The following is a 1,153,433-nucleotide window of genomic DNA, read 5'->3' as shown; positions in this document are numbered from 1 at the left end:
TTAATTTTGTAAATTTCATTAGGTACTTAAGTCAGTAATTCTCAGATGATTTGTGTTGGATTATGTATTGCCAAACACAGAACTGAAAATTTTCATTTTCATAGCATGAAGATGCTACATTCGATTCTGTAGTTTGAGGATGGTACATATGCATTTTTTTATTGAATGCTTTCCTTTTCATACACAAATTTGACCCTTGATAGATACAACCTTAGCTTATATTTTTTTCTCCTTCTATATAGCCAGTATTAGCTGTAAAGAATTTCAGGCACAGTTTGTTTTTTATCATCCTTGTTTATTTTGACTTTTTCATCACATTCAGGATGTTTACAGTACATTCCTAACTTTGGGGCCATTATTAAGCTATGAAGTGACATTAACCTTCCCACAGAGAATTGTCGACACAGGAAGGCTGACAGCCTGATCCTCTAATATGAAATCACAGGTTTGAAAGGTGAGGAAATTGACCTTGAAATCTTCCTTTTGCCGCCTTCTGGACTCTGAGCAGTCAGAGTCATTCTGATCAAAGGGCAAGCTGGGCCACTTGCTCTTTGCCTTTCACTGTGCTCTTTGTGGCAGACCGAACCTCCATTAGCAGACTATTCAAAAATGCCAGAAGCACAGCTGCAAGAAAGATGTCTTTGTGTTAGCACATGAGCACAGTAGTTTCCATGCTTGTTTGAATGCCATGGTGAGTGCTTTTATAGGACAGCTCACAGCTTCAGAACAAATGTGTGTCAGAGTCGGGATTTGAACTCAAAGTTACTGACACCCAGACTTGCACTCCGACCAGCAGGTCCTGCTGCTCCTAAGATGTTTGCTCTTGTAGAACTGGGCTGAGCAGCAAAGGAAAAGAAAGCATAGCCTATGAAATAACATGATTGGTTCACCACATGCAAATATGTGGATCAGGAGCTTGATGCTTCTGGTTATGATAAATGAATGATAAATGATAAATGAATAAAGAATCATCTGTGGCCGTTTTAATAACTACACTGATGAAAAAATGGAAGTGTGGAAAGAATGTAGTAGAATCCTTACTCAGGTGGATTTTCTCCAGACTGTCAAATGACGGGACAAGAAATATATTTCAGACGCCACAGTTGGGAACTTTAGGTTGTGGAGTGGGAATCCTACAAGGAAAGAAACCGAAACCATTTCCCCAGGGAGAGTTCTTGTGGGTTATCCTGTAGAAACTCCTGTGTTCCATTCATTCCCATTCATCCAGCATGAATGGATGCTTGCAGATGGGAAGAGGCTTTCATTGTATCTAGGTCTGATTAATCTCTATATCCACTGCAAGTGTATCCAGGGATAGCATTAGTTAAAAATGGGTCCCGATTCAGCCAATCCAAGTATCATGTGGGCTCCACCCTTCAGTGCATAATCTTCTCCCATTATACCATGTTGAATACAATTTAGACGGTTGTTGCTAATCCTACTCTCAGATAAACATGAAGTTAATAACAAAGAAAAAACTTCACCAGAGCATTTAAAAAAAAAACAGTTATTTTGTGTGTGTGTTTTAAAGCTTTCTGTAATTAACCTTACAAATGAACAGTTCTAAGTCTCCACCATGCCTGGTTAAAGGCGATAGTTTTGGGGGTTTTTTTGTTTTTGTTTTTGTTTTTTTTACAGGATCACCTTCCTAGGATTTTGGGGACTTCTTGCGGGATGCTTGTACATTATACAATTTCTTTTTTGGTTAATGCTCCACTCCAGTGATGAGCCAAATCTATTCTTTGTGCAATTTCTGGATGAGAGATTTCCCTTAGGCTAATATGTTTCCACATGTAGACACATAGATATTTTCTATCAGATTTTTTCACTGATAGTTGCAACTAGGTTAAATTACAAACAGTTAATGAAATATTAAGGGAAACCTAGGAAAAGTATTATTTATACCTTATATATAATATGTATTTGCACGTGTATGAATATATGTTGTTAGTTGTATACATACATACTTAATTTCTCCTTCATTAATTTAATTCTAGCTCTTTTATGACATGATTTCAGCCAGGTACTGACTCTGAGGGAATTTCTATTGGTAATGTGAGTAATATTTTGAAGGGAAGAAGAGGAAGCAGATGATTACAGAATCAAAACTGCTACACTGTTTAAGAGAGCCCTGCCATAAACTAGCAACTCCTTAAGCTACATAGTCACTTTACTTTTTGTAAGAGTACAGTTTCCTCAGTGGCAGCTGAATACACTGTTTGGATAGAGATGTGTGATTCTAACATGATTTGGCCTACGCTGGTAAGATGCCACTTAGAATCATGGAAAATGTAGCTGGAAACCATGGACAGCTTGCAGTGCAAACGTCCTTTATACAGGTGAGAGAAGGCTAGATGCATTCTCTTGGAGTACTGAGCTAGTTAGTAGCCCAGAGAGGACTAGAAGCCAGAGAACCCTTAAGCCAGGGTTATTTATACCTTGCTTACCTTCTCTAAAATATGTGGGCAAATTAGGGAACTGCTGATATATTATAAAATGGGACCCCAAGGTAAATATTGGTAAGTTGCATATAAAACCCAGGGACATCCATAAAGAAAATAATAAAGTAATATTCTTCCACTTCTCTTTCATCCCCCACCCTCCCCTCCTTTCCTAGCTCTTTCCAATCCCTGGGTGAGCTCATGCTCACTTTTAGACCCTGGTTCTATAGATACTCTGACTCTTAGACTCAGGCTTAATCACCATTTTGGCTATGTCCCAAGATTCATAACTTTTCTGTCTTGATTCACAAATACTGTATTTGTTTTTTGTAAAGTTACTCTGGAATTCTCTGCTCTTAAGATAGTGTAGAAATGTTCCAGGAATTAAAGACAAATAACCCCTTTAATGAATTATCTCCTAGGGAACATATATTTTATATATAATGCATCTATATACATACACATCTCTATCTATTTATCTAGCTCTCTATCTAATCTCAAACTTTAATGTGCATGTAGATCACCCAGAGACCTTATTGAAATACAGATCTGAGTGGCCTGAGAGTCTACATTTCTAAGTTGTCTGTCAGTTGGTGCTGATGGTCCTGGTCCATTGGCCACACTCTGAGCAACAAGGCAATTGCTATAATAGTTAAAATATTTCCATGCTAACCAAAACCAAAACCAAAACATTTTAACCTAAAAAGTGACTCAACATAGGAATTTCAAGCAGGTATATTTTTGACAGTCCTTTTATCACAACATAAAGTCAAGTGGTATTTGCCTCTGTATCAGGTCCCCATTCACATAAGCCACTCTGAGCTCATAATATGAGAGTCCAGAAGATAAAAAAAAAAGATTCTTTACTGATCACAAATTTCAACGATGAGCATATGACTTTCTCTTCCTCTTGGATTCCTCCCCTCATTTTCTCCCTCCTTCAGAAATAGACGTTAAGAACTCTTGTACAAGATGCTTGTTTTGTTTAATCTGCCTTTGAAAGAAAAAAAATGATATATTTATTGAATGATCTTGTTTCTTAGTTGATAGGAGCAGTGGGTTCTGATTTTAATTTGGGAAGAGTTTAGTTTTCTTTCTCCACTCTCCAGCTCCCATGGCAATCTGTTTCTCTAGCACATATATATATATTTTTAATTCTTTTGTTTAAATTGAAGTATAGTTTATTTGCAACGTTGTGTTAGTTTCAGGTGTATAAGCACAGCTCTAGCACATATCTTTTACTCTGTTTTTTCCACAGTGTAATTGCCTTTTCAAAACCATAGTTTGAATTTTTCTTCTTCCCTGAATATTATGGCATGTTCCTAGCAGTATGACTTAATTTTGCCCCAGCCTCTACTATAGTGCTTTGTGTATTAATATGTACAATAAAGCCTCAATGAATAAATACACACTTAATAAATGTTCATGGTATTTAATTGCTGGTTTTCAGTGACATAAGGACAGTACTTGTGGATTTTTGGTTTTCTCCTTCTAGACACCGGTGATACAATTGTTCTCTCTTTTTTTATGTATTTGTATACTTTTCAGTTAGGGCAGCAACACTAGTTTTCAAGTAATGTCTCTAATCCTACCAGTCTTACCTGTGAAGTTGCACATATGCTCTCTTTGGCATGTCTGATGTCGAATAATCTTCTACACACACTCTTCTCCGTGTATCACTGTGTTCTGATGCAACTAGGAAAGGAAAGCAGGTGTTTCTGATCAATCATTCTTTCTAAATTTGAGGCTCTCGTGTTTGAATGACCTTGTGGAGAGAATGTATATAATAAAATTACCAGGCCGGAATGCAGGTCTTTTGTGTGCTTGTAATCTAAGTGGCAGTCAGCACTCATTCTTTATGAATAATCATTCATTCACTCAGTACTTATTGAGCACAACCATGTACTGGGCATAGTGAGCAATAGATGCCTTGTCTTCCTAGAGCCAAATTCTGTTTTCATGTTTATGCACATGTGACTTTTATAGAGTTAACAAATAAACAAATTTAGAATATAGATTCTGTGATTGATAAGAAGAGTGAAACTATATGAAGCAGGTTAAAAGGATAAAGAAGAATGGGAACAGCATAGGCCTTAATCTGGGTTTTTATGAAAGGTTTGAATGAGAAGACATTTGAGCGGAGACACGAGGTGAGGTGAAGGGTGAATTGTGGATGCTGGGAAAAGGGTTTCAGGCAGGGTGAACAGCAGATGGAAAGGCTCTGAGCTGAGAGCAAGCCTGGCGTGCTGGACGGAGGTAAGGCTTGCGTGGCTGATGGAGTGAGTGCAGGGAGTGAGGAGATGTGAGTGGACAGAGGGGCTGGCCCGCTGTGGTGGGGGTGGCAGCTGTGCAGTAAACAAAGACTGCTGCTCTGATGCCCAACACTTTCAATGTCTTTTTTTTTTTTTTTAGCTCTTAGGAAGAAGATGCAAAAGCTTGAATGAAAACTTACTCCTCCAGCCTCATCAGGCATGCCTACTCTCCCATATTCTCCCTGTTCCAGCCCCCTCCATGACCTCCACCTCCCAACTTCTTTGGGTCTTTCTCTCTCTCTCTGTTCTTCTTATCACAGGGCCTTTGTCTGTACCAGTCCCACTACCTAGACGACTCTCCACCTACGCCTGCCCTCAAGCCTTCACCCCTTCACAGCTCAGCCTCACTGTCAATTCCTTGGAGAAGATTCCCCTGGCCTTCCTAGAATCCCTGTCATGTGCGCTCAGAGTATCACCTACCCATTCTTCATGACACTTATCAGCATTTCAACTTTACATTTGTTGGGCTATTTGTCTTCTTCTGCTACCAAATTATAAGCTCCGTGAGGCCAGAAACCAGGCTGCTTTTCTCCCTGATGTTGTCTCTGACACCTTGTGCCATATCTGTTCCAAAGTAGTTTCTCAGTGAGTACTTGAATACGCGATTTTTAAAAAATTCTCCCACTTCCTCCCCCTTTCTTTCACCTTTTTTCTCTCTTCTTTTTTTAGTCCCTATTCCTCCTTTCCCTCTTTGTTCTCTTTCTAAAGAAAGAGAACCTCATTTCTTTCTTCTTCCCTCTTAACTTGTGAAGACTCTTTCTCTGCTGAGTTCAGAATTCTGTATGCAAATGAATATTTTCTAAAGACTAAACGACAGTGGTTGAAAAGAATAGGTAGCATTTAATAGCATGCTACCATTCTCCCAGAAATCAAAGATGCTCCTTCATAAGAGAACATGGCTATTGTATCTTCCTTAAAGTGAAGACCTACATCAAACACTGCAGCAAGGGTGTTTTTCCATTTCATTTCTTTTGTTCTGCTTGTGGCTTTGCTGAATCCATCTATCATTAACATTTATAATTTAGCACTGTCTTCTGGCGCAGTGTGATGCTATCTGTATTGCTGACAGATTTGTCTCAGTCTTGGTCTTGGGTCTTTGAGCTGTCTGGTTTTCCGAATTTTGCTTATCCAAGCATTTCATTTGTCACACTACCTGCCATTGTCACCAGGTTTGTCTTTATCTGCAGTCATTAGTTTCCCATGCTCTGTCTTAATCCCATTACAGGGCTTGTTCTTGCTATTTTTATTTGTCACGGTATCTATTTTAGTAACAGATGTAGTTGTCAGAACATCTCCTTTACTCCCATTACTGGTGTCACTTGTGTGCTGGTTGTTAGAGTTTGTCTCACGTGCTATTCTGGGTCTTTCTGTGTACACGTGTTAGTTAGCTTCACTGTTTTAATTGTACCAGATCTTTGCTTCTCCCAGTGATGTACAACGGTGGTTCATTTATTTCTTCTTGCCAATTCTGAATATTGTTGAGCTGCTTTGTCTCTAAGGCAAGCATTTTCGGAAGGCAAGATCAATGGAGCAACAGATGAGAATGCAGATTTATGAATGTTTGCTTGGAACAGGCATTCAGTCAGAAAGCTGAGCCACAGTGTGTGCCTTTGATTATGTTAGGGTAGCGTGTTCATTGACTGAGTTTAATTTTCACTATATGCTCTTCACATCTGTTTTAAGATCATATTCTATGAGATGTGCCTTGTTTTTTTTAACAGTTTGAAGGTAGTGTATTTCTGTGGTAAGCAAAATTTTGAAGGAAAATACACTTTATCTTTCTTACTGTTGTATGATGAGTTAACAAAGAAAAACAAAACAGATTTATTCTAAATGAATTAATTGTTTGGGGAAAAAAGCTTACTATGCAAGGTTTAACCAAAACAAAACAAAACAAAACAAAAAAAAGAGAAGAGAAGAAACATGGAGAAGTTCAGATAAAATGAAAAAAATAGAATTTGTCTTGAGGATGGATACAAATAATATAGCTTCCCTGAAGTAGCCACCTCACATTTACAGTTGATTCTCAAATAATTTAAGGTAACTAAGTATATGTGGGGGAACTTCAGCATACTAAAAGATGGGAGGAAAACTCACTGCTCAGGAGTTGTGGGCACTCTTAGTGGAGTTAGCTACAGCGGTTTCTTTTTTCCTTTCTTTCACCAATCCATATCAGTGAAAGAAAAGAGAATGGATAAACAGATCAAACTCTAGAAATCCTACAAGTATATAAAATATTTTATGCCCAAATAGCTGACTTGGAACCACACCATGCTGAAATCCCTTTTTCCTCTGCCCCGTGATTTTATGATTGCTTTTCGATTGTTATGTGAACTGTTTTGTTAGCTTGACTCTTCTTTAAACTGAGAAAATTAGAATATGAGTCACTTGGAGGAAAAATTCAATTTCATTGTTGAGTCTTAGGAATCAACGAATTCAAGAGATGGTGGATACTTGAGGGTTATGAAACACAGCAGTGTGGTCCCCACTTGTCAGCATCTGCCTCCTATTTCTGATTTTTACAAGATTTAAACTGGCAGGGAAGCTCTCTCACCATTAAATTGTAGGAAAATGGGTTTTTGTAGGGGAGAGGAAGATGTTCATGGGAGTCTGGGTTTTCTATGGCATTTGTGAATTTGATAGGCCTGTGTAATGCTCTTCAAGTGAGAAGGATGACAGCCTCCACGTTTTTCCTGTGAAGGAGGAGAACATCCATTAACATTTATTTATTTATTATTTATGCAGGAGAATGTTTCATGTACACATATGAATATCCTTGCAAAAATCTTCTGGCCTGTGCTTTATGGCATTTCCCCCACTTTGTACCTCTGTGGTGCTCAGTGTACAGCTCTCATAAGCATGTTCATCACATGTGATTATATAACCTTCCACCACCCTGCTTGAGAACATCTTGGTTGTAGAACTTACCTATCCACTGTTTATTCATAAGTCAATGCTTTGTGGGTAATTTGTTTTCAATATGTTATTGCTAATGAAGGGTCACCATTTTATAATTTTTGCCAGATGATTAAGTATTATGGATACATGCTGTCAAGCATCCTCCTATTTGAAGACTTCATAGTCTTAGAACAGGGCAGTGAAAGAGAAATCTATACTAAAATATTTGAGAGCAGGCCTCTAATCTTTGTTTGCATGTATAAAATACTTGAAAAGGTAACTGAAAACAAAAGAAAGTCTTTGAAGTGCCAAACATTTGGTCCAGAGTGTGCAGAACATCATGCTTCAAATATGACTTCTAATTTACTCCTTTTAACAACTCAGTGAGGTAGAGCTTTGTAGTAGATACTTCTTAGTGAGCTGCCGGTTCAAAGTAATCTCCCCTTTTCTAGGAAAAGTATACGAACTCTCAGTGATCATATTTCTACCCTTAATCCTAAACTTCTGGCCATAGTTTGTTGATCCATGATTTGGATATGATCCAGGCAGGGATAGTCAGATTTTATCTTCTAGGAACTGGAAATGTGAGACAGAGAGAGACTGGGAATTGTTGGAACTGAGTCATATTAATGGCAATCGACAGAGAAGTTTCCCTCTTTCGTTCACTCAGCAAATGTATATTGAATGCCTTACATGTTCCAGACACCAAGCAGAGACTGGGGATTAAATGACAGTAAAATCAGACATAATGTCTGTTCTTAAGATATTTTTAGGTTATTGAGCAAGAGAAGACTGTAATTAAATACACACAAAATTAATTAATACTATAAACTGATAAAAGTAAAGAAATTGAGTATAGTTCTCTAATAGCAAATAACAGTAGAACCTGAAGTGGACAAAGATTGTGATGGCTTCTACAAAGAAGTAAAATGTGCTTTTCTATTTGACCATTTCATTTACCAAGAATGTTAAATAGGTGAAAATGGTGAATGTGGTTGAGAATGACACATTTCAGGAAGAGGCAGCAGCATGTCAGAGGCTCTAGGATCCAAGAAGGGAGCATGGCAGAGTATACCAGTGCTCCTGGACACTGAGAGCTGGAAAAGAGTGGAAGGTAGGCGTGGAGGTCCTTGACTGCCTCGTTGAAGACTTTTGGCTTTATTATAAGAACCGTGGCATTCAACTGAAAGTTTTCCATCAGGCATCTAGTATGATCAGATTTACTCTAGGGAATAGTTTATATTAGTTTGCTATGGTAAGAGCAGTAGGGTGGGAAGCAAAATGGATGAGTTTGAGAAATATTTAGGAAATAAACTCAACAGAATTTGGTGATAAAATCTATCTAGTGGGTAAGAGAGAGGTGTCATGTATGATTTCTACATATTTGGCTTGCAGAATTAGAGAAGGCAAAATCCACTTATTAAAGAAGTTTAAATAACATTTAAAACATTGAACAGGATTTCCATATTGAACAATGTAGGATTTTTGTGTGCCCATTTGAGATGGTTATGATGGTCATGGATTTCTGTTTCTCATACATATAAAGGATTAGCTATGTCAATTTTGATGTTTAGTGTTTGATAGTAAACAGCTTGACTAGAAAAAGATAGTGGCTGAGATTTCTTTCTTTTCTAGGTAATCTCCAGAAGAAATTCATGAATTGTGTTCATCTAAAGTGAACTGGAATGCCACCTGGTGACTGTTGACACAAATAGCAGGCACATGTTCCCAGAGGGCAAACTTACAATAGCTAACATTTACTGAAGGATTATTATGTGCCTGGAACCTGTGCTAAGCATTTATATATGGCATCACATTTATTAACACACTATAGCATATTGAAATTTAAACAGCAATGTAAGATAATAATATTAGGTGTAAAAAGTATATAATTGAATGGCACATGAATGATTTAAATAAAAAAGTATTAAGATTTTAATAGGATGCTAAACTACATCCTTCCTTTCCTCCAAAGATACATGCACACTCTCATTACCTATTAATCCAGGAGAAAGTTTGGAATCAGTTCTACTATAGGATTTGGTGTCTTCCCTCCTAAAGAGAAAAAAGGATTTATTTATAGCTCTTGAATTACTCTTTTCAGTGTAAACCAGGCTTAGAAAAAAGTCAAATGTTCTTTTGCACAATTCATCCATTCATTTACCCAACAATCATGGTTATATATTGAGAAACTATTATGATGAAGTGCTATTTTATTGAAGATACAACAGTGGAAAAAATATGCAAGAACTCCTATCCTTATGGAGCTTTCCATGAGGGAAGACAGAAAATGACTAGTAGAATATATAATATGGCAGGTTAAGAAATGAGGAAAAAAATATAAGCAAAGAAAGAGAATTAAGTAGTGATAGTGAAGTTGCAAGGGTGTTGCTATTTTAAATAGATGTCAGATCTCCTGCAGCAGAAACTTCAGAGGGATAAAGAAATAGATCATATGGACATTTTGAGGTAGAGTGTCCTAATAGAAGGCACAGAAATTGCAAAGGCCCAGAGGTAGAAACATGCCTAGTTTATTTAAGTCAAATCAAGGAGGCCATTGTGGCTGGAGTAACATAACTCATAGAATGAGTTAGGAAGTGTTCCTTCTGCTTTTATTTTCTGTAAGAGATTGTGGAGAGTTGGCATCATTTCTTCCTTAAATGTTTGATAAAATTCACAAGAAAAACCATCTGAACTTGTTCCTTTCTTTATGGAAGATTGTTAATTACTGGTTCAAATTTTAAAATTGATACAGACTTGTTCAGATTATCTGTTTCTATTTGTATAAGTTTTAGTAGATTGCATCTTTCAAGAAATTGGTTCATTTTAATCTATGTTATCAAATTTTGGGCTATAATGTTGTTTATACTGTTTCTTTATTATACTTTAAGTATCCATATGATTAGTAGTGATGATCCCTCTTTCATTTCTAATATTGATATTTGTGTTTTCTTTCTTTTTTTCTTGGTTAGCCTGGCTAGGGGTTTAGCAAATTTATATTGGTATTTTCAAATAACAATATTTTGGTTCTGTTGATTTTCTCTATTATTTTCCTATTTTTAGTTTCATTGATTTATGCTTTTTTAATTATTTCTTTTCTTATGCTAGTTTTAGGCTTTAATTACTTTTTCCTGTATGTTGCTGAGATGTTTTAGATTACTGATTTTAGATCATTCTTTATTCTTAATATATGCCTTTAATGTGATAAAATTCCCTTTAAGCAATACTTTCAGTATATTCTACAAATTTCCATAAGTTATATTTTTATTTTCACTTAGTTCAATTTAAAAAAAGCATTTCTCTGACCATGTGTTTTTAGAAGTATACTATTTAATCTCCAAATATTTTGGATTTTGTAGCTGTCTTTCTTATTCTAGTTAAATTCCATGGTGGTCTGTGAACATAATTTTTATGATTTCTATTCTTTTCAATTTGTTTTATGGCTTCAAATGTGGTCTATATTGGTGAATGTTCAATGTGAGAAGAATGTATATCCTGCTGTTGTTGGATAGACTACTCTATAAATGTAAATTAGACTAAATTGTTTGATAGTGCTGTTTAGGTCAACTATTTCCTTATTGGTTTTCTGCCTGCTTGATCTACGAATTACTTGAAAGAGAGGTGAAGTCACAAACAGTAATAGTGGATTTGTTTATTTTTCATTGCTGTTCTATCAGCTTTTGCTTCACATATTTTGTTGTTATACTGTTAGATGCATATACATTAAGGATTGTTAGGTTTTCTTAGATAATTGGCCCCTTTAACCTATATAATGCCACTCTTTATCCCTGATAATTTTTCTTGCTTTGAAATATGCTTTGTCTATAATTATAGTTAACCCAGCTTTCTTTTGTTTCATGTTAGTATGCTACACCTTTCTCTATCTCATTACTTTCAACCTCTGAGTTTTTTTTTTTTAATTTAAAGTAGTTTTCTTTTACACAACAAATATTTGGGTCTTGTCTTTTATTTCTAAGCATTCTGAGAATCTCTGTCTTTTTATTGGCATGTTTAGATCATTCACATTTAAAATGAATATTAGTTTGGTTAGATAATATACCTTATATTTGAAACTGTTTTCTGTTTATGGCATTTGTGTTTTTTTGTTTGTTTCTTTTATTTTCCCTCTTTTTGTATGCCTTCTCTCATTTAAATTAGTATTTTACATTATTCCATTTATATCTTCTCTTTGCATATTAATTATACTTCTTTAAAAAAGATTTTTAGTGGTTGCCCTAGAATTTGTGATATACATTTTATCTAATCTAACTCCATATTCAAATAACACTAACTTGCTTCATGTGTAGTGCCAGTAACTTATAAGAAAATATTTCCAATTCGCTCCTCTCACCCCTTATGATGTTGCTTCATTTATTTTCAGTTTTCCACTTTTACTTCTTATACAGGTTACAGTCATGACTTCCAAGCTTTTTACATGTTGAAGTTAAAAACTGGAAGTGGATCATCTTTTTAAAAAAAATCAGCTGCTGAAATAGCTGTCCATGATTTTACTGAGGTATGAATCAGAACCATTTCCTTGCTTTCAATGCCCTTTTGTTAAGGCAAATAGCATACTGGAAAACACATGCCCTGGAAATTCAAATGGGAAAATATCAATCTTTTAAATCTATCTGTCTGTCTGTCTATCTATATATCTATCTATCTGCCTACCTACCTACTTATCTATACAGTTGGGCCATGTACAACACAATACAGTTCAAAAGACATAAAAATAAGATTTGTATATTTATCAAATATGATTAATAGTTCTAATTTTCCAGTACTTTCAACTTCAATTGTATTGTTCTATTTCTAAGCACTGTAGGTATATTAAAAGCCAATAATTTAAAATCCTAGCAGATATAAATAATTTAAAAGTTATGGACAAAAAAAATAACCAGAATAGAGTTGCACTTAGAATTGTTGATCAACCACGTAATATGAGTAAATATTATTTCATGTTTTAAAAAATATATAAGCCAATTCTCTATTTATAATATTCTGATAATTTCAGTGTCTTTCTTTCCTTCATTGCATTTATTTTTCATGTTTCCTATTACTCAGAAACAGAGGTATTTACACAACTAATGATATGCTTAAAGTTTTGTTTGCTGCCTGCACAGTGTGCATGAATAGTTGATAAATACCTTGAGTGAAGCTTGACTGATGTCCTGCTGAAACACACACACGGAATGGGGCACCTTGGCTGAGACTGGCCTCTGTGATTTCTGAAATCTTAAGAAGTTAGGGCTCTAAAAGCCAACTTTTCAAAGCTGCAGACAGTTTTGGTCTTTCAGAACTGAAGCCTTCAATTCATCCTGAGTGGAAAGGACCACCACTAACACCTGCATTTCAGACCAAGAGGTTAAGTGTGCTGTTTGTGAGTCTGCTCCCTCAGGGTTCCTGGATTCCTTTTTTTTTTTTTTTTTTTTTTGTGGAGGTGAAAAAAAAAGTTTGTTGGCTTTCTATGTATTTAGACTGCACTGTCATATGCAAACCATGACTCATCCAAGCAGGGTTTGGATGTTTTTCATTTGTCCCAATTTAGTGAAAGACAGTGAGTACAGTCACTTATGCTGGATTAAAAACTAAGAGAGGAGCTGAGGTGTTAATATCCTACACATTGTGTTAGTAAAGAATGGCTAACCCGAAACAGAGTGATGATGGACTGATGGTTTGGATATTACTGTCCACAGACTTAGGCCATAACTCAGTGTGTAGGTAGAGGGTGATAGACAGTTTATAGTATATTTATCTTTAATCAGACACTTGTGAGAAGTCAGACAACTCAAGTCCTGGTCTCCCTAAACTTGGGACTCAATTCACAACTAATAAAAGAGTTTGGAGATTGCCAGCCAGGATCCCTGTCTTCAGCTGCCTTCTTGGTGTACACTAATGGCAGTCAGTTAGCTGCCCTGACGAGAAAGGGCAGCTCTAAAGGGTGTGGGGGTCGAGGAGTGGGTAAGAAATTCTTCCTTTCTTTGAGCATTTTGAAAGGCTGAGAGTGAATGTGTTCAGAGCACTGTTAGTGGTGGGAGATTAGGTGGTTGTTTTGTGAGAAACACACAGGAGCTTGGCAGGATGTCTCCTATAAGGGAATCAGAGGACTGTGAAATGCTACATGTAATAGTCCTCAATTATTCTTGAGCTGATTTTAAAAATTTAAACTTTCAATGATTTTTCTTTAAAAATTTTGTCTTAGTTTCAGTTGTTCTATAGAGAATTAAGGAAAAGTCTTGTCCTATATCTGATGGAAGAATGGAAGGAACTAATTTTTAACCATTTAGACTTGTGATTCTCAACTGGGGATAATTTTGCCATCCAGGGGATGTTTGGCAGTGAAGAGAGACATTTTTGGCTGTCACAACTTGGGGTGTGGGGAGGAGGATTACTGGTATCTACTGGGTGGTGGCTAAGGTTGTTGTTAAACATCCTACAATACAGAGGGCAGCCTTTCATAACAAAGGATTATTTGGTCTAAAGTGGCAATAATGCTGAGACTGAGAAACCCTGAATTTTAGATATTTTGGGGGGATTCCTATGTGGGTAAGGGAAAGCTTGAAGTCAGTTGTGTTGTATATGTTTTAAGGACTGTATTTTACATTCAGTCTGCATGTTGCAATTACATAGTAGAGTACCTGCACATGCATGCCTGTGTGTGCACACACACATGTACCATGAAATGAGCTCTCTTGCAATTATGTTCTCAATCGTCAGCATGGCAGAGACCTTTGTAAATTAAGTCATATCTTATAGTCCCTCAGCACTACACAGAGACATCAGCAAAACTCAGGTTAAGCTTGGGTCGCAAAGAAAAGGATTATTTTCCCTTACGATCTCATCTGAAGTTAATACTTTGCTTTGAAATTTTCTTTTTAAAAATTATTGATCAAGTTTTGGCTATATATTTGCCTTATGCCTGGATACTTTGTGTTACTATTACGCATATTGATTTTTAGTGATTGACTGCAGAATACAATGAAACCATCTCTGGACCTTCTATAAACTGGTGATAGATATTCCTGGAACAGTTCCAGAACTGGAGATAAAACATTCCTTGGAATAGGACCTTCTAGTGAAACTCATTCTTTCATGCTGATTGTCAGCACAAGTGAAGTTTTACTTCTCATAGGTGGTGACTGAGTGATCAGTTTTGTACTACTAATTCTTTGATCAATTCGGCCTATTGATAAATCAGTTCACCTTATGGTCTAATTTTAAGGATATTAGAATAGAAATGCAACCTGATGGTGTGCCTTAATTTCAATGGCTGTAGTAATGCTAATATTAGAAAGGCACTGTATAATTGTTTAGAAATCAAAAAGAAAGAAAATGAATTCTAGAACTAAAAAAAGTCTTTTGTTTTCTTTAAAAACCTCTCTGGCCTGACATAGCCTTTTCAGAAAGAGTAGCCCAAAGTGCTGTGACTGTTAAGGTAGTTTGGGAGGCCATATTGTGCCTCTCCTGGTGGTAAAGAAGCTGCTGTCATGTGACAGGTCTCCCATGGATAACCATTACCTCCTGTCAGTAAGAAATGTGAAGATTAAAAACAGTGTCACAAACACCGACACCATCCTGTATTTTTTATTTAAGAGCTGCTGAAAGATTTCCTGCTGGCTGATCAAATATGTGAACAGCTGGCTCCTGACCATAATCTGTCACTTGCAGCACATTTCAGACTGCCCACTTAAGGGCAGCATAACATCCCTGGGACCTTCAAGCTAGTCATAGGGCCAGGAGAACTTATAAAGAAGCACAAAGCTAACCAAACACATAGGTAGCCCAAAGACCAGTAAATGGTTTGTGAATGTCAAGTATGACAGGTGAAGGCAGAGGTGACCAGGTACTCAAACTTCTTTTCTAGCATGGATTATAAATCCTGGAATTGGAGTTTGGTCTTTGGGAATTTAAATTCTCTTGGTTGATTAAAAGAATTAAATGATAGCTTGTTATCACATGAATAGTACAAACAGTGGTCTGGAATTTTTGAAAAGATATGCTTGCTTATTTATCTGTCTAAGGAGCCATCATCTCTTTAAGAGATTTATAAATAAAAAGGGAAATGGCTGTTTCACTCTTTTCTTATGACCCCAGGTTAATCCTACTCTCATCTATCAATCAGCAATTAGAGTGCCAGTTTGGCTGATATCTCTGTAATAGAAAGTCCCATTTGAATTGATTGATCAGCTGGATAACTTAGATAAAATGCAGTCTGCTATTATTCATCTTTCTGTTTAATAATGAGCTGTCTTGGATTTCTACTCTTTTAATATATGTTGCATTCTAATAAAAAGCAATCAGCTACAGAATTTGCTCAGTTCTGTTCTTGATTCCTTGATAACATCTAAGCTTCCCTGCTTATTATTGTGCTGTTAAAATGATCTTTTGAACTTAGTACAGATCTAACCCATTTTTAAATAAACTTCCAAAATGTTGTGATTCCATTTTTAGCCAAAATAGGAGTAACCTTCTTTGGTTGCTTTCTCAAGGTTGTCCTACAAAATTGCCAGCTTCCTCCTCCCCAAATGATATTGGAAAGGTAAATAAGAGCTTATTTATGAAAGGCCTTGTTTTGCCAAGATAGAATGTTTGGATCCTATCCTACCTGACAGTGAGCCAGGTGAAGTTTTTAAGAAGGGACTGATAAGGTGCATTTCTGGAGGAGTGAAAAATCATTATGATAAAACTGGAAAGCAGCTGTTTGAAGTAGCCAGCTAAGCCTCCCTCAGTGATTGAAAATACACTGTGTCTGAAATCCCACCCTCAAATTTGTCAGTAAAATATATCAGCACTTTAACCATGTGATACTCTTTCTTCCATCAATTTATTATATTTGGATATAGAAGAGGAAAAATACTTGGGAAAAAAATTTTATTGAAGACCTATATTAATTAGACAAATAGTACTTTTCTGTCTTCCACTTTTTCCACACCCGTTGAAGTCAATCTCTTTGATGGGAGAAAGCATCTACTTTTCAGAAGGACCTGAAGGGGTACGGAAGGGATGAACGAGAAATAAGTTTGACATGATTAACTCAAAGAAAGAAGCAAAGACCCTTAAAGAGCCATATTACATGTATGGTTTAGGATTAAAACTTATCATACAATTAAAATACCTGAATGTTTGAAAATATTAATACTGTCTCTCCAACAAGATTATGTGATTCTTAAAGGCAAGGCTCTTATCACGTACTTTTTTTATCCTCCATAGAGCAAAAAGCATCATGCATGATACACTGAAGATTTTACATAATTACTTGGTGATTGGCAAATTCTTTATTCGCAAAAATTTTGAGCCCTAACTCTGAACTAGGTACTGTAGGAGGCTGAAAAAGGCTTAAGATATAGTGGCTGTTTCTTAGGTGTTACACTTGAGTCAAACCAAATAGAATTGAGAGGTACATATGCACTTTAAGGTCACCTAACAGAATTGTAAAGTCTCTCTCACTTTAGGGAATATGAGGGATAGTCACAATAGCCAAAAATTTTAAGAGAGATTGTTGTGAATGTAGTGAAACTGTGTTTGTGTCTTATGCAGTGCTTTCTTAAATTTCATTAAAAATACATCGATGTGCTCACTTAATATCTGAGGAAACATTTGCAATAACATGCACAAAATTGAAATCAGTGTAAGCATTGGATTCCCTTAAAAATAAAAGAGAACTTATTTTCATGTTGATGGGTCACCAGTACACCGCCTCGTGTATCGAGTCAACTCAATACACAGAAGTATCTTAAAAGAACAGTTGGGAAGAAACTTCTTGGGGGTTGGATGTACTTTTCCTATAGCAGAAGGTTCCCTGTTTACCATCTATTAAGTAAAAGCAAGGACTCTTTGGACAATTGTTCTCTTTGCTGTTGAAGCAGAGCTAGGATGGACTTTGTTGAGTAAATCTTGGGATTTCAGAACCTTTTTCAAGCCATGCTGGGATTTTTGCTCCCTTTTCTGACTGTATTGGGATGTGTAATGATAACTTTTAAATGAATCGTTATAATACACAGACATGTCCTACAAATTTAATAATGGCCACCATGAACAGCAGTATGCAATAAGGTTTCCTCAGCAGGGACATATTCTTTCTGGAAGGGAAATTTAATTATCTAGCTTGACTACTGTGTAATTCAAACGCTAGCTATTGCAGCTCTTTTATACTGCACAATGGTGTTAGGTGGCAGACAGAAGAGTGATGGTTACCTCCCCATAGGCAAACTCAGAGAACTGAACTGCCCAGTGCTTTGCTTTTACTCAATTTTTGAATTAATATCCAGCTCTTTAGGCATTCCTCCTTCATGAACCATGTATGATAGAAGAAAACGGTGGGGATTTTAATTATGTGATGATCATATGCCATCTTCTTTTTCTTGTATTTCATCCTCTGCCTTTTGGTAGAGGCAGGTGGTCAGAAAGGCAAATTACCATGGAGTCAAACAACTTAGCATAGAGAGAAAGACAGGCTCACTACAAAACCTCCCTACCCCTTAAGCTATTAAAAAAGTACTTTGAGTTTCTGAAAACAAAACTATATAAATCCAAGGTTGTTGTTATTACTCTGCTAGAACTCAGAAGTATATAATAAGCCTGCTGAAAGAATGATAATTCCATGGGAGGAGATGATGGGGTAGAAAGGGGAAGGTTGGTGGAAAAAAATACTACTGAGATCATAGGGAGTGCCCTATGGATTTGTCTTTGACAAGTCCTACTTTACCTGACTTTCCTCATTGCTGAGAGTGAGAACAGATTGGAGAATTTAGGATGAGCTTGCCCAGTCCATTAGAAATTAGCTTGACTTCCCGGAATCCTTAGTTACTATAGCAAGATATGTGCACAAAGCTGTGATTTTCTACATATGTAGTGTTGAATATAGTAGAAAAAGTAATAAACCCAGTGCTATAGGGTTTGGATTCTGGAACTACTACTTGGATTCTGCCCTTTCCTAGCAGTATGACTTGTTTCGATATATGTAAAAAGGGGAGCTAAAAGGGTAGGTCTTACCTCGCTCTCTAGCTCCTTATAGGGATGTTGTGTTGATTATATGAGATACTAAACTTGAAAATAATTTATAATTTATAAAGATCTAAGAAACATGTGATATTATTACTGTTGTTAACTAAGGAGAGAATGGTGCCTAGTGTAAAATTAAAGCCTCTTGACCTTCTATTCCTTTAGAGTGAATATATATTCTGTGATTTTCTGCTGAGAGGAGGAGATAGTGCTAATATATTTACTCTGGCATTTTCTTGTGCACAAATGTCACCCCTCTCTATCCAAAAAATATGCTTGTTGGCATTTCTTGTAAATTGCTTCTTTCTCTAGCTGCTGAAGTGAGACCAAAGGACATGTATATGCAAGTCCAGACCATTTTTGATATTATAAGTGATATACAATCATTGCACTTTTCTGTGTAAAGTAGAGGACATGGCAAAGAGTTGTTTAACATAGTTGGCTCTAGGTTGTGAGAAGCTGTTCCCTGAGCGTTTTGATTGAGATGCTCTTCACAGTCAATCTACAAAGCTAAACAGATCATACCCTTCCCTGCCTAGAACCCTTCATTGAAAGTCTTCACCTTCAGAGAATCAAATCTAGTACAGTTTGCACTACACACAGCTTACAGTTGGATTCCTTATCTACCAGGCTCATCATCAGCTTCTTAACACCTTAGGCTTCATGAACTTTTTTGGTAGTTATCCAAGAAAATATTGACATTTCATTTATGCCTTTGCACATGCTATTTCCTTAGCCAAATGTTCTCCTGCTGCTTTGCCCTCATGGAAAACATCTGCTTATTCTTTAAGAGCAAGTTGAGTCACCTACTCCATGAAGTGTTCTCTGCCTCTCCCATGCAGAGAGGTCCTCTGCCTCCTCTTTGCCATGGTGTACTTTGTACATGCTTCTGTTGTGGCACCAACATGTTGATCTGGTCAAAGAAGAATTTCCTAAGTCTGAAGATGAAACTAAGAGTAGGTCCTTCCTCTGAATGAAGAGTCAAAGAACAGAGACTCACACTATAAGAGCAAAACAGAAAGCAATAACCCCTAACCTCTCATCTCCCTACACTCAGAAGGGAGGAGGGCTCAGCTGTCCACCACTCTGGGCAGGTACATGCTGCCAATGTTAAATAGAACGTTGTTCAGGCAGGGCAGGGACAGCTTTTCATTAGCACATTCCTGCAGATTCAACAGGAGCAGCGAGGACAGAAATGTGTTATGCTGTGTTAGTCTGCTCCAGGAGAGGGCCAGGGGCTCTTTCCTTTCTGAAGCTGAGTATCATTATTGCTTTTATTGCAAGCAGAGGGGGATTTCAGAGATTTCAGGACAACATGCATGTAGGTAATCCAGGGGTCCTCTTGCATCATATCCATCAAAATATTCTCTTGTGAATCAGACATAGCATTTGTGCCTAAATTCACATTATTTAATTCTAATTAAGTAAAATTAATTTTAATAATGTAGAACCTCAAATAGACCTCAATTATAATGGATTAGAAGACTTATCTTGTAACCAAAGGAAAAAGTCATTTGAAGTAACATTTTCTGGTAGATCCTGGATCTTGCAGGGGAACTTTTCCTCTTGCGGATGAACTGTAGATACATTTAACTCCAGTGGGACTGTGTGTATTTTTCAGTTCCTGAACTGCATGCTCACAATGCTACCCCTGATTATAATGCCAATATTCTGGCAAAGGATGTTTCATTTCATTCAAGAATTGGGTTTCTTTTACACAACATTGTAAATCAACTATACTTCAATTAAAAAAAAAAAGGAGTTGGGTTTCTTTCAAATCGCAGAGGACTATGGCATACTTCTGGGAAATCATTTCAATACATCTAAAGCCTCGCACTGCACTGTTGGGAAGAAGGCCAGGTGTGATCGGGGTTAAGTATTCCGCAGTTCAGTGAAGTCACCTCAAAACTGAAACACTCTGGGAGAACGCACACTCTTTTGTCTGACCTCTCAGCTTTTGTACTTTATCTTGGCAACAAAGAGTTTTACGGAGAATGAATATATAGTTACACGCATCCTGAGTTTCTGTGGTAAAAGTGAAGAACTAAGTATTCCATTGTTTAAAATAATGATGGATTTCTACATTAAGTAATGACAAGCCCCAAATGGTTTTATTTTCATGTGAATTATTCAGGTTAACTTTCTGAATTTCACCTTCTTGAGAAGGTACAATGAAGAAAGCCCTCCCATAATTTAACCTTGAGAGCTGAGAGCAAGTTGAGAAATCTCCCTCCTGCAACCAGTTAACTCTCTGGTTTAAAGCAATATAGCTATCTGCTACTGCTTCACAAGTGGTATACGGATGTGCACGTGGACTTCTCTAAGTCACCTAAGACACTGATTAAATGACCCTTGGCTCAGTAGTACACACTTAAGGCCACCCATAGTGACAAGAGAGGAGATCATTTCTATAATCTTATTTTTGGAAGGTCAGAAAAAATGATTCATCAGTCCCCAAGTGGAAATTAAGTTGGTTCAATTCTGTTTTGTGGCTTCTCCTATTTGTGTGTTTTCACTGGTACTTCTTACGACTATCTTGGGGCCCTCTTTGAACTGTAAACATACTTTTGGAGTAAACCCATCCATTTGCGTGATTTTCATTACCACGCAATGAAGATGACCCCCAAATACCATCGGCAGCCCAGATGTCTCGTTAAGGTCAGACTCTTAATATCTGTTTTCTTGACTTCTCCACTTGGATATCTTTCAGGAACTCAAATCTCACTGTGTCCAGAAGTGAACACACCATCTTTCCCTGATCCTCTTCAGGGAGCTCTTTCTGCTGGGTTTTCTGTCAGTGAATGGGGCCAGCAGTCAGCTACTGGTCTAGCAAGTCATGACAGAGAGTCATCCTTCTTCTGCGTGCTCTACACCATTTATCAACTCTTGTCCAGCCCACCTCTTACTTCTCTTGAACCAGTCATTACTTTTTTTCCCCATTCATTTGCCTTACTTTGTTCAGGTCACTACTGTAAAGAGATGCTCAATGAATAAATGAATCCAAACATATTTCCACTGGCAGAGGCTTCAAGCTAATTGGTACTTTGTAGGTATTGGGTTTTCTTTTTTGTGTTTTTTTCTCAAGTCCTGATAGATATTGTTTCCAGGACCTAATTTATATGCCTTTCTATTGGTGTTAGTCCATGATTTAGGGGTTTACTGGGAAAATAAATTGCCCTTCTAATTGAATTCTGCACTTTTTTGCAGGGCCTTTAAGAAAGTCAGTCATGTGGTCAATGCTATGATCTCTAAATCTGGCTTATTTCTTTAACACAGTTCTGTTTTCATTTTTGGCAAATACAGACACAGGTTCATGTTTCTTTTATTTTTTAAAATTTATACTCTTTATTCTGTAACACATGAGTATGACAAATAATGGGTTTTTAGTTTAATATAGCAGTAAACCATCCCTATCCTAAGATTTTAGCTTGCTAATCTCTTTTCTATTAATAAGTACTACCTAGTCTTTAAAAGGAAATTTTTTTCTAAATCAACTGTCAAACCCCCAGGTGGTAGAAAAGAGTTCATTTATCTAGCCTAGTTGTACACCTACTACTTATGTAGGCACAGAATAGAATTGTTGCATATTGTGGCTGCGTTTAGCATCAGGTCAAGATTGCTGTCAAGAGCAAGACAACTTTTCTGCCTTCCACTGAACTAAATGGGGAATGGAGAGTGAAGAGTCTCTTGCCTTTTGGTTTCCAATCTACGAAAGAGACCTTTTCCTTCAAGGCAAAGGAAAATGATTGGTGTTAATGGAAACACATCCAGGACAGGTTAAGTTCAGGATAAGCCCTAAAGCAAGACCTTTATCACCTCACATATCTAGCATCTTAAAGAGATGGCATCATTTGGAAAGAACATAAAGTCCTAAATTGCCCTTGATAATGTGCTAATCTACCTGCTTATTCTACACTTATATATGTCTAACTTTAAAAACTGCAGATTCTCATGAACTGACAAATGGAGTATACAAGTCTATTTTCTCTAATTTTACATTCTGAATAGCAAATGTATTAAAATATGTCACTAAATAATAACTTTCTTGGAAAGTAAAGAAAAATTTAGAATATTTCCTAGAAATTTATAATTCTAGGTGTCTACTAACTGTATTTTCCCTCTACCTTTCTTCTTGAAGTGTTTTTATGGTATAATTTCAAACTTTTGGGGGCTATATTCATCATGTTTTTGATTACCCTATTTTGATAAATACCCCTTTTCCATCTCTAATGTCTTTAGTGATTCCTCATTTTTTCTCTCCTGTTAGTTGAATACTTTATTTGCAATCTGTCAGCATATTCACAATCTTTAATTTCCTTTTCTACTTTTCATAATTAATTTCAGCTACTTCTTTAGGCAGATATCTGTCTTTTTAACCATTAATACAGTTTTAGCACATAAATACATACATACATACATACATACATACATACATGATATATTTATGTGTAGAAACATCATCTTTGTTTATGTTGTTATAGGATAATATAATAAACCATTAATATTTATAACTGTTTGTTATTTGTATATTTACTTATATTTATAGAGGGAGCACGCATATAAAAGGGAAATGTAGTATGAAGATTTTTCCAAATTTATTTCATCAAAAGCCTGTCTTACCCTGTTTAGTAGCAGAGCATCTAACAGAAATAGTGTTCTGTGGAATATGTTTTGGAAAATGTCATTTATTTATCCATTCTATCAAATATTTTTGTGTCAGTTACTAGGAATACAACAGAAGTTGAGACAGTAGGAAAAAATCCTTACCCTCATGGAAATTACATCTTGGTGGAGGAGACAGTCAATAAGCACAATAATAAAGAAAATTATAAAGCATATTAAGAGGTAATAGGCGCTGTGGTGTGAGATAAACCAGGGAGGAGACTTTGAGTACCAGGAACAGGGCTAGAGTTTGAAATAGGTGGTCTTGGAAAGATTCGTGGAAAGAATGATGTTTGAACAGAGATTTGAATAAGGTGATAGAGAAAACCATGCAGATGTTTTGGTGCTGGGAAGTGCTTCCAGCCAAAGAAAGAGCAAGTGCAGGTGCCCTGAGGTTGGAGGGTTTCTAAGACTGGTTAAGAGGCCAGGCTGCTTAGAATGTATTAGAGAAAGGGTGAATTGCAGAGCTGAAAAATGAAGAAATAATGGAGTCAAATTAAGTAGATGACCATAAGTTTTGGGGTTTTTTTCTGTGCCATTACAGGTTTTGGGACATGGGAGTAACATGTTATCTGAAGTATTTAAGATGTATAACCCTGGCTGCTGAGTAGAGAATAGACAGTAGGGGACATGAATGGAAGCAAGGAGATTTCTTAAAACTCTTTTAAAGTAATGCAGGCAAGAGTTGCTGGTGACTGAGATCAGAGGAATAACTAATGATGAACTAGTGAAAAAAGGTTAGATTCTGTGTATATCTTGATAATAGAGAGAACAGCAATTGCCAATGGATTGGATATAAGACTGGGAGAGGAGAAGAGAGAAAAGAAAAGGAGAGAAAGGAAGATAAGAGAGGAGAGCTATGCCTTAGCTGCCCTTAACGGAGGTAAGGAGGACTATGACTAAAACAGGTTCAGATGGGCATGAGCAGAAAAAAAAATGAGTTTTGGGTATGTTGTGTCTGAGATGTGTATTTCATATCCATGCTGAGAAGTTGACAAGGTAGTTGGATATGCCAATCTTGAGTTGAGGGGTAAGGTTTAGGCTAGAGATAAAATTTTTGCATTCAGAATGATTAGAGTATTTTTATACTCTGTCAATGCAGAATAAACCCTGCTCTAGTGAGATGCCTTTGGCAGCTTTATTCACTTACCTGCTGCCTTCCACACCACACTAGAGAACTGAGAATTGCATGATATTGAATGGTTGTTGAACTGATGAAGATACTTACAATAGATATCATGGAACACAGTCATGTGCATATAGTTTCTAAATGGAATGTGCCTGGCAGAGGCAATATAGCAGAGTGGACAGAGTGACCTTGATTCAAATCCCAGATCCTCACTTCCTAGCATCATGAACTTCAATTTCCCCATCCAAAATCGTAGATTGTATTACCCTCCTTAAAGGATTATTGTATTAAATGTTACATGTGCATCTAAGCATACTTTTCAGTACAAAACAAGCATTCCATAAATATAAGCAATTATACAAATTTTGATCAGCTTCAAAATAATAAAAAAGTAATAATATTAATGCTAGGAACACTACTTAATAGCATATACTGGGAATAGTGATGGGTAATGGTGTAAAAATATATCCAGTTGATTCCATTTGGTAATTGGTTATAGGTGAGAATGTGTTGACAGAGGTGGAATACTGGTTGATGGCAAATTTCTAAATTATTGTCAGTACAGTAATTTTTCTTTCTCTTTTGTTTATAGTTTTACCTGTTTATTTAAACTAATTATTTTAAATAAGTAATGCATACACATGAAATAAATATAAGTATAGAAAGATGCGGTGAAAATTAATTCAGTCACAATCCCCTAACCTTCCTTCCCACTACTCAGTTATCTGTCCTCAAGGCAGCCATTATTGCCAGTACAATCTGTAATCATCTATCACTGAACATGTTTTGAGTATATCTGATGAACTCCTGGAAATGTAATTGCTGTATCTAAGAGTATATGTATATTAAAAAATTATTGATAAATTTTGTCAAATTATTCTCCCTTGATGCAGCACCAACTCACAATTCTACCAACAGTGTATGAAACTGCCTCTTTCTCTACACCTCATCAACAAGAATACAATTTTCTAACCTGATCTTTCTATACTAATTGTTAGATTAGGCTAAAATTTCACTTAATTTTATTGCTATTTATTACTGTTTTATTACTATTTTTACAGCAGAACACCTTTAGGACTCTTTCAAGTAAATGGCAACATATCAGGGAAATTTGAAGTGACAAAATTGCTCTCTTGAAATGAAGGCTGATTATTTGCAGCTATAAAAAGGTCATTGCAACAGTTGCTGGTAATCAACAAAGAAATAAATTTATGTGGTTGTTGCTCTCAGACATACGTTTTTTCCTCCTATTGTTTTCTGGGCATATTTGCAAATGCCAAATTATTCTTAGTCTTTATCATTTCACTGAAAACACTTTAAGATACCATATGTCATACATATATGTGTGTTGTGAGAGGAAGGATACATTTCTGGATTAACAATAATGATGCACATTAGTTGATGATTCATGTTGGTTTCAATAAATATTTGGTAGATTTAGATATGACAGATATGTTTCCTCATAAATCAAATATCTAAAACATTTTGAACTTAAAAAAAAATTGAAGATCATGTGAAAAGAGATAGGGGTCAGATTTTTTAAAATGACATTCAGTGTAAATGCTGCACAAAAGTTATTTCATTGCTTTGTGGCATTCATGGATTCTCAGTGTTAGGTCAGAAGGATTTGTTTCTGTTAGGCTGGGATTTCCAGAATCCCTTAAAATTTACTTCTGTGATATGGCTTTACTGATTTGATTTGGGAGCAAAATTTCAGAGAGAATGTCATTTCTTTGAAAATTTAAACATTTCCCTATGTTTCAGTTACTATTAATGGGAGTGGGGCAGGTGGTCTGCAGAGGAACACATTCTCTACCTCAGACAGATATTTCTTTAAAAACTGTTAGAAATATCCACAGCACTGCAAGGCCTTATACTTACTAGGTGGTCAGTAATATTTGTTGAATAAATGAAATAATTAAGGGAAAAAATGAAGATGCTTGGAATGCTTTGAGTAAGCTGTTGAACTGCTCTGGCCTTCAGCTTCCTCATGTATAAAATGGAGATAATAGTGGTATTTGCCTTACAAGAATTGTTGTGAGGAATACATTGTATAATGCAGGGAAAACAAGTTGTACTTGCCAAACACATAGGAAAAGCTCTGTAAGTATTAACTGTTATGATGATGATTATAGTGAAGGAAATATTTTTATAACTTTCATTAGTACTTTCATTCATAACATAAAGGGGAAATGACATTTTATTAAGTCAGGGCTTTGTAGCAAGATTTTTTTCAAAGAGGACCAGAAAATTTTCATTTGCTTTGCCAGATTTCTTCAGTGTCTAGTTAATATTTCTGCCAGACTGTCACCTTGAATATTAAATCATTTAGTCACCATTTACCACTTTATCTAGACCCATATCCATTAATGGTGGAAGAAGCTACATTGTTGGGTGGATCTCACTCAAAACTGACTTGAAGGCTATGACTATATTACTCATGTCAGTGCACTCTTAAATTTCCCAAATATGTTTTTTTCATGGACTTAGACCATTTTAACTTAGCTCACCCTTCTAGAAAGCTGGGAATATATAAAATAAAATCTGAGTATACTAAGCCAGGTAACTGTATGATTGTAAACTTATTAATAATTAAAAATGGCATATGGCAAACATAAAAGAAGTCTTTTCATAGGGAAGTTCAAATTCTCTATGCTTCCAGAATCTAATCTGTTGCTACTTTTCAACCCAACTTTGTATTTTAAAGGGCAGGACTATTTTGCAGGTCAACTCTTGAATCTCAGTTGGCTTGATTATCTCTTTCAAGACTTTATATCTTGAGGGGAGGGTATAGCTCAGTGGTAAGGCACTTGCTTAGCGTGTACAAGATCCTGGGTTCAATCCCCAGTGCTTCCACTAAAAATAAATTAATAAGCAAACCTAATACCGCTCCCCCCAATTTTAAAAATTAAAAAAAAAAGACAGAGGAAAAAGAAAAAAAGACTTTATATCTCATATAGACTGTGATGGTGGTTCCAAAACCAAAATGATAGCCCCAAAATGAGAGTCTGACAAACTTCTCTAGTTGGCCAAGAAGTTAGAAAAATAAAAATAATGTGGTGTGTTCTCTATAAAGTTAAATTTACTCAGTTTTTGTAAAAAATTTGAAATGTCTTATCTCATTTTTGATGTTTAAATATTCATTATTAAAAGAAATAGTGGTGATAGTAGATAACAGTAATCATTGTTTATCAGCCAAAAAACTTGATTACTCTATGTGTGTCCCCTAACATTGTTTTTCCTTAGCTAGCTGGAGAGTAAGTTCTAATCTCTCCAGTGTTATGCTTCCCATTCAACTAATGACCATCCCTCTCTATGGTATATTTTGTTAGAACCATCCTACATTTATATTCCTATATTGTTTTTTGAATTCCGTTAAATACACTGCTCCTTCAATGAGTATGTATTGAGCACTCCCTCTCTTTCTGTATATGTATCTATGTGTTTATCCATACACTCACCACACACACACACACACACACACATTGTATATAAATAGCATATCACTGGTATAATGTATAATGACCGGGTATTTGATAACTACTGCCCGGCACTACATCTAACTTGACATGTTTTCTTAATTTAAACTCTTTCTTTCAACTCACACCTTTTTTACTTCTTTTCTATTTCCTGCTACCTTGTTCAAATATAACAAAGAAATTGTTTTACAAATATATAGTTGAAGGGTACTTAGAAAGCTAAGAAATAAATGTCACCGTCAGAGTTTCAAGAGTATGATTTATATTCACCTAGAAATGAAACAAAACAAAAGAATAAAAAGTACTGAAATTAGAAATATATCTTAACTGAACCCTGTAAAAGCACTATAGAGTTTGAATTATTTTTCTTGAGAAGAATGGGGCTTACACATCATTGAGCTCCAGATTTGGGGGAAAGGTTCTAGCCCACTGCTTTTCAGCACTTGAATCGGCTTAAAGGGAATTGTCTGCCGTGCTTGATGGTTTGGCATATTCTGGAAGCTGCTGGATGTTCGGGGCTCAATGGAGTAGAACACCAGAGGCTAAAACTGATTCATGATCCACTTAGTGAAGAAGGAAAAAGTTTTCACCTGGGGGAATTATCTTTTCCTCTAACACTTTGTCCTGTTTGTGGCTCGGGATATTTTCACAACATTCCCAAGTAGAGATATTTTCCCCATGCTTTCAGTGTGGAGATTGATGCCTTTGGGTGAAAAGCTAGTGCTGCACATACACTGTTAAGTTGTGGCTTATCTTCACAAGCTATTTTGTTGTTGTTATTGTTTAGTATTCTTATTTAAAATATTCTGAAGTAAGACTTATAAGTCTAGAAAAAAATCTGTCATTTTTCCAAGTTATAAACTATAAATGAATTCAGGAAGCCTACAAAAATGCCTTTAGCTTTTTGTAGAAATGAAGAGTTCACAAAATGCTTTCACATACACAATTTCGTTTGATAGATGGTGGTCCCATGAAAGAGACCCAAGAGATGACCTGTCTGTCCTGGCTCAGCTCTAAAGTGTCCCAAGATGTGCTCTCTGATTCCAAGTTTTAGATCTTCCTATGAGAACTCACTGCCTCTAATGTTCTGTACTATTTTTCTTGTCTAAAATATTTTTCTGCTCGTTTATGTTTTACCTACCCATTCTGACTTGATGATCTAGTTGAAACAACTTGTAAGTCAGATCTCATTTATTTGCTGTATATGTTGAAGCTTTCTCATATATTCATTTCCTTAGATATTCATTATCTCTCACCTTTTTAATTCCTCTTCTGTGTTTAGAGAAAAATCATGGTTTATGTAAGTCACTGAGAGATAATTATCTGCCTATAATTGATCGTTAACTGCTCAGAATTTTCTAGGGAGTATGTGGATTATGGCTGGTCATCACATTAGAATCTGTCTCATGGGGTTCCATCATACTGCTCGAAAAACTGTGAGAAATGGTGGGAAACTACTAAGAATTTCAACCTAAAGTGACCCAAGTGGCTTACTCTGGATCCTGTGTGATATTTTTCATTTTTAATACGAAGACTGGAATTTCTGATTTAAATTTTATTTGGTTTATTTCCTGCAATAAACATGAGCTTTCTTTTGTCTATTCTTTACTTCCATGCTTTCTCCTGTGTTATTATTAGAGAATTAGAATAATTAGAATGCAAAGAACCACCTCCCCCAGAAAAAAATCTTTTTGAGGAATGCCAGCAATTTCATTCTTCCGTCCTTGTTCACTAGTTCGCATGATCATGAAATATCTGTTGTTTTCTGGTTAACATTTCTAGTTAACATATTTATACTTTGTGCATCTTCTCCCCTCCTCCACCCCTATTCCAGCTCTCCATCTGGGATGTCCCCAGGGCAGGCCCTAGGGATGTGACCCCTGGAGCAGGGGTGGGGGGTTGGGAGAGGAGACAATGCCCTAATTTCTCTGATCTCCTGCTTTTGCTTCCCTTTGTCCCAAACCGAGCAAAGCCAGAGGACAGGAGAGCCCGAGTAGTGCAGTCAATTAGGAGTCAGTGACACTGTAGCAAGGAGCAGAGAAGACAGGGCAGAAAGTAGATCTGGAGAGCAAATGTGAAATAACAAGTATAGTGGATGTATTTTTTCTTCTCTTAGGCTCCTTGCTAGGTCCAAGGCTTGAGTTTTTTTGGGACACCTAAGTCACCCAATGGGATATAGTCCGGTCACTCTGTAGGGATGGAGCGCTTCCAGACCTGAACCAAGAGGAATGATGACTCCCCTAAGTCTCCTGTCTTGGTAGGTACCGTGTGTCACCCTCTACTCCGTGAGTCCACTCAAAGTAAAGTACCACCTTTCAGCTGTTGTCAGTCAATTTGTAAAACTCCAGGGCCGAACCAGGGCTCAGTTCTAATGTGCTCTGACTTCCACTTGGCAGTTACCCTCTCCCTTTAATGTTTTTACTAGAAATTTTGGAGGGAGACAAGGGGTACCTAACTATTTTTTTTGTCTTCAGTAGGAAGATTGGACAGGGATCAACAAACTATGGCCCTTGGGACAAATTCAGCCCAATGCTTATTTTTGTAAATAAAATTTTATTGGAGAAAACCACACATCTATTTCTTATCACGTTGTCTATGGCTATATTCATGCTGGAATGGCAGGTCTGAGTAATTGTGATAGAGACAGTAGGACCCACAAAACCTCAATACTTATATTTAGCTACTTACAGAAAAACTTGGTTGAATGCCTACCGTTTTCAGAAACCAACCATCCTTCTCACAAGAAGAATATTTAAAACATATAATTCACAGTGTGAAGCATCTTCATATATACCATCTAATTAAATTTTAGTGGCAAACTCAAGTTGCATTTCTTTTCCTTATTATTACTGATCTTTCTAATGATGGTGATATTAATGAGATGTTCAGTGCTCAAATTGGAGTTAATTGGAAGGAAAATAAGTGGAAAGAAGTGGTCTAGATTATTGGAAAAAGCTAATCAAACTGCCACTGATAGAGATAAATGGAAAGCTGTAACTTTAAAGTGATTAAAATCTGATTAAGAGATTTAATTAAATGTGTACACACATAAATATAGGCCTATAATCATTTAAATAAATCACATTGATAATTTCTAGCACCTACTATGTGGCTGATATTGTACTAAAATTTTTATGTGCACTATCCCAATCAAGTTCCAATCTCTGCTGTTAATCGTAATTCTTCTCATTTTACAGGTAGGTAGACTGAGTCCCAGAAAGTTTAAGCAAAGCTGATTTTGATCTCAAGTGTGTAGGTAACACTCATGGGATTTGGATCCACTTTATAGTAAAAGCATTGGAAGGACCAGCCAGGGCCATTTCATAGACTTCACTTAGGCAACAGTGAAGCCCCATAGGCTTTGTTCATGTTAAACACAGTAACATTCCCATCTCTGACTTTTTTATACGTTTCTTTTAGTTGTATCCTGGAAAAAAAATCAAATGACCAAGGCAGAAATATTTCCTTCTAAAAAACAGTAGGACAAATCTGATTGATTTGGGCAGAGGAATACTGACAATTCAACAGTAGCCAGCTGAAATTGCCTTTCCAACTGAAGTGGTTAAGCCTGGCCTGGAGCACGGCAGTCAGTTTGCACCTACTGCCCGAATCCATCCCAGTGCTTCAGAGGCAATGCGAGTCTTTGAGGTATCTTAGGACTCTGTTATGTATTTATGATGTTCATGAATATCAAAGAAGTGGAGGATAGGTTTGGAAGCTTTAAGTAAACTACAGATAGGCTCTGGGAACTTCTAATTGCATTTTTTAAAGTTGTATTTTAGGTGTACTCTTTAGAAAACATATTTTTCCTCCCTAAGAGACTATTCCTTATGCTGAATTGAACAACGGGAAAGTTTTTGTCTCTTAAAATCCAATTGATTTTTAGGTTTCTGTAACTTCCTAATGTCCTCAGTTGCTTTCCAAGCAAGATATTTGTACTTAGAGGACTGTGTTCTGCTTTAACTTTGCCAAAGATTTGCCCTGAGTCTGAGGCCAATAAGGAACCAACTGATCCCTCAAAAGGACAACTTCATCCTGACTGATAAGTAATAGAAAATGAGGTTATTGCTGCAAGAGACTTACAGCTTTAACTTTAGCAGCTGTGAATACTGCAATAGATTTAAAATGTTTTCCTTTTTAAGGTAATTAAGTAAAAAATTACATAATTAAATTCCAAATAACGTTATACCAGTAGGCATGTTCATATATTGTAATTAGTCTGAGGTGAAAAATGAGCCAAATGGTTACTGAGCCACTGGAATACTTCCAGTGCTACAATGTTTCATCCTTTCCTTCCCTATTTTCTGCTCCACCCTCCTAATTTTTAAATTTGCAATATATTAGTCTCGAAGAGAGAGAAGTGTAGGGAAGGATCATATAGAAAGGCAGGAAGGTTAGTACTTTTTCACAAGGCAAACTGTTGAATCATATACTATTACTGGAGAATCAATTCACTTGGAGATTCACATATGTGATTGAAATGTAATGTAGCATGAGAGATTGCCGAAAGTTGATCGCTGTGTTTTTATAATGTGTCTTTTAGCAAACATATAGTAAATGCACTGTCTCTGATCGGTGCACAAAGTCTTATCTCCACAACTTGAAAACTTGAAAAATATTTTTGTGAGTTACCTTTACATGTCTTCTGTAAGACAAAAATAAAATAAAGAGATGGCCTTTGCATTTCCCTAATAGCTTTTATTAAATGATGGTTACCTTGTTACCTGTAATTTGCATCATCCATTGTCCTACCTGTGAACATTGGCTTTGAATGGCTCTCTCAAAGAATGCTACTTCACCTCACAGACTGTGACTGCAAATGCAAGTCTTACCCATAATCTGCAGGAAAGAGTCAACAATAATTCATTTTCTAGTCATGTTAAATTTACCATTCATAATTTTATAGGATAAATGTAAAGCAACACATCTTATAACTGTGTCTTCTCTTGAACTCTTTTGACCATAATCACTACAATCCTAGAATGTGATATCTTTCAGTGTTGGTTATAACCCCTGCCTTCTACACCCTCTCACCACTGGGGGTGATAGACTAGGAGTTTGTCAGCAGAGCAAACAGGATGGTCTTACTCACATAGGAATGTCCTTGCCTTGTTCAGCACAGCTTAAGGCCAATTGAGGGAAGCCTTATGTTGTTCCACCTGTTGGTAGCAGGAAAAGACACAGATTAAGAGGACCCAGAGCATCTGACGTTACAGAGCATCAGTCTGGATGGCCTATGGAGTATGTAGGCATGACCAGCCCTGGAGGACTGGCTGATATGTGATATGCATTCTGTGGAGAGGGTAGGAGATTGTATTGTGTGCCATGGTGGGATGTGTGTTGCAAGTCCCACCATTGCCAAGTGCAGTAGACCAGAGGTGGCACTGAGGTAAGCACTGTTGCATGGGCCTACAGAGGTGGCTCAAATTCAGGGGTTAGTGGACTTAATATCTTAATTTAGTTGGTAGCCCAGAGCTTGTATCTATCATGTGTCACCCAAAATCAGTATATTAGCACCTTTCTGGTCACTCAATCTCATATGATATAATAAAGCAACAAAAACAAACATTTGACCGTCAAGGAGTCCTGGATCTCCATAAGGCATCTGGGCAATCCCTTGAGTGGTTTAGAGGGTTGGAAATCACCCAGAGGGAGGAAATAGGGACCAGGACGCATATGAGTCCCATTCTGGGCTCTGACATATCACCTGGATGGCATTGCTAGCTCCAGCTGATCCTATCCACTGGAAGGAGACAGAAAATTTCAAAACTGGCACTCTAAAGCATGAGTTTCCTCGAGGCATTGCTAGGTAGGGCACTGCTTGTTTAAGGACAGTACTGCTGGGTTGTTTCCCATTTCAGCCATTACAAATATACCTACTCTGAACATTCTTGGTGCACATGTGAGTTGATTTCTGCTGGCTCTATACCTAGGGTGGAATTACTTGATTATAATTACTCAAGTATAATTGGACATAACATGCATGTTCACTTTAGTAGATGCTGACAGTTTTCCAGAGGGTTTATATCAAGTCATACTCCCAGTAGCATGATAAAATCAGAACTACACATTCTTGAAAACATTAGGTGAGGTCATTATTATCATTATTTTTTTTAAATTAGCTATTCTGGTAGATTCAGTGGTACTTCATAGTAGTTTTCATTCAGATTTTCCTGATGAATAATAATGTAGAATACCTTTTCATACACTTATTGTCCATTTTGATATCTTTGTTGATGAAGTACCTCATCATCTTTTTTCAATTTTTCCATTGAATCTACTAAATAGAAAAAGTCTTTTTTCTTACCACTATGTAGAAGTCTTTTTCTTATTAATTTGTAGGAATTCTCAATGTATATCCTTAATGTTAGTCATTTATTAGTATCTGTATTGCACATGTCTTTATCCTATGGGAGGTTTGCATTTTCATTTTCTTAATAGTGTCTTTGAGTGACAGAAAATTTTACTTTTAATGCAATTTAATTTATCAACATTTTTTTTATTGTTAGTACTTTTATCTCCTTGAGAAATCTTTGTTTAAACCAAGGGTATGAAAATACTCTCTTTTGTTTTCTTCTAGATGCTTTATTATTTTTATTATTCTCATTATTCCAGTTGTTCTAGCATTAGTTATTGAAATGAACATTCTTTACCCCCACAGCATTACACTGGCATATTTGTGGAAAAACCAGTAACTGTAAGTGTGAGCATGATTCTGGGATCTCTTTTCTGTTACAATGGCTCTTTTTTTTTTTAACCTTGCATCAGTACCACAATATTTTAATTACTATAGCTACACAAGAAATCTTAATATCTAGGAGTGTATTCCCTTTAAATGTATCTTTTTTCTTAAACATTTCTTCACTGCTTTTGGTCTTTCTGATATCATTCATATCTTTGTGCATTATCAGAATTCCATCTAGGATAATTTTTCTTGGACCTGAAAAACTTCCTTTAGTTTTTTATTTCAGTGTGTGTATCCTGGAAATAAATAATCTCCAATTTATGTGTTTAAAATGTCTTTATTTTGCCTTCATTTGTAAAGCACATACTTGCTGTGTATTGAATTTTAGTTTAATAGGTTTCTTTTTTTAAAGTTTCAAATTGTTTTCCAGAAATGTTTTAGTTTTTATTTTTTTGTTGTTTGCTCTCACTGTTTCTGATGAAAAGTTAGCTGTATTAGTCCTTTGGAGATAATTTAACCCTTTGTTCCATTTTATTTCCTTTTTTGGCTGCAATTTTCTGAAAAAATCATTTTAGAACAGCCTTAGAGTAACAGAAAAATTACAAAGTTAATTTAGACAGTTTCTATATTCTCTGTACCCAGTTTCCCATATTATTAATATCTTATATTAGTATGGTATGTTGGATACACTTCCTGAACTAATATTGATACATTATTAACAAAAGTTCATACTTTATTTAGATTTCCTAACTAAACCCATCTGTTAAATTTTTTATAGATCTCAGTTGTTGTTCATTTCAGTTCTAGAACTTCTATTTGATTCCTTTAGATTATTCTCATTCTCTGGTGAAATTTTCCTTTTTACCTTTGTTTTCTTGACATTTTAATAATAGTCATTTTAAGTCTTTGTCAGATGTCTCCAGTGTCTGTTTTACCAATGGCTCTGTTTCTGTTTTCTGGGTTTGTTTGTTTTTTTTTTTTTTCCTGTCTTTAATCCTGGCATGTCTTCTGATTGAGTGCTGGACATTGTGTATGAGCACTTAGAGGATATTATCTGTCTTCAGAAAGGATTCAGTTTTCTTCTCACAGACAAATAAAGGACCAGTCATTGTACTAGAATCAAGCATTGGTTTTACCCTTTCTTAGGGAAGTTTTTCCTTCTTTTCCTATGGGGTAGCCCTTTAGCATCTCATGTGAATTTCTGGGTTTTTATCATATATATAAATTTTAAAATGAATAAATATATTTAAAAATTTTTTAGATTGACTTCTAAATAAAGTATTGATACCATGAATATTGCCTTTTAAGCCTAAGATCATGTTCAGTTTCTTAGGCTAATTTATTTCTTAAGCTAATGAGTTGGATTCACTTGGATAACATCACTTAAGCAGATTCTCGATGATATATATATGCTGCTCATTCATTCAGCAAATATCTATTGAATGCTAACTCCGTGCCAGGTTCTGTGCTAAGTGCTGGGCATATAATGGTGAGCAAAACACACATGGCTCTGTTCCTGTGGAGACCACAGTTCTGTGGGGAAGAACGGATATTAATAAAATGACCTAAAAATACAAACTACAAACTGTGAAAATTGCTGAAAAGTAAATGTGCAGCCTCTGTGGGAACACAGAGGTATCAGATATTGTCTGGGAGTTGCCAAACAAAGCCTCGTTATGTTGAAATTTTACCTAAGGTAACATGTAATTTCTATCATTACCCTGAATAATCAGCAAGGTGAGTGATTTTCAGTTACAAGTAAGAGTCAAAGCTTTTTTTTTTTCTGAATGTAGCACAAAATTTCTAATCATCACAAGATTATCATGTTAATAAAATTCCAGCATTTAGGAGGTATCTCACAAGCCTATATACTGAATGAATAGTATATTCTTTATTTTAAGGATTACTCTTTTTAATGGCATAGGTAGGTGGCATAGGAATAGAGGAAAGGAGAGTTCTTTGTTACATAGTACTAAGTAAAGTTAGATATTCAGTGCATTATTTTAAAATTTCATTTATGCTCCAAGTTGGTGCTAATAGATGGAAAGAAAGATGTACTAATATTTTTCAGGGCAAATCACATGTACTCTTGGTCCCTGAGCATAAACTTCCACATATATGCAAAAAAGATGAAAGTTGACTACCTCAGAAGAGAATATCTGCCAAACACTATTGTCACTTGAAATGCTACTAATTTTGTTCTTGCAAATTTGCCAGGGGAACACTGTGAATAAAGGACTGGAGATCTGAATGTGTACAGTACTCTCAGGGCATGACAAGCTCAACCAGGGAGGAGAGAGAGGCAGAATGGAGTGGAAAAAATAGATTGCACCCAGATTATGGGTTGAGGGGTGTCTTGCTAAGTATTGGTAGGTACTGGGGGAGCCACTGAAATGGGGGTGTGTATGTATGTGTGTGTCAGGGAAAATATCTGTTATTTGGTAAAATTGCTCTGAGAAACCTGAGAAAATAGATTGTTAGAGAGGAAAGTTCTGGACTGGGAGACTGAGTGGCTCACGTTGCAAGTCTGATAAAGGGTGATGCTCAAGAGTTTCAAAAATATCACCTCTGATTAAAAATAATCTTTGTGGGTTTTGGGGGGGATTTTTTTTGTTTTTTGTTTTTGTTTTTACTTTTGGAAAAAGTGCAGTAACTGGGGAATTTTAATGAATCAGATAAGACTGACAGATGCTGATTAAAAAAAAAAAACCCTGGTTTTGGAGAATTGATCTGTATTGAATAATTTGGGGTTCTTTATGTGATTGTCATATTACTTTAAGCCTACAATGTCTGACCTTTTGCTTTTTGACTCCCTTCAACCATGCTGCCCCACAGTTTAAGAATACATTAAAGTAAATATACAAGAAAACTCTCATCTTTATCATTTGCTACTGAGCCCTGGACAGTTCTGATGTAAATCATTCTAGAAATCTTCCTAATTACAATGGAAACCCATTTTGTCAGTTTGTCTGACAGAGCTAGAGTAATGCACATTTGAATGTTTGTTTGAATATAGCTTTTAGGCTATTGACAGAAGTTTGAGACCGAGGCCAAGCTCAGCAGCATGGGCCCAGAGAAAGACCAAAGCCAGGCATGAATATTTACTGACAGGCGCTTAAGCAAAACAAATACTCTGTTGTTTGTCTTTTCACTGTCCTGGATATTTGCTTCTTATTAATCTTTTAGGATGTATTCTTCCTTTGCTGAATCCATTATTAAACAGAGAACAGACATTGGGTTAGTATTGTTTGTTCTTGGTCAGGTTGATGGAGTAAAAAATGTGTTAGATGTAATTAGAAGAAGTTGTATTAGTTTTCTAAGTATGTGCATTAACAAGTAGAAAACAATTTCTAGTAAGTCACCCTGTATTTTTGTGGATTTTTTTAGGTGAGAAAAATGCGTATCTTAACATTGGATTGTAAAGAATGATCTCACAAATTCTCTACAGTCTTTTCCCTGTTCCCCTGGAATTTTAATAGACTTATAAAAGCAATTAAACTGATAGGTTTCTGTGATGTAAAAAGTACACTGTAATTTGTGTTTCATAGGCCAGCTAGGGATTGCTGTCCAGAATTATTTTGCCATATTTATCTGCAGTTTTAATTATTGCCTTATAATAATTAAAAGTAATATCATATTGCTTTCTTAATATTATGGATGTATGTACCTACAATTCTCTTTCTTTTAACAAACTTGCAATTTAGAGTTAAAGTGACTGAGGCTCAGAGAGTTTAAGTAACTTGCCTGATATCAACTAACTATAAATAAAGACACATATTCAAATTTAAATCTGTCTCCAAAGATCTTATGTTTTCTAATACACCCTGCTGCTTTTTTAATAGAGAAAAATGTCACACCAAATTATTTTTCTTCTTTTGCTCAGGGGAGAAGGATAAGGCAGGGAGGAGTTGTGTCTTGGCAACATGAAGCACTAAGACTTCATTGTAATAAAAAATGGCAGCCCATCTTCTGGTGACCGGCTCATTAGTGTCTCAAAATAAAGAATTCAGGTCTGGTTCTCGCAATGGCAAATTCTTAGCAACTAACAAAAAGAGACAAAATACAAACACTTTGAAGTAGGCTTCTACTGTTGCTTCTCTTTGGGGATTTATACTTTTGTCTTTTTGCTTTCCCAAAGTGTGAGTTTCAGGAAAACCAAGTCTCCTCTTTAGTTTGACCTGAATGGGATGTGTGAAGCCTTGTAACTTACTGCCTGATGGATGATGTCATGGTGAGTGGCATGTACAAGGACGTAGTCAGTGATCCCAAACTTTCCAAAGCTTGATTTGTTTTTTAAGCATGTGTATGTCTAGCCAAAAGGGAAGATACATTCAGTGGCAAGGAAGCAAATTTTGGCATTTAAAAAGTCCATATTGTTAAATTGCTCAGTTGGAACTGCATCAGGGATTAAAAAAACACAGCTGCTTGGACCAAATCTCCATCATCTGAGACCTGTTTTTGTATGGTCTCACTGAATGAAGATTTTTTTTTACATTTTTTTTACATTTTGTTGTAAACAAACCAACAAATACAGCCCCCCCACCAAAAGCAAAGAAAAATATGTGACAGACCTTATGTGGCCCTCAAAGCCCTCTAATGTTTATAGTCTGCCCATTTGCAGGAAAAGTTTGCCTATTATTGAACTAAAGAGTGGAGGTTAAGATATCTAAACATATACCAGTCTATTCCATGCGACTTGCCTTAGAGAAACAATAGATTTGGATTTGAATCCTATTTGCTGCTTGTGTGAACTTGGGCAGAATACACAATGTTCTTGAGGCACTCTTACTCATTCTTGAAATAGGTATAGTATTACCTCTGTTATAGTGTAGTCGGGAGGATTCTATATGTAAAGAAAGTTTTAAGTGCCAAAAGCAGATTGCAAAGTAGAATGTGGAGTATAATCTCATCTTTGTAAAAATACATTTGTTTTTATGATAGTAATCACATAAAAAATGCCTGGGAACACAGCCACTGAATTGTTAACAGTGGCAAATCGTGGAGAGTGAGAATAAAATGAAGAATAAAATAAAGATGTTTACTCTTTATTTTATATAGTTCTGTATTAAAATTTCATAGGTCACTACTTGGTTAATTGTAGACCAAAAATAACTATAACGTTTTTGGCATACAGTAGGGATAGGCTAAGTGTTGCTCCTTCCTTGTTCCTTAAAGAAGGGAGAAAGATCTTCCTGAAGCTGAATCTAATTTGTAAATTGGAACAGCATTGTGGAAAGCCTTAAGTTTAAACCCAGGAGAGCAGAGCTCAGATTTTTTTTAGGAGAATAAACATGCAGTCTTTTAAACTGTATTTTATAGTTTAACAGTTTTTAACATCTTGACTTCTAAAAGAGAAATCAGATTCAATACTTCATTCAGGTTTTAGCCTCTAACTAATATGGCAAGATGGGTGTCCTCACAAAAGGGTGCCATTTTCTCCATATCTCACCTGGGAGCAGGTGTGTGGAATTCCATCACTGTGTCCTTCTGGACTCTTTTTTGTCCCTGAAGTCAAATTCGTGCTCAGCCTAACCTCAGTGGACCCAACACTTCTGTTACTGTAGGCTATAACCGTGACTGAAATTATTTCTGTAATTAATAAGAAATTAAAGAAATAATTAGCCACCTTCTCCTTCCATTACAGATCAACTGGGGCTCCACCAGGTCTGTACAGTTTTAGGAGTCCCCTTGGATGGTAGGCAGTACTGTTCATCCTGCTTTGGCTGTGGTTGGTTTCATCCAGATAATATAATGTAACTTGAAAGAGCCCAATTTAACTTGATGTTGAGAAAACTTGTCCGTTAGCATTATTCCTAAATCTCATGACTTCCTAATATATCAAAATATCCTTCTTAAATATCTCAAAATAACCGAAACATCCTCTAGGCCCCACAAGCCGTGGGCTCCTAGGTAAGGTCACTGGGGCAGCTTCTCACCAAGACAGATGGCTTCTTTCATCATCTGTCACCGTAGTGCTCTTCTATTCTTTGCACAGACCCTACATATCATTTCCCAGAGCTCCCACTCTCTGGGACCAGTTTGCCTGCCTCAGATGCCTCTCACCCCTGAGATTCTGACTCGCCCTCACACTCTGTCTTCCTGAAGTGTGGGACATCCATCTTCATGACTGCTTTCCCTGGCACGCTTTCTACTGTCCTGAGGACCAACATTACTCATCTGTCCTCTTAACCTTTTTGGAAAAGCCTTTCCCTTTTTGGAAATGCTTCTTTTACAGGATGTAATACAGTTGATTTAATTTTATTATTCGGCTCTTTTGAATAGGATTATCTCAGTGGAGTGACTCCTGTCAAATGTTCATAAATAGTCTGGAGTTGGGGAGGGGAGACAGGGTGGTATATGTTCAAGTACAATTTTACTTTGCTTCTACCCAAAACCCTGCTGAGGTGAGTGAATCTTATTTCTCACCTCTCAGGGGTTATTCCTTAAAGTGCTGTGTCCCTGAATCTGACTGAGCACCATTGCTGTCCATTCTTAGCCAGACCTTCAGCTGTGACTCCATTTGGTCTACAGTTGTGAGCAGGGCTTGGGTCTTTTCCATAGGAACTGTTTCTCAGGAAAACATTGGGAGATAGCTAGTCATCTGATAAAGTTTCTCACTGTATTCTGTGATTCTTTTAAAAAAAATCCATATTTAAAAAAAATTTTAGAATAGTTTTTTTTTACTGAAAGATTTACTAAAAATTGCAAAAGGTAGTACAGAGTTCTCATATACACCTCACCCAGTTTTCTCTCTTGTTAACATCTTGCATTGCTGTCGTGTACTTGTCACAACTAAGGAACCTGTGTGGGTGTATCACTGTTAAAACTAAACTCAATACTTGGATTTCGCTAGCTGAATCTTAAGGAGGTATTTTTGCCAAGAGCACAGTAGATACATGGGAGACTGTTGCCTATTATATATTGGACTCTCTGTTCTTTTCAAGACAACCTGTGACAATTAGTTGCTTGGTTGAGAATTAATTCTAGGTGTGTCCGGATGAAATGATTGGAAAGTGGTGCCATTAGGAACAAACATTGTTTTTTTACATATCAGCTCCTTTAATTTTTGGAACTCCTTAGTAAGAGGACAGATTAGGGTAGCCTGTGTCTTCTTTTACTGAAATCTTTGCTGAGAAACAGTAGGCTAAAGTAGTTGCTCTTGTGACTATCTGTGCCATGGGGCTCTATGGGAATGAGGCTGAATTCAGGCAAAACTAAAATAACTGGGCACTGGGGGTTGAGGTGAGGCTTTCAAATAGGAAAGAAATGAAAATAATTTTGGGTGAAGTGGAATGAAAGAAAATAACAAAGATCAATTTTAAAACATGTAAAACTGTTAAAGTACCCAAAGAAATTTGAGTTGGTGATCATAAAGTCTTGTATATATACTGTACCTTCTTAAAATATAAACCCCAGCTCAGTAAATATTCTTAAGATGCTATGTGTATGTGTGTGTGTGTGTGTGTGTGTGTCTATGTTTATGTGTTTGAGCTGGCAGGATGACAGTCATGAAACAAATTAATATCGGGTGACTACCTATGGATCAGACACTGTGTTAATTATTAAGGACGTTGAATAAAGAAGACCATGTTTTTATACCCAAGAAGCCTGGGTGGTGATGATCTTACATATGTGTAACCTAGTCAGTTTTTCTTACCTGTTTCTCTTCCTCCAATTTATACTCTATTTTACCTGGAATGGCAGGAGATGTCCAGCTGTGGGTAGGATGACCATCGTCATAAATTTGTCATCATTTGCTAAGAAAGAGATACAAACACAAAGTATCACCTTCATTAACAAATACTAAGTTCTTGCTTTCTATAGTACACTAAAAACAACATGAGACAACCTTACCCCTTTTATAGCTTATTACTCGGGGTATTATCCTAAAAAGAAAAACAATGATACAAGGTAGTCTCAGTTAGTTCTAAAGAATGTTGCAGATCTAAATTCTTTAGGAGATTAGAAAAAGAGGCAATCACTCCTAGCTGGAACTGGCAGGAGAGGAGGCTTCATGGAGGAAGCTTCAGATTATGCCCAGAAATAAAATCCTGCATGCGTACAGGGTTTTCAAGGGTTGAACTATAAACCAGCAGGTTTATTAAATGCCTTCCCCTCCTTTCTTTGGTGTTGCTCCTTTTTCTCTTACTTCCTGCCTTCTGTGTGCCAGAGTGACTGCCTTATGGGCGAACCACTGTTCATTTCTCATCAGCTGAATTAGGAGAAATGGTTAAGATGGATTGAGATGGGCAGCAGCAGCAATCATGCCACCCTGGGAAAAATTAAATGCAGCAGAGCTAGTGTGGAAATTATCCTGATTGTTTCACTTCTGAGCTCCAGTTCAGGCCTTGAAATCCCCCTCTGCCCATGACTGCCTAACTGGTTACCTGGATATTGTGCCACAATAGAGACTTTTGGCCTGGAGTCCTAGTTCATGGTGGGAAGAAACACTCATTCTGTACTTGCCTTGATGTCTTCAAATGTTGTTTTACCCATAGTATATAATTGGAGAATTTCTGTCATAATTCTGTCATAATAGTCCAACTTCGGTTTTCAGTTTTCTAATAGTCTTTGTCACATGCATTTTTATTTTAAAAATGTAATGGCACATGATTCATTATGCTACAGTCATATATGTGTGTGCATATATTACATATATATATACACTTTTCTATACACACACGCACACACACACACACACATACATAAATATATATACTTTTCCTCCCCCTAAAGGGGTGAGTTCTTTAAAGGAAGTGAAAATAAAACTTTCATAGGGTATAGGGCAGAGCAAACGCTCATCACAGACTTACCTGACAAGTCTCTTTCAAGAGCCTGTCTGCAGATTGAAGATCCACTCTTTGCTCAATTTGCATCCTTGGCCCAATAAATGTTTTATGACCTCCCTCTATGAGCACTCACAGCCAGAAGGAGGTAATGCAAAATTGATCTGTATATTAAAACTGCTGAGCCAAGCGGACTTGCTCCTGGAATTATACTGATTATGTGTATGTGTGATTCAACAGGCCCTATTGAAACCCCATTGTATTTGAAATGACACCCATCAGCTGCGTTTTTTATACATACAGTTTCTTCTTCCCCTCCCCTCTTAACCCTGTGGACCAATTCCTACATTCACATTTTTAACTCCCCTTTGGGCTCATGAGTAGCAATAAATGTTTTCAAGAAAGACGGTGCTTTGCCATTATACTCGACGGTTTATTATTTCTATAATGCAAAGAAAGACATGGACGTTGGAAATTCCAAGAGTTTTAGGAACTCTGTGCCAGAAGCAGAGAGGAAGGCCAAAATCCACGTATTTCATATTATAAATCACAATATTACAGGGAGAAAAAGTGAGAAAGAGATAAGATGGTACAAGATGAGAGTGCAGGGGCCTGATCATGTATGACAATAGGCAATTAGAATGATTGGAAGATATTGACATGTTTTAAGCAGATAAGCCACATCATCTGATTTATTTTTTTAAAGGTAACTCTGGTTGCTGGGTGGGTGAGAATATGGGTACAATAGTAGAAATAAGAAAAATAATTTGACTATTATTGTAGTTCAGGTAAGAGAAGATGGTGATTGGGTGAGACCCTTCAGATAGGGAGGCTCACCAAAGTGTGGGTCCTTCTCTGCCGGCAGGGAAGAATTCACAGCTGAGACAGAAGGACAGAGCGAAAACTGCTTTTATTTCTCAAAAGAGGAAAAGGAAGGAAAGTGCTTGAGCAGGGAGAAGGAAAGGAAGCCCTCGAGCAGGGAGCCGTCAGCCACAATGGCTGGTAGAGACAGCTCTGGCCAGGTCAAGCCACGTGGACTTTTATAGGAGGCTTCTGCAAACATGTCCGCCTTCCAAGTGTGATGGAGCTAGTCATTTCTTGTTGGAGCTTTTCAGTCCTTGTTTGAGCTTTTCGGATTGTTGTCATGGCAATCGTCAGCTGTCATGGTGCTGGTGGCTGTGTCATTTAGCGTTCTAATACATTACAATGAGCATATAATGAGGCTCAAGGTCCACTGGAAGTCAAATCCTCCACCATCTTGGATTCCATGGATTCTAACCAGTTTTTGTTTCTTCTCTGTAGCTGCCTCCTGAGACTTAGATAAGAGTAATTGGTTTCTATTTGAGGAAGGGGCAAGGGTATGATCCTGGGGCAACAGCCTTGGTAACAAAAAGAAAGTTGCTTTTAATTAGAATGCCTGCAACCTAGTGGACCCAGCATCCCTGCCCACCCCACCCCTACCCCCTAAATCTCCAAAGTTTCTGTTCAGTCATGAAAATTTAAAGGGAATGAAGGAATAATCTCAGTTAATCTTTGAGATAGGTGGTCAGGGTCGCTGACATCCCCCAATGCTTGCAGCCTGGTCCTAATAAATTCCTTGAGCCTGCTCTTCTATAATTCAGGGAGGCCTGGGAGACTTTAGCTTTTCTATAAACAAGAGGCAGGAGTTGGTGGAGGGCAGCCCACCAAGTCCTGCTCCCTTTCAGATGGTTTTATTAAGGAGGTAGAAGTGGAGAGAGAAGAGGGGCGGGGAGAGAGAGAGAGAGAGAAGGAAGGAAGACATTTTCTCTTAATCTTTTGGTTCTTCTGACTGGTCTAAGGATTAAATTGACATGAGACGGATTAACAGGAGAAAACCAAACAAAAGTTTAATAACCTGTACACATGGGATAGACCCAGGAAAACTGAATGACTTGATAAAATGAAATCCTCATCTTAAATACCAGCTACAGCTAAAGACAAAGGAAAATGTTGGGAGTAGTGGTTTGGGACTTCAAAGGGGAGGAAGGCAAATTCATATGGAGATGAGAAAGCAAATGTGTGGTAAAGGAGTGTTAGCTGGGACAGACAGAGACAATGGATCACAGAGTGGATTCTGATCTCTAAGAGTTTCTCCCACCACACCGAGCCCATATTCTTAGCAGGTGTCTCTGGTGATAGCTCTATTTGAGGAACAGGCCCTTCATCTAAATTTTTTTAGGCAGTTAGGGGAGAGGTCATAGTTTCTTCCCAAGACTTGTGGGCCTTCATTGTTTTCAGCTCAAAATAATCTGCATACCAGAGACATTTAGGGTGGCAAATTTTGGGCCCCTACAATACCTACTTTGATAGAGTTGATGTGACTTGTTGACTGATTGGATAAAGGGGCAAAGAGGATTCAGAAATGATGCCTAGGTTTAGTTATTTAGCAGTATTTACTGACATAGGGTAAAGATAACATTATATATGTATGTATCTATGTATGTATGTATTGGTGGTGACTGGGTGGTACAGTACAGAGTATGAATTCTGTTTGTTTATAAGCTGTGCTTACACTTACTATGGAAGATGTCAAGCAGTTAGATTTACAATGTGAAATTCAGGGTTGAGAGATGGGTGGGAGATTTAAATTTGAGACTTATGAAAATATATGTGGCATTTAAAACAATGTTTCTGGATGAGTTATTGAGGAATGTAGGTGAAGATGTTATAGAATCAATCTTTTGGATACTCTGATATTTAGAAGTTGTCTAAAGAGGAGAAGGTAAAGATTGAGAGAGAGAATCAACAAAGTTGGGGAAAAATGAGGTAATGTGTGATGTTCTGGAATTTAAGATAAAAAAACTGTTTCAAAAAGTCAAGAGTGTGTGACTGTGTAACATACTGCTGAGAAGTACAGCAGGAAGAGGCTGAAAAAGTATTGTAAAATTTGGTACGTGGAGAGCATTGACAAGATATTGACAAGTGCTGTTTCATTGGAGTATAGAGAGTAAAAATCCAACTGAACTGAGTTGGAGATAAAATAGGAGTTAAGGAAGTGGATATAGACCACTATTTTGAGACATTTGGCTATCAAAGGAAGTAAAGAAAGGAGCTACTTTGAAAGGGCATGAAAGGTTTTTTTGTTTGTTTTCCAAATGGCAGATATAAAGCCTGTATATTTGCAATGTTGATAATCCCCAGAGAAAAATAAATTTATGGTTCTAGAAAGAGAGGGAATCATTGTCAGAGTGAAAACTTTGAGAGAGCAAGAAATGGTGTCTATAAAACACAAGTGCTTTGCCTGGCATTTGATAGATTGGGACTTGTCTTCCATTGTAGGAGAGCAGAGGGTGTAGGTTCATTTTGTGGGAAACTGAAGACAATTCCGTCTGATTACTTCCATTATCTCAGTGGAGTACAAGGTAAGATTATTTAAGAGTGAACAGGGAGGAAGAGGGGTTTTGGAGGGGTTAAGAAGAGAAGATTTGGGATATTGACTGAGAGAGAATGACAGCTTATAAGGAAATGTACTGGCTTTGCCAGGCAGGCTGGAGTACCCTCTAAGTAGAAAATGAATTTAAAGTGAGAGCTGTTAGCAAGGAGGGGTGCCTTTGCCTCTGTTGATTCAAGGCCTCCTGAAAACGCTTCCCACTGCAAAATCTCTACTGGTGACTGCTGCTGCTGCTGCTGCCCCTGCTCTGAGAGACACTGTGGGAGGTACTATTCCCTTGGCTTTTCCATTCCAAGCATAAAATGGGCACACACACAGTACAATCAGGCTGCAACTTTTAACAAAGTTTTACTGAAGTCTTGGATCTGGTAGAAGAAAGCAATAATAGTATAAATTTAGAAGTATTCTTTGATATAGCTACTCTTGGAGTTCCACAAGAGCATTTTCAAGGAAAGCCTGATGTGTGTTTTGATGTAAATCAACTGGCTGTCCTGCAGGTAGGAAGGGGCAGTTTACATTCTCTAAAGAGAGTGCCCTTGAGGTACTCCTTATCTAAGAACCAAGCACCCCAAGCCCAGAGAGATGAAGATACTCCATTCGGATCCCAGCCTAAGATTTATCTTCCAACTCCTCGTTTCCTGTCCCCAGAATCTTCCTCCTCCCAAGGTTGAATGACAGTAGTAATACCAACTCACTTTTGAAGAAAGTCTGTCTTAACCAAAACAGATGTAGTCTTGCTCAGAATGAGATTTTGAATTTGAATTTGAATTATTCTCTCTACATGATAGACATCATCTATAGAAAATCAATAGTCTAGTCCAGTTACAGAATTTTTAAGTCAACTTAGCAGTAGGTTGCGGGGAAAACCATATATATATGTCCTTTCCATAGTCCTCTCCATCTCAGCTCTTCATATCCTGTTTCAGCGGCTCATGAACACACACATTTCCAATGAGCAATAGTATTTTCTTAATCCACACACAGTCTGGGAATGTAGTTTGCAGAAACAGTTTTTATGCAAGGCGATTTACATTGCCAAATAGAATTCATGGCAGTGAATATTTTACTTGTTTCCCTAAAGAAAATATGTGTGTCCTGGCTTTACATTTGCAGAATTATGGCTCATTCAAGAGGTTCTGCCACCTCCATACCTACTAAAAGCAAATGGTTTCCATTCCTTTCCACAAAGGAGAATTGAGATCTCTTTCTACAATGATGGATAACCACAGTGACTTTTAAATAGCGGTTTTCATAAGCCTCAAAAAAAGTTTAAGGTTGAGTTACAGTCTAAGAACTTTGCTAAAGGAATTTTAATGACCACATATTTAATGTGTCTGGAACATACCTGCAATATAATAGAGGTCCCAACTTGTTGATTTTAAATTATATCCCAAGGAGATCTAGACTTTTAAAATAAGCTAATCATATAGTGATATGACATCTAGATCATAGGTAGATACCTATGAAACATAGATTCTTCTACTTGTAATAATCATTATTATTTTCAAAATATAAAAATAAATTATCATAATGTATATTACCATCAGTACAAATGCCTAAATTTGCATTACATACTGCACTTCTGCCACTCTGTTGGCTCCTCTTCAGAAGTTTATTACCCCAATTTATTTATTTATTTTTTAACATTTTTTATTGATTTATAATCATTTTACAATGTAGTGTCAAATTCCAGTGTTCAGCAGAATTTTTCAGTCATACATGGACATATACACACTCATTGTCACATTTGTTTCTCTGTGAGCTACCGTAACGTTTTGTGTATATTTCCCTGTGCTATACAGTATAATCTTGTTTATCTATTCTACAATTTTGAAATCCCAGTCTATCCCTTCCCACCCTCCACCCCCCTGGCAACCACAAGTCTGTATTCTCTGTCTGTGAGTCTTATTTCTGTCCTGTATTTATGCTTTGTTTTTGTTTGTTTGTTTGTTTGTTTTTTAGATTCCACATATGAGCGATCTCATATGGTATTTTGCTTTCTCTTTCTGGCTTACTTCGCTTAGAATGACATTCTCCAGGAGCATCCATGTTGCTGCAAATGGCGTTATGTTGTCAGTTTTTATGGCTGAGTAGTATTCCATTGTATAAATATACCACAGCTTCTTTATCCAGTCACCTGTTGATGGGCATTTAGGCTGTTTCCATGTTTTGGCTATTGTAAATAGTGCTGCTATGAACATTGGGGTGCAGGTGTCATCCTGAAGTAGGGTTCCTTTTGATACAAGCCCAGGAGTGGGATTCCTGGGTCATACGGTAAGTCTATTCCTAGTCTTTTGAGGAATCTCCACACTGTTTTCCATAGTGGCTGCACCAAACTGTATTCCCACCAGCAGTGTAGGAGGGTTCCCCTTTCTCCACAGCCTCTCCAGCATTTGTCATTTTTGGATTTTTGAATGACGGCCATTCTGACTGGTGTGAGGTGATACCTCATTGTAATTTGGATTTGCATTTGTCTGATAATTAGTGATACTGAGCATTTTTTATGTGCCTTTTGATCATTTGTATGTCTTCCTTGGAAAACTGCTTGTTTAGGTCTTCTGCCCATTTTTGGATTGGGTTGTTTATTTTTTTCTTATTGAGTCGTATGAGCTGCTTATATATTCTGTAGATCAAGCCTTTGTCGGTTTCATTTGCAAAAATTTTCTCCCATTCCGTAGGTTGTCTTCTTGTTTTACTTCTGGTTTCCTTTGCTGTGCAGAAGCTTGTAAGTTTCATTAGGTCCCATTTGTTTATTCTTGCTTTTATTTCTACTAGGAGAAAATTTTTGAAATGTATGTCAGATAATGTTTTGCCTATGTTTTCCTCTAGGAGGTTTATTGTATCTTGTCTTATGTTTAAGTCTTTGATCCATTTTGAGTTGATTTTTGTGTATGGTGTAAGGGAGTGTTCTAGCTTCATTGTTTTACATGCTGCTGTCCAGTTTTCCCAACACCATTTGCTGAAGAGACTGTCTTTATTCCATTGTATATTCTTGCCTCCTTTGTTGAAGATTAGTTGACCCATTTGGTATAAGATAGATTCATCTTAAAACTTTCCTAATGTATTTATTTATTGAATTGGCTTAATTTGGCTTCTAACATGTATTCAAAATAATTGTGATAGTAAATTTTTAATATGCTACTTTATTAAAAATATATTGTTTGCCACATGATAATCCAGTTTAATTAAATGTTTACACTGGTGGGGTGATTACAGAAGAGCCAGGGAAGGAGAGGATGAGAGATAAAGAGAGGGAAAGAGATTTATAATAAATAGCAGAAAATAAAACATTAGGGTATGGTCATGTGGGTTGGTGACTATAATCATATAAAAAAAAGGGAAGATGTCTCAATGGTTGGAAACAGGAAGTAATTGCAAATAATGCAGCAAAACTCAAGGCTACTGCATAAAGAACATTGACTATGAAGCAAAAACTGTTGGGCTGTTGTAAGAACCATCAATCATTTTGATATTCATGTATTCTTCATTTATTTATTCATTCACTCATTTAATCATTTATCCATCAATCCTTTCATCATAGTTGAATAGTAATTACAATTAGTTCTATCACCATAAAAAAGATCAGGCCTATAAAACTATAAAACTTTGAGAAGATACTGGAAGAAAATTTTGATGACCTGGGTATGGTGACCCCTTTTTAGGTACAGCACCAAACACACAATTTCTGATATAAATATTCAATAACCTATATTTCATTAAAGTTAAAAACTTTGGCTCTGAAAAAGACAATACCAAGAGAATTAGAAGACAAGCCACAGACTGGGAGAAAATATTTGCAAAAAAACATCTAATAAAGGACTATTATCCAAAATACACAAGGAAATTTTAAAATTCAACAGTAAGAAAGCAAACAACCCAAATAAAAATAGGCCAAAGACCTTAATAGACATCTCACCAAAGAAGACATGCAGATGGCAAATAAGTTTATGAAAAGATGCCCAGTATCATGACTTTAGAGAAATGCAAATTAAAATGAGATACCACTATACACCCAGTGGAATGGCCAAAATCCAGAACTCTGACAACATCAAATGGTGGTGAGTATATGGAGCAACAGGAACTGTCATTCATTGTTGGTGGTAATTCAAAATGGTACAGAAACTTTTGAAGACAGTTTAGTAGTTTCTTACAAAACTAAACATACTTTTGCCATATTATATGTATATTGTATTCCTTGGTAGTTATCCAAAGGAGTTGAAAATCTATGTTTATACAAAAATTTACACACAGGTGTTTATGGCAGTGCAAATCTTGGAAGCAACCAAGATGTCCATCAGTACATCAATGAATAAACTATGATACATACAAACAATAGAATATTGTTTAGTGCTGAAAATAAATGAGCTATCCAGCTATGAAAAGATATGGAGAAACTTAAACATTTTATTAAGAAGATTTATACTTAAACATTATATAAAGAAGACAGTCTGAAAAAGCAACATATTGTATCATCCCAACTATATGACATTTTGGAAAAGGTAAAACTAAGGAGGCAATAAAAAGATCAGTGGTTGCCAGGGGCCTGGGGGCAGGGCACGGGGAGGAACTGGTGAATAGGTGGAACACGGAGGATTTTTATGGCAGTTAAAATACTCTGTGTGATATTATGATGATGAATGCACATCATTATATTTTGTCCAAACTCATAGATGTAAATAAGAGTGAACCATAAGGTAAATGGACTTTGGGTGAGTATGATGTGTCAATATAGGTTCATCCTTGTTAAAAAAAATTTATCATTCTATTGAGTGATATTGATAATGGGGTAGGCTATGCTTTTTAGGGGCAGGATTAATGAGCAATCTCTGTATCTTCCTTTCAGTGTTGTTGTAAACGTAAAACTGCTCTAAAAAATAAAGTTAAAAAAAGATCAGACCCTTGACACAGTGTTTTACTTGATATATTGTTAATATGGCTACTGTGAAATGGAGATGTGCTGACTCCAAGTGAAAAGCCCACATTGAATTTTGAAGTCCTAAAATAACATATTAAATATCTCATTAATAACTTTATGTTGATTATATATTGAAATGGTATTTTTAGATGTTTTTGGGCTACATAAAATAGATTAGTAAAATCAATTTCACTGATTTCTTTTGCTTTTTGGGGGGCTGTGTTCTTTTGCTTTCTTTTAATGTAGCTACTAGAAATGTAAAATTATAAATGCAGATTAAATTAAGTTTCCATTAGGCAATACTGCTCTAGACTGTTCTACCCTCAGATAATGATAATTGTTAGAAACAATATAGGAAATGTTAATAATATAGAAAATACACATATATAGACATTTAAGAGAGGTTATATGACTTTTAAAGTACAATCCATACTTCTCAAATTAGATGAATTTATAGATTTCATTCTGATTCTGAATTAGAATCTTATTTCTTACAGATTTTTTCATACTGATTGTGTTGACACTTTGGCTTATCTTTCCTAGTAAATAATCGGGTTTATAGACTTTTTCTTTGATATTTAGTACATCTCTCCTTCCTTTCATTTTATTATTTACCTCTCTGACCAGTTTCAAGGGGTTGAGGATGACCCTATCTATGATATGCCACAAGGTGAATTCTGAAGATCTCCTGAGAGACCACTGTGCTAGAGCTGGATGTCTAGTTCTCATTGCTGAGTTGTGTATAGCTTTCCATTCATAGCCATGCCCTGGGCATTGCAATTCTGTCTCTCACCACCCACCTCCTCTCCCTCCCTCCCTTCAACTTCTGGGTTGTCTGTGCATGTGTACTTTGGATTTTGTAGATTTTTCAGAATGTGTGATGTTTAAGAGTGAAAACTAATCTAACCTAAAAGCTTTAATGAGGAACAAATTGTCAGACAAATACTTTAGAGGATTTTGTTGACTACCAGTCAGGAACCCAGTTGTGTTTGAAATGAAGTAGCATCTAGCACTATTGGCATGAATGAAGCTGACACTCGGATATGGGAAATTCACTGAGTATAAATTTAAATATTAAAGAATAATGAGGTTATAAGTGTCTGAAAAATTGCTTTTGCCCATGTCCAGTAGGAATTTCATAAGCATGGAATTACGCAACTGTTTCTGTGTGTCTGAAACATTATGAAAGTTTAACAGTTGTATAATTGGGTGGAAATATTTTGATGGTTTGTTTACTTTCTTATAGATTGAATCTTAAAACAAAATGTTTTCATATATTCATACAAAAAATACAATATGAAAATATTACTGCTAACCCAATAAATGTAAGATATTAATCAATCTATAAATGTGGAAGGGTCTGTTAGATGTCCAGCAATATTAAGATTCTTACTTTCTGCTTATGTGTTTTAGACAAAAATAGAGTCACAATTTATAATTATTTATATTTAGACTATGTTTTATATGTGAAGCTACATATAGTGTATATATACAGTGAGTATAATAGTCCATAAAATAAATGGCAACATGTTATGTCCCTACTGTCATTTATTTATTTCTATAGCTATATATTGTGAAAATAGAAGTTAATTTTGAGGTTTAATGAATGAAATATTTACATGCAATTTTACCTCATAGGCTTCCAATTTACTTATGTTCCTTTTTAAATAAACAAATCTTTGTGAGGTATTCTTTTATTGTTGTTCTTAGTATAATCACTCATTATACCTAAGCTTGGGAATGGATACCTTTGTATTTTACCTATTTTTGTTCAGATAAAATGTGGAAATATGAGCTGAATGTCTGCTATGTGCAGGTGCTTCTTTCCATTTGCCTAATGTAGCCACTGATTTTGGTGGTTGCATTGTGGTTATATGTAAAAATGATCTTGTTTTAAAGTATTTGAGTGTGATAGGACATCAAGTCAACAACTCTCAAGTGGTTCAGGAAGAAAATCATTTTTTGTACTAATAATTTTGCTGTAAGTTTAAATATATTTTTTTCAATAGAAGAAGAAAAGACTGTTGGTAGCTATTGAGCTTGGGAAAAGCACGTCAGCATTCTGAGCTCAGTTTCTCCTTGTGTCAAATGGAGAAACTTGTATCTTCAAAAGTTATTGTAAGGATTAAGGTTGCAAGTCAGTTATAGACTTATGGTTTCCTTTTTTATTCAGTAATCTATAATTTGTTTCTCTCATCATTTACTTTGATGTTCAAATTGTCCCATATTTGCTAGGGGGCACCCTTTCTAAATGAAAGTTAATTTTCTTAACATCCTTGCAACGATACAATACCATCTTATGATTTTAAAAACTTTAAATTCTATCAGTATTATCATATCAAAGAAACATGTACATTAGGTAAGGGCATTTTCAGACACCTCAGGATCAAGATCCAGACTGCAGTTTGCAATAACAAAAAACTATTATAAAATCCCTGAAGAACCACCTCGTTATGGAGGATGCAACACCTGTAGGAGGTGTCTGTGATAGCAAGCACTGGAGCAATAACCTAAAGTGTTGTTTGCTCTATTCATAGGTGGTAGGCAGGGTAACCCCCTGATTTAAAAAAAAAAAAGTTTTTCTTACTTGTTCCAAAAAATATTAACCCCATGAGGAAGGAAGAGTGTGGTTATGAAAATAGAATTCTAATGTTTTTGCTCAGATTCTCAGGAAGCTGAAGAAATGAAATTAACAGAAGGAAATGTGGGGGTAGATGGGTTGTACTTTTCTTCTTTTTTCTACCTTTAGGCAAAATTAGATTCAAGCTATTCCAGACACATGATGTCATTTCTTAAAGACGTCCAGAAATAGGAGATTCCATAACCTTCTCAATAACCCGTTTCAAAATCTACTGATACAGCCTGAAATTCTGTCTCTAAAGTAAGTACCATGTGCTGCTTTAAGATTAAACCCTCTATTGTTCTGTATTCAATGAAAATAAAAATTCTGGTCATCATTCTCTTTAAAGTATCTGTAAGAGTATAGTTTTCAAATTTATAGTCGCCATGTTTATCCACTATGTCCAAGAGGGAGGTAACTAACATTAGCTGAATTTCTACTCTCTGCCAGAGAGGAAATTGTAGTAACATTTATTGAGTACTTACTGTATGGCAAGGACTGTTGTAGGTACTTGATATATTTGAACTTGTTCAGTTTCCAGAACTACCTTCAGTCTTCAGTCTCCTAATAAAAGTCACAGAGGTTGGATTACTCCCCCAAGTTTGCACAATTAGTGTGATAGTTAATTTTATTTGTCAACTTGTCTAGGTCATGGGGTTCCCAGATATTTGGTTCAATATTAATTCTAGGAGTGTCTGTGAGGGTGTTGTTGGACGAGATTGACGTTTGAGTCAGTGGACTGAGTACTATGAGCTAAATGTGTACCCACCCCCCAAATTCATATGTTAAATCTCAATGTTCAATGTGATGTTATTTGGGGGTGGGGCTTTTGGGAAGTGATTTGGTTAATCACTAGGTAATTAGGTGATTCCAATAATGGAATTATTGCCCTTATAAAAGAGATCCCAGAGAGCTCCTCTGCCCCTTCCACCATGGGAGGACACAGCAAAAAATGGCCAGCTAGTAACTAGGAAGTGGGCTCTCACCAGACACTAAAATCTTCCAGTACCTAGATCTTGGACTTCCCAGCCTCTAGAACTGTAAGTAATAAATTTCTGTTGTTTATAAGCTACTCAGTCCATAATATTTTCATTAAAGTAGCCTAGATGGATGAAGAGACTGAGTAAAGCAGATTGCCCTCTCCGATGTGGGTGGGCCTTATCCAGTCTGTTGAAGGCTTGAATCGAATAAAAAGCTGTGTAAGAAATAATTCTCTCCCCACCTGACTGTCTTTGAGCTGGGACATCAATCTTCTCCTGCCTTCAGACTTGGGCTTGGTCTGGAAGTTACAACATTTTCTCTCCTGGGTCTGAAGTTCTCAGCCTCCATAATTGTGTGAGCCAATTCCTTATAATAAATCTCTACCATCTATCTGTGTATCTATGTATCTATCTATCATCATCATCATCTCTCTCTCTCTCTCTAATCTATCATCTGTCTACCTATCTCCTATTGATTTTGTTTTTCTGGAGAACTCCGACTAACACAAGAGGCAGAGCTTGGACTCCAGGCAGTCTTATTTCAGCATCTATGCTCTTAACTAATACACTAAGCTGTCTCTGATTCAATAAATTTTTACAGCTTGGCAAAGTTGATGGCATTTTTTTCCTCTCCATTTTACAGATGAGGAACCCAAGAATTTAGCTAAGCCATTTACCTGGGATCAAACAGCTAAGCTAGTAAATGGCAGGTATAAAATCAAAATTCAAATAAACATGGCTCTAAAACCAGTGGTATTTTACCTTCTAATTTATTGTACTCCTTCCATGCAGTTTTTTTGGGAGGAGTGGGGTTGGGGAGAATGTTATTTACAATAAGAGGCCTGCTCAGAAATGACCAGAACTGTATTTGTCTGGAGAATAACTGCACTTACCAGATATATACTATTTGAGGGCCCCAGATTAGATCCATACAAGGCTGTGAAGGTAAGAAGACTTTCAATTCCCTTCCTAAAAAAAGATGGAATTTGCCATTTAGGGAGGACTTTTGTAAGCTCATACTATTCCTAGATGCAGTACTGTTTCATTTCATCCTCAGCGCAAACCTTAGAGGTAGTTCATTTTCTTAGGCTGGGTTTCTCATAAGCAGAGGTGTAAGAATTTGTAATGTAATAATTCAAGTGCAAATCTTTTATTAAGGTAATATTCCCAGGAGAAACCAATAAGCGTGTGGGGAAAGCAGGCCAGGGCAGGGAAAGAAGTGAAGCAAGGCTGCAAATTTGGGCAAGGACTGTCCGAAAGTGACTGCAGCCTGATCCCACAGGGAACCTCTGGAGTGTAAGGCATGCCTCAGGGTTTATCCCAGCCTGAGGCACAGGAGCTGCACTTCCTCCACCACCTGTTCTCCACCCTTGGTGAGGGCTGCCCCAGGGTTTGGAGAAGGGGGAATATAAACTTCCAGGCACTTTATGAAGCTCTGTGCTTGGAGATAGGGGCTTCCAGAAGCCTGAGGGCAGCCTGAGAAAGAAGAGTCACATGTGCGAGCAGGTTGGAGACAAAACCAACATCAAAGCTGAAGAGGAGTGCAGAGAAACAGTAAAGGGATCCTGGGGGATCTGGGTGGCACCCGTGATGTTATAAAGGGCAGAGTTTGGAGAGAAACCCCTCTGATGCCAACACCCGGCTGCATTTTCCACTACCCCATTATGCCTCTTCTTGTTTCCCTTACACTAGTCTGCCTCTGATTATTCCTGGCTCCGTAGCAGATACAGACCTCAGGGCTGAGTTACCCTGCAGCTTGGGAACCAACCACACCTAAGGGAGTGAGAGAATTGATAGACTCAGTTCCATTTCCCAGAAGGCTACTAAACCTTCGAAGAGTAGGACCCCAGAACAAGAAACTTAGAAAAGGGATTTCATATGTTATAACTGGTGAAACTTTTAAACATTTTTGTAACTTTATAAAAAAAATTGGCAGTTACAAAAATAAAACTGAGCTTCTTACAAGCTGGCCAGATCTCTGTCCTTCAGAGCAGTGGTGCCTTCTGTGTGTACTTTGAGGGTCCTCTCTTTCTGGATTTCATTGTGTAGAAATTCCTACCTGGGTTACTTGTACTCTTTGGTGCGAGCAGGTTCTGGACGAAGATAAGTCACCAACTGCCATAGGGACAACATACCGTGTGGATTTCTGACATATGAATGCACAGAACACAACAGATGGGATCTCTGAATTTTGGGTTTTCTTGCTAAAATTCTTTATTTTTCTCTGGCAAATCAGATTTATGTTTCCCTAAACTTGAATTACGTACAGCTTTGTGGTCTTGTGTAGGCTGCAACTTGACAAACAGAGACAATAGCACTAAGTAAAGGTGTGAAGAACAATTTTACATTTTTATAGCATTTTTCACAACCATTGAATCCTGAGGCACTTCACAGGAAGTAGCAGCAACAACTTCTCCTATGAATCCTATTAGGGTGTGAATTGTGAAACCCAACTCTGACCTTCTATAGTTCAGTTGATGGTTGTGAGACTCTAAAGATGGGAATCTCTGGCTTTTTTTTTTTTTTTACATTTCTTTGAATTTTTCTTTGGTGTTTTTATACATCTTTCCTTTAAACAAACATTTATTCAACATCCAGTAATGTACTAAGCAACAGAGATAAAACAGCAAAAAGAGATAATTTTGAATTCCACTTTTGCCACTTACTAGTTTTGTATCTGGGTTTCATTATCTGTAAAATGGAAATTTTATATCTCCTGTGGGGAGTGGAATGAAGTGCTGCATATAAAGCTCTTGGAATATTATCTGGCAGTTAGTCAGTCAGTAATTTGGCATTGGGAACTGATTGTGTGTGTGTGTGTGTGTGTGTGGCAGTGCTCTGAGGAGTGTGAACATAATACAATCCTCCTGTCCTCAAAGAGCTTACTTCTAGTAGTTGGAGATAGAAAATGCAGACACATACAAAAATTATTTTAAGTACTGATAAGTTCAGTGAAGAAAATGCAATGATTATCAGTTGGAAGTGGGGCAGTTTTACTTAAGGTGGTCAGGAAGGGCATCTCTGAGGAGGTGACCTTTAGAGTTGGAACCTCAATGATGCGGAGGCAGCTGTGCAAAGATCTGAGATGGTCATTCCAAGCCAACAACACAAGTGTTCTGAGATAAGAATGAGTTTACATATTTAAGATGCAGACAGAAGGCATGTGGCTGGAACATAATGACTGAGGATGAGTGCAGGAAGAGAAGTAAGCAGGAGCCAGATCACCTATTGCCCCTGTGCTCCAGGGAAAGGAGTTTGAATTTTATTGTGTTTCTGTGGGGAAACAGAATAATTTTAAGCAAGTTGGGTGGAAGAGTTGGTGTTGATTGGATTTGTAATGGATTGCATTGACTTATTCTGACTTCTGAATGTAGGGAAGACCATAACAGGAGTAAGAACGGAGTAAGGGAGAATAACCGAGCATCTTGATAGTGGTCCAGATGAGAGAAGATGTTGCTTAAAGAATGGAGTTAGGGAATAATTCAGATCTGGGATAACTTTTTGGAGCAGAACTCAAATTGGTGGTGGGGGGAAAGTATCAAAATAAATCAAGGGTGGTGGGTTTTGGCTTGAGCAGTGAATGTGGGAGAGTGTCTTTTTCTCTGAGGAGGAAGATTTAGATCAGGCTGATAGTAATGCTTAGATAATGTGACATTTAAGATACCTGTCACATATCTAAAAATAAAGCAGTCAAATGAGCAGTTGGCTATGTAAGTCTTGAGTTTAGAGAGATCTCAGGGTTCAATACATACATTTTTTAGATCATCTGTGATTAGGCGACTTTTAAAATCATAAGATTACTTGAAATTGTCTGGAAAATGATAGCTATAATGATGTGTTTGGCACCTACCAAATACCAAGTATTGTTCGACATGATGTATGTTCATTTATTCATTTATTTAATACTCAAAACAACTCTCCAAGGTAAGGAATGTTACTATGTTAAATTTATTGATGGAGAGCAGAGGCACAGAGAAGTTAATAAGTTGCCCTGTTATATACCTCATCAATAAATTGGCATCTGAGCCTAGGCAATCTGGCCGCAGTTTCCAGGCACTAGAGTATAGGGAAAAAAAGAGGGAATAGGATTCAGTTTCAATGTAATTTAACATGTTTAGGTCAAATCTGGGGAGCTAGATGGAGTCTGCAAGAAAACTGAGAAGTCGTCAATGAGGAGAGCGAGTCTAATTGAGGGTGGGCTGTGAATGCCTAGATAAGTAAGTAAATAAATAAGCAAGAGGTTAATGCATTAAGTGTTGCACGAGAACTTACTTTGACATTTTATTATATGTTAAAACTGGAACAATGCAAAGAAGATGAGCCCTTATCACTGAGGAAAGATGATATACCGGTTTGTGATATAAAACTTATATGGGTTAAAGATTCAAATCTGAAATTCAAACTTAAAATCCTTTAGAAGAAAATACAAGAGAATATATTATGATCTTGGAGTAGAAAAGAAGAATTTCTTAAATAAAAATAGCCAATACTTTATTAGGGACTTAAAATATTAAGTGTGGTTACAATAAGTTAAATATATTAGCACATTAATTCCTCACAACAATCCTATAAGATTATTACTCCTTTACAGATGAGGTAACCGAAGCATATAAGGCAAAGTTCCCCAGGTGGTACAGCTGATGAGATGTGGAGTCAGGACCCAACCCCAGCAGCCCAACTCTGGAAACCATGCTCTTAACCAGCATGCCTGCCTTAGTCTAAGCTTCAGCGCAAATGCACATTCCATCAAGCAAAATATTTGTTGACTTGAGTACATTTAATTAAACTTTTTTCATCCAAAATTATTGTAAAAGAAAAAGATGAACCACAAACTGGAAGTTTATATCCATAACACATGAAACCAATGAGTGATTAGTAGCTGGATATAGAGAGAGCTCTTAAAAGGATCAATAAGAAAAACAAAAAGAATTGCACCAAAAAAAAGGGCCAAGAATCTGAACAGGCATATTTCACAGAGAGAAAAACATAAGTCATCTATAAACTTACTGAAAGTTACTTAATCTCCTTAATAATTATGGAAATGCCAATTACAATCATAATAAGTGACCATTTGAATCTGAGTAGATTGGCAAACATTAAAAATCTGACAATAATAAGCTTTGGGGAGAATATGGAGTAGTTTACACTGTTCATAGGTTGCAAACTGGCACAATTACTTAGGAAAACGATTTGATGTTATCTGGGAAAACTGAAGATGTGCACAGTCTAGGCTTCAGTAATATCACTAATGAGTATTTGATCTAGGAAAACTCTGATGCATGTTTACCAGAAGACGTACCTGAAATGTTTTCAGCAGTTTAAAAACTTAAAAAAAACAAAAAACAAAAATCTGAAAGTAGCCCAAATATTCATTGATATGGGAAAGATGAAATATGATATATTTATACAATGGAAGGTTTCTCGTTGTCACTGCTGTTGTTGCTGTTGTGGTTGCGTTGTTGTTGCTTTGTTTTGCTTTGTTGTTTAAGATGAGAGGTATAAGAAAATGCTAGTATGCTGGTGTAAATAATTGGAAAGAAAGTGCTGAATTTTTGATACAGAGTAGGGAGGACATAAGAGTAGAAATAAAGCCCCTGAGAAGGCAAAGAGAAATGAGATCAAAAGCTCATGTAAGCATGTTGTTCTTATGAGCAGACAGATGGGAAATAGGTGGGTGCGTAACTCTGCAAGTTGTGCATGAGGTGGTGGAAGGGTGAGCTAGTTCCTCATTTGCATTTACCTTTTTCTATGACATTTGAAGTGAAGTCATTGGTTGGGGATAGTGTGAGGAGACAGAGTGTTGGAAAACTGAGGAAGGAGGGGAAAGCATTAAAGAAAAAAATCCCCAGAGGGTTGGAAAATGGGTAAAACAATTGTGAAGATAGTAACACCCCATATAAAAGAGAAACACAGTGCTCAGGAAGATGAACTAAATTAAAGTTTTACCGCTAGGCAGTAACAAAGCTAGACTTCCCACACAGGCCTTTCTGTCTCAGTTCGGTGGTTTTCTCCTGTGCCTCAGTTTCAGAGAGGCAAAGCTTGGCTTCTGTCTATGGGTCCTACTGTTCTCCAGAACGTCTGCGTGAATTGGTATTGTTTCCGAGGTCGGCCTGCTCCTGTCAGGCCCTATCAAGGAGGTCTGATACCTACTAGTTTTGAACCTGTAGCAGTCTGTATTATTATTTGGCTCATTTTAGGAATAAAAATACAGGTAATGAATGAGTGCTTGTTACCGAGTCCAAGCTCGTACCACTCGCTTCACAACAGGCCAGTGAGTCAAGAGACAAAGATTTGGGGTGAGGAAAACTGACTTTATTCAGAAAGCCAGCAAATGGAGAAGATGGCAGACTAAAGTCCTAAAGAACCATTTGAATTCTGGGTAGAATTCAAGCTTCTTTTATGCCAAGGAAGGGGAAAGCAGAAAAGGGTTAAGGTTAGAAAGTGACGGATGACTATAGAAGTCTGGGAGCCAGCCACGGTCTGGGGAAGGTTGTGAAAATTTTGTCAAAACTTCGGTTCTTGCTCTGTTGACTTTGGTTGACATGAGTCTGGTCACAGTGTTCCTGCAGAAGTTGATAAGACAAATGTTAATTTTTCTTGGTCATGTTTCTTTACCACCGCAGGGGAAGTAGAGTTTCTTCAAAAGGCGGCTATCACGTATACCCCAAGCTAGGGGCAAAATTCCTCTAGTGAGTAACATGTCTATGGATAAGGCTAAGTGGAGGCTTATGACTCAGATGTTAGAGCAGCAGAAGAAACAGATACAATACAGAGTCAGAGACGCCAAGCTTCTCCTGCAAATAAAAGGCAAGCAGGGGACATGGTGCGGAGGGTCTTAGTTTCTGAAGAACAACTCATAGATACCCACCAAACTGTTATGTACATCCCTTGCAGAGGACCTAGAACTCTGTCTTAGCTGAGCTATAGTCATTACTTGTTTTGGTTAACTGTTTTCCCCTTGTTTCTGCATCCCTTCACTTTCTCTCTTTTTTTTTTTAACAAATAAGAAATAGGGGACACAGAGGGGCTTTTGTGCCCTAGAGGGCCCTGCAGGGTCCTGTTCGGTTCCATGCCTGTTCAAGAATTTTTATGTTTCTTCACTTATTCATTCGAAACATTGAGCACCTACCATGTGCTCTAAGATAACTATGTGCTGTAATATATTCATGAGCACCTGCATGTACTTTCTATATTTATTCATTTATTCATTGAAAACGTTGAGCATCCCACCATATGTATTAAATTCTGGTGTGGGTGGTGAAAAACAGGTAAATATATCAGATGGTGATAATTTATATGGTGATAAATTAAGCAGAGTAAGAGGGTCGAGGGAGAGTTTGGCATTTTTTATTGGACTGCTGAATGGACAGGCTTCAGAGGAGAATGGGAGGAGAAAGAGATGGTAGATATCCACAGATCTTTTGCTATTAGAGTGAAATGGAAAGGTAGTTGCAGAGGAGGTGGAGATTCAGGGAGAGGTTTTGTTTTGTTTTGTTTTGTTTTGTTTTTTTGCCTTCATATGAAGGATTGTGATGGTTACTTTTATGTGTCATCTTGACTGTTCCGTGGGGTCCAGATACTTGATTAAACATTATTCTCAGTGTGTCTTTAAAGGTGTTATTGGATGAGATTAACCTTTGAATCTGTAGACTGAGTAAAGCAGACTGTCCTCCCCAGTGTGGGTGGGCCTCATCCAATCCATTGCAGGCCTGGATAGAACAAAAAGCTGAGTAAGGGAGAAGTCATTCTTTTTCTGCCTGATTGTCTTTGAGCTGGGACAATCAGTCTGCTTTTGCCTTTTGACTTGCTCTTGGATAGGAACTTACTCCATTGGCTCTCCTGGGTCTCACGCTTTTTATGAATGCAGGCCTTTGAACTTCTCAGCCTCCATAATCATGTGAACCAATTCCTTGTAATGAATCTCTTTATATTTTTATAGATATATAAACTGATGATTCTGGAAAGGTAACATGTTCTTAACTAACAGAGAAGGAGTGGTGTCTAATATACAAATGGAGAGGCTGTATATAGACAATTCATATAAAACAGAAAGTAAGGAAGAGTAGGTGCAGGCACAGGTATATCTGTGTTTCTGGATGTGGCAGGGAGCACTTGAGGAAGTTGCTTTTGATTGCCTTGATTCTCTCAGTGAAGTAAAAGGGAAGTTCCATAACTGAGAGTGAGAAGGGGCTGCAGGTGTTAAAAGTTTGATAACAAGGTACAGATATGTAGTTGAAAAGCGAACGATTTTAAGGGAATAAATGTATTAGTAAATAATGCCGTGGATGAAATAAATTTCTGTGTAAGTCTGAAGTCTTAATATTTTGGCTTTGTTCTAACCTCCTCAACAATGTAATAGTCTATCAAAATTTTATAGTTACTGAGAAAGTTGTACTTCACCCTTTGTGTAGAGTGGATAATAAGCAATAAGTATTGAAAGTTAATGGAGAAAGTGAAAAATAATCAAAGGCCTTGAGTAGTCCACAAAGAGATCACTCTCTCTGGGACGCTTTCCTTTCTGGTAGACTGACTTTGTACTCTGAAATTGGGCTATAGGAATTGATATATGTTCAGCTTTTTTTTTTTAAAGAAGCTCAAGCATTTTGCCTTGTGCTTTCCATGTTTCTCTAAAGTGGGAAAGTGGTTTAACATTTATCTACGTGCAAACATTACTCTTATAATCCTAGAGTACTGGAGACCTTGGCTTATCCATCTCATAACTTTCATTTGCCCATGGGTGGCTTTACCTTGTGTATACTCAAAATTTCTAAGTAGCCCTGCTCCTTCCAGATGGGTAACAACCTATTTTTATTGATCTCCAACCCTGACCCATGTTCCTGTCTCCCGGACAAAAGGCTGTGCCAGCGTACAATAAAATACTCGTGTTGAAGCACACAATTCTGAGTTCTGACATTTTAAAACACTAAAACTTTAACTTCCATGGTGCTGAGGTATGGAGAGAGTAGGGTGCTGAGTCATAACTAGGTAGAAACAAGTAGGAGTGGATAAATCGAGGTGGAGAAATCAAGCCTCCTACGAGAATTGCCAGAAATAGATTGGGGAGCTTTTTTTTCCCCTCCCTTCCGCTTCTGCCTTTCAGCTTTGACTGTAAGATTAAGATTTGAAATTTGAGCATGAAGAGCTATTATGGTTTTATTGTGAGTTTTGCTCATTCAGGTGAATCTTCTAATCCAAAATAAACTTTCTGACTTTTATTAATTTCTAGCAGCATCATTCTTAAAGCCAAGCATGCTGTCTTATTGTTGAAATACATTAGCTTAATTTGAAAAGTACTTTGCCATAAGTAGATTTTGTTCCAGTGATGTATTCATTGATTTTTTTAAACTTTTTTTTCCCCCAGGGCTGTGTGTGTGTGTCTATGTGTGTAATTAGCAATTGTAGTGTTATTTTCAGTTTGGTGGAGGCTTCTCTTTATACGAACTGTATTTTGTATGTCATTGTGTATGTTTTTACAGTACATTTATATAAAAAAGAAATTTTATATATATATATATAAAAATGCCACCCAGGAAATCAGTAGCAATAACACCTCAGACTTATTTGTTGTTGACATTGGTGATGGTGTTTAATTTTATTTTGCATATATATTATTTATGAAAACTTTATAAATCCTGCTAAAACACATTTCAGCAGAATTGGAAATAGTATCAGAAGAAAAATTGCCTGGTGTGTATCAACAGGCTTTGTGGCCTGTTTTATAAATGTGCCTTTTGTTGTTTACTTTATAAATCATGTATATAGAAAGAAGAAAAAGAGTGATTTATTAAATGTTTATGAGAAACTTTAGTACACCCTGTTTTTAAAGACAAGGAACAGACAATTAGCTCAGGGATTTGTCATTGACGTTATTGATCACAATGGGAGACTAAATGAAGGGAAAATGTGAATTTCTTCTCAAGTCAACTGTCTGTATAGACATGAAATAACCCTAACTTTGAATTCCATTTCCTTCTCAAAAGTTTATTATCACCCAACTTGCAGTACTGAGACCTTTAGCTTTTGACGGAGAGAGGTAAGGATCACATTTATCCTCTTTTATTAGTTTCTTTGTGGAAGGAAGACGTGTTTTTGTCTCTTTTCTTGCCTAAGAAAAGGCGGTCATAGTGTTACAGATCTTGTTTGCTGTGAAAGAAGAGTAACTATATCAGCTTGATTGAAGGTGTCAGAAATGTTTTGGGAAACAGCAGAAGCAGGGCTCTGAGGTGGGAAAGGTTTGACATATAGCAAGGGCAGAGCCTGCTTTGTTTGTGTTTTGATTTAATACACCCATTGGGTTTTTAAGCATATTATGCCAGAAGAGTCAATGGCTGTTTGCAAAGCAGGAGTGTGTTTTGTGGTCATTTGTCCTTGTTTTACCTCTGGGTTTAAATAAATAAATAAATAAATAAATAAATAAACGTAATTTTCAGGTTTTTGTGAAGGATCTGGTAGACTTTCTTCCGATTGAAAGTCTTGGGCATTTTATATGCTTCTCAGTTGGATAAAAAGGAGGGGAAGGGGTGTTCTAGGTAACAGATTGTTTTAATAAAAGGTGTCCCTTACCCACAGAGAGACTCTGTTGCATCCCCGGCTGCCACTGGAAATGTTTGCATTTTAATGGAAATAAATAGCTAAAAATCAGGACTGGCACTAAAGAAAGTGAATCACACCCAAAATTATCCTTATATTCTTAATTTTTTCATTTGTTTACTTTTATGCATTTTGATGAGGCACTTCACTCCCCGGTGCCTTAGTTTTCATATTCACGTAGTGGGGTCCATAATGTGCTTTTATAACCCTGTGGAGAGGATCAATGAGGTCCGTGTACATGAAGGGGCTTAATAAATACTATGTGATTTGAGCTTTCTGGATGAAAGGTGCTACGTGAGTACAAAGTAGAGCAGCCTCCCACAGGTAATGCCTTTGCCTGGATAACTCTGATTATAGGCTTTCTTTATCTCTTCAAAGCAGAGATTTTTCTCCTTGATTCCTTCCTGTATCTTCATTGCAGAAGCTAAAATGCCTATTTACTCAGTACCATTTCCTTTTGAGCATGCATGCACCAATCAAGGAACACACTTGCAAAAAGATTTGTTTACTTAGCGCACACATGGTCAATCACTTAAATGCAAATAGGAAAAAGGAATAGTATGAAAGAAATGTTCACATCACATCAAACCCCCAGATGGCTCTCAGAACCTCTGCCATCTCAGGTGGAACCGAATTTTAGAATATTAATTTTCAAGTAAGGAGATTGTGTCCCAGGAACATTGAATAAAGTCTTTGGTAGAGTTACTTTAATTTGACTTCATTATGTTCCCATTTCCTGTGCAGCTCTAGATAAAAGTGATAAGAAGGAATAATTTTATACCACACTTTGAAGTGTTTACAAAACATTTTCACAAACATTGTTTCATTTGTTCCTCATAAGAACCTTGTGAGGCAGGAAGGACCTGTGAGCTCAGAAAGGTTATATAAGTCATCAAAAAAATACCCCTCTGTTAAGTGGTAATATGTAATTCAGAATAAACATCTTCAGTACTTTTCCTCATTTCTAGAGGTAGCAAGTGAGTTTCATCACACATTTCATAATCTGATTAATAAGTAGTGGCTGTCTTCAGTGCTGTGCTAAGGATTTTTAGGCTATATCCAGGATTGAGGGTAAGAGTGCAGTAATTGATTAATGATATCTGCTCTGCTTGTGGGCAGAGATGTGGATCATGAGTAATGGATACCTGCCAAACCAAAAATGCACCGTAATGTGGGTGTTATGGACTAAAAATCTGTATGTGCTTCTCCTCCTCCAACCAAATTGATTTGTTGAAATCTAGTCCTTAATGTAATGGTACTTACAGGTGGGGCATTTGGGAGATAATCAGTTCATGAGGGTAGAGTCCTCATAAGTGGGATTAGTGCTTTTAGAAGAAGAGACCAGGGAACTAACCAGCTGCTCTTTCCATCACGTGAGGACAGGGCAAGAAGATGACCCTCTGTAAAAGGGGAGAGGTCACTCACTAAAACTCCATCATATTGGTGCCTTGATCTTGGATTTCCAGCCTGCAGAACTGTGAGAAATACATTTCTATTGCTTATAAGTCTATGGTGCTTTGTTATAGCAGCCTGAATTGACTGAGACAGTGAGTTTGTTAACAAAGTGTTTTTTGAATAATGAGTTTGTCTCTATGGTACTCAAGTAAAATAGTTGTCTTATTTGTACCAGGTGTGTGGACTGAGCCTGTTAGTTAGCCAGGGTATGCAAGCACACCTTGTTGATCTGGAATAATTTAATTGAACTACCATTTCTGATTTTGAGATGCGGCAGGTGATTATGACATAGGTATATATTTTCTTGATCTTTATCTCAGTCTTATTTGTTTGTTTATTTACTTAGTATCATGAAAGTTCCTACTCATCCTTTAGAAATCCATGCCATGCTTGGGTTAGGTGAAATCCATTTAGAAAAGCTGATACTTGAGAATGAGAATGTAAAGACAGTGACCAACAAACTTTCTAAACAGTCATTGGTAAAATGAAGAAGAAAGTGAGGGAGATCATTTGAAATAGAAGTAATATAGTAGAGAATCTTCTTGGTCTCCTGATATTACATCAGGTAGATGACAGTCTGTTCTTGCTATTGGTAAGGATAATATTGATTGCTGGAGTAAGTTATTTTGGGACGGTTAACATTAATATGGAGGTAAATAATTTAGTCCTATCAACCACAGGAAATATCCTGTCTTAAAATACACAGAAGACCTGTCTTTTGTCTTTTAAGAAAATGATTTAAGACTCATATGGTTAAAATTATTTTTGAAGCTATCCCTGTGTGCATAACCGTAGTGTTATTTTCCTTTCAGTTTGCAGACAATTGGCCCACTTTAGTGATGAGTCATTCAGTACCACTTTCAATCTTGGCGTTGAAAAATACATAGATAACTTTAGTGTGAAAAAAGATATTTCCATACTCTTCCCTCAAAATTAGATTTAGAACTATATGACCTGTTATTTTCTTTCTTTCACCAAAAGGTTTTCACAATATTTTTTACAGAAATAGCTCTAATATATTTTTATAGTTGGGCAGGACCATTTTAAAATATGAGTGGGAATTCATCATTGTATGATCAGCTTCAAAATTCTTATCTTCTGCCAGATATCTCCTCTGAGTTCCAGAGCATACAATGCTAATACGAAAGAAGATTTGGAGTGGAGTAAGCGAAAATGTGGACGTCATGTGTGACAGTTCTCTCTGACCCTCCTATAACAACCCATCACTATGTTCCATGATTTTGCTCCCTAAATATCTCTAAAATCTCACTGTTTGACTCTGGCCCCACAGTTAGTAACCTTAGGCTGAAGTTTAAGCTAAGCTACCAATCTCTCCCTGGACTTTTAATGGCGTCATAACTGATTTTCCTTAATTTACTCTTTCCCCTCTCCTATTTATTATTCAGAATGAGCTTTTTCAATGAAGCTAGTATAGAGTCTTCTCCACAGCACTAGAGTGTGGGAACTTCTATTTCTATAAACAAATTGAATCTGTTCTGGGATTCAGCTACCTTGGGCCTTTGGAAATTCAGTCTGAGGCAGTATAGTGTATTTAGTTCAGGGAGGCCAGAGTCAGACTATCTGAGTTCAAATACTGAGTTTAAAAGACATGTGATGTTCAGCAAATTACTTATATCTCAAAGCATCATGCTCTTTCATTATGCATAAAGCAGGGATAACAATAGTCTTTAATTTACAGGTAGTTATAAGTATTAAATGAGGTAATCCTAGTCAAGCTTTTAGCACAGTGCTGGCCATCAGGTAGTGAAGATCTCACAGCTGCCATCAGCAGCCCTCACTGCGTGCCCCAACCTTCATACCCTCAGTGTTTGGCCACACCCATAGGAGTTCGCACTGTGGTTCTCCTGGCATGATTCATGTTGTCCACCTTCTACAGGCATTTTGCAGTGAAAAATTGAGACCTGGGACTGCTACAATGCAAGTCCCTCACCTCATCCCCTTTCTTAGTCTAACACCACATCATGGACCTGATGGTGGAGTGGGGGAGTAGGGGAAGGGCAGGGAGGTGGAAATAAAATGACTACTCAGCCCTTTGTACAAATAATTCTGGCCCTTCTGTCCTTATGTCAAGGTGGGAAAGGAGAAGCTAGGTTTTATTTTTTTTTTCCTTTATAACCTCTCTTGTTATCCCAAACTCAACTCTTATTCTGTCACCTATCTTGATGGATCGATTAAGGCCGAGTTCCATCTAGGCACAGAGGAGGTGCGTGTACTGTTCCCATGCTCTTCCTCTCTTTCTTTGCCTGGTGAATTTCTACTGGTCCTTCATATCTCTGATCAAACTTACTCAGAGAAGCCTTTTCTGAGTCGCGAGGTGAGGACAAATCCACCTGTTACATATTTTGTGTATCTGTGTGTTCCTCCACCCAGTACCTATCACAGTTTGAAATGATTTTTAATGTAGATGTAGTAGTTGTTTCCCACCAGACTGAAAGCTTTAGGATGGTAGGGACCATATCTGTAAGGACAGAAATTTGTGGAATTAACAGAGTGCTTGGCATTTAGTAGCAATAAATGTTTGTCGGCTGACTAAATAGGTAATTTTTCATAAACACTGAGAATCATATGGTCTGTAGTACCTTACTACCTTTTAACATTTGTTATTACTTTTACAATTTTTAATATGCAAAAGACTGCAAATATGCAGTAATCTATTCTTAATTATGTTACAGCTGAAGAACAATTTTCAAGTTTGGATTTTTCTAATGTCATCATTGACCAAGCTTGGGAATCAGTCATTACTGCTTTCTGGTGTCTGCATTGTTTATTGCAAACTACTGGTATTTAGAATTAATCTTTTGATAAAACATGAGGTTACATATCAGTTTATAAGTGCATGCATGTGCTCACACACGCAAAGATAGATAAGAACTTCCTTTCTTTCTTTAGGATGATTTAACCTGCATTATCTAAATCTTCCTTCTCTTCCTTCCTTCTTTCTCTATCCTCCCTCCATTCCATCCTCTTCCTTCTCCCCACTTCATCTCTCTGTCTGTGTGTCTGTCTGTCTGTCACTCTCTCTCTCTCACACACACATACACGTACACACACACTTCCTAATCTGAATTTATAACTGTAAAAAATAATGAATGCCTTCTTCCATGGATGACCTGGTTAGCTTCAAGTTAAGATACACGCAGTAGTGAAATATTCTCTTCAAACTTACAACTCTCCATTGTGATTTAAAATTTGCATTATCATTTTAAAGGATTAATTTTATTTGGCAGACCTTCCAGGGTTTTGCTCTTAAAATCACTTTGGGAATTAACAAATGCATTTGGTTTCCAAATCTAATCGGCTCTGCACCTCCAGCTCCAAAGTGTTCTGAACTTACTTCCCCGACTCTCTCTTTGCCACCTCAGTTAAATCAGAGGAAGATTAAGTCCTTAGTAGACTAAAAAAGGCTGTTCAGAGGTCTCTCCTTTTCTTTTTTCGTGGGGAGAATTTTATTTGATAAATGTGGCATAAATATCTCTGGTCAATTAAGAATTAATAAAATGCCAAGAAGAATAAAATTAATCTTCAGAATACTGGCAAATCTATTGCATTTCTGCTAATAAGGATTCAGTGTGCTTGAGAATCTTTTTGGAGACTGAATACATCTGTTCATTGTGTAAACCTGATTTTTCCAGCCTATTCTGCTCCTTGACATCTTAGAGCTAAGTCTGGGTAATATGTTGGTCTTATCTTTCATAGATGCTGAGAAGAAAATCACAGTAACTATAGATGAAGTGATGTTGGAGATAATTACCATCCTCTTTAGCCTCTCAAATGTCCAGAAGATTCCTTAGCCATCTTACAGGTTGCCAAATTTTAATGTTAGGACCATAATGTACAGGTGTCAATTTTATTGTCTTAAGCGTAGAAGTACCTGAGAGACTAATGGAATGGCAAAAAAAAAAAAAAAGAGGAAAAAAGAAATTACCATTATACTAGTGCTCTAACACACCTGGTATTGTTTTGATATGGACTCTTCTAAATCATTTTTATATGCATTTTTAAATAGTTGCAGTCATAACTTTGTGTACTGATTTTTTCCTTGACACTGTTTCAGAAGTACTCCCACATCAGAATTTTGAATTTTCAAAGTATCAGTATTATATTATCTACCTAATACCTATGGAATAACTTGCCTGAACATATTCTGTTGTTGGGCATTTGGACAGCTTGCAACTCTTCAACATTTTAAATAACACTGTAATGAATAATTTTGTGCATAGATACTTTGATTTATTTTATTAAAAGAGGTTTGCCGAGTGGTATTATAACTGCTTGACTTTTGAAGTGTTGAGATTAATAACATTATTCTTCTTCTTGAATTGCCATCGTCTCGAAAGGAGAACTGTGTGTTTAGATGATAATTCTATAAGAGCTTTATTCAGTTGGATAGTTCCAAATGCCCTTTTGATGGTCTTTCTTATTTTCCCTTTTTTGGAACAAGGTGAATCAACTTCATCTGTAGAAATAGCAACAGCAGCAGCAGCAACTCCATACTGAGTACTTATGCCAAGGTGGAAGCCTTTCATTTATATTATGCTAATTGATACTTACAACAATCCCATGAAGTAGATATTATTATTGCACTTACTTTTCAGATGAAGAAAGGGGAGGTTCAGGATGGCTGGGTAAGGTCACAGTAGGTAAATAGTAGAACTGGGCTTCACTTTCTTGGCATTTTTTTCTCCTTTTTTAAAAATTTATTTATTTTTTGTCATCCACTGATGGCAGATTTGTCAGCTTGGATGCTATGTTTGTGGGAGTGAAATTTTCTTTGCTTCTACTCTTATTTGGTGTTTGGCTTCATCTGAAAAGAGATAATGATTTTCCCCTTGGATTCATACATGCATCTTCCTCATTTCCAGTGCTCGTGTGAAGGAAGAAAGCACACCCAGGGCACTGTACAATATAGGTGAGCTGCTTGGCTACTTCTGGAACGTTTCCTGCCATCTAATAACCCTTAGTATACTGCTGAGAACAGACCCTACTTTGTGGCTCCAAGCAGCTAACTTTTAAAAAAACATTGGGATGAGAATGAGGTCAAGTAAGCTGAAGCAGAAAAATTATGCCTTTTAATGAAATCATAATTGCCTAAAACTACGGTTGCCCTTACCTTCTAGTTTCCAAGTGGTCAGCTGGTGTTCTGTTATCCAAACATCAATTACTCAGCCTGAAGTGATTTAGATTTAAAGCAGAAGTCTTACACTTCTGTAATTATGGCTATTTGATCAATGATCTTGACATTTTTACATTTTCAGTATTGTGGGGGAGAAAATCCAGTTTTAAGATTTGCCCTTTAAGAAATTAGAAAGTTAAAAATTAATCTGATTGAATGTTACATGTCTGCAAAAAAGAAAATTCCAGATGTCATTCCAGCCTCTAAAAGACAGGTGTTCCCTTTCTAAGACCTGACAGACACAATGACTACCAGCCTTAATATTTTGATAACACCTTGGGATGAAAAGTTTTAAATTTTGTCAAATATTTCCAAATAACCTCACATAGCTAATGGGGTTGAAAAACAAGGCAACCCCTGATGAATGGGTACTGCCAATTAAAAAGATTTCCCCAAAGTGCTCTATGCTTCATGAAACTTTCATTGGCAAATTATATACTAGGTGGTGAATCCTAATTTTCTAACACTGTATTTGAATTACAATTTTTACATATGGAATTGTATGTAGTTTATAAAGAGTCTATTTGATAAATGGCATTCAGGCTCAGATCTGGAACAAAACCATCTTCTAATTAAATGTTAATTTGGGACTCATTTTAGGACTTCTGTGATTTCATCCTCTTTTTCATTATTTTGGTTCCCTTCCCTCACTCCAAAGACATGACAGTCATTCCTCTACATTGAGAGGTGAAACATGGAATGTTAGATAAAGGACAGACTTTGGAAATATAAGGATACAATATTGAATTTTATCTTTGATTTTTACTAAGAACGTGATTGTGGGCAATTTAATAACTCTTTCGCAGTAAAATTTTTCTCACAATATTACTATAATAGCAATAGGTAATGCTGAAATTAGCAATAGCTAGAAAATCTCTGCTAGTTCCTTTAAGGCAAGTAAGTTATAAACATTATCTACTTTAATTTTCACAATATCAACACAAGATAGCTATTATTATCTACATATTACATATGAGAAAAATCAAGTCTTTAGAGAGACTATGTAATTCTTCTAATTTCATACAGTAAGTGCGAAGAATCAATATTCAAACTCAGACCACTATTTCCCTTTGTGAGAAATGATATTAAATTCTCTTGCAAGGTTGTTGTAAGAATTTAATGAGATAATGTAGTGTATTTCCAGGCACTAAGTAAATGCTCTGTAAACTTTAGAATCATATTTGGCCTTCTTTATTCTCTGCTTCTAGTCGTTTCCTAATTCCTGCTTTCTAAATCTTTTAGCCTTCTTTTCTTCTTCTTTTCCTTCATGTTACTATCCTAATTCATGACACTCTTCTTGCTTCTTTGCATTGTTTTCCCTGGCCCTGCTTTTTAGCATTTCATTTCCTTTCCCTCAACAGCATATCCAAAGAAATATCCTAAGGTAGAGTTTTGGCCATATGACAACCTCTACACCCTCTTCTTGTAAGTCTTTTCAGAAGCCTAGACCAACTCCTCAGGACTTAAAAGCAAAGTTTTAATTTCTTGGCATGATTTTTAGGGCCCTCCCCAAAGTGACCATGTACTGCTTCTCCAAGCTTTGTTATGTCTTCAAGGCAGCAAACTTAACCCGTCTGGCTTTCCATAAGCAGGTTGTGTGTATATGTGTCTATTTTTTGCCTCTAATATTGCACATACTGTGATTTCCATCTGATGTGTCTTCCCTTTCTCCCCCTCCCTGCTCCCACTGCTGCCTGCCATTTCTACCCACAAGTCTTCTAAGGCCAGTTGAAAAACTGTCTCTTGCACGATGCCTTTCCCACCCTTAACCAGAATCTTCCTTCTGTCTTTCATTCCTAGGACCTCAAAACTTTATTACATTCCTTATAATGTTTTCCTTGCACTAAAACTAGTTGTAATCTACATTTTACTCCAGTGTTAACTTTGTCCTGTTTGAAAAGAGACATCATGCCTGGCTCATCTTTTTATGTCCTGAGCAGCATCACAAATAATAACTTAGACATCTAGTAGAAAGTTGATAAATTAAATTTAAGTAAACAGAAGTGCAAAAGGGAGATATTCTGGAGGGGGTCAAAGAGCAAAAGCATTGGAAGTAGGCAGAACCAATTTAAATAATATGTCTGTTAATTAAGAGTTTAATTAGGCCTCAGCTTTCCTATCTGTGAAGTGGGCTAAAAGTGTCTATCTCAGATGATTGTTGGGAAAATTGAGGTAGCATATACAAGTAGCAGATACTAATGGCTAACTTCAGTATGTGTTATGTTTCTGGCCTTGTTCTTGGTGCCTTATGTATATATTGATTCATTTACTCCTTGTAATAAATCCTATGAAGTGCTATTATAATCTTGTTTTTAGAATGAGCAAACTGAGGCACAGAGGTATTAAGTATCTTGTCTAAGGTTACCCACCTAGTAGGTGGAGGAGCTGGAATTTGAGTCCATGCAATCAGGCTATAGACAGTGTGTGTTTAAGCACTGTACCTTGGTTTATTTTCCCTCTCTTTAAGTTGAAAAGGGGATTATTCACTGATTCAGCAAATGTTTGTGCTAGATGTCAGTGTGCCAGACAGGATGCAGTCTCTGCCCTTAAGGCTCTCTCAGCATCACAGGGGAGGTGGGGGGCAGGTAAGCACTGTGATGAGTCCTGTGGTAGCAGTAGTCACAAGCACACTGTGGGCAAACACACATATTTCCTATTCACTCAGACTTTTCTTTTATAACAGTGTTTTTATTTTTCAAGGGGAATTTCTTTCTTCTGTTTTTGATGTTGTAATAATTAAGTGATTTAGAGAAGTCCTGATATGAGGTTTAGAGACCCTTCCTAAACAGCCTTTGATTCCCAAAGCCTCATATTTATATCCTTTTCTCTTTACTGAGCTCTTTGACTTTTAAAAATCAGATGGCTGCTTCATGGACTATGGTTTGTAGATCAAATGAAACCTTAGGAAAGATTCTTTTGATCCTCTCCCATTCAGACCCTAGTGAGGAAGTTTCTCTATGCCTAGAACAAAATGTGGGTGAGCAAAACTTATTCCTTTGTCTTGTGTTCTAAGTTGAATATTCACAAGCAAGGTGAGAGAAATAACAGTATGAGACTATGTGCCACGGAATTTAATAATGTCTTTAATGATTCATAGTAAGATTTTTTCCAGCACTGTCCCCACCAGCTATCCCCAAAATGACAATATGTGAATACACACAGAAAGATATTCCGATTGCACTTATCCAGTCTAATTTAAAGTAAAACTACATATAATGTATAATTTTTTTGGCAACGAGCCAGGTACCAAGTACCTGTTTTGCAGGAGAGTTCATTTTATTTCAGGATGTGATATGTACAAAAATAAACCCTGAAGGAGGCGGTGAGAGATGGGAAAGAGACTAGCTAAAGAAAAAAGTTCTCATTTAGTATAGGTACATCCCTCAATGCTTGTCACATGTGCTTTTATGTCACCAGTTTGCATATTTATCATGGCTCTAGGCATGTTGACTTGCAATTTTCACACTCAGTCTTTTACATTTTTTCTGTCTAAAGGTGTTCTTGTCAGAGTGAGGGGAATTCTGCTTGTTGTTTAATCAGTTTCTGAGAGATGGCAACAGATGGAGCACTTGGTGATATCCTAGGAGTAGAAGTTAGACTACTCAGAATTACTGAGAAGTCAGAATTCCTCCAAAAGCTGCCCCAGTAGGGAAGGAAATCCTTCCCAAGTAGGTGGGACCTATGTTTAAATATGTGATCGTGATATCTAAGACATCAAAAAGCATATCAAGGTATCAAAAAAGAAAAAAAGTTCTTTTTTCCCCTCTTAGTATGATGGGTTTTTGTTCCTCTTTTCCCTAACTCCAAGTTCAAGTGTAGGTAAGATTAGATGAGGTGAGACGAAGGGCAGAACAGTGGTATACAAACTAAGATGAATATTAATTATTTTAGGTGCTTCTGAAAAAAAAAATTCCATGGCCCCACCCTAAATAAACTGATTCTGTTGAATAATATGTAGTTTTGAATAACTTACCAGGTGATTTTAATAATCAGCCATTTAAAAAAAGATAGTATAATCATGTATTTGGTATTTTTAACGTTTCACATGACTCTACTGTGCAGTCAGGAAGGAGAACTGCTGTTGTAGCAATTGGTAAGTTAGATGGAGTGGTGAACTATAGTCTAGTGTAGGTATTGGAATAAACTAAATAGAGGTTCCTACGGACCAGAGAAAGAAGGTAACAGATTTCCAATCAGTGATGTAGGAAGCCCTTTCCATCTTTAAAATTCTAAGGCCCTAGGCACTGAGACCAATAACCCTGCAAAACTTTCTTACTCACCTGTCTCCCCTCTATGATGTACACGTGCGTTGTGGCATAACTACCCTTGTGGTTGTCAGAGACGAGGAATGTGCCAGGCACTGTGCCAATGGAAGAGAAAGCTAAGGGATGCCCATATGTGTCTAAAAATGAGGGAGAGAGGTGATGAGAGAGAGAGGATGGAAATCCCTTTTACTGAGTAACTACTGTGTGACAAGTATTTCTGTGCCTTATATGGCACTGCTGTTAGTACAAATCATAGTAATAGCTAACATTTTTACAGTTGTTGTTACATGTCAGGCACTGTTCTTAAGTGTTTTATATATATGGACCCATTGAGTCCTTAAAAATTTTTTTTTACAAGGTTGAGGCCATTATGTTCCTCATTTACAGATGAAGCAACTATGGCCCACATAGGTTCTGCAACTTGCTCCAACATTACAGAATTAGATAGTGGCTAAGTTTAGATTCAGCCTAGAAATGTACTTTTCCTGATTCCCTGCTGTCAACAGCTTTTCCTCATAAACAGACTGAAGTAAAGGTTCTAGAATTTGTGTACAGATGGATGATAGAAAGACTGAACTGCTTTCTGAGGAAAACATGGAGTTCTGGGCATCGGTGATCACATGACTCACTAGGGTGCCTCTCAACTTAGTTCCTTCCTTAAGACAAAGCAAAGGTGTGGGCAGAGACAATATTCGTTGTGCACAGAACTACAAGAATCTTATTTAACTGTGATGTCAGGGCTTTAAATTTGTTAGTGGCTTGATTTATTTTTCTGTAGCCCTCATCCTTAGTCTATATACAAATCTCCTCCTAGACATTTGGCTTTCTTTTTGAATTTCCCACTTCCATGTACTATTTTTCTATCACCTCAGGCAAAAAATACAAAAAAGTCAAACGGACAAAATAAACAAGCATTGTGTATGATGTCCAGTCAGAACAGTGTAACAGGAGAGATCTATCTTTATTTATTCTTTTCTGGCATGTAATATATTCACTATTAGTATCTCTAATTTGCTCGTCCGTCTTATATCATTTTGAGCTTCTATGATCATCACACCTGTTTTATGTACATTACACAAGCATCAGCTGGCCAGATAACCTATGCTTTTATTTTGTTAACCATTTTTTAAAGAATTGAAATATAATTCACTTACAATGTTGTGATAGCTGTAAGTGTACATCAAAGAGATTCAGTAATACATGTATTTACATCTTCTTTTTCAGATTCTTTTCCATTATGGGTTACTATAAGATATCGAATATAGTTCCCTGTGCTATACAATAGGTCCTTGTTGTTTATATATTTTATATATAGTAGTGTGTGTATGTTAATCCTTAACTCCTAATTTATCCCTCACTTTCCTCTGCCGCCACTTTTCCCTTTGGTAACTGTAAGTTTGTTTTCTATGTCTCAGTCTATTTCTATTTTGTAAATAAGTTCATTTCTATGATTTTTTTTAGATTCCATGTGTAAGTGATGCATGAAATTTGTCTTTCTCTGTCTGACTTTTCACTTAATATGATAATCTCTAGATCCATCTATGTTGCTGCAAATAGCATTATTTCATTCTTTTTATGGCTGAGTAATATATATACATTATATATATATACACATTTATTACATATATTACATATATGTAACACCTTCCTTATCCATTCATTTGTTGACGGACATTTAGGTTTCTTCTTTCTTGGCTATTGTAAATAGTGTGCTATGAACATTGGGGTGCATGTATCTTTTTAAGTTAGAGTTTTCTCCAGATTTATGCCTAGGAGTGGGATTGCAGGATCATATGGTAACTCAGCTTTTAGTTTTTTAAGGAACCTCTATACTCTTCTCCGTAGTGGCTGCACCAATTTACCTTCCCACAAGCAGTGTAGGAGGGTTCCTTTTTCTTCACACTATCTCTAGCATTTATTATTTGTAGACTTTTTAATGATGGCCATTCTGACTGCTGTGAGGTGATACCTCTTGGAATTCTGATTTGCATTTCTCTAATGAGTGATATTGAGCATCTTTTCATGTTTTTATTGGCCATCCATATGTCTTCTTTGGATAAATGTCTATTTAGGTATTATGCTCATATTTTGCTGGGTTGTTCGTTTTTTGATATTAAGCTGTATGAGCTGTTTGTATATTTTGGAAATTAATCCCTTGTTGGTTGCATTGTTTGCAAATATTTTTTCCCAGTCTGTAGGTTGTCTTTTTGTTTTGTTTGTGGTTTCCTTTGCTGTGCAAAAGCACTTAAGTTTAATTAGGTCCCATTTGTTTATTTTTATTTTTATTTCCATTACTCTAGGAGACAGACCCAAAAAACATTGCTGCGATTTATATCAAAAGAGTGTTCTGTGTATGTTTTCCTCTAGGAGTTTTATAGTACCCAGTTTTATATTGGTATCTTTAATCCATTTTAAGTTTAGTTTTGTATGTGGTATGAGAAATGTTCTAATTTCATTCTTTCACATGTAGCTGTCCAGTTTTTGCAGCATCACTTATTAAAGAGACTGTCTTTTCTCCATTGTATATTCTTACCTCCTTTGTTATGAATTAATTGACTCTGAGTGCTTGGGTTTATTTCTGGGCTTTCTATACTGTTCCATTGATCTATTATCTGTTTTTATTATGTGTTTGCCTTTGTGCCAGTACCATACTATTTTGATTACTGTAGCATTGTAGTGTAGTCTGAAGTTAAGGAGCATAATTCCTATATTCTTTCTCAAGATTATTTTGGCAATTTGGAGTCTTTTGTATTTCCATATAAATTTAAACATTTTATCTTCTAGTTCTCTGAAAAATGCCATTGGTAATTTGATAGGGATTGTGTTGAATCTGTAGATTATCTTGGGTAATATGTTCATTTTAATGCTGATTCTCCCAAGAACACAGTATATCTTTCCATCTGTTTGTGTTGTCTTCAGTTTCTTTTATTATCATCTTACAGTTTTTGGAGTATAGGTCTGTTGCCTCCTTAGATAGGTTTATTTCTAGGTATTTTATTCTTTTTGATGCAATGGTAAATGTGATTGTTCCCTTAATTTTTCTTTCTGATACTTCATTGTTAATGTATAGAAATGAACCAGATTTCTTTCTGTGTATTAATTTTGTGTCCTGCAACTTTACCTAATTCACTGATGAGCTCTAGTAGTTTCCTGGTAGTGTTTTTAGGATTTTCTATGCATGGTAAAATGTCTTCTGCAGACAGTGATGGTTTAACTTCATTTTTTCCAATTTGGATTCCTTTTATTTCTTTTTCATCTCTGATTGCTGTAACTAGGACTTCCAAAACTGTGTTGAATAAAAGTGGTGAGAGTGGCTATCCCTTGTGATGTTGCAAACAAGGAAGCAAACCAACAGACAAAAATCCTGCCACCACCACCACCAACTAGCCAATGTGCACATTTTGGTGCAAATTCTATCCGTCACCCCCATCCCTTAAATTTCTCTTAGTCACTTTTGCCCTGATTTTTTATTTTCCTCTGAATTTTAACATATCTCCTGTGTATCTCATTTCCTTCAACTTTCTTTTTTCTTTCTATCCTTGCACTTTTGTCAAAATAACATGAGCAAAGTCAGTTCTGTATTTCAAGATTTTATTGAGGGTTTGGGGACATCAGAAGTTGGTTGTGTTGCCTCCCAGCACTGAACACAAAACACATTTGCTTTTTAGATGTCCCCGTTTTTAAAGTTCCCAGGCATTACTACATAGGTATTTCTCAATGATTATCTTTATCTCAGGGTCTTCAACCTTTTGCTTGATGGGCAGGCAGTGTCCTTTCTTCTTATATTATGCCACAGCTACCCAAATTCTCAATTTTTTTTCTGCTATTTTCCATGTCATATTTGTGGATTCTTGAAAAAACGAGGCTGTGAGTTTATGACATGACAACCTGTCTTTCATTTATAACCAAACAGATTTGATCTACTATCATTCATGCTTTGGGATGGTTCCATTTACAGAAGATAAGCTTACATAAGTTCCAACTGAGGAGAGAGTGACAGCACAAAGTGTACTGGAAAATGTTTACATCTTCTAGGTTATAAGAAATTATGTAGGCTTCCTATTTTGAATTATTTCCTTGAGGAAACAGAGGATTTAAGTCTCTCAGTGGCCCGTATGAGAAATGAAAAGCTATAATTGAAAGATACTCTCTACAGTTATCCTGGTTATAAAACAAAGTCTTGAATCACCTTACCACCAGGGAAAGTTATGTTCATGGATCTTGACAATGGAGTGACCTCTCTTTGCCCATCTTAATTTAGAAGGCAGGGGTTGTCACTATTTGGACTTTTGTAATGAAAAGGATGGAATCATATTAGCATATTACTGGGACAGCTATTATAGGTAATATCTGATTATTCTTTAATACTTTTTGAGTAGAAAATTAAAAAGATTTTAATGAAAAGTGTTTTTGACTGGTATCTGTGTATTGGAGTTCTAAATCTCTTACTCAGTGCCTTGCAAGAGGAATCAACTAATTATATAGGGCATTGACAAGGAGAAATCATCTCTATTTGGCTAAGAACCCCTAAAACTTCCCCCAAGCCTCAAATTCCAAGTCAAGCTTAGTTTTATCTGCAAAGTAGTTCAGATCTCCGTCATTTCTTCCTTATCTCTCAGTTCTTTGCCTGGGTTCATCTTTTCACATCAAAATTACTCATTGAGGTTATTGTGAAATTAAAATAACTTCTCATCATTTGATTCATTTTGTGGCTCTCTATAAATAACATTTTTACCTCTCCATGCTACAGGATCATGCTACAGTGTATTGCATGCTTATGTTGGAAATGGCAGTCTCCTGTGGCCCACTTTTTGTTATGTTAGTTGTAAACCTCTTCTTCCTTCTCCTCTTCCTTCTTTTGATTATTCACTTTCTAGCAGATTCCTACCCTATTTAAGTATTCTCATCTGTAAAATCAGAAGTCCTCATTAAGAAATATTTGCTGAACCAACCAAAAAAAAGTAAGCATAGAAAATGTAGCTTCAACATTTGGGCTTCCAAAATGCAGTTGAGAAAGAGAGCAGGGTTGCCTGCTGCCTGCTGACTGTTTCTTGGCCAACATCCTTACTTTTGTGAAATGCACTAAGTGAGTTGATATCATATCACTGTTGGGACAGCATGAAAAATGAGAAGTTTTAAATAATGAAACATTGATATTGTAAATTTTGTTGAGATGCATGAGGCTTATGGTTTTGAAAAATACTTTATTTTAATCTTAGTGGATGAAAAGCATACTGTCTATAACCATTCTTGAGAACATTTCTCTTGGCATTTGGTTAATGGGAATTATTCCTTCAAAATGAAAGGAGAAATTTCATTATTTTTATTTATTTATTTTACCATAAAAATAACAAACAGAATGCTATGGCACATCTATTGTCACCTTTTTTCCTCCTGGCTCTCTGATGTCCTAAAAAGTATTAGTCTTGTTTATATTTATCAGAATCATAACTATAATACATTTTCCTCCACACTGCTTTGTTGATTACACACAGTACTACTTGCTGCTGGACTGTTGGCATTGGTTTGGTTTAAAAAAATCCATTTAGGGGTTAATATCTCCCCCACCCCCCTGACACATTTTCTTTTCACCTGCTCATTCTAAGTGGAAAAAAAAAATACTAAGCAGAAATGTGTAAGTAGAAAATAGTCGGGGAAGATTCCATAAGGTCAATACACTAATGTTAATCCTAAATCTGTCCTAAAGAAATGCTAAATATTTTACTGAATCTCCAAGATAAAATGACTGTAGAGGAAGAAAGAAGTTTAAAATGACAAGTGGATTTTTAAAAGACCCCAGACCCTGGGGAAAGGAAAGTAAATTGTAGTTAGTGAGAAGAAATAATAGCTCTATCAAGTAGGGATGAATAACTTTAGCAAGCATTCATTACACATATAGGATGTATATACATAAACAAAATCAGTGCATTCTACTTGCCACTTCTCTGCTCTGGGAAGTAGAGGTTTTCCAAAGTATCACTTAATGAATTACAGTTTCCATCCTTTAAATATTTGCTAAATAGTATAAACAAAATAATGATCATAATGGTAGTTTTAATATTGAGAATTAGTACGGGAATCCATTCAACAAATCTTTCATCCAAATTGATGCTAGTTAAAGGTCCACATTTAACAAAGAATATTTTAAGGGTTAATAAAAATCTCTTCAAAGGAATCTCTTGTCTTGTTCCAAATAAAAGCAGGTTTAAAATTCTCTTTGTGTTCAAAAGTCAGTTATTGCCAATTTCATGGACTCCTCAAACATGGGGTTTTCATTTAGCAGATCCAACCTTTACCTGCCAGAAGCCCATAAAATGGCTCCTTTCCATCTGGTAAATGTTCCACAATGAAATTAGAACTGTTTGGAAAATAATGGCAATCTATGGACATATGTATACTGTAACTGAAAGGTGAAAATTTGTCAGTGATATCTGGTATAAATTACTTATTTAAGGACCAGTGTTAACTCTTTTAGACCAGTAAAGCTTAAGTTTCTGTAGTATAGCTGATGTAATTTCCTACCTCCAAGTAGAGGTAGTTCAAACCCTTCTAGAGAAATAAGAGCCCACATGGTGCCAAACAGTGGTTCTTAAATATTTTGGATGAGTGTCTTGACCCTTGGAAAATTACATGTAAACTATAGATACTCAACCCAGAAAAAAAGATGCTATGTGAAAAATCAGAAGTAATTTGAGCAGTTAAAAAAAAAAAACCTATTCCAAATAGTTTTTGAAAGAGGCATTCTATAGAGTCCCTTAATGGATTTAGCATTTCTCAAAAGGAAACTCTTTCTTAAGTCCAATGTATAAATTTAAATAATCTCCTATGGGTTTATTTACCCAACTCTATTTATATTACTGACTCTTCACCTAGGTATAATTGAGAGAAGCTGACATGGCCTCTGCATAAGCATGTATATAAGAACCTGAAGAGACGATATAAATTGTTAGCTTACGAAATGTGAAATGTGTGGGTATGCTGGCTCCTCGCCTGCTCCCGCCTTCTGAGAACAACCACCACAACAGAACTCTTACCCTCTGAATCATGACAACTTTTGTTATTTTATCAAATGTTCTTAATAGAAGTAAAATGATCTCCAAGGGCAGAAAGAACTTTCTGAGGCTCACAGACAAGGAAAAATTCTGATAGGGGAGAAGGGACAGCTTGGCAAAATTAAGTTGTACAAAAATGATTAGTTACTCTTCCTAAAATAGGAAACAGACTTCCAGAAGATGCTCCTGGAGATTTCAGTCTGATTTACATTTAGTTTCTCAATTCATTCCTAAGCTCAATGAGTCATTTCTTAAATGATTCTGTAGTAATGTTATTGTCTAACCATGTGGAGGGCACTGTCAACCAAATGTTTTATTTTCCTCTTGGAGGCACTGGTTTTACGTGGTGACGGCAGAGAGAAGTCCTTTCAGACGCAGGGAAACCACATGATTATCTGCATTGGCGGCTGCTCAGGAGATCATACTCAGCAGTAGACCGCCAACATCATTTCTCTTGATTCACAGCATAGGAAATTCCAGCTCACTTTGAAGCCTGTTCAAAATATTCTTGTCCATCTATTTTACCTGCAAGCCAGCTCATTTTTTAGACCTGCCTTTGGTTAGCTTTGATTGACAGAAAGGCTTTGGAAGCCAATGAAATCTTATTTTAGAAAGGATTGAAATCTTATCTCTCTGAGTTCTTCAATCTCTGTTTGGAGACCAAAGGCTCTATGTCAAAAGACTTGTAGATACCTGTACTTGGAACTGGGGCTTCTGTGGCAGATTTACAACCCTTGGGTTATTTGAGGTTTCCACGTTAAGACCTGATGGAGCAAGGGACGTGGAGAGGAGGCTATAATATGGACAATGCACCTATACATTTTTCCTGGAAATAAGAATAGCCTCTTGATCTGTCATAGTTAATACAAAAATAGAGTAATACAAATGAAGACTTAAATTGATGAGGCACATGTGTAAATTGATAAAAGAAGTTTGATGCATCATAACATTGAAATTTATCTAAATTCAATATTGTTAAACATTCTTAAAGATCAGATGAATTATACATGAAGTATATGGATTATTTGTCCCTGGCAAACAATGGTGACATTTCTGTCTGTCACTTAGTATGACAAGGTTAGCATGTTTTATTCAAAACTTTTAAACAGTAAAATGATTTGTATGCATTTCTCTTTCTTTGGACTGTCAGGGAAAGCAGAAAGCAACACAGTTATTCTATGACATTGAGTCAGCATGTGCATAAAAAAATGACAGAACAGGATTGCCTCCGACATCTATAAAGCTCATACTTTCGCTTTCTAATCATCTGGTAGAAAAACAATAAAACCATAAAGACAGAAGTATTTCCCTTTCAGCCTCAAAAGAAACATGCCATTGTGTATTGAAATATAAATATAGTATTTGTGATATAATAAATATAGAATATTCATGAATGGGAATAAATCCCTGGAAATAGGATGCTTTGGGTTTTAGGGAAATTTAATGACACATTTATTTTTTTCAGTAAATAAGAGTCAGACTGTGTTGTTATTTTCAACATGAAAAGGCTCTGCAGTGATGGGATGGGACAGTAATTTATGAGATCTTTGGTTTTTGTGCTCTCTGTGTGTATAGGATGGGAATATAGAAAGAAATGAATAGCAGAAGAGAAAGTGCTGTTCAACACCTGGGTAGAGACAGAGGACTTTAGTGACTTGTCTCTGGTTGTTGTCACAGCTGTCTGACACTGGAGGGTATCAAAGTTAGGTCCTGATAGAGCCGTAGAGAAGAGGCACCTCCTGAGGCAGCCCTAGGATTGCCCCCACCCCCTGGCCCCAGCCCTGCGTCTCAGACACCAGAGGAGCATGCACTTCACTGCTGCTGTGCTCTTCCTCCTCTTCCTCTCATGAGGCCCTAAAGCAGAAATGAATTTTGGGGAGATTATGCTAGGTTGGAATAAGGTGGGACCTAAGGTTCTGGTGTAGGATAAATATCCAAGGACAAAGAATACCTGAGATGTTTTATGTAGTCCTTTCCATTCACAGGTGGCTTAGGGACTTTGATGGTGCAGCAGCCATTCCACAAAGAACAGTCACTGACACTTCCTGAGAAGATATTAGGAACCAGTGGCTCTGTTAGGAATAAAATGGTGACTAAGACAAGCTCTTATCTTTGAAGTGTTTATAATAAAGCGGGAAAGACACATTAGCTCATAGGCACAGTGGTGATACAGGTGCTGTTGTGGCTAATTGCACAGGGTAATTGGACAGGCAAGTAGGTGGTTACAAACAGGAGGAGGAGCCAGCACACTGTACCTCACTGTTTCCTGTTCCTGCACTTGATGCCTTGGGATGTTAACCACAGAGAAGGATATTTTCTTTCATTGCATTCAGCAATGTTTACTACACCAAAATTTCATGCATCATGCACGCATTTTGTGTGTCCTCCATACCTGCCCATGGCCAAGAGAAAAGTTGGCTCTTTATAATATGTATTAAGCTTTTTTGATTCTTATAACAGCTGATGACTATAATTTATTATAAGCTGTCTAAGACAAAAGATTGAAGTATGTATTTTTGGGAGGAATTACTTAATAGGGACTGCTTAATGAAGGAAAGAAGAAATTTTACTGTGTACTCCATTTTTCTGAGTATACACTTACCTCATGTTGAACCTGAAACTCAATAGTGTTAATACACACCACATTAGCTACAGCATAGATACTTATTGGTTGCATAGATAATTAACACTAATTTCTCTTTAATTATGCACAAAAATTATACCCAAGCTATTTTAATCCTTTATCTCAGTCCACCTGCCCCCTGCCAACCTCCAGAACATTTAGCATCAATCTACATTGTTAGAAATAATAAAAGGACTGTCTTTTCAGAAAGATTACCCTGACTCAGTAAGCAAATTTATAGAGATTGTTTGGAAGCAAATTATTATTACCCATTGCTGAGAAGAGACTTCCAGTTGCCACCAAACTTTTGGGATGCTATGCAGCCTTGCTGGACTGTCATTTTAAGAAATGTTGTCTCCCTAGAGGAAAATGTTTTCAGAAATACTGTGACCTTTCCATTTTTTAGCATGAAAGTGAGGTGATCTAAGAGGAGCCATCTCCCAAGTAAATGTGGTGAGCCTTTAGTTTGAAATATTCATCATGTTTCTGTTGTGAATAGCCAAACCACTGCTAAAATTCAGTTTGCCAGTCTATTCAGCTTATTCATTTCATGCAAATCCCAATGTGCATGAAATGAACAAAAGAGTTCCTTTCTATTCGTATGCATTGTTAGTTTTCTGTTCCATTTTTATTCCCAAACTTGTTTTTCTCTCTTTCAGTGTTAATACTTTATTCATTCTTTCAACAAATATCTGTAGCATCCCTAGGCATGACGAGACACCAAAATGAACGGCACTGTCCCCGCATGGTAGTTGGCATGACCCGCAGGTTTCATTTTTTTATGCCTTTTTAGTTACACCTTTAGAGGATGCATGGAGATTTCTTAAGGCCACATCTGTGATGAAGGGAAAGAATGATTTCCTCAATTACGTGTATCTGCTATGAGCCTGGTTTGGGGGCTCATTGCCTTACTGATGCAGGGAGTGGGAAGAGTTTGCACTTGGGAGTTAGACTGATATGGATTCTGACCCTTGCTCTGCTCCTTGCAAGCTCTAACGTGGGATGTACTTCTTCTGAGTGAGTTTCCATACACATAGAAGGAGAATACCTGTTGTTAAATGAGTTACCAGAGTGTCAGCACCTAATAGGACTCCCTCAGTAAGTGATCGTTCTCAGTACCTTTCCTAGGATCTATAATCTAGTGCATATGTAAACGAGTGAAAACTTTCATAATAATGGAAGAGAGGCTAAAATATGTCCTATTAATGCAGGCACAGCAAAGTGCTCTGGGATTTCATGGAACCTTTGGTAAATGGGAGAGTGTCTGATTCCTCTTCTCTTTCCAGTTTTTATCTTAGATGTAACGTGTTCCTATCATGGGAATTTTTAACTTAATATAAATACAACTACAAATACACAATAGGAGAGAGAGAGAAAGGGAATGAATAGAGTTTTAAAAGTTTAAATAGCGTGGCTGATTACACATGCCTTTCCATTCAAGGAGTTCTTCTATTGTGACTCATCTTGGGAGCATCTCCCCACACTGAGTTTCCTCCTATTGTTTAAAACACACATGTTTTTTATACTACATGGTCCCAAATTCAAGCTCACCCAAATAGACATTGATTCATTCCACTGCTGGAGGAAAAAACTGACTTTGTGAGATTTATTGAGAGATGGAATGTTTCTCTTCATTTTTGACTACGCATGATTATTGTTATCAGCAGTATAACATTTAACCTCACTATTACTTCTTTGCTTTTATTCTTTGTAATTCCTTCCATCTTTTACTTACCTTGGATGTGCAGATTTCCTCTCTTCTTTTGCCACATAATCTCTTACAGTAAATTGATCTGTTCCTTGCCTGGGTTACTTAATGGCTATTTTATTATTTAATTTTTTGAAAAAGGCCATAGGGCTGTGTCTTAAACTCAAATCACTGAGTGTAATGTCTCCAGTGGGTCATGGAGCTTAAGGTATTGTTTTCTTAGGAGTACGTGATAAAGTTCTTGTGTTCCTAGGGTGGTATGTGACAGTTTTGCAGGTTACAGTGAGCTCAGCAGTATTTTTATAAAGTTATAATAATATTATAGTCACAAGGCACTCTTTGCTGCCTGACTCTTGGCTGTTTTTATACTACCAGCACAAAGGGTTTTTCCGACTGTTAGTACAGGGATCCAAAGCACTGATCCACAATAAAATGCAAAGACCACAAAGCAGGTAAGATCCTTTTATCAGTTATTTACATCTCTGTGTGAAGCCAGAGTGATAAGGGATAGAGGAAAAGGACTAAGGGCTCTAAGCGGGTTAGGAAGACACAGGTCTCTCTACAAAGGCCTGGGATGGGATGTAAGGCCAGCTTTCCTGCCTCACACCTTTGCAACATGCTTTTATTACTACTGCCAGACATTGTTACTCCACCTCTGCCCCTTTTTTATGTCTGCCCTTCTCCTTTTTTTTTTTTTTACTGTGTCATAGTGATTTTAGTTTTTAGTTACCTTTCTTTCAGGGGATTTGTTTGAGCTCTTTATGCACATAAACATTAATACTGAATATTCTTTATTAATAATGCCAAAGATTGTCTAAGCTGCATTAAGTATGAGGATGAAAACCTTATATACATCTCTAATTTTCACAATAATTCTGTAAGAAAAATAGTTTGTTTCATGTTAAAATGGAAAAAAAATGACATATATAGAGAAAGCAACTTACCATATACTTTAGTAAATGATAGAGGCAGATGAGAATCTGTATGTCCTTATTGCCTGTGCCCTCTCCACTATCATATGCTGAGTAAGAAGGACAGAGAGGGAAGGTATCAGTCTTTCTATGTATACATACATTTTTTTTAAACCATAGCTGACTTCCAGAGATTTTCGCAATGCTTGAAAAGCCAGTGTTGTCAGGACTTTGAATCTAAACATGCCCCCCACCATCCACCAAAGTGAGCTGAAATTCTAGAAGTTGAAATTTATACAATTGATGCATTTTTCTCTGGTATCATTTCTGCAAATGAAATAGAACATTATACAATTTTGTTTTTCACATAAAGAATTTCCAGAGCTGGCAACTGCTTTACTTCTTATTGCTGGTCTTCAAAGGCAGTAATACTGTTTAACATTATTGCTCCTTCCTATAGGAGCAACACCCCTTTCATATTGTGTCCATTGAAGCAGTTTCTCATTTCTGAAATTTTAATGCCTATAAGATGGGAAAAAAGAGGCAAGGAAAGACCCTGGGGTGATTTAAGATGATGATTCTGGATTGAAGCATCTTGCTGCTTAGAGGGACACCATATTTCATAGTGTATTTGCAGAAATGCTTCATGGCACAAACTCCTATTTCATGTCCTTGAAGGCCAATGGAGTAACAGAGTTTCTGTTTCAGTGCCTATCTGATCAATAATCCTATGACTTTTTGGAGTTGCCATCTGTCTTGTGATACATTTTTACTGTGTTGATGTGCAGTGACTAATACCTACATGTATATATATTTGTCTCTTGCAACTGTAAATTATTTTTAAAATATTTCTACAAGTGCTTAAATTTATTTATATAAAATATATTTTCCTTGATTTCATTGGAGACATACATAAATCAATTTCACTTGAAAATATATTTGGAATTCAGTGCAACTTCCCTTGGGCTTGGCATTTAATTCAACATGCAGTAATAGGGCATTAGCTATGTGGCAAGCTATATGCTAGGCACTGGTTACAAAGATGAGTAAGACATGGACCCTGGCTTCCCAGAGTTCACAGGCTTCAGTTGAAAGCATGGATTTTGTCACCCATCTGCTTTCGTTTGAATCTTCTCCTTACCACTTGTTAGATGTTAGACAAATTATTTCACTTTCTGTGTCTCAGTGATCTCACCTGTAAAATGGGAGTAGTGATAAATGTTACCTTAAGACTTATGTGAGTATTAAATGAGCTAATACCTGTTAAGTCACGTCTCAAAAAATTCTGGGTATTTTTGTCAATTATTATTGACATTACTATTATTATTACTTGAATTACAAAGAGCTAAATATTATACTACTCTACAATAAGTATAAAATAGAGATAGTTTAAGAGGAGGGAGTACAGAACTCCATCATGAGCTGCCAAGGAAGCTTCTGTTGGAGAAATGAGACTTACATGTATATATTTTTTCTCTCTTGCAACTTGAGGCTTGAACATGGTCTTAAGCATGGTAGCAGAAAAAGCCTTTGAAAAGGCAGGAAGGCTTGAGAAAGTATGCCCCACTCAGCAAACTGTTGGTGGGAGTAGTGAAAGGTAAAGGGTAAGGTCACAAAGAGCCTTTAGTGATACATTAAGTATGTAAGACTTGATCTTGTTGGCATTCGAAACCATGAAAGGATTTTCAAAGGGAAAGCTAATGTGATCAGATTTATATTTTAGAAATATAACCTTAACCATTGTAGGGGGTTGATTAGAATGCTAGCTGGAGGAAGATAAGACTTGAAGATCATTTGTCTGGAAAGGGGAAATAGAGGGGTTCACAGTGAGGCTCAAGGTGATGTTTTGGGCAACTGGGTGGATGACAGTGCTGTCAGTAGAGCTAAGGAGCATATATGGAGGACAAAACAGAGGCAATATGGTGGGTGGGGATGGAACTCTGGGCAATCACCACTTTTTCATAGGCTGGTAGAGAAAGAAAAACCAGAAAAGAAGACATAAGAAATACACAAGAAGCAGGAAAGAAACCAGATATTGCAGATTCTGAGACAAATGTCAATAAAGAGATTTGTTAACAAAATTAGGACTTTATTGGTGATCTTAATGAATATCTTCCAAAAATAAGAACGAAATGAAGGGAAGGAAGTGAAGACAAGCACAGATGATTGTCACATAGTCCAGCCAGGAAGGGACACAGAAATAAAGAGAATTTTTTTCCTCCTTAGAGAGATATACTTGAGAATTTTTGTATGCTAAGGGGGAAAAGTCACCAGAAGGAGAAGAGGGAGATAAAATAAACAGAAGAAATAATTAAAGAATTCCTTTGTGATGAAAATGAATTTGAACCAGAATATAAAAGGATTAATTTTCAACAAGAGAAAGGAGTCCTATTCATATGTATGGAAGGCAAGAATGGAGTGTGTGGGGATAGGTTGTTTGTGCCTGGAATAGGGATTTGTGGGGATTTCTATCTGATGGTTTCTATTTGTAAAATAGAAAGTGAGGTCATCTTCACAAATGGTCAGAGTTTGCTGTTTTCTTTCCTTCTTGATTATTTTCTTTTGTCTTACTCCTTCCGGAAACTGGGTAGCAAAATACATAATAGGAATTTTAAGAAATCTCCAGGTCCTGTGGGTTTCTTGGTATTTCCTAGACTTAATGTGTGTGGCTCTTTTCTAATAAAGCTTTATCAACTGAAATGTTAACAATAAGATAGTTTCCACTGCCTTGATCCTATGCCCCTTCTAACTTTTTTTTTTAATTGAGGGAGTTGCGTAGATGTCTGTAAGAGTTAACCGTCATGTCATTACTTTAGTCAAATCACCTGTATGCTCTTTGAACATATTAGCAGAAGAAAAAAATGACCTCTGATATTTGGGACTAGCAATATCTCCAATGTAGATGCTTTATTTAGAGTCCAGGGATGTCAAGTCCGGTGCCTGTCACTAAGCACTCTTCATACCTACTGGATGTTTGCTTAAGGGCCATCCAAGGACCATCTCTACCTATGTAAAAAAGTTGTATCATAACAGACCACTGAGGATTAAAAATGTTAAGTACATTTCCCAGTCTTAGGTGGGGCTGTGTTTCAAAGCAGATTTTTATTACTCTCAAGTTCAACTTTTAAACCCTATGGTATTAACCTAACTCCCCTGTCCAGTCCCAAGCTTTATGCTGTTTGACTCTAGTTCTGTCTTTTGCAGTAAAACAAAATAATTCTACCTTTTCTTCCACAGAATATCACTACAAATCATTTAATATTACTCTAGTTATCTTTCCATCATCTTTAACTCCCTAAATTTTTCTTCACAGGTAATTGTTTGCAAGCCCTTCCAATATCTAAGTAGTCTTTGTAAATAAGCTTTAGTTCTCACTTTGTGAGGGAAACGCTCATATAGTGGGAATATTATTAGACTTGAACACAGAGGTTCAGTTCTATTTTAGCAAATTCTAAAATTTGAAACTTAAACAGACACTTATCTTCTGAGTCTCCATTTTATTAATTTGTAAAAGAGAATGGCACCTTAGTCAGCAGCAAGATTTCTTCTTTTTAAACAGTTCTTTTTGAGTATATTTTACATACATACCATAAAGTTTGTGGTGTTTAATTGTTCAATTGTTTAAAGTGCACAATTGAATCATTTTTAGTATATCTAGAGTACTGTGCAAGGATGATCATAATCTAATTTAGAACACTTTCATTACCCCAAAGAAACAGCATAGCCATTAGCAGTCACTACTCACCACCCCCATCTTTTCTCTTCTCACCTCCAACCCTAGTTAAACACTAACATGCTATACTTTAATACAGATTTGCCTATGGTGTAAATTTCATATAAGTGGAATCATATAACTTGTGGTTTCTTGTGACTAGTTTCTTTTACTTAGCCTAATGTTTTCAAGGTTCAACTATGTTGTAACATCAGTACTTCATTCCTTCTTATAGCCAAATAATATTCCATTGTATGGATACACTAGATTTTGTTTATACATTCATCAGTTAATGGACATTTGAATCATTTCCACTTTTTAACTGTTATGAATAATTCTGCTGTGAACATTTGCGTACAAGTTTTTATGTGGACATATGTTTTCATTTCTCTTGAGGAGAATCCTATGAGTGGAATTGTTTCATATGGAAATTTTGCATTGATGTGGTAACTCGGTTTAATATTTAGAGAAACTGCCAAACTGTTTTACAAAGTGTCTGTGCTATTTTAAATTCCCACTTCATTATGATGGAGACTAAAATACTGAATTAATAGAGGAATAAGTAAATGCTAAAGTACTACTCATGGCTACTTTTATTATCCTGTTTTGTTTAACTCCTCCCGGAACACAAGCAATAAAGAAGCATTTAGCATGCATTTAAAAAATTTCCAGGTCATCCTGTGGGTTTCTTTAGGTATTTCCTACACTTAATGTTTGAGGCTTACGAGCTCACATTTTGCTAGTAAGGCTCTAGTGAGGCCAAGAACAGATGTGAGTCTGGCAATATTAGAGTTAACTCTCTAGTTAGTTATTTTTTTTTTAACTACAGATTCCATTTTATTTGAAGGTTTTAGAAGATGAGTGGCAGAGCTTACAAGAATTACCCGAATCATTAAAACCCACAAAGTTGGAGAGTTTTTTTTTTAAAAAAAGAATAGATACCAAAGTAGCTTTTAGGAAGATGACACCTTATTAGTATCTTAAATTGTTAAAGAGAGCAAAAGATGGCTTAAGATCTTAAAGAGAAAAGTATTTATAAACATGCTAAATAATACCTTAGAACAAAAATGAGGAAAAATAGTGTCTTATAGGTGAAATCCTATTTGGACATCATTTCTTTGGGACTTTTCAAAAAAAACCTCTTGATGATTTTATTCTAAAATTTGGCAGGTCATTTGAGTTTCTCTGTGAATATATGATTTTAAAAGTTTTGGATGGTTCATTCCGCCCCGCCTCCCTTTCCCCAGGCCAAATAAGTCCCAGCTGCAAGGGCATTTCTGTTGTCTTTGTAATCTTGTAATAAATATTAAAAGAAATGGTATCAGATGTTCACGTTCAGTCATGGCACAGCGTGGTCTCCGGAAAGCGGCCAGCAGAGCATCCCGGCGCCAGGACAGTCTCGCGATGTGTTGTGAGATCGCGCAGGGTTCTGGCCGGTCGCCATTCGCCTGCTGGACGAGGCGGCGGGGCTGCGCTGAGGGAGGCCACGTGAAATCAGTCTCGGAAGTTGCCTGGGGCTAGGATGTTGCCCTTCAGGCCTCTGCGCTTTTGCATATTGCCACCAAGACGTGGCTGCGGCGGCTGGTGAGGTGGAAGGTGTTTGTGGGCAGGGTCAGCCACAGTTATCCAGCCGCGCGGCGGGGAGGCCTGGCTGCCTGCGTTTACCTCAGGTCGGCAGTGAAGTCCAAGGCTCGTTTACGGGTCTTCATGACAAATATGAGGGTGCTGGCACTTGGGAGTCCTCCAATACGTGGCCCACTTCCTGTTCAGGACACTGTAGAGGCCACCAGCCTCTTGTTGTGCCCGCTCGCTCACCACAGGCAGAAGAGCCCCACGGGCCGGGCCTGGCGGTCGGTGCGCACCTGAGACGGCATCGGGTGTGGGGACGCTCTGAATGGTGTCTGCGTGAGCGTTACATTGCGGACGTCGAAGCGAATGCTCTGTGTGTTCTCCTCGCGCTGTGCCCTCTTTCATGGCCCACGGGAAGCCAGCCACCTCCCTGGCTTTGATCTCATTGAGATACTGTGTGCCTTTGGTGACCTGGTAAGGATGACGGGCCAGTGCTAGCAGGCCCAAAGCGTCACATCTTGAGGGCCTCTACCATATCCTACTAGTACTTCTTGGCCAGGTAGCAGCCCACTGCTTGAGCTCCTGGTGGGCAGACATTTTGCCCTTGTCCATGTCTTCCTCCAGGCCATCAGGGAAGGACTAAGCTTTCAGGTACAGCTGAATGTGCTTGACAAGGGACTTGGACTGGCAGAGCACGTTTGATTCTTCCCTAATGGTCTCAGACTACCAGACAACCGGGTTGGATTTCTTGATGGAATATGGGCATGGTCCACGCTCTTCCAGGTCTCAAGGTGCCATGGGGTCTGATTTGGCTAGCTGCTTCAGCCCCTCCACCAACTTGGCTGGGCAAGCAAGCCAGGATCTTGGCCTCCTCAGCAATCCAGAGACCCAACCCCACTCACTCATGGTGAATTTCATCACCTGCATTTATGGAGGTGCCCCAAGGTGGTGATGGTGCGTGGCTTCACCAGGAACTGTTGGACACCCAGTAGGCCAGTGATGATGTTCCTGCAAGTAATGTCCAGCATGACCTTCACATAGTGACCCATCAAAGGGATTGTTCTCTGGGTCGGCTTCAGGTACAGGGTCTCTTTCTTCCTGGGTATGTGGGTTGAGGGTTTGTATTGTGGTGATCATTTTGCAATATATAAAAATATCAGATGATTATGTTGTATTCCTGAACTCGTGTCTTAACTTGGACAGCCATCTCTCAGGGTCATACCAATGATTTCACAGATGTGTTGGTCAGACAGCAGTTGTGGTCAGTCTCACCCCAAAAATGACTGGGAAAATAGGTTGTTGTGGTTGTCCTGGTGATGGAGGGTGATTAGTGCTGCTTTACAGTTAGTACTAATGACAATGCCAAAATTGAGAGCTTCTAAGGAGCTCATGGGAACATGGCTCAGAGCAGGGCACAGCCTTAAGCAATGTCTCACTTCACATAAGCCTGCATTCTTTGGTGACAAGAATCACATCATAGCCATTTTTATTTCTGCAGTGCCTGTTACTTTATATATGGCCATTGTATTAAATAATCAAAAGAGGAAATTCTACATCTACTAGAAACTTACATTCCAACTGTATTTCAGTGTTTATGTATTTATTTATTTCATAAATTAATGAACTGAGACTGAAATCACTTACACATACAGTGTCTAGTACAGATAGGCACTCATTAATTTTTGGACTAATAAAACCAAAGAACCAATCAAGAGTACACAGTCATTTCAATAACAAAAATAGTTCCACTTTAATACTTTATCTAGTAGAAAATTATTCTCAGTGACAAATTTTATTAATTATCCAAGATGGAAATGTTTATTTAGAATCATTTGATTGGATAGAATTTGAGTTTTTCTTAGGTTATAGGATAAGGAGTTTTTGAGATTAGATATGAAAAAGTGATTTTCTGTGAGGAGTTATTTGAGATGCTGCTCTAAATGAGTTAAGTTGAGAGAAACAGTAAACATTCTGGATGACAGAAAGGAATAAAAGGAAAAAATTCAGTAAAATGATCAAGACTAAACCTGAACATTTTTGTGGCTAAACTGCAATCTAACACCTGAGTTTGAAGACTCAACTACCTCAGCAAATACTGGATAAAACCTGGCACAGTAAGAATTCATATGAAAAAAGCAGACCCCATAGTTGACTAAAAGGAATTTACAGTATGACATGGTTGTTATCATGGGAATATAGTGGCCTGAACCAATGAGGTGATTGTTCTGTTGTTTTAGTTCTATTGAGATTTATTTAGTTAGTTCTATTTTGCTTTAGTGCCATTGGTGCACTAATTTAGCAATACTCAAATCACCTCCTTGTCAGAGATGTGTGTCTTAGTCTCATAAGTTCTCTTTTTCAAGATCCTGAAGCATCAGTACCAGCCAAGACCTTAGTGTTACCCTTTACCTTTTCGGTTTTCTAATACCTGGATAACCATTCTTTTAATTAAATTATATTAAGAACAACGTATGTAGTTTTTATCTTCTGACTAGACCCTGATGATTACAACCAGAGATGAGTAGATAATGGATAATAGGTAATAAATAGAACTTTTCAAATATTTGAAGACTTGCATGTAAACGAAAATATATTAGCTATACCTCACAGTACTGGTTTCTTTATGTTTCCTTCTTGGAGATTGTCTGACCCTCTACTCTACCACCATAAATAGTCATGTTCTGGAGCACATGACCTGATTCCATGGCCACAGCTGATTGGACCTGGGTGAGCACTTTACTTATGGACAGCACATTCTAGGCTGGTCAATTGCCTATGACAGGTTTTGGCATAAAGTGCTCTGCTCAAAGATAGATGAACTGAGCTAAATGGATTCTTTCTTTTATGATTTTGAATTAGAAGTCTCAGTTCAAAGCTGGACCTAAAGATGCATGTGATACAGTTGAATTTTGTAATAGCAGAGCATAAGTAGCTCATGAATTCCTGCCATGGAGTTTGTCTGAGACATTTGACCTATAAATCACTCTCTTCTACCCTCAGCAAAAACATTTCTGTAATTAAGACTGGGTTTACTTTGTGAGGTGTATATGTCCCTATCATCTGAATGTTCAAGCAGAGAACAGATAATTTTCAAGTTTGTTTTAGAGGGGGTTTCTTCAAGGAAAGCTTTTCATGTTAGGATGTAAGATGTGTTTTTTCTAGGTTCTGTTCTAGGCCTATTGAATAAGAATATCCCCCAAATGAAGACAAGCCATACACATTAAAAACACCAGCAATAACAACAAGAACAACTCCCTCTTCCATGTTATGCTGAAATAGCTGGTCTGTAGATCAGTTAGATATGGGAAGAAAAGAGCTGTATGGTTGCTCCGGCTAGCTACTGCTGAATTACAAACTATCACAACACTTACTGGCTCACCATCTTTATTATATCTCATGACTTTGTGGGTCAGAAATGCAAGCGGTCTCTACTGGCAATTTTTCTGCACCATCTAGATTGATTAGGGCTAGCTGGTGATACTTAACAGAGACTAGTTTCATTGGGAGTATACAAGATGGCTTCATTCATGCCTGGCATCTTGTTGCAGACAAATGAACCCCTTTTTCTCTCCATATAGTTTCAGGACTTCTCTCTCTAGTCTTTTCAACAAAACAGTTGAACATATGTGGTAGTTAATCATCACGTGGTGACCTAGGGCTCTCATACACAAGGCAGAAACTGGCAGTCCTTTTGGTTGGTAGACCTAGATTTGGCATCTGCCACTTCTGCTGTTCTCCATTGGTTAAAGTAGTCACAAGCCAGCACAGATTCTAGGGGAGGGAAAATAACTCTTATCTCTCAATAAGAGAAGAATTAGAAGATCTGTGGCTATATTTAATCCATCACAAAGATCTCTTAATTTATTATAAATTAACTTTTTAGAGCCTGAGGAAATGGCATATGAGAAGGACAATTCCACTATCTAAAAATTGCATGACAAGACAGGCCATGCAGGCACGGCTAGGCAGAGATGTTTGGCTTGTCCTCTGTTAGAGAAAGAAGCATATAATGATGAACAGCACACAAAAAAGAAGGAGATGCATCAGAGATAATTTCATCCTAAGCCAAGTTTTGTTTAAGACTGTTCCTAATTGGAGTAGTCTACAGGAATAGAATGGCAAAGAATTTGGGTCTGTTGTTTACTTTTGGATTGGGAGTAGGTAATATGTGCTGAATTCTCACCAAAAGTATTCCAGTAAATGCTATCAATCACCAGTAATAATGATAATAACCATTATATTAAAGAATTCAATTTATCTTTCAAGCTAATATGAATATATGCGTTATTTCCGTTGAAACAATCTTTGTCTTAACTGAGAAGGAAAGAGAGGAGACATGTTTAATTAGAATTCCTTTAGAATTTTAAATGTATCATAAAACATAATAAATAGGATCACTGTTATTTTTCTTGGAAAGCTGAACTGATTTCAGTTCTCTCATTGTGACTTAAGTTTTCTGAATTGCCTTTCTTAAAGTTATAGCAACTTACTCTTTTTGAAATATGAAGTATGCTGTAATAAAGTTGTTCTCCTCCTTTATTGTTGTGAAATGTTTTCACAAATTGCATTTGTGAGCTGTGAATATGCTGTTGGTGTTATTTACACTTAAGAGCAGATTAAACACGTTTTTGTTTATATTAATTATGAAACTGAGGCATTTGGGATTACTATTTGGTTTTGTTTTTCTTTCTTTTTATTTATTTAACTTTTCCTCTTGGTAGGGGTTGGTTATTACTTTGCTCCAGGCTGCTGGTTGACTCATAAATGAAATTGACACAGACTATTCAGTATTGAGTATGTTGATTTAAATTAACAGTGCAGAAGAGAGTTTCAATGAAAATGCAATGTCATTTAATAAATTAACAATGGGATCAACTCAGGCTGAAGGCTGGTTTAACAAAGTTACCTAAAGCTTTCCTTTGTTGACGTGAAGACTAGGGCACTAAATCCATTCTGTAGATACTCTTCCAAGACCATAAATACTAAAATTGCAAGAGTTAAAGGTTATGTCTTAGAATCCACACCCCACCCACCCCCAATCAACCTGCTGAGTTGTAGAACTCTCCAAACATAACACTGTTCCTGACTTGACAGATTGGAAAAGTAATTCTGTTATGGGAAAGTCATCTATTTCCTCTATGGAGGATGCATCATTTTAAATCCTCTGGCCATACTTTCTGTTCCAACCACTACTGAGGCAATCAGTTTGAAAGCTTTCAGCGTCTTCATGCAGGTGAACCTAATAGCATGTTTGCCACAACATCTCAGAGCTTCTGACCTGAACTGAGTGTCTCTAACTTCCTGGTCCAGATCTTCTCTGATATCACATCATGGGAGACTTATAGGAACTCCTTTGTACTATTACATGCACATCTTCTAAGTACGAGGGACGGAAGTAGAAAGATAAATGCTTCCCTTTTGTTCCCATTGAACAGGTAGTTCTTAGACACAATTCTTAAGGTTCTCAGATGAACACTGAAGGATAGAGTTGTTTTCCGTAGTAGTGGACAACTATATCTTTGTATTGGCTCTCTTTATTTTCTTCCCTGTTTCATTCCACTGTCCCTCACTTCTGTTACATGTGATCATATTCCCAAATAAATTGCTCACACATAAACCTTTGCCTTAGATCTGCTTTTTTTAGGGGAAACCAGAGCTAAGACAGGACCTATAACACTCATTTCTTCCACTTAAGTTATTAATAATGTGTTGGAATTTAATTAGGGCATGTTTCCTCAAAATTGAAACCAAGAATGTCCCAATATATGAGACTTTGTGTTCAGCACATTGTACCATCCATCTTTATCTTGTTTCAGTCTTTTCTCTGCTGGTACATCTGTGACCTTTGTTCCATTGGCACACAGACAGGAACCTTTGGGTAGTGTCAGCTTATGAAGTTAAATGTTGGAAAAAGATGTTTTGAATTTCAGTTATCTGAAAGTTTTCAAGAAAAATTTAGTTAAATTTCCTCCCCAAAACAACAGAATGGCATTGGGTCTTGTAAAAAAGCATACTGCATTTTCTCCTCTGTGTAATCCAGAATACTATATAGATGGGAAATAGACTTTAATTGAGCCAGAGTTTAAGCTGGAGATGGCCCAGTTGCCAACTTTACAGAGCACCCCAAATTCCTACTCAGACTCAGTCTTGGGTTTGTTGAGATTAGATCTGTGTTTTGTAATTTCAGTTTTTCTCAAATGTTATATATGAGGTATCATTCTACGAGTAAAAATAATTCTGAGTATATAACTGGAAGAAATATATTTATTTCACTGAAATAGAGCTTTTTAGGCTCTTAAGCTAAACTATTTAAAAATTATATAGTCTCATAAGACTGTAAAGTGATCACCCTAGTGGTATCTGGGTAGTATAATATTTTATTTTACTTACTCATTTTTGCAATATCAGACTTATGTTGGTTAATATATTTCAGAGAACTTGAAAGATAGGTTAAGGTAATTATATGTTTTCCAATTATTATTAAAAAGATATAAAAAGATTTCAAAGTTGAGGGCTAAAAAAATCAACATTTCAGTTAACTAGAACATCTCAGTTTTTTGGTTGGACAGATTTCTGTCTGTTTTGGAAACTTAAAACATTATAGAATCCAGAAGAAAATAACATAATTGGTAGTTTATGTTTGGAAATAAATATTAAAATGATTGGGAATATTAGGGGGTTTTTTTGAATTGGGCACTGAGGTATGTATTTGACTGACTCTTCAAAATAGCCTTATGAGATAAGTGTAATTATTAGTCCCTTTGTAAACATGAAAGAAAACTGAACCTTTAAAGCGGTTAATCGGTTTGATTAATTTTATCCGGCTATTAAGTTGCAGAACTGAAATGCCCATTTCTTTTCCAGTTCCAATCTGGTGCTCTGAATGATTGCTTCCCTAGGGAAGACCCAAACCTGATGGCCACTCTCAGAAAAATCTGATTGGTTTCCTGACCAAATTGACTGTTGCTGTCTGTGAAATCAGACTCACTTGAAACAAAAGTTCTGGATTCTAAGAGAAAATTTAGAGAGTGAAAAGGAGTCACAGGGTCTAGGGTTCAAAAGAGGAAGATGTTTAGAAGAAAAGTATACCAAAAATGAAAGAAAGAAAAGTAGAAACAAGATAATTATCTGACCACTAATGTAAATGGTAGCAGAGTGATCAATGGCATTGGTGATCAGAAAATGATGATCAAATCTGTGGGACAGAGGAAGAGTTGTACAGAGCAGTGTCAAATGGACCCATTGTTATCTTACCAACAATTAGAGTGCAAATTAGTAATGGACTTTAAATTCCATACATTGTCCTCTATTTAAGAAAGCAGAGAGTAACAGAGTATGTATTAGGCATATTCCAATGTCTGTTATTATTAAAATAGAAAACTTTGTTATGTGGAGAGTTGTCTTTCAGATACCTGAAAATTTATATCACAAAGAAAAGCACTTTCTTCAGTGATTCTTTCTTCGGGTGCTATGATTATTTACTGTCCTTGGCATAGAAAAGATCAGGAAAAGTTTGATATGTATCATACTTCAAGACATTGTGTATTTCTCATTTACTAACTTTTAGTTCTTAAATGATTATGAACTCCTAGAGGTAATTTGACTTTTCATTAAAATGTTTTTTTGATAGGAAACTATATTTCAGACACAGTAAATGCTGCCTGACTACTGAAAATTTTATTTATCTGTTTTCTGTTCAGTAAATGGATCAAGATATTTCAGATGGTTATTTATTTCAAGGCACAGAATCATAATTGGTCTAGGCAAGAGACTCTATACAATTTTATCATTATGTCCTTTTACATTTCATCACTAAGACTTCATTCTATATATCTTATCCTTCATTTATCTAATATGTGTTCTTTTAGTTTTCTATTCCATATATATGTATGTGTATATGTAAAATATGGATCAAATTGTTCCTTGGGTATATGTTTAATCTTCATAATGGTGATATATTTTAAAATTTCATTCCCTCGAAAAGATATTCCTAAAGTATTACTATTTGTAGATCTTGTTCATTCCTTTTGATTGCTTCATTACTTCCTATTTTATGCATATAGCTCATATTATTTATTAATATTCTCCCATTATTTCCTTCCTTTTGTGCATCTGTGTATTTCTCTGGTGCATAACTCAGAGCCTGAATTGCTGTGTAATAGGTTATATGCATGCCCTATATTAAGTACTAATAGATTATGTAACTGCAAGATGTTTGTGCACATGTGTACTCCCACTAACAAGATTTCACAAATACCAGCTTAAGATGCTATTTGATATGCTATTTCTACTTATTTAGGGATATAAAATTATACCACGTTGTTATCTTTAATTTACATTTCTCTTATTAGTGAGATTGAATATTGCTTTGTATAATTGTTATTAGCCACCGGCCTGTAATTCTGTTCCCTTGACTGCCTCCTTAGCATCTCCCTGAATTGTAAGTATTGGTATCTCAGAAGGCTCAGTGTGTGGACATATTCTCTTCTCAATCTATAGTCATGCTTTTGATTTTTAAAACCATCAGTCTGGATGAGAGCACCATTTTTGTCCTGATGACTTGCAAATTTATATCTTCAGGCAGGACTTCTTTATATCCAGCTACCTCCTTAAGGTGTCCTCTTGGATATTCAATAAATATCTTAAAATTTACATGTTCAGAAGTGAACTTTTGATCCCTTTTCCTCCAGAAAAGCCCTACTCCTAACTAGTCTTTCCCCGTTTCACTAAATACACTAAACAGTCTTGAAGTTTTCTTTGAATTGTAGCATTCTCTCATATCTTACCACCCATCCATCAGTCTCCTTGGCCTTATTGTCAGTATGTACCAGTATGTATTGTCAGTATGAATCCAGATGCCTTCTTTGTAGTTCAGCCATTATTCCTCTGGTCCAAGCCACCAACATCTCTAGCTTGGATTATTGCAGTAGCCTCCTAACACACCCATCTGCTTGGACAGACACTGTTTTTTCATCTGGTTTAAAAGCCTCTTATGTCTTTTCATCTCATTCATAGTTAAAATCCATATTCTTATAATGACAAAAAAGTCCTGTATAATTGTTCTAATCTCACTTATGCATCTGTACTTGCCAACTGCATTCCAGCCACACTGGGCTCTCTGATGTTATTTTATATACAAGTTACCTTTCCATCTCAGGGTCTTTGTAATTACTGTTTCCTGCCTGGAATCCTTCTCTCTTGAATACCTTCATGCTTATTTTATTTCTCTATCTTTGGGTCCTGCTCAAATGCCACCTTGCTTTTTAATACCTAATATCCTAACTTACTTTCCTTAACAGTACTCATTACCACATGCTGTCTTACATGCTTCCTTTTATAGTGTGTGCTTTTCCTTAATTTGTATCCTTTTAGAAAATAAATAAATGAAGGCAAGGAAAATTTTGATTTGTCTCTTGCTTTGTTTAGAATAGTGCTTGGCATTGAATAAATATTAGTAGAATAAAGAAGTGATTTTGCTTTTATCTAACATATTTTGGCTTATATTAAAATTTCCAGTTTTCTTTTGGTTCATATTATTTTGATTCAAAAGGTGTATGTATTTCTTTTAAAACTTGCTTTTCCTCCAACAATTGTATGTCCCTGCCCTTTTAAAAATGTATCACTTCTGGACAGCATTATGTATGTATGTGTGTGTGTATGTGTGTGTGTGTGTTTTAAGAGTAGTTTTTAGATTCACAGCAAAGTTGGGAGGCAGGTGCAGAGATTTCCCATATACTCCTTGCTCCTACTCATGCATACCCTCCCCCATGATCAACATCACTCAACAGAAGGGTACATTTTTTACCCAGAATGAATCTACATTGACACATCAATCAAGTCCACAGTTTACCTTAGAATTCACTTCTGGTGTACGTTCCATGGGTTTGGACAAATTTAGAATGACATGTATCTACCATCATAGTATCATACAAAGTATTTTCACTGCTCTAAAAATGCTGTGTTCTGTCTATTCCTCTCTTTCTCCAGTCTAACCCCTGGAAATATAACTGACCTGTTTTATTCTCTGTAGTATAGTTTTCCCTTTTCCAGAATATAATGTATTTGGAATTATACAGTATGTGTAGCCATTTCAGATTGACTTATTTCACTTAGTAATACTCATTTAAGGTTTCTCCATATATTTTCAGGTTTGATTTACATACATACAGTTAAAAAATTCAGACTGAGACTCCTCATCTTATATTAAATGTGGTTAACCTATTTTTATTTACTGTAATTTCAGTTATGCTAGGATTTGTTTCTGTAACTTTTTGTTGACTTTTATTTACCGTGCTTCCAGTTTTTTTTCTGCCATTACCTGTAACACATATTTATCCCAGTCAGAAAGTAACATATTATGTTTGAGACCCATAATTAAGTTTTTAACTATCAATATCTATTATCCCACCCAAAGGAATTCCCTTGCCCATGTTGATATTTTAAGGAATATTAAAATTGTACTGTCATCCCTACTTAGTTACAATGTAAATTATTTATTCTTATTTGCAATATAACATTTATTTTCTATCCATTTTGCCAGACTATATCTTTTAAAAAATCTTTTAGAGAGGATACATGTATGAAAATTTCTGATAATTTTTATGCTGAAAACTTATTTTACCAATAAATGTATATATAAGCTCAAATAAATATTAAAATAATGCTTCAGTTTTATTTTCCTTCAACATTTGCATATTATGGTGCTGTTGAAGAGACATATTACAATGATTTTTTTAAATTCCTTTGTACATTATTTGTTTTTGACATCTTTTTGTGGCTATTTGTCTAAGTGTGAGTTTTGTTTTTTGATTATCTATCCCAATACACGATGAGCTCTGAGTCAGACTAGGTTAAAAGCTATAAAAAAAAATCCAAAATCTGGGCTTTTAAAATCAGTAAAGGTATGTTTTTCACTCTCACCACAGTCCACAATTAGCTATTTGGCAGGTAGTTGTTCAACTTGGTCATTTGTACCCTGGCTCCTTTGATGTAGAATTAGTCATTTAGCTCCACCTAGATATAAGGGGAAGGGAAGGGAAATGCATTCTTCTTCTGTGCCCAGGAGGTCAGTGAAACAATTTGCTGCAAACAGAGATTTTGTCTCTTCCATAGAATGCTATCAAATTGAAGATTAATATAAAGCCTTTTTTCAGTTTTGGAAAGATTCTTGGTTATAATTTTATCACTATTTTATCCTCTGCCTACTCTCTTTGTTTTCTCTTTTGGTTTTCTAGCTCAATGCATTTTGGCACTTCTATTTCTGTTCTCTAACATTCTTGTCTTTTTTTTTTCCCCTCATTTTTTTTCTCCTATTTCTATATCTTTTTCTCATGCCTTTTGGGAGAGTTCTCTGACTCAGTCTAGTTAAGTAATGTAATTTTGAATGTGTTCATTTGGATACTTCACTGGATTATTTATTTCAAAAATCTTATTTTTCATGTCCAGTATTTCTATCTTAGAAATATCTGATTGTCTTCCTGCATGTTGCAAGTGTGTTCCTTTTTCTGTTTAAGTGTATTTTACTCTTTAAAAAACTTGTTTTAAATATCTGTATTATCCTTTCCGTTTAGTTCAGTTCCCTTCATTAGAAGTTTTTCTCTTTGTTGTCTTCTAAAATAGTTATCATGTTCCTTAAATGTCTCTTAATTATTCTCTGTAGGGCAATTTTTACTTCCTGAAAAGAAAGGAAACAACAGATGGCTTGGCCTGCCATCTGTTGGGTGGGTTAAATTGACAATACTAGTGAGTCTGGGGCTTATGCTCACCACTCCCTTTTTTTCTCTATCATTGAGTGCTTTCTAATCTCTCTACCCAGTCATTGTGCTTGTCCTCAGATAGCAAGCTTCTTTTGTAACTTCTCAGCCGTAGGAAGTGTGAGGAGGACTCTCAGACTCTCAGGGAGACATCAGCTGCTCCAGTCCTTGTTTTGTTTCTCTGTGTCAGCAGGACATCCTTGATGTTATCCTACAGCCTCCAGTTGGACATCTAGCCTTCCGGCCCTTTGTGATTAACAGGGTGGGCAGTGAGTGGGGAGTAAGGAATTCAAGGTGATAGGTGTTTGCTGTTTTTAGAAGTAGTAAAGATGTCTTTGAAATTGTAAAGCAGTATGAAATAGTAAAGAAAAACCCTTGGGATTGAAGGAATGAGGACTCTATGTCCATTTGCACATTTTTTCTTTCATCAAACATTCTTCATGCACCTATTTTTATTTAATGAATATTTATCAGGGGCCCATGATGGGCTGAGAACTATTACAGTGAACTAGAAATTTAGTAGTAAACAAAATAGAAAAAAAACTGCTCTTACAGTTTGGTAATGGAGGAGACAAACCTATGTATAATCCATTAGGAGAAGATAAATACTGTAAATGAAAATAATACAGTTATGTGTTAGAGATTGTCAGAGGCTAGGAAGGCAAGATTTGAGCAGTGACCTGAATGAAGGGAGAATATGAGTGGGTTCACTTAGGGTCTCTACCACTTATAAGCTGTGTGACTGTGGACAAAGTTGGTTGTGAAGATCAAGTGGGACAGTGAAAAGGCCCATTACATGGCTTTGAGTAGGGACTACTACTAATGCACATTATTAATAAACCTCAATTAATGATTAAAATACTGCTTTAACATATCTGACTTTACTGTTATTAAAAATTGCCTTTAATTTGTTGAAAATTTGTGTGGGATTGGCAGCAAACTCACATAGCAAATTTTACTGTTTTTTTTACATCTGAGGGTCATTAGTCATGGTCTACACCATATACAGTGAAGTTAAAAGATTCCATTGGCAGGAAGCAGTGGATTTTAGGGACCATTCAAGGAAGAGTATGAATTAGTAAAATCTATAGTGAGGGGATAGCTAACAAACATTTGCTAATTTCTTTCTGGTTCCTTAGAAGGAAATAAGAACATCCTTCCCTCTCCATCTCTCTCTTTCTCTCTCTCTCTTTCTCTCTCTCTCTCTCTCTCTTTCTCTCTCTCTGTCTCACACAGACACACACACACATGTTAAACCAGCAGATTTAGAATAATTTGGTCATGTACACGTTATAACTAAACTCTCCCATCCAGGACTTTCATCTGCATAAATATATGAGCAAAGCTGAATGACACCCTTTCCGTCTTCCAGCACCTCCCTGGCCCTCATCCACATGGAAATTGAACATCTCGTTGCTTTATAGTCACATTTGATCCAACATGATATTAATTATCCAACTTAAACTCCTACCTTGAATATCAGAACTGGTCTGAATAAACTGACTGCTTTATAGGACAGTCAGCTTATAAGAGTTGAATATTTTCCATCACAGAAGAAGCTAAAAAGGTTTGGACCATTTCGTCTAAAGGCACTTTCCAGAGAAGTGTCCAAAATGTTTTGAATGGCTGCAACACTGCAATAAATGTATAACTGTTCAATTTTGCTACTTTAAAGGAAACAGAACTCATTTAGATAAGTGATTTCCAATTTTGAGAATCTCATTGTTTTCATAAAGATTATTTTATTTAGATTATTATGTATAAAATATGAAAAACACACATTTTCCCCTGAAGTTTGGTGGAGGGAATGGTAATGGTGAGAAGTCCATATGCCATCTATTTAGTTTTCTCCTAATTTGCTGAAGCAACCCCAAAGGGTCCATGGAACACTGTTTGGAAACCACTAATTTAGATGTCTGAATTCTCCAGCTTCTGATTGCAAGTGAAGAAGAAAAGATGGGTGTGGTCTCCACTGACTTTTTCTCCATAATATGGGTTTACCATGTCCAGATTAACTTGCTATCCCCTACTACATAATTTGATTATATTAGAGAAGGATAAGAATGTTCAGCCATTATAATGAAGTGTGCCAGTAACATGTGCACATTCCTTAGCCATTCAGTAATCTCATATCAAGGAATGGGTAGGAATTAAGAAACAACCATCCCATGTCTGCACTAGATGCTAACCTAGGCATAAAAATTTTGTTATGTTTAAATATTTTACCTATGCATAATTGGTTGTGTATATTGTGTTATTTCTATCTTTATTCATTCATTCAATTGATACTTTTTAAAACCTACTTAAACACAATAACCAGAGTGAGAACTTGAAGATGAAAAAAGAAAAAAATCCAAGGTCTCTAGGTTTTTGGCACTCACAGAAACTATACAACTTATTGTACACTTAAATATTTACAAAAGAATAGTACCTTTTGGCAGTGAAAGTCATTCTTTGTTTTCGAGTTTGCTAGGATTACCAGAAAAATACTGTAATACTGTATCATTGGTTTAATGATCCTCATTGCTTTAATGATGTATTATTTTTAAATGTATGGTAGTTTCTACTTAGGAATTTTCAGGGACTGATTGTTGGTAAGAAAATACGTTGTCCTCCCAAAACAAATATTCTATACTATTTATTAGTGTCTTGCATCTGTCTCTTAATACTTGCTAGTGATCTTTAATACAAAAAGAAAATTAGGTTGAATTCAGAGAAGCCTATGTGAGAGATGTTTTATGGATACTTCTCAACGAAATGCTGGACTTTTTCTTCACTAGTTATACTAAGTGAAATCAACCTACCCAGTTATATACTTGAAAACTTCTGATGAGTGAGAGAAGCTATTTGTGGAAAGCAGTTATGTCCTGTGCATTGCCAGTAGCACCAGTACCAAGGTAAATAATTGGTATTTGGTACTTCATTCACTGGCTAATGGATTGAACCCTGAAACTGTTGGCCATGAAGATCCTACTAAGAGGATATCCTAAGAAGCATAGTTTGAGAAGCATTAAGTTGTACAACTTTTTTTGTTACTTTAAAAACCAGATATTATGGAAATGCATATTTACTGAACTTTTACCAAAGATTATGATTTTTCCTCTAATTCAAACGCTGTCAGCTCCAGCAAATGACAGTTCAGAGCTGCTTTCTTAGCTCTACTTGCACTTAGGTTTTCTACTTGCACGTAGGTTTTCAAAGGGCACACAATTGCCCTTAGACTTGGATCTAAATTCTGTTAAGGATGTTGTGATTTGTTAGCTAGGATGATTCAAATGAAACCTTTTAAAGAGATGATTCAGTAGTGTTTAAATAAATTCTGTTATATAAACTGGAAAAAAATTTCTTGGCAAGAATATGCTTTCTATGAGCTTCTTTATGACATTGGTTGACAATATTGCTATCTGTGACCCATTCTGATATCTATTCTGGTGCTGTTGGTGCTTTAAGTGGTGACTGTAAATGCAGTAATGTTGCATCAGCTCAGCCCTGCTGATTCTTGATTTGGAATGATTTCCAAAGAGAATTGGCTGAAGTTTACTTATTCTTGTCACCCAAAGAAATAGCTTAGTAAGAAAAATAAGTCTTAAGATTTCTGGAGTGATTTTGGTCAAGAAAGAAAATATATTATATAGGCAATCTAAACATTTGTTAGACTGAAAAGCATTATTATCAGATCATATCTGTACCTTTCTAATTATTGGCTGTGCTATCTTAATTTATTCTTCTGTAAAACATTGATAATAATAGTATCTACTTCTTGGTATTTCAACTCCTTCATCCATTAAGTCGTGGTACTAAAGGAGCCTAAGTCATGGAATTGTGAATGATGATGTGTTAATACACATAAAATGCTTAAGCAGTACCTGGCAGATACAATTCTTTCAGTGTTTTAGCTGTTTTTGAAAATTATTGTTAGTGGTGTGCTCACTATTATTTGTTAGTAATACTGCATAAAATGATTTCTGGGCCTTGTTAAACCATTTTTTAATGGTGGATGAGAAATTTAGTCTAAGTCTCTATTAATTATGATAATTTGGATCAAATTTATGCATTTAACAGTAACATAAATAAATATTCTAAAATAGACATTTAGGTAATGTAGACTTTCCTGGACTAATGAAGTTTCTTCTCATTGTTCTAGTTCTTATGTTACGAATCTAAACTGCACTCACAACTTGTGCCAAGCATTATTATTGTATGTGGAAACACCAATTGTTGCTGGGAAGCGCTTCAAAATGAAATTTGCCACAACTCTGTTTTGTTCCTGATTATTTTTTTAATTTTCTAACTTCTTTTTCCTCAGTCAGTGTCCTTACCCTTAACTTTAGTAATAACTATCATAGATACTGTAAGATGAACTCTTACGCTTGTTTTAGACAAATACTGTTTTAACTGTGCAGCATATATTCCTTTTGCTTCTGGTATCAGCACCTGATTTTTTTTTTCCTTTCCCTTTGGGTTTAACATCTTTATTGTGACATACAGTTGTGATGCCAATTGTCAAAAGATGTGCCCCATACATTTTTTAAAACAAACTTCAAGAAATGGAATTAGAAACTTGAACAGAAGCACAAAGACTAAAACAAATTGGTGGAAGTCTTTCATGACCCGGCAAGCATCTGAAGAGATACTGTCTCTAGGTTCTATTACCCAGTCCCTGGCAATAGTTTTGTTTCTTCCTTTTAGTTACCTGGTCTTTTCTCTCTTCTGTTTCTGGATTTCTGTCAGCTATGCTATGTTCTTTCAATAAACTCTGTTTGTTTGTTAAATTAGCCAGGGTTGAGTTTTGTTGCTTGTAGTTAAGATCCCTAAATGGTATAGTGTCCTAAAACAGACTGTGAGTTGGTGAGAAAGCTATGGTCCCAGGAATTTGCCTTGTAAAACTCACTGAGCTGGTCACAGCTGAATTTCTTCTGAAAATGGAAATGTTTGGCCTTCTTGGTTTTGAAATTTCATTCTAGCTCTAATATCACAAAACATTTCTGGAATAAAATAGAATATTAAAGATGAAAGCCCTCTGAGCAAGCTGCAAGTATTTACATGCAGGAGGCACCCTACAAGGTCCATATCAATGATTAAAATACTCTCTTGTGCTATCTTGTTAGATCAAGACAGCACAGAGGAAATATATTTGAGGAAATGGCTTGAAACACAGTGAAAGCATGGCCACATTAGATTAAATGGAGAAGATGGATGACTTTTCCCTTTTGAGGGGGAAAAAAACATCAGGAAATATCATTGGCAGAGCGAATAAAACTTCACTGCTTCTGAGGTTTTTTTCTTTAGCCTCCAACCTAAGCTATAAAAAGTAGTGAGGACAGTTCAGAGCTCGTGCAGAATAGGAAACCACCCCGATTGCACATAATTTTGGCTCCCAAATCTTGTAATTCCATCAAATTGGGGTTTTTTTCAAATTTTTTACCATACTAACTTATTTTATTTCACTTTTATTTTTTAAACTTTTATTGAGGTAAGATCAACATATAAAAAGCTTTATGTATTTAACATATAAACTTGATGAATTTTGGGGTAAGTATAAACCTGTGAAACTATCATTATCATCAAGGCTGTAAACATAGCCATCACCTCCCAAAGTTTCCTCCTGTCTTAATACTATGTGTGTGTGTTTGTTAAGAACATTTAATATAAAATCTACTCTCTTAGCAAATTTTAAATATACAGGACAGTATTGTTAGCTATAGAGACAATGCCGTACTGTAGAATTTCCAGAACTTCTTTATTTTATATAACTGAAACTTTGTATCCTTTAACTCTCACCTTTCCATTTCCCTTCTCCCTAGCCCCTAGCAACTAACATTCTGATTTCTTCTTTTATGAGTTTGACTATTTTAAATTCCAAATATAAGTGAGATCATGCAGTACTGTCCTTTTGTGTCTGGCTTATTTCACTTAGCATGATGATCTCTAGGTCTATGTATGTAGCCGCAAATGGCAGGATTTTCTTCTTCTTAAAGGTTGAGTAATGTTCCATTGTAGGTATATATCACATTTTCTGTATCATTCACCCAGTGATGGTCATTGAGGTTGTTTACATATCTTGGCTATGAATAATGCTGAATAATGTGAATAATGCTGCAATGAATCAGGGAGTGCAGGTATCTCTTAGAGGTACTGATTTCCATTCCTCTGGATAACTATTCAGAAGTGGGATTGCTAGTTAATAATGTAGTTCTACTTTTAATTTTTTGAGGAACCTCCATATAGTTTTCTGTAATGGCTATACCAATTCATATTTTTACTAACAGGTACTGGTGTAGCAGGGTTCCCTTTATTCCTCCTTCTCACCAAGATTTGTTACAATTTTTTTATCTTTTTAAATGATGCACATCTTAATATAAGAGAGGATATCTCATTGTGGTTTTGATTTGCACTTGTCTGATGATTAGTGAGTACATTTTCATGGCACTTGTTGGAAAAATGTCTATTCAAGTCCCTTTGCCCATGTTTTAATCAGGTTATTTATTTTGTTTTGTTGCTAGTGAGTTGTATGAGTTCCTTATGTATTTGGGACATTAACCCCTTATCAGCTATATGGTTTGCTATATTAATATATCAACGAATATATAAATAAATTTTCTACCATTGTGTACGTTGCCTTTCCATTTTGTTCATGGATTTCTTTGCCATGCAGAAGCTTTTTAGTTTGATGTAATCCCACTTGTTTGTTTTTGCTTTTGTTGCCTAGGCTTTTGGTGTCATATCCAAAAATTGTTGTCCAGACCACTGTTAAGGAGCTTTCCCCCTATCCATCCTTCTAGAGCCTGAATTTAAGCATTTATTTTGAGTTGATTTTGTTCATGGTGTAAGATAAGGGTCCAATTTTATTCTTTTACATGTCAATATCTAGTTTTCCCAACATCATTTATTAAGTAAGTTATTCTTATCTGTAGGAGGTTGCCAGAATAAGTGTTTTTGTGTGATAACAAGTGTTAGAACCTCTTATTCCAACTTCCTGATGTCATTCCTCAAGTTGTTGATAAAAGTCTATTGTCATTCTTGGGTTATTGATATCTGTAATGAGAGAAGAAATTGTTCCTTTTTTAGGGACTGAGTTGTTACTTACAGTTTTTAAATGAGACTCATTTAGGGATTACCAGTCTTTCACCATTGTTTCAGAAATAAATTGTTCCAGGGATGGAGATAGGGTGGGAAGGCATAAACATGTACTATATGTCCTTTTCCTAAGATACACTTAAATGCATTTTAAAGGATGTTAAAAGGAACGTTTTAAAAGAATCTTAAGATTGGAGGTGGTATTTATTTATTTATACATATATTTTGTACCAGTAATGTTATTGACGTACATCTAAAAATCAATGAATTATTAGGAAATGTTCAGCAAAAACTACACAGAAATATATACATAGAGAGATTAAGGTATAGTTACAAAGCTAGAAAATATATGTAATGCACCAAAACTACTGAGTTAACAATGCTTTTAGAAATGGGAAATCAGAACTTTTATGAGGTAGAACAAAACTTCCCCAAAATATTCAGAGCTGGTGAAAGTTCTACATCAATGAATCCTATTGAGTTCATTTGAGGCAGTGTTTTAGAAATAAAGTCATAGTTTGTGGAACTCATGTTATCTTGAATGATATCGAGGGCTCAGTAGATGTTCAGTCATCTAAGTTGATGATGCTGATTCAGCCACATTGGTACTTAGTCACGTTACCTATAGTTGAAATTGACACATTACCTATAGTTAGAAATGATGATACCATCATCCTTCATTTTCACTTTGCTGAGATATGCTAAATTGTATCTAAATAGTATTCATCTTATGCTGTAACTAATCTAAAACAGATACATCTTATACCTTGTTTATGTTTTGCAACCACAATAGAAAGAGGAGCTCATTTCAAGTCAGTCTTTTCTACAGGTAAGTCCCATAGCAAAAGGATTGAGTGCAAAATTTTAGCAAGGAATCAACATTTTAAATAAGTGTATTCATACTTATTTTAAATATTATTTATTGTCTATACATTTGAGAAGATATTTTCCAACATTTTGGAGAATATAGTTTTGGAATACTTTGGAAAAATACCAGTTTATCAAATTACCATATTCTGCACTGCTCTGCCCTATTTAATCCTGTCCCATCCAACCTGATTCTCCTTAACTCTGAGTTGAGTTAGGGAAGAGAAGGTAATTACAAATCTGCACCCCTTGAAGCTACCAGCCTAGATACTTCCACAACTGCTTCACTAAGAAGCATAGAAAATTATGGGCATGTGTGCAAAAATAATTGTTCTACTTCTAGAAGAATGCTTAAAGGTTCACATAAGTGGCTTAATTTTAAGGGAGGCTGAGCAGAAGGGCTGGTGCTTTTCTGTATAAAAGAAGAGAAGGGCTCTTTTCCTCCTCTCAATAAACCCTTGGGAGTCTTCCTGATGCCCTTTATTAATGCTCATCTTGAGTCATCAGGTCAGAGAATTAGAACAGTGACTAAATTTTTCATATCCTCATATCATTCATCATTGATCTACCATTTCCTAAAACTGGGTGATATTAGAATTATGGAAAAAATCAAAGTAAAGTACATAAGAAAATTCCAATCAGTTTCCTGTGCCCGACATCTTATTTAACACAAAGATGGACATCTAAAAAAAAGAGTTCATATCCTTGAGAAACAAAGTAGCTACATGAACATAAAACTAATCAACTCAACGTTGTCCAAGAAATGATCTAGGGCCAGTAATAAAAAATCCAGCATAACTTTATGAACTCAAAATGTGGTCACAGAACCATAAAAAATTGCCATCATTATGAAGATACCAAGATCTTCCAGATCAGAAATAGTCCAGAAGGCTTTAAGTAGCACTCAGTCTAACCTTTTCAATAAGGCAAGAAAGGAAATAAATTTTAGAAATGTTTGGTAGTCAAAATTGTAACAAAAAAGATATTCTGATTAATCATCAGTTAACCAGAATGCCTTAGTCCATGAGCATTTTAGTTTTTAGATTACAATTTGAGAATTTATTTAAATGTTAGTGTAAAGTGCAATTCCGAAGTAGGAAAAGTAGAAATTTTAGTTAGACAGCTTCTTAAAATCTCAGCTCGGTTTTCAAGTTATTGAGTTCGTCCTGGGCATCATATCTCAGTTTCCATTTTCCTATCTATGAAACAAGGGATGTAGACTAGTAGTCACTTCCAGGTGTAAAATTATATGATTTTAGAGTACCTTTAACATCCTGTTGGTTTTTGCATTACAAAACCTCTCTGCTTTATAGAGAGCATCTTTTTTAAGAACAGATGTGAGGGAGTCCTCCATATTTAGTGTAGAGAGCAGTGCTAATGTACCAAAAATATAGAGTAGTTCTTTTCATCATTAATTTAAAGTAGCAAGACCTAGATAAGATTTTTCATTTTCTACACTCCAAACACATTAAGCTTTTACTTTATGTTACCCAAAATTTAATACTTTGTAAATTAAATGTTATTAAAATCTCTGGAAATATTCATGGTCCATTTAGCCAACAAAAGATACCATTTTTTTTTATGTACAAGAATAGCTTTTCTCCAACTCTCTTGCCTATGCAATTAAACCTTCTTATTTTAATATGTTATTTGCAAATGTAATCAATCACAAACCCTAAAATGGGACAAAATACTATACACGGGGAAATTGCAATAGTATTAATATATAAACTCAACATGAGATAAAATACTACCTTTATTCAGGCTTATATAAAAGGCAATGAAGTCAGTTTAGAAAATTTGAGTGGGAGAAATGAGATTGAGGAAGGAAAATGCTGAGTATGAGCAGTCTATCCAAAAGAAGAGACTGATACTACTGGTTACCACCACTTCCCATCTCCCTCTGTCCTTTGCTTATGGAGCTTGAATTTAGAATGCACGTAGGGCATGGGCATGTGACCTACCCTTGAATAATGAAACTTGAGGAAAAGTCTCTTGGAGGGCTTTTGAGACACATTTATGTCCCAAAAAGGGAGAGGGAGAAGTAGAAGAGAGAGAGAGAGAAAAAAAAAATTCCTTAAGATGTATTTTATCTACGTGAGATTTCTGAAATTGTGGCAGCCGAATTTCAATGTGAGGAGGCGAGGCAAAGGACTAAGGCAGTACTCCAGTGGGATGGCAGAGAAGGGGAAAAAGCAAGCCTGGATCCCTAAGCCACTGAACCCATTCCTGAAATACCTGCCTTTGGATTTGTGTTGAGGGACATAGTTTAACTTATTGTTCAAATTATTCTAGTTGACTGTTGGTGCTTGTGGCAGAAAGGGTTGTATCTCTTCCATCTCTAGCTACTTGCTCATCTTTGGCATTGTTTTATTTTTGTCCTAGGGAACCCTCCAACATGCTTGCTGTTGCTTACATAAGATTTTTTTGGGTTGGAGGACCTGGGTAGTTGGTATGGGCTGGAGGGGGTGAGGTGTGCTTTTTAGTTCCAAGTTTGTTTTTGTTATAGTCTGGGGCAGTAGCTCTGTCCACTCAGAATATCCCTAAACTCAAATTACATAATTGAGTATGTTGTAAAAGAAACAGAACTAAGCGAGTATAATGATTGCAGTCATAGTGACAGAAGTTTTATCTTTACTGTTTTGTAACAGAGAAAAGGAGAGGGAGTGGGATGACACTCACCGTGGTGGTTAGTAACTAGTGCCTTAAAAAAAGTGACTAAAATGATTTACTGAGGACCTACCATTAATTCATAACATATTATCATGAATGAGTCATTTAAATTTTTGCTTTCACATTGCACTATTTTGTCCTTGTCGGTGCTGATTTTGTTTGTTGTCACATTAGTCACTTGTTCAGTTATTTTTGGCTCTCTTGTATTTTCTATTAATCCTTAATAGAGTCTAGTGAGCCAAATACTTTTGCTGGATAATATATGCATGAATGCATCTAAGGGTTGGACAGAGGATTTTTATTTCTGCTAATTAGTGTGAAACTATCCTTCAGGTTTTCTCAGAAGATCAGTTAATATTTATTTTTGCATTTCAATTTATTCTTTCCCCAGAACCCATCATCCCCACTTTATGCAGACCATATAATGGAAAATTAGGTAATTCTAGCTTTTGCCTCAGGTACTTCATTCATTCATTTATTTATTCAGTCACTCAAAAAAGTATCTTAAGCATCTAATTTGTGCCAATCATAATGTTTAGTACAGTGATGGAGAAACTAAATTCATTTCATACTCTCACAGAGCCTATAGTATAGGGTTATAAATTCTCCAGTGCCACCCTCATGAAGTTGGCTTTGTGTCCTTGTAATGATCCTGTTCTCTACTTCTGTCACACTATGTTGTAGTTTCCATATTTGTCTTTATCTCTAACTGGAAAGTATTATCCGAAAGAGCAAGAACTAGACCTGCATTGTTAATATTTTATCCCCAAGACAATACCTGGCATGTAGTTAACACCCATTGTTTGTTTAATGAAGGGATGAAAATGAAATCATATATTAAATCAAATACAGAGTGATTAATATAATCATGCTAACATTGAGATGTATCCTTTGCTATTTTTGTAATAATAATTCATTCAGTATAGAGAGATGCTCAAATATTTATTGACTTACTGAATTTTTTTTAAAAGTCTAGAACTCATGAAACACATTACTGATATTCTCCCCTTCATCAATTAACTAGTTTTTCTATATCCCTCTCCCCCTCGATTGTTTATGTTTAATAAGTCTATGATTTTCCAAGTTAAATTCGTGAAGGTATAGAATAATCTTTTATGTCTAGTTTTTTTCCCGTTGAATTTCTACAGTCAGTGTGTTCACCTGAGGGAGATTTCTTAGTGTATAGAAATAATGTTAAACTATACTGCCATTTGCCCCTTTAATTCTAGATGAAGTATGGCTCTGAGATCTTTCACAGAAGAGAAGACAAAGATTAGAGACATAGAAAATGGACTAGAAGCAGTAGGAAGAGAGTTGAGTGAGGGAATTTAGATGATAATGCACAAAGATATCCTTTCTTTCCCTGTAATTCCTGACCTTGTCTATCCCATAAACCAGTCCCTCTTTCAGTAGTGACTCTTAGCTCTTGCCAAAATTTAGATGTTTCCCATGGCCTGGGCTGGCGGTTTGCAAAGTAGTTCACAGAGTGACTATAGTAAGAGTCAGGTATCTGTAATTTTTTAAAGTTCCCTAAACAGCTCTGATTTGCATGCACATTTAGGAACCATTGATCATACATTCTTCTCTGCATACTGCAGGGAAGTTTTTGGACACTGACAGAGATATTCCTGAGAATTTGCAGTGCAGATCACTTAGCCTACACAATTTATGAATTATTCTAAGTTTATGCCTCTATCTCTTTATAGGGGAGAGAATTGTATCTTTGTCAATCCATGTAGAAAATCCAACTAAATAAAACACTATATGGGAAGTCCTTTAGATTTATGTTTTTATTTGTATAGCGGTATGTATATCTACCTATCTCATTTTTGTATTACACAGTAACTGCATTGATATCAGGGGTGATATCTTGTTCCTTTTTTATCCTCATATTTAGCAGAATACATGGTACAGATTAAGTTCCAACTAAAATTATTCTTGAATGAATGGATTGATAATTTTCCTCCTTATGGTCTTATCCTGCTTTATACAAGGACTTTAACGTGTTATGCTATTTGGACCTTCAGGAGGAACCCTGGCAAATGTACGAAGGGTTTTTCTGAACTTCTACAATGTTCCCTTTAATGAAATTATTTAAGAGTATGGTCATACCCCCCATTTTAAAATCTCAAGGGCAGAAATACATCTTTGTACCCTAGGAGAGACTATTGAATTGATTCATAATTATTAAAAAATAAGGCAAAAGTGTTTTTAATGTGAGTCCATACAATCCAGTTGTAATTGTTTGTGTCCTGTAGATCTGCCTTTAGAACAGTTCCTTGTACCCATTATATGTCCTTCCCTCATATTCATGGTTATACAGCATTAGTCCTTGGATGGATCACTGAATGCTATAATCATAAATTGGCAATGCATTTTGCACTCAGTTCTTCATTATGCTTTGGTATTGGAAAGAGAGTTTCTTCTAAGTCTGAATGAATTATAGCCAGTGGCTCTCTTTTTGCCAAGTCCCACCAACACTCAATTACCCAAGAACTGATTCTATAGTTTTCAGTTTATACAGGCCATTACCTCTTCCCTTCTTACTTCTTGATGTCTACCTTTGCACCATTTCACTGCTCATTAGAGTGTCTGGAGGGAAAAAAAAAGTACGTTGAGAAGGCAACGAAGGTGAAACTTAGGTTGGTCATTTTGTACTTGTTAGTAGCCCTGATAAAAAGTTTCATCGGAAATGTGATCAGTGAAAACTAGTGGGGTACTGTCTGGACTATGCTCTCTGTATGTGGCTTTTGCTACTTGTTGTTTCTTCTGTCATTTATCTTGGATCACTTAGAGATTGTTCACAGAAAAAGTTGTTCACAGAAACAAAATCTGTCTCCTATTTTTCTCATAAAAATAATTTTAAAACATGTAGATGTGCTTTCTTTAATATCAGGAACAACTGAGTTCATGCTACTTGATAAATGACAGAATACAGTGTTTTTGGTAGGGCTACCTGGTTTGGGGGTGTTGGGGGAGGCATGGAGAGCTAAATAGAGTTGCCATTCTTGGAATTTTTATCTATATATCTTGTCTTTTGCTTCAAAGAATTTTATCCCATCTTGTGGAAGTCCCTATTATAACTTAGTCTTCATCTCCTTTTGCAGTTAATGTGGATAAAATATGTTGTGAATTTGGATTTTGTATACATATAAAGAGTATGCTTAAGTAATATTAAAAAAATCCATGTACCTTTGGTCAGTGTAGGGAGGAACTTCCTATATCTCTTTCTCATATTCTGATTTAAATAACTGGCCAGGTGGTAAATTCCTACTTGCTGTGAAAATGGGAATTGAGCGCTGATGAAAGGTGTAATTTGTGATTCATGGGATAATTTAAGAAGAAATAGTGCAGAAAGCAGTGCCTATATTTTTTCTACCTGAGTCATATGGGAAACAAAAACATGGGGCAATTTTTTTTCTTTGCGTTTAGATCCTGAATCACAAAATTGGATGCTATGTTCTGAAATTTTTCTTTGAATTGCCTTTGTCCTGTTTAAGTTCATTTTTTCATAATTATATATTATGATATAAACTCTTACTGAAGAGGAGAAATGATCAGAGAGTGTTCTAGAAGGCCATCCAACTCATTTCTCTAGGAGGGCCGCTGGGATTTTATAAGGCCCACACTTCTCTTTAAAAGTTCATACATTTTTTGTTGTCCCAGATACATGAGATTGAAAACAAAGTTCTCAAATTATTTTTCAACAATGTTTTGATAATGTACTGCTTAAATAAAAAGTGATTTTGCTCTTCCTGTCTTTTCCTTTCAAAAATACCAAATCAGGTCCTCAAAAGCAGTTTCTTTTTTCTTTTTTCTGTATTATAATTTGCTATTTGCAGTGCTCATACCGTTTAAAAATGTGTATTGCATTGCTATTCCTCTTAAAAAAGAAGTATGCTGATGTTTCAATTATCTTGGGATAACCTGGGCTTGGTCAAACAAGTTATATGATAATGGACATAAGGACTAGAAGTTATACAGATTGGTAGGTCATAAAACCAAGTGCCAAGCTATTTAAGCCAGGAAAAAAAACTGTTCACTTTCTTTTCATAAGTACCAGTTCCTTAGGGGCTCCTTGGTGATCTCTTTTAACTCTCTTCCTGTTCTTTGAGTGGGTCAGTGATTTTGCACCCTCCATATCATTCAGTTCCACTCCCATTTTTCTTACCTGCTTCCATCCAACAAACTTTCCTTCACTACATAATTCATGTGGGATTCCCCCACTTAATACCTTCAGAGCAATTCAAGCTCTGTTTGATAGATTCTCTTGACTGCTTCAACTCCCACTTCTTCAGAGATCCATTTTCTTCTTAAATGATTAGGATAACATTCCCAAAAGTGCTCGACATAGTATTTGTTCTTTGATGCACTTTGGTAACACAAAGATTCAAAGCTCAGTAAGTTGGTCAAGTGCTACACATACTTTATATGTTTGACATTTATAACAAATGTTAGCATGTTATAAGATCTGAGATATCCTACAACAAACCCATTAACTTAACTTTGTAAACCTTTGCTTAATGTTTTTATAACCATTTAAATTTTTTTTCCCAAGGCATCTCATGATGTCTTTTGTAGAGTCTGGAATCTGCTAGTTTTGAGTCCTGCAAAGAAATTTTCTCAATCATCAAACTGAAGACTTCACATACATATTTTAAAAGATAATGTTTTCACCCTTCTATTAACATAAAAACACATCCTTACAACTTGGTTATATTTTTTACTAAATAGTTGAAAACATAGCCTCCACACTTTTCTCCCACTGTTCCTGTTTGGAGAGGTAGAAGAGCTAGAGCACACATAGACTGCTGCTTCTCGTTGAAGAGTGTGGTAATTCTTTGTGAGGAATAAAAAACCGCTGAAGAATGTCATTTATCGACAAGCGAATGATTCAATCATTTAAACAAAATGCTACACAAATTATTTTGTGATAAGAATGGACTAGGATAAGAGTGAAGGAATATAATGAAGGTGACCAACATCAAGGCTATTTTAATAATCTGGGAGAAGGTTTTAGGTTGTATGGACTAGGTGATAATGTGATAAAGTGAATTAAGTGAACAGATACTAGAGAGGAGTAAGAGGTAGAAGGAACAGGGTGAGGCAAATAAAGGGGAGATTGAATAAGAGTAAGAGAGATAAAGGTAGGAGTGCTGCTATATTTGTGGTTTGAAAGGTGATTATTAGAATTAGAGAAGGACCAGAACTGGAGAAGGTATGAGATACAGAAAACCATGGATTAAGTTTTGGCCAGATTAAATCAGAATTGCCTTTGAGAATTTAGCGGTGGATCTGTCAAATAGGCAATTGGGTATACTTAACAGAAGAGTGGTCTATGGCAGAGAAAACAATGAAAACAAATTTAATTCATGAGACTAATAGATGGCAAATGAAATTAGGGCCTAATGTGAGGTTATTTAATCTTTAGAAATAAACAAATCTGTTACTTTTTTCATTTTGTACCTTCGTTTTCATTTTATGCACCATAAAATTATTGAGCTACACTAGCAAACATACTTTTTTGGTCTTAGTGACTAATCTGCTTCTATGAAGATTTGTATTCAGCTAAGTAGTAATTATCTCCTAAAATATACCAAAAAATTTCTAACTTGATGATTTTAATGTTTGATTTTAATACTTATTATCAGAGCATTCAGCAGAGATGATTGCTATTTCCTAGAAATAAGTTTTTGTAAACCCAGACACCTTTGCTCTGTTCTAAATGTAGTTCTTCTACTTGTATACCAGCTATAGTGCCCTCTCATCTACTCAAGGGCATAGCTACAGATCTGTTCTTCTCTGTTGTCTACATCATCAGTTTTTTTTTCCCTCTCTACTGGGTCAGCGTAGTGTGGTTTTGCACTGGATCAATTTGGCTAAGCTGTAAGTAAGTTTCCCAGAAACCTCTTCTTTGTACAACTTCAGGTTAGAGTTGGCCAGAAGAGAAATTTGCATGAGATTTGGAAGGTTGAAGTGTAGCAGCAGAGATTATTCTCTTAAGGTCATTGGGAACAGATGTGGTATAAGACAGCTGTGTAGGTTCCAGTAGGTTCTAGATTTTCTTTGATACTCTTTGTGATGTGAAACAGGTGCAGAGGTTCTTGCAGATTCCAGCTTTCTTCCATCTCTTCTTGGTTCATATTCCTGGCTGTCATCCCTACTGACCAGTAGTAAAATTAGGCCCAACATTTCATGTAAAAGCTGCAAATTTCATGTTCTTCTCCTTTAGTTTCATAATGGTCCTACTCTGATCCTGGTCATGACTGGCTTTCCAGATTTCCTTTCAAGCATCAATTATCCAGCTACCTCCTGCTTCATGAAGTCTGGTTAGTAATTTAGTTTTAGGTTTTATCTGACCTCCCAACTCTGCCTTTTGTAGTTACTTCTTCAACTTCTCCCACAAATATATAAACATGTATCAGGTTTCTCCATAGAAACAGAACCAATATAATAGGGTATATATTATACACATAATACAATATACACATGATTACATATTAAAATATTATATATCCTAGAGGTTTTATTATATGTAAACATAGTATAATACATATATGTAAATAAAATATAGATTATAAAATAAATAAAACATGTATCATGTTGGTTGTGTTTCTCTGACACACATAAACACACGTGTATATATATATACATATATTATATATACAGATTATAGGAATTGGCTCACATTATTATGGAAGCTGAGAAGTCCCACGATCTGCCTTCTGCAAGCTGGGGAACCAGGAAAGTCAGTGGTGTAGTGCAGCCTGATTTCAAAGGCCCAACAACAAGGAGCACTGATGTCTGAGAGCAGAAGATGGATGCCCTAGGTCAAGCATAGAGAGCAAATTCACTCTTCCTCTTTTTGTTCTATTCAGGCTCTCAGCAGGTTGGATGATGCTTAATCTGTTCTAGAAATACTCTCATAGACACACCCAGAAACGTTCTCTCAGCTATCTGGGTATCCCTGAACCCAGTCAAATTGACAAATAAAATTAACTGCTACAAAGTTCCTATTCTTATTTTAAAAATCACTTATTCTATAGTAATCTTAATTATTTTGCTTTCCTGATTGAATAATGACTGATGCAGCATATGATTATTTTGCTCTAATATTATGGTGGGAAAAAACCCCACTTTATCAGATACCACCACATTTCATTGTTTTTCTTTGGGTTAAAATTCCCTGAAAGACTTGTCCATACTTACTTTCTCCAAATCATCTATTCTTTCTTAATACATTCTAATCAACCTTTTATCTCTATGGGGATAACTCCACAGAAATAACTGAGGCAAAGTGAAAAATGATAACCAGATTTTTAATTCAAATGCTCAATTTTAGTCCTAGTATTACTTGAACTATCAGTAGCATTTGATAAAGTTGGTAACTCCTCCTACTTGGCACCCTTATCTGCTAGGATATCACAATTTTTTTTTTGTTTTTCTCTTATCTTACTGGTTGCTACCCTCAGTCTCCTTTGCTGAGTTCTTCTCTTCTCTATACGTTCTTCATATTTGAGTATCTCAAGGCTTAATCCTTGGTCCTCTTCTCTTCTCTGTGGACAGTCGTTCCGTTAGTGATCTAATCTTGTCTCATTGCTACCTCCTTATTGATATGCCCAAAATTTGCATATCCAACCCACAATATCTCAAAATCCATATTATTATATCTACCTGCATATTCAACATATCCCCTGGGATATCTAATAATTCTTTCAAAATCAACATATCCTGAACCCCTGTTTGTAACTTATTTGTAACCTTTCCCAAGTTCAGCTTTATCTGCAGCCTTCCCTATTTTATGTGATGGCAGCACCATCCTTCTTGTCATTCTAACCACAAACTCATAGTCATCCTAATTAATCTCTGTCTCTTACATTCTAAATCACCAGCATATCATCTTGACTCAACCTTCAAAATATATGTAGAATCTAAACACAATCTCCATAGTTATTCTCTCGCTATGCCATTATCCATTCTCCTAAGATTACTGATACTCTTACTTTCTTCAATTATTTCCACCTGTCTAGTTTTTTTTAAATAAAACATACTCTGACAAATATATCTAATAGTGTAACCTACCCCTGCCTCCACCCGGAAAATCTAAACCCACCTGGCAAAACTACTCTACTTTTTTCTTTTTATGTAGCATTTATCACTACTAATACAAAATATAGTTTACCTAGTTATTATACTTGTTTAATTTCTGCGTATCCCAACTAAACATTAAGTTCCATCTGGGCAGTCTTCATCTGTTTTCATCATTGGTGTATGATGCCAAGTGCCCAGGTTGATGTCTGGTTCCTACTAGACACTCAACAAAAGTGTGTCGTGGATTTTTGTTAAAGCCACTCTCAGTTACAGCAGCCTATGGATACTAGCCTAAATATTATTTTTCTGGTGTGTAAGAGATATAATGCAGTCTTTTCTTTTCCCCAGGATCTTTTGCTTTATGAGTCATAAAGTTGTCTTCTACGTAATTTAGGAATACTTTGTTACTGCTTGTTTGTCACTATTATTTATCCTCACCCCAGAAAAATATAGGAGAGTTGGAAATTCCCTTTGAATATGAGACAGAGCAATTTAGAGTGTACAAAGTGTTGACTTACAGTTTTTCAATATCACTCACCTTTCATGCTAATGGGCCATTGCAGATAACCATCATAGTTTTTTCTTTAGTGTTTATTCCTTGCATTTTAAGCTAAAGTACTTTACCATTCCACTCTTCATTGTCAAATTGTATCTCTCTGGCATTGTAAATACTTTGATGTATAATACACTCTATTGCCATTCCCTTGGTTGACATTCCAGTAATGTAATGAACCGTCTAAGTTCTGGTTATGCCCAGTAGGTTATGACCTCCTCTCACTGTAAGCACTTTTAATTTTCTCAGTCGTATGCCATATACCATACATTTGTTCTTTGCCACTTCAGTCAATGCATAACATTTATCTCTTAATGCAGAGAAAATTTTGATCTGTGCTGTTTTAGACCCAGAAAATACATGGCTGTGTATTTGAGTTAAATATCTGTGACCTGTTTTACTTAAAGCAAAACCAGCTAGGCCATCTTAATATTTCTAGACTTTTATATGGTAAAAGAAGGGCAGTGTAAAACAGTGAATTTTAGTCATTCAAACTGAAATGACAAGTTGGGAATATTTAGAATTTTCCTAAATATGATTTACATGGCAAATACTTCCTAAATGATAATAATTATAAAAATGGGAGTAGAAACTATTACAACATACTAAACTTGGAGGGGAAGTATAAAAATACTCTAATAGTACTAGACAAAGACCATCACTAAGTTTAATTGGGCTGTTCTTATAGTTTCATATTCTTAATAGACCACTTTTTTCCAGTCTTAACAATGGCTGGGTATTTCTCACATTGTATAATTCAGCTATGTCAGGTTGCTTTTGGTTCCTTCAGTATACAGGGCAGTTTCATGCCAGACATTGTTCTTACTACCTGAAATATCTTCTCTGACTCTGACCACAGTTGTCCCCACTGTGTTTGTTTAAGCACTTATTTCTCTCTCTCTCTTTTTTAAATTCTCCGTTTAAACTCACTCTCTTTCCTAAATCTTACCTGAAGAAGTGACCACTGTTTCTTTTGAAAATTTTGAAATTTCTTTTGAAAATTTAGCATAATGAATTAACCATACCAGCCATACAAAGGCATGCAGCTTATTTATATACAGGTTCTTTCCTCCCACTAGACTCTGTCTTAAAGAAAATTACACTATCTTAGTTGCCCTAATATGTCCAGAACATAGCATACTGAAAATATGCGGTAGTTATATAATTATTTTTCATGTAACTGGAATAATGGTTAAATGGAGAAACTATGAAATAATAAGGTAAGGAATCAGTTGAACAATCTGGGTTGCCTAGAGCAGACTAGATGTGACTGATAAAATTATCTCTGGCTTTCACTAAATTATACAAGTAAGCAAAAATGGTAGCAGCAATTTCTAACTACTATATATAAAATAGATAAAAAATAAATTTCTTCTATATAGCACAGGGAACTATATTTAATATCTTATAACCTATAATGAAAAAGAATATGAAAACAAATATATGTATGTATATGTATGAATGAAGCATTATGCTTATACCAGAAATTGATATACTGTAACTGCCTATACTTTAATTAAAAAAAAAACCTGATGATGTAATTAAAAAGAAGATAGGGGAACCATGTTCTTTTATCACTATATTCCATGGTCTGAAAATCCCAAGATGTGGAGGAGCCATAACCTGATAAACTAGGCAAACTTTTAATTCAATGGAAACTAACTTTGGTTAGAACCAAGATTTCTGGTCCATTAACATTATCATCGTGGCTCATCTCTTTCTGTATCTATTCAGAGACTGACCTTCCTAAACACAAACTATAGAGAAGGGGATAGGTGAAAGCCTTTTGGGTACTTGGGTGCTCAGTCACATGTGGAAAAGCTTCAGAAACAGGGATGGGACAGAATAGGGCTGGGATTATGTATGCCAGGAAAGGTCTGCATGCTTTATGCTGCTGAGAGATGGAGCAACTGCAGTTTACTCTTTAGTTTAGTCAGAGAAACTGCCATTTTGAGCAATAAAAGATGCAGTTTTAGTCCAGTGGACCCATAGTTGATGAATGTTTGTTAGGGTTCACAGTTGCACTAGATGTTATACAGAGCAACCTGATGTTCAGATGAGAAATGAGATGGGGAAGCTGTTGGAATGTTTCCCACATGGAGAGTAAAGTGGATACATGATACTTCACCTACATTATGGTCATCTGACCTTAGACTGATAGTGAGTTTGCCCATTCAAAAAGATGAGGACAGAGTCTAGAAAGGAAAAAGAAAAAACATAAAGTAACAAAAGGGAAAGAGAACATTTTCCTGAAGATTTAGAGAAAAAAGCAGATATCTGAAAATGACTTTTTATGAGAAGCAGATGGAGAGTTAAGGAGACATCTGCGTGGTGACATCTAAAATATGGAGTAGACAGGAATCATGCATGAGAAGCAACTTGAGCATCAGTATATAAATCTTTACTCTCTTTTCCGAATCACCATCAAATGAACAAAAGAATATAAAAACAGAAGGAAAATTTAGTATTTTTGATGGAAAATATGGGAGGATGCCATCCATATGCCAGAAACATCAAAGATGGGATGTTAAATGAAGGCAATGGGGAATTCCTTACAAACGTTTTCCAGAGAAAGTAATATGGGATTACAAGAAATAACAGAGGTGGTCAAGAAAGAAACATTAATATTTCTTTAGTCTGTTATATTAAGACTACAGTTGAAGATATATTTGGAATGAAATACGTTAGAAATTCTTTATGAATATAGATCAGTTCAATTCAGAACAGGGTCGTTTAGGAAAATCAAGAGTAAGCATGTCTGTTAGAAACAGAATGATTACAGGGTATTTTCATATATGGTAGGAGTATGGGTGGAAGATAGCAGTACCAGAAAGATGGATGATCACAGCATGTGGAATATGGAAAACAGACCACAGAAAAATAAAAATTAGCTCCTCTCACAGGAGATCGACCAGTGATAATATGGCTATTATGATTCTAAATTAGACAAGCAGTTAGATCACGAAAGAGATACATAAGCTTTCATGAAATGAGTTTTCAGCTTGGTATATGTAAAGAATTTTAAATAGTTTCCAAGAAAACTGTAAGATGATAAAAGCAAAAATAGTTTGTAACTGTTGGTCTGGGATGTGTCTTCTTTTCAATTATGTGTAAGCAAAATAAACACTAAAAAGATTCTTCCATATAAAAGAAGATAGATGTTAACACCTAAGATAAAGAAAGACAGAAATTTGGGGAAAAAATTAGTGGAGTGAAATATTTAAAAAAATTCATGTAAAGCTCTTATAAAAATCAAAGGAATATGGTCTATGTGAAAGAACTCAGACCCAGATTCCAAAAAAACAAAAAATAAAACACACACACACACACACACACACACACACACACATTTTATATAAAATCTCCGTGCTGGTAGAGTTAAAGAAATAATAGGAAAAACAGAATGAACTACTGAAATGGAAACAATAAAGATCAGAAATTCAGACAAGTTCCATGTGGAAAAACCTTAAGAAACTTTCATAGAACGCTAAGTGAAAGGAAGAAGGGGATGAAATAAGTAAAGGAGAGACTGGGAAAGGACATTCAATAAAGATCCAAAATATGATAAATATTGTGAAGAATAGGCCAAAATAAAATCACCAGAAATAAGATAGAAAAATGTATTAAAAGAAAACTTTACAGAAATTAAAACAAACAACATAAAAAGCTCTGGCCTTGTGTTTGAATGTAGTCATCATATGGCAAACAGTATCAATTTTTTAAAAAGGTGCTTAAACTTTGACCTATTTTGCTGAAGAGCATAGATTTTCTGTGTTTAAAAAAATCTGATATTCATCCAGACAGGAAAAAGAATCAACCAAGGAAGGAGAATTAGAGTTGCATTTTTGGTCTAATAACTATTTTATACTGTAAGGAGTAGCAAGTAATATGTAAATAATTAAAGGAATAGGACTATCAAAAGCAATAAAATACATAATTAAAGTGTTACTTATATGTTAAAACATTTAAGGACATTTATAAACCATACAAGCCACTTTCTTTAAATGTTTGTAGGTACATTGTTACCTACCAAAAAACTAAATGAAGATAAAGAATAATGAATCAGGTTGAATTGTTGTAATTATGGTTATCTAACCTGTTGCCCATGCTACAAATGACTATAATGAAAGAGGAAGATATTATGAAAATAAAATAATACTAATAATAAGTGGTTTAAAAATTCAGGTTATATTATGTCTTTCTTTGAGAGTTGAAATATGAGCCCTTCATAGTTTGGTTATATTCTGATAAAGTGGGTGCTTTATTGTTGATGGTGACAATTGGACATGTACACAGTCAAGTATTTTAAAATACTGTTGGTAGATATTTTTAGAATTAAAGATAATACCTGTGCATTTTATATTAGTAGAGTAAAATGTGGGCCCCCTCCAAAATCCTGTGTAGCAGGTACTGTTGAGGTCCCATACTCCTCTGACCTACTGCCAGGTTCACCATGTATGTAGTAAGTAGTCCCGACACATGCTGACAGCTTTCCACCACAAACACCTTGCGTCTCACCTTCCTCCACCTTTGCCAGATGGTTTTCTCTGGAACTACAGGGACTTTCTCAGCCTGCTCATAAGGCAGCCCACAAGTACCAGGAATTTAACAACCTTGAGGACAACCCTTATCCAGTGAGGATCGGGGTTGATAAAGTGCCAGCTTCCCTGTCCTTCAGAGGAACAATATTGAGATCCATTCTATATGTTCCTTAGAGGGTTTTCAGTGGGATTGAGTCTCAGTTGCTCACACAGATACTGTGTGAACTCTTGTAACTTTTACTGCCTTAAAAAAGAAAAAACAAAAACAGTCCCTACTCTCACTTTCTCACTTGTGCTTCCTGTGACAACCAAATAAACTTGACTCAGGGTTTCTTCAGGGAATCTAAGACATAGAAAATAAAATATAGAAATCAAAAAAGCACTTTAAAAAGGAAAATAAAATATGATGAAAAATACATGTACTTATCTTGACAAACAATTTGAATATGTTAAATTCTCCAACTGTAAAGACTTTCAGACTGGATCAAATTGCATACTGTCTGGGAGATAGAGAACTAAAACCAATTGACCAAGATAGCTTAAAAATAAAAGAATGGAAAAATTATTGGTCAGAATAGAGATATGGTAATATCAACAAGGAATTCAAAGCAAAACATAAAATTGATTATCTTATGTAAGGGTTATAATTTAAATATGAAAGTTTTATATTAGACACTAACTTATAACTTTCAATAACTTATTACTATCATAAGAAGAACAACTATTAAACAACAGTAATTAGTATAAGAGCAGGGCAAAACATTAAAAGCAGGAAAACAACAGAATTATAATCTAAGAGTGAGTTCTTGAAGAATAAATTGAACTCTTCCTAATCATTTCAATAATATAGATAAAACATACATATGTAATATTAGGGAAGAGAAAAGAAATATTACTACACATACAGTGGTGATTTTAAAAACATGTAATAAGCTATATGATCAGCACACAATTTGAAAATCTTGCTGTAATATATATAATGGGTCTGGAAAGAAAGCAGCCTGATTGGATGTGGGAGGAATTTTATAAGAAAATGAGTATAATCCTAACGTACCTTGTGGGTCACCAATCAATTTTATTCACATAGTTATGTAGATACCAAATCCTGATTTTAAAATAAAACATATGAAAAAGCACCATATAACTATACTGGGAAGGTGGGGAATGGGAAGTGTCTATGTTAGAGAAGGTATAAGAGGGTTGGAACTTAATATCCTAAAGTATGAATTAATACACAATATTTAAAGACATAGTCTCAAAAAGGGAATGGCTTCTTTCTTCTCTTCTTTCGTCCCTCCTACCCATCCTCCTTTTTTCTCTCTTTCCTCTCTGCTTCTGTTTCTCCTTCTCTCTCTGCCCCTAGGAAGCAACAAATGAAAGACCTTGTTCCTGAGATTGAGTGATTCAGAGCTAGAGTATAAAAGGCAAAGCAGTAGCGATGGATAAAGGGTAGTTTATGGAATGTGGTCTATTGGACAATAGTAGTGATGATCTAGTTAATTCAAGGAGAAGGAACAGCAACTTCAGAAATGCCTGAAGCAAGAATAAGTTTTTCCAAATTTAAAGAATAGCAATAAGGCTAGAGGTGCTATAAGGACCCTGTTGTAGGAGAATTATGTGGGAGAGGTAGATTCAGACTTTATCACATAGGGCTTTGTAGAAGAATATGGTAATGTTTGGCTTCTGTATGTTTGGAAAAAAGAGTGTAGGAGACAACAGAAGCTGGAAAGCACAGTGGCCCAAGAAGGAGATACTGAAGGCTTGTTCAGGGTTGGCAGCTATAGAGGTGTTCGAAATGTAGTTCTACTGGCATAACATCAGTATTTTTTCAGCCAACTGAGAGGAATCCAGTGTTTAGAGCCCTTTTAGGTATTCTAAGAATGGCTTTTTAACTATGGAAATGTCGTAAGCTACATGCCTGAAGCTTCTGGAAGAATGGTCCTGGAGCTCTGATGTTGGAGGGAGGACTGGAGAATGAACCCTGAGGAGTGCTAAGTCAGAGACTACAGTCTGATCATCCTCATATCCAGCCCCTTTCAAAGAAAAGCATATTGAACTAGGGACAGCATCATCAACAACAAATTAGTGTATTAGAATTACCTGAAACAGCTTCTGAACATTTCAGTACATGGGTCAATATCGTGGATAATCACCAATTAGAAACATTGCTTTTAGAATGCCAATTCCTTCAAGGCATGTCTCCCATCCGTGCTATGCATTATGATGGGATATTTTGCAGAAGTGCTATGTAAGCAGCTTGTACCACCAGTGAATAGGGAACTTCTTAACAAACATGTACTGCTTTAAGTGCATACTAATGCCACTTTTCTCATTTTGTCAATGCAATACAGTATATTTAATGCATTCAGAATAGGCTGTCAAAACTGAAACAGTTATCCTGTAGTGTCCCAGAAGCCTAATTACAAGCCAGCTAATTCTCTTTATCTATGTTCTGATAGCTTCTCTATTAGAATAAAGAAACTGTGTAATAGAATGACTTTTGACTGTATGTTTCAATGTTAATAAGATGTGCTTTAACTGCTTCTACAAGCTTGTCTCTTTTCTAACACTCTAGTTGAAATGAGACAGGGCAAACCAGTTTTGCTACATCTTGTATAGCATTTCAGTACTACCTACCAACCAAAGGTAGAGAGTAATTATTATTGTTTTTCCTCTTTCTATTATTTTTAACAACAAATAATTGAAGAGCATCTATTGTCCTCTAAGCAGTGAATGAAGTAACACAAGCTCTCTTCTCCTGTGATCTTATTCAGATGGGGAGATAGTGACTACAAAAAGTGTTAAATAAAATATATATTCCATCAGATGGTGATAAGTATTATGGAGGAAAATAAAGCAGGAAGAATAATTAGCTGGCTTACAATTCAGTGGAATACATGACAGGGATGGAAAATATGCTTTGAAGACTTGCTGACGACTTGATGATATCCAAGGTTCAATCATTAATGATTTAATACTTATATTTTCTTTACCTGAGTCTTGGAGTAAGTTTCCCTTCCAAGGGCTTAGTGAAAAGCATGCTAACAAAAGATGAGAAATCTAGATTTTAGTTTTACTTTTGTTGCACTTCACTTTTCTGCTTTTCCCTCTTTCTGGACCACGTTATTTGCTCCCCTGGCTTTTAATAGTATCTGAGAGGTAATGATTCCCAATGTACTTTTCTAGACCTGATTTGTAGTTTAGGCTCCAAAGTATGTTGTACTTTCCTCCCTGAATGTCCCACAGCCATTGTAAAATGATCATATCCGAATATTGAACTCACTAGCCTACCATTTCTCCACAAACATGATCATTTTCCTGAATTCCCAATCTTATTTAAAGGCATCATAGCTAAACTTACATAATCCCAAAGTGTGATCATCCTTTGTGTACTTTTCCCTTGTCTTTCATATCTACATTGTGTTCCCAAGGGTAACTCTCAACTTACGGCTTCATTTTGCTTTCAGAGCAGCTGTTTTAAATCAGCCCAGCTAACTGATTAATAAACAAGTAATTTTGAGGGTCTAGAATGCGTCAGCACCATGTTAAGTTTTAGGAACATGAATGGAATGAAGGTAATTTTTGCTGAACCTAAAACACTACCAGACTTGTTTGGTTGAACCCGAAAGGGATGAACTGTGCTGATTTGTATGGTGGCTTTTGTTACAGGGGCCTCAGGGAGAGCACCTAGAAAGGGTGAGAACCTAAGGAAGAGACATGATGGAGTTTGATCTCTGCACTTATGAGCAATTTGTATAGTTTTTGAGCCTGTATGAAAAGAATGCTTAGATGTATAACCTCTAGAGGGTAGGTTGTCATGGAGAGCCCTGTAAGACATAGGCTATGGGGTAAGAGTAGAATAATAGCGTTGATTAAACCCTCTGGTAATAAAGTGTGACACCAGTGGAGGAGGGGCATTCCCTGCTTCATGGCTGTGTACAGTACTGCTGTGGCATCCCAAAGCTGGTAACCCTCTCTACGGACCATAAGCAAGAAAAAAGAGGATTGCACTTAGGGTGCTTTGAGCACAGAACAGTGACAAGTAGAGCCTAAGAGCTAGAACAGGAGTCTGTTTCTTACCATATTGGTCAGAATTTGGAGCCCCATATTCTAATGCAGACAACATCATTGGCACTTACTCAAACTTTAGTTTTAAAGAATTTAGGATTGTCAGTGGGAAAAGGAAACATTCTCTTTGAAATCAGACAGTTCTAGGTCCATATCCCATATCTTCCCGTTACTGCTGTGTAATCTGAGGAAGCCACACATCTTTTATGAGTATTAGTTACTTAATATTTTATTAGAATTATTGTAGAGATACATTAGACAGATGTTTAAAGTAGACCTGAAAGTTTCCAGATTATTGTATATTCTCAACAGCTGGTATTAATAATAATCATAAAAGCAAAAACAGTGAGGTGCTTCTTTGACCCCCAGCCCTGTAGGGGGAATGAGGGATACCATTTTTGACATTATTCATGGAAACTATTTGAAGAAGTTATTTGAAAGAAAATATATTTATTTGTCATATTACCCTTTTCAGTGAAATTTAAGATAACAAGAAGGGAAAGGCAGAAGGAGAAAAATGTTAACCATCCATTACACTGCCACTGCTTTTTAATAGTTGGTGCATGAATATCAAGTCCAGTTGGCTCTTGAGCCTGCAAGGTAAATTCCATGTTCTGTCTACAGTATGCCAGTTACTAACCGTCCTGTTTGTATTCTCTGTGAAGTTGGCAGATATTTCCCCAGAGCACATTGTTTACTGCTAGTAAAAGTGAATCCACTGTGTCACCTACTTTTAATCCAAAGAAAAAGAGGCATATGTTTTTGTTTATTTTTCAGTGAAGTAAAAGTCAATGGTAAGAAGATTCAGAGTATCATGTTTACATATAAATTTGCACATTGAATTATTTTTCTAGAGAAAGTAGAATGTAAGTTGTGACAACAAATAGTTCTTTGGTTTTAATCTCTGCTGAAGTGGAAGAATAATCAAAGGACAAAAGTAAAGTTTAAAAAAAAAGTGTGAATTCTGGAAAAAGGTTCCTGAGATTTTGCATTTTGTTTGTTAACACATAGTCATAGTGATTGTATGGAGTTTTCGTGGTTGGAGGACTTGGGTACACAGAACTAAAGGCTTCATAGTTTCTGTTGGCAGATGATGATCTGGCAGTGGGTGAGCTTGAAAATGAGAAGCACATCCATAGTGTTTATCATGTTTAATGCCTCAGAAAATTTTGTTGGGACGCCGTACTCAAACTTCTTTGTAGCTGCTTCCTTTGTAAATAAAGCAGAGGTTTTAGTTCCCAGGAACAATAATTTAATAGCATAATTGAGAATATGTAATAATTATGGTTAATATTTATTAAGTTATTAATATGTACCAGATCTGTGTGAAGTGCTTTATATGCATTATCTCATGTAATTTTTAAGCTGATACTGTTATTGAGGTACTGTTATTATCCACACTATAGATAAGGAATCTGAGATTTACATGTATATAAATAAGTTGATCAGGATGAATCAATGAGAACAGAGAATTGAGCATGTTTACAGATACTTAACCCTTGCCTTGAGAACAAGTTAACGTAACAAGTTCAGAATATAGATGCTGGAACCTTACCTATCTGGCATTGAATCTTCTATCTTGCATGTTACTTGGACAAGTTTTTTACCTCTCTGTATTTCATTTTCTTTCTTTTAAATGAGGATGATTTTAATAGCTACCATTGCATAAATTAGTTGTAATGATTAGATGAATTAATTACATATAAAAGGTTTAGTACTTGGCACACAGTAAATTCTTCTTTAAAAAGTTTACTTTTATATCTAGACAATTATCATGAAATTAAAAAGAAACATCGTAAGAAAGAATTTTAAGGAGCTAATGACTGGGCAAATCAGATTAGATATTGAAAGTGGAGCCCTCTTCACAAATTAAATCCATAGACAAAGTTTAGAATGAAGTTGGTCTTAAGGGAACTTCTCTCAACCATCTGGTTAAAACTCAGAGTCCATTGCTTCCAGAAAGATACACGCTGGCGCATCTGAATTGACATCTGTGTGCACACTGAAGTCCTGGAGGATAATTAACAGAGGAAATTCCAACAGCACTACTGACATAAGCCTGAGGAACTAAGCTATAAAATTCTCTGTATAAACAAGTGGCCTGTATAACCACAGAACTATAAATTTTGGTCTTGCCTCAGGGGCACCTGAAATAGCCAGATGCTCAAATAACAATAAACTTATTTCTGAAGTACATGGCAAACAAGATTTTAAAAATCACACCTCTCCTCTATCACTTTCACTCACCATTAGGCCAATGAATTCATGCTACATTGTTTTATGACAGTTTTGGATGACATATCATAACCAAAGCAAGCAGTGTATTTTTCTGGTTTACCACAGACTTTTTAAAAATAAACTTTTAAAATTAAAGTATCGTGCACATAAAATACATGAAGCATCAGCTTAGAGCTCAATAAATTTTCACAAGTAAATGTGTAACCAAAACCCAGATGAAGAAATAGAATATTCGTAACTTCAAGAGGCCCCTCATGGCTTTCCTAGTCACTAATCTCCAAAGATAACCACTTCTGATTCCTAACATTGGCATTGATTTTGTCTATTTTTGAAATGGAATCAGACAACTTGTACTCTTTTTAGTCTTCTTTCACTCAACATTGTGAGATTCATCCATAGTATTGGAGCACCTTGTTTTACTGTGCTTTGCTTTATTGCACTCCACAGATAATACTTTTTTTTTCCTTTTTTTTTTTTTACAAATGAAGGTTTGTGGCAACCCTGCATAGAACAAGGCTACTGGTGCCATTTTTTCCAACAGTGTTTGCTTATTTTGTGTCTCTGTGTCATATTTTGGTGATTCTAACAGTATTTCAAACTTTGTTATTATTATATTTGTTGTAGTGATCTGTGATCAGTGATCTTTGATGTTACTGCTAATGATTTGCAGAAGGCTCAGATGATGGTTAGCATTTTTAACAATAAAGTATTTTTTAATTAAGGTATATATTTGTTTTTTAGGCATAATGCTGTTACATATTTTGTAGGCTACAGTATAGTGTAAATGTAACTTATGTATTCACTGGGAAATCTTTATGTGAGTCACTTTATCATAATATTTACTTATAGTGGTGGTCTGGAGCCAAGCCTGCAATGTCTTTGAGGTATGCCTGTAATTTATTCTCATTGATGCTTAGAATACCATTATGTAAATACACCACAATTTATTTATCCATTCTATTGTTGATGGACATAGGGATTGTTTCTAGTTTGGAATATTGTGAATATTGTTCTGAGAATTTTTGTACATATATTTGGTGAACATCCTGAGTCAATTCTGTGGGTTATATACCCGAGAGTAGAACTGTCAGGTTAGAACTGTTTTCAGTTCACTGAGTAGTGTTTCAGAATCAGGTTAATATTTTTCTTATTAAATTAAAAAAGTTATTGAGAGGAAATGTGTACAATTCAAAAAGTGTGATAAATGTATATATTTGTATAGCCACTACTCCAATCAAGATATAACACTTTCTATCACCTCAGAAAGTTTCCTTGTGCCCTCTTCCAGTTATTTACATAGACAACCATTGTTCTGATTCCTATCACCATAGGTTAGTTTTGACTATTCTTGATTCTTCGTGTAAATGGAATGATGTTGTTGTGTCTGGCTTCTTTTGTTCAATATACTGTTTTTGAGATTGATCTGTGTTGTTGCTTGTATCAGTAAAACATTCATTTTTTTTTCATTGTAATACTTCAATTTCCTTTCCCATTTCACCATTGATGGAAATAGTTTGAGTTGTTTCAAGTTTGGTGCTATTGTGAATAAAGTTGCCATGAAAATTCTTATACAAGTCTTCTTGAGAGTGTATCTTTTGATTTCTCTTGGATAAATATTTAGGGAAGAAGTTTCTTGGTCATAGAGTAGGTATATGCTTAACTTTAAAAGAAACTACTAAACAGTTCTCCAAAGTAGTTGAACCATTTTCAAACCTCATTAGCAATAATGGAAAGTTTTAGTTGCTTGTATGTTTTTGCCAATATTTGGTTATAATCAAAAAGGCAAACAAGACCATTCTTGCAGTTATAAAATAGTATCATATTGAGGTTTTAATTAGGTTTTCCTCTGGTGAAAATTACGTTGAATGCCTTTTAATGAGTTTATTGCCCAATCTTTTGGTAACATATGTGTTCAGATTTTAGTCCAAGTTTGTTTTTTTTTTTTAAAATTGGATTGTGCATTTTGATTTGTATGAATTTATTTATGTTGGATTCAGATCTTCTGTCAGGTATACTTGTTATAAGTATTTTTTTTCCAATCTATGGTTTGCCTTTACGTTTTATTAATGGTATCTTTTCATTACCAGAAATTTTTAATTTTGAGTGATTCTAATTTGACAGTTTAGTTTTTCATGTTTTTTGAGGTTTTTTGGGGGGGGTATCTTCTTAAGAAATCCTTGCTTATCAGACAGTTACAACAATCATCTTCTGTATTTTCTTTTAGAAAACTTATAGTTTGACCTTTTGTGTTTAGATCCATCTTAAATGAATATTTACATGTGGTCTGAGATAGGATTCAAGGTTCATTTTTCTATATGTATTTTTTAAGTTATTTTAGTACCATTAAAAAGACTTCCCCTCTTCAATAGCCTGAGAGCATTTGTTGAAAACTAGTGGAATATTTTTGCAAGGCTTTTCCCATGAACTCTCCATTTCATTGATCTATATATCCATTTTTATGTCACTAACATGTTATCTTGATTACTGTTACTTTACAGAAAGTCTTATAATCAGGCGGTGAACCTTCCAACACTGTTTTTGAACAAGTTTATTTGGACTAGTTTAGATTCCTGTTTTTCCATATGCAATTTAGAATTAACTTGACCATTTGTCAAAAAAGCCTGTTGATTTGGATTGTAATTGTAATGTACCTATAGATAAATTTAGGGAATACTGACATATTTATAATATGGAATCTTCTACTCTAATCATGATTTATCTCTTTATTTAGGTCTTTAAATGCTTTCATTAATGTACCATTTTCACTGTTGAAGTGTTTCATTTGTGATTTTTAAGCTTATTTTAAATATTTTCTGTTTTGAAGTATTTATATATTTAACTATTATAAATGAGGTTTAAAAAGTCAGCATTTTTCAGTTGTTTGCTACTGTTATATAGAAATACGTTAGCTTTTGTGTACTGACCTAGTATCCTGTGACCCTTATAATTGCATTTAATTCTAGTAATTGTTTGTATATTTTTTAGGATTCTCTGTGTAAACTATTGTATATTATATGTACAATAGTAGTTTATTCTTCCTTTTCAAGCTTTGTGCCTTTATTTTATTTTCCCTGCAGAAGGCACTAAGTAAAAACTCCAGTGTAATATTGAATAAAGATGGTAAGAGTGTATGTTTTTGTTTTGTTCCCAGTCTTAGGTGGAAAGTATCTAGCCTTTTACTATTTTTCATAGATACCCTTTTGCAGATTGTAGAAATTTTCTTTTATTTCTGGTTTGCTGAGAGTTTTATTGTGAATAAGAGCTTAATTTTGTCAAATGGTTTTTTATGCACTGAATTGATCATAAGATTTTCCTACTTCTGCTGCTATGGGTAATTATTCTGATTGAGGCTTTTGAATGTTAAACCAACCTTGCATTCTTGGGATAAAGGCCATTTGGCAATGTTGTGTTATACTTTGCTGAATTTAGTTTACTGTTTGTTAAGTGTTATTGAGTCTACATGCATAATTGGCCTGTAATTTTCTTTTCTTGTAATATATTTGTCAGGTTTTTGTGTCAGGCTTTTTTTTTGTTTCATAAAATTAGTTTGGGAGTATTTTCTTCTCTTTAATTTCTGGATTTGTACAGAATTTATTATTTCTTAAGTGTTTGATTTCATTAGTGAACTATGTGTGTCTGGTATTTTCTTTGTGAAAGATTTTTGATGATGAATCTAATTTCTTTAATGATCTATGTTTTGAGGTATTGCATAAATTTATTGATAATATTGCCTTATTATCTTTTTAAATATCTGTAGGTTTTGTAGTGATATCTACTGTAACCTTCCTCATGTGGTCATTTGTGTTTCTCCTTTTCTTGAGCTGCTTCCCTATGAGTTATTTGATCTTGCTAATCTTTCCAAAGAACCAATGTTCGGCTTTCTTAATTTTATATACATTTTTGTCAGTTTTATGCTCTTTATGGTTATATTCTTTCTGTTTACTTTGCATTAACTATTTTATCTTTTGTGATTTCCATTTGCACATTGAATTTTACTCCTCCAGGATAAGGAATGCAAAGAGGATATAGTGGAGAAAGAGAGGGGCTTTGTTGCCTTTCTTATGAGTCTAATGGGATTTTTTGAAAAGGCTGTAGTGGTATATATGCTAATTTAGTCATCTACTCAATACAATGTTTAATACAAAGCCGTTGATTGTCAAAACAGTAGTATCCCTACTTATTGGAGAGTGTAGTGAAATGTCCCAAGAGGACAATATTATGCTGCTTCTAAGTAAGGGAAGGATTTGTCTGTGAGTGCCGAGAATGAATAAAAATAATAGCAATACCACTAAAAATACTACTCCCAAAACAAACTAATATCCAAATGAGTGCTTTCTGTTTTCTGAGAGCTTTACATTTTATTAGGTATTATGTTTGGCTTCTTTCAGTATTTGGGAGATTCATCCACATTTTTTATAGTCATTTGCATTATAAGATTATACCTCATTGTATGAAAATAGCAGGATTTATTTATCTATTCAACTGCTGATAGCCATTTGGTTAGTTTCTAACTTGGGACTATTTCAAATATTATTACAATGAATATATTCTTATGTTTATCTTTTGGTGTACATGTATATATGTTTCTGTTGGGTATAGACCTAGGAATAGAATTGCTAGGTCATAAGATGTTCATAATTATGTTCAGGTTTAGTAAATACTGTTAAATAGTAGTCCAAAATTATTAATCAAGGATAAATTTCTTTTAAAAGGAAATTAATACTTTTATAAAAGGAAAACTAGTATCACTGACCATAATTAGAAAATTAACCATAAGATAAAAGCATAATTTAAATGAAAACTTGGTTTACATTTGTACTACTAGCATAATTTTTACTGTCACAACATGTTTGGGTACTATACTTTGGATAATGCAGGGCTATGCCACTTATTAATAACTAATTATATGCTGTCAAGTCTTGTTATATTGCCTTGGGAGCTATTTATATTTTTGAAATAAGATGTAATTTTTGTCTGCCTTATATCTTTTCTTGCAAATGGCATAAATGTTATATTATAATTTTGTTTATCATTTGTATAATTAAAATATGATTTAGTAAAAAGTATTAACTGTTGTATTTCAGAAAATACTTATTGTAAGCAATTTTAAGCTGGCTGTTTGCTACAATTTTTTTTAACTTTAAGCCAGTGACAGTGTTATATAGTAAACACATGTATGTTTGTGTGTTTTTGTGCATTTTGTGCTTATTGCTTATTAAGAATTGATAAGTTGGAGCACACCTGAAACTTGTGTAATGTTACATACCAATTTTACCTCAATTAAAAAAAAAAAGCTTGTATGGTAGAGTGAAGAAAACTTATGGAATCAATAGACTGGGTTTGAATACTCTTTTTAACCCCCTCATTGTGTTAATTTTAGTTAAATAGTTTAATCATATTGAGTCTCAGTTTTCTTTTTTGTTAAAAATAAAGATTATAATCATTGTAGCATAAAGTTACATGAGAATTAAATAAGATAATGAATGCTAAGCTCTTGGCACATAGTGGGTCTTCAATAACTGATAATTTTCATTTGTAGACTTTTTTCTCCTTGACCTTGATTGAAAAATAAGTAAATTGATGGATCTTTTTTCAGAAGCTAAAATTACCTCTGTAAATTATTTGCTTAAGCATATATTATTACATATTTCAATATGCATAGTTCTATATTTAAAAATTTTTAAACATTTTTATTGATTTATAATCATTTTACAATGTTGTGTCAAATTCCAGTATAAAGCACAATTTTTCAGTTATACATGAACATATATATATTCATTGTCACATTTTTTTCTCTGTGAGCTACCACAAGATATTGTATATATTTCCCTGTGCTATACAGTATAATCTTGTTTACCTATTCTACAATTTTGAAATCCCAGTCTATACTTTCCCACCCTCCGCCCCCTTGGCAACCACAAGTTTGTATTCTATGTCTACGAGTCTATCACAAGTTTGTATTCTATGTCTACGAGTCTATTTCTGTTTTGCATTTATGCTTTGTTTTTTTGTTTTTGTTTTTGTTTTTGTTTTATATTCCACATAGGAGCGATCTCATATGGTATTCTTCTTTCTCTTTCTGGCTTACTTCACTTAGAATGACATTCTCCAGGAGCATCCATGTTGCTGCAAATGGCATTATGTTGTTGGTTTTTATGGCTGAGTAGTATTCCATTGTATAAATATACCACATCTTCTTTATCCAGTCACCTGTTGATGGACATTTAGGCTGTTTCCATGTTTTGGCTATTGTAAATAGTGCTGCTATGAACATTGGGGTGCAGGTGTCATCCTGAAGTAGATTTCCTTCTGGATATAAGCCCAGGAGTGGGATTTCTGGGTCATTTGGTAAGTCTATTCCTAGTCTTTTGAGGAATCTCCACACTGTTTTCCATAGTGGCTGCACCAAACTGCATTGCCACCAGCAGTGTAGGAGGGTTCCCCTTTCTCCACAGCCTCTCCAGCATTTGTCATTTGTGGATTTTTGAATGATGGCCATTCTGACTTGTGTGAGGTGATACCTCATTGTAGTTTTGATTTGCATTTCTTTGATAATTAGTGATATTGAGCATTTTTTCATATGCCTTTTGATCATTTGTGTGTCTTCCTTGGAGAATTGCTTGTTTAGGTCTTTTGCCCATTTTTGGATTGGGTTTGTTTGTTTCTTATTAAGTCGTATGAGCTGCTTATATATTTTGGAGATCAAGCCTTTGTCAGTTTCATTTGCAAAAATTTTCTCCCATTCCGTAGGTTGTTGTTTTGTCTTATTTATGGTTTCCTTTGCTGTGCAGAAGCTTGTAAGTTTTATTAGGTCCCATTTATTTATTCTTGCTTTGATTTCTATTGCTTGAGTAGACTGTTCTGTGAGAACATTTTTGAGATGTGTGTCAGATAATGTTTTGTCTATATTTTCCTCTAGGAGGTTTATTGTATCTTGTCTTATGTTTAAGTCTTTGATCCATTTTGAGTTGATTTTTGTATATGGTGTAAGGGAGTATTCTAGCTTCATTGCTTTACATGCTACTGTCCAGACTTCCCAACACTATTTGCTGAAGAGACTGTCTTTATTCCATTGTATATTCTTGCCTCCTTTGTCGAAGATCAGTTGACCAAAAGTTTGTGGGTTCATTTCTGGGCTCTCTATTCTGTTTTTGTACCAATACCATGCTGTCTTGATGACTGTAGCTCTATAGTATTGTCTGAAGTCTGGGAGAGTTATTCCTCCAGCCTCTTTCTTTCTCTTCAGTAATGCTTTGGCAATTCTAGGTCTTTGATGGTTCCATATAAATTTTATTATGATTTGTTCTAGCTCTGTGAAATATGTCCTGGGTAGTTTGATAGGGATTGCATTAAATCTGTAGATTACCTTGTGCAGTGTGACCATTTTAACAATATTGATTCTTCCAATCCAAGAGCGTGGGATATCTTTCCATTTTTAAAGTCTTCTTTAATTTCCTTCATCAATGGTTTATAGTTTTCTGTGTATAATTCTTTCACCTCCTTGGTTAGATTTAGTCCTAGGTATTTTATTACTTTGGGTGCTATTTTAAAGGGGATTATTTCTTTTCTTTCTTTTTCTGTTGATTCATCATTAGTGTAAAGACATGCAGCTGATTTTTGAACATTAATCTTGTAACCTGCCACCTTGCTGAATTCTTCTATCAGCTCTAGTAGTTTTTGTGTGGATCTTTTAGGGTTTTCTGTATATAGTAACATGTCATCGGCATACAGTGACACTTTTACCTCTTCTTTTCCATTTGAATCCCTTTTATCTCTCTCTCTTGCCTGATTGCTGTGGCTAGGACTCCAAGACTATGTTGAATAAGAGTGGTGATAGTGGGCATCTTTGTCTTGTCCCAGATTTTAGTGGGAAGCTTTTGAGTTTTTCACCATTGAGTACTATGCTGCCTGTAGGTTTGTCATATATAGCTTTTATGATGTTGAGATATGTTCCCTCTTTACCCACTTTGGCGAGAGTTTTTATCATAAATGGGTGTTGAATTTTATCAAATGCTTTTTCTGCATCTTTTGAGATGATCATGTGGGTTTTGTCCTTTCTCTTGTTGATGTGATGTATTACATTGATTGATTTGCCTATGTTGAACCACTCTTGTGCCCCTGGGATGAACCCCACTTGGTCATGATGTATAATCTTTTTTATGTGTTGTTGGATTCTATTTGCTAATATTTTGGTGAGGATTTTGGCATCTATGTTCATCAGTGATATTGGCCTATAATTCTCTTTTTAAGTAGTGTCCTAGCCTGGTTTTGGTATCAGGGTGATGGTGGCTTCATAGAATGAGTTTGGGAGTATTCCTTCCTTTTCAATCTTCTGGAAGAGTTTGAGAAGGACTGGTATGAGTTCTTCTTTGTATGTTTGGTTGAATTCCCTGGTGAAGCCGTCTGGTCCTGGACTTTTATTTGTAGGGAGGTTTTTTATTGCTATTTTGATTTCATTTCTAGTGATCGGTTTGTTCAAGTGGTCAGTTTCTTCTTGATTCAGTCTTGGTGGACTGTATGTTTCCAGTTTGGCTCCATATAGTTTTTCATAATATTCTCGTATGATATTCTGTATTTCTATGTTATTTGTTGTAATTTCTCCATTTTCCTTTCTTATTTTGCTAATTTGCGCTCTCTCTTTTTTCTTCTTTATGAGTTTGGCCAGAGGTTTGTTGATTTTATTTACTTTTTCAAAAAACCAGCTCTTGGTTTGATTGATTTCTTCTATGTTTTTTTTAGTCTCTATTTTATTTATTTCCTCCCTGATCTTTATAATTTCCTTCCTTCTGCTGCCTTTTGGGTTTTTTTGTTGTTGTTGTTCTTCTTCTTTTCTAGTTCTTTCAGCTAGTGGATTAAATTGTTCATTTGAGATTGTTCTTGTTTTTTGAGGAAGGCCTCTATCGCTATAAACTTCCCTCTTAGCACTGCCTTTGCTGTGTTCCATAAATTTTGTGTGGTTGTGCTTTCATTTTCATTGTCTCAAGGTATTTTTTTAATTTCAGCTTTGATTTCCTCATTGACCCATTGGTTTTTTAATAACATATTGTTTAATCTCCATGCTTCCCTTTTTTTCTCCTTTGTTTGTTGTTGATTTCTAGTTTCATGGCATTGTGGTCAGTAAAGATGCTTGAGATAATTTCTATCTTCTTAAAATTGTTGAGGTTTCTTTTGTGCCCAAGTACATAGAAAATGTTCCATGTGCACTTGAAAAGAATGTATATCCTATTTTTGGGGAGTATAATGCTCTGAAAATATCCACCAGATATCCACGAGCGTCCTACTACTTTGCCATCTTGGCCTCCTCACATGCCAAATATGTTTTAATTTTCACAGTTTATACCACTTTTAAGAGTGTCTTTCTTAATCATCCTTTGGAGTAATTTGAATAGAGAGAAAATCTGACTTAATGAGCCATGCAACAGCTTGATAATGACCAACTTTGTATAATGGTCAGTATAACATGGGCTTTGAAATCAGTGTATGTGGAGTTAAATCTAGGTTTCACCACTTACTTGCTATTATGACAGGTTATGTAACCTCTTCAGACTTCAACTTTCAAATCTATAAAATAGAGATTATAATACTACCTCAGAGTCTAGACACAATCTGAACAATCACTCATTAAATTATGAGTTTTTAATGAAACTCTCTTTATACATTCTTAGAGGACTGGGAATTGAGTATGTTTTTTATATTCTGCTTTACTAGAAAGTTCATGTTTTCGTTTCATGTATTTCTGTGTAAATGAAACAAACAGAAAAAGGACACTGTTCATATACCTGATTACATGTTGTTTGTTCATATACCTGTCTCACCTAGGATGTTGTGAGTCCTGTGTTCAGTGAACTTGCCCTTGATCTGAAGATTTCATTTCAGGAATAGATAGCACATTGATCTAATGTTTTTAATTGCTAAGAACAGCACAAGTTGACTATCTGATCTTTCTTTGATCTTTTAAAATGTCAATTTGAACTTTCACATTTAATAAATGCAAAAAATAAAAAAGAAACTAATGTAATCATTTTGAATGCAACCTAAGAAACTTGTTTATATTATTTGTTTCAGAGACCTATGATTTTGAGAAAATTAGGGACACTGGCTTTAGTTCACCATGAAATTCAAGTTAAGTAAGCATTTTAGGTGTACAAAAGCTGGATTAAATTCTAATAGCAGTTATTTAGAAAGTGATTTGGTCGATTACATAGCGTTGAGTGTATGACTTCAGAAGCAGTGGGAAAGGTATATATATACAAGGAAAGGAGAACAGATAGTGCGAATACATTTGGATCTGAGGCCATCTGGTTGCTGACACTTCCATTGCCCTTCTATGGTGGCTCAATGAACATTTGTTGTGGTAGTGTTTTAAGTCAGGGACTGTCAGATTCCAGTCTCACTCTTGAAAACTGTTATCTGATTTATTTTGAGTGACAAACATCCAAGCTGACTTCCTTATGTGCAGAGGGCAACAAACTACCCAGGTTACTTGTGAACTGTGCATAACACTTGGTAACCACCGTTTGAGTATCTGCCAGCATGTAATGCTTATCTCTGCGGAGGACAGTAGGCAGTTCCAGACTTGGAAGCAATGGATAAAACAGCAGTTGTGTATGCTCCCAGGAGAAATAATCACTATTGAATGAACTGGCTAGGAACAAGCCTTGCTATTTTCTCTAGGGCTTCTAAGTGATTATATTATCATTTAATAAATAAATAATTCCAAATATAAATCTTTCTAAAGTGTCCAGTAAGACCACCGCATCAGTTTGGTTTCAGTATTTGGGAGAACCCTGTTCTATGTGAGAACTTTCAGTATTAAAAGACGTAGTTTTGGCTTTTCTTTCCACTTTTATTCAGAGAAAATTGCTTTATCTGATTGGTGAAGTGAGGGTACAACAGCCATTGTTCCAAGTTTTGCTTTTGAGCATGAGGCAGCTAGCTGGGTAAGTGTGCTGCAGACCAAATATTACTGTAGGGTATAGTCCAAGGGACTAGATAAGGGACAGAGAGCCTACAGGTTTAGGTTACCAGGAATAAAGCTGCTACTTTGATTGCCAATATCCTAATTCCTGTATCTTTTCCTGAATTGGGTCTGAACTTGGAGGGAGAGAATTCAGTGGTTTATGGGTTCCCTTATGTCTCAGCCTAAATGTCATGAAGATATTACCATTGGCCATATTAAGAGATTATCAGAGAACTCTATGCTACCTATGAAAGCCAAGCTGCTACCAGGGATGGAGTCAGTCATTTGCACATGGCAGGAATTGGGAAGTGCAGAGTGATTAACACTGCTGGCTGTGCTTGATGCAGTATCAGTGGGGAGAGCTCAATAAATCTCTCCTTCTCACAGGAGAGTGGGAGCTATTGATCGCCAGTGGCTCCATTAGCTCTGTATGACTTCTCTGAAATTAAAATCTTTAGGGCTTGATCCTCTCTTTAGATAGTTATATGGACACAGGGCCTAATCTAACCTTGTACAAAGTGGTGGGATTTTTTTTTTCCTTCTTTCCCCTCACTCACCCACCACCTAGGTATTTGAGTGAGCTGGCTCCATCCTTCAGAATCTTAATAGCCCCCTGTTTAAAGTAGTGTCTTTCACCTTTATGAAATTAGGGAGTAGGGAAAGCATTGACAGTATGATTTAACAGATCATTTTTGTCTGCTGGCCAATCTCCATCTGTGTACGTCTACTCTTTTCCTAGGGAAAAAGAGCCTTTCACAAAACAACCTCCAAGGCTCACCAAAGATGCAGTTGAAATGTTGAAATCAGGTAAATCAGCTGTTATTAAGTATGATAAACTGAAGCAAAAAGATACAGCATTATTTGTGTTCCATGTTAGAGGTTTTATGACCCTTGATGTACACATTGTGGCCTTGTTATATTAATGGCAGGTCCTAAAATGTTTATTTTGCTCTTCTTTTAATTCTTGAATCTATCGGTAGATACAAACTAAAATTGTTTCATTGATATTATCAAAGGGATAATAGTGCACAATTGCTATTGAAAATTCAAGAGCCTCTCGTTCAATTAAAAAAAGGCAACGTCTTTTTTCTAATGTAGCATTGTATTCCCGTTACCTGAAACCCAGAGATAGATATTGAAACAGCCATTTCTCAAGGGAAATAATACTTCTCCATCTAATGGGACCACTTTAAAACTTATATATGGTGTCTGAGATTTGGATTAAGGCTTTCTGCTAAAAGTACACCAGCATTATGGGGGTTGTTTGATGGAAAAATCACAAAGCCATGTGTTTGTGGAAACCATTTAGAAAGATAATACAATATATCACAGCAACTGTTGGTTGAATTTTAAAAATATAAACCACAAATGCATTTTGTGAAATATATTGACCTATACACTGTCTAGGCATATTAAAGAACTGTTTCCTTTTTCAGAGATTATTAAGGGGATTGGAGGATATCTGCCATGAGATTAAAGTTTCTGCTAGCCCAGCAATAAACTAAGGGTCATAAAATTTGTCTGTATATTGCCTTAGTCAAATCAGATAGCCTAGATGACTTCTGAATTTCCTTTAACCTCACAATCCCAAAGAATCACTTTTCAAACAGAGTGAACAGCTAGAAATTGGTATTTGCTAAAATGTGTCAGGTCTCTTGAAACCCACCATATATGGTGACCTTAATTCTGAGCTTGAATCTATTAGTCAGTGACATTATTTAAGGACTATTGAAAAGGAAGCACTAAATTAAGTCCTCAGAATAACTTGAATAGAAATTGGAAAGTTTTATTTATTTACATCTTCATAATGTGCCTTCTAAAAAAGGATTTAATATGAATTAGAAGTGTAATTCCCACCTTTTCTGTTGTATAGTCTTACGGGAGAGTTAAATAAAAGCAGAAGGACTCCTCTCCTTACCCCTCCCTGCAGGGAAGAGATAACAAGTGCACACATACAGGTATATTCATGGTAAATTCTCATACACAGGGGACATCTTCATAATGTGCCTTCTAAAAAAGGATTTAATATGAATTAGAAGTGTAATTCCCACCTTTTCTGTTGTATAGTCTTATGGGAGAGTTAAATAAAAGCAGAAGGACTCCTCTCCTTACCCCTCCCTGCAGGGAAGAGATAACAAGTGCACACATACAGGTATATTCATGGTAAATTCTCATACACAGGGGTGTTTGGGTTCTGAAGCAATTTGATATAGTTGGTATTATACAGTTACAACTTAGTGAGATGGTGGCTGAAAGGAGAATACTGTGCCTCGCAGGGTGGACATGAATGATAAGTTTTGCAGGGAATGGAGAAAAACTTTGCTTTCAGAAACAGGTCTGATCTAAACCTGCAAGTGAATCTTTGTGCAGATTTGAAAGCATCACTGTTGTACTCAGGCTGAGATAAAAAGAGACAAATTGAAAAAGTGGGAAGGATAAACCAAGATTTAATGATTTAATTCTCCCTTTGAGACAAGGCATTAAAAAAGTGAAGTAGAGCCCCTCCTCATTTGTTCAAGAAGTGAGTGCTCTGTTTACAATTTAATAGATGGAGTGCCTGTTGTTTTATGGTCCAGTCCTCAGCTCTGTTTCTTGTTCAGCACTGAATGGTTGTTTCATGATGGGTAAGTCACTTAACCTTTGTGTGCTGTATTCTTTTCATCTGCAAATAGAGATGATAATGCTCACTGGGGATGTGTTGCTAAGATTAGGCAATATATGATTGTGAAGAGCAATATGTATGCTAAATAACAATGATAATGCTGTCTATCAGAGCGAATATTTGGATAAGAGAGCCTAGGCAGTTTTGCGAATAGCATCTCCTGCAGAGAGAGGCTTTAGCAAATGATTACCTGGTCTGTGGGACTCATGTTTTGTAATATAGTAAGATTATCCCTCCCAACATCCCCCAACCCAGACATACGGCTATTAAACTGTTTGGAAATTAAATACTGGATCATTTCTCCAAGAGGAGAAAATGAATGTCCTGTGAGGGTCCTTTCTGTAAGGTCTTCTAGTTCTATAAATTAGATTTTTTTCTTTTCAGGAATTCTAAATTTAGACATTGGGCCCTTTATAAGTGTTCAGTAGGGATATCCAAGCCTATTCAGCCAGCCTGTATCTGAAGGTTATCAATTTATTGAACCTATAATCTCAAGATCTCTTTTCTTTTCTATTTCCAGAAAATGTACTTCCTTAGCAACTTTTTTTTTCTTCTATCTCTGTTTCTATCACCTAAACCCACCTCACTTGCTCAGATTCTTAACAGGGTTAAAAATTGTATAGACAAAAGGAAGAACCTCTTATCACCACCTGTGACAGAGAGACAAGAATTTTGTTAAGGGCCAAAAAACTGTTACCACCTCTCACTTTCTTGAGATGTTCCTAATGGCATGTTGCTATTTCTGAAGCGAATATAGTGGCATAAGGTCACAGCAAGAAAAATGCACCTTCCCCCTAAAGCATGGATCTTACTAGAAAATAAGGGGGGAAAAAAAGGTTTTCAGTTGGGTTTTTAAGAAAACCACACCTTACAAAAAGATGAGGGTGAGAACCAGAGGTATGACCATTTAATTTCAAACTTGAATTTTCATTTCTTCTGTAAATGAGGTGCTATAATAATTGTATCTTGTACTTTCTTAGTATTTAATTGATTTCAGTATCTACGCCCATGAATTTTCTGTTTGAGCATTACCACACAACCAAACGAAGTAATTAGGACGAGTATTTTTCTTCCCATTTTGTAGGTGAGTAAACAGGGACCTCAGAAAGAGTTGCATATTTAAGACTTCGAGTTCTTTTGCAGTTCAAAATCCACTTTTTGAATTATATAACTATTTCAAGAAATTTGTGAATCATCATAAAGAAAAATGGAATCTCAGAGCCTTCTTAACTTCAGTCTTAAAAAGAATAAATTCTAGAATAAAATTTAGAACTTATTCTGACTAGTTTAGACAGAATGATATATCAGGGGTACCAGAAAAATTTTTCTGTTACTCCTTAAATAATCCTATCATACGTTCATGGAGGAATTTTCCCTTCCTTCATTTTGTGTTAGAGAAAAGGCTTAAAAACGGTGACTTCAGGGGAGATGACACAATGGCTGAGATTTTTGCTAAGGCCTGATTTCAGATCTTTTCCTGTAAGCATGTTTAATTAAAGAGGGAAACAGGTTACGTTGGCAGAGGTTTTACCCTTGAAAGGAAGGCTAAGAGTGAAGAATTGTGGCTCAGGTGATAAGGAAAACGTACTTCACTAAGATTGTAGTTTAGTTCAGGGGTATCATATGGACACCTTGTCTATATTGATTGGAGCCCATGCTGTGTCAATGGAATGCCCTTCCTCGGATATACTAGTCGCTGCATATGCTAGAACATTTGGCAACCCTTGGGGGCCCCTACACTGTTACACAGTCAGTAACAGCACAGGCAGCACAGATGGGCAAAACTTGAAAGCAAGGAAAGCAAACATTTCCCTCTTATCTGGAATCCTCATGCAAGGTTTTCATGTGACTGTTGAAAATTGCTTACCTATTATTTGCTGAACTTGTCTTGTGTATTCCTTAAGGCTAAGCTGAGGTGGCATTGGTATTCAGCAACTGTTTATACTGTGTCAGGCTGCTTCTGCCGGTATACTAATTTTTAATTGTGGTATGCAGTCTGTGACTACCATCTGCTTAAGCAGTCACATTTCTTTCAGACTTACTGAAATTAAAGTATTGATAGGAATAATTTCACAAGGTGAGGAAGTTAATAGATGAATTGGAATTGGCGTGCTTTATGGATTTAAGTTGCATTCCAGTTTTGTCCATAAATATTTGCACAATGTTTTATGCTATTGAGTATGGGCAATTTTTAAATTAATGCTTTTATCTCTTAGGAGGAAGAGCCTTTCATCATCCTGGAAGAGAGTGCAGGATGTGGCTTTGGAGGGTTAGCAAAATTTTTATAGTTCTGTATGTGTTTTCTAGGTTTTTGTGAGGGAGAACATATGTAAATTCAGAAAAGTTACTTGTGAGAAGAATGTTATTCATTTGGTCAACGAATATTTACTGTGACCCTACCAAGATTTCCTACTCTTGGAACTCTTCAGAATATTTTGTTATAAGTACATGTTAAAATTACATCATTGCCATCTTGCTATAGGGATAAAGGCCTCTAGTGGACCAAGTCGAAGATTTGTTCTTAGTAGAAACATTTTCTAAGAAAATAGAATAAAGTCACAGTAATATTTAAGCTAAATACAAAAGATGATTGTATTTGGTCAAAGATGATTAGATTTTTGGCTGGCAGTCAGCTGATAATTAACTGATTAGGGAGGATAATTTTTCTCCCAGAGCAAGTCTTTATAAGACTTGTTTAATGGAATTACATTCCATTTAGTTCATCATAAAATTGCTTCTCTCTTAAAAGAGGTTTGGAACAATTTTTCTTTTATATGTGTGACAGATACCATGTATATGCTAGGGCTACACAGATGAGTGACTCAAAGTCTGAGTTCCCTGAAGAACTTACAGTCTGGTCTAAATTAACAGAAAAGCAAATATAGGAGAGCAATCAAGAACAACCCGTGATGGTTTCAAAAGTGATTCCAGAGGAAAGAGTGGGAAATGGTATAAAGGGATCTGGGTAACGGGTCAGCTACATGAGAGAACTCTTCTTGGAACTGAATTTTGACAAAGAATTTTGCTAAGTTTTTATCAGAAGTATGGGAGGAAATTTTGAGGAATTGGAGGAAGTAGAGAGATGACCTTAAATTGTAAAGAGGGTAAAAGCCAACAAGTAAGTTTTTGCACTGCAGGACTTTTGGAACTCTGGATTCTATCAGCATTTCCACATGGAAGTACAGCGTGTTGTTAAGACTGGGAAATGAGGAGACTGTATTATTTCAACAGATGGGGCTAGAAGGATTATTGGAGACTGGTCTTCTTTGCCATACTAAGGAATTTATACATTATTGTGTAAGGAGTATATAAGTGGAAAACTGGTGATATATATAATTTTAGAACAAATCATTCTGGAAGCAGTTAATTTTTTCATCCCTTAAGTATATTGTCTCATTTTCCTAAGCAGTATCTTATGCATGGGACACACAGTGGTTAAGAAAATAAGCATGGCTCCTGCCCTCATGGGGCTTACAGTCTAGTAGTGAAAAAGATGCTAGATAATAAGTAACTGATTTATATACACACAAAGATAGTATGAAAGCTGTATTGCCCTCTGTAACTAGACAATATTCAAAAAAAAACCTTAAGAATGAATATTCAGAGTGAATTAGGTAAAAATTTAGGGGAAGGATGTTCCAAGGCAGAACAGTTAGTATCTATGAGTGACAGCCAGGATCAGGAAAGAACTAGTTGTGTTTGAGAAATAAAAGAGGCCAGCATCTTTGTAGGAGTGAATGACTGTGGGGCTCAACTAACCCAAGAAGCTTAAATTGAAATTATTTAGCAGCCGATCAGTGCATAATTCACCTGTAAAATATTTATATTTTCAGCAAAGTGAGAAATTTGATATTTATCTAGATCAGAGTGGACAATATATGGCTTTCAGGTCAAATCTGGCACATTGCCTGTTTTGGTAAATTATGTTTTTTAGAAGACGGCCATGCTTATTCATTTACTGTTTTCTGTGATTGCCTTTGTAATGCATCAGCAGAGTTAAGTCATGAAAGAAACTCTATGGCCCCAAAGCCTGAAATACTTACTGTCTAGCTCTTTACAAAATAGTTGAACTCTGATCTAGATCCTTATAGTTTAATATAAAGTAAACTCACACACCTAGACACATGTACACATGCATATGCATACATATAAACACAAAAATCTTCCTTCAGTGATAATTTCCATGAATATAGACATGAATATCTAAATCTGGATTGGTGTGCGTGAATCCTCCATTATTATTATTAAAATCCTCTTTGTTGAAATACTTCTGTAGGCTATGTGAGCACCCAGTAAAGGAAAGCTTGTGATTCTTCCAGGATTATGGCCAAGGAAAACAGAGAAGTCTAGACCATAAGAGAAGAATTCAGGGTTGCTGATTAAATATGCCTTAGGATGTGTGTGATTCTAAAAGAATTTTTACAAAGAAATCCTCTTCATATTTAACTTTAGCAACAAAAATATATTCTGCTTTTGTTTAAATTAGAAGAGTATGTGGTATATTACTATGTGTAATGAACAAAATTTTAGAATTGAAAATGTAAAATTACATGTATTAGAGCATACTTCATCATTAATAATGCAATATAGCTAAAGGTACAGTAACATTTCAAGCAATGTGTATTTTAAATGCTTTATAAAATATTATCCCTTAAATTTAAGTGGAAATGCGTAATGCCAATATATTTAAGAAGTTATATAAAACGTATCAATTTTTAGATGCTGCATCATGATTTGCAATTCCAAAATAGGATGGAATGGAAAAGACATGGGCAACTCAAAACAAATATTATAGTCTTTAAATATTATTTTAGAATAATATACTTATAAATTATATGTGATATATATACAGTATAATATTTAATAATAAGCATCTGTATATCTACTACCCAGCTTAAGATATAAATCAATATGAAAGACTTTGATATTCCTGTGAACGTCCTAATTTTATTTTCCCTCTTCCCTAGTGAAAACAGTCGCTTCCTTAATTTTATAATAATGGTTTAGTTCTTCTTTGTAAATTAATCATGCATGAATGTATCCTTAAGTAATAATGTTTTTTAATTTTTCTGTGTTTAAAATTTGACATAAATAGTGTCATAATACTTGTATTTTCCAGCAACTTGCTTCTTTCACTCAACATAACATGTTTGAGATTTATCCATATTGATTCCTATAGCTGCGGTGCATTGATTTTCCCTGCCTGTATAGTATTCCACTGTATGAATATACCATGCTTTATGTGGTAGAACAATTAGGTTATTTCTAGATTTTGCTATTATGACCAATGTTGCTTTGAATTTTTTTGCACATATTTCAAATACACACGTATAAAGTTTTCTCTAAGAATATATCTAGGCATAAAATTGGCTTATTCCCAGTGTTACTAGACAATGCAGAACTGTGATTGAATCAGTTGGCACTTTCATCAACAATGTTTGAGAGTTCCTCTTGTTCTACAATCTCTCCAAAAGAGTGTATAAGACTTTTTTTTGACTTCCAAAGTGAAATAATGGTGAGTTACATTTTATTTCCTTTGGAATATCCTTGGTTCCTAAATAGGTTGAATATTTTTCAACATGCTTGTAGGGCCTTTGTATTTCCTCTCCTGTAAAATACTTTGTGCCCGCTTTTCTGTTGGATTGTTACTATCTTATTGAATTGAAGGAGTTCTTTATACAATTAGGATAATAGACTTATGTTCACTATATAAGTTGCAAACTTTTCTGCTTCTGTGGCTTGTCTTTAATGGAGTCTTTTAAAGAATAGAAGTTCTTAATGAGAATGTTTTTTGAATATTTTAAATCTTTTCTTTTATGGTTAATGATTTTTATGTTTTCTTTAAGGCATACATCTCTACCCTTCAGTAAATGATTGCCTCTTACATTGTGTCTTTAATATTTTAAAGTTCTGCCTAGTAAATTTAAGTCGTGTATTTATTGGAAATTGATTTTATATATGGTATGAATAGGGATCAAATTTCACTTTTGTCCTATATGAATTACAAATAACTCCAGCACAATTGTTTGCATACTCCATTCCATATATGACTGGGTCTGTTTCTGTGCTGTCATTTCTGTTTTATTTGTATAATTACCTATTACTGTGCTAGTATCACAGTCTTTAATAATCTTGTTTATTTTTAAGTTTTGATATCTGGAAGAACAAATTGTCCTACCTGTTTCTTTGGTAGAATCCTGAAGTTGTTTAGTTTTTGCTTATCTTTAGAAATTGTTAATTAGACCTTATTATTGGAAAACAGTGTCATTGGATACAAAATTTTCTCCCAGTATTTGATGCTATTATTTCACTGTCATTCCATTTTTTGCTGTTGAGAAGCCAGCATCAGTCAAATTGTCATTCCTTTGTAGTAGGCAGTCTCCTTTTTCTCCTCTTCTGGCCATTTATTTATTTATAGTGTAACTATGACATGTATAGATTTTATTTTTATAATGTGGTTTGATTGAAATTTACTGATCTTCTTGAATCAGAGGATTGGTACCTTTCAGTAATTTTGGACACTTCTCAGCTATTGCATATTCAAATATTCTTTTTTTTTTCAGACTCCACTGAGTTGTATATTGGAACACCTCATTCTGTTTTTCATGTGCTCTGACCCTTCAGATTTTCTGTCTTTTTGTCCCTATGCCTTACTTTATCCCTTCTGGGCAACTTCTTCAGATCTAACTTTCAGGTCACTAACTCTCTTTTCAGTCAAGTCTAATCTCCATTTTAACTCATAGATTGAGATTTTATTTTTAAGTTGTTACATTTTCACTGCTATTTATTTGTTTTTTCCCCAGTCTGCCTGGTCAATTTTTAAAGCCATTTATTCCTCTATAATAACTTATTTTAAGAAACACTTACTTTATATTCTATATTTGATATTTTTCTTATTTATTATCTTTGTGGATTTGATTTTACACTCAACTTCTGCTAATTTTCACTTGTAGAGGGTTTGTTTAGTGATATAAAAAACAAAAAGTTAAGTTGCATTGTTTGGAAATACATCTATTCTAGCTTTTGAGGCCTGTGTTTTCCTTGTGCAAGGAAGTATGTTTACTTCTTATGGGCATCTGGGTGCAGTATCAATGTAAGAGTACTTCAAACTAAATTTTCACCTTAGAGCTTTTTACTTAAAATAGGAAATATGATTTCTTATTCAAACACCTGTGCTCCTGTGGTTAGGAATTCTCCTGGAATACTACTTCAGTTTTTACCAAAGCTGAGAGAGGACTTTTTCTCTCTAGTTTGCTTGATTTATGTATGTATGTGTTTCTACTCTTTTACACACTATCAGTAAAGACTCAGACTTTCTCTCGTATGCCTGTGGCCAGTTAAAGTCAAGTTGCAGAGCATAAGAAATTTCTATACACCATTATGGCAAATACTGTCTGTAGTGATTGCTTATTCATATAGAGTCAAACTTTTTAAAATTTTTGTGTCTTAGATTTTTTCTTTCTTTATCCTCAATGTATCCATACTTTAAAAAAATGTTTTCCATGTTTAACTGGAATTATTTGCTATGTACTGGGAGAGATGGTTCCTTTGTGTAACTGGTCTACTGTATTGCCAGAAATGTTACTGGATTTTATTCTTCACCATACCCTGTAATTGTATTTATCTAAGGGAAAAGTTTATTTTCGACTATTCAGAGACATTTTGTGCACATATTTCTGAAATTCCTTTGTCATGTAGAATGTAAATAGTTATTTATTACCTGTCATTAAGAAATGTTCTGAGGATTGACATATTATTCACTTGCCTTAATTTTTTGATAAGGTAAACTTAATTAAAACTAGAATTATTTGTAAATCTTTTCAAATGAAAGAAAATAGATATTCTGAACCTCCATAGATATAGTTTACCTTGGTAAGATGGGTTAATATGCATTGGAAGCAAGTATTTTATTTACAAACTGTTTTCCTTCATGCCATATATTATTTAGTTAGACATACTAGCAGACAAACTGAAGTTATCCTAATATATATTAAAGACCTTCTTGCAGGAATATGTTTATAAACAATTAAAACTCTATCACATTTGTAGACTGTTAAGTAATTTAGATAATGGATTAAGATAGAAGATTTTATAATTTAACATTGATTTAATTATTATCTTTCTTAAATATAGCAATAGTTTTTTTGAAAATGATAAAACTGTTTAGTATGAAAAAATTTCATTATACATTAATGTAATTTTTTGTAAACAAAAAAGTAATCACTTTTTGTAAGGCTGATTATCTCACAGATAAAATGAAAGTTAGACTGCATATATCCAATAGATTTGAGTGTTTCACAAATATGAGTGGATACACATTACTTTTCTGAGCCTTGCCAAAAAATTCAGATAAGATTTCAGCTTGTAATTTTGAAATATGGTAGGATAAATACTGAGATAAAATTGCTGGTACCTACATTTTTATGTCTTGTCTTTTGTGTTTTTCATGTTATTGGAGATATATGGAAAGTAATTAGTTTAAACTGTCCATTGTGATGTTTGCTTATTTGAACTATCTACTAGCATTCTGTTCTGTTTAGGTATTATGAAAAAGACTGAGCAATAAACCAGATGCTTTCTATTTCATCTGTTCACATGTACCTAGGAGACAAGTCTTCTGAGTGATATTGACAGCCAGGATGTAAGCTTGGAGGGAATTCCTTGATAATGCTTTCAGGACCAAATGCTACTAAAAAGAAAAAGATGCTTTAGAAAACAGATGTTATTGGTACAGCAGGAAAGAAAAATAAGGCAAACATATTTTGAACATGTCTGTGCCTACATTTGTAACTAGGAGTCAATAGGCAATTTTTTGAAATTGGAAATGAGTCTTTGACCTTTCAGAGACCTATGTTGCATGACACCAGATACGCCTAACAGGGAAATAGAACTATAGAACCTAAGTAGGCACATTACCAAATTGGAACACGCTGATTGCTTATGAAAATTTCGAAACCAGCCATATTGTTGGAGTTGAATGGAGACTCATTGCTTGTCAATGATGGTTCCCATTACTATTAGTTGGGGGGAAACTGGCCCAAATAAACTCTGCCTTTGAGTGACCCTGCCAGGACCCACTTCTGTGACCACTGGATAGTACGTGAGCAGTTCTTCACAGAGGGGACACACACAAAAACCCCCAGCATCCTCTTTTTCTCTGACAGACCAAGTGGGTAAAAGAGAAAAAGAACTATAGAAGGAAAAGCAAGGAGTACCAGTCAGCAGCCGCAGTAAATATCACCTGTATTTTAAAAATAATTCTTCTAAATCAGATATAACTTAACTTTTTTTTTTTTTTGCAGTTTTTTGGTGTAGTTGTGGCATAGACTGGATGTGGCATTTGCTCAGATTCCTCACAATGAAAAGCTTGGATGTAAATCTTGTGGGCAAAATTCAAATGGCCCATCAAATTCTGCAGCTGTTGGAGAGTCAGCATTTCTTGCCCTGATGCCTCCACTCTATCATTTGTTTCTGGATCCAGAAATTCAAATCTCTCATATTAAATGCACAGGCAGGCTTTAAGCTAGAGTTTCATTACACTATCTGATTATTTTCCAGAGGCAGGTCATTCTTGTAGCAAGTTCTGAGTTCATGGCACAGAATAAAGGATCTGTGCCAGATTTTTAGGCACAAAGAATAGTAGGGGAATTGGTTTCTGTTCCTTTCTTTAGCTGCAAAGTGGTTGGGTTCAAGATACTCCAGGTTGTTTTAGATCTGAGTAAAATGTAAGGAACAATGTTGGGAAAATGAGCCTAGTTTAAGCATACCCCTTGAAGGTTTCTTGCCTACCTAGTAAGCCATGTCTAAGAACCAGAATCTTAACTACAATACAATTTTACATTTTATACATCTGTAATAACCTCCTCATAGAACTCTCACCATTTTGACGTTTTTGAACAGTATGTACTTTATTTAAACGTTTGTAAATATACAAATCTGTAAATATCACTGTGGAATGTAACTCCTAAAACATTACAGTAAAATAGAATCAAAAGCTCTTGCATAAATGACAGCAGTATGTTAGATTCATAATTGTATCTAGAAGAAATGACAAATTTCTAGGAATCTTGGACCTTCACACCTACCTGTTAACACACAGTAATATGTAACTTAGTTGCAAAATACAAGTTTAAATATTTTAGCATCAACCAAATGGCATGAAGAACTTACAAAGATATTTGCTTATGTGAGAGGAAAACCGGAAGACCTCTTGCTTACAGTGTCCTTGCAAATTAATCAGGGACCCATGATCACAATTCTCCCCAATAGACTTGCAGTGACTTAATGTTTGAGAATCTTGGGACAGTGGACCTAAGATATTTCCTTTCTAAACCTCTGTCTCTTGGGTGTATCTTTATACTTGCATATGTGCATACTAAATGGATTAAAATTCATATGTAAATATAACAGTGTAATCAGTATTATTTTACTAGTATGTCTTAGGAATTGGTAAAACTCTTAATCTAGAAGTAATAAACAGAAATATTTTTGACTAGTGTTAGTTTAATACTTTTATCTTAATTTTCTGCTTTTAGCAGTCTTGTTTTGAGGTTTGTTTATTGATTCCCTTCTGTGTATCAGACTTTTCTATGTTTTTTGGTAATCTGTGTTGAAACAGTTTTTTAAATCAGAGCCAGGAGAACTCTAAAGTAATCTTCTTGTACTATTTCAGATTTAAGAGATTTTGTCTACTTTATATTTAGAGCTTCAGTTATTTCTTTTCAGATTGTTTAGAGCCTAGATCCATGCAATGCTGGAAATCAAATAGTTATATGATTCTAAAGAAGCGAATACTTCTTTGACAGTATTCGGTAGAATATTTGGCTAGTTTCTGGGAGTAGGCTTTTTCTGCCTCTGCTGTTACGATCAGTGAAGTTTTATCAATACCTTGAGACTGGCAAGGATACTTCAGTCTCAACTTTTGATTTCAACTTTGAATGTTGAAAGTTATTATTTTTAATTACCAAACATATCAAAACAAAAACATGAACACGAGGAACCTTGGCTCACTCCTGAAAAGCATTCCATAACATCTATTCCTGCCTGCTGTGGCCTGGAACTGGATTGTGTAATTTAACCATCTCATGACACCTTCTGGGAAGAATATGCTGTACTTAAAAGGAAAAATTGTGTATTAGATTTTAGATTAGATAATAGGAATGATTCCCTTAAAACTATTTTTATTTTTGAAATACATGTGAAAGTTACTAGGGTGTTTGCAAAGCTATTCACTCAGTTCCTTTATCTTGATCATTCCTTTACCTGTCCTGTCAACATCCATGGATATTTCTAAACTGTGATTAAGAATAGTGTTGTTATATATTACTCCTTCTTCTTCACTGTACCTTACTATACATTTTAATTTGTGTAGGGAAAACCTCTCCCTACAAATTCTCCCATTTCTCCCCAGTCTCTTCTTCGTTATATCATTTTATGCAGGACTGTTTTTTTTTTCTCATACGTATCACATCAGAGCTTCTGAGTTTTGAATATGAGGTCATATAGGGTTTTATTTTGGTAATAATTCCTCCTGAGTTTTTTAATGATGTTTTGATTCTATAAATATTGTCACCTCTAACTATATTCCAAAGTATTGAGAGTCTCATTGTAAAAGGTGGTAGATAACAAATACTATCCATGTGAACAGTTTTGCATTTTCTAAATAAATTGCCTCAATTTATTTCCATCATTTTTTCAAGTGCCTCAGGCATCAATGAAAATAGGCTCATTAATTGCTAAGTAAGTAATTTTTCCACAAGTATAGTCTTGCTCCAAACACTCATTTGTGCATTTACCGTGCGTGACCAGAGTCACCAAACACAAGCCTAGTTATTAAGTGAAATACAGGTTTCCTTGAAAAATGGGCATCAGGGTCAAATTAAAATCCCACACAAATCATTGCATCACTTATGATCATTGCTGGAAAAGTAAAATGCCAGCTTATTAACTTGGATGGGAAAGCGTAGAGTCATCCACATTGTTAGAGAAAGAGTGTAGTGTGAATATAAAAGCTTCTCTCTTATTTCTTGACCCTGGTTGAATGTTTTTCCTCCAAACAACCTTCCTTCATCCCCTTGGTAAAATATGATCTCTCTGATTTGTCATAACATCTTAACTGTGATTTTTTTTCTGTGTATTATATTCCTTGTCTTAGATTTATTTAGGCACATGACTTACTGCCCCACTAAAATGCGAGTTTTTTTGATTGCATGGACTTCATTTGATTCATGCTTACAGTACTTACTTGGCTTAGTATCTTGGACAGAGTAGATGCTTGTTAAATGCTTGTTGAAAGCGTGAAAAATGTAATAATTATATAAAAGTACTCATTACAGAGAGATGGGTAGGAGTAAAACTGAAGAAAAAGGAACTTATTCATGTTGGTTTATTTCTTCCCCATTCTACTTTTATGCAAAGCACAAGTCTCTCCATTGATTATTTGGATCCTTATTCACTGAACAGGAGTGATGCATCAGACACAGAAGGATGTGTTCTGCCAGTTTTTAGCTGCTTAGAATTCATGTGTGCAGAATTATGAAACAGACCCAAATATGTTGGCTTATCTTAGGCAAAACACAATTTCCAAGTTTTTAGGAAAATAAAGAAATTTGGAAAAGTATGAGAGATTTGTAAAAGACTCAGCAGTCTAGTGGTTCTTGAATGTTGTTATTTTGATTGCTGTTGTTACCACCATACTTCTCATTGGCATTTATAGAGAATTTTATATTTGCCTTGTGTTTCAAAGTAAAATGTGTGGTAAAATGGGTGTATTTTGTGGCTTGGAGCTTTGTATTATGAACAAATGAATGCAATTAAGTTAACAATTGATTGTTTCTTGTATGAAAGATTCTTTAAAGTCTCCATGTTAGGTAGGGTGAGAGACATGAAAAAGTTATGATATAATAGAGAAAAAGGGTATATTTATAGACAATGTTTTGAGGGAAGTGAAAAATTATGTATCTCAATGATAAAGATATTTGTCTACCCAAAGACAAGGAAAGGGCCAGGGAACTTGAGGTCCCTTTAGATCCTATTTGGCTCTGATTTTGTAAATCATGAGCAGAGGAAGACAAAAGGACTTTGAATTCCAGTTTTTTTAAAATCATAGATTATAGGGTGGAAAAAGGGAACATTATGGTTTCTTGATGGTTTCAGTCAGTGTCACAATGTTTCTAGGTAACATATCAAATTTGGTATAATTTCTGTGTTCCTGGTACTGTGCCAAGCTTAACTATTTTAATTAATAATAACTCTTTTATGTTATGTATTATTTGTTTTTTTCTGATGAGGAAACTGAGGTTTAGAAAGGTGAAAAAATATGTTGACCAGCAAAAAGATAGGAAGCATCAGGGACTGGTCAAACAACATTGGACTCTCAAATATGTATTTCTAAGCAGTAGGGTTTATTTCTTTCTCATAGTGATTGCCTCTATAAATTAATATACCAAATTGCTAATCCTAAATTTATATTTTTATTTATACTCGTTAAAAATAATATTGCATACAATTTAAACTCTGTTAAAAAAGACTAATAATGTGAAGTGAGAGTACAGAACAACAGGAACGTTCATGAATTCCTGGTGGGAATATAAACTGATAGACAAATTTTGAAAGACTGTTTGGCTTTATCTACCAAAGTTGAAATAACTTTGTGTTATTTCAGAGTGAAAATATTTTTTTACCACACTAAAAACAATTTAGTTTTGTTAATTCAGAGTGAAATAACATATGGCAATACAAATGAATGATTAACATGCAACACCACATTGTTATTTCACGATGTTAAGCCAAAGGTGACAGGCATAGCAAGTAAATACATATTATATGACTATATGTATATAAAATATTAAAAATAAGCAAAATATTATATGAGTGAGTAGTCAAAATAGTGGTTGCTTTGGAGGTGGCTCTGGAGTGTTACTGGTGTACTGTTTCTTGACCAATGTGGTAGTTACCTGAATGTAATCCTGTTACGATTCTTCATTCAGCTGTGACCTATGAATTGTACACTTTTCTAGGTGTATTTTTACAGCAATAAAAATTTTAACATAATAACCATCATTTATGGGAAAGGAGATATTCTGGTTAACTAAATTTTAAAGAGGAGGATAATAACAATAACTACCACAAGAAAAAAATTCTGTATAGCTTTTGTAATTGGCTTGGAATCTTTTCTAAGACAAGTTATTTTACATGCCTTTAAGTAAAAAATACACAAATAATGCAGCATTATTTGAATATTTGAAATTTTCATTTGATAAAGACTGTATAAGTAACAGATAGAGAAGATATGGAGCATTGAGCCAAACATGTATCTCTAATATTCATTTGATTCCTTACCATTGTTTTCTTTCAGAGTAGGAGGGAATATCAAATCACTCGGTAATTTAGATTTTTTTTTGAGATTTTGTGCAAGTTTCAAGCAGGAAATTAGAATATCATTGAAGATTCTAATGTGCTCCATAGTGCTTCATAATCTGTGCCAAGACTATACATTTTGGGGACTGCTCACCAAATCCCTGAATGCAGTCTCTCATCTTTGACACTTGCTGTAGTTGCTTGAACAATAAACATTATAAATTATTTTGGAAATAAATAGTTGGTTATTGAAGACAGAAACATACCCTCACTATAAATGTCCTTGGCCTCCTTAAGAGCAGAGGGTGCCCTCATTGAACATATGTTGTCTGACTGACTTAAAGCTGGCTTCAGTTACATTGGTGCTTGAGTCCAAGCACCAGTGAGCTCACAGTGCAGTCTGTTCTCATGATGCAGGTGAGTTTTTACCCTGAAAACTCTGTTATCTTAACTTAGTTATCCTTTGGGAGTGTAATTTAAGAACACAGGCTCTAGAATCAAACCAATCAAACCAACTCTCATCTTTACCCCTGCCTATATGTGCTGACCTTGGAAAATTAAACTTTCTAAGTGGGGGAATAATACACTAATTGATGTGCAGATTATGTGCAGGTATGTATATTATGATGTGAAATAATGCATGTATAACTACTAGAGCAGTATCTGCCACAAAGTAAGCTTTCAGTGAACACTAGATGTCATTTGTTAATAGCTATTATTATTTCTTGAATACATGATGCTTTCATGTGTAACAAAGTACGACATTAACTCAGATGACCCAAGCTCACAAATCAAGGGAAATAAAGCAAATCCAACAAAGTGCTTCAACTAATATATTGCTAATTACTCATGTAAATAAAACCAATACGATTTTGTATAATAGCGAACTTCACTTACCTACAAAGTATAACTTTTGTAAAAGCTACCTACAATGAATGTTTGCCTCAGCATATATCTCTAGATAACTCAGATCTAATATAAGTAGAACCAATTTGAAAATCAGTGATTTCTAATTAGTTCTTTATGCCATGAATGTGTGTGTTTTTAAAGTGCTTTTAGTTGAAAAAAAAAAGAAAAGATCATCTATGTCCTTGAAAGATTACAACTAAAGATTGAAGGAGATATTTTACCATTCTTCATTTTTTGTTTAAGCTTTGCTGAGATCAATGAATTCCAAATCATTATGTATCAGTAGGTGCAGAGGAAATGCTTTAATGTTTGGAAATTTCATCAACTTCATACCTTTGGCGTAAAAAAAGAATCACTAAGATGAGTGTTCTCAAGACCAACATGCTATAATTACACATCAGACATCTAAATGTGTGTAAATGTTAAAAAGATGTGCAGTTTCAGCAACACATTCTGATTCTCAGAGAATTCGTTTTGACCCATAACTGCTAGTTTCTCAGAATATATTCCACCATCATCAGCAAGAGCATGACAGTGGAAGTACTGCCTTATATATAACAAGGTGCTCTCAGTTACAATAGGTGGTGAATACAATACAATATATGCTTCCTACTGCTTTATTGGATATGCACTTTCTATCCCAAATAGTTCAGCAAACGTTTGCCTCCTGCGTACAAACTGCAAGAATGCCAGCTCTCTCAGGAGACAACTGAAATCCACAGCTACAAAATTTCCCTTTTTCTTAAGGGGAAAAGTTTAAAAATAACCAACTTTTCTCAGCCATGTTAAGCATACCTTTTCCCTGGGAATCACTTCATTTTTATATTTTCTGCCTCTCTGTTAAAATTGAAAACATTGAATGCTTCATTGCCTAAGAAACTGAGTAAACTTGCTTTCTGAAATGTACCTTTTAATGTCTTTTATGATTTTGTTTTTCTTCCCTTATTTGCACTCTCAGCTGTGGATGAATTTCCATGCAATGCATCATTTCTTTGAGAGTTTACACACCAGAAGAAATACAAATGGAAAATGGTATCTATTAGGAGGGAACAGGTTTCTCAAGTCCCCAGCAGATGCTGTTGGTGAACAGCCCTCTGCTCAGCACAACAGATCAGCTTAAACCTCCATAGGGTTGCCCTGAAGAAAGGAACATATTTCTGGTTGTTATAAAAATGAAAGCATTCTTAACTTGGCTTTACCCTCTTATTGTTTCAGAATACATGTAGACCAGCGGGTTTGTAAATTTAAGTCACACGTCACTCTACCTTGTCTAAAATGATTTCTGTTATTATAACCCACTGACTTCCACATGATTGGTTGCCTGTGATCAACTTCTTTTTTTGTGCTTCCTCCCACACTGTACCACACATCATATCACATAGCATCTGCATACACACATTGCTTTTGTTTTTGTTTTTTATAAACTTACTCTAATTGACTAAAAGCTGCGGTTTTCCATTCCCATTTCTCTTCATTAGGATAGCATCAATGAATCTTTCTCTGTTGGAGGCAGTCAGTTGGTTTGTGTGTAAGTCTTTCCCTGTCTTTGTTTGGGAGCAGCATAGTATCTGAACATCTATTAGAACAGACCTGTGATGTGAAGGATGAGTGCTGGTCTGGTGGTGTCTTGTACTGGTACTAAACAGAGCATGACTCACATAAGCAGTATCAGAAGGGATGTGTCCTGAGAAGGGATAGTAGGTCTCAATGTCTTTTTTGTAATCCAGACTCTCTTCACATTGGCGGGGGAGATGTGTGATAAAGTGGTTATGCTGAGTGGCAGCATAGTGTTCTATATTTCTGACAACTTCCCTGCTTTTTATGGCTTGTCCCATCCCTGTCACTTGTATGTGTAACTTGAAGACTTGCATGCTTATGTGTAAGCAAAAGTCTGTGTACCTCTCAGTGCTGTAAACTCCTCTGCAGACCAAGAACAGGGGTCTTGCACCTCAAGTGGCTTTGGGGATGAAAGTTAAAGCATACTTAAGAGGAGTGAAGAAGTTTCAAAATCACCTGTTTGCACCTTGAAATAGAAATGTTTGCTCACAATGAAGAAATTGAAAGGAAACAGTGGAGGTCTTTTAAATCTTCCATCCTAATCATTTACTGTGAAATCTAACTTCATTTCTGGAGCAAAATTTATGGCATTTTAGGACTTTAGTGTATTTCAGGTATCAGTAAATTGCTGCTAGTGTCTCTCAGCCTCACTAATAGCCAGGAGAACCAGTAATAAAACATAACAAAGGATTTTAGTAAAAGAAACTAACATTGCCTTCTATTATTTAGACACTTTTTAGGCATTCTTTTAACATTCATTTGATTGGAATAACCCATATTTTTCTACAATTCATTTTTAGCCATTTTATTGTGAAATAGAGCAAAATTAATTAAACAAATGTATAGCTTGTTTGTCATAAAGCTGTCACCCTTTACATCAGTAATGTTGTCATAGAACATTGACAAGATGGCAGAAGGCCCCTCAGCTCTTCCCAATCATTAGCTTATGTCTCTTCCTCACTAATGTTAATGGCTTTCTTATTTTTGTTTATGATTTCATTACCTAGATATGCATTGCTAAACACTAGAGTTGAGTTTTACCTATTTTTGAGCTTAATTTAAATGGAATTATATAGTACGTATTTTTATGTCTAGCTTTTTTTGCTATATGTTATCTTTGTGAGATTGTCCATGATGTCACAAATAGCTATTTTCATTGATGTATGATTTTCATTTGCATGACTATACACATTTAAAAAGCCATTTATACTGTTGATTAACATTTAGAATGTTTCTTGTTTTGGACTCTTACAAACAATGCAGCAATTAACATTCTTGTTTGTGTCCTGTGGTATATAGTTGCACAAATTTCTGATGGGTATATAATTGATAGGTAATAGAATCTGCCTATCTTCAACGTTATTGGATGAGACTAAACATTTTTCCAAAGTGGTTGTACCAATTTTCACTCTCATCAGCACTCGACAGCCAAATTTTCATGGATTTGTTTCTCTAATCTAATTTTCTTTCTCTTTATATGTCTCTTCCCAAATAACACACTTTTTGAACTACTATAGCTTTGAAATAAGTTGCAACCTCTGATACAGTAAGTCCATCAAATTTCTTAAAGATTATCTTGACTATTCTTGGCATTGGAATTTCCAAATGGATTTTAGAATCCACGTGCCAATACATAAACATCCACACACAGCCTATTGAGATTTTGATTGGGATAGAATCTATAAATTAGCAGGAGAATTTATATCTTTATAGTATTAAATCTTCCAGCAATAAACATAGCTCATCATCCTGTTTATTATGTCTTATTTCTCAATAATTTTCATAATTCTCTGCATAGAGGTATGTGTAGCTTTTTATAGATTAATTCCTAGTTGTTTGAGTTTTTTGCTGTTATAAATCAATTTATAAATAAATTTTTTGCTGACATTTTTATTTTTTATTTCTTAGTACTTGATGTTGATGTGTAGAAATGCAAGCAGTTTTATATATTGACATTATATCAGGCACCTTTTATAAATATGTTAATTTATTCTAATAATTTAGGTGTAGAATTTGCATGTTTTTCTTTAAACACAAGTCATACAAACAGTGAGAGTTTTATTTTTCCCTTTCCAATTCAAATAATACATTTGATTTATTTTTCTGTGTGACTCTTTCAACATTTCAGTATTAAATGCAACATTTTTGTAGGTGTCTTTTTACACCCTTTATCAAATTAAGATGAATTATTTCCATTCTCAGTTTGCTAAGCGTTTTTTTCATTTAATTTTTTTTAAATGTGCTGAAATACAACATAAAATTTACTATTATAACTGTTAAGTATACAGTTAAGTACATTCACATTGTTTTAGAGCCATCACTACTGTCCATTTCCAGAGCTCTTTTCATCTTTTAATACTAATACTCTGTACTAAACAGTAACTCCCCATGCCCCCATTTCCCTAAACCTGTGGCAGCCATCCTTCTTCTTTCTGTCTCTATGAATTTAATTACTTTAGGCACCTAAGAGAAGTTGAATCATACAGTATTTGTTCATTTCACTTAGCATAATGTCCTCAAGGTTCATCCATGTTGTCATAATTTCCTTCTGAATGAGCACGAATCATAATTTCCTTCATTTTTAAGGCTGAATAATATTTCATTGTAGGTATATACCACATTTTTCTTATTCATTTGTCACTGGACACTTGGGTTGCTTCCAACTTTTGGCTTTTGTGAATAATTCTGCTGTGAATGTGGATGTACAAATATCTGTGTACATGCTTTCAATTCTCTTGCATATCTCTCCAGAAGTGGGATTGCTGAGAGGATTTTGTGTCTGCTCTGTGGTGTTATTTGAAGACCCTAAAGCAGAGCAGTCAGGTAAGCCAGGGACATATAGAACTAGCATCACAGTGGATTTAGGTACAAGCTTTTATTCCCAAAGTTGGTCAAAGGGTACAAACTTTCAGGTGAATAAGTTCTAATGGACAGCATGGTGGCTATTGTGAATAATACATTCTTGTATACTTGAAATTTTCTAGTAGAGTAGATATTAAGTGTTCTCATCACACACACACAAAGTGGTAACCATGTGAGGTAGTAGATGTATTAATTAGCTTGATTGTGGTCATCATTTCACAGTATATACATATATTAAATCATCAAGTTGAACTCCTTAATTACATACAATTTTATTTGTCAATTATACTTCAAGAAATCTGAAAAAAAATACCCAAAGCTGTCTCATTTTATCCCTTGATGTAGTAGATCTAGTTGTTCCCTGGGTTCACTCCAGATCCTTTGTCTCCAGCTCGTGTCCAAATATCACTGATAGAAATATCCATCTTTGGAGATTGGGTACTAGTGGTAGATGGGGAAAAGGAAGGTTGGACTAATTGTATGTGCATATCTTATTTGGCATTGGAAAATGATAAACAGAGCCAGATATCCTAACTCAGATAATGTCTATATTTCTTTTACTCAATTGCAACAGTTGAATGTTGTAAGGTTATTCCCCTTTCCAGTGAAAAACTGTACTGCTTAGATGAAGGGAAGTAAGCAGTGCCTGGGCCAGGGAGGAGATGAATGGCATCCTTTGGCCAAGGGACAGTCAGGCAGAGCTTATCAACTACATTTTAAAAAATGAATCTAACCATTCATTCATCAAACAGACCCTATATAAATGTCACTGAGCATCAACATTCAATTAACATGGTGACTTATTCATCAGTTAGGACTATATAGTGTAAGGACTCCTGTGGCTCCCAAATCATTATTGTAAATACCTTCCTTCATCTGTCTTTAGGTGAGGATGCCTCACTTGCTGTGTGTCAGGCACCTTTCATTCACTCTTTACTTGAGGCATTTATCATATATTCCCTGGGTAACATGCAGGTACGGTCTCATGTTGGGTCAGTGAACATCAGTATTCCAATCAGCAGTCAACCCCTGGGAACCTAGAATAGACCACCCACCCCCCTACCAAAAAAAGAATAAATAGGGTTGTTCCATCCTTCTTAATGTGTAGAGTATATTGTTTACAAATAAACATTTGTTAGAGGGGAAAAAGTAGTTATACTTTTCTGATGTGTCTGCATTCAACCCCTCCTCGGGGTGTGCTTTTAATTCTGCAGCCAGGGTATTAGCAATATTAAGCTGAAAATGTCACAGAATGTCAAATCTGAAAATGTCACTGGGAAAGGGGAAAAAAAGATGGTGACCCTGTACCATCCACAGATGAAATAAATATGCCTCCCTGGTACTGAACAGTGTTTTTTTTTTTTAGTGGGTATAATTTTATACATTTTGCATCCTATTAATTTTCATGGCATCGATGGAGAAATATTAGAACAGCAAGAGTGCTGAAGACAAATTAACTCATCAATTACATGTATGGGACAGTGGAGACTGAGTTTATTTCACCATTTCGAATTGCAATAAAACTGTAATTACTAACTCGTGGAATCTTCATGGAAATCTGCATTCATTACCACTTAATTTGAAGTCAGTGACTGCTGTATACTTAACTTTTCTCTAATATTTGCCACAAAGTAGAAATAGTAGAAAGCAGTTTAGAATTAAAGCAGCTGTCTTACTTAGTCCCCACAGAAACGTTTTTGTAATCATCCAAACTAAATTTTGCCCATGAAACCAGTGAGATTAGTTTGTATTTCAATAGTGCAGAAAATGGAAAATGAAAGTGTTGTTTGTTCAAGGACACAATTCTCCTTTATATGTCTCTCTCTTCTTTCCATTTCTAACTCTCTGCCACTCTTCTCTCTTCCATCTTTCCTTTACAGTCTCGAGTACAGCACATAGAGAGTCATTTCTTTCAGGAAGAATGGCGGAGGTGAAAGATGATGCCAGGAGATTTAGGTTCACGTTCTGTCTATGCTATTTTCTAACTTTGTGGTTTTGAGCAAGTTATTTCACTTCCTTGAAACTCACTCTCCTTATTTGTAAAATGGGGATTATAATGCCAGCCTTCTAAGGTTTATGTGAGCATTAAGTGAACTAATATATGCAAATACCCCTAGTGTAGCACCCAGCATTTTAATGTTGGTTTCTCTTTTTTTAATCTTTAAAGAAAACCAGAAATCATGGGCATTACATACTGTCATGATTTACGAAGCAAATTGAATTTCCTTGACAGTTTTGTATCTAGAAGGATCAAAACTGCATTTATTATACATAGGCCATTTGTTTTTGTTTTGTTTTGTATATGGTTGAAAAGCGAAGCGAAGTTCTATATAAATCAGAGCTGATTTTTTAACCATACATTTTTTGTTATTTGCCACTATGAATTAAGTCTGCAAGGTATCATTTAAATGGTATTTTTATTTCTTCAGTCAGTAACTGACATCTGGGAAATGATAGATCACAGATGTAAGGGGTCACTTAGGGGCAGAAATCACCTACATTTTATTTTGGGATCAGTGATGTTTTTCAAAAGTCTGTTTCTGTCAGCTACAGGTTTTGATGTACGTGCATTAAGAAGCAAAGGAAACAAGTGTCAGTTGTGTATGCACTATCTGATTGAGGAACAGAGGCAATAAAACTCGCTGTCTGATCTGAGCAAAAAAAAGAAAAAAAGACAACAAAGAAGAGCTAGGGTAGGGACTAGTTACAAACATAAAATGCAAACAGAATAAATCTTTTAAACAATTTTAAAATAGGGGGGAGGCTTAGCTAGTATTTCTGAAATTCCATACACGAGTAGCGTTAGGTATATTTCTTAATCTCAACTCTACCTCTCACGATAACTTTACGTTGTAGAGGTATCTAAAGCTTATCAGCACTCAGTAAAACAGTTAACTTAGCACAGGTAAGAATAAAACTAAATTCTATATATTTACTACCATTCATTTGGCTGCTTCTGGGCATCTTTCCATACCCCTAAAAGGTGCAGATGTTGAATCACGTCAGACTGGGAAAATGAACTGATCACTTTTTAAGCTTATCTGGTCAATTACATGTGTGCTCCATGGGCTTGAATTGATGAAGGTATACGCAGCACAACATTTGTATTCCTTACCAGATCCTGTCAAGCAAATGCCATGCCTCTAATTTCTAACTGCTTTACTGACCGAGGCCAATATATAGCAGTATAGCATGGAAAAGAAAAATTAAGGCATGTGGGGAGTCGATGATCTTAAAGGCACCTTCCAGATAATAATTGCTATCTGCAAAACTCATAAGGTTTAAATGAGTTAATACACGTAGAGCTATTCCAAAGCCCTTGCCACATAATAAGCTCTTAATTAACATTAGCTATTATCGTTATTACTCTTTTTACTGTTTGTTTAGTAATACTAGGATACAGTTGCCAACTACAGAGTGATGCTATATCTGCATGAAAAAACAAAGGAAAGGTGAATACAGCTATTTATAATATCCAAATGAAAATCTCAAGCAAGAAAGCACATGCTCAAACCTTACTTAGTATTGATTAGTCAATGCTTACTAGTTGATATGTACAACACAGTATGATGCTAAGAAAAAGGAAGTAGTGAAAAAAACAGGCTATGTCATTTATAAATTGTTGTCTGTTAGAGCTCTCTTGATTAAATGCCCATTTTCAATTCAAACTCAAAATAGAAAATACAACAAAGATCATCTTTATTCTCATTCTTTTTAATTCCAAAAACTCATTGCATGTTGTAAGTCTTTTGGTCCTAGAGATTGGAAGGGAGTCATAGAGATCTATTTAGCAATGTTTATAGCTTATATCTGAGTTGGTCTAAGTTGTTCCTGCCATTGTCTATCATACCATCTCTGGCCCTTGATCAACTTTCCTTCTTTAAATATTCTGAATTATATTGATAAAATTCAGTAGCAAAATATAGCTAATGGTAAAGTTTTGTTAAAAAAAAAAACATGAAAAGTCAGTACATTGTGAGCAAATGACAGTGAATTTGCTTGTTAGTGAAAAGTACCATGCTATCTAGCCCCTGCTTGGGTTGACCTTGGGATATTGTGTTAGAATATTTACTCCTGGGTCAGTATGTAGGAAAACCTTGACAACACTTATTTTTCAGTATTTTAAATGTATATAAGAACTTTAGGATCTCAGATTATCAGTTATATTCATTTTCTCTTTTCTTGACTTTGGCTACTTTGTTGGCTTGTGCATTCCTGAACCATTTCTACCTCTCTTCTTTCTCTGTCTTCTCCTTCTAAATGTAGGCCTTTCCCAACGGTCTTTTTTTAAGTTTCCTTTGCTTCCCCGTTCCAAACTCTTTTGTAGATCTGGCTTAGTAGGTATTTTCTATTTTATATGGATAATTTTCAGCTCTTTTTAACATAGTTCCCTTGACTTAGCATCAGACTGCCTCCAAGGAATCTTTCCTTACATATAGTATCAGCAGATTTTACTTGACATATAAAACATGAGTTTTTTCCTCTAGTGTTAGCATTTTCTTCTGGTAATCCAGTTCTTGGCAATGGTACTCCTGTGCTCCAAGGTGCTAAAAAAGGAACTTTGACTCTCTGCATCTGATGATTTGACTTAACCCTACATCCAGTCAGATTCTTGAACCTATTGAGATTTCTTCTTTATTCTCACCTTTATGTTTTCACTTTCATCACTCTAATTCAGGCCGCAATACTTACAGCCCAAGTGGCTACAGCGACCTTCAAGCTGGCACCCTGTTTCTAGCATCTCTTCATTTTAACTGCTGCAACGTTAGACTGAGACGCTGGTCATACTCCTTTAAAAGCTGCTTTCCATGGCTTCTTTAATAGATTACTCATATAGTTTTTCACTTATGGCCTTTATTTATTTTATCTATATATACCATATGCGCTAAAGTTGGCAGATTACCTAGAGCCAAATATGTGTTGCCACCTGTTTCTGTTAATAACATTTTATTGGAATGTAGCCAATTTTATTCATTTATGTATTGTCTCTGGCTGCTTTCATGCTAAAATAGCAGATTTGAGTAGTTATGACAGAGACTCTGTGGCCCAGAATGCCACAGATTTTTATTATCTGGCCTTCTACAGGTAATGCATGCTGACTCCTTCTCTAGACCAGTGCTTTTGAAAGTTTAATAATTTAGTATGTCTTAGGTTAGGCCTATGGTTCTCAGTTTCTAACAAGCTACCATGATGCAAATGCTCTTAGACTATGGATCATACTTTGAGAAGCAAAGCTCTAGGGCAAATTCACCTCATTAAATAATCACAGATAGAGAAAGCATCCACGATTTCATGACCAAATCAGGCTATAACTCCACCTAGGAGCTTCATGGTACTTATTAATACACTGATAACTTGAAGAATCTCTGACATAAAAACAAACAGAAAAATAAAGCAAAATTTAAAAAAAAAAACCACAAAGCATGAACAGTTGGTCACCCTATGAGTTCCATCCCTTCTAACATTGCCAAAATTTGTCTTTCATTTTAATGTTCTTCCATTAGCGAGGGTGACAACAGTTCAATCTTCTTCATGTTTTCAGGTGTTCTTCCTCTTTTTTTTTAGCATTTTTTTTATTGATTTATAATAATTTTACTATGTTGTGTCAAGTTCCAGCGTAGAGCACAATTTTTCAATTATACATGAACATATATATATTCATTGTTACATTTTTTTCTCTGTGAGCTACCATATGATCTTGTATATATTTCCTTGTGCTATACAGTATAATCTTGTTTATGTATTCTACAATTTTGAAATCCCGTCTATCCCTTCCCACCCTCCACCCCCTTGGCAACCACAAGTTTGTATTCTATGTCTGTGAGTCTGTTTCTATTTTATATTTATGTTTTGTTTTTGTTTGTTTGTTTGTTTGTTTTTTTAGATTCTACATATGAGCGATCTCATATGTATTTTTCTTTCTCCTTCTGGCTTACTTCACTTAGAATGACATTCTCCAGGAGCATCCATGTTGCTGCAAATGGCATTATGTTGTTGGTTTAGGTGTTCTTCCTCTTGTACACCACAACTGGCCCTATTAAATGATCAATAAGTCTATTAAATTGAATTTCATAAACTGTAAAAAACAGACTCAAAACAGATATGGTATGTAATAGTTGATAGTAAAGTATATATACCTCAAAATATTTTAAAATAGTTTACTTAAGGGAGTAGTCATAGGCATGAGTTGATAAATTTATCTTAAAAAATTCTGTCTGTAATTCTGATGTTTATCTGATATCATGCTTCTCTCTTAGTTGTATTTTGAGTCTATTGACAGCTTCAAAACATTGTGAAGAGAGACAGATTTGGACACAGAAAGTGATTTATTTTCAGGATATATATTTTATTAACTAATTAGTTAATTAACGTGAACTGTTATTTCTCACTTGAATTCGGAGATCTTTCATGGCTCCTCATAGTCCTTATGTTACTCCAGCTCCCCTCTGAGGCTATGCTTAAGCTATCCTGAACAAATTCTACTTCCCTTTATATGCCTTGCTCTTTCTCACTTCTAGTTCTTTGCACGTGCTGTTTTCTCTGCTTTTTTTCTGCTTCAGTTGTCTTGTCTGCTTCACTCTTCAACCTTTTGCTTCCAGTTTGGATATTTTTATACAAGGGAAGTCTCCTCTGATCCTCAAAACTGGGTTTAGAACTCTTCCTCTGTACATTCCAAACGCTGTATGATCACCTGTATGATGGGTCTTTTCACATTGTATTGAAGAATCTTCATTGTGTCTCCATTTACTTCACAAGACTAGGAGTAAACTATGGACAACAGCTGTCTTGTTCACCATTGTATCTTAAGCAAAGCACGTGTTCTATAGCATTTGTTAAATGGATTCTGATTGTTTACATTTGAAGTGAATTGGGCTGGGAGGCTTTATTCTTGCCAAGGTTTTCTTCTCTGGATTCAGATGTATTGTAGAAACCTCGAGTCTGCTACTGTTTTCCTGTGCTGGAATCTATATTTGGGGCTCTTTAATTCAACTGGTAAAGTTCTGAGTTAGAAGTGACCTGTGAGGCATATCTCTCAGGGCCTCTCACTAGAATCCAAAGATCCAGAGAGTGTGTTGTAATTTCCAGGATCTTTGTGACTGTAGGAAAACATTGGAATTCACGTTATAGGCCAGGGATGGCCCTTGTTTTCTGGACTAGTATTTATCTGGGCATTTAAAAAGTGCAAGTAACAGTTATGAACCCACATTTGGATAAGCAACTGAGGTCACAGAGAGTATGTACAATGCAGAGAGAATAGTGGCAGCCTAATATCTATCCAAAGCTTCAGTAATGATGTCTTTTATCAGTGGCATTCCATAATAATTTAAGGATAATGCCATGTAAAAAGATACATCTCTCTATCTGCTGACACTGTGTACAGTAGAAACCTACAACCACACATCTGTATCTGCCAGAGGCGTGCTGATATTTATATCCTACCAATTCTACTCGTTTTTATTGGATTACTAATCATATTGTTAGATAGTATTCTCATATATCTCACACAGTGGATGGCTACCCTTATACGCACATTATCACTGAATATATAGCATGTTGTCTTTAGTAAAAAGCATTTACCTAATGTAGAGTTACTAGGCAACTAAACCATCCTACCCTTTTAGTGTGTTCTACTAATTCTATGGAAGAGACTAGGCACTCAGCCATTTTCCTTTTATTGCAGAGGTTTGGATCTCACATATCATTCTGGTGGATATAACCATTTGTCTTTGCAATAAAATCCCTACAAATATTTTACGGTTTGAATTCGATAGTGTTAAGAGCTTCCAGTTTTGAAAGTCCTGTCCTGCTCTTTCTTAAACACAATAATCAATAGGCCCTGTGTCACTGAGTCATCTTTTTTCTTAATTTGTAAAATTGCATTGATAACTGTTGCCAAAGTCTTCCTTTAAGACCTAAATTCTGTCATAAATCCATTTGTGCCAAATAATAGTCACATTCCTTGAGTGCCATCTTTCTTTAGTTAGTCTACAATTGTATTACAACTTACTTACACCACACATTTAAAAAATTGTTTTATCTAAAATTTCAAAGCTACAATTCTTATATATTTTTAAAATTCTTACTTATCTATGTTCATTTTTTCACAGAACAAATCAGAGAAGAGTTTTATTTACAATTTTTCTTTTGAGATGCAGCCCTATGTTCCTGCAGAATTGATATATTTCTCTTCTTGTCCTCCTCCTCCTCCTTTATTTCCTCTTTGTTTTGGAAACATTTTAATAGGTTTATGCATGATCCATAAGTAAATGCCACTTCATATTCTTTTACCTAACCTTTATATATGCTTCTCTCATTTGCACTTCTTGGTACTTTATTTCAGTGGATTATTTTATTTTGTCATCGTTTTTTCTGTTTCAGTGTTCACATTTGGACTAATTATGGTCAGTAGTGAAGGGGAGAGTTTTTGAGGAATAATACAAATTCAAATAACAGTATATTTATTTGATGATAGATAGTGCTTATCATATTCCAAGCATTGTTCTAAGTGCTTTTCATATATTACCTGTTTTAATCCTCACAACCATCTTATTTTCTTTTCCTCCACTGTATAGATGAAGAGCTGGGCTACAGAGAATTTAAGTAGACTGCCAGAATACAGCCATAGTGAAAAAGAGTCCTTGTACTTAATTGCCTTTTTCTAGTGCAGTCTTAAAACTAAACTAAAATTTATGCTTTTCTATCAGTCCAGACTTACTCTGTATTTGGGATTGTGAAGAATGGAAATAATGTACTTGCAAGTTTAAGTCACAGAAACAAAGCCATGGGAAGTATCAGGGAAGAGTCTTAGTCTCAAAATAAATGTCACTCTTTTCTGGGTTTGGCGTGAACTGATCCCTCCTTCTCACTCTCCTTTGATGTCTGTTCCTCCTCTGCACATCCTCTAAAGAGTGGCGTGTCCTAGACCTCAGTCTTGGTTCTTCTTTCCTCTCCACTCTTGTTCACTAGGTGATTTCATCTCGTCACATGGCTTTAAATACTATCTATGAAATGGTGAACTTACACTGTATACCTTTAGCCAAGAACTTTCTCCTGAAATCAGACTGATGTATCTAACTTCGAATTTGATATCTTCATTAACAAGCACTTAAAATTTAAACTTTTATGGGTCTAAAATGGAGTATTTGAAACTTTTCCTCCCCCAGTGATTTCTCCCCATCTTTTCCATGTCAGTAAACGTTACCATAATGTACTCAATTAATCAAACCAAAATTATAGGAAGTGTCTTTGATTATTACTTTTTCCTAACCGCCTTAATTCAGCTTAAGATAAAATTTTATTGGTTCTATCTCTGATACATAACTTGAATCTGCCTACTTATATTGATGTCCACTCTTCTACTTTGGTTTAAACAACCATCTCATATCTGAGCTAATTTCAAGTAGCTTTTAACTTTTCTTAACGGCTTCTCCTGGTGTGCTGCTGCTGTTTGTTACCATATAGCAGTTAGAGTAATTTTATTCCAAAAGGTTAATCAGATCATAACCACCAACACCACATAACACATATACATAATAGTACTACATAATGGTTTGCCACTTACTTTTAGAATAAAATTCATATTGTTTCATATGACTTCTGTGGCCCCATGTATTCTGATTCTAGTTTACCTGTACAATCACAGCTCATGACCACTTTCCTTCTCCCTCATTATGCTCCAACGTTTATGGTTTTCTTTTGTCCTGCAGGCATTGGCCTGGAATACTCTGCTCTTCTTGTTCTCAGCGTATCTGGTAGGTTCTCCTTATTGAATTCTCAACTCAAAATTATTTTCTTGGGGAGGAATTCTTTGATCCTATATAGTCTTGCTCTTCTGCACCCCATCCATCAGTCTCTTGTCTTACCATCTTAGGTACTTTTGTATATTCTTGTATAATTTGCACATTTTGATTAACATTTGTTTAATCACTTGCTATAATTAGACTCCCATGAAGGCAGAAATGTGTTTTTTCATTGTATCCCCAGTTAACAGCAGAGTGCTTAGAAATATAAGTATTCAATGAATAAATGAAGCCTAATTTAATGTTTGCAATTACGAGGTGAGCAATGAGGTATCATTCTATGAAATGAGGTCGTTCAGGTTTTTTTGGTGGTACATTTTTTGATACTTTTCTAAAAAATTGGCCTTCTCTTGGTGGGACTTCAGAAGTGATACTTAAAGGGCCCTTGACACTGTTTAGCTACTTCAGCAGTGTTTTTATCTCTTAGCAAGAAAATGCTAAATATTCATCACCTAGTCCAGACATCTTTTCTGATTTCAACGTTAATTTCTCTCTTTAGCATTTTAATTTCAGAGAGCCCCCTTTCCTTCACCTTCCGTATTTCTTGCTTTTTTGTTAAAATGAGTTTATTGGCCTCGTTTTCCTCTTTCCTACAAATTAATTGCTATATTACTTACATAAGATAAGAAACTTTATTTACTACTAGCAGTAGTACATAGAAGAACAAGTATTTTTTAGCTAACCTGGAATTAGCACTCTGTTAAATATTCTACACACACAGTTATTTAATTCCCCCTGTATCTAATTTACAGAGAAGAAACATGAGGTTACGTTACTCAGGATGGCAACACTGAAACTCAAGCCCACAGAAACAAAACGGTATCAAATACTACACTCAAACTACTACCTCCTGTTTCCTTTCTGTGCCTTCTCACCAGGAGTTCCCCATACTTTGCTGTACAAATGGACAGAAATGACATCGTGGTGACATATGCAAGAGTGATGCTAAAATAAATTCCTTTTGCATGGCTAAGATTGAATTCTGCTTTGGTTTCACAACCAGCAGTTTGATCCTATTGTTTATTATTTCCTTTATCTACCAGTTATACTTCCATGCTAGTATAAACAAAAGTTGGAACTAAATTTGTTTTTAAAACCATTTTCTTTGTATATTGGCTGAGCCAGCATTTCTGTGTCATAATTTGGGGGTAGTTTGTAAGGTTTAAAGAAGGGTCACAGATAGATATTGCCCTGCTATAAGGCACTGTCCTTCAAAGTTATTCCTCATTCTTCCTTCCTTATAAAGGGCAAATTCGTAGACTCCATCAGAGTCAAACTGAATCAAAATCTCTGGTCCACCTAATTGTGACTGCAAATGTCTACAGGCTTACCCATTTAGATGGCCCCTCTTAACATTAACTGAAAGAATATTTTTAACTTAGACGTTATAAAGATGACAAGAAAGTTTATTAGAAAGAAGGGAACTCACAGCATTGAACAAATAAATTATTTATTTAGTTGGTTAAGTATATGTGCAGCAAACTATAAATAATGTGAATTTAATGTTAGTCACCAAGTTATGGTAACAATTTAGAGAAAACTAGCTTTGGTGTAGCTCCTGTAATCTTTTATGTTTCTGGATCTGCATGATTCCTTGATGTGCTGCTTTATTCCACAGTGGTCCATACAGATTTCTACTGCATTGGTTTTTAATTCATTCATTCACCCAACAAATATTTGATCCAGACATTTGGTTGGCTAGGTGCTCGTCACTTTTTTTGTACCAGAGATAAAGTGCTAATTATACAGAGTCTTCCTCTCGGTTTGCAGTTGCCAAATATTCCATTTTTGAAGCCCAGAGCTTTTTGATCTGACATACACAGCTTCATCTGTTGACCTTGTTTTTCTCTGGCTATTTGTCTTTCACTGTGCTATTGTGTAAACTTGTGTCTGTGTAGGAGCTGCTAAAATCATGGCTCTTTTCAAATGCAGAAGTGCCTACTATGTGCAGTTTGAAAATGTTTGTAAAGGATTTTGCTGCAAAATACCTCCTTGTAAGGTGTCTACCATAGCTGTGCTTTATGGAGTTTTATAGTAATACCTGATTTTTTAGGTACAAGAAATGTTACATTCCAAATTGTATGTTTCCTTAGAAATAACTATTCATTTCATGGAATATCTTACTTTTGTGGGTTTTTTTCTTCTACTATCAAAATTATGGTGAATTCTTTTGAAACTTTACTGTTACTGTTTTAATTCCTACGTGCCTAGCACATAGTAGGCACTCAGAAATAGTAGTTGTGTGATAGAATGAGTGAATCAGTTAACAAAACAGTCCCGGATCTGTGGTGGTAGCTATCTTTTGTAACGTAAGTCCGCTTCCACAAAGCTTTGTTAATTATTGCGTGTGTTGCCAGAGAAATGGACTACATGGACTATATCAAATATTTTATACTTCTGCTTAGAGTTTTCAAAATTGAGCATGCTCTGTAATGTAAAATAAGGGAAAACAGAATTAAAATATACATGTGGAACGCTTCCAATTGCAGACCCTTGGATCATTGTCAAATCTTCTTTTACTTTCTCTTAAAAATTGAATGTCTACCTCTATAACCTTTGGGTTTTAACATAGTTAGAATTGATTGTTCCTGATCTTTATTGATGTCTCCTTTAGTTTTGTTTGTTTTTATTTTTTTTTCTTCCCAGAGTCCCAGTGCCCTGCCACAACTATTTCTGCAAACCGTCACTGCTTCTGACTTCTTCATTTCTATTATTTTCTTTAGGCAGATCATATATGTCCCCTGCTCTTGAGTCTTCCTTGTCCTTGAACCTGGGCTAGAGAGAACACTGTAAATGCTTATGCATTCAGAGTTGTGCTCTTGGCTTTCTTTGAATCTTTCCCCTTGCTTTCTCCCTGCTGGCATTCTGTCTCTATGTGAGTAGGTTACATTCCTGGAGGTCAAAATTCTTGACTTTGGCTTCTCCTTTCAAAAAAGGTAGGAAAATGGTGATCATTTCGATAGGTTTTCCTTTTCTGTCTGTTCCCATCTATAACCACTACTCAAGCTTTCTCTACATTTAAGGTTCTCTTACCTCTGAGATTTATATTTTGGCATCTGAAAGTCGGTAGACATCATCTCTCTTCATCATTTCACGGTTGAATAGAGTTGAGGTCTGGTTACATTTGGTGCATTGAAAGCATGCACTACCTCCTGAAATCCAACTAAGATAACAGAAAGGAATAGGAGGGATGAAAATATACAGGAGGAAAGACAATAGCAGTTGATAAATGACATCAAAATTCAGATGGAAAGCAGATGGATGAGTAATAAATGATTTGACACAGCAGATATGGAACTTTAGGTACCTATAGAGAGGGATACCAGAGGAGAGGTCACTTTGTCCCCACTGGACCTTGGAAAGTCCCACAAATTCTAAAAGGTTAGAGGCACCAGGTTCTGTGAAAGGTGAAATTTGTCGGGGTAGGGGTGGGGACAAAATCAAGCACACTGTTTATTTTTATAAAAGAAGCAGAAACATCAGATACCCTCTCCCACCTCTAATAGCCAGGCATGTACTTCCTTCCCAAAGTGTATTATCCAGAGAAGCTGACTTGAAAAGGGTTTTGAATCAGAGATTCCCAACCACAGCAGAGATAGGATGAGCCTACTTCATAAAAACAAGGAGTTTCAGTGAATGTCTGTATATCTAATGATGAAATTTCCATCTCTTTACTTTGGTTAACTCCTATACTGGAAGCATTGTCATTGCCAGGATCAGACATTTGAGGATCTCCTTGTAATAATCCAGCTTAAAACTCTTAACTTACAGGGAATATCATGAATTCATGAACCCAGGTCATACACAGAGTTCTAGATTAGTTTTTAAACTTCTCACTCTATATGTGAATACTTGAGGACCACTAGAAATTTGGGTAAAAATGTCAAACTGAAGGGAAGGAGACAAAAAAAGAAAAATCTGTGAAAACAGAGTCCTTACAAAGAATGGAAGAATGCATCATAAAACTATGATTAATGTTCTTAGGTAAGAGAAAGTGTTGTACTCATCAAACAGAAACAGTTTTATATAAATCAAAGAAACAATCAGGTAATGAGGAAGAGTTCCTTGAAATTAAAAGTATAACAGTTAAAAATTGAAGTGTTAAAAGAAAAAAAATGATGTAGTTTTGACAGTAGAACAAAACACCCACCTAATAGGAGGTTCAGAAAAAAGGAGAAGGGGCAAAGAATCAGGTGATGGTAAATATCAAAGAAATAAGACAAGACTTTTCTAGAAAGGTGGAGAATACGAATTTTTAGAACGAAAGAGCCCATGAACACTCACTCAGCAAAGTAGTTGAGAAAACACTCACTCCAAGGCAATATAACATGTCCAAATGTCAGAAATAAAGAGAAGGATCTAGATTTCTTAGAAAAATGTCTTACATGTGATGGATCATAATCAGTCTGTCATAGGACTTCTCAGTAGCGATACTGGAAGCTGGAAGATGATTCTTTAAATTTAGGGTAAAGCATTTTACATGTATAGTTCTGTATGCAGCCAAGCTTTCAATCAATCTGAGGATGGAAAAAAGACATTTCTAGACATACATGATTATGGAAATTTATTTTCCATGTATCTTTTGGTATAAAACTGTAGATAAGCCCTACCACAACTGCAGAGTAAGCAGTAACAACAGATTAGATTGAGAAACAGAAGTAATAGTACATGAACATGAGAAAATCTCAGAAAGAGAGGTGTGCAGTTCACATGGAGAGGAATCAGTCCAGAATACTGGAGGGTATTGGGAAGGAGAACTCCTGAGAAACAAAAGGATTGACAGAATTTATGTTGGTGGAATATCATATTGTGGAGAGCTTTTACAGTTCTGTTAAAGGAGTTGGATAGATACCTAGAAAAATTTAGGACTGAATAAACCAGCAATCATTAATCTCACGCACTCTTGATCCCTTCATTCATTCCTACACTGAAAATTGATATCAGCATATATGATGCAGTTCAGTGTCCAACAAAGGATCTCAATTCATGTATTTGGTTCTTTCCTCCTGAAGATTTCAACTCTATTTGATATTTAGCCTAGATCTTTGCACCTACCAAATTGTCACAGTGTTTTTATTGCATAAAGCATTCATTAATTTTGTTAAGTAGTCATTAGTGTAGACTATCACAGAGCAGTAGTGCTGTAACATTTCTTCCCCACACATCCCTCACATTTGAAGAATATGTGCTTATTGAAAATAGGGACTTGGTCTTTAGATTATCTATTTTTAAAAATTCAGGATATCTCATGTTTAATAAATATTGGGTGTTTATAGTTCTGAATTACTTGCCACTTTTGCTAAAGCAGATTAATTAGTCAACAAGACCCTGATAATTCATCCTCTTACCTTCCGTCAGGATTGCACTTAAACATTCTAGACAAATTAAAATCTGCTTTTTACAAAAAAATTATTTTTCCCATGTGACCCATCCTAACACTTAATAGTTCTTCGCTACTAAGAATTTCTTCTTTTATGTCTCAGTTAAATCCTTTGAATTGCTATTTAAGTTTTATTTTTTGATGCTTTGTTATACCAGCTGGGCAATGCTATCTTTCTCTCTGTCCACCACCCCTCAGTCTAGGTTGCTTCAAATTGATGGTGGAAACAAACTTCTGTCTTCGTATAGTATCACATCTTGAAAATAAAATAAGAGACCATAGTTTTAAAGCTAACTTTAGACAACTTACAATTTCAGTCAGTTGTCACCTTCTGATGTGAAAATGCTGCAGTGTAACAGCGCTTTGAGTCTTGTAAATGTGAAGAGAATTTGGTTGTTTACTGATATTGAAAGTCTTATTAATTTAGCCTTCTACCCTTTGGAATAGAAGGCTTTCCTAGAATTTCTTAGTTATTTCATTGCCATAACTATGGGGCTATATTGTTAACCATCCAAACTAAAAGTTTAATGCTACATGAGTTTTTAAATATATGATATTTACTTTGATTTCTTTCCTAAATTATATAATGATAAACAATAGCATATTTAGGATGCTTACAAGATCTTATTTACTGGAAACAAATGGTTAGAGCTTAAACATGGCTTCTTACAGAAAATATGATTAATATAAGACTTAGATATATTATAAAATACTTCTATTACACAAGTATTAAATACTTCTGTATAATGCAAGTAATTTATGAAATGTAGATGATAATGTACATTTACCATTTATATTAAATAATGTTACACTTTTGTTAATGTGTTAGTATCCAGGCATAAGTTCCTTACTCCTTTGAGCTGATACTAGTAGGAGGCTACTGAGAAGAACTCTTCTGAGAGAGATACGTACTCCAAGTGACTCATAGACAAACTAATCCATAAGATGTAAATATTCTGTGTGTTTTATTACTGATGTTCTCTGCTTTCCTGTAACTACCCTTAAAGTCCTTCACAGTGTGTGGGTGGTCAAAGAGTTTCTGAGCTACTCCCTATTGCTTTCAGATTATTGAACCAATTTGGCTCTAGTTAATAACTCTATTAACTGGATAATGGTTACTGTCCTTTTATCAGCTCAGTAACACTACATCCCCATTATAAACAACTGGTCAGTGACATAAATCTCTTTATATAGTAATACACAAAATACTTTGTCTCTTAAGGGCAGTCTCACAGAAGCGGTAACCAGCACTCCATTTTTCATTGGGAAAAGCTGCCTCAGGCCTCTGTAGGGCTGCAACTAGGTAGTATCTTCTAAATCTTTTCTCTGGAGTTGAGCAGATGGCAGCTTTCAGATTGGAAACTTGATTCAGTGCTGCATTTAGTGTGATTAAAACAAATAACGAGCCTGGAGCTGGGTCTCTACAGTCCTACAGAATAGTTGGCAAAATAGAAAATGAAGGTAACCAGTTTATTTGTCTACACAACACCAAAGAAATGGCTTGATGAATTTTCCCCTACTGGAGTGACTGATTTTTTTTCCCCCCATCAAATGAACTGAATTGACCAGCTGTATTGGCGCGCTGTAGACACAGCCTGAAAAGTCTCCTGCTCTAACAGGCTTCAAACTAGTGGGGGTCTGTAGTGACACAGCAGGTGCAGAGAGATCTAAGCCCTTAAATGCAATGTATACACAGAGCTCTGCAGACAGCCCCGTGGAGCTACCACATAAGTTGGTTTTTCATGTGTAAATGAGAAGGTCTTTCATTTTTCAAGCAATTGCATTATATCCCCTCTTTTGAAAGACAAACACAGGAAATCAACCGACACCGAGTTAATTACAGAAGGGTGGCCAGTACCATGGTCAGGATTGCAGGCTTCATTCATGGGGCTTTAAATACACCAGTAGATTTTGCACTTTGATACGCAGAGTTCAAGCCACGTTGGGGATTCATGGCTTTCATGAGATTGCTTCCTGAGAAATCAGTTCTGGGAGTACATTGATTTTGAATGAAATGCTTACCAGGATGGGGGTTGAAAAGGGAAAAAATTTAGGACAAAGAATTATGAAGAGCTAAATGGCTGATTTACAAAGTGAGAAATTACCTGGCAAGGTGATTTAGTAGACGTTCCTGCTGCCCAAAAATTGCTGCTAGAAAGCAAATTTAAAGTATCCTAGGATGAATAGAAATAAGTATGGATTAAAAAATATACTTAAGGACTCCAAGTGATTTTTTTGTAGTCATGGAATGGACAGCTTATTTCAAATTACTACAGTAGATGTTTAACTTCTTAAAATCTTTAATGTTTAGACTGTAGTTTTTGAAGGAGTCATAGTTTGAGATTTTTACATACCTATTTATGATTTCTTCATATTTTATTTAATAATCTAGGTCTTTTAAATAGAATGGGACCTTAAAATATTTAAAAAATGGGCTTTTCATGCTGTATGTTCATGTTTGTACTTGTCCATGTGCACATACATACTCATATCTTTGTGTTCATATATGTAGATATTTATGCACAAACTCAGTTTGTTTACATACTGTTCTCTCTAAATCACAAATTTTATGTATAGTGACTTTAGTGATGACTGTAATGAATGCTAAAACTTCTCATGTATGGAGTGTCCTCTCTGGCAGACATTGAAACTTGAGGTCTTGATAATATAATTATATCCATTTTATTAGTGAGAAAGCTGATTCAGAGAGGTTAGGTAATTTTCCAAGGTTACAGAGCTTGTAAATGACAGAGCCAAGAATTTTAACGTAGGTCATAAGTCTTTGAATACTGCCATGCATCTCCTCTTGTTGAATATATATTTCAAGATAAATGCTTGAAGTATATTTCAATATATTCTACAAAATAAATATTATATATACATATGCTCACAATTTCCATGCTGAACAGTTCTTTAATGAATTCATATTATATGGTAGGTTTCTAATGTAGAGAGTGTTAAAATCTGGTTTTCATGGCTAAAGTAGAGATCAAACATATTCTTGTTTTCTTTAGTAATATTCATCTACTGGAATTTGTCTCTTTTATATGGTTCACATTCATGTTTTATTGTAAGTTTGACCTCAAAAGATTGATATTAGGAACATAATTTTAAGGCCATGTGTTGGTTTCTTTGCTATTGTTACTAGCTACTGGAGAATAGGATTTGGGTCTTTTCCACATAGCATCTCTATATGATATTGCTCTCCTGAGTGGCAGGTGGCATTTTTATTTGTTTCTTTGAAGAATGTAATTGAGGTAAAATCTGCAATGGAAGTGTTTATTATTTACAAGAGCAAAGAGGATATCAAAGATATGCCTGTATCTTAGAGACTCCTTTGAAAAAGTCCATTATTAAGCTTCATGTAATCTAACACTTACATGATTTGGGAGCATATTGTTTATAAAAGTACTAACATAGCTCTCCCAAATGTTCTAGAAGATGTGTCTTGGGAGAGGTCAGATGGGCTCAGATCCCACTACTATATATTTGTTGCAGTAAGACTCTGTTAATAGCCATTGACTTCCTAAGCACAAAGGGGAAAAAAAATTACAGGATATCAGTCATGCCATAGAGGAAAACTTTGGCATGATCCTCTCACCTGTTCAACACGTATCTTCTATTGGGTCTACTCTGCCACTGACAGCCAGGGATTGATGTCTGTGGAACAACTTGTAATACTAATGGAGCTGCATGGTTAAATCCCACTGCACTGACAAAGGACAGGTTCAAGTGTTGAGTGTGAGACTTCTGTGAAAAGCAAGTTGGGATTGATCTTGCTAAAATTATTGTTTCTTCTGTCAGTCCAGAGTTTTTCACAGGACAAATTGGCCTTTTTTTTTCCATTGGTGTTTTTTGTGGAAGGAAAGGGATAAAAAAAATGTAGGTGTTATTTTTGTGGTGATTTACTACCATTACTAATTTAGGAAAATGAATTTTTCAAAATAAAAGAAATATTTTAATAGTTGTCCTAGACATTATCTTTGCATGAATTCATTTACTCAGGTGAAAATGAGAGATTTAATAAACTCTCTAGATGTTTCTAAATATGTGGTATTTCAGTTCTTACAAGAAAGCAAACAAGATGATTCATTTTTTCAATATTTTCTTTGAAATTTTAAGTGAATTCCATTCTCAAGTGATTTGAGTAATGATACTGATGGGGAGCCGTGCACCATAGTTGAGCAATTTTGATTATTTAAAAAGTAAGTATTTTTATTACTCCTGGCTTTATCCTGCTTTATACTACAATGATTCTTCGATAGAACTATCTAGCTTTGGATAAAACATTAAAACAGCTTAAGAATTGTTTCCTTATAGGACAGAGGTTGAAGTAATTTTCTCTTATTTCATGAAATTATTAATTCATGTCCATATGTCTATTGAATGCCTACTATATACCAGGTATTCTTCTAGGGGCTGGAAGTAAGACAGTGAACAAAATAGATAAAGTCACAGTCTTAGGAATTCTGTCTTTTAGTGTGGGAAAACAGAGAAGAAACACAACCAAATTATTACAAAATATGTCTGGTAGTTATAAGTGCCATGAAGGAATACAAAGCAGGGTAGTGGGAATAAATAGTTGTGTGAGGTGGGGCTGCTATTTTTTTATGTGGTGATGAGAACTCTGGTGGCATTAGAGGTAAAAGGCTCCATGCTGAATATTTACCGTTTGCTTATGTGGAGGACTAGGGCCTTGAGGAATATGGAAATAGGTAACCTCTATTCCTTTTTAAAGAATAGAATGACATTTTACACAGTGACATAATGTGATATCTTTCTCTCATCTATCCTATATAGCATGACTTTTGAGAGATGGAGCCTGAACGTGGGAATCTGTCACTAATTCATTGTCCTTTCAGGCAAAGGAAATGATTGTGAAGACTGAGCTTCAGAATAATTCACATGATTAAAGAAAGGCAGGAAAGATTTTGCTACCACCCCACTGAGCTCAGGAACAATATTGCCTCTGGTGTTTTGAGAGATTTTAACCTCTCCTCCTTTGCCCATTCCCTAGGATTCCTCCTCCCACAGGTGGATGTGGCCATCATTCTTTGTAGTCTACAGTGTGGCAAACCCTTCCTTGGAGAAGTCTCCCGTGATCACTCTTGCCATCTCCTAAACACAGTCTAGCTTTGCCCATCTACTTTCTTCACATATGGGAGTGAAAGGGAAGGAAAATTATCTCCCTTCTATGTAGACATTTGAAGAAAGACATTCAAAAATAAACTTCATGCCATTGACACATCTTTAACTTGTGGCCAATTTAATATTCAAATTATTTCATTTTAAAATCATAGGCTTATCAGAATACTGCCAGCAATCAGAGATGGGTTAACACATTTACCACTGCATTCTTCTCACTGTTTACCCAGCCTTAGCAAAAAATTAATTATTACCTTTATACATTTAAAATTTGATGACAACAATATCTAATGTTTATTGAGCACACACAATTGCCAGTCATCATGCTAAGAGGTTTACAAGCATTAGGTCATTTTAAGCTAATGGCAATTCCAGGAGGGAGATATTGATATCACGCTTATTTTAGAGGTGAGATAACTAAGGGTTGGAAATACTAAGTAACTTGTCTAAGGTTGTGAGTCTAGTAAGTGTCAGATCTGGAATGAAGACTGAGGCCATCTAAATCCAAAGTCTGCAGAAAGCCACAGCATTAAAATACCATTTCCAGAGATCAGTAAAGAGAAAATGGAATCCCAAGTCTAAGGCCTGTAGTTAACCACTGCTAGTTCCAGAGTTTAGTGTCTTTAAGTATTAGAAGCCTGGAGTATCTTTTTACAAAGAATTTTAAAAATAATATTAATGAAAAGCTGACTTTTTGTATTAAAGCAGTATAATGTGAAACTCCCATATGTGCATTCTACAGGCAACCCTCAGAGGTAGGTCGGTCGTGGAGCTCCTGCCATGAGTTTGAGATTTGCCCAAAGGGAAGGGGGTGGAGTTAGGATTAAGATTTGATGGGATGTGTGGTTTTCAATCTAGCAGCAAATGCATGTTTCTCTTGGAAGTAGCATCTCAGAGATCAGTTTTGTGGAAAGTGCCAGAATTTGATTTTTCTTTTTTAGTTAACAGCTAGATCCAGAAAGCTGTGAGTGAGCACATATCTAGCCTCTTTGCTGCTTCCTCAGGTCCCTCAGGCTCATCCTCAGTATTATGATTCATTGCAAATCCAACAGATACTGAGGAGCTTCCACTGTCAGGCATTGTTGTACGTGGTAAGAAAACAATAGTGAACAAAACGTGAAATCCATGCCTGCAATAGAGCTCACATTTTAGTAGGAGTAGACAGATAATAACCTAAATAAGTAAAATCAATAACTATAAGAATGAAAATATATCTGGAAGGGAAGAGAGGTGTACTTTTAGATAGGATGTCAGAGTGGTCCTCATTGAGAAGGTAACTTCTGATTAAAGATAATCTTCCTCTTAGGAAGTATTATCCCTGAGGGAATACAATGGAACAGAGTTTTCTCTCTCACTCTGACTCACAATGCCTCACTCCCTAGGTCGTCTGAGTGGCCCACCTACTATTTCAGCAAGATTTGGCATGTCATGGCGTCGATTGTTTTGAGTTCTGTGACAAGTTGTGGAATTATCAGACTAGTATTCTGCAGGTTTTTTGGTTTTTTTGAGTTTTTGTCTTGTTTCCCTACAATTAAAATGTAGGACCTCTCTCTTTATACACCTGTAGGAGAAATATAGAATCTTCTGTATAAATGGTTACAAGTTTTATAGGAATGTAATATTTGAGCAGAAATATGCTAAATGGTGTTGCACCAGTTGCTGTTACTTCATGAATTGGCAGGGAGGGAGCCAGAACCTTCAGACTAGTTAGGAATGTTGAGTTTAGGGACATATACTGTAAGCCGTGTACCTGACATAAAACCCTTAATGTAGGTATTATTACCCCTATTTTATTAATGAAGTGATTGAGGCTGAGTTGACCAGCCCTCCTCCAAATGCAGCATTCTGAAGGATTATCTTGAGTTACTCAATTTCAGACATCGAGCACCTAGTTTTATTTTTCTTGCCTTTCATTATATGTGTGTGAGTGTGTGTTGGTGTATCTATATGTCGTAGTTACATTGTGGATTACACAGACTTTTAGGGGCTTCAATGATAGCACCTCTCTTAATACACTATCGTATATTTCAACTTTTATTTTTTAAGTTCTGATTGAGATGTTTGAATTTGCTATTGAAATAATGTGTTCTGATATCAATTGAATGCTGAACAACCTATAACAGAAAATAACAAGCTTTGTGCAACATAAAACAAAATTCTGTTTCATGCTCTCTATTAATCTTTCTTCTGTAGTAATACAGAGTATGAGTCTATTTTAAAATCACATGCTTGCTAACCAAAATCTCCAAAAAATTGACCATAATCATAGTTGGACAGCTAATGAATGCACTTATCATTGCTTTTTTTCTCATCTCTGACTTAGGATTCACAAAATAATTATTATTGTCCATACATTTAAAATACAGTAGTAAAAATTCTAATAATTACTGATCACATGCTCTGTTATAGTTTTATGCTAAGAGGTTTCTGTACATCATCTCATTTCATGCTCATGACACTCTAATGAGAAAGATACTATTATTATGCCTATTATAAGGATGATAAAAACTGGCTTGATCAGGTAAGAAAACTTGCGTAGAATTACATAACCAGGTGTGAGTTTAAGATTTAGGTAGTCTGAGTCCAAGGCATACACTTAATTACTGCACCTGTACTTCCAGAGATTAGTAGAAAAAAGATGAAATTCAGAATTAAAAATTCATCATTTTAGTGGCTCTGTGGTTTTATATTTTGTTACCTGTGACTTATAAAGTAGGGATATTCTCTGGAGAAAATTGTTCAATATATGTGAAAGTACTTTGAAAATTTTGATGCAATCCAAATCAATAGAATTTATTCTTAATTATAATTTCTTCATTGTTAGTTGTTAATAAGGCAAAACTATGGAGACAGTATAAAATCAGTGATCACCAGAGGTTGAGGGGTGGTTGTGAGTTCAGGAGATAAATGAAATAAACAGACAAGTAGAGAGGATTCGAAAGGCAGTGTGACTACTCTTTATGGTGCTATAATGAAGTACCTGTCATTATACATTTGTCCAAGCCTGAATGCCAAGAATGAACTCTAATGTAAACTGTGGAGTTTGGTTGATAACGATGTCAATGTAGGTTCATCAGTTGTTAACAAATGTACTATTCTGGTGGGGGACGTTGATCATGGGGGAGCTATGCGTGTTTTAGGGCAAGGGGCGTATAGGAAACCTCTGTATCTTCCACCCAGTTTTGCTGTGTCCTCAGACTCTGAAATAGAAAGTCTGTTAAAGCAAAATCTAACCAAACTTGTTTGACACAGTGTGCTCCATTAAAAACTAAGTAAAAAATTACTCAAAATTTCTTTGAAAAATACATAGCTCCTAAAAACAGCATTGCAAATTTCACAGCTTTTATTCAAGGGAGATGTTTATGTTATAGTTTACATCTAACAGAGAGGTACTTGGAACTATACTTGGTCTTCAAAATAGTAAACAGTGGCACAGATATTTATCATTTGGGGCAAATTATTCTCTTCTAATGGCTTATCTATAGCAATATTACTATGGTGTTAAAAACAAGGCAAAGAATTTTTGGTCAAAGTTTGGCAATACAGTGATGACAGACATACCTCTATCCATATTTCAGTGAGGATACCGATTAAACTACATTAGAAGGTAAAAATTCCAAATAGATTATATGAAAACCAAGAGAGTCAACTGAAAAGCTATCAGAATTTATTTAAATTTCCAGCAAAATGGCACATTTAAAAATAAATATACAATGTCAGTTATATTTATATAATACATTAATCAGATGGAAACGACCTTTAGAAAAAATACTGTGTTTAAATAAGCAATAAAATATATATAATGGCTAGAAATAAACTGAATAAGTCAAACCTTTTATAAGATATGAAATCTTGACTGCCTGGATCAATGGAGAGTTAGACCAAATGCCTGATATAACGTATTATAAATATAATGACTATAGACCAGTCTTAGAAGACTTCAATGAAATCACAGTGGATACCCAACTCTTGTTGTTTAAATATTTTATAAACAGCTTTATTATGGTATAGTTAACATAAACAAATGGAACATACTTAAAGCAAACAATTTTATGTTTTCCAGTATGTGTACACCAATAAAACCATCACCACAGTCACGATAGTAAACACATTCATCAAACCCAAAAGTTTCCCCATGCCTTTTGTAAAAATTCTTACCCTTCCTTCTCTGCTATCACCCACTTCCTCAAGCAACTACTAATCTGTATTCTGTTTTCTGAATACTTTTCATTTTCTAGAATTTTATATAAGTGGAATGATACACTATGGACTTGTTTTTGAATATGAGTTTTGTTGCTCATCATAATTATTTTAAGATTCATCTATGTAGTTGCTGGTATCAGTAGTTCATTATTATTGCCAAGTAGTATTGTATTGTACGAATATGCCACAATTTGTTCATCCAGTTACCTGTTAATAGACATTTGGATTGTTTCTAGTCCTTGGCTATGATAAATAAAGCTAGTATAAACATTTGAGTATAAATGAGCAGTTAAGAATTGGTAAATAGGATACACTTCTCCCTTTGTGATAAGTATTGTATTGATGGTGGTGATAAAAATAATAGTGACAACTACCACTAAGTAAGCATATGTTATATGTCAGCTATTGTGTCATATCCTATATGTCACATAGAATTTACATGTGTAACTGTAATAAGATAAAATTAAAGTTTCAGCTCAAAACAACAAAATTGTCAGGTCCTCTACTAAGTGTTTAGACCACCTTAGAGAAATCGTGAAATTAGATATATGAGGATTGTCTCCATGGCTCTGGTCTGTAGATTTCTTCCTATAGTGAGAGGCTGAGAGCAAACCATCTCTCTACCTTGAAAGGTATAGAGCCTCAACTGGACTTCTGGGAGGGTTTTTTTGTTTTGTTTTGTTTTGTTTTTGTTTTTGTTTTTTTTTGAGGAGAGAGGGTTTGATATACATTCCCAGCAGCTGAAGGACCCTGCATGATAATGACTGACTACACCTGGGAGAGAAAGAGAAAGCCAAATCTGGCTGGGCAAAGTGTGGAGATAGGAGGCTGCTGTCCCAGAGTAGCCGAATTTCCACTGAGCTCAACAGAGAATGATGTGAACTGAAGTTTAGTCTTTCCTAGGGGGACCTCCTGGGAGGGTTAGAGCACTCCAGTAGCAAGTGTGGGTTGTGGATGACAACTGGAGAACCAGGGCTGAGCGTGCAGGAGTGTCCGGAGAGGCAAAGCAGTAGACCACTGAGGAGCCCCCTGAAGGCACTGGGATGTTCTGCCATCTGCCAAGTCCAGAGGACAAGCAAGATTTTCCTACTCTGACTTCTTTTGCCCCACTCTTTGACTTTAGTGAACTTTAAATTGCAGCAGTGGATTTGAGGAAGAGATGGAAAAGCAGAGAAAGAGAGCAGGAGTCAGTCAGCTATACCCTCTCCCAGAAGGCAAGCAGGCTACCAACTCTAGGTCTTAGCTTCAGAGAAAGAAAACAAATAAAAAATGATTGAAGTGTTGATAACACAAATTGGACATATTTAATTACTGAAGCAAGACAGGGCCTTTTAAGCTAAGATTTTTTGCCAAATTATCTACTTTCAAAATGTAAAGGGAGAAAGTGGGACTGTAGCTCAGTTGGTAGAGCTCATGCTGAGCGAGCGTGAGGTACTTGGTTTGGTCCCCTGTATCTCCATTAAAAAAAAAAAAAAGAAAGAAAGAAATGAAAAATGAAAATGTAAAGGGAACTGCTTTCCCCACTGGATATGTATTACACAGACAGTAGGAGAAAAAATAAAGTTACAATTTGATTACATCCTATGCTTCATTCCTTTTCAGTGTTTTGATTACATGTGAATTATTAACTTATATAATGTATGGCTTCTAAAATTTTACTTGCTAAGTACGAAAATCTTAAGCACAAATATTCATGTGAGAGGCAAGAAATTTAGCTGTTAGGTAAGAAGTTCAGAAGAAAATAATTCGTGCATCCCAACTTGCTTGAAACCAGCATCACAAACAGCTTAGTGCTGACCTGCCTTAGGAGATAAAAACTAGTTCGTATCTCAAAGAGTAAGATTTTAGAAAGCTCTTCGTGATAAAAATTTAAGATATGAATCCTTTGAGAATTGTTCATTTCATTTCTGAAAATGCCACTAGTTTAGTGTAGGTTCATATCCGTTAACTCCATGTCTTTCTCCGGAGCTCACTGTTTGTTTTTAAGCAGGAGACATGAAAAATGAGGGTTCTGTATTGAGATGTAACTTGGTCACAGTAGAATGATCTCCATCTAGTTATATCACAGAGCTAGCAGAGCCATAAGAAACTAGAGACAGGGCTTTGAAATGACAATTGCAAGTATAATGAAATAGTCATTCTACCCAAAGCTTATGAGTAAAGACTTTTTTCCTGGCAGTTTTATCTTTTCTTTATATTAACCACCAGCCAAACACACACCCTACATGCACACACACAGATGCACACATACACACAACACTCACTCTCACAATTCTGAGCCGTATATATGGTATGTGTGTGGTATACTTAGCAGTTGGGGAAGAATGTATCTTTAAATGGAAGTTAATCTTGGCCAGGTTTACCCTAAACTTTGTAGTAGGATTTTGTATTGTCTTTTCTGAAGATGAAAATGAAAGAGTAATTCTAGCACATCTTTCATCTGAGTTGCAATTCAAATCAAATTCCAGTAAGTTGACTTATTTATATGTAACATGTGTTCAGTAGTTTTTTATCCTACATATATTCTGACCAAGAAAATTCTGAGCAAACATTTTTCATTTCAGCTACCACTATCAAATAATCACTAAACGAATTTTAGGAAATCTTTTGTATAGTTATTATGATAACCATTTAGAAAAAAAAAGTATGTGGATGAGTGTGCATGCATTTTTCCTAACACATTTGGATAGGAAACACTTTAACATATTTTTCTTGAATATTTTTCAGGAAAAATCTTATATTGCTCTTGTTTTCAGTTTTAATTGCTTTCCTTAAGTTTTTAGTGAGCTTTCATTAATTTTATAATAAAAGTAACTACATGATTACTTCCAGAAAATATCTTTTCAGGAAACATCACAACTGGGCAACATATTTGATTGGGATAACTACTACACTTAATTTGCCAAGAGCTAACAAATTTACATTTTTAATTGGAGAACTGTTCAAAATTTAGGGAAGATAATTATGATAAATGAATAAGATACGTTGGATACTCCAAGCTCATCATTTTCTAAATGGGTGAATTGCGGTCCAGAGTAGTAGAATGGTAGTGCCTACAGTTCTTTTGTGTTAAGGTATTGGTCATTTTCCTAAACCAGGGTAATTGTATTATTTATTTTATTATTGAAGCACTGCTTTCAAATCAGTATGAAGAAGTTTGGTTGGTGAATTTTGATAGGCATTTGTTCGTTTGCATAATCCTTTGATAGCAGTGATATGAAATAGGGTGAGTGTGCAACAATTCCAAAGTAAGAGTTACTTCTCTTTTATCCTGAAATGTTTTCTTAAATTTTCTCCATTCTTCAGCACTTAGCACTGTCTTGAGCAAAATTGATTCTCAATTTATACATACTGAGTCAAGTTAATTTGGACCTAGGAAATGTTCTTTTATGAATAATGTAGTTTGGAAGTCAATGTTATGAATGATACAGGTCAAATATAAGGGATCAAACTAAATCAAATTTTTTTAATGCAAATGATACTTAAGAAAATAGCTGGCAGATGCAGTAACTCTTTCAACCCACTGATAAGACTTACCTTTAAGGGTTTAGAGTTATATTAAATCAATTTATTTGGAGTTTGTGGACATAAGGTTATTTTTGTGTAGTATTCACAGACAGTAGATACCCAAGGGAAACAGAAGGGCATGTATACACACACGCATATAAAATAATACTTATATGTTAAATTAGTATTATGTACTTACAGTACTTGTATATGCTTATGTACTTATAAATACTCATATACTTATACTTACTGAATACTTTATGTGCATTATCTCATTCAAGAAATAATGCTATAAGGTAGGGAATATTATCAGTGTGTTAATATTAAGTAAACTGAGGCTCAGTGAGATTAAACAGCCTGCATAATTTCACACAGTAAGTTTCAGGATTTTAACTGATGTCTACGTATTTCTGAAGTTCTGTACTCCTTTTCATCGACTTTCTGCTTAAGAAATCAAGCAACTCAAAAGAATTCTAGTACATTGATAACCTACTGGCAAATATTAACAGTTTCAAGATACATATGAGCTTTATCTGTTTATTCGAAAATCATGATCAGTCTTAGTACATGGTGGAATCTGAGCTTTAAACATCAAGAACCAACTTGTCTGTAGCTTGTTGACAGGAAGAAGGTATCATAAAAAGGCAACCTGCCTGAAAGAATTACCAGAGTATGGTGGCGAACTTTGATAAGCATTTTTATAATTACTAATTGTAGTATTTAAATCAGTAGCTTATGCCCTGTAGGTATGAAGCACGTAAAAATTACTGTACTCTTGAGTATTATTGTGGTGAGCAAATGGCAAAGTCACAATTCTTTGAGATACAATTTTTTCCTGTTTACAAACAATATTCTCTTTTATTTGAATGAGAACAGATGGATGAAGCCTCAGTATAAATACTTATTGCCGATAGTAATGGATGATTTTATGAGACATTCAAATTGAGCTTAAACAAGCGTATGAGTTAGTAGATCTGCTTAGCTTGGTATTTTTATTCTGATAATAAGAATTTCTATAAGAAAGGGGAAGCTGAAAGGGCAACTGAGACCCCTCTGAGTGAATTAGTATTCCTATTGCATTACCCATGTGGATAATATTCTTTACCTCTGATGTGACCCTTACAAATTTAATTAAGTATGATGTCTGGCCAGCATGTAGATTATTTCTGCTGTAGACAAAACTTGAATGATTTCTGGCTATCGACAAAATATTTATGGAAGTGCCTGTTAATTTATGTTACTCACCGAACTTTTCTAACTTTAGGTGTTGGAATTGAGGAACAAATTATCTTTATTGCCTTGCTATTATGTGATTCATGTCCATTAGTGGTAGATCAGAAAGATGTGATAGTAATGTATGGTCAAGTTACTGGAGATACTTTATAAAATGTACTTTTAAACATGCTTGATTTCAAGCTTGATACATAAAAATTAGATGGAGGTTTTATTTTTTAATATAATTTATTCCTCTCTTTGTATATGTACAAAATTGGGAATCATGTTCCCTAAATTAACTTAAAAAAAAAGGACCACGTTCAACCCATGTAATGAACTACATTTTTACTAAGAAGTCACAGTTGAATTTTTTTTCTATTGAAAACCTAGCTCTAGTAAATAGTCTCCTCTGAGCAAATCCTATTCTTCTCAGCAACTTGGTACATAATATTTCACATATATTACATTTAAGTGCATTTCATGATTTTGAAATATTACCACTTTCTGAACCAGGCCTTCCTACTATCACATAAGACTCTAAATGGAGCTTTCATTCTAAGAGCATATTGAGAAGTAGAATGGTGGGGTAGAGACTGCGTGGTACAGTGGGATTGGCATTTCAAAATTAAGCATATTGCTTTATGAAGTTATGGCTCTGTAGAAACTGTATCAGTGTCTCCATTTTCTCATCTGTGAAATGTGATTGACAACACAATCACTGTGATGACTGACAAGTAGTGTATTTGGAGAAGCATTGTAAACTTCTAATTTAAATCATTGATGGAGAATTGACAAAGCCTTCTAATTAGTGGTTGCTGCAAGTAATTTGAGTAAATTAGCTAAATCTCATATCAACTCAATAAATAGATATTAATATTCTTATTTTAAAGATTAGGAAACTAAGGCTAAAGGAATTTATAACTCTTATAAAATCCAATACAATGAAAGTGTGTGAAATAAATGTTAAAGATATAAAAGTCTTTAATACAAGATATATTTATACTCATGAAAGTAGCAAAGAAACTAATGAATAGCTTTTAATAAAATCATCATATAGTATTCTAGATGAAAATAATTTATAGTTAGGTTAGTTTCTCCATTGTTATAACTTTAAGCATGGTCAAGGAATAAGTAAAACAAAAATAATTCATTTGGAAATATTACCATTGGCACTATCTGCTGAAAGATTTATGGTTTCCACTTCTTACAGAGATCTGTGGCAACTTGAGAGCAGTTCTTCCTTAAACATTTCAGATATTTTGTAATATAATTTTTTTTCAGATTCACTGAATTTTTTTAACATAGGAGAAATTAGGACCAAATACTACTATTAATTTGATAGCTCTTTGAAATTAGTTTCTACTTCATTACACTACTGCAGAATTTAAAAAATTTTAGAACGTTTATGTATAGGACATATGCTATATTCAAGGTGCAAACAACCTTTGATAAACATATTGACTCTTGGGCCTTCTAATAGCTATGGCACAAAGTTTAATGAATGTATAAGATGGAGGAAGCCTTTTTGGCCAATTCACGTACACAAATAAGAGGTCTTAAAATTCAAAGACAACGTCACAGAAAGATCTTTGGAAGAAAATTTTCAAGTGTAAAGTGGGAGACAAAACATGAAAAAAATTCTCCATAGAAATCCATTTAAATAGCAAGATATCTGAATTAAGTCTCTCACAAAGACTTATTGGGTGGAAAAGGGAAAATAGGAAAAGGAAAAAAGGAATTATTTCTTATCCTAAGTGCTTTATACTTCACATTCTTATTAAAATTTGGAAGAAATAATCTTAACTGGGCTTAGAGCCATTTAGAAAAACTGAATAATTAATTCGTGATGTTGTTTGCTTTTCTATACCAGGCCAAAATATTTTACTCCATTCACCTACATGGCTTCAGGCCAAGTAAGCAATATGCTAAATGAAAAGTTTGTCATGTGAAAAGATCTTTAAAAATTAAGCAATTTTCTCATCTTAATAATTTTAAAAGACCCAGAGAAGATCTTTTTTTAGGTAGACTGATAAAATTGAATTACCTTTTGGTTTTGGCTTTCCACTCTTAAAATATATGGAAAGATTCATTAGAAATGCACATATGATTTCCACTGATGAAATTGTGGAAGATATTGAGATGCTTTTTAGTTTCTGTGTTACTAATCTTAAGTCTGACGCCTTGGACATGATGTTTCGGATCCTCTGGAGGCAGTTGAAATGAAACTGGCCAAGTGAAAATGACAAGAAGAAATGCTTCCTAATCTTCTCTAGAGTTTAAGACAGCAGGGTGGTGGAGACGAGATGAATGAGGGAAATGAGTATCAGGCATCAGGCAAAGGATTGGTACAAATACATTTGTGTGATTTTCTGATGGAACAAATCAGGTATAAAAGGAGCTTTTGACATCAGTCTTTTATTTTACTTAATTATTTACTTGACAAAGACAGTGTGAAGTAATATTTAATAAAATTTTTAAAAAAATCTTAGGTCTTGTGAAAGGAAAAGGAAAGTTGAGATTGCCAAATTGTCTTGTATTTATTGAAATACTTGTTCTGATATTCACTAGAAATACGCAGTTACTGGTGCTGAATGTTAATTTCAGAGGAGGCGTAAAGTGTAGAATGAGGGCAAGATAAGATAGGAGTGTGTGTGTATTGTGTGTGAGGGAAAGTGATTTAAACTATAGTAGAAGATACAAGAAGGGAACTATATCCAAGTATGTATGTACCTGTTTTCTATACACTGATACTATACTGGAAGCTTAAATAGGTGAAACCTATATTCTGAAGAGAACATTTTAATGTAGATCCATCAGCTTCATCTGATTTGTGGACTAATCAATATGTTACTATTGTGATTTGAAAGAAAAATATGCTTAGTCTTCGAGGATGCTTTAGAAAACAAAACTAAACAAAAATTAATGGAAAGTTCAGATTTATTTTTCCTATCATGCATTGTTTTTTCCATGAGCAGCAGTATCCTAGCAGTTTTTATCTGAAACATTAGCCTGGCCCAGTAGGTGTCAGATTAGATATACATTACTCCATTATCTTGGTATACTACTCTGCATCAAAGGATCTATGGACTTGGAAACTGAAAGAGAAAGAGAATAAATAAAGGATATCTCTTTTCAGTTTTAGAGTAGCTCTTTTAACATTAAGAAAAATCAATAACTGGATTGACTGCGTTCAGTAGGGAGCATTATTGTTTCCCATAATGTATCTAATGCATATCATTACCAGAGTAATCACATTATTATCTGCCTCTGCCTTGCTGCTTGCTTGGCTAGATATGAAGCCAGAGCTATTTGTAAAGTTAGATTTTTTTCCTCTTTTGTGAAATTGCTGCAAATTGTATTCTTCCCATTTTTTTTATTAGTTGTTTGAACTAGCCAGAACCTCTGAATTCAGATTAAGTGGCTTGGTTTGTTGTGGTGGTGGTTATTTTTCCCTTCAGGATCCCTTTTTGTCTCTACTTAATCTCACCTTTAGGAAATAGGACAAATCATGTGTGGGTCATCGTATTCTTTGGCATGGAAGATGGGATAGCATAAACTGTACTTGGAAGTGGGTTTTGATTTTTCTGAGATATATTTTAAAGTCAGCAATTGCTGAGTGATGCTGAAATGTGTTTCAAATAGTGTTACATTCCAGCACTCTAAAGCAAGGGGGCTCAGTCTAAAACAATGAAGTGTATCTAAAGTCTAGAATATTCAATTCTTTTTCTGTCTCTGATTATAAAGAGGGTAAAACATGTTAGTATTAACATTTAGAGGCACATTTAACTTAAGGTTTTCACTCATGAACTTCATGATATTTAACTAGTTAAACAGTGTGAGCCTTTGTTCTCAGTTGTACAACCAGAGTCGTACTAAATTCCTTGCTACAGATTTTTGGTGGAGACTCAAGACAGTGCGTGTAAGATAGCTAGCCAAGAACACCGCAATGGTGCTCTTCCAAGTGACAGTATAATAAAAGTGGTGACTATTCCAAGTGGCAGTATAATAAAAGAGGGTCAGTGGAGCAGAAAAACTACCCAGAAGACAACTGAAGCAAGTACATATGGAATCTTTTTCTCCCAAGAATTCTTTATACTTCAACACTGAAGTTGCTGATGATGTCTAATTAAAAGGATAAACAGTGGGAAAGAAAAATAAATAGCAGTTTAAAAAATATGAGACTCTGAATGTACAGGAAACAATTAGGGCTTCTCAAGTGCTGTGCAGTGTAGTCAAACTACAATCATTTTGCATTAGATAGGAAATAAGTGGGATGTGCAGCTGGACTAATTCGTGGGCCTGGCTGAAAGGCTTCAGAGAATGAGAAGATGGCACTTTGGTAAAATAATTGTTCTCAGGAAATGCTGCTTTTGCTTTCCCCCTGGACCTTCGCTCCTCAGTCTCTTATTTCACTTGCATACTAGAGACATCATTACTGAAAGGGAGATTTCAGAATTTTCTAATCAGAAATATAAATGACAAATATTTTTGTTTTCCTTCCCTTTTTTTTTGTAGGCCTCATCAAGAGTATAGGTAATAATTTATACAAGAGCCCATTTGACAGAAATTTAAATTGTGCCAAGCAATCTGCTTTATGCATGGAAATGTTTATTTGGTTATAACCACTTGTCCATTCAGTTTGTGGAAGCAGATTAAGCCACAAAGCTGCCAATATGTTTCTATACTCAGTTCTCTCTCTACATTATGGAAAGGAAATCAAAGCACTTGGGAATTAAAAACCTCTTTGATTCCAGAATTCAAGTGTATCGTACAGTTTGGAACTGGTAAGGAACACAGAGGGACAAAAGAGGTGAATGTGAAAAGGATGTTCTAATTTTTCTTCTAGTCCTGGTTGAGGCATTTAAAAGAATCACACTTTTAGGATCTCCAGAAGAGACAGGGGAAGTTAAAATATGATGACCAGACATTAGTGGGAGATGTAGGGAATGCTTTTGCTATGACCCTTAATTTTTTTTATTGAAGTAGAGTTGTTTTACAGTATTATATTTGTTTCAGGTGTATACAGTGATTCAAAATTTTTATACTTTATACTCCATTTAAAGTTATTATAAAATATTGCTATGTTCCTTGTACTGTATAATGTATCTTTGTAGCTTATTTATTTTATACATAGTAGTTTTTAATTTTTAATCCCCTACCACTGTTTTGCCCCTCCCCCTTTGCCTCTCCCCATCGTTAACCACTAGTTTGTTCTCTATTTCTGTGAGTTTGTTTCTGTTTTGTTATACTCATTTATTTGTTTTATTTTTTTAGATTCCATATATAAGTGATAACATACATGTTTGTGATTCTCTGACTTCTTTTACTAAACATACTGCCCTCTAGGTCCATCCATGTTGTTGCAAATGGCCAAATTTCATTCTTTTTTATGATTCAGTATCATTCCATTATGTGAATGATACTCAACCATAACTTCTTTACCATTAGGCTGTCAGTGGAAACTTAGATTGCTTCCATATTTTGACTGTTGTAAATAATGCTGCTGTGAACATTGGGATACATGTATCTTTTGAATTAGTGTTGTCATTTTCTTCATATATATATACCCAGAAGTGGAATTACTGGATTATGTGGCATTTGGTAGTTCTACTTTTACTTTTGAGGAACCTCCATGCTGTATTCCATAGTGGCTTCACCAATTTATATTCCCAGCAACAGTGAACAAGGGTTCCCTTTACTCCACATCCTTGCCAAAATTTATTATTTATGGTCTTTTGATGATAGCCATTCTGGCAGGTATGAGGTGATATTTCATTGTGGTTTTGATTTGCATCTCCCTGGTGATTAGCATTGTTGAGCATCATATTTGCCTGTTGGCCATCTGCATTTCTCTATAGAAAAATATCTGTTCAGTTTTTCTGCCTATTTTTAATTGAATTGTTTGGTATTTTTGATGTTGAGTTACGTGAATCCTTTATATGTTTTGGACATTAACCCCTATTGGTCATATCATTTGCAAATATTTCTCCCATTCAGTAGGTTATCTTTTAATTTTGTCAATGGTTTCCTTTGCTATGCAAAACCTTTTAAGTTTAATTAGGTCCCACTTGTTTAATTTTGCTTTTATTTCCTTTGCTTTTGGGAGACATCTCCAAAAAAAAAAAAAGTGCTGTAATTTGTCACATTGTGTCCTGCCTATGTTTTCCTATAGGAGGTTTATGATTTCCAGTCTTACATGTAGGTCTTTAAGCCATTTTGAGTTTATTTTTGTATGTGGTATAAGAAAATGTTCTAATTTCATTCTTTTACGTGTAACTGTCCAGTTTTCCAGGCACCAATCTATTGAAGAGACTGTCTTTTCTCCATTATATAGTCTTGATGCCTTTGTCGTAGATTAATTGACCATAAGCATGTGGGTTTATTTCTGGGCTTCTTGTTCTGTTCCTTTGATCTATGTATCTGTTTTTGTGCCAAACCCATGCTGTTTTGATTACTGTAGCTTTGTAGTGTAGTCAGAAGTTAGGGAGTGTGATTCCTCCAGCTGTGTTCTTCTTTCTCAAGATTGTTTTTGCTATTTAGTGTCTTTGGTGTTTCCATTCAAATTTAAGAATTATTTGTTATAGTTCTGTGAAGAATGCCACAGAAATTTTGTAGAGATTATATTAATCTGCAGGTTATTTTGAGTAATACGATCATTTTAGCAATGTTAAGTCTTTCAGTCTATGAACATGTTATAGTTTTCCATCTGTCTCATCTTCAATTTCTTATATCACTGTCTTATAGTATTCCAAATACATGCCTTTTACTACCTTAGGTAGATTTATTCCTAGATATTTTATTCTTTTGGGGACTGGTTCTTAATTTCTCTTTCTGTTAGTTTGTAGTTCCTTGTTGTGTATAGATTCTATACATAGAAATGCAACACACTTCTGTATATTACAAATTTTATATCCTACAAATTTACTAATTCATTGATGAGCTCTAGTTGTTTTCTGGTGGCATTTTGAGGTTTCTTTATGGATAGTATAATGTCATCAGCCAACAGCAACAGTTTTACTTCTTTCTTTCTTATTTGAATGACTTTTATTTTTTTTTCCTTGTCCGACTGCTGTAACTGAAACTTCCAATACAATGTTCAATAGAAGTTGTGAGAGTGGGCGTCTTTGTCTTGTTCCTGATCTTGGAGGAAATGCTTTCAGCTTTTCTCTGTTGAATATAATGTAAACTGTGGGTTTATCATATATGGAGTTTATAATGTTGGGTATGTTCCATCTTTTTTCAGAGTTTTTATCATAAATGGATGTTGAATTTTGTCAAAAGCTTTTTTCTGTCTGTTGAGATAATCATATGGTTTTTATTCTTCAGTTTGTTAATGTGATATATTACATGACCCTGGTGGACAGGGTCATGCCCTGGGGTGGTTTGGTGCTCAGGGGGTCTTAAGGCATCTTGCCTTCTTGGGGGGGGTGGGCCTCTGTCTCTAACTGGCTAGTTGTTTGGCCTGAGGCATCCTGCTATTGGTACAGACAATATGGTCGTGGGGGCCAGGTCCCAGTACTGCTGAACTAGATGGAGTATTACAAAGTGGTGCTTACCAACACCAGTGTCCATGTGGTCGAACAAGTTCCCCAAATGGCTGCCATTAATGTCTGTGTCCTCAAGGTGATCTCCTATTGGCTCCTGCTTTTCTAGGAGATGCTCAGAAATCAGCAGGTGTATCTGACCTAGTCTTATTTCAAATAACTACTCTGCCCTGGGTCCTGGAGCATGTGAGTTTTGTGTGTGCCCTGAAAGAGTGGAGTTTTTGTTTCCCACAGCCCTCTGGTTCAGTGGAAAATAAGTCCCACTGGCATTCAAAGCCAAATGCTCTGGGAGCTCGTCTTTCCAGTGCAGAACACGTGGGCTGGGGAGCCCAATGTGGGGCATGACTCATTGCTCTTTGGTGAGAACCTCTGCAACTGCAGTTATCTTCTTGTTGGTGGATCACCCGCCCATGGGTATTGGTCTTGACTGTACCTCAACTCCACCCCTACTACCTATCTCGTTATTGTTCCTTCTTTATATCTTTAGTTGTAGCAGATCTTTTATTTGGTCTTTCTTATCAGTAGTTGCTCTGTAAATTTTAATTTTGCTGTACCAGTGGGAGGCAGTGAGCTCAGGGTCTTCCTGCTCTGCCATCTTGGTCTGGTCTCTGTCCTTAACTTTTAACCTGTGTTCTTTAATAGTTTTGTAGCATGGATATACTATATTTACTTGCTTATACTATTATCACATAGTAAATATATAAAATATATATTTAGTTTATATATTTATAAAACTAAAAATGCTACTGTAGAAAAAGGAGGACATTCTGTAATTTCCCAAGGAAATAAGTTTGAGAAATGTGTTAAAATGAAAGTATAGGAGAATTACTTTGTGTGTGTATGTGTGTGTGTGTGTGTGTGTGTTCTTACTTGTTTTTTTTTTTTTAATTTGTTTGTTGTTTCCCCTAGGAATGTGTTTCAACAGATGTTGTAGCAGGTTAATAGTAAATGATCTTTCAACCCAGAACAAAAATGAAACAAGTACCTCTAATCAAATACACTCTTAATAGCCTCTGGTCAATGAGAAAATTCAATTATCTAGTCAAGTTTAAAAATCAATAGTGGCCACTCTACGTTTGACTATAGTGTAAAACAACAAACTTGAACTTATTCTCAAAATCAGAAACTCTTTTAGTCTAACACAAATATGTTAGAATCTGGGAAAAAAATGAATCAAAACCTCAAAGAAAATTAGAATGTTTCATGGTAGGTACATTAAGTTTATTCAGAAAAAATAATGACAAAGTTACCAAATACTAGCAACAGAAGACTGCAACTATTTAGTACTTTGGTCTCAACATTCTTATACGTATGAGTGATACATTTGTTTTGTATTTGCCTGTTGTATCTAAGGCATATCATTCAGTAGAATTTTCTCCAGAATTAGGAACTTGGTTGTTTAAAGGTCTTGTCATCTAAGATTCCCAGAACCAGAGGCCTCAAGAGGCTGTCTTGATGTTCAGTGGTGGAAAACTCCCAGTTTTGCCATCAGACACATAAATGTCCAAAACCTGACTCAGTCACTCTGATCTGAAACAAGTACCCTTTTCTTTCAGAACCTCAATTTTCCTGTTTTTGCAGTGAGGCTATTCATCATGTGTACTTCATATTAGTATTTAATTATCCATATAGGATACTTAAAAGATGATAGGATAATTAAGGTACTGCAGCTAATGTATATGATATCTAGAAAAGAATAACCATTGAATATTCTTATTATAGTATAATATATAATAGCTAATAAAGCTATTGTGACTCCATGTTTTGGTTTGGAGTGGTTAAATCATTTGTTAGACTAATACTGGGGTCACAGATTTAAAATGATTTATATAAAGTCCACATATTTTTATGAAGCATCTACTATATGTATGTTACTCTGCTGGTTTTTATAAAATAGGAAAATGAAGATAATATCACTTTTATTAAGTAGCTTATAATCAAGCAAGTGATACATTGGCTATTCACAAGTAACTAAAATTATGATGGGCAAAATCATGTAGGAAAAAAACTCTCTGATAGTAGGAAGAAAAGGGAGATAACTCTGACTCAGTGGAAGGTTATCAATAAACTATAGTTACTACATTTAAAGTAGTTATTGCTAACTCTAAATACAAAGCACTTTGCAGAGCCAAATAGGTCTTCTTTAAGAATATAGGGGTATCAAAAAATGATTTATTATTCCTATTAGCAACATTCCCATGAAATTATTGTTAAAAATAAATAGAAAGGAAAGTAGGAGAAAAACTATTGTGAAAACTTAATACTGAATGACTTTCTTGTGCTTAAGGAAAGTAGACCTCATTGAGAAGAAATCTATGGTTGATTAAAATATGAGCTATCCCATTAATCACACAATACATTAGATAATAAATTGTGGTTGTTAACTTGATATGCACCATTGAACTTGGAGAAAAATATCACATAGGCAGACAAGTGCACCAATGTATGACAACGTAATAGTTTGTGGATATTTCTTTTGTAAATATGTCTGCAGCTTTTCTAGTGTCTCACTGAACTGTGCTGTAAAATAAGGTTATTCTTTAAGTCACAGAGATTAATGCTGCAGATTTTTCAATACTGGAAAAAAATCATACATTTGAATAGAAGAAAGGGTGAATTAGAAATTAACGTTTTTCACTCAGAGTATGTCATCCTGATATTTCATTCAGTTATCTAAGGGAGCTCTGAAGATGTTAAGTTAAAAAAACATGTTTTGAAAAAAGAAAAACCAGTGACATATTCCACTGACAGGTAATTATGTGAACTAATTTCCAGACTAGTTTAAACCATGATCAAGGATATTTAACTGTCTATGCTGTAAGGATCTAGTGAGCCTACTCTGAAAATTTGCTGATAGCACAAATAAGAAAGAATACAAAAAGTGCTACATTCTCTAGGCCAGGCAATACATTTTTATAGAAAATCATGATAGATTTTGTTTAACTTTGCTTCAGTAAATGTGAAAATTTAACATTTAACTGATTGTTAAACATAATTTTTATTGTAGTATGATTGATTTACATTGTATTAATTTGCAGCGTACAACAAAGTGATTCATTTATATATATATATATATGTGTGTAAGTATATATACACACATACATATTCCTTTTCATATTCTTTTTCATTATAGGCCATTGCACGGTATTGAATATAGTTCCCTGTGCTGTACAGTAGGACCTTGTTGTTTATTTATTTCATAAGTAGTTGTTAGTGTCTATAAATTTTGAGCTTCCAGTTTATCCCTCCCTACCCTCTTTCCCCTCCATAACCCCAAGTTTGTTTTCTATGTCTGTGAGTCTGTTTCTGTTTTGTAAATAAATTCATTTGTCTTTTTTTTTTTTTTAGATGCCACATAAAAGTGTTGTCATACTATATTTTATTTCTCTTTCTGGCTTACTTCATTTACTGTGATGATCTCCACGCCAGTCCATGTTGCTGCAAATGGCATTATTTCATTCTTTTTTATGGCTGAGTTGTATTCCATTGTATATAAACCACAACTTCTTTATCCAGTCATCTGTTGATGGACATTTAGGTTACTTCCATGTCTTAGCTATTATAAATAGTGCTGCTATGAACATAGGGGTGCATGTATCTTTTTAAATTAGAGTTCCCTCTGGATATATGCCCAGGAGTGGGATGACTGGATCTTAGGGTAAGTCTATTTTTAAGTTTTAAAGGAATCTCCATACTGTTTTCCATAATGGCTGCACTAAACTACATTCCCACCAAGAGTGTAGGAGAGTTCCCTTTTCTCCACACCTTGTGTAGCATTTATCATTTGTGGACTTTTTAATTATGGCCAGTCTGACTGGTGTGAGATGATACCTCAGTAGAATTGATTTTTATTTCTCTGATAATTAGTGATATTGAACATTTTTTCATGTGCCTATTGGCCATTTCTATGTCTTCACTGGAGAAATGTTTGTTTAGGTCTTCTGCCCATTTTTGGATTGGATTTTTTTTTCATTATTGGGTTGTATGAGCTGTTTATATATCTGTTTCCAACTTGCTTGACAAAGTGACATATATTCAGCAACTTACACCAAAATTTCTTTGTGAATATTATCTTTGCCTGTTTAGTATGGCAGCCTCAAGCCACATGTGGCTATTGAGTACTTGAAATATGGCTAGTCTGAATTTATATGGACTATAAGTATAAAATACACATCAGATTTCAATGCCTTAAATGAAATTAAGAGATTGGACAGCACCTCATTTAGAAATTTAAGGTTTAGTGAAAGTATATCAATTATACCTATTTTTCACTTTCTTAGTATGAAGACAAGAAAATTTAAAATTTCATATGTGATTTGCATTGGTGACTTACATTAGATATTTGTTGGATAGTGCTGTTCTGTGGGATCCATGGAGTAAACCACTGATAAAGGAAATAAAATTTTGAACAGAGAAATTTGACTTCTTCAGAAGTACATTAAAATGGCTCACATTCTGACCATAAGACTTACTTAAGTTGTGTGTAAATGGTTGTATGCAAACCGTATAATTCAAAATACATTATGTATTAGAAAAAGGCACATGAAGAACAGATTACAATTATATATGTGTGGAAACATAACATTGCAAAATCTAAAACACAAAATAGCCATTTGTTACACATTTCTCATCTGACAAGTAGCTCCTGCCTGTGGTCCCTGCAACTGTATTAATATAGATATTTAATTACAAAGGAAACTCTTTCTTGCCATAGTTTGAAAGTTTGTGAAAAATTTATTTTCTTCCTGAAGAATTTTAAATTAATGTAATCAATACAAATCTACAAGAATCTTTGCCCAATCCATTCTATCCATCTTTGCAAAAACAAAACAAAAGAGTTCTCCCCCTCCAATAAACCATTTGCTCCTTTTCTTTTATTTTTTTAAGGTATATATTTGTAAAAATTGGAATCAATTAAGGGAGGAAAAAGCCCAAAATGCAATCATAATCAAAGGGAACACAATGGGTGACTCAGGGTTTATTGCTTTGGGCTACTACAGTAGTCTGCTTTTGGGTTGATAAGTTAATAAATCAATCTTTATTACATGAAAGAATTTATGTATATTCCAAAGTAAGCCATTTATATTTTCATTTGCATTTTCTAAGATTAGCCCTTCATTTATATATGTACTTATAATTTATTTTTTAATTGAATGGAAATTACTTTAAATTCTATAGTGCTTTATAATTTTCAACAGTTTCACACACATGATCTCATATAATCCCAAAATAACACTTTTTTTAATTCCCTACCTCTGTATTGCCCCTCCTCCATCCCTTTACTCATTGATAACCAGTAGTTTGTTCTCTGTATCTGTGAGTCTACTTCTTTTTGGTTATATTCAGTAGCTTGTTGTATTTTTTAAGATTCCACATATAAATTCTATCACATAGTATTTGTCCTTCTCTGACTTATTTCACTTAGCATAATGCCCTCCAAGTCCATTCATTTTGCTACAAATGGAAAGATTTTGTTCTATTTTATGGCTTAGTAGTATTCCATGGTACATATATACCACATCTTCTTTATCCATTCATCTGTGATGGACACTTAGGTTGCTTCCATATCTTCACTATTGTAAATAATGCTGCTATGAACATTGGGATGAATGCAACTTTTCAAAGTAGTGTTTTTTATTTTTTTGAATATATACCCAGGAGTGGAATTGCTGTGTCCTATGGTAGTTCTGTTTTCAGTTTTTGAAAAACCTCTGTACTGTTTTCCACAGTGGGTTCACCAATTTACATTCCCACCAACAGTGTAGGAGGGTACCCTTTTCTCCACATCCTCACCAATACTTGCTATTTGTGATCTTTTCGGTGATAGCCATTCTGACAGGTGTGAGTGATATCTCATTGTGGTTTTGACTTGTATTTCCCTGGTAATTAACAATGTCAGTTGTCTTTTCATATGCCTGTTGGACATCTGCATGTCCTCTTTGGAAAAATGTCTATTCAGGTCTTCTGCCCGTTTTTTAATCAGGCTGTGTGTTTTTCTGATATTATGTTGTATGAGTTGTTTATATATGTCAGATATTAACCCCTCATTTGTCTTATCATTTGCAAATATCTTCTCCCGTTTAGTAGGTTGTCTTTATGTTTTGTCAGTGATTTTCTTTGCTGTGCAAAAGCTGTAAGTTTAATTAGGCCCTGTTTGTAAATTTTTAAAATACTATGCCTCTTCCAGGAATTATCTTCATATGAATTCACAATGTAGTAGTTATTCCCCGCGGCAGGGAGGAATCATATGCCAGGAGTCACCATCAGATGGGGATATATTCTGAAGTGGTGTGTGTGTGTGTGTGTGTGTGTGTGTGTGTTGGGGGTGCTTGTTATCTGAAAATGTCTCTCATGAAAAGTTTCTGTAAGGGCCACCATTGGGCTTTGGTGTGTGGGCAAGATAAGAGAGTTAATCTTCAAGACCTTGAGAAAAAATGCAACTTTTAAAGTCTTAAGCAGGAACAGTTTGTGGATGGTGTTGTGCTGTGCAATATGGTCGCCTCTGGCTGCATGTGGACTGTTGAGCTCTTGGAATATAGCTAATGTGACTGAGAAATAGAACTTTTAATTTTACTTAACTTCAAGATGAATTTAAAAACTGACAGTGGATTCAGTGATTGGAAAAATTTTAAGCATGCTTGGAACAACTTTGTGTTTACTTTTTCAGCTCTACGCTTTATAATATGTAAATGTAGATCAGATATTCCTAATTTTAAAAAAATCAAATTGAGATGTGCTGAAAGTATAAAATACAAGCCAAATTTTGAAGACTTAGTACCTAAATAAATAAATAAATAATGATTTTATATAGCTATACACTGAAATGCTATTAATTTGGATATTTAAATTGAAATGTATTATTAAAATTAATTTCACTTATTTTTAAACTTTTTCTTAATGTGGCTACTAGAAAATTTAACATTATGCATGTGCTTTACATTGTATTTCTATTAGACAGCACTATCTAAAACAAAGAGGAAAACCCATGGAAATACCCTTGAGATGCTGAGATCATAAATGGGATATGGTGATAAGAGTGAGAAACTAATGACAGGTTAGTAAGAATAGATGACAAATAAAAGAGAAGGTCCTTAGCTGACCTTAGTATTGGCAGATGAGTAGTATGTAATGCCTGACCTGGCTTAAGGCTTAGAATTGAAAACATGACTTTTGTACCTTATTATCAATGATAAATATGTTGTTGCTTTAGTAATAATATTTTAACACTAGTTTTATTTTTTAAAAATATTACTGCATTCCATCTCCTCTTAGCCTCCTATGTGGTACTGAGTACATTACATAGAGTCATTGACAGGGCACAATAAGTCTTTGAAACAAAAGATATCAGAAGTACAGGACAAGAAAAAAGAGTGTTAAATCAAATTTCATTTCCAAGCGTAGAAATTTAATGAAGCAGTAACCCCAGGCTACTTTGTTATATAAAATCTATTTCATAAACCAAGGACTGGATTAAATTAATCCATTGGACAGTATGGAACAAATTGTATTACACTGTGTTTGCTATGGAAGTCCTCGTGCCCTCATGTTTAAGTCAAATAGCCTTTCTCCCTACATAAGTAAAATGCAAACTCACTATTAAAAAATTAGAAGCACCAACAAGCAAAAAGGAGAAAATAATATTCACTGGTAACCTGTACCACCCAGAGATAATGACTATAAATTTCCCTTGCATTTTCTTTCAAGGAAATGCAGTTGGTTTTTAGGCAGGGTTCAGTATGTCTTAATAAGCACTGCATCACAAACTCTGTGTTTAATATTTTTCAACCTTTCCTTTGAACTATCATTGGACTGTTTTCATAGCCCAGACTGAGGTTATCAGTTATAGAAACAACAGCTTAATAAATGATGTCTTGTTGGCTTGAAAGTACTTTTCACATGGGTTTCCCAAGTGCCAAAGATAAAACGAAGAAGTGTTTTATTCACTAGAAAATCTTGTTGAGCATTTTCTGACACTATTAGTAAGATAAAGACAGTGTGGATGAAAGAGAAAACATGAATTCTGAATCTGAAGAGCTGGTGCTTATTAGTACTTTCAGCAGAAATCAGGAAGGACCACGTTTTCAGGCAGACTGATGAAGCCTCATTAGGTAGGGGCTTGAGAGGAATGTCTCACAAAGAGCCCTGTAATGGTCCAAAGTGGATGTCAGCCAAATGTGCCTACCTGCTAATGCTGCCCTTTGATGGAAGGAGTTTGTATTTGTTTCCTGTTTAAGAGGAAGATGTGGAAGCCAGTGCAGTATCATTCACAGTTTTAGTGTTGCTAGATCTGGGAATGCAAAACCGAGAACCTGAAGTTAGGCAAGCTTCTTGAGATGAAGTGGAGTGCAAAGTGTTCTTCATCTATTCCTCAGATATTTACTTACATTCTCTGATTTTACTCTAGCAAAAGTTCTTTTCCTTAGTCTTGGTATTTAAACTTTTTTCAGTTGAATTGAAAACTAAAAACGTGCATCTTAAAATTAGGAAAAAGTAAGTGCTTAAGGTGACGTTACAGAACCTTCTGTTTATTAACTTTAACACCATCAGGTACCTGAATTGTAACATCTCTACTTTACTGACCCTTACCCAACACCTGCCTTATCCTTGTAATCTGGACGACTCAAGGGAATATGCTGCAGTGTCTTGATCTCTGAGATAATTTCTGGATTTAGATCAATGACAGAGGTCTTGAGAACTGTTAGAAGGTTTGAAGTTTCTACACATTTCTACTCTAGTTGTCAGTAAGGTAGGCTGGTGGGGCAAAGTCAGCCAAGCTCCTCTGAGGGGTAAGTGAAGCTGCTGAGAACTTCCCATAGATGCCCTTGAACTAGGTTTCATACTAGTTACCTGTGTGCTTGATTTGGGCACTTGGTACTTACTCTAATTCGGACCTAAACTCCATGGAATTGTTGCCCTGAACAATGTTAAGGTGGTCCTTATTCCATGGCAGTGTTGGACATCAAGCTGCCAGAGATTTAAAGATGATGACTCAGGCCACAGTAGAGAATATGATAGACAAAATATATGTGGTAGTATTAGGAGTATCTAGGATATCCTCAATTCCAAATAACAGCATTCATCAATGCCTTCATTTACATATGTATTTTCCCATCCAACTGATACTCATTTTTTATACCAGGTATTGCAATGATCTCTACGAACAAACAGCAGGCATTACTTCTGACCTTGTGGAATGAGAAATTAATTCATAGTTTTATAAAATCCCTTGATTAAGTGACATTTCAGTTGATACAAAGTTTTATGATACATTGCTAGATGTTGAGAATATGAAGATAAACATGGCATTGTCCATGTCCCTGAGGATTTCCTGTCTAGGAAGGTGACATGCAAACCAATAATAACAGTCCTCTGTGAGGTGCTTTGTAGAAGCAAATGGATTGTAGTGGATCCTGAAGGTTGTGGGCAATTAATTTTGTCTGACCATCTCAGGAAAGGCTTTATGAGATTACTTTAGACATGGGTTTTGGAGGCTGAGGACAACTACCACGTAAGCAAGAAAAGAACATAGCAAGTAATGGCTGGGAGTAAGAAGCCAATTATATTTGGCAAACCCTAAGTAGGGGGAAGGCCTAGGAAGGCATCTGGCCAAAGATGAGATTATATAGAGTAGGATGGTAAAATTCAGGCCATGTAATATGTTGTACTTTACTTTTAGAACTGGAGGAGTCATTGGGGAATTTTAATTAGGAGTTTAAAATCGATTTGTGTTTTTAGACTCAATATTCTGAGTGCAAAAGGAAGGATGGCTTTGGCTCCTGGAGTGGCCGGACTGAAGACTGATTAGAAGGCCCTTGCAGTAGCCCTGAGAGAGGAGGGAAGGACTTCAATTGTGGCAGTAGCCAGGGAGATTTAAGAGATATTTAGGAGTGAAAATCAATGCTAATTGAAGAGGGACTGGCTAGGGTAGATGAAGAAAAAGGATTCCGGAATACATGGAGATTTCTACCTTCTGAGTGATTTATGTTGCCTACGGAGCCCGTTCTAGCTAGTGGAAAGGCTTCAGGTTTGGAGTTTGAATCTTGGCTCCACCACTTTTCAGGTAACCACTTGGAAGCAGTTACTTAAACGTGCCAAGCCTCATCTATACAAAAGTGGCTTAAAATAATTTTGTAGGATTGATGGGAAGATAAGTATGAAAATGCTCAGCAATTTGCCTTGTCTCTAATCTACATTCAACTCATATTTTCTTCATGAGGATTGAAGGACATTCTAGATTAGGATAAATTGTATAGAATCAGAAATGGTTTAAGATAATGAGTTCAGTTTTAGACATGCTGAGTTTAAAGTTGGTATTTTATGTCTAGATGGGTGTGTCTAGTATATGTTCAGAAAGAGAAGTGGAAGATTTCAGGGTATAAATAAAAGCCTAAGAATTTGGAGATATAATTATTAGGTGATAGCTAAAATCACATGAGTGGATGAGATTCCAGGTATAGAATAAGAAAAAAATTAAAGTCAATTCTCTAGTGTTCAGTTTCTAAATAAGTAGGCAGAGGAGAAAGAAGAGCCCCCAGGAGCAACTAAAACATGGTTTAAAAAATAGGAACAAAATCTTGAAAATAACAAAACCTGCCAAGTATAAGAGGGGTACTTTAAGAAGGAAACGATTAGCACTCTGATAAATCTTAGAACTGACAAGTAACTTGAGGAAGAAAGAAGTCTTTGAATGTGACAACTAAGAGATCACTGACAACATTAGAGCAATTTCCACCGTGGTGAGGTAGAGAATGCAGATTGTGGTGAATTAAGGGGAGCACAGGAGTGAATAAATAGTCATGAGATATACAGTGCTTTTTTAAGAATTTTGGCATGGAGGGCTGGGGTGGTAGTTAGAAGTGGATAAAGGATGAAAAAGAGACTTTAATTTACAGCAATGGACACTAAGAGTAAAGACCTCGTACTGAGGAAGAGAAGTGAGATAAATGATGGGAGATAAATAATGAAGGAATGTTCTAGAAGAGACTGCAAGTCAGGAAATGTAAATTATAAAACAAAATATTTGCCTCAGATGGAAGAAAGTATAACCTCCCTTTGAATCAGACTATAAAGAAGTAAAGTTAGAAAGAGTATTAATAATTTGAAATTAAGAAGCTTCCAGTGTTAACCCAGCTGTTATTTTATCCTGTTAACTTTCATTTTTTTATGTTCTAATAATTTATGTTTTGAGTACCTTAATTAGATTGGCTGCCATCTTCAAATGTTATCTCTGGATGTATTATTAAATTTTTGTTCAGTAAAAGCTAAGTGAAACCTCACCTCTGACCTCTTTTTTTCCTGAAGAAAACCTTCGGGAATACTGGTTCTTAATAAAGTAGCCCGAAGAATGACGGGGATCTCAGAAATTTCACCATCCATGCCAGGGTTGCAGACTGTCAGGGAAATAAGTTCCCCTAATGATTTGTATATCCTAGGGAAATACCAGAAATAAACTCATGCAGGGTTGACATTGGGACGTTGGAGTATATACTGGTTCTTAAAATATAATTATTCCAGTAATAAAATGATTTGTATTGTTTAAGCTATAAATGAGGTTTATTTTGAGGATTTGCTTGTTGGAAAGGTGTTTTTATATATCCTTATTTTTTATGTTAACTGTTAGCTCAAGCTTAAATTAAGATTGTAAGCAATTAATTTTTTATCATGTTTACATTTGAAAACAGAAATGCCACAAGACCTTTCCTGGTAGATGAACACATAGTTTAATTAGGTAATTTTCATTTTATTGTTTTATAAAACAAAAACACAAGACAACCAGCCCCTACACTTACTGGTGATTCTGGAAATGCTAAAGATCAGACCTCGATTTGTGTTATAAAGGAAGTGCAGTAAATTTTGCAGGTGAGTGGATCACACATTTGAAACACATAGTCCAAAGCTGATGGGAATTCAACCCAAAGTCAGCATCTCAAATAAAGGTTGTCAAGGGAGTAAGACTATGTAGAAAATATTGGATTATTAGGTATCTTAATATTATAGGTATATTAATAATAGAGGTATCTTAATAACATATAATATTGCTGGCCTGTCCTCTCAGCCCACTTAGAGTTATATTTTAATTTTACCACCATGTGGGCATCTTTAGTATTCTGTCCTTGGTCTTTATTACTTCCCTACCTTTTTACCTAGATGATCTCAGTCATATTTTCTTGTTCACTACTTATTTTGTTCAAGTGCTTTTTGAAACATGTTTCATCAGCTTTGATCTTTTGGTTGTATTCATATTTGTAAATCCAGACACTGAATGGATATCTGTTTTTGATACCCAAACAAAATTGATACTTAGTATTTTCAAAACTGAAATTGGGCTCTTTCCATGGAAATTATTTGTCTGTATTTCTTACTTTAGCCAAGCACTAGGCACTAAAGGTGGGAAGAAATCATAGTTTCACCATCCAGGTAAAAATTAAAGTCAGCATGTTGTATCTAATTTCTGGCTTTTTCTTAAGCATGGTCTCCATTTTCGGTAGTGCTCATACCATTGTTTCTTTAAAGAACATTGGCAATCTGGGTTACTTTTTTCTTCCTGTGTTGATATTGGTAATTTGTACTTTTATTGAAAGTACCCATATCATCCATACCTTAAATATTACTGTCATATAGTTGTTTAAAAGAGTCTCTTAAGTTATAAAAATTCTATCATTTTGTTTCTTTTATTTTTACCTTTTAAATATATCTTTAGAAGATTTTTGTCCCATGTGAATCGAGACTATTTTTTTATTAGCTACTGATGTTATCTCTTTATTTGCTGCTTTCCATTTCATTAATGTATGATGCAATCTGATATTCTATGTTTGTTTATGTTTTGAGTTTACTTTTTGTTCTTTTCCTAGCTACTATACTATTCAATATTATTACATTTTTTAATCTTTAAGATATGTGATGAATAGAAGGTTATAGTCTCAAATGCATATAATTAGCCACTCTTCACAAGGTTTAATAGGTAATGTTTTGTGATTGTTATTTTTATCTATCCAACTTGACTGGGCTAAGGGCTGCCCAGATAGCTGGCAAAACATTATTTCTGGGTGTGTCTGTAAAGGTGTTTTTTTTTGAAGAGGTTAATATTTGAATCAGTAGACTGAGTAAATATATGCCCTCACCGGTGTGTGTGTAGGCATCATTCAATCAATTGAGGGCCCCAGTAGAACAAAAAAGTGGAGGAAAGGCACATTCCTTTCTCTTCTTGATCTGTGACATCAATTTTCTCCTGCCCTCAGACATGGAATCTCCTGATTATTTGGCTTTTGGACCCCAGGCTTCACACAAGGCAGATGCCCCTGGTTCTGAGGCCTTCACTCTGAATTACATCACTGGCTTTCCTGATTCTCCAGCTTGCAGGCTGCATATGATGGCATATCTCAGTCTCCATAATAGTGTGAGCTGATTCCCCTAATAAATATCATCTTACATATCTATCTATCTTATTGGTTCTATTCCTCTGAAGATACCCGGCCAATACAGATTTTGGTATTTTGGCTGAGAGTAATTATAGAGGAACAAACTTTTATAAGATGAGTTTACTAAATTGGTTTAGGATTTTTGGAATTGGTTCTAGAGTCCTAGTATATTTAAAGATACTAATGACTTACTGTAAAGATTACTATGAGAGTTCTTGGGATGAACTGTATAGAGTTTCATAAAACATCTCTCTATTGAATATGCCTAATCAACCACTTACAAGAAGCATGTTAGGTGATTCTGTATACGATGCTTTCAAATATTTTTTGAAAACTAAGGAATGTAACGGTGTTGATTGGTTGCTCCTCTGTTGCTGGACAAAATGCTAAAAGGAAAGAATGAGCTCAGGGATTGAAATTCCCAGCTCAAACCCTGCATATGACCTAGGAGCTTCTAGGTATGCTCTGAGGAAGAGCCTTAACTCCTGTAGCTGCAGGGTTGGAATTGCTGGCAGCTAAACACAGAACTTTATCCTGCTGTTTGCTGAATTACAATACAAATTGAATCCAAGGCTTGTAAAGTGTCTATTGTTAAAGTCAGAGCATTAATTAGAAAAGAATGGGATCTCGTAAGTTGGGGATAAGTGGGCAGCCCTTGATGAAGCTCAGGACATTGAACTTTTACATTTTGTTGAGTCTTTCTTGTCAGTTGAAAATGTCTCTCCACCCTCAGCAAAAATGGCTCACTCACCCATCAGTGAGAGGGGTCCAGAAGACGTACTTTTCACCAGTACTTTGAGGAGTAAGTTTGTGAGGCAAGCCCCAGCTTTGCTGAAGAGTTCTGTGATCACTCTTCATAGGCCAGTGTGAACCATAGCCAGTCAGGTGGAGGACCTAAATGCTTTGTAGTTTCATAATAAAAAATGAAAAATATAAATAAAAATAAACATAAATATAAAATATATGAAATGAAAGTAAAATAAATAAAAATAAAAAATAATAAAGATTCAATGAATTATTTATAATTCGGTTTTTACTTTATAAATGTATAAAATACTTTTTTATCCTTTGTTTTAGGTTTTAATTTTATTCCCTATGATTTAAAATTGTTCTTTGTAATATTGATACTTTGGAATTTGTTTAAATTTTCTTTTGACCTATGTATTACATAATTATGTAAATACATAATGCTAATCCTAAAATCTCAGCAGTTTGGTAAGGTTCCAAATGAAAGCTTTATAAAATACAAAACAGATGCACCAAATAAGAAGCATCTTAATATTCTAATATTGACATATTACTGTTAGACAGGGAAAAAAGAGACTAGAAGATTGTCCTTTTAAGTTTATATTTTTGCCAGACCTGGAAACAGCTACATCATTTCCACTTACGTTCCAGTGGTTAGAATTCAGTTACATAGCCATACCTAACTGCAGGGGTGACTGGGAAATGTAGTCTAGCCACGTATCCAGGAGGAATGGGAATTTAGTTAGACAGTAGCAACTGTCTGCCAAGTCAAGCACATTGTCAATTTTTATACATACTCCATCTGTATTAGAAAGAAGAAAATCTGTATATTAGTTGGGTGCAGGGTTTAATGTAACTAATATTAACAATTTAAGACAATTACTGCGTTCTACAAATTTGTAACTGTATTAACATTTTTTATTTAGTTTTATTAGATTCTGTCAGGTGTATGAAACTTTCCCATCCTGATTGTGGAAATTGTGTCAATTTTTTTCCTTTATATCAATGTTATATTGTTAGGCTCATACAATTTATTGTTGTATATTTCTGGTTTATTTATTATTTTTGTCATTATATAATATAATTCCATATTCTTTTTAATGATCTTTGACTTAAATTATCTTACAATGATGTTAATAATGCAACACCTGCTTTATTTTGGTTTGGTTTTGCTTGATATTTCTTTTTTATTTCACATTCAAGTTGTCATGTTGTTTTCTGTTTATCTAAGTAGCTTATGATTAGATTTTAAATTATTCACTCTGATAATCTGATCTTCTAACTAATGTTATTTGTTTCACTTATTTTTATTTTTATTTTTGTGTTTTCTATTTGCTATGTACCTTGCTTTTTATTAATTCTTTTAAATCAATGGATTTTCTATCTTTGAAATGTGAATTTTTTATTTTCATCCCTTAAGAACAACACTCAAATCTCAAATATTTCATAACAAAGCATTAAGTTACTGTATGTATGTATGACACACACTTAACAACTACTGCTTTTATCTCAGTTTATTCCCATCTATCACTTATTTTTTGTTTTCTCCTTTTTTTAACAGAAATATTTAATTCCTCTATCTTTTTAGACACATAGTTTCATTTATTTTATGGTCACTATTTAATTATATTATTAATATCTCTTTATAAGTTTTTTTATATCCTTTCCTACCTCTATTACATAAACTCTCAGACCATTAAGAGAAATAATGTGATCCTTAATAGCTGAGGCAGTTAAGGGGAAAAAATTTTTCTTCCTTGTGATATTTCCCTGGGATTTCTTTCTTATTTTCCAAGGTATTTTGTTTCCTGGGTCCTGGACAGTCTTTTGCATTTTCTGAGACCAGAAGGACAAATAATCCATATTACTGATGAGGATTCAACTAACTTATTTGAAACAATGTAACCAATTAATGGAGGAATTTGAGATTTGACCTTTTCAAGGCAGCGGTTTTATCTAAAAACACTTGCATAATAGAGTTCTTTAGAGAACTAGAGTTTTTAATTACAAAGAAGCCACCATAATGGGTCTTTAATACAGTTTCAGGTTGCTATGGAATAATAATAATGATATAATAATTTACATTTTATTTAGGAGTTAATGTGTTAACTTTCCATGATAGTTGCTGTTTTAAGACTTGTAGTTATATAGTGATTGAATTCTCATTCTTACTAAAATAATAACTGTTGATTATTTTTCAGCCTTTTCTTAGACGTTCTTGCCAATGCATTAGGATAAGAAAGCAAAATAGGGTAAATTGTAGAAAGGAAAATACAAAACATTTGCTTTGGATAGTAATGCAATTGAATAACTTGAAAATACAAGAGACTTTAGTTTAAAAAATTAAAAGAAACAAATTTGTTATGTGACTGGATATAGAATGAATATCCAAAAATCAGCGTATTTATTTTATGTTATATAGGTTTAAAGACTTATAAGTGGAAATAAATGGGTAGATAAATAGCTAAAACCACACCTTAAGTACTGAAGAAAGAATAGCTTTTGTAAGAACAATGCTTATGTCTGTGGGGAAGATGATAGAGTTAATGTCTTCATTGTGAAAGACTCTCTTCTCTTTTAAATTGATAAGATAAAAACAAATCAAATTAAAATTATCCGAGTATAGGAATAGGCAGTTCATTGTAGAGCCCATTCAAGTGACACTGAGTCATTTGAAATGATGTCCACACACTAGCAGATTAAAGTGGATTAATTATCATATTTATCAGACTGGCAAAATTTAAAACATATGTACAACCTATTGCTGGTGGGGATGTGGCAAACATGAACTATTGATTATTACTGGTATATTTGCAAATTATTACCACCTTTATAACATTTATTAACATTTTAAGTTACATATACTTTCACTTCTGATATTCCAATTCTTTAGCAGTATCTCTTATAAATGGAAGAATCAATAAGTAAATGTTTATAGCAGCATTATTTATAGTGACTGAAAAAAAACTAATGAAGAGAATACCCAAAATAGAGGAGTGTTGGAATAATTATGGTACCACCACACTACAGTTTTGTGTGCAACTGCCAAAAAAGAGTGAATAGACTTTGGCACCAATTAGCTTAAAGTAATTTCCACAAAGTATGTAAGTGCAAAAATCAACCTGCATAAGTGCATAATTTTTAACAGCAAAATATTGCACGTGTAAATGTATTTGTATGTATGTGTTTGTGTCTGTTATAACCATTATCTGTCTGTTACAACCAATAATGAAAGACATATTTAGGTTTTCTAGAACAGAATGATGAGAATGGAGTAGAAGAGGAGTGGGGAGGGGACAATAAGACAATAGGACAAGAAATTTAAAAGGCTACACTAAAACAAACAAAGAAACACAAAAACACACAATCTAGCAAGTATGTTATCTTATTTATATAATTATCTATAATGAAAAATAGAACAATATAAAGATGGTAATTTAATAAAGACCATGAATGAAATTAGTTTGTCTCAAGATTTTTTTAGTGAGGTAAACCTTAAGTCATTGAGAAATGGTAGATGCCAGCAATATTCTTACCTTGGAATTTTTAACATGAAATTCAAACTTAGCAACTGAGAAATATTAATGTTTAGATCCTCCTCAGGTATATTCTTATTCATTCAATATTTCATTAATACAACAGCAACAACAAACAAGCACTCAAAGATCTACAGTAGGTGAAAAATTTGCAAATACCTCTGCCCACTACTGAAGTAGGACTCCTAAAATTATTCCCTTGCTGCTAAACTGTAATGTTTTTCTTTTGAAATAAGTTTCCAGAATAAAAGAAAACAAAATAGAGTGGAAAGTTCATGTATTTTAGAGTTAGCCAGGTCTCAGTTTTATTACAGGTTTTGCCAGCACTATCCATAATCAAGAATATATTATGACAATAAACCCACATTTATTGTCTATTAATCTATCTATCCATTAATCCATCTATCTATCTATTATCCATTAATCTATCAGTCATAACTACATGTCTATAGATGTCAATTCCAAATAGCTGGTTTGGATAGAACAGGTTAGCCATCAGAGGAGTTTGTTATAACCTGGATTAATAGCTATGGGACCTCAAGTTAGGTTTTTTATTGTTTCCTCATCCCTAACATAGAGGTAAATAACAATATTACTCAAAAGTTTATTGTGAGAATTCAACTAGACAGTAGATGTAAATCACTAATTAGGGTACTATACACATAAAAAGTGTTCAATAAGAGCAACTAGTCTCAGACATTGATATCCAACTCAACTACAGAGCATAGATTTGGGGAAAAATTATTGGGATAAATCTCAGCTCAGGAGTAATATTTTGGGCTGTGTGTGTGTGGTATCATGATGAAGATTAAATGATATATATTGTCAAAGAAAGTTGTCCACATTGAACCTAATAATAAGTATGGAACTAGTAACAAAATGAAAAGATGGGAATAAAAGCAACCGTAGAAATTTAAGTTATCCTCATTACAGACATTAATGAGAGTTACCAACCAGGCATTCTTTATTATCATGCAGCATGTAACCTTTTATGTGCATTGCAACATACCAGCATTGCTTTCTGTACACTTCAAGTAAATTCTTTGCTTCCATTACCTTAGGATATCAGTAAGGATCTTTACTAGGGAAAATCTAACTTCAGTTTTAGAACACTATGACTTCATGACTGCAGAAGAGCTTAACTCCTGGTTTTCTACTCTGAACCAACACTTAAGAGAATTATGAACTCCTGGATGTGTCTCTGTATTTATTGTCTGATTCCAATTTTTTCTCCCTCTCATTTATTGTCCCCATTAACTCTTCAAGTTTCTTCTCCAAGTATTTCTTTAATGACCTTCTTATTGCCTTCATTTTCCTCCGATGAGAGATACAAAAATGGAATCTAGAGTAAAGAAATAAGATAATCCCAACTTCACCATTAGTAGTCCAACACTTTAAAAAATTGTAATAATTGTTTTTTTCTTCCCTTTCTGAATTCCTCTACAAAAGTTTTTCTCATACTTCATCACACCTCCTGTGTTGCCTACATTCCAACTTTTGTCCTGTCAAACTTACATCCCTTTCATTCCTGTTATTATCATATCCCAAATCTTAAAATGACTTATTTATTTCTCCTTATTTCTATTGGAAGGAGGGGGAAGACTGGCCAGTCTCTTTACCAAAGGAATGCTTCATCCACTATTTGTTTGGAAGGAGGAAAACTCACAGTAACAAAGCACCTCCCAGTATTACACCTTCTGCTAGCAATATCAGAAATAGTGCAATCTCTCGATTCTCAGCCTTCCTCGGATCCTCTTCTGGAAGAAGAAAGGGGGAAAAAGAAAGTGAGTTTTGGAGAAAACTAGTAACTTGAGAACTTTATCCATAATAGAAGACTATTTTTAACCATAAAAATTGCACTGTTCACCACTTACAGCACTATTCCCTGGTTACATATTACTCTTAAACTGCTAGGCTCTATGAAACTTTTTCCCCTTTTGCTTCTAGCCTAATTTCTCCACTTTTAGTACAGTCTTTTCATTTCTAAGTGCTTCAGTTATCCATACTCAGTAATTTATACTGGTATGAATTTTGTCCATCATCTTAGCTTTTATTTGTACCATTAGTATGACCTGCATAGAAGGTGCTCAACAAATATTTGTTGATTGAATCAGTGAAGCGCTCTGTGATCCCTGGCCTTTAAAAATGCCGCACTACAATCTTTGTTACCTGCACAATACTCTCCTTTGAAGCACCGGGTGGTGATGCGAAGACAAGTCCAACAATCCAGGATAGGACCTTCAGTCACGACTTATAAAGAGAAGAAAAATAGTTGGAAGGGGGCTGTGACATGGTGTTTCCTTATGTCAGACATCAAGTACAGATTAGATCTCAGGCATCTCCATTGGTTACGCTGCTGTGAATTTCTTCTTCCCATAGCCATCAATTTTCTTGGTGGACCAAAACCTCATATAATTTAAGTCAGATCTCTGGGAAGAAGTGAGGAAAATGATGCCTCAGCTTATACTGGTGCTGTGGGTTTTAAACTATACAACAGAAGGCCTCTGAGTACATCTACAGTCTGTGGGGTATCTGAGATTTCATACATTTTGTTGTTAGATATCTTTGACATTCCCCCTTTTAGCCAAAGCTCTAGGAATTGCATTCTCAGTATGACAAGTAGAAGAGAGAGAGTCATACAGAGCAAAGGAGGTGGGAAAATATGAGCTAACACGTCAGTGCATCACATATACTGTACTTACCACAATCTTCAGAACAAGCTAAAAGAGAAACAGAAAGATCTAATGAGCTTAGAATCAACTTAGATTTTGCCATATTTTATGCCAGTAGCATTTATTTGGCTATCCATTAAGTTACAGCCACCCCTCCACCTTTTCTAAATCACTCTAATATGAAACCACATTCCTCCTCTCATCCTTCATTTCCTGTTCCTTTCACATAATTTCAGTGTTGTTAGGTAGACATCTTATATTACCAACTTCAGAGAAATTCTTTAACATTTCTTCCAGCTTGGATTCCAGGGTTCGGCGAACTTCAAGAAGCTTGCCTTGAAGGATAAAGGCACCTAAGAAGGGATGGAAGGGACATCAGAAAATAGGGATAGCCTTTCTCTTCATAATTTAATCCTGAGTATGTTGCTGTTTTTCCCCCAGTGGATTTTTCTCTTACTTGGTTGGGCAAGGGAATCTTATAACACTGAAATGGTACCTCACCTTTCCATGGTTCATTGCCCAGTTTATAAAGTTCATTCTTCAGCCATGTTCTCAAATTGACAACCTTTTGAACAGCTAGACAGAAAGGATAAAGGTACATGTAGGAGAATAATTACATCTCTGGAGGAAATTTTGTGGACCCAGGTGCTCTCTTTCCTCCTTTCCTTCTCCCTTTAATCCTCCAAACTCTCAGGGAGTTCAGCTTCCCTCACCCAGCACTCGAAGCATCTTGTCCCTGTGGGAGACCTTGAAGCTTAAACGGATCATCTCCTTAATCTGACGTTCAAGAAGATGAGCTTGGCCAGGGACTTCTGAGGGTACTAGCTTTACCAGCAAAGACTTAATATCCTCTATGAATTTGGGGTCACATTCCAAGCAGCCTTTGACTCCATGGAAGGCTACCAGACACAGGGGCAAGAGCAGGAGCAACCACAGATCTCCCATTTCCTTGCCCCAACAGCAGGTTGTCCTGGTAACTAGTTCGCCTAATTCCCTTTCCTTCAAAAATCCAGGAATGAGAGCCTTATCCTGGATGGTCTGACTCCACCTTCCCTTCTGTTTTCATCCCACTTCTAGGCAATCTCATTTCCTTAAGGATCTTCAGTTGTTTTCTGACTTTTATCCTTCATTCCAAAGAGAGGGAACTGCCAGCTGGGGAGCAGATACCTGAGTTCTGAGTGTAGAACACAAGAGAGTGAGGGAAGTCTTGAGCTCACACAAGCAGAGTTCCGTGCAGGGAGATAGCTTAGAAAACGTGTTTCTTTGAATCTCTTACTTGTGTTCTTAGTAAATTCCCACGCCCCTTCTGATCATTGAAGTAGCATCTCAACAGCAGATGTTGAAAGAGACCTCATAGGACCTTAGAGATTGCATAACTCAAACTCTAGTTTTATGGAAGAGGTAAGAAAAGCCCAGAATATTGAGTTGCTTGAGGGTCTTAGTCCCTGATGGTAGCAGTATTGAAAATTAACAGTGGATGTCTACATATAATTGATATCACTGATAAAAATGATTTTGATAGAACTGATAATTTCTCAGAAATTTAGGCTACCTTTGTCTGCAGGAATATTTCTGTATTTCTCCAGCTATGCTCTATAACCTATTTATATAACTCTTCTTATAGAGAATCTGGAGGCAGGAGACTAGAAACAACAGTTCAGGAATTATGGTGATGAGTGAGACTCCAGTAATGTTCAGGGTCCTTTAATGGGCACATCTTGAAAATGCTAGTAGTGAAGTGTATAACATATAAGAAAATAACCCAGATATCATGGGCTGTGCTCTCAGGCCACATCCATGGAAGGCAGGCAAATAAACATGTTTTTCCTTCAGTTTAAGTCTCTTTGAATAAGAATTTTCTTTGTTATATGAAGAATTAAGTCTGCTTTGCAGACTTTCCAGAGCACTAGCTATCTTTTTTTTTTTTTTAATATATTGAGTATATGGCTCTGATCACCTGGAAACTGGGAAACCCTGGGATCCTTAAAGGTTAATGGTAGACTTTAGACCTAAGGTATGGGCGAGTCCTGCAGTAGAAGGTTGTGAGGGAAGTTAAAAAAAAACTACCACTAATTATATGTATACCAGGTACCTGATTTTGTGCCAAAAACACTTCAGATAGATATCCCCAGTCCATAGCACAACAATACTTTCAGAGATTATTTCCGTTTTATAGATAATAAACTGAGGCTCAAAATGTGAAACAATTTTCCCTGCAAAATAATTTAGTAGTTATGGAATCAAGATTCAACCTCATGTCTGTTTGACTCCAAACTCTATATTCTTTACTGCCTCTCAACATTTCCTGAGGTAAAACAGAAAACAATGTCTTGGAATTTGATAAATCGGAAGATGGTGAGGGGACAGGGAGCATAATTCAAATTCTTTGATGCTCCAAAATTGGTACCTCTTTGCTCTGATTTTATGTTCCTTTGGCTAAATGATCTCGTCTTTAGGTGACCCCCAGAGGATTTTCTCATGCTGAGATCTGAAAGTACCTGTGGAAAGGGGATTAAAATCAGTGCTGGAAACCCAAGTTGGACACAAGGAGGGCTAAGGAACTTGGTAGGCAGGTTGCCAAGTGTGAAGAAAAGCGGTTTTTTAGGAGAAAATAAATGTTATAGATGAGATACTTTCCAGTTAACAATACATACCTTTACTTTTGGATTAGACAGCTTAAAGGGTATGCTTTGCCATATTACTGAATAGTTCTACCTCATTCCGTGGCACATATTCTTGACCCTGACCTAGTAGCCAATTTGCTATTTTTATCCTTGCCTCACCCTTCTAGTGTAGTTTGCAACCCAAAATTTTTAAGATGAAAGAAAAATAATAATTTGACTTTTGTATAGTCTTGGGAAGACTGGAAATAACAAGCCATTTCCGAAAAAGAAAGGTAGAGCATGTAATTAGAATGTGCATATAAAAGGGGAAACAGTGGAGGGACTGTCACTCTCATGCAGTAAACAGTGAACAGATAATAGTGTGTGCTAATGGTAAAGAAAGAGGTACACACAGAGGTTGGTGGAAAGACAGAACAGCACTAAATCTGGAGGAATTTTTTTCAGAGAGGCTGGATCCAGGAGACCAGAAACGATAAATCTATGGCCATGAGTGAGACCAAGGAATGTTCAGGAGCCTTTAGGGGAAGCATCCTGAAAATACTGATGATGGTGTATGTAATATATTTTAAAAAACCTCACAATTATTGTGGGCTAGTTCTTTGAATTTCATATATGTGAAATGCTTGAGATTTGGTAAAGAAAAGCTGTCTGGAAATTCAGTAATAATATAATGATCACATTACCTAATTAAAATAACGATACTATGTCTGGTAGGCAAGAGGCTAACACCCGTATCTCAGAGTGATTATGTTGGTATTTGGTTTGGACTGGCATCGAGGCGATATGATTTGCAGTCAGTGTTGATCTGTAAAGTAGCTAACTGAACTCTTCATTTGCCTAAAATAGTATTAAGAGATGCAAAATAGCACATGTATTCATAATATTGTACCAAATATGTATTTGCTCATTTGTGGTTGTTTCACAGATAAGGTATTCACGGGCAGCATTGCATATGTTTTTATCCTACAACACTAACAATTAGAGTCTCTCTTTTAAGGGCTAGAATCAGTTGTATTGCAACATTTGGCCTTTCTTACAAATCATACGATGCACTGAGGTTTAAAATCTGAAGAACAAGTTTCATAAAGGAGGAGGCTTTTTATAGTAATTTGCCCACGTTCTATGGTAGAGCCCAGATTCATTCAAAAAATAATAATGAATCTCTGTGGCTCAAACTTCTTACAGCCTCTTTTCTCATGGGTTATTTATCCCAGCTGAGCTGTGCTGCATTGCTTTTTCTATCACTTCACAGAATTCTCTACAAAACTGGCAAATGATCCAGATATTTCATGTAATATGGTGATATTAACCTCTTTCCTGTATTCCTGTTCATTTATGTTCCATTGTCATTAAGCTAGTCTCTCCTTGTTCCACTCATCCTTTAGGAAAAGTCATAAGGTTGGCCCTGGAAGACTTTGAAGAAATCTGTGTCTGATAGGAAATCAAACTAAAAGAAATGTTGATCCAATCAGTAAGGATTGTGGGAAGAATGAGGGGAGAGAAGTTATGGAAGCAGAAGATGTGTGTCACAACCTCCTCTCTCTGGGTGGGTCCAGAAGGGAAGATAGGTAGGTTAAAGGAAATACTGGATGAAGAGGAGCTCTTTCCCTGCATCCTTTAGGAGCTCTGAAAGCTACACCATTACCCACACATGGGCAACGGTACCTAAGGAAAAATATTAGTGTGTAGGATTGGCTAACAGAAGGCACTCCTGAGACAATGCCAGTTCCCCTATGACATGGAAGTGGGGGATATGTTCCCAGGGGTGCTAGGCAAGGATGTGCAAGTGAATGCACAATCTGACTGGGAAACTTGGCAGTGTGGATCATCAAGGTTTTAGGTAAAGGGTCCCTTGCCTGACATCTGCATAGCAAACCACCAGCCAGGAAAGGAAATGGAGTCTGCAGCAAGCCCCAGGGCCTCACTGGGGCCAAATTGTTAGACAAGACCACTAGAATATGAGAAATAGAGGACAGATTCAAAGTGCTCCACATGCAGAGTTTCCCAGCAAACTCTGCAAGAAGAGTCAGAGATGGGGTGATACCAATCTTACCTTAGATGATACCAATATGTTATCAAAAAATAAAACAAATACCCTCAAAGTTAAAAAAATGCTATCATGCGAGAGAATATACATCTGTGACAAAATTCACTGCATACATCTTTGAGGAGGAGACGGCAGGGGTTTTAAATACTAGAGAGAGTTTATTTGAACATACCAGGTAAGAAAGATTGAGTCTGTAGTTGGACCCATAGTTAGTTAAAACAAGTTTGATTTTTCAGTGATTAGGAAGATATTTTAATTAGGCCCAAGAGAGATCTAGCATCCCAGAGTTACTCAGTGTTCATGGTTCCTTATCAGTTTCAGGAGGTTAGAGCCAGCTAGCATGAAACGTAACAGTTATTATAACTCCTAGGCAGGTTCTTCTGTAAATGGAAAACTTCCCACTGTGTTACACACCCATGGGCCCCCTTCAGCCATGGAGGGGGGAGTGGTTCATGAATTAACCATAGGCTCCTCACCTCCCCATTCCTATATCCTGTTTTGGATAGAATCAGGGAAAAGGAAGGAAATATGAAAAAACAATTCTTCCAAAGGAAATTTAGTTACCTAAAGAAAGTGTTCAAATTGAGTGGGATCAAATATATCATATTGTGCTGATTTTACTTTTTTTTCCTCTCTAGTAAAGTGAGAAGGTATCCAGAGAAAGTTCAGGCCAGTTATAGACTATGAAGAGGTGATGTGTCCTTTGTATATCTGAAAGTAGCATAAATAAATGTGTGACCTTGCAGGACAGACACCATAATATTTAGTTCTCAAGACAACTATGAATTACTATTTCCATTTTGTAAAATACGAGCCTGATATACAGAGACACTAAGGGAAGTGGTCGGAGGTCACACATCTAGTAAAGAAGAAATTTGGAGTTGTAACACACATTTGTTTTCCTTCAAAGTCCATGTGTTTCCAAAACGCCAAAATGTCTGAGTAGACTTAATTCAAGGTAACATCATCATTGTCTCAAATTAGCGAGAATAGAGACCCTCAAGGAAAGTTTTTTTTTATGAGAAAAGAAAAATTACTATTTCCCACATTTTTCAAAGTAAATGGAGTCTATAATCCCAACCATCTTTTAATATTTCTTCTCACACCCAATTCTTTTTCTTCCTTTTCAATTACTTGTATAGAGAATTTGAAGACTATTTATGTTCATCTGTAGCTGTTTTGTTTGTTAATTGAAGAACTCAGTTTTCTTTAATATTGTAATAAAAAGCATAGATTTTAATCTAGTTTACCCTTAATAAATACTAGGCAAATGTAGTATTACTCCTTTTCTCCCTTCAGGTGAAATTAAAATACAATAATATAATCAACTAAAAGAACACAATAGCCAACAACAAGAAGTGAAATCATTGAATGCAATAATCTGTATCAAATAGTATTTTATGTTCTTTACATGTATGATCATATAAAATCTTCATGCTAAGAGACTGGTACTATCAGTCTTACTTAGAGATGGGAGAATTGAGACTGAGTAAATTATTTTGCATCAGATTACAGAGCTAGTATAACTTGTATTCTTTTTTTTCACCTTGTTTCACTTAAGTTTATTCTCCTGTTATTGCATGTGTGACATTAAAGAACCTATTTCTCTTTCTACAAAAGAACAGTTACATATAAAGCCATTTATAGCTGAGGTCCTGATTCCACGGGCTAAGGAAGCACAGTTCACATTCCTGTTGGTTCTGTTTACAAACTATAGTCTGAAATTGTCCATGTCTTTCTGTCTCACATTCCACCACCAGAGTGCAAACTACATTGCCTCTTACCGGGAGACTATTGCAATAACCTCTCCTGACTGGCCTCTGAGTCTCCTCTCTCACCCCACACATCCATTCTCTCCACAGCAACCAGAATGGCCTTACAAAAATGTCAATCAGATCATTCCCAGCTTCTTCAATGGCTTTCCATTGCACTGAGAATAACCAAGCTGGCCTGCAAGGCCTTCTATGTTATGATGTCACACACGTCCACATGGCTATGTCCACCTTGGGCCACTCTCCCTCACACCTCCTAGGCTCCAGTTTAGCTGGCCTCCTACAGCTGAGCACTTGCTATTCCATAGGCTTGGAGCTCCGATATCTCACATCTCCATGGCTGGCTCCTTTCATACTTTAAACCCCAGCTAAGTGTCACATCTTCATAATGTTCTCTCTGACTACCTTTTCTCGAAGTACCTTTGTGTTCTTTCATTCCACTTCTGCTATTTTTTTCTTTATTGAAGTATAGTTGTTGTGCAGTACTATATAAGTTACAGGTGCACAATATAGTGATTCACATTTTTAAAAGTTATTCACATTCTAAAGGTTATAGAGTATACACCATTTATAGATATCATGAAATATTGTCTATATTCCCTGTGCTGTACAGTGTATCCTTGTAGCTTATTTTGTACATAATAGTTTGTACTTATTAGTTCTCTACCCCTTATTACCCCTCCCCCCTTCCCTCTACACACTGGTAACCACTCATTTGTCCTCTGTATCTGTGTCTGCTTCTTTTTGGTTATATTCAGTAGTTTGTTGTATTTTTTAGATTCCACATATAAGTGATACCATACAGTATTTGTCCTTCTCTGTCTGACTTACTTCACTTAGTGTAACCACTAATGTTGTTGCTAATAGCAAAATTTCATACATTTTATGGCTGAGTAGTATTCCATTATATGTAGATACCATGTCTTCTTCATTGACCTGTTGATGAACACTTAGGTTGCTTTCATATCTTGGCTATTGTAAATAATGCTGCTATGAGTATTGGGGTGATTGCATCTTTTCAAAGTAGTAGTGACTTTTTGTTGTTGTTGTTTTGATTTTAGATTTTTTTCAGATATATACCCAGGAGCTGAATTGCTAGGTGATATGGTAGTTCTATTTTTAGTTTTTTGAGAAAACTCCTTACTGTTTTATGGAAAACAGTGGCTGCATCAATTTACATTTCTTCCAACAGTGTACGGGGATTCCCTTTTCTCCACATGCTCGCCAACATTTGTTATTTGTGTTCCCTTTGATAATAGCCATTCTGACAGGTGTGAGGTGATATCTGATTTGTGGTATTAAATTGTATTTCCATGATGATGAGCAATATAAAGCATCTTTTCATATTCTAGTTGGCCATCTGCATGTCCTCTTTGGTAAAATGTCTGTTGAGTTCTTCTGCCCATTTTTTAATCAGGTTGCTTGGGTTTTTTTTAGATGTTGAGTAGTATGAGCAGTTTATATGTTTTGGATATTAACTCCTTATAGGTCATACCTTTTGCAAATATTTTTTCCCATTAAGTAGATTTTTTTCTCTCTTTTTTTTTTTTTGGTGGTTTCCTTTGCTGTGCAAAAGCTTTTAAGTTTAATTAAGTCCTGTTTATTTATTTTTGCTTTTATTTCCTTTGCTTTAGAAGACACATCTGAAAAAATATTGCTACAATTTATATCACATAGTGTTCCGCCTATGTTTTCCTCTAGGAGTTTTATAGTATCTGGTTTTACATTTAGCTCTTTAATCCATTTTAAGTTTATTTTTGTATATGGTGTTAGAGAATGTTCTGATTTCATTCTTTTACATATAACTGTCCAGTTTTCCCAGCAACACTTATTGAAGAGACTGTCTTTTCTCCATTGTATATTCTTACCTCCTTTGTTGTAGATTAATTGACCATAAGTGTTTGGGTTTATTTCTAGGGTTTCTATCCTGTTCTATTGTCTATGTGTCTTTTTTGTGCCAGGACCATGCTATTTTGATTGCTGTATTTGTAGTATGTTCTGAAGTCAGAACACCTGCTTCTTCCAGCTATATTCTTCTTTCTTAAGATTGTTTTGGCTACTTGAGGTCTTTTGGGTTGCCATACAAATTTTAGAATTATTTGTTCCAGTTCTATTTAAATGCCATTGGTATTTTGATAGGGATTGCATTGAATCTATAGGTTGCCTTGGGTAGTATGGTCATTTTAACAGTATTCTTCCAATCCAAAAACATGGTCTATCTTTCATCTGTTTGTGTTATCTTCGATTTCTTTCATAAGTATATTATAATTTTCTGAGTACAGGTCTTTTATCTCCTTAGGTACGTTTATTCCTAGATATTTTATTCTTTTTCTAGGTATGGTAAGTGGTAAATGCAATTGTTTCTTTAATTTCTCTTTCTGATAGTTCCTTGTTAGTGTAAAGAAATGCAACAGATTGCTGTATATTACTTTTGTATCCTGCAACTTTATTAGTTCATTGATGAGCTCTAATAGTTTTCTGGTCACTTCATTAGGGTTTTCTATGTATAGTTATCATGTCATCTGCAAATGGTGACAGTTTTACTTCTTCCTTTCCAACTTGGATTCTTTTTATTTCTTTTTTTATCTGAATGCTGTGGCTCGGACCTCAAAAACTGTGTTGAATAAAAGTGGCGAGAGTAGTCATCCTTGTCTTGTTCCTGATCTTAGAGGAAATGTTTCAGCTTATAACTGTTGAGTATCCACTGTTAACTATGGATTTGTCATATACGGTCTTTATTATTTTGAGGAATGTTCCTTCTATACCAACTCTCTGGACAGTTTTTATCATAATTGGATGTTGAATTTTGTCAAAAGCTTTTTCTGCATCTATTGAGATTATCATATGTTTCTGATTCTTCAGTTTCTTAATGTGGTCTACCACATTGATTGGTTTGTGGTTATTAAAAAATCCTTGCATCCCTGGGATAAATCCCACTTGATCATGGTATATTAGCATTTTAATGTATTGTAAAGTTTGGTTTGCTAATATTTTGTTGAGGATGTTTGCATCTATGTTCATAAGTGATATTGGCCTGTAAGTTTCTTTTTTATTGTGATATCTTTGTCTGGTTTTGGTACCAGGGTGATGCTGGCCTCATAGAATGAGTTTGAAAGTGTTCCTTCCTCAACAATTTTTGGGAATAGTTTGAGAATAGGTTTTAACTCTTTAAATGTTTGGTAGAATTCACCTGTGAAGCCATCTGGTCCTGGACTTTTGTTTGTTGGGAGTTTTAAAATTACTGATTCAGTTTAATTACTGGTAATTTATCTGTTCATATTTTCTTTTTCTTCTTGGCTCAGTCTTGGGAAATTGTGCATTTCTGAGAATTTTTCCATTTCTTCTAGGTTGTCCACTTTATTGACATATAGTTGTTCATAGTAGTGTCTTATGATCTTTTTTATCTCTATGGTTTCAGTTGTTTCAGTTGTAACTCCTCCTTTTTCATTTCTGATTTCATTGATTTGGGCCCTTTCCCTTTTTTTCTTGATGAGCCTGGCTAAAGCTGTTATTTAGCTTTTCAGAGAACCAGGTTTTAATTTCATTGATCTATTCTATTTTTTTAGTCTCCTTTTTATTTATTTCTGCTGTGAACATTATGATTTCTTTTCTTCTACTGAGTTTGGATTTTGTTTTTTCTTCTTTCTCTAGTTCTTTTAGGTGTAAGTTTAGATTTTTTTTTTTTTTAGATTTTCTTGTTTCCTGAGGTAAGCTTGTATTGCTAAAAAATTCTCTTAGAACTGCTTTTGCTGCATCACTCAGGCATTGGATTGTCATGTTTTTGTTTTCATTTTTCTGTAGGTATTTTTTGATTTCCTCAGTTATCCATAATTTGTTTAGGAGCATATTGTTTAAAGTTCATGTGTTTATTCTATTTGTTTGTTTATTTATTTATTTTTTTACAGTTTTTCCTTTTAATTAATTTCTAGTCTCATAATGTTGTGGTTAGAAAAGATGCCTGATATGTTTTCAGTTTTCTTACATTTACTGAGCCTTGCTTTGTAGCCTCACATGTGATCTATCCTGAATAATGTTCCATGTATGCTTAAAAAAATATGTATTCTGCTGCTTTCCGTTGAAATGCTCTGTCTATACATACCAATTAATTCCATCTGGTCTAATGTATTATCTAAAGCCAGTGTTTCCTTATTGATTTCTGTCTGGATTATCTGTCTGTTGATGTAAGTGGGATATTAAAAGCCCCCTACTATTATTGTGTTAACATCAATTTCTCCACTTCCATCATTAATATTTGCCTTATATATGTAGGTGCTCCTGTGTTGGGTGCATATATATATATTTATAATTGCTGTATCTTCTTGGATTGATCACTTGATCATTATTTAATGTCCTTCTTTTTCTCTTTATAACAGTCTTTATTTTAAAGTCTACCTTGTCTGATATAAATATTTCTATTCTGCCTTTCTTTTGATTTCCATTTGTATGAAATACCTTTTCCCATCTTACTACTTGCAGTTTGTATGTGTCTCTACATCTGAAGTGAGTCTCTTATGGGCAGAATATGTAAGGGTCTTGTTTTTGTATCCATTCAGCCACTCTGTGTCTTTTGATTCGATTATTTAGTCCATTTACATTTAAGGTAATTATTGATAATACATATTGCCATTTTATTAATTGTTTTGGGGTTGTTTTTGTAGGTCTTTTTATTTTTCTTTCTTCTTCTTTTGTTCTCTTGTCTTGTGATTTGATGACTATCTTCAGTGTTATGCTTGGATTCCTCTTTCTTTTTTTGAGTATATCTATCATAGATTTTTGGTTTGTGGTTACTGTGAGTTTTTTATATAACAATCTTACTATATATGTGATTGTTTTAAGTTGCTGATCTCTTTCATTTCAAATACATTTACAAATCCTGCATTTGTACTCTCCTCTCACAATGAGTTTTTGCTATCGTATTTTACATCTAATTGTTTTGTGTTCTCTTTAACTGCTTATTAGAGATACAGATGATTTTATTACTTTTGTCTTTTAACCTTTCTACTTCTTTGTGCATGGATGATTTCCTACTTTTACTGTACATTTGCCTTTACTGATGAGCTTTTTCATTTTGTAATTTTCTTTTCTCTAGTTGTGGCCTTTTCGTTTTCACCTAGAAAAGTTCCTTTAACATTTGTTGTAATGCTTGTTTGGTGGTGCTGAACTCTTTTACTTTTGCTTATCTATATAGTTTTTGATCTCTCCATTAAATCTGAATGAGAGCCTTGCTGGGTAGAGTATTCTTGGTTGTACATTTTTCCCTTTCATCACTTTAAATATATTGTGCCTCTGCCTTCTGGTCTCTAGAGTTTATTCTGAAAAATCAGCTGATAGCTTTATGGGAGTTCTCTTGTACGTTATTTGTCTTTTCTTTCCTTGCTGCTTTTAATATTCTCTCTTTTTCATTTTTGTCATTTCAGTTACAATGTATGTTGATGTGTTCCCCTTTGGATTAATCCTCTTTGGGACTCTGTGCTTCCTAGACTTGGGAGACTGTATCCTTTCCCAGGTTAAGAAGGTTTTCAGCTATTAAGTGTTCAGATATGTTCTTAGCATCTTTGTCTCTTATCCTTCTGTGCCCTTGATGTCCCAGAGGTCTGTTAAACTGTCTTCATTTCTTTTTATTCTTTTTTTTTTAATTTTAAGTGGCAGTAATTTCCACTACTCTGTCTTTTAGTTTGTTGATTCATTCCTCTTTATCATTTAGTCTACTATTAATTCCTTCTTGTGTATTTTTCATTTCAGTTATTGTATTCTTTGTCTCTGGTTGTTCTGTATAAATTCTAACTCTTAGTTAGAATCTTCTAACTTCTCACCTGTGCATCTATTATTCTTCTGATTTCTTTGATTATCTTTACAGTCATTACCCTGAACTCTTTCTCAAGTAGATTGCCTATCTCCACTTCACTTAGTTCTCTTGAGGTTTTATCTTGTTCCTTCATCTGGAACATGTTCCTCTGCCACCTCATTTTGCCTAAGTTGCTTTATTTTTCTGGTAGGTTAGTTACAGTTCTCAACCTTGGAGAAATGGCCTTCTCAATGAGACATCCTATGTGACCCAGCAGTGCACTCCCTTCTGGTCATCAGAGCTATATGCTCTACGGGCTCCCCTAATGAAGGCTGTGTGGGTCCTCCTGTTGTGGCAGGAGTACTGTGTGGGAAGTTTGGTAGGCTTGGTTGGCCCCTCGTCCAGTTGGTTGCCAGATCTTGCTTTATGCCAGGGCTCCTGGCTTTTGTTTGTCAGGGCCTGGTCATGAGGCAGCTAACTACAGAAACTCAGGGGGCTCTGGGGCTAAATGCTGGCTCACTGGTGGGTGAAGTTAGGGTCCAAAAGACTCTGGGGCTGTTGTCCACCTACTGGTGGGTGAAGCCAGGTCCTGGGGTTAGTGCTGGACTACTGGCAGTCAGAGTCAGGCCCTGGAGTCTGGCTGTAGGGCCCATGGATCCCAGAGTTGGTGTTAGATTGCTGTTGTGTTGGGGAGGGTGGTCCCTGGCACTGTTGGGTTTAGGGTTAGGGGTGTCCTGAAACTTGTGTTGACCTGCTAGTGGGCAGGGCCAGGGCCCAGCTAGTCCCAGGGCAGGGCCTTTGGGACTCGTGAAATTAAGCCCTGCTTGTCTTGAAAGCCACAAACTCTGTGGGCTCATCTTCCTGGTGTAGGACCCCTGGGTTGGGACTCTCAGTGCAGGACTCAGAACTCTCACTCCTATAGGAGAACCTCTGCAATGTATTTATTCTCCAGTTTGTGGGTCACCCACCCAGTAGTATGAGGGTTGATTTTATTGTGAGTCCGCCCCTCCTACCTGTCTCATTGTGGTTCCTTTTTTAAGTCTTTAATTGTAGAAGATCTATTCTGATAGATTCTAGTGTTTTTCATCAGTGGTTGTTCTGCAGATAGTTGTGATTTGGGTATGCTCATGAGAGAAAGTGAGCTCAGGGTCTTTCTACCCTGCAATCTTATCCTTGCCCCTAGAGCTTGCATTCTTAGCTCCATTTGAATGATTCCATATTTATATTCATTTAGCCACTAAGCTCTCTCTCATCCTTTATTAGCCAATATTTTTTTAAGTGCCCTGCTCCTGTGCTTAATGAATTGTCATATTTATGAAAAACTGACACTTAGTGGGTGAGGCATTGTGGCCTAATAACATACATTCAGTTCTAACTCAGGTCCTTATAGGAACAGATTTCTCTTCAAAGTATGGAGTCAAGGGGGAAAACTTAAATTTACCTACATAGTTACTACTCTTTAATAAGTAATTTTATTGTTGATAATTCCTTTGTACTGTCTTTCACTAATAAAAAAAGTTTACGTTTGGACCTTTCTCTATTAGCAGAGTTCTGTTTGTCATCTTGTCTTGAAATGATTGAGTTTTCTCTTAATTTTTTCTAATATGCTAATTAAATATTTTCTGCTTAAATGCATGCTTTTTTTCAATATTACAGCTGTCTTAGGTTTTCAATCAGTTCATCAGAAATTTAGTCAAATTCTGTTATGTATTGCAGGGTCTTCTAAAAAAGGGTCTCAACAAGATTTACTATTTACCTATTTACTACCTAATGACATAAGAAGAAATTGAATGGGTTAAGCTAGAGGCAAGAAGGTTTCAATTCAGTGGAAGAAAGAACTTCGTGGAAGGGTTGACTTTAACTATTGGAATGACCTACTGAAGAAGGTGTGGAATCTCCTTTCCGAGAGATTAGTGGTCACCATTGTCAGTGTTGGCACTGTTGCCTAGGGATTTGGGCTTAATTGAGTGGGTTTCCTTCTAGCTGATACAGCTCCTATCATATATGGAGAATGATAACTTGAAAAATATATTTCACATTAATTTTTCCTTAAACTTATTGAAAGTTTAACAACAGATATATGTTCAATTTCTTTTTCAAAGAATGGGAATTATGGTGTTACAGATAGTAAATGGGAAAAAAGTTTGTCAAGTCCCATAGTCTATAAATTATGATCATTTTTTAGCATAAACATATTCACCAAGGTGGATTCTAGAAACAACCCCAAATTGGTTTTTAACTGGAATTGAGTTTTAAGAGGAATAGTTTAGAAAGAAATATAAAATGTTTTTCAGTTGCAGCTATTTGAGAATTTTACCATTTCATTTTCTTTCCTTGGTGTGGTAAGAAAAGACCTTGACAAAATATGCATTGACCACTTTTCATTTATGCCAGGTTTAGCTTTGTGTCTGAAGGGCATATGCGATAAATTGGTCATACATTATCTCATTTACAGTCTTGAGTTTTATGAGCTCCCATAAAACAATTACCATATATACATTTTACAATAAATGGGCAAACAAAGTGGCTGCAAACAATATGGAAAAGTCAATAATTAATTTCAGATTTCTAAATGTAGCAGAGACACTGGAGCTTTCTCTTCTTTTCAGAAGAGATGGTTTCTTTGTTAGGAATATGCAAGCATGTTAATTCATTACTCTGTGGTTTCTCTTTTTTGCAAAGCTTGTCGAAGTCCTAATTTATGTGCAAGAACGAAAGCTGTTTAAACGGATAATATGCCTCCTTCATGAGAAATACCACCCCTTTATGCTCCATTAAATTCAGACGTTGACTCTATAAGCTACGTACCAATTATTTCTTTCCAGAAACAGCAGCATAGTTTTTTCCACAAAGGACAACAGATTATTGCAGGCTGCTATTAATCTCCACATAGTCCACAAAATACACAGGACTCTAGGGAGAGAACAATTGAGTAGCTTTTTCAACATTTGCAAAAGTACTATGGAGAGAAAATAAAAAGAAGATGCTTGTCTGTTTGCTGCTCCTAAATTATTTCAAATCTCCCCAGATAGATAGAAAGAGCCCTTAAATTAATCAATAATGACCTGCTGATGGTAAAGCAGTGCCTGTGGTTGAACACAGATGGATCTTTATCAGGCAGGTCTTTTTTCCTCCAACATCTTGTATAGCTGACCACTGTACAATCATACTGCATGCTCCATTAGTTGGATGGTGCAGTTAGTGAAATGCCTATTAATATCCTAAAATGGGTTCTTTTATGATAACAGTATTGTTTGGTGCATGATAATAGGCCAATTTTCATAGTTAAAACCAGAAAAATATACTAATACCTCAGCATAACCTGTCATAGGCTAGGATTTAATATAATGTCTGTGTATAATGGCTGTGGATCATTTTGGTGGGTATAATTATGATAAGTTGCAGGACTTTTTACAAAACTAGTGACACTGATGCTGGTCCATATATCAAAATCCAAGGAGAATTTTGATAATAAAAAGCCAGTAACCAGGTTACTTGTGCAGAAATTTTAATTTTTCTTATTCATCTAGTCAAAAATATTTGAGTATCTATTATTCAATTCAACAATTATTTGTTGGTCATTTATTAGTAGTATCTACAGAAATAAAGTGGGGACAGAAATGCCTCTGCCTTTACAGAGCTTGTGATCAAGTATAGTGCTGATATTTTAATCTAAATTTTTTTAATGTGCTTTTGTGGCGTTTTTGGTGTCCTTTCTCCTTCCCTCCTTAATTGCCTTCCTTTCTTCCACCCATCCATTTATCTACCCATCTATTTTTTAAAATTAGCAATTCCATTGTTTCTGAATGGGGATTTTGCTCTGCTCTATCCAAATGGAGAAACATTTGGACAGCATGGTCCATAGATCAAACAGTGAACCCTGGACCAGTGTAAGCCAATTAGTGTATTTCATTCCCTCAGAAATTGTGTCAATGTGTAAACCAATCAAGGTTCATGAGATACTGGCAAATACTAGTGGAAGGTTTTGGGGAAATGACATTTTCCTTCCTGCTTCTTCCTCAGGAATTACCAAAAGAAACTTTGATTTTCCCCAAGACTTAGTGATGTAAAAACATGAACATTGAGCTGCAACTGACAGAGCTGAGTTGGAGCTGGCCCTTAACTGACTCATGGGAACTGATCGTATAACCCACCCTGCATTCAGTGACATCACATTGATAGCTTAAAATGGTCATGGCTGTGTTGGGAGTATTTACACCACAGAAATCACAAATGCACAAATGAAGGCTTTTTCTTTTCTTTTCCTTCAAGCAGAAGGATAAATAGATGCAGGAGGAATGAAAAATAAAAGGGAAAGTATTTTTAGTTTTGTTTAGATAATGGAGAATATGAAACAGAGGGGAAACCACTGGGATGGTTGAACTAATTTTCACCCATATCCAAGTTGAGTTATGAAACAACAAAGTTATACACACACACACACACACACACACACACACACACACACACACACACACACACAATGGAATACTACTCAGCCATAAAAAGAATAAAATAATGCCATTTGCAGCAACATGGATGGAACTGGAGATCATTATACTAAGTGAAGTAAGCCATAAAGAGAAAGAAAAATACCATCTGGTATCACTTATATATGGAATGTAAAAAAAAAAAGACACAAGTGAACTTATTTATAAAACAGAGACGGATTCACAGACATAGAAAGCAAACTTATGGTTCCCAGGGGGAAAGGGAGCAATATGGATAAACTTGGAGTTTGGGATTTATAGATACTAACTACTATATATAAAATAGATAAACAAGAAGATCCTACTGTATGACACAGGGAACTATATTCAATACCTTATAATGGCCTATAATAAAAAAGAATATGAAAAGGAATACACACACACACACATATATATGTATAAATGAATCAATATGCTCTGCACCAGAAATTAATGCAACATAGTAAATTGACTATACTGCAATAAGAAAGAAAATGTTTTATGACAGTGCTTAACATAAGTCTGAAATTTTGTTCTTTGATGTAAATTAGTACTTGGAAAATATGAATTGGGCAGAGGGAAAAACAAACACACGGCAAAACTTAGATAATCTCTAGTGTCTGGTATAAATAAGGAGTTTTTTTCAGGGTGAAATAATCAAATACTTCTGTCTCACAGCATCAGATAGATGACTCAGAGGAATTTGGAAAAACACAATTCGTCCATCAAAATAGCCTTTAAAATACTAGTTGTATGATCTTGGGCAAGTGAGTTAATCCTTAGTGGCCTAAGGTTTTACATCTGGACATGGGGATAAGAAAATATACCTCATAAGGTTATTGTGAGTATTAAATGGGATAATAATGAACTAACAATAGTACCTGATGCTTAGTAAATGTAAACATTAACTTAATGTTGTTGTTAATGTTACTGTTATTACAAATAATACAAAGTATTTTTCCTGGCTTTCTCATTTAGTAGCTGTTAAGATCTTACCAAAGCAATTGGGCCTAAGTCTTAGTGTTTTGTTTTTGTTTGTACTAATTGTTCTGATATACTATCATGCTGATCTTTCAGTATTGAGTTTTCAGTACTAAACTGAGCAATGCATATAAAAGTTCTTCATAAAATATACATTGAGGAGTGATATCTTTATAGTGTCCTCACTACAAAATTCTATAGATCTTCTCAGTCCACATCTTTTGGCTTTTGTAGCATTTGGCAGAGAAAGTCAGCCTTTTGCTTAAATACCAGAATTACCCTTCTCTGTTTTTCTGCTAATCTCCTTTCCTGTCTGTCCAGCTCCTTTTATTTTCTTCTGCAATATATACTTTCATTCCTGATCCCTTAATTGCATGTTCCATGGGGTTCCCCTTGACCCCCTACATTCTAACTCTGCTTAATCATAATACTCTCATGACTTTAACTTATAAATCCTTATCTATGGCGTAGTCCTAGACCCATATATCCTCATCTTGAAGTGAAATTTCCCAAACGGGGTTTGTCAAAGACTAAAGTTTTAGTGATTGTCAAAGTATATTGAATAAGCTTTGTAAAGCTATATACCACCCCATGTTCTACTAGATATTGATATGGAAGTAACTAAGGTGTAGGATCAGACACCATTAAAATGAGATAGTTATCACAATTCATGTCTACAGGCTTTTGGGAGAAATACATAGCCTCAGAGGGAAAACTAAGCAAATCCAGCCTAACTCAGTTGTGGCAGAGATCATCCTGGCATTTTATTTATAGCATCTTCCTCTTCCTTATCTACTTCCTTCTTCATAAAATATTTATTTAGCATTAATTGTGTGTAGAATACTAAGTTTTCTAAAAGAACAAAGAGGTGCGATATGTCCTGGGTAATTTGATAGGGATTTCATTAAATCTGTAGATTGCCTTGGGCAGTATGACCATTTTAACAATATTGATTCTTCCAATCCAGGTGCATGGGATATCTTTCCATTTTTTTAAGTCTTCTTTAATTTCCTTAATCAGTGTTTTATAGTTTTCTGTGTATAAGTCTTTCACCTCCTAGGTTAGATTTATTCCTAGGTATTTTATTACTTTGGGTGCTATTTTAATAAAATGTATATGCAACCACAAAAAACCTAGAATTGCCAAAGCATTACTGAAGAGAAAGAAAGATGCTGGAGGAATAAGTCTCCCAGACTTCAGACAGTACTACAGAGCTACAGTCATCAAGACAGCATGGTATTGGTACAAAAACAGACATATGGACCAATGGAACAGAATAGAGAGCCCAGAAATGAACCCACAAACCTTTAGTCAACTCATCTTCGACAAAGGAGGCAAGAATATACAATGGAATAAAGACAGTCTCTTCAGCAAATGGTGTTGGGAAAACTGGACAGCAGCATGTAAATCAGTGAAGCTAGAACATTCCCTTACACCATACACAAAAATAAACTCAAATTAGATCAACGACTTAAACATAAGACAAGATACAATAAACCTCCTAGAAGAAAACATAGGCAAAACATTATCTGACATACATCTCAAAAATGCTCTCCCAGAGAAGTCTACCCAAAAAATAGAAATCAAAGCAAGAATAAACAAATGGGACCTAATTAAACTTAGAAGCTTCTGCACAGCAAAGGAAACCATAAATAAGACAAAACGACAACCTACGGAATGGGAGAAAATTTTTGCAAATGAATACGATGAAGGCTTGATCTCCAGAATATATAAACAGCTCGTACAACTTAATAAGGAAAAACAAACAAACCAATCCAAAAATGGGCAGAAGATCTAAATAAGCAATTCTCCAAGGAAGACATACAAATTATCAATAGGCATATGAAAAAATGCTCAATATTACTAATTATCAGAGAAATGCAAATCCAAACTACAATAAGATATCACCTCACATCAGTCAGAATGGCCATCATTCAAAACTCCACAAATGACAAATGCTGGAGAGGCTGTGGAGAAATGGGAACCCTCCTACACTGCTGGTGGCAATGAAGTTTGGTGCAGCCACTATGGAAAACAGTGTGGAGAATCCTCAAAAGACTAGGAATAGACTTACCATATGACCCAGGAATCCCGCTCCTTGGCGTATATCCAGAAGGAACACTACTTCAAAATGACACCTGCACCCTAGTGTTCATAGCAGCACTACTGACAATAGCCAAGACATGGAAACAGCCTAAATGTCCATCACAGATGACTGGATGAAGAAGATGTGGTATATTTGTACAATGGAATACTACTCAGCCATAAAAACCAACAACATAACGCCATTTGCAGCAACATGGATGTTCCTGGAGAATGTCATTCTAACTGAAGTAAGCCAGAAAGAGAAAGAAAAATACCATATGAGATTGCTCATATGCTGAATCTGAAAAAAGAAAAAGAATATAAATACAAAACAGAAACAGACTTATAGACATAGAATACAGACTTGTGGTTGCCTGGGGGATGGGGGGAGGGAAGGGACAGACTGGGATTTCAAAATGTACAATAGATAAACAAGATTATACTGTATAGCACAGGGAAATATATACAGGATCTTGTGGTGGCTCACAGCAAAAGAGAATGTGACAATGAATGTATATATGTTCATGTATAACTGAAAAATTGTGCTCTACACTGGAATTTGACACAACATTGTAAAATGACTATAACTCAATAAAAAAAATGTTAAAAAAAGTAGCTTCTCTCTGACTCTTATCTATGCAGAATATAATACAAGAAAACATTTCATAGTAGATCTCTATTTGTCTTCTCATGAATAAACAATTTCATTTGAAAAAAAAAAGAATAAAGAGGTGTACTTGGGAGTGAGCAGAATTATTGTTAGTTTCATGTTGTTTACATATTTTATGGCCTGTTCTTAACTCCTTGCACTCACTTTAACTTTTGGGTTATCATAAATATGTGTTACATTGAGAAATAAGTTTTTTTTTGTAAATATTCAGTCTGATGAATAATCTTGCTTCTGATTTTAAGTCAGATTGAAAGAAGAAAAAAATTAACTCCATCAAGTGAAAACTGGTACACAGTTCTGAATCGAAAAAGTGATTTTCTTCTACTTTGGAAAATAACTCTCCTTAGAAAGGTAATTACTTACCACTTGGAAACTGTTAATTTAATGCAAGACCATAACAAGAAATACATAAAAGTTAGATTGACATGTGAATAACTGAACTGTCTAGTACACTAGATACATATTATATATATGTAAAGTATTGATATGTAGTTTTCAAATATACCCTCACTTCAGGCTGTAAAACTCCTCAGACAGGAAGGACAGTAAAATTGCCTCATAGAAGCCAACTGATTAATTTGAATTTTGAATTCCAGATGAGGGAGGATATCCAGGATTGCTGGAACAAATACAAAATATTACACTCCTGTGCTTTTTTGGTGAGGATGTTGTATATAAGATATTAGTAATTTCTGTTAGCATATTGCAAAGAGAGAGAAAAATAAGATTATTTAAAGAAAAGGAACCATTGGCTCAAAACTCTTTGGAATTGTCAGATAGAAAATAAATGTCTATTGCTTCAGATATAAGTGGGAAACTACCAGTATGGGAAAAACTGAGGGGCTGAGATACAAACCAAGGTCACAGCTAATCATTAGTTGATTAAGATTAGTAAATCTATGTATAATTTCTTGGTTGCTGTAAGATTCGGTTATAACATTAGGTTTTATGTCTCCTTTAATCTTTAGAATTCTGTGAAGAAATTGTTTATACTTTCTATTTTTGCAGATAAAATGTTAGGCTTATGAATGTTAAGATGCTTTCTTATGGCTGTATAATTGGCCCATGGTAGAGGCAAGATTCAAATCCAGGTCTGTCTGATCCCTGGGCCCATGTTCTTTCCACTGTTCTATACTGTCATTGTGTCACCTCTCTTTGCAAGGTGAAGCAACATTATTATACTATCCATATAATGGGATGTGATTTGACACTAACCAGTGATTTATAGACTTCTGTAATTTATAGAAATTAATTTTGTGCTAATCCATTTAAAGTAAATCACTCTTCCCTCTGGTCCCAGTCATGTGTTTGTGGGACAGATGGTATGATCTTAAGTCATGGAATAATGCCACTGACTGATTCATGTGAGGATTATTAAAGTGTTATGACCTAAAGAATCAGCCCATCCTTAACAAATTTTATGAGCATGAAAAAATATAATTTGTATACACATGTTTTTCTTAAATATATTTATGGAAATATGTAGTGTTTTTATCTTTCTAATTAATACAGTGCTGAAATTTTGAATTAGGAGGATCATTTTAAGGACAGGTTGTTATGAATAGGATGTTATTATACTAATAGGCTTCATAGCTTAAAAAGCATAAGTTATTGGTAAAATAGTTAATTTACTCAACTAATATGTTCATTTACTCTCTTATAATACAGCAAATATTAAGCTAGGTGCTGGAATATATCAGTGAAATAGACAAAGCCTCCATCACAGTCTAATTATACAAAGAAATGAATGATTAAAACTGATGTAAAAGCCCTAAAAGACAAGACCCTGGTTTTAGGAGAGCACGGGAACCTGGCTTATAATGGGTGCTGAAGGGAGTTTTCTCATGATAGAAATAAATTTGAGCTGAAGTCTGAAAGGTGAATAGGAGTTTACTGAAGTAAAAATTGAGAGAATGTTCCAGAGAGAGAAGGAAGTGTATACAAAGGCCCTGAAGCAAGAAGAGTATAATTATTTCAAGGGACTGAAAGAAGTTAAGATTGAATCAAGGCAGAAAGTGATGTGAAAGAGATGAAGTCTGGACTTCAAAAGACATATGAGACAAGTTAAAGATTCTGGTTTTGGCCTCAGAGTAGGGAATATGCATTGAAGTGGTTGAAGCAGCAGCTGATCTGATCAGATTTATGTTTGAGAAGATCACTCAAACTTCAGTTTAGAAAACCTTTAAGAGTGCCAGACTGTATGGAGAGAAAGCCGTAAGTTATTAAATAATGGTCAAGGTGAAAGAAAATGTTAGATTGGACCAGGGATGTGGATACAGAGGCCATGAAAGTGGGTGAATGGATTTTGGATTTTGTAACTATTACATGGGCCTTGGTATTTTAACTAGTAAAAACAGGTGTTTTTCTGTCTCGATTGGGCTAATCAAATGTGGAGTACACTAAAGAGTTTTCTAAAGGAACAAGGAAAAAACTGTCTCTACAGAAGGTAATTGAACTGGCAGTCAAATGAGGTGGAGGAAGAATGGAGTTGTTTCTCATTGTATTCTGTGATCGGTTACCAGTAAAGGACCATTCACAGAGATGGATAATACTGAAAGAAGACCAGATTTAGACAGCAGAATTTGGAAGCTGTATAGTATGGTAGTTAAGAAATTGATCTCTGTGCCCCAGAGGCCTGGATTCTACTCTTGGGTCTGAAACTTGTTATCTGTATGGGCATGGGCAATTTATTTATATTCTTTGTGCCTCATTTTCTTCATTTATGTAATGAGGAGGATTATGAGGGTAATACTGTCTAATTTACTGAGAGCATTATGTGGTACAGGGCAAGAGCTTAATAAGTTACTACTGTTTTTATGAGTCATTTTGGATGTGTTGAATTTGCGGTCCTTTTAAACATCTAGACCTTTCTTCCTCACTAGAAAGTAACCTTCTTGAGGGGATTGGATTTTGGTTTTTGATCACTGCATTATCTTAGTGCTAAGAACAGTGGCTGAAACACAGTAGGCACTCTATAAATATATGATAATAGACTGCCTGCTTGTCTGAAAATGTGAAGGTATGAAACAAATGAATTATCAGCTAAAGGATAGGAGCTGCTAGAATAAAGGCCAGAGTCAGTGTCAAGACTGGTTCCACAATCAGGATCTACTAAAAGATAAACTGGTAGAAGGAAGTAGGAAACCAAGGAGAAGACGAGGAATCAGAGGAGTCATATATTCCTGTGTAGGAAATCAAGATAGTCATATAATTCTGGTGAACAGCATCTTGACCTGTATGGCTGTTTAAACATGACAGACATATGTGTGCTTGGTCGCAATGCAGCCTATTTAAAGATACCAGCAGCTACCCAAATTCATAATATAAGGCCAATATTTGAGTTCTGTCTTTTCAGTATGGACACACTGATGACTTTACTTTTTTATAATTGCCAATTCCTAATTAGAATTACAATATGTAGTCCATTTCCTAGTAGAACTGATTTGAGGTTTTTTTCATGTTATCTTAAAAATCCTCAGGTTTTTTCTTTTCACATATTTCTCAATAACAATTATATTTCTCTCCTCTCCTTTCTATTATACTTTTTCAAGAGTTACCTCTTTTCATTTTATTTGGTTTTTTTTGATACTGATTTGTATGAGTTGTTTATATATTTTTGGATGGATATTAACCCCTTATTGGTTGGATTATTTGCAAATATTTTCTCCCATTCAGTAGGTTGTCTTTTTATTTTGTTTATGGTTTCCTTTGCTGTACAAAAGTTTTAAGTTTAATTAGGTACCATCTGTTTATTTTTGTTTCATTTGCCTTAGGAGACAGATCCAAAAAGTATTGCTATGATTTATATCAAGGAGTGTTCTGCCTGTGTTTTCTTCTAGGAATTGTATAGTATCCAGTCTTACCTTTAGGTCTTTAATCCATTAGTTTATTTTTGTATATGGTGTGAGAAAATACTCTAATTTCATTCTTTCACATATAGTTGTCTAGTTTTCCGAGCACCATTTATTGAAGAAACTGTCTTTTACACGTTGTATATTCTTGCTTCCTGTGTTGTTGATTAATTGACCATAAGTGCATGGGTTTATTTCTGGGCACTCCATTTTGTTTCATTTATCTATGTATCTGTTTTGTGGCAATACTACACTGTTTAGATTACTGTAGCTTTGTCCTATATCTGAAGTCTAGGATGGTTATTCTTCTAGTATTGTTCTTTGTTCTAGGAATTACTTTGGCAATTCTGGATCTTTTGTGGTTCCATGTAAATTTTAGTATTATTTATTTAATTTCTGTAAAAAATGTCGTGAGTATTTTGATAAGGATTGCATTAAATCTGTAGATTGGTTTGGGAAGAAAGGGTATTTTAACAGTATTAATTCTTTCAACCCATGAACATGGGATTTCTTTCTGTTACTTTGTGTCATCTTCAATTTCCTTCATCACTGTTTCATAGTTTTCAGAGTATAGATCTTTCATCTTCTTGATTATGTGTATTCCTAGGTATTTTATTCTTTTTGATGCTATATTAAGTGAGATTGATTTCTTGTCTTTTCTTTCTGATAGTTTATTATTAGTGTATAGAAAATAAAAAGATTTCTGCGTATTAAATTTTTATACTGTAACTTTACTGAATTCATTGTTTTAGTTCTAATTGTTTTTTGGTGGAGACTTTAGGGTTTTCAATATATAGTTGTCATCTGTAAACAGTGACAGTTTTACTTATTTTCTTCTGATTTGGATGGTTTTTGTTTCTTTTTCTTTTCTGATTGCTGTAGTTAGGACTTCCAATACTGTGTTAAATAAAAGTTGTAAGAGTGGACAACCTTGTCCTGTTCCTGATTTTAGAGGAAAAGTTTTCAGCATTTCTACCATTGAGTATGATCTTCGCTGTGGGTTTTTCATAAATGGCCTTTATTATGTTGACATACATTACCTCTGTACTAACTTTAATGAGAGTTTTTATCTTGAATGGATGTTGAATCTTATTAACTGCCTTTTCTACATCTTTTGAGTTGATCATGTGATTTTTATCCTTCCTTTTGTTAATGTGGTGTATCACATTGGTTGATTTGAAGATATTGAATTAGCCTTGCAACCCTGGAATAAGTCCCACTTGTTCAAGTTGTATTATCCTTTTTATAAATTGTTGAATTCATTTTGCTAATATTTTGTTGAGGATTTTTGTATCTATATTCTTCAGACATAAAGCTCTTCTTTATATGTTTGGTAGAATTGGCCTATAAAGCCATTCAGTCCTGGACTTGTGTTTGCTTATTACTAATTCAGTTCTACTACAAGTTATCAGTCTGTTCAAACTGTCTATTTTTTCCTGAATTAATCATGGTAGATTATGTATTTCTAGGGTTTTATCCATTCCCTCTAGGTTGTCTAATTTGTTGGTATGTAACTTTTTCTCTTATAATTCTTTGTATTTATGTGATGCCAGTTGCAATTTCTCCTCTTTCATTTCTTATTTTTAAAATTTCGGTTCTCTCTTTTTCTTAATAAGCCTGGCTAAAGGCTTACCAATTTTGTTTATCTATTCAAAAACAGCACTTTTTGTTTCATTGATCTTTTCTATTGTGTTTTTGGTCCCCCCCTCCTTTTCTTCCCTCTCTCATCTTTACTGTTTACTTCCTTTTGCTGACTTTGGGCTTTGCTTTTCTTTTTTCTAATTCCTTTAAGATGGTAGGTTAGGTTGTTTGAGTTTTTTTGTCTGTTTCTTGAGATAGGCATGCATCACTACAAATTACTCTGTTAGAAGTGCTTTTGCTGAGTCCCATAGATTTTGGAAAGTTTTGTTTTTATTTTCGTTTGTATTGAGGTATTTTCTGACCTCTGCTTTGACTTCTTGATTGTCCCTTTGGCTTCCTAGTTCTAAGTCATTTAGTCTCCAGGTGTTTGTGATTTTCCTGTTTTTCTTCCTGTTATTGATTTCTCATTTTATACCATTGTGATCAGAAAAAAATGTTTGCTATAATTTCTGTTCTTTTAAATTTGTTGAGACTTGTTTTGTGGCTGACCACGTGATCTATTTTGGGAAATGTTTCATGTCTCCTTGACAAGAGTATGTGATCTACTCTTTTTAAATAGAATGTCCTGTGGATATCTATTAAGTCCCACTGGTATAATGTATCATTTAAGGCCACTGTTGCCTTACTGATTTTCTGTCTGGATCATCTGCCTATTGATGTAGGTGGAGTGTTAAAGACCCCCACTATTATTGTTTTATTGTCATTTCTCCCTTTAATTCTGTTCATATTTGCTTTATGTATTTAAGTGCTCATATATTAGGTCCATATATGTTAACAAATGTTTTATCCTTTTCTTGTATTGATCCCTTTATCATAATATAATGCCTATCTTTGTCTTTTGTTGTAGACTTTAAAAAAAATCTACTTAGTCTGAAGAGTATTACTACCCCCACTTTCTTGTTGTATATTGTATATTGTATATTGTTGTCTACATTTGCACGAACTATCTTTTTCCATCCACTCATTTTCAGTCTGTGGGTATCTTTATCTCTGAAATGAGTCCCTTGTAGGCAGCCTATAGATGGGTCTTACTTTTTATCTAATCTGACACCTTGTGTCTTTTGTTTGGAGTATTAATTACATTGATATTTAAAGTTATTATTGATAGATATGTACTTATTGCCATTTTGTTATTTGTTTTTTGGTTGTTTTCTTGTATTTCTTCTCTGTCCTTTGCTTCTTTTTTAGTTTCTTCCCTTTTGATTTAGATGATTTTATTTAGTGATATGCTTGTGTTTCTTTCACTCCATTTTTTGTGTATCTGCTGTATATTTTTTATTTGTGCTTACCATGTGCTTCATGTATGTTGTTCTGTTACTGTATGTACTTATTTTAAACTGATAGTCATTTAAGTTTAAACACATTCTAAAAGATCTACATTTTCACTCCCCTCCCTTACTTTTTTTGGTTTTGCTATTATATTTTACATCGTCGTGTTTATCCCTTGATAATTGTAGTTATAGTTAGTTTCATAATTTTTGTCTTTTATCTTCATGCTAGCTTATTTAAGTGGGTAATACACAGACTTTACCATACATTTGCCTTTACCAGTGGTTTTCCTTATTTCCTATAAATTCTTACTTATTGTTGTAGCCTTTTCTTTTCCACTTAGAGAAGACTCTAACACTTCTTTTAGGGTTGGTTTAGTATTGATTAACTTTTGGGTTTTGCTTGTCTGAGAAGTTCTTTATCTCTCCTTCAATTCTGAATGATAACCTTGCTGGATAGAATATCATAGGTTGTAAGTTGTTCCCTTTCAGCACTTTAAATATACCATGCTGTTACTCCCTTATGGCCTACAAAGTTTCTGTGTCTGTAGAAAAATCATCTAATAGTAGTATGGGGGGTTCCTGTATATAACTCTTTGTTTTACACTTGCTGCCTTTATAGTTATCTCTTTATCTTAAAAGTTTGCCATTTTAATTTTGATATGTCTTGTTATGTGTCCTTCTGGGTTCATCTTGTCTGGGACTCTGTTATTCTTATACCTGCATATCTGTTTTCTTCTTCACGTTTGTTAAGTTTCCAGTCATAATTTTATCAAGTGTATTAGTAACCCCTTTTTCTCTCTCTCCTTCTGGAACCCCTATAATGTGAATGTTAGTACCATTGATATTGTCTCAGTACTCCCTTAAAATGCCCTCATTTAATTTTTGTTTTCTTTTTGCTGTTTTTCTTGGGTGATTTCCACCATTCTGTATTCCGTATCACTTAAGAATTACTCCTCTTCACTTAGTCTGCTGTTAACTCCTTCTAGTGTGTTTTTCATTTTAGTTATTGTATTCTTCAGCCCTGGCTGGTTCTTTTTTGTATTTTGTAGTTCCTTGTTACAGTTCTCACTGTGTTCATCTATTCTTTTTCAAAGTTCATCTAACATTCTTATTTCTAACACTTTGAACACGTTATCTGGTAAATTATTTATCTCCATTTCTTCAGTTGCTTTTTCAGTGTTACTTTCTTGTCCTTTCATTTGAAACATATTCATTTGTCTTCTCATTTTAAGTTTTTCTGTCTCTATGAAATTAAATGAAACCATTACCTAGCCTGGCCTTGAAAATATGTATATGTGTAGGAGTCTTCCTATGCAGTCCAAGTGTGCCCTTTGGTGGGAGGGCTGGATCTGAAGAGAGCGTGGGTAATGTCTTCCCCCAGGATGTGTTGACATCTATCACCTTAGTAAGAGATGAGGTTGGAAATGGTGGAGCACTAGAGCCAGAGCTAGGTGTGAGCCAGAGCTGCTTCTATGCTCAGTGACTATTACCACCCTATGGTAATATGTTTTTTGATCTTTAACAGCCATTCCCTTAAACAGTTGTGAATGGAGCATGGGAAGGAATTATGGGAAAGGACTGTGTGATTCTAAGTCCAATGTTTGGGCTATTTATGTGACAGAAAGATAATATACAAACTGTTAACAATTCAGATACCAAAAACACAGTTACTGTGTTCAAGTTTACAGTTTAGTGGGGAGGGATTTATAAATAAATAGAAAATTGTAATAAATAGTGAAAATGGAAACATAATCTAGTAGGTAGTAGTCTTATCTCTGGAATCCACCACAGCTGGATTCTGTGTCAAAATGCTATCACTATGGCTATCTAGCCTTGGGCAACCATTTAACATCTTTGGGAATACCAATAGTAATTGAGACACAAAGACACTGCAAAGATTAGATAAGATGATTAAATCAAGTATTTATCACAGTGCCTGGCAACGATAGGTTAACCTACATTATTGTTGATATTGGTGCTTATTATTATTTAATATAGTCATACTCATGATGCTGGACAAGAGAAAGGACATTGGGTGTGGAATGTCACAGAAGACTTTATGAAAAAGAAACAGTCTATCTTGATGCTTGAAAGATGAATATGAATGAGGAGAGGGATAAAAAATAGGAAAGTGAAGGTCAAAGACTAGTGCAGTGGCTGTAAGTTCATAAAGAATGTTTGAGGTGCTACAAGAAATTCCATGTATTTGGGGAAAAATATTAAAGCATGGATGTGGGCATGTCCAACCATGGGTGGACTTGTGTGGTACTGGTGTACTGGGAAACCACCTATTTCATCTTTTCATGGGTCTTGACTATGTGTTATGTAATTTTGGAATATCTTTCCAATGAATTCATGAATGCTCCTTCCTTAATTTCAGCAATCCAGCAATTGTGTTGCTTATAGTAAAAATAAAAACATCTAAACTATTTAGCTGAAAATAAGTCTTAAATCATTTTGTTTACAGTTGTGCTAATAGAAAGAAAGTTTAGTTCTTATGTGAGGGCCATATTTCTAATTCTCTTTTTTTAAGAAACTAGTAGTAAGAAGTCTCTGTTTCTTAGAAATGTAATAGCCATTGCCTTCTCTGTTACTCTTATTGTTGAGAGGGAGGAGAGGTGAGCCAAAGAAATACCCAATTCTTTTTGGATAGAAGTCCAGGCACCCTTGATGCTCTTTGCATTTTTTCCTGCCTTAGAAATGTAGGTAAGGGGGCCTGATACAACGCCAGTGACCAAGGGGAGTATAAAGCCAGTTATGACTCAGGATTATAGAGAAGCTTTCCTTCTGGCTTATTCTTTCTCTGCAACTAGTTTAGGCAAAATGCCTACCTAGATGGCACTGGTTGAGGTCACCCTAGGGTATATCCAAAGTCCAGCTAGAAATAACATGTTCTTTTGTTGTTCACTTGACTATGTTTATGCTTCCCCATTGACAGAGGTAGGGGTAGCTGCTTGTGGGCCAAACTGTTCCAAGGCTTCTGGGTATCTGCCATCTCCTTCTGTAAAAAATGTATCAGTGAACATCACCATTTGGACATGATCTCTCATCAACTACCTCACATACTTACTGTGAGGACTGAATGAACTATCAAATGTGAAATTTCCTAAGACATTGACTGAGATATGGTTGTGAATGTCCATTCATTCTGACTTATCCTACTGAGTGGGATAAGGGGAAACGATACACAGGATCTGACTTTCTCTTATCACCAGTGAATGTGGGGTTGAGGGGAGAAATGAATCCTTAGATTTACTTTTTTGCACCATCTCCATTGAGTTTATATGAAAAGCTCAAACTCACCATTAAATAATAAAATCTGTGTATTGCCCAGGAAAGTTACAGTATTATCAATATAAGATTGTTTATTCATGATGAAAAGATTTCATTCTAAGTTCTTTTTGTAATTTTTTGAGTCAGTTTTTCTTCAGGAAGAAGTCAATTTCTTTACTGAAAACAAACAAATACCAAGAGCAAAAACATAGCTTGGGGTCAGTGAAGATAATCTTTTTTGGGAGGTACATTTCTTTTTATTCGGGAATTTTCTGTGGAGGTAGTTATATTGGAAGTGAGTAATGGGAAGTACTGCACTTATTCCACATTGTTTGGAAATTTGGAAACTACACTTTTTCTTAGGTTTTGATTCTCTCTTTGTAAAGAAGTGAAGTTATGCTTGAAGTGAATGTTAACAGTCTCACTTGAGTCTAATGAAAATTTTAGGCTACTTTAAAACAAGATCTTACCACTTTTGGCATAAGATCAAATTGGCAACATCATTGATTCTGTTGTAATCTGTGCTCTCCAGAGTTCACTGAAAAGAATAATTCCGTGAGTCTGTGTGCTTTCTTCTTTTCTATGTTGTTAAAAATTTCCTTCAGTGAATCACTTGATAGCTCTTTTCTAACATCAGTGTATGCTCAAAATGTTTTCTCTTTTAATTAAATAAAATTAAAAACTTAGACTTGGATGGGTATGGGTCTCCCAAAGGTCACTTTAAGGCTAAAAAGACCAAAATAACCGAACAAAAGTTTGGCCTAAAACTTCTTTTACACAGTAACTATCACTTGTACTGCAAATTTATGTGTCCATCTCTGGTGACTCCCTGAAAAGTCAAACTGAGAGTGAGCTGTATTCTGTGTATCTGCACCAGACTTACATATATCTTGAAGCCAACAGGAAATAAATTGAGTCCCTAATCAATAACCAAACTTCTTCCTTCTGTAGTTACTGGCCTGTAAGATAGTAGAACTTTAACCCCATCTTTCATATAAGAAATCTGTCTTTTCTTATTTATTGATTCATTGAACTAATATTTATTGTCTGCCTACAATATGTAAGATATGATGTAGGTGCTGGCATTATTAAAGTAAAAAAGTTTGACAGAGATGTTGCTCTCATTATAATGGGGTGACAGCAATAAAAATGAGCAAATAAATGATAGTATGTCCGGTAATGGTAGTTGCTATGAAGAAAACGACCAACATGAAATTACCTCCTTTGGATTTATAAGTAACGGCATTTTGATAGCTTTATTCTACCAGCATTGTTTCATTCTTTTCAAATTCACCTTTTACTGGATCTTTAGAGATATTTTAGTGAGTTTAGAAAAAGCAGGTAGCCAGTCATTGAACTGAAACTCCCTGTTGATCCCCTTTTTGTCAGTGATGCTAGCCTTCCAATGTTGTTGAGTATTCTTGTTCAGTCTCTGTTTTTTTTTTTATCTTCTTCATTTCTCCTCTCTCACTTGCTGCAGAAAGGATTTCTTTTGCTTAGTTCATATGATATATGGATACCAATAGTTTCAGATATTTGTTTGTTATAACATCAATCACTTTGAGAGGGAGGGTTCTTGGCAGTGGCTTGTTGGTGAAAAAAAGTCTTGATTTGTGGCATTTCCTGAATTTCATGTGTAAATACTTCTACCATGGCCAATTGCAAGCTACCAAAATGGCATCACTGAACACAGAGGTGGAGAGATAACAGATCTGAAATGTATAATTCTTAAGTGTACATGTCTACACAAATGTAGCTATACCTTAATCAAGATGTAAAATATTTGCATTTCTTTAGAAAATTTCTTTGTATTCTTTCTAGTCAGTACTCCACTCCCACGCCATGGCAGCCACTGGTCTGATTTACACCACTGTAGGTTAATTTTGCCTGCTACTGAACTTCATCCACAGTTGGAAATTACATATTTTTTTGTATCTGATTTCTTTTGCTAGACATAATATTTTTAAGATTCATATATATTGTTGCATATGTTAGTAGGTCATTTTTTTGTCTGAGGAATATTTAATTTGTTGCATGCTGAGTCTCCATTTTATTGTTGGACATTTGGATTGTTTCTAGATTGTGACAGTTATGAATGAAGCTGATATGAGTATTTCTTTGTATATGTATTTTTGTAGACTTGTTTTTATTTCTCTTGAAGAAATATTGAAAACAGAAAACTGCTGGGTATGGGTTAGGTGCATGACAACACCTGTAATCTATTTTTCTGAAGTTTTGTATAATTTTAATTCCCATCCTGGATATATGCTGTTTGCTCCCAGATTCTAAGCATCTCTAGTACTATTGACAGCCTTTTGAATTTTAGCCTTGGTAGTGTGAAGTATTTCTCTGTGGTTTTATTTTGCATTTCCCTGCAACTAACTTTGCTGAATACCTCTTCTTGTACTTATTGGCCTTTCATATATCTTCTTTTGTGAATATATAGAAATAAACTGTTTGCGTCTTCTCTTATTCATGTTAATTTCTTTTCCTATTGAGTTATTTTTCTTTTTATTACTGAGTTGTAAGATTTTTAAAATATAAATCCAGTTAAAGCCCTTTGTCAGATGTACATATTACAAATACTTTCTCCAAGTCTGTACACCACCTTTTCTATTTTTTAAATGCTCATATTTTGTTAATAAGTTTTTAATGTTAATGGAATCCAATTTATTATTTTTAGGTTTTTTTGTCACCCACTTAGTAAGTATTTGCCTACTTCAAGGTCATCGAAATATTCTCTGCGTTTTCTTCTAAAAACTCTAAATTTAGGTTTATGTTTAATTTTCTGATCTCAGATAAATCTTGGGGTTTGGTGTTTGGTAGAGGTCAAAATATATTTCTTTCCATTTATTTATTCTAGTGTTCCAGAATTTGTTTTTTGTTTGTTAAAAAGCAGTATTTGTTTAAAAGACTTTCCTTTCTGTTATCTTGGAAATGAGGAATATTGTTTGACCACATGTATGTGGTTATATCTCTGAATTTTCTGTTATATGCCATTAATCTGTTTGTCTGTTTTAAAATCAATACAACACTTTTTGGGGTAAATATTGTTTTACACTGAAGTATGATAATGTGAGTTCTCCAACTTTGTTCATTTTCAAGCGTCTTAGCTGTCTTAGTTTCTTTGTGTTCCCATATTTATTTATAGAATCTACTTGTCTATTTCTACAAAACATCTTTTATAAGTTAAATTTGAAATATATTGAGTCTATAAATTGTTTCATGGAGAATTGAAGTTTTAATAATGTCTTCAAATCAGTGAACACAGTGTGTCTCCCCATTTATTTATTTAGTCTTGTAGTTTTTAGATAAAGGTCCTATTAAGTTATCCCTAAACAGTTCAAGCTTTTTTCAAAAAAAATTAAGTAAGTGACATTTAAAATTTTATTATTTAATTGTTTGCTGATAATATCTAATAATGCATTTTTAAAATATCAACTTTTTGTAGTCTACTCTTGATAAATTTACTAACTGGTTTTGATTTTGTTCTGTACATTCCTTAAGATGTTCTATGTAGATAATTGTGTTATTCACAAATAGAGACTATTTTAATTCTTTCAAATTGCTTATCTTTTATTTCTTTATCTTGCTTTATTTACTTGGTTAGGACTTCCAATTCATTATTAATTAGAAGTGGCAAGAGCAGATATTCTTGTCTTGTTGCGATCTTAGTAGGAAGCATTCAAAATCTCACCATTAAGTATAATATCAGCTGTAGACTCCTTTTTCAACGATCATGTTTTTTCTCTTTTATCCTGTTAGAGTGGTGAAATAAATTTTTTGACTGTTACTCCAGACTTACATACCTGGAATAAATTTCATTTCATATGATACTAGATTCCATTTATATATTTCTGGATGTGATTTTTGATACTTTTATGATTTTTATGTCAGTATTCAAGAGTGAGGTTAATCTATAATTGCTTTTATTGATATTTTATTTTTCAGTTTTTGGTATCAGAATTTTGATTAGCTCGTAAAAGGAGTTAAAGAATATGACCTGGCCTCTAATTTTTAACATTTGGTAAAAAGTTACATATTTTAATTTTTTAAATGTGGAGAAGGACTCACCTGTGAATATATTTGGGCTTAGGTTTTTCTTTATGGGAAGGATTTGATTACAAATTAAAAAAAACAGATACAGAACATTAACATTTAAAATTTCTTCTGTGTCAGTTTTGATAAGTTCTGTCTTTCAAAAGTTGTTAATAATATTGCCTTATACTTTTAATTTCTTTAGGCTCAGTAGTAATAATCTTTTACTCCTCAATTTGTAGTATGTGTTTTCTTTTTGTCTTGTTTGATCACTGTTGTGATTTATCTACTTAATTAACTTTTTTTTAAGAAAGATCTTTCAAAGAAACAACCTCACTTTTGTTGATTTATCTTTATGCTTTTTGTATGTTATTGATCACTGATCTGTATCATTTCTTTCTTCCTTATTCAGGTTTGATGTGCTCTCCTTTTCAAACATATTAATGCAAAAAATTAGATCATTCCTTGTGTCTCTGTTAGCTAACATAAAAATTTAAATTATAATAAGATCTTCTCTAAGTCTTGTTTTAACTCTTACAGTTTGAAATATTTAAAATTGGTTTCTCTTTACCCTATTATATATTTAGAAATGTGTTGCTTAATTTCCAAATATTTGAGAACTTTCTTTAAGTCTTTTTTTTTTTATAATTACTTCCATGACATTAGAGGTTCAGAGAGCATATATGTAAGAACTCAGTTTTTAAAATTTATTTAGACCTGTACATAGTCCAGAATATGATCTACTCTGATGAATGCTCATTGTGCACTTGAAGCTAAAGTGTGTTTGTCAGTTATTGAGGTTGTTGTCCTATAAATGTCTGTTAGTTCAAATTAATTGACAGCATTGTTCAAATCATCTATATCCTTACTACACTTTTGTCTAGTTTTTATGTCGATTACTGAGAGAGATTTGCTAAAACCTCTTATGATTAAAGATTTGTCTATTTCTCCATTTAGTTCTGTCACATTTTGCTTCATTTATTTTGAAACCCTGTTTGTGGTGCATACTCATTTGTCATTTTTATGTCTTCCTGCATAATTGACCCTTTTAGCATTATGAAATTGCCTTCTCCATCTCTTGAAAACTCTACTTTGTCTGATATTACTGCAGTCTCTCCAGATTTCTTATACTTCATTTCTGTGTGGCATGTTTTCCATCTCTTTATATTCCAACTCTCTGTGTCTTTACACTTAAAAGTAAATCTTTTGTAATCATCATATGATTAGGTATCACTTTTTAATCTAATCTTATAATCTAGCTTTTCATTGATGAATTTGGACAGTTTAAATTTACAGTAATTATATATTTCTGTTTATGTCAACCGTATGGCTGTTGCTTTCTACTTTTTCTATTATTTGTCTCTTTTTTTCTGCTTTCTTTGAGATTAATGGAATATTTGTCTTTTTGTTCTCCATTTTGATTATTCTGCTTTTTTTAACTTACAATTCTGTGTGTGTGTGCACACATGTGATTACTCTTGGCATTATAGTATGCAGCCTTAATTTATTGCATTCTACTCACAATTTGTATTGTGATACTTTTTGTAAAATTTAAGAAACTTCAATGCTTTAATTCCATTAGCCAGTTATCCTTTTTTTCTTTATTGTCATATTATTATGTGTGTCATAAATTTCAAAATGTTGTTGATTTTTTTGTTTTAAAGTTATCTTTAATTAATTAAGAGAATAAATGTTCCTTTATTTACAGTTTATTTGTCTCTGGATTCACATTTTTATCTGGATTTGATTTTATTTCAGCCTGCAGAATTAACCATTGTTCTTTTTACAATGCAGACCTGCTGGCAATGACTGTCTGACCTTGCACTTATTAATAAACATATAAGCATAGAATGTATAAAAAGAAGCATTTGTATAAGTTTATACATAATGAGTATTTTTTGTTTAAGCCCTTAAACAGATTTACATTAACTGTTCCAAATTTACTCTCTGTGGTCTCTTTTTATTGATTGCTTTCTTTCTTGACTTAGGGTTTTTTCCTCTGCTTTTTGCCAGAACTATTATATAATGGCAATTGCTAATGGCTTGATGTAGCTAGTCTGAATTATGTCATCTTCCTTTAGAAGTTTTTGAGTTTTGTTCTGAAATGAAATTAATATTGTGTGAGCTTTTTTTTTTTTTTTAAATCCTATCAGGCTTGGTTTTACTCTGTATAAGAGCAAGTGTAATTCACTTTTGTCTTTAATGCTAGTGCAGCCCTTATTCTAGGACATGACCCTTACTTCTAGGTTTTAACCTTCTGAGGTCTCAACTGAGTGTACAAGGTGCTCAGAGGGATCACTCTACTCTTACAGAGCTGGGATTTTAATGTCTCCTAGCACTGTGAGACTTAAGGAATCTATTTTCAGTTTCCATCTCTGAAAGACTTACTTTGCTTCTTTTCGTAGAGTTTTCACGTACACATTTGCCACATTTGCGATCCACTTCATCTAAATTTTCAAATTTAAATGAAAATAACTTTATCTTTGTCATCTCAAGTACTTTTGCTGTATAATATCCATATTCCTTTTATTTCTAAAAATTCAGTTACTCAAAGAACATATTCTTTACATATTGTTAGCTACTTTAGGATTGCTCAACTAACCAAATGAAGTTGTAGGTTATAATGAATTAAATTGTCTCATTTAATGATATTTCTTCTAAAATTAGCCTTTATCATTGTCTATCCTGTAACCCTTTCCTCCTCACCAATACATCATTTCTTAAATCTCGAAGAAGGGGGCCCATGTGAAAATTCATCTTTTAGTCCACCAAAATTTTCCTTAAATAATGTGCTTGATTCTTGAGTTTGATTTCTTGGCTATTTCTTTATAAAACAGAGCCTAGAATCTAGCCCTTCATGATATACCTAAGTCTAGGTCATTCCACTGCTAACTCTTACTTCTAAAGCATCAGTGCCTTTTGCTATCCACTTGTTGGAACTCATTTATCAAGAGGCTGAGATGTGAACATCTGCCTATGTTCCAACTGAACAAATCATTCCAAGTAACCTTTCTAACCCAGAGTTCAATGGATGAGGCATACCATGATTTATACTTGAGGGGTTTTGTTTTGTTTTTGCAACAAAAGCCATTCTTTTACTGTACTCTCAACAACTGCCTGTATTGCATTAATCAGACCTTAATTAACAAGAAAGAAAGGTGATAATTTACATTTATTTCAGATTGACACATTGTACTTTATTTAGCAAATGAGACCTGTCAGGCACTGCCAGTGACGCTTAGATTGAAGACAGAGTGTTGAAAATAAGTCTTCCACCTGCCTGTGCCTTTGTAGGAGGGAGCTTTCAATGTGTTTACACAGAGATCATTAGACGTACCTCATGCTAAGCTTTCATGAATCTTTGAATAAGAAATCCTCAGGTCATCAGGTATGAAATATTTTATAATGACACACTGCCATAAGGCATGAGAAACTGATTTATCCTCTAAAGTAAACTCAAAGAGGATAAAGGAGAGAGAAACACACAGGCCTCCAAACCATTTCAGATCTGTCTGAAACAGGAGAGAGTAGGGTTGAAACTACGAGGATGGAGGCACAGGAACAGGCAACTGTATTAAATTTCTTGTGATAACATATAATGGAAAAGAATCTGAAAAACAATATATAATATAAATAAATATATATATAAAATAAATATATAATATAAAATATATAATATGTAAATATAATGTATACAATGTTTATCAACTATATAAATATATCAATCTATCAATATATAATACATAGATATATACAGTATACAATATAAATATGTTTACATATTTATATATAAATATGTATTATATTATAAATATATAAATATATTTACATATACAATATATAAATAAATATAATATGTATATAAATATATATATATATACACACACACACACCTGGATCACTTTCAGGTGTACATATATATATGTGTACACCTGAAACTAGAACATTGTAAATCAACTATACTTCAATTAAAAAGTGATATATACTATATATGTGCATGTATGTAAAAATATTAATTTATATAAATAGCATATTTAGTTTTCAAAATTTCATCCCCCCGTTCAATTACAGTTTTTGAAATTTGTAGACTCTAATTTTCTTTCACTGTTTTTATCTGTTTTTATTAACATAAATTATTAGAAGAACTTGGACTTTTTAATCATTCAGCTTAAATGCTAATTATCCTCCCTGTCCTAATATATTAAAGTTAAGCTTGTTTGATCCCTTTTAGTAAAGTTTCTTAAGTTTTATTTTCTTTAGAGATAAAAAGTTAGTCAAGGCTACCTCATTTTATCATTTTAAAAGATAAAAGAGATAAGATGTACAAAATCCCCAGCAAATCTTAAATGTTTGATTAATGTTTACCATCCTCTCATCACTCTTTACGTTGATATTGTGGAAAGTAATCAACTTACAGGTCAAGAGGCTGAAATTTCTATCAATTAATAACATTAAACAAGTCTCTTAACCATGGTGAAACTCAGTTGCGTCATTTAAAAATGTAGCTTTGTTGAAATAGTAGCTGCCATTCTATGAAAAAGAGAATCTTTTTGGTGGAGAGAGGAATTTCTCGTTTGATATATGCTGTTGTTAAGCTATAAAGCAAAATGTAGATGGAAAAGGCATTATAAGGCATGAGAGGATCTATGATACCAAATCTACATAGTCTTACAATATAATACTGAATTAATGATAAGATTTGAAGAAGAAATGTTTCCTGTTACTTATGATCTGTACAATAGGAATATTGATTTTTATTGACTCTGGTGTACTAAGGAAAGTGTATTTCTTGTGGATTAAAGCTGCAAATTCTGCTTTATAGGTGAGTTTAATAGGAATTAGAATAATTGAATCTCCTTTTCTTGTGGATTTCATTACTTTAGATAACTTGTTCTATGGTTGTTCAGAGGCAGAGCTGGGACTAAAACTAGATTCTTGTCTATTTCCATGATTTTAACTCTTGCCTCTGAGGTGGTAATTTCCAGATCTAAGAATATAATTCAAAATTCTCTTTGAAATTTTAAGTTATCTTTTCCAGTTACTTGCCTACATAGTTACAGAGAATTTTACACCTGTATAATAAGCATAATATATTAAAATATAGTTATTTTTAATAAATGTTAAAATACTAATGTCCCACACACTTATTAGTGATTTATTCTGGTTTCCCAGTCTCCTGATCACAAAGATTCAAAATTTGTTTCATTTCACTCCATTTCCTTAATCTACAGGATCTCCTTCTGGAGTGTTGATTGCAATCCTCTCTTTTACACTCACCACGGAGACCACTGTTGATGATTATAAAATACAGTTGGTCCTGGTCCGTTTCTGAAATCATTTTTTTACATACTTTATCCAAAAAAATTACAGGCCATATTTTGACTCCTCACTGCCTAGAAAATTAACTTTAATTTCCTTAGCCTGGTACATAAGACTCTTCAAAAATAGTTTTAATATTTTCTGTTTATAAAAATTCACAAGATACCTCTCACAGAGAATAGCTGGAAGGTTTGGGCACCATATAAAGTACATATGTTTGAGGTTATCAGGGAGCTAACAATGTATTAACAGAATTCCAGAGCTAAGATTTGGGAGAAGACAGAAGTCTGGGAAGATGAGCCTGGAATTTGTCCTGGTAATACATTCATGGTTTTTTAGAGTCTGAAAAGCGCTTTTGAGAAGCTCATGAATATATGGGCACAAAGTGAATTTGAGGCCTGCAGTTATATCCCCTTTGCTTTGAAGTGAAATTCCAAAAAGCGTCACTATAGAAGTAAGTCTTCCCTTGTCAAAGATTAATTGACTATAGGCGTGTGAGTTTATTTTTGAGCTCTCTATTCTGTTCCAGGTTCATAGGTCTGTTTTTGTGCCAATATCATACTGTTTTGATTACTGTAGCTCTGTAGTGTTGTCTGAAGTCTGGGAGGGTTATGCTTCCAGCTTCATTCATTTTCTTCAGTATTGCTTTGGCAAGTCTGGGTCTTTTGTGATTTCATATAAATTTTAGAATTATTTGTTCTAGTTCTGTGAAAAAAATGTCCTGGGTAATTTCATAGAGATCATATTAAATCTGTAGATTGCTTTGGGTAGTATGGCCATTTTAACAATATTTATTCTTCCAATCCAAGAGTGTGGGATATCTTTCTGTTTCTTTAAATCATCTTTAATTTCCTTAATCACTATTTTATAGTTCTCCGCATATAAGTATTTCACTTCTTCACGTTTATTCCTAGGTTTTTAATTTTTTTGTATGTGATTTTAAAAGGGGTTGTTTCTTTACTTTCCTTTTCTGATATTTCATTGTAAGTATAAAGAAATGCAACTGATTTCTGGATGTTAATCTTGTATCCTGTTACCTTGTCAAATTCTTTATCAGCTCTAGTAGTTTTTGTGTGGCACGTTTAGGATTTTCTGTATATAGTATCATGTCATCCACATATAGTGACAATTTTACCTCCTTTTTTCCAATTTGGATCCCTCTTATTTCTTTTCCTTGTTTGGTTGCTGTGGCCAGGACTTCCAATACTATGTTGAATAGAAGTGGTGAGAGTGGGCATCCTTGTCTTGCTCCAGATTTTAGCAGGAAGGCTTTCAACTTTACACCATTGAGTATTATGTTGGCTGTGGATTTGTCGTAAATAGCTTTTGTTATGTTGAGATATATTCCCTCTCTACCTACTTTGGTAGGAGTTTTTATCATAAATGGATGTTGAATTTTATCAGATTTTTTTTTTGAGATCTGCATCTTTTGAGATCATTGTGTGGTTTTTGTCCTTTTTTTTCTTTGATGTGGTATATCACATTGATTTACCTATTTTTTTGGTATTGAGTTGTGTGAGAGGTTTATATATTTTGGATACTAACCCTTTATCAGTCATATCATTTGCAAGTATATTCTCCCATTCAGTAGGTTATTGTTTCATTTTGTCACTGGTTTCTTTTTTTGTTTAAAAGCTTTTAAGTTTAACTAGGTCTCTCTCTGTCTCTCTTCTTTTCTTGTTTTTACTTCCTTTGCTTTAGGAGACAGATCCAAAAAAGCATTGCTATGGTATATGTCAAAGAGTGTTCTTCCTGAGTTTTATGGTTTCTGGTCTTATATTTATGACTTTAATCCATTTTGAGTTTATTTTTGTATATAGTGTGAGGAAATGTTCTAATTTCATTCTGTTATACGTAACTGTCTAGTTTTCCCTGTACCACTTATACATGCACCCCAATGTTCATAGCAACATTATTTACAATTACCAAGATGTGGAAGCAACCTTAGTGTCCATCAATGAATGAATGGATAAAGATGTGAGAGATGTGATATGCCACATCAATGAAAAAATGGACAAAAACACACGTATCTCACATCTTACGTCTTGGATGGTATTATGCTAAGTGAAATGTCAGAAAGAGAAATACATATATATATATACGTATATATATATGTAATTTATATATGGAATCTAAGAAATACAAAAAACTAGTGAATATAACAAAAAGGAAACAGACTCAAGGATAAGAGAGAACAAACTTGATTATCAATAGGAAGAGGGAAGGGGAAGGGGAAGGGCAGTATAGGGATAGGGGATTAAGAAGTACATACTATTATGTGTAAAATAAGCTACAAGGATATATTGTACAACATAGGGAATATAACCAATATTTTATAATAACTATAAATGAAGAATAACTTCTAAAATTTGTGAATCGCTCTATTGTACACCTGTAACTTACTATAATATAATTTTTATATCACCTATATTTCAATAAAAATAGTATGGACAGGGTTTAACTTTTTTAACAAAGGAGAGAAAACATGAATGGCCTAAATATAAAAAGGAAACATTACTACAGATCTGGAGACTCTAAAAAGATAAAAGGAGGATATTATGAAGTATTTTCTGACTATGTATTGGAAAATGTTGAAGAAATGAACAAATTATTAATAAACTAAAATTGTTAAAATTAACATAAAAGGAAAACAATCTGTGTAATTACTAATGAAATTGAATATATGATTACCTTTCTTTATACACTCAAACCTGTATATAAACATTTCAGTCTCAAATGGGTGACTTTTACTAGTAAACAAAATATTTTATAACTTGTTTTCTGCTATCAGCATACATTTGACAGTAAAGGCTGATGATATTTTAAGTACAGGTCAATCGCAAATTTTGAAACAAGAATTCTAAATGCAATTAGAATTTATTACATTTATAGAATGGAGGAGAAAAATAACATGATCTACTCAGTAGACACAGAGAAAAAGAAAGCTTTCAATGAAATTTAACTTTCATTCATTAAAATAAAACTATTACAAACTAGAAATTAAAGGAAATTTTCTTAATCCAATAAGCAGTATTTCCAAAGACCTTCATCAGATAACATGATAAAGGGGAAATAATGGAAGTTTTTCTTTTTAGATCTGATGAAATGTTCACTGTCTTACTGTCTAGTCAACATTATTTTGGAAGTCTACATAGTTTATTAAAACAAAAAAAAGAAATGTAGGTATTGGTAAGAAAATTATGGAATTGTGATTATTTGCATTTAACATGATTATATACAAAGAAAAACCAAAAAAAATTAAATATAAACAATTAGAATTAACAAATGAGCTTAACAAATGTATTTCCACATAGCAACAATAAGAATTTGGAAATTAAAATAAAATGATAGTTTTTAGTAACATAAATAATGTGAAATGTATTAGAATAAGTTCACTGAAATGTGTAAGAACTTTATATAGACAACTGTAGAAACATTGTTTAGAGAAAGTAAAGAAGTAAATTTAAAAAATGTAGAAATATGTGTGTTCATGGGTTGGAGGATTCAGTATTGGAAAATCTAAATTATTCTCCCAGTCCAAATACTAACTTCTGTTTTAGGGGGTAGAGATTAATTATAAAATTTGTGTAGATATAAAAGTTCCCCAAATAGCAAAGGCATTAGAAAAATAGGTAAGAAGGACTTGCTCTATCAGCTATTAAGGTGCCGCTATTTCTACTGCAATTAAGATACTGATATTGTCACTGATATTGGAAAATAGATAAAAAAAAATGAAAGCCCTGAAAAGAAAAGCCATGTTTTTATGGACATTTGATTACATTGTTGGCACTGCAGAACAACAGGAAAAGGTGGATCTTTTTCATAAATTGTATTAGGACAATAGCATTCCTATATGAAAACAGAGAAGTCTGATACCAAGCATAAGAATCCAGGTAGTTTTTAGATTTAAATCTTTTAGGAGATAATATACAATAATATGCTCATGATCTTTGAATACGGACAGCCAGAATTCTGCACGTGCAAGTCGTTTACCTGCTGTACCAAGTTACTCACTGAATTAACCTGTCTTCCCATATGTCTTGATCATAGCCTGTTGACAGGGCAAACTTATGCGAAGAACACCTGTCCTATATGCCATAGGCTGGCCATGGACTTTTAGAGTCTGCTGGTAAATAGATGAGAATGGTCTATTATATATTTTCTTTTTTTAAATAAGAGCATAAGAGTGTATCGCTCAGCAAGTGGTTTGCTCCTAACTATACTCCATTAATTAACTTGCAGAAAGAAAATTTAATCAAGTTTTATCTGAAAGTTGTTTTCCTGCTCATTTTCCATATGTAGGTGCCTCAGAATTTCTATAGTGCAAATTGGCCTTCAGTAAGGCCTCCTTCAGTAAGGTTTGTATCAACAATTTTTAGTCTTAATCTTAATTATATTTGAGTACTGAAATCTATACCACTACTCAAAGGTAGCAGTTTACCTAATCGATACATGTATCTGGTTATTTAAAAAAATATATGTATATATATATATATATATATATGAAATTTAGTTGGAGATTTTCATTGCTTTTTTGTTTCTGTAAAATGTAAACATTGTTAAGGCCAAACACCTAAAAATGGGTAAACCATTAAATTCAGCATAAATTAACAAAAGGTAAAGAAAATAACTGAATACTGGCCTCAGAATAAATAAGATATTTAATATAAATACCTTAGCTTATGCTTCATACAGATGAAAAATGGAAAATAATAACATGATCCAGAGTTACAAGGAACAAAATCATTAAAAATGGAGCCTTTCATAACTCATAATTGACTGATTCCCATTTCTGCCTCCATATGGAAATCTTCAATAAATTCTATTAATTCTGAATGTATCTTGTATGCAGTAAACACCTTCAGGAAATTAACAATATGATCTCTTCAGTACCCTACCAACTCCTCTCTCACTTAGTTCTTAAATTCCAAAAATTAAGTTACCAAGTTATTATTCTTTTGTAAATGCACACATTATTATTCAGTAAACAAACATTTATTTACCATTCCAGGGTATTAGCACTTCAGTGAGATTTAAATATTCAATATTAATTGATTCAAAAGCTTCTAGCCATTGTCTACCTACTCCTACCTACTTCTAATGTTCCTTTATGACAACTGGTAGATTTTATCACACTTTAACTCCTGTCCCTAAAGTTTCTAATTAGCAAACTATTGCATGGTATTTGAATGCTGCTGATTAGCATCTAAGAGAATATCCCCAATAGTATTCCCACCACTTATTAAATCAATCCAACTTTTGATAGATTAATTTTTTTATTTATTTTACTGAAACCAGCCATTTTTCCCTATTAATGATATAATTGTAATTCATCTCTCTGTAGAAGCCAGTACTTTCCAAAGAGGCTCAAGTCTGCCTCTCAGAGAAAAATGATATAATTGTAATTCATCTCTCTGTAGAAGCCAATACTTTCCAAAGAGGCTCAAGTCTGCTGAAAGCTAACTCACTGCTAGGAATTAAAATTGACAAACATGTAACATTAAGGTTACTGGAGAAGATTTAGATCATTACATTGTAAGACAAAATATCTTTGTTTCCAAAAGACCTCTCTCCACCAAAATATTTTCATTCCTATTATGCAACAGTTAAGCTGTAGAAAAGCAAGTTCATAGAACTCACATTCTCTTGCACTTCTAAACCCACAGAGCTTGTTAAGTCTTGCAGCGTGGTAACATTTTCATCTTTCTCTGCCCTAGGATTATAGAATCAATGGGATTCTCAGGTGATGATCACTTTAGCAGTCTCTGGAGCCCCATTTTCTACATGAGGACACTGAGGTTCATTTAGGGGTTGCTTTGAGATTACCTGTTTAGTTACTTTAAAAGCAGGGATAGTATAAAGGTTCATTCTTCTAGTTTATTAGTGCTATTTATAATTAAGTCTGTGTTTCTCTTAATGTTTTCTTTTATGTGTTTGCTTTTCTCACACATGGGTAAAGTGATTGTCTTTATTGGTAATGTAGCAGACATTCTTGTATCTGCATTATCCATATCCTTTCTCCTACAACTTCTGCTAAGTGGGCAGCCAAGACAGGCTGACCTTAGCTCCAGCTTACTGGACTAGAGATGAGCAACTGACTGAATGAATCAATCATAATCTTTATCCTGTGAATTAGAAAATGTGAGATGGAGTCTTCTAAAACATATCAATTCACCAGGCTCTCTTAGAGATCAATTACAGCAGAAATATTGGAGTGAGGTCCATACTGTTGAACTCCCAAATTATTTCTAATGGTCAGAATTGAGAACCACTAATTCTAATTATAGTGTTTTAATACTTATTTTCATAGGCTGTCTAATTTCTGGGTGTATATATATGAATTTGTATACATATTAATATTATGTAAATGTTTGTATGTGGCTATATTCATATACATTATTCCAAAACCATTGTCTTTGGCCTTTACCCTAATTTCTATAACTCTGTCATATTTCTCACTAACCTGAATGAACACTTGTGGTTTAATATTGTTGTTGCTCCAATCTTCAGTGATCACCTTTCTACCATATTGCTCCATATAATATTTAGTTGTGTCAAGTAAATATTAATTACAAAAAAATCCATTTCTGTGTTGCATAAAATGTGATTAAAACTTAAAAGTGAATTAGTCCTTAAAATAATTCATAATTTATCTTGTATAATACTTTTCCGTAAAAATATATCTATATAAAGTGATAAATACTATTTTGATTAATATGTTAAATTGCCCTTTTCTTTTAATTCATTTTTCTATATTATACTTATTAAAAAATACTACAGAATTTAATTAATGTTTAACATGGAAAATTGTGTTTGGTAATTGATATAAGTTTTTAAATAAGTGGTTACATATTAAATCCTCATTTTCATAGAACACTACTCATTACCAAGAATAATAGTTCTAGTCAAGAAAATATTCATCACTTTGTTGTTGGAGGTTTTCTTCCTAGCTTAGTAAGAAAAAAGTTAATTTTTATTGAATGACTTCTAGTTAGGGATATCAACTTAAAATAGGCAAATTTCTTACCATCTCTAGCTTATGGTTTACATATATATATAGTTACCCAAGTGTACATGTATGAGTGTTATGTGTACATATATAGTGACTCAGGTACCATGTTTACTTAACCAGAGATAATTACCATTCAGAAATACTTGTTAATTCCTTCCTAATTGCATTTACCAGCACCAAGTAAAACATTGTTGTGCATTGTGTTCTTTACATTAAGATGTATATTGTAACCAAATTCTGTGGTGATAAGGAATACATCCCTTGATGAGTCAAAATATTAACTCAAATATCAATAATTCATATTTTATACAAGCATTTTTGCTTGCTCATAGCCTAGCTAAAAATCAATCTGAAATTTTATATTTTTAGAGGAATGTTCATCCAAAGGGGACAATTTTCTACTGTTATAATTTCCTATATATATCCAAATAATGCAGTTTAGTTTGTTATAAAGTACTGTCAGTCTCACATTAATTGACTTAAATAATGAACCTATACTCTTTTAAAATATAGTAAATATGTTTTCTCCAGTGACAAACTGTACTTTTCTCAAGTTTGCATTTATTCGTGAGGCTTCTTATATTTTGATAAAAAAATTTGTTGCAAACCTATTACATCTTTAAAAACATGATTAAAATACTTTGAGAAATCTAGAAATAACTAAAACATTCATAAATAGTCAATATATTTGAATATTTTGAAAAAAAGTCTTCCTCTGGAACTTAGAAATAACTGTTAAGAAATTGGCAGAGACTGTCTCACGTAACCACATAGAAGTAACCAAAGATTGCATTTCATTGGCTTTTCTTATTCAAATAGAATTCTTCAGGCATTTCCATTAAGAGTCATGAATAAATCTTATCTTTATTCAACTCTTTTTCATCTTTATATGAAACATAAGGAAAAAAAGAGCAAATGGAACCATATTTTAAAGCTTTCTTTCTGGTTGTGAAATATAACACATTTACAGAAAAATGCTCCGCTCTAAGTACAGGTTAATGAGTTTTCACTGAGTGAACAGCCAGATAAACTCTAGGCCAAGAAATAAAGCATCTTTAGAGCCTAGAAGCCTCCATTGTGCTTCTCATCCCTCTTCTCGTCCCTATCTATTCCTCCCTAGTGGCAATCTCCACCTGACTTTTGTGACAATAAGTTACTTGCGTTCCCTCCAAGTTTTACAACTGAAGTATATATCTATGAACGTTCTATTTATTATGGTTTTTGTCTGGTTTGAAGTATATAAAGGGAAGCATAATTATGAATTCTCTTCTGGTTTCTTTTACACAACAATATTTTGATATTCATATATGTTGCTTTAAGTCAGTTCATTTTCACTGAATACTATTCTATTGTATGAGTATGCTGCAATATTTTTACTTTAATATCGATGGACATTGGGTTCCTGTTTTGGAACTGTCACAAATAATGCTGCTATAAACATTTTTATAATATCTCTTGACATATGCATGCATATGTTTTTCTTGAGTACTATATTTGGGGAAGTAGCATTGGTAGGTCAGAAACTGTGTGTTTATACAACTTAAGTAGTTGATGCTAAACTGTCTTTTTAAACCAAGTCAGGAAACCTGACTTTCACAATGACTGTACTAATTCACACATTCCATGCTCTCCTTAGTTCCAAAGATGCCCTGCCTAACATGAGTAAGACACACACATTCCCTTCACTCCCAAAAGGAGACATTTGTGGTAACTTCCAGAAATTACATTCAAAATTGATATCATAGGATGACTTTTCACAGAGTCCATGATTTCCAAGTAATGTGGTTATTCTTCCAGTTCTTCCAAAATCCATTCCAGACAGAAGTCCTCACCATCTCGAATGTAATATGTTGCTTAGTTGTAAATACAATTATGTTATATAATTGTGAAATGAGGAAAAATTAAATTCATCTTTTTGCTTTGTTTACCATGTTCTGTAAAATTCTATTCAGTCTTGCAAATTGATCTCCTTGACTGTCACTTCATTGCCAGCCAGTTGTGGCAGAAATTTGAACTATTTTCATCAAAGAATATGGTGCCACAGGAGCTAAAAGAATAGATAGGCATTTAAATAAGAAGTATGTGATCAAAGTAAAATAGGCAATTTTGTACACAGTAAGTACTGGAAAAGGTGTGGAGAAAACGGAACCCTCCTACACTATTAATTAACATGGGAATATAGTTTGGTGTAGCCATTATGGAAAACAGTATGGAGATTCCTTTTTAAAAAAACTGAAAATAGGCTTACCATATGATCCAGCAATCCCACTCCTGGGCATATACTTGGAGAGAACTCTACATTGACAAGATACAAGATAAACCCCAGTGCTCATAGCAGCACTGTTTACAGTAGCCAAGAGATGGAAACAACCTAAATGTCTATTGACAGATGACTATATAAAGAAGTTGTGGTGTGTATATATATATATATATAAATAAAGTAGCATGCTACTTAGCCATAAAGGAAGAATAAAATAGTGCCATTTGCTGCAACATGGAAGGACCCGAAGATCATCATTCTAAGTGAAGTAAGCCAGAAAGAGAAAGAAAAATACCATATGATACCACTTATATGTGGAATCTAAAAAAAAGAGACACAAATGAATTTATTTACAAAACAGAAACAGATTAACGGTCATAGAAAACAAACTTATGGTTAACAGGGGGGTGGGTAGCAGGGGGTAAGAAGGAATAAATTGGGAGTTCAAGATTTGCAGATGCTAACTACTATAAATAAAATACATAAATAATAAATTATACTGTATAGCACAGGGAACTATAGTTCTTAATATCTTACACTAACCTATAATGAAAAAGAATATAAAAACTAATATATGTATGTATATGGATGACTGAAACATTATGCTGTACAGCAGAAACTGACACAACATTGTAAACTGACTATACGTCAGTAAAAAAATAGACAATTTGGGAAGTCTAGTAAGATAAGAATTAAAAAGTCCATTTAATTTGGCAGGTTGAAAGATATTTTTGAATTTATGGAAAATAATTTTAAGAATGCAGAAAATAGAAGCCATATTGTGTAGAGTGAGGAATAAGGAGGGGTGGTGGTGTGCAGGGCCCAGTAAGTAAATATACATAGGATATCAATGATTTAGGAAGTTAACTTTGGCCTTTGTTGACCCACTGACCTATGTGGCTTGAAATGTCATTCAGAATACCACGTTAAAGGAATAAACCAGTGTGACAGCTCTGAATGATTAAAATTAAAGTCAAGTGAGTTCTGGTCATAGGCAGCATTGAAAAGAGCAAGGTTGTTGAGGTTAGGAGATTGGTATAGTCCTAAAATAGAGCTTACTTTGATCCTTCTAAAAATTTTTTTGCTTTTGTTTTATGATCGTGAGTCTTCAATATTAAAAATAATTGGTTTGTCTTAAGTCTTTCTAAATACTCAGAGTTAAAATCATTATCATTATCAAAGTCTCTTAAATATATCATAATTCTATTTATGTTCTAGATAGAACAGCCAGAATCTCTTGCCTTTAAACTAAGGCACAATTACCTTCTCCCTTAGAGAATATAAGAACTAGAAACCTAATCTTGATATCCAGAAGATAGCTTTACCTAAACTGAGGTTTCTTGAGGTAAGAAAGCCAAAACATCACCTGAAATCCTGAGTTTGGTCTGCACAGTGTAGTGAATGTGTTTGTTATGTGAATTTCAAAGTCAGTAAATCAAATATGTGCCCAAAACTGCTTTCAGAATTTTGAATGACTTACCCTTGGAACTTTTAAACACTTCCTTTTCTCCTAACTCCTGTTGTGGTCAGTTCAATTTGACCCTGGAAGCCAAATAAAGTGTTTTGCATACAATTACCTAGATTGTAGAATTTATTTACATATTATTTAAATAATAGGATTACATTTCATTACTTTATTTGCTAATTTTGGTAACTATTGATTTCCTGTTACCATAGATGAAGATTTAGCTCTCAGTCCACACTCACATCTCTGCATTACCATCTCTTGTCCTTTTGACTTAGATATCTCTAAATTTGTTAGTTGATAAACAGAATCTATTCTCATTATGATAACTGTAAATACAGTTCACTTCCAAATGATGTGATACTTTGAAGATCTTTTCTCTCCCATTACCTCACTTCATCCCCCCCACACTATAGTTAATTGCTTCATTTACATTAGTTTTCTATATTTAAATGAGTATTTTCTCCATATTCATCAATATACCTGTCAGTCTACCAGATTTCCTCTTCCTAGATATGTTTTTGCCCAAGTATTTCCAGTATGTATTGGTTGGAGTCTAGGTCTGATGCAGGAATGTTATTTGCCTCTCTCATATATTATATTCTCCCCTTTCTGAAACCTGCCTCTTTTATGTTTGCTGAAGCACATCTTCCAGCATAGTGTTCCTCAATCTTTAGTATGTTTCAGACTCACATGGAGGTGTTGTTAGAAGACAGATTGCTAGGTTCCACCCCCGGAATTTCTGATTCAGTATTTCTGGGGTAGGGAGAGTGAATGTGCTTTTTTTCAGCCAGTTCCCAGGTGATGGTACTGATTGTGGAACTACACTTTGAAAGCTGGTATTCTAGAGTAGAAAGGAGGTCAATTTTTGAGAACTTTCATGTCTTCCTATTTCAGATGGTAAATTAAAGGACACTATTGTCACAGTTCTTTGTACCTCCCTGTACACAAGCCTTTTGTTGTGTGACTTTGTTAGAGGCAGGGTTTCTTTCTTTTCCTCACTAATGCAGGACTTGGTTATGTGCCTTGCTTTGGCCGATGGTGTTTTTGCAGATAAGACTCAGACAAAGAATTTAAACTTGCTTGTAGTGTGAACTTTTCTTGTGTGTTTTCTTGAGAAAAACATGCCTTGGGTGAGAGACATTTGAGTCAACCCCAGCTGAGCCTTGCTTAAAGAAACTTAAGTCTAGACGATCTACAGAAGCATGGATGAAAAATAAGTGTTTGTTTTTTTTAAGACCCTGAATTATGCCATAGCTTGTAATGGGGCATTATTGTGAAAATAATTGAAAAATATAGCAAGTTTGGGTTAAAAATCATTTTTCCTCAGAATGTTCATTTGATTGAGAGCATACATTTTTCCCCCTCTCTGGAACATTTTAGAAACTTTTCTTTAAACTAGAGGCTTTGAAATTTCACAATGATGGACATTCTTAGGAATCTTTTCTCATTTATTGTATTGAGTTCATGAGTGGCCTTTTTATTCTGGAAATAAAAATTCTTTATTATCAGGAATTGCCTTAATCTTTTCTTTTGTATTGTACTTTTATTTTTGAAACATTTTCTTGACTTTATCCTCTAAACTTGCCACTAATTTTTTAATATAGTCAATTTTATCTTTAATTTTTCTAGTACTCTCTTATTTTAATGTTTCTTATAAATATGGTCATTTTTTTATTTTATAGCTTTATTTTCATTTCTTCTGAGGACAATGAGGATCTATCTATGGATTTTCTTTTTCTTGCCTGATTGCTATAGCTAGGACTTCCAAAACTACGTTGAATAGAAGTGGTGAGAGTGGGCACCTATGAATTTTTATTCTTTGTGCTGTGGGTTTATTTATTCAGTTTGTTGTTTTATTTGAGGGGTTCTTCTTTCATTTTGAGCATTTTCCAAATAGAAGCTTTGTTTGGATGAAATGGTTCTTTGTGATGGTGAAGCTTTTGGGTAGAATGGCAAGTTATTGAGCCATCCTTTTTATTGAGGGCACTCAAATTCAGTATTAGTCTGTTTTTATGTTTTGTTTTCCATGTGCCTTTTAGTTTTCTGTCAAATAATTTTTCAGTTTACCTCCTGGGTATGTGTTGGTTGGATTCATGAGGTTAATCAGATATTAGTAAGGGTGAATTAGGGCTGACTGCCAGGATTCTGGTAGGTTAGAGAAAGACTAACAGACTACAGTTCACAATGTAGCTACATAGTTTATCTCTGTTTTCAGAAATCTGCCCTCAACTGGGCCAGTGACCATGAGTCTGGAACCTCTCTAGCTCAATGTCCTCCAAGAAGAGAGGCTGGCCCTTGGCTTCCCTTGCCCCATAGGCATTTATATTATTATTTATTATGCTTTTTAAAAGCCAGTCATCACCTCTCCTTTCTGCCTGGGTCCCAACAAGTGAAAATAACTTATCTGCTATTTTCTACTCTCTTATTTTCTTTCTTTGGGTTTATAGTAATTGACCATCACTTTTGTGAAACTCAGGAAGAGTGATGAGGTAGATTCACGTAGGCATTCAACCATGTTTTTACTGGAAGTATGATTTGTTAACTCTATTGAATAGACTGTATCCTCCAAGAAGAGAGGATGTGTGGCTATCTGAATCACAGTTCCCTACTACAGTCTAGCACAGTGCCAGGCACCTAATTAGTACTCATTAAATATGTGCTGAATAGATCTATGAACGAATGCTTCAAAATGGAATATCCATGCAGTATTTAGATGTCTGTTGAACAGATTCCATAAGTTTCACATCCACAAGATAGAAAATACAGAGGTGTAGTGGGCAGCAGGCCAGCCTCTTCTGTTGACGTGGCAGGGTGGCACAGACAGATGGACAGCTGTTCTCTACCAGTGCAGTTCTATTAGCCTTACTCTTAGTTGACTTACCAGATTTGGTAGGCTGTTTACACTTCATTCTCTCGAAAGAATACTCCTTTTTTTTTAAACATCATTTTTATTGAGTTATAGTCATTTTACAATGTTGTATCAAATTCAGAATACTTCTTTACCTACTTCTAGCGTGTATAGATCACATTCTGGTGCTACTGGTATTTTGAAGTAATTATTTTTCTCTGTCCTGAAGATATGGAAAGTCAAGAGTATTTTTATTTCTGTGATTCTTTTAATGTGTTGTGGTGAATTAAGAAGCCACCATCTATATGCCCTGATAAAGGATAGCCATCTTTTATTTAAAATAATTCTTGAAAGTAAAATGACTATAACTCAATAAAAATTTTTAAAAAAAAATTCTTGAAAAACATAACACAAGTTGTGAAATACCTCATAAAGAAGGCAGAAAGCAGAAAGAACTGTGAATATTCCTTTTGTCCTTCCTGCAAGATTAGAATTTCTCAGCATCTTTAGTCTGGCACTTTTATGAGAATGTTGGTGTGATAAATGTGCACTTATCAGAAAAGATAAGTTAGATTACTTTATTCTCTATTTTTTTAAAGGACTTCTGAATCTTAATTTGATTTAGGACTTTTGACTAATATATATATAGCCCAGCGTGGCTTAAAAAAAATTCCATTTTATGTATAAACATATTAGTATATGTTTAATACATCAAAACATTTATAAGAGCTGACAAATATTCTAAGTATTTCCTTCCAGGGAAGGTTATCAGTTTGGGAGTAAAAGTAAATAAATTTCTATAAATATTATACATGTTACAAATGAAAATATCTCAGGAGTAAAAATTTATTGGCATGTGTAGAATAAATTGGTACAGTGTTATGTAAGTCTGTGCTTTCTTAATGCCTAGGAAATCCCAAAGTTCCCCCTCTCTTACCATCTTTGTACTCCAGTTTGAAATCAAATTCCTTACATAAGGGAAACAGAGTAAGCATACCAAAGCCATAGATTGTCTATTTCACTTCTAAAAATTGTACTTAGGTACACCAATGTAGGTGACATACTCTATAGATAGCCCATTAGCTTTGCTGTATTCATGGGACCAGAATTAGTATTGCTACCATCCTGTGACTATGGCCATTCTTAATGACTCTTGCAATGCTTATGGATAAAACCGATTCTCAATTATCACTCTGGTAATTGAGGCTGCATTTTTAGCATAAGTGAAAACCATGGGAGGCCCAAAACTTCACTGTGGTAGAGAAACCCCAAGCCTCCTCATTCTGTCCTTTCTCTTACAACTTGACCTTCATTTTATTCCAAAACCTTGTTCTGATTTGAACAGATTCCTCTGTGCCTGGAAAAGATCCATGAATATACACTAATTTACCACTATCTTCTTTTCTATTCTTTTTTTTTTTTCTGTTTGAGCCGTTAGCCCCTTTCTTTCTATTTGCTTTCCAGTGTATAAGCTTTGTTCACACTCCTCCCCAAACACCTGCTTTTTCTTATATTATTCCAAATAGAGACTGATCATCAAGCATATAGAACTGACATTCAGAATGGTACGTATCAGGGCTGCATCTGTGTCTAACTTGTGCTCTATATATAGATTAAGTCCTTTAAAGGCAGGAGCTTTGTCTTAATAGAAGATGTATCTCCAGAGCCTAGCACAGTGAATAGCACATAGTAGGGCATTCGGTACACATTTGTTATGTGAATGAGTGTAACTGTTTGTGATTTCATTACATTTTGAACTTCCAAATAACAAAGGCTATTTCTTTAGTCCAGCCCCAGGATCTGACTCATAGTGCATCATGACAGGAAATAATTTACTATGGTGGTTGTTGTTTTTAACAGCAATAACCACAGAGGTGCTTGTAAATGCTTAATTGTCCATGGAGATATATGTAATGGCATATGAAGAGAAGAAAAAGCACAAAATTTAATGGGTTTGACAGAACCTCTGTTGTATACTCAGACATGCTAGACCAGATGAAAAGCAGAATTTAGGCCATTTTGATGTCAAAATTAAGAAAAATAAAAATTTCTATTTTTGTACCACAAAATGATTTCACTTTAAAAATAATAGTTTAAAAGTTTTTAGAACAATGTTTTATACATAGTTAGTTGTCCAACTGCTAACAAAAGATAATAAAGTCCAATTCATACACAAATAGTTTAGCAAATTTTATGCCACTGAATGTATTCTTGCTATAGTTTTTAGAAATCTCTATACATAAATAATAACCATTAGTAAATTAATAATTAGAAGCCTCTTGCTTATTCAAGATAACAGCTTAAGAAAATCTCTTCCTACTGATTGAGGGAAAGAAATGTTTTACATGTCATTACCATGTATTTGGGATATGAAAGAATTTAAACTCTAAGTAACAATAGTGTCCTTAATAAAACAAAGTGGGACATCTGTGTTTTCTTTTTTTAAAAGATTATTGTGTTGACAATATATGTGCTGACATCACTCTAATTGTTTCAATTTGCTAATAATTGTCTTCCACATAAGAGTAGCACAAGTTCAACCTTAAGATGCATATGTTTTGCTAATGTTAAGATTAGCTGATTAATATTGATGGCAGCTAAGGCCAGTGGCTAATGTCTGACATCTGTTTGGGAAGTCAGTGTTCCAATTCAGGAAGCTGGCATTTCTGTCGGGGTTAGAATGAGGGGTTATTGTGTAAGGAATTATGATTAGGGTTTTATGTATAGTTAAGGTTAGGAGTAGGGACATGATCTATTTCATTTCCGTTCATCTCAGTGTATTTCTGGTGTCAAGCTGCTTGCTCTCTTCTGTGTTAACAGAGAGGTCTTCCCCTCCATTCCCTTGTGGCACGTTCACTGTGGCACATTATTTCCGTTGTTCCTTCTATGTTAATGGACTGATTGATCTCTTTTTCTTCTCCTCTGTTAGTCCTTACCTTGTCCTTAACCTATCTTTTCATCTGTGACAGAGGCATTTTTTTTCCAGGTTTTTTTTTTCCTTTTCTTTTTCTTTCTTTTTTTTTTTTTACATTTTGAGAGGAAAAGATTAAAATATACAGCTTTGTCCCAAAGCTGTCTGGAATTTTTATGAATCAAAACCTGTAAACCAAGAAGAAAACAGAAGTTATTAAAGTTTTTGAAATTATTCAGAGATTGTTTCTTTTATTTCTCTTTGTCCAGTGGGCTTCAGTTGGCTTTAAGTTTTAACTAGTGTGTCGAAGAAGTAAAAGGTAGATTTTGCACACAATTTATACACAGGGAACACCGAAAACTTTGTAAGCTACTTACTACAACAACAGGGGAAATAGTGAAGTAGCCACAGAGATTGAGAAAGTGCATCAACTTTATTCTCAAAGAATATTTTGAGACTTTCTTGTGTATTGAACAAAAGCTCAATTAAAATCCCTTTCCTTTATGTATCCACTTTGTTTCAACTGAAAAATCAAGTAGAAAATCACCAAAATCTTGAAAATTCAGGAAAATTTCTCAAAGATGTTTGAGGGTCTTACTTGATGTTTGTAGTAAAGTCCCCGAGTCCACTGTGTCAGCATGATTATGACATCCCATGCAGTAAAGCAGGAAAATGGAACTTCAACACAGTCTTAGAAGATTTGTTTTCAAAAACTATTTTCTTTATCAAGACAGTTTTATATGTTAAGATACTACTTAACACCAAAAAATATTTCTTTAGTAAACAACTCTGGTCTGTGGTAGAAAGCAAAACTAAACCAGAAGACAATTGAAATTAGCTATGACCATTCTATATTAAGTGTAGGTTGGGGCCAGAAAAAATAGTACTTTTTCTTATGGTCTGTCCAAATCACTATTAAGTGTTAGACAAGGATTTTTTTTTCACTTCAGTAAAATATTCCAGTCTGAGCTTAGCTTGAGTAAGGTGCTGCTTAAACTTTTTGTGCATAAGATTCCACATCTTTAATATTATGTCCGGTATTTTCACTGGAAGCATCTTTGGCACGGACATTTTTGCCACAAGATTTTTTGCCATATAACTGATTAGTCTTGGGGCAATTTTGCCATTAAACAGTAATGAAAAATAAAAGAGGGACTTTAAAAAGACATAATGAAACATAGAAAATGAATAACAGAAACTTTGTTGCAGAATACAAAATATTTGAATACATTTAAAATGCTATATATTCAAGTCAGTGCTGTGCAAATAGCTGATTTTATTTTGTGGGTTGTACCTAAGTATTTGTCTTCCATGTCTTTCATTCATAGCATTTTAAAACCTTTATTATTATTATTATTATTATTATTATTATATTTTTGCTTATTGATTCTCTTGTCATTCAGCATTGCACTTGTTCTTTTTCACTAAAATATCTTTCTTCATTAAGAGAGGTATCAGTTTCCAAATACTAGGGTGCATATTTGTAACTGAGGTTTGTATTACATAGTGAAAGTCTCTGTCTTGTTTGTTCTTGGCAAATTGACACTTGTTTGTTGACAGACTTTCCAAAGTTCTGTGGGAAATGTGGATTCAACTCTGCACCTTCAAGGCCCCCGAGGCCTCTTTCCCCTCCAATGTAGTGTGTTTCGAAATAAGAAACCAAATCTTGAGGCAAATCATTGTCATCTGTCAACTCAATAACACCATCTATAACATGGCTACCTGGAGGAAATGCTAACTCATTTCAACCAGTTGAAATCAAAGTGTTGACAAGTTATTTACCTTTCACAGCAAAATTTCCTTATAGTCAATTAGTCATTCAGTAGAAATGTTTGTGGCAAAATGTTTGCAGCAAAGACGTCCACAGCAAAGATGTATGGCAAAAGTACCTAAAACGCTTTAAAATGGGTATAGTAATAGGGATATTGTGATAATTAATGAAGTAATTCATGTAACACATTTAGACATACCTGATAGTAAATGCACAATAAATATTGATTAATATTAGTAGAAGTATTAATATTATTTAACATGACATCTGCTTAGTATTGGGTCATTTCTTAGTATATGCTCCATAAATTAAAGAATGAATGAAGAAAATGTCCACAGAATTTTCATAAGAGTGAGATTCAAGGAAATTACAGAAATTTAGAATTAGAAGTTATTCAATGTACTATTACTAATATAGCAGTTATTTAACTTGTGCAGATGGATTAATATTTTTGTCTTGCAAAATACTTTCCTTAAAATAAGATGACATGTGAATACACTCAGCTTTTTGCTCATTGGTGTGAAGCTCTGAAACTTCACAGGGTTTTATCACATGACAAACATTGGATTTCAGGAATTACAGTAGTCTTACATAGACTATTCTCTGGGTAAAACATTCATTTGATCTCAGTTGACTCGATTTTCTCAAGAACTCATTATTCATTCATTCTGATTTATAAATGTATCCCTGTAAATACCATGGCCAGAACATAATAGAGATTCCAGAAAGATCTGACTTGTGTCCAGTATGCTTATTAGTAATTACTCTTATGTTACTATCACCTCAGTTAACAAGAATTTATCACTTGTTATGTGCTAGACACTGTAGAAAGGCTGTAGATGATTTACTTCTCCTTTTGTCCAGAACACTCATAAGGCAAATTTCATTACTGTCATCTGCTTAGCAACTGGGATCCAGCCTGGTCAAACACCAGCCTAAGGACTTGCTTATAGTCACTGAGAAAGACAGATCTCAAACCTTTCTTTTCTGACAGGAAAAACTGAGCATTCACCTCTTCACTTTGTTGTGCCATTTTCTGCCTTTTTCTAGATACCATGCTAAAAATATCTTTGTTTTCATGAAAGATATGGCTAAAACCTTAAAAATTTACCAACAGTTAAAAAGAACTCCCTAAGATGTAAAATTTGGGTGGTTGATTAGACTCCTGTATACCAAATAGAATTCTAAACCAGACTAGGGCTTTAAATACATTAATTCATTTAACTCTTAATTATGATGAAGGTCTTATTATTGCCATTTAAATTAACATATATCATACCTTTCTGGTCACACATGAATTACTAATACCAGGGTATTGAATTTGCATATGTAAAGGACTGCTCCACCTTTGTGAGTGTGTACTATCTGACATAATTGTCTCCATATATTCAATGGGTCTTTTGAGCAGATGTAGCCAATAATAAAGTGAATACTCCAGTTGAAAAAAAAAAGACTGCATTAGCATTTTTGACATGATATATTATTATCTCATATTAAGCAGTACTGACTAAAACACATCTTTTTCAGATGAACTATTCAGTGGACATTCCAAGATCTGGTACCTTGATGACTAAGAATCTAAAGGCTAGGTTCTTGAGAGAACAATTTATCAGCTCATTGCTCTAATGTGAATCTCCCCCTAAGAAAGATTCATACTCAGTCTATACTAATTCACTTTTGGGACCCTAAAGTTACTTGCTTGGCTCTGCTGTCAACTAAAAGTAGCACCAAATGGCAACAGGATGCAGACATGAAAGCAAGGAAAAAGAGAGGAAGGACTTTGAGTGGTTTGATGTTTTGACTGATAGTTGCAGGATTCATGCCAGTAAAAATCATTATTTAGACAGAATTAATGTAGTTACTGACTCAAGCAGTTTGTTCATGCATGCAATATTTTATTTTGACGTTCTTCTTTTAAAATGATGATAAGGGATGGATGCATTCTTTTTTGAAAGAAAGACAATAACACTATAAAGCCATTTGAGTGTTCATTTCAATTAAATATATCTAAGGTACAGGTTATGAGAATGGGAACTTTTACTTCTATCATATTCATTGGGAGATGGCCATTCTACATCTTGAAATTAATTTAGTAATATTACCATCAAATCACATGCTTTAAATTAAAGAAAATGAAATACATGATGGGGATTACAGCAGCAAATGGATATTTAAGCTGAGGGCAAAGTGAAGCATATCTCAAAGGAACCCACTCATGAGAGAAGATAATCAATATGCTCAAACAGAAAAGTATGCTTAGTGCACAAAAGTGAGCCTTTTTTGAGGATGCTGGTGCAAGAGAATTGCCTCTTTCCATAAAATGAATCAATTTTAACCAAATTTCAAGATAATCTTTCACTGTTTGACTTTTTTGATACATGACGTTAATTTTACTATAATTTTTTAATATAACAGTATATTACAGGCATAGAGCACTTTCCTAACGTAGTATTTGAAACCTTGTGTAAAGAAAATATTTTTCTATTTTTATATGTTCTTGGATTAGCCATAACATGTGAGACTATTTTAAGGAAGGTTTTATTTTCCCTTGCAAAGTTTTAGTAAATAGAATTTAGTTGAATTTGATACAACTCGATGCATGAGACAAAGTGGATCATTTAACTGTGAAGCAAACTGTAGGTAGTTGGGCTATACAACGCTTTTTTTCCCCAGGAAATTGTCAGTTAAGTAGCATTCATTTCTTTCAAAATACTTCCTCACCTTAGCCCTTCAAAGGAATTTCAATGCTGTTGTTAAAAATATTTTGAATTACTGCTCATAAAGGAGTTTTAAAACATTGCCGTGAAGTGCTTTAGAGCTTCACCCTGTAACATCCGGAATATTCATTCCTGTTCAAATAAGAGAACAGAAGACAAGACTGGCTGTAGAAGTTGCCTGCTTCAGAGATTCAAGTCGAGTGGAAATCAGAGAAAAGAACAGGCAGCACAGATGGTTAAAAGTAAGTTAGTGTTTCTGAAATTAGTTTAAATTGTTTTAATAGATATTTGTATTTTAGCAGCATCCTTTAATGATTCATATTTTGAAATTATATCTATGAAAATAGGTGCCAAATTGAGAAAGATATTCATATTTATAAGTATTAATTTTCAGAACTGGATTCTTAAGATTTATATTAATCGCCCCAAATGCCAAAATCTAAAAAAAAAAACTTCCCGGTCAATTTTTCAATTTTTATTATCTTTGTTTTTTGATTTTATAAAAAATATATTTAAACATCTGAATCTTCACCAAGCCATTTAGAGGAAGGCGATATTTCTAGGAGAATGTTCTAATTGTTCATTTTCATTTATGTAGTGTAGTATGTTGCCTGAAAACCCATCAGTGTAGCAGAATCAATGACAGAGAAACAGTCCTGGTAACTGAGAATTCTATTGCATCAAGATCCATTATATATTTTTCTCTCTTTTTCAGCTCAGGGTGGGCAGATTTTAGAGATCTGACCTATCCTTTTTTCTTTGTTTAAGTATTTTTAAATTCTAGTCATTTGCGGTGAGAATTTGCAGGTGTTTTTCACAGAACTTTTTCCCCTCTAGCTGGATGTGGAAAGGACAATGCAATTAATAACAGATGGCACGGGATGACCACGTCCTTGAGAGAACGCCTTATTGGCACCTCCTGCTAATTGTATCACATATAACACAACTAAAAGCATAATAAATCTGAACTGGGGGACATTTTATGCAAGAGCTCTTCTCCTTTTCCAGACGGTAAATTGCTCAGCTCTTGAAATATCTATAACCTTGTGACACCCAACTTGCATTAGCTTAATTGCCTTTTTTTCCCTCTCCTCCCCCTTCTACCCTCTCTTCTCTCTCTCTTTATTTTTCTCTTTCTCGCTCTCGTATTGTTCCCCCCCTAGGTATAAAGGAACAAATGTGCTCTTGTTTTTCTCCCTAGTTTAGCGCTGTGTCTAAAACAGCTATATTTCCTGGCTCATAAAGAATTTGGTCATAGTTTGATTTGCTGGCTTTGATGGGAAATTATTCTTTTAGAAGGCTTTAAAACACTTTTCTTCACAATAATATTGGGAAAGAAAATGCATGTGTAACTGCTTATGGAATTTAATACACTTACAAAAAAGAGTTTTAATTAAATGGAAAAATACGTAAGCATCAGATGGACACACACATGCACACAGAGGCACAGGGCTTTCTTTTTTGTACAATAGTAGCAACTCACAATATCCTATAGCAGTAAAAAGAATTGAATTTTCACTCACTTCATAACTTGGTTTGGTGTTATTAACAATTTGTAAAGTAAAAGTTTCATAGTCTGTCAGAATGTAACCTCCTAGCATTTTTTCTCTTCCTCTGAGAAAATGGTTTAGGAAATAGCCTGAATTTCATATTCATTTCCTACACATCTATTTTCAGTTTTGAAGGTTTGCCTATAGCCAGACAAAACAAACAGCTAACCAGAAAGCAATTTAAATTATATTTGGAGAGGGTTAAGATAACTATATCAAAATCATGGAATGTGTGTTGAAATTGTGTCTGCCTGGCTAGCTGTGTGTGTATGTGTTAGTTTTTTCCTTCGCTATATAGATGTCTATCCTTCTATGGTGATTTATCCTCACCAGTGAGAGTAACCTTAATATTTAGGTCAGTTGGATAAACTAACCTTAAAATAATAAGACAAATAATAGCCCACACAAGACATGATATAAAGTAAGGTAAAGCAACCCTATTCTGAGCTCTTTCTGGCTGGTACTATCCCTGAATCCATTACTGAGTACTTAAACTTTGAAGAAAAAACTTTTAGGCCACTTCTGGACCTGGGACACACTTGGAATTGGATATAAGGGAAAATGAAAGAATCTCATGATTCTGACCATTCTCATTTGGTCTCTAGTGAGACGTAAAGCATTCTGATGAGTTATTTGGTAGGCACATAATCTCCAATAGTAGGTTTGCAACAGAGTAGATAACATCAACATTATGCTCTTGAGGCTGCTGCTGCTGCTGCTTGATTTTTAAGGGAAGTTGACTTAAGTTATGGTCTGCATGTAATGACCCGGGATAAGTTCCCTCACTTTTCTGAGCATCATTGTGTCTTTCTTTACAAAGTGAGAGATCAGGACTAGAATCAGTAATATTCAAATAGTATTCTCTTGAGAGTTAGGGTTTCTGTAGACCCCCTATGGTGGATGGGGACAGGATGGAGGGTGCAGAATGTAGAACACTATTCTCAGGGCCATTTTGATATTGTTGTATTTATTTACATTTCATATAGGATTTCCTTTGAACAGTTCTTTTGAATACATGTCCATATGGTTAAAATTGTTCAAAACAGACTAAATCATTGCTAAGATTTCTTTCAGTGAGAAATCTATGATATATGAATTTGTATGCCTCTTATTTAATATGAGCTAATTCTGATGTTCAGAATAAATGAAACATGGCATTTAGGAACAATTACTCAGCTTTTTCTCCACTTGTTCTGCAGTCGATTTGAATAATAGACAATATGGGAATGAACAAAAGTAAGTTCCTTTGCATTAAAGGTGTGTGTGTGTGTGTGTGTGTGTTTAAAAGGTATGTCACTTTGAGCCTCTATATTTTGAAAAAGTAGAATCATTTCTAAATCAGGCACAATCTCTAAGCCTTATGTGAGTAATGGGCCTAATGTTTTTCTTTGATTTCATGTTTGCCATCTTCATCCCTGTATATTTATAGTTCATAATCTTCAGGTCAGTGCAGATGGATAGTTGCTCAGTGTAAACAAGATAGTTTCATCACCCTTAGAAAAAAGAATAAAATAATAATATTAATTATAGTGACATTCAGTCTTGGTCTCACTTGTGTTCCTGTTTATATCAGACATTCTCTAGTAGCAGATCCTTATTTCTGATTCAGTAGTCAAATAAAGAATTTTCCTATATTCAGTGGAAATAGAGGCTAATGTGATGGAAAGGATACTCATTACCATATATCTCTGAACAATAAGTCATCCCATTCCTGACTTTCTCATTTTTGGTTGCTGTGAGGACTAGACCAATTACACAGTGAAAGCTTTTGAAAAATATAAAGTCTTGAATAACTACAGTAGCCTCCTTATGAGTGGGAAATTGTCTTAGTTTTCTTTGCGGCCTGATCACTTAACATGCTGCATAACCCATAGTTGATGCTCAGCAAATCTTTGATGATACATAAATAAATGATTTAATGCATAATAATGTATAATCCTATATTTGGGCCGATGCATAAGGTGAATGCTACATAGAGATGACTTGCTATTCTCTGAATTATTTATAACAAACATAATAAAAAACAATGAACAAGTGTGCATATGCTGCTTACCTATATACTGTCATATGTGACTGCAAGAACTGAAAAGAAAAAGGCTGGCTCTTAAAAAGATGGCTGACTTTTTCCTGTATGTGAATATCAATCAAATATTGTCATTGATTGGGGATAGGGAAGAGTCAAAGGAAAGAGGAGTCAGAAATCGAATGTGCCTTTTCTTGGTTACAATAACCTTTCTCCTCTGCAACTCAGTACAGGTTTTGACACTCATTTTTGAACCTAAATTTATCTGTTGTCCACACACACCAGGTGATACCTCACTTATATTATTACAAATTATTTACATCACAAATTCTGGGTCATGAAGCAGAGGTGGTGGAATATTTTTACATAAAACTATTGGGATCATGTTTTATTTTAAGCCTCTTACACTGATCATTTTATTTGCAGTGTATGTCCTACATTCGCTTCTGGTTTTAGGTATTAGTGCAGTGGATGGGATCAGTTAAATAGCCAGCACTGTGTCTCTCCTGATTAATGTTATACCTTAAATCGTTAAGTAATTGTTGATATATTTGGATATAATCAGGATGAAGTGTTACACTTTCTATTTATGTATGACTTTGGATAAGTCATTTGATATTGCTTAGATCCTTGTTTTTTTCAAAATGATACTAGGTACTGACTTTTCACTTAGAGTTGGAGATCATCATAATGTTTGGTACTAGGGGATTGATAAGTGTCAATTATTGAAAAGTAGGCAGTGGGAAAATACTGGCTTTGGAATCTGTCTGACTGGATTCAGTTCTTCGCTTTTCCGGTTGCCATATGCTATTGAAACAATTTCTCATACTCTATTGAGATTGCTTATCTATAAGAGAGCATAAAAACTTCACATCAGATTGTGTAAAGGATTAGAGATAATAAGAGCAGAGTGCCTAGGGTATTACTTGCCTATTGTACTTATTCAAGAAACTGCCTCTTTTATTACTGTTAGTGTATTTCTTATTATTAAATAAGTGAAAATACTGGTTTAGATAGTGGTTCTTAACCAAGGGGAGGTTTTTTTTTTTTTTCCACACACACCTCCACCTCATCAGAGACATTTGTCAGTATCTGGAGATGTTTCTGTTTGTGACAAGTTGGATGAGGGTGTTATTGGAATATACCGTGTAGAGTCCAGAGATGCTGCTAAACATCCTACAATACACAGGACAATCCCCCTACAACAAAGTATTTGGCCCAAATTTTCAATAATGCTTAGGTTGAGAAACCCCCTTACTTAAATTATTTTAAGTCAAACCACTCTCTTTGGAAAAATAAAAGTTATAATTTAAGTTAACTACTTCAGAGTCCAAGAATTTAAGCGAGGATGTTTCTGTACCAAATGACCTCAATATCCTTTCCATTGTATTTACCTTGGTCTTAGACTAGAGGAAATGATCTCGCCCTTAATATAACATAGTAGAAATATCTCAAAATTTCCAGTTTTAAGACATATGGTGTCTGGATGATAATTGCTTCCTGATCAAATTGGCCAAGTAGTTAAGAATTGAAGCTCCCATTGACCTGAATTAGTTATTCTGTGGTCTGTGGGTCTCACCACCTTTTGACTTAGCTATTTTCAGGAAATGAGAAGGATTATGGAGAATCAATGCTGCTGTTGATGACTAAAAGCATGATTACTTTAGCTCAGCACAACTTTCTTTACTAACATTAGTTTTGAGTTTATATTATTTTATTTATATCAATTCAATTTGGGATGTAGTCAGGGGCATTTATAAATGATTGATTTAGGTTGGGGACACAGATGAGACAAAGACCTAATGCCATTTAAATTGACAATAGGGTTTCTTTTTTTAAGACTGATAAAAACTAGCTTCATGTTGTCATTGAATATCCATATACTTCAGCAGTGCCCTGAAGATCACAGACTTAAAATTACAGACAGAGATAATAACATGAAAATCAAAGAAAACCAAAGATTCTGTGACATCCATTTATTTACCTTTATCCAAAGTTCACCACTCTCCAAGATAATTCATATATTATTGCAACATGGCCTTTTATCTTCATAAGGAAAAAACTAACATTTTGCAGTTGAAATTTGTCTGCTGCGGTGTGATGACACATGTAGCAACTTGGGGAGATAAGGCCCTTTTCCCCTGTAAGTTTGTGCTCCTTTGTTCCCTTCATCCTTACAAGTGGCCCCAGACAGACATTTCTTGATTTGTGCCTTTTGTATTTTTTCCTAAGTAGGCAGCAGTATTCTTAGAAACAAAGAGTGGCACAAACTTCTTTCAACCTTTATTCCCCACCCCCTTGAACTCTCAATGCGTTTACTTTGTACAATCTCCCTTCTTTCCCAATCTCATTTCATTATCTTCTGGGCCTTTGCTTTGCGTGGAGTACAAATAATAAGCCCCAACAAAAGACAGCATAGTTGTATGAAATAGGTAAACTCTAAAGGAGGCATAAGAGATAAGCAATGTTATATTGACAAGCTGCACTAGAGGGCAAGAGAGAGAAGAATTCTAGCTTCAGCTACAGTTCTATAGAAAATGCAGAAGGTAAGCTTATACATTCACCCTTGGGAGGTTAGTAAATGAAATTTGTTTAACAGTGCCTTTCACATATACAGCACTTACTTGGGAATAAAAGTGACTCCACAAAGTAGGTTAAAAAAAAGTCTTTTCATATCTATCCCAGAAGAGAATTCATTGGTTTGTATGAAGAAACCTTTAAACAAACACACAGACACACAGACACACACACAAACTGGAAAATTTAAAAAAAAATCTCTTTGCTGGATCAAATGCACAAGGAAACGTTATGAAGCTAAGGTTTAATAAGGAGAAAAATCTTGCAGAAATCTATAAGCTAGAAAATTCCTTGACCTTTTTCTTTCTGTAATCTGTTAGTCAGTTGGGTGTCTCTCCCTTCTCCTGATGAGATTTTGAGTTAGGAAATCAAGGTAGTGACTGTGTCTTTGAACAAAGTGCTGTCATGTGCTGGTAACCCATATCTTTTATTATAACAAATATGGATCCAAATGGATAGCTAGGAAACATCCCAGTGGAAATTGTAACACTTGGTTGTTTATCTGTCATCAATCTACTGAACCAGCAAGTTGTAGGAGGTGAACTATCACCTGCTGGATCCTTAATTCATATACTTGTTTGAAACTGCATTTCTACCCCATGTGGCTAGAAATCGACAGAAAGACCTCTTCCTTAAAATAGCATGAACTGAAAACCAATCTCTGCAGTTCTTTGTGTTTCTTTTTAACAAGAGCTGTCTGCAAAGTACTCTTGTGTTTGTGGTCAGATTTAGATACTGAGTTTTGAACAATTTCTAATGGGCTAACTCAATTGGAATATGGAATACATTATAAATTCTAAAATCCAAACATATCAGAGACCCTGAATTGACTTGTAGATGTGAAACCTTTTACAGTTAGAATTGAATTATTTCAATATAAAGTGTATGCAAATAAGAAACATTGAAATTTAGGGGATTTTAAGAGTTTATGAAAGGATTTTAATAAAGGAACATTAATCTTAAGGAGTTATCCTAAGGCATTCATAAGGTGTTATTCCTTAGAAATACATATAATTATTATTTCTTAGGAATTCTTCAGGAGAAGTAAACTTTTATGGTAGCATGTAAAAGCAGAAATAATTAGAATGAGGGATTATTAAACTAATTATAGATTCTAGAATTTTCATTTCTACAATTGGAAATGTAGAGGAGACAAATTTAGCTTTCTAAAATATATTCTTAATATATCAATATTTGGAAAAATCTGACTTAGATAGCTATTTAATATTATTTTGATTTTCTGAGAATTTTGTCTTCCACTTGGTATATATGAGTAAACTACAATCAAAAAACAGCAAAAAAATTTGAGGAGACTTCAAATTATAGTATTTGAACCAACTTGACATAAAAAGAAGAGTGGAAGCATACTGAACACTACTCTAAACATTGCTAATCTAGACCTGATGATTCTATGAAACAGAGATGACTTCTTGGAATTTTGAATGAGTAAAGCTCCACATAATGAGAGAGGGGATAGCAATTGCCTGATGAAGTGGAAAATCCAAGTTGTCTTTCTGCTTGGATTTAATAAGAGCCCTCTTTCTCGTACGTAAATGTCAGCCTACAGTATGTAATAAAAACTTGAGAAAATCCTGAGAGGGACCTGGTGCTTTTAGATGATGCAAGCCCCATTGACATATGACGAAAATTAGTTTGTGGGTTTATTTACTGCTTTTTTTGGCAGCTGAGCTCCCCTATTCTTCAGAAGTAGCAAGAGAAAGAGGCTGGGAACCTACAGCTTCATATCAGGGCTTTGGCAGAGGGAATGCAGAGCACTGGAGTATCTAGAAGTTTTGTGCTTTCCCAAGAATGCACTCACCTGGCTTAACTAGTGTAAAAATTGGCCTATGATGCCTTTTGAAGGCAGGGAGACAGATGATCAAGCTCAATAAATACCGGATAAAGTTGTTTTGGGAAGTTGGTTGATGGAAACATTCAGTAGACTAGATATTTTGTATTATGTTGAGCAACTTTTAGCACTTTGAAATATTGTATTATATGTTTCCAAACAATCAAATCTTACACATACACACTTTTTTTTCATAATTTTTTCTTCACGTTGTTTCAAAACATATTTGATTACCTGTTTCAATCAAATATTTTCTACCTGGCATTTGACAAAGAAAAAGAAACAATTTTAAACACTTCTTAATAATGTGATTTTGAGCCAAAAATCCTACAAATTTATATCTTAAGAGAAGTTGTCTCCTCAACTGATCAAGGCACTGACTTTTTCATAAAGGGAAGTAAGAGTCTTCTTTTTCTTCACCCCATGGGTGAGACAGTCAAATTTACTTCACTAACAGAAGATTTCTCAAGAATTCAAGTACTCAGCATGCATGCGCAGTTGAGTTTTCAGGAGGGAACCACTTCTGATGTTTATAGGTTGTTCAGATTTCTTTTTTTTTTTTAGCTCTTTTTAAAATGCTTTTTATTGATTTATAATCATTTTACAATGTTGTGTCAAATTCCAGTGTAAAGTGCAGTTTTTCAGTTATACATGAACGTATATGTATACATTGTCACATTTTTTTCTCTGTGAGCTACCATAAGATCTTATGTATATTTCCCTGTGCTATACAGTATAATCTTGTTTATCTGTTCTACAACTTTGAAATCCCATCTGTCCCTTCCCACCCTCTGCACCCTTGGCAGCCACAAGTTTGTATTTTATGTCTATGAGTCTGTTTCTGTTTTGTATTTATGCTTTATTTGTTTGTTTTTGTTTTTTTAATTAGATTCCACATATGAGTGATCTCATATGGTATTTTTCTTTCTCTTTCTGGCTTACTGTACTTAGAATGACATTCTCCAGGAACATCCATGTTGCTGCAAATGGTGTTATATTGTCGGTTTTTATGGCTGAGTAGTATTCCATTGTATAAATATACCACTTCTTCTTTATCCAGTCATCCGTTGATGGACATTTAGGCTGTTTCCATGTCTTGGCTATTGTCAATAGTGCTGCTATGAACACTGAGGTGGAGGTGTCATCCTGAAGTAGGGTTCCTTCTGGATATATGCCCAGGAGTGGGATTCCTGGGTCATACGGTAAGTCTATTCCTAGTCTTTTGAGGAATCTCCATACTGTTTTCAACAGTGGCTACACCAAACTGCATTCCCACCAGCAGTATAGGAGGGTTCCCATTTCTCCACAGCCTGTCCAGCATTTGTCATTTGTGGATTTTTGAATGATGGCCATTCTGACTGATGTGAGGTGATACCTCATTGTAGTTTTGATTTGCATTTCTCTGATAATTAGTAATATTGAGCATTTTTTCATGTGCCTATTGATCATTTGTTTTTCTTGTTTGGAGAATTGCTTGTTTAGGTCTTCTGCCCATTTTTGGATTGGGTTGTTTGGTTGTTTCTTATTAAGTCGTATGAGCTGCTTGTATATTCTGGAGATCAAGCCTTCGTCGGTTTCATTTGCAAAACTTTTCTCCCATTCCGTAGGTTGTCATTTTGTCTGATTTATGGTTTCCTTTGCTGTGCATAAGCTTGTAAGTTTCATTAGGTCCCATTTGTTTATTCTTGCTTTTATAAAATGTCCTTCTTTATGGCCTTTATTTTAAAGTCTATTTTGTCTGAAATCAGTACTGCTACACCTGCTTTTTTGGCTTTTCCATTTGCATGGAAAATCCTTTTCCATCCTTTCACTCTCAATCTATATGTGTCCTTCTCCCTAAAGTGGGTCTGTTGTATGCAGCATATTGAAGGTTCTTGCTTTATTATCCAGTCTGCCACTCTATGTCTTTTACTGGAGCATTTAGTCCATTAACATTTACAGTAATTAATATTAGATGTATGTTTATTGCCATTTTGAACTTAGCTTTGCAGTTGATTTGGTATTTCTTCTTTGTTCCTTTCTTTTTCCTTTTGTGGTTTGGTAATTTCCCTTTGTATTATCATGAATTTTATTTAATTTTTGTGACTCCCTTGTAAGTTTTTGGCTTGTTACCCTTTCCTGTAAGTCTATTAGCCCATTACTATACCTCGAACCCATCCTACTGAAAACAAAAAATTTTAAAAAGAAAAAAACCCTGTATTTTCTTGCTTCCCTCTCCCACTCTTAATGATTTAGATGTCTTCTTTTACAATTCCGTGTATATTTTATTTGTAATTTGTGAGTTATCACCTTTCCAGTTATGAGTTTCTCATTTCTGTAGCATCCTGCTGCTTTTCTATTACAGTAGACCTTTCAATATTTCTTTTAGCATGGGTTTAGTGTTGCTAAACTGTTGTAGTTTTTTCTTGTCTGTGAAATTCTTTATGTCTCCATCTATCCTAAAGGATAGCCTTGCTGGATAGAGTATCCTAGGCTGCATCTTTTTTTCATTCAGAATTTTGAATATATCTTGCCACTCCCTTCTGGCCTGTAGTGTTTGTGCAGAGAAATCAGCTGAGGGCCTTATGGGGGTTCCCTTGTAACTCACTCTTTGCTTTTCTCTTGCTGCCTTTAGGATCATTTCTTTATCATTGACTCTGGCCATCTTGATTATGATATGTCTTGGTGTGGGTCTCTTTGGGTTCTTCCTATTTGGGACCATTTGAACTTCCTGTACTTGTATATCTGATTCCTTCTTTAAGTTTGGGAAGTTTTCAGTCATGATTTCTTCCAATACCTTTTCAATCCCCTTTGATCTTTCTTCCCCTTCTGGGATCCATATTATGTGAAGATTGGCACACTTTATATTATCCCATAGGTCCCTTATGTTGCTTTCATTTGTTTTTATTCATTTATCTTGCAGTTGTTCTGATTGGGTGCTTTCTGTTGTCCTGTCTTCTAGATCACTTATTTGTTCCTCTGCATTATCTAGTCTGCTTTGCCCAGCCTTTAGATCACTTCTCATCTCAGCCAATGACTTTACCAATTCTACTTGGCTCTTCTTTATAGCTTCATTTCATTTCTGACATATTTTATATCTCTAAACACTATCTTTTTTAGTTCCTTCAGTACTTTGATCAGTCCTTTTTTGAAATCTTAATCTGGTAGGCTATCGATGTCTATTTCATTGATCGTTCTTTCAGGGGATTTCTCTTGTTCTTTTAATTGGGAATGGTTTCTCTGCTTCTTCATCTTGCTCATATCTCTCTGGCACTGTGGCTTATGGAGTATCAGTTTCCTATTTTGGTCCTTAAAGGAGTTTATTTATTTATCTATCTAATGCCTATGTAGGAATAAAACTTAAAAAAGAAAAAAAAAAGAGAGAGAGAGAGCAATAGAAAGGGAATTTTAAAAGAAGGGAGAAAAAAAGTTTGAAAACAGTGTATAATCAATTATAGAAGAGATATTTGAATCAGACTAGCATTCTAGTTGAGACATCTTTTTAGAAACCCTTAAAAAAAAGGAAAAAAGATCAAAAAATGATATTTGAAACCTATTTATAATCAATAACAGGAGATCAAAACCAAAAGACGTGAAAATGACATCAGGTGGATTTTTTTTTAAATAATAATATAACTACTTTAAAAGAAAAATTTTTAAGGAATTAAAACTAGAAACATATACAATTGTTTAGAAAGAAAAATTTTAAAAAGGAGTTAAAACTAGAAGCATATACTATTGTTTAGAAAGTAGAAATTAAAAAGGTAATAAAAAATAGAACAGATGAGAAAAATATGATAAAGAGAGAATTTTGAAAAAGGGGAGAAAAAAGGTTTGAAAACAGTGTATAATGAATAATTGAAGAGCAAGTTGAAGTAGAATAGCAATCGTGTTGAGACGTCTCTTAAGAACCTTTAAAAAAGGAGAAAAGAGGAAAAAATATATAGTTGAAACCTGTGTATAATCAGTAACAGGAGATCAAAACCCAGAGAAATAAAAATGACATGATGTGGATTTTTAAACATAATAATATTATTTTAAAAGAAAAATTTTAAAGGGATTAAAACTGGGAGGATATATAATTGTTTAAAAAGTAAAAATTAAAAAGGTAATAGAAAATACAACAGGTAAAAACAGATTAAAAAAAAAAAAGAAAAAAGGTGGGAGGGGGTGTTCTCCTGGAGACTGTGTGCTCTTAATGAGAAGTCTTTCTGTCTTCGTCCTGCTTCGTGAACTCAGCTTGCTGTTTCCAGAGGCCCTTCGTTGGCGCTCTTGTCTGTGCTGCTCCCAGTGCCTGTCAGCAAGCAGATCGCGCCCCCTCCCAGCACAGCGTTCCTGCCTGAAAGGCAGGGGGCCACCCGCCGTCTCCCGGCGCAGGTCACTCTGCCCAGGTTGGCCCCAGGAAGACCGCGGAACAGTCCCTCCCCTGCTTCTGCCCAAACTCATCTCCTTGTTTGTCCTGGCGGCGTGAACTTTGCTAGGCACCAGGGCGGAAGTATTCTATCTGACTTGGGCTGCAAACAAGTCACTGTCTGGCCTTTGAGGCTGCCGAGCCCCTAGGCGCGGATTCAGGTTTCGTCCCCGCCCCCACCTGGGTGCCAAGCGCCAGAGGATATGGCCAGCCGCACCCGAGCCCCGCCTCTCCTCGCCGAAAACCTTCCCTGGGTTTTCAGAGATGAGGGTATGCACCCTTCCCCCCAGGGCACATTATGGAGGGCCCAGGTCGTTCTGCCCTATGCACCCACCCATCCACGTTGCGCAGCTCCCTGCAGTCCCCCTGGCTGCCTCAGCGCAGCTGTTCCAGTCCTTTGCCTGGCTTGGGCAGCCTGTCCTGGCCCCCAGCTGCTAGCCTGGGTCTCGGGCTGGTTGTCACAGGGACCCTCTATGCCTGTTTAACTTAGTTAACTTAGTAGGTCAAGGGCTGCTCCGTACAGATCCAAGCCTCAGAGGCTCCCCCTCCATCCCTCTGGCCTCCGTTGGATAAGGGGAGACACAGCGAACAAGCGCCAGTCCTCCTTTGCCGCTCCCTCCCCGCGGGACCAGTCCCGCACTGTTTTGCCTTTTCTTCTTTCTTTTTTTCCTTTCTCGTACCAGATTTTTGACGTCTTTGTCTTTTGAAGAGGGTGATGTTCTGTCAGAGTTCTGCAGGTGCTCTGGTTGGCTTTGGGGGTCCGTTGATGTGAGTCTTGGTGTATCTGTGGGAGGGGGTGAGCTACCAGCGTCCTACTACTTCACCATCTTGGCCTCCTCTCCTAGGTTGTTCAGATTTCTGAGGTAAATGTTTGTCTGTGTATATTGGTTACTGCCCAGGCAATACAAATGCAACTTTCATACGAAAACAGCATTTTTAAATTTGAAAAATTAAGCAATAAAGTTTAAAATTTTTTAATTATTTAAACAGCCATATTATTTACCATATTACACAAGCAAATATTAAAACATAGTGAAGTTTGTTCTTTATCCAAGAAACAGGAATACAAAAGAGGAAAAAGATGAAAGAAAAAAAGAAAACTTTTCACAAACTATACTAACAGCACAAAAAGACTATGCAGCCCTATTAGTAGGACATGTGGCAGCAATGCCTGTAGAGGGCGCTAGTATGTAACTGGACTGTTGGCCAATAGGCTCGCTGGAGAGTACCAGGTACTGTCCTACTCTCATTCAATCTGTAAAGTGATATAGCTCACCTCCCACAGGCCTGGAGACAGAGTTAGATTACACCTACACAAGGAATATCAAACCAGGAGTCAATCATATTTCTAGCCAAAAAAGGTCAAGTATTGAATTTAACCAGCTGGGAAAAAACAAGCCTTCATAAAATCTGTCCTGGGGACAGGGAATCAGATTCTTATTCTTGTATTTCAGTGGCAGCAGCATCCTGGGTGTGGGATGCTGGAATAATAGAAATGAAATACTTTACTTCAAAACTAAGATTTTAAGTACTAAAATGGATTTGGGGAGTATATGAAAAATCAATGAAGTATGAAGAGTATTATTTTCATGTTTTCCCTGAAATATTGAGAGGTATAGTTCATATATATATATTTATCTGTGTGTGTGTGTGTGTGTGTGTAGTAAAAGTGAGTTTCATCTACCAGGCAGTATGCTGAGAACCTTCTGCATCACCTCATTTAATTCTCACATACCCACAAAACATGAAATAAATACGATCGTCTACAATTTGTAATTCAGAAAGCTGAGGCTTAAAAGACTGTTGAATTTGGTTCAGCTCTCAAAGCTAGTAGGTGGTACAGACAGAAATTAGACCAGTTCTCTCTGTGGCCAAAATGCATATTCTTTCTACCAAACCAATATGGACTTCATTGTTTTATGTTTTTAAAGCCAGCTGTTTTCTGTTGCTTTGCCCTTACTTAATTGTTTAATATGTTTGAATGTTTAATTTGTCACTAATGTTTAATAGGTTGAATATTAATTATGTGAAACTAGGTATTTTTTTACTTTGATTAGCAAAAACAACAGACTTTAGTCTAATTCATACTCATTGGTACTGTTGGTTTTAAGAATGAAGAAAAATTTTTTCCTCCTTTATAAAATCAGACAAATATAATGTTTCCTTTGTAATAAATATTATGGCATAAATTTAATAGTTTCAAAGGTAAATTCTCTCTCTTCATGATTAGAGTTGTAGGATTAATGGAATATTCATGACATAAAGAGCCTAATGTTATCCCATAAAGAGCCTAATAATTAAAGAGGAGTGTGTTGATTATTGCTTTTGTGGAAAAATTGAGGATGGCTTTAAAAAATGTCCACCAGTAAGCAAGAGATTAACTTTATTTTGAGTGGTGTGAAATTTAGGAAGGATTATGAGATAACATGTTGTTTGAATGTCTGTTACCCTATGCCCTCTGCTCTTTAATTAATTAATTGGTAAGGTAGAAATATCAGAAGATTCAGAAAAAGAACATTTTTGAGTGTCTGTTATGTGCCAGTGACTCTGCTGGGATGCTTTTTGCCCAATGCCTTGTTTAAGCTCAGGTAAAATTAGTATTACTTCTTAGTTCTAAGGAAAATTTATTTCAGAGGTCCACTGATCTGGGAAATGGCACAACTGGTATTTAAACCTACATCTCTCTGGCCATAGAGGCTTGGCATTTTCCCTCTACTGCAGGGTCTTTGTGGATTTGCAAGTGGATCACAGACTTCATCAACTTTCCTTTATAGTGCTTACAAAATCGTTGTGTCGGTAACATGACAGGGAAACTTAAGAAAAACTGGGAAAATCTTAGTGATTTACATTTTCGGCTGCCTCACTTAATACTTGAAATCCATTTCTAACATTTTATATATAGATTGCATACTTGCAAATTGAATTCAGTTCTCTTTTTTACGTTGACTACCACTTTAGTATCAGTAGGGTGACATTTTACATTTTTGTTGATTTTCAATAGACAGTGGTTTTTGATCATTTAAGTTGTACATTTCCCATTTAGTTTTTCAGATGAGATCTGTAAATATATATTTTTTTCTTAAAAATTTTTTTCTCATCTATTTCACTCATCCTCCAAACCCCCTCCCCATCCCCCTCTCCTCTGACAACCACTCATTTGTTCTCAGTATCTATGACTTGTTTCTGTTTTGTGTTTATGGATTTTTATGTTTATATTTTCAGTATACTTATGTTTAAGGGGATATTTTATAAATTCTTTTTGGATGTCAGTATTCTTTAATTTCCCCCCATAATTTAGGTGGGCTAAATTAAATTATCTGCATCTAAGAAAGGTGACTTTCTTAGAACTTTAAAAAGAAAAACCCTATGCAAGCCTTATGAGGCTTGCTCTCAGCATAAAGATAGAGAAGCCAATTTAGAAATAACATGTTATAATGGAGAGATGAAGGCAGAAATTAAAAGCTCCATGTCAGTGCCATCATGATGTGTAATTAGTATGGTCTAAGGCTGTATTTTTCAAAAATTTCAAAAGTATGTTTCATTGAATATTAATCTTATGAATCTGCCTTCCCCAGATTACACTCACTCACTCACACACACACACACACACACACACACACACACACACACACTCACAGCTTTTTGTTTTAAAATTACCTGAAAATTCATATTACCCTATTAAATGCTATGGTAAGCCTAATAGTAGAGATCCCTCTTTTTTAACCAAGAGTGTATCTAAATTTATTTGACCACAAAACTTGCCTTTCATGTGATACCTAGTAGTAATTATCTAGAATTAGAACTTAAAATTCACATTGGGAAACACTGCTCTAATTACATATCCAAAGTCACAATAGAGAGGAACTTATTGTACCCATTATGAAACGATAATAAGAATAGAGACAGATGAGATTAGAGGAATTTGAAATAATCTAGGTGAGAGATAATTAAGGCCTGTATTAAGGCAACAGACTGGGATAGATTCTTGGTATATTAACAGATACCCAGGATAGGATTAGAATTGATCTGATTTGGTGACTATTACATGAAGAGGAAAGAGCCACACAAACGAGGTCTGACTTGAGTGACTGGTTAAATGGTGATGATATTACTTGACAGAGGAAAGTCCAGAAGAAGAATTGTTAGGGTAAAGGCAAGGAGTTGACCTCTGGACCGTTGTCTGTAAATACCTGGAATTCATCCAGGTTTATTTTTTCCACTGGAAGCTGGAAATAGTTTGGAGTATACCAGAAAAAAAAAAAAAGTCTCAGAAAAGACAAAGATGTTAGAGTCACCATGTTGTACTAAGCTTCTGGGAGATAGATGAGATTGTGAATGACTTCATCCTTAATGGTGGGGATACAGTTGCTTCATTAAGTGCATTAGGTGAAGCAAGATGCTGAAAATGCAAATATATGTTGCTACCATAAATCCTGTTTTTGAAAAATATAGGCGATAAATAGAAAATAAAATTACCTACATATTAAATATTTTAGGTATTGCACATGGCAAGGGATCCATGATGCTGAAACTGCAGTTGTCTGATGGAGAAACAGGCAAAATTTAAGGAGGTTAGTGTCTGAAGATGTTTAAACTTCTCTACAGGCTCATGCCACCAGATACTGCATTAAGCTTATAAATACATTAATCAAGAAAGGAGGTGTTGAATAATGATTCACCCAGACCTTAAATAATCCTGTGATCTATTTGGAAAAGGCTGACAACATTGTAGGAAATAGTAAATGTGTTTCCTGTTAAGCATGTGCTTGATTCATTTACAGTAATTCCCTGTTCCTGCTCAACTGTTCACTCGCATCTGAAACTTGTATGTTTAGAATCAATTCCATAATCACTGACACCTGCTGATAAATGGTGTGTTTGAGAAAAGTTTGTGTGCTTTCAGGTTAAGGGAACCTTGAGTTGATACCACTTCCCATTTCAAGAGTGTAATAGTAAGAGTACTGGCTATTGTATGCTGAATGCCTACTTAGTGTTGTACTTTAGTACAAGCTTTGCCCATATTCTTCAAATCAACTTTGTCAGGTGAGTTTTGTTACTGTCCTTTAAGGACCTAGAAACTCAAATTAATACTCAATTACAAAATATGTAAGAGGAAGATCTCAGTTTTTATAATTTGAGTTGAATGATTCTACAGTCTGTTTGCAGTCTTTCCATTGCCTGGTGCTTCTTATATATGGAAGGTTAAAAAAAGTGATCCATTTCCATATCAGTTATTTCTCTCCCATAGAGTGACATTTATTTGCAAACCTTCATACTGTATTTCCCTAATTTTTATGTAATGGCAATTAATAGAAACTAATATACACAAGAAAGATTTTCAAGTTTTGAGCTTTACTTTGTTCTAGAAAAACCACTCAAGGAATTATGAGCAACGATGTTAAATACTGTGCAAGGTCAGGAATGAATTGATAAAAACAAAAACAAACAAACAGATGTGTAAGGAATGCCAGATAATTGTCCCAATTTGGGAACTGATTTTATCTCTGTGAAGAAACACTGCTTGGCACTGCTTTTTCCAGAAATACCCTATTAGAGCTTTTATTTTTTAAAAAGGAAAGTTGAAAATACATTTACTATTCCACAAAACTGCTCTGCAGGTATCAGTCTGCAGACCATTTATTCAAAATCTATTAAACGAATTAAGTCACCATTGATCAGTTTCTCATACAGTATGATAGACCAGAGGATTCTGACATTAGAGAAATACAGAATTCTTATTTGACCATGAAAGTTCCTGATTCTAGTTGTTTAATATACTATACCTAGTGAAATTCCTTATACCTTCCATATCAGTTATGTATGGGATTAGACTTTTAAACTTCATACTTGAAATTACCGAATATTTTCTTAGAGCCCTTATATTAATAAAAATTTACGTCAAGATTTGTTATTGTCAGTATCTTACAGTCACTAACATTGATTTATTTTTCTTCATATACTTGTTTAAAAATGAATTCTCACAGATAAGTAAGGCAAGTAGATCTGAAAACAAATTTAGCCAAAGGAAAGAAGATATGTGAAAATATTTATATAGAATTGCCTTAACTGGTAACAACATGTATTAAGAAATGTGCTACATAAAAGCAACTTTCCTTATCTCTAGGTGAAATATCTACAGCTATGCTAAATGTTTTTGATAAGTTTTGACATTTTAAAATGAAAGCTATTTTAAGAAAACTACATTCAAGAAAAATGCCTAAACATTTTAAATGCTACCTAATGTGGTGAATATATTTTTTGTTTCTGTTGTAGATAGGGATTTTGTCAAATAACATTTTTGATATACTATGAAAAATTAATACTGAGAATAATAATATGAATTAAATGCTTGCATGTTGGAAGTGGAGGAGGAGAATGACGAAGCAAATAGCATGCAAATATATCCTTCAGCAATACAGAACTGCCATCTATAATATTTCATTTTATCAAATCTATTTCCTTTCACTGTATTTAATCAAGTTAAAGAGTTCAACACTGAAATTCTCCTTTAAGAACAAATCAGAAATGCATATATCTGTAGAGTGAATTGTTTTCAGGAATGTTTTATTGGCTATGATTGTCTTTTAATTCAAAACTCATCTTTAAGGAAATGATAACAAAGTCTAGCACTTTTATAATGCCTTTTACCTCCAAATAACTCATCTAATTAATTCTAATTAATCTTTAAAACACCCCTGTGAGGTGGCAAATTGGCTAGAACTGTTCACCCATACTGATATAATTAATTAGGATCACATACTTATATATTAAAAACACAGTTGTATTTTACTTCTTAAATTTGTAGCTTCAAGTAATGTAAATTGCATCACATTCTTTTGGTGAAAAAACAATGTAAACTAAGAACAGATTTTAAATCATATCTGTTGACACTTTAGGAGAAAATCAAATTGGATTTTAGTTTTCCCATTTGTGCATGGAGAATATTTGAAGCACTGGAATATGATGGGGAGCATCCTGGCCCAGGACCTGAGAGCCCTAGACTATAGCTTTAGTTTTTTCATTAATTACCTGTCTGACCTTGAAACTTATTTTTCTCAGCTCTAAGGTAGTGATAATGTTACTCACCTGGCCTATGTCACAGGGATGTCTGAAGGTTAAATGTGACAATATACTTGAAAATACTTTATTACTTTAAAGCATGTTTCAAATATCAATTATATAACTTTATGAAATTAAAGAGAACATTATAAAATGTATTCCTTGCTACCCTATAGTGCATTCATGATCTATTATTTTTAATATATCATTGAGTTTTGGTTCTCAAATCTCACCATGAATCAGAATCATCTGACAGTCTTTTTAAAATATAGATATGGGGCCTCCACTTCCAGAGCTTGTGATTCCGTAAGTGGGGCCACAGAATTTGTACTTCTAACAAGTTCCTGGCTGATGTGAATGCTGATGTTTTGGGGACCATCCCTTGAGAGCCTGTGATACAGAACTTTGCCTGTGATGTAGAGCTTCGTTACTCAAGGTTTGGTCTACTGACCAACAGTATGATTATGACTGAGAGCCTGTTAGAAATGCAGAATTTCAGGCTCCACTCAGACCAACTAAGTTGGAATCAGAATCCTCACCTTGACATGATACCAGGGTGATTCTTCTCTAATATGACAGTCATAGAAACGCTCATGAAGAGTATTCTTTTTACATTTCAAGTCACATTTATTCCTTTTTTCAAAATGAATTTGTATCTCAATGGATAAAAGCCTAAATCCTAGTCAGGCTTAGAAAATCCTGCATTGTCTGTCTTCCTGTGAAACCTTCTGACTTTCTCTCCTACCACACATTTGCTGTTTCACTGCCCTCCTGCTGCATTTTTCTCCTTGCTCTTCCTTGAACCCCAGCCATGCTCTGAATCCAGGCACTGGTACTTGATTTTCTCCCAACCTTGAATGCTCTTTCCCCAGGAATGACAGGGCTTATTCCCTCACTTCTTTTGGCACTCTACTCAAGTCACCTTATCAATGAAGACCCTTTCACCAAATATCTGATAACTCCTCTCTCACCTGACACTCCATTCATCTCTTAACCTGCTTTAGTTTTCTGTGTAACACTCATCGTGATCCAATATACTGTATATTTATTTACTAATTTTTTTCAAGAACATAAGTTCTTTTACTGTAAGTATTTTGACTGTTGTTCACTTTTGTATGTCCAGTGTCTATAACAGTAGTAGGCACATTTTAAAAGGCATAGAATTTGTTGAATAAATTAAGTTTTCAAAATCTTTTTCCAGGACTGAATTTTGAAAAGCAAAGTATGAGAGCATGCTAGTACGCCAGAGTACTGAAGAGAGAGGGAAAACTAATAATAAAGTTTAGGTTCAAGATTTTACAACAAGGAGAGGATGACTAGAAGACTTTCCCTGCAAATTTTCTTAGGTTTCCATGAATGAGAAGATTGATTTATAATTTATCTGTAGTTCTTAAATATAAGACATATTTTTTTCCAATTTCATACTTCATCATTAGATGATAGAGCAAAGCGATGGAAATTTACTAATGCGTTTACTGTGTGCTTAAGTAAATTCACACCAGCAGGCCCAGCTGTGACTTCTTTTGGCCAAAGAATTTTAAATTAATGGTGATAATGTACAGCAGTGTGTACTGTTGGGAGGAGGCCACCAGTGAGAAGATGTAGGGATAGGTGTTATGATTGTTTTCATTTAATGCCTTTTTTAATGATCTGGAAGGAAGAGTGAGAAGTTCATTAATTAATTTCACTGGTTTACTAAATTGGGAGGTGCCAGTGACACCAGGGAGGAGAAGAAAAAAATGCCTGCGGAGGCCTTAGAGGAGTCAGACAGAATAGAGGGACATGAGTTGGAATCCCATCTGTAAGATAAGAAATTCAGATTTAAATCTTTGGGACCTATTTAAACATTTTCCTATGATGTTAATACATCTTTGATGATGTTAGCATTGATAATGTTGTGGAGGGTAATATCTCATGGCTGAATTCTGACTCTTCTGCATTAAGTGGCTCAACCACTGCCATTATGTGCAGTAACCCATCACAGAGATCCTATGTAGAGCAAAAGACAAATCTTATTTCGAAACTATAATCCGATTTATATTGAAATATGTATAGGGAGGTGGCCCATATGAGGAAGATGAAGGGTTCTGGGAAAGGATTCTTCCTAAGGGAAGGGACTGAGGGCAGTTTAGACAAGAGGTCAGTGTTGGAGGGATAGTTGATTTCTGAGCTTAGATCTTGATTTAGATTGTCTACTGGCCCAACCTCCATGGACTCATTTCTGAATACCAGAGAGAAATCACAGCACAAGAGCCAGTAAAGCTTTTAGGTTGAACCATATACAGTTGGCCACAACTGGTTAGGTATTGGTAATTTCATTTGTTTCAGCTTAAGGGCTGTGTGGTATAAGAATCTTAAAGTTGTAAGATAACAGCTTTCCTGCTTTGGAGGTGTGGGATCTTGCTAGCTTCAGTGCAGACTGGTGTTCCTGAGGACACTGGTGGGCAGTAGATGCAATACTTATTTCTCCTGAGTGCTAGCAGTGTAAAAGTTGGCAGCTAGAGGAAGAGAGAAGGAAAACAAATTTCAAGAAGTACCCTGGAAGACTAATTCATAGATGACATTTAAGTTTTCTCAAAAGTATTTGGGAGTTCCCATAGAGAAGATATTTGGGGTCAGAAATACTGTTTAACAATTCTTATTTTTATGTTTAGATTTTGCCTTAGGCTGTTGTAACATAAAAAATATTGTCATATTTGGTATAGCAGGGACAAAAGCAGGGCAGAAATACAACCTGAAGGACTTCAGGAATTCTGTGTTTTGGTTCAAGACTATAATTGCTTTCTTTTGTCTGCTCTCCTATAGAATGGATCTGTGGCAACAGATTATATTCTCAGACGTTAAGTGCAGCCAATTTGGAGAGTTCGGAATGAAGCTCGAACCATGGTGTTGCTGTTGGTGTTACTTACTGTGTATAAATGTAGGATTCTTTAGGGAAACACATTGTTGCCACTTCTTCAAACTAGAGTGCTCAGAAAACCAGGTATTCTCTATCTGGAGAGCCAGTAAGACTTTCAGACTCAAGTATTCTGCAGCCCTAGGTAGAATGAAGCAAAAGAGAGCTGCACATGCACTTGCACACCAGCCTTCCATGCAGTGTCCCTGTTTTGAACTATGTGTGAAAGGTATTAGTCAACACACTTAATCACTCTGATCCTTAGATGCCTTAGGTACAAAATGATAGAATTGTACCAGATGTTCTTGAATTTTTTTTTCTAATTTACATTCTATTACACCACTATATTGATACCTTCAGTGGGATATTAGGTGTTGTTTACATATTTCATTTCACCAGAGATCGATTTTGTGACTAAAATAATAAAAGCCTCAAAAAATACAAAATAACAGTAATAATAAGTAACTACCAGTTAATGATAATGTATGGTTACTGTGGACCAGACATTGTTCCAAGGTTTTTTTTCATGAATTATCTAATTTAAATCTCAAATGAGATTAGGGTTTGTGTAATACCCATAATAGAGGATAGCATAACAGGGCCAGGAAGCCTAGAGTTAGATGCCTTTTCAAGTTTTTTTCATTCCCCTCACCCCTGCCACCATCCGATTGTACACTGGCTTTTTCTGCTATAGAGAAATACTTTTCTACCTTTATTTTTCAATTGATAGAAGATGCAATGAATAAAATGGAAATAAGACATATCTAAGTACAATACACAAATACAGTGTGATTCTTTTTTTTTTTTTTTAGCAGAAACGTAATTTGGGCAATAAGGTAAGAGGGCTTTCTCATGCAACCAAGAAAGTACCATAATCTCTTTATATTTTTCTATATAACCAAAAAAGAAATAGAGTGTAGATGAACTTTATCAAGATCCTATTGCCACTCTATCTAGAAACATTTCTCAAGAGGCCAGATCCAATGCCATCTCCCTGGCTTTGTGTTCTGTTTAAATTTATGATGAATACTTAAGAGAAACATGTTAGGTTAAAGCATTTTTTTCCAGTCTTTTAAAACACCAAAACATAGTGTAGGGACCAATGATTTTTATCCTCATGTCCTCTGGTATTTCAGAAACTTTATTCAGAGTAATTGGTAGTTCTAGACACCTTATTCTCACAGCTGCCAAATTTCCCTAATCTGGAGTAGGTAGTCAACTGTCCTTAAGAGATGATTTATAGCAGGGCAAAAAGAGCTCCTGGACACCTGAAGAGGGAAATAAATGTGCTGTATTGAGCAGCTGAGGACATTTCTTGACAGATTTTGTTTGAGGTAAAAATTCAAGACGTTTTCTTCCACCAATTTCTTAAAACATATATTGTCAGGGAAAGAAAATCCATATGGTATTGATTTATTTAAATGTTTAAAAAATTAGATATTGGGAAAGGCTCTTATATTAGCAGTTTTCTTAGAGAACAATATATTTCACCAAGAATAAAGAGAAAGAAAGAAAAAGGTCTAAAAATTCATGTTTAGTTCCAAATTTAAAGTCAGAATTGACATGGTTTTTAAAACATGACCAAACAAAAATAAGTCTGTGGTTTCAAAGAATAAAGTAAGCTTTAGAGGGAAGCAGGCAAGCTGTTTCTCTGGAAGACTCCTTATTCCCTTAGTCAAAACAGAGCAGCAAGCAAATAAACAGAGCCCTCAAGTAGTAGCACCAAATGGTAGCTTGGTACATAATTCTACAGAATTTATAGCTTTAGCAATACAGGACTGGGTATCAGTTCATGGTTTCTTTTCCCTTTATACTGCAAAACAAAAGAAGTCTGTTAAAAGAGGTGATGAATTGTGTAGGCTGTAATTGCTATTCTGTCGGTAAATGCTACTGGCTTATAATGCTTCAGAGTGAGCTGGAGGTAGGTAGTACTGTGTAGTCTGCTAATCCATACTTGTTAGTAAACAGATGAGAAGAAGAGAAATCACTGTCTTCCAGAGTCGTTTTTAAAGAACACCTTTACTCTGAATACCTGGACTAAAAGTTTACGTAGTTTTACCCCGTTTTAAGTAGTTTTTATAATGGCTAAGAAAAATATGTTTAAATTAAATCCCATACTGTGATGTAGAGGGTGATGTTAAAGGAGGACTAATACAGAGGAATTTTGTATTTTTTTCTTACTTTCCTCCCTTCCTTCATCTCCTGTGTGTGTCTGTACACACATCTACCTAGTTAGGTATGTTTTATTTTTTATATTTATTTAGGAATTTGTTACATCTTAGATGTGGCCCTGAGAACATAAAAACACTGATTTATCTTCGTTTCCTTGACCCTTTCCCTCAAAACTTCTTTCTATTCAAAACCTGATTATTTATTTCATGCTGCACTATATCTATGTGTGTGTGTGTGTGTGTGTGTATATATATATATATATATATATATATATATATATATATATAAATAATTTAGTTGAACCAACATAGATTAAAGTAGTGGTTGAAATGAATAGAATGACATCAACAAAAGTCTGTTGGTAGAGTAGGAATACATTGCTTTTATTAATGGTGCCCTCATTATATTTTTAAAATAATAATAGACCTTTACTAATTAATTTGAACAAATAATTTACTGAATAGAAATGATTCTCTTCTTTGACTTCTGGCATAAAAATCTTTGAGAATGCATCAAATGCCTGTTATTAAAATATATACTCAAGGAGTCAAATACTATGGAAAGTAGTGTCCCTAGTGTCTCAGCTAATAAATGTTGACTGATTAACAGGGCATAAAAAGAACACCTTTAGAAAATATTTCATATTTACAGATATTAATTTGCATTCACTTTTTTATATTGTTTCTGAACATATACACTGTAGCTGTCAACAGTAGAGTTAAGGCAAGGAATGAAAGTAGGGATATAATTACCATTTATTGAGCATTAGGCATATGTTTGTGCTTTACATACATTAATTTTCATGAACATTCTAGGGGTTAATACCCTGATGCTACATTTGAAGAAGACTTTTACAGATGAAGAAACTTACCTATTATTTTAAAAAATTATTAAATCTTCAATATGACCATAGACCTTCTTTGCTCCAAAAAGTCCTTTCCATTACTTTTTTTGAAAAAGAAAAAGAAAAAAACAGGAGGCCAGAAAGCAGTGAATTATGTGTACAGGCACACACTCTTTCTTTCAATGATTAACCTTTACACTTCAGGAGAAAGTGCAATTGAGTTATTTACAATTTGCCCCTGTGTGAGGACATACGCAAGTGAAACCTAGAAAAAATATATGTAACTTTATACAATTTAATCATCTTCTATCAAGGATCATTTCTTACAGTACTTAAATCGATCTATCAGTTTCCAACTGAAATTTACTTATTAAAAATTATTTAAGAATGAGAAACCTCTGATTTTAATATTTTAGATGACAGGTGCATAAATTACATCTTTTCTTTTAATCTGGTGAGCCCAAATGTAATATATTAGAGAGAGAAAACATAACTAATATATGAAAACATATGTATTGAAGTACATATACAGATATAATCAAGTAAATGAATATGTGATAAAATTTTATTGTTTGGCTTTAATTTTATCTGTCCTGGAACAGGTTTTAGAAGAAAGTGGGTATGGGCAAAAATCAAAAAATTAATAACAGGTTGTAAAGCAAGTACATAAAGTAGCTTTAACACTTACATGTTTCAAATCCAAATTTAGCTCTAAAATTATTCTGAGATTCTTTGGATAAAATGTCAGTTTCTGGCTAAATTTTAAGTTTGGGTTGTTTGTTTTCTTCTTACTGAGTTTTTAAAAGTCTTAGATACTCTGGATATAAGCCTTTTATCCATTTCATTGGACATATAATTTATAAATATTTTCATTCTGTCACTTTTCATCCTTTTAGTAATATCCTTGGAAGAGCAAAAATTAACTTTTCTGAGGTCCAGTGTATCATTTTTTAAGGGAGCATGATTTAGAAGTTGTATTTAAGAAATTTTTGAATAATGCGAGGTCACAAAGATTTTCTCCTGTGTTTTATTCTAGAGTTTTTTAAAGACTTAGAATTTACATTTGGACTATGGTCTATTTTGAGGTATTTTTTTCTGTATTTTGTGAGTTATAGATTGAAGTACTTATTTTACAAGATAGGTATCCAGTTGTTCCAGTGGCATTTGTTGAAGAGATAAACGTTTCAACATTTGCATTTTACACTTTGGCAAAAATCAATTGATCATGTGAATCTATTTCTAGACTCTATTATGTTTCATTGATCTATTTATCTGTCTTGATGCCAGCCACATTATTTGACCTTTGTAGCTTTAAAATAAATCTTGAAATCAGTCAGTTTAAGTCTTCTACCTTAGTTCTGTTTTCAAAGTTGCTTTGGCTGTTCTAGATCTTTTGCATTTCCATATACATTTTATAATAAGTTTGTTATTTCTACTAAAAAGCTCACTTGTGTTTTGACTGAGATTGTATTAAAGCTGTAAATCAGTTTAGGGAGAATTGACATCTATATAGTGTAAGTCTTCCAATCCATAAATGCATGATATTACTACATTTATTTAGATCTTTAAAATTTTTTCTAAGCATTATTTTATAATTTTTTCCTGGTTTGGCAGATTTATTCTTAAGTATTTTATATTTGTACACTATTGTAAGTTGTATTTTAAGAAATACTAAGTCTAATTGTTCATTACTAGTAACAAATATAATTGACTTTGTAACATTAGTTCTAGCAGCTTTTTTGTAGATTCCGGTGGATTTTCCACACAGTCAACCATGTTGCCTGTGAATAAAGACAGTTTTAATTCCTTAATTCTTAATGTTGGGAGAGGGTAGAGGGACATCCTTTTTTTGTTCCTGATCTTAAAGGGAAAGCAATTCAGTTTTCTCCATTAATTATGATATTAGATCTGTATTTTTCATAGCATCCTCTAACATGTTAGTGTAGTTCTCTTCTACTCCTTGTTGTCTGTTTTTTTTCATTAATAATGGATGTTGAATAATGTCACTTTTTTTTTCTTCATTTGTTGACAGGATCATATGAGTTTTCTTGTTTAGTTTAATGTGATGAATTGTATTTGGCTGGTTTCTGTTTGCTAAGTCTTATTTAGAATATTTGCATCTTTGTTCATAGATACTGACCAATAATTTTCTTTACTTGTAATATCTTTGTCTACTTTTGGTATCAGGATAAGTTTGCCTCATAGAATGAGTTGGGAATTATTCTACTCTCTTCATTTTTTCAGAAAGAGTTTGCATAGAATTGATATTATTACTTTAAAATGTTTGCTGGACTTCACTAGTGGAGCCACATAGGCCTGGAATATTCTTTGTGAAGTTTTTAAGTACAAATTCAAAATTTTAAAATAAACTTGGGTTATTCAGTTAATCTATTTCTTCTTCAGTGAACTTTGGTAGTTTTAGTATTTAAATACATTTGTTCATTACATTGGTGGTTTCAAAATTATTGTCATGAATTTGCTATCCTTTTTATAGTTTATCCACATCTTTGTAAGCACTCATTATTATCATCTATTAACCATTTGTTATTATCTTTTTGAATATAGCAGACCTGGGTGTGAAGTGGTTGATATCTCATGGGGTTTTGTTTTGCGTTTCATTTATGGCAAATGATACACTTTTAGGGCCTCTAACACCTTCTCAAAATAAGTTTTATCAGTGTGTCTATCAGCATTCCAACCCTTTCAATGGCAATAAATACGTTATTCTTTCCTAGCTACCTCTATCACTTCTAGGCATCCTAATAATAAAATTGCCATCAATAATAGCCAATGATTTTTAAGCACTTACTGGGGTCTGCACTTCTTATGCATCTTATTCAAGTCTCACATAGTTTCACAGATGAAGAAAATTATGTTAATCAAGCTTCATTCAATGCCAATTTTTTTTCTAAATAACATTTGCCAGTTGAAATGCCTGTCCACCACTGCTTAGAGGCCAAATCCATCCCACTCTCTGCTTTTATGATGGCTGTGTGCTAGGAATATTTGTTACACTTTAAAGTGTTGTTAAAGGAAACAAAGAAGAGTAAGACAGAGCTATATGGCTGGAAAACTTAAAATATTTAATACATGGCCCTTTGTGGAAAATGTTTGCTGAGCTCTGACTTATAATGACCTATTCTAGAATGTGGTTTTACAACTGACTGTAATTATAGACCTATAAGGCCTCTAGTTTATCTGATCTAGTAAAAAAAAAAAGCAGGGGAAAACATAGCAAAGGCTATGTTTTTTAAAAAGATAAATTATGTTGGATAGTTTGTGCTTAATATAAAACCTATGACTTGATGTAGAAAATAGAAGGAAGTTAGAATATGATATGTTGAACATACATGAGGAAAGCGAAAATTATCTACAGTTGTCCAAGACCTAACTAGAATGTGTACCATAGGAAATATTTTGGGGATTGGTGCATGCCTTTACTTCTTTATAGTACTAAGGAGGCTCCATTACTGTAGATTGGATATACTCACCTAGAAGGATAATGAAATGTAACTAGATTGTACATGATGTAGGAAGACAGACTGGCCTAGGGTAAAAATTTATATTAGAAAACAAAGTCATCAGTCTGGGGGAATGGATTATTTGAGTAGGAAATAGTAGAGTTGGATGAACTGTATAAAGGTAACACCCACTCTAATATTGTAGACAAAGTGCCAACTCTCAGTATTGACAGAGCACATTCACACATCAAGCTCCTCACTTAGTTTTCACTTGAGTCATTTTATGTGTCCTCTGTACCATCCAGAGAGCTGAGTTAATTAACATGGGGCTCTTGGTGTAATAGTAAACTTTCTTCTTTAATGATCAGCACTGGACTGTGCTTTGTATTCCCCACCTACCCTGTCTATTTTTTCTACCCTTTGTTAAAGAATCAAGTAACAGATCAAGACCTCAGTGATAAACAAACACATAGGCTTGTCTACATAATATCTCTTAGTTTCTCTCCTCTTATTCAATGACAATTTTTTTTCTAAATAAGGTTGGACAATTGCAACTCACATCAAAAAATATAGATTTTGAATTCTCAGAGCAACGTTATTTACATTTTATTGTAAAACAGTCATTTTCAAGAACTTATGGGTGTAACTGAAATCACCACCCATCTTTAAAGGATTTAGTTGGTGCTCTGTCTTTAGGCTTGAAATTTTATCATTAGTAACTAGAATGTTTTAATGTTTAAAAGAAATTAAATCATTTTTTCTCATCAGAATGAAACATTCTCAAATGTAAACAGTTGAAAACTTCAGACAATCATTGATCAGGCTGAAATATGAGTGCTTGCTTGAGAATCACAATATTCTATATTGCCTGTCATTGATGACTATGCTAACACAATTATAATATTTTATAGTTCAGATTAGTAATGTAACTGGTCCCAAAGGACACATGAAACCTTTTTATCCACATCCTTTAGTGCACTGCTAGGTCATATCGGTTCCTTTCTAGGATATCCTCTAATTTAATTTTCCTTTGAATAATTGTTTACTAGATCAAATCTTTTTTCCCCATAGAAATCCTTTTGACCTTTACAGAAGACTAGAATTATAACTGAACATTATGCCAATGAAAATGGTAAGATTTGTTCTAAGACTTTAGAAATTTGTTTGAAGACAAGAGTGTATTAGTAAATATTCAAAAGTTCTTTTCTTATACAGAAGTATTTTTAGCCAAATGAACAACGTAATGTTCTGGAAGCATTATTTGTAAGATTTTTTTTAAGTAAATAGTTTTTGTTAACCTTCAGTACAATTGTGTCTTCTTAATTTTTCTCCCTGGCTGGCAAATATGTAATAGCTTTTTAAATCTTTTTATTACTGTAGGCATTAACTATAATTCCTGGATTTAGATTTAGATAAAATGTTGTAAAATGAATAGTCAAACTTGTGTTGTATTTTTAAGTGGGAACAAAATTATATAGGTATGTTGAATAATTGAGTCAGGAATGTTGTCACAATCATGCTTTAAATCACCCATTTCATCTTTGCATGTTAAAAATGTAAATACTCTTTGGTCATGTTGAAAGTATAATACTAAAAAAATTTTTCAGACTATCTTGTGTTTTCTCCATTCTATTATTCAAGGCCTTTTATAATTTGTTGCTTCTTTACTTCTCCAAAGTATCTTTTTTCTTTATTTTATATTTTATAAATTTTGTATTCCTTTATAAAGAGTCTATATATTTTATCTGAAAATGATTGCCATAAGATACCTCACTGATATTTATGCATTTTTTTAAATTGAAATGTCTTTCCAACTCTTCATTCATGAAAGTCTCACCTTCCACCTAAAGTCCACATTGTATGCCCTATGAAGTCAACACTAATTATATGGTTTATCTCTTTTCTAAACTATCCTGACACATATATTCTTAAAAACCATTGATACTTTTACTCTTGTATATACTCTCATTGTATTTATCTTGAGGTTCCGACTAGATTAAGAGACTTCAAGGGCAAGAAAAAGGATTTGAATCTATTTAAACCTCTGTTACCTATCACATAGTAGATGTGAATATATGTTATTGCATTTTAAAATTAATCATGTACTTTTAGTTATAATTAATGATTGTATAAGAATTAAACTATAGGCAGTTGAACTTAGAAAAGAACTGAAAAGAAAGCATCCCAAGAGATAACAGAAAGGGAACTGGTGGAAACAATGTGGGCACTAAAGTTAGGTAGGTGCCTCACTTCCCGTCTGTTTTGATTAAAGAGATGTTTGTGCTGCCCCACTTCATCCTCAGCCCACAGCATGTACGTCCTCAGTAGTATCTCTTTATCTAGAGCTTCTACTCTTGCCCAAGTCTTGCATTCTATTTTCAACAAAGTAGATGGGATGATCTTGTCTAAAAATATTCAAATCATTTCACACCTGTCTTAAAAATTTCCACCAGTTTCCCAATTCAACTCAGAATGAAAGCAAAAGTCCTTAGTATGAGTTGTGTATGAGTCAGGCTATTTTATAATTAGTGCCAAACAAGTCAGAATCTTAATGATTTAAACAACCACCATTCTTTTCTGCCACAGCCTCTGCTTTCCTTGTGGGGACTGTGAGTTCTGCCCTTCATGAGCATCCAGAGACAAAGACTGATGGAGCAAGCAGTCCCCTCAAATGTGCTTCTCACTATACTGAGGCAATTATTTACTCCAGTCTATAAGAATTGCACCTCACATTTTGATCACGACTCTCTGTCCAGAACTCTTTTAGTGGTTACATGGAAACATGAGGAACAGGAAATAGAAATCTACCTGAACGAGTACTGGAGAGGGGGCCGAATTACAATCCATAAGACCTTATACAGTCACCCTACTACTATATCCACATTACCTCTGTCATCTTGTCTCCTGTTACTTCCCCCTGCTTGATTTTAATTCTGCCACAGTAGCCTCCTTGCTGCTTCCTGAACACCCCAGATGTGTTCTTACTGTCACCCTGTCCTAAAATGCCTTTCCTCCAAATATCTCCATGGTTAGCTCTCTCACCACTTTCCTCAAGTCTTTATCCAATGTAGTCTCAGTAAGAACTACCTGTATTATTTTATGTAAAACGAATTTTCTCCCTACATGCCACCCTGCTTTTGTTTCCTTCCTTGATTCTTATCATTGTATTACACAATATGTTCTGAGTGTCTTCCTGAAAACTAAGTTTAATGAGGAGCAGGGATTTTAGTTTGCTTTTTGTATGTCAGTATGCAGGATAGTGTCTAACCATAGTAAGTGCTTAATAAATATTTTTGCATAGATTTTAAGTACAATTTGTGAAAAATTAAGCCCTAACTTATTGCAATTATGACTACAATAACATTCAGAATTACAATTTATAATTTTATGTTGATGGCTACTATGTAATGAATTTTATGCAAGCATTTTATTAACCATTTTCTGATGTATTAACCCATTTTGTTTCATGATAACCACAGAAAGTAGATAGAGTCATTCTCATTTTATAAATGCAGGAATAAGCAGTAAGAATTAGTATGCTTATCATCCCGCAGGAATAGAAATTTCCTTTAAAATATCTCAAAATGGTAAAATTTTTATTTAATGTTCATTTTAACTAAAGAATTCTGTCCAAGTACCTATGATGTACTTATAAAAAGAACATGGTTTGTGCTACTGATAAAGTAAGGAAACTCAATTACCAGGGACAGTTTTCAAGTTATAAAACTACTGCAAAGATTGGGACATTATGTTGTACACCAGAAATTAACACATTATAACTGACTATACTTCAATTAAAAGGAAAAAAGTACTGCAAAGAAACTCATGTTCACCTTGCACCATCTTTGCAGTAGTCTTCTATCCTAACTGTATATTAGATCATGAAGGGAGCTTTAAAAACTGCTGATGGCCAGTTCCTAGCCCCAGAAATTCTGATTGAAGCTCCTGTAAGTAATTCTCATATTCAGCCTGTATTGAAAGACACTGAGTTAGAGGACTAACTTAACCACTGGCCTTCTGATTGTAGTGATGCAAGGATTTGTCAACCATATTTGACAGAAAGGAGGAGTGTTCACTGGTGGGTTCAAATTAGGTTAGATACAGTTGCCCATTTGTTGTGTTGATCAAGGAAAACAATGATGCAAGCAGTGGTTTATTAAAATGTTGCACACACTTTCACACATACATCTTTCTCATAAGTCTTCTGTGGATTTTTCTTTTCCTTTATGTTTTCTGATTTTGGTAAAAATAAACTGACAAAGTTGTTGCAGAACAGAGAAGAATTATGTCAGCTACTCTCCAATTTCCTTTCTGTATTGTCAGATTGTTATGGTTGGCAGAAGCCCTATAAGTTTCAAAAGGTTATTGTTTTATCTGGGATTTTTCACATATCTCTTCACATATCCAGTTCTGATCCTGTATGCTAAGGAATTCTAACTCTATGAATTGTTCTAAATATATTTTTGCTATTGAATTAATGGAATTCTGGGCATCTCGGTGCAGATGTTTTTCTCTTGGTGTCATCTCCACAAAGTTGAGTTACTTTAACTTTATTCAGACATTAAAATATTCATGATCCTGGTGGTGAAGAATGGCTCATTTTTTCAGTCCAGCTCATGAATTAATTCAATAGCTAGGCTTAGTAACCTGGAAGGTGTTGGCTTCTATTTCAGATAAATTATTGTGAGGAAAGAACACAAAAGATTTATTACAAATGATATGAATGATACAGCACCTTTATGGCATGCAGCTCGTACTGTTAAAAAACAGCAGTTTCTCTACTTCAGTTAATGCAATGTATATGCTACTCAGTGTTTCTAAGGTTGCAAAATGCTTGCAGAACTGTCTCCAAAGAGATTTACTCTTTGGATCCAGCTCTGGGAATATATGAGGGGGGAGGTGGTAATTCTCATTTCCTATTATTTATGAACTAGCCTTGGCTTATCATTCAAGCTCTCTAACTTTGTCTGTCTCAAACTCCTCACACTTTGTGTCTAAAATGCACACCTAAAAACATTATACATCAGACACACCATGCTTTATCAAAGTGAATCACAACTCTTTTGAAGGGCTTGTTTTATCTGAACTCTGGTATCTTTCTGGGATTACCATTTCTTTCTCCTAATGCTATTTTAAAAACACATACAGCGCAGCCAAATTTAACAGTACCTACTCTTTTGATTCACAGTGATCTGTTAATTTTTTTTTCTTTGTTTAGCCAATGTAACTTCTTTTGAATCAAAGAACTTTCTAAACCTTTTAAGGGCAGAAGGGTGTACAGGAGGTTAGCTAGCATTCTCATTGTGCATAAACAGGGCTTGCTTTCTGGTCCTGTAAATTTCTTCAATCACCTCTCATTAACACAGCAAAATGTGGGTTTTAACATTCCTATGCAGTTCCTTTCTTGTGGAAGAGTCTCATTAGATTTCTTGCTGTGTTCTTTACCATGTGCTTCAGTATGTACTTGACTAATAGGTCTCTTGAAAGATTGACACAGAACTCTCTGCACCTGTATGATGCTTCCAAGCCACCAAAAAAATGAACATGACTAGTGAAGGTTTATTTGAACTCCATAGCTCCATTACATACTCCGGTTACACATTAACATTTTCAAGACCCAGCATGGAAGAAGAGAAGGAGTTACAAAGCATCTCTCTAAGCTATTTAGATGTTCTTACATATAGATTTTCCCAAGTAGCCTGAAAAGTACTGGGTATGGAACTAGAAGACAGTTTAATTACTAGCTCTGTTAAGCATATACATGGACATTGTTGAGAAACTCTGCAAATCTTGAACTTCAATTTTTTTAAAAATTTCTAGTTACCTTTCAAGACAGTATGAATTAACTGGGTTTATGCGAATAGTTGTTGAAAGTCTAAAAGCACTATATAGATTTGTGCTGAGCATTCCTTTTTCCCTTCTAGATTCATAATCTGCCTTTGTCCACCCTGCTTTATGCCTGAGAAGCTGAGCCCCCTGCACTGCTTCAGCAAAGCTCCATTGCCCTCTGACTTCTAGCCGGCCCCTGGGAAGCACCAAAGGTAGGTGAGAAGGAGGCTATTAGCCCTACGTTACTTCATAGTACTTTGCTTTTTTACTTTCCACCTCTTCAAAAATAGCCCCTTCAGCACACTCTCTTCCATCATCTATATTGACTATGTCATCTTTCTTGCTGGAAACTTAACAGACAAATAATTGCACTTACTATTGCTAATTTATTAATGAGATACTCTGTACTCAGGTATAAATCCACATATAGAAATTTATATTCTCCTAAATTTTCTAAATAAATACATATGCATGTACACACACTTTCCTAGATATATGGTTTCCCCCTCTTCCAGAACACATTTCCACTGTGGATTTGAGGGCTAGATTAAAGTTCAAGGCCATTTTGTGAATTTATACTCAATCTTATTTAAAACTGTGATCTTATTTCTGCTAGTCTTGATTTTTAATGTTTAACTACTGTTAGATTAACTTCAGTCTTATCAAACTTATATGTAAGTTTTTGCATCAACAGTACTTTTGATCTACAGTTTCAATAATTATTGTATATTTACTGTATATATATATATATATATATATATATATATATATATATATATATATATATAGCACTTCAGATATAAATCACTTGTAACCATTTGGCTTGTTAACCTAAAACAATAAAACAGATAGTTATACCAGTAAAACAGTATTATACAAGATCAGCAAAGAATTGCATTCGGGATGTGTAACTATGGTGAATGACATGCAAGTACCAGTAAAGCAAGGGGGGAGGAATCTCCTTTATAGAGGAGAAAGGGAATTTGGGAGAAACTGTAATAAACAAAAGGCCCATGGAGGAAACTAGGAGTTTGAAGTATAGTGGCTTCTCATTGGCTGAGTTGTGAAGGTCTTTCATTGGCTGAGCTATTGCCAGGCAAGGAGAAAATCTTTCTCCTGATGGTTGTAGTGAAATGGTGTCACTTCCTGCCAGAGATGCAAAGTGTATCTCTTCCTCTTTGGATCTTTATTGATCTCAAGTGTTATGTTTGTGAGAGTTCCCCTTTCTGGCCTCCTGACTGTTTCAAGTGAGGTTTTCCTTGATTACGTTTCTCAAGCTGGAACAGATATATTCAAAATCCAAAAAGCTCTTTGCATGAGAAACTTCATTGTTGTAAGAAGTTCTTTTTCCACTACAGTGTGAGAAAATCTGAAGGTATTTCAGCTTCTAGGTTATTCCACCTGAGAAAGTCTTAGCTATAAAAGTTTGAAGACATTTGTCCTTCAGGTTCATGCTCTCTCATGGGTGCACCATTCCCTCATCCAACTCAGCTCACCTGTTGCAAGTCCACCTTTGCCAGGTAAACAAGATGCTTGTAGAATTGAATTATTTGAATAACTTTGAGTCTAATTGTTTTTTAATAATGAGATAGTTTGCAAACATCAGTATTGGTAACCAGTGACTGAAGCTGTTTATTATAGAAACAGTGATGTCACCCAGCTGAATGCTACTGCTCCTAAATCTCCGCCTGTGGTCATTCAGGCATAGTGCAAGTGGGAATCACTGTTTTACTGAAATTTATCAGAGTCAGAGCTATGCTGAGTTCTGTGAGTAAGTTAATTCTTCACTTCATCAGTCTCATGTCGATAGAGCTCCTTACTTCCATTAGGAGGTGGGATAAAGACTGGCTTCTCCATTGCAATTTTACATCAATCCAAAGTTGCCCTATTGTCCATTGTTCTCCCCTTGGAAGACATTAAAAAACAGCAACAGCAATCACTCCAGTCATTCTTCTCTCTGACCATGGTAATATGGAAACAAGGTATTATGTGTATATAAAAAATCTCCCTCCCTTTTTCTTCCCGTTTTATTTCATTGCAAATGTTGTCACAGCTGTCTGTGTTCTTATCTACAATGTTATATATACTTATGTTGAGAAAAAACAGTCTTCTGGAGAAGACCCATCTTTACTTGTAAACCGATCATCTTAGTTTTTGTCAAACACTAAAGTGAAGGTTTGAATTTCTGAAGATCTATTTGCTTCTTTTGATGTAGGATATATTGTAATCAGATGGACTGAATTAAATTGCTAACCTGGAAAAATAAAGGAAAGCTGCTTATCTATCTAAGTTCTTGATAGATTTTAACTTTATGGTATTTATAATTAGAGTCAGTAAGATCAATGCTATTTGAAGTTCATTGAATTTCCACCTAAATGATACATATTATTTTCTTTTTGAGCACCTACTCAATATAAACCTTTGATGGCCTGATAGAATTGCATTCACTGTAATATTCTGAAAGGTACTCTAGCATAAAAAAGAGCTTGGATCCTCCCAAAATTGTGTTTGCTTATCAGTTCTAACAACTTACCAGTTACATTAGATTGGACAAATGTTACTGGCTTTAACTTTATATCTAGAAATGAGAGGCTAATTGTATTTATCATAGTAAATTGTGAGTAGTTAGTCAACAAATGTTGACTTAATTTTCCTCCTTATGTCCTCTTCTTTCACTTATTGCCTTATTTCTTTCTCTTCCAAGTTCGGAAAGATAGCTCCTACTGGCAATGCAGGAAAGTGAAAATTTTTTCTTTTCTTTTCTTTTTAACTTAAAAAAAAAGTGGTGAAATACACATATAAAACTTACCATCTTAGTCAATTAAGGGCACCATTCAGTAGTGTTAAGTAATTCACATTGTTGTGCAACCAGTGTACAGGGCTCTTTTCATCGTGCAAAACTGAAATTCTGTACACGTTAAACAACACCCCACCTATCCCGTCTCTCCAGATTTCCTTTACAGTGTTAGTTTTAATGATCACAGCAAATTTAGTAAGAACCAATGGTTTATTCCAAATTGTTGTTTCATTAACATGATTTATAATCACAGTAATGCTACAGTCTCCGTATTTCTGAACATTTCTTACTTTAAGAGGTTTTATTCTTTTAAGTAAAGTTGATTCCTTAAGTAAATAATTTGATGATATTTACTACTATTCATTAAATATAGAGAAGCTAACAAATCAGAAAAGGAAATTATTTATGCTACCGGTGTCCTAAACCTTTAGTTTTAGAAAATACAGTGAATATGTCTATAGGTTGTAGTCACTAAGTAAGATCGGTGAGTCAGGGTCTTTGCTTAGACAAGGTCATGTTTGATAACTGGAGATTCGAGGGACACTGGTCTTTTACTTTTTACCAGCCAGCTCTGTCCTGACTCTAGTCTTGCCTAAAATTATTTTTACTTACATTTCAAGCTATACTTAAACTAGTTCAATACTAATTTCTAAAATTTTAAATATATACCGAAGTTTATTTGGATATCTACTTTGAATAATTATTTCCTAGCTTTCTAAATATGTATATATGAGTTATAGGCTGGGAAAATAAGTAAATAGTTGAGTCAGAAGTGTGGAAATAATTATTTATAAATATTTTTGTGCTTTTTAAAATTTATCAGAAATATTTCTGTTTTCAATAAGAAAGAATATGCTTTGCTATATATATAATTTAGTTTTAAGTACTAAGCATGCTAATAAATATTAAAACACTTAAAATGATTCTTGACACATAGAAATTGGTCAAATTTTAGCCATTATTATCATTATTGCTGATACTGTGATTATGATTTGGGTAATTAAATTGAATGAACAATAAGTATATTAACCAACATTGTAGTATTGGGCAAACCTCAGAGGTACTTTTCACCCCAGGTACCTATCCTATATAATATTTGCCCCAAACCTATCTTACAGAGTGTAATACTGTAAAGAATCTAGGTTCTTTCATTCTGCCATGCAGATACTTTCACATCTAAGACGTTTTCTGTACATAATCCTGAATTTCTGGAACTTCTTTCTGAAAACAGCAACCCATCTATAAACTTTTCAAATCTGAAAGATCTTTTTTACCTTATTATGCCTCCTAAAATAAATTATTATATATACAGCTAAAAAAGTAAACCTCCACTTTGCTTTCTGGAGACATTATTGTCTATATTCATTACTGAAGTAGAAATATTATTTAATTTTCTTAATAAAGTAAGAAGTATTTTGTTCTTTCTTACTACTCTAAAAGTGCATTTGAGTGCAAGAGGAAAGGTGCAGAGTATAGTCAGAAATTCCCCTACTCAGTTTGGTGTGCTATAACAGAATATCATAGACTGAGTGACTTAACACACATTTATTAGTCAAAGTTCTGTTGGCTAGAAAGTTCAAGATCAAGGCTCTGGCAGATCCAGTGTCTGGTGGGACACTTCTAGGTTTGTAGATGGATGTGGGGTTTGCTCTTTCCACCAAATCCTCATGTGGTGGAAAGAGCAAACTCTACTCACTTTCCCTGCTTATAAGGACTTTGATCCCATCATGGACGCTTCACCCCAGGGACCTCATCTAAGCTTGAATACCTCCTAGAGGCCCCACCTCTTAATTCAATCTATAGGAGGTTAGAGTTTCAACATAGGAATTCTAAGAAGACACAAAAATGCAGAACCTCAGAGCTTCACGCATTTCTTAGTGTTGAGAATATTTCTGTTCTAACAAAGAGCCGAGGCTTCTGGAAGTGAAAAGCTGGGAAGGCAGTTTAGCATCAACTTCTCTTTGATCCTTTCCCTACATCAGTGGTTTACAGACATTAAAATGTATCAGAATCACCAGAGAGCCTGATAAAACACAGATTGCTGGGCTGTACCATCAGAGTTTCTGATTCACTAGATCTTAGGTAGGGATTGAGAATTTGCATTTCTAACAAAGTCCCAGGTGAAGCTGGTGAGCTGGTTCAGTGTCCTCACCTTAAGAAATACCATTCTACGGCAAGAGGAAGAAAAAAGATTTGACTATAGAGAGACTTTGTGGTGAGTTAAGTGCCATATAAGAAGGGGAAGAAAAAGAAAAATGAATACCTCAATATGTTATCTTGCCAGACTTTTTTGCAGAAATATAGGAAATGTGTATATAGGAGTTAAAGTCAGACGAAGAATGTTTACAATTCTGGCACTGATGTACACTTGGACAACTAACTTACAGAATCTTTGTTTTCTCATCTCTTTAATTTGATTAATATTAGCTTCCTAGGAGAATGGCTTTCAGTATTCACTAAGATCAGTGAAGCACTTGGCACAGTGAACAGATTTACCCTTCTCACTTTTATAGGTCTTTCTGAAATACTGGGATAGAAAATGGAAACAGCACAGGCTTGGGAGTAAGACAAGCTTGAGTTCAAATTTCTGCTCTATTACAGACTGACAAATTGATCTTAAATAAATTACTTAACTTCCCAGCCTTAGGTTCCTCAACTGTAAAATGATGTTACGGCGATTAACAAAATTCACCACTTTAACCAGTTTTTAAGTGTATAACCAGTGGTAGTAGTTACATTTACAATAGTGTGCAAACATCACCACTTAAAAATCTTAATGTGACAGGAAAGAACTATTCTTTTTATCTGATAGTGTGTTTTTTAAAATTTCTTTTAAAATAAGACCACCAAATATAAGCCATATAGGAAACATTTGATAAGTTTGATGACCTTAAAGTTAAGGATGTCTCCACATACAAAAAAATCAGAAGAATAAAAAAGTAAGATACAATAAAAAAGTTATAGCAACTTACAGTTTCAGTATCCAGAATATGTGAAAGTCTTGTTAAAAACTGTAAGCAAAAGGAAACATTACACCAAATAGTAGCAGAAGTCATTAAAAGGAAGTTCTCAAAAGAAAGAATATAGATATTGAATAAGCTTTTGAGAAAGTTTTCAATTTATTAATAATGAGGAAAATATAACTGAAAACCATATAAGAGAATACCTAATTGGAAAAAATTAGAAGATAGAATGATACCAGGTTTTGTCAAAGATAGAGAATAAAATGGCTGGTAAAAGTCCAGTACAGTGTAGTTAAAAATTGATAAAAATCTCTATTGAAAACTTTTATTATGTAATACATTTGAGCACATATATACACTAGGTCCCTGCATTAGACGGTGTTCTTGTTTGTAGTAACCAACCCAACCAACCACCTTTCAACAATCAGTTGAATAAATTGTGGTGTATCATACAATTGACTGTATACATTAAACGTAAATAGATCTCAAAACCACAAAGTTGAATGAAAGTAACAGGTTAAGAATATGTATATAGTTTGATTCCATTTATGAAAAAATTAAAAAGAGGACAAGTGGAATATGTTGGTTATGTGTGTATTTACAGTTGATAGAGATTGATGCATGATTAAATAAGACATCAAGAGAGTGATCATTTTCTCCTGGTGGGATAAAGGGAAAACATTATCAGGGAGGGAAATTCAGGTGGCTTTAAGATATGGGTAATATTTTATTTCTTAAGTTTTTTGGTAGGTGCATGAGTGGTTTGTTTTATTATTATTCCTTAACTTTTGCCTGAACATTATTATGTCTTTAATACTTTTGTAATATTTTATTTATAAAGTATAAAAGAAAATATAAAATACAAAAGAGAGTTAGCAAATATGTATGTGTGCATCAGCTTTATTACACTAAAGAAATTAATTTTAAATTGCATTTCCAACATCTAATACTCTTTTTTTTTTTTTTGGACTATAATAAGATAGTCAGATAATTACATCTAGGCCTTCTGCCTCACATTCTAACATCCTGCTCATCCTGATGGATTACCTGCAGCTCCTCCCTTCTTGTGGAAACTGGAATAATCAGTTTATTTCCTTTGAATAGCAGTTCATCATTTTCATTGATTTTCTTTCTGCAGGTAAAATATTCTTTGATTTCCTGTGTCACTTCACTTTTCTCTTCAAGCTATCTGTGTCTTCTCAGCCCTCCTAACCTCTGGGCGCTCAAGTTCTTCCTCTGCTTGTCTGACTGAGGGTAGATTTCTTTCTAAAACTGCTGAGGCATTTTTTTCTTCATCACCCCAACTCTGCATGTGTGTATCCTGTGCTATCAATATCTGCCATAATTTGATGTAGTTGAAACTCCTTCTCTTTCTTGTTCCCATCTGTCATGACAAGCAACATACACAAAAGATATATACAATAAGCCGTCTTCTTGCTGGACTGCTGTGGGCAGTGACTGGGACTTTTATAGTATGTACTTACGCTGTTAGTGCCAGGAAGATTTAGGAGAACATTATGCTGAGAACACCAAGCCCTGTATTGCACTTCTATTTCAGAGGGAATTATTGGACAGTAACATGGAAATGTTACTGACAAAAAGACTACCCTATTTCCACCGACTAGGTTAAACAATGCTAATGATGCTTATAACCTACATAATTAGTAGGTATTACAAATTTCCTATGTGCCTGCTTCTGTGCTGTGCTAATTATGTCAATCCATCAATACAGAAGCTTTGATCTGATAATAATCCACAAAAGTTCAAATTCAAGTGGAAGAAAAAAAAGGGAAATTAAACAGAGAAGAGATTAGAATAAGAGAAAGATTATGAAAAGAGAAACATGTTTCCCTTTTGGTATTTCTTATGTTACCTGTAATTATACAACTTAATTGGGAAATAAAAGTATGGATGAAGACAGAGTAGAAACAACATTTTAATTTACTGTTACCTTAAGGATAATGCATTTTATACATGCTTTGATTTTCTTTTCTACTCTATCAAGGCTAGGAAATTATATCACATAAGAAATATAGGGATGAACTTACAAATTGATCACTTAGATCAAGTACCAAAACACTCACCCAAGATTTTTTATCTTTTTCTTTTTAATAAAATAACTTTATTCTTAATTTTCACTTGAAAGTCAGAAAATGCATAAAATATAAACCTGAAATCACAATATAAATGATAACATAATATGTATAAAATATGATTGTTTTCTGTGTTACGTTTGGGTTCAAAATATATCCAAGTATATATAGCCAACTACTTAAAATATTTATGCTATTGAAATAAACATTTAAATATATATACATACACCTTGTAACTGTGTGATTCTTGCTACCTAATAAGCATATGAATATAACAAATGTTTAATTTTTCTATAGAATTCTAATTTGTTGTTATTATGAATAATGCTGAAATGAAAAAAAAAGATACATATTATCTGTACTCTTATTCATATTTTTCTGTAAATAATCCTAAAAGAAGTATTGCTAGAATCAATGTGTATACACCTGGAATAGATGTATTTTTCTAAGTAGGCCCCTAGAATTTTAGTATCAATTTAAACTCTCCTTAACAGTTTCTGAGAGATTGTTTTCACATTCTTAACAATACTAGATAACATTAATCTTTTAACCTTGCCAATCTGATAAATACAGACAATAGCACTTTTGTATTTTAGTGAATTCATTCAAATAATACCCAAGTTTAACATCTGTCTTCAGTAGCGTTCCTTGGGAAACGGACTCTGAGATGTAGATTTGCATGCACAAAGTTTATTGAGTAATGCCTACAGAAGCAACTGTAACAGAGTGAGTATTAGATCTGCACAGAGTTGAACTCTGGAGTTGAACTTTGGAGCAGTTGAAAGATGAGGTTATAAGATGATTCCCTAGGATTAGTAACTAGGATAGCATATTTGTGTTTTCTTGAATTAAGGTATGCACTCTCTCACTCAAAACTTCTATATATTCCCCTTTAACCATACAATATAATTTATATATTTAACCAAGTAAAAGATCATAGGTCCTTTTGGAAAAGTAATGGGGGAGTCCCTAACATATACATCTGCTGAGGTTTTGTAGAGTTGTTCCTTCTGTGAACTGTCTTCTCCTTCAGTCAATAGTTTCTGGCTCAGGTCTAAAAACTGGTCAAGGACTGTGTTTGTATTGGGATTGCTGTCTTACTCTCTTGACTGCCTGTCCTTGATTTCTTCTGATTGTATAGTATGAACTGTTGGCTGCACATCTATCTTGCCCCTAAATTCTCATAATTATCTCCATAGGTCTCTGTAGGCCTATGGATCCATTTAAAATTTGCTGCTCATTTATAATATCTGGGCCCACCTTACTTCTAAGAGCTCAGAAACATCACCTTATGTATATTTTCTGGATTATACCATCCCCATCTGTCATTGAGCCATAATTTTCATCTTCAAGTTTATTTTCTTCATTTATTAATTTTATGAATTTTGCTCAGACAAATCCTTTAACCTCTCAAATTACAAATTTCTCTTCCATAAAGTAAAAATAAGATGAGTTATTGTTCTCATACTCTTGTTTCCAAGATAAAAATGAAGAAATTGAAATGTATGACTGCATTTCATAAAACTGTAGTTCTAAACAAATGTAACATAGTATTTTTATTTCTCATTATAAAATCATGCAATGTTTATGTCATAGTGTTAGTGTCTCAAAATGTCCTATGTTAAGGTTGGAAAATTGTTTCATCTCTTACTATAATTGAATCTTTCCAAGAGTTAACTCTTACAAACTTGTATCCATTAAAAAATAAGACTTTTATTCATAGTTATAGAATATAATCCTAAAAACACTCTAGGTCAACATACGTAGCATGTGAAAAGGACTCAAAGAACAAGATAGGACCCAAAATTTTGGGTGGAAAAGACAATTTGAAAGAGCATTTCTGGAACCCAATAGATAGTGACTTTACTTATGGGGCCATGTTGAGAGCTGAGCATATTCCGTGTCTGCATCTAGGGTGGTGTGTACTTTTGTATTTTGTGACTCAGAGGTCTCATAAAAAAAAGCACTGCTCTCTTCCTTGGTATCAATTTATTGCAGACCTCCACCTATGGGATAGGACCTAATTTGGCAATTATGTTGCTGCTCTTGAACTTTTGATTATTTTTAATTGGTTATTTTATTATCACTTAAGACCAGGTAATTCATATTCTATAAATCATAGTATAAGAGTTTCACTGAAGCAAAGTTAAATTTTCAAAAGCAAAACCTTCAATCTCATCATGATAAGTCTTTAAAAGGGCAGAGAGCTTTATTATAAGAATACATTTTTAGGATTCCTAATAATATTTTTTTTCTTTTGGTAAAACAACATATTTGTTTTGATTTTATATATATTATTAAATATTTCCAACTTAAGCAAAATTTTAGGAAACTAATAATGGATGTATAAATATATACACATATAACACATATCACTGAGATTTTACATACTTTAAATTTTTGCCACATTTGCTGTAGTACTTTATTTTGGGGTTCTCTTATATACTTTTTCTTATTTTAGTAAATATTATGTTAATTGATAATATGCAGTTTATGTAGTTAAAAGTTTTAACATTTTCTAATAGAGGTTTGCCTTCTAACTATAGATAATATTTTGACCATCTTAATGTATTGAGATTTTTAAATAAACCTTTACATTGCCTAGGAGGTTCTTTTCTTATCAGATCTGAAGTTTTTTTTTTTTTATCTCAGTGCTATAACTGTTGCTTGAATTGAGACTTCACTTTTCTTGAGTTAAAATTCTATGTTGTAGCCTTTTAAAAAATGGAATGTATATCTGGAAAACTGACAACAAATCTTTGTCACAGTTTTTTTGAAAATAAGTGGTTTATCCCTTATTATGTTCTTGATCCAAATGTGTGAATGATTTATTTCAGAGTTACTGAGAATCTGGCAGGAAATGTCAAAATAAATGAATGGAAAAGCTGTATTAACCAACCCATTAAGACAATTAAAATGAGAGCATATGGATGAATTTTTCTCTTTTCAGTTTGCATACTTATCAACTTTAGAAAAGCTATTGGGTAAAATTGAATATTAGATCTGGAAGTGTGAACCATCTGACAGCTTGAAATAAAAGCATGAAATTTGGGATCAAGCTATTGAAAATTGGAAACAAATGTGAATTTTTATTAAAATATTAATGTGCAGGAAATTATCATTTCAGGAAGCAAAATACTAAGAGCTGTACTTTAATAATTAGAAGTTATTCTGAGTTTAATAAGCTTATTGCATGGTCAGTTAAATATGCCATACCTGTATGTAGCTAGGTTTACTTTGCCCCCTTTTGTTTTAGATTGCTGACTCACAATAAAGTCAACCACTTCCTATTTAAATATCTTTAAAAGATAACTATTTAAACAAAATAATAGCTACATACTGTGGATTTATTATTTATATATACATTATATAGTGAATGGCAATTAAAGCATACAGGATGGGAACAGGAATTGGAAGTGTACTATTGTCAGTTCCTCATACTATATGTAAAGTGATACATTGCTTAAAGATAGACAGTGTTAAGTAAAAGATGTACACCAACAACAATGAATAACAAAACAAATAGAGCAAGCAGTAAAAAGCAAAGGGTTATAGCTAATTAGCTAACAAAGGGGATATGATGGAATCGAAAAAACAACCAGAAGGAAGACAGAGGCAAAAGGGAACAGAAAACAAATGGGACAAATATAAAACATGTAGGGAGATAATAGAAATAGACCCAAATATATCCATAATCACAGTAACTGTGAAAGTAAATTAAAGTGAAAGTCAGATTTTGTGAGAATGGAGAAAAAGCAAGACAACTACATGGTTCCTATAAGAAATACTCTTTACATGAAGACTCAAATAGATTAAAAGTAAAGTGATAGAAAAGGATACACAATGCCAATATGCATTAAAAAAAATTGGAGCACTATACAAAGTACATTTTGAAACAAAGAATATTACCAAGGATAAAGAAGGCTATTAAATAGTGACAACAAAGTTAATTCATCAATAGGACATAATCATAAACATTTATGAACCTAATAACAGAACTTTGAGTACATGAGTCAAAAACATAAAATTTCAAGGGGAGTAGACAAAAATCAGAATTTCAGTTGGAAGTTTTAATACTCTGCTCTCAATAATTGAGAAAAAATTAGGAAGAAAATCAGTAAGAGTACAGAATATTTGAAGAATGCTAGCAAATAACTTGACCTAATTGACATTTATAGAACACTTCAGCCAAATATAACAGAATACACATTTTCAAGAGTATGTGGAACATTTACTGAAGCAGAATATATTCTGAGCTATAAAGTAAGAATTAATTAATTCAAAAAGATTCAAGTCATATGAATATGTTCTTTGACCACAATGGAATTAAAATAGAAGTCAGTAAGAGAAAGATCACAGAAAAATCTTCCAAATATTTGGAAACAATTGTACACAATATATGGGTTGGTGAATGAAACAGTATGATGCCCTAGATACTAGAAATACAAAACAAATTTATTAAAGAACACCTGGGCAACTCTATCACTGAGGATTCTGCACTTAGGATTACAAAACACCATCTATAATCCTAAATTTTCTGCTACTGCAGATAGTAATACTCAGGCACCAGTAGAATGCTGCTCCACTTTGTTCCATGTCCTCAAAACAAAAGACAACTGCACTAGGATGCCACATTAAGTTTGTAGTTAGCTATAGTTTAGGGTGGAGAAGAATACTTCAATTTGACTCTTCCCTAAGACTGCATTATAAAATATCGTTTTCTAGCATTGCTGTGTATCCATTTTCCTGTGTCTTTCATATTTCTACTCATTCATGGTTCTCAAGCTATAAATGAATTAACACAATATTTTCAATAGTTGTTCTTGAGGACTAAAGAACATTTTGCAACATTAAAAAGTTCATATTACTTATTAGTATATTTCTAGGGAGTGAGGTAATGTATAAGGGTAATGTGCAATTCTCTACTTGCACAGAAAAAGAAAAATGGACTCATGCAATTAATTATAGGATCTGAAAAAAAGACTGAATAAATATTTTTAAAATGCAATAAAATAAAGGCAAGTAAATAATGATACAGAACTTTGGCATGACTTTCTTAAAAGAATAATGTTGTGTGCTCAATATTTCACCAACATGTTCATGGTACTAACAGCAAGGTGTTTCAGATTTATGGGTAAAATAGACATGATTTAGTAAATTGACTAATAAAATAAATAAAAATAATAAGATGATCACTATCATAAGGAACAAATGCAAAATGAATTTATTAGTTTAATAGGTAATAAGGTGTGAAAAGAAATTATACATAAAATAAAAAGTAAGTAATTCCTAGATTACACTGAAGACCAAGTCTTTCAACTGTGGTGTGGCAGGGATAAAAATCACATTGAAAAAATATTCATTACCCTTATAATTGAATAAACAGGAAAAAAAGGATGTCAAAATTAACAAGTGTTTCATTGGTTTACACTTTTTTTTTAAAGTACAGGTGTAGACTACTGTGAACAATAGAAATGTTTTTCAGTTTTAAATATTGATTTAAAGCATTATCAAGGACAAGTCTATGAAAATAGAGGTAACAAGGTTGGTGAAGAAAAAAGTGTATGAGAAATTTTCCCAAAAAGTCATGAGTTTTATGTCTTACATAGAGCATGAATTGATTTTTTTACTAAGAGATGTGAGTTTCAATTCTGATAGCAATTACATCCTTTGTAGAAGTGAAAGATAATATTAGGTAATTTCTAGATCTTCTCAAAGTTGAAATATCTTGATGAAACATAACGAATTTGACTTTATAACTACTCTTGGGCACTCTACAGGAATTCTAAATGAATACTGTCAAAACAATTAGATTTACATTGGACTTAATGAAATACAGTCGAAGAATTAAGGAAAACAACAGCAAATTCTCGAAATAAATAAGCAAATCATGTTCTTTGACAGGAAATCAATTAATTTTTAATTTGTACTATCCATACTTACTTGGTATGAATTGTTGCTCATAGTTTAATGCCATTAATAAAATGTTATAACAGTAAAAAGTTGTTTTTTCATTTTATAAAGGATTAAATGATTACACACATACATTTAGAGATTTTGTTAAAACAAATTTTATATGAAATATAAAATGTGACATTCAATTTATATAAGGAAATTATAACAAGGAAACAAAAATATATAATTAAGGAGAACATGCAAGGAAAAATATGAATAATTCTGTAATTATTGTATTTCTGTCCACTGTATATAGATTGCAGGTACAGTTTAAATTAAGAGGACCTTTTAAACAAATTAAGCAGTATACTGCCATTTTCAGTTTTTTTTAAACAATATTTAAAAAATATTTAAATAGCATTGAAAATTGAAAGAGAAAAATTAAAATTAAATAGTTTGCACATGGCAGATATTTCTTCAAAGGTCAGTAAAAGCCATAATATAATTGATAGTGATTTTATATTGATAATTTTAAAATATTTTGAATATTTTATGGAAATAATTTATCATGTGATTCTTCTTTCTATAAGAAGAATCTTCTACTACATGTAAAATTCTTGATTTATTCTGAAATTGCTTTAAATTTTTCCCTAATATTTCAAGTTGCTTTTGACTCAGCTAGGTAAATTTTCTTTAAGTTGAAATAAACTAAAAAATAAATTAATATTGACAATTACTCATTTTATCTAATTAGGTAAAAATGTGTCAAATTGTGTGAAAATCTTGATTATAATGTTAGTATTAGTTATTTTGCTAAAATGCAAACACTTGTATATAATGCGTATATGACTTTACTATACTTATATTTTATTACATTATATAAACATCACAGGCTTATCAGCAGATCCTCCCAGAGTACAATGGTAAATTTATTCTGAGATATTTAGCCCACCTTCATCAAATAAAACCATACATTTACCCATACTTTTCAGTTTTCTTGTTATGAAGGTTATTTGTCAAAATAAGAGGAAAACATAGTCAACTGTTTATTATCTTGATTTATATATTTTAATAGTCACATATAAAGTATATGAGCCTTCATTTATACTCTTGCCCTGGGTTCTGCAAATGATCGGAACTGACTGTCCTGGTGATGCATGTTGCACTTGCTCCATGCATGAAAAAATAAAAACAACAACTTTTATTGTATTAAGCCTTTGAGATTTGGAGGCTCTTTTTACTGTCAATTCTAATTAAAACAGGGACTAATAATCAGTTGTTCTTTATTTCAGTTAATTTCATTAATATCTTTATGAAGTGAGAATGACTTTGCCTGTCAGGCACATATATAATGCATAATTTCAGAAGTTCCTAGAAGGGCTTGATTCAAATTTAGAATTTTTGGACACCCTTAAATTCCGGCTAGTCCTTGACAGCAGCCATCCCTGTCTGTAGTCCACCTTCCTTTTTTTTTTCTGTGTCATGGTTCTCTCACATGATGAGGGTCACCTTGGACACCACTGGGACCTAGGATTGTCTGTACCAACAGCTCAGTTCTCTCTAGAAATAAAGACCCAGGGAAGGGTTCCGTTCACCCTTGGTGAGGTTTCTGTGCCATCTTGCACAGAATGTGGAATTCAGGAAACCCTCAGCTACAGCCGGAGGAGGTGGGCTTCTAGTGAGCAAATCCAATTGATTCCCTTGAAGAAAACAAAGTACAGCTGGGGAGGTGGGTAGGAAGATCAGAATTAGTTCCTCTAAGCCGTGGGCTCAGGGCCAGGTCTCCTCTTGCCTGGGTCTGAAGATAGTTCTGGTGCCAGACACTGTGCTACAAAAGGAAATGCTGAGCAAAAATACAAATTTCCAGATGCTGAGGGAATTTACTATTTGGAATGTTTGCGTAATTCCTACGTAATCTTTCCTGAACTAACAAGTAACCATTAGTAATGAAATCATCAAAATGAAAACATTTTAATAAAAAAGATGATCATTATATAACTGTAAGTAATAATTTTTTGTCGTCTTTAGGGCATTGATTTATGCCATTAATTTTTATCTTGGAAATTGTTCCTGAATTAAAATTTCAGGAAAGTTGTGCTTAAAAGAATATCAGGTGTGGTATGCTCTAAGCTGCTTGATAGAGCTTGGCATGTAGAATTTCTTATATCAAAGCATGTCTTAAATTAAAGTAGGTTTTGGAGTAGATAGAAATAAGAAACTATCTATTCTTGCATTTAAAATATAAATTTAAGTGGAAAGAATTTTGTTTCCTGTAGAATGAAAGACCTTAGCATCTTCCAGATAAAACCCTTTATCAAAGAGCACTGTCCTTTTCTGATTTGTTATTCCTCTTCCATTCTTTTATACTTATATTTCTACCACCTCATATTCATCTCACCACTTGTTTTTCCATATCCAGCTAATTATTTCATGTCGTAATTCTGCTCACTTGCATTAAGATTTTTCCTTTAGAGTTGTACATTTGCTTGAATATACATTTACTCTTGTATTTGATTTTGAGGAATTAAGTTTTAGGGAAACCTAACTGAGATACCCAGCCCACTCTGTGTGATATTTGCACTTTATTTTAGGCATATCTGTAATAATCTCTTCAGAAAGTAGAATCTGTACTCCCACATGAGCAGAGAGTACTAAATTTTTAATAACTTCCTTAGGATTTTGCTTTTTACTGTGATGCTTTCAAAGATTACAGTGTAATTTAGGAATGAGAAAATGTTAGTGTTTTTACTAATAAGTGTTGAACTTCATTACATTTTTTTGTCACTCTTCTGAACATTGATTTCCACATTTAAACTCAGGTAAGTTTGTAAAACTATATGCAAGGCAAGATATCTAAACCTTGGTTTCTTCATTTATGCAATAAAGGTTAATAATAGTACTTACATTTTAGTTTTTTAGTGAGGATTAAATGAAATTCTAGCTCTGGTCATGAAGTAGAGATCCTGGCTCAGTGCAGATATTCAATATGTTTTAGTTATTGTTATTTGACAGTGACTCTAAGCATAAGCAATGATGTATATTATCTGTTAGATTGGCTATTTGGAGGTTGATCACCAATGTGAAATCCCCTTCCAAACAAATTAGTCTTTACAACAAATTATGCCAATGAAACAGTTGATTGAGAGTGAAATTTAACAAATAGTTCTATTGATAAATTGTTCAGTATTAGGTCTTTTCATGAACGAAAAACAGACTGTATCCATTTTATGTCAGTTAAGTTAGTCCCTACTACCCATATGCAAAGTAGTTTTATAAAGTGAATTAGAATTAAAAAATCTGAGTTTAAAATATTGCAACTTAAATCTTGCTCATTGTTTAAAACTTTTTCTGACTCACCATTTTAATACTTCTTTTTATTTTATACCAGTCTTATTTTTACTATATCATATTCTTCTGGTGTATAATTTCCCATTTGTCCCATTTTTTGGCTGAGTGTGAAATTCTTAGTTTCAATTTTAATTTCTATGAAGTCTTAATTATTTCTTAGATAACAGTTTATTACATCACTTACACAGGCATATTAAAATTTTTAAAAGTCTACTCATGGTATTTATAGAAAGATTTTATGAGGATCTTGGGATTTCATGAAAATTATTTTTTAATTTATTTTGAAAATTAGCAAATACACACAAAAGAGAATAGAATAATCAACTTTATGTACCTAATGCACAGCTATAAAAATCAACTACCATTTTGTTGTTTATTAATGAAATATATTTTAAAATTATGTGTCATATAAATTTTATATATATGTATAGTACTTCTGTGGCTCAGGAGAGACGCTAAAATTTTTCTCATGAGTGTATCATTCTCATTTCTTTTAAGAGCTCTGTAAAAATAAGTTGATTTGTGATGAGCTGACCACTGAAGAAAAATAACACAAACTAATCATTGTCCTATAGCCTTGTCCAACTATGAATTATACAGTGATCTTCTAAAACTATTGAGCATATTTGTAGGAGTCTTGAGTTAGAGTCTAATTTTCAGCCCACTTCCTTTCCTGAGCTTGTAAAGAAAAAAAAAATTTACGTGCAATCAAATGTAAAGGAAAAAGAAATCTCATCAGTGTGTAGAAGTTATACTCGTTTTTTTGTTTGTTTGTTTGTTTTTCCTAAATTTAAAAAAGTCTTCAATGGGGAAAATCCGTTTTACTTTCACTGGATCATTAATGGTATATACCCAATCTAAATACTCATATAAAATACCATAGTTCTCACTCCCTTTTAATTCCTATATCTGATCAGATATCAAAAGTATCTCTCAGATGGGGCTTTTCACATCCAGTCCAATGTGATCTTAAAATAAGCAGATAAGAATCAAATTTGGCATAGTTCTTTCTGGTGTCTTTCTAGTGGTGGTTTTGTTTTAGTTATTGAGATTAAATAGTTGATGTTCACATATGTTAGTTGACTTAGAGATTGTAGCTGACCTTTGCTAATTTTGATCTATCAGAGAAGTAAACAATAGTACAATCTCCACAGGAAACCGTATCTTTTTCCTTCTAACTTTTGCCTGGAACTAAAAGCTTTTAAGTTGGGTCTACATAATCTCTGATAGTAATCTTGCTGTCTAATGATAAAAAACAGATAAATTCATTCAGTTTTCTAAAGGAAAGGGGTTCATGTGAAAAGTCAGATCAGTCATCACCACATACACAACTTGAAGGTAAATGGAACTATAGAAAACTTGGAGAAGTGAAATTGTTTAAAAACATGTATATAAAGTTTTTGTCCTGAGAATAGAAATAAGGTAAGAAGATCAATTCTTACCATTCCTTTACTGGAAGTCTTAGCCAGTGCAATAAGGGAAGAAAAAATATTTTTTTAAAGGCATACTACTAGAAGAGAAGAAATGACAATACCTGTTAGCGGACAACAAAATGTCTGTAGAAAATCCCAAGGAATCTACACCTAAAAAAAAAAAACAAAAAACAAAACCTCAAAACTTTAGTAGTAAATAAGTTTAACAAAGTTATAGGATACAGGTCAAAACTTAATCATATTTCTGTAATGCAATGAATAACTGAGAAATCAGTGAAAAATACAATACTGTTTCTAATAGTTCCACAAAAAATGAAATACTTAAATATAAATTTAATAAAATTTAAGAATCTCATTACTGAAGACTACAAAATATTAATGAAAGATAAAAAAGAAAACCTCAGTCATGTATCACTGAAAAATTGTGCTCTACACTGAAATTTGATATAACATTGTAAAATGACTATAACTCAATAAGAAAAGTTTGAAAAATAAAATAAAATATGATTTACACTCAAACAAAAAGTAATTACTGATAAGAAAAAGAAAAAAGAAAACTCCAGGAAATGGAAAGATGTATTTTACCAGATTGGAAAACTCAACGTAAAAAAGATGTTAATTCTCCCCAATTGATCTATAGATTTAATCCAAAATCAGTAAGAAAAGATAGGTGTTTTTTGCTATAGATAAACTGATTCTGATAGATATATGGAAGGTCAAAGAAATGAGAATAGGTAAAACAGTCTTAAAAAATAATAAAGTTGATGAGTCTGGCTAAATATCAGTTTTGTTTGTTTTCAAGGACAGCTTTTAGTTTCATTGACATTTTCTATCATCATTATTACTGGAAGTTTTAGCCAGTGCAGTAAGGCCAAAATTATTATTATTTTGGTCTCTCTCCCATTTATTTCTTCTCGGATCTTTATGATGTCTTTCCTTCTACTAACTTCGGGTTTTGGTGTTCTTCTTTTTCTAGTTGCTTTAGGTATAAGGTTAGGTAGTTTATTTGAGATTTTTCTTGTTTCCTGAGGTAATCTTGTATTGCTATAAACTTTCCTCTTAGAAGTGTTTTTGCCCTGTCCCATAGGTTTTGGATTGTCGTGTTTTTATTTTCATTTTTGTCTAGGTATTTTTTTTATTTCTTCTTTGATTTCTTTAGTGATCCATTGTTTGTTAAGTAGCATATTGTTTAACCTCCATGACTTTGTGTTCTTTACAATTTTTTCTTTAGTTAATTTCTAATCTCATAGTGCTGTGATCAGAAAAGATGCTTGATATGATTTCAATTTTCTTAAATTTACCAAGGCTTGCTTTGTGGCCCAGCATGTAATTTATCCTAAAGAATGTTCCTTGTGTACTTGAAAAGAATATGTAAAAAAAAGGGAAAGGGCCCAACTCAATAAAATCAGAAATGAAAAAGGAGAAATTACAACTGATACTTCATAAATGCAAAGGACCATGAGAGACTACTATAAGCACCTATATGCCAATAAAATGGACAACGAAGAAGAAATGGACAAATTCTTAGAAAGGTTCGATATCCCAAGACTGAGCCAGGAAGCAATAGAAGATATGAATAGATCGATTACTGGTACTGAAATTGAATCAGCAATTTAAAAACTCCCAACAAACAAAAGTCCAGGATCAGATGGCATCACAGGCAAATTCAACCAAACATTTAGAGAGAATTTAATACCTATTTTTCTGAAGCTATTCCAAAAGTTTCAGAGGAAGGAACACTTCTGAACTCATTCTACGAGGCCGTTATCACCCTGATACCAAAACCAGACAAATATATCACACACACACAAAAAAGAACATTACAGGCCAATATCACATATGAACATAGATGCAGAAATCCTTAACAAAATACTGGCAAACTGAATCCAATAATAAATTAAAAGGATCATACACCATGATCAAGTAGGATTTATCCCAGACATGCAAGGATTTTTCATTATCTGCAAATCAATCACTGCGATACACCACATTAACAAATTGAAAAACAAAAACCATATGATCATCTCAGTAGATGCAGAAAAATCTTTTAATAAAATTCAACATCCATTTATGATAAAAACTCTCCGGAAAGTGGGTCTAGAGGGAACATAGCTGAACATAATAAAGGCCAAATTTGACAAACCCACAGCTAACATCACACTCAATGGTGAAAAACTGAAAGCATTTCCTTAGAGATCAGGAACAAGACAAGGATGCCCATTCTTGCCACCTATATTCAACATAGTTTTGAAAGTTCTAGCCATAGTAGTCAGAGAAGAAAAGTAAATAACAGGAACCCAAATTGTAAAAGAAGAAGTAAAACTGTCACTGTTTGCAAATGGCATGATACCGTACATAGGAAATCCTAAAGGCACCACCAGAAAACTACCAGAGCTCATCAGTGAATTTGGTAAAATTGCAGGATACAAAATTTATATTCAGAAATCTGTTGCATTTTTATACACTAACAACAGAATATCAGAAAGAGAAATTAAGAAAACAATCTCATTTTCCATTGCATTGAAAAGAACAAAATATGTTGGAACAAACCTACCTAAGGAGGCAAAAGACCTGTATTCTGAAAACTGTAAGATGCTAATAAAAGAAATTGAAAATGTCACAAACAGATGGAAAGGTATACTGTGTTCCTGGATTGGAAGACTCAGTATTGTTAAAATGACCATACTACCCAAGGCAATCTACTGATTCATTGCAATCTCTATCAAATTACCAACAGTATTTTTTATGCAACTAGGACAAAAATATTTAAAATGTATACGAAAACACGAAAGACTCCAAATAGCCAAAACAATCTTGAGAAAGATGAACAAAACTAGAGGAATCAGGTTCCTTGACTTTAGACAAAACTACAAAGCTATAGTAATCAAAACAGTTTGGTACTGGCACAAAAACAGACACATAGATCAATGGAACAGGATAGAGAACCCTGAAATAAACCCACCCTCTTATGGTCAGTCAAGCTGTGACAAAGGAGGGAAGAATATATAATGGAGAAAAGACAGTCTTTTCAGTAAGTGGTGATGAGAAACCTGGACAGCTACATGTAAGAGAATGAAATTAGAGCGTTCTCTAACACCATATACAAAAATAAACTCAAAAAGGATTAAAGACCTAAACATGAGACTGGATACTCTAAAACTTCTAGAGGAAAACATGCAGAACACAGTTTGACATAAATTATAGCAGTATAGCAGTATTTTTTTTTGATCCATCTACTAGAGTAATGGAAATAAAAACAAAAATAAACAAATGGGACCTAATTAAACTTAAAAACTTTTGCATAGCAAAGGAAACCATAAAGAGAATAAGAAGACAACCTGCCTATGGAATGGGAGAAACTATTTGCAAATGATGCGATCAGCAGGGATTAATTTACACTTCTGTATATTTATCCTAGAGAAGTGGAAACACCTGATCACACTAAAACTTACACGTGGATGTTGGTAGCAGCTCTGTACAAAATTGCCCAATAGGAACTTACCCAAAATGGAATTCACCTTCAACAGGTGAATGGGTCAACTGTAGTGCATCCACACAATGAAAAGGGACAAACTATTGAGAAGACACATGACGATTTGGATAGATCGCAAGATCTTTCTCCAGAGTGATAAATGCCAATCTCAAAATCTTATATACTTAATGGTTCCAATCTAGAAAATGCAAAAGTATAGCTGTGGTAAACAGATTGGTAGTGCCAGTAGCAGAGATTGGGGAGAGGATGTGACTATAAAGGAATAGCAGGAGGAAGTTTTTTTGGGTAATAGAACAGTTTTGAATCTTGATTTCAATGGTGGCAACATGAGTATCTCCATGTATTAAAATTAATGTAACTGTACAACAAAAAGAACAATTTCACTGTATGATAATTTTTTAAAAAATCATACACACACATAGTTATTTTATGGCTTATATAAGATTTAAAAAGATGTTGAATCCAAGTAGAGGAGACATAGTGATCCCTATAAAGTTTGCCTTTAGTTACAACACAGGATTGATAAATTTCTAAAATGAAGTAGTTACCAAGCAGTTGTTACAATACCATAGAATACCAAATAATTGATTAAAAAGAAAATAATTGCTCAAGAAATTCTCTCAGAACTCAAAAGAGATGATAAAGAGATGACTGCAATAAATAAAAAGATAGAAAGGTGAAGATAGCTATATGTAAACTGACAACAGAGCAGATGGAGGTAGAATAATAAATGAAATAATAAAGAACAATTTCCTAAATTGAGAAAGACTTGTCAAATCAAAATGGCAAGAAAAATATGATGAAAAGAGATGCATGTCTAAAACTTACACCTGTGGCACTTTTGAATTTCAAGAATAATGAAAAAATCTTAGCAGCTATTTGGTGTTGGAGGAGTGGGTAGCCAACCTATAAGAAAAAAATAAATTCATGATACTGTCATTTACTTGTGGTTTTCTTATGTGGCAGTAAAACATATCCCATTATTTTAGTTGTTCCTAATGTTTAATTCTATTATGTAGAAGCATAGCCCATCTTTTTTGTCCCTGTGATTTTTTTCTAAAAGGACCTAACCTAGCCCAAGATTATTCAGAGAACAATCCCTAGGAACAGTGACTAATTCAGGCATGTTAAAGTACTCAAAACAGAATGAACTTGAGACTTTTGTTTTGAATGCGCTAAGTGCTGTGATGATGTGAGCCTCTAAATTTCTGCTGTCATCTTGCCATCATGGAGTTAATCAGATTGACGTTGAAGGAGACACAGATTAAACAAAGTCATGAAGTGGGTAATACTGACAGTATTTAACACAGAATTAAAGCACTTCTGAGGCAAGGATGCTCTTTGGCTCTTAAGTTCCATAAGCAAATAAATTTCTTCTTGTATTTATGACAGTCTAGGCCAGATTTTCTCTTATGAGGAATGAAATGCATCTTGAAGAATCAAACATTTTAATTTTCATATTTTATTTGTATTTTCTTTATGCTTAACAATTAAAAAGAATCAATAACAAAATATTTTTTACCTCTTTTCTTTAATAATTTTAAGTATCCATGACTAGGATAGTATTTGTTTAAACATGAGTCTATATTCTCTAACTAAAATTAATACTATTTCTTTATGTTTGACATTAACATATCACAATCATTTCTACTTCTTTATGTAGCAAATATATGCTCTAAACCTACATCAGACCACTTTTTATTCCTTTATGATATTTTGAAAATGAATTGAGGAACCTTGGCTGAGAATGTTTATGCAAATGTTGGGCTTACATATACATGGATTCAATTTCCAGATGATATATTAACCTTGTATATCATATATGTCATAAGGAAATGAACCACTAAATCTTTTGATGTTCTTCCACCATACAGGAAGTCTAATGTGAATCCTTCAAAAGATTTATATAATGTCTAAAAGTTTTTCTCATTTCAGCTTTTCCCTTACTTTATGATCCTATGGGTAAAAATCTATATGCATACTTAGAAGAATGTACAATAAACCATTCATTAATTTAAAAACTGTATATGAGAAGACAATCTTATTTATAACCAAATAATTGCTTAAGATAAGTTCATAAACCTGTTGCAAGTTAGATCACAGTGGGCAGCCTCAAAGTACTTTGAAAACATCAATATTAATTTTAGTTACATGTATGTTTAAAATAAGTTGAGTAATTCTATGTAGAATATACAGAAATTAAAAAAGCAAATTAAATTATTGGATTGAATGTCTTTAGTTGCTAAAGCACTCTGATCAATGGTGTAATGACCAACGAAGAGTCCCCGTTCAGAAAAATATTACCTTGCTGAAATCAAGATGAAGGACTTAAGTGTCTAAAACTATGAATTTCTTTGAAATCAGGATTAAACTACATGATCTGATTATCTTGATATGTCTGAGATTGAATTTGTGTGTTTGGACTTCTCCCAATGGCTAAATTTTAACAAGAAGCCAATTGGATCTATTACTTGGCATAATAAAGTACATACCTTCTTCAGTGTCCTTACACAATAGACCACAATCACTGAACAGTCAAATGCTATGCAGTAAAAAAAATACCGCATTCACCATAAATGGTTGATATAATGTTGCAAAATCTTGATTGTTTTTAAATAAATGATAAAATCATATATTGTAGAGTTAGAAAAAATTTTAGTATATATTTGCTTTGATCTATCTCTCTCCTTTTGGTTAAATAAAGATTTTGTCTCTCTGTAAGTAACAAACAAAATGAAATTTTAGGGTATGAAATTTCAGTTATTACAGTGACTGGGAATTACTTCATTAATCTATTCTTCAGATTCAACTTTGTAACTGATTCTCGTTACTCATTGTTGATTAAAATTGATATTTGGAATAAATGAAATGGCTATGTAGATTTTACTAAAATTTAACTTAGAATTACTTTAAATACATTATTTTTATAAATATTTAAAACCTTAAATAAAAGGGCATGTTTTTATTACTAGGAAGATAATTCAAAACTAAATTGCAAATGAAAATTTTATTTAGATAGATACAAAAAAGTTACCTTATTTGTGATTAGATATAAAATTTTTTATTGCCAATTTTCCTACCAATTTAACTTATATTTTTGAGAGTAAAATTACATTTTTTTAAAGAAAAGCGTATATATTTTTCTTATAAAAAAGTAACAGTGTTATGGACAATCTGTGAAACAAAAAAATAATAATAAAGAAAAAATTTAAAATTGATTATTCCATTACCTACAGAAAACACCAGTTCAAATTTTAGCTGATATTCTTAGAGTTTTTAAGAAGCAAATTAATTTCTTAATTGATAAAATGCTTGCATGCATAAAAAATAACCATTAGCCAAAACAGTGGGTTCATCAGTTATTTAGAAGCTCAATTCAAAACTATTAGATTCAGTTTAGTCACAGTGAAATGACATTAGTGAAAATTTGGAGAGATGTCTTTTAGAACTTGTTTGTTAGAAGAATAATCATTCTTTCTAAGAGGACATATTTCATGTGTCATGTATGTTTGTATATGTATACATAGTTTAATTGGGGAATATGAGTCCATTAATATTAATTAATTGTTTAATGGTAGTAATGACTAGATTCCATGAAAATTCACGTGGCTGGACCATTTCCTTTGTGATAGAACCTAGATGCATGGCATCTTAGCTAGCCAGCTTTTGTGATTTGCCAGCAGTCTTGGAAGTTAACAAGGTGGATCCAAAGCAAACTATTTGGTTGACTAGTATTGACAAGAGGATGATAACTCACTTTATGCAATTGTGTATATTTGCAAATGTTAAACTATTAACTTCAAAGGGAATTCAACTTGCTCAGAGGAAAGCTTCCAGAATAGCAATTTGTTGTTGACTTTGTGCATGGTTAGGTGTTCTTATTACAGTAGGTATTTTTCATATTGGCTTTACAAAGTCTGATAGGAATTTCATTTGACTATTCAGAGTGAGAATTGAGGGTTATAACTTCTGAAGAGAAAGTGTTGTTTGGAAAAACAAAGTTATTTTTATTTTATTTTGTTTTCTTAAATAATAAGTAACTTTTAAAAAATGCAGTTTACTGCTTCCACTGCAGTAGGTTGTAAAAACTGTATGGAACAGGAAGATTTGGAGAATGGAGGAAGTTCAATGGAGTCTTAATATCTAAACTTAATGAATATTAATGCCAAATAATGCATATGGGACAGTAAAGGAAGCAATGGATACAACATAAGTCTATAGGAAATGAATAGAAGAGAGAAAATAGATAGTAAATTGCAAACATAAGAGACCTGATTACAGGAAGAAAAAAAATCAAATAAGATTATTCAAAGCTGCTTTCCTCAGCAAGGTTCTTATTTAAAGGGTGAGCTCTGTTCTCCATAGTCCATATCACACTAAAATCTTGAGGACTGTTTATTTCTAGGCTGTACATACTGTTAAATACTATTGAAAATCTGTTATATTAAGTTTCGCAGAAAAAATTAGCAGACTCTCTGTAATAGTGTCATCATTCACTTTGTTGTCTCTGGTAACCACCTGAGTTCAGAGTAGAGGTTAAAGAGCTATGAACGATCTCACATATCCTCTTTTCCCAGCCATTTATTTCCCAGCCACTGTATTCACAAAATATTAATTTCAGTGACCTTAATCATCATTTAACTTACAATCATGGTTAAACCTAGCTTTTGTCATTATTGCAAGTTCAGTGTTCATTGTCTTCCCCATCCCCAAAGCACACATATAAAATCTTTGAATGAAAAATTATAGTCAGTCTTGTGTATTACTGTTTTGTAATAGCTAGAATAATGCCTTTTTTATAGGACATGGAAATAATTATTAGGAGATGCCCAAGTTTTTAAAAATTTCCATCCCTTAAAGATTTCCTATTCAATTCCTTCTGATCTTAACTAATATTTCTATTGTAGTTTCTTGTTACTGAACAATCACATTCCATTCTCTTAATTCATAATTCTGGTTCTGAAGTCAGTTGATTCCCTAACCTACCTATCTTTGTGGTTTATTCATCCATCATTTTCACCAGCACTACATTATTTACTTGTTGACTTGCCATTATTCTTCCATTAGTAACCACTAGCATATGTAAACTCACCTGCCAGATTTCCTCCGTTCTCTTCTAAAGCTCTCAGACATGTTTGAAATCACCTTGACAAAATCTTCCCTCCGTTGGATGGCTCAAAAGCCTTTATTTTTTTACTGACAGTGTAAAATTATTCTCCTTTGAAATCAGCCTTACTCTGTAATTACCATGGTATTTCAGTATCTTTTCAAATTCCTTCACTTCTTCCATGTCTAGAAAGTCTTCTAGAATGATTCCAACCAATTCTAAACTCCTTTTCCTTGTAACTTACTTTTGTGTTTGCTTATCTGGAGCCACTTCCTCTTTTATTCTCCTGTGTTAGAGTATAGTTCTCCACAGTTATCCTGAGTGCCTTAGGTATTATTTCTTGAGAACTTGGAAATGAGCAAAGTTAATTATAGGACCTTCTGATTCTTTCAATGACTTTCTGTTGTCCAGTTCATTTTAAAATATTTTGGAGTAGAGGGTAAATTGTGGAAAACTGAGGGCAATGCAAATGATTTCTGACTATAACAAGGAAAATGAATTTTATCCAGTACAGCATAGGAATCTCTGTAAGTCACATTCTCTCTTGAACCAGTCTTAACAGCCTGTTTGTTCTCTTATTAGTTAGTACATTGAGGAAAATCTTTAACATGGTTCATTTTACATTTCTGCAAGAGTCATGATTTTAGTCCACTAGACCTATTAATGAAGTTTGATTCTTATATCCTCTGGCCTTTTAGACTGTTTTGAAACCACTGTGCTTCCTACAAAATAAGATGACTTCTTGCACAGTGATGAACAACTGTATGAAAACTGAAAAAAAAAAAAGAATCACTGGAAAAAATTCAAACTGTAATATGTTTGTTCCTGAAGTATTAAATGCTACCTCTTTATAAAACTTCTTATAAACCACATAGGTAGATGAGATGCATATAAAGTTAAGAAGATTTTAAGTAAGTTTGCAAAATTGTCTACATTTTTAAAACCGTTTTTCTAGTTATGGCTCTCACAATCTGCATAATTGATCAGTTTTCAGAAAACTCTTTGAAAACTTTAATAAATATTTTGATTTAATGAAATGTGATCAGTTTAGTGTTGAACACTCTAATCAGCTCACCTAATGGTTATTTTTAACATGTTATTTTTTTAAATACAAAGATGACATTTTCATTATAACACAAAATGCTAAAATCTTTAATGAGAATAAAAATTTCTCAACCAGATATAAACAAAGTAATTATTTTAAAAATAGTGGTTTTAATACTGCTCCCATAAGATACATATGTTTTTGTATCTGACTTTTTCATTTAAAATCGTGGTGTATGTACTTTCTCTATGCAATTAAACTTTGAAAATATAGTTTTTAATGATAATGTGATACTTCATAAATGTTGAAATTTAATCAGTCTTTCTTTGTTAAGTATTTTGAATATTTCCAGAATTATTCTAATTATAAATTAGTCTGTGATGAACATCTTACTCTAAATATCACTGATAATTTTTCAGAATATTTCCTCGGATTTTGTAGGATTGCCACTTCAAAGAATGTTTGCATTTTTAAGGCTCTTCATATCTATTTTCAGATTATTTCAAAAAAGAATATACTGATTTACAATTGTAGCAGAGATTGTCTGTCTCATAAGCATAAGCCAGATTTCTAAGGATAATTAATGTTTTCTGAATACACATAAACCCACGTGCATGCATATGCATGAACAGTTATTTTGGTGATCAGCAAGTTACTATTAAGAATAAATTTCTGACAAATATTCTTATGTTTCTTTGTTTTACATGTCTTCCCTGACACTGTGCTATTTTTAAAAATCTTTAAGCATGAAAAAATTGGCAACGCTAGGACAGTATAAAACAAAATTTGCAAAATGCATATAACTGACACTAACTGTAAATAATTCTTAGTTATTATCTTCTTAACTCATCTTAGGTAAACATTTCTAAGTTCTGGGTAGAGCCTTGTCTTTCCTGTAAATGTCACTTAATACATAAAAGGTTTTTGGTCTTGGCCAGATTTAAGATGAAATATGCTACATATAATTCTTAAAGTGCTGGCTGTTTCATATCTACATGCCTAAATCATTTTATTATCCGCTTAATAGCAGAACAAATTAGTCATCCTCTCTGATTCTGGTGCACATTATGCTGAGACATGCCCGCCCTAATATGCTTTCTGATAAAGTAAATGCTCACCCTGTCAGAGCACAAATCTTATTTGGGCTCCAGGAAAGTCAAGGGAGAGAGAGCTGAGTCTGCAGTAGGATTGCTTACTCGTGGAGAACTGAGATTTATTAGCCGACTTCATTAAATATATGGAAGACCCCAGCACTCAAGGTTAGAAAATTAGGATGCAAACATGAAACCTCTGTATGAAATGAAACAGGTAGCAAAAACAAGAAAGATAGATCTTTGTACTCTACACAAGTCAGGGAGGTAGGCTTATTTTAAAGTAAATGCCCTAGCTAGCTAAATGAAAAGGTACGCTTTTCAGTTATTTGCTTGGTTCAGTAATCTGTGACTATACGATAAATAACAGCAGTAATTAAATCTCAGAGAGATATAGGGTCGTCGATAAATATGAAATGAAGCCTCAACCCAAATTGCATATTGCTTTATTTACAAATAAATGTAATTTAGGGTATGTATTTTAAAGTAGATTTTAACATCCCTGATTTTTCTATGTAAACCATTTATCTACACAATACTATATAAGTTTCAGCTCAGAATAAAATTATGCATGCTACATTTCAGTATAATATTCGTGAAAAAGACATTTATAGAAATTATGTATTGATATTTTGGAAAGTGAGTTTCAGTCAAGAAATTAAATAGTAATGATGTAAATAGCTAAAATGGTCTGGTTTATGTTTTATTTTTGTTTGTTTGTTTCCCAGGTCTACTATCTTATATTGTTTATAACCATCAATCAACTTTTTACAATTTTAGAGAAAACAGACTATATTCTGTCATCTAAAAACATTACTATTTTCTGCCCCTTTCTGTCTTTTAATATTGTAATTTGGTCATATAAGAATAATTGTGTTGGTAACCTGTAATACTTTTGTCACTTGGAAAAATGACTGAAATGGAGTTTGAGAACAGGACAACTATAATCATTAGAGAGACTATCAGCATTGTAGGTTTTAATAGATGGAGCTCCTAAAACTTAGGAAAGTAAAGTGATGTTTCCAAAGAAAGTACGATATCAGCAAATCCTTGAACTCTGAATCTATTTCCTTTCCATTTTTTCTTTTCCAAATCAAGAAAGCAGGTAGGGAAACTAGGTTTATGTTAATGAAAATTTGGTAGAGAATTAGAGGAGGCCAAAAACATGGGCTAAGTGGTAAGGGCTAAAAAGAAAACAAAAATCTACTAGGAGTAAGCATTAAGAATTTACAGATAGAGCTAAATCCATGTAATACAGCAAGTGATCATAGTTGCATCCTTTACATCTTCCTTGTTTATAGATTGCTTCTAAACCTTGTCCACAGTGTACAAAATACACAGTCTCTGCCCTGTGGCAACCTAGCATTAGTCTGTTAACACATAGGAACAATTAAAGACCATATAAGAAAGCAGGATGAAGAAGCCAGTTGAGAAGAGTCTTTAGACAGAAATTCATTTTTGTGCTGTGTTTATTTTGTTCTCACAATGATTTGGGTGGAAGAGTTTGCTTCCATCTCAATCCAAGTTATGCTACAGGGGCTTCAAGGAGATAATTCATAGAATTTCTCAATTACTTCTAAGTCTGAGAGATACAGTCATTGGTATTTAACTGTTAAAAGGAGCATCTGTCTGGTGGACTGATGACACATCATGGAAACTTTTTCAAGGGGAATCTCCATTTACACCAAATTTGAATCACACAAAAGGGATCTGGCCTGACGTGATCTTCAAATGAATTTTGCTAAAGATGACTGTCTGAAAGGGCAGAGAATCTTCCAAAGTCTGGTGGACCGTTAAAATCTTGGTCCTAAGGAAGAGTCATAGTGGCTATTCAGAGGAGAGGCTGTGTGCTGTATTGAAGGAGCTGTGCTCTGCATTGAGGCAGCTTAAGTGCTGAAGGAGAAAAAGATTCCACTAGAGTAAGTGATGGCAGTTGTCCATTAACATCTGAAGGATCCAGTAATAGGTTCGAACTGTACCAACTCTGGGACACTACACTTCTTAAGCCTTAATACCTTCTTCCCTTGTGTTCAATCTTGGAAGAATCAGTGAAGAGTATGTGTCGGAGCCAGCTGACAATCGATCAGGTCCAGAAACCTGTGCTGCAGGACTGAGAAAAGTAAGACAAGACTAAAAGGTGGGGTTGAGAGGGTCTCACTCTAGCCCTCGAGACGCTAGGTCAAGAGTGGACATCGAGTTTATTTCAGGCAGTTAATTTATACAAATTCAAGTGACTACCTTGTGCATTCTTGCACGTAGGCACAGGTATTGTTTTTCAGGGTACATTAATGGTGTGCACTAAAATCATTATCATTGTTTACTGTTCCATACACCAAGACTGACTGATCCCCAAAAGCTAAGATCATAGACTAAGATTATTGTTCCTTTAGGCTAACATCATGACTCGTGTATCATTAGCTCAAGTGATTGTTCTTTCAGGCAAAGATCACTAACTTGTGGCCGATTGTATCTCTCTTTCCAGAAGCCCTAGTTCTTAATAACTCAATGGCATTAAGATGTTTTTCCGACTCCAAATGCACCTGCTGTTTTTCTAACAAAGGGGTGGCGGGACAGAGATTGTCTTAGCTCAATCAGCCTTAGAGCCTGACGCCCCGCACTCTGGGAGTTTAGGCCCAGTTTCTGTGCTCAGCAGCCCTCAGGTCATGAGTGGCCCCCCGCAAGTATGTAGAGTAAGGTAGTAGAGTGAGAAAGATGGAAAAGTTTGAAGAAAACAATGCTTGCAAAGGGGTTATTTGCTTCATTTGATTCTACCTTCTCAGTCCCATCATTCCTTAGACCTATGATCAGTTTCCCAACCAAGTTTATAGTGAAATTTCTCTTTCCCATTTCCATGGAAGGTGAATCATTTTCCTCTTCTGACCTTTGAATCTAATTATAATCCTTGTTACATTCATCTTTCAAGCAACAAGAAAAGAGGTAACGGTATCAATTGAGGCAATTTCAGGAGTCCTTACAGACAACAGTAATCTTAGATTTAGACTGAATGTGCGGGTTAAAATTAGCAGGGTTTGCTTATGTTTAAGTATGTAGATGAGGGAAAAGAACAAAGAGCACGTGACTTTAGGATATTGTAGGAGGTAGTGTATATTTTTTAAGAATGCAAGCTCTGTTACCACACTAATGGGTTTAGATTCCAACTCTATCACTTCTAGCCATAAGTCCTTGAAACAGTAACAGAACTTCTTAGTGCTTTGCTTTTCTCATATGGAAGTAAGGTATGATTTTAGTATGTAACTCTTAGGGTTTTTGTGAGAATTAATGAGATAATTTTGGATAACACACTTAGCAAAGTCTACAGGGCACAGCAAGTAGTTAATAAATGCTAGGTGCTGTTATCATCAACATCATTGTTATCATTGTCACCACCACTACCATCATTGTTGTTTGAATTCTTCCATCGCTTAAATTATAGGTACTGACTGACCCCAAATGAATTTTCCATATTACATCAACATTTCTAATGTAAGCTGATTGATTACTATGAGGCCATTTTAGTAACATTCAAACTGACCAATGTTTCCCCCTTCTTGCTACCAGTTGTAGAGTAATCTTAGAAGCTTCCAATTCCTTTTCTCAGTCATACAAGATGATCATGTCACAGAAGCTATTATATATCTCCCACTAAATATACACTGTTAATTTGGGATTTACTAGTTGTCAGTCACTATATGACGTACTTTACAAATATCGTATTTAATCCTTAGAATAAGCTCCCCTTCGAAGGTAGATATTATTATCCCTGTTTCACAGATGAAGAACCTGAAGCTCATAGATATTAAATGGTTTATGAAAATTCACACACATTGAAACTACTAGTGATAGGGATTAAACATATTTTCTGACTCCAAAGATCATCCTTTACCTTGAAGTGGTGTATTTTATTGGGACTTGTTTGACACAGTTTATATGGATAGTAATAGATCGCTAGGTATTTAATCCCCTGTGTTGTTATTTTTATGAAGCAGTCATGTGCGTATCAGATATCCTTTGTCCATCCATAGCTATCTCATCTAACTCTCACCTCAACTTTTACTCTTATTCGATTAACTTTCTAGCATCCCTTAACTTCACAAATTTCTGATGCCTACATTGTCTTTCGCCTCTTAGCTATTTTGAACCTTACTAGATAAGAAAACAAGTTGAAAAAGTTCAGTTTTTTGATACATCATCATATATGTGGAAACAAAATGGCTGAGCCAGAATGTTGGTCTTAAAATGTGGTATAAAGGCAGCCATGCCAAAATGCAATGCTTCACCTTAACTACTATGCAGGACCTAGCTTTCCCTGATTGCTTTAGCCATGACCTTAAAATGGCCTTAGTCAGTTGTGTTTTGTGAACTGAACCACCAGAGTTTTCTATGTTAAGGACCAATTGTTCTTGCTACAGAGACTCAGTCTGTGGCCAAATGATATGTTTGACTTTTGACTGCCTGCTCTAAGCTTTGTTTGTTCAGTTAAAAAAAAAAAATCTATGAAGATATCACAGACTCTATTCAGAACTTGTCCTCAAGCCAGAGAAAAAAATATAATAAATTGTTAGAAATATGTCAAGGGAAAAGCATACTTCAAAGAAAAGTAATCTCTGATTAAAGAATCTTGCCGGAGTCCAGCCCCAGCGGGTTCAGGAACCTGAGGGAGGAGTAGCGTCGGCGCAAGGGAAGACACAGACAAGACACACTTCAACAATGAGGTAGCAGCAGGTTCTCCGCCAGTTTCACTCATGTTGTGGTATTTATACTTATGCTTACAAGCACTTGCGGTTTCAAAGTACAGGGGAGGTTAGTACAGTATTAACAATATCAGTCTTTGTTATGCTTCTGCGGTTTACACTTCCGGAACAGTTCAAACAATCAGCGCCTTCACTGTCCTTTTACTTGTTCCATTTGGCCGCTTCGCTGCTCATGAGAATCTTGATTTAATCTTGTTCTCTTTCCATTAACTCAGTTGTACCAGAACGTTCAGACCGACCAATTTCTCTTTATTCTTTTTGGCTCCGAGAATTTTTAAGGTTATATTGACCTAGACAGACCATTCTCAAATATCTGATTAACAGTTTGACATCAGAATTCGTTGAAGCCTGATTTAAACTTTACTTAACCTATTCAGTTAGAGTCCTCCCTTCAAGATACGCAACAATAACTATAGCAGTACCACGGAACATTCGATGGTCCTCCAACCCAAGCCCAATTTCCTCTAGGTATCTTTTTGCCCTTACTCTGGCTCCTGATAAAGGAGACAGCTCTGCACAGATTCCTTGGGACACATTTATATGGAATTGCCCCTTAGTCATATTTGTTCCAGTCTTCCCCTGAATTTCCCCATCTCGTCCCCGTGGGGACTCCCTAGAATCATGATTCTTAATATATCCACACAGCAAAGTGAATATCAAGCAAAATCCTAAGAAGATGCTAAGAGCCTTGCCACCTCTTCTCGACCCACCGCCGTGCAGTGGGCCTCCTGTAGGCCTCGCCGTGCGTACAGCCTCAGGGTCTGGTGGCCTGGCTCCCGGCAGAATCTGGCAAAAATAAAGGATATCCCTCAAATCTCTCTAACGTGTGATATATCTTTTTCATTTTTTTCTACTCAAGTAGAGGGCTATCAGTGTATCAGCCTGTGTCCTGTCCCTGGTTCTCTTTTAGTAGAGTGATCTCATGAAAACAGTTTTGCTTCCATCACATAAATATATTTTACCTTCTGAGGAAATCTGACAAATACTGTTTCAGCTTTAAAAAGAGAGAGAAAGAGAGAGAGAGAGAGAGAGAGAGAGAGAGAGAGAGAATGATTGTTGAGCTTGACTGGGGACTTGAGGACTGGGTTAGTGCTCTCTTATTATTGTTTTAGATAGTCTGAAAGCCGGCCCTAATCTGGAACCAGTCCATTCCTATTACCTATTCTTTGAGATTCCTATCAAATGCAGACTCTCAAACATTCCTTTATTATAAATGAGCATCACTCTAAAATAAAACTGCCCTTACGAAATACAAATGATAGTCCAATTTAGGTTATATCAAAACATTTTGCTTCAGAAAATTAAAATGCATTCTTAAAATGATTGCTAGCTATTCAAGGTGAAATCTTTGGCTACTATACTGATAATAGTACTGCAACTCCCAAATTCTCTGTTCCTACTCCCCTTCCTCTTCTTGCTTTTACACCTGGGAAAAAATATAACATCATAAATACTAGATGCAGTGTCAATAACACAAAGGCAGAGCTCTAGGGAAAGGTTTGTAGACCGTAGCAAAGAAGTGGTTTGCTCATAGGAGGATTTTGTCTGCTGCTGGATTCTACTCTAATGACTTCTGTTGTGAAGCTAAGTTAAGTTTAAGTAAGTTCACACAGAAAAGTCCTTGTTCATCATCCTTAGGCTCTGTGCTTTTTTTAGAAACAGTATTGCAGAAACATTGAAGGTCTCCAAATAGTTTCTAATACTGACCTGTTGCTTAGCTGTTTTTTTAAGTGTATAAGTCCTCTGGGACTTAAATTGTTCGTCAGTAAAAAATGGAGATAATAGTTCATATTTCATAGGGTTGTTATACTACGAAGTGTCTGACACCTAATCTTTGCTTCATAAATATTGCAGTTATTATTGCATTATTCTTGTTACCAACATGATAGCTCAGATATGTGTCTTTGAGTGACTACATTCTTGCTTTCCAGTCATACTTAGACGAAAAGATATATGCTGGAGTAAAAAGGGGTAGATAAAAAGTGCTATAAATGGACTTCATTTTAAAAATAAAGCAGTAAAGGATGTGAACTATCCATTCCGTCTTTACCTTTAACGTAATCGAATTTAAGAAGCTGCTGAAGATGAAAAGCAAAGTCTGGGTGCTCTAGAACAGGTTATGTTGTGATAATTATCGAGGCCCATAAAAGACTAAGAGCAGGCCAGTGGCCTTCCCTTCATCTGTGGGGGAATCAAAATCTATGGCCCACATCAATGTTTTACTCAGTTAAGAACATCAAAATTATCTTTTTTAAAGGTGGAGTTTAAAATTACAATGTCCTGGAATATTAGAGCTGCAAAGGGCCTGGGTGATCACCTCACCAATGTCTGAATTTTATAGATGAAAGAACTGAGCCTAGAGTCATAGTATGATTTGTTCAGGGTCACTCAACTGGTCAGTGGCAGAGATAAAAAAGAATTCTGGTTGTCTCAGAGCCTGTGTAGATATGAAACTTTTATATCTGCAGACCTTACAAACAGAGTTTCAGTGAGAAGCAGCTGGAGGCATGAATGCATTTTATTTTATTCTGCACAAAAATGAATCTGCAGATAGTTTTATTTCAAAAGAGCAATATTCCACCCAAATTAAGTTCAAAAGCTGTCAACAATAAAAACAATTCTATTAGCTATTTAAAGTACAGTTATTACTGTGAAGTACTTGGTAGTCTAAGGATGTTTTTATATCACACCAAAACATCTGGACACTTCAATCAACCGGATGTATTTACATTTTATAAACAGAGCCCAAGTGATACAGCAAATTTAGAATTTTTTTTTAACTTCAGGATTCAATGCCATAAATGTTTGAAACAAGCCTAGGTTTAACATAGAAAGTACTCAGTTAATAATGGATTTGCTTATCGCTACTCTGATTTATTAAGTATTTGTTTTAATTCCCAGAAGCCAAATTTATTTTCATCTGGAATTTCCATACTGCAGAGGATAAGGAAGAATGGGATATATAGATGTACTCTTTATATTTCATCAGTGAAGATAAATTATTTAAGTTTGCCAGAGAAGCCTAACTTGCTATTGTTCTACTAATATTGTGCTTGGTTTTAGGATGTATTTCTAAAGAAATATCCCTCTTCTCAAGAAATATCATCTTTCAAGAAAGGAAGACAGAAATCCCTTCCTTTCTTTTCTCTTCCTGTTCAAGTCTCACACATTCTTTGAAGTGCAAATGTTGCCTCCTCTAGTAGGCAGCATTTCTTAACTTCATCATTCAGTAAATATTTGTTATATTTGAAGTATTTACCAGGCAGTGTGCTAGTTGTTGGTTATAAAAGAGTGAACAAGTTAGATAGTCCTTAGTTTCAGAGATTTTGGGCAATTGACATGGGACACAGAGAGATAATTATACCATGTGTGATGAGAACCATGCCGAAGAGCCTACAGAGTGCTGAGGGACGAGAGAAAGAGGCATCTCACACAGCCATGGGTGTCTTGGATAATAAAGTCATGTCAAAAAAGAAGTGGAGGAAAGAAAGAAGGAAGAGAGAAGGAAAGAGAAATAAAGAGAGGAAAGGAAGAAAGAAAAGAAGGAAAAGAGGACAGATGGAAGCTGAAAAATTTTTTTGATAACTCAAAGGCAAAGTGGAGGTGACAAGTGAAGTTAATTATATTAGGATCAAAATAGTAAGGAAATATACTGGAGAAAAAAGTTAGAAAGTGAGTATAGTAAGTATGGCTGAAAAGTTGCACCTTGTTCCTAAGTGACAAAGAAAAGGAACTGAAAGATTTTAGGCAGCAGAATGGCCATCTCATTTCACAACTGACTGGATATTCACACTAGTTCATTTCCCCAGGATCATAGTCTTTCATTATTAATTGTTTTTTTTCAAATATATATTTCAATTGTCCAAGAATAATTCAAGATACTGTAGGCCAAGAACTGTGCCTTGTATTTCTTATGTTTAGATCCTATGCAATACCTTTAAAATTATAATGTAATGGTATTTATATAATTTGCAGTGTTTAAAAATCATCACATATATATTCTTTACATGTATTTTAATCATCAAAAAAACTGTAAAAATCAACTTTAAAATGTGTGTGGGGTCCGTGGTTATTTTGGAAATTCTTGTAGCACTTACCCAAGCAAAATGTTCAAAGACCACTGTTTTGCCTGACATTTGGTTTAGTTTTACTCAATACATGGAATCAAATTGTAATGCTGAAATAAGTAGAAAAACAAGCAGAAGTTCATATAGAAACAGAAACTCAAGTAGGGATAAATAATGGGCAGAATGAGAGTACCAAGGAGAAATTATTTTCAGAGCAGTGGGCAATGAGAGGCAAGATATGAGTGATTGGAAAGTTGAAAAGCTCTCATATGCCGATCTAGGCTGAATGATCTCATAATATAAAAAGTCCCCTGTACTACTTAGGGTGGACTCTGTGTTACAGCATCCTTGCAGCCCTTACAAGAGGGAAGCATTCATTCCTTCACCTGTTACTATAGGAAATTGGCTATGTGCCAAAGAAGTTGTCTGGCTAAGGTCATACCCTCCCTCTCTGGGGTTGAGCTGCATCTAAGGACTCACTGATACAATGATACAAATTCATGCCATCCCTTCCTTAATTTGAACCATGTCCGAAGGGTCTTTCCAGCTTCAGAACTCCCACTGGGATTAGTTGAAGCCTCTGTTACATCTACATGGCAAATTCTTTCTTTTCCCAATCCTATTTCTTTAACTCCTTCGCACATGTTTTAATCAAGGGCTCTCCCTGATAAAATCTGTACATGCACATCTCAATTTCAAAGTCTGTTTCCTAGGAAACCCAGCCTAAAACGTTTTGTTGGAAAGTTATTAGCATTATTGACATTTGGTCACAGAAGCCACTACATCTATTTCTGACAATCCTAAATTAATATTAAATAAATTGATAAATAAGAGCCTAAAATAAAGAAATTTAAATATGATAATTGTCTGTGATTTCATGTTTGACTGATAACATTACCATCTTCATGGGAACCATTTGATCAGTAAGTGTTACACTATAGTTAAAAAAAGAGAAAGAAAATCTATAGTAAAAAATGATAAAAATAAAATTACTACTAATCTTAAAATGCTGAGACAATTTCAAATGTTTACTGGTAGTGTGATTTGGAGACATTTTTGTGTCTTTAGAAAAAGAGATGCTTGTTGGAATGGGAAATTCAAAGAAAAATTTTTCTCAACAATCTCTTCTTCTTTGCTATCCTTTCGAAAATTCCAGTCTACATGAATTTGCTTAGTATTTTACTAGAGACTAGAGACTTAAAAATTGACATCAAGTACTTTAAAAATGCAATAGAAAAAGTAGAGTAAAATCAATAATAGTGTGAGGAATGACTTGAACAGCTTGTATTTTCACAGTGGTCATCAAAAAGTAATTTTATATCCAATAATTTGTATCGATTGTTTGTGAAACCGTAATGCATTATTCCATAAGCCTGGTTGTGCAGTTATAAATATATGTATCATTTTGTTGGTCTTGGTTTTTTTTTTTCTTCTTACTGAGTTTCATTTTGTCTAAAATGAATCATATTTTGTAGCATTTATATGTGAAGGCAAGATTCAGAACCATGACTATTAATTCAAAATAGCTGCAGCCACACAATGGGCACTCTCCTTTTTGGGTTGTGAAAAAAAAGGGCAAAATATGTGAAATATTACATTATTCAAGAGAAAATACTTTTGGAATCAGCTAATGTGATCATCAGTTACTGTGACTTCTCCAGGGGCCTCTATAGAAATATTTCATTAAAAGCCTGATTGTACCATTGAAGCCACAAACATGCATCCCCTAGGGCATATTCAGCGTAAAACCTCCCAGTATTTCTAGAATTAGGGAAGATGTTACCTCACCAAACTTTGTATTGCCCTAGGTTTCTATATTAGGGACTTATCTATAGATAGGACTCCTTTTCTCTTGTTCTTTTAGTGAGAACACTCTTGAGAATGGAAATGATGCAATGAAAGATTTAGTTGATTTCTTTAGGTGCCACAGCAAAACATACCTGATGTAAAGAAAAGCACTTTTTTTTCTTTTATAATCTTCACATGGGCTCAGATTGGGAGAAATCCTGATTCTATGAGGGTTTTTTGCTGATTTATATTAATTTGGAGGGAGAAGCTGGAAAGGCCTGAATTACTGTGAAGAAAAGGAGAATGAGGAGGGAAGGGGGGCTGGCTGAGAGTACCAGAAGGGAGGGGGCAAGGAGAAATGTGGGGAGAAGGGAGAGTGAAGGAAGGAGAAAGAGAAAGGGGACAGGAGGAGGGAGAAAGGAAGGGGTAGTGGAGGAGGAAGGAGAAACTGCATCAAATGAAGAAGGGAGAAAATAGTATGTGATGATTTTTGATTCATTTACTATGGGATTAGTGAGAAAAAGCCTCTCCTCTATTTATCCTTTGAGTAAGTGCATTTCTCAGTACTGATATAAGATGAAAGTGGGTTCTTTCTGGGGAACCAGAAAAGAAGGTGAGTTCTGATTTACAGAAAGAGGGACAGTTTTGAAAGCATAGAAGTTAACTCTACAACCTCTAAAGTTTAATCGGATGTGGCTTTTAATTATAGCTCTAGCATTTTCTGTTTATTGGACCTTGAGCAACTTACTTAATTTCTTTGAACCTTATTTTCCTCATCTCAAAATAGAGAATATTAATACCTGTTTCAAGATGGTTGTTAGGATTTAATTAAAAAAACTTATTCATTTATTCAATAAATACGTGTTAGGAGTTGTTCTGTGTTCCAGTTACATAGCAGTGCCCAAAACAGAAGTTCTCTGACCTTAAGAAGAAGGTTAGTAAGTAAGTCAACAAATACATAAAGAAGATAATTACAGATTGAAATGATAAAGATATGATGAGCAATAGGTCGAAGGTGATATGGTAATTTTTACTGCTTTAGAGAAAAAGTGTGTTTTAGATTGGTTGGTAATCAAATGAGCATTTTCTGAAGAGATGACTTCAGCTGAAAAGTGACTAGAGGAAACCAGCTGCTGAACAGCCTGGAGAAGAGCCTCTGAGGCAGGGTGAACTCATATGCAAAGGCCTTAGGATGCAAATAAGCTGGATGTAGAGGAATAAAATGGCTACAGTATCTTGAGGGAGGCCAAAGGTGGTCTGAGAGGAAGCTCTTAGTCAGCACACAATAACAGTAGCTATTGAAATGTGCTGCTCATTGAAGTTATGAAACTATTTCTATTACAACTGTTCTGGAGAATTGAACTAATGTTGGCAGGATATTATTGTATCTAATAGTGAATGGTTTAATGAATAAATAGGTAACTAGCAGTCAATCCAGTTTTAATTCACAGACTTACTACTGTCTTGAGCAACACAACCAGTTTGTTGGGTGAAAATTATTAATCGGTTTAGCTTGAGTCCATTGGTCAGATAAGTAAGTTGATAGAGGATAGTAATTAAGAGATGCATCTTCTGACTAACAGAAGTTTACAGTTTTCAAGATGGAGCTCTGTTACAATCAAGGAGTCAGTTACCATTTGTAAGACCTTTTTCCTCCTTCCACCCCTCCAGGTATAGTATTTTCCAGAAGTGGATTAAATACATTGATTTGCTCCTTTCTCCTGGGCATGTTCTCTGCTTATTTATACACAAGTACTCTTTTAAAACAAATGATGCATCTTCCGTTGTATTTAATTTTGAGATGCTTCTGATCAAAAGCCAAATCTGTAATATTAAATGATTTTAAAAATCCTAAATGAATGACAAAATCTTTAATATCAGACTTTCTAGAGTTCTAATATACTTCACCCTTAAATGCGTTGTTACTCTAAGTCCCCCAGTAAGCTTTATCAATGTGGTAATTCTTTGACTATACGTGAGATCCTGCTTTCAGGAAAGGTCTGGGACACAGTTTCAACTTTGAAAATAACACTTGTTCCCTTCTGAAGTCCGCAGCAGATTTGTGGTGCTTCACTGAAGAAGCACAGTAACTTTAGGTCCATTAATGTCATCATTGAGTAGAAGGCAGAGCTGGGCTATATCATTTAATATCCTCACACCACTTTTAGGTTTATTTAAGCAACAAACCTGTTAGCATCAAACTTCACAATTACTATTCCAGCAAGAACAGAGAAGAAAAACTGCTTCTAAGTACACATCGGCCCTTTGCTTCTAACTTATCTTTTGTATGTACTTCAGATCTCTCTTTTTTGGAAATCCATTATTTAGATTAAGATAAAAATTTTATTTATGCTATTATTGTTCATTAATTCTTTTAATGTCCTTAGTTTGTCAGTGTAAAACATGTCAAAAGTTTCGTGAGGCCTCAAGCTTCTTTGGGATTCTGTCGCTTTCCCTGAGAAAGATCTTAAATGTTATTTACTGAGTTTTTGTTTTTTTATACTACTTGTGCCTATTTCAGTCTATCAGTCTAATAATCAAATGTTATCTTAAAACAGCCAGTATCACCTGAACAGGTTAAATATCAAACACATAAAGGCCAAGTTTAACCAAAGAGAAGAATTCCTTTAGAGTCATTAATACATTCCCATTTTAAAAAGAACATGTATTAAGGAATTCATCCTTAGCAATTAATATAAAATGACAGTTTTATTTAGAGCCAGGTACATGGGTATGCAAACTGTGAAGTCACAGTGTCCTGTGCTTACAGGGATCACATGCTTGGTTTAATATTTGGTTGTTGCCATCTTGAAGTTTGTAATTTTTGAATAGGAAGCTTCATGTTTTCATTTTGTACTGGACCTTTCAAATTATGTAGCCAGGCCTGATTATATTTAATGACGTGAATTTGTTTTAAATATTTTTTGTGTAGATGATAAGGGCATTCTTCCCTATTCCCTGTGTTTATATTTAAATATCTAGAGAGGGAACTGAATTGCCATTTTGGATAAAAAATCAGTCAAAAAGAAATAAAAATTTTCCTTTAATTAACAGTGGAAAACATACAATTCTGAACTGTATTGTTAAGATGTCAGCAGGAAAGATAGGATTTGTGTAATTTTTCTTATAAATGAGAATTGCAACATATAAAAGAGAAAAAGCTAAATAAAATGAGTGTGTAGCCAAAAATGCTTTGTCACAGTTTAATACACATAAATTAGAAAAATCAATTAGAAGTAGATACTCAGGAAATGCAGATAAAAACTAGACAGGGAAATGACCTTAAAATGCAATATGAGATTCTGATTAGGCATGCAGCTGATGTCTGTACACTAATGGTGTTTGAAAGAGAATATAGTATTTATTTCTCTCTCTCTTAAATTTGGAGACCAGAATACCCTTGTATACAATGGCTTCCACAGTAGGCCTGCAAGCATCCTGCTTTTCCCAAGGTCAAGGGTGGTTGCTGAACTGCCGAGCTCCTATCACACCTTTTCATGTTTCTTTTTACCCTTCTCTATATCTCTAAATCAGCTTAATCTATCACTTTAGCATTCTGCCATGCTCAGCATCCACAGAAAAATCAGAATGAGAGGAACTAAAATAAAGAGTTAGAGATGATTAAAATTTAACATCTACTGCTTAATTTTCATTAGTCCTGTTCTGAATTCATTAAGGTGTCAGCACATGGGCCAATACTTGTTTATGTAATGGTTAAGATATTCTCCTGTTTGAAGATTCAAGAACAGATCAAGAAAAGCCCCCAAGGCCCCTTCTAGGCCTACTGTAGTATTTGCTGTTGAATTCATAAAACGGTCCCCTTCAAGGTAAAAAATCATCTCCTAGCAGAGAGAGAAGACTAAGCATCTATTTAAGATGTGTAAGACGCACAACCTCAGGTAGCAGCATGCATGGAAATGTGTGGAATTTTTAGATGTGTCAGCAGGGTGCTCTGCTCTTCTTTATGGGTCACAGTAGCATATAGGAAAGATTGCAAAGATAATACAGCTTTCAGACATTTAGGGTGTTAATGAATAAACATCTTCATTTGCATTGGGTAAAAATTAGTATTAAAAGTATCTTTACCACTAGTTTGCATGCACACTTCAAGGTAGAATGTGCTTACACCTCATTTTATCATCAACAGTATAAACATTCAGGAGGTGTGTTAATTGGAGCACTTCTTAAAAATGAAGTCCTTTTGAGTAATTGAGGGTGGTATGCACATAGTGTTTATGACAAGAATTAATAAATCCTTTATAGTAAAATCTTAAATTCTTAAATAATAAACTGGTATCAAGGTATAGGGCAATGTGCAAAGACTCTTGCTGCTAGCCATTCGCTTAAGCTTTCTAGGCCTCAGTTTCCTAATCTGTAAAATTACAGGTTGACCGAGAGAGAACATTTTCACGTAAGCTATTATTTTAATCTGTCTTCATAAAACCTGTAGAGAGACTTAATTGTTCATTATCTTTGAATCTTTAAGCTTCACAATTGCATTGTTTTACTCATTCATTCATTTGTTATTTATCCAACACGTTTTGCTTGATTGCTGTTAAACACTGCTCTTAGTCTGGAGGCTCAGTGACTAGGCAGGGTGGGGCAGGAGGAGGTCGGGGGAGGTTTTTTGGCTATCAGCTCACTGTTGAGTGAGTGAGACAGACAATAATGAAAGAATAACAAAAGTAAACATTGCCTTGGAACTGTGGTGAGTATCATCAGGAAGGATTACATGGAGCTGGGAGCTGCAGAGTATCTAGTCAAGAACAAGAAAAGCTCCCCTGGAGCTCCCAGATTAGAGTTGAGATCTGAGATAAGAAGCAGAGTTAATGATGTGAAAAGATTAGAGTCAGTGCTAGACTAGGGAAGAACAAAATTTTGGTTTATAATAATATGATTTCATAAAAGATAAAATTAACACATTTATTCTTTGAACAGTAGAATCCTTGTGATCTTACTGGCTCCAAAGATAATTTATGGAAGTATTTCAATGTGCCAATAAACTAAGAAATAGTTATTTTCATTTTTGTTTCTTTTCATCTAATCATTATGTTTTAGCATTTTGAAGGGTTGTTACCCACAGAAACACACTTTATTTTAACAGTAGACAAGGATGAACTAATACTACTATTTTAAGTTGATAATCACACAATAAATCATATGATATGTTGCACAGTGTGTGCTTTGTGCAAAGGAGAAAAAAAAGGAAGTTGACCCACTGACCTTCCTATGTGTAGACATACTTAATGACAGAGCAGGCTTACACCTGATATGGTAGTCCATACTATGAATTCATAGTTGAAGATACGTTAATTGGAACTTTTCTTAAAGAATGAAGTTTCTAAGTAATGGAAGTACATATGTGCATGTAGTGTTTATTAGATGAATCAATAAATGCTTTCATAGTAAATCCTCACTTTCTAATAGTACCACATAGAGAGAGCTTATTATGAATTTGCTCATCTCTTTTTCATTTGGAGGCTGACCTAATGATTTAGAGTCACAGCTGTGTCCTTATAAAAATTAACAGATTTTTGCATTGTACTCTTAAAGTAAGTTTTAGAAATAGCAGATTTCCAATTTCAGTATTTAAATTCAGGGTTGAATGGTAATCATAATATTTAATTAAAAACTCCAGTGAAAAATATGCAGGAAATTTTTATGAAAATTAAGACCACATATCAAGCTTTATATATTTTAAAAAAACATTTATAAAACAAACTCTGAGAAACTCTGATTATGTAGGAAGATAATGATGGTGCAATAATGCATTTCCCAGAATGACAGCTAGTGATATCCGTAAATGGCCTTCGGTAGAAGAAAGAAAACACACTGCTCCAATCAATACAGATAGTCCGTAATGTAAAGATTGGGATCAGAATATTTAAAAATTTAATACTTTGCCACTCGGTATTGCACTTTGTAAGTCAATATCTTTGGAAACCTGGTCCATTTCCTTCTTTGAAAGCATTATATATTTAAGGTTTTTAAATTATTTATCTAGTCCATGTGATTAAAAATGAAAAAAGTTAGTCCATCCATTATCTTCTGCAGCTGCTGTCTGGATATTAGTCCCCACTACCCCCCTTAAATCCTTGAGTTTTTTTTTTCTCCCAACCCTCAAAAGAAAACTCAATAGATACATTAAGAAGGCAAAAGAAAACCTCAACCACTCACTAACATCAGAGGGTGTTGCCACTTAAACATTGCGCAAAAGTGGCTGTGTATGAACAGTATACTCAGATACTTTTACTCAACTGTATTGCTTTCAGATCTCATAGTACAAAAGTATGATGTAGTTAAATGGTAAGAAAACATATTGTGTCTTTTTTTCTGTCCAATTGTGATTGGGGGCTTTATTTATTTATTTATTTTAATTATTCTAACAGTTACTTCAGAGCCTGTTTTTGAGAATAAGAATATTTTTAGTTAAATTCTTTCAGTTCTTCCTCTCCAAGAATTGCTATCATAAAAGGGAACACTCATATATAAATAAAGTGTGGACTTATTTTATAAATAGCCATCAAATTTAATGTAATATCTTATACCAGTTTAATTCTATGGTTATTAGTTTTCTTTTAAAGGTTTTTGTTTTCTTCTGTATTTTCTTTAGATTTTACTAATATTAGAACTGTTGGTTTTTCAAATGTGCTGTTTATTTTGGATTACAAAATATATAACTTTAATTATTTCGAGAGTTTCTACTATAAGAGTAAAGTGTTTTACGATCTTAACACACTTCTTTTTTACCTTACCTCAATAAAACTTTTATTCCCATTTTAACATAGAAATGTTGAAACTACCTGAAGAAGAGAATACTGTAAATTATGTGTTTAAATATCAAAGAAACCTAGCAGTATTCAGGGATGAGAAAGAGAAAGTTAGAGGAACAGTTTATATTCCTCAATTTTATACTAAAAGACCTCAGAAATCCCTTAGATTATTCATAGAAATTCTCCTTTTGTTCCAGAGAGATCTCATCATGCCACTTGGCTCTCAGGAACATTAATTATTATAGATTCAATGCCTTGGCTACAATGGATAGCAGTACTTTTTTAAGGCCCAGGTAGCTCCAAGATTAACATGTTTTCTCTTACTATATCTGAAGCAAAATAAGCAGGAGGTTAGAAAGAGTATCCAACCTGTGATTCTTGGTGTTTCCGCTGGTTATGAACAAGGTATTTAAGAGTGACAGTGAGTCATGTTTTTTTAATTCTTTGGAGCATTGTGCTCAAATAGGTGTGTTTTGTGGAGCTGAATTTTTGGCACAGTGGAACGATAAGATCCTAATGATGTCAGACCAGAAGGAAGAATTTTCAGTAGATTTTACTATTTCTTTTATCCTCAGTTTCATTCAGCTAGAAGTCAACAGTTGATCTCCTTCTGTTGTTCCTGAGGTCAGATTTTGACTGAAATTAGGGGGATAAATGGGTTACTTCCAACATTGCTATTTTATGGTTTATAAAAAGATGGGAATTATTGTGAGAACAGAAAATCATATCCTGCAATATTTGCTACTTCTCTCGCACTTTTCTGTAATGGGTTCTTTTCACCAGTCTGTCTATAATAGCCAATTACATTCAGAATGGCATTTTTTTGAATATCAAGAATTAGAAATAAATGACTGAACTTAACAGTAGCATGTTAGCATGACATATTTTCTTTCTAGATGATAAACATAAACACAATTTTAGGCTGAAAGTTTAAAATAATATTTAGAAGGATTTAGATATAGGCTTATCATTTATTTGGGGTAGAATAAATATCTTCAGTCAACCTGAATGCTTCACTTCTGGTCTTATTTAATTTTACTTCTTTTTTGCTTGGCTGGATTTTTCTGGATCTGTTCTAGTATGTCTCACACTATGCTTATCCAATCTGGATTGCATTGTAGTATTATAATCTTGTATCTGGATCATAATTACTCTTTGTTAAATATCCTTACTCAGGGCAGACTTAGCACCCAAAGTCTCTATCTTAGCTTCAGTGCAACTCATATATCACTGGGATCCACAGCCTCTGCATACAATAAGATCATAATATTAATATTCTAAATTTGATGGCTTCTTGTCTTCCATGCACTGTTGATTATCACCTTTCAAAATCTTCCAAACTCATTAAAAGTAATAAGGGCTACTAGCATTTATTAAGTTACTTCAGTATGTATATGACACTGTGTGAAGTGCTTTATGTACATTTTCAAATTTAATATTCATGTCAGATAGGTAGTGTCATTTTTCTGTGTTTAGAAATGAGAAAGCACAGGCATAGAGAATTCAAGTAACTAGTTTAAATTTTGTAAAATATCTGGTAAATGAGACAATAGGCTTTGAACCCACTTCTCTGTAATCTGGGAGCCCATGCCCTTAAATTCTTATTATGCTTTTTTCTGGAAATGTTTGACATTTACTTACAAATAGTCTTTTCATGTCCCTCTTCCATGCTCTTTGTTATGTCTATTTTTAAACATCACTTGAAGGTAGATAGTAAGCCACCTTGCTGATCTTTATCAGGGCCCTCCACGAGAAGCTTGCCTTGCTCAGCATGTCGGTGCTGTGGAGCTTTAAGACCCTTAGATTCCCTTATTTCCTCTTTTGTTTAATTCTGTAGCTTTTTAACTTGCTATCTAATTTGAGTATTTTCTATTTGCCTGCCAGCTTATTCTGTGTTTCTGTGAACAGACTTTTGTTCCTATTTTATTAGTTGAAGGAGGGCTATTTTATTAGTTGAAGACCTTTTTTAGAAAGAATGCTAAAATATAATTTTCAAAAAGTTAACAACATGACTGTCATAACAATATAAAATGAACATGTCGAAGTTTTTATTAAGTCTAATGAAAGAACCAGTAAGATATCAAACCTGGTTTGAAGAAGAATTTGAGGAATTAGAATTTTTATAGTTTGTCAGTTAAAAAATGCAGAAATAAATTTGCTAATGAATACATGACTGGTTAATGGCTAATGTCTGCTATACAAGAAACATTAACATTTGGGTTACTTTTTCCTGACCAGAAATCATTTGAATTGCTATTGTTGAAGACTCATTTGCAAAACTCTTAGACAAGGATTATTTGCATTGCTCTTAGGCAAGAATTGTCTGCATGGCTATCAGTTTTCTAAAAATTAATCTCTAGTATTATAGAATTGTAAAATATCCTAACCAGCACATTTGCAGTCAAACAATGGTACACACTAGGAAATCAGATAATCCTTGGGAATAGTGGGCCAGTCCTAACACTATATTGAAAATTCTGTCAATAATCTTGCCTGTTTGCCAAGAAATGTTTTGGATAAATTTTCATGGCAAGCTTAATAGGCAGAGTGAAATATGGCTGAAAATGGATCCTCTCTAGGAACACGGATAGCATATCAAATCCTTTGTGAATCTAAATCTAATAAGCATTCCCCTTATCTAACACAGGTCAGGCTTTTTTTTTCCTTTCTGTTTTGCTATTTTCATACTCATTGTCCTAGTGTCTACAATGATGCTCTGGTATAAAATGTAAACTAAGCATTTAACTAAGAACATTTCTCCACCATTCAGGGTGGCAAGGGACCTTCTCTAACCAAACTTCGGGAGCAAATGACTAAGATGGAAAAGACCTGGGCTGAATTCTGAGTCCTTTATTTTAGGTTTTTTGCGGAAAGGGAGGTGCTTTGCGTAGTCTCTCAAGAACTAAAGGGAGTCAACTTTAGGGAAAAATGAACTGCAAATGACCCTCAATACCAAACCAATTGAAAAAATATATATTCAGAATAAAGGCTAACAAATTGAAATTCTGAAATTAAAAGAACAAGTCTTTTGATTAGAACATATGTTGAACCAAAGAAAAGGTCATTTTTTATTTAATTCAAACTGGCCAGCTAGGACTTGCATGCACATTTTTCTAAGTAGAAATATTTGGCTAATTTTAATGCTAATAAAAGCAAATAATTATTATGAGATACCATTCTTTATTTTCAGTGAAAACTGTCTCAACTATATTTTTTTAATAGAAACTATGTTTAAATGTTAGGTCAAATGATCATCCAGTGTTATATTTGCTTTTGCTGTTTTTTCCTCCTCTTCCCATTTGGCTGCCACCACATTGGAATGTAATACCCCAGGATCCTATTGAATTTCACCAAAAATTCTGAGATATGAGAAAAGCAAATTTAACAATGAGAAAAGCAAAAATCAGTTATATATTATGGACTCAGGTAATAGATATTTATGTAGCTGAAGTACTTACCACATAAGAATTATAAAAAAATTAAAAGTTTTCTAACTCCTTTATTGATGTATTCTATCTAATACCAATGTTGGAAATAATAATCAAGATTTCTATTCTTGTTGCTGTTAATAAATGCCTTCCTTGTAGCAACTTGAGAAAATGTACATATTTTCTTTTCTTTGTATACATATAAACTATCATGGATTTAATTTGGATGCTTATTTACATGTTTTTTGCTTCTGATCATCTTTTGGGACATGGAGGAAGGAACTGAAAAACTTGGTTATTACCAACTTTAAGTGAGCCACACAATTTATTTTCTCTCTAGTGGCATGCATACTATGAGGTCATTCTACTTGGCCAGTGACACATAAAATTTTTTTCCTCTCAAACCTCTTGAGGGACCCTGTCATCTTAGCAGGGTCTGCTGAATACTTTCATCAAAAAAGAAAAAAAAAGTGTATATGACAGGATTTTAGTATTTCCAGGTGGCTGAGAAAAAAGAGTAAGCTAGCAACAGCTTTCCTTTTCCAGTCAGCAGCTGAGAGGATAACAGAAGGTGGCATAGGGAAAAATGATGCAGAAATCAAAATGTAACCAAGCTCTGTACCGGACCATGGAGGAACAAGCAATGGGGCAGAGTACGGGGAGGTGAGTTTTGCTATTATGCAGTCTAATGTAATAAGCCCTAAACTTCTGTAAATTGTCTAAGATTCATAAGGTGAAAGAATCCCCATGATGAGAAGTTATATATTTGAGAGATATTCAGTTTTTAAGTAATTTCTCATATTTCCTCAAATAGCATTTTTTCTTTACATGTGAAACACAGATTTTGATTTCTGTGACTTGTGTTCTAGAGTTAGCCAAACAGAAGGGACTAGAAGAATTTAAAACAATTATTTAAATATTTTGATATCTTTAATATAGCTGTGATAGAAGTTTCTAAACAGAAAATGTAGAAGATAGAATTTTCTCACATGCACACACACCTGGTGTCCTCCCCCTGCTTGTTCTCCTTTCCCCTGGACATTTGCCATCTTCCTGATGACTTAGAAGCATTTTATGAAATATTTGATGTGAAAGATTTATTTTAAACTTTGGCAAATGACTATGAACAGAAATAAGTATTAATAGTAAAAACTAATAAAACAAAATTAAGCTGGAAGTTTGACACACACCCAGTCGTTTCTCCACCTGCAGTTCAAGTGTGAAGAGTATAGCGCACTGGAGGCAATTACATTTTCAGAATGAAAGGAATCATAATTCCTGATCCTTATGCTCATTCACTTTAAGCCTCGCTCAATTGCAAAAATGTAACCAGAGATTTAATAACCAGTGTTACCCTGAGAGGATGCTCTAGGGATAAATTTAGATTAAAAATGTATATATGTATATATTCACATCCTCTGCATAACTGGCAGATTTCTATTTCTTGCTCAGGAGAAGACTGACAGAGCTTACTCACCTTTTGGTACTCATGGGCACTTGCACATTTGCAGCATAGATCTTTCAACCATGATCTAAAATTTCTCCAGACCAACTTTATTTTATTTTATTTTATTTTTACAAGGCATTACTGAGTTATCTGGGAGTCAAGCATTCGATAAATGGGTGAACAAGACATGGAGGACTAAGAACCAGATTTCAGAGGAGGGAAATAAAATATCATATTTAGTTTGAAAGTATATGGATATTTCCAAAGTTTAGTGTAAAGGGATGGAATAAAATTGTTCTCCCCCATCTCCTCCCCCTCCCCCTCCTTCTCCCTCTCCTTCTTCTTTCTTTTTTTCATTTTTTGTTTTTGGTATAGATTAAATTTAACTCCTTTCCAGGCTTTGAATTGAGCTGAACCCACTCTGTGTGAGCATCCTGAAAGCCTCCCTTCCCATCTTCTCCTGAGAAACTGATCATGGGTTCTTGCTTAATGAATAGTTAACTATGAATCCATAGTTCAGCATTGGTACTACTGTTTCTCCTCTGCCACTTTGTTCTTATACTGTGATTTGCTTTAAAACCCTTTTGCATTACTAGATATTATTTGCAATTATAAACGTAAAAAAAAAGCATTTGAAGTGTTACCTTGACCTCTTTTAAACTATCACATCGTCCTCAAAATTCTTTTGAATCCACAGCAGCACTTCATATTGTTTCTACCCCATCCTGGTTGACTGTTCCTTTTTGATCTTACTTGATTGTCCTCTATCTCTGCTTCTGCTTTACTCATTTTAAAAATAAATTACTTCTGGAGTATATCATATTTCTATATACTAAAAAATAAGAATCAAAAGAATAAATGGGTGAAATGTCACCATTCTTTGTCCTCTAGTAATCTAATTTTTTTGCAATTCAGCAGAGAGGCCCTATACATTTGAAAGGATCTATATGTAAGTTTTTCTACTAATAGTAGCATATTCTATATATTACTCTGCTCCTTGACTTCTTTTTAACTTAAAATATGTACTTTGGATATCATTGTCTACTAGTTTCATTAGAACTTTCATCCTTTATAACAACCTCATGACATAATTTATTTAATGTGTGTCCTATGGATTCATATTTAGTTTGTTTCCATTTTTTTTTACAAAAGTGCTGTATTAAATATCTTTCTGAAAACTTCATTATATGCTTGTGTAATTATGTGCACAGAATAAATTCTTAGAAGTATCACTTCTGAACCAAAGAATATATAACTTTTTAATTTCAATAGATAAAATTAATTCCAAATTGCTCCCTCACAGACGTTATAGTAACAGCAACTTCTACGAACAAAAAATGAGAATTTGCTGTATTAATCTGCAACCTGTAGTTTTTATAATATTGATTAACTTTTTCTATATGTACAACTTTCTCCTTCCCTTCACTTACTTCTATCATCATGTTATATTCACATTTATATTTTATTATGTGTCTTCTAGTCACAGCTATATCTTCTGATATATTTAACACTTCTATTACTTGACTAATCTTTAAATTTTAAGTCTATCTCTTGTATGGAAAAAACAAAGAAATTAACACAAATAAGCTATTTTTTCTCTTCCCCTTCTGACTTTATTCTATTATTTCACCATTGTCAGAATTCAGAAATATTCACTTTGTATTCAGTAACCTAAAACCTTAGCCAAGTTCTTGCTTAAATCAGTTTCAATTAAAAAAAAGTATTTATTGACTAGTTGTAGCTTCAAGTCCAGCTACTTCTAGATCCAAACATTACTATCAGGCACCAGCTTCCTCCTTCTCCAGGCTTAACATTCTTTTGTGATAGATTCATTTTCTGATTACTTCTCTGCTTATAGTGGGAAAATTTCCAGGCTTATGTTATGGAAGTTTAGCAAGTGTGTAGATTGAGATTTGAATCTTGTTGAATCGTTTGGATCAGGCTTCTATCCCTGAACCAGATACTGTATTGGGAATGGAATTTGTCAAGTCCAGGTCACATGTATTACCTTAGGCAGAGGGAGAACATCAACCACACCAAAACCATATGGACTAAGAGTAGGGGAGGAATGGTACTTTTAAAGCAAAATTAGATCATTATTACCTGATAAAGAAGAGGGTATTTGGTAGGTAGCTAGGACAGCATATGTCTAGAACAGTGTTTTTCTCAAACTTAAAATTTTTCTTTAGCTTCCTGTTGTCTGTTAATTTTGCTTTAAACCTGTTACGTAAGTTCCTTTACTTGCTGGCCATAGTCAAATCTAATCATGCATCTTCTCCTGATTCTCCTCTCTCTCTTTACACATTAAAGTTGTGTTACTAGCATTCCAGGATTCCCTGAACACATTGTTTCTTACATTCCTCCATGTCTTATTTTTAATATAACACACAAAATTTTGAAACATTTAAAATATATGAAAAAGATGTAGTACATACCTACATACCCACCAATGAGATTAAACAGTTGATACCATTTTGCCATATGTGTTTTCAGATCTCTTTTCTGTTACAGATGTAAAATATTACAAATTGAGTTCAATGTTGTATATATCAATTCTATTCATGTGTTTGGATTTTATTTACATATTTAAATATGCATGAACAATACTGTCCTTTATAGAGAAACACAAATGTCTATGTATATTTTAAGGAGGCTGCTCAGTTTTCCCAAAAAGGAATTGTGGTGGCCACAAAAATTTTCCACTTTTATGTCCTGCCACAGAGAACATAATGGACTGATGGCCATAGCAGCTGCCTTCTGGATGCACCTCTGAGTTGAGGCCACTCTTTCCAAGACTGTCTCAGCCAGTGGCTGAGCTCTGCTGTCCCCATTCATGTGCTAAAACAGCTGTTTCATGTACAATGTGGAATTCCTTTAATGGACCACTTTGGTTCAAGAACTCTCCATTGACCTGGCCAAAACTTTCTTAGAACTGCTATGTGATCTGCCACTCTTCCTCACCAATCCTTCTTGCCCCATCTCCTTCATCTGCATGTGGTCTGAAGGCTCCCTTACTTACTCCTCTTTTCTCTCCTCTAGTCTGTCATGCTTTCCCCATTAAATCACCTGCACATCTAATCCTGTCTTCACTTTTACTTCTCTGAGGACCTGAACACAACAATATTCCAACTACCGACCTGGATGGCCTGGATAAACCTAACAGCCATACTCTCAGAAAGGTGCTGGCAATTTCATAGATGTTCATTTTATCCCCCTTCTCATTTCATCTCACATCTACCCTTACCATCATACTCAGTATGGCCTTGTGTCTCTAAATGTAGACTTCTTTGGTTCTACACTCCAAAGAGTAAAATCTCCAACTGCCCACAGGTGTGAGTAAAGGACAGTGGCCTCAATGTGAGTCAAGGAGGGGACCAGGAGTCTAAGAATGTCTAATTCAGATATTCTACTGATCTCTTTACCCCACATACTGGATTATGTAGTGAGATTCAACTTGATTCTTATTACTAATTGCCATCCCCATTTACCACATCCCCTTAGCTCATAAACATACACAAATGCATATGTGTATGTGTGCACACACTCACACACACACACACACATCAAAATTAAATTTCAGCTTATTCATTCCACTAAATCTTTTGCCACCAATCCACCCAGTTTCTATGAAAATTTTATTTATTTCATTTTCCTTTCATTCATCTATGCAATTTTTTATTCAAAAAATTTGCTGAGCTAAGATTTGAACACTATGGACTACGATTTGAGTTCAGTTCTGAGGATACATTAGCAAAGACAAAACCAGTCTGTCTTCCCTAAGCAGTTTATAATCTGAATGGTTAGACAGATGGTTATTGAATAAAGGTAAAATCACAATGGCTGATGTGTTTTACAGATTGCAGATGCAGAGATCAATGGTGTTTTGAGGTTATATGACATGAAATTTGACTAAGGAGGTCAGGAAAACAGTGAATGAGTTGTTTTTTGAAGGAAGATTAGGAATTAAGAGTATATTCCAAATAGGAAAGACCAGGTACCAAAGTCCATTAGCAGTGATCTACTGATTGTAACTCCAGGGAGGAGGTGAAAATTAAGGAGATGAGAAGTGAGGAGGAGGGTGGGACTGAATGTGGGACACCTACCATACTATCAGGTAAGATAAAGCATTTATGTGATGACTGGTGTTGAAGGTATCCATACCATCATGGTATCCTTCTGTATGGGAGGGTTTCATAGGAAGGATCATTGGGGCTTACAATGATCCTTTCATTTCAGTGCTGTATGTCCTTAAACCATGTCTAGAATTCTGGCTAATTTTCAAAATGGGCACATTTTTGGAAAGTCAATTCAATATGTTCTTTCCTAGATGTCTTGGAGTTGTTTAAAATTTATATCTAGGATGTTTGGCATAACAGAAGTCTTAGGACTTAAAGAAATGCTTACCATCTTTAAATACTTGAAAGATTGTATACAGAATAATCTGTTGGCTACCGGGCTCAGAAACAGAGCTACTGAATGAATAGAAGCTTCATGGAGTATGGTTTAGTCTTAATATTAAAAAAAACAAACAAACAAAAAAACAATAGCAAAACAAACAAAAACACCTTGCCATTGACTTAAAGACTCTTAAAATAGAATTAACTGACTCAGAATAAAATTCCTATCAATGGAGGTAAATGCCAAGCTAGACAGTCATTTTGTGGAATAAAATGCGTGTTTTTGCATGTAGTCCTAGGAGGAAAGGAAGAAATATTAATATAACAGATGAAAGTTGAACCAGATAAACTTGAAAGATGCCTTCTTTTTTGATTCTATGAATCTAACCTCTGTTGCTGCCCTAGTTCAGTTCTTGATCACTTAAAAATCACCATCTTTCTTTGCTGGCAGCCTAGGCAGCTCTTTTGCCTGAGGATTGAGATCTGAATAAGCTGGATGTTGTTGCTCTTTTTTTTTGTTTTAATGTAAAATACGTTTTTGGTTTGTAAATGCACTCAGAGGCACACTATCCGGCACTGAAATTACTATTTTTTAAATGAAATAAAAATAGAGCTGACAACTAAAGAACTTTCACAGCAGTTATTATTATGTGTTATTATTAGCAGCAGCATGTGGTGACATTTTAGGCTCTGAATCCACAGAAATCTATCCTAAATCATGGAAATTCCAGATGCTAGCGGGAGGAAAACAGAAATGCTGCTGTCTGACTTCACATGAGAGAACTTCAAAACAAAATGAAATAAGGAGTCTGATTATTTTATACTAGGTAGTAGAGACTGATTTATCTCTATCCCTAGGGGTTTAAGGGTTAATACTGAGACTTTTCTATAAATGTAGATACTGGCCATGGAGAACACCACTCAGAATATGCTGAGGAACATATTTGACTCTTTAAGCTGTGTGAAATCTGTCACATTATTAGTGATTTAATAGCAGAATATATCGTACTTCATGGATTTAGTCAGATGAGCCCTCTAAAACACAGCTGAGTAGAGTGAAAATCTGATGTGGTGTGGCCTCATCCCCAACAAGAAAAGGCTTCTGTATGCATGTAAACTTCTAGTTTTTCTTGAAGTGGTTTTCTGCTTTTAGTACTCAGATTTCTCGTAGCAGAAGTTGGACATTGACATTCTATATGTGGAATCAAGATAGTGTAGTCATTAGAAATACGGGTTTGGAATCAAATTGAGCTGCATACATGGCTCTATTCCTCACTAGGTGTGTGCTTCTAGGAAGTTTATTCATCTCTTTAAACCTTGCTTTCTCATCTGTAATATGTAATAATAGTTGCCCCTACCTCTTGGAAGTGTTGTAAGGATTTGATTATATAATGTTACATCAAGCCCTTAGATCTGTGTTTGGCACTGTCACACAGCTGGTAAATCACGAAACCAAAACTCACACTATCCTGGACCCTAAATCAAGGGGAGCAGCCCGTAGTCTGGGTCTGATGATACACTTACCTGAATTTGAACTCTGGCCCCACCAGTAACTAATTTTGTTACTAAGACATGTTCTTAGTATAGTAGCTGACCCAGAACACTACAACGTGTTTATTTATTTTTTTTTTGACGTTAATCTAGCAGTGCTACTTAGAATGGATTATGAACCCCTTCAAAGAAATTGAATAAAAGGAAGTAAGTTGTACCAGATGGGAATTTTGTTTGGCTCTTACAGAAATTCTCCCAGTGATGTTAGGATCTTTACTTTTTGTCACAGAATGAAGATCTGAAATATAGGCGGTTGAGAGTAATGCCGTATGTGGCACTAAGATGTAATCAGGAGCTTAAGATCCTTCTATCTTTGTCTGTTCAACCATCCTTAACCCATAGTTGTGTCCCCTTGTGGTGACAGGTTGGCTGCTCCACCTTCCTGTTCAGCTGCCAGGCAAGAAGTGGAAGGGCAAAGGAAAACAGGCACATGCTGTTTCTGACATCCATTTAAATCCTACAAAACAACTTACTTTTACTTCTCTTTGCTCAAAACCTTATTAATCATCCCCTGTTTATCAGGATTTGGGAAACAGAGTTTTAGTGAATACTTAATTTGACAGGGTCACCACTATCAAATCAGATTTTTGTTGTTGATATGGATAATATAGAAGAGGCAAATGGACTTTGGGGAGGTAGTTGTCTCAGACAAGGTATAGAAAAATGAATTTGACGCTATACTGCCTACTTCCCACACATATTGTCATGTTTGATTCTTAAAACTAAACAACTCTAAAGGGTATAAATTATAAAGTAGCATAAATTATAGCTTTATTTTCAGATGTGGCCATGAAGTTTATTATGCCCTAATGCTGGGAATAGATGGAGTCTCTATTTGTCTGGCTCCAAAATCTGTGATCCTTGCATTACACCACATTGTTTCCCTTGCAATGTTGTCTCTGATCTGGTAGCAAATCATTAAATTACTGGACTTAATCCTCATCTTTTCTGTCTTTTATGTAGAAATGGTAGATAAAAATAGTTAAGCTGCTGAACTTAAATATAAGTATGTGTGCATCATAAAAAGTAGTTATGTTTTGGGGTAGGGTTATTCAGTGAACAGAGCAATTAACTCAGATGTAGAAAACCTAGGGTCTTATACTTTGTTCCATCTCTGCTAATAATGCTAGTTAACTTTTCTGGTCCTGAACTGTCCTCATTTGCGAAACAGAAAAGGTGATCTGACCCTTGTATCTGACACTGTTCTTGTAAAGATAAAATTAGACAATAGATGTGAAAGTACTTTTTGGAAGGGTAAGTGCTTGGTATACAAATACAAGGAATTATTATTATCGATCCAGTAACCCAAAGTGGCAATCTCCTTGATACTCTATCAGAGGCTTAATTGAGCAGTTTTAGTGCAACCATCTAAGCTGATGGCAGCTGAAGACTGATTCTCCTCTTTGACACAGCACAGGATCTAGACAAGTGCATTCATTCTCCCTGGTTGGGTTTTCAGACCCTCTAGAAAATAAATGTAAAGATCAGTCTTAAAAATGAAATGAGATTAACTTCTCATAGACCTTACTCATTCAAGGCTACTTGTATGAGGAGTGCTTGGGACACAGTTCTCTCTTTACATTTCACCTAAATAAAACTTCATTCAATTTATTGTGTCAATAATTGTTTATTTGTTAAGTGGTTAGTAAGTCTTAGACATTGTACTTGGTGTCTGGGGATACAGCAGGAAACAAGAAAAATATGGTTCCTACTTTCATGGATTTTCTAATCTATCATGGAAGAATAATATTTAACAGTTAATTAGACATGTCTTATTTCATTAGGTAACTCAGTATGTCACAAATCAGTACAAAATGATGTAAGGAGGTAAAAGACAGAAAAGCACGATGGAAACTTTCTATGTGGAATGAATATATACACACATGGCTTTTCACAAGCATGAGGAATATGCCCTAAGAATTCTGAAATTTGTAAATCTACAAATTCACTTTTAACACATGTAATTTTACCCCCAAATTCAGAAAAGTTCAGAAAAATTCTGAAGATCTGGAGGCATTACCTGGGTGTGATATCTGACTCAGTATGTAGAATGTATCACACTTAGGTAATATACAGACAAAGGTGAATGCACAGTTAGGCCATCAGAGAGAAGCAGGAGCCTTCTGGCCTTCTTTCTGAGGTCAGCTCCCTTTGAGCTGAACACTTGATTTGGCTGGTAACTCTTTACTTCTACAAAATATTTCAGCTCTGAAGGCAGAGCTGCTACATAAGTGTCAATGAATGAAGATGCCTCTCTTATTTAACAAAAATAATCACTAAAAATTCTCAAATGAATTTTTTACCCAGTTAATGATTAGTTTAGTAGCCATACAACATATGTCTTCTAATATCAATCCATATATTGCATATTATGCATCCCTCTTAGTATAGACCTAATGTTATCATGCTACTTATTAATCTACCTTGAGATTTTAAAACACAGAATTTTAATTTCAAGAGATCGTACTATAATATATAAGAAAACAAGGTTACACTAATGAAGAGAAAGCCTTATAATGATTCTCACGTATACTCCATCCACTGACCCCATCCATGCCAAGAGTATGAGTTTCTGACAAGTTTATAAACTGGTTCTGCAGATGGCATTGAGACCTTCATGCTTACCCCTGGTACTGGTCCTGTTTATATGATTATGAATGAAAACTCTTACATGTTTTATATATATGATGTTATGGATGAAAACTCTATTGCATGAAATAATTTTTGGTTGATTGTTTATCAAGCTGAACATTTCATAAAAAAGTATGAGGCAAGATTCATAAAGCTATACCCTATGGGCTAAATCTGACTCATTGCTTATGTTTGTTAATAAAGTTTTATGGGAACACAGCCATGTTCATTTGTTTTTGGCTGCTTTCAGGCAGTAACAACAGTTTTAATAGTTGTAACGAAGACCATCTGTCTCACAAAGCTGAAAATATTTACTATACATCCCTTTACAGAAAAAATTTGTTTACTTATGATATAAGATGTATACCTTGGGCCCGGTAAAACAGGGGAGTTCCCTGTTGTCTTTGATCTCTAGTAGATAAAGCATGGAACCTGGAGTCATACAGTCCCATGTTTGGATTCAGCCCCTGCTGTTTACAGTTTGTAGGGTATTTATTAAGTTATTTAACATCCCTGAACTTTTATTTTTTCCTGTGATAAGTGATCTAATGATACCTATCTCACAGGGATATTGTAATGATTATATAAAACCATGTAAGCACAGTGCTTGGCATATGCAATAACATAATTTTTTCACATTTTTTTCTAGTGTAGAGGGAATTAATATCATCAGGGTATTGAGAACATGAGGATGAAAACAGCTTAAAATTAAGGTCAGAGCTAGGTGTATGTTCAGGTGGGTCACCAAAATTAAGTATGAGTGGAGAGAAAACAGAGTTCCTGGGCCACTAGCACCTTGGTCTAGCCTCAGCATCTTTGAAAATGGCTCACCTTTCTTGAAATTAGAACCAGAGAAATTTATAATTCATAATTTCTTGATAAAATAGAGACAGATATATTCTTCTTTTTTAAAATGCTGAATGATAAATGCTCAGTGTCTGGATTAGTGGGGATATGAAGAGTGTTCTCTCTCTTCTTAGGATATATAGTCAGTATGTTCTGTTCTGTTTGCTCTATTAACAAGTGTAGAAACCTTCAAAACCGATTTAGCTGTGGTCTCAGTATTGATTTAAAAAAATGAGTATAAGAGCAGTAAAGTCCGTTTTACCTATGAAACATAGACATGGCTTCCATCAACTCTCCCATTTATATGTCCATATTCTTTGATGGATTTGGTCGCTTTTATATATAATTCCTGTTTTTCTTAAATAAAGGAAAACTTCAGGTTGCCCTGAAACTTCCTTCATTTAAATAATCTTGGAGAGATTTCTTGATGATGCACCAGGTCTTCTAGAATAAACTTCCTTTGCCAGTTATAGTATACGAAAGCTGTAGGGAGTACCGATACAATCCTACTGTCTGATTCTGATGTCATGGGATATGTTTTGATAATGATTAATTCCATGGCTTTCTCTTCAGACTTCATAATTTGACATTGCAGTCAATAGCTCAGGAATCCGTATGAATCATGTCAAAGTTTTGTTGGCTGATCTACAACAGGGGAACATTTGTTTCATAATAATATTGTTGGAATATGTTAACAATCATGTTACCTCATGGTAGATGTATTAATTTATATCATCTCTGATAAATGTGGGTGAAAGAAGATTAAGATGAATATGGATGCTGCTATTAATGTTTATGGAATTTTTTTGTTCACAAGGTGTTTTTTGTCTGTTTACATCATTTCTTATACTTCTAGACTCAAGGACACCTAGAACATTCTCATAATCTCACAAAGATCCTCAGTACCAGATGTCTAGTGCTAATAAACACGATCACTGTTACTTTTGCCGTTTTTAACTTGGGATGATGATGAATATGCAGAGCCATTTGTATTGAGCTTTGAATCTGCTTCAGTCTATACATGATGCAAAGAAGCATCTGCTTGTCTTAGTCACCCAAACAAATTCCAAAAATGAAAGGTGAAAATATCTAAAAGCTGTTGGATATTACTTTTCTAAAATTTAGTAGTGTTGCATGTCAAGGAAATTTAATAGCAATTGATTATGAGAGAATTTATAGAAGAAAAGCAAAAACAATGGCAAAAAATTACTCATAGAAAAGATTTGCTTATCTGAAAATAACTTGTTTTTTCTGTTCCTAAAAGAGGTGAATAATTTCTTGTACCAGGTTTCTGTGTAGCTATTTATTTAGCTAACTTCTCAAGGAAAATTTCTGCATCCTAAATTGAATAGAACATACTGTCTTTTAATTATGTTGATTAAAACAAATGCCTAGCCCACATTTTTTTTTCCACATAGATATTCTAGCCTTCTCTTTCAAATAAATATCCAACTGCATTTTGTTATAGTTTCTGCTTTGAGAAATTGAGAGCTAGTAATATCTTTTATTGAAATTTGGGTCACACGGATAAGAGCTGTACTCCACCCCCTCAAAGGGAAATCTGTATGTTCTTTTTGGTTTACATTGTGGTTGAAGTGCTTTCAGGGTGTCTGCATGGAGATGCTGAATAATTAGTTGGATACTTAGTAAGGAGAATATAGAGAGAAAATAATTCATAACTCAGTTCTCATAATGTCCATACTTGAAACACAGAAATCAACAATAGGGTTTTAAAATGTATAATCAGTTGCTTATTTAAGACCAATTATACTAAAATAACACAAAGGAAAAGGCTATTTAATATTTGCTAGCCTCAGTTTTCCTTGATCTTTCATCATTTTATAAATGAAAGAAAACTGATGATAGTAGATATAGCCTACCAAAATCTAACAGAATTTAGTTGAGAACTTAGACTCACTTCTTCATGTTGCCCTAACAAAGTCCTAGCAGAAATACCTTTTTGTTTTAGGACCTCAGGTTCATCATATATCAGAGGAAGGTAGTCTCTCCCTTCCAATTCAAGAGTCTGTAAATTGATGGCTAGAAAATCATTGTTTCTGTACATTCTAAACTTTATCAAACCAGGACAGCAATATTTATAGGACATTTAGTTTCAACTCTAGGCCCAGCCTACAGGACAAATTTGAAATAATTATTATTTATTTTATTTAGGAAGATTTGAAGGAGAGAGATGACCAATATTTTGCATTGTCAATACGATATCAGACTATTTTAAGGAAGTGAAGGTCACTGCACAATTAAGATAAGATCCTCTCATTTTATTCTCCATAGGAAACAAAGAACTTTCTACACTTAAAAATGAAAGTCTGAATTTTTTAAAAGGATCTTAGATTTTCCTTGAGAGGATGAACATTTATTTACACATATTATGTTCAGAAACCCAAATGTGAAGTGCTTATTAAGGAATATTATTTGGTAATGATTGTCTGCTTCCTTAGAAAATCTAGTCTTACATAATGTGAAGAAATAAATTGAGCTGAAAATGAAGATGATAAAAACAAAATAACCAACATATATGTTTTGGTCTTTCATGTCAGTTCTCATCTCCAAAGGATGCTTTAGCAGTATCTATTACTCCTGAAATTTAATAATTTTATGCCCAATTTAGGATGAATCTGCTTTTCTGATCTTATTTTGAATGGTTTGGTGATTTTGAGTGGCCTGTGCTTCAGCTCAATAGTCAGTGGGGGTAAAATGTATGTTTAACTCTTACATGAAGGAGCAAACTATCACTCACAACACAGCTTGACGTTTGCACTAATGAGTATCTGCCCAGTCAGATCAGTGAAAGTGATTTTATAAAATATTTATCTTCTGGAGATACGACTTTAAGAGATTTATTGCCTCTTTGTTGAAGATATATTCCCACCAATCTACTACTACTGCATTAAACATAATGCAGGAAAAGGATCTGAATTTACCCCACTCTCTTTGGAAAAATACATGGATTATTTCATTTGTTTATTATTGCCATGTGACTTCAACTTGAAAACTTAAGCTGAACCTGAACTTGTACTTGATTATTTATAGAGTATCAGTAGATAGGTCCAGCAGTGTTTTAACTATTTGTGTTAGGTGATAGGTAGTGGTGGTCAAAACAACATCTTCACAAATCAACCTGAGGTAATTCACTTGAGAGGACTAGAACATTATGGAAAATTTATTGGAGAGTTGATGATTTTCAATAACTGGTAGGAATGAAATGAAATGAATAAAACTCTGCTCATGTTATCATGACTTTAATTTTATCTCCATAGAAGAGAGGTTACCTAATGCAAAAGACTCACAAACTACCAACTCAGTCTTTACATTTTATACAAAGACTCTTTAAAATAGTACTTTATTCTTAGAAATAAGGAAAATTCAAACAGTAATAATAAACATTAAAAAATATTCCACTGAAAAAACACAGCATTTTAATTTGCTGATCTAGTTCTAGTTGTGAGAATATGTATCATTAAAGTAAATCTTGAAATATGAAAGAATAGCTAAAAGAATGAGAAGAATTCCATGAGGAATGAAATAAACATTTAATTGAATGTCTAACTCTTTTAAAAACATCCACAGTGGAATAAACTGAAATAAAGCCAGAAATACCAGGAGAACAATAAGAGAATGCAAAACAACTAAACAGAGACTTGGCAGGATGGAAAATGAAGAAGAGCTCATAACTGCACACAGTGGACTTCATCACTCACTGGCCCTCAGATTGCTTTTGACACTCTTGTGGAATAGCAAATACAAAGCCAGGCAGATGGGGCACTTTCAATGGATACTGATAGAAAAATCCTACAATGGGAAATTCTTCCAGGTGGCTAAAAGGGAATGGTACAATAATTTGATCAAATAAAGAAGCAATATAGAAATATTCAGCCATAGATTTTATATTGGGAATGACTCCTAAACAAACACATGCTTATTGCTTTCACTGGTCCAAAATATCCTGAACAAGTTGGAAGAGTTTTCTAGTGGCCCTCACACTTTCTAAAAGTGCATGCAGTATTGTGGGGAAAATGAAATATTATCTTAAAATCAGTAAATGCCACTTTCTAATAAAAATATCGTATGATAAAGACCAAGGTATAATCAAAATAGCCAAGTCTCAACATCATAGCTCTCTTTTTGAATGAGACTTTTGAACAAAATGCAACTTCTTCCATAAGCCATCTTATCAAATATTTCTTCAATAGAAATCTCCCATGTGAAAAGTAAAGTTTGACTTGCAGCATTTTATGTCTCATCTCACATGGATGATACCATAATTGATTATCATAGGAAATTATACTATAGAAAAGTTATTTAGCTTAATTGATATCTGTTTCTATTAAAGTGGCACCCATTTCCCAGATTTTCAATATTAGCTCTGGCACACTGGTCCGTAAGTGAAACACTTTATGCTATTAAAATAGCTATTCTGTTGGTCTGAAGTCACTGAAAGTATTCATGCTCATTGTTTTGACTGGGCATATGTGTAATTTTATACTGAAGAACTGTCACAGAATTAATCACAGTTTCAGGAAAATTCAAGATTAATATATAAAATAAAGGAACTATGAGTCCAGTATTTAGTCCAGTGTCAGACCTGAATGGAGGTCAAGAAGACTAATCCCCTTTAGTCTGATTCAGATCAGGAAGAGGGAAATCTCATGCTGACATTTAGAGGCCAACAACAAGTGTGATCAGAAAAAAAGAGATACTGAGGTCAAATTCACTCTTTAGAAATTAGTCAGTTATTACATTAGAGGAGAATTTCTGTGGGGGGTTAGTATTTTTTTTCCCCATCTACTACTGCCTAAAAGGCTCAGCTAATACATGGCTTAACCTCTTAATACCTATTTTAACTATGTAGACATGGCACTGTGAGAGTTTGGAGGAGTGTTTAAGATGGAAAGTATATTAATGAAGAACCTTTGAATACATTCCTTAAAATGACTGGAAAGAAATCTTGGTATTGTTCATGTGGATTAATGAGATAAATGGCTTGATTGGAAAATTATGACTTTTACTGTTAGCAAATTCTAAATTTTGATTTTTTTTTCTCATGACTTTGCTCCAGGCACAGTAGAAACATTACAAGATGGCCTATAAAGAGGAAAGATAATTAGATTCCAGCTTCTCACTTGTGTTTCTTTCTATCTCTTTGAGTTCAGTCTCAATTCTAGTATATCATTGGCTTCCCATTTCCTTACTTGTTAAGATACCTTCACTTTCCTGTTTCTCCATACTCTCTAATCCAGCTCATCTCTAGATTATTGTTGTTATGTGTGTTTGGCTCTATAACAATGAGCTATTTAACTTTTCTTATTTTACTCCCAAATTGTTTCTCATTAATTCTCCTGGAGATGGCCATTTATTTCTGGATACAAGTACTACCTCCCTGGCACCATGGAAAGTCAGATGTTGATAAATTTCTAGAATTATTTGGAGAGGATTTAACTCTTGTGTCAGAGATGAATTTTCTATGCAATCCGTTGAATGTATGATGGATAAAACATGATTAGAGGTTGGAAAATGGTGGAAAGGGAGAAGCAAAAGATGACAATGGATAGGCTGACTTGGTAGATCATGAAGAAATTTTAAAATGAAATAAAAATGAAAGAGAGATTTTGTGGGCAGGAAATTAGATTTGTACCTATAGCTCTCAAAATGTCTTTGGGTCAGTGAGTCCCAATTACAGCTAGTTGGCATCTCTTTGGTAATGTAATCATACCAAAAAGACAATCTTGATAGAAAAGAATCTCCAATAAAGCACCTCCAGTCTCTTTCATTTGTAGATAAATGTTTCAATGATAAAAATTTTCCGAAGGAAAGCGCTTTACATTTCTTTTGGGGAAAGTGTGGCCATTATTGCCATGTTCGTAACCAAAATTTAGTTTTTGCAGTGATTTTTCTACTGTGGGTTCTTAAGACAGGATATTAAGATAAATGGCTTTCATAGGAGTTCAGTTAGCTCTCTCTATTGTGGACATAACGTAAATTTTTTTTATATGACTGTGTGTGTGTGTGTGTGTATAGCAAAAATGTTGCAACTGTTTTAGCTGTTACCTGAAAACTGTGATTGGGAATCTCCATGAAGGTATTGTCAAATATTCAGTTGTATCATGGCCTGCCATTCTTCAATAAACAAGTATAGAAGGAAAAAACTTTCTGAATAGCACCTCTCTTGAGGGCTCTGAAATACCTGCCATGACAACTCAGTTTGGATTCACATGCTATGTTTACAATCTATTCATTATTCTTACAGTGCTTTCTGTTAATCACTTATTATTATGTAAGGTGAGTACAGTTAACCCCTTTAAAGAACTCTGATCCAATACTGAAACACTTGTATAATGATTCTTGGAGCACAGGATCAGTTTGGCTCAATCACACAAAACTCTGTCAGTTATTGTCAAAATAGTGACTATTTTTGGTCAGATAAATTGATCAAGACCTGGTTAGGTATGCAAAAACGTGGTTAAAATCTGGGAAATCTATTGCAGGTAAGCTAGACTTTTCCCGAATGGGAGCTTAGGGCTCAATTTCTTAATGAAAAGAGAGGGACTGGAAAGGACATTGAGGAACTCCAGTGATAGAAAGCCAAAGCTGGCAAACAGTTTTCTAAAACTGGGCTCATGCATAAGGGAACAAAGTAGAAATCTAGTTACCAGAAATGAAGTTGAAAGGTGGAGCCCTAGTCACAGGAATGTGGAAGAAAATGTTCTGCCTTCCGATCTGAAACACCTAATGATATAGATTCCAAATCTCCTGTACATTGAATGGAAGGTTTTCCAATACCTCTTAACTGACAACACATGGATTTCATGTAGTGGGTAATGCTTAGTCCAAAATTCTAACTCTAGAAAGTGAAGGATTTGAGGACAAGGTACCTGGCTGACTTTGAGAACCTTGAGGGTCAACCGACCGACTGGATAAAGTTTCTTAACCCATAAAGTCAAGGCTGTATAATTCTTTTCTGTACTGTTTTGATGTCTAATAAATTCTATTAGAATATGCCAAAACTGAATAATTAATAACAGAAAATACTTATTTTTGACTATTTCTATTTTCTAATAGCTTTCCAGATAACTAAGCAGTTTTTAAAAGGCAGAGTTAGATTTTCAAATATGAACCATGTTTAAAAAACTAGAACAGGAGTCAAAATAGACAGGTACACTAGAATTATTATACAGCATGTTAAAAGATCTCTTTGTATGTAGTTTTCAATAAAGATAAAAACCCTAATTAAAGTAATATATGAATTGACTATTGATGTTTCTTGGGGGACCAGAAATGTAAGACAATCATTGTATTAGGAATTATTTCAAATACTTCCTGGCTGTGCAATATGAAAGAAAAATAAGATCTATTCACAAATCAACTCCTTAAGTTGATAAGTTCGTTTCTATACTGAAAAGGTTTTACTACAATTACATTCCACTGGTGTGTTTAACAGGTCATTATTTTAACGTTATGAAATACTTCTAAGATGTCTTCCTTAACAAAACCATGAAAAAAATCCCATCGATTAGTCACTTGGAGTCTCATAACAAGTGGATTAATATAAAGGCATCCTGCTTTTGCTTACAGCTTCTCAGCACAGTGGGTAGAACTGTGTTTTGCTCAGTGAGACGGGCCAGACCAAAACCAACTCTGATTGAGAGTAGGCAATGTGATCTACATTTTTATGTATTTTTTTGTGTCTATTTTTAGTACATCTAACTGAAACTGCCTCCTATAATGGAGATATTAAGTAGCCAATTGGATATGTACATTTAGAGTTCAGATAAGAAGTCTGGGATACAAGTTCTTGTGTGAGGGTTACCAGCATTCAGACAATGTTTAAAGACCTTGGGTTGGATGAACTCTTCTATGGAGTTAAGGTAATGTAAATAGATATTAGAAGATATCAAAAGATGACACAGTGAGACTTTTATTTAATTCAGAATTCAGAATGATGGAGAGTAACCACCAAAAGAACACAAGAATGGGGAGTTTGACAGGTAAGATGAGAATCAAGAGAACAATTGACCCAAAAATCAAGAAAAAGGAAAGTTTAACAAATATAACAAGAGATCAAATAAACAACTAAGAATTTAAATTGTAAAGAGCAATTTTGCTTGGTGTGGTAATAACATATCCTAACTGGAGTGAGTTCAAGAAAGGATGATCAAAAGAGGAGACAAGCAGTATAGACAACTATTTTGAAGAGTTTAGCTGTAAATAAGAACAGAGACTTGTGGGGTCAAGGGAAAGCTATATATATCTGAGAGAAAAGATTGCTTGCAGTGTGTTTATCGTGCAAAGCCTTTTCTACGTGCATTATATACTAAACTGAATTAGGACTAATGAAAGTGTTCAGCCAGGATTTTCATGCGTGTTCCTTTCTTTGAGGTAAGATGACCATTAGACCTCTTTAGGAAAGGAATACACTACAATTCTTACAGGTTGTTGTTTAATTGTTAATGTTTTGAATAGAATTTTTATTCTTGCCATAAATGTAAGCCTTTTGGAGTTAGGCAGACTCGAGTTCGAATTCATACACTGTTTTGATGTATGTTAAAGGTTTAAACATTTGAATTATTTCTACAGAGTATGGGTTATAAGTGTAGACATGTGAGGTGGTAGTAATACATGGATTTTTTTCTCTTCATTGTTTGCTGTTTATTCTTAATGAAATAACATTTTTAAAAGTTATAAGCTTCAAACAATTCATTAAAGAAAGTTCTAAGTAGCTGATGAGCAGTCAGCAAATGTAAGTTATCATTGTGATAAGAGCCACTTACCACTTCCAAGCAAACATGAACTCAGACTAGCCAAGATACTTTTGGAAGCTACTTACTGTCACAGAACTCAGTCTTCAGATACTCAAGAAATTCAATGTTACTACATGGAACCAGCCTTAAAGATCATTTTATGAGTATATTAGTATTCAGTGTGTGCAAGAAAAAACAATTTTCCTGTAGACATTATTTTGTAGAGAAATAGTGGGTATTAATCTGTTTTTGACCATCCAGCATGAACACTTCCTTCTTATGTTTGAGGAATTTTTTTGCAGTTTGAATCTTCGTCAGAGGTAATTCTGTCTCCACACATGAAAATTGTCAAGACCAGACATTTGTTCTCTCAAACTCATAGAAGCTAGGGTGCATCAAAGAAAAATTGTATCAGACAAGTCTAACAGACCAGGAAGATTTTATTCGAGACTGCTGAAATAAGGGAGAGAGATTAAATTCAAGTCCCTTGAAATGAAGTGTAGTGACGTTTTTGAATACTGAGGTGACCTAGTGGAAACTTACTAGAGACTGTTCCAGGGGAGTGGGCCCAATTAGCAAACATAATTAGACCATTTGTATTTGTTAATTAGTGCTTATCTAATCAAAATTAGACTTCTCCCTTTCCAAAAAGACAGGAAGATTGGGGTGTTATCTTCTTTGATGATTACGTTCAAAAGGATGACTCTCAGGTCCTTGAAAAAGACATTTCTGAGTTGTGAAACTGGCAGGAAGCTGAGAGAAGATTTACATCTCAAAGAGGCAGAGAAAGAATTTACAATTGCAATTTTCTAAAGTAAATTCTTTTAAAAAAGGGATGTCAGGGGCTTACAGTCAGGAAGAAACATGTCTAAGTTTAGTCAAGCTGAGAGGAATTTTAAGACTGTATTTCTTGGTCTGAAGAAGACAGATGATAAAGGGTTGGTCAACTTTTGGGACCTTTAGAATTTACCCTGGTCTTAGTATTCACTGGAAACTGGGAAGTGTGAAGGTAGTGTTGGAGTTGAGGTTCCAGCAGGCTCATTAGATAATAATGTCCATTGTGGCAGCCCCCAAAACAATTTTCCCATAACCAAACTCGCCCCATGACCATACTCATAGCTTCTTAGATTATCTTGGTTCCTGTCTGAACTATGATCCTGACTGAGCAGCAGATTTGTGATTTACTGAATGTTCCAATAGTCTGATAAAACGTCTTTCTGCTCAGTTACCCAGGATTTTTTTTCCTTTTGTTTGCATTGAAGCACAATTGACTCCTGTTAAATGTTTTTCTGGATAAATTTTGCACATTTTTACACTGGATGATATTTCTTTTATGCCACTAGGAAGAGTTTTATTTACTCTTCTTTGGCATTCCATTGTCATCATCACTACTATGAGTTCATTCTTACATTGCCTGGAAAAGTAACAACAGTTCCACGTACCATAACTTGCCCTCCAAAGAGTATCCTATGCCTGAACAAAAGAGGAAACTAACTAAAACCCTAGTTGTGACCAAAACAACTAGGAACAATGCATTCAGCATAACTAAGGATGTAGGAGAGCTGCCAAATATGTGAATTTCACTTCTTTTGTATGTGTTTTGTTTGTATGTGTATGTGTGTGTGTGTGTGTGTGTGTGTGTGTGTGTGTTTTAATGGCGGTACTGGAGATTGAACCCAGGACCTTGTGTATGCTAAGCACATGCTCTACCACTGAGCTATACCCACCCCCTTGAATTCCACTTTTTATTCATGTATAGATGTGAAAATGTGAATGAGGAATATTTGAAGTGTAGAAAATTAGTTCCTAACTAGCTTGTGGTCAAGAATCTTTTGTAGTCATTACAACATTGAAAACTTACAGGCGCATAGGGGATCTACTCCATGATATAAAATAAGAAATGTCCTGAGTTCAAGGAGATCCTTCTGCCCGTATCTGTGGGGCAGTATAGTATAGTGAAAAGAACCTAGTGTAGACATTAGAGGATCCATTATTTGTTATCTTCATGAAGTGAATTAATCTCCATAAGTCTTGAGTCTCATTGAATCATTTGGAAAATAGGGATAATAATAATATGTGGCTACTTTGGCAAATTGTTATGAAAATCAAATAGTATAATAATATATGTACAACCTGTGAATCAATAGTGAAGGCCTGTGTACATGTAGATCATTATCAATTTTAATTAATTGTGAAATACTGTGTACAGATAAGTTAGCATAGGAAGTGACTCATTCTGGGTAGTCAACAAACATTGTTTTATTACTATAATAATAACAATAATAATAATAATAATAACAACAACAACAACAATTATTATTATTAAAATTATCATTATTCCATCTATTTCAACCCTTCCTTGTTTCATGGCTTGACATTACCCAATAACATCTCTCTGAAGAGTTCTTTACTTTTGAAACATGTCATAAGAACTACATTGTTAATTTGTAGTCTCCAAACATTTCAACACCTGCTCTTTTTCTGTCTCCTGCATCTCAGTAAAAGGTACCTGCATTCCTCCAGTTGCTCCTGTCCAAAACTTTGGTGTTATCCTTCACTCCTCTTTCTCTCATATACCATATGCCATCCCCCAGGAAGTCTTACAGGTTATATCCTTAAAATAGATGAAAAATCTGCATAAATCACCACCATGACTGTTACCATTTGTGAAAGATATCCAACCACCATGATCTCTTTATTGAACTACTGCTTGTCACTTTCTTTGTCTCAGTTCAAATACCCATCTTCAAAGAATCCTTCACTGACCATCCTATCCAAATGACAGTATCTGTTCCTCTCTAGCATTTGTCGTGCTTAATTTTTTGCCCATAACAATTAAGCTTACCTCACTTTATATTGTGTTTTGTATTTGTTTATCACAAGCTCCATGAAAGCACAGATTTTGTTTCTACTGCTTTGTTGTCAGAGACTTGACCAGTGCGTAACATATGGATGGCACTCAGTACATTTTTTTGTGGAAAGAATAAATGAATGGATCAGTTAAAAAATATATGTCTCTTTATTATTCCTCTAGACATGAGATTTTCTGGATTTTTCTTTTTTAAGCTTCATTTGGGTAGAAGACAGATGCTTCATATCTTAAAAAAATGAAAGTGTTAAGGCCACATTGCTTCTAATTTTTATTACTTTTTTTAATCAAAGAAATATGAAAATAAAGACACAATAAAATCTTAGAAAGCCCCCAATGTTATTTTTGATCATCATGAGCCCAACAGTATTGTTAAAGTATTTTGATGAAATATGTTGATAAAACTGCAAATGAAAATCAAATTTGTCATTTTAGTATGTGCAACTTTAATTTGGATAAAAGTGTACTTTGAGGCTTGGAAAAATGTAGAAAATTTCTTCCAAAGCCCAGTGCACTTTAGTGGTCCTTTACAAGTGTGGTGAGCCCTTAGGCTGGACCTATGCTTTTTCAGGGCCATAGTCATGGAAGTAGAACCGTTACCTTGATATTTTGACCTGATGGAGGAATATGTTTTACATATATGCTGACAGATTTGCTGATCTGTACTTCTAAAAATGTCAAGAGAAGATGGAATAGCAAACTTGAAGAGCGGAGCTTTTGAATTCAAACTTGAATTCATCCTAGTTTGTCATTTATTAGTTATAAGAACTGTGGCAAGTTATTGAATCTATTTCCTTAGCTATCAACTGAAGATAATAGTATATAATAATTGAATAACACCATAAATGAATAGTTTGAAAGAATTGAAGCACTTAGCACAGTGTCCATACCGTAAATTTATAAATGGTGATAGTGATAATATGATGAGGAGGATGTTGTCACTAGGATTTCCACCTTGGCTTCTTATGTCTTTCTGTTACACTCAATCCTAGAAGACCTCCCCATAACCAGCAGGTGCCATAAAAGACAGGAAAATATAAAAAGTCCTTTCCATAATTGAAAAAAAAAATGCATTTTTTTATTTTCTCACTGTTGCACTTCTAGTAGTGACATACACCTTCCAGACCTGATTAGTCACCTAGATTCAAGGCTGTGCTTTCCACCTGAACTCTGTTTGCTCTGTGAATCCTGATCCTTAATCCTTTTTTAAATCTGTTGGAAAGTAGTAGTATTTGACTTTACTAGACTTCTCAGTCTGGCCTCTGCTTCCTTCTCCCATTTCTGACTCCAGGTTGACTTGAACATAAGTCAAGAAAAAAGTAAAATGCCAATTTTTTTTACTTGTAGTGTTTCCAGAGATTTATTTTATTCATTTGCATTTTTACTCATCTCTAATTTGCATATGTTAAAGATGTGAAAAAAGAGAAAAAAAATTGGGAAGCAATTGGATATGATCCCAGAGGTCATTTTACAAAAATTAAATTATCATTGCAATAACTAAAGTTTGTGGCCTACAGCTTTATTCTACCTAGTAGGGAAGGTGTTTCACTTTTATTTTTTTAATTTTTTCTTGAGAAAAATTAAATAAGTTTCACAGAGACACAAGAATATTAATATTTAGATAGAATACTTGCAGCCTGAATGGCTTATTTCACAACTCTATGCTGGCGAGGACAAGATACAATTTTGGATGAGAGGAGATGCTGTATTTTTCTGTGTTCCCCTAATTAATATGTCAATAATAATATTCACTAATCAAATTCTTAGGATATAGTAGGTGTGGAAGACAAATTTGTTGATTAGAAGCTAACATGGTTAATTTTTAATTTTGGAGAACTAAATGATGGATGTTCAGTTCCAAATAAATCAAAAGAAATCTATAAGAGCACAATTACTTATTTTACCCATTGTTATTTGATGATACATTTATGTTCATATATACCTCTACAAATATAGTCATATATATATATGCTGATTGCATGAATGAAATTTATGGTTATGAATTTAAAATTCAATCTTGTTATCCATTAGAAACATAAATTTTGAGCTACCTAACACATGTGGCAGAATTTGTTTCAGGTGGTTTGACACTATTCCCCAACAACTGTAATGTGATTCATTGAACATATTCTAGCACTTATAAGAAGATCTGTCACACAAAAGTACTCATTAAATATCTGCTAAATAGAGAAATTATTTCTCTCAGCAACCTATCTGTAGAATATTTAGACAAATATTTTCATGTTGAAGTTTTTTTTTTAAGCCACTTTATTTGGATATGATTGACATTTAAAAGGCTGTACATATTTAACATATAAAATTGATAACTTTGAAGACAAGTGTATACTTGTGAAACTATCATCACAATGTGTTTTGCATTCTATTTTTAAATGTTCCATAGTCAATCTAATTATTGGCATAGGCTTGAACACCAGGGGTACGTGGCACAATTAACAGAAAATGGTATGTTATGTTCTCTGGGGAACATTTTAGAGGTAAATCTATCTATTTATAAGACTCTTCTATAGATCAATGGACTAAACCATTTGATATTTACAAGTAATATTGAACAAACCTGAGAAAAATTCTTCAGTTTTATAGACTGTGTTTCTGTTCACATATTTATACTTGTCATTTTTCTTAAAATCACATAGAAAGTATCATTTCCCTTGTTTTAACCAGTTTCTAACTTCCTTAAAGAGACCTTTTACATACATTATTTATATATCAAGGGCAAAGGGCAAAGAGAGTAAAATGAGTTGATTTCAGTATTTGTCATCTTATTATTATTTGAGAAGTTATTTAAGCTTTCTCTCTCTTCTCATACTTAAGGATTTTGCTTAACTTAAATCCAGCTTTAAAATGTCAAAAGAAATGCTGTTTCATGTTTCTAATGTTAAATTTGATGAGTGGTAGCCAAATAAATTAATAGGTAAAGAATAAAATTTTACTGAGGTTATAGTTACTCTATATGAAATTTGCAAGTGGTTTCTCAAATAAAATACAAAGATAATTATAACTTTTATTGCCTTGAAAAGACTTGGCTAAAATAAGAGTCTTATGGGAAAACTTCTAGTGATCTTAAATATAGCAATAAGGAGAGATTCCAGGAAAGAATCACTGAAGGGATGACTAAGCAAGGTTGTGCAGTCATGAATCCTGGTTGACCCATATCAGTCTCTTTTTTTCTGTCTCTTTCGAAAATACTGCCTTCATTAACTTTTCTAGTTCATTTCCACACTGGGATTATGGATCTACAGAGTTACTTTAGGAAACATGTGGGTAGGGGTTGAAATATATATTAAATTCAGAAAGCATACTTTTGTTTTAGATTACAAAACTTAAGTTTTATATGTTTGTTAGGGGCATTGGTACTTAGGATGTAAACTATTTTAGTGCCAGAAGTCTTGCCTATGTTTCTAGGATTTTGTATCTATGGAACAGGTTCTATGATATTCTTATGAATCCTAGTGACTGCTAGAAAGTAAGAAAGAGGAAAGAGGAACCCATGAGAGAACTTACTAACCACCAAGTGGAGGATTTAAGTTTCAGTGCTGAACCAGCAATAGCAGATCCAGTGGAGATGACTCAATCTGTACTCTTAAGGGGATCCTAATTCAGAGTAGGCTCTTCAGTGATTCTATGAAAGACAAAATTCTCCCAGTAATTAAGGAGATGCTTTTATTCAGGCTATTGCAATAGGGATTGTGTTCATTCATGAGGAATGTATGAATGAAGAGAGAGAAAACCTGAGGTTTTATAGACGCAGGTAAGCAGAGGGAGTCATTTGGGAAGGTGGACAGAGAATCTCCATTAGAAGGGTGAGAAGCTTATTTTCAGATATACAAGAGCAGAGTGGTCTATTTTAGTTAGCTATTTCTTGGAACACAAAAATGTATGCAGAGGTAGGGGTAGATTTCTTAACAATCTTTGCTACTTTCCGAGAATGCAGAATTTAGGTAAAGTTTAACATTGTTAGTTGTTTTCTAATTAAACCAGAAAAGAAGGGATTAAGATTACAGAGGGGAATATGCGGTCTTTAATTTCTCATTTTGTTAAGGTTTTTATTGGCTCTACTTTTTCTCTGTTATCTTGAGAGGAAGTGTTACCTGAAAACTAGGTTCACCTCTTGGTGGATGTCAAGCCAAAGATGGGGTAAGGAAGGATTTATTATTTGCAGCAAGTAGGGAGAACAGCAGGGATCTTTCCCAAAACAGTCTTCCCAAAGAGCAAAATTGGGTAAGTTTTGAGCTAAGTGTACCTGCATATTTATGAAGGGTCTTGAATTGTCTACACAGTCCAAGCTTTAGGTGATTAAAGTCACAGAGGGTCAGAAAAGGTCAATATCATCATCTCTTAGGTTCTAGTTGATCTGCCTGTTGAGTGCCTGGGAGTTTAAATTCTGCAAAACAGCTCAAGAACATACTTCAGGCTAGACTCTGCCATTGAAATAGAACTGGGAGTTTTTACAACTTAATTTGTTATCTTTGCTATTGTTACTTCTCTTGCCTGATAACAGTTTGCTCTTTGTTCCCTTAAGATTATTGATTACTGAGACCTATTCAAGGACAAGCATTGTGGCCAGGCTTAGATCACAAAATGGCATAGGTCAAAATGGTTTATCTTCTATCAAGAAAGCCATGCATGGTTCTCTTTCTCCAGGGACCCCCCTATCCTATCTGCTTACAAAATGTGAAAGGAAAATATATTTGAGGACATTGTGTTCCTATGTTGGGATAAGAGGTCAATTTGATAATATTAGGAGATCATAGTTAATATTATTTTTTTAATTTGGAGATTTGGATATGGGTTGTTTTGTTCTATGGGCTATATTTTTGTTTGGGATTAACTGTCCACCCAGCCTCATGAGTCCTTTGTTTACTTGCTTCTGTGAAATCCCAGGTTTTCTCCCACTTCTTTAATATATTCCTTTTTAATAAGCATTCTCTATTGCAGAAGCCTGAATAAAATTGTCTCCTTAATTGGGATATTTTGCCTTTCACAAAATCAATCAAGAGTCTGTGATGAGTTGGATCCCATTAACAGTTGGGCATAATTTCTTACGGGAGCTGAATAGGGGTGATTTCTTTGACAATGTGGTTTGAAATTCAATTAAATAATGCATTGTCATAACCAAGTTTTAAAGAGTTTGAGAGCAACATTTCTCTGAGAAAGATTGGTTATTTAGTGTGTGAGTGAAAAGCACTGAAAACCGTATCAGTAAACAAAGAATGCTGAAACCATCAAGTCATTAGTGGCTGCTGCCACCCTCCAGTGAAAACAAGCCTGCAGCCTAGCCTCTGCAGCCACACACAATGGTGCACTCTGAGAGGATTCAGAATAAGAAAGGACAAGATACTAGCCCTAGATAGCTAGATGCTTGTCAAAGGAATGAATTCAATGAACCCAAATGTTTGCTTCCTCCCTTAAATAGAAAAGCACTAAATTCTTTAACTTGAGATGCCTGGTTTTCTTTAGATAACAACTAATCTTTTATTGTTCCAACTACCTGGTCTTTGTTGTAAAGGAGCTATATCCTAGCTCCTCCCCTACCTCTTAGGAGCAGTCCCTTAGAAGGATCTGAGAGACTGTCATCCCAGCTCATGTCCTCCCACCAAATAAAATATAACTCTCAACTTTTAGGCTGTGCATTTATTTCAGTCGACAAGTGGAAGGCAGGGACTGCAGAAAACAGTTAACATGGTTGAATAAAAACAGGGATGAGGTGGTCCTGATATTCCCAGCTTCTCCTCTTGGGGTGTATACTCCGGTTATACTCTAGTTAACCAAAGTTTTGAATAGTAGGCTCAAGGTCTCCACTAAGGAGAACAAAGTAGGGAACAATGGTCTTTTGGTGGGAGAGGAGTGTCCAAGGAAACATTTATCCTCTTTCTTTCCCTTCTCTTTGGAGAAGTTACTAATTTAACCAGTTAAATTCCAAAACAGTGATTGGTGTAATTCACTTGTTAAATAGTGTCAGTGTGCATTTAAAATCTGAAAGTGGATGTGGCTTTTCTTCTCTTTCTTCTACTCTAGTAAACAGACCTAGAATCTGCTTCTTAGGCCAGTCCAGGCCAATTTTTTCCCTAAAGCTTTCTTTTCTTCTTTAACCTTTCCAAGCAGACTTCTAGGCTTTGGAAGGTGCTTAGATTCAGATTTGGGCAGGAGAGGGGCAGAGGAGGTGTATTTATGGGTGTGACAAGGTGAGGAGACTCTTTAGATTACAATCTGAAGCTGCAGGTTTCAGTCATACTTCTCTGAGTTTACCTGGTATTTTTGGATCCTACAGCTCCCATTAAAAAAAAGTATTACAAACTGGGTGGCTTAGAAGAACAGAAATTTATTTTCTCAGTTCTGGAGGCTACAAGTCTAAACTCAGGGTACAGGCAGGCCCATGCTGCCTTTAAAGGCTCTAAGTAAGAATCCTTCCTTGCCTCTTTTTCACTTCCTAACTTCTGGTGGCTCCTTAGAATCCTTGGTGTTCCTTGGCTGTAGCTTCATTACTCCAGTCTCTGCCTCCCTTGATTTATGGTTTTCTTTACTGTGTCTTCAGATATGTGTTTTTCTTACAAAGCCATCAGTCATTAGATTTGCATCCCACCCTAATCCATCGTGACCTCATCTTTAAAAATTACATCTGCAAAGAAACCTATTCCCAAATAAGGTCACATTCTGAATTTCCAGGTAGACATGGATTTTGGGAGGATTCTATTTAGTACACTGCACTGGCTAATTACTAATGGTTACTTTGCTTTTTTTCTCCACTTTCTTCTATGCATTTATCTTGTTCAGGAACCTCATCATCAAGGAATACTTTCAGATACATTGCTTTTCTGGCATTTCTTTCTTGCCTTGCTTTGAGGCCTAGTATAATCTAAACATCCACAGTAAGTAGCCTTTGTAGGATATAGGTGAGTGCAGAAGAGATGGGGATTGGTCACTGGTAATGACTACTATATGAATCTTCCTTTAAATTCTACTTTTCTGAATGAAGTGATACTATATTTTAAAAAGTAGGTGTGTTCCTCTTTTCCATTAAGTATAGAAAAAATATTATTTATATGAATATTCTATATTTTTATAATTTGAATAGTCAAGTGACTATACAGGGTAATTAATGCCTCAGAGAAGAACTAAAATTAAACTATTCCAAAGTTGGCACTGTGATTTTTGGTAGACTTACCATTTCCCCCTGTTATTAAATGGTTTTTAAAGTAATGATTTTTAAAAAACAAGATACTTCACATAATAACTTTTTTCACTTAATAAATAATATATATCTTACCATACAACAGGAAGCAGATTACCTCAGAGCTGTGCGATGGTATGAGTACTTTATTAAAAGTTTAATCTATTCAAAGTACGTATATAATTATATTTGCCTCATTTTTTTTCAGGCTTTAGCTCTGTCAGCCATTCTATGTAGCATAGAATTTTAGTGTGTTGGTTACACATTTATCTGTGCTCGAAGCACATCCAAAATAATCATCAGAAGAGAATCCTGTTCCCTCCAATCACAACTCAGAGAGAAGTGAAATAGCATTATAATTAGTTAAGCCTCCTCATTAGACTCCTCTGCATTCAAAAAAGGATATCAATTTTACCTACAGTATATTTTCTTATTAGGATGTATGGCCTTTTTTTTCCCCAACTGGATTAAAAAGTAGAAATATAGTAATAATTCAGGCACAACAGTCTTGAATGCACTGTTAGTCAGTATAAAAACTTATTTGAGACAGTATCATTCAAGGAAGTTTGCTTAAAGGGCATGTAGTCTAATCCTCTTATTCCTGATATTCAGAGCTAATTCTATATTAATTTAGATCACTAAATAACTGGGTTCTTAGGCTACCTAATATTTCTTTGACACATCCCTTCAAACAATTGTCTTTACTGTGGTTTCCTTTTTTATGATTTTACAAAAGAAAATTATGAAACTTATCATTGCATCTACTGTAACAATATGGAAAATCATGCAGTCCATTTTATCATATACTATTGTCTTTATGTATACCCACCTGAAAAATTCTTTTCTGAAAATCATTTATGCGTGCTATATCATTTATTATACAAAAGGTCAGGATGACTGTAGGTAGAATATAACTAAAATTACAAGTGTATAGATCCTCATAATACTCATATTGGCTGTATTTTTGTCTCCACTGCTCTTTTCTTATAGCTTAACTTTATTTTTTATTTTATGATACAACTGTTATACACACACACACAGACGCACATATTCCTCTTAGTAACTTGAAATTATTTTAGAAACAAGACCATGCTTTAAAATAAGACATATGTTCTTATATATACAACCAGAAAAGAATGTAGCCTCATATGGTTAACAAAAACTAAAGAAGCAAAATAAACAACCGAAAGAAAAAGATGAAGAATTGTTACTTAGAAGTGGTTGTCCAGGTGCAGCAAAAGTTTGAAGACAAATTTATTCTTGCTATGTGTTGACTTTTCTATTGTCTGAAGATCTTATTTTGGATATCTGCATTGATCTAGATATCCTAAGACATATATAAATGTATTAGTTTCATAGGCCTTCATTACCAAATTAACACAAATTTGATGGTTTAAAACAACACAAATTCATTACTTCACATTTTAGGAAGCCAGAGATATGAAATTAAGGTGTTGGTAGTTTTGGTTCCTTCTGGAGGCACTGAAGCAGAAGCTATTCTATGCCTTTCTTCTAGCTTCTGGTGACTCTGGCAATCCTTGACACTCCTTGGTTTATAAGTGTATCTCTCCAGTCTGTACCTCTGTCTTCATGTGATTTCCCTCTGTATGTTCTGTCTGTGTTTTTAAATCTTCTCCTATTCTGTCTTATCAGAACCCCAGTCATTGTGCCTTCTGAAACAGCCTACACTCTATGCAGTATGTATCTCTCTAAATCTACCTTTACTCAAAAAAAAAGAACCCCAGTCATTGGATTTAGAGTCCACCCTACATCCAGAGTGATCTCATCTCAAGATCTTTACCTTTCATCTGCAAAGACTCTTATTCCATATACAGTTATATTCTGAGATTCTGGGTGGCCATATATTTTGGGGGCCTTGCTTCAGTCCACTAATTAGAGTTTTTAATTATCTGAGGAAATTGGTCCAAAATCTAAGTATAACTGCTTTGTAATAACTCATAGATATATTGAGAATGTGAAATTATTCAATGTTTTAGAACCTGAAAATTTACTTACTTACTCAACAAATGTTGAATACGAGGCAGACAGATAACTTTACTGAATGTTTGAATTCTGCAGTGTGTTTAGCCCCTTTTAAGGACACCTCTAATTCTTGATAAGGCATATCCTTGATAAGCTTGTCCTTGATGTTTGGTATTACATGGCCCAATTCTCAACCCTCCTACTCACTTTTTAAACTGGCCAAGGATCATAAATAGCCAGAGAAACCATGCTGGTGAGATTTTTGCCTTTTACACTTTGAATTGGAAAGTAGTCACATAGGTAACATAGGTAAGCACATAGATAAGCAATGGGAGTTGAAGCTAAAAAATGCATTGAGATACGGGATAATGGGGTAAAACAGATGTCATATCTTATTATGAACATGTACAAATAAGGAGTAAACAATAACTAAATTAAGTAGACTATATAAGGAGTACACATAGAGAGTGGGGAATCCAGTTGATAGTGGGATAGGAAAAGACAACAAACTTACTCACAACACAAGAAATTTTCTTTTGCTGTTCCCTCTGCCAAGAATTCTCTTTTTCACATATCGTCATAGTTTATCCCTTCACTTTTTTCAGGTCTCTGCTCAAATGTCATGTTTTCATATAACATGTTTCTGATAACCCTATGTTAAATAAGCACCCACTCTCAGCACCACTGCCACCAATGCATGACACTATCCTCCTTCCTCAGATTTATTTTTCTTTATAGTAACAAACAGACACACGTGTGCGCATGCACGCACACACACACACGGGTAGCACCTATTACATCCCTTCGCACTATAATGTAAGCTATTTGAAGGTAAAGGCTTTGTTCAGTTCACTGCTGTGAACTCAAATGCCTAAAAGAATGCCTAGCATACAGTGGATACTTAATATATGGTGTAAAAGAAAAAATGTGAATGAATTAAATAGAATCTGAGAGAGCGTTGAACTGTGTTAATAACATGAATGGAAATTAAAACAACTCTGGTGGGCAGAGACCCAGTCTTAGTGTCTCTGAGGTAGTTTTGTACAATAGACCCTTTCAGAATTCCATAAAATATCTGACACCATTTTTGATAGTAGCCATACTACTTGATCTAGAGTGAGCAAGTCTCATTGTTTATAATCAAAGCAATATGAATTAAATACAATACGGCTTCTTAATGAAAAAGATATGAGTAGAGCTTAGATTGTAAATGTACTTGTCCAAGGGCAATATATTAAGAAATATGCTATAAATATAGACATAGAATACATTCCACAGTCAAATAAAATTCATTGGCAAGATTATCCATTCATTTGGGCTATCTGTGTCTTTTATCTGGTATTTTAAAGCAGATATTCAAAAGTTAATAACATTTGTAATAAATAAGGAATATATGCCTTTGCAGTAACATTTTGCAGTTCTCCAACTCAGCAGCAAGTTAAGTATATTTTCCTATTTGAATTGTCATTGGGAAAAGAGTATACCCAATGCAGAGTTGATCTATGTGGTTTTGATGAAAATAAGAATTTATGTTGCTGTTTTCATGGGTGTTATCAAAGGGATTTTGTTATGAATGCATTTGTAGTTATTCGAGAGCTATTGTTAAACCAAGTTCTATTTTTTTCTTCTGAAAATACTATAATTCATTTATACTTTCTTGAAATAAAGCGTACCTTCCCTAAAATGGTATTTTATTAGGTGGATTTCCCTTGGAGAGGTCCACAGTCTATGAAAGCCAGATATGAATAGAATTTCCTACTCTAAACAGGATTACACAATACATTTCTGCCCCCACCGGAAAAAAAGTCCTATTCAAATTACAAGGTTCCTTTTTTTTTTTTTAACCCTGGGTTATCAATTGTATTCACATGCATTAAACACATCAAGAAGATGTTTATAAATATTACATACCAACTTGCAAAATGTATTTTGTTTTCAACTTGTAGATTGAGAAATAGACATATATCTTTTTCAAAGATTTTGATTAGAAGTCATGATATAATGATGAATTGTCAAATTCTTTTTAGGTCATTCAAAATGACATCTATATGAGATTATCAAAAATTGTAGCTGCTTTGCTCCAGTCTTCATTTCTTACAAACTCTATTTATGTTTAATTAGTTTCTGATTAAGATAATGAATATACACCAAGGTAACTCAAGAAAGGATAATTTATTATAATATAGATATGTCTTAATATGTCTTTGCCTTTGTACTTTATTAATTTTTTTAGAACATTTCCTTAGATCTGGGAGTAGTATACACTAAGCATACTAAGCATTATAAACTCAGCATCAGTCTGTCAAGTGCCAATCATTTGCTAATAGCTATTTGTACAATTATCCATTAGAATAAAACTTTGCAAATTCATAATAAATAATAATCACTTGTAAACTTAAATAAGATGTCTGCTTTACTGATAAATGTATTTTATGAAAATATTTCCTGCTTTGGATCCTTTCTTCATAGAATTTAACATTAGCTAGTTCTAACATTTCATATTTTAGAAATGCAAGCACAAGACTTCTTACTGAGAGGAATAATAACTGACTGTAATAACTAAGAAGAACTTATTTAAAACAAACAATTTTATTTGACAATAAAACAGGGATCATAATTACTACTTAATAGCTGTTTCCTTGTTGTAGATGTAAGTTCAAGTCTGGTTTTTCCTCAGAGACAGATGCATTTATTAAATAAGTTTTGGCTTTTAAATGTTAAAAAAAAAAAGAGAGAGAGAGAGAGAGAAAGTAACTATCCACCAGTCTTCAGTTGTCTGTAGTGGGAATTCTTCTTTTGAAAGAGCTTCAAACTGCTGACTTTGATTTTAAGGGTTTGGTCTACTCAACTATATATTTCAGACAAAGTGAAATTAGTGATTATCCCCACCCATAATACCTGTAGTCTAAAGCATAAATACAAAACAGAAATAGACTCACAGACATAAAATACAAACTTGTGGTTCCCAAGGGGGCGGGGGGTGGGAAGGGGGATAGACTGGGATTTCAAAATTGTAGAATAGATAAACAAGATTATACTGTATAGCACAGGGAAATATATACAAGATCTTATGGTAGCTCACAGAGAAAAAAATGTGACAAATATATATATATGTTCATGTATAACTGAAAAATTGTGCTCTACACTGGAATTTGACACAACATTGTAAAATGATTATAAATCAATAAAAAGTGTTAAAAAAATACCTGTAGATTACTTCACAGAGGAAGGGCACTTTCTCTGACATATTTACTTTTTTATAATTCACCAAATTCCTTTTTTATTGGAATCTCTCTGGTTATAGAACATGTATCTTTAATAAGCTCTGTTTTTCAAAAATAATAGGCTATGGTTATAATATGGAACTCTATGACTTTTTAGAAATGCAAGTCAAATATTTCTAGAAGGGGTATTATATTATGTGATAAAAGTTGGCATTTGACCTTCCATGATTTTTATGTTAGATGGTCTAATACCCTTTGGAACCTATTTCTTTTTCCACATTCCTTTCTATTACTACATTTTTGCCTCAGTAATCTAAGTCCTTCAATAATGTATTGTCCAGGAAAATCTAGTAAGTTTAGGTGTTCTTATGAAATAAATATTGCATGGTCCAATACAAAAAATAGCCACGAAGTCAGAAAAGGCCTGGGTTCAAATTCAGACCCACCATTTTCTAACTATATAATGAGGGCTAGAATATTTAAACTTTTTGATTTGCTTTCTTAGCTTTAAAGTAGAAATAATAATAATTAACCTGTTGATCTTTTGGTGAACACTAACTAAGACAATATATGCAAAGGGCCAGATAAACTACCTTGTCCAAACCAAGCATTCTGTAAAGTTTGGTATATTGGTCAGAGTTCTCCAGAAAACAGCACAAATTTGGAAATATAGAGATATAGATGGATAGCTCTCCATATATATGTTATTTATTATAGGAATTGGTTCATGCGCCTATGGAATTTGTAAAGTCCTGTGATTTGTTATCTATAACCTAGAAAACCAGAAAAGCCAGTGGTGTAATTCAGTCCTAAGGCTTAGGAACCAGGGTAGTTGATTGTGTCTCAATCCTAGTTCAAAGACTCAAAAATCAGGGCCAGAAAGAGTGATGGTGTTTGTCCAGGTTTGAGTCCAAAGGCTCAAGAGTAAGGAGTGCTGATGTCCAAAGGTGGGAGAAAATGGATGCCCTGGTTCAAGAAAGGAGTAAATTCTTCCTTCCTCTACCTTTTTGTTTTATTCAGGCCCTCAAGGGATTGGATGAAAACCACTCTTATTGATGAGGGAGATCTTTTTTTACTCAGTGTATTGATTCAAATGCTATTTTCTTCCAGAAACATCCTCATAAACACCCAGATAAAATGTTCTCTCAGATATCTGGGCATCCTTTACCCCAGGCAATTTGACTGACATAAAATTAACCATTGCTTTTGGTTCCTTCTTTTCTTCCACATTTGCCTTGTGTCACAGGCACAGATGCTTGCCTATGTGGGTTTTTTTGTTTGTTTGTTTTATTTTTGTTTTATGTACGTCATAGCTTATAATAAAATCCTTAGGATATTTCCCAAAGATGTGTTTATTCAGGGTCAAATATGTTTGAAACTGTTCATCAGTATATCAAGGACAGATAAAAATTTTAGTCCGGACATAAAGAAGGGTGACTAAAGAAAAGTTGGCAGGAAGAAAAGAATTATACATAGGTCAGGTGTTGTAAACTAAAAATAAAACTAGGCTGGGCTCTGGTAGCTGAAGTGACAACCAGCAAACTTGAAAAACAGGATGCAATATAAGAGTAAGTGGAGCCAGAATCCAATATGTTTCTGGGTATAGCTTACAGAAGGGACCAAACAAAGAATGTAAGAAAGTCAGATCTGTAAATGAAATGAAGTAGAAGAGAGGTTAGTAGTAAGGTAACAGAAATGATGGAAATGGGTACATTCTGATGCAAGTTTGGTAAAAAGCCTCATTGCCTTCAGGACTCCTTTTAAAAGACAAAGTGAGTGAATGTCCTTTCTGTTGTTAAAAATTCATCAGTCCTCTATAAGAAGCCTTTGAAAGAGAAGAAAACGATTGAAAAGAACCTGTCTATAAGAGAAGTCTTCATGGTTTTTAAGTCCTGATAGAGCAAGATAACCCCAAATTTTTACTGCTGCATTGTGCACTATTTAGTTCAGGTGATGGTAGCCCCATCAGTGTCTTGAAATTAGGTTCATTTGTAACTTTCTTTCTAAAATTAAAAGAGATTTGGAGAGGGGTCCATGATGCCATTGCCTAGACTGAAACATACATAGGTTTTCTAATATTTTGTATTTCTGCGTACATACTAGTTTTGTGCTTCAACCTACAACCCAATGGTGAAAGCAAAGTGCAGTGCTATACTAATTATTATATAGTCTATAACTTAACATTTTAGCTCAGCCTTTATAATATGAGACAATATTACATATTGAAGAAGAGTATAAGATATAATTTTCAACTTTTATTTGGGTAAAGTTTTGATTTCTATTTTGAAGTGCATACAAGAATATGAGAGCTGCATGATATATCTATTTTTAGTAAGAAATATACTAAAATATGGCTTATTCTGATTCTGATCAGGATGGTCGGTAAACAAATCTATGATTGATCTGTTTATTCTTTCTGAAACTTTATTATCTCTAAATGATTTACAGTGACTCAAAATAATGCCATAGAGGGGTGTATGCACATGCTTTCATAATCAGTCTTTGATAGATTTTCCATTGCTTTGTCCATACTTTTTATAAGATTTTCTATCTAAAATGAAATGACAGATGTGAAAACAAGCTGCAAATTATAAAGAACTTTACAAATTCAAAGAGTTCCTATTCTTTTCTACTAAAATGCAAGTTATGAATTTTCTATGTATGTATTATAGGAATTTTGTGTATGAATTTATTGTATGTATTTGGATTTTAAATATATAATACTTTGGGATTCCAGTACTTTTCAATTTTTAAAATTTTATACATTCTCTTATGCCTATCATAAATCCTTTCTTTTACCTTCCATGAGACTCTCTCCTACTACCAAGAAGCCAAGAAGTAAAGGTTCAGAAAATAAGAAAGTAAAAGTGGTAAAGGTGGTGGATTATGACATGTCAGGCTAAGGTATACTGCCAAAAAAGAAAGAGAGAGAAATTTTGTACATCCTTGCATTCATACCCTGTTGTAATATAACTTTTTAATTTCTTTTATTAAGATAAGGAATCTTTTTTTCCATCCCTTGAATCTCAGCTTGGCCCTGTTACTTGTTTTAGCTAATGGGATGCAAATTCACTGATTGAACCCCAGGACAGCCTTGTGAAGAAATCTAGACTAGCCCATTGGAGACTGAGAGACTATGGAGAGCCAAACCATGCTAGTTGAGCCTAGACCAGCTAGTCTGACAACTTCTAAAAATGCCAGTGAGGTCTTTTAAGACCATTCATTACCATCAGAGCTTTCCCAAATCAGAAAATGCCAGTCAACCAAAAGAGTTATCAGAAATTATAAGTGCTTGTTGTTTAATGTTTTGAGATGATATTTTATACAGAAAATATGAATACAGAGAATAGTGTCTCTGTGAAGGAATGAGTTGATACCTTGAGATTATTAATTACTTTATTCAATCTTTAATAGCTTATACTAAAAATATGGGTAGAAGGAAGATTTTGAGAGTAGTAAGATGAAATGATGCTTCCTATAATCATCCTAAATGATGTTTGGTGAATAGGAAATCTTAAAGAGTGTCTGTGCTATGGGATTTTACAAGAGCGTATTTAGGGAAATCATAAAAAGTATATCATACTAACAAGGAAGAAGAAATATCAAGAGGATTATTGAAATGATGTGTAGAATAAATGTTTTATTCTCTGTTTATCTTCCTGACTAATAGAATGACTTTTTTATGTAACATATGCAAATTGATCTTTCTGTAGAAGAGAAAGGGAATGAACTCATGGGATGCATATTTGTGCTCTAGTTCAGTTTCAAAGCTGACAAATATTAATTCAAAGGGAAAGTTTTTGGTAGTTTTTGGAGGGACTAATTGAAATGAAAACAAAAGTTGGTTGAGAAGACAGTATGATATTGTTGAAAAAATAGATAAATAAATCAATAGAGCAGAACAGAGAGCCCAGAAATAGCCCACATGAATGTGGTCAACTGATCTTTGACAAAGAAACAAGGACAGTACAGTAGAGCAAAGATCATCCATTCAACAACTGATTCTGGAAAAACTAAACATCTACATGCAAAAAAAAAAAAAAAAAGACTCCACATACAGACACAGACCTTACACCCTTTACAAAAGTTAACTCAAAATGATTCAAAGACCTACAGTAAAATAAAACTATAAATCTAGAAGATAAAATAGGGAAAACCTAGATGACCTTGGATATGGACAAGACTTTTAGATATAACACTAAAGGCACAGTCCATGAAATAATTAATTGATAAACTGGACTTCATTAAAAGTAAAAACTTTTGCTCTGTGAAAGAAAATTTCAAGAGAATGAAAAGATAAGTCACAGACTGGGACAAAATCTTCACAAAAGATAAATTTGATAAAAGACTGTTATCCACATACAAAAAAAAATTAACAATAAGAAACAAATGACTAAAAAAATGGACAAAAGACCTAAACAAATACCTCAGCAAAGAAAATACATTGATGGCAAATAAGCATATGAGAAATATGGCACATCATATGTTATCAGAGTATTGCAACTTGAAACAACAATGGGATACAGCTACACATCTACTAAAATGGCTAAAATCCAGAACACTGACAACACCAAGTGCTGGAGAGGATGTGGAGCAATAGGAACTCTCATTCATTGTTGGTGGAAATACAAAATGAGTACAGCCACTTTGGAGGACATTTTGGCAATTTCTTACAAAAGTAAATATACTCTTACCATGTGATCCAGCAGTCATGGTCCCTGTCATTTATCCAGAGGAGCTGAAAATGTATGACCATAAAAAGTTTACACACAGATGTTTATAGCAGCTTTCTTCATAATTACCCAAACTTAGAAGCAACCAAGATATCCTTCAGTAGGTGAATGTATAAATAAACTGTGATACTATTAGGCAATAAAATGAAAGAGTTATCAAGCCATTAAAAGAGGAAACATAAATAAATGTGTATTACCAAGTGAAAGAAGCCAGTGTAAAAAGGTAGCCTACTGTATGACTCCAATTATATGACATTCTGGAAAAGGCAAAACTACAGATACCATTAAAAACCTCAGTGATTGACCAGGCTTGGGTGGTAGGGTTAGGAGAATGATGAATAGTCCAAGCACGGAAGATTTTTAGGGTAGTGAAAATACTCTGTATGATACCGTAATGATGGATACATGTCATTTTACATTTGTCCAAACCTATAGAATGTACAACAACAAGAATGAACCATAATGTAAACTTTGGGTGATTATGATGTGTCAATATAAGTTCATTAATTGTAACACATATGTTAATCTGGAGAAAGACATTGATAATGGAGGACATGATACACGGGAGCAGGGGGACATATGAGAAATCTCTGTACCTTCTCCCTAATTTTACCTGAACTTTTAAAATAAATAAAAGTACCCTAATCCTATTCAAAGAATTTGGTGAGGATAAAAATGTGACTCTGGAAAAAGAGAAGTAATGTTGGGCAAAGTCTCTTCTGAAAGTGCTTGTTTCTTGGCATTAGAGTATCTGCAGTTTTATTATTCAAGAATTTGAATTTTTTCCCCAGGTGTTGGAAACCCAACTTTCTTAAACTGCAAGAGGGAATTTATTGCTTTATATAACTGAAAAGTCTATGACTAGCTGGATTTAAGAATGACTAGACTCAGAGACTCTAAATAGTCAACATTTCTCTTATTTCTCAGCTCAGTTTTATGTTCTTTTGGCTATGTCATTCAAAAATTCCTGACCTACAGAAAACTCACAGCTGGAAATCTAATATAAATTGAATTTCTTACTAAAATTCTCGAGTTGAGTTTTGATATCCTGGTCTATGTCATATGCCCTGCCCTGAAGTAGAATGAGCAGGTCTATTGAATAACATGGACTAAAAGTAGGGGCCAGGATATTGTCCAAAGGAAAATCAAAAATGGAAAGATGGATACTGTTCACCCAAACATAAATATTGACTATAGGCATTCTAGAATATGTTGAAATAGTTTTAAAGGTAGTGATAAATATGTAAGCAATATGGCAAGGATCAGAAATTTAAACTTGCTGTAACGACTTTCCGGGGCACCACCTGGAGAAAAGAAAGGATATTAAATTGACTTTGGTCATTGCCATTGCACTTAGACACCAATAATGATATTAAATCCAGTGAACAGAAGTTAACTCCAAGGAGAACTCCTTTAACTTCAGATAGATGTTTCTTAGCTAAAATGATTTTTCACTCTGTCAGCTTTCATCTTTTCACATCTATGAGTGTATCTAGATCACAGAACATGCCAGCCAACAACAGTACAAGAAATTCCAAGAACCCAGAGAATGTTTTCCGTTACTGAAGGCAAGGAATTCTTTGTATTCTGAAATCAGGACAGTGGGAACATTCTCCAATTGATGTTATCTTAATAGTCATGTAGAAATAGGAGGGGAGATAGGGAAAGAAAGATTCTTTTATATATATACACACATACATATATATAAATATATATATATATATACACACATATATGTACATACTTTTATTTCTGTTTTATATTTGGGTGCAACACAGAGGAAGTCTCAGCCTTTGGGATTATAGACCAATGGCATAGGCTCATATTTGGCCAATACACAGAAGCACTCTTCTTTTAACGAAGTTAAGTGTGGGGTATATCTACAAATGTAAATGCCAAAGTGTTCAATTCTTTTCCTAAAAGCCAGAAACATCAATTTTGGATTTGTTTTCCAATTATATTCTATAGCTTTTGTTTTTGTTTTTGTTTTTGTTTTGGGGGGGCTTTTTTGCATGGAAACTTCTGAATGTAAAGTTTCCATTTCCTTCGGTGGAATGGCTGTATTCTGATTTGCAACCAGTTAACAATAGCTCTCAGCTACATGTGGCTATTTAAATTCAGATTCATCAAAGATAATTAACATTTAAAACTCAGTTCCTAAGTCACAATATTCACATTTCAGGTACTCAAAAACTGCATGTGATCAGTGGCTAACATATTTCACATATTTACAGTGCAGAAGTAAATTTCCATTATTAAAGAATATCTATTGGAAAACAATGGAGTAAATGATGAAAACTCTCTCATTATATACACCTGGAAATACAGGATAAATGTCATAAACACTGAACTCACAGATCTTCAAGTACCAGAAACATGAAAACATCTGGATACCAAAATGATAAGAATGGTAAATACATAAATGAGCTGCTGTGGGGTGGAATGAGTGTGGAGATTTCCAATCAGAGTAAATAGTGGCTTTGAGTTTTAAGTCCTATGCAAGTCTAACAAACAAAAGTACTAGGAGTGCTGGAAACAAATTCTATGATAGGGCATTAAAAGACCTAATCTTAGGGTAGAATGGATTTTAAAAGTTATACCTATTACAAAACTCTATGGAAGTTTGTCTTTTCCTGACTGGGTTCTAAGTGGAAAAATGTCTTCTGAGGATTTATCACATATTGGAGGATATATGATACATGGGAGCAGGGGGACATATGAGAAAGCTCTGTACCTTCCCCCTAATTTGTATATTTGCATATCTGAATTTATACTGTTTACATAGTTTGAACTTCAAACTGAGAAATAAAGGTGGAAACTAATGATGAATTGTTGACATTCCTTGGGAACTTAGCAGACGCAAAGAGAAAAATTAATCTGGAAGTGCAAGAACCTCAACCTAGAACACATAGAATTATTACAGGTAAAAGTCAAAATCACATTCTGAAATTGCAAAAAATAGAGCAATAATCAATTGTTAGTGAATCAGCAAACAACACACAGAAATGTCATCATATCAAGATGTTCAGATAATAGGATAATTTTACAAAGACTTACATAGGTAAGATTGAATTGGATAATTACATAAAAGAAGAAATCAAAACCATAATGGTGTCCCCCTATATCAGGAACAATGGGGTTGTTTGCTCTTGACACTTCTATTCAACATTGAGTAGGAGGTTCTAATAAGGACAGTTGGACAAGAAAATGAAATAAAAGATGTTCAAATTTGATAAGAAGAAGTAAAACTGTCTCTAATCACAGAGGACGTGATTTGCTATTTTGAAAATTCTATGTACAAATAATTATTAAACTAATTAGTGAGTAAGATGGCAGGATACAAGAGTAGTATCAAATATCAGTTGTATTTCTATACACTAACAATGAACAATTCAAAAATGGAATTCGAAAAACTATTCCACTTATAATAGCACCAAAATTTATTTTAAAAATTGGGAATAAATTTAACAAAAGAAGTGAAAGGCTTGTACATTGAAAACTGAAAGCATTACTGAAAGAAATGAGGGAAGCCCTAAATAAATGAGATTGATGTTTTGCATTCATAGATTCAAATATTTGTATTTTTGAATACTAAATTTATTGTTAAGAGGGCAGTACTCCCCAGATTTATATACAGATTCTACCCATTCCCTATCAAAATACTAGATGGCATTTGGGAGGAAATGGGCAAGCTGATCCTAAAATTTATATGGAAATGTAATGGATAGAGAATAGCCAAAAATTTTTGAAAAAGAGTAACAAAGTTGGAGAATTTCAAAAGTCAGACTAAAGACGCATTTATCAAGACAGTGTACTGCTGGCAAAGGGATAAACATTTAGATACAGTCAATGGAAGAGAATGGAGAGTCCAGAAATTAACCCTTACTATGTGGTTAATTGGTATTTGACAAGGTGGTCAACACAAATTCTTGCTAGCAGTATTTCACATGAATACGAGGTTTCTTTTTGGAGTGATAAAATAGTTTAAAATTAGATAGTGATGATAGCTGCAAAACTGTGAGTAAACTGAAAATCACCAGATTGTACACTTTAAAATGTGAATGTTAAGGTATGTGAATTATATCTCAATAAATCTGTTGTGGAAGAATGTATATAGTGGAAGAAAAATATATTATGATAAAAGGAAAATCCAGTTTTAAAAAACAACAACAAAAAACTAATTAAAAAAGGAGAGTGATTAAAATAAAAATGGAGTAGTTGTGCCAAGTTGCACATTATACCTATGAAGAAAGAACCATAGTCTTAGAAAATCAATGTGAGAAAAATCAGAATGCAGTAAAATATATTAATATAAAAATGTGTACATATATTTATAGGCATATAAATACATCAAAGAGTGTTTAAGAAACTTAAAAAATTGAGAATTCTTTTAAGACAGTTAAATGAGAAGTTCCAACATATGTTGAACAGAATTTTCATAAGAGAATATTGGGGAGAAGCAATATTTAAAGAGTCTATGAATGAGACCATATCTAAATAAGAAAAATACATGCATATTCACAGTGAAGAAGCAGAATGAGATGTGCATTAGATTGATAACAATAGATACACATCTAGACACAAGTGATGCAACTGAACAGAGAAGGTTTAGGGGGAAAAGAAAAGCAGAATGGAACGAGTCACTATCCACAAAGTCATTGAAAAATGACTTTTCAATGGCAACAATGGAGGCTGGAAGAATTCAGAATAATAGCCTCAAAGTGATGATGGAAAATAACTGTCAACTTACATATCTATATTCAGCAAAATTACCTTTCACAGACCCATATTTAAAGAAAGTAGAAAAACCTAGAGGAAAATAGGGGAATGTACAAAGCAATTGATAGACAAGTGGATAATCCAAAAATTTTTGATTATATTAAGTAATAAATGTAACAAATACTAATTTGAGGAGTATAACAATAGACTGGAACAAAAATACAGGTTGACAATTATATTTGAGATGAAAGTATCATTGAAATTCAAGTTTTAATGATCTTGTATGGTAAGGATGGGGAAAGAGAGTAGCATAGTGAAAGACAATGGAGATTTGGTGTCAGAAACATACACATTAGTACCCCTGATCTGTCACAAATTAACTTAACCTCATCTCTGTTTGCATACCTACTATAGATTCTAAAATTGGTAGAGAGTCAGTAGGTTTTAATGAGTGGGGTCTTCAATTTACTTAACATTTGCATTTCAATAACATTTCAGTGTGTTAAAGAAGAAAAACAACCAAAAGAAAAGAAACAGCAGGAACAACAACACAGAAAAGTAGCTATGACTTTCATTACCAGGGTCCCTCAAGCAAAGCTGGCTCCCATGAGAATTCATCTGAGTTCTATTGTTTAGGCAGTAGATTAGACTGGAAAGTTCAAATCGTGGTCAAGACAAGGAATTAAGGTTATATATAGCTCGAATGGCAGGACTAAGCCTCAAGACTTTGGCAACATTGATAGTAATGAGATGAAATACTTAGAGAATTGGAGCTCCTCAGCATGAGGACCATAATAGGGATACAGATCAACAATCCAAGAAAAAATATGTTGGGATCCTGCTTCAGGTAGAGCTGGCTGTGTGTTGCACGGGACAGGCATGGAGTTTGTGGATCACTTAAGAGAGCCAGATCTCAGTACCTCCGAGGTGTCATGATAAGTGTCATTGTCTGCTTTCAATTATCCTTTCCAAGTAAATAGACCCAATTACTGCCCAAACATAAATGAATTCTTTCCCCATCCTTCCTCCTTTAACCTCTGGAACTTCTCACCTCCAAGGGTGCAATGTACTTCTCCAGGAACCCTTCCTGAAATACCTGCTACTTATCTGGATGTTTAATTCTTCAGACTAGGGAGGGAAGTTTGAGGACTGAGGAGAGCTGAGTGTGCATGAGTGGAGTCAGAACAAACTAGCTATATAAAGTAGCACACAAGTAGCAGAACTTTTTTTTTTTAATTAATGCAGATATTATGTCTCTCAATTAACGAGTAGACAATTACTAAAGGTTATAAAGACTTTTAATCTGATAACCAGACTTCTAATACTTCATTAAAAGTGGGCTATTAAATATACTTTCCTTTAAGTTCCATTAATTTCTTAAGAGGTTCAGAGACCACTTAGAAAGAATAATGAACAGTTTCACAGGCTAGAATTGTTTCACAGCCTGAGATGGTTTCTTGAATGATATTCAGAAAATATTACTGAAAGTTAGAATCCAGTGTGAGGTTAAGAGAGTGTTTCATGGAGGAGATGACATCCAAGATGAGAAAACAAATTGAGAATTGATTGTAATTGTCCAGGATAAGAAAGAGAATAAAGGAATTAAGGGCAAGTCTAAAAGTAAACACACAAGAGAAAGGCATGCATAAAAGTAAAGGGACAAGATAAATGAGATAGTATTGAAAAGTTTTTAACCTTTTTAAGGCAAGCAGGTAGGGTAGGAGATTTGATCAAAGATGTAAACCACAGTAAGATAAAGAGAAAAGAAGAAAGATGAGAAATTTAAAGCTTTTTGGGGGCCAAGTTACTTGAACTGCTGACTTTAAAATTGGAATCTGACCAATTGCTTTATTAAATTGACAGAAGTGGTTGTTTGGGATCTGTATTACCACAGTCCAGATCTTTTGGACAGCTATGATTCTGCTGCAATTGAACTTGGGCTAATTAAAACCAATAGCTGCCAGCAAATTCATTAATCCTGATCCTGTTTATAGATCTGTTGTGAGGCATGATCATTTATTATCTTAAGACCCTGTGCCTTCTTGATAACTATTATTATGTAAAAATATGGACAGAGAGTACCTATTGGCAAGAACTGTTAATCTTTTCAGTTCACACTTAGAGTACTTGTAAAACCCAAACACATTATCCTTCACTGAGACGCAGTAATGACAAGTTGGTTTAAACCAAGGAGACCTTTGTATAAATTAACAGATGTTTTAGTTGAAAATAGAAATGTCAACATGACCTTAATCAGTGAATTTACTAATACTTGTTACCAGAGTGAGAGAATGTGCCAAGTCCTAACCTAGGTATAGAGGAATAAATGGAGGCTTTAAAGTTAGGCAAAGAATGAAATTTCAGCTTGGACCTTAATCTGTATCTCATTTTCATCTCATTTCCAGCTTGGATAAAGATGATCTTCATCATCTTGAGTGGTTATCTGGTTAATCAATAGTGAGAATTATGCTCCTATATAAAATGCAATTGACTAGTATTTGGTATCTTTCATATACTCAATGAAAATGTGCCTTTATGTTCTTTCTTGGAAGGTAAATTTGGAAAATTGATATTATTCCCTAGAATCTCTGTTTTTGATCAAGCTGCCAACCTACAAATGTCAAATCTGTTTTAAGCAACATCTCCATGAGTGCCAAGTGCATTCTCTTTACTCAAGGGTCATGTGTGTGTAATGCTTTTGCATACATGTGTGCTTGGAATTGTAAAAAGAGTGTTGGAAGTGTAATTTACTGACTTATTAGCTAAATCCCATTTATGTTGATTATTGAGGTGTTTCTGATCGTGCTATCTAACTGTTGCCAGAAAGAAAGACTTTAAATGTATTCTCAAACTAAAATCAATCATTTGGGGTACACATTCCAGAACTTTCAAATGAACTATATCTAATAAATCCATTCAGTGAGTTTCTTTATTTAGTTATTCTGGCATAGATTTTGTAACTAGTTTATTTTCACAGCCATCCCAAGAGTTCCAGTGGTATGCTTTATTGAAGCTTTTCCGTAGATCAGGTAGACTTTTGTTATCACCTATTTAAACAAAGAAAGAAAGAAAAACAGGCTAAAAGTGGTGCAGCAATACAATATGGCTGAGAACTTTGAGGCTTCTATTATTATTACTATTATTATCATCTCCAAATTTATGAAGAAATTATCAGACCTGATGGACACTTTTTCTTTTCACATAACTTTGTTTCTCCTTAAATTTTATAGGAAGATTTTAGTTTTAGTCCTGAGTTATATCCCAGGTCGTCTTGGGAAATAGAATCTCATTTATAGCTGTTCTCAGCATCTCTAGATATTGTAGACATCACTTATGTGAAGTACAGTCATCATAAATATTGTTTACCAACATTTTTGATTATCTTTTCATGATAGGATTGATTCTGTCCATTCCCTTGGCGCTAGTTGTAGTCATATTATCTGCTTTGGTCAAAGAAATGTGTGACATGTATTCTGTCAAGATGCCAGCATTTTAGAACCAATATATGAACTGCTGTGTTCCCTTCTTTCTGCCATGGTGATGATCCAGGTGTCACAGTGTACCACACCAAGCATATCTGATGTGTAGTGTGGATAAGATGAAGGATTATTGTTCTAAGCTATTAAATTGTGGAGGCTATTTGTTACTACACCATAACCTAGCCTATTTTGACTGAAACATGGATAATTATGCCAACCAGCAATTTCATACTTGACATGCACTGGTTATATCAGAGTGTTAGAAACCTATGCACAGTATTACCACAGAATTTTATATGAGGGAAGACTTGTTTCTATTAAAAATGTGTCTGGTATGATGCTATTAACCTAAACGAAGTACATTTATATCTTTATAAGCATAAGACTCTGAAATTGATCATGCTAACAATGTGCTCCAGTAGTAAACAGGTGATTCCCCAATATAGCACTTTGTTATTATTGTTATTATTATTTTATTTTATTTTATTTTTAGGGAGGAGGCAATTAGGTTTATTTATTTATTTATTTTTAATGATTGAACCCAGGACTTCGTGCATGCTCATCAGGTACTCTACCACTGAGCTATACCCTACCCCCGGTACTTCTCTAAAATGAGTTGAAGTTTGGTTTATGACATTCCAAGTTATAATAAAAATCTGGCTAGTGAAGAATTTTTTGTTTTGATTACTTTTTTTTAATTCTTACCACGTAGTAGTTTGCCTAGGAATAATTAATAAATATTTAATTAATTCAAATGTGTCATAGTCATGTAGATACTGTTCATTGATTGACAGTGCCCTGTGGTAACCTGTAGGAGGAATTTGCTGTACTAAGTACTGTAAATATTATTAATTCTTCTAAATATCTGATACAATTTTTGACACATTTTTGAATCACATAATCTGATTCTCCTTTTCTTACTGGCTTTTCGTATTGGCTTTATATTCCTTTATTATGAACGTTTTTCCCTTTGCCTAATTTATCTTACCTATTTTAATTATACTTTATTCTGTCTTACTGTATTATTTTTATAGATTTTAAGTATATACCACATATATATCTACATTTATATACACAAAGCCATATTCTGATATTTTACTTAATAGATATGTCTCTTTTATAATGACTGGTTATATTACTGTACTTTAAAGCTTTATTCAAGTATTTTAAAACATATAGAAACTTATGTAGCACAACTGTGACAGTGTTAGGGTTGTTAGACCATATCATCTTGCTATAAGGCTTTAAGTAGCAAGGACAATTTAGTTATAGTGAAATTGCTCACTGCTTCAAAGCACCTAATTAGAAATTAAAATACGTAGCTGTTTTTTAAAAAAATTTTCTCTCTAGATCCATTTTAACATATTTTAATCTGAACTATATTTCTCTGTTAAATATGATTACTGAGGAATGACAGAACTCATGGTCATTCATTGCTCATTCATTACCAGTTTTCATTTACCGTTGAAATGAATATTTTCTTCAGTTATATTTTTTAATCATTCCCAATCATCCTTTCCCTCTTATATAAGAGATATTAAGCCTTGAGAAAATTTCTGCAGAGTAATAAAACCTGTTAGATTAGATTAATATACATGGGCTGCTCAACTGTTATTAATTTAGAGAGACTTTCATTTTTCCTTTTTTGATTATGCAGGACATTGATTTATGGTACATGAAATAACCAAATTGCTTTTTTGAAATTTGAAATTTTGGAGTCCTTCTCACATTATTGGCCTTGAAGTCAGCTATTTTGTCCTTTAAATTATAAAATATATGGCCTTTTTAATTGAAAGGTGATATTGCCTAGTGTAACAAGTATATTAGCTAAATGTTTGAGATGAATGGTTCATTTTTTACATCATTCTCTGCTATTGAGTCAACATGAAACACAGCATATCATAAAAACTTTTATAATTTCTTTATTAACTTTATTAAAATATACTAACAATGCCTAGAATATCATTTTCTCAATTAGTTTTGTTCTTTATGTCTCTTGATTTTGAGTGGGAAAAGAGTTTTTGTTCCAAGGCTAAAGAAAAGATATTGATAAGGCCACTGCTCCGTCCCACTCTGATAGATGCCAAGGATATTAGTATAAATAGTTGGTTAGGTATCTTTAAGAACCTATGCTCAGAGCTCTTCCTCAATGTCCATTTGTATGACTGACCCTGGGTCCTACAGTGGGCATAGAAGGAAGAATTTTAGTTGTTACCAAGTCCTCTATATGCCTAAATGTGAACTCTGCTAGGAAGAGTATCGGCTTCTAGTTTATATTGCCTTGGTGTGGAGTGTGAACCCTCAGCTTGTTGAAGGAGGGGAGATTATGAGGGAGAACCCATTTGGTATAAGTGTATGAATTGAGAAAACACATGGGGAAATGGCAAGACAACTGCAGATAGACTAATACTCACTCTTTCTCCCTGGTAGATGAGGAAAACCTAAAGTCTGAAGATACAAATCTTCTGAGTTTACTCGTTCAGGAGGACATTTCTTTTTCCTTCCTCAGAGCATCTGACAAAAAAATTAAAAAATAAGAGAGATGTAAGTCTCTTCTAAAATATGATGGAGGGCTGGTAGGCCATCAGAAGTTACATATATTGGTTCCTATAATCCTGTCAGGTTAATGTCCACATTCCTTAGTTGGCATATGCAAAGGACTTGGCAGCTGCATCCTCAAATTCATGCAGTCGATACATACTGGAGTGCCTTTGTGGAGTCATTGTCTAGTCACTAGGAAAAGTATAAAGAATTATACAGGTATAGCCTCTATTTTCATGAAATCTTCATGTCAGTGGGTTGGGACAGAAATAGAAGGTACTAAGCGTTAATTGCATAATGAGATAAATAAAATTGTAAAAAGTGCTACAGAGGAAAAGTATAAGATGGTGTAATAACTAACAAATGAGGAAATCTAACCTCAGTCTGGAAGGCAGCAGAGACTTGCTTGAGTCACAGTGTAAAGCACAGATAAAGATGAAGAGGAAAGGTCCTAAGTCAGGAAAAAGTCCGATAAATTCCAAGAACTTCATAGAACTCCTATGGGCAAATTTCCATTAGAAGGGAAGGGGGTGAAAAGCACAAGAAGTTGCTCTTGAATGAGACAGAGCCCAGATCCTACAAGATTTTAGAGGCGTGTTAAAGATGTTGATCTTATCTTACTGCCAATGAAATCCAACATCTGTAGGGACTTTATGTCCCATTCAACTTGATTAATGGTAGGTAAGGCATAAAGGGATACTGGTTCTCACCCATTAGGCTTTGTTGTGAGGTTAAAAGTATTCTAAGACTTCTTTATGAATGGTAGATTATTAGAGTCAAAATCACCCAAGGTCAAATTCAAAGTACAAACAAGTCTCTTTAAGAGACTCTAATCCACCATTACAATCGACCCTTATCAGCATAAACATTAGTTTCGGTACAGTGTATAAAAATCCAATTTTGGAGCAATATACAAACTAGAAAAAAGTACTTTGGAAATATCATCAGCGTGCAATATGTCCGGGGTTGCAAGTTTCTCTATTTCTTTGTAGCGTCAATAAAGCAGTCTAGCTTGTAAAACTTCCTTTGGCTTTTCAATGTGTCTTGCTATTGCTCTAATGTGGAAGGGCATAATGGTCACAAGTATAAAAAGGCTCTTTTACATTAAATTACACAGAATAAATTTTCCTGCTCAGAAGATGATAGCAGCTGATTTCTTCAATTTAGATGCAGAGGATTTTAACATTAAATCTAAAGCTACCACAGAGTGAACCAACTTTGAAGATTACAGTGACGATAATGGGGCTTCTAGTGAACTAAATGAATGTTTATGGTTTTTTTCTTTCCTGCTTTCATTGTTGTTGATGCTACTCCTGCTGCTGCTTGGTTTTGGTGTGCGTGGTTTTCTCAGTAATGTTGGCTTTTGAGATTGGCTTTAAGAACAGAAATAGAATAATGTGCATGCAAATCAATAAAATTCTACAAGGCGTTATAATTCTACTGGACTGATAGTGATGTTAGATAGACTATTTACTTTTATATATGTACTTTTTTCCATTAAGTTTTAATTTTGCTACCATGCATAAACTTCTTTTTAGAACTTCCTTGAATTTGAAATGATACCAGTCACAGGATCTTAGTCTCTCTTTAAGAAGACTCTGCATCTCCTTAATCAATACCCATATTTTATATAATATTAATTTTTATCATTCTCACTGTTTTTTATTTTTCTGTCACATTAAATCCTATATTTTTAAATGTTGTATTCCTCCTTTAGAAGAAAACCATTATGATTTCTGCAAAATTTTAACTATCTACCAGGTTCTCATATCTATCATATTTTATAAGCTATTTTTAAAAATACAATTCTGAATTGTTTTATTTTCCTTTTCAAAATTTAAATTCTTGGTAAGAAGCATTTTTAATGGTTGTGTAGTTTTCTACCAAATAGACATAATTTGAATTATTTAAACTATTAACCAGAGGAGATTTATTTTATACTTATAAACAATATTCACCAAATGTCCTCTTATAGAACAATAAGAAGTATGGTAGGGTGACTGGCCCCAGAATATCAAGTTGCCAGGAGGGAGGTCTCCCGCTTCCTCAATAGGAATGTCTGAATGAACCTAGTTGCCTATAGAACCAAGTGGAGCCTTCTTCTCAGAAACTTGAATCTGAATTTGATGAATATCTGGACTGCTAAATTGGGAATCCAGGAAAATTCTCCTTGCAGCTAGAATTGACATGTAGATTGCCTGATTCCCATGTCCTTTCTGTTTATCCCTACTGAAGTATGTCTCTTAATTTGCACTATAAATTGATAAGGTGTCAAGGGGCTGTCCCTCCTTGAGGACACTATCCCATTGGTCCCTGTGAGTGCCTTCCTGGGATGATGATAATACAGTGACACTTGGCTCTTCTCTTGCTTTGCTCTCAGGCTTTCCTAACAAAGCCTGTCCCTTGTACGCTGTGACATTATGTATTTGCCTTCATTCATCTTTCTACGATCTTGGGACATAAATTTTTGCAAGCATGTCTTCTTTTTCCTCTAAACAAATGAGATAAATAACAATATTCACTGCCTTTTAGAATACGTGAAATGCCAGGAAATTTACTAAGCATTCATGTGTATTATTTTATTTAATTATTTCATTTGATGAAGGTTGAATAACCCCATTTTACACATGAGAAGACTGAAAATTTGAGAACCTTTATCTTGCCTAGGGTCACATAGTAATTAAACAGAGCTGATATCAGGTTCCAGCTCTGAAAAGGATAAAAATATACTTCTTTCTTTTATGAAACTGGGGGAAATGGGGTGATACAGATCACACTGAAGGGATAAGAAGCAGGTGATTAAGGAGATAAGGCAATGGGAATTAAGGAGTTAAGAAGGGAATTAAGAATTAGGGAGGTAAGGCAGAGAGAAGAATGGGAAGCTTTGCAAAAAGATTAAAGCTTTAAGAGTGTGTATTTAAAATACTTAGTCTATTTTGTCCACTTCAGGTTCACTTCATGTCCATTTTGGACTTGAAAACTGATAGCTGAGGAGGAGAGGAGGTGAAGCTTATCTTCATACAATAGGAGGGCAAGCTTTGTAACTAGGATGTTGTTTGAGTTTTTCAAAGGCACATCTTAATTTCAAACAAAGGCTAAAAGTGAAAAGTGTAACTATTCCCACTTACCAGTTTACTCAAAGAATTGAGAGACTCGGATAAACTACTGATAAGGTGAGAATTATGCACAGAAATACAAGATAAGGCAGTTCTCATGAAATTTAAAATAGGAGGCATATGGATGTGTTGTATAATAATAACGAATTTATTTTTTATTTTTTAAATTTTACTAATATATTTTATTTAACCAATTAAAATATTATTTTATATGTAATCAATATTAAAATTATTGAGATAATTTACATTCTCATTAATATAATGTACTAAGTCCATTTTTTTGCACTAAGTCCTTAGAATCTCATGTGAATCCTTGCAGCACATCTCAGTTATGACTGGCCACATTTATTCATTCATTCATTCATTCATTCATTCTTATTTCTTATCCAAGTATAGTCAATTTGCAGGGTTAGTTTCAGGTGTAGAGCAAAGCAATTCAGTTACACATATACATATAGACATGTATATATTTTCAATTTCTTTTCAATTACAGCTCATTACAAGAAATTGAATATAGTTCCTTGTGCTATACAGTAGGTCCTTGTTCCTAATCTAAAGGGTGGAAAAATTTAAAGATTGCCTAAAAGATAGAAACTGTGAATGGGAGCCAGGATTCAGTTATGCCAAGAGGTAAGAAAAATTTACCGCAAAACAGATGGAAGATGTGTATGTTCTTAACATCATGATGGAAATAGTCAGTGTTGCAATTAGAAGTAGAAGAGAAACTCAGGGGGATGAAAAGCCAAGTCCCAGAGAGGCTATTGAGAGGATAGAAAATATCTTGATGCTAAATCTAAAGAGGACAATTGTGAGTGACAGTCATAGGTTCTATACAGCTGAAGGCCTCTGCCTAACTCTCCAATGTTTCATTAAAACAGATTTCCGAAGTCACTAACAAACTCATTTCTACAGTAAATAAACATTAAAAATCATCATGGGTAACTTTTTTGATCCTTGATCAAAATATAATACTCTTGGCTATGATAACATTAAAAAAAGTACCAGAGACTATAATCAACAAAATCGGTGTTAACCAAAATGGATTAGTCTTTTGTTTTCATTTAAAATTCTGTTACTTATTGAGAGAATTTTACTATGCTATGTTACTTATATTTTAGACTCTGTATTTTTCACACCTGAGGAAGTTTTTTCTTTTAAACTACATCTCAAGAATTCACAGTAGGAATTGTGATCTGCTGTATATTGAGTGCACTAATTTTGCTTGCTTTTGATGATATCTGAATTGACTGTAAACTGTAAAGACTGTTATGGGTGGGCAAGAAACTTTCTGGAATGATGGTATGGGAGAACCATATGTATCTTACTTGCACGGGTTTATTGCCATCTATGATAGCATTCTTCTTGGAGGTTCATTTTAACCAAAAGGGGGGAAACTATAGTAACATTTAATAAAGCAAACAAACAAAAAGCAATATTGTAAAAGAAATGCCAGTTCAAAAGGTAGCAGTGATTGTGCCCAGACCGTTAAGAGACTAACACAAGGAGTGATGACCTCGTGGAGTTTGTTGGTGATGAGGTCATAAAATGTGACAAAAAGAGATTGCAGTTTTTATTGTTCCATTGATTTCCCCTTTTCCCTTTTTGTTATGAAGTTGGCTAAAAGACTTTATTTTGCTTTACTCACCGAGTCTAGGGAGTGTGCAGAGAGAATGATGTTGCCTTCTATTAGGAGCTAACTATGTTTAAAGGTGGTCAAGCAAGTTTATGTCAAGTGAGAACAAAGCTGAAACTTGCATCTTGCAATAAGTCCAGGGTGTGTGATGAAGACTGTAAGAGTCAATCATTAGATGGTGTATAAACATGAAGAGCAGACAGGTTTTCAGAAATCAAAGATTCTATTTTCGGGAAATTGTCTTGACTATATAACGGGAGAAGAAAGACAAATACAGAACAGTACTATAAACATAATGTTTTGTGATTTTTCTTTTGCATATCTCCATTTTGTTACATCTGTTCTGGTTGTCTGATCTTAATCCATGCTCAACTCATGACACAGACTTATTATAATAAATACTAAGATAAAAAGGTAACTAGATCATTTCAGGCTTAATTATTTACTTTTAAAACCTTCTACCAGATGATCAAAATTTTGTGTAATGCAATGTGACATTTGAGCTTTGAGACTCCATCTTTGGGAGAGAGTCCAAATTTCCAAATATTTTGTGTGTATGTGTGTTTTTCTTACAGTTAATTCACTATCAACCAGTAAGACTGATTTGAGTAAACTTGTAGAAATTGAGTTTAAATGCAATGGCTGTATGGATTACTCCATATACTCTGCTGGGGTATAATCACTGAGGAAATATTGCAACTGTTTAATCTTGAGCAAGTCATTTAATTTTTCTGACTGTTTACTCACGTGTAAAATGAAAGGAAGAGACTGGCTTTCCAGATCAAACATACTATTTCTGTGATGTGTGATTCACTGATGAGATAAATTCTTTCTTCACAAATATAAAAAACAATCTAAATAGATGAAGTTAACTCAACTACAAAGGAAGATATGATTCACCAGCCTTATCTTCAGCTTCTGACAAAAAAAGAAAAAAAAAAAGGCAAATGGCAAAACCAGTAAAGATTGAGGACAGTGCTTCACAAGCAAATAGACATAGAGAATTTATGCAGGTATTATTAGCCACATTATGTGGAGAAAAGAATTGAGGATCATCAAGTTTAAGTAACATCTTCAAGGTTACAAGAGTGTTAAGACTGAGGATCAAAATCTGGTACCTGATTTACCAACTAAATCCTTTCCCCATTATTCCTGTGGTCTGTCTTTTCTCAACAGTTCAGACTGAAAACTGTTTAAATGATAAGGGTGATTGGTTTTGTTATTAGAAACTTCACAGTAAATTGATTAACCTTCTTAATGTGTTGTCTAGACATGACTATATTGTATTAATATTAATCTGCACATGAAAAAATTTCCTTAGAAACCAAAATTATAGAATTTAAAATATTCCATTTGAAAGGGACCTCAGAGGATATCTAATTCAAACTATTCAATTCATAAGTTTACAAAATAAGCTTTAACTGAGAGCTTAAGGAACATTTTTAAAGGCACATGGCTAGTTATAAAAATTACAGTATAAAATAGACTATAACCCATAATTCTAACTTTAAGCTAAAAGGTCTTAATTTGAAAAGCTTGAACATAGAAAAAAGTGCTGTGACCTTTTATTATAGAAAGTTTTAACAACATTATTACAAATCCTTGTGGCCATATTCATTAAAATTTGATTTTTTGTCCATTATATTGGTTGTTCTAAAAACTCAAAGTAGAATGTAATCTAATCAAATGTGGAAAAATTTCCTAAAAGAAATAATAAATACAAGAACACAAACTTGTAATTGAAGGTGAGTACTTCACTGCTTGGAAAGAAAAATTTTAAATCATAAATATCTGTTTTGAAATCCCTATAATTTGGCCACCTTTCCTCACATAGTTTGTTACTTCTTCCTTTCTCTGAGCTCTCTACTGCAGCTAAATTCAGGCATCTTCCCCTGCTATATTTATGTGCCATGTTTTATCAGCTAGGATCACTAGCCTTTCCATTTCTTTGGAGTGACCCGTCTGTTACCATTTCTTTAAGCCTTATCTCTCTTTCAAATATCTTTTCATGTGCATGTTCAACTTCCTCTGTGAAGTTTTTACTGATCATTCCTTCTAGTTGTGAATTCTGTATTCTCTGAGCCGTTATACAGTCTTCACCATTTATACCACTCTTGATTTTTATCAACCAATGCCCATGGTATTTGTTTCTGAGCTGCAATGGTTAGCAGTCACCCAATATTTCAAGGACTTCCTCATCTAGGTTCAGTTGCACTGAAGTCCCAGTAGTTCTGACTTCCTTTATGATCAGGTCAGTTAATTTCCTTGAGATAAAATTTCATCCTAGGTAGAAAAGAAATAAATGAGACAAGAAGTAAATTTACCTTGATACAAAAGTGGCTTGTCCATAATAACTGCAAGTCACAAAGCTAGTATTTGAATTAAGTTCTTCCTTTTGTCTAATCCTGTGTCCTTTCTCACAAACCCCATTGGAAATCTGTACCACACTACTACATGATTTTATGCTGTTGATTGCCAATTCTAATTTTGTGGCACTTTGGTTGATTCTAGTTGGTAGCAAATGATTCTTGGAAATTAAAAAAAAAAAACCCTTGTATTCTTTTCAGTTTCAAGATAAAGATCCTCAAGCCTCTAGAAAAGTGGGCACACTACTGTGAAATTGTACCAACAGTAACAGTTACAAATGCTCAAAGATATGAGGAGATACAGATAGAAGAATTACATCTTCTAATTTTATATAAATGGAAAATGAGGTCCTTTGGATCACACGTAAAGTTAGTAGCAATTATTGTTCCAAGAAGCCACCCATTTGCTCTTTGGTTGATCATTTAATTTATCATCATAATGATTAGCATTTTTAATAGTAGAACTACTGATAGTAGTAAGATACAGAAGGTTTATTATAGCTTGATGTTTTATTAGATCACTCTTCAGTGTAACTTTTTTCCTGTATTTTCCTATTTCATTACAGTTCTCCCAATAGACTGTAGACTCTTTTAATACATCTGAACCATTATTATATTGCAGGTGACCCACAGAGACTCTCTCTCTATATATATATCTTTTCTTGGTTTTAATCTTCTCATTCAGGGGTGGGCACCAATGACTGGTGGCCCCAACTTGCTTCACCTTCTGTTTTTTCTTTTGCTTTGTCTTGTGTTTTTAATAGCCAATGAGCTAAAAATTGTGTTTACTTTTTTAAATGGTTATATTTAAAATGATTATATAAAGTATATACATAATAACCTTAATTTTTTTTCTCTTAACCTACAAAGCCTGAAATATTTACTATCTTGCCCTTTAAGAAGGAAAAAGTTTACCAACCCTTGCTCTAGTTATTTGATATTAAATAAAGATCTAAAACTTATGTATAAGATAGTGATATGAGTAGCTCCTATTGAGAACCTACTATGTGCTTAACACTGTGTCAAGCACATTTTATATGTTACTTCAAGTAATTTTTATATGTTATTTCAAGTCCTTAATATTCATGCAAGTAAGATATTTTTTAACAATAGTTTTACATGTGAGTAAATAAAGTTTCATAAAGATTAATTATGTGGCAAATATCATATTAGCAGTTTTCCCTAAGAGATTAGCAATCAAGGATTTCAGGATAAAAACTTTGATCTGCTAAACCTTCTAAAATCTTTTTCCCCTCAACCTTGCTGCCAAACAGCAACAACAAAAATAGCAGTGTCAACAACAACAATAAAATAAGGTTAATTAAGGGAAAAAATTAAGACCCAGTGAATAAACTATCAGTTCCTTAGAGTATGAAATTTCCTGGTGGGCAGTCCACTGCCTTAGTTTTCAGGACTATCTTACGTTTTCTTCTCTGCTTTAATAATGTATGAACCAAGATGGAGTTTGTCAGCTTGTGGCCAGGAAAATAATAATTCTTGCCAGTATTCAAATATTCCATCTGGTGATTGGTCATGACTTTGTGCTTCCCACATGTTACCACCACTAGGGGTACTCTGTGATCTCTTGAGTGGTAGGCTATGAGTACGAGCTGTGCTTACTAAAACCAAATAAAATGTTTCCAAGGTAAAGCTAAGAAAGGATGAATGTCACACCATAAATATGTTGCAATATATGGATCATATGAAGTAAAATTTTTGGAAAACTGAAGTAAAATTTTTGGATATTTATCTTCTTGAAGATATTATCTTGAAAGAACAGACTATATGTTTATTTCTTCTATGAATAAAGACCAAATTAGGTAGCTCTCAGGTGTGAATTAACTGGGTGGTTTCACAGAAAATCATGTCCATAAAATTTTTTATTTGACCTTTATGAAATTGGAAGAATGTGGTAAAGTTCTTGGTATGCTTGAAAGAGAGTCAGCAAGAAAAGTGTGCAGTCCAGGCTTTCCACATTACTTCTTGTGAGATGTACAATTAACTTTGAAAACAAGTTAATCCTTGGCTAATTTTTCCATTTGTAAATTTCCAAAATACATAGAAAATAATATCCTTTCTTGCAAAACCATATATATATACACATATATATATATACACACATGCACATCAAATATACATATATACAGCATATGTAAGTACATTCACCCACACAAGTATATACATACATACACACATATCTTTACCTTTCTGTAATATATAGACAAAATATTTTTTTTCTTTACAAGTTTAGACAACCATTAAGATAAGTCCATTTCCCAGGGAACTGTAGCATATCTAGTTTTTAGTGTATTATGTTTGCAGTTCCTGCTGATTTTCCTGATGGATTTACTTGCTGTTGTTTTGTGTTTACTGAGATGAATAGGCAGGGCCACAGCTCAGAACATAACATCACATGTGAGTCAATGTTAGTAGAGGTTTTTTTTTAATATAAAATTCACATGATTTTAAATTAATATTAGGATTCCTTTTTTTTTCTTACCAGCATTCTGTGCTTAAGATCTTGAGGAGTACTAATGTATGCACCAACCAAGTAGTATAGCCATAAAAGGTTCAGGAAAAGAAGGATAACCAACCAGCTGTACACCACATACTGTGCTCTGCAGTTTACAGTGTTCTGCTAGACTGCATAACTCCAAGGAAACCCTGAAAGTCACTGTATCCTCCTTTAGGTTAAAAGACACAATTGAGTAATGAATTCCATACTCTTTTCCTTAGCCCCACTGCAAGCCAGCAGCAAGGGCAATTTTCACATTAGACTTTATAGTGTAGGGAGGAAGGAGACTGTTTTTTTGTGGTATATATCATTAAAACTTTGTTGATTATATGGCTTCAACAACCTGCCAAACTGTTTAAGTAGCTACCAAGGCAGTGATTTTGCTTCCTTCTTACAAGCATGGTTAAAAAGAAGGGGACAAGTTTCCCTAGCTGCCAAATAGAATTAGTGCCCTAATGTGGATGGTAACTTTGGAGACTGTCTTATGTATTGAGATTGACTCCTTTTCATACAATGAGAAAATGGAGATCCAAAGACTTAGAGAAGATGGTAAGTATTCTACAATAGCTCGCAGACTAGAATCTGAGTAATCTGACTTCCACTCATTTCTATTTCCTTATCAATCACTCTGCCACTAGTCTGTAATGCCTGGGATGTTTGGGAGAATGTGGAATGATTATTGTCCATGTTTTTAGATCCAAAACTGTTTGTGAAAAGGCAGTTTCTGTTGTTTTGCTGACATGCAGTGGTACGAGCCATTTACCCGAAAAATATTTTCCTTCATTGTTAGCAAATAAAATTTTCATTTTATAATATCTATTCTGTAGCTACATTATTGGCATACATACATGATTTATATATTGAATGCTAAAAAGATGATAAACACAAGGTTAGTTCTCAGTGTTACTATTATAATGAGGAAACAGTAATGTAGATAATATAAAGATAATAAAAATCATAAACCAATAATACATCTTAAGGTTTTGGTTGCTCAAAAATCTGTCTTACCAATTGTAAATTACTTAGGGTAATGATGGCAGTGCCTTTTTTCCTTTTTGGGGACCAACGATAAACTGATGAATAGAAAGATATCCTGGAAGGGTATTCTGGGCCACTAAGAGGTTATTCTGCAATTCAGTATGTGATACCACAGTCCACTGAGTGTATAGGCCACCCAGAGATAATGTGGAGCTTATTGCTTATTAAAGTATATTGCCATTTACTTTGACCCTTGACAAACTCTATTCTTCAAGGTTTTCCCTCTGCCTTTCTTTTCCCCTCTTGACAGGTAATGATTTCAAAAGATCTATTAGATATTATATGCATAATGAAAGTGCAAAGCTTGCTGTCAGGTACAATAGACTGCAGTTTTTATTTGAGACCTCAAAGTTATACTGTGTCATAGGTAATTGGAAGGTCATTGAAGACTGTGCCTATTTCCTATCTCATTTCTTTGGCAGATATTAGTAAAGTTACTTAGTTAATGCATAATAGTTTTCTTTTTTCCCCCTTTGTCTTGAAGGTCATTTTATCCTTCCATAAGCAGGTCAATGATGTTCTCTATTCTAATGGTTTCTATCCTGTTCATTATTATGTACTTTGTAAGTTTACAGTAATATAGAATAATAAAAATTATCTCATTAATTTTCTTATAAATAGGCATTATAGTGTTAAAGACAAATTCTTAAAGAATAACAACTTTAAAACATCAGCCATAATTATATTACTATCTTTAATTGTGTGTATTCTCTTCCATGTGCATAAATACTTTTTTACATAGTCACAATCATGGTATAGATACCATGTTACATATTTCTTTTCGTTTCTAAAATGTATTCTTGATAATTATGAATGGTGGTCTTAATTAGTCTTTTAATGGCTATAGTTTATTTTACATTTTGACGCACCAGGAGTTATTTAACATCTTAAAGATAGAAATTTTTTGGTATTACCAATAATGATGCAACAAATGCTTTCATGTATACCTGTTTGAAATCTTGTTGAGTTATTTCCTTAGGGTAAAATCTTATAATCAGAGTGAATTAGGAAAAGAATATATAATTATAAGTCATTTGTTATAAATTCTTATCATAATTTTCAAAAGGTTTGCACAAAATTTAATGCCACCATCTCTGAAAAAGAGACCAATTTTATGTCCATTCAGTATGACCATTTGTATTTTGTTTGTTATAAAAATTTTTTGCCTACTTCAAGTGCTTTTGTTGTCAATTCTTCTATACCGTGCAAGAGGGAATACTGGCATAAGTTTAACTCTGCTAATTTTATTTCTTTTTGTATAAATTCCTTAATCTTTCATATACTTGTATTGGAACCCTCACTTTTTCTTAATAAATTTTTGAACTATTACATCTTACCAATTTTTATTTTCATAAGAACACAATTTAAGTTTATGTGTTTAAATTTGTCAGCATTGGCTTTTTTGTGATCTCTTCTGTGATTTCAAAGCTTAGAAATTTATTTATCTTCCATATGGCTTGGGCACATGGCTTGGGCACATGGCTAACAAATATTCTTTAGATTTTAAGAGCGTTTTTAAGTAGATCTAACAGGTGTTGGATTTTAAGTGGAATTCATTGTAGTGCATTATGTTGTGGCATGTAATCCACCTTGTCTATTTCCATCTACCCTCAAATTTTTATTCAGTTTTCCTAGGATTATTTCCCACTATTTAAGTAAAGCTTTTGAACCTGTGATTTTAGAATTCTTATTATTTATTAACAAAAATTTGTCACATCCCAACCTCTAACCTTGTTACTTAGTTTTGACTGACTGATAATTTGAATGTTACAAAAAGTAGTCTTTTGTGTTTCACTTACTTCATTAACAAAAGATTTGAGAAGACCATCTATGCTATTGCATATAGCTATAATTCTAATTCACTAAATTTAACTTACTTAATTATGTCCTTATTTATTTGTTGTGCTGCTGATGAAGATTTGAGTTGTTGCTACTATGAGTAAAACATAGATGAATGTTCTTAGATATGTCATTTGTTTGCATACATTTCTGTTGCATAAATACTTAAGAATAGAATTGCTGGGTCAGAAAGTCAGCATATAATTCTACTTCATACATAATAACAAAGAGTTTTACAAAACTCTTTAACCAATCTATACTCCAGCAGCAGTGTTTGTCAAATCCAGTTGCTCTACACCCTTTCAAACACAACCCATTTTAAGTCATTTTAATTTTAGCCATACCAGTGAGGGAATTCACATGTATTGATTACTAGAGTTTTGTTCCTTCTTCAAAGTTTTATGAGATGTCTGGGTATTTTTTTTCTGTTTAATTTTATTGCACATTTTTTTTTATTAAATTTTCAGTATTTTTCTTATCAGTTCATAGGAGTTCTTTCACATTGTTCTGAATATAAACACTTTGTTATATGTATTGTAAATATCTTATCCCATTGGGTGGCTTGCCTTTTCAGTATCTTAGTTGTGATTTTGATCAATTTATTGGTTCTTTCAATTATGGTCACTGCTTCTGTATCTAATTTAAAAAAATCCTTTCCTTACCCAAGTTCACAGAAATAATCTCTGTATTGTAAAATATAAAATCTTTGTTGAAATCATCTTCATAATTAGATCTAGAGTTAACCAGGTGTTGATGGATGTGTGCAGTCTGAAGCTGAGAATTGATATCCTTTCTCTATATTGATATTGAATTGACCAAGCACCCATCTTTTATTGTTATTAACAATTTTTAATTTATTTGAAATTTATTTATTATTAACAACTGCCTTTTACCCATTTTATAATAAAGCAAGTCTCCATATTTATATGGACCTATTTTCAGCCCTTCATTCTGTTACTTTGGTTTTGTAGTTCAATTCTGGGCCAATACTACAATATCTTAGTTACTGAAGCTTTATATTAAGTTTGATATTCTATAGAGCAAACTTCCTACTTTGTTCTTAGTGAGTCTTAGCTATTATTGGCTGCTTGCACTGTCATATCAATGTTAGAATCATATCATCAATCTCTGCACTTCTATCCCAGAAAAAGAAAACAAAGCAAAAAACTTGGTCATCTAAAAATTTTATTATAATTTAATGGGTGAAACTATGTTGCAATTTTAGAAAATTTACATATTTACAATACTGAACCTTTTAATTCAATGATATTTTAAATTTTAACTTTCGTATTATTCTTGATATTTAGTAATAAAATTGATTTTTATTTAGTATCTAGTAACTTTGCTCAAATTACTTATGGATTCTAAAATTTATCAAATGTTTGTAGACACTTACGTGATCTAAATATAATGAGAATTTTTCTTTTTTTGCAGTTCTCATGTATATTATTTCCTTGTCTTTATTGTATTATCTAGAAGCTCCCATGCAGTATTTCACTGGGAGGATATTATCAGGCATCTTTGTCTAGTAACCAGTATCAGAAGGAAAACATTCAATATTTCCATCGTTAACTATGATTGGGATGTGTTTTCTTTCTCTGTTCTGCAAAAAGTAGGGTATATGTAGTTTTGGTTTTATTTATTCCTTAAATACTATTTGTAAGATTAAACCACTGAAGCTGAGGTTTTCTTTGTGGGTGTTTTTAATTATAGATTCAAGTTATTTAAGATATATAAATTACTTTGAGTTTTATTTTTTCTTGTAAAAGTTTTGGTGTGCTTTCCTAGGAATTTGTATATTTTATTTACACTTTCAAATGAAATGGCTTAAAGTCACTTATGATGTAGTGTGATCACATTCAGTGTCTACTGAATTTGTAGGTAAGTCCTTTTTTATATTCACAGGATTATTCCTTTGGATCTTCTCTCTCTCTCTCTCTCTCTCTCTCTCTCATTTTTCTGGATCAATCTTGATAGAATTTATTAATTTATTACTGTTAAAAAACTTTGATTTTGTTGAGCCTTTTAATATTTGTTTCTTTAAATTTATTAAATTATTTACTTTTTATATGATTTCTTATACTTTATTTGGGTTAAATTTGCTGTGTTTCTTTTAATTTTATCAGATGATTCCTGGATAACTTTTCAATATGTTCCTTTTTCAGTTCTAAGATACAAAATTAAAGCCATAAATTTCCTTCTACACATGCCTTAGGCTACATTTGACACTTTTTATGATCATCTTTATTATGTTTAATTCAAATATTTTCTCATTTCCTTAGTGATATATGAGATATATGCATTTTCTTGATATATGAGCTATTTAGATGTTCATTGTTTACTTTCCAAAACTTAGGGATTTCTGCTTGCTGTCTTTCACTCTTTATCTATCTTAATTCTACTTTTGTCGCAAAATATGTGTTTAAGCTTTTGAAAATTTGGGGGATTTTTTTAAAAGCCCACTTATGTTGAAAGTCAGTAAACATTCCATGTGCATTTAAAAAGAGTGTGTATGCTGAATTTGTTTAGTGCATTGTTTCATATATTTTAATTAGGTCAGTTATATTAATCTTATTGTTTAAACAGCTTTTATCCCTCCTGATTTTTTGAATCTCTTTATTCTACGAGTTACTGAGAAATTATATTTTAAGTGAACTTTATAATTTCTCTAGTTTTGTTTTTAGTTTTTGCATCATCATTTTTGGACTATGTTATTGGGTATATACAAATTTAAAATTCTGTCTTCCTGATGTTGTCCATCCTGATGACAGACTTTTGATATTGTGAAACAGCTCTATCTCTAGTAATGCTTTTGGCTGTAGTCCATTTTTGATTGATAGTAGTTGTGTTGGAAAATCGAAGCCTGTGTGTCTCCTTTACTCTTACACTTACCACCACACTCACATTACTTTTGATACCAGATACGTGGGGTTTTTCCCCACAGCAGGCAATTCTGCAACACCAGCTAGGTGTCTTACAGTTTAACTGAATTCTGACACTATCTACCTGAAGATAGCTTCAGGTCCCACAGGTTAAGGGCTCGGTCACCCTCCAAAGCTGATGTGGGCTAAGTCCACTCCAGATGCTGATCACACTGTCAGACTGGCTGCAATTCTGAAGCTCCTGTGATCCTGTCTTTGGCATCAATTAATTTGCTAGAGTAGCTCACAGAACTCAGGAAAATAGTTTACTTATTGTTTACCAGTTTATTACTGAAGGGTACAGATGAACATCCAGATGGAAGAGATGTGTAAGAAAAAGTATATGGGAAGGGGCACAAAAATTCTGTGTCCTCTCCAGGTGCACCACTCTCCTAGCACCAACCCAGAAGCTTTATCACGTAGGCACAATGGGTCATTAACTCCACTTTTAGCCTTTCTCCCCTCTCAAGAAGATGCAGGGCAGGGATGAAAACTTCAAGCTTTTAATCATGGCTTGGTCTTTCAGATGAGTAGGCTCATCCAGTAGCCCATCTAGAATTGCCCCATCAGAATTTAAGATACTTTATTACCCCAGAAAATACAGGTGTTTCAGGAGCCCTGTGAGAGAAGCCAGGATCAAAGACCTCACATCTAACTGTGTAATGTATGTACTGGAAAAAAAAATTGGTGGGGGGGCGGGATTTAGAAAAAAAATTTAGAAAAAAACTGCTCCTAATGCTCTTATCATTTAGAAAATTACAGGGGTTTCAGGAGCTCTGTGCCAGGAACCAGGGGCAGAGACCAGTATATTTTGTTCTATTCTCTCACAATTATATAGCTGTATACGCTTTGTTTTAGTTAGAATATCCATGAATATATTTTTTCGTTGTTTTTCTTTCAAGTGTTCTGTATACCTATGTTTCATTATCCATTACAAGCGATACACAGTTGGATTTTACCCAGTCTTATAATTATTGCCTTTCAGTTAGAACATTTATTCTAATATCAGACGAGATCAGGTGTGTTCAGGGTGGCATGGCCATAGACAGAACATTTATTCCAATATCTGTTAATATAATTACTGATATGTTTTAGTTTAAATCTACTGTAATATTCTTACTTTCTATTTGTCCTTTCTATTCTGCATCCCTTGTTCTATTGTTTATTGCCTTCACTTTGGTTATCTTATTATTGCATGTTACCCATTTATTAGTTTGGGCATTATGGACTTTTTTTTACTCTTCCTTTCAGTTATCCTATAAGTAGAACCTGCAAACCTCTCAAGGGTTTCTATAATGTATTATCTTTTTCCCAACAATGCAAAGGTCTTAAACACTTTTGCAACATTTATCAAACTCTATCTATGTACTATTGTTGACAGTTTTTTCAATTCAATGAATATTTTAAACCTACAAAAAAGATTGTTTTTTATGATCCATATTTATTTAGATTTAGCCACATTTTAAACAATTCTGTTGCTTTCATTCCTTCCTCAATCTCTGACCTTCTTTCTGGGATCCTTTCTCTTCTGCCTGAGCTACATTCCCTTACTAACTCCTTTAGTGAAAATCTGTTAAAGGCAAAAGTCTCAATTTTTTTGTTTTATTTTTTTCTGAGTTAATACATTCATTCTAACAACCACTGTTTCCAGAATCAGTTATCAGTCTAATGTTGCTCCCTCTAAGGTAGTTAGTCTTTTTTTCTTTCTAGCTAATTTTAAAATTTGCTTGTTTCTTTACTTTTCTGCTGTATTAAGTATTATTTCCATATATGGTGGCCTTTATATTCACCACTTTCAAAATACTCTGTCATTATCTCCTCAGAATTGCTTCTTCCGTATTATCTTACTTGTTTCTGTCTGGGATTCTAATCACAAATTTGGTTGGTTTTGTTTTTCTATTCTATATGTCAATAAAAATTTTCTGTAAATAGTCAGAGAATATATTTTAGGCCCTGTGAGCCACATGTGGTGTCTGTCACAGAAAACAGGCCACAAGTCAGATTTGGGTTATGGGGCTATAATTTGCCAACTTTCCGATTTCTGCTACATTTTGTTATTTCTTACTCTCAATTGGTAATTTCCATTCTTTTATCTTTCCATGTTTTACTGTGTATATTTTCTTTATGTGTTGCTTCCATTTCACTCAGACTTTATTCAGCTATTCCATTCTGAACATATGATATCTATTAATTTTCAAAATTAAAAATTTTGTATATGTTTTTTGTTCTAGAATTTAAACAATTATTTATTTGTTTTTATTTATTTATTTTTTAAGGGGGAGGTAATTAGTTTTGCTTTTTTTTTTATTTTTGGAAGGGATACCGCGGATTGAACCCAGGACCTTGTGTATGCTAAGCATGTGCTCTACCACTTGAACTATACTCTCCCCGTTACTTCTAGAATTTTTAATTTGCTCTTTTGGTGATAATCAGTTTTTGTCTCCTAGAAGAGATCAAGCATAGTTATTTGAAAAGTTGTGACTGGTAATACCATTATTAGGAGTCCCAACAGGTCTGTTTTTACCACCTGCTTCTGTTCCTAGTTTTTATCTATGTGGTCTTGTTTATTCATGTGCTTGGCAGTTTTGAGGTTAAGGGACAGACATTGTTTATGGAAAAATAAATCTGTGAACTAAGATAATAATATATTCCTATAGAGAGAGTGCGTTTATTTTTGTTAGGATGCTGGGGTATTAGCAACATGCCACTTAATCCAATTTTAGAGATTAAGATTCAAAATTGGGCTTTTGTCCTCCAACGTACACTTGTAATTCATTATATTTAAACCAAAATGTGTTTCCCCGATATTTGGCTGACAGTAATGCTGCCCAGCTTCTCATTTTCTGTTTTGGAATTGTCTTTAGAGAAAATGACTCTAAAAGTTTTGCTTCTCATACTGATTTCCATTTACTCTGGACTCTTGGCTTCATAATTCATGACTATAGTATTAAATATACAGATCTTTAATACAGGAAAGAAAAAATGTTTGATGCTTTTTTTTTTTTTGGCTTTTTCAGTTGATGTTTGTTGGGAGGTTAAATCAAATTACCTACCCTACCATTATCAGTAGTGGAAATCTCTACTTTAAAAATTTTTTTATTTTTTTTTAAATAAACTTTACTTTTCAGATGAGTTTTAGGTTCACAGCAAAACTGAGTAGAAAGTACAGAGATTTGCCATATACAACTTGCCCCCACATTTGCACAGCCTCTCACACTGTCAACATTCTTCAGTAGAGTTACAGATTTGTTACAATCAATGAACCTACACTGACATATCATAGTCACTCAAAGCTCATTAGGGTTTCTCTTGATATTGTACATTCTGTGTGTTTTGACAAATGTATAATGACATATGTAGTAATACATTACAGTATTATACAGAATAGTTTTACTGCCCTAAAAATCCTCTCTGCTCTGCCTGTTCATCCTTCCCTCCCCTCAGCCATGGCAACCACTAATGTTTTTACTGTCTCCATAGTTTTGCCTCTTCCAGAATGTCGTATAGTTAATATTATACAGTACACAACAGTTTTCAGATTGTCTTCTTTCACTTGGTAATATGCACTTAAATTTCCTTCATGCATTTTCATGTTTTGATAGCTAATGTTTTAACACTGAAAAATATTCCATTGTCTGGATGTACCACAATTTATACCTTACTGAAAGGTATCTTGGTTGCTTCCAAGTTTAGCAATTATGGATAAAGTGGCTATAAACATCCTATTTGCAAGTTTTTATATGGATACAAATTTTTAACTCATTTGGATAAATATCAAGGAGTATGATTGCTGGATTATATGGTCAGAGTACATTTAGCTTTGTAAGAAACTGCCAGACTATCTTCTAAATTGACTGTACTAGTTTATATCATGACCAGTAATGAATGAGAGTTCCTGATGCTCCACATCCTCACCAACATTTAGTGTTGTCAGTTTTCTAGATTTTGGCCATTCTAATAAGTGTATAGTTGTGTTTTGTTTCCATTTGCAATTCCCTGATGACATAAATATTGAACATTTTTTCATATGCTAATTTTCCATCTGTCTATCTTTTTTGTGAGTTGTTTCTTCAGATATTTTGCCCATTTTTTAATCAGGTTGTTTTCTTATTATTGATTTTTAAGAGTTCTTTGTACATTTTGGATAATAGTCCTTTATCAACTGTGTATTTTGCTAATATTTTCTCTCAGTCTGTGGCTTATCTTCTTATTCTCTTGACATTGCCTTTCACAGAACAGAGCAGGTTTTTTTTTTTTTAATTTTAATGAAGTTCAGCTTACCAATTATTTATTTCATAGACTGTGCCTTTGGATTTGTATCTAAATACTAATTGCCATACCCGAGATCATCTAGGTGTACTCTTGTGTTATTTTTCAGGAATTTTAAAATTTTGTATTTGAAATTGAGATCTTTGATTCATTTTGAGTTATATTTTGTAAAAAGTGTAAGGTCTGTGCTTAGATTCCAGTGGGTTTTCTTCTCTCTCTCTTTTTTTTGCATATGAATGTCCAGTTCCAGCATTATTTGTTTAAAGGATGATTGCTCCATTGTATTTCCTCCTTTTTCAAAGGTTTGTTGTTGCTTGATTATGTATGTGTATCTATTTTTGGGATATTTATTCTATTCCATTGATCTTTCTAGACTTTCAAAAATTGTTTTGATGACTGTGGTTTTATACTGGGTCTTGAAGTCAGTTAGTATCAGTCTTTTGACTTTGGTCTTCTCCTACAAAAATATTTGCTCAGTTTTTAAAATATATGTAATAGAAATGTTTATCAAGAACTCAAGCTCTTCAGTTTCCAGGTATTCTCATATAGGCTTTATCTTATTTAAATATTATGAAACTTTTATGAGGTAGATGTTAAAACCTCTCAAATTAAACACCATGGAATTAATATTCATAATTCATAAGGGTCAAGGAAACTTATAGTAAGTAAGAGAGCTGAGATTTTTAAACTTAGCAATCTGACACAGTTCTCATATTTCAAAGTTTTTAATTTCTTTTTTCTTCTCTTCTTTCCTTCACCCTGTTCTTCCCTCCCTCTCTTCCTTCCTTCCATATTTCCCTACTCAATCAGCTATAGGCCAGATATTATTATTGACAGTAGAGGAAAACTGTGAAAAAACAAACAGAAAATTCAATTCAGCCTTTTTACAGTTTATGATCAAGTCTGTGATGGTGGTTGGGAGAGAATAAAATAAAGAGAATAAGTCAGAAAACAATATAATATGTTAGATGTAATAAATCCTCTGGAAAAAAATTAAGCAAGTAAAGAGGATAAATGCAGGGAATGACAATTGAGTTTTTTATTTATTTATTGCTTTTTGGTGGTGGTGGGTTTTTTGGGGGGGCAGAATTAGGTTTATTTATTTTATTTTTAATGGAGGTACTGGGGATTGAACCCAGGACCTTGTGCATGCTAAACACATGCTTTACCACTGAGCTTCTACAATTACAGTGTTAAATATGGTCATGAGAGAATGATTTTACTAAGAAGGTGTCATTTGAGCAGAGACCTAAGGAAGGAAGGAGCTGAGGAGGTATAGTCATAACTGAGGGAGAAGCATTCTAAGCAGAGCAAGAGTTTATGAAAATGTCCTAAGATTGTAGCACACTTGGATTGTTTGAGAAAAAGGGCAAAATGCTGGTGTGGCTGGAACAAAATGAATGAAGACAAGAATGGTAGGAATGAAATCAAAAGAATAATCAGGTGATAGACTTTGTACAATATTTTTCAGGCCTAGATCCTCAAGATGGTTCTTAATGGATGAGTTTCACCCACTGGGAGTTGTTCAAATTTCTTATGAAAGTTATAAGAAATTGCTTGATTTCAGCAATATTCCATAGAGTTTTTGTTTATTCTCTCACAGATTGTTTTAAAAGCACATATTAATTTTCTTAATATAACTGAAAAATCTCACACTGCTCAGTTCAGCTTGACTCTGATTATATTGCTGTCTCTATGCAGTTTAACTATGAATATATTAACATATTAATATGAATTTATCAATTTATTGACTTACTGGAGTAAAAAAAAATATTGACCAGTCTTTAATATTGACATTTAATGTAATAGTTCCATTTCAAATAGAACTAAACCTATGAAGGAACCCTTTTAAGTTGACCTGTATGAAACATAAAATTGAGGGACGAGGCTAGATACATTATTGTCAGGGGATGATACACATATGTATATGCCCAAGCATACAGCTGCTCACTCAACTTCTCTCTCATTGATGGTGAGCAAAAATATGTGAAAGCAGACTTTAGCTTCTAATTAGAATGTGAAAATTTGCAAGAGACATCACTCTCACCTAAACAGAACTGTCTAGATGACTGTGGAAATTATAGTTGCTGCTGTTACTATTGTTCTATGAAAATGTTTTGGTTTTAACACATCTGAGAAATGGTGATGAAAAGAAAATGTAATGAACTAAATTCCAGAAAGTGACAAACCATTTATTGGAGCACAGAGACCCATGACTACTTCTTACACGTGGTGGAGTAGTAGGAAAAGGAGAAATACACCATAGTCTGGGGTAATGAGAAACTAGCTGAACCCTAAAGATACGTATAGTCTGAAGAGCCCAGTCACAGCATGGGTCTGCATCCACCTGAGTTGTCATCTAGTATAACACAGTATTAAGCTAAAGCCTGGAAAGGGAAGGGGAATCTGAGTGATACGTCTTCTGAGCATGTGGGCCCTTCTATAAGGATGAGGCAGGGCCCTTGAAATATAAGACAAGGCAGGAGAGATGAAGGAAATCCTCTGAGACATTCCAGGCCTTTGCAGACAGTAAGACAGCTATCTTCCAAAGGCCCAGAAAACTGGGGTAAGCCTGGAGAGCAAAGAGGACTCCACAGGGCCCTCCCAAACGCTAATAGTTGGGCACTAAAGCCATTTGAAATGCTGGCAAGTTGACTATAAAATGAAAAAGATGTCAGTTCTGTTATTTTCTATTGGTTAAAACAAATCACAAGGCAGGACCAGATTAAATGATGCTGGAAAGGAACTCCTCCTCATGATGAGAGTTGCTGCAAAATGACATTGCATTGTGGTGTGGGGAGCAGTTTGGTGGCAGGAAGACCAGGCTATTCTGATAATCCAGGAAAAAGAGAAAGAGTTCTGAACTAAGGAAGTGATACTTCCTTTAGTGAAAAAGAGAACAAGTGTCAGATAGGCAAGATATTTTAAAGACTTAATCAGCAGGACTTCATGACCAATTATTAGAAATATATGAGAATATAAGTTTATTAACTTCTATTAGTAGAGCTATACTTTTGAATTCTACTTTTCACTTGGCATAACTTTTTGATCATGTTTTTACACAATCTACATAATTATCTCTTTTGAAAACTGCGTGAGGCTTTATACACTTTATACCAACATTATCATTGTTCTTTTATCTATCATTGAACATTCAGGTATCAAACATCATAACATCACAACTCTTTATATGTGGATACCTATGGAACACATGCAGACATGCAGATACAGCATGTTTTCTCTTTAACTGCTCCTGTGTTGATTTCTTTTAAAAGTTGGTAATATCATACAATACATGGATATGACTAATAAATTACATGAGAAATATATTTTCTGGTTAAGCACCACTAGGAATTCAATATAATGTCGTGTTTTTATTTTGAAATTATATAGCTCAAAAAATTAAAGTATATTGTCTGAAAGGCTTTGTTACTCTAGGATATTATTTGGTTACATTTGAAGCAATCATTTTCTTCATCTTTATTCATAAATACATTATCGATGGCAGGTATATCAATATTTTTAGCATTTTATTTCTTATATTTCTGCCAGAATTTCTACATATACAATCACCATTGGGTGAAATGTGAATCAGTTCAATATTTGACATTACATTAAAAAGTCAACAAGTAACACAGGAACTCCAGAATCTGGTTTTAGTGATGATAGAACAGTAAAGAAAAGTACATTTTAGAAAAGCAAAGCAATATTAGTGCTAATACTTAGCCCAAATATGACTAAGTGAGAGAACTGCCACCTGACTGTCTCTCAGAAATCATGATGTGATAAATGAAGTTCTTTGTCATCAGGAGATGAATAGGGCAATGCCTGTTCTGTACCAAAATCTTGTATGTCTCCTCTTAACAGGCAACCTTAGGAAATACTGAATCTTGAAACATTCAGTATTGAATATTGAATCTTAAAATAAGCATGTAATTTCACACTGTTTGAATTGAGACTGTCATGCTAATGCAACTGTGACATTTTAATGGCCCTATGTCATTTCTGTTTCTTCTTTAAAAAGAATATTTATACTAAAATTATTTCTCTTCAATGAATACAATGTCTTAAAAATAGTGCAGCACACATGTTTAGATGGGAGATTATTATGAACTGAATGTTTGTGTTCCCCTACAGTTTTTATGTTGAAGCCCTCACCTCCAGGGTGATGGTATTTGGAGGTGGGGCCTAGGAAGTAATCAGGTCATGTGAGTGGAACCCTCATGAATGGGGTTAGTTGTCCTTCTAAGAGAAGAGACAGGAAGAGATGTTCTGAGGATAGAGATAGAGACTCTCTGCCATGTGAGGATAAAGCAAGAAGGTGACTATCTCCACATCAGGAAAAGGGTCCTCACCGTTGAATATGCTGGTGTAGGGCATTAGTATAAATACTTGATCTCACACTTCCTAAACTCCCGAACTTTGGGAAATAAATGTTTGTTGTTTAAGCTACCCAGTCTATGGTATTTTGTTATAGCAGCCCAAACTGACTCAGATATGTAATTAAAAGTGTTATCTCAAAGGATTTCCCTCTCATTTCTTTTCTGAATGTTGCCCCTTTTGATAGAGGGCTCATTAATTTCATGTCACTTGGAATGAATAGGTGATTAGAAAGGGCTAGTAGCAAGTAGAAATATTTTTCTATTTTGTTTTCATTTTTCAAAATTCTAACAAGCTTGGGCTGAGATCGATGAGAACTGCCCAATGCTAAGGTCAGTGTGGCCTAATTAGTTTTGCTACATTGCCACTGTAATTTTGCTTGACATGACATTGAGGGGAGGCTCAGAAGGCAATCAGCATCTAATAGCAATGATGAGCATTAGTTACACCTAGTGACAGAGTAATTAACAACTATGTGTGCCACTTGATATGTAAGAGACTAACTGTGGTGCCCAGTCCCCTTATAAATATATCGGTAACTTCCCTTTCCCTACTAAAAACTTCTAATTCATGAACATCTCTCAGTAAAAAAATATATAAATATCCCATAGTGATTATATACATCCTGGATTGACTGCAACTTCAGGAGATGATGTAATTTAGTAATTTATCAAATTCTCTGGTATCTAACTTTTTTCTAGGTCTATCCCACAGAAATCCATCTTATTTTGGGAAACTGGAAAAAGCTATTTGCATGATGAAGTGAAATTTAACATCTCTTTAGTGACCGTATTTTCTTACAAAGGCTTATTTAGGGAAATATTCTGGGACACTGATTTTTCCTTTAGCATATAAGGAAAGATTTTAGTCAGATCTTTTTCTCAAAGCTTGAAGTGAAGACAAACTATTTTAGTTTCTTGGGGATCTATTTTTCCTTCAAGATACTAAAAATAATTTACTTAAATTCCAAAGTTCTGATTTTTCACAAACTCTTTTATTGATTAATTCACTGAGTATTGATCTCTTGAAGTTTATGATTCATAATATTTTAATTTCTTGAGTACTTATTCTTGAGGATATGACAACAGGATTTATTCAAAATCTAAAATGTTTCCTAATTTTTATAAACCCTCCTGTTAACAAATATTTTAAAAATTTTCAAGTCATTCTTCTGCTGAAGTTTAAACGATTTCTCTTGATTCATTGCTCAGAATATCAAGACAGTTTTTTCCAATGGTTTTTTGGTGATGATTCTTTGTACACTTGACAACAGTCTCATCTCTGGTCGTTTATTTTTCTCCATAGGGATAACAAAAAATTTCCACTCAGTTTTCCTCAAGGCATCCATGTCCTCATTTGCGCATAGCTTGCTCATAGAAGTGTAAAGTTGACATTTTTCCTCTGAATCTGTCATATACCTGCTGACTCATAATGATGGGCAAGAAAGTAATAATTATTAAATAAGTTCACTTATGTTACCACATGGAAATATAGTAAGCTTTCTCTGGCTTCATTAAACATGGTCACTCGGTGCTAGTCTGACTATAGGAGAACTTGACTTCCTCCATGTGCTGAAATGACAGAGATGTTCAAAGCCTCTGATTACTATTCTTCTAAAGTTAGTAACTGTGATTAACTACTGGCCAAACATCTATTTCCTTTTCAATATGCTGTGGGGTGCTATCATTTTAGTCTCTAATACCGCTTGGGAAAAATTTAAGCATCATCTCTCAAAGACAATTATCTACACAAGTGTATATAATTTCTTTGTCTTCTGTTAGGCTGTTTCTTCCATGGGGAGGAAATCCTTTTTCACGAAGCAAAGAGTGTACAATAGCTGTGTTATTTGGCAGAGGGAGGTAATATTTATTGAGATACAACTTATAGTATAAAATACACCAGGTATACACATTTTTAATCACCTTGTGAGTTGTCCTCACAATCTTTTATGGTGAATCCTCCCAATCCTGACCAGGTCTCTGGCAAGCACAGGTCTTTCTGTCCCTTTAGATTAATATTGCCAGCTCTCAAATTTTATATAAAGAAATACGTTCCAGATATACTTTTTTTTGTGTGGCATATTTCCCTAAACATAATCTTTTTGGGATTCATCTATATTGTTATGTGATTCTGTAGTTTATTCCTTTATATTCCTGTGTAGTATTCTGTGATGTTTAGATACACCACAGTTTATTTTCAGCCTATAAAAATAAAGAGATTTGAATTGTTTCCAATTTGGGGCTTTTATAAATAAAGCTGTTATGAACACTTTTGTCCAAGTCTTTTTCTGGACATGTAACTTAATTTCTCTCTTGCAAATGCTCAGGAGTGAAACTGAGTAGCCTTAGATAACTAAATGTGAACTTTATAATAATCTGTCAGTATGTTATCCAAAGTTGTTATACATATTTTATATTCTCATCATTGGTCTGTGAGAATTCAAGCTGCTCTTTTACCAATAGTTGTTACTGACATTATTTGTAATTTTAGTCATTCTAATGGATATGTAATGGTAGATCACTTTGGTTTTAATTTGCATTTCCATGCTAATTAATGATGATGAGTACTTGTTAAGTGTTTCTTGGCCTTTTGTACCAACTTTTAAAACATGTCTGTTCAAATTACTCATCTCAAAATTGTCTTATTTTGGGGTATTAGCACTTTTATATATTCTATATATTTTATGTATAGCATATATATAATTTTTTGAAGTCTCTATTATTCATTTTCTTCAGAAAATCTCTTAAAAATTAGGAAGTTTTATTTTTGATGAAGTCCAATTTATAATTTTTTCTCTATGAATTTTTAAAATCTATCCAAGAAATCTTGTCCACTGCAAGGTCATAAACATTGTCTTCTGTCTATGATCCATTTTAAGTTAATTTTTTCTGCAAGCAAAAATAATGATCAATTTTTTCAAATATACATCTAGGTTTTCCAGCCCCTTTCTCCACTGAAATACCTTGTTACCTTGTCAAAATCAATCTTTCATATATGTGTGAATTTATTTATGTCCTCTCTTTACTGTTTCACTAATTTGCATGTCCATCCTTACTCCAATTCACATTGTCTGAATTAATGTAGTTTTATGGTAAATTTGGAGTCTGGTAGTTAGGGTTCTTTAATTTTGTGTATTTTTTCCTCCAGAATTACTTTGGCTATTTTAGATCTATGGTATTTCCATATGTTTTGGTATCAACTTGTCAAATTCTATGAAATGACTTCACAGTTTTGATTGGAATTACCATGATTCTTTAGAAAATTTTTAAGAAAATAACATCTTAACGATATTGAGTCCTCTAATTCAAATACATGGTACATCTCCCCATTTATTTAGATTATCTTTCATTTCTCTTGAAACTATTTTATAGTTTTTATTGTACATCTATACATGTTTTTTTAAAATTTATCCTCAAGAATTTCACATATTTTATGATATTTTAGAATAAAAATAAATTTTCTACTTTTTTGCCAGTATATATAAGTACAATTGAATTTTATATATGAACTTGTGCTATGTTTTAATAAATATGATTAAATAAATGCAGGTACTCTCTTTTCTTCTTGTGGATTCATCAACCTTTTAAAAAATTATTTGTGATTCTGTGTTTGAATTAGTGATGTCCCTTTCATGGGACTCTTTATACTAATGCAGAAACATTCCTAAAATACTGTTTTTGGAATTTCTCATACTGTATTATGTAATAATCTTTTTCTAACTTGTCCAACCTTACCTTTTAATGTTCAGGATATATTTCATAAGTTAGATTAGTTGATATAGATTCTAATTGCTAGGTCAGTGTGAGGCAAAAATTGGTTTGTTTTTTGTGTCCTTTGCTTCACTGATCTTCCTTTCTTTCCTCTGAGGCACACAACCTGTTTGACTTTGAAAACTGATTTGGCCACTCTGTATCTCGATTTCTTTGTGGAGTAAAAATAAGGTGATAGATTTATGGGTGCTTGTTTAACCATGTTAGAAGAAAAATTAAAATGGAAATATGTTCATTAAATGAAAGAAACAGGAAGGAAGCACCACATTATATAATTTCTTTCTTGCAGTAATTAGTTCCATTCTCTCCATGCAAGTTGCAATGTAAAAATAAGTTTGTGGAATAAAATAAAACAAAACTGTTTTTAAGTTTAGCTTTTCCAGGAAAAAACAATATATAGATATAGATATAGATATAGGCATTAAAGAACTGCTGTAATATCATGAATATACAGTTCTTATGTATCTTTTGATGTAGGCAGACCGTACATCTTATTAAGTTTCCAGAGTGGGGCATGGGAACCTGAGTCTAGATGAGAGCATTGAGTTTACAAAGGATATAAAACACTATAAAAGGCAAATCAGATGCTGATGTGTGTGAAATATGGGCCACGTCATATAGAAAGAGATTTTTTCAGCCTTCGTTTTGTAAGGAGTATATGTTGTCAAACCTGTCTACCATGGGTGCCAGATTTTTGCCTAAAACTGCCAACTAAGGTTAATGTGGCCTAATTCTATCCACACTAATAAATAAAAGTTGTGTATCTCAGACAGTGATAATTACACCAAAAAGATAAGCTGAGCTTGGCTGTAATCACAGTGTATAAAGAATTTTGTAAAATCTACCATGTAGCTAAATAGCACGAAAATCTACAGCTAAAACATTGTCCAACTAATGTGTGTCTCCAACCCTTTTTTCCTAAGGAACTGGGAAATCCCTACCCAGTTGAGATTAAAGAAAAATGTACTATATTTATGCTTCCCTGAAACTTTCCATTTCTCATCCTCATTGTTACTAGAAATTAAGCTCCTTTGAAACAGAGATCCCGTCTCTCTTGCTTACAACCAAATTACCAGTCCGTCACAGAATGCTTTATTCAGTATCTAGACCATTTTCGGCGCTTAACAAATGCTTTTTAAATCAGTACATATGTTTTCCTTGGTCTCTGTCATTTGGAGATTTACTCTAATCTCCTTCCACTAAAATCCATTTTATTTTTTCACATATTTCATTTATGTGTACATGAAATTGAAATTTATTGAGCCTTCACATGTACCAGCATCTATGCAAGGTTTCAGGGAAACGAAGATGAAAGACAAAACCAAATAGAACAGATGTTGTCCTAACTGCAGAAACTCTTTATTCTGTAATTGGTCAACAATACTCTTTAATTAGAGACCTCATCTGCTTTTTTTTTTTTTTTTGTAGTTACTGGTGAAGCAGCTGTTTCTATAGTAGCAGATCCAGAAGTTTCCAGTCCTAACCATGCAGTTTCTTACCTTCAACACTTTGGTTATGTTAATTTCTTCCCTGTCAATTGCCATAAATGCATTCGTTTGTGTAACAGTTCTTACTTTTGGTACATTTCAAATTTGACTTCTCTTTGAAACACGTACCTCAGATCCTGGGCTACAATAATTTCTGTCATCTAATTTCTTTCCTTTGGGTGATTAGCAGTTTGACTCTGTCTTTAGATTATAAACTCCTAAAGGACATGACTATATCTCATCAATCAATACTATATACAGTGGTAGTGCTCACTATGTATTTATTGAATTACTGAATTATTGAATGAACATATCTCACTGAAAATTGAGATTTCTTTTATTTGCTGTACAATGTCCACTGCCTATTTACCTTAGGATGATTTCTTTATATGCTACTATGTTAGGATTCTCCAGAGAAACCAATAGGGTATTTAATCTATGTACCTATGTATGTATGTATGTATGTATGTATGTATCTTTCTATTCAGAGGGATTTAAGGAATTGACTTGCACTTTTGGGGGCCGGTGAGTCCAAAATCTGCGGAGCAAACTGGTGATATGGAAATTTAGAGACGTGTTGATATTACAGACTTGATTCCAAGATCTGCAGGCTGGAAACTCAGGTTACTATAAGATGTTGAATATAATTCCCTGTGCTATACAGTCGAAACTTGTTTATTTTGTAGTAGTTAGTATCTGCAAGTCTTGAACTCCCAATTTATCCCTGCCCAACCCCTTTCCCACCTGGTACCCATAAGTTTTATTTTCCATAAGACTATTGTAGTTTTGAATGACAAACAAAACAGAAAAACTTTAACTGGGCATTCACTAGTATCTTAAGTTTTTGTGTTTCATTTAAAACTCTCCATTGCCCTGAAGTATATCTGTTTCACAGTTTATCTAGAAACTTAGTACATATATCAAGCAAATAGCAAAGAAAGGATTATATTCCAGGCAGTCTAACTCCTGGGCCCATGCCTTCAACATTTATGTTTGTCACTATGATGGTTATAACTGCTGGGTGGTGTGGGAGCCTATAGGAAGAAATGCTAACCCAATGGGATGGAGCCTGGAAGAAGCAGCTAGAGGAAGGTCTTGTGGAAAAGATGGAATGCTTAGATTTATTGAGGGGGCAGCACAGTATAGTGGTTAAGTTTAACATCTCTGGAGGCAGGCTGCCTATCTTCTATCCTGACTGTATCATTTACTGACAGTGGCACCTTGGACACATTTCTGCCTCTTAGTGCCTTAAAGTCTCAATTATCCCATCTGTAAAATAAGTATGAAAGTAATGATCTCACATTGTTTCTGTAAGGACTTAATGAGAATGTTAGCACAGACCATTTGGCACATTCAGTGCTCAATAAATGTTAGCAAAATTATTGAAGGTTAACTATGAGATGGCTACTTGAAATATAAGAAAAGAAGGGGATTGGTAGAGAGAGTGCTACAAGCAGAAGGACTGGCTTGTTTTTGCTCTTTGCAGTTTTTCTCTCTTAAATTTTTGTGTTTGTCTTAAAAAGCAAAGGATCAATTTAGCTTAATTTAAAGAATAAATAGTTGAACATTTGTCTAAGGTGAAAGAGACATGAGTTTATCTATATTTTGGGAAAAGAGAGAGTGGAGATGGAGATATTACAAATGACAACTGCCGTTTGAGGTTTGATGCAATGTGGTTTCCAGCTATGGAGAGAAAATAAATGTGATCTTTAAAACAAGTTTATTCCTTTATAAGTAACTAAGGTACACATTCTGAGCAAAGACTGTGCTGTTAAGGACATCAACAATTATGCAGATTTATGAGAAAAGTAATTTATGGACAATTTGTGAAGAAAGAGCCCAAGTTTTGGTATCAATTCACAGAGAATTTAAATCCATCATTCCTTATCAATTGTGTGATACTGAATAAATTGTTCATCTTTTCTGAATTTTACTTTTTTTATTGACCATTACTTATGTGAGATATACTCACAAATAGGAATGTAAAGCTTATATTTACATTTTGAAAAAAATAATGAAGCACTTACTTGTATTCATTAACCTTTTAGAAAAAAACCTGTACATGTGCTTCTCCCTCCACTTTGTAGTTCCCGCTTTCAACCCCTCCCCTCAAAAGTAATTTTGTATTTTTGTGTTAATTCCTCTGTTTTTTCTTTATAGTTCTGTCTTATATGCATGAATCCCTTATCAGTACAGTATAGTTTTGCTTTGCTTCAATGAAAATCATGTTGACTTCTTGTTCTGTGATTTGCTGCTTCTGCTTAATATGTTTTTCAGATTGGTTTGTGTTGAATATATAGCTTTAGTTCATTTATTTTCTTCATTGCCCTGGGCTTAGTGGAATGAATATATCACAACTGATTTATTATTTGGTATTCTCGTCGATGGGCGCCCTCACCCCCATGCCCCATGTTTGTCTCTTAGGAAAAAAAGCTGCTCTTTACATATACCTACACTGGCATGTAGATAAGTACCTAGGAGTTAGTTTGCTAGATAATATGGTGTGTGAATCCATAACTTCATTAATCAGTGCCTGACTCTTCCCAAAATAGATGTACCAATTTACACTCCCACTAGCAGTGGGCCTTCCTATTTCTTTTATTTGAGTGTTTTTATTGCCAGTCATGTTTTACCAATCTGGTAGGTTTATAACATCACATTATGGTTTTGATTTTTATCTTCTTAATTATTAAGGTGGTTTTAACTACCTTATATGGCTATTGGTCACACAAACTTTGCCTTTGTGCAATTCCTATTTAAGATTCCTAGTAGTTGCTGTTTTAATTGGTCCTGGAACTAGATTTTAGTTGGTTGTGTGTGTTGCACATGGCTTATTTAGCTCAGTGTGTAGCATGTTGTTTCATTCATTTACAGTATCTATTGAAGAACAGAAATTCTTAATTTGAAGGTATTCAAATTTATCCATGTTTTCCTGTGTGGTTAGTGTTTTGTGGGCCTTATTTAAGGAACATTTTTCTACTCCAAAACTAGAAAGATATTTTCTATTCTGTCTTTTAAAATTTTTGTTATTTTTCTTTTATTGTTATTTCCTCAGTCAAAAACCATGAAATGATTTCTGTGTATTGTGTGAGGCCAAGGGTGTGGTAACAATGAAAATGTGTCACTCAAATCTCCTACCTTGGGAGTGCAATTAAGGGAGGACACTCTGAATTTACTGCATTTGTGCTGAGGACACACTTCCTAATGAATTAGCATGGCAGGGATACTAGGATAGGCCCATTTGTGATTTTAGCTCAAGGGCACCCCATAGACTTGGCTCAACTTTTAAAAATTGAACTGCAGGCTGGGACCCTTTCTACTAGCTCTACCTTTCTTTCTCTGCTCTCCCCAGACTTCATCACAACCTGATGTCTCCCTCTACCTCCCCCAATGAGTTTCTCTTTTTCATTTCTAGTGTTGCCACCAATAAATCCCTTATGTGGCAAATCTTCATGTTTGCTTCTTAGAGGATCTATTTTTATTTTATTGTAATTTTTTCATATATGTAACCAGTTGTCCCTATATTTGAGCTTCAGTTTTCATTTTCTGAAAAACAGGATTAACACTTACCCAGTATGTCTGCTTTGAGGGTCAGAGAGCAAGAGCACTTGTCACAGTACTTCAAATGTTAGCTACTATTAATCTATTTCCATTACTCAGGATGTCTTTTTCAGAATGCAGAGGAATTGGGGTTTGGTTGTCATGACCTAAGTCTCCTAGTGGAGCTTTACCGTAGAGTATTTCTGTGCATTTGACAGGCCACTTGATGTTCCTGAGTCTCTCCTTTACCACTTTCACAGCTAAAAGAAGACGTTTTGCTCTACCTCGTTGATTATTTTAGATAATTAGTTACTGTGTTTGACATTTTAAAAATAATTTGTAACTAATCAAAGTAGCTAATGCCCGTGCAAATATTTTTAAGACTGTGAAGTGTTATACAAAAAAAAATAAGGGACAGTCAATGATTTGAAACTAAGTTACAAGCCAGTACTACATACAGTGTCATTATGTATTTGCTTACATCCTTTTCACATATTCCATAGCTCCAGAATGCCAAGCTTAAATAAATTATATGTAGGTGAATTTTTTCTCAATGATAAATAAAGGTAGGTAGGTAGATACATAGTTAAAGAGAGATATCAGTATCATAAATATTTCTTAACTCCATAATGAAAGCTTTACAAGGCTATAAGCCTATAATATGTAACTGTACATTCATGAGTTATATAGTGAGCAGAAGAAAAGCTTAGATGTGCATAACATGGTTTTGTCTTTCTTGATTTCTGTTCTGATAGTCTCTTTGTTTACATTGTACACCATATAATATCTGATAGTTGCAGACTTTGAAAAATGACATTAAGTACTCACACTGAATATAACCACATTTCCAATATGTAGGACTTGCCTAGACTAGAAATAAGAAAAATGGGGGAGGTCTTTGTTTTCTGACAATTACAGATATTGCCTCAACCTTCAGATATATGATTCAAAACTTACTTATGATTTAATTTTAACTTCTCTATTACCTTTAATGTTGTCATGTTTATCTTTGATATTTATATGTTTCTCAATATCTTTCTTTATTGAATTCCATTTCTTCAAATATTGTTTCTTAAAAAGTTCTCCATGTAAATACAAAGGCAAAGATTTTCAATATCTTGTTACTGTATTTAGTATACCAGTTGCCTATCTCAAGAAATATTTGACACAAATTTCCATTATAGGCCAATAATAGAGTGAGTTCCAAAATGATTAGTACAATGGAATTCTACCAATTTATGATTGCATATGCATATTTGTTACTGATTCTAAGATAACTCCAGATTTGGATTTATATAGGCCTGATGAGTGATGACCAACTAGACCATTCAATTCAACGATACTTATTAGAACCCAGCTTTACCATGGTAATGGTATTTCTAAAAAGTTGTAAGCCTCACCTCCTCTTCAATGAAATAAATTTTTAATAAAGCATAAATTATGGTGTGAAGATTCAGTTTGAAAAAATATATAAATGACTTTGTTTCCTGTCTGAAGTTTTAATTTGTTAGTGTGATATTTGCCTCTGAGAAGAAAATTTATAAGGAAGATGAAGAAATTATAAAACTTTTATAATTTCCAAATATACACAAAGCATTATGATTACCTGGTAGGATTGTGGTGTTCTCAGAGTGTATCCCCTAGAAGCATAGAGACATGTTATTAGATATATTCCAAGAAGGATCCCCAGGTGCTCCTCAAAGAGAGGTTTCTGTGGCTAAATAAGTTAGGCAAGTGTTTGCTTTAACAAAGTTAATCAGTTTTTTAAAATTACACAGCTTTTCAAAACATGATAATGCACATTGTGAATCTTTAATAGGAAGCTCAACTTTTGCAGTGGTTTCCATACTTATTTGACACTTTATTTTCCCTCAGAGATTTTTATGGTACATGCATTGGCATATATTGGTATAGGCATTAAATGCAGTTTGAATTTGGAGAAGGAAAAGGTGGCTCCTGTTAAGAAAGTGTTTTTTGAACAATTAGTAATTAAATTATGGATTGGGTTTGGGAATAGGAGAGAAGGAATGGAGCATTCTAGGAGACAGTTCAGGAAGCACTGTGGGACTGATGGACTTAACAAACCATGTGGAAAAGGTTTCCTATTGAGAAAAAGTGGGCAATATATTTGTATCCAGAGAAAATGTATAGTTTATGAGGTTCTTGGCAAGTAGAAAAGAAGATTGGATTTCATTTTTAATTTCAACTTTCCCATTTAAGTTCTTCATTGATCTGGTATGGAATTTCACGCAAATGTTAGGTAAGCATACAATTTCATCTTTTTACCGTAAGGATAAGCAATTCTTTCAGCAACTCTATATATTGAAATGATCATCTACTTCCCCCTTTTGGGTAATACCATTTGTATTATAAATCATGTTTTCATATATGTATTTCTATGCTCTCTATTTTGTTCCATTAATCTGTTTGCCTGTCCCTAAGCCAGTACCTCACAATCCTAATTTCAATGACAGGTGCATCCACCTTGATCTTCTTTGGGAGTATCTTGGAATACTTTGCATTTGTACCAAGTTCTATACAAATAGAACAAATAAAAAAATAAAACTTGAATTTTGATTGTTATTACATTGAATCTATTGATTAATTTTATAATATTCAACATCATTATGGTATTGAATCTCCCATACATTACATGGATTCATTACATATATTGTAATTCATAATCCTATTTGGTCTTCTTTAATATATTTCTATAAAATTTCAATTTAAATGTCATAATAGTCTTAATAATAATCTAGTATGACTTACTAGATTTATTCCAATGTATTTAATATTTTATTCCTATTTAAAAAAGTGTATTTTAAATATACATATATTTATACATATACATATTTTAAAGGTCCCATTAGTATATAGACAATCAAATGATTTTGTGTGCTAATTTACTATTCAGCAAATTTATAACAATCTCCTATTAGTTAAAATAATCAATACTTAATTTTGAATTTACCACATAAGCACACATATCATTTTTAAAATCATAATGTTGTCTTGTCTTTCCAATCCAGTGTTTAGTGTGATGATTATGATCATTATTTAACCTATAAGTATGTAGTTTGCTTTTATTAAAAAAAATGCCTCATCAACAAGATAAAGGACAAAAACCACATGATCATCTCAATAGATGCATAAAAAGCATTTGATAAAATTCAACACCCATTTATGACAAAAACTCTCACCAAAGTGGGTATAGACAGAACATAACTCAACATAATAAAAGCTATATATGACAAACCTACAGCCAGCATAGAACTCAATGGTGAAAAACTCAAAAGCTTCCCACTAAAATCTGGGACAAGACAAGGCTGCCCATTATCACCACCACTATTCAACATAGTCTTGGAAGTCCTAGCCACAGCAATCAGGCAAGAGAAAGAAATAAAAGGGATCCAAATTGGAAAAGAAGAGGTAAAAGTGTCACTGTATGCAGATGACATGATACTATGTATAGAAAACCCTAAAAGGTCCACACAAAAACTACTAGAGCTGATCAAAGAATTCAGCAAGGTAGCAGGTTACAAGATTAATGTTCAAAAATCAGTAGCATTTCTTTACACTAACGATGAATCAACAGAAAAAGAAAGAAAAGAAACAATCCCCTTTAAAATAGCACCCAAAGGAGTAAAATACCTAGGACTAAATCTAACCAAGGAGGTGAAAGACTTATACACAGAAAACTATAAAACACTGATGAAGGAAATTAAAAAAATGGAAAGATATCCCATACTCTTGGATTGAAAGAATCAATATTGTTAAAATGGACACACTGCCCAAGGCAATTTACAGATTTGATGCAATCCCTATCCAATTACCCAGGACATATTTCACAGAACTAGAACAAATCATATAAAATTTATATGGAACCACAAAAAACCTAGAATTGCCAAAGCATTACTGAAGAGAAAGAAAGAGGCTGGAGGAATAACTCTCCCAGACTTCAGACAATACTATAGAGCTACAGTCATCAAGACAGCATGGTATTGGTACAAAAACAGACATATGGACCAATGGAACAGAATAGAGAGCCCAGAAATGAACCCACAAACTTTTGGTCAACTCATCTTCGACAAAGGAGGCAAGAATATACAATGGAATAAAGACAGTCTCTTCAGCAAATGGTGTTGGGAAAACTGGACAGCAGCATGTAAAGCAATGAAGCTAGAACACTCCCTTACACCATACACAAAAATAAACTCAAAATGGATCAAAGACAAACATAAGACAAGGTACAATAAACCTCCTAGAAGAAAATATTGGCAAAACATTATCTGACATACATCTCAAAAATGTTCTCCTAGGGAAGTCTACCCAAGCAATAGAAATAAAAGCAAGAATAAACAAATGGGACCTAATGAAACTTACAAGCTTCTGCACAGCAAAGGAAACCATAAGTAAAAACAAAAAGACAACCTATGGAATGGGAGAAAACTTTTGCAAGTGATGAAACTGACAAAGGCTTCATCTCCAGAATATATAAGCAGCTTATACAACATAATAAGAAGAAAAGAAACAACCCAATCCAATAATATGCAGAAGACTTAAACAAGCAATTCTCCAAGCAAGAAATACAAATGATCAAAAGGCACATGAAAAAATGCTCAATATCACTAATTCTCAGAGAAATGCAAATCCAAACTACAATGAAGTATCACCTCACACCAGCCAGAATGGCCATCATTCAAAAGTCCACAAATGATAAATGCTGGAGAGACTGTGGAGAAAGGGGAACCCTCCTACACTGCTGGTGGGAATGCAGTTTGGTGCAGCCACTGTGGAAAACATTATGGAGACTCCTCAGAAGACTAGGAATAGACTTACTGTATGACCCGGGAATCCCGCTCCTGGGCATCTATCTAGAAGGAACCCCACTTCAAAAAGACACCTGCACCCCAACGTTCATAGCAGCACTATTTACAATAGCCAAGACATGGAAACAGCCTAAATGTCCACCAACAGATGACTGAGTAAAGAAGAGGTGATATATTTATACAACAGAATACTATTCAGCCATAAAAACTGACAACATAACGCCATTTTCAGCAACATGGATGTTCCTGGAGAATGTCATTCTAAGTGAAGTAAGCCAGAAAGAGAAAGAAAAATACCATGTGAGATTGCTTGTATGTGGAATCAAAAAAAAAAACAACATAAATACAAAACAGAAACAGTCTCATAGACATAGAATACAAACCTGTGGTTGCCAAGGGGGCAGGGGGTGGGAAGAGACAGACTGGGATTTCAAAATTTGTAGATACTGACAGGCATATGTAGAATAAACAAGATTATACTGTATAGTACAGGGATATATATACAAGATCTGGCGGTGGCTCACAGCAAAAAAAATTTGACAATGAATATATGTATGTTCATGTATAACTGAAAAATTATGCTCTACACTGGAATTTGACACAACATTGTAAAATGACTATAACTTGATTAAAAAAAGTTAAAAAAATGCCTTTTCACTCTTAGTTTGCTAAGAGCTTTTGTAATGGATAGTTACCATTTTTTCTAAAGAAATTTTGTCTATAATTTAAAGATTATATGATTATTATTTTTAAGTTAATTGAGGGTAATTTAAATTACTTGTTTTCTAAAGTTAGAGCAAATGTGTTCTAGAATAAATTCAATTTGTCATGATGTAGACATTTTTAAACCTTTCTTGGTTCAGTTTACTAGAGTTTATTTAAGGTTTTTGTATTTATGATTCTACATTGAATTGATTTTTAATTTCCATTTCTCATGCAGTTTCTCTAAATTTTATAATTGGCTACTTCTTAAAATGAATTGAAAACTACTACTTCTTTTTTTATAACCTAGAAGTATTTGTATATACTTGGAAGCTCAATGAAACTCACCAGTAAAGTATTTTTGGTTTTTGCTTTTCATTCTGAGTTCATTGATCAGTTTCTTTAATGGTCATTCAAGTCTCTGTGTCTCTATATTTTCAAGGCAATTTTATTTTGTTGTTGTTGTTGAATCCTTTTCAGGATGTTTCTACTTCATCAGCGTCTATAAATATAGTGGTAAAAAATTGCTCATGATGTGTTTTTGATATCTCTTTAATGCCATTTTCTCATGATGTCTTTTTGATATCTCTTTAATGCCTTCAGAACTTGTAGGTATGCATCTCATTTCATTACTAATCTCCCATTTATATGCCTTTTTGTTGTTACTTGCTCAAACTTGCTTGGGTTTTGTCTAATTGTTCTCAGAGAGCTACTTTTGGGCTTTGCTCATTTTGTCTGTTAATTTTTCTTTTCTTCATAACAGCATTCCATAATTTTTGATATATTTTATTATCTACTTCTAATTAATTTTTTCTTATTGACTTCAAATTCAAACTATCTTCAATGACATATCTTCTTTGCCCCATCTATTGTTGGTTTTTAAACTAATCACTTTGTTGTCAGACAAGATAGTATTTTCTATATGATTTCAAACTTTTGAATTTTTAAATTTGTTTATTGTGAGAAAATACAGTAAATTTTCACATTTTAAAATTATTTCATTTGTACTTAAAATGATATATATAATCCACTTGTTGGGTGTACTTTCTAGTTTTTTATCTATTAGATTAAGACTTTAATTTTTTAAACCTTTAATGTCCTATAGTAAGTTTTGTCATCCTAAGTTATCAGTTACAATCTCTGTTTTTATTAGTGTATTTATATATATATATATATATATATATTTTACAGTTCTGTAAATTTTTCTTTATATTTTTTAGTATGTGCTATTGGAGGCATAAAAGTTTAACCTCATAAAACATCCTGAAAAATTGAATCTTTCATGATTTTATACTGACTCACTCTAGTAGTGCTTTCACTTTTAAGATCATTTTCTCTGGTATTAATAAAACTACATTAGCTTGCTAGTGTTTTGCATTTGCTTGGTGCATCTTTTTCATCTTTTTATAGGGGCTCTACTGATTTCCAGGGTTGCCTTTCCATGCAACTCTCTTCTCTAGTATTCTGTCCTGAGAACTCGATCTTCTTTTATCCCCTGAACTCAAAATGACTTTTTAACTCAGGGAGTTTGCCAGAATCTTCCTGACTTTCCTCTTTGTGCATTATGGCTGGAAACTCTTTCAAGGCAGTCAGTTGGGGTAATTGCAGGGCTCACCTTTTTTGTTTCTCATCTCTCAAGGATTAGTGTCCATTATCATTGCTGTCTAATACCTGGCTAATAGTTGTTTAATGCATGCATTGTGTTTTTTGGTTGTTTCAGGTCAGAAGGTAAATCTGATCACAAGCCAAGTCCTTGGGCTTCTAATTTTCATTTTTATTGTTTCCTTACTTGGAAATACTTGGTTCATTTTCAAATTTTCCTAGAAATTTTTTTCTCTTATACTTTTGTTTTGCTTGACATCCCCTTTTTTTTTAAATACATTAAATACATTGTTTTTATATTCATGCTATAAATATTATCTTCTTATTTTCTAGGCACCTGCTTATTCTGTATTTTGTTCTTGTTTTTTTTTTTTTTTTTGACAATTTTACTGAAAACTATATTCCTTTGAACTTAATCTATAAATTTGCAGATTTTACATTTGGGATGGAGGTTCAGTTCTGCTGGGAAAAACTTTCGTAGTAAATTTTGTAGAAAGTATTTTGCCAATGTTGTATTCATGACCCACCACATGCCCTTGGCCTAACTAAGTTCATGTGCAATAAAGACCATTTCCATCAGCTAGATGCTTCCCAGCTAACATCACTGGGTTCCTCTTGTTCTCTGGCTGTAGGCTTTCCCCAACACCATAGGGGCTGGCTAGGTGTCAGGCAAGTAAAACTCAGTTATGTGAGAGAGTTTATACCCTAGAAAAATCTTCAAACATTATGGGTGGGAGTCAGTGGACTGATCCCACATTATTCCTTCCCTCAACTGAGATGATATTGAGGCATGTTCCAAAGGGTTTCTTAGGTAACTAGTGTAATGAAGCCTCAGTTGCTCAGAACTACTTACTAATATCAACTGCATTGGCTTTCCCTCTTTTCTGCTTTGCTTTTCTCATTTCATCACTTGTCTTCCTGGAATCACCTCCAAATTAAACTGCTTTCACCTGATTTTCATTTGGTGATGTATTAGTTAGCATTCATCAGAGAAATAGAACCAGCAGAATACATACATATATATATATATATATATATATATATATACACATACATATACACACACACACACACACACACACACACACACACACAGAGAGAGAGAAAGAGGGATCCTATTATACTGGATACATAGCTATATCTGTATGTCTGCCTATCTACCTATTTATATATAAAGATTTACTATAAGGATTGACTCATGTGTTTATAAAGGCTGGATATTCCATGATTTGCCATCTGCATGCTAGAATGATGGAGATCAAGAAGTGCCTGTGGTAGAGTTCCAATCTGAGTCTGAAGTATTGAGAACCAAAGGAATTGATGGTATAACTTCTAGTCCAAGTCCAAAGGCCTGAAAGCCAAGAGATCTGGTTGAGTATATTTCAGTCCAAGTGCAGTAGACCATTGTCCTAACTCAAAAACAGTTAGACAGGGCAAATGTTTCCTTACCCCACCCTTTGTTCTGTTTAGGCTTCCAACAGATTGGATGAGACCCACCCTCACTGGAGAGAACAATCTATTGATTCAAATGTAAATCTCATCCAGAAACACCCTCACAGCACACCTGGAGTTAATGTTTAACCACATATTTGGGGACCTTGTAGCCCAGTTAAGTTGACACGTAAAACTGACTATCAGAGGTAAGAACCTATTACATGAATTTTATCCATTCTTGGATAGTGGAAAGAATCTTATTACACCTTGACAATAAGAGATAAACTATAGATATGCTTTATTTAATAGAAGTTCCTCTTATTAAACTGCTTAACTTGAATGAACCTAAGCCTTGTTTATCTCCCGAGTCCTGTAAGTAACTGAAAAGTGAAGATCAAATTTATGACATTTAGCTATGATCTCAAGACAAGAACTAACTTTAGAACAGAGCTTTCTGGGTTTCCTTCTTGACTTAGTTTTGTTTGTTTGTTTTTAGTTTATATATTTTTTTATTGAAGTATAGTCAGTTTACAATGTATCAGTTTCTGGTGTACAGCAGAATGCTTGTGATACATGAACATACATAGATTCATTTTCATGTACTTTTTCACCATAAATTACTATAAGATATTGAATATAGTTCCCTGTGCTATACAGTATAACATCATTTATCTATTTTATGTGTATTAGTATGTGCAAATCTCAAACTCCTAATTTATCCCTTTCTACCCCCTTCCCTACCTGGTAATTGTAAGTTTGTTTTCTGTCTGTGAATCTGTTTCTGTTTTATAAATAAGTTTGTTTGGCTTTTTTTTTTGTTTTTTAGAGTCCACATATAAGTGATATCATATGGTATTTTTCTTTCTCTTTCTGGCTTACTTCATTTAGAATGATATTCTCCAGATCATCCATGTTGCTACAAATGGCATTATTTTACTATCATTTATAGCTGAGTAATATTCCATCGTATAAATATACCACAGCTTCTTTATGTAGTCATCTGTTGATGGACATTTAGGTTGTTTCTATGTCTTGGCTACTGTTAATAGTGCTGCTTTGAACATTGGGGTGCATGTATTTTTTGAATTAAGGTTCCCTGTTTGTTTTTTGAAAAATCTTTTGTTCTTGCCAGCTTAGATATTTATGTAAGAACATATATGTGTGTGTATGTGTGTGTGATATTTGTGTATATGCATGTAGGTTTGTGTGTGTATATATATAAATCATACAGTAGACGGCTCAGTAATGTACCTAGTGCGGACATGACAAATCACAACTTTTTCATAGTAAATTGAATGATCTCCATCTTCTTTAAAATTATTTTTGTATACACTAGCTTCAATTTTTATTTAAATTCACCTAAAAATATACTCTATTAAATTTTTAAACATTAAATTGTAGACAAGAGCCAACTTTCTCTAGAACTAATAGTAATTTTTTCTCAAGGATTTACATATATATGATCTTTATGGTGGATATCCTGTAGAGATTGTATTAGTCCTTGGTTTATTTTGTTACTTTATCATGCAGAAAAGTTCCATTAGGAATTTATTGGGGTACTGTCTTGAAATTCACCATGCAACAATTTTTAGAAAACTAGAAATGTGCAAAATTGGCCAGTTTTCATCATATTTAAATATATGCTAATATGCAGTTTATTTGGACTTTATTCATTTTGTTGAACATATTTTATACCTTAGGATTCATTTTATGAAATGCAAAATGCATGCAAATGTATGCCTCATTAAAATGCTGGTCAGATTTTTGCTTTTGATTTTATCTGTTGCTTTAGATGCCAGTTTTTCGTAATGTACGTAGGATGTCAGCTGTTTGGCTTATGATTATTTGAAAATTCATTATAAATTATCCGGGCCCAAAATTGAAAATCCACCCTGCTCAATAATGAAATATTGAATAGTTTTATTTTCTACATTGGCACCATGGGGTTTAATTAATTAATTTAGCAAATATATATTGATCACCTTTTATTTCAGGGCACAAGAGGCATAATAGTGACACATTAAATAGAGAGAGTGTCTACTTTTATGGAGTTTTACAGTTCAGTAAATGAGACTTTTAGCTCAGTAAGTAGAATTAACAGTAAGCAATTACACATTATGGTAAATTCAGTGAAGGAAAATAAAGATGATCCCAAGAAACTGTATCAGAAATATCTGGCTTGGATGCAGGGTCGGGGTGTTCTCTATCACAGTGATGCTTAGACATGAACAGCAAGATGTACCAGTAAAACTTTAGGGCAAGACCAGTCCTATAGAAGGGAAAAATAGGAGACATAGGAGAGAGAACTTTGTTGAAAGAGGGCAAGGTGTTATGTGGGAGAGCGACCCAGAATGAAACTCCTGTGGGCAGAGACCAGATCAATTGAATTCTTTAAGTCATGTTAAATATTTGCAGTTTATCCAAAGTAAAGTAGAAGACAAGCTGTTTTAGGGTTTTAAACTAGGAAACTGCATGATAATTTTTTTGCTTCTAACATTTAGTTTGGTTGCTTTGTGGAGAATGGATTAAAGGAGACAACAGTGGAAAAAAGGACACCAGTTAGAAATGCAATAAAAGCAGACTCAATAGCATCTTACCCTCCCACAGTGACAGTTTAATCCACTGTTGCTAGATTGTTAAATTTTAATTATATTCTTAATATCTGTGATATTCTCTAAGTAATGACAATAATAAGAAACATTATTTACATAATAATACTTATAAAGAAGAGAAAATCGGTGGCAAATACAAAAGCTGTACTTTGGAGTGCCGCTGTGGGGAGACTGAGATAGTGACCCAGGAAGCCAGGGTAAATGGCAACTCAGAACCTGGGAGTTTAAGGGAAGTCAATGGAAAAGCAAAAGTCCAAGAAGCATGGTAAAGACAGACTACCTTATTTCCCAGTTATCTTTTCTTTTCCAAAGTATGTAAATATTCCAAAAATAACAGAGATATCTCATTTCCCTTCATTTTTGGTCAATTCAGTAAAATATCTTAATAAACAAATACTTTATTTTTATTTTTTTCTGTCCTTCTAATCAAGATACTGCTACAGAAGATAGGGGGAACCCTTAAGTTTATGAACATGCTATTTAAAATACTGCCATCTCAAATATTTACAGTGATATGGAAACATGGTTTGGAGGAAGAAGAAAATAGGAAATTCATAAATTTTGAATGCTTCATTTTTGCCAGTTGTGAGCTTCTATCCCTTCCCAATAATCCTTTTATTTGACATACTTTAAAGTAATCAAATCAACTGACTTATAGTAGGCAAAGCTCATTAACCTTTTAAATATCTGCTTCTTTAATTGTATTCAGTGATTCTTTGCCTTGAAAAAAAATACGTAAAACTAAGCATATCCTTAACATACAGTCTAGCAATTGCACTCCTTGGATTTGCTCAAAGGAGTTGAAAACTTAATGTCAATAAAGAAAGGTGCACAGGGATGTTTATAGCGACTTTTTTCATAATTGCCTAAACTTAGAAGCAACCAAAATGTTCTTCAGTAGGTGAATGGGTAAATAAATAAACTGTGGTACATCCAGAAAATGGAATATTATCCAGTGCTGAAAAGAAATAAGCTATCAAGCCATGAAAATATATGGAGGAAACTTAAATGCAAATTAGTAAGTGAAAGAAGCCAATGTGAAAAGGCTACATACTTTATAATTCTAACTTTATGTCATCCTGGAAAAGGCAGAACTATGGAGACAGTAAAAAGATCAGTAGTTACCAGGAGTTAAGTGGACGAAGGATGAATATGTGAGCATAGGATTTTTAGGACAGTGAAAATACTCTATATGATACCATAATGATGGATACATCTCATTATACATTTGTCGAAACACATGGAATGTGTGACCACCAGGGTGAACCATAATGTAAATTATAGACTTCAGGTGATTATGATGCGTCAGTGTAAATTTATCAGTTGTAATATGTGTACCACTCTGATGGGATGTTGATAAGTGGGATGCTATATGTGTGTGGAGATAGGGTATATATTGGAAATCTCTGTACCTTTCCCTAATTTTGCTGTGAATCTTAAACTGCTCAAAAAAAAAGAAGTCTTAATTTAAAAAAAAATGTGGACAAATGAATCTTGCTCTGGGAAATGTATTAATTTATTCTTAAAGGAAATAAGATAATTTTGAGCTTTTCTGATTGTTGTTGATATGTTATTATAATTTCTAATATTCAGTTAGCTTTTAAAATCCTTACATAAATTGTTACTGTTTCAGGACCTTTCATAGACAGCCCTCTTATGAGTAATGCAGCTCTTTGGGCCACAGTTTGGCCTTTTACCTTTAGAGATTCATTCATTAATTCAGTTATTATTTATTGTGAACCTACTATGTATCAGAAATGGTTCAGGGTTCTGGTTCAGTGAACAAAGCAGATAAAACCTCATAGGGAGATATGATAAAAGTGTTTTTAGTTTGTTTTTGTTTCTTCTTAAAATTAATTGAGATCCCTATAAATAAGGTCACCATGTAATTTTTTTTCTAAACCAAGACACTTCAGATGGTTTAAGGGACTATTATTAATTACTCCGAGTCAATGGGTCAAACAGGGATGGGTGGTAGCAGGTAAACAGGGATATTGGTTTATAGTATTGGAAGGAAGATTGTCCAAAGATTCTGAACCAGTTATTAAACTATACATACCAAACCAAAAAAAAAAATCTCTGGATTCCTGTAGCTTTCTGAGGAACTTGGTTCGTGTACCATTTATATTTGATTTCCAATGCAAGGAAACATTTTTTATAGAGGACACTTCAATTCAAACAACCATTAAAAATGTGATTTAGGCATGGCTTGGGGCTATAATATGGTATAATCCCTGAGGTACTTGTTCAGAAATAGGAGACTATTGTTCAGAAACACTGTGTTGCGTAATATCCCCAAACAGTCTTCATTTTTTCTCCCCTCTGAAGAGTGTTACGGATTTATTTGAAAGTTTGTTTTTATGATCAAAGGTTATCCACTCTCAAAAATGTCTTCAATAAATTATCAAAGATCTTCCCTGCAGTTTCTTAGGATATATCGGGTTTTTCCCACCACAATTGCTTTAGTTGAGTTTTGCATTTCAAACAGAGCAGTTAGGAAAGAGACAGTGTAAATGTGTAAGATTTCCAGGTTTCTTCCAGTATATGATTGCATTTTGCTTAATCAGAATGGGCATCTAATAACTTGGATTATTTTGTTGTTGTTATTGTTGTTTTGTGTTTGGTGGGTGAGAGGGAGATGGGGTTGTTTATTTATTTGGAAAGGAAAATTCATCTTATTTTAATTGAAAAAACTAATTAAATTCCTTGGGAATCATAATTTACATTGCTTATTGTGTTTTCATTGCCCTATTTTAGCCCTTTTATTCCTTTCTTGCAGTCTGATGATTTCTTCGTAGAAATTGATCTGGAAGAGAGAACAGGGCAAAATCTTGCACCATTAGACTCACTAGTTACGTTTTATATTCAGTGCTGATGTTCAGAATACCAGTAAGTTATCTCCTTGACACCATCAAGGAGTATCATTTGAGTGATGCACTTTAATTGGTCTAGTTTACTATATTCCACTGGTTTAGATTTTCTTCCTTCTCACTGATTTATTTAAAGCCATAGGATCATAATTAATAGAAGCAGCAAAATGAGCCTTCAGCAAATTAATTATAATTATGCATGTCATGCATATGAATAATAATCTGGCTGATAAATTTATAATAGTAGAAACTATTACATGGATTAAAATGATAAAGGCAGTTTTAGCAGAGAACTGGGAAGAACATTTAACTTAAAGATTCTTGCAAACTGCCCTTCAGTCTAATTTGGCTCCCAGCTGTGATTCAAGTTTTGATATGAAGCTATTTATTTTGAGTGCAATTGTCATAAACACTCAGTTAGAGATGTTATGTGGTGCCATTGTGTAATATTTGATGAGTGAACTGTTCCAAAATATAATATTGTGCTTTTGGAATTATTCACTTTATCAAAATTTGCCAGGAATATTAAACTAGATTTTTAGAGATCTCTTATGTATGAAGCACTGTTTGTAATAAAGTAATCAAGCATTATCTTATACACTAAATTTTAATGATAAGATAGCAGTATGAGTGCATGGGGTAGAATTCTTAGTATTTCTTAGTAGCAATCTTTGGTCCATGGTTGAGTTAATCATTTAATCCATTTTTGTGACAGAGTTTGCATAATGATATAGTAAGAAAATAATTCTAGGGAGTTGATTGTCTTTTGTCCTTCTCATCTAGATGGTAGTTGTAGTTTTGTACAATTACAGTAAACAACCACCTTCTTACATCCTCTCCACATTGAGTTCCAAAGCTGGCCATGTCATCAGTGGAGATGATTAAATTCCAATTTAGGCTTGAGCTGGATACTCCTGTCTAAGACAACAGGAGAAAGTACGTGCTAGAGAAGAAAGCTATAACAGAGTCCTCTGATGAGGACTGAGGTCTACTTGGGAGAGATTTAAACTGCGTGCATATTTAAAGAGTTCAAAGTCAGAGCCATAGAAGTTAAAGAGATAAGAATAAAGAGCTAAGAAGGAATCAATGCTATCAAGTAATTTTAGGGAGAAGTTAGTGTAATGTGTATGTTTGTGTGAGTATGAGGGGATTGGGTGTTGAGTGAGTACAGGGAGTTAATTTCTTATTAATCACCTACAAACCAGTTTTATGATGTTTCTCAAACTTGACTTCACATTAGAATCACTTGTAAAGCTTTAAAAAAAAAAACTAAAGCTGGATTCTCATGCAAGATAAATTTTATCATGGTTTCTGGGCATGAGCACAGGTGTAAATATTTCTCAAAAAACAGACATTTTTATTTTGAAGCCAAAATCAAGAAATCCTGCTTTATGATGTTGATATGCAGTTAAAGAAGGTTGGAGTGAGAATCCTGGTTCCTTAATGTTTTGCTCTTATAATTTATATTGATATAAGCCAGAGGAAGTGAAGGGTTGATATCAGTATCTAGATGAGTAATAGATAAAGGGAACCACATCCTGCTCTTACAAATAAATATTTCTAGAAACTGTTATTTTTCACCTGGTATAGCACATATTTTTCCTTTCTCCTTGGTAGACCACTCGGTAGGTCATACAGGTTTGGGAGGAAACAACAGAGTGGTTCTGAGGAGTGAAAAAGCTAGTGTGTTTGTTTTCAAGTATAGTTAACTAATTTGAAAAAGCTGCAGCAAGCCCAAACTGAAATGATTGTATGCACATATGGGTGGTTCTCCCTTCCCTCCAATCCTCTTTCCATTCTCAAGGAGATTTTAGACATTTCATGATGGAAATCTACCCACAATAAGGTAGACAAATAGAAATTCAAATAAAACATATGAGGCAAATATACTAACTATAAGAATTCAGTTAGGATCAAAAAGCACATGAAAAATGTTCAGTATCACTAATTATCAGAGAAATGCAAATCAAAACTACAATGAGGTATCACCTCACACCAGTCAGAATGGCCACCATTCAAAAATCCAAAAATGACAAATGCTGGAGAGGCTGTGGAGAAAGGGGAACCCTCCTACACTGCTGGTGGGAATGCAGTTTGATGCAGCCACTATGGAAAACAGTGTGGAGATTCCTCAAAAGACTAGGAATAGACTTACCCTATGACCCAGGAATCCCACTCCTGGGCTTGTATCCAGAAGGAAATCTACTTCAGGATGACACCTGCACTCCAATGTTCATAGCAGCACTATTTACAATAGCCAAAACATGGAAACATCCTAAATGTCCATCAACAGGTGACTGGATAAAGAAGAAGTGGTATATTTATACAATGGAATACTACTCAGCCATAAAAACCGACAACATAATGCCATTTGCAGCAACATGGATGCTCTTGGAGAATGTCATTCTAAGTGAAGTAAGCCAGAAAGAGAAAGAAAAATACCATATGAGATCGCTCATATGTGGAATCTAAAAAACAAAAACAAACAAACAAACAAAAACAAAGCATAAATACAGGACAGAAATAGACTCATGGACAGAGAATACAGACTTGTGGTTACCAGGTGGGTAGAGGGTGGGAAGGGATAGACTGGGATTTCAAAATTGTAGAATAGGTAAACAAGATACACTGTATAGCACAGGGAAATATACACAAAATGTTATGATAAATCACAGAGAAAAAAATGTGACAATGAGTGTGTATATGTCCATGAATGACTGAAAAATTGTGCTTTACACTGGAATTTGACACAACATTGTAAAATGATTATAAATCAATAAAAAATGTTAAAAAAAAAAGAATTCAGTTAGTTATGTGGATCATTATTACATACAACTCTGAGCTTCCTGGCATCCAGGACAAAAATACAAAACAAACTTTGATTTTTATTAACAGTGAGAGGATGCAAATCAGTTCTACAGAAAACATTTTTCTCCTGATATGATGTTGTGAAAGGATATCACTCAAGGTCTTTTTTACGGGGAACACTGAATAATGTAAATGGATAATGCTTTCAAAAATGATTTTATAGCTGATGCAGAAGCCATCTGCATATGGCTGTTCCCTGCATCAACCCTCAATAAAACCCAAGGGCATGACTTTAAAGGGTAGCAACCTGATCATTATTACGTTTTTATGGATGACTCAAACATCCTTCTCCATTGTTGTACAAAAAATGGCAAATGAGAAGTGATCTTGCTTAGGGTATAACTCAAAATATTCCTCCAATTATAGAATAGAATCCATCCCACACTTAAAATTTTTCTGGACATCTTCTGTACACTGTATCTCTCATATAGTTCACAAAATTAAAATGAAATATACCATAATATTTTACTGAAAACAAAATATATTTGTGGTCCATGGTCCATGATGTCATATAACTAAAACAGTAATGACCTTGGTCTACAAAGGCAACTAAGATATACAGTACACTAAATTGCAGATGTGCTAAAACTGTATTTCAGAAAAAAAAAAGACCCTGAAGAATAGCAAAGTAAACAAAGTCAGCAGCTCCTTATTTTGACTGTCAAATTACTTGAAATGCTTCTATAAATATGTAGACTTTTAGAAAATTTAAGTAATTAATAGGTAGCTGTCACTGGAAGAAGGCAGTGAGATAAGATGCATTTACCTTTACTTGCTTTTTAAAAGACTTTTATTTTTGTATGTTTGTAAAGTATTTCTTCCTGAATGCATTTGTCCAGTTGCAAAATTTATGGTGTTTATAAATGTGACACCATAAACTGTAACAAAAGCATTTCAGATCTGTGCTCATCCATATAGAATGGCAAATATTATGATAGTTCTAAGTATAATATTCAGATGTAGTATCAAGGCAGTATAAAACATTTAGATTATTTTGAATTATCAAGAAATGATTCAAATGTTCCATAACTTTAATTCATAGTAAAACTGAAAGGAAAAATATAGATAAACCACTCACATTATGAATAAATTATACTATGAATTTTTCAAATTATTAATTCTTATAATTTATGTAATTCCTCTGAGACTACATAACTAGTTAGTGGCAGAATAAAGAGTTCAATTTTTTTCTCCTTATTTATTACACCAGAAGGCTTCCGTTTGATGGAATGGCACCATATGGACATTTTTCTAAAATACTACTTTTAGGCCTGAAGATTTGGTTTCTTTTTTAAATTTATATATAGTTGAATTATAATATTATATTAGTTTAAGGTATACACCATGGTGAATAAATATTTTTACTGTTTATAAGCGATTAAAATTTATTACAAGATAATGGCTGTAATTCCCTGTGCTATGCAACATATCTTTATTGTTCATATATTGTATACATAGTAGTCTGTATGTCTTGATCCCATATCCTAATTGTGGCCCTTCCCCCTTCCCTCTCCCCACTGGTAACCTAGCTAGTTTGTTTTCTATATCTGTGTCTCTGTTTCTTTTTTGCTGTCTATGTTTATTTGTATTACTTTGTAGATTCTACATGTAAATTATATCATACAGTATTTGTCTTTCTCTTTCTCACTAAGCATAATGTTCTCTAGGTCCATCCACGTTGCTGCAAATGGCAAAATTTTATTTTTTATGACTAATGTTCCATTATATATATAGATATACCACATCATCTTTATCCATTTGCTGTTGATGGACACTTGGGTTTCTTCTGTATCTTGGCTATTGTAAATAGTGCTGCCTGAAACACTGGGGCACATATACCTTTTTGAATTAGTGTTTTGTTTTGTTTTGTTTTTCCAGTTATATAGCCAGGAGTGAAAGTGCTGGTCCATGGTAGTTCTATTTTCTGTTTTTTGAGGAACCTTCGTACTGTTTTCTGTAGTGGCTGTACCAATTTACATTCCTACCAATAGTGTAGGAGGGTTCCATTTCTCCACATTAGTGCCAATATTGGTTATTGGTAGACTTTTGATGATAGCCATTCTCACAGGTGTTAGGTGATACCTCATTGTTTTGATTTGCATTTTGCTAATAATTAGTGACGCTGAACATCTTTTCATGTGCCTGTTAGCCATCTGTATGTCTTCTTTGGAGAATGTCTTTCAGGTCTTCTGCCCATTTTTGATTGGATTGTTGGGGTTTTATGAAATATTGAGTTGTATGAACTGTTTATGTATTTTGGATGTCAGTTTGGATGTCATTTACAAATATTTTATCCCCTTTCATAGGTTGTCTTTCTTTTTTTTTTGGATGATTTCCTTTGCTTTTAGAAACCTTTTTAGTTTAATTAGGTCCCATTTTTAATTTTTGTTTTTATTTATATGACCTTAGAAGACTGATCTAAAAATTATTGGTATAATTTACATCAAAGAGTGTTCTTCCCACGTTTTTTTTCTAGAACTTTTATGGTTTTAGATCTTACACATAAGTCTGTAATCCATTTTAAGTTTATTTTAATATGGTGTAAAGAAATGTTCTAATCTTACTGTTTTACATGTAGCTGTCAGTTTTCCCAGCACCACTTATTGAAGAGACTGTCTTTTCTCTATTACGTGTTTCTGCATCCTTTGTCATAGATTAATTGACCATAGGTTTGTAGGTTTATTTCTGGGCTCTCTATTCTGTTCCATTGATCTTTTTGTCTGTTTTTGTGCCAGTACAATGCTATTTTGATTTGTAGTGTAATCTGAAATCTGGGAGATGATACCTCCAACTTCCCCACCCTCCCTCCAGATTGCTCTGGCAACTCAAGGTCTTTTGTAATTCCATATGAATTTTAAGATTATTTGTTCTAGTTCTGTGAAAAAATGTCATGGGCATTTTGATAGAGATTATGTTTAATCTGTAGATTGCTTTGAGTGACATAGCCATTTTAACAATATTAATTGTTCCAGTCCAACAGTGTGGGCTTTCTATTTTTTTGTATCATCTTCAATTTCTTTATCAGTATTTTGTCATTTTCAGAATCTAGGTATCTCACCGTGTTGGTTAAGTTTATTTCCAGGTATTTTATTCCTTTTAATGCATTTTTAAAAGGATTATTATTATTTTTTTTACTTTCTTTTTCTGATAATTCATTAGTAGTGTATAGAAAAGCAACAGATTTCTATATATTAATCTTGTGTCCTGCATGCTAGACTAATTTATTAGTTCTAATAGTTTTTGAGTGGAGACTTTAGGGTTTTCTATGTAAAGTAATTTGTCTCTATTAGTGAGTGTTTTACTTCTTGCCTTCTAATTTGGATACCTTATGTTTCTTTTTCTTATCTGATTGGTGTGGCTAGGACTTTCAATGCCATGTTAAATAGAAGTGGTAAGAGTGGCATTCTTGTCTTGTTCCTGAATTTGCAAGAAAGGCTCTCAGCTTTTCACCATTGAGCTTGATGTTAGCTGTAGGTTTTTCATAAATGGGCTTTATTATGTTGAGATATGTTCCCTCCATACCATCTTTGATGAGAGTTTTTATCGTGAATAGTTGAATTTCGTCAAATGCTTTTTCTGCATCTGTTGAGATGATCGTGTTATTTTTATTCTGTCTTTTGTAAATGTGGTGAATCACATTGATTGATTTGCAAATATTGAGTCATCTTTCTGTCCCTGGAATATATTCAACTTGATCACTGTATATGAAACTTTGAGCAATTCCATGTACTCATGTGAGCTGAGGCAAGTCACATAGCCACCATAAGCATCAGTTTCTCATCTATCAAGTGAAGTGATATAACCTATCTGATAAGGTAGTTGCCAGGATAATACATGTAAAATGCTTAGTATGGTGAGTAGAGTGTCTCACAGAGAACAGTAAATATGAACCACTATTATTGTTATATAAAAATTATAAATGTTTTAATTTTATATTATTAGAATTGTAGAGGAGAGAAACTAGATTTCTTTTTTTTAAATAGTTGTTAGTGAACTTAGCCCAATAAATTAACTTCAAACAGGGAATTTTAGAGAGAAAAGAGCTTTTGCAGTTATCTAGGCTCATGGATTTTAAGAATTAAAATATCCCCTAAAATTGTTCTAGGCCAACTGCCTTTTGCAATTTTAATACTCAACAAAATATCCTGACAATGTGATTAAACAATCATGCATGAAGACTTCAAAAAGCAGGGAAACTGCTATCTATAAATCATCTTCACACATGAAAGTCTAGACATATTTGAATATTCTTTCTTACATTAAAACTGAATTCTGACAAACTTGATAGGTAGCAGTTGATATTCTATGTCCATTTGTATTAAATTTTTTTCTGAATATCTAAGAAAAATATGCTCAGTTTAGAAAGGTATATTTATAATCCTATCATCTAAAGAAAGCTATTGTTAGTATTTTGGCAATTTCGTTCCATTATTTTTCTATGCAGTTTTTATTGTTTATATAGTATATAATCTTATGCTCATTAATTTATTAGCTAAGATGAATTTTATTAAGGATTTTATTGTGGAAATAACATTTGATTTTAAGGACCACATAATATTTCACTGTATGAATTTGTTTTATTGCTTACAATATATTGTTTATTTTTGTCATCATAAATTCACTAGGAATATATTATGTGCATAAATATTTCTCTATCATACAAGTTATAGTTTTAAAATAGCCTCTGAGTTTACTAATGAGCAGATCAAGGCTCTGAATATTTTTAGGATTCTGGATTTATATTTACAAACTGCTTTCTGCAAAAGTTGTGGCAATTTGCTACCACATTAGCAGTCTCAGTGAGTGTGCCACTGCCATCTCGTCACATTTACCTTTAACTTTGTCAAAAAATAATGATTACTTAATGAAGAATATTTCATTCGAAATCACAGTTTTCTTTTTCTTTTTTTTTAACTTTTTTTATTGAGTAAATAATGTGTCAAATTCTAGTGTAGAGCACAATTTTTTAGTTATACATGAACATATATATATTCATTGTCACTTTTTTTTTTCGCTATGAGCTACCACAAGATCTTGTATATATTTCCCTGTGCTATACAGTATAATCTTGTTTATCTATTGTGCATTTTAAAATCCCAGTCTGTCCCTTCCCACCCCCCACCCCCTTGGCAACCACAAATTTGTATTCTGTGTCTATGAGTCTGTTTCTGTTTTGTATTTATGTTTGTTTTTTGTTTGTTTTTTTTTAGATTCCTCACATGAGTGATCTCATATGGTATTTTTCTTTCTCTTTCTGGCCTACTTCACTTACAATGACATTCTCCAGGAACATCCATATTGCTGCAAATGGTGTTATGTTGTCGGGTTTTGTGGCTGAATAGTATTCCATTGTATAAATATACCACAGCTTCTTTAGTCAGTCATCTGTTGTTGGACATTTAGGCTGTTTCCATGTCTTGGCTATTGTAAATAGCGCTGCTATGAACATTGAGGTGCAGGTGTCATCCTGAAGTAGATTTCCTTCTGGATACATGCCCAGGAGCGAGATTCCTGGGTCATATGGTAAGTCTATTCCTAGTCTTTTGAGGAAACTCCATACTGTTTTCCACAGTGGCTTTCCTTGCTTCCCTTTCCCACTGTTAATGATTTAGATGTCTTCTTTTACAATTTTGTGTTTATTCTTTTTGTAATTCATGGCAGTTATCTCCTTTCCAGTTGTGAGTTTGTCATTTTTGTAACATCTTGCTTCTTTTCTATTTAGAGTAGACCTGTCAATATTTCTTTTAGCATGGGTTTAGTGTTGCTAAACTCTTAGTTTTTGCTTGTCTGTGAAGTTCTTTATCTCTCCTTCTATTCTAAAAGATAGCCTTGCTGGATAGAGTATCCTAGGCTGAATCATTTTTCATTCAGGACTTTGAATATATTTTGCCACTCCCTTCTGGCTTATAGTGTTTGTGCAGAGAAATCAGCTGAGAGCCTTATGGGGGTTCCCTTGTAACTCACTCTTTGTTTTTCTCTTGATGCCTTTAGGATCATTTCTTTATCCTTGACTCTGGCCATATTGATTATGATATGTCTTGGGTGGGTCTGTTTGGGTTCTTCCTGTTGGGACCCTCTGAGCCTCCTGTACTTGGATATCTGATTCTTCCTTTAGGTTTGGGAAGTTTTCAGTCATGATTTCTTCAAAGACCTTTTCAATCCCCTTTGTTCTTTCTTCCCCTTCTGGAACCCCTATCATGCATAGATTAGCATGCTTTAAATTATCCCATAGGTCCCTTATATTGTTTTCATTGTTTTTTATTTGTTTTTCTCTCAGCTGTTCTGATTGGGTGCTTTCTGTTGTCCTGTCTTCTAGGTCACTTATTCATTCCTCTGCATTATCTAGTCTGCTTTGTACAGCCTTTAGGTCAGCTCTCATCTCAGCAAATAAGTTTACTAATTCTACTTCTTCTTTATAGCTTCTATTTCATTTTTGACATAATTTATATCTCTAAGCACTATTTCATTTAGTTCCTTCAGTACTTTGATCACTCCTGTTTTGAAATCTTGATCTAGTGGGCTATCAATGTCTATTTCCTTGATCATGCTTTCAGGGGATTTATCTTGATCTTTTAATTGGGCGTGGTTCCTCTGTTTCTTCATATTGCTCATTTCCCTCTGGCACTGTGGCTTAAGGATTATCAGTTATCTAGTTCTCCTGGAGATGGTGTGCTCTTAATGATTTTAACAAGAGGTCTTTGTGTCTTCACCCTGTTTCACGAACTCAGCTTGCTGTTTCCAGAGGTCCTCCATTGGTGCATTTGTCTGTGCTTCTCCCAGTGGCTGTCGGCTAGCAGATCGCACCCCCTCCTAACACTGGGTCAGGAGCTGAGCTCTTACCCGGTGCGTGGGCAGGTCACTCCCCCTCCCAATGCCGCAGTCAGATGCTGTGCTTGGGCGAGGCAGGCGGGCAGATCGCGCCCCCTCCCAGCACCGTGGTCAGATGCTGTATTCCTGCCAGGAAGACAGGTGGCCGCCCACCCTTTCCCAGCACCGGTCACTCCACTGCTCTGTACATCTGCTTGCTCTGCCGTGGGTCTGCGCTCCAAAGGCAGGCTCAGGGAAGACTGCAGAATGGCCCCGCCCCTGCTCTGTGCCAGATCTCAGCCCCTTGTTTGTGTTGGCAGCGCAAGTTCTCTGAGGCACCAGGGCAGAAAGATCCTATCTGCCTCGGGCTGTAAACAAGTCTCAGTCTTGCCTAGGAGGTTGCAGAGCCCGCATGTGCGGATTCAGGTCTCAGCCCCACCCCTGCCCAGGCACTGGGCACAGGAGAATACAGCGGCTGTGGCTGAGTGCCACCTCTCTTCTCACGAGAAGCGCTAGTAATGGTGGCGCAGGTCTGAGGAGACAAACGCTACCTTACCCCTCCCCCCAGGGCACACCAGCCATGTTGCTTTGCTTTCTTTGCAATTTATGGGAGACCAAGATTGTTCCGCTCTGTATACCCTCCCAGCCATGGTGCGCAACACCCTGCAGTCCTCTGGGGCTACCTCAGTGCAGCCACCTCAGTCCTCTGCCTGTCTTGGGCAGCCTGTCCCGGCCCCAGCTGGTGGCTCGCGTCTTGGGCTGGGTGTCGCAGGGACTTTTTCTGCCTGTTTAACTCAGTTCTGTCGGTCAAGGGATGCTCGGGGCAGATATGAGCCTTGGAGGCTCCCACTGTGTCCCGCTGGCATCTCCGTAGGAGAGGGGAGACCCAGCAAACGAGCGCCAGTCATCGTTTGCTGCTCCCTCGCTGTGGGACCTGTCCCACACTGTTTTGCTTTTTCTTCTTTCTTTTTTCCTTTTCTCCTACCAGATTTTTGGTGTCTTTGTGTTTCAAAGAGTGCGATATTCTGTCGGAGTTCCGCAAGTGCTCTCGTTGGCTGAGTAGGTCTGTACATGTGAGTTTTGGTGTATTTGTGGGAGAGGGTAAGCTATAAGCATCCTTCTACTCTGCCATCTTGCTTTTCTCCTCCGAAATCACAGTTTTCTTAAAAGTTACCTTGTGTATTATATTTTTTTAAATTAGAAAAATAATTAGATTGCAGAAATAGCCAAATCCACTGCACTAATTTTAACAGATAAAGAACTAGAAATACAAAGGGATTAAATATTTTTTCCATCAGTCATTGAGTTGGCAAGGGACAGAACTAGAATTAAAATTTAGGTGTTTTCATTCCCAGGACAGTGCAACTAAAGAAAAAATGTTCTGAATTTCAATTTTATTATTGAATCCATGTTTGTAATCTAGCACATTCAATAAATGTTGGTCTGGACTGGATATAGGAAAAAGACAGATAGGTTAGCATTATTAAAACAAAAAGAACATGGTGAAAAGTATGGAAAAATGACTCTAATGATAATGTATGTATTACTTAAATATTAACAGAGCCATTTAAACATGCCTACAATATTGGAATGATGGCAGTAATTGGGAGGAAGTGAATATTTTGTATATACAGGAAAGAACAAATAAACAACAGTGGCCTAAAGAATCTGTATCCTCAGGGTGAAGCATTCTGTTGTCTGGTAAGAGAATGTGAAAACTAAATCAATACATTGTTAAAGAAGTATATAAATTACAAAAATAGTACCTACATAAATACATATATTACCAAAACATTGTACTAATATAGTGACTTTCTTGCTTGATTCTTCCAGATAACACTTCTGTGTACCTATTATGCAGATCAGATGACTATATTAAAACTCAGGGAGAATAGATGGCCACAGAGCACAATATGTTTTCAATCAGTGAGATTTTCAAAGATGAAGTAAGTCTCTTACTCCATTGGAAGATCAGTTTCTTTTTTTTCTATTTTAGGAAATGCTTCCTGCTCTTCTTGGCTTCAGTGGCTTAGCATACAGGGTTGCTATTAGCTGACTCAAGATATAATTTTACTTAAACCTTCCAAGTATGAGACAACCCATCCATTTAGATATGTTTAAGTATCAGGATGAAGGTTTGTTTTATAATTTATTCATCACAAATGTATTGAGTTCCTGCTCTTTGTATGACACTCCAGTAATTTTCAAGAAAATGACAAATGATGTTCAAAGTATAGCTCCTCAAATAGCTGATCAGCATATTATGGTAGATCAGAGCATTCAGTTTGGAAATAGAAATTTGGGGCCTTGTGCTTAACTTTGTGTATAACTAGCTAAAGGATTCTAGGTAGATATTGCACCTCTCTGAGCCTTTATATTTGAGTATATATCTTCCATTCTGTACTATACATGATATATCTATCTCTAAATATCTATATGATATAGACTTTTAGAGAAATAGAGATATAAATTTAGAGATATTTATCTCTAAATATCTATGGATATATCTATACATAACTATAGATATTTATAGGTACATATGCACTTATTTATATATTCATTTATTACATTATAAGTAGTATATCATGTTGAACATACAGCAATTATGTATATTATGGAACATATATCATATATGATATACAGTATGATTTATACATATAGCAGCTGTAGCTACATTTTTTTATGTATATTTACTATATATTAATGGCGAATGTTGTAAATGTTAGTTTATTGACTCCTCCTTCTCTGGAGCAGGTAGTAGGAGTTTCAGGCCTAGCATTAAGGAGAAGAGAGGAAATACATTTCAATATTGGGCAGAGTCATGTTGGTTATTAATACATTACCTAATTAATACACTCAACAAACATATATGGGTCACAAACTATGCACAGACACTGGATTTGTAAGAACTGAATCTTACAAAATTATTCATCCAGTGGGAGTGGCAGATACTACAATATGTAACACTGATGTTTCAATGACAATGTTATTAAAGTATAGCAAATGCCTCTGAGACATCCAGGTGAACTTGCAGAGATGAATATGGGTCTGGAGCTTGGGTGGAAGTGAACAGGCGAAATTACGAAGATTTAAACTTTACTAAAATATCAGAGGTATGATGGGGGGTGTGATGATGTGGTGAGAATGGCCAGGAAATTAAGAAGAAATACTACAAGAGAGGGCCTGGGGGAAAACACTTCAGAAGTCCAAGAAGAACATGGTTCACTGGTAAAAGAAGAAATGTGCTGAAAAGCTTAAAAAAAGGGTAAAGTAAATAAATAAGAAAAGTTAGGTTCACTTAACTCTAGGGGGAAGATGGCTTCACTGGTGATCCAAGCATTCAGTGAAGCACATAGATCAAGATGATTTGAAAATTTTCACTGGTTTGACCAAAAGCTAGTCACAGTTGAATTTAGCAAAACAGCTTACTTTTGAGTGATTTTGAAACCCAGGTCTACAATTTATAAATCACATGACCTTGAGCAAGTTAATTAAAACCTTAGTTCTTGCCATCTTCCCTCATCTATAAAGTAAGGGTGTGAGTATGTGAGTTCTGTGTGCATGTGTGTGTGAGAGAGAGAAAAAGAGAGAGAGAGACTGCAGGAGTGTCTTCCATATAGGTCTGAGGAGTTTGCATTCACAATTAGCAGTGAATAGTGGGGATTACCTTTGGATTCCTGTTTATTCTCTCTTGCCTTCAGCATTGGGATCGTCTACAGGCTTCTATCATCCTGCATTCTACCTTTGACCTCATCTGTGTTATTCTCTCCTTCTCTAAGCTGTTATGCAATAATTATATAATTTTTGGAATTCATCTGGTGTATGGAGGCTAAAACTGGGACTACTCCAAGTGCTATCATTGATGTTACTGAGTAAAACTTGTTTCTATGCAGGAAAATCTTTTAGTCACTCTGAGTGAGTGCTGAGAACTTGGGAATGGAAAATTATTTGAAATTTCAAAGGCCAAAGCTGGGCCTAAATAGGACCCCTCCTGTCTCTCTTGGTACAGCTCTCTGCCTTTGTCATTAGTTGCATGTTGCAATAAAGAAGATAATGGGAGAGGTGGATATTAAAACTGGTAGGGAACTAAGAAATAAAGAACAAAAAGGGGAATTTTGATAACACCTGAGTCCTGTTTACAGTGTGTTTTGTTGCACTAAGTAGGAGATGCTTATCACTGGCACATGGTTCAGGCAAACCAATATGAAAAATAGCAAAATTTCCCAGCATTCTGAGTGAAAACGGTCCTAAATGTCTCTGAGATCCCATAAGGCCACGGTTGTTGACAGAGTGTATCTTGGCATTGTAATGAAGATGACTTGTCGCCTGTATGACCCATTGCGTCTGATGAGGGGAGTGACAAAAGTGAACAACGAAAGAGAATAGAGCTTCTTTTGCTGAAGATGAGAATTTAAACATAATTAATGTGATGAGCCCACATGTCCCTCAAACTGTAGAGAACAAGCTTTTGTTACTCCCCAACCCCTTGATTTCCTTGGGAAGGAAACAGAATCACTATATTTCAATTCTGCATTTTATTTTTTTTCTGTAATATAGATACATCTTGATTGATTTACTAGATGTTTTTCCCCTCTTATATTCAGGGATGTCTGACAGGTGAAGGAAAGAGTCTGTCAAAGCGTAACACTCAAAAGGTCAGATTGAGACAGAGCAGCATTCATTCTTCTGACAAAGATATAACAAGACAAAATGGATTTTTAGTTGTCCCTAGCAGATATCTCTATAATGCAACATATTAGACACTTATAAAAGAGGTGTGAAGGAAGAAATCAGAGATGGGGTTAGGAAACAAATACTGTAAGAATCATCATCCAATTATGAAATTTAGGAAGAGATGAAACATGAAGCATGTCTGACATAAATGAATAAATACGTAGATACATACTTACATACATACATATATATATGATTCAGCAAGAAGGAATACAATTTAAAGTATATGGATTAAAAAAAAAACTACATAAAAGGAAAGTGAAGATAAGAGTGGTTGTGTGGGACCAGGATATAGACCACAGGCTCTAGAGCTTGAGCTCTGTCCCTCTGAGCATTCACTCTGAGCATTCTTGAGGTCATTGTAAAGACGGGTGCATGATCACTTACACAATTCAAAGAATTCACTACTTAAAACCAAACTAACTATTCAAAAGAAGCGCAGCCATTTCTAATATTGGTGTAGAAATTTCCCTCAAAATTGAGTCTACATTAAAAAGATACAAATAATGTTATGAACATCTTCCTTAGTGTAAATACTATACAGGAACACATTGTGTCATAATATTCCATAATATTCCATAAAATTCCATAAAATGTCTCACAAAGGCCGATCGCATGATGCCAGTCTTTAATATGGTAGATACAGCACTTTATTGGGAAATGGGAAGAAAAAAATCTCAGGTGTTTGTTTTGGGAAAGGTATTTTGATCTGTTTGAATTTTAGTTTTTCATCTGTTAAAATAAGGGAAAGGGTAATGACGTCTCCTAGTACACAGATAGTCTAAGGCTAGTTCCCATCATGTAGAATGTGCTGATTAAAAGTCAGGTGTTTTTTTTTTCTCCATGAACTTCTCTGTAAAATTCTACTATACTGTGGCATTGTAGTAATGTTGTCATATATCTTAAAAAAACAGTGGCTCTTTACAACCTATTTACCTTAACAGAGTTACAAGATTATTAGTATATACGGACTGACTTTTGCAGTGAGTACCCCATCCTTCAGCATTTCCAGCACTCAGTCATGAGTGAACTCTAGGACTGAAGAACCTTCTGAGGCCTTCTTAGTTCTATGAAAAGAGCTTGGCAGCCCTGGAAACAGTACTGATTGCCTATTTTGCACATTTCTTCCCCAGTGTGTTAATCACCCACAGCAAGAAGATATCAAATCCCCATGTATGCTCACTTTAAAAAGAAAACTACTCTAGCTTCTTCCTATCTCCTTCACAATGATCTTAAAGAGAGAAAGGTGATGAAACATATGGTATATTTTATATTGATTCACTATTTCTCAGACAGGGATAAGGTACTGATATTCAGAGAGGCTATTTGGAGGCTGAAGCAGTGGGTGTTTTGTTTATTTCATCTAAAAGTGCTATTTGGTGTGATTTCACATTGTAGGGTTCAGCATTACTTTTCATTTCCTGGCAGGTGAGTAAGGCAATGGACTCTGTGTAATAATACAGAAAGAGAAGTTATTAGTATTGAGCGTTATGTAAAGACCACCAAGTAGTTTTACCAGTTGAATATGGTTCATAGTGGGAAATAGGAACTGAAGGTAGAGCTGAAAATAGCTAAAGGAAAAGAAAGAAAAAGCTCTTAAAGTAAAAGGAGGTGAAATCAAATAGTAAACAATAGATTGCCCCCTTTGGTGTAATCATATCCTATGTTTTGTGGCAATAATTTTCTTGTTTTATTTATTAATATATGCATTTTAAAACACATAATGAGTTTTACCTGAGGTTGAACCTTATATGAATGTAATTTCATACTGTGTATGTTGTTTTGTGTCCATTTCTTTTGCTTAACATTATGTTTTGGAAATTTATTTATGTGCTAGTATTAGTTTGTTCCCTTTCATTATGTGTAGTATTCCATTACATGATTACATTACAGATCATTCATTTTAGTGATAACTATTTGAGTAATTTCTGAGGTGGAGTATTATGAACAATACTGCTGTGAGCACCTTTGCACATGTGCAAGAATCACTAATTTCTTGAGATTATACATTGAAAAGTCGAATGGCTGGGACCTGAACTATGTGAATCTTCATAGTAACTACTAATGCCAATTGTTTTCCAAAGTGATTTACTGATTTGCACTCACTCCAGCAATGTATGAGAATTCCCATTGCTTCGTGTACTCACTAATAGTATTGTGGGAAAATTAATGTTATTTGGGGAAACAGTACCCACATTGGAACCACTCAACTGGCATCTCCAGAGTGTGGGTCATATAAATACAATGCTTCTTCTAAAAGCTTTTGAGGTGTACTCATTATCAGTTTATGCAGATAAAATCTAAATCCAAATCACAATTCTTAGTCTATAACCGTAACACCTATTTCCTCCTGCCAATGAAGAAAAAAACACTTATATATGAAAGCTTTATTTATTTAGTGCACATTTAGTGTATTTTTAAAGTATATCAGGAAGCAGTCAACATATACTTTTAAAGACAATCACAATTCCATTCTTCTAAAAGGAGGGAAGTGTATAGACCCTTTGTAGAAACATATCCTTTAAATATTTCACTTCCAAAGGGTTGAATGTGAAATATTACTATTCAATTTGTAATAAAAACTAGGGAGAAAATCAGAGTTATTTCCATGTCCCTTTATTTTATGAAGCAGTAAATAAAGTAACAATAAATAACAAAAATTGGTGAAATTTAAAATTCACAAATTGTGTTATTTACTGATCATATTTTCTTTCTTAGCTTCAGGAACAGGGCAAATATAATGAGGAAGAAAATTTCCTAATGTGTCTTGCTCAATTCATGCCTAGACTCAAACACTCCCAGACACAAACCCCATATTGATTAGCTAAACTTTTCCAGTAGCAGAACATGGCTGACTGCTGCTGTTCTGCCTTTATTCATAGCATCTACTGGCATCCTGCACAACAAGTCTGATTATTTTCCTTTTGTTACTTGTTTTCTGTGAGGTCAGCAAAATCATCCTGTTGTCACAATCTCTATTGGAACTCTAGAACACAAAGCAGAGAAATAGACTTCTTTGAACATGAGGGCCATGCTGTTTGGGGTACCACCACTTTTTTCATTGACTGGTTGATTTACTACATTGTAAGGGAAAGTGCTGTACAGGCAACTGCAATGTAAAAGGAAGTTTTTTATCCATGGGCAAGACCAGAATACACTTATGTACCTTCACACAGCACTCCTTAGGCTCAGGAAATTCAGGAAGAAATTTCCAGATTTATGTAGATTTTGTTGTCTTTAGCCCCTCTAGTTGCCATCTCAGAAACAAAGACCAGAGCTGTGTAAGACTGAAGAATTATTATTATTATTTTTTGGGGGGGTTAGATACACAGCTTTTCACATAGAGCTTCCTGAAACAGATTACAAGACTCTCTAACCCCTGCTTTTTGAATGCCCACCCTTCATAAGTTTAGCCTAGTCTAAGATCACTAAAAATACTTGAATTAACCATTATTCCATACATGAAAACACTTTATAAACAGTATTTTTTCTAAGATGTATAAGTAGTTTGATTTTTGTAAGCAATTTTTTTTTAAATCACTTTCATCAGTTTTGTAAGATGAAGAACATGGAAGTACTTATACTGATATCAGTTATCTTTAAAAAAAATTCTCTTCATATTCTGAGGTCAGTTCTGTCTCTTACATTTCTTGCAACTTCTACTCCTATCAAGCAGCTCAGAGACCAATGAATGATGACTTTCTAAGGACCATGTTCAATTGAATATAGAAAATGAATGAGCAGAGATTATTTAGCCTGGAGAACAGCTGCTTTCACACTAGTATTCATTTAACACTCAAAATCTGTATTTTTAGGGCCCCTGACTATACTGCAGAGACTAAACATCAAGGATTGCCCTTAAACTGAGGACTAGGATCAAAGGTGAGGAATTATAAAGAGAAGTACTTTGAGTCAGTGTAAAAAAAGAAATGTTTAATGTCAAAATGTAAAAAATACTTGACATTGAACCTGAAAATGTTGTTTTTGTTTTAACCTATCAGCTGAGTGATAAGGTATTTCTTAAAAGTATTTGAGCTCTCCAAGCTTCGGTATTTTCACCATTTTACTTAAGTGCTTTTGGGAGAACCAATTACTTTGGTGCTTTTTAAATGTCAACTTCATATTTAAAGTAAATCATTATTATGTTATATAATAATAAACTATTACATATTATAACTTTACATAATATTATATAATATAAACTATTATATACTGGATAATCTTTATTATGTGATAAAGATAAATATATGTGTGTGATTACATATGTGTATATACATCTTATAGGTAGACTGTCATCTCTCTGTATCCATGTGTTCCCCTTTTATGGATTCAAGTAACCATGGATCAAAAATCATTTGAAAAAAAATTCCAGGAAGTTCCAAAAAGCAGAACTTGATTTTGCTGTGTACCTGCAACTATTTACATAGTAATTACATTGAATTAGGTATGACGAGTAATCTAGAAATTTTTTAAATATACAGGAGGATGTGCATAAGTTATATGCAAATATTATACCATTTTATATAAAGAATTGATAAATCTGTGGATTTTGGTATGGAGGGGACTTCTGGAACCAATCCCCCATGGATACCAAGGGATAAATTGATATTATGTAATATATTATATCTAATATTATGTGTAATAGAATTAAAATATATGGTATATTAATTATGTTCTGTAATATGTTATATTTATTTATATAAATATAAAGATTATTTATACACACAAGCACCTATACACAGTTCAGACATTCCCAGAGCAAAACAACGTGTCACTAGAAATGCTCAAACAGAGACTGGATTCACATTTGTCAAATATTGTATTAGGAATGGGGGTCAATTTATTATGCTGCCACTGTCAATGATAATTCAATGGTTGTAAGAAATTGAGTGCAGAGGAAAAGAATGGGCTGTATGTGTAGTGGAGAGGTTTCATGTAAGCTCTTAGGTCAGGAGATTGATGATGATGTACAGGGCCTGCCATGTTGTAATTGTGGACCTTGGCTGCACTACTTCACAGCTCTGAGCCTCAATAGTCTCATCTGTAAAATAGGAACCCTTTAAAGCACCTACTTAATATGATGGTGTAATAATTAAAGAGAAAATTAACTTTAATTATTCAGGATTCTCAGTTGCTCACAATTGTTAGAAAACTCATGGAATTTACAGGACCAATTCTGAGCACTATGTAACCAGGCACAATGAAGCCAGGAGCAATGTAGTCAGGGGAAAAGCAAGAGACCACACTACTGTTGTCATGTAACAATAATTTGTATCTGCGATGCCAGGAACTGGTTACTAGAAACCCCACCTTAGAAAAATCCTATTTTTTTAGTACATAGTAGTTGTCAAATACTTTCAACATGCAGTACTTTTTAATTCCCAAAATAGTTTCTTCAAGATAATTATTATTGTTCCTATTTGAACAATAAGTAGAGGCTCAGATTGGAAGAGCATTTCACACAAGTTCCCTCTTCTAATAAGTAGAGAAAGTGAGCTTCCTCATGTACCAATAATAAGATATTATAGCTTTCACAAACAAATGTGAATCATTAATTTCATTGCTCAATGTTTATTTACTATATTTTAAAGATTTTGAAAAGTGGTAGAAATAGGACCATATATAAGGACCTCACCATTTTCTAAAACTAGTGTGAAAATTAAATATATATTCTGAATTATTGTCATCTCTGCAGAGAAACCCTCCATTTCAAAAGAAGATTCTCTGCCCACTTATTCCACCCTTCCTTTTTTGGTGTCATATCATTCACTAACTTCGTATTATTTTGTATAAATTTTTTTAGATTGCTTGTTTAAAATACATCAAGTTGCAGGAAGCATTATATTCTTTTTACCTATATTCCCAGTGACCATCACATTCAATAAATATTTGCCAGATAAATGACAATTCAGGATCATGACTATTATAAAAGCTTAAGTGGCAGGGAGATGATAGGTCTGTCTTGGTGGTTTCAGGAATTTTTCCTAGAAGAGGTAATATTTAAGCTGGGTTTTGTATGATAACAATAAATAGAAATTGCCTGAATGAAAATGGGTGAGCAAGAAGAACTTACTAAGTATCTTCCTGACATTAGGGACTAGAGAAGGTCCTTGACACCAGATGAAAGAGAAGTTAATGAGAGGAAAGTGGGTGAAAAAAAAAAAAAAGTCTACCTTCAGAATTTAGCCAACTGCTGATCCTTTGGAGAGCAGCCTTGGAGACAGAGGATGTGGAGTGGATAGGGTTCGCTGTTTCCACTTCCCCAGACTGCTGACTGTTAAACGTTAGGTTCCATATGAAACAGCAATAGAGGACAGAGCTTGATCCTGTTATCTTACTGCGAGGGGCATTGTGATTTTACTCATTCTGCATAAAAAGTTACACTTTGGAGCAAAGTATTTAATATATAAGAATTTTTAGTAGACTTCTGTTACTCAGTTTTGGTTGCCACTCTATAAAAACAACATAGATAAACTATAAAAGCAACATAAATATAGTAACTCTCTTTTTATGTTTCTTGTTAGAAATGAAACATGCAAAAAATGAATTTGCTGTATCCAAGTGCAACATGCTAGAGAAAGAAACTGAGAGAGATCTAGATAAAAGGAAGTGACGATAAATCAGTATACTGTTACTTATTTTGCTTTCCAGGAATCACTGAATTCAAGATGGCAAAAAGGAATCCTCCTTTTTTAAAACCTTGGTTTTCCTTTTTATCCTTTTCTGCGATTGAACTTTAAATTTACATTACAAAGTCTGTAATTGGGAGTCTAACTTGCAAATATGAGCTGCTTTCCATTTTCATTTCCATGAAAACTAAGAATCAATCTGTGAAAATAGTCTGTGGAGATTTCTTAAAATGTATACATGATAACATAGGCTTAAGAAACTTTTGTGTGTAGTTTGTAAGATACTTGCAAAAGGAAAATAAAACATTTTAAACAGATTATATAGGCCGTAGGTACATTCCTCAATGACTTATGGACTGTTTTAACTGGAAGGAAATTGAAAGCTCATGAAAATCCATGGACTGGGGTCCATCAAGGTGAAGTAAGCCTTAGAGGGAAGTGAGGGATTTCGGGTAAAACTCAGGGATCCAGTGCATGTTGATGTCATGGGCTACATCCACTAGAAAAGTCTGCAGAAGGTGCCAGTGCAATTTGCTTTGCTAAGTGATACTTAAGAGCTCAGACTTTTTAATCCAATGATCTACAACTTAATCACTTTACCTCATTTCTGCATAAAATAATAGAGACAACTATTTATTGTGTTATAGGGCTTTGAAAATTAAATGATATATTGTAGGTGAAGTGTTTGTCCTAGGGCATGGCAGGTTAGAGGTAAGAGATCAGTATGTGCATCTGTTATTTTAAAAATGATACAACTTCTGTGTTGACCTTCATCATCATGTATATCAAATTAACTTATGTGGTGTTTTATAGTTAACAAAACTACTAGATGTGTGTGTATATAAACTTATGCTTCCTAGTCCAAAAGAATATTCAGATAAAGTACCAGCTACAAAATCAATTAATTGCTAACCAAGGGAGGAAATTACAGAACAAGAGTGTGAAGGGAAACAGTACCTCAGAGGTTGTGATCACGTTTTTCCATTGTTTTGAGGAATATGAAATAGATGATTAGACAAGCAAAATGCTGAGGCTCAGGAGATTTTCTGCTTCTCTAATACTGTCAGAATAAATGACTGAATAGCTTTGTTGAGGATATTTAAGAACACCCAACATATTGATGTTCAAGTGGAATTTCACAAGCATTTTCCTTTTTACTATTCTAAATAAATTTCTGTGATGATTTTATTCATTTTTGTTTATTGTCTGCTCTCCTCCAAAGATTAAAAAAATCCTCAAAATAAACATAATCCTCTAAATCACCATGCAAAGTACATAAAGTTGCGATTATTTCATTGAAATTCTAATTAAATTAAAAAGAAAAATCAACAACAAACTTAAACACACTTTGACTACTGATGGGAAAAGTGACTGTAGTTGTTAAGCCCTCAGTGCTGTATTGGGAGGACAAGGGGAGGAAGATGATGTGAAGCAGACAAGAGAATACTAGAATCAAAAAATATGTCATAAAGAACAAACAAAACAACTAAATCTCCTTTGCCTAGCAGTCATGGTTTGCATTTAGATAATGTTTGCAACATTTTCAGAGCACTTTTTCATTTGTCATTTCATTTAATTCTTATGCTGGGGACCTCTGACTTCATTGTCATCTTTTGTAGCTAAAGGAGTTTGAGTCAAGTATAACATTGTTTGGGGGATTGTTGGAAAAATCAAAAGTCTGACTCAGAATTCTGATTGCATTACTATTTTTTTCTTTTAAATTTGCTGTATATAATCACTCCATGGCATAAATTCAGAGTATGGTTTGGTTTAGAGATGCCAGCTTCTCATCTAAGTCTAGAGTTATATTGAGTATCTTTTTTTTTAAGAAGAGAAAGAGATTTCTCTAGATAAAGGACAAATTTGAAAAAGGTTCCCCTTCTAGACAGTTGTGCTCCTAGGGAGCAAGGCTAGGAGAATGAAGGATGCCTTTGTTTGAGGAAAAAGCCATCTTTCCCCACAAAAAGACATGACCCAGAGCCTGGAATTAAGGGTTGGATGGTGGCTTTCAGCTGCTACTCAACCCTTGGCTGAGTTTTTGTGTGTTGCACAGATGCATTCAGTGGGTTCATTCTCCTCTACCTTACCTTTCCTGTTCTTTCTATTTCCACTCCTCTTTTTAGAAAGCTCCAACTTGACTTCAGGGAAAAGAAAACACACAAAAAAACTACGAGGCTGGCACAAGAGTAAGGCAATCACAGGAAAGTCAGTGTTGTCTGATTTTCCTGAAATTAAGGCATCTCAGTAATTAAAGATTTAGAACTCTGTTATCCTGGTTTGAGACCATGCTTTTGTGATCTTTGGCAAACAAGGCCCACCAGTAGAATATAGCTTGCTTCTGGATATTTTTCAAAAGTTAGATTTCCAATCAATGTATCAAGGAAGATATGTCATGATGTGGTGAACAAAAGAAAGCCTGATCATCCTTAAATATTTTACCAGAGTTTCCCAGGTGAACTTATCTGGGAAGCTGGTGACCCACATGATTTTCTGTTGATGAACAATGATTCAGAAAATGCAGCTTTTGTGGTATAACAGATTAGACATAACTCCAGGGCATAGGTAGGTTTCACTCAAATCTATTTTGCTTTGTTTGATCTCCTTCTTGAGAGCCTAGTTTCATGAAGAAATCAAACATAAACAAGACCACATTGTAAAATTAATTACATTAATTTTGAATCACAATTGCTAATTGATCCAAGCCTGATAGTGTGAGACCTAGTAGCCAATAATATTCTGTGATAGAAAGTAAGAGAAAAATTGCAATGCATACTTGTTAAAAATGGCAAGGAAAACTTTATTGAAGACCATTGAATTAGGGAAAAGATTGAACTCCACTCCATGAAACAAAAGGCTGGAAAGTTTTGGAGCTCTGGGTGAGCTAATGGAAAAGTACTAGAGGACAATATGGAGTAAGTTGGTAAATGTGATTAGGCCATCAGGGTTTGCTAATTGGAGTTTTCAAAGTTAGGCTCCTACTCCCACAGAGCCTGGGTGATGGGAGGTGCTATCTTTCTTGATGATTACATTTCAAAGGGATTAACTGGCTCCCAGGTCCTTGAGAAAGATATTCTTTCAATTGTAGAAGGTTTATATCTCAAAGGGCAGAGAAAGAAATTACAGATGCAAGTTTTCTAAAGTAACTGTTCTAAGGACAAGAAGATCAGTGGTTTATCGTCAGTAAAAAAACCTGTCTGAAGTTCTGCCCAACTGAGGGCAACGCTGAGGCCGTTGATCAGAAGTAGACCTTCTGATCTTCTCACGCATAAGTGGTGGATGATAAATAAGTGAAACTCTTGGAAGCAGCATTGCCTTCAATATACGTGGTGGGCACCAAGAGTATTATGAAATTTAAGGAGAGGAACAGGAAACCATGGCCACAGGGGAAACATGGCCCACCACTTTCTTTCCTACTTCACTTTCATCCCCTGCCCTTTCTCCTCCTTTACTTTAGTCTGTCTCCAAGGAAAAATAACATTTTTCTACAGCATCATAATACTACAATCCTACCCAAGAACTTTAATACCAATATAGTAATATGATATATTATACAGTCCATATTTAAATATCTCCCAGGTGTACACAAATTGTCCTTTATAAGTATTCTTTAAATTCATTTATTAAGAATTCAATTAAGGAGCATATACATTGCTTTTAGTTATTATGTCTGTTTAGTTTCCTTTAATTTAGAACAATTCTTGTGCCCAATACACTGTTTTTGAACAGTCCAGGTCAGTTTTTTGTTGAATTTTCTGCAACCTGGATTTGTCTTATTGTTTCCGTATTAATAGATCAGGTAAAAACTATGGCTATTTTTTGTAAATTAAGTTTTACTGAACACGGCTATACTCATTAGTTTGTGTTTTAGCTTTTGCTATTTCCATGCTATGATATAGAGTTATGTGGCCCACAGACTAAATGGCCCACAAAGCATAAAATATTAATTATTTATCACTTTTAAGATAAGTTTGCTGGCCCCTGATTTAGGATTTTACCTTTGTCAGGGCAGAGTTTAAATTTTTGATTTATCTGTATTTAGCTGTGTGACCTTCGGAAAGGCACATAGTCCTTTTGAGCTTCACTTCAGTTTTATCTACCTTGCTTCATAGGGTTTTTGTGAAAGTTAAATTTGAATTTGCTTCTAGTACCTGTTAATTTTAATTGTCTTTAGTAGCAGTGACTAATTTTTAGTAGAGAGATGAAATTCCCAGGGAAGAAATGTATTTCACTAAAAAGGAAAACAGAGAAGTTTATGCAAGGCATAAGATGATGCTCAAAAAGCATGCCCTATGCCTTGTTAATAGGAGTTGTATAGGATATTTGAGTTTATCCCTACATGTGAGTGTGGTGTATGTACCCGTATTTTCATTGCAAGCATACTCCTTGTTAAGAGATTTTTTTTTTCACTCCCTTCCTATGAGACAGGAACCCTCAGAGGAGACGAGATCTGTCTCTAGCACCACAGCATGAATCTTGTTTAAACTCATGAGGGTGATTTCATTCTTCTAGCTATAAACCAACATGTGGATGTGGAAGAATGAACCAAAACTGAGTTATTTTGTTATTCAACTAATAAATGAACTAAGATTGGGATATCTCTACCTCAACGGTTCTTATTATCTGAGACGGTAAAAATTTCTCCTCATTGCTCATATAATTTACATTACTCTGAGATTTAGTCTCTAGAAGAAGGAAATATTGCAGCTTTTCTATTCCAAAGCATATTAAAAAACACTAAAGCATACTAACCTGTCTCAAATGCTCACTTTGCATTTCACTCTTGTATCATTAATATTCTAGATGGAAGATATCAATGATCTTATTTTTTTCTTAACTTTTTCTTCAGTTTTCTCCGTTATATTTACCCTATAATCCACCTGCAATTTCTTAACTTCTTTTATGTCTACTTAACTGGCAATTTCATGTTGAATACAATATACATAAAGTGCTCAAATCTTGTGTATGCTGCAGGGAAATTTTACAAAGCCAACACACCCATTTAAGCAGTTCCCAGATCAAAATATAGAAATTTCCAGCAATCCCATAACCTATCTCTCAGTCCTATTGCAAGCTTCCACTCAAAATAACCAATATTCTGACTTCTGTTATCATGGGTTAGTTTTTTCTCTCCTTGACTTGATACATGTGGAATTAAATAGTAAGTACTTAATCTTTTGTATCTTGCTTTTGAGAAATATCCATGCTATAGTATTTATTTATCAGTAGTAAGTAATCTTACTTAGCTTTATGGTATTTGATTGCATGGATATACTACCAATGAGTTATTTTCAGTTGAAGACTATCATGAATAATGTGACCAAAGGTACTTGTAGATGCTTTTTTAGGATATTTGTGCACATTTTTTTTTACATTTTTCATTGATTCATAATCATTTTACAGTGTTGTGTCAAATTCCAGTGTTCAGCACAATTTTTCACTCATTCATGGACATATACACACTCATTGTCACATTTTTTTTTCTCTGTGATTTATCATAACATTTTGTGTATATTTCCCGGTGCTATACAGTGTAATCTTGTTTATCTATTCTACAATTTTGAAATCCCAGTCTATCCCTTCCCACCCTCTACCCCGTCCCCCCCACCGGTAACCACAAGTCTGTATTCTCTGTCCATGAGTCTATTTCTGTCCTGTATTTATGCTTTGTTTTTGTTTTTTACATTCCACATATGAGCGATCTCATATGGTATTTTTCTTTCTCTTTCTGGCTTACTTCACTTAGAATGACATTCTCTAGGATCATCCATGTTGCTGCAAATGGCATTATGTTGTCGGTTTTTATGGCTGAGTAGTATTCCATTGTATAAATATACCACTTCTTCTTTATCCAGTCACCTGTTGATGGACATTTAGGCTGTTTCCATGTTTTGGCTATTGTAAATAGTGCTGCTATGAACATTGGGGTGCAGGTGTCATCCTGAAGTAGATTTCCTTCTGGGTACAAGCCCAGGAGTGGGATTCCTGGGTCATATGGTAAGTCTATTCCTAGTCTTTTGAGGAATCTCTACACTGTTTTCCATAGTGGCTGCACCAAACTGCATTCCCACCAGCAGTGTAGGAGGGTTCCCCTTTCTTCACAGCCTCTCCAGCATTTGTCATTTTTGGATTTTTGAATGACGGCCATTCTGACTGGTGTGAGGTGAGACCTCATTGTAGTTTTGATTTGCATTTCTCTGATAATTAGTGATATTGAACATTTTTTCATGTGCTTTTTGATCATTTGTATGTCTTCCTTGGAGAGTTGCTTTTTTAGGTCTTCTGCCCATTTTTGGATTGGGTTGTTTATTTTTTTCTTATTGAGTCGTATAAGCTGCTTATATATTTTGGAGATCAAGCCTTTGTCGGTTTCACTTGCAAAAATTTTCTCCCATTCCGTAGGTTTTCTTCTTGTTTTATTTCTGGTTTCCTTTGCTGTGCAGAAGCTTGTAAGTTTCATTAGGTCCCATTTGTTTATTCTTGCTTTTATTTCTTCTAGGAGAAAATTTTTGAAATGTATGTCAGATAATGTTTTGCCTATGTTTTCTTCTAAGAGGTTTCTTGTATCTTGTCTTATGTTTAAGTCTTTAATCCACTTTGAGTTGATTTTTGTATATGGTGTAAGGGTGTGTTCTAGCTTCATTGTTTTACATGCTGCTGTCCAGTTTTCCCAACACCATTTGCTGAAGAGACTGTCTTTATTCCATTGTATATTCTTGCCTCCTTTGTCGAAGATGAGTTGACCAAAAGTTTGTGGGTTCATTTCTGGGCTCTCTATTCTGTTCCATTGGTCTATATGTCTGTTTTGGTACCAATACCATGCTGTCTTGATGACTGTAGCTCTATAGTATTGTCTGAAGTCTGGGAGAGTTATTCCTCCAGCCTCTTTCTTTCTCTTCAGTAATGCTTTAGCAATTCTAGGTCTTTGATGGTTCCATATAAATTTTATTATGATTTGTTCTAGTTCTGTGAAATATGTCCTGGGTAATTGGATAGGGATTGCATTAAATCTGTAGATTGCCTTGGGCAGTGTGACCATTTTAACAATATTGATTCTTCCAATCCAAGAGCATGGAATATCTTTCCATTTTTAAAGTCTTCTTTAATTTCCTTCATCAATGGTTTATAGTTTTCTGTGTATAATTCTTTCGCCTCCTTGGTTAGATTTATTCCCAGATATTTTATTACTTTGGGTGCTATTTTAAAGGGGATTGTTTCTTTACTTTCTTTTTCTGTTGGTTTATCATTAGTGTAAAGAAAGGCAACTGATTTTTGAACATTAATTTTGTAACCTGCTACCTTGCTGAATTCTTCGATCAGCTCTAGTAGCTTTTTTGTGGACCTTTTAGGGTTTTCTATATATAGTAACATGTCATCAGCATATAATGACACTTTTACCTCTTCTTTTCCAATTTGGATCCCTTTTATTTCTTTCTCTTGCCTGATTGCTGTGGCTAGGACTTCCAGGACTATATTGAATAGGAGTGGTGATAGTGGGCATCCTTGTCTTGTCCCAGATTTTAGTGGGAAGCTTTTGAGTTTTTCACCGTTGAGAACTATGCTGGCTATAGGTTTGTCATATATAGCTTTTATTATGTTGAGATACGTTCCCTCTATACCCACTTTGGCGAGAATTTTTATCATAAATGGGTGTTGAATTTTATCAAATGCTTTTTCTGCATCGATTGAGATGATCATGTGGTTTTTGTCCTTTCTCTTGTTGATGTGATGTATTACATTGATTGATTTGCGTATGTTGAACCAGCCTTGTGTCCCTGGGATGAACCCCACTTGGTCATGATGTATAATCTTTTTTATGTGTTGTTGGATTCTATTTGCTAAAATTTTGGTGAGGATTTTGGCGTCTATGTTCGTCAGTGATATTGGCCTATAATTCTCTTTTTTTGTAGTGTCTTTGCCTGGTTTTGGTATCAGGGTGATGGTGGCTTCATAGAATGAGTTTGGGAGTGTTCCCTCCTTTTCAATCGTCTGGAAGAGTTTGAGAAGGACTGGTATGAGTTCTTCTTTGTATGTTTGGTAGAATTCCCCTGTGAAGCCATCCGGTCCTGTACTTTTATTTGTAGGGAGGTTTTTAATTGCTATTTCTATTTCCTTTCTAGTGATCGGATTGTTCAAGTGTTCAGTTTCTTCTTGATTCAGTTTTGGTGGACAGTATGTTTCCAGAAACTTGTCCATCTCCTCTAGGTTATCCAGTTTGGTTCCATATAGTTTTTCATAATATTCTCGTATGATATTCTGTATTTCTATTTTGTTTGTTGTAATTTCTCCATTTTCCTTTCTTATTTTGCTAATTTGTGCTCTCTCTTTTTCTTCTTTGTGAGATTGGCCAGAGGTTTGTCGATTTTATTTACTTTTTCAAAAAACCAGCTTTTGGTTTGGTTGATTTTTTCTATGGTCTTGTTAATCTCTATTGTATTTAATTCCTCTCTGATCTTTATTATTTCCTTCCTTCTGCTGCTTTTTGGGGCTTTTTGTTCTTCTTTTTCTAATTGATTCATGTGGTGGGTTAACTTGTTTATTTGAGATTGTTCTTCTTTTTTGAGGAAGGCCTGTATCGCTATAAACTTCCCTCTTAGCACTGCCTTTGCTGTGTCCCATAGGTTTTGAGTGGTTGTGCTTTCATTATCATTTGTCTCAAGGTATTTTTTAATTTCAGCTTTGATTTCCTCATTGATCCATTGTTTTTTCAATAACATATTGTTTAATCTCCATGCTTTTCTTTTTTTCTCCTTTGTTTCTCTGTTGTTGATTTCCAGTTTCATGGCATTGTGGTCAGTAAAGATGCTTGAGATAATTTCTATCTTCTTAAATTTGTTGAGGTTTCTTTTGTGTCCAAGTACATGATCGATCCTGGAAAATGTTCCATGTGCACTTGAAAAGAATGTATATTCTATTTTTTGGGGGTGTAAAGCTCTGAAAATATCCACCAAATCTAGTTTTTCTATTGTTTTCTATTTCTATTTAATTTCTCTGTTGCCTTGTTTATTTTCTGTCTGGAAGATCTGTCTAGTGATGTTAATGCAGTGTTAAAATCTCCAACTATGATTGTATTCCCCTCAATATCCCCCTTTATCTCTGTTAGTAATTCTTGTATGTACCTAGGTGCTCCTATATTGGGTGCATATATATTAACGAGTGTAATATCTTCATCTTGTATCACTCCTTTAATCATTATAAAATGTCCTTCTTTATCTTTCTTTATGGCCTTTGTTTTAAAGTCTATTTTGTCTGAAATCAGTACTGCAACACCTGCTTTTTTGGCTTTTCCATTTGCATGGAATATCCTTTTCCATCCTTTCACTCTCAATCTATATGTGTCCTTCTCCCTAAAGTGGGTCTCTTGTATGCAGCATATTGAAGGTTCTTGCTTTATTATCCACTCTGCCACTCTATGTCTTTTGACTGGAGCATTTAGTCCATTAACATTTACAGTAATTAATGATAGATGTGTGTTTATTGCCATTTTGAACTTATCTTTGCAGTTGAATTGGTATATCCTCTTTGTTCCTTTCTTCTTCCTTTTGTGGTTTGGTAATTTTCCTTTTTATTATCATGGATTTTATTTAATTTTTGTGACTCCCTTGTAAATTTTTGACTTGTGGTTACCCTTTTTTGTAAATCTATTAACCTATACCTGTTTTTAATAAACTGATAATAACATGATCTCAAACCCATCCTACTGTTAAAAAAATTTTAAAAAAGAAAGAAAAAAAAATTCTATATTTCCCTGCCTCCCTCTCACACTCTCAGTGATTTGTACGTCTTCTTTTATAATTTTGTGTTTTCTTTATTTGTAATTCATGAGTTATCACCTTTCCAGTTGTACGTTTCTCATTTGTGTAGCATCCTGCTGCTTTTCTATTTAGAATAGCCCTTTCAATATTTCTTTTAGCATGGGTTTAGTGTTGCTAAACTCCTGCAGCTTTTTTTTGTCTGTGAAACTCTTTATTTCTCCTTCTATCCTAAAGGATAGCCTTGCTGGATAAAGTATCCTAGGCTGCATCTTTTTTTCATTCAGGGCTTTGAATATATCTTGCCACTCCCTTCTGGCCTGTAGTGTTTGTGTAGAGAAATCAGCTGAGAGCCTTATGGGGGTTCCCTTGTAATTCACTCTTTGCTTTTCTCTTGCTGCCTTTAGAATCATTTCTTTATCCTTGACTCTGGCCATATTGATTATGATATGTCTTGGTGTGGGTCTATTTGGGTTCTTCCTGTTTGGGACCCTCTGAGCTTCCTGTACTTGTATATCTGATTCCTTCTTTAAGTTTGGGAAGTTTTCAGTCATGATTTCTTCAAAAACCTTTTCAATCCCCTTTGATCCTTCTTCCCCTTCTGGGACCCCTATTATGCGAAGATTGGGACGCTTTATATTATCCCATAGGTCCCTTATGCTATTATCATTATTTTTTATTTGCTTATCTTGTAGTTCTTCTGAATGGGTGCTTTCTGTTGCCCTGTCTTCTAGATCGCTAATTCGTTCCTCTGCATTAACTAGTCGGCTTTGCACAGCTGTTAGATCATTCCTCATCTCTGTCAATGAGTTTTCCCATTTTGCTTGGCTCTTCTTTATAGCTTCAGTTTCATTTTTGACATATTTTATTTCTCTAAGCATTATCTCTTTTAATTCCTTCAGCAATTTGATCACTCCTTTTTTGAAATCTTGATCTAGTAGGCTATCGATGTCTATTTCATTGAGCTTTCTTTCAGGGGATTCCTCTTGTTCTTTTAATTAGGAAAGATTTCTCTGCTTCTTCATCTTGCTCATACCTCTCTGGCACTGTGGTTTATGGAGTATCAGTTGTCTATTTTGGATCTTAAGGATTTTATCTATCTAATGCCTATTTAGGAATAGAACTTAGGAAAAAAAAAGAAAAAAGAAAAAAGAAAAAAATAAGAGAGAGAGAGAAAGATTTTTAAAAGAAGGGAGAAAGAGGGTTTGATAACAATGTATAATGAATAATAGAAGAGGGGGTTGAAGCAGAGTATTAATCGGGTGGAGACGTCCTTTTAAAACCTTTAAAAAAAAAAAAAGGGGAGTGGGGAGATGAATATATGTTTGAAGCCTGTGTCTAATCAATAACAGGACATCAAAACCCAAGAGAAATAGAAATGAATTAAGAAGTAAAAATTAAGAGAGTAATTGAAAATCGAACAGGTAAAAACAGATTAAAAAAACAAAACAAAAACAAACAAAAAAAAAACAAAAAAGCAAAAAACAAAAAAAAAAAAAAAGGGGGTTGTTGGTGTTCTCCTGGAGTCTGTGTGCTTTTAATGTGAAGTCCTTCTGTCTTCGTCCTGTTTTGGAAGCTCAGCTTGTTTTCATAGGCCCTCCGTTGGCGCCCTCTTCTGTGCTGCTCCCAGCACCTGTCGGCAAGCAGATTGCGCCTCCTCCTAACACGGGGTCAGATGCAGCTCTCCTCTGCTGCGGGCAGGCGGGTCACTGCCCCTCCAGATGCCGCAGTCAGATGTTGCAGACTGGCCAGGCAGGAGGGTGGGTCGTGCCCCTTCCCAGCACCTCGGTCAGGGGTTGTGTTCCTGCCCGACAGGCGGGGGGCCGCTCTCCCCCTGCCTGCGCCGCAGGTAGCTCCCCTGCTCTGTGCGGCTGCGCGCTCCGGTGCTCCGCCCTGGCCGGCGCTTCGCCCTCGTTGTGCTCCGCGGGTGGGCTCGGGGAAGACTGAGGAGCAGCCTCCTCCCTGCTCCGAGCCAAGACCCAGCTGCTTGTTTGTCTTTGTGGAGCAAGTTCTCTGGGGGACCAGAATGGAAGGATCCTATCTGCCCCGGGCTGTAGGCCCGTCTCAGTCTGGCCCTTGAGGCTGCTAAGCCCTTCGGTGCGGACGCAGGTTTCGCCTCTGCCCCCGCCTGGGTGCTAAGCGCCGGAGAATATGGCGGCTCTGCCTGGGCCCCGCCCCTCTTCCCCTGAAAAGTTTCCGCGGGTTTTCAGAGATGGGGGTATGCACCCTTCCCCCGAGAGCACCTCAACCTTGCTGTTTTATGGAGGGCCCAGGTTGTTCTGTCCTGTACACCCACAGCCCCGGCGCCCAGCCATTTGCAGTCCCCCGGAGCTGCCTCCGTGCAGCCGCCCCCGTCCTCCGCCCGGCTTGTGCAGCCTGGCCCTGCCCGCTGCTGCCGGCCCGCGTCTCAGGCTGGGTGCCGGGGGGACGCTCTGTGCCCGTTTAACTTAGTTCTGTCAGACAAGGGCTGCTCTGTACAGATCCGAGCCTTGGAGGCTTCCCCTCCGTCCCGCTGGCCTCTCAGTTGGAGAGGGGAGACCCAGTGAGCAAGCGCCAGTCCTCCTTTGCCGCTCCCTCCCCGCGGGACCCGTCCCGCGCTGCTTTGCCTTTTGTTCTTTCTTTTTTCCTTTTCTCCTACCAGATTGTTGGCGTCTTTATCTTTGGAAGAGGGCGATGATCTGTTGGAGTTCCGCAGGTGCTCTGGTTGGCTGAGTGGGTCTGTAGATGTGGGTCTTGGTGTATTTGTGGGAGAGGGTGACTTACAAGCGTCCTTCTACTCCGCCATCTTGCCCGGAAGTCTGTGCATATTTCTATTAACAACTACTTACAAGTAGAACTGCAGGATGGTAGGGTATTTTTATGCTCTGCTATAATAAATATTGCCAGTTTTCCAAAATAGTTGTACCAATTTGCACTTCCATCACGAGCATATGAAAAAAGTATATAAAACCAATATGTGAGAATTCCAGTTTATCCACATTCTTATCTACTTGCTCTTACCAAACTTTTAATTGTTCAATTGTTATTCTGGTTGTTATATAATAGTATCTCATTGTGGTTTTAATTTATGTTTACCTAATAACTAATCATGTATAGTACTTTTTTACAAGCTTTTTGGAGATCAGAATACATTCTTTGGGAAATATTTAAGTCTTTTGCCTATTTTTTAAAAGTTAGATTTTTCTGTCTTTTATTGTTGACTTACAGGACATATTTTGGTATTAATTCTTTATTTTTTATATGCATTTCCTAAATCTTCTCAACTCTGTCTTACCTTTTCACTTTCTTATGTTGATTTTATTTATGAACAGAGGTTTTTGATTTTGATAAAATTCAAATTATCAGTTATTTCCTCTATGGTTGGATGATTCTGTATCTTACTAAAAAAAACTTTGACTATGTCAGGAAGATGTCAGGAAGATATCCTGCTATTTTATTTTCTAGGAGTTTTATCATTTTACCTTTTACATTTAGGTCTTCAGTCCTACTAGAATTTATTTTTACATATAGTGTGAGGTAGGGGTTCTCATCTACTTTTTATATCCCAATTTTCCAAGGTAGTAAATTTTATAGCAGTAAACTTTGCTTCTGTTTTAAACCTTGATGTTTTCAAACGATCATATCATTTTCCATTGTGGTATTGATCCTGTTCAATTATTTTTCTATGATGTGATGGTTCTATTTCCATGATTATGTTTAGTTGATATATACTTTGCTTGGTTGTGTCTTGAATACTCCAGAAAACTTCAGATATGTTTTAGGTGTGTTCCTATCTAAATTCTTCTTTCAGAACTCTTTCTGACTCATCTATCCATCTTTGTCTTTGCTTTACAAAAGTCTTTACTTTAGCAAAAACAGGGTTTTTTTGTAGTACAGATAATATAGATTTTGAGAATAATTATCTTTTCAGGGCTTTCTAATGAGGACCAGAAATGGCCACATCCAAATCCTCCTTCTCAGCTGCTGATAAGATTAATATACTGATTAACACCTTTTCCAAGTTGGATTGGAGGAAAAAGTAATTCCATTTGGCAAAGCCTCATCCAATTTGCTGACATCTTCATTAACCTCACTGATAAGGAAACCATTTCACAATACAAATTTCTCAAGGCTGGAGATTTTATCTTCACAGAGTTACCTAACAATACTAATTTGAAGTGTGAAACATGCAGGTTCAGTTGCCTCAATAATTTCACTGTGCCCTCTCGTTTTATTTTCCCTGTTTAAAACCTTGACAAAAAGAAACCAGTTACTCCACACTCACTAGTAAAGGTTTATTTTCAAAAGGACATTTCACATTTCAGAAAAGGTGGTGCAGAGGTATAGCTTAAAGTGAATGAAAGTGTCATCATAGTAAGGGAGAAACGAATGAAAAATCTGTAAAGAGAAAGTAAGGTAATTCTGTTTGGAGTTTTAGTAAACACACACCAAAAAACCTTGAGTTTTAATAAAGTGTGCACATTACTCATTCACCTTTTCTTTTGCACAGTGTTTTTGATTCAATTTTTAAAATGTCATTTTTAAAATTTTATAATCAGTTGAATAAGAAATTTTTAATTGAGTAACTTGGACTTTTATGAACTACATGACCTTTCCTCAGCTTCATAGTAACTTTTCGCAGTGTCTACTGTCTGTTCTTCAGAAGCAATTTTTCTAGAAATCTTCAGTGATAGTCAATGGTATGCAGGTGATCTTTAATAGCTGACTCTCCAGAGAGAGGAAAGAAGCACGATGATGTGTCATGTGTGTCAATTTTTGTGTTCCAAATACTCCCCTACTATGGTTGTGGACTTGAAAACGTTGTCACTGAATGGGGATTTGGGAGGAAATGTGCAGTAACACCCCATTACATAGTGTCACAATACATGGATACAGTTGATGTAGATGACTTAAAATCACAGTTAATAGTAAAATTGAGTAAAATAATTACAAAGTGATGATCCTTCAGTATGTATTACTTTTGCTTTTAATACTATGTTTAATATAATTTTTAAAAAATAGCTTTGTTTTAACAACTGATTGTGAGACTACTGAAGAGTTAACCATCAGTTCTTAGGAAAAAGTGTTATTCAGATCTAGCATACTACTGGTTCATAGTTGTTATCAAAAATGACATCATCAATAATTTTTCTCTAATAGCTTAAATACTTATCTTCAGTCTTATGTTAGGGAAACTCATGTTGCCTGTTATCTAGGTTTTTAGCTGCCTAGCAGTCCTTAGATTTAAAAAGCTTCATTATGTCTCATGGTAGGAAACTTTTGTCCTGTATTCTAAGGATTTAATAGCCCTGAATCTTCAGAATATGAACCATAGGGAAACTCAGAGATAGGATCTCAAGATGTCTCACTATTGGAACTCCAGTCCCCACAAGGTTCAGCCTCAGAGGCCCTGACTGTAGGAACTTGATAGAATTTAGCATGTTGGGCAGAGAAGAATTAGAAAATACAGCTGCAAATGAGTTCATGCATGCATCATTGAAAAATGCAAGGAAAAATGAAGAATATGTCTAGGGCTTCAGGTTGTTATCTTAGAATAGTTGGTTCACTAGCATTCATTGTAAATGATACCGGTTGATTTGTCTGCGGTGCCAATTTAGGGAACATGATGGCACTACCATCTGAACAAAGCATGCAGAGTGCTCTTCCTGAAAAGATGTGGTTTAAATCAGAGGTTTCTTAACTTTAGCCTGTAACTGAATCACCTGTAGGGCTTGGTAGAATGTGGCTTCCTGGACCCAGCTCCCGAGGTTTTGATTCAGTAGATGTCCTGTGGGACCTAAGAATTTGCACTTGTAAGGAGTTCCCTGGTGATGCTGATGTTTCAGATCCTGGGGACCATACTCTGAAAATGGTTGGTTTTAATATTCTTCAGTTTCATTACGTTACCCTGAGAAGTCAATCCCATGTAACATAGATAATCTGATATTCGTTTGTTGTGTAGCTTCCAACTCTGAATTCAGTTAACTTGTCTTTTAGTGTCCTATCTCAACTTATATGTAATGGAGATCCTAATCTTGAGTGTAGCAATTCTTTTTCTATCTTCCTCTTCTTTTTAATAGAGACAAATATTTTCTATGCCAGTGATTATACTATTTTTCCCCCATCTCTTTAACTTCTCCTTTCTTCCCTCTTTCCTTTCTGTTTTCTTCCTGACTTATTTTCTTTATCCCCCTCTCCCTTCTCCTTGTCTCATTTCTCCTTTACTGTTCTCCCCTCCCTTTTTCTTTTCTCCACTCTCTTCTATTTCTTCCTACTTTTTTCTCTTCCCCAAGCCTCCTTTCATTTCCTCCCCACAGTTATTTTCATAAATGACAGTGCTTTCTACCACCCAAGTAGCTAGTAAGATGTATTCCATGCTTATCACAATTGATGTCTGCATTGAAGAACTATTTTAGTATTTTAGTATTACTATTTTAGTATTCTGTAAATCCTTCTATTTATTAAAAAATTTGGGGATACAACTTTACATGAGCAAGATAATGAATGTGTTCTTAGTACGCATATTACAGTATTTAGTTTTATAACAGTCTAAGAAGTGAGGGCAGGTAAGGGTCACATGGTTTTCAAGTAACTTTAAATTCCTCTAGATATATTGTTAATTTTAGTTTTGTTTTGTATTTTAAAATATTTTTGTACTACCTGTCTTAAAAACATTATCTATGTATTATATATATATATATATACATATATATATATATATATATCTCATATGTTGTTACACTATAGTCATTTAATATAGGAATACACTATAGTGACAGCCTCTGAATGTAATATTACCTAAGGAACAGGACCCAAGTGTTAATTAGACATGCCATGGAAAAGACAGATGGAAAGTGGAAAATAGACATTTGAGTTCTGTTTTTTTTTTTTTTTTAAAGAAGGTGTTTGTGATCACAAGAAAAAAGTTAACTGTCTTTTTCATTGAAGAATTGGCCAGATATTGAGATTGGGATCCATGGGGCTCTGGGGTGGGAAAACCAGATAGGAAATCAACACAGACTAAATTGCCATTGGTTTCCCAGAAAGTGCAGAAAGACAGAAACTAAGCTACTGATTTTATCTCCCAAGTTTCAGTAGTTGGTTTAAAAAACATATAAGGGATTGGCCCTGGGGAAGGATATAGCCACTGACTCCAGCAAATATGCATCCATCTTGGACAGAGATGATGGAGGTCATCACATATATTTTAGGCTTGGGAATGCTGAGTACTAAAGGAGAAACATGTGGATACTGAAGTCTTTATTTGCTAGTTCTCAAAGGGATTCACATATCTGGTCTACTTAAATGGTTTCTGAATTGTCAGATGCAGAGTATTTTCTGTGTATTAAAAATACATATTGATAATTCTTTTATTTTAGCTACATCTAGGAGTGCTGGGAATTATATGTCCTGAAATATGCATTATTAGTGGTTACTTGGGAAAATCCATATGACAAAAGATGGAGAGAGATTGGATATATATATATATATATATATATATATATATATATATGCTCGACTGTGCTTAGAAAACAATATCAAAAAATTCTGTGTAACCATGAGACATCATCATTCTGAAAATATATTTTAACACATGCATTTTGTTAGATTGTTTACCATCAGAAAAACAGTTTTAATTTAAGCCTTATGGGGAATATACCTTTCACCTGTCTATATTAAGAAAAAAATCTGAAGTTTAGGTTAAATATATGTCTGTTATGTAATAAAATGAAAGATTTAAGATGTTTATTCCATGGATACAAGTAGAATTGCCATCCAAAACATGTGGAAAATATCAGTTCAGCTATAGAAACTTCCATTCATAGAACAGAAAAAAAAAACCTTTAATGGTTTTCAAAAATAAAATGCTGTTGTAACCTTAATCTGAAGATTATGATCCAGGACCACTCAATTTTAGGTGCACATAGAATTCCTCTTCCTATTATCTTTATTATCTATTCTATTATTTTAGGTTTCAGTGTTTATGTAACTGTATTTTAGCGCTAAAATAATGGTATCTTAGAACTTGTGTCCAATCTTCTTATTTTGCTGATTGAAAACTTTAAGATCAGAATTGTCTTATTTGTATTAAGTTACAAATATTTAGTGTCTCAGCCAAAATTACAATCTAGGTTTCCTGACCTCTAGTCCAGTGGACTTCCCAGTGACTCAGACTACCACACCACAATGCTGTGGTCGACATATTACCTCTTTTCCATCCTTTAGTCTTCATTACCACTTCCTTGCTAAGATATTCTTCAAGCCACTATGGTTCATTTTTCCCATATGTGCAGGTGCATATTAACTGTACACATCCATTTTAATTTTAAGTTTCTTGTAAAATAGTCATTGTGAGTGTAACATTACATGAAGCAACTAAAGAGAGCATTGTGACTTTTTGCTGAGGAATAATTCATACTTGATAGCTAGATTTTTGGAGAACATGTTCATAAAGTTTTTAATAGATGATTATAATGCTGTTCTTTGCTCTTGGTGAAAGTTTTTGGGTAAAATGAAAAAAAAAAAATCACATATGTGGTGTTTTTTTTCCTTCCCCTTTAAAGGACTGGAATTTGCATCACACATTACCACTCCCGAGAATATATGAGCAAGTAAATATACATATAATGATCTACCCTAACCCCTTTTCTCTGTTCTGGTCCTTCATTTGACTTTTAACTATTCCTATCACCTGTATTTAGCATATTTGTTTTATTTATCTGGCATGTTCTACTTCTTTTTAATTTTTTGATACATTTATTTCTGTGATACATATTAAGTTGATCAGTTCTTTTATTATCAGATTTTTGTTTTTTAGTTCATAAAATGCTTCTTTAGTTCTTTAAAATGCTCAAAGTTTTCATTTAATTTTCATTTTTCAAAATATAGCATCTTTACAGATTTCTTTCTTCCTAACCTGGTTGGAATGATTAAGAGGAAGTTAACAAAAGGGAAAGCCTACAGCAGCATTGAGAGCTAGTGAAGGATATTAAGTACATGTCAGGCACTGTAAGGAAGCAACAGGTGCTCAAGGGAAACAAGCATAGAAAATCTTGAATTTTAGAGGACCTCTAAATTAGGGGAGTAAGGGCAGAATAAGAAGAAAGTTCTCAAGAAAGCAGAGGATTCACCTTTTAATAGATGACATTCAGTGGTGTTGGTTGGTAGAATTACTGCAGGGGCCAGTGTTTTCTTTGAGTGATGATTGTATAGGAGACTTCTTATTTGAGCTTAAGTGTTTTCTGCTTATTTCAACAATAAGCATATAATATGTTATAATTAGGAAAGTTTATACCAGTTATATAAAAAATGATGGTGCTCATTCTCTGGTTTTATGAATTTGTTTAAATTCTATGAAATGCATTAAGTTGAAATTTACTCTGAAGTAAAATAATGGGGATTATCTGAAGTTTTGTCATATTTGCTAGGTATTCTGTTATAATAATAGAATTGTTTCCTTGTCCTATCTACTCTCCTATTGATGCTGCTTCCAGCTCTAGCAGGTGTAAATAGGTGTACAAATTGCATCTTCATCAATCTTGTACATTAGGCAACAGTATCAGACAAAACTGTCAACTTATAAAAAGTTTTGAGGAAAATTCTAATACTTTAGTGAAAAAGAAGTTTCAGAGAGACATGAACAAAAATCACTAAGTTTATGATCTACTCTATAACTATAGCTGACTATATATATTAGTATATAAATTCTAAATCTGAAAGTCTTATGTTTAAACTTAAAATTCTCTCTGTAGAGAAAAAATTTCCACACTTTTGTGGAAAATGTAGTATGATTGTTTCCCACTTAATCACCCCCATACACAGGGTCTCCCCATGTTTAAATAATGCAACCTGGACTGTAGTATAAATTACTGTCAGCAGTGCTGAAGTGTGGCTGAAAAAATAAAAGTGGTTTATCAGGAGCCAAAAACAAAGTAGAATGATAGTTCATATGATTACCTGAGTTTTGAAAAGGTGAAGTGCATCAGGAAATGAAAAGGGTAAAGATGAGAATTTTGTAGATGAAAAAATAAAATAAAGCAAAAGATTAATGCTCCCACAGATTTTTAGCATGAAAAAAATTACTCTCATCAAAATAGGAAATGTAAACCTCTATGAAAAAAGCATCTCTCTAATTTTGTTTTCAGTTACTTTTTGACCACACCTTATTTCAAACAAATTAGTTAAATAATAGGATAAATGTCTTTTAGTCCCCAACAGTTATAAAAGATCATCTACAGTTTCAAGATTGAAATTAGCTCAGCTTAAGACACTGTGGAGTTTTTACAGAGAGTGAGTCAAAAAACCTGGTTTATGGTTTATTCTCTACTATTCACTATTTAATTCTATGTAACTTACTAAAATTGAGATAATTTGTGTGAAAACACTTTGAAAATTTAGAGTGCAATATGGGTGGTTGTTATTATATTATTGTTGTATGATGATACAGTCAAATAATGTTTTAGTTAGTTAAGTTAGTTTAAGTCATAACAAAACAAAGAATAGTGAGCCTTTTAAAGACAGTTAAATCAAGTTGGTGGAATATACTGGACTATAAGTATATTTGCATATATTTGCATAATGATGTTTAATGTTCAGAAACTTTATTTTGAATGAATCCTTATATACGAAAACACTGAAGCTATTAACCTGGATTCTTAAAACCTTATCAAGTCCAAAATTATGGGAAATTAGTTTTTAATGTTTAAAATTGATAAATAGGTATTTAATAATGTTTGTGGTTAATTATTATTTGTATAAGCCATCAGTCTTATTTCTGAAAAACTACTCTGCAGGGATCAATCATTACCAACCATTTACCAAGCATCTTAGTTTACAAAGAGGGAAGCCAAGAAGTTGCACCAGGAAACCAATTACGTTAATCTGGCTATCTTAATGACCAAATAATACATTCCAGTAGCAAGTCCTCTCTTGAAATACTTTATGCTCTTCTGACCACAGGCATGTCACAAGGTGCTATTTTTTATTTCCTTAAGGTGCATAAGGATTGATAATTGTTTCCTGTCACTTAAAAAATCATAAACCTGAGCCCAGAGTTATAAGAACCTTGCTGAAGGTTTCTTGACTAATCAATCATAAGTAAATCCCAGTCCCCTGATTCTCAGGCTGTGCACTTTCCATTACTCTGTGCAGTTTGTTACTAATGGAGCAATCACTAACTGGCATAACACTGCAGGGTTGGGACAAAATAGTGATTCTTTCTGATGTCAGCAGCGGTGCCCTAGGAAGAGGAAAGTGAGCTCTTTTAATCTTGTTGTGCACTCATTGAATCCTACAAAGCTAATTGACCTTTCTGAATGCCTTAGTATCCAGAATTCATATTGATAGCTTCAGTGTATGAGTTTGTGCTACTCAGAGGACACAGAGAAGTGCAGGAAGAAAAAATTTAACTTCTGTTAACTAAAAATAAGAAAGCTAGACACTACTAATATTTAAAATAAAAATAAAGCCCATACATATAAATTAAAATAAATAAATATATATTGGGGGTTCATGCTCAACACTATTTTACTATTAGAGGCGCACAATCAAAAACATATGGAGATCAAGTCTAGATTGCTGTAATCAATGAATACATTATACATTGATGCAATTAAGATGCCAACAGTATTTTTTAGAATTTTTTTTACCATATTATCAAATTGTGAAGGCGAATCAGACACGTAACTGTCCATTCATTCATTCAAATTAATCACTTTAGATATTTGTTGAGTGACTACTGTGTGCTAAACACTACGATAAATGTTAAGAATACAGCAGTGAAGGAGCATGGTTCATGTCCTCAAGGAGCTTGTTATGTAGTTATAAAAAGTTTGAGGTTTAGGAACTAGACACAGAATTTCAAAGATTGTAGCAGCAACCAGCCCCTGTTTTTACAGCTAGGAAGCAGATTTAGTGTGGCTAGATGTCTTATATGTGTTTAGCTTAAGGGATTTCAGTTTCTAGAATTCTCATAAATTTATATCTCCTTCCGTCTCTTTCCTCTTATTATGTCTTTCCTCAATTATCAAGCAGTTGGTGGGTATCTCCTACCCTGGTTTTTACCCAACTGAATTTCTAGAGCTTTCACTAGTATTGACCACCATAGAGTAGTGGTTGTTATATGCTTGGTAACAACCATGTTCCACTTGGCTCTCTCTAATTACAGTCTAATTCTCAAAACTAGTTATTGAGAAGAAAGTATCTAATAAAATTGACTTGTATTTAAAATATTTATGACTGATGATCTATTTAATCTAACTAAATTATAACTCAATATAGTTCACATTTATTGAGTGTTTAGTAAGTTTCAGAGGCTGTTCTATCAAAGAGGGAATGATTCATAGAGTCCCTTACACTACACTTAGTATAGAACTGTCCACAGTCTTGGTGCTCAATAAATATTGATTAAATGAATAAATAACCTTATCATAAGTATCTACATTCTATGATAAATGGTCTACTAGAGTGGAAATAGAATGCCATTTGAAATCAAAGACTAATTTTAATCTCATTTTTTTTTCTTATTTTGTAGTGGCCTTTGCTAAGTTATTAAAATTCTATAAGCCACATTCTCTGCTGTTTAAAATAGTGCTAAGAGTATCTCACTTCAGTGTAACAAATAATGTAATGTATGTAGTATCTACAAATAATACAGTGTATGTAGTGTTAGCATTGCAACCAATGTAGTCATAGCACCTTGAACATTGCATATAGTAGGCACTCATTAATTTTAAAAAGTAGCTAAAACAAAGGGGAAATTTCTCATAGAAGAATTGTACTCAGTGTCCAATTTAGGAGAAACATCAATTAAGCCGAGTGTTTCTCAATATGGGAAAGAATAACAGTGGCATATGCCTTATTGACTATGGACATATGTTGGCAGAGGTTTCACATATAAGAATCTTAAGGTGTGGAGCATTTAAAAAAAAAACTTACTATGTGTGGTCTTGGCTTCCTAAAACAGAAGAAACAAGAACAAGTTTTGCAGAATCTGCTTTCAGATGATAAACATGAGGAAGGGTGCTTAGTTTAGATTGAGTTCAGTGTTCCCCACAGATTGTACTCCATAGTCTTTGTCATGAGAACATTCAGTGGTCACAAAAATGTACACAGGCATAATGGTTGAGATAAGTTATCAATAATATCTTACTCTTCCTAGAAAAGTATTATTTTAGTATTTATTAAACTTTAATCTCTAAATTTATATTTTTTCAATAAAAAATAAGTTTTTGGAAAGATCTGAGTCCAGCTCATAGACTAACAGAAAAATTTGAAAGCCCAACCTCCAGAAGCCCAGGAACCAGGGAGACTTTTGAGGTCCAAGCAGAAGCAAGTAAAAGCTGACTTCTTTGAAGTAAAAGTGTCACTATATGCACATGACATGATACTATATATAGAAAACCCTAAAAGGTCCACACAAAAACTACTAGAGCTGATAGAAGAATTCAGCAAGGTAGCAGGTTACAAGATTAATGTTCAAATATCAGTTGCATTTCTTTACACTAATGATGAATCAACAGAAAAAGAAAGTAAAGAATCAGCCCCCTTTAAAATAGCACCCAAAGGAGTAAAATACCTAGGAATAAATCTAACCAAGGAGGTGAAAGACTTATACACAGAAAACTATAAAACACTGATGAAGGAAATTAAAGAAGACTTAAAAAAATGGAAAGATATCCCATACTCTTGGATTGAAAGAATCAATATTGTTAAAATGGTCACACTGCCCAAGGCAATCTACAGATTTAATTCAATCCCTAGCAAATTACCCAGGACATATTTCACAGAACTAGAACAAATCATAATAAAATTTATTTGGGACCACAAAAGACCTAGAATTGCCAGAACATTACTGAAGAAAAAGAAAGAGGCTGGAGGAATAACTCTTCCAGACTTCAGACAATACTATGGAGCTACAGTAATCAAGACATCATGGTATTGGTACAAAAACAGACATATAGACCAATGGAACAGAATAGAGAGCCCAGAAATGAACCCACAAACTTTTGGTCAACTGATCTTCAACAAAGGAGGCAAGAATATACAATGGAATAAAGACAATCTCTTCAGCAAATGGTGTTGGGAAAACTGGACGGCAGCATGTAAAGCAATGAAGCTAGAACACTCCCTTACACCATACACAAAAATCAACTCAAAATGGATCAAAGACTTAAACATAAGACAAGGTACAGTAAACCTCCTAGAAGAAAATATTGGCAAAACATTATCTGACATACATCTCAAAAATGTTCTCCTAGAACAGTCTACCCAAGCAACAGAAATCAAAGCAAGAATAAACAAATGGGACCTAAATAAACTTACAAGCTTCTGCACAGCAAAGGAAACCATAAGTAAAAACAAAATGACAACCTATGGAATGGGAGAAAATTTTTGCAAACAATGAAACTGACAAAGGCTTCATCTCCAGAATATATAAGCAGCTCATACAACATAATAAGAAAAAAAGAAACAACCCAATCCAATAATATGCAGAAGACTTAAACAAGCAATTCTCCAAACAAGAAATACAAATGATCAAAAGGCACATGAAAAAATGCTCAATATCACTAATTCTCAATGCAAATCCAAACTACAATGAGGTATCACCTCACACCAGTCAGAATGGCCATCATTCAAAAATCCACAAATGACAAATGCTGGAGAGGCTGTGGAGAAAAGGGAACTCTCCTACACTGCTGGTGGGAATGCAGTTTGGTGCAGCCACTGTGGAAAACAGTATGGAGATTCCTCAAAAGACTAGGAATAGACTTACCATATGACCCAGGAATCCCACTCCTGGACATATATCCAGAAGGAACTCTACTTCAAAAAGACACCTACACCCCAATGTTCATAGCAGCACTATTTACAATAGCTAAGACATGGAAATAGCCTAAATGTCCACCAACAGATGACTGGGTAAAGAAGAGGTGATATATTTATACAATGGAATACTATTCAGCCATAAAAACTGACAACATAATGCCATTTGCAGCAACATGGATATTCCTGGAGAATGTCATTCTAAGTGAAATAAGCCAGAAAGAGAAAGAAAAATACCATATGAGATCGCTTGTATGTGGAATCTTAAAAAAAAAAAAGAACATAAATACAAAACAGAAACAGACTCATAGACATAGAATACAAACTTGTGAATTGCCAAGGGGGAGGGGGTTGGGAAGGGACAGACTGGGATTTCAAAATTTGTAGATACTGACAGGCATATGTAGAATAGGTAAACAAGATTATACTGTATAGCACAGGGAAATATATACAAGATCTGGTGGTAGCTCACAGTGAAAAAAAAATGTGACAATGAATATGTGTATGTTCATGTATAACTGAAAAATTGTGCTCTACACTGGAATTTGACACAACATTGTAAAATAACTGTAACTCAATTTAAAAATGTTGAAAAAAAAAAAAGAAGTTTACCTCTTTGAGTTGCCATCTTCAAATCAATCAGTTCCAGAGATGATTGGGACACCTTGACTAACAATTCCACAAGTTTATATGAGGTGTGGAATGAGCAGTTACTCAAAAACCTTTTGATAATTTGCAAATATTTTTACAAGTATGTTAAAAAAACTTCCTGAACCAAATTACTATCATAAATGTATGTTTATTTTACATTGAAATATGTGACCTTAATAGTCTTGCAATTAATATATAGCTCTGGTATAAAACAATTTGTTTTAATTAGGGTAGTCCAAAAAGCAGATACTTAGATGTGACTAGATATAAAAAAGATGAATGAGGCAAAATAGCTATGAAAGATAAAGGAGAAGAGAACAGTAGTAAAAGAGAGAGCTTTCAGTCCACTCTGCAAGGCTGAGACCTAGAATGAAGTATGATTGAGTAGGGAGATTCTGGTTTTGGAGTAATTTTAAGAAAATTTTAGCCATACTGATGAGAATGCCTCTAACTAAAATTATTAAGTACTAAATCATTACCTATTAGAGGGGATGACACTAGAACCACTGTGGTTCTTAGCCATTGACTCTGAACTATCCAAAGAAAGCATGACCTCTGAATGAATCAAGTTGTGTATCCAGAGGATGGCATCTAGGACTGTCATTTGTGCTTTCTGTACCAGCAGGTCTGAGCAGCACATTTCCATAGCTGCCACAGTTACACAGTAAAAAACTAAGGATCTTTTCTCCTCAGTTTCCTAGTCACTCCATTATCTGCCATGCCATCTGTTCCCCTCAAATAAAAATGGCTCACTATCTAAAGGATTTTTGTTCCTTAAAGTATTTTGCAGATCGCTTCATATCCCTTCATTATAAGTACTTCATTGTTTTTATTTGTCATTGTCTCCATTGTGTGAGATGTATAAGTGCACTATTCCTCCTTTGATGGGTTTTTAAGTATTTTGTAAATCTCTTGCTGTTTAAACAATGCCAAATAAATTTTATTCTATGATTTTTTTTGTACCTTTGTGGATATATCCTAGAAATAGGATTACCAGGTCATAGGTAATTTATTTTAAAATTAAACATTTATTTAGAGATAATTGTAGATTCCTATGTAGTTGTAAGAAATAATACAGAGATTTACCCAATTTCCAATAATAATAACTTGTAAAGCCATAGTAAAATACAGCAGTTGGGATATTGATATTGATACAACCAGCTATCTTACTTAGATTTCTCCGGCTGTACTCATTTGTGTGTATGTTTATATGTTGGGGCATATGTTTGTGTGGTGTGTTTAGTTCTTTGAGGTTTTATTACTAGTATAGGTTCATGTGTTCACCACAACGGTCAAGGTACTAAACAGCTCCTTCACCACAGAATCCTTTGTGTTGCCATTTTACATGCACATTCAGTTGTTGTCCCTGATCCTACCCTAACACATGGCAATTGCTAATCTGTTCTCCATTTCTAAAATTTTGTCATTTCAAGAATGTGATATCATTGGAATCATAGAGTATGTATTCTCTTGGGATTGGCTTTTTTTCATCAGCAAAATTTCCTTGAAACTTATCAGAATTGTTGGGCGCCACTATGGAAAACAGTGTGGAGATTCCTCAAAAGACTAGGAATAGACTTACCATATGACCCAGGAATCCCACTCCTGGGCTTGTACCCAGAAGGAAATCTACTTCAGGATGACACCTGCACCCCAATGTTCATAGCAGCACTATTTACAATAGCCAAAACATGGAAACAACCTAAATGTCCATCAACAGGTGACTGGATAAAGAAGAAGTGGTATATTTATACAATGGAATACTACTCAGCCATAAAAACCGACAACATAATGCCATTTGCAGCAACATGGATGCTCCTAGAGAATGTCATTCTAAGTGAAGTAAGCCAGAAAGAGAAAGAAAAATACCATATGAGATCGCTCATATGTGGAATCTAAAAAACAAACAAAAACAAAGCATAAATACAGGACAGAAATAGACTCATGGACAGAGAATACAGACTTGTGGTTACGGGGGTGTAGAGGGTGGGAAGGGATAGACTGGGATTTCAAAATTGTAGAATAGATAAACAAGATTACACTGTATAGCACAGGGAAATATACACAAAATGTTATGATAAATCACAGAGAAAAAAATGTGACAATGAGTGTGTATATGTCCATGAATGACTGAAAAATTGTGCTGAACATGCTGAACACTGGAATTTGACACAACACTGTAAAATGATTATGAATCAATTAAAAATAAATAAATAAATAAAGATTCTCTACATTACCCAAAGACAACACAGCAGACAGAAACAAGGAAAAAAAAAAAAAAGAATTGTTGGGCATATCAATAGTTTTTTACTTGTTTGTTTGTTCTTTGTTGTTGAGTAGTATCACATGGTATAGATGTAGCATTTTATCTGTTCAACCGTTGGAAGCCATTTGGGTTATTTATGGTATTTGGTTATTATAATAAGGCCTGTATGAATATCTATGTATAGGATTTTGTGTGAATAGACACATTTATTGAAAAGGCCATCTTTCCTCTCTTGGATTTCTTTATATCCTTGTCAAAAATTAGTTGGGGATATTTGTTTGTGTCTTTTCTGGGTTCTCTGTTCTGTCCCATTTATCTAAATGTCTGTCCTTGTGCCAAAACCAAATTTCTTGATTACTATAGATATATAGTAACCCTAGATACTGGTTCATAGGTCATTCTTAAGATTATATAATATATTTATGATTGTAAAAGTTCATTTATCTCAACTTTGTTTCTAGAACCTAGGGTATTCTGAAAAATTATGCATTCAAGTATTAAAATTTCAGTGTTCAGTATAGGTTTATTGACAGCTATTTCTGGTATCTTTGAATTCATGTTGAATTCTAGTCATAATTTAACCTAGTCAAAGAAAGTTAAAGGAATCAAGCAAGAAAAAAGGAATGAGGGAATAAAAGAATGAAGGAGAGGAGGAGGGAAGAAAAAAGAGGAAAAATTTCTGTGTTATGTTTCAAATTCATTTTACCTCAGCATGCTCTTTGTACCTAGAACTAAAATATTTTTATTTTCAAAGTTCCTTCTTGGGATCATTTTTTTTAAGGGAGTCTTTTTTTTTAAACTAAAGTATAGTCAGTTATAATGTGTCACTTTCTGGTGTACAGCATAATGTCCCAGTCGTGTGTGTGTGTGTGTGTGTGTGGTGTGTGTATATACACATTTTCATTTTCTTTTTTATTAAAGGTTATTACAATGTATTGAATATAGTTCCCTGGGCTATACAGAAGAAATTTGGTTTTTTTATCTATTTTTATTTTATAGTGGTTATCCTTTGCAAATCTCAAACTCCCAAATTTGTTATAGAGGTTTTACTGGGGTTTAAAGTGGGTTCTGTACTCAGTTGAACTCTTCAAGGAAGCTAATTAATGATAAGTGAACTATCTATGAACTATCTATGGTTATATTTATGATTTCTTCCTGAAGAACTCTTAGGAGAAAAGCTTTGTTTTTATAATTTCTTTTATTTTCCTTTTTAAAGCATATTTTATTTGCATGAGCCAAGGACTATAAAACCAAGACATTTGATTATTCTGTAGTGTTTATGATACAATATATTGCTCAATAAATTAAACAAATGCAAAGTTGATGAGAAAGAGAAGATGTGTTTTTGTTTATTTAATTTGGAAGGTAAAGATGTAGCTATAAAATTTATACTAAATTCAGAAAAAAATATACTAAGTCATCACTTCTTTGGTTTTGACTAAATCACAGTTGTGTACTTAGTGAGGATAAGGGAAAAGGGAGGCAGTCAGAATTTACCAAACCTTCCTTACAAAATCAGAAAACATTGAATAAAGATTCCGTGTTGTATTAGATGTGAGAGAAAACAAACATTATTTCAAAAATTATCCTTACACAAATCCTGCAATGTTGTCATTTTATTCATAAAATTTTGCAAATTTTAGTTAATTAATTAATTATCTCCTCAGAACCCTAAGAATATGAAGAGAATATATAGAAAACAACTGAATTATAAGCAAAAGAGATAAGTAAAGGTACAAATATTTGTATGAGTAAAATCATATAATATGGTGTGAAGTATTTTAAAAATATTTTTGTAATGAATTGAAAAAATGACAAATTATAATTACTGTCAGCCCTCTGCATCCACAGATACACCATTGTATGAGGAATTTGAGTATCTGTGGATTTTGGAATCTGCAGGGATTTGGTATCCAGGATTTTGGCATCCTGGAACCAATCCCCCACAGATACTAAGGGATGACTGTCGATCCCAGTGTATATCTGATTTGACTGAAAGGTTTTAAAATGACTAAAACTCAGTAGTTGCTTCTGCTCTCAGAGGAAATCTTAGGTACTGCAGAGCCTTAAGGATAAAGGAATTACTCTGTTTTACCAAATTATGAAACATCTCTGATGATACGGCGTAGGCTGGAAAAATTAGAAACTTTCTTTGATGAGTTCTGAACAACTACATAAGACAGAGAGGGCGCTCCCTTCACATAAACAAGACAGCAGCACAATAAAGTAATAGATACTGGGAGGAAGTTTTTAATAGATGGTAGAAATATATTTCAGTCTAGATTTATCATTTGTTAGTTATGGAAGAAGCCTTCAAGAACATCCTGACTCCTAATTCTTACTGTATTTTCATTATTTGATTGATTGTTTGTTTCTCTGCTAAAATGTTAATTCTTTGAAGTCAATGACTGTATCTGTTCATCCTTGAAGAGGTGTCCTGAAAGTAGTCACTGAATTTTTCTTCTGGAATGAGTTATTCTAGACTGTTTAAAAGGCAAATCTTCAAATACACCAATTAAACCATGACCCTAAAGGAAAAAATTTCCATTTTGCAGCTTGACAGGATGTAACTTGTCAGTACATTGAGAGGCAGTATGATACAGTGATGTAGGTTAGCCTTTCTATTTTTGAATTCCAATTATATTCCTTTAAACAACTTAATCTTTCCATACTTCTGTTTCCTCATGTACAACCTGCTGATTAAAAATGTAAGCCAATGAGTTAAGCACATTATCAAATTTTACGAAGTGGGGAATGGCTTATGTTGAGTAGTTCTGTTGAAGTCTAAATTGTCACCACCGTGTTCTGGAATATTTCATGAACTGTACATAATTAATGCGTTAACTGCTATGTGAGTATTACTTATGTAGTACTTTGAAATTCAACAATCAGAATACTTTTGTGAACCATATCAAAGAATTAAAATTAAACCTGAGCTGTATTTATTACTAGTGGACTTGTGTTTCAAAAATTGATACAACTCAAAGTCCACAATGTCATTATGCATCTGCAACCATCAAACATCCTAGAAAAGTGCCAGAAACTACCCAGTAGTATAGCTGGGCATAACCTTGACACTAACTAAGGACTAAGAGAAGGGTTTGGTAGTAGAATCTTAGGGACATTCGAGTTTGTGTTATTTAAATGACTCTTAACATCAAGCCGGTCAAATGCATTTTTCTGCTCAGGCAACAGAATCTCGTACATCAAAATCAGTAAAGCTTTATGCAGTTAGAAATTTTATTGATATCTGTTGCACAAGTGAAGCTTCAGTGGGATCCTTTGTTCTTATCAGTGGGATTCTTTGTTCTTTTGTTCCTTTGTTCCTTTCATAAAGTGAAACAGGATATGTTGTGCTATGTTATCAAAGCTTGTCTTCATAAAATATATATACAGCGTGATGAGTCAACTGATATTGATGATCTGTTAAGTTACTAGTATGTGTGAAGTAAGTAAAAAAGAAAGTGATCACAGAGCAGTTATTGTACTTTGAAAAAATGTGATTAATATAAAAGGAATCAATGTGTTCAATCACATCACAGACTTCTTTAGGAAGCCCTGATAACCAAGGCTGATTTTGTGTTGGCTACAAAAAGCAATTGAAATTTTTTTCTATCTATGTGAGGAAAGTATCATGATCATACAATGCATGTTGTACTTTCATGCACTTATTACTTACACTTTGCATGAATTTAAAGTATAGATTTTCTCTGATGCTATGCACAGTAAATGACATCATAGGTATACTCTGAACCTTTGTCTCCTTGGAGATTTTATTAGAGAAATAGATACCAAGCAAATTATCCTTTGATGAATAAATGTGAGTTCACTATCCTGTGGTGAGATAGTTACTAACATGTTTTAAAAGGGGTAAAAAATTGTATTTTAGTTCATGACATAGCAAAAAAAAAAAGCTGATCCTTCTGCTAGCAAATATAATTTTTTAAATAAGTGAAGTCAGTAAATACATTCAGTTAAGTGTAAAGAACACATTAGAATACAAAGAGAAACTTTATGCTCTATTTTTAAAAGAACTGCAGGTTTTGATAAAGCATTCTGAAAAGCAGATTTTTAACTAAGTGTTTAGTTCCTGAAGGAGCACTTGCTTTAGAAAATGAAGGACTGACACAGTAGTTGGTATGACTGTATTAGATCAGTTTCAGTGATGGACAATTTGTCAGTGATGGTGATTTGATACACCAGTCTATCCCTGAACCCGAATAAGTTTTAAGTTAGTGAAACTTGAGTATTTGGTTTGTTCAGATAGCTCTGTTTTGATAACTAGCAAAGTACACACACATTTCTGTCTCCCAAGACGTCAAGCCTAACTGCTTTCTCACATTTAGAAGGCGTGTACCGTTTGCACCAGAAACTTAAGCTGTTCAAATATCTTCACTTCACCCAAGTCCTAGCCATTTCTGCCACTACTTTCATCTCACCCTTAATGAAACCCAACACTTTGATTTTGTCCAGGGAGTAGTGCTGGTTTTGACAACCTTCCTGTAAGAGTTGGGACATATCTCCTTGAGAGGCAGACAAAACACAAAGTTCTAAGAGCTCATCACACTGCCAGAAGGTCATGTCCCCAAATGGATGGGAGGGCTGAGCTGCTTTTTTAAATCTCAGCCACTTTAGGGATTGAAGAATTCATTTCAGGCCACCCTGGATCATTCAGGCTCTGGGAAGGAACACTGGCCCTAAACCATTATTCTTCTGTCCACTTCCTTATGCTGCCACATTGTCCTGTGCTCCTTACATAGCAGAATGTTAGATTGAGCCGCAAGAACACTTCATCAAGGAGAGAGAGCCTGCCTTTGGTAGGGTGTGGCTGAGCCTGATAAACAGTCTGTAGTTTCATGGACATGAAATCCTCTTGCTTTCACCATTAGATTTGATGCAGGATCAACACCTCATTTTTTTATCTCCACGGTGATTTTTCATATTTCACTTTTTCTTGACCATGTGTCAGGGTCACCTACTTCAATCTGATGGTTGTTAATAATTGAGAATCTTTGTGATGAGTTATTAGGTTCCTCCCTTCTTCCTTCTCAAAAGGCCTCTGGGCTCCAACTAAGGAACCCCTTTAAACCAGTCCAGATTATATACCAACCTTCCTTTTATGGAAAATTTGAGAAATACTGATCAATACTTTTCTCCAGAGAAAAAAGAATTGTGCCTTATTGGACAAGATACTATCTGTATTTGACATAGGAAAATTGTCACTATTGTCCATCAGTGCAAAGACTAGCATCTACCTAAAGAGGAGTGATAAAAAATATGTGGCAATTCCCAAGAAAGTTCCTCCTTGCTTGAATAATACTGAACAATGAAGTAGTAGGAAAGCCACTGAACCAGTTAACTTTTACAATGATTAAGGCATGCACCTTTTATGTATTATTTTAATATTACCTCAAAACTAAAATATATTCAAAATGTTTTCTTTTGTATTTATAATTTTTAAAGTTAAAAACAGCATCAATAAATTTTACAAGAGGTGTGAGGAACAATTTTGAAATAAATTGTAGGAAAAATTAAGACTCACTGGTCTAGCACAGATTAGGCCATTGGGGCCATATTTATTAAAATGAATAAGAAAATTAATGTGATTTTATTGAATGAATCAATGCATGAATTAACAGAATTTACAGATTATGAAGACCTTGTAAATATTTGAAAAGATTCTACTTCTATGAGTTTTGTAGGAGAGCGTCATAAACATATATTTTTAATAATGCTAAAGACTATTCAATATTTTTAGAAGCCCAGTCAATCAATAACTGAAAAAAATTATGACAAGCAACTAAGCAATTTGCAAGGTTTAAAATACATATTTTAAGACAGAGAAGACCAATATGACCTACCCTCCCCTATGAACTTTATTAAGGCTTAGAACTCAAGTATTGGCCTTTAAGTTAATGCTGTTTCTCTTCAGATAGTGGTGACTGACTCATGCATGCCCTTTCAAGACCTTCTCAGTCCTTATATTTAATTGAGGTTTTCTCTGTAAAGCAGAATTGTCTTTGCCATTACCATAATGATCATAAAGTTGGTGTTCCTCTATCAAGAATGAGAAATGGATCATATACATAATAAGTTTAGAATACCATGCCATGACATAGGTATGAAGAATTCCTTTTGGAAGTGAATAAAGACCTACACAGAAAGAACACATTAAAATAGGGACTGAAGGATTAGATGTTATTCAGAACTTTCATATTCTGTCTCACATGCAGTCTGTTTATCTTTATTCCAACTCAGAGTCAGTAATGCTATAGTACACCTAAGAATCATATCCTAAGAAATGTTGCCTAAAAGAATTCAGAGCATAACTAACTCATGTTGTAATACTTGAGGACTTGAGGCTATCTGCCACTAAACAATAATATTTACATACATGCAAGATTGATTTTAATACCTAAAAATTAAGCGCCACCAGAATTCCAAGCCATGTCCTTTGTACTTGTGTTAATTTTATGTAAAGTTTTAAGTGACATCTCAGATTATATACCAACCTCAGTGTGTGAATCAAAATGAAACAGTATGCAGAAAATGTCTTTTTAAACACGCTGAGATACTCACTGATTGCCTTTTATTTTAGCAGTAGCTTAGCATCGTGTTTACCCTTTAATCAGAGTGTGACATTAGCTAGTTCTCGGTATCTACTAGCTTCATTTAAAACGTGAAAATGTGCCACCAACAGAAAGGAAGTATTTTCTTTTCAGGTACAATTCAAATGCTTAAAGGATTTAAAAAGCAACAACAACAACAACAACAACAACAACAACAACAACAACAACTTATCCCTGTCGTATTGTGAGCTCAAAATAGGAATACAGTTTCAGTTTGGTAAACTCTGATCGACTTATCTTTTATTATACAAGGTCTTTCTCCTTAAAAGGCCTACCTTGTTTGATAGCATTCTCACCAGTTATAGTGCTCCTTTGTACAAAGGCATTGTTTCCAGCAGGCCCCTGTTAAAATGCAAATATGCCATCTGGCAAGCCTTTACCTCATTAGCTCACACCATCCCAGCAGCGCAGATTATGTATCATATTAGATATGGAAGAGACACTGAGCTGATGAACTCTGACTAAGAGAAGAGGGTTGGAAAACTCCCAAGAAGAAGGTGCTTTGGGATATGGCCTATGGGCAATAGAGCAGAAAGAGGAGTAAGACGCACAGTGGGGAGAACTGAAGTCAGTATTTCTGAGTTTGGCATTTCTCTTTTTTATGCAGTTTTTAAAGATTATACTCCATTTACAGTTCTTACGAAATGTTGACTATATTCCCCCTATTGTACAGTACATCCCTGTAGCCAATCCTACACCCAGTAGTTTGTACTTCCCCACCCCCCCACCCCCATACGGCCCCCTCCATCTCTCCCCACTGGTAACCACTAGTTTGTTCTCTATATTTGTAGATCTGCTTCTTTTTTTATTATATTCACTATTTTGTTGGGCTTTTTAGATTCCACATTTAAGTGATACCATACAGTATTTGTCTTTCTCTGTCTAAATTATTTCGCTTAGCTTAATACCCTCCAGGTCCATCCATGTTGTTGTGAATGGCAAAATTTTATAATTTTTTATGGCTGAGTAGTATTACATTATTTATATATATCACATTTTTGTTTTATCCGTTCTTCTGTTGATGAACACTTAGATTGTTTCCATATCTTGGCTTTTGTAAATAACGCTGCTATGAACATTGGGTTGCATGTATCTTTTTGAATTCATGTTTTTGTGTTTTTTTGAATATATACCCAGCAGTACAATTGCTGAATCATATGGTAGTTCTATTTTAGTTTTTTGAGAAATCTACATATTACTTTTCACAGTGGCTGCACCAATGTACATTCCTACCGACAGTGTACAAGAGTTGACTTTTCTCCACATCCTCGCTAACATTTGTTATTTTTGTTCTTTTTGATGATAGCCATTCTGACAGATATGAGGTGATATCTCACTGTGGTTTTGATTTGCATTTCCTGATGATTAGTGATGTTGAACATCTTTTCATTTGCCTGTCAGCCACCTGCATTTTCTATTTGAAAAAATGTCTATTCAGGTCTTTTGCCAATTTTTTAATCAGGTTGTTTGTTTTTTTATGTTGATTTGTATGAGCTGTTTATATATGTTGAATATTAATCCCTTACTGGTATTATCATTTGCAAATATTTCCTGCCTTTCAGTAGATTATCTTTTCATTTTGTTAATGATTTCTTTTGCTGTGCAGAACCTTTTAAGTTTAATTAGGTCCCATTTGTTGATTTTTGCTTTTTTTTTTTTACTTTAAGACATGGATTCAAAGAAATATTGCTGTAATTTATGTCACAGTGTTCTGCCTGTGTTTTCCTCTTGGAGTTTTATAGTATCTGGTCTTACATTTAGATCTTTAATCCATTGAGAGTGTATTTTTGTATATGTTGTTAGAAAATGTTCTAATTTCATTCTTTTACATGTAACCATCCAGTTTTCCCAGTAGATATTCAATAGATGTCTGTTGACAAAATGATAATAAGAAACATGGTAGGGCCTTTCCAGAAGTAAGAGTGGATTTTAAAACTAATACACTATTTAGATTGCACCCAGGAATTCCAAAAAGCAACCTAAATATCTTTCTGAGATAGAAAGCTGAAAACTCCCATTAAATATTTGTGTTCAGTGGCAGACTTCTGAGTGACTCTAATTATCAAGGCAATTGGCAAGAGTTTCAAGAAGAGCAGCCTGTTCTTCGGGACTTGAAAAGCAAAATACAGAATGGAGCACCAGATGCAGCTAGTAGCCAATGAAGCATTAATGGCATGCAATCTTCCTGTAGGTTGTAAGATATAAACCTAGTGATATAAGATATAAAGATATAAGATATAAGTGATATAAGATATAAACCCTATAGATTTTAAGTAAAACTTCCAGTCTTTGAATTATTTCAGCAGTAGTGCAACACCTTGAGCAATAGTGTGGCACCCTAATGAAGAAAATCATCATGGTCATTCCTGTAGCTCAGGTCCATTGCCTGAGAGTGTAGAACAGATTGATGTCCTGAAAATATTCAGCTTTTGTTGGGGTGATTCAAAAAGTTAAGAGTCAAAGTAGAAATGGACAACAGCTATAAACAAAAAATAAAAAAGAAGAGACCCTTTACTTGAAGTGTTTTAGAAACAGGCTCACAGTATGCCAGAATTTTCTAAGAATATTTCTAAGAAAAGTAAACAACAATAAGAAAAAAATAGAAACAAAAACAGCAAGTAAATTTGATTGTAATTCAATAACCAGGAACACACTTTTTGATGTTTGAGCAAGTTTAATGACAAAGCACAAATAATGACAGGACATACAATTACAACCTGTAAATTCCTGGGTTGTAAAATTCATGTTGCTTACTCTAAATATTTTTACACTAAAATTTATGACATCACTTAAGTATTGCAAACCTAAAATATTATATATAAAAAATAAAAAAATAGAGTAAATTTGAATTAAATGTTCCCCAAGTAAAGTTATAGTCTGGAAACTTTCATCTAACACACATTATTTTTCCCTGCTTTTCCCTTGAGGTTGATCTAATACACCTTATTCTGTTTCAAAACTCTGAATTTTGCAGAACCAAATTTTTGGTTTAAGTGCTCACATTTTCTTATAGAGAAAGCTATAAATTGTAACTTATAGCCTCTCTCAATTGCTTGAGAGAGGAAGGCTTGTGACATAGAATGGAAACAAAAGGCAGTATCTTTTTTTTTTTTGGACACAATTTCTTCCTAAGTTCTCTTAACTTTCTCAATTTTTCTCCATACACAGATAGTTATGAGTGAGAGTCATCTAAATATGTTTTCTACTTTATATTCTTTTTTGAAGAAGAATGAGAAAGACTACTCATTCTTTGGCTATTTCATTCCTCTTCATTTAGCTTTGCTTTCACTTTGGAACTGTCTGTTGAATTTTCTATAAAATGAATTAGAATTCTTTAACTACTGATCATTTGTTCCTCAGCACTACCTGATTTTCAGACTACTTTTTTTTTTTTTTTGATTTAGTGATTTTATTTTCATTGGACATATACCTAGAAGTAAGATTGCTGGATCATATAGTAGTTTTTTATAAATTTTTGAGGGACTTCCAGAGTGCTTTTAAGAAAAATTTCAAGTTTACCTTAGCAAAATAAATCCTTAGAATTTCCTTATAATATAATTATATCTAATTTAGAATAATTCATTTAAAATCAAATAAAAATGTTTACATAAGTCTACCATTACCTAAAACAAGCTAGGTAATCTGCTGGGCCTGGTGCAACATGAAAATTTGGGACCCCTTGCTAAGTAATTATGAAGACAGCAGTTAGCAACAGCTGTGCACCATTAAGCCAAGAATGGGCCCTTCTAAGTGTTGAGTCCTGTAGGACTGGACACTTTGCACACCAGGATGCTGGCCTTGTCATTACCCGTAAGAGAATTATTAAAATGGAAAATTACAGTAAAATCCTTCAAACATAAAAGAGACTATAGATAATCTTCAGGTGAAATTGAAGCCAAAATTTATTCCCTGTTCCATTCAGGTAAGTGGTCTGTATTCAATAGATAATAAGCCAGAAATTTCAGTGTATTCTACAGGTTTGCCATTAGATAGTATTGGTCACTGTGGAACAGGATTTCTCAGCCATGGCAGTTTTGGTACTTGTACAAGATAATTCTTCATTGTGGAGATTGTCCTGTGCATTATAAGATGTTCAGCAGCATCTCTGTCCTCTATCCCCCCTCTATACCCCCAAACCAAAGTTATGACAGTCAGAAGTATCTGTAGACATTATTTCCTGGAGTGCAAAATCACTGAACACTCAAAATCACTGTTTTAGAGAATATGTCATCTTTGGCCTTTTCTGTTGACAGAGGCTCTCTCCTTAACCAAGCTTTATTCATATTCCCCTGAGTTCTTTTCTTGACTAGACTTCACCCCTGAGCTCTGTCATTGGCCCCTTTAGTACAGTTTTAGCAAGAATCCTGCTGGTTCAGTATAGTGAAATTCCCTTACCCTTGATATTTTTTAAATTTCCTCATCCTCCACTCTTGATATCTGACTGCCCTTGATACCTGTTCAAATTTCTTATTCCCCACCCTCAGTATCTTATTGCCTTGGCCACCCTTTAGCAAAAATCCTGTCAAATTTGTTTGTCTAGAATCTCCCTTACCATTGATCTTTCCTCTTAGTAATTTCCATCCAGTGATCTCCACTCTGCTCCTTGGCTATAAATCTCCACTTGTCCTTATTCTATTCAACATTAAGCTCTCTCCCCTATTAAGAAACTTCATCCCAGTAGTCCCCTAAATAGTCTGCCTTACAGTTTTTAATAAGTGACAGAAATACTTTTTTTCTTTAACACTGTTCAAGAGAACATCTGAGGGTGTTAAAAATTCAGATTCTCCATGGTTCAGCTCTAGAGATTCTGATAATGTAGTGGGGCTCACATATATGCATTTAAGAAGGACCCCAGGGGACTCTGATGTAGGTAATCTAACTTTACACTTAGGAAAATACTGATGTATGGATGAATCAATACAAATAGAGCTCTACCATTAGATGAGTAGAGCTTAATGATGGTTGGATGCTGTTGTCATATTTACTTAGGACAACACACACACATATGGCTTCCAGATTAATGTTCAAGTCTCCAATTCAATTTGCTTTTGTAGACACAGACACAATCTGCTTTGCAATTAGGTAAGCACCCATCTGGCAGAGAGGAAATTTGGAGGCTGTAAAATAAAACAGGTAAAGATTTTTCTTTGTCAGCGAGGCTGCCTGAAATAATGATCAGCTAATGAAAGTACTATAGGACTGAGCATTTGTGATTCTTTTAGGGTGAATTGGAATGGATGGCCCCATTGAAACAATACCTGATGTCATATTATTAATGGTACCCTCCTTTCTTTCTGACTAAGCTTAATTAGTTAAATGTTTTTTGAGTACAAACAAGGTCAAGTATTTGAATGAAAGCTCAACACATTTACCCAATTACAGACTGTACAGAAATAAGATTTCAGAAATTGAGTTAATTTCCATATGATTGGCAGAATTTTCTAATTTGCTTCCAGATGTTTTGGATTTCGTAGTGCTGCATGTTCACAAGACTAACAGACAGAAACAACAGGGAGTCCCTTTCTTTGTGGATATCCTCTCTACATTTTCTGTGAATACACAAGACTTTCTGACTGAGGAACTCTGTCCCCAATTTCTGCCCTCTGACTCCCCTTTTTTGAATGTCCTCATTCAGGAAGACAGGGATCAAGTATGATTAGTCTCAGTTAATTCATAAATCAAATCTCAAAAATTTTAATATTAATTTTACTTTTTTTCTTAGTTTGTTACTACCACTGGCCATCCAGTCATTTTCAGTCTCATGTTTAGCTACAGCTTCAAAAAACCCAATTCAAACAAAGTGTCTCATAAACTCCTACTCTATCTCATACTCACCTAGGAGGCCAGAAATATTTGAATCAGGATTGTTACAACCTTCTTTTTAAATAGCCTTTCTACAGGATATGGACTCTATAGGAAACTGAAGATGAATTGAAAAGAATAGAGTAAATCAGGATGCAGAATATTGTCATTCTTATAAAAGTAAGGGCTTGCAGCATCTTTAGAAAATGATTTTTTTGAAAAAATATCTATTTGGTTCTCAAAATTAGTAATTCCTTTGCACATGTCTATCAATGTCAAATGGTTTTCATTATATTTCATTGGTTTCTTTCAAGACATCTATATATTCATCAAAGTTCATTTGCCTGGATACTGTGAATGTTGCTCACTTAATGGAGTACTTTGAGAAAAGAATATGTAGAAATTTAATTTCAAAGTATAAGGTGACAAAATCAGCATAAGAATGTCTAACTGCAGTCAAAAATATTTGTTATTATTTCTTGCATTTTATTAATGTGTTGAAAAGTACCGATAATTATGCATTAAATTATTTTTTAAACCCCTTCCAATTTAGAGTCTTAATCAGGATCAAAATAGCTGAGTGAAGACCTTATCATGGAATTTGAAATATACATACCATTCAGAATGGATAAAAATGTTCAGGGAAATTTATGAATATGTATGTGCACAAACCTGGATTTATGAACATGCATTTCAACTTTCCACACTTCACTGTAGCAGTAAAGAATTGAAAGCTATGCCCAAAGTGGGAAAAATTTTAGTTTTAGAGTCATTGTCAGGCTGTCTTGGTACAGATAAATTCTTCAAAACATACTTTACATGGTTTCAGGTGAGACTTAATACTTGGGCTTACTGGAAACTCTTCTGTATCATGAAGAAACACAATGCTAACAACTTGAGAAAGGATTTGCACCAAGATTGAATCTGATTTTGGGCTTTGTCTGACCACAAATATCAATGTCTTCCTGTGTAAGGTCCCTGAACTTAAGACAGTGCAGAGTTTGAATGGTACAGGGGTTCTTCTATATGAACTATCACCTTTCTCACTCTTATGGCTAGGGTAAATCATTCTCATAGAATCTCAGAGCACTGAATGTTATGAACTCAGATCTCCTGCTTCCTAATGGTGCAATGTCAAGAGCATTTTGTCTTGGAGTTCCAGGTTCTTGTCCATTGAAGTCTCTTTGGAAAATGCCCACTGTAGAACTTTTCTCAGGCTGTATGACCCATATTTTTTCAATGTATGTATTTTTACTCTTCTGATTTACTTATATTCTCAGGAGGTCTTACTAGATAAACATCTAATTTACATGACTAATATTTTTTTAAGGTTTCACTTACCTGTAACTTTCACATTGGCAAACCTCTTTCAAATATATTTACCTTATTTTTTCCCTCACAATAACCCTAGGAGATAGCCACCACAATTATTATCTTCACTCCACAGATGGAAAAATTTTTTCTTAGAGCTATTGCCACTTCCCTAAGACCATACACAGAGTAAGTGACAGACAGTGGAGCCTCAGTCTGTGGATTCTTGATACAGTGCTCTTTCCATAACTCTAAGCTGTCCCTTTGTGCCACCTATATCTCAAGGACACAGAAAAAGTGATCACATCTGAGGGATAGTCTATGTGATTAGTAAGAAATCACAATTACTATAAAGAGTGAGGAAGGGTAGAGAGCTCTGAAACAAGATAAGTAAATAGTTAATTTTGGAGTAAGTGTCTTTCTATGACTTTTATTTAAACCCTGCTCAGTATCCAGTTTGCGTATGTGCAGACCTGCTGTTTATTCTGAAGTTAATCTTCTTCCTAAGTTGTCCTCATCAGGACTGAGGAAAGTGGTTCTGGCTAAAGTTGACTAGAAATAGAGTTTGATTTTGATTTCAGTATCAAGCTGTAAAAGGACAAAATACATAATAATGGTAGTCAGATGTATTAAATTATATTATAATTAGCTTTCTGATTTGTTGCAGTGGCTATATGAAATTAATACAGATTTTGGTACTAAGAAATAAAGTACTGGTGTAACACATGCCTAAAAATGTGGAAGTGGCCTTGGAATTTCTAACAGGTAGAGACTGAAAGAATTTTGAGCAGCATGATAAAAAAAAAGTCTGTACTGGCTTTAACAGATTATTGGTAGAAATATGAAATCTAATGAATCTGCCAGTGAGGAATTGAGAAGTAGGGTAGAGAAAGCCTGTATTATCTAAGACAATAGATATATTGTCATAAACAGAGTGTTAGTAGAAATATGAATGTTACAGGTGCTTTTGGTGAGGGATAGGAAGGAAATGAGGAACGTACTATTGGAAAATAGAGGAAAAGTGATTCTTGTTATATAGTGGCAGGAAACTTAGTTAAATTATATCCTACAGTTTTGTAGAAGTCAGAATTTGTAAGAAATGAACTTAAGTATTTAGCTGAGGAGATATACAAGCAAAGTGATGAAAGTGCATACTGGTTTCTCCTTGATACTTGTAGTAAAATGTCAGAGTAAAGAGATAAGCTGAGTGAAGACTATTAAACAAAATGAATTAGGGCTTGATAAATTGGAAAATTCTCAGTCTATCCAGATCGCAAAAGATCCCCAAATTAGGAGATTCACTATTAGGATAGCCTGCTCTGAAGAGATAGTCAGGGATGTGTCATCTATTGACTAGAACCTCTAAAGGATTAAAAGTGCAGAGTATTCCCTTACACAGAAGAATTTTTGAAGAGATTAGATATGTGACTAGTTATGTGAAGAGACTAGATATGGATTCACTCAACCATCTCAGCAGAATCCAAGAATAGAGGTGGGATTTCCTGGGTAAAATCCTGTCTATTAGTGTGAATCAACATTTATATTTATTAATTCATTGTCTGGCATGACTGTATTTTTGTGTGTGTGTTTTGGCTGTTTATTCTTTGAGAATCAATTTTTAATTAAAGCATTTTATTTTAGAATAGTTCTAGATTTATAGAAAAGTTTCAAAGGTAGTACAGAGAATACCCATATACCTAACACCCTGTTTCTTTTATTGTTAATACCTTGTATTAGTATGGGACTTTGTCACAATCAATGAACCAGTATAAATTTATTATTATAACTGAAGTCCATCCTTTACTCAGATTTCCTTAATTATTCCCTAATGTTCTTTTTCTGATCTAGGATCTCATTTAGGATATTACATTACAATTTAGTCATCAGGTGTTGTTAGACTTCTCTAAACTTCTCTAAAAGTGTGACAGTTCCACACACTTCTCTTTATTTTTAATGGCCTTGGTAGTTTTGATGACCCCCTGGTCAGATATTTTGTAAAATGTTCCTCTGAGTTTTTTTCCCTTGTGTTTTGATTACAGCTAGACTGCAGTTAGTCTTTTATGAGGACTATAGAGATAAAGTGTCCTTTTTATCACATCATATATGAAGGGTACATATTGTTAAGATGGCTTATCTCTGTTAATGTTGACCTTAATCACCTGGCTAAAATAGTGTTTGTCAGTTTTCTCCACTTTAAAGTTACTTTTTTTAATCACCTTTTTTTTCCATACTGCATATTTTGAAAGGAAGTAACTATGCACATCGGATACTTAAGAAATAGGGATTTATACTCCACCTCCTTGAGGACTACATACCTACATAAATTATTTAGACTAATCTCTATGGAAGATTGATCTCTTCTTTTTTTTAAATTTTAATGTTAATTAGGTATTTCACTATGAAATAATAGACACTTGTTTTCTACTTTAGATTATAATCCAATGTTTTTCTTTTTTCTGTATTGCCCATATTTGGCCATTGGGTGGGTGGACTTTCAACTGGCTCCTTTGTCCCTTCAACATAGTTCCATCACTGTGGTGTTTCTGAGCACTTCTTTACTTTCTGGCTCTATCTGATATTTCAGGGTCATCATCTTATATATTTTCTACTAGAGCTGTAGAAGCAGACATTTTTCCAAGAAGTCTTGATACTTCTGAAAAGTGAATGTATTAGAAACCACAATCTGGGTACTAGGTATATTTACTGCTGCTGAGGTATCATTGCTTCTAGGTCTTCTCAAGTGATAGGGCAAGAGAATATATGTGTGTATACTAAGCCATATAAATACATATATCAGTTTGCTAGGGCTACCATAATAAAGTACCACCAAGTAGGTGGTTTAAACAACAAAAAATTATTTTCTAATACTTCTGGAGACTGGAACTCCAAGATCAAGAATTTGGCAAGGTTGATTTCTTCTGAGGCCTGTATCCTTGGCTTGTGGACTGCCATCATCTCCCTCTGTCTTCATGTGGTCTTTTCTCTCTCCTAATCATCTCTTCTTTTAAGGACATTGATCATATTGGATTAGAGACAGGCGTCTAGAGGTGAATTGCAGCACAGATGCTTAAGATTTTATCAAGAAGCCCTACCATCCTCCACAGATAACTACTTTCCTTTTGAGAAACAGCTTTTGGACTGCTACTGGGACTTGGCAGAGACTGAACGCTTTAACCAAGTTACCATGCTGTGTGTGTGACCCATCATGAACTGGGCGTCATCTCACCCACCAAGCCACAAAGTTGAGTGTGCAGAGCAGGACTCTATCATCAAATGGAAGTGATATTTGATGATTGGGCTAAGTAAACCCTGAAGCCTCAAGTAAGTTACATGAAGAAGTGGTTCAAATTCCCATGGTCCTTAATCCTGCTATACTGGCTTATTTTTTGTATTCTGTACCTATGGCCTCATGGGAAGTTCCCTGTGATCAGTTGTCAGAAGATGAGAATTCTCTGGCCTGATATTTAGATGGTTCTACATCTTATGCAGGCATAACTTAAAAATGGACAGCTACAATAGTATGGCTCCTTTCTGCATATGTACATAGTTCATATCCACAAAGAAATTAAAATATGGTAGTTACGTTTATAATTGTATAATCTGCATTATCAACAGATAGAAAACATCTGTATTTGAACTAGGTGTAAATTAAATCTAAATATTTCCCTTCCAATTTTACACATTGGATGCTTGAATATGTTTTCAAGTTTAGTAACTCACTCCATACATTCAAACCCTGTCTTTCCTCAATAACCTACTCACTTGTTGGAGACTTTGGGATACACTTATATCAGGCCTGGCCTTGTCATATTTTTCATATTGCTGAGTGAATCATGATAGTGGGTAAGCAGTAGTATTATTGGGAACCATTCTTTCATCAGGGTGGCTAGCAATAAATCACTAAACATGGAGGTTTTTATGCTCATCACATAAAAATAGTCCATTAAATATTTCTACAACTCAATCTTAAAAACAGCATTCTGGTAGTAAGAGAAAGGACAAGTTGTAACAAAAGTCTGAACTGTTGAGCATGATTTTCAAGCACTATTAGATTTGGGATAGATAGATGATGGGGGACTTAATTGTTATAGAACAGGCTTAAATTGTACTGGTATAAACTGGGGCTGAACTCCTCAACCAACTGACCAAGCTAATTATAATGCTAATACTCAAATCATTGAGTGACCTTCTCTTGTACGAAAGTTTTTTACTCAAAAAGGACTTATGAGATTTTTTTTTATTGCAAAAGTCGTAAAATTTCTAGTGATTTACTGAAACCTATTGTATATGGAAAACTAATTTTGTAGATATTCTAACATTTTTTCTTAAAATTATGTTATATAAATTTGATACTTTCCTGTAAGTGTATATAACTTATTTTCCTTTCTTTTGAAATGTAGAGTTGTTTAAGTAGTCTTTAGGGATATTACTATCATAGAGTAATTTATGAACATTACTTTTTAAATATTATTTTTCTTTTTGAATCTTCACCAGTGGCAATGCCCTGAATAATAAAAATATCATCATGTATTTTTAAAAATTAAACTGTGAAAGAATTATTTTAAAATTTCATAAACTATAATGATTCAGTTTCTTTTAGCATTCAGAGTTTCTAAGTTTGCTGTGGTTTTTCTCTACAGCAGTGAGCTTTTACCCTATGTGGTTTGTATGGGAAGTCAGTCCAGTCTTTCAAGCTGGATTTCCCCTGTTGATAATTGATCAACAGAGTATTCCCGAAATATCACTTAACTCATCTCCTGATGTCCTGCATGAATCATAGATCCGGAAAGGAAGCATCAGCAAACTTCACTAATGGGATCAAATGACTAAAATGATGGCACAACCCCAAGATTGCATCTAATTGAATTTAGAATTTATTATGCTCAGTCTAGGACAGGGTTTTCTAAATATCAATAAGTGAGCTATCATTTGCCTTTTTTGGTCTGTTTTCTTTATCACTGCCCATGGGGAGAACTGTTGAGGAATGCTCTTCCATCCCTTACTCCTATCCCTTCGAAGTTCAAATTTCATATCTGAATAGTGGTAATCTTCTAGTGATAGGCAGTATCAATGATTTAGTCCTGGTGAGTCAAAGGAAACATAGGTAGATCGGTGCACTGGATCGCTACTGTTGTTGAACTGCTCATGTCATAGTTTGAAGCGACCAGGTAGGCCTGGCGAATTCGATTCTGGGTGAGCTGCTCTCAGAGGAAAACAGCAAGATTTCTCTCTCTGGATTGAAGCTAACATATGAAATAATGACTGTAGTTATCTGCTGGAATGGAGTGGCATTTATTTCAAGAGTGGTTTTGGCAATTTAAATTTGTTGCACAATCTATGAGGGATAGAAATATATGGAGAAAAATGCAAAAAACAGTTTAACAGTTTTCAGACACCTGATTCCTAAACATGATTTCCTTTGTGGCTTTGCCATGCTGATAAAACCGGCTTCTTTTCCTGGTGCTTATCAACTTGTTCATTAGTACATGCGAGTTAATCAAATACTAATGGTGAAAAATAGGGATCTTATTTGATTTTGACTTATGCTAATGATTTCAAACTCCATTTAACCAAATGTTTTACGTTTGTAAAATAAAACCATAAGTACTTCCTTCTTTCTGTCGCACACACACACGAGTTGACTTGTTACTTGAGAATATAATCTAATTAATACATGGAAAATATTTTTTCTTAATGTTTGTAACACTTTTAACCTCTATATATAATAATATTTTATACTCTTTGGGGAGAGGAAAGTATTCAATTAGTAGACTCTTGTAAATACCCAGCTTGAAAGATGCAGACTTAATGGAATCTGTTTTTGTGCTTTCCCCCTTCCTGCCACCAATGTATCTCACTAGAATGAAACCCAATATATTAAATGAAATAACTGGTTCCATTTCCTAAATAAGACTATATGGAATTGAAAATCCCATAGTATTGAAAGTAGTAATTGCAGTATTTCTTGTTTCTAGGCCCTGTCTCAAAGTTATAAATTGTGTAGAGATTTGATAAAATGTTGTATAATGTCATGATATCATTACAAAAGTATTTTACATCTTATTTAAAAATATACAGTGATGAGTTCTCCTCATTTTTATCCACCCCATGGGCAGAATTTACAAGGCAATGAACAGAAAGAGTAGAAGCAAATACAAAGTTAGTTTTCATTCATTATGTCAAGTGATAAAGGAATTTAATGTTTAAAATGCCCTGGAATGATAAAGATGATTTTCAATAAAAGGCGAATGAAAATGACTTCATTAGAAAGCCAGTCATAAAACTCTTCTAATGAGGTAGACCTTGAAGATGCTCATATTCATATTTCTTTTAAAGCACTGATAACAGAATGAGCTCTGGTGGATATAATGCTCAGTTTAATGTCACTGCATTTAGAGTATAAATGTATTAAATTATTTAAAAATATATTAATTATATTGTTATAGTAATAGTTCAATTTATTGATAATTACTACTACATACCTTTGACCATTCTTTTTTTTTTTCTTGGTAGCTGTGATCTCATTCAATCTTCAACAGCAATCCCAGATGCTATTAGTAATTACCTCTATTATAAATTTGAGGAAATGAAAGCATAAAGATGTTGGACAACTTGCTGAATATCCTTCCTTCTTCCCCAAATATACAAACATTAAAATTGCCTTTTACTTCTAAGGATATTGCACTGAAGTATAGAATTATATAAAGTCACTTCTCCTTCAAAAGCCCAATTCTGTTTTGGAATAAAGTTTCTGTCAGCAGGTAGATTTGTGGCATATATATTCACATCTAATACTAGATAGTGAAAGCAAATGAACTTAATGATGTTATCAAAATCAGGCCTTCTTCCCTCTCCCTCTCTCCATTATAGGCCCCACTTCCATCTGCTGTTGTACAGATTTCCTTTTCACAGATCTGCGACTCTACTGTATATTTATTATGACCAATGGCCATCTTGGTAAGAAGGATCTCCTTAAAATGGTCCCTTAAACTCAGGTGATTATTTCATTCTTTTGCTACTATTCTCTCTCTCTGTCTCTCTCTGTCTCTCTCTCTCACACACACACACACACACACACACACACACACACACACACATACATTCATATTTTGCTCTCCTAGTAAACTTTGAGATTCGGTAGAATAGTCAGTAAATCTTGGTCTTCATTTTAATTCTAGGACCAACACTTTGGAGGGAGGTAAATACTCAATGAGTATTTGTTGTATAAGTAAATAAAGATTGAACTCAAAGTCTTTAATGCTTTGTTGAAGGTAGAAATTGCTCTCCCCATAAAAGTTACAAACATTCAGTTAAAGTATGCTATTCTCTATTTACATGCAAGTAAATGTTGACTCTCTCTTCTCTCCCCTGGAAATACAAAAAAGAGGAATGTTCTATGATTTCAAATTTCAGGAGGTTGTTTATCCCAAGCCTAGCTTTCTGTGGTGCTCCATCTATTTCTCTGCTGTTACATGTTTCTTCTCTGTTTGAATATCTGCCACTAGTGACTCTAGCGGAGTCATTAGACTTGCCATTACAGAGTGCTGCAAACTTCATCACAGAAATGAGCCAAATACAGGATAATCATGTTTTCTCATGTCTGTGGGTGTATGCATATGTGCATTAAAGATGTCCAATACCCAGGGTTACAAATTCACATTTCTACCAGAGCACAAAATTATAGTTAGGATTGGAAATCTACTTGTTTATCTCCACTTTGAATCCTTTGCAGTTCCAAAAAGTGATTTTTTTTTAATACTCTAAATTCAGTGTCAGCTGAAAAGACCCTTGTGACTTTTTAAAATCAATTTTAACTTTAAACAGTAACATTTTGCTAGTTTTTGAGGAATATAGTAGAACAATATAATATTTCAATTCTTACATCCTTACTAGCTCTTCAAAGGTTTTGAAAAGTATATGCTGACAAGTGATTAGCCAAACTGAGAACCGAAGACTCCAACTGTTTAACCTGAATGATAAGTGATGCTTTGTTTTGAATGTACTTTAACTAAATTCCTAAGTTTATGAGATGTGTACTATTATTTAATGTAACATATTGTCATCTCATATGTTGAGATACATATGTGTGTGTGTATGTGTGTATATATATGTAAAACATTCCTTGACACTATCTCACTAATTTTTTGCTAGTCCCAAATATATGCCCCATTAAAATCATAAAGTGTTAATAACAAGAAATATGCTGCAGTTTAATAATATGCTTACTATTTTAAACCTAATTGTTTTGCAAAAACTATATAGGTTATGGTCAGTGAATCTGGAATCAAATGTTGACAGCAGGACAAAGGTAAATTTACATATTTTCAAATGGAAAAACTATTATCTTAAAATTTTTTGAGAGGAATCCTGGGAACCCTAAGTAGTCAACAAAACGGGGTTCTGAATTTTATGAAGTAGTATGAGGTTGTTTTCATGAGTGAGGATGTGTGTTTTCCTGGACAGAGGTCTTAAGACTTTCTCTATGAATTCAAAGATACGCATGATCCCAGAACCAATATGAATCACAGCAACAAAAGTTGAATGTTTTAAAAATTACTGTATTAATTCCAGAACCACATATTCCAGTATAATACCACTTGTGACTAAAGCAATATGAAAAATATTGTCCTACTAGTGTTAGCTGTCCATAGGCAGAATGTTCCTTTAGTAAGTATGAGTTGAAACCTGAAATGTAAAGCAGGTAAACTAGGTAAATGTAAACTGAAATTATTTCATAACTATATTGGTGTAAACAAGTGAAGATGTTTCCAGGACACATAGAACATAATAAAGTTCATTAATTAAGCCATCTTTAAGGTACATACTGTAACTATTAATTTACTTTGTCATTTCTCACGGTGGCAAATGTTTATTTTGACAAGACTATATTTTTCCAGTTACGTTAGTCTTTGCCTTGACTGGTTATCTTATAGCCTTACTCTAATCATGTTATTTCATTTCACTTTTTTACCACAAAGTAACACAAACTTTCCTTTATCTTGCTTTAGTTTAGATTATAGCCATGTGTTTTTCTCCTACTAAAATCATTACATTTATGTTGCAAATGAATTTGTCTGTTTCATGTTCATTTTTGTAACTTCTCTAATTTGTCAATCTATTAAACCACTACCACATACTCACCAGTTCTTAAGGGGCTTACCTAAGCATGTAATCCCAGTTGTGATGTTAAGAGAAGTGTTACCCTTTATGACATGTTCTGGATAGAGGAACAGCTGTGAAATATGGAGGACTTGTTCAGAAGGATTCTCCTTAGCCACGTGGCCTTTAATGGGTCTTCTCTGTGAGCTTCTTCTATTTTCACATCTGTAATAACATTTCACAAAAATTATTGAGAGGGTGAAATGTGCAAACGTACAGGAAGCAGCTTTGCAAACTATGTATTATTTCACAAATGTTAAAATATTGTCATTACATTTAGGCTTATCTTACCTCATGAGATTCTGAATCCTTCAAAGGGTGAGCAATTTTCTGGTTTTGGGGCCCTGTTTTTGATGACTTCACCCTGGAGGAAACAGCTTGCTTAAGGCCTGACATGGAGGCCGGCTGCATTGCAAGCTCCTTCTGCTCATTTTTGGCAGGTTGTGCTGATTTATGGAGCTATTTGATTTATTTAATGTACCATGCCTTTGACTGCGTACACTCTATAGTAGTCAGTCAAAATGCAAACAAACACATCATATGCTCTTTAATTACTCCCACCCCCCTTATTATTAATCATTGCCAATATCAATGGAACAGCTGTGATTCATGCTACAAAATTAAGGTCAGCAATCATGAGGTTTTCAGCAATTCTGTTTGTACTCTTAAATTAGTGTTTTAGTTCTAACACTGATTCTCAGGAAAATGATATTAAGGATCAGTCTTGCTAAAGATGAAGATGGAATGGAAAAAAAGGTATGATAGCTGGGCAAACAGGAAGGAAAGGAAAAAGTAGAAATAGGAATAAAAGAATAAAAAGTTTTTGAAAGAAGTGAGGAAAGGAAAAAAATAAAGATGATAACATAGTAACTCTTAATGCTACTCATCCTGACTCATAGAAAACTGTAGTGTGCAACACACACACATACTTGTAAAAATCCCAGTGGACTAGTCTTAGATCCCAAACTACTATGTTTCAAGTTCTCAAATCTTACTCCATTTTCTTCACCTCTTTTGTTGCTTATTACTTATCTATTCTATTTTCTTTCTATTAATCTTAACCATCTTTAAGTTTAGTTATTCTGTGTACATATGCTTCTGGTGATACTACAAATATGATCAATGTCTGCAATCTCCCAGAGGTCTGCTTTTGCAGAAAGCTTCCTGTTATCTTAATCCTTTTCCATACTCAGAAAATATCCAAGTTGGAGGGGGAGACTAATAGTTGAGAGAATGGAAAGGCAACCAATTTTCTGTCAGGTAGTTTATCAGTGCTATACAATTTCAATTCTGTCCCAGTTTTCCATAGATTTGTGGATGAAAAAAATAATATACACTATGCACACACACAGGCATACCTCGGAAATATTGTGAATTTAGTTCCAGATCACTGCAATAAAGATAATATTGCAATAAAATGAGTCACACAGATTTTTCCCCAGCACATACAAAAGTGATGTTTGCACTATACTGTTGTCTATTAAGTGTGAAATAGCATTATGTCTGAAAAGAATAATGTACATACCTTAATTTAAAAAAAATTATTGCTGAAATATGCTAATAACATCATCTGAACCTTCAGTAAGTCATAGTAGTAACATCAAATATCATTGATCACAGATCACGTTAACAAATATAATAATGAAAAAGTTGGAAATATTGCAAGAATTACCAAAATTTGATGCAGAGACATGAAATGTGCAAATGATGTTGAAAAAGTGGCACTGATAGGATTGCTCCAAGCAAGGTTGCCACAAACCTCTGGTTTTGGGGGAAAAAATGCAATGTCTTCAAAGCCAATAAAGTGAAGCATAGTCATTTATACTTTAAAATTTGTACAATATTGAATATGCTCAATAATTTAGGACAGAATAATATTTTTGTGCTATTGGAAGGATGAGAGAACTTCTTAACCTGTATGTAACCCTAACAGTGCTGGATAAATACAAACCTGTTAGCAGTGGTAACTGCCTCGTTGAGATTTCCTGAGCTATGTTGCTAGGTGGGCATGCCTGAAAATCAACACGTGAGGAATCTTTGTAATTGTCCAGAGGGTCTGAAGTGCCTTCAAATTATATTTCCTCTTACTCAATCAGCCACTTCAGCCTATTACATAGTATGACTAATCTGCTGGAATAGTGACTTTCAAGTTTTAATGTTTATTCAATTATAGTATATGACAATAAGAAGTATTTAATCAATTCTTGTTAACTTAATAAAATAAAATTTCCATGCATTTATTGACAACTCTATAGGGAAGGATGTAATAATCACTGTAAAATAAAAAGAATTCCAAATAGTCAAAATAACTGCATAAGTATGGAAACCAATATTATTGATAAACTATATGGACCAATGCTTATAGGTTTCTCATTTAAACACCACAACAAATTTTCTGACAGGAATTATTAACTCAGTTTTCATCTGTGAGTGAAATGAGACTCAGATCAAGCTAACAAGTTATCTAATTGCACTGGGTCACTCTGTGAAGGGAATGACAGACAGCATTGCCACCCAGGTATCTCTGAATGTAGCACTAACTTCTCCCATTATACCATATTGTCCTTTAAGGGCACAAGGCCTAGGAGGAAGAAAGTATGCAAATATTAAAAATTGCAGTTTGCAAAAGTTTGAGTAACTATTATTTTTTTAAGTGAAGCCATGAAAGTTCCAATACTGATTGCTAAGTAGGTTAAATGATTTTGGTGATAGTCAATGAATTGTTCTGTGTCCATTTTTTAAAAATTAACAGATATTCCTAAAGCCAGTGAAAAACGGAAAGTGCATCTCAAAAAGGTAGAAAGGAACAAAGTAAGTTTGAAAGGGCAAGTCTGATTTCCTATTTTTATAAGAATTCTCTTTTTTAAGAAGATATATTTTTGTGGCTTTTTTTTAATATTATTATTATTCTAGAACATACTTCTGATTTTGATTTTGAAAGTACCCAGAGGAGACCAGTTCTTCAAGTGAAAATTGTCACTTTGAGAATATGGATGATTTATCAGGTGCAGATTTTTTTGTTTCTTGCAGAATGTCTGATGAGGTGAGATTCTTTCCTAACAACGTCTTACCGATTAGTATCAAAAGCCTGAACAGTACCATTGAAATCAAGGACATTCCTCAGAAAAGCAATCAATTGTTATGCACTAGATAATGTGTTTTCTTGCAAAGCAAGAGAATAACTACCATGTGGATGTTATTAATCTTCCCTGAAATCATTTTAACATTCCAATGTGCTGTGTTAAACTATTTTCTTTTTTTTTTCTTTTTAAGGAAACATAAAATGTGTTCTGATTTATTGTCAAATTACAGGCAGCCATATAGCTCAATCAAGGGCATTAAATTAACTATTTTCCAATAAGTCAGGCTTATAGTTTGCACTATGAAGAATAAATATGTCTTAAAATTGCCCTTTTGTATGGTAAAAAGGAGTTAGATTGGTAAAAAGAAATGGCTCCATTTAGTAGCCAAAATCAGATATGTCTATATGTGTGTAGGTATATGTGTATATTTCTTTTCTAAATTAATGTAACCTGGGACAATTTTTTAAAGAAAGGCAGAGATTTTAAGGAGATCCATGTTAAGTAAACAGAAATGTACTTTTCTTCAGTACTATCTAGTTTTGTCATTTCCTCCTGATAATTTTAAGTTAGTGGCAGAGATTCTTAAGAAAATAAATGGTGACTGTACAAGTACACCATTGCTGCTATAAATCACTTTGGCTGTAATAATCCTAGCTTTCAGGTGCACTTTTAAATTATATTTTGGGGGGGATATTATCTTTAAATTGATCTAAAATAATATTTATTCATTATGTATACTTAATACAATGGCTGTCATGTGTTTTTAACAAGTTAAAAATTTATCTTCTGAATTGTATTTTCCTCCTGATTTTACTAAAGTATGTTTATAGTTAATAAAAGCTCACAAATTGCCATGATTCACATTTGATGTTAACACTTATTTTTCATTCACTTAGCGCTATTTTGCACGAAGTACTCTTTGTTTTATTTGAAAATCTTTAAATTTTGAATGCTTGATTTTATTTTCATTTACTAGAACATTGAGGCTCATGACAGATTATGCATATTTATTAATTTCTTCTAGCCTATTTTCTGATGAGGGTGGAAACACTGTGTTAGTATAGTAAATAATCATTTAGTATTTCAAAATATGGATTTATTCATTCCCTCAGAATTTTTAAGCATTGTGTTGGATTCTGGGAATTAAAAAGTGGTGAAAACATATTCCTTGACCTGAAGGAGTTTATAGTTACAGGACAGCATCTTTATAGAGCATGATAAGTATTAAAATGAAAGTGTACAGAGTTCCAACTCTGTATATAAAATAAAGTTTCCAACTATGCAGTAGTCAAGGAGCTAAGTAATGCTGATGTTGAAAGTTGGAGATTGTGTTAAAATTATGCCAGTCAGGTCAGTGCAGGAAATCAGGGAGGGGAACTACATACTTAAAGATGATGAGGCTTATTAAGTATCTGACATAAATCTGTATAAATTCATCATCAAGTGCCCTGTCCTATAGGCTTTTGTTATTGAATGGTAAAAAGAGAAAGTCAGTGGAATTATAGTGACTTAAATCTAAACAATTCATGGCTGACTAAAGAATGTCAAGCAGTAATCAACTGTTTTGAAGAGTGTTTGTTTAAAAAAAAAATACCTGACCCTAATAAAGCTATATCACACAGATGACTTATCTGCTGCCATTTCAGTGCTTAATTTTTTACTTCAACCTGAGGCATTAATACAATGAAGCATCTCTTAGAGCACTAATCAAACAAACAAGCCAAATAGGAACAAAAATTATATTATATATCTTAAAATGTATTACTGTTTCTGTTTAGTCAGTTTCTGTGCTGAGTCCACTGTTACATCTTGTATTTACAGTTAATCAATTTGGCATTCGGCTGATAAATTATGTCTATTCATATGGAAAACTTAATTGGGGTAGAGATGTGTATAGAATAGGCAATCAGTCCAGGACCTATGCTATGGCATGATAGTATTCACTGAATTATACCTACTCAATTTTGTACCACATTGTTGAGGTAAAAAATAATTCAGTGGAATTATGTAATGTGAGATTAAAGAAGAGAAATTCTAAGACTTTATGGAAAAGTTCTAGAGGACTTCTCAGAAGAGAGAGATGTTAATGTCCATGATGTCAGCCCTCAAGAAGGTTATAGTCTAATGTGAGTGACTAGTGTGAAAGCCATTCAAAAAAAATGTACATTTTCAATTAGGATAAATGATATAAAGCAGCTCAGGGTGAATTGAAAGCATATATTAAGTGATACTGTAGTGTTAGGGAAGGGAAGGAACTTAGCTAAATTTGCAGAATAATGAGGTTGGTCAGGTAAAGAGAGAAGGAAGGATATGGGAAGAGTGAATAAAACCTGAAAAACTCTGGATCATCAAGGAGATGAGAATATTCAAGAGTCTGACTTTAAAAAGGAGAAGAAGATGTGAGGGAGTAGAATTTCAATGTAGTGAAAGTATGCTAAGTGAGAGGAGAATTAGGTAAAAAATAAGCCTCTTAAGCCACTTAGGCACATTCACTTATTTAATAAGTATTTATTGAGTGCCTACTACATGCTATTGATTTTTCAAGGTGTCAGAAATCTAGAGCAAAAAAAATTTGCCCATATTAAGGATATAGTGTTGTAGAAGGGATTGGGGGAAAAGAAAATGAAATTAATTTTTGACATACCTAGGCCATGGGGAAACATAGAACAGAGTAAAGGGGACATAGATGTTGGAGTTGGCGGTATGTTTTGGTATAGGGTGGCTAAGGAGTGCTTCTATGATAAGGAGACATTGGAAGGATGAGGAGGAGGCCCTGATGTGGGAGCAGTCATGATGTATTCCATAAACAACTGGTTTAGGTAAAATTATGGAGGAGATTTAAGGTAAATTGGAGCAGGAAAATTCACTAATAAATAGAAGATGGTGATGGTCTAGGGTGGTATTTTTGTTGTGGTTGTTTTTTGTTCTTGTTTATGATGGACAGTATTAAAGCATGTCATATAGAGATGGGAATAAAGTAGGAAAGGGGAACACATGACGATTCAGGGGAGAACAAAGTATCTGACCAGGGAAGAGAAGATCATACCAGTGAGAAGGATAGACGTTGAGCTTAGATAAAAGCTTGGAGGAAAGTGAGAGTATTACATGGGGACAGAGACAATGAGGATGATAGTAAAGTTTGATGGTCTGGAAGGTAAGGTAAAACTTGCCATGATAGTTACCTGTTTGATCTCTAGCCATATTCAGCTGTCTGGTTATAGGCATAAAGTAGATGGAGGGTTAGGTTGATCAGGAATAGATTTTTTGTCAAGTGGGCTGATTCTAAGAGAGGGAAGAACAAGGGAGTGAGTCTACTATTGACTTATGAAGAATAAAGATAATCTACATAATTAGAATCTATTTAAGAAGAGAAGTGGACTATAAGAGACGATGAGAATGGTGGAAACATTGTTCCAAACTCTCTAAAAGAGTTATTCAAGTCACTGTACCAAAGCAGTACTTCCACAAATTTTCAAAGTACAATGGCAGATAGGGTATAATGCTTGTAACAAGAAATAACTAGTCTGGGGGCCCTAGCTGCTCATACCTAACCAGGCCTCCTAGAAGATCAACACTGCCACACGTTTCTATTTTTATTCACATTATTACCTGCCTATTAGTGTATCATCCATTTTAAAAGCTGCATATGAAAGGAGGTTATAGTAGACAAAGAATGGACATTTAAACCAAGATTATGGCCTTCATTTTATGGGGAAAGCCCTGTCATTGACAGATTTTTAACCAAAGGAGTTCAAAATAAATTTGGCTTCAGGATAGAAAATGAATTTTCAGGAGACAAAGGTAACATGAAGAGGTAATTCAAATAGTCAGGAGATTATTGTGGCTTTTATTAAGTTGGGAGAAATGGAAGACTTGTGAGAAGAAACTGGACTCTCAATTTAGTTGTGGGATAATATTAATTAAATTTGATAATTGACCTATATAGTATGAAAAAGAGAAGGGGGAGTAAATGTTGATACTTCAAATTTCTAGCCTTGGTGCGGAGTCAACAACTGACTGAAAATCTGGGAAACAAAGTTTTGGGGGAAAAAGTATGATTTGGGACATGTGTCTTGAGGAGGAATATTGAACAGATGGTAAAGATGATGGGCTTGGGAAAAGATCAAGGATAGAGAGACACATTTGAGAATAACCTGTGTATAAATTGCATGTAAAATGACTGCCTGAATGCCTCACAGAGTCATTGGCTACACATGTGTATTTGTTCATTTGCATGAGTGTATTTCTTGCAATCTATATATTTACCTAAGCATGCACTTTGACTTTGCCTTATAAATGCTAATATGAGGTATTCTTATTGACTTTAAAATATAAATAATAGATACAAAAATAATATATAAATACTGTAAATAATTGTACTTTTGATTTTGTTAGTTCAAGTGAATCCTTTAATAATAGTTGATTTTTCTTTATTTAGAAATGTAGCCAATTCATCCCTGCTTGTCACCATAACAGTCACATTAAACCCTAAAGAATTTGGCAGTTATTCAGTCCATGGTTCTCAGATGCCACTTGTGTTTCCTCTCCTCTTCCTTCTGCTCTGCCTTTCATCTAAAAGAGACAGAGCTGTGAGTTTGAACAAAATAGTGTTTCTAATCTTAAATAGCTAGTAGTTACCTTCAAGTGACCTTCAGAGGTGTCCTGTTTACTGCTCTTTTTGTGAGTTCTCAGATTTCAGATCAACTTTACAGGAAATACACGTCCACTTTTAATGACAGGGTCCAGGTTGTTCTGATGAATGTCTGTCCCCTAGCCCTGATTGACACCAGCGAGCTGTGGTGGATGACAAATTGTCAGACAACAGATCAATCTGTTTTCTCCATTAAGTAATGAGGAATGAAAGGGCAGAGGCATGAGGGTGGTGCTTTCTGCGATTACCTGGAGGCCTACTAAAGATGTTTGTAAATCAAGCATGTCAGCAGTCTGCACATACTTATTATACATGCAGTAGTGTGCATGTTTGAGTGATGAGAATCAAATACTCAACAGATACCTTCAACAATAAAACCACAAATAAAAATGATGAGAAGAAAGATATTGAACAAGCTGTGAATGTAAAACTTAGTATCCCCTGAGGTTGGTAAGAATATGCTGAGTAGAGAGATGGAAAGTATTAATAAAACAGCCTGAATTGTAAATGTTTGAAGACCAGGAAACTGCATTAATTATTAGTTAATACTTTTTTCTTGCAGGTGGTTTTTGGTTGTCCATGAGGATTCATGGGAATAGCTTGAATTATAAAACATTGTCTTGGGGTGTGCTTCACAGAGTCTGTGCCTGGGAATTATCAGGCAAAATGTATTTTATCTAATTTTATCAACTCAAAATTTCAAATAAAGGGAAATCTATAAAAAAAACTATAGTTTTCAGGGAAATAATAGACATTTTTCTAATTTCCTCAACTTAGTAAGCTAGAATTTATATGCCACTTTTTGGTTATATGATGTGCTTGGAAATTTGGGACTTAGGATGGAAACATGCTAATACTATGGTTATTAGATGACCTTAGAATCTGCTTTCCAAAATGAGTAGGTATATAGCACCTTAGGAATGTTTTTGTTTGTTCTCTTGGTTTCAAAGTGGACACAGTGTAGTGAGTTTAATGAAAAGGAGAAATTTCTTAGAAGGACAGAAGTGACATCTTTAACTATCTAATGAACAGGATACAGTTAAGCCATAGAGACAGATTTTAGCCTGGGACCTAGGAAAATCAATCAGTTAATCAATCGTCTTTCTCATTTGCATTATTCCTTCATACAACCCTTTCTGTTCTCTTCATACAGACCATATATATATATACTTCTTTCTTCATAAAGACCAGATAGATGCTTTCAGTATTTTATTACTGTTTTTTAAATCTTCCCCCTTTAAGTGTGCAGTCACCTATTATCAAGTCTACATGCCAAATCTCCAAACTGAACTTCGGTTAGCATACCTTTTGTCAGATACATGGCCAGTTGTGGCCAAAAAAGTAAAAGGAAAAGTATTCTGAGTATTCCCATAGCCTTGCAGACAGAGAGGCTGTTACCAGAAAATGGGAGGCAGTGGCTCCCAAAGGGGCTGTACTGACAGCCAAAACAGTAAGTTTCTACTATAAAGAATGTTATTGAAATATTCCAGCAAAAGGAATGATTGTGTGTAGAACCTTATTTCCTACTGACTTTTAGTGCAAGATTGTTGGTGCCTCTAGGAAATATTATCACCCCTAAAATAAATACAAACATATTTGATATTGAAATACATTTTTAATTACCAGAAAATTTAAGGATTAAAACATTTATTTTCTTTGTATACTTCTAAGGACATACCGTATTAATTGCAAATGAGAGACAGTCAATCCATGCAGAACCTAGGTCTTAAAGGCTTCGAGATGTCACTAGTGTTTGGAAATGATGCAGGTTAGTCTACACGAATGGCAACATGGGTGGAAAAAAATAACAAAAGCAACAATGAGAATACCCAGTATGAGGCACAAAGGGTATTGAATTATTTGGTAAATTTGCCCATGAAAATGCTTTATAGAGCATAGATAATAAACTATTTACTGAAATAAGTCCCTGACCTATAAATTGCATAATTATAACTTCAGTGTATTAAGTACATTTGAAATGAATGAAGGTCTCAGTAAAATTTTACAGCCAAATCCATTTGGTAGTTTGATCCTCAATTTCCTGACTTCTGTTGTTTGTTGGTTGGTTGGTTAATATAAGCCCCTTGAAATTACAAGTTTATACTAGACATCATCTAGTATAAATGTCCTACACTCCACAGGAATTTTTGCTGATGTAATGTCTCTGTCCCTCCACTCAGATGTCTCCATGATTTGAACCAAATCTCTGGGTTCCCAGATACTCTTCTTGTTCTTCCCACGTAAAGTCATCTGCCAAAACTGAACCAAATAATGATTAGACTTCACATTCTCAGAGTCCTTCTGTCTGCTAGAGAAACTAGTATGATGGAATGTTAAATTTTAAGTTTAGAATGAGACACAAAATAATAAGTAATCATATACCAAAATGAGTTAAGAAAAGTAAATCTTGTAAAATTTGCAAAAAATGGCTGTATTGAAAACTCATCATGTGTATAAGCTCTTTCTATTACTTATACTGATCAGAGAAATAATGACTCTGCCAGAATTTTCAGCCAGTAGTGTGAAAAAGTTTCATCTGAATAGCATTTAAAGGACAGTGAGAGACAAAGTAAGTTTGTCTCGTTATTAGTCATCATGAATCATACTAGATACTAAAATATCCCAATTGGTGCTGACATTTAATGCAGTATCTGTGAAACTTGTGATATTCTTTATTCATCAGTTATCTGCGCTGTGCAGCATGTGAGCATTACATTCCTAAGCACTGGGGATACAATATGAATTTAACAGAAGTAATCCTTCATGGATTGTTAATGGAGCATTTGGTACAGTCTTAGAGAAAATAAATAGACTTACAATATTGCATGATAGTGGAGGTATCGTGGTATAGATGTGCTCTGTGAACTATTAGGTTGCAGAGCTGTAGAACCCAATTTGGACCTAGGGAATGAAAAAAGGGATCCCAAATTAAGTTGTATCTAGATAGAGGTTTGAAGGCCAAACAGACACTAGTCTGATGGACAGGCTGAGGAATAGTATTCAGGAAGAAGGACCCATGAAAGACAGCATGGGTCATTGGGGGATTTAGAAGCTGAGTGTATGAATCCTCCATTAAAAAAAAAAATAGAAGTTTAGCATAATTCTGGAGAGAATTTCAAAAACTAGGGCTAAAGAGATGACAAAATGACATACAAAAAAGGTGACAAAGAGTCATATGAAAGGTGCTAGCCAAATGCAACTTCATTTTACGGGCAATCAGCAGTCCTTGAAGGAATTTCAATAGGAAATGTATTTGCATATGAACAAAGAATTTTCAGCAAATAATAGTGGGCATTTTGGGCAATAGCTGAGTGTTAAGGGAGTTATTTTAGATGAGCAAAAAGTGTTGTGCCCACACATATTAATAATTCAAACACACATATTAAAACCCTACTGTCAAGAGAATTATAAATACTTTGTTTAATCCTATTTTGTCAGGATAAAATTTAACTTTTATTATCTTCACCTTATAGGTAAGAACACTGAATTACAGAGTGGTAAATGTATATAGTCCATGATTACACAGTTAGAAAGTGGTGGAGCAAGAAATAAAACTCAAATCTTTAACTCTGAAATCTAGACCATTCTAGCACTTACTGCTATACTTCTACCTAAATGTGAGGAGAAACCTAATCATTTAACCTAAGGGTAATTGATCTAAATTTCAAATTCAAGTGAACTCATGTCAGTTTTATTAAGCCAAGATCACTTGCTTTTAGCATCTGAGGATTTTTGCATTATTTGCAGTTTTATGGACATGGACTTAAAACTACTGTCTGCTTTTCTCCTCAATTGTAAAATTATTTCCATCTACCCCCTAGAATGTCCCCGTATTTGTGTGTCTGCAAATCTGCAAGTTCTTCTTCTGTATCTAACAGTATATATTTTGGCAGTCTTCAGGGCCTTTCTTGCACAGTTTTAGCTTCGGGACCCACTGGTTTTATTGGATTAGTCCAGCAGTAACATTATACTGTAGGCCTGTACATTAGAATGATGTATCATAGTAATTCTGATGCAGTTATTCTAGTATGATTTAGATTGTAATCCTAAAGCATTATCTAGATAGAACACTAAAGCAATCTCTTAGGAAACTGTGTTTATTCCAGCCAGAGAAAGGAAAGTTCTATTTCTGTTTTGTGCATGAATTATTAAATATGTACTCAAAGGGGTAGCAGCCCTTTTAATTTGGCACAGCTCATTGTTTTAATTGGTAAAAATGACAAATGACCTAAAGCTTGCAGTATCCAGAGCCAAGAGAAACAAAAGAAAAGGAAGCAAAGAATGCAAACTTGGCCTAGAACTGAGCTGTCTCTCGATAAGAGTGGGAGGAAAAATCTAGCTATTGTTTGACAGAGCTACCAATTAGTGTCTGACTTCATAGAAGAGATCATAAATTTGAAGGGATTTCTGCACAATTAAAGGATATAAACATAGGCATTCTTGGAAAACACAGCTCAAAGAAAATAATGCATCCGGCCCTTATAAGTGACTGAACAAACATGCTATTAAAGCAGATGAAAAACCTAGTGGAGCAGCATTTGCTTGTATTAAGATGGAAACACCTATGGTCCCCAGATTTTAGTGCTCACAGTTTCATCTTGGTGACATTTACTTTATCATACTTTAACCAGATTTTGGTGGAATACAAGACAGAGAACAGCTTCTGTTTCATACCCCAATGCTTCTGAGATGATCCTGTCAGCCTCACAGCTCCTAACTCTATTTTCTGCAGAACAACAGGTGGAAAGAAGGAGAATTAGGAACTCAGTAAAATATAAATAAACAATTTAGAACACCCAGACCCCCAAATACTTAGAAATCAGATGGTTGCTTTCTTTTATTTTTGCCATACAGATCCAGGCTGAAGACTGGAGTCTGTGGAGTCACAGTCCTCATAGTCTAGGTATGACCCGCTATCAGGCACACAGGATAGCCTGCAGTGTGGTTTTCCCATCTCTTTATTATAAAAGTTTTCAACAATTTGGAAAAGTTTAGAGAATAGCCCTAAAGACATTCCTATACACCCTACTGAGATTTAACAGTAGTTAGACCTTTTACTTATTTGCTTTCTCTGTGTGTGTACACACACACACACACACACAGCTGTAGTTGTTTTTGTTGCTGAACTATTTGAAAAGTGATTGCAGGTATAACTACACTTTATCCCTAAATACTTTAGCATGCATATTCTAAGGAAAAGGACTTTTCTGCGTATAATTATGTATAGAACATAGAATTATCAAAACTAAGAAAATTAAGTTACATAGTATAACCTAATATATACACAATATTAAAATTTTCTCAATTGTCTTTGATTTATTTTACAAACCAGAATCCAGTCAAGGACCACATGTTACTTTTTTTTTAGTTAATAAATTTATCTTTAAGGCAGTTTTTAGGTTCATAGCAAAATTGAACAGAAATTGCAAGGAGTGTGGATCCAATATAAATTTTTTAGTTTTCTTTTCATCTCTTAATCTAAAACATTTTAGATTTTTTTGCAAATGCCATTGCCTTTTGAAGATGCCAGGATGTTATAGAATTCCTCTCAGTCTGGATTTTTCTGATTACCATTGGTGTCCTGTCATATGTAACCCTGTCCACCTTATTTTCTGTAAACAGAAAAAAATAGCCCTAAAGTCTTGATTTTATTCAAGTTAAACTTTTTTCCCAATACTACTTTCTTCCTAGGAGACACTTTATAATTCTATCACATCAGGAGGCACATATATCGGCTTGTCAAGATATTAGTGATGCTAAGTTGAATTACTTGTTTAAAGTGATAACGTGTAGATTTCCTTATTTTAGAAGTCTGATTATTCCCTATGTGGTTTACAAATAATCTCTGGGATGATATGTTGGCACTGTGGGAGTATCTTTTCCCCCAAGAACATTTTAATCCAACAGTTTTTATTGAACTGATAAAAAAAATGCCCCCCAAAATGGTGGGGATTACGAATTGATAATTTAATAATTCTATCATTCTTTTTACATTCATTAGCTGACATTACTCTGTGAAGAAGAGCCTTTTCTGTTCAATGCTTTGTGATTTTGAAATCAAAGTTATTCAATTGTTCTTTGAGAAAAGTGTTGAAGGATTTGTTAACAGGTATTAATTAACATTAGGGTGAGATGAACTGGGGCTTTAGGAGGGACAGATCAGTATTTACTTTTTCTTTATAAAATTTTGTATTGTTTTACATTAAATTGAGCACACATAACTATTGTAATGAAAAATCAAGAGGCACTGAAAATTGATTTTTTCTTCCAATTTCAAATGTTATTTAATTACTTAGGGAATAAAAATCTACCATTTTGAGCATTTAATATATGCTGGCCAGTTTGTAAATTAACAACTATCCTTGCAAATAGAAATTACCATTTTGTAGAAGAGAAAGTATCTAAGAAAATGCATACGGTTAAAGATATTGTCAAATATTTAATTACCAAGTAAGTTTCAGAGTCAGCATTAGAACCTAAATATTTCTCCCTACAAGAAAGCTTTGTTGTCTGTATTGTTCCTTATTAGCTTTCTTCTACAGAATCATAAGCTTCACGTCATGTACATCAAATTTTTCAATGTACAGAACTGAGGTGAACTTAAAATCTTTTGAAAGGAAGTAGATTTAATTAGTTTGTTAAAATGTACTCAGAATTTTGTTTTTATTCAGTTATGGTGAGGCCAACAGACCAGGAGACTGTTGCCATTGAAAAAAACAATTTGCTACTCACAGTTTCTAGGAGAAAGGGATGTGCTGCACCACTCAAGGCCATGAGGGGAAGCACCACGGTTTGTCAGGAGGCAGAGGAGCTATGAGAAAACATGAGCTGGAGGATTTTCTGTAGTTTTCATGTAAAGAAGTGGGCAAAGCAAAGTAGGCAAGCTGAGCAGATTTAGGATTGAATAGACTGAATAATTCCAGTGTTCTTTGGACTATATGGGTGATTGCTATTGTCTGGTACCTGGTCTTGAGCTGATTTAGGACAGGAGGATGGTGTACTGGGGCTGTAAGAGCCACAAAAGGAGGCAGATTGGAATGGTTTGTTTGCATTTTAAATATATGTGTACTGGCATGTTGTTTGCTGTCTCTAAATATTACTGTCCCTGAGAGGGGCAATCCCTCCCTGAGTCTACAAAGCCCCAAGATGTCAAGACATCATAAGATACAGAAAATTTAAAAACATGTTAATACAGCTAGCAGTAGACATTGTCGAAAAGTTAAGGAACTATGTATGAATGGGTTAGATTTCCCTGTAACTTCATTTAGTATTGTGAGGTTCTACACTGTGATAACACAGAACCATAACTGCAGACTTATTATAGAGCATGTCTCAATTAAGAAATGTTAAACCTCACTTCACATCAGATGGTTTGTCTATGTTATAAATCTATGGATTTTATTTTTAATCAAGACAGAAACATAAGATACTTTTACACAGAAGTATATTAGGAAACTCTTGCCAGTAATATAACTATAGTTTTACTTTTAGGGCAACCTAAATATTATTTACTAGAAACCATCAGCATTTTTTGCAGTTTAATTTGTTATGCTGGATATTAGCGTATGGGTAGTAGATATTCCTATGCTCTGTTGAAAAGGGTTGTTTGTAAGTACTTTATCTATAGTTTGGTGCCATATGAACATTTTATATAGTTTACCATAGTCATGATAAAGATATACCATTTGCTCCAAAACAAAGTAAAAAAATTTGTTATTACACTTTCACTCCCAACATATTTATTAATTTTAGTAGCAGTTCTGCTATTGGCATAGAGTGGCAGTTCTGTATTTATCAGATGTCAGTGGCAAAGATATAAGATTTACAAGATGTTAGGTGACTTCCATCTGGGTAGCACTGGAGCATCTGCCAATGCGTATGATCAAGCAGAGGACACAGACACCAAGTGCTGAAAAGCAGCAGTCTGGCTCTCATCCTGTTGGATAAACTGACTATTTTTGGCTCCACCAACATAGCAGTGCAACTAAAATAAATGTATGGCAATCAAATTCATTTCTAAAAAAAGTTACAGATTTATTTTTAACACCCAGCATGTTAATATGGAAATGGAAAATGATAGGAAATCTCTTTTCTGGTATTTAAATTCTACTGTTTATTGGATCTATGATAAGCTTCAGAAACCTACTCTGAGTAACCATGTCTTTAGAGAATGAGACTAGTTCATGGTTGCTGAGGTCAGGTTTCCTCATTAAGGTTTTCCTCATGCCAATTATTCAGTTAGGTTTGTCCTGTTTCTTCTGTTAATATTTAATGACATATGCCTTGCATACTCTGGCTTTGTCAAGAAGAGAATTCACAGAAGGTGTATAGATAAATCAACAGATATTCACCATGTCTGTTATTTATTAGGTTTATCGTTGTTCATTAGTTGGACCTAATCTTATTCAAAATCAAAGTATAGTACTTGCTTTCAGAGATGCATAAGTATAAAAGAGGAAAAATATAGAGAAATAAGGCAATTGTAAGAAATATATTACTTTCAAGTGGGAAAACAGATTGATATGTGGAAATTCTTAATTTAGCCAGTATTTGACCACAGACTGGGATGGTGTATTGTCACAGCCAAAGCCAGAAGGTAGCTGGCTTAGTTATGAGACACTCAGTACCACTAATTGATAGATAAATGGTGGACAGTGGTAAGTAAAACCATGGTTTCTTTAATGCTAAGATAATAATATGTAAGTAAGTTAAAGAATATAAAGCTATATTTTTAGAGGCTCTATGACCACCATTATTTATTTGATGATTTGTATCTGATGCTGAATATCTCATTAAAATCTTTTGAAAATACTTTTTTCAAAAATTATTAAACTATTGACCAATAGTGAAAGTAAGTAGAGATGGCCCCAGCAAAATCCTTTAAAAATTATTGAGTAATTAGTAAACAGTGAATCCTTGGGAATATATTTTCCTGTGAATTTTATTTAAGGAGCATATCCCATTAAGATGGCACAATTAAGTTTAAATATAGCCAAACTATAGACATGAGTCTGGTTAATTGATGGCCTGTGCAGACCAGAATGGACCTCATGTCTCTCTTCTCATCATGGTCTTGTTGAGGCTTCTCTTTTGTGGTAACATGGCACAAGGGAAAAAGGTGGGATAGGTTTAGTTAGAGCGTGTGGGTTTGAATTCAGCCCTTTCTTGATATCATTGTTGCATTTTAGGCAAATCCTCTTACTTGTTTCAGAGCTTCAGAAACTCTTTCTTGCATACTTATTCTCTCCTTTATCATGGACAAAATGTGGGAAGCAGTGTAGTGTGAGCAAATGTCTGGCTCTGTAGCTAGCCCAGCTCTACGTCTCTATCACTTTATAACTACATGAGGTTAGAGACAAAGCACTTAATTTCTTTGAGCCTCCTACTTCCTCATCTTAGAAATGGAGATAATGACCCCCTGCCTTTAAGATTGTACACAGGATTAAACATTTAAAATGTGTGGCATATAGCGGGTACTCACTGAATGGCACCGAGTTGTAGTTAATGTTACATCTGCCATTATTCATACTGTGTTCTATAAACTAGCACTTGACTCTACCATGAATATTTTACATACTTCCAGGGTACAAATAATTAATTTCTAGCAATTTCTTTTTTGTGCTTTGAAAATAACTGTATTAACAAAATTAACAACTGAGAGTTAAAAATTTTTAAACACTATTTGGCTACCCTCTTTGAATGGGCTGAGTAGGAGAAAGGGAGGGAATACACACACAATATAGTATCTTTGTAAAATTTTCTACTATGTCTACTGGAGTAGAATGATGATAGTGGGAGTTTGTGTCAAGGGATAATATAGAAATGATAGAAGTAAAGGGGGAAGAGATGATCATTACCTTTCCACATTTCATGCATGGAAAAGCTGCAGCTCGTCGTGGTCTTACGTGTGAGAGAGACTCTGAGTGCTTCAGACCCAGGGCGCGAATTCTGGCTGCCTTTCATACTGTCACCAAATGCCCTTCATGGGAACTGGTGATTCTCAAATCTTTGATCTTGTTTCAGCTTTTGAGGGTGCAAAGACAAGGCACTTCTTAAATAATGCAACTAGTGCAATCTCCTAGACAAATGGCAAATTAATCAGTCTCTGAATCCTTGTTTTTTGAAGACTTGTGCATTTTTAAGGAAGACGGAGTCATTGTTTAGTGACTTGGTGTCATTGATTTTCATTATGGATGGTGTTGGCTGGGTCTGTGTCAGGTCATTGGGGAGAGATAGCCTTTGCATAGCTAAATAAAATGGGAAAAGAGGCACTTCTTACTTCATATTCATGAGAAGAAACTAATTCTTGAAGAAGTTTTCCATGACCTTCCTTTAAGAACAACTTTTGCCCATAGCATAGTTTTTAGAAAATGACAAAAATCTCTCAGCACAGACAGCAACAGGATATCTTGGCTTCAATGGTGCAAAAAAATTCCCCACCTGGGACAATTTTAAAAGAAGGACGAGTCTGAAACAATATGAACAAGATGATTTAAAATATTCTATTGAAATCCCTAGCAAATTTCATGGCTATGGTTGAACTTGTTTGGAATAGAACAGTCAAATCAAATGAACACTGCTTACCTCAGCTGACACAGACAGCAGAAGTTTTCTGTTTTCAGAAGTTCCACTTAAGTTACATTTTCTGCTGTCTTACAAAGGTTTAACCAAAAGTTCCATCTACTACTGTGGAATTGGTTACAGTTAAAATGCCTCTTGTTACTCCCAAGATGGCTATCTTTCTGATGTTTTCTAGATGGGATTCTCACACATTTGACTTGGACGTGAAATTGTTTTACATCTATATCCAAATTTCTCTCATCCTTCTCCGTTTTGCTGAAAGGCTGTTTAAACTTTGTTCACTGTTAATTCAGGTTTTTCCTTTAAATATAACCAATCTTATTTATTTATTCCCAACCCCTAATTTATTTAGTTTGTACAGACTTCAACATCAGAGTTTCTGTAAATGAAGTGTTTTCAGAGGCTTCAGTCTTTTTGAAATGAAATCTATCATTTTTGTGCTTTTCAATGGCTGTTGCTGCCTTTTTTTTTTTTAAGAAATCACAAAATTGTTGTATTGTGTTGACTTATTGAATTACTCCAGAGAAAAGTGTGGCTCTTAAAAGATTCTTAACTTGATTTTTTATTTAGATATTTGCCACAACAATTCCCTCTTTTAATGATAACTAAATGATGCGAGTCAGTGAGCTGTTTGTTACACAGTTTGGTAGAGAGGAACTGTGCCTTGTGACATTCAGCCCTTGTAATCTGTGTGATCATTTTCTTCTGATCAATAGGTATTAAATAAATATATCAATTAAAGACATTAAAAACACTCTCAGATAATGGCAAGCAAATCTAATCAGATGGGACGTTACAATGTTGCAGAAAACTTGTTGATAATCTAACAGTCTGTAAACAGTTTTAATTCATTGATCAAGTAGGCCTTATATAGAGTTTAGTCAAGACCCATTTGGAAGACAACCTTACTTAATGCTTTTTGTGTTGTCCACATCATAAGAACAGTCCCAAGACATCAAATGACAATTGTGTCATTTTCATCAGGTCAGTGAAAGTAGGGGTTAGTATTATCTTGGTTATCCATTTAAATTCTCTTCTCCCGAGAGGAAAGTAAACATTGGGATCTCTTTTTGAAATGTCTAATCTCTAGTATGTTCTAAAAAGGGCTAAATTTTCCGGACAGGAAATTTTTTTTTTCCCCATTGACCAATTACCATTTACAGAAAGCTCTCAACTGTGAGATCTCAGGCAGTCTTTTTCAGAGAGAGGGGAAGGTAGATTCTCATTTCATTTGCTTCCAAGTTAATTTGGGTATTTTTATTTTATCCTTATATTTAATGTTATAACTTTATTTATCACCTTACTTGCAAGTTTTTTCCTACATAATATGAAAGATAATTCATCATGAGTATTCCCACAAGACCATATTATAGTTAGAATATCAAAAACTTTGTAACACAATCCCTGCTTTCTTTATTCTTAGTAACAGACTACAAAACTATTGTGTTATCTAAAAGAAAAAGAGAAACAGACAGACAGAGACATGGAGAGGAAGGGAAAAGGAAGGAAGAATAAAAGGGAAAAATAATAGAACAAATGGAAATTTGAGGGAATTTACTTAGCATTTTTATTGTTTAGCGATATACAATATGCAAAATTGATAACCTTAAAACTGCATTGATAATGACGCAGTATTTTGCTATGTGAATTATTATCTCCAAGGTTCATTTAACTTTGGAATTTGTCAATATGCCTATCTTAACACAATTAATATGCTTCTCTCTACCCTGTTGATGAATAAGATATATTTTACTGGGAATACATGAAAGAGAATATGTACTGATAATATTAATATTACCTGTCACTTCACTTGCACAATAGATGTTTCTATTTTCTAGAAGATAAATATATATATATATATGTGTGTATATATATACACCTATATAAAATAGTAGTGTAAATAAATGTTGGTAATTGGTGATATAAATTACTTATTGATAATTGATATAAAATTTAGAATATATATGTGATATATACTCTACATAATTCTCTATATAATTTTATATATTATATAATTGTATATTTATATTTAGAGGTTTTAATTATAGGGGGAAAGAGTGTTAGGTTGGGTATCTCAGAGGCTTTGTATGAAGCAGAAACCAAATGTGTGGGTGCTGTGTCTTTCTGTATGTAAGAGAAAATTAACTGATTTAGTTGTGTCAGAAATTAAGAAGCATACTGAGACCTGGACATCAGGAGTCAGGGCCAGGAGGTAAACACATATAAAGGGCCAAAGAAGGTCTCAGAGCAGAGGAGAAATAATCCTGATGCTGAAGTCTGACAGATGAGTTCAAGAGCATGAAATATGATAGTAATTGCTTGGTTAAATTTTGGATTTAGTAGATTTTATAAGTTGCTATGATTTGAGGGCAAAAACAGATTTTTTAGGGCCAGAGGCTGATTGGAGAGATAGGGACTGGAGAATAAGAAAAAAATGGATATTTGGATATTCTGAGGTCAGGTAAAATGTCTTAAATACCCAGTAAAGAGTATACATAAGTTTACTGGAGAAAATGTTGCCAATTTACTAGAGCCAATCTCTTCTTGTCTTTAGGTAAGTCTACTCTTTCTCATTAAATTCAAATCATATGTACTACTTGCCAGTTCTATTTTTAGACTATATGCTTTTTGAGGATAATGCCCGTTAATCACCTGTTAATGTGATTCATTTACAAGTGAATTATCACAGTTTATTAATATGAGGAAGAACATTTGAGTTAGAAAATAATTGAGTTTCAAATTCCTAAAATGTCATTTATTAGTTGTGTGAATGTAGGCATATCAGTTAAACTCTCTGAACATCATAGTCCTCAGTTTACCTCACAGAAATGTTGTGTTAGGGAGAATATAAATAAAATGAGTTGCATTATGTTCAGTTCAAAATAAGTGTTTACTATCTGTTACATTGATTGCTCATCCACAGTGTCTGACTCCTACTAGGTACTCTATTTATCCTTCTCTAAATATACTTGACCTGTTGGGTTTGGGTTACCTCTGAAGCAGAGATGGAGACAAGGAAGTAGTTGTACCTGTTTCCCTCCTCATAGGATTTAACTCCTTTGAACTTTTGGGACAAGCAGATTCCCTGGGGCAGAAATCCGTAGAACAGCCTCTGGAAGAGCCTGTCAATATATGTGGAATTGTCCAGAGCCACCGTGCTGAAATCACATGCAGCCTTAGTGTATATGGTACACAGCATAAAAAGGCTCTACAGCAAATAAATCATGGCATTCATGCTTAGAATTTCAAAAGCATAAAATAAATTTTTGAAGAGGGAGGCATTTTTTGGCTTTGTATTTGTTTTCTGTATGCTTAGCACAGTCCCTGGCACATATTAACTAGTTAAAAAGAGTTTGTTGATTTAAAGTATATTAATCTACTGATAGTGTCCTGCAAAACTGCCAACAAGTGCATGCTGATACTTTATTGTAAAGGGCAATGTACTATTCTTAATTAGCTCAGTATATCGACATTGTTGCTGAAGTAATTCTCATAACTCCTTTGCTTTTTAATTACTATCTTAATATCTTTTTGGATTGCCAAAATGTAATACTCTTGGTAGGTAATCAATGATAAAAGCCCACAATATTATAGACTATAAAACATCTTTTGTGTTTATATAAATGCTATTTTATAGTAGAATTCTAATGGATTTAATTACATGAGAACATGCAAGTGCAAAAAGGCCATTTTTTTCCAAAGGAAAATTATGAAAACTCTCTCTTAAGAGCAAAGTTATTTGTACTGCCTGCAAAGTGAGCGCTCTTTGCCCTACTGTAAGATACCCTCTCTAAAGGTGTGTAGGTAGGATACCTTTACTTTAACTATGACCTTAAGCTTGTTTAATTTGTATTTGTTATTATTTCTATCATCTTTTGAGAGGAAAATGTTAAATTAGCATAATATTCTACTATGAATTAATATAGTTTCTCTTAAGTACAGTTTTGTGTTTGGATTTCAGTGAGTTTTTATTGGGAATGTTGAAGCTCAGCAGTTCTGTGGAGTACAACTGTTTTCTCACAAATTTCTTAAGAGGGATCATGATCATTCCTGCAAAGTAGATCTTCTCACCATGAGAAAAGAAGGTACAATCACCTGCCATCTTATAGGAAAAAGTGAAGTTGCTAGAATAGAAGCCAAAGATACGGTTTTATTCTTAAGTAACAGGACTGATGTATGATGTTTGGAGAAGCAGTTCCAGCAATAAAGGAAACATTATCTCTTGCAAAAACATATACAATTGCAAAAGCAAGAGATGTACAATTTCAAAACATGTACAATTTCCTCCTTCACCTTTATTTTCCGGCAGAAGTTTAAAATAAATAGAGGTGAGCAAGTCTAGAGTAATCTTCTGTCTGATCCGCAGAACGATCTGTGTTGGAGTTTCCTTGTTGTTGTTGCTTGTTGGTGTTGTTTCCTTCTGTTTTATTTAGGAATCAAGTTACCAGATAAATTATTAAGCCAGGAATGAATTTGAAATTAGAATCACAGGAGCTTTTTTTTCATACCAAACAAAATTCCTCCCTGCAGCCCCCTAATAATAACAGTATCTGGTTTATAAAATACACTGGCTGAGATAAAACACATTGGAAAAAAATGTCAAGCAAAAAGGCTTAGAATAATATATATGGATGATACTTAGCTTCCTTATTATCCCTTTATTTTAATATAATAGATAACTGCTTTATCTTTTTTTCCAAGTGAATCTTAATACAAAGTCAAAATGCAGATGCAGACACACATTTTCATATGATGAAAAGTTTTTTGAGACATTTGAATTTTCTTTATAAACAAACACTGATTTGTACTAACCATCATGGTGTGATTAATTCAAAGGGCTAATGACCTCACAGAAGTTGCAGTTTTACCCTTGAAATTATAATGGATCCTGCATACTACACCGCTGAAACAACCTTCCTGTTTCTCTCTTTACTGGTTAGGCTACAGGGAGTACAAACACATTTTTGTGATTCAGTTGTGCACAGTTAGGTCTGTTAATAGAAAAGTCTATTCAACTCAGGTATGAGGAGAGAAGTTGGAATTTCTAACCACAGAATGCCTTTTTACTAGGAAAAGATGTCTTAAAGTCAGTAGAGGTTTTAAAAAGGCAAGAGAAGCTTTAGAGAGTGTCCAGCAGTATCTCAAGGGAGAAACCGCATAGGATGAGAACCAAGTTAGGTTGGATTCCGGAGGTATAGGCTTTCTCTGATACACTGTTAACTCCCTGCTCTGTTGTTACATCACATGGCCTCAGAGCCTTTCAGTTTGGTTTCCTTTTTAAATTTCTCTGGACTCCATTGCCCTTCTTCCTCCTTCACCTTTATTTCCCAGCAGAAGTTTAAAATAAATAGAGGTGAGCAAGTCTAGAGAGCATTGCAGAGTTTGTGTTACTATTTTAGCAGGAATAGCTTTTCTGCAAGACTGTAATAAAAAGAACTGCGGTACATGTTCTTCTGAGACTTACTTCAGATGCCTTCCACCTCTGTCCTAATAAAAGAAGCCCTCTCCCAAGGTCTCTTCCCTGGCTATCCAGAGAGCCTCCCTTTGGCTCCTCTCCAATTGTCCTTGCGATTATAATTTTGATTCTACCTGTGCTAAATGCTCTCTCTACCCCTCCTTTAAGGTTCTTATACTACAGTTCGGACTTACCCAAACATGGCTCATGATTCTACAATAAATGGAACTGATACTTATTGAGGCTAAAGGCTCAGATATTAGAGCTGTATTCTTGTTCTGAGAAAATGGTACAAAAATCTTTAAAAAGTTACTTAAAGATTTTTTGAGCTGTGTGTATGAAATTTGTAATGATCAATTTGACTGAGAGAGTTTCAGTTCTTTAAATATAGAAAAGATCATTTGTTTCTCTCTGCTACTTTGCCGTTCCCCACTTACATCGCTCCCCAACCCCTGTGTAGAAGTGACCTCACCTTTGTTTCTCAGCTTGCCTGTGCAAACTACTGTCGTCATATTTATGCTTACATGTTTTTGCTTAGCTCATTGTAAGTCCCTCAAATTTGAGGAGCCTGTATTCCCACCATCCTACTCCATGTGTGGAAATACTGGCTGTTCAATAATGTTTGCTTGAAAGAACCAAATAGGAGGGCATGAATATCATTGTACTTTTTAAGATGAGAGTTGCTTAATTTATATATTCTTCTTGACACTTTTTAAAAAAGTATTTGATTAGTCATGTTGGAGTCTCTGTATCACAGGTAGGGAGATGCCCGCAGTTTAATTTTAAGTGAATATTTTCTTATCTTTATCCAGTGACCCCTGTGCCTCACACTTTTTTAGGGAGTTGGAATATTGATAGTTTCCATTTTTGGAATTTTCTTTTTCTTTTGCTTTTCTTGTTCTGTACTTTTTAAATTGGTGTTGACTTATTGGGTTTTCTTTTTTTTTTCTCTCTCTCTCCCTTTTCACTTGGTTTCTGTGTGTTTTTTGGATTTATATATAAAGGTATTTTTATATTATTTTTACTGAGATGTAATTGACAAATACAATTGTAGAATATTATAGTTAACAATGGTACAAAGTGATGATTTGATATGTATATACATTGTGAAAGAATCCCTCCCCACACTGAGTTAATTAACACATTTACCACCTTACATATTTATTTATTTTTTTTGGTGAGAATATTTAAATTCTACTCTCTTAGCGAATTTTAGTTATACATTGAAATACAGTGTTACCAGCTATAGTCACTGTGTTATGCATTAGATTCTCAGACCTTACTCATAACTAAAAGTTTTTACTGTTTTTCCAGTCTCTCTATTTTTTCGACCCTCATCCTGGCAACCACTTTTCTACTCCCTGGTTCTATGAGTTCTACATTTTTTTTTTGATTCCACATATAAGTGATACCATGTAGTATTTGTCTTTCTATGTCTGTTCTATTTCACTTAGCATAATACCCTCAGGTTCATCCATATTATCACAAATGGGAGAATTTACTTCTTTTAAGCTGAATAAGCCACATTTTCTTTATCCATTCATGGTCGGCAGATACTTAGGTTGTATTTTTATTATTTCACTGCAAGGAGTTGTGCTGATACCTAAAATAACATTTAATAATGTGCAAAAGGATTTCTGACTGTCATGATGTCTGGGAACGTTACTGACATTCAGATCTCAAAGTCCCAGGTATAATGCACATCCTGTACCACATGTAACTGTCTTGCATGATGGAGAATCTCATGCCCCTAAGATATCTGGAGAGTCCCCACTGAAAAATTCTATAAGATCTTACAATGGAAATCAACATTTGTTGGATAGCTTTATTGTGAAAGTCCTGTGTTTGAACTGGAGGTGGAGGAGGACTGGGGGAGATGCACAAAGGTTTAAAGTGCTACTTCTTTTCCCGTGAGGGTTTAAAATCCAGTTAGGAGATGACAAAGAACAAGGCAACTAGCAATATGAGAATCAGGATGTTCAGATGCTTTACGATTACTTAACCATTGCCTAGCTCAGTCCACATTCATAATTTGCTTTATCCAATGAGTCAGTGCAAGGAACATGTGACAAAGGTGTGGAGCAAGAAGCATATATTTTAAGGGACATCAAGTAGACCACTAAGATCATAAAGGATTTATTCATTTTATGGGAGAATTTCCACTTTTTATATAACTCTGATTGAAAACAAGAGTACTCTCATGGATTTTAGGCACTGTGTTGCTGGCCTTGGGCAATATGAGAATAGGGGGTAAATCTGTCATAATTTCCTGGATTATCAATTTTATTGCACAGCAATTTTATAAAATTTAATGTTAAAATAAACACATACATTGTTACCAGTTAAATTATAAAATTCATATGAGTTGTAAACATAAGGTAGATAACAGCAAAGATGTTTAATTCTTAGACTGCTTTAAGTCATATTCTTAGACTCAGGGCTGTATATGTTTATTTTCTCTGTTGTAAGGGACATGTAGTGGAAAATTTTAAGAGTTCTAGAGTTAGTCGATGGCCTTCTAATCAAGCAATTCATTGCCAAAATAGGCCTACATCCAAGACGAGAAGAATAGTACAATGAGTGGCAATGAGCCCTTTCAATATTTGTCAACAGTCTTTAGCTCTCTTCCATTATGTGGAATAGCTATGCTCACCAAGGAAGTGTTGACAAATGGGTTAGAAAAAGGGATGAGATTGAACTATCTATCTGAGATTTCTAGGCCCTCCCTGATGAATCAGGAATGCTTTTAAACAGACAATAAGCTCAGTCCCCAAAATCACTTTTCCGAAGGAAATAAGCTTTCTTTTTGGTACAGAAACAAACTCTTGCAAACAGGTATACTACTGACATCCATGAGCTTGAGAGTGCTGAAGTCATATATAGCTCAAGTCAAGAAGGAGCACTGAAAGGCTTCTGGATACATTTATGGACAATCCAGAATGTGGTTGCCCACTACCTGTGTATTACTTGGGTGATCCAGATAAGGAACTATAGATGAATTGCAAATGAATACTTAATGGCTGCTGATTGAAAACTGATGAATAAAACTGGCAGTTACTCGGGTAGTATCGATGTGTAATTAGTTATCTACCAGGATTTGTTTTTTGTAAAGAGACTGAGAAAGCATCAAGGATTTGAAGATAGGTGTGATCTGCCAGTTTTTGCTTATCGTGAATAATTTCACATTGTCTTTGCTATGAATTGACCTGTTTTGTTATCTCTAGAAGGAAAATAACACCTCATCCCAAGATATTTGTGAGAAATAAATGAAAGAAGTAACTACCAAGCATCATGTGTTCACAAAATAAACACATACTAAGCATGAGCTGCTATTAATCAAGGGCAGTCTGCAATCCTTTCTTTCTTCATTCCCTAGGAAGGAACACAGTCTGCCTATTTCTATTATCCGTTCTGATTCCACTTGTCTGGAGTTCCCATATTTATTCCTCTTCTGAGCCTCAAACAACTAGAAGCTGTTTATTTATCAAGATTACTTAAATTAGGACCTTTGCAAGATGCTACCATTGAGTAATTCAATGCTCTTATTTTCCCTTTGTACCTACTTATGCTTTGGATATTGGAATACATTTGCAAGAAAAACTATTCAACAGAATGATGGCATACATTTGATAACGTATTATGATTCAAGCACCATAGTAGTCATTGGGGGGTAATGTGAATTGAGGGAAAAGGGACATAAAAGTTAAAAGAGAATTTTTAAATGTTATAGCAACTATAAGAAATATGCCCAGTATGTTTGGGAGCAAAATATAACAGTACCTATCTCAGCTTACAAGTCTGTGTAGGATGGGAAGGGGGAAATCTGTAGAGAAGGTTTTTTGGAGAAACTGCATCTTAAAGAAAAAAAAGGGTTTAGGCTATAGGAAGGGAAATTACTCAATCTTGGGTTAATCTGCTGAAGTTATTTTACTTTTCAGTAATGCCATATCCAACCATTCCTTTATCATTATTTACTATCATTCATACCAACAAACAGGTTATCTGCTTTACAATGGGGCTTATGTGTAATTCCTGTTATGCAACTTAAATATTATCAAGTTGAACTGACACATTATCCTGATGGATTTAGAAGGTTGAGCGACCTATGCAGTCTCATCAGTCACCTGTAGTAGAGATAGGTCCCCCAAATCTGAGGAGGGGGATTCAAAAGGGAGAGACTCAGACAGAAAGTGGAAAAGAAGGTTTGGCTTTCTTTGGTCTTGTCTGTGAGGGACACTTCTGGAGGCGGGGAGGGGATTGTGAGAATCGAAACCCTTTTTCTTTATTTGGAGGGTTTACAACCTTATGAGTCTTTCTAGGTGGCAGAAGCTGCTTCCTGTTATAAACAATAAAAATGACAAGTATTTGTTTGCATAGCTTCCTTTGCAACCAAGCTGTGAGCATATGGTCTAGATGTTACCCATCATATACATGGTCCCAAAGTTCAAATAAGAATGGTAAATGCACTTGAATAAGTCAGTCAAAGAAAGACAAATATTATATGATAATACTTATTATATGTGAAATCTGAAAAACATGATGCAAATCATATTTAAAAACCAAATACAGACTCATGGACATAGAAAACAAACCATGGTTACCAAAGGGGAAAAGGCAGGGAGGGATAAATTAGGGATTAGGGATTAGGGATTTCCAGTCACTCATTACTGTATATAAAATAGACAAACAACCAGGACCTACTGCATAGCACAGGGAACTATATTCAATTCTTATAATAACATATAATGGAAAAGAATCTGAAAAGAAAAAGATACATGTATGTATATGCATAACTGAATCACTTTAATGTACACTTGAAACTAACATTGTAAATCAATTACACTTTAATTAAATTTTTTAAATTAAAAACAAAACAAAACAAACAAACAAACAAAAAAGAATGGTAAATGTAAAGGCACAGATTGTGTGGAGAGTCCATTCCGACAGCAGGCAGCAGCAGCAGTGGCAGTGCCATCAAGTTTGGAGATGTCTGTGACTGTGAAAATGGTGTCATTTAGCCTTCAGAAGCAGAGGCTAAGGTGACTACAGATGGCGCTGCGACAACCACATAGATTTCCCTGAGTTCCTGCTCATGTCTCAAGTTTTACTCAGAAACATGTCCCGCAATCCTGTGAACTTCCTAAAACCTGTTCAGTCGACGTATTTTATGCCTAAAGCAGAAGAGTAGTTTATGTTGCTTGAAAATAAGAACCAAAATGATATAAAATAAGGAGGTCTTGGAAAGTTGCTATTAGCTGGGTATCCTTCATCTACAACTGTGCCAGGTAGTTCCACAGCTAGCTGTGACTGTTAGGCACATCTTTCAGACTTTGTAAACTGTCTGTTTTTAAACTTATTCTCTGAGTTCACATCTGTGTTGCTAATATTAGCTTTTAGTAGATCATTTTTTTTATTATAGTTGCTTTGCAATGTTGTGTTAATTTCTGGAGTACAGCATAATGATTCAGTTATACACACACACACACACGTATATATATTCCTTTTCATATTCTTTTTCATTATAGGCTATTACAAGATATTAAATATAGTTCCCTATGCAATACAGTAGGACCTTATCATATATCTATTTTATATATAGTAGTTAGTATCTGCATATCCCTAACTCCCAATTTATCTCTCCACCTTCCCCTACCTGCCAGTAACCGTAAGTTTGTTTTCTATGTCTGTGAGTACCTTTCTGTTTTGTAAATAAGTTTATTTGTGTCTTTTTTTTTCAGATTCCACAAGTTAGTGGCTCTTTTTAAAGCTTCTATTTTTACTATGTTTGTCCTAAGGGGGACCAAGGAAATTAATTTATAAACATATTTAATCAATCAAAAGTTTACTCTTTTGAGTTTTCATAAATGGAGCAATAGGAATTAGAACAGTTACCAGAGTGACTAACTACCTTAGTTAATATTTATTGAATGCCTGCTATTTGTGAAATACTATGTTAAATGAATTATTCTCATTTAATACTTAGCTTTATGAGAAATGAACTACTATATTATTTTTAAGTGATGAAACTGATAATTGAGGACTTAAAAGTATGCCTACAGCCAAACAGATATTAAGTGGAAGAGCCAGGATTTGGACCACCCTGTGTATCATCAGAATCTAAACTCTTGAACACTTGGTATCAGACTTTTCTGTCATCATCACCCTCCAATCCAAAAATTTTTCGTTTATAGCTTAGCTCAGAAGTATGTGTTTATTTGTTTTAGGAAGATATTCTATACTAATGGGAAAATGTTGGCTTTTTCTTAATAATATTATATCATTCTAATGATTCTGATTGATTTTGTTTTGCCAGTAGAAAGGAAGTGAAGTGCATTACAATTTTTCTTGTCTTTTTTCAGCATTATTGAGGCATAATTGATGAATACATTGTGCAAGTTTAAGGTGTACAGTGTGATAATGTGATACCATGCATCTTGCAAAATATTTACCACGATAAAGTTAACTAGCACATACTCACCTAACATAATTACCAGATTTTTTTGTTGCCGTGGTGAGAATATTAAGGCTCTACTCTTATAGCAACTTTCAAGTATACAGTACAATATTAAGTCTAGTCACTATGCTGTACATTAGATCCCTGGAACTTAGTCATCCTATAACCAAGAGTTTGTACCTTTTGACCAACATCTCCCCATTTCTCCCACCTCTCAGTCCCTGGCAACCATCATATTCTACTCAGTTTCTATGCAATAGATATTTTTAGATCCCACGTATAAGGGATACCATACATTATTTGTCTTTCTCTGAGTTGTTTCACTTAGCATAATGCCCTCAAAGTCCATCCATGCTGTTGCAAGTGGCAAGATTTCTTTTGTTTTTATGTCTCAATAATATTCCATTGTGTGTATATATGTGACACATATATATGTATGTGTGTATATGCATACATTTGCATTTTATGTATTGAATTTTCTTTATTCATCTTTTGCATTTTATCACATTTTCTTTATTCATCTTTAAATGTACACTTTGGTTGTTTCCATATCTTGGCTATTGTGAATAATGCCGCAATGGACATAGTAGTACAGATATCTTTTTAAGTTAGTATTTTCATTTCCTTTGGATAAATACCTGGAAGTGGAATTACTAGATCATATTGCAGATCTACTTTTAATTTCTCAAGAAACCTCCATTTTTCCATACCGGCTATGCCAATTTATATTCCCCCAAATAATGCCCAGCCTTACCTTTTCTCCACATCTTCAACAGCATTTATTGTCTCTTAACTTTTTCATCATAGTCATTTTAACTGGTGATAAATCCCTGTGGTTTTGATTTCAGTTTCCCTGAGGATGCAGGAAGGTTGAGTCCCTTTTTATCTATCTGTGCACCATTTGTATGCCTTCTTTGCAAAAATGTCTATTCCATTCTCTGCCCATTTTTTATATTGGAGTTTTGAGGTTTCTTGCTGTAGAGTTGCATGAGTTCTTTTTGGATATTAAGCCCTTATCAGGTACATGATTTGCAAATATTTTCCCACATTCCATGGATCGCCTTTTATTTTGCTGATGGTTTCCTTTGCTATGCAGAAACTTTTTAGTTAGGTATAGTCTCATCTGTTTATTTTTTATTGTGTTACTTTTACTTTTGGTGTCAAACCCAAAAAATTATAGCCAAGACCAATGTCAAAAAGTTACACTTTATGTTTTCTTATAGGGATTTTACGGTTTCAGTTCTTAAATTTAACTCTTTAGCCTACTTTGAATTGATTTTTTTTGTGTGACTTATTGTGTGTGGTGTAAGATAGGGGTCCAGTTTCATTATTTTGCATGTGGCTGTCCAGTTTTCCCAACACCATTTATTGATGGAACTATCCTTTTCCTATTATATATATTTTTGTCTCCTTTGTCATAAATTAATTGACCACATATATATGGGTTTATTTCTGGGCTCTTGATTTTGTTCCATTGATCTATGTGTGTATGTTTTATGCCAATACCACAGTGTTTTGATTACTGTGGCTCTGTAATGTGATGCCTCCAGTTTTGTTCTTTTTCAACATTGCTTTGTCTATTTGGTGTCTTGGGTGGTTCCCTATAGATTTTAGGATTGTTTTATCTATTTCTGTGATAAATTTCATTGGAATTTTGGAATAGGTTACATTAAATCTTCTGATGGCTTTGTGTAGTATGGACATTTTAACAATATTAACTCTTCTGATATGCATGAACATGTGCTATTTTTCCATTTATTTGTGTCTTCTTCAGTTTCTTTTACTAATGTCTTCTAGTTTTTGGTGTATAGATCTTTCACTTCCTTGGTTAAATTTATCCCTAATTATTTTATTGTTTATGCTATTGTAAAAGGGATTGTTTTTAAATTTTGTCAGATAGTTCATTGTTGATGTATAGAAAAGTAACTGATTTTTGTATGTTGATTTTTATTCTAAGACTATACTGAATTTGTTTGATCTAAAGTTTTTTGGTGAAGTCTTTAGAATTTTCTATACATGTGGTCATGTCATCAGAAAAGTGAGGCAATTTAACCTCAGTGTAATAAAGGCCCTATATGACAAACCCACAGCTAACATACTTAGTGGTGAAAGGTTGAAAGCTTTTCCTCTAAGATCAGAAACAAGACAGAGTGTCCACTCATTATTCCTATTCAACATAGTACTAGAAGTTCTAGCCAGAGCAATTAAATAGGCAAGAAAAAGGAATGAATGGTGTCCAAATTCAAAAGGAAGAACTGCAGTTTTTGAAGCTAGAATCAACTATTCTCAATTCCAGTGTGCACAAATAAATTCTAGTCACACTTTAAGTAATTTCTTTGGCATATTCTCAATGAAGTAGAATGAAGGTCTAAGTGTTTGTTATTTTTAAAGTTTCTGCTTGCATAAGATTAATGAATTGATTGATTAAACTTTAAACTTTAGTGTTAGTCCTTTCAAGCTGCTATAGAAAAATACCACAGACTGGGTAGTTTATGAACAACAGAAATTTACTTCTCACAATTCTGGAGGCTGGAAAGTCCAAGATCAAGGCAACTGCATTGTCTCCTAGTGAGGGCTGTCTTCTTTGGTGATACCAGTCACCTTCTTGTAACCTCATGTGGTAGAAAGGACTAGGGATATTTCTGAAGCCTCCTTTATAAGGCACTAATCTCATTCAAGCCTTAAGCACCTTCCAAAAGTGCCACCTATTAGTACCATCACATTGGGTGTTTGGATTTCACCATATGGACCTGGGGTGGAGAGGACACAAATATTCAGACCATAGCAAATACTAACAATATACTAAAAAGAAGTTGTGTCTATAAAAAATAGCTTATTTCAAGTGAGAGAAGGGGAAAGAAGAGTACTTTCTGAATCTACTCTATTTAGAAGATATGAGGAGGGGGTTTTTCACCATTGAGGAAGAGTCTAATCTAGTCATTTCATTGATCCTCTCACAGAAAATTATATAGTAGTCAACAGTCTTATTTTAATGGTGGAAATGTAGACAAAAATACTGAATAATGAAGGGTTAGAGATGCAAGGTACTTTAACAGAAATATATGTATTTTTAAAACTGGAAGCACCATCTGTAAATCACTGGTAACATACAGATATGCAAAAAGTCTTGACTTTCTGATGAAATGAACTCTGTGACTCACTGGTATTGAGGAACTCTTAGGAACCAAGGAGATAGTAACTGGGATAAAATGTCACAATATAGATAAATTCTTACAGTGATTTTCTTAAGGGGATACGAAAGTGTTAGGATTGAGTGACTTAAACAGATCCTGAAGGAATATCAGTCTCAGTGTCAGCATGCTTCTCTTTCATATGGTAAGAAAAATTAAACTATAAACAAAATAATAAGCTATAAGACAGTTCACTATTTGATCTCTGAAAAGACATATCAGTGTGGCCCTTGGGATAAATGAGGTTAAAAAAAACCTTAATGCCTAGATTCATTTTACTACAAGTTATTAATGTATATTCAAACACTGAGAAAAGTGTAGAAAGTGGATTAAGCTATGATTGTTAGGCGAATATGACAATGACAGCTCATACAGTGGTTTGTTCAAGAGGTTGTAAAACTTAACCCTCTGAGTTAGGCGCTGCCTCAGTATAAAGCAATATAAAAACAATCCTCAAGTTTCTAAGACTAATGACTTACTGAATATCTACTATATGAAGTGCTAACTTGGCCAACTTCATCTGATTTTTTTCAAGGGAAAATATTTGTGGGTATGATTATCAAGATTTAAACTCAAATCTAGCAAAATTTATTGAACACCTGTTATGTGCAAGAGTCTGTGCAGGTACTTGCACTTGCATAAGTATTTAAACCTCACAAAGTACACATGTATTTATATGCATTAATATAAAGGTTGACCATTAACACAGAATGGACTTAACCTTGGTTCTGTTTACCTTGGCATTAACAGGCAACTTGGCATGAAGAATAAATTTGGTTGAGGAAAAACAAAACCTGTACTTCGAAATGTCAAACTAGGTAGTTTATTAAAGAGTTGAATTAAATTCAAATAAACATGGGGCAAACAATACATAATCATTTTAGGGTTAACTATGAACCTCTTCTCACAGTTCTGCCACTTCTGCCCTTAACTGCTGTTGCAGAGATTTGTGCATAGGGGTGGTGTTGGAGGGATGACTGTTGTTGAATGTGCACCCACTCAGCCATTGCCAAAAGCCATATGCCCTCTGCATGTGAACATCTGAAAATGCCCTTTGCTTTCTATCATGGCTTTGGAGGGGTAAGGGGCATTTTCTTGCCTAAATATTTCCAGGAAGTGTTCTCAGATTTTTTTTTAAAAGGATTATTTCTCATTGTTCGTTTTCTATACCTTCAATTGTATGCTAACTACAGCAGAAGGGCTCTTTTTGCTTAACCCCTTTCATGCTTGCTGCATTTGAATGACAATAGCAGTTGCTAATGTATCATATCAAGGGTTGTTATTTTTGGTACTTCAAATAGATTGTAAGGGCTTGCGGGTAGGGAGGACAGGCAATTTAGATGTTGTAGAAAGGGCAGCAGAATAGATATGCAAATAGCAATTAAGGAAATGGCTTGAGGGGGCATGAATAGGAATACATATTGTAAGTGTTCTGATTCTTAAAGAAAATGTTACTTCAGTGAAGGCTGACCTAGGTCAAACATTCCTCTGGAAATGATTTTTGAAGTTTCTAAAAGAGATTGACATCATTCGCTCAACTGTCTTCAGTCTCTGTATGAGAAGATATACTCCTTCAAATAAATCTAAGGAGGTTTGGCAAAGTTTTTCAGTTGTGATGGGAGAAATAGGAACTCCATGTGTCACATGGTGCGATACACCAGAAAGACAGGAAATTTTTTTTTTGTCTGGCTGGCTACATTTACTTTTGTTCCTCATAAAGAGGCTTCCTGTCTAAGGCAGGATCTCAGCATTTGTAGGTCTGGCAGATTGACAGCACAAACTGAGATTTGAAACAAAAATGAATTAGCTACCAACATTTAAACATCAGTGGCTTTTGTTTAAAACAAATAGTGATATCTGACACCTCTTGAAAAATTGGATAGTATAGTAAGACGTAGCTGTTGTTGTTACATGTACCATATTTAAATATCTCTCCACTACTCATGGTCTTCCCAGCACTGAAGCATTGGTCAACTTCCATTTATCATTGTACTACCACTACTTTTCTCTACGGTAGAACTTGGGAGAAAACAAAACGTATCTTGTACCCATACTGTTGCCAAAAGATCTGGCCCCCTGACAAGCCAAATAACTCAGAGACACGGTCTTGGAACTTAGAAGAGGCAGCTTTATTGCTTTGACAGGTAAAGGGGATTCACAGCAGGCTAGTGCCTTCAAAACTGTGAACCCACGTTGGGGATGGGGCAGGGTGATTATATAGTCATAGCTTAAACAATAAAACATCAATAACAATCAACAGAAGTATTTTCTTCTCCTGAGACTCAGAATTGCATCATGATGTCTCCAGGTGACCAAGTCTATAGAGGCTAGTGGTTGTCACTCTTTCCATCTCTTTATTTTATAAGTACCCAAGGCATGGTCTTCTTGGTAATTTGGGCTATTTTGTAAGGTTACAGTCCGGTGACCTTCTCCCTGGAGAATGACTCAGAGACCAAGCATGATTATAACTTTTGATTACCGGAATAAAGTAGAAACACTAAGATCAATAGCTTTAGTTTTAACAGTGGGCCTGGAGCTGTGAGTAGTAACTGGCCAGTCAAGTTTGCTGATCGTTCTAAAAGCAAGCAGTAAGCATAAAGCAAGAATTTGTTAGCCTAAGTGTGGCCATTTTATTATTCCTCCTTCAAAATTTCTATCAAATGTGAGGAAATTAAAGTAGCTGTAGAGGCTATAATTTACACTGGTTGTGGTAGCTGATATTGTGACTTGTGTAAAAAAACTCATTGTGTGTGTGTCTATGTGCTTATCTATCTGTATCTATGTCTACATCAAATCTAGTCTATTACAATATTCACCTCAAGGGCTGGAATTGTTGGGTTTTTTTTTTCTTTTTTCATTTTTGATTACTTCACTGTGTGTTATAGTGCTGGCATAAATTAGACATAGGAATCAAATTTAGTGAGTAAATACTTAATGAAGAGCAAGGGGTGATGGTCTTAAGGGAAATCTTACCTAAATTTCAGTAAAATGTTTCTACTGACTTTAGGACTTGTTCCATTTAGACATTAAGTATTTCTCCTTGGGATAGTACTGGCAGAACATTAATGCATTTAATATTTTTACATTTTCTATCATAGTCTCTGCCATCAACCTTTTATATGGCAAACCATTCCTTCAGAAAAAGTAAAAATGCTCTCAAATAGCCCATACAGTGATGGATAGACAGGGATGAAACATGGTGATGAATAACAGTTTAGCTCCTGATGTCAGAGATAGGGTAGAGGGAGGTCACTAGGAGACACAGAGTAAATTAAGAACATCAAAGTCCAGAAAGTAAGAAAAAATATTGGAAAATAGGATTTACAGTTGTTTTTACAGGAGACAAAGGCCCTAGGAATAGTTTTAAAATCTAATTCTCCCCCAGCCTTTTTTTTAATTTTTTATTTTGGTCTAAGGTTACTTGTAGCTGTGCAACATATATGAATACAGAATCTTAGGCACTACTCTGATCCGCACCTAATCTAGGAAATTAAATTTAAATGAATTTAAGTCATATTTTCTAGTGATATACCTTGACTAGACTTGTATGGCAATCATACTTTCTTGACTGAATTTATGAAAAACACCAATTTTTATTATTACAGTGGAAGATTCTCTGATTTGATGAGAAATATATTTATTAACTATTTTATATGGTTATGGTTAATACCATATATACCAATAACAACCAATGTTACCGAGGTTATAGTTACTCATATTTTTATTAAAATAATAATTTCTTCATGTTTCTCTACATATTCATGGACTGTGTTATAAACTATGTTTTATTATTTATCCTTTGTTTAATAATACTTAACATCAAGTTCAGAAAAAAATGTGTAAGAATTATTTGGATGAAATCTTGTTATTAAGGAGGAAGAAAGTTCTGCACTAGGGCATAGCAATATACATGTTACTTTTCAAGGATTGCAGTAAAGAAATGAGCTTATTTTAAAACACAAGAGAAGGACACAGAGTTCTTTGTTGCTTTGCCGGTTCTTTACTGAGGCTCTCATTCCCAAATGTTACAGTGCCTTCACTTGATTAATGTCCTCCTGTTATAGAACTGATGGAGACCTCAAACAATGAAAAATACAAACAAAAACATTCACTGAAACAAAATAACATGTTTAGGGACATTACAAATAGAATTTGCACAAAAAGAGTGTATGTGAACAAATAACTTGTATGTGCATGTATAAGGTTTCTTAAATTACTTATTTATGACAATTAATTGTGGAAAAATCTGTATTTATCTTACAGCCCAATGGCAAAATGGGAGTTTGAGTCAAAGGGCTTAATGGTTAGTAATGGATGTGCCATTTGCTAAAAACTGTGGGAAGGCTACCTTGTATTTTGCAGCCTTCAGAGAGTAGGCATTAAACTATATCCTTTAAGCAAGTACAAACTTGCATCTGTGATCTGGAGTTGTAAATGTGTTATAGTGGTTTCTATAGCTATATGAGTTCCTTACATATACTGTCTAGGATAGAAATTCCTACAGATTTACAGTATCTTGTAATGCACCTTAAAAACAATGTCCCTTTGCAAAAATAAATAATTTTTAAATACTAAATTTTAAATTATAGTTCCAAAGACAAATTGTGATGCTAAAGTGTTCAGTTTTTGAGTGCTGAACTGATATTTACCATCAATTTCTGTGATTTTCTTCCTTCAGACAGCAGCCTGACAGGGTAATGCTTACAGCTTCACATTCTTTATACGTACATCTCATCTGAAAAATTAAGAAGGCCATAGCAATGTTCATGGAGGTTCTCTTCATGTCCAGAAGGCCAATAGGCCAATAGGCAATGCTTCCCTTGTCCTCAGTTAATTAGAATTGAATTGAATTATGTTTTTTTTACTACATCTGCAACCAAACTCTATGAGTAAAAAATGTACATTATATGGCTATAAACATACATATATATCTATAGGTACAAATAACTATTTTATTTAGCTATAAATTATACACATTATAGGCATTCAGACATTGGTCAGATTGAACAAAATGTAAATTTTTGTTGAAATATTTTATATAATACATTTTTCCTAGATGGGTAGATTCTACAATTATGTTGCTTTTTAAATCTGTAATACAATAGATGTTTTATTAGAATATTAATGTATTTTATAAATGTAATATATTTTGATGCTGTTAAAATGTTACATTACCAATTGTATCTAATTACAAAAAGATTTCACTCTTGTAAAATACATGCATCATTGTAGGATGTGATAAATACCTCATATTTCTAGGGGTGTAATTTTGGGAGCAATTTTCTAGAAAACTGCTTAAATTGTTACCTTATAAATTTGAAATCATTTAGCATAATATTCATTTAACCCAAATAACTCTGCTAATAGCAATTCTTCCTTCTAAATAGTTTTCAAGGAGTTAGTGGATATGTGCCTTTCTTCAGCCTCTAGTAGTTATGACTTGACCAGTGGTTGTCCTTCTGAGCACAGGGATACAATTTATTTACCATTTCTTAGTACTGGTGTTTATCTATGGCTCCAAAATGGCTAACATTAATTGAAACGTAATTTATAGGCAGTTTCCTCAAGGAGAAGAACAAATTTTAAAGATTAAGATTCAAGTCCTTTTTTAACCAACCAGTGAAATAAAATGGCCAATGCATTTATTTTTCCATTAAAAATTATTGAGCCTACTATTTATACGATACTAACAGGTGAATCAAATTCAAAGACTCATAAGGTCAAGATTCTAAGCAAAGTACATTTGGGGAGATTCTACTACAGGATGGCAGGAGTGGAAAAACAAGTTTTATGAGTGCTAGAGTTAGGAAAATTAAGAAATTGTTGGTGGAGGAGATGGCATTAAAACTATTCCTCTAAGCAAAGTGATAGGGCTGAGAAAGTTGAAGGTTTGTTTAGAATGGCTGAATTGATATTTATGTGGTGCTTGGAAAATGAGAAAGGACAACATGTAAGATATTGGCATGTGCAAAATATGGCAGGTTTTTTTTTTGTTTGTTTGTTTTTTTGGACTAGGGATACTGTTCAGCAAACAGTGGTTTAACACAGAGGAGTATAAGTAGCAGGAGAACATGAACAGAGGCAAGCTGTAGGAAGTCACACCTGGGTGTGTACAGAGTAATTTGGAAAAGATAAAACTGGAAAATTACATGTGAAGAGACTGAAACAGGATGATGACACTAAGAACAGAAAAGTATTTTAAAGAAAAATTCTGAAGAATTTATAGAACTTGGTTGGACTCAGAATTTAGAAGTAAATAAAACAGGGAATCAAATTTGATTTGAATTTGACAAATTTGATTTTGAGTGTTTCCACTCAGTGATAGAGAATAATACTGTAGACATAGATAATGGTTAGGAGAAATATTTCACATTTTGAATCTTTTGAATGTGACATCTGGACAGATATGCTAATAGGATATTGGGGAGAGGGAAAACGAGGCTTTTGAGAAACATCAGGGTTGAAGGCAAATATTGATGAGTGATTCTAATAGAGGAAGTGACATGGAGTAGTGAGATTGTATTCACTGAGAGAACTTGGAGAAACAAAAGCAGTTAAGTAATAATTCACAGGAAAGCATAACAGGTACTTAGAAGTATAAAATGAAATAGAAAATAAGAAAAATCAAAACAGAGAATTAGGAGGTCAGAGAGAGCACATTTTTCTTAAAAGTAAAGAGAAGAAGGAAGGAGGAGCATTGGTTCTAGGAAATCAGCAGTGTGAGAGGAAGAGGCAGATGCTTCAGCACCTTGCATTCATAAACAAAAAGATGAAATTGTCGGGGCTGCGCGGAGCCCAGTCTCACTGAGAATCTTGTGAAAGTGTTGACTCTCTCCCTAGGAAAATATAAATGATCTGTACAAAATCTTTTGCATTTCACTTCAGATGATTCATGAATTTTGTGAAGTTCATCCAGGGACTCTAGGTTAAGACAACTTTGTTGGAGGGAAAAAGAAAGGCTTCCATGGTAACATCAACAGGTTGCAAGGAGTGAGCAGAGGTTAAGCTCATAGGATGGACTACAGACCTCTCTCTTTAGATCTTGTTCCATTTGAAGCAGCTTACTTTTTTTTTTCTCCTTATTTTTGATGAGTTTGAAGAATGACTATAATAACAATGGAAATGTATATGAACAGAATGGCCAGTGTCTCTGGTTTAGAACCCTAATCTCAGGAAAACTTCATTCCTTAGCCAATAATTGCATGGTTACCATCGATAGAAGGAATTAAGAACACTATCTTAAATGGAGATTTGAGGAAATGCTGTAGAGATAGTCTTCAAAACTCTTGGGATTTATACCTTTGAGAACATTTGAAAAATGGACTGGTGATTTTCTTTTCATTGTCTTCTTTTCAGGGAAATCTTATGGACTGTCATCTTTACCATACCTCTCTGTCTTAAGGCAGTTTCCAGAGAGTGAAATCCCAAGAAAAGGATTTGTGTACATGTAAATGATTTATTAAGGAAGTATTTCCAAATGAAACCTGTAATGGAGTGAGAAAAGCAGAACAAGAAGGGGGAAAAGCCAAAAAGGGAATTTCAGGCAAAGTTCCAGACTCAGCCTGATTCATAGGAAAACCCTAGACTATGCATTAAACTTCAAAGTTTGTCCCAGCTGGAGACAGGGAGTAGGGCTGTAATACTGCGTCATCTGCATAGTCCTTCATTTTCTAAAGGCCATAAAGTAGCGGGGAGGGTGGTAAGGCACTCCAAGGCACTTAGAGATGTCATCCAAATGCAGGCAAACATTTGCAGTAGTCATTGGGCAGTGCTGGTAATACTGTTGTAACGTTAGTAATCATATTCAAATGATATTCTGCCTGGTAAAATTCTTTGTTCTGGAATAAAGTTTGATAGCAGTATAGTCACTGTAGCTTTCTTTACGTAAGTGTAAGTCAGATAGACATTTTTTCCATCCTGTTACATTTAATGTGTATGTGTCTTTATATTTTAAAAGCATTTCTTTAAAGTCATGTATCATTGGGTCTTGTGCTTTCTATTCAAGTTGGCAATCTCTCTTTTAAATTAGGGCATTTCAATTCATTGCTTTTAGTGTGATTATTGATATTGGTTAGATTTAAATATATTATCTTGCTATTCTTTTGTTTTTGCTGTTTTGTTTGTTTGTTCTGGAGGGGCCTTAATTTCCCTAAATTCACACAAGTATAGATGAATTTACAATAGGATTGAATTTACAATCTCTCCTTCGAAAACTCATGTAACTATTATTCCACCCACCTGACAGCAGTATCTACACAGGTTGCAGTAGCTAGGAAGAAATAATACAATCTTCTCTTGTCTGTTGTATTATGCTTTCCACTATAGTTGAGGTTGGGTGTGATGTGTCCTTATAATTTATTAGTTTGATTAGCTCAACTCATAATAGTAAAAGACAGACTAGTCCAAAGACGGAGGGGAGAGCCTTGCAGATACTTTAATTGATAACACTACATGTATAGAAAGAAAAATTCAGACCAAGCAGCGGTGTGTTCTGGCATCAGTGAGAAAAGTCTGGTGAATGTCTGCCATTGCCCTGAATGAGAAAAAACTGGGTCAGAGAAGAAAACCCACCCGTAGAGGAAATTTAGTTGAATCAAGTATAGAAAAGTCAGCTTAGCCATGGGACCAGGACCGTGCATGGGATTTTCCCACAGTTGATTCGAATATCCATATATATACTCTTCAACTTTATTTTTGGAATTGTGTGCTCGCCGAGCAACGTTTTAACTTCTAAAATGGTTCTCTAGACATCTCAATTACAAGACGGGGTATGGGTATGGCATATCAAATTCTGAACACAAATTAGTGATGATTTTACCATCAGTTAATGTTTTTTAAGTTAATACATGGTGTGATAAGGCTAATATTTGAAAATGTATTTACATTCTTTTCTCTATATTTCCTTGCTCTTTTTTTCTTGGTTCTATCTGAAACCATGTGTAATGATTAGTCAAATACATTTCACCTGCCTTCAGTAATCAAGGTCGTTTTAAGACTTGCATGTCCTCCAAGCAGCCGTAGCCTAAACGGTAAGATGTTTGCCTGAGTTACTGTCCAGGAGCTTGGACTCAGCTGTGTCTAGTTTGAGTTGAACTGATTAAGACGGGGGAGCACCACCACGCTCCAACTAGGTGCGTGCTGCTTTCCTCTCAGTGAACTTGTGAACGCGCATAGGCCTGAAGCTTAGTTACACCTGTGCAGAGCCACGATTATCGCACCTTTCCCAATCATCTTCCCCCATGTTGCCCACACCTCAGACTGTCCTGCCTCTTCATTGGTTAGCCCATAAATACCACCCCCACCCCCTTATTTTCAACGAGTCAGATTTGAGGTTGTTTCTTCCATCTTCCTGCTTGGCTGCCTTGCGAATAAGCTCCGTGTTTGCCGCAAGCATTGGTGTCTCAGCAGTTTGGCTGTGCGTAGGGCAAGACGAGCCATCCAGGAGGTAAATCCAGAAGGGTTTGCACCCATGGTTTGTGGGCCCCTTTCCAGTCCTGAGAGCCTGTGCACGAGTCTAAGCAGCTGCCTGGTCCATTTGCTCCAGGGGCTGTCCCTGGATTTCCCTGGTTAGGTGTCACCCACTTTTGGCATTTAGTTTCGTTTTGCAGCAAAAAGAAAAAAAAAACGGTTTTGGGGGTTTGTGTTTGAAAGGTGTTTTGGATGAGTAACTTCATTAAAGAGAATGTAATCCTGACCAGAGTTCTGGGTTGGAGGCCCACGTGGTGGGATCTGGGCACGCAATAAAAGGTCACAACCGTGGAGGTGCTCTGTACCCGGGTTAGAGGCTGAGGACTTTGGGGGGCTTGTTTGTTCTGGTCTTGTTGGCCCATGTCTCATTGTCTTAATTGTTAAGAACTGGCTGTTGGGGGTTGAGTTTATCGGTGCGTGTAGCAAGGACCCATAGAGAGATTTCGTTGCCGCATTTCCAGGAGTCAAAGCCCCTTCAAAACGGAAAATACAAATTCAGTTCTCCCTTGTAGCCCTCCTGGCTGCTTTCTCCAAAACTGGGTGCCTTTCAGTTATAAATCCATGGAACATAAAGAATAAGGTGGTGTTTTTGTTGTTGTTGTTGTTGTTTTTTTTTGGTTTTTTTTTTTTTGTAACACTGCATGGCCAGGAGATCCTTTAGATTCTGGATCAAAGTAGCCTAAAAATGGCTCCTTAAATTACAATCCACTCTTGCAAGTAGATTTATTTTGTAAATAGGAGAAAAATGGGATGAAATACCTTTTGTACAGTCTTTTATGTTATTGTCAGAATAAACATGTGCAAAGATGTAAGATTATGGCTCAACAGGAAGGGAAGGCAAAGAAACATGTTTCACTTGATTCTAAGGAGAGGGGAGAGTTGCTGTTAATTGTCTCAGGCTCTGACTGTTCCTCCCCCACCCCCATAGCCAACACCTGAGCCACAGCCTCGGGCTCATCGCCAACCTCTTCCCCTGCCCCACCCACCGCCAGTCTCTGAGGGCTGAGAAACAGGAGGTAGGCATGGTCTTCCCCCTGTCATAACTGCTAGGGACGCTATGTGTTTATTTGTATATCATCTGTTCTCTGTTCCCTTTTCTACTCATTGCTTTCTTTTGGATTTCTTAAGATTCCGTTTTATCTCCTTTGTTAGCCTAATAGCTGTAAGTCTTTGTGTTGGTATTTTAGTGCTTGCTGTAAGAGTTTAGTCTTTAATTCATTACAGTCTACTTTTAAGTGATAGTATACTACTTTACGGTGAATTTTAACTTTTAGGGTGTTGGATATATTTTCATTCCTATAAGAATGTTTGAGATTTGCTTAGGGATTCAGATTATTTGGGAATAGTGTGGCCCTTTTGGGGTCCTGATTTTTTAAAATTTTGTGAAGTGGGATTGGAGCAGTAGAAGTCCATGCCTAATTATTCATCACTTTAGAGGCAGGGTTTCTAGTCTGGCTGCTGGGAAAAGGTACTATTTCTAGTGCCATGTGAGTGGTGGACACTGTTTCCTTTAAACTGTTTAATAGGTTCTTTTCTGAAGATTTTGTAAAATATTTATCTTTTATAATTAGTTGAGATTTGTCTTTGAAGTATAATTGACCTACAACACTGTTAGTTCCTGTTACACAACAGTGTGTATTCAATACTTCTGTACACTTCAAAATGACCACTACAAGTCTAGTTGTGATCTGTCCCTATACTAAGATATTGCATAATTATTTACTATATTCCCCATACTGTACATTTCATACCCATGACTCATTTACTTTGCAACTGGAGTAGTTGGTACATTTTAATCTCCCTTACCTATTTCTCTTCCTTCTGGCAGCCACTGGTTTGTTTTCTGAATCTGTTTCTTTTATCATGTTTATTTGGTTTTTTTAAGAACCCACGTATAAATGAAATGATATAATACTTGTCTTTTTCTGTCTGAATTATTTCACTTAGCATGATACCCTCTAGGTCCTACCATTTTGTCACAAATGGCAAGATTTCATTCTTTTTATGGCTGAGTAATAATCCATTGTGTGTGTATGTGTGTGTATATATATTTTCTTCATTCATCTGTTTATGGGCACTTAGGTTGCTTTCATATCTTGGCTATGGTAATTAATGCCATAATGAACAAATATTGCATATATATCTTTTCTAATTAGTGTTTTTATTTTCTTTGGATAAATACAGAGTGAAATTGCTGGATCATCTGAATAGTTCAAACAAACTCATAGAAAAAGATCAGATTTGTGGTTACCAGAGGCAGGGCTTGGATAAAGGCAGTCAAAAGGTACAAATGTCTATAATAAGATAAATAAGTACTAAGGATTTAATATACAATATGATAAATATAATTGACACTGTTGTATGTTATATATGAAAACTGTTAAGAGTTCTCATCACAAGGAAAAAAAATTTTCTATTTCTTTACTTTTGTATCGTACAATGTTCCCTAAACTTATTGTGGTAATCATTTCATGATGTATGTTAGTCAAATCATTATGCTGTACATCTTAAACTTACACAGTACTCTATGTCAATTATATCTCAATAAAACTGCAAGGAAACAAAAGCAAAAAATAAAATTAGTTGAGATTTTCTTTGTAGTGTACGTTTTCCATCTTGGTGAATGTTTCACTTGCATTTGAGCAATGATTAGATGCTGCAGCTGTTGGCTTTAATAATGTCTGATAAATGGCAGGTTAGTAAAGATGGTGGACAGTAATATTTCCATATTTTTTACATTCCTACTAGTGTTTTTACTATTTCTACACATACTAAGAGGGAGTGTTAAGAGGTCCAACTATGATCGTGGGTTTGCCTCATTCTCCCTTAGGTTGGTCAGTTTTTACTAGAAACACTGATATTAGGTATAATAATAATTAGGATTTTAATATTTTTCTGATTAATTGATCATGTTATCAAATTTTCCCCTTACATCTGTTAATGCTTCATGCTTTGAACTCCATGTTCTTTGTGTCTGATAGTAATATAGTCATACCAAATGCATATGCTTAATTGCATACTTTTTCATCCTTTTACACTCAGCTATAATTTTCTTTATGTTTAATGCCCATCAGTCATTTTCAGCACAGAGTTAGGGCTTGTTACTTAATTCAGGCTGATATCTGTATTTTAATTGGAGTGCATAGCCTATTTACATTTAATATAATTATTGGATGTAATTGGTTTTAAGTCTACCTGTTCTATATTTATTTTCTATTTGTTCCACCTGTTCTTTTTTTTTTTTTTTTCTGTTTTCACCTTCCTGGATCTCTATATATTTTTAGTATTTGGTTGATTTAGTATTTTAGTATTAGATTTTAATCCCTTTATTACCTATATGTGATATGATATGATATGATATGTTATAATGTATTTCTTTTTCTGTGTTCTTAAATTCATTTACTGGCTCTAACACCCGGAAATCTCATATAGAAACCTCACATTCTTGGACTTTCATTTTAGCTCACCTCCAGTCAGGTACAATGTCTACTTTGACCTTCCCAAATCTTTTAAATCCCACATCTTTCCTTTAAAAGTAATCACATGACTGCCATAGTTCAGGATCACATCACCTTTTACCTGATAAAATATAATAACCTCTTAACTAGTTTGTCTTCTCATTTGCCCATTCCCAGTCTATCAACTTTTAATGTTGAGATTCAAAGTCTCACAAGGTGAAATAGAAGATCAAGTTAGATGTGAAGATGAAAGTAGTTTACAGACAGGGTGTTAAATGGATCTGTTTGCCCTGTGGAGCTTGTTGTATAATGGAGAAACTACTGAGAGACAAGAATAAAGAAGTGGAAATATAAACTGGGGGAAAAAGAGAAAATTGAAGACTAGCTCTAGTGAATGCAGGGATTTATGTGTACGAATTACACATAAGTTCAACAGGGATGATGGAAATCAAAGGCTGGTAAATGGGCTTGAGGATCCTAAGTTTTGGGGGAAAAAAAGGTGCCACCTGGAGATAAGGACCTTCAATTTATGTCCTTCTTTTGCAGGTCCTTAATTCTATTCAATTTGATAGTGATTTACATAGAGTGGTACCATTTGAGAAAATTTTCAATAAATCTAAAACTTCTACATTTTAAAATTTATTAAGAAAACACATTAAAAAATGGTGTTGGACCAAAATATGTTGGTCATTTAGTAGTTTATTGATGTCTTGATTTAATATTAGAAAAAATGGATTATATCTGTACACATGTGTTTTTCAGTCATATCAATAAGAAAGAAAAATTTTTTGATGTTTTCCATTTTATATTGAGCTATGTGAGGAGTAAGTGGCAAGGAGTGTCAGTGTTGGGAGGTAGTAGAAGGTAATACCTAAGGAAAATATTTTTAGGCCATAGTTACTTTTCTTTATGACTTAGTGAAACGTGTAAGACCCAGACCCCACCTCAGACTTACTTAATCAGAGTATTCATTGCACCAAGATCCCCAGGTGGATTGTGTGTAAAAGTTTGAGAGCTAAGTTGTTGGTGCATCCTTTTAAATTTGCTCTATTCCTTCCTTTGCTATAATCTGTTTTCCCTTACTATACCATATAGATCCATTTTTTGTTCTCATTTATCTTTCCTGATGACCCACCCACATAGGCACTAGAGTTTTCAGCCTCTGCTAACTGTTCCACAAAGTGAAGAGTCTGACCATCTACTGGTGCACTCACTACTGAGGATGAATTATCAAAGTATCAATCCTTGGTTCCATTAGGATCCAGTTAGAAAGAAGAGAGGACTAGAATTAAGCTGATAGGTGAAGGAAAGGAAAAGTTAGCAGGTGATACTCCTTAGAATTTGACTACTTTTACATTAATCTTTTAAAGTTATTATTTTTGCTGTAGTATGAGACTGATTTTTAGTAATTCTCTCAACATTTTTAAGCATTCTAGTAGACCACTAGCAAATGCTTAAAGTAGCTGGGTACGCATGCAAGTATTATTAACATTTCTTAAGCATAATTTAAAAAATAATTTAGATACAATTGACATGTAACATTGAATATCTGAAGTTAACAAAATGATTCAATATTTGTATATATTGCAAAATGATCATCATGATAAACTACTTAATAGCCATTACCATACATAGTTATAATTTATTTTTCATGATGAAAACTTTGAAGCTCTGCTGTTGTGGCAACTTTCAAATATACAATACAGTATTATTAACTGCAGTCATCATGCTGTACTTTACATCCCCATGACTTAATTTATTTTTGATTAGTGAAAAATGTTCAACAAAATTCTTAGTACTGTATGTAATTGAGGGAGATATGTGCAGTCTTTCATGGTTCTACTATTTTGGAAATTCTCATCTTGGTGCATAGTATCTTCTCAGGAAAACCTGACAGAATTTTGCTTCTAATGACAAAAGTCAGGGATAAATTTAAGTTAACTAGATGTTTAAAGAATTTTACCTTTATGTGGAAGATGAGTAAAATTAAGCTCAAAAAGTCTAACTAATAATGACATTGTAGGAGGGCTGTGATTTAAAGAACTATTGAATGATTCCAATAACCATGTGATTAATCATTCTGCTATAATGATTCTCTTGAGTTCATGTGATAAGAAATAAAAAAGGAGATGGAAATAAGATTATGTCCCTTCTACTCTATTTAATCTGTGACAAAAAAATTAAGCTGGTTCTTTTCTGTTTGAGTTGTAGAGCACTGGGTAAAACATGTATGAACATGTGCACTTAGTTGCAGACAAGCAATAATGCTCACACATAGGCACAAGCAAGTAGAAAGTCAGTTTATCCTTAAAGGCATAGGAGAATAAAGTACTATGTCAAACTGGAAGGTCTATTCTGGAAGCCAAGGAGCCTAAAAGAACAATCTATGGAGAGTATGGAATTCAGTATATTAGAGTACGCCTCTTTTTCTGCTGTAGGAGACAGATGATAGGTATCAGTGTGATATGTCACATCTGTATGTATTCAACTTAAGAAAATTGCTATCCAACTTCAAGAGAACATTTTCCCCTTATACAGCCTGTCTATTCCAGCATATGTGGCCTTAACTCCAGACCTTTTCTTTTCATTCACTAAGCCATCCACAGTTCTGGATAACAATTCAAATTGGAAATAGATTTCAGTTTATGCTATGGTTACCAACCAGCGTTGGTTCCTTGGATCTGAACGTGTTCTTTACTAACAGCTGCTGTTTTGTCCTTCATGGAGGTAGTGTTTAATCTTTTGTTCAACATTCAGACTTCATCATTGAATAGGGATGAAATTTTCTCTCCCGGTGGGGTTTATAGCAACCTGCCTTGTTTGTGCTTATGAGAAGCAGCACTCCCATGTTACAGTGTAAATGTTGTCTTCAGGAGTCTAGGCTTTCATTTTTAGAAATATGCCAAATTAACCTACACATTATACAGTTTCCAACTATAAATTTAAGTTAAATGACTTTATTACATCGCTATTGTTAGATCAGTACCATATTAGTCTTAAGAAGATGGCTCTGACATGTTTCTATAGTTGATGTTTTAATGCTTAAATACCTATTTAGGAATTATTTGGAAAATGTATATATTTGTTAATGTATGTTCTATGAACCTGTGATTTTATGTGTGTGTTTCATTATTCATTCATAGCTAGTGGCTAAACAGAACTGGATATCTGCAGCAGAGAAATTCTGTTAATTTTTGATACAAAAATTTACTTATACTGTTATTAAAGAGAGAATGAGCCCTCTAATTAAGAAAAAGTGTGTATTAAAATGTTGACTGAGCCTGGGGCTCTGCTGTGGAATGGGAAGATAGTAAAAACTCAAGTAAATTAATTATTAATCAACTTTATTTGTATTAATGAAGGAAGAATAATTTATATAAGAAAATGATCAGTTTGAACATGAAAAGTAAGAAAATCCAAATTAACCCATTTGCAAATGATTCCTCTATGTTACATAGCTTGATCATTTTTTGATCTTCCTCTTTGAAATAAGTATATTTGTATCAGTATTGGTACCAACTTTTGTTTATATTTGCTTTTAATAAAAGGACATGCATTTACATAGAAGTGTACAGTTGTGTGACGAGTTTAATAGGTTCAGAGACCAATTAACAAGCCAAATATTTGTTGTATGGATATAAGGAAACTTCACCCAGTAAGCCTTAATCTTTTCTCTCGTTGATTTTGTCATGCATTCCTCCTGTGGAATAGCCATCCTTTCAGCTTACTCACAAGACAACTCCTTTTATGTAACCCTCACTAAACTCTTGAGTGAAACCTTTCTAAGCCATGTAAGTCCATACGTTTGTCATTCCTTTGAATGTCTTTAGTATTTATTATACATGACTCTGCATTGTGATTTCACTTGTGTCCATTTTGTAATCTACAACCCACAGAGATTGGGAGTTATTTTTAGACTGTTTTACATTTTGAAACTTTGGCCAAAACTTTGTGTGTATACACACACACACACACACACACACACAATGTAGTATAGTTATTGGTTGCCAGTCACCCTTTTAATAACCAGTCCTACGTTTCTGTTAATTCTCTTAGACACTTCCACTCTTGACTGTTCTAAACCATTCCCACTCATTTATTTTTCTTCTCTAATTTTGTAGCATTTTCCCTTGCATTTATTGACATAGAATTTTTTGTGTTTCTATTGTGAGTTTGCATGACTGCCTCTATATTTTTAAAAGCAGGAATCCTGTCTACATCATTCCACATTCACTGAGCATTTTCTGTGATGCCAGGGATCATCCTTTTCCCTAACACCTACCAGCAGGTTTACTGGATCATAAACAGTTAGTAGATGTGTTGTAATAAGTGAATGAAAAATATTTCATCTGACACACTCATATTTGCTGATACTGATCATGTTCAATAAATATTTTATAATTTCCTTGAACTAATAATATTTACTTTTTGTAAGGGACCCAAGTATATTTGTGATTTTAGGTAGCATTTATCTGGTCATTTGCAACAGTGTGAATTTGTAAAGAGTAGACTTGGCTGTTGAGTACCCAGGTTCTGATTGACTTTCTTTAATTACTTGTAATATTTAGTTTTCACTCTCTCATTCTATAAAATGAGCTATTAGATTTGTTGATAGCATTTGTCTTTTGCAAACTTAAGAGTTTTCAAGACTGATTGTATCCATGTGTAAACAGACCGTGGAAGTTGAATTCATGCATTATACTATGTGTGACTTATGTAAGTATTTTTACTGTGATTTAGAGTTCAGAATGATATCTTTTCCCAGAAAATGATTTCAAAGGAAGAAGAATTTTATCAGAGTAAAGCCATAGATACTGAAAAACAGACTGAGTTCAGCTCTAAGTTCTGCCATTTATTAGCTATGTAAACTTAGGCACAAAACAACTAAATCTGAGTATAAGTTTGTTCATCTCTAGTTAGGGCTGTGCCTCTCAATGCAGTAATACATGTGAGGTATTTAGCACAGTGCTGGGCACATGGTTAGCACTTAAGGAGTATCAGTTGCTATTATTATTATCATCATAAATACTAGAAATAATTCTGTGTTACACAAAAAATTCTCTAGAACTGACTCTTTAGTTTTATTATTACCAGTTGAGTCTTCTTTCCTCCAAATAGTATTCCAGTTTTTGAAACTTCCCTTGGACAATTTGGATTTTTCATTTTTGTTATGTAAGTATTTCATTAGAGATTTTTCATGTCTTTGAGTACTTTTGTCATGCTTCATAAAGTCAGCAAATTAATAGGTCACTTTGAGGAATATTTAAAAGTTACTAGGATTCATTCACTACAGTCTGCAAATTGGACATTATTCACCCTCAAAAAGATCACCTTTGTCACTTCTGTATTACATTCATCATCTTTCAATAATATCAAAGCTTGATGTTTGGCTTTTGTGGATAGTAGCAGCAAAGTTTAAGAAAATCCATCTGAGCAGATACTAAAATAGGGATGGTGAAATTCTGTTCTATAGCGTAGTGATTATTTGACCACATCCTAATTATGTATTTGATCCTGTCCTATACTCTGAATATCTGAGAAACAAACACATTTGTAATACTAATAGAATTATACTGTCCAAGAAAGGGAAACTAAAGGTCATTTAATCAGGGATTTTCTTGTCTGAATGAGTTCCAGGCAGTAGTAACTCCCTCTCTCCATCTACCAAAGCCTTCTGACAATCTTAGCTGAACAGTGTTCTAAAGGGTCTTTGAAACATCTGGCTAATTGCCTTTTAAAATCTTCATGTGGTGCCTAGTGTTGAGTGTGCTAGGAGTATTCATAGAAAAGTTGTTGACCAGCAGGAGGTTATAGTCTTTTTTAGAAAAGTAATAATTTAATGAACATTTATAGAGTTTCAACAATGTACAAAGTACTCTGCCAAGCACTTTGAATAAAAGGAGAGCAAAGGTATAGTGTAGTATTATAATCAAATGTGAGAATGTATATGTGTAAGCATGTATGGTCAGTACTATATGGGACTATAAGTAGGCAGAACATCGTACCTAAACTGGTAGAGGGATTTGTGCAGGGAAGGTGGGAAGAGGACACTCAGGAAACTCCCGTACACCCACAGATTGCCTTTTTATTAGTGGGATTTGGTACAGTTTGAAATTTGGAAGCTTTCTGGTATAGAACAACCTGAAACAAGCCACATGTCTTAAATGTCTCTTAGGAGACAAATATGTTTTTTCCCATGAGAGTTTACAGTTTTATGTGAGTCAGAACTGGCCTACACTGTGGGTGAAATAATGCTACAGGCTTTAGGCCCATAGGCTGTGATGCTTCATAAATGTCTATAATACATATCAGTTATCATTGGAGACACTGTGACAGAATTCAGAACTCAATAACTGTGCCTGGAAAAAGTAATTTGCCTTTTTTGGAGAAGTAGTCTGTTTGGGGGAAATCATACTATTCCTGGGAGAATAAAGAATCTTTGAAATAAAGGCACAGACACCCTTCCTTTTCCCCGACCTTGCCTCTCGGTGATTATAGTCACCTCTGTGGCCAGCCAGCGTGTTCTTTCTGTGCCATATTTATTTTTCAGTCATTTGACATGACAAAAAATTTCCATTAGTACTAGAATACTGAGACAGCATAATGGTTTGCCACTTTGAAAGGAAATGTCTCTAGAGCTTTGCCTGTGGGAGATCAGAATCCTGTCAAAACATTCTATTCCGTGGGATTAATCTCTTAAATATGTTAGAATACTTCCATTTATAGAACTCTCTTGTGACTTATAACAGTGATATTCAGGTACTGACAAATGGATTGATAAAATCTTTCTGGGGCTTAACGATAGAAATAGAGCTAGACAAGCTAGGTCTTTTTTTTTTTTTTCCACATGAGTTATACAGGAATACATTGGTCCTAAGGGGTCCAGCCATTTCTCCTTTGAATTTCTGTGACTCTGATTGTCCCTTGCATCCTATGATTCTGAATGAATTTTTAAAATATTAGGCAGTGATATTGTGTTTTTTGAAATGTGAATGTTTATTATTAAAAAGTATTGGATGGGGTTGTCTGTATCATACGCATAGAGCATTAGCATCTGGAGACACATACTGATATCTAGTATTTGCAAATCACTGCACCAAGTACTATGGAAAATAACACACCTCTTAAGTCTGCATAGCACCCTAAAAATGTCCAGATGCTTCTTGATTAACCAACTTTATTGCAATTAACATAACTATTGCTATTTTTCTCAAGATATTTTTATAAACATTCTTGTCCAAAATTACAGTAAGTTTTTTCATTCAAGATGACAGTCTGCAAAGATACTGGCTAACCTCCATGAGGAGAGTATTACAGCTGTAGAAGAATGAAAAGGATATTAGTAAAGAGACCAGGAGGACAACAGTTTAGCAAATCTTTAGATTTTACAGAAAGATGAAAGGGACTTGTGCTTCCATTCATGATGGCTTCCCTGATAAAGGAATTGCCTCCATGAAAACAAATTTAAAAATTGAAGAAAAACAAAAAAGATGAAATAGCTATGTTTAGATATTGGACAACAGGCAAACAGGCAAAGAATGGAAACAACGAGTCAATCACTGTTGTTACCTTGGCTTTCTATCTGGAGGCACTTTCAGAAACTTGCCACAGAGAGAGGAAAACCAAGCAGAACACAGTGGTGTGGAGTTAGATTGAGATCAAAGTTCAGCAAGCCTGAGACACTGGAAGATTAGTGGACAACAGGTAGCCATGCAAAGTAAGAGCTTCCAAAATGTACATGTTGAGCCTCCTGGAGTCTACTGCTAGACGGCACATGCATGGGAGGAAACTGCAAGACAAAGCAAACTATCCGAGGGCTGTAAAATGACATTACTGAAGAATACAAGTGTTAGGAAATGTTTACGCTCTAATCAGAGTAGGGAGATTTTGCTGAAACCTGAGACACTCAGTAGAAACTCCAGAAGGGTTGTGTTTTTTTGGAGGACTGCTACAACTATAAACTACTCTATGTAGTCAAGAAATATCTCAAATACCCTAACAAAGCTTAAATATGTACCTCAAAGAGATTAAGCTGCTCTGTGATTAACTGTATGCCACAACTACTATTGCTTTTTAAAGACAAGAAAATCCAGACAACAGGTTTTATTCACAATACCCAGCATATACAAACAGAAGGAAACTTCCTTAACTTAGTAAAGGACATCTATTAAAAAAAATACATCTAACCTTACATTTAAAGATGAAAGACTGAATACTTTAGGATAGGGAATTTGACAAGGATGCCTGCTCTCATCACTTATGTTCACTAATCTCTGGGATGTTCCAGCTATTTCAATAGAACTAAATAAGTCAATAATGTAGAGTTTGGAAAATAATCAACAATTGTTTCTATTTGTTGATAGTTTGATAATTTATATAATAGAGCCTAAGGAATCTACACAATAACTATTTTAACTAATAAAGTAATTTAGTAAGTATTGATGAAGCTGTAGAGAAACTAGAGTCCTCATACATTATTGAAGAAAATGTAAAAAGAATCAGACATTCTGGAAAAGTTTAGAACCTTATTAAAATGTTAAACATATACTTTACATAAAAACCAGAAATTCCATAACTAGATAGATAACAATATCAACTTAGAACATATGAAAACATATGTCCACACAAAGACTTCATGCAAATGACTATAATTCTTTCATTATAGTAACCCTCAAATGAGAACTGTCTAAACATGTGTCAAGTGGTGAATGGATAAGCAAAATGTAGCATATCCATATAATGAAAGACTAATCATCAATAAAAAGAAAAACTGTTTTATATATAATTGTATGTTATATATATAAAGAAAACTATTGCTGTGTACATTATTATATACATGTTTATATGTATCAAGAAAATTATTGATATATAATCATATTATGCCTAATATATTTATAACTATATGTAAACATATATAATACATAAATATATGTATTCTAACATTGAAAGAGTATGATCCATTTATATAAAATATATAAAAATAGTACCTCTATGGTGAAAGAAAGCAAATCAGCAGTTCCCTGGGGCTGGGAGACAGTAGCAAATGGATATCAGGAACTTTTTGGAGGGTGGCAGAAATGATTGAAATACAGGTTTCTGAAATGATTGTGCAGTTTCAGAAACTTATTAAAATTTAACAAATAATCCTTGAAATAGACACTTCTAATTGGTGAATATAAATATATATGTAAATTATAATTCAATATAACATTTATGTAAAGAAATCTACACCAAGATACATCATGAGATTTCAGGTCACCAAAGAAAATACTTCCAAGGAGAGTTAGAATTTTACCTTACATAGTAAGTCAAGTAAATAATTTGAAATCTGTGTTTTAGAATTTGTATTAGAAACTTGGTGATGAAAGAAGATAATGGAGACAAACATTGCAAGAAAACATTCTGAACCTCAACAGTGTTACATAACAGAACTTTAATTATGATACAGTTAGAAATGCAGCTCAGAAAGCATACTCATAATGCACTTTTTCTTAGGAAGTTTCTTAAGGATGTTTTCCAGCGAAAGTGCAACAAATAGAAACAGGTTGTCATTACATATAAAAAATACTAGAACTCATCTCCAAGTTTAATGAGAAGAATTTGATTTAGATAAGAACAATAGTCAGTAGCTTCATCTCAAGAAACAATGTTTTTTAATAAGAGGACAATGAATTCCAAACATTCGCAGAATGACTAGTGATAGATATTAACTGGAAAAAACCCTAAATGTCCATCAACAGTTGAGTGGATGAATTGTAGTATGTCCATACATTGGTATACTACTCATCAATCGAAAAGGAATTTACTGAATTAACAGTTATATGCGACAACATAGGTGAATCTCAATCATTGTGCTGAGCAAAAGAAGCAGGCAAAAAAATAGTGCTAGCTTTACATATTTCATAAAATTTTTAAAAATGCAAACTAATTTATAGGGAAATAAGGTTGATTAGTGGTTTCTTGGAGATAGGAGTAGGGAGAGGAATGGATTACAAAGTGGCAGGAAGGTGATGGAAAGATGTGTTATCTTGATTTTGATAACAGTTTCATAAGTTTATATATATGTCAAAGCAGAATCAATTGTGTATTTTAAACAAGTGAAATTTAATACATTTCAATTATAGCTCAACAAAATGGTAAAAAAAACCAAAATCATATTTGAGTTGAGGTTACATTTGACTACCTCTTCTCTTTTACATTATGTCCCAAGTTACCAAAATCCAGTTAGTTGTTCAGCAAAATAACAAACTAATGATCCTGTTGGACCTTAAGGAAGGATAAGTGGGACAATGTGTATTCCATTATGCAAGTATGGAAATATATTTTGCAAATTTTTAAAAGGAAAAATCAAACCTTTGTAGTATAATAAGCACATTGTAAATGTATTAAATCTCCAACTCTTGTAACTATTTGAGAACAGGCCTCTCTTGGTAGGATAATTTTTTTGTTTTGCTCTTAATCTCTAAACAAACCTTATTCTTTGGCTTGTATATGAGGTTAGTCTTTTAATAATAAATCAGTCACTAAGTGCACAGAAATATTTTATGTCTCCTAATGTTTCAGTTATTTATTACTCCATAACAAATGACCACAAATTTCTTTGTGTGAATAATAATCATACGTTTTACTCAAAAATCTGCATCTTGGGCAAGGTTCAGTGGAAATAAATCATGTTTGTTTCACAAGGTGTCACCCAGGGCAGCTCAACAACTGCAGACTGGAACCACATGAAGACTTGCTTACATTTTTGTAATTGGTCTTGGTAGTTGGCTAGGATCTTGCTTCGAACTGTCTGTCAGAACACCTACATATGGCTATTCTTATCCCCATAGAATGCTAGCTGGTTTCCAAGAGCAGGCATTCTACTAAACCAGGTAGAAGCTCTTTGTTAGTTATCTTTTGCTGTGTAACAAATCACTCCAAAACTTAATGGAAAAAAAACAATAACACTTACCACCTCACAGTTTGTCTTTGGGTCAGGAATCTAATGTCTTAACACTATGTTCAGTGACAAGGGCTCTCACAAGGTGTAATCAAGGTGTTAACTGAAGGTTTAGTCTTCCTAAGATTTGACTGGAGACATTTCGGCTACTAAGCTTGCTCACTTGGTTGTTGGCAGGATTCTTTCCAATAGGCTGTTGGACTGAGGGCTTGGATCCTCACTGGCTGTTGACCAAAATTCATCCTTAGTACCTTGGTATGTGGGCCTCTGCAGCATGGTTACTTGCTTCATCAATATGTGCATACTGAGAAGGAAGTAGAGAAAAAATCCAGTTTTGAGAGAAATTAGTCTATTGTACACTAATCATGGACCTTACTTCCCGTCTCATTTGTCACATTCTGTTCCTTAGGCGCATATCACTAGGTCTAGCTCAGACTCAAGGGAAGAAGATTGCAGAAGTATATGAATACCAGAAGGTGGGGATTATTGAAGACTATCTTTGAAAGCTGACTGCTATAGGAATAATTTCTTCTATTATGAAATTTAATTATGTCACTTTGCTTCTACTGTTTTGTTTATCAATGTAGGCACAAAGGTCTTCCCAGGTTTAATACTGAACCCACTACTATGTCACGGCAATGTCAATTTCCCAATAAATAAAGAGCATACTGAGTGGAATATAGTGTAGAGGCCATCTCTGGAAAATGTAATTGTCCACATTTGGTAATTATATATAGGCAAGGATTAATCCTTAGGTCATATTTATGATTAATATTAACATTATAAAAAGAAATAGTTGTAATTGTTTTTGTCTCTTTTCTTCTAGAGAATATATAGGTCTTTATAGAAAATGTGAAACTTAATTGTATATCACAAAAAACATGGAAAAAACTATGAAATTATAAAATTATGGGACAACAAAAAATCTTGTGTTTTCTAATGTTGTAAAATAGCCTAGTGTCTTTTCACACAGCCTCTGAATCTTCAATTATAAACTGTTTTAAAAAACATGCTTTGGCACTAGAAGATCTAAATTTTAGTCATTTTTGCTCTACTTACTACATAAATAACCTTAAAATTATTTAATTAGAGGTTCAATTTCCTTATCAATAAAATATATCATTTACTCATAACATTTAATTGAGAAGAAATTAATGTGTAACATAGTAACTCATCAGTCTTGTATGGTGGTCTTTTGTAAGAGATGATGCGTACCTAGGATTGTGTAATTTGAACACTGGAATTTTGACTTTTATGCAAAGTGTATTCAGTCCAATTATTGATATCATATACTACTTGACCAAAATCGAGTTATGATTTATGATAAAAGGAAAAAAGTCATTACTGAGGATGATACACAAGGAGAATAACATAAACATACTATTTATACATTTTCCTAAAATACATGCCAAGGGTTTCAATGTATGACTTCAGTAAACAATAAGTCCAGGGCAATGGTGTGTCTGTGATCTGATGGTTCTTCTTCAGTGCATTTCATGGTACTCTTGACCCAGAATGATCTGAGATTTCTGCCTCTTTGTATGGAACTCATATTGGTAAGGAATACTTATTTTTTTTGTTGCTTCTGTACTTTAATTGGCGTTCCTATCATTCTTCAATATCCTCCGCAGATTGTTAGCTGTAACTTGCAAATGGTTGTGACAGCATAAAGTTTCTCTCCTGCATCCTGTATTTGCCTTCTCTTTTCTCTATCATCTGTTGCTCTGGAATAGTAGTTCTCTAATTGTTGTTGCTGGACAGGTAGCTTTAGCATACCCGAGGGCTTATTAGAAAAACAGTGTTTCCAATTCCAGTTAAGACCTATTGAATCAGAAGCTCTATCTTACTATGTATCATCTCCAGATGAAAAATGATCTCCTTTGAGAATAGTTAAGCACATGCCTTTCTTAGTTTAAGTTTGGAGTTTGATATTAAATGATGTTATTAACATAGAAAATATTAAGTCTGATCGTAAATTAAGATGACTCAGAATTTATGGTGGCACAGACCACCTACCAAAAGAAAATACAAGTATTTTGAAGTGTGACCTATCCTTAGCTCAGATTACAAAGCATTCCCTGGGATAAAAGTGAGATGACTCAATGACATGAACTCACAATCCAAAATTGGTGGAGGTGGGGTGGTGATGCCAGGTGGTGCCCTAACCCTAACCCACCATGACTTTCAGGAGAAAAAAAATAAGAACTTCACTAAAGTAGAAGAATCATACTCCTAGGAATCTAGATAATTCAAGTATTAAATATAAAGTATGAAATTAGTATATTAAGGTATTTAAATAGGAATTAAAAGTTGATTTAAATAAAATATAAGGCACATGGGAAGTTAGCCAAATAGAATTCTAGAAAGTGAAAAATAAAACACTTAATTTAAAAATTCAGTAGATGAGTAAACTGCTGATTAGACAGAACTGTGAACTAGAAAATAATTCTGAAGAAAATTTGTGAACTAGAAAATAATTCTGAAGAAATTACCCACAAGAAAGCATAGAAAGAAAAAGTCTGAAAAAAGAAGAGGAGGTTAAGAAATGTTTGAGGATAAAATAGGAAGACCTATAATTTTTCTAACAGTAATTCCAAGGGAAAAGAATATGGCTATATCCAAAGTGATAGTGCTTTAAAATTTTTCAGAATTTATGAAAGACATATACTCAAGGGAATTGCATATCAAACTGACTTTCTCTAAAGGAACTTGGAATGTGTGTACATTGGAAAACAGTGAATCTTTTTAAAGAATCGTCTAAGCTGCAAGAAGTTAGTTTTAACAGTAAATTGGTGACATGTAGGCAAATCTAATCAGTAAATTTCTAAATTTTTTATTGAAGTACAGTCAATTACAGTGTATCAATTTCTGGTGTACAGCACAATGTCCCAATCTTGCATATATATACATATATTTGTTTTCATATTTTTTTTCCATTAAAGGTTATTACAAGATATTGAGCATAGTTCCCTGTGCTATATACAAAAGAAACTTTTTTTAAAATCTATTTTCATATATAGTGGCTAACATTTGTAAATATCAAACTCCAAAATGTATCCCTTCCTACCCTGTTTTCCTGGTAACTATAAGATTGTTTACTAAGTCTGTCTGTTTTGTAGGTGAGTTCATAGTGCCCTTTTTTTTTTAGATTCTACATATGAGTGATAACATGGTATTTTTATTTCTCTTTCCGGCTTACTTCACTAAGCATGACGATCTCTAGGTCCATCCATGTTGCTGTAAATGGCATTATTTTATTCTTTTTTATCACTGAGTAATATTCTATTGTATAAATATACCACGGCTTCTTTATCCAGTCATCTGTCAATGGACCTTTGGGTTGCTTCCATGTCTTGGCTATTATATAGTGCTGCTGTGAACATTGGAGTGCATGTATCCTTTTGCATTAGAGTTCCCTTCAGATATATACCCAGAAGTGGGATTGCTGGATCATATGGTAAGTCTATTTTTAGTATTTTGAGGAATCTCCATTCTGTTTTCCATAATGGCTGCACCATCTACGTTCTCACCAGCAGTGTAGGAGGGTTCCCTTTTCTCCACACCCTCTGCAGCATTTATTGTTTGTAGACTTTGGATGACGGCCATTCTGACTGGTGTGAGGTGATAACTCATTGTAGTTTTGATTTGCATTTCTCTGATAATTAGTGATATTGAGCATTTTTTCATATGTCTATTGGCCATTCATGTCTTCACTGGAGAATAAAATAATTATTATACTACCTAATTTAAAGGGTAGAACATAAGTAAAAATCAAAAGAACAATATCACAGAACATGAGAGTGTGAAAGGAGTAAAAAACATCCCAAGGTCATTGTATCTTTCAGGAGGTTGAGATATTGATTAATCTTACATTTTGTTAAGTATGCATCTATAAATTCTCAAGTATCTAAAATAGCATTTACACAGACCAAACAAGTAGAAGGGAAAGATGAAAGAGCTTTTTGCATGTTTGTCTGGTTTGTTTTGTTTATATTGTATACTTAATTCAAAATGGAGAGCATATTTAGGTTGGTTTTGGCAAAGATTCAAGTTCAAGTATTTTACTTAGAAAGGTATTGTAGTAAGGGTGTGGGGAGGTGAGAAAGGGGAGTGTAGACAGCCAGTGATGTATTAATAATCAAGGTAACAGTGTGGGGAGCTGAAGCTTATTTCTTCTGGGGAATTCTGTGAACCAGTGGAATACCTGTGCCAGTGAGTTATTATCCTTTCAAGGGATAAGGGAGCTTTATCACCTTCCCTCAGTCATTGGTTGAAGGCTGGCTTTCGCTGGGGAGGGAGTAGGCTGTAGGGATGAAGAGCACTTCCTGTGCTGTCCAGTTGTTGTGATGAGACCCTTTTGCCTGAGAAGAATGGAGAGCTTCTCCCCTCTAGTCACTTGTTGTCTGGACCCCTGTTGGCCTTTGGCCACACCTTGTCAAAGGAGAAGGGCAGTTTCAGTCCCAGATGGGAAGAGGTGAATTTCCCCTGGCTTCTTATTGTCAGCAGGAGTTCTGATGTTTCCTCAAGGCCTGTTTAGCCACACTGGCCTTTTATAGGCAGGACTCCAATTAGATTGGGAAGAATGGGCCTACCTTTTCCATCATCTGTTGTTAGTTTGGGGATCAGGAGATTCTGGATTGAACCTCAGTTGGTGGAGAGGGTAGTAGGATGCCCTGCTACTCTGCTGTTCCTTCATTCCTTGGTTCCCAAGCCTAACCTTCCACCGACCTCTTTCCATCTTCTGGAACTTTCCTTTGGCTGCCTCTTGAATTACTTCCAGGATTTATACTTGTCCTTAGTGGGAAGGGAATAGATAGAGGTGAGTGTATGCTGTCTTGTCCAGACTGGGAGTTTTGTTTCCTTTTTTATAAATGGAATATATTTTCCTCTGCTTTAATTTAAGGAACAATACAAATTTAAAAGTGCTTTAACTAAGAGTTTTTTGAAACGTAATGTTTTATAGACATTTTATACGTTAACTACAAACATAAGAAAAGCCATATGTTTTGACAGACTGTTGAATTCCACAAGACGCTTTGGGGCTTGATAATGTCAGTAATCTCCAGGATGCCCCACACTCTATTGTAAGAAAACATCTTTAAAAACAAGAGTGGAATATTCATGGGCATAGTGTAAAGACTGGGTAAAAAATGCTGAAACCACACTGGTTTTCAGATTTCTTGCTTAGTTGTAGGAGATAGTTTTAATTTGCCAGGTCCAAGGAGACAGAAATGACTGATAAACTTTTTGTCCTTGACTAATAGACTAGTTCATCAAAAAGAAAAACTCACTATTATGATTTTAAGAAAGGAAGGGAGCAACAAAGCAAAAGTGAGAAGAATAAGATTAAAAAAAAATGAAAGTGTTGAAAGATGGAGAAACGCAGAGGGGAGAAACAGCTCTTAAGTGTTATTCCACTAGATAGCCCCTGACATGGCCAATGCAGCAGATACTATAAACCCATACAAAACTCATTAATTGTGCCCTCAGCCTTTTTTTTTTTCCTTCCAAAAAACCATGGATTGGGATTAACATTCTAGTTTTATGAACTGAGTCTAGAGGCATAAAATAATTTAGTGAACACTAGCTGTATAGAAACCTGTGCTACCCTGAGGTTTAATTTAGGCTAAATCAATTTATGGCAACAATTGTATTTCTTTTAAAAATGATCTGAATAAAGGTGACGTGTTATGAAATTTTGGAACACATTTTGCCTAAAATTTTGTAAATTTCCTCCCCATTTCCATAAATATTATTTTCATTTTGTAAATTTCCTCCCCATTTCCATAAATATTATTTTCATTTCCTTCCAATATATAAGATATTGCCAGTTTAAGAAAGAGAAGATCAGATTATTCAAGACAGTGGGGTTCACCAGCTATAAGTTTTACTTCTGTACTGCCATTTAATATCCCCTTTCCACACACTCATTTTCAAAACACTTAGCAAATACACATGAACACAATACAGAATTTGTACTACTAGATCTTTACCTAGGAAAAATGAAAATTTATGTTCACACACAAAAAATATGTGGATATTTATAGAGATCTCATTCATAACTGCCCAACACTGGAAATAATGAAAATGTTATTCAACTGGTGAATGAATAAACGGTGGTAGATGATTACAGTAGAAAAAAATCACCTGGCAATAAAAAGGATCAAGATACAATACAATAACACAGATAATCTCAAATGTCTTTTTCCATGGGAAAGAAGCCAGTCTTAAAAACTTACATGCTGTATGTTTAGTCTGGCTATATAATTTGTACTACCCAGTGTAAAATGGACATATGGAGCCTGTTGCTCAAAAATTAAGACTTTCAGTACAATGAGAGCAGAGCATTAAACCTAATACAGGGCCTTTCAAAGCACAGGGTCCTGTGTGACTGCATAGGTTGGAGTCCCATGAATCTGGCACTGACTTTTTCATTTCATTACTATGACATTCTCAAAAGGCAAATCTCCAGGGAGAGAAAAGAGATCACTTATTGCCAGGGGCTAGAGGGAGAGAGAAAAGTTCACTACAAAGGACATAGAAGAATATATGAGGATGATCAGTCTGTTCTCTGTCTTTCTAGGCATGGTGGCTACCAAATTATATGTGTATGTCAAAATTCATAGAACTGGCCACTAAAAAGGGAAATATTTTTCTATATAAACTATATAAATTTTACTTTTAAAAACCTACATATATAAAAATATATATTAACATTTTATCAAAGAATGGTTATAGATAATTTCAGAGAAATATGAAAGATCATACAACTAACAAACAAAATACAATGGAAAGGGCAAGGATAATGGCCTGGGTTAGAATATCATCTTGGCTTCTCACCAGCAGAATTAAATAGCTTCAGTCACTTCACCTCTTTGAGTCACAATTTCACTATCTAAAATAGGAAGCCAGTAGTCAAACTTACAGGCTGCTTATAGGAATCACATAAAATAATATATGTAAAAAGTTTTTTCAAAACTTAATACTTTTAAAGCACTGTAAGATTATTATTAGCAGTGGTAATAAAAGCACAAATTTAACACACACATTTTTTACTCATATTTAAAGATCTGTCATTCACTGTGTACATTTCTGATTCATAAAAGACAATGGAAATCACAAATTCACTTTAATAATGTTCTGTAGAGATACAATTTAACATATAACATGTTTCAAACCTGGGTTGACTGACTTGTTTTCATAGTCAAAGGGATATATTCTTTGGGAGGAATCCATTTTCTTACTGGTGGACTGTATTTCTCAATGTGGGTAGTGTTTTCCCCCCTAAGGCCAAAGTGAATGTACAAAACCAGTATCATTCTTCCATTTTACTTTTATGGTACCCAAGTTTGATGGTTTTGTGATTTTCAAATAGTATAAATAGTATGACTAAACAGCAATTGATTTTGAATGTATATGGGATTTAAATAGTTAAAGTTTTCACAGTTAATGTAATTCTTGAGATACGTTTCATGGAAATATAACTCGATACACAGTAACAAATGTAAACACTGGCAAATACACAGCTTAAAAATTATTATATGGCAAATTCTATAACCAGACATAAGACTCATATACTTTTAACTTAAGGAGGGGAATGGAGTAGAGTCCTGAGTGGCTTTATGTCCCCATTGTACCAGATAAGAATATACCTCCATATACCACTTCATCACACTGCAATACGATGGTTTATTTGACACATACTACCTACTGTCTGCACTATGAACTCATCAATGGCAGGGTATGAGTGTTACTTATTTCTGTCTTTTAGCTGTAACATCTTTTGCTAGCACTTGATATTTGTTTAATGATTTTTACTTTTAAGGTAAGGAAAACCAGATAGAATGATAGTGGTGGGCAGAGTGGCAAATGGGACAGGACACTGAATAGTGTCAGAATACTATCTCAGCTGTGTTTTCTTATTAAATATGCAACATTAGATATGAGACTTAACCTTTTTTTGAGCTTCAGTTTTCTGAGAAGTTAAGTGACAAGGAAAATACTTGACTTGAAGTGATCTGAGTAAATATCAACGTCTTTCCCTAATACATCATCAGACTACTTCACAGAGTGAAGTACATCAGAGTGTTACAGTGGTCAAGTGTAATAATGGATGTGAAATGTGAAAATACTTTCTTTTTATGTAAAGCTTTATTCCAGGACTGAGAGATAGAAAGAGTGCTGGCCTTCTGAGAAGAGACCTTGACCAGTAATATAACTTCTGTCACCAACCAGCTTAATTACCTTTGATAAATTTTAAAATATCTCTGGATTTTTCCTGTAAAAAGGTTTCTATATTTAGTTCTAAATTCCAAAATATTAATTTCAATTGGATGGTGAATTGTATTTAATAATTTAGAAAGCTAAACGCACATGATATTTGCCTCCTGTTGAAAATATATCATAAGTGAACATCTAATTAGAAAACTCAATAAGATTAGTGAAATATAAACTAATTTAGAGATTCCATTTTCAAACATTTCAAACTTTGCTACAGTATACCAAGAAATGACTTTGTGGGATTAAAACATTTTGGTTCTTGTCAGCACATTATAAAGTAATACTGACTTAGTTTTGGTTTAGTTTTTATTAAAAAATAAATTTATGGTAATAAAAAAAAGAAATGTACCAACTTTTTTACATTGATATGTGTGGGATTTCCTTTTTTGTTATTGTTGGTGATGGTGCTTTGGTTTTACATTCTTAAACTTCTGTTGATGTCACAGGATTGGTACTTTGTCTCATTTATATTATAAAATTCACAAAAGCAGGATCAAGGGTTATATTTTTTCAAATCGCTATACCAGCTAGACAGTGTCTTATACTTGTTGGTTAATTGATGTGCGTAGGCTAATTGATTCAAATCTGATGTCTGATCACACATTTTGAGTATTGATCCATGATTGGCTTCAAATAAAGACAGAGTCAACAAACCCCTACATTTCTCTACAGAATTTAAAAAAAAAAACTGCTTCAAATTACTTGAGATTATAATGAGCTGTAATCAGTTAGTTATTCATTGTTGGACATCTAGGTCTATTATATAGTCCAGTGTAAGTGTAGCTGTCTTATAATGATAAAAGGAGAACTTCATAGAGATAAGACTAATGCATCTTCCCTAGACAATTACAGTTCCTTGTCCATTAGCCAAGGTGAAGTAAGTTCCGTTTCCATCATGTACAACTTCTGTCTCTGGAAGGATAGAGGGAGGGAGGAACGAGATCTGATGCTCATGAGTCATTCTGTTTGTCCCTTCTATGGCTGGGCTACAGAACCTAAGAGAAGCAAAAACTCACTGTGAATTGTGTCTTTCTTCCCACTTCATAATCAGTTACACGTTGCTGGTAGTAAACATGATGTCTTGCCTTTGCCTCAGTGTGAGTGACCAGTTACCTTCTAGGAGTGATCTCTTCACCACATGGAAGCCCTCAATTTTGACATCTTAATTAACTTTCCAAGGATTTACAATCTGACTTAATCAGTTGATGTGATTCTTTAAAATTATATAATCAATATCATCTCGTTTCATTAATTTGGCTTAATTATTGCACCTGCTGCTTAGAAATTTTAGATTAATTTTAAGTGAACTGAGAAACTTGTCTTAGTTTCTTTTCACTATCATTTTAGTTTATACATATAATCTTTAAATTTGGCTAAATATAATTTTCAAATTTTCAATGTTGTTGGCATCTACAGTGGTTGTTAAAAATAACTTGATTTCAAAAAACACCTTCAACTCAATAATAAGAAGTAACTAATTTTTGATAATGGCCATGTATTAAAACTGCACAGTGAATGAGTAAAAGTGTAATTTGAAGAACAGGCAGTTCACACTTTGCAATATCAGGGCTTTGCTGGCTCACAGTAATACAAATGTCCAGATTGCTGTTCAAGACATGACCTTTATTATGTGTAAGTATTTTTCTTTGCAAGAAATAACTTTGCACATAAAATTTTATGCTATTTTCGGGCTTTGTTTGACCACAATAAATCTTTTACTGAATAACCCTTAATACTACTATGGAGAACCCAAGTAAGTAGGTCAAAAATGATCTGACTTAGCAAATCTGAAAAATTATTACATGATTAGGAGGGATTTATATATTTCATAATCTAGCCTGGAGAAGACACTGTAATTCATTCCATCTAAATTCTTCAGCTCATAAAATCTACATTCTCAAAATGTAATCTGATTTGAAACTATTCCCACCTTCTTCTAATCTTTGAGAGTGTAACTTAGGGAAAGAACATGGACTTGTGTTTTAGATAGATATTTAAATGCTGCGTCCAATTTCCTGACCTTGAGCAAGTAATGAAATCTTTCTGAGCTTCAGTTACTTCATTTGTAGGAAAAATGTGGATATGAATTCCACAGCATCGTTTTCAGAAGAGTGAGGGCATATGTAAGATGCCCAGCACAGTGCCACGTGTGAAATAGGTACCCAATAAATGCCACTTCCTTCCTTTAACTGGGGTTTCTCATCTGTTTCGTTGTTTTACTGATCTAGTCACATAAGACTGTTTAAGTTTTATTTATAAATATTTGCAAAATACGTTTTTATCAGTTGGCTGAAAATGTAGGAGTTACTATCACTTTTATTTTTGGAATAAAAGTAAAAAGAAAGAACTGTTAAAATTCTCAGCTGAAAGTATATAAGAAACGTTGAGGGGTTCAAGCATCTTGATTCTGCATCAAGTAGGAAGATTACCATTTACCTTTATTCTCCTCTTCCTTTGGCCTTCAATAAACACTTTAAGAATTAGTCACAGGTTGTAGAAAAACATACAAAGGACAAATAGTCCTAGCTCTAGAAGCATTCATCTTTTTGACTGTTGTTGGTAGAAGCCCAGATTACCGGGCAGTAAGAAGTTGGTTTTCCCAATAAGCAGATGGGCATGCAGGAATTTTATTGGGAAGATTCAATACTTAAAGAAGGGAGGAGTAAGGGAAGGAGACTAGGCAGACGAAGAAGTTGAGTAACAGCTTATATTAAGGAAAACATCAGATAACTCCACAGAGGAATTCTAGCTGTCCCAAAGGTTGAGGTGACTGGTTCTTTATATTCATGGAATGATCAGTAATTGGATGCCATATCTTTGACAAGGGGTATAATCTTGAACAAGGTAGCACTCTTCAGTTGAGGCAATAACTCAAAGTGGGTTGGGAACTGAGAACTGTCTTCTGGTAGCACTGCCAGCAGCTGGAGAAATAAATCCTTCATTATTAAAGGAGTATCAGTGTGGCACACCATGTTGACTTTCTGGACTTCTACCTTGTGTGATGATTTGAACATCCTCAGTACCTCAATATATGTACATAACACCTTCACCCATTTCTTCTGCTTATATTTGCTGGTTTATCAGTTCAAAAATACCAGACTCCCTTGAGTCCTGATTTACTGTCTGTTCAGATTTTAGATATAGTTTTGTCTCTCAAGAGATGCTGAGTTAGATGTTGCCTAAAATACTTCATTAAAGCAACTGCCCATGCTTAAGCAAAACAACAAAGGTGGTTATACTTCTCTATCCTCATATCTGTCTACTAAACAAGTAAGTCTGTGTGTGTGTATAGAAGGAAAAATTGAATATAATCCTTCATCATGTTTAGAAGTAGAGTGGATAGAAATCCCAGGTGGTAGACGCAGATATGGTGGTTTTCTTCAGTGCAACAGGAAGTTCAGACATCATATATATTAGTTCCTAGATTGAATAATGTCACAGCAATAGAAGAAGAGAGCATTTTCCTCCTTCACAAAAGAATAGAGATGGAAGCTTTCATCCAAACTGGTGACGGTTGCTGCTCCTTTGCCTAGTAGTGATAGTTGTGAGTAGTGATTATCAGTGTTTTAACATTTCCTCCTGGAATTTTGGCCATTGTAGCACCGAATTGTTTCCTTCTGTCTGTACTCTTCGGACCACAAGATTAGACTCAAAAATAATATCCCAATCTAAAATGGGTAAAATGAAGGAAAGAATGTCTTCATACACGTGTGGTCTGTATGACCCCTAACTGTGGATAGCACCAATAGGTCTTAGCAGAGTGCAAACCAGAGAAGATGGGCAAAAAGCAAATGAATGCAAGAGTATGACGGGATAACAGGGCTCCTAGAACACTCTCTTCTTTGCCTTCAGTTTTCAAGCTCCAGGAAACTGTTGTTCTTTCTTCTGATTGGCATGAGAACAGTATAAACAAATAAGATTCTTGCATTATAGAACGAGTTTTCTCGTTATAGCGTAAGTGCTCATTATAGAACAAGTTCACTTGACTTTTGCACAAGTCAAATGTTCTGAAGTAGATGATAGTTTGTTGGGAATTGTTCAGTTGAAAAATTTCTGGATAGTACTCTTTCTCCTTGAAAAGTCACAACAGTGAAATTTGATTGTCTCTCATCCTTATCCTGTATTTTTCTAATAGATATTATATTGTGAAAAGGATGAGAAAACAGTGTGTCAAAGCATAACAAATGGGAGAATACCGTATCCAACAAGGATGCTCTTTTATGGGTCTTTTCCAGTTCAGAAAAATGCAATGGTCCCTGCAATGTGGTGTGATATTTGAGGTATTTTGTTCTTTTTTATCTGATGGTGTCTCTCAGCTTTTATGTTGCAAAGGCCATTGGATCTTTCATAGAAAATATGGCAAGATAATGAAATTTTTCTTTAAAAGTGCCTGTATATATAGTGCCTGGTTAGCTTTCTTAATCCTGACAAACCATGGGAATACTGTTGCATTATGACATAAGACATACTTACTTGTTTCTAGAATATTAGTGGAAATGTGCTAACTACATGGAAAATTACTTAGTTCACGAGTGAAACTTTGTTCTCCTTGAGGTCGGAGAATATTTTTACTGGCAATTACATTACTGTACCAGAAATATTTTATTTTCAATCCTGTTGGTGTCTTCTAATACTCTTTATTTTCCTTTTATGGCTTTTTAATTATTTCATTAATTTCACCTTTCAGCATGAAGGGTAATGCTCATACAGAGTACAGCACTTCTCCATTTGGCAAATTGTTGTTATAGGCTATTGTGGGTTTGATGTTGATAAAATATGCTACTTAAACATTCAAATTTGAGATTTGCATAGCCTTTATACATGAGAATATTTCTTATTAAATATCATTTAGGAGGTTCTAACTTTCAATATTTTATGGCATCCAGAATTAACAATGAAGACAACAGTAAGGGAGTCTGGGGTGGGAGAGATTGGTGAGCATTAAGCTGAGATACAAAATAGAAATAACTATTTACAGAAATAACTGTGCTGAAATCATGCTTACAAATCACCACAGGGAGAAATAGAATGTGTGCTGCAGATGCACGTGATAACTGATGAAACATGAAATTTATTGTCTGTTTGGAAAGGAATCACAAGTAAAAATTCAAATATGTTATGCCTGGTAGAAAGGGTGACATCTACAACTCAATTCAGTGAAATGAAGGACCCTGAAACTCTGCCATTTTTGAATTATCAGGTCAACTTAATTCCAGGGGGACGTGTCATTTCTATGAGAAATAAAACCCAGCTGATCTTAGATACAGCCTATTTGCTATATACCATGAAGGCAAAGAACCTTATTCTCCAGGGAGCAGATTAGTGATTTTCTCCTTTTGGAGAAAGAAAAAAATCTGGAAGTGACTTTTTTGAGCAGAAAGAAAACACAAAGTGCCTTCAGTGGCGAATAATAGACTGAACTTGTAAATAGATGGAATTTATAAGATCCTATGAAAATTACTTTAGCCACATTTAGGAAGAGCTATGGCCAAATTGGGTGAGTGAGAGGAGCTACTTCCCCTCACTCCACTCAGAAAACAGAAAGTAAAACAAATACTAATGTGTGAGCATTCATTTCTTAGTTTTAGTAAACAGTTCACAAATACAGACACCAGTATATGTTATGGATAGAAATATTTTGTGGTTGTTGTGACATAGTATCATAGTTTGAATTTACACTGTTTTCTTTCTATATTGTTTAACAAAAGTGTCTTTTTAGTTGAAGTCCTCTTCCCAGTCTATGTAGAGAAACAGCCTTCCCTGATGAGAAGCACAGGAAATTAGAGTGGATTTACACAAGGTGGAGAGAGTTCCAAAATTACATTTGAACTGTTGATAGAGCAGCCACCATACCATCACCTTGGACTTACCCTTCACAGAACGACAGCGGTATGAGTGCCACATTATGTGAAGAAGAAAGGATGAACCTAGAAGGAGCACCTCTTTTTTTCTTATTTAGTCAAGCTAAAGGTTTACCGATTTTGTTTTCCTTTTTAAAAAGCCAGTTCTTAATTTTATTAATCTTTTCTATTTCCCTATTTTGTATTTCATTTATTCCTGCTCTAATCTTTATTTTTTTCCTAACTTCTTCTTGCTTTGGGCTTAGTTTTTCTTGTTTTTCTCATTCCTTGAGGTATAAAGTTACTTGATTTAAGATTTTTTAATGTATGTGATTATCATTGTAAATGTTCCTTTTAGAACTAGTTTGGCTGCACCCCATAATATACCCCATAAGTTTCGGTATATTGTATTTTTATTTTCGTTTGTCCCAGGATATTTTTTGATTTGCCTTTTGACTTCTCCTTCGATCCACTGGCTATACAGGAGTATATTGTTTAATTTCCATGTATTTCTGAATTTCCCTGCTTTTCCTCCTGTTATGATTTCTAGCTACATACAGTTGTAGTCAGAAGAGATACTTGATATAGCTTCTAACTTCTTGAATTTTTTGAGACTTGTCTTGTGGCCTAACATATGTATCCTAGAAAATGTTCCATGTTTACTTGTGAAGAATATATATTCTACTGCTGTTGGACAGAATATTCTGTATATGTCTGTAGGGTAGATTTGGTCTCTGGTATTCAAACTCACTATTTTTCTTATTCTGTCTGGATTATTTATCTATTGTTAAGAATGGGATATTAAAGTCCTCAACTATTTTATTATTTTTCTGTTTATTGCTATTCGTACTTGCTTTTTATATTTAAGAGGTCTGATGTTGGGGGCATAAATATTTGTTCTTGTTACATCTTCTTGATCGTTTGACCTCTTTCTCATTATATAAGGACGTTTCTTTTGTCCATATTTTAGATTAAAGTCTGTTTTGTTTAATGTAATTGTAGCTGTCCCTACTTTCTTTTGGTTACCATTTGCTTGAAAGACCAATTTTTTATCCTTTCACTCTCTTTATGTATCCTTAAAGCCAAAGTGAGTCTCTTGTAGGCAAAATATGGTTCGATCTTATTTTTATCCATTCAGCCACTTTGTCTTTTGATTGAAGAATTTAGTCCATTTACATTTAAAGTCATTATTGGTAGACAGACTTTTTATTGCCATTTTCTTAATTGTTTTCTGACTGTTTTTGTAGATCATTTCTTTCATGCTTCTTATGTTGCTGCCTTCCTTTATTATTTGATGTCTTTTAGGAGCAGTATGCTTTGACTTCTTTATCATTATCTTTTGTGTATCTTCTATTGTTTTTTTTTCCCCTTCGTGGTTACCATGAGGCTTCCATAAAATACCTTATATTTGTAATATCCTATTTTAAACTGATAACAGTTAACATTAATTTCATCCTCAAGTTAATGTTCTTGTAAATATGAAAGCTACCCAGTCACTGTTACAAACTGTAAAATACTGTTCCAAATCCTGAAGAGCTAAGATGAAGTTTAGATGTCAGCTATACAGCATTTTACCTATAGTCAACAATACTGTGTTGTGTATTTAAATTTTTGAGAGAGTAGATTTCATGTTTTTAGTGTTCTTACCACAATATAATAAAATTCACCAAAAATTAAAAATAAGAGCAAGATTCCATTCATCCCTCTTTCTTCTTTTTAAAGCTAAAATACAATATAGTTGACCAAATTATTCACAAGAATCCTAAGTCTGGAAAGCCAAGATTTTGTGTTCTAGGTATAGGCATTTGGCTGTACAATGGATTAATGCTCACTAAGGAGCTGTGTTTAATGCTATTACTAAATCCAGTATGTTCACCCCTCAGCCTCAGGCCTTTTTTTTTCTTTTGCATTTCACTTGGCAACCTATCTTCAGGGCCTTGTATGGTAATATGAGTAATACCAGTGGAGGCAGGAGTATCACACAAATTTACTTTTATAATGATAATGTTTCCTGAACCTTTTAGGGACTGTTTACTTTAGCACTGGGTAAGAAATCTGTCAATATTTAATCTGTATTGACTGTTGGCTCAATTACAATGCATAATGCTGATTATATTTGCCTTCCCATGTGGAATGGTTCCTTCTTGTGACAAAACTCTGTTGATACTTGTACCCTGACATGCAAAATTTCAAAACTGCTTAGATTCTTACTTTCATGTAATATATTAGCCCTCTCATATAATGCACTAAAAACATTCATTATAACATGTTTTATACTTTTCATAAAACAGATTAGCAGGTCCCATCACGAAGTCATTTTACCAGTTTTGCCCTTTTAGAGCATCATTTTGTAAATGAAAGGAAACATCTTATTGTTGTTGTTTAGCCTCCCTATGAAATGTGACCTTGCAAAATACAATATTCCTTGGAAATTGTTTAAACTACAAAAAACTGAATGAACAATTCATTCTCTTAGAGTACTAAACCCTTTGTCTAGTGAAAAGTCACCTAAATGTATAAGGAAAATTCTTCCTATTATAAATGCAATGACTGGATGATACTAAAAGTTTTAAAATAGCAGAATAAGATAGTGATTATCTTCCTTCTCTCAGAGATCATCAAAACCTGTAAAAAAAGAAAAGTGCACACTATATTGAAGTAAAATTTTGGAGCAACAATATATGAAGTAGGGGATCTAGAATGCACTGAAGGTCAAATGGAGATAATGGAAGATGCCTGGACCTGCAGATTTGGGACAAAACCACAAGTGTTTGATTTTACAAGAGAGGCAGGGTATCCTGAAAGAGAAACTATAAATTTCTTGTTTGAAAATGCAGAGAAAGGTTGTGTAGTCTGATGGTAGAAAATTGTGGGGTGTATCGTAACACCATACAAAGTGGTGGAGCTTCAGGGAAATGAGAAATCAAACAATGGAGTGGTGGTTGGCTCTAGATAGCTAGCTTCCCAGAAGCTGCTCATGTCTTTTGGCTGTGGGAAGATAAAAACTAACATAACTCCCACCCACACATTCAGACAAGACACAGAATTTGCTATATGCACACTCATAGACACAAACCCACACAAAAACATTTTTTTAGTCTTTCTGGATTAAGAAGAAATGATCAATTAAAACAAAACCATAAAGGGACACTTACTTGGTAGGAAAAAAGAGACACTGATAATCAAATAAAATTCTTTCCAAACATACTACCAAAGAATTTAATAAATCAGCCAAAGAACTCCAAGTAGACATGAACCAGCTCTGGAAAAATAGAGATGAAATAGGAACTGGAGCTTAGAAAAAGTAGTAGATGGTAAAATAAAACTATCTAGAATTGTAAGTGCCATTGGAAACAATATAAAGGAGAATAGATTCAGTTGAATACACAATGAGCTATGTGGAAGATAGGGGTGAATAAAAGCATGAAAAACAAAGTAAAAGATAAAAAAAAGTTAAACTGCATTTGAGAGAAAACCATAGCTGTGGATCGTACGTAAAGGTCATTCAGAATACTTGTAATGTATATCCCTGGTGATGAGAACTAAGTGTTAGATAAAAAGTATAAAGGAATTCTATCTAGAAGAAAAACTTACAGAGAAAAATACTACTTGAATTTGTATTTTGAAAGAGGCCGCCATATTTCCTAAAAATCAGTAGAGTATCATCAACAATGAGAGATTGCAAGGAGAGCAGATTTCTATGAGAAATCTTTTGAGTATTCAAGTAAATGTAATTAATATATCCAGGAAGGGAAAGAAGAAAACCAAAATGGCCTCCATGCTAGAAATAAAATAACATTTTCATTTTTGAGTACTTAAATGACATCTGATGTTTTAATTGGCGTTTCTCTGATTGCTAGTGAAATGGGGTGAACTTTCTATGTTTACTGACCATTCTCTTTTCTTCTGTGAATTTCTTAAGGTAATTCTTGATCTATTTTGCCTTTGGTTTATCTATCTTTCCCTTCTTTATTTGAAGTGAAGCTATAAAGAAGGGAAAGAGACAAACCAAAGTAATTATGTAATATATTTATATGTATATAGTAATACATATTACCTTATGTTATGTTTTATGAATATATTTTCTCAACCTGTGGATTGACTTTCACTTTCCTATATTTTTCATGGACAGAAGTTACTTTAATTTGATTGCTCAGCCTTTTCCTTTATAGTCTGTGCTCTTTGTGCCTTTTCAGAAACCTTTTCTACCCTGAAATCACGGTCTTCTGTATTTTTGTCTAATTAAAAAAGCATTTATTTTGAAATAATCCTAGGTACACAGGAAATTGGAAAGATAGTACAGAGAGCTCCCCTATGCTCTTTACCCAGTTTCCCTCACTGGTCATATCTTACATAAGTGTATAGTAACAATAGCAGGAAATTAATATTGGCACACTGTGGGTCAAAATTCTGTTGTTCTGTTGTTTTATCACGTGTATCACCACCACCACAATCAAGATACAGAAATATTCCTTCACCACAAAGATTTCCCTTATACTTCACGTTCATAGTCACGCCAACTCCCCCTACCTACCATTCTTAACTCCAGGCAACGACTGATTTGTTCTTGATATGTATAATTTTGTTATATTGAGAATGTTATATAAATGGAATCATATAGTATATGACCTCTTTAAATTATTTTTTCACTCAGCGTAAATCCATCAAGTTGTTGCATTTATCAATGATTTTTTCCTTTTTATTGCTCAGTGTTCCATGCTATGGATGTAGTAATATGCTTAACTGTCACCAGTTGTAGGGCATTTTGGTTGCTTCTAGTGTCGAGAACAATTATACAGAGGTTTTGTGTGGCTATATGTTTTCATTTCTCTTAGATAAATGCCAGGGGATACGAATTTTGGGTTCTATGGTAAATGTATGTTGTATGTGTGTGTGTATATATATATATATATATATATATATATATATATATTTCTTTAATGAAAAAAATGTTTCCAGAGTAACTCTACCACTTTGAATTCCTGCCAACAAACAATGTATCGGCTTCATTTTCACCACATCCTTACCAGAATTTGGTATTTTTAGTATTTTTTTTCCAGCTGTTCTGATAGATATGTAGATGTCTCCTTAAGGTCTTAATTTGCATTTTCCTAATGACTAGCAATTTGAACATCTTTTCACATGCTTACTTGTCATCTTTATATTTATTTTGACAGCATCTTCTTATGTCTTTTGCTCATTATGTATGTTATCTATCTATATACATACATACATACATGATGCATAATTAGATATACAGTATCTGATTATTTGTGTGTATATGTATATATAATTGAGTTTTGAGAGTGCTTTCTATCTTCTAGGTATAAATCTTTTGACAGATACTTGATTTTCGAATGTTTCCTCTAAGCCTGTAGCTTATCTTTTCACCCCTTTCACAAGGTCTTTAACAAAGCAAGTTTTTAATTTTGATAAAGTTTAATTTACTGATTTTTTTCCTTGTAAGGTCTGTGCTTTTTATATATGTTTAAGAACTTTTCATTGAGCCTTAAATTCCAAAGATCCTTCCTTTGTTTTATTTTTATATTTAAGTTTATGACCCATTTTGAGTTAATTTTTATAGACAGTACAAGGTTTGCATTCAGATGATGATGATGATGATGATTTTGCATATGGTTTTCCAATCCCTCCAGCACCATTTGTTGAAAAGGCTGTCCTTCCTCCAATGAATTACTTTTTCAAATGTCAAAAATCACTTGACAGTTCTTACATTGGTTATTTCTGAGTTAATCTGTTTGGTTCTGTTGATCTTTGTATCTATTCCTCTGTCAGTAGCACATGGTCTTGATTACTTTAGGTATATAGAACAACTTAATATTTGATATAATGATTCTTCCAACTTTACTTTCTCTTTTCTAAAAGATTGTTTTTTAGCTATTCTAGGGCCCATACCTTTACATGTACATTTCAAATAAGCATGTCTATGTCTACAAAAACCTTGTGGGTATTTTGATAGGAATTACATAAAGACTCTACATCAATTTGGGGAGAACTGGCATCTCTATAATACTGGTTATTCTAATCCATGAATATTTTTCTTACACAATTTCCCACAAAATGTCCTATATAATTTCCTGCACCATATCCTTAGTAGTACATTCATTCTTACATGATGTGTAGCAAAAATCTGCACACATGATTTTTTTTTTTATTAGAAGGATTTATATCCTTTTTCCTTGCTTAATCTGTATACCTCTGCTTCAACACCACATTCTTTTAATTCCCAAAGCCTTTTTAAGTTTCTGTATCTTATTTTTCTACAAAAGTAACCTTTACTATTCTTGGACATTTGATCTTCCTATAAATTTTAGAATTAATTTCTTGATTTCTATGAAATAAAAGATTGAAATTGCATTAAATTTATAGGTTAATTTGGGAGAAAATCAGCATATTTATGACAAAGAGGCTTCCTAACCTTAGGCATGGTATATTTCTTTGATTATTGAGTCTTATTTAATGTCTCTCAATAAAGTTTTATTATTTTCATTAAGGTCTTTCACATAGTTTGTTAGATTTATGCCTAGATATTTTATATTTCAGTTACTATTGTAAATGTCATTATTTTAAGTTACATTTCCTAACTCTTTGAATTTGGTATGGCAAAAATGTACTTGATTTTCAGATATTGACCTTATATCCAGTAATGTTTAGAAATCCTCTTAATTCTATTAACCTGAAGAAGAGACAAGAGTAAAAGAAAATGGGAGAGGGTCAAAATATGTAGAATTGACCAAGGAGTCAAATGTTGGATTCCTATCTTTTTCTTCTACTTTGCTGTAATTGCACACAACACAATCTGATTATAGCTGTCTTTCTGTTTTGGCCACTGGACCATCAAAACCAAATCTGTCTGCCCCTCACAAATGTGCAGATCATATTGAATGCATTTTTATGTGTTCCTTTCACCTGTGTCTTTATTCCATTCCATTTTACTTAACTCCGATTTTATATACAATAGCCAACAATTGTTGAGCTTTTTTCACATATCCTAAGAGGCTAAGTGAGTTGTCAAAGATCACACAGCAAGTACATGACAGAGCCAATAAGAGAACCTAGAAGGTTTGGTTTCAGAACTTGTGTTCAGTTATTTAACTGCTATTAACTACCATGGCGTACTTTACCATATGACATACGATGTGTTTGTGGTTAATACTGCAATCAGTGGAGAGATACAATATGTTTTCAAGTAGAGGCATGGCACATCTGTTTTTTTTTTTTTGTAGTTGATTATGCCACTAACAGGGAAATTTGGACTTGAGTGAGGAATTTAGAAAGTATCACAGTAATTCAAACAGTTCTCATGATTCTGAACACAAGCAGATGAAACAGTGAAGCTACATTTATATGATAGTTCTATGGCAGAATCAATAATATTCAGAAATTATATATGAGAAATAAGGGATATATAGGAATTGAATGTGATTGTAAGTTTTTTGATATGAATAATCAGGTGTGTGGTGAAATAGAAAAGACAATGCAAAATTCTAGTAATATCAGAGGTCAATTATGAATAGGTTACAGTAGAATTTGTGTAGGACTTCAAGATAGGAATATATAGTGTGCAATGAGAAATAGGGGTAGGAGCTGGGAATTTGGAAAGCTTAAAATATATATTCCAATTTATCAGTATATAGGTAGCAGTTGAAACCATGGGCTCACAGTTCTTCTATTAAGAACACATAGAAAGAGAACACAAGGCCAAGACAGGCCAAAATAAACCCCAGCATCTTTAACAATTAAGAAGAAGGTTGACTGAGGTTCACATGAAGGATACCAAGAAGGAACAGTCTGATACATAGAAGGTAGTTCAGAGAGGATTCCATGAGGAAGTAGGGAACAGTTATTCAAATCAATCTATGTGAGGAGCTCAAGTAGGCTATGGCTGAAATTATGATACTGGATTTCATTAAAGTGGGGCCTGTGGATGATTCAAAGATGAATTAAGGAACAATTGGAACTTGGAATTAAGGCTTTCATTTTTAGTTCTAAAGGAAAACAAGGAGTTGGATGGAAGCTCCAGGTTTAATTTTGTGGAATCCTCATTATTTTACTGTACTTTTTTGGACATAAGAACTGTTTTGTATTTTATAATCCATATGAAAGAGAAATCTAAATACTTTGGGGAGGAGAAAAATGGGATTATAGGCAGATTTTTGAATATCCTTTAGAATGGAATACTATTAGATTCTGTGTTTTTCTATGGTATTTTGAAGTGTTTTTTCTAAACATAGGTGTCTCAGGTTTGTCACTTTCTGGTGCTATGACATTACACAAATTTCTTCTCCCTCAGTTTTTCATCTATAAATAATAACTTTGAGAATAAAAGTTAACTTTCACTAAGCACTTACTTGGGCCAGACTCTAAAGAACTTCTCATGCATTATGTCACTTAAACTTCCTAATAAACTAAAGGAGTAAGTATGACTACAGTGGATCCTAATTTATAAATGAGGAAACAGTAACTTATCCAAAGTTACACAGCTGATTAACAGAGGAACTGGGATTTGAAATTCTGGAGTCTACTCTTACTCCCTGCATTATGCCTTTTCTCCAACAGGAAGAACAATTTGATAAGGTATTGATCTAATACGGACTTTGCTGAGACTTAAACTTGATCGAGCATGTAAAATGTTTAGATTTGTGCCAATAATTTATTTCAAGTGGGTATTTTCTGTCATTAATGTTACAGCTTCTGTTACGTGACTTCTTTTGAGTCCTGTTGATATTCACTAATTCTAACTTTTCCTACACCACTGAAATTGTATTGAAAAATCATACATTTAACAGAAGGTTTAAGTTTTTTTCTGCCTTTGTTATATGGATGCAACACATTTGTACATGTGCGTATATATTTTATTCCCCATATTTTCTACATGTTTAATGAGAATTAAGTTTTCCATCTGTTCACTGTCATATTGAACTTAAATTGAGGCAATTTGCCTGTGTACTGATTCCTTCACTATATCTTCATTTGACCTGAAAATCTATTATCAAAAGCTGTACAAATTGAATCATTATACTGACTTTAACAGCCTCTTTTAGTTCAACTGCAATATCTCTACTGCCTCTGAAAGCAGTTGAATTGAAAAGAAATCATGCCTTCATACTTTATGAACACGTGGGTTTCCTGTCAAGCCAATGTATTATCAACTTACTTCAAAGAGTGAAACCAAAGTACCAGAACAGATTCATTTCTGTCTAGAAGCCTCACTTCAGTAGTTTGGCTAGACTTCTGATTTCCAAAATGCTCCATCAGAATGACCTCCAATGGAGGTTATTCTCTCTCTTCCAGTGAGTGACTGTTCAGTGACACTGACAGAAAAATAACTTTCAGTAGTTGAAATCTTAGATGCTGCAACAATGGGCATGTCCTTTGCCACTTTACAACTAAGAAGCTTAGTTGATATACCTAATGTTAATGCATGTGGCCATTATCTGATGCACTGACAAATTAGTTTTTTTTTAAATTGTTCATATCCCAGCTTTATCTTCTACCGTCTGTTGGACCTTTGGATAGAATCCTTAACACTCTAAGCCTTAGTTCTCTCTTCAACAAAATAGGGATAATAAATTGTGCCTTCATCGACTTGTTATAAGAATTCTCTCGGTGAATCTTAACTCTTAACACTTGATGTATGCCATTCCTCCCTGCATCTCCCCTTAAATCCTTAAAAGTTTCTACATGTCTCCTTGTTGTCTATTGTTTGAGATGACAGTTCTATCTTATGACTTGAAAGATCCTTAACTAGGAAAGAGGTTTATTTAGATGCACCCCTCTAACCCTTACTACAGGTCTTTGAGCTCCTCTTGTTTTGGAATCCAATTCCCTGGGTGCTTTGTAGTTTGTCGAAACACTTCCTGTGGGGTTGCTGATGTTTTCCACAAAATCTATAAAAAGACCAACAGAAAAACTGAACCGTTCTATATAAAACAGAGAAATGCTCCGTAGTACTATCTAAATTGTCAAGGAGAGTCTAGCTAATAAAGGCAGTGCTCTCAAGACAGGTTAAAAAAAATCTCTCTGGATAAAAATGATACAAATTTGACCATTTATCTTAACTTCAAATTGACAGTGATTGCCCACCTGTTAACAGAGCATAACATAAAGTCTCAATTTGGGGGATATAAAACACTTAATTCTTCAACTCAAGGACTTACGTTTCCTCAGTCATGAGTCAGTTTTTAATTTTCTCCAGGTTGCATCAACCTTCAGATGATAATACAAAAAAGTACTCCTTCAAACATTGCCTGCGTCCAGTTTGTAGCAACTTCATTGATGTCTACTGTTTGCATTGTCTAAGTAGTTGTAACAACAGAATTTGTTTTCATTAACATCTATTTTATCATCTTTACCCTCATAAGCAGTACACAAAATCGATCATATCTCTTTCTGGAATTCAAGGTGAACTGTTAGGTCCTCAGAAGCTGAGGTCAATTTTTTAAATTTATTTCTGTTTCAGAGCTTTTTTTTTTTTAATCAAGTTCATGGTGTTCCTTCTTTGTCCTTAAGAAATACATAGAATTCCCATTTTGTGTGCAAAGATGAGATAAAAGCTCTACTTCTTTAGTTTTAAATGTTTTCTGCTGCAATAATCATCTGTTTGCTTCCTCAACCATAAATCTTTTCCCAAATTTTGTCTCCAAAATTATAAATGTCTTTGGTTGTATGTGCTGTTTTTACTCAGAACACTTCTGATACCAAGTGTGTGGAGGTTTATTCCCATGCCAGCCAATTTTCCAACTCTCAGGAAACCAACTTTGTGTCCCAAAATTTCATTCAACTTTGGCATTAATTTCCATAGTTTTGCAAACCCTACAGGTTAGGGGCTCATTCCCACAAGAATGCCACCATTTGAGATGCCAGTCACAATCCTCAGGTTGTCACCTGTACTTCTGACCAATCTGCTTTTAAATCAGGGGTTCCACAACCCCTCCTCAGCTTTAATAATGTGCTAAAGTGGCTCACAGAAATCAAGAAAATGCTTTACTTATTATTACTGGTTTATTATGAAGGAGACAACTCAAGAACAACCAAGTGGAAAAGATACATAGACCAAGGATCTGTGTATAAGAACACAGACTAGCATAGAAACAACAAGGTCCCATGGGGAAAAGTTATGTGTCCTAATTTATATTGGGAGGAGAAAGATGCTGCTATTTCATAAACTCTCCTAACTCTATTAGCTTGTTCTGCTCTGATGGATTGATTTGTTCTACATACGCCGCTAATCTCCTTAGAGATGGAAAATATGCATGCTACTTTCCCCTGGTACCAAAATCAATCATAGTATTCTTTAACATTGAGTCTGGATTTGGCCTCAGAATTTTTCTCAACATGTTGCCCTATCCTGGACAACATTCACTAGCATGTTACTGAAGTTGGCAAATGGAATAAAATCCATATACTATCTGTGCCTACACTCTGTTCCCTGCTCTTGTGTTTATATTATATAGTGTAGGGGTGTGTGTGTGTGTGTGCGCGCGTGCATTTCAATATTACGTGTTTGATTTTGAACATACATTATTTTTCCTTTAACTGATCTCATGGTCTTGCCTCTTTCCTTTTTTCCTGTCTAAAAAGAGAGCATACCTTATTTTAATAGGCATAATAGCAACTTAAATAATCTCTTACCATTTGATATAACTGTTATTTGAATACATAAATACAAGCTCTACATGTTGTCATTCCTTTACATAAACTTTTTAAAGGTAAAAATAGAGTAAAATGTACTAGTTGTGTGCAGTTCTTTGAGTATTGGAAAATGCAGAGTCATATTCACTACTGCAATCCAGATTCAGAACAGTTCCATCTTCCCCTCCCACTCAAATTCCTTCATGTTGCATCATTGTGGTCAACTCTTCTCACTTCTCCTAACTCTTAGAAACTATTGATCTGTTTTCCATTCCTAAGTTTTACCTTTTCTAACATGCTATCAAAATGAATTATAAGATGTATAGCTTTTCGGTCTGACTTCTTTCACTTAGAAAAATGCATTGGGAAATCATCAGTACTGTTAAGTGTATTCACTCCTTTTGATTGCTAAGTAATATTCCATTGTTTGGATTTATAACAGTTTATTTAATCACTTGTTGAAAGACATTTGTATTGTTTGCAATTTTTGGTAATTATGAATTATTCTATAAATATTAGAATAGGGTTTTTGTGTTAAGTTTTTGTCTTGGACAGAGGAGTTTCTCAGTAATAAGTGAAGGTTTAACTTCGTTAGGAACTGCCATATTATCTTCTGATGTGGCTGTAGCATTTGGCATTCCCACTGTGTTACACAGAAGTTCCCTCTGTTCCACGTGTTCACCAACGCTTGATACTTCACTTAAAATCTTTTTATAAATAAAAATCTCTCAGTTAATAGAGATAATATGAATTGAAATTTGATATGAATGAAATATATAGTGTTTTAGGGTAGCAAGTAGTGAATTAATAATTATCAAATGGTGAAGAATTTTGCTTCTGACATCTGAGTCTTACTTACACGATCTTAATTTATATCTTGACATATCAATTTGATGATAGCACTGTGGTCAAATAATATACTTTGTAATTTTAAATAGCCTTTTAAAAATGACTAATCACACTGATGACCTTTTAATGTGTTTGCTATCTGTATGCCTTCTTTGGGTTAAGTGTCTGTTGAGATCTCTGACCCAATTCTTAATTGGATCACTTATTTATTTATTCTTGATCACTTAACCTTTTAGCATAATCTTGATTTCTCTGGATCAGTCACACTTAAGGCCCTGCTCTATGACTCTTTATGCCTCATTTTAGGCTATTGTTGAGCAAATAGGTTGACTTAACCATTACTGAAGAGATGATTGTACTGAAACAGCCACCATACATTTATTATTAGTAACTGTAGAATTAAAAGGTGGTATCTAAAAAAAGGATTCAGTCATATCTTAATGAAGCAAACTCAACTAACTAGAACTTCAGGCAGTTGCTTTAACTATTTTAAAGATGCTTGAGAAGTCAACAAAAATCTTGGAAATTATGTTTATGTATACACATATTTAGGCACATTTAAACATGTAAACTCCTCAGGCCCTCACTTAGAAATAATTTACTTCTTATTTTACAAATAATTCTAGCAGTTTTTGTTTTCAGTTCTTAAATCATAGAGAAGAAATTTGAATTGATGTAGAGAGTGCTAAAGGCTGATTTAATGCTTGTTACAAGGGAAGATTACCAATAATCTTTTAGTGAGATGAACAAGATAGTAGATAAAATAGTTTTTTTTTTTAAGTAAGCAGTTTGGGGTGAGCCCACTTAGAAACTTATATGTAATGCATTCGGTAATTCTACACTATGACCAGATAATACCTTTTGCAAATGATAATTGTTAAACATTGAAAATAGTACTAGACTTAACATTCTCTGTTTAACAGACGAATGAGTATAAATTAACTTAGAGAAAGTTATATAAAATATGAAAGTTGTTTCATAGTTACATGCGGTGATAGGGAGAAGCTAAGTTAGAGTTTGCAATTTTGGAGCCACGGTTCATTGTGTGTTGCAGGTGATTTTATCACAATGTCACATAGACATGACTGTATCTTAACACAAGAAAAAGACTACTACGTTGGAATTCTTTTCATAATTTTTGTATTACAATAAGATACTGATTCTAAAGACAACTGGGAACCTAACTCTGAAGTAGTAGTGGAAATATGTTAAAACAACAACAAAATGACTATAGTAAAAAATAGAATATGCTTATGTATAAGTAGAGATTTAAATAAATGTGCTTTTGAAATGGCCAAGATAACCTTTCTGGGTACTTTCATTTTTGCATATTATTCCCAAGTATGTATTTGAATGGCTTGGAAACATCCTGGACCTCTGTTCTGAGGCTTTGTTGTTATCTCACTTCCTAGTCCCAAGATATCCCACAAACGCTTTATTGTTGGCCTTAACTTGGTCTTACTCATACTGAGCATTGCCACTTGCTAAAATCCAAACTTTTTTCTTTTATAGGATAAACTACTTTTACCTAATTATTTCTCCTGTATTTTTTTTTCAGTTTCAAGTTCTGATTTCCTTTTCTGTTATGACATCTTGTATTTCATTTCCCAGCTCCTTCAAAAAGAAGAACTTGGGATTTTGATTTAGAAATCAGAATTCTAAGTAAGTCACAATGTTCCCCCTCTTTTGTAATAAATATATAATTGCTTATATTTTACTTCTTACAAATTATCTTTTTAACTCAAAGAGACCCTTTAACTTCAGTGACTTCTCTAAGAATGACAGAAGATGACTCCCAACACATCTGAATAAAGATAGACTCTTGGTTAATAGAAGTAATTTGAGTTCATTGTACTTTATGCAATGCAATATTCAGTCTTTTTGGAAGATAATTAATATGTATCAAATTGTGAAGAATTTTATCCCTGCTGGCTGCTTCTAACTTGCTTGACCCTGATTTTTATCTTTGTTGTAGTAACTTAATTCAAATAATTTGCTGTCTTGGGTTAAATATATTATTTCAGTGGAAATATTCAAATTAGCAATAGATGTTTCAGAGTTAAATATATTCATTCCCAAACCTGAATTCAGCACTGCATGCCTGGGTAATTGTTGGCACTTTATAGCAAAACACTTAGCTGTGATCAATTGTAGCTTTCTCAGTAAAATCCCAGAGCTCATCTCTAGGAAGAACATGTGGTTAAAGCAAAAGGGGTGAGGGATGAAAGATGTTAAAAAATTGCTTAGCTGAGTCTGGCATTTTACCTTTTAAATATTAATTATACTGTGGGCTTCTTCCTATTTACATACCTAAGTGTTTGCTTGGGACATAAATGGTGCTAAATTGTCTTGAGAAAGCCATAGAGCAGCTTTGTTAGATAAAACTTCTTGCAGCTGGTAATTTTTGGCAATTAATATTATGAATGCTAATGCAATGGGGAGAAGGGAAGGCACTTCCAGGATGCCACTTATCTCTGTAAAACGAAAGAAAATGTCAGAAGTGGTGAGCCTGCTGAGACTATTACATCTGGGAAGGAAATAGATGGCAAATGTTAAAATTATCATATTTATGGACAGGCTAGAATTTTAAGACTGGGATATCTAATAAATAGTCTAGTAAATAGAGTTTATTGTAAATATTTTTAAATACTGGTTTTAGATTATGTAGTATAACAATGAAGGCTTTTTAAAAAAGTTATACTGAATATGTTACTAGCCCATAGTAACAGTTGAAAGTAAATTCAGAGAAATTAGCTCATTTAATTATGCCAGTAATTGGTTTGGTGAAGAATAGGGTCAGTTCTGTTGATGCTATAGGGTTAGAGATAAAAATTAAAATGTATTAGGATAAAGATAAGGTTGATAAAAATGTAAAAGCCTAGAGTTATGACAAAAAACATCAGTAGAGCTTTTGGAATCTACTACTTAGGCATTAGAATTGTCATCATATGTTTCAAAGGTGTTACATTCTCTTTACACTTTCCAAAGAATAAAAAAAATAGCTATACTCTCATTGCTCATTAGGCTGTGAAATTTAAACCAGACTAACTCCTTACTGGAAAGACTATAGGAGAGTAGTAAAAAACATTAACATGTGAGTGTACAACTCAGAAGTGAAAATAAATTTCATCATTTTATACATTTTCCATTTACGATTTGAGAAAATCTGAGTTTCAGCTTATGTTAGTTGCCCCAAGATTCAAATTGCCAGTTAAATTAATTTTATAAGGAGTTAGGAAATACATAGTTTTAAATATCCTGTACTGCATTTTGGATTCAGGTCTAGGCTTGTGTTATGGTGACTGTGAGAAAGTAGTGTTTTTATCAGTAAGGGAGAAAGCCTTCTCTTTATGCTAAAACATAGTGATAAGGATAAATATACTTTATTTAGCTATTTTGCTATGCTCATCTGTAGGTAAGCGTATGATAAGTATTACTGAAGTAAAATAAACATTCTTAATTTTGTATGACCGTCTAAATCTTCAGTTACAGTTATTCTATCTCATAATGCCCAGAAGCACAATCACAAATGGCATGTCATGTATACTAATTTTTTGTCTGTTACATATGGACATTATATAAAGAAAACATAAAAGTGATAAGTTGAGAAAATATTATTCCTAGGTGTTTGTTTTAATTTATCAAGCCTTTATTAAACATCTGCATTGTATCTTTAGATCTGCAAGGAAAAGGAAATAATATTGCTCTGTGCTAAAGAACCTACTTAATTTTTTTTTAGAAACAGATTTGTAAAGGTGAAAAAATAGAAATTTAAACGTGAGTTGGCACTGAAAAGGATACACACAAAATAGTCTATCATAAAGAATTGATTTGTATAGTTTACAAGAAAAAGTACCAGAGTTACTTCCAGTTAGGTAGCACTAAACAGTGATATTGCAAAGTTGATAGTATGTTCTAGTTTGGAATTCGTCATTGGATGCCTGAAATTCCTTTGGAAGGAGAAAAAAAATGAGACCCATATGAAATATTCAGAGTTACAGTTAAATCTTTATACATAAAATGTCTATTTCGTGGTTCTTTATCATAGCAAACAATTTTAAAATAACTCTGGGTGAATGGATAATACATAAAATGAAATGCCATGTCTTATTAGTCTGCTTGGGCTTCTGTACCAAAATACCATAGACTAGGTGACTTAAATAATAGAAATTTATCTCTCACCATTTTGAAGTCTGGGAAGTCCGATGATCTGGTTGTCACCTAATTTGGTTCCTGGTGAGGACTTTTCTTCCTGGCTTGTATCCTCACATGGGGACAGCAGGTAGAGGAAGAGGGCTGTCACACAATATTTCTTTCTAAATTGAAGATTTAACACAATCCCAGTCCAATCTTAGGAAACCTTTTTGTAAGACAGAATTTGGATTCTAAAGTAGGTTTTAAAATTCATATGAAAAGGCAAAGGGCAAAGAGCAGCCAAACAACTTTGAAAAAGAAAGTTGGAGTGTATGACCTTGATTTCAAGACTTACTATAAAAGCACATTAATCAACACATGAGAGTATTGGCATTAATTAAAAAAAAAAGACAAATGCAACAGAAGAGAAAATTTAGAAATAAACATATAAATAAATGACCTTCAGTAAAGGTACAACCAATACATTGGAGAAGGAATAATCTTCTAATCAGTATTGCTGCATCAATTGGGATTCATATTAAAAATAAGAACATCCAAAATTTAACTGAAAATGGATTATATATATTAATAAAAAAGCCCTGAAACTTTTTAAAAATTACAACTTCTTCCTATGTTTCTTTCTGTATCTTTGAATTCAGCAAACATTATATCTTGTACATTGTAAAAATGTATACTTAACATGCTCTGCTAGGGACTCTGTATTTGCAGAACACCATGTGACCGACCATAAGTCAGATGGCCTTTGAGGGGAAAATCATTAATTGAAGTTTGTGAATGAGGACTTGACAGTGAGTGTGTATATTCAAGGATGACTAATTTGAATACAGTTTGAAACCTAAGACTTGATACTAGGGAAAGGAAACTTTGGAGAGAGATACTATGAAGGTAGTAAAAGCAGTAAACTAACTTTGAACTCCGTAAGAAAAGCCCAAAACAAGAAGGGAAAATGGGAATACTTGGGAACTTCTGATAAATGATGAAAGTCTATTTGCTAAGGATTTCTGAAGGGTCTTGATTTTATGGAGCATCGAGATGACGTTAGGCTTTCCATTCCATTCCACTCTAATGTTGTTCCCCTGAACCTGTTCTATAAGTAATCTGCCAGGGAATGCCATGATGAAACACAAGAATTTAAATCCCTTACTCCACTTGCATATGTAGTAAAATGACTGAGACAAGCAATAGCTGGACTGAAAGCCCATAAAAGATTTGATGCCATCATCTTGCATTATTTAGACACCTGTTAGATCTCCAATAAATGTTTGAAAAGAGAAGTTTTAATTCCACCAGCACAATATGGACTCTAGGTCTTGATAATTTTGGCGCATTTATCTTCTGAAATTTAGTGTCATCTAGCCTTCCATATAAATGAAACCTCAGAGATCTCAGAGTGAGACTAAACTGAAAATTTACCAAACTGTCCAGGGGAATGCAAGAACATTTTCTAGTCTCAAATCTTCATTGGTTACCTTAATGTAGCCCTCAGGATGACTGGCAGAAAACTTCATATTATCTGTGTGGCACAGAACACCCCAAGCTGATAAAATAATTTAAAGTAGCCCTGAATAATGCTCTCAGGTATGTGGGTGTGTGGTAGAAGCAAACAGAATCCTCAGAGAGGAAAGACAAAGGTTTGAATAAACAGCTACGAGACCGCATGCAAAAGGCACAGTTAAACACAGTAAAGCTGCACAAAGGGTAAAAGTAAAAGAAAAAAGTGAAAACAGTATACTGAGAATAATTAAGCAAAAGAGAACATAGTTGGGCATTTAATGGATTGGAAAAATTAGGCTTTTGCCAATTTAGAGTATTTGTCCTTGAATCCCAGACCCTTAGTCCCAGGACAGAACAGGAGCAGGTTAAATGAATATTAAAAGTTTTCAGTTTTAATAACAAAAAAAAACTCATTTTGAAAGCTGAGAAATGAAATGAACATAATCCTGACAGCATTTGTTCTACATCTGACATGGCTGCTTCAAAATATTACAAGATACAGAAATATGGTGGTCCATTAAAATAGCTCAAATACTCCTTTCCATTTCTTTTTAACTGAATGAAGTTCGGTTCCCCTGCCCTCAAAATTTGCCTTTTAATATTTTCATATATACTAACCTATTTTGTTTGTGATTTTTTTTAAACTTTTTTCAGTGTGATTTTATGAGTCCTTGAAAGTGTATATTCAATTTCTATTTCTTTAGGGAAGAAATTTCCTCATTTCTGATTAACCAGAGCAGAGAGAAATTAAGAACTCTTCTTTTGAACAAACCTTTTTATTCTTCCTTCTGGAATAATTGGGCCTTGTTTACACTGCCTCTGTGACTCTTAGCAAATTATGCTTTGTGATATATTATTAAATGTTTGACTCTCAATTCTACATTCCAGTTCCTTTAGTATATAAAATATGCCTTGTCCATCTCTAATGCTCAGACTCTCATATAGTTGTCCGCATATGTTAAATATTCAAGAAGTGCTTAGTGAATGGATAGCTATATGAATGTGTGCATAAAAGGCTAACTACCTAGAATATACACCGTTTTAGCTTAGTGAATATGACTTTTTGGCCCTAGACATCTCTTTCTCTACTGCACTGGCTGACATCCCAGAGGCCACTGTAGTGCCAAGGATGAAGCCTGAATCCAACCTGACTTTCTTTCTTGAACATTAAAATCAGAAAGTGTTTAAAAACAACTAGTGCGATCATTTTTATATTGCACTATATATAGCAATATAAAGCAGAATAAACAATGTTCAAAGGAAGAAATAGGGAAATAATGAAGTTTTTTTGTAAAGAAATAATCTTTCTTAATTCTTTTGTGCTGTGGTTCATCTTAACTGAAGAGATTTCTACTTAAACATTTTTATAAGGAGATATTTTTATTCTACTATAACCTCAAATTTACAAAATCACTCTTTGTTTTATTTTTTTATCCTGATTATGCCTCTTGTAGTAGGTGAGTTCTTCACATGATGGGCTATAAAAATAGCAACATATAGAAACAGGTCAGGATACCCTTCTCTCTAAACAGCCAGTGTTTAGCTGAAGACAGTGCTCACGCATACACATGCACCGCCCCCCCACCCCCCCACCCCTGTTGCTGAGTTTTGCCCTAAGGTTTCAAAGGAGCCTATTTTATTTCGGCAAAAAATACGCAGTAATTTGGGAAATGTCCAAATATGCTAGATGATTTTGTTAGAAGCTTTGCACAAAGATTAATACATTTGGTTTATTAATACATGTTTGTAAATACATTTACATATAGAATTTTTAAACACACTTACATACATGACACATACTATATCTACTTAGCCCATGAGAATGTCCCAGAGGGAGGAGGGACAAGTTATAGCCTATATTGTGAGCATTAACTTGAGTAGCTCTTGAATGTTCGGCAGCATACAGTTTACATTGTTGTAATAAATAATCTACAACAATTTCACATAACATTTTTTCTTAGCGTGGGTTTCCTAGCTGGAGAGACTGAGATGATGATTCTCATGCAAGTGATTTTTTGAGGGAAGCCTCTCAGGTAAAACCTGTAAGGGGGTGAAGGGATAAGAAGCGAGGCGAAGGCATGGATTCAGCTAAAGTTCAGAGGGAGCTCTACAAGATAAATACCACCACAAAATTGCCATACCTTGAGGCAAGGCGCCAGCCTTCTGTACTTCTAACTCAGTCAGCCATCAGCTGTTACTGCTCCTTGTGAGAGGAGAGGGCGTAACTTCCTAGGTGTTTCTTGGTTAAGAGGCGCCTTTAGATCCTGGGCCATTCTCAGAAGTGCTGTGAGCCCTAAGCAGACAAGAGGAGCTGGGGGTTAGATGCACAGTCCCAATAGAGGGGTCTATGCAGGGTCTCCTACACCCACTCGTTTCCAGTTTTCATGTGTGTATATGGGGGAGCAGTCCTTGGAAGGGAAAATGTGAATGTTAATCAGAAAGGTGTCAGAATAATCATCAAAATTACATCCTTTTTTTGTTTGTCATACTGTAAAATTATCTAGCAATCATCAAAATTATATCCTTTCTTTGTTTGTCAGTTATAAAGTTATCTAGCAATTATCTAGCTAGGAAATGGGACCTAGAATACACTAACTTGATCCTTTTTTTTTGTTAAGAAAAGTAATGTGCTCGTGATAAAACATACCTGGACTTCTTGAGGTCCCTTCCTAACGAGTGAGTATTTGCTTAAAGTCTTGATCCAGATTTGAGGATACAGAGTCCTAGAGCTCTAACATTAGATCTTCAAGGGGATAGACCTACTGAATTTCCAAAGAAGTGAGAATTACACGTGGGAGATAATTCTTATATTCTCCTCCGTCTTCTCCAGACCTTTTAATTCACTATATTCAACATACTTAAGATGGATTCCAACATTCAATTTAATGTAACTATAGAATCAAAAACTTAAATCTAGATAATCCTTAACTTTATAAAGTTGCCTTCATTAATTTTACAGCATTTCCATACTGAAAGCAAATTTCCACCAGAGATTAGAGAGCCTTTCTTATTTTATTATTCTGATCTCTTTCCTTGGAGTCCTTGAAAGACTGTCTCTTATCTCTTCTGGCTCATCCACATAGTACTTTGTGTCCTCAACTGTTTTGTGATTTTTTTGTCTGAGTTCATTTTTTTCTTAGAATTCTTTTTCTATAGAATTTTTTGAGCTGTAGTTTAAGGTATTGGTTGCAGAGAGGATTTGTGTTTACTTCTACCAGACCTAACAGGTAATTTTCATCCTGGGTTTGACTCGGACACATTGTTGTATGAAGGCCTACTTGTGGTTAAAAGTTCCCTTGGTTAGATTAATTCTTTTTATTCTACCCAATGTCGAAGTCTGTAAGTTTCCATGCTACCATATTCTTTAGGACTGTTTTTTCATAGTTCATACTTGATTGAAGAATCTTAGCTATATGTAGGGTACCCCATTAGGGTGGGCCCTGATTTTGTGTCTGGTCCACTGGGTCTTGCATAATCAAGGGAAAAAAAAAAGCTAAAGGCCACCAGGGAATAAAAGATACATATATTTATATATTTGTGTATAATACATAAGTATTTGTTTTATATATGTATATAAAACAATGATAAGTAGATGGATGTTTTGTAAATATTTTATGAAACTTTAAATACAGGGTATAGTATGTATCTATTAGGTGTTACTTTTGGTATTAATATATTTATTGGTACTAATGTATCAATTACTTCAACCTCACTTATAGTCTCTGATATCTTCCTTATATTTTTGTCTACTAGTGTTTTATAAAACTATGGTTTTCAACTCAGTTAAAACTCAGTTAATTATTCTATTGTGCCTTTGCTTGTTTTCATTTATTTTTCAATACTCCAGGTGCTAATTATCAGTTGAAACTATCACTCAGTTCAATTTACTACATTTTCTTATTTTTTTATTTGAATTCCTTGAGAGTATTCCTGAATTGCTATTTTTAACACTTTTTATTTTCCATTTTCTCATGTCTCATATAATCACTTTTAAATTATGATGAAGTCTCTCAAACATAAAACGCTGTAGAGCATTGCATGATAACCATTGACGATCCAACAATTAGTTTGGTAACATATAACAAAGACAGTTTTATGTTCTTTTGCATACCCTTAATTTTCCTCCAAGTCTCAAGTTATCCAGTTCACCCAGTTTATTTATCAGTAATAGTTTTGTTTTCTTTCATTTTAAATTGCAAGTCTATTGGTGATTCTTTTTAGCTTGTGAAAATGATCATTTAGTTTAATACTTAGTTCAAAGTTGATAGTTACTATTTCTCAGAAGTTTAAAAAAGCACCCCTAATCATCTTCTGGATCTGTTAATGCTCTTGAATAATCCACTGTCAAAATAATGGGTTCCTTTTTGGCAGTCTGCATTTTCTCTTTGACCTCTTCAAATTTTTTTTCTTGACTTTTTTCCTTGTCATTGCCTGTTCAGCTTTGCTCAATGTGCTATTTTGTCTTGTTATTGAATTTTTATACTCCATAATCATTATGTTCTTTTTTGAACTTTTATTTTGTTCTTTGAAAGTGTCCTAGAGCCTTTTTATAATACTTAATCCTTGACTGGATTTTTATTTTTCTAAATTACATCTCTTTTTATATATGCTTATATTTTGTAGTTGATAATTCCATATCTGAAGTAGTTGGAATTTAATTCTATTTTTGTTTTTGCTTGCTTTTTACAATGTTAACATTCCACATCTGTTTATAAGTTTTGTGTTTATATTTGCTGTTTCATATTCTATGTATATTCTGAGGGCCCTCAAATGAAAATACTTTCATAAGAAAAAGGTTTTCGGTTGTTTCTGTAAGGTGCACTTCCAATTCAAGACCATTTTAAATTAATTTCTTACATTGTGGTTTCAATAACCACATGGATTACATAAAATTTAAGGCTGGAATATATGTGAAGGCAGAGTAGGGGTTACATGTGTTCAAATTATTTTTTTTTCCATGGGGGTGGTGGAGTAGGGAGAGGAAGGTGCCATTTTTACTAATGAGAACTGAGGCCAAGTTAACAAGATGTTCTGTAACCTCCCATTGCTAGAAAGTGTGTTGGATTTCTTTGACCCAACCCATTTATCAAGGATAAAATCTTTCAAAAGTTTCACCTAAAATGCAGTTGTAACCAGAGATCAATCTGATACACATTTATTCATGTTTTTTTTTTTACTTGTTTTCTATTTCTGCTATAACAAATCACCACAAACGTAGGGCTTAAAACAACACAAATACATCATTTTACAGTTTTGGAGGTCAGAAATCCAAAATGGGTCTGACTGGATTCAAATCAAGGTGTTGGCAGGGCTGTGTTCATTTCCAGATTACATCCCATCATTCTAATCTTCCTTCATTATTGCATCTTCTCTGGCACTGATTCTGTGGCCTTTGTCGTAAAAAAACCTTTTGATTACATTGGACCCTCCTGGATAATCCAGAATACCATCTTAGTGTAGCTGATTCCTTAAAGTTCATCTTAATTCCATTCATAAGCTTAATTTTCCTTTGCCATGTGACCTGCTGTATTCACATGTTCAAGGGATTAGGATGGAAATTTGGTTGTGGTTAACCTGAAATTGTTGATAATATTTTTATTGTACTTTTCTGATGGACGTATGAGTAATCCCTCTCTTTTTCCTCTTAAATCACTCGATTTAATAAAGTATAGTTTTGAAAAAATGAAATGAAACTTTAGAAAATGATACTCAATTCTTACTAACTCCTCAATATTCAGAAACAAATACTTTTATCAAGGTGCCATTTTTTCATGGTAATATAATTGTTTTTATAAGTTCAATAAGAATATTGATAACATTAAACTAATTGATCATGAGAGCAAGGCAAAACCTGTTGCCCTTATTTGAGGATAAATTTTATTTCATTTAATCAAGTATTAAAAGCCATCATTAAAGAGCTAGGATCTTCATATGTGGAGTCCATGTCTCCATGGCCCTACTTGGATTACTGAGCACTGGCTGAACCTGACTTCTCTTTGCCAAGAGAGACTTCTACCTACCTTGGTGGCTGCCTGGAGGACCAATATGACATACCAGAAATGCAGGGGTATTTGGCCATTGGGAGATGGCAGTCTGGAATAATCCAATGGATAAATCATTGTCCTTTCCCCCAGTGATACATTGTTTTGAGGTGTAGTTCCATGTGACTCTTCTAAAGATGACAAAAAGTTTGAACATACAGCTATGTTTGTTTTTAAGTTATGGTCAACTCAGTAATGAAGTAATAAATTCATTTGTATTTACTTCCAATGAATACGTATAAACAGTTATTTAAAAATACAGAAATACGCATAGAACATTGATAATTGTTTAAACCTAAGGAATGAAGGAGAGTCCCAAATTTGAAGTAGAGATTGTTAAAAATAAGACTTCAGATTGATCTGCAATCTCTTCTTTTTTGTTTTGTTTTTTTAAAGAATACTGATTTATATAGTAATGATATATTTTAGAGTAATATTTGTCTTAAATCAAGCATTTCTTGAATTGCATATTCTAAAGACTCATAAAAATTGTAAAATAGAATGGCATCTTGGAATAAAATGGAGTAAGGAAATAGAATGCTTCGTTTTTAATCTGGCAGACTGCAATGAAAATCACTTAAGAAATCAAACAATAGTCTTAAGCTTAACCAGCTGTTTCCAAATACAAGGGATGATTTCACAGAAATATATCCTTCTTCAGTTGGGTAGACACTACGTTGTTCTTCAGAACTGAAGTCTTCCCTTGAGCAAAGTGTTAGAATGCCTTTGATTTAATTAAAAATTAAACGAACACTGGGAAACATATATAGGAAAGAGGAGCGATTCAGAGAATAAGAGGCATCAATCAAGGAAATAAGAAGTTTCTTAAAAGTGCAAGGTGTTTAGATGGACTCTGCTTTTGACCTAAGCAGCTGAGACTAGGGGCCTGAGGTTAGAAACTGAAGGATTTATGCATGACTTAAGGGATGTTCCCTTATGAAGGGTGAACCTCTGGATTCGTAGTTTGAATTCTGAAGAATTTATTTTGAGCAGAAAACTTAATCTCCTTTCATATTAGTTTTTCTTGCCATACTAAGTTAAAGCAGTGTATTTGGTATGAACAGTCTGGAGTCACAGTGATGAAGAAAATGAAGAGATGCAGCACCTTCCACAGGCCTTGTCCGTGTCAGCACTGGCAGGCCTGAGGCTCAAGTGTCGCATTGTCCTATCAAGCACAGTTCCTTCCGGGTCACCATCACATTGTGTGGTGGCAAGAACAGCAAGTATTCAGATAGGCTGGGGCTTCAAATACAAGGGAACAGTGTGAGCTCAAAGAAGCCTCTCCTAAGCAGATAGCTCAAAGATTTGATAAGATCCAACTTTCTGCATATCCTGCTAAGTCAGAGGGAATAGGATTTAATACCAGGAAAAGAAGCAAATATCTGTATCACACTGAGATTTATTAACTTTTAAATGTGGAACTTTTCCAGCAAAAAGAAGAATCTAGCACATAAATATTAAATCTGGGGTTTTCACTCTTATTTAGGAAACATAAATATTTATGTTCTCTATTTGTAACCCTAGCATAAGAAGCCATTATAAATGGGGAAGGTGGATTCATTAACATAACGAAGTGATGCATTTTAAATTATTATTAAAATGATCGTTTATCTTAACACAGAAATTGTATTCCTTCTTGGCTTTGCTCTATGTGGTTTTATTTTTTTAAAGTTAGCATCATATATAGTCATTATATTAGAAATGATACCAAAAGACAACTCATTTTGTGCTGCTTTAGAGTTCCTTAATATATATTTCAAAACCTAACTGCTTGCTTCTTTGCTACCTTCCCTACTATCATCATCAAATTTTACAAGCAACTGAATAAATCCACACAACGTGCAACCCATTTGACTTCTTAATTATACTTAGATTATGCAAAATGTTATTAATATGGGGACTTTTCATACCTGTGTGCCCCTTGGCATACCCCTGCCACTGCTTAGCACAATCTCTTACCTGTGTTCCCTAATAAGTAACCCTGATTGCAAACCCTCTTAAGTTTCCCCCGAAATTCTCCTGGGGTAAGAATTATCTGAAATACTTCTTAAGCAAATTCTCATGTTCCATCTAGACCTACAATATAAAATAACCTAGATCCCATGATAGGCTTATGGAATGATAAATTTAACAAGATTTCTGAACAAATTTTCCATTAAGCAGGTCTGAGGAGAGAGTGCTCTAATGTATTGCTTCCATTCCACTCCCTTTTCTTCATTCTCTCTTACATGATGCAACAGCTAATGAATGTTGTTAATTTTTATTATCTCTCCTCCATCAAATGTGTTATGTACTACATTCAGAATTTTCTTTCTATAGTTGAAGAGTTGATAAATGCACTTATTTTAGAAGTCTTTGTTGCTTTTTAATTACCAAGGGATTAACAAAAAAATACATTTAATGTGACAAAACCCTGCAAAATCTGTTCCCAATCTGCCTGTTTTAAAATATATTTTTATTGAAGTATAGTCAGTTTACAGTGTGTTCATTTCTGGTGTACACTGCAATACATCAGTCATATAGGATTATTCATATATTCATTTTCATATTCTTTTTCACCATAAGTTACAAGATAGTGAATATAGTTCCCTGTGCTATACAGTATAAACTTGTTCTATTTTATATATATTAGTGTCTGCAAATCTTGAACTTTTAATTTATCCCTTTCTACCTCCTCCCCCACCTGGTAACCATAAGTTTGTTTTCTGTGTCTGTGAGTCTCTGTTTCTGTTTTGTAATTTTGTTTGTCTTTTTTTTAGATTCCACATATAAACAATATCATATGGCACTTTTCTCTCTCTCTCTGGCTTATTTTACTTAGAATGACAATCTTCAGGTCCATCCATGTTGCTGAAAATGGCATTATTTTATTATTTATTATGGCTGAGTAGTATTCCACTGTATAAATACACCATTTGATAAAATTCAATACCCATTTATGATTTAAAAAACTCTTAATAAAGTGGTTATACAGGGAACATATTTCAACATAATAAAAGCCACTTGTGACAAACCTACAGCCAGCATAATGCTCAACAATGAAAAGCTGAAAGCCTTTCCACTAAAATCTGGACCAAGTTGGCGTTTTTCTTCTTCCACCAGACTGAAGAATGTGCATGCCACATTTCTGCTAACTTAGACTCTCTCTCTTCATTTCCAGATTATGATTTGCCCTCCATATAGCTAATTTTTACTGTGGTTTTATCCCTATTAGGATTGTCCTTCTCTTTGCCACACATCCTCTCCGTTGACGCATTACTTTTAATCTCTCCCTAAATCCATCTCCTCAATAATCCCCTACCCTAATCTCCCAAATCTTCCTCAACTAGTGCAAATTATAACTTTCGGTCAGTCAGTCAGTCAGTCTATCTGTCTGCCTGTCTACCAGTCATCTATTTTCTGTCTCCTCCACAAGATTATAGGAGCCTTGGAGGTAAGGAGGAGATTCTTTCTTTGTTACACTTCTCCCTCAATTTACAGGACAGCATCTACACATGGCAAGACATACATCAATAAGATACATAAATGCTTCTTGAAATCATAATTGAATGGATGGCCGAAAGTGAACACTTTAGGAATAACTTCTGCCTTTTATACATCAAGCTTATTTGGATGCAGTCTTTTTGAAATAGTAGAACAATTGTTCTCCTCTCCCTCTCCTCTCACCCTCCTTGCCCCCGACTACTACCTTCTACTTCCTCTCCTTAAGTTTTGCTCACTCCCTGCCTGTAATTTCTGATACTTTGGCATTGGCTTAACGACTTACTAAGTTAAGTCCTTCCACAGGATTCTCAATATAACTTGTTTACATGGAAAGAGAAAAGTCAGGGCTGACCTATAGCTTCTGGGATGGCATAAGCTTACTGGGCGGTATGAAATAGGAAGCTGATTTGGTAGCTTTTGAGGTTTGCTGTCTTGCAGAATGCTTTGAATTAACCATGTGGTCTGACCCTCAGATATGTTGCATCTGGGTTGTCTGCACACCTGGCTGCCGCATTCTCTCAGCACTCCCGAAATTCTGGTGCTGCCCTTGGGTTATTTGTAATGTACGAATTTCAATTTTTTCAAATGATGAACTGTATTTAAATTCTTTTTAAACAATGTTGACTTGAAAACAGACAAATTCTTTGAAATTGGAAGTTGATTTTGCTGAGTGCCTTTCAGATTTTTAGTAGCCAAGGGGCAGGGGAAGTCAAGAAAGATTGAAAAGATACTGAAACTTTAAAGATGCCCTGCTACCCGCGAAGTGCTGTCAGCTCCGCTACTATATCAAATAGAAAGAAGCTTTCAACCAGGGGAACTTTCTGCCTGATGCCATTCTAGGGAAAGAACTGAGCAGGGAATTGTGGCTACCAGAGGGGAATTATATGATTGCTCTTTTAAAAAGTATAATAGCTGGTAAGTTTCTAGGCAAACAGCAATATATTATTAATACTGGTGCTCAGCACTGTAGTTGGCCAGTTGGGATTTCTCATTCTGACTTCCCTTCAGAGAAGAGTTTATATAGCAGGTGAGTTAATGTTACAATACATCAAGAAACCGATTTCAAATTTTACTTAAAGACTGAAACCTTAGCCAACCCCATCAAAATGTCTCTGTTTTTGAACTAAACCCCCTGATGCATAATTTCTTAAAGGAAACATGATTATGAAAAGTCTAGAATCGGAGATGATGATAGTGATGATTTTTCTTAAGCCTTGAAGAAATGTTTAAAAAATATTGAAGCAAGTGATACCAGAGTCTGAGGAGCATGTTTCAATATGTAAGTCATATTCAACTGAATCTTCTTTTATTCTTTTAAAAAGGAGTTGATAAAACTGAGGATCGAGAGTCTAACGGTTTTCATTGAATTAACATCGGAAGCCTTAGGCTCTTTAAACTCCTGTGTAGTGACAAAGGATTAAAGAATTATGTTGGACATACAGCATTTTCTCCTCCAATCTGCTATTCTGAGAAGTGTTAAGTTTACTTTAATGGTTTTGTGTCTTAAGCATCAAAATTTCTTGACATACCTGGCTCCATGTTAGGTCTAGGTGATATAAACCAGATAATTTTCTCTATTAAATAATCGCCTTACCTAGTTGACTCTGATTATATACAAATCCCCATTTTCTTCAAGTAGATTCTAAGAGGCATTTGCACAATTCCTAGAGATGCAATACAGAGTGAGTGAATATTCCTGTTAAAGTGCATGCTTCTTTGAATGTGCATCAAGCATCAACAGAGTTCTGGAGGTGAAGTCAGGGAAAGGAATTGGATCTATTCATAGTTGCCCTTTGGGACTTCATGAAGTTTTCTTGCCATTTTCCTCACAGCTTGATAGAAGTGGACTAATAGTGAAGAGATCTGTGGTCCTGCTCTGTAGCCTGCAGGCTAAATAAAGCTAATGAAGTAGAAAAATGATATTGATGAAACTATCCTGCATTTTATAAGTATGCCCATCAGATGGAAACTGTTCAGTGTTTGTGTTTAATCTGATCTGACCTCAATCATCTTTTCTTGGTTTCCAGGTACTAAATGGATGACTTGTTATTTAGCCTCAATAAGCTTAAAAAGAATCCCATTCTAAGTTCCCCACAATAATTCAATACAATGTACAAAGGCCAAACCTACAATACACATTTTTTTAATCTTAGGAGGTAAAAGGATTATATGAATGTTTCAAGACTGCTATAAAAGTCTTAGAAATGACTATTTTAGATGGTAGCTTCATTATTGTAAATGTTTTGATTCCCATTCTTCAAATATAACATCAAACTAAAAAGACCTTTTGCAAAATTATGTGTATTGGTGTATTAAAATGAAAAGTTAATCCTAACTCCATGGGGTTTATCAATTGAATGGAGACAGAAGCTTTATCTATTTTATTTCCCACCATATTTACAAGAGCCTTGAGGAGTATTTAACATAAGGGTAGGTGCTCAAAAATAGCCAAATATTCTTTAAGAATAAAGATACTGCACTGCCTGCTTGTTAATTTGTTAATTTTGCCACTATCTGTTCAGAGAATGTTTTATTTAACTCTTTTAAATTTTAACCTCAAACCATGTGGTGTTTTACAACCAGAGAAGTGTCTTTGATTCACATTCTCCAAATTATGAGGAAAGGAAGTAGGATATGGTAAATCATTTTCAGGAGCACTTCAACATACCTGCCTTTAAGTTTCAGTGGAGAATTTATTGAACAACTCACAAGAATGCCTGAGAGTTATCTTGTAACTCAGCCAGAGAACTACAAGTCCATATCAGTTAAACCTTGGCATTTCTATCTAGAGATATGCCAAAAAGGCCACCAAAAGCAGTTGTGCAAAGTTAACAAAGTATTTCTATCAAGAATATTTGGTAGTAATATCTGAAAAACTGTAAAATCCGAGAATGGTACTAAATATCTAACTGTAGGGTTAGTTAAAAGCAGAAAAGTTTTAAAAATTTTTACCTCCAAGGAATAACAAAGGGATGACAGATGTAGCTATGTACTTTTGTTATAAGTTACCCAGATTTTCTTCAAGTTTCCCTAACCCACTGACTATTAAGAGTAATTCAGATTTTTATTCTTGTGCATTTTAACAGGGAGAAACAAAAATACAGAATATTAAATAAGAATAAGTGAAACATTTGAATGTTTCCGTCAAGAACTCTACTTCTTATCTTTTGGGTAAAGATGATACTTCTTTTGCTGTTATGTTTTTGAAATGACTTGAGAAGAAAACAATAAATAACAGAAAATAATAAAGTGCATTTAAAACAGTGCCACATATTTTTCAGAGACATCTTTGGTAAAACTTGTCTCAAATCTACCCTGAGGTATCAGGTTGACCTACAGCTTGCAGATTAGTTCTGTTGTGACACTTTGTAACTGCTAGACTTTTCGTTGAGGGAATTTCTCCCAACGTATTAATACAGTTAAGACATTGGACCTGAAATCTTACTTTATGGCAAAAACTCAAGACAGGAAAACTTTTGTTTACATAGGTATTAAAAAACAAACACTTTGAGCTGTGAGACCTAGCATTGGCAGATTGAAAGTGAATGGGCATGCACTTGGTAGAATATAAAATATTCCCATTGTTGTATGTTTTAGGATTGTTGATATTAAATCTGTCAAATGGACTGGAACTGGAAGTGTTTTTGTTTTGTTTGTGTTTTGCTAACAAGTATTAGGGTTGTTGATCGTAATGACTACCACTTACTTGGCTTCTACTATGTATGTACCCCAAAGGATGTATGTACTGAGATTTCTGTTGTACAAATGAGGGACATAAATCTCAAGGTAACTGGTATTTGGCGAAGCTCCCAAAGTTACAAAGTGAATGGATTGTGAATCAAAACCAGGGTCTGTCTTATTCCATAGCTTAGTTTTTTATGTTAGCCAGTGTGCTAGAAATAGGTATGGAAGACTAATGTGAGACTGCTGAAGAAGAAAGCTATTTACATCCCGACTGGAAAATTAGTCACGATGAAAAAACAAGTCAAAAAGTACGATGAAAAATTATCAAGTCATTCCTTCCCCAAATTGCATTTCTTACTACTGTGAATGAGATCTATGAGAATGTTCCAAAGTGATAGCAATAGAGAATTTAAATGACTCATTATTAATATACAGTTGGCAAGCTTAGTATTGTCATTTTCAATAATCATATTTCTATGCTAATTAAGTATACTGTTCTAATAAAATGTTATTTTACAAAGTCTAGAGGAGACATTTGCAGGATCACTAGGATCAAGGCAGGAATGGAATGATTTGTAAAGAATATCTGGAAATGGGAGGGCTGGACTGAGTAGAATATGCTTCCATTTCTCCTATTTTAGTCAATCTTACTTAGACTTGAACTATAATTTAATGCAATTTCAATAAGTGGTCAATGTATCAGACAGAAGGTCAAGGTCAACACAAAATAATATTTTAAAGTGTTCATATTTGTAATTTTAAAAGATAAATGAATACACACATTTATATAACATTGCATTGTGTCTCAAAAGAATATTTGACTTATTTGAAATTGTTTTTTATGGCCTAGTATAACTTTCAAAGAAATTCATGGCCAATTGAAAAGAGAGAAAAATGATCTGCTTCCAGGGTATAGTGTATTGTAATAGTCTTATCTCCTCACCTTTTTTTGTGTAAATAAATGAGTTACAATTTCCTAACATCATTCTATTTATGTAAATTTCTCACTTCTACTTTCTGCTGGCTTTGAATATGTATTTTGATGCCGTATTTGATTTTTGTTACAAACCATCCTGACATTTCAATCTCTGAACCTTACAATCTTTCAGTAAAGTGGTTAAAAGATAGTATATGAAATTTTCAGCTTATCCTTATCCTAGTCTACACTTGTTATAATCACACTTTTAATTTTAGCCACTCACATGAGTCAATAGCACTGTTTCATTATGGTTTTAATGTGCATTTCCCTGATAAATAATGATGCTGAGCATCTTTTCATATGTTTACTTTCCATAAGTGTATATTCTTGGTTTTTATCTGTTCAAAATATGTGCTCAATTTTAAGTCAACTTATTTTCTTCTGTTAATTAAATTGTAAAGAATTATTTATAAATTCTGAATCATCTTTTCTTTCTTGATTTTGAAAGGTTTCTCTATTGTCTTCTAAGTTTGTGGTTTCAGGAGAGAAGCCCATTGTAATTCAAAGTACATGTTACCTTATATGTCATATGACACATTTCTTTGACTTCTTAAGATTTACTGTTTACCTTTCATTTTAAACAGTTTTGCTATGATGTAACTATGCATTGTTCTCTGAATTTATCATGGGTTCTCCATACTTCCTGAGACTGGAAATTTATGTATTTCATCAAATATGGGCAGTCTGGGGCCATTTTTCAAGCAGTTTTTTGTCTGGCCCATTCTTGTTTTCCTTTCCTTAGCAAACTCTTATGACCCACATGTCAGACATTTTGATATTATACTCCATAGGCCCCTGAGGCTCTCTTTATTTTGTGAAACGTTTTTCATCTCCTTCCAGTTGGATAATTTCTATTGATCTATCTGCAAGTTCACTGGCTTCTGTCATCTGTATTTTGCTACTAAGCCAATGAGTGAATGTTTTATTTCAGATATTGAACCTTTTTATGTGTTCTATTTCTTTATGCTGATTTGATGTATTTTCAGATACAGTGAATATTTTCCTTACCTTCACTGACCTGAGTTCTAATAGTTACTTTCAATCATTGTCTGATATCTTGTCACCATGGGTTTACCCTATGTCAATTTTATTTTCTCTGGAAAGTGGGTCACATTTTGTTTGATCTGAAGTTTAGTAATTTTTGCTTTATCCTGGACAATGTGAATATTAATGTCGTATATACTCATGATTTTGACATTTTTTTTTTAATCGTAGTCAGTTAACTTGGTTAGATTCATACACCCTTGCCTAAGCCTGCAGAGGGGTGGTATCTTCAGTTTAGTCCTTTAAGTCTTCACTGTGAACTGCTTTCAGTTTTAGCCTATGCTGGCATGTCAGGAGTTAGCTAAAAATTGCTCTGGAGCTGTGGAGCTCTTTGCTCTGGTTCTAGAAAGACAGTGGGGTTTAATTGCCATGGGAGTTTTGGCCACCCTGAGTCACTACCACTGAAACTGCTGTGGCCTTCAGGGTATAACGTCAAATAATGGTGAAGTCAATAGTGCAGATTACTTCCAACAAATTTTGACTCCCTTCCAAAATCCATCTGATTTTTAGAGGTTTTTTTCATTAATTTTTTGTTTTGTCCAGAGTTTGTAACTATAATTTACAGGAGCATAGATTTATTAGGAGCTAATTCCATAATCCTTCTTTTTCTTTCATTCTTTATTTTTGTCTATTTTTGCCACAAGGTCTTGGTTTTTTGTTATCATTTCCTTTTCAACTTTTATGAACCTCTGTATTGTAGAGGCATCTAAGTGTACAGTTTGCTCTGCTTTCCTTCTTATTCCCAATAGAATGGAGTAGTGTCTAAAATTTGGAAAATCTGGAATAAATACCTGTCACAGTTATCCAAGTAAGCACTTGAACAATTAAACACAAACAAGGCACTCAGAATCGAAGTAGATACAAATGTATACAATCTAAAAATGGGAACCATCCAATTCATGTCACAAGAAAGGACACAAAGTCAGGATTAAAATAAATAAGCCTTACTCGTAATAAAGTGAGAGCATTAAGACAAAATTGACATAACAATGAATATTTTTGAAAAAGTACAGATTCAGGCCTTTATTTTAGGTATGTACTTGTCTTCAATTGATATCTTTGAGATTTTCTCTATTTAGGTAATACTAAGTATGTATTAAATATTCTTGGTGTTACCTAGCCATCATACTCCCTTTTGTCACATTTCTTAATTTTTAAGTATAATTTTCTAAAGATTTTCCTTTCTGTTAACTCTTTTCAGCATTTTTCCTATTGTTTCTATTACCCTTTTTTTAAATAGCTTTATTGTTTAACTCAAATTAATTCCCTGGGCTGTTAAAATTTTTCAGTTTATTCTGTTTTAGCTTCTTTTTAAAAAAAATATAATCTGTCTACATTTTACCCAAGTGTTTCACTTTAATCTTTTTGAAAGCATGGAAAGGCATTTATCTTAGTCTACTATATTTCCTTTGATAATTTTTAATCTGATGCAGATGGAAATGTTGCTGTAAATGGAAAGATTTCATTTTTTGTGGCTGAGTAATATTCTATTGCATATGCATACATATACATATATATATAATATATCTTACTTATACATTCATCTGTTTATGGAAACATAAGTAGCTTCCATGTCTTAGCTATTATAAATAGTGTTGCCATGAATGTTGGGGTGCATGTATCTTTTGAAATTTGAGTTTTCATATTTCCTGGACATATATGGTCAGGAGTAGGATTGCTAGATCATATAGTAACTCTTTTTATTTTTTTAAGGAACCACCATATTGTTTGCTGTAGTTGCTATACCAATTAATATTCCCACTAACAGTGTAGGAGGGTTATCTTTTCTTGACACCCTGTCCAGCATTTATTATTTATAGACTTTTTGATGACAGCCATTCTTACTGGTGTGAGGTGATACTTCAATGTAGATTTCATTTGCATTTATCTAATAATTAGCAATGTTGATGTGCCTATTAGTCATCTGTGTTTCTCCTTTGAAGATATGTCTCTATGTCTTCTGTCCAGTTTTTGACTGGGTGGTTTGTTATTTTGATACTGAATTATATGAGCTGTCTGTATATTCTGGAAGTTAAGCCCTTGTCAGTCGCATCTTTTGCAAGTATTTTCTCCCATTCTGTAGGTTGTCTTTCCCTTTTATTTATAGTTTCATTTGCTGTGCAAAAGTTAATAAGTTCAATTAGGTCCCATTTGTTTATTTTGCTTTTATTTCTATTTCCTTGGTAGACTGCCCTAGGAAAACATAGCTAAGATTTATGTCAGAATGTTTTGCTCATGTTCTTCTCTAGGAGGTTTATGGTGTTGTGTCTTATATTTAAGTCTTGAAGCCATTTTGAGTTTATTTTCATTTATGGTGTGAGGGAGTATTCTAACTTTATTGATTTATATGAAACTGTCCATCTTACCCAACACTATTTGCTGAAAAGACTGTCTTTTCTCTATTGTATATTCTTGCCTCCTTTGTCAAAGATGTGTTGACCATAGGTGTGTGGGTTTATTTCTGGGCTCTCTATTCTGTTCCATTGGTCCATATGTCTGTTTTGGTACCAATACCATGCTGTCTTGATTACTGTAGCTTTGTATTGTTGTCTGAAACCTGGGAGGGCTGTATCTCCAGCTTTGTTGCTTTTTTTCCTCAGGATTGCTTTGGCAATTCTGAGTCTTCTGTGGTTCCATATAAATTTTAGGATCCTTTGTTCTAGTTTTATGAAGAATGTCATGCATAATTTGATAGGGATTGCATTAAATCTATAGGTTGTTTTGGGTAGTATGGCCATTTTAAGAATATTCTGTCTTCTACTCTAAGGTTATGGATTTGTTTTTATTTCTTTGAGTCATCTTCAGTTTTCTTTATTGATGTTTTATAGTTCTCAGTTTATAGGACTTTCATCTACTTGGTTAGGTTTATTCCTAGGTATTTTATTTTTTAACAGGATTTTAAATGGAATCATTTTTTACTTGCTGATATTTCATTTTTAGTGTAAAGAAATGTGACAGATTTTCTGTATATTAATTTTGTATTCTGCTACCTTGCTGAATTCATTTATGTGTTCTGATAGGTTTTGTGTGGAGTCTTGGGGTTTTCTACATACAGTATCATGTCATCTGCATATAATGACAATTTTACTTCTTCCCTCCAAATTTGGATGTCTTTTGTGTCTTTTTTTTTTTTTCTTTGTCTGATTGCCTTGGCTAGGACTTCCAATACTACGTGGAATAGAAGTGGTGAGAGTGAGCATCCTTGTATTGTTTCCGAATTTAGCAGGAAGGCACTCCACTTTTCACCACTGAGTATTACATTGGTTGTGGATTTGTCATAAATGGTTTTTATTAAGATATGTTCCTTCTATACCCACTTTGGCAAGAGTTTTTGTCATGAACAGATACTGAATTTTATCAAATGTTTTTTTCTACATGTATTGAGATGATCATGTGGTTTTTGTATTTTGTTTTGTTGATGTGGTATATTACATTGATTTACTTGAAAATGTTGAATAGTCCTTGCAAACCTGGAATGAATACACCTTGGTCATGGTGTATGATCCTTCTCACATACTATCTGATTTGGTTCATTTATATTTTGTTGAGGATTTTTACATCTATATTTATCAACAATATTGACCTGTAATTTTCTTTTTTGTGGTGTCTTTGTCTGGTATTGGTATAAGGGGATGGTGGCTTCATAAAATGACTTTGGAAGTGTTCCCTTCTCTTCAGTTTTTTTGATATAGTTTGAAAAGGTTAGGTATAAATTCTTTGGTAGAATTTCCCAGCGAAGCAATCTGGCCCTGGACCTCAGTTTGCAGTGAGTTTTTGTTATTATTAAAGGTTCTTTTTCACTTCTGGTTATTGACCCTTTCAAATTAGCTGTTTCTTCTTGACTCAATTTGGCAAGTTGTATGTTTCTAGGAGCTTGTCCATTTCTTCTAGGTTGTCCATTGTGTTGGCATGTAACTTCATCATATTTTCTTATGACTTCTTTGTATTTCTGTAGTATTGGTTGTTATTTCTCCAGTTTCATTCCTTATTTTGTTTACTTGGGTCTTCTCTCCTTCTTGGTGAGCCTGGCTAGAGGTTTGTTAACTTCATTTATGCTTTCAAAAAAAACCAGCTCTTGGTTTTATTGATCTTTATATTGTTTTTTAAATCTCTATTTTATTTCCTCTCTAATATTTACTATTTCCTCTCTAATATTATTTCCTTTCTTCTGCTGACTTTGGGTTTTGTTTTTCTTCTTTTTCAAATTCTTTTAGGTGGTAGATTAGGTTAATTTGAAGTTTTTCTTGTTTCTTGAGGAAGACTTGTATCACAATGAACTTCCCTTTCAGAACTGATTTTGCTGCATCAGATATAGTTTTTAAGGTTGTATTTTCATTTGTCATGAGGTATTTTCTGATTTCCTCTTTGATGTCATTATTGACTTACTGGTTTTATAGTAGCATGTTGCCTATTGTCAGTGTAATAATTTTTTCTTGTTTTTCTTTCTTTGGTTGATCTCTACTTTCATACCTTTGTGGTCAAAATATCCTCAGAATTATTTTGATCCTCTTAAATTTATTGAGGCTTGTTTTGTGTTCTAGTATGTGGTCAATCCTAGAGCATGTTCCATGTGCACTTTGAAAAAAATGTGTATCCTGTCTTTGGATGTAGTGTCCTATAGATATCAATTATGTCCAACTGTGCTATTGTGTCATTTAGGATATCTGTTGCTTTATTGACTTCCTATCTGAAAGATCTATCCATTGATGTCAGTGAGTATTAAAGTCCCCTACTATCATTGTATTTCCAACAATTTGCCCCTTTATGTCTGTTAGAATTTGTTTTATATATTTAAATGTTCCTATATTGGGTGCATATATGTTAATGAGTATGATATCCTCTTCTTGTATTGATCCTTTTATCATTATATAGTGTTCTTCTTTGTCTTTCTTAATTGACTTTGCTTAAAGTCTATTTTGTCTGATACGAGTATTGCTATCCCTGCTTTCATGTCATTTTTCATTTTCATGAAATATCTTTTCCCATCCCCTTACTTTAAATTTATGTGTGTCTTTCACCCTAAAGTGGTTCTTTTGTAGGGAACATTTTGTAGGTTCTATTTTTTTAATCCAATCTGTCATTCTATGTCTTTTAATCAGAGCATTTAGTTCATTGACATTTAAAGTAATTACTGATAAATATGTATTTATTGCCATTGTAACCCTTGTTTTACAGTTGATTTTGCATTTCTTTTTTGTTCCTTTCATTTTCTGTTTTTGCTTTTGTAGTTTGGTTTTCTTTTTTTTTTTTTTATTATGCCTGAGTTCCTTTCATTTTGGTTTTTGTGAATCTATTATATGTTCTTGATTTATGGTTACCCTAGTTTTCAAGCACATTAACCCATAAAGTATCTACTTGCCTTAGGCTGATATCCTGTCAATTCAGACACGTTCTAAAAGATTTACATTTTTTACTCCCCTCCACATTTTGTTGTTTTGATGTCCTATTTAACATCTTTATGTTTACCCTTTTGCTGTTTGTTGTAGTTATAATCACCTCTACAGCATTTTTTATTGTTTTTTTAATGTATATCCTGACTTGTTTATGTGATCTTCAATCCTTTTTATATTTGCCTTTCCTATTGTGTTATTCTGTTTTCCTTAGATCCTTACTTCTTTTCTTTTAAGAGGAGTCCTGTCAATATTTCTTTGAGGTTAGGTTTAGAATTGCTGTATTCTTTTAGTTTTTGCTTGTCTGAGAAATTCTTAAGTTTCTCCTTCTATTCTGAATGATAGCCTTGCTGGGCAGAGTATCCAAGGTTGTAGGATTTTCCCCTTCAGGACTTTGAATCTATCATGCTACTCCCTTGTGATTGTCAGTGTTTCTGTAGAGAAATCGCTGATAGCCTTATGGAAGTTTCTTTATAACTGATTTTTTTTTCTCTTGCTGAGGTTAGAATCCTCTCTTTATCTTTAACTTTTGCCATTTTAATTATGATATGTGTTGGTATCAGGCTATTTGGGTTTATTTTGTTTGAGATCCTCTGTACTGATTATACCTAGATATCTGTTTCCTTCTTTAGGTTTGGGAAGTTTTCAGCCATAATTTCCTCAAAATCTTTTCAATCCCCTATTCTCTTCCTTCTTCTGGAACCCCTGTTGTGCGTAGGTTGGGATGCTTTATATTATCCCATAGAGCTCATATGTTCTTTCATTTATTTTATTTGTCTTTGGTGTTTGCTGTTCTGAGTGAGTGATTTCCATTATTCTATCTTTCAAATCACTTACTCAGTCTTCTGCTTTCTTTAGTCTGTTATTCATTGCTTTTAGTTCAGTTTTTATCTTGGAAGTTGTGTTTAATTTTGATTCCTCTTTGTAATTTCTGTTTCCTTGCTACATTTATCTGCAATTCTATAGATAATATTTCTTAATTACTTTAACATTTTTATTACCTCCCTTTTGAACTTGGGGTCTGGAAGGCTGGAGCGCTCTGTTTTATCGTTTGTCCTTTCAGAGAAGTTCTCTTGTTCTTTTAATTGGGGATAGTTTCTCTGCTTTCCCATTTTACTTAAATTTCTCTGACTCTATGAATTTAGGAGATTCACTTATCCACTGTGGTCTTGAAGAGATGTTTTTATATGGGAGCATGCCTATGCAGATTCTGTAAGTTCAATATTTTTGGTGTGAGGGCTGTTTTGGTATGGATGCCTGCCACATATTTCCTCAGAGCATGTTGGCCATTGTCTCCCTTGATAAGGGGGTATATTTGATGTGGTGACCAGAGCTTGAGCTTGCACTGGATATTGGCCAAAGTCTCCTGTTTTCTCTTCGGCTGTCACAGCTCTATTGGGGGCAAGATCTAATCCCCAGTTGTTGGAGTATAAGCCTCCACATCTGGTTCTAAACGCACATGTGTGTGCTCACAAGGCCTGTGGCTGTCGTAGTTGTGCCCCATTGTGTGAGGACACTGACAATGGGGCTCTTATTGTGAACCTGTGCCTCATCTTGATTGTGCCAACAGTGGCAACACAGATCACACTCCAGGCTCTTCAGCCTGTCTCCATGCAGCTACACTTAGTCCTTTCCCCATGTCCTGTGTTTCAGCACCTAACTGCTGCATGTATTAGCAGGTATACATTTTGGTCTAGAAAATACGATGATGTTGCATCCAACAGTGCCAGCCTCCCTCTGCCTGTTTGTTTGCAAGCCTGCACCTGCATACTCCTCTTGAGGAAAGTCCAGGCCACTCTAGCTTTCTGTCTTTCCCAGACAGCCAAGCAGGTTCCCAAGGCAAAGGCACTTTCCTCTCTCACACCTCCCTCCCAGAGGCACAAGTCACTTCCAAATTCCTTTTATTTTCCCTTTGCTTCCTACCCAGTTATGTGGAAATCTTTCTTGCAGCTTTGGTTGAATAAGAGAGATCCTCTGCCAGCTTTCAGTTGGTTTCCTGTAAGAACTGTTTTACATGTAGATGTAATTTTGATGTGTCTGTACAGGGAGGTGAGCTCCACATCCTTCTACTGTTGATCTCTGCCTGGGTTGGAATTTTTTATAATAGCCAAATCATTCCTTAATTTTTAGAATGCTTCCTTAAATCTACTTACAATATGACAATAAAATTGATAAAGTGGTTTGAAAATATTTTAGTTGTTTTACAAACACTAATTTATTATATTTATGTGCCAGGCACTATGTAAGATCTCCACAAATATCAGTTCCTTTAATCCTCACCATATTTCTATGAGTTAAGTACATCTAATTTCTGCAATTGTAGATGGAGACATTGATTTACAGTGACATTAAGTATCTTGCTCAAAGTCACTGCTCGTAGATGGTGGAATTAAGACTGAACCCTCACAATCTTGTTCCAGTATCAGTGTTTTTAACCACTTCCATATCACCTATAAAACAATTTTTTTAAAACAAATAATATAGTTGCTGTCACTAGTCTGCTCATCAAGACCAATGCTGGCTATGTCTTCTTGCCTTTATTTAGAGTTGCCTTTATTTTATTTTTGAGATATACTCCAGCCTGGTATGTTAGATGCTAGTATTTTTCCACTGTCTATTAAAGTTTCCCAGCTTATTGGAGCCATCCGTTCCAAGTAATCTTGAGTAGCTTCTTGGATAGGCTAGTCTAATTATTCTCTCCTATGGCAAAGAACATTTAATGTTCACTGAATATCCACGTGTTCTCTCACTTTCTCGAGCCTTCTTGTAATTAAGCAGGGCTTTTGGACTAGTTATTGTGAGTGAATTTTGAGAGAGAATGATGGGTCCCTCTTCCAGGTTGTGGCAGTGTCACCATCCCATGCAACACTCCGGCTTTTGTCACTACTTTCCTTTCTTTTTATGTTTTTTCTTTTTCCTTTCCTTTCTGATCAAATTTCTGATTAATGGAAGGGCAATGAGAAACAATGCTTGTTTTTAGTACTTGTTAAAAAAGCTTTTGCAAGTATAGTTATTGGCTTGTATAATTACTAAATATATAGTGATTTTCCATTTTATCATTTATAATCTGAAATAGAATTGAGACCATGATTTACTGACTCAGCCAACCAAAATAATTGAGACTCTATGCCAGGCACTATCGGTTATTGCCAAACTTGTAAAATAATGTGTAAGTCTGTAGGACTCAATGATATGTTACACGATCAAAATAAAACAAAAATACTGTATTAAGCACTGTAAAAGGAGCATAAACAAAGTGTAGTGAAAGAGTAGAGGAGAGAGGACAAATTGGTTAGTGATTACTGGCTCAATAAATGAATTAATATTTGAATATGTGTCTTCAATTTTTTTAATCCTGATTTTAATATATCTTATTTTGTCTCTAATTGTGAAAAGTTAACTTTCTGGATGTCTTGAAAATAAGTGATACATATTTATGGAGTTCTTTCATAGTGCTGTTTTTGAGAGTAGGTACTGGTGAATAGAATTTAATAAATAGAATTTTTAATGGATATGTTATTGTCATTTATGATTCTTACTTGGTTTACTTCTCTTTTTCCTCAAGCGTGTAGATTGTACCTTGGTTGTCTCAAAAGTGGACATTTACAAAGAAATTTTGACATTCATGATCTGCTTTTAAGAAGATTTGAGGTAAGAAAACATTTATTCAAACCCTTTAATTTAATATCTGAGGAAGATCAAAATAGTAGCAGCTGAGTGAATTATCCAAGGTGTCCCACATGATCCTCCTCTACATCATTCTAATAGGAGAAAATAAAAATATATTAGCTGTAGATACAGGATGGAACCTAGGTGAAAACAAAGCAAGAGCTTGAAACATAAACGATTATGGAATAAATAGCAGAAGATAGGGTAAATGTTATCTAATATAAATTAAAGAGAACCATGTTTATTTGCATCTGGCCTGTTCAAAATTCAAAAGCTGAAAAGACTGGTAAAATTTTCTAGGTTTACAAAACTATTTACACACTGTGGGTATAAAATGAAGCTTTATATAATTTATCATGGTAGTTCTGAAACTATTTAATGACTTTTCTGTTTACCCTTCCCCCAAAACCATCCAGTTGAGTTGCTGATGCAAGAGTCAGTGCACATTTTAATGTAATAAAAAATGTAACACAAAGCCCACAAAGCCAGTAAATACCCTCTTTGTCTCTGATGCATGTCAGGAAATTGAAGTAAATAGATTTAAAACTCTAACATTACAGACGATGAGATTAAAAAGCCATTAGTAGTCATAAGCCCATTAGAACTCTGGGCACCAAAAGACTGTTAGAGAAATTTCTTGACCAGATAAAAAACATATTGGTATCATCCTTCTTTCATTATTCAATGAAAGGGTTTATTGGATGCCTTGTTGTTAGTATCCTGTTCCTTTCTGTAATGGATGCTTTTAAACAGAAAAAGTTTCATAAGTATTCTTCTCTTTAAAGACAAAAAATTAAAGAACAAGAGAAGTGACCTCTTGCTTCTTTGACATCGTAAGTGAAGCACTATCATTTAATGGTCTGAATGGAGTAAAAGCTTGGATACTCGAAGTCTCCCTGTCAACTTTCTTAGTCTTTTCTCTTGCTGCCCTGTTATTTGCGCATGTTTTTCACAGACACCCATGAAAGCTGAAGAAATGAACATCTTTTCCAGTCTCCTAAAAATACTCCTGTGTACTCCAGCCGAGGACATGGGAGAGACTTTCTGTTCTTGTTGCTTCCTCTCAGAGTTTTCATTCAAAACATGGTTCCAAGTTGAAATGAAATGACCCTAAGCCTATCACTTAAGGACAGGACCAGAATGGGTAATGGTGGGGAGAAGAAACATGGGAGAAAACACACTTGCTGGTCAGATGGTATTATCATCTAAGGCACTGTTGGATTGAGATAACGAGTAAGGTGAAACGCAGGCTTTTAAAATAATAATTCATTCTTATTTGTGAAAGTTGCCTTTTGGCATACTCATTACACTGCCAAATCTATCTCTAAAAAAGAATTATGTGCATTTTAGTATATTCAATGAAATGAAACTTTTATAAATGAATGCTTATGTCCCATTGTGTAACAATGTGCCACTCCCACCCCCACAGTCCTGAAAAAAAATGGACTGGACTGCAGTTACCACTCAAGGGGAATTGTGCCTTGATATGACTGGCGATTGTTGCATTTGGCAAAATTCTCTTTATTAATATTTCACTTACATTACTGAACTTTCCTGCTCTTTCTCACCATTTTAGTTTATTAATACCTTGCTTTGCTACATTTACAGTTATTTTTCCATCATTTTAAATCTCCATCATTTTCACTCTGGATTACAAGCATTGCCATGTAAAATACAAAGGCTTAAGGACATTAACAATTACTGAAGTGACCTTGCAGTTCAAAAAGAAGCTTTACTTTTATTACACTAATAAGGCACTAATTGAAAATTGAAATAATTCTATCTTTCAACAACCTGAGTCAAAATTATTGTTAAATAATCCTAAATAGAGCTCAGGCAACATATTTCTTTGATCAGACATGACAATATACTGGTAACACAGTAGGATGAAAAAAATCAGTGGTTTTAAAGCTCTGACAGCTTAATGACATGAATAGTTGTAACTTGATTGTTTACTAAGTTAAACAATAGTTGGATGAAACTAGCAGATACCATTTTGTGTAACTGTGAATGCCATTAACTATATGGTTTAAGAATTTGAACTTATAATTTTCAGGGAAAAATTATCTTTCCCCTTTTGTCTTAAAAAGAGTACAGCACCTTTAGAGGTAATCTAATCAAATGACTTTGGGGATATCTTCCAAACACAGGATGGCCAGGGATGATGATCCAGTCTTCAGTGAGCAACTAATGAGGTAGCTAGGTCCTTGTATGTCTTCCTGGGACCAGCAATTGTTAGTGTAGGGACCCGAGCCTCTTGGTTATATCATACTACTAACAGCCAATCCATTACAAATGTGCTAACCACACATGGGGTGTTAATTGGAGCTTGGCACCCCCTGGAGCATGACAAATTAATTCTCCACCAGTTAGAAATAAACAAGACCCCAATGGGCTTTTATTAACTACTGTGAATTTGGGACTCTTTAACCCTTTTTGGACTACCCCATTTATTTACCGCAGATTTAAATGAAATTAAACCACAAAAATATACCTGTATCTATTCTGGTGACACAAAATGCATTAAAGTTGTGATTAATATGTAAATTGTTTGATATGCTTTATCAATTGTATGGTATGCCTTCTTTCCTTATTAATTGAAAAGTCACTCCACAGATGTTTTCTTTCTTTAAACATGTGGTAAGATAATATAATTGTAAGGCAGTACTGTATAATGATTAATAGAGTAGCTTAAAAGGCAAGCAGATCTGGACTTAGATTTTCCAAGTTTGAAAACCATGTCTAATCATCATTTCATATGTAACCTTGGAAAACTTCTATTAACTTCGTCCTCATTTATAAAATGAGGATTTGAAATATCTTAGGATTGTAGTGAAGATGAAATGTAAATAGCACACATATTGTTGAATATAAAATCTCTACATATGGATCATAGCAATTCATATGTATAAATCATGGATTATACTCAGAAAAAGTCACTGCATTTTCTGACCTTGAGCAAAAATACTGCATTACAGTTTCAAGTATTTTTAAATATCCTTTCAGCATTTGGCAAGACTGCAGCTTCCCTTTTAGTCAGGTAAACACAGCATCAGAGGGACCCTTGTAAATATGCCAGAATGTGGAACTTCTCTGTACAAGACTCTTTCCAATAGCTTTTCATCCCAACCAAAGTAAAAGCCATAGTTTTTGAATGGCTTATGAGGTCTTAGATCTTCTACCATTGTCTCAGCCACTCTTTCTGCTCCTGCAGTCAGGCTTGCTTGCTTATCATCCAGCCTTCCAAGGGAAATAAACTTATACCTCCTGGCTTAAATCTTTTGTGTCCCCCAAATTTCTGCATGATTCACTTCTATGCCTCTTTATGGTTTCTGCTCAAATGTCACCTTATCGTAGAACTTTGCTGTCCTCCTTATATAAGAGAAAATCCTTCATTTTGGATCGTTCATCTTTTATCCCTTTTTTATTAGCCTATGCCAGAATGTAAGTTTCATGAAAACAGGGAATTTTTTTTCCTCTACTGCTTACAACAGTTCCAGGTACACAGAAAGAACTTAAAACAGTTTAGCTGACAATTACAGAATCCAAAGTAGCAGTGACTTAAAACAGGAACTTGTTTTGCTCTCTCAGAAGTCCCCTGTCAGGTTATAGGTTTCTTAATTTCAGATCTTTTAGCTTCAAGGTAAATGCTGTAGCTTCAGCTCGAGTTCTCCAGCCACCATGTCTGTATTTCAGTTATGGGAAAGGAGGAGAGAAGATCAAACCCCTCTACTTAATAAGGACATTTTGCAAAAGTTGCATGTAAAACCTCCAATATACATTACTGGCCATTAGTCGTATGACCAAACCTAACTATAGGAGATACTGTAAAATAAAATGTTTTGAGCAGCCACAGATACAGCTAAAATTCCATAGCTCTATTATTATAGGACATGTGGAAAATAGATATTGATGGACAACTAGCAGACTGGGACATTTCTAAGTGATATTTCTAGGAAAACTATGTTACAAAGGACTAATTTTTAAATTCAGTTTTGATTCTATGGATTGCAAAACCAGTGCACTGAAAACTAAAATACCATCAGTTTTAAGGAGTTAATGATAGTGGTCCAGAAATGTTGTTTCACATTCTTAGAAAACTATTGCAAGAATGAATGCTGAATATTCATTGAAATATTTTATTTTGACTTGAGAGAAAAACAATGTATATAAAATCTAAACACTGTTGAACTTTTAGTTTTGCCATAGACTCAGAATAATTTTCACTAACTCGACCTCATTTTTCTTTTTGTTCCATCCAATAAAGAATAGCAGTTGATCAGTTCAATCAGGTAACCTAGAGTTCAGTAAATACTATTCTCTTCTGTTCTGTTAGATCCTACGTCTTGAAGTGATGGGTAGTAAAACCTGCTTTTAAACAAACAAACGATAACAACAAAAAACCCTACTTAAGAACAATCTCACTTTCTCTTAAAAAAAAAAAAAAAAGGCTTCAATGAATTTCCCCTGTCAGTTGCATTTTCTGCCTCTGAGGCTTCTCTGAGCGATTTCCCTGATCAGTGAGGCAAGGGATTCTGCCTGCCAGCTTCCCGAGCAGATCTAGGGGAAAATTAACACATCCACAACTGAGCTCAAGCATTGCTGACATCTGGTTTACTCATTTTCACAGCACACTTGCACTGCACCCTATTGCCTTCTTCTTATGCGCTGTTTTATCATGTGGCTCATTTCAAGAAAGTGCTTTTTACTTTTAGGTACTATTCTGTAGTATGAAGTGTGGCAAATAGGAAATAAAACAACCTTGAAAGAGCATTTCCACGTATATGCTGCTATAATAATCACTGAATATCAAACCTCAGAACTTACGATATGCTCTACTTGGTAACAGCTTATGAGACCAGGGACAATGTTGATACCTAAAGAAACCCATCTCACTTTTGAAGAGAATGAAACAAGATACCAACAACAAATCATCTCTTCAAATGAAATGGAATTTATTGCTTTCTAGAAAGATAATAAGCAATTGCATTACACAGTTACTTGCTTGATAGTGCTTTTCCTTAATAGTAGGAAAATGAAACCAAAGCTTAAGGCTTTAGGTTTAATTTTAAATTGTACCTTTCAAAAGTATTCTGTGTATTTTCTATTCTCTACTTAAAATTAAATTGCCTCATTTGTGTATAATAATTAACATAGAGAAACCTCGTTAATACAGACTCCATTTAGTTTGGAATATATGATAAAGCAAATAGTACTAAAAATTGCTTTGATTCTATGGACACAGGTTCTGCTGAGAAAATTTGTATAACAAAATTTATATTACATTGTAACCTGCACAGTGAGAGACATAATGAACAGATTATTAGTGCTTCATCACATATAGAAAATTGAGAAAGAGTATCTGCCAAAAAAGTTTAATTTGAATTGTTCCCATACACTTAGTATTATTGAAAGTATACTTACAAATGTCTCTCAATTCAAATTTTTATTGTGATTTGTTCTGTTCAGTCATTAACAGTGCATTCTTGAATCTTCTTTTAAAGAAAGATACATTCCATAGTCCTATATTATTGACCTGTATCAGACCTTTGACTCATAATATTATTAATGCTCTTTTGGAAATGAAGTGCAGGTATAGAAGGAGAATATACTTAGTATAACACTCATGAGGAAAGTTACAATCAGAAACTGAGTATTTTGTAGAATAAAGAGATAATTAAATGCCTATGAGGTATTTGACAACATTTTTCAACTGTCACTTGGAAAATTACAAGAAATACATTCTCACAACCCGAATCATTAGGTAGAAACATGTAGGCATAGATATGTTAAGGGTGGGTATTGAATTCAACCAAATTCTCTATGTAGTCATTAGGAAAGTCTTTAAAATGTAACAAATTTTATTACAAATCCCACATTTTCATTGTAAATTTACATACCTAATAAAACTCAACAGTTGGAAAGTAAATCTTTTATTTTCATTAATAAAGGGTAAGAATATATATATTCAAATTATAGTAAATAACAATTTTTAAAAGAATAATCTTTAAAATATTAAAGTATTTAAAAATTAAATAGGATTAATTTAAAGTTGAATTATCTTACAAATTAAAAATTTTCTGTGTGATTTAACTAGCCTGAGTCCCACTGATAGATACATTTGTATCCATGAAAAATGTTGTCATGTTTTGTCTCAAGAGACCACCAGAGAAACTGTTGACTAAAAAGTTAAATTTATTATTCTGACTCCCTTAAGGAAGAACCCACCTTGAGTCTCAACAGTACTTAAGAGGGAGGTATCGGAGAAAAACATTTGTAGGGTTTTAGGGCCTAGACTGGATTATTTTAAGATGGATCTTACAAGGAAGAATACTGGTTAGGGTTGGTCAGAATTTTTGATATCAAGTCAAAAATCTTGAGGCATGTCGTGATGATCAGGCTCTTAGTCTTGAAGAGTACACTGTTTTAACTGGCTCTTAGTCCAGCTTTCCAGGAGCAAATGGTTCCTTGAGCAGGCAGCTCAGTCATTTTCAGTTGTCCTAAATAATGTCTAACATAGGAAACTATGCCTGGTACTGCTGTTATTTAACACAGAGACAAGTAATTTTCTCAATTTATAGGATCTTCTGTTTGTATGAACACAAACAAAAATTCTTAATAAATGGTAGATATTGTTCTCACATTGATATGCTCCTAAATTTAACCATTATGTCTAGAAACTATTTATGCCTACTTTTCCTTTTCAGTGCTATCTCTTTACTTCCTCTTCAGTTCAGAATACAAGGGCTTCCTGATTTCTAATACTCCTATTACCAAAATAGATAAAAATCTGAAAATATATGAAATTTTAATTTTTAAAAGTAAATGGTGGGAATTATAAAATTAAAATAGTAATGCTTTATGTAGGTTATGTTATTTAACTATTAATCACATTCTATTGTCCTATAATTTTCTCCATTTAACTTGTACTAAGGCCAAAGCAGACAAAAGTTAAGTAATTTGAGAAGGTCACTCTGGCTTGGTGATAGAATTTGACTTGTATGTATGAGTTTAACCACTATGATTAAGGAAAAAATTCTTCATTGAATAAATGGAAAAGAAAGATATTATAGGTTTTGAGTGCGTGACTTGGTGTGTCTATCCCAGAGAGAAGTCCGGGGGCTCTCCTCTGAAGAAATGGAACTAATTATGTGAAATACCTAAAACATTTAGTGATGCAGAAGAATAAGGGATCTGGTTGGAGTGTGATCATTCCATGTCCTGGATTTCAGTTAACCCAGATTTTTGGACCAATATCTCCCTCTTTTTACTCTGTCAAACATATGATATACAGGCTTTCTAATATCCTACAAGACATTTTGGGTCTCTAATTAGCTGTGTTTAATCTAGGTCATGGCTTTCTTCTTCTTACATCTATACTTACCACTCCTTAAGATACTTTTCATCTTATCAAATGTATTGACATTCTTCATGGGTTATATTCTGCATTAGTCTGTTTTCAGTATTTTTATAGTCTTTATTTCTGGGACTTATATATAAAAATTATATATAATCATGCTTTTTGAACAAGTCTGGTGTCTGGGGAAATATGGATCAGAGGGAAATAGTGTTTGTCCTTACTGCCTCTTTATCCCTTAGTGCCTCAGAATTTTCATCCCATGTATCTGATTTACAATAGTTGTGATTTTGATAGTGGGAAAGATCACAGGAGAATACAAGATGAGGTAAGTAGAACTTGATGATAGGGTGTTCTGGAGAAAGTTAACAGCATGGAGTAGAGAAATTCAACAGTTAGATAGTTAGTTATCCTGGACCTTTAGGGACTAATACACGTGAATATTTCTGCATATGCTCATAAGACCCTCAAAACAAACCAACTTGTTGACTCTGAATTTGCTCATACCAATTAAAGTACCAAAATTTAAGAAAGTTCTATTAGAAAAACTAATATGCCACTTCCACTTTTAAATGGTAGTGTAAGAAACCCCATGGACTGACTCTAGCAAAACTGAAACTGGTTTAAAAATATATATATATGTACACACACACACATACGTACACACATACTGTAAAAGTCACTTCTCTGTGGAAATTCTCCTAAGGGTATATAGAAAATGAAGAAGCATCTATCCAGGAATATCTATAACCAAGAAAGCCCCTCCTTGGGTTCTGGACAAACCTCAAAGACTTGACTGAAAAACTATCCCTGCAAAGGGCCTAAATTTAATTGGATCACTCTATGGAGTAATGTAGGCTCCAAAGCATTATCAAAAATTACAGAGCACTCCACTGTTACTAATGAAGCCTAACACCTAGTAGGTATGCGCCAACAGAGGCAAACAGTTAATAGAGATATCAGGGGAAGAAACAAAGAGAATTCTGAAAGAAAAACAAAAAACACTGTCATCCAAGTGTATTTGTGTACATGTCCAAGGCTGAGCTTCTAAAGAGCAAGATAACAGATTTCACATTGAGAGAGAAACATACTTTACAAAAATAGTACAGCCAAATCACTAAATAAGCAAACATGAAAACAAAACAAGCTGTTAGGTGAGTTGGGAATCCATTCTGGGAGTTCCTACAATGTTATCTAAACCATCTACATTTTAATAAAAGATATTTTGAGAAAAGTGAAAACACAAGACATTGGGACCAATACAGAGGAAAAAATTCAAGCAATAAAGACTATCTGGGAGAGGGCCCAGGTGTTGGGTTTAACTTAAGGCAAAATAGATTTTTAATGACACACATGCTATTAAAGATAAAGCAGAGCATTTTGTAATAGAAGAGTTGATCCAGTAGGAAAACATGGCAATTTAAAACATATGCATCTTACAATGGAGCCCTAAGTTACATGAAATATGAACTTACGAAACTGAAGAAATAGATAATTCAACAGTAGTTGTAGAATTCAGTATTCTACGTTCGGTATGGATAGAATTACTAGGCTAAAGGTCATCTGGAAGATACATGATTTGAAGAACACTATACAGCAACCAAACCTAACAAACTTCCATAGAACATTCCAGCCAACGACAGAAGTATAAATATTCTTCTCAAGAGCACATGAAACATTCACTGTGAAAGATAGTATGCTAAGCCATAAAGCAAGACTTAATACGTTTAAGAGATTGAAATCATACAAACTACATTTTGTTATGACAATGGAATTAAATTAGAAGTCCAAACCCAGAAAGAAATTAAGGAAATTCATAAATGTATGGAAACTAAATACCACAATTCTGAACAACCAGTGGGCTAAGGAAGAAATCATGAGGGAAATTGGAAAATACTTTGTGGTATTCAAAAATGAAGAGAACTTAATACTTATGAGATGCAGTTAAAGCTGCAGAAAAACAATTTAGTTCACTTTGGTGAAATAGACAAATTCCAAGAAAGTGACAAAACACTGAAACTGACTTGAAAAATAGAAAATTTGAATATACCTATAACAAGTAGAGATTGATTTAGTTATTTAAAAAACTACCCCTAAAAAGTACAGGGTCGAATGGCTTTTACTGGTGAACGCTACCACATGTTTGAAGAGTGACTAATAACAATTTTTTTCACAAATTCTTCCAAAATATAACAGAGGAAGGTATACTTCCTAACACATTATATAAGACCTATATTAGCTTGTTTGGAAAACTTTATTCTAACAGTTGGCCACAAAGTAAAACATAAAGATATCATCTGACCCAGCAATTCTACTAGAGATACCCCAAAGAAATAAAAACCTATGTCCACACAAAAACTTACACACCAATGTTCCTAGCTGTATTTTTTCTCAACAGCCAAAAAGTGGAAATAACCCAAATGTCCGTGAACTGATAAATAGAGTAATGAAGCATGATGTATCCATTAAACAGAATATTATTTTGAAATAAAATAAGGAAATGAAATACTGTTAAAAGCTATAAACTGGATAATCCTTGAAGACATTATGTTATATGTAAGAAGTCAGTCACAAACACCACCTATTACATTGTTACATTTCCATAAAATGTCCAGAATAGGCAAATCTGTACAGACAGAAAATAGTATTTACCTAGTTCTTGGGTGAGGGAAGGAAGTGAAGCGGTAAGGAAAAACAGAGTGACTGCTGATATGTATGGGGTTTCTTTCTGAAGCAATAAAATATGCTAAAGTTGATGATGGTGATAATTGCACAGCTCTGTGAATATATTAAAAACCATTGAATTGTAAACTTTAAATAGGTGAACTGTGTGTATGTGATTACATACTAATAAAGTTATAAAATATGTGTTTCATTTTTGTTAATTATATTTCTATGTATATTTAACTATAGATTTATGTATATGTGGGAGCGAAAAAAACAAATGCATGTATTTATGTGTGAGGGAAAGTAAAATGTACACTATGTACATTTTCATGTAGTGTTTGCATTCTTGGAAAAATTGCTTACCTTTATAAAGATGAATATTCAATTTCCTGAATACGATTTATCCATTCTAACTTACTGTAGAATCAGTGCCCATTAAGTGAACATGGTCCCCCTTCCAGGAGACTTCTGATGGTTAGAAATGAAAATCCCAACTACTGAGTTTTTTTCTTAAAGACTAACAAACCCATGGGAAAGGACAGTAAAAAAGTAAAACAGAATACCATGATATTTTAAGATTTCCTTAAGGAGATATTAATTTTGAATAAAACATGAAGATTTTGGTCCCCTGGTTTTTAAACAAATGGTTGCTTAATTGAAAATGTGTCCTAAAGCACTGTAGTGAGCATCTCACTTCCATAATATTATTCAAACTTTGCTTCAAGCATATACATTTAGATACATAGTTTGGCATTTTGCAATATGTACATACTGCATAATCAAAGGCATGAAATACTCAGATAAAACACAGCACAGTGTCTTAAAAAATAAAATTATGACAAGTGTGCTCATTAGGAGATTATATGATACATGTATGTAAGGAAAAGCTGAGTTTATTTACAATATTAGTATTTCCAGAAACTTTTTTCCTAATAGGGATGTTATATGTTTGCATTTTTTCTTTTTATTCACTGCTGCTGAATTGATAATTGTTATTTCAAATGTCACAACTGCAATAACATGTTTCAAAAATGTTCTTACCAGGGATATTACATTCACCTCCTACTTTTTTGGAGTTTACACTTAGCCTATAATTATGGAACCTAGTCTTCCGACATTCTTTTCATTTTCTATGTTAGTGTCAGGTAACAACAGCAGCTCATCTAATTTTCACATCCTTGAATGGGTTTAAATATCTAAATATATACTGTGATCTTCGCTCAGAGTCTCTTCCAAGATTGTCTTCATTCCTAGTTTTTTGTTTGTTTTATTGGGGGTCTGTGTGTGAATTTTTCGTAAAGCAGGAAAGCTGAGGTCAGGGAAAAATGTGCAGTGAAAAAGAAAAAATCTGGGCTTTTTCATTTGCTGCCGTGATTGTGTAGTGGTTAGTACTCTGTGATGTGCTTTTGATATAGAGTTAAAAACTACTTTCTTATAAGTACGTTTTCATATTGGAATGTCTTATTTTTAACCTGGTAAATTATTAAGAAAATGGTGATAAACGCTATAGTTGCAGTGTTCTGATTTGGCCCCACCCAGAACAATTGGATTATTATTATTTTATCTTCCAAAAGGATTTAACTGTAATGACTAGCCTAAGGCCTAAAAAGTCTGAAGCAGTCTATCCCATTGAACTCTTTAAGGCGCCCTTTCTACGAGGATGGTGTCAAAATTAAGCAGGAGAGGGACCACAGGGAGGGAGGCAAGAATAGGCCCAAATAAAAGTGGAGGAAGGGAACAAAAGGAGAAAATCTCAGACAGCATTTTACCGTGATTTAGAACACTACCCTAAAATAACAGAAGGGGGAGCTCTGGGAAGTGATAAACACTGTTTTAGTCAAGCCCTTTTTCTCTCCGTTTGTGAAAACTAAATTCAAATAGAAATGGACAACAGAGAAGTATCGAGGTTAAATGCCATAGAACAGTATTTTAAGAAGAATGTAGAGTCTTACATTATCCTTATAGGTATTGAAAGTATTGCAGTACAAAGTAAAAATTAAAAAGTTTTAAAATGTAGAGTAACAAAGGAAGTGATAAACAGGTTTCAAGAGAAAATAATAAATATTGAAGATAAAAAAGGATTAGGTACAGGTACTAGAGTTCCTAAAGAACCTACAGAAAGCATAAGAGAAAATTAAGAAAATGTACATTTCATGGAAACTTTTCTTTAAAAAAATGTTCAAACTTTAAAAGATGCACTGTGTACCTGAGAATATTGACTATAATGATCAACAATCCCTATTTAGTAAAATTATTTCACCAAAAAGAAAATGAGGAAAAAATTAAGAATGCAACTTGGAAGGGAAGTACAATTAGATCATCATCAGACTTTTCAATAGCATTTTTATTCCAAAAAAACCCAAAAAGAGTAACATACTTAAGTTTTTCAAGTTAAGAACTTGAGAACTATGGATTTTATATCCAGGAAATTGGCTTTCAAATATAAAGGACTTCATAAAGGACTCTGTAAAACTATTATCAACTGGCAAAATGTCAGAGACTAGAGTTCCTGTAAGACCCCCCTGGAGATTTTACTCAAGAACAAGCTTCAGGAAAAGCAAACGACTAGAAAGACACAGATATCATGGAGAAAGGGTGAGCATTAAATATATAGTTTTCATAGAACCTAAACTAAATGAGAATTAAAAGGGGAGAAAATAGCATGTAGAGAATCTGTTGTTATTTAGGTAGATTACATTAATTAAAAATATTCAGTAAAAATACTCGGTGATAAAAGTATTAACATTATTAATCTAAAACTGTTATATGTAAAGAAAACACTGAAAATATGTAATTATAGATTATTTTAATTCTGTCATTCCTATTGTCCTAAAAAACTAGAATTCTCAGTGTGGAACTAAGGAGATTCAGATATAATGTAGAAAAAAAGTAAAGTAAAATCCCCACATATATAATAGAAATATCAGTATAAAACATGAGATATTTCACCTGTAAGTATTTTTTCACAACTTATGTGCACATGTATATGTATATATATGTATGTATAAGTACACACTCAATATCTAGCCAATATATGTTCTAGCTAGTATATGTATCCTTAGCTCTGTCCATTAAAAACATCTTAGAAACTGTGACAAGCACAGCACAGTTGGCTTCCCTGGCACTAATAATGACCCTGATGTATCATTTCCAGAGTTTTGTTAGGAAACAGCTGATTCCCATTCCAGGGCAGAAGATATACAAGATTAGCCTGGGACATCTTGCTATACCAGTTATCAAGAAAGCTTTCGAAGAAAATAAAAGGACTTAGGAACCTACTCCTGCTCCAGAAAAAAAAAAAAAAAACAGCCTTACTAAATACAAATATTAGACTGATATTTTAACCATATATTGGGTTAAAACATACAGTATATAAAGAACTTAAGTTCAGATGAAATTTTTTACAATAATTAATATGTTCTTGTTGGTAATTTCTTTGAGAATGAATGCCTGTGCTAAAATGCTGACTAGTCTCCCAAAATACAAGAAAAGATTTGTTTCCTGGGCCAACTCTTAAAAAGAATGGTTAAATATTTAAGAGATAGTGTCATAGCTTGCATACGGTATCCTCAATAAACACAAATTGACTTTTATACCATCTCTAAGTAGGTTGGTTATAAAACCTTTCTGAAAAGGTCATGGTTTCTGTTTGCTTTGAATTTGGTCTATGTATCAAACAAGTTGTATACCTAGTGCAGGTCATAAAATATTGGTATACTGTAAGAGGACTTTAAAAAAATTTCTCTGTTGAAATATAAATGGAATAACAAATAGATGTTTGTGACTTAACAGATTTTTACTAAAAAATAACTTCCATACTGATTATCTATTATATCCAAGTTGTAATGAATAATTTATGTACATAATATAAAATAGCTGTAGTCATAAAAGAAAACATACATTTTCACCTGTATATATCTATAATGAATTGTTGGACATCAGTAAGCCATCTCATGTTGTTTCCCTGACAAGCATTCAGTACAATGTAAAATTTTAAATGGGCATAGCCCATAAATAACTACCACTCCTACTCCTCACACACCAACTCATGCTGGAAACATGGAGATTTTTTACTATTCTACTTTTGCAAATTGAATCAGAAATTTTTAAAAATACATTACGTGTTTACTGTCTTACCTCTGATTTTTAACTGGCCCATTAAGGAAAAAAAAGAACATTGAGTATGATCTTAGCTGTGTGTTAGCATATATGGCCTTAATTATGTTGAGGTATGTTCCCTCTATGTCCACTTCCTGGGGAATTTTTGTCATAAATGGATGCTGAATTTTATCAAAAGCTTTTTCTGCATCTCTTGAGATGATCATATGGTTTTTATTCTTCATTTGTTAATATGGTGTATCACATTGATTGATTTACATTGATATTGAAAATCCTTGCATCCCTGGGATAAATCCCACTTGACCATGGTGTATGATCCTTTTAATGTATTGATGGAGTTGGTTAGGCAGTATTTTGTTGAGGATTTTTGCATTTATGTTCATAAGTGATATTGGCCTGTAATTTTCTTTTCTGTGATAACTTTGTCTTGCTTTGATATCAGGGTGAGACTGGCCTCATAGATTTGAGTTTGGAAGTGTTCCTTCCTCTGCAATTTTTTGAAATAGTTTTAGGATAGGCATTAATTCTTCTCTAAATGATTGGTTGAATTCACCAATGAAACTGTCTGGTCCTGGACTTTAGTTTTTTGGGAGTTTTTAAATTACTGATTCAATTTAGTACATGTTTTTGGTCTGTTCATATTTTGTATTTTTTCCTGGTTCAGTCTTGGGAGATTGCCTTTCTAAGAATCCTTCTAGATTGTCCATTTTATTGATGTATGGTTGCTCTTAGTAGCCTCTTATAATCCTTTGTATTTCTGTAGGGTTGGTTGTAACTTTTTCAGTTCTGATTTTCTTGATTATCATAGAATATCAGAGTAACAATATCTTAGTAACATTACTAGGATTCAGATTTTAATCAAAAATAATTCAGAAATTGAATTCCTTAGCTAACTGATTAATGTATAAATATTAATTTGGGGGAATGATAAATTTTTAATTATTAGAATAATCTAGAAAAAAGCACAAGTCTAGTTTATTATTGATTGCATCATCAAATCCTGATTACTTTAGAAAAATTATTTCCCAACTACTTGGCAATATCAGTGCTCTACATATTTGATGCTTCCTAGCTCAACACTTGCTTATTTATAACTGCACCTGTATCCATTTGCATTGTATGCACAGACATCTCTTAAAACCTGCACACTTAACCCTTCTCCTATTTTCACAGTTTTAAAGGGAAAATTCTCCATACAAAAGTGTCATACAAGTTAACAATTAGAGAAGCAGGTGAACCTGCTGACACCTTCTTCAAAATACAATTCGTTATTTATTTTGAAGCATCTAGGAAAGAAGCAGTTCATTATTTGTCTTGAGGCATTGCCAGACACTAGATATTTGCCACACTGATTCAAATAGAGGGGGTAGAGGGATAAATTGGGAGTTTAGGATTTCAGATACTACTATATATAAATTAGATAAGCAGTAAGGTTCTGCTGTATAGCACAGGGAACTATACTAAATACCTTGTAATAGCCTATAATGAAAAGGAATATATATATATATATATAATTGAATTACTATGCTGTACACCATTGTAAACTGACTATACTTCAATAAAAAAATAAATACAAAGATGTACTTAAAATTTTAAGTGTTCTCCCAAACTATATCTTAGTCTAGCATCTTCTGAATTAGATATTTAAGTTTGCAAAATATCTAGTCTCATTTATTTAACACAAATCCTCCTGCATTTTCTGCATTGAACACAAGAAGAAATGGCATGAAATCTATGTCCAAAGTGCCTTCAGTCCTAGAAAGCTAAGATTGGTCATCTTCACCTCAACCTGTGAATTCTAGACAGGACTTGGACTTAAGGAAACAAAAAATGACAGATGCATAAAATTAGAGCTCCTAAAGTGATAACCTTTTGAGTGATAGTTTGAACCAGAAAGAAAAATTATTTCAAGGACCTGTATTACATGGATATTCAACAGATAATTATGTAAAACCATTATGTAATAAAAATAGTGAAACGAACAACACTTAGTCCTTACTCACCTAATTCCCTGTCTGCCATGGAAAAGATCATCAACATGACCAGAAGATTTGAATCTTATATTTACATCTTGAGATGAGCCAGGATGTTGGGTTTTTACTATCTTGTTTGGCTTTATTTTTATGTATGTGTGTATATATGTGTATTTGTTTTGTTTATGTGGTTGGTTATTTAAAAATGAAAAATATTTTCATCAAATAGTATTATAACTGTAATTCAGTGAAAATGGTTGTATCATATAAAAAGTAAAAATCCAGCCAATTGGTTCTTCTGAAAGCGTGACAGCTTTGCTATATGATTTTTTGCAGGGAAGAGGAAAATAACTTATCAGGAAACAAATCTGTGTGATTTTTTTTTTCTTTAATTTGGGTGTAGCTCTAATTTCCCAGAGTTTCAGGCTGGGGGCAACTTCTGGGCAGTAGACTCAGGGAGGGAACCTCAGAGTCCATCTGCCTTGGTGATGGTAATGTAGATAGTGTACTTATTTTTTTATGTTTTTTAAAAAACATAAAATTTTTATGTTTTTTAGTGGCAATATAAATGATATTTGGTATTTTACTGTTGAATATAAGAAAGCAATTGGCTTTTGCATATTTACCTTATATCCTGCAACCTTGCTATAATTGCTTGTTAGTTCCAGTATTATTTTGTTGATTCTCTGGGTTTTCTACATGTACAGTTATATCATCTGGAAACAAAGACAGTTTTGTTCTTTGTTTCTTCCTTCCCAGTCTGAACATGTTCCTTGTCTTAGTACATTAACTATGACTTCCAGTACAATGTTGAATAGGAGTGGTAAAAGCTGATGTCCTTGCCTTGTTCCTGATCTCAGCGGGAAAGCATCTAGTTCCTCGTATTAAGCATCATGTTGGCTATAGGTTTTTTTGTAGATGTTCTTTATCAAGTTGACATTCTTCTTTATTCCTAGCTTGTTGAGAATTTTTTTTTAAATCATGAATGGGTAGTGAATTTTATTAGATTTTTTTCTGCGTATATTGATACGATCATGTTTTCTTCTCTAACCTGTTTATGTGCTGGATTACGTTAGTTCATTTTCAGATACTGAAACAGCCTTGCATACCTGGGATAAATGCCACTTGGTTATGTTATATAGTTTTTTATACATTTTTGAATTCAATATTTGCTAATATTTTGTTGAGAATCTTTATTATCTACGTTGATGAGAATTATTGGTCTTTAGTTTCCTTTTCTTATAACGCCTTTGCCTAATTTTGGCATTAGAGTCACGCTGTCTTCAAAGGATGAGTTAGGCGGTATTTGCTCTAATTCTATATTCTGGGAGAGATTGTAGAGAATTTCCTCTTTAGTTCTTTGGTAGAATTTACCAAACATACTTAAGCCTGGTACTTTGTACACAACTTTCTGTTCATACTTAACTTTCTGTTCTGTAATGTAAGGTTATTAATTATTGATTCAATTTCTTTAATAAATATAGGAGTGTTAATATTACATATTTCTCCTTGTATGAGTTTTGGTAGTTTGTGTCTTTCAAGAAATTCATCTAAATCGTCTAATCCATCAAATTTGTGGGCATGGAGTTACTCATAATACTTACTGATTACTCCTCATGTGTTAAGGAATCAGTAGTGATAATCTCTTCTCATTTTCAATATTAGCAATCTGTATCTTCTCTTTTTTTTTCTTAATTAACCTGGTTTAGAAGTTCATCAATTTTGTTGACTTTTCCTAAGAACCAGCTTTTGATTTTGTTGATTTTCTTTGATTTCTTGTTTTCACTTTCTTGATTTCTGCTCTAGTTTTTATTATTTTCTGAGGGGATGTCACTGTCACTTTCATTTTTCATTTTTCATTTTTCAAAGTACAGTCTCTTATACTAGCTTTTAAGATTTTTCTTTGCTTTTGCTTTCTTTAGCCTAGGTGTTTTACTTTGTTCTCCTACTAGGTGTTTTCAACTTATGAATTGATAACATTTTTCAGTTTTGGAATCTTGTCAGGCATCATCTTCTTAACTATTTCTTCAATAATACATTTATTAGAACTTTTCAGTGTTTTCCATTTATTTCTTACACTGTTTTCATCAGTTTCCACTTTTTCTCTTATTTGGTTTGAACATTGTTTTGCCCTTTTATTAACCCTGTTTTATGCTAATTCTATTTGATATTCCAGTAATACATTCTCTGTCATAGTTTTTAATCAACATGGCAAAAACTTGGTTCTAGCCACATATATAAGGAAATAAAATAAAATTATGAAAGTTAGGAAAAAACAAAGAAATTGTCACTATTTGCCAAAGAAGTAATTTTATATGTGTGTGTGTGTGTGTGTGTGTATCCAAATGACTCTCTAGACATACTTTTTAAATTAAAAGTGAATGCATCAATGTCTCATCGATCTTTTCAAATACCTGTGGTATTTGAAGACCTGCTTACAATCAATTATTTAAGTCTACAATTTTTGGGGGGGCCAGGTTATGCTATTGTGAAGCTAGGAATGAATACATTCTGTTTTTAAAAATAGTACTTTTGACACATGCCCCTTTAAAATGTCACAGATTTATCTAAAAGGAACACATTTACACATAACTTCATAAGTTAACCAGAAAATCCCTGCAACTTTTATTCCTGAATTTCACAGACATCGTATCTCTAACTAGAACAATTCAGACAGTCAAGGAACACTGAATTAACTATTTTTATTTTTTAAATAATTATATCTTCTAACAGAGCCTTGCTGTATTCTAGTTTGTTGATAGGGTAATAAGCATGATATGAATTAAAAGTTCTGTGCTTAAATGCTATGTTTGACAGATTAAATAGACTTCTTTACTGCAGGATTTCTCAATACTATTCTGTTTGCTAGTGCATACCTTAACCCTTGAAGAAAAGGCTTTCAAATATATTTGAATATAGAATTTTTTCAAGTAAATTTTTATCAGCCAGGATTTGCATATTATTCGTTGGTAAAATTGAACTTAATTCTGGGTAAAAACAACAGCAATCGTTTCTATCATTATATGATAGATGCTACAAAACAAATACTATTTTACGTACTACTTTTGGTGGCATTCTTGATTCTCTTCCTTCAGTTCTTTTTAACATAATCATTTATATTTTACAAAGATCCTGGCTTACCTGTTAGAATACTTCTCAAACTTATCTCACCTTGGTAACTAGGAAAATATGGATGGAAGGACTGAATTGTGACAGTTTGGGATTAACATGGCTGTGATAAATGATGAATATTTCATACTAGTTAAGATATCTTTCACCATAACTCTGTTAACTAGGCATACTTTTGTATCTATTGGTCATAGGCATCAGTGGTTGCTTGGGAAGCAATATTATACCTATAAGCTTCCTGAGGGTATCCATATGCTTAAGATTAAAAGAGATGCACTAAATTCACACAGATATTTCTCAGGCAGCCAGCTATGTGTCTGAAAGCACGTATTCTGAATCATGGATCTGAGCCAAAGGCATGGAACCACACTGAATGTAGATGTTCCCACAGCTTTACTATACTTTTTTTTAGTTTGAGGTTTATAAGATTAGGTACTTTAAAGGAAGAGAGAATTTTTAAGATTGCTTAGTTTCAATGGAAGTGTTCATTTGGCTCTATAAGCTAGTACATGTCAATTATGCATCAATTGACAGTTAAGAGAGTATTGAGATTTATTATGAGAGATGCTGTGTAATCAATTTTAAATTATAGGACACTAATATAATTAGATTTTTAACACATAAAATTGTAAGGAATATTTAGGCACTTAATCGGAATTTTAAAAGCCAGTGATAACAAGTTAATAATTGTGACACCTAATAGAGTATCTAAATAAATGTCACTATTTTTATTAATTGATATTTAATTTGCTGTAGCCTGCCTTGGTAAATGTTAATTAAATGCCAGAAAATTCCTTATAATTTTAACATATTAATAATCTTATAATTGTGCCTTTATTGCTTACATAATTATAAGTTAATTACACAGCTTCTAGATTTACTGTATCCTTTATGGAGAGCTCAAGACTATTCATTTTTCTCCACAGGTCAATAAACTTGATTGCCTGGTAACCAGTGTAGGTCACAGAACATCAAAACTATGAATAAATATACATTTCTATATAACACAGTGAATACTGCATATCAAACCAAGAAAAAATGAAATAATGGAAATCTGCCATTATTCCTTTTATTAATCTGTTATCTTTAACCTTAGAAAATATTTGTCAATAAAGGAGAAAACGTGGAAATTGTTTCTCTTTCACAGACTTCCCTTAAATAGTATATATGTAGAGTATTTACTTTCTTTCACATGTATAATCTCATTTTACATATATAATAACCTTCTAAAATTCCATTATTCTTATTTTACTAATAAGGAAACTGATTTAAGAGATTAATTGGCCTTTCCACCATAACCCTGTATTACTATTTCTCACACCCACACTGGCCTTTGTCACTCTTCAGTCCCTTGTATTTTCATTCCCACGTCCAGCCAACTATCAATTTCTAATCTATGTAAATTGTCACTACCTTTTTTACCTTTATTTCTGGTAGATAGCTAAACATCATATAAAGAAAAAACATCAATTCAGTAATTGGTTCTTCAGCATACCCATGTTTCTATCAGCTTTTCACCCCCGTGGTCAAGCCTGATGATAAAGAGGCCATGCCTTGTTTAGATTCCTAGCTGAGGCTCTATCACAAAACATGGGGTATTTGACACAAAAGCATAGTGAACTAAAACTTGTGTAAGTTTTCTTCAAATTCAAGTTAGGACCATTTCCTGTTTCTCCTTGTGGTTGTAACTGAACATCATTTCCCCTCAATCCTCAGAGTTAAGTCTGCTGCTCTCTTATCAGCTGGACAATTTTTTCTCCTATAGACCTTCTATAACCAGTCGCTCATACCTGCCACTTACTCTCAAATTTTAGCCCATTTGCTTATTCTTTATTACTGCAGAAGGAGTGATCCTTTTTTAAAGTAAATCTTCAATTTATCTTTTTGATCATCTCTATTTACATCTAGTATTTATAGCCAATCACTGATTTCATAAAGTGTACAAGTAAAAAGCATAAAGCACTAATTAAGCAATAAACAGCACATTTTGTATGTCAAAATTACTGAAAAGAGAAGAAATCTCATTCATTTGTTACAGAAATATTTTACCAACAAATTTTGATTGAATTAAAAAAGTTAATTGTGTGTTTAAATAAAGTAGCCATAACTCAACATCATGGAGATATTAATACATAATATTAATCTTTTTCAACATATTGTATCATAATCTAATAGGGAAAAAATAGACTGGATATTATGACATGTACAGTCCAAATTGTGGGCTGGAAAATTAGATAAATGGACTAGAAACCTTCTGTGGCCTTTTTTTATTCTAGGTTTAAAGTTAAAATATTTGTTCTTCTGCTCTACATAGTATATTAAGATTAGTGTAGATTTCTTAAATAAGCAAGAATCATTTCTTCCATATTCTCATTCTTGATTTTATAAAAATGTTTTATTCATGTTTACTCAAGTTCTATCAGGGTCACTCTTGCATCACATGAAATAATCTGCATATTCTGATGATGGAAGAGACCAATTTTCATAGTAATGAGTGCAGAAACTGCTACTCTGCCTGGTTTCTGTTTTTCTTCATAATTGGATGTCACACTATTTACTCAATATGCTTTCACAGTTCTTTTCAACATGCAGTTATACTATCTCCATAACTTACCAGTCTACAGCTTTGACCAAACAGACCCTATCTACTCACCTCTAAGTATTCAAATGGTTCTCATTTTTAAAGAACCAACCACATATTGTATTTTATTATCTTCATGACACATTTTAAACAACTCTGATATTCATTAACCTCCTTCAATACTAATGTCCCTCAGTAAATAGTTTATTTAATTGATTATCCCTTTTATATTACTTGTCGTGTGTATTTTTAATTTTTCCCAAACTATATCATTAGTTCCTTCAGGTTAATAACCAGGACTTCTGTTTCTGTTTTGTCTCTAACAGTCCCCTGCATTATATTGTATTACACATATATCAGGAAATAGGCATTGTTCCATTTAATTTTTCTTTGAATCTTGTACTAGTGCAGCATTTTTTATTCTTTGGTTCTTTAGTGAAAGACAGTGAATTACCTAGAAGCTCATTGAATTATGGACTCCTCTGGCCTGGCCTAGATCAGAGAATCAGGGAGTGAGGGCCAATACTTTCGAAAAGGAGCCTCAGTAAATCTTATACACACTATAGACCTGAGGCAACTGAGTTTGGATCTAGTTTTCTAATAAACATTACTTCTTACCTTATTTTAATGTTGATAAGCATCAAAGGGAAAAGGCTCCTGCAGTTCATCAAACATTTTTAGGCTCTTCAGAGTAGCTAACAAGACACTATTAGTGTAAGTATATATACTTCTCTTTCCACATATGCGTTCTCCATGGGTAACATTTAGAATATTACAAAAAGAAAATATGTAACAGCAATGAAAGATCTTTTGATCTTTTGGTGTGCTTTGAAATCTAGTCTGTATAGTGAAAGAAACACTGTATATGCTGAACAGCAAATTACTTTCAAATCTTTAAAATAGACCTATTCCAAAAAAAGAAATTATTAAAGAAAATTCAGTGTATATCGCTTTGTTCTCCCTAAAGATCTTTTCTAAAAAACTTTTATGAGAGAAAAAATCTTATACAAAATATAATTGAAAGGAAAAATAGAGTTATCCTGTTTCTTTATTTTGCTTTCCTGTGGGTAATAGTCAGAAATTATTCTGTGAATTTTATCAAGGAAAAAATGGGATGTAATAGACTGTGTAGGTACAGCTCCATTCTAGAGTAAAAATTAAATTTTAGGAGGGACAAATTTCTTGGAAGCTTTTCAGCTTAGAAATGATTTTTTAAAAATCCCAATCATTACCATTAGTTTAACTCACCCAGCAGCTATCAATCCAGAGTTTCATGAACCTTCTTTACAGAGGAAGTTGGTCCATAGATATAAACTTCAATTTTAATTTCTTGCTTTTTTGGTGTGTAAAGAGAGAGAATATGCTTTTCAGGTACATATTTATTTTATAATTTTATACTTGTACCATTCTAAGATCCATTGAAAAGCCTCATCCTAGTACCAAGTTATCATTCCCATAGGACTGGACATTTATACACTGTAAATGAACAGCTGCACAGTGTACTGGTTTCCAAGGCTCGCATTAGTACAACGCTAATCCATGTATATTTGCAAATTGTTATGATCATTGCTCAGAAATGGCATCAGTTGCAGCTGCAGCATTCTGAAAATATTTCAGACTTGTGATGGCTGGAACAACAACACAGAAATTATAATCATCTGACATCCATCACCACTGCTCTTTCACTTGATTACACCAGTCAACAAATCCTGGGCAGGAAGACAGTGAAATACAAAACAACATAAGCCTTGTCTACAAAAGAAATTGTTATCTTTCTCAGATTCTTACCATTCCAAAATTCTGCATCTTCCTTCTTCCATATCAAACAGTATTCGATATACAAATAGAATAAGAAATATAGTTTTAAAAAATGTCCATTAATGTGTTGCTTCTTAAGAACTGAATCAACAAAGAGCTTCTAAGAAAACCTAGCCCCATGTAATGTGAGGTTGTTACTAAATATTATTCTGAATATAATTTTGTTTTTAGTATAAGCATATTTATCTGCCTATTTTTCTTTTTTCTTCGTCCCTCTTTGTTTTCTGTCTCTTTACTGGAAGACGATGTATTCTCAATGGATAGGGTAGACAGATAGGATTTCTTTTTCATTGCTGCTGTTCTTACCTTGTATCTCTTAATCTGCGTCCTATGGCTTAGCAATACTGAAGCTACTCTGATCATTGATGTCTGAGGGTTCACGAAAGAAAATTCAACCTAAAACATTTTTTTAAGTCTCAGTTATAACTTTAATGCTACTACTTTTTCTTTAATCTGTCAGACAAGCTAAGCAACTTCAAAGGTCCAACACTAAGCAAAGTGCTTTTACTTAACATATGCTAAGTAAATGTTATAGAATGAACTAATGAATAAATGTTTATTTTGAATGCCCTGTTATAAAAGTATACTTTGTCTTTTCAAATTGAGATCCTGTTAGACACAAACAAACAAAAAACCTAGTGCTGTAGCATGTAATACAAAACCTTTCATTGGCTGACCTTTGCTTGTCTATTATCCTGCTCGCGAACCCCATCTTTTCATCATTTGCTTCACCACATGTTATGGCTGAAGATACTTAGGTTTTAAGTTTATATTTCATGTTTTGTGCAAGATGTTCTCTCCAGGAGAATTCTATTGACTGATAATATATCTTAAGTAATACTTTCTCCAGAAACCCATTTAAAGCATATAATTCAACTTCTTTTTAGTAAAGTTACAGTTGGATAACCATTACCAATAACTAATGTAGAACATTTTCATCACTCTAGTTTTGATTCTCTTAATTTCTTCCTGTGGATTTGTGTTACCATCTGGTCTAACCTTTTTAGTCTAATACATCTTTATTCCCACCTGCCCTCCTTTGCACTGCTATTGTATAATATATTTGTATCATGTAATGTGTAGTATGATATAAATTATATATATATATAAATTATATATATACACACACACACATATATATATATATATATACATGCCTGCAATAGCACAATTGCATACATACTGTTTTATTCAAATTTTAATTATTTAAGAGAAGGGAGAAGTAATTTCACTGTCTTTTGTAACTACCTACTTAATTTCTTTCACAGGCACTCTATTTTATGTGGCTTTAAATTTATGTCTGCTGTCACTTGCTTTCAACCTGAATAATTTTCTTTGATTATTTCTTATAGATATGATAGCAACAAATTATCTTTATTTAATTTTCATTCTTGAAAGATTGTTGTTTTTTTTACCTTTAGAACTTTGAGTATGTTGTCCACTACTTTTTGGTCACCATTGTTTCTGATGAGAAGTCTGATAAATATTAATTAGGTTTTTCTCAAATATGACAAGATATTTTTCTCTTTCTGCTTTGAAAATATTTTCTTTATCTTTCAACATTTAGCAGTAATGTATTTGAGTGTGGATCTCATTGTATTTCTCTTACTTGAAGTTCATTATATTTCTTGGATGTGTAGATTAACATTTTTCATCAAATTGGGAATATTTTAACTGTTACTTCTTCAAACATTTTTTTATCTCTCCTCTCCTTTTGGTAATATGCATATATTGGTGTTTTTAATGATTCCCCATATTATTCTGAGGCTCTATTTATAATGCTTTATTTATTTTTATCTCTGTTCTTCAGATTGATTATTTCCATAATTTGTATCTCATTATTGATACTCACTGTTGAAATATTGTCAGCATTATTTCCTTTAATTCTTTATATGCAGTTTCCTTTAATGCTTGGAACAAATTAATTTTAGTTGCTTGGAAGTCTATTGACTAAGTCCAAATCTGGGACCAACAGAAACAGTTTCTTGTATGTTTTGTTCTGGTTTTTTGTTTGTTTGTTTTGTTTTTTTATTTGTCTGAAGAATGCTTTCCAGAACTTTGCATGTCTCATAATTTTTCACTTCAAAATTGTATCTTGAGATAATACAACGGTCAAAACTATGGAGACTAATTCCCACCCACAAACACCTAGTGGGAGTTGTTTTAGTGTCTGATTGGTTATCTGCTTATTTGTCAATTGACTTGGTTGAACTGAAACTATGATATTTATTTTCTCTATAGTTTGAAATTTTGGATGCCTCTGCTTAGATTTCTTTTCTTGTTTTTATCTTTTAGCATGGCTACCAATGGTTTTACCTTGGTCATCATAAGTCACTTACTGATCAGTGAGTGTGTTTAATCCTTCTGACAAGTTAGATTTATGCTCTTTATTGTTAGTTATGTGTGCAGCTTATAGGCTGTTATCACAGCCAGTTTGGGGCAGTCATCCAGGAACTAGAAGCCTGGACGTCCCTGTTGGATTACTTCTGAGAGGGCATGGCCTTGGGCATACACATAGCCTTCCAGACTGTCATGTAATTTCATTTTTAAACAAATAAACCCCCTAGAAGTTGTTCCTTGGTTAGAGTAGCCAAATATTCAGCCAACATTGATCAGAGGTGGTAGTTAAGTCTTCTGTGCCAGTTGTGTTCTGCCCTTTGTTAATAGATCTGTGTGAGATTTAAGAATTGTTTCCACATCCTGTTCTGAGATTGGGTGCAGCCTAGTGAATGTGCAAAGTTTTTATAATTCGCAGGGCTGAGTATGATCTCAGATACAGTTAATTAACCTTATTAGTAAAAGTCAATACTTGTTGTTTCTTCTAGCTTTTCCTATTGCTCTCTGTTATCTTTCTCATTGCTCTGCTGTTTTGCTTGCTTCTATCAGTATTATGGAGATACCAGACCCTCTTAATTACACTCTCCTATGGTCTTCATTGTTTTTGACAATGAAAGGAACGTCAGTTCTGCTGCCAGTACTGACCCAGAAGAGTGTTTCTGCAGCATGGGGTTGAAGAGGACAAGATATAATAGTGACCTTCCTCTCCTGGGTGAAATTGTAGCCCTAGACCCTGCCACACTCGCTCAGAGTAGTTCCTGTGTGCAGAGCTAGAGAGCAGCATGGTAGTAGGTTGTGGTTCAAATGCAACAAACTTGTTTTCTAACTAAAATTTAGGAGATTTTCTTGACTGAATGTTTCTCTATGTACTATATATCTTTTAGACAATTTCCAAGGATTTCAATTTTTTTGCTGTAATTACTTCCAGTTAAATGTTGGTTGTTGTCATTGTTGTTGGAGACAATGTCATCAAGTTCCTCACTCCACCATTCTAGAAGTAAAAATACAGTTTATTACAAGAATGTAGTTTTCTGTTAATAATAACTTTATTAACATATTTGTCATAATAATAGACCAATTTTGAAAAACCGTATGATTAGATGGCCAGTTTCAAAAATGTAGTAATGTAGACTATCTTTAGATAGTCATTTGTTTAAAAACTCATTTAGTTTTAATGGCTATTTTAGGCTTTGTAAAAGCAGAAACAAATAGGTTATACGGTTAACATCGATCTGCTGCTTTATTTGGTTTAATTTCCCATATAAGTTTAACAAAAGAATATGCTTTTATTTGTCTTTTTTTGTATCATTAACATGTCCATGTTTCATTACTGAATCATCCTTCCTAGAAGGAATAAAATATTTTTATATTTTTATATAATTTTATCAAAACATCCACAAGCACATCAGAATAACATAATACAGTCTAGTGGGGCTTATTACAGGAATGTAAGGATTTCTCTTTATTAATGTCTCTATTAACATAATTCTCTATAGCAATAGACTAAAATTTTGAGAAAGTATATGATTATCTTCTTAGATTCCAAGAATTCAGTGAGACACGCACTTCCTAAAAGTCTCATTAGAATACTTTCTCATAAAAATATTTTGTAAGCATAATAAGACTTACTATGTATTTACCTATTATTTCAGCCAACACAAATGTTAGCAACAAATCTAATGAGCAAACTATGATGGCTTCTCCAATAAAGTCAGGGCACAACATAAAGATTTCCTTTATCACCACAATCGTTTAAAAGTCTTCTAAAGGTGTATAAAAGAAATGGGTAAAAATTAGCAAGGTGGAAATAAAATTATTCTTATTTGTACGCAATATTACTGTTTACTTCAAATACCCAAGAGGATTAATTAAAACTACAAGTGATATGATAATTCAATTAAGAGGTAGGCAACAACAACCAGTAAGGTAATAAAATTAATGAAACAAATATATTTACACATGCAAAAGAAAATACCAAGAAATGTATGAGATCTATTGGAAGAACAATTTTAAATGCTACCAAAGGTTACAAAAGAGGAGTTGAACAAACAGAAAGGCATGGGTGTCTCTGGCAAAAGTTGAGTGGCAGGTAGAATTGAGCTCTAAGCACAGGGTGTTTCATTAACTGAATGGCCAATCTGTTTGGTGACCAGATATTTTCTCATAACGACTGAGTGGTTGCCTGACATCTCTTCTTCATCATACTAATGGACCATTAGAACACAGCATTCTTTTAGCAAACACAGCAAAAAAAAAAAAAAAAGAAAGAAAAGAAAAACACCAAACACAACAAACCAAGCATATCTGCACTATGAAGGCATATGAGAATTTCAAAGAAGACGTCTTCCTAGAAACTGAACTCTAGTTATGAGGCTGGGTATTTTTTCTCAGCATCGGAGAGGCCCCCCTCCACCAGCACCATCCCACCCAGGAGTGTAATAGTTGATGTATAATAACTCGTAGAAGAAATAAAAAATTCTCTAAGGCACTGGATTGCCTTCTAGTAAAAAAGAGTATATAGTCTAATCTTACAAATGAGTTTAGTGTACTCTATTTACTGATGTTAAAAAAAAACAAAAAATATTGACTTTTACTGGTAAGGTTAATTAACTGTATCTTAAAAAGATATTCATCTTTCTGTGTAAATAATGTCCAAATATAGTGCCTCCATGTTTGGGTACTGTTAATAAAGCATTTTCTTTTTTCTGGAGTCTGGAATAGAAATGTTTCTGTGGTTCTGCTTTTACAGAGGAAATTTATTGTATTAGGCCACAGCTGTAAATTTTCTCCCTCCAATCCTATAAATTTCTTCTAAATGTTTAATGGTTTATAACTGTAATTATTCTTGTGTGCCAACATTAAACTTTAAAAAGTTTAATTTGGAGACTATTCGGAGAAACTCATCTTTTTTACAGCCTCATAAATAGTTCTTTGATGAAATGAGCAGAGGCTCAGTGTCTGCCCGAGGTGAATACAAATGACACCACATAGATTGTCCTTATGGAGAGGAAACAAATGCATTGATGTCTAAAGTGATCAGCTGGTGCTCAGTAGCAATGGGGAGTGATATATTCAAAGATGGGAAATGACATGGTTCTCAAGCTTTATGTCTTTCTCTTAATCTTCCTCCTCCTAATCCTCTTTTTTTCTCCTTATTTTTCTGAAAGTTTTTAATATTCCCAACCAGTTCTAATAAACAGAAGATTGTGTAGGGATAGCCACCTCAAGACATAACAGATTCCTAATTCAGAATATATAGTTCATGGCCTCTATTTAGTCAATATATTTTGGTGCCCCTTTTGAATATTATATTATGGAGAATGAATAGCTATATTATATATTGCTGAGAATATATCTTCTTTGCAAAGTTCAATTGCTATATCATATTTCAGAAACTAAGGTGAATGAGAACTTCTTTAGTTTCAATGTAGGCTATGAACATTGAGATAAGTATTGGAAACTCTCAAGCAAATGGTTATATATAGAATGCTTCCAAATGTTAATTCATACACATCAGTTCTTTTAAGTTCAAATAAGCTAGAATAACCAGTTAATTTTCTTTAATTAAATTCAAGGGAAAAAAAAAACTTCTTACCTACAGGTACATAGACATGGGCATGTCCTGGAAAAGATTGAAGGTTCTATATTTTTTATTTATTAATTATTATATTTAAATCTATGTTTTACCACAAAACAATGCATTTTTATTTCATTTAATTGTTCAAATTTCAAATTAATTTATGGTATAGTAACATCCTACCTTAACTGAAAACGTATTTAAGAAGACCACTAATGATCATTGAATGATAAGCTGTGTCTATTATAACTAGATCTTCATGAAATTTAATTATATTTATTAAGTAATATATTACTGATACAGGTATTTGTTGAGGATATACAACTACATACTGGATATATTGCTTTATACACTCATAAGTGTCTTTTAAGAAATCATTTAAATATCTATTTAACCTCAATAATGATCCTATTATATTTCAATTTAATGCCTAGTTAAGTATGTTTAGGGCATATCATTTAGGCTATACCCATACAGATGAAGCAAACTAAAGCACCAAAATATTTATCTGGATAATTTCAGCCAAAAGTAAAGTTTAAGATTGAAATTAGGACAGATGTCTTCTTTGATCATATATGTTAGGTACCTCTATAATTCCTGGATATTTTTGTTTTTGAAGAGTAAAGTTTATGTGTCATTAAAACTATAGTGAAATTTCCTCAGGGTAGTAAACTTTTTTTCCCTTTTTTCTTGTACATCCTTCTCAATGACATAGACCAATTGAATTAATCAGGATGTATAGAGGTGATGCACAATAAATTCTTAATAAAAACTACTTAACCTGAATTAGAAAGACTAAATGATATCAGCATAACATCAATTTTCATGGAATATGAAACTTTATAGTTTTTATTACAAGTTTTATTAAATATTATTATACTATAATTTTCTAAGTGTCTTTGATATAAAACCAATTCATGAGGCTACCATAGTATTCTCTGTGTTTGTGTAAGAAATGAAAATTAGGGCACTAAATACTTGAGACTAAAATTGTCTCTACTAGCTGGCAAAGAAAGTATTTTTATTGATTCATTATTTGACTATCTAAAATTGTCAATCATATATTGATAGATAAACTGAAGCATATTGAAAATGTTGAGCTTATTTGAGCAAAAATTGACTCCAGTAGAGCAGTGCCAAACTGGAAGTGGTTATAAGTACTCCTCAAATATGAACCAGGGGAAAGACTTAAAGAGAAGGTGCAGAAACAAAGAAAAGAAAATTATTTGATTAGCTACAGCTTAAGGCCTTGTTGGCTATTTGTGATTGGCTGTCCTTAGATTCAGTTTCTTCACCTTGAGGCATTTACAAGCTTAGGTTTTTGTTTGTGTAGATAGGCTACCAAAGCATTAAAGCCACCTGAGTCTAATGACCTTCTTGTTTAATAATTTAACATATTTTTATTTTTCACTTATTATATAAAAAACACTATTCTGGATACTGAATCATATTTAATTAAAAGTGTGTAGAAACCTAACTTAGTCTAAAAGGGTAATATATATATATATGCAAATAAAACCATAAAGAAGTACAAATACAGTGTAAGTATAAGGATAAAGATGAAAACATTTGGGTGTTTGGGGAAAAGGCAATTATTTCTAAAGGCTGAAGGAAAATTTTGTAATGGAAAAGGCATTTGAGCATGTTCTTGAAAAATTGGTTAAATTTGAAAAGTAGCAAATATAATATTTGGAAATCATTACTTAAAGAACTGGAAACATTACAAAACAGCTATAGGATGAAAATACTTATTAGTCCAAGAAGTAATGAGCTCTAAATTTGACAGAAGTAAATGGTAAGAAGGGAAATCGTTTAGGAAGTACGTAGCATTGTCAGCATTGACTGGTACAAGAAGTAAATTGAATGTCTAGCTGAGGAGTTCAGATATTGATGAGATTTATTAACATGACTGTCTTGATGATAATTATTCAAGGAGCAAATCATATTCATTAATTCAAGTGTTTCCCTTGACTTTGTATGACTGGTATATTATTTGCTTAAACAAGCTTGTGTATACTTTGGCAGAGAAAAAACCAAGACCCAAAATGTTTCTTCAGAAAGCTAAACCTAAGACCAAGATGACCTCTGAGAACACTAATCATGTGTCAAATTTTAGTTTATAATCTTTTAAATAACTATTGCAAAAAGATCTGTTATGTTCAATCCATGGGGGCGGGTGGGATGTAATGCTCTGAAAGTCTGTCTCCAGTTTTTTTCCCTAATTCCTCTTCCTACACCATTTCAGCTGCATTATTCACCTCTGGTCCCCACTGTTTTTATGATGCAGCAGCTCCTCTAGTTCTCTAGTTCTCATGGAAAGTAATCTGCAATCACGTTGAAATTGATGTGTTAGTGACAACATGTAAATTACCACCTTAGAAGAAGAGCAGGAAGAGGCTGGAGGATTCTCCATCAGAATTAAATGCTAATACTGAACTTCTAGCATCAGTTGGTATGGTCTGTTGGTATATTAGCTAGTAACGTCAGTTGGTATATTAGCTAGTACTCTGATTTGGAAGTGGCATAAAATTCAAACCAAACTATCTTAAAGTGGAAATTACTGGTTGATGTCATTGTAATATTAAGTGCAAGGTTAGCTCAACAGGAAGTTAGAGGGAAGCATTCCAGCTATGTCTCATGACTTTCTTTTTTTCCTTACTCTTTCTCAGCCTCGCTTTTCTCCCGATTCACTTTATATTCTGTGAGATTTCCTTTCTTTCCAGGGCACCCATAGCAGCTTTAGATCTTGCATACATTGGTTTGAATCGGGTGGTCAAATGTAGGTTTCTTTCCCGGAAGTTCCATCAACAGAATTATCTTGTTTCATTCATTCTGATTAACTCAAAAACCCTTCAATTAATAGAATGCTCAGATGGGCCTGGGCCAGGACACTTGCTCCATTCCCCACCTGTGGGTAGAAGTGGCTACAAGTATGAGAAAGGTGTTCCTCAGAGAAAAATTGATGGTGCAATTATCAGAAGACAGAGCAAATGAGAGAAAGTAAATACTAAGTAAATAATGAACAGACCAAAGAACCTAAATTTAACTGACCCCAATCTTATAGGTGGAAAATTTTTTTTGTAACTTATTTTTGTAACACAATTTAAATGGTGTTTTGTCAAAATGTAAAATTGACTTTGATTAAAATTTCATGACTTATAAAATTTTTGTGCATTCAATAATAGTGTCAGCTATTGGAAATTTATGTAGCAATATGAAATGTTCCCAAGACTTCTCTCAACCAAAAAAAAAAAAAACCTGTCATATTTTGTTCAGTGTTAGATATCAGACTTCATGAAAGGCTCTACCTGCTGTCCCACTTCATAATTCAGGCTGAGTCACTTGTAATTTACCTTCCCCTTTCGCGATTTCTCTGCAACTGCACTAAAAGATGAGGCCATGTGGCTCCTGGTACAATTTCTGGATCTAGGTAATTCCTCTTATTCTCAAAATATCTCAACTTTTTCAGCACACTTAACTTCTGAAAGTAGTCCTTTTAAAAAATCAAATTTTTTTGGTGGAATGTGAGTCTTGATTTAATTTTTACAATAGAAGACTTTATAATATTTATTTTGACTAGAAATTAAAAGAATCACTTCTAGTCAAAATGTGTGTACAGGGTTATGAACCAGCTTGCCTTTCCTCTCAAGCCTCAAAATGCGTGTCCCCTCATTACACAGAAAAATCCCACCACGTTATTAGTTTTAAGAACTAGTGGCAAGAGAGTTTCACATCCCAATCAAATGAATGAGTATAGAATGAATAGAAAGACTAATATCCTTCTAAAAAGTGGTCTAAGGATGATATTAAGACTGCCGAAGTCTTCACACAATATTTAATGTAGTTGAACTGAATGTTACAGTGTTGTGTTTTCTCCATCCTGTTTGTGTTTTAGAGACATGGTAATATTTAGAATGCTTAGAAATACAATTTTTAGATAAATTTGATTTCAAAGCTGATTTCCACTGATACTGTCATCCTTTATTTTTTGTGTTACTTTTCTCTCCTAGTTCTGCTACTTACATAACTGTTGAGGATTTCTTCTTACTGGAATCTCTCTTTTCCCCACCTTTATTGTAGTTATTTCAAGGACTCAGTTGATAATCTGTGTCTATACTCTTAATACTTTAAATAATACTTCCATATAGGATTTTGTGACCAGGAACATAGCAAACTCTCAATAAAGGTATCTGTATTGTGTTTAAAGACTTCAGGAAAATATAAGACTTAAGGGAAAACTCTATTCCGTCCTTTTTTTTTATATGTTTTCTTTTCCATGGGTTATTAGCTGGAAACCTATTCACAGGTTCCAAACAAAATTTTCAAATATTATAGCAATGAAACAAAGAAAAGTCAGTCACTTTTACCCCCTAAAATTTATACTTCCTTAAATTTTTACTTCATTACAGATAGTCTTATGTATTTATATAGAGACATATACTAATAATGTACAAATTTATGTTTAGCAAAAATACATTTATAGAAAGTTGTACTTTTTGTTCATCTCCAGTCTTTTTTCTAGACTAATATGAATAATCTGGGATTTATATTGGGTGCATGAAATACTACCCAAAGTTCATTAGGGGCCACATCTTTAGAGATGAAAAAGGTCAAAACTATGCAAAACTTTATATTTTTCTTTAGAGAAATCTCAGTGACATAAAACAGAATGTTATGTTTTCCCACCAAAATATTGGTCTTATTTTCTGCTAAGTTCCAAAAATGGGAAAAATAATTTCAATTGAAGGGGAGTAGCATTTGTCACCCAAAAATATGCCTCTTTGACATAAGTATAATTTTGGCTTGATTATTTTTAAGAAACAGCAGACAAAGGAGGTGCTCTGAAAACTGAACCGACGTTACCTTTTTGTTGGAGACATTTACATTTATAAAGGGGATCCCCATTTGTAAGGGTGTCTCCCTTTTTGTACCAGGAAGTGGAAGGTTGACCAAATCTCTAAAAACCCTTAGTAATAGAGAAAGTGCTAACTTCAATCTGTGTAGTAACCACACCCTTGTTTACTGTGCTTTTTCTGGTAACCTGCCATCACTGGCTTACTCCTCTTTCCCCAACGTCCGTGACATCTTTCTTTTGTCTTTAGTTTGAGATGGTACTTAAGGCTTGGGCCATTTCAGGGATTTTCTGAGTTTCCCAGACATTTCGCATGTATACAGGAGGTATATATGTTGTTAAACTTCTGTTTCTTTTTCTAATGTAAACTCCCTTTTATATTCAGGGCTCTCAGCCAAGAACCTTGAAGCATAGAGGGAAATTAATTTTTCCTCCCCTATACAATCCAACCAGGAACTGATCTAATCTCAGCTGGTGTTTCAAAGTTTGTTAGGAGAATGGAAGAATCAGTCTGCTTCTATATCGTTCATTGTGTTTATGAAGGCTCCTTTTTTGGGTTTTTTTTTTTTTTTTTTTTTTAGTTGTTGGTAGGTGCTAAACTACTCTATTTTTTTCTTCTTATCCTTCGCACTGTGTATCTACTGAAAGATCCATTCAGCTTTTCAACATGTGTATGAGCTTCTAATTCTCCTGGGTTGGGCATTTTATACATAGAAATGATTTCGAGAGAAATCTGGCACAGTTTCAGGCTTATTTCCTTATGCCTCCCTTCTCTTTGGGATTTAGGACACCCAATTCCTGGTTCCTTCAGCAGACTAGAACTTTTTTTTTTTTTTCTGACTCTATGAGAGTGCCTAAGGCTATGGAACCCACCTTCTGTTGTACATCTATGGGCATTGCATGCAGCCTAAGAATTGGCAAATATCTTGAGGGGAAAAGCAGAGAATGCAATTTGGATTTAGTTCAGTGATTTCTTTTTCCCAGGATTTTGGCCTCTCTGATTTGACTGCCCTTGAAGTTCATAAATGCTTATATAGATTTTTTGCTGTATATTTTATTAAGTTTTTGTAGGTCTTCTCAATCAGAGTATCACTCTGTTAAAATCTCTCCCATTATAGCCGGAAGAAGCCCCCTAATTTATTCTAAGATGTGTGTGTGTGTGTGTGTCTATATATGTTTTTTTTTCCCCCGTTTCCAGTCAGATCTCTGTAGTAAAGACATACATTATCTAGGGAGAAAACATCTTTCAGAGTGTATGGATAGATGAACTTGTATCTTTAGAAGCACTGGCTACATTACAAATAAATAGGAAGTTTAAAAGCAGCATAAATGCCATAATGTGGTAAATATCTTTGTTGCTTACTCAAAATCCGCCCCTTCTCCCACCCACTCCCAAGTTTGTGTCAGCAGAAGCACAAAACCCCACTTTGGATCTGTTACTGAGTATTGTAAAACAAAAATTATTGCTCACCATTCAGTTCTCCAAGGATTAATTCGTTAGCCACTGCAGTAGCTGACTGACAGTGCACACTGAGAAATTAAGGTCAAAAACAGCATGAGGCACTCTGCTTTCGAAAAACAGCCCCCTTGAATAGATAGATGTATATCTCAGGAAGAGATTTAGTGAACCAAGATTGTCACATCTTTCCAAACATAGGAAAAGCACTAAAATCATCGACCAAGGTATCTGTTCCTTGTGACTAGCAGTGATCTTTTACCTAGATGTATACTTGACTGCATGTATTCTCTAGCCAAAAACCATATAAATACTGGCTTCTCCCCATACCTCTTAGGAGAATTTCTCTCAGAAGCTACTGAGAAGCTACTTCCTGGGCTATAGTCCTCAGTAAGGTCCCTGAATAAAACTGAAACTCACAACTCTTATATTGTGTGTTTTACTTTCAGTACACAGTATCTATGTGTTTTAGCTGGTGTCTTCATCTTCAGTGTGTGAAATTTCATTATTTCAGCCATACTTAGCAATGCTCTTTTCCTGGCCAGTAAACCTGTAATGTGATTCTGGGTAAGGATATGTACTGCAAAGCCTTCTTTGTTGTTTTAGAGTAAGTCTCTTTTCTTTTAAAGGATATATGAAGATTAGATGTTATTCTAACCCTTTCTGGGTTTTGGGTGGTTTGGTTTGAAAATCTGATTTCTGGAGATTTCAGTAGAATTTACAATCAGGGGCCCAAATGGTGAGGGAGAAACCAACATGCTACGATGTCAGATTGGTAAGTTGGAAGGAACCAGCATCCATGAAAATTTAGTTGAATTACTGAAGTAACTTCCCCTGGAAGGGGTCTCTCATTGGACATCTCAATAAGTGAGATAATGCAGCCATGTTGTATAGTCCACTTTAAATTTGTCACTTAAAGTCGAAAGTATCCTGGTATCTACAGGGGCATCCTGGGATGTCATCCTCATATTTGTATTTGTTAATTCATAAAAACTAAAAATAGTAACATACAATGCGATGGCTATTTTCAGCTCAATTCAGAATAAAGAGGGGAAAATTAGTTGCCATTTTGTCTTTTAGTAGGCTTCCATTTACCCCTCCCCTTGAAACTTTACCCATTTCTAGTTCTCTGGCTGTTGCATTGTTTCAAGAGCTTCAATTCTAGATCCATGCATTATGTGTTTGCACATTCTCTGTTTCACCTGAAAGTCCCTACCCCTGCCCGGTCACTGACACCTGTGAAAGTGTTACCTTTACTCAATGTCCCTATTATCTTCTCCATAATGAAGTCCTTTCTTACTCATCCAGTGAAACTGCTTTTTCTTTTCCCTGATTTTTCACAGCATTTCTTTTTGTACCATACTTAGGCCCATTCTTGTACTTCATGTTTTACTCTTTGTGTTTATATTATGTATGGTCAAAGATGGCCTCATGTATACAGTGAGGTCCTTGCAAAGGGGAAGGGTTTTCATTCATCATTGTATTGACAGTTCCTGGCACATGGTAGGCATCTAATAAGTATTTATTGAATGAATGATACTGGAATGCTAATTTAGAAAGGAATTTCTCTCAGAAACTCTCCTTTCCAGCTCCTTACTTGGAAAAATTCACATTGCAGGTATCTCTAAAAGAGTAGTCACTCCTTTGGATCCAATTAATGTTTAGCTTTTGCTTGCAAGAACAATTCAATCCTGAAAGTAGTATCAGCCATAAAAATGAGGCACAATACTTAATTTTTTTTTAAACAATTCACTTCCCTATTGGAGGCAAACAGGTAGAAAAATAAATGAAATTAGCATTCTTATCTCCTCTCCCAGTGTAGATCTTAAGGCACTCTGGATGAGTTTGCAAGATTAACGTGCCAGAATTTCACATAAGAATTGTTCACAGTTCCATGGATGAATTTAAATGTAACTCAGAAAAATCATGAAATAACTTAATTTCCTAAAAGTGAGCACAGACAATGCAAGGATTAGAATGCAAAATACCACCAATTTTCAGTAAGTATTTACTGGAGTTAACCTTGCTGTATACAAATATTTTGTGATTCAGTATGCACTGGTTAGTCTTCTATAAGAAGTAGTACCTAGTTTCATTTTTTCATTACAAGCTGAAAATATGTCATCTCTTAATTTAGAGGGTAAGAGCATGCTGCTCGGACCTCCTTCTCTGAAGAACGTTATTCCAAAGGTGACAGAGTCCCTATGCTTTGAGATCCATTATCTTACTCCTACTTAGCAGAAACAGATGAGATCTAAGTCTAGCAAACTGAAAAGGAAATGAATTTGGGGAGCTTGCAAGTTATTCATTTCAGTTCTCTAATTCCTTTCTTTAATCATGATGAAGATATAAATTACAAATATGTATTGAGTGCATACTGTGTCTCAGGTATCTTGCTTAGAACTTAGCCTGCATTATCTCAGGATCATAGACAGGCATAGTAATGGAAAATAATCCATGTGCTCCCTGCTTTTATCATTCTTGAAAACCAAGAAGAGGAAAATATATAGGATCACTCACTCTGCTTCTGGTCATCTTCTAACATCCATCCTTTACTACAAATCATTTTCTAACTATAAAAATGAGGGCCAATTAGTAGACAGCATACATTTTACATTTTCTTTTAATTGGTGTGCCTAACTGATTGTGTTCAGTCTTAAGGACTTGAAATGTGAGTGAAATTCTTTAATGGAAGGAAGTGCTTTTGCTTTTGTCTGATTTATTCTGTTCAATATCACCAAATCTGTACTAGATATTTTTCATTTATATTGTCCACAGGATTAACTGAATCACTGGCCCTTCAGGAAATACAAATAAATAGAGTATGCAGGGAATAAGAATGAAACAAAAATGTTTTCATAAATGACATAATGAGAGTGCAGTGAGCTGCATAAGTGTTTGTGGCTCCAAACTTCAGCTTCCTCATCTGTAAAATGAAAGAGATTAGATTCCGTTTTCCCTAATATCCATTTGATTTAATGTATTCCAGGGAAGAAAAAGAAACTGATTTTCCCTGAGACTTAAAGTTGAATAAGTTGGTGTTGGTTTCCCCTGCATATTCTGACACAGGAAAGGAAAACTAATTTATTTTTTATTTTTTTCCTTTTAGTTTAACATTGAAAGTTTACACAATAATCAAAGAGAAATTAGTACACTTGTTCTCAAAAAGTGAAAATATAAATTCCAGAAATACCGGAAGAGCAAACTATTGAGTGATACATAGACTTAGGTTGATTCCTATTTCCTATCATGCAGGGATGATGCTGTACTAAATACTAGGAAGGAATTTCACTGAGTTTTTGCAAGAGTGAGACCACTGGGCCTTCTGTATAAAACAGATAAAGTGGTCTACTCAGTCCCTAAATCTATGAATGTTGACATCTTAAGAGTCTCACAACCAATACACTGAACCATTCCCTTCAGGCATTGGCGAGTGACAGTGGGATAGCCCAACTTTAGATCTGTCTTCCTCTCTGTTAACAGCCTTGGTTGGAAATTTCTGCTTTCTGTAGTTCCTAAGGCATAAAGTTATGCACTGAAAAGGGTAGCAAACCATTCTTTCTTTCAGTTTTTTAAATCCTCCAGTTTTAAAAAAACAAAATGGTTTTTTTAAAGACAAAAATCACAATATACAATTACTTTACAGACTCAGAGGTCACAAATCTGCCATTTCCAGTTATTCAATACTGAAAAAAAACAGAAGTAAGTAAAATATCTTCTGAGCCACAGAGAAATCTTGCAGAATGCATACATTAATACCCAGTCTAACAAACAAAACATGGATATTCAGTTCAGACAACATTAAAAGTAATAGCATAGAAATGACTGCTGGAGGCAGACCGTTTTATAACATCAATATAGAAACACTTATTGACCACTTATTATGTGGCATTTCTTGTCCTAAGTGCTGCATCACCACCATGAAATAGAATTATTTTATAAATTATTACCATGAATTTTTTTCCATTTCATAGATGATGAACCTGAGACTCAGAAAGATAATGTAACTTACCTCAAGTCACACAGCTATAAATGATGTTGCCAGAATTTAATTTCAGGCAATCTCAGTATAGAACTCATGCTTGAAGCTGTGACATTTAATCAGTTTTCTGACAATGGAAAAGGGTGATAATCTGTAGCCTAGAAATAGAGATGAAATGAGGAACTAAAGAGACACTTTAAAAAGATCTATTATGGAAGAGTTAAACTGCCAAAATATAAACAAATATTTATCTAATAATATATTTACTGCAGTTGGGTGTCAATGATTTCAGCAAATATACATCTTGGATTTCTGTTATTAGTGAGTATTGCACAGCAGAGCAAATTTTCTTAATTTACTGACCATGTTTTTTCTCATGTATAAAATTGGAATGTTTTCATTATAAGAGGTGCTGTGATAATTATCTATAAAAGGTATAGCACAATGTCTGACATATTTTCAACACTGAACACATGGTAGCTGCTACTATTAGTCATTAGTTAATAACAATGTAATATAGAACACACTCAGTTATAGTGTTAAGATTCAAGAGGATAGTATCACGTTTTTTTGCCTGATGCTTATGCCAGTCGTATTGTTTCTAATGTATTTTGCAATTTTCTGTGTCTGTGTGTGTATATATATGAAGTACATCAATAGTAATACAAGAAAAAGTTGAAAGCAATAATCTTTTAGAAAAAGTTGGCAAAAGGTATTATTTTTATACCTCCAGTATACTTGAGGATAAAATAAAATGTCACAATCTATTTTGAAAATTTAAATGATTCTTTGTATTCATCAGATATAGGTAGTTGGTTAGCTGAGGTCATACTCTAAAATGCTGATGCAGAGTAAATGCTCACATTAAGCATAAATTACCCATATCACGTGAACAACTCATACAGTACACAATCAGATAGTATTGGTTAGTTTGCAGTCCCTTGGTGAAATCTGTTATAAATATTGAATCTCTCTAGCAAAAAATATTTTTTGCATGTCAGCTCAACCTGAAAAAAATACCCTGCTTTAATCTTATAGTGTGAATCCCATTAATAATTAGTAGATAAGTTTTTTTAAATAAAAAAATGATATTCATTGTGGCTACCTACATTTTCATCTATTTGAGAGAAAAACCTAAAATGTTAGATAAATGTACAAACATTTATTTTAACATATGGCTAATCTCTTGAACACAAAGGAAATGTTGATGGCAAGAATGAAAATAAGTAAGCATTGTAGCTGGAGTTTCCCTGGAGGTACTTGATGATAACTTCAGTGTATTAGGATCTGAATATATTTAAAGGTGTGTCTAGACAGTAGGGACAACACAGAACCTAGACTATAGCAGAATAATTTATTTAAAAATACTATACTTATGCATAAAGCCAGGATCCAAGCCTCCTTAGAGACAACACTTCCAGTAAGAGAAATACTGTCACACATGCTCCCCAAGGCCCCTTCTCCCCCCACCCCCACTATGAAATCTATGAAGGAGATGTAAAGATATATAATCCCCTTAGTCAGAGCTTACCTTGAGAATTCTACCCAGAATACTACACAAATGAGAGTTAAGCTGCCTTAAAAGTTGGTGCCCGATTGGTGATGTTTCCAAGAATCTGGCAAAGGAATCACAAACCTACTATAGAGGAACTCACTTTAAACCCATATCTCAAAAGTTTTCCATAGGGAAAATTCCAAGAAATATGGCTGACCTTTAAAAACCGACTAAAATCATAAGAAAAATGTCACCATGAGTCAATAACAAAAAACAATTTAAAAATCAGAACTGCCAAGCTCATAAATGTTGGACTATTGGGAACAAAGACACTATACAAAATTTTATTTAATATAATCCAAAATCAGGGGAAGAAGGTTAAGTTAATGGAGCTCCTCAGTTCTTAGCATTCCTACAACATTGGTCTCTGAAGTCCCTTTCATGTTTCATTTATTTCCCTTCAACCACATCCTTGACTCCTTTCTCTATCCTTATAGGCAATGGTTAAGGTATATGATATATGACCTTGAGTTGGTATACAGTATTATAAATATGCAGTGAGGTTCTGGGGTCTGTATATTTTGATTTACATATATGCTACTTTTTTCTTTTTACATAGTTACTCTATGCTGTGTTTTTAAAATCTATCCAAGCTGTTGTGTTTCCATAACTACTAACTGTTCTCTCTGTTCATGCAAACAATTCGTAATGGACATCTTACATGGTTTCTTATAGAACTGTGTGAAAGTGTGTGTGTGTGTGTGAGAGAGAGAGAGAGAGGGAAAGAGAGAGGGAAAGAGAGATTATGAATCAGGAGAGACGTGCTTGCTCCTAGATACTTACTGAGATTAAGTTACTCTTAAGAATGGCTGCTTACATCCTCCCTCTCCTCCATCTGACTTTGGTAATTAGGATTCTAGAGTTAATTGTGTTTGAACAGTAAAGGCCAGCTCCTAACCTGTTGTTGAAAATTTAAGGTTTGTGCAAGTATCTTTAATCAACGATTCCCAAATGGAAGTTCCATGTTGTCCTTATTACAGAATAGGGAATTGCTCTTTGGCTTTTAAGGACATAATGCTACTGGAAAGGCATTGAATTTGGTTTCTGATCTGAACCTAATCTCTACATCTACAGCTTTTTAGCTCTATAACACTAGCTGGTGATTTAACTGACTTAGGAGCTTTGATTTGGTTGCCTGTAGTATGAGAATAAATAATGATTTTATAGAATCTTTGTTATGATTAATAAAGGTAATATATATAAAATGCCTATCACAGGGTAATCCTGAAATTCAAATTCCATTCCCCTTCTCATACTCCCCCTTTTTACCTTGTGCAATGCTTAGCATAGTGGCTCTTCATATTTTGAGGGCATTGACTACTTTGAGAAGTACATAAAAGCAATCTAACAGTGTTATTTTAAAAATCACATATATATTAAATACCAAATATTACACAAACTGTCAAGGTGATGAAGGACCTCTCTAGAGACTAAATTTTTTTTAACATATTTTCCAAGTTTCACAGGAGCCTCTTTACCTCTTTCCATTGGGTACAGCCCAAGAATACGAATTAGATTCGCTACCCCCATGATTGGGATAGATACTGTTTCCTGGGAACTGATGTGACTAGACCAGAGTTACGCTGGCAGGAGAAGCACTCCAGCCTAGCAGAACTCTTTCTGCTCCATTCCACTGTCAGGAGATAAAGAATGTGAGCTTTCTGCATATCTTTTGCAAATTATACTTTGCTTTATATGGAACATTCATTAATGGCTTTTGTTTTCTTGTCCTGAGGCATACATTTCTGCCTGTGCCTTTGGTAAATGGTTTCATTTACTGCCACTATTTATTATTTGTACTTGTCAGATTTTTAATTGTATAATTAAGATGCTATTGGTCTTCACTATTAAAAAAAATCATCCAAGTGTTGTGACAGTGTTGTACCAAATAAATTATGAGGTCACAGAATATAAAAGGAAATTTACAGATTCCAAGCTCCAAGGTATGTAACATATTTCACTCAGGGACAAGCTTAATCAGGTCTAGGAAATAACCAGTTTTGCTAATAGCCATTGGAACACAGACAGTTAGCTCCCTATTATTTAATGAAATGCATTAGACAAGTGACCAATGTTGAAATGAGGAATTTTAGGGAAATAAAACCAGGGGCAAACAAGTTGACATTTTTTTTTCCAGTTCCTTTCTATGAAAACTGCAATATTGGGAAATAAATCATACCACTTTAGAACTATAGGGAGTTTTCCTTGAGATAGCAAAACTGAAGTCTAGAAAGTTTGTCGTTTGCACAAGGTTATGAATTAATTGGGTTTTCTAGTCAACCTGTTTAGGTTTTTGTTGGGCTTTTTTTCCCCTTTTTTTAGTTTCTTTTCTGCCTGCACTTTGGGCATACCATGGCTTGGCCCCACTGATAGCATTAATGTCTCCAGGATATGGAGGTTTCGGGCATGTGAATTAAAATATTTACAGCAAGTTCCATAGGGTTATATGCCTTTTTATTGAAGTAGATTTTCTTTCAAATAAATATTGACTTACACCAATCCAAGCTGCCTAATTAAAAAAAAATTCTCAATTTATATAGATTAACATCATCAGCTAAAACATAGGCTCACGGGTGCTATGTAAATGGGACAATGTACAACAATCTGATCATAAATTATTTTTATCCTCGAGATAAATTTTTTTAGTTTTCTTTTGGAGAAATTGTTTCTGCGTCTTGTCCTTTTTTCCCCCACTGTTATGAAATGAGGCTTTTAAAAACGCCTTTATATTTCTTCTTGTACATGAATTGTGTTGTACAACCAGTTTTTTGGCCTTTCTCCCCTTTTAATGTGAGTAACTCTGAGATAGACAAGTCCTAGAACAAAGCATTCCCAGTTCTCTCCGTGAGAAATCTGCTGACACCTGATCTGGCTTCTAGTGGAATTTGTTTTTGGCTGATCTTTACATGACCTTTGAAATCCTGGCATCTGACCTGCCTTGGGCTTGGACTCCATGGCTCTAAGCCAAGCTGCATCAAGGACCAATCTAGTATTTTCTGGACGTTTCCATCTGTCTTAACCCTCAGAAGCCAAGATTTGAGAAGCTAGCATTTTCTAGGCCGCTTTGTTGGTCTTAATCCTATGAGTGATGAGATGTAAAGCCAAATACCTCACACCTCTTTCTAGAGGCTGTTGCGTGTCTGTGCATGTACCAGTGCTGAAGGATACGCTCATAGAGGGGAAATGATGAGCTAAATTGGAAAATGCCAGATACTGCGAAACCTTTGGCACTGTGTACAAGAAAGAGCCTCAGCCAGTAATTCAGTATTTTACTTAAAGCCTTCTAAATGAGAGATAGATAAAGTTAACAGATAGATTAAATTTTAGAAAACTTCTAAGACCATGAGTCCAAAAATAATATTTTTAATAATACATTCTTTCACACTCAGATACACTTCTTGGTTCTGGCTTGGGCTGCTGACAGATGTGCCAACATTCTCCCAGGGATAAAAATGCAGTTCTCACAGGGCTTCTGCCCAACTGGAAAAGGGAAACTCCAGCCATCTCTTAATAAAGCATGTGCTCCAGAGATTTGCAACTCAATTTTGTAGACCTAATGAGTTTGAAGATGATTGGAATAAACATTGAAACTTTGGTAACGGCTTAGCCAAATTCTGGCTAATCTCTATATCCTTTGTGATTTGCCCTTCACAGATGCAGACTCCTCACAGCTACTGCTAACCAAGATTATTAGTGCCATACAAAGCCAATTGAAAACACGTCTAGTGACAGTCCTTGTGTATCCTTAATTTACAAAGGGAAATTCTCTGGGCAGTTTTCATTAGTTTCTAGCAAGTTTAATTGGATGAAAACATTGCTTTCATGATCTTTGATACCATGTGTTGGTACAAATTAAAGCATAGCAGCTTCTAGTCACGGAATTTTGCTTCTCAAATGCCTCCAGAGGGTTAGGCTAGACAAAGGAGGGTCCTTAACAGAATTAGTGCAAATCCCCTAGGGTGCAAATTGATGCTTGTGAATGTCAGGATTGAGTACCAAACAAAAGAACAAAAGTTCAGATAAACACATGCGTAATCAAACATTCATGAGAAACATAATGTGTTCAAGATAGACAGATAATGCATTTAGGAGTTCTGCATTACGTGAAGCGGTGACAGGTACTTTTTTAGGAAGATTTGTTTTAATATATCACAGTGGATGAATCTTGTCTATGTGATATCATAACACATTGACAGTTTATTAACCAGTTTGAATTTGTATAATCACTGATGGCCTATTAACTGAATTTGGTCAATAGGAAGCATTCAACCCTGATTATTTTGTGTGGGATTACATCAATTGCCCTGCTGAAGTCATCTTTGAATTTGAAAAATAAATTAATCTTCTCAAGTAAGAGTAGGTAAAGGGAGGAGGCAGCAGCCTAAGATCTGATCTCTTTGTCTAATAAGATAATGACAAAAATAGTCACGGTCAGATCTTCTGGTTGAAAAACACCGTTACATTGCTATTTCTGAGGTGGTCAGTCTTTGGAAGGTGGACCGTCAGTAACTCAAATCAGAAATTCCTAAAGCAGTGCCAATTATCTGTTAGGAAATATGCTGCTTCTGCAGACCAGAATACTTGAGATTGGCTTTTAAGGTGTTCATTACCCAAAAGGAAGTCATGCAATCTCTTGATGAGTTCCTAAAAAAGAGCAAGGGGAAATCCTAAGAGAAGTGTCACAGTTACAATAGTGCACAGTATCCACTTTTACTATCCAGTGTTATGTCTGCCAAACAAAATAAGTGTTGGTGTCATCTACTAACTCTTCTGGGCATTGACATATTCAGACCTTTTATCTTCCATTGACTAGACTCCAGTGGGTAGGCCTGTGCCTTCCTGTTGTGAAAAACGATTATCACCTTAAAAATAATGCAACTCCTTAATGAGTCTGTGGATACTTTTTTGAAACATAACCAATCTGTATCATGGATGCACCACTCCCTGTGCCAATGGTCATGATAAATGTCACAAACATCACCCATGCATGCAATCCTGGCGCCGTTTCAGGTTGCCAGTCCTTACTCATCAGGATGGGTACATGAGTAGAAAAGTTTTAGTCCTGCTCTAACTATGTCAGGAATTTTATAAAGCACTCAGGTCTTATTGGGAAAACATATCCGAACAGTCTTGTTGGGAAGCATCTCCTTGTAAATGGCAAGCCCCTTTGATTCTTAGTAAGTTCAGATTTTAATGGTAACACTTTCAGGCTTGTCCCTAATTCTAGTCTATGTTCCCTATTTAGATAATGTGTTCTATATTTTATAATAATAGGTTCAACCAGATATTGATCATTTTAGCAGAAAAGTTTAAAGTCTAGAAGTAGTCATATGATGTTGAGAAACATTTAAACCATCTTGGTATAAATTATGCATATAATTAAAATATTGCTAATAATTCACTTGCTTGAATAGTCATAAACCTTAAATATGATATGTAGAGTTTGATTCAACTCCACTTTTTAATTAGAAAAAAATGAGATCATTTTTAGCATTAGAAATCTTTAATAATGTTTTAAATGAAGGATCATGTCAGTGGTTGTAAAGAATTAATTCCTATTTCTAGAATAAATCAGCAAAACACATTTTTGCTATTTAGAAAATGTTTCCTAAAAGGAAAAAAAAAAGCATTTGTATGCAAGCGCATGCATTCCCTTCTTATGCAAATGTCAAAAATGCTTTAATTTTCCTGAACACTTAATTGACATTATACATAGCAATGAAGGATTCATACAGAATCACGTTTATGTGAAAGCGAAGGTTCCTGTTGAGCAATACAGACTGGAAAGCCAAACCAGGAAATTTTAATAGGCAACTAAGTAAACATTTAATTCAAATGTGTGCTACAGTGACTGTAGTGTAATGGGATGGTTCTTAGTAGACACAGAGGAAACAATAGAAGAAATGCTGCTCAAAACCTGTGACACTGAGTTTCTCTTTCTCTTTGTCCCCAAATGTTCACAGTACGTGAGGAAATGGTTTTACCATCTCCTCCTTTTCTATGTCGGCCCAGGGGAATTGAACAATTTCATCATCTCTCATCATCCTCTGCTTTGACAACTCTTTGCAGAATGCTCCCCAGATACAGGTGGATCTCAGTGAGCAGTGAATGGGAGGGGCAGGCATGGAGGGACTCCAGGCATTGTAATGAGCACCCCTATGTGTATTATTTTTACTCTTATGTATTTTTCTCATACTACTTACTGAAATTGCTCCACTGGGTACTACTGTTCTCTCTGAACAAGTGGGAGAATACAGATTTCACACCTTGACTTTAAGTGGCTTTAATTCTTTTGACTCACAAAAGGCAAGATTTAACTCTCCTTTAACTGTAAAATTGTACTGAATGCCCTAGGATCCAGGCCAGGAAGCTGGTCTAATAATCACACATTGTGCAGAACCATTAACTTTTCTAATTTATCCTAATCTCATATTCTCAAATTTGGCACGAATCTCCCAGGTTCACCCCTATCCTGGACCTTGCCTTTTAATAACACTTCCTTCTTCGTGAGTCCAGACGGATTTTTTGAAGGCTTTAACTTAATGATACAGGCTTGTATATTATTGTTCATATCTCCTTTATTAGAATCTCACATTATGAGAAAGCTCAGATATGTGAAAAGGAAGTAAAGATTTAATGAACATATTTGTACATCACCTGCACTAAGGAGCATAGACTTAAGGTAGAGTTTGCAATAAGGAAAACAAAGGGTCTAGAACTAGCAATTCCACTCCTGGGCACATATCTGAAGGAAACGCTAATTCAAAAAGATACATGCATCCCAGTGTTCCTAACAGTACTATTTACAACAGCCAAGAGATGGAAGCAACCTTAATAGCTATTGACAGATGACTGGATAAAGAAAATGTTGTGTGTGTATGTGCACACACACAAATGGAATACTACTCAGCCATAAAAAGGAATAAAATAATGCCATTGCAGCAACATGGATGGATCTAAAGATCATAATACTAAATGAAGTAAGCCAGAAAGAGAAAGAAAAATACCATATGATATCACTTCTGTGTGGTATCTAAAAAAAACAAGGACATATGAATTTATTTACAAAACAGAGACAGACTCACAGACATAGAAAACAAACTTATGGTTATCAGACAGAAAAGGGGGCATGGACAGATAAATTTGGAGTTTGAAAACTGCAGAAACTAACTACTATATATAAAATAGATAAACATTAAGTCCTACTGTATGGCACAGGAAACTACATTCAGTATGCTGTAATAACTTATAATGAAATAGAATATATATTTACCCATAACCGAAATCACTATGCTATACACCAGAAATTAACACAACATTGTAAATTGACTATACTTTAATGAAAAAAAGAATCGGGTTTTCTGGGTTTTTGAATATGGACTCTACCACATACTAGTCGAGTGACATCAAAAAAGTTACTTAACCTCTCTGTGCCTCAGAATTTATCTACAACATAAGGGTTAAAATAAGAAACAAAACCCTAGGGTTATTGGGAGGAATAAAAGTATTGTTATGTGTAAAACCTCAGATGTGTGCCTGACATTCAGTAAAGCACAGTGTACCTTGTTTCAAAAATGAAACTTGATTCAGGTTCATCTTATTCTTGATTTTGAAGAATATTCTTTATACCAGTCATTATCATTTCTGTGTGTTTGAAAAAGATACTAGCTTAGGTTTACATTACATTTTCAGTGATACGGTTCATACAATTTTACATTTTAACACGACCACAGACTTCAGTATTTTTAATAATTTAGCTTTTTGGCATTTTGTCAAATATTGAGCTTATGTTAAAGTGAAAATAAGACAAAATGCAACATTGTATATATAAATCATTTTATTTTCCTTGAAAATGTACATGGAAAAAGCTTGAAGTAAAAATCTGCTATAAATGTTAGCAGTGGTGCTTTAGTCGGCACATTTGCGTCTCTCCAAAATTCATACGTGGAAATCCTAACCCCCAAGGTGATTGCATTAGGAGGGAAAGTCCTTGGAAGGTGATTAGATCATGAGGGTAGAGTCCTCATGAGAGGGTGACTGTCCTTGTGAAGCCCAGTCAGAACAAGACTCTTGGCTTCTGCTGTGTAATGGCATTTTCATCCTGTGTGCTTAGCTTTTCACAAAATTCTCTTATAACTATTTTTCCAAGCATTCTATAAGTATTAAAAGTTTGAGACCATGAGGTGGTCGGTAGACAGAGACACACATACACACTCACATGGACAAAAGATAGCAGTTAATCATCAAGATGGAATACACTGGGAAGAAAATACAATCCATCGAGTGTGATTTCCTCTTCACTTGGAATCCTGTGGGGATCATCCTTTCTGAAGATCCTCCACTGATTAAAATGGCAATCTCCTTCAAGTGTGTATGCAAAACACACCCTACAGCCTTCGTTCAGATTCTTCAAGTGTTTTGATAAATAATATCCTCTGATTGAGTGTGTTTGGAAAAGAGGGGCTGAGGAATGAGAGCAGAATGGGGACTAACCTGGAAAGAAGAGGACAATTATCAAACAGCAAACACCCTCCACGAAAATAATGTGTCTCTCCATGACCCGTGCTTTGGCAGCTGGTTGCTACTTCACTCTAGCAAGCTGAGGTCTCTCCTCCTGATTAGGTCACCTCCCTTGATGGTCATAGTTCTTAGTGTCATAACAGCACAGAAACAAAAATAAAGCAACAATAACAACAAAGCCTTCTGGACACTGACAGTGCATTCATCTCTGTACATTATATGGTTTTGTAAATTGTCTCCACTTTGTAAATGTGCAAAGGCTGACTACTGGGTTTCTTTTCAAACTGGACCTTTTATCTAACAAATGATACCATCAAAATCAGACAATGGTAGAGGTTCCTTTACCCCTCTCCTGGCAAAATGCTTTTATCATTAATGCTCCAACTGATCAAGTTAGAACTATTTACTCCAGAGGGATTAGAGGGGATATAGTTTATTTTTAAGGAAGTTTTGTTGGTGCAATAGGGAGAAAAGTGTAGAAATTCTCTAGTGAGTCTGGACAGGTAAATAGTTCTTGTCAATAATTCAAAGCAACTATGCATTTATCTCAGGTACTCAGTTTGAGATAAGATATGGGACGTAATCACTATGGAGCCACACAGTTTCCTAAACATTCCTGCAAGTTATGACATTCCACCTGTTTTTCCTCTTCATTTTATAGTCTCACTATCAACATATCCCTTGGGGGTTAACCTCCATGTTTAGCTGTGTATAGAGAGCATCTCTCCAGTCTCTTCCTTGATTCCTATGGGAACCAAACACTCAGGCCATTTCTTTTACAGGGAAACAGATAGATCTGTAGGAAATTACAAACTTGGGGTTGTTTAAAAATGTTCCAGACGTGTTCCTTGGTTAACAGTCCCTGACTCCCTTCTGGGATGGTAACTAGACACCGTATTGTTTTTATGGCTCCAAGAAGACCAATTCTTCCCCAGTGTAGACTGAAGAGGCAATCCAAGGGAGAAAAATAAATGTCTATTTTTCTCATTTGGGCAGTTAAATGCCTGGGGATTTACATTGTGTAATACTGGTTTTCTTAAGCCTTTACCCCTCACTGAAAAACCCTTTGAACATGTCTTACCTGTCCAGAGAATCAAGGAGAAAGTAGATTCTTTGCATCCCCATCTGTTGCCTAAATGATTTATGTGGGGTGAAATGTATTGTTGGTATCTTGGGAAATTTCTCAATATTTTTATTCAATACAAAATAGAATTTGTAACTTAATAAAAACAGGTCCTCCCCTAAACCCTGCCTCCCCTACCCAACACACACACACAATTCTCTATGAATGTAGACAGAAACAGTGCACTATGAAGGCAAAAGATGTCTGTGGACATTGTATCATCATGGTTATTATATCTGTCATATGCGTCATAATTTTTTATGCAACTTTTGTTCTAAATATTTAAAATGTATGGAAACATCTTCTGATCTTATTAATCTGAATTTAAATATCTCAGGTAACCATTTTATTTTTGTTTGTTATAAATTTACTATTCAGTATCTCTGGTGCAATTTGCTATCATTTATGATAAATATTAAAACTAAGTATTATTTTCAATTGAACCATTAAATTATGAAACTGAAATTTAATCCAGCCATATTCAGGTAGCTGTTCATTCATCCTGCTAACTCATGTTAGCCTTCTGTTACTCTTCAAAATTACTTATTCAGATTGTATGACTTGGGTCTAAAAGTAAAAATGAATAAGCACAACAAGTTAGGTGTATTTTTTTTTACTGTTGGTTTTCATGGATTCAGAGCATATTCAGATTGAGTTGGGTCTTAGAGAAATTATTGTTCGAATTACCCTCGTTTCTGGATTTCTGGTCACTACTACTGTAAGTCTAGAAATGGATGGTAGCACTAGCTCTGTCACTAACAAATTGGACAAGTCATAGAAATTATTTTATCTTCTTTACCTTCATATCTGAACTACAAAATATGGAGGCCAGCTATATATTCTAAAGTAATTATGGCCCAAATATTCTGTGGTTGCATCTCTACCTATTCTAGTAAGGTTATTTGTCTTCTTAGTTTAGATTTGCAGATTAAATTTAAGAGCTCCCCTGCCCCCAGAAGGATGCCTTCTGCAAAAGAATTGGGAATTCTGTACTACTAAAGGAGAATAGGTACCATATGAGCTTTCAGATAAAAAGGAATATTCTTACTTACATATTTATGGCAAAAATTATAGGTACAGAAATATAATTCCTGTAGTCTCTTCTCCAGAATTGAGGAGTAAGCAGTCTTTCTGTGGAATATTAAAAATGCAATATTGATTTTGGCTAAGTAATTTGATCATTTAGACACATTAATCAATGCAGTTTTCAGAGTGCATTGAATAACGAGTGATCAGTGGTATGGTAAGCATATTCAGTCAATGGTCAAGACATGCAGCAAGATGGTAGGCAGAAGAAAATGTCTAGAAATCTTAAAAGTGGTTTGATATCCCTAGGCTATTGTATTACCATTGAACCAATAAAAGAAATTACTAAGGTGAAAAAGGTATATAGAGTGAATGTTCAAGCATTTCTTCTTTGGGGGAAGACAGATTTGTGTATTAACACTTCAAAGATTTCCAGGAAGGGCATTCAGGTTAAACCCCGACAGAAACTAGTTTGTTCTTGTAGTTCACACTTAATGACAGTTAACATCAAACAAACCTTTTGTGATGGGCAAAATGAGGTAGGAAATTCAGTGGTTACATCCTTTCTAATCAAAGTGTGATCCACTCATGAGCTACTATTGACATCATCTGAAAATGATCTGTTAGAAATGCAGAATCTCAAGCACCCCAACCCCAGAACTACTGAATCAAACCTTCTTTTAACAAGATACATATACAGTTTAAAGCTTATGAGGCATTTGTTTGAAATCTTTTTAACTTAAAAAATCTTATTCTTTCAAATTCAGGCTGAAATAGCTAATAATTAATGTCCAATTTTTCTGGATGTCATGACAAATTTCTTTAGCATGGAGAACACTTTTTTCCAGAAGAGGTATTTTTCTCCATCTCATTTTCCCCTGAAGGTCAGAGGCCAGCAAATAAGGAGCCATTCCAGCCAAGAGCTGCTACTCCACCCCTCAATACCTGGCCTGTTTCCTACTTTGAGATTTGCATTTGGAAATTTCCTTTGGGAGGGGAACAGGGCTGCCAGCTTCGTCATTTTTCACCTCAAGCACTTTTATGTCAAAACCTAGTCTCCAGGTAGACCCTCCACTGCTAAAAAATTCAAATTTTTAAAGAAATGAAAAGTGGTCATTTTCCATGAAGAGGTCAGAGAAACTTGAGGCTGTTTTGTTTTATTTTGTTGTGTTTTTTTTTTTTTCCTCAATAAGAAAGGGCCTTTTACTTCTTGTAAACCTCTGTGACTCAGTCATGGAAGCATCTCTTTTCCTGGCCAAAATGCCACTTTATTTCTGGACTTAAGACAAGCTGTTTCCCCTCTATAATGCAGACTAAGCCAAATTTGTTTTTGTTGTTTCTGTGGTATCTCAGAGAACTATGATCCATTTTATGGCACTTTTCTAAATGTATAATACACTCCCATTGGTGACATTGATTATTACTACCTTGCCACTAGAAAGCAGCAAGTATGTTATTTCTGGATAGCCCCTCTGCTTAGCACAATGCCTGTCCCACAGTAAGCATTAATAGTATTTGCTGATTAAACAAAGGAATATGAGACTCAAAAATGTTAAGTGATTGTTTACAGTGTCACACAGACATGAGATGTTTCTAGCTATAAATTCTAGGCTTTTTCTTTTATACTAATGGTTTTTCCAACCTAGCTGCATCCCAAACCAATTAAATTAGAATCTCTGGATATGAACCCCTTGTGTTGGTATTGTTAAGGTCCTCCAAATATTTTAATGTGCAGCTGGGCTTGAGAGCTTTGCTCTGTAGTTTGCTCTCTCTTTGATATAATGGTACAAAATCCTCCAGTATGCTAAAGAAAAACAGCATTGATTTCAGAATGAAACTTGTCAATTGGTAGAACACAGGGAATGAAAAATGTTTAGAGTAATGTAATGAAATCTCAAAAAGAACTTGCTATCTGTCTTTAACTATTTGAAAAGTTTTCTTATATAAGTGGATTTAGATTTATTCTATGTAGTTTTAGGAGGCAGAACCCAACTGTATGTGTTCAAATTACAGAAGGGCAGTTAGGGGCTCAATTCAAGGAAAAGGCTCTTAGAACTTGAACATTAAAAATATATTGCACCAATTTTGGAGGTAATGAGAAACATGTTGTTGGAGGTGTTTAGGTAAAGCTCGGTGGGTGGATTGGTGAGGTCCAAATGCTGAATTAGGTTAGTTAGAATATAATTCCATGGGATTTTGTGATTCTTTGTGTCCCACAATATTTATGTTTTAATTTTTAAATTATTTACTAATAATATTAAAAATAATCATAGTGAAAATTTGTTGAATGTTAATTATGGGCTGTGCACGATCTTAAACAATCATATCATTGTATTATTTTTGAAAACCTCACAACAACTTGATGACACTGGTATAATTTAAAATTTATAATTTCTCCATTTTAATGAGGAAACACAGACGTAGAGAGATTAGTGAACCTGCACAAGGTAATTAGCCAGAAATTATTGAAATAGGGATTCAAACTCAAGCCATTCTAACCTTGAAGCCTGAATTCTAGGTCATTTGGTTCCAATCATCCATACTGATTTCTGTAGTTATCAAACAATTAAATGTTACTGTTACTTTTATAGACATACCTACCTCGTTTAACCTGCCTACTAACAGATACAAGAACAAAGCCTCCAGGGAAGAAAACACTCACTTCAGTTCTTCTCTTTAAAACTGAGAGATTGCAACCATGTATGTGAAGCAGCAAAGGATGAAACTTTGTTTTGTTGGCTTAAGATCTTAGAGAGATATGATGATCTTTCCATTGCCTGATAGAAGGACCAGCAGAGGTGCAGCGCCACAAAACCTCAGCTCAGAAGTTTCTATTAGAATGTTTTATACCTCTCTAAATAACATTGACCCCAAATTTTAAAGAAAATAAAAATACCTTGTCTGGATCTTCCTAGATTTTTTTTTTCTTGCTATTGGATCTATACCAAACCCACAGTTGAATTAGTTTTGATACTCAGAACCTAATGTGCGTTGTCTTACATGAGTCATCACATGGTTAAACATGCTTAAGATGTATGTCTATACACGTCCTTGTGAAACAAAGAGTTTGGAAATTGTATTATCTAATGAGTCCAGAAACTGTATCCTCCCAGGGTAAATAAGTTAAATATGTTTGCTTACAGGTAGGGGGGAAAATGTGTCTTCCTGATTAACTTTGAACTTTTGTACCTTTTTCTTAGAACCTCCGTTTACTCACTCCTCTCTCAAGTGTAGAAAATTATGCCAACTTCGTTAGACTCAATGAGGATTAAATGAAATAATTATCTAAAATACTTGGCACAGTTCCTGGTTCTCAGCATATGTTAAGCAAGATTTTTTGTTTTGTTTTATTGAAGTATAGTCAGTTTACAATGTTGCATGAATTTCTGGTGTATGGATCACGTTTGTCATACATATACATACATATATTCCTTTTCATATTCTTTTTCATTATAGGTTACTACAAGGTATTGAATACAGTTCCCTGTGCTACACAGAAGAAACTTGTGTATCTATTTTATATATAGTAGTTAGTATCTGCAAATTTCGAACTCCTAATTTATCACTTCCCATCCCCTTACCCTCTAGTAACATAATTTGTTCTCTATGCCTGTGAGTCTGTTTCTGTTTTATAAATAAGTTCTCTCTTTTTTTGATTCTACATATAAATGATACCATATGGTATTTTTCTTTCTCTTTCTGGTCAATTAGAATGATGATCTCCAGTTCCATGCATGTTGTTGCAAATGGCATTATTTTGTTCTTTTTTATGGCTGAGTAGTATTCCTTGGTATATATTTTAGCAAGTTTTAATTGTCTTTCTTTCTCCTTCTTTTAGTCTTTTTTCCATCATCTTTAAAATGGGGCCAGTAAAACTCTCTGACTTATTTAAGCTAAAGTGTAGTTATGAAGATAAAAAATGAATTTATATATGTTTAGCTGCTATGAAAACTGTAATTTACTATTTATAGCTATCACTATTAGTCATTGCCTTTTAAATTATTTAGTTGTTTATCAGTGTTTTGTTGCTCTTGTATTTTGATTCTCCAGAAATAAATAAAAAGTACGTGTCTACTCTGTTGAAGGTGCTGTAGAAATACTTCTAAGAAATAGGTTGTAAAGTTAGATACACACCTAAGCTTTCCCAGAGAGATTAAAAAACTTGGAGGTAAATATTGCTGTAGTAGTTGCCATCTGCATCCTTTTGAAGTTCTCATCATCTTGCATAGTTCCAATATTAAGAATCAAGGGAGCTCACTCTTAAAGCCAAAGGAAGTCTCTCTTCTCCCTTGTTCAGTCCTATTTGGGATTGAGTTCTCTGCCACCATTGTCTCCAGAGAGTATTTCCACTAGCAAGAGGAAAATTGACACATTTCTCTTCTTATTCAAGCTTATCAAAGCCATGCTCTTTCTTTTTCCTCACAAATATGTGCTTCATCACCCTGCAGGCATTATTTTGGTTCAGATGGAAACCTTTAGTACAATGATGAACTGCTTGGGTTTGTGTTTTTCTTTGCTAGAAATGTATACATGGAAAGGATACACATTTGGTGTAATGTTAGACCAATAACTCTAACAGAAAACTCTCCAGAACAAAAGCAATGTAGGCATATTTCCCCAAATCATGTTTGTATTCAACTGATAGTGACAAAGAGATAGAAGAACTGTATTCACAAAAGCATATTTATTATTATGAAGTTTTCAATAAATAGGACAAAGAATAACTGTGATGAATTATGTTTTACTTAGGAGTACATTTTCAGAATTGTTAATAAAAGGAATATTGACTTCAAGGAAAAGGCATAGTACTTAGTTACTTTTTATGTACATCATCAAGAGAGAATGGCTACAATTGGGTTTTACCCCAATACGTTATGCTGGCAGAAATAATGGACTTCAATTTCCAGGGAGTAGGAGTGAATTCTCATGTAACCAATTTAATAAAACTAAATAAAGCATCATCACCAATATAAAGAATAGTTTGGTGAATATGTCCTGCTGAACATGATTTTTTCAAAAAATTTTATTCATTTTGCTTATGCTTGCAGCTTACAAGGACCAGTGATATCTTTCATTTACCCAAAAGGAGAGGATAACTACATATTTTCTGGCAGCCAGGAATACTTTGCCTGGGCGTTAGGAATAGGAAGAATGGAGCTTTGTCCTTCAAATTTGGAAAGTACATTGTGGAAATGTGAGAGTGTCTGATTTTATATTTTTCAACTATCCAAACTCCCATATTGAGAGCCTATTTATGCACAGACTGATTTGTTTACACCAGAGAATCTGGCTTTCTCACCAAAAGTCGTTCAGAATCATCAGGACCTTTAAACCTTAGCCAAGGCGAGTGAACTTCCACTTCCACAATACCCATAGTTTAAAAGGGATAAAGGGTTTCTTCAGAAATGTTCAAGGACATTTAGGAACTGAATATGATTTCAGTCATCCAGAATCATCCTGATAACTTTCTCTTATAAACAGACAATCTACTGGTGGTGATTTTCTGTCTCCCTGCTGCCATATCAAATGTAGTTTCTTTACATCTCTGTTACAGCACTCGGGATTCACCTGTGTTTGTTTCTGGTTTTGATTTTTGTGGCATTATTAGAAAGGACAGGGCCTTTCAATCAGGTAGAACTGAATTCCAGTTTTACTACTATTTGTGGCTTTGGACAAGCTTTCTAGACTTTCTCAGTCTCCAACTTCTAATTTATAAAATCAGTGGAATGGAATCTATCCTGCAGTGCTAGAGGTAAAGAGGTCAGCTTGTACCTGACACTTACCAAGTGCTTTATTACCATTATCTGAGTAAATTAAATGAAGATCAACATTTAATTACAAGGAATCCATGAAAACGTACAGTTTTGAGGTGTAAGAAATGACTGATGAGATGTCAACGTATTTTTCAAATTTAAAAAATATTTTCCAGATCCCCAAAATATCCATTGATGCATTGGATTATTACAATAAAATAAAGAGTAATAAAGTTGCATTAAAAGGGGTATTTGTTTAGCCCTTGGACTCATACTGTGTCCATTAAGAATTTCATAAACTTCTCTATTTAAACTTTTCTGAAACTGTGATTCCTTGTTCCACTTTTTTTTCCCCCTTCATAGAATCCTTATACATCAAGCAAGTAAAAGACAATTTATCCAGAATCATTCTAGCATGTCACAGTTCTATTTAGCATTGTGGTGAATAAAATGACAGCTCACAAATCCCAACCCTGTTTTTTGGTCAGGGTTTTCAGTCCACAGTTCAAGTGAAACTTCAGCATTTTCCTTAATGCCCAAAGTAATTTGGCAAACAGAATTTGAGAAAAGAACATTTTTGCTTCTGCTATGCAAGGCCCATATGCTCCATAAATATTATTTAGCATCTCCATGGTGCATTCTGTGTGCACTCTGCTTTATAATCATTGCTATGGCCATTAGCATAAAAATGCTTCTCTCCAGTCTTTTTTTCCCATGCTTTGGCTTTGAAATTTTATCCTTATTCATAGTCCAAGAACTTCGCAAACAAATAAGATGCTGCACAGAATACTTTAGGCAGCTTCGATCCCAGTTCTGATCTGCACTTTGTAGAATGAAACAAAAGTTAAGCAAGCACATTTCCAATGCCTGGAGCAAAAAAGAATATTATGCCTTGAGACATAATGAAAATAATTATTAAGATCATTAACTATAAAACTATCATGCACGTTTCTCTTAAAAATTTAAGGCTGATCACAAAAGTAAACTTGTGTGTATGTGTGTAATATAAATGTATATATAATAACTTTGTCTTACATATTTTAGTTTATAAGTATTTAGTTGAGTATATATATAAATATATACACTATATATTTAGCTTCCTATATATAATATAGTATATTTACATATATACACATATATAGTCACTCTATTTCTACTTTACTTTTATATCGATTATGTTTTATATAAAAAGTTAATAGAAATATGTGAGAGAAATGGCAAAATAAAGGCAAGGATAGGATTAGTGTGGAGAATGTATACATAGATTCTTTTGTAGTTTATAAATTAGGATAAACATTTGTTGGGAAACAAAGCAAAGAGGGGACACAATCTGCCACCAAACCCATAGTGCCCAAAGGGGAAAAAAACAAGCAAGTTGCCCAGCATGTATTTTCCTGATTTCTGCAACTTGAGGGAAGCTTTTTCTGTGAATTATCTAAACGATAAATGATGAGGAGGAGGCAGAGAATACGTTTTTTATAGATTTTGATCACTGAGATTATACACAAAATGTCTAACTACTAGTGAGTGGGCTGCATTTTTTAATACTGGTCTCTTACACAAATTTAAAAAAAATGTCTTTGAGTCAAATCTTTCTCTAGAATATTATTACCATATTGTAAAGTTACATATGTACTAATGGAGGCATTCTTATTTCACATAACAGACATAATGCTAAAGATCTGAGTGAAAATCAATTTTTGGTAAAACATTCTATATTTTTAAATAATAAGGTGTTTTCATTTAAAATCCTACAGTTGTGTCCTTTGGTGTACAGAAGTTCTTAATTTTAATGAATTCCTCAGAAAGGGAAAAAAAACAACTTTTTTTAAGGCAAAAGTGTGACTTTATCAAAAATTATAACCAAATAGCCCATATACCTGTCAACATGTGCTCAATATCATCAGTCATTGAGAAATACAAATTAAAACCACTACCAGATATACTACTCATCTATCATAATGACTAAAATGAACTGAAAAGTACACATACATTTATTAAAAGAAACATATACAAGAATATTAATAGCATTTAGCATACTAGCTTCAAGGAAGAAACCGTCAAATGTCCATCACCAGTGTAATGGATAAATGTACTGTGATATATTCATTCAGTAAAATGAGAGATGGTAGTAACATTTCATATACTCCAGCTCCACAATACAATGTGGGTGACTCTCACAAACATAATGTTAAAAATCAGGCTTACAAAAGGACATACTGGAGGATTCTGTTTGTGTCAAGTTAAAAACAGACATCAGCAATTGATGTGGAGGGAAGCGAGAACAGTGGTTACCTGTAGGAATACTGACAGAAAGGGAAAACAGAAGGGAGGTTTCCAGGGAGGGTGCTGGTGATGTTTGACTTCTAGCTGTGCTAAAACTTCATCTAGCGCTATAATTATTTTTTCTACATTTTTCTGTAACTCAACACAGGCTCTTTAAAATCTCAAAAACTAAAGAGACCTCCTATATAGAATAAATCACAAGTTTGTTGATAAAGCAAAAATAAAACATAAAGAATAGAGCTTTAGAATTGTGCACGTCTTTGCTGTGTAATGCATTTTCTCACAGTTCCCCTAATGGCTGGCCTGTGTATCCACCTCCTTTCTAGCACCAATCCACTGTATTGTATTTATCTGTTTACATCTTTGTCACTTTTGCTTAGCCTGGAAATTTCTCTTGGTAAAGGAAAAAGGTGCTACAAATACATGAACTTCCTAGAATTGTGTATGTACTCTTTAGAGAGGGGCAGCATCACAGCACAGCCTGTCTTTCCTGTGACCCACGCTAGTCTCTCCACCAAGCCCCAGCCTGTTGGTGCTGAGCAGTCATCACTGACCCCCATACCAGCCAGCAATTTGTACACCATGTCTCTGCCCTCAAATCCTGCCTTACTCCTACTACCATCAAGATTGGGCAAGGTGTGGACCCCAAAATCAATCAAATTACCTCTCTTGAAATTTTGGTAAGGATGTTTAAGAGTAGAAATCAGTTGATTGCTTTTTTTTCCTTGCTGAGAATGAGAAGAAAAAAAAATTCCTACACTAAGACAACCTTTTAATGGTAACTACACAGTGAAGCAGAAAGGCCAAGTAAGCATATGGAATTAAGAATGAAATAGAAGAGGAGACCATGTTACCCTGAGAGCCGTAGAAAAGTAGCTTCCTTTGTTTCTAAGTTTATTTTTCTCCTTGTTAGCTACATGTGAAGCGTACTACACTTCCCTTCTCTAAACAATAGAGGCAAGGCATCATTTTAACTTAACACGGCTTCTCCATGCTTCTGTTATTTGCGAAACCGAGCAAACAACCCTTAAACCCTTACTTTAAAACATAGATATGCTGTTTCAATCAATTAACTTTTCCTAGGTTTGGAAATTAGAGCTATATATGTCAATTAGTTTTTTTATATTTATACTTTGTTGATTTTGTTCATCAGAATTTAAATAAAGTAACATCATAATTTCTCATCTCTCTCAGATGAACCACAGAACAAAATCTGGTTTACAAGACAATGAGTTTCTTGAAAGCAAGGGAATCTTATTCTAAGTCTTAGCCCCAGTATTTAGTAGGGCTTGATGTAAAGAAAGCATCCAGTAAATGTTGACTAGAAAAGTGAGTTACCCTGACATGCAAAAGATCTGCCTAACTGGAAAGCAGGAGGGTCCCCAGCAAGGTATGATAATTTCGTTGGCTGTTAAAGGGGGAAGACTTAAGGGTAAAACCTTGGGTATTTGGTAAAGTGTGAAGTAAACCTTTAACAGGAATGAGGAGGGGCAGTCGTGATTTTCTTCTCCCAAGAACTCTCTTCATAGCTCGAAAAATAATGTCGATGTAAAAAGTTCATTTGCTCTCCAAATAGTGACCACCATTTTTTTTATACTTTTTATTATTCATAGAATCAAAGAACAAAATGTAGCCATTAAAAGAGGCTTTTAGAAGTTTATATTTGAAAAACAAATTTCCTCTCTTATTTCTGCTCATGCTCCAGAATGCCTAATTTGAAGGCTCATGATTTGCTGAGGCGATGCAGCAGCCTGAGCTGTGCTCAGCAGCTGCATGTTTATGTCTGATCCACAGACAGGAGGATGTGTCCATAAAACATGAGAATGTGATTATCAAAGCTTTGAAATGAGCAGTACTGGGTAAGCAGGCACAAGACTGGCTGTGTCGGACATTCCATGGGTCCTGGGTGCCAAAATTAGTGCAAGAAACACATTTAATTTCAATTTTAGTTTCCAAAAGGCTTCATTGATTTAAAATTGATAAACAACCACTGTTTACTATTTACTCCACTTCTGTTCAATCAGTTGTCTTTCATTTAAACCCCATTGTTTTCTTAAAGATATGAAGAGCCTGGACCAAAAATATTAAATTAGGCATACATAATAGTCTCTCCCCTCTAGGCTAATCAGACTTGTTATTTATTGCAAGGAAAACACATAGATAGATTTAAGAGCAAGGGAGGTAAGATAATGAAATAGAATAAGGCATAATTCTAAACTGCTGGGTCCAAAATATACTAACATCACAGTTATTCCTGAGGTGTATGATGGTGACTTTATTATAGATAGTGGTCAACTTAATGAAATACTTATGATTTCCTTCTTAAAATAAATTATTTATTTTTAAAGTTATATTTTTGTGATGTTTTTTCTAATGAATGTGAATTTTAAAATCTTTTTTGAAAGAAGTTGAAGTTGTGGTTAGATCACGAAGTAAGGGTGAGATGAGGGGAGTAATCAATCACATTATACTGAAAGTGAACTTCATCCTTCATTTATCTGACAAGAAATAAAGTTTTAAGTCATTGAAACAAAAGGTTTTAGGAGGCTCCATTAGCTTTATTCTTTATGTCTAAATAAGTCCTTAAGGTCCATCTCAGATATCTTTCCTTTTCTCTCAAAAGATTATTGACTAACTGAAATCAATTTGATGTCCATTGTTTGGGGGGAAAAGTAGGTTTTGGAAATGACCAGGTCATGTACAAATCTCATGCAATTATATTAATATCAAATCTTATAAGGTTGCTTCCTAGAAGTCATTGGACAGTGTAAGGATGTTGGGATTTGAGGGCACTGCCCCTTGAGGATGGGGAGCAGGGCTGATGAGAGCAGAAGGGCTCCAGTGCCTTTTCCCACAGTACGGAGGTCTGTCTGGGGGAGGCCCCCGTGGCCTGTGCGGCATAAGCGATAGAGACGTGACACTGTGAAGTTCTCATAACCATTCTTGACTTGTATCTTCTGAATATTCAAAGAATATATTCCCCAGCACTTTGGGCCCAAGTTATGTCTTTTTCTTCTAAAGAGGAAACTTGCATTCAGTGTGTAGATGCTGTAACCCAGAACATGGGTCCATGAGCTGTTGAAAGATTATTGTTGTTGTCTCTGTCATTGTTCTCCTTGTTGTGTCTCAGTTTAAGAGACAGTTTATGTTAGAAGATAATGTTTAAAAGTTTAGCATTTAGAAGTTTAGTTGAATTTTCGAGTGTTCATAATTTGTGAGGCCAATACAAAGGGAAGTTTTGTATCCAAACTGTACTGAAATTTTAGAAGCTGGGATGATTAGAAAAGACTTTAAACATAGATGTTGCTGAGGAGACACCAAATTCTTTAGGTAGATGTGGTGAGGTTTAAGTCGACTCACTTTTCTACAGTTCAGTATATAGTAATTGTATAATTTTAAAGTTTTGGTTTTGAATAGAGGATACGATGATTTGTTCTTGGGAGTAAAGTGATGTAATGGTTTTGTAGTTAAGCAGATTTAGATTTTAATCCTATTCTAAATGGGTCACAAAACCTTTTACTCTTTCAATATTTTGGTCAAAATAAGAATATTATATTGAATTCATAAAGTTTATGATAACAAATAAGCTGTAGGTGTCCCTAGCATATAATAAGTAATCAGTAAATAATAATCAATAAATAATAAATCTTTGTTTATATTTTCTCACTAGAAAGATAATACGCAGTTTCACACATAAGCATGCATGTCTGTGCTAATACTATGTAATAAGAGTAAAAATATTAATAACATTTATTATATTGAGAAAAGCATTTAATGGGGATTTCTCATTTGATCCTTACCATAACCTTAGGAGATCGTGCTGTTTTTGCCCTCACTTTACAAAAGAAAAAACAGACAAGAAAGACTTCATAATTTGTCCAAGGGCACACAGTTTACCAGTGGTGGAGGAAGTATTTAATTTTGGCAGTTAGACTCCAGGGCATATAACCTTATACACACACATACCACATCTAGAAATACAGTAACCTGGCTGTAGAAAAAATATAAAAATAAAAATGAATTTTAAGAGTCTCAAAGACAAGGCTGAGAGAATTGGAATGGGTGTAGAACTTCATACTTCTTAGTACCTACTTTAATATCCCACTTCACAATAGTTACTAAAACCATTCAGAGAATTTTTCATTCATTTTCTGGCTTAGAATTTCCATCTTCTTATAATTGTCTTTCCTCTGTTAAGATTCCCTATCTAATTACTCATTAAGACTGTACTTAATTTAACTTTGTAAATACTCTTGAAGTTTACTTTTTTAACACCTTTATTAAGACAAAATTCATGTGCCATACAATTCTTACTTTAAAATATACAATTGCATTTTTTAAAGTAAACTCAGTTATGCAACCATCACCACGATTGAAGTTTAGAACCTTTCAAATTCTGTAAAAGAAACCCCTTATCCATTGTCAGTCACTCCCCACTTCCCAGTACCGCACCACAGGCAACCACTTACCTGCTTTGTCTGTGGATTTGTCTTTTCTGGATACTAAACATCAATGGAATCATACAACATATGGTTTTAAGTGAGTGCCTTCCTTCACTTAGTGTAATATTTTTAAGTTTCATCCATATTGTAGCAAATATCACTACTTTATTTCTTTTTGGTGCCAAATAATATTCCATTGTATACATATTTCACATTTTGTTTATCCACTTATCAGTTAATAGACATTTGGGTTGTTTCTACTTTTGGGTTATTATGAATAATGTTGCCAAGCACATTTGTGTGCAGGTTTTTATGTATATATTTTTTTCATTTTTCTTGCATGGGAGTGGAATTGCTGGATATAATAGTTCCCTATTGCTGCTGTAACAAATTGCCACAAACATATTGACCTAAATCAGTGTAAATTTATGATCTTAGAGTTCTAGAGGGCATGGGTTTTACTGGAAAAAAAAATCCAGGTGTCAGCAGGACTATGTCCCTTCTGGAGGCTTTAGGAGAGAATCTGTCATTCCTGCTTTTGCCAGATTTTGGAGGTCATCTGTATTCCTTAGCTTCTGTGCCCTTTTTTCATCTTCAAAGCCAGCAAAGTATTATGTTTAAATCTCTCTGTAAGTCTTCTGCTTCATTACTTCACTTATAAAGTCCCTTATGATCACATTGTGTCCAACTAGATAGTTCAGAATAATCTCAGATTCCTTAACTTCGTTATATCTTCAGTGTCCCATATAAAATAACATACTCACAGATTCTGGAGATGAGGACGTGCGTACTTCTGGGGAGAGGGCGTTATGCTGCATACCGCAGTGGGCCATATGGTAACTCTGTGTTTCACGTTTTAGGAATTGCCTGTTTTCCAAAGTGGCTGCTCTGTTTTACATCCCCACCTATAGTATATAAGGATTTTAATTTATCTACATTCTCACCAACACTTGTATATGTTCTGTCTTTTTGATAATAGTCATTCTAGTGGGTGTGAAGTCATGTTTTCTTGTGATTTTGATTTGCATTTTCCTAATAAATAATGATACTTATAATCTATTAATTGACCTTTATTTCTTCTAGAGAGAAATGTCTATTTATGTTCTCTGTTTATATTTTAATTGGGTTACTTGTCTTATTTTCGAATTGTGAGTGTAATGTATATGCTAGAATATAAGGCCCTTATCAAATATATGGTTTACAGATATTTCTCCCATTATGCAGTTTATGTTTTCACTTACTTGATATTATTTGCAGTACTAAATTTTGAGCAAGTCTAATTTAAAATTTTTTTGTCACTTGTACTTTTAAGTTGTGTTTAAGAAACAATTGCCCAACTTAAATTCATGAAAATTTACACCTATATTTCCTGTAATTCTTTGAGCATATTTTTAGTTACTTGAGTGTGTTTATTTTAATTTCTTTAAAGTCTTCATCTTTTAAATCCAGTATTTTGCCATTTTAAGTTAATTACTGTTGACTGGTTTTTTTCCTTGCATATAGGTCATATTTTTCTGTTTGTACTTCTTATAAGTTTTCGTAGTGCACTAACGCTGCTGATAATTCATTGTGGAGATTCTTGGTTCTGTTACCTTCCGGTAAACATTTTTGTTTTAGCTAGTCATTCTTTTACCAGCTGGTTGCTTTTCACTTATCCAGACTGGATCTTTTGCTGTATTAAGGCTATTTCTGGAAAGCCCAAAGAAATTTTCAGGACTCTAATTTGGAGGTACTAACCATGTAAATCTTGGTTCCTCTTTAATACTTCAGGTTTTATTTTTGCTTCAATTGGGCAGACCCAATTCTGATAAACTGTATTCTACAATTTAGTCTTTGTTCCTAAGGCTTGGCTTTTCTGGTGTCTCAGGTAAATGCCTGCAGCATTAATGAAGGGCTTTGTAAATATCTTCACTTTAACAGGGCTGAACCTCCAGTGTTACCTTCTAATGCATGGCATCCCATATCCTTGTTCCATTTTCAATTGTATCAGCTGCTTCTTTGGGAAGAAGCTGTGTAATCTTATCCTGCAAGTGTGCAGCCCAGCTGTAATCTAGGGAATTGCAGGGAACCAGTACACAGACTCCGACACATCCCTGTGTACATCTCAGTGGCTTTATTTAGCCCCTTTAGCTGCTTCAAATTCTGAATTCCTCCTCCTTCACTCCACAGAGATGCTGATCTCTGCTTAGATTCCCACTCTCTGCACCATGGTTGGACAATCATCCCCAATAGAGCATAAAAACAATTTCAGAAATCACTCAAAGTTGCTTTCCTCTCAGGAATTATACTATTCTAATGTCTCTTGTCCAATGTCTAAAAACTTTTTTGCCTCATATATTTTGCCTAGGATTATGGTTATTTACAACTAGAGGACTAGCCTGTTATCAGTTACTCCATCATAACAGGAAGTCAGATGGAAACTTTTGATAAGTATTTTAAATTACAATCATCTCAACATTTCTGAATGTTGGAAATCTTATTACCTTTTCCAAGATATATGGTAATTTCTATTGACTTAAATTTCATTGTCTGATGTGTTTTAGGTATATAATTTCATGCCAATGCTCATGGTGAATATAGTGAAACATTTAAAAAACTTTTAAGTGGCAAATAGGGATCCACATCTAATTTAGAATATAACCATGTGTGCTTGTAACAATGAAAATGCATCATATATAGTGGTTAAATGTATATGTGTGTGCACGTAAAAGACAAATGACTCACAACTTCTCTGATAGAACAGGGCAAATATCTTTGGAAATGAGTTTTACATACATCCTTATGTTGTTAAATTGGAAGAGGATGATGTGGAGTAAATACCTTATGAAGTCCCAGAAAAGATGTAATTATCATGCTTTCTAGAAAGAGAACATACTATAAATACCTCATTTGGGCTCTTTTCCCTTATAAGTGTTAGATACCTTTCTATGTCAGCATATGTAGATTTATAATATTCTTTTTGAAGTTGCATAAAACTCCATTGCATTAATATACCATGAAAATGTTATCTAATTCTTTTTTTATGGACATTTAGACTACTTTTAGTTCTCTATTATTATAGGTCTCTATTATAGTTATCTAAACATTGAGATACTCTTACACCTACATCTGTATACACTTGTGGGTGTATTTCAGAAAGAAACATTTCTAGAAAGGAAATTGTTGTATAAGAACCTCAGGCATATTTTGAAATATGATACATAGTGACATGCTGTATTTCTAAAGTTTGTAGTGATTTTCATTCCCACAATGTTGATTGAACAATAAACATTTAGGTATTGTTAGATAAAAGGTGTCCAACAATAAATTAGAGTGACTGCTTCCAAAGATAAACTGGCGTTCGGTATGGTTTTCATTCTTCCAGTCTGTTAGGGGGGACAAAAGACAAACTTACTATATTATATTGTTTTAAGTATTTTTATCTTTACATAAATTTTATGTTTAATATCCATATGTATACCTTTGTAAATATCTTTTACACCGTTTTTCTGCTGAGGTGTTACATTTTCTCCGTGTTGGTGTACCCTGGATACGTTACTTACCATATACCTTTGGTCAACTAGTTTTTAAAATTTCAGTATCCTCACTGGTAAAGTGAGAAAAAAAGTAGTACATTCTTTATCACATGACTATTATAATTAAAGAAGACAGCAAATCTTAAATATTACCTGTCTCTAAACTTAAAAAATATTCTCAGTATATTAAGCACGATGACTCTGTATTTCATATGTACGTCAAATAATTCCTTTTTTTAAAAAAGTGCTTTCAGTTGTAGGCCTTAAAATAAATTTTAATTTGGTTGTATTTGATTTATCCATCTCTCTTTAAGGATTTCTGATTTTTATGTTATTATTTTCAATGATATTTCCTTCTAATCTCAGAAATATATTTTGTTGTGTTTTATTCTAATAACTTATGATTCACTTTTTTACCTTTGTATATTTGATACACATGGACTTAAAACCTTCGTTTTCTATATGATGTGTGTGTTTGTATATGGGTGTGTAAGGACAAATTTAGATATCTAACTTTAATTTTGTAATCTCATTCATCATCCAGTTGTCTCAACTCTGGATTCTCATTCTTCTTATTCTTTTTAACATTTTTTGAGCTCTTCTTGTACCAGCAAACAATGTATCTTTAATTACTCTAATTTTATAACATACAAATACTTGATACAACTACTTTTCATTTCTCTTTATTTTAGAATTTTACTGACTGTTGTCATGTGTATGTGGTTTTTTTCCAGATAGACTTTTAAATTATTTCCTCAAGCTCCAAAATATATTTTAAATTTTTATTTGGAGTTTAGTTAAATAGATTCAGTAAAACTAATATATGAGTTCTCTGATAGAGACAACTGTTGTATTGTTTCCTTCTTATTAATTTTCTTATTTATGTACCTCAGCAGTATTTAATACCCTCTTTATATAGGTTATAAGCACTTCCTCCCAAGTTTTTCACTACTTTTTGCTTGTCTAAAAATTAATAGTATTTTTCTGAATTATAGCAATAAACTTTCATCTGTCATTAAAAAGTATTGTTTTATATAGCTTTCACAACTAGCCAACATATAATTTTTTTAACATGTTTTTACATTTGCTTATAGCTTTCTAGCTACTTCTTAAGGTTTCCAAATATGCAGTCAAACCTTCTACTAGTTAAGATAATATATTCTGCTTTCTACTATCTCTTTCTTAGAGAGGTAAAGTATACATTTAATTGTATGTTATTACGATATTACTAAGGGGTAGAGTTTGATTTTTATCTAGTGTCATTTCAGCATCAAAACTATGATCATGTGTTACTTGCTTTGACCTATTAATTTGATGTATTCTATTAATAGATAGCCCCAAATTTACGTACTGTAAAATTTTTTTAAAAGGAAAGCTGCTGTTCACGTCATTGCTTGATGTGGACACAACTGCTCTTTTTTTAGAATGTCTTCATTTTGTAGCAGATAATCTTCAATTTTGCTATGTAGACTGGTTCATATCTAAAATATTTTCTCTCTGAAATTTTTGATAAATTCCAAAGTATACTAATCATTAGTATTTATTTAGAACCATCATTCTGTCTTTTTCTTCTCATCTTCCTCTTCTCTTTGGTAGTAACCAGGCAAGACTATTGTGTTTTCTGTTTGTTACTCTTTCTTGAATGGAAATCTGTTCTTTCTATTTGCTTTAGAATTCTGCGTGTATTCTCTTTTGCTCTCATTTTGCAATGTGTCCATTAGAACTTAGTTAAAAGACTGGATTTTGATTGTTCAATACATCTCTTGCTTAGAGGGCAAGGAATGAGAGAAAATGAGCTGGAATACGAAGTCTCAGTTTAGATGTGTTGTCTTAAGACTAACACTATTTTTTTTTAAACAAAGTATGTCAGTCCTTATCTGTGTCTCCCTTAGCACTTAATAGTTTTTAATCTTGGTTTGAGATCAAGTATTGAGGCTTGAGTTCAACACACATTACACATACATCCTTTGTTTGGTTGTTTGCTTTTTAAGTCTGTTTATCTCTGGAAAATGAAGTGAAATATGTACTTCTCTCTCCTGTCTCCTCGAACATGCTTATTTGGATAGCTAGTTGTGCAGACAGGCTCTGGGGTGGCAGGGAGACAGGAAGGTGGGTGTACCCTCTCTGGAGTAAGAAAAAGAAGGCGGCCTAACTTTATCTCCTTGTCAAATTAGAGCTCTGTATATGTTGGAAATTATTTAATAAACCTGATGCTATGTGGAATCAATGATTTAACAATCTGGTCCTCTGTGTTAGCTCATCTCCATTCCCCTCCTTCCTGAAATCTACAGAAACCTCAGGGATCTTTGGTTCTCTTTAGGGCATGATGACGTATTCTTTTCTACAAACAAAATAAACAAAACAAAATATCTAACGTAAATCCTGATATAAACCATTCTTAAATGGTAGTAGGGTTTTACTCTTTCTTTCATATCACTAGACACCACTTTTTCTTTTTTCCGATTTTTCCTTTATATTGAAAAGGCTCACTTTGGGACTTATGTTTCTAATCTTGTCTTTAAATCTCTTCCCTCCTTCTGTTACATTCCTAACAAGAAACATGTTATAAGGGAAATGTAATAGATGAAGAAGCTAACATGGTCATGATAGGAGCTTGAGGCTCCACAATTCAATGGAAATGTAAATAAAAGAAAAAAATAGGAAACTGGAGAGTAAGAAAAAACTGAAGACTTCAGAAATTTGTAGGAGGATGCCCTGACAAATAGCTCAGATTTGTGTGTAAAATGAAAATATTTAGGGAGTACTAATTTGATGCCAGAAATTGTACCAAAGTCCACCGCCAGAAAGAGTAAAATGAACTTTATATCAGTATGTTAAAATTATTGTTTATGCCTTGTCATCAGTTGTGTGCTTAGAAGCTTAGCATTTTATTAAATAGTTTCTTTATAGTATACTTCCTTTAAATTGTTATAATGCTGATGAAATTTGAAATATTGTAGCAAATTCAAGTACTGAACAGTAGTGCAACATCTTTGTGAGTTTAAAAGAAAGCACTAAGGAGAGATAAAAGAGCTCCATGAATAACCTAAATGTGTGGCAGAGAAAAGGAGCTCACCCTTCCAGTACTTGAAGTAGGAGAATGTCCTTGTAACACCAGTTGAAAAGGGAATCAGGGCCACACGGTTTAAATGGAGGTGCTAGAGCATAAATATATCCTGTCCATCATCTAACAATGGCAGAACAGCCATGTTAAGCTTATGGATATCTTTTCTTCAACAGTTGACAAGAGCTCGCAAGAGATATTTCTTGCCATTTGGTAAAAAGAAAACTATGGTGCTGCTTTCCCAGTTAGTATATTCAGCTGATTTTCTGTGAAGAAAGAAATGCGGACTGTTTGTTCAGCCCCCAAATGAGTGTGTCCCAAAACTGCTCATTCCACAAGTGAGTGTCTGACACATAGCTGCCTTCAGTAAATGCTACAGGAATAAATGAGAAAAAGAAAGACAAGAAAATTAGAGGAATGGGAAGAAGACAGGCAGGAAATAACAAGGATTTGGAGTACTTAAAGCATTATTTTTTCCAGTTTTATTGACATGTAATTAACATATAACATTGTATAAGTATAAGATGTACAACATAATGATTTGATAATATGTCTGTGAAATATGACCACAATAGGAACTTCAAAGATTTACTCTTAGTCTCTCTCAAATGTACAGTGCAGTATTGTTAACTATAATTACCATGCTGTACGTTACATTCCCAGAACATAGTTGTCTTACACCTGTAAGTTTGTATTCCCTAACCATCTTCACCCATTTCACTCCACCCTCATGACTCTGACAATCACCAGTCTGTTCTTTTTTTCTGAGTTCAGCTTCTTTAGATTCCACATAAGTTAAATCATAGAGTATCTGTCTTTCTCTGTCTGACATTATTATTAATTTGAAGTAACAAATACAAGATTGTGGCACAGGAGGAAAGGAAGGGGTAATAACCTAGGGGACAATTACATGTCCTCAATTAACAAGTTCAGAAATAACCCATCGTGATCTAGGGTGTGTGTTATGCTAATGGAAACAAAATGGGACATATTACAAAAGATGCATACAACTTTGAAAACAAATGTCAGGGAAGGTAGCATAATTATATAATCAAAATGAAAGTGGATAAATCTATGTGTATGACACACTGACAGTCTTCCAAGGAATCTCTAGTTGTCTCTTTTTCCCTTTCTGAATAGAAACATACTGAGAAAATCCTCATGCAAGATGAAGAGTACATCTTTATTTTTCCTTTTGAACAGCACTGTAGGTGCGTGGCAGGGACACCCATGGAAACATAGCATGACTAGATGTCTTAGTGAAATTTCTGAATGTTTAAACATTTAAGATTTGAGACCTTCTTGGTAGGAGAGGCTAACTCACTTTGGCAGTTGACAGTTTGTTGGCAGTTTACAGTTGGTAAGTGCACCTGACTCTGTCAGTCTGTTTCCAGGAGCTACCTGTCTGTCACAATGTGAGCGGCCCTCCCTCCACTTTCACAAAAGCTGTCTTTGATATTATTTTCCTCATGGAGATTTACAGCGACTGCATGATGAAAGGCCACATAATCATTCTTTGTGATGATACCGCACCCGTTCTCTAGACATCAAAGTACCATAAATGTAACAGTAAAACAATGCATACTGATTCAGAAATTGTGATTTGAGTTATAATCTAGCCCTGAAAGGACACTGAACCTCAGGCACTTGTTAGCAATTTGTGGTTTTGTGCTTGTTTGTTACTAGTCCTACTGGAGAACCTATTCTTTCACAGTAAAATTTACAAAGCACAATGCAAGAAATAAAATTTTTAAAAAAGATGCAGAGATATGGAGAAAATTATTTTTACTCCTAGAGGTGAATATATGAATAACCTTCCCAGAAGTTCTGTGACAGTGGATTTGTGTGATCCCAAGGCCTGTTCTACGATGGACAGTGTGGCACCTGGAGACACCTGCTGTCCTTGTGATGACATTGCTGGCAACGCTGCACGCAGCTTCAGTGACTCCAGGTGTAGGCCAGACTGTGAAGTCGGTACAACACCATGAAAGAAAAGGTTCAGAGAAGAAAGGCAAAGAGTCAGAAAGCTCTTGGGTCATTACATAAGACACTTTATTCCTGGACGGCATAGCCTGCAAATACACTAGAGTTAGTTCATGCTGTGGAGGGCAGCTTGACTATTTAGGGAGTATTAAGTAAACAGGCATCAAAATGGGCAAAATATTTTGCACCACGTAAGAGCTGAGAGGTGTAGCGAGAGAAAAGAAGGGAGGTTTCACCTCAAAATTTACCTCACACAGATATAGTTTGGTATGAACATAGATAGCTTCTCAGCCTTAGTAAATCTAATAAGTCTTCCCTGAAAGCTTTTCAAATGCCTGGCCTAGCATATAATTGGAAAAGTAGGATTGGAAATACAAGTTTCACCAAGTAGACTTCCTAAGGTTTTTTTTAAAAGATCTTTTTCAACTGAAGTTAAAGTTGTTTATTAGAAAATTCATAAAGGTAATTAGTGCATTGATGTTTTCAGTCGCCTTGAGGAAATCATGAAAAATGAAAATGAAAACAAAAGATATCTTTTTGCTAAAAATAGATGTCTAACTATGCCCCTGTATAAAAAAGGTGCAGTGTTCTTGATCAGAAGTTAGTATCAATATTAGAAAAGTACTCTAGCAGTCAACAGACTGAGTAACATTTAGCTGCTAACAGTTACCTGGTAATATCAAGTGACTACCATGTATCAACCATCTGCCAGGCATGAGAAGAGTTACTTCATGAGAGAACTAACAGCAACAACAACAAAACCTGAAACACACTCAGTATTAGTCACATCAGAAATTATTAGGATTAGAGGTATTTTACTCTGGGAAGAGAACAGGAAGACAAAGATTTTAGTATTTTAACAACTGAATTATTAGTCCACAGTTAAGTATTAAAAATAAAACTGACACTGACTCTATCAATAAATAATTCATTACTGCCAAGAGAAATTTTATTAAAATTGAAATTGAGGATTATCAAAAGAACAGTGATAAAGACTATGTATCAAGTGTTTTATTATAAAGATTAAAAGCCATGCTAAGAGGAGAGATAATTTAGTTTGTTTCAGCACACAAAAAAGGGATTAGGAACAAAAAGCCACTCTTGTTTGAAAAATTGAAGTCTGAGAATTACTTCAAGCACGTAATAAAAACTATACAAACTTCCAGACAATTTTTATTGAAAATAAGGAAGAAGATAAAAGGAAAAATTAAGAATTCAAGCACAAATCTCAACACACTAATTTTTGAATGCAAAGAGATTGAAGTCTTTCTAGACCCAAATTATTAAGAAAATACTAGATATATTCACTTGAAAAGCCTGTACCAGAGAGAGTTTAACATATACTTTGAGGGTTCTGATAGATTGTGATATGATAGAAAAAGTCAGTTTTGCCCTTGTTTTGTTCCTTCAGATAAATATTTTCTCAAGAACTTTGATTTGTAAAGACTACAAATTGTTATTTCCATATATTGAGCATACAGACCATGGCGGAATCACAGTTATTTATATCACATGTCTATGGTAGAGAATGGAAGATAAAGATAAAGAGAACGGAAGAGAGAACGAAGGACCATAGAGAAAATTCGACAGAGAGAAGGAATTTTAAATTCTCTGTAGCAGGGGACATTGACTAGTCTTTTTAGTAAACTGTGGAGTAACCATCACACCATAGATGCTTGGCAGATATCAAAGGAGAGCTATAAAATATCTTTTATTTAATGCTTAGAGGGGGCTAGATCCAAGAAACTCACAACTGGGAGATCCTTTGGTCCCTAAATGACCTCTGTTTTCATATCCAATTTCTAATCACAACAGTAACCCTTCCTGTGAGCTTTATAGATGCTTGTTTAGTGTCTGGTTAGACTAATTAACTCGTCATCTATTTATGACTGACAAGATTGGAAAATATTAGTTACTGACCTTTTTAGAAAGTTAAGCCTTATTTTGATTATAAATATATCTTCACATAACTTTTCAAACATGGTTTTATTATGAGCTACAAAAATCTAATTACTTGTTTGTGTATGACATGCTTTAAAACATCTGAAATTATATATATCCTTTTCAAACTGAATATCGTTGGTTATTTTCTATAGTTTCTTATTTTTAATTTTATTATTATTTTAATTGAAGTATAGTGGCTGTACAATATTATATGAGGTACAGGTGGACGATATACTGCTTCACAGTTTTTAAAGGTTATACTACATGGGACTATATTCCCCATGTTATACAATGTATCTTTATAGCTTATCTTATACCTAACAGTTTGTACTTCTTACTCCCCTATCCCTGTATTGCCTCTCCCCTCTTCCCTTTCCTCACTGGTAACCACTAGTTTTTCTCTGTATCTCTGACTTTGTAAGAGCAAGTTGCTTGACCTCACAGCACTGATAGATTGAATGGTGTGTGTGTGTGTATATGTGTGTGCGTCTGTGCACTAATGATAAGAGAAACAGATGTTAAAATATATACATATATATGTATACATATATATAGTATATATATGATGTGATAAATAACACAAACAAGCCATGCAATATTCCTTGGGTACACATAGCTTCAGTGGTGTATACATTCAGCATGAATAACATTGAATATCCATGTACCAAGGGCATTGCATTTTTGAATGACATACATTATTTGCATAAACTAAAGGTGAAACTATAACAAAAATTTCAAAGTAGTACTATAATTTCTCTTTTAGCTATTAGGAGCTAGTTTTACTAGACCAATCCTTATTATAAGAATAAATAGAAATCAAAATCTCTCTGTCTCTCTCTCTATATATATATACAAATAAGAATAGACATCTTTGTAGATACACACACACACACATACATATACATGTTAGTATCTCTATAACCTCTGAACTCTGTACACTTGGGTAAAAAGAAAAAGGCTTCACAAAGGCTAAAACGATTCAATCAGTTCAATTTCATATGTTTGTAAAGATCATTCACTCTTAGCCTAACTTCTTGTCAGAATCAAAAGTATATGCTTTCTTGAACAGTAAAAGATAATTCAGACCCTGAATTTTATTATAATTTTCCACATATAATATTCAGTGCTCAGCAAATAAATGTCCAGGCATACAGGAAAAGAAAACTTTACCAAGAGGAAAAGAAACAAGAGAACAAACCCATAGGCAATTCAGATTATGGTGTTATTAGATGTGAAATATAAAATAATTATAATTGATAATGTTAAAGAAGTCAAATGTGAGGAGGAATTATTTTCACTGAGAACTGGAAACTGCAAGGACACATAGCAAATGGATATTGTACAAAATAAAATACAAGAATTGAGAAATAAATGGATGTGTTTAATAGTAGGTTAATAAAGAGAAAATTAGTTAGCCGGAGGTTTGATCAGTAGAAAATATCCAAATGGAAGGATTAAAAGTCAAAAAGGAAAAACAGAGAAACGAATGTGTTCTATAGAATGTAGTGAAAAATCTAATGTATACTTTGACTTACCAAATTTTAAGAAAAAAGAATGGAACAGATTCAATATTTAAAAGGATAATACCATTTTGTAAAATTAATTGAAGACATCTAGCAGAATAAAAATGCTATAATACTTCTGCTTCTGGTTATGACTTATAGGAATGCCCACACATTGAATGACTTTTGAAAATAGAAAAATACGTGAAACAAGTTTTTGCAGGCATTGAACCACAGGCAACAGAAGACAGTGGTTCCTGAAAGAAGGGAATGAACAATGTGAGCGCTATGGTGGCCAAGATTATAGCCTAGCTAGTTTCCAGGATGCACTGCAGGAGGGAACCCAGAGACTAATAGTCTTCTTGAGTTGAACAGTAGAGTCTGTAACTGGAAAAGGCCAAGAGAACTAGAATATTTTTAGGCAAAGTGCTAGAGAATACTGCTAGGTCTTGTTAAGAAATCAAGATTATTGTTATATCTTCCCTTCAAAAAAATACCAAAGCACACACAAACACAAACAAAACAAAAAATACCACTACAGGATCAGATGGCTAAACTTGCTAACTGAGTCACATTACAAGGGAATAATATCAAATCTATGTACATTTTACCAGAAAACAGAAAAGGAAGAAATGTTTCTCACCTCATTCTTGTCAGCATGCACTACCCTATAACACAATCAGACAAAGGCATTAGTGGAAGAGAAAACCACAGACTTATAAATATAACTATACAAATTTTTATCCAAATGAACAAATGGAATCCCAAAATATATAAAAAGTGTAATAATTGTGATGAAGTGAGATTTATCCCAAAATTCAAGGTTATTTTAAAATTATAAAATTAATTTTTTAAATGAACCTCAATTGCAAACAAAAAGAAAATTTTTATATTGTATGTCAAGATGTCATCTTACTCACTATATCTTTCAGCAGCTAAATAGTTGTCCCTCAGTGTATGTCTGTGGTATTGAGTTGAGAATTGAGCCCATGATCCTATTTGCAAGAGAACAATTTGATATGATCACTTTGGAGCTAGGAAAGTGCTGCTACTGTAGTCTCTGTGGGTTGTCCTAAGATTTAAGAGGCAAGGGTTTTAAGAACAATTTCAGAGAATAGCTTGAAGTAGAAAAAGTAGGAAATCACATTTATCTGGTTAAGTTATAACAAAAAGCATTCTGAAAACCTGGCCAAGACATTGGTAAGTAGAGATGGATAACTGAGGAACAGAGTAACTAAAAATACACTTGACTGAGTATAAAGTTTAAGCGATGGAAATGAAATGGAGGTTCCAGACACAGTCCTTTGAAGTAAACTTGGTGACAACTGGGCAAAACGACAGAGTAGACAAAACTTACCACAGCCACACGAACAAGAGTACTAGGAAATACAAAGGCAGAAACAGCATTTCCAGTTGTGAAGAAATGTGCCAGTTCCCAACATCACCTGTTGCCTCAGAGTCATATGTTACTCTTTTGGCAGTGACATGGGGAATGGAAGACAAAAGACAGGATGAAAAGGGCCAGTAAACACTGTTGGTTGGAATCAGAGGAAACCCGCAAAAAAAAGTTTCAATTACATTCTAAATTAAAGACATACTGTTTCTTTGAAGTTAATATTAATTTAAATGGCTAGGTAATAAAATTTCTTACTCAGTTGTCAGTGTTAGAACATAAGATAATTTCTACCAGGAACACACTGTAATAATTAAAATTTATGAGTGCATTAATATGTAGACAGCTTATATGTGTTATGACACAACTATACAATGCATAATCTAGAATCTTCATTGTTTTCTTTATTACTGAGCTGTAACTTCTTTAAGGAAAGAATCTTAACTTCATTATCTTTGCTTTCCCTATAGAATGTAGTATGCTAGCTTATGTATGTTAATTCAACAAAGATTCTTTGAGTGCTAGCAAGGAAAAAAGAGAAAAAAAATTGAACCTCAATCCTTATCTCACACTCCATACAAAAATTAACTTGAAATGGATCATAAACCTAAATGTAAGAGCCAAAGCTCTACAATTTCCAGGGAAAACATTACAGAAAATCTTAGTCTCTTTGAGTTAAACAGAAACCTGAAAATACAACATAAAATTAAAAAAGATGCCTTATTGGATATCATATAACTTAAAATCTGTTGCTCTTCAAAAGACTCAGGTAAAATGAAAAGACAAACCACAAATTGGGAAATAATATTTTCAAAACATGTATCCAAAAAAGTAATTGTGTACAAAATATATAAAGATGTCTTAAGATCCAATAAATTTAATAAGTAATAAAACAAAACCAAAAAACGGACAAACCATTTTTTTCTTTTTTCTTTCTTTTTGTTTTTATTGATGTATAGTTGATTTACAATGTTGTGTTAGTTTCTGGTGTTCAGCATAGTGATTCTATATATATGTATATATAGATATATGCACACACACATTCTTTTTCAGATTCTTTTTCATTATACGTTATTACAAGATACTGAATATAGTTCCCTGTGCTATACAATGGGACCCTGTTTTTATCTATTTTTTTAACATTTTTTATTGATTTATAATCATTTTACAATGTTGTGTCAAATTCCAGTGTAGAGCACAATTTTTCAGTTATACATGAACATATATATATATTCATTGTCACATTCCTTTCTCTGTGAGCTACCATAAGATCTTGTATATATTTCCCTGTGCTATACAGTATAATCTTATTTATCTATTCTACAATTTTGAAATCCCAGTCTCTCTCTTCCCACCCCCCCACCCCCTTGGCAACCCCAAGTCTGTATTCTATGTCTTTGAGTCTGTTTCTGTTCTATATTTATGCTTTGTTTGTTTTTTGCTTGTTTGTTTTTTAGATTCCATATATGAGCGATCTCATATGGTATTGTTATTTCTCTTTCTGGCTTACTTCACTTAGAATGACATTCTCCAGGAGCATCCATGTTGCTGCAAATGGCGTTATGTTGTTGGTTTTTATGGCTGAGTAGTATTCCATTGTATAAACATACCACGTCTTCTTTATCCAGTCACCTGTTGATGAACATTTAGGCTGTTTCCATGTCTTGGCTATTGTAAATAATGCTGCTATGAACATTGGGGTGCAGGTGTCATCCTGAAGTAGAGTTCCTTCTGGGTATAAGCACAGGAGCAGGATTCCTGGGTCATAGGGTAAATCTATTCCTAGTCTTTTGAGGAATCTCCATACTGTTTTCCACAGTGGCTACACCAAACTGCATTCCCACCAGCAGTATAGGAGGGTTCCCTTTTCTCCACAGCCTGTCCAGCATTTGTCATTTGTGGACTTTTGAATGGTGGCCATTCTGACTGGTGTGAGGTGATACCTCACTGTAGTTTCGATTTGCATTTCTCTGATAATTAGTGATACTGAGCATTTTTTCATGTGCCTATTGATCATTTGTATGTCTTCCTTGGAGAATTGCTTGTTTAGCTCTTCTGCCCATTTTTGGATTGGGTTGTTTATTTTGTTCTTACTGAGTCGTATGAGCTGCTTATATATTCTGGAAATCAAGCCTTTGTTGGTTTCATTTGCAAAAATCTTTTCCCATTCCATAGGTTGTCTTTTTGGGTTACTTCTGGTTTCCTTTGGTGTGCAGAAGCTTGTAAGTTTCATTAGGTCCCATTTGTTTATTCTTGCTTTTATTTCTTCTAGGAGAAAATTTTTGATATGTATGTCAGATAATGTTTTGCCTATATTTTCCTCTAGGAGGTTTATTGTATCTTGTCTTATGTTTAAGTCTTTGATCCATTTTGAGCTGATTTTTGTGTACGGTGTAAGGGAGTGTTCTAGCTTCATTACTTTACATGCTGCTGTCCAGTTTTCCCAACACCATTTGCTGAAGAGACTGTCTTTTTCCATTGTATATTCTTGCCTCCTTTGTTGAAGATGAGTTGACCAAAAGTTTGTGGGTTCATTTCTGGGCTCTGTATTCTGTTCCATTGGTCTATATGTCTGTTTTTGTACCAATGCCATGCTGTCTTGATGACTGTAGCTCTATAGTATTGTCTGAAGTCTGGGAGAGTTATTCCTCCAGCGGACAAACCATTTTTAAAGAATCAAGATTTGAACAGGCATGTCACCAAAGTTATGTATTTGGCAGATAAGCACATGGAAATGTACTCGATGTCATTGGTTATTAGAGAAATTAAAATTAAAATATATAAATGTTAGCCACTATATATAAAAATAGATTTTAAAAAAGTTTCTGCTGTATAGCACAGGGAACTATGTTCAAGATCTTGTAATAACCTTTAATGAAAAAGAATATGGAAACAAATAAATGTATATATATGCATGACTGGGATATTGTGCTGTACACCAGAAATTGACACATTGTAACTGATGGTACTTCAGTTAACAAAAATCACAATGAGATACCATTAAAATGGTTAGAATTAAAAAGTCTGAGTATATCAAGTGATGCAAGAGGATGGGGCTACTAAAATCTTACCCATTGCTGCTGGGATCTTAAAATGAATACAACCACTCTGCAAAAATGTATTATAAAAAGAAAGCATTTAACCACTTTATGAGTTTTGACATATGGTACGCTCAGCTATTACTCAAAAGTAATGAAAGATTGTTAAGAGCATATATCCATGCAAACAATTGTAGACAAATGTTCACAGGACCATTAATTGTAACATCCCTAAACTGGAAACACCCAAATCTCCATCTACGGGAGAAGGAATAAACACATTTTGATACATATATTCAGTTGAGTACTATTCAGCTAAAAAAAGTATTAAAATTATTGTTTCACACAAAAACATGGATGAATCTAAAATTGACCATGCTGAGTAAAAGAAACAGACAAAGAGAACCTATATGATTTCATTTGTGTGAAATTCTGTAAAATGAAAACTAATCAATAGTGATAGAAAATAGATCAGTGGTTGCCTGGAGATTGGGGTAGATGGAGTGATGAATTAAAAACCAACTTGGAACTCTATAACCAGATAAAATAGCCTTCAAAAATGAAGACATTTTCAGACAGTCAATTCTGAGAAAAAATCTTCACTAGCATACCTGCACTATTGGAATTATTAAAGGGTATATACTTTGAGCAGGAAAAAAAGTATTCCTAGATCCTAGGTCAAAGATGAATGGAGAGATAAAGAGCTCTGAAAATGGTCATTATATGGGAAAATCCAAATGAAAATTGTATGAAATAGATAATGTAATATGTTTATGTTTATAAATATTATCAGATTATACATTTATATAATACATAATGTTATATATCAGTTCAGAGCAAGTTGAATGCAGTTAAGCATATTGTAAGATCTTTCTATTAACTAAGTGATAAAATTACTTCTTTGTATTCAGCTTTTAAAAGCTCGAGAATGCATGTTGTAATATCTAGGGTGACCCTTAAAGGAATAGAAAGAGAATGTCTACTTGAGAGAATGTAAGCTAATAGAGTGGTAAATGGAAAACTGAAACAACTGATCATTTTACAGTTGAAAAGAAAGGAGGAGGAAATATAAAACAGGTGGTACAAAGAGAAAATTAATAGTAATACGGCCAATTTATATATAAATATATCAGTGAGTACTCTGAGTAAAGCAACAACAGTCAAATTTGACTAAGCACAAAATTTTCATCTTTATGTTCTCTGAAAGAATACATATCTTACATATTATGTAAAATGTTTTTATATTTAAGGGCTTAAATTTCCAGGCTTTAAGTACAATAAATATTTGTTGAGGATCCAACTTGTGTCATACCCATAGGTTCATAACATACAAGGCTACAAAGATACGTTCTCTGTCCCCAAGAAGCTCAGTTTCTCCATATAAATAGGTAAGTTTAAAAATATCAGGAAAAAAATGATGATACCTATTTTTTAATTATACCAACAAATCAAATGGAAACTCTTTCTCTGTTTTTAATTCCATTTGCATTTAAACTCTTTTGGGGGGTCATATATATGCCTCAAAATATATTGCTCTGATTCTATTTTTGAGCACGGCAGGTAAGCATATTTATGCAGAATTAGCAGGAATGAACCAGTTTGCAGCATCTGTTCAGTGCAATGTGGCTTTCCTCCAGGGTGAAAATGTCAACATAGCAGAGCAACTTTTTGGAAAAGGGAAAAGTGAACTTTTATTGTTTCTAGGCAGACATAAATATCATAGGCAGTGTCATGACAGACTGATTAATGGAGTCAGAAAAGAGGGGAGAAAATGGATTGCTTTTATCATTTGACCAGTCTTGCACATTCTTTCTTAATTTTCTGGTTGTGCCAATTTTTTTAAGATTGAAGATCAGTCCAGTTATTCATTGTAAGCACTGTTAAAGAATGTGATGTTATTGTGTGACACTCTACAGTAGGGGATGCTGAGGTGTTTAAGGTTTAAGTCAGATACGGTTCCATGTTCAAGAAACAGGAAGCTTGTTAAGTAGTTTTCATATGCATTTATAACATTTCATATGTTTATATCTAAGTGTGATATGTAAATAAATATGTGTATGTATATTAGAATATATACACATATATAAAAACATAGTATGTATATGGGTACATATATAACTAAATACTTACTATTAATATATTAATATATACATATTAATAAATACATATACAGATATAAATGTATACACATATATACATTCTTATCTAATTAAGAGTTCCACTACAATATAAAAATCTCTTCTGAATATCAGTAGAAATTGGGATTACATTTATAATGAGTTTCTCTCTGATTTGATTTAATGTATGAGCACTGAAAGAAAAGTCTTAAATATGGCTCACCTTCAAATTAATTAGTTTTCACCAAAGTCAAAAGGAGCTTTATTCAACTCTAATTATTTTTTACCCTATCTTCCTAAGTGAACTTCGCTCATTCCTCCAATTTCAGTTTGAGTATGAAGTCTTTTTTCCCTAATACAAAAATTTGTTTCCTAGAGAAACATACTTTTGAAAAGTCACAGAGAGTAGAATCTACCAGCTAACTTCTTAAACCGTGGTGCTTCACAAATGAAGTATGCTTCCAGAAACTTAAGAACAATGTGATAAATCATTGAAATTTGGATTTGACAGTCAGAAAAATTACAATCAGTTTAAAACTTAGAGAGGACTAACATGAGGGAAAGCAATCTTCACTATTGCCAAAAAAGAAATTTTGTTTGTTGGTTTACAATAATATAAAGTATTTTCTGCAGAATTTATTTTGATATGAGTTCTTATCTCAGCACCTTGTTATCTCAACCTGTTTAACTCCACTGGTAATTATACCATATTTCAAATACTGTGAACATTTGTGCAGTGTAGGGTAAGAAATACATCAACTCTTTCAAGTTTGAACCTGATTGAATGCCTGAAAATTACACATTTTAAGCTGTGATGTGTACTGTAAGCTTCTAATGAAATCTTGAAGTGACTTATTGGAAAAAAAAAGGTTCTTAAATTTGTCAAGGAGAGCAAAAATAATTTTATCATTAAGTTAGTAGTGAATAAATCAGAAGTTTATGGGTTAAACACAGGCAACAATTATGTTTTTAATGTCAGGGATAATTGGGAGGTAATTGAGGTTCAGGTTATTTAAACTTTAATATATTTTATAATGTTTTGAGATAATAGCCAGACGTGAAGTGGTTTTTACTTCATTTATCAAGCTAGAGATAATGAGAAATCAACTTCAGTTTGAGTCATCAGCACTGGTACTATTTTATTATCATTATCCCAATTTCTGTCACGTAATAATGTTATCTTAGGGGCTGGTACAGATCAACATAGCTTTATACTCATGGATTTATGAGAAATAAAAAGGAGAAAACAGAAAAAATGATCTTAAAAAAGTATAGGTGGGGGTGACATAATGAAAAAGGTGTTATTATTAGAACTTATTCTGGTAAAAACTGAATTATTTCTTCCTTCATTTTTTCTTTTTTCTTTCCTTCCCTTTTTTTTTTTTTAATCTTTAGTTCCTTCACTGCTTCTTAAAATGCTCATCCTGATGCTTTGGCACAGTGTGGAACATATGGCCTCTATTCCTTTACAATGATTTACCCGTATCCTTACAAGTGAAAATGTGTTTGCTTTTCTTTTTGTTGCCAATAGATAGTAAGATACTGTGTTTATAGTCACTGGCCCTGGGGTAGTTACTATTTTTCAGCAAACATATAGGAAAAAGTAGTACTTTTTTGCTAAATATAATTAGCGATACTAATAATCTTTAACTTCTCCCTCAAAAATAATATGGTAGTATATTTCCTTCCCCACTCAGATACAGCACCTGTTCAAAAGTTACTTATGTAAAACAGGAAGCTGCATGGTAGAGTTGGGTCTTTAAAAGACTTCTGAGAATCACATAAAGGCAAGAGCTTGGCAGAACAGATACAGGGCTTAAAGAAGAGCAGAGGGAGATGAATCTTCTGCCAGAATAAGAGAAAAAACACATAAAACACAACTTCTGACTATGACTCTGAAACTCAAATGTGTCTTTGTTGGCATAGAACCAGAAAGGAATGAAGCAAGCAGCACTTTTTGTTTGGCACAAATCTCAAAGTGTGCCTCCAAAAAAAAAAAAAAAAAAAAAAAAAACCTGACTTTTGGCAGATGAGACCCCAAATGTCCAGATGAATGGCTGACTTTTTCTCTCTTCACGTGAACTGGGCCATGCCATTCCAGCCTCTATGAATACAAAGATGCCTATTCATGTGCATCACATTTCAGTCCCCAGGATTACCACGCCCCTATTTTGATTATATAGACCAACAGTTTCCAATATTTGTTGATAGTTGACAGTTTACTCAAAAGACATGATTAAATTTGGATAAATGTAAATAGTACATGTATGTAGCTCAGCTCTTGACCCCCTTCAGTCTCTCAGTGGTGCCATCAAAGTTACTCAGGTGAAGCCTAAGACAGATTATACCACCCATCTGTTCAGATCATCCAATGACAAACTGTATTAAATTTTTATTAAAAATTCAAAGTCCCTACTACAATCATGGTGACTTATTATCCAAACTGGGACACTTTTGAGGGTGAATACAATATTATTAATGATCACCCCAAAATAACAGGCATAAACTGGGGTGTGTGATCACATTGATTACAATGTCTTAGGTGGCCCTCATTGTTTCTCTGGTCTCCTGCTGTCTCTCTCCCTAACTATGCTGTTGCAGTAACTCTGGCCTTTTTCACTCCTGTGAGCAAACTAATAAATCCTCCACCACCGGGTCTTCGCTTTCCGCTGTCTTTTCCTCGTGGTGCATTGTCTTACTTCCTTGAAATCTGTACAGAAAAGTCACTTTCTCAATGGTGCATTCTCTGGCCATCCTATGTAAAATTTCAGTGTCCTCTCTCTAACATTTCATGTCTCCTTTTCAACTGTTGTAGCATTTATATATATTTATTAATATATAATAGACTATACAGTTTAATGATTTATCTCAGTTATCTAAATTCCATATTAGAATGTAAGATAGCAGGGCAAGTATTTTTGTTTGTTGGGTATAGTATATATCTATAGCTCCTACAATAATGCTTAGCACTTGATAGGTAATCAATCTTGAAAGAGTTAAATAATGCATTTTATCACTTCAATGAAAAATATTAAATTTACTGAATGTTTAAGAAAAATAAATTCATAAATTATATGAAGAATCAGCCTAGATCTTAGCAATGCATATCTTCATTCATGGCAATAAAAGAAATTAAGCATTTGTTATATTAAAATAATTCTATATATCAGAGTCAAAATAATACATAAATATTGAATTCTGGACAAGATTTACTGATTCTTCATCCTTGGATTGGGTTGAATGGATGTTATTTTATTATTTTGCTTGTATTTCACTGATTAATGGTTAGGTAGAATATTAATTTTTCATGGTTTTTGAAACATTTGTCTTCCTATTCAAAGTTGGGTCTTACAAATCCTTTTTTATTTCATTCTTAGTGATTTATTTCTTCTCTATGAAACCATAAGAAGCTTATTCATTGTGATTTTTAAAAAAATATAACATTTTACATTATTCTGCCATAAACACATGCAGCAACATTTTGTAAAATTTAGAGAATAGAAATATGTTTAAAGGATTCAAATATAAGCTTACTATCCTAATTGTGGATTTGAAGTCAGCAACCTGGGTTTAAATTCCAGAACCATACTGACATCCTGGATGATTATAAGACCTTTGCATAAAATTTTCAAGCTTCAGAATCTCCTTCTCATGGTTATTATAAAATGGAATGAAATAATGAATTTTAAGCACTTAAAATAACACTGTTGTTTATTAACTATATAGTAAGCTATCTATTTTTGAGGCACTCTTTTTTTTTTTTCAATGAAAGACAATAGCATGTGCCTTTATTTATAATCACAGGGGACAGACATGAAAAAAAGCTTTAAATTGGTATATTTTGCATTAATACCATCCCTTAAGGTCTGGCGAACATAGAAAAGAATTGGACAAAAATTACTGTGTGATCCATGGGTACCTCTATTAGAAAAGAAATTAACCATTCACAGTAGAGACTACAGAAGGAAATTAATCTTGCAATTCTAGGACAGACTTCATAATAAGGGATTCTTAAATTTTAGTAGAATGGGGTGGGGGTGGGAAAGGAGAGAAAGAAAATCATTTAGAACAGTGTTTCCCAAATTTAGCTACTTTCCCAGACATAGTCTTTGGGAAGGGGGCTATAAGTTTTCCATGATAGTGTTTAAAATTTTCTGTTTTACTTTTGTTCATAATGTAAACAAATTAATACACACTTGTTCAGGATGCCCTGGACAACCGTCTTACATAACAGAGTATTGCCACTTGATCACAGCATCTCCACTTGTACCTCTGATTCTTGTAGCACCAAGTGAGGACCAACATGCTTCACTTTTCATGTGATGTCTCTCAGATTGGGTGCTCAGATCCTTCATGAACTGTTGAATATTTCCTATGACATCTGTGAGTGGTAAAGGTTAAAAACACTAGTTAACAGCAGTGACTCTCAGGGTATGATGGGGTGGGTGGGGATGGTGACTGGGGAGACACACGAAGTTCTAGAGAGCACATTCAAAATATCTATTGATTTCATAATACAAACTCTATAAAGTCAAACTCAACAAAATCATTTTCGGGCAGGGACAGAAAACCAACTATAGATTCATCCTAGGTACAGAGTCTGGGATAAACTTGGTTGAGAAACACTGGTGAAGAAGTAGAGTGCCAGCACATGGAGAATAGTTAGAAAGAAACATGTACCAAAGAGAAGGAACATCTTTTGGGTCAGCCAGTAAATCCTAAACCAAAGCTTATGGTCTTTTGGAACCCAAAGGGCCAGTGCACAAGAATCCTAAGACATCCATCAAACTTCTCAGACCTGTGGTTTGGGGTAAGCTGGCCTGCTTTAAATACTGAGTCAAAAGAAGAATAGGCTGTTTTTGCCCCACCGAAACCCACTCCCTTTTTTTGGTTAACATATTTCAGAATTTTAAGTAGATAGCGGCTGTAGCTAGGTATAAGTAGCTCCGGATCCATACACCAGCCAAGTGCTGTCATTATCTGCAATGCCGTCCAGCTCTCAAGGGCATATCAGCCTGGGGTCTGCTCTACAATTATTGTAGAGCTCCAATTTGCTTTAGCCGGGTCAGCAGTTCCCCTCTCTCATGTATATTCATTAGATCATTGCATCCACCTATGTATGCACTCTTTACCGATAAAGACCCGAGGTACCGTTCTGACTCCTGTAAGCTGTTGCAAATAGTCTTGAATCTCGTTGGTGTCACCGGTGGCTGTGATATCAACAAATTCCAAAAGCCCTTGTTTGAAGGGCAATTGGCTGAGGAGCTCCTGGGTCCTTCTGCAGTAGGGGCCAGTGGGCTTGATGAACACGACCACCTTCCCAGGCTGGATCTTGCTGTTCACAAATGCTTGAGCCATGCTGACAGGCTGCTGCCTCCCCGAGGCACTCTTATTAGTAGGTTTTATTTTTATTGGTCATCATCTTTGTCCAGTCATTTACATATGCATACATATTTGCAATGATGGAGTATATTCAATTTTATATCATGTGTTTTACTTAATAGCATATCATCAATAAGCTTAATGTTGCAACACGATATGCATAATTTTAATTTTAATGAAATGAACATTCTTCCATCTCGGCGTGGTATCATAACTTATTCAAATATTAGACTAGTATTAGGCAATTAATTAAAATGCTTTTTAACATACAAATGTGGTGGGTTGTAGTGAGAGAGGCATGGTCATAAATTCATGATAGGTATACAAACATGTTCATAAAGCCTTTTAGGAAAGCAAGTTTGGGAAGATATCCAAACTTTAAACATATTTATTCTCTTTGACCCAGCAATTCCATTTCTGGGAATCCCTCCTAAAGAAATTATCAGAAATGAGGACAAAGATTTATGTACAAAGATTTTATCGTGCCATTATTTATGGCAGCAAACAACTGGAAGCAGTCCAAATGTCCTGCAATGAGTGATTGCCTATATTGTGGTGCAGCCATAAGAATAAAGAATAGGCAGCTCATAACATATACTTAGAAAGAATTTTAAAATATGGAAAATGCTTATAATGTTAAAAGAAAAACAGAACAGATTTTATATGTATAAACATAACATAAGTAAGAAAATACTTGCAGTGTTATCTCTGAGTAGAGAAGTTACAGGTGATTTTTTATTTTCATCAGTTTTCCATATCTTCTACAATAAGCATACATGACTTTAAAGCTAATTTTTTAAAGAAAGTAAAGCTACTGTTAAATGACTAATTGTGACATCTATGTTGAGGTGGGGAATTTCAAATGATTTGGCATGCTGTGTATTACAGTTTGACACTGATGGCATGGCACCTTTGTTGGTGAGCACGATGCTGCATCCCAAAGGCAATGTAAGGCCATGTCCAACTATTTTCAGCATCTCTCAGCTCTGTGGAAAGTTTCCAAATTGCAGTGTTGTAAAAAGAGAATAAAGTTAAAGTCTTATGAAGTTACAGACTAATGAACAGTAGCAGCAGGTTCATCCACAATCCAATTACTTGGAAAGCAAATGTACCATATCTAGTTAGTGATATTGTTTAATATTTAATCCTGTGAAACGAAAGCATGAACATTAAAGTTCTATAGCAAACCCTAGAAGCATGAAAATAAAGTAGAGCGGTGGCAGATCTCAATATTTCTACAGAAAAGCAAAACCCTATATAAAAATGTGCCCTTCCACAGACCGCACATGTGCTCTTACAGTGTGGTCAGTGAAAACGGATTCAGTTCTAATTTTTCCCTTAGGGTCCAAAATAATTAAAACTAGATTAGGTTTATTAAAGTCTCTACAACTGCCTCGGATTCTGTAGTGCATGGTAGTCTGTTTAAAAATGAGCATTATTTAAGGTCACATAATTTTGAAGTTGAGCCTATCAAAGTAAGTTTCTAATAAAAAGTATAGTAGGAAGGTGACTCTTTAGACTCATTATTATAGAAATTATTACTTCCTACTTCTCCTGACCCCACAGAGCTAGAGAAACTGACTGAGGCCTCCAAATGATGAGCTCAGTCTCATCAAAGCCTTAAACCAATTCCCATCTAGGAAGCAGAACATAGCAAGCCCTCTCCCCAGCAGTGGTAGAATTTGGAACTATTAATCCTATTCTTATCCTCATATATGGTGTAGATGTATGGTGAATCTACCAAGGATAGCAAGTGCACTCAGTTACAGAGTAGTTTACAGGAATGACACGTTTGCTTATTCACTATAACTAAATCCCTGGGTCAAATTCTGACTGTACTGCAGTTTCATTGGAACTCAACTGATGCCCTTAATCCCAGTTATTTTCTTAGCACCCTCACACCACCCTTAGTTGTCATCCTCTTCCCTGTAGAATCTATGGCCCATTTTATATGCACTGAGACGCTGCCTGTAATCTAGGATCAAGCCAGATAGATCATAGTGAGTTGTGTGCCACACCCGTAGAGACTAATACCAAAATGTTGTCCCCCATTCACTTTATTGACCTCCTTTTTATTTTCTGTAAATGACAGACAGAAGCATAACAGCTTCATTCTGGGAGTATCTCCTGCTTTTAGTTTCAAACTGTTTTCCCCAAGTTCAGACCATGAAGCCTGACTTGGAGTTGTCTCCTTTTCTCAAGAATCCATCTCCCTAGTCATAGGGATTATCTAAGAAATGACAAATGCCAGCCATAACAGACTCTTTCCTAAGGAGTTTTTAAATTTGAATTGGAGGAAGAGCCACTTTCACTAATACTGTGAAAGTAAGATAACGTGACAACCACAGCCTGCAATAGCTGGAGGATATAGTATGGAAGGTAATGCTGATGCCCCACCCACATCCTCTTAGCCATTACCAGTTCCATTCACACTGGCTCAACCTCCATCTAATAACACCTGCATTTCTGTCTGGACTTTCTCAGCCTCTAGACCCTCTCTAAGCACATGTGTGGCAAGTCAGGGTGTGACGAGGGATTCACACTCCGTGAGAGCAGCCCTCATTAATGACTGACAGGAGCTGCAGGCTAAACGCTCTAGTCCCCTCACCCTTTGGATGGGATGACATGGAGCTGCAGGATCTATACCATTTCCAAAGTCTTTTACCCAAGAATCGTGGCATTTCCAAAAATCTTTTCCTTTTCTTCTATTCTAGAATCACATTAATATTTTTCCAGTACCTACTCTTACCTTTTAATTGAGAGATTAGTGTTTGGTATTTGGGTCCTGAAAAATCCAAACATAGATATAAATATCTTCCTAAACTGCCTTTAGCAGGCTGAATAATGCCCCCCCCCCCCGCAAATATCCATGTCCTAATCCCTGGAACCTGTGAATGTTACTTTATATGGGAAAGAAAAAAAGATTTGATTAATTTAAGATATGATTACATCAAGGATCTTGACATAGGGAGAGTATCTGCATTATCCAGGTAAATGGAATCAGATGTATCCTTTTAAGAGGGAGACATAGAATGATTTGACCACACAGAAGAGGAGAAGGTCACAGAGGCAAATATTGGAATGATGTGGCCACAAGCCAAGGAATTTTGGCAGCCGCTAGAAACCAGAAGAGGCAAGGACAGATTCTCCCTCTAGAGTCACTGCAAGAAGTGAGGTCCTGCCAATACCTTGATTTTGGCCCAGTGATACTTGAACTTCTTACCTCCAGAACTGTAAGAGAATAAATTTCTGTTGGCTACACCATCAGGTTTGTGGTGATTTGTTACAGCAGCCACAGGAAACTAACATTTCTGTTGAGCAGTAAGGTACAAACCACATATTTCAGAGATCAGGTCTCTAATCCTATTGGTCCTTGAAGTCCCTTTTCTTCCTTTTTCTAACATCTTTCCCATCTCTGGCTGCTCATCCACTGAAGTCCTAGCCTGAGTCCTGGTTAGACAAACTAAACTGAATTTACACCAGACCAAATCATCTTATGAACAATTTGCATAATGACTAGTTTACATAAAATATGACCATACCCCCACTCTTTTGAGTTTTGTTTTGTTTGCATCTGTGCGTCTTTCTTTCTGCTAATTTTTAAAATTATTTTAAAAGTACTTTAAAATAGTCTGTGGGCACACTGACACTGAATGATCCATACCTATTCACTTCAGAATTATCCAGTCCACCCTGTGTAGAACTATATGTAGAACAGTTTAAGGACTCTTGAAACAATGTTTTTAGGTACTGTAACTTGAAATATTAATATAAATATGTTGTTTTCACTTTGTTATTTATTAACTTTTATTTCCTTGTGAACATTCAAAATACATTATTTTTAGGCAAACTAAGTTTTTCCATAAGAAAAATTGGATTTAGAGCTAATGCCTTCTAAAAAGTGAATTTTGTGACTTATATTTCTACCCTGGAATTTATCTATGCTAAGATACTATAGTAAGGGATAGCAAAAAGGTGAAGTGTTTGAATATTGTTTAATCATTTATTAACTATAAAAGGCTGGAAACAACAGCAGTAAAAGGCTAGAGAGTTCACTAAATCTTTATGAGCCTATTTCTTCATCAGGAAAGTAGGTATAATTTCCCCTGCCATATAGAGATTCTGTGATGGCTAAATTAGTTGCTGTATGATGAACTAGTAGAGTGTCACATGTAAAATTAGTGCCTGTGTTGTGATACACTAAATTTGAGGAAGCTGTTAAATTAGTGTCATAAATATCTCTGACTACTACACTTCCCCCACGAGTCTAGTCATTACAGGAAGACTTAGTGTCAGAAAGTTTGCATTATATTCTACATTAGTGTTTACTTAACAGAAATTCTGTGTGAAGGTGGTGTCAGTAATACAGTGCACCTTCAAATAATATAGGTAAATTACAAATACTAACAGTAAAAAGAAAGTGATAAAACCACAGTATGCAGCTTGTACTGTTCTCAGTACAGAAAGTATTTGACCCTTCAGTGGAAGCAAAGTTGAAATCTGGTATCTGTATTGTAATGTACATACATAGGAATGGCCTAGACCATTGAGTCCATGATTTGCTAGAACTTTCTCCAATCCTATAAAAAAAACAAAACTTCCTTTCTACATCCTATTTTGCCACCAGAATCTCAGCCTCCCTTTGTGATGATGCAGAATCACCACAACCCATTGCTACTTCTCCCACACGCCTATAGAACTAAAAACACATTTTCCTAGCAACCCTTCCTCAGCTCCCACATTTCTGCTCTTAGGGAATAAGGAGAAATCCTTGATAGACTCCTGTACATTCTGCTCCATTTGCCTTCTCCTCTCCCAGTGTCCCACTTCTCAGTCCTTCCAGCTGGCATACACATTGATTCAGAGAACTCTGGAAGCATTTCATCTAGTAAACTGTCCCTGATACCCTAGTCTAAATTAAAGTCTTCTTTCTGCCTTCCATTTCATTACTTGAAAATTCCTACTATTGAACTTACCATGTTATTAAGTGAAAATAGATTAAGACATAGTTCCTAGCCAAGATTAGGGGCTCAATTCTTGTGTGTTGAATGAATAAATAAACAAGAGTCAAGCTAATATAAGAGCTGAATGTACGGCATTTTCTCATAGCAGAAATGTTTTAAATGGCATGCAGTTTTTTCAGAGGATTTCCCCTAAAACTTATGTAACACAAGGTGTCACTGAACTGTAGTTTTGCTTCACTGCTAATGAAGTAGAATGAGCACACACTCATTCTAATATTTAGATTTTATGCTATTTGCATTTTCTAACTAGTTGGCCTTGAAAAAAAGCTAGGTAAAAGAATTAGAATGGTAGACAGACCCCCCCCCCAAAAAAAGCTTAAGGAGCAATACAGATGTTATAAATTTCATTTTATAAAATACAGTGACAATGTAGCTTTTCTAAGAACAAGGCAAAAAAAACCCTTAGCTCAAATAAATTCTTATACCTATGTAAAGTGTATGAATATTTTGAAGCTAAGAATAAAGATTACACAGATATATAGGTATATACCTACCTCACATGGCACTTTTAGGAGATATATATACACACACATTATATATATATATATATATATATGTATATAATATTTACATTTATATATATAATATTTACATTTATATATATATAAAATTAAGATATATATATATGTTTAACTCAAACTTGCAATGTAAGATATTCACAAAGTCATTGCAGATATTTAGTTAATGAATGACTTAGCTACACAGGTTTCAGTTTTTATTGCTTAATCATAGAAATGATCTAAAGAAAAAAATAATGTTCCATTAATTCATATAATTTGTGATGCTTTAATCATTATTTGCTCAATTCTATAAAACAGTCTATTACATATACCAAGGTCAGAGGGCCCAAACACACATTTAACCTGAGGATTAACTCTTCTCTATAATACTGCAATAAATAGCCTTTGTTTATAGTTGACAGTTACAGTGTAGATCTGACATTTTCTACTGATTCTATGAGTTGCTTACCTTCACTGAACTTCAATTATTTATCAATAAGATGAAAACAATAAAAAATATATCTCAGCATTGGTGTAGAGATTAAAAATGAGAAGATATCTCTGACACATGATAGAAATTAAATAATCTTCTTTCAGGCTACAAAGTAACCATGTAAATATGTTGGCATTGAGTAGGGGAGGGAAGAGAGCCTTCAGCAAATTTGCCTGATTCTTCATCCTAGTCTCCACCAAATTCAGGAGAATTATGAATGAACATCCATGTTCAAATGAAACTGTGTAATTCTTCATTCTGCTCTTTAATGTTCATAATGTCCCCTCAGTTTTATTTAGGCATCTGCACTAGAAGTTCAGAACTGAATTTAAGCAAATGTCACAGAGGGGACAATTGAATCAAGTATCCAGATTGTGTCAACAATCTATAGCCTACAGGACAAATAGAGCTTTCTGCCTATTTTGTAAATAAAGTTTTATTGGAACACAGCATGCTCATCTATTCACATATTGTCTATGGCTGCTTTTCCACTGCAGTGGCAGAGCTAAATAGTTGCAACAGAGACCATATGGCCCACAAATATTTTCTATTTAGTCCTTTACAGAAAATGTTTGCTGAGCCCTGATTTACAAAATTGAGGAAAACAAAGCTATATTACAATTGAGAATGGCTTTATTTGATCAAAGGAGATAGTTTTGAATGGAGGTATGAGTTGGAATATACATGCAGGAAGTTCAAGAATAATTCAGTTTCTTGAAGTAATTTTGAGACTGACTGTAGATTTCAGCAGCAGTAAAATGTGACAGTTTCCACACCGATCATTCAGAGTAAACATGACTGATTCAGTTAAAAAGATTTCATCTTTCAGGCAGCTAAAATCATAGAGTGATAATCTAATGATTTCAACATGATCAAACTTGGTTGAATACCCATGTCTTCTCCACAGGTTTCTATAATATGACTGTCAAAAATCAATAAACTGGGCAATAATACTAACTTGTGGGTAAGAGTTCTGACACTGGTGTCATAGGATTACAGTCAAACTGGTAGTTTATCATAAGACATTCTTATTTAAGAGGATATTATTTAGTTCCCCATTTGTAACATAGATGGATAAATAGATAAATGTAATACATCACTACTTGTCATGCCCTGATTCCTCTTTCATTAGCTATTCAAGGATTGAAACCCCAAAACTGAGCAATTATGACTGTCTAGTCTTACTATCTTTCATATTCAAAGCTCTTCACAAATGTTTTATGATGGCAATACATCAAACTGAGTGTAGTTGGTCTTGTGGCTAATTCAGGGTAGACTGTATAATCCTTTCTGGAAGAATTTTAAAAGAGTATATACATTCCTAAATACCATACAAAAGAGCACAAAAGGAAAAAGAAAAATCATATGTAATCCATCAGTGAAGGATAACTACAGTTAATAATTTTCTCTGAACAAGTTTAATATTTTCTGTCTCTGTATTTCTTTCTCTTAGCATCTTTTATACAAACCACTTTGTCTCTAGTTTGTTTTTCAATTACACTGTATAGTCTATCAATACATTTATACACCATTATTTTTAGTATTCCAACACACAAGTATGTTGTAATTTATTCTTGAAATTTCCCATTATTAGTATACAAATTATATATTGTTTTAATTATCTGCAGATGCAAATAAAGCTGGGATATCTGCCAAAGGATTTTTTTTTTGTCTACATCTCTAACACTGTCGATAGGACAAATTCCTAAAGCAGAAGTACTGGGTCAAAGCATATTTATTTATTCATTTGCTTACTTATATGTGGTTAATATGGTAACCACCACTCTGTTTTTCTCTGCCTGAATATAACCTTTGAATAGTACAAACACATCAAAAGAGCCATTACTATAACACCAAAAAAACTGTGCAGACTTATTCTCCTTCATAATTCAAAAATCCAGAGGCCAGAAGCCACATAAAAATATGCTAGACTATGTTTGTTTTTCTATTCTGGGCCCTAAAAGAATTTACCAAACACATAGAACTTCTTTAGTTGCATAAAAGTAGGGCATGTATACTATTATTCCACATTTATATCTCTGTGTTTGTGAGACTAGTAATAGCAATATGCAAATACATTATTTCTAATAAAACAGGAGCTGATCCACTATAGGAATTAAAATCATCAGAGAAATGGATTATCATGACTTCCTAAAGGTTATTATATGGAAGAATGAATGAAATAAATCTTTAATATTACTTTGCAAAGAATGAATATTTTTAGCTTGATTTAACTGGAATGGTCTTATGTTTCATTTAAGGCATTTTTTTCTAAGATTTATAGCAGTTTTTCTAAAATATTTTCAGTACGTCTTTAAAGCAAAAAATTGTGCTGATTTTGCACAAGAAGCAAATGAAATTTCTTAATTTCATTTTCTATTGTATTGCCTATTTAGTAAAATAGCCAAGATCCTGATTGCTTTATGTACAGAATAGAGGCTGCTGTGTATTTTGTAAATTAGATAATGAAATTGTCTCTTGTATAAAACAAGCTATTTTTTCCTTAATCACTCTGTCATACCTTATATATTTATAGGCATTGTATAGAAATCTAGCTTGGTATTCCTTCAAAAATTATGTAAACAAAAGGGAAAATTTTATCTGTACTGTTTAATCACTGGAAAAAAAACCCCACTAAGTTATTCATCTATCTTGAATTTAGAAAATGTGACCCTGAAAATTTACAGATTAGCATCATTTATCCGCATAAAAATCATGACCTATACTAAAAAGTGTGGTGAGTTATTTTGGTTATCTGAAAAATGCTGCTGCTGCCCCTTTCTGGCTCCATCCCTGTTTATCCTCTCTCTCCTGTACTGCACTTGTTGCCACAGGCTCTTGTTGAGGCACATTACCATGATAGAACAGCTGTCAGGCTATGTATCTAGTGGAACCAGGAAGATTTTACAGAGAACATAAAGAAAGGACAAATGGTCTAGGAGTTTTGGGGGGCCAACAGCAGTCCAGACTCACAGTAGTCAGTAGACCTATCTGGTCTCTCTAAAAGACAGTCAGGTACAATAATGGAAATGAAACAATGTAAGTATTTCTGCAACAATCTTTATTTTGTTATTGTGTGTTTCCTACACACTTAGCCTCATAGCCTATAAAACAACTTCTGTGTTTCAAAAATCAATGTGTTAGTTTTGGTTCACATTTTTTTCCCAGAGATTTATGTAATGGAGAATGTATCGATTTTTGTAGAACTATGTGTTTAAACCTGCTTAGAGGCTGGAAATAGGGGTGGAGTGGTGAATTATAGTCTCCATGACCTGAATTACAATACTTTTCTTAAAAATTACATAGGTTATATACAGGTAGAAAATAATTTGTTTTAAGTCTAAAAGACTAAGATCTTCAGTTATTTACATTCATCAACTCATTTAAACCCATAACAACCTATGAAATAAGTACTACCTTTATCTACATTTTTATAATGAGACAGTTGAATCATAGAGTATTAAGTGCCAGAATGCAAATCCATGCTTTCTCACTTCTGAATACTAAATATACACCTGAAATGATAGTAGCTACAACAATAGCTAACATTTATTGAGTTCTCACTATTCTTAAGACACTTGGAAATACATTACATGGATTGTTTAATTTAATCCTTGCCACAGTCTTTTGAGGTATGTGGTAATACTATCTTCATTTTACTGATTATAAGAAAAACTGAAACAGAAATGTTAAGTATCACCCCTAGTGCCACATGTCTATGAAATAACAAATACAGAAGAAAACAAAGGGAGTCCTTATTTATTGTGCTACCTGGAAAAAATGGTTTATTTAATATAGCCTTGAACTAGAGCAAGCACACTCCCTCAATTTTTTCCAAAATTATTTTGATTATTGTAACATTCTTATTCCTTTGTAGAGCTCTAAACATCACTTGAAATATATATTTTAAGCTTTTAAACTTAGTGAAGATTGAGTAGACTTTGGCAACTATAAATTCATTTTTTATTCAATTCACATTAAGATTTTATGATAAAAATATTACAGAAATAAAATATTAGTTACCAAGGTATTCACTGTGCATCTTTATATTAAAAGCAATAATAGTAAAAAGATAACCTGTGTAACAGTTTTGGAAGTTATTAACAGAAGCACCTTTTCAGTGTTGGCAAAAGATGGTAGACTTGCCTTATGTCAGTTTGAAATGTCTGAAGTTGCCAAATTTGGCCATTTTTGACCTATAAAAATCATACTTTCCTATGTTTCAACCTAGTACTATGAATAAGGATTACATAAGCTATGGAAGCTATCCATAGATTTACATGCAGAACTTGCAACTCTATCGAAAGCTGAGATTAACTATGCATCATTATATCTAAACAAATTTCTCTACCAGTTGATTAAACTTCAATATGTATAGCGACAATGCTTTTAGCCAATGAATGCTCTGAAATTAGTGAACATGTGTTGGTGGGAATACAGAATATATAACCATCAGCATTTTACAATCTATAAAAGGAAACACAAACTGCATTCATGAGAACTTCACTAACCATGAAGAGTCAGGTTTAATAAAGGTGTACAGGAGTAGGATTTATGTAAGAATTTGCACAAAGCCCAGTGATGGATCAATCCCACAGACCTCTTAAAGGTATATTGTATAACAGTGAATGTTTCTTTTTGGCAGTGAACTGAAAAAGCAGAGGCTATTAAGAGTAACAGGCAGTAGTAGTTATATTTCACATAGCTACCATAACTATCCAACACATGACATACAGTTCTTTTAATTAAAGCATGGTAGAATGCAGGAATTTGGTAATCTGTCTCATAATGCTCATAAGCTTAGTAGTAATAAACTTTGCTAAATACTAACTTTGAGAAAATGCTGTGCAGGCAGATGGTGACTATGAGCCTCAAGTCTCTCCCAGAGCTGCAAACAGTACCATCTGCTGCTCTGCTGATTTCTTTTTTGTTCATTGGTATCAAATTTAATGGGGGATCACACTTTACATTTTAATTTCACACCCTGGCCACCATGGTGGGAGCTCTTAGCTCCCTCAATATAAACTTGTTTAAGTTAATGAGGAATTGTTTTTATTCCTTTTAAAAAAGAGAGACTTATTTTCCATTCATGATGGAGTAATAGGAAATAGATTTACCCTTCCGTTTGAAACAGAATAAAACACCACATCATGTATATGAACAGCACTTTTCCAGGCACTGGACAAGAGTTTCCAGGCCAAGGTATATAGAGGAAAAGCCTAGATGAAACTTAGACTTCTTGAGTTAAGGACAAAGACTGAGAGTCTGGGAAAACAAGGAGTATAGAAATCACAGGAAAAGGTACCAGAGAGGAGAGAACAATAGAGAAAAATAACTCTGGGTATCTGCAAAGCAATTGCCTCAGTATTCAGAAGAGTACTATTCAGCAAACCTGAGTGAGGAAACACTAGAGGCCTGGGAAAGAACCATCAGAAAAGATTTAAGGTAACAATGTCTGCACTGACATTGGGTTAGAAGTAATGCATGTATATTTCCACAAGTCAGGCTGGAAAACATGATTCACATGGCTTTGTGTAGATTTACACACACAACTATGTTCTAAAAAATGTTAAAAGTAATACCAAAAGGATCAAATTATTTCCAAGTAACTACTTTCCAGATCAAAGCTCAAGAATATTCATAGGAATAAAAAGATATCCAGAACTCAACTAGGTAAAGATCATAATGTCTGCTATACAGACAAAAAGTTAGCAGGAATACAAAGAAGCAGGAAAATAATTAGGATAAAATCCAATAAATTGAAACTGACACAGATATTAAAGTGCACTAATAACATTAAAATAATTGTTAAACCAATTCCCGTATGTCCAAAAAGTTAAGCAGAGACAGGATTTTCAAAAAATAAATCTTCCCCCTAGCAATTTTAAAACTATAAAATTGACAAAACTAATCATTTGACACTGAAAATCAAGGAAAGTATAGAATATGAGAAATATTTGTATTTGTAAACCTGAAGAACTTAAAAGTAAGAACAGTGAGAATCTGTCACTCTTGTTTGAAGCTGTACCCACATTTTACCTAATATGGCAAGCAAGAAGGATTACCACACTGGAACAGGTCATGAAAACTAGCATCTTCTCTGCGAAGGTCAAAAGACTAAATTTGGAGCAGTGGCTAATACTCATGATCAGTGGCATTTTTGATGGATCAATAGAAATTATGTAATCTAATGTGCATATCAGAATGGGAAAAATATTTTAAATGGTCACAGACTCAGAAGTCTGTACAACACCAAGCACACCAACATACATATAACTGAAACCAAGAAAGAGAAGAGTAAGGAAAAAAAAGTTTAGGAAAAGCATTTAAAGAAATAATGATCAAAAGTCCCCAAATTTGATGTAGATATTCATCTATGCATCCAATAAGCTCAAAAAACAAAGAAAGGAAGGGAGGGGAGGAAGAAGGGAGAAGGAAAGAAGAATAAGTACAAAGAGATCTCATGATATCATAAGCAAATGGTTGAAAAAAAGAAGAGAGAAAAAATTGAAATTCTTAAGAGAAAAACAGAACTAAATATGTTGGGGGAAAAAAAAAACCTCACAATAAGATTAAAATCTGACTTCTCATTAGAAACAAGGAAGCGAGAAATGAGTGGAATGGTAAAATGAAAGTAGTGAAGAGGGGAAAAAAAAGTCAACCAAGAATTCTATATCCAGCCAAACTATCCTTCAAAAGTGAGGGGAAACAAAGATATTCTCAAAACAAAAAAGAATGAGGAAATTCACTGCTGGCAGATCTGCTTTATCAGAAGAAATAAAAGAACTCCTTTAGACTGACACCATATGTCAGAAATGACACCAGATGGTTATTCAAACCTGTAGGAAAAAAATAAAAATCACTGTAAGTGCTATGTATGTTACCTTAGTATAAAAGACTCAATAGACATATATTTTTCTTATTTAGTCTCTTTACTTCTTTAATTGACACAAGATTGCACAAACCAATATTATAACACTGCATTGATTGTATTCTAATGACAATAATTAGCATAAAGTTTGTAGGAGGAAATGGAGCTAAACTTAGCAAATATTCTATATTTTATCAGAAATAATTATTAATAGGTGGTAGTTCATGATAAGATATACCTTATAATGTCATGTCTGAAGTAAAGTGTGGTAAAAATAAAGTCAGCAAATTAAATTGATATGCAAAAATGATTTTAAGATGGAATTTTATTAGAAACAGAAAGGAGCATTTTATAATGATAAAAAGGTTAATACCTCAAGAGATAAAACAATTATAAATGATAAAAAGTTCAATACCTCAAGAGATAAAACAATTATAAATGTATATTCACCTAAAATCAAAACCCCAAAATACAGGAAGAGAAACTGACAAAAAAGCAAAGAGGAAAATAATTTAACAACTATAATTGGATGTTTCATTGTCCTGCCCTCAATCATTTATAGAATAACTAGACAGAGAATTAGTAGATATATAGAATACTTTAAAAAATATTATTAACCAACTCCATGTAAGTGATTTATAGAAGACTTCATCGAATAGTACAATAAACATCATTTTTAAGTATACATGAAATATATACTAGGCTATAAAACAAGATACATTAAGAACTCAGGCAAAGTAAGTTCTCAACAATGGAATTAAATTAAAAATTAACAAGAGAAAGAAATATTTTAAATCCCCTAAATATTTGGGACTTAAATAGCATACTCTAAGTAATCTCTGTTCAAATAAGATATAATAAAATAAATTAGTAAATACTCTGAAAAAAATCAAAATTTATGTGAAGCAGCTAAAGGAGTGATTAAAACAATATGTGGAACTTTAAATGTCTTTACCAGAAAATAAGAAAAGTTTCAGATAAATAACCTAGCATTATACCTTCATGAACTAAAAAAAAAAAAGAATAAATTAAATTTGAAGGAAGAAGAAGGAAGAAAATAAAAATAATAGCAGATATCAGGAAACTATAAAACAGAAAAATAGAGAAAATCAATGAAACCAAAAGTTGATTCATTTAAATATCAACAAAGCTGGCAGATACTTATCTAGACTAACCAAGAATGAGAGAAGACACAAATTTTCAATATCAAAAATGAAAGAGACTGGATTACTACAGACCGTATCAATTAAAAAGATTTAAAGGATTATTATGAGGAATTTTGGCATTATATTGTACAGCTTAAATGAAATAGGCAAATTCCTTGAATGACATCAATATAAAAATTTATTTCAGAGGTGAAAAAATAAAAATGGACCTAAAGTAACTAAGGGCATTGAATTATGAATTAAAAATCTTCCCACACAAGGAATACAGCAGAGATGACTCACTGGTGACTGCTATCAAATATGTAAAAAAGAAATAAAAACATACCTTTAGCAGACTCTTTCAGATTATAGAGGTCAGTATTATACTGATATGAAAGCCAAAGACATCACAAGAAGAGAAAACTACAGACCAACAGTCCACATGAACCTAAACAGAAAAATACTAAAATATTAGAACTGAAATCTAGCAGTATATAAAATAGATATGTCACAAACAAAGTTTATGCCAGAAATATGAAGTAGGATTAACATTAGAAAATTAATGTAATACACATCATTAATAGAATAAAAGGCAAAAATATGTACTAATTTCCATTGATACAATGCAATTAATGACATACAGTTAATGTCAAATTGCAAATGCATTTGACAAAACTCAGCACTCCTTCACAATAAAAACTCTCAGTAAAAGTAAAAAGGAAATTTCATATACCTCATAAAGGGACTCTAGGAAGAACCTACATCTAACATCCTAATTAAGGATGAAAGACTGAATTTCTTCCTAAGATCAGGAATAAGCAAGGATGCCTGCTTGCACTACTTCTATTCAACATTGTACTGAAAATTCTAGCTACTTCAACAAAGAGAAAATTTAAAGGTATTAAAAATATCCATGATGGAAGGGGAGACAACATAATTTCTTTATTTGCAAATGACATAGTTTCTAATATAAAAAAATTCTAAGAAATATATCCAGCAAAACTACTAGAACTGATACACAACTTTAGCAAGCCCATCAAACACAAGATCACAATACAAAAATCAATTAAATTTCTGGTTAACAAGAAAGAACCTAAAGAACAAATTAAGAAAACAATTTCATTCACAATAACATCAAAATATGAAATACTTAAGAACAAATTTAACCAAAAACATTGCAAGATTTGTACACCGAAAAATACACTGAGAGAAATTAAACATCTATATTAGTGGAGAGACTTCTTCTGTTCAAATGTTCTAAGAAACAATATTGTTAGGGAGGCAATTTATTTCAAATTTATTTTTACATTCAATGCTATTGTTATAAAAGTCCCCAGAGAATGTTCATAGAATTCAACAAGCTGATTCTAAAATGTATACGGAAATCCAACACACCAAGAATAGCCTCACATTTTCGAAAAAATAAGAATAAAATTGGAAGATTTATACTACATGATTTCAAAACTCACCATCAAGCTACAGTAATAAGTATGCTGTGGTATTGGTACAAATACATGCATATAAGTCAGGGGAAGAGAGTTGAGAGCACTCATCAATTACTGTACTTTACATATGTGCACGTTATTGGATGTGAATTTTACCGCAGTAAAGCTGTTACAATACAAAGCCCAGCTAGAGCGTCACACTTAAACTGAAGTACTTCAGAAAGATGAGGTATGATGTGTATTTTAGTCATAACTTACTTTTTAGTTGCTGCATGTACATCCGTAGGGGATTTTGTTTCACTTAGGCTAGGCTAATTCTCACTCAGATGGGCTAATTCAGGAGCAGTTTGGTTTTTTTTTTTTCCCTCCTCCACATAAAACTGAGAAATGTCTTACTTCAAAGCCTAATCCAACCTTCCTAGAAAATGTATAAAGTTTTTGGACAGAAGCGACTGGAAGCACGATAGAAGGGGAAGCTAGCTTTACTTTCTTGCCAACTTTTCACAATTTTTTTTTTGGTAAAGTCTAGAGAAGACTTGATATTAAATGGGTAGTTTGAGAGATGAGACAAGATGGGAGTATGTTTATTTTAGTAGAAAAATTTTAAGAAGTTTACTTCATGTAGTATGAAATTTGGTATGAAATGGAAGAAAGACAAAATGTGTTGTATAGAACATTGTTCCTGGTAGTTAGTAATTTGTGCTTCTTTGAGTTCTGCTATCTATCTTCTATCTTTGATTAAAAATACTTCTCTAAATTGTTTTCTCACACATAAAATAAGGAATTTATCAGAAAATAGCTAGAAACATTGTCTATCTGTTAAACACTGTTTCTAGAATGTATGCTGTGTTCTATTCCACTTGTTAATGAAATTTTTTAGATAAGCAAGGTTTTATTTTTCAATTTTTATTGAATTGTTTCCCTAAAGTACATTTAGGCAATGTATTTCATATTGTAGACCTATTTGGGGATGAATGAAGAATCGGTTTATAAGTTAACAATAACCACTTTTTAAAACAAACGTACAAAAAACATTTACGAATATGAGATACCAGTCTAAAGGAACTTTAACATGTTAACTGTGAATGAAAAAAGGGCACAGTATCACCACCTGCACAAAATTTTGTTTTTAAAATAAATGACTCCGAAAATGAATCGTTTCATTATTTTAATTATCTTTGATATGAAATGATACAGACTGCAGTGATCTGATTTAGGTTATAAATATTTTCATGAGTATTTTTAAGAAAGATTTCAATGGAGTTTATATTATTTATAATTATGATAATCTAGTTTGTCTAAGGATATGTATTATATATTGAACATATATTTTTGTGTTGACAGTTGAATCACCTGGTTTTCTAAATACCATGGCAAAGTTATTCTAAGCAGAACATCCTTTCATGGAATTCTACCCTCAACGTAATCTCAACAGGGATCAAATAAATTTCATTAGGTGTATAGGGTGATAAAATCTCTCTCTTTCATATGAAGTACTGTGATGGTAAACTAGACTAGTTTGACAATTGGGGTGGGTGAAGCCCATATAATCTTCCCATAAACGTATACAATTTAGCTTGATTCCAATAGGGTTGGAACTATCTAGAATGTCACAAAATAGCCAATGCAATCTTTAATTTTGTTGAGATGCTAAATACCTTTTTTCTGTCATACTGCTTAATGCCCAGTATATCTGAATTAGAGAAGCAATCTCCTCTCAAGAGTTTATTTTCAAGCACTTCCATTTTGGGGGACTATTTTTAAACACTATCACGCAATATGTTTCTGAGATAGTACCATTTTGAACTTTCACAGTATGCTGTTGTTCTTACACAGTGTAAAATTTTTTCACCACAACAAGAGTAAACATGTTTAATTGATTCAAAATATCAAGTAGCATTCAGTCACATTTTTCCTAAAATTATTTCCACAGTACATATTTTATACAGGATATTTTAAAGTAAGGAAGATAGAGAAAGACATATACCTCACTTCTTGACAACAACTGAATGAAAATAAGATCATGATTTATTTAAAGAGAGCTGTGAAATTTGGGGGGCCCTTTTTATTTTATATTGAGCATGGAGAATGATTTTAATGTTTTTAAACAAACACTTTTGATTTTTTTTTAATTGTTCAGCTGCCTTATATAAAAGAGAGATTGATTATCCTTTTATGATATCTGGGCATTGGGTAGCCAAACTGTTAGTCTTGCCAGTGATATATTGCCTATGTAAATATTCCAACTGCTTGTGTTAGTATATTTCAATTTCATTTGATATTGTTAATTTCCTTTACATTTGAGAACATTAATTCAGGTAAAAATTTGAAATTAACACCTCATAAGTGATTATTTGATGCCCGTTGTCTCTTACCCAACTAAGGGAGACAACTTTTGCATATTTGTTTGCTTGAGGAAGTCCTATATCGTAATTGTCATTTGTCCTCAATATCTGGGTTTCACTACCAAGTTTGCTATACCTGACCCAACTCCACTGACCAGAGAGGTTTGGATAAGGAAAGGATAGCTGAGCCTGTTAGACACTCTCTAAAAGAAAATTGAAACTGGATTGGAAATGATAGATATAACGTCATGTATACTTGAGAGTGGAGAACCAGTTGTGAGAAGAGAGAAAGTAAGATAACTTGTCTACAAAGAATGAATTAGACATGAAGGAGATCATGTAGCAACTGACAGAGGGCATGTATTAGTTCCCAGCATTTTTTTTTTTTTGACCTCAACTCTTGTGTGCCTTGACTCTACTCTTTCTACCTGGTTTCATGACCTAAACCTGTATCTTACGTACATAGTAAGATACTTTATAAGGTAAAGTATTATAAGGTCCTAAGCTACTTTTAATACAAAATAAAGAAGAGAGGTACCACTTACTATTTACCAAGCAGTCTTCTAAGAACTTTATGCACGTTAACTCATTTAAGCTTTGCAACCCCTAAAGGTAGATATTATTACTGTTCTCATTTATAGATGAGGATACCAAATTTAGAAAGGTTATATAATCTCCCCATAACTTATGCCTCTTTTATAAAAGGCAGTTGAATAAAAAATTATTAAAAGTACAATACAGAATTTGTTTAAACACATTAAAAACCTCTGTCTATGCGCAATTAAACATAGACTTTCTAGACTTGTAGTTGGAAAGTCTAAAATAGGTTTTTTGATACTAAATAAATAAAAACAAGCAAACTGAAACAAACCAAACAAGTAAACAAAATAGAAACAGTCTTCACCAAGGAACCTAGTGAAGACAGTTTCTAGGAAGCTAATGGTACTTTGGTCCATACAGAGGCCAGGAACAAAGATACTCCCTTTGCAAATTATGACTTTAAGCCATAAACTCTCGAAGGACATGGGTGATATATTGCCCCCAGTGGGAAGAAAACTGGTTCCTGGGGTGAAAAAACATTTTAAGTATAAATCCCAAGTATACATGCAGTACGTAACCTACGTGTATTGTATTTATGGTATCAAAACTACATGCGAGAAGCAATTAAAAAAACTGTCTCCAAAGGCTATTGAAGGGAGTGATATTGAAAAGAAAATAAGATTAAAAAACTACTTTAAATTATTCAAGGTGTTTCCTATGTATATTGACCTCAGCTTTGACCATAATGTAAACGATATATATTTTTCTTAGAATTGCCTAAGAATTTTTAGTTCTAGCATTTGGGATAAGCTTTATATCTACTCTTCTCAAGTTCAAAAACATTATGCAAGCTGTTTTCTGAATTAAAGAGCTGCAAAAAAATATTTATGTTTCCTGTCATTAAAATTTTAATGCATTTTAAAAATAGCACTTTTTTTTGCGCTCTCATTTGACCAAAAATAGCTTTCCTTTTAAATGATGAAACTTGTCACTGACTCATTCTTGCATAGGAACAGCTGCTCTTGCATGTTTGAACATATTTGCTTAAGAAATACAAAATTATTAACATTCTAATCCTCTAACCTTTAAAGGAAAGCCAGCTGTGATTATTCACAGCTAGATTATAGCCTTTGGTTTCAGCTTTGTGAAAACTTCTTATCTTGATTTCTCAGAGAATGTTATCTGAACAATTTGATTTTCTGAGTAGGAGCTTTACCATAAGCAAAGCAGCCTCAACTCTTTGCCCCAAGAACTAGGGAATGTATTTTTTAAAAAAATTAATCTGGTTTGCTAAGAAAAGAATTTTTCATTACATTTTTATTTTATTAAAAAAAAGCTAACAGCACTTACTATGTGCTATAGTACTAGGTACTGTTTTAAACACTTTAAAATATTAATCATGAAGTAGGTATAATCATTACCCTTGCTATTTTTACAATTTAAGAAATAGAGCCAAAGAGTGGTTAAGCCAAGGGCCACCCATTTGGTAAGGGTCAATGCCAGGATTCAGACAGAGCTTGTCTGGCTCCAAGCCTTGTGCTTGCTATCATTAAACTCCAGTATTTCAAGCACCAAACACTTACGTTACTTATACTTTTTATTTATCCTCACAGCAACCCAGAGAAGGAGTGTGGTTGTTACCTCTACCTTGATACATAGAGACCATACAGAAGACACAGTTTGAGCACTTGGCTTCAAATCCCAATATTGTTAAGAGGTAAGCATCGGATCTGAACACAGATCCTTCCTGACTCCAGGGCCCCTACCCTGCGCTGCCACAGGACCTCGCACTGACTGCTTCCCAGCTGTCAAGGTAATACATTTTATTTACGGAGAATCACACCCTGGCTTGTCTGTATCACTCTATAGTTTGACATAAATCAACCCAGTAGTCTCCAACTAAAGGTTTCTTTCTCACCTGTAATAGCATTTTTCATTCTCAAGAGAATGATTGCTTTATCAAACTGGTTCAGGTTCTAGCTAGAGTCTAGAGTTCCTTTTTTGTTTACAGGAACTTAAGGTATCTGGGAGACGGTCTATTCATAGTTTTGAAACTAAGTATTACTGAAATAGTCTTTTAATTTGACATTGTAGATTGTAGTCCAAATGATGATGACTCAGATCTTCCCCAGGTTCTAGGTATAATGGGCCCTAATGTGTACCATGTTTTGAGTTCAGATATGAAGGTCACCATCTACAAATATATGTACTATCTTGTTACCAAATAAAGTGAGTTCTCTCCGTCCAAAGTGATAAATATTCATACAGTGGTAATCATAAGTTATGCCATACTTTATATTAATAATATTATATATATATATATATATATATATATATATATAATATGCTTTATATTGTGTTAAGTAAACCACTTAAAACCTCACATCACAATCCAAGTATGTTGTCAGGGTAGGTATTCATTACCATTTTATAGATGATAAAAATTATTTCCAGATGCTGCCATGATGTCTAATCAAGGTAAGTTAGAGTTGGGACTTGTTATCCATTGTGTGGATTCTAAAACATGCATATTTGATGGAAGAGCCAAGGCGAAGATGCTGCTTCCCATCGAGAAGGTAAGTTACTGTTTTTCTTTTATCCAGTGTAGACCCAGGTAACATCTGTATCTGCAACACAGAAACTGTGAAAAACGTTTAAGAACTGAAAAGTGAGTTGGTATGTTGTTTTGTGAACAGACTAATAGGTTCCAAATACTTCCTATACTCTACCTGTATCCCTTACACCCCATCTCTGACTCACCCTTGCCATTACTCATCCCCAGCTTGTGGTCACTGGAGTAGCAGTGTGCCACACTCAGACTTACAGAAGTTTCACCCCTCCTCGTGTACTGTTGTTCAACTCAACTGTGCTCAGTTACAGAGATACCTTGTGCTAGACAGGTGCCACTATTCACTTCCTAATAGTCAAAAAGGAGTTGCCATAGAGAAATAAAACTATATTCCACAGAACCAGGGGTAGTTGACTTTAATTGTATCAGTGAATTAATTACAAATCCTTGTCTCTAACTCATTTATGTTCTTTTCATCCTCAAAGAATGTTAAAATGAAGTGTCTATACGTTCAGTATAGTAAATGCCTTCTTTTCTGGAAGGTCACGGAGACCTAACTGGGGCCTAAGACAAGGAGGTAGCTTCTCAGGTCTAGATCAAATCTCAGCTTTAAGGCAGGAACAGAAAATTATTTTGATTTTATATTGTCAGATACAATTATTTGAAACTGATGTTTGGAGTGTTCTGTCACCATATCCAAGCTCCTTAAGAAATAATAATATTAGTGAATATTAACCTATTTCATACTTGTGTGTGAGAAAAGATATAACCCTCATCCTAAAAAGTACCAGCTCTCCTTTAAGGGAATGAGTTCAAGTGGATCCTTGAGGATTCCACATGTCTCCATTTAGCTCACTTGAGTAATACAAATGCCAAAATTGGGCCAAATACATTGAATGTGCATTTGAGTTGCACATTCATTTCTTCTAGCAATAATTATCCAATTTAATGTATTTAACGACTACCTGGAGTATTTAGAAAATGCAAATTCCTTAGCCATGCTCTTAGAATTTATGGCTCAGTAGCAGGGGGCTACTGTGATCCAGTAATGAAACAAGAAAAACTATAATGTATTTCTAGGGAATCTAAGAATGATAGTGAGCAGTTGAATTGACTGCCAAATACATTTCTTCCTAAAAAGGAGAATTACTTCAGAGTAAAAAAAAGGAGAGAGAGAACTAAAATCAGATATATATTGGTATGTATATATATATATATATACACATAATTATTTAACTAAAATATATTTTATTATATTTTAATTTTATTGCTTTTTTAATAGTTAAATGAACACTCATTAACCCCATATGCAATTCAAGAATGAGAATATCATTTGTAATTTGGATCCATTCATGTTCCATTCTCCTGTAATACCTGCTTTTCTTCCCTCTAAAGGGAACAAGTATATTGTACTTTGTGTTTATACTTCCTTTTTGGTTATTCTTGTTCTTTCTTTAGTTTCAGCAGACATATATGTTAGCATAATCAATATATCATGAAATTTTTCCTGTTTGAGAGCTTTACAGAAATGGGATCAAATTATATAGTTTTCTGGCACTTCCGCCTTCTCTCAAATTATGTTTCAAAGGTTTATTTGTCTTGTGGAATAAAGCTGTAGTTCTGTCGTTTTCATTCTTGTGCAATAGTCCTTTGTGGCCCGTCACAATTTCTGTAACCATTCTCTTGTGGATAGTTATTAGAGTGTTTTACGTTTTATTTTGTTTTTTAATATACTGTGTTGCTATAAATATTTTTATATTCATCTTTTTATGTGCTTGTAGAAATGCTGGATTAATAGATATGTGAATATTTAATATTAGAAGGTAATACTAAATTTTCCCAAAGAAATTGTACATTTCACCCCCCAATCACTAAACTATAACTGATGTATATTCTTTCAGTATTTGGTATTTTCAAACTTCCTAATAATGGAATCTAGTAAATGTAAAATGTAATTTATTTCCACACATTTTTGAAGGATAGTTTTATTAGGTACACAATTCTAGGCTGACATTTACTTTTCACAACACCTTGGTTATGCTTTCCACTTTGTTTTGGTATCATTTGTTTGTTGATCATAAAAAATATGCTGTCTTTCTGTTTGTTGTTCCTTTATAAATGATCTGAATTTTTCTCTTTGTTCATTTTTGAGGCTGTTTTACTTTGTTCTGAAGCTTCAATTTAATGAATTTGGCCTGTTTTATTTTTATTTGTGCTACTTAGAAGATAGATTCATAAATTTTTCATAAATATTAGCATTTCTATTAGTACTAGGAAATTGGTAAGTGTTTTTCCTCAATTCATTTTTTCAATTCTCTTCCCCTACAACACTGATTAAATGTATATTATGCATTTTCATTCCATCCCTGGTATCTCTTAATTATTTCCTAATTTTCATCTCCTTTTCTGGGAGTTGCTTAAATCTGGGTGATTTCTTTATATACATCTTCCAATTTTCTGATTCTTTCTTCAGTTGTTTATGATCTGCAGATTAATACAGCCACTGAAATTTTTTTTCAAGGATTTTATTTTACATCTAGAAGATCTTTGTTAGTATATAGTTGTTTTCAAATCTTCCCATTCAATTCTGATACCCTTTTGTTGTGATTTTTCTAATTGCGTTTTTTTCTCTAAACATTTCTTATATAGTTCTGTATTATCTATTTGATAATCCCAATTTCTGTAGTCCTTCACGGTAAAAATTATTTATTTGCTTCTCATGCTTACCTTCTGGTGTCTTTATTGGCCCTGGGCTGTGAACTCATTGCTTGACCCTAATCTTTGTAAATATGGTAGGATTAAATTAAGGAAGTTTTATTCCAGAGAGGATTTAATTTTACTTCAGTCACCATTACTGAACAAAAAGCACTTCAGGACCCTTCAAAATTCATGGAGTAGTGTTGGGTCCCAGAGTCAACTTCTCTGTTTTGTGGCTGATCCAAAACTCGGTATCCTAATGCATTTCGGCCACTAGCATTTGTCTGTAAGGAAAACCTTGCCTTATTGGCAACCAATTCTCTGTCACCAGAAAACTTTTTTGGAAGTAAGAGGGGAAGGGGATTGTCTTTGGAGACTTTTCTCTTCTTTTCTTTTCTTTTGAACTGTTTAAGAGACAGCAGTGCTTCATCGTGATGTTTTATCCATGGTATCATCTGTAGGTTTGTTCAAGGAGCACCCATTTAACCATAAGACTGGTAAAGAAGTTTAAAATAATGGCATTACCAATGTCTAAAAATAGTACAAATATAAAATTTATAATTAAGGTATAGAGTTTGAGTCATTAACCCTTTTACAGAAAGATAAAAGTCTTTCCAAATAAGATTTGTGGCTTATAGAAATTGACGTTTATTTTGCTGTGTATGGGAAAAAATATTTCTTACTTCTTACCCCTTTCCATCCCACTGGATATTTGTAGAGGGAATTGATTAAAAGGATGTAAATATTTGAGAATGAAGGTGAATAGACAAAGGTGGATCAAATAGCATGTCATAAAGGCTAATGAGATTTAAAAATATGCAAATAAAACCTTGGTTGGATTTGCATGACAATTTCCTCATGATGGCATATATACATTGTAAATTCAATATTTAAGGGAAACGATAAAATTTCAAATAAATTATACTAGATTTGATAAGAATCCCAGAAGGCATGCAGAAGTAAGAGGTTAAACTGCCTGATGAGCTAACATTTTTTTCATCTTTACATATTTACCTTCAGTAGTTCTTAAATTTTCTTCCCCATTTTTTTCCTCCTTATAAATTTTCCCAACTAAGAAGTTCAGACTTTTTTTTTTTTAAATTTTAGTGCCAGTCAGTAGTCACTCAGGAAAATAGAACCATTATGAGTTATCCGGTAAGGGAACTGAACATGAATGTGCAAACAAGCTAGAGAAGTAAGTCTGCAGAGGTAGGAGGAAGACGAAGGGGCCACAGTCAGTGAATCTGAGAGCCAAGTGGGCCTGCAAAGGAGAAGGTGGTGAAGAAACTTATGAGTAAAGCCTGTAGATCTTCAGCAAAGCATCTTGTAATGAGCCTGGGCTTTTTACTGGTCAGCAGAGTCAGTAGTTTGAAAGAAGAACTGGAAACAGAGGAGAGGAAACAAGTGCAACCTAGAATCTGCCAGCAGGTCTGTGTCTGTGTGTCACCACAGCCAGCCAGTATTTCCTGCAGAGAGCAGTGGCTGTGCTTCACTCCGCCTTCCAAATCTCACAGCTGTGCCCTGTTACCCACAGTAACTCGGAACAGCGCAGGGTAAGAGATTCTGGGAAATGTAGTTCCAGTTTAACAAGATTAATAGAAAAAAAATCTGATAGTCATTTTCAGTTGAAATGAGTAGTTCTAGACATTTCTCACTTCTCAAAGAACAATGGGAATACAATTACAAAATACAAAGTTTCATTGAAAAGTGTATTTTTATTATTAAAGATATCTATCTATCTATCACAGAAAAAGTGACTTTCCAAGATGTTGTGGGCCTGGGTATAACAGAATCATGAATTATTTAATACTGATAAGATTTTTTTCATTCACCAGATGATTTTCCTTTTGTAGCACATGGCAAAAGAACTTTCTTGATAGTTTTATAAAATCTTATTATTACAAAGTATCCTTCTCTGAAGATAAGTAGTATGTTCCATTAAATGTAAAAATTTATAAATTTAATAGGTTTCAATTTAATATTCTATCAAAAGACACTAAAGAGTTTCCCAGAAGAGATGCATAGTGTAAGCGTGTATTCAGCCCTGTTTTTCTGAGCTTGGAACTTACCATTCTAATAGGAAAAATTACTTAACCTGTGTTCTCTCTGCCCCTTAGAAATGTGCAGACTTAGTGGCAATATAATCTAACGATATTTAAAACATAATGTACTAAATAAGTTAGTATTTAAGCAAACTAAAAGAGATAAAGATATTTGTATTTAAAATAAGATAAATACATTTGCATTTAAATAAGTAAATATCTGTTCTACATTTTTGACATTTTATCCAAAATGTAATATTTGGAAGAATTTATTTAATCAATAAACATGCAACTCCTCTCATGTTATTTGTTCAATACATGTTTTAGTAGCTCTGCATCTCCATAGAAGAATCTTTAGCAGGAACTTCACATGTTTTGTAACGAGGCTAAGCTATATTTTCAGGCTTATCATCCGTCACACTTTCTGATAGGCACACTGTCTCCCGTATCCTAAAATATTTGAGTTTCTCTGAATGACTCACGTTTCCTTGTCTGCCAAGCTTACTACCACTCATGCTTTAATATTTAATTCCCATATGCTCTGAGAATTCTGTAAGTGGCAATGTCGTCTAGTGGTTTAAACCAAAGAATCTGGTTGTCTACTTGAGATAAGACTCCTACCCTTATCTATGGCCTTGAGCAGATTTCTTCTTCTTGCTCTTTCTCTTTATTGATAAAGTGAGACCACAAATAGTAACTATTATGAAACAATAATATGGATTAATCAGTAACTGAATGTAAAATACTTAGCACAGCCTGGCATTTAGTAAACAGTGACTTTTACCCACCATTATTATCACTCTTAATATCTTCATTATTTTTTATTAATCTCATAGAGAACTATTCTATACTATGATGTCATAGCTTTTTAAAAAAATTTATTCATTCACATTTATTAAGGGCCTTCCCTGTGTCGGATGCCAATTGATGAACAGGAGATTTAGCAATGAATAACGTGGGAAAAGTTCTGCCCTTGTGCCCCTGAAGCTTGCATAACCATGGAGACAGCTGACAAATAACAAATTAATGTTTCCATTAATTTTTTTATATTTCTTTGAGTTACTTGTTTAATATTCCTATTAACATAATTGGAGAATATGCAGTTCTTACATGGCAGGGAAAATTTTATCCATCTTTTTCCTCAGTACTTTCCATAATGCCTGGCTCAAGGTAAGCATTCAATAAATAGTTGTTGAGTAACAGCATTAATGAATGAATGATAGCTACAGAATCATGGAAGTTCCCCTCAATTTTTAATATATAATTCCTGACTTATTCCTAAGTATATATCAGGTGATCTCTCAACTGTGTATAAAATATTTTATAATAAGTTTACATGTTCAGGATGAGGGAAGGGTTACAAATGCTGTGTACTTAAATATAAATTTTCAAACAAAAACATGAGTAATATTAACTGGGTATTTCTGAGTCTCCACATCTACATATGTTTCTGAGTGTGTGTGTGGGGGAACACATCATTCCAGGAAAATATAAACCCGTATGAAATTAAAGTGAATATTTCTGACAGAGTTTATGCTGGTGGGAAAAGCTAATGGTTGAAATATATACAGAGATAAATCAGTACATGGTAGTTGTCAGTTCTCCTAAGTCCTACCTTTTATCCTGTGCAAATAGGATTTTCCTCCTCACTTTATAGTATAGAAAAATAGTTCACTATTTAATGCTCTAATCTTTACTTTGTTAGCATGGAATCACAACATAAACGTGCCTATGTTAAGGTATTATTTATTACCCTGTGTTAGAAAAGAAGGCAACAGGGTTAGAAGAGAGTCTATTGTACGCAAATGTGCGGTTGAGCTCCATGAAGTTACGATACCACAATACGTTTCTAAACATTTACAGCTTGTTCTTGGCAGGATGAGCTTCTGTTTATTTGCATTTCGCATCAGGTTGAATTTTTCTTTTCTGTTTATTTCAAGCAAATCTATAAAGGTTAGTTCTTCACTACTTGCGGTAGGAGTGTGAATCTTAGTGAACCAGTTGGTAAAGAACTTCAGCTCATGAGGAAGACTGGGTAGGCTAGGTAGCCTTCGTCTCTCCCTGTCCATGTCTCTACAGGAAGACCTGTCCCCTTAAGTATGTTCCCTTAGCTTCTGGCTCCTCATTCAGTTCAGCAAGTGGGGAGCAGCAGAAAGTGTTCTATGTAAAGGAGGAGAGTGAAACTGGGAGATTTTTTTTTTCCTAACCAAGGGTGGCATCATGGGTGTGACATTTGTATGTACAGTTGCACACTTAGAAGGGCTCGGTGCTTGGTTTAATGCTCTGCAGTCAATGTCTTGAAATTCTTAATAATAATTTTTGAACAAGGGGTCCATCATTTTCACTTTGCCATGTGCCCTGCAAATTCTGTGGCCTCTCTCGCTCCTAGATCCCTCCCTGCAGGATTGCCTTAGACTGCTTGACTTCCTTGCCAGGAGACTCTGCTCCTGACTGGTGGCCTTTTCCACTCAGACCTCCTTATATGTAGGTTCTGGAATGACTCCCTTCTTTCCCTTCAGGCTAAAGATGAGAGCAGAGCCCCATTGCTGTGGGCTCTTGGAGACTGGGCCACTACTAGTGCTTGGGTTCTTCCTGTCCACATCTTTGAAAACTTCACTAAACTTTCTGTATTAGATGTTACTATGCTTTTTAAACTTAATTTGTGTGTGACATCTATTTATAGCTAGGTATAAATGGTATGAACAACTTAGTTCTGGTGTGCATCATGAAATAATAATTGCAAAAGACAAACAAGAATAGACAATCAAAAATTTCCTTAGCAAATCTAATGTACATTACGATAAATCTTTCCAAGCGTTTACAGACATGTTCTGAAATACAGGAATTCTTCCCCATTGCCAATGAGCTGAATATAGTAGAGGCTCTGAAAGAAGCCTAGAGAATGTGGTTTTCCTTTTTTCTTAAATGCTAAATAGATCAATGCATATTTTCCTTCCAATAAAGAAAACCATCCATAGCAGAGACGATTAACTTCATTCACTTCATCAAGGAGCAGCTTCTGTGCTTTGTGCACCCAGAACACTGGGCAAATGATGTGTGATGAATCCACAGGGAATTGGACAAATGAAAAAATTACCAAAGTCGAAAGAAGAAGCCCCACAAGATGGAAAAAAAAATGCATGGAGCATTCAGTGTAGTGAGAGAGAGCATCAGATCATAGACTCCTAATGCCTTCACTACTCTGAGCAGTAACTTGGATTTTTGAGTACTGCACGCATAAAGCTAACCATGAGAAAGTTACAGGCCGAGGGAAACATAGTTACAGGGTCATGAATTTCAGTTCTTACTTGTGATAATCCATCCCGGGAAAGAATAATTTGTTAAGCATATGAAGGGAGAAGTGTTGTGGCAATATTTCATGTTTGCGTTAACCTACAAAAATTCCAGTTGTGGGCTTTATTATTCTCATTTATAGGTGATAACAATACTGTGTAAAACTATTTTACACTGAATGCCCTTTAATATATATTTAACAATAGACAGAGGATGTATTGTGAACACTGTTCTCTTCATGTTTTATACCCATTAACTCATTTTTCACAATAATCTTGAGATTATTATCCCTATTTTACATATAAAAAATGAGTGGGGTGTTTAGCTACATCCTCAAGGTCACACAGCATCACTTCATGCTCTATATGCTTATAAGACATTACAAGGTTGTCTATATAAAACTAGGTGTACAGATTTTATGTTCTATATAAGGGATTTTCAAAGGTAATCTTGATTCTAGGGTTTTTTTAATTTGATTTTTTGGCTAAGTTAGAATGTGACCTCAAATAAGATGCAATTGTGTATTTTTTCATCCAAAGAATACTTACAAATTGATAAGTTTTTGGCTTTATCTTTGAAAAAAAAAAAGCTGGTTTTTTTTTTTTTTTTTTTTTTTTTGCTTCTTGTCTTAGAAATAATTTCAACATGAGAAAAGCTTCAACAGAAAGGAGCAGAGAGCTAAGGACTGAGCCTGGAGGAAATGCCTAAAACTAATACTGATGTGTAGCAGAAAAAAGAGGTCAGAGTAACACAGATGTAACACTAGAACACGAGAATGAACAGTCAGAGAGGAAAGAGTAAGATCTGGAAGTTAGCCTGTCATTTGATAAACCCATGCATATAGTATTTTATGATGAAGTGGAGAAAGACAACCTGGAGAACACAAGCCATTCCCCCAAACTTGTACAGAGTTAGTTATCATTCCATAATGATGCCACACAAACTCTTCCATGCTACATGGAAGGATAATGTGTGGGAAAAACAGACACTATTTGTGAAGACAAATTCAATAATATATCAAAAAGCTGTGAATTTCTAAGCTGAAAAAGAGACCAGCAAAAGAACGTGACTCTTCAGTAAATCAAACTAAGGTAATTCTAAGTGTTCCCAATGGAATCCAGTTTGCGTCAGCCTTAGCCATGTTGAACATTTTTTTTCTCTTTAGCCACTGGCTACTCCTGAACCCACTGAAACTTCATTTTCCTCCCCCTACTCCATGAAAAAAATAAAGAGTGACATGATCCTCCAATCTCTGGTTTAAATTAACTTCTTCTTAACTTCAGGGCATCCTTTCAGGTCCTTTTCCTATCTTTCAGTGGTTTCCTTTTTTTCCTCCTACTTATTGCTCCAGTATGAATTCCACTCAAAATGCTGTCTTTATTCATTCATTAATTTATTTATTTTATTTATTCATTCATTCTAACCAGAAGTCTCTGTTAATTGGCTGGATATACAAAGGACTGGACATCGATTCAAGCATTAACTCAAGGCAAAGAAAGGGAACAATATATTTTTAAGCAAATGCAGGAAGTTCTATTTGTCTAAAATGGTTGTTCTCACTAAGTGTGTTTTTGGCAGGCTGTTCAATTTCCAATTCTGTTTCACTGAGAGTAGGATAAAGCTCACTGGAAATAAGAATTGTAAGTCTGTATGACATCAACTATAGAACAGAAAAAAAAAAGATGGCATAAGTAACAAGAAGAAACTATATCTGGAGATTTGGATAATTCAATGGGGCTCATTGCTAAAAGATGACAGATGTGACTTGCGTCCAAATAGTTTGTAAGAAGTGTTTGAGATATTATACTGCATTAGAGATTGAAATTATCATTGCTCTTTTATCATTAATTTGAATATGTTTTATACTTTTAAATGTGCTACCAATAACCCTTGATTTTGAGGTGCCACATATCCAAAGAAGTAACAAATCTCTGGTCTAGAGTAGATTCAATTGTGACTTGAAAGCAACTGAAATTTCTCAGTGTTGGACTCTAGCCAATGTCTAAAGAGTTTTTCTGCCTATACTCAGTAGTTTGGAGTCTACCCTGTCAGCATGGATTAAGCACAGAAGATTTTTAACCAAGGAAGAGAAATGAATCAGTTTATACTGTGGGAGAAATAACTCTAATAGATACATGAAGGAGAAAATACTAATTCAGAAGACTTAGCATTTTACATCTGTGACAGTTACCATGTCAAATAATGGAAGAGTTCAAACTTGTCATCTAGCTTGACAAATAAATATATAATAAGTAAGTAAGGAAATAAGTAAAAACGCACTAACTCAAGTACTAGCTGGTGTGAACATACTGTTTTAGAAAGACAAGTCTACTTCAATCTTTATTCTTTACTTGGAGAAATTTGTATTATGCAGTACTTGAGCCTTCTTTCCTTTCACAGTTTAATGTTATAATCTCTCTCTCCATATATAAATATGTAGATTTATTTATAAAATGTATATATATAAAATAATTCAAAAGATAGCCTGGAAAATATGTTTCCAAATGAGTGCTATCAGGAATAAGGCCTCAAATCCAATAAAGTTTTCACATCCTAGTTCATCTTGAATTTTCCTTGAACATGCAATTTTTACTTCATATTTATCATTTTTGAAACCCTTTTCCTCAGTGTACGTCTCATAATGACAGCTTTTCCCTTCAAATAGTTCAACATCAACCTTGATGTTACTTCTTTGGCAAAATACCTCAGAAACTGCTGCTGTTTCATTGATTCCTGGTGGACTGATAAAGTCATCATCCTTCCTATCTGTGTCCAGCAAATGGATTCTTATCAGAAGTGTCACAGGATGTTTGAGCCAAAGTAACGAGGAAGGAATAGAGCAGGTCTCAATTTAGCTTGTATACTTGGGGTTGTTTTGAAAAGTAGATTTTATATCATCTCTATAAATTTCAGAACATAACAACTAAAAAATGCTGTTGATAAAAATAATTTACTATTGCTACAATTTCCTAACTTCTACCCCAGTTCTACAAGGTGCTTCCTTATTTCCATAAAAAATAATAATAGAGACATTCACCCTCAGTAGATTGCATCTAATTGTAGGTTATGTCTAGGTCCTACAGGAATTTTTCTGCAGATGATGTGTTAGTAAAGAAATGTGAAACAACAGAAAAAGAATGTGTTACCCTTTATTTGAAAGAATTAAAGGTATACATTTTGAAAATAGGGAAAATGTCTTAGGCAGCCATGGAGGGTGGGGATGTGTGGAAATTTATCAGCCAAAATGTTTTATTTATTAAGGCAACCATTGGTTTTCTCTACTGGTATTATGGTTAGAGTCTGGAGACTTTGTTCATAATAGAATGATTATGTATGGTTTATTTTTCTTAAAGGCTATGACTCTGAAAAATAAAAATAAGGAATGAGAAACATTTGGTAATGTATCCTTTTCAGACTTGAATTTTTTGTGTTTTAGCAGAGAACACATATAAGAAATCATGCTTTCTTCTTTGGAGCAATTAATTGAATTAATAATTCCATTATTTTAAAAGAGTTTGTTAGACATATAATAAAAAGAGCATCACTTTTCTTTTTCAAAGTGTGATCAATTTAGTTTACATAATATATGTGAAGTAGAAAAATGGAAATTAGAAATCTATTTGCAAAGAACAAAGGATTTCTGGGTTGCAGTGGGGGGAGCAACTAAATTCTCAGTTGTGTTCGGTCTTGAAGAACTTTATTGACATAAAGAACTTATTTCCCTCCCAAGAGGCAAATAATTAACACTATTTTAACTATTATATCCTGGAAGTTATATATCTTTATATTTTTAAGCAGTAAATGTACATTGCTGGGTTTTTTGGTTTATCAGTTTTGCACGTTACTGAATTTCCGTGATAGCAGATGACAAATTGTTGCACTGCTGTCCTCTGCATTTCCTCCAGGATTCCCAGTTTCATTATGATTTTTGCTTCAATGTGTAATCCATGTTTATATCATGTTGTCTTCCTAAATATTATTCACAACTGAACAGTGTGTATTATCTTAATTTTTCCTTTGTTATTTGTTGTTTCACTTGAAGTTAATTTTTTTTCTTTCATTTAACTTTACTTTGACCTATTATTAATTTTCACAAAAGCATCACGTCTGCTAATCAGTTTACTGTTTCTTCTTTGGCGATAGCCCTTTTCTTCCTGGAGCACCTATTTCTTTTGTCTCAGGATCAGAGATCCTGATTCCCTAAATTCAGGATTTTTTTCTTTCCTGATTTTCTTCTTTGTTTTGGAAGAAAGTAGCCTATGGTAGTTTTTCAGGTTTAAAGTGTGGCACAGTATGTCAAGAACCCTCCCACTTCTCTGTTACTGAATTTCATGGCAACAGCTTAGGCTGGTTGTCCTTTTTTCCTGAAGTACAACTTTCATCTTATCATCTTGGTAATATCCTAAACCATCAACTTGGAGATCTCCTTTACTTCTTTCCTTTATTGGCTATTTTAATATTAGAGGATATAGGTTTCTGAGGAAACAGAAGCATCAGGAATAAAGAGGGACTTTTATAATGTTAAAGGGGTCAATTGATCAAGAACATATAAACCTAATGTTTTCTAATAGAGTTTCAGATACAGGAAATCAAACTTACAGAAACAAAAGAAGATATAGAAAAATTCAGAAGTACAGTCAAAATTTAATATTAGGGATTTCAGTACTCCTCTAGCAATGTTGGAAAAAAACAAAATACACAAAATAACAACCCCTTTGGAAGACATTTTTGAAGATTCTTATAAACTTAAACATATAACTACCATTGGGTCAAATCATTCCACTTGTAGGTATTTACCCAAAAGTGATGAAAGCAAATGTCCACCTAGAAGTTGTATGTAAGTATCCATACCAACTTCATTTATAAAAGTCAAAATAGGAAACTGCCCACATGTCCATCAGCATGGAAATGGTTAAATTATGGTATGTGCATATAATGAAATAAGCTTATCAATAAAAACTAATAAACCCACAACACTATGGGATAATCATAGAAGTAAAGTGCCTTTTCATCATAACATACCAAGGGTACAAACGTTTCAACACTTACCACTGCTTATGTTGCCCTTGGTCACCTGGGTGAGATAGTTCTTGACAGGGCTCTGCACTGTAATACTACTCTTTTTGCATTTTTCATACTGTTCTCTGAAAAGAAGTCACTGTGCACAGCCCATATTTAAGGAATAGGAGGTTATGCTTTACCTCCTCTAGGGCAAAATGTCTACATAAGTTATTTGGAATTTTACTGCACGGAAGATTGGTACTCTGTCCTGCATGTAATTGTATTCAATAATTTATATCGGTATGAACTTACAGATATTTGCTTTAAAATTTGGGTTACTTTTTATTATAATCCATGCTACTTCATTTTTTTGCGGAAAATGTTCCAGCCTTAGCCATTTGGATTTCTTTCCATTGCCCCTTGTCTTTTTCATACAGTACCATTATTGTGGGTTTATTTATTAATTGTATTTTTTGTTTTTGTTTTTGTTTAGCACCTTCTTTTTGAGACTATAAGGTATCTGGGATCATCTTGGTCAAGCTAATGATTCTGTAACCTTCCTGACTTTATTTTGTTCTGTTCATTATTGCTAGAGGAGTATTGAAATCTCCTATTTTGAAACTGACTATATTTATGGATTTGTCTATTTCTTTAAAAAATTTATTTCCACGAGTTTTGATTTCATATATTTAGAACATCTTCTATTAGGAAAATTAGCTTTCAGGATAATGACATCTTCTTGATTAACATCATGATAGTCTTTCTTTGTTCCTGATAATTCTCTTTACTCAGAAACCTATATTCTCTAATATCAAAATAGCCAGTATGACTTTCTTTTGAATAGAGCTTGCATAAAATTTTCTTTTATTCTTTTTGTTTTTAACCTATTTGGGTCTTAATAATTAAAGCGGGCATCATAGATTTTGGTCTTGCTTTTTTAGGCAGTCTTAAAATCTTTTCCTTTTGTTTGGAATGTTTAAACCATTAATATTTAATATGATTATTGCTGTGATGCATACAAATCTATCATTTTTCTCTTTGGTTTATATTTGTCTTATCTGTTTTTTGCTCCGTTTTTCATCTTTTATTCTGACTATTTTTGTATTGAGTATTAAGGTTTTATTCATCCCCTTCATTGATTTAATGGTTATACCTTATCTTTTATGTTTTTATGATTTATAGAATATATAATTATCTTACTTGACTTTCAAATAATATTATAGCATTTTATATAGGGATAAACACTTTACAGCTGTATACTTTCATTTTTCCTCTCCTAGCTGGTGTGCTTTTCTTACCGTATATATTATTGATCCAATTTTGAAATTATCTATAATAAAAGACAGGTGTTTCTCTCCACCAGATATATTAAAACATATACAAAAAGAAATGGATTTTGAGAAGAAAAAAACATGGAGCAGAGAGGTGCTAGAAAAATTAAATATATATAGTTATTACTTTGCCTTAAAATGTCAATTATCTTTAAAATGAGATCTCAAACACATATATTGACATGCCCTATTTATCATTTCCGATACTCTTTCTTTGTAGAGGTCCATATTTCTATCAGGTATCATTTTTCTTCTTTTATATTTTTGGCATATTGCCCTTCTAGTAATGATTTTTTTAGCAGCTTTATATCTCAAATAATCTATATTTTTCCTTTCTTTTTAAAAGATATTTTCCCCTGAAATACTATTCTAAGTTGGTGGACTTTTTTTTTTGTTTTTAATTTCAGCACTTTAATGATGTTTCTGGTCTGCTTCCTAGCTTTTGCTGTTACAAATAAGAAACCAGCTGTCATCTTCATCTCTGTTCTTCAGTGTAAAATGTTTCTTTTACTTTGAATTCCCTTAAGATTTTTCTCTCTGCTTTTAAGCAAATTGATTATGATTTCCCCTGGTATGTTTTTCATCCTGTTTCTTCTACTTGGGATTATTTGAGCTTCTTCAATCTATAAATTCATCATTTCCAACAAACCTAGAAAATTGTAGTTAGCTTTCCTTCCATATTTTTTTCTGTCTGTTCTTCTCTGGGATCTACAATGGTAGGTATATTACGGTGCTTCAAGATAGAGTTTCTTGATACTCTGTCAAGTTTTCAGTCATTTCTTCTCTTTCATTTAGGATTGTATTTATTGTTAATGTCCTCAACTTCAGTAATATTTTGGCTGTTTATCAAATCTCTTGCATTTTTCATCTCCATTATAGTTTTTATTGCTAGAATTTTCATTCCTTCTTTTTAATATGTGCCATGTATCTCCTTAATGGTCTCATGCTTTTCTCTAACTTAACAAAATATGGGACACGTTTATTATAGCTATTTTAATTACATTATCTATTTATTTCTTTACAACTATTTTAATATACTCATCTACTAATTTTACCATCTGTATCAGTTTTTCCTTGGTTTTGACTGATTGATCCCCTCTCCCCCATCAGTTCTGTGTTTTTGTGCTTCTCTGCATTTCTGGTATTCTTTCATTGGATGCTAGACATTATGAATTTACTTTGCTAGTCCCTATTTATCTTTTTATTACTATAACTTTTATTGAACTTTGCCTTGGGGTGCAGTTAATTGTTACAAGAAAATTGTTCAAGGCTTGTTTTAAATTATTGTTAGGTGGCACCACAGCAACCTTTAGTCAATGACTGCCTTGACCCTGCAACTTAGACAACCTACTTCCAAGTACTCTTCCCAACAGCCATGTGTTAGGAGGCTTCTTCACTTCAGCAGCTGGAGAAGTGAACTATATCCAGTTCTGTGTAAGCTGCATATATTGCTTGCTTGTCCGTTTCTGTCATTCCTTTTCTAACTTTAAATAGTTGTCTCACATACATGAACTTACCTGTATTTAGATGGTAGCTTAAGAAGAATTCTCAGAAGATTTCTGGGGCCATCAATCTAAGCTGCTTGCTTTGATCAAGTACACTGCCTTGTGAATGCTAGCCACATTGTCTTCCCAAAGCCTCAGTTTTGTCTTTTTAATTTAGGAGGCTCAGCAAGCTCTGGGCTTTCTCTCATTTCACTATTAACTGGAAAGTCTCTACAGATTATAAATTGAGGCAAATGTGGGGCTCATCACGTTTCTTTCCCTCTCTCAGAAGTCACTATTCTTCACTGCTTGATAGGCACTATCTGAACAACCACTGTTCATATATTGTATGATTTTTATTATTTTAAGATAGTAATATAAAATCTGGTCCCTTTTGTCCCAAATTGTCTCAATGTGAAAGCCCACATTCTTTTGTTTTGTTTTTATAACATGAGAAAGTAACCTGTTGTGTCAAGCTAGTAAAACAATGAAATATCTGTATATATCAGCTAATAGTAACTGAACTTGATCATAATGCCTATATGTCAGGAAGTTCTTGGGGTGTATCTTGGCATATATACCCTATCATCCAGTCTCAATAAGATCTAATTCAGCAGCCATGCCTTAAGTAATTTATACATTTTTGAAACATTTGTTTAGAAAATTTGCTTAAATATTTGTTCTTTCTTTTATACTCTGTTGAGTGAAACTGAACTAACATCTATTTAAGGAAGAAGTTGGAACTTTCTGATTTCCTATATCCAAACAGCCTTAATGTCAAATTCCCAGAACTCTGCTCTTCTGGTTATAATGTTATTAAATCAAGATGATTCCACAATATTACAAAGCAAAATTGCAATTGAGAGTCCAAATTAACTGCTTGGTTGACAGAAAAAGAATCGTAATTTTTAAAGGGGCTATGGTTATACAATAACATATATTATAAAATAATATGTAATATATAAAATATGTTATTAATAGATACAGGGGAAAGCCAAGGAGAAAGCCTGTCTAAATACTATCAGCATTCCTGGAAAGGAAGATTATAAGGAAAACTTTATGCATTTTTTATGCCAGGATATGACTGCTAAATATTGAACATTGTTTTTCTTTATTTTAAAAAGTTTTACTTTAAATCAATTACATATACAAATATATGGACTGGATTTTTACTGAGATAATATATTCAGTGGAATTTGTATGGGAAAAAATGGAGTCATATTTCCTCCATGTTCACTTTCAAAAGCCCAGTTCATTAGTCATGTAACAGTTTAAGGGGCATTAGAAGCAGTTTCAAGTCCAGGACTGTTGATTTTGAAAAGTAAAGAGGAATGAAAAGGGTATCAAGCCAGCCAGAACAACAGATGGCTGTAAGGAAACAGACGCAAAAGACTTGCTTCCTCATCTGATTTCTCCCCAAGACTTTAGAACAAGATAACTGGGTTATATTCCAAGATTCATGCTAAAAATAGAGCCTGCCTGAGAATTTCCATTGCTGGTGTATTACTAGAGAAACTAGCTTTGGCAGCACTGAGGAAAGTAGAGACTACATGTTTCCTCAGGGCCTGTATCGCAGGATTGCTTTTCTCTCTAGTCTGTTGAGCAGCCAACATGACTCCAATGAATTCTGGACTTAGTCCCTGAAACAATGCCAAGTATGTTAAATAAGCTTCACATTGGGAGCATCTAAGATCGAGTGATCATAACATCATTAGATTTAAAATGCTCATGAGGCCAAGTTCTAAAGAAAACAACACAAAATTATCAGAGTTTTAAAATGCCAACTGTGAGAGAGGACAAAGTGATTTAAAGAATGCTTATCAGAAGCATGATACATGCAGGATTTATCACAAGGGAAAGCAAAATTGGAATACTTAGCAAGTGACTAACAGGAAAAGAAGAAAGAATACGATTTAGTGTATTCTATTAAAATCTGTCTGTGTTTAAAAAGGTCCACTGAGGTTTTAAGGACCAAATAAAAATCAGAGAGAGTTTGTTGCAATCTACAAAGAAAAACAAGGAAGTTAGGTAAGCAGCTGCCTCATTGAAGTCAAAAAGATTAGCTAATATCCATGAGTTAAGAACTTAAAAGTGTGGCTTAAACTCTATTACTTCTTTTCTGGTTGGGTTTTAGGGAAATCTGTTTTCCTGGATAAAGTCTGATCAGGGTCAGCCCAGGTGGTGGCCCACATGCTGTAACTTAAGAATGATTGGATTAACCTCATTTCCTGCAGCTCCAAAAAGGACAAATCTTATGAGACTCAGTTGTAAGCCTACTTTTAAAAATGCTAGCATAACTTGGAGAATGAACTTCTTAATTCCACCTCTGTTCATTCATAATTAAGATTAATAGATTTATATTTAGATAGTTTTTCCACGTTGCTAAAGGAAATCCATTTTCCAAAGGTAAAGCAAAAGGTGTTCTGATGATGTTGAAGTACAGACTAATCAATTGTTTTTTAAATATACAAAAAGACCAGAGAGAATACATTTTTGCAGGAGAAAGGCAGTGGAGGCTATCAGCAAAACAAATCTCACACACACACACACACACACACACACACACACACACACACACAGACACAAATTAAAAACAAAAACTTGCAGTCAAGGGATGTTAGGTCAGAGTGATTAAAAGACACATGACAGTGGTGGCTCAGGAGGGGCTTTTGGAAGAAAGGTGTATGTGAAAAAACATAAGAAAGACAACTCTAATTCACCTCACTTTCTTCTAGAAAAGCTGTTTGCTGTTCCTCTCTGTAGATGTGAAAGAAACATGGAGGCAATCTGGAGATTTAGAGCTTTGATATTCAAAGCAGAGTCTGAGAACTAGCAGCGTGGACTTCACTTGAGAGTTTGATAAAAATAGAGAATCCCATGCCATATTCTAGACCTACCAAATCATACAGTCAGTGAGATCTCTTAGTAATTTGTGGGCATATTTCAGTTAAAGAAGCACTGATTTCAGGCATAGACTTTGCCATCAGGAAAAGCTGGGTTTGAATTCCTCTTCTACAGTTTACCGTATGACCTTCCAGGAGGTATATAACTTCTCTGATAATTAGTTTTTGCATAAAAATGGGGCTAATAATAGCACCTAACTCCTGGGTGTATTAATGAAATGAATTACCACAGGAAAGCACTTACCATCATGCCTGGCATATCAAACTCTATACAAACTGGATATCATTATAACTGACTTGGAGTAAATGATCAGAACAAAATTAAAAAACATGTAAGAGATAAAATGAACTCTTTCTGTTGCTGTGTTCTGATTACTTATTCCGTGTCTGGTGTTGATGTGAACCCTGCAGTGGTAACTAGTTCATGCTATGTTCAGGCTCTGGGTAGTAAGAGTCATTCACTTAAAGTAATATTTGGCCATTCTAGCATCCAAGTCAGATCAACTGCACGATATAAGGAAATAAATGGTCAGATACTCATCATGAAAATAACTGAAAAACTAACAAAAGAGAGCTCATGTCAACAGCTGCTACAGCCTTGCTAAAAGGAAAAAAACAAGTCTTGATTTTAAAAATACATGTTATGTTTTTGAAAAAGCGTATCTTTTCATTGTTAGCTTAAAGAGAACAATCGCCTTCTTTGAAAAGACAATTAGAACACAAAATCACTGTGGTTACTTAGAGTTTTTAACCTGAGAAAAAGTGTATTTCAGACTAACATCCCATATGATTATTTGATATTAGTGCTTAAATAATGTATGTAAGAAATGGAAATCACAATGCAGACATCGACTTCCAAAGTTGGGACTGGTTGGTTGTCTCCTCTGCTCTCTGTAATGACTCAGTGATAAAAGAAATTATATTTCTAAGTCAGCTTATCTAAATCCATGCACATACAAATAAATATGAGATTAGAGATATCTAAAAATCCAAATATGAGATTACCGATAGCTAATAATCCAAATTTTAGTCCAGTTAAGACTGGAGTACTTAAGATGATAACTATAAGAATAAAAGGATACTGCAGGAATCTGGTAGAAGAGTGCTTTGACTCAGCTTATGTTTGCAGTCCACAGTTTAGTACACATTAACCCAATCCCCTCCATCTGTACTACCATGTAAGATATTCATAATTATGATATTGAGCTACTGAAAGCTACTTAGTGATAGATTTTAAAATGTTTGCTGCCTATCTTAGGGAAAGATACTATTGCTCTACTCTGTTTACTCATATTTGAACATCTCACTTGCTCTGACTAATGAAATCTGAGAAAAGTTATCTCTCTTGACCAAGCGTGCTTAGTGCTAGCCCATAATCCTAAATATACATTTAAAAAAAATCTGACTCATGAATAGCACCGGGCTTATGTGAAGTCACAAAGAGCAGAGGAGCATTGGACCTGCAATGGACACTTAGCAAATATGATACCCAAGATTTTTTTCTTTTTCTAAGCCTCAAAAAAGGAGTTTTGTTTTAATCATAACAAAAGCTAGTGTTTTCTAACTAAAACAGTGTTTTTCCAAAATGAATATCATCAGGACACTGAATTTATGAAATTTAAAATTATAATAGAATTGCAGAAGGTGTTTGTATTTTTTTTGGTTCATTTTAAGTCAACTTGGAAGCTCAAAGTATTAACTCAATAGACACTTGACAAGTACTTATTTAGTTACAAATGTTATAATGTTAGAAATGTTAGTGTGGTTAATCTGGGATGTAAAAAGTTAAGGTGGAAAGTACTAACTTGGTTGTTGGAGATCCTGTCTAGAAGCAATAAAGGCTGTTGCTATTCTAAATCTCTGACTTGTTGGTAACACTGTATCTAGTTACTTCATTCTTTGCATTTACAAATTCTGTAGCATAATTCTGGTACTTCATTTGAAAGTATAGAAGAAATAGCTTCAAGATTGTTCTGGTTACTGTAGGTTCCAGCTAGGTTACAATTCCTGCTGAATCTTGCCCAGTCCTTGCTAGCCACGGAAAGCTTTAAAGGGTAGCATATACCTGCATTTATACAGCTTTGTCCAAAGAACCATCTTCATCACAGAAGATAATCTCCTTTAACTGAGTTTGAAGCTTGGGGAGAGTTGAAATACAGAGAAAGAAGTGGCAATATTTCTCTGATTTAAAGAAATTGAAACCATGCTGGTGATCAAACAATTAAGTGAAATTATCAACCTTCATTTTCCAAATGAGGAAAATGGAGACCTAGGAGGCCAAGTTGATCGCCAGCACGAAGGTTGATAATTTTACCTAAGAGAATTATTATGGGTCTAAAATAAACTAAAAGTGAAACTGCCTGTCAGGTGCTTACTAAGGTGGGAATCCAGCAAGTGTTAGTTTTCCTCACTCTCAGTAAAGCAGATTGGTTCATAGAGATATGCTCTGTAATGTGCATTTTATCTTGCCTTTTGAGTTGAAAATATTGAGCAAAATAGACTTTCTAGTGCAAGTTTTATGACATGCCCATGTCAGACAGGCAGCACTTCAACACATCTGTTTCTGTTTAATTCCTAAATACCCATTTTATTCCATCTCATAAATGAACACTGGTGACCAAACACCTTCTGGCACAATTTGTGCACTAAACTAACTGAATAGTTTACTAATTTTAATCTACGTTTCAAAGAAAATCCTTAGGTTTCTCCTATCCATGGATCATGATATAAATCACTGGTGGAACTACTAACCTGTTTCTGCCTACTCTGGCTATGCAGAGTTTTTGGCTATCTTCAAGAATTAGAGTGCTTAAGAGCGAATAGAAAATTCAGGGAGACTTTATTTCACACAAAGATGGTGAACATATGGAATAAATTGCTAGCTTAGACCATTAGAGCAGATAATATAATTTAGTTTAGTGGTACAGAATTTATTTCTAAAGGAGGGTGAAGGTGGCAGTAAGGAACTAGAGAGAATTGATGCCAGTGGTTTGGAGAATGTCAGATAAACCCAGATGAAGAAGGCTTTTTAATGCTCACGTGGCCTCTACCCCACCTCTGTCTTGGTATTTTTTATGTCCTTAGGATCTTTTAATTTTGTGGAAATGAATGTAACTGTGACTAGCTTAGCAAAAATTGCTGCTGTATACCATAATGCATGCTATAAACCATGCGGGGATCTTAAAGTGCATAATCGGGCTGCAGATGGCACTGTTAATTTCTATTACAGACTCTAAAACCACGAGGGAGATACTGTTTGCCTCACTGCCTCACTGTTCTACAAGAATGATTTTTGATAGGTTCCCTTACTGCACAGCTTTTCTGCAAAGTGTTTGTCTTTTAGAAAGGCCAGAAGGAACTTACTGGCTTTTTAAAAATCTGTGCAAAACTGCCAAGCTGCTCTGGGCCCTGCCCCCTGCAGTCCCCAGTTTTCTAGCCTTATTTAAGAAGGTACCGTTATCTGTTCACTCAGAATGAAATAAACCTTCTTCTGGGCTTTGGGAATTGATGAAAATACCAACGATCTGCCTCATATCAAACGTAGAGCATAATATGAGATTGTATCCATGAAGTCTTTTGAGGATGGCAGAGTTAAATAAGAAGGTAAATACTAGGGAAAATGTACACACACACACACGTATACACACATACACATATAAAAACAAACTTTGCTGTGTTCTGTTATGTGATTTTGTATTCTTTATTGGAACTTTGCTTGAAGTCATGTCCATCATCTGGTTTCACCCAATGGGATAATGGCATTTTTTTTGTACTAAATCCTTTTTTTGTACCAAATTGTACCAAATTTTTTCAACCAAATTTATGGTGCTAATATTGTATGGCAAAACTATACTGGATGTTGGAGATATCAAAATGAACAGGAAAACTGTCTTTGCCCTCAAAGACTTTACATTCTAAAAGGAGGGATAAGTATAAAAAAAATCACAACTCAGTGTAAGGAATAATCTAGCCAAAGCAAGATACTTCTGACAGCTTTATTGAGCTATAAAAATTTGCATACTATAAAGTCTACCTATCTAAAGTGTGAAGTTCAGTAGTGTTTAATATAGTCACAGAATTGGGCAAACATAACTATAATCTAATTTTACCATTTTTTAATCACTTTCCAATGACTGCTTTGCCCTACTCATCCTAGGAAACTACTGGTCTTCTTTCTGTTTCAATATATGCCCCTATTCTGCACATTTTACAAATAGGATAAGTGATCTTTGTGACTGGCTTTTATCATGCAGCACAATGTTTTCAGGGTTCACTTATGTTGTAGCATTTGTCACTACTTCATTCCTTTTATTGTCAAATAATTTTCCGTTAAATATATATACCAAACATTTGATACAGGGACTTTGAATTTCCTGAATTAACCTGGACACTCACGAGAATTTGTACTTTTGATAGCACATGTGCACTCTTTTTGCTTTAATTGCCCAGCAGAGTCCCTTAAAGTTCAAGATGCTCCAACCATGTCAAGGATTTAAAAGATTGATAATACCCACTACTGTTGGAAATATAACTTGGTATCTATTTTTTGGAGGCAAGTTGACAGTACCAATCACATTATTAAATGTTCTTAGTCTTTTAACGCACCTTAAAGAAATTATTTGAAATGTGTAAAAAAATATGTACAAAAATATTTCTGGTGATGCTGTCTGAAAAGGTTTAATTTTGAAAGCCAGTTCTCAGCAAGATCAGATTGCTTACAAAACTACAAATGTATAGTCATTTCAGTGAATATGCCTCAATAATGAAAATAACAATGTAGATCTCTGTTGACCTGAAAAGAGTTATATATTTGAATGTCAAAAATAAGCATGTAGAGAATGCTCACAGTAAGGTCATATTAAAGCCAGATAGGTAGAGAGATAGCTAGCTTTATCTAGCTAGCTCGTTAACTAGCTGTATTCTTATGTGTAATGGAAGGGTAATGAGTACACGTGAGGCTGGGGTGGTTATTTGTGGAGGGGAGTAGCATTAACCACCAAACTTAGTTTGATAGTGAGTGAAAGATAGGACATTCGGTCTATGGAGGTGAAGTTAGGGTGTTATAACTTAAACACAAACCCTGTGCTCTTCACACACACATATATATAGTTAAAAGGCCATCAGAGAGCATACAGACCTTGATGAAAGGACAAGTGACAAGGGTGACTGGGTCCTTATGTATTGCTATTGAAAATGAAATTTCATATCATATGCATTTTCATATTCAGCACACTGGCTGAAAATGTATGTGACACATGGTAGCCTCTCAACCATTACTTTCTTAATGAATAAATGAATACCAGTCAGTCATGAGGAATTACGGTTATTGGCATCACCCAAAATACTGGCCCAAACATAGTGTCTTTTTTATATCCAAACAATATGAGTCTCTGTTCTCAATTGTATTGGCTTAAATATTCACATCACATAACTCCAGAGGAGGACTCCTATTTGCAATCCAAAGAAAGTAGTCAAAGAGTGCATTGATGCATACTTAAGGATACACAAAAATGAGAATGTGACTTGAAAAATCAAAACAGAATATTCCCCACCAAGTGTCCATTATGCAAGACATTATGAGTAAGAACTCTAGAGAGGTAACATATTTCCCACATATGACAAAGTTTTGTGGTCAACTTTGATCCCCAAATGAGATTTATAGAGTTTACTATCAAAAATAACAACTTTTAATTTCACAATTGTATGTGTAGCAATTATGTTAGGAAAGTCATATAGTCTCTTTGTACACATAACACTTGAAGAGTAATTTATATTTTTCTGAGTGTTCTTCCTAGGTGGTTCTTAAATAAGGTGCTCTTTCTGAGGAAGATAAACAGAAACAAACCACCATCCTAATCAGGATAATAACAAGTATAAAATTCACACTGGTCAGAGCTTTTAATAGCAGCCTGAAGTCCATGGGTTGCTGAAATGTTTCCTTCTGACAGGAACGGAAGCATATTTAATCACTACACTCAATAATTCATTAGGGCCATATGATCTTCACCATTATGCATGTGGAAAAAGCAAAGGGCAGTGACAAGATGGAGAACTAGCTTAGGCATCTGGCGCCCTTCCTGCAAAAAGAAACGAGAGAAGCTATAAATGCAAGCATGAAGCCCGAATTTGAGAAAGGAACATAAAAAAATAAAAAGCCACTGGGAAGATGAAAGACTGTTAGGAGCTGGTGTTGGTGGCAATCTGGTTGTAAGAGAGGTGGGGAATGTCATAGTCTACTCACATTGCCGTAACAGAACACCACAGGTTGGGTGCCTTAAACAACAGAAATTTCTCTTTCCCAGTTCCAGAGGCTGGGAAGTCCAAGATCAAGGTGCCAGTCAGTTTGGTTCCTGGTAGAGCTCTCTCCCTGCTGCAAGACAGGTGCCTTCTGGCTGTGCACTCCTGTTTGTGCTCATGCAAAGGGAGAGAGAGATCACCCTCTTTAGACTCTCTTCTTATAAGGAAACTAATCAAATGACTTTATTTAACCTTGATCACTTTCATAAAGGCCCTATCTTTAAATACAGTAACATCTGGAAGTACGGCTTCAACAGATGAATTTTGTTTATTGAAAGACACAAACATTCAGTCCATAACGGATAAAAATATTCTGTTCTTACATCTCCCCATTTTGGGTTGGGAAGGTTGAAGCCTGCCTTTATGCAGCAGAAACAGCAGAAGTTTAAGCTGAGTTAAGTTGAAATTCAGTTTTTTCAAGGCTACTTCTCAGGTGATACTGTGTATTTTCTATTCTATCAGCAGGCATAAAATGATTTGGGTTTCCTGACTTTACTGAGGTTAAGCTTGATCAGTACTCTGGATGTTATCAGCCTGATCAATTCATCATTAATTCTCCATCAACCAATCATTAGGTAGGTAGTGGTTTTAGCAGCTATGGGTAATTGTTGCCCACATACATTATTTGTCCAGCAGGAAAACCATTAAGAGTCTTACTATAGAGAGAGAGAAAAAAAATCTGTCTTCATCCACACCTGAAATACACCAATGCCTAGTTACAACTGCAGCAGTTATGATCTTTCCTGCCTCTACCTTCCTGCCTTGCTCATGACCACTCCTTTCCAGTCACAGATAGCTCATAGATAGCATAGTGAATATGGAAGGAAGACTGAAACAATCAAGAGGTGAAATAGTTAGGAAGAAAAAAAAGCCACACATTCCTTCTCTTCCACAGTCTGAATCATTATTTGATTGGGGAGAAGCTTTAAAATGAATGAGAAACTGAAGTTTTGATATAAGATTGGTTGATGTTTTAAAACCTAAAAAATGAGACTGGTCCTTGATAAATGAAAATGATTAGGAAGCTATTAGAAAGCTATGGAGTGTGTCAGGAAGCATGGAAGGAAGAGCAGAGACTAAAAGAACAATGCTTGTGTTTTTCTCATATCCCACAGTTTATTAAATAATAAACCAGTATTTTAGCTGGAGAAGTGTGAAAGAGAAGTCAGAAAAACAAAAAGGAAAAAGTTTAGGAGGAGGAATATATATATATATATATATATATATATATATATATATATATATATATATATATATATATATATATTATTGTAAAGACATTGCCTTTGTTGGGAGTGAGTGGGAAACACTAGAGAACGTTAAGCAGAGGAGCAGTGTGGTATTCCTAATTTAACGATAGATCACTTATCTAGAGTGGCTATATTTAGTAAGGTATGTTCTTTTGTAGTTGATAAATTAGATCCATAGGCTTAATTCAGCTTTTATTTGACTAATTTTAAGGAGTAATTCTCAACCCTGATTTCAAATCACATGCATCTATTACATTGAGCAATGGAAGTGAACAATTAGGATGAAATATTCTGAGTTCTTACCTGCATTAGCAAGAGGAGATATAGATGATAGATAGGTAAACAAGAAGCTTACACATTTCCTCTTAACAGGTGAACATTTAGATGGGAAATAAATATAATGTTGTGTCGCATCCCAGAGTGGTTGGTCTTATTCCTTTTTCTGTTTTGAACTGATCGGCATGTATTTCAACTTTAATTGTTCTTTTTCTACCAGTGCATTCTGGTTGTAGGGGGAGTGATACATCATTTCATGTAAACAATGAGGTACTATATCTGATTGCCTTGAAGAAAAATATATATAAACCATAGAGGTCCAAGATTTAAAGCTGGATGCAGTAACAGATTGATAGCTGGATTTTTTTTTTGAAAAGAGGTTATTGTATTTTTAGCTGCATATGTGTTGCCTGTATCTTTTAAAGATGTTTGTAAATAAGTATAAGAATGGTAGACAGTCATCAGGCTGGATTGCAATGGTCCTCCTTTTGGCTAGTCTTGGTATATGTTTATTCTTCTTGTTATTTTAATGTGTATAATCACTCTCTTTTTCATTCTTGGTCCATGTTTCTAACATGGAACCCAGACCTGATTAATTCTGAATGTACATTTTCTCTGCATTTCTATATGTATTTGTATATACACATCAGTGATACACACTCAGAATCAGACGATAAAGAGCCTTTTCTCTGGGATTGTTGGAAGCTGTTGTATGCACTTTTTTTTGGTGATTCACTGGTTTTTCTTTGGCTATTTTTTTTTTAAATTGAAGTAAAGTCAGTTACAATGTGTCAATTTCTGGTGCACAGCATAATGTCCCAGTCATGTATGTGTGTATATATATATATATATATATATATATATATATATACACACACACACACACACACACACACACACATATATAAACATACACACACATTCATTTTTATATTATTTTTCATTAAATGTTATTATAAAATATTGAATATAGTTCCCTGTGCTATACAGAAGAAATTTGTTTTTTATCTATTTTTATATATAGTGGATAACATTTGCAACTCTCAAACACTCAAGTTTATCCCTTCCCACACTGTTTCCCCAGTAACCGTAAGATTGTTTACTATGTCTGTGAGTCTGTTTGTTTTGTAGATGAGTTCATTAGTGTCCTCTTTTTTCTTTCTTTTCTTTCTTTCTCTTTTCTTCTTCTTCTTCTTTTTTTTTTTTAGATTCTACATATATATAAGTGATATGATATGGTATTTTTCTTTCTCTTTCTGGCTTACTTCATTTAGAATAATGATCTCCAAGTCTATCCATGTTGCTGTAAATGGCATTGTTGTATTCTTTTTTATCACTGAGTATTATTCCATTGTGTGTCTGTATATATATACCACAACTTCTTTATCCAGTCATCTGTTGATGGACATTTAGGCTATTGTATATAGTGCCACTATGAACACTGGGGTGCATGTGTATTTTAAATTAGAGCTCCCCCTGGATATATGTCCAGAAGGGATTGCTGGATTATATGGTAAGTCTATTTTTAGTTTTTTGAGGAATCTCCATACTGTTTTCCAAAATGGCTACACCAACCTACATTCCCACCAGCAGTGTAGGAGGGTTCCCCTCTTCTCCACACCCTCTCCAGGATTTATCGTTTGTGGATTTTTTAAGGATGGCCATTCTGACTGGTGTGAGGTGATACCTCATTGTAGTTTTGATTTGCATTTCTCTGATAATTAGTGATATTGAGCATTTTTTTCATGTGCCTATTGGCCATTTGAATGTCTTCATTGGAGAACTGCTTGTTTAGGTATTCTGCCTATTTTTAGATTGGGTTGTTTGTTTTTGTTACTAAGTTGTATGGCTGTTTATATATTCTGGAAATTAAACCTCTGTCAGTTGTATCATTTGCAAATATTTTCTCCCATTCTGTAGGTTGTCATTTTGTTTTACGATTTCCTTTGCTGTGCATAAGTGTGTGAGTTTAATGGGGTCCCATTTGTTTATTTTTGCTCTTATTTCCATTGCCTGGGTAGACTGCCCTAGAAGAACACTGCTAAGATTTATGCCTGAGAATGTTTTGCACTTTTTTAACATGGACGAATATGAGGCTAGAATTTTTGGGAGATGTCATGTGCAGAAGGTAAAAAGGCAAAGACAGAACTTAGATACATGAACTCCTGGATAAGCCTATCTTAAATTTGATCTATCCATGGGTTTCTTAGTTGCCTAACAAAAAATTTTATTTTCTATTATTGTTGTGTAGCCTGATTTGAGTTGGATTGGAGTCACTTACAGTTAACATAAACAAGTCTTAACTGAATCATTGAATAATTCAAACTCTTGTAAATTCAAATCAATACAGTTACCCTGAATTCCCTCTATTTGATCATTTCACTGTCTTATGTTTTTATGCATTAAATAGCTGCACATTCTAAAAAGGAGTAAAAGATTTTTATAGAAAATGTACAGTAAATCATATCTACAAAACGTTACTTGACAATAATATGGCATTCAAAGCATCACTATGTTGTGTTTTTTTTTTCTTCTCTTTAGCAATACTCATGCTTTAGTCTTAAATTAATCAAATGACTGCCTCTGACATCTCCTGTGAATATCAAGGTATTGGAAAAAGAAAAAGAAGAAATACACAATAACATCTTTCTGTCGGACATATTTGCTAGTTAAATTACTTACGATGTGTATAATATTCCCCCTGTACCACCCAAGGAAAGTAAGACTGTGAGCATCAAAGGGCCACCTTAAGCCCATCTCCTCCTTGAGCCAATTCTGCTATTTAAATTCCTTCTGCTTTCTCCATTTTTCTTTCATATTATATTTTTTCCTGTCATGTTACTATTTGTTGTTCATAAATTCCAAGTCATAACCAGTGCATGCAAATCACAATGTTTTTATGAGAAGAAGGGTTTAGTGCCAGTAGAAAGATTTATGACACCATATATTTTTTTACTTGCTATTAGTCACACAGGCATTTTAATGTAGAGATTAATTTTTAATAACTCTTCTATTTGCATCTCTGGACTTATTGATTTGAAACATAGTGGTAGTGGTGATCAGGATATCTTTTTGTAGTCAAGGAACTTTAAGCCTTTCCCTTAAGTCTGCACATTTCTTACAGTTATAGTCACTGAGCTGAAAAATGCTTTGTTGTTTGAAATTGATCACAGTGGACATATTATGTGACTGATCAAAACTCTAATTTTGAAGAGGCTGTGTAATATATTCATTTGACAAAAGGAAGAAAGAAACTCTATTTTTTTCTATTTAAAAGTAGATGCAAAATAAATGCAAAGGACTACAGCTTAATAAGACCCAATCGTTTTAAGAGTGTGAAGGTACCATGGTGTACCTTCTTTCATTGTACTCAATCAGAAACTAACTCCTATTGTCGTTGAAAGTTACAATCAGAATATATGGGTCAATAAAACAGTCAAGACCCTACTAGCAATATATTAATTTTAGTTCTCAGCGGAATTTGACAACCAAAAGTTCTGTTTAAATGAAGAAATAAATATGAATCGATTAGAAACCAGTGCGCACACTCACACATGCACGTAATTGTCGTGAACAGTTTTTTACAGCTCTGTCTAAATATCTAACAGTTGGGACTGATTAATGGTGCATTCATGGAATGACACATTATGCAGTTGCTCCAATACAGACTACAGGATAATATTAATAATATGAAAAGAGTCATAGTATTTTAAATTATAAAGGATCTGTGAGTAAATGCCAGTACTTGAAAGGAGGAATGTATACACATATGTGCAGAAAATGCTATCATAAGCAATTAGTCTGTTAATAATCGTTATCACTTGGTGGTATGATTGGAGATTTTTTTTTCCCCCCATTTAAAGCCTAGCCTTCAGTATGATGGTATTTGGCAGTGGGACCTTTGGGAAGTGATTAGGTTTAGATGAGATCATAAGGGTGGAGTCTTCACGATGGGATTAGGGGCCCTTATAAGAAGGCACATGGCAGAGCTAACTCTGGTTTATGGGGAAAATGTATTCATATTTATTAATATTTTCCAACCCTTTCTGAACTGTTCATGCTTAAAAAAGCCACTCCTAATAATAATAGGCTGCTTAAGCCTTTTTAGACCATATCCCAAAAATCAAGAAATTGAGTGAACTTAATGATTTGACATATTTTTATGCAGTTGAGGTGATTTCCAGTTCACTGCTTTCAAAAAATTTAAATTGTCTTCTAGCCTAGTCAGTAAGTGAGAGGTCATTAAAAATCATTTTCATAACATACTATCATGTAATTCAGTTTTCAGAAACTGAGCAACTTATCAATTATAAAAAAGTCTATCTCCATGTGCTTTTTAATATTCCTCTCTACTATTTTATGAAAACAAATACACTTAATGCTTTTATTAAAACGGGAAAGTGGGATAGAATTGATTCAGATCCTGTTTCACTCTAGCAATAAATAATATTTATAAATCAATAAATAATGAAGATATACAAAGCTCAATATGTCATTAAAAAGTAATGTCCCCCAAAAACCTTTTGATATTTATGATTTATATATTAAAATCTGTAATATATTTATATTCTTTGGATTCACTGGCTATGCTTTGTAAATTAAATGGTAATTTAAGCTACAAGAATTTTATTTTAATAGTATTTTACATCATGGGAAAATTCTAAAAATGAACATGTTGTTTCAGAGAATTAGGATCAGATGATGGATATTGTGGCAGAGCATTTAATGGATTTTATGAATGGAATTAGTGTTTCTAGCATATATGTGGGAAAAAAATTCTGTGTTAAGATTTGAAACTTTCTTACTTTTCTTACCTTCCCTTAAGAGCAATTCATTCTTTGAAAAGAAGTGATCCCATCCCCCAATTTACAATAAATCTAAATTGAGACCACTAAAACAGTCTCCCTAAAACAACGTATTTCAATGCATGTGAAATACGCTGAGGGTGGGGGAATCTTTCATTGTGGCAATGTGTAGGTTCTTTTTGAAAAATGGGGAAAAGAAAGTTTTGAAAGGAAGAAGGGAGACCATTCTAATACCAATTATCAGGCAAATCAATTTAGAAAAGAATAATATAAAGCTGAGGTTTTGAAAACTGATTCCCTAAATACTCACATGGCAATATACCCACGGTGCATTACCCCACTGTGAAGGCTTGCTCTGAACATTAGGACACACTCAGGGTTGTTTGTACTTGCAACTTATGTTAAGAGAGACTGATTAGCAGTCATGCTTGAGGCCCATGCCTTTCAAATGATGGGTCTTTATTATGTCATTAAATTGGTTTAGGGTGTCTCATGTAAGTATATTTTAATTATGATAATTTAGAATAGAAAATATCAAAATACAGAGTTTATCATAGTAAGAGTAAGCATTGTTTTGGGAAATTTGTTGCTGTTTTTATACGTGTGTGTGTGTGTGTGTGTGTATGGTGTGTGCACATGCACATATATATGTCTTTTCAATTATGTTGTGAAATGTGTTTCTTACTATATATAATACTCAAAAACTATAAAAGCTAATACCTTAGGCAATAGTATATAGACTATGTTCAGTTTTCATCATACGGCTATCGCATTCCTTTCAAAAATGCATCGTACTCTTTCTTTCTCTCTCTGCCAAGTGCATAAAAGTAAAACTTAAATTAATTGACCTTAGTGCTCATATACAGAAAGAGTTATCAGAATCCCATTTCTCAAGAACCAGTCTACCTAGTTGATGCTTTTAAGGATGATCTTAGTGGTAAGAAAAATGGGCTGAGAAAAATCAAATAAGGTGCCTGAGACAGGTCAAATTTTACAAATAGCAGAGTATGTTGACGCAAATCTAGTAACACCAGGTCGCTTGGTTTTGTGTCACATGCTATTTAAACAACTCCTTTATATGCATATAGTTGATGACTGACAATGACAAGTTTTCCTGCCTTCATTACCTAACTGTAATACTCATGTAAACTAAAAGGAATTCAAAAATTTTAATCTATTGGCAACTGGTGAAAACCTATAGAGTCCCAGGAGGAATTCTTACTATCCAAAAAAGAAGTAACAAGCTATACATGGCAGATAAGATATACAACGTTATTGCTTCCTGTAATTCCAATGTAACCATCAATTTGTTTATCCCTACTCACAGCAATATATGCATCATATCACTAAATATCTAAGTGCACTTTTCTAAACAATATCAAGAGCATTTGCAAGTAAAGTAAAATTTTTAAAAGGATCGTAATTTAGTGTGGGAGAACAAGAGGAAAGGAGATATTCTGTAGTTTGATAACCTACAGTCATCAGCGACTCAATCATATCTTTTCTCAGTTTATAGCATGAGGACCAAAGGATTGCTGAGCATATAAACGTAACATAGAGATGTACAATACATGCTTTATCCTGTTATAGGTCTTCAGTGTACAAAGACATATTCTTTCCATAATCAGGATGAACTGTTAATTCTTTCATCATTAGAAATACTTGTACAAGGACAAGATCACACCTCGAAACAAATACAGCCTCTCACAGAAAAATGCCCAAAGCTTTCTCATTAATCTTTATTAGAATTACATTGAAAGTAATTTCCCTTGAACCACCTGTAGGCTTTTTTTTCCCTTCCCCATTGTTGTATCCATAAGAGTTATCTAGTTGTATGCTCTCAAAAATTTTAAAAAGATACATTCTTTTTTTTAAAACATTTTTTATTGAGTTATAGTCATTTTACAATGTGGTGTCAAATTCCAGTGTAGAGCACAATTTTTCAGTTATACATGGACATACATATATTCATTGTCACATTTGTTTTCACTTTGAGCTACCACAAGACCTTGTATATATTTCCCTGTGCTATACAGTATAATCTTATTTATCTATTCTGCATATGCCTGTCAGTATCTACTAATTTTGAACTCCCAGTCTATCCCGTCTCACTCTCTGCCCCCTTCCAACCACAAGTTTGTGTTCTATGTCTATGAGTCTGTTTCTGTTTTGTATTTGGGTTTTTTATGTTTTTTTTTTAGATTCCACATATAAGCGATCTCATATGGTATTGTTCTTTCTCTTTCTGGCTTACTTCACTTACAATGACATTCTCCAGAAACATCCATGTTGCTGCAAATGGTGTTATGTTGTCATTTTTATGGCTGAATAGTATACCATTGTATAAATATACCACCTCTTCTTTATCCAGTCATCTGTTGATGGACATTTAGGCTGTTTCCATGTCTTGGCTATTGTAAATAGTGCTGCTGTGAACATTTGGGTGCAGGTGTCATTTTGAAGTGGGGTTCCTTCTGGATATATGCCCAGGAGTGGGATTCCTGGGTCATATGGTAAGTCTACTCCTAGTCTTTTGAGGAATCTCCATACTGTTTTCCACAGTGGCTGCACCAACTTGCACTCCCACCAGCAGTGTAGGAGGGTTCCCTTAAAAAGATACACTCTTAGTAACAGGATATGGAAATAAGTTTAAAACGGGCTTCCAGAGTAGAGGCCATGAATGGATATATTAAAAGGGTCGATCGAGAATGGGACTCTCAAGGAAATAGCCTATTTTTTATTTAGGAAGACAATAGTCATAAAAAATCTTAAGTTATTTGCATGCTCCTTCCACTCAAGAATCAGATTGTCAAGAGGGGTTCAATGAAAGTGTTTGTTAAGGCTTGGAAGTTCTTACTGTATGTTTTCATATGGTACACAAAAATACAGAAATAATATTTTAGATAACATTCTTATTCATGAAAAGTCAGCATTTGGTCTCTAGAAAATCTGAGTAGACTGAATACATTAGTCTCACATCTCATAGACAGTATTAATGCAATTCAATTTTTTAACATTTATTTTTCATGAACATTTAGTTTTTCAGTCTCTGCCGAAGGTAAAAATTGAACTAGTTATATATGCAATCATTTGTTTATGAGGCAATGTCAAAGGACCATCCTATTTTATGCAGCTAAGTGGATCATTAACACACATAAACAGCAATCATTTTGCAGCATCAGTAGTCCTATTGTAAGTGCAGTTAGTCTTACTGCATTCATAATACACTATATAGACTACAGTTCCCAAATTTCTGTAGTTTTTGCTTGCAATTTTCCTTGTTTTTCCCCCTATATTTTGGAGGAATCACAGTAATTACAGTGCTTCTTGAGAATATTAAGATGAAAACATTCTTAATATCTATGAATATCACATGTTTTTATGCATTGTTTCTGGGCATAGTTCCAGTATCTTAAAGCTTTATTAAAGTGTATTAATATCAGAATATTCCCATGTGTCTATATCCTTGAACCCCTTGTGTCACATGGAATGGTTTATCTGTTAAAAATATTTTTCAAAAGTAAATTTATATATAAATATGCTGTTCAATTGTATATAAAGTAAGGCACATAATTGCAATTAGCTGGCCTTTGCAAAACTTTAGCATTTAAACTAGCATCAAATATTTAAAAAATAAAAAAGTGATCTTTGCATTTCACAAGAGAAAATACATGCTAAAAATTCTGATTTTAAGCTATGTGAAACAGTTGAGAAAACATACACATGCTCTGGGGAAGATGTAGAGGTAGAGATCACACATAAGAAACAAAGTCACAGCAGACATCTGAAGGGTTCATCTTTGTGTGGATGTCAGCACTGTGGACCTCTAATGCACTAGGAGTATTTGGGATTCAGTCTAAATAAAATTTTTTAGTGGAATTTAGTATTGAATGTGGCCTTATTTGTGTATCAACAAGATAAGATGAAGGATGCTTTCTTCACCTCATTCTGCCTTTTAGTTACCAAATATAGGAGAATAAGAATTTCATAGATATGGAAATACCAGTTGGAAAGAATTTTACCCTTTTCAAAAATAGATATGCACACCAATATTCAACACCTTGATAAAAAAAAATTCATCCTATTTACAGATCTAATAAACTCCCATTAAGTCACAGTAATCATGTGCTAGAGAACAGGTGTTTTAAATCACTAAATTTGGATGTGGAGTCAAGTTGAAGGAGCATGTTGGAAGCTTTTCATTGGCTGAGTGTGACTGCAGTTTCCATGGCAATTCCACATGCACCCTGGTCCCCAAATCTTCTCCTCATTCTTTCAAAATGCAGTGGAAAATACTATTTAATATAAGCACAAAAAACTGGGTCAAATTATCATCATTTATTTAGCTAGAAACAGTAATAGGTATAGAGAGAACCATGTGTGGACTCTTCTTTACAATTTGCTCACATTTTATGTCATCTACATTCATTTATGCATATTTTCTACGCCCTCTGCTGTTAATCAACATATGTTACAAAAGAAAAATACCCACAGGGTGACAACTTGTTACGATAATCATCATTTATGGAGAGAAAATGCCAGTCACACAAAACACAGTCACACTTGGTGTTTATGCTTAAAGTGTTATATATTTGGATGCATTAAAATCAGTATCAAGTACCATTAACTCAATCCTCCAAGACTCTGACATTTCCAGGAGGGTTGTACATAGCTCTTCTTTTGTAGAGCTGGCACTGCTTTCAGAGTTAGAGCAGGAGGGAGACATAGACTGGGAGTTGTCACTGAACAGCTCAGGGACAACACAGAACACATCGTTGGCATGGGAATCATCTTAAGCAGACTGTTCATGCACACCAAGAAGCAGGGCCCTTCTAGACTTGGGACTTGGTGGGAATCCACCTGCACCGGGGGTACAGGTACACTGTGAAAGTTGTATATGCCTGACAAGAGCTCAGGGCTAAGACCTAATAAAATTTAAAAAATCTAATACCATTTTCTATTTAGGGAATAAATTACAATCTTAGTTGATAACCTAAGAAGAGAAATAACCATGCTTTGGTTCTGGGATTTTAGTGAATCTTGTGAAGACAGAAAAGAGGAAAGACACTTTAGAAGCAGAGATAGCAAAGTACTGATGCACAGGATTAAGAAGTTCCATTTGTGATGACTTCACTAGGAACTTAGAAAAACAGCCCTGATACGGAACATACGGATTTCAAATGAGAGTGCCCGTTGAAGACAAGACAGGATAATAATCCCCAAGTTTAGACTATTTGGACCTAAGAGAGGCATCAAGTGGGAAATAATACTAGGAGGACCTGGTGAAAACAGGCAGTAATGTAAATCAGAATAAAGTAAGGTAAGGTTCTGTACCTCAGACCATACTTTGTAGAGTTTGTACTTTGACCATCTGTCTTCCTAAACTGCTTAAGTATTCTGCGTATCTCAGAGAGTGGTAAATTCACAAACGTTGAAGTCAGAATCCAGGTTTTGAATTGTGACCAAGTCAGCTAAACTAAGTTACATATCTTCGAGTCTCAGTTTTCTGTTTTGTAGAATGGGAAGGGTTATATAAATCTTGCATTGTGTTATGAAGATTAAAAAAGAGAATACATGTTTTGTCACATGTCCAAAGAGAGTAGTTAAAATGTTTCCCTCTATTTTCTTCTGTTCCTCTGACTCATCTGACTGATGCTATGGGAAATGAGTACAGTATAAGCAGAAAGAAAAAGCCATGGATCACAATGGTGGATTATTTTAGAATATTACCCCCAACCAACATCCCCCTCCAGAGTCAAGTAGTAAATACAGCATTAGAAAAAGCAGTGGCTATTACCAAGGCAGAAAAAAGGTGCACGGTGGTCTTCTGTCTAGGACTGTCCTTGCCCATCTTTCATCAGTGTGGCTGACACCACTTTTTCTGTTTTCAGCAATAAATACCTAGTTCTTTAGAGGCTTGAATATACATTCTCTGTCTTGGGAGTGGGGTCTAGGAACACAGAGACTCCAAAGTTCTGGCAGTGTATTATCTTGTGCCACCTTAGAAGATTGTGGAGATGGGTCCAAAAGTAATGGTAAAAGTAAACTGTTGGCTTCTCTTACTTTAGCCACAGAGTTTCCGCATCAAGTCTAATATTGATAAAGTGCAAGAGATAACGGGCAAAACTGACATTCCGTATTCCTACTAAGGCTACAATCCTGAATCTCTGTCTCTTCTAGCTTTCCTCATTCAAAGCCAAAAACCATATTTACCCTTTTTTACATTCTTTCTCTATTCTCCCCCAAGCCATGTTCTTCTTTTGGTATTTTCCAGAACTTAGAACATTTAGAAGCCAATTTTTAATAAGTCCCAAGTTTTACCACTTCATGACAGTTATTTTAGAAAGAGAATTGTATAAAAAAAAAAAAGCACAGGAGGAACAGGTTTTTAAAGTCCCTTCTAGGAACTTAGAAAAACACTAAAAGGTTTTACACCCTAGCCCTAAGGAAGGGGATATGTTATTCTCTATTTCAAGGAGGCCCCATTGTGTTTCCTCTAAAAACAGAGTTGAGAAATTCAGGGAGGATGTTTCTGATGAATAAAGAGCATCTTCCACTCTGAGCATACTTCTCTGCCTGTGGTTAGAAAACGAATATCCAAAGAGAGCACTTAATTCTTTCTACCTCTGCTTCCTTAACAAGTTACCTGATAACACTTTTGGAAAAATGTAATTGTTGTGAAGGGCCTTCTCAGTGCAATTAATTTGAGGGATCCTGGGGAAGTCTGGGGACAGAGGAGAGCCTGGGTGGAATTCCCACATCCCCTCCACTCTCCACAAACAGACCCAGACTCACACCTTACTGAGAGCTTGTCCTTGTAAGACTATCAAGGCTTCATGAGCATGTACAGGTCCCCGAAGAACCCTGTCGCCATTCTGCATGTGTTGCTGCATGGGAGATTCCAAATGAAGCAATACTGCAAATGCGATTTATTATAAGCCTTTCCATGTCTGGGTTTTTATAGCACTTGAACACATATTTTAATTATATTATTTATGTCTCAGTATTGAAGTTACTTTATTGCATATATCTTTTGCATATATTGCATATATTTGCATGTATCTTCTGTTTCTATAAAGTCCAGGAGGGCAAGATGTTTGTTTACGTTTTGTTTGTTTAAAAGTTTCAATCTCTGTGTCCCTATCCATTTAACAAGCATTCATTTAGCAAATTCAACAGGACAAACCCAGAGCTAAAGGTAATTAAAACATGATCCCTCCTCTCTAGCTTCTCATACTGGTGAGTCATTTGAGCACTTACTATGTGTTAGATGTGTCATTGCTTTTCGATTAAATATTCACCTTAAGGAGGAAATACCTGATCCCATTTTACATTACAGAAACCAAGAATCAGAGAATTCCAACCCAGAGCTTACTGGAGGAAATCCTAGATGGGTGAGAATGGAATGCTTATAAAGAGAAATGTAAAAATCCATCAAGTGTATAGAAAATGAGAAAGGTTCAGAAAGGTTGCAAAATAGACCAAAAAAGGCAAAGAAAATATCAGGGGAAAAATGAGTCTAAGTGGGTTATCTGAAGTTCTTGTTTTATTTAACATGCTATCAAAGTGGTACATTGGCAGATAAAAAGCTTTTCTGAGAAACATGTGTCCAGTAATTAAGAAGGAACCTTGAGGTACAGGTCCATTTAACCCAGGTCTGGGGTATAATAGTCAGTTCCAAAGTTGTGAGATGAAACCAGATATTTCTCGTATCTTTATCCTTGTCTTCAGACAATATTTTCACACCATATAAGTAAGTAGCCAAAGGGATATCTCCCTTTATTTCCTGTACAACCAAACAACACATATTTGAGCAATACAAGTCTTCTTATTTTACAACTTAGTAATAAAACAAGAAATTATAAATAAATCATTTATTTCCTTTCCACTACTATTACTCAGTGATGGTATAATACCAAAAATGTGTATCTTCAAAGCTCAGTACTTCAGGACTCTTTGCACTGTCCAGAGATTGCAGATGAAAGATCAGTTAAATGTCCCTTTATTTGAAAGGTCAATATTAATCCCACTGATTCGTCCTAAATTATGTATGATGTCTTTCTTTGTTGCTTCTGAGCTGGTATCTCTTAAGAATAATGATAATGCCTCCATATATATATTAGTTTTTACATTACTGTAAAAGTGTAGTAGATTCCCTACAACTGTCCCCTTCTTTCACTGGTCTTTTTTGTGTCACTTCCCCCAGAATTGCTCCCATGTATTACCATGCACTATGTTGACAGAAGCAAAGGAAGCACACGCCTTTCACCTCCTCACATCCTACTTGTGTACAATCAGTAACACTTCCCCGCCCTTTGTCAGGGAGGCACTAGGGTGAAGGAAAAAGAGGACAATCTTTGAATTTAACTCACCTGAGTCCAAATCCAGTTTTGGCCTTTTCTATCTGTAAGACTTTGTGCAAATTATTTAAGCGCATGAACCTCAGATTTTTTTTTTAATCTTCCAGAGTGAATAATGTCACTGTTCTCTAAGAGTTTTGTGAGAAATTTCTGAGATATATACAGAGGTAGTTGTTAAATGAATGCTAACTCCCTCCTTTTCCTTGGACCTCATTTTGAAGCCAATGTATCTGCTTTTTAAAGAGCCATTGAATGGAGGCTTGTGCACTCTAGTATTTAGAGAAACCAAAGGATATTCTGGACCATGAGGGGATTTAGGACTTGTGCATTCAGCTTTTATCTAGCCTGAGCTCGTTTAAGTATGAAGTTGATCAGAGTCAACTGATGTGAAACAACATATTTAAAAGCATCAGAGAATTTGGCCCTCAATATTCATCAGCTGAATCTAAAATAACAAGCACTACATTCTGTAGAAAGGGGATTCTACTAGCTCTCTGACTTGAGGGAAGAAATACAGTCCGTCTGCAGTTTGCTGATTGGTCAAATGAGGTATTAGGTGATAGCAAGCAGGGCATAAGGAAGCCCATGGCACTGCTGCTGCTTCCAGATCCTCTAATAGACATGTCGGATCCACTGCAAAGCTCCCTCCTTCTGGGACGGAGCCTCAAAACTCTGTTCAGCAGTACATTTGTGTTGAGGATATAAGTTGATTGTTATTTGTCAGTGGTTGGGTTATATATTTCCTTAGCTGCTTTCCAATTTTTAATTGCACATTCTATGATTATTATTATAATGAGACCCATTTGTTATACTGTGTTAGAGTTACATTCTCAAGGGTCAATTGAGTGCATATGTCTCTTTGTTCCAGCCTTCTGTGCTGTTTTATTCTTCTGTTTGCTCTATAAATATAAAGATTATTAGCCATAAAGCAGTCAAAATTTGGGGAATGGCTGCCAAAAAATCGCGATTAGTTTTATAATCAATGATCTATAGTCCTTCTTCTGGCAGTAATTAGACACAGCTTATGGAAATAATAAAGCCATGTCTTGGAAAAAAAAGCTTTTGTTTCTCTTCAAAAGGATAGCATTCAAATAACTGAAACACTGGTATCAAATCACTGTCATATAAAATTTAACAAGGACAAAGACTGCTCAGAATTCACCCTTGTTATGTGCCCACTATAGTTTGTAACCTTATCATTTAAGCTTTCTTTTGATTGAACTTTCTTAAGTTGTAGGTTTGGGGTCAGAATCATCAGGAGGGGTCAATATTGGATTCCAGTAGTTTAGTCCTGGCTTGTTTCTATCCTGTGTACAGTTTTATGGATTTTGGCAACTATCACGTGTGTCCCCCATGACAGTGTCGTAAGAAAATACTCTCACTGCCTTAAAATTTATTCTTGCTTCAACTAACCCCCCCCACCGGCCCCACCAACCTCTAAGCAGCATTGATATTTTTACTGGTTCTATAGTTTTGCCTTTTCTAGAATGTCAGATATTTGGAATCATGTAGTGTACAGTTTTTCAGACTATCTTTTCTTGCTTACCAATATGTTTTTCAAGTTCTGCTATATCTTTTCATGACTTGATATTTCATTTCTCTTGATCAGAAAAATGTTCCATTGTATGGATATACCATAGTATTAATCCATTCATTTATTGAAGGACATCTTGGTAATTTCAGTTAAGATAATTATGATTAAATCTTCTATAAAAATTGTAATCAGGTTTTTGAGTATATGTAATTTTTCAAGTAAGTTGGATAAACACTTACGATTACAATTTCTGGATCATATGATAGGATTATGTCTAGTTTTGTAAGAAACTGCCAGGTTGTCTTCCAAAGTGGCTGTACCATTTTGTATTTCCACTGTCAGTGAATGGAAGTTCTTGCTGCTCCTCACCCTTGCCAACATTTGGTATTGACAGGTTTTAGCTTTTAGCCATTCTAATAGATGTGTTAGTGGTATCTCATTTTGTCTCAAGTTGCAACTCCCTAATAGCAAATGATGCTGAACATCTTTTCATAAGCTTATTTACCATCTGTATATCTTCTTTACTGAACTGTCTGTTCAGCTCTTACACCCTTTTTTTAGTTGGGTTATTTCCTTATTATTAAGTTTTAAAAGTTCTTTGCATATATTGGATTCAAAGTCCTTATCAGCTAATATGTTAGCAAATATTCCCTCCCAGTCTGTGCCTTGTCCTTTCATTTTCTTAACAGTGTCTTTGCAGAGCAGAAGATTTTAATTTTAATGAAGCCCAACTTACCATTTTTTCTTTCATGGATTTTATGTTTTAAGTTGTACCTGAAAACAAATCACCAAACTGAAGGTTACCTAGATACACTCCTATGTAATTTTTTAAAAGTTGTATAGTTATTATTTTTTTTAATTAAGGTTGATGGTTTATTTTCAGTTAACTTTTGAGAAAGCTGTAAGACCTTTGCCTTGATTCTTTTATTTTAGTAATATTAATTTTTTTTCCTTGGCTAGCCTGGATAGAGGATTATTAATTTTATTTATCTTTTCAGAGAACTTGATTTTGGTTTTATTGACTTTCTGTATTGCTTTCCTATTTCCAATTTCATTAATTGCTTCTCTACTTCGTACAATTTCTTCTGTTGGCTTCAGGCTTAATTTTCTCTTTTTCTCTTGTGTTCTAAGATAGGAGCTTACGTTACTGGTTTTAGATCTTTCATCTTTTCTAGTAAGTGAATTTAATGCTATAAATTTCCTTCTAATAGCTGTTGTTGCTGCATTCTATAACTTTTGGTGAGTTCTATTTCCACTTTCATTTAATTCAATTAAAAATTTCTCTTGACTTCTTGGATTCATGTTATTTACAAGTGTGTCATTTAATCTCAAGATTGGGGGGTTTTCTCACTATCTTTCTGGTTTTGATTTCCACTGTGGCTTGAAAAAGTACTTTGTATGATTGCTGTGCTTTTAAAGTTGTTAATATATGTTTTCTTGACCCAGAATATGGTCTGTCTTTTAGGATATTCCATGTGAGGTTGAGAGGAGTGTATATTCTACTGTTGTTGATTGAGTACTCTATAAATTTGTAATCAATTAAGTCAAGTTAATTGATAGTGAATTTGGGGTCATGTGTCCTTTCATATTTGCTGCTTGCTGGATTCATCAGCTACTGAAAGAGAGGTGTGGAAGTATCCTACTGTCATAATAGGTCTATTTCTCCTTAAAGTTCTGTCACTTTTTGTCTCTTGTATTCAGCATTTTGTTATTAAGTGTGTACATGTTAAGGACTGTTATATCTTCTTGGATAATTGAGCCCTTTCTCATTATGTAATACCCCTTTATTTCTGATAATGTTCCTTGTTCTGAAGTGTGCCTTATTTGAAATTAACATAGCTTCCTCCACTTTCTTTTGGTTTTTATTGGCATATTTTTCTCCATCCTTTTAATTTTAACCTAAATGTGTTTTTTAATTTTTTTCCCTCTGACAAACTGTCTTTTAATTGGTGTATTTAGATTAGTCACAGCTAATATGATTATTTAGATACCTGGGTGAACATTACCATGCTTTCAGTTGTTGTCTAATCATAGCAGTTCTTTGTTGATTTTTTTATTTTCATCTCTTTTTCTGCCTTCTCTGACTGTAATAGAGCATTTTATATGATTCCATCTTTTCTTATCATAAAGATTATACTTAAAAAAATTTTTTTAGTAGTGTCTCTAGTGTTTGCAGTATATTTTCAGTGAATCTATGTCTGCTTGCAAATCACATTATATCATTTTACAGGTAGTGCATATATTTATAGCGGACTATTAGTCCCAGTTCCTCCCTTCTTCCCCTTATGATATTGCTGTTATTTATTTAAATTATTCGTATGTTAAAATCACTGACTACACTTTTGCTATTACTACTCTGAAGAAAATAATTACTTTGAAAATTCTCTTACATCAATGAAGAATATGACAAATTAAAGATTTAATTTTTACCTTCATTTATTAAGTCCTCTGATCCTCTTATTTTATGTAGATACAAGTTTCTGACTTGTATCATTTTCCTTCTTCTAAAGAACTTCTTTTAACATTTTTGGAGATCATGTGTGTTGGTGATGAATTACCTCAATTTTTGTTTGTCTGACAAAGTCATTACTTCTCTTTCATTTTTGAAGGATTATTTCACTATAGAATTCCAGTGTGGTTTTATTTTTCCTTTCCAAATTTTAAATATTTCACTCCAATTTCCTCTTGATGGCATGGTTTCTGATGAGAACTCCACTAGAATTATTTTCCTTCTTCCTCTGTAGGTAATAAGGTGCTTTATTCTTCTAGTTTCATTCAGTATTTTCTCTGTGTCTGGTTTTCTGTAGTTTGAATATAATATACCTGAGTGCAGTTTTTGGTATTTATTCAGTTTGGATTTTATTTATAGAAAAACAAGATGCAATGTAAGATTTTTGTTAGTCTGGCCACAGTTTGACTCTGTTTAATATTTTCTCTAGGTGTAGATGACAGAGGCTTTCTCTAAAGTCTTTGTCTTTGTTTCCTCTGTTATCTTTGGGTTGTTATAAGAACAGTCTCTTAAGTGGAGTCTTACTTCTTGTAGCTCCTTTATCTTTAACCCACTGCTGTTATACTGGAGCCCTGATGAGATGGTGGTACAGTGTCAGGGAGGGGAAGCGTTCTGTAATTTTGTAATTCAATCTTTGTGTTTTAGTGGGCTTATGAATGCCCTTCACAAATGTTTCTTGGCTTTACCTTTCATCACCTTAGATGAGACAGGAAGGATAGATGGGGCTAGAGTTGGGTAATCGCCCTTCTTCCAGGTTGGGTCAGTCTAGTCTTTTCTCTTGGAAGGACACGTTTCCCTTTGTTTTTGGGAACATTTCAAACGATTACTTTTTCTTACCCTCTCAGAAATGTTGGTGAATTTTTCTTGACTCTTTACTGTAATAACCTGGTAGAGTTCTTTGAGCTGAAACTCATGCAAATGTGGGGTTTCTTCTCAGACTGGGCCTTAGGAGCCTCTCACGGGAGTCTACACTCAGCCTCCAGAAATGAGTGAATATCGCCATGTAAATGTTCCTCCCAGTTTATGACTCCAGGGACTTCTGTTTCAAGTAAACAGATCTGGGCTCTGTTCCTCTGTATTTACCTGTCTTTCCAGATTTCTAGATGGAAGTTTGCCTTGTGACCTTAATTCTCTGAAAGACCCCAGAAAATCATTGATTTTCAGTTTGTTTGGTTTTTTTTGTGTTTTAAGGATGCAAGTGGTGATATTTAAGCTTTTTATGTCACAGTTGAAACCAGAAATCTGTTTGAATTCATTTTTGATAGAATAGCTAATGTTCCAATAGCTAGTTCTCTACTTTGTGGATGAGTGTCTATCAATAGAACTTTGGTTATAGCATGTACATCATATGCATCCATATCATGAATTACTAAAAGAATTAGGATATTTCTATTTACTATATAATAAAAAGAAAAGAGATTTCCAGGGTGTATAAAAAGTAATGTTGAGAAAATTATGTCATAAGTGACAATTTGTGTAAAATCAAGGGGAAGTAAGAATTTATTTTCATGTTTGCTTATATAAGAATAATCTTTAGGAGAAATTCAGGAAACTTTTATAAGTAGTTACAGGAAGCAAAGTTAAGATGATGAGAAAGAATGGACAGAGGAAGAGTTACGAATTAGATAATTCAACATGTACCATTTTAAGCAGTATCTTTTGGGGGGGTGCTATGATTGTATCACTCTCATATACACACACACAAGTAACTCTCTCAGATTTTTTTTTCACTTTATTTATAAACTTTGGGGAAGGTAATATTGGCTTATAAAGTTAATGATAATGAAAATATCCTAAAGAACTTGAAACTTTTGACATTCTTCATCATATTTACCTATGATACCTTATGCCCCATAATCTACTTGGTTAGGCCTGAACATTTTAGATTTTTACAGATGTGGGTATATTTGAATTTTATTGTAGATGGATTTAGGAGAGCCAATTTCATTTAGCACTTTGGATGCTACCTCATGTATCAGAGTTTCTTTATTTTGTCTTGTTTGCCAAATAGAATTTTTCAGGCCAGGATATAGGATTGTAAACTCCATATCTGCCATAGCACCATGAAGTTAGATTGACTTTACTGTAATTACACCATTGGTAGACAGAGAGTGAAGAGTCATCTCTTCTTCCAGACGTCAAAACAAAGTTTTAACACATTATCAAAATAATCTGAAGACGCCCCAGTCTGTTTTACTTTTTTCCAACCTTAAGATTCTCAGTTCAACCATGAATGAATTTGGTTCTGCATCTCTCAGGTCAAAGGTAAAAAGGAAAAGGAAATGTTCACTTTTAAAATGGTCCACAAGGGTCATCGTGAGAATGATTTTTAAGCAGAAAGTTTCCTAAAACTCTGGAAGTAGTTTCAGATAGGAAAATAATAGTGCTGCCATGCAAGTGCTTCCATCATCAAATCCGCTGCAACCTGAGATTGCCACATTGCTGGGAAGTGTCTACTTACAACTTTAAGTGGGAATGACAAGTCATTTTCACCTCATGTGTCAAATTAGATCCCTTGTAAGTGCTACTACTAGCAGTGCTGAGAAAGGTATTGATAGGACCTCTTGATTTTAAGATACATATTTACAGTCAAAAGGCTGTGATCCATCAGTGTTACCTGTTATAGCTGTAAGAGGGGAGAGTGGTGGAACAAGAGCAAGACATCAGCCAACTCCAGGAAGCCTAACTTTACATTTAGCAAAAATTGCTAATATTTATAAATAGTTGATAAATAAGTATTATAGTCTAAAAAGTAAGCAACACTGAATACTATGTTAAACATGTGAATTTCTCAGCACAGTACCTTTAACTAACCTAATGATTACTATAATCCTATGAAATATTGTCCCTATCCATTAACCACAATGACAGTTACTTTTTCTGTAAAATACCAGACCCAGCAAACATTTGTATTTGAAAGCACTTCTTACAGGAAAGAAGTAACTGTAACAGTGAGAATCCTGTTTAAGACATAATTGATCTGCAAGCATATATAAAAATAACTCTTGGGTTTCAGTAAGTTTACCAAGCTTTTTATATAACATTTTCAAAATACTTGAAATATCCAACTTACTTTGGGGGGGGTTAAAAAATACTCATGATTTTTATACATTCTGAAGCATTTTTACACTATTTTCTAAGTCATTTTTAATAAGAAATTTAAAGTTACATATTTTCACTACACTGTTGGTTTAAATAATAGTTATTGTGATGAAAAAATCAACAGACTAAATAAGTCGAAGCAAATAGCTAGATGTACAGGAAAAGTGTCTCAAAATCTGCAATATAATAAGCATATCTCCCCTTGGTTGTTTAAAGGAATTCCCACCATAGCCTTTATTCCATTAAAAAGGGTAAGTATTATGACACAGGACAGGTGGTGTGTTAACATCTTTGATCATACTATAAACTTAATTTCTGTTGCAGCAGAAACTATTGGAAATGTAATGAAAACATAATGAAGTCAACATTCTTGCTTACCAAGTGGGATTTTTGCAGCACAGTTAATTGGATGTCAGTGTGAAATGTTGACAGACAGATACAATCATTCTCCCTTTAAGTCTCTCCCTCCATTCTGGTCTCTAAGCATTTTTATTTTCAAAAGTAGTTTTTACCAGCTGAGTACTTGCAATCATGTAGATAAAACATACAGTTGGATGAGCTTTGTAGTTTTCATCTAGATTTCGCTGTATCCTCTCCAGTGCTTAGACAGAACTGGACACTCAACAGGCACTCAGTACTCACTGACTAATATTTGCTATCCTGTAGCAAAAATCATAGGCTCTGAGATTAAATCTGTGCGTAAGACTGGGATATAAAGGAGCCTGTTTGATATTTCTTATAAAAGGAATCACAAAACATGTGACCCTCGTGACTACTTTCTTTCACTTGGCATACTATTTTCCATCTTCATCATGCTATAACACATACTATTTATTTGTATTGCCAAGTAGCTTTCTACTGTATGGATATACCACATTTTATTTATCCATTCATCAGTTGATAGACATTTTGGTTGTTTCTACTTTTGGACTATTGTAAATAATGCTGCTATGAACACTGACATACAAGTGTTTGTGTGTGTATTTTCATTTCTCTTGGACATTTATGCAGGCGTACAGGTACTGACTCATATGGGAACTCTAGTTTATAACCTCTTGAGTAACTACTAGACTTCTCCAAAGTGGCTACACCATTTTAAAAAATCCCACCAGTATTGCAGGCCTCCTAGATCTGGACGGTGCTTCTCCCCTACAAGTGGAGGCTGAGTGGGGGAGGCCTGATGTGCTTGACTGAAGTTGGCTTCTGTAGGATAGAGTTGGTAGAGGATGAGAAAGGCCAGCAGTCTGTCCTGGGGTGAAACCCCAGGCCCACGCTGGGAGCTGGGGAGAAAGGGAAACCTGGTCTTCTTGGCTAGACACATCAGGCATGGGATTTTTATAACACAAAGGGGTGAAGGGAAGAAGTGGCCCTGAGACTCTCCCTATTCCTACCAAGATTGGGTAAATTTTATTGAATAAGTGATTCTCTAATCTCTATAAATCTTTAGGACAATTCCAAAGACTCTGAATGGTTGTTTTCTGTATATATAATTTTTACCAGTTCATTTGTTCTGCTGTGAAGACTATGGAGGTATTTACTCCTCTATTCTAGAAATTTTCTGCAATTTCACTTTTTAAAATCACTTTCTCCTGCTATTTTTTGACTTCAAATCAAAAAATAGCAGGAACTTGGTGACTGACACTCAATTAGCTATCAAATATGCACTTTATACATCACTGACTTCTCATTAGAAACAGTGGAGGCCAGCCTATGTAGCATTCTCTAGTGACTGAATTTTATTCTTCAAAATGAAGGTAAATAAAAACATTTTCAGATAAAAGTAAGAGAATTTTTTGTCAGCATATTGGCACTTCAAGAATGACAAGTTTTTCAGGCTGAAAGGAAATATCAGCAGCTAGAAATTCAGATCTTTGTTAATGAATGAAGACTGCTGGAAATAGTCTTACCATTTACTATATATTTCCTATCTTCATTTGTTTAAAATATCTTAAGTACTATTTTGAAAGGCTTAGAATGTATGTAGATGAGATACATGTGACAGCAACTGCCTGAAGTGTGAATTGGAAGTAAATGGACCTACAAAATTGCAAGATTTTTACATTTTTATGTGAAGTTCTACAATATTAACGCTATACCAACTATGAGGAGTTAACAATGCATAGTGTAATTCCTAGTGCAAACACAAAGATATTAATGCAGAGAAATGTAACTAAAAAAGTAATTGATAAACAGCAAATCTGAAAACATCCAAGTAATCAAAAAGGTAAGAAAGGGAAACAATAAACATAGGGGACTTATTAATATAATTAGATTTAGGTTTATATTACAACATGTATTAATGGAAGGAACATGCAAAAAAACTATCAGAAAGGGTAAATATGTAAAGTCCAACCAGATGCTGTCTATAAGATTGAACTTTCAGTATAATGACACATGGAGGTTGAAAATAAATAGATGGAAAATATAGCAATGGAATTGTAAGCATAAGACTATTAGATTGGCTACATTAATATTAACTAAAATACACTTCTAGACAAAGTATAGTGTATCATTAAAGCAACAGAGGGATGTTTCATAACAATTAAATGGTTGTCAGAAAGACAATACAATGTGCATTGCCTAGTAAGAGAATTTCAAAATGCATGAGACATGTTAGATAACCCAATGGTATTATCAGATGCTGGCTCCCCATAAATACCCCCCAAATAACCTGCTGATAAAGCAAAGCTGAGTTCATTGCTTATTGCAGTAAGGAGAAAACTACCTAATAGAGTCTATTCAAATCTTATGCTTACTTTTTAATTGGGTTGTTTTCCTGTTGTTGAGTTTTGAAAATTCTCTACGTATTATTCTGAAAACAAATTCTTGTTGTACATGGAGTTTATAAGTATCTTTTCCTAATCTATAGTGTCTTCTTACCAGTAAGTTTTGCAACACACACAAAGAAATAGATAATCCAAGAGTCATGTTAGGAAAATTTCTTCTTTCTGAAATTAATATAGAACTCAAAAACAGAAAGACCAGTAATGAAATAGAGGAACCAAACAACTCTGTGAACCACCATGAATCAAGTTATAGAAACAGAACTTAACAACTTCACAAAATACATTTTTTGAAACACACATGGCATATTCACAAGATAGACACTATATGCAGAGCCACAAATCTAAATAAACTTAAAAGAACTGACATTACAGTATGTTTTCTATCCATGATACCATTAAATTTAAATTCAGTAACAACATATTTATAAACCCTCAAATATTTGTAAATTAAGCTATATACTTCTAAGGAACCCACTGGCCAAATAAGAATTCACAAAAGACATTGAAAAATATTTAGCTGCAGTCTAATTTTTGATACTGTATTTTCATTCTCAGTCAGCTAAAACAAATACTCAGCAGGAAATTTATAGCTTGAAATCTTGATATGAAAACAGAAGAAAGATCTAAGTTTCCACTATAAAAGCTCCAAAAATAGAGCAAAGGAACCTAAAATGATGAAAGAAAATAATACAGATAAAAGTAGAAACTGAAAAAATACGAAACAAAAGTAATGGCCACCATAATCCTATTACTATATATCCCCAAAGACCTTATAAAAAGAAAATCATAGAACAAAATTCCTCATGCATATCAATGCACAATTTCTTAACATTTAGCAATGGACATATTAAGATCACATAATAAAGGAAGATATGGATACCAAAAATAAATGTACTTAAGTAATAGATGGTGACTTAAAATAACTCCATTGTCCTTCTATCTTCCCAAGGATCTTAGGCCTGTGGAGAGTATTTATGGGAGAAAGGTTGATGGGATTCCACAGCTATTAAGCTGGAACGTGTGGAAAAAATGAAATATTGGAAATATTCTTAATGGGGGCATTTAATATGAGAAACTGGAGATGACCTTCTTGAAAATTTGAGATTCTGGAGGAGAGTCTAGGAGAATTAGGGAAATGGTGATAGTTTGTTCTGGGGTCATGACTAAATAAACATCCTGCTAGACTTCCTTTTAGTGAGTCCAGCCCAGCTTACCTGAAGTCAGATATTCAAGAAACTAGTTCTGAAGCTTTCTTGTGGGCAGGATTTATGCTTTAACCTGAACACACAGACTAGCATGAAGTAAGCATTTAAATATATACATAGTAAACAGAAGAGCATCATTGATAGTACTTTGTTTGAATTTTTCCCACATTAAGGCTTTCAGGAACATGAACATATGGAAGAATGTAACCTAATGTGGATATTTGAAAGCACAGATTTTACTCAATTTATGATGAGATTACAGTGAACCTATCCTAAGTAGAAAATATCAGAAGACAAAAATGTACTTAATACACCTAGCCTACCTTGAACATGCTCAGAACACTTATATTAGCCTATGTTAGGCAAAATCATCTAACACAAATCCTATTTTATAATAAAGTGTTAAATATATCTTGGAATTTACTGAATAGTATACTGAGAGTGAAAAACAGAATGGTTCTATTGGCGCAGAATGATTGTGTGTTAGTAGTTCACCCTTGTAATTGCTTGATTGCCACTTCCCAGCATCAAGGAAGAGTATGAGAGAGTCCCACACAGGATCAACTCAAAGAGGAACACACCAAGGCACACAGTAATCAAACTGACAAGAATTAAGCATCAGGAGAAAATATTAAAAATTAACAAGAGAAAAGCAATAGATAACATACAAGGGAACTCCCACAAGGTTAGCAGGTGATTTTTCAGCAGAAATTCTACAGGCCAGAAGGGAGTGGCATGAAATAGTTAAAGTGATGAAAGGGAAAAATTTACAACCAAGAATACTCCATCCAGCACGGCTCTCATTCAGATTTGATGGAGAAATCAAAAGCTTCACAAATAAACAAAAGCGAAAAGATTTCAGCATCACCAAACCAGCTTTACAACAAAGGAACTTCTCTAGTCATCAAACCATAAAAAAAGAGAACAAAAAGAGGAAAAAAGATCTACAAAAACAAACCTAAAACAATGAACAAAATGGCAATAAGAATATATGTATTAGTAATTACCTCAATTGTAAATGGATTAAATGCTCCAACCAAAAGACACAGACTGGCTGAATGGTTACAAAAATAAGACCCCTAGATATGCAGGCTGAAAGTAAGGGGGTGGAAAAAGATACTCCATGCAAAAAGAAACCAAAAGAAAGCTAGAGTAGCAATACTTATATTAGACAAAACAGATTTTAAAATAAGGACTGTTACAAGAGACAAAGGACATTACATAATACTCAAGGGATCAATCCAAGAGGAAGCTATAATAATTGTAAATATATATAGGGAGCACTTAAATATATAAGGCATTTGTTCACAGATATAAAAGGAGAACTTGACAATAACACAATAATAGTGGGGGACCTTAACACCCCACTTACAGCAATGGACAGATCATCCAGACAGAAAATCAGTAAGAAATGCAGGCCCTAAACGGCACATTAGATTAGATGGGCTTAATTGTTACCTGTAGAGCAGTCCATCCCAAAGCAACAGAATATACATTCTTCTCAAGTGCACGTGGAACACTCTCCAGAATTGAGCACATACTGGCCCACAAAGAAATCCTCGGTAAATTTAAGAAAACTAAAATCATACCAAGAATCTTTTCTGACCACAACTTTAGGTTAGAAATCAACTACAAGGAAAAAAAAAAAACTGCAAGCACGTGGAGGCTAAACAATATGCTACTACACAACCAATGGATCACTGAAGAAATCAGAGGAAATAATAAAATACTTTGAGACAAATGAAAATGAAAGCACAATGATCCAAAACCTCTGGGACACAACAAAAGCATTTCTAAGAGGGAAGTTTATAGCCATACAAACCTACCTGAGGAAACAAGAAAAATCTCAAGCAGCTAGAGAAGGAAGTTAGTAGAAGAAAAAGTCATAAACATTAGAGCAAAAAGAAATGAAATGAAAAAAGGGGAGGGGGCCAAATAAATAAAATCAGAACTGAAAAAGGAGAAGTAACAACTGACACCACAGAAATACAAAGGATCATAAGAGGCTATTATGATCAACTGTAAGCCAACAAAAAGGACAACATAGAAGAAATGGACAATTTCTTAGAAAGGTACAATTTGCCAAGACTGAACCAGGAAGAAATAGACAGTATGAATAGACCAATTACCAGCACTTGAAATTGAATCAGTAATTAAAAAACTCCCAACAAACAAAACAAAAGTCTAGGACCAGATGACTTCACAGGTGAAATCTACCCAACATTTAGAGAAGAGTTAATGCCTCCCCTTCTGAAACTATTCCAAAAAAATTTGCAGAGGAACGCTTTCAAACTCATTTCATGAGGCCATTATCACCCTGATACCAATACCAGACACAAAAAAGATACCACACACAAAAAAGAAAATTACAGGCTAATATCATTTACGAATATAGATGCAAAAATCCTCAACAAAATACTAGCAAAAGACCCTAGATAGCCATAACAATCTTGGAAAAAGAACAGAGCTGGGGGAATAATGCTCCCTGACTTCATACTACACTACAAAGCTACAGTATGGTACTGGAACAAAAGCAGACACATAGATCAATGGAACAGGATAGAAAGTCCAGAAATAAACCCACATATTTGTGGTCAATTAATCTACAACAAAGGAGGCAAAAATATACAATGGGGAAAGACAGTCTCTTCAATAAGTGATGCTGGAAAAACTGGACAGCTACCTGTAGAAGACTGAAATTAGAACATTCTCTAACACCATATACAAAAATAAACTCAAAATGGATTAAAGAACTAAATATAAGACCAGATACTATAAAACTCCTAGAGGAGAACATAGGCAGAACACTCAAACATAAATCACAGCAAAGTATTTTTTGAACCAGCTCAAGGAGTAATGCAAATAAAGGCAAAAACAAACAAATAGGATCCAATTAAACTTAAAAGCTTTTGCACAGCTAAGGATACCATCAAGAAAATGAAAAGATAACCTGCAGAATAGGAGAAAACATTTTCTAATGAGGCGACTGAAAAGGGACTAATTTCTAAACTATACCAACAGCTCATACACCTTAACATAAAACAAAAAACAAAAACAAAAAACCCAACAAAAAATAGGCAGAAGACCTAAATAGATATCTCTGCAAAGAAGACATACAAGATGGCCAACAAGCACAAGAAAAGATGCTCAACATCACTAATTGTTAGAGAAATGTAAGTCAAAATGAGATCACCTTAGAATGGCCAGTCAGAATGGCCATCATTAAAAAGTCTACAAACAATAAATGTTGGAGAGAGTGTGGAGAACAAGGAACCCGCTACACTGTTGGTGGGAATGTAAATTGGTGCAGCCACTATGGAGGTTCTTTAAAAAACTATAAGTAGACTTACCATATGATTCAGCAATCCCATTCCTGGGCATGTACCTGGAGAAAAAACATAATTCAAAAAGACACACGCAGTGGGAGGGTGTAGCTCAGTGGCAGAGCACAAGCCTAGCATGCACAAGGTCCTGGGTTCAATCCCCAGTACCTCCATTAAAGTAAATAATTAAAACATAAATTATCTCTTCCCCCTCAAAAAGACACACGCACCCCAGTGTTCACAGCAGCACTATTTACAAAAGCCACGACCTAGAAACGATCCAAAATGCCCATCAACAGATGACTGGATAAAGAAGATACGGTATGTACACACACACACACACGTACGTGCGTGCACAATGGAATACTACTCATCTATAAAAAATAAAATACTGTCATTTGCAGCAACATGGATGGACCTGAAGATCATCATTCTAAAATGAAGTAAGCCAGAAAGAGAAAGAAAAATGCTGTATGACAACACTTATATGCTAAATCAAAAATAAAAAGGACTCAGGTGAACTTATCTACAAAACAAATACTGACTCACATAAAGAACAAACTTATGGTTACCAGGGGGTAAAGTAGGTGGAAAGGGATAAATTGGGAACTTGAAAATTGCACCTCTGGGGGAGTGACAGAAATGTTAGCTATCTTGATTGTGATAGTGGTTTCATTGGTGCATACATCTATCAAAATTCATCAAATTGTACATTTGAAATATGTACAGTTTACTGTTCCGGAACCATACCACAATAAAGGTGATTTTTTTTTTTAAGAAGAAGAAGAAAAAAAGAGTATCATACCGGATATCACCAGTCTGGGAAAAGATCAAAATTCCAGATTTGAAGTACAGTTTCTACTGAATGAGCTATCATTTTCACACTAAAGTCGAAAAATCATAAGTCAAAACAGCATCTGTACTGGTGAAATTTACCTGAAAACGGAAAGAGAGGAATGAATACTGGTGGGGCGTTTGGAATTATACATTGAGTCCACATTTTAAAGAAAATCTCTGGTTTTATTTTAAAAGAATTTTCTTTCTACCCAATATTAATTTCTATCTGTGTATAAAGAGTAATGTTTTGAATTTAATAGTTAAATTATTTAACTCTCATTACCAAAACCTCAAGGAAAGTACAATTTCAGGATTGTGTGTCATTTTTATCTATGGCATTGGATGCCTTCTGCTACCCTACCACATGCTTCTAAACATGTTGACACATTGTTTGAGAAACATCTGAAAACAAAATACTGATATTTTAGGAAAGCAGAATGAAAGGAGAATGTTAATATTAAGGCTATGCAATAGTATAATGAGCCGTTATGAGAATAAAGACCATGTGTTCTAGTACTTTTTCACCCACAATGTTAGACACATATGAGTTCTCAATATGTGCACTTAATCAGAAGATGACTAATTGGTTTCTGCTTTTTTTTTAACAAAGTTTTTCTACCAGTAGATCATTGATATTTTGTGTAAAGTTCCCTTTAAGTTGAACCTTACCTTCAATGCAGTCTTTTAATTTAGTGAGGCTAGAAAACATTTAAACATTTTTGCTTAACAAAAATATTTAAACAGCAAGCACATACTTGGAAATGAAGGCTCTATTTACAGCATGTACATATGACATGAAATATATCTACTTTAAGGAAGAGAACACTGAAACAATGTTTTACTATACTTTTTATTTTTTATTATAGTGAAATGTATAGTTCTTAGAGTAAATTATGGTGGAAATACAGATATTTCCATAAAACTCCACTGTAGTTTATTCATATTTACAATTATAATAAATCTTTTCAAACTCAGCTATAATAACCTGATTGAGGCAAAAAAGAATTGCAGAAGAATGGCATCGGCAGTGTTGCCACAGTTTTATTGCAACATGTATAAGCAAAGTGTAATTACGCAGTAAAATAAACTTGAAGAATTATGAGCCAGGTTTACAGATTAAGACATTAATTCCTTCGATATATGAGCAGTCAGTGCTAGTTTTAGTTATCTAAGGCAATCCCTCAGCTCCACAGTAAAAAAAATGTAAGCCTTTGGTTACTATGGAGTTACCAAAGCCCAAACATTTAGATCTCCTTAGAGCCTACCCAGTGGAAAGGAATGCTGGGCTAATTATTTAATATCCAATAGCAGGGCCTTTTTTCCTTGTTAATAGGCTGTATTTGCAATGCCCTCAAGGCTTGGGGTTATCACTCCGGAAACGCTTGTTTCAACCTCCTTATTTCAGTTGGTTCTCCTAAGGCCTCACTAGAACCCTGTGATCACCTTTTCGGCAGAGTTTACCCCACGTTGTTGTCATTGTCTTGTTGGAAGCCTGACTGCTCCACCAAACAAGCTGTGTTCCTTCCTGTGTCCCTACCACAGTGGCAGCCCCTTAGGAAATGCGGTCTATAAGGATGGAGCAGCCATTATATCAATGTAATGAGTCCGTATTTGTTCTAATACGTCACCAAGGAGATTCTAGTCTTTGTGTGCAATGTTTTTAGACAACTTTGGTCAGTCTCTCTAGCCTGGGACCATATCTTCTATCTCCTTCTCCTAGTGCTGCTTTCTAACCTCCTGGCAGCCGCATTAGTGATTACAAACATGAGCCCTGTGGCTCCGCCAGCCCTAGTTGACTAGATGTCCGCAATCTGACGGATACCCCAAATTGAGCTAGTCATTCTCTTCTAGAAATTTGAAAAAGAGACTTAGCGCTAACTACAGAGTTGTGTGTGAGCCTGAAATCTTAATGTATAAACTGGAACTTGCAGGGCAGTCACGTGATGGAGGATATGGAGAACAAGAGAAGCCAGTGCCCAGAGCGAGGGAAGTAAGAGGGGCAGAAAGGAGTCCAAAGGAGAGAAAGACAGGGATTATTTGCTCAGATCTTTAAGACTGATTTTAGTCCCTGTATTAGAGTTCTCCAGAGAAACAGAACCAACAGAATGAATATATACGAGTGTGTATTGTCTCATCTAGTGTCTTATCTGTCTGTCTTTCTACCTACCTACCCACCTAGATACTACAGAGAGATGTTTATTGTAAGAAACTGGCTCACATGATCACAGAGACTGAGAAGTCCAGTCCTATGAGCTGCCATCAGGGACCCAGGAAAGCTGGTGGTGTAGTTCCCGTCCAAGTTTGAAGTCCTGAGAAGTCAGAGAGCTAGCTGATAGTTTAAATTTCAGTCCAAGGGAAAGAGAAGATAAAATGAGATGCCTCGTCTCAAGCAGGCAGGAATGGAACATATCCTCCCTTCTTCTAATTTTTGTTCTACTGAAGCCCTCAACAGATTAGATGTTGCCCACTCACACTGGGGAGGGCTGTCCACTTTACTGTGTCCATAGATTCAACTGCTGATCTGATCCAGAAATGGCCTCACAGACACACCCAGAAATAATGTTTACTCTGAGCACTCAGTGACCCAGTATGTTGAACCAGCACAGTCCCACCCTGAGATTAGATGTATTCCAGCCCCTGGGTTCAATGAAACATTTCCTCTCTGTAGTGATTTGTTTTCTTAATCAAAATTGGTTTTGTTACCAGTAATGAAATATTTTAATTAACATACCTTAACATATTCCTTTTAGTTTGAAGTGTCAACTATTAAGGAGCTGTATTTTTCAAGCAAATGGTTTTTCCTCACCCGTCGTGCTGCCCCCAGGTCATACACTGAGTTTATCATGGGCACAATTACTGCAGTTTAAATCTCCATCTGCAAAACAAAAGGGGTGGAGTGGGAGTGTCTGTTTAGTATACTTTCTTAATCTTTTGCTATTTAAATAAAAATCAAAGTATTTAAGCCAAACTTAACTTTAAGCCGTAAAACAAACACTCCCTAGAGTAGGAGCTTTAAAAAATTACCTTCCTGTAGAGACAAGGTGGTACCTCAGCACTGAGCTTGTTTCAGCAGTTACGATGATCTCCCAAGCCACAGCTTAAGGAGCCCGTTTTACTGCTGACATCTGTGATTTGGGGGAGTAGCCAGGAAAAAGAAGCAAGTGGCGCTATCAGACGTTTTAGAAATAAACTGAGGCTTTCATGCATAAATCTTACCTGCCCCTTACTGACTCCTGCACTTGCTTTGATACCCTCACTCAGGATACTTCTTTACAATTAATTTACTGCTCGTTCTGGTGTTTGTGGTTTGTGATGACCTTTGTAATGTGGCAAAAGGAAGGCTATGTGTCCATGCTCTTGTGAACACTTTGTCATAGACAGTCTGGCATAATCAAAGAAAATGTAATGAACTGACCATAGAGAGGAGGAATATGAGATTTGTTTTTTCTCTCATGTTTTGTGAAATTATGAAAATTTATTTATGCAGGATTCTTAAAGTTTTAATGACCTTAGATGCATTGAGTATACCCAACTCGTGTTACAGAAAACTGAGGACCACTGAGATCAGCCCGAGATTGAAAGTTAGTTAAAATCTTCCACTGAACAAGTTGTCCTGACTTCCTGTCTAGTAATCTTTATGCCCCACTGTGGTTCTTTTAGGTATACCAAGTAGGCAGACACACAATTTACTTATCAATAGAAAGAACACTTGTGGTAGGTGGAAAGTATCCTTCCTAAAACAACCTATAAGTGACCGAACTCATTTAAAACAATACACAGAGCCTGACCCAAGGCACCTGGTTACAGGCAAAAATAACGCATGGCCCTCACTCTGACACTAGCCAGCCAGACTCCATAAGATATTTATGCACCATTCAAGCAGTAACAATGACAACAGCAGTCATAAACTCTCAACACCATTATCAGTGCAAATAACCTGCCATCAAATAATGTAAGATTCTTCTCTCATCAAATTAATTCTAATCAACCATAAGTTAAAAATTCAAAGCAGCAGTCTGACTAAAAAGATGAGATATTCCAAGGTATTTACAAGCCCAGTCTACTAAGAGTATTTAATGAGCATCTTGTTTGGGACTATTTTTGCCTTGAGTGTCAAGCAAAGAGATTTATATTTACATATACGAGATTTGAAGAACATGTAAACTCAAGGGAGGATGATTCTGTTGTTATTATTTGGAGTGACTTTACCAAGTGGACTAAAAGAGTTTCAGTATGGGTGTGGCTGAAGCTTCCTCTTGGGGCCGTTCTTCTACTAATCTTTGCAATCCACATATATATATGGCTCTGGAACATCTTAATTTACAATCCACACCTACAAGTCTTCTAGAGCTCTAGACCCGTTTAGAAATAGGAATGGGATACACGGAGGGTCCAAGATCCTCTCAGGGTCCTGAGAGGTAGGTAGTCCAGATCAAGTTCTAGCTTGGCCACCTGATACATCAGAGGAACTTGGGCATTAAGACTCTAAAGCTTGAATAAAATTCAGACCATTGGGAAAATCAAATGAAACCATCATGAAAACATTTTATAAAAATCACTAAACAAATGTAATGTATAAGCCCTAGGAAACCGAGATCAAGATGAGCATATGTTTACTTACTCTCCAAACAAAAAAAGATCATTAAGATACTTCTTTTAAGTTCTATTTAATAAGGCAAAATGCCAAGAGAAAAAAAAATTGGAGAGCCTGCTTAATAATAGACCATGATTAATCACTTTAATAAATGGGTTGATGTTGGCTATGCTGCTGATCGTCAGACCAATTTCAGTAATTCCATCAGTGCAATAAAGATACTTCATCCAAATTTTCTGAGCCAGTGGTTGGCTTGGATTCAGATATGGAAATTGCTGGTTGTGTTTTTTAAATAAATTGCATCTTGTGGCAGTGCAAGAAAAAAGATATCCTCAATTTTAATTATTATAGTGTTTTTTTTCCTAATAGTTCTTAGGTGGAGAAGCTTTGTCCACAGGAAACCTGACTAGGAGGTCCTATATGTAAAAGTACAGTGGTTTACGCTGATGTTGGAAGGCTCCACATGGACCCCAACCCAAGCGCCTATCCACCCCTTTATTTTGGAAATACCTGAGGAATAGCCACATGTTGCTCTTAGGAGCACAGTTTGAAAACTATTAGTTTATTGAAAACAAAGCACTTTGAAGTAATTTGAAATAAAGTTTAACCATGATGCAATTTCAGAACATTGCTGAATGTTACCTTTGGCACAGTGAGATCTTGGACTTATCTGTTGATTGATTACTTCTGTGGGAAGCAATACAAATTATATTTTCTTTTCTCAAAGTTCTCATTGATTTAGCATTAGCTTCTAAAAATTCTGACCTCAGTGATATCCGACACTGTGTCTCACAATGCACTTAGGAATTGACCAGATATAATTTTTTTGGATAACAGCTTCCATTTACAATCATTTTCATTCATTTTGATAATTTGCCTAATGAAAGGGCCGTACATTTTATACAGATATATTCTCCCCATTTTATAAGCACAAAAAATTCTTAGTTTGAAATATACCCTGGATAGAATTATAGAACAAAAATGTATATTTGAACATATGTTTCAGAAACATTTTGACACTACAGCTATTTAAAACCGGGAAACATTCCGAGCATTCTGATTTGGTCCAACAAAATTGAAATCACGAGGGTAAAGGATAAACTCCTACTTCACAAAGGAAAAAAAAATGTGAATTAAAATTGCTTCATTTGAGAACTATAAAGCTTTTCCTTATGAATTGATTCTGAATAGAGCCTGATCAATGATGATAGGACTTCCCCACAAATCCAGGTTTCTCAGTAAGCCTTAGTGATCCCTATTCCCAGAAATTCAGCAAGCTGAGAAAGAGGGGAGAAAATCAGCAAGTGTTATCACGTAAGTTCCCTTATTTTTCCGTATCCATCTTAGCTTATTGGAGCCTCTTAATTGATGAATGAGGACTTTATCAAGCCTGGCAGGAGTCGTTATGTCTCTGATTTTCCTTGAAATGTATCTGTCATGCAGCTCAAAATTGAATAGCCAGTTTGGGGCTTAACCAGAGACATGGCACTAACTTAAGACACTCTGAAGGGAATGAATGATTAATGCCGTTTATAGACAGGATAGCGCTTCTTCTGTCTCATGTGCTTTTTGTATGTAATCTCCAGTGGTTCAAGTTCAGATGGATCTAATGAAAAAGGACTAGATGTTTTCCACCTTCCCTTCAGAGCATGCTGTACGATTTATCCACTGACAAAATGTGCTAATGAAATGTCACCTTGGACAGCTTGCTAAAGGATTGATGGGCTCAAAGTTTTGTACTTTATTTAACTTTTGCAGGAAAAATGAATAAGTCCTCCAAACTCTGTATGATATAGAGATCCATTATGGTTTCCTAACTCGGGAAGTAGCTATGCCACTGATGGAACAGAGGATAGAGAAAGATGCTGATGGGGCAGAGTTTATAAATAAGCAAATCGAGGATGTACAGCTTTATTATACCTCCATTCTAAACTATTGTCAAGTTACATAATTTTATGAAGACATTTCCTTCTATATACTTTCTGCAATTGTTTTCAATCTATTAGTCTATCGATAAGAAATAAAACCATCAGCTTCTGTACCCAATTACCCTAGTTCCTTATTTGTTCTTTGTCCCTTCATTACCAGAATCCCAACTATAAAACCTATCCTGAGAATGGTTTTAAGCCTTTTAATTCCTTCCACTCATAAAACCTTCATAATCTGTGAGCAACAGCCACTGGAGATCATTAAAGAGAGTTGAAAATGGCAGACAAAAAATCAGGAGGTGAAAGGAAATAAAACTGCGCATAATCAGAGAGTCTGTTGATAGAGGTTAAAGGGCAAAATGCACAGGTGGACTAGCACTGAAATTAAATCCAAGAGGCAAGAGAGAAATATGGGGGTACAGTTAATAACTACCTGTGTTATGAGCTGTGTATATCTATAGTGACCAAAATAAGTAAAAATAACCACACAACAAATCAATGTATGCACACACAGAGATGCTTAAAATGACAGGCCTACAGAAACTAAGTTAATACCTTATTTTATCCAGGATGGTGAATGGAAGACAAAAGAAGGACATTTTCCTACTTGTTAGTCCAAGGAGAATATCTGGTAGAATCTACAAAGGTTAGAAGATTATCTGTGATCTGGTTTTAAATTTTCATAGCTGTTACAATGAGAATGATAGTGTTTTTAGGGTAACAGTAGCTGCTATATGAAGTCCTCAAATTTCAAAGGCTTATTAGAATCATACCTGATTTCTCATACAATATCAAATTCAAACTGGTAGGGAGTTAACCTTATCCTCTGCTAAGACTGAGAGATCTCGATTCTTTCCATCTAAGGGCTTCACTGTTTTTAATATGTAGCTCTTTCGGGGTTGTTTAGTACATAGTTTCCATGGAAAAGTGCCATGAGGGTCAGTAGATAAGGTGCTTCTGAGCCAGACCTAGTAAAGAAGCACATTCCTTTTGCTCACTGGCACGCCACATGACTAATCCTCACCACCAGAGAGGCTTAAAATGTGGACGAGGGGGATGTCTAGAAAAAGGAGGAAATAAAACAGATAATCTGGTAGCAGTTCCTTTCATTTTTGTTGGAAAAATCTAATAATATAATGTATAAAATAGCCCAGTATCTTATAAGCATTTTCGTTTTTAATTTACACATCCCTCTACTATTTAATGTTACGTAAGTATAAAACTCTGTTGTTATTATTACTTGGTTCTAATTAGGATAGCTATTTTTGTAACCATGGGTTGGGGAAGGCATAACAACAGAACAATTTACTTAATAGTATTGAAGACAAATAGGTTATAGCCTTTGATTATAAAATCTCTGCAAAAAAGAGGGGTTCCAAACTTACTGACCTTCATGATCATTTGGAACTGAAAATATGTTTGTCTTTGACTTGTTAATATTCTGCCATATTTAATTCTCTCCTAACACATATTCTGTGTATTGCATCTCAGCGTGATTTCTTAATTTTTTATTATGTACATACTTGGATGGCAACCATGACATAAAAGCTGCTCAAAGGTATATTAAATATTTACACTTGTTTCATTTTTAAATCCAAAAAGATAATCTGTTTTAAACATATTCATGTCACATTGTAGTCACCAAGTCTTTTGAAGCATATTAAACTAAAATCTGAAAAAGTAACCAAATTTGTGATTAGAAATTCAAAGTCCAGGATTAATTTTTGTTTAATATTTTATGTTTTCTGTTAGAGATTTTCTACTTTGAAACCCACATAACCTTATTATCTAAAACTTTAGGGCTGTCACTGTGACCTAGAAAACATTACTATTAAAAGGAAAGGCGACAGAGGGGTAATATGATTAGTACATAGATACTGACTCAGTTACTGATGTTTACACACGTTCTTGTGATTTTGCACACCTTTTAAAATTATGATTGCTATCATGCTTAATTAAATATACGTGGGTGTGACAGTTACTGAAAACAAGAGGATTTGGAATTAGCAAGACTTAAGTTTGAATCTTGTATCTACTTTCAGTTGTGTGCATATGAGTTTTTCTTAGACTCTTCACGTCTCAATTTATCTGAAAACTAGGAAGAACAACAGAAATTCTTCAAGATACAAGATGGTTATACTCATTTATAGGAGATAACAAATGTTAATGGGCTTAGAATGTTTCCTGGCACATTGTTGATTCTCAATACTTTTGGAATGTATCAAAGTTAAATTCCGTAATACCAGAAACCTGTGAATGTAGTTTATATAATTCTGACACCGTTTTATGTATATTAGGACTGAGTAAAGGAATGCCATATGTTATCACTTATACGTGGAATCTAAAAAAGCTGGACTCTTAGACACAAAGAGTAGAATGGTGGGTGGTTACTGAGGCTGGGGGTTGGGGGAATTGAGGAGACTTAGTTCAAAGGGTATAAACTTGCAGTAAGAAGCAGTAGTAGTTCTGAAGATCTATGCACGGCACTGTGTGATTATAGTTAATTATGCTGAAATACATACTTCAAAGTTGCGAAGAAGGCAGCTCTTACATGTTCTCACCACAAAAGGAAATAATTGTGTGAGGTAATGGAGGTGCTAGCTATCCCAGAGTGATAAATATATTGCAATATATATCAAATCAATATTGTACACCTTAAACTTATACAGTGTTATATGTAAATTATATCTCAATTTAAGAAAATGTAAATGAAGATGAGAGAAGAGAATGGAAATTTCATTCCTCCTCCCCCCCAAAATAAATCGATAAAATCTACTTCTAAGAAAAATAGGTTTCACTGTAACACTGCGATATTGAGCATTTCTCCACTGTTTTCCCTGGATTATGGCTTTACTATTAGACTTTGGTTGCTGAATTACGAGCCCCTTACAGATGAAGTTACATGACCAAGGTATAGTTCCTACTAATAATATAATACCCCTTATCAAGCCCCTAGTATGTTCCAGAACAGTTTTGCCTGGTGCTTTACCTAATTATCTCATTTAAATTTATAATTATCTTACAAAGAAGGCAATAGTTCCCTTAAGCAGTCAATATATAGTGGGGAATTCTAAACAGCTGAGAGAGCCATAGCAAGACAAAAGAAAGGTATTAAATTAGAATAATAAACACCTACCAAGTTAAAGGTATTCTGGGGATTCCCAGCTAGTTTCCAGCCACCATTTGTGCTTAGGAAAAGAAGCAGAAGAGCTGGTAAGATGCTAAGTGTAGGATAAACACAGGACTGGCTTTGAACGTTCCTGGACCATGATCAAGGAAATGTTGAATTTGGGAAATAGTAAAACAATTATCCCCGAGGAAGTATGTGTGTGGGAGGCTACTGGGAAGGGGAGTGTATATGCGGTCAGGATTTTACTACATTATCCAGGTAAACTTACTTGGTTTTGGCTGTAGAGTGTTAGAAACGGGAATTATAATCTATTCTAATACCTATTTATTAAGTCAGGTACCCTGGAAAGAATCAAAATTAGGCAGAGGAATTAGTTGAACTGTAATGCAGGTGCAACAACTTCCTCAGACAATCTAGTTGGGGTAGCCCCCAATTTGAGGCAGGGGGACAGGGCCTTTATTCCTCAATGGAGACTAGTTACTGCAACCTTCCTCCAGTAGGGGACATAACATCTGCGTATGGGAGGCAGGGCAGCATCGTATATTCTACAAAGGGTATATTTCCTATTGTGAAAAAGGCAAAAAAAAAATTCCTTAATCCAAATGAAGAGTTATTTTGTGGTAAATATCTGAAACCAAGTTAATATTTATTAAGAAGACTCACATGAATTATATTCAGATAATGGAAATAAAACAGATCACCCTGTTGTCAGGTATTTGTAATACTATATGAATTTGTTAATTGTTGAGTTTCTTACAATGAATAAAAAATATATGGATTTGTAATTTCATGTATTTGGTATCCTCATCCTTACTAACAGATGGTTAAATATCAAATTATATATATTTTATATATATATAATTATATCCCAAGTTTGAGATAAATATAAATGGAATAATCATGTCCTCTAAGCTCTTTTCAGTTTCAACAAAAATGCAACCACTCAAGGGAGAGAGAAAGATGGTGGAGTAGAGTGGCATGGAGCTCACCTCCTCCCACAGACACATCAAAAATACATCTACACATGAAACAGTTTTCACAGAATACCTACTGAAAGCTTGCAGATCTTACATAATCAAAGCTGCAAGAAAGATCCCCACGTAACTGGGTAGGACAAAAGTAAAAGGGAGAAAAAGAGGAACTGGGGCAGGACTTGCGCTCCTGGGAGGGAGATGTGAAAGAGGAAGATTTCCTCCCCCCTGGGAACCTCCTTCACCAGCTGGGATGTCTGCTGGGACAGATAGGGAGCTTCAGAGGCTGGACAGGAAGAGTGTGGGAGCAGGGGAGAGAGAGACCAGCACAGATGGTCCTGGCCGCATTACCACACTTCCCAGTACAAGATACGCACCTGGCTGGTGTGCACAGTGACTGGGTGCTGAAACTCTCAGGCTTCAGTGGACATTCAGTTTGGCTGCCCAAAGACAGACCCAAAGGCCTGGCATGTGGCCTAGGCTGCAACTGGGGGCACATGTAGGGTGGAGCGCGGGGCCACCGTTTATGCCCAAGTGTTAACACAGGAGAGGAGGGCATGGATCTGCCATAGCAGTCTCATTGTCAGCATGCTCACAGCAAGTCAGAGTTCTGGCCGCAGCGGGTTCTGTGACATTTATGGGCACGCACTTGGGGAAGCTGGGCTGAAATCTGAACCAATTACCAGTCCCACCAGGACTTGGTTCCAGCGTGTGCTCACTCCCGTGGATTTTGGGACCAGTATCGTGCATGCCATAGGGCCATCTAAGCCTGTTGTCTCCAGGCATAGGGGATAGGGCTCTGGCAGGTTTTTGTGCCAGCGGCTTTGTGAGTGTCTATGCGTACCTGAGGGACCTCCAAGCTGATTACTGGAGCTCCTAATTGGAGGCAGCCCCTGAGGTCCATGCCAGCAACAGTGATCGTTGTGGGCACACACACCAGGTGGCAAGTGGCATCACAAAATGTATGTTCAGGCAGGCAGCTCCTGGGGAAGATCACTCAGTGGCTCCTTTCCCAGAAGGAGAGCTCAGGTCCCACCTACTCACACTGAACCTTACAAATGGATGTGGGGACTTCTATTCCGACAACTGGTAAACAGACCCTCACCTAACAGGGCTGTGACAACCACAGAGCAAAGAAGAGGCCCCTCTCAACATCCAGTGCAGGCTCGGGTCACCACAACAACAAATACACCCCCTTTAAAGGGGACAAGGGCCAGCACGCCCTGAGGAAAGACATGGCAAGCATTCATACCAAAAACAGCCCTCACACTAAATATACTGGGCTCAAGGAAGCTACACAGGAGCACCCCCACATAAAAACAGCCCTTCAAGACCATAGTAGATAACTGTTTCTCCTAAATTCATAAAGTCAGAGAAATAAAAGAAAACTGAAAAAGCAGAGGAATAACTCTCAATTAAAAAGATAGGAAAGATCCCCTGAAAGAACAATGAAACAAATCCTGAGCTCAAAAAGGAGAAAATAAAAACACTGAAGGGGTTAAGAGAGACTATTGATAGAAATGCAGATCACTGTAACAAGGAACTAGAAACTATAAAAAAAAAGGAGCCAATTAAAGAATTTCTTAGACAAGCAAAATCTAATTTTATCTTTCTATTCTGAATGATAATCTTGCTTGGTAGAGTATACTACGTTTAAGTTTTTCCTTTTCAGGGCTTTGAACATATCCTGTCACTCCTTTCTGTTCTGCATAATTTCTGTAGGGAAATCTGCTGATAGACCTATGGGGTTCCCTTGTATCTGAATCTCTCTTTTTCTCTTGCTGCCTATAGAATTATGCCATGTCTTGGAGTAGGTCTGTTATGGTTTATCTTGTTTCAGGCTCCCTGTGCTTTCTGTAGCTGGATATCTATTTCCTTCTTTAGTTTCGGGAAGTTTTCAGCCATAATTTCTTCAAATACATTTTCAATCCACTTTTCTTTCTTCTCCTTCTGGGACCCCTATTATGCATTTTCATTTGAAAGCTGAGCTAAAGACAATAAATAGCAAACTGAATAATGCAGAAGGACGAATAAGTGATCTGGAAGATAGAATAATGGAACTCACCCAATCAGAACAGCAGCTACAAAGGCAAATGTAAAGGGGAAAAAAAGCAATATTAAGAGACCTATGGGATAATATAAAGCATGCCAATCTACACATAATAGGGATACAGTAGATTCACGAAAACCAAAAACAATGGAACTCAAGCATAATACAAAAACAAACCATTAAACCACAAAAGGAAAAACAAAAAGAAGAAACATAGAAGAATTGCAAAATCAATGGAAAAATAAGGTTTGCAATGGCAATAAGTACATATTTAACAATAACTTTGTTAAGTATTAATAGACTAAATGCTCCAGTCGAAAGACAGAGCAGCAGACTAGATAATAAAACAAGAACGTACAATATGTTGCCTACAGGAGACCCACTTTAGGGCAGGAGGCACACATATATATTGAAAGCGAGGGGACAGAAAAAGGTATTTCATGCAAACAGAAATGACAAGAAAGTGGGGGTAGCAATACTCATATCAGAAAAAATAGACTTTAAAACAAAAACGATAAAAAAGGACAAAGAAGGATACTATATAATGATAAAAAGGATCAATATAAAAAGATGATATCCCACTCCTTAACATATATGCACCTAATATAGGAGAGCACCTAAATACATAAAACAAATACTAACAGACATGAAGGGAGAAATTGATGGGAATGTAATCATAGTAGGAGACTTTAAAAACCTCACTGACTTCAATGGCTAGGTCTTCCAGAGAGAAAAGCAATAAAGCAACATAGATCCTGAGTGACAAAATGGAACAGTTAAAATTGTTATCTACAGGACACTATGTCCCAAAAAAACCAGAATACACATTTTTTTCAAGTGCACATGGAACATTCTCTAGAAAAGACCACATTCTGGGACACAAAACAAGCCTCAACAACTTTAAGAGACTTGAAATTAATTCAAGCATCTTTTTCTAACCACAATGGCATGAAACTAGAAATCATCCACAGGAAGAGAAACAAACACAAGAAAGTGATTACATGGAGACTAAACAACATGCTACTAAAAAACCAGTTGGTAAAAATGAAATCAAAGAGGAAATTCAAAAAAAACTTGAAAAAACAAATGAAAACACAATGAAACAAAAATCAGTGGCATGCAACAAAAGCAATTCTAAGAGGGACGTTTACAGCAATATAGCCTTTCTTCAAAAATCAAGAGAAATCACAGACAGCCTAACCTATTACCTAAAAGAATAAGAAAAAGAACAAACAAAAGGTAAAGCCAGCTGAAGGAAGGCAATAATAAAGAGAGGAACTGAATAAAGCAGTGATTATAAAGTAGAAAAAATAAATTTAAAAAGGGTTTTTTGATATGATAAAACTGACAAGCCTCTGGTCAGGTTCACCAAGAAAAGAAGAAAGAGAGGACCCAGATATACAAAATGAGAAATGAAGGAGGAGAAGTAACAGATACTGCAGACATACAAAATACCAGAAGAAAACATGAAAAGTTACATGCCAACAAAATGAACAACCTAGAAGAAATGGACATGTTTTTAGAAACATACAGCTTGCCAAAACTTAAGAAGAAACAGATAATTTGAACAGACTGATCACTAGAAGTGAAATAGAATCTGGAGCAACAACAACAAAAAAAACCTCCCTGTAAACAAAGTCCAGGACCAGACAGCTTCACTACGGAATTCTACCAAACAAAGAAGAACTTACACTGATCCTTCTCAAACTCTTCCGAACAAATGATGAAGAGGGAACACTCCCCAAGTCATTCTATGAAATCACCACCATCCTGGTACCCAAACCAAAGACACTACCAGAAAAGAAAATTATAGGCTGATATTTTAATGAATATAGATGCAAAAATACTCTACAAAATATTAGCAAGTGGAATCCAACAACATATAAAAAGGTTCATATGCAAGTTGGATTCATTGCAGGGTCACATGGATGGTTCAACATATGCAAATCAATCAATATGATACACTACATCAACAATAAAGAAAAGACAAAAAACACAGGATCATCTCAATAGATGTAGAAAAAGCATATGATAAAATTCAACATCTATTCATGATAAAAACTCTCACCAAAGTGGGTATAGAGGGAACATATCTCAGCATCATAAAACCTATATATGACAAACCCACAGCCAAAATAACACTAAGTGGTGAGAAGCTGAACGCCTTCCTGCTAAAACCCAGGACAAGCCCACTCTCACCAGCTATTCAACATAATACGAGAAGCCCTAGCCATAGCACACACACAAGAAAGATTAAAAAAGGTATCTAAATTGGAAGGGAAGAGGTAAAATTGTCATTATATGCAGATAACATGGTATTCTATATAGAAAACCCTAAGGACTCCACACAGAAATGATTAGAACTGATAAATGAATTCAGCAAAGTAGAAGGATACAAGATTAATATATAGAAACCTGTTGTATTTCTTTACACTAAATGAAATATCAGAAAGAGAAGTTTACACATCTCTTTTAAAATCACATCAAAAAAATAAACTATATAGGAGTAAACCTAACTAAGGAGGTGAAAGACTTGTATACTGAGAACTATAAAACATTGACAGAGGAAAGTGAAGATGAAAGAGAAGAAGTCTTGGATTTCATTAAATGAGGTTATGGGGCTGCTCAGCTTGGAGCAAACTGGCTCATGAGAGCTGATCAGTAAAGTTTCATGAATATCTTGCGCTGGTTCTTAAACATAATCAACATTAAAAGTTAAATTATTTAAACTTATAACTAAATGAGTTGGAAACAAAGGAAATCAATACTCAAAAGTCACCACTTCTGAAAATATTTTGCTGTGGTTTCCCATTATCATAATGGACATTTTACATCTATTGCATCTGTATGGTGGCCTTGCAATGCAATGGAGTGCTCCTGCACTTCTCTTTCTAACTCCATACCCAGTGACATCAGTCACACTGCTAGCCTGAAATTGGTGGGAGTTTTGAAACAAAGGAAACGGTTAAGCTAATCATTATAAAACAGAATTTTTTATCCCCAGAGAGCTCATTGCTTAACATTTATCAAAAATGAATAGAATTCTAATTGAAATAAGAAAATAAATAATTGTGGCAAGACAGTGGCATACTTAAGTTTCACTTTGTTTCCTTGGGGTTTTTTTGGTTTGTTTGTTTTCTATTCAAGATAACTCTGGCTATTATGTAGGGAAAAGACTTGAGAGAAGCATTGAAGAATATAAGGAGGTTGGTGGCATTTTATTACAGTCAGGTAAGAGTCGTTGCTGGTCTCAGTGAAGTAAAAGGGAATGATCAGGACAAATACTGTTCTTGAGGAAGAGGGAAGGATCCAGGATGACTGTAATATTCTGGCTTGAACAGTGTGTGCCTGATTGTGCAATTTACTAAGACCATAAAACCGAGAAGGAGGAGTAATTTAGAGCTGGTGACAGGAGTGAAGGAAGACGTCATGCAGTTTTGAGCATGCTAAATTTGAGATGCATTTTTCACATCCACCTTACATAGGCAGCCTGATGCTCATCATGGAGGATCATGCCTGGGAGATAAGGGAACATTAAAAGCACCGAGAGCCATGGGCCTGTGTGAGATCACAAAGGGCAGGTGTGATGGAGAGTAAAAGTCCTAGATAAATGTCTTTACGGCTCTGACACCTCACATTTCTGTTTTTCACTTGAGGTTGACAGAGTATCTTAAAACATTCCTACTTTCTTTTTATCCTGAATGGACAAAATAAACCAAAGCGTAAATGTTGTGATCTCTGTTTTACTTTAATGAGTTTTAGCCATGCCCTAGCTCACTTTCTTCCTTCCTTTCAATCCCAGCTTATTTCAAAACTCCTCAGTATTAGAGAAATTCTCCCTACTGAGGGGCACATGGCTGCAAAGAGGATAACTCAGTGATCCAGTGACAAAACCCAACGACAAATTATGCATAGATGAGAAGATGAGATAACAACAGACCACCTTGATGACAATCATGATGATTATTCTTTTAAGTTTCTTCTTAATAGAACAACTACTCTAGGAGTCCAAAATCACCATCACCTGTAATTCACTTCCCTGATTCCCACTGTTCTCTCAGCAAGTCTCCTACCCTGTGGCAGTTCCTTGAGGAATTTATGGATAAAACCACCAAGCATTAGGCAAACTTTCCTTGCAAAAGACGTGGCCATCCCTGCCAGAATTCAGTAATAGCCTGACATACACCACAGACTTCGTATTGTAAAATACGTATTTCAGTATTATTATATTTGCAAATCTTGAGATATACATTTTTTAACTTTATAAGCTATCACAGATAGAAATGTCCATTTACTTTGAAAACAGATCCAAAGCATAACACCTATACCACAGTCCACTCTGGGTGACCAAGTCATGTAAGCAGCCTGAGCATCAGCTGATGAAATTTCCTATTTGAAGCAAATACAGAAATTATTGTCCGCAAATGTGAGTATCTGGAAACGTCTGTGTATCCTGCATATCACTAACCTGTTTGGCTTTGAGTGCTAAGTTCTTTGTAAAATTCTAAGTCTGTAAGATAAAACCCTTAAAAACAAATGGGTTAAACCTGAAATCAGTTCAGCAAACCATGTAAGCTCAGTTCTCCCAAAAGCATCTACTGCTTACCATACATTAAGTATCTGCCAACACTTCATTTTAAAAAATGCCAGTTTATATGCTAGCATTCCTTTCACTGTGCTTTGACTATGGCATCTTCTATGTTTTACTAAGATGGTCCATACTATTCCTATAGCTGTTCTTTTCCTTTGAAAATTATAACAAACTCATCAGAAAATTTCCTGTGTGTATTAATTCATACTTCTTTGTCTTGTCTTCAACTTTTTGAATGTTCATATATCCCAAAATAGGTCTACTTTGGAAATGATCACTTACACCTCAAAAATAATCATAGTTGATTAACTGGGAAAAAAAGAAAATAAAAGGTATTCCAAATACTCAAAGCTTCAAATGGCAGGCTTTGCATTTTCAATGAATTTTGATGTAAGGATTGAAAAGAGCTGAATTTTTATGCATACTAAAGTGCAATACTTTTCCTGAAATTCCCATCACTAGAAGGAATGCAAGTAAAGCCTTGGGCAGCATCTGCCAAACGAACTTTGGAGGACATTTCTTCACTGGTTGTAAAGAGTCTACTTTTTCATCTCTATTTATCAGTGTACAGTTAAGGAAACACTTGACCAGTTCTTTATTTCCTTTAACATTTTCTTTGGTAAGAAACGAGGCAGGAAACCTCATCCTATGACACCTAGTGTACTTAATGGATATGAACCACACATTTTGCTCTGAGCTTTCTGGAAGTAAACATGAAAAAGCAGCATAACACAAAGTCTCACATGATTTACAAGTTCCATAACGGCATAGACTGATCAACTATACACACACACACACGCACACACGCATATATGTGCATTCCTGACTCAAGGCACTAAGAGAAATTTTTCCCAAGACTCTTTAACCAGAGACAGAAGTATAGTTAAAAAAATAATGCATTCAAAACGTCTTTATAGTAAATATCAAAACAACTTTGAAAGGTTGCTCCTAAGCAGTGTAAAGTCTGAAGAGGGAAAGCACTAAGACATTTTCATAATTTATTAGGGAAAGATTGAGTGTCAGGTGTTCAGATTTCCAAATTTTATGGAATATTTTAGACAAAAGAAGGCCATAAATGTTTAACTGTACTCAGCCTCATTTTTATTCTGTGTATTTTAGTGTAAACATAAAGAATCTTTTAGTTTGGAGATAATGAAATCTTTCTGTACAATTTGTTCAATTCACTCAAATTTTGTCTACCCTTGTTTTACCTCCATCTTATAAAATCAAACAAAACATTTTAAAATTGTTTGTGCTTTATTAACCTGTGCTTGGATTTCTTGGATATGCAAGAGTATGCAGCAATGAGATTACTTCCTGGACAATCCAATTCAGTCTCTAAAATATTTGAAACAGTTTTAAGAGTAAACAGGGAGAGTGGATGTCAGTAACATCAGACTTCTGCATCGCTCAGAATGAAGAGAAGCTGGGAGCTCTGCTGAGTCACCAGTCACAACAGAGAAGGCAACACTGAACAAGAGTTAGTACTAGGTTTAGAATTCTATTTAATATTCACTAAGGGTATTCCAGAAATGTCAGGTCCTGCTCTTTCAACTTTTATTGTGCATCTGTGCATTTCTGCCCTTTTAAAGCCCTGATTCACTAACTTTTTGAGCCAATGGTGAAAATATTTCTAGTTTCCACTGAGACATATTGGGGGAAAATGGCATTTAATTTAATAATAATTAGCTGAAGAGTATTTCACAGTTAGAATCAAAAGGAAATTCTGTGAACCTCTCTAAAGGGGTAGACACAATGAGCTATAAAAGCTAGTATCTGCATAAAATAAACTTCAAGGGAAAAACACTCTAAATGTTGTAACTTCATCATTCAAAAATTCTTATTAAAAAAAACCTTGCTACCTGACTCAGATACATACAAAAGTATGTGATGTGTTGATTAAACAACAACAATTAAACAAAACAATGTAATACATATTGTATCGCCTTTCTACTTTAGGTAAGTTTGTGTGACTCAAGGTTTTCAATTCTCTTATGAAAGTGGATTCATTCACTCACTAGGTATTTATCACTAGCAGTACAATTAGATATAAAGATCAGAAGCTTGATGCTTTACTCAGGGAAATGGTGCCTTTGTGAAGAAATCAGACGTGTATCAAGTAATCAAAACTTACAGCATAAAAGCAGCGTGAGCAGTGTCACGTGAGAACCGAGAAAGGAAACCTAACCCAATAATTCAACAGAGGATGTCACCGTCGTCTCTCTGTAATTAAATGCCCAACTAAAACAACTAATATCAGCAAAGATTATCAAGATGACAAGCATTTCATCTCGATATCAGAAATGTTACCTTCTATTTTTGACCACAATGAGGCCTCCTCCTTGGACCACATTAGTCTAGCCCCTTAAAGACTCATCTCGATTGAATTACCATGTATTATATTCTTTTTAGAATGAGAGGCATTAGGTTCATTTTTATGACTCTAATTTCAAAAGGTATCACCTATACCTCTCAGTGTCTTATTACTGATTCACAACTATATAAGGATAGTATGTCAGATTTACCTACATAATTTTTTTTCCAAACTTTATTTCTGGTCTGTCTGATATTCACATTTCGGACCTTGATCTTTTGCCCAAAACCCAAGCATCACTGCCCTAGTGTCTACAGTTACTGTTGTCAAAGCTTTCGGATAGACTACATATGTAAAATTGTAAAATATTTTATTTTACAATTTAATACCTGCAATTTTAAAATTCCTTTTGAACTAATTACTAAAGAGAGTTGGCTGTTGTTTCTTGATGATAAAGAAATCCAAATATCTTAAGTAATTTTCATGTTTACTTAATTACCAGAAAGATTTATGCTAATTATGTTAATCCTCTTGGTTAGTGTTTGCTTCTTCATTCTCTACTCTTCTTATTTGCCACTGTATATTCTATAAATCCTTAAAGTTGTTGGACAGTGTATTTATTTCCTTTTGCTACTGCAACAAATTAATACAACCTTAATAGCTTGAAACTCCACTCATACATTATAATACAATTTGGGAGTTCCAGAATCCAAACTAAGTCTCACTGAGCTAAAATTAAGGTATTGGGAGCACTGTGTTCCTTTCTGGAGGCTCTGGGGAGAATCCTCCATTTTCTTGCCTTTTCCAACTTCTAGAGGTCGCTCAAATTCCTTGACTTCTATCCCCCTTCTGTCTCCAAAGTCACCAATAGCTGATAGTCTTTCTCACAGTTCTATCTCTCTGGTCATGACTCTTCTGCCTCTCTTCTCCCCACATAACTTGTGATTACATTGGGCCCACCAGGAAAAATTTAGGGTAACCTCTTTACCTAAGGTTACCTTATTAGCAACCTTAATTCCATTTGCAACCTAATCCACCCCCCATGCTTGCTATGTAACATATTCACAGATTCTGGGGATTAATACATGGGAATCTTGGAATGGGGGCAGTTCTGCCTACCATAGGTGGCTTTTAAAATTAAACCATGACTAGAGGTACATGATCACCTAGATCTCTAGAAAGCTCATAGTGCTATACTAACATCTTCAGCAGAGATCATTAATTAAACACGTATTTACTAAACGTCAGGTCCGTGCCTGGCACTGTTTTTGGTATTTTAAATACAGATTCCTTGGGGAAGGTTCCTTGGGAAAAAAACAGGAACTGAATATTCCTGGAAACCTTGTTATACAGCTACTGAACAAACATTTATTGATACTATCTTGTACTAGACATAGTGCTGGATGTTGGGTGAAAATTGGTAAAAGTAGCAGGCTGGCCCCTACTCTTGCAAAAATTACAGTCTAGTACCCCAAACAGCAAACAGCTGAATCAGAAAATAACTGTAAAATTACAAATTAACTAATAAAGTACAGGTTTCAAAAACAGCAAAGGATCCTATGTGTAAAAGATAGTCAGAAAAGATCTCAGAGAATTAACATCTAAGCCAGGGTATGTAGAAGAACCTAAGATCACCTAAAAAGTCTCTCCAGATGCTACAGTGAATATCTGCATCAGAAACACTTGAGTGTTCCTGCTAAAAATTAATACCCTTCGACCTCTTTATAAGCTTAATAAAATCACATTCTCTGGTACTAGGACCTGGGACTCTATATTTTAAAAACCCTGTCAAATGATCCTTCTGAACATTAGAGTTCATAAATCTTACCACAATGAACATTGGAAGGATCAATCTCTGTGGGGGTTTTTCTTTTTTTGCTGCAATGCAAACAACAGTATTTCTGTGTTGTAGAACAGTCATGTTTAAGGATCAGAGTATTTTTCTACACAGTTGGGGACTGCCGTCTCCAGGAAGAAGGTTTTTGGAGAACGGGAAGAACCCCTCTGAAATGTCAGGAAGAGCACTAGTTAGAGTTCTCCAGAGGAGAAAGGGCCAATTGGATATATAAATAAACATGCATAAGGGGAAATTTAGTATAGGAATTGACTCACTGTGAGGCTGAGAATTCCTAGGATCTGCCATATGCAAGCTGCAGAACCAGGAAAGGACAGTGCATGCGAGTTCTTATTTCTCCAGGCTCTTGTCAACACTTGATATTTCAAGACTGCTGTTTTTCTCCATATTTGATATTTGTGAAATAAAATTTTATTTTTAGTTAAAAAAAATTATTGGTGAGATTATTCGTCAAGACTGTACTGACACTTGGACCCACAAAAAGCTCTTCTCCAGCCATTCTTCTAAATACATTCTGAGGGGAGGAAAAAAAGTCTCGTTCTGGATCTTAGGTTGTAACTAAGTCAGAATAGATTTAGAATATCTGAAGATATTCTAATAAAATTTTAACAGATACAAACTATACATTATTTCAGACTAAAACAGTTTGACAAATTTACTTAAGTGAATTATATTATGAGAGGGAAAAGGGAGACACAAGTTAAAGAAAAAATGTTGTATGTGTAAATTTGAGATGTAAATCATCCAATTTTTCCCTGATGAATGACATTTTAACTTGGTACAAAAAAAGCTAAAATTTAAGACATTTCTAGTTATGCCAGTGTCCTTATTAGATGTTTCACATATGCTATTTTGTACAATCCCTTCAGCAGCCCTGTGAAACATACCGTTTTCTCCCATTTAAAAACTGAACTACAAGAAGATGAAAGAAAAGTAACTGCTATAGATTAAGTCCTTGTTCTTGTTCATTCACTTCCTTTTCCCTTTATCCATACTGGAGAGAATGTGCCTCCTTTCCCCTTGACTTTAGGTTTGTCCATGTAATTTGCTTTGGCAAATAAATACTGTGTTAGTGACTTAATGTCATAAGAGGCTTAAAATATGGAGGTAAACAGATTTATTTATTTAATGAGGTACTGGGGATTGAACCCAGGACCGCTTGCATGCTAAGCAGGCACTCTACCACTGAGCTATACCCTTCCCCCCCACCCCTGGCATCTTAATACCCTTTAGCTGAGCCCACAAACTGACCCAAGCTGAGCCAAAGACCATGGCAAGAAAAACGCTTAATGTTGTATCCCACTGAGACTTTATGTAGGAAAATCTGACTATGAAAAATTGGTAATGAGATTATACCATAAGACAAAACAAAACAGACAAATTGGAAAAACTAAAATATGTGCTGTTTTATTTTGGATTAGGTGGTAGAGAGCAAAGAGACTCTTGGTAAGCTGAAAATGATCCATGTAATAGTGGCAAGACATTTGGTAAAATTTTAGTTACAGTTATTTAAAAGATAAAATTTTGAGGTACATCAATTTCTTAAGCTACTACAAGAAAGTGATGAGCTCATTAAACAACAAACAAAACAATAACTTGTCAGTTTGCAAGTAAAACTTAAAGAGAATAGAAAGCTCAGAGATTGCATGGCTGAAGAAAGGAAGTGTTTGTTTTCAAATCAATGGTGAATCCCAACCAAGACAGCCTCAATCTTCCCCTCAGGTTGACTAACCTTTAGAGTGATTTCTTCATGACTGTAGGTCCCTTGCCTCCTTTTCTTACGACATTTTACTTTGGAAAACTTCCTTCTCTGCCCTTTTGAGATATAAATATTCTCCTAGCCTCTTGGCAGGTTTACAATCCAGAAAGGTCTTTCTTAAGACCTGGGAGTCATCTCTTTGAAATACAGTCATCAAGGAAGATAGTGCTCCTACCTCCCACTCTCTATGGGAGAGGAGGACCCTAGTTTCCTCAACAGGCATCAATTAGCAAACACAGATGGCCTGCCTAATCATTGAGGAAAACATCTGCAAACTCACGAACAACTCAATGTGATGACATAGCCCACTGACCAATCTCCTTCCCTAATGTTTTCCAGTACTTTTTCCACTAGATCACTCACCCTAGCACTTAAAAAGATATTCATCTTGAGTTCAATCTCTTTCCTCTGTTATAATAATCTTAACTAAGTCTTACTTATCTGTTTAACTGTGTCCAGTGTAATTTTTCTTTGACAGTCTATTGGAAAACAACCTCAGAAAAAAGACAATTACTCTGAGTGTTAAAGTAAGACATCATCTCAGACCAAAGACCAAACCAAGCTCATGGCTGCAACATTCTTTGTTAGAATCTCTGAAAGGAGTTAAGACACATCTAGTAGATTTTCTAAGCCAAATAAGACTCCTAGGAAACTTAGGCTCATAAACCCATAGAATCATGATGTACACAAACCACTAGCAACTAAGGAGAGAGACTGGTATTTTATAAAATAATTTTGGGGGTGACATTTGACACATGGAGTTGACTAGACTAAAATATATAGAAATTTAGATTGTTTCCAGAGAGTTGTACTGGCAAAGGTGCCTCCTGCCTGCAAGACTGTGAGGTTTCAGAGATGCTATAAAAGACACTCAGCAAGAAGCTAACCAAGCAATCTGCTCTATGCCCTTTCCAAAAATGGCCAAAGAGAGTGATGCAAAGGAGAAATTCCCAGAGAGTGGAGTCAAAAAGCTATGGCGATCACTTGACTGAACTGAACTGAAGCTTAGTCAAGGAACATTTTCTGTCTCCAGGGTACAGGATTTTGGCATTATTGGATCATTAGGATCTTGCAACTGCTGTAGACTAGTGGCCGCTATTTGCCACCTCCTCTTTCCATTCTGAGTTAGAAGTGTTTACTGTGGCTCTCCTGCCCTTGTTCCACCATTGTATGTTGGGTGCATGGGATGGGAGACGTGCGGATGATTTATCTTGCTCCATAGACATTACATCTGGACTTGGCTGACACTGATGTCATGTAAAAAATGGGACTAGGGGTATGTTTTGGAGAAGAATTGAGAATTTTTCGCATGGGGAAATGAAGTGAATATTTGTGACCAAAAGGAAGCTGGCGTTGTGGCAGCTTTAAAGATACCCTACTCCAAACACTCCAAATGTAATTGGGGGAGGGTAAATGTGATGCTGGATTATATGCCGATGCCTATGACATGACAAATGGTCTGTATGAAACGGGTTATCACCTTGGGGTGACATCTGTCCCGGTTACAGATGCTCAGGGGTTTTGAGGTAGTTCCAGTTTTACATGTGTATCTCTTAATAGCACCTAACCTTTAGAAACTTTAACTTCTAATCACCTAGTAGAAGAATCCTCAAGAGAGATAAAATATTAAAGATAATTATTAATAAATTATTAAAATGTTATTCTACTTGCATGACAACATATTTTAATTAGGTTGAAATTGCATACTAACTGGTAAATCTAAGTTGAGTAGAGTCTCCTTGGAAATGTACATTTAATTTTACATAGTGTTTTAGACAGATTTATCTGTCTGCAAGTTTGAAGGAACTTGTGTTAAGACCTGATTTTAATATTGCAGATATGATCACAACTGGTTAATATCTGACAGGAAAAGTCTACAGAATTTGGAGAGAGATAATGCTTACTTACCAATTCTGTGGCCTGGAACATGCATTTAACTTCCCTGAATATCAGTATCATTTTCTATAAAATGGGGCTGATATTAAATGTCTTGTAGAGTTAGTGTGAAATTAATTGCTACAGTAGATGTACAGTTTCTCTTGAATAGTGAGCTCTCAGAAATGTAATTTCACACCTGTCCCCCTATGAACACCCACACAGTTTTTCCTCAGTGCATAAGGAATTGTTTATCTGACGTGAAATATAAAGTTAAAATTTTTATATGAATCTATGGCTTAGGACACAAAATACTCAACTCCGTTCACTCTTAATTTTCAGCCTGTCCATTACACACTGCTGGTCAATTGTATCAGAACCAGTTGTTCTATTTTATGGTTGCTTCTCTTCTTTATCATGGTGGCTTAGAAGATCAAGGTATTAGAAAATCAAATCAAGTTAAAACAGCAAGTTGTTTGAAAATAAAGAGGCTTTAAAATCAGGAGGATTTAAGTTGTAGAGAACAGAGGTGGGTGGGAGCTGTTCTGAACTTGTTAAAGCTGTATCTACTGAGTATGTCTCCAGATTGCTCCCCTTGTGTTTTGTGTAGGCAGTTGCCACCTACCTTGGAGACAGGATAAGGAGGGTACATGTGAGGCTGAGCTCATGCAGTGATCCTGTAAAGTGACCAGTGGTTTATCTGAAATGGTTCGATAATCTTGTGGCGACATCTCCTCTGTCGGAAGGGCTGCATTCTATTTTACACCCTCTCTCCTGTGCACGGCCTGCTCTGCTGCCGTCCCCTCTCAGTCTGTTGCCCACTTACATTTGAGCCTATGTCACTAGAGTATGGGGTTAGATAGATTTAGATTCAAATTCCAACACCACTACGTAAATAATCATATAATCTTACATAGATTTCCTAAAATCTTAGAACCTCCCTTTCTTAACTATTAAAGTAATTAAAAAATATCTAGTCCATAAAATCCACACCCCTTCTCAGGTGAAACGAAACAACATGTCTGTGATGTAGTATGATCAACCTTTAGTAGTCACTCAATAGAAAACAAGTAATATTACTTTTTATAGCCTTACCTCTTAAAACAAATGATGCATACGAACCGGAGGCAAGCATTATGTTGAAGCTCCATGTGGAAATGTCATCAAGATCCTGTGGAAGTAAGAAACGGAAGGAAATCAGAAACTGACAACACTCATATCTTCTATCATGAAAATAAAACAGATTAGCTTCTGAGGTAAAAGAACACACAAGGGGATCACTTCTACCGAGAATGTGGTCCTCAGTACCGATAACCTGGATGACAAAGTGATTTTCATCATTTTGTCTTAAAAGCCTAGTCTGATTTTTTGAAGGTTAAGTTTAAAACATAATTGATTCTGGTAACACTCCAATTAGAAATAGATAGGATGCCTTTATTAAAAAAAAAGTATTCTGGATTATAGAGCAAATATATTAGAACTAATCTTTTGAGTTGGAGCTGCAAGAAGGTATATAGTTACCTTAACTATTGCATTTTAAACGGTCCAGTAACGTCAGTAGTAGAAGCTTGTAGTAAGTACACATCAGAGAAGAAATGTAAAGACTTAATAAGTTCTCTGGGGAAAAAATCAAGAATATTTGGGAAAACAAAAGTAGGCCTTTTCTGAGCTTACCAAAAAGTTGTCATAAATACACATTTCTGTTGAGTGGCAACATACTGTATTTGTTTAGAAACCTATGAAGAAGGAATTAAATGGTAAGAGAAATCAAACTGACTCATGCGAGATTAAACTTTTTCATAAACCTGGGAGATTTCAACCCAGGAGGTGAAAGACCAAAGAACTAGGAAGACTTCCCTAACGTTTGTGACTGTATGTGACTACGCTGGTGAGACGTTTCTTCAGTTTTAAAGGTGTCAGCGAGGACTGTCAGAAGAGAAAAGGAAAAAAAAAACTTGCTAGCCCTTTGGGTGCCAGTTGGTTCCGAGGAATTGAAGTACTGGTGATATAACGAGAGAGAAAATTTAAATTAAAAATTTTAATCCCTAATTATTTCAAGGAAAACATTAAAGTCCAGCCTTTTAATTAATGTAAATTTATATTAGAAATTAAGGTTTGTTATCTGATGTGGAAAGCTGAAAGGGGGGACAACAGAGCATTAGTTTTCTAACGAGCGTTCTGTGTTTAATGTAGACTGCTAAGGACAATAAGCAGCAGCGTTGTGGGTTATTCAAAGGCCCAAACTTCAGAAGGAGAGTTTTAAAATGTTGTACACTGGAAGGGAAACAAGGAAATGGACATGCTTAAATCTCCAAAGTCAGCAAGAGATCAGTGGTAGCCACCTTCCAATCTAACCAAGGGGCATTAGTCATAGGAATACTCTTTACCCTATGTCAACAATATGAGAGAAAAACACGGGTAGAGAAACGTGATGAACAGACTTCACATCTTCAACTGCTGTGTTCTTGCCTTTTTATTATCCCCCACCACCACTCCCCTGATTGTGAGGGAGATGTGTGACTTGCTTCTAACAACAGAATATGACAGAGTGATAGATAAGATGTCACTCCCCTGAGTAAGGCATGCTACATAAGACTATCTTGCTACCCATCTTGCTTTTCTTTCTGACTTGGAAGAAGCAAGCTTATACGAGTCGTATGGTCACAAGGAAATGAATTTTGCTAACGACCTGAGTGATCTTGAGAGTTCATCTTTCCCCATAGATCCTCCAAATAAGAACCCAGTCCTGGCTGCTATCTTGATTGCAGCCTTGCAGAGGACCCAACTAAGCTGTGCCCAGATACTCACCCAGAGGGTCTCAGAGATAATAAATGCATATTGTTTGAAGTCACCGAGTCTGTGATGATTTGTTACACAGCATAGAAAACTAATATAAAGAAATCCATCAATCTTCACAGAATAAGAGTATCTTGGTAAAGATAGAGGTTTCTCGGGAATATTTTTTGGTTTAAGGATAACTAATTTCTTTCCAGGTGCCTTAGTAGTACTGGGGTACACATTATGATGAGGGGGCTCATTTAATGCCAAGTAACTATGTGAAGTTAAGCTCAAGCTTGAAATTCAAAATAATAAAGGATAAAATGAAGAAACCTACCAGACTGATTATCCATATGACTTAATGATTTCACCTATTTTCTGTTGTTTCCCTTAAGTTATTTTTGTTTTTAATTGTGGTAACATTGTGGTAAAATAAAATTTCCTATCTTAATAATTTTTAGTTTTCAATTCAATAGCGTAAGTGCAGCACATCCATATTGTTGTGCAATCTCCAGAACTCCTCATCTTGCTCTCCCAGATTCAAACTGAACCAGCTTCATCACACACAATGGGACAGAATGGAACAGTTTCATTAGATGGTCACAACCCCAATTTTTCTGCCTCTTTGGGATATTTGTTTAACTTTTGAGTAAAAGCACTGTTTAACTTAAACCTGGTCAAATCTCTGTAACGGAAGATGGGCCTGAATGTTTAGTTCTTTGTAAGCAGAAGACACCTACATTCTGATGATTGGGCTGACCTATAGCTGGAGCGAGGCTCCAGGAGCATCTGAGCTCTCTGTTTGGAACCACTGAGCAAAAAACCAAACCAACAAACAAAAATACTTCCTGAGTATAAGTAGCCAGTTCTAAGGATGGATACTGACTATAGCGTAAAGAGGCAGCATACAGCATGGTGGATGATTTCCCTGGTGAGGACTGTATGCAAAATAACTGAATGTTTAGCAAAAAATTCACTCAATAGTTCATCTCAGCATTGGTATGACAATTTGGCACATAGACCATAACCACCTCTGAGCGATCTGCCCTGTCAAGAATATGGACAAAGCCAATGTTTCTCAAAAATATTTTAAATTAAAACCAACAACCTGGATACTAAAATAACAAAACCTCATTTTGTGACCTCAAATAATTCTCTCTCTGGATCTCTGTTTCCTCATGTGTAAAACTGATGCCAAATAAATGAGTTGAGTTAATCTTTTAATTTTCTTCAAAATCAGTGAGGTATATGTGAAAAGCAGGTCAGTGGATGTGTGCATGATCACATGACTTCATATACCTCAAAATGGGTTTTGCTTATGTATAATGCAAAGTAAATTATAAGCAAAGAAGGTAATTACAACATCTTGCACGGATAATGTGGTGTACTTAAATGTGGCTGTGAGGGTACTGCAAAAGGTAAGCTCCCCAGAGTAAATTTACTAACTCTACATTTCCCACATGGCAAGTTTCTTATGGGTATTTAATTTTAATGCAACAAGCATGCGGGCATGACTCTCAGTTAATGTTACAAGAAGACTTTACTTTTTTTTTTGTATGGTTTATTTTGGCTGTAATAAAATCTGCAACACACACTTTGTATGCAATAAGTGCATAAGCTCTATTTCTTTCTGGGTCTTGAACAACTGTCTTTACTACTGCAGCAGAATATCTGAGTTAAAGTGTGATTTGTGGGTGCTCAACGTGCAGGTGAGGTAAGGGACGCAGCGGCATAATGGACTGTGTTGTATCATAGATGCATTCTGTGGCTCACTAAAAGGCCATTTCTCAATGAGAATTAAATTAAACTCATGTAGTCATAAGTTTTGAGAGCCAGAAATACAGACCTACAGAGAAGTGAGCCCCTGTGATCCTCCTCTTCTACAGTCACATTGGCCCACACGAGACTCCTAACCAGCGTGTGTACCAAGCACAATAAAAGGTGATACTGAAATTATTCCTTTCCCTCTACCTTTTCTTTTCTATATGAGGTGTGCTTAGCTATTCAGCAAACAATTATAGATGACAAACTATTGTACTAGTTATGTCATGAATAGCTACAGAATATGCTGGCAGAGACATGAATAATGCTCAGAATTTTTCACTCAATCTTCAAGTGCGGTATTACTATTAATTCATTCTGGAATTACATAGACATTAGCAAGGTACATAATTATGGTAGTAATTTTCTTTAATATTATAATGTCATATAAATGTTAGGATTGCTTTTCCAGAAGAGGGAAGATAAAAGTTTCCATTATTCTAAACTTAATCATCTGTGAATGGGTTACCCCAATTGCCCTCCAAAAAGTCTGCCATGAAATTTAGCTAGAAAACACTATGTCCTACATAGCAGCAAAAGCTACATAAAGCTATGTGGCTTTAAAAATACCCTTCTTGCAGACAGGAGGAATTATCTAAGAGATTTGCAGCATATCTTTGATGTAGACGGGAGGGGAGATAAATCTGGAGAGAGAGAGAGAGAGAGATATGTATTGCTTTGCTTTGTATCATAAACATGTAAATGGAAGGTCAAGGATTTATTATTTTGAATTCAAGTGAGGAGGGCTGCTTTATTTTGTAAATAATTATGGCCTTATTTATTTTTAAGTTCAGATTTCCAGATGTCAAGTTTTATTAAATAAAGCACATCTGTATGAGATCTGAATGGAAAAACTGAGAAGAGTTCATGTTTAATGTACTGATGATTTAATGAATGAATCATTCATTCATTTATTCATTTGTATATTACATATTAACCAAACATATACCTAGAATCTGTTATGTTCTGAATAGATTAGATCTTACTACAGGAACAAATAACCACTATCTTACTAACTTCAAATAAAAGGTTTATTTCCTACACAAGTTACACGTCACTGACGGGATAACTAGGACCTCTGTTCATTATCACCTTCCCTCTGGGACACGGGCTCATGGAGTATCCACTAGCTACATCATGCCAGACACTAAGGTAGGATGGAAAAAGAATACAGTGAGGCCCACACTGTCTTTTAAAACTTCTACCCAGAAGTGACACACGTCACCGTGAATCACATTTCACTGGCCCATGCAAAGCTCATAATGTGAGTCTGAGTGCAGTGTGAGAAACGCAGTAAACCTCATTTCCTACCACATGTTTAGGCGTGTTTTCCTGTCCTTAAACAATACAGAAAACAAGCAGAAATTACTTTTACTTGTTCCAGAAAACACTTGACCCTGAGAGTTATTTGCTAATCGAATAACTTACGGATTAAAACTAACATCCCACTATCAAGAATGGCTTCAAAACCTTTACTTTGTTGTGTTCACCATATAAAGCTATTATGTCAGAAACATTTCCTGATCTCAGCCAATCCCCATTTAGCAAGACACAACTTAAAATCACCAAGCTCAGGCCCTAAGACCCTATAAATATTCTCCATTGACTTTCCTCTTCTGACACAGTATTAAAATCTCCTCAAAGCACTATTTTCTCTTACTGCAGCTGGTCAAAGAAACTTTGCCTGGCTTAATCACTAAGTTCTTCTATTGGCGTTTTAGACGAGTAATTATTCAACAGATGCCTACTCCACACCTGGAGGGAGACAGGAAACCAAATATCACTGAACAGAACTAATGGTAATCATAGTATTTATATGTCAAGTGTTGTGATAGGCATTTGAGATGCAGATTTGGAAAAGGTCCAGGCCTTGGCAAATGACAGTTGCTTCCTAATGCTTGTTAAATGAGTGGCTGAAATATAGAAAAGAAGGCAGGCATGTATGAATCTTGTAATACTTTATGGAGAAAATGATAATAATTGAGTTAGCAAGGTAACTGACGAAGAGACATACAAACTCACTGCTATGCAACCCCACGTTTTCACTGGGGTTATTTTTTCTGATGCACTTGTTTCCCTGCTTCGAGACTCAGAGTACCCTACAGAGAGGCTGACAGGTTCTTCTCAATAGGACTTGAAACAAGTCACTTCGTATGAACTGAACAACTGTGAAAGAAAACCTGGTCTAGAAGAGAATAACCTATTTGGCTGTTACTTAAATTTCATTCCTTCCGTATCTATAAACCCACGAGGAGATGACGTTTTCACCGCCTACCACCTAATACAGTACAGATGTACAATAAAGATTGTTAGTGAGCGAACGGAGGTCAACCCATTCATCCTCGTAGCATATGTTGTGCTCACACTAGATGCCAAACCAAGTGCTGGTGTTAGAGACCCAAAAATGAATTCCATATAGCAGTCATTTGAGACAGCTTTGTAAAAAGAGCATAGTCTGAATCAGGTAAGGAATAGCTGGGCCTACTCTTAACCCTAAGAGGCTAGCACATTAGGAATACTTCAAGGACAAGCAACATGATACAATGGAAGGAGTTCTGAACTATGTGTTTCCAACGCCAGCTCTCACATCTGATTCTCCTTGAATTTCGACAGGTTTCTATGTGCCCCAATCTTGGTCTCGTAGCCTGCAAAATGAGAGCTGATGTATTTATATTATAAGTCTGTTATGAGAATGCAGATATGTAATCCTTGGAAAATAACTTAGCACCACATGCATTTAAACCTAACAAAGTGTTTCTGTGCCCTCTCTCTTCTCTCTTCACCTTTGTCCATGGTCCTTTCGCCTCTGGCATTTTCTACCCTGCAGTGAATTGTAATCCTCCATTGATTTGTCTGTCTACTTTGCTTTGCATATTCCCTGAGGACAGGACCATTTTATTTATTTCTATATCCCACACATTTGATACAGAGCCTGATGTACAGGAGACAGTAAATGTTTGAAAAATGAAAGAATATATAATGAATGAATGAATGAATGAATGAAATGAGCTGTGGGATTAATAACTGTCAAGTTTTTGTTGAAGCCTTAAAGTAAGGGGGTCAACTGTCTCCTGTAATCTATGTCGCTTTTGTGAGGATAAAATTGTTTTCTTGAGGATAAAGTTGTAACCGATGTGCAGCAAAGGATGAAAGTCAATGTTCTAGAGCAGTTTTCCCAAACTACCTTGATGATACAAATTAACTTGAATATTTATTAAACATACAGCTTCCCAGACCATTGTCTTAAGATTATAATTGAGTCTGGAACATCACTAAGTAATTTGTATTTCTAACAGGATTCTTAGGTAATATATAACATTATGGAAAGATCTATGGAAGATAAAATGTAGTAACGTTACAGTACAACACATAGTGCATGCTAGGTTAAATTATTTTACTCCACTAATTTAATTAATTTATAGATATTGACTTGTCTACTCTTCACAACAACCCTAACAAGAAGTTATTGTTATTACCTCTGGTTTGCAGATGAGGAAAACTGGGTACTGAGAGATTAAATAACTTACCCAGGTTACAGAACTGTATATGGAATAGCTAGGACTTGAAAACCAGCAATCTGGCTTTTGAGTCCTTACTCTTAATTCTTCTTGATTACTTCCTCCCCACCAAAGAAAAGAGTGTGTAGTTCTACACAATTTAAATGTAGTATTTTTACTACTTCTGAGAGCAAGTGATGCTCACGAAGATCCACTAAGAGAATTTCCAAGGTAAGAACCCCTTTAGGATTTGGATTTGCAGTGCATATGGGAGCGCCAAGTGGTTACTGACCCAACTTACTAGAAAGCTACTGTATCAGCTTCCTATTGCTGCTATAACAAATCACTACAAACTCCGTAGCTAAAAAGAACACATATCTACTATCTTACACTACTGGAGATCATAATTCCAAAATGAGTCTTATGAAGCTAAAATCAAGGCATTGAAAGGCTGATTCCTTCTAGAGAGTCCACAGGAGAATCCATTCCTCACCTCTTTCAGCTTCTGGAGGCTGCTGGTAAACCTTGGCTTGTGCCTGTAGCACTTCAACCCCTGCTTCCATTGTCATAATGCCTTCTCCTACTTTGTTCTGCCTTCTTCCCTCTTATAAGAACACTTACTGTAACACTGAGCCAACCCAGACAATCAGGATAGTCTCACCATTTCAAGATCCTTAACTTAAATTACTTCTGCCAAGTCTCCCTCACTATGTAAGTTGATATATTCACAGGCTCTTGGACTTGGATATCATTGGTAGTCATCTGTCACCCTAGCACACCAAGAGCAATACAAGAGGTTACCACAAAGGACAGTTTCTTAATCTAGATATCACTGAGCCTCCTGGTGTGCTGTATGTACCCACCAAAGGATGGGGCTTGGGTGAAACATGTTTAAATATCTTGGCTAGAAGACTTGGGGGAACAAAAGTACAAGTTCTCAGTTGATTAAGAAACCATCCCTTAAATGCCCATGAAGAACATTACACCCAACTAATCTCAGTCAGGGACCCTTTTTCTTCCTTACATAACTGTTCTGTTGTCCCAGGGTAAAAACTATCCATTGGGAGCTGGGTACTCATGCTCTCCTGGAAGCCTAACTCAAACTGCCATGTTCCAGAAGAGTTTACTGGGACGTTACCTACAAACTAGTAACAAATCACCCAAAATTTGAAGTCATAAGAAAAACGCTTAGCAAGTTTTTACAGATGCAAATCATGCCCAGTTGAAAAATGCTACCTTTCTGAGATAGAAGGTGTTTGTATAACATGGAGAAAGTTCTGTAAAGGGCTGCCCTGTATTTAAGGGCCCCTCTCCGTTTGAAAATTCTGCAGCAACAAGTTTTAGGGGGAAAAAAAACACAGGCAGCATGGGGAGTTGCTGGAGGTCACAAAGGACTAAAATCTGTAATAATTTGCAAATCTCTATCAGGTAATAGGAAACAAGATGTTGACTGAAGCGGTTTCATTCCAAATGATCTCCGTGATATTGATCAAATCGGGAGCACACCAAATAAAAACATGTTTTCTTATTAATTCCTAAATTGCTCTTCTAATTTTACAAATTTAAGGTAATGCACTGACAAGAAGAAAAATGTTACTTGAAGTAGAAACACATATGAATTGGCTAACCAGATGTGAGATTCTAAATAGCAGTCATTTCTGGACTAATTTTTTTAGGCTTTGTTAGTTCATGTTTTACGGAGCCAAGAAGAAAGTGTTAAGTTTTCCTATCACAGTGTTCCATTGAGTATTTTCAGAATATGCGCCACTTTATGTTTTGGATCTTGCAATGCATGACAGGACAGCTCTGAACATCGTCTGAATGACTTGTGAACAGTGAAATTAAGTTGTTTGCAAAGCTGTTTTGGGGGTCAAGGCAAATGAATTGATCTGAAACTAATGGAAGCTTGGCTGCGGTCCTGGAACATTAGCCTGAATGGCTTGGAGGTGTCACTTTAAGCAAATCACTTAAATATTTTGTACTTGAATCTCTCCATTGGTACAAGACAGATATTATGTACCTGCTATGTGTTTACCTCAAGTCCAAGAGTGCTTTAGAGACATGTACGATTTCATTTTATTTTAAGGCATTCCAAAAGAAAATTAAACATGTAGGAAATAAGAATAATCTCTTCATTCTATATTCAATATAAAACAAAAATATTCCTACACTTATGCTGACTAACACCATTCTGAGGAATTTATCTTAAGGAATTATCCAAAAGATAAAACATGCTATGGTTAAAGAAAAAATATGTTCTTTAATGTATTATATGTAATCAGAAATATATGAAAGCAATCAAATAATCCCAACTACTGATATTTGATTATATAAATAATAGAAATGCCTTTAGTTGATTAACACAGTAAAAGAAATGATAATGAAATCTACGTGGCACCACTGAAAATCACACAGTGTTACATGGAGTAGAAATGGACCCTTTTAACTAATATCCACGTATGTTTTCCATATGCATGAATACTGGATGAGATACGCAAAATGTTAAGTGAATTATGTGTTTGGGTAAATATCTCAGTGATATTTATCTCTTCACATTTCTTAAACATTCTATAATGTTATATATATAGTCTTTATAATTTTTTTAAAAAAACATATAACTAGGACTTATGTGAGACCACTGTAATTTTCTGCTCTTGCCCTCCTATTTTTCCTTTTTTCCATTCCCTGGACTCAGCCAGTACCACTGTCTTCACTGGAAGCTTTCTCTATAATTCACAGGACTCTTTAAAGGTTTATCATTCACAGTGTTCTGACAGTGAAAGAACTCTATAGGGGCCTGCAGGCTCTGTCTGGGTGTCTCCTCTCCTGGCTGCCCTTGGGTCAGCCACACCACTGGCTGTAAAATGCCAACAAGAAAATTAATGGAGCATCCATGTACACCCTGATTCCTTCCTAAGGGAGCCTGCCTCTGGGGAGCAACTAAAAGGGCAGAAAAAATGTGCAGAAATCTCCTGGGAATAGAAAGATGTGAAGACAGCTGGTAGAGCTGGCAAACCCACATCCCTGCAGAAACCTGTCGTTCAGAAATAATGTGACCCAATTCTCTATGAATATGTATTTTATTAGACTGAAAGTGGAGGGAGCATCTCTGTGAATGCAGCCATTTTATAAAGAGGGAACCAGACACTGTGCTCAGAACTTTGCTTGCATGATCTCATTTAATCCTCACAACAACCCAAGAGAGAGAAAGCATAGTCCCCATTCTGTCAGTAGAGAGAATGGGGCCCTGAAAGAGTTAATGACTTTCCCAATGATACCCAGACTTACTAGAGAATCTCTCAACCTTCTGCACTTTCATTTAGTCTCCAAAGGCAGTGGAAACAGGATTTTGTAGAAAATATAGCAAAGCAAACAACACAACATTGTTTCCTCCATACCAGGAAATCCACAATCCTGCCATTGGATCAGTGGTCCAGGGCCTTCACATTAGCTGCTTCAATTTGTCAATTAGATACCCTTTTAAGAATACAAGCTTCTTCAAACACCTGAAGTCATGCCCCTGAGGTGAAGGAAAGCCTGTCACGTGTACAGCCTCATTTCTAGATATTCTGTTGTGCGATACCATGTCTTAGTGCATGTGTGAATGGTAAATGTATACAATGATAAGTTTAGCCAGGGACCGATGCCCTATATGTATTCTTGGTTTCCACTTGCCTTCTTAAAAACACATTCAGTTCATTTTCATTTTGATTCCCGGACGTTCATTTTGTTTTAGGCCAGCCCACTCTGGCGAGGTGGGAGAGTCTAGGCAGATTACATCTGTGATGAAACAGTAAGGATAAAAAGAACTCTGGTGGCCAACATGGTTCTGAACACATGACATATCTATTTCAGTCTCTGCAATTGGCCTTCAAGATAGATACTGTTATTCCCATTTGTACTTTTAAGAAGACAAAGGTTTAGTAATTTTCCCAACAAGATTACACTTCTGGTGAATTGTTAGAACCAATATTCTGAATTAAACTTTCTGAAGTCTTTTTCAAATGCACCAGTATTCCTTATATTGTCCAGAGCAGCTCAAGCACAGTAATGCTGCCAGGATCGTACTTCTCTTGCTGGCTTTGATATGGTGCATAGGCTCTTAGTTGTAAGCAACAGAAACAGACTCTGATCCATTAAATTTATTTTAGAGGGTATTTGACAAGGCAAGGAATCGCTGGCAGGGCTGCAGATTGAGACCTAGAAAACCAGTACGAACAAGAACAGCTCCTAAGATTACAGCCACAGTCACGACACAGAACTAGTCCTGTGGGGATATCGCTGCTGCCACCATTAACCAGTAGACGCCACAGCACGTCTCTCCCCCGGCACCACCAGCACCAGCTACTGAGCACCAGACACTGTCTTTGCCCACGGCCACCGCTGCCCTGGAAACTCCAGTAGTTGCCTCTTCCACTGAGCTTTCCTTCAACCTGAGTTCTTCAACACCTCTGTTCCCTGCCGGACATCTCCTAATTCAGCGTTGACGTGGAGTGGCAGGTATCTGATTAGTTGAGCCCATGTCACCTGCCTACACTTTAGTCACAAAGGGTACTACAAAATCAAGTATCTGATATCCTCAGCTTCTGTCCTTACAGACAGACTGACTGTTGCTGCCTTTCACCAAAACTCAAAAACACTATGGTCCCAGTAGTGATGGGAGAGGACGGCTCTCCCACACGCCCACTGTTCCTGATGTGTAACTGTACATTTGGGTTTCTCTCTCTCATTCTTTTGGCTTCAGAATTTTAAAGTTTCTTTTTAAAATATAAGGAGGATCACCTAAGGAGGACAAACATTGCTATCAATAGGCCAGCCTCTTAGATCCTTCTAGTTTATATGATTATTTCAAATAAAAATCAAAGTCCTAAAAAGATGAGATGTGAAAAATAAAAATCACATTGACTTAGGTTCAAGGGTAGGAAGAGAGTACAGGAAAAGAAGAATTAATAGAAGAAATCAAAACTGTTTTTGTTGTTCCATGTTTGCTTTGCAGACCCGGGAGGTAAAGCTAGGAAAAGTGAATAAAAGGGAAAAACGCAATGTGACTCGAAAGTTATCTGAATGACAAACGGTCATGCATTCATTCATTCTTGGATCCAACAAATATTTCTGAGTGTCTATGCTGGCAGGCACAGCACTCACTAATGGGGATATAAAAATGTGTAAAACTTACTCAGTTTTTCAGACTGTTTGCTTTCTTCATGTACAGGGTGCTCAGTAGTTCAACAGATACTTCTCTGTAAGGGACTAATACTCAGGAAACCAAACTTGATCATTTTTTTCTAAAACATCTACCTGGCATGAAATGAAACTCGATTGCACTGGTTCAGTCTGTGTTTAATATTCTGAAGTCATAATTTGAGCCATAAATTCTGTTCCTTTCAAGTGACTGCTGTCTGGGGATTCTCATAGCAGCCTGGAGTTTGAGAGTACTCAGATCCCTTCCTTGGCTGTCACTGGCTTGTTCAAGTGACCCTGAGCAAATGAGTTAAGCATCTCTGGGACTCGGTTTCTTCATCTCTAAAAGACAGATAAAAATACCAGCCACCTGTTGTGAAGATCAGGGAGCTAATTGTCTCAGAAGCTTTCAAATCTCTGGCTCTAAGCCTTTTGCTGTCTCCGCATAAGAACAAAGACAAGTCCTCCTTGCTTTCACCCAAATGCTGCATTCAAAGGAATAAAAAAATACAATATTTGGGTTCTACAAGACTTGAGGGTTATTTTGTGTTAGTTTGAATTTCAAACTGTTTTTCTCTGTTGTACTCTTGCCACTGCCATTTTTTAAGTACAGCACTTCATTTGCATAGTAATTACAAAGTTTAACAAATAGCATTAATGTCTGAAAGAAAGAGGTACACTCCATTTAAATTACTGACAGTACTGCATTACACATTTTTAACTGCACTTAAAAAAACAAAAAAAAAAAGAAAGCTATTCCATTCTAATGTGCTGTGCGGATTCCCAGAGCTCAGCAATATTTGTGCTTTAAGAAGGTAAAATCTCTTCCTGTGCTCTTTAGTGACTTCTAAAACCCTATTCATAAATACTGATTAGGCACTATTTCACCACAGGACACAGTGCTGTTGGCACAACTCCCTACTCAGAGCCAAACTGGAAATGTTAGTATAGTAAATTAGGCCAAATACCCTAGTTGTATTGTATATGAAAGATCATCTTTAATAAAGAGATGCTAATGTAGCACTTGGATGACTTATACTTGTAAATGTCAACCCTTGGTCTTGATTCCAAGAAATTTTAAAATGAAAGACATTCAAGAAATATGTGCTATTTTAATGCAAAGAGAATAATAAAGAATAAATGTGAAAATATAACTTGCTATTTTGGAATAATGGTAAATTTGAACAAGAATACATTGCTTCATAGTCATGTGAAGAAAGGGGGAAAAAAAGAAAGGAAGAGAAGATCTCTAATTCTTCTCACTTATATCCCTACGTTATTTGTTTTGCTTTGTTTTGGTTTAGCTCTGTTCCTTGATACATTCTATACTATTGTATTTTTAACTAGTTTCCCTTTCTCCTCAAGTGTTTGCCCATACTTCCTTTCAACAAACTTAATTCCTCTGGATATAAAGCATCCCTGATGAATGATTCCTGCCTTATCATCCTAACCATACCCACTCAATAAGCTATTGTATCAAACCAGTACACATGCACGCACACACACACACGCACAAATCATGAGCAAACTAGACATAAAGATTTAGTTTAGAAAATTTAGTCAGGTGGACAAATGCTTGTGGTTTTATCTTTATGTTGTCCAAAGGCAAAACAGTTTACTTATCAATCATAAAACTTATCTTTGAAGAACACATACAAATTTCAAATAAAAATAGATTATACACAGATTACATGAAATAAATAATACTAAGAAATTTGACCTGCCTTGGCGGACCATCCAAACAGTGTAACCCTCCTATTTATGGTCCTAGAGGTTTAGCTTGTTTGGTTTTCTGACTTGAGAAAGCAGATGCAATAACTAAGACCGGCCACAAATCCCTGATTTCCAGCCAGGTATCAGCAACTCATTAGACCTCTGCAAGTCACTTAAACTTCCCACGTCTCCGGTTCCTCCGCTGTAAGTTACTGCTGGGTACCTACCCTAGATTCAATGACTCAGAGGGTCAAAGGACTCAGGACAGTGTCTGGCGTGTAAAGGGAGCTTGATAAACAACTGATATTAATGTCACTATTTCCAAATGGATGGAGTCGTTTTGAGTCCTAGTCCTTAAGGATTTGATATTTTATTCACAGCTTTAGGCTGAACCAGCTTTCTCTGATGCTTGCTCCCTGACTTAATGAAAAATTAGGTCTTCTTTTTGTTGTATCTTTAGCATTAAAATTCTGTGCATATAATCAAAGTGGGTTTTTTGTTTGTTTGTTTTTGTGCCCTCTCACTGACCCACACTCTGAAACCTTGCAAACTTTATTTTCTAAAACATCCTAAATACTAGACAGACAGATGGACAGAGAGAGAGAGAGAGAAGCAGATACACTTTGAGTATTGTAGGTTCTTTAGGGACTAAGTATCATCTTCTAACCAAGAAAGGACCACTGTGTCTGACCTCAACCCAAATCGTTTAGATGGTGATAAGGTTAAAATACAAAAAGTAGTTTTCAAATTTTATTTTAAATTTTAGAAATCTCTCTCTCAGTATCCTTTTACACGTACATATATAACATTCAGGTCACATTTGTTGTTTGGATTATCTGTAAGCAATCTAAAGCTTTAATGTGAATCTCTTTGTAATACTTCTATGATATACATTAGAGTTATTTAGGCCATGAGCCTAAATTTGAATGTGAATTATTCAGTCAATAAGCCAAACTAAAGGCCTCCTCTACTGCTTACTAGCACCGCCTCCCAGTCTTGTGAACTGGGGTATCAGTGCCCCCCCATATAAATGAGAACAGTCATGGACTGAAATGGCAGAACGTCCTACACATTTTGAGATTTCAAGGATTCTCTGGAGACAGACAGACAGACATAGCTAGATAGAGATATATCTAAATACATATACATTCTGATTGTCAAACAGCTAATAAATGCCATCTGAATAAGTATTTAGAGAATTTTTGGAACTCTTCATAACAGAAAAAAATCCTAAATACTCTCGTGGTAGTTTACATTGTGACAGTCATAGTATTTTCATTTAAAATGAAATCGTGTGTGTTATAATTTTATCCTTAGAGTCAAAATTATGTGGTTTATCATGGGAAGACGTCTACAAGACAGATTCACAGCATTATGCCAGCGAAGTGCCTCCGCTGTATCCATCCAGTAGTAGCCTTGTCGTGGATAAACTCGGAGAGGAGCCTGCTGCAGTCTTCATTACAGTAACTATATTAATAGCTTAGTGATTGTTTCATCTGATACTCTGTGCCAGGTACTATTCTGTGCGTCCTCCAAAAGATTTGCTTCTAACCTTTAACACAGCCATTCAGTAAAATAATTATATTCTCATTTTAATACTAGAAAAGGGGAACTCCCTAATGTTAAATAACTCATAAGGTCACGTAGGTAATAGAAGTCCTCACTGGGATTCAAACCTAGGCCTCTGTGTCTCAAACTACCTGTGTCTGTTTTATTGTACCATTCTGTGTTCCAAAATTATATTATTGGGATGCTTTGCTTAGTAATACTGATTGTTCAGGTATAACATGTCCTTTAGTGTAAAAGAAATGTGGTAAGCAATTCAGAGGTTATTTCTAAATGCATAAATTTTTTTAAAATTTTAATCTCCTTTATAGGCAATATAAATCTGAAACGAATGGGTTGACCATTTCATGATTCAATTCCAAGAAGTATGAATACCAGGTAGAGTCTCTAGGTGAACTGAATTAAGGGATCCTAAAGAAGTTCACAGGGCATGGAATTAAGTGGAGTCTGGTAGTATCTTGACATGTGGGTTCAGGACAGGTAAGGCAGTCACAGCCATGTAGCCATGTGGACCAGAAGAATGTGAAACATATTCAAGGTCCTAGCTGGAAGCCATACAATGGTATATGCCTGAATTTATATAAGAAGAGCTCAAAAACAGACAAGCTAGCCATGGTAGGTGGTAGAATCTGAAGTCTGTGAGGCGTTGCCAAGGACAAAGTAGATGCTTAGTGAGAGGATTGAGGACTTGATACCAATGATGCACTGGGATTTAAGGTGGCTCAGACATAAGGACTCATTGGAAACTGAGGTAATATTTGGAATTTGTGCAAGGGTTCAGGGGAGGTCAAGATTTTCAATGAGATAGCATTATTTACTTTTCCACCAAGGAATGAGACAAAATTATAAATTTTGTAGCTCAAATGTTTAGAAATAGGATGTGGTATATTCTAAGCAAAAACAATGAGAAATAGAGAACACTATATTAAGGTAACCTATGTGAGTTTAAAAAGAATATTGTAATAAATAGAAATATCAATTATGAGGGAATTGGAGATTATTTTGAAAGGCGTTATTACATAATACCAAAATTATTTGTTGGACAAATTTCTGCAAATAAATAATATTGTACTGCCTTTAAAAGTCAGTATTTAGAAGTCTCTAAAGAACAAGCAGTATTCAATGAACACATATTCAACAAACAGAACTGAATACCCCTATGTGCTTAATGAGCACTGTTGATGCTTAATTAATGTTGATTGTTCAAACATTCGTAATTCTGTTCTTTCAGGAACACCAGTTTTTTCAGGTTTTTATCCTATCCACATCTCTAGGGGATATGCTGACCAAACAGATTATGGTATCCCCATTGGTCCAGGGACAGGCTTATGAAGGAATGTGTTTATTTTCTGTGCTAGGAGAGGAGGGTATTATGGTTTTTTTCCTCCCTCCTGAGTGTATCTATCTCTGTGTTCTAAAGACAGGCACAGTGCATCAGTTCACCTGAACGTTCCTAGCAGCTGTGTGGCAACTACCGGATGAGTCGGCCTCTGTATAAAGCTCTTCCTAAAGTAAGCAAAGTACACAGTTGGAAAGAACTTGGGTCTTAGGTGACATCATTTAGCTGCCAAACATTCTACACCTGGAGTCAGCTTGACTAAACCAGTTTCCATCTAGGTTTTCTGTCACTTAGAGCCAAAAAAATCCTAACTGAGATACATGCTTTCTACTCTATGTTGTTGATTTTCGGAATAAAAAGATGTAGTTTCTGCTCCCGAGACGCTTATAACTATAAGGGAGCAAACAGATGTATACATTATTATATGTAGGTAAAATAGTTATTATAGAATATGCATGTGTGTTAATATATATTTATGTACATACATAAAATAGTCAAATAAAATATATACGTAATTACAAAACAATCGGGCAAATATTAATGAAGATGTTTCCCATGCTCAGAAGGCAAACACCGTCCTGTCACATTGCTCCCACCGCAGACTCAGCATAAGAGACCGCCAGACTACGTGAATTCAGACCATGGCTTCCCAATTTAAGAAATGAAATGCACCTTCAGCATCTTCAGTAATCAGCAGCAGCAGTGACTATGCAAACATAACCCCCATGAATGTGACCTCCCTCACACTCTGCGTCTGAACAGATCATTGAACAGAAAGATAAGTTATTCTTCACTGAGCTCTATTGAGGAATAACAGGTATCTCTTTATACATTTAACATTTAAGTTTGATATGGTTTCTAATTTTTTTCTTATTTAAAAAAAGCCCTTGTTCTTGGGGGGGAAAAGTGTGTGTGTGTGTATGTGTGTGTGTACACATATGTATACATCAAGACTTACGGGAGCACTGCGGCTATGAATTTGTGTTTAGAGGAGTGCACAGTCATGGAAGTCTTCATAGAGTTATCATTTGGTGTCCAAAGCAAGATTTCACCATAAATTTGGGAACATTAGTCCATAATGTGACAGATAGGCACTGTTCTAGACTCTGGATAAGCAGCACTAAACAAAAGAGAAAAAAAATCTCTTTCATATGTGGCTGATATTTAGTAGGGTGGAGAAAGTCAGATAATAAAAGAAGTAAGTTAAAGTTACATGATATGTTAAAGTGACAAGTGTTGTGGTTCAGAAACAATAAAGCCAACAAGTGAGATAGGAGTGTTTGGGTTGGTGTAGGGAAGGGAGGTTGCAATTTGGGGTAGGGCAGTCAGGGGAAACCTCACTGAAAAGGTGACATGAGGAGAAAGGTATCGAAGAAAGAGGATTCTAGGTAGAAAAGCTGGCAGTAAAAAGATCTCTGAATCTGGACCACATCTTGCATGTCCAAAGAACAGCAAGATGGCAAAGTGCATCTGGAGCAGACTAAGCGAGAGAACTGGAGAAGATACACAGGAGCCCCAAGTCAGGTAAGGCTTCTAAGGCCTTTGTGAGTTCTCGGACCCTGAGTAAAATGGGAGGCCACTGGAAGTTCTAGCTAAAGAGTGACAATACCCAAGTCCGGCTTCAGTCGGATCACTTTGCTGTGGAGTTAAGGATAGATAGTAGTAAAGAAAAAACATGGTATGTTTAGGAAGCAAGTAACTCAGAGTGGCTTAAAGTTATGAGGATGCTGTAGTGGGTCCTGGACTGGCAAGGTGTGTGGAAATCAGATTATGATGGACATTGTTCTCTTTGGTAATAACGATGGACTTTTCTGTAGACAGGTGCTAAACACAGGAATAGCACGTTAACATTTATGTTCCAGAGCACGGTCACATGGCAGTGTTTCCCTCAGAAAAGAAGTAACAACGAGGAAAAGGAAAGCATTAAGGGCTCTGACTGTCAGGATTTGGTGTAGCTGCACATGAAGAAGATCTAATATAACAGAAACTTAAACAAAAGGATGTTTAAACACTGTCTAAGGTTATCAGAATGGTTGCTCAGTTGCCAAGGATCCAGACCTTTTCAATATTGTTGCTTTACCATCTGCAACACTGGGCATTTATGTTATGGTCCAAGATGACTGTTCCATTTCCACCTATCACATAGGTACTCTAGCCAGCAGAAAGAAAGCAAAAACAGGAGAAAACCAAGTCATCCCCTTTTAAGGATATATCAAAAAACTTCGTCATGCCATTTCAAATTATGCCTTATTGGTCAAGCCTCAAGATGACCACATCTAGTTGTAAAAGAGTCCAAGGAATTTAATTATTATTCTGGGAAGACACCCATTCCAATAAAATTCAGGATTTCTCTTGCTAAGTGGGAAAGGAAAAAAAACAGGTATTGAGGCAACTCTTGGACTCTGCAGCAGAGGCTACTGCAACAGTCTAGGTGAGAGGGACTCAATATCTGATCTCAGCAGGCAGCTCTGCACATAGAACACAGCAGTGGATTTAAGAGATGTTTACAAGGGAAGTCAACCAGACTGGGTGAACAACTGAATCTGGGAATGATGAAGAGCCACATCTAAGATGCCTGGCTTGCAACCTGATTTTATGACAGCATTATTAGGTGAAATGAGGGATTCCTGAAGAAGGAACAGATGTGTGCAAAATACAAGTTTGGTTTTACACAGGTTGTATTTGAAATTCTTTATGAAACCTCAGTATCTAGGAGAAATCCTTATTTTTATACTATATGCTTAAAAAAAAAGAATGAAAACCACAGGACACACATTCTTTAAAGTAAACTAGTAGTGTTTGAGTGGCTGAACTCATTTGTGCTTCAGCCCCAGAAATTGCTCTAGGAAATACATTTCTATTTACTTAGCAGCTACCTGTTATTTTATTCTTGACCCTTCTGCCATTTGCTAGCATACAAGCATAGGTTACTAACTCACTCTAACCAGTTTTATTTTATTTTAGAGAGGAACAATGTTAATAAAATGCCTTGAAAAAAGTCTGATCTTTCTTCTTCCACATTTCCTGTGATAATTATCCATGCAGGAAGATTCACCTCTAGAAAGAAGCATCTTTCTGAAATCAATACAAAAGGGAAAGCAAACAACTGTGTAATAGCATTTCTGCCAGTCCTCTCTGTCAACAGAGATGCTTAAATCACAAATGTCAATTAGTTTTAGAGGGATTAAGGTATCACCCTTATAAGTAGAAGCCAGAAGCATCTGCACTTGCCTCTCTTGGCCTTCTCAGTTTCCATCTTTCCAGAGCCCTCATCCTGAGAGCATGAAATATCCCAAGAAAGAAACTTTAAAGGATACAAAAATGTGATCCAAATCAAGTGGTTAAAAACTAGAGGGGCATGAACAAGTTTGAGACAAATGAGACCAACGTTGCTCTCACTAGAGCACCTCACTAGAGAATGCAATGCTGCTGCTGTCAGTACTGCAAACCATTATCACTGCTGTGTTGTTTCCATAAGGTTTCAGAGAAAATGCCTTTTGATCTAAACAATTCAGGACTGGAAGTCACTGGAGAAATAAATGAGAAATTACTCTGCATTAATAATTTTATATATATTGGACTCATTTAATTCTTATATTTAACTTGAGGTAGAAATTACTCTGATTTCACAGACGAGGAACCTGGGCTGTAAGTGACTGTGCTGCAGTCACAGCCCTAGTATAGGAATAAGGAAGGATTTGAACCCAGGCACATCTAATTTCAAAGCTCCCCAGTGTCTCCGGCTGTGCCATAATGCTTCTCAAGTGGCTCTCAGATTCCAATTTATACTTTACATACGACATTGCCTCAACTCTCAATGTCTTATTTAATGTGTAATGACAATTTGTATTATACAGTAACACTATTGTATTCTACTGTCAGATCCGGGTTCACAGGCCAGAGGTCCCTCTCCTATACCACAACCCTATTTTGTACCACATTAACTTTTGATTGATGAATCTATCAGTTCATTCATTTATTCTGTTATATTCAAATAGTCATTGAGAAACTACTATAATATTGCTACACAGAGTGTGTAAGGATGAATGAACCACAGTGCCTCTCCTCAAAGAGTCTGCAGTATAATGGGAAATACAAACAAACAGATAAATCAGATCGCAGACATATCCAAACACAGAAATGGTGTGGATAAAGAGTTATAGGAGAACAGAGGATGGAAAAAGTCAGGTATGGCTTTAAGGAAGATTTCACAAAGGGGACAACATTTGGGCTGGAACCTAAAAGGATGGGCTTTTAAGTGGACGTCAGAGGCGGCAAGTGTTCACAGGCATAATGGTGAAACATCAGTTATGGAGTCGGACTGCCTGGGCTCAAGGGTGTTTCTGTCTCTTTCTAGCTGAAAGGCCTTAAGAAATTACTCAACTTCCATCAGCCTCAGTTTCATCGTCTCTAAAATGAAAAACATAACGATTCCTACCAACTGGGTTATTGTACAAAGTTAATTAAATAATTCATGTAAAAGTGTTTTTCAGACCACCTAACCCAGAAAGAACACTCATTAAATATTAGCTAATATTACTTTGTAATATAGTGTAGCTAAGCTTTCATTATGTAATAAACACATGGTCTAGTATGGTAAGTGGAAATTCTGGTTAATTAAGTATTCTGGTTAATAGTTTTATTTTATTTGTTAATTTACAATTTTCTAAAAATTAAAATGCTAAAGATGACTTCTGCTTCAGGGAAGACTGAGTAGGTCTTCCCCTGTTCCTAAACCCAAGTGCAACTGAAAACCTTGGAAATTATATAAAACAAATATAAGAATATTGAAAGATAGAGAAAATAAAGCAGAACACCTAGAGACCCTGCAACCCAAGAAACTACATAGAAACGAGTTGCCCTTTAGTGCTTTTTGTTTATATATCCCAGAATCGGAGCTAAAGAAGCCAGAAAACTGCAAACACCAATGGATTGGGAAATAAAAGCCCAAGTAGGAGGCTCTTCTCTCTAGTCATGAGACTTGGAAGGGTGCAGCCCAGCAAGATGGGAAAAAATTAAGATAATAACTGTTTTTATCCAAACAAACATCAAAGAAAAAAAAATGATGCCCCTTCACCCAGGCCAGCAAAGACCAAGTGAGGATCCTGGACTTCTACCTTCAAAAAGTTGTCATCACTCCCTTCTCAAGTATGTATGTATGTACATACGTATGTACGTACACACACACACACACACACACACACACCTGCCCCTGACATTGGTGTGAGAGAAGAATGAGTAGGAGCCAGGAACATTCAACCCCCCTGGGAAGTAATGAGGCACACGACCCTACAGTGTCAGTAGGGACCCACAGTGGACTAGACTGACAGGCTCATCCAGCAGTAATTGAGGTGCTCCTCTTCCTCCCCAGTGGTGTGGTACTGGGTGAGGTCTAGTGGGATGTCAAGATTTTGACAACTGCCCAGAGATAATGAAGCCACTTTCCTCCCATTCTCCATTTAGTAGTACAGGCCAGATAGAGACAGTAATGTGTCAACCCTACCCTTCCTAGATAGGGAGATGTAAGTGGAGCCTAGTAAAGGGGGAACTGGAACTTCTACCCTTACCCAGCAGTAACAAAAAGGCCTCACCTCAGGTGTCAGTACTATAACCCCTACCTCCTTCTCTTACTGGAGCAGTGTCAGAGGAAGACAGCTAAAATGAAAGGTTTAAATAAGATTCAGAGTCTTATAACATAAAACCTAGAATATCAAGTTTCAATTTAAAAAATTACTCATCAGCAAGAATTCAAAATGAATGAAAGAAAAATAGATGTCAACACCAAGATGATAGAGATATTAAAATTATCTGACAACAGTTTTTAAATAAGCATCATAAAAATGCTTCAAGAAACAATTATTAATGAATTTGAAGCAAATGAAAAAAAAGCACCAGTAAACAATTAGAAAATCTCAGCAAAGAAGTAGAATAGATAAAGAACAATCAAATGGAATTTTAGAAGTGAAAAATACAATAACCAAAACTTACAAACTCAATGGATGAGCATGATAGTAGATTTAAGAGGACAGAGGGAAGAATGAGTGAACTTGAATACAGAACAACAGAAAGTGTGCAAAGTAAACAATAGGGAGGAAAATAAGCAGAGTATCAGGGACATGTGGGACTACCAAAAAATCTGACTTCAAAGCACTGGACTCTTAGAGAGAGAAGAAAAATAATGAAGTCCTGAACAAGCACTGGAAGCAGTAATGGATTTGGTGGATTTGGCAAAACCATAAACCTACAGCTCAGCTAATAACAAGCAGGCCAAGAAATCTACACCAAAATAAATGATAGGTAAATTACTGAAAACAAGAGTCGAAAACACACTGGAAGCAGTGAGAAACAAAACTTTACTTATAGGGCAGAAACAATCCTAATAATAGCAAATTTCTTAACAGCAACTATGGAGACCAGAGTAAATGGCATGGTATTTTTCAAGTGCTAAAAAAAAAAAAAAAAAAAAAGATCAAGCCAGAATCCTATCAAATGAAAGCATCCTTCAGGAATGAAGGAGAAACAAGACTTTCTCAGAGAAAGAAAAATAAGAGTTTGTTACCAATATGCCTAAAACGTAGCTAAAGGACTTTCTCTAGACAGAAGGGAAAAGATAAAAGGATTGATGAGACATCAAAAAGGACCACAGAATGAGGAAGGAGTGAAAATATGGTAAATACAATACATTTTCATTCTGCTCCTGAGTTTTCCAAATTGTCTGATGGTTGAAGCAAAAATGGTTAGGTTGCCTAATGTGGCTTTAAACGTATGTAAAGGACATACTGAAGACAATTATATTATAAATGAAGGAGAGTAAGGGAAATAAATGGAGGTAAGGTTTATACACTTTACTCAAACTAGCAAAAGAATGACAATAGTAGACTAACAAATTATTTATCATGTATTAGAGTAACCATCAAAAAAGGTCTACAAAGAGATATACCCCAGAATTCTATAGTTAAGTCAAAATGGAATTCTAAAACATGCTAAACAAAAAAGGCAAAAAAAGAAACAGAGAAACAAACAAACAAAAAACAGAGAGAACAAAGATAAAACAAAAGTAAATAAAGTAACAGGTATAAGACCTAAAATATCCATAATTAAATTACATGGGGGTGATCTAAACATATAATTAAAGGACAGATACTGACAGAGTAGGAAAAAAACATGAGATGTCTATTAGAAACTCATTTTGATTTAAACAAAATAGACACGTTGGAAGTAAAAGGATTCAAAAAGATGTATCATACAAATATTAACAAAAAACCCCCAGTAGTTTCTATATTGATTCCAGGTAAAACTGACTTGAGAACAAAGCAAATTATGAGACACACAGAGAAACAAGATACATTGATAAGAGTCCATCTACTAAGATGACCCACCAATTCTAAATGCTTAAACACCAAACAGTAAAGCTGCAAATGATTTGAATTAAAAACTGATAGAACCAAAAGGGGAAACAGACAAATCTAAAATTAAATTTGGAAAGTTCAACATTACTCTTTAAACAATAGATGGAATGAGACATAAATCAGCAAGGATGTAGAAATCAACAATACGGTCAACCACTGACATTCAGTCAGCTGTAACACTCCACCCAAAAGCAACGTATTCCTTACAAGTGCCTACGGAATATACAAGATAGATCATATCCTGAGCCATAAAATAAACCTCAACCAATTTTAAAAAACTGAAATCATACAAAATTTATTCTCTGATTGTAATGGAATCAAACTAAAAAGCAGTAACATAAAAATAACAGGAAAATTTCCAAATCCTTAGAAACTAAAAACACATCTCTAAATAATTCATGGGTCAAAGAAAATCTCAAGGGAAACAAAAAAATACATTAAACTGAATGAAAATAAAATTTGCTATATCAAAATTTGTGGGACAGTGCTAAGACATACATTTATAGCCCTAAGTATGTATTAGAAAAGAGGAAAATTTTCCAGTGAACAGCTTCTTAGGTTTTTACCTCAAGAAACTAGAAAAATAAGAGTAAAATAAACCCAAATCAACTAGAAGAGAATAGTAAAGATAAGAAACATTTGAAGATGAAAATTTTTTAAAAATAGAGAAAATCAATGAAACAAAGAGCTGGTTCTTTGAAAAGATCTGTAAAATTGACAAATCTCCAACAAGACTAACAAAAGAGAAAAACATAAATCTGTAGTATCAGGAAGGAAATAAGGGATATTGCTACAGAACCCGCAGACATCTAAAGGATAAACGTACAGTTTTATGGACAACTCTGTACAAACTTGAAAAGTCAGATGAAATGAGCCCATTCCTTGAAGAACACATTACCACAAACCATCCAGTATGAAATAGATCATTTTAATAGCTCTATAATTATCAATTAAATTCATAACGTTAACACTCCTCAAGTGGTTACACTGGAGAATTCTACTAAATATTTAAAAAAGAATTAACATCAATTCTACACATCTCTTCTAGAAAATAGAAGAGGAGGGACCACTTCTCATTTCATTTTATGAAGCAAGTATTATCTGGATACCAAAAGCAAGAAGGACAGCATAAAAAAGAAAACTACAAACCAGTATTTTTCGTAAATATAGATGCAAATATTCTTGAGAAAATATTAGCAAATAGAATTCAACATCATATAAAAAAGAATTATACACCATGACCAAGTGGGATTTATTCTGAGCTTAAAAGACTAGTTCCACATTTGAAAATCAATCAATAAAATCCACCTGTCTCAGTTCAGGCTGCTATAACACAACTACCACAGACAAGGTGGTTTAAACAACAAACATTTATTTCTCACAGTGTTGGAGGCTGGAAGTCTCCCATTTAGGTGCCAGAATGGTCAGGTTCTGATGAGGGCCCTCTTGCCACCTCTCACTGTATCCTCACGCAGCAGAAAGAGGGGGCAGGAGAGCTCTATGGAGTCCCTATTATAAGGGCACTAATCTCATTCAAGAGGGCTCCACCCATGTGACCTAATTATTTCTCAAAAGCTCCACCTCCTAATACCATCACATTGAGCAGTTAAGATTTCTGTATATGAATTTGGAGAGGACACAAACATTCAGTTCATTGCACCACCATATTAACAAGCTGAAGAGGAAAGATCATATGATCATATCAATCAAAGTGGAAAAAACATTTAAAAAATATCCATTCATGATAGAAACTTTCAGAAAAGTAGGATTAGAGAACGTCCTAAAGTTGATAAAATATGTCTACAAAGTACTTAAAGCTAACATTGTTATTAATGGTGCAAGACTGATAAAAATGCTATTGACAGAAGACACAACTGTCTATGTGTAATGTCCCAAGGAATCTACAAAATAAACGTCTTAAAATGAGTAAGTGAGTGAAGCAATGTCATAAGATAAAAGAGAAATATACAGAAATTAACTGTACTTCTATGAACTAGCATAAAACATGTGGGCATCAAAATTAAAATATAATACAATTTATAATGCTCAACAAGACATGAAATACTTAGGTGTAAATCTAACAAAGTTTGTACAGGACTTCTAAAAACTACAATGTACTGACAACAGAAATGACAGATGAGCTAAATAAATAGAAAGACATTTCATGTTTGTGCGCTGGAAGACTCAGCAAAGATGTCAGTTATTCCCAAACTGATATATTAGCTTAACACAGTTCATACCAAAATACCAGCAAGATTTCTGCAGATTCATAAAAGATTTTTCTAAAGTTTATATGGAAATTCAAAGGAACTAGAAGAGTTAAAAACAATTTTGAGGAAAAAAAGATGAAAAAAGTGGGAGGAATTTGTTTACCTGATTTCAAGACACATACCATGACAGTAATCAGGACTGCGTGGTGTTGGGAGAGCGAGGGACAAATAGATCACTGCAACAGAACAGAGACGTGTGAGGGGGTCCAGACACAAATGCCCAACTAATGTTTGACAAAGGTGCAAAAAGGAAGGTAGACTTAGGAACAACTGATGCTGGATAGACTGGAAACTCATAAGCCAAAAAACTTTGCCCGAAAAGGTATATCATACATTTTACAAAAATTCTTTCACAACGGGCTATGGATTTAAATGTGAAATGTAAAACTATAAAATGTTTAGAAAAAATATATAGGAAAAAAATCTTTAGAATCTAGGGCCAAGCAAAGAATTCTTAGACAATACCAAAAACACAATCCAAAAAAGGAAATACTGATAAAATTGAACTTTATCAAAGTTAAAAACTGTTCTGTAAAACACCCTGTTAAGAGAATGAAAGACAAACGATATATGGGGAGAAAATATTTGCAAGCCACATATGCAACGAAGGACTAGTATCTAAAGTACAGAAGCATTCTCAAAATTAAACAATTAAAAAAATATCTAGAAAATAAGCTAAAGATAAAAACAGTCAGCTCCCTGGCCAGTCTACAACATCTGACTGCGGCATCCGGAGGGGCAGTGACCCACCCGCCCGCAGCAGAGGAGAGCTGCATCTGACCCCGTGTTAGGAGGAGGCGCGATCTGCTTGCCGACGGGTGCTGGGAGCAGCACAGAAGAGGGCGCCAACGGAGGGCCTATGAAAACAAGCTGAGCTTCCAAAACAGGACGAAGACAGAAGGACTTCACATTAAAAGCACACAGACTCCAGGAGAACACCAACAACCCCCTTTTTTTTTTTTGTTTTGTTTTGTTTTGTTTTGTTTTTTTATCTGTTTTTACCTGTTTTATTTTCAATTATTCTCTTAATTTTTACTTCTTAATTCATTTCTATTTCTCTTGGGTTTTGATGTCCTGTTATTGATTAGACACAGGCTTCAAACACATATATTCATCTCCCCACCCCCACCCCTTTTTTTTTTAAAGGTTTTAAAAGGACGTCTCCACCCGATTAATACTCTGCTTCAACCCGCTCTTCTATTATTCATTATACATTGTTTTCAAACCCTCCTTCTCGCTTCTTTTAAAAATCTTTCTCTATCTCTTATTCTTTTCTCTTTTTTTTTTCCTAAGTTCTATTCCTAAATAGGCATTAGATAGATAAAATCCTTAAGATCCAAAATAGACAACTGATACTCCATAAACCACAGTGCCAGAGAGGTATGAGCAAGATGAAGAAGCAGAGAAACCTTTCCCAATTAAAAGAACAAGAGGAATCCCCTGAAAGAAAGCTCAATGAAATAGACATTGATAGCCTACTAGATCAAGATTTCAAAAAAGGAGTGATCAAATTGCTGAAGGAATTAAAAGAGATAGTGCTTAGAGAAATAAAATATGTCAAAAATGAAATTGAAGCTATAAAGAAGAGCCAAGCAAAATGGGAAAACTCATTGACAGAGATGAGGAATGATCTAACAGCTGTGCAAAGCCGACTAGTTAATGCAGAGGAACGAATTAGTGATCTAGAAGACAGGGCAACAGAAAGCACCCATTCAGAAGAGCTACAAGATAAATAAATAAAAACAAATGAAAATAGCATAAGGGACCTATGGGATAATATAAAGCGTCCCAATCTTCGCATAATAGGGGTCCCAGAAGGGGAAGAAGGATCAAAGGGGATTGAAAAGGTTTTTGAAGAAATCATGACTGAAAACTTCCCAATCTTAAAGAAGGAATCAGATATACAAGTACAGGAAGCTCAGAGGGTCCCAAACAGGAAGAACCCAAATAGACCCACACCAAGACATATCATAATCAAGATGGCCAGAGTCAAGGATAAAGAAATGATTCTAAAGGCAGCAAGAGAAAAGCAAAGAGTGAATTACAAGGGAACCCCCATAAGGCTCTCAGCTGATTTCTCTACACAAACACTACAGGCCAGAAGGGAGTGGCAAGATATATTCAAAGCCCTGAATGAAAAAAAGATGCAGCCTAGGATACTTTATCCAGCAAGGCTATCCTTTAGGACAGAAGGAGAAATAAAGAGTTTCACAGACAAAAAAAAAAACTGCAGGAGTTTAGCAACACTAAACCCATGCTAAAAGAAATATTGAAAGGGCTATTCTAAATAGAAAAGCAGCAGGATGCTACAGCAATGAGAAACTCACAACTGGAAAGGTGATAACTCATGAATTACAAATAAAGAAAACATGAAATTATAAAAGAAGACATACAAATCACTGAGAGTGGGAGAGGGAGGCAGGGAAATATAGAATTTTTTTTCTTTCTTTTTTAACTTTTTTTAACAGTAGGATTGGTTTGAGATCATGTTATTATCAGTTTAATAAAAACGGGTATAGGTTAATAGATTTACAAAAAAGGGTAACCACAAGTCAAAAATTTACAAGGGAGTCACAAAAATTAAATAAAATCCATGATAATACAAAGGAAAATTACCAAACCACAAAAGGAAGAAGAAAGGAACAAAGAGGATATACCAATTCAACTGCAAAGATAAGTTCAAAATGGCAATAAACACACATCTATCATTAATTACTGTAAATGTTAATGGACTAAATGCTCCAGTCAAAAGACATAGAGTGGCAGAGTGGATAATAAAGCAAGAACCTTCAATATGCTGCATACAAGAGACCCACTTTAGGGAGAAGGACACATATAGATTGAGAGTGAAAGGATGGAAAAGGATATTCCATGCAAATGGAAAAGCCAAAAAAGCAGGTGTTGCAGTACTGATTTCAGACAAAATAGACTTTAAAACAAAGGCCATAAAGAAAGATAAAGAAGGACATTTTATAATGATTAAAGGAGTGATACAAGATGAAGATATTACACTCGTTAATATATATGCACCCAATATAGGAGCACCTAGGTACATACAAGAATTACTAACAGAGATAAAGGGGGATATTGAGGGGAATACAATCATAGTTGGAGATTTTAACACTGCATTAACATCACTAGACAGATCTTCCAGACAGAAAATAAACAAGGCAACAGAGAAATTAAATAGAAATAGAAAACAATAGAAAAACTAGATTTGGTGGATATTTTCAGAGCTTTACACCCCCCAAAAATAGAATATACATTCTTTTCAAGTGCACATGGAACATTTTCCAGGATCGATCATGTACTTGGACACAAAAGAAACCTCAACAAATTTAAGAAGATAGAAATTATCTCAAGCATCTTTACTGACCACAATGCCATGAAACTGGAAATCAACAACAGAGAAACAAAGGAGAAAAAAAGAAAAGCATGGAGATTAAACAATATGTTACTGAAAAAACAATGGATCAATGAGGAAATCAAAGCTGAAATTAAAAAATACCTTGAGACAAATGATAATGAAAGCACAACCACTCAAAAACTATGGGACACAGCAAAGGCAGTGCTAAGAGGGAAGTTTATAGCGATACAGGCCTTCCTCAAAAAAGAAGAACAATCTCAAATAAACAAGTTAACCCACCACCTGAATCAATTAGAAAATGAAGAACAAAAAGCCCCAAAAAGCAGCAGAAGGAAGGAAATAATAAAGATCAGAGAGGAATTAAATACAATAGAGATTAACAGGACCATAGAAAAAATCAACCAAACCAAAAGCTGGTTTTTTGAAAAAGTAAATAAAATCGACAAACCTCTGGCCAAACTCACAAAGAAGAAAAAAGAGAGAGCACAAATTAGCAAAATAAGAAAGGAAAATGGAGAAATTACAACAAACAAAATAGAAATACAGAATATCATACGAGAATATTATGAAAAAGTATATGGAACCAAACTGGATAACCTAGAGGAGATGGACAAGTTTCTGGAAACATACTGTCCACCAAAACTGAATCAAGAAGAAACTGAACACTTGAACAATCCGATCACTAGAAAGGAAATAGAAATAGCAATTAAAAACCTCCCTACAAATAAAAGTCCAGGACCGGACGACTTCACCAGGGAATTCTACCAAACATACAAAGAAGAACTCATACCAGTCCTTCTCAAACTCTTCCAGACGATTGAAAAGGAGGGAATACTCCCAAACTCATTCTATGAAGCCACCATCACCCTGATACCAAAACCAGGCAAAGACACTACAAAAAAAGAGAATTATAGGCCAAAATCACTGATGAACATAGATGCCAAAATCCTCACCAAAATTTTAGCAAATAGAATCCAACAACACATAAAAAAGATTATACATCATGACCAAGTGGGGTTCATCCCAGGGACACAAGGCTGGTTCAACATATGCAAATCAATCAATGTAATACATCACATCAGCAAGAGAAAGGAGAAAAACCACATGATCATCTCAATCGATGCAGAAAAAGCATTTGATAAAATTCAACACCCATTTATGATAAAAACTCTTGCCAAAGTGGGTATAGAGGGAACATATCTCAACATAATAAAAGCTATATATGACAAACCTATAGCCAGCATAGTTCTCAACGGTGAAAAACTCAAAAGCTTCCCACTAAAATCTGGGACAAGACAAGGATGCCCACTATCACCACTCCTATTCAATATAGTCCTGGAAGTCCTAGCCACAGCAATCAGGCAAGAGAAAGAAATAAAAGGGATCCAAATTGGAAAAGAAGAGGTAAAAGTGTCATTATATGCTGACGACATGTTACTATATATAGAAAACCCTAAAAGGTCCACAAAAAAGCTACTAGAGCTCATCGAAGAATTCAGCAAGGTAGCAGGTTACAAAATTAATGTTCAAAAATCAGTTGCCTTTCTTTACACTAACGATAAACCAACAGAAAAAGAAAGTAAAGAAACAATCCCCTTTAAAATAGCACCCAAAGTAATAAAATATCTGGGAACAAATCTAACCAAGGAGGTGAAAGAATTATACACAGAAAACTATTAACCACTGATGAAGGAAATTAAAGAAGACTTTAAAAAATGGAAAGATATTCCATGCTCTTGGATTGAAAGAATCAATATTGTTAAAATGGTCACACTGCCCAAGGCAATCTACAGATTTAATGCAATCCCTATCCAATTACCCAGGACATATTTCACAGAACTAGAACAAATCATAATAAAATTTATATGGAACCATCAAAGACCTAGAATTCCTAAAGCATTACTGAAGAGAAAGAAAGAGGCTGGAGGAATAACTCTCCCAGACTTCAGACAATACTATAGAGCTACAGTCATCAAGACAGCATGGTATTGGTACCAAAACAGACATATAGACCAATGGAACAGAATAGAGAGCCCAGAAATGAACCCACAAACTTTTGGTCAACTCATCTTCAACAAAGGAGGCAAGAATATACAATGGAATAAAGACAGTCTCTTCAGCAAATGGTGTTGGGAAAACTGGACAGCAGCATGTAAAACAATGAAGCTAGAACACTCCCTTACACCGTACACAAAAATCAACTCAAAATGGATTTAAAGACTTAAACATAAGACAAGATACAATAAACCTCCTAGAGGAAAACATAGGCAAAACATTATCTGACATAGATTTCAAAAATTTTCTCCTAGAAGAAATAAAAGCAAGAATAAACAAATGGGACCTAATGAAACTTACAAGCTTCTGCAGAGCAAAGGAAACCAGAAATAAAACAAGAAGAAAACCTACGGAATGGGAGAAAATTTTTGCAAGTGAAACCGACAAAGGCTTGATCTCCAAAATATATAAGCAGCTCATACGACTCAATAAGAGAAAAATAAACAACCCAATCCAAAAATGGGCAGAAGACCTAAACAAGCAACTCTCCAAGGAAGACATACAAATGATCAAAAAGCACATGAAAAAATGTTCAATATCACTAATTATCAGAGAAATGCAAATCAAAACTACAATGAGGTATCACCTCACACCAGTCAGAATGGCCATCATTCAAAAATCCAAAAATGACAAATGCTGGAGAGGCTGTGGAGAAAGGGGAACCCTCCTACACTGCTGGTGGGAATGCAGTTTGGTGCAGCCACTATGGAAAACAGTGTGGAGATTCCTCAAAGGCTAGGAATAGACTTACCATATGACCCAGGAATCCCACTCCTGGGCTTGTATCCAGAAGGAAATCTACTTCAGGATGACACCTGCACCCCAATGTTCATAGCAGCACTATTTACAATAGCCAAAACATGGAAACAGCCTAAATGTCCATCAACAGGTGACTGGATAAAGAAGAAGTGGTATATTTATACAATGGAATACTACTCAGCCATAAAAACCGACAACATAATGCCATTTGCAGCAACATGGATGCTCCTAGAGAATGTCATTCTAAGTGAAGTAAGCCAGAAAGAGAAAGAAAAATACCATATGAGATCGCTCATATGTGGAATCTAAAAAACAAAAACAAACAAACAAACAAAAACAAAGCATAAATACAGGACAGAAATAGACTCATGGACAGAGAATACAGACTTGTGGTTACCGGGGGTGGGGGGTAGAGGGTGGGAAGGGATAGACTGGGATTTCAAAATTGTAGAATAGATAAACAAGATTACACTGTATAGCACAGGGAAATATACACAAAATGTTATAATAAATCACAGAGAAAAAAGTGTGACAATGAGTGTGTATATGTCCATGAATGACTGAAAAATTGTGCTGAACACTGGAATTTGACACAACACTGTAAAGTGATTTTGAATCAATAAAAAATGTAAAAAAAAAAAAAAAAAACCAGCTCACTGCGGTGAGTATACAGATGGCAAATAAAGACACGGAAAGATGTTAAATGTCATCTGCCATAAGGAAAATGGAAACCACAAGATCATCACATACGTATCCTAGTGGCTAAATTTAAAAAAAAAAAATGTGAGAGAACAAATGCTGGTGATGATACAGAGAAATAGAATCACTCACATGGGAATGTAAGTGGTACTGCCATCCTGGAAAATTATTTGGCACTTAAAAAAAAGACTAAATATGGAACTACTCTATGAATCAGCAACTGCACCCTTGGACATTTATTCCAGAGAAATGAAAGCTTGTGTTCATATAAATACCTGTACATGAAAATTTAAAGCACCTTTATTCATATTAGGCAAAAACTAGAAGTAACTTGATTATCCTTCTACAGATGAATTTTTGGTTCAACAATCTGTGGTACATATATACTAACAGAAAGGAACACATTATTAATATACACACCAAGCTGGATGAATCTTCAGGCAATTATGCTGAGTGAAAAATTCAGTCCTAAAAGGTTACATACTGTATGACCCCATTTTAAAAAACATTCTTGAAATGATCACATTATAAAAATGGAGAACAGATGAGTGATTTCTGGGCATTAAGAAGGGAATGGGGGAGGTGGACAGTGCATGTATATGGCTTTAAAACACCAGACATGAGAGAGTCTGGTGATGACAGAAATACTTTGTATCTTGACTATAGCAATGTCAGTATCCTCACTGTGATATGGCACAAGAGTTTTTGCAAGATTCTGTCATTGGAGGAAACTGGGTAAAGAGTAAGATCTCTGTATTATTTCTTAAAACTATACGTGAATCTACAATTATCTCAAAATAAATTTTAATTTAAAACAGAATGTTATGAAGTATATTAGCCCTGTCTTTATGATTTTCATTCTCCTCAGGATTTTCTCATATTTTAACTTCTTCTCTCTTGCCCCATCCATCTCCCTGTTTGTTTTTCTTAGACACATAGGTTCCTGACCATTTGTTGTACCTCACAGGGCTTTTTTTTTTTTTTCTTTCAGTCTTAACTCCTACCCAAATCTTCAGCCCATGCTCTGTCTTGCTGTAGCCACAGTCAACCAACTACATTTCTGTCCTAAGCTCGCTGATCACATGCCCAGAGTCTCTGGTCCTTTGTCCTGACACTTCTGGACCACACTGAAATGCTACGCTGGATGATGCAACCCTGAAATGTAGAGGAGTGCCTCTCACAAGAGGCAGAAGCAGGATGGGTGAGATCCAGGCAGATAAATGTTCTTGCTCTCCCTGGTAGACTGCCCAAGGAATGGTTATTGTAGACATGTCTGTTTGTGGCATATAAAACAGTGGCTGTTGTGGTAGGGTACCTTCTTGCTTTGTTTACTATAGTTCCTTGCCTTATTTTCTTTCTTTCCTTCATTCCTGCTGCCTTGGGATTGAACTTCCCAAGAAAAAAAAGTATTTGCAGTTAATTTCTGCCTCAGTCTTTTTCAGAAAGACAATTTTTATAATTCCCACTCTCATACACCAAGTATTTTCTTCAAATTTCTAGTAAGGCAGTCAGGCAATTATTTATATCTGTTAAATTCTTTGGGCTTGTTCTTACCATTCTTTATGATAACAACCCACTAATTTGGAAATATCATATAGCATAGTAGTTTATAGAACAAATTTTGAAGTCAGACTTTTTTTTTGCTGTGACATTTACCATTTGTTTGCAGTTTGAGCAAATTATTCAAAATTTAGGAGCGTCTGTTTTACAAATAAATGGTGATAATAATATCACCACAGGACTTTTGTGAGGATGTTTAGAAGTGCTAAACCGGCACCTAACCTGTAATGAAGATCACTGAATACTCTAGTTTTTCCTGTATTCTTCTTATCCATGATTCTAACCAATTACGGTAGTGTGACTTCTCGCTTCTCCAAACAACATGCCCTACCTATGTTTTTTGTTTTAGGGCCACTTCCCAAACTGCCACATTGGCAACAGAATGCAAAGGAGCAGTATTTGAATGCCTGGAAGCCAAGTGTTTATACTGCTCACCATGGAAACATAGGCCAGTTACATGATCTCTGTTAGCTTTACTCTTCTTGTACGTAAATGAAAACAGTGGGACATTGTGCGCTGTATCCAAATAGCACTGATCCCAATAAATACATATAGTGATCACAGCATTCTAGCAATCCTTCCTTTCTTTCTTCTTTTTTTCATTTTTTAACATCTATCTTGCCCCCAGGTACTGGACTGATACAGGTAAAATTTCCACCTGTGATTTACTTTAGTACTTCAGTAACTGATACTCCATGGATTTACAGCTTAGAAACACCTGTTTGTGGTGTGTTTTAAATTCCACAGTGCTACAGTAAGGTACCAGTATTTTTATACATTCTTATATAGATATAAGGAAAAAAAAGAGTATAAGGTGTTTGAATTATTTTTTATGCATTTCCACCATAGTAGGTTTCAAAATTCAGTGTCGTATCTTTTTTCATTAATAAATGTTTGATATTTTATGAAAATATATCATTGCCCATCATTTTAAAACACAAATTATATGACCTCTGTGGTGTGTTGCAAAGAAAGGGGAATAAATAGATGCACAACTACTGGATGTAGCAAGAATTGCCCTCAAGTGTAAAAAGATGATAAAGAGGTAGAAAGGGAAAAAAATGAATAAAATGAATAAAACAAAAAATTAAAGGAAACCACTTAAAGAAGCGTTATACGATTTGTTTCTCGCAAGGCTAAAATATGACACTAACCATAACTACCGATCACTACAGTGTCATTGAAGAACATTAGCAGTAGAGTGAAATAAATTTAGTGCTAGCTTGTTTCTCATATTGAGTTACTTACTAATGTTAGTGGCAGCAGAATTACCGTAATCAAATGAACACATTTATATGCACCTGTGTAATTTAAGTGAGATGTTAAATCACAAAAATGTAAACAACAGCGTGTGCTACTTGTCAGAAACTTCCTGGGAAAACTGTCAACCAGGACGTTATTGCTGCTCTGATTAATGTGTGTGTGCTGCTGGAATCACAGCTGCCTCCTCCCATAACTTCTCTGACAGGCTTTGCCCTGACTTTCCGCTAAGATACCAGGACCGATCACCTTACTTCCGGGGTGCTGCTTCAGGTGGTGTGCATGGACCAAGAGACTTAATTTATTAATTAGCTTGTCCAATTAAAATTCACCTCGCTTATTTTTCACATCTGTTCTCCACTCATTTTTCTTGATTCAAAAAATCAAATAACTGTGAAAAAATTAATGTTCATAGCAGACATGTTTAGGATGTGTCTATAGGCATGATTTAATTTGATCCTCTAGACAAAGTTTTTTTTTTTTCTCTAGACAAAGTTGAACAGTCTAAAAACTGATTTTAAATGTTAGTAAGGAGCCCAAGGTCATCAAGCAGATTTGTTGATCTAGAGTAGTACTGTCAAACAGAAGTATAACATGAACCATATGTGTAATTAAAAATTTTCTAGCAGCCATGTTTGAAAAAAGTAAAAGAAGAGAGGTGTATTTTAATCTCAGTGAGGACTAGTCTCACTTTCAGTGCTTAATAGCCACGTGTGCCTTATGGCTACTGTATTGGAAAGCATGGACCTAGGCTGGAATCTAGATATAAGCCTAAATGTTATAGAATTCTGGGAAAGACTGTGGAAAATTTCTGGACAACTGCAGACAATCACAGTCAAGCAATAATTTTAAATATGTTTGGAAAAATGACTATTCAGATTTCAGTATTCCAGAGGAAGAAACTGAGTATGAAGTATGTGGATGGAAAGGAGGTTATAATATTTAGTAGATTACTTGCTTTAAGTTTTAAAGTTAATGATTTATCAAGATGACAGAGGAGAGGCAATCAGGCTGAGCTGTGGAAAATAATTCATGTCACAGAATTTGCAACTCAATGATATCAAGGTTAAAATTAGAACTAAATTGAATTAAATTTTCCTGGTTATCTTCCATATACCGTACATATGGGAATATAAAGATGGATGAGGAAGATAAAATTCTTGTTCTTAAAGGACTCACAATAAAGTGGGTAGAGAATATGATCTATTTGAAAAGGATAATTTAAAACAAACAAAAACAAAACTCAACTAAGTCCAGAAAAATTTAATTCATGAACATTGCTGGTTTTTAAAAATCAGTAAGCAGGCAGTATAAAAAATGCCATTTCTCTATATTTTAGCATTAAAATATTTTTATATTGAGACAAAAACATTTAACTTGTGGATATGTTTTAATAAATAACCTGATATATATAGAGCAAAGATATGTCCAAATATGCTTTTCATATATAGATTTATTTTAAAGTTCACATTTATAAAATGATTTGCTTTATAAATTATACTGTCTCCTCATGGTGGAAACAAAGGCATTCAAAAAGTCCCTAGAGACACAGAAAATAGTTATGATATTGAGGTTTCTCTGGATATTAGGGATCTTTTGTGTTTCCATATAAATTTTAGGATTTTTTTTTATTTTTCTGTGAAACATGCCATTGGAGTTTTGATTAAGATTACAGTAAATCTGGAGACTGCTTTGGATAGTGTGAAAATTTTAACAATATTAATTCTTCTAATTGTGAGCATGGACTATCTTTCTATTTGTGTCTTTTTCAATTTCTTTCATCAATGTCTTATAATTTTCAGTTTACAGATCTTTCACCTCCTTGGTTAAATTTATTCCTAAGTATTTTACTCTTTTTAATGCAACTATAATTGGGATTGTTTTCTTAATTTCCCTTTCTGATATTCATTATTAGTGTATATAAACGTAAGTAATGTTTGTATATTGATTTTGTATCTTGCAACTTTACTGAATTCACTTATTCTAACAGTTTTAGTTGAAGTCTTTAGGGTTTTCTATATATAATATCACGTCGTCTGCAAATACAGACAATTTTACTTTTTCCTCTCCAATCTGGATGCCTCAGTTCTTTTTCTTGCCTAATTGTTCTGACTATCACTTCCAGGGCTATGTTGAATTAAAGTGCTGAGATTGGGCATCCTTGTCTCATTCCTGAATTTAGAGGAAAACTTCCAGGTTTCCATCATTGAGTATAATGTTAGCTGTGGTGGACTGTAGATTTAATGGTGACTTCTATTGTCATGTATATGATTGATCGTATTTATTCATTTCTCTATGATAAGAAATGAAAGTCAATATTAGGAAACAGAATTAACTCAATTGTTTCCAGTACTTGTTATTCTGTATTAATACAGATGTGACCTCAGCCATGGTTTATATAAAAGCAAAGAAATATGTAGATTATCATCACTGGTTATATAGTGGTTGCCTAGTCACAATAGAAGAGTACTCCTAAGTAATGAAAAATTTTATTCCACTGTGTCTTCAGCAGTGCTAATGGCTGAGACAGTTAGTTATGAGTGTGTAAGTCACCTCACAGGGCAGAGAACCACAACCAGCTGAGGACGTTGCTGGGGGCAAAGAAATATGGAGTGGATTGGAGAAGATAGTTACAAATACTGGATGCAACCATGTGACCAGTTTCAGAAAAGAGGGCTATAACAGTTATGAGTATTTCTGCTTTACTTTTATATGAATATGTTTCCATATATATTGACCAGAAATGGTTGTATATGATCCTTATTCCTTTATCATTTATTTCAGTATTTAATATATAGGATATCAAAAGAGAAGAGTAAAGATCACCCAGAGACTTTATACCCTTCTTCAGGGAATGACTGGCATATTTTTGAACATGGGATATTTGTATCACGTTAGAAGAAGTATAACTCTGTTACTATCTTATTTGGAGAGTAATTATGGTTTTAAGAGATGTGTATGGGTAAACTATGATGGCTTTTAGTGTATCAAATTTATTAGTTTGCATTTGGTTTCCAGACTGCCCTTTCTAGTATGTTCCGTTAGCATGGGCTACAAGGAATATTCTCTTAGAAAAGCTGAAAGACAGAAGGAAAGAAGCAGTCATTTTGTGGCATATATGATATATGCCATCAATCAAACAATAGACTAGGTGCTGCTATGAAGGGGTTGTGTGGATGTGATTTAACTGACTGCAAATTAATCAAAAAGGAGAATCATTCTGGGTGGGCCTGATTTAATCATTTGAAGGTCGTTAAAAGAGAGCTTAGGCCTTTCCTGAGTTAAGAGAACAGTGCCTGTGGACAGTAAGTTTCAGCTTGGGACTTTACCCTGCTTGTGAATTTCCCTTTTTGATTGCCTGCCCTAAATTTACCCAAATATATATATATATACTTGTATATATGTATATATTTTGTATTAAAGTACAATTTGTATTTACATATATATTTGTATATATGTATATAAATATGTATATATTTTGATATATGTGTGTGTGTGTGTGAGAGAGAGAGTGAGTGTGTGTGTGTGCGTGTGTGTGTCTGTGTATCCTGTTGATATCTCTGATTTCTGCTTCTCTAGCTGAATCCTGACTAATATAAGCAACATTAAGAAAGCTTTCTAGTTCTAGTCAGGCGGTTTCTTTGCTGCCATGTGGGTAACAAAGTCAAAAGCATCGACAACATGAAGCCTATTAACCCAGGTTTACTATTTTTTTTTTGATGTCATCTTTCAGTCTCTTAGGGTAAAATCCCAACAGTGCTCTATGGATTATGTCTAAGCTTCAACATAAACTTGGTTCATTGCTTATTTCTATTGCAAAATAGGATCTAGTCTTAATTAGAAATACTGTCTCTCGTTACTATTTACATTCTAAAAGTACAGGCTTATGTTTCATTTTGTGAATTTAGGAGGGAATCTGTCAATTTACTTACTGAATATTGTAAAGAAAAACATAACAGAGGAAATGGTAATTTGATTATATACATACATCTTCATTTTTTGCTGACATGGTATCTACCAATGTTGCTTTCAAGGTCCTTCTGACATTATCAACCTATTAATCATCTTATTCCATTTTATTCTGCTCTGCAGACTCTGCAGGAGGCATTTGATTCAGAATGATTGAGTGACCTCTCTCAAAACGGCTAAAAATGGGAGCCAGGAGGAAAAAATAGCAATCAAGGAAGAAAGCAGATTACCCTTAACTGCTTTTGCATCGCAAGGTACTGCTCTTTAGTTGTCTCACGGAGTCGGAAGCAAGAGAAAGGAGACAGAATGGAATAGCTGAGTGACTCTTACTGAAATAAGACATTATGTTTCTATCACTCTCTGACAAAAAGCAGTGCATGGCTTTCTGCATTATTTCACAATGTATAAAGAAACATACTTTAAAAAATAAAACAAAGAGAATCTTTAAAGCTAATATTTATCCAAATATTTAAGAATTCTGCTCAAGTTCACCCAATAAACTATTTTCAGAATGAGGACCAGAACCCAAGATTCAACTGGCCAGTATTCTGGCACCATCTGGCTTTCCTTTTACTAGGGTGCTCAGTGGATGTGCCTCTACTTTTTAAGTATTAGTCTCAGTTCTGATGGTGTGAACTGCTGGTCTAGGTCCTCCATGGATGTCACAATCTGTCTAAGCATTAACTCTAGCTGATTGCTAAGGCCACTCAGAGTTGTGTGGTATGTCACAGCAAGGAGCCCCAGCAGCTGATGTGCAGCAGAAGCCTAGAATCCCCAACAGGTGAGCGCTTTCCTCACGCAGGCTTGCTGCTCTGCAGAGACAGGACTAGAAAGCCTCTGCACTGTTTTCCTCCTTCTCTCTGATATGAGACACACTCGCACAATTGGGTGTTTGAGACACCACCCCAGTGCCGTCCTCGCCATTTCCCGGGACTCCAGTTTAACTCGGCAGAATACTCTGAAAGTCAAACGCATGTGCTTCCTGCTCTACAGGGAAAACACACTCCAAAACTCATAACTCTGAAGCAGAGAAAAACTGTACCATGTCATCTAAACTACTAAATAACTATGATCTCTCCAAAAGAGTATCTGCTTCTTCACATATATTGAAAAGTACAATAATTTATGGATATGGACTCTCATTTAGAGTGGTAAAGAACTGGAAAACCCAAATAAATACCTAGCTGGAGAATAGTTTCAAGTAAAACTCTATAAATGCATGGAATAATACTGAGGACAGTCATAAGAATATTTTCAAAGATACTTATTAATGTGTGACAATATTCATGTTCTATATGAAATATATATTTAGATCATCCTGACTCCACTTTATAGCATGAATATATGTGTATATGTATAGTACATATAGAGACATGCCTATAGAGTTATCATTATTCAAGGCAGTTGTATGCTATAAAGTCACTGTGAAGACTGAATTAGTGAATACACAAACACTGTTCCTAGAGTGTGTGTCTGTATGTCTCTCACAATGTACATGAGATACATCTCACATAGATTATAATCTTAAATTCTAAAAAGCACCTCATCCTGGTAGCTTCTATTTTATTTATTTTACAAAACAGAGTATGATGTTCAGAGGTGTTAAGTGACCTGCCTGAGGCCAGCCAGTAACAGGAACCAGAGTTGGGATTCCAACCCTGAGCAAGCATCCCCACAGCTCCTTGCACTACCCTGCGCTGTCTCCTGCCTTCTCCATCCTCTGGCCATCTCTGTATGAGAGCAGAGACCAGAAGGCTCTGGTCCACCTCAGCTGGACACATGTGCAACAGCTGATTCAGATGTTTCACCACAATGCACATGTCCACAAAAGACTGCAGAAATCCCACTGGTATTGATTCTGGGATTACAAGTCAATGTTAGCAAGTAGGCGAATTCACAAATACAGAATCCATGAATACTGACAACCAACTCTACCTATGGTCAGTAAACCTAAGTCAGTAAAACATGCCTTGAAAGATCTAACACACAAAAGTCAAAATTTATCACATACATAGGATTGTGGATAAATACGTTAGCTATTTATTCTTTATTTTCTAAAGTGAAAATACACTAATTTTAAAATTATGTTTTAATAGACAATAAATCGTGTATTATTTGCTCTAGAGAGTAACTTAAATATCATTACAGGCTTTCAGTTTTTTAAAGTCTTTTTAAAACTCTAGATGAAAACTGGTACTGAATGATCCATTTTAGAGTATTCACATTAAATCACATAGTGTGGATAATCAAAAGTTGTGAACTTCATGTTAGACCAAAGGAATTCAAAAAATAAATGAAGAAAGACTAATTATTTTAACAGAGTATTTTTACTTTCAGAAGCATATATTTCTTTGTACATTCCTGATATGTTTTTAGTGTATTTTATGTTTGTGCAAGAGTGTGAGAGAGTGTGTGTGTGTGTGTGTCTTTCACTACCAAGGAAAGGCAGCATTTAGAAGGAAAAGAGGAAAGTGAATACGAAAAAAGCAAAAATTCTCTGAGTGGCATTTCAATAAAACATTTAATTTTTATTCTAATGTCCTAAGCAATATATGGAAATGACTGCTTTTTGCAAAAGCAATTTCCTTTTTGGCCTGATGAAAGTAAAAATTTGTGTATGTTCAAATGCATTGCAGACTTCAAAGGACAGAACAGCCTTGGCATTAGCGTGGTTCTTGCAAGCAGTTGGGTAAATTGACTACATAATGAGTCCTTGGCTGTCCCTAACCAAAACTTTGTTGGACAGGTTCATTTACAATCCTCAAACAGAATGACCTTCCATCTGGCTTAATGGCCCCTGGATTGTTGCAAATGCGACCTGACATTTCCTTATGGGTGAGTTATTAAATTATATCACAGAAAACAATAACATAATTTGGTTTCAGAGCCTAAGTGAAAGTGATAGTCCAGCAGATTAAGATGTAAAATTCCTTTGCAAAATTAAGTTATTTATAATCTGATGCATACCCCCTTGTTTTATCTGCCATATAATATAATTACTTTCCGCAGTACAGTAGCTGCATATCCTGACAATGCTGACAGAACAGAAACAGCATTTGAAGATGGGAAGAGAATTTCAGCAGGCAGGCACCTGACTTTTATAGCTATCTTTCTAAAGTGAAACCACTTGCAATTTTTGCTGGCTTTTTTTTTCCCCCTAATGGAATTGATCCATTAAGTGGTGCTTCTCTCTTTCACCTAATAATATTAGACATACTTAACTCTAGGAGCTACAATTCCTTAATACATCCTGAAATACCTGCTTTGAGATGACTAATACCAATATATTTTAAATTTGGGATTTTCATATCTTCAGCTGTTTCTAGCAGTTGTGACTGAGTGAAAAGTAAAGCAATGTCTCACTTGTTACTCTATCAAATACTTGAATTATTACCTCTAATTCTCTAATAGGCTGTATTTAAAAGAATAAAGCTAAAAAACCCAGCATATTATTACAGTTATTCACAGATAATATAAAAATGCCCGTAGATTGTTTTTTTTTTGCCATTAGAAAAAGAAAGATTTAAAGGTAGGATTTGCATCTTTGGACAATTTATATTCTAACAAACAGATTCTTCTGGTATATTTCATAGTCAAGAACTGTTCTGCGGTGTTCAGTCTCTTTCCTAGAATTTCCTAACTTTTAAAAGTCTTTCCTTTCTTGTACTCACTCATACGTGCTGTTCATCTGCCACCAACCTAGTTTTCATTGAACAGTCATTCAGCAACTGTTTCTGAGGGCTTATTAGTCAGGCATTGTGCTAGGTTTTATAAAAGCAAAGGTAGCACTGGAAGTACCCATAATGCTAGCTAAAATGTGAAATACAAGACCTACTAGGACAGAAGTATGTATGTGAAGTGCCCAAAATACATCTGAAATGTATTAGGAGCTCAAACACAGTGCTCACTGTTTCTCATGTGTAGCCTCAGCACCAAAGATGTCCTTCCTAGGGAGAAACTGTTACCTCTCCTTGTTCCACAAGAGGAAAATGAAGAAAAAATAATGTTTAATCATTTTTCCAAGGTCAGTGAACTAATAATGGCCAACCATGTCTTGAAGCCAGAGAGACAGTTTCCAAAGCCTGTTCTCTGAGCAACTGTCCTGTTTGTCCCTGTCCTCAGGGAGCTCACTCACATGTGTGAGCTGATCCACAATAAAGACGTCTGAAATTAACTTACTTGGTGATTTTTGAACATTTATCAGAGCAATTTCATACTCTTCTCTTATCATCCAGATCCATGATACAAATTTTACCCCCCCCACACACACATCAAGGAATTTCAACTTTTTGTTAAAAACCAATTTGGGTCAATGAGAGCTAACAATGTCACTTGAAGGACTATCATTTCCACAACACTGGTTTTCTCAATTAATTTGTCTCACATTCTGTCTTCCAAACTACATCACTTAGAGCTTTAAATCCAAGATTAAAGCTAATTTCCTATATTAAACCTTCCCTCATTTAACAGTATTTACCAGTTCACGCATCTTTTAACCTAACTGAGCTGTGTCTATATAAATCTGAATAATCTTATGTCAGGATGAAAACATCAAACTTACATGAAGTCATGAAGATCCTACCAAATGAATATTTCCCTCTAAGTTACTGAATAACACAATTTCTGTTGATTATTTGTCCTTATTTTTTCCTTCAATCTCTCACACCTATATGCTGTTTTCTTATTTTGGAGGGGATAGGGATTTGAACTCAGTGACCTTCTTCAGGTTATCACAGACCCTCAGAAAGTACAGAAGCCAGGTGGTCTCTACACTGTTAACATTTCCACAAGGTTCTTCCCTGAGAGTTGGAACAACCCACAGAGTGCTTAATAAATGCCATAGTCATTTCTACATCATGGTATTTAAAACTTGCCAGTTGTTTTCCATACTGAGACTAAGATGTTATTTGTAATTCTTTAGGAATACAAGGCAAGTGCTATCATCTATATTTTGCAATTGAAGAAACTATTCTCAGAAATTTCAAAAAAAGTGACCAGGGTCAGCCATTTAGTGGAGTCATGGATTTCCACTGTGCCTCTCTTTTAAGATGAAGGATTTAGACAAGACTATAAAATATTATCACCTTGTTACATAGTTACTATTCACTAAGTCCTCCACCCACTTCCCCATCCTACCATAAATCCCCGGAGAGCGTGTGCGCACCAGCCAAATGACAGTGGGCCACTCCAGGCTTCTTTTCCTGCTCTAGAGACTGTTGATTTGTCTTTCCTTTGATTGAGAGTCACTGCTCCCACCCCTCTTTCCTTCCTATATCTCCACAGACTGAAATCCTAGCAGCTCTTAAGGGTCAAGTTCAAATATTAACCACTCTTGTTTACCAGCTGAATGTCAATTCTCTGTGTGCTGTACACCCACAACCATAATTTTCCCCTAACGGAAATGACCTCACACTGCCTTATACTGTAGTTTTCCCTTTTCTCAACTTCGTTTACCTCCAAAGTTCTCAGTCTTCAAGGGTAAGGGAAATGTACCTGCCCTGCCACACCTACCACATCCTCACCCTCACATAAATACATACACAAGTGGCGTGCAAGAAAATTGGCTCTCCAAAAAGAAAAATAGCAAAAAGTAGTGCTTTGTTGTGTTTGCCTATTTTAGTGATATAAATACTCCTCCTTGGCTAATTTCAAGCTGCCAACAGTTTAACAAGCAGCTTGCAAAATTTCTTAATGTTTGAAAATTGACTCTTAGTAATTTCAGGAGCTGGCTCACATACACACATTTACACTTACTAGCATAGTTCCATGGACACAATCACCAATCAGTGGTGAGCAATAAAGAAAGCCAGCAAGAAGGGATATTGTACAGAAAGACAGGAGGGCAGAAAACTAAGTAGGAAAATGCCAGTTCTTCAGGTTTCCTACAGTACTAACAGCGCAGGACTAGCATAGTGTTAGTCTTACTTCCCGTTATTCTTGATGAAGGCTCTCCTTGCTTTTCCCAATCTCTCTCTCTCACACACATACACACACCATTCTTTGCCAACTATTTTTTCTCTTTCCTCAGCTTCTATCATCCAATAGCTCAAAATTATCACAGCAGGACGTGAAAACTCATGGTACTTGAATTTAAAAAATAGAGCATTAGCGTCCTCCACAATTTACAGCACTCCCCTCAACAGTCCATTCCACAGTGTTTTCATTTATCCAGGCTGGGAAGCTCAGGTCCTGTGAGTTCAGGCATTTTACTTCTCCAGGAGGCCACCCACCTTGTTGCTTTCCACTGGTAGCTACCTTCATCTTGTTTTTGCAGCTAATGGTTTAGAGACTTTTTGAAATGGAACCACTACACTCTCAGTTTGGTTTTGTGTAGGTTCCTGCTATTGGGCAGAGAGAAATCCTCCAGGAACATGATATTGAATTGCATCTGGACCAGCCTGATAGCTAGAAGGTGGCTGTAACATTTATTTCATTGTTGTTATTTTCTAAAATTGCACCCATGATGAAAATGCCCCAGGGAAAGCATTATAGAACAACAGCAATTAACGATGCAAACTAGTTTTTAAGTTCTGTCATTCATGCCGGGCTACAAATAAAGAAAAAAACAAGAATGGGAGGAGATAATATAACAACTAAATTATCTATCTATCTACCTATCTCTCTTTCTATCTCCCTAAGATCTGTAGTCCTAATACCTCAAGTTTTTTAAGCCTGATTCTGCCACTTTCCACCTCTAAAACACTGTTAATTTAAATTCTCCAATTTTCTATATTGCCATCTGCAAAGATGATATCTACTGTATGACAGCAGTGTTGCTAATTTCTGGCTTTATAGTGTTCTAAATATTTGTTTCAGTTCGCATTTCCTCTGACTTGTAATGAAAATGGCATACTTTGGAAATCACACACAAGTACCTATTTCTGTTGAGATGGAAATAATCCTAATCTGTACCATAAGATATTTAGGCTAGGTAAACAGGTGAATTGTACAACAGTAAAATTTTCAAAATGAAATAAGGATCATTCTCTTTATAGAAGAGAATACAGAAAAGAATCATTGAATCTCTCTATAATTCTTGGACATTATTCTCTGTATATTATGCTTTTGTTGAATGGTTTCCTTTCTGGATAGTCATTCTAAACATCAACTTTTCCTGACCTTCTTCCAGGCTTTCTAGATACTTCCTTCAAGACTAGACAGTATCAGCTTCTCAGAGTGACCCACTCAGACCAGCCTTCTAGAGTTGGTGTTGAGGTTCATATTTTATCTTTTAATGCTTACCACTGTGTGCTGTTACATTATTTTCTTGTTTCCCTTTTTAAAATTATTATTTTTGGTTGTTCTTGCACACTAGAATATCAACCTCTGCCTGGGCAATTTAAGTGTGTAACGATTGCCTTTATATTCCTAGAACTTAACATCATGCCTGACTGAATGGATGAAGGAGAGAATCTAATAAATGATCATTTCATTATGGAAACAAAAAGTATCTGGTCTTATGGAAATAAAGATTACATTATTCTGTATATAGGTCATACTCAAACACCTAAATTAAATTCTTGTACTGGATAAGAAAGGCCCCAATTCTCTTGTGTCCCTCAAAATTTTAAATTTTCAAGTAAATATAATTTCTAGATCATTGTCTAAATTTCACTCTCACATATGATTTAGAGAAACTCATGAAGCTCTATTGAGGTCCCCAAATTAATATTTCCTTGAGAAGAATATAGGAGTATTTTATAGCCCTAATATAATTTGCAACACCTACACATTTCTTCAGACCTCAAGTAACATTAAAAATAAGTCCTTTGTATTTGATTCTGTGTTGAATTTTGGAAATGTTAATTATATACATTAAATCAACTTATATTTCACTTAAATCCAGTGTTCTTTTTCTTGAGATTAAATGGCCTCTCTGCTTTGAGAGTGGGGAAAGATTAAAACAAAAACAAAAACAAAAACAAAAAACTTGACTTCCACTTTCACATTTTCAAATGAAAAGGATATCTTTACTTGTAACACATCTTAATTGCTTCATTATATTTTTATAGAGCACCTGAATTGCTTGGAAGCACCTTAATTAAAATGTTGCTTGTTTTATAGTTAACGGAAATGCAAAAAGCACATATCCTGCAGCACAATCAATCATATTTTTTTTTCTTTGCTGCAGTCTTAAAGACAGTGTCTTAAAGACTCAGCAGATTAATAAGGCACTGAAACATTTGCACATCACCAGAATTTAGATGGGTGCATCCTCTTGGATCTCAGCTTCTCATAAACTTTAACGTGATCTTTCCGTGAATCGACTACATCATTTACTGAATCGCTGGTCCTACTATATTTTGTGGTCTGACTGTACATTCACCAACACTGTATGTTATGAAAGAAGGGGAATTTTCAAAAAAGCAGCACTTATCAGCAGCATAATTTCACATTGCATTCATAGCTAGTTTCACTATTACTTTCAGTAGAAATTATCAGGAAACTAAAAGACAGTTTTGAATCCTAATTCAGTGGCAGGCATGTTGTGTGGTCTCAATTAAATTACTGAATTTATCTGTGCTTATTTCCCTTTTCTAAATAAAATGAACTTCTCCGGGGATATGTAATATAATAAACTTTTTATGTGCTTACGACTTAAGATTTTTAGAGGTAGAAAGGATAGAGGAGTAGAAAGTGAGAGGGTTTGTACAAGAATAATGCGCTTGCAGTACCTGAGGGGAGCATCTGCGTGGCGATTTCTAGAAGTTTCTGAAATGATTAAGTAGCTTACCATAGGACTATTGCAACAGTGTTGGTGTGACGTGCCCCTGACATTTTTCTTTCTTACAATCGCAATCACATTAGAATTTCTAAGCTCTTAAAGGTCTATGCCAGAACCCACTTCATTTCTCCTCACGGAGTAAAAAAACTAGGGGATTTTTAGAAGTTCTTCTTACTTTACATTTTTTGTAATATTTATGGAAACCTATAACGTAGCGACCACTCATTCAGTTGATACTCATTCAATAACTATTTACTGAACATTTTACTATGTTTCTGGCACAGTTGAGATCCGATTTTATTGCATCAGGGTCTAATTATCACACACAGTATGAGATATAGGACACCAACCATGTGATCCTCAGAGCAAGAGAGAGAATCTAAACGTTAAAATCTGTATATTTTTGAGAGAAAAATTCATGAACAAAATTTCTGACCGATATAATATTGTGTTGCTTTTTATGCTATGAATAAAATGATTCAACTTTTTTTTTTTTTTGCCAGGGAGGTACCTAGGTTTATTTCTTTCTTTACTTTTAAAGTGGAGGTACTGGGGATTAAACCCAGGACCTCATGGATGCTAAGCACGCACTCTACCACTGAGCTACACTACCCCCAACCTGATTCAACTCAGATTTCTTAGAAATGCCAGTGCACAAGGAAACTCACAGAGTTATATAAATGCCAGAGCCAAAAAGTAAACAACTCATCTTTTTGGAGTTAATAATTGAATTTTCAACTACAGTAGTTAAAATTGATAGAACCCACCCCCTCCCCTAAACACACACAGATACACAGAATTTAGTTACATAGAGAAGAATGTAAAAAGAAGTAGAATAACCTAAGCTTAAGATTCAAAAACTCATGTTCCCTTGACTAGAATAATCCACCATAATGGGAAAATTACCTCTAGTTGGATAAATAACAGTTTTGGTTTAATGGGTTGAATGGTAGCTGCCAAAAATTATGTTCCCATCTCTGGAACCTGTGAACGTGACCTAATTTTGAAAAAGCCTTTGAAGCTGTAATTAAGCTAAAGATCTCTAGATGAGATGATCCTGAATTATCTGGGTAAGCTCTAAATTGAATAACAAGTGTTCTTGTAAGAGACACACAGAGAAGAAATTAACTGGGAAAAAGAAGAGAAGACCATGTGGAGAACGTAGAGTAAGAGATTGGAATGATGCTGTCACAAGCCAAGGAATTCCTGGAGCCACCTGAGGCTGAAACAGTCAAAGAAGAAGTCTCCCCTGGAACTGCCAGAGAGAACATGTCCTTGCAGATACCTCGATTTTTAGACTTCTGGCCTCCAGAAGTGCGTGAGAATAAATTTCTGTTCTTTATAAGCTACCTAGCATGTGATAACTCGTTATGGCGGTCCGGAACCAGTACATCTGATAGTTTGTCTTCTCACCACAAAATGAAATGAATCTGTGTAAACCAATAATGTTGTTGACTGATTGGTGGGACTCTGAATTTGTCTAGAAATTTTTAGGAGCATCAAATCTCAACCTCATACATGACGCCATCATTTTCCTCTCTTTATTTGCTTCTTCACTTTCTTATTTGTATATTATACACATTTCAGCGTCACTCAGGTAAGTGTATCATTGTTTTCCTGTAAACTGCTTGCTTCTTCTAGCCATCTCAGAAATGCATCAGCAGTCCAGGGTAGTAGAATTTACTTTCATTTTCTTCTAGTTCTTACGGTTGCTGCTTAACCTTTCAAGCCCATTTCCTGTACCACCATTTCCATTTCACTTTCCCCAAAGAAATCTTTATTTCTGGATCTGCTCTTGTTTTCTCACATTTTCCCTTGGACTTTGTTAACTTCATTCCATGAGCTGACTGTCGTGTCATTCTATTCTTTCTTACCCATTACCATGTGTTGTTTTGGTTTTAAAATTTTTGGAGAGTACTAAGCAAAATGCCTAAAGTTGCTTCAGTTTTCCATACTAAAACTTTTTACTCAAAAGTACATTCTTTATCTGGCTTTTGCATTGTGGTGGTCACCTCCTTACTTTATATTTCAGAATCATTTATTTATTCCCACTAATGTTTTATCTGTTGTCTTTGAATAAGGGGGAAAAGCTATCTATACCTCCTATTTGGTTCTAAATCGCTTGTATGAATTTTTCCTGGGTCCTCTCATTTTATTTCCAAAAACTACAGTCAACTTTCTAAATCCATAACATATTAATTTAACCCTTTCAATAACCCTATAAAATGGGTCTCCAAGTGTCATTATTCTCCATTTTTATTAGATGAGAAAACTGAGGTGCAGAGCATTCAGAGATCTATTAAAAGGCTCATACATCAAGATCACATCACAAGTGGGATTCGACCTCGGGCACTTTGTCATAATCTATGTACTTTGGTGTTTCTTTGACACATTGCACTTCCTTAGAAGACCTCATGATGAACAGGTACATTACCAATTGCATTCTTTAGAAGCCCGGTGAAGAGGAAACAAAGCAGTAAGCAATCTCAGCCGCAAAACCTGTCTCTCCGTGTTTCAGATTTCCTAAGAATATAGTCCAATCTGGTAACTACCTTTAGGATACCAAAAGCCCTCTCACATCACCTTCTCCCAGGTGTACCACTTCTGTAACTGCTCCCTTTGTCTTAAACTTCTTATTCCAGAACCAGGCCAGATATGCTGTTCATAACCAAAAAGTTCATCCAAGCAGTTTCCTAAAAAAGAGGAAAGTATCTTTCCTCTACCAACCCAGTTATCTTAAGAAAGAAGTCTTTTTTACCCAACAAAGATTCCAATCCCAACTGCAGCCACCAAGAAAGCGAGAAATGACTGCTCTATCTTTTACATTTGTCTTTTTCTTCTTCTCCTGTCAACAGCTATTTTTACATGACAATATTCATTTCTGTTGGAGTCTGTAGCAGGGGCACTGAGATGTGTATGTTGAAATTATCATCATCTCCAGAATTTTCAATAATCTGTCTTTTTGAACTTCCATTTCAGTAGCACTGGCAGCTGGTCTCTGAAATCTGACCCTCGGCAAGATATACGTTGCTTTGAAGTTCATGAACAAAATTTTATCGATCACTTAGTCTCTCATTCTCCAAAGCTAAGGGGTCATTTAGCTGTTTCATAGATGTCTATAAACTTGAATGTATATTTGCATAACTATTTCCTTATGTCTCTTTCTCAGTATTTACAGATGATTCTTAGAGGGGAGCTTCTAGCTCTTACTGATGTTTGTGTTCTCCCTACCCTGCATTGTTTGATGAATGAATGGATAGATGGATAAATGAGTATTACCTGAAGTGATCTTGTCATTTTGGCCTCATTTGTTCAAGGAGTTTTGTGCTTGAAATGTTTTCTCCCTCAATAACCTCGCTGGATAACTACCCATCTTTCAAGGTTAGTGCAAAGGTTTTTTCCTATATTGGTAATTTCCTAACTTGACTGAGCATAAAAGTTACAAGGTTTTCTTGTGGAAAAATATTCTCAAGTCCTCTAATCAGGACACCCAAGAAAAGACAGGTATTTTTAATGAGCAGCTGAACTGCATGAAGTCTATAAATGGCAATGAGAAACAGTCCCCCAACAGTCGTGTGTCTTCTCCACAACACTTTTAACACTACTTAAAAAATACAATTTTATGTGTCTAGTCTGCCTCCACTATGAAACGGTTCCCTGCTGAGAGTTAGAAACTTGTTTGGGTCATATTTCGAATACACCATACTAGAGCATAGTGCTTTGCGAATAGTAAGTACTCGTTGAGTCGAATCATTGCATTGACTCTGCACTGTCATTTCTCTACATTCAACTCAAACAAATGAAAGAGCTACAATTTGCTTAAAAGAGAAGTTGTAAATAAGTGTAGGGTAACTTCATTTATTTCTTACTTCTAATAGACAAAACATATTAACATAATGCTCAATATAAATGGAATCCCAACAGCATTCTGTTATAAAAAATTAAAAGCCTGATATATTTAGTAAACTTTTCTAATGTTAAATCATTATTTAAGTTTTACTTTTTACTGAAGTGTACTTGTTCTACAATGCTAGTCTCAGGTATACAGGAAAGTAATTCAGTTTGTTCAGTCATTATTTACATTTTGTTCTTGACTTCTGTTAATAGTTGGAAAACACCCAAATATAAATTTACCTCTTATAATATATTAAGTAACAGAGAATAAATAGATTTTTAAGAAACCTAAAGTGAAGGAATAATCAAAGAGATTGAAAAACAAGCACAAGTTGAGGAAAAAAAAATGGATCTTCTAAGGAGGCGAAGTTGACACATAGCAAATGAAACATACTGTTGACTAAAAGAAAACATAACCCATCAGTCAGGATGGCCAGACAAGCAGAACCACAAGAGCACACTGAAAAGTGGAAAGGAATGAGATCTTCAAACAAGAACTCTTCTCAGCCAGTTGACTGAAAATTGGGAGTCTACTTTGACAATTCAGAAACAAAAACAAAGATAACCCTGTGATGCGTATTTTCACACCGCAGTGCGCACACAGGGACTCCTGTGATGATAAGCTGAGGCCATGTATTAACATGACAAGGGTGATTCACATCACTGAAGTCACATTTTCAAGTTTATTTTTTACTTCAGGTTTTGAATTTCATTTCTGTTTCCTTTTCTTTATGTAAATTTCAGACAGACAGAAAAGCAGTGTAGCACAGTAGTTAAAACCCCCAATTCTGGGGGCCTTCCACAGGTCGCCCTGTCGGTCTATCCCTGTTTTCCCTCTGTGAAAAAGATAATGTTAAGACCTAACCAATGGGGTTATTGGAAGAATTCAGTGCATTAAATGAGTTACAGTGCTTACTTCCACCAAGGACTCAGTAAGTGATACCAATTGGTAGTAGCAGCTGTAAGCAAATCAAGAGTAATGTGTCAAGATTACTTAAGTACACATAACAGAAAACTGTAACTATCTAGATTAAAAAACAGGGAAACTTATTATTGCTTTTGTCAGGCAACTTAACTGCTTCCCAATGATCTCTCTGTTCTAATGCTAGGAGCCTGTGAATATGCTGTTTACATGGCCAAAGGGACGTAAGGGTGCAAATGGAACTGCAGTTGCGAATCAGCTGGCCTTGAGCTGAGGAGGCATTCCAGATTGTCCAAGTAGGCTTGGTTTTATCACAAGCATTCTTTGAAGTGAGAGAATGAAGCAGAGCACACAGCTAAAGAGAAGTAAAAATGGCAGTAGAGGCTGGAACGATGTGACGCTGACCCTGAAGGAGAAAGAGGGCCACAAGCCAAAGAATATGGTCAGCCTCTGGAAACTGGAAAAAGTAAGTAAATGGATTCTCCCCTAGAAATTTCAGAAAGTTATGTAACCTTGCTAACCCCTTGATTTTAGTCCACTGATACCCATTTTGGACTTCTGATCTCCAAAACTTCTTTAGTTATATAACTGTAAGCCCACCAATTACCCTGGTGTCAGGCACTATTCTCCTCCTGACTTCTCTGATCATATTCACAATCATTACTCTCGGGTTGTTGTTTTCTTATTTCTGGTATCTCCATGTCTAGGGGCACGTCTAGAGGCAGCTGTGGGCTTAGGAAGTGTGCTGATAGGTCGGGCTGCCTTCCCACCCAGTATGTTTAAGTGTTTGGAAGCTTCAGGCCAAACAACATACTGGGTGGGAATGCAACCCCACCTATCAGCACACTTCCTAAGCCCACAGCTGCCTGTAGACGTGCCCCTAGACATGGCCCTGCCCACCAGAGGGCCAGGACCCAGTTGCACCCAGCAGTCCTGCCAGGAAACTTGCCCAAGTGTCTAGTCCAGCCTCACCCACCAGGGGGCAGATAAATGAACACTCTCTGAGTTCCAGATGCACAGTGAATTGTGGTCTCCCTTATATTAGTTTAATGGGTGGAGCTCACAATCAAAGGGGTGAGAATTCAATGATGAGAAGAGTCAAATAGTAGAAAGACTCATGTGAGGACTGGGTGCCAAAAGACCTCAAAGAGAATCATGATTTTAGAAACATAGCCTTATAAAAAAATGTTTTATTAATCTGGATTAATCTCACAATTAGTAGATTCATCTTAAAGATCCATAGGAATATGGAAAAATTTTTAAAATGCTTAGTATTACCAGTATAACCTACATAAATTTCAGCTAATTTGAGTAATTTTTTTTAAAGAAAATCACCTCCCTTAGTTTGCACATTGAAAGCATTTTTATTTTATTACATATGGCCTGTCTTTGTGGTTGTGATGAGCTATCACAGTCCAATTTTCTTCCAGTTGTACAATACAAAGAAATTCTCATAGGATCTGCTTTTGAAGATTAAAGCACAGAAGTAATTTTATTAATGCAATTTTATTTTATATAACAGCACAATTCAGCAAGCCTAAATTCTTCATGAATATCAGCATTATCTTTATAAAATTTAATTTACCAATGGTACAATGTGAAAATGCCCTGTTAACTGTTCACAAAAGTGAGTATCCTAACAGTTGCTGCTTGCTGTGAATCATCAAAGTTTCACCAGAAACCGGAAAACTAGTAATACCAGGCTCAGGAGCACCCTTCAGTTGTGTCCATTTTGTATCTGACATAGTGGTTATGCATAATCTTATAGAGCCTTACAACCATTTTGCAGTCTAAGAATTGTTTGCCATTTTATATAAATGAGAAAAAGAGACTCAGAGATCTGAAAGTGACTCTCCAAGGTCACGAGAGACAGGAGGGCAGAGTTGGGGCTAGAATGTAGGATATGTGACTTTTGGCTCAGCAATTTTTCCCCTCTTGAGTAACTCTCTGTCACCTTTGGAATGGTTCATCAGAAATTATGGTGTCAGGTTCACAACTATGGAATAAAAGAAAGTACAGAAGACAAAAAGGGATCTGAAGAAAGTCAAAATTCAGAAAACTATCCATTTCATACATTGATTCTTGCAAGAAATATTAGACTTCTATTATGAGCCTTTCATTCTTCTAAGGATAGAGAATTAAGCATTGAACATATTATTCTAAATATCCCATGTTCAACAAAAACAGTAAGACGTGCAAAGAAACAGAAAAGTATGGCCCATGTACAGGGGATAAAAAGAAGTCAACAAAAACTGTCCTTGAAGTAGCCCTGTCATTAGATTTACCAACAAAGACTAAATAAACTATTATAAATATGTTCAAAGAACCAAAGGAAATAATATCTAAAGAAATTAAAAAAAACGTAAGAATGATGTCTTACCAACAAGATATTACCAGTAAAGAGACAGAAATTATATTTTTAAAAATAAACCATTAGAAACTGTGGAGTTAAAAGTCAAATAACTGAAATTAGAAATTCATTAGGTTGGCTCAACAGCAAATTCAAGCCAGCAAAAGAAAGAATCAGAGCACTTAAAGATAGGTCAATTGATATAATACAGTCTGAGGAACAGAAAGAAAAAAGAATGAGAAATAAACAGAACCTCAGAGACCTGCGGGACACCATTAAGCACAGACACAAACTTGTAATGGAGAGAGTCAGGGGAGAGGGAGTAAAAGGAGGAGAGGGAGGCAAAAAGAATACGTGACATACGGGGAAAATACTGAAAAAGATTCAACAAATTTAAAGGAGGAAAAACTCAGAAATTCATACCTAGACACATCAAAATCAAACTTGGAAAGACAAAGAGAATCTTCAAAGTAGCAAAAGAAGTGACTTGATAAATAAAAGTGAGGCACCATAAGATTAACAACTGATGTATCATCAGAAGCCATGAAACCAGATGCCAGTGGGATTACATATTCAATGCGCTGAAGGAAAAAGACTATCAATCAAGAATTTTATATCCAGCAAAACTACTCTTCAAAAAATAAAGGAGAAATTAAGGCATACTCAAATAAACAAAGACTAAAGTAAATCTGTATCTAGCAGACTTGAAATACTAAAAGGAATCCTTTAGGCTGACATGAAAGACCACTAGATAATAATTTGATTCCACCTAAAGAAAGAAATAACACTAGTGAAGATTATATAATGGTATACATAGGTTAATACAAAACACAGTACAGATGCATTTTTTGTCTGTAATTTTTTCCTTTCCTAAATGATTTAAAAAAAAACATCTGCATAAAGCAATAATTATCAAATGGTGTTGATAGGCTTATGTACAAAGAATGATAATAATAATGATAATAACATATCATTTATGATATTATATGTTATATGATAATAACAGTACAAAGAATTAAAGAAGGGAGAGAACTATGTAGGATGGAAAAATTTTCTATGTTCTAATTATGGTGGTATTAATCTGAACTAGACTGTTATAAATTGAGAGGTTAATTACCCTCATGACAGCCACTAAGAATGTACCTAACACGCAGTATAAATAGGTAACAGACTTTTTCCCAGATGAGAAGACCTATTTAAATTCTAAATTTAGTTTAGTTTAATAGTGATTCAAAATGAGTGTTTACAATTATGGATTAATTAAGGGTGGATCAAAAATATTCTGTTTTCCTTTTGAGTATAAGTGAACTTATTCGCTCTCTTTCAGTCAAGCAGCCATATGTCCTGCTTTGACCAAGTCTTCAACTATTGCAGAAATGGCATGCTTCAGTGCCAGGCTATAACCTTGTAAGCTAAAGTGTGGTCTGCCATGTCTCTTTTTCTGCCTTTGCATTATGGGAAGTATGTGAAAAGACCGAGTCCTCATCAGTCTTGTGTCTCTGAGTGGCCATGATATTCAGAGACTTCAACCAATAGACATTATACATATACTGTTAATGGAAAGAGACTTTTGTTGTGTTTAACCATTAAGATTTGGGATAATTTGTTATTGTCACATTAGTTATGCCTATCATGACAGATAACAGTAAAAATAGAATTTATGCAAAGCTTTTCTCTAGAATTAGTCAGTCTATGACTATAATTGTGTTTGACAAAAGATTAAGTTAACATGGTAAAATTATTTTACTTGATCTTTAAAAATAGCTGGATGTGACATCCAAATTTATTATCAAATTTGTTATTCTCTCCAAGCATCTTTTACTCTAGTCAGGCAGTCTTCTCTGTTATCACCTAAGGAAGTATGTGTGTTCCTGCCTCCATGCCTTTGTTTTCTTCTTTCCATTTGGAATACCTCTCCTTTATCATCACACTCAGGTAACTTATGAAAATCCTATAAAATCTTCAAAGACCAATTCAAGTCATATTTTATCCATCAGAATCTCTCTTATTCTTCTATTCTACACAGATAATAAGGTATCAAGAACCAACACATGGAAAGCTCTGTTACTTGCTAAGGGTGGGTTATGCTGTTTAGACTTTACAACAAGGTTACCATGAGGAGTTCAGACTGAGAAAGCATCATACCCAAGGCATATACTGCATACATCACTAACCCCTATTTATAGAAACAGTATTTTTAAAAACTGCAGCTCTATACTTTTAACTATATCTAGTCCGAGCTCCTGTTATACTCAGCTAACTTAAGAACCTGGTCATTCATTGTTTCCCTAATTTCATCAGGCACTTCAGTTCTGTCCTCTACAGAAACTGTGAATGCAGGTCTCATGCGGACTTGGTATCTGATTCCCTGACAGAAGTGACTATTCTTTCAAATAGCCCAGTTTAGGTTTTAGGATTTGAAATAATAATAAATAAGGTACACATGATTCTTAAAGTAATAAAGGCTGATATAGTTTTGGCTGAGAAAACAATTTCAGTGACCAGGAAGAAAAAGGGAAGTTAAAGTAATTCTATTACATGAGTTACAGACCATTTATTTGTAGAAACCAAACAAAATATATATATCAATAGTGACTTTTTCACTTTTTATTCCAGTTGTGCAGATACAGATCTGGCAGCTAAGCTTGTGGTTTACTTGGGCTTTCTATAGGAAAAAAGGTAACTAATGCGTATCAAACACCTTTGTGGAAGCAGGCAGCTAGGTGGCTAGGGTTACCAAATATTTTTAGGGTGATTAAAAGTTATCAGAAATGCCATTTAATGTCCTAGCCCATAATAGGTGCTGTGAAATCAGTCACTCTTTCTGGAGGTTATAAAATTAAAAGCAAAGCCAAAATTCAAACCCCAATATGTCTGCCCCCAAAACCTATATATTTCCCCTCATACCAGCCAGGTTCTAAATTATTCACAAGAGGTAATTACAACCCCCATCAGATTGATTGTGTTTAAGTATGATTCCTTCATGCTGTTGAGACTTCTGCTCTTTCACCATACAGGGGTATGGTGCACAGTTAACAATCCAGTCTCTCCTGGCACAATTTGGCCAAAGGTAAAGCCATTCATATTCACCTTTGCATGTAGCATAAGGCCTTTTTAAAGGAATGTGCAAAATAATAAGATAAGAAAGTGAAGCTGTGGATTTCTTATTCTGTGCATATTGATTTAGATTCCACTGGGATTATTGTTCATCGTTTCTTTTGTATTTGCCAAATCTGTGCTTCAGTTCTAACATTGTTTCAAACACATTTTTCTCTCTATCATACTCTCCCTCTCTATTTTTTTGATGAACTATAGTCAGAACCCAAGCAGCTATATGTTTTATTTTTGCTTTGTTTTGATTCACAAAATAAGCTCTAAAAACTCTCATTCCTGAATCTTGACTGTCCAAGTCAATCTTATCAAAGTTCACCCTTAACTCTGTATGTATTAGACCAGAAAAGTGGCTTTTTAAATTACGTTTCCCCCGAAGCTATCTCCTCCCTGGTGCTTTCAAGTCATAGTTACATGTTCTCAGTTTTTCCTCAAAATAAAGATTGTGCTCCTTTGAACACCACTGAGGTAGTATCATGATAAATGTTGAGGAAGATTCTGTTGGCATCTTTCAAACTGTCAGCCAAGTCCTCATTTCAAATAATGCATCCCTGATAACGATGCAAAAGGGAGACTATCACGGCGTGATTCTAGATCCTCAGTGGAGATATGACTGGAACATGGAAAAATGGTCTCTTAACTTGACGGAAAGCATATGGGAGAGAGGGAAAGAGAATGAATACTGCAATACACACTGCCATTCTTTGGTGCGGTCCCTTCAGATTAGAATCACAGACAATTTTGATATCACAGATTCTTCGGCACTGATGAAGTTTCATGGCTGTGCAGCTATTTTGAAGCTTTCCAAGACCACTGAATTTCTGAAGATTAAGAACTTTGATCGACTTTCAGAGGTATTACAAGCTATCCTGAGGCAATGAGCACAGCTCCTACTAAGGAATGTAGGAGCAGGCTTCAATCCACGGCTAGTACACTGGTGACAAGATAAGGAAGGTGACTAACATCAGAATTCTGTTTAAGGGGATGCATCACTGATACCCAATATGAAACTAGGTGAACACCTTTTATTCTTTGGATGTATGCTAAAAGGCAGATGCCAAATGTAAACTGTCAAACTGTGGTGATTATCGTGAGTAATACCGATATAAAATCTGAGCATGTCAAGCAAAAAGACTGTGACTCGAGTTGAATAATAATCACCCCAAGTGCTCTACTGTACCATTTTGATCTAGCAGAGAAAACTGGGGTTTCCTCCCTCCCTTCCCTCCGCTTCTCCTTTTGTTCACTTTCCTCCCTCACTTCCTCTTTTCCTCCCTTCTTTCCTTCCTTTCTTCTTTTCTATCATTACATTTTTTTTATTCAAATTGGGGGAAAATCAAAATTTCTAATGGTTCTAATTCCTATATAAATTTGAAACTTTGAGGTGTTTTTAATGACATTCTTAAAGCAGCATCACTTTAGGAGTTAGATTTGCTTCTGAAGCATTATTAATACAATAAAACAAAACATTTTTATAGAGAAATCAGAAACTTCTGGTGCATGTCTTCAACCCATTATGATTTCTTTTTTGGAACATATTTACTACACTGAGTTACAGCTAAATTAAATATGGTGAATGGATCTCTCCTAAGGGGATAAACTACATTAAACTGCAAAGAGACCAAATCTAATTGTATTGCATCTTTCTAATCAACCAGTAAGAATTCTTAGTCTACCTCTATCCCCTTGCTATGGTAACATTCACACTTTATCAGTGTGGCAGATATTCTGCATTTTTCTAAAGGAAATATGCAATAAAACATTAAAAACTAAAGCACTCTTAAAGATTACTCACATTCGTTAATGTTATATGTTCATGTTTCTGGGACAAAAGTGTTATAAATGTAATAATTGTATATAACCATTTACTTTGCACAATCTTCTTGATAATATAGTTCCTTTATATTTTATGCATTTATTTATTCAATAAACATTCATTTAGCAGCTAGATATTGGGAGCACAAAGAATACTACATCATCCCTGCTTTTAAGTTAGTCTTCAATCTACTTGGGCAGATTTATAAACTAATGGAAGTAAGTAAATAGAGTAACAGATATTTGGGTAGATAAGTAAAAGTTCTCTAACAAAGCTTTACAGAAAGTGCTTTTGAAAGAAAAAAGTAAAGAATATTTTTCTGGGGGAAATTCAGAAAAATTTCATAGGAAAAATTAGACTTACAGTGAGTTTTCAAAATTGAGTAGAAAATGAGAAGGCCAAACATTAGCAAAATACTAGCTAATACTGACTGCACATCCAATATACATTTTACATATGTGGAAAAACTGAGGACCAGGGAGGCAAATAATATGTCAAGGTCACTCAGCTGGTGAGTGGAAGAGTTGGAATTGGAACTCAGATGATTTGACTTTAGAATCTACATGCTTAATCTAGATAACACTGCAAATGAATGGTAACATGAAATCTAATAGATCATTCTGGACCATAAGATCTAAGATGTTTAGGAACCTACGGTGAAGGGAGTAGCCGTTATGAACAGATTGTTATGAAAGCCCTAAAATGTTTTGCCAAAGAATTAGATTTAATTCATTAATTAGATTTAATGCTTTAAAAAGTATCCAAAGCTCTTAAGCAAAGAAACTGTAAACTCTCAGGAGGGTGGTTGTTTAAATAAAAAGTACAAATTTAGAGTTTAAAAATAAGAGGGACAAGGCAGTTATTTTAAGGATGGCATAGATACACTGCAGAAAGGAAGGGTGGGAGTGGACCACAGTCAGTCTGGGATCAGCACGCCACAGCTCCCTGATCTGTTATTATTGTTAACTCAGTGTCTCTGTCAGGGACGGAGGGCCCCTAGCACCCTAGACAGCCATTTTGTTGACATCAAGCAACTACCTTTTAAAGCCACAACCAATTTTTATGCAGTATTTACTGAAACACTTCAATTCTGTATTACTTAAAATGAAGTCTATATATAAACATAATGTAAAGGCTTCTCTTGCCTTCTGGAAATAATGTACTCTTAAGCACAGATGACAAGACTCTTCATAATCTACTGTCTGCATAAAATGCCAGTTCAGGGAACTTTCTGATTCATTAAATATTAGCTTAAGTGTCAGCTTCTTTAGTAATCTTTCACTCACCAGAGCTCTTCATTATAGATTTAGTTAGGTACCTATCTGTGCCAGTTACCCATTTATTGTCTCTCAGCTTCAAATTCATTCTTGTTGCCTGCTTTGTGAAAATGGGTCTGGGCCCTTTAAATATTTTTCTCTGACAGACACATTTTAAACTTTGTTAATAAAAAGTACTTAGAGAATTATCAGGAGAAAAGGGTTTGCTCCCTGCCTTCTGTGAGCTCTGCTCAGTCAGTTTCTGTAGTATGTGTGGCTTCTTCAGTGCCAGCCCCTGCAGTGCATTTTCTCCTTTGCACTTTTTGTAGCAGAGTGTCTCTGATAAAACACCTCCTCATCAAAAGTCTTCCCCAACCCCGAAGAGGACCTATTTATTAAAAGTTCTAGAGGGTAGATTTCCAGCAAGTTCTGCTGGCATACCACTACAGTGACTTAGCTGCCATACAGTGAACCATGGCAGGCCCTCTCCAACAAGGTCTGGATCTCAGCCCTTGGGAGAAGGACACAGGCTCTTGGATGTTCTATGTCAGAGCTGGTGGTAGTGGCTGCTCTTTATATCTGCTATTCTTGTATTCTTTAGAGTTCTCTTTACATCATATTAACTAGTCCCTCTTTATGCTAATCCTCTGTTGTACTCTATTATTCTTTACATTGAACTTTCAAATTCCACACCTGATTGGACTCAGAACTTCATAGTTGTGGTATACCTAACTTTATCTGAATAGCTTCTGATTTAGCTCTTTGGCAAAGGAAAATAGCAAAGTAATACAGAAGAAAATTTAGTAAGATCATCTGTAGGAGGGTAATATTTAGAAAAGTAATCACTATATTTTCCCTTAGTTTCCTATACTCATTTTCTTCTTTCAAGAAAATCCACCATCATTATCTTAAGAAGAGGATAACAGAACAGAACATAAAGAAAAGTGCAGTATTTTTAAAAACTTTTGTTTCAGGGATGAAATAATAGACTTGGAGGAATGTGTGATTATTCAGAATCAGTATTCCTCATTACTACCACTTCCAACCTGCAAAACCAGAAGGGATTTCCTATAAGGAGAGTGAGAGTTATACATTCTGTACTTTGTATACACAGATGCAAAACCTATGGAAACAGAGGGCTGGCTGCACTTCATCATTTTACGTAAAGAACTGAGCATCTTCAGATTTTGGTATCCATAGGAGCAAGCTGCAACCAATCCCCTGCAGATATTGTCGAATAAAAAGTACACAGGGAAAGAGGGAAGTCTAGAGTCTAGTTGGTCTCTGATAAGAGTCTATGCCATGTTCTTCTCCTACCAAATACCGATAGCTAGGATTGCCAGAAAACTCATAACCCAAGTTGAGATAATCAATAGAGATATGACAGCAAATTTATAACACAAGATGAGCTAATTAGAGTCGATTCCAGGCTCAAATCAAGAGCATAGTCTTCAAAAATTCTTTAAAAGATGCTTAATTAGTTAAGGTATCCTCAGTTGAACCTTCAGTGGACAACATGGCTCAAGGAAACAAGATGAAGGGCATGAATCTGCCACTGAAACCTGAAATGTTCACGTATCCTATTACTAAGTCTGCGGAAAGAGGCAGAAATTAAAAAGAAAGGTGAGCGTCACCATTGACAGAGTTTACTGGGATCAAATACATAAAAAGTCAACTTGTTTTCTGAGAAACCTGTACTACCCAAAGAGCTCAATGGGGATTAAACAGGGTTGTGACTGTTCAAGACAAAATAAGTAAGTTTTACCCAGACTCCCATTTCTACAGAGAGGCAGCAGCTATCTCCATGTGTGTGCATTCCAGCAAAGAGAATCTAGAGGCAGGAGGTGAAGCCAGGAGCACAGAGATAGATGGACAGAAAAAGAACTATGGGGGAGCATTACTGAAGCTTCTTTAAGGACTGTTACCAAAAAATTTTTAGAATAATTATGGACCAGTGACTACTGTATGCCTCCTATTTTCCTCTTTCTTAATGGAAGTATTTATTGCAATTATCTTGTCCTTGCCCTACTACTATGTTTTATTTGTGTTTTTTTTTAAGACGAGGGGCAAATAACCTGACATTCTGTTTCATAAAACCCAGATCAAGAAAAGCTATATTGACCCAGATGTAGAAATTATTACAAAATCCTGGATGTTGAGTCTTTTGCTAATCTTCCTAGTAGATGTATTCTATGCTTTGAAGGGAAGAAATGACAATTTGTAACCAAAGGATAGTCTATGACAAATTGTATTATTATTTCCAATTATTGCTGCCTACCTGTAATAGGAATCTACATCTTGACTCAATATCATGTTACTTATACTGGCTTTTTATAAGAGAAATTAACTATTATCCCCTGTTCCATTGCATAAAGATCAGTCATGTGACTTTGCTTTGACCAGTGAAATAGAAGAGGTGACATAAGATAGTCTGAATAGAAGCTTTAAGATCTACCTTGTGTTACTTCAAATAATCTTACATTTCACTCTGTTCCCCACCAAAATAGCATTTCCAAAAATAAACAAGATCCTAGAATACAGAAAGACCCCACTGAAAGCTGGCTAATAAAATATAATTGGCATCCTTTTTAATCCAGGGTCTGAAAAAAAATTACAGAGTCTATAGTCTTTGACACTAGCAAACTGGGGAAATCTAACAATTTTAATCATAAGAATGTAGTGCCTTTTATCCCTGATACCTACCTTAATCTAAGAATCTTCATTGAACTTTAAATATTTTCAAATCACAAGTTTCTGTGGGGGACCATCAGTGTTCAGTAGTATGTCTTCTACTTTCCTGAATGGTACATGGCAATGTATCCAGACCAATAAATTTCTGCTAAGGCTTCTCTGAGGTGTTTGAGAATTAAGGACAGAGCTAAGACATGGAGTACACAATCTTAGAGCTAATGATCTCCTATTTAACACTCAGAGGAAGAGTAAAGTATCAGAATGGGACTAATTTTCTAAAAGGATTGAGGAAAAGTAATCAAGCATAGTATTCTAGGAGGCAACAATACCATTTTTAAAGTAAATTGCAAATTGTTAAGATGAGTTCTAAGTAAGAAAAGTCAATAGACACTGGTAACATGCTGAGACACTGTATAAATGACATTGAGTCAGTGAGAATTTTGTGAATAAAGCCTGCTGATTTAGGTCAACATTGAAAAACTACTGAAAAAAACAATAAAGATGATAATCTTTAAAATCTTTATTCTTCTATGGCATGAGAAGTGATCATCCTAGTTGCCTAGTTTTGGGAGAAGAAGGAGCTCAAAGATTAGTACTTGAATTTTCATCACATTTTTATCAAACTGGTAACAGGAAATACGTATTTTTAATCAGCAAAGAAACTGAATGCTATGCATGACAATTAATTTGCCAAAAGTTAACAATTTAGTAAGAATTGGCCATTCCTAACAACATGTTCAAGTATTTATCTTTTTTTTTTTTTAAACCTATCCTTTTTTTTATCCTATCCTGTCAGGCCAGGTGTTCTCTTTCTTTCTTTTTTAATAAGTCACAATATAGCACTATGCCTAGAACAGAGGGGACAAACATTTAGGACATATATACATACAGGAAATATTGAATGAATTGATAAACTTAAGACTAGAGATCAAGTATCTTGCCTGTAACCCCTTTCCTATAAGTAATATGCACACACTATGCTCAAGGAAGCATCTTCTTCATTCTCCCTTTAAGTTATTGAAGCACTGAGATTTACAGTACTGAGTGAATTCTGAGGTATTGACCTATTTATTTCACATCTATGAATAAGTTTTTATGGAGGCTCAAACAGTGTAATTATGGCCACTCTTGAAAATCATATAGTAGAAAATAAGAAGATTATACTTTAACTCATGTGAAGTATTTATTAAAAAATTACTGCCCTAGGAGCATAATAATACCAATGGGCAATGGTTGCTTGAGTAATTCAGTGCCATGACACTTTTTTCCAAGGTAGCACGAAAGTGGGTTCTACTACCTTATTTATTGTTTATTTCCAGGGCAACTCATTTATATGTCTCCAAAGAAGGGGAAAACATCTGCAGAAGCTGGAAATTTCCCCTGAAAAAAACAAAAACAAGGTATCTCACTACTTCTTCCATTTTGAAATATTTTTGCAAGCATGTCATAGGCAGAAGCAGAGAAAATGTTATAATGGTAGGTAACTGAGGCACCAGATACTGCAGGGCAGAACTAGAAAACAGTTCTATGAAGCAGTGACATACCACACCATGCCTGCCAGTGTTTAATTAGGGAACCAACTTCTCCATCTGTGCCAGTACTTACATTTTCCTTTTAATGGCTCTATTACAGATTACTTATCTAATCTATTCCAAGTCAGAAATAGCTTTGCTAAAGAGAGATACTGAAGAACAATGGAATGCCCAGGATTGGGAGTAATGACTTGGGGGTAGGAAGAAGAAACAAGAACTAAAATTTGTTCAATAATTGACCACATGTCAAGTGCTATGACAAATATTATCTAATTGTATTTAATTCCCCCTAATAACCTGAAGACAAATGTAGTTGTAGTTCACTTTGGAAGGCAGGAAACAGGTTCAGAGAGATGATGGAAACTACTAGATGTCACACAGGTGTTTTGTTGCTATGCCAAGATATAAACTCATGTCTGTCTTATGTCAGGTTCCAAACCTTATTCTGGCTTCTGCAGCTATGAACTCTCTGAACTTTTGAGTTACATTCCCAAGGCCTATGCTCTGGTTTTCTCTTATGTCATATTTAGATAATACCATTTCTTGTTATAATGGAATTATTTAGATTATGGCCATTGATCTGGGTGCTTGGGACGTTGTTTTAATAATACTGAAGTATTTTTAACAAAGAGAAGCAGTATGTAACACAGGTTACTTACAGCTCTCACTTAATATACTCAGAGCAGAGGGAGAGCCAGTGTACTAATACTCTTGGCTTCTCTCTGCCTCCTTATCTTTCACGGAGCACATCCCCAACACAATCTGACTTTGCCATCACTGGCAATAAAGTTAAAATGTGATCTTTATATGCCTCACTTTTTGTCTCTCAGTTGTTTCAGGACTTCAGAAAGAGACGTTTATTTTCTCTTTTGTTTTTTTTTGAAATTCATTATTGCCATCCATGCCGACTTCTTTACTTTCAACTACCAAATCAAAGAAATAAGCCCTTTGAAAATGTCCTATTTTGGACATGACATGATTTTTTAACCTTATCAATATCTAGATTTTTTATTTACAATATTGTGTTAGTTTCTGGTGTATAGTATCATGATTCAGATACACACACACACACACACACACGTACATACATATTCTTTTCATATTCTTTTTCATTATAGGTTATTACAAGGTACTGAATATAGTTCCCTGTGCTACAGTGTAGGACCTTATTGATTACCTATTTTATATATAGTAGTTTGTATCTGCTAATCCCAAACTCCTAATCGATATCTATTTTAAAGTTGTTCTATTGAATGATTTTTAAATCTTGAGTCTTACAAACAAGTTAGGCCCTTGCATTAGAAAAACAGGAAACAAATGTTTGTGAATATATTTTAAGTAATTTCACAATTGTATTGTTTTTTCAGGCACTAAACTTTGACATGTGATAGAAACAAAATATACTTGGAATCTTTGGAAACAGATGGAAGATTAAGTATATGGTTATTAAAATATCCACTTATTGTTCTCTAGTACAATATATTTTCCTGAGTTTGGGCTTATTATGATGATTAATGAGATAGTTAAATAGACTATATAGCAAAAAAAAAAAAAGTAGAAGTTTAGTAGGCAACATCTTGCATATGTGAAATCTCAAGGAAAGCTTTTCATGTAAAAATACACCCTGGCTCATAAATATAAGTATATTTTGAAGTTGTTACTAATCTCAGAATAAAATAACAAGTATCACTGCTTTACTATGAACTCACTAAAACTAAAACAAGGTATCTGCTTATCTGGAGAGTTATTTTCCTTTCGTATACTTCAAAAAATACTTCCTATTTCTTTTTATTGAGTTGAAGAAAAGGAAAAGTCCTAATTACTGTTGCATTCTCAAAGCTCTGCCAAGTACTTAGAGGTTCAGGTTGATATAACTGGGATATCTGCACTCATTTTGGTATGCAATATTGTGATTTGTAAGAAATATATATTTGGTTTTTGTTCATGATTTCTGGCACAGAGCTCCTAAAACTCTTGAAATTTCCTGAGTGATGAGAGCAATGAAGGTAACTGGTTCTGTAAATGAGGTGACTTTTGGAAAGCACCTAAAGATGGAGGCTGGTTGCCAGAGGAGATGAACACATGATTGGAAGATTGGAATTTTCAGTCCCAACCCCCTGACCTCCAGGGAGGGGAGAGGGTCTAGAGGCTGGGTCAATCACCAATGGCCAATGAGTTTATCAATCATGCTTATGTAATGAAGTCTTCATTAAAAACCCAAAAGGACCTTGTTCAGAGAGCCTCCTGGTTGGTGAACATGTGGAGATGTGGGGAAAGTGGCATGCTGAGAGAAAGAATGAATGGAAGTTCCATGTTCCTTCCCACATACCTTGCCTTGTGTATTTCTTCCATCTGGTTGGTCCTTTTGTAATTAACCAGTGATCTAGTAAGTCAAATGTTTCTCTGAGTTCTGTGACTGCTCTGGGAAATTAACTGAACTCAAGGAGGGGGTTCCTGGAAACTTCCAGTCAGTAGCTGGCGATCAGAAGCATAGGTGATAAAAGGTCATTCACAAGCCCAGGTTAAGTGAGGAGTGGGGAGGGCAGTCTTGTAGGTCTGAGCTCTTAACCTGTGTAATCTGATTCTGTCTCTGGGTAGACAGTGTCAGGACTGAGTTGAATTGTAGGACACTCAGCTGATGGCCAGAACACTGCTTGTTGGTGGTGGGGGACCTCTTCCACAGTGGAACTGGTAGCAGAACCTCTTTTAGGTACATGTCCTGAAACGGGTAGCATGCATGTAACAAGTACCTAATCCCAGAAAAATCTGTCACTCTCAAGATTCTCTTGATATTACAATCTCTGATAATAGATGGGTGTGAAGGTCCAAGTTAGGAAGTTAGGTGATTCTTAAATGGCATTCATAGAACTATAGAATTTTGTATTTTAGTAAATTATTAAAGATCATTTAGTCTAACAGTGTGTCAACTTTAATGCTTCTCATACTCCCTTTGGGATTCCTCCCTAATCTCTGAATCATCTTTAATTTTAAGTATATCTTTAGCTCTTTAGGTACAAAGTATTTTTAATAAAATTATTTCATTTAAAATGAATGAATAAACAAATATATACATATCTAATTAAAATAACCTATATCAAAGTTATAATAGAATATTAATTCATTTGAAGATAAATTAGTGTTAAAATAAATTATATATGTGTATAAAATTAAATTAAAACACATTTTGTGCGTGTGTGTATATATATAAATGTATACATACCTATATATATATAAACACAAACTCTCTAAGTCATCTTTCTTATAACAATAGGATATACATACTGTAAACAATGGTCTTCTTAAAAACCACTCATGTGTTTACCTCCTGTCCTCCGTAATAGGACATCTCTGATAATAAATATGAGCAAATATCTGTATCCCTGTAGTATTTATTTACTGATCAGGATTCTATGTGGTTACCAAAAGGAGGTTAAGTATTTCTTCCAGGTAATATCTTTTAAAATATATTTAAATGAAGTTTTAGGAATTACCATATTGTTTAAAACAAATAAATTCCTTCATGAGTAAGCCATGAAAAGATATACTCAAGAAAAATTAACATATAAGGGTTGTCTTCAGCCGTCTCCAGCTATGAGGTCAAAGATCAAAGTGAGTGGTAACAGAATTAGTCACACATTGTCATAGCTTTTGGTGTGAGTAGCTAACTAGTTTGATACTATACTTAGTGAGGAAGCCTTCTGGATAACTTTTACCCTTTTACAGCATTGTAAAAATAGTATTTTTTTTTATTTTGCAAAAATGCTACTCATATGAGAACAGTCTCATAAAAAATCAAAACATTTTACTTCTCAGATCTTTTTTCTCTGTATTTCAAACTCTCTCTCTCTCTCTTTTTTGTAGAGAAATAGCACATAGAACAGTGATTCCCGGCCAATCCTGTTCATTCCAGATGGATAGATTTTCAGCATGTTCACTTCACACTGTAACTTTTTTCTTCCTGTGCTTACAATGAAGATGGCTACTGAAGAGCTAGTCAATGAGCTTGAAACAAGATGAGTGTCTGGGATGAGAGAATCTACAGACCCTCACTGTTATAACTACAGTCTTGACAGCCCTCTCTAGCAACACCTTCTCGCATGTTCACTATCCTTCAAAATCCTTCATCCTCCAAACCCATAAAATGTAGTGATACACATACCCATTAAGCTAACTACAGATATAAAAAATAAAATTTTCTAAATTTCATAAGAAGATCAATTTTTCCTGGAATCTTCACTCAAAGGATCAGAATAAAAAGGCCTCTAAAAGTACCTTATGTCAGTGACAGATGCTTAGTAAAGGTTTCATGTCTCTACCAATCCTTGTCTATTATACACCTCTCATTCTGAACCCATAGTTGTATTCTTATTTAAACACCCACACAGACACAGACACAGACACACACACACAACAATATAGCATAATGGCAATGAATGCATGCCCAGTGTATATGAACCACACAATTGTCATGGTTGCTTGGCAACCACTGACAGTTACTATATACTGGAGAGCAAGGGGATCTAAAGCAATGAATGAAAGCCTTATTATCGGCACTGATTTCAGGTAGAGGGAAGCTGTCTTCAATGCAGAAATGCCTCCTTTGGATTATGAAGAACAAACAGAAGAAAAAGTTTATTTGCCTATTTTTTTTTAAATTGGTGAAATCAACTGTTATATTGTGATAGGACCGTAAGTCATTTCATGAAAAAGTAGCTGATTATTGGTAAAAAGAGGAGATGGATGTACCTAACAAATTAGCTCTTGAATGTGCTCTCATTGTGGTTAAGGTGAAGTACTGATATTGCTCTGAACACATATCTAATTTCCCTCTTACTCCGAGATTGAAGAAAACCTTATTAAACTTGAGTTTTTAGCATGCATTTTTTAAAATGCTGGTCCAAAATAAATGCCTTTTCTACTTCAAAATATTGCATTTTTCTCTCTACAATGTCATATATCATATAGTTGGCTAATATCTTAAACATAGACTTTAAAGGAAATGAGCATAGATTTGGATTACTCTTATTAAACGTTTTTGGTTTTGACTTCCCTGGGTCACAAAATTTCATGTCTTACTGAAATGACTATTTTCCATATTATACATTGGTATCTCTGCTTATACTTTTGCACTTTTTAGTTTTAGAATACTTGTTTCCTTCCTAATAGTTATCTTTTGTTCTCTAGGTCAGATAGACAAACATATCTTCACTCAGATCTCTACTGAAAAACAATTTTGTTTGTTTTAAACATGTTATATTGTCAGATGTTGCCAGAGATATAAAACATGGTATCTCAGGAAATTTCATATCTAACATCTTCAAACTGTACCTATGTATCAAAGCTAAAATGCTTATAAATTTGGAATTTTTAGTCCCATTGCTAATGTTTTAAAGTACTCATCCTAATTCCTTTGGTTGTAGGAAATACCATGAGTTACATTTTTAAAAAATGATTAGGACAAAGCAGATGAAAAAGCTAACTCAACACTGGGTTCCATGAGTCTAGGAAGAGAGGAGATTAAATCGGTGGGAGAGATACAATTATCTTTTTCTTATTCTTCAACTCCTATTGGCTTTCCCATGACAAGTAAATGAGAGAAAACAGATAATTCTAAAAGATGTTTTCATTAACAAATATTAATTGAATGTTTCTTACATCCCAATACTAGCCTCCTTTTCTAGATGAGAAAGCAAAGCCATAGACAGATTAAATAACTTGACTAGTAAGGAAATGTTAGCCAATGACAAAGCACAGACAAAACCAAGTCTATTAGTCTGAAACCTAAACACTTAATCCCTGAATTTCATTGCCTCTTGGGTCCTTTAGCTCATCTGAGTGTTCAGTTAAAGGAGTCACTATCCCTCTCTGTTATACAGCTACTTGACCACAGTATACTACAGGAAACTGAAATTACCAATCTCTACACTCATGGGACATTTCTGGGAATTCACATGCATTTATAATCCTCATTTGTGAGTTCACATGCAGTGTACTGAGCTGACTTTACCTCTTCAAATTTTCCACTTTTACTGCCATTTGGTTCATTTCTATGTTCCACTGGAAATACTTGTCTTTACCTTTTCCCACTGGACAATTTAACCGAGAAGAGTTTGATTCCATAGTTATGCAATCACTATTCAGAGATTCCTGAGCATTTCACAATGAAAGCCATTTAAAAGTAGGTATAGCTCACAGCAAAAAAAAAAATGTGACAATGAATGTATGTATGTTTATGTGTAACTGAAAAACTGTGCGCTACACTGGAATTTGATACAACATTGTAAAATGACTATAACTCAAAAAAATGTTAAAAAATAATAACAAATAAAATTAAAGTAGGCATACATTTTAGAAACTTTAGACCTTTTAGAAATATTGAACTTCTCAGGAGTCCACTTGTTTTCATACTTTTATAGAATATACCAAATCATAACAAATTGCTATGGATGAATAGTAGGGATTGCTTTAAGAAACTGTGTTTACAGAAGTTACCCCTCATCTGTAGAGGATATATTCCAAGACTCCCAGTGGATGCCTGAAACCTTTAATAGTACCAAACCCTATATATACTGTTTTTTTTTCCTATACATACATACATATGGTAAAGTTTAATTTATAAATTGGGCACAGTAAGAGATTAACAATAATAATAAAATAGGACAATTAAAACGATATACTGTAATAAAAGTTATATGAATGTAATCTTTCTCTCATTCTCTTAAAACATCATACTGTACAAACATAATGCCTTTTCCATTTTAACTAAGCACTCATCACAGACAGTGGCTGTAACTTTTGCAGCTTGACATGCAAGAGCAAAACTGGCACAAATTTCTTTTTCCTTCTTCACAATTTCACTGACAGAAGATTTGTTATCACCACAGATCTCAGCAACCTCAGCATATGATTTTTTATCTTTCTTTATAAAGTCAGTAACTTTCACCTTTTCACTTGAAGGAAACACTTTGCCACTTCTCTTTGGCATATCGGAATTGCCAGCATCACTACTCTTGTGCTTTGGGGCCATTATTAAGTAAAATAATACTGGCCTGAATGCCAGCACTGAAATACTGAGACAGTTGATCTGATAACCTAACATGGATCTGGTAAACTGGAGGCCACTAAGTGACCGATGAAAGGATGCACTGGACAAAGGGATGATTCACATCCCTGGTGGGAAGTAGCGGGACAGTGTGAGGTTTCATCACTGCTACTCAAAATGATCTGCAATTTAAACTTATAAATTGTTTCTTTTTGGAATTTTCCATTTAATATTTTTGAACCACGGTTGACCACGAGTGACTGAAATCTCAGAAGGCAAAACCATGGATAAGTGGACACTACTGCACATATTAGTTTATTGTACCTCATGCAGGTTGTTCAGAGTTGCTTGAGGCAGATCGAAATTTCCAGTCCAAAGTTTTCCCATTACAAATTTATGTTATCTAACTTAAAGAGTCAACTGTTCCCAGAACAGTGAGAACTATTTTATTTCGGAATTTTAAAATACCAATGCTTTAATAGAGAGAAAAAAAAACACCCAACTATTTGAGGTCAGTGCAAATATTCCTCTTTATTAAAGAGGACACCAAGGCCTAGGGAGTTTATGGATATTCCTAAAGCTCTCATAGCAAGAAACTGACAGTCAAGGTTCAAATCGAGGTGTTCTGACATCTAAGTCTAAGCTCATAACTACAACATTTCAATGGCTTTTCAGTTACTTTTTAACAGGGTTACCAATCTAGTAATTCAGAGAATATGGTGCTGTAGTCTATCTAGAATTCAATACAGCATTTGATGAGTATGTCATGGAAATAATTTTTATCTCTTTTTGAGATGGAGAAGTATGTGCTGAATACTTATTTAATCAGGTAGATTTGTACCTGGTCTCAGGATTAAAGGATCTTTGCTAACTTGGAAGGAAATGTGTTGTCAGGCCATAAAACTCATTTCAATCTCAACAGTTAAGCGTATTTATTAATGACTTGTGTTTACATATGCAAAACACAATGATCTGACTTACAGATGAGATGAAACGAGAAGACAGAGTAAATGCTTTGAATTCCTGAACCAAAAATATCCTGGCAGACTGAAGGAAAGGGCTGAATATTAAAAGGTAACATTAAACAAGGGGAAAAAATACCCTAAGATTTTATACTTTCCTTAGTTTCTCAAGACAAGTACAGAAGTCCACATGTTGGAGACGTGGACAAGCAGCAGCATCCTGGGGATGGTTGGAGCATCACATCAATAAACGGGGCCCATGTGAACCAGCAGTTTACCACAACCATCAATGAAGACAATCTGAGAGCAGCGGTCATGGAGAAAATAAGACGGTACCTACAGTGAAGGAAAGGCTCGCACCACACTCTTCAGTTCTAGTCAAACCACGGTTTTTAATGTTTATCCATGATTGCTCTTGGAGGACAGTGTGGAACCAGGGACATACTGTTGGGGGAATGCAGTCTGGTGACGGGAGGCCATATGACATGAGACTGCACGAAGGAGTTACAGATGCTCAGCTTGAAAAAGCAACGGAAACACGCCTGAACTTAAGAATTGAAAAGACCTTTATGAAAAGAGTAATTAGACAATTGTTCAATTCTCCCAAGAGTAAACTTGGGGGAAAAGGGTATAAGCCACAGGAAGACAAGTGTTTGAACAGAAAGAAGTGCCTTGAAATATCCAAAGCTACCAAGTCAAGAAGTAGTGAACGCCCAAGCATATGATTGAGAGCTGCCGTGGGCTATAGTCATAGAAGGATTTCAAGGATAAACTGGGTGTTGGATTATATGTTAATGAAGATTCTCTCTGAACTACCAAAAGTTAGGACTTTTTTACTTGTCACCCTTTTGTTTGTTCCTGAAAACTGAGGTCAGATAGTGAAGTGCTATAGAGAAAGGGTTAACTGCCAGGAAGTTGACAGCAACTCAATGCCACGGAGATCACAGGCTTTCTAAGCAGACCTGGCCTCCTTGGGGGACGTCAGCCTTTGCCTGCATGGAACTTCTAGATTCTAGTCCATCTTTGGTCTCTGCCTCCCATACGCTTGAGTCTCAGTTCAAATTTTAAAGATATTTTTTTAAAAAGTAGCTCTTTAACTTCTATGACAACAAGGTCTCTATCATTCCTCTGTACATCATTAAATTCCTTTACAAATATTGTCCTGATACTACACAGGACACCCCTGTGTATTGGGGATTGATCACCCCTGTGGTTAATGTTGAGTTTTTTAATATGATTCTAAGGAGAACACTTTTAATCCAGGATCTGCCTAGTTGCTGGAGCCGATTGCTACATGCTTATAGGAATACCTCAGAGTAGATATGCACTGGCTTCCAGTGCCTTGGTCCTATCTTTCAACAGAAATTTATCTTTATTCTCTGACAACTGGTAGAAAGGTAAAGATAATAAGGAAGGGCATTACCATCAGTTAAGTGCCCACTTAGGCGCTCAGCTTTGAGCTCCTCTTTCATATTTACTATTGCATTCAGTCCTCATACCAAATTAGGAGACTAGGTATGGCCATCTTGATTTCAAGGATAAGGAAACTGAAGTTCAGCTGACAGGAGGGATTGACTCCGAGGCAGAATAAAGGCTGGTGTTAGAGCTGAAGCCCATAATTACATTCTGATTTTCTTCCCACTGAGGAGGGTGGAAATACAAACAGATATGGTAGGAGTGAGCTTTTAAAACTCTAGTCCTTAATTGATGCAAATCTACTCCCTGTAAAGATTTGCCATTTATAGGCACAAGAATACAAACAACCCCAAAATAATTAGCATCAGACCACAGGGACTCTGGGAAAGCAGAACCATAGGAGGAAAAAGTAAGTCTCTAGGCTTTTTTCAGTTCTCCATGTTAAGAACTGTAAAAATAAAGTTTTCAAAGCTCCTGAAATAACTGGATAGATTTGTATTTCAATTTTGCCATAATTTAAATTTGCCTGAAAAGAAGAAATTTAGCAAAATCACAGAAAATATATTCCAAGTTTTAAAACTTTGACCACTAAAAACCTTAGCATAGAATCTTCTCTATTTATGGAATATTCTACTTTTTGTAGACAGAGGGCTGAAATGAAATCAGATTCTGACTAAATTTAATGCTCAACTCATATCTGAGCCTGAAAAAAATAAAGGAAAAATACATTGTTTTAACCATGGTATATCTGTGAGAAAATGATAAAGACTTTTGAAACAACAAAGTTCCCACTTTGTAGCTCAAGTTACTACTCTTTTATTTCATTGGAATGTGATCATAAGAAATATCTTCTTAAAGGAAAGCAGTAATATGGCCAATGTTGCATAAAATACCTTTGGACTTGATTCTTTTTCTTTCTGAAGAACCATATTATTTCTTTGCTGGTTCTAAGTTCCTTTTGAATAAATCATACCTTTATCAGACACAAGGACAAACACCAGACAACTGCTATATTCTGTATAAAGTATAGCTTCATGGTCTATAAATGTGCAAAAACACTGCCTATAATTGTAGAGCTTCTGAGAAAAGGGGAGGTTGACAACAGCCACACACTATGGCCACTGACCATGAAGGGCAATTAACTACAATCCTCTGTTCCTGGGTAAAACAAAGGAGCTGGACCCACTCTTCCGCTGATATTTATCAGGCCTGACATCTTATGTGACGTCATGTCTTCTTGAATAGTACTTTTTGTCTAAACATTCAGGAGGTAAGAAGACACAAGGAAATTTCCAAAATGTAACTAGTGTCAAATGCCATCTTTCCTTTCCATTTTGTGAAACAGAATATAATATATTTTCCTTAGTTTATAGATGTACTTAGAGAATTTTATTTTATATAATACAACTTCAAACAGCCCTTTCACATAAAAAGGGCTTAGTGGAAATTCCTTGAAAAATAAATGGATGAGTGAATTCAAAGTAGTAGTTCATTTTGGACCTTGAATTCATATTAACATTTCAACTACCAAACTTCTAAATCCATCCTTACAACATTATCACTAACCTTTTGAAAATGATACCTGTCTAATAATAATGTTTGATTAGACTTCCCTTGAATCATTACAATTTAGATAAACAAAGTTTCAGTGAGTGTCGTGTGCCCCTCATGGTTCTAGATGTGAGGATACAGGGGTTGAGAGGGGATAATAGCTGCTCTAAAAATTTTACAATCTAATCAGGTGGGCAGGAGACGTGCACTGACAACAAAGCCTTAACAAAGAAGGAGACTATCTGTGGTGTGTTGAGCACAGGAAGCTCATGCATCCACTTTAAGGATTCAGAAAACTTCAAAAGAGAACATTAAAGACAAGTCTTAAGAGGAGGTAGAGTTTTGACAAGGACCAGTGGAAAGAAGTTTCTAATTTTTTTCTACTCTAACTTGCAAGGTGCTCGACCCACTCTGGACTAAGTCTGTGACTCCTTTATAGGATTACAAGTAACAGTGATCTGGGTGCCTTCTGTGGTCTTTTGAATTTATAAAGTCATTTCATGAACTTCATACCACTGAGTTTTCATTTCCAACCCACGTGTCACACAGAGCAGACTCTATTATGCCCATTTTTCAGGTAATGAAACTGAGCTCAAAGACTTCCCATGTCACAGAGATAATAGATGATTAAATGGAGAAAAACACCTTTTATCTTGGGAAACCAATGCTATTAATGCTGCTCTACTCCTAGGTCTTATCTGCCGTAGAGAACTGCCACTTTGAGAGCAAGGCCAGTTTTTCACGGGAGTAAAATCCTCTGTGTTGTGTGCTTTTAGCAATACTGTTGATCCAAGTATTTCTTAACTACCATCAACCACAGTATGATATTACGTTGTTAATGGTAACAGCACATGCACATGATCAGGAATTAGATCATCTGGAAGGTGTATAGAAAGGGGGAACACTGAACACTCTAATGAGAATTTTCTAGAAGAATAACACAGTGGATGTCACAGAGTTATCCAGCAAGTTCTGCAAGTAAATCTCAACCAACTGAAAGGACATTATTGGCAGGGTATTGATGTAAAATATTAGTAGACATTTAGGGTAGGCATATATGTATTCAAATAAAGAGCTCTGAAGAACTTTCCCCAGTAGAAAGTCTATTCCCAGATGGGATGAGATGGGATGGGATGGGATGAGATGGGATGGGATGGGATGGGATGGGATGCGATGCGATGCGATGGGATGCGATGTGATGCGATGGAATGGTTTCCTGGGTTCCTGGGCTGATATCTATGTGTCCTGAGAAGACTGAAAACTTAAAGGGAATAGAAGGGGCACAGTAGGGGAAGCATAGGTGAGAGAAAGCCCAGGTGAGGTAGCAGAGTTTAAATGTCAAGATCATCTCCCCCATGTATCCTTGGCTATAAGGGACTCCTGCAGCAGTGGACTCAGCACTGACTTTGTTCTAACCCTGGAGAGTAGTTAAGGGAATGAAAGATTGAAGACTTCTTTTCTCTTTGGCCTGTACAATCAGATTTATCTGAACTGAGCAAAGAATTCAAGAAAATTTATGCAAAATTATTGGAGTTTAAGAGAGCCCTCACAATACTTCTGAAAAGCACATGCACTGCATGTGAAATAACCTAGATGTGTGAATTCCAATGTTACTGAGAGTGCTGATACCAGATGGGACTCTAATCATTAAATCCAAGTACTCCCAGGAACACTCTCAGCCCCCAGACCCCAAATATGAACCTCCCATTTGTCTTTCCTTATAGAAATTATGTTTTGACTTCTTGAAGCCTTTTGTAAGCCTTTGTTTCTTTTCTGTCTGAAAAGTAGCAGACAGTGTGACCCTGGCTGTCATCTTGTTTTTCAACTGCTGATGTGAATCCACCTAATAACCAAACGGTGACTATCACAATTCAGATTAAAAGGAGAAGAGTGGAATGATGTGCAGACAAAGCTCAGATGTGGGTTTGTTGATATCTGTAGCAGGAGGTTAATTAGCATTAACAGAAGTAGCAGCAGTCGCCTGGACTTACTCATACAGTACTGACTGCTCTCAGCAGTATAGTACAGAGGAAAACAAGTCAAAATAGTTTTCTTTCTTCCTCTTACAAAAAAACCATTTACAAAAACAAACATAAAGTAATTGGATTCTTCTCTGTTTGCTTTCTGTTTCTCCTTTCAGCTCAGTGTTTGATTTAGCTGCTGCTTGTGCTCCTTCCAAGTACTACAAGGTTTGAGCAGCAATAGAGTTGACTGTACTTTCTTTTTCCTTTTTTCATTCCCTTCCTCTCTGTCCCTTCCCAATTCCTAGTGGTTGTTTTCCCTTTAGGCAATAATTTTTTGCTTAGGCTCTTTTATTTTGAATGGATAGATAGGTGTATTTTTATGGGGGGTTTATATGTTTTGGGTTATATAAATGCAAGACACACATCTATCTCTCTGATCATTCTACTCATGTTAAACCTTTTGAAGCCTCTACCTTTCTCTATTCCAAGCAATGATCAGAATAACTATTATATTCAAAGTTTCAGCCTTAAACCAAGCCCAGAAAAGGGTTTTATTCAATTGACTTTGTGGGGTTTTTTTTCCATTTGCTCTCCAATAAAAAAGAAAAATGTATTATTTTTTAAAATGGCATTTCCTTTTATCTATATGCAGGAGAGCTTATGATCATTTGAAAAACGACTCTAGATATTCTGAAAATAAATGTCCATTGTTTAGTAGCTGTAGAATTATTTAATATACACATGTTATTATATTACTTAGTCATGCTTTGATGTTTTATAGAAAGTTTACTATTTTAATCTATTGGGAACTATTAATTAATAATGAAGAATCAATAAATAATAACCATAATGTGAATTAAAATCTCTCCTGCTGTACAAGACTACATTTATTAGGTTTTTGATGAGGACTTTTAAAAATTAATTTCTTTGTTCTTTTCTTCTGTAGAGAGAACTAGAAATAGATCTGAAAGACAACTAAGGAAATATATATATGTGCATGTGTGTGTGTGTGTGTGTGTATATATATATATATATATAATTTTTTTTTAATTCTGACAACAAATCAATGACAGGCTTAAAATTCTTAGAGGAAAATTTACTCAGTGGTAGTAAGAGACATGGGATTGGGTGTGCCACCATTGTTTTGCAGAAAAACATAACAGGAAGTTAACTGTAACATCATTTCCACTTAGACTTGCCAAATCAGATGGAACATACCTGTCTACAACTAAATCTACCTATCGAGATAGACAGATTGCTATCAAGACATTAGCTATAGGTTATTTTATAAATGGTACCACCATGTATGATTCACAGATACATAAGTACTTCTCACCAAGAAATTTATTTCTCATGGCTCACTGAATAGATAAGACAGACAGACAAACCCTTTAATTTTCCAACCCTATTATACAGTGGAGGATATTGAGGTGCACAAATGCTAGGTGAAAACCCAAACAGCAGTTTCTGAGGGGCTAGGCTGAAGATAAAATCTCAGTCCCTGACCATTCAGTAGCCTTTCTTTAGATCTACAATGCCATACAAGCATCATCTTGGAAATCAGGGTAAAGAACTCTTCGGTCTTGATTTATCTTCTACTTTTTCTCTGAAAAAATGCACTGTAAGGAATATAGTATGTAACTCATTGGCTGAGGAATTGGACATGTGTTAATAGTGAAGAGATGTGAGGATTCACTTCTGCTCAAATTTAATTTCAAATTTCAAAAGAGTACACATATCTTGAACCTCCATGATTGGTGAAGGAATGTGAAGTAAGGAGAATTCTCATTTATAACTATATTCTGTTACTGTAGTAAAAGGATGGCTCCTGTGGTTTCTTCAGTTTGATGACAAGTTAATTATCCAAACCATTAAAGCAAAATGGAGAGTTGGGGTGGCTGTACTACTAAGAAGTACACATCCACATCTTCCACATTTTCTATGTCTTGTCAGTGGAAAGCAAGCAATATTTAGATGTTTGGGTTTGTTTTTGCTTTTTCTGTGTTTTGTTTGTTTGTTTGTTTTTGTTTTCTTTTTAATGATTGAGTAGACTTTGGCAAATGTCATTCTAAAATAGAATTTGGGCTGTTTAATACTTGAACACTGAATTATCCTATGAAGTAAGAGGAGATTCCAGGTTGAGAGGCAGAGTGTGCCTGTGTGTGTCTGTGTGTGTGTTTGTGTACGCATGCATGTATGTGAGAAAAAGAGAGAAGCATCAAATTCTAGGTACAAATGTAGGAGTTTAGAAATGGGATTGATGGAAGTAAAGAATCGAGCTTTATGAGATGTGTTGATTTTTCAGTAATAATCTAAACAGTTAAGATTTTTGAAGACTTCTGTGCCAATTTTTGCCAGTATCCTACGGTTTTTTACATAAGCCATCTCAATTAATTCCTATAACAATTTGTGCGTGTGTTAGAGTAGCATATATGATCATTTTCCAGAGGAGAAAGAAAAGGCTACTGCAAAATAACTATCCCAAGGTCACCTAATTAAAAAGTAGCTGGAAGAGGCTCGATTTGAACTCAGGATTTTCTAGATCAAGAATTAGAAGTTCTTAGCCATGATATTATACTGTCTCCAATGATCAACTGTACCTTCCATATCCAAAACCAGTAGGTGTATGATTTATAGGTGATTTGAGCTCGCATAAAGAACCAAGAGCCTGGTAAATGACAAACAAAGCAAGAAAGCAACTGAAATTCTCCTATAATTCTATTTAAATATACATTACACAGGAAAATACATCTTTTTTAAAAGACTAGTGCCTTTCTAAGATTCCCTTAAATGCTTAGCAAGTTGATGCTAGGAAATGTGCCATTTTCCCATCTTTTAGTATATTCTTTTTCATCATAATGTCATCCTCCAAATAGTCAGCACATGGTAAATGAGGGGAAAAATCTTTATGAAAAAATGTGGCAGGAATGTTGAAGTGGTGATTAAGAACAGATGGATGTTTTGTAAGCACAAGAGAGTTTTAAAATAAATGAGGGTTCACAAGAGGTTTGTAAGAATTAGTAAATATCCTATTCAAATATTGAGACACATACGTAAAACAGCTACCAGGTTCAGCTCTATTTGTGAGTCACCAGCATTAGTACAGAATGTTTTGCACAATGGCCAAATTTAACCACTTCTTTCTAATCTCCATGTCACAATACTTTTTAGATACAATTCACCCCTTATTTTCCAGCCCAGGGTTCTGACTGATAAGGCTCAGAAGACAAGAGGGAAAGAACACCTTCTCTACTAGATGAGGTAGACCTTACCAATGTTACAACGCACAGCTTATAGTAAACGTAATCTTAGACTTGAGGCCACTGTGGGTCTTCATACTCGCTCTTCACCTCCAAACAAAGACACCTGGGCCAACAGGTCTAGATGAACAAACTGCAGTAGAGGAAAAGTGAACCTCACCTAACAAAGGAAGATCTTCCCAAGTGTGTTTTGTGTCGAGAAGCAGGAAATGAATGAATACCTCTGGTGAGCAACAAAATTGGAAGAAACATAGTGGATGCGGGTTCAATTTTTTAATGATAGAGACCCTATTTACTGGCAAAATATGGCCTGGTTAATATAAAGACACCAATGTGATTTTTTCTAGAACTGATTTCAGGGAGAGGAACGATCTTGAGCAAGTGTGATATCCTTTTGATGGATAAAGATAGAAATAGGGTGAGTCTAGAACAGCTCTCTCCCTTTCATAGAAACCATTAGTGCAAAGGGCAGTCCCAATTCTATTTGCTTCCAATCTAAGATTTGGAGTGAAAAATTCTATTTTCACTCCTCAGAAAGAAGCAAGATATCTAGTTTTGGAAGCTAGAATAAGGTTACCAATAATAATATCTAATTATTGAAGATCTACACTTTGGTGTTATACTAAAAGCTCAATGTATAGTATTTTATTTAATCTTCATAGTGATACATTAGGAAGTATTATATATATGTGACAGATCCAAAAACTGAGGTACAGAGGTGTTGAAGAATTTACTCTATATGAAAACAAGAAGTGGACTGAAAATGAATCTAGGCAGTCATGAAATTCCACTGAACAGAAAGGATTATGATGAAAGATAAAATTTACCGTATGAATTTAATGTGCTAGTTGATATTAATATTTAATATAACATTATTAGGAAAAATAGAGTAGCATGTGGGATATGTAATCAAATATAACTCCCTGTAAAACTTGGCTATCTGATTTCAAATATTGTCCCTTCTGCCTTGCAATTTTTTCAGGAATTGCTAATTGAGAAGGTAATGAACTATTTTCTCTTTCCCCTCGCAGTGAAGCCACATGTGCATGCTTATCTGCAGATGATAATCATCTCTGGGATGCAGCATGGGGAAGAAGCTGGGGAGGGCAGAACTACTAAGAACTTGCAAGGGACACCAGGCTCTCTCTCTAAGGGTCATTGTGTCACTGGTCTCTTCTTCCCTGAGGAGAATCAGAGCACTGACACTTTGGAGCATTCACCTTGCTGGTAGAGAGGGGAGCTGTAAATGCCAGGAGGAAGGAGTTAATGGCACTATTTTCCTATTCTGAGAAGGTCCACGTAAATGAAAATGTACCCAGGAACCATTTTATTCTGCCTCCTAAAATTTAACCTCAAAATACTATTTCTGCAGATATTTGCCCTTTGTTTCATTAGTTTCTTTTGGTAGGCCTGTTTTTTGTCTTATCACATGGCGTTCAACTGCAAATTGCTTTTGCATCCAATTACTGCTTTTGCAGTTATTTCTCAACATAAGTCTTAACAAAGATCATTTCCTAGAATTTTCTTTCAAAGAAGAGTCAGTAAAAGAGCTCAAGATTTAAATACTCAGTATTGATGGGAAGACAGTACATTTACTCAGCCAACAATGGTTGCTGAGTACCTTGTATATTCCCAACAATGTCAGAGGAATTGTAAGTGTGCAAAAGAAGTCATGGTTTATCCCCTGCCTACAAGACTGTCCGTTATTTTCTTACTCCCCTACTTGCCCAGCAAAGTTGAGTTTATACATTTTGTTGCAAAGATTCTGAGGTTTGATGAATGTTCACATGTCCCCTTCTGCAAGCATATACCGTCCATTATGTACTGGGCATGGAGTGAGCCCAAGATACTCAATCTTGAGTAGGACATGTTGTAGGAATGGCAACAGAAAATCGTTGACTTTGAAGACCTAAAATGGAAGCAATTCCTTGAGTGGCTGTGATTTGAATTTGAATCTTTGGCCTACCATATATTATCTGTATGACCTTGAAAATGGCATAACTTTTCTAAGCTCCAGCCCCACATTGGTAGCATGAGATCCTTAATTCATCTTTCACAGGGTTATTATGAGAGTTTAATGACAATGTATATAAAGTGTCTACCATCTGGCAATTTTAAAGAAATATCACTTTTCTTCTCATTTTTAATTCAGCCACACATAAAGAGAGGCAAAAACAAAGCAAATTCAGAAAGGATATTTTAGTTATGAGGACAGAAGGTGAATAAAAGCTTTTGGGAAATGAGCTCTCTCTCGAAAAAAAAAATGCACTTTTGAGACTAAAAGAAGTCTCTTCGACAGGGCTTGTTTTCTTTCTCAACCTGAACCCTTTAATCCTTTTTAATCCAAGCTCATCAGGATACGTACAACCAGAAAATATCCCACTGAACCTCTGATAGTTTTGGCTTATTTTTCCCGAGAGCACAAACGAAGTGTGTTTTCTTCAGCATCTTCTGATCTTCCATTCAACGAATGAACTTCTCTTTTGAAGACAGATTAATAATCCTATTTATTATGACATAACTGTATGCTAAGGACTTTGTCCTTGGTCCTCAAAACAACACTGTGAACTCAGTACTATAATTATATTTATTTCATAAAAGTGAAAGTGAGACTCATCAAGGAGAAATAATTTGCCCAAACTCACATGTCTGCTATGGAGGATGGAATCAAGGTCTGTCTGGCTGCAGTGGTTATACTGCTTTGAAATTGCAGGGGAAAATAATGATTCCACTTTGTAAGCAATTTCACTAAGAAATAGAGGACAGAGGCCCTTGCTTCTTTACTTCAAAGGCTCTTGAAATGATGTTGCTTAGCTGATACTCTACTAAATTGGCTTATCCTTTGGGAACAATTAAGCAATAATCACTTACAAATGGCTTCAGGGAAATGCTGAAGCTGGACTCTGTTCGTCTACAACTCCTAAACAAAGTAATTGCCAATATGGCCATGGTTAAAATAGCTTTTTGTTTCTTTGGCATACATGAGAATATATGGAATAAATGAAGGCACCATTATCTGTGCAAGAGCATAATATATATTTGATACAAAATTGATATTTAGAGCAAGATTGTACTGTTTTTGCCCTGACAGTACGATAATGAGGCCTAAAAATAAGAAGCCACATAAATAGGATCAATATCAATCATATGCTTACCAAGTCCAATCCTTTCTAATGCCAGAATGGGTGATGTTTTAATTTTTTATAAGAATGAATGCATACTTTGTTACTATTTGAACAGAGGATTTGTTCTTTCTTCTTTATGGAAACTAAACTTCAGTGTCAATAAAAAAATAGTAGTATCAGACAGGAAACTGAATAGAAAGGATTAATGTGTCAGGTATATTGATGAAAAAAATCATAACAAATGAATTTTATAAATCGACGCTCAAGGACTATATAGAAACAGGGGAGATCACATCCAGGTTTTAGAAGTTTGGGTTGTCCTGCTGCCTAATAATATAAACAAGGAGGCAAGTTTAAAATGAGCCAAGGACTTGCCTTTGGGGCCATCATGAAGTAACTGGTACCAGACCAGCACTTCAACCATTAAAAAAAAAAAACCTAGGAAACTGGATTAATATATTAAAAAACATCTTTATACATCAGACAAAAGATCATACAGGACTGTGATTTATTAGGGGAGAAAAACAAAGATGGTTGCTGCGATCATGCTGACTTTCTGTCTGGAGGCGTCTTCCAGACCTTAACACATGGAGAGAGAACCAAACCAAGGCAAAGCAGTCTCACTGAGCAGAAGAGAAAGACATCAGACGTCAGGGAATCAGACAGCTCGAATTTGCTGGGCATAGTACTAGATGGGAGGGGACTACACAGACAAAAAGCGGCAGAGGTCTATGTATGTGACCCATTGAGTCTTTGCCTGAATACTCAGCTGCACATGTGTAGAGTGAGATTCCACAAGTCTGGGTAAAGAACAGCTTCCAAGGAAAGAATAATTACCGGGCATTATAAACTGTACAACTAACGGAGCTAATACAGATTTTGGAAATATTTGAAGTCCAACCAGCCAAAATGAAAAGACAACACTAAACAGCCTAGACCTCAGAGTGGCCATGCCTTAGAGTCTGATTAAACCGACCCTAGAATTACACTACTCTTGATTTGCCCTAACAAAGCTTAAAACAAACTTCAAAAGAATCATGCTCATATGTAAATCAACTACCGGATTAAATTAACCTAGAACAAAACACAATACTCTTTACAAAAAGGCAACATGCTCTAGACACTGAACAGTGTATCAATACAAAGTCAAGCATCTAATAACAAATCACTACATATGTAAAAAAGCAGGAAAACATGTTCCAGTGAAATCTCAGGTGTTAAAACAAAAAAATGACACAGATCATGACAAGAACTTAAAATCTATTATAATATGATAAATATATTCAAGCTTTTACAGAAAGACATCATATAAGGAGATGGATAGAGATTGTTAAAAAAAATAAAATCCAACTTCTATAGTCTGAATAACACAATAGCTGAAATTTAAAAAAATCACTACATAGACTTCACAGCAGATTAGACAGTGAAGAGATGAACCTGAAGATTAATAATAAAAACTCTCTAAACCGAAGCAGAGGGGGGAAAAGAAGTCTGAAAAAAAAAAAATCACAATGACTGTCATCAGTCTAAAATAAAGCCTTCAAAGTCCCAAAAGGAGAGACGAGGAAGGAAATAAAGGAGACCAAAAATATTTAAACAAATAGTCATCCAGTCATTTAAAATGGATAGTCTATGCACTGGTATTCTGAAAATTAAAAAAAAAAAAGATAAAGATGTGCTAATTATGTGCCAAAAGTTCTGAGTGGCACTATGTAACTGTATATCATATACATTATATATAATATAAATATAATTATAGTTATTTAAGGTTACAGTTTCATATATATAATTTTAAGACTAAAAATATAGTATCTGTAGAGAGAAAAAATTAACTGTAGCTTTAAAATATAGCTCTTATGCTCTGCTTATATAGGGAAAGACTGAAGTCAAACTTTTACCCCTTTCTAATCTAACCTTTGATTAATCAAGAATAACACAGTTAGAGATTTATAACTCTATATAGGTAATTTTGCTACAATAAAATGTACTTTATGAAATACCAATAATCTATCTTAAATTTGTAAAGACATTTTGGATGGCATTAAACTCACAATGTATTTTTTGATTTAACAATGCCAAAATATCGGGGTTTTAACTCAACTACTTTATTTGCTAGTTGTAAGGGATTAAAGAGAGATGCTTTTTTATACATGAGGGTAACAATAATTTTCTTTACCAAATGGAAATATTTCTTAGTTCATTATATTGACTGTTTAAATGTAGTTTTATTATAAATTATGAGATAGGAACTACTTTGAGAACATTTTGTTCATTTCTCTCAAACTCAAGCTAATTTATTCCCACATATGTATTGAGTGCTAGCATTGTTTCTATTGGATTCTCTCTGCTTACTAATGCATAATATTGATGTTTATATATATATATATATATAACTTATATATTACATTGATATAATAAGCATATATAACTATAAAATTACATAAGTATAAAACTAAATTAATTCAGGAAAATAACCCAGAGATAAAAATTTTATATATTTTAGGTATAATACTTCAAGTATATTTATTTTGAATATTTTTACACTTAAAGTTATGCATGTAGATGGCAAAAAATTTGTAATACAGAGAATTATAGTGTACAAAGCAAAGATTTTATATAATCTCTTCGTTCACATATAACCATACTGATAATTTGGTGTATTTCATGCAAATGTATTTGTGTCTGTGTATCTGCATGTATCCACTTAAGTGTCTGTGCAAATTTATAAAAACACATAATTTTTACAAAACTACAACCATTCTATCTTCCTGTTTCTCCGTCCTACACTTTTCCTAACTGTTCCTTAGAAACACAAATTTAAATGGCCTCGTGTGTGTGTGGGTGTGTGTGTGTGTGTGTGTGTATCCACATGTGTGGGCAGTATTTCAAGGCATGGATGAATTACAATAAATCTAACCAGTCCCTTTTGGCTGAACACCTTGTTAGCTTACTGTTTCAATCCCTTAAAAATTTTGTAACTATCATTTTCTAGGAATGTGAATCACTATAATAAAAACTATGAGGTCTTGATAAATACTGCCCAACTGCCTTCAACAGCTGCAACCAAATGCTCACGTAGCACAGAATGAGTGCCAAATTTAGTCCATCTATATAATAGTATTTATGTTTTTATTTTAAACCTTTTTTCACATTTATTTGAATAGAGGAGAACATTCTGACTGAAAGCTTGCATCCCACTTTATTTTTAATATTACGTTACAATATTGTTAAGTATATTGCATTTTAGTAATATTGTTAACAAACCTGACTAATACATTTCCAGATAAACTTTTTTTTTTCTTTGCTCAGGAAAAACCAGCCTTTTGAGGTTAGAGTAACCTCATGTTACATTCTAAGTTAAATATTAAGTGTATCAACTTCATAAAAAGAGAAAAGTTGATATTATCTATCAAAATGTGAGAAATCATTTAATGTTTTTAAAATTTAAAAATAAAATGCAACATTTACTACATCTCTTCTGGGTGTCCAGTACTATTCAGAGTGCTTTAGATGTATTACCAAATTTTAATCTTCATGAAGTCATGTGAGGTGGAAACTATTTTGTCCCTCTCTCACAGATGAGGAAACTGAAGGACAATGGTCATGCAACTTGCTTAAAGATACATAGTAAGTGACAGAGCTGGAATTTAAATTTGCTCTTAATCATCATAATACACTATTTCAGAGGAAAAAAAAGGAAATATAAATAATGATTTCAAATAATTTTTAACCACCTAATAAGTTATTTTTTAAATGGAAAATTCTTAAAATTTATTCATCAGATGCTCCAGTGCAAAATAAAATGTCATAAAGACATGAGGATACACTGAAAAACTAAGAAAAAATAATGAAAAGAGATGAAGCACAAGAAAGTTTACTGCCCAGGGGATGTCAAAATGAATGAGCAAATTTACAAATGTACACTTGATCATTTTGCTAAGTACAGAACTGATTAAATGCATGCAACTGCAAACTCAAGAAATGCCAGGCTACATGAACCCAGAGCTTGAAAGTCCAGAGCAAAGTTACTCTAATGTTTTGTGAAAACAGTATTTCAGTACAAAATTGAATTTTTTTCATGTTGATTGCGTTACCAAACTTTCAGATTTAATACATTAAACTACCTTTTCCCCCCTTTCTTTCCTGTCAGATATTGTCTTCTGCAGAACTGCCACCTAGGCTCTCTGGGGTTTTGCTGTTGTTGCTGTTTTCCTACTGCAGGGTTTAGCTAAGACCAGGGCTTCAGTCCCACTGGTGGTGGGTAGAGTTTGGTATTAGTCTTTCTAGTATCCAACATGTTTGCACAGAATCCTAGATATCCTTGGTCTCAGGTTTCCATCTAGCTATCCAATTTCCAACTGGAACCAGAGAACCATGGTGAGCCTCCACCCATTTCACTAGGGCTCTGACTCCTTCTCAGGTTCTAGATAGCTTTCAGGAAGCTAGATTCCACATCCTCTACCCTATGGATGACACTCTACTCCATAACTGGAACAATAGGTTGATATTCCCCTATGATAATTCCCTCAGTTGCACACTCTATCATCTTGAGCTACTTTTTAAACACATCGATATGCAGTACAAGCCCCTTAGAAACCAGTCCCAGTCCAACGCAAGCTCAGCTTTGTTGAGGAGGAGAGACGAAACAAGGAAGAAGCCATGCGTATGTAAACAATAATAAATTATTCTCTGGCTCAGTGTACAATACATGCAATATTCCAGTATTTTTATCAAAAAGCTTATTGTCCAGATAGACAAAAATTCTAATATCCATCAGCTTTCAGATTGTCCACCATCTTTTATATAACAAAGGAACTCAGAAGCTTCTTTTGATTAGAAATATAAAAAGAAATCTGGCCTGTAATCCACTGGTTTACTTTGTTATTTCTGCTACACGAAATCACTGTCTGGCAATGGTTTCTACCAGTAATCATAGACTACTCTTGTCGGCAAGACACAGAGATGACCTTGCAGGATACTCTCAACTCATCATAAGTCTGACTTCAGAGATTCTCCCTGAGTTTCTAAGTCTGAGGAGCAAGAGGTACACTTCCAAAGACACCCACAAAGCCATTCAACAGTAGAAGTCCTAAGATCCCTGGATGCTAAGTGTGAGCAGAATACAGAACGCTACCACAGCTCAGTTTCACAGAAAACTACACCATTCTGCAGAATTCCATCACACCCTCTAATAGCTAGTTACATTTTTCTTTCACTGGAGCACCTATCTCCATCTCTTCTTGAAAATTCAACTTTATCACCTCAGTGGGCCCACTCTTCCCAAACTAAAGCCTTTTTTCAAATCTCACTTGGAAGTACTGGAAGCCCTAACCTTAAACAGGAAGGTCTCAATCTTCTCTTCAAAATATTCTTTTCACTATTCAGTGATGTAACAAGAATAGCAAGAATAACAACAAAAGTGGTATAAGGCCCCATGATGCTATTGTAAAATGATGGATAATTTTTGTTGAAATTTACTGTGTTCCTGGTATTCCTCACTATCTGCAGTTCTGCTTTCTTTATTGGATTAGTTATTTACCTATATATGTTGGAACCTTAGACTACATTCTCTTTACCATTTTGTTAATGATTCTATTCTCAATATCAAGAAAGTTCCCGATAAACAGGAGGTATTCAATACACATTTATACTATTCCACGCCTTTGCACTTGCACTTATTCTCTTTTGTAAAAGAACCAATTACTAAACAGAAACCTCAATTAAATAAAATTGGAAGAATAAAAGAGGGAGTTCTCATGCCCTATGATGACAACAGAGTCCAAAAGGAAGAAGAAAATCACCTCTTCTTTCTTTGAAAGAAGACAACCAAAAGACAGCCTCCCAATGTCCTTTTCTTCTTTATAAAAGCATTCATCTTTCCTTGCCATGTGGAGACTTGCATGCGACATGTCATGACTGTAGACCTCAAACTGCAATTATCTGCTGATCCCGATTAAACCCATTTTTGCTGGAAGATATCTGGAATTTTATTTATTGTAGGTCAACATTCTCTGTTCCTCTTTTAATACTGGCCCTGAATATTTTTCCCTACTCTTGCATTAATCTATATACCTAAAACTCATCCTAAATATAGTCCATAGAGTTTTCCTATTAATCCCACTAATTCTGTCTCCTTGATTCTATCATTGGTTATTCAACTTGTTTAGGTGTCACATGTGCACAAACTCAATTTTTCTGTGCCAAATTCATTACTCAGTCAAATCACTCAATTTTTGATAAAACTTTCATAAACGTCACACAATTTAAATGGTCAACAAATGAACATTATTATTGTGTGTTATAAGTTTTTTCTCTATTATCCTAAGTTCTCACATGTCGTTTTTCACCATCCAATCATTTGCTTGGGAAGTCATTTTTGAGTTCTACCCACTGTAAAAAATGTATTCCTTTTTTCTTTCGTTAATGTTGCTTTTCCCATAAAAGAGAAGAGGACTTTAAATAGGGCATTGTATGTGAGGAACATGTCAGAGATATCAAAGTTCTTTAGGTATTGACTTTTACTTAAAACTTACACATTAACTGATTAATGTACAGAAGGGCTGCACACTATGGGAATCTAACATTGAACCCATTGCAATACCCCGATTCCATAAAGTAGTTTAAAAAAAAATGAATTAGGAGTCAGGCAACCTGGATCTAGTCTTGGCTTTGCCAGTTTTGGCAAAGTTTTATGTTATTTATGATTAGCTTGACATAGTTTTCAAACATTCTTGAACACTGGAATCAATTTTCCAAAAAGTCTTACAATAGAACCCATTAGATTAAACAAGTAAAGTCAAGTTGATCTGATTAAAGCTGAAAAGGGAGAGCTGGGGGCCTAGAAGCCTCTGAAGAAGTAAGTCAACCTAATCTTCTCATAAGCCCCACCTTTCACTTAAAGCAGCCTTCAGAGTAACTCCATGGAACACAGTTTAAACTAAATGCTTTTTAAAGTTTCTTCTATCTTTATCATCTGATGATAAACTGTAATGACCACAGGTATCATGAAGACTGAGCTTTTTGCTGTTTTTATTACTGTTGCTATTTCCTTTTAGGGTGGAGTACAATTACAGTTATCTAAAAGGGAAGCTATCCTTCTTTTTCTTCTTTTCCTCTTACCAATTAGATGGCCAGAAGAGATGTCAATTCATTGCCTGGAGTCCATGGGGACATTCTAACTACCAGCTAGAATCCGTTACCTGTGAACTGCACTAGTATAAAATGGGCCCGGATTCCAATGTTTTAATTTGTGTATAAAAATATTTTAGAGACAAATTCAAAGGCAGAATTAGTTCTAATCATTCCTCTTTTCTGGGGCTGGGGGAGGAAGACAGAATAATGGTGAATGTCCATTCCTTTAAATTTGTGGCAACTGAAATAAAATTTAAGATCCCTTTGACGTGCAGAAAGTGCTCAATCTCTAGACCATCTGCAGCAAATTTACAGAAAACACTTCTGCATCACTGGAAACAATTTTATGCCACAAACTAGGAATTTTTCCAAAGTTACAATTATGTGGTTCAAAACAGGTAATTTTCACCCCGATCTCGTGTTTTCATTCCAGGTCTTAGTTAATGCTGTCTTGATGGTTGCTGTTTGATGAATCAGCTTTCCTGTTAACTAGAGGTGCAGGGCCATCATCTAATGAAAACACTCTGTATTTTATGGCTCCCTGGGCTGCAGTTCTGCATATTAAAATGGAATTTCAATCTCACTGTTAGAAATAAAATCAAAACTAGCATCTGTGGTTTGAACAGAACTGAGAAAAATGCTGCTCATTTAATTTTAACAATATTTTTCATGCTAGACAGTATAAAAAAGAGGCCTTGGATATAATTTTAGAATGCCTATAAATTAGAAATAAATTGGTAGAAATCAACACAATAGTTCAGTGCATGGGTTAGTTAATTCTATCTACAAATTTGAACTAAAAGTTCTGTTCTAGTTAGAAATTTCCCAAAATGTTCACAAATTAAAGTTTCCTACTGTTCATCAAATAGGACTGGTAGCAGATCACTCTCCATTCCACCTATTTCAAGTATTAAGCCTCTCTGATCACGCTCTGAAAGTTTCTTATCTGTCTAGGAATGATTGCACATTCAATCAGGAAGAGGAATTCAAGAGGAAGATGCAGGAGAAATAAATTAATTGCTATAAAGACCAATAAGCAATGTCTGCAAAATTACAAGGCAATGTTCACACATATAAAAGACCCTTTTCTCTTTTCTTCGGCAAGCAGGAGGGGTGCAGGATTGAGCATTTAGCAAGTGTCTTCCAGGAAAAGTACTCTTGGAGATAGGAATTATTAATATATCTTTTACACATGGGGGAAGTCTAGGCTCAGAAAACTTACTTTACTCATCAATGGTCAAACTATGACTTCATTTTCAATGCCAGGATCATTGGATCCATTGCAGCAGCCATGCTAAAATATTTTGCCATAATTATTTTAACATCTCTGTATGCAATAAAGAAAATGAGAAAAGTTGTTCTAACATGGTATGAAGAAAGAAAACATAACTAAATATTTAAGAAACTTTCATATCTTTACCAATATTGCATATAAACTTGATTCGCCTTGTTAAACACAGTCAATGCAGTAATTTCCTGGCGTACTCACAAAAATGTTTAGACAATAATTTAAACTCTAACATGAGTCCAGCTTGCTTGGAATGATAAAATAAGATATGATCCCCAATCCCTAAATGCTTAGGATCAAGCTGAAAAAAAAATGAGTACATGGGAAATACAGAATTGTCTAATGCTAAAGTATGTGGGTCAGATTTTAAGTGCAGAAGAAAGAGCTTCACTGCTGTCTGCCTTCACTGGATTCAGGATGAGTCTTGAAGCAAGAGTAAGATTTATGCATGTGAGTGTGGGACTATGGTTACATTTTACATTATGAGATGGTATTGAAGATGACATTATTCTGTAATTCCTCATTTTAATTCTAAAATCCAAAAAGCTCCGAGAGTATAAAGTTTTTGTAACTCATTTACTGGTGAAATAGGACCTGAAATGATGTAAGGATTTTAATAGTCTTTATGTATTCCACTTGGTATGAAAAATTATATATTTAGCTGCAGAAGTAGTAATGTTTTACCCTCCCAGACTTCAGACAATATTACACAGCTACAGTAATCTAAACAGCATGGTACTGGCATAAAAGCAGACATATAAATCAATGGGGAAGAACAGAGAGCCCAGAAATAAATCCACAGACCTATGATCAATTAATCTTCAACAAAAGAGGCAAGAACATACAAAAGAGTCTCTTTAGCAAGTGGTGTTGGGCAAACTGGACAGCAGCATGTAAATCAATGAAGTTAGAACACTTCCTCATTTCATACACAAAAATAAACTCAAAATGGCTTAAAGACTTAAATACAAAACACGACATAATAAATCTAGAAGAAAATGTAAGCAAAACATTCTCTGACATAAATCTTACCAATGTTCTCCTAGGGCAGTCTACCCAGGCAATGGAAATAAAAGCAAAAATAAACAAATGGGACCTAATTAAACTCATAAGGTTTCACACAGCAAAGGAAACCATAAACAAAACAAAACGACAACCTACGGAATGGAAGAAAATATTTGCAAATGATGCAACTGACAAAGGCTTAATTTCCAGGATATATAAATGGCTCATACAACTTAATAACAAAAAACAAACAACCCAATCCAAAAATGGGCCAAAGACCTAAATAAGAAATTCTTCAAAGAAGACTTACAAATGGCCAATAGGCATATGAAAAAATGCTCTATATCATTAATTATCAGAGAAATGCAAATCAATACTACAGTGAGAAGTTCACCACACACCAGTCAGAATGGTCATCATTCAAAAGCCCATGAATAATAAATGCTGGAGAGAGTGTGAAGAAAAGGGAACCCTCCAACACTGCTGGTGGGAAGGAAGTTTGGTGCAGCCAATATGAAAAATAATATGGTGATTCCTCAAAAAACTGAAAATAGACTTAACATATGATCCAGCTAATCCCACTTCTGGGTATATATCCAGAGAGAACCCTAATTCGAAAAGGTACATGCACCCCAGTGTTCATAGCAGCACTCTAGACAATAGCCAAGACAAGGAAACAACCCAAATGTCCATCGACAGACGACCGGATAAAGTGGTGGTATATTTATACAATAGAATACTACTTGGCCATAAAAAAATAAAATAATGCCATTTGCAGCAACATGGGTGGACCCAGAGATCGCCATTCTAAGTGAAGTAAGCCAGAAAGAGAAAAAAAAAAATACCGTATGATATCACTCATATGTGGAATCTTAAAAAAAAAAAAAAACGGGGACACAATTAACTCATCTACAAAACAGACTTAGTAAACAATCTTACAGTTACTGGGGAAAGGGGGTGGGAAAGGATAAATTTGGGAGTTTGAGATTTACAAATATTAGGCACTACATATAAAAATAGTTTTTAGAAGTTTCTTTTGTGTAGCACAAGGAACTATGTTCAATATTTTGTAATGACCTTTAATGGAAAAAAGTATAAAAATGAATATACATATGTATATGTATGACTGGGACATTGTGCTGTACACCAGAAATTTACACATTATAATTGACTGTACTTCAATTAAAAAAAAAAGTTAAGTTTTGTTGTTTTTGTTTAAAGAGGCTGCCTCAGATCCAACTGAGGCTGTTATATAACATACTTATATGCTTCCATTAGTATCTTTCTAAGATATAAAATTTTCTAATATTTTTATACATCTGGTACTCATTTTAGTATTACAGGACTAAGACTGAGGAGCTAGAGTGGATGGTGTACAGTGAAGCAGATTATACAGAACCTTAAAGATAGGTCAATGATCAGAACTGATGCAGTGAGCACTAGGTAGGTGTTACTGGTTATTCAGGGTGAATGTAACATGGTAGGGACATGATTAAGCAATTTAACTTCCCAATTCCCTATCTTCCCTATCAATAAAATAAAGATAGTAGCAGTGCCTACATTAATAGGATGTTGTGAAAATCAGTGGTTTTATTTAATACCTGTATTAGCACCTAGAAGAGTTCCTGACATATATTAAGAGCCTAATAAATAGTACCTTTGACTATCATTGTTATTATAGGATTAGTGACACTAAATAAGATAATTAAAAGGAGAGAAGCAAATGACAAAGTTGACCCTAAACTTTGTTTTCTGGGAAACTGGGGAAAAATGGCCTTATTATACAAGAAAGAAACAGAAACACTTTTATGGCTTCATTTGTTCATCACAGAGCCTGAGTGTAGATGCTCTGATTTTTAAATAGGGATAGAAAAGCATCATGGAAATTACTGCCTATTAAATCAAATGAAAAGAAAATAATAAAGCACATATTAATAGAACAGTACAAATCTTTAACAGATGTTAGATTCATGATATCTGCTTGGATATCAAACAGGCAAGTTTTAACTAGATGGAAAGTCTGCAGCATTTTTTCGTCTCTTTTTTTTTTTCATAAAATGATAAAATAATGGGATGACAAAAACCACAGTCCCTTAATTCTATAATTCAAATATGGTCAATTTTTTTGGACATAATCAACAAGGCACAGGAATATATATATATATATATATATATATATATATATATATATATATATATATATATATATATATATATCCTTGTTCATCAGAGTGAAGCTACTAGGAGAGTAGGCAGCAATCCATGAACAAAGAATCGTCCCAGTGGAAAGTTGAAAGCTTACCTTATTTTAGACACCCTGCATTCAACTTTAGAATTCATCCTCTTTAAAACACCCATGACAAGAAAAGTCCATAATCACTAAATGAGCTATATTTGTTTTTCACTTGAATGTGTCATGCTTACAATATTTATTATTCTAGCATAGAATATAATCAAACCTTTCCTTGAATATTCCCCCAAAATAAACATTTTTATTAATCAAAAAGATAATCTAAGGAGAAATACTTTGTTGTATAAATTTTTTGGATTTACCAGAAAAATATTCTAACAATGAATGTCTCTATCATAAATTATGTCTTCATCCTTCCACTAAAATAATTCCCTGGTCATGCTTAATTAAGCACCTGACAAACCTGGACCTATTTCTTGCACATACAAATGTACAAGAAATAACTCCTATGTTTTTGGATGTCACAGTCCAGTGTCCTATGACAAAACTCCACTGAGCATCATAACTCCCCAGTCTGGAACAGATTCCTGCCCTGAACGATGGATTTAACTCACTTAATAATAATGCTAGACTTGTCTTGTTATTGGTGAGTTCAAGTGCCTGGGCTTTAAGTTGTCAGACTGTAGTTCAAGTTTTTAGTCTGTCACTTACTAAGTTTGTGACCTTGGACAACTTAAATTTTCTGTTGCCTCATTTTTCTCATTTATCAAATAGACATAATAGTATTTTTCCTGTAGTGCCATTGTGATGTTTAAACATGTATAGAGTCCAGTATCTCATCAAGTAGGTACTCAGAAAATATTAGTCCTCTTTCTGATGATACCAATGTCTCACCTTGATTTTCTCTATGCCTCACTTCTCCTTCCTGTGGCTTCCTGGTCCCTGGTCCCAGAATCTGAGACACAGTCTTTTGACTACCCTGCTTTACCCACTAATGATAGGAGTAAACTCTTATTCACTGGTTCCTTATTTATTGTTTCTACACTAACACTCATATCAAAAGGAGTCAACAGTTAAACATCTGCCTAAGATAAAATAATAGTAAATTTTAAAATTGCTTATTTTGCATTCAGGTTCTATACTGAATGCTTTTGCATGTATTTTCTCATTTTGTCCTTATAATGACTTTAAGAAGTAGATCCTATTATTTTTTCTTGTTTTGTACATAAAGAAAATAAGACTCAAAGATATTAATAAATTATCTAAGGTTACAGGCCTAATAATTGATAGCACTTGCTTTTAAACCAGATACTCCTGACTCCAGACCTCTGCACTGCCCGAGACATGGTATAACACTGACAGCTTTAAAGGGAGCTTTATTCCATGTTTTAAAACTACATTGTATTAGTATCCTATTGCAGCTGTAATAGTTTACTAAAAATTTAGTAGGTTAAAGCAACACAAACTAATTCTCTTAGTTTTGGAGGTCAGAAGTCCAAAATTATTTTGACTGACTGAGCTAACATCAAAGTGTTAGCAGGGTTAGTTCTTTTTCAAAGCCTGGAGGGAAAAATCTGCCTCTTTGACTTTTTCAGCTCTGGGGGCTGCCTGTATTTCTTGGCTTATGGCCCCCTCCTCCAGCTTCAAAGTCAGGGACTTAATTTTTTGCTGTTGTCCTCACAATGCCTTCTCTTCTGATTCTAACTTCTCCTGTATCCTTTTTATAAAGTACAGTTGTGATTACACTGAGCTAACTCAGATAATCTAGAATAATCTCTCCATCTCAAACTCCTTCATTTAATCACATCTGCAAAGTTCCTTTTGCTATATAAGGTATCACAGGTTCCCAGGATGAGAATGTGGGTACATCTGGAGAGCCATTATTCAGCCTGTCACAGACATCTTCACCTATATTCAGATTAACTCCCTAAAATTACATGAATAGAAAATTTACTTTGAGAAATTCATAGTGGGATTAAATATGGTCTCTGAAATCACCACTATGGTCTTTGAACCATACTAGGAATACTGTGATTTACTTTTATCTATCAAATGGAAAAAAATATCCTCCAAAATATTGAGTGACATAAAGCATTAAATTAATAAAGTGGGATTGTTTAAAGCATAGCATTTTTCTGTACATAAAACAACAGATTTCCCTCCAACAAATACTTGTTGATGGAATAGATGTATTAAAAGAGCAGCATTTTCATGTAACAAGGTTATCTATTACTTAGTCTGCTTCTGCACTCATTTTTTTTCTTTTTTCTATTCAAATACAGTACATTATTTTCACGTTCAGCTGTATTAGCCACAGTTTCCAATGTACTTGTTTATCTCATGCAAGGTTAATGCGGTATCAAGAAATTTTATGGAATTAGAATTTCTGGTTATTGAACAAGAGTTAAATAACACCATCGAAGTCTTTGTATTGGATGTGACATAAAAAGAAGAAAAAATGAAAAGCTAATATAAACTAGGGGAGAATATTCTGATAATTACCTTCTCACATGGCATTTCCTATTGTGCAGATTATGAACTGGGCCAGTATGTCAGAAAACTGTATCTTTAATTGGTCTTTTACAACCATCTTTCCAACCTCTGAAAGATATTAGCTAATAAAGGAGAACACGGCTTGCATTATTTAGGGCCTGGATAATTAGGAAGTCAGTCTCCAGACAAACCTGATACACTTTATTATTGTAAAAATCTAGGTTACCATATTAACTACATCTTTGCCATCTTAAAGACAGCCATCAAGGTGTTATGCTATAATAAAGTCTCTGATCTGAACTGTTCAATTTAATTTTAAAGCAAACGTGTTTTTACTTCATTTGAATTTAAATAATGACCTCTACCAACTGGCTGAGAAACATGAATGTCTTAAGTTTCCTTTGGGATAAAAGAAACTAGTTTACTTACACAGACCACATCTAATTCTTAGTCTCTCACCTAGTCAACAGCTGTATTTGCTACTACATGCATTGAAATTGAAAAGTTCTGAACAAAGGAAAAAATAAAAGGAAATTAAGTACTTTCTAACAGATGGACCAATTAGTCATAAATTTCAATGAGGTAAAAATGCAACCTGCAGTGGTTCAGGATTTTGTGTGTGTGTGTGTCGTCTGCGAGTGTGTATGTATGCACATGCGTGTCTGTATTAGGAACTCAGGAAACTCAGGCCTCCTGAGGATGTTCGCATTAAGTGAACAACAGGCTGAGGGTGTAGAAAAACTTGTTCTTAACTGTAGAGTACACCATAACCCCGTGTTTAGGTGGAGACAGGAAAAGGGGTATCTACACTTGGGTTAAAAGAAAAAGTTTTCAATGATTCTTTAGATTCCAGTTTATGCACCTCAAGAATTTGGTTCCTATTATGTGAAAAACTCCTAGCTGAGTTCTAGGATATGTTCAGAGATACTTCAGATTTAGCCTTTGCACATAATTCATATACAATCTAAAAGCCATGTTATGAAATTTAGGAAATGCTGGAGAGGCATTAAAAGGAAAATACTCCAGACTCATTTTCTTAAACATAGAAGTCATCAAAATGTTGTAGAAACTGTTATGATGGATAATTAAAAGAGAAAAAAGTCAAAATATCTGTGGAATTTATTTAGATTCTAATTTGAACAAACTAATTATAAGCAGATATTTTTAAGACAATCCAAAAAAAGTAAACACAAGCTCCATATTAAATATTGAAAATAAAAATTATGTGATTCACTTTTTTAATAAAGGAAAATAATTAACTTAAATTGGCAGATTTAGTTGGAATTCCCCATTGAAGTGATCAATGGTCTGAGTCAAAGGATTAGATAATGCTGCAAATATCAACATGTATTTTGTTGTCAATTAAAACAGAGTATACCTACACCCCTTCACTACAAAATTATGCTCTGATCCCATTAGCCTTTGATTATTTGATCTTCCCTTTCCATCTGACATGTTGGAGAAGGGGACATTATGTGCTGGTGGGTAACACAGGCTTTGGAGTCAGAGGGCAGTAGCTACCTCATCACTCAACAGCTGGGTAACTTTGACCAACTTAAGAAACCTGTAGATGTCTCATTCTCATCATCTGTGAAATTAGTTTATCCCACGTGGGACTGTGGAGAGGATTTAATGAGAGGATGTCACACAAGGCAAACAGCTTACAGGAAACAAATTAGGAGGAACATCTCAAAATAACTATCCTAGAATTTTGAGAAAATATTAAAGTGGCACTGACTTTTCATCATATGTGCTTTCAATACTCTGTCATGTGATGTTTGGAGGAGGCTGAAGTTAGGAAAAAATGTACTGTGGGAAAATACCTAGGTTAGACTATATACTTTGAAAGCCAGAGAATTCAAAAGTCTCACTCCCCACGAGTCTTAGCATCAAGACACCAAAAAAATATACTCCATTTCTGTAAGTTGAACTGATGTCTTTCAAATGATCTCAGTGACTCACAGGGTCCTGGCTATGAAAAAAACGTGATTTTTAATACCGTGAACAGGGAAAGAATATAAATAACATCAGAAAGATGCATACTAGAGGCTTCAGAGTTTCAAAAGAACAAGAAGTAATTTCCAGCATGAGATAACAGTGAAGGCTTCATGGAAGAAGTGGCCTTTGAAATGAGCTTCTAGACAGCTTGTAATTTTGCTATACAGCGCTGAAGGCAAAACGGGTTCTGCCAAAAGCAGAGAGAAGTAGAAACAAAGGCACGAAGAACCAATAAGAACAAGAATTATCTTCTGTATCTCCGTAAATATCACGTCATCGATCATACAAAACCACTGAAAGATCTTTTTTTTTAAATTTGAATTTGAAATCTTATAAATGCTTATTTTTTAATATTTTGAGACAAAATTGATGGACAGTAAACCACACATATTTAAACTGTGCAGCTAAATATGTCTGACATAGATAAACAACAGTGAAATGAACATCACACTCAAGAGAGTAGATGTAACATTCACTCCTAAAAGTTTCTTCATGGCCCTTTGTAATCACTACTCCCTGAAACTCATACCCTCCCAAGCCCAAGTAACTACTGATCTGTTTCCGTACACTATCAAGTAGTCTGCATTTTCTAGAAATGTAAAAGAATGGAATTTTACAGTATGCATTCCTTTATGTCTGGTTCTTCCACTCTGCATAATTATTTTGAGATTCATCTGTATTACTGCATATATCAATAATTCAGTTCTTTGTATTGCTGAGTAATATTCCATTATATGAACACACCACAGCTTGTTTATCCATTCATCTGTTGATGTACATTTGGGTTGTTTCCATTTTTGACTATTTCAAATAAAACTGCTATGAACATTTATACATAAATTTTTCTAGTGACATGTACTTTACCTTAATTTGGGTAAATAGTTAGTTATGGAATGGCTGGATCATATGGTAGGCGTGTGATTAACTTCTTTTAAACTGTCATTTTTTTCCCCCAATTTGTTGTATCATTTGACATTTCTACCAAGAGTGTATGAGATTTTTAATTGTTTCAAATTCTCATTAACATTCGGCATTGTCAATCTTTTAAATTTTATCCATTCTAAAATGTGTGTAGGGATATTGTATTGTGCTTTCAATTTGCATTTCCTCATAATTAATGTTGTAGAGCATCTTTCATGTGCTTACTTTCCAAAGATGTATAATCTCTGGGAAAATGCTGAAATATTTTCCTCAATTTTTAATAGGATATTTGGTTATTCATGAATTTTTAAATGTTCAAGATTTGTACACTGAAAACTAAGAAAAAAACTTGTTAGATTTATTCTTTTTCATATTGCTTTTTAAAGTGATATTGTTACTATGTATGCATTTCTTACATTCAAAAATTTAGAGACAAGAAAGACGTAAGACACAAATAGTATCTTCTGGAGATAAACACTACAGTGGTATTGTAAAAAAAAAAATACCTTAGAAGGGGTTAATGAGATTAAACATTGCAAAGATATGAGCTCTACACGGTAACGAAATGGCAACCACATGGGTAAATATATAAGAATTAAAACTTATTTAAATCTCTAAAAGATAATTGATTATTTAAACAAAAATTCTACTTCTTTTGGTGCTGGGAATTTTGTATTCCTGTATACCTGCTTGAGCTTTTATTAGGAACTCAATTAAATTACTTGGAAACAGCTTGATCCTTTGGGTCTTGCTTTTAAAATGTGTCAGATATCACCAAAAATAATTATTTCTCACTGCTAGGGCAAGACCCCTCTCAGGCGTCTACCACAGCCCAGTGAAGAATGAGATTTTCCAGTTTGAGTCTTAGAAACAGGAACTACTTTTGGCCCTGTATGATCTCTGGACAATGTTTCCCCTAATTATTTTGGCTGATTCTTTCTCTGGGTCTCATACGGTTTCTTCACACCCATGAACTAGTAGGTGAATAACTGATAGTGGCTGTCTGCAAATCTACAGATTCTCTATTTTGTGCAGCTTTCACTTTCCCAGTCTTCTGTCCTCTAAACTCCAGTCACCTTGGTATTCCTTGACTCTCAGCTCCACCTCCTCAATTCAGGGAATTCTTCAAGCTTCCCCTGGGTTCCCCCTCCCCATGCAGCTGCATGGAAACTCTCTCTAGGCACCAAGCTGGGGCAATCACAGAACTCATTTCACAGATTTTACATATTGCAGGAACCTCTGTTTTTCATCATTTGATGTCCAGTTTCTTGAAAATCTTTGTTTCTCATATTTGTCTGTTTGGTTTCAGGAGGGAGAGTATATCCAGCCCCTATTACACCATCTTGGTCAGGAGTGCAAGTGTGGAACACTTTACTAGAAAGATCTTACAATTCCCTGAATTCTGCTAAAACATCTCTTGGTATCAGGAAGGACAATTCCAGACATCTTTTGCCAGCTAGGTATTGTTAACATTATTTTCTTATAACCTGGAGCCAGACATTTCAAAGTACCAGAAACACTGGGTAACTTGAAAGACAACGCCTTCCAGATCCTTCAGCCTCGAAAAATGCAACACCAACAATACAGTCCAGGACTTTTGTGACGTAAATTAGTCTAATTCAAGTACTACAGTTGAAAAAATAATTGTACAAACCTAATTAATCCTCACCAGCTAAGGTATATTTTCTACATTAAAAAGATAAATCCTCAGTTTCTGAGGATGTCAAAATACTGTATATTATTTTTATTCCCTTCTGTTGTTTTTGCCCGAAGTGCTTCTTCCTGCATTGTGCCATCAGTCCAATGTGAAGCACCTGAAACAGCTTTACCTACTCAGTACTGTAGGCATTTTATATTTTCACTTCCTCTCCCCTAAAACATGGGCCTTGAAACTCATCCTTTCAACCTGCTTAGGGTTTAATGTATTTGAAACCAGACTGGGAGGTCTGGGACTTTAAGTGCATCTCTCTGAAATTCATTTTGTTCATCTGTCAGATGGGTTAATAACCACCCCTGTTTGTTTTGAAATTAGATAAAGTAAATTTCATTTGTTTTACATAGGTCAATAATTCTAGCTGAGATTCTCAACATTATTTTTATTCAACCTTAGTTTTATTTATTATATTAGTATTGCATTGTTAAGTATGAAGAACTACTTTCTTTCATGCTAAACCACTTCCAACATTGTCCTTAGTGATGAATTCTAAAATAATCAGAAAGACCAACTGAATCACCATTGTCCATGTTCAAATAATTATCTACAGGAGCAAAGTTACGTGAGCCACTGTATTAACCTCAGTCACTGCCCTGCTGAGAAAGTTCAACAGTAGCCGTCTGACTGCTGCTACACTGCCTCTTCTTCTCTTCTTCACTCTGCCTTTTCTTCCTCCTCTCTCCATGCTGCACAGTAAATTGTAATCTGTGCTTCATTCAGACAGGGAAAATAAAATAACAGTGTCTCAATATCCAATACTTCCCAAATGATACTTTAAATAAATAAAAATAGCTAGACTTTCTAAATATTAATTATAAATTCATTCCTGAAGAAATCACCTTAACATGCTTGGCTTTATAGCAAGAATCCACAAAGCTACCTCATTTGTTAGCTAGTAATTTTTTCTCTACTGGAAAATGAATGTACAGGACAAAACCAAAACTTCATCTTTTATCAAATAAAATACACTCTATATTTTTCCCAATTTGATAAAATACGGTAGTAATTCAGACACAGTCTCCCTCCTAACCAAGAACCTGAGACTACTTTTCCTGAAATTACAACTAGGACAGTTTCCTATAAAAACTTTCACAAGTTTTCTCTATCTGTGTAAGTTATATTCATCAGATTTTTATTTTTAGTGTTTTGGTTTTTGTTGTGGTTGTTCTTGTTTGTTTTTCACACAGATGGGAGAGAGTACATGCATCATTCTACACCATGCTCTTTTCACTTACTAATATGTCTTGGAGATCAAATGTGTATTTATTCTGGCATTTTTCTTAATTTCATTTTACTTTTTCCCCCAGGAACATTTTATATTCTGCTATGACCTTTGTCCCTTCATCAATATTCAGAGAAACCATTTTGCTACCATCTCTCACTAACTACTTACTGTGGCTGTCGAGAGAGGTCCCCCGTGCCAAAGAAGAAAGAAAATTGGAAAGGATGCAGTATTAGTCAGAGGTTTTGAGAGAAACAGTTTCAAAAGGTTATATATGTGTACGTGTGTGTGTGTATGTATATAGATACATAAAAGGAAGATTTATTATAGGAATTGGCTCATCAGATTAGGGAGGCTGAGAAGTCCCACGTTCTGCCATCTGTAAGCCAGAGAACTAGCAAAGCTGGTGGTGTGACTCAGTCCAAGTCCAAGTCCAAAGGCCTGAGAACCAGAGGCCCAGTAATGCAGGTCCCTGAGTATGAAGGAGCTCAGGGGTCTGATGTCCAAGGGCTTTCAGCTGATTGGATGATGCCCACCCACATTGGTGAGGGTGAATTTTTTGTCTTTATTCAGTCCACTACTTCAAATGCTAATCTCTTTTAGAAATTCCCTCAAAGACACCCCCGGGAAGGATGTTTTGCCAACTATTTGACATCCCTGAGCCCAGTCAAGCGGACTCATAAAATGAACTATCACAGATATAATAATAAAATCCCATTTCAGTGGTCCTTTATCTGAATCATTCTGTATAAGTTAATTTTAACAGTTCTATGCATTGTTTTTCAATTGAAGTATAATCAGTTTACAATGCTGTGTCAGTTTCTGGTGAATAGCATGTTTCAGTCATACATATATATACGTATATTTCTTTTCATTATAGGTTACTACAAGATATTAAATATAGTTCCCTGTGCTATACAAAAGAAGCTTGTTATATATTTCACGTATCTTTTTTTCTTTTTTGATGGAGGTGCTGCGGATTGAATCTAGGACCTCGTGCATGCTAGGCATGCACTCTACCACTAAGCTATATATACCCTCCCCCTCCATGAATTTATTCTTTTGCTTGAAAGTCTTCATTTGTTCTCAAATACACTAATGTAATCAAAAACCATTTTCTTAATGCTTAAGGCTGTGCAGTATCTGCCTGTCTGTCTCAGTATTCCTGTACACATATCCCATGCTCTGTTCAATGGGACCTTACTCCTTAGGAGTCCACACCTTCCTACTTTCCTGCCTCGTCTTAGGAGTTTTACTCTGCCTAGAATACCCTCTCCTCTCTTGTGGTCAAAAAATCATAAATCCCATAATATATGTTTGTATGTCTTTAAAGACTTTTGCGCTCTCCCTCAAATTAGACTTATCTGCATACTAACTATCCCTTCTAGGATGATTAGTAATTACTCTACAGGAATGACTTTTTTTTTTTCCTTCTGTGATGTCTTGAAGTGCTCAGCACCATATCTTAGGTAAAGGAAATGCTCAATAAATATTTGCTGATTTGAGCTAAGTTGAATTTGGTACACATTTTCCCCTGTGTGACTTATAAGGAAATGCACTGGGAAATATTTCAGCCAGTCTTAATAGAATTTATCCATTCCATTAAGTGAAAGGTGACTGTTCAGTGACTAAGTAGGTACTCATGTTTTTCCCCTACAGAGTAAGAAAGTTTAAGTTTCATTTAATGATAAAGATCAAAAAACTAAGAGAAGCATCCACAGTAATAGTTTCCGTTACCATGAATGAAAATATTTGGCTTTTAATAAGGAACAGACTAGAATGTGATGGCAGGAAAAGTGACAACAAATAGCAATTATTTTTCTGTAGATCTGGCCAAAGTCAGAAAAAAGAAAAGATTACATGCTGGGTCATGGTGTCAGTAATGAGGAGAATAATTAATCAAGTAAATTACAAGAAATAAAAACAAGTTTATTTTGAAAAAGTATGTGTCAAATTTCCCACCTAGCAAGAAGACACAAGCTTCTTGGGGGGTGATTTCTGAGCTTTCTGGAGAATATGATTTTCTTGCATCCAAAATAAAGAAGACATGTGGGTTCTTAATATGGTAAGTTTAATTTTTTATCAAATTCATTTAACATTATTTTGTCATTCACATTGGATTCCCAGAAATCTGCATGTATCTATGAGTGAGCCACATTTAGGGAAAAAACGGAATTTGCTACCAATGATTGGAGAGAATAATATTAAGATTGGAAAAGCAGGTGAAAATACCCTGGACATGGCATTCATTCTTCACTTCATCACCGTAACCCTCTCTCTATTGGTTTCCACTATACCCACTACAAATGTATCATATATTACATTTGTAGAGTATGTGTTAAATTAGTTTTCTCAACTTGCCAAGGGGGCAGCAATTAGCATATTTAACTTTTCCATAGAGGGAAAAATATTATGACTTCCAAATGAATACATGTAAAATAATGTAATTTGAATTATCAAAGAACTTTTAGAATCTAAACTATTTACAAATGGAAACTGACTGTATTCTGATCTAATAGTAGCATAAGAGGGAAAAAGGAGCAAAATCTTATATTTCTGCTTTATCAGTAGACAAATCAGTCTGAGAAAACAGACATATTAAGGTAGAGAAGTAGGAAGAAAGTAATACTAAGTTTAGGAAACGAATATATTTTAGGAGATTCTCTTCATTTGCTGTATTCAGGTTCCAAAATGGTTTGATTTTTTTGTTTGTTTGTTTGTGTTGCAGCAAGCCAATTAAAGAGAGAAATATGGTTACTTATAAAACTAGCTATGTCCATAGGATTTTTGTTCAAGTAATAAGTAACATAAATCTGAAAATTTTTATTGGTAATGATTTCATATGGTTTCTCCTTCTAACAATCCCTCCAACAGTTTTAGTATAAAAAAGTTAACAACTATTGAGCACTTACTAGAGCCACATCCAACATCTAGTGTTAAATACTATACATTTACTACCTCACTTAATTTTCATAAGAGGTATTGTTATTAAAATCCATTTTATAGGTAAGGAAACTGAGACTTCAATCAAGCAATTTTCTCAATATCACACAGTTACTAAAAGAGGCAGCCAGAATTCAAAACTAAGACTAGCAGACTAGAGGACACATTTAATCATATGTCTCCTCCAAGTATCCTACAGAGGAACAAAATAAGTTGGTCTAATAATAATACATAACATTTACTGAGCACATACTGCTATGCAAGACAATCCTCATTTCACTTTCCATGTGGTAACTCATTTGGGTGTGATAATAATCTATGAGAGAGTACCACTGGCATCCCTATTAAAAAGAAGGCTGTAACACAGCACAGATTTAAGTTACTTACTTGCTAAGGATTACACAGTTAACAAATGCAGTGCTAGGATTCAAATCTTGGACTGCAGAGTTCTCATATAATATTATTTTTTATATTCAACCTTTGGACACTAGGGCAGCAAGAAGCTTCAGGACATATTCTTTGCTAAGAATTTAGAGATTAATCATACTATTGAGACTCGGTTGAAATAAGGAGACCCAGAGTTGGTGACAACATGTAAAAAGGCTTTTGCAGTTATCTAGATGTGAGGTTATGAATAATTATTTTCCTAATAGTGGAAATTGAAAGAAAAGTAATAAATTTAAATTACAAATTAAAGAACAATCACAATTTATGAAGTGGGCTTGAGAAGAGAGTGAGAATGACCACAAGTTTTCTCAGTCATGCTATTGGGACTGACATCTGGTAAGAGAGAAGGTTTTGAGAAAGTAAATGAATTATTTTGTTGCTCTATCATCACATGAGTTGACAGTATGCATATTGCAGTATTTATTGTCTCTATAAAGAACAGAGGAAGGTGTTAGAGCAGAGTGAGTATTAAAAGCTGGTCTTGGTTCCATATTCTACAATTCACTAAACATGACGCTGGAAAAAAATCACTAAACATCCCTGCACATCAGTCTTTTCAGCTATGTACTATGCTATCTGCACTTACATAAGGGCTATGAAGATCACAATTCATATATGAGGTACTCTTTTGTAACATACAAAGAAATAAATACAATGATTATCATTGTTTTCTATGTCTAGACCCCTACTCATAGAATACACACACCTATGATTTACTAACCCTAAATCATACTCTTCATGGTGGCATGGGTTCATATCTCAGTTCCGCTACTTATCTTATGTTTTGTGATCTTGAACAAATGACCCAAACTATGTGTCTCTTTTGTAAAATGGAATACATAGTAGTACCTAACTCAAAATATTGTATTAAGCATTCATGATATAATCAATGCATGTAAAGTGCTTATAACAGTGCCTCAAATACACAGAAGGTCAGTGACAGTCATTATTAACACTAATATCATTATTAGTAACAATCATTTTTCTTGTTCAGCCATCTAATGCTACTATTATGGTTTATCATGGTCATGTGGGTTTTTCTAACTTAACATGTACAAAAAAAAGGATAGCAATTTTCACAGGTATTATAGTATTTAAAGGCATTCACAGTGATCTCCAAAATATAACACTTCATCACGTAATTAGTATCCGTGTTGTTTCTAATTGTGCAAACAGAAAAAAGTTGGTGCAGTGCCTTAAATGTGCATCCAAAATGTGCTGTACTGATTTTTTGTTGAACAAGAATAAATATTTATTACCCAGTTGTTTAAAGTGTTTCTCTTACTATATAGTAAATGAAGAGCAGTCCTGGTATGTCACAGTTCAATATAGAGGCAAAATGAACTATTGTATTTTTTTTATTTTCAAGGAATGTGTTGAATAATCCAATGGGGAAGGCTTTTTCCTTGACAGTCATTTCTCATAGCAAAAAAAAAAAACAAAAAAACATGCTGAGATCACAAAATATTTTAAAATGTTGCCATGTGAATATTATTTCAGTGCATATATTTCTGTGTAATGGCATTTGCCATCTGGTATTCTTGCAAGTAAGTCTTCTTTCTTTACACACTGTACATCTTTCTCAGTCTGTGTCTATTCATAATTAATCTCTAGGTTCACATAATAGACCTCTCCTGCATGTTCTTTTAGCCAAGGAAACAAGAACTCAGGAGTGCAACATCATAGGCAGGGAACAAAGGATTCATATTCCACTCTCTGCGTTAGAGAGCACTGATGTGATTCTCAGGATCCAAGCTTCTTAGCAACGAAAGGAGGGATTTACAGCCCTCCAGCCTTCTCAGCTACCAAAGCTCTTGAAGGCTTTCAAGAGCTGACCTTCTTAGCAAAGGGCTGGATTCTTTTAATGCACTCACTTTCAAAAGGTAGCATACCTGTTTTCCAGTGTGATGTGGATGCTATTAAAAGGGAGTTTCCATGGATACGGACATCAGTGGGAATGAAATAGGACTGTCCTCTTTTCAGACTCATTGTTGCTCCAAATATTCCTAAAACTAAGATCATGTCACTGCTTTTATTCATATTTCTTACACTCAGCTTCTTGTAAAGCACTGCCGATGGTAAGTAATTAATGCCTTTTTAAATGTGTAGGTTCAAATACCAAGGTATTTATGAGAGATGCTGTAACATGTGTGTGGAGTAGAGGTCAGTTAATTACTAAGAGTGTACTGAGTGTGAGTTTTGTTATGTCTTTTATATAAAACTCTAGAGAATACACATTAACAAGAGACACTATCCATTTCTTTTAAGGAATTCAGAATTTGTCAAATTTAGAAGCCTCCCTAAATAATGTGAACTGAAGTTGCATCACTACAACACTATAAAGTCCCCCCTCCTCTTTCTGTTTGTATTTTGAGTGAGTTCATTTTAAGTATACATTATGCCCTTGTAATTACACATTTCAGGAATATTATGGTTAATGAATGTCAAATTCTCTTTACTAAGACCCAACTGTGTGTCAAATGTGCCCAACCCAATTCATTTGTTAATTATCTGAACGTACCAGCCAATACGCTTGTCACTGGGACTTCTACAATGAAGAGGATATTAACTTTCTCCAGAGAACTCACAAAGGAGTCATACCGCCACCTCTCCATGGAGTTATAAGACCTATCAGTAAATGTCCTCAGACTTGAGGAAATAGTTATGTACTGTCTGAGACTTTTGTCATAAATCTATGGTGCAGAAAAGCCTCACATGGAGAGGAGGGTAAGGGACCCCTAAAATGAGGATAGAGTTAGAAAAATACGCAATTGGGCCAACTTTTCAATTGAGAAGCAACTCTTCATCTTGGACAAATTTTCCAAGTTCAGATCATCAGCATTAATTAAATAACTCATCTGTTGTTGAGGGGAAAAACCAGTTTCAGCTTAAAGGTACTGCTGACCAAGCTGATCACAAATTCAGCTGAATCCACTGAGTTTTAAGGAAATTTAATGTAGTTGATCAGCTTTTGTTCCTTTTACATTGGCTTTTGGTCAAATAAAGGTTAAAACATACTTCTTATGATATCACGTAATTTAAGTTTATCGATAAGCTAAAATATTCCAATAATCCAAAATTCAAGGTTAATACTCATAGCGTAACTTCAAAGCAATGGGTAGATTGAAAGAAAAAAGCATTACTCTTCTTTAAGCGAGGACAGGGGGATATATTGTTTCCCTTCAAAACTATAGAAAAACACCAACAAATATTTATTATTATCAAAAAGATTCACAAACTTAAAAGTTTAACACAACAAAGAAAACCATAATCAAAACAAAAAGACAACCTAAGGAATGGAAGAAAATATCTGCAAACCATATGGCTGATGAGAGGTTAATTCCTAAAATACGCAAACAGCTCACACAACTCAGTATCACAAAACCAAACAATCAAATCAAAAAGATACGAAGAAGACCTAAATAGACATTTCTTTAAATAAGACATATAGATGGCCAAAAGGCACATGAAAAGATGCTTGACATTGCTAATTATTAGAGGAACACAAATCATAACTACAATGAGTTATCACCTCACAGTAGTCAGTATGTGGAAAGTCTACAAGTCATCAAAAAGTCTACAAATGATAAATGCTGGATAGAGTGTGGAAAAAAGGGAACCTCCCTACACTGTTGGTGCGAATGTAAATTGGTACAGCCACTATTTAAAATAGTATGGAGGTTCCTTAAGAAACTGAAAATAGAGCTACCATATGATCCCGCAATCCCACTGCTGGGCATATATACAGAAAAGACAAAACACTATCTTGAAAAAATACATGCACACCAATGTTCATAGCAGCATTATTTACAACAGTCAAGACATGGAAGCAACTTAAGGTCCCATCAACAGACGAATATATATATAATGAAATATTACTCAGCCATAAAAAGAATGAAATATTGCCACTTGCAGCAATATGGATGAACATAGAGATTATCATAGTAAGTGAAGTAAGTCAGACAGAGAAAGAGTAATTTTTTATCACTTCTATGGGAAATCTAAAAAATAATAAAATGAATTTATTGACGAAACAGAAACAGACTCACAGACATAGAAAACAAACTTATGCTCACCAAAAGGGAAGGAGAAGAGGGATAAATTAGGAGTATGGGATTAACAGATACATATATCAAAAAGGATTTACTGTATAGCATGTGAAATATATTCAATGTCTTGTAATAACCTAAAATGGAAAAGAATCTAAATATATGTATATAACTGAAACACTTTATATATAAATATATACAAATAATATATATAACTGAATCACAATATTGTAAATCAACTATACCTCAATTTAAAAAAATCCAGCTTCTAAAACTTTACCTAATTACTTATAAGAAAAAAACTACATAAAATCTGACCCTGAAATTGAAGGAAGGTTATCTTCAGATTACAAACTTTATTTCTTTAAATTATTGATTAAAAAAATCAGTTTTCAAAAAGTTTTAAAAGAAACATTTAACATAAGCTTCCTTCACTCCTGCTATTTTTTGCGTTTTTAAGAAAAGATATGAGAAAAGATTCTCAGTACATTAGTTATTCCTTTAAGTATCTACCTATATTTTAGTCAAAAAGTTTAAAGGGTAGGGAAAGTGTAGAAAACTTTCACAGGAACTCATAAACCCTTCAAGTGCCACGAATAGGTTTTAGGTAGCATGAGCAATTTATTAGATTTATCACTTGTACTTGTTCACATAAAGGAAGTTATAAGGTATTCCACAAAAGAAGATAAAACTGAAGGTTGTTGGTAGAAACCGTTATTGTTGTAAACTATACAAATGAGGGATGTGACCTAGGAATGAAAAAGAAGTTATTTTATCTTTTCTGTCACCTGGGTATGTCTCTCCTCTGAGTCATCTCTGAGTATTTTCCATTGTTTTATTTTTCATCCTTGTTGTAAAAGCACTGTTATTGTTTAGTAAGCAGAATTAGGGTAGCTGAAGTTTATAGAGTCAATGGCTGACAAACAATAAGGTCAATGTCTGTCCCATCCTGGAAAAATTGAGGTTAGAACAGGTGAAATTATCATTCTGTTTTGTTTTTATGGCTCTAATAGAATGCCAGAGAGTCCCTGACCTCTACTGCCAGTCATGTCTTACTCTAATAGCAATGTGTAACCTTTGACACTCAATTAAAACAGGAAAGAAAGCAAAGAATGGGTCAATATGCATGTGTGGCCAATGTGAACCTTCAAAATAAATTCCAAGGGGCTTTCAAGGGAGCAATAACCCCTATTCACTTGGCACAAGGGCCTTAAAGTTATGGTCAGTAAAGTAAAAGAACATAGAAACAAAAAAATAACCTGTATCATTTATTTCCTTTCTGACCCTAAGACCTGTGTATTAAGGTATCCGGCAACAGAACAATTCACATTACACTTTCTGATTACTGAGGGCGAGGGTGTTGCTGCTAACTGGCTGGCCGGGACAGGATAGATGCTCAGGGTATAAGAAGGTTGCTGACTTGAATAGTCAGATCTTTTTATTTAATGTGAACTTCTTTTGTAAATAGAAGAGAAATAGAGAGTTTTTTTTTCTATATGGAATAATAGCAGCATTATTTTTGAGAAGAGTTAAATATGTGAGTGTCAGGGCTAGTAATGGGTTTGGTGATCACTCAGAGAGGCTTCCATACTAGGGACAACAGGTGTACTATAATTCTGATGTATCCTGCAAAGTGACAATTTGCTGGTGGGTAAATGTTTGTCACATATGTTCCAAGATTCTATCTCACATTTAATTCAGGAAACAATGAGAAAAGTGTGGAAGAAAGGACATATGAGGCAAAGAGCAATAGCAGAAGCAGTATGGTTTTGAGATTGGTTAAAAAATCCCAATTTTCTTTCTTATTAGGAACATGCCTTTGAGTAAGTTAAATGATCTTTGATCTATCATTTTCTATGAAGTAGAGATAATACTATATACTTCTTTATACTGTATTTCTTTTCTATTATTGTTATTGACTAAATGAAATGGTTCTTATTTAATTATCCAGTGATCAGCATAAAACAGACATAAAATAAGTATTTCTTAGCTTCTCACTAATTTGTTATATATATGTTTCTCTAGTGAAAAAACTGACTTGCTCTAATGTGGTATTAGATGTTAGAGCTCCAGAAACACAGCACCCAAGTATATAGTATTTCACATAAAGTAGTCATACATTTTAATTTCAAGAAAATAGACAGGCTCAGATATACACACAACACACACACACAGAAACCCACATACATGCACATTAGAAAAGATCTGGAAAGATATACATAAAATGTCAACAGCAGCAAGCTGTGCGTGGTAAGAATATGGTATATTTTTCTTATTTTTAACTTTCCATATTGTACACTTACTGCTTTTGTAAAAACAATGTAAAAAGACATTAATGACTGCAAATCATTTCAGTTTAAAAATGATAAATTAGACTATTGCTAATCCTCCAAAAGCTGCTCACTTAAAAAATATTAGGAATATTATCTAATATAGCACTCAAAGATGTATTACTTTTTTTTTTTACTTGAAGTATAGTCAGTTACAATGTGTTCATTTCTGGTGTAGAGCATAATGTCCCAGTCATGCATATACATACAGCTATTCATTTTCATATTCTTTCATTAAAGGCTATTACAAAATGCTGAATATAGTTCCCTGTGCTATACAGAAGAAATTTGTTTTTATCTATTTTTATATATAGTGGTTAACATCTGCAAATGTCAAGCTCCCAAATTTATCCCTTTTCACCCTCTTTCCCCAGTAACCATAAGGTTGTTTACTATGTCTGAGTCTATTTCTGTTTTGTATTTGTAGATAAGTTCATTAGAGTCCTCTTAATTTTTTAACACATATATTAATTGATGGCAAATGTGTGTTGTCTATATGCCAGCTGATATTAATCTCATCTCATTTTAAAATAAAACATTAGTGTATTATTATTGTTTTAATATGATGAAGGTGATACTGGACTCTGCTTTTTTTTTTTTAACTTAGGCTTTGCATGAGAAATTGCATTAGATGTTGCTATGTGGGAAATTAAGATTGGTCTTTAGTTTTCTTTTTTTGTGAGATTTATTATAAATGCTCTATTTGCTTTGTATGAAGAATCTGAATGCTTTTCTTCATTATATATGCTCTGAAACATTTAAGTAACATTGTGATTATTCACTTTTTAAGATTTGTAGAAGTCTCTTGTGGAATCAGCTGAACGTGATGCATTTTGGAAGGGTAACTCTGTCAATTTTATTGTTTCCATGGCATAAAACTTTCCATTTATTCTGGCATAAGTTTCTGTAAATTATACCTTCCAGAAAAAAATTCACAGAATTTATTGTACAGAGTTTTGTAAAATATTTAGAGCTTTCACTACTTGTTGGTTATGTCCTTCCTGTCTCTGATTGTTTTGTATTTGTGTATTCTCCACTGTCTACTTGAATAATTATTCCTACTTATCCTGTTTTATTTAACTTTTCTAATGAAACTGCTTTTTATACTACTAGTTCTACTGTTTCCTAGATTAAATTCTAATTTTATTTTATTTTTTTAATGATTTGCCCACACACACTTAATGAAATGTTTACCACAATAAGTTTAGTGAGTATCCATCATCTTATATAAAGGAAAATAAAAGAAAAAGAAAAACATATTTTTTCCTTTTGATGAGAACTCAGGATTTACTTTCCTATTTACATTTATTTTTAAAATAATTTATTAATTATTCTCCTTTTTAGGGTACAAAGTTCATCATATACCTGTAAGATGTAGTTTTATTATTTATGTTGTCTAAGTCTTCAAAATTCTTGCTTTTTAGACTATTTGATATTTGGCGAAGAGAGGGTATTAAAGTCTCTTATTATGTTTACATTTCTGCTTATTTGCCTCAGGTCTCTGATAGCTTCTGCTTTATGACAGCTTCTGCTTTGTTATTTGATGGATAAATATTTATAACTGTCATGTTATCATTTTAAGAAGTAGACTTTAAAATTATAAACTGCCCTCTTTTGCTTATTTAATATTTCTATGGCCGAATTCTACCTTGTCTCTTACGAATTTTGTATCCGCCCTTTTCTTCACATACCTACTATGTCCTTGACCCTCAAACTTTCTGAATTACTTTGTCTACAGTGTCTCTTGTATACAGCAGATAAGTGGATTCTTCTTTGTGAGTAACCTAAAGATCTTTTCTTTTCCTTCTAAACAATCTCATTTGAATTGTTTGACATGACACATTTTTGTCAGTTTTGTCATATTATTTTATGTTATGCTTACTGTTTTAGCATAGACAGTTTGTTATTTTTCTTTCAATATTCTGATATTTAAGATATCCTATTGTGTCCTTTTGTTAACATTTATATTAACACAAAAATATGATACTCTTAGCTCCTTCTTTTTTTAGACTATTTTTGGTTCCCCAAACTGATAAACAATAAAATTAGAATATATCATTTCTTCATCCTCCTTTCTACATGTTCTGTGACTCAAGTATCTGAGAAAATGATGATATCTTCGGGGGCACTTTGCATAGTATAACTTAGAAAATTCTGAATAAATGTATTTTTGGCTTGCTACTAAGAGTACTCTTTTTTTTTCTCTTATAGTTCCAATAATTTTATCAGTAAATAGCTTGGGATTGATGATTCTGGATTAATTCTCTGTGGCAAAGAATGCCTTTTCAATTCATAGATTCAGATCTTCTTTTAAGGACATCTGCTGAATTATACTTTTAAGTATTTGTTCTGTGCCACTGTTTTTTCTTTTAGAACTCAATTATATGTTTGTTGTATCATCTTTTCTTTGAATACTATTGTATTTGCAGTATTTATCACTTTGTTCTATGGTCCCTTTTTGTCTCCTTTTATTTCAGTTTTATTTTCTTCCTTCTGTGCATTTGATCTGCTCCATACCTTACTATGCTGTTTGTCAGTTATTTTTTAGCTTTCTGTAATGTAGTCATCATTTCAGAAGTAATTGTATGTTTTACAACTATTTCTGTTTCTAATGCACAGCTAGGGAATGAGTAGGACACATCTTCTGGTTTCTCAACTCTTCTGATGTTTATCTGACTGGCAACTTTTTGCATGTGGTACTAACACTTCAACATACTTGTATTTTCTATGTATCTTTTTCTCTCTGCCTCGATTGTTATTAGATGAATCTAGAAGCCTTCCCCAAAAGAATATATACCACCTGACTGCAATGTTTGCTACTCTGAGAATAAAAAAACAGAACTGTATCTTTAAAGTTATAAAGATTATAAAGAAGTTTAAGAAAGTATTTTATTATTCATAGTTGATATAATTGCCTGTATAGATAATATACATGAAAATGTTATTAGAACATAATATAGACATTTTAAAAATAGCCTGGAAGATATATTCAAGGAAACTAAAAGAGGTAGAAAAAAGGAAAGAAAAGATGAGATACAGGGACTAAATTCAGAATATTCAATAGCCTTATAGTAGTTTTAGAAGAAAAGCAAAAAGACAATAGAAGGAGAGAAAAAATATATACTTAAATATCTCAATTTCACTTAAGATAAAGAAAGACTTAATTCTTCTGGCAAAAAGTATTTCTCAAGAGCCAATCACTATGAATGAACAAAACAAAAACGACTTTATAAGACTAAAGCACAGTGTTATAAAACTTCAATGTTTCAAAAGAGGAAAAGAATTCTTAGGTAGGATTAGGTAAAGGATTCCAGAAGGGTTACTTATATTAGAATAAGAATCAGATTGATATTAGACAGTCAATACCCTTGAAAATAATGGAGCTGTATCTTCACAATTTGAGGGAAACATCTGATTTTTGAACCTAGAATTCCTTAACCAGCAAAACTAACAACCAAGAATGAGAGTAAATACATATATTTTCAAACATAGAAGAGTTATAGATCAAACTTTCATGATCACTCTGAAAGGAGGAAGTATTAATGTACTTCACAAAAGGAACAAAATCCAGCAAGAGGAAGTTATAGATCCAAAGAAATAATCTATTTAATTAAGTAGAACAACACAAGTAAATTTCTAGTTGTCAACTCTGCAAAACCCTTACAATACAATTGAACTTTACTGAAAAGTCAAGTCCAAAGGCTTCATTAGGCTATCTTGAAAGGGTTACAGATTTCATTCCAAACAAATTGTCTAATTAAGAATCCCTATGATATTACAAATTGAAAAACAGAATGTTACTTTATTCAATGAGAAAACAGTAAGAAAATGAGAAACTTCAGGGGGTAAAAGTATACAAATGAGTCATCGTTCAAATATAAACCAGACTAATATAAGCCCTGGATTTTGAGACAATAATATGGCATAACTGATGATAATTTACTTGACTTGATATATGACTCTTTCTTATTTGAGAGGCATGGACATAGCAAAATGGAATCACATTTTCTTTTCCATATGACATGGCTCAAAGGCTTTAACAAGAATACTTTCTGATATAACCCCAGTACAATTATCAAAATCTTTCGATTCACACTTTTATAATACTATTATCAATCTACAGAATCTATCCAGACTTTGCTGTCACATAAGTCATCTTTATAGCAAAATAAAACCCTGGATTATGGGTTGCATTTAGCTTTCATGTCTTTGATAATAACTTTACAAGTTATCTTTTGTTGTATTTAGTTTTTGTGATCATCTTGGATCATTTTGTTCTTTGCCCTTTGGGGTCAACTTTTGCCTAGTGAATGAATATCACACACATCTAGACAGGTGTTACACTTCTTACTGTATTTTATCTATGATTCCTTTACACTAAAGGTCATTAGAGGATGTCTTCAGTAGCCAACAGGTTTCTTTAGATACCTCCTATTTTCTTGGTGGGGTAAATCAGAATTAATTTTTTTTTGAAAATTTCCTAGATTTTTGAGTCATCTTCCATTCCAGAATTTCATGCCACAAAAATCATGCTTCTTATTTATTCCTATATTTTTAAAAACTATTTTCATAAAATCTAAGATGTATATCTGACTGCACTCTGCAGTCTATTCTTTCAGTGCCATGTAGACTATAAGATGACATAATTTCTTTGTCCCAAAGTTTCCATTGTTTTTCATTAGCAATCAATTGTTCCCTGCCAAAAAGAATCAGTTCCATTCTAAATGTTTGATGAGTTTTCCCCTTTTACCTCTGGGAGATTGAGTTTTTAGAAGTCAAATTAAGAATGTGTATTTTTTTTTTGTATTTGAATAGACTTCCAGTAAATTCCAGATGGTTGAAGCCTCAAATAAATATTATAATTTGCATCTTAGCCAATGCTATGCACACACAAAAAAATTGTTTCTACTTCCTCCATACCACAGATTAGACTGTAATCTAATCTTTCATAGTGGTATCACTTCTGTCACATCCTCTGTGCTTGCTTGAATTTTCATGGATTTCTGAGAATCTATGTATTGTTTTGAGTTTCAGAGTTTCTCTGCTTTCTGATATAACAGATGTTTCTTTTGAATAGGGCATAATTTTCCATTACTGTATTCTTATCCTATCCTAGTAAGTTTTGGAGAATACTAAAAGAAGTTATTCACCATTTTATTCTATAAGCTCAGATCTGCATTACTTATTATACATTCTTTACAGATTAAGATGTTAGTTTCCCAAACTCAGTGCTATGGAATATTATATTTCTTGAGATGTCAGTGGGTATACTGTGGGAAAATATGGTTTCAAGGTTAAATAATTTGGGAAACACCATCTACTATAACTTATTAGGAATTCTAAGCTGAATAGCATATGAATAGCCCTGAAAAATAACAAAATTAAAAACAACAAAAAGCTAAAATCTTCTTTAATTTTATATATATGACATGATAAATGTGCAGGATTCAAGATGTAAATAAAGTGCAAATGCACCATTATTCTTCCCTTTAAAATTTATTCAATGAATTTAATGTACCTGGGTCCTAAGTTAAAACTTCAGCAGGCCCAGGACACTTTTCTGTTACTATTAAGTTATCATTAGATAGCCCTAGAGTTATTTTTAGTCAAAAACAGAGTTTCAATATATAACCAGATTTTCTACTCTAAGATATGAATGAATATCAGGAGCTTGATTTAACATATATCTTCTTCCTAACACCAGCCCAAGCCTGCTGCATGCAGAGTGAAAGAAAAGATGATTTCCTTCAACTTACAATTCTCCTACATCTCCTCTCCCCTAGGTCTGACCTCTCTAGGGATTCAGTTGTGAGAGGAAGATTAATAAGGGCATAGGAAAGGACTTAATCAAACACTGGTTCTTATTCCTTGAGACTGGCAGCAGTTTATAGCTCTTTGTCTTATAGGCATTTTTGTTGTTGGTGGGAATCTTGCTAAAAGTTTAGTAGACCCACTAAATTCCAGATGCCCACTTAGAAGTGCTTCCACAGTCCAGGTATCCCATAATCATGTCTGCCTTATTACTGCTGGGATCCCTCTGCCCAACCCAGTGGCTTTACTAGCCCGGGCTCAGTACTACTCCACTCTGACCCTCTATCACACACGGTCACATCTGTCTACAGCAAACTCCCAGGCCTATTAAACTCTGAGTGTACAAGTCAATCCTCATACAGCCTCCTCTACCCTGCTGCCACAGGCCACTTTCATTTTCTCACACAAGTCAGAATCCAATTTTCAGAGTCCCCAGATTTCTCTGAGAGTCCCATAAAAGCCCTTCTGACTAGACTTGTCATTAAGAAGTTAGCACACCCCACCACTCTCCACTGTTGAGTGTAGGACTGGCAGAGGACTGTACTGCATAACAAGAGGAAGTGGTTATGGCCTGTCTTCTTTGTGAATGACAGAGGGCTGGAATAAAGGCACCATTCACAGAGCACTCCATGGAAGTGTGCAACATGGAAGCTTTGATGGATGGAGGCTGTCAACACAGCAACAGCTATTGCCAACGTCATGTATTCAGAATTCTCCCTCTTGTTACTACTAGCTCATATTCTCTAATTGAGTCCGAGGATTCAAAGGTCACTGAGCTTGTTGTGGACATTTCTTGTGTAAATTCTGCATGTGGAAATGTGTCTCCCTCTTTTCAGGATCGAACATCTACCCATGTTTGCATCTTAGTAAATAAGAAGGTAGGAAAAAAAGTAATTTAAATATCCTATCGATCAGTTTCCAAAATTATTTGTTTACAGTAACAATTTTTCCCACAGAACACTAATTAATATTTCGTGGGGCAATGATGATCCATGTAACAGAGTTTGGGTAACACTAATATGTAGTAAATGAAGTCAAACGTACTAGCCAAGATATCCACAGTTTTTATTTGCCCATTAACACCTTCCCATCCTCTTCTTTTCATTCCTTTAGAGTATTTCACCCTCTTTCCCTGTCTCAGTGGCCTGTCTCCTATCAGACAGTAGGATTGGGCAAAAAAAGCAAAACAAAACAAAAATCAAGCCAAAGTATTTTCCACATGGTGTTTTGGATAGAGCCCCAATTTTCTTTTCATGCATTTAAGAGAAAAGAATATGAATCCAGGGTGAGAGTATGAAGAGGGCCTGTCTGCAGAATAAAATCAGTGTTTAGAGGGAGTCAAAGCCAAGAAAGGAAATTTTTTGAGCTCCTGGATATAGGTGAGCCTCATAATACAGTTATAGCCCCAAACTTGCTAGTTACATGAGAAAATATATTCTCCTCTCCTTTTTATCCCCCCTAAGACAGTTTGGGTTAGTTTTCTCTCACTTGCAGCTAAAACATTTTTTTTTTTACATGAGCACTCTAAATATACTAGAAGCCCCTTCCTCTGTGGGAAATAGGTACCTCGTGTGTGTGTGTTCTGTCCAATAATGAATCCACAGACATATCACAAGTCAGTATTAGCTGGTTCATCATTTTCTCTCATTTTGTCTCCTATTTCCTGTGATTCTTAATACAAAGCTAGGGACCCTGCCAGATAATCCCGGTATGCTAATCTAAGGCCACATCTGACCGTCATATATCTTGCTCTTAACAGGAAATAATAATGAAATATCCAGGTAATATTAAATCACTTGGTGCAACTCAAGAGCATAATTTGTATTTTGTAGTTTATATCCATTTATGACTGCAATTAAACTAATGCTAATGACTTTTGAACCTGAACTTCATATTTGGAAATGAGCAAACACATTCAGTTCTAAAGGAATTCCATACAGGTAATGGTTCCCACTGGGTCTTTCCTGTTTATGCTTTGATAGATTTGTCACTATTTGCTACAAACCACTATCATTCTTAGTAGATGATTTATATGTTCACTAAAAGTAGAATATATTTTTAAATATGGAAGAATATGGACAGTTCATTTTAGAAACCTACTTGATATTAAAGGCTTCCCTGTATTGGGACAAAGATGAGCAACCAAAGGAAATAAGAGAATGAAAATAAGCATAAAATTGAATGAATTTAGGGACTTACATTTTATTAAACCTCACCACTATGAAAGACGATCATAGTTTTGCTTCCTGAAGTGAATTTACTCTTGAAAAACAAGATACAATAGATTGGAGTTTCGTGTGTGTATATGTGTGCATGCACATGCAAGAGAATACATAACCTCTTCATCAATCAATTAAAAATGCATATTTCCAAATGAAGTGTTGTATCAGAAAAGGTAAGAAAATATGGTATTTCCTTTCCAAAATTCAGCCTCACCTCATCAAGCAATAACTATGTTTATACTAAGTTAAGACTTAGTCAACTTAGTGAAGAGAGAAAACAGAAAAAAAGACAAAAGAGAAACAGAAAGGGCAAAATAGAACAAGACTAGCTAAGGATGGCATTCTCTAGAATTGTGTAGACAAGAAGTTTGGCAGGTGGAGACTCACAGAAGAGAAACATCTCTCTCCAGGGAAACATATTACAAATCTTTCTCATTACATTTTTATAATCTTTAAGTGAATCAGTCTGTTCAAAGTTTTCTTTTTAAATGGGTAGAAACCCGATCAACTGCACTGCTTAGTTCTGAATGGTCACTCTAGTTGGTAGAGGGAGACTGAGTGGTTAGTAAACATCAATACATGAACATGAAGGATAAAATACACTGAAAAATACATTTTCATTTTAATCTATGGGTTCTCTCTGAAGACTGAAATTAGTTCATTCCATAGGGCTTACTACTGATCTCTCTCTTGCTTGGGAGAACAACAAATGATAGAGGAGAAAGAAAGTAGACAGGGTTTGCCTAAGAGGTTTTAGCTACAGAATTATTGGTGATGAGAAATTCACATCTATCTCAAAGACTCCTATTTCCATAGAACTTTAGAGCTAAGAAAATACATGTTCACCAAATACTACTCCCTTAGTTTACAAAAAAGAAAGGGAATATCAGAAAGTTGAAGTGATTTGCTCAGCTTCATACAGGGAGATACCAACAGACTTATACCTGAAATTTAGCTAGGCTTTGTCCTATAAAACTGTGAACTTGCATTATCTCTCAATTAGAGGCATCAAAAATCCCATGCTTCTGTCTTCTTGGAAGTGCTAAAATCAGAATCTTAAGGCTGGCAATGAAGCACATAAGAACACTTAATCCCATCTAATCAGGGTGCACTATGTGAAAGCTTTTCCAACAAAATTCTCTAACAATAATCAGAATAAAACTATTCCTAAAAAGGCATTTGCTTTTGAGAAGTCTAACATCTTACATAAGTTTTGTAAAGACACCCTTAACATGGATTTTTCTCCTAGCATGAAATAATTTCATAGTAAGGATATGCAGTAAATGTCATTTTAAAGCTGGAAGCTGCCATCAAACTGTTAAAAAAATTACAGATGTATTTATATCATATCCACACTTAGTTTATGTTTATTCAAATAAACACAATCATAAATGAGATGTGAACAATTTAACTACTAAGTTGAACTATATGAAATCTATTTTTGTAGTTTAAAAATTGCCAAATATCTGCAATTTTATATCATTGAGCCCACATGCTTTGCCAAGTGTTCATGGAATGTAAGACAGTAATCCTGATCTTCTTGGTTCTTGCATGCCTTGAGTATTTTGCTAAACTGAACATGATCTAATACTTTAAATGACTTTCCTTTTTTACCACAGGAGATAAATTCAGGTTTAGTTGAATTTGTGGAGAATGAGCAATTTAAAGGTATTATTAAGGTTAATTGGGGGTATGCACATTTATCACATTTAAATTTATGACTTTAAAATGTAAATCTGAATAAGATATGAATTCATTTATCTCTGGGTGTTTTAGAGTAAAAAGGTTTATTATGAACATTATACTTTTATATAATTTATAATTTTTTTACAGCAAACACGCATTTATTTTACTATCCACAAGATATCAGAGACTAACTATACTACCTGAAAAGTTATCTAGTCCATCTCCACATTATATCAAGGATTCTAGGGGATAAAAAGGCAGTTTATTGAAGGCTACCCAATTTGTATGACACCACAATCGGAAGGCATATCTCAAGTTTCGGCCTGCTGCATTTTCTACCACTCGTTCCTAGAGTCTCCAATACACAGATCCTTTATTGCTCAGTGTTTGGTTTTACCTTATATGAAGGCTATTCTTCAGCCTAAGGAGTGCCTGTCAATAGCTATGCTCAAAAATTCTCCCTCTTCTTTACCTCAGGTATGGGAGCACAGAACCTGAGGTAAGAGCCTGTAGCAGTAAGCATAAAATATTATGAGAAATCCAGTGGGATTATTTCCACAGCCACATGCTACTCCTGGTTTACAGGACTCTGATATCATGATGGGTTCTTTGTTCTAAGCACCGGCATCAGCTGAGAGAAGACTCAGGACAAAGAATCCAACAACAGTAGCGAACGTCAGGAGAGCCAAGACTTTAGTGGAGCGAGTGTCCAAACCTCATGCTGGTTGCCTTTCCAAGTATTTAGCAGAATAAGTAATTTGCAAGCAGGGCAACATCTGATTTTGAAATTCGAGCAGTTTCTCCATCCACGCAGGATCGTGACTGCTGAAAATTAAATCACAATAAAGATAAATGCGATGTGTTCAGCTGTCTCTGAGCTATCGGAATCAGATAAGAGGTGTGCAGCATTGTGGGGAGATCACAGAAGATGGTGGTAGCTCAAATGCACAATTTGTCAAATGGCTCCTTCTGCTGATGCAGAGAGATGAAGCATTTTTTAGCCTGAGATCAAGATCTCGAGTAAGGGCTAGAAATAACTATTCTGCTTTGTGGATGAACAAAGATAAATGTGTGCTGAATTATGAGGAGGAAAAACCAAGCATGATTAAGCTTAGATCTTTCCAAAGTATTTTTCTTCAGAAATAAAGCTAACATCAACATTTCATTTTTCCCCAACCTCACCCCTCTGTACACTATTTTCAGTCTCTGTAAAAGGAATAATAGCACTTTGCATTTATATAGCACCATTTGTCCAAAAACTGTGTAATATTATGAATAGAAATAGTTTAATTTATCCTTGCAATGCATCCCTATGTGAATAAAGGGTTATTTTTCTTGTTTTTATTTTTTGTTTGTTTTAAGGACAGAATAAGTCAAGATCAGATCCGCAAAGTCATACACAGAACGAAGGTGTAATAACTGAAAACTCCTACCCTACTTCACTATTGTATTTCCATCAAGGCCAGGCATTTGCAAATTGTTTGGTTGAAAGTATCATAATAGGAGTTTAAAAATATTCTCCCTACCTGCAGTGCATTCATTTGCTAACATGCAGCTTTTCTTACCCAGCCACTATGTCTCTCCTGTAACACTCTCATGGTTTGAGTTAATGCAGATCTGTCAATAATTAATTATATTGAATTTTCAATGTGGTTTAAGGCAAGATTTTGAACCAAAATGAACCATGATCCTAAAGCTGGAAAAATGCACACTCAATTACTAAATCATAAACCAAACATAAAAGCCACTTTGTATGAACAGGGGGGTTTCCAATAACAATCAAGTATAGTAAAGATATTTAAAAATTAAATGTTTTTATAAATATACACCATAATTGTCAGAAATACTGTGAACTAAATGAAACATGAGTATCTATGCCAGTGCAAAATAGCTCAGGACTCTCCCCAGAATAGCTGATGGGAGAAAATGGTCAAGGAATTCAGGAGATACATCAGGAGTATTAGGATCATGGTCAAGGATCAGAAGTAACTCGAGTAGGTGACAGAATTTGGCAACTCAACAAGTCCAGTGAATATTTTTCAAACAGCATTTTCTCTCTAACACTGAACTTTCAATGGCGTCATAAGTAACTAGCTTCCCTCCCTCAAAATAAAACTGTAAAAGTTCTTTCCCTTTCAGACACATTGATTGACTGGATGTGGACTGGACCTCTTGTGTACATATCACATACTCTCTAGCTTAGAAGTCTGTGTTCAGGCTATCCAACCATGTTTTACTTTTCTTCCTGTTTTTCTTCCACAGTATTTATTTTTGGTTTCAGCATTTTCTAATGTAAGGGAAAAGACTTCAATAGGAATTTTGAAAAACATTTTTTTTTGTATAAACGAAAAAGAAAGCCAAAGACCTTATATAACACTGACAATGGTCTACATTAGAAAGCTGTGCTTTGAGTACATTTCAGAAGTCTGAAGCATGGAGACAAGAGAGATACCCTCACCAAAAATGCCACCATTAGGTATCACAGTAGGTGTCCTAACAACTATAAAAGGAGTGGTAGTAAACAGTGCTTATGGACCCCATAAACAGATCAGAGTGAACTAAAAGATGACACTGACTATGAGTGTGTGCATGTGTCTAGGAGTAGTGCCATCATGTTTTGCCACTGAGTTCAAAGCTCACTTCAAATAATGTGAAGCTATGAACAGACTAAGAAAGCGCTGCAAAGTCAGCATCTATACTGAAAAGAGTGATATTTTTTCGTGGTGGTGGAGGTGATGAGATTCTTTATTTTCTGAGGAGGTACTGGGGATAGAACCCAGGACCCTGTGCATGATAAGCATGCGCTTTACCACTTGAGTTGCATCCTCCCCCTTGAAAAGAGTGATTCTTAATCTAAAATTTTAGTTCTCTAAAGCATGTCATTATCTGAAGTCTCAGAGTGTGCAAGCAGTTAGGCAGTTAGGTAAAAGTAATGTTGTCCCCTAATCGTTCATGGATGGTACCAGGAAACACAAATTCAAAATGAAAGGTCAGTATAGCATATATTCTAAATTAAGGCAGCTTTCAGTTAATAGTATTCATTGACTCAAACATCCAATCGTTTACCAAACAGCTAAAAATATGTACTGAATGCCCTCTGGGATGAGTTACTTTCCAGGTACCAGAAATAATCAGGAAGTAAAACAGTCAGAAATTCTTGTCTCATGGAGCTTGTGTAGAAAATATAATGTAAAAGTTGATAAATCTATACAGCAAAGGTGAAGGTAAAACAGCTACTGAGAAAATAAAGCAGGGAAGGAGGACCTGAGTCGCAGTCAGGTTAGAGGGGAGAATACAATTTAAATAAGGTGGCCACAGAACTCTAAAGAAGATGACACTGAAGCAAAGACAAAGGAAGTGGAACACTCTGTGGATAGATTCCTGAATTTAGGGGAATAGTATCCCAGGCAGAGGGTATAAACGAGTGCAAAATTACAGAGGCAGGAGTCTGCCTAGTGTCTGGAGGTCCCTAGAGCTGAAGAAAAGTGGGAAGGAGACGATGTCATGAGTGAGCAAGTCAGAGAGGTAATAAAAGTGAAGGGGACAAATCATGTAGGGTTTTTAGGCTATCTTAAAGATGTTAGCTTCTATTATGAGTGAAATCCCAAGTTGTTGGAGAATTTGAACAGTGAAGCAACTTCTAATTCATACATTCCTAGATCAACTCAGAATGCTTTGTTGAGAATAGACTTCAGTGGACAGAAACAGAAAAAAGGGAAGCAGGGAGACCAGTTAGAATAAAAAATCCAGGGCAAGATGAGTGTGAATAGATTTAGGGTGATTATCATGAGAGGTGGTGAGAAATGGGAAGATTCTAGATATGTTTTGAAGATAGAGCTAATATAATTTTCTAATGCCAGCTATGAGACCAAAATCAAAAACAAAATTAATAGCAACAACAAAGCACCTGGGTGACTTCAAGATACTATGACCTGAGCAATTAGAAATACAAAACTACCAGTAACTGAAATGAGGGCAATCGCAGCTGGATCTGATTTGTATGGGAATAGAAAATCATGAGCTCTGGTTTGTACTATCCGTTACATTTAGACACCTTTCACTCACCGTGGCAAATCTGAAGACCAGGGTAAGGTGCACACTAGAAACACAAAGTCATCATTGTATAGATGGTATTTAATGTACTAAGCCTAATAAGATCCCCAACAAAGCACAGACAGAAAAGGAAAAAGGTCACAGGAACTGAGAAATTCCAACATTAAAAAGTTAGAAAGATGAAAATGAATCTCTGTTAAGGAGACTAATAAAGCACAGAAAATAAAGAAAAAATAGGAGAATAAATACGATGCTAAAGAAGTCAAGTGAAGAAAGCATTTTAAGGAGAAGGGAGTTGTTAGCTTGCCATATGTGGATGACAGATCATCAGTTAAGTAATTTGAGAGTCAAAACATGAATATGCAACATGAAGACACTGATAACTTCTTGTCAGTAGTAGTTTCAGCGGAGGAGTGAGGGTTGCTGAGAGAATGGGACTAACAGAACAGGAGTCAAAAATTGTAAACCACTGTTTTGAGGAATTTACTACAAGGAGGAACAGAAAGATGGGATGATAGTCAAGGGTAGTAGGGGTAAGAGAGGTTTATGGTTTTTGCTTTATTTTGTGCTTTAAAGCAGCATGCTATTGTTAGGAACAGCAGCGTGATGGGAAAGCAAGAGGGGGGAATTTGATGGCGGGAGTCAGAGAAGGGAGACCTGCTGGAGTGATGCTCTTGAGGGGAAAACAAGGGATGAATCCAGGATACAGGTGAACAGGTAAACCTTAAATAGGGGTATGGGGAGTTCATCTGTATGAACAGTAGGGGAGAGAAAACACATACACATAGATGCAGATGGAGGATTTGAGGGAAGAACTTACGGGATTTCTCTGGTAACTTTCAATTTTCTCAGTGAATTGGCAAGTTTGGTCATTTGCTAAAAATGTGGAAATCTGAGACAGAAGAGATGTTTGAAACTGTCTCTTAAGACAGTGAGATAATGAATGAAGTAAGTGATTATATGATGGTGGATGTGTTAAGGATTCATTTGAAGTTAGTACTTACTAATTTAAGATGAGACCCATCAGTTTGGTTCTAGATATTTATTTCTCCAGCCATAGTCAATTTCATGAATGCAAATATATGCAGTAGGCAGCTGTGTCTTTCCAGGATTGATGTGTTGTCAAGTGTGTAAACAAAGTAAGAGGAAGGCAAAGAAGAATGTGTCTATAATGGAATGGTTTTAGTGATGGTCAGTAAATTCAAATTGGGTGAGAAGGGGTGGGAAGACATGAAGAGGAAGAAAAGCAGTATAAATGTATCAGAATCATCGGATTTTAGGGTCCAGGGAATCAAAGTGTTCAGGAAAATCCTAAAGGAGATGTCAGAGAGAAGAAAGTTTGTAACTGAAGTTGTAGAAAACTTCAGTTACATATATTGATGAAGTCTACCTGAGGGAAGGACAGAATACATTTCGCTGGAGGTCTGGGAACTGAAAGGCTAGGCACAGGAAGGACTGTATTTGTGAATTATATAATCATCAATAATTAAGGCAGGAGTCATTCTAGAGATTGAGACAGGGATTAAAAGTCTTCAGAGTGAGACAAATCACTCCAGAATAGATGAATGAATGATCACAACAAATGAGGTTCATGGGTGGCATAATCTCGTTCGATGACATGAGAGTCATATTGTGATGTTTTAGAAAAGAGAAAGGAAGAATGCTTTGGGAGAAGCAGGAATGAATTAGAAAACCTAACACAGCTCCAGCCCCTTGGTAAGAAGGTATGTGGGAGGGGAAGAATTCACTACGTAATAAAGTGACATGTCCCTGGGGGAGCCAGATTGTCACCAGCAATAAAATAAAAGAGAAATTCTTTCTAAGATTAAGTCGATATATAGAGGATTTTGTTGATGATGGAGAATGAAGTATTTTGAAAATTGCAGATTTTATATTTTATTTTCAAATCAGCACCTTGTTTCCTTGTTCCATTTTGGCATTTAAGTTTTTGCTTTGAAATAAAGTTCATTTTGTTTGGGGAAAAAACTGTTGTCGTTTTTCCCACGTTTTCAACCATCATTCATTCAATGCCCAGAAAGATGCTTCCTCACGAGGTTGAAGTTACTTAACAATTTTTTCAAGTTCTATTATCTATGCCTCTGACAGCAAAACAAAATCCCTAATACACCATGTAAAAGTTCTAAAGGCACTTTCTAGTGAAATCCTAGTGGCAAATATTACAGACACAGAGAAGAGAACCAAGAAATGATTCTGGAAAATCTACGTTCAGACAAGGTGAGGCAAGAAGCTGAGGATATGGAATTCTTCACATTCTTTTCTCTGTTTGGTTTTCCTTACTCTCGTCATTCTTTTTCTTGGGTTCACTTCTGGTCCCTTGTATTTCCCCCTACTTTTCCATTTAATTTCTAATTGTTTTTCTCTCCTCAACCTCTCAATCTTCTCTCCTTTCCCAAAATTCTGTCTTTCAAATAGAGAGCGGTTGAGCAATATGTTATTTTCCACCATCTTCCTTATTTTTAATCCTTCCCACCAGCATTGTAGGACATTTGTTATTTCATGTTGAGACTCCAGCAATGCGTATTCATTTGTACTTATGAAAAGTACACTGTTCACTACCCCGAGCACTTGTTGGCAAAGGTCTCTCATTAATAATTCTGACTTCACTTGGTACCAACAAGTTGGTAAACAGTGTGCAGTGACATTTCAAACATATTTAGAATTTATAGCAATTGCAGAAATGAAAACAGTTCTCTCTCCATTCTTTTTTTTTTTCTTAAGCAAGAACCAAACTGAAATAGAGATGAGGAGACACTGAAAAGTTTGTTTTTTCTTCTAGAGAACAAAAATATTAATACAATTCAAGTAAATATATTTTAGAAAAGTCTTTGGAATATTTTAAATATTTTAGTGTTCTAATTTTTCAAACACTTTAATGATTTTTTGAAAAGATGAAAAAAAGTACAAACAATATTAAATACAGGGTTTCATAATTCCTTAAATATATGTCCTATAATAAATCTGACATACTATGATACACAGTGAGATGATATGTACGAGAACTCAGTGGTTAACTGCCAGGCCTCATGAGACAGACTGTGTCATTATGAATTCTGACCATATCACCTACTAGCTACATAATTTTGGATGAGGTTTAACTTTTCTTTTTCTTATGTAAAAATATGAGCAATAGTACTTTTCTCATAGACTTGTTGGGAGGATTAAATAACACACAAAGTACTGAAAAGTGTGTCTGTTTAGAAATGACTCAATAAAAGTTTTTCATTATTGTTGCATAACACTTTGATATTTATAATGTTCACAGATGATTAAGGAAGGGAGAGAATTCAGAGTCTTACCCACAATTTCCCCCTCTTCTCTTTTCTCAATGGATAAGCATCAATAAAGGTAAACTGATGAGTGATACAGTTAATTAAATAAGCTGAATTTGTATGGCTTGTCTGGTTATGTTAGGCACATTTTTTACAGCAAAGGATGAATAAAGTGAATGAAATAAACAGAATGTCTCCTGCTTCCAAAAGAGCATTTATTTGTCTTTGCATTAATACTTAGAAGTGTTTCTCTTATTCAAAATATAGAAAGTGACTATTTTATGGTTTTATTACAAGCAGATAAGCTTCTATTTTTAATTGTGTTAAAATATTTAAATACATTGTCATTAAATTTTCAGATTTATAAGTAAACATTTTAATGCTTCAATTTAAACTGAGTCAAAATTATCATTATTTTATAAATTTCAACTTATAACTACATATGAATAGCACCTGAGTGCATTGAAGAATGATTTTTAAAATTATATTGCTTATTCTTTTTTCATAAATTATGTAAAATGGTGCTTGTGTGCTATGTCATTTTCATGGCTATGTTTTCAAAACAAAAATCAAAATATATTGTCTGATAAATCTAACTATTCCTTTCACACATAATTGAAATAAGGACTATAGGGGAAGATTGGGATACATGGTCACTTGATTACAATATTTCCTCTAAAGTAACTTTACAAAATATCGGAGTGCAATTTTCGTTGATAAACCCTAGTCCATAAACAGAAACATGACAGGCAAGTATATCAAGCAAAAAGTGTTTCTCAAAGTCTGCAAAATCTGAGGCAGCACTTTTTTTTTTCCCTAAGTGGTATTATTGCTTAATACTTAAACTCAACTCAAAATAAGGTCTTCTCTCCAATTGTCATCTTCTTACTTAGCCAATTATGGATTGCCAAAGTACAAAGAAAACTTAAAGATGGACTAACAAATTAAGTTAATCTTAAAATCTGATTTATTAACTTAGATAATACTTCACTTAATCCTTTATTTTAAAAAAGTAGGAATCTGGGTACGGATAAGGTAAGAAAACTGAGATTCTTGGGATTAGATAATTTGTCCATGTGATTAAGTGTTGGTGCTAGAGTTTGAATCCCAGAATCTGAATTATTAAACACTCTGGTCTACTGTTTCAGCTTGACTATGAAATATTTGACTGAAAAATGAGCTGAGGTGGGAAAATAAGATCGCAAAGGTCTCACACATTCTGTTTCTGAGGCTTACCTGATTGTATTAGGAAGGAAAGAACTTCAGCTTCTTAAAGCAGCAGTTCATCTTGTCATTAAAATTTTTTTAAGACACACACACCCCAGTGTTCATAGCAGCACTATTTACAATAGCCAAGACAACCTAAATGTCCATCAACAGATGACTGGATAAAGAAACTGTGGTATATTTTTACAATGGAATACTACTCACCCATTAAAAATAATAAAATAATGTCATTTGTGGAAACATGGATGGACCTGGAGAATGTCATTGTAAGTAAGCCAGAAAGAGAGAGAAAAATACCATATGATATCACTTATATGTGGAATCTAAAAATAAAAAACCCAAAGAATTTATTTACAAAACAGAAACAGATTCACAGACATAGAAAACAGACTTATGGTTACCAGAGGGGAAGGCAGTGGGAAGGGATAAATTGGGAGTTTTAGATTTGCAGATACTAACTAATACTCATAAAATAAACAATATACTGTATAGCACAGGAAACTATATTCAAATATCTTATAGTATCTTATGGTGGAAAAGAATATGAAAATGAATATACATATGTCCCTATATGACTGAAGTATTGTGCTGAACACGAGAAATTGACATAACACTGTAAACTGGCTATATTTAAAAAAAAAAATTTTCTTACTTTCAAAAGTAATGCTGTGTGGCTGGGCACTGATGACAGCTTTTAATCTTAACTCATTCCACCTTATAGCCAGAATCATCACTCAACTAGATACAAGTCAAAAAGTATTGCCTGTTAAGTAGATTTTAATCAACGTTTACAAAAAATGTAAGGATTACAAAGTGCCATCAATGGCCAGTCACCCCTACATCTTATTTCATTCTCCCATCTCTCTCTCCCTACCTCCTTCCCTTCCCCACCCTCTCTGCTCTCTCAGGACCCTTGAAGCCTCCTGTTAAGTTCTTTCTAAATTCTTTGCATCAGCTCTTCAGATTTTTATAATTCTTTACTCAGAAATTTATCTCTTACAGAATACTGAGGAGCAGAAAAGAGAGGTAAGGGTTGAAAATAAGAGCATGCACACACACACTGACCTCAGTTCGCCCTGCTACAATACTTGATAGTTTCTTCTTAAGAAGAAATTAAATTTTTTTTTGTTTAAGTAACTGTGCACTCTCACATTCATAACTGGTTAAGTCAAGAAGATCAAGGGAAAAAGAAAGGAGGAAATAAAATTTGTAGGTTTTTTGCCAAAAAAATAAGAATTTCTGATGTGGTTTCAAAATGTATGCCTTTTGTGGACTTATGTTTATAGTTACATGTTAAAAGAAGTGAGTTGGCAAATATTAAAAGAGGAAACTGATGAATGCATAATAGATAATACAGAATAAATCATGTGAGTCGCAAGGCAAAAACTAAACAAAGGACTGATGGAGAAGAGCTAACTTATTTACTATAATAATCATAATTGTCACAATTAAAAAAATTTAAAACTCTGATTTTGAGGAGAGATTTATTCCTTTTAAATGACTATCTAATGCCTTTAATTGTAAATACTTACATAATTTGGATTAGAGACTGAAACTTTCCATGTTGGAATTTTTCATATTCTCATTACTTTTTCTCATTTGGGAGAATAGTAAAAATTCCATTTTCCCTATAATAGTAAATTTGACTGTCCATGAGATAAACTAAAGCTAAATCTCCCAAGTAAGCTCTGAAATAAAAATAAAGAAGGTAATGAATCTGAGGTAATGATTTGGAACATTCTTGTTATGAATTTCCACTTATTTAAAGTATATTACATCCTTAATCACACTTTAGTTCTTTGTTTTCTTCCTCTTCTCTCTCCCCAGTTTTAGTTTATTCCTAAAAAAATGTAAAAAGTTTTATCATCTTTTGTAAGATTCACTTAATTTAATATTACATGTAAAATAAAAATTGAAATACTTATTAATGAAGATGAGTTCTCTTTGAGTCAAAATCCTAAAAAAAGATCAGTGGAATAGTATACTGTCATAAAAAGAATACAATAGTTCTATATTCAATAATGAAGAAAAATGAAAAGTAACTCCATTTTCTCTCTAGACATTAAAAAAATATTCTTGTTCTACTTTGGACTCTGTCCATGAAATAAAGTCAATATTCTACAGAAGAGTGATAAAGATCTAAATATCTCTTTAGAATACAGAAAAACAGTAAGAGAACAACAGGAGGATATATGCTATCATCAAAAATAATGAGAAAAGTCTATGTCTGTACACATGGAACAATTTCTAATTTATATTGTTAAATGGAGAAAATCAAAATGCAGAAGATTATGTTACTAATTGTATATAAAGGGAAAATATATATATACACACATAGATGTCTGTGCATTCTTACATAATCTCAAAAAGAGTTGATAAGTTTTCCCTCTGGAAAACAGTACTAGAAAGTTAGTTGCCAGATATGGACAGAAGGAAGGGATATATACTTTGTTGTATATACTTCTGTATTTTTAAATTTTATTAAGTACACATATTCATGATTGAAAAAATTAAAATTTATAAAGAAGATACCTGTCTTTTTTTATAAAGATATCTTGTGACTTATGTTTACAGTTAAGAAGAAAAGGTGTCGCATTCATTATTACTGAGACTCAATGCTAATTTTATTGCCTATCTAGATTTGAGACAGATCTATGAATTTTGCAAACTCTCTGAAAGCTTCTTTTATTTGTTGTAAGCATATAAATACATACATTTAAAAATACAAGCACTAACTTTCCTAGGTAATATGTAACCTGAATGAGAAATTGCTTTGATGATGTATTAAGCTATACATCATCAGAGCCAGCAGTCCCTCTGATGATGTATTGGTGCAATAAATCTCAAGATGTGACACATTGAAAAAGTATTACTCAAAAGAGAATGGTCTCTAAGTTAAAACCTGATCCAACATAAAATTCAAAAAGAAAACTATAGAGAAACAATTTGTTGCCAAGAAGTGATAAGCAAGCAAAGGTGTCTTCTCAGAGCACTTCCGTTTTGAGCATTTCAATTTTAGCAGGCTCAGAGACATCAAAACAATGTGCCCCTTCTTCCAGCATCCAAACTGGATCCCGGAGAGGACTGGCATCATCAGAGGAAAGGAGAATGTTCAATGAGCACCAAAGTTTTAAAGGTGGCATAGGAAATGAAAAAATACTAGGGCATGGGAGGCATTTCAGAGGATGATCTATACAAAATTTAAGTGAGAACTTGTTACACAGGCTGAAGGGCTGAGAAACTGCAATGGAATGTAGAATCCAAGTCCAGAACATGACAAAGAAGAAGGGAGCACACAAGTCCATGCCATAGGGCAAGTTCAGAAGCAGTTTAGGGACTTCTCCCTGGATCAGAAACTGACATAGGAGAAGGAATTTCATACGTTGATTCACCATTTTGCCATTTATTAATCACATGACCTTGGAAATTCTGAAATAAGCTTTTGGCACTCAAATTAGAAAGAGAAATTTGGGATAAAGATGAAAAATGCTCGCTTTTATCCACTACTAGTTACCAAAGAAGGTTTCGGCACAAATTTGTCTCTGGTTGTTTAGTTTCTTTGGTTGAGAGTCTTTAAGTGAATATAAAACATGGTATTTTAGATGTCATAGCACGTGTAAGCAATGGGAACATCTCACAATTAATTCATGACTTCGATAAGTACGCATTATACACTTCCTGGTGTTCATCTAATTGGTGGCCAGCCCAGAGCACATGAAAGTAAACAGAGCAGACATAGTAAGTCTTTGCCTCTATCATGCTTTGCCCCCTTTTTGCATACCTTGTCTAACAACATCTTCTTAATCCTTCAGTGTTACCTCATGTTTCACGCACCTTGTGTAATCATCCATGGCCACTCCACCCCAAGGTGTGATCCCCCTCTTCTGAATTTCACTGAATTTCACAACTGGATGAGACATTCTAATCAAGTTGAACATTTTCAGTTTAAACATGAGACAACTGTAGTCTACAGAGATCAAGTGACTTAAGTGCTTAGGTTGTATGTATATGACTTGAACTAGGTCTTCGAATCTTTTCCAAGAATTTTCTCACTTCATCATACCTACATATTTACACGTCTACGCCACTTATCTGGCATACAACCTACACTGCCATGTTTGTTTTCAACTCTATGTGTGTATAATTTATGCTTTTCCTAACTAAAGAGAACTCTGAGTCTAAGGACTACATCTAATTGATCTATGCATTTGCCTCCATCCCAACCCAGGACCCAACAGTCTTCCTGACATAGGAATGTGACTGCAAATGTTACTCTTTTTAACTTTCCTGAATCACTATGTTCTGATTGAAGAGTCATGCCAAGCAGTGCTCTCCAAGTGGCCCTAAACATGCCACTTTTGAAAAATAAACGGTAGGTCTCTTCTAATATCACATTATAAAAAGGAACTTCATCTATATATGGAATTGTGGCAAAAGCATCTGAAGGAAAGACAGCGAACTCCAGGGAAAGAACTAGATCAACTCCTAAACTGCCCAATTCTTTTGCATTGATTTCTTTTGATCTTGGGTGGGGGGGCAGGGGGAGATACTGGGTATGATTTAACAAACACACAGAGTAAAGTGGTGCCCAAAAATCCTAATGCTGAGTCTGACTGAAATATTTTGAGATATGAAAGAAAGACAGCTCAGCAGCAACAGATAGGAGGGAAGCTTTTTAATTTTTATTGTAAGGATTTTTCTTTTTTTTAAGGATTAGACTGAGGAACTCCTGTAATCAGCTCTGGCTAATGAAATTGAGGATACTGCCACAAATTCCTGCAGGATTATTTTAAAGATATAAACTTAATACAAATATTAATTACTTTTACACATAAGAAACACTCACTACTCTTCCTCCTTTTTCAGGTTTCATTTGAAAATCCAATTATACAGAAACGCAGTTTTAATTATAATATTGATTTTACTTCTTTGCTAGGAGTGGGACTAATTCAATTAGTTCTAATTATGTGCATAGAGTGGTTGGACTAATCCTGCAGGATGTTGGCCCACTAATTTCATACCACTTTTCTTCACATCCAAATCAGAGAGGAAAATTAAGGCTCTGAAAGGCCTGAAATTGTGCAGACCCTTAATAAAGGAAAACAAAGAAGATATAATAGTCTGTTAAAGAATTTGACAATTTGACAGTGTTTTTTCAGATGCAAAACTGTGCAAATCAGATTTTATTTAGCCTTTGCAATTAGCAACTCCAAAAGGATTGAGAGAACTTTTATGAGAAGAGGAAGACTAGTGAAACAGTAATAAAGAAATAATGTTCAACAGTAACAACTATTTTTCTATTTAAAAAAAAATCAAGGTAAGAGCAAATGATAGATTTAATAATTTATATCAAACTGAGCAGGATGTTTTGTAGAAATAAGAGGTGGTATGATAACTGTCAATTGTACTAGCCTATTAGACATGTGGAGAAGACTTTATTTGATGCCACTGTAGTCAGGGAAAGACATCTGAACTCTGACTTCAACTCCACTGAAACCCTGAGTAAAATAGGAAGATTTTAAGCCCCCTGTGTTTAATTGGCTTTACACAAGGGAAAAGTACACTCTCTCCTCTCTTCGTGACAGGAGGTAGTTTTATAACTTGAAGCAAGGTGCCCACCAAAGTTAGGCTCTTTCCCTCCCACAGAGACTGGGAGATAGAGGCCTAATCTTCCATGATGATTACATATCAAAGGGTTGTCTCCTAGGCCCTTGAGAAAACCAGTTCTGGGTGTAAAATTGGCAAGACATTTCTTTAAAGACTTACCTCTCAAAGGGGCAGAGAATTTACAATTACAAGTTTCTTAGTATAAATTCTACTGAAAGAAGAGAAAGGTCAGGGGCCTGGACTCAGATGGAGCTGTAGACAGGCTCTGAGAGGAACATCAATATCCTCTTCGTCAGTAGTTTGGAAGAAACTGAGGTGTTTTCCTTGTGAGAATACAGACCCTTTCCACTCCAATTAAATGCACACAAACCAACCAAACAAACCAACCAACCACCAGGGGGAGAGTACAGCTCAGAGGCAGCTCAGCATGCACAAGTCCTGATTTCAATCCCCTAGTACTTCATTCAAAAAATAATAATAAATAAACTTAATTACTTCTCCAATTTTTTTAAATAAATAAAACAAAACAAAAACCCTGAAAATACTGACAGTGAAATACTTCTCTGTGTGTACCTTAATCTTCACATTTACACCTAATCTATACTGTTAGAAAAATGTAGCCAGTGTTAGGAATTATTCTAACCAGGAGATCTGAGTACAAGCTGCTCTCTGCCACTTACTAACTATAAGACTTCAAAAAAATTAAAGTAATTTTCTTTCTCTGATTTTACTGTCTTATCTATAAAATGAAAGACTTGGCCTTGGTGATGGTCTCAGGTCTACTCCAGGTTTTATATTTTACAGGTCACTGTGTGTGGTCTCTACAGAAATACTTCTAATGCTGGGCATATTATTTAACTTCTATTTTCAACCTAAAATAGGGACCCCTGCATTTTCGCAGAAACTCGGATTAACTCCCTCTCTACAATCAAACGGCAAATAAAGTAAGAACTAGGGGAAATCCTTTTTCTCTAGCACACATTCCTTTCTCACAGTAAACACAAAAAACAAAACAAACCCCCAGGTTCTTTCCCATCATGCCTCAGATGCCTTCTGCAGACCTACTGTTGCCTGACCTCTTTCTCAAGATACTAAAATAACTTCAGAGCACCTGATCAAGCAGACAGCTTCCTGTATTCTCTCAATGGCTGTGTAAGATCATGATCTTGAAGCTACAGTCCTTCACTTTCTGTATATCCTGGGACATACATAAAATTTATGGAATTTAATCTATTTGGAATGCTGTTCAAAGGTCACTTGGAACTTTAGCAATGCCTTTGATCCTAAAGTCACCATTGCTCCTCACATATCATATCAGTACGATCATTATAAACCCTGTCATTTGACACTCCTGATGGGCCCAAACTATTAGAGTATTCAGGTACATCAAAGTATTTAGGGATAGGCGTCCATTAGCTTTCTATACAGTCATTTAGAATTAACCTCTATACAGTCATTTAGAATTAACCTCTCTTTGTTGGTGACAGAGAAACTAGTCATTGAATAAGCATTATCCTTTCTAGGAAAGAAGACAGCTTAATCCAGATAAGTAACATTTCTTTAGAAAGTCTGAATTCCATTTGTAGAATAAGGCCATTTGTAGTTCTCAAATTCTGTCCCCTTGATAGCTAACAACTCAAAGAAAATTAATGTTTACAATTGAAGAAGCACACACAAACAGCAAAAAATTAGCTTCAATGTCAGAGAGGCCAAATGACTGCAAAAAACATAAAAATGATCATATCAAGGATGATTACGGGCACTATCCTAAGCACTTCACCTGTATTAACTAATTTAGTCTTCATTTTTACCATTTTATTTAAGAGAAAACAAGGCAAAGAAAGATTATGTAACTGCCCAAAGTCACAAAACTAGTAAACGGCAAATCAGAATTCCTCCACACTAAGCCTTTTTCACACTGTCATTTTAACTTTCAGGAAGTCTTCCAATAGCCATATAGTAAATAACTCGTTTTACTCTCAAAAACAGTGGAGTTAGTACTTAATAAAATATTTTGTCACTCTAACCAGCAAAAAGTAGTATATAACTGTTACTTAAACTTGCATTTATTTAATTAATGCTGAGCTTGAGCATTAAAAAATAATTTTCTGTTTAACTGTTTTCATTTACAAGTTTTCTGTGTCCTGGAACCATTTTTTTTTTTCCTATTGAAGTAATATATACATTATTGTATGTAATATATGCAACATACAGAAGTATATTTTTGCACATAATATATATTAAGTATATATATAATAATTTTTATTTTGTTTATAGTGTTCGTGCTTTTTCTTTAGAGTTTGCATTTCTATACTGTTAAAAGCATGGATACTCACTAAATACTAAATACTTTATTCTTAAAAAGCCTTCATTGTTCTAAAATCAGATAAATATTTTCCTGTGTCTTCTAAGATACTTGTGTATGCTTTATTATTTTAACATTCAAAGCTTCAATACATGTGGAATATACTAAGGTTCAGATAATGTAAATGTCTCTCTCTTTCTCTCTTAATCTAACCACTGTCCCATAGTTATTGCTTAAATTTTTATGTTCTCACTAAATTGAAGTAAGATTTTTATACATATTAGACTCTTTCTAACCTTCTTTTATTTTCTTGACCAATATGTCTATTCTTGTGTATTTCCTTCGATCCAGCTAAAACATCAAAAATTTATGTTTAGATTTAAGTATGTCTATTGGTATTTTTTTTTCAAAATACACTTATCTGCTATTGACTATGTGTACCTACTAACATTAGACTAAAACATTAGATGAAACATTAGAATTGTACTCAGATTCAAAAACAGAAGACCCCATTGTTTAGAATTAAATTTAACTTACAAATTAATTTATAGAAAACTGATGTGATGACATAATTTAATCTTAGATCCCAAACATGGCATAGATTTCCATTTAGGCAAGTCGTCTTCATGTTGGTCCTTCACATTTCTTATAAATTTAATTCATAAAATTAAATAATCTGACTGGCTATGATAAATCAGCTATTTCTATTTTATTTTTGCTTTATACCAGTGCCCTTGCTAAACTCTGTATGAAAATTTTTTGATTAATTGTATTGTTCTCAGTATAAAGTCACTTTTTTCATTTAATATTGATAGTTTTGGTCCTTGCCAATATAATAATGACATAGTATATGTTATTTTCCTATATTTATTATTCTGGATCTTTCTTTCAGCTCAATGTTCAATTTCTGTTTTATTCCTGACTTTATGAAAATTTGTCTAGAGCATCATTTTTACACATTATGTTTGAGTTCGGTTGTAGACTTACATCACAAGTTTATTATAAAGTTTTTCTTACTCAGTATGTTTTAGGTTAGCTAGCCTAAAGGGGAGTCTGAAGTCTTCTCGACAATTTATCTTGCTCTGAAGAGGAGATTTTTTTCTGGATAGTCTGCAGCAGCCTGTGTTTCCTCCTTTACCAGAGTAACTCACTCTTAAACACCCATCTCCAAGACATTGCTCTGAGGAAACTTCTGGGCTCACCCTTCCCCACCACCAATTTAGCAACTGCATAAACATCTCTGTTCACTGTGATACTGAGTTGCCCTTAAAGACCCTCTAAGAGTTGATATAAAAAGGGAAGTTATAGATTCAAACAGGGGAAGAGAATAAAGTTCAGGGGAAATAGCTCTTTTGGCCTGAGAAAGGACTTTTAGGAAAAGAAGTAGCTTCTGAGATAAGAACCCTAAGTATGATGACTGAATGGCAATTTCCTAACCTTTGTCTTGGATGACCATAATTTTTCTCCTCAACAGCTCATGCTCACTTTGAGAAATGGAGATTCCTACTCAGGTAGGGAAAATTACTGACCACTGAAACATCACTTATTTCATTCTGCTTCCCTGAGCAATTCAACACTTTGATGGAAAATGTGGAGATGCAAAGCAATCATTGCTAGATTTCTCTGTTAAAACCAAATTATTTATGTAACTTTTGTCCAATTACAATTCTGCTTCTTGAGATCTGCGAGTTCTCTCTTAAAGATGAATTAGCATCTTAATTTTTTTCATGTTTTTGTAGTCTATAATTCCATACCTTTCTATTTCACATCAAATATGTACAATTCTTTAGCAGAGCTTCTCCAAGATTATTATCAATGCTATTTGTGGTGTAAGTCTGTGAGATTGGACTTCCTTACTGTCATTTTTCAAAGTGCTGCTGACTGCGCTATCTAAGGAATGGTAACTCACAAATTACTTCAGTGTCTGAAGATTGAAAAAAATGTTAAGTCAATTTCTTGAATTAATTAAGAGATAACATTGATATAGGAATGAGCTAGTGCCACAAATAATTATCACTTGAAATTACACAGTCAAAAAGGCCAATTAAGGAACCAAATATAGCTAATGAGAAAATTTAATTGATAATTTTTCAAGCTGCTGGCTTGGTCCTGCATTTTTCTCTGTAGTTCAGCAAAAATAACAACAGGAAAAAGCAATGACAAAAAGCAATGGAGGCTCAGCTTATTTTTATAAGCAGGCTTTCTCCGGATCTCAGTTGAAGTTTATTTTATTTTTAGCTACATGAATAGACTTCTTTTTTTTTACCACATCTGTATATATTTCACTTACTGTTAACTGTTTTTCCCAAATAAGTACTGTTTCCTCTACTTCTTAAGAATTGTAAAACTCAAAGTAGAAGAGAAATTTCTATACTTTAAACCTCCTGGTTAAAAAATCAATTCAAATTTACCATGCAAGTCTGGTTCTTCACTTTTTTTTTTTTTTTTTGGTTAGTATTGCAGACTATATCCTCTAATTGATCCTGAAAATTCTGGCTAAAATATAAAATTATCTTTTGAAAATTACTTGTAGGTAGACAATATAGTAAGTAATCTTTACATCCCCAATCAAAATGAGACCAGGAAACGAGAGAGTTAAGAGAACTATTCAAGCTAGGCTTTCATCAGGAGGACATTTATCAATGACCTGAAACTTTGAGTATCCTGTCAAAGCACCATGGAATATGAATCAGAGAAAACTGAGAATTTATCCAATATGGAGTGACTAATAGGAAATACATGTATAAACGCTCACTGAGGGGGCTGGAAGTGATCCTGCTTTTCTACACCTGGAGACAGAGAAGCAAAACAAGGAGGAAGAGAAGAAAAAGGGAAAAGAGAAGAAGGAGGAAAGAAAAATTGCAAATCTCAAAACATCTGGCTTTAAAATTCATGCTTCAAATCTAGGCCTTATAAGGATTTGTAGCCTGAATTTACATCTACAAGTTTGTTGCATAATCAAAGTAATTTTTTTTTAAGTTAATGAAGTACTAGTCTGAAAGTGACCCTAGGCATCTGGCAGAAGAACATACAGATCTACCTCAAAAATATCAGTTCACAGGATTGACATTGTAAGTGCAGAAGAAAACAAAGCACCCTGGGTAAAATGAGCAGAAACAACTGAAACCCACAGCAGATCAAGAAAGACTTCAGGTATGCAAACTATCAGATTCAGAATTTTTGAAAAGAAGATTCATTTACTTAAAGAACTAAAAGTGGAAAACAGAAGTAGGATAATGGAAAAAAGGATTCAAATTTGAAAAATATCTGTTATACTACTTCAGGATATTTAAAACATAAATAAAATTATAAATAGTGTGACACTGAACAATAGATCATAAGGACTATACAAGAGAAGTAATAACCTAGAAGATGGATCTGAAATATTAAGAATGCAGCATAGTGGAGGAAAATATGTCCAATATGAAAGTCATACTATCTCAAAAGTAATGATTGTCAGCTAACTTCTAAAAATCAGAAGATAGTAATAATATATTTAATGTTATTAAAGATACTTAATATCTGTTATGACAACTGTCAACCCAGAATACTGCACAGAACAAAAATATCTTAAGTTATTTTTGAGACAAACAAAAATTGAGAGTTCACGGTATTTCCTCATGAGAGGAATTTTCTAAGGGATTTAATTTCATTAGAAGGAAATATAACATAGAATGGAGGTCTGAGATGCAATACTGAATGATAAATAAGATGATAATATTTTATGTAAATCTAAGTAAATATTGACTATATTAAATCACAAATACAGTAGCAACAAATTGGGTGGGAGTTGTGGAATTTGAAGTGGTTTAAAGACACGTTATTCTTAAAGAGGGCAAAGATATTCATTAACCTTTGAGTTATACTAAGGAACTATGATGCAGTCTCTAAGTTATCAGGAAAAATAGTCCATACTACTAACTGATAAATAGATGGCTCTTTACAAAAGCCATCTATAAAATATAAAGGTATGTCCACTTACCAGGAAGATAAAATAATTTGAAATGTATACATACTTAATGGTATAGACTCAAAACATAGATGGAAAAGTGGCGGAATGACAAAGCGAAAATAAAATTATCATAATAATGAAGGATTTTAAACATCTGACTAGTAAGTGAAAGATCAGACAAAACATCAGTAAGTATATTATGTGAACAATACAATTAACAACTGCTTACATACATGGACAATTCTTAGACTACTAACTGAAAAAATAAGATTATCATTTAAAATAATGAGGAAAATAAGAGATAAAGTAACAAATGTAAGAGAGTTAGTCTATATAATTCTTAGTTTTCAGAAGAGTTTTATTAGAGTATGAATATGTCCTACTTTATCCCTCCCTAAAAACTCCTACTGAATGTCCAGTTCACAAAGATTTTTTGTAATGAAGATATCCATTCCAACTTCCTTGAGTTTAACACTTTCTTCAGTTTTGCCATTGTCCACATTGTTGGTTAATAACATATCTGTCCCCTATTCTAATTTTGAGCTCTCCGTAGGATGGAAAGGAGATTGCAAACTTAGATCCTGAGGTAGAGCTATCCCTCGGGCCACCAGAGATATAGAGAGGTTACTTCCTACTCTATCAAGTACCATGCTTGAGAGTCCCCCTCATAAATCATGCCTTATGTGATTCCATGATTTAAGCCCATTAAAGAGAAATCCCCCATAAATCTCTATCATTGAGCATATTAATGATCACAGGTACCCCCAAGTTAAGTCTTTTGTTAATTCTGCAGATATCATCTTGATTTCCAGGGGCACAAGTCTAAATCCTTTTCTCCCTTCATTCTTCCCTGGATCACTGATATTGCCAATCCTTTGGATTCTGTATGAATGAACTAGCATGTCTTTTTAATTCTATGTTCTAAAAAGTATATCTTAGTTTGTTCCATTTCTCCACTCCTAGTCAAACCATCATGCTTTTCATAATATACTTGAAGTACTGCTAAAACTTCAAACTTCCAATTGTCTCCATCAATCATTTTCTACAAACTTCTAAAGAGACTTTTTAAAAATTATGAATCAGATTAATTCCTTGCCTGAACTCTTGTATTGTGTCTTCTTGCACTTAATATAAATACCAATCTCTTTACCTTAACCTAGCTTGGTCTTTCATATCTCCCCCATCACCTGATACTCTTCTCCTTGTTAATCATCATTCAGCAACAGCGGTCTTTTCCTTGTCCTCTGTCACACAGAGCTCATATTCTTACATTAAGACCTTTGCTCTTGTTGGTCCCTTTCCTGGCTGTGATCTTCCCTGGCTCTCCACAAAACTGCTTCTTCTCATCCTTCAGCTCTCTGCTTAAGCATCATCACAGAGACCTTATCTGAACTCTGTCATGTAAGTGGATTTTCCCCCCAATTATTTTATCAGCACCTTAAAATTTTTTTTAGAACTTTGAAAGCCTGTATTTATTTTATGTAAAAGCACATTTCAAAGTATATCTTCCCCATCAGACTATAAACTCCAAGTGACTTAGCAGATCACATTAGCTTGTACACATCACACAGATACATGTCAAATAAATATTTTGAATGAAGAAATTAATACATGAATGACTGAATTGTCTAAGCACAGTGCCTGTCATGTAGAAGTCCTCAGTAAATTATAGCATATATATTTTGCATACCTATCAGTTACCAAGTGATAGGTAAGTAGTGCTAACCATTTGGCTGAGCTGTGGTGTACAGAGTAAAGTACGCATCTGATGAACAGAACAGAGCACATGACAGAGACGGCAACGTGCCCCCAAATCTCCTTTCGTTTCCTTCCTAGCAATTAGCTGTAGTGCACTTCCCAGTCTCCCATATAATCACAACTCTCATGAGACTGAGTTCTGGACAATGGGATACGTACAGAGGTGAAATATGTTATTTCAGGCACAGCCTACAAAATTCTCAGTCTTCCTCTGTTTCTCTTTCTTTATGCCTGGGTAATGAGGATGACTCTGAGACCTTAAATTTAAAAAGCCTTCATTCCTGATGATGGATTGGAGTAGTTCATCCCACACCTCTCTCTGTACCTTGGACTATGATGTGAGTCAGAAATGAATTTTCATTATATTAAGCCACTGAAATTTGTGATTGGTTTTAGAGCAGCTGACCTATCTTTATTTACCCTCACAAAATTATAATCCAGTAGGATTATAATACAGAGTGATAATGTCTTACCATGTTTTATCCGTTTTTTCAGTTTTAGAGTGCTATATTAGAACTTGTAAACTGAAGTCAAACTCATGTAATTAAATTAAATGTCATTTTCTAAAATGAAGCCAAGAATACATGGAAGAGGAAACTACAGAAATGTAAGATCACAGAATAGGTTACCAGAGACTTTTTAAAAAAAATTTGTTTAAACAGTCCTTTTCAGGCTATTTCTCTTTTCATGAAATTGCAGTAAGAATCAGTTTTATGTCCAGATCTGCTTTATGAAGCTTTATGCTGCAACTTGTCACTTCTTTCTCTGTCTTTTCCAATTCATTCAGCCATTTAAAAGCTAAAAGTATACCTGATTTGCCATTTCTAGGGACTAATTGGTACTTCTGCTAATTGCATGAGGTACAGTATCAGGATAATGGCATTCATCTTGTTTTGGGTCATAAGGCTACTGGTACTCTGGGCTCTACAACAAGTCTTTTCATTGCTATATAACATCCTTTAAGTGGGCTTTTAAATTTTATTTTCAGCTATTAATTGGTGCCCCCCTTGAGTCTAAGAATTAGAAATGTCAGGAGTGACAGCAGTTATTTTGTTGATTGTTCATTTCACATTTCTTTTCACTTTCAGTACCTGAATACTTTCATTATCCGATTATTTCACCTGTCGTTGATTTGGCACAATATAAAACTATTGTCGCTTAACTGCTTTTTGCAGGTTGGCCCTCATACAGGAAATGTGTATTGGTGAGCTGATGTTCTTAAAGTTGAATGAGAAAATGGAATTCCCAGGGCATGAAAGTCAATTATAAATTTTCAGTCAGTCCAAAATAATCATGAAATTGGAGCATTTGCCATATTCTCAAGCTGTGAAATTTCACCTTTTGGTAATGTTTGAGGCTTCTCTCTTTTTGTAAACTATTTTAAGATAATTTTGTCCTATACTATAAACTTATTGATGTTTTCAATCTCAGAAAACCAACAGTATTCTTTATTTTTCTATACATTTCTGTGGTATCATTTACACCTTATTTTAATCACGGGGGACAATATTTGCCATGGATTTAATTATCTGGTGGTGTTCCATTTCACAAAAATTCTCAGGTAAAAAAATTTTGCAATGACACCAAAGAAGTTTGTCTGATTCTGTTTCTAAATATAAACATCCTAAAGGACAAAAATATTACATCTCTTTAAATTTAGCCTTGAAACTTATTAGTTGATTAAGAATGATTTTCAGAAAAAAAATTCTAAAGTTAAATTATTTCACTTGAAAAGTAAAAAACTGTGCCAGAATAGAAAACTCACTGAATTAGAAAACTAAGGGCTTTCTTTGATGTAGAGCATGGTGAGTATAGTTAATAATACCGCACTGCATATTTAAAAGTTACTATGAGTAGAGCTTAAACCTTTTTAATTACACACACACACAAAAGTAACTGTATATAAAGACAAATATAAACCAAACATATTGTGGTGATCATTTTGCAATATACACTAATACTGAATTATTATGTTGTACACTTGACACTAATGCTATGTTATACATTAATTACACCTCAATTAAAAAAAACACTTTAAAAAAATACACAGTTTGTTGTAACACAGCTATTAAAAACATTTCCTGAATGCCAAGACTCAGGGACACAGAACAGGGCTCTTTTCTCACTTTACTTCAGTGTAGTTCCTTAAGTGTCCCCTGTTTCAATGGAGTATCTTACATAAGTGCTCAGAGGAGATTCTCAGCTCATGTTGTTGGAGGACCCCTGCAAACATGCTTCCCTTAACCTATTTATTGTCTCTTTGCCCCAGATACTCTGCTCCTGAACTTCCACCACTTCCAACTGAATCTGTTTTGTTCAAAATTCTTAGATTTCAGAGAGACTGTTTTCAAGAGATAATATGATTTCTCATATTAATAGTGATATGGTTGAAAACCTAAGGAACTGCAAAAGCTAGCTCTAAGATAATTGTTAACGTGGCATTGTAAAGAATGGTTAGAAGAACCATTTTGCAAGTGAGGAAATAAAAATGAAAAGGTCAGATTGCTTGCCTAATGGCATCCAGTTTAGGGACCAGAATACACACTGTATTCACTTTAACCTTTAAAAGTATGTTTATTTTGCTGCCATTTTGCCTTATATTTTTGATGCATTATTTTGTGATCTACACACAGCATTATATCCAACTTGAAAATTATTTTTATTTCTTAAGTGTGTGTGTGGTTGACTAGTTAGGAAAATACTTATTTTTGTTTGGTTATCATTTTAACATGCTTTTTTAATCAAAGGATACTGGTGATTATTATTATTATTTTTAGATCCAGGGAGTCTCAGTTTTTGTTAATCTGTTTTTGGAAATTCACCAAGAGGAGCTATTTAACTACAAAGGAAAACAAACCTCTACTGCCTGTTCCTGCAAATAGATTCGGGGGACCACTTCTGAACATAATTCTGCAAACTGAGATATTAAAGGCTCTGTTTACTTATGTAAAAGAAACGCAACTGAAGACAACTTTCTAAAAGAACATAATTTCCCTGCAATGGTGGTCCTTACCCAAACATACTGCAACTAGGGATGTTTAAGGTAGAAGAGAAAATCTTGGGAGGCTGGACTATGAACCACTGTGATCGCCTTGGTTGGGTCAAAGAAGATACCCTGATCACTGTACTTTTGAATTCTAAGGGAACTTATTTTATTCTTAGTGGATTCCAGAGGCAAAATTCCTAAGTTCATCTAAGCATTTTATTGTTTCAGGTCTTACATTCAAGTCCATAATCGATTTCAAGTTAATTTTTGTTAATGGTATAAGAAAGAGCTATAATTTTATTCTTTTGCGTGTGGCTATCCAGTTTTTGCAACACAATTTATTAAAGTCACTATCTTTTCCCCAATGAGTATCCTGGGGTCCCTTCTCAAATACTAGTTGAGCATATATGTGTGGATATATTTTTGGACTCCCAATTCTGTCCCATTTGGTTTATGTGTCTGTTTTTATACTAGTACTATATACTCTTTGGATTACGATAGCTTTTTAATATACTTTGAAATCAGGAAGTGTGATGCCTCCAGTTTTGTTTTTCTCAAGATTGCTTTAGCTATTAAGAGTCTTTTGTGCACATGATCATCTAATAGATGCAGAAAAAGCATTTCAACACCCATTTATGATAAAAACTCTCACCAAAGTGGGTACATAAAAACATATCTTAACATAATAAAAGCTATATATGACAAACCTACAGCCAGCATAGTACTCAACGGTGAAAAACTCAAAAGCTTCCCACTATAATCTGGGACAAGACAAGGCTGCCTACTATCACTACTCCTATTCAACAGTCTTGGAAGTCCTAGCCACAGCAATCAGGCAAGAAAGAGAAATAAAAGGGATCCAAATTGGAAAAGAAGAGGTAAAAGCGTCACCATATGCAGATGACATGATATATAGAAAACCCTAAAAGGTCCACACTAAAACTACTAGAAATAATTGAAGAATTCAGCAAGGTAGCAGGTTACAAGATTAACGTACAAAAATCAGTTGCATTTATTTATACTAATGATGAATCAACAGGAAAAGAAAGTAAGGAAACAATCCCTTTTAAAATAGTACCCAAAATAATAAAATATCTAGGAATAAATCTAACCAAGGAGGTGAAAGACTTATACGCGGAGAACTATAAAACACTGATGAAGGAAATTAAAGAAGACTTTAAAAACTGGAAAGATATCCCATGCTCCTGGATTGGAAGAATTAACATTGTTAAAATGGTCATACTGCCCAAGGCAATCTACAGATTTAAGACAATCCCTATCAAATTACCCAGGACACATTTCACAGAACTAGAACAAATCATAGTAAAATTTATATGGAACCACAAAAGACCTAGAATTGTCAAAGCATTACTGAAGAAAAAGAAAGAGCTAGAGGAATAACTCTCCCAGACTTCAGACAATACAATAGAGTTACAGTCATCAAGACAGCATGGTATTGGTACAAAAACAGACATATAGACCAATGGAACAGAATAGAGAGCCCAGAAATGAACCCACAAACTTTTGGTCAACTCATCTTCAAAAAAGGAGGCAAGACTATACAATGGAATAAAGACAGTCTCTTCAGCAAATGGTGTTGGGAAAACAGGACAGCAGCATGTAAATCAGTGAAGCTAGAACACTCCCTTACACCGTACACAAAAATCAACTCAAAATGGATCAAAGACTTAAATATAAGACAAGATACAATAAAGCTCCCAGAAGAAAATACTGGCTAAACATTATTGCACATGTATCTCAAAAATATTCCCTTAGGGTAGTCTACCCAAGTAATAGAAATAAAAGCAAGAATAAACAAATGGGACCTAATGAAACTTACAAGCTTATGTACAGCAAAGGAAACCATAAGTAAAACAAAACGACAACCTACAGAATGGGAGAAAATTTTTGCGAACGATGAAACCAACAAAGGCTTGATCTCTAGAACATAGAAGCAGCTCATACGACTTAAGAAGAAAACAAACAATCCAATCCAGAAATGGGCAGAAGACCTAAACAAGCAATTCTCCAAGAAGACATACAAATGATCAATAGACACATGAAAAAATGTTCAATATCACTAATTATCAGAGAAATGCAAATTCAAACTACAATGAGGTATCACCTCACACCAGTCAGAATGGCCATCATTCAAAAGTCCACAAATGACGAATACTGGAGAGGCTGTGGAGAAAGGGGAACCCTCCTACACTGCTGGTGGGAATGCAGTTTGGTGCAGCCACTGTGGAAAACAGTACGGAGATTCCTCAAAACACTAGGAATAGACTTACCATATGACCCAGTCATTCTGCTCCTGGGGATCTATCCAGAAGGAACCCTACTTCAAAAAGACACCTGCACCCCAATGTTCATAGCATCACTATTTACAATAGCCAAGACATGGAAACAGCCTAAATGTCCATTGAAAGATGACTGCATAAAGAAGAGGTGGTATATTTATACAATGGAATACTATTCAGCCATAAAAATGACAACATAACACCATTTTCAGCAACATGGATGTTCCTGGAGAATGTCATTCTAAGTGAAGCAAGCTAGAAAGAGAAAGAAAAATACCATGTGAGATTGCTCATTTGTGGAATCTTAAAAAAAAAAACAAAAAACATAAATACAAAACAGAAACAGACTCATAGACACAGAATACAAACTTGTGGTTCCCAAGGAGGAGGGAGTGGGAAGGGACAGACTGGGAGTTCAAAGTTTGTAGATACTGACAGGCATATGTAGAATAGATAAACAAGATTATACTGTATAGCACAGGGAAATATATAAAAGATATTGTGGTAGCTCACAGAAAAGAACAAATGTGACAATGAATATATGTATGTTCATGTATAACTGAAAAACTGCGCTCTACACTGGAATTTGACAAAATATTGTAAAATGACTATAACTCAATAAAAAAAGTTTAAAAAAAGGCATTTTGTGGTTCCATATGATTTTAGGAACTTTTTCCTATTTCTGTTAAAGATATCATTGGAATATTGATACGAAATGAATTAAATCTATAGATGGCCTTGGGCAGTTTGGAAATTTTAATAATATTAACTCTTCCAATCCATGAATATGGAATATCTTTTCACTTATTTGTGTATTCTTCAGTTTCATTCATAATGTCTTATAGTTTTTGGTATGTAGATCTTTCACTTTCTCAGTTAATTTTATTCCTAAATATTTTATTGTTTTTAAAGTATTGTTTTCCTTATTTCTTTTTCAGACAGTTCACTGTTAGTGTACAGAAATGCTGATTTTTTGTGTTCTGATTTTGTAGCTCAAAACTCTACTGAATTTATTACAGCTAACAGTTTTGGGGGTATATAGTATATTTTCTATATACAATATCACGTCACCAGCAACAGAGACAATTTTCTGTCTTCCTTTCTGATTTGAATGACTTTTCTTTCTTTCTTTTTTTTTTTTTTTTTGCCTAAATACTCTGGCTAGGAATTCTAGTACTGTATTGAATAGGAGTGGTGAGAGTTGATACACTTATCTTGTTCCTGATCTTAAAGGAAAAGCTTTCAGACTTTCTACATTGAGTATGATGTTAGATATGGGTTTGTCATATATGGCCTTTATTATATTGAAGTAGGTTCCCTTAACATTGTTCCTGGCAATGATCTTTTTGGATATGACACCAAAGCACAAGCAACAAAGTGAAAATCAACATGTGAGACTACATCAAACTAAAAAGCTTCTGCACAGCAAAGGAAACAATCATCAAAAGGAAAACGCAACCTATGGAATGGGAGAAAATATTTGCAAACCAAATATCTAATGACAGGTTAATATTCAAAATATATAAAGAACTTGTAAAACTCAGGAGCAAAAAACCAATCTGATTAGCAAATGGGTGGACGACTTAAATGGGCATTTCCCAAAAGAAGACTTAAAAATGGCCAACAAGTACATGAAAAGCTACACAATGTCACTAATCATTAGGAAAATGTAAATCAATGAGATATCAACTCATACCTGTTAGAATGGCTATTATCAAAAAAACAAGAGATAAAAAATGTTGGTGCCAATGTGGAGAAAAGGGAACCCTGGTGCATTACTGATGGGAATATAATTTTGTGCAGGCACTGTGGAAAAGAGTATGGAGATTCTTCAAAATATAAAAATAGAACTACCATTTGATCCAGTAATCTCACTTCTGGGATTGAAATCACTACGTAAAGGAACTGAAATCATTGTCTCAAAGAGACAATCTGTACATCTGTGTCCATTGTAGCATTATTCACAACAGTCAAGACATGGAAGCAATCTAAATGTCATAGACAGCTGAATGGAAAAAGAAAATGTGGTGTATGCACATTATGGAGTATTATTCAGCTTTAAAAAAAGAAGGAAATCTTGCTATCTGCAACAACATGGATGAACCCAAAAACATTATACTAAGTGAAACAAACCGAACATAGGAAGCCAAATGTAACATGATACCACTTGCATCACGGAGAGGTAAACAAGAGAAATCTGAAACAGTCATAAACTCATAGAAGTAGAGGGTAAAATGCTGGCTGTCAAGGGCTAAGGGATAGGGGAAATGGGGAGATGTTGGTCAAAGAGTACAAACTCTCAGTTGTAAGATGTTCCAGGGATCTAATGTACACAAGTAACTATAGCAAGTAACTATAGAGTGTCGTATACCTAAATGTTGCTACAAGAATAGAACTTTAATGATCTCACCATAATAAAAACAACAGCAAATGGTAATTATGTGACGTGAAGGATTTGTTAAACTTATTGTAGTAAACATTTCATAATACATATGTGTATTAAATCATTGGATTGTATACTATAAGCTCACACAATGTTATATGTCAATTATATCTCAATGAAGCTGGAAAAAAATTACACAAAAAAAATTCCTGAGTTCAAATTCTGACTGCCTCTTTAGTAGGTGTGTGATCGTGGGCACGTCAGTTAAATTCTGTGGATCTCAGTTTCCACATCTGTTAAATTGTAAATATAAATTAAACTGCTTTATCTAAAATTAACTACATTTATGTAGTACTTCACTATATTTATGTAGTACTTAGGAAAGTGCTGGTATAAAGGAAATGGCTCAATGAACACTAGATGATTTTATTTGCTTTTACAGTGAGCAAATGGTATAGCTGTGACCAGAACCCTCTTCAGCACAGTGAAGTGCTGCTTTGGTCATCAGCAAGGACAGAGCAGGCAGAGAGCTGGCATTTCCTGAGGGCATCAGCACAAGCTGGGACAGTTAGCAAGAGCAGGGAGAGCTGAGCCTCTGGGTAGAATATCCAGACTTTACATTTTGGAGTGTAAGCAGTAGTCTCAGGAGAACCACCCATTTAGGACAAAGGAAACAAAACCTCTTAACCTTATGACATTCTGACAGACCTCTGGCAAAAAACAGCCTCGCCCCGATTCAAGAGATTTCTGCCCACGGCACCATCCATGTATCTCCCTTACCCAGATTTACAGTTCTGTTTTGTAGTCATCACCTTCTAACACAGTAAGTAATGTACTCATTTATTGAATTAACTGTTTATGCTTCTTCTCTCCAAACTAGCATGAAAGCTCCAGAAACATAAACTTCCCCAGCACAAAGAATAATGCTCAGCTTGGTGTAGGCCAAATTCAATAAATACTCAAGCAAACAAATATTAAAATGCAAATGATAAATTTAAATAGCAGAGGTTTTTTAATTGAAACATGATGAAATGGATATAATGGTTAAATATGCTTAATGAAAAATGAATTGCTAGGTTTGGGTAAAACAATACATAGTAGTCTTTGGTGATTTCAAAGATAAAGGCTCAGACTCAACTCCCTTTAGGGCCTTGATACGTTTGGTAGTTCTAGCAGTCTGCCCAGATGTGTGTACACACACATACACGTTCTCAGTCTGCCTCTCTTTCTATTGCTGGCTTTTTGTCATCCTCAGGGACATTTTCTGACGAAACAAATTGCTATCCCCTTTCTATGCTTCAATCAGTATCTGTAAGCATACTGTTCATTGATTTGTTTACTTGTTTAATATTTGCCTCCCCATCAAGACACAAATGTCAATACAAAGTTTTCTGTCTTTTCCACTAAATTCTCAGAATCTACAGTAACTTTTTCAGAAGACATGTGAAGCTTTTGTACCTTTTTAAAAATAGATATTCGCATGTAAGAATTGGTTTGGCTTATAAAAATAAATCTAATCTTGTTTTAGTATTATCTTTGGAAATATAAAACATGGAAATGGAATATCCCCTAAAATATATTTCATGATCCTTTATTTAACTTTTGTTTGTTCTGCCTTAAGTACTATAAAACTAATAATTTCCACTTGGGGAGTATCTACCACACATAAAACTCATATTAAGTGCTATAAAAACATTACCTTTAAACTTCAGTGCAAATCTATGGCAAAAGTACTATTATTATCCATATTTTAGAGTTCAGGAAACAAGCTTAAATTCTATTCAACATGTTAATATTCTTATTTTGGTTAGTAAAAATGTACTTTCAATCTCAGTATTTTCTTTTTTTTTCTGTGCTTAAAAACTTATGTCTGCTAGGCTTAGTTCTTAAAATGTAAAAACAAAGAAATAAAGTGCTTTCAAGTAACCACATTAGGCTAAAGAATGGAAGATGTATAACAAATAGAAACAATAAAAACTCAGTTCAGTTCAACTGAATGCTTAAAAAAAAGAAAGCTCAAAGTGAAAATCATATTTACAAGATTATTCAACAAAATTAAAAAGTAAATATATTTGTGTGGATTGTATTGAATCGTCAGCAAAATTTTATCTGTATGAGTTCTAAACTTCAAGTTAAAAACTAAAATGAAAATCAGATAAGGCTAAGATTTCTTCCAACCATCATTCATTCATGCAATCAACATTTACTGACCACTAGAAAATGCAACCAACTATGAAAGAGAGCAGAGTACTATGACATATACAGTGAATATAATGTAACACAATGGGGTTATTAACTGTAATTATAAAATGAAGGAATTGGGATGCCAGCAAAAGAGAAGGGAGATCAAGTAAATGAAAACATAGAAGCAGTGTGTAATTCAGCTGTGAGAATGTTTAGGAAATGGTCAGTCTCTGTACACCTATACAGGTAATGATGAGAGGAACAATCATCTCAGATAAAAAGCCTCTGCTGTCTTTAAGGCTTGATATGGAAACCCTGTGTTTGATGGAGAAGATTTAGAAAAGGCTCCTCATATGTCTAGGAGATGTTATCTTAACAGTGCCAAAGTAAGTATGCTTTTAGAGTACAGAGTGTTGATTTTATGGTTTCTTTTCTCTATGAAAAGTATCCTTGTTAATCTCTTTTCTCTCTGCCTTATACTATATTCTGGGGAGTGTGAGTCAAAATTGATAAGCATTCTATTGGTGGTCCCTTCAGGGTGTTTTGGAAGTAAAGAGTAAGAAATGACTATTTATATGAACTAATAATAAGCAAATTACATAATTTCTCTAAGATTCAGTTTCCTTTAAAATGACCATGACTATTCTCACCTACCTCACAGAGCAGTAAGAGAGAAAAAAAAAAAAATCAATACAAAATACAGGCACAGAGTAGCTACAAACAGGTACATTTATCTTCACTGCCATGTATTTTAATAAGAATTAGGAAAAGTTACCTAAGATACATGATACCCAAAGTCCTCATCAACGGTTGCCCACTAAGAGCATGTCTCAAATCTTTGGCCTAGCATTCAAATCTGTCCACAATTTGACCCAAACCTATTTTTTCACCTTTAATTTCCCCCAAAAAACACACTCTTATGCACATTTTGGAATTCTCCCCCAAGATGTTTCTTGTTCTAAATAAGTGAATAAACAAACAAATAAATTCTCCCTGTGTTAGAGCAGGCAGATAGCTAGCTATGAGCAGAGAAAGGGGGACACAGACCAAATGGCAATAATTGGGCAGAAAGGAAGTAAAAGCCAAATGCAGGAAACCACACATCATGTAAGCACCAGGGGTCCCTGGGCAGAGAAAGAAAAGCAGGAATCTTTGGGCTGATAAGGGGTCACACCTTCTGGCCTGGAGACCAACAAAGGAAGGTCAGAAAAGGCGGGACTTTCCAGTGTCTGAATAATCTTTTGCTTATTATGCCCTCATTTCAATAAAATTAGCCTTGCAGGTCAGAAGTACCCATCATGCGCTGACGCCATGACACTTCCGATTCAGACTAAATAAGGACAAAAATCCCTCCTCCTTTTGGGAAGATGGAGTTGGGATGATAATCAGGAAGTAGGACCCCAAGCCCTTCCCTCCTCAAAGAATATTCCACCCATTAATTTTTACACCCTATGTAACTAACTTGCCAAGGAAACTCAGGGCAGCCGCTCACCTGAGCCTGCTTGCTCTTCCCTTGAGAGTGTGCAATCCATCCTTTAATAAATCCTCACTTTAGTTTTCTTAACCTATACGTCTTGTCTCTGAATTCTTTCTGGGATGGGACAAGAACGTGGAACACTGTTGGATCCATCGGCAGCATCTTGACAAGAGTTTCTAGAGATTTAGAGCCATCCTTCTCTTCCTGGTACAGAGAGGGAGACACGTTTACAAATGGGAATTCCCTTATACCAGCTTTCCCCAATTTACAGTTTGACATACAATTTTTCAAGTTTATTATGGTGCAGAAGTGATAGGTCTTCAGTAGAGACATACTTAGAATTCTGATTTTTTCCTGGGCTAGGATATTCAGTGAGGTACTCCCTAGATGCTGGGCAGCAGCTGTGAGCCACAGCTCCTAGTAAGCCACACGATCACAGAGTGAGCAACCTATACACTTAAACTCATTCTGTACCCATACAACTATTCTGCTTTTCACTTATAGCATTTCAGTGTATTTAATAAATTATATGAAATATTCCACACTTTATTATAAAGTAGGTTTTGTGTGAGATGATTCTGTCCAACTGTAGGTGAATGTAAGTTTTCTGCACAGTTTTAAGGTAGGCTAGGTGAGGCTATAATGTCTGGTAGGTCGGGTGTATTAAATGCATTTTCAATGTAATGATATTTTCATCTTAAAACAAGTTTACCAGGACATAAACCCATCATAAGGCAAAAAATATCTGTAACTGTAAATGTCTCTTACAAATGGGTAACTTCTACAGTTTTCAGAGCTTCACCTGTGCATGCTGTTCCTTAAAAATAATTGGCCTAAAATAATCAATATGCCAAAGAAGCATATTTTGGGGTGGTATATTTTACTTCCCTGCAAGAGTCAACTCAGTCTAAAGGCCTCCTTTTTAAATAATTTAACACCTGAAAAATCTGCCTTTGAATTGTTTATTTAAGTGAGCCAATTCATTTCTTTTTTTCTTTTTTCCCTTTCCTTTCCTTTTCTTTTTCCTGCTTAGATAAGCTTGGATCTGTTTTTCACTCACCTAAATATTCCTAACTGATACTTGTACAGACACAAAAACTGAAAATTTTACAATTTACTTCTCACAGAAAGTTTGCTTCTATTTTGTAACATGAGCTACATATGAATTAAAAGTGCACTAATAATAAAATATAATGTATAAGCCCAAATAAGGAGTTATGGTGTTAGAGCAGGCAGATAGCTAGATATGAGAGAAAGGGAATACAGGCCAAATGGCAGGAACTGGGCAGAAAGGAAGGGCACAAGCCAAATGCAGGAAAACATACACATGTAAGCACCAGGGGTCCCTGGGCAGAGAAAGAAAAGGAGGAAACTGGGCTGATAAGGGGCCACACCTATTGGTCTGGAGACCAACAAAGAAAGGTCAGAAAAGGCGGGACTTTCCAGTGTCAGAATGTAACCTTTTGCTCATTATGCCCTCATTTCAATAAAATTAGCCTTGCAGGTCAGAAGTACCCATCATGCACCAACGCCGTGACACTTCTGATCCAGACTAAATAAGGACAAAAATCCCTCCTCCCATTGGGAAGGTGGAGTTGGGCTGATAATCAGGAAATGTGACCGCAAGCCCTTCTCTCATCAAAGAATATTCTACCCATTAATTTTTACACCCTATGTAACTAACTTGCCAAAGAAACACAGGGCAGCCGCTCACCTGAGCCTGTCTGCCCTGCCCTTGAGAGTATACTATTCATCATTTAATAAATCCTCACTTTACTTTTCTTAACCTCTACGTCTTGTCTCTGAATTCTTTCTGGGATGGGACAAGAACCGGGAACACCAGCTGCGTCTGCCGGCAACAATGGTACTAGTGTAACATGTTTAAAGCAAGGATTTGAGCTAGGCCAAAAAGTATAAAAATCACTAAATATTAAAATGTGAGCCAGTGGAACTTTAAACCTACCCTCAAACATTTCAATTTTTGTAACTCTGATTTAAATAAACTGACATACTTTGTTTCTGTATTGTAGCATTTAACATTATATTCAATATGCCACCATGAAACAAAATTGTTCTTCATTTACTTCTACATGTAGTGTTACTTTTATATTTGACATCTGATTCCAGGAGTAATTATTATACCATTTGGAGAAATATTTATGTTTACCATACTGTTTTCAATAGAATACTGCCTTAAAAAATGTACATAAAGTTAGCCAATCAAGAAGATAAATGGTCTGTAGATGGTTTTTTTTTTTTTAACTCCTCTTCACACACTAGGCTCATTCAACTCCTTCATTTATCCTTCCATTTTCAAAGGAGATCTTAATTACTTCCATCCCCATTTCAGTTGTAAATGTTTCTTTATTGCCATTCTTTCATTAGAATAAATCCTCCAACCTATTCAAGGACCTGACACTTCACCACTGATTTACAAGTGATCCAATTTTATTAATCAGATGTTTGTCTTGCCCGGCTTTGGGTATCTATTCTGCCATTGCTGATAACTGCTGATGAAAGGCCCTCTATCTTCCTCTCCATTTCTTGGAATATATACAGGTACATTTTCAGCATTTTATTTCAGGAAGGCTGAAATTAAAAAGAACTAGGGGAAATAGAAAATCTTGTAATTGTCTTGAAAAGAGTTATTATTTCACACTGTTGGCTAAGCAGACTATGGATGCAGTGGGGATAATTGTAACCTATAAAAGATTTGTCTGAAATTTTCCATTAGAAAATCTTCACAGATTTCAAGCTACTTCTGAATGGACTATCATAGGACCAAACTAAGACATGAAGTGGGCAGGGCACAGGCATTCAAGGAATGCTACAGCAATTAACATCAAAATGGTAAAAGATTCAACCCCCAGCAGGCCTTGAGGCTCAAGATGGTGGGAGATTTAACTTCTAGTAGATCTTGAGCTTCATTATATGCTCATTGTAATATATTAACATGGTGAATAACATGTCCACAGGCCCAAGACAGTCCCAAGTCTAGCCACAAAAGGTCAAAGAGTGGGAAATGGCCAATTTCCTGGGAATCCCAGCCCCTTCCCCAGGCTACTTAGACTGGTCCTTCCACTTATTAGCATATGAAGCCACCAAGCCCATAAAAACTAGCAACACTGTGCCTTGTGGCCGCCTCTCTCCCTCTCCATTAGGAGATACTGCTGGCACTCTTGTCTATGGAGTGTGTACCTACCTTTAATCTGAGCACCCAACCCCCACACCTCGTGGCCTTTCTCTTCCCTTTCAACGTATCTCTCTGAATAAATCTACCTTTACTCAACTGTGGTTCGCTCTTGAATTTTTTCCTGGGCGAAGCCAAGGACCCACGCTTGGCAGGGCACATCCCAGGGGCTCAACCAAAGCCTGGGACACGGCTCTTCTCATGCCCCACATCTGTTTTGTTGCATCAAAACCATAACACCACTGCACAATAGTCTAAAAGCAAAATTAAACAACACACAAGAAACAAACACAAGTGTGGTGGTGATTTTAGTATTTCTTTTCATGTTGAAAAAACTCCACTTTAAAATATATTTGCTACACATTAAAGACTATATGTATATATATGAATTACACATTCATGAATTATATATGGTATCCCAGTCTTCTTTTATGACTTGACTATGTGGAACTATCCAACTAATAGCTATTATTGACTATGGATCCTTAGGATCTCTGACTGTAAATGGCCTGGGTTATAAACATAAAAGCTTTGTGGATGCATTGCTGGAAGTAGTATTTCAAATTTTTTTATTAAATAATAATCCTTATTTAACATCTACATATGAACTTCCAAATATTTCACTGAAATGCTTTACATTAAATATGGATTATTGTTTTCTTCATTTTGAAACAAAGCAGGACACTGTGGATCCCTTCTGGGTAAAAATCCTTTTCGTGTCCCCTATTAAATGGGCTTCATTCAGCTTCCTTGACCTTCCTTGAGTAACAAAGGGCAGATTCAAACAGTTGCTTATCAAGGAAGGCAGGAAATGTAGAAACAAATGAGGAGCAGTCAAGAAACAATAGTGCACCTCTTTGAAAATTATACCTCTTGGGGAGTGATGAAAATGTTAGCTAAACTGATTCTGGTAGCGGTTTCAGGGATGTATACATCTATCAAAATTCAGCAAATTGTACATCTGAAATACATGTAGTTTATTGTATACAAACCATACCATAATAAAGGTTTAAAAAAAAAGGACGAAACAATAGTGCAGCATGGGGCAGGGTCCTGGTTCCTCCTCAAAGAACATACCTAACAATATCTTTGAGTTCTTCTGTAGGAACTAAGGCCCCCACCCAGACAGAGGATGGTAACTTCAGGCTGAGCACAAGATTCCTGAAACACCATCCTGTTACCTCATCACCAACCAATCAGATGAAAGTCTGCAAAGAGTGGAAGATAAGGAAGACTCTGACATCCCAACCCAAATGATTCTTTAAACACTTCCCTGGTTGAACAGACGTTTCAGAGTTGATTTTTGGACATAAGCCTGCCTTTTCCCCAGGCTCCCGGCCTCCTAAATAAAGCAACCTTTCCTTTCCAACCAACACTAGACTCTTGTATATTGGCTTTTGAGTGGTGAGCAGCCGAACCTGGGTTCAGTAATAACTTGACACTGTAAGTATTTATACTCCAGATACCATGTTGCATAGAATTCACAATCCTTTCTAATAGTTCCATTTTTATTTTGCATCCTGCTTTAAATTATACTTCAATCTCAGTTTTAGTTTCATATAAATATCTATTCTTGTATAATAGTGTTTTTTTCCCCTCTTTTTTTCATGACTGCATCAGTTTCCTAAAAACTTAGTGGTTTAAAACAATAAAATTTTTATTTTCTTACAGTGCTGGGGGTCAGAAGATCAAAACGGGATGGCCTGGCTGCCTTCCTCTTAGAGGTTATTAGTAGAATCTGTTTCCTTGCCTTTTCAAGTCTAGGTATCTTCTTCATGGGTCTCATGACCTTCATCTTAAAAGCCAACTTGCAACATCATGAAATCTTCCAGCCTGAAATCTAGTTCTGACATCAGATCTTATTCTCTTTCCTCCTATAATGACTCAGGATTTCACTGGGCTCACCTAGATAATTCAGGATAATCTCCTCAACTTAATCACCTCTGCAATATTCTTTTGCCATGTAAGGTAACAACATATTCACATACCTTGCGGATTAGGACATAGAAATCTTTGGGAGATCATTATTCTTTACCACAATTCTGTAGGTCTCTGTGTTATCTGTATTTGTAATCTTTTTCTTCTGATTTTTTTTAAACCCAAGGAAATTTCATCTCTTTTCGAATGTTCCCCATAGTTTTTCGATAGTGGCATTATAGCCTGTTCAGTTGCAGAGCATAAGAATTTAGTTCTATTTATGCATTGTATCTCAACTTTAAACTTGCTGAATACTAGCAGTTCAAGTATTATGCTCTTTTCTACTTTTAGTAAATAATTTTCTATTCTCTTGGGATTTGTTTGAGGTCCTGTTACTTCATCACTTAACACGAAACAGTCAATTAGTAATTTTAGTCAATTAGGATTAACTATTAATAGTTCATTATAGTTTGTATCATGTGTATGAACAGAGCAGATACAATTTTCCAAAAATATATCTGTAAAGTTTAATTTAGGTATAATTCTAGTTTTTCTGTACATACCTGGAAAATAGGTACCAGATATGAAGGGATGGTAATTTAAGGAAATTTTAAATCATTTTTTGTCAGTAGAAATGTTTCAGTTTTTATATCTTTACCATCATTGAGGGAAGAGAAATTTCCCTTCTTTCCTAGTTCTTTTGGCTGGCAACTAAAATGATATAAGACAGATTAACAGAAGAAAATCTAATTTATCATGTGCACATGGGAAATCCACATAAGTATAAAGAATTCCAAAGATAGCAAAGAAGGATGAGGGTGTGTGTGTGTGTGTGTGTGTGTATTCTGGACTAAGGAGATGGAGGTAGAGGTCTGTGGCTTCAAGGGGAAGCAAGGTAATTCACAGGAAGATAAAAAGAGCTAGTGTTTGGTAAACAAATGTTTGCTGTGCTATCCAAAGACAATGGGACCCAGAGAGGGCTTTGATCAAATGGGTTTTCCTAGGTTCTTCACTGTCTACCATACCTGATACATTATTAAAGTTATCTCTGATGACAGCTCCTTCCTGGGAAAGGCCACTTATCTTAAATTATTTTAAGGCAGTAAGAAGGAAGTTTAAAGGTCCTTCCTAAGTCTTTTGGGTCTTCATAGTTTTCAGCTCAAAATAATCTGCATGCCAGAGTGGCACATCTTGGGGCCACTCAGGGGCAGCCTGCCCTGAGTTCCATCACAATTCCTATGCATAAAAACAGGCATTTTGCAGAGGTTCATTCTAAACATTTTTACCCCCACCTGTCTGGCTACAGTTTTATCTGTATGAAAATTAAGCAATCTAAGTTGTTGACCTTGCTAAGATGTGACGTCTTTTACTAAATGGGAAGCATCTCTTGTGGTTTAATGCTGATAGAAGAATGTAGCTAAAATTGGGGCTTATAGTCATAATTTTTATGTAAACAAACAAACAAAAAAACCCCTCTAAAACATATATTCAATTAGTCCAGTCAGTTCCACCTCCAAAATACAGCACAATCTGTCCATTTCCTTCTATCATTTCTCTCCTCCAAGTACTACACCTGTAAAACTGCAAGTGCCAATCTCTTCCACTCTTGCATCTCTAGTCTATTGTCTTGGGATGATAAAGACATGCAGAAAAGGTCATATAAATGCCTAGGTCATGTAAAATGTAAATTATTATCATGATCTTTAGGGCTCTGCATGAACTACTCTCTGCTTAGTTCTCCCATCTTATTTCTCATCACTTACCCATCTTCTATTATACTATAGTCACACTGGCTAGTTCTGTACCCAATGAGCTCTTCTCCAGGAGAGATTTGCCATTGTTTTATTATCTGTCTTAAATTACCTTCCTCAAAGTTTTCCCATTGCTAACTCTTCTTCTTCAGGTCTCAGCTTAAATGGTACCTTCTTACAGAAGACTACTGTGACTACCCTCCCTAAATTAGAGCCTGCTTATCATTATCTGCAGATTACTTGTATAGTTCCATACTCTTCCCTAAAACATTAATTCCATGATTTCAAGAGCTCTTTCTCATTTTTTATTATACTCCCAGCACTTTACATAGTACCTTATACCTAATAGGCAAGTAATCTGTGTCTGGCATAAAGATGAATTAATAAATGAATAAATTATGAAAAGAGGGTAGTTCACCTTATTCCTCTTATCATTGGTTTTTGACTTTCATCCCAAATTTGCATATTTTACAGATGCAAAAGCACTGTTGGAGAAAGGGACAGGGAAGATACAAAATCAGAGAGAATGTCCCACAAAGCAGAAAAAAGTACTTTCCAAATACTTTACCCGCTAGATATGACATTGCAACTGGAGAAAACTCCTATGCAAATTCAGTCATGCAAGCCCCATTTAGCTCAGGAAAATGTGTAGAAATTGATTGAGTGAGCAGCTGGTGATATTGCAGTCAGGCTCTCTGGAAGTTAATTGGGAGCGTTGTGCAAAATTCTGACATTGTACATGTAGCTATACTGACTTCCATTGTGCCCTAGACACTCATCACACACAGTTGCTCTCCACTATTACAAAATAACGGGATGCCTCTGAGTCTCTGATGACTCTCATCAATAGCCTGCTAAGAAAACCGAGTAGGAGGGAGTGATGAGCTGGAGCCTGAACTTAAATAACTGGAATGAATAAGCCCCTAATTTTAGGAGTTTTCACTCCCTTCATGAAATATTTTTATTCTCCCATAGACAAACTATTCCTTCTAAGGTCTCTTTTTATATTGTTCTCATGGAAAATCTAACATTGAAATTAAATTACTTTCTTTTCCTGGTGTTTTATTTATGTATCTGTATCGCTTAGTGATTGTCATGAAACAAACACTCCAAATCTTGTGCTTAAAACACTAAATGGCCATGCATTATTTCTCACAAGCCTGCAGTTCAACTCAACAGTGCAGTTGTTCTAGAGGGGGCTCACTCCTGTGTCCTTGAGGACCTAGTAGGTTGGTGATGGGGCAAGGCCTCATCTGGAGGAGCATGGCTGTTCTCCATGTGCTTCTCACATCTATACTGTCTATTATATTCTAGGCATTGTGCTCTGTACTGAGAACATGTAGGTCAATAGAACTTTTTGATCTTGAGGAGTGTAGGAAGCAAAAGAGGAAGGATGATATGTAAGCAAACACAGTATTTAAATACCACGGGCACTAGGAGAGAAATTCATGGTGCACAGAAAGGACATCAGAGAGAAAATACTTAATCCTGAGTAGCAGAATGAGAAGGAGGAATCAGGACAGACCTTGTGATACATGTGTGTCAAATCCAGTCTTAAAAATATGAGAAACGTATTGTTAGGTCTTTAAGCTAGGATTCCATGAAGAAAGAGCAGCTGGAAGCTCAGATGTATGAGACAAGCCATAGTTCCCCGTGCCTGGGGACTGTGAGGCGTGAATATTACCGTGCCAGGTAAGAATGAAGGAGCAGATACAGGCTATGGGGGCTTTATATGCCAGACTGAGCTTGAATTTTGCCTTAGACACAAAAATAATAATAATTATCACCAACATTTATTATGTTTTTGCTATGTGGTGGACACTCTCCTAAATGTTTTGCATGTCTTTTCTCATTTAAAATCTCATTTAAAATGTGACGTACTATTACCTTTAAGATGTGGTTATTAAGGTTATTTAGGATAGAGACTCTAAAAAAAACTTACACAATCCTTCAATCCTTTAGATTAAATCCTTCAAATACAAAAAGTCTTGTCTATTTCATCATCTACAACACTATTTCCTAGTCAGTGAAAGAATACACACATCTTCCGTTCTATTAATGAGAACATAATATTAAATAAAATTGAAAGTTCCATACATGATGAACTCACAATGTAAGCTGCTTGCCATGCTTCAAGCATACAAGAGGGCGCTGAACTAATAATAAGCATACAAGAAACATTTACTGAATTTAAATAAGCTAATTTGTGATGATGACAAGATGTGAAACCTTTGTAGGCTAGTTAATTTGGGCAATACAGTATTTTCTATATTCACCATAATGCTCAACAATTCTAGGGGAAAAAAAGATGTTTGAAAAACTCAACTTGCTTCTTAAGCATCTCAATTAATTGCTGCATTTGTGTTCAACATCTTATTCGGGACATTTTCTCTCACTCAATGCTTCCTACTTAGAATCGATTTGAAACTTATTTATGTATTTCTTTCCCCTGAAGAGCAGTTATGGTTTATACTTTCTAATAACTTGAGTTATGCAGCTTATATATGTTTCCCTTTTCATTCTGGCTTCATGAAAGCTTAGAGACAAGTGTTTTACATAAGATAAACAAACAAACAAAAAAAACCCAAGATCATGTCCCTCAATGCAACATAAAAGCAAATAAGGAAATCTCTCAGTATATCATTCAAAGTGATGTCAACTTTTCAAGGCTCTACATAATCAATAATGCACCACTTATCTGTGGAATAAGTTTTTCTTATTCAAAATATGAGTTTTTGGAATTTTCTTATTTGACTTTTGTCCCAATAACCCTTTACCCAGAGACAATTCCTATTAAATTTCAGAAACATACATATTTTCTAGTCTTTTTTAACATATGACTTCATTTAAACAAAAATAAAATCACACTGGAAATACTGTTTTCTAACATACTCTATAAAACATCATGAATATCTTTCCATGGTATTTAATGCTGTTCTACATTATTTTTAAGACCATACTTTATTCTATTTATGATGTATCACAATGTACATCACAAATGTCCTATTATTGACTCTCACATTGTTTATGTATTATCACTATTGCAAACAATGGTATGACATGCAGTCTTGTAAAGATCTTTTTACAAACTCATCATTTGTTTCTTAGGGTAAGTACCTGTGAAGCAGAATTATTGGGTCAAAAGGTACACATATTTTTCAATGTTTTGATATAGACTATCAAGATACGTTCATAAAAGTTGGCCAAAATGTACAATTCCCCAAGAAGAATATGAAAATGTTCATTTCCTACACTTTCTCAAACATGGAACATGGCAGTAATTTTTTTCTTTACTACTTGATTGTTAATCTGCATTTCTATACTTGTTAATGGAGTTTAAATTTGCACTATAGATCAGCATTAGCATGTTTAGGACAAAGCACCTGACTACTTCAAAGAAAAAAAAAAATTTCAGAGGGTAGGACCCACACCTGGGTCATATTTTTCATGGAAAATCAGCAGTTTCCACTACATTGTTGTAGTACAGAGATTAACTTTTCCCAAAGGAAAAAATACTACTTCCAGTTAAAAGAGAAGGCTGGTTAGTCAACCCATATGTGGTTACTACATATTATTTGTATCCATTCTCAGAGACCTCTGTTCTGAAGATCTTGACAGAGAATTCCAATTAATCCCTTGCATGTTTTTTCACGTTTGAAGATGAGGGGGAAAATGACTTGTTTTGGCATGATTTTCTGTCATTTGTGTTTGATTTAAACCTTTGTTTAACTGGAATCAATTAGCCAGCTCATCCTCCTAAGTGCTAGAAATGTAATAGCAGAGTCTCACAGGAATTTGGAAATAGAAGCATTTTCTTTGCTCATCTACCTAAAGGTGAAGATGGAAAATTTGGAGGCCAAGTCTGTCTGATTCAGAATGGTATGTTCAGTTTTAATGGACAAACAGACTTTATTCTAACAAAACCCAGGTATATGTCTGTCAGGTCTGTCCTAAAACCACCACCAGTTAACGACGACAGACTATGCAGGGGAACTGGCATGACAGCACAGGTTCTACACACCTGTACAGCCTCATATCCACGCTAGGTTTCACTTATAAAGGCATAAAGAATCTCAGGCTATATTATCCATTTTATATTTTCAAAGCTTTAAGTCAATATTAACATAACTTTATTGCTAAGTGAATCATAGCTAATCCTTTTCCATAGGTATTTACCTAGATGATTTAAGTGACTAACAATCAGAAATAAAATTGGGATTTAATACAAAGAAGAGTTAGGTGCATGGACTATACCCCACAATTATTCAGTACAAGAGCCATAGCCCACTCTTGGATAATTCACATGTCACAGTATCTTGTGAGCATCACCCATCTTAAAGTAACTGAATTACATACAGTTTTTGTCCTAAAAATCTTAACCATCCTACAACTATATTGAGTTCATAAGAGTTCTCCATGTCTGCTCACAGCTAACCCAAGAGTTAGATACTCTGCTAAAATCTAGGAATCATGAATATAGATGTCCAATATACAACTCTCGGTCTAAAGGTTGCAAGTTCACTCCAATATAGATTAGTAATAATGCATTATCATTATACTTTGAAGGTCACTGGAAAGAAGTCAACAGTTTGATGCTAGCTTCCAGGAAAAATGTTACAGCGGTTGTCTCTTTATCAGTAAAATCTGGCCTAATTCACAGAGGAAAAAGCTTTTACAGAAATAGAGACCAAAGCCTTAGAGAGATCAAATTAGAGACAAGAGTAAGGAAAAAAAAAAAAAAAAGTGACAAATAGTGCTCAATCTCCCAGCATCTACTTACATGAGGAAGAGTAACTTTACTTGATCTGTTATCAATATACAACTTTAGATGGAAGATACTTAACTTACACCAAATATGCTATTTTTATTAATTACCATCTAATATTTCAAAGATAAATTATTTACTAATTTCAAATACTAATAAATGCAATATACTACATAACATGTGATTCTTTGTAAATAATCCATTTGAAAACTGCTTCTATTCAGTCTTCTGTAGAGATGTGAATTACACAAGGAGATTCAATTTGCATAAAATTTATCAAGAGATCAGGTTCACAATTAGATAAACAGTTGAAAACTTTTTGATTTTCAAATTTGGAGGTATGAAAACAACTTAATTGAGAACAACCAAACTATTATGAAAGAATTTTATAATGATCTACCAAACTATAATATACCTGCCTTTATAATTAATTGCAATACATTTAGTGCAAAGTAATTCCTATTCATTTAAGAATTAGCAAAATACTAGCAAATGTGGCAAAATACCACTTTTAAGAGTTCCCCACTTAGTCTCACATGAATCAGTCATTTTTTTTCCTGTTTATAGTAATAATATTTGAAGCTTACTGAATCCAGAAGCTTTACAAATTCTGTTCGAATTTACTTAGAATCACTTAAAAAATCAGTCATTTTTCCTTAAAAACTCTGCACACTGTTTTGATCTTACTACCCTTTAATATTATTCTATCAACAGCCTTAAATTATTAATTAATTCATTCAATATATTTGAGCACCTGTTATTTATCAGTCAATGTGCTAAGGGCCAAGAATAGAAAGTTAAATAGATACAGACCCTTTGAGATGCTTAATCTATGGTGAGAAATAGAAAGAGGAAGTGTGTGTTTATGTGTGTGTGTCTGTGAAGTGTTATGTAATGGCATATTTAAACTCATTTAAAAATTAAAATGTTGTAACTATGGTTCAAGGATCCAAACTGAGCTGCATGGCCACTGTGGATGTGATTTAGGACACCTTCCTACATCTCTGAGAACTTGAATTTTCTCTAACCTGTATCAAACTCAAGGACACCAACAGCCATTTTCAAAACAATTATTTGCTAGCAGCTACCAGTTGCAACATTGTAGTATCTAAGTCTTCCTCTCCCTTGATTTGCAACCATATAATCACTTCAGACCCCAACCAACCCCTGCTTAACAAGGACCCCACTTTTTGCCAGCTCCAATCGTAGTTCTTGATGAACAACTGACATAACTAACTGTAACCTTTCAGTTTTTACCTTTATAAGCCTCCCGCATTTTGTAGCCCCTCAGAACACAATTCTAGTGCTTCTTGAATCTGTGTCTCCTGAGCTGCCGTCCTAACAAGTTCCAAACAAACACCTTTTTATTTAATTAGATCCCCATTTCTGAAATTCTGTTTAATACAGCAGATGCAAAGGAAGGAATAACTATATTTAAGAATTACGGGAAATTAAAAAAAAAAAGTGAAGCAAAATGATACTTCACCCCAGATTTGAAGAAAGAAAATGAGTTTTCATAGTGGACAAGGGGGATTATAAAAAAGTTACTCCACACATAGGGAATGACATTTCCTCTCTGGGTCTCTCCTATGTACACCACATAACTAGCCTCAGTTTTCTCATGACATAATTAACCCGGGAAACATGAACCTATATACTTTTCACAAGTCACATTTTTCAATAGTTTCTTAAGGGTGCTCCCTTAAAGCCACACTCTCCTAATGACCTGTCTGAGAGTCCACATTCTTCCACTCTCACTGGTCATAGGAGTTACTAGCTACTATTTGGCTTTTCTGACCCCTCTGATTACACAAAGCAGACGTCACATTCACTACTCTGCGTTCATGGCCAGTGGTACCTCACCTTGACCATCACACCTTACACAAGAGCTATGCCACAATTATCTTTATTTTTTTCTAAGCTAATTATTCTTCTGGTCTTAGAATTCAATTATCTTGGAATGGCAGTTTAATTGTATTCAATGGCTTTTTTGGAAAGGTGAACATCTAGAAAACTGATAAAAAGGAAGGCCATCCCCATTGCAAAGGAAATAGCTTTATCTTTATGCTCTTTTAGTATGTTATTTATATAATACCCATTTTCCTCTTCTTACATTTGAAGGAAATTTAGAACAAAGTGATTTTTAAAAATTTAATGATATTAACATTCAAAATGCTGCCGTAATTCCATCAGCAAAACTCTACTTAAAATCCTTAACTTGTCCACGTTCCACTGTGTGGTACTTACATAGCACTGACTTGAATGGAAGACATGAAGGAAAGTCTGTGTTTATGTGTAATATCTTTAAAGGTTGAAAAATCACTACCTAAAATTGGAAAATTTGGAAATTATATATGTGTATACATACACACACACACACACATACTAAACATGATAAACGTTATTTTTTAAAATGCTATATGTAATACCAAAATTATTGCAAATACGTATATAGCTAGAGACCTTTTTGTTTAAAAGATAAAAAAGGGTTACTAAGTGAAGAAGGTCAATTCTGTTTCATTTTAAAGATCACATTCTATTTAATACTACTTTTAGAGGTAAATTTTGGCCATTAAGATTTCTGAATTGTTTTGATATTTCAATAATATATTCCATTTAATTCACTCATTATTTTTACTTTTCTTTTTTTAAAATTCTCACAGACACAACTGTCACTCATTGGGTCCTCTTATAATAATTTTATTATTTCAATATTGGTATTACCTTAAGTTTGGAGAATTCGTTTTCTTACTTCTATAAATTGATTACTCAAAGCTCATCTTTAAGTATTTCTGGAAAATACTGTTAATGATAGATGCATGTAGTTTGAACTTTTAACCTTGCTAACACGTCAGTTCACTAATTTTGGTATCTAGTAAATATTCGTTAAAATCTAGAGTCACTATTCAAAAGTATTAAAACAATTTGCACATAACTCCCATCATCTATTCACACAAAATGCAGGATTTAATGGGACCAGGTAATATGTGGCTGAATTGTAGTACAATTCTTTCCACATTAATACAAGTAGCCTTTTAGAAGCTAAGAATTCAATTCCCCCAGCTCCCTGGTATATTACTTTTTAACACTTGCTATTAATTTTAATGAAAATGATTGAAAGTAATATTCACTAAATGTTTTGGAAGTTTTCCAATCTATGTTAATACTTAATTGAAATGTGCCTAAGGCACTTAACATATATTAGCCTTACACTGATCGTTGTTTGGTTTTGCATAGGACTAAGAAAAATTGTAAATAACAGCAATGCCTTTGGGCAGAGAGGCTGGAAATTACAAACCTAAGGCTAATGAAAATGACCTTTCTGCACAGATGTTACTGTCAGAGGTAAAAAGAATGAGTTGTTTGTTAGTTATGAAAAATAAACAAAAAATAAAAAGTGTTTTCATATCCCACTCCTATTTTGCAATGTCTTGACCTTTTATTTCTTTTTTTTTCCTGTGGGATACACTTCTTTTGTAACAAATTTAGTTCTAACTTGTAGTATTCCCTTTCTTTCTGATTTCTTTAGTTTTGAATTTAAAATATCTTGTCGATAACATGAGATAACATGGTAAAAAGTTTAAATATAGGTATATATGTAATACAGCCATTTCTGAGTTTTTTCTTACAAAAAGTCATAAAAAATGAGTTGGGATGAATTCTGAATTATGCTTAAATGAGAATTAAGAGAAACAGCAGGATATGCAAATGTAGAAGATTCTTTTGGATTCATTCAACAGACATTGAGTTTACTATTGTGCTTCATGTGTAAGATACTGTGCTATGTATAAGATATATGGCTATTTTTAAAAAATGGAAAAGAAATAAAAATGGTATCTGCCCACAGAAATCTTACACTTAAACTGGGTAAATACAACATATGCACAGAAACAATTAGAGAACCAGCAAAAGTATTTAAAGATAGAAAAAACTAAGTAGTTTTAATTAGAGACAAACTTTGTTCCTGACTTTTCCTTTATAACTATGAAAAACACTATCTTACTCTCCTTAACAAATCATCCAAAATAGTCTTAGGGAAATTAAAGTGCAAGAATTCTACAAGACATTCTGAGTTAATTATCAAAAGCAGTTTTCTATCTAAAGACTAAAAGTCACCAAACTCTGTTATTATTGTAGACATGTACTGCTTACTAATTTTAATGGAAGCATTAGAAAATTTTCTCTGAAAGATAGTAAACATACATTTAATTAGAAATGTTTGTGTTCACTTGAGAAATCAGAGCTCTTGTTAACAAATCTTTTGTGCAGAGAAAAACTGTGGTTACAACAGAATATAAAATCATGTACAAGGCACTTGAGAAAGTATGTACAAAGATACATGAAATTAAAAAGAAGCACGTATGTCTGGATTCCCCTTTTCTGAAATAATCACAGATGACACGGATGGGGGTAGATAAATGAGTGAAAAGATATTTATAGACATTAACTTTATCAGTCAACAGAGGCCAAGGGTAGGAGTGGCCATATTTGCACACAGCTATCATTACTCCTAGTCCAACCACATGCATTCATTTCAAAAACATTTCCTGATCCTCCTACAAGCTACACATTTAAGGCTGACTGCCCTTAAATTCTCTTTTCTCCCATGGTTCTGTGTCTGAGCATCCTCTTCTAGTTCGTCTACCACTATTCAGATTCCTCTTTATCTACTTCCTACACTCTCTTGCCTTCCTGCTCCTCTCAGCCTTTCAATGTTGGCCACCCCTAAACCTCTGAAGTCTTTTTCTTACTCCTTGTCATTCTACCTATAATCTAGTATATTCTATCATAAATCTTCAGGTATCATCTCTCCCCAGATGGTTCAGAATCCTGTATTTCCATCTCTGAGCCCTCTCTCAAACTTTACATCTGAATTTTTACCTCTCTCCTTCCCAGAGCCCCTTGATATCTCTGCTTGGACTTAACACATTTTGGGCAGATCTGTCCCAAACCCTCTCTCCACCAGAGTTCCATATTCTCTGCTGTCTCTTCTAGGGCCTGAATATCACTGGATCTCCCTCCTCATCCAATCGCACTTCCTTAGAGGCTCAGGTTTGATGCCTCTTCTTGAAACGCCTAATTCTACCTTCTGAGCAGAGGTAAAGCTCCTACTTCCCCAAACTCCCACAAAACAAGACTGTATTATAGCCATTTGTCTTCTACTAAAATTTCCTTTTCATTTTTAAATTTCTATTCATAGCACCCACCCTCTAGTCTTTCAAGATTAAGAACTTTGAATCAACTTTATTTCTTTACCTTTCTTATCCTCACATTTACTTAATGCTGAAAAACTGCAGCTTTTTCCCTGCAAAAGCCAAAAAGTTTGATAACTTATTTTAGAATATCCGATCCCCCTTCTCAAGCAGAAGCTGCCTTTTCTTTCCTCTAAACAACATCATGCAACTAGCTTTTTGCTATTGGTGTACAAATATTTTACCCTTAACTATTATTATAGTGGAGCTAACAACAGTATAATATAATTATTATATTGGGAATAACTTCATCATCTGAGTATCCACAACAGGAACACCAAACAGAAAATGATAAATCCTTTTACTTACTAATAAATTATTCCTTTTTATTAGACTGTGCCTACACCAGTCTACTTGATCCACTAACATATTAACCAGAGATATCTCCCTCTTCAATAATCTGTTCAATTCTGCTCCCCCTCAGATACTATAGCCTTTATTTTCAGCATCTTTTTCATAATTACCATTATCATTATAACCATCATCATCTCCATCATATTCATCATTATTCTTAGAGTGTTTTATATTCATTTGTTCATAGATTTTCATTTTCAAATCATTTTTATATGTTTATTTGTTAAAAAGGATAGCATAACATTTTAAAATCATATTACTAATTGTCCAGAGGATAAGGAGTATCTTGAAGTATATAAAAGGAAATATATAATAAAAAAAAGGTCCCTGAAGTTAAGAAGATTAAACTTCATAGCAAATATGTAATAAATAACATATGCTTGTGGGCTTTCAACAAGGGTTTGGGGGCCCATGTCTTAAATTTGAGTAATACTTTACCTATACTCCTTGAAGTACTTAGGATTTTCTTCTAAAATTTCCTTCTTTGACAAGTGACGGAAGCTGAAGGTACCTTAATGCACGCGTAATAATATAAGGGAAGTACACAAGCTGCCTCATAGCCCCCACTGAGCCTGTGTTAGTAAAAGGTTTCTCACCCAACCATGTTATATTGCAAGAACACCAATGCTTTGTGAGACGCACAGGAATTAAAGGGAAGGAAAATCCAGTTCTTAAGAGAGAAATGTATGACTAGGTGGAAATATTAACTACTAAATAAACCAATACTACTAAACAAGCCATTTACATGATTTAAAAGATTATTTATCTAGGTTTAAGGGTTATATCCTAGAGTTGCTATACTAAAGATTTATCATACTGGCCTACAAAGATTGGGGAACTTCTAATTTTTCTTTCTCCTATGGGATACTGTATATTTAAAAACTCAAAACTTTTTTTTTGTTCCTTATTTTATTACAATAAATGTCAGAAACCAATTTTTCACCCTATGCAACCATCAAGTCTAAGCAGAAAACAACACAATGCAACTTAAAAAAGAAACCTGGATTTATCACCCTAGTCACTAAAAAGGAGAAGACAGAAGAAAAAAAATACAAAAAAACAAGGAAAGAAGGGCTCTTGCATATCTGCTATGGGCAAGATACTATGTTAGACAGTTAAACATCTCTCTTTTAATCATTATAATTTAGAAAGATGAGTGTTATCATTTTTTATTTATATCCAAGGACATGAAAAATCAGAGATTTTAAACAGGTAGAGCTGATGAAAGTCAAATCCAAGTTCAGTTTTTAATTCTCTAGGTCCTCAGTAACCAAGGAAACCAAATGTTAAAACAAAATGAGACATAATTGATAATTTTTTTAAAAACCTATTCATGTAACTAATGCACAATATAAAGAGATCTTGGATTTTTTTTTTTAACTTCTTGGCAAAGTTTGGGTTGGTTAAACACGTAAAATCAGAGATTTTAATTTGACGACCAATTATATCTTTTCCAAAATAGAGATGTGAAATTGTTTCTCAGTCAAAGGATGTTCATTGAGTACAGAAAATCTATACAGGAACAGAAGCTTGGGGTTCAGTAGTTAGTCATGCAATTTGATTTAAAACAGGGTGCCTAAAATCTCATGAAATATGATGAACTGAGAAGTGCAAATGTCAGCTTAGTTGAATTTGAATTTATATTTATATTTGAATTTATAATTATAAATTTATTTATAATTTATCAGAAATTATAGCTATTACAGCCCTGAGGAGGATGAAAACTATTGGTGCCCAAAAGTTTAATTATGTGCTTAACAATTAAAAGAAATTTTTATTATGATTACTCTTGCTCCAAGTTTATGCTCAACATATCAACACTCTTTCACTAGTCTTAACTGACCCATGTCTTTAAGCATTCAGGCTTCATCAAATACATTCACCAAATCAATGAGTTAGCAAAAAACGGACCCTGAGATCTTGAAGACAAACAACAGGTTGGGACTTTTAGATCTTTTAGACACTCATGCTGCAATCTATCTTGGCTCAGTATCAATGAAAATGGTAATTTTTGTTGCAACATGAATATAATGTTAATTATTCCATGGTATTCAGTCTAAATTCTATTTCTACCGTGTCAGTGAATTTTAAATCTAGCTTGAAAGACAAAAAGCGGCTTTTGTTTATACATGCAACAATGACCATCATGCCTGCTTACTAAATCAAATAATCTCAAGCTGCAAGGTCAGGAGGTCCTGATAGAGTTGAAGTCAGAAACTCATAAGTCAAAAATTTATACACTTAAATCAAATACCTTATAGTTTTTTTTTTCTGACCCTGAAAAGTTAAATAAGTAAGGTCAGAGGAATTAAAAAAAAAATAGTAGTGGCAAACCATGCTGTCATTTTTGATATGTCTTACACAGAAGCTGAGTCCTTAGATTCTAAAATGCTTTCCTTATAATTTAGTTTAGAACCTACTTAATTAATATTCATAAGTATCCCTTACTGTCTTTTGTTTCCAAAATTAATACAATTCTAAAACTGGAACTCTTATGTTTGGTTAAGACCTTAAATCTGTGTTATTTTAACTCATGCAAAATCAACTGGAGAACTAAGGATAATTATCCAAATAAATCAACCAAAAAAAAGGTTTGCAGCACTTATATGAATAAAGAAAAAAGATGTTTTAGATCCAAATTTTACAGATAATACTTTCAGTTCTTTGTTTCAGAGGTCTAAAACTTGGCACAGCAGTTAGACTTACAGGGTACCATCTAAGTCTCTGCCATGGAAACCTTCTCTAGTTGTCACATGTTTTTGTATCTTCTATGGCTATGAAAAAAATAAAACCTATGTTCAATTTCAACATATTGTTTCAAGGAAACATAAATGTTCATTTCTTTTATTTTAAACCTCAGCTTACTTTTGTATGGATAATCTCTTGTCTATCTTCCAGATTTGCTGTAAGTACTGATGACTCAAGAAATAAAGAAAATGTGAGTGGCATGTATTCCATCCTCCATAACTCAAACTCCACAGTGTCAGAAATGACACAGAATTATCAAACATCTGGGTTGTACATAATCTTCCCATCACTTAGAATCAGGGAGACAGCAGTGGGTTTACTTGGAAGGAAGATGTAATATACGACCTGGAAAACAGGTTTGAAAAGCTTCTCTCTGTTACAGTTAACTGCTTTATTCTTTCTGTAGTAAGACAAACCCCTTCCTGCCATCTCAGCCAATGACCTTCCTTCACACTTTGTGTAACAAATAGAAAAAGAAAAAGGTAATGCCTGGGGAGTTCCTCCAATAAATTTGCTGCTCCACCTGCATCTCTTCGCCTACTATCTGTGCTCTTCCTCACGACCACAAATGAAGTGTCCCTACTCTCTTCTATGGCCAGTCTTTTCATATATGCTCAGACTTACATTCTCTAGCCCCTGTCTCCTCTTTTGGAGGACACTTGTCCCCTATTCATTGGCTCCAGGAATATCAGTCTTTCACTCCGTATTGTATCACTGACATAACAAATTAATTAATTAATTAATTAAAAAACCAAGTTTCTCTTAATCCTGTATTGGCTCAGTTATCATTTCATTTTGTTGTTATTGCTGCTGCTTTAAACAGAAAAGTCTTGAAAAATCTGTTAATAATTGTGCATCTAGGGTCCACTTTGTTACCTCCCAAACTTTTTTTAACTTGCACCACTGAAACCACTCTTGTCAATGTCCACCATGATCTCATGATGACACATCTCATGGCTGCTTCTGTGTTTCTCTTATGACTTAGCCTGTTCAGGGTATTTGGCACACGTGGTAATTACCCCATCCCTGTTACAGGCTCTTGGCATCCATGAAGTATAATGCTCCTGGTTTTAGCTCTATCCCACAAGCTATTCCTAAGTTTTCTTCCTGGATTGGTATCTCTTGGTAAAATCCAAATATTTAGGAGTTTAGGAGTTGTCTATTTTTGCTTCCAGAAGATTTCTTCTACTCTATATATTGAAGCCTGAAGTTACGTATCTAGTCCTGATCTATTCCCTGAGCTTCAAACTCTCATATCCAAATATTTATAATTCATCTTCACGTCTATTTCCAAAAAGACATTATCTTGATTTTTCTTTTGGCTCCCAGATCAGTCAGAATGATGTTTTAGAATATAAAATAATATCCTATATTTCCAGTGCTCAAAGTCAATGGCTTAATATCACATTTGGAGCAAAATCCAAACTTCATTTTAGACTTTACAGGAAAGTCCTAGCCCACAGCTACCTCTCCTACCTCTCATTTCTACCGCATTCTTATTTCCCCCTGCTCATTTCAGTATTCTCTCTCTTAGATTTGACTAAAACCAGTATATAATTTAAAAAAATTTTCCCTATGTGATCCATTGCAGTAGATTCTTCAGGTTTCCTTTGAAAATGCTGAAATATTTTTCCATTTGTACTGTACTACTTTTTAATTGACCTCAAGCTATGTTTTGATTAATTCAACCCTTGTATTTTTCGATTCCTTGTATTGTTGAAATTTTTCACCACTTTTTTCTCAAAAACCTCATGGAATTTGATGAAGAGAACTCTTACTGCTGCTGTTCATGTTACTATTTCAGAGCAAAGATGCAAATATACAACTGAGGCTATGTAAGTAGAGTCATCAATGGGATAATTAGATATAGCAGCAACAAATTCTTAAGCTGTTCTGATTTTCCTCCCTTTACAGGGACTTTGCTGTTTTTTTCCCCCACTATTCACAAAGATTTAGCAACTATCTTATAAGAAGTTCAGTTTCTAAGAATGGATGATTCCAAATTTTGGGTTTACTCTATCAAAAGGCCAAAAAGAGAATGGTATGTCTTCCTTTTCCTCTTGTAAGAAAGTTTCATCTAAGTGACTAATCAGTTACAGTAAACACTTTATCTTAGAATGGTACCTATTCTTCCTCTGTCTTGTTTTGTTTCTACTTGAATTTATTTATAACTGCTGTGTTTAAATGTATTTTATAGTAAGCTATGGCAAAATCGTTTTCCAAGTAAGTGGGATATATATTTTTTTGATAAATGAAATAAACTTTAGGACAGCTGAGCTGCTTACCAGCAGCTCTCTTAAAATGGAGCTCATGGTTTTAGTAGATGAGAAATAGAATACAAACCTAAGCTGTACAATATGGTTTGCAAAAATCGTTGTAATCTAATGCCCTAGTAATAGATGTTTTAAAGGGGAGGGAAAAAAAATCCCCCTGTATTCTGTACTTATTAGACAATATTGTTCAATAGAAATATAAGTCAAGCCACACGTGAGCTTTTAAATTTTCTTGAAGCCACACTAAGTAAAAGAAATCGATAAAACAGATAAAATAATTTTACTAACATATTTTATTTAGCCCAATATAGCAAATGTTATAATTCTAACATGTAATTAATATAAAAATGATTAATGTGATATTTAAATTTTTTCTGACTGAGCATTTTTAATCCAGTATGTATTTTATACTTACAGCATATCTCAATTCAGACTACTCAGATACACAACACTCATCTCTGGCTATGGGCTCTATCATACTGGCCAGTGTATGAGACTATATCTGCAAGTGAATACCAATTTAAGACACTGGTACATTTAAGAGTCTATTAGAGGAACCAAATTCCAAATCACCATTAGGTGGAATATGTAGGAAGTTTTAATAATATCGACAAGAAGAAAGATACATTCATTTCCCCTAAACTCAACTTCAGTGACCCCGTAATGCAGCATTTTAAATATTTCTATTCAAATAAACATGGTTTTGTGATTTACCTCCTGCTGTAGCAACTTGAAAATGCTGTAGGTAAAAAGCTGCTAAAAATTACAAATTGCCACCTAAGATTCCCTGCCTACATGATGATAATTAGTCCTATTTTTGAAGGACTGCAAATTACTGCCAAACAATTAGATACATCTCTAGGAAAACTCATCTCTTTTTTTCAAAATAAAATTTTGGAATTAGAGGAAAGTAATCCATTTCCATTTAGTTTGGGAATCTTCATTTTTTTCAGAAGTCAAAAAAAAATTATTTATTACCTATTTATTCTAGGTATGTATTGGGGATACAAGATGAATGATACTACTTTTGCCTTAGATAATTCACAATGAAATGAAACAACTGATGGACCTTATATCATGTCGCCTTTCAAGATACATATTCATTTACTTTACTGAAAACTTCTAAGAGCAAGGCCTTAGTTTCTAACTACTTTACTGAGATACGGTGGACAGCCACTAAGATTCCTCATACCATGCAGTATTTGTCCTTCTACGCCTGGCTTATTTCACTTAGTATAATGTTCTTCAGGTTTATCCATGTTGTCACAAATGACAGGATTTCCTTTCTTAAAAGAATTTTTTTGGGTAATTAAGCCTGTTGTTTGTTTGTTATTTATATTTTAATGGAGGTACTGTGGATTGAACCCAGGACCTTGTGCCTGCTAAGCATGCGCTTTACCACTGAGCCATAGCCTCCCTACCCAGCTATACCTTTCCTGCTCTTCCTTTTTAAGGCTGAATAATATGCCTAACCACACACAGACACTCACACTCACATATATACATGTTTTCTTTATCCACTCAATCATCAATGGATATTTAAGTTGCTTCCATGTCTTAGCTAGTGGGAATAATGTTGGAAAGCTTCCTTTTTGTATTTTCTTCTGGGGGTTTTATGGTTTCAGGTCTTACATTAAAGTCTTCAAACCATTTTGAGTTAATGGTATATGGTATAAGAGTTCAATTTCACTTTTTGCACATGGCTATCCACCTTTCCCAGCATCATTTACTGAAGAGATTCTCCTTTCCACACTGTGTTGAATATTCACTTCTAAATTGTAACTAAAATTAAATGAGTTGCTGAGAAGTGATATAGATCAGGAGAATTAAATTGGGGGAGAGAGTTTTGCTCATGAAAACTAGAAAAGCTCAGAAATTGTCACTTAAAACCACCTGCCATACCACTATTCCATTACCTCTCTCAGTGTAACCATTTTTTTTCACCTTGCCCTTTCAATTAATTTAAACCAAAACTTGAAAAGAATTTTTGTTAAACAAAAATGATAACTTACTGAGAACAAGATATTGTTATTTATCTTCCTTCAATTCTTTGTAAGCTTTCCAAGGTAGTGACTGAGGACAGTGCCTGTCTCACAGAGCAGGTAGCTATTCAACATACATTTCAAAAGTAAATGACTGTTAGTTTGGTTAACAGAAGAATGGATTATTTTTAAATTTCTCACCTCATGTATTTATTTGAGACCTGACCTTCATAATGTTAAAATACAAACTAGGTAGGGTGAATTATACTCTTTCCCTGTTTACGACAGCAGGGGGAACATGTCAGTACTCCAAAATTATGTGTCACTTGGCTTTATGCTCTATCAATATCCATGTTGACCAATAGAGCGAATAATCCTCCTCATGAAAGACTTACTTTCAAGTGGAACAGAATATAAGAAAAATAGTTCATATAAACGTTGCATGACAGAAGCAGTAAGATATACAGGACTGGTGGAGTTAGGATAATTGAATTTAAGGTTTTTTGGTGAATGTTGAGTACATACAATGAAATAGTATAGCCACAAATTTTCTAACACGTAACACTCATGGTATTATTTTAATCTCTTATGAGAAACGTTTTAGATTAATTACTTTGATCATTTTGGGACAGAACCAGTTACTTTTAAGCAACATGATAAGGGCTTATTCTTTAAATCATTTAAAAATCAATTCTAATGAAAGTTATCTTAAATATCATTGCTTTTAGCTTTAGCAAATCCTTTTCATTTGTATCGGGTTTTAGATTTTCAATGCACTTTCATGTACGCTCATCTCTTTTGATTTTCTCAACAATTCTGAGTTGATGTTACTATGCTATAAGTAAAGATATTGAATTCAATTGACTTTTCTGACTGCATGTGAAAGAAAAGAGGTCCTGAGAGACTGCCATAAAAATCCAGTCTTCCCTTCTTGTATATATGTACCCTCACCTCATTCTTTGTCTTTATGAACATCTTTCTCTGATTAACATGCTGGAGACACAGAGATAGTTTGCCATCTCTACATAAAGTACCCAAGAATTCTTTCTCATGAACTTCACAATATATTGTGCCTGATAAACAAAGAGAGGATGTTGTTTTCCTTATGTTTCTTATTAATATTTTATATTTCTTCCCAAACACTAGTGTTGGTTGCAAAGTCTCTACTCTGTCTCTCCCTTCTACCCTACACACTCTGCCAGGACTCCAAAATTATGAAGTTTTCAAATCTGCACATGCATGATTTATACTAATTCTACTTATTCTAGCAGGATTAATTCAAGATACACAACAAATTGAAAGAAATCATCAGAATTCAGTTACCAATAAGACTGCTTAGTGAAATCTAACTTTGGAAACAGAAGGTTCTTTGGTACACTTTCAGGTTATCTCTTAGAGTTGTCTCTTGCGTTTTTTTCCCTCCCAATGTCCAATATGATATCTAAAGTTTTAGTGCATTTCTTGATATCCAGGCTCACCTGGGCTCTCAGAACCACTCAGCCATCATTTTATTTATCTCCCAATGGACTACATTTTAAGTATCTTTCATTAATGTTGGAAATTTTTCTCTACTTTTAGAACAGAAAACCAGCTAACTTAATTCAATGGATGATTTTATCGGTTCATTGAAAAGATATGACCTCACTCAATCTACCTCTCTCCAACCTCATTCTTTCTCTGTAGTCACCTGCCTTTTTCCCCTTATCTCTTCTTCAAGAAGAATTCAATCTATTCCTTTACCAGACTGTTCTAATCATCTGTGCATTTGAGTTCATCCATTCCTGAGAATGTGCTACCCCAATTATACTTTCTTCCACTGGCCTGTTTATCCAACTTCCCATGAGATTATTCTCATCTTTTCCAAAACATAGTCAAATCAACCCTATATACACAATAAAAATAGTAATACTTTCAGTCACTTTTCCAACTTTGTTCCCCTTTTTAAGAAGAGGCTCATTTAAAAATATTTGTTGCCCAATTCCTTGTAACTCCTCAACAATTTTTACTCTAATAGCTTGCTCACAAACCCTAATGACTTAAAATAACCATTAATCATTGATCACAGGTTTACTTATAAGTGGTTCTGCTGATGTGGGACAGGCTGAACTCACCTATACATAGGGTTTGTTTGTATCTGTAGGACTAGCTGACTGTTTGGGAACTAGCTGGTTGCAGACAGTTGGCTGACTGTTGGCTGAGGTAACAGGAGTGATCAGTTCACACTTGTTCCATCCAGCATGCGAGCTTAACCTTGTTCATGTGATGACAGCAGGATTCCAGGAAAGTAGAAAAGAGGGCATGGTCTCTTGAGTCCTCTATACAAAAACATTGTCAGTTCTGTTGCATTCCACTAGCCAAAACAAGGAACAAGGAATAAGGAAACAGACTCCATCTGTTCATAGGTGGACTTATAAAGGTACTTTACAAAGGTGATGGATATATGGATGGATGAAGAATTGGGCCATTTTTAATTTGGACCATCACATCTTGCTTAACTTATTTGTAGTATTAAACAGTTCATTCTTTCAACAAATCAGTATTCCCTGGAATTACCATCTCCTAGATGCCCCCTTACATTTCTAGCCTACTCTTTTCAATCTCCTTAGTTGGCCATTGCCAGTTCTTTGAACACATGCCTATTTCTAAGTTCATTCTTTAGTCTTTATATAACTGTAAGATGTTTCTTCTGTAATTATAACATCTTTATTATCTTGTTGCAAGCTCTGCTTTCAGAGGAAACAAATTAAGAAACATACTCTTCTCCAATAGTTTTGTCATGTTCATGTTCTGTTATCTCTAATTGAATCATTGTTCTAATTTCTTTACCAATGTTCCTACCTAGTTTCCCCTTTCATCTCATTATCTGCTGCCTGTGTAATCTTTCTTAAAACTACATCTGATGATGATATGAACTACTGTACAATTCTAAATCAATCACCTACTCAAAGAACTTTGATTTTTCTCCATTGATTCTCATTCTCATTTGGAATTTAAGGCCTTTCACTATTTGGCCACAGTCTACTTTGTTCAAACTTATAAACAATCCTATGTACACTTCACTGCAGTCATTCTACAGTCTATTTATTCGTAGAGCATTCCCTATATATCACTATGCACATTCCTTTGCTCTGGTTTCTTTAGTCTTGAATACCCATCCCATAAGACCCATCTATTTGAACCTCTCTCTGTCTTTCAAGAATCAGCTCAAACAACACTTCATGTGAATCCTGTTCTTTCTAGTTTTAGGAGTTAATATTTTTCTCCTTGGTTTCCTATTTTACATTATATGTCTGCATGTCTGCAATGGATGTTAAAAACTATAAGGGAAGACAGAATTTCATAGACTGTACTGCTAATGGTCAAAGAATTTTTACATAATAGTTATTAAAATAATATCTGTTGAATGGTACTGAAATCACTCAGGATACAATTTTTTAAAAAACCTATAACAAGTAATATACACCTAGTATCTTTCTAATTGCCAAACTCAATTTTCGCATGTACATCCTGAGTTAGTTAAATCAATAAAACATCACAGTAGATTAGCTGAAGATCAAAGTTTGAGATTTACCATTTCACTCCATGGAATCTTCCAAATGCATTAATTAAATACAATAAAAATGAAAGCATGTATCAATCAATCAATACCAGTATCAGTAGTCACTGTTTATTTATTGACTCAATCTGGATCCCCACAGGAAATATATGAAACCCTGAAGGTGAGTAATTTAAAACTGGTTCAAATAAAGGACTATTTATGAAAACGGAGTATGGTTTAGGGAAACCAGAGGAAATAGAGCAGTACTCTGAAGTGAGTAATACCTACAATGGAGAACTTAAGGGCCCCTTCGCCAGTAGTGGTGAAAGGGTAGAGCCTGTATCAGAACCTGGAGGCAGAGGGCTCTGTAGAGAAGGCAGACTTACAGGAGCTGTGACCTTTGACAGACAGATGCAACTAGCCTGTAGCAAGCCCATATCTAATACTACTTCCTTCTTCTGACTTCTTGTTAGTATTTCCACGGTCAAATCCAACGAGAAACCAACCGTGCCCTGAAACCCAAGGACCAAGGGAGGCCAGTAATGTGGTAAAAAGAGAGCAGGGTGGAGAAGAATGGAGAGTGGATCTGGAAGGCAACTGATATTTGGGAGTTATTTTTGGACATTTTGTTTTTACTGCACCTCTTTTTTATGCTGCTGAATCTTGGTATCAGAAAAACAACTGATAGCATTTATTTCATCATGAAATATATTGCTTAGCAAAAGTTGGAAAATTTCTTTTTAGTTAAAGGGAATCTTCAGGTCTAATTATTTTGCATTTTTGGAAGAAACTCAACATCTACATCAATAATATGGGGAAAAAACATTGTGGAAGGAGAGGACTTAAGAAATCTTTTGATTAAAGCTTTCTGTTTGAGTACATAATCAACTTCACAGTCAGATGTTTTCATGTCTTAGAATTATTAGTAGTGTTGATGTACCTCAATAAAAGTGCTTTTATCCTTCTCAGAAAAGGTTGTGAAGCACATTGATTCAGTAATATAACCTTTGGGATTTGCGGGTTAATTTGGTAGCCTTCTTCTACTTGATACAAACCTACCCTGAGTTCTCACTTGAAATGTATAAAGGGCCAAGCAAAGAGATATACACCAAAAAATTCTGATGAAAAGAAGTAGTTGAGAAGATCTGTAAAGGCAAGAAATCTAAAATAATTTTAATAGCTAATTATTTTTGTCACAAAAGCCAACAGACATAAAGAAATTATCTTTTAGATAATAACTTTCTTACTTTGGTAATACTGTATTTTAAAGTGTAAAATCCAAGTTTAGATATAATATCTAAGTTTCATAACAGATCTAGTTATGATACATATTTGGATACATTCTATTATTCCACTTTCATATTCAAAAAAAACTATGTATTAAAAAAATTTGGTAATATTCTTAATGTACAGAACTAATAAATGACAAACCCTGCAAGTGAGTTTTCTGACTCCTAGTGTAGTATTCTTTAGAATACTATCAGGATCTATAAAATATTATTGTGCACATAACAAATTTTATAAGGCTCTTTTGTGCCTTATAATATTTATATAACTTTTGTGCCTTATAAAATATGGTAACTATTTAGATATAAGGAGCATTAGAAAAGATATTCAGAATGATTTCTGTTTTCTTCCCTTTAAGCCATTAAGTAAATGCCGATTATGTGAGTTATGGAATACAAGAGACAAAACATCTTAAGTTTACTTTTATATTATTATTAACTTGAATATCTTTCCGGATGTTTATTGGCTAGCCAGTTTTTCTCTAATATAAAAGATCTGTAAGTTCTTTCACTTTTTTCTGAATTGCAATGATTGCCCTTTTCTTGTTTGATTTATAAGAGCTCTCAATACATATAGATATTACCTTTTTGTCTATTTTACATTCTGTGTGTCTGGCTTCTTTTCTTCAACATTGTGTTTGTGAGACACCCATATTTTGGTGTGTCATTGTAACATTTGTTCTTCTTGTTGTATAGTATTCCATTTACATTCCTGTTAAGAAAATCTCTAACTCAAACTGACTTAGACAGTAAGGAAATGTGTTTTCTCACATAACTGGAAGTCTAGATGAGGACATATTCCAGGTGTGATAACCAAAGCTGCAATGATGTTATTAGGAAACAAGTTTTCTTTCAGCTCTCTGAACTGTTACTCTTATGATTACATGATAGCTGCCAGGGGCACTGGGCTATATGCTTCCTTCCTGTGTCCTGCAAGACAGAGGGAGAATCTCTCTCCCGACCAAGGAATATCAATCTTCCCCTTCCGTCACCTTGGGCCAAGTTTGTAAAGAGATACATTTCCATCAAATAAGTAGGCAAAACTTTAAAGCACCTACTCTGCCCACCTCCCAAATAATTTATCCATCTATTCTCAAGAGTTCCACATGTAAAATTTACCAAAATTTACAGACACACAAAACTCCACTGCTATGTAAACTGTTCTCCAACACATATAGTGAAAAATAAAACCTTTTTAATGCATAAGTATAATCATAGCCATGATAAGGAATGTAGAATTAGGCAATGACTGAACAATCATACCATGCTTAATAGAGAAAACCAGAAGCATTCCTATTAAAATCAGAAATAATTATTTGAAGAAGTCTTGGGGATATAATGCACAGCTTGGTGACTATAGTTAACAATACTGTATTGTGTATTTGAAAGTTGCTGAGTAAGTTCTCATGACAAGAAAAAAGAACTGTGATAATGAATGTTAACTAAACTTACTGTGATAATCATTTTGCAAAATATACATCTATCAAATCATTATCTGTTTGTCCTAAAATTAGTACAATGTTATATTTCAATTATATCTCAATATTAATAAAAAATAAATTTCTTTCTTCTGACCTTGGAAAAGGTATTCAATTTCCTTGCTTATCAGTTTCCTCATTCATAAACAGGGGAGAATACTACTACCTAGGATTGTGATGAGCATATTCTAAGGTATGAAGTGTGAAGTGTATGTAGTTCCCTGTAAAGGCTATTAAGTTGTCAAAAAAAAGTCTGAAGGATGCTGGGCTGAAACCCTCCAAGGTCTCTTTCAGCTCTAAAAGTTGTAGAATGCTACTATATAAGAAAGAAGATGAACAGATAACATTCCCCACTCAAGTTATAAATTTAGATTTACACATGAAATAGAATAATGCTTACCAAGTATAGGCTCTTAAAGCCATATTTTTTTATGAGATATACACTATTCAGAGATGGCTCATACTTTTTAGAGATTTCCTATATAAAATTTAATAGCTTTATTTCCTTGCTTATTTCAAGCAATATTTTCACTCATAAGAATAGCACATAGGGGAATGAAAAGGTCAGATATTTTTCAATGGATCACGTTATATTTCTATTCTAAGTTATATAATTTCAAAAATGCTATTCTAGGACATAGACATTTTTAAAAAATTAAGTAAATACCAGCCTCCATTAAGATGGTTGTCCACCAAAATGAGTTCTCTTTCATAATAATGAAATATTAGCTGGCAAAAGGCTCTAAACTTGAGTACATTTTTCAACCTCCTTTAAAGGTAAAAGGGTCATGGGATGAGGTTTTACCAAAAGAAAGTGGCCAAGGGAATTTATGTCCTTCTTAGGTGTGGCCAGGCCTCTATTTTCCTTTCCTATATGCTAATACCTGGATCTGTAAGTGTTGCTGGTGATTAGGTTCTTGTCTTGTCGCAAAAAGAATTCAGAGACAAGACATGGAGGTTAAGAAAATAAAGTGAGGATTTATTAAGGGATAGACAGTACACTTTGAAGTGGAGAGTGGGCAGGCTCACCCGAGCCCTGCACTGAGTTTCTTTTGTAAGTTGGTTACATAGGGTGTAAAAATGAATGGGTGGAATATTCATTGGGGAGGGAAGGGTTTGGGGTCTTATTTTCTGATTATCATCCCAACTCCACCTTCCCAAATGGAGGAGGGATTTTTGTCCTTACTTAGTTTGGATCAGAAGTGTCATGGAGTTGGTACATGATGGGTACTTCTAATCTGCAAGGCTAATCTTACTGTAATGAGGGCATGATGAGCAAAAGGTTACATTTAGACACTGCCTTTTCCCCACCTTTCTTTGCAGGCCTCCAGGTCGCTTGTCACCCCAAAATGTGTGACTGCTGATCAGTCCAGAGGATCCTGCTTTTCTTTGTCTGCCCAGGGATCCCTGTTGTTTATATGACGTATGGTTTCCTGCATTTGGCCCCATGCCCCTCCTTTTTTGTTCTATTCCTGACATTTGGCCTGTGTCCTTTCTCTGCTCGTATCTAGCTATCTGCCTGCTTTAACAGAAGTAACTTACTTCTACTACGCACATGAAACAATGACATAGGGCAAGGCGGAGAAACATGATAAAAAGAATCAGAGACCCTGAATGACCACGTGGAGCAGAGCTTCCTGACGTCCTGAAGCACCTGAATCAGGAATTTTATGTAGCACATTTTAAAATCTTCATTGTTTTTAATAGTCACTGAATTGTTGGGTTTCTTGGTTATAAGCAACAAAGTCTTCACCATAACTAAAGTCAGATCCGTTAAGTTTAAAATACAATGAAGGCTGTTAAGTTTAAAACGACAGAATCAAAAATAAAGTGAGGATACCTGGAAAAATGAAAGGCCAAGGAAAACTTTTGTTAATTCTAACTATGAGATATGAGATAAGTTGTTGTTCAAGTTTCTCCAAGAAGTCAATTTTCAGAATAGAATGCTTATCACTCAGACAAAAATTAAGCACCAACTCACTGTTGTCCTTTTTTAAATCTTCTCTGAAGTCTAACAGATAAATGAAAGTTTAGGTTTAAAAAGGACTTCCTTACTAATAAATTATGCAAAGGCTATGCTGACAAGCAGATTCTGAACATGATTTTTTTAATAAAAAGAGATTAAACACAAAGTAGTTTAATTCTCATCATTAAGAGTTACTAATCTTAGTTTAGTTTTAAAACCTGAAATTTGACCACAATAACCTTATTAAGTAGGATGTGGGTATTATCTCAGTGTTTTCCTTGGTTTATATTTCCATCACATAAATATATGTATATATTGTCTATATCAGATAAGTTTTATATCAGGGGAGCAATTTTATAGTAGACAAATTAGAATTTATAACTGATCAATTAACCACTGAGCAGAGTTTTAATAAATTTTTCATTCACTCATGAAGATTTTTTGACAAATTCACAATGAAAATAAGTCCCTTTGATCAAAACAGAAAATGGTATTTTGGCACTGGAATCAAAATCATGCTGCTAATCATTACATATTATATATGGATATTCAATTTGTTAAATACTTTCATATTAGTTTCCCCTACTGCAACATTCATAAATTTGCAAATCTATGTCTAAGACTACTTAATGTTTAAGACTACTTAAATATAAAAATGCTTTCAAGTAGTCTTCAAATATTCAAAATGTTCAAGAAGTTTAAGTAAGGGAAACGATCTGTGATCTGCAAAAGTACTCATTTTATATTGCTTTAATTTACATTCCAATGTTTTATAGGTAAAAAGATAAAAATAGTATATTTCTGTGAGTATCAGCAGTAAAACTGATTAAAAAATGCCAGTCCTCCTCCCTGAATCTGCTTGCTAATTTAACATTTTTTCTTCACTCATGTTTATAAACTTTAAGTCCTCTCTTCATTGCACAAATCTGAAGTTATCAAAACATTACTGTAAAATAAAGTATAATAATCTGTAGCTTTAGTTTAAGATCAAACTAAACAGAGCCTAGAGCAAACTTTTCTAAAATCAGCTTTACCCATTTCGTAAACAGGCACATATTTTGATATAACAAAACATCTTTTATATTACTACAGGATGTTTTATCAGTTACCAGCCAGGAAACTAAACAAAATTAAAATATACATTAGCCTTAACCCATTTTATGGGGCATGTGGGTTTCAGAATTAAGACTTACCAGGATTTAGGTTCACAATAATTCCTCATTTGTGTGTAGGCGCCTCATTATACTTCATAAATTTTTTTTCACCATTCCTACACTCTACATATTATACTACAGAAGGTGTTTAATCTAGGGTAAACTAAATATTTTGCTTAGTTCTTGATTTGCAATTGCCACAACTAAAAATATTTTTAAACTTTTTGTATTACTACCTAATTACATAGGGCTTTTATCACCCCGGTTGGCTTATAAGGAGAGAAAAACGTTAACTTAGTCAAAATAGACATATTTGCTAATACTCATAAAATCACATAGGAGCAAGACACAGGGGCAAGAAAAAGTGTCAGTAAAATACCCATTTACAACTTTCACAATTTGGATTATGAAAAACTGATTGAAAGAGCACTTATTTTGAAGCAGGTATTTTATATATAGCATCTCAATAAAATTTTTGTAACATTTTGAGGTAGATACTATGTTCATTTTTAACGGTCAGAAAACGAGGAAGAGAGATTAAGTAATTTATACTCGAATTTAGTTAAGCAGGAGTAGGGTCGACATGCTTTTTTCTTAATTCTTCCATCCTTACTGCCTCCTAAAAATGTTTCAATTCTTTCACTACTAGAAATTGAAGTAAAGGGAATAGAAATACTTCTCACATATCTGCTTTTTCTCACCAAGTTTCTTCTCATATTTCTTGGTCACAGGGGAAAATTTTAATGTTCACAACTATCAACCACCTTTAAGCAAAATGCACAAAATATCTTCAACATCCAGGGTAAGAAAAAAATCACAAAACTATTTTCCTTGGCAACTTGTTTTGTGATATATGCCATGAAGCTTTTGGAATACGTCACAAATAAATAAAAAAAATCTAACTCATGATTTTTTTTTCCCTAGCTGTAACAAAAATTGTGTTTGTTTTTCTTCTTAAACTGAAGTGTTTTCCACCATTTAAACACTCTCTTACATCATGAGCTTTATCAGGTACAATGATATCCTCTTCATTACTAGACAAAAGTGTTACTCATTAACCAAATACAACCAACTGACTTTAGAGTATTTGTTGTTAAAATTAATCACTTTTTTTGGCATTGTAATCACAACTGAGACTTAAATCACTTTGTTTTGAGGTTTTTGATACACAAATAATTCATAATTTTTAAAAAATTCTTAAATGGTCAATATCCAGCAAAGTAGCTGTGCTCTAATGTCAAGTCTGTAAAAAAAAAAAAAATTGAAATAATGTAGACTATCTAAACTTTTGATTATTTTAAAAGATCATAGTTACATAAAGCAAAAAGAAAATGATAGCTTACAAATAACCAAGTACAGATATTAAAATACATATAACATATACATAAATGTGTATTTCTTAAAGAAACACGTATAAACATTCAAAACACTTCAAATAATAGTCCTGGGATGGCTTTAGGTCATTCTTAAGTTTATTTACCAATTCAAATAATTACTTGTAGGCAGATAGTTAAAAAAAAAATTCCCCAGGTTTGGGGGGGGTGAACAAATCAGTATATACTAGACATATAGGGAGTAGAGCCGGGGTAGGCATGACTTTCTAAATTATAAATACTACCTTTTTAAGGTAAGGTGGTACTTTATAGGATATCCAAGTAACAGTGACTGATAAAAACAAAACAAATACTGAGAATGTTGGCCACATAAGAGAGAACAGCCAGAGGCTTTAGGGGACTGAAGAATGAACAAGCTGAACCAACTCAAAATGTATTATTCATTCCTTAACCAAAACAGAGGAGAGAAACAAAAACTACAGGTCCTCACACCACCAGAAAAGTTCAGGCATTAGGAGGTATTGACTGGCACCCACTCATTGCTATTTGAGAACCCGCCCCTCGGGTGAGAGCCCTTTCTCTACAAAATCCAGCAGGGAAGAGGCAGGTGCTGGGTACCAGTGGAGACTCAAAGCGCCCTAAGCCCTTTTCAGCTTCTGCGGCCAAAGGCCAGGCACCCCCGGAAGTGTCAGGGCGGACGGGAGGTGGGAGGGCACCATGGTCAGGAGTTAGCGCGGGAGAGCGGGTCTGCGCGCTAGGAGGGGGGCGCCCTGAGCGGAGGAGGAGGGGCCCGCGCGAGGCTCCACCCCTGGCTGCGGCCTCGGGCTACAGCCAGGGCCCTGGAGGCTCGGGCTCCGGGGCTAGCGGGCCTGAGTCGGGTCTGCACGGAGACGCCTCCTCCTTGTCCACACGCGGGTGCGGTCCCCGCTGTTCGACATGCAGCTGCAGCAGGGCCCGGCGGTACATGGCCTCCAGCTTCTCAAGCCGGGCTCTCAGGGCCCGGGGGCTGCCTGGCTCGTCCTCGGGGCTGTCGCCCCTTGACCTCCGGTTCGTACCGGCCTCCTCAGGGCCTGGGGTCGCCCTCGCCGCCTCTGCGGACACCTCGTCGCCGCCCTCGCCGGGGAGCCGCAAGGCCTGCCGGAAGAGGCTGCGGTTCTCGCGCTTCAGCCGCCGGTTCTCTAGGCGCAGCCTGGCGTTCTCCTCGCGCAGCCGCGCATTCTGCCGGTACTGCTCGTCCCGCGCGCGGAGGGCCTCCAGGTGGCTTGCCGCCAGGTCGGCGAACCGCTCCTCCAGCTGCTGTCGGGCGCCGTCCGCACGGCCTCGCCAGCCCACGCTGCCGCTGCTGCCGCCACCCCCACGAACGCGGCCCGGGCGGCCCTGCCAGCAGCTGCCCCCGCTGCCGTCTCCGCCGCCGCAGTTCCCGCGCCTGGTGGCGCCACCACGCATGCGCCACATCGGTCCCGTCCCAGCCGCGCAGCCTGCGCCGTGGGCAGAGGGGCTGTGCTCCCAGGCGCCGGCGAGGTCGGGGCCCAGCGGGGCGGCCTGGGCAACAGCGGAGGAGGAGAGGAGGTTGCGGGCGGCGGCTGCTGGCTTGGGGCCAGAGGAGGCCGGGAATTTGCCTGGTCTGAGGCGTGTCTTGTCTCCTGTGATGAAGCTGCCCCCCCTGGGCCTGCGATCTCCAGCCAGCTCACACACAATGCCCCCGGGGAGCACTCTGCTGTTCAGCCCTCCGGCAGCGCCAGGGAAAAGCTTGTGTCCTCGCTGGGTTCTTCCAGGGTTCTGCCGTGCAGGCAAGGGTACTGCAAGAACCAGCCGGCCTCACTCAGTCTCCAGCGCAACCACCAACTACTTTGCTTTTTTTTTACAGGGCAATCTCAAAGGAAATAATAATAATACAATGAGAAGTTCTGGGACAGATTTATGGGGCAAGTTGAAAAGCTGTAACGGGTTCATTTAGAACACAGCGTTTTAACCCACCTCGAAGCTTAATAAAACGTAGCAGAATGGAGCTGAGCACCTGCCATGAGGCCCTGGAGTGGGAACAGGTAGTACTCAAAAGAATATAGGCAATTCCCAACCAGTTTGTAAACAGCCCGGGCTCCGCTTGGCAAATTGTTTACACTTCTACGTAAACAAGGTTATAATTAGTTGATTTGCTCAGGCCTATTCACAAAACCCACGAAATTCAAAATGTGCCCTATTCATTCAAGAAACTTTGAATACTCAGTAAGTTCCAAAGTTTCTGGCGACAAGTGGATAATACTCATTGAATGAATCACATTCTGTTTCTAAGAGACTCAACTTACACAGTAACTGGATATTTGCAAAGTAAATTAAGGATAAAATACCAATGCCCGAATCTCAGAGAAGAGGCATCAAGAATCTATATTTTTAACAAGGTTCCCAGGTTATTCTTAGGTTAACTGAAGTCTTCAAACCACTGGAACAAGTAAATGAACTAGAAGAATATTTCAGAAACCTGCTTCACTGTTCGGGTTTTCATTGAATGGTACAAATAAAAATAAATAACTAGGGGAAAAGACAGACTTGTTCACTTTTTATCCCAAAACACCACAGACACAATCTCTCAACTGGCATTACCATTTCATAAAATCAGAAAGTAGGACATAAAATTTGAAAATTAAATACATACAAATTTTATGAAAGAAACGACCATATTATTCTTAATTTCTATTAAAAGTAGATAGTGAAAACTTTGTTGCAGACATGCATCAACTATTCTGTGGATTATTGAACAAAGAATTTGTTTTTCCCATCGTGTTAAAGAAAGATGATTTGTTCTAGATTTTAGACAAGAGCTTTAGGGACCAGTGAGATTAGATGGATAGACCACACAAGCTAGAGAAAAACTCTCCATAAGAGTCAGTCACCCCCTGGGTGTTATTGGCTCCACTCTCATCCCTACATTTGTAAATCTACTAGTACTGTCTTTTCACAGCTTCTCAGATTAAAGCTACTCTGTTCCCCTTGTAGAATATCTCCTACAATTTTGTAACCAACCACTGTAATGAACTATACTAAATTTCCTAAAGAACACTGACGCTGGTTATATGAGAAGGCCTCCCTGCCCTACTCCCTACTCCTGATCCAACCCAGAAGTACTCCCTTTTGCCTTGATAAATTAATGTAGTATAAAATATTATGAAAAGCAGGTAAAACTGATTAAGCAGAAGAAGACCCAGTAAAATTGTCAGTCTGATGTATTTTATAGTACCTAATCTGATATACATGTATCCTCCAAAAAGACAGACTCCATTAGTACTACCACTCTGAGTCAGGCACATGGCATATATAGCTATCTTAATTTTATTAAAAGAAAAAAAGGAAGGGGTGGGGAAAGTACAGAAAAGGAAAAGAAAAAAAAGGGAGGGGAAGGAGAGAAAATCAATCTAGAAAAAATTATCCTTCACCATCATGAAGGTTATGCATAGCAGTGAACTTTTATCTTGGAGTTAATGGAGATTCCACCCATCTTCCCAAGTAAAACAGAGAGACAATGGTTGTAATTGCTAAGTTGAAAGAGGATTTGGGACAACAGAGTTACTAAAATGATCACTGCCCAAATGATTCCTTGTATTTTAATTTATTTAAATTTACTTAGAATATGTCAAGAATTTGTATACCTGAAGACAAAAATTACATCATGTCTAAATATAGTAGCACAAGTTAGTAAAAATGCTTCTACCTACTGTTGTTAGTAGTCTACTAATGGAAATACTGCTGCACAAATAATTTAACACCTACATGAAGATCAAATGAAAAAGATCTTAAAAAGATTATCGAACTGATAAAATTTAGAAGAAATTATCTTTAAAATAAGAGAATACAGAAAATATATAACCTCTTAATTAGAAAAAAAAATAAACACTTGTGCTTGCTTTTAAAAATGGGAGTGTGTAAACAATAAAATTACCTGCTTACTAAATAGGTTCAAAGGACAGAGACTGCTCCTTCCTGACATTGTATTTATTGTTCCCTAAATGAGTCTTACTCAGAAAAAAGGTAAGAATTCTTCTATAATAAATTTGACAGTTGTATAAATAAAAAAATAAAAATAAAAAGTCCAATGGACAACCTGCACTTTGTGTTTAGGAAACTCTAACAGCAAAGATTCTTCCTTGACTAAAGTTATAAAATTTGGACTACAAGAGCAGAAAAATGCAAGTCATTTAGAGTACTTGATTTTGCTGTGTCTCTGAAACAATTACTTTTAGTTGTTTATTAAGGGGTTTTTTTGGTAAGTATTATTAGATTTTTTTCCTCCCTCTACACCCTCAGTGCCCATAATAGATGAAGTTACAACCATTGTGCTTCTTTACAAATGCCTTAAATCAACATTTTTGTAATTACTGTTGTTGAGAAACGCTCTGTCAGCAAACTGGAGTGGCAATGTTTTTTGTCTTACATTTCCACTTTTGTATTTTTCAAAATCAACTTTGAATGAAAGATGTTAAGTTCACTGCCCCCTTTCTCCCATCCTCCAACAAGTTATTTTTTCCATACACGCTAGCTATTACGTACTTTCTAGGTGCTGGCTTAAGAAAGAGCCCCTATTTCATATACATATATATATTATATATATATATATAGTTTTCTATATTCCCAGTTGATTTCTAAGATTATTTTATTGCCATACTTACTTGACTCTCATTTCTCCATTTTGAACCATAGTTCTTATGTGTTATTTGTTATCTGTTAAGGTAATTCATGGCATATTCACACTGGGACAAGATATCCTATCTCGAATAGGATAACTGTGTTACCTCCTTCCTTAAAACATCCTATAATGTCTCATCAAATGAATTTTGGTTAACAACTTTGACCAAGGTCAGTTAAATAATAATAGTGAACTCCTTAGTCTGGCAGTTACAGCTGCCAATAGGAGGATGTCCTGGGTGTTTCCATGCTTATCTTCCATTACTCCTCTGCTTCTCTATTCCCTCTGCTGCCAAGAGTCACTGAGATCTTCTGCCCTGGAGTTTGGTTGTAATGTACTATCTGTGGACTGAATTGTGTCCCCTCCAAAATTCATACATTGAAGCCCTAAATGCTAATATGATGGTATTTGGGTGGGGCTTTGGGAGGTAATTAGATTCAGAGGCGGTCATGAGGGTGAATCTTATGATGGAATTAGTGCCCATAAAAGAAAATGTATCAGAAAGCTTGCCTCCTCTCTTTCCACCCTGTGAGTTCACAGCTACAGGGTGGCCATCTGTAAGCCAGGAGGAGAGCTCACTGGGGAGCTGAATCAACCAGCACCTTGATCTTGGACTTCTCGGCCTCTGTAACTATGAGAAATAAATTCTCATGTTTATATAGTACCTTTCATTTTTTGTCTCACTTACTTGGATAGTAAAGAACCCATCAAGGCAACATTTATACCTTACCTTTGTCTTAGGTCCCCTGAACTCAAGATGCTTGTTCCCTCTTTTGAACATTGATAAAGTAATGCCTCTTCCAGTAATTTGATGCTGAGGTCCTTCCATGTATTAATATTTACTGTGCAAATGGATTTACAAATAGGATGTGAGTTCCTGGAGCAGTTTACATTGTGTGTGTGTGTGTGTGTGTGTGTGTGAGAGAGAGAGAGAGAGAGAGACACACAGACAGAGAGGGACAGAGACAGAGACAGAGACAGGGAGATTTCTTGAATGACTGGGATACTGAAAGCTTATTCCTCAGTTTCTTAATAATCTTAAAGGAGGATTTTACCAGGTAAAACTGTGACCATTTAATAGTCAACAAAGTTAAACTATACATCCAACAGACTGAGATAAACGAAACTCACCAAAAAAAAAAAAGTTTCTAGAATGCTGGAATTTTTCAGAGTGAAATAGGAAGGCTGGCAGTGCCTTGTTAATGACAAGCCTTGTTAATGACTTGTCTTAATATAGAGTGGGTCTTTATATGTAGATTTTGAATATGTAATAAATAAGTGGTATGGGATTTAGAGTAAGACATACCTGGGTTTGATAAACACCACAACCCTCTCACCCCAGATATATGGCTGTGGACAGCTTCCTGAAGCCACAGTTTCCTCATTTGTATAATAGGAATAAAACAGTATTTACCCTCATGAGATTCTTGTGAGGATCTGTTAAATATGTTAAAATAGAGTCAGCTAGCAAGGAGCACTCATTAACTCTTGATATTATTATTATTTTATTATTTTATGAGATAGACATTTATAGAATGAATTCTCATGAATACTCAGGGCTATTTAACTCCCTTTTTTGAGTTATTTGCTTAAGGAGCTGCCCCCAATACAATATGCAGCCCTTTTGCAGATATGATTCTTATTTTTTGATAGTTTTCATCAAGTGTTTTTAAAGGGTTTTAACAATCTCTTATTTTGTAAGCTTTGTGTGCTGAAAAGCTTGGTTAATCACATTCTGAGCTTGATGTTTGCTAATATTCTCTCTAAAATTCCAGCCAAACATGGTTTATTTTCTGGGAGCAGATTTATTAGAGCTATGAAGAGCATGTATTGATGCTTGGCAGTATGACTATCTCTTTATTGGAATAACTACTAGAGAGTTAGGAATTGAGAATATTGATTGCATTTATTTAGTCTTGTGATATGGACAAAAATATTAAAAGCCATCAAACACTAGCATTGCCCTTTGACAGCATCATTTAATTCCAGCTACAGGGAAAATTGTGACATAAACAAAAGCAGTATGACTTATATATCTTAATTAGGATACTTTCTACAGTAAGGGAAAGACCTTCCTTCCTTCAAATATTATAAAAGCACTGGCCAGACTAATAAACGAGAGCTAGAGCATTAGAGGTTAACAGAAAGTAATGTACCTGAGCGCAAAAGTTATCCACACACAATATTTGGCCAAAACAAGTCCAAAATAGACTTTTTAAGTGCGAAGTGTCTTGCTACTTCTTAAAGAGTGTTTCCACTTTACATGTTTGTAGATTAGTATTATTCCTTAAAAAGTCTGCACTTATGCTGTACGCTAGCCATGGGTGGCTATTAAAATTTAAGTTTAAATGAATTAAAATTACATGAAATTTAAAAATTAGTTCCTCAGTTACACTAGCTACATTTCAGGCTCTCAGTAGTCATAAGGGGCTTAGTCGCTATATCACAATGGAATGAGCAGATATCGAGCATTTCCTTTATCACAGAAGGGCCTACTGGATAGCAGTGGGACAATCAGTATACCCTACTTATTACTCTAATTATTAGTCTCAACCTTCAGAAAGCCACGTTGAAATTGCTAATGAAAAAGAAAATGCAGATCACTCTGAATATTTTCAGAATTTTCTGTGTTTGATTTCATGCCAATGAAAGCTTTTTTTAAAAAATCAACTTTGAATACATAAGACTATCTTATAAAACATACGTAATCTAAGATAATGATTCTGTCTCAGTCTGAGTTCTCTAGTTATGTACACATAATTGAAGGTAGTAATAGGAGTTTTGGGGAATAATTTCTAATTAGAACTAAGTCATTCATGAGCTATTTTCAGAAGGGTGCAAAAAACAAGTAATTTCATTTTTCTCCTACAACTGCCCCTCAAGCCCATCTGTCAGCAGTTCCTTCCATTCCCTTGTATAAGATCTCGAGAAGAACCATTAACTTATAGTTACTCCTGAACATTAATGAAGAGTCCTCATTTTCAGATATTAAAGGTCCACTGCAATATAATCCAAGCCCTCAAATGCTCCTTAAGTTCACTGCCTTGCATCTCCTCACAGCACTATCACTACCTGTGCCCTAGATCGGTATGAACCAGCCTTAATGGAAAAGGAGGGTAAAACTGATGTTTATTATCTTCTATGCTTCACATCCTCACCTGCCTCTAGCTACTACTTCTGGCTCCTTCAGGGGAAGGAACAGGGTAAGGCGAAAATGAGATTAGAGCAAAAGAAAAAAAAAAAATCCTAGGTAGCTGGTGCTACCATTTTCTTGGTTTGGGTCATCTGCTGTCAGATTCCTGCACTGCAAACCTGGTCTCTCACAGGGCACCTGTGGACATTCTTTAACCGTCACACACTGATCCTTTGACACAAATCACTCCCTCTTCTTTACTTCTAGTGACCCTCCTCAACCTTTCCTCTCGTGGTAAACTCTGCACAGCCTCATTCTGTGGAGTTACCTTACTTCCCACAGGTAATCCTTCTGGAGAATTCCTTTGGAGAAGGCTAAACCAATTATGTTTCTTGTTTTCCACTTTAGTCCAAATTCAGGAAGTGTAGGTCACTCACACTATAGCCTTGTCATTTTTCTGTCATCAAAGTCATTCTCAGCTAATCTTTAAGATTTATCCAGGCAACAGTGTCCTACAAACACCAAGAGTCCCAAGCCACTTTCACCACACTCCACCTTGCGGACACAGGCAATAGCCATGTTAGTTTCTGCAGTTGTGAGAGTATTCGGCTTCAGGCTGAATGCCAGTTTCCACTCTGCTGTCTACTCCCATGATTTATCTGTGGTTCTTCTGAGGTACTTTTACTTAGAATATGTAGGGAGTGGGAACCTTGGGAAAACACTCTCTGTTCAACTCTTCAAAGAAATTCATATCCCAAATCTCCTCTCTGATCACACTTTCCTCTTATATACAGGACAATGAACCAGTTTCCTAGCTTCAATCTCGTAATGAACATTCTGGATGTGGTTTAGCCTTTCTAAGACAGATAGACACCCATAATGAACATCTTTAGTTTTGGCACTTCAGCTGAGATGAGTTCTACCATATTTCAAAGGGATACAATTCTTGTCCTAGGGAAGGCTTACATTCAGTCAAGTAGTATTTATTGAATTCAACTTTAAACCAGTATTTAAAATACTCAAAAAATATAAAGTTCCTAGCACATTGTAGGAACTTGAACAAGTATTACTGTTATAACTGTAAACTCTAAAATTGTAAGTCCTCAGATTATGCTGAATCCTATATTCTTTCTTCTCTATGTTTTCACGAAATTTTTCACTCAGTCTGATGACCTTAAGTACTTTTTCTATGCTAGTATCTTCCAAGTTTATATCTCTATCCAAAAATTCTACTCTGAGTTCCAGCTTTGCACATCAATTCTCACCTGACGTGTCTTGACTGTCTCACAGGCATTTCAAACTATATTTTCAAAGAAACTCTTATTATACTGCCTTGCTTTCCTAACCTGTTTTTTTCCCAGACTTCCTCATGTCAACAGTTAATACAACCATCCATCTGATGGTTTAAGCCAGCTATCTTATTTGATGCCTTCTTCTTCCTTATCATTCCCAACCCTGGTACTAGATTCATATTTAGTTGTTCATTTCTTCCTCTAATAAAGCTTGATGTTTCTTAGGATCTCCTCCGACTTCAGATTAGTCCAAAGTAGTATCATCTATCATCTGGCCTGTGCAGTAACTGCTTTGCTGGTCTCAGTATTTACCCTCTCAGATCCATTCTGCACAGAGCCACCAATGCTGACTTTTTGCAAACATCAATATGAGCATGCCATTCCTCTGCATAAAACCCTCCAGTGGCTTCCCATTACAATTCTAAGAAAATCTAAATTCTTATCATGGCCTACAATTCCTGAACAATCTCTGGCTCCTGCTTACTTCTTAAGGTTCATCTGTTTTTGTTACCTACGTGTATACTACACTCTAGCCATACTAGCTTCTTTTCATTCTTAGAGCTTGTCAAATTTTGACAAGATTTTGAACATTCATTTCAATCTAATTGGAACGTATTCTTTCCCTACTCTGTGTGACTTGCCTTTAAAAAAATCATTTACATCTTACCTTAAATATTCTTTCTACCAGGCTTTCCTAGATGACAACCACCTTTGCTGTATCCCTTCATCTTATTCACTTGCTTTAGAATGGTGAAAATTAGTTGCAACTATATTTTGTTTACTTATTTCCCCACTAATCTGTAAGTTCCATTTCAATACTATACTTTATTTATGTACACTACCAGTCTGTAAAACGCATAGAAACAAAGACTGTATCTGATTCGTTTTATACTATCTAGGAAAATACAGGTACTCAATAAATATTTGTTGAATAAATGATGAATCCAGGAGTGACCAACAGCTCTTTTTTCAGCTATTAATTTATAAAAATTCTTGATATCAGTATGAAGTTATTACTGAAATAATTTTTACTAAGCCAAGTTTTCCTAATATTAGGAAAATAAGAGGACTGTGGTGCTCAAGTGTTAGTAAACATTGGCTTGGTTTGATCACATTTGCAGAAAATATCCACATTTAGAGGGAGATTCACCAAGAAGAGACAACAACCCACTTAATAGGTCAAATTTAGGCTACAGTAAAACAAGACTTGGGAGAAAATATCATAGTATTGACTAAGCACTTTACAAATGAGTTTAGGAAACTGATTCTATACAGTGTTTTTCTAGTCCAAAAGCAACTGCAGTCTTAACCAAAAACCCCCAAAAACTAACAAACAAACAAACAAAAAAATACCTTGCCTACATTTCTAATCATGCGTATACCATTAGATTCTCCCCATGATGAAATCTGAGACAGCAGTTAAAGGAGAACTTTGGCTCACAGACAACTGGAGAGGAAGTAGCTAGAACATATTAAAACAACAAAAAACCCAAAAACCACTGGGGACTTAGAAATAGGCAAAAATGTGGCCGATGTAGTAAGCAGAGTTAATTATCTAAGTGTTCCGGAGGACACTGGGCAGACGCAACAACCCAGTCACCACTTTATAGCTAAACGCAAACCATATCAAAGAGTTCACCAGCAATTATGCACAGACTGAGAAAAAAGTGTTTGCATGAAAACGTGCAGAAGCAAAGAAAAAGAAGTGGGAGAAGACCGCGTTCTTCAAAAGAGAATAATGGAGGTGAAAGAGGATATCTAAAGAGTATGCATTCAAAATTGTGGACACACAGAGGAGAAAGGAAATTAGAGGCTGGTATTATATAATATTAGGTTTTAATTTTCCTTGAGTGTGCTTTGGCTAGAACATAAGACTCTGATTCCCTACAATACAGCCTGGAAGTGCATATGGCTGACGTTTACTATGCCATTTTAAAGTAGATGGATAAATAGCTGAATGATAAAACTGATAAGCAATAACTTGGCAATAATACAGCAATAAGAGACAGCAAAAAAGTGACTCAACAGCTAGTACTCCCTTCCCTTCTATACCTAGGCAGGCATCAGTAGTCACACTCTTTTTCCTTGCTAAGGGTGGATTCGCACTAAATTTTTAAAACTTTCTCAACACAGTGCTCCAAACTCCCCCTACTAATGTGTGGATGATCTAATTTCAATTTCTTCCACTAGCAATTGAGAAAGCAAAGAGTGGAGGTTACTCCTCACCTGTCAAGGACAGCACTGTTTGGATACACCTAAATTAAGTACTTGAGTGTTATTACTCAGTGTTTTAGCTGTAACTAGGTCAAAGAGATAATAATTCCTCTCTGCTTGTGAATTCTAACTTTAGATAAATCATTGAATATACTCCCCCAGATCCATCATCTCATGAACTATCTCATGACCCACATGAGATCTAAGTTTTAGATCTGTTTTTGTTTTCAATGGATGAAGTGTTATACATGTATGAAATATAAAGGCATTGATCTATGTTATGCACCTGAAAATAATTATTCTCATATACATTTATCTTTTTTATATCATGTGGTAATAATAGAGACGCATTTGTTTGTTCTAGGTAATATGATTTACTTATAATAGTATAGGATACATTACTGGTCATTTACTTCCCTTTATTTACTTGCTACTGAGAGACTATCACAGTTTGGCAAGCTCTGCAGTGTAACATTAGTGATGATCCAACGAGTGGGATGAGGTGGAAGCATCCCGATCATCAGTCCTATTCTCAAAGCAAGCTCTGAAACCTTTTGTTTGAAAGGCTAGACGTAATAGTCTACCGTTATTCCAGATATCAACAAACAACAAACAAAAGCCAAATCTTTTCTAAAATCCTCTTAAACGTCTCAGATCAGGACTGTCAGCTGAGCCTATTGTTGCTTAGAGATTTAGAGGTTTCAGGGGAGAGTCCAAGAGAAAGAACACTGTCTGCTTTAATAGCACTACCTTGATTTTTTTTTTTTTTTGCTCAGCCACCTCACAAGCACAAGACATCTGTCTAAGGATGAGACAAAGGTGTGTCAGAACAGAGCTATCCAGCAGAATATGTCTTAAGGGAAAAGACTATTCCTATTTAGAAAAATAAAGTAATTGAAGTCCATGAAGACTAGGACAGACATTGTATTTGCTAACAGGGATAACGGGACTCAAGGGGCAGTATCTCCAGGTACAAATGTGCTTCACATTTCATTCCCAGGCAATGTACTGTTTGATTTGTTTGCTTATTTTTAAATTTAATTTATTTGTGACAGTCTGGTGGTTATCATTGCAGCCTGTTCTTTTCCTGTGTTAAGAGTCCATGACGTGCTACTGCCCATGAAAGTGAAAGGCGTTTTCATGAACTCAGCAGGGCTGAGGGGCCTTGTGGCAACCACTCTGAGGGACAGGGCAGGGCTGGGAGCCACCCACAGGCAGTGTTTCCTCTGCCAGGTCAGAAGGCACTGATTTTTGCTCGTGCAGAATCTGTAAGCATAACTCCAACTTCTTTTTCTCAATATTGTTTTGTATTTCAGGGAAATGGATAGTAGGTTTGCTGCTAGAAAGGCCAGAAACTTCTAACCTTGATCCTTCTTGCCAGTGAAATGTCAGCTCCATTCAGGGATGATAAATAAACTGGGATGGATCATTTCCTTTAAAATCCATCTTGCAAATGTTTAAAGGGGAGGGAAGTGAGTTAAGTGAGATAAAATGTGTTCTGGTAGACAAAGACATGATTAGAGAACTTTCAGGCAAATTAAGATTCCCTATTCTTACTTCCCACTTAGATGCTTCATCTCATGTCTTGTAGGAGTCTTCCTGGTCCCCTACCCTTTTTTTAACCTAATGAAATGTTTAATAGAATATTTAAAATCATAATCCTTATTATGGTTTCAGAATATTCTTCATGTGTAATCTAACAGCAAATGAAAAACGCCAAGTAAATATTTAATAATTTCTAATCAATTCCTGTGTTCGCGGATCACCTAGGTATTATCTTTTCAGAAATGAGTATCTATCCAAAGGTGGAAAATTAGTTCTCTTTCCTTTAGCCTGTCACTTCCTCACTGTAGTTTTATTATTTTTTTAATCCATTGCCCAGTTTCAATTCAAATCTATATCTATCAAACTGAAACTTCTAGTTTAAGATTTTTGTTACTTCTAGGTAAAAGCTACCAAAAATTATATGTAAGTTTAAGTACAAAAAAAGAGAAACATATTTTAGAGCAACTGAAGAGGCACTAAACATACAAATATGTTTTCTTAAGTATACAAAAATTTATATGAGTTTTATCACTATGTACTCAAAGAAAATTCTTACACGCATTGGAAGTCTTCAGATTTACTCCCAGGATAATCAATATGACCTCTACTGGGACTTCTGCTAGTTTCAGATACGACAATTGTGAAAATTCCAGCAGCTTCTGATAACATTAATTTATGAAAATGTCACTCTCTGACCTTGGCCAGTTGCAGTTCAGTTTTTCAATGAACATCTAGTTCTTAGAATTTCAAATTCCATTTTGTCCCTGGAGGCTCAACAACGCACTTTCCTGTCCTGCATTCCAGACCTGACACAGGAATGTATGTGTCAGGTTTAGGGAAGAGGTATGGCAAAGAAGCCAAATCTTTTTTCATCTAAATATATCCCTCGAGTTCATAAACACTCATAAATGCCAAATTCAAGGAGTTCTAGTCAACTCCTCTTTTTTAAAAAAAATCACTACTTATTGGAAGAAAACTAGTAAATCCAATTGAAATTCTCTGGGTTTTCCCATATTAATTTAGACAAACTGATTTTGTCTTGAACAGAACTCATGGTCTCTGATCTCAGATGTTTATAGCAAATAGTGGACACTGACATTTCCAATCTACCTGTAGGGTAGGTAGTAAAGATAGCATTGAGTATGACATTGGACAGGATTAATTTTCCCTTGTAGCACTGTTGTATGTGCTTCATTTAGATTCTGGTTCCTAGCATCAATGCTAATGGGTCTTCCTACCTGGCTATCTAGAGGCAGAATACTAATGGCGTGGAGTGAGTACTTAGAAACAAGATACAAATCAGAGCTCACTGAGTAAGTGCTCGTATTTCATTGGAGTTTGAGCTATATTCTTTTGTTTTGACGCCAGTATTCTTATTTAACAACCCAAACTAATTACCAGTATTTATAATACAGCAATAAGTAATGTACATTATAAAATATAGTATGACCATAGTGAGAAATTCATTCTATATAAAATCTCATGTTTACAGATATAAGTACATACAAAGATACGTCTATAGATATGATTATATAATTGAAACAAAACATTTACAAAATAATACTTAACCTACTATATGTAATGTATTTTTATTGTGTGTGTGTTGGATTTAATCAAGAAAAACATTTTTGGTTGCAATCCACTAATACATTACAACCTATAGCTTTAAAAATACTGTAATAGATGTCCAAGGAGTTATACTATGTTATATTACTAGTGACAAACATGGCTTTTAAATCTAAAACATAAAACATTTTTTAATATAAAATGTTATTGTAAAAAAATATATTTCTTTTGTGCTGGTTATGGTTTCTTTTGACTATAAAAATAGTTATTTTAATAAATACATATTCAGGTGTAAGACTGTTCATTTTAACTGAGTTGTTTGTTTTTGAAAAGCTATTTCAATGGAAACTTTTAAGGATATTAAAAAAAAGATTATTTCCACAAAGATTTGGTAAAGTGGCTAGTACTTAAAAATAGCAGAAAATAAGAAAAATAATATGTTTAATTTCAAGGAATCTTCTGCAAATCATTTGAGTTTTTTTTTAAACTTTTTTTAATTGACTTATAGTCATTTTACAATGTTGTGTCAAATTCCAGTGTAGAGCACAAGTTTTGAGTTATAGATGAACATACATATATTGCCACATTTTTTCCCCACTGTGAGCTACCACAAGATCTTGAATATATTTCCCTGTGCTATACAGTATAATCTTGTTTATCTATTCTACATATGCCTGTCTATATCTACAAATTTTGAACTCCCAGTCTATCCCTTCTCCCCCAGCCCCTGGCAACCACACATTTGTATACTATGTCTATGAGTCTGTTTCTGTTTTGTATTTATGTTCTTTTTTTTTTAGATTCCACATTCTGCAAATCATTTGTAATTTGCTATTTTTTAAATGTTGCCTGAAGTTGTAAGACTTTAACTATTAACTTAATGTATATAGAAATATTGTTACATGGAAGTGCTAATGGTAGGAAATTTTATTGATTGGCCTCAAAATAATCATTGTATAGAAATGGAAACCGAGGCCCAAGGAAGACAAAGTAATTGGACAAAAACTGGTTAGCAGAGCAATGGCCCTGGAATTCATATTTCCTCATTCATACTATGTTGTATTTCCAGTACAGCAACTTTCCCCAGTCTTTCCTGGCCTTAAGAATTATTTAGGGTAACTACTAAAAATGAAAATTTCTGAACACTGTCTCAGAAGACTGTGAGTCAGTAAATCTGGAATGAGACCCAGGAGTCTGCATTTTTTACAAGCATCTGAGGTGATTCTTACACTCAGGCAAGATCAGGAATAACTGGTTCTCATTATTTTAATCACTGAATTATTTGTTTCTGCCACAATACACACTTTGTAGCTGAATGTAAAGATGATAGTTTCAATCAAAGTGCAACAGATTTCTCACTATCCCATAAGTATGTGAAGAAAACTGAACACCTTTAATGTTTTGAGTAAGATCTGCTCATTTAGAAACTAGCAAAGATATACTAATCATAGAGATTTGAATTTAGCATAAGAACAAAATGCATACTTTCCATATGTTAAAAGAATGCTTGGCTCACAGTCTTGCTTTCTGTAATATCTAGCCTGGTCTCAAAGACACAAGGACCCTTTACCAGCATCTCTTACTATTTATTGACCTTTTTTTTTTTTTTTTTTTTTTTTTTTGCTAACTTTCACAGTGTTGCCACTTCAGCCCCTGGTCCCCTAGGTCACACCCCAAATTGTGCAATCATGTAGAGCTGCTATACATGTGAAAGCTTAAACTTTGCTCTTCTGTCTCAGGTTACAAATCCCCACCCTCTCAGATGCCATCTACTTATCTACTTGGGCCTTACAGCATAGTCACTGACAACTCCATTTTCTCAGCTCCCTTATTTGTTACTTCCTGCCTGTACTGCCCTGAACTACGTACTCTAGGTACAATGGCCTCTTTTCATATTCCTGACCATGACAAGTTCTTTTCCCTATCTAGAGAATTCTTTTAGCTTTCATATGGTTTTTCTTCAGACGTCAGGTCCTCACTTCCATTTTTATACCAAGGCATTTTTCATGACTACCTCCCTGTAGGAGTTGACCGCTTCCCCCACTAATTATCTTCTTGGTACCCTACTGCTGCCCCTCACAGCTCTTTAACAAACTTTACAGATACATACACTTACTGGGACTATAGTAGGCTATAAATTTTGTGAGGGCAGGAACCATGTGTTTTCCTATTATATTTCCAGCACCTAACATAATGCCTAGGATTTTAGTTAGTTAATATGTTTACCTGGACACACAATTTTCACACTAACCTGTTACTTCTCCTATACTTTGTGTCACAACAAAAGGAATCTTTAGAAAGAAGATGGTATATTTCAGAAGCTATTTGGTGGAACAAGCCATCTGATCTGTTTCAGATGGGGATCTCAAAAAATGAGAAATGGGAGAAAAAAGACAGATGGATACCTAGTTCATCAACTCAGTAAAGCTAACTTTAAACGGTCTCAAGATGTTTAACCTCTGTAATTTATTTTAAAATAATGTATTTATTTTAGTTGCTATTCCATTAGAGGTTCAAATCATTTTCAACTATCCCAAACATATTGTGCAGTGACTCATCAGACATCTGTGGCAAGTAAATATACATAGTATATTTTTAGAGTAGCAAATATGTGTGTAAGCATTTATGGTACAAGCAAAATTAAATCTGATCTGAAAAAAGGGTGAATTCTTCAGATCTGACCACTATTGTGCTACTTTCACCCTTAGAACCTACATTTCCATAGCACAATGTTCAGACTGTCTCCCACTTTTAAATGCCAGAATTAATAGGAAATTGTTCTTTTCTTCTGTACACTACTTTGCTAGAGAAGCCCTTCTACAATGACTGTTGAATGTTGTTAAGCCCTATTTATGGCTTTAATAGCTTTGAATTAATGAAAAAATCAGATACCCTTCATAGACCCACCTCAGGGGTTCATCTAGATGTTCTATTGATGTCAAAGAGAGTCACCAAACTGATTTCTGCCAAAGATGAGAAAGTAGTAAAAAGGCTCAAACTGCATGTGGATATTGAAATGGCTTGTTTTATCACTAATATTCACTGCACATGTTTTCTACTTATTTCTTCTAATAGCTGTCTCCTGCTTTTCATATAGCTTCAATTCTGACGTCTAAACTGTGACGTATATTAACAGAAGGAGGGAATGAACAGAATCTTATAATATTTTAGTGATAAGACAGTTAAACACAGAGATATCATTCCTGCATTTTGATCTGTGTGTGCAGGGTTATCTGGGTAACTGGAAAGTTTGCTTTCGTATGAGTTAGACTTCCTGGAACAATTAATCAGGATCTTAATCAGTACATCTGTAACAATGAAGCAAGACATGGAGGCTAAGAACTTTCTGGCATAGAACTGTATTTTTTTTCCCCTCTTCTCTTTAAAGTATCAGGAATTTCCAAGCTATCAACATTTGCTAAATCTGGTCATGCATAGTCTTCAAAAATAAGCTATGTTTCATTTATTTTCAAAATACTTTCCATTTCAGTAGGTTTCCATGAAGTGAAAACATTTACCATAATGGATGAATTTCATCAGGGAACTGCTTTAACAGTGTCCTAAATGAACAGAGTAAAAGTATTGCAGACATATAGTAAAATGAAGTAAGCCTCTTTAAAAAAAAATGTGCTAAAATGTAAAGCCCAGTCTTATTCTGCAAATTGGACAGTATCCCAGGTATTTTGCTAAGAGGAAGTGAGTACTGCAGAGAAGTCAGAGACAAAAAATAAATCTGGAGCAGAGTCAGCTGGATTAGACTCAGCTAGACTAGGTATGGTTGTAAAAGCAAGACCACCATGACCAGGGGAGTTTACTGACAAATGGGCCTGGGGGCTATGGTGCTGCCAAGATAGAACCAATATTGATGAAAGGTGCCCAAGGGCAAGACAGAGAACAAGAGAACCAGAAACTAATGACTCAGATTCAAATGTGAGATCCCAAGATGAAGCAAAAGACAACCCAAGCAAGAAGAAACAGGAAGGAAGAGAGTGATAAGCACCAGCCAGAACATGTACATAAAATTAAATACATGTATGTTTTCCTGATTCATGAAGATAGAGAGGAGATAAAAATTCAGGCAGCAAGTCATGTGGCATTTTGTTTTGATTTGACTGAAAGTTGTCATCACAACCAATGAACAAAATTAGTCATTTTCATCAGTTTGTATGTACAGACCCTTAAGAATGTTGTGTGCTCCATATACAGCTATAAAAATGAATAAGGAAGATCTCTAGTAAATGGTATGGAGTAATTTTCAGGATGAATTTTTAAGGACAAAAAGCAAGTATAAAAGAATATAGCATGCAGCTTTTCATAAGGAAAGAAAAGTAAGTAAGAAAATATCAATGTTTCTGCTCCTTTATATAAAAAGTAATTCAGGTAATAAAATTCAGAAACAAATGAGATGGGTTACCTTCAGGGGTGGTAGGAACAGAATGGAAAGAGCAGGGAAATGAGAATGGGAGTGGCTTACAAAGAAGGGGAGGAAGAAAAACTTCTTTGAGTATACTTTCATGTATTATTCTACATCTTAGTGCAGTATTTTATAAACAGAACCGATAAACTTAAACTGGATATCGAGGAAGGGCTGTAAATGGAATACAAAAAGAACAAAAGAATCTAATGCTATTACAAATGAGGAAATAGCCCCACTGAAGGGGTCAGAGAAAACTAAACCAACTTCATAAAGAATATTTTGACAAGATACTGTAAGCCTAAGGGAAAAAAATGAAATACACACAAATACCATACTGGAGTATGGATTAGCAATTCTGAAACTATCTTATGTCAGTTTATCTCTCAGAAATAGATTGTGGGTGATGAGAATCAGGTTTCTCATTATCAGAGAAGGGAGTTACAAAAATAAGGAAAGGGGAAGGCTAGAATGAACTATGTGATGTTAGATTCGAATTGGAACTATCGGCTGGCACTGATGGATTTTATTATAAATAATGTGAATTGACAAGAGAGATGTAGATGTGTATATACCTGGGTTACTATACATTCAAATATTTTCTAGCTGTATTCAGTGAGGTGGCGTAATAGCAATGACGTCTCAGTAGCAATGAGAACACTCCATGCCTAGACCTTGGTTTCTGTAAGTAATTCTCCAAAAGAAAAAGAACACTTGGAAAATGATTGATTTGAGGGCTGAGAAGTTACTAGGAAGTACAAGATGAATCAGGAATATCTTAAGAGTGCTGGAAAGTGAGGAAGCATTTAAAAAAGAAAAAGATGAAGGTCACAGAGGCCAACTTCAAAACAAACAGACAAAGCTGAGATAATTTGAGGAAAAAACCAAAACATGACAAGCAATGAATAACAGCCCATCAAATAAAATAAATATCCCTGAGTCAATATTGACATAAATAATTAAATGCATAAATCAATAAATGGAGTAAAAGGGATATCTCTTCTTTATAGTAAGATTCCAATTAATAAATATAGGAAGAATGATAGAAATTTGCCATTTGGTAAACATTTTAGTACTAAGTTCCATAGGCAAGAGTCATCAATTAATACTAAAATAACTAGGTGAAAGTAAAATGAGAAACAAAATACTTGCACATTCTCAAAGTATCTTTCCACGGCACAGTTACTACTTTCAAGAGGAAAAGAAGAAATTTTTACAGTGGAGAAACTTGGCAAAAATCACTGATATCATCAGAAATAAGACACACCATCAATTACTGAACGTTTTCCTAAACCCTTTCTTATCTGAAAACTTAGAAAACACCACTCCCTAAGTTAGAAAACACAGAAACACCACTTCCATTGAAGTAATTGTCTTCTCTCTGAATTTTTAGGCATAGTATTTCATAGAATGCATCCTTTGAAACTAAATAATGTTATAGACTTTCTTGTAGTTTCAGCCTGATAAGGAAACTGTCGGGCTTAATATTTTCTGCATTTATTAGAAGACTCAAGCACAGGAGCTGTGACTTAGTTTTGACTAAATGGCAGTCCCTCTCTATTTAGTGACAGAGATAATCTGATCCACTGAATGGCCCTTCACTACCATTAGGGTGATAGATGTTACACTTGTTTTTCTTGTATCACTCATATCACAGCTTCAAAGGCTCAGTAAGAGAACTTAACCCCCGCCCACACAAAGTTGCTGGACATCTTCTAGGATATTCCTCACCACAGCCATGAGCCAGATAGATGCTGTGTCCCAGATGTAGCATCTACTTTGATTATACCATTGGCTATAACAACTGGCTATAAAGCAGAAAAGTATCTCCCTAAAATTATTCTGTAGAACACTGGTTTTCAGGGATGCTAAATGGTGTTTAATAAAGGGAGAGAGGAAATGCTTTCATTTGAAAATATATCTACATGAAAAGTGGGCCGGTAGTGGATCATCATTATAACAACAAACCAAACCGAATAAAAATTGTTACTTCTAATATTGAGTTCTTAATTCAGCTACCTAAATTCAGATGTAATTCCTGAAGATTATATTTGATCTCATTAAACAAAGACTTGTTTAAATTTAGGAAAACAAGAGTTAAAACTTTATCCTTAACACATGAATTTTCAAAGTGTTAATTGTCTCCAAATTGTATCATGTATTTTCAAGAGGACAGAAATGGTGCGCAGCATTTCACAAACTTATTTGACCTCATCATTACTACCACCTGCCCCTTTTCCCAGAATATTTTAAGGACTAGATTAGCACTCACTGGAACCCATTTTGGGAAATAGTATTTTAAGTAACAATAAATTAATTGCCAGATAATCTTCAACTATAATAAGAAACAGTAGAAGAATCAAGTCTTTTTGTGCTTACAGTTGTGCTGGGAAATTAAAGTTTACTCTCATGTCAATAAACAATAAAAAAAAAATACTAAAATACCAAATGGCTCAGATGGTCGTTTCCATAAGGAATAACATCCTAGGTTAGAATCAGTAGGGGAGGCGAAGGAGCAGAGACTGGAGCTGCTGTGATGTGTGAGTAGGTTTTACATAGGTAGACAGCAAGATTGCACACAGTGCCCCACACACAGTAGGTATGTGTTAAGCGCTTGTTAATTAGCCAACTAGCCTGAACTACAGCCCTCAGAGGAAGCAAGGCCTGGATCAAACTGGAGAGGAGCCACCAGTAAACTTTCCATCTGGCAGCGATGCAGTGGAGGTGCCCTTGCCGGAAAATCATTAGAGCCTCTTTGAAGAGACTGCACAAGCACTTTCTCCAGCAACCTGCAGTGAGACCATTCAGGCTGTTATGCTTGCCCTGGAATTCTTCCTTTGGAGATGAAAACTTGGCTGACATGGTAGAGGGCTTAAGGGTACAGTACATCATCTCCATCTGTCTCCAAGAGCATATATTAATATTCCCTCCTGAGGAAGAACTAGCCCATTAAGTTATGACTGTGTCATCACTCCCCACACTCACTTTCCATTCAATCAAAAATACTGGCTAAGCAAGATCATACAAGCAAGGCACTCTGACAAGTATCGTAATATGTAAGGTAGGAATACTTATACCAATTTATCTGGAATGAAGAAGGACAATATAAACTTTGTTAAAGCCTCTTAACTGTATGATTCGTATCTTACTCATCTCTGTGTTCCATTGCCACACATTGAAGATCGTGTGTGCTCAGTAAATAACTACCTTTACTTAGCTAGGACATGGTTTAAGTAACATGTCCAGAAAATGAAAAGAGCACTACTACCAGATTATAATTGACAAAGTTTTTGAAATAAATTTTGGGAATTCTGGCACCATAACAGACCAAAATAAACACTGATAGGGGTCTCTACTTCTGAAAATACTTTTTACAAATTTCTTAAAGAAATGCTAGAGAATATTACTATGAAAGTTAGTGGTACACTGAAGTTTAAAGTGTTTGGCTTTTACTATTCACAAGGAATTCAGATATATAAAGTAGCTTTAGAATTTGTTAACTAATGTAGATATGATAAAAATATAAAGCAGAATTCATACATTCTATCTTTATAAATTTCAATATAAAGGAAGAAAAAATAAAGTATACTCAATGAAGTCCTTAAAAATAACAAAGAAAATCAAATATAATAAATATTAAATAGAAAACATTTTAAAAGCAAGTAGTAGATATCAGTTAGCACATATTAGTAAATGGGTTAGTTTTCCTATTAAAGATTCTGAAATGAATTAGAAAAGAAAACCCAGTTTATATAATATAAAGTCATAATACATCTAAATGTTGGCACAGAAAAGCTGAAAGCAAAGAGATTATCTCTACACATACGTGCACATGTGCATGAACACACACACACACATGCAAGTATCAGTGAAATATTTAATTGAAGAACCCTAGGGTAGCTTTATTATCTCACACACACAAAAATCATTATTATTTTAAGAAAATTGTTACTTAACGATGAAATGAAAAACTAAGAAGCTATAACAATTGTAAATCTGCATCTGCCTATCAACTCGGCTTTATGAAATATGTAGAAAAATGGACAGAATAGGTAAATTGAGAAATTACTAAAGCTTTTAGGAAATTTCAACACCTCCATTTAAAAACTTACATGTCAATTATTCAATTTGTTTAAAACAATTCATTCTGTTCATATTACTGTGTTCAGAAACAAAATTTGAGCTGGATCTTGAAGGCCATGTAGAGAAAGGCATTCTGTATAGCAGACTTTTTTTTTTTAAAGTTTAAAATGTCAGTATCTAATGACAAAATCATATAATCATGTCATGTATTGATATTTAAAGTAGCTTTCTTTCTCTTAAAGAATCCCACCTTTCTGGTAAGACAGGAACATACCCTGCATTAAAGTTCAGTATTGCCAGAAGTTGCCACCACACTTACGAAAAGACCAGCTTTTATTCACAAGTGACTTGGAATTTCCTTGAAGATACTTTGTGATACATGCCTTATGATGCCAGATTTTACAATAACCTTTTATTTTTAAATGCAATCATATGAAAGGATAAAATCTCCAGATATTAAATGGTCTTGATAGAAATGTAAATTGAAAAGAGTCAAACCATCTCCTTTAATCTTAAATTTTTCACTCAGGTACCTACAAATGTAAATTCCCAAATATTGTATCTGATTGTGTTAAACAAAGGATGGGTAATCTAAAAATGGTTTCCTTAGATCCTTTCTAAAACTGTGTGCATTTATTGAGCATTCTCTATAATTTTTGATGTATCTAGTATTGTCAGTTATAAAATGTTTATTTTATATTTATATTTATATATTTATATATCAATATTTATAAATAAGTTATTTTGGATATGCCTTTTCACAAATCTTAGATCATCACCAATAAACAATCTTTTTGAAATAAGAAATTTTCATTAAAATTTAGAACTGAATGGTATAAATTACTCACTCGTTTGTTGTCCAGATTCTTCCAAGAGAACAGGGAACTTGTTTGCCTTGTTCAACACTGAATCCCATGTCCTACAGTAGAAGTAAAATAAGTGATTACTTCATTGTATATATGAATGAACAAACTAATAAAAAGTAAGCAGGTTACTCCAAGAAAAACTTTATATTAAAAATGGATGCTTTTTAAAAAATGGACAGGCACCTAAGATTTTCAAGGGTTGTTTCATTAGTTCCCCTAACCATCCTTGGCAAATACTAACTATAAAGAAGAATTAGGAGAACTTTCTTAGAATCTCCTCAAAGTTCACCCTGTGTCCAAAATAGATTCCATTTCCAGAAGAATGAAATATAGTCAGGATCTTTAAATTCTCTAGGGGAAGCTGTTCACATTGTATGGGCCATAACTGAGAGCTGCATGCAGGTTTTAATTTTGCTAATCATTAAAGCACTTCTCTAGGACAATATAGCAATAGGTTCTTTCTGGATGCTACTAGCCAAGGGACAAGAAAACTATCTACAGTCTTCATTTTTTGACTCCAGTCTTTAAAGTCTTCTTGGAAACTGTGTCTTAAAACTGTACTCAAAGTCTAAGCCTCCATCTTATATTACTTTTTTCTTCAAAGCCTGAACTATCACCATCCAATCAAATTCTTGCCTTATTTGTGTTTAATGCTTTCAGTTTAGCCTTCACTAAGATCCTTTAACCTATACTTCCTACCCTACCCCTAGCCCACACAAAAGCCCAATTTGGTCTGACTTAGGAAGGAAAGATGAAAGCAAGGGAGGGAAGGAGGGTGGAAGGAATCCACACATCAAATTTTTTTTTTCTGTGGGTTAAGCACACATTCCCCAAGAAATTTTTATTTAAATTCAAGTAGCACAAAGAATCTTGAAGATGAAAAAAAATCAATGTATCTTTATTTGAAAGAATTGATCAATCATACAGCTGTCCTTCAAGGAAGAAGACAACTAACAAGGGAATAGATTAATGGGCATCCAGGAAGTAAGAGATCCTAGAAAAGAAATGAAAATGGCACAGAATGAGAGATAACATAATTCCACAACCTAACTGTGCTTATTGTATACATTTTCCCGAGTTTGAATATGTGCAGAATTTGAATGCATCTGAAGCCTTTAGAAGGTTCTAGCATAGCTTTTAAGCTCCAATTCTATTCCAAAGTCTACAGACTTAAAAGTACAATACTTAATTTTATTCAAAGCATAAGAAGACAGACCTTTAATGGTTTTATTTGTGATAATAATCTGGAAAAGAGAAACAATATTTTGCCATATTTGTATTTTTTATGAAGTCTTACTAAAGGCTATGAGTCAAATAATATAAAAACTCTTTCATATATTTCTCTGTCTCCTGAATATATAAAACTCCATTTTCACTAAAGACAACTAATTCATCTTTACCACATAAAATGTGACTTTTCATAACTGCAAAAAAATAGTATACATATCATTTAAAACTAAAATGAGAAAATCTTTATATGAACAATAAATATAACAAACATGTTTAAATGTAAATGTAAAACACAAGCCTCAGACAATGAGCCTACACGAACACTGATATTTAGATATTTGTCAGGCAGCCTCTTTCTGTTTTGACAGCCAAATGAATGTTATATATAGAGGGACTCTCTTTGGAAGATACACTTACTTGCCTGGTTTCCTTTACTCTGAATACAATTATAAGACATTTCAATGTGTGGGAAGTATCTATGGTACAGAGAGTTGGAAAACATTCAGGCACGAAGTACCAAAACAATCAAAGACTTGCAAAATCCAATATGCTCGTCTGTAATGATTCATTCTCTATTTAAAACACATTTTCAAATCCCAAGACAATCCAACCTGTACAGTTAACAAAAGCCTTTTGCTTTTGACCTTCTTACAGATGAGCTTAAAAGGAAGGAATGTATAATTCAAATATTACCAATTTTAAGTTTTAGGAGGTGTCTTTTTTCCAGTGCTCAGACATGAGACAAAAATTAACTGCAATCATCGTATCTTTGCATATCTGTAGTTTTCACTCTTCTTTTATTTGCTGCTTTGTATAAAACTGTAAGTGGAGAAACCGGCAATGCAACTTTCTGCATAAAAGAAAGCAATGGTTCCCAGAATCTTGGCTTTAATCTGATTGATATTCTCAGCATGGATCTCCAGTTGGAAATTATCTTTGAGATCTTTGGATATGACTAATGTGTGTGAATTTTAAATTTGTGAGAACAGAATGACAATGTTCATGATTCATCATTTATGGCAAAACCTTGACAATTTTTTCCTTTCATAATTTTTAGGAGACTTGGGCTGTAAACACGCCTGTCTTCTCCCACACTCTGTTCATATTCTGCTGTCAAGGAGAGCTTGTTTGGAATTATTCTACCCTGAGAGAAGTATATTTGAAATGTCTTCTTTCACTTTTGATTATGTCTAGTGACTGACTTAATCAAATGAGTATTTTTGAGTACTGTAGAGTAAATATTTTGAAGAAAAAAAAACCTAATAAAAGTGAGAAACTTGAGGAATATTAAGACTTGCAGTATTCATTTTGTTAGTACTATGCCGGAGAACATTCTACATATACTGGACAATATAAGTGCTCTTAGAGAGATCATGAAGGAAAAATCATAATGGAATCTGGACTATGTTTTAGTTTTGGAATTTTACTGAATATGTAAACATAATAGACACTGCAAATATCAAACTGAAAACTTCTTTCAAATCTGACCAAAAAAATTAAACCCATTAAGAAATATGAGTAGATTGAAAAGATTGTAATTTCCAAAACGGTATTTCCTGTCCTAAAAGAAAACAGTGTGTTGATAATAAGCTCCTTTCAAAGCATTTGAGAACTTACAAAATGAAAGCTTACAACCCCCAATACCCCCAATATTCTAATTGGAGTGAGGTCCTTATATAGCATTATATATCATCTTTTATGATCAATACATTTTTTAATGATTGTAAACAAGAACAAGAAAAATTGGCTCTTAAAAGATATAAGAACACAAATGTTCTCCTAAGTTATAGTACTGAACGTGGTCACTTGCTTTCCATCTAAGTCGTAACTTTTGACTCTTTTCACAAATGCACTTAAAATTTCTTTTTCTCTTTTCATCTAAATACTTCTTTAAAAAATACAGCCAATCTCAGAGCATCCATAAGATATAAACCACTTTAATGAGCATATAAGAAAAACAAATAGAAAAACAGCCAAAAGACTTAAGTAGGTCCTTTATAAAAGGAGATATTCAAAAAGTCAATAATCATCCGAAAAGGTGGTAAACTTCCCTGGTAATCATTGAAATGCCAATTACAACATTTTGGTATTACTATAAATAAACCTTTCAGAATGTCTAAAATGAAAAAGACAGATCACCAAGTTACAGCCAAGATATGTGTAAATCAGTACAACATTTTGGTAAAGTTTTTGGCAGTATATCCCAAAGCTGAACGACAATATTTTACGACCCGGCAATTATCACTCTAGACGTATTAGTATCAGAACATCATGCTACATACACCCAAAGACATAAAAAAACAATGTTCACAGCAGCACTACTAGTAATAGACTTAACTGAAAACTGCCAAAATGCCTTTCAGTCATAGAACAAATATGTAAGTTGTGACATATTCATGAAAGCTTACACACCAATGAAAATGAAGGGACTATAATATGCAACAGTGTAGGTGAATTTCACAAATTATATTGAACTAAAGAAATCAGACATATTGCAAATTGTATGAATCTATTTATATAAAGTTCAAAAACCGGTAAACCTAATCAGTGATTTTAGAAGTCAGAATGGTGGTTAACCCTGTCAGGGACAGTGTTGGGAAGAGATGCAAGAGGTCTTCTGGGATACTGATCATGCTCTGTTTTTCATCTGAGTACTAGTATTACAGGTGTGTATGAACATTTATCAAGACACACACTTAATGATTTGGAGGAGATGAAAGTTATCTTCAATAAAAATTTTGCATTGAAAAGTAATTATTAGCCCAGAGGAGGATTTATGTCTGGAAGGTATCCAGTAATGCATTTAAACTAAAATATGTATTTAGAGAAAAATTAAATTTTTAATCCTTTAGTTTCATTTCACTCTTTTGACTTTGACTTTTTATTCCTTTCATGATTAGAGTTGTCGATGGTATTTTGAGGATCCAGCTAAAAGGAAATGGAGTTACATACACTGCATTCAGTTTGTATCAAACAGAATATATTTATGTAGTTTTCAGTCACTTCCATGGACAGTTACATTTTTGGTTGCTGTCCCTGTAGAGGAATGACTTCAGGGAATTCTCCTATGGCCCTTTGGTATGTGAGAGAATGCATCAGGGCCAGAACTCCTACAGAGAAAAGAAGGTGTCTACAACCCTCAGCATAGAAAATATGAGGTTTATGGAGGAGAAACACTGTTTCAATGTACAGACTAAAAGCTATCCTATGAAAATTTTTTCCTGTGAATACTTATCTGAAACTTAAGTGGAGGCTTTACTTACTTTTGGTGTTGCACCAAAATGGAAGTTCTCTCCTCTCAGACATATACTTTTCAGGCAAAATACGTAATTTAAAAGCGGCATAATATCAGACAAAGTAGAATTGATCAATATTCCTATGTTTGTAGGGAAAAGATTTAAAGCAGTACTAAAAGAACAGTGGTTAATTTCAAGTAACATAGTACTGAAACATGTTTTTTCAATTGTTCCTAATATTCTCTGACTAATAACATGGGTGAATAAGTAAAAAAAAAATCCTAAAAAAGTCATAAATTTTTGCTGAATAAACACAAGAAGAATATTATGGAGAACATGACATGTTTAGGATTTTAATAAAAATTAAAGAAGGGAACAATTTAAATTTGAAGCCCCTGACTGGTAATTTGCACAGTCCTTAAAGACATAATTTGGAGACTAGAAATCCAATTGCTGAAGGTCATAGTCTAGCGGTCTCGGTGCTGTGACCCCCAGAGAATCCAAAGCCCATGAAGGCAGCTTCAGTCTCCTGCTGAATTGTCACTGGTGACTATTTCAATGATCACCTCCACAGCATCACTTTTATTCCCCACTTATGCGAGGACAAGTGTAAAAAGCTTCATGTCGCTCACCCTGGCAGGTGTTCTGGATTCTGACAGAACAGCCAGTTCCTAGATTTTTCTCCAAGGAATCACAGAAGCCCATACTCTATATACACACCCCTAGTTTCCAGGTTCCTTCAGAAAATATAAGATGCTTTTTGTTAAAAAAAGTTATCTTTCAACTTGAGGTAGTACGCCTCCTCTAGCAACAATCATCCCTCCATGCAAGAATACAAGCAAAATACAACCACATTGCAATGCCGTTTTGTTTATTTTAAAAGCTTCGTTAAGAAAACCTTTGCCTATATCTATGTCTAGGGGCACTAATGGTTTTCTTCCTCCTTCCTTTTCTCTCATCTCATAGAAAAGTAAAGGGAAACAGTTTTTGATCACTTTTAGCATATGTGATTTATTTTATCAGTACAATAATTCTTGAAAGTATCTATCATTATAGGTCAGGATCTGAAGGGCAGGGGTTTAAGAAGTAAACATTATTTTACAGTTTCGAATTTAGAACCAAAAACCATTGTTTTTTCTCTAATTGAGGGAGAGGTAATACAGGGACGACAGACTCATCATCTCTGAGGAAAATAGAAGCAAGCTTCCTGCCTACCTTCCACTGGCTCACTTACCCCAGACTGGGGAGAAAGAGATGGGCCGCAGCAGAAGAAAGGGAAAGCACAGAAGGTCTTCCCAGCAGTGCCAGCCTCCAAGATGGCCCCAATAAGTTCTCTCTCTTGCTATTTATAGTGAAGTAAGCGTATCTTACTTGTAAGATTAGGTTATAAAAAACACTGTGCTCCCATCCTAGGCACCCCTCCCTTCCATCTTGGATCATTCATTCTGGGGAAGCAGATCAGCCACATTGTGAGAAGCCTGGTGGAAAGGCCCATGCGGTGAGAAATTGAAGCCTCCGGCTGACAGCCACAGGAGAGAGCACTCAACTGAATCCTCCAGCCCAGTCAAGCCCTCACATGACTGCAGCCCTAGGTGGGAACTAACTGCAACTTTTATCCAGGCAGTGCAGTATCTGCAACTGCAGTGGTCTCCTCCTAGACACAGAAGAAATTCTGTTTCCTTAAGGAGTAGGTTAAAATTTCTGAAATGTGCTCATACTGATAGTTTCTTTACTGTTTTATTGAGGTATTACTGATGTACAGAAAGTATAATATCTTCCAGGTCTATCTATGTTGTCGCAAACAATAGAATTTCTTTCTTTTGTAAGTCTCAATAGTACTCCCCACATTTTCTTTATCCATTCAGCCATCAATAGACATTCAGGTTGCTTCCATGTCCTGGCTACTGTGAATAATGCTGCAGTGAAGGGAATACTGATATCATTCCATGGTCATGATTTCAATTTCTTTGGATACATACCCCAAAGTAGGATTGCTAGATCAAATGGTAATTGTATTTTTAATTTTTTGAGGAATCTCCATATTGGTTTCCAGAGTACCTGTACCAATTAATGTAAAGTAATTGTAATTAACTCAAAAATAATTGTCATCAATCTAAATTAACAATATAAAGGGTTCCGTTTTTTTCACATCTTCACCAATGATAAGGAAATCTATGGAAAGAGAAAACATTTGCAGACCATACATCTGATAAAGGGTTCACACCTAAAATCCAAAATATAGAAGGCGCTCCTACAATTCAATAGCAAAGAACCACAAATAATTTGATTCAAAACATGGTCAAAGGACCTGAAAAGACATTTCACCAAAGGAAACATACATACAGCCAACAGGGATATGAAAAGATGCTCAAAACCACTATTCATCAGGAAAATGCAAATCAAAACCACAATGAGATATGCACTCCTGTTAGGATGGCTGTTATAGATAGATTTTTTTTTAACATATAGGCATATATGTGTGTACATGACAAGACTCAGTGGTAGACTAAGGAGGGATGTATAGGAGTTGATAATAGGTTTCAGCATTCCACTAGTCTTAGGAGAAAAGACACAGCACTCTTAGAGGATAACAAGGCTCTAAAGAAGCTGGAGGAAGGTGGACTTAAAGGCATGCGTGTGGGTGGGAGTGGGAGGTGGGCTGACAGTGGAGGTGCTACAGAGAATACAGAAGTTTGTGTGGGCGCTTGGCCAGAGGCAGAGGGTAGGAGAAGGATGAAGAATAGTTCACAAATTCATTTTCTACTTTCAAACTATAAAAGTATTAGAAAGTTGAAATCTTCTCAACATTTCTCCAAGAGATGAGTGGGGCAGAGGCAGGGCTGAGAAGGTGGGGGGTGGGGGTGGGGGTTCTGGTTCTATATATGTTTTACTAATAAAACTCAGTCATGATTCATATGCAACTTTCCCTTATTTTTATGCCTGTTGTGCAATATGAGATATGCAGGCAGTTCCAAATGCTTCATCCTTGATGGGAGCTCCCTTCCATGCCTCAGTCCTGGGGTGGTCACGGTTTCTATTCTCCTTTCACGAACTTTAATTTCTACTTGATCCTATTAAAAGGCCCAGAGCTCCTGCCTCCCTGAGATTCTCATTCTTCTGAGCTATCATTTCTGACCAGTAGTTCCATCTGTCTTCTCTATACTGGCCTTTATCCACTTCACCTTGATTTCTGAATAAACAGAACACTCAGAACCATTCATACAACAGATACACATTCGGCAGACTTTACAAAAGGTAGTGTTGCATATTTTTGCTTTGTTTTGTTTTTTTGGTGTTGAGGTTTTTTGTTGTTGTTGTTGTTGTTTGCAGGACAAATTATGCAAACTGAAATCCGAGATTGCCTTGCTTTTGCAGTGCTATACTCCAACTCATTCCAATTCCACCATTTCTATCTTTCCCTTCCTATCACTTAGCCCAACTTCTCATCCCTGCCCCCACTCCAGCAATCCCAGACTAATTCATCTCACAGTTCAGCTCCCTACAGCTCCAACTTGAAACTTAACTACAGATCTATTTTTATCTTTTAAAAACCCAGACACTGATTAATGTGTTCTGCTAAACGGTGTGCCCTTTACTTTGGACCTCACACATCTTCCTCCTGTGGGTATAAACTGTGTGGTTCCCTGAGCCCACTCAAGAGCAGAAGCAGCAAGTCTTTTTTTTTTTTTTTTAAATTTGGCTCGCTTCCTCTGATTCACACAAATGAGTGAGTGGGGTCATTATTTGGTGACTTAAGAATTTTTCATTCTTAGAGTGGATATGCCATTTGGGGGAAGCTATTAGAGGTGTTAGGAAACCCACACTGCAGGGCTGACTTCAGTCACTTCATTTTTTTCAGAAAATATAGAGTTATACACAGTGTCTTCTTAGACCAGGCTCATCTGATCCTCACAATAACCTTATGACTTTGTTAGGATGGGTAATGTTATCAGTCAGGATCACATCACAGGACAGAAAACAACACAGAATTCAATGTGAAGGCTTAACTAGGTATAAAGCCATTAACTACTGAAAAGTGTTAAAAGAGGACTCTAAAGTTTCACAGAGGTAGCTGCTTGATAAAGCCCTTAGGGCTGAGGGTACAAAGAGAATACTGGCAGTTACTACAATTCAAGAGCTTGGAGGAGGGGGTCCCCCGGAGCTAAAATTCAGATCTCTAAGGAGGCAATGCTGTTCAGGGATGCTGGTGTCTCTGAGCTGGGAAGAGGGGTCCTGTGGGGTTGGGATTCAGACCTCAGAGGTGGGAGCTCTGGCTGGTGCTGGTGACTGGATCATGGAAAGATGGCATGAAGCTGGTTCTGCAAGTAAAGGGCAAATAGCAAACCAGATTCTGTGGCTGCTACCTGAAGGGACTGCTGCTGTTGGAGTACAGATACCCCACAGGCATGACTCATAGAACTGCCTGCTGTTGGGAAGGAGCGAGTCCCTCTCCTCCCTCCAGGCTTGTGGGCTCCCTCTAGTGTTCACTACTGTCAGAGGCTAACATTAGTCAGCAGAGCAGGCATGTGATGTGCAGGTCCCCGCCCAGGAGGGTGCAGAGGTTAAGGCCAAGAACTTAATAACTAGAACGGATAATTTTCCTGGCCTAATTTTGCAAAACAAAAGAAGAAAATAAGGCTTAAATATCTTGCTAAGATAATGAAGCTGGTAAGTGATAGTGCTGAGATTCATATTCAGGTAACTTGATTATAAGATTTTGATACAAAGTATGTCAAAGAGACACAACGAAGGAAGGGAAAGAAGGGTAGAGATGGGGGAAAAACTAAAACCAATACTATAGAGAAGATCCTCAATGCAAGGAACCATCCCTATCCTGATAACTTGTGAATCAAAAAAAAAAAAAAGGTGGTAGGAAGAACAGGTATTATACTTAGCAGATAATAATAAGAAGAATACAATCATCCCCCAAAAGTTTTGCCAAGTCAATGAGTGACCACAAGTTGCTAGTAGGAAAGCCTGTGCTTCTTTCCTATGGCATGATCTGTGGAGTGTCGTGAGCAAGACAGTACTGCCCAAAGTGACCGTGCATCTGGCCTGGTCAGCAATTCCCATTTGTTATGTCCTCAGCATAGAGGCTCAACACTGTGAGCCTTAAGTGAGCCTCTTATTCTGAAGTTAATTTGTAATAAAAAATATTTTTGTTTCCCAGTAAAATATACATATATATAAGATTAAAAAAAAAACATCTCTTTTCATTATGTCACATTTCTTGAGGCCCAATCAGTTAAAGTAACTCACCTAGAATCAGGTACAATTTCACTGGCAAAAACTGAAAAAATACCTCAAAATCTCCAACTTATCATTGTTTTTTGAATCTCACCATGACTCCAAAATGTTTGTGGGAGAAGAAGAGAGATCAAGTTTAGGAGAAAGGAGAAGTCTAGGTTGGGAAGAGAGGAGGAGGATCTCAAAGCTGTAGCTTTTAGTGACGAAGAGCTAAACTGGCAGGGGGAACACCCAAACTGAGAGAATCAGGTGCCCATTCATTTATGAATTCATTCATTCAAACAATTATTGTAATATCCACCTCACTCCAGACACTATTTTAGATGGTGGTGGCTTGGTTTGGAATAAAAACTCCTGCTTTCATGTAATTAACAATCTAAAGAGGGAGCTAGACAATAAATAAAATGAATGGCATATGTAGTATGTTAGAAAGTATAGACAAATAAAGCAAGGAAGAAAGATAAGAAATATCACCAAAGTGGATGCATTTCTCTGGAGGGTTGTCAGAGAATTCCCCACGGGGCAGGTGGAGTTGGAGTAAAGGCCTGAAGGAAGGAAGCAAGCGAGTAAGTCTTACAGGTATTTGGGGGAACAGGTTCCAGGCCAGAGGAACCACCTCTGTGCAACCTGGTCAGAGGCCCTGTGGCAGAAGAGGGAGAATGAACAAGGAAGTGAGGCAGGAGCAGCAGGAATGATATTAGGAAGTGGCGTCTGACAGATCACAGGGGACCTGTTCATGTAGGGCCTCGTCTGAAGAAATCCACTGTAGCAGACTGTATTCTTGTTCATTAGTATCTACCACCTCTCCCGGGCAGACAGTTTTACTGTCTTCCTCCTTGACATCATGTGTGGCAACGTGACTTGCTCTGGCCAGAGATGTGAGCATGCATGGTCTATGCCCCTTCAGACAGAGGCTGTAAGAGCTAGCACGGGGTTCACCATATTCTCTTTTCCCACTTCCAAGATGACTGGCTCTATCAGCCTGGTTCTCAGAGGAGAGGGGATGAGGAACTGAACATCAGCGAATCTGAAATGGACATGTAAGTAAAGTGGAAAATCAACCTTTGTTGTTGTAAGCCATCCAAGATACAGGTTTGTTACTGCAACACAATCCAGACAATCTTGGCTGATGAATAACCTCCTTGTAGTTATAAATGAATAGTATACAGGCCTGTTTGTTATTTGTTTGTTTTGTTGTTTTAGTTCTCCTTAAGAACAGCACTGTTGGGGTAAAAAGAATTATGTTGCTTTGGACTTGGTGGTGATACTCTAGTGGGTCCATCCTTTTGAGAGAATGCTACACAGATGGACAGTGATGCTTTTAGTCAAAAAGGGAGAGGTTCAAGTCACAACATTGGTTACTCTCTTTCACACAAACTACCAGTTAACAAAAATTCAGAATTCCATTTGTTAAGTCATTCTATCTTAAAGAAATAGGTTGCTGCCTACTTAGTCTTAACAGAAGTTATGTGACATAGTAGCTTGTCCTAAGAAATAGGAGAATCAAAGAATACAAGGGAGAAGATGGGGGAAAGAGAAAGTACATCCTCTCCCTTCTTCATGCTGCACCCATCCCCGTGCAGCTTCCCAGCTCACAGGCAGTCATCAGTCTGCAATCTGTCCACTCAGCCTCCCAGCCTCACCTATACGTCTTTACATATATGCCACCCACTGTTTTCTGTCCTTGCATTCTGGCTACAACACGTTAATTCTCCTGATAAAAAAAAAATGGAAGCAAAGAAAGAGGAAAGTTAGAATGTGAAAACATCCAAAGGATGATTTTATGAGATACCAAATATACTATGTACCAACTAAAAATTAGTAATATAATCTAATAAGAGAAATACACTGAAACATACCACTGGTCTCATATGACTCTATCAATATAGTGAAGAAATGATCTAAGGCTATTTTTATAGCATCTCTTTTAACTACATACTTCATTCTTTAAAAATAGGAACCTAGTTCATTTAGGTTTGTTTCTCCAATACCTAACTAATATTACTTAATAACAGGTAAGCCCAGAAAAAAAGTGTACTGAACTACAATTAAAAACAAAACCAACTGGATCCCTATAGAAACTGATCTTTTGTTTGAAAATTGATTAAAATTTAATTTGCTTTTCATACTTCTCTTGCTCACCTCTTTTCCATGTAGCACATGAATTAGCAGTGACACATCAGAGAAACCTAGAAATTTGTATATACATACATCTATATGGTTATATACTATGTATGGCTATATACATATGGAAATACATATACATGATTTTAAGTATTTTTGTTTTGTCTCCTGTTATATTTGATCAAGGCATCAGTTAACTTAAAAAAAAACAAAAACAAAAAAACCATTTTTTCCCCCACACTGCCAAGAAAGCATGTTGTAAGAGTGAACTGATTGCTTGAGTAGGTATCTCAATTTCTGTATCCTTTGATTTTCCTGTCATTTAATACTGAAAGCCAATATTCTCCTAAATCCATAAACTTTATTTTTATTTACTGAATTTCTGGAAATTGCAGCTGAGGAGGGGTTTGGAGAGAAAAACAATGTGTCTAGAATGTTATTATTAATACATACAGAAGCTATCATGTTAAGAATGACTACAGCATTGTTATATGACTTTAGCAGAATACACATACCCTCTAAATGGTGACATAAATTACATCCAGTGTTCATACTGCTGCTTGATGCTATTACCTAAGACAATATAAATTCAACACTCAATGTAAGTCGGTCACAGTCTTCAGTAAAGATCTAGGTCTCTCATGCTGTATCTCCTACAGCAAAACTAATTAGGACATTACATCAGTGACAGACAGAATCCTCACAATGTTATATAATCTTCTAGGATTCAGTATTATTTTGCCCAATTAGCTTTTTCTTATGCTGGATTTGTTATTCTTTGACATTTTTACAGATGAAACAGGAACAGCATTACATATACAAATGTACATTTTCCCATAATTTAGGCTTCACAAATCTTTATTGAATAATGAATTTAAGAGACAGTGAAAACCATGGGAAGAGACAGGGAAATTCAAATGTGTTAATTATTTGTTCCTTTGGAATAGCTTTAAAAGATAAAGCATTTGGAAAGTCACTGGCCTTAAAGATATGAGGGGTACATCTGGATATTTTTCACAGTATCCCTATAAGACCACAATCAATTATTATAGCTTCCTTTCAATTTCTTGCAGCTAATAGTTGGTTTGGAACAAAGATTTTTTTAAAATTTAAAGTATTTTCAATACTATGACTCCTTGGCATCGCCCAATTGAGTCATTTGTCTTCACTGGGTTTTTATTGTTGTTATTTTTATAATTTTCCTTTTTATTCTCCACTGTCTCCTACTAAGGACATGCAATTGCATTTTTTCCTTCAGTAAAACCTAATTTAAGACTCCACTAGCCAGAGTGATATTTAGCGCTGGTATTATGTAGCTGAGACCCATTGTTCCAAAAAAAAAAAAAAAAAAGGCTTTCAAGGTAAGAATAAAAAAGACGTAAACTTTGGATTCATGAGTTAGGTTTCATAAAACTGTACTAGGATAAAGAAGATACACAAGCGAGGACAGGTTACTCAAATGTTTTGGCACACATTCAGTTTCAAAATATTTAGAAGAAATAAAGTGAGAAAGCACTGTTTTATTTACAATTTTCAATCACTTGGGGAAAAAAAAAAGCTACAGATCTTTACCAGTCTCTGAAAGTAATTTTTTTTTACCTACAGTCTCCCACTTTGCAAATATGTCTGTAACTGAAAATTATATTTTTTATACTGGTCAGTATGCTCAAATACACATATATCTTCATCTCCATCTTTTTAAGCTGCTTAATTTTTAGATTATAAATAATGTTACCAAATCTCAGACTTCACTGTTGATATTTACCTGTAGACAACACAAATTAGTGGAAAAATGTGGGTCTGGGATTCTGATTTTTAACTGGGATATGAATTCTCACTTACTCACAAGGGGACCTTTAACAAGACATATACCTTTCCTGATTTAGCAAAGTGGGAACATATATACACACACACACACACACAACATATATGACATGGAATGAGAATCCTTCTTATGCCTTGAAAAATTCTCACACTTCTTTCTAAGTCTGAGTCCATTTTCAACATTTTATTCTCAGCATTTCCTTTTTTTTAAAAAGTATAATTGACTTATAATATTATATGTTTCAAATATACAACAGTGATTTGATATTTTTATATATTATGAAATGTTCACCACAGTAAGTCTAGTTAACTGTTACCATATAAAGTTATTAAAGTTATTACTGACTATATTCTCTATGCTATATATTACAGCCCTATGACTTATTTATTCTATAACTGAAGTTTGTACCTATAATCCACTTCACCTATTTTGCCCACCCTCAATCTCCCTTCCCTCTGGCCACCACCAGTCTGTTCTCTGAATCTACGAGTCTGCTTCTGTTTCGTTTGTTCATTTGTTTTGTTTTTTACATTTTACATAGAAGTGAAATCAAATGGTATTTGTCTTTCTCAGTCTGAGTTATTTCACTTAGCATAATACCCTCTAAGGGCATCCCTTTTGTCACAAATGGCAGGATTTTATTCTTTTTTATGGATGAGGTAATATTCATGTCTGTGTGCACACGCACGTGCATCACATTTTCTTTATCCATTCATCTAATGATTGTCACTTAGGTTGCATCCATATCTTTGCATTTTCAATATTTTAAAGTATCTCCAAGATTTTGTTCAGTGTGAGTTTCAGTTGGCGCCACTCGCTCTTGGACATCTTCATCCTTTCCATCACAACCATTTTCTTCATTTATGCCAATATAGGTCACCTTAACTAAGTTCTTTGGCTGCATATCTTAAGAGTCTCTTGAAGGGCAGCACTGCTAACACTCTGTGGTTAGCTATTTCTTCAATAACTCCATTTATACTCAACTCAAATTTCATGTTCAATCTTTCTAACTTTTTTGTTTCTTTGCTGCTGTTTCGTATTTTTTGGCCAATTTCCCACTTTGATGTCCATTTTTGTAAAACATCACAAGGGGTTTATCACTGGGAGACAAGGAGGCAACACAACTACACACTTTTCTGTCTGTGCATGGACTAAGTAACAGATGCACTATGAACAACCATCGACAGACTTCTAAAGAAGTGATGTGATTGGTCATTGGTCATGATGCACATCTGTTATCTAGTGATTTGCAGACACAACAGCTGGCAGCAATGTACTTTATGTAATTACTCACGATTTACATACCATGGCAACTGAAAATTGGACAATGCTGTTTGGAGAATTGTGGTATTTAACTAAATCATGGTTAACTGAAATGTGTGAGTACTGAAAATGTGAAAAGTAAGGACTGCCCACATTTGATTACCTATTAAAACTGTTTTTAAAAGCATGTACCATTTTGCTATCCATGATCATCATGGCTAGAGTCTATACATTTGCACAATAAAGATATATTTTAAGATTTAGATATTCAAAAAATGCTGCATATAACTTTGTCTAAAATAGCTAATAGAAATATGTATAACATCTATAACTTATATAACCATAATGCTAATCTTCAGCAAAGGGATATGTTATTCTAGCAGGCCAATGACATACTCTGAAGTCTCTGGAACTCTGCAGTCATGTCAAGGGGCAGCAATTACCCACCAGAAAATGCTCTGGGATTTAATCTCTTTCTGATGTTATTTCCTCTAAGCCCATGGATCTGCATCCTTTTCTTGAGATACTAATCATTAGGAAACATTCACTTAACCTTTTTTTTTTTAATGAAGCATATCTGTGTTGGACACTATACACTTATAATTGTGAATCTTAAGAGTAATTCTGCAAGGTAGGCATTAAGTAGTATCTATAATTTACATATAAGGACATAAAGGCCCAGAGCCATCAGGTAACTTGCCCAAAGTTACACATGCAGCTCTCTGGCCTCCAAGTCTGAAATCTCCTCTCTAAGAGGACTACCATTCTTGCTGGATAAACCTTTCAAGGAATGCATGGAGATAAACCAAGAGATTGAGCCCACCCAAGAAAGATGGGATTAAAACCATTTCTCATTTGTGAATCAAAAAGCATGGTTAATAGTTAATAGCTACCTCTGTAGCACAAGGAAGCCTAAGAAATAATGTGCATCTTCTAGATCCACTCTGTTGACCAGTGTCATAAATCTGATCTAAATGTGACTCTATTCTCTCTTCAGCCTCCTCCAATTCTGCTGAATGCAAGCAAGGAATTAAAATATTTTCAGAGCATTTTATAGCCCAGACATTCTGCATAAATGAGCCCACTGGGTTTTATATAAATACAAAGGCTTTCTATTTACAATAGCTTATTTATTTTCTCTGTGTGTTTTAAGACCACAGCTCATCTTTCTGTAATTGATCAAGCTATTTATTAAAAAAAATCTAAGTTAAAATTTTAATATACCTTGCAATGTAATAGATCCTGAAAAAGGAAGATCAAAAAAATAAAACTCCTAATTGTACCATATAACACTGCCATCCAATTTTCTGCGAAATATAAATTTTACTTTCAATTTTGAAACATAACAGATTGTATCTTTTAAATTACTACAGTAAATGTGGAGGTAAGGAGCTGCATTTGAATTTTGTACAAAACGTTTCCAAAACTAATTAAAAGGAGTGAGGCTTTTATGTGGGTAAGCCTTGAAGAGTGTGGATAAAATATGTGAGATTTTCTCATCCTATTTTGAAAATACTGGAGCTAAAGTTGAGGAACTATGCTTTACAATTTGATGGAGGATGATTTTAAGGCAAAATGAAACATAAATGTTCATTATTACTTTCTCCTATAATTATCTCACAGCTCTGTTCCCTGATAATATACACCTCTTCAACTTCTTACTCCCCACCAATAAGCTCATCTACAGCTATCCCCATCTTTACCTCTTTCATTCCTGTTTGGCAGGATGTCATTCCTCTTCTCTACAGTTAATCCTTCAAACTGTGCCCTGAATTGTATCCTCTCATTTCCTCTTAGCTCCTATTCCATCAATTCTCCCTCCAATCTTACGCATCTTTAATCCTTCTCAGTCCTTATTCTTGGTCCTCTTTATATACACTAGCTCAAATCTAAAACTAGACTCTGCTCCTACTTTCCTCACTGAAATCGTTCAAGAAAAATCATCAGTAACTTTGAAAATGCTATATGCATATATTTCAAATCCTATCTTTTTGGACTTTTCTCCAGCATTAGACCCTGTTGATGACCCTTTCTTTGAAAGTCTTTCTTTTGTTTCTGTGACACATCTTCCTGATTCCCTTCTTCCTAAAACTGCTACTCCTTTAAACCTCCTTCATATTTTTCCACCTTAATTTTTATCTGTTGCTACTCTTGACTGTCTTCTGGTCTCTCTACACAACCTTCTAAATGATGTAATCCTCACTTTCTCTTTTGTCTGACATGGTTATGACAGAAATCCCGTGTATATCTCTGTCCAGACCTCTCTCACAAGCTCCAAACCATAATCTTAAAATGCCTCTTATATACCACCAGGCACTTCAGCCTCAATTTCCCTCTTCTCTCCAAAGCTGCACTTTCTTCTGTTTGTTATCTTACCAAATTGCACCACTATTCACCTAGTCCCCTGAGTAAGTATGTCTGTGTTCTCCTTAACTCAGGATCCCTCTTCCTCAGACCTCACATCTATTGAGTTACTGATGTGTATTGATTCTAACACCTGGCTCTCAAGTCCGCTTCCTCTTCTCTATTACTATTTCCATCATCTACGTGGGCTCCCTATTACTTTGGGAGTTGATAATTGTAATGACATCAGCCTTTACCCATTTCCTCCCCTAAATCTACTTCACTCTGCCACTGGAACTTGATCCAACAGTATCACTCAGGTCCATTCCATGACACTGTGATTACTACTTTAGTTATTTCTGTTCAGTTTTTTATATATTCTTACAATGTGCAACTACTCCAGGGCCTGGAATACAGTGCACTTGGGCTAAATTTTATTTCTGTAGGCGCAGACACTGATTCGTTTTACTGCTGCGATACATACGCATGGATGTGCATAATTGAGTTTAAACATGCTTATTGGCAGACAAGGCAGACAGAGGGAGAATATAGAGAAAAGAGAATTTCAACTGATTGGCATGTATATTAGGCTGTCAACCTGCCACTCGAACAACTGGTGGGCTTAGTCAATTAAGTGAAACCACAGGCCAGTTTGGTGGAAAAAAAATTGAAGAACATTTCAAGCGAGTAATTTGACTAAATGAACTCATTCTTCACTAAATTATTTATTTGACCAAATTAATCAAAATTATCTATGACCTCAAAACTCATGAGATAAGATGAATATATTTTATATAGTAGTTGAGAGCATTATTTAGACACAAAATTATTTTTTTTTGAAGGAAGAAAGGTAGAGATAAATAATCATGAAGATTTCCTTCTAGGCTGTCACATTCAGATATCCTAGATCTTAAAAGAGGCAGGGATTTAGATAATAAATTCAGCTTAGAAATAAAAACTATTTACTTGACTTGAGATCCCTAGGTATTATTATGTATAGCATAGTCACATGTAAGTTTCTCAAAATCAAATTTGACAAGCATTCTGTTTACAGAGAGTTAATATAAGACAGTATAATCAGAGAGTTAATACAAGACAGTAAGTCCCCCACTAATGTGGGACACTTTAGAAACAGTAAGGCTTTCTTAACCTCAGCAAAAAGCTAACTCCTGAACAACAGGTCAACAAAAGGACTAAATGCCTTAATGCCGCTAAAGGAAGTAGCAATCGTGAAGGCAGTAGCTCACTAAAACAAACAACTGATCTACAAACCGAGGAAAATGGAAATGCCCTGGGTAATTATGACACCAAGTAGACAGTCCTAACAAAAGTTCTTACATTGCAATCCTGTTATGCCTCTACAATGAGTCTACAGAAGCCATTATTTAAGCCAAATTTGATCTAAACATCAGAGGAAAAAATATTAGGAAAAATCTGTATATAAATCACATTAAGATGGTATCAGGCTTCCCAAGGAGGGCACCTAATAATGTCAAAAGATGTCAAGTGTAAACATGCTAAAATCCAAGTAAGATCACCCAAATCACAAGGACACATTGTCTCACCTGCCAAAAGATGATCCTGACAAAAATTTAAAGGAAAGGCATGGATATGGCCAACTCCTCAGGCTTATCTGAATAACTAAATGGGTTTTATATAATTATGCCCTGTAGTAGAATATGAGTATGTTATAGTTGACATATACATTTATGTTCAGTGTAGAACAAATCCTTGCCCTTCTGCAGAACTGTAGCTCAGAAGCAGCTAAAAAATGACTCAATTTCATGTATTCTATTCAGAAAATCCCCAACTACCTCTCTGTTAATAGCACTGGTCATTTTATTAGAAATGTTGTTGAAGAACTCTGCAAAGTATTACAGCTTGCTCAAAAACTTGGCTGTGCATACAATCTGATCTTCAGGAAAAAAAAGAAAGGGCTCTCAAAGTAGTTAGCCAAAACTTGGAGAAAAAGATAAACTCCAATTTCTTTCTTCTAACTTTTTAATAAGAAAATCTCTTTTAGAACTGCATCAATTCTGCTTTTATAACTTAGTCACAGGAAGACTCATGTACCTAGGAATAACATCTCTAATCTTATACTCTACTTTGACAAGCAAACATGGCCAAACAATGGAGACAACCCATGGAATACAGACAGTATTGTCATCATAAATTATAGAAGGTCTTTCCCCCACCTTTTCCCAAACAACTTTTGTATGACCTAAAATCTACAGACTTGGTCTACTTGAAGAGATGTCAGAGAAAAACTTCTCTTAAAAAGAATATTATGCTGTACTTTTTCCAACTAACAAGCAAGTAAAAATCCAAGGGGTTGATCCATGTATACAAGTGCAGGATGGCATGCGACTCACATCTCTTCAGTCTTTGCTAACATTTGGCCCCACTTGTCTTGACTCGCACCTTTAGAAAGCAATCCATCCAAAAATTGATCCTGCTACTGATGTCCTACTCCTACGAATTCCTGAGACCTATCTAGAAGTAGTATAGCACTAGAAAGCAAAGTAAGAAATGTGCACTTACTTCCTCTCACAAAATACCATTTAGAACCACCTGTGTAGTGTTCTGCTGTGTGGTGATAAGACAACAGAACTCAGTTCTCTCATATCGTAAGTGGCTTCTTTACCTGAAGACCCAACTTCGCTCAGTGGAAATGATAAAATCCGTAGTCTGTATTTGGAGCATTGGTTAAATAATTTTGGAAGCTACGTTTGTTGAAAAACAAATTGTAACAGCTGTATAGTGGGTATAGTCACTGTTTCACACATGCTGATAAAAAGCTTTCACACATCTTGTTAGAACAAGATAAAACGAAGGAGAGGAAAGAACAAAGGAAAGGAAGGAAATGAAAAAAGAGGAAAGGAAAGAGAAATATAATTTTCTATCTTCTCACTCAGAAAAGTGGAAGAAAATTAATATGGAGAGATATGTGGAAACTAAGAAGCATGGTAGACAAAATTACTTAGCACCCCCACACTTTGATATTTATAAATTTCACTGAGGGATATTCAAGATTAAATTCTACTTGATTGGGTGCAGGGGAGTGGAGGGCAGGATTTTTAAGAAGTAGCTCCTCCCAGTTTGCTGCAAGTAGTCTGAGAACTTGGCTTTGAGAAACACTTTCTTCCCATCAATTTGTCAAGAGGAAAGGTTCAGATCAAGTCAGGATTCTTATTTGTCCCATTCTGTTGTCTTCCCCTTCTGTTGGTGCTTTTTTTTTTTTTTTAAACTGTGCTCGTATTTTTAATCACAGGTAATTTTAAGTACTGTAACTTCTTAAAATACACTCATTAAATATATTTATGTTTTAGTTGACAAAGGTAAGGGCCACCATATTATTTATTAAGAAAAATGGCTGCAGGATGATACATGTCTCTATCTCTCTCTACATAAACCTGAGCCTTTGCTCCAGTGAATATCTGCTTCCTGTGGAATTTACCTTCTTTTGTGCATTATAGTGATGGAAGGACTGTTTAAAAAGTCTTCAGCAGAGTAAGTCACTTCCTGCCTCGAAACACCATGTAACTTCCTATGATAGTTTATTAAATGTTCCTGAAAACAGCAGGTAGTGGCCATTACCCACTTTGGCTCAACATCGTGTGAGTCATATTTACTCCTAGTAACCTGCTTGTTGAATGAGGGTATGGCATTCAGAAATGCCTACTTCGAGGTGCTTTGGGCTGTTTGTTTTTATTACTCTCAGAGGAAGTAGAGAGCCAGATCCAGGTAACGGAATGAATCATGCTGACTTCCCTTTAGAAGAAGAGGCAACTTAGTTTCTTTATGCTCCTTCTGTACTGCTCTGCCACCACTTATATTTTTCTAGTTGTCTTTAACTTATGGAAATGAGGAACAATAGTGACCATCAATATGGTTGAAAACCATTATTTTCAATTTTGCATTCTCCTCTGCCTATCTACCACTGCCTATCTCACTTAGTAAGTAGATAAAATACAAGAGAATGACCCACTTGGATATTAATTTACTCTAATAACTAAGGGACAAAAATGAAGCTCAAGCTATTGAGATGTAGTTTGAAAGGTAAAGTGATGACGTGTGCCTGGGGCATACTTCAGCCTCCTGCATCAATTCTAAAGAGCCCTAATTCTCTAGGAAATCTTTGTTCTGCGAGCTCCAAGTATCTTTTAGTTACTCTGTTCAACACAAGTTATAAACAGTATCCCCCACACACCTTTTTCTTTGGATCTCCTGAACCTATTTCTGTCAAACAAGACTATTAATAGGTAGAATTAAAAGACACAGTGAGCAGAAATATTGCCTGAGGTTTACACACTGTGATCCACATACAACTTGGAGGAAAGAACCCATTGCAGTTAAGATGCTTCCCTCCCACCAGAGACCAGGAAAGAGGGGCTCTATCTTTCTTGATGATTCCATTTCCATTTCCCAGGCCCCTGAGAAAGGCATTTCTGGATTGTGACAATGGCAAGAGGATTTCTTTTTTTTTAATGTATATCTCAAAGAGATAGAGAAAGAATTCACAGTTACAAGTCTTCTAAAGTAAACCCTCTAAGAAAAGGGAGATGAGGGTCTTCAGTGTGGAAGAAGCCTATTTAGTCAAACTGAGGGAAATATTCAGGTCATCTTGGTCAGCTGGTAACAATTTTCTAAGTTTCTAGTGTAGAAAGTGATAAAAAATCAAATATAGTGGCAATGAATCCTTAAATCTAAAAGCAGATTCACGATTTCTTTAAATAGTCTCTTTAAGAGAAGTAATTTCAGGAATTTGATTATTCATAACAGTAAGACCCCAAAAGATCTCAGTAACAGGAATCTGGAATTGCTTATTTTACTCTTTGGGAGTAAGGGAAATGTTAGCAGCTGATAAGCTATTTGGGCTTTCATTGCTAAAACAAACTTTCAGACTATGTCCTGAGGCCAATTGTTTAAAATGTCTACTCAAGGATCTTTAACTATGAAAACAAAGTTCTGAAAGATGACCCTGAGGCACAGTAAGCTCTGTAGTCATCAAGAAAAAAAAATGTCATTATTTTCTAGATACTTACTACTGCAGAAAACTGTATGAAACACATTTTTAGAAGCATTTCTTTCTAAGAATTGAGGCATAAAATTAGTTTAAAAAACTGTTCAAAAAACTTAATCCAAACATTTTTCTTAATTAGGATTTCATCATATTGTTTAAAAAAAAACATAATTGAGGTGAGTGTGTATCAAAAGTAGAGGATGACTTTTGGGTTCTATTTTAAATTACCTGCACCTCTTCACACACGTTTTCACTTCCTATAGGAGGTCTGTTTTATTATGGTTGGAGTTCAGTGAGCACTCTCAGCAAATCAGACCCTCATTAGAGATCTGCTGAGGTGATTATACAAATTAAGAAGGCCAGAAAGGCTTGGTTGTGTTAGAGCAGGCCGGTAGCTAGATATGAGCAAGGAAAGTGGGACACGGGCCACATGGCAGAAAATCATCTTGTGAACAACAGGGATCCTTGGACAGACCAAGAAAAACAGGATCCTCTGGAATGATTAAAAAAAATCATACCTCCCGGGTTGATATGTATCTTGAAGGCAGAAGGGTTGGGATAGGACAGGAATCCTCATCATCCGAATGTAAACTTCTGTTCATTATGATCTCATCCAACTTCCTGACTGAGATTAAATAAAGACAAAAAAATCCCTCCTCCCCACCTGGGAAGGTAGAGCTGGGATGAAGATCAGGAAAGATGACCCCAAACCCCACTCTGCCAATGAATATTCTGCCCATTAATTTTTACAACCATGTAACAAGCTTGCCAAGGAAACTCGGGGCAGCTGCTCATCTGAGCCTGTCCACTCTCCCCTTGAGTGTGTACCATCCATCCCCTAATAAATTCTTACTTTACTTTCTTAATCTCTGCGTCTTGTATCTTAATTCTTTTTGCAACAAGACAAGAACCTCTCACCCACAACAGCTGCACCAGGACAGAGAGGGATCTAAGTTCTTGCACATGCGTAGAGTATTTTGCAATCTTTTCTTGTAGTAATTGCTATTTTACAAGGACTGAGTTCTCCATCTCTAAATTAATCCATGGGTGTTTTTCCATCTCTTTTAGTGAAATTACAATTCTTCCTATGCAGAATTAAACTCTGAGCTAGAAAATTTATGATCTTAAAATATAATGTTTTAACTTTCTTTAGAAACATCCAGGAGTCACCTTGTTTGTTACCCAAATTCACACAGGACTATCCTTATCTTCTTGAGCAATATATTTTTTTCAAGGTCTCCAGAAATCTTACTTTTGGCTGAGTAAGAAGATTTGGGATTAAATATTTATTTATTATATTATATATGTTTGGGCAAGTCACTTAACCTCTCCAAGTTTCAGTTTTATTAAATGTAAAAAGGATAATAATAAAGAGTATTCACCAAATTATTGTGGCTGTAAGATAATGTGTGTGAAAATGCATTGTAAGTGGTAAAACACAATTCAAGTATTTAAAAAAAGTATTAATGCAATTATAAAGTTGTTTTCTTCAAGGTTATATATTTTGCCAGTAAACCTTGTGCAGGATATGTTTCTATCTCAATTTAATTCCTCTGGAGATGTGAAGGACATTTTTTCGAAGGCTATTCCAATACCAAACTTTCTATTCGGAAATGGAAATACCTAGAACTGGGACATAAATATTTGAGGCTCTTGAATTTACTTCTGTCCTATTTATTTACTTTATCTTAAATATTTGAAAGTCTTTCTGCTATTTCCTGAAATTTTGCCCCTCTTAGGAACTGCTATCTTGGAGATTATAAGTACATAACTACTTACATTTTTCTACTCCCAGATCTTTCCTGTACTCCTGTGGTTGGGGTTGGGTAGGGGAAGTGGTGGTTGGAGGAAAGCGTAGAGAACAAGTACTATGAAGAGAGTATATTGAAAGTATGATACCTGAGGTGGAAATGGAGAATTAAAGGATAACTTTACAGTCACTAAGTTGATTATCATGAAATTCAGCAGACTTTCAAGAAATTGGCAAGACCTTATGAATAAAATATGACTACTTATGAAATAATGCACTGTATTTTTTATGGCTTATAAGAATCTATATTCTCTCTCCTCTTTAATGATAAATGGATGACATAAGAGTGCAACAGGAAGGCTCATTTTTTGCCTTGATTTCTGGTTACTTAACTCACTGCCTCACTTACCCCATTTTGACCTTTAGGTTCTGTCCCTCGTGACATTTCATTATTGAAGAGGAGTTTACCTAAAATCTCAGCCTTTTAAACTAGAGAGCAGAGATCATTTATCAACAGATTTCATTTTACAGACGACAAGGTGACCACAAACCCTGGTTTGCCTTGTGCCATCCAGGTTTCAACCTGTCTTCATGGTATAATTACTGTTAGCATTTTGTTTACTCTCAAACCTTCAAACCTGTCTTGGTTTGGATGATAAATTACAGTCATTCTATGGACGTTTAAAATCAAATACAGAACGTCAAGGGATGTTGCTCAAATCTGAACAATTATTTAGTTCTGCCTTTAGGGCCAGAACTCAGACCTGCTGACTCTTTTCCTGGGGTTCTAGTCACTGAACCCAGGGTTCCTGCCACTTTATCTCTTAGTCATTGCAATTCATGAATGATTTTTTTTTGACACAGATAGAAAGGCTAAATCTCTACACAGTAAGAAGACAAATTCTCCTACAATAACCTTGACCACCTTTTACCTAAAAAACTTCTATGCTAGTGTGTATTATTCTTTTATACAGGAGATTTTTAGGATAATATATTGACAACATCAAAAATGTTTTTTTCTTTTTTTTTTTAATATACGTGAATATAAGTCAGCTGCTGGGGACCAAGGGCAACATAATTTCTTTCACCATAAGGAAATCCGTTGGTAATCAAACAAACAAACATCGAAACTAACTCTTTTAGTTACCCAGGAATTTGCCCGCTCCAAACTATTTGCTGCCTGCTATTCAGCCCTCAGAAAGAGAAGACCACACTTGTTAATGGGTAATTATGCTCTATGGAAAAGAAAAGAACTGGTACCGAATGTGTGTCCTACACCTTTTAGTCTGAAGGGCTTGAACTTGAAGATCCCCTCCTGTCAGGGGGACGCCTTGGACATGGGGCCCAGGTGTGAATAAAGCCCTATTGTTTCTCCACTAATTTGCTATGCATCAGGCTTGGGCAATCTGTCATGCATCTGCTCTGTTCAGGCTTTGCCTGATGTGGGAGGATCACAAAGCCTAATCTGACACAATAGCTATGTAAATGTCATCTGTGTCTCTTGTACATTTGCCGGAGGGCTCCCTGATGGGGGCACATTTCAGAAACGATAAAGGTTATATAGCACCCTGTGAAGGATTTATGCCACGCAGTCTACTGGCCATGATTTAGTTTTGTAGCAGACATTCCATTTTAAATTTAGGAATTAATCATTTAGCATAGGTAGTTTTATTGGGTACCATAGAATATACAAGAAAGAAGGGATGAGATTTCTATACATCATTGACTTTGTCAATGAAAATAATAAATTCTTATATATTTTCTCTATTTGATGTAATTCTGGTAAAACAGATATTAAATAAACATTAATCAAAATGTTTTGCTTTAGAATGACCCATGAGGTTTACAGTCAAATAACATCACCAGTGAATCATTGATATAATTCAACATTGCAAAATTCTAATTTTAGAAACCAAATATAAAATTCTTAGATTACATACTTAAATCATTTCTAGAATATCCTAATTCTAATGAGGTCCCATATATATACAGTAATTGTTATCCTCAAACCAATATGTAAAGACATTTCTGGAATGTAAAATTTATTTTAACCTAATAAACATGAATAAACACTGAAAGAAAACTTCAAGATGTCATCATCCATCAAAATTGTTCCTTCATCCTCTAAACGTGCAGTTCTCACCCTGCAAATGTTAGAATTATCAGGGCTACTTTTACACAATACCAACATCTGAAACCCACCTCCTTCTTTTTCAAGCAAGCAGTTATCTCTGTACTTAGGGGAAAGCATTATCAAAGTTCCTATTTGAAAGATACAAGGCACAAGCCAATTTAAAGGTAAGATGCCCATGGGAAAGTAAGGCCAAGACGATGGTAAGCATGCTTACCACAACCTTAGGAATGTGATTATCAGACTGAGGGTCTGTCTAGATTTATCACACAAGTTATTTGAATGTAATTAGTAGTAAATAGCCATTAGTAATGGAAATTGTTGAATTTGTACATCTGGCAAAAGTATGAAATTACTCTAGGAACAGCAATTTGATTTCTAAAAAGAATGTTATGCTGTCCAAATCTACCTCAAACAGTGACCGACAAACCCACTTTGTCTGAGACTAAGAGATTCTGGGGAAGTGGGACTTTCAGTGCAAAAGCTAGAGAATTCTTGGGCAATCTAAGATAAATTGGGCACCTTATTAACTGTCTAGAAATCTAAGAAAAGGGAGGCAAACATTACCAAATACCACAAAATAGTGCAAGTATATTCACTTCCTCTCAAAAAAGCAGTAACTTAAAAAGATCAGCTCAACTGATAGCTCTGACTTACTGCCCAGTAAGTCCTCGCTTGTTCAGACACTCCTTGTCCACATTCTTCCCACCCCCTTTTTCCCATAAAGCACTTTTTGATTCTGTCACTGTTTTTTGTTGTCCACATTCTAATAACACAGAGTTATTTCTGTGAACAGATTTTGAAATAGGTTCCAATATATTTTACCATCTACCCTCATTTATCTTTGTCTGGTTTTATTCAGATTGTTATTCTTCCATTTCATACTGTGGCTATTTTTTTCTTTTACAAGTTGATTCATTTTCCATTTTATTTATGTTTTCTGTTAATTTTTTCAATACGGATGTGTCTTTCTTCAATATGAAATACTTCAGACATACGAAAAAAGGTAAAATGTAATGTAAAAAGACCCATTTACCCATGACCAAGGGTAAATAAACATTAAAATGAAGATGAACCTTCTTACCTCAATTGCTTATTCCTCTATCCTCCAGAGCAAATGACCATACTGAATCTGATGTTCATCTTTCCCAAACAATAGATCTGTGCACAAGAGACTGTATTGTTTGGCATGATTTTAACATATATATAAATGAAATCTTACCCTCTGCATTGTAGGGTAGGAGAAATAATTTTCCCTCTGTCCTTCTAGGTTCCTGGCTGAAAACCCCACTCTAATAAGACATCTAACAGGAGAAAACCAGAAGGTATACCTCCTGTATACATGGGAGATATCCAGAAAAACTGAGTAACTCCCCAAAATGGACCAAACCATTGCCTTAAATACCATCTTTAGCTAATGATAAAAGAAAAAAAAAAGATGGTGGGGAGAGGCCAGTTATGAGAAGTTACCATGAAATTCACAGTAAGCAATGATGTGGCTGTTACACAAATCTAAGTTGTGGCTTTCTCCCTTGATATGTTTCTACAGATTTAGAGTCATCCTTCTCTTCCCAGTACAGAGAGGTAGCACCGTTATAAACAGAGATTTCTTGTATAAATATAAATGTCTTTTACAAAAAAGTAACCTCTACTTGTTTTTCAGAGCTTCTCTTTTATTCGAAATTTTGTTCTTTCTCTCTTTTTAAAATCTTCATTGACTATATTTCCCACACTGTACATTTCATATCTGTGACTCTTCCATTTTGCAACTGCAAGCTTGTATCTCTTAATCTCCCTCACCTACTTCTCTCCTCCCGCTATCACCCTCCCCTCTGACAACCACCTGCTTGTTCTCTGTATCTATCACTCTGTTTCTATTTTGTTATATCTGTCCATTAGTTTTGTTATTATATTCAACATGTGAAATCATGCAGTATCTGTATTTCTCTGTCTGACTTACTTGGCATAATACCCTCTACATTCAAACCTGTTGTCTCAAAAGGCAAGAGTCCATTCTTTATCATGGCTGAGTAATATTCCATTGTGTATATGTGTGTATATCACACTTTCTTAATCCATTCATCTGTTGATGGGCACTTAAGTTGCTTCTATATATTGGCTATTCTAAATAATATTGCAATGCATAGGGGTGCATGTATATTTATAACATCAAATTTTCTATTCATGATATTGTATACCTCTCAGTTTATTTAAATATTCTTTAATATTTTAATAAACTTTAAAAATTTTCCCCATATAAGTCTAGGATATTTTTGATTGGTTTATTCATACCTACGCTATTTATTTAGTTTTTTGGTTACAACTTTATGGACAATTTTAGAAGTGAATACAATTGGCTCTTAAGCATTAACATTAAATGCAATGAACCTATTGAATTATAACATGAAGGTTAATAACTTAATTCTAAATTCTCTTGTTTGAGGGGAAGACAATCCAATAGGTAAATAATAACACTTTCGTCATTCTAAAATTTTCACATCTTACAGATTTAATATCTTTTACATTCTTACTATACTATCTTCAACCTTGGTACAATGCTTAACTGTATAAACTGTATATTCTTGTCTTGTTTCCAATTTCAAAAGGATTATCTCTGTGATTTCTTTATAAGTATAATGTTTGCTACAAATTCTTGGCAGATAAACTTTAACCAAGCCAAGGAAATGTTCTCAAGAACAAATGTCTCCACAGTGAGGACCTCAGGGAATATTCAAAAGTAGTATGGAAAACATGTATTTAAACTTCTACTTATATGGTTGCTTTGTTCAAGAGGAAAACCACGGGCCCCAAATGGCATCATTTGTGCTAAAGACCATGATACCTAACCTATATTTAATACCTAACCTAACTGCATTTCAACCTTCACCAAAAATGTAATCTTAATCAACCAGTCTAGAATGTTCCTGTCAGCACCAAGGATGTTATACGTAACATGCGCCCTCTCTCTATCCCCCAGCCCCCTAGAGGAAGAAGAGGCAATCTGCATGGTAAAACCATGCCATTCCCTTATCTTCAAAAAAGATGCCCTGGCCCCCAATAACCCTTCCTTTTCTTTTGCTAATGACTTTCTTGTCCCACCCTCCTTTCTATAAAAAATCTCCCATTTGTATGACTCCTTGGAGCACACTTCAACTTGCTAGCTGGCACATTGCCCTGGTTAATGAATGGGTGAATAAAGCTATTAGATCTTCAAACATTCTTGGATGAATTTCGCTTTTTTAGCAATTATTGACTTTATTTTTTGTTGAGTAGCACTTATCCAAATTCTTGCTCAAATGCCCTCATACATCTTAAGTCTAGTCCAACAGTACTCCCGCCAACATTTTATTACAAAAATGTAAAAACTGAAATACCCTGCATTATCAGCACTTAGTCTGACAATATTCTGGCCTTCATTTTTCAGTGATTATGTATCTACACTTTTTACCATGCCACATTTCTCCCAGATGAATTCTCCCAGGTGATCCTCAAAAATTCAGTAAGTAAAATCTTCAAGCTCCACTCAAAAAGACACTAGTTTTCCTCTCCAGTTCTCTGACTAAAGAAAACAGAGGTCTATACTCCAGTTTCTCTCTTTCAAGGCTTCCTCTGATTTCCCACTTACATTTTCCTCTCTTCTATGTTTTTTTTTTTTAAGTCTCCTTTGGAATAGAGTATGTAGAAGGAAGTTGCTATCTTCATGTGAGGATGGTCACTTGCTCAACTAAAAATAGAGAAACTGATAAAGTCATTACACTGTGCCACTTTATAGTATATTATAATGTACTACTTACATTCGATAACTAGTCCCTTTATTACACAATCAAGTTTGCTTCATATAAATTTATATCAATTTCCAGGAATGTACTTGCTTTCTACACAGCATACATTTCCAGACAATATGTAATAGTAAATTATGGCCCACATACATTGTTTAAACTCACATTAATACCAATTTATTCCACACGTTGATTCTTTGTCAAACAAGTTTGGAGAAATTATTCTCTTACAGAAAGTTCTCAGCCAGACTTAAACTATCTATTTTCTCTCCATTTCTAAAAGGATTTGTATAGGGTTTCTCTCCTCTCTCTCTCTCTCTTTTGTTTTAATTTTCTCTCAGAAGCATGCTCAATGAGGCAAGGAACAGATTATACTGAATTTTGTTCAGTGTTTGTAACTTTTGCTGAATGATAAATATTAATTAATATTTAAAAATACAATAAAAAGTTAATGCTTTTAGTTCCTAACTATTGTGCATAGCAATCTGAATTAATACAAATTTAATTTGTAATAATTACTTCTGTAATACATAAGTTATATGGTACAGTATAATAAGTGGTAATAGCACATATTACAAAATGGGCTGACATCTTAACAAAAAAACATTCTAACACATGGCTATTAGACTGGAGGAAAACAGTACTGTGAAGCAGCTACACTTGCAATTTGCTTAGAAAGTAAATCATAATGCATTAATGCCTCTGAATAATTTGCAAGTAAATGAACTAAAAAATTTCATAAATGACCAGCCATAGGTATTTGTGTTAATGGAGGGTGAGGGAGGTGGTGGTAAAGAAGAGAGGAATTGGAATAAAGCCTCATGTTAATAAGGGCTTACACGGATGCTAAGACAGCTTATGACATTTAACCAGCAGAAGTCTAATGCAATTCCTTTCTATTTATTGTTTTCTTGATTTGTTTGCTAATAAACTGTTATTGCCCAATGACAATGTTGAATTAACTACATAATGACACTCCTGAAGATTAGCTAAATTAAATGATGGAATGCAATGGCTAACGAATTACTTCAGAGATTATCTAGTCAACCCTAAGTCTCGTAGTAGCAAAATCCCTTTCAAATCGTTGCGTAAAGATGCCTGTCCTTTCTGTCTGTGGCAAAACCTCAATCCAAGACTCAAATTTCTTCTTCCTCACTATCAGAATCTTAAATTTGATCATGGTTGCAAAGATACCTAATTAAAATTTCACCATCTCAGCAAGTAGTTAAGACTGGCCATCTGATACAGCTCTAGTGAAAATTAAGTAAGCAGAAGTTTCCTATAGGCTTCTGGGAAAGCATTTTCTTTCCTGACATAAGGAGCAAATGGTCTTTCTCTCCCCCCCACCTCCAATCTGGAATACTGATGAAATGAAAGAAACTACAGCAGCCATCTTGGTGTCTTGAGGAAAAAGTCGAAGACTTGCAGACATTGATCCTGACCATGGACTGAAGTCAGGAAGCTGGCAGCATCACTGCAACCCCCTGCTCATATGGCACACTGGTGTGGAAGCTCACACTCTGCTAGGCTCATGTGCTCAGCACATTTTTTTACAACTCTTTTAATCATTTAATCCTTTAAACAATCTGATGAGAAAACAAGGAGGTGTTAAATATCTCGAAGTTTCTACCATTGTTTAGTAGCAGAGCTGGGATTTGAACAGATAATCTGATAACAGAACCTACACCCCAAGAATTCTCACTTCTCTCTCACTCATTCTCCACATCCAGTAGTTTACCAAACCCTAACTGCACTCAGTACCCATCAAGTGAGCCTGCTTTGATCCCTTCCCATCGGCACTGCTGTGTTCTCACCAACCTTGACTGAAGGGGATCCCAATATACCACCACTGCTTCCACACTACCTTCATACCACAAAGATTATTTTCCAGAAATGCAAATCAAATCCACTCTCTTTCCTGAAATCTTCAAAGATTAAAAATAACCAGCCACTCTTACTTGGTGAATGATACAAATTCTACGTTAGCACAGTCTGCCTAACAAACACCAGGCCAGAGCTCTAACAAGTGACTGCTATTATAATTAACTAAGCTTTTTAATTATATGATTTAGAAAGCAGGTTGATAATCATTCCTGTAAGAGAATATAAGATGGAATCATGTTGCACAGAACTAAGAAACAGAAATGAGACAAGAGGACAGGTAGCAGGGCACAACCATTTAAAGAATGACACAGCAATCAGCACCAAGATGACCAAAAAGTCAAGTCCCAGTACACCTTGAGCATTATTATACATTCACTGAAATACAATAGCATGTTAAATGGTACTCCCACAGGTGCCATGACAGTTTCAAGGCTGACCATAAAAGGTCAAAATGTGCATGATGGCCCAATTCCTGGGAATCTAAGCCCTTTCCCCAAAGGAGTTGGAATAATCCTCCCACTTGTTAACATATGAAGTTACCAAGCCCATAAAAGCCAACAACCTCACACCTCGTGGTTACTCTCTTACCTTTTGAGATGGCCTGCATTCTGCCTATACAGGGTGAATCAATTTTTACCTTCAACTAAACATCCACATGCCTTGCGGCCTCTCTCACTCTCTGAGGCAGCTTACACTCTTGTCTATGGAGTGTGCATCTCTCTCAATAAATCCTTTTCTGCATGAAGTCAAAGAACCCCACTTGATGGGCAACATCCCAGGGACTCGTCTGGGATATGGGACACGGCCATTCTCTTGTGCCCCATTTTTCTGTATCAGAAGTCCAAGGGCAAGATCCTGTGCTCAGGCTAGCTTTACTTTGACCCCTCTGGTTCTTTTAAAAAGAAATTAAGTCTGAAGGCCTACAAATCGTGTTTCTGTATTTCTTGAGGCAACATTTGAGTTGAACTGAATAGAAGCTACCCACTCAACAATTCACCTTAGGCCCTGCAATGTCCTATTTTTATCCTTGGCCTATTCTGCTCATTTAAACTAAGGGCTGGAATCATGGAGATGTGACTGTGGGACGCTGGATCATTAATATTCCAATCTTGTCATTGTTGTAGCTGCAGTCTTAGTAGGAGCAGCAGCAGCACTGTCATTTTTGCTTGGTGGTTCTGTGTTTATCATTGTGGGGGACGTAAAGATGCCTAACATGACCATAACTAATAATCTGGATAAGGAGTCCTGATATGTCAAATACAGCAGAAAGAAACTGAATTCAGAGACACTATCTATAAACTATACAAATGAAAATATTAATAACATCCATGTCATATGACTGTTATAAAGATGAAACAATAAAATAACATGAAAGCTTCCAGCAGTCTGCCTGGCATCTATTAGGCACTTAACTGAATTAAGGTTCCTTACTATGTGATAGCTGTAGAAAAAAGTTACAGAACCCCTTCGAGCATCTACTAAAAGCATGGACACTCAATCTAAAGAAACTACAATATTGGTTTATACATACAGATTTTTTCCATATGACATTAGGATCTCAAGCCACTTGAAAGCCAGTAAAGTAGACCTCAGGATGACACTTCATGTACAAAAGAGAAAACAGGGGTTCTTAGTGCATATGGGTTTATAATAACTAGGCAGTATTTGATTATTGTAAGAGAAATGAATGTATGCCAAAAGCAAAGTTAAGAGTGGGTCTGTAGATTGTTTACTAGAGTAGTTCTCAAATATAATAGTTTGGTTTCCAGGCACATAACCATTCTATAGACACCCCCACATCTGCAGAAACAATTCTGTAATTAATCTCATCAATATTTTTCTTAAGAACCATATTGTTATTCTTCCACTGTTTCATAAAACCAAAGTTTCTTTCAGATATGACTGCAAAACAATTCTTTAATAGATTAAAGATTGTGCATATAAACATAAAATGTTATGATTAGATTATTAATGAATCTCATGCAACAAATTATATAAGTTGTCAACACAACTGACTTTCTAATTGAGGTCTTCAACGGTGTCCTGAAACAAATATCCGAGTTTATATATGCTTCAAGATGGGGAAGTCCATTAACAAGTCATAACTAGATTTCAGTTAGCTCAGGATGCACTGTCAGTTCAGTCCGTTCCAGAGCACATACACATCTCTTTAGTCAAACAAAAGGACTCTAAAGAGTGAAGGAGTTCAGAATAAGCCTCTCCAGAATGTGCCACTTTAGCATGCTTACTTTTTTTTGACAAAGGGAATCAAGCCCCAGCAGAATCAAGAAGAACTTTTACCCCTCCCTTAACTACCTAAAATAATTTAGATAGGGGGCCTGGCTCACAAAGAGAGCTATTACTGAGAGCTAATATTTTATTGGAATGACCTATCTGTGTGGCAGGACAAACATCTAATTACCAAACATCTGTTCCTTATCATCCTGTGAATCACCCTCCTCCCCTTTAAAGCCTCAGGCCCCCCATACCATTCAAAACAGCATAAAAGTCTCAACTGCTCAACTTGTCCGGGGTCTCATTGTCCTTGTGGGGCCCTGTATGTACGTAACTAAATTTGTTGTTCTCCCGTTAATCTGTTTTATGTCAATTTGATTATTAGATCAGCCAGAGAACTTAGAGGGGTAGAAGAAATATTTTTCCTACCAACAAGAACAATAAAAATACAATCAAGAAGGGGAAATTTATGTAGGAGGACAAGAGGGAAAGGGAAGGAACACTTATGGAGTCTCTTATATATATATATATATATAAGACTGTATTAGTTCATTTAATCTTCATAATACCCGTTAGTATTATGAAGTAGTTATTAGTATGCTAATAGATAAAGAACTAAGGTCGCACAAATAGTCAGCAGCAATATAATTAGAATCACACAAACCAAATCAGGGGTAGTAATCCACCATTACATCGTAAAGGACTTTGGGGAGTAGTAGTTAGTGATGAAAGTGTCATGATGTTACTATCAACTGGTTTTAAAAGACACCGGTTGTCCACAGAGCGACATCAGTTTAGGATTCTTGGCAGTCTAGGTATGTTATTATGTGGCCACTGATTTTAAGTTTAGGCAGAGTCACAAGACTAAATGGATAAGACTGATCACAAAAGTTTAAATATCTGAGCAATTCATCACAGCTTGTCTTTCACACAGCTTCATAATGTTCTCTAGAGCCAAGCATAAATTGATCCATGTGTATTCACCTCAAATCACAGTATTTCAGAAAGAAAAAAAAATCCTGAGATGCTTGATTTCTAGAATTTAAAGAACATACTGCACTATAAAACCACCTTTGAAATCTCAGAAAGAAAAATATTCACTGAGAGACAAATCAGATAAGCAGTTTGGTTTTATGTGCAGCTGAGTGATATCAGTTGCTCTGCCAATTTGCTAAATCTTAATACATTTGCTAACTTTAGTCCACATATTTTTCCTCTTCCACTTCTCTTTCCCTCTGCCACTTTGTCCTTCCCTCTTTTGTGTCTGATTATCATAAAATGAACATACCACAAAGCTTTGCTATTTCTTAAAAAATGTAAATGCAGAAAATAAAGTCTTTGTTGGATATCAGACTCAGGCTGTTTTCTGCCATTTACAAAACACTGGGCTCATTTTCATACGGAGCCCTGAAAATTGAGGGAGTTACATGGCATAATGAAATGTCCTAGCAGGCTATTCCTGCATGGAAGGCCACTGACAAATTTTACGGTCTTGGATCCAGAAATAAACACCCTTCGGTGACTGTTTGTATAGTCAGGCTATTAAATGCAATGATTTGTATTTCCTCAAGAGATCCCTTAAACGACAGTGCCTTGTGTTTGCAGCAGCTTGGCAGGAGTTGTATTTTTCTTTTTTTAATCCTGCAGTTCACTGGTCAATAAAGTGTATGCAGGGCACAATACTTCCCAGTAGGTATGAAAGGAAAGAGGTGGGACTGTAGGCCTTCACAGAGTCTCTGAAAGATGTCATGTATGTAAAGTATGTAGTTCACCAATCTATTCATAAGTTTTACTGAAGCAACTTTCTTCACCTGTGAGGCTGCTTCTCTGGTTCTGCTTACTCTGTGCTCTGGAACTCTGACCAAAATAGTTTAGACAGTTATCGCTAATAGTTCTTAAGAGGGTTCTTTAAAAAAAAAAAAAAATCTTACAAAGACAACAAAACAGAAATGATGCTGATTAAATTACTATTCTGAAATCGGATTACAATTGTTTTAGCAAGCAAATATATTCAAAAATTTTTTTATAAAAATTACATTCAGTGGGTAATTACTCCCTAAAAATTTGTAAAACCCATCTCCAGTTAAATATGGGTCTCATTTTCCAGCATTTTTTACTCTGTTTTCATCCTATTGTGGATGCTCTGTGCAGTTTATATGGTTCATTATTTTGTCAATGTTCTCTTGTAGGAATAGGCCTTACTGTTGTATTTGTTTCTACGATTCCTCAAAGTTCACTTTAAAATGATCTCAATTAATTAAAATAGTATTTTCCTTCCAATTTTCTTTGAAAAATGCAGGATGCCTGCTTTGCGTATTACCTAAGAGATAAAAAGACGACTTTCCTTTTTTCCTTTTTTTTTCCAGTTCTATGCTTTGCTACCTTTTTGCTTCCTGAGTACTCTGTTTCCTGACCTCTGAATGACTCCAGCATCAACTAATGAACTGTGGGAGGGTTAGGAGATTTGAAAACTCTTTCTGATGGAAAGAAAGCATGTGTCATTGGGGTCCAGGCAGAAGATGAGTTTCCCACATTGGACAGAAATATATGCTATGAAATACCATTACCACGCTTCCTCCTTTGCTCCTCTATCACCCAACACTGAAGCTCAGGAAGGTATTTCTTATTTGAGCTTGTCACATGTACCTGGAACCCAAGATGACAGATGCATAGTACCTTGCATCTCATAGGAACTGAGTTAGAGCTGATTTCAAATGTGAAGATATTTACAAAGCTACAATTTTAAAATGCAGTCAGTTCTTTTATTGAGCAGCTATTCTATATCAGGCACTGTGCTAGGCTCTAGAGACACAAAGGTAAGCTCTGTGACTCAAAGGAGTCACTTTCTAATGGCAAGATGTATATCTACATATCTACTTCTGTCTGCAGTGTAATGTTAAGTGCTAAAGTACAGACACATAGAAATTGAACGGCTATAGAATTTGAAACCATACTCTTCATTGGATACTGAACAGAATATACTACTTAGAGGAAGAAAAAGAACACATTTATAAAAAGAGAGGAATGACTGAGAAACATGATAAAAGAAGTGATTATGTTTGTGTGGGGAAATTTTATCAAAAGTAAAAATATTGAATAAATGATACACCTGAATCTCTACCTACTATTAGCTCTTAAAGGAAAATATTAGAAGGGGTAAATTTGGGAGTTTGAGATTTGTAAATGTTAACCACTATATATAAAAATAAATTAAAAAAACAAATTTCTTCTCTGTAACACAGGGAATTATATTTAATATATTGTAATAACCTTTAATGAAAAAGAATTATGAAACTGAATATATGTATACGTATGTATAACTGGGACACTGTGCTATACACCAGAAATTGACATACTGTAATTGACTATACTTCAATTAAAAAAAAGAGAGAATGTGTACAAAACCTTAAAAAATATTAAATCAATAAATACAAAGAAAATCACAGAATATATGTGATTGGCCAGCAAAAACATAAATATACCTAAACTCATAAAACAACAATAAAATTGGTGCAGGCAGTTTGATAATGGAAATTCAAATTTTTAATTTAGGTAACAAGAAATAGCAAACATAATTAATTGATATTTCCATTTTTAATTGGGTATTCCATTTTAAGAACCTCTAGCGGAACATATATTTACCAGCATCTATTGAGCAACCACCACATATAAAATAAAGATGCATGCACACATAAAATACTGGGACTTTTAAAGGGAGTGTTGTGAGCTTTTTTTTTTTTTGATAGAATCTATAACCTTCATGGCCATTTTGGGGAACTTTTCCCATTGTTCAGTCATAATTATGTTTTAATTCTTATATAGACCACACACAGTGAAGGCTGTACCTCAGCATGCTTTGGTCACCTGTATCATGTAATATTCACATGCTCCCCTTCAAGCCCCTTATTTTCCCCTTGTCTCATCCTGTACATAAAACAAAACTACTCCCTTCAAATCTTTGTACCTGTCACACATTTTTTTTTTATTTCCCTGTCCTCTTCCACCCCTTAATTCATTCAGTGGCTTCGCTGAGTCCATTGTTGCTTCAGCAGGTCACACTCTGGAGCTGATTCTTAGATTGGTGCTGGAAATCTTAACTGATGGATTTGCCTCCTTCAAACACACTTGCCTGTCATGTATAGCACTTAAATAGCATCTCATGTTAGGAAATCATACATAGTTTATTTAAAAGCCCCTCAGCTCCCTTGTGGCAATAACCAAACCCAGGCTGCTAAATCGTTGAATGTCTCTGTTGTTTGCTACAAATCATAACATCAAATACAGCATCACGCACGCTGAGGAGCACCCCAAAAGCAATTTATGCTGATGGACCCCAGCCATTAACATAAGTAGTGCTGGCTAGGTCTGCCTTTCTGAAAGCTAGACTGGGCTAGAAATAGGGGAATTGCAGAAGTGAGGGAGAGTTCAAATCTCTAAAGGCTTAACAAGGGTATAATTATAGCAGGTATGCATGTATAAATCATGTTTAACATTTTCACAGTACAATCACATTTGTGCTTCTCAAGAGTCTAGAAACATGAATAAAATAGATATACTAGGGATTGAGATAGCCCCAGGAATTACAATTCTCCAAAAAGGCTAAACAAAAACAATGGCATTGATCAATCTGTGGACTTGCTGGGATTATAATACTGAACTGAAGGTGGGATGATTTTACTAAAATAAAAACTCAAGAAATTAACTCCCAGAAAAACTGTACAAGTGGCTGTTATTAAGCAAATGAAAAAAATCAGCAGAATTTTAAACTTTTTTCCCTTTCTACTCTTCAAGTGAAAGATGAAGGTCAAAACTGCATATGCCTATCTGGGATATAACAGGAAAGTACGTACAGCAATACTATTAATCAGAGAGCTTCATCAGTACCAATTGCTCTAAGTCTATTTAACAATCAGCTATTCTTTTAGCTGCAGTCAGAAGTGCTGTGGGTCTAAGAGAAGAAGCATGACAACACGTGCAGCAGGTGAAGTGGCATCAGAGTCCGAGGCCCTAGTGCCTTCGATCAATACCGATCAATTCTGAGACAAACAAGAAGCTAGTTATGTCTGACCCAGTAGGTAAGATGTCATATTTTGTATAACTGAGTTCCTGACGTCACAGCAGATGCCTCCAGCTATGTCCTTTGACAAGACATACCAGATTTTAAGTTGTGGAAGAAAACATATCATTGGAAATGAGGAAAAAGGATACCAGCAGGACCAAGGAAACAGCCTGTTGTATGGAAGAGGGCATAGTCACAGGTGATGTTATACAGACATAGTTTTCAGGAGGCTGAATGGAGTTCTGTAGCTGGAGTTCACTTAGAAAATCCTGCATTCAGATACACTGTAAAATCTGTAATAATATAATCTGTAAAATCTATAATCCAGGAGTATTTAACTTCTTACACTTAAAAAATAATGTTGAGAAATGCTTTAACATACTGATAATTGAACTTTCTAAAATGTCTCTTAGGAAGGAAAACAACACATTTCCAAGCATGGTCCTTGACTAGCTATGCTGATGAAAATGACTAAGATTTAAATTACAAGTTTCTTTCCTGACTCTTTGCATACTAACAGATTCCCAGTCATGGATTCAGGACAGATCTAATGCTGACATGTAGGATTATAAAACTCTGTTGAGGCTGTCTGCAGCATGAGCCAAGATTATGGTTTATTTCACACTGGTGTTCTTTTATGTTGGAAAAGAGACATCAAAGTTTGCAATCACTTCTCTCCCACTTTCCCTTCCCCTCCCCTTCCCTTTTTCTTTCTTTTCTTTCACTCCTCCATTCCTTTCTTCCTTCCTTCCTCGTTTCAAATATAACATTTTTCACAAAGTCGTTAGGATGTTTTTGAAATTGAAATATCCTCATTCACAAAGATGGCCCAAGCTCCTCCTCTACTAAGTCTGACAGATCTATATTTCAACAGTACCAAAACTCCAGAAGGAAAGTAAAAGCAATCGTAGTTTTCCCTCTTTGACAAACACCTGGAAGAAGACTAACACACAACCCGTTCCAAACTATATCATTAAGTTTCTCTATAGCATTCCTTTGGTAGAAGGTGAGAAGTTCCAATGAACATGTGTATCATCTATCCAATACAGCTTTATCACGCACCCATTTGTATTCAATTACAGGACCTACAGAAGGCAGGGCCAGCACCCTAATGGGTCAAGGGGACAGAGCATGGAGCCAAAGTCATTTATTCTCTTGCCTTGAAATCTAATAGAATTTGCCTTGCTAAGTTTTGGACTTGCTTGGAACCTGTTACACTTTTCTTCTTTCTGACTGCTCCTTTTAAAATGGGACTGTCTAGCCTATGTCTGTTTCACCATTTTATTTTGGAAGCACATGATCTGTCTGGTTTCACAGGTCCACAGGTAGAGAGAAATTCTGCTTCATGATGAATCATACCCCAAGTTTCACACATATCTGGATTTAGATGCTATTTAGATGAGACTCTGGACTTGGAATTGATGCTAAAATGTATTAAGACTTTTGGGGCTGGTGGGATTCAAATGAATTTATTTTGCAGGTGAGAAGAACAAGAATTTTGTGGGTTCAGAAGGCAGAGTATTTTGGACTGAACTGCATTGCTCCAATTCATATGTTAAAGCCCTAACCACTCAATGTTGACTACAGTTGGAGACAGAGCCTTCAAAGAGGTAATTAAGAGTAAATGAGACCATCAGGGTAAAGTTTGAAACCAATACGACTGATACCCTTAACAGAAGAGAAAGACATCAGCGATGTACTGCACACACACACAAAAAAGGCCGAGTCAGGACACAGTGAGAAAGCAGCCATCTGCAAGCCAAGGAGAAAGGCCTCAAGAGAAACCAAACCTGTCAACACCTCAATTTTGTGTTTCCAACCTCCAGAATCTAAAGAAATAAATTTCTGCTCTTTAAGCCAGTCAGTCTGTGGTATTTTGTTACGGCATCCCTAGAAGACTAATAAACCCTGAAAGGTAGAGAAAAGTAGGCAGACTGGCTAGGAACCTTGGGACCCAAGGAACAATATGGTGAAACTGGCAACCCAGAAATATCAATGGATGAAAATAAAACAAGCCTCAGGAAAAGCTTACTCTCTATAGATGAAGGTCCAGAGAGGAGAAGTATGGCCCCTTTTCAAAGATAGAAAAATTTTAGACAATAACTACTCTCCTCCAGCCAATGATACAGAAAACTCTGTGGCTCCACCCACACTCCCAAGAGCAAAGGCTGAATGGGAAAAAAAAGACTTTCACCTTTAACAAGTTGTATCAAGGCTGAGTGGGGAGACAAGATGTCCATTCCCAGCACTAATAAGGTATCTCTACCTGCCTCCCCCAGCTGCTAATGTGATGTCAAAGGAAGCCAAGTGGATAGTTAGGACACTCAACACCACACAGCTGTAGCAAGGCCATACACTAATGGAAACAATAGATGCCATTTGGAGAGCAGTAACAAGGACCTCCTACACTTTCCAGCCAAGGTCTCAGTAGAGGTCTAGGAGGGAGTCAGTGTCAGAGGCAATCAGATAAAACTCAAAGTTTAAATAACATACAAAGTCTTAAAGCATAATACCTAAAAAAAATTTATCATTCTACAATAGCAATCATAATAATGTTATCGTTTTATATTTTTTAAATATCATTTCAGTAGCCAGTTGGGAAGAAGCATAGATAAGCACATGTGATCAGAAGTAAAAGTGTAAAGGCTTAACAAGTATAAAAGGCCAGGGAATAATGTTGAAGAATTTGAGACACTTTGGAAAAGGAACAGTGTTCAAATCAATCCTCAAACTTAAATGAAACGAGAATGATAACAATGAATAAAGAACAAGAAGGAAAAGAATGGATATAAATTGAGAAAAAAAAGAGCAAAATTTTCCGAGGTAATGAAACAGTCATAATGGATAGAATAACCAACAAGCTATAATTAATATGGAAGATGTGAAATGTTATTAAATAAGTAAAATAATATCTTAACAATAATCTTAATGAGCTCTTGTAAGTTTGTTTTTTTATACAAAATAAAGATACTTTAAAAAAATCTGTAATAGGATGTAGACCCGAGGGTGGAAAACATGTTTTGTTCATTTTTCTTTTTACTTCCACTGCCTAGCAGAGTGCCTGGAACATAATTCAGTTGCTCTTGCTTGAAGGCCTTAATGTCTTCTTGATTTAATATAATTGAGGGTCATAATACCAATTTAGTAATTTCAATTCAGAAAATTTGTGAAATAGGAATCTGGCATCTGCAGAGTTATTTAGGCAATTTATTAAAATATAACACAGACTATATTTGGGAAAGGACCTCACGCCCAGGGAAATATGATGATGTTTACATGAGTCTCTACTTTGCAGAACATTTTATATTGCTTTTGAAATTGCTCAAAACTATGCTTTGTTTAATAATTATACCCAGGATTTGAGGTAGCATCATTTATCTTGCATAAAGGAAGTATGAAGGTTTTATAAAACCATGACTGGCTTTTTAAAAGACTTAAAGCAAAAAGAACTCTGACTGATTTATGTTATTATGGACACACACTTCCATTCAAATGTGTGTGTGTATATATATAGAGAGAGAGATAGAGAGAGAGAGAGAGAGAGAGACAGAGAGAGAGAGAGAGATGGAGATGGATGGAGAAAGAGAGAGAGAAAACCCATGCTCTAGTACCTATGTGTTTTAGGTGTACATTGTCAATGAAATTAGAAATCCCTTCCCTAGTGGAGCTTATAATGAAAGCAGTAGTGGTAGAAACACACACACACACACACACACACAAATCAGCAAAATACATAGCATATTGGATTGTCATAGAAGTTATAGAGAAAAATAAAACAGAAAAATAAAAAGTAAATGAAAAATAAAACTGGGAAAGTGTTCCTGAAAAGGTATTTTGAGTAAAACCTGAACTTGTTGATGGTGGGGAAAGGATGTTCCCAACGGAACCAACAGGAAGTGCCCAAGCCAGGAGGGGTCACGTGTTATGTATTTTTAAGGAATTAAAAGAAAACTAGTTTGACAAAAGTAGAGTGTGGATAGGGGTGAGAACGAGAAAATGAGTAAGACAGATGACAGAGGAATAGATAACGTTAAGAAACTTAGAAGCCATTAAAAGAACTTCGGCTTTTACCCTGAGTGAGATGGAAACCAATGAGGATTTTGAGGAGCGAAGTAAGCTCAAGAAGAAGTCCTTTTACCATTCACATCAAGTTCTAATAGGAATTAGGTAGGCTTGCAAATCTTAACTGCATAAAATTAAAATCAGTATCCAGCTACGGCTGTTACTATGAAGTTGAGCTTCTATCATTATCATTAAATTTGTATGCTGTAAAAGATTAACTGCATTAACGGTGTCAAATCTTCGACCCTGCTCGTATTTGAGCCTTTTCCCATGTAAACTATCAGGGCTTCCTATTCTATTGCTGGGTTTCCTTTGGGCCACTGGGGAGTTGGATGTAATGTATACAGAGGCTTGGTAATTTACAAGATTACTTTGTATGAGGGTAAGGCTCTTGCCCTTTGCCATGGCTATGAAAACACCTCACCTTCCTGTACGAAAATAAACGACATGTGGAACTGAGCTTAATTGCTCCAGTTTTCCCAGCTGAAACCATTATAGATCAGCCAACAGCCAACTAATCTCCAGACATATGTACAAACCTAGTACAGGTCAGAAAACCTGTGTAGGTGACCCACAGAGAAACACAAGCTCGTGAGCCAGTTCACATGGGACCATCTGGCCAAACCCAGATGAGCTGAAGGTTACAGACTCCCGGACTAAACAAATGCTTATGTGCCCCTGAGATTTTTGGTTGGCTACTGTAGAGTATTAAATAGTAATAATAGATAATCGAGGCACACGTTAAGAAATTTAAAAGAAAGAAAACACACACAACTAAAATTAAAATAAGAGAGAACAAAAAATAAAAAACAACTGAAAATTTGAAGAGACTATGTTTAGAAAATCAGAAAGTATATAATCTGTTTATAACTATGAGAAAAATAATGGAAGGTTTCTCAATTATATCAAACAAGAATAACCAAAAGCATAAAATATAATAAAACCCAGAAAATCATAGAATAATATTTTTATATGTTGATTCAAACTCCTAAAAGTAACAACAACAAAACCTTTACCAAATAGAGTAAAATTTATTAACATTAATAACATGAAGTAGTAATTACTTAATGTTTAAAAATCTATTAATGGAACATACAAAATTAAAAGTTCAAATAAGAAAAACTATGTCATCATCTCCAAAGATGCCAAAATGCATTTAAGAAAATGAAATTTTTTTAAATCCTTTACCAAAAAGATAAATATAAATATGGATATTTTCCAACATAAAGAAGGATACTGATTTTAAGCCAAGAATTTACATTGTATTTGTTGTGTCTTTCCCATTGAAACCACAGAATGAGATGAGAATCTGTGATAGAATTCAAAGACCCAAATTTTCTGCCCTTGGAGATAAGATCTCCTCCCACTGAGTGCAGGCAGAATCTCTGAATACAATGGGTATCACTCTAATGATTAGATTACTGTTCAACTGACTTTGGGTCATAAGTGGAGCTCTCCTGGTGTGCCTTATCAGTAAAACTTCTGAGGTAGTGAAACTTTAAGATAATGAATGTCTGGCTGCCTTAAGACACTATTTTCCGGAAATATGTTACGCAGAAGTAGAAAACTAAAATAGATTGCATAAATCATCATTGTGATATAATAAAAATAGCATAATTTAGAAAAATTCTATGATAATCAAATGAAAATTATTTGAACTGAGTTTATTTATATATGTAAAAAATAGTAAGGTTAGAAAAAGCATCTAGTTCTTAGTAGCAAAAATTTTTAAAAGCTAAAATAAGCTCAATTAAAGATATACTGGATCCACATTTTAAAGAACATGTGAGACATATCCTCATTCAACATCATATACTCTTTCTATTACCCCTCTACCTTCATTTGATCAGGGAAGCCTCCCCAAAGTTCAGTAAATTGAACCCAGTCTTTACACATTCTTGGTGCTCCATATACCCTATACCACCCCTTTTTATTAGTTATCATGTTAAAAATTACATCTTTACGTGGTTTAATATGGTTTCTTCTTTCATTATTATCTATTTCCTCTAATAAAGGACCTCTTTCTTTTTGATCAATGTTTTTCTCTAGGATGTCAACAAAGTTTAGTCCTCAAAAATTATGTGATGAATGCTTACAAGTGATAGGATGAAATAGTGTATAGATGTTAATTATCCATAAATTAGTTTATAAGTTCAAAGAAGTATCAGTCAATGGATAGTACAGGTGACCTACAGAGACTTCATTATGCAGTTAAAAAAAAATCAACAGAAGATGAAGGCAAAGATAGATTATTCAAATGTGTGTGTACCTGTGTACACAAATGTGTGTATATCTTTCTGTTTAATCTGATTACTAAATTAATCTCCAAATTATCTCACATTATTCAATTGGTGACTACATAAAGGCAGTGTGATAAAGAAATTGTGATAAAATCTGATTAACCTCTATATAGAGATAAGAAAATATAGAATTAAGCCATTCTAATCTAAGCTAGACTATCAAATGTAGGGTAATACTGCTTTTAATGACATATATAGAAAAAATCATGCCTAAGACACTTTATTAAGGAAAATGTCCTTTGTAAAGATGGAGAGATTAGTAGCATCACTTCCAATACCTATGGAGGGGGCTATGTAGAGGGTAAAGCTAATGAATGGGACATTTTCTTAAAAACAAGGGAAAAGGCAAGAAATAATGTACTGTATAAGGAGGATATTCTTTCCTTATAAGAAGAGAGAACAAAGGCAGTTAGGGCAAAAAGAAGGAGAGAAAAAACTAAGTAAAAACAAAAATAATAGGGAGAAAACATGAGAAAAACAGAGGAGATGAATATATTAATCACGGGGAGGAGAAAGGAAATTTCAAACTATGAGGAAAGGGAAAATCTCCATTATATGAGGAACATAAATTTGTCACGTAAGGGAGAAAAACATCAAAGAACAAAAAGATGAATGAGAAGATAAGGATAAATATAATGACAACAGACACGTGATAATCAAGAGGGAAAGGAACTCAGTGACTTACAAAGTAGAATGGAGGGTTAGAAGAAAGTAAGCATGTAGGAATTTGATGGGCATACACATGGGAGACAGAGAATGCGAGAGGGAGGGAGGCTGACAGTGAGAAGGTCCAGAGGAGAACAAGTTGCTTTCGGAGAACAAGAAAGTAAAATGAGAAGAAAAAGGAAAGTGGATGAATACAAAACACAGCAGGGCAATATATGACCATATATGAGATTGTTATTTCCAAGCAATTATTATGGAAACAAATCAACATTTTTATGATTCTTTCCCTACCGGAGATAATAAGTGCTTATATGGCCAAAAATCTCAAGGATACAACCCCTCAAAATGATCATCACCGTTTTATAACTACTTTTACATATTAATTACACATCAGTGTTAATTCTCACTATATTTAAATCACTTATGCTAGTCATTTATGTAGAGGATACCAATAAATGAATGTAAGGAAGACAAAATCAATTTTGTGTGTGTGTGTCTGTGTGTGTGTGTGTAGTGCTATTTCTCTACACACCTCCCTTTCTAGCTCTGTAAAGGGAACTCAATGGAGAATCCACCTCACGGCGTAAGGAACTGATGATTAACGAGGGAGGGTTTTGAAATCTCAAGTTCTTTATGATTGTTAAACAGTAACAACAATGGGGAACAACAGCAGACCTGCTCCAGTCTTACCTACAAATGAACGATGAGACGAGTGTTGCCTTTCCCTCCTTTATCTTTCTATAGAAGAGGAAAACCTTTCAAAAGTTAGTGGGGACTTCAGTGTCTGGTGCTAAGCACAATTCCACATTGTTCATGTCAAAAATCAACATTCTTTCCAGCTGGTGGCTGGGAGCTTCCCTGAATCAACACTTCATTTTTATCAGTGACAGGGAAACTCCATCCAGAGGGACACTTGTAGGTGTTTTCAAGATGGTTTTAGCTACCCTCTTGCTTGGTTTCAATGGGTAGGTCTTACATGCTCTGTACTGCATAGCAATCTGGACTTCTAAATAAAAATAAAATTCTGAGTATTCTTTCAACATGCACAGAAGTCCATGTTCACTGTGCTATTGCCTTTGTCTTTCTTATGCAATCCTTCTATTTTCTGATCCATTTTCACTGACTTTTTAATTTGGTGTTCAGTAATATGCAGCAATCTCATCAAAAAATACATTTAGCACAATGGCTAAATTACTGGGTTGGAATTTCATTTTCTGTAGCATTTTAAGATACTCTAAGTAAACTGATAAGAAATGCTCTGGGGATGAAAGACCTCCTTTATCAGTGTATATAGCTCACCACTCAGTGTTAAGTTATTTCTTCAAATGGTTAGTTGGGAAGAATAATATTGAGAAGAGAAACATTTAAATATGTTGACTAAGCTAAGAGTTCCAGCATATATTTTAAATTAGGATGTTCAGTATTATCACCCTTAATTCAATCCTATTACAAATATACCGTGTGATGGCACATTTTTCAAATAAATAGGGACCAGAGCAATGGAATCAGCTGACACCAACTGAATAGCTATTTTATGGATTTTTTTTTTCTGTTTAAATGAGCTCCTAAGAAGAAATGTAGAAGACTCTGGAAATGGACTGGCATGATCAAGAAACCTATAGTAACACATCTTGGAGACAAATCTTTGTCCCCAGGTGCAGAATCAAGGTGAAATATCAGAGGCAGAGGGGCAGTAGGGCATGAGGATGACATCCACCCAAGGACAGGTCTTTGAAGACCTCGGGCTCCACTTCACAATAGCCCTTCCTTTTTAGTTCGCTTCTGCTCCCACATGAAAGAAGAACAGTCCCGGGAGCCAATATCAGCCCCGCAGTTTAGTGCTCAGTACTTCACACGCTTCTTTAAAATGTGTGATCTTTTTCTATCATCTCTAAGATCTCCTAGACGTCTGACCTTTTCACTGTTGTGATCTCTTGATATTCTTTTACAGAAAATTGCTGTTCACTTGTCACCCTACCCTTTCTTTTTTAATGTCTTTACACTGGCAGAATCACACAATATGATTGCAAGTCAATATCAACAATAAAACATTTATATATTTATGCATATCAGATTATCAGAGAAAATATAAGAACAAAGCTACTATATAAATATGTAGCACCATCCAGAAAATGGTAAAATTCCCTCCACTGCTGTATTACATAAATTAATGTATTTTAAAGTGTGTGGGAGAATATGCTCTTCCTTTCTGTTTCATCTCAATCAATATTATTTAGTCTACATGTATTTAGCACAAAATTATACATACATACATACACACACACACAAAGATAACACATACACAAATAGAAACCCTCAGGCAGACATACTGCCATATAGATAGGATGCGACTTTTAAAGTATAAGCAATTGTCTCCTTAGGAATTAGCTCAGTTTTCATCTCACTGTGCATCTCTTCCGTGGAATTACTGGGATGTCTTCATGCAAGAAAGATCTGCTAAAGACAGGTGATGGATGATATTTGGTTCCCATTAGAGTAAGCTGCTTTGGCCTCAAGTGAAAGAACTGAGAAGAACAGCAAACAACCTGGTATGTCATATTCAGCAGCTGAAGCACATTTATTGGGACATTTGATGATAGTAATGTGACTTGGTACCATATTATCTGGTGGGTCATTCTTAGATCTTATGTTACCATAACAACAGAATGTGTATGTATGTGTTTAGTAGAAAGACAATCCATTTTTCTTTCCCCCAGTCAATTTTTTTTCTTTGATCTAAAAAACTTGCTTTTTTGCTTTGAAGTTGTTCACAACAGAGCATGATAGGAGCACAGGTAATAATTACAGAAACTTCAATAGGAAAAAAAATACATGTTTTAAATGAAAGCTTTAAGTCCCTTGCCTTATGTCCCAGGACTGTTAAAGATGATTGAAGTGATTCCTGCCTGTATCTATCATAATGCCCTTTTCCCGTTATCAGAGACCAGCCAAAGATACAAAGGTTATGCCTTTCTTGATTAATCTATGTGACAGGGGCAAATTGCCTGTTTTCTTTTGTTTCTGTTTTGTTTTGTTTTGTTTCCTATAGAGTGCCAGAGGCAGGAAACTACTATGCTTCACCAGTGACTCATAAGAAAACTTAATAGAGGGTCTCTAATGCCCAGTGGCTCTACAGTAGCTGATTGATGTCGTCCCAAACTAAGTAGGCTACCTTCACGGAACCAAGAGCATCAGAGTCACAGGAGGGAGTGTGGGAGCCACACTGGCAGTGACAGAGGTAAACAGGGCATAGTTTCCTCTTAGTGGTTATGTCTATACTTATGAAGACAACATTTTATCATTGTCACCTATGATGATATTTGGGTGTGGGTTTTATTATTTTGCCGGTTTAAAAATATAGTTAATAGAGTCAGATGTCTCTGTGGAATCCTCAGTTTGCTAGACTGTAAAGTGGCTTTAGTAACACAGACCTCATGGTTCTTTTGTGAGGCTTATATTAAATAATTTATGCAAATGTTTAAAAGAGTGCCTAGAAAAACTTTAAGAGTGTAATCAATGATGATTACTATAATTAGAGGTAGGTATGTGAAAAACTATGAAATGAGCTCCTTGGACTGACTACTCCTGAGCTGATGACATGTGCTCTTAACCCCTAAAATCATCGTGCTTCATTTCAATGCAGTGTAGAAGAGTTCATCAAGTTTGTAATGGAAAACTCTCTTGTGAACCATCACCCATGAACTAATCAACACAACTTGCTATTGAGAAGCACTATGCTACATGTGTAATACTTTGTAGCAGTTAACAGGTGATGCTGGGTTCTGGGTTATAATATCATTCTTTTATATACTTCACAATTTAAAAGAAACTATGTACATTTCCGGGCTAAACAGGTACTTGCACCTAATATTTGATATGAATATCTTATCATAGTGGTTCTCAAACCTAGCTGTGCATAAGCATTACCATGGAGAGTATTAAAAATATGGGTTCATGGGCAACTCAACACTGGTGTTCTGATTCAGTAGGTAAAGGAAGGACCCCCAAACCTGCATTCTGACAATTATTAAGACTGTTCTGAATCACAATCAGATTTGAGAATTGGAGTTCTATAATGGTTCCAGTATTTAGACTTAATGTCAATTTGCGGTAAAAACACATGTCCTACTTCTTTTTTTCTAATACATTCGCATACATGTCTCTAACAAAGAGACAGCATGGCTTCCTGCATGACAAAATATAGCAAGTATTATACTTCCTTTTACCATAATTGGAAGACATGCCAAAAGAATTACTCATTAGAGAGAAAAAGATTCTGTGATGCTTTACAAACTTCTCAATACCTCATCCATGTAAAAAGCACTGAATTTAATTTTTTGAACAATTTTCTCTTCCTCGGATCTTAATTATTGAAGCATGTTAAATACTGCGCTCTATTCAAATTTATCTGAGTGAAAAGCAAGGTTTATAGTCCATCATTGTAGCCTCTTTTTGGATTTCCATTATTGGGTAAGCGTTCACTACAATGTTGAGTAATTAATGATATGAAGAGTGAAACTATTATGAAGCTTTAAATCACTTAAAGCCTATTCAGTATTATTACATCTTTGACAGAGGAAAATAAAATCCATGATGAAAATGAGAATTACAACCTCATTTAAACTAATTTAACCATGGTTTTTCAACATCTTTTGGATCAACTCATTAGCCCTTCCTGATAACTGTCAGTCTCTGTACATAGGTGACTGACTCAACTTTATAGCATCCTGTGTAACTCCTCACATACACCTGACAGGACTACTAAATGTACAGAATTATTTCTCGTGCATATAATGCGGTCCTCCATATTAGATGTGGCTAGTTGACTGCATGTTCTCTAAAAGCATCCCTCCTTTAAATAAGAGTCCCTGAGAACTCTATTTCTTTTTCAACTGATTAACTGACCAAATCCTACCTAAACTGGTAGAGGTATCAACTAATAGCAATGCCATAAGAGGAATCAAAACAGCATTTATGTTTCTTGGAGATGTGAGTAATTCTGTCCAGCTTGTTTTATAGGAGATGACTCACAAAGTTGCTTGAAAAAGTTACTTCCCTTATTACAAGAGTGAAACTTTGTGTGACAATCATTCTGGTACCCCTCCCAAGACATCTGTACTTTTCATGCATTCTAACATGTTTCAGTATGTATGTCAACATGTCCGTTATGCTTTTCTGAATTGATCCAGTTAAAATTCTGATTTTTCAAATTTTATTAATTATGCTCTTCTTTTAAAAGAAAGTATCATAAACTCCATGTAAAAATAAACATACCATCGTGAATCTCCATTTTATCACAGTAACTATGAGACTGAGAAATAGAGTACGAAAATAATACAAAATAGGGAGTTGGAATGACTTAGATTTTGCTCTTCTCAATTTAAAGTGGTCTTGGGCCAGTTTCACTATCACTCTAAGCCTCTATTGCCTCATATGAAAAAGAGAATAAAGATGCCTACCCTCTGCTTTACGACATTACTGTGACTTTACAATAAGGTAACTAATGTGAAGATGCTTTGAAACTGTGAGGTATTATCACATAAGAAAAAAACTGTGGTTTTAAAATAAGTAACCACCAGACCAACACTTCAGTTTTATAGAGTGGAAGAGTGAACAGGCTTTTCTATACAGCAGACCTGGGATAGAAATCAGTACCGAGATTTACATGTCTTCTGTGAAATACGGTAAGTGATGCCTAACAGTTAGAGATGCCATGAGAATTAATGAGATGATGTTTGTCTCTGGACTGCCTCTCCCTCTCATCCTCCACTTCCTAAAACTCATTCTGTCTTCCAAATCCATCCAACTCAAGCTTTTAGAAGCTTTACGCATAAATGCTTGACAAAAACAAACAAATGAACAACATTAATACTTCTCTTCTCTGTCTTCCCTTAGGAGCAAGATAGTCTTATCACAAAACTGAGGGAGTGGGTCCTTGATTATACCTCTTATCCACCCAGCCTACACATCTCATCATGGTTCCCTCTCAAGTCTTTAGTTGGAAAAGTTTCTGCTAGTCTTCAGGTTATTTGCATAGATAGTTGCTCTGTAAGTAGTTGTAATTTTGGTGTGTCCATGGGAGGAGGTGAGTTCAGGGTCATCCTACTGACCCATCTTGGCCACCTCTCTCTGATTTAATTAGCTTTAATAGTCCCTATGTATGACAACGGTCAGCACTCAATAAACATCTGTGGAATTAAAATAGGTAGCTCTATAATGAACATCTAATTGATGCTAAATATACAAAAAGCCGATTCCAATTCTCACTTATATTAAAATTCAACACTTTCTCTATTGTTTAAAAATAATTGAAAAAATACCCTGTCTAAAAATGGTAACAGAGTGTTATAATGAGAGATACTTTATTCAGGAAAAGCACTTTTCTGCAATAAACTGAATATTACAATAAAATTCCACTTCAAAAAGTATCCTGCTATGTTTTGAAAATTACAACACTATTTCTCCTTAAGATATTTGTCCTAGAACTGTATCTTTATGGAGATATTGTCAGTGCTATTTCAGTCCCAAATCACCTGTAGTCCCACTTAAATGATTAATACATCTCTTTATACAGAAGTCATATAATCCGCAGAGCGTGTTTACACAAAATGGAACTGTAGCTTGAATGGATGACATGAAATAAACTTTAATGCTTCCCAGAAATTCATAGCTGTACAATACCAAAAAAGATTAGAAGGAGAAATTTTCTCAATCTGAAAACCTTTACTTTTTTTGTTCTCCAAAACTGTAAAAACATAATTAAATGATCTCACTCTACAGGTACACGTAATATTTGGAGCCCCCACAGAGTATCTTGCCCGGCAGTCTTCCACTCTCCTATTGAGTTTCTGAATGTAGACACAACACACTATGAAAACACTACCTTCTATTTTCCCATTTCCTTCATCCTTTCTTTTTCTTCCCCTTAAAAGCATATAGAAGCAGATATCAGGGACTGAAGAAGGCAGTGATCAGGATTGGTAACTGAGATGGGAAACTCTGTCTATGATCCTAAGAAATTCTATTTTTCCCCAGATAAACATTAACAGTGCAAGACACAGTGAGAGTTACAGATCCAGGGATGGACGATCCTTCTGAGGACAATAGAGAGAGAATTTGTCTAACTTTCCTGAGTGAGAAACCTTCCAGATGGCGTCCCTGAAAGTAAGTTTTTCCTGCTCAAAACACAGAGCTTCCTCAAGAGAAAGATAACACTCCTTTCATCAGAGAGAGTGAGAGTTTTTAACTGTTAAGAGTTATACAGGAATTGGAAAAGAAAACAAGTGCAAGGAATTTTTTTTTCTCTCTTTTTTCCTTCAAAACATAACATAGTAGAAGTGCCCAGTTCTTTGCAGAGGGTCAAAAAACTTTTGCCTCAGAATTCAATATGTGTAATACGTCTGAGGACCCATGGATTAGTGACAGTAGCACGGAAATCAAAAGAAAAATTAACACAGGCTGGGAGTAGGAAGCAAACTGGAAAAGAATCAAAGAGGACATAGAAGTGACCCAATTTATTCCCCACTCTTCTTACTGGAGTTGATACTCATCTCTAATAAGGAAAATTACTAATCAATATTCATAGTTGAATATACTAAGTAGATGATTACGTACATATTTAAGTTAATCAGTGACTGTATTTGTTTACCCATTTTGAAATTGAGTTGTTTTCAATCCATTTACTTGGCTGTAAAGTTAAGATTAAAACAAACAAAAAACTCAAATGCTCAAATTTACATCCACAATAGATCATCTGTACGACCCTATACAATTGAAAACTATTGGATAATAAAAAAAAGAGCAAACTATATTTACACAGAACAAAAAGAAGGCTGATGAGAGGAATCCAAACACATGCATGTAGTATATTATTTCATTTATATTAAGTACTAAATCAAGGGAAACTAATCTATGGTGATATAATACAAATAGGGATAATGATTGTCACTGGGGGTGGGTGACTGAAAGAGACTACGGATGGGGGAAACTATAGATACTGGTAATATCATTTACTAAAGTAGATGCTGGTATAAAGAATGTAATCCCTTAGGGAAATTTCCCCTAGCTACATGACTTGTTAATTTTTTTTCTTATATATTTCACTTTTTTTTAAAAAAGAGTTTAAAATATGTATACACTAACCATGGACACAGTACATAGAAGAAACACATGGACACAATAATTTTCCTGTTAACAATTCTCACACTTGACATCCTAACCAGCATACTCCACACCTCAGTGAAGAATCTGCTATCCCTAAGCATCCTCATCCTTCATACTTGACGCTTGGCTCATTTGTTTTGCCAACTTGGACCATCTACCTTTGCCTGCCCCCAAAGAAACCCGACTCGATCCACAATGCCCATTGTGAGTGACCGACTGGTATCTCTCTAAACTGCAAAGCTCCTGATCTGAATATCTCTGAATAACTCTAAAGGAAAACAATTTTTTTTTGTATTTTGCTGCCTATTATACTTTGTCTGTTTGTCTCTCATCTTTGTTTTCAACTTTAAGCTTTCTTGAATCAGAGACTGTGCTTCAGCCATCTTTGTGTTTCCTCCCTGAAGTACCTGGCATAATGCCTGGTTTATAATAGGTGCTATATTCTGTAAATATTTGCAGAATTGAATTGCTAGTCATAGCCATTTTTAACTATAGTATCTTCATATTCCACATCACCTTCTAGGTCATCTTTTCTGTCCCTCAGAAGGCAATGATCTTTTCATCTATGGTCAAGGGTAAGATTACTTTTGGTACTTCATCACAATATAACTGATAAGAGCAAACTTTGATTGTGTAATATTTCAATCTGAGGATCTATCTAAAAGAGGGAAAACGTATTCCTTTCTTAAGGGAGCAGATGTTCCAGGGAGACTCAATTGACATTTTATGCTTCTCTCTCATTTTTTCCCCATGATTGCTATTTTTCTTTCTGGAAATAAAAGGATTAGGAGCTAAAAGGTGACATCAAGGTGTAGTCTCTATCTTAGTACACAAGACGGAGGAAGTGGAAACATACTTAAAGCCTGAAGGAGCTCTGTCTGCATGGGTTAATGAAGTAACGTACTATTCATTCCAGCTTTGCATGGGTAGAGACCAGTTCTATCTCTTAGTCAAGAAGGTTACCAACATTTTCATCTTTTAAATCAAGGGAATTCATCCTCTCTGCATTTGCTTTCTCTACTTCTACAGTCACTTAAGTCATGGAGACAGTTTTTTATATAACCTTGCCACCTGCCACTTGTTTGGCACATTCTGCTGCTTGAGTGAACCAGTCGAAAACAGGTCCTGAGGAGAATCTTCCAGACTGCAGCAGTTTAAGTTCTGATGGCTTCCCTTCTGGCTATGAGGGTGTTTTCCCCCAACACTGAAATATCATCATTCTCTTGGTACAGACTTTGCTTACTGCTTGTGACCCTATTGCCTAGGGCTTCAAGAAATTAGCCTCCTTTAAATAAGCCAAGAAAAAGAAAAGATCATCCAAGAGAAAGCCCAGTTGCCTACTCAGTCTCTCTGGGAGTCAAGCTGCACTAATTAGACATGTTTTTCTGTGGTTACGGATCTTTATCTGCCGTATTGGCGAAAGAAAAAAAAGGCCATTTCTCCATTTTACTCTCACAGATTTCTACAGATTTGCTCTTGCTCCTCAAATATACGTTACGAAGAGCTTCATGGAAAATAACGTTTACTGAAGACTGAGCCTAAGTAACTGTAAAACACAACGTCCTGATCATCTTGTGAAAGAGCTTTTTAATGTAACATAACGTAATAGAGGAAAAAGGAGGGTCAGGGAAACAGGATTTCATTATAGCAGCAGATAAATATTTTTCACTAAACATTAAAAACAACATCTGTTACTCTCTTTAACAGTGTAAAAATTTCACTTTATTAAGTTTGGGGTGGTTAATGACTTTAAAAGTAATTAGCAATTTAAACATGTCTGTATCTAGTGGCTAATTCTTGGCTAAGTCTTCAGTATTAACTTATTTTTATAAATTTTATTAAGGATCTCTCTCTAAAGAAGTGACAAAGTGAAACATCACTCTTTAAAATTATAATCAGAGGTAAATGTGTATTCTTAAAATATTGCTTTTCTCAGAGTTTTCCTTTCCTATAATTTACCCCTTTTCTCCAAGAATCTGGAAACTAAAGAACAATTGATTGGTAAAAGAATCTCTCCTTCTCTCCTGCTTTATTATCCTCCGAACTGCCAGCTAATGATAGTCGTTAAATTTCTTGTCATGATGACTTTATTGAGAGGCCAAACTTAGGCTTTCTAAGCTGTTTAACAAATACAGATCAAGGCAGAAAGTTTCAGCCCCTAAGTGAGTACAGCTGACAATCAGTTTTGCTGCAACAGACCTACTGCGTGGATGATATTATAAGAATTCACAGGCCGCTGGAGCCATAATGTTTGCCTATACTGGCTGAGCCTTCATACTGGGTTTCAACTTTAGGTTTTGCTGCTCATAGGAGTTGTGTTCCAACTTCAACATGATTAGCTGGTGCCCTTGGCAATGTCCAACCCCCCCCCAAAGGCTGGAAGTTGTCTTTCATATATCTTCAACCAATATATACCCCTGAAGTCAATACAAGGGAGACACCAGTTCAATTCAAATCAGTGGTCATGATGGTCCTCAGGACTATATAGTACCACTGATAACCTCCGCTTGGTAGTCAATCTCTTCTCTCCCTGGCTTCACCTCATGCTGGTATCCTCACTTTCCCCACTCATCTATGTCACTTAAGTCCCAGCAGGCTCAAAGTCTGCCTAAAGTATACTGGTAATCTGGAGGTTTTATATATGTGTATTAAAATTAAAACACCAAACACACCACCCCCTATCAAGGGGACAACAACCTGCACACTCTGATGTTCAGGCATCTATATCAAAAACAGTCCTTGCACCAAAAACGTTGGGACTCACACAGTCTACAAAGAGATGCTTCCAGATGAAACGGCCCTTCAAGATGACAATAAATTCATAGAGTCAGAGAAATATAAGTAAAATGAAAAAGGAGAGGAATCACACCCAATTAAAAGAACAAGAGAAATTCCCTGAAAGAATAAACAAGGAAACAGACCTCTCCAGTCCAGACCTCAAGTTCAAAAAGGAGGTAAAGGAATGGTAAAGGAATTAAGAAAGACTATCAGTAGAAATGTAGATCACTGCAACAAGGAATTAGAAACTATAAAGAGGAGCCAAACAAAATTAGACAATTCAACTGCTTAGATGAAAACCAAGCTAAAAGCAATGAATAGCAGACTAAATAATGCAGAAGAATGACTAAGTGATCTGGAAGGCAGAATAATGGAAATCTTCCAATCAGAATAGGAGTCAGAAAGACAAATTGAAAAAAAAAAAAAGAAAGCAACATATGAGATGTATGGGATAACATAAAGTGTGCCAACCTATGCATAATAGAGATACCAGAAGGAGAAGAAAGAGGAAAAAAAAAAAACTTGAAGAAATTATGGCTGAAAACCTCAAATCTAAAGAAGGAAACAAATATCCAGGTACATGCAGCACAGAGGGTCCCAAACAAGATGAATACAAACAGACCCACATCAAGACATATTATAATTAAAATGGCAAAAGTTAAAGAGAGGATTCTTAAGGCAGTAAGAGAAAAACAGTCAATTACAAGCGAACCCTCATAAGGTTATCAGCTGATTTCTCTACAGAAATTTCACAGGCCAGAAGGGCATGGCAAGATACATTCAAAATCCTGAAAGGGAAAAAGTGGCAAACTAGGATACTCTACCCAGCAAGATTATCATTTAGAATAAAAGGAGAGATAAAGAATTTCTCAGACAAGCAAAAACTAAAAGAATAGAGCAATACTAAATTTATCCTGTTTAAGGTGGTTTGTTCATGTTATCTTTACTACTAGAAAAAGCCACTCTTAACTCTACTGAGTATCACTTTCTAATCAAGAAATTCAAGTGAAAATCCTTTTCCTCCTATACCTTTTATCTGAGGTAGATAGAAAAAGCCAATATACCATGTTACAAAACTTTTTCATCTTATAACTGGAAGTTTGTACCATGTAACCAACATCTCTTTATTTCCTCCATCCTCCAGCCCCTGTCTCTGAGTCAAGCTTTTTTAGATTCCACATATAAGTGGTATCACACAGTATTTGTCTTTCTCTGACTTATTTCACTTAGTTTATGTTCTCCAGAGTCACCCATGTTGTAGCAAATGGCAAGATTTCCTTCTTTCTCAGGGCTGGATAATATTCCATTGCGTTTATATGCCACATTTTATCAAGTCATCTACTGACAGATACTTAGGTTGTTTCCACATTTTGACTACTGCGAATAATACGACAATGAACATCAGAGTGTAGGTATCTTTTTGATATCCTGTTATTATTTCCTTGTGATATACACCCAGAAGTGGGACTACTGGATCATATAGTTGATCTATTTTTAATTTTTTGAGGAACCTCCACAGTTTTCCAGAGTAGCTGTACAAATTTATATTCCCACCAATAGTATACAAAGGTTCCCTTTTCTCCTCATCCTTGCTCACCAGCATTTATTATCTCTTGTCTTTTTGATAATAGCCATTCTAACAGGTGTAAGATGATATCTCATTTTGGTTTTGATTTCCATTTCCCTAATGATTAGTGATGTTGAGCATCTTTTCATGCACCCATCGGTCATTTGTGTGTCTTCTTTGTTAAAATCTCTATACAGTTCCTCTGCTCATTTTGTTTTGTTTTGTTTTAATTGTTCTGATTTTCTGCTGTTGGGTTGTATAAATTCTTTATATATTTTAGATACTAATCTATCATAGAATAGATGGTTTGCAAATATTTTCTCCCGTTCTCTAGTTTTCCTTTTCATTTTGTTAGTTTTTCTTTTGTGGTCTCATTTTGCTATTTCTTTGCAGGAGTTTTTTTTTTTTTTTTAACTTAGTATAGTCTCACTTATTTATTTTTGCTTTGTTGCAGATTAGAATCGTAAGTTTGTGGTGTGAATTTTGTGAGGGGCAGTGTGCCCAGCCCAGGGCAGTGTATCATGTGTATCCTGTTCTCAGTCTCTACTTTCATAGTCTCTATTTTTGCTGCGGTTAGACATGTGATCAGTCATAGCAATAAAAACTCAAGAGAAAACCGTTAAAAGAGTTTCTGAGAAAGATTTTTCTTTCTTATAAAAATCTCACAGAATTGCCTCGTATTTCCCTTCCCCTTACCTTCCTTGAACAAGGAGCTAGGCTGAAGATATGACAGATATTTTGTGACCATAAGGTATCATAGAGAAAGGTGGAAGCCAACAGCCTTAGAATGTTGGAGGAAATTCATCAATCCTGGGTGTGATGGTATTGCTCAGAAGCTGAACCGACCCTAGCAATATCTACCTATAATCTTATTATGTGAGAAAAATAAACTCCTATATGTTTAGACAATTATTGGTTGGGATTTCGGTTTATGACAACTGAGTATAGTTTTAACTCATACACTAAAGTTTTATTAGTACTCAACAATTTTTCAAATCATTCCTTAACCAGGATGTCTTGTATTAACACTTATTGCCCTCCCACTTGAGTGATCTAATTTAGGTGTTCACTAATTTTTGCCTGAGTCAGTCAGCAGACCTTCAGTAACTGTTTGCTAAATGAAAATGAATTAGAATTTTGTAATATTAATTTTTGTTTTCTTGTGACATCAATTCTCTTCTTCTTCCAATAATCTTGAGGTCAATGGATTTATTTTTCTGGAGAATAATTTTGATCACGACTTCTTAGGCTCATAAATGCTAAATGGCTCCCCAGTGTCTACAGACATTCAAATTCCTTACTCTGTTATTTGAAGTCATTCAAAATCTAGCCCTAATATTCCTTTCCAGCCTAATTTCATATGATTGATTATAATCCAAATAGATGAAACTGCTGTCAATTTTTCTTATATATCTAATCAATTTTGAGGAGGAGATGCTATTTCTCCTGCTGGAATGACCTACTGCTCCTTATTCCTGACTATCAATCACCTGCTTTTCTTTTCAGTTTCATCTTCTCCTGAAAGTCTTTCTGCAGTCTCAAATCCCATTGACCTCCACCAGGGAGGAACCACTCTTCTTCTGTTCTCAAGTATAACAGTCATGTATTTGTAATTTTCTAATAGCTTACATATGCTGCTGAATAGTACAGGGTTCTATGTGTCAGTCTTATTTACTCAACTATAGTACCTTTGGAGTAATATCTGTGCTTGCATAAAGTTGACTGAAGTCTAATACACACAGAAACTATAACATACATACAGAAAAATATAAGAATTACAAGTATAGACGTTGATAAATTTTTGAGGACCATGGACACTTTTAGAAAACTACCACTTAACTGAAGGTATAGAACATATAACTAACATCCAGAATCCTTTCTCATCCCTCCATCACTGGCCACTCCATGCCAAAAGTCACTGTTACTATGATTTCCATCATCAACTTAAAAACTGGTCAAATATATGAAACGACTGTTTTTAGACCTTGACAAGTAGTGTGGGACTGTGACCCCTGAGAAAAGGGAAACAAATGAAACAATCCCTATGAGGTTCCAGCTTTCATCTTGAAGGTTTTTCCAGACTGCAGTGCAGGGAGGGGACACTCACAGAGAAGACTGCAGTCAACTGAAGCAAAGAGTCTGACACCACAGTCTGGCTAGGCTGAAGCGGCTAGAATCTGTGAGATGTGACACCAGAGAGAAGGATGCCATAGAAGGAGCTCTGGGAATCTGAACAGAGGTACCCTGTAGTCTGCTGGTGATACTAAACTGTGAATCAAAGGTGTAACTGGATTATTTGTGGGTATGCTTCTGTATTCGTCTGCTCCAACTCATATAACAAAATACCACAGACTGGGAGGTTCAAACAACAAAAATATATTTCTCATGGGTCTGGAGTCTGGGAAGTCTGAGACCAACGTGCCCGCTGATTGGATTCCTGGTGAGTCCTCCTTCTAGCTTGCGTAGATGGCCGCCTTCTCACTGTGTCTTCACATAGCTAAGAGACAGTGAGCTCTTCAGAAATATCTTCTAGAAGAATAAAAATCCGATGGGATCAGGGCTCCACCCTTATGACTAACTGTTGTGACAGACATCCTGATTTGCCATGAGCTACTCCATGGAAAGAAGTTAAATGTGAATTTTCCTTACATAAATGTTTTAAGAAAAGGGAAGTCAGGGGCCTAGATTCAAGAAGAAGCTTATCTAAAGTTTAATCATGCAGAGAGGGGAACTTTAAGGCTGCCCTGGTCACAAACCAGCTCAAAACCTGTGTGATATAGAGCAGCTCTTTAAGCCTCTTTTTAATTTTTTTTCCCTCAGCCAATACCAGAAATAACAACATAACAACATCTCTGTGCTAGTCATATTTCCACACCTATTTTATAGAAGAGGTAAGACAAGTATCTGAATTCTGGCCACATAACTAGGAACTGACAGACGTCTATCTTTGACAGCCTGTTTTCCTAACCACTATGTTATGGAGATGAAGTAGATCTCATCACATAATTTTCCATCCTTTATACCCCTTTTGTTTATCTTGTGCAGTATCCCAATCACTGTGTTGGGGAAGACCAACAAATTCTACCTATGTTTCATAATTTTGTACATGTTAATAGCAATGCTTAACCCCAAATATTACCACAGTTCAATGACACAGGCTATTCAAAGAAAATATGCAGTAGGCCCTCTGTATCCTAAATTTCAAATCTGTGGATTCAACCAACTGCATATGTTCAACAGGGAAATTTTGATCGGTGGTCTGTTGAATCCAAGGATGAGAAACCTGTGGGTACAGAGGCCAACTGTATTCATGGTACTACGCCATTTCACATAAGGGACCTGAGCATCTGCAGAGTTTGGAAGCAATTCCTCGGGGATACTAAGGGATGACCATAAATCCTTTGCATATACTATACAGTTCCAAAGGAAGTGAAGGGGGTTGGTGCTTTTCTATTACCAGTGTCATCAGGGCAATACTGCAGGCAGGTCCTTATCACATCAACCAAAATAGTAACTACCCATTTTGGTGGATAACAGTGTGTTAGCCTCTGTGGTGAGATATCTGCATCTTTTCTCACTTAGCTTAATAACCACAGTCTGTGAGGTAGTTCTAGTCTTCATTTTAAAAATCAGAAAACAGTTTTAGAGAGTCTAAGTAATCTGCACAAGGAGATTCACTTTAATGATACTCATAGATCATTAAAATCTGCATGGGAGACTATGTTCCCTATTAGCTGATTCCAGAGTTTGTGCTCAGTGGCTTCCCTCAGCTGTTGTGGTTGTGGGCCATAAGTCAGCTCCTTCCTTTTCCTCTCTTCCTTGTTTCTCTCCCCTGTTTTCCTTTCTTCCTCCCTCCTAACTCCTCTTCCTTCCTTCCCAGCCTTTCTTTCAGCAATCTCACAAACTTTGTAGAAACCAGCCTTGTGGGTAACACACTTTCATGGTTGTGCAATTTCAACACTGTAAAAGGGAACCCCATGGAAACTTTTTCCTTAGGTACTAATAGTAATTTAAAAACAAAACCAAAAAAAAAGTAAGATTTTTTAATTGAGAAAAAATTTTAAAAATGTTTCTGTTGTCACGGCATAAATTTATACTCAATTATAATTAAAACACAACAACTTTTATAGTTTGTTCCACTGATGTGTGGTGGAGGGTATTAATCATCAAAAGCGTGCTTTCAGATCTTCAAAAAATGTTTACTAGTGTTTCAGAGTTTTTCAGTCCTAGAGAACTGCCTGAACAGTTTATGATAATAAAAATTACAAATACTCAAGCCCTACCCTACACCTACCCTAGAATTATCAGATATTTGAGGGCTAAAAAAATCCCCACAGCTGATTCTGATATACAGCCTGGTATTAAGAATCCCTGCCCAATTTTTTTGATTAACATTTTTAATATGTTGATCAGTTTAGTTTCAAAATTGTGGGCAAAAAAACAAACAAATTCACTTTATTTCTGTGCTGTATAAATGACCAAGCCAATGTTTCTGGATGTTCACCAAATCTCAGTTCTCTCTCCTGGATACCTGATGAGCTTGTACCTCTCAGTTCCCTTGTGGCTGGGAAGATCCATGTGCCTAATGACATGGTACTTCCGGGCCAGGACATCCAACTGCCCAGTGAGTTAGATTTCTGCTAGTGAACAAATGGCCGGCAGACCAGCAGCATCAGTATCTTCTGAGCACTTCTTAGAAAGAGAGAGTCTCAGACTCTGCCCAGATGTACTGAATCAAAATTGGCATTTTCACAAGATCGTCAGGTGAGCTCATTCAAATTAAAGTTTGAAAAGCACTGCTCCTGAGTTCAAGCTTTTCCTGGACCGAGGCCAGTAACACTGGAGATGCTGGCTGGAATAGCTGTGTCTGACTTGGTGGGCCCTTTGTCAGCCTGGAAGTCTGAGTGCCCTAAGGGACAGCGCTCCCTGCCAACTGGGGATAGGTATGTGGCATGAGCGAAACTTGTGTGCTTTAAGATGTTTGTGCAGCTGGATTCTACAGCATAACAGGTCCTATACCAACTGGACAGTTTGGATGTATTTGTTTTCTTTCCCCTTTGAACTCAGTTATCAAGTACAGAGTCAAATTAAAATAAAGACACCTGCGAATATTTTCAATTAAAACACAGATTTTTAAGTACCAAAATCAAAGACCTGCACTGATAGGAAAATAAAATCAAGACTAGCTAGAGACAGGAAGGAGAAAGTATACAAAACACACTAGAATTGCACTGGAGAGATGCTAGATTCATTCAGATCATTGAGGAAACAGCTCTGGGTTGAGCCTGTAGTGAATGGAGAATGGCTGCCTCTGTTTCAGTATTTGAAACTCTCTGGTACTAAAACCAAAGCCAAATTCACAGAGAGGGAGTTAGTGGGTGGGGGGAAGATTATCACAACTTGCCATATGGGCTGCTCTGTTTATTGAACAAGGGCAAAACACAGGTGGGTGAAAAAGCAAGTGGGAAACAGAGAGAAGAGAGGAAGAGAAATAGTAACAGAGGTTGCAGGCTTACCACAGCTTGCTCTTTTATTTCCAACATAGAAAATAGCTCTGGGCATGCTTGCCTTGATGAACTGGAAAAGTTCCACACATTAAGGCCAGCAACCCTGACACAGGCCACATCGGGAATGAATGCATCTTTTCAATGAAGGGCTAATCTTGTATAAACACATTGCAGGGCGTTTTCAGGTCCTCTAATGACCCCCAGACACTCTTCTGTACCATATTGTTAATGGAGAGGATATTTGTGCTAAACATTGTACAGATTAAACTGGTGGATTATTTCCCCTGCATTTTAAAAATAGCCTTCTGCCCTGTGGCCAGACCATTCCTGACTGTGAAATACCAAATGTAACAGAATTTTCTTCTGTTTTATTAGTGGAGGCTTGAGAGAATTTAAAGGAGCTGTTCAGCCTTCTTCCTTAAAACAAGCCCGGTGTCTTTCTAGGATACCAGCGGCTTTAGATGAGAAATGTGATTACTGCGGATTAGATGCCATGTTCATTTAATCATTTAGGTACTCATTTATTTAAAAAAAAGAGTGCATGCTCTGTATGTGCCTAACACTGTGGGAGCTGGTGATACAGTGGGAAACAAGATACACAAAGTCTGGTCCTCATGCAGCTTACAGTCTAGAATAACACTATATCCTCTGAATAAATGGAAACCAAACACTTCTACCAGGGATGCTGACCAATACGCAGATTCTCTGGTAACTGCCATGAACTCATACTGCTTGGCAATAAATTTTATGGTACACTAATTGCCACCTTATTTGACATACCAAGGTCTTTTTACTTCTGCTCATTTATTCAATCTTTCGACCAACCATTTAGTTAGCATTTTCCATGTAGAACTTCCCCAACTGCTTTCCAGACACACCTGTTTGTATGTGTCTATAGTGTTTCCAAAGAAGTGGGTGAAACAACAATATGGTAACAAAACACTTGTATATTACTTTTCAGCTTATACTGAAAATCTATGTCATATCTACAAAGAATGTCAACTCTTGGCAATACCGAGGAAGCAGTCCTGGGACCAAACCAATTAGTCCACTACCCAAAGCACTCTCAAAATCAGGCTCTCTGCTAGTGGGAAGGATTAATGTACTGACTGTGAAATCTGTAGAGTTTACGGATGGGAGTAAGATAAAATGGTTAGGGGCTGGGGTGGAGGGAGCTAAGTTGGTCAAATTCCTGTTGGAAACTCATGTGGCAAATATTGAATGTTCATGTATCAGATGATTCTTGCACAGTTTTATTCACTCCATCAGACCTGGATGTGTTCCTAAAGCTATAAAGCTGGGTTATATAAATGAGTTACTATAAGACTATGGAGGGGTATGATTTCGTTGCCCAAGAAATTACCAGTATATTCATGATAATAACTCTTTTGCTTCCCTTATGATGTTGTTCAAAGAATCAAAGGAGAAGATATTCAGGAAAGGGTTTCACAATCCACATAGCACTCAACCTACCAGAAGTGGTAAATTCTCTCTGGTTACTATTTCCTATGTTATTATTACCATACTTGCTTTGATGCAACCTAGATGCTGAGATTAGCATGACCTTTATGTCACAAGGGCAGTATTCCCCAGGAAAGCACATTCTGATTTTGCCGGTACCATCATTCAGACACACTTTTGACTGGTAACTCTGACCTTTCATCTTCTCCAGTGCTCTTGCCCTGCTGAGCTAAAATAGGGCAGTGTGTCTTCTCCCCTGCTTCTACGTGAAACTGCACACATGGGTTACAAATGGAAACTTATTTATGATGGAGAATAAAGGAAGGTGAAAATAAGAGTGCTTGTCAACTTGTCACAATATAAGGATGCTGGAAGGTGTCATTTTCAGGCTACCTTCAGAGGAAGAAGGCTGATTTTCCTTTCAACAAACGTCAAAAAGAAAACTTTTAGGCTGTCACATATGGCCCATATTTCTAGAACCTGGCCTAACTTGGCAATTGCAACGCTTTGTGAACAGAGACAGCCAGAGGATGTGGTATTGAGGGGAGGAAGGGTATTACCAGGGACAGAGTGGTGAGATATGAATGCAGAATCAGAGGGAAAAAAAGCAAGTGCACTAGGAAAAGAGTCATGGAGAATTATTATGTCAAGTTTACCCATGAACACTTACACTAGACTGAAATACATATGGTATTTTTAAATACTGTCTGTCTTTGTGTCTGTATACTTGGAGACACACATTTATCACATGTATTCTGTCTTAGATTGGATTTCTCTAGAAGCAGACCCTACAAATAGGATTGAACAAAAGAAGTTTGTTGAGGACGTGACCCCAGAAATTACCAGTAGGAGAGGAAGAAAAGAAGAAAGACTTCACAAGGTATACCCTCCCAGCCACAGCATACAGAACCTGCAGTCCCCAGGGCTGCCTTCAGTGCAGCCACCCTGGTCCTCTGCCTGGCTCGGGCGGCCTGTTCCGGCCCCAGCTGCCAGCTTGCGTCTCAGGCTGGGTGTCACAGGGACCCTTTGTGCCCGTTTAACTCAGTTCTGTTAGTCAAGGGGTGCTCGGGGCAGATCTGAGCCTCGGAGGCTCCCCTTCCATACTGTTGGCCTCTCCATTGGAGAGGGGAGACCCAGTGAACGAGCGTCAGTCCTCCTTTGCCGCTGCCTCCTCACGGGATCGGTCCTGCACTGTTTTGCTTTTTCTTCCTTCTTTTTTCCTTTTCTCCTACCAGATTTTTGGCATCTTTGTCTTTCGAAGAGGGTGATGTTCTGTTGGAGTTTCACAGGTGCTCTGGTTAGCTGAATACGTCTGTAGATGTGAGTTATGGTGTATTTGTGGAAGAGGGTGAGTTACAAGCATCCTTCTAACTCTGCCATCTTGCTTCGTCCCCCCCCCCCACACATACAATTTTAAGTTTTCCAATAGCTATTTTTTATAAAAGTAAATTAAAAACATGAAATTAATGGTAACATTATATTCTATTTTACTAAATGTACTAAAGTTTGGTTTCAAATGTAATCATAGAACTAATAATGAGGTATTTTACCTTTTTTTAAAGCAAAGTCTGCAAAATAGATGTGTATTGTACACTTACAGCACATTTCAATTCAGACTATTGCATTTCCAGCATCCGGTAGTCGTACTTGGCTAGTAGCTACCATACTGGACAGTGCTGGAATGAGAAGGGCTTAGGTGTATCTAAATACCATGAACGTTAGATGAGTAAATCTTTGGGGGCACAAACAGATCTCACTCTTGCTGGTTGTTAAGCAGGAGATGTGCTAGCACTGTCTGTAATAGTTTGTCATCAGTTTTCAGGGTGGATACATAATTCCAAAGATCAGATATACCTGCCCCCTTAACCCTACCCTCTTAAAACAAAGCAAATAAACAAAAAACAACAACAACAAAAACCCTAGATTTGTTGCTATATAAGGATTTATATGCAGCTCCAGGAATAAGGTGTCAGGGGATGGGAGCTTTCCAATGACTATATAATGAAGTTCTGTGTCTTGCAAAATGGGGAGAGAAAGTATGTGTGGCCTCCCCATGATCCATCTCTTGGTATTTATACTTCTGTGTAGTCTTCTTCCACAGTGTATCAGGGTTGGTCTGAGTGACCAACAGAATAAAGCATAAGTGATGGTACATCACTTTTGAGCTCAGGTTATAAAAGAGACCCTAGTGCGCTCTCTCATTGCTTACTCTAGAGGAAGTCAGCTGCCATGGCAAAGAAGTCTGACAGAGATCTTTCTGATGAGGAACTGACTCCTGCAAACAGCCTCATGAGTCAACTTAGAAGTGGACCTTCCTGCTTGAGTCTTAAGAGACTGCAGGTCCAACTGAGAGCTTGACGTCAAACTTATGACAGACCCTGCTTATGACAGACCCTGAGACAGAACCAACCAGGTCAGGCACTCTTAGCTTCCTGATTCTCAGAAATTATGAGATAATCAATGTCAGTCTTATGACTGCTAATTTTGGGTAATTTGTTGCATAGCAATCAATAACTAACACACAAGAAAAGAGTTTCAATCACTGATAAATGAAGAGAGTACATTTCTGTGTTTACAGACTGAGATTTGTGCTCATTACAGTCAGAATGAAAAGCGTAACTGTGAGCCTGAGAAAGGAAGATAACATAAAACCATGAAAGGAAAAAACTAGAAAGTCAGGAACATTATGGAAAGGAAAATGACAGTCCACAATTTCCTCAGAGCAAAGATACCCCCTCAAAATTTGTTTTTATTATTTGCTAGCCTAGTATAAAAGCATGATGTCAAGACTGATTTATTAAGGGGAGACATTAGGTCCAGAAATCACCCAAGTGTTATTCAAATCATCAACAATTAAAAGAAAAAAAAAAGGAGAAGAAAAAGGGAAAAACCTTCCTCATAGTGTTCAGGATTTATCCAAATTTTGAGATTATACATCAGAGGCCACTGAAAACATATTTATGCCCCCAATATGGAATTTCACTGAATCTTAAAGAAGGTTTTGGTCCCCCTGGGGCCAACAATCTAGAAATGTTAACTACATTTCCAAGAAAACCATGCCACTGGGCCTAGCATACAAAATGCTTTATGCAAGCTTCATTAATCTTGTTAAATAACGTATCTTTGCCATTCATTGATTAGACATACAAATCATTCATTCCCATAAGGAGTCTCAAGTCACTCAAACTCCAGCCTTGCATTGCCTTTGGTTGTCAAGGTAACAAACATCCTACAATTCCAAACAACCAGACTTCTGCAGACTATTTTGAAGCCACCATAGGTATTTGCCAGTCTTCCACCTCCCACTTCATATAACAGTTTCCAGAGGCATTCTCAGGAGAGCTAATCAAGATATTAACTTTACCCACAGACAATCAGACTGCCAATACTCTGTAGCAAGTTAAGAGAAATATATAGATTTTCTTTGTGTTCCATCAACCTTAGATGCCAAGTTCTTCAGAGTCAAATAGAAGCCCCCTCTGCTGTCAGTGCTTGTTACAGCAGCTGTGTTCAGGGCAGTGAGTGAAGGAGAGACATCTGGAGTATGAGGATGCAAATTCTACTTGCTCTTTTATACTGAGCACAGTGATGATTATAGACGGTATTTCTTAATTGTTTCCAATGGGATCAGGCAATGTTAAACACTACCTCATGTTTCAAACATTATCCTATGCAAAATGGTTTTTATCATTCTCATTTTAAAGATGAGAAACTTGAGACTCAGTGTGTAGTGAATTCTTACCAAGAACACAAAACTATTAAGCGACAGAACCCGGGTAGGAATTGAACACTGTCCGATTTCAAAGGTAGCGCTTATTACCACTGTGATTTTTCTACCACCTCACCACGCCCCATACTTGAGTCTTTCTTTTCCTATTCCTTTTATAAGATCACATTTATTACTAAAAATTTTCCCCCATGGCTACAAAGATGATATTAAACATATTAAAAAAAACCTAGTATGGCTTGGAAAGTGACCAGTCAACATAGATGGCTGGTGCAGGGAAGAGTCCCGAAGCCCCCTAGACTGCCAGAGATTGCTTATTTAGTAGCATTGTTCTCAGAACTGACGGATTCCCGGAGGGAAGCTGGTTCTCAGGACCTCATGACAGTCCCTATTTCCCAACTTACATTAAGTCTTTTAACACTTTAATAGGCAGTTACACTGGTGCAGACCAACTGAGTATCAGCAATGACTAGTTAAACAAATAATAACAAGACAAAACTCTGATCTTAGGAACAAATGTTTTGCTCTAGAATTTCCATCAGAAAAAAATGTGGAAAAGTATGTGCATTGTGTAAAAATACATATTTAGTCTCTCACATAGAGACTGGTGATAGCAGTATTAAGAATACAATGAAGCTAAAAAGATGGTTAGTGGTTTTAGCTACATAACCCCAGTTCTCTCAGAGCTGAAAAAAATCTGTACTGAATACCAAATACTAGAAATTTGAAAATAAGTTAATCTTTGTTGGTTTCTTATACTGCATTTTGAAAGATAGCATATGTAAGATGTTCAATAAACAAACTTTAGAAAATGAACAGAATTTGGTCTTTTAAAAATAAATTTCTTATTTTGGGAATAAGTCAGCGTACTGTTTTACTGGTTCAACAAATGTCTGGTCATTTTTGTCATGGTACTCCCTGATGATCGAAGAGTATAGCCTGAAGTTTCAGTTGAGATTGTTGCTAACCACAGGGGAAGAGGGAAGAGAGAGGGAGAATATTTGAGAGGACTGCAGAGAAATGCACTGAGGAAAGTTTATGAAGCTAACTCATACGGTCAGACAGATGAGCATAATTAACAAGCCATGCCAGAAACTGAGTAGGTGTAATTCCTTAAACAACATAATTAAAAAGTTCTATATCATTGGTAATATCCTAAAAACCTTTATTTTTTTTCTGATGTACCATTAGAAATATCCTTAAAAACATACTTGATTATTTAGCTTTGAAACTACAGGAACCATATCAATAAAGAAAAGACAAAAACCACATGATCATCTCAACAGACGGAGAATAAGCATTTGACAAAATCCAACATCCATTCATGATAAAAACTCTCAAAGTGGGTATAGAGGGAACATATCTCAACATAATAAAAGCTATTTGTGACAAACCCACAGCCAACATTATACTCAATGATGAAAAGCTGAAAGCTTTGCTGCTAAAATCTGGGACAAGATAAGTATGCCCACTTTCACCACTTCTATTCAACACCATATTGAAAATCCTATCCACAGCAATCAGACAAGAAAAATAAATAAAACATATCAAAATTCTAAGGAAAGAGGTAAAATTATCATTATATGCAATTGAAATGATATTCTATATAAAAGACTACACAAAAACTATTAGAACTGATAAATTCATCAATGTAGCAGGATACAAGTTTAACATACAGAACTGTGTTGCATTTCTTTACACTAACAATGAAATATCAGAAAGAGAAAGTAAAAAAAAAAATCTTTTAAAAAATCACATTAAAAAATACCTAGGAATAAAACTGACCAAGGATGTGAAAGACATACACTGAGAATTACAAAACACTGACAAATGAAGCTGAAGATGATTCAAAGAAACAAAGATATCCCATGTTCATGTATTGGAAAAATTAATATTGTTAAAATGGTCATACTATTCAAAGCAATCTACAGATTTAATATAATCCCTATCAAATTACCCATGACATTTTTCCATTAAACTACAACAAATAATCTTAAAATTTATATGGAACCACGAAAGACCCAGAATTGCCAAAGCAATCTTGAAAAAGAACAAAGCTGGAGGCATAACCTTCCCAGACTTCAGGTAATACTATAAAGCCACAGTAATTAAAACAGCATAGTATTGTCACAAAAACAGATATACAGATCAATGCAACAGAATAGAGAGCCTGAAATAAACCCACACATCTATGGTCAATTAATCTTTGATAAAGGAGGCAAGAATATACAGTGGAGAAAAGACAGTCTCTTTGGAAAGTCGTGTTGGGAAAGCTGGACAGTTCCATGTAAATCAATGAAGTTAGAACACTCTGTCACACCATACACAAAAATAAACTCAAAATGACTTAAAGACCTGAATATAAGATATCACCATAAAACCCCTAGAAGAAAACATAGGCAAAACATTCTCTGACATAAAGCATAGAAATGCTATCTAAGGTCAGTGTCCCAAGGCAAAAATGATCAAAGCAAAAATAAACAAATGGGATCTAATCAAACTTACAAGCTTTTGCTCAGCAAAGGGAACTATAAACAGAACCAAAGGCAACCTATAGAATGGGAGAAAATATTTACAAATGATACAACTGTCAATGGCTTAATTTCCAAAATATACAAACAGCTCATACAGTTCAACATCAGAAAACTAAAAAGCCAATGAGAAAATGGGCAGAAGATAAAAATAGACATTTCTCCAAATAAGACATACAAAGGGCCAATAGGCACATGAAAAGATGCTCAACATTGTTAATTATTAGAGAAATGGAAATCAAAACTACAATAAGGTATCTCCTCATATTAGTCAGAATGACCATTATCAAGAAATCTAGAAGTAATAAATGCTAGAGAGGATGTGGAGAAAAGGGAACCCTCCTACACTGCTAGTGGCAATGTGAATTAGTAGAGCCACTGTGGAGAGCAGTATAGTGATTCCTTAAAAAACTAAAAATACAGTTACTATGTTTTCCAGCATCCCCACTCATGGGCATATATCCAGAAAAGACGAAAACCCTAATTTGAAAAGATACAGGCACTCCAGTTTTCATAATGCAAATAGCAGCACTATTTACAATAGCCAAAACATGGAAGCAACATAAGTGTCCAACAACAGATAAACAGAAAAGATGTGGTGTGTATGTGTGTGTATATAAAGCTGTGGTGAAGAGAGGGATATATTAGGAGTTTGGGATTAAAAGAGTCACAGCACTATACATAAAATAGGTAACAAGGACCTACTGCATTGCACAAGGAACTATATTCAATATCTTATAATAAGCTATAATGGAAAACAATCTGAAAAATAATACATATATGTGTACAACTGAATCACTTTGCTGAACACCTAAAACTAACAATATTGTAAATCAACTACACTTCAATTAAAAAAAAAACAAAGTTTAAAAAAAACCTAAAAACAGGTAAAATTAACTTTAAATATCTTTAAATAAAATAATAATAAAAATGATATTTGTACTTCAGAGATTCTCATGTAATAAAATAATAACCCAACAATAAATATTTCTCTTATAGGACTTTGATGATAAATGGACATTTCAGGCTGCCTAAGGGAATACAATTAAAGATTGTTTCCTCTATGTCTTGCTATCTCCAATTTAACACAAAAACCCCCACTGAGACATAACAGTTAATTCTGTGTCAGGCATTCTGTTAACTGACTTTTAAATTTTGCCCCAAGTCATTCATTTTAACCTTTGAAATACACACACACACACATTTTTTTGATAGAGTGAATCTTACATTGTCACTGCTGGTATTTCTGACATCATAGCCAAAGAATTTTGGTTTGCCATGGTTTTAACAGAGAAAATCATCTTGGACACTACATACCTAGGCAGGCCTAATCGGGGGCTGAAGATAATTAAAGTCAGTGGTTGCTTAAAGTGATAGACTGAATGAACTATTTATTATTGCCTTTTTACAACCTCTATTCTGGGCAACTTAGCAGTTCCTTCCACAAAAATACAAACTGTACTTCATTGATCTTTGAGCTCAGCCGAGACATGCTTTGGTCAAAAGAACTTGGGCGTAAGTGATGGTGTGCTGATTCCAAACCGAGGCATTGAGAGATCTTGTCTGTTTCCAGTCGGCCTCCTGGCCTCCTGGTTATTGCCATGAAAACAGCTTCCTCTGGTTGGTTGCTCTCCCTCCATCCTGGGCCCCAGACTAACAGCCTAGAAGCAGAGCCACTAGAGTAGGCCTGGCTAGCCTCACAGCCTGCAGAAGAGCTGTGCAGCCAAACACAGTCTGGCTGAGCTGCCCCAGCACACTTGGATAGGAAAGAAATTAACACTCATTGTTAAACAACCCGAAAAGTTTTCAGTTGTTTGTTACTTGACAAAATTTGTCAGGAGCTGACTGATCTGATACACAGGAAGTGACCTTTAGGTAAGGAGCTCATTATAACTCAAGTGGTGGTACTCCAAATTACCTCACTTTCTTCCTAGTACAGTCCTCCCAGAGTTGCCCTGTGCTCAAATCATGAAAATGTAAAACGTCTTAAGGAGCTAGAATAGCATCAGTAAAGGTAACCTATGGTTCAATACACTAAAGAAATTTAAAATGGCACTTAAAAAAATTCTTTAGTTTTAATCTAGATTTAATACTAAGTTAACCAAATATGTAATAAATAGCTCATTTAACTGATCTGTATCACCATATTTTTAAGCTAACAAAAACACTATCACCTTATTTTAAAAAGAAATGTCCAGATTTAAGGACCACAAAGAGGGCCACTAGAGTCCAGCAATTACAGAGGACTCCCTAGTTTAGTCTTGATTTTGATCTAATCAAAATAAAAATACATTTTCTTGGGAGAGTCCATTAGTAGGGAACAAGTTTAGTAGAAGTTTTTCACTCTAAATGTTACATGTGTGTAGTTTACTACAAATAATGTAATGATGCACATAACTCAAGCACAAGCCCTGCTTATGAGAACTACGCACATCTCCTTTGGGTCTAAATACCTCAGAGTCCTTTCATATTCTATTTGGAATTAGAGAAACTGTAGCTTTATATATTACATGAAGATGTAGAAACGGCTCTCTCTTCTCTAAGAATGGAAATAATGCAAGCTGCCAAAAAATGCTTTGTATCTTAGTGAAAGTTTCTAAAGAAGAAAAACAGAGCTCTCAAATTTCTTCACTGTAGAAGAAGGTTAATGCAGTTCCAGACAGAGGTCAATGCATTGATCAGTGTAGCTTCAAACAAGGAGGCAGGTCTTTTCACAGTGTTTATAGTATGTCTCAAAATTATCAAAACATTGTTTTACTGTGGGTTTTTTGTTGTTGTTCATTAAGCAAAAATTAATATTTGAAAAAACTCCTGGAAAATCAGTAATTGTTGCTAAAATACTGATGTTTTTATCATGTGTAGCCCTATCAGATATATTTATTTAAATTGCACCTAAGAACTCTGTTTTATAGTATCATATAAAATACTTTCATTTTATATCATACTATATAAAAATGAAGGATTATGAATACAATGAGTTAGAATTAAAACTTAATAGAAATTGAAGACCACATGGGAAAGGCAAGAACATTTTCCTTCCCTTTTTCCCATTCCCTGGAAAGTCTATCTTTTAGTAAATACCAGAATATAACAATTCTGCTTTCTCAGAACACAGGAAATGAAGGAACAAAACAAACTCTTATCACTATTTCACATTATTGACCGATACCCTTGAATCAAATGCCGAAGTCTTTCTTTTTTGAGATTATTTGATTTTGCCCAACCCTTACTATCTCTGCTTCACTAACCACTCATTCATTTATTCATTCTACAAATATTTATTGAACACCTACTGTTTTCTAGGCACTGGATCTGAATCAGTTTACAGAAAAGACATGGATGGCTTCAGCCCTTTCAGAGTTTACAGTCCAATAAAGGAGACATAAGCTAACATATGGAGATAAATCATTTCAAATAGCAATTAATGCAATGAAGGCAAAGAAACTGGGTGCTCCGAAAGAGAATAAAACTTAATTTAGATTGGGTGGTTAATCTAGGAAGAACTGACATTTAAGCTGAGACCTGATGAAAGCGAAAGGATTGGCCTTTGAATGAAGACATCTCTAGGCAGTAAAGAAGGTTCCTGCAAAGTCTCTCAATTGAGGAGACACTAGGGCTATCTCCCTGAAATTGTGGAGCGATTCCCTCTGTCTCTTCATTTCATTCTTAGGTCATGGCACCCAGTATTTTTATTCTCTCTGAATGTGTATGTTCTGTTTCCAAAGCTGTCTGAGGGCAGGGAACTAGTTCAGAACCATTCATATCACCCATGATAAACTACCCTGCCTTCTGGGCTCACAAATTTAAATGCCTCCAGGGTTTGGACTGGAGGAAAACTGATGAGAAACATTCATTTCATTCTTAATCCACAGTAAGGGATTTTTTTTTTTTTGTCTTCTAACTGAATCAGTCAGGTCTAATTAAGGAAAACAAGTCATTTTATATATTCTGAGTCTAATACGGCTCTTTGAGCCTCACACTGCGGTCTTCCCCAAACACCTATCTCTTACTCTCTCCGGCACCTTTTCCCTTCTATCTTCTAAATCTCACTGATGCCTCTTATTAATAGATCAGAATCTGAGTATACAAGAAAGTGGATTCTGGGAAGTGTAGTTTTTAGTATCTCTTCTGCAATGCGACTTGCCAACTCAACATCCATATTTACCCTTTTAGACATACTTAACCTTTCAAATGACAACAAAAACAACATCCTTCTTCTATGTAGCATGATGCAACTATTTCTGTTCCTTGATCAACTGATGACTTGCCCCACTTCTTCCCAAAAGGTCAGGATGTAAACTCCATTGTGTTCCTGTATCTTTGGGTAATGTTCTCTCTCTAGCACAATTTCCCTTTGTTATCCTGTAACTTAAATATTAAATCTATGGCATTAATCACTGTTAACATTGTTAATACTGTTCATAGTAGATAATATGGGGGGAATGGCTGATATATAAAAAAATACATACATAACAAAACAAGCAAGAAAAATGTTAATACTATTATCTCCATTTCTGCAAGTAGTCACATGGCCATACCTCCTGCCCTCACTGCCCACTCCATGTTTCCTTTGCCCTCAGCTAGCTTGTACCTCAGTTGATTCCTCTTTAGAGTGACCCAAAATGTCATTCCTGAAACATCTGAGGTATTGGTGGTTCTGCCTATAATTAGTTGTAGCCTTTCATTAAATGCTACTATTGGACATGAAGTGCTATAAAGTGTCCTAAGCAGTCTCTGGACTTGCAGACCATTTCCTCCATGCCCTGACGGGTCAATCATTTAAGTCACTAGAGTAATCTACTACTTTGCCTGTGGGTTCAGGGTCAGAAACAACTCAACGGCCAGGTGGCAATCTGGTTTCAATTCAGTGGACAAGTCGTTCTTACTCCTGATGGAAGCACCATTGTTACTAAATCCTCTCAACAAGCAAACTCAAAATTGTGGGGACAAAAAGCAAAAATTTTGTGTGAGTTATTAGGGTCAAAAAGAGAGACGCTACCTTCACTTTCATCTTGTTTCCAGATCACATATTTTGTTTTTGCTTTTGTTTGTGACTATAGGAGAAATGGAACCACGTATGAGAGAGTGAGAGGATACATCTCACTTGTAGCATGTCAGCTCCTCAGGTTGTTATTCAAGAACTGCCATAAATGAGCCTTCCCTACACCATTTACCTGTTTCCACTAGGCTATACTGGTTAAGGTCTGATAGTCAGTGAGTGAATTCCAGGGATGTAAGCACACTGCCTCCCTTATTTTGCTGTTTAATGAGCAGACTGGTCAAAAGTAGTGTTGTATGGGATACTTCGTAAACAAATCAAGAAAATGCTAGCAGAAGTGTTTGAAACAAAGAAGGTGGGGCAAGTCATCAGAATAAGAATCTGTACCAGTGAGGACAGATTGCTGCCATTTCTATGATTGTAGAGATCCAATTAATTATCTTGTCCCCAAGTGGCTGGTTCTATCTTGCCCTGCAAAATAATGCTGTTTCAGGGTTTCTGAAATTGGGTATGCAACTGTGGTGGTAGCTGGAAAATCCCTATAAAGGGGTAATCTGTGTCTGTTGATCCTGTGTATAAACCTCCATTCCTGTCACTATGGTCACAATGTTCATAAATCCAAGGAAAATACATAGAGCTTGTCCTTTTTTTTTTCATCTATTGAAAATCTCATTCAGACAGGATGCCTTTTGGTCAGCATTCTTACAGGATACAGGTATCTCCTTTCATTGCCTCTTTGAGAGGTCGGCTTACATTAAGTCTTCAGCTTAAGTTTTCTAATTGTGTTGTGTCTCTTCCAAATGTTTACCACTGCCCAGAAACTGATTTAGATCTACATTTCTAGCCATATTTTCTCTGATGTACAATGAACAACAGATGCATAGCACAAAACTCTGTCCATTTAAGGGAATTCCATCCCCCTCTACTTTACAATGCCATACCTAAGCAAAGCTTTACTGATTCAATCCTAAAGTGAATGAATAGTGCAGTCATTCACTTTAGGGTTATATTAGCCTATCATTTATGATCATCTATAAACTAGGCTATTTTTTTCCTTTTATATTCAGCTAGTGAAATGGAGCTTCTCATGAGGCCATAAAGCATAGGTCGAGGGAGAGAAGTTAATTTAAAGAAATATATGTCATGGAAGCCTCAGCTGCATGTACATGATGCTTAGATCTTCATGTTCAACTTGAGTCAAGTCACATGTATGTCAATTCCACCTGATGACTGAAAGCTGGTTTGCACACCCCATTTTATGACTTACATCCAGCCACTAAATTTTGAGCAACTCAGGTTGCATGTCTGATTGTCAGGAATTCAGTCCATATATGGGTTTGGTAGCAGGCCAGGAACTAATTCTCAAAAGGAGAATATTTTTCTATGTAAGAAAGCAGGACTTTGCTCCAAAACTCTAGGGGGCTGCCTTGTGCTGTAGTTTTATTAATACTTATCAAATGCTCTATGCAGCATCCATAAACCAGTTCAGACACTATTTGGATCTATTATGTGATATTGCTCAAATGGGAGATATTAACAGCAACCAAGGACTGTTGCAAAGTCTTCTGTTCTGAGACCTCTGTAAACCTGGCCTGAGTTAAAACCATCAAATCACTTTATTCACGCAGATGTCCCTTAATTTACAAAGCCTCAGTTATTCCTACACTTTTGGGGGATCCGTGGTGTTCAAGGAACTTAAATACAATGTATCATACCAACGCAAGTAAACCAAGTGCAAAAATATTTACATAAAGCTGCTGGGGCATAAATTTTACATTGGCATATAAAGTTATTGAACATGTTATCTAAGTCCCAGAATTCCACTCTTTTCTGATAAATGCCCTGATTTTTAAAATAAGAGACCAGATAAGGCTATGAATTCAATTTACATTATAACCCAGGCACTTATGTGATCAAACTTAGGATTTAACTTTCAAAACCTTCAACCCTTCTATTTAGATAAAATAAAAGGTGTTTTTAGGGCAGTCAAATTAGCTCTAGTTCTCTGACTGTGCCATTATCTGAGGCCGATATGTAAGCTTTACAGTACAGTCAGAAAAAAGGCATTCCATGTGATAATTCTACCCTAACGTTCTATTGCCAAAAAAAAAAAGTAAACAAAAAATCAGTCTTTTACAGTCTCTCCTTTCGTAAGCACTTCATTCCAGTAAGCACTTCATTCCAGCAGCTATAGATGATAACTGGTTTTGCTACTGCACACCGTTGACTATCAGAGTTTAATTTTTCCAATACCAATTAGTGATGTCAAATTACTACCTTCACATCTCTGAACCAATCCCAAATTCTTATATTTGAGGTTTAAGATCTCTGGAACTGCTCCAAGTATAAATACATATTAGTCAGAATTCAATTATAAAATATTGTATGGATCCCAATTATAATGACCTTTTATTTTATTATAGAGAAGTAGTCTTACATAATTGAGGGGAGCAAAATCGCAAAAGTCACTGCAAACAATCAAAGCCTGCAGCACAGAAGCAGAAGAAACCATAGAAGGTAGTGGCAGTGACGCCAAATAGAAAGCTGACAACTCAACTCACTCAGTTTTGATAGATGCATGAGTATATAAAATGTTACTGTGATCTAATATCTTAATTGTTAACTGTTATGTCCCAGAAATTCATATTTTCTACTAAATAAGTGCCTATAATGAGAGTAAGATTTAGTTACAGAGTTTTTGAAGAGGAGAGAGGAAAAGAATGGTATTGCACTGAAAGTGGAAGGTCCAGGTAGTGACAGGACCTAAGGACATATGGGTTGAGGTTGCAAATTAGGGCCAGGAGAAGGGTCTTGGCTTGGGCACTTTTCCTTGGGCATGGACATGAATATCTGCCCCGATCTTTTCCCTACTCCCTACCACCACCTTATACTACAGCTGAAGAAGCCTAAATTCATCAGCCTAATGGAATATACTCTGGGAATGCTGAAAACTGAAACAAAACCAACCTCAAATTATTGAAATACAAATTATTGGTCATGTCTGGCACATTCTTAAAGTCTGTCGGAAGATGGGGAGAAGACAGGTAGAGGACAACATTTTGTGTTGACCACAGATGGGATTTAAATATTTCTGATCTCAAAGCAGGGGAACTAGTGTTGTAAAAGTCAGGAGACCAAGACAACAGCTATGGATGGTCTGAGGAGAGAGTTTTCTACAACAAAACCGAATGTTCAGCAAACAAGGTTAGGAAATCTGTTGCTTATTGTCACAAAAAGGCTAAATTTGTGATAAGAGGTACTGAGGGAGGGTGAGGTAACAAAAACTTAACACAGCAAACAAAAAAAGCAAACTAGACTTTTGAGATCAATGAGAAAAAGCAAATTTCTGTCAGGTGATTTATTCATTTATTCTATCACTCAACAAAAAATGATTAAGCATAATGTACAGTGTTCCAAGTGCTGCTCAGTGCCTTTGCAAAGTGAGTACAGAAGTTAACCTGATCCTCAGGCCAGGCGGATGGCCCTTTCTTATTTCCTTCTGCCTATGGGATTCTCTGGACTCAGAGCCATGTGTCAAGAAAAATTTCAACCTGGTAGAATGTGGAGCTATTATGACTAAAACTGTAAAGATAAAAGAAAGAAATATGAATACTCTTAGAGATCCCTCTCTTTCTTCAGTAGACATCCAACTTTGAGATAAGCGCAATGACATTACAAAGCACTGGGACAAAATTTGCCTTACAGTAGGTAGACAAAACATGTGCAAAAAATGGGCCGTGGTTCTTCCTTACTGAAATGTTTACATTCTCTAATTAGGAAATCATCTGCAATGCAGAAAAAAATTGTACGAGTCCTTAAATTCTGTTCATAAGGACTCCATTTCTCTTTGAGCAGTTTCAGTTGGCAGCTTAACTTAAGGTGTTACTCTTGCTTTTAAACTCTCTCTCAAGTTTTTGTTTTTAATAAACTGGACTGCAATTTAAATCATATTCAATAAGAGATAAGTAAATAATTAAACATATTCTTTCAGTGTATAAACTACTTAAAGAGAATACTGTATAACTTTTGAGAAACACACAGATATATACACATATGCCAATCACTTTCAGGCTATGAAAGACTCACATAATGAAAGTTTGCTTCAACTGTCAATACTGTAGTGGCTCACAGAAGTTAAAGAATTGTCTCAAATGTCTAACATCTACATGGAGGAACTAGGAACTAAATGCATGACATTTAGACAAACAGAAAATCAAAAATACAACAATATATAATAAAACAATAATAATTAGTGTTCTATAAATGGCTAATGTTATTATTCCCTCTACTAGTGTTATCACATTAGCAGCTTATTTACTTTAAAGAGATTTTATACAGATGCTCATTTGGAACAATATTGAGAAAATTTCAAAATTATTATGAGTTTAATAAAACTCTGACTTGCATTAAATATTAAATTTATTTTAAACAGTATTCACATTATTTGGTAATTTAACCCTACCCAAAGTGCAAATCTGTGTGGCAATTTAGCTACTATCATTAATGTTTTATGAATTAGCTGTGACTATCTACTTTGCTCAGGAAGGCTCTTATACATCTAATTAGTGCTAATAGCAAGTGCCTTTAAAATGTTCAAACTGAAACAAAAAATATGACAGCAGTTATTCTTATCAGGGAAACGTGCAGACTCTAAGTCGTCTTATTAAAGGAGATAATATAGCAGTCAGTTGAAAGATGCCAAGGAGTCTTCATTTTCATGTGGCATTATTTTTGCGTTCTATATACCTGTGCAAATAAACATCTTCAAAATTCCCATAAGCTTCTGAACGGAGATAATTTGGGAATTTTTAACCCTGAATTGAAAAGAAGGGAATAATAGGAGGGAGGAAGGGAGGGAGGAAGAGGGGAAGGGGGCAAGAAATAGATAGCTAATACCATTAAAAAAAAAAAAAGGTTGATCTGTTCTTCAGCCCTTACAAGAGATTGGTTCATTCATTTATTATTTTTTTTTAGGAAATATTTTATGGGGTGTTACTGTGTTTTAGCCATTGTGCCGAACACTGGGAATAGTTCAATAGAAGATACTGTTCTGCTCTCCAGGAGCTCACAATTAAATGGGCAGAGAGACCTGAACACAGTATGGTCATTGCCAAGATTGCTGTTACAAAAGGTAGTGTCACAGAGGCAGTGCTGGTGTGTCTGCCTATGGAATTCAGAGAAGACTTTATGGAGCAAAGGACACAATAGTTGTCTCTTGCAGGAAGGGGAGGAGTTCATTAAGTCAACAGAAAAACAAACACACACCAGTGTTGCCAGCAGAGAAACAAAATATGCAAAAGCACAGAAACAAGCTGAGTTAAAGAAACTGCAAGATGGTTGCTCTGCTATGGGTGTAGGCTCCATTTAAACAATGGTCAGTTTCTCATTATTACCACTTGGATGGTAGACTGTTTGTTCCTTGAAAGCAAAGTGCTCCTAAGACATGATAGTTTAAATCAAATTCAAGTAAAGTGAAATTCAGATAGCCATCAAGTGGGAAAAAACAACCATATTTCCAGTACTGATATACTGGTATGTTGCCCAGGACTCAGAGTTCAGTGAGTGGCCCAATGATAGGGCAACAGGAGGAAATAAACATGGACAGGTAGAGTCATGTGGCCCCAGAGTGCTTAGCAGGCAATATTTCATGTCATGTTCAGGTAGTGCAAAGCTGGGTCCTGCTTAAGGGCAACAGAGCAGGGTCTGGGCAGACTGTGGAACAGGACTGCACTGCTAGGTGTCTGGAGTGTTGGTCTGTGCCTTAACAGCTGCTTTAAAGGACAAAATCAACATTAGCTTGAACTACATCAAACTGCCAATCTTTGACCTTCTTTTGCTCTAGAAAAATAGCAGTTTCATATGGTTTAGTCTAGTATTTGCTGGGTGCTCGCCCAGGACCTATCAGCCTCCAGAATCCTCTAAATATTCTACCTAATTTAATTTAAAATCAGGCTAACTCTCCCATCTACAGAGAGGAAACCAAAAATCAGAGTGCTGGGGTGACACACCCCCAAGACAGAAAGTTACTAAGTAAATAAATCACAACCTGTCCGATTCCAAAGCTGGAGAAATTTCCAGGGTCTTAATCTGTACATTGAGCAGTTTAAGTAGACAACAGCCACTCTGAAATTAGACAACAAATAGAAGATGGCTCACATCAGGCGAGCTAGCGAAAGGTGACCCAAACCTTGAGTCCACAGGATTTGATTCTTCGTCATTTTCTCAGCATCTGTTGTCTACCATCTACTTGCCTCGTCTTCCTCTTTTCAGCTACCCTCCTTCCCTCACTCCTTCCTGACCTCTGTCTGCCTCTTTCTGCAAATCATGAAGACAACAGGTACAGAAAGGTTGGTGCAGCACAGGTCAGACTATGAAGCAATTAGCTACATTTTGTAGAATCACACTGAAGGTATAGAAGAACATTCTGGCTTTATTTAGTGAAAAATAAAAACTTACAATAAGGAGCAGTTGATCAAATATCTGTCATCTATCCTTCCAGAAAATGTCTGGAATAGTATTTTAATAGTCATCTCTAAGAAGAAAGACATGTCTGCTAATCTGATTACTTTCCTTAGTTTCTACTTTTTTTGATAAGAAATATGTAATACTGTTATTTTCAAATCATATAATTTTATATCCCTATTTCTGAAAACATCTCAGAAATATAGTTGGTTCAAAAGGAGGCATTTTCACAATAACCTCTTCCCATATACTGTTTCTTATTTTAGAGAACTATGCTCCTTTATTAAGTAACACTATTTCAACATGTTTTAATTCTTTCTCAAAAAACATAACAACCAGCTTTTAACTGCTTAAAAAGTCTCTTCCAATTTTGTTTTGTTTTTTTTTTTAAATAATGTTTTTCTCCTTTCCTCTCCCGTTCCTCCTCCATCAGCTAAAATAATTTTTTCTTTGTATAATTCATTTGGCCCCTTGGCCCCTTCCCAAAAGGAGGAGGCTAGATACGGTTTGTAAATCCAGTTAGCACAATCATTTCTGGAGTACAACCATTAGTCCTGCCCTTTCAGGTGTCAGTATCTTTTTTTTAACAGCTATCGATTTTCCCTAAGAAAGTGGAGATAGAGATCAAAATGCATCTAAGAAAATGAAGAAAGCAAGAGAAAAATAAACTGGAAAGAAAAATAGACCTAGAACAGCATTAAAATGGAAAAGGAGATAAAATTCTCAGAATAGACCTTTGAGGAACCTTGAGAGGTCACAGCAACCTAGAATGTCTTTTAGGTAGACAAATATTCTATAGAAGCCACTCCTGCAGTTCGTCTTGGTTCATGTATTGTTGCTGTAATGTCCTAGTCTATCCTTGACCTTAGCATGAAAAAATTTTACTTGAAAAAATACAATCTTATAATGGAACACTTGTCAGGCATCAACCTTCATGCAATTCTCATCACCATATCATTCGGATGGTTTCCATTCAATGATTAACTCATCAATGATTAATAATATAATTTGGTGAATTTGGTGGTTTTTATTCACCAAGGAGAAAATTCTCCCTTTGTTCCTTTAATGATGGAAAGACAGAATGTGGGGAGTCTTATTATTCTGTTCCAGATTCAACCTGTGAGAAAGTTTCCCTCCATAGGTCTGCACTCATCTGACCATCCCATGTTATTAAGTTGATGACTGAGTCACTAAGTTTTATTGTGATCCCTTCTTTCACAGTAGAAAACTCCCCTTCATCAGCCACAACACAGGGAGGATCAGTGTACAGATCCTCTGACTTCTAGTCCTGTGTACTATTCACACATCACCATTGGGCTAATCCTGAAATCTTGCTGCAACTCACTTCTCTACCAAATGAAATAGTGAGTTGTCATTCCTCTCTAGAACAACTGCTTTCTTTTCTGAAGTTAAAAAGAATCTGATCTTACCTATGATTCAATTCTCCTTCACAGACATTTCACAATCAACATCATAATAAAGATTTTTGTAATTTTAAGATACTCTACAAGCTAAAACTCTAAAAAACATACCATTTTAAATTCAGATTCCCAGATTTTCTGAAACTTAGTTATTTTGTTATATTTTAATGTTATATTCATGCCATTATGATTTCATGGAGATTGACATGTTCTCAAAGAATAGACACGTGGTCATTTATTGATTATCTATATAATCCATATGTCATTTTGAAAACAAGTATTTATGACAACTAAATAGCGAATGTAATGCTCTCATTCAGGAAACATTACATGGAGAGATAAATGCCTTTGAAAATTTACTAAAAAGTCCTTGTATTCTTTGCATTTTAGCCTTTATTATTTGAAAGAGTAACCCGTATTGAGTATGCCATAGCATCTGGAAAAATTCATCATGTAGTGTTCAGATCACTATTAACTTCAACATAATACATATTAACCAGCTTTAAAATTCCACAAAAATTCCTATACAAGATAATTCAAGGGAAATGCATGAATTTACAGCTGTACTTATACCTTGAGGCTTTTTAATATCTTATAAATAACAAGTATGAATTGCTTAAATCCCTCAACAGAAATACAACCTTATAATGGTACACTTGTCAAGCATTAGCCTTCATGCAATTCTCATCATCATCTCATTAGGATGGTTTCCATTCATATCAATTATATACTTTTATAATTAATTTATTGCATTGGAAAAAAATTCTTACCCCATTACACTTGTAACTCACAAGCTATTAAAAAAAATTGATGTGGAAGAGGGGGGGCCAAGTATATTTATTCCACCCAACTTTGTCTTCAGAGATTTTGTAACTCCAGTAAGCTTTAAGTATTTTCAATATATGAGGGCATTAAGAGTGGTTCCCCAGTCCCTTTCTTTTTATATTGGACAAATATTCTCTAGCACAGAATAGTAGCTGAGTTCTCCTGGTAAGGTTTTCTGAGATTTCTCCCACAATAGGAAGCATCTGATATATATCCCCCTCTATTTCACACCCAGAGAATTACATAGCTTAAATGACATTCTCAAGGGAGCCATGTCTCATAGAATATGGGTTTATTTACTAGAAGTAATTCTTTACTCATGGGCATCCTGTTAAGGGCACTCTGCAGATAAGAGCCCTTCTGCAAAGCAAATGCTATTTGTTTATTTATCCAGAGATGTGGTTGATGAGATGAGACCCAACCATCTCCTGCTTTTCTTTTTCCTAAGGGTGTCTCTCTGTTAAGAAGAATGAACAGATAGCATGATAGATACCATAACACCTTCCTCCCAGATTATTTAAGCCTTTTTTTCCCCTTTCTGTTTTTGTTGTCCTTATCTCTTTCCCAGAGAAAGTGCTATTCAAAAGTTGCCAGCCATATCTATGCCAAGAACTTCTGTCTACAAGTCCCTTTGGATCCGTTTTCTTTGTTCTTGTGAGAATTATCTGCAAGGTCTCCCTACTTATGAAACTAAAAGGTAAGTAGATAACAATGTTCTGAGTAAAAGACATCAGGAAAACTTTGTTGTTGTTGTTTGTTTGTTTCACTCCTCTTAATATCAATGGGACAACTTAGTAAAGGTACCCTACTTAACTCGAAGAAGAAGGGGAAAAGATCCACCTTTTTTTTTGCAGTAAGAATATCTCTAGTGAAATGAGACAATGTCTAATAGAAGCTGGTATCTTCAAAAAGGTACTTATCATGAGAATACTGAAGATACACATTTTTATTTCAATATGTAGCAGAAATGAGACTTTTCTTTGGACCAAAGTACAGAGCACCGCAGAAGTGCTTGGGAATAATGCACAAGAAGAAAAGGAAAAAAAATGCATTTATACGGTCCCACTCTAATAGAGGTAAGAGACAAAGGTACTGTACTAACAGTAAGAGAGGTCTCTTCTTGCTTCTCCTCTGGTACTAAATAGCAGTGTTACTGTGCCCTGATCCTCTCTGCAGGAAAAAGTGACAGCATCAAATTGTGCCAATATTAAGTTAGCAACAGTGGCAGCAGCTGCAGAGTTTCTTTCTATAAGGTCTTAGCAAAGGACTGTCCTTTGCACATGTTAGGCTGTGAGAGCTGCATATAAGAGGGCTAGGAGGATTCTTGCCTTCAGAAGATGCTCCTGAGTCCCAGAAGAAGACAGATGGAGCAATAGAGATTTCCCTTTGAGCATGACCAAGCTGTGGAGGACAAGCGGTCATGGGTAAAACGGCAGTAGCGGCGACACCAACATGGGCCAGGCATGCCTGCTGACATCCCAGGCTTGCAGCTCCCTCGAATTTTGGCAGCAGCATCCATCCCAGTAGACCGGAATCAGCTCTCACATGGTGGTGGTCGAGTCTCCAGGACACAGACTTGAGTTTGACAACAGGTGGACAAACAGTAAGTCCAGGGTGAGTATGGCATAAACAAATAAATGAAAGAAGAAGGAAAGAAAAGAGAGACAGAAAGAAAAACAGCTGCTTTGGGATTATGAAGGAAGGAGGAATTCTGGAACAGAGAAAATGATTTTCCTATAGCAGCAAAAATGTGACTAAGAAACATAACCTTATCTTTTTATCCAGACAGGATCATCACATACAGTTGTGCAGGTTTTGCAAATGTGAATGGTGCCCCTCAAACTGTGCAATGTAACAGACTAATTCCAGGCTGGTCAAGCTAATCAGATTGGTTATAATGTAGATGGAGAAAGAGAAAACACTGAATGTTTCATATTTTGATTCAACCAAATTTACTATTTGCCTATCTGAATTTCTGCCTTGGCATAAGTTAACTAAGAAAAGAGGAAGTCTTAACTTTCCAGCCAGATGACATAACATGCTGAAATAAAGGAGGTATTCAGTGAACTGTATTATGTAACTGCATTTGTCCACACGAAGGGTTAGTTCCAAAGAACTGTTCAGTCTACTCACGTTTACTTGTACTTGCATTGTGCTTGGTGCTTGTCAGTCTCGATATACTATGTTTTTACAGACAAAACTACATTTATATACATATTTACATTAGCTATCTATCCCCTCATATGCATTTACTTTGATTTTATGTATATTATTAACAAATGTTGATAGTACTGACTGATGAAGGAAAAATACGCTGATTCTGCTATATCCTCAACACTTTTACTCCAGCTTGAGGTTGCTGACTGGAAGGGGAGAGATTAAGTGAGCATCTCCACTTCTGCTGCATGAATTTCTTGCCATTTTTTCCAGATCTTCCTCTTCCCCTTCCCTCTAGATATGCAAAATTCTTCATCAATATTCCCATTATTAATAAATATTAATCTATACAAATTAATATTAAAATAGAATGTGGTAAGTTATGCAGACAAGCAAAAACACATTAAAATTTGTCCCCATTCTCTCTAAGGAAATAATTACCTTAAGGCTAAAAAAATTTTAATGCTCAGCCTTCTGCCCCTAGACTTTATTTTACTACCTTTGGTTAATTTTGGTTAACTAGGTAATTGTGAAAACAAACCTTACTACTAGCCAATATTCTTGCTATGACTCCTTTGATCTGTGAAATTCATAAAAACTGAGACATTTTAGAAAGAGAAATGCTAGCTCTAGCTCCCAAAATCTAAGCTGGTTGGAAAGTACCTAGAAGAAGTGTTTATCACGAATGCCACAGAGATGCCAGAACCTAAGATCATCAACAGCCTCTAATTCCTACTTTCCAAGTTTGTTGCTGGCAAGTCTCAAAAACTTCCCAATGCAAAACACTTAGAAAATATAACAAGATAAACTGTAACAAGTACCCTTCCAAATGCATAACTGAACTCACCAGAAAGTAAAGACAGTCTCCAGAGACCACCATTCAAAAGCGAGAGCGTAATCAGAATGGCCAGCCAGTGCCGAAGCCAAGGATGCCCCAAGGGAGCTTGTCAATCTCAAGAACCAAGAAGTTTAGGTTTTAATGGCTGTGCCCAGAACAGTGGGAGTCACCTGGAGCCTGAGCAAGACTATATGTGAGAACAGAGCTTACTTCTAAAGGGCAGGAACTGAGTGGCGCTATGTCCTCATTCAAAGGCAGACTAGAAACCACCCATGAGAAGAGGGAGTAGTTGACAAGAAAACCTATCTTAGCTGGCAATCTGTTAGGAAAAGTTCAAGTCTATCCCAAGAACTCAATTATTCCAGAACTTCCCCGATACAGATTTGGCTTAAATATTTCTGGAATTTCTGGAAAGCCCAACAGTAAAAAGTAACAGAGCTTATTTAAAAAAAAAAAAGTGAAAGAAAAAAAAAGAGTAGCACAGGTAAGTCCTTGCTTGGCAATTTCTTGGAGGCAACTGGAAGAAACAAATAGAAGTTATTTCTGGAGAGAATATCCTCATTTCAGGCCTTGCAAGGGTTCCCATAGTTAAGTCTTCAGCACGTGAACTCACAATATCACAAACTAACACTCATATGAGGAAAGAAGACACCCTAAGTAGGGTCAGCAGAAAAATAAAGAGCACGATTAGATCTCACAGAAATTTGGATAAAATAATCATCAGATATAGCACAAAAACAACGTATATTTCAAATATCTGGGTAAGTACAAGTTATCAAAACCTGCAAGAGGAATAAAATATTAAAAATGAAAACCAGGCTGTTATGAGAAAAACTAATCAGATATTCTAGGCATAAAAATATTAAAAATGCAATTAAAATTGAATGCATGTATCAGACAGAATTAAAGAGATAAATATTGAACTGTAATATAGATAAGAAAAATTTTACAAACTGTATCTCAGAGGGACAAAGAGATGGAAAACACGAAACAGACATGAAGGTGCTGAGTTGAAGACTGGAAAGCACAAGGAGAGAAAAGATATCAGCTGATAATTTTCCATAACTGATGGAACAGATACAAATCCCCAGATTCAGATAGCATAGCAAATTCCAAATGGAGTAAATACTGGTAGACATATCAGATTAAAACTGTAGATCATCAAAAGCAAAGAGATTTCATAAGTCATCAAAAAGAAAAGACTATCTGTAAAATGACATCTCAGCACACAGTAAAGAGTGGTTTCTGGAATCTGTATAAATGTAGATCAAAGTGTGCTTTTCTAAAGTGAGCTTGAGAAAATCATCGTTGTTCTCCTCCCAGGAGGAGTCCCTTGATACACGAAGAACAAAATTCCTCAAGTCACCACAGATTAGACTTGTATTTTTTTATAGACTCCTTTGGGATTCTCATGAATATCTACTGAAGGTCCCATGCCCTAGCACTCTTCATTTGATCTTCCAAATGGTAAAGTGATAATATGCCTTATTTATGGATAAAAATTCATAACTAGGTGCCTGCAGAGGCACCAAGCCATTCTCTATGGAGTTGTCCTTGATGTAGGTGCCAGTGAAGCTACTAGATCATTGGAGCCACCTAATTGCTATAATGTGGGTTTAAAGGACAGCTTCACTTCTCCTCACAGGTAGTCATCTGTGTACCAGCAAATTTCTCTTTTGCTTTCCCCACCTGAAGGCTAAGACACCATTCCTCCCCACACTAAGCCACATCAGGAGGTATTCCTATGAGGATGTGCTTGCTTGCTTGCTTGCTTGCTTGCTTGCTTGCTTGCTTGCTTGCTTTATTTATTTATTTATTTATTTATTTATTTATTTATTTGAGGTGGGGGTGGGTAGTGGTGAACACTTCTCAAGGGTAAAGTGAATGGTAAGTT

The 1,153,433-nt window shown here is 34.8% G+C and overlaps 2 protein-coding genes, 4 long non-coding RNA genes and 1 pseudogene across 10 annotated transcripts; 3 read left to right on the top strand and 4 right to left on the bottom strand.

The window, feature by feature from the left end:
• Window positions 1-85,357: 85,357 nt before the first annotated feature.
• On the bottom strand, window positions 85,358-90,665 carry LOC140695823 (uncharacterized). Of its 2 annotated transcripts, XR_012071649.1 has the most exons (5): window positions 90,578-90,647; window positions 90,260-90,313; window positions 89,152-89,228; window positions 85,828-85,921; window positions 85,358-85,730 (listed from the first exon to the last, which is right to left on the bottom strand). It is a non-coding gene; the product is annotated as an uncharacterized lncRNA (long non-coding RNA). The 2 variants fall into 2 exon arrangements; XR_012071650.1 differs by lacking the exon at window positions 90,260-90,313 and having other exon boundaries at window positions 90,578-90,665.
• A 134,338-nt stretch (window positions 90,666-225,003) lies between these two features.
• IZUMO3 (IZUMO family member 3) lies at window positions 225,004-227,892 on the bottom strand. The gene is made up of 7 exons (XM_006215123.2): window positions 227,449-227,892; window positions 227,237-227,311; window positions 226,999-227,088; window positions 226,766-226,783; window positions 226,233-226,313; window positions 225,730-225,820; window positions 225,004-225,405 (listed from the first exon to the last, which is right to left on the bottom strand). Exons 1-7 carry the CDS (start codon window positions 227,678-227,680, stop codon window positions 225,243-225,245), a joined length of 750 nt encoding a protein of 249 aa, XP_006215185.1. The 5' UTR covers window positions 227,681-227,892; the 3' UTR covers window positions 225,004-225,242.
• A 124-nt stretch (window positions 227,893-228,016) lies between these two features.
• Window positions 228,017-763,373, top strand: LOC140695991 (uncharacterized). Of its 2 annotated transcripts, XR_012071891.1 has the most exons (8): window positions 228,017-228,136; window positions 247,411-247,519; window positions 317,441-317,501; window positions 322,294-322,410; window positions 487,783-487,849; window positions 633,137-633,194; window positions 654,705-654,790; window positions 763,276-763,373. It is a non-coding gene; the product is annotated as an uncharacterized lncRNA (long non-coding RNA). The 2 variants fall into 2 exon arrangements; XR_012071892.1 differs by lacking the exons at window positions 487,783-487,849; window positions 633,137-633,194.
• Window positions 742,951-743,275, bottom strand: LOC102541093 (glutaredoxin-1 pseudogene; annotated as a pseudogene).
• Window positions 763,374-860,657: 97,284 nt separating the features above from the next.
• LOC140695990 (uncharacterized) lies at window positions 860,658-888,408 on the top strand. The gene is made up of 7 exons (XR_012071890.1): window positions 860,658-860,787; window positions 862,311-862,401; window positions 862,831-863,046; window positions 879,780-879,989; window positions 880,977-881,107; window positions 885,701-885,831; window positions 888,324-888,408. It is a non-coding gene; the product is annotated as an uncharacterized lncRNA (long non-coding RNA).
• Window positions 888,409-1,039,275: 150,867 nt separating this feature from the next.
• TUSC1 (tumor suppressor candidate 1) lies at window positions 1,039,276-1,040,610 on the bottom strand. The gene has a single exon (XM_072958958.1). It carries the CDS (start codon window positions 1,040,608-1,040,610, stop codon window positions 1,039,981-1,039,983), a length of 630 nt encoding a protein of 209 aa, XP_072815059.1. The 3' UTR covers window positions 1,039,276-1,039,980.
• Window positions 1,040,611-1,111,797: 71,187 nt separating this feature from the next.
• LOC140695822 (uncharacterized) lies at window positions 1,111,798-1,149,272 on the top strand. Of its 3 annotated transcripts, none has more exons than XR_012071646.1 (6): window positions 1,111,798-1,111,898; window positions 1,112,153-1,112,341; window positions 1,114,696-1,114,787; window positions 1,116,139-1,116,267; window positions 1,129,344-1,129,459; window positions 1,149,113-1,149,272. It is a non-coding gene; the product is annotated as an uncharacterized lncRNA (long non-coding RNA). The 3 variants fall into 3 exon arrangements; XR_012071648.1 differs by lacking the exon at window positions 1,149,113-1,149,272 and adding an exon at window positions 1,129,815-1,129,873; XR_012071647.1 differs by lacking the exon at window positions 1,114,696-1,114,787.
• Window positions 1,149,273-1,153,433: the final 4,161 nt, after the last annotated feature.

The sequence above is a fragment of the Vicugna pacos genome, chromosome 4, assembly GCF_048564905.1.
Source record: "Vicugna pacos chromosome 4, VicPac4, whole genome shotgun sequence".
In the NCBI taxonomy this organism is placed as follows: Eukaryota; Metazoa; Chordata; class Mammalia; order Artiodactyla; family Camelidae; genus Vicugna; species Vicugna pacos.
The sequence above is the reverse complement of the archived record's forward strand: the minus strand, read 5'-3'. Positions and strand labels throughout refer to the sequence as shown.

Excerpts from the sequence above, each read along its gene's own strand:
- TUSC1 (XM_072958958.1), bottom strand. The coding sequence starts at position 1,040,610 with ATGTGGCGCATGCGTGGTGGCGCCACCAGGCGCGGGAACTGCGGCGGC.
- IZUMO3 (XM_006215123.2), bottom strand. The coding sequence starts at position 227,680 with ATGGGAGATCTGTGGTTGCTCCTGCTCTTGCCCCTGTGTCTGGTAGCC. Across the intron at positions 227,312-227,448 it reads CAAGATGCTTCGAGTGCTGG|CTGTTCAAAAGGTTGTCAAT; the intron begins GTGAGGGAAGCT and ends CTTTCTGTCTAG. Across the intron at positions 227,089-227,236 it reads GGGCAATGAACCATGGAAAG|GTGCCTTTATCCTTCAAGGC; the intron begins GTGAGGTACCAT and ends ATCCCTTCTTAG.